The sequence below is a fragment of the Antechinus flavipes genome, chromosome 2, assembly GCF_016432865.1.
Source record: "Antechinus flavipes isolate AdamAnt ecotype Samford, QLD, Australia chromosome 2, AdamAnt_v2, whole genome shotgun sequence".
Taxonomy (NCBI): domain Eukaryota; kingdom Metazoa; phylum Chordata; class Mammalia; order Dasyuromorphia; family Dasyuridae; genus Antechinus; species Antechinus flavipes.
Window position 1 is genome coordinate 470,349,499 of NC_067399.1, and position 1,144,848 is coordinate 471,494,346.

Sequence of the window (1,144,848 nt, forward strand, 5' to 3'; positions counted from 1 at the left end):
CAGATAGTATGGCCCATGGTGTCATGAAGTGTCAGTCAAGACTGAACTATAAGATGTTTAGTAAAGGCATTTTTTTCACTTAATTTTTTTTCCAATTGTATGTGAAGATAGTTTACAATTCATTTTGTATGATTTTGAGTTCCAAATCTTTCTCCTTCCCTCCTTTCTCTCCTCCCTCTTCAAGACTGCAGGCGATCTCATACAGGTTATACAGGTACAATCATTTTAAACATTAATAAATGCATCTTGATTGATTGCATGTAGCTGGTATTCAAGGATGCCTTGTGAGACCTGAGAAATATAAAGGTAAGGGTGCTAGAAGATAAGGATGCTAAGTATTGGTAACCAGCAGTCTTATGGACTGCAAAATCAATTCTATGACCTCGCCTAAAAAACTAAAACCAACGAGGTTATTGTGAGGTCAAGGGAACCTGGGAGAGAAAGCTACCTAAAATTACCTTCCCCCAACATAAAATCAGGGTGGGTTCTTTCATAATACATATTTCTATTGTACTTTGAAGTTCATAAAGTGTCTTCCTAACAACAACTCTATGAGCCAGGTAGTATAAAAAGAATTATTTCATTTCACAAATAGGGAAACCAAGTATTTGAGAGATAAGGTAGCTTATTCACGTTTGCACAGTTATTTGTTGGACAAAGCGGCTACAAACCCAGGCTACCTGACTGTAAATTCAGTGCCCTTTCTATTGCCCTAGGGCACTAATAATAGGTTTAAGTGGCCCACAGGAAGCTGGCTAAGATGATGAAGGAACTGAAAACAATTCCATAGAAAAAGGGTTGGATGGAATTGTTATTGTACTTCAACTTGGAAATGACTTAATGGTAATGGGGGCAGGGCATTGGGGGCAGAAGGGAAGACAAGACATAATATTCACAGACAAATATTTGAAGGAATGTTATAGTAAACAGGGATTAGACGTGTTTTATCTGGCCTCATATGACAAAATTCAGAGCAATGGATAGAAGTTATAGAGGCAGATTTTAGCTCAATGTCAGGGAAAACAAAAACAATCATAATTATCTCACTTTTTATTATATTTTTCTAATAGTTTCAAAGATGGTTTAAAGAATAAAAAGTGAAGAAAGGAATTGGAGTGACATTTCTTTTTACTTGATGACTATTTTATGGCTTTAGAACATGTCATTTTTCTATTTTGTAGAAGAGCTTGTGTCTGTACTTAGGCCACTAGGGGGCTAAGAATGAGGATGGGTTTTGAAGTCAATCTATATATATGTGGAGATGAGGGGATGGCTGTGATGAGAGGGGTAAAAGTAATTGGGTGTGTGTGTGTTGTATTCATTTATACTCTGTAAGGAGGTGAGAATGGCACATGTGTAATAGGTTATTTGTGTGCAGAGGTCAAGGTGTGTGTCTGAGTAAAGCGTGTTTGTGTATGCATATAGGGAACTGGCGAGGTTGTGTATGGATAATGTCATGTGGGGAAGTCATGGGGTCAGTTGGTATGTGGGGAGAGCTGAAGTATGGGCTCAGAATGGGGATGCATTCTCTATTGGGATGATAAGAAGAGAGAAGGTTGTAGATGCTGTGTGAAAAGGGATTACTGAGTATATGGGGGACAGTATAGTGAGTACTATATATAGAGAGGTCATATATGAGGAAAGTTGTTATGTGGAGGAGTGAGTGGGAGTGGGTACAAATCAGTGTACATCTGGGGTGCGGATGAGGTGAGTCAGTGTAATTGTAGGTCAATCTTTGTGGGGAGACATTGGTATATGGTATGTGGGAGGAGTCAATATGTATGAGTGATATATGTGTATATATATACATATATATGTATTTGGGTCAAAGTATATGAGAAGTGAGTATGTCTAGGGGAAAATGGAGTATATCAAGGTGAGTCTATGTGAGACAAACATTGGTCTGTTGGTTGGTCAACTGTTTGGAGTGTATAGTATAGATCAGGAGAGAGGGCTGTGTGTGAAAACATAAATGGCAGGTGAGGGTAGAGCTGTTGGAGTATCTATATAAATTCAATGTGGGTATAAGTTGGTGTATATATGGAGAATATGAGTATGTATGTGGTGTTTGTGTGTGGAGAGGGTTAGGATTTCAAATTGAAAAGGGAGGACCTAGAAGAAGAAAAGTGTTATAGGAAAAAACTGCAATATAGCAATTGAGATATACCCAACTTATTAGGAGACAAAAATCCAAGAGAAGAGTCAGAGGTAAAACCAATGGCTTCAAATGTCTACGCAAACATACAATATTTAGGCAACAAGCAAAATGAACTAGAGAATTCAGAAGGATGGATAGGATCCCATGGAAGAAATTTGTATAGGACAAGACAGTCAGAAAGGGATGGGAATTCTCCAGAATGAAATTAAGACATAAAGGAAAACAATTACAATGAGGAGAGAAAACAGTAGTTGCCTGATAGTTGTCACATTAGTGTCAGTTACCTGACATTAATGTGAATATACAGATAAGTCACCAAGCAATTATTTACACACACACACGCACAAGATGGAAGCATGGACAGAAAACTATATATATATATATATGAAAAAAAATACACACACACACACACACACACACACACACACACACACACCAAATCATGGAATGGTGGTATGAGAATAGTGTCAGGAATGCAAAGGCTCAGAATGAACTGAGAGAGAGAGCTAAGAAAAACAAGACTTTTTTTTTTTTCCTTACAGCTATATTGAAGAAAAGAGATTCTTAGAAGAGGGCATAAGACTGTTGTTCAAGGTTGGTGAGACAATAATTACAAGAAAGAGGAGAGCTTCTCAATTCTGTTTTGCTGCCAAATAGAATGACTTATAGACTAGAATGGATGAAACAAAATGGCTAATGGGAAGTTAACACCCAATTAGTAAAGAGACAGAAAAAGAACACCCAGCTGCCCTCAGTGAATTCAGGTCACCTGACCTAGATAATTAACTCCAAGGAAACCAAAAAGTGGCAGATATTATTGCTGAGCAACTGTCATTAATATGTAAAAAATCATGAAGAATAGGAGAAAACCTCTGAACTGAAGATGGGCAAATGTTTTGATTCTTTAAAAAAAAAATAAAGTTTTCAAACTATAGTTCAGGAGTTTAATTCTTAAAAAGGTTCTATAATAAGCTATTAAACACATACTTGATCGATATTTAGTAATGTAGGCTGTGATCATAAAGAAATAGCATGATTTCATTCAGAACAAATCAGGACCAAGTAACCTATTTCTTTTTTTGACAGTTACTAGGCTTGTAGAAAAGGAAGATGGTATATTGTTTACCTGGAGATTAGTAAAGCATTTGCTAAAGCTTCTCATGCTTTATATGAACAAGATAATGGGATGATTTGGGTCCAGATAAAAATACAATTAAAAGGATTTGGAACTTGTTGAATGGTGGGGCTCATTAGATAGAAAAGCCATTAATGGTTCAAAGTTAACTTGGAAGATTTTGCATAAAGTTACATAAGTCTGGCCTTGTGTCATTTTTTTTTTTTTAAATAGAAAATGGCTGGGATAATGATATAGATAACTTGTTGTGGAATTTCTCTTCATACTTTTTTTGTTTTTTATGTGCAGATTACAAAAAAGATGACTAACACACTACAGGTCAGAATTAGACTCTAAAGGATCCTGACAGACACTGGGCTGGAAATTTAACAGGAACAAATACAAAAGTCTTACTCGTGGGTTCAAAAAAATTATCTTCAGAGGTGCAAGATGGGGAGGCATGGTTGGACAGCAGTTTGCCTGAAAAGGATCTGGGGTATGAGTGCAAATTCAACCTATTAACAGTTTATTTCAAATGTAGGGGTCCTCAAACTTTTTAAATAGGGGGCCAGTTCACTGTCTCCCAAACTGTTGGAGGGCCAGACTATAGTAAAACAAAAACTTTGTTTTGTGGGCCTTTAAATAAAGAAACTTCATAGCCATGGGTGAAGGTAATAATCGTCTTCAGCTGCCGCATCTGGCCCGTAGGCCGTAGTTTGAGGACCCCTGTACGGATCTCTATTACCTCCAGCATCTCTACAAAGACCTTCATAATCTGACCAATCCTTTTTTATCTTCCCAGTCTTGTTACACCTCATTCTCCCTCATTTATTCCACATGACACTTTCATCTTCCCATTCCAGTGTTTCCACTGGATGTCCTCCATACTCCCTCCTCACCTCTACTTCCTAAGTTCCGTGGCTTCCTTCAAGTCTTGGTTAAAATCATCTCTTCCTCAAAAACCCTTTCCAGTCCTTAATCCTAGTGTTTTCCCTCTTGATATTACTCCCAATTTGTTCTGTACATATTTTATTCCACATCATTGCTTCTGAACTGTTTTCCCGTTACACAAAATTTGAGAGCTTGGCCTGTGAGACTATTTTTACATATGTGTGTAATGTGTGTATATATATGTATATATATATAATTTACATTATATAAATTTATATATGAAATATATGTATGTGTATTTAATACATATAATAAATTTAGCTAGATGGAATGTGTGCGCATGGGTGTGTGATTTAGTGCACAGGGTTAGGATGGGAGGGAACCGTGGCCATACGGTATGAGCGTTGTGTGCGTGTGTAGGGGCATGTTTGGGTCACCCCGCCTTACTCTACCAACCACTCGTGCGCTGGCCCCGCCTCCTCGACTCTCAGTCTACGCTTTCACTTCTCCCCCTTCCTCCCCTCCTCCTCCTCCCCGGCCCATCAATCCAGCCTCCCATTCAGTAGGAGATGACCAGACTGCGGGTAAGATGCGACAGGTAGCCCAGTCCGGTCCAAAACTCAAGTTCAGATCTTCCTAGAACCAGCTCTAATGGGTAAATTCAGGCGCGTTCCCAAATAGCTCCCAGAACTTGCGCGCACATGCGTTCTCCAACCCTTACTCCTTGCCCTCACTGGTTTTTCTGCTCCTCCTCTCCTCTCTCCTATTTTCCCTGCCCTTCTCTGCGTACGTGTTTGGTGTCTGGGGTGTGTGTGTGTGTATGTGTGTAAAAGGTGGACGTGCTAACAAGCTCGTCCGGTCCGCCTTTTCTCGGACAAATCACTAGCAGCCCCGCCCCCAGCCCCGCCCCTGCTTCCCTCCCACCCTCTTACACCCACCCCGTTTCTCTCCACTTCCCGGCCTGCCTGGTTCTCTCCTGCCGGAAGTGCCTGCAAGAACTTCCGGGTGGGCACGGGTCTGAGGCAGCAGCTGCGGCGGCTGCTACTGGGGCGGTTGGTAGAGGGTCGCGGGACCAAACTGGCGCCGGTCGCGAACGGCTGAGGCAGAGGAGAGCGAGGAAAAGGCTGCCACGGGGCAAGGGAGCGATGTGAAAGGCCAACGCCCAGGTGAGGCCTGCTGGTCGGGTCGGGGGATGCGACCCCAAGATCCAGCCTTGCCGAGGCCTGGTCCGTCAGGAGTCGTTTGGAAGTTGGCTTGAAGCCCGATTTGAGGTGGAGGGTGGGTGTTCGGGCATAGGTTTGTTTCTAGCCGGCCTTTATGGCCGCCACTCTGCCGCGGACTCTGCAGCCCAGGTCCTGGCGGCGCCTTTTTGGGCTCGGTGGGGCTTATTTGGGAGAACGGAGCTGCTGCCTCCGATGGGATAGGGACTAAATGAGCCCGGGGCCCTCGGCGGCTCGAGAACCTTTTGACTCAACCGCCCTGACTCACGGGGAGCCTACGCCCCAGCGCGGCCTGGGTACACAGAGATAACCCTGGGTGGAGGCTAGAGTGTTGGGGCTGTCACTGATTCAGCTTGTGACCTTGTTAGAGTCATTTACAGTCTCAGCAATTTAATTGACTTCATTTAGAAGTTAAGATTGTCTGAAGTTCTTTCCATTTCTAATGTTCGGTGTTGTTGTCATTTTGTTTGAATGTGCTTATGCATGTGTACAATGTACTTGTCTTGAGAATGATATGTAACGTTTGAGCCTATGTGTGCAATGTATGTATGGGCATATTCCTTATATGGTGGAAGTTGCAGTGGATTTAGAATGAGAAAACCTAAATTCAGGTTCCACCTCCGTTTATTAGTCTGTATCTGATCTTGGGCAAGCCTTTTATTTCAAGGGTCTCGGATTCCTCATTTGTAAAATAAGAGATTGGCTAGGTGTTTTCCAAGGTCCAGCTACTGTACAGTGTAGAGGAGCCTCTTCCCATTAATGAAACTCATAAAGGGAAAGGATCAGTTCAGAACTTTTGACCAGGGAGAGCTTCATTTCATGACACACACTTGTTCTGTAAATACATAGGATGATAAATTTTGATCTAAAGCCAAGAGATGCATTGGAAGAAGAGCATTTTTTAAAAAGTTATTAAAAAAAGAAAGAAAATTTTGAAACAAGCTAAAACTTTTCCCTTCTGGAATGCGATTCAAAAGATTTTATGTTAAATGTTATTATTTGCAGCCTGTATGGAGTCGAAATCAATAAACTTATCTTGGAATCAAGAGACCTGATCTTGTATTAGAACTTTTTGACTTAATAATTTTGACCCAGGATCAAGTCACTTCATCTCCAAAACTATTTTCTCATTTTGGGCAAATGGTAAAAGGAATACTTCATAGGGAAGGTTGGGGGGGAGAGGAGGGAAAAGTACTTTGTAAATTTTAAGGCCTTAGAAATAAAATTGTTCTTTTATACTACATAGTCGTAGCATTTGGAAATAATCTTAAGAGATCATCTGTAAAAATCTGAGATTTGAATTTGGTGTTATGCTTTTTATGTTGACAGTCATGTGGATTTGACTAAATGGATAAATGATGGCATTACTAATTTTAGACATTAATTTTCATTCAGCATGCATATATGAATTACCTGTTTTGTGTTGAATGCTGTTTCTCTGCTGGGATCTATGCAGAAGTTAAGTTAGGTATGCTCTCTGCCCAGCTTGAGTTTACAGTTTCATTGGCTGATAATAATGCAGGTAACACAATGGTATATAGGAATATTAAAGGAGAAAGTCTAAAGGAAGAAAAAGTATATATTCACTTTATAGAATACTGTTCTTTCCCTAGTAACTACTTCTCAAAAATATATATACTTTTGAATTTATAGCTTGTGCATAATAATAATAACTTCAACTTCTTTAGGCTTACCAAGTGCTTTCCTCAGAATCGTGTGAGATTGGCCATGCCAAGTATTCCTGTCTTCATTGTGCAGATGAAGAAACTCACTGTATCCCATAGGTAATTTTGAAAAACCCTGTTTCTATACTGCTTTAAAGTATTACAAGTGTCTTCACAATAGTTCTATAAAGTCGGTAATGTGCAAGTATTATGATCTCTATTTTGACAGGTAAGGAAAATGAGGATCAGAGAAATTAAGCTGCTTCCTTCAACTATTAAATATTGGAGCCAATATTTGATTCTAGATCCCCTGACTCGAAATCCATCATTTTCCCCCAGACTCTTATCTTTTCTAATGATTGTAAACGTAAGTCCTTTTTGACAAATGTCACTGGATGCAATAAATTACAATTAACCTGAAGTGGCTTTTGACCATTGTTGATAGTTTTAACCTCCCTCTCCCCCAATCATAGTTTCCTCCTCAGTGACATGGGGATAATACTACTTGCATCATTAACTTCATCCTGGGAAAGTGCTTTGAAAATGATAATATGCTATATGTAGAACTTTCTACTTATATGAATTAAAAGCTGACCCAAAGTAGAAGGTTATCAGGAGGTAATGTGTTCCCTATCCCTGGAAGTCTTCAACTGGCTGTTAGATAACTTGAAGAATGTTATAGAAGGAATTCTTATTCAGGTATGGGTTAGACTTTATTATTTCTAAAGTTCTCTCCAGATCTGAGATGATATGAAAAAGAAATGATCTTATGATTGATAAAAGCATAATGATATCCTCATTTTCTTAAAAAATTTGGAAATTTGCTCATTTGTCATTCTTAATGATACAAATGTAGCACTGCCTTTGGTAACCAAGTCTTTAATTTTATTTTATTGTAAAGTTAATCATTTACTTGACTGAGTACTTACTACAAATATTTTTAAATGGAAATTTTAAAGTATTACAGAATCATAGAATTTTAGAATTGAAAGGAACCTTGAAGTAATACAATTTAATTTGTACTTGAACAGGAATTCTTTCTCCACTCAGAAGTAGTTCGTCATCCAGCTTTTGCTTGAAGACCTCCAGTTAGATGAAACCCATTTCCTCCTGAAATATTCTGTTTTTTTTGTGGACATTTCTAATCATTAGGAAGTCTTTTCCTTACATCAAACTTAAATCTTCCTGCAACTTAAAACTTGCTGCAATTCTGCAGTTTGAGATATAGCAAAATAAGTATAATTCCTCTTTTCAATTCTATAAAATATTTGAAGACCACTATTAAATTTGTTTATCAACTTGTCTAAATGAACTGATCTTCAGAGATTTCATCATGAGATTATCCTTCTCTGGAAATCCATAATTCTGTCTTGGTCAGTCTTCAAATATGGTGGTAGAACTGAACATATTCCTCCTTAGGTGGTATGGACAAGGATTAATACTATCCATCAGTAACATCCCTAGCTAAAAAAGATTTTTATCACCTCCGTGGGTAGTAAAATATGCTATAGTTGTACCTTATAAACTGGCTGTAGATTTGTTGATGATTTTTTTGAACATTAAATTCATTTCTTGATGAGTTTGAATAACCTCACTCTACCCTCTAGTAAGCTTCCCCTTGTGTAAACTATAGATTAATTACAGTTCATTAAAATGGAAGTCATAGGTATAGTTCAAAAGATACTGAATGCTCTCTCATACAGTTAACATTGTGTTTTGAGAAGTCTTGGCTTCAAATTTATATATGGAATATTTTTTTGGACGTATTATTTTGAACAAATTTAGTGTGTATAAAACCAAATGATAAAACAATCATTAGGTGATTATTTGTTTAACATTTTGCATTTAACATCTGAAATAAAATTTTATTTTATAACTTTTATGGTAAATAAGCAAGGTATAGCTGCATATTTGTTCTAGTCAGTATTATAAACATTTATTAAGTATCTTTTAAACATGCATTTTCAAAGCACTTAACTATCAAGACCTCGGTGTATTTAATGAAATTAAAATGAAGTCAGATTCTGTCTATAACTTCCCCTCCCACAGTCATTTGGGATTCAGTGTAAGATTTTCTTTAGGAAATTTCAGTAAGGCTTTGTTTTTCCTTGTGAAGGAAACTTTCAGATTGAAAAACGGACCTTTTATTACCATGCTGACATTCAGAAAGATTTATCAACTTCTTCAGTGTATACCAGAGTAGGGAATAAGAACTTTGTATTATGTTCTTTAATTTAAACTAGTAGTTGCTCTAAGGGAGCTATTTAAAAAGTCTTAACATCAGACCCAGCAGTTACAGTGTTATAACATTGACACAAACTTTTATTTTTGAATCTTGAATTATGTTTATAAATGGAGTTTCATAAGACATTGGCACAATCATAAAATTTCCATGTATAAACTTAATTCAAAACAGTGAAAATTTACATCCTAATTTTACTTTATATGCTTTGTATGGGGTTAGGGATTTATATTCTCCATTTTTGTTTTTAGAGCAAATATTTCTTAGTTATGTCATGTTTATGAGAGGTTAGCTAGGTGGCCTAGTAGATGAAAGCATTGGACCTTTCAGGAAGGAAAACCTGAATTAAAATCCAGCTTCAGAGGTTAGCTGTATGATCCTGGACAAGTCACTTGACTTGTCTACCTCACTTTCTTCATCTGTAAAATGAGAATAATAATAGCACCTACATATGAGGTAAGGATAAAATAAAAGTTTGTAGAGTACTTTACTATTATTTAAAGAGCTATATAAATATTATGTTATTATTTATTACTAAAAAGTTTTCTTATAATGAATTGGGATAAGGAATATTAGCAGGGATGTGGGCCTAAGAACAAAAGTATCACTTAAGATTTACAGATAGTAGTATTGATTAATCCTTTAACACTTGACATTTTATAGGCAAAATCTTTTGCTATTGATTTGAAATTCATGTTTTCAAGAATATGTATTTTTAACTTTATACATTCTGAAAATGTATATATAAAACCCTAAAATAAATCAAATTTTCTCTTATGTGTCACATGCATCACTTTCATAAAGTCCAGTCTGAGAGTCAGTACTTGGTATAGCTCCTCATATGTAATTATTTATTATTACATTATATGTAATTAATTATTAAATATTTAATAGATCTTTGTTGGTTTTTTTTACTTGATATTTGAAACATTTTTTCTAAATCTTGAAAATTTGGTTGTAGAAGCCTTATAAAGAGAAATACTTCTAAAATGATAATTTGCACTTATTGTTTACCATTAAAGTTCAGCTAACCAAAAAAGCATTAAGAAAAATAATAGAGCACTTCATTTTGTGCATTGGATAAAAATTTATAGCTAGGAATAAGTTTTATATGTTCTGGTAATATCCAGAGTCTGAAAACAATTTTTAAAAGGTTGTGGTTATGTTTGTACATAGATTCACAGGCAGAAATAAATAATAAAATGAACGTGGAAACATTAATAGCACTGGGGGTTCTTTTGAATTCTTTCCTTGACTACTTTTTACATCTGTAGTATTTTTATTTCTAACAGACATAATAACACAATTGTCATTCAATAAATTTTATTTGATAATAGTCATTTTTGTGAAATGTGAAGGCCTATGATCTTTGCTGTTATGTGTGTCCACACTAATGTAATCATATAGAATCTCAGAATTGAAAAGATCTCATCTAGTCCAACCAGTAAACCCATCCAAATATAACTTGTTCAATGAGTAATCATCTAGTCATTATAACTTGGAGTGATAGGAAATCTGACACCTACAGAACCAGTCCATTCCACTTCTGGACATCTCTCATTGCTAAGATGTTTTATCCCTGTATGGATTTGACACCTGAGAAGTCCACCTACTGCTCATTTTGCCCGGTGGGACTTCAAGAAGTACTTTTTCATGAATTATTGAAGTATTAGCTATGAGATCCACTATCTAAGGGATAGAATTTTACATGATTTGAGATAAAAAGATGTCAATGTGGCATCTACATTTTTTGTTATTTATGTTAGAATGGCTTCTATTTTGTCTTTCATTAAAAAAAGTATCAAAGTTTAAAATCTCAGTTTTTTTGGTTGTTCTAGTTAAAAGGTTTATAGTAAAAGCTTATAATAAAGTAAAATTTAATATAATAAAGTAAAATTGGTAGACATTTAGACGTTGAGTTTAACTATTGCTAGATCTTTTACTGCAGTTCTATCAGGATGTTTCATTGTGGTATTGAGGTGATTTCTGTGTGATTGTGACTTAGGATTCTCAATTCTTGTGCCAGTGAAATGCAAGGTCTGACAGAGTATACTTTAGTTGGAAAAACTTGTTATATGGGACCAATGACAGACTAATCTGTTGTCCAAGGACCAGCTTTGCCAAATTCAGTGAGACTCATCATTTAGGTTAGTTGTAGAGTAAGAGTTTTTTTCTTCTTAGCAGTTCCCACAGATGGACTAATAGATTTTGGAAAGATCTGCGCAAATACCCATAACAATGAAATTACAGATGATCAAAGTATAGAAGATAGTCATCTTGTCGTTGAACTGGTCATTTAGACTCCTTTCTCTACCCCCACATTGAATCAGATATCAAATTTTTTTTTTGACTGCCTCTGAAGTAGCTCTAATACTCAACCCCTTTCCTTTTTAATCCTGCTGCCAAAACCTTCATTACCCAAGTATAAGCTTTTCCATAAAATCTGGATGACACTTTAGGGATTATCTCATCCTGATTTTTCATTTTACAAAGGCAGAAACTGAGGTCCAGAGATATAATGACTAAGGAAATAAAAAGCAGAGTCAGCATTCCAATCCTGAACTAGGGTCTTTAAGTTCAGCAGTTTTTATCATACTGTATTCATTTGTCTTGCTTATTAGTCAATTCAATTCAGTATGCATTTATTAAGCACCTATTCTTAAAAGGCACTATTTTATCATGGTGATGCAAAGATGAAAAAATATGTAGTGCCTATCATTTCTTTAAGGCTCTTTTAATAAGGGTCATGGAAAACTGCTATGTCACAGTTCTTTGTGTAGTAATAGTTAATCCCCAGCTATGATAGAAAGAAGACAAATACAAATCCTCCTGCAAATCAGAATAAAATAAGTGCTTAGGAGAATTTCAACAGAGAGATGGGAAAGATGAGAATAAGATAGATGACTTCTAGCTAGAGTAATGAAGATAATTTTTTAAAAATAGCTTTTTTATTCAAAATGCATGCAAGGATAGTTTTCAACATTCACCCTTGTAAAACCTTTATGTTCCAAATTTTTCTCTCCCTCCCTCTTTCCCTTTTCCTCTCAGACAGCAAGTAATCCAATGTAGATTACACATTTGCAATTTTTCTAAACATATTTCCATGTATATCATGCTATGCAAAAAAAAAAAAATCAGATCAAAAGAGGAAAAAAAGTGAGAAAAAAATAAAACAAGCCAACAAATGGCAAAGGTGAAAACACTATGTTATGATCCATATTCAATCTCCATAGCCATCCTGGATGCAGATGGCTTTTTCCATCATAAGTCTATTGATCGTTTAATTTTTGAAAAGGGCCAAGGTTTGGGATAATTGTTGTAGCTCTGTGATGAGTAGGAACAAGAAGCAATTAGGAATAAAAGGATTTTTTTGTTTTTTTCAGTAAGAGCCCAGTTGAGATTAGATAACATAAGGTTGTGGTATACTTTGATCACCTAACTTTTCCAGCTCTATCAGTAGCACACAAGAAGGAACAAAGGACATAGGGTTTGATAGCTAGGGGTTTGACAAAGCATGAATGGACAATGATTCAAGACTATAGGATATTCTAGAGTTGAACAGATTAACGGTTCACTGTTGAGAATAGGAAAGTAAAGTCAAAGTAGTGATAATAGCCTAGGAAAGTACTTCTGGAATATTTAGAGTTTATGGTAAGGACATTGAGTAAATTTAGGAGGCATGGGAGAGATGGGATTATGGCAGGTTATGATGGTCTAAAGGAATTTCAGGAGTTAATGATCACAGAAGTTGAACACTTGTAGTACTGGTAAGATCAAGGTTGTTGTCATTTCTATAACTGAGAGGGGTTTTAATTATGGGAACTGAGTTGATTGAGAAACAGGATGAGTAAGATATTTGAGTCTTCAGATGATATGGTACTACAGAAATGTAAACACTAAGATTTAAAGTGTTGACATCCCTTAATATAAGGACTTCTGGAGAAAGGACAGAAAATGACTTTGGAGCCAGTAAATAACAAATACCTATATTTTGAATGGGTGATTGGTGTTAATAGAAAACTTCAAAAGAGAATTTACTGGGTGACTGCTACTGGGAGAATCTGGAAGTGTCCATGGGGAACAAGGAGTGGCTGATTCCTATTACACTGTAATTTTCACACACACACACACACACACACACACACACACACACACACACACACACCATTGTGTTGTCAAATATGAGAGTTAAAAGTGCAACCAGTACTGCATAGGGTTGCCTGGGATTCAGTAGTCATCCAGAAAATGTTAAGAGGGGCATTGAAGATGTTCAGTTATGAGTGGGATTGAGAGATTTGGAAGACAAGTTTATTGTGTCTGGGCATAGAGTGGGTGTTTACCTTTAGGCAGTTAGATACTCATTGTCATCAGGGTTAGGAAAAATAAAGGTAACTAGGAATTTGAAAGAATGAGTCTAAACAGGATAGTAAATGTGAGCATTTCTGCTGCTGATGGCAGGTGAGTAAAATGTTTACTCTCTCTCCCTTTCCCTCTCCCTCTTCTTCCCCTTCTCTTTTAATAGTTGGGCCCATGCAGTGTTGGATAAACTACTTCACCACTTGAGGTGTTTACATCTCTGTTGTAGTATTTCTTGATCTTAAAGGCTTATCTCAATCATGATTGCTCTACCTTGTAAATTTTCCTTTTAAAATAAAGCAACCAGAACTGAAAATAGTATTTGAAATGTTGTTTGATCAGGACAGAATTTGTGGTACTCTCATCTCCAGTTTCTTGGACTTGTAGTTCTCTTAAAGCAGCTTAAGATAACATTATTTTATTGCTTTATCACAGTTAACTCAGTCACTTTTAATCTATTAAAACTCTTTGCTTTTTCAAATAAACTACTATCTTGTGATTTGTTCTTGAAATTAGTAAATATCATTTAGTATATTTGATTCAGAATCCTTTTTGAAACTTGATACTGTCACACTATACCTTGGTACTATCACCAATTGTATCGAAGGTAACAAATATTAATATATTTGTAGTATTCCTTCTGCAGCTTAGTAAAAAGCTTAGTTTGTTTGACATGATCTATTCTTATTGAAGTTATATTTTTAAACTTCTAGTCTGATGACAATAACTGCCTAAGTGTAAACACACCTACCCTGTCTCCATACACAATTAACTCAGACAACTCCACTAGAAACTGGACACCCTAACATCTTCTGAATAACTATTGCATCCTGGACAACCCTGTGCAGTACTGTTTGCATTTTTAACTCTCATATTTTACAATACAATGATTTATGTGTGTGTATATAAAATTATAATGCTTTGTGTCATTTTCAGACTTGCCAAAGATATCATTTATTTCTTTGTCTAAGTTAGAATTAAAAAAAATAGAAGGCCACACCTATATATCTCCACTGGAGAGTTCCCAAATTGACATCAAATCATTAATGATAGATATCTTTTTGGGTCTAGGCTGGATTCCCCTGATTATGTTGTCATCTAATCCATGTCCAAATCATTTTTTTCTACAAGAATTATGTGGTAACCTTGGCCAATTACTTTACCAATCTAAATAAAATATATTTGTAGCATTCTTCTTTTACTAGCTTCGTAAAGGTGTAAGAAAAAGGAAACGAGGTTAATTTGACATAACCTGTTCTTGTTGAAGCCGTATTTGCTTCTTTTGACTGTTTTTTCATTAACCCCTGTTTTGAATGTAGTCAACTCATTGGCCTTTGGTTTGCAAATTCTACTTTATCCCTTTTTTTTTTTGAAAATTGAGACAATATTTGTCATTTCTTTACAGGTCTTTGTACAATCTTTAGAAGTTTTCCAATTATGGCTCAGCAATTATATATTTTAGTTTTCTGATTAGCTGTAGAAAGTAGGCACTCTGAGGGCAGAGACTATAGATAAGACATTTATTAAGAGTTTACTATGTCAGATGCTATGCTGAGTGTTAGGATGTTTTTTCCTTTTTTCTTCAGTGCCAAGTATCGGTCGTGGAATATAGAAATCACTTAATGGTTGTTGAGTTTCCCAAGAATGTAGTTCATCTCCTAAAGGGTAGGTGATTACTCTCATTTTCTCCCCATTCTTTGTTTTCTGTTCTAAAGATCATTCTTCTTTGACAGAGGAAACAGAAACAAAGAAGTTTTCAATATCTCTGCTCTCTTCTCTGTTCCTTTTTATTGTCTAGTCACCCTGAGGAAAAGGTTGTCTTCTCTTTCTTTATTGTCTTCTTTTACCATCCTTGTTGTCCTTTTTTCCTTGCCAACATAAACACACTGTGAGCTGTAGCCTTCCTTAAGTATTCCTAAAGGACCATGCCACTTAAGTATTTATTCTCCACTATCTGCCCTTGCCTCCAACGTCTATCTTTCTAAAAACCTTAAGTTAGTTGAATTACTGTACATCCATTTTAATCTTTCTAGACATTTGGGGATACTAGAAAAGGATGCCCTCAAGAATGTCACATTCTAATGGGAAAGGCAAAATTTAAATAGCAATAATAATATATAGCAATAATAATAATATTAATAGCATATTTTATATATAATAATAAATAGCAATAATAATATAATAAATAGCAAAATAAATGCAAGATAAATACAGTATAAAGTTAAGGTAATCTCCAGAGGGAAGATACTAGGAAGAGATGTGGTTGCTCTTCATTCTTATAGAAGAAGGTGATCATCAAGTAGGTGATGGCCATGACAAGTCATGACTTGCAAGTGATTTTGTTTAAATGAAGGAGGGCTCTGCAAAGAATCCATCTCACTTTTTCTTCTGGAGTCATATGAGTGTAGTAGCAAAATAAAGATCAGGAGGACTGGAGACTGGAAATGATCCCAGATACAGTGAGAGACCTTGGCCTTTTTAAGCTAAGGGTTTTCCCAGATCTCAGTTTGACTGAGGCAACATCCATTTTGTGATTAAGGTTAGGTAAGATGTGAGGCAAAGAATGGCCTCTTTTACCTAATCAAAAAAAAAAAAAAAAAAAAAGGAAAAAAAGAAAAAAAATTATGGAAGAGAAATATCCTCAGGATTTCTGGCCAAAAAAGAAAGGATTGCTAATTACATTCACTTTGAGCCATCTGGGCTCAAACAAAGGATAGAGAGAACTGGAGAAAGCTTTCTGATAGAAGGAGAGATTTGAGTTTTCTCTTATTCTTGAACCTGAAGGTAAGGAGCAAGAGCATTCTAGGAATTGAGGGATAGCCAGCAAAAGGCACACAGTTGGGAGAGAGAGGATCCTGTAGAAGTAGGTCAATGATTCTAGATCCTAGAATACCAGGAAGAGAAGAATAAAGTATAAGAAGGAAATTGGGGGGGGGGGGGCTGTTTGTGAAGGCCTTTAAATTCTAATTACAATTTTATAGGAAGCCACTGTGATTTATTAAGTGGGGAGAGCGGTATATGATATGGGGAGATACTTGAGGCAGGGAGATCAACCAGTAGCTTGTTGTAAAGTCTCAGATGATGAGAACCTGCCATCAGGGATTTTTAATTGTATGAAAGGGAAGGAGACATGAAGATAGGAAAGGTAAGATTTGCTATTAAATAATAATAGCTAACATTTATATATAGCATGCAAGACTTGTGGTAAGTGCTTTACAGTTATTTTATTTGATCCTCACAGCATTCCTGGGAAGTAAATGATGTTATTATCCTTATTTTATAGATGAGGATACTAAGATGAATAGAAGTTAACTGATTTGTTACACAACTAGTAAGTTAATTGAGGCCACATTTGAACTCAGGTTTTCCTGACTTCAGGCCTACTGCTCTATCCACTGTGCCACCTAGTTACCTCTTAACAACAGATTGCATATGTGGGGTAAATTGGATGTTGATGACACAATGGTTGTGAATCTGGATGACTGTGAGGATGATAGTCTCCTTGTCTTTAATAGAAAAGTTGGGAAGAGCAAAAGGTTGGGGAGAAGAGATAATGTGTCTTGTTTTGGACATAGAATTTGACATGGCTACAGGCTATATACCTAGGATTTGTTCTTGTTTGTCCTTCCTTCTTGAAGAGGATCGATCATGCCTTCAGGAAGGTAATACCAGGATATGCAAGTGAGTTGTATTTAAGTGAGGGAGGGCTGTGCAAAGGCACCAGCCTCATTTTCCTCTTCAGAACCATCTGGGAGTAGTGGCAATATGTAGATCAAGATGACTGGAGATGGTCCTGCATTCATTGGGAGACCTTGTGACATAGATTAAGTCTGGGAAGCAACGGTTAGGCAATTAGAAGGGAAAACCAGAAGAGAGAACTCAAGTATTTTGAAGACCTATGGAGAAGAGGGTAATCTGCTAGGAGAAGCAGGTGATTAATAGAATCACAGAATAGAGCTCGAGAACATGAGGATCAAAACATGTCTGAAAGAAAAGTTTTAGTAGAATAATGAATTCCATTTAGCAGAGTTCAGAAATGACAAAAGAGAAAAGAGAACAGAATATAGATATTTTAAGGGAGGTGGAGAGGAGAGAGAGAGGGGATAGTGGCTAATGAGGATGTTGGGGTCAAGTGAGAACTTTTTAAGGATGAGAGGTGGAAGGGTTCAATTGTTTGCAGCAGGGAATAGATCAGTAGCTGGAGAAATTGTATTTGAGGATGATAGGGAGGGGATGATCATCCAGAGAGCAGGGTCAAAGATGCATGAAGGACAGTTTGCTTTGTCAGGGGGGAAATTATCTTTTTGTGAGAGTCAGGTGAAGAAGATAGTGAGGGGAAGATGTCAAAATGATGTTAGATGAAGAGGAGAAAAGGTAGTTCTTGAAAAATAGCCTCAATTTTTTTTTCTGTGAATTGTGAGGTGAAGTCCTTAGCAGAGAGGGTAAGCGGAAGGATATTGTGGGCATGGGGGGAGGGGAGTGTGTGTGGAGGAGACACTTTGGTATAGCTGCTGTAGTGTTTGCTGGGAAATCAAATAGGGAAATATAAAAGCTTTACTGCAATGAAAACCCAGTTGAAATTATATAATAAAAATATGTAGTCTACCTAGTAACAAGCACTAGAGATACAACAGTTAAAAAGGAAACTGTCCCTAATCATATAAATGCTTATTTTTTTTTTAAGGGGGCAGCAATTATAGTCAATACAAAATAAGTATAAAGTAATTGCCAAGTGAGATGGCAACAATTGAGAAGATTAGCATAGTTCTCTTGTGACAGTTATGGAATTGTGAAACAAATGAGAGAGTTTGCAAGCCTCTAGGATAGACTACAGAATCAGAAAGATTGAAGGTGAAATGTGTTATCTAGGGAGCAAGTGAGGAGAGGTGTATTTGGCAGGAACATATGAGTGTTTTTGTAAAGGAGCATGAAAAAGTAGACTATTCCCACAATCCATACCTAGTTTGTTGGATATATGTAGACAGTCCATTTCCTTTATATTTTAAGGTGTTTTTGTATTTTCCTTCCTCATCTATAAAAGGGAGGGAAACTGGACAAAAAGACTCTTAGTGCACTTCCTTGTTCTTCTGAAGAAATGGAACTTTGTAACTTTCAATAGTGCCTTGTACATAGTAGGTTCTTAATTGTTAAATGGTTGAGTGAATAATAAATACAAAAGAAGCCATTAACTTATATAAAATAGGCATCTGTTTAATAAATGAATTCATATTTGTCATTCTGCATGGGTCAGGAGTGTGATGTGGGTGTTGGTTGGTTTGATTGATTGGGTTGTTAGAAGAAACCATAGGGTCATAGGTCAAGGACTGGATGTTGTTAAAAAAAAAATACATAAAAATGCCACATAGCTACTTAAGAAGAAAAGTAAAATTGCTTGATAAAATACTTTGACTTAATCTGCTAGCTGCCACATTGGCAGTGTTATTATGAATAACATGTAATATTTAGCATTCAAACTTGTTTATTATTCTGCCTCCTAGATGTTTTTTGATGTAAAATAATAAGAGTCCTGGAAAAGAATTTTTTCCCTTGTAACAGTTTGTTAAAGTTTAAAAATTCTACATCAGTAGATTTTGGTTTCATATACTAACTCCTTCTGTTAATGCTTAAACAATGCAAACATTGCTTAAAGAATTGCAAACCTAAAGAAATAAAGGCTTCTTGTAGTACTGCACTTGTCATGGAGTTGACTCTCAACTATTGCATAAATCCTGAAGAGCACAAACTTTGGCAAAGCTCTACTAAGCTGAGAAAAGGCTTTTTGAGTATGTGCTTGGCAATGAACTGAAATTCTTTATGGAACCATCTACTAAAGGTGTTGATGTCAGTAGGAATATCCCCCATATCAGTATATTGAAATCATGGATTTTTTGAAGTAGTAAAGAAGTATATGTGTTAAGATGGATAAAATTGTAGCTTGAAAATAGATTCTATAAATGCTGAATTTCCCTAATGTTGATGATAAAAAATAATTTAGTATTTTGGCGTCTTTCGACAATGTGAGATTTATTTCAGGTTTATTGCATATATTATTCATGATGAGGTTATTTTGAATTATTCGAGAATTTCTGATTTTCTAGTGAAAGCATGTGAAATAGGACAGCTAGGTGGCACAGTGGATAGGGCACCAGCCCTGAAGTTAGGAGGACCCAAGTTCAAATTTGGCCTCCCGACACAACACTTCCTAGCTGTGTGACCCTGGGCAAGTCACTTAATCCCAGTTGCCTGGGGCGGTGGGGCAGGGAAGCATGTGAAATAGAAATCAAGACTTTTGTATTTCTTAGAGATTCTGGCATTTTCATTTACTCTAGTTTTCAGTTATTGACAGTGATTTCCAGTAGTTTAAGTTGCTCATAAGTTATAGATAATAAAAATGCAGATGCCAGTAGTTACTTATATTCATTCATCCTTTGTATAGACTTAACTATTTAGTATCAATTCTTGGCAATTCATTTGTGACTCTTGACTTATTTATTTAGTGAAGGATAGCTGTGGTACTATAGAAAAAAAGACTAATGATGATATGAAAAAAAGACTAGACCTAGTAGTTGAGTATTTTGTAACTAGCTTTGTTGTCAATTTGCTCTGTGATCTTGGGCGAGTAACTTCAGCTGCCTTAATTTTTAGGCTCAAATGACCTTCACTGTAGATAGGAGAGGCCTGGTGGACCAGATCAGGAATTAACACAAATATAATAAGACTAAGAGCGATTCCTCTACAGAAAAATGTTCAAAGGATGTGAATGGTGTTCAAAAGAAGAAATTAAACTGTTAATTATATATAGTCATTCCAAAATCACTAAAAAAGTAATGTAAATTAAAACAACTCTGATATTTTACATTCAGCAAATCAATAAAACTGCCAAAAAATGGTATTGGTCTGTGCTGAAGAGGATAAAGGAAGAGAGGCACATTAATAATTCACAATTGGAGCTGTGAATTGGTCCAACTGTCCTGGGAAAAGATAGGAATTTATGAAAAGAATGGTTAATTTTCCTCTTTTGACTAAATAATCTCACCGATGGGCATATACCCAAGAAAGTCAAAGACAGAAAGGTACAATATATATATATCAATATATTCATAGCATCATTTATTGTGATATAGTAAAGAACTGAAAGCAAAATGGGTATTCATGATATTAGTGAATAGGTGAGTAAACTAGTTTATGAATATAATGAAATAATGTTTGCAGTAAAAAAAGAATGTGAGAATTTCAGAAAAATATGAGAAGATTTATTTGAACTGAGGCAAAGTAAAATAAAACCAGAACATTGTACAGAGCAATCAGAGTAGTGTAAATGAAAAGAGTACTTATAATAGCCCTTCTTAGCCCCAGAGAACTAATAATGAAACCTTCCTCTTCATAGAACATGAGGAATTCTACCACTGTGTAAATTAGCAAATGAGATCATACCATACCGATTATTTTTCATTAACTTTTTCTTTGTTACAGGGGAGTTTGATTCTGAAGGAGGAATGGGGGGGAGGGGTGATAATGTGTAGAAATGAGTGATATAAAAACAAAAGGCATCAATAATTTTTTCTAAAGTAAAGAAATGAATGAGGTTGTCAGAGAGGCCCAGTCATGCTCCTTTGTTTTTCTTTGGCCACCTATTCTTTTCCTTACAGGATTTAGAATAACAGAGTTAGAAGTTATTTAGTCATCTGTATCTGCTGATGATTACTCATTCCTTTGCAGAAAGACTTTTGTGGATATTAAACCAGATCTAGTAACCTTTGCTAAATAATAGCCTCTAGACAACCTCTCCAGACCAAGAGATTCCTAAGAAAAAGATTTTGCCCTTCTTGCTTTCCAAGCTTTATCTCATTCTTAGTGAAGGGCTAACTGATTCCTTTCTGAGTTATTTTCTATTAGAGGTTAATATATTAATTGTTATAGTACTCTACATCTTCCCTCGCTCTCAGTAGTTATAGGTAAATAGAAGATCCTGGGAAATAACACTAGATGTTTTCAGCTATTCCCAAAGGATGATGTTTATTTTTTGCTCATAATGATGGGCCTTGTTCAATCCTATCATAGATAATGTGTCAAAATCTATTGTATCATATTCATATGTCAAGAAAGGAAAAACAAAAATAAGCTAAGGGTGGTAGTTTTAGTGATAGGTTCTTTTATTGGAATTGAAGATGATGAGTGAAAAAGCAGATTTCTCATTAGCTTGGAATTTGTAATAATTTTTCTTTCTCTTGCAGTACTGAACTAGATTTGTAATGAAATGGAGTCTGGAACAAGTTCTTTTCGAGTGGAATTTCCTGATTTTTCTAGCACCATTTTGCAGAAACTAAACCAGCAGAGACAACAAGGACAATTATGTGATGTTTCCATTGTAGTCCAAGGACATCTTTTTAGGGCCCACAAGGCTGTTCTTGCTGCCAGCTCACCTTACTTTTGTGACCAGGTGCTACTGAAAAACAGCAGAAGAATAGTTTTGCCTGATGTTATGAATCCAAGGGTTTTTGAAAATATCCTTCTTTCAACTTACACAGGACGTCTAGTAATGCCTGCTTTAGAAATTGTCAGTTATCTGACAGCAGCCAGTTTCCTCCAGATGTGGCATGTGGTAGACAAATGCACTGAGGTTTTAGAAGGAAATCCTACAGTCCTCTGTCAAAAGTTAAATCATGGCAGTGATCATCAGTCACCAAGCAGCAGTAGCTACAATGGTCTAGTTGAAAACTTTGAGCTTAGTTCTGGTGGACACCCAGATTTCCCTAAAACCCAAGAACTGAGAGATGGAGAGAATGAAGAAGAGAGTTCCAAAGATGAATTGTCATCTCAGCTAACCGAACATGAATATCTTCCCAGCAATTCTTCAACAGAACATGATAGACTAAGTACTGAAATGACCAGTCAGGATGGTGAAGAAGGGGCTAGTGATAGTGCCGAATATCATTATACACGGCCCATATATAGCAAGCCCAGCATCATGTCTCACAAACGTTGGATCCATGTGAAGCCAGAAAGATTTGAACAGGATTGTGAAGGTGTTGATGTACATGCTGCTTATGATGAACACCAGGTCACTGAATCGATCAATACTATTCAGACAGACCATTCTATCCAGTCTTCAGGGGTAGATGAGGACTTTCACATTGGTGAAAAAAAAGTTGAAGCTGAGTTTGATGAACAAGCTGATGAAAGTAATTACGACGAGCAAGTTGATTTCTATGGCTCTTCTATGGAAGAGTTTTCTGGAGAAAGAGCAGATGGGAATCTTAGTAGCCACAGACAAGATACTATTATAGCAGCAGGCTATAGTGATAGCATTGAAATGGTGACAGGCATTAAAGAAGAAGCTTCCCACTTGGGATTCTCAGCTGCTGACAAACTGTACCCTTGTCAGTGTGGGAAAAGCTTCACTCACAAGAGTCAGAGAGATCGACATATGAGCATGCATCTTGGTCTTCGGCCTTATGGCTGTGGTGTCTGTGGTAAGAAATTCAAAATGAAACATCACCTTGTTGGCCACATGAAAATTCACACAGGCATAAAGCCATATGAGTGTAATATCTGTGGGAAGCGATTTATGTGGCGGGACAGTTTTCACCGGCATGTGACTTCTTGTACCAAGTCATATGAAGCTGCAAAGGCTGAGCAAAATACTACTGATGTTAATTAAAAATAGGATGTGGATTTTTTTTTTTTTAGTGGCGTGCACAAAAATAAACTATTATAATTATGCAAATTGTGTGCACAGATGATGTGTGGTACTTGCTATTTTATGAGACTAGCTTAAAAATTGGAGAATATTTCTGAAAGACTGTATGTAAGTAGGCCAATTTTTAAAGTCTAATTTCTTAAGTCAGTATGCTTCAGTCCTGCCCTGAGAGTTCAAGTCTCTGCTAACCCATCTCTCAGCTGACTTTTCAACTTTCAGGCCAGTTGTAATGTAGGTGTGCCATTTTTGTTTTATTTTGTTTTTAATGTAGCCACCTGCATTTAGAACTTGGCTGAAAATGTAAGTTTGGTTTTTTTTTTTTTTTAATTCTTTTTTTTTTTTTTAATTTTTCATTTAGTAACAACTTTTGGTCACTCATAACTTATTCCTATTGAAATGTTATTTTGCCTTTATTAATGAAACCTTGGGTTAGACAGTCTGAATTTGTTTAAGTTAAAAGTCTCACCAAACAAATCCTCTCCTGTGTAAAAAGCTTAAATGTAAGGCTCCTCAAAGGAGAAGTTTAGTAGAATTCTTTTGGTCTAAGTTTTATCTTTTTAAAGGATATTTTAATTAAAACCATGAAGGAGGATGCAAAGTAGGTAACATTCTAACTTGGTTCAATAGTAACATGGTACAAGCTTCATTTTTTTTTTGTGTGTGTGTGTGTGTGTGATACTACAGTAATGTGTATCGAGTTCTTAATATAACCCACACAAGGTTTTATATTTTAGTGTACTAAAGTTTAAAATTTTTTATCTAGGCATAATTACTAGGTATAGAATTAGTTACCAGAAATTAGTATTTCTAATTGGCTTGATGTTCCAGTTCCTGTTCATGTGAGTGACTGACTCAACTACCGCTGTAGCAGAGTCCTAGGTCTAAATATTGGACCTGTTGTGATCCTGATTACGAGTCCTACCTGCTGCTGTTCAAGAGTTGTGGGCCTATTACAAATATTTAAGCTTTCTAATCAAAATTTGTCATTCATAGTTAACAGGGAAGAAAAAAAAACTACAGCTAAAGCTTATAGTTAGGAGCCCTTGTGTTTTAGGAGTTGGGTTTAGTGTCCTGTAGCTATGAAGCTACAAAGACTTAGAAACAGAGTTGCAGTGTGAGTGAAACAGAAAAAAGCTGGTAAACTGTTTGGGTGGCACATTGTGTCTATTGATTCAATATCATGCAATTTGATCGTTGTTACCTGTGTAAAAAGGGGTGGTAGCTCTTGAAAACAGATCCACATGAGCCCATAATGTAAGTCTTTTTAGGGGCTGGAAAGTATTTTAGAATGGAAAAGAAGAAGAAAAAAAAATTGATTTTTCAACAGAGCAGTTTAGAAAGTCAAGCTCCCAAATTATACTGCTACATAAATGAATAAGTGCACACATCTGTACATATAGAAAACAAAAAAACGTAATTCTAAGATTTTTCTTTTCTTCCCATCAGTCTGATGGTATTGGACTGAAGACTACTTTTTAGAAAAGGAATCATATTCTGAATACTCGTAAGCTCTATGATGTATCTAGATATCTCATTGGGGTGGGACAGGGTGCTATAATTATACTAATTTCTTTTGACTTACTGGTTAATTACTTCCAAATTTTAAGCATATTTTCATTTTGTAGGAAAAATAACTGAAATTTGGTTTTTAAAAATTGGCTTTTAGCAAATATGGTTGCCATTGCTGGCAATGGACTTACTCAAATTGCTAACTCCTAGGAATTCAAGTTTGAACACTGTATGTGGACAAATGGAAAGTCACTCTTGTAATTGTAATTAACAGGGATCTACTCACTGACACTGTATCCTTTTCAATATAGAAAAGCACTTTGTATTTAAATCTCTTTATGCATATATTGTTTTTTAACCTAGAAACTATATATTACCTCCTGATTTATTGCCACATTAATACTGTTTCCTTAATATTCAAAAGTCTGCCAGTTGCCAGTCTTTCTTTGTTTACATGACTGGAATTGTGTAGAGGTGATTATACAATCCAACTTAATTTTATCCCACCCTTTGAAGTGGTCCTGGTCTTTCTGTGTGATAAGAAATTGCTTTATGACTCCTATTAATATTTTTAATGATGTTGTGAAACAATGACTCCTGCCAAATAATTTTACCCTATGCTAAGGTGTTAGGAAAGTATATTTCTTATCTATTTGAAAGCTGTCCTTTTAAAAAATTAGGTTGGGAAGTTTTGTAAGAGTTTGAGCTAGAAAATACAAATATAGGAATACCTATCTTTCAATTCTGTTCAGTTCAGTGAAACAATCTTGTCATGAGTAATTTGAAGTTTTTTTAGTCTATTCCATTATTTTCTTACTTACTAATAAAATATTATGTCATCTCTGACATCAATTTTACAAGGATTTAATTTTTTAACTGCAATTTAATTTACAATTTTTTAACTGCAAATTTAACTGCAATTAACCTTTCTTAAATAGGTTGGTACCTTTTGTAGGAATCTTGATGAGTATACCAACTGCTAATTTATAATTCTTTTATTTTAAAGATCCATGCTCAACTTTTCTGTTGTCCTATGCTGTTTATATAATATATTGGGTTTCATTTTTTAAAAAATGGTTATGGATAAACAAATCATCCCAGATATTCTTAGTGGGACCACTCTATTGCTGACTACATTCAGATAGCACAAAATCTTTTCCCAGCATGAGTTGGGCTGGAGGAAGGCAATGGAGTTGGGAGGCAGGGAAAGGTTTGGAGAAGAATGCTTACTTACTATGCTAAGAGAAATTTTGCATACTTTACCTTTTCAAGATAAAATAATTATATCCCCCTGCTAAATTATCACCTTTGTGTTGGGAATGATTACTCTTTTTTTTTTTTTTTTCTCTATCCCTTAACTAAGTGTTTAGAATTTAGAATTTAGAAATGTCTTTTGTGCAGGAGGGAGTTGAAGAGGTCACACTTACAAAGCCTTCTGTAGATATGGTGTGATGTCATCCCCCTCCAGTATTGAGTTTTCGTTAAAATCTTTAACTTGAGCTCTTCCTTCATCCTGATTTTTTTTTTTTTTTTTTAAGGCTACACTTAATGAGGACTGTGAATGTTACATGACATTATTAATGCTAGCACTTATATCATGCTTTTAATTTTAGAAGCACTTACAGGACATGAAAATAGTCTACTTCATAAGGTAGACATCATCATTTTACAAGAAAGGGAACTGAGGCAAAGGTTAAGTGCCTTCTCCCAAGGCCACCCTGGGATCATATGGGATTAACCTCAGGAGTTCTTGGGTCCCAGCCCTTTGATTCTGACTACTAGACCAGACCTTTCTCAGTTCCTTTTTTATGGTCACCAGTTCAGACTGAACAAAAAAGAATTTATAATTAATGCTCCATTCTTCTTCCTTCCCCAGTTTAGGGGTGATAACCAAGTTTTAAGGCTATTCTTGAAGAACTTAATGGGATACTCCTCAAAATTTTATGGTTTAATTCCTCTGTTCTGTGTATGGTTTGCATTGCCAGGTACTTTGGAAGTGAAATTGAACCGTGTACACAAGAACAAAATTGATACCTTTTCTTCTACCCCCAGGGCAAGAGATACAACACACTTGATTGAAGATTGAATAGAGTTCAGATACTGCCAAATTTAGGGTCTTAGTTTCATAAGGTCCACATTTTGATGAGTTGGGAGTAGTAAGGAATGAGACTAAATCCATGCAGAATCTTCTTCAATATAATCTTAAGTGAATTTTGACTTGTGCCACTAATATTTATTGAAAATGCTTTATAGGGTTACTAACTCAGAAGGTTCCATCTTTATTCAGTGAAACCAGAGTTTTTCTTTGAAATGGCAAAGTATTTGCTACTTTAAAACTATTTCAATGAATCTGTTTTTAATTTAGAATAACTATACTGAACAGTGCCCTGAGGGAAAATGCTGGAACACATTTCTTAAAATGTGACTTTTTTTTCCTTGCTTGAAGCTTGTGTCATATGTCAGTTGTTGCTGCTTTGTTTCCTTTTTTATGGGGTTTCCAATATTTCTTCCAGAAATTTACTTTTATTTATGCAAGTCAGGTGAATCTTCCTTGAGCTACATAGTTTTATTCTAAGGAAATTGTCATTTAAAGTTGCATATCTTATTGATATTTTGTGAAATGTTATGCCTGTATTGCAAAGGTTGAATAGTTTTGTCTTTATAAAATATTGCTGTCTTTACTGTACAGCATGGTTTTACTTAATTTAATGTTACTGTTTAATATTTTCTTCTTATAGAAGAGACCATGCCCTTTTGTATGACATGTTTTAATAAATGTTATCTGTCAACTTCGTAAAAGCCTTGTTTTCACTTTGGGTTGGTTATCTTTGATCTTGTGTGCTTTTATTATTTTTCTGTTTTTTTGCCATGCATGGAAAAGTAAGATTTCTTTCAAAAATTTCAAGTTGATAGCAGAGGCCTTTCCCATTCTTGAAGACTACATATGCCTCTATCTTCTTGCCTCTTCCAGTTACTCCTTCCAGTTCCCCCCTTTCTCTGTCCCCCCTCTCCCCGCCCTCCCACTATATCCCAGCCTCTACTATAGACCCTATTCAGTTCTGCCCAGCCCCTCATGACACCTTTCATAGTTCTGACCCACAAATCTCCTTTTTCCTAACAAAATGCTTCGAAGTCATGCTTACCTTCATACTGTTTACCTTTCTGAGAGGCAGCTGTTAGCATTTGATTAGAGTACTAGGCCTAAAGTCAGGAAGACCTGAGTTCAAATCAAACCCCAGACACTAGCTGTGTGACCCTGGGGAAATTAACCTCTGTAAAATGAAGATATATACTTATCCTCAAAGGGTTGTGAGGATCAAATGAGATAAATAGAAAATATTTAACACAGTGCCTGGCACATAGAGGGGCTATGTAAAGTTTATTCCCTTTTCCTTCCCTCTCTGGACACTGCTACTTCACTTATTTCAGCCCTTTCTCCCTCACCTCTTATCACAAAAAGCACTGTTCTTTAAATGTGGTTCAGACTGGTGAACCAGCAAATTATAGCACTGAGAGAGCCCTACTTCCCAGCAACAGCTCATTACAAGAGACACTGCTCATTTTAGACCTAAACTTATCATCATCCCACACAAACCTTCTGTTATCACTGTTGTTTGTTATAAACCTCCCCACCCCCTGAATTTTTAAATGGGCTCTAGATTGCCTGGGCTATCTGTGCTGTAGGTGGGTAAGGATAGAATCTGACTATTTCCTCTGTGCTATCTGGTCATTGAATAGCTTTTTTCTGACACGCAGCACAGCCTTCTCCTCTGTAGCTTGTGCCCTTTACCATTTATTTATCTTCATATGCATTTCTCTACAAAGTAACATAATATAATCCCCTTGTTACAAATGGGAGGAAGTTTCTGGCTCCTGGGCAATGTATATCTTTCCAGTCCTCAGACATAAAGTGCTTCCTGTGTGTTTTGCATTCTGCTAGATCCTGGATTTATAAAGAAAAGTTGTTTCTTAAAGAACTTAAATTCTTGTAGGCTACGTACAAAACTACAGTAAATCCTAAGTGTAAAATGAAGTAAATTATTTACTAAGGATTCTGGGAAACAGAAAGGGAGGTATTCGGGGTATGCAAGACTGACCCCTTTCTTGAATATATGGAGCTACAAGATGCAATGTTGGTTACAGAGAACAGCTAGCAGGCCAATTTTGCTGTAGAGTGATCATGAAGGGACCTAATGAGAAATGACCCTGCAAAGATAGGTGAGAAAACTGCCTTTTCTTTAGGATATGGAAATCCCACCAATAATCTCCATAATAGTATGGAACTGATCCTGTGGACTTTAACGTTTGTCTGGCAGAGTACAAATTCTGACAGTTCAATCAAATCTAGAGGGGCCCAAGTGCAACACCTGCTGATGTACTCTAGTTCTACCATCCAAGAACACATCTACAGGTTACCCTAAGTGCAGACTCAGCACTAGAAGGTTGGTTGCCAGAAGATGGATTTTTTGGGAGGAGGTGGGTAGGTGTGCTGTGGGAAGCTGATGTATAACAATTTTACTGAAGCTTTGTTCATTCTTCAAAGGTTGTAAAAGGACTTCGTTCTGTATCAGAGTGAGAATATATCACAGAACTTGAATATATTAACAGAAGCAAACTTATTTATTGGCACATTCAGCACTGTGCTCTCAAGACCAGGCTGAATTCAAGATTGACAAGAGCTTTGCCTTGTGAGTTTTCAGTCTAGTATGTTACACAGCACAGATAAGCTTTGAGTTTATTATACTACACAGCACAAATAACACATTTTCAGGATCAGTACATTAGAAAGGTATATAAGCCAAGAGCATTATCTGGTCTGAAAGCTAATTAGCTTAATTAAGGATATATATTCCCAGTAAATAATGGAAAACTAGGAATATTAGGTGTAGAGGGAAAAGAACATAGTTTATTTAGATGTCCTTAAGGTTCTTGCAGTAACTACTTGACTTTCTGCCACCTGAGGTATACCTTCTTAAAATCTCCTTTTCCAGAGGTTAGTCACTAAGTAAAAGGCAGCAGAAGCTCTTAAAAAAGAATCTTCTAACACTTCATTTTGCAAAGGGGAAATGTGAGGTACCGCCAGAGGTAAAGGCTTGAATCAAATAGATCTTAGAGCTAGTCCATCTTCATGTTACAGATGGGGAAACGGAGATCCCAAGAAATAAAGTGACAACTAAAATTGCATAGTTAGTAAGCAGAACTAGGATGTGAAACTAAATTTTTTGACTTCAGGACCAATATTTTTCTTGATTATACAATGATAGATCACTAATCGCTCTGTAAGTTGTACATAGTTGCCCAATAGCAAGATGACTAAAGAAAATAGTATAGGAGGCAGCACAATATAGTAAAAAGAATATCGGATTTGGGATCAGAAGAACTGGATTCTTTGTATTAAATAAATTACCCTTTCTAGGTAATTACTATAAAATAAGGGGATTGGATTAGATTTCTAAGATCTCTTACAAATCTAAAATGCTATAATTCTTAATATAGTTGCTCAGGCTATACCAATAAATAATTTAGTTTGTGTTGAGCTTGATTTTTATATATATTCTCGGGTTCCACCTGAAGGTATGGCATGGTTTTCCAAAACTTATTTTTTCTTTGATTAGTTTGAGAAAGTTGACTTTGGATTTTGGTAAATGAAGATGAAAATAATACAAACTGTTTTACCAAGTTATTGATTTGAGATACTTGAAAAACAACAGAAGCAGAAGAAATTGCAATACTATGCTTTAATCATAAACTGGTTTAACTGACCAGGGGTATTATCCATTAGCCACTTGGATTTGATTCCACTTAAAATCAAACATCACTTTTAATATAAAGATGATAAGCCAGCCATGTGCTGCAAATAATTCTAGAATGATGTAATAGTAAAAGAATTACAACTGCCCTTTGAGGAGAGTACTTAAGCAATATAAAAATAAGACAATTCAAGGGAAGAGTATTTTATGTGAGTAAAGTACAATGTGAAATTAGTGGTGTTTCATTTCTACTATAGTAGCTAAATACTGTTTTTCCCTTTATAATATTCCAAACTGAGAAGCAAGTATACTGAAGCTATTAAATGTATTTATAACTTAATAAGATATTAGTCACTCTCTAGGGCATGCTATGCTGAAGCTTGCCTAAATTTTATAGCTTAACTTGCCATTAATTGGGGCCATGGCCTCTGGGGAAGAACCCTTCCTCTTAGAAATGACCTTTTTGGCTAATTTGTAGGCAGCCATGATAAAACCTTTAACAAGTTAAATTTTATGTGAAAATACTTTAGTGCCCAATTTCTAGAATAGAAAGTATGAGAAATTGAGAAAATAGAATATTAATATGAAACTAGGTATGAATGAAAATGTTTTAAATTATGTACAGATTTGGTGATATTTATACATATTAATTTTTTTAAATAAAAGTTTTGTTTAGAGTGAATTATAATAGTTAAATCCAAATTGCATGTTTGTAATAGTAATAGTCCAAAAATACTCACTAAATGTGTTCAAGCAGAGGCATGATCACTTTTTGATCAGGGTTGCTTCTTTAAGCAAGGGCTTGGCTTAGATCAGGACATCTTAAACTTTTTCTATTTGTGACCCCATTTCGCCTGAGAAATTTTTTATGTTGCCCCAGATATATAGATGTATAAAATGAGTATACAAATTAAACATTTACTGATAATTTTGTGATCCTTATATTGTTACAAGAGTGGGGCTAGATGATCGATCTTCATGGTCTTTTTTCAATTCAGATCTCAAATCTTCTAGTTCGAGAAATTCTTAAAAGTACAGAGTAATAATGTGCTAACTACTTGGGGAGATACAAAGTTAAATCATGGTTCTGGACCTCTTGAAATTTAATTAGAAATGAAAATAAGATTTATATGGATGATTCTAATCCACAATGATTTGTGATAAGTGCATTAGATATAATTCAAAACATTATTTGTAAGGTACAAGGAGTAGAATGGTTACTGACAGGATTGGGGAAAGTATTACTGAGGAGATGGTGTTTGAGTTGGTCTTTGCACTTAAGTAAAGTAGGCACTTTAATGAATGCTTATTGATTGAAAGATAGGAATTCAACAGGTGAGGGAAAGAGATGTTACTAGGCATAGGGAATAAAGTAGGAAAGTAGGAATAGAGTAGAATATTCAGGAAACAACAGAACTTAAGAGTGGTAGGAAGAAAAAACTGGAAAGATAGGCTAGTCTCAGATTGTAGAGGATCTTGAATTGCCAGGTCAAAGAATTTGAACTTAAATGATTTGCTAATTTTTTTTGGCAAAAGGGTGATTTGACCAAATATATGCTTTTAATTTAAGCGGTACACCTTGGAATGGATTGGAGTGGTGAGACTGGAGGTGGGGAACAGTTGTTTGGATTTAGAGTGGTAGCAGTCAAACTAGAGATAGGGAGACAAAGTGGGAACAATGTTGAAGAGATAGAATCAAGAATTTGATGGTAGACTTGAGTAAATGACAGGGTCACTTGAAAGAAAAGTGAAAAAAAGATTTGAGAAAATGATAAGCCTCCCTTTTGAGCATGCTAAGTTTGAAGCTGATTGTTCTAGTAGAGATTGCCATGTATATTTTAGGATTTCCTCTGATTTTTGAAGCACACAACTTTTTTTTTTCTTTTCCCTGAGACAATTGAAGTGAAGTGATTTGCCCAGGGTCACACAGCCAGGGAAGTGTTAAGTGTCTGAGGTCAAATTTGAACTCAGATCCTCCTGACTTTAGGACTAGTGCTATCTAGCTACCTCTGAAGTATACACTTTTAAAGCCTTTCCTAGCTTATTTAGGACCTCTCAGAAGTCAGGGATAGCAAAACAGATTTGGAGCCTTCTGTCTTATAGTGGTAATTGAAGTCATTGGGAGGAATGAGTTGGCCAAGACAGAAAAAGGCGAAGGTTAGAACCTTGTGCCAAGTGCCATTCACCATCAGTGGATTAAAAAAATTAGGAAATCCTACCAGAATTATTTTAATTGAAGGCATTAGAAATTCCAAGCACTTCAATAGTAAAACTTAAAAAGTTGGGTATTGAGTGAATCTAAATTACTTAAACATAGTATCATAATGGAAAGCAATATAGTTTGTGGGGAGAATTCTGAATTTGGAGTCAAGACCTAAATTATAATTCAAGCTCAAGTGATTATTAGCTGTATCTTGGGCAAATCGACTTTTCTGAACCTCAGTTTCTTCATCATAATTGACCTTTCTGAATCTCAGTTTTCTCACCATAAAATAGAAGTAGTTTCACCACCTATGGAGAAAAATTGGTGGAAACCTTAAAGTAACATATAAATATAAATTGCTATGAACAAGTGAAATTTAAATTAAAATCTTTTTTTTGGTCTCTTTGTTATAAATATTCCTTCCACTATTGCAAATTCCTGCCTCCTTTGTAAATCTTGTTCATAGTTTTCCTTAAATTGTTCATGGAGCCACAGAAAGCATTGAGACTCTTCTTTTGTTTTTAGAAGCTCACCTTAAGACCATTTCCAGCTTAGGCATTCTTGCTAGACTTTATACCACTGGCATAGCTAAATAAAACCCATAGTCCTTTCCATGTCACAATGAGAAAATGGAAGGAGGTTAGTAATACCCAAGTCTTCTGCTTCTAATTCATACTACTTTTGAAAAACAAGTATCTATTGAAGGATATAGGCCATGGTCAATGAGTGTTACTGCTGTTTAGGTGTTTATCAGTTTTATAAAACTCTGCCTTCCAGAAAAATATCATCATTTGAGTTTTGCTGGAATGTACTGGCATATAAGAGTTAACAACACTAAGAATAAGTATGGGTTATTTTGCCTAATTTAATCTAAAGAATATTTTTTATATTTAGGGTATATTTAGTTTTAAAGTTGTGTAATGGTTTATAGTGAAGTCTTCCTCCCATGCCTCAGTATTGAGGATGTCTCTGAGTTCTCAAAAGTTAAGCCAACAAAAGACAGACTCAGGTCCTACCAATTTGGAGGAGTATGGGGCCCAAGCTGTTCTGTGTGTTTGTTTTCTGTGGACCAGTCAACCAGTCAATTAGTAAGAATTTATTAAGTGCATACTACATGCTAGGCAGGAGGCAGCAGGGTTGCTCAATGGCCTGAGTTCAAATTCAACCTCAGACATTTACTAGTTGTGTGACCCCAGTCAAGTTTACATATAGTTGCCACTCTGGTATCTTTATTTAAAAAAATAAAGACATCATGGGCCAGGAAGTCACAAAGAGTTGAATATAACTGAACAACAATAACAGAAACAGCATGTGCCAAGCATTATGCTAAACCCTGGGAATACAAAGACAGACAAGGTAGCCCCCTGCCCTTGAAGAGCTCTTAATTTAATGGGTGGGATAATATGCCATCAACTATGTACAAATAAGCCATATACAGGATAAATAAGAAAGATAGAAAACAGTCAGTAGAATAGAGAAATTGGGAAAAACTTACTGTAGAAAATGGGATTTTAGCTGGGATTTAAAGGAAACCAGAAGCAGAAATGAGGGAGATCATTCAAAATGCTCAAAGCCAAGAGATGGAGTGTCTGGTTCAAGGAATAGCAAAGGAGGCCAGTGAAACTAAGCTGAAAAGTAGGGTTGTGGTGAGGGGAGGTTATATAAAGTATTACAAGACTAGAAGGGTATGAGAGTTTGGGTGTTGGAGGGGGAGTTCCTATGAAAGGTTTTGAATGCCAGACGATTTTGTTGAAGGCAGTAAGGAGCCATTGGCATTATATTGGGTAAGGCAAGTGTGATATGGTTGGACTTGAGGTTTAAGAAAATCACTTTGTGGCTGAATGGAGGAGATACTGGACTGGACTAGGGAGATACTTGTGGTAGACAGACTGTTGCATGAGGAGAATGAGGGCCTATACCAGAATGATGGCAGTATCAGAAGAGAGGAAGTCATGATGTATTCTAGAGATGCTACAAAGGTAACAACAGGTATTATCAAGAAATGGGAAATGGGATTGAAAGATAATGAATGGAGGATGATGTCTAGGTTGTAAACTTGGGGAACAGGGAAGATGGTGGTACCCTCATTGGTAACTGAGAAATTTGGAAAGGGGCAAGAGGAAGGAAGGTAATGAGTTCAGTTTGGGACATGGTGAATTTTAAGATATCTACAGGACATCCAGTTTGAAATTGTAATAGGCATTTGGAAATGTGAGATAGAGGTCAGCAGAGAGGTTAGGACTAGATAAATAGATATGAGATTAAATCCACCAACTGGAGTTATTTAGAGGGAGAAGAGAAGAGGCCAGAAGAAGGGAACACCTATTTGATTATACCTATGGGAAGATAATCTAGTAAAGGAGACTGAAGAGCAGTCAGGTAAGAAAAGAAAACCAGGAAGAGGATGACAAGAGTGTCAAAGGCTGCAGAAAGGTCAAGAAGAATGAGGATTCAGAAAATGCCATTGGATTTGCCAATAAAGAGATCACTAATAACTTAGCCAAACTAAATGCAGACTCATCACCAGGACGTTGACCATCTATGGGGTGAACATTTCTTGGACACAGTACTCATTGAACCTTTACTAAGTAATAAAAAGTTGAAATTGGCTGCAAAAGTGAGAATATTCACCCTGATAAAATTATGGGTCTTTTGAAGTATTGAAATAAAATATTGAAAATAGATATAAGCAGAAGAGCGCAAATCAGTATTTACCATAGAAGTATTTCAGCCAAAATTTAAAAGACACTAGAATAATTTCAGTTGTAAATTAAATTTCTAGAGTAATTTTAAGGCTTAAAAAGTGTTTTCTTTAGAACAATCCTGTGAGGGGTATCGTGTGTGCAGATATCGTTATCCCTAGTTTGGTTATAGAGAAATTGTTTGAAAAAAATTATACTAGTACATGGCAGAATTGAATCTTAGGGCCATGAGTTTTAGAGTAGATAATTGATTTTAGAAATCATCTAACCAAAATCTAGCTTAAAACCAGTATTTAAAAATGTAAACATTATTCTTAATTCCTGGACTGAACTAAAAACAAGCAGCTGGCTGGATTTGGCCTTCAAGTTATAGTTTGCCAAACCCCTGATTTAATCTTCGTACCCTCATTTTACGGATGAGGAAATAAAAAGAAAAGAAGTGACTTGTCTTGTATTCATACTCTTTCTACTGGCTTGCTGGCTTCTTGGCCCAAATTTCTTTAATCTTAAAACCCTTTCACTTGATCTTGCTGCCCCATCAAGGTGTCATTTTATCCTTTTTCTTCCTTATCTCTTTTTTTCCCCTGTTAACTCCTAGAAAGTTTTGCCTTTATCATATCACTACCTAGGCTGATGTTATTTTCATAGTCTTTATCCTCTTTGGCCTTTCTTGAGTTTGTAATCTAACCACTATCTCCTGGATGTTTTCCCATTCCTTAGCATCTTTGTCACAGCTTTCTTTTGGTTCCCCAGTAGTCTTCCTATTTGTTCCCAATCTCCTTTGCTGAATTATCATCCATTTCTTTTTTCCTAAGTATGAATGTTCCTCAGATTTCTGTCCTGAAACCTTTCATCTCTATATTTTCTTTCTTTGTGATTTCATTGGTTCCAATGAGTGCAATTATCTCTACATAAATGACTCTAATGTCTTTATAACCAGCCCTAGTTTCTCTCTTGAACTCCATTCTCAAATAGAATCCAACTGCCTGTTGGACATTGTCAGCTAGTTGACACCTCAAACGCAAAATCTTCCCCCAAATTGAATTCATTATCTTTTCCCTAGCTCCACTCTTTTTCATGTTTCCCTGTTTCTATTGAGGATACTACAGGCCTATTAGTTCTACCTTCCCGCAGCATCTTTCATATCTTTTTATTCTTGTTGCCAATCATCCTAGTAAAGGTCTTCATCACTACTCATATAGATTTTTGGAATAATGCTATTTGTTCTCTCTGCCTTCAGGTTTTTTTTTCCCCTTTTCAATCTATTCTTCATGTAGCTGCCCAAAGAATTTTGTAACAGTCATGTCAAAATCTTCAATGGCCCCTTATTGCCTCTAGTATAAAATAAAAACTCCTTAGTTTATTTAAAACCCTACACAGTCAGGTTCCAATCTACCTTTATACCTTTATTATTCCCATTTGACATATTCTATTTCCACTAGAATTCCTTATTTCAACTCTTCCCTAATTTCAATATCAGTGTTATCTTTTGCCTATTTAAGTCTCATGCCTGGAATGGATTCCTTCCTCACAGCCAGTTTTAAGATTTTTGTTATTTCTTCAAGCCTCAGATCAGTTTCCCTGGATTTTATAAACCTCTCACTGTCCATTGTATTCTACCTCTGCCAGGTGTAGTACCTTCTATCTCTTTAGATATTCTTATGGTGCTATTCTTGATTTCTTCTTTGCTCCCATCACTTTCTACTCCATCCACTTTCTGTGTATGATATTGATTCTATTCTTCTAATATAATCTAAGCTTCTCATTTTTGTCTTTTCATCCCTATTGCTTAGTTCAGTGCTTTGCATATAATTTTCATTTAATAAATTGAATTGCTCAAGATCACACAAATGATATGTGTCTCTAAACCCCAGGGGTTTCCTGACTTAAATGCAGTACTTTTTTCCATTAGTTTTCAGTACATTTTTCTAAGTGACTTAACCTTCAATAATGTATAACTTGGACTATGAGATTTTTCACATACCCTAAAAGTGATTAGGGTATTTATAAATCAAATATATATATATGCTTCAATATTTAATAGCTATTTGGTTTCATAAATATAGGATATAGGATCTTCCTTTAGTGGTCTGGATCATACTCGTCTCTGCCTTTTCAGCAGCTCTGCCTTTTCAACTTCTCGGCCTCTTATCCACATTCTTCAATGTGCCTAGTTCATGCAATAAAAAAACAAATGTCTTTGTTTCACTTTACAAAGGAATCAATTTAATTGAAATAATAAAATATTAAAACCAAAATATCTCCTGAGGTTCATGGACCTCAGCTTAAGAACCTCTACTTGAAGACATTTCTGAAAGTATTGTGAAAGTTCTACCAGTGATTGACTGTACAAGAATAACAAGTTTTTGCCTTTGCAGTAATTGTTGCTGTTTTCACATAATTGGATAAAGCTTTGAATAAAGTACCATGGACAATGTTTAAGTACCAACTTTGTAAGAGATTTTGAAACCAAATATAATGTTATGTGAAGATAACATAATAATATAAGAGTTCTTAGCCATGAATTTCCTATTTGCTGCATAATCAATATCCATTCATATTAACTGGATTAACTGATTTTCCCCCATTTGTTACTTGCCTAGGTTTTGGGTGAACTTCTTGTTGCAACAATCAAAAACATGGAGAGAGTTCTTAGAAACCCAGACATTTGAGTCCTGATCATTTATTACTCTCTCATGATCTCTTATCACTTTTCCCTACCATATACTCCCTGTGGTTCTTCACAATTCAGATACATTCAGCTAAATTTTGCCTACCTTAAAACACTTTTAAAAATTTAGGATTTTGTTGGTGGAATATCCTTTACCTATGCAGACTGCATCTCTTCATTCTGGGGTCCAAACTCATCTAAGAAAGAGTTTCTCTTCACTTAGATGGGCTAGTTTTCAAAGGAGAGATTTGTCAAGTAAGCACATAATCAAAACTAGTCTAGCTGAGTATTAGTACCTGCTAGCATATCCTTTGAGAATACAAGGTTATCTTCAAGACACTGGAGGAGTGCTTTATATAATAATAATTGTTCACCTTTATGTAATAATTTAGAATTTACAAAACACTTTACTTGCAATAGCCTAATATAAGTATTATTCCCATTTTGCAGAGGAAGAAGCAGGCTCATAGGAGTTAAGTGACTTGTCTGGAAATATTAATTTGCTTCTATTCTGCAAATAGGATTTTTCAATCTTGGCTTACTTTTTGGTAAGAGGTATATTTTTGATACTTTTCTATATTATACAGAAATAAACTGTACTTTGGATTTCCCCAATATTTCACATGGGAGTTAAATGCCTATCAAAACAATGCCCTTCCCTCTAGGAAACAGCCTTGAAGTAAAATGAAATAAATTTCTTCAGTCTCAGGCTCGCTACTACCTATTGGTATGATCTTGAAAAAGTCATACTCTTTCTCTGGACTTCTGGTTACTGCTCTTTTTACTAGACCTCCAATGTCCCTTCTGGCATTTACATTTTATAGTTCTGTAAAGCCAATGTCATAAAATCATCCTGAATGTTGTGCCTCAGTAGTCATATAATCAAAGGAAAAACATTCTCCTTGTTAAATCTCATGTTGTGTGTTACATGGGCATTTGCCATGTAAGACTGCCTCATAATCATTCAATGCGTAGCACAATACTACTTACACAATGGATGCTCTGCAAATAATTCATTTATTATGAAAAAGGAGGAAAGGCTCAGGAATCTCCACTGCCACAGTCAGAATAAGTTATTCATAGAATGGCAGAGCAAGAAGGATCTTGAGATCAATTCAAAGGCACTGGAGAGATCATCTAATCCAGAGTTTATTAAACTGAGGCATATGAATTTAAACAAAATTATAATTATTTCAATATGATTAGTCAAAAATTGTACCTTTAAAACTATTTTTTCTAAAGGGGGATGTCCATGGTTTCACCAGATTGCACAAGGAGTCTATGACCCAAAAAATGGTTAAGGACCCTCATTCTATATGTGAGAAAACTGGGGCTCTGAAAAATTAAAATCACTTATGAGAAAGTAATGGTGATGTAATAGAAAGTTCTAGATTTAGAGTCAGGAAACTTCAGTTTGCATCCTACTTTTGCCATTGGTTTCTGAGTGAACTTGGGTCAGTTATTTGCCATTTTCTGGAACCTCAATATTAAATTATGTAAAAGCAAGAAAATAATCCTTGCATGACCTATCTCATTGGGCATTTGTCTTATAAACATATAAGCTATTTATTGTTGTTCTACTCAGATAAGGTCCTGTTTATTTTGGCTCCAGCATACTCTTCCTAAGTCATGAAAGAAATAAGGTTAGAAATCTAACCTTTGAGGGGAAAAGGGTGTGTGTGTGTGTGTGTGTGTGTGTGTGTGTGTGTATGTATGTATGTGTGTGTGAAATGCCAGTCCATGAAATATATAGGAACATTCTTCTTTGCATAAGAATTCCTACCTATTTATATGCAGAATTTATTTAGAACTCCAGAATATTTAACACTGAAATGTATGCAGTGAGCCACTTTCTCTTATCCTCTAGGCAATTAGCAAAGCTAGAGTATTGCATCTTGGTGTCCTGGAAAGAGTATTGTATATGTAGTTAGAATTTGACTTTAAATCTTGACAGCCACTTATTCTTATTCTTATTCTTAACCTTCTTGGGCTCAGTTTCTTTCTTTGTAAAATGGGCAGATGGTCTAGGTGTCCTCTTAACAGCACTAAATTTAGGACCTCAGAAATTACAGAATTTCAGCTCAGTTGAAATGGTCCTCAGAGGGAACCTGCTGCAATCCCACCCTGAGCAGCAGTAATCTTTAGTATCTTTGACAAGAAGCTATGCAGCTTCTACTCCAGCCACAGGGATTATCAGTCTCTTCTGAAGTAACCCATTTGCTTTTTGGAGAGCTCTCTTTGTTAAGCTTCCTTATATGAAATTGAAATCTTTTTCCTGGCAACTCTATCAGTGGTTTTAGTTATAACTTCTGGGACCAAGCAGAATAAACTTAATCTTTCTTACATGTTATAATTGTTTACATCTTCGAAGACACTTATCACGTCTTGTCTATTTCCTTCAGCTACTTTTTGTATGACATAGTCCCCAGTTTTCTTATGGTCCTGGTTGCCTTTTTTTCCCCTCCCATATGAACTCCATTTTCTCTGTACTACCAATATGTTCTCACCATAGTAGAAGATAGCAGAATTTTCATCTTATATTTTACATTTCAATTAATGAAATCAGACATACTTTTTTATTAAAGCTTTTTATTTACAAGATCTATGCATGGATAATTTTTTAGCATTGATAGTTGCGAAACCTTTTGTTCCAATTTTTCCCCTCCTTTCCCCCACCCCTTCCCCCAGATGGCAGGTAGACCAATACATGTTAAATATGTTAAAATATATGTTAAATACTATATATATACATGTCCATACAGTTATTTTGCTGCACAAGAAGAATCAGACTTTGAAATAATATAAAATTAACCTGTGAAGGAAATCAAACCTGTGAAGTGGACAAAAAGAGAGGAATTGGAAATGCTATGTAGTGGTTCACACTTATTTCTCAGAGTTGTTTTGCTGGGTGTAGCTGGTTCTATTCATTATTGAACAAATAGAACTGATTTGGTTCATCTCATTGTTGAAGAGGGCCATGTCCATCAGAATTGATCATCATATAGTATTGTTGAAGTGTATAATGATCTCCTGGTTCTGCTTATTTCACTCAACATCGGTTCATGTAAGTCTCTCCAGACCTTTCTGAAATCCTCCTGCTGATCATTTCTTACAGAACAGTAATATTCCATAACATTCATATACCACAATTTATTCAGTCATTCTCCATCTGATGGGCATCCATTCAATTTCCAGTTTCTAGCCACTACAGAGAGGGCTGCCACAAACATTTTTGCACATACAGGTCCCTTTCCCTTCTTTAAGATCTCTTTGGGATATAAGCCCAGTAGTAACACTGCTGGATTAAAGAGTATGCACAGTGTGATAACTTTTTGAGCATAGTGCCAAATCGCTCTCCAGAATGGTTGGATCCATTCACTATTCCACCAATAATATATCAGTGTCCCAGTTTTCCCACATCCCCTCCAACATTCCGTATTATCTTTCTCTGTCATTCTAGCCTATCTGACAGGTGTGTAGTGGTATCTCAGAATTGTCTTAATTTGTGTTTCTCTAATTAATGACTTGGAGCATCTTTTGATACGGCTAGAAATAGTCAAACATACTTTTTAGCTCTTAGATTATACCATTGATTCATAGTGCACTTTTCTGGAGATGAAAGTCATACCATGGTCTGACACTTCCCATTCACCATTTCTCATTTCCCTCTGCTATTGCAAACAATAGTTTATATTCTTGTGACTTGAACCATGATGTGGCAATGATGTAATGAGGAGGATAGAGCACCAGAGGCAGAGTCAAGAAAATCTGAATTCAAATCCAACCTCAGATACTTACTGGGTATGTGACCCAGGCAAGTCACTTAATCTCTGTTTGCCTCAATTTCCTCATCTGTAAAATAGGGGTACTATAGCACTTACCTACCAGAGTTGTTATGAGGGTCAAAGTGATAACAATTGTAAAGTACTCAGTATCTGGCAATATTAAATACTACATAAATGTTAGCTCTTGTTAGCTTTTATTCTTTGATTTACATTTAGTCAAGGAACTATCAGGCGATGCATACCAGGTTGCCTATCTTTTTGTACAATATATTGAATATTTTTTAGCATTTGTAAAGCTCTTTTGAAATCATGACAACATCCAAAGGGCCAATCCATTGGCCTTCATACAACTGTCATAATTGGCACCTGCAAGTTTAAGATAAGCAGCTGAATGTTTGCTTTCAAAACAAAGTATAGATCAGCGTTAATATATAATAGGTCATTCATCAGTAGTTCCACGGGAAAATCAATACTCACACCCACAGCATCTCTGATTTTCTACTTCACACTTATTTTCTGCCCCCTTGAAAAAATGAAGCATATGGTAATGAGCTATATATTTTCTGTAATTAGTAAAATATATTAAAACACTGATAAAAAAAAAAAAACTGCTGTCTGTTTCTCTTCTAAAAACTCTGCATTCTAGCTTCTAACCTCAATATTCAACAAAAATTGTTCTTTCCAAAGTTAGCAAAGATTTCTTATGCTCTAAATCCAATAGCTTCTTCTTAGGCCTCATTCTTAACTTCTATTCATAATCTGATACGTTGACAACCCTCTCCTTCTGGATAGGTTCTTTTTTTCTCTGAGTTTGTGACATTTTTCTTTGCTGGTTTTCTTCCTATCATGTCATCTGCTCCTCAGGTTCCTTCCCCCCCTATCACCCTCCCCATCCAGTCACCTATTCAATAAACTCTAGTGACTCTTTAGTACTTCCTAGATGAAATTAAAAAACCACCTCCTTGTCTTTTAAACCCCTTTGTAACCTAGCTCCTTATCCCATTTCCAGTTTTCTTATACCTTTGCAATCTATAGTTATATATAATTATATATTATACATATATTATATATTTACATATAATTATATATATTAAACATATGATATTATATATTATATACTTTGTAATCCATCCCATCTCTAGATGTCTGGAGATTTTGAGTAACTGTTTCTCTTGCCTGTCCGTCTCCATCTTTATCTCTTACATTCCCTGGCTTTCCATTAGTTCTTAGCTAAAGTACTATCTTCTCAAAGAAGTCCTTAATCTTAATGTTTTCCCTCTGATGCTACCTAATTTATCTTGTATATATCTTGTTTGCACATAGTTGTTTACAGTGTCTTCCCCATTAGATTGTGAACTTCTTGACAGCAAGGAATATTTTTTGCTTGCTTTTGTATCCTTAGGACTTAGCACAATACCTGACATATAGTAGTGGCACATAAAAATGCTGGGTAACTATTTGTCTAACCTATTCAGCCTTGATGGATTTTCATATGTCATACTCACTAACTGTGGTATACTTCAGAATTTTATCCTGAGTCCTATTTGCATTTCTTTCTCTTTGCATAAACTAATACATTTTTATGGGTTCATTTATCATCTCTAAACAGATGACTATACACATCTACATATTTACCCCAAATCTCTTTCCTGAGTTTCAGACCTAAGTCACAAACTTTTGAATTGGATTTTCCATAGGCACCCCAAACTAATCATTTCTAAAACAGAACTTTTTATTTTTCCTCCCCAATTCATCTCTTTTCCAAACTTCCCTATTATTGTCAAGGTTACCACCATCTTCTCAGTTACCTTGATTAGGAGCTTTCGTGTTAGCCTTGATTCTTCATTCTTACTCAGTAAACCTTTCTAATCACTGACCAAATCTTATCATTTCTTTCTCTCCAACTTCTCTTACAAATGTCCCTTTCTCTTCATTTACACAGACAATATTCTGATCTTGTCTGAACTCTTGTCTGAACTATTTTAATAGCTACCTGCTTGGTTTCCCTTCTGCAAGTCTTTTCCTTATTTTAGGGCATCTTTTTTTACATCCACTACTGATTTTCTTAAAAACACAGATCTGATTATGTCACCTCCGACACAGTAATCTCTGCATTCCTATTACCTCTAGGAACAAAAACAGATAGTTTTATGTTTATCATTTAAAACTCTCCACAATCTTGTTCCTTCCTACCTTTAATTTTCTTCCATATGACTTCCCTTCCTACACTCTTTGGTTCAGTAATTTTGATCTTCTTACCATATTTCACATATGATATGTTTTCTCCTATCTCCATGCCATTACACTGGCTTTCCCTTAAGCTTCCTCTTCACTACTGTCTCTTGAAAAACCTGGTTTCCTTTAAGATTCAATTCAAATGGTATTTTTTCCAGGAGAAGTTTTTTGATCCCTCCAAGAACTAGTGCCTTCTCCTAGATTACTTTGAGCCTACTCTCTATGCATTTTATATGTAGATAATATGTTTTCACCATTAGAAGTAAACACCTTGAGAGCAGAGATTGTCACTTTAAAATGTGTATTTCCAAGACTTAATTTCCCCTACCTTTGCAATAATGATACCAGTTTCATCCAACTGAACAACAACTCCCATATTTCTAAGGAAAAGTTAGACCTGTTCACAAGTGAGGCAAAGTGTTTTAGGAGATAATCATTTCCTTTCCCTAGAGGATAAGTCTAATAACCGTTTATTAGGTATATTGAAAAGGGTCTCTCTAGGTCAGGTTTTTAGATTTATAATAGAACTCAGAAATTTTGGCTCTGAAATTCTCTGATGGAGTCAGAGGAATCCCAAATTTGAAAGAACAAAGCCCTGCGGCACAAGACATCAGAGTGATTGGGAAGGATGTCTGTTCTCTTTTAGAACTTATTTTAAAGAAAATACCTGCCCTCCCCTTTTCTTTAACATGGAGTTGTGCCGCACACCAGATGAATTATCACATCCTTAAAATATTTTATTTATGGCAATAGGAACAAAATGATTACTAACTTCATTTTGCAGAACTTTTTTTGTGTGTGTTGGGAAAACAGGAGGTTCCCCCAAAAAACTTTTCACTTCATTCCAGATGTGGCATTTATTAGTGTAGTGAATTCCTAGTGAGGAAATTCTGATCTCTGCAGATCAGTAATTCTTTTGCAATTTATCCTTTTAGAGAGAGCCACCTGAGAAACCGAGTTTCAATGACATGTCCCACATCATATAACCACTGTCAGAAGCTGCACTCCAGTATGGGTTTCAAGACTTCAAGATCAGTTTTTCATTCATGCTATCTTTCAGAAACTCTGAGCACTAGATTCTACATCCCTTTGAGATTTATATTTTCTATTCTCCTCTGATGCCTCTTATATTTTATGATGACATGGAGTCACCTGGCATAGCTTTCCAGAGCCTCAGAGTGTCTATAAGAGATTGTAGTGGTTCTGTGGAAAAAACATTGATAATTTTTTTTTTAACCTTCTACATATGCTAACGTTGTATTCAATATAGTTCAGGAGCCATTATACAAAGTAGAAAACTTGTTTGGTTTGCTGAATCATTCCTTGAGTAAAGAAAGCATTATTTAATGTAAACTATTAGAAATGGAAGAAGGATCATAGACAATGGAATTGCAGAGCTGGAAAGAACCTTAAAACTTAGAAAATTAGAACAACAGCCTATCTGAGCAGGAAGAAAAGGATTTTTAGAATATAGAAAGTTTAAGATGGAAAAGATTTTAATATAGCAGTAAACCTTTGGCTTAATGGTTTACAAAATCTTAAAATATTCTTAAAACATAGTGTCTTTTGAAATCATGTTAGAATACAAAATGTCTTTTGAAATCATGTAGCCAGCCCCCTCATTTTTTTGATGTAGGACTTATTAAAGGAAACCTACCTTTGATTTCATTCAATTAACTAGATTTTTTTCAGTATCTACCTGTTCCAAAGTTCTTTGTACAAAAACTTAAACCAAAATGGCCCTTGATCTCATAGAGCTTGCATCTGACTGGTAAATTTGTGTGTAGACAGATAAATATGAAGTGATGAGAAATGGGAAAAAGTATTAACAGTGGGAATAAAGGCAGCTTTCACATATGTGAAGTGAGATGGAGAGAGTAGTTAAGGATGATTGAGCTTATGAACCTGAGTGACTGGAAGAATGATAGTACATATGGCAAAAAATAGGGAATTTGATGGAGAAGATTATGGGAAAAAGTGATAATTTCAATTTTGAGTCTGTTGAATTTAAGATGCCAGGGGAATATCCAGATAGAGAGATCCAACATGCATTTGGCTATATGAGACTGGAATTTAGGAGGGAAATTAAGGAAGGCTTCATAGATTTGGTAGTCATTTGTACATAGATGATCATTGAACCTACAGGAACTGTTGAGATCCCTAAGAAGTTGAAGTGTGAATATATGGGTCCAGGATAGCCTTAAGGAACACCCATGATAAGGGAGAAAAAAAATAGATAGTAGAAAAGTGTGATTCTGAAAAGGGTCAGTCAGGTAGGTTAGTGAACCAGGAAAAGTAATGTCTTTGAAATCAAGTAATGAGAGAAGTCACAGCAAATGGCTTTTATTTCTTCAGTAGGGAGAAAAATCTTTGGACTTAACAGAGAGAATTTTGAAACAAATGCTGAAGGCAGCAGTATAGAGAGTCAAGAAAGAAAAAAGATAGTTATACAGTAACTATACTATGAGGGTCCAATTGAGATTTGATAATATGAATTTGTAGTTTATAGCAATCTTTCTTTAGTGATACTTAGTGGAACAGAAGTAGAAATTAAATGACATGGATGGAAAGGATTATCCAGGGAAGAAATAGGAAGTTTATCAAAAGAGAGAATGTTCAAGACTGGAGGACAGTGTTTAGTTAAAGTGGTCAGGTATAGTCAAAACTATAGAATGGAAAGTGAGATCTGTGTAGAGGAAATAGATTAGGAGAGCAGAGGATGAGAAGGGACTGTGTGCTGCAGTCGTGATAACAAATAGGTTTAGGAGGAAAGCACTATAAGGAGAAATAAAAGTAGAAACAGTTATAATTTAAAAAGGGAATGTCAGGATTTAAAATCATGAATGGTCTGTCTGCATCCAGGTTTCTGCCTATCCATCTGTTTTTCACAAAGCTTACATTCTAGTAGGAGTGGGGTGTTTATATCTCTTTGTATATTTGAAATACATAGAGCACAGATTCAAGATAACCTTAAAGGGGAAGCAGCAGGGAAGAGTTTGCTAATCATAGGATGAAGAAAGAAAGATTGGAGTTTATGATCTTAGTTTAAAGGTGGAGGTATCAGCTTCTATAAGCTTCAGATAGCAAGGAACCAGAGTGTAGGTAGCAGGAAGTTCTGGCCCCATTCTGTGATCAATAGATACCTCTAGGTCAAATGGAATTCATGCTTCTTCAAGGCTATATAGCTTTATCCCAAGATAAATCAACAGTGTGATGTGGTCACCAAAAAAGTTAATACAGTCTTAGATTACAATTTGGTATAGTACAAAGAGTGCAGAACTTAAAAAACAGAACCCAGAGCTGAATCTGAATACTGCAACTTGTTCCTTATGTTCCTTATTTTGCCCATGGCAAATTTCTTAAAGTTTTTCGAGTTCATTTTTCCCATCTGTAAAATGAAAGAATTGGAATTATTAAATAACCCCTGTGGTTCCTTCCAACTCTGGATCTATATAGTCCTAAGAAGTATAATGTCTAGGGTATTATACAAAGTCATTGGTACTCCATTTTATGAAGGATATTATTTGAGAACGCCAGAAACCAGGACAAAGAGAATTTGTTGAAAGAATTTGGAATGTTTAAATTGGAGAAGTCTCAGGAGGAGCCATGATGACTATCTTCAGGTATTTGAAGAGCTATTTTGTGGATAGGGATTAGACTGGTTTTGCTTGACCTTAAAAGAACAACTAAGATCATTGGGGAAGTTGAAAGGAAGAGGCAGATTAAGGTTTAATATAAAGGAAGAAACTTTTTTTTTTTGATATTTTAATTTAATTTAATTTTACAAGATAAATGCATAGGTAATTTTTCAGCATTGACAGTTGCAATTCCTTTTGTTCCAACTTTTTCCCCTCCTTCCCCCCACCCTTTCTCCCCAGATGGCAGGTTGACCAATCCATGTTAAATATGTTAAAGTATAAGTTAAATACAATATATGTATACATGTCCAAACAGTTAATTTGCTGTATAAAAAGAGTTGGATTTTGAAATAGTGTACAGTTAGCCTGTGAAGGAAATCAAAAATGCAGGTGGACAAAAATAGAGGGATTGGGAATTCTATGTAGTGGTTCATAGTCATCTCCCAGAGTTCTTTCCTTGGGTGTAGCTGGTTCAGTTCATTACTGCTTTATTGGAACTGATTTGGTTCATCTTCATTGTTGAAGAGGGCCACATCCATCAGAATTGATCGTCATATAGTATTGTTGTTGAGGTATATAATGATGTTTTGGTCCTGCTCATTTCACTCAGCATCAGTTCATGTAAGTCTCTCCAGGCCTCTCTGAAATCATCCTGCTGGTTATTTCTTACAGAACAATAATATTCCATAATATTCATATACCACAATTTATTCAGCTATTCTCCAATTGACGGGCATCCACTAAGTTTCCAGTTTCTGGCCACTACAAAAAGGGCTGCCACAAACATTCTTGCACATACAGGCCCCTTTCCCTTCTTTAAAATCTCCTTGGGATCTAAGCCCAGTAGTAACACTGCTGGATCAAAGGGTATGCACAGTTTGATAGCTTTTTGAGCATAGTTCCAAATTGCCCTCCAGAATGGTTGGATCCATTCACTATTCCACCAATAATATATCAGTGTCCCAGTTTTCCCACATCCCCTCCAACATTCCGCATTATCTTTCTCTGTCATTCTAGCCAATCTAATAGGTGTGTAGTAGTATCTCAGAGTTGTCTTAATTTGCATTTCTCTGATTAATAATTACTTGGAGCATTTTTTCATATGGCTAGAAATAGTTTTAATTTCTTCATCTGAGAATTGTCTGTTCATATCCTTTGAACATTTATCAATTGGAGAATGGCTTGATTTCTTATAAATTAGAGTCAGTTTTCTATATATTTTGGAAATGAAGCCTTTATCAGAACCTTTGACTGTAAAAATATTTAAGGAAGAAACTTCTTATTTTTTATTTTTTAAAATAACTTTTTATTGACAGAATCCATGCCAGGGTAATTTTTTACAACATTATCCCTTGCACTCACTTCTGTTCCAATTTTTCCCCTTCCTCCCTCCACCCCCTCCCCCAGATGTAAAGCAGTCCTATACATGTTAAATAGGTTACAGTCTATCCTAGATACAATATATGTGTGCAGAACCGAACAGTTCTCTTGTTGCACAGGGAGAATTGCATTCAGAAGGTATAAATAACCCGGGAAGAAAAACAAAAATGCAAGCAGTTTATATTCATTTCCTAGTGTTCTTTCTTTGGGTTCTTGCTTCTGTCCATCTTTGATCAATTGAAACCGAGTTAGATCTCTTTATCGAAGAGATCCATAGGAAGAAATTTCTTAACAGTTGGTCCTAAGAGTAGGCTTCCCAAAAGATAGTGAGTTCTTTCCATCCCTAGATATTTTCAAACAATTTGGCTTACCTCTTACTGGGAATACTTCATAAAAGCTTTTCTTTAAGATATAGATTGTACTAGATACTCTATAGGGTCGAGACACCTTCCAGCTTTGATATTCTAGGATCTCTCCCTAGTAAGTGTAGTCTTCTTTCTATTGCATAAAGCTTCATAATGAATTTAAATTTCCTTTTTCCTGTCTGCTGTTCATGCAGTAAAATCTGGTTCTTCTTTTTTTTTTCTTTCAATATTATAGATTATGTAGGACATTGCCAGAACTGTGTTCCTTTTGATCTTTTGTATTAGGACATTGATCTCTAAAATTCCTTCTAGCATTTCTCTTCTGTTATAAATTTTTATTTTTTATGATTTCTTTTCAAATCTTATTCTATGTTCTAAGGTCCCTTCCTACTCTGACATTCAGTGACTGATTTTAATGGTTACTAATTTTTTAGCTACTATAATAGGAATATTTTCAGGAATATTAGGATAAGCGACAATTTTAATAACAGATATAAGTGGAAACCTTTTTTTAGAATAGCTTTTTATTTTTCAGAATGCATATCAGGATCATTTTCAACATTCCCCTTTGTAAAAACCTCGTGTTCCATATTTTTCTCCCTCCCTCTCCACCTCTTCTTTCTCCTAGACAGCAAGCAAACTAATATAGATTAAACATGTGCAATTCTTCTAAACATATTTTCACATTTCTCATGATGCACAGCAAAAATCAGATCAAAAAGGAAAAGCGAGAAAAAAAACCAAGCAACCAAACAACAAAAAAGGTGAAAATGCTATGTTGCGATCCACATTCAGCCCCCATAGTCCTTTCTTTGTATGTAGATGGCTCTCTCCATCACAAGTCTATTAGAATTGGCCTGAATCATCTCATTGTTGAAAAGAGCCACATCCATCACAGTTGATCATCACATATTCTTGTTGCTTCACATGTTCTTTTGATTCTACTCACTTCACTTAGCATTAGTTTATATTAGTGTCTCCAGACCTTTCTGAAATATTCCTGCTGATCATTTCTTACAGAACAATAATATTCCATAACATTCATATACCATAACTTATTTAACCATTCCCCAAATGATGTGCATCCACTCAGCTTCCAGTTCCTTGCTATCACAAAAAGGGCTTCTACAAACAATTTTTGCACATGTGAATCCTTTTTCCTCTTTTTATGATCTCTTTGGGATATAGAGTCCTAGTAGCATTACTGCTGAATCAAAGGATATATAACCTTTGATATAGTTTGATAACCCTTTGGGCATAGTTCCAAATTGTTCTCCAGAATGGATGAATCAGTTCACAACTCCATCAACAATGTATTAGTATCCCAGTTTTCCTACATCTCTTCTAGCATTTATCATTATTTTTTTCTGTCATCTTAGGTAACCTGAGAAATGTGAAGTGGTACCTCAGAGGTGTCTTAATTTGCATTTCTCTAACTGATAGCGATTTAGAGCATTTTTTCACATGACATAGATTGCTTTAATTTCTTTATATGAAAATTGTCTGTTCACATCCTTTGGAGAATGGCTTTTTTCTTATAAAGTTGAGTCAATTCTATATTTTAGAAATGAGGCTTTTATCAGAACCCTTGAATGTAAAATTTTCTGACCCCCAGTTTTGTTGTTTCTCTTTTAATCTTGGCTTCATTGGTTTTGTTTGTACAAAAACCTTTTAATTTAGTACAATCAGTTTTCCATTCTGTATTTTATAATGTGTTCTAATTTTTCTTTGGCCATAAATTCCTTCCTTCTTCACAGATAAGAGAAGTAAACTATCCCTTGTTCTTCTAATTTGCTTATAGTATCCCCCTTTATATTTACATTATGAACTTGTTTAGACCTTATTTCATATAGGGTGTTAGACATTCATCAATGCCTAGTTTTTGCTATACTATTTTTCAATTTTCCCAGAAATTTTTGTTAGTGAGTTCTTATCAAACACCACGTTGCCATAATTATTGACTATTGTATCTTATGAACTTAACCTATTCCACAGTTCCTCTACTCTATTTCTTAGCTAATACAAAATTATTTTGATAACTGCTGCTTTATAATATAGTTTTAGTCTGATGCAGCTAGGTCACCTTTGTTTGCATTTTTTTTTTTTTCATTAATTCCCTTGACATTCTTGACCTCTTGACACCTTTTCAATCTAGGCAAATTTGAAAGCAGTAGAAAATTCTTTTTTTTTTTTTAATAATTTTTTATTGATAGAACTCATGCCAGGGTAATTTTTTACATTATCCCTTGCATTCACTTCTGTTCCTATTTTTCCCCTCCCTCCCTCCACCCCCTCCCCCAGATGGCAAGCAATCCTTTACATGTTGAATAGGTTACAGTATATCCTAGATACAATATATGTGTGCAGAACCGAACAGTTTTCTTATTGCACAGGGAGAATTGAATTCAGAAGATATAAATAATCCGGGAAGAAAAACAAAAATGCAAGCAGTTTATATTCATTTCCCAGTGTTCTTTCTTTGGGTGTAGCTGCTTCTGCCCATCTTTGATCAGTTGAAACTGAATTAGCTCTCTTTATCGAAGAGATCCACTTCCATCAGAATACATCCTCAAACAGTAACATTGTTGAGGTAAAAAAATTTTTTTTTACATTTAGACTCCAACATCAATTATGGCAACGTGGTGTTTGATAAGAACTCACTAACAAAAATTTCTGGGAAAATTGAAAAATAGTATAGCAAAAACTAGGCATTGATGAATGTCTAACACCCTATACGAAATAAGGTCTAAACAAGTTCAATATAATGATCTCCTGGTTCTGCTCATTTCACTTAGCATCAGTTCATGTAAGTCTCACCAGTCCTCTCTGTATTCATCAGCACTAGAAAATTCTAAATCATCCTTAAGTCATCAATTCCTTTGTAAAGCCCTAATTAAGTTCTCTTATAATCTCAGAAATTGTTTTCTTTTTTTAAACTAGAGTTAACTGTTATGCTTGAAATGAACATAACTCTATGTTCTTCATCTTCATTTATAAATGGGAATAAATCTGCCATACCTGATTCTCTTGTTTTTATAGCTAAACTCTCTCCTCTTCACACCCCCCCCCTCCCTCCCTCCCCTCCCCCCTGTCCCCAAGGCAATTGGGGTCAAGTGACTTGCCCAAAGTCACATAGCTAAGATGTGTTAAATGTCTGAGGGCAAATTTGAACTCAGGTCCTCCTGACTTCAGGGGTGGTGCTGTATTCACTGCACCACCTGGCTGCCCCATATAGCTAAACTCTTTGAAATTCAAGGTAAGAGGAAATAATTGCTTGGAAAAGTTTTGACAAAGGATAATTTACTAAATTAATGATATAAATAATTACGAGTCTGGCTGACTTCAGAGGTACCCCACACTACAACTAACTGAACATTCCCTTCCAGTCATCTTGGATAAACTTATAGATGGTGTCAGATTTAGACCACCAGGTCCAAAACGGGATAGAATTTGACATGCTCATGAAGAAAATTCTGTATCAGGTCCTCCACTTATAAAAATTTTTACATTTAGACTCCAACATCAAGAGATTTCTAAAATGGGAAGCTTATTGCTAGAACCTTCTAGCTCTGGACTGCCACATATAAAAACTTTTAGATGAGTGCCTTGAAATTTACAAAACACTTTATCCAAGCCTGAGGAGATAAGGCAAGTATTAGGTAAGGGTTAAGGAAGTTGTGTCTTGCCTATGGTTACACAGCTAATAAATGTCACAGGAGGAAATTAAACCTTGGTTTTCTAATTCCAAGTCCACTAAAGTAGGCTTGTTGGCATGAGATAGAAAAGCTCCCTTTGGCTAAATGGAAAATGGACTTAGGAAAATGGAAAGGACCTAAAGATGTCATTTAATTGTGCCTTCTCTGATGATGTATGAAGATTTCAAGGATGGTAAATTCATAGGATTATTGATTTAGAACTAGAAGATATCTAATGACTTTATTTGGTCCTCTCATCTCTTTTATAGAAGAGAAAATTAAAGCCCAGAGAAAAGTGACTAGCTTAGTGTCAGGTAGATATTAAGCAGGAGAGCCAGAATTCAAGCTTATGTCCTCTTGACTCCAAATCCAGTTCTTCAGTGTCAGAGTCCCAACTACTTTTGCATAATCATCTTTCTTAATACTAGTTCTTCAAATGTCCATAATTGATAAATGAAAGAGGAAAATAACTATGTAAAACTTTATTTTTACAGATAAAGGGGATGCCCATCAGTTGGGAAACAGATATATTATGGGCTGAGCATGTAACAGAATATTATTGTGCTATAAGAAATAACCATTAGGGATCAATCCAGAGAAACTTGGAAAGAATTATGAATGAATGCAGTGAAGTGATCAGAACAGAGAACACAATTGTACAAGGACTAAAACAGTGTAAAGAATAATAATTTGAAAAACTTAAGCACTCTGATCGATATAGCTTTAAAGGACCAATGAGGAAGTTTGCTTTCCATCTCTTCACAGAGATGTGATGGACAGAAACATCCAATATAAAAGTTTGCTTTATGTCAGTATTGGCACTACTGCCACTGGCTCTGGAAGAACTTTGAAGTTGCAGAAAAATTGTCGAATTATACAGAATTAGATAGTTTTATTTATTTATTCCTCAATTATTGTACCCATTAATAAGCTAGCTCCCTCTACTCAATGGATGCCCGTCATTTATGTAGTAGTAAATAAAGCTAAGAGGAGACTTACACATAGTGTCCCCAAGTTAGAGAATGTAAGGCTATTTATTGATGTGAGAAGTTTTGCTAGCCAAGGCATTTGTCATTTAATTCAATTCAAATTTGTTATGTACTGCTCTATACAGAGCTCTGTGTTATTGCAAAATTTGGATAAGGCATACTCTTTATGGAACTTTATGGCTTAGTAAGGAAATAATAGACAAATTCAGTTGTGTATTAGAAATGCAGAGGACTATGTGAAAACAAAAGGAGGAGAAAGATTTAGCAGCTAAGCAGATCAGGAGGCTTTCTGGAGGAAGAGCCATATGTATTAGGCTTTAAATGATGTATTAGGGATTCAAGTGATGGGATCTGAGAGGGTATAGGTCATATCACATACAGAGAATGGCATGTGAAAAGAGTTTGACATGAGACAGGAATAGTATGGCTTAATGCTGGAAAGATAAGAAAGTGGCCCACCATATTGTGAAAGAATTTGGATAAAGAATTTGAACTTAATAGAAATTTCTGCCTTTTAAATTGTCTTTCTTCAGGATTCAGCTCAGGATGCCTCCTATTCCATGAAGGCTCCATGGAACTTTTCTCTTAAACTTTCCATCTTTGCCACAATCACACTTTACCTTCCCCCCCAAGTCTTGTTTTCAATAATAATAATGATAGCCCATATTTATGCAGCACACACTATATACAGGTATTATGTCAACCTATTTACAATTTTTATCTCATTTGATCTTCACAACTTTGGGAGATAGGTGCTATTAATATATCTTCATTTTACAGATGAGGAAACAGTGGTTAAATGACATGTTCTGACTTTGGCTTCTTGACCCACTCCACTCAATCCATTGAGCCACACTGCTCTCCCTAGTTACTTAAAATTCTCCTACTTTCCTTGCATCTCTCCTTTCGACTTATCTCACCCTATTTTGTGTTATATTCATCTGTATGTGTGTTCTACTTTCACTCCCATCCCCACATACTGTCAGCTACTTGAATAACTGCTGCAGTCATGAGCTTGGTGATACATTACTTTCTGTTGTGCTGGGATCAGTCTAGTCAAGCTCAAAAGACTATTGTCGCTAGTTTGGACACATTAAGATAATTTTTTTTTTTTTGTGCCACAACAACTTTAGGCGGCCCATTGTTTAAAAGGGGGAGGAGGGTGATTTGGAGAATTATCCACATCAAAGAAAAAAATGACATGAGTAAAAAGGCTTCCTAGTACTTAGCAAACGCTTTGCATGTATGCATGTTGAGTCTCGATATAAAATAAAACAGAGGATCTCAAAAATGATAAGTCTTCCCGAAATGTGGGGCCAGGAGGCACCTTTGCCTTGGAGTCCCCGGGACCCGTAACTTGCTCGAGGGCAGACACAGAGAGAGCGCCCCAGAAATCCGGGCACTTTACTAATGCAGCCGACCAGGGCCTGGCAGGAGTGTTGGGGGACTTCTTCCTACTCTCTTTAAGATCTTAAAGAGAGATCTACAAAGCAGGGCTGGGAGGAGGCTCTGGGGCCAAGAGTCTGTCCACAAGGAAAGTTGTAACTACTTGCCCGAAATCACGGGCTGTCAACCTGAGGAGCCAAGGCCTGATTCCCGGTCCTCGGACTCCAGAATGGCTTCGTCCAAATTTGGGTTCGAATTTGTTCTCTGCCTCTTTGTGGGACTTTGGATACAGTTTCCTCGTCTTATTGACGGCGAGACGGCGGGACGGCGGGACAGCGGTCCAGTCTTAGTCTTAAGAAGCCCAGAGCGGCGCGCGCCTCCGAACCATAGGGAACCCCTCTGCGCCCCGCCCCACCCAGCCCCGCCCCTCCCTTTGGCCGGAAGCGGTGGCGCCCGAGGGGGCGGGGCTCAAAGGAAGCGCTTCCGGGTGGACGAGGGTCTGAGGCGGCGGCGGTGGCGGTGGCGGTGGCGGCGGCGGCGGCGGCGGCCGGAGCGGCGGCGGCCGGAGCGGCGGGAGCAGCTGGGACGGGCCCGGGGCCTGGAGGAGGTGGACGCCGAGGAAGCGATGTGAGAGGCCAGCGCCCAGGTAAGCTCTGCAAGCTCGGACAGGCGGTGGCGGGCCCGGACCATGCCGCTGGCCCGGTTGGGGCTCTTCCGAGCTCGCGGGGACCCTCGGGGGTTCCGAACTGACCGGCGGGGGTTCCGGGTCCGCCCCTCGTCGAAGTGTGTCTCGGTTTTGGGTCCTTGGCTCAGTCAGTCCCCGGGGGGGAGGGGGAGGAGGGTAGGACACGAGCCGCTTCCCCAATTTGCTCCACTTCCTAGCCTGCCAAAGCTCTCTGAGGGTGGGGAGGTTAGATGGGGAAGAGCGGCTGCCCGTGTTCGGTCGGGGCCGGAGCTGGAGCCCAAGGTGGAGAGGGATGGCGGAGAGCGGAGCAGAGAAGACCAAGATAACTGAGCTGAGACGGTTAGGAAGGAGGAAGCAGATGGGCTGAGCCTTGGAGAACGAGGAAGATGCCTAGAGGTGCAGACGAGGAGATGGATTGTCCTGTTTGTACAAATGCTCGGAAGCTGGAGATGAGCCTTTTTCGGGGAGTAATTTGGCTGGAACCTAAATGGGAGAAGGGGAATAATGATATGGGGGAATAAGCCTGGAAAGTCAAGTTGCAGCCAGATTGTGGAGAGTCTTAAATGCTAAACTCAGGAGTTGGTATATTTTTCTCCGAGGCTATTCCACTTTAGGGTGATAGTATGACACCTGTGTGAAGGTTGGAATTGAGACTGTAGGTGGAAAGGATGATGGAATCAGGAGATATTATGGAGGTAGACTCGACAAACTCAGGTGCCTGGTTGGCAGTCCTCATTTGGCTTCTTGGATTAGCGATCTGAGCTAGCTTTGATGACTGGCTTGTACCAAGGTGCCTAAGGACAGTTATCCAAGCAGGCAGCTGTTTATTTGGAAGGGGAAATCTAGCATTCTTGGATCTCTTATCTAGTCTTCCCATGGAAATTAATCCAAAGAATCCTCGACCATTATAGGTGGAATGAACTTGATCTTGTACCATCCCATCATTTTGCATATGAGAAAACTGAGACCCAGAGAAAGGAAATGACTTAACTAATGTATCAGATTTGGGACTTAAACCCAAACTAAGTCCATTGTTTTTTCCAACGTACCATGCTTTTCCTTTTCGAAAGTAGTCTGGATTGGTTGTTCCTAGCTGTACCCTGGTCAGGAGCTGTCATTGTGCCGAAATTCCTTCTGAAAACCAGTGCTGTAATATATCAGCAACTACTTTTTCCCTTTTATCCCTTCCCTCTTTCTCCACTCCAAATTATGCACAGATCAGGATGATTTATTGGTTACTAGATTTCTTGCTTCTGTCACTTGCAGAGATGTAGCCCCAGGTCATATATATAACATATTTTCCAGAGATGAAGATTGTAGTGGCCCTCTAAACTCCTGTTTTCACAGAAGTATAATTCTTTGTTTTGAAAAGTCTATTTTAATTACATATTAATTCCTGCAAACTCAGTCTGTGCTAAAGGTCAGTATGTTACATTGTACAGCTGAACTGTCCAGGAGGTCATTACAACTTGATTTTTTTACTAAGTAAAAATGATGATATTCTTTCTCTGAGTAAAATCTATCCAGGATTGGGTGTGCCTTGTCACAACTTTATATAATCACTTTCCCCCAGATATTATTTTATTTGGGCATATACAGTGCTTAAAGGAATTGTAATGGGTGTTCTGGGTTCAGTTTAAAGAGAGGTTGACAATAATGCAAGCTAAGAAAAATTATGTAATTTGGTGAAGACAGTTGTACTGTGAACCCTTTGCAGTAATCACAAAACTACCCTGAGATCAGAGAATTCCAGATTGCTAGAATTTGATATTTTTACTCCCTTTTTGTTCTGGGACAGCTCTGAAGCAAACTGTAGGAGCAATTAGAAATTTTGTTCCAAAACCTTGCTCTTGACTTTTAATCTATTCTCCATTCTACCCCTTCTTCCCTCTCACAATCTTCTATATTAGTCTGTCTTACCCAGTCTTTTTTGGAAGCAGAAATGAATTCATTCTCTTCTCTTCTTGCCTTAGTCCAAATCTAGTCACTTCACAAATGAATTATAACAGCTTCTCAGGAGTTTTTATGTATATAACCTATCTTAATCTGACCTATTTTATATGTGTGTGTGTGTGCGCGCGCGCGCACGTGTGTACACACATGTGTATAGATATACATATACATCCTACTCCTTAATATGACTTTATACAATGCCAATTTTTCTATAATTAATCAGCAGATATTTGTCAAAGTCCTACTTTGGTCATCCACAAACCTTTGTTTTCTTCAAAGCTTGATACAGTTCTCTGCACACAGTAATAAAAATAATACTTAGCACTTATATAGCACTTTAAGATTTGCAAAGAATTTTACAAATATTATCTTGTTGAATTCTCACAGCCCTGGGAAGGAGGTGCTATTTATTATCTCCATTTTTACGGATGAGGAAATTGAATCAGTCAACGTCCACAGTCACAGAACTAGTATTCTATTCACTTAACTTTTCTTAAAAAATTTTTTTTAAATATGAAATAGACAAGCATCAATACATGTGCACATTTCCACCTGCAAAGAACAGAAAAATGTCATTAAGCTCTTAATTTGTGCTTATTGAATGAGTGAATAAATGAATAAAAGTATGTGCTATTTTCTTTATCTGAGATTTCTCATCTGTTAAGTCGGTATAATAATTGTATCTGTCTCACAAAGGGGTGAGGATTAAATTAAATTATAAGGCACTTGAAATATTTAACTATTGATAGCTGCATAGTGGCAAGCAAAGTAATATAATATAGTTCCTACCTTCAAGTTTATGGTCTAGTTCAAAGATGAGTTTGTGCAAAAAGATAAACCAAGGTCTACATTAAAACTTTATTTCCCAATCATTGCACTTCATTACACTGAGATAATCAAATGAGTGATATCATATAGTGGAAAGAATAGTAGACTTGGAATGAAATTACCTGAATTCAAATTCAAAAAATATATATATATATAAAATATATAAACTCCCTCTTGAGATTTTGCTTGTTTTGCTTCATTCCTTCTGGAATTCCCTTTTTTTCTTCAGAGTTCATTTAAACCTATGTATTCTTAACTACGTTAGTTCCATAAATTATCTCCCTTTTCTGATTAAAATCACTATCATACCATTCATTTTAAATCTGTTAAATATTTTGTGTGATAGTGATTCTTAATTGCTCCATGTGTTCTTGTCTCAACTAGATTGAAACTCTTGAGAGTATTTCTCTCATCACCTTACACAGTAATGTACTAATAATTGGAGCTTTAAAAAAAATGCCTGTTAATTTTATTTCCAAACATTTTTAAGAGTTTAACTCTTTTCTTTTCTTACCTTTAAAAGTGACTGTGACTAGCATTAGATATCTTTTTCAGATGTTGCCAGTGTTAATTCTTTCTCATCCAAGATCATAAGGTTATTTCTTTCAGTTTTCACACTTTATGGCACAGTGAATGTTAAAATTAAGTACTTGAGTTGAGACTAAATCATTGTTATTCATAGTGTAGACTGAGTTTTTGAGGGATGGTCTGTCACTTCAATAAATGCCCACCTTGTCAACACCCTTATGTGTAAGGGAGGATACCGAGACAAAACCAAAATAACTTCTGCCTTCAAGGAACTCTGTTGCAGAAGGATCCAATCTGCATACATGTGGATAAATACAAAGGATATATGAAAATAGCACCAAATAATTTTGAGAGGGAGAGTGCTGTAGATCCAGGAAGATCTATGCTCTGAGATGGAGAGGAAAAGACATTATTTTAGACATGGAGAACCATTTGGTCAAAAACACAGAAATAGCATGTGGAATGTCATGCACAATAATCACTAACAATCCATTTTGACTGAAGGAGAGCAGTAAGACTGGCTAAGGAGTATCTACTTTATTGTAGTAGCAATTGACTATAACTACAGAGGAGATATTTGTTTATTGATTTTTAGCCCTTTTATAAAGAAAATATTCCAAAAAATCAAGAGCTTTGTGAAAATGGAATGAGATTTCTGGGAATATTCTCATTTCTGGACATCTTAAGCAGAGATTTAGATGACTGAAAATTCAGGCTGTTCTGGGAGAGTGGAGAGAGGAGATCTGCACACATAACAGTTGTATTAAAGGTCTTCTTAGTTCCCTTTTCAACTTTTGAAATTCTCTGATTCAAAAAAGAGGATAGGTCTACTGAATACTAGAAATGATTTTTTTTTTTTTAAAACAAGTGACTTATTGGGAAAAATTTCCACATTTTTTTCCTTTTTCTTATAATTCTAGCTAATATTTGATGAGTTGTTTTTATAAATCATAAATAGTATGCCTACCAAAGTATAATTTAGATTGACTATTGAAATACGTAGGCCTCTGCTTCTCTAATAAGGTGTCATTTTCAGCAAGTGTTATCTGTTTATCAAGTAGCCTAACAGAAAAATTGTTTCAGAAACTTAGTAGGTTATTATTAGCATTTTCATCTTTGTCAAAGGTGATATCAGTCTTAGAATTTTGGATTGTTCAGAAACTTCTAATTGTGCTCCTTTAATACTTTGTAGTAGTAACAGTTCATAGATCTGAAAAGGACCTTAAGAGGTCCACCTAGTCTAACTGAAACTTAGACTGGTCAGGTGAGTTGTCCAAGGTCACACCAATACTACTTAGGATTTAAACCCAGACTATTGACTCTAAAGCTTCTTTACATTACTGTGATACTAGCAGCCATCTTAGAGATTATCTAGCCCAATGCCTTTAGAAACTGATTTTATCTTGATAAAAATCTTCTTTTAGCGTCCACATTGATTTTTAGGGTACTGTTACCTAGTTAGATTACAGTCTTAGCAGTGAAAACTAGTGAGTGAGCCTTTCTGGTCTTTTTGTCATCAGAAGAATGAGTTCCTTGCTGTATTTGTTAAATCTGATGCTTCCTAAAATGCCAGCTGTCATAGGCAAGGAAAAAATAAAACTTCTTAACACTTTTATTTTGAGCACTAAGTTGATGATCATTTAAGAAAGAATTTTTTTCTTTTACCTGAACAGGTATTACTGTTTAATAAAAATAGATTTGTAAATTGTAAGATCATGTTTCGTGCCTCATTTTGATAATTGTTTATCATTTCTTTATTATAAACACAGGGTACTGGAGAAGGGGGCAGGAAGAGGAAATGGTAACAAACCATTTGAATTTTAGTTTATTAAAATTCTTAAATTAAGATTTTGTCAAAACAGGTATTCTCTTTGTCCATGGGATGCAGTGAAATTCCCTTAATATGAAAGCCCATGAAACTTAGAAATACTGATTGTTTAAAAATCCTTCATATGAATATCTTAGAAGTATCTCACATTTCTTTAATATTCTTTACCTTCCCTAGTAAGTTACAGTTACTGGTCTTTCTTGTAGTTAGGAGTTTTAGAATGACTTTTAAGCTCCATATTAATTTGAAAAATGTTCCCTTTCTAAATTTCCACTATTTCTGAACAGACCTGAAAAATGTTAACACCTTAGTAGAAAATATAACAGTTTGGATAAAAATGTTCTTTCAGGCTCACATGAATTAATGCAGTAAGAACTCTAGATTTGTTTTCTTTTAAATTAGGATAAGCTCTTCATGAATATCCATTACAGCATGCCATTTTATTTATTTTTTGCTGCATTTTGGGTTGGGCCGAATCAGATTGTTGGTGGCAAACTGCTCCTTCTTTTTAACTCTATAAAGTGTTTGGTTGCAATTTGTGACCATTCCATTTTACTTTTGAGCTAGACTCAAGCAGAAAAGCCTAGAAAAGTTATTTTTATACATTTTGTTAGCTACACATATAATGCCTCACCTCTTAGACTTTTCTGTCTGGGAGCTTTTCTTTTTAAAATAAGCATTATGTATAGCTTTGGTGCTCTCAAGTTTTATGTATAGAAACTATAATAGCTGACATTTTGATAGTACTTCTGTGTTTATAAAGTGCCATAAAATCCATTATCTCCTTTGATGTTCACAATGACCCTTTGATGGAGTTAATAAGGATATTAAAAGCAATCTTTTGAGCAGAATATTCTGTACTGCTAGGTATGTATCACCACATAAATGGAAGTTAACAAGTTCATAATGTGGATCAGAAAATGAACATGAAGAACACAGAGATTACATATAATGAGTATACCTCCTCATACCTTAAAAATTAGCTGCTAAGTATATAATGCTACTTTTTATTCTTGTCAAGTTTAATTAAAAAATATTTTAATGAGGTACATTATTTTCATGGCATAAAATTTAAAGTGCAAGTAAAATGGATTAAGCCATCTTGTATGTTTATTATTGGTGAGAAGGCAGTTCTTTAACTACAATATCAGATCCATAAAAGTAGCAGCGGAAATTGGATGTATTTAGAAAAGCCAGACAGGTATCTTTGAACTACTTATTCTGAGGTGGTGGTGGTGGTGGTGGTGGTGGTAGTAATAGTTGATTTTAAATAGTATTTTGTTTGATCTCAGGTCTTGAGCTATAGACTTGATCTTACATACTTTTCACCTTTCTCAGAAGATGCCTAAGAATTTCTTCTTATAAGTACAGGTCTTAGAAAGGAAGGATAAGGAATAAGGAATTTTTAGGGCTTGGTGAGAATATAGGGAGGATCTGTGCAGTTAGTTACATGGGCTACATCTAATTCAAGAACAGCAGTGATGCCTGCATGATGTGACCTAAACACTGAATTTGAAGTCAGCAGAGGTACTTATCTTTGTAACTGCTTTTATCCCTGTACTTTAATTTTCATTATACCTTCCGTATTCTTAATAAATGTTTATTGAATTGAATTTCTAAAACGAGATGTTCTCTAAGATTCCTTACTGACTCTAAACTTAAGATAGTGTAATTTTTTAGATTTAAAGTGATACAAATAAAAGAAAAGTGTAGAAGGGAAGATTTTGACAATGACATAATTTTGACTAATCTCCACTAAAATTCTTCTGTGGCATTGTAGTAAGTCTTGGTAGATTTGTCCTAATTGGAGTCTTTGAATTTGAGCCAGGTGTTAAAATCCATCTTTCATTGGTGTACCACTCTAAGTAAATGCAAGAAGCTCATTACCATACAGTTAACTAATAGTAGATGATTTTTTTCCAGCATTAGCAACTCATGAAACTTGACTAAGTCATGCATTGTCCATGAACTGCATTAGTGAGTCAAAGACTCACATTAATGAAATTGTAAATTCTTTTAAGTTTGAAGATATTTTGAATTCTGGGATATTTTGTGGGATAAGAGATGGGTCAAGGAGTTGGGAATGAGCCAGATTTGTCTTTTGACATTCAAAAATGCCCTCTTTGGGGCATGCATGGAACTGTTTATAGAGGGAACCAGGGAGCATGAGGGAATTCATGTTCAAGTAGTGATACTTCTACAGTTCCTTCTGAAATTCTCTCCACAATAATCAGACCACTAACATTCATTAAGTTCTTACTTTGTGCCAACCACTGGACTAAAACTTTGGGGATACAGAAACTAAAAACAAACAAAAATGGTCTTTGTCCTCAAGTAGCTTATATTCTAATTGTTGAGAAAGTGTATATCGGTGGATTTCTGTATTTTACAAAATGAATTCAAGGGCACTAAGTGGGGAGTAGGTTTTGAAAAGCCTTCAAGTTAGGTGGTCAGTTGAGTCTTGAAGAAAATCTCTTGGAGGTGAGATGAGAAAGAAAGGTAGTTTAGGCATAAGAAGTAGCCCATTCACAGAGAGGAAATGAAAGATCATGCATACAGAAGGCAAATAGATCAGTATTACTGGATCCAGTGGTTTGGAATGGGGCAAGAATGTGTGTCAAACTGGAGAAGTAGGAAGAGGTCAGTTTGTAAAAAGTTTTAAATGCTCCCCAAAGAGTTTAGATTTGACTCTCTAGTTAGTGGGAGCCCATGGAGTTTGTTGACTAGGGGTTGGTTTGGACAAACCTCCACTTTAGGAAAGAACTCCAGTGGTTGTGGATGTTATAGTGTATTGGTAAGAGTTAGAGAGACCAAAAAAGATATTGTGGGTATCCAGCTCAGTGGTGTGATGGCCTGAAATGGAGTGTATATAGAGAAGGAGGGGTTATTTATGAGATGTTGGAGAAATAAAAAGATATAAGATTTAGCACCTGATGGGGTGATTAAGTGAGAGTGAAAAAGTCTAGCATTACAACCAAAAGTTTAAATTAGGTAGACTAGGAGGATGGTAGTACCCTTGACAAAGTGAAATGTCTTATTTGAGGAACAGCAAGAATAGTGTCACTGGGTTACTGACTACGGGGACGTGAGAAGAGTATATGAAGATTGGAAGGTAGGAGGGAACCAGTTGTGAATGAAAAAGAATTTGCATTTGATTCTGGAGGTGATAGGGAGCTACTGTGGTTTATTGAATAAGGGGATGATATGGGCAGATCTGTGCTTTAGAAAGAATAATTTCTTTCTAGGAGGGATTGTGGTGGAGAGAAAACTAACTTGGAGTCACCTAGTGAGGACCTGCACTGGGACAGTGGCAGAGTCAGAGGAGAGAAAGTGGGATACTGAAGAGAGAGAAAGGTAAAACTGTTGGATCTTGGCGACAGATTGGTTATAGGAAGAGAGGAAGTGAGGAGTTAAAGATGGCTGCCTGAGTCCTTGGGAGGATTATAGTATCCTCAACAGTAATAATGAAGTTAAGAGAGGAAAATTTGAGGGAGAAAATGAGTTAAGTTGTTGAATATAAGATGTCTACAGGATAACTAACTTGAAATAAGCAGTTGGAGAAGCAAGTTTAGAGGTTAGGCCTGGATAAATAGATCTGAGAATAAATCATCAATTTAGAGCAGGGGTCCTCAAACTATGGCTCGCGGGCCAGATGCGGCAGCTGAGGATATTTATCCCCCTTACCCAGGGCTATGAAGTTTCTTTATTTAAAGGCCCACAAAACAGAGTTTTTGTTTTTTACTATAGGCCAGGCCTCTCAACAGTCTGAGGGACAGTGAACTGGCCCCCTTTTAAAAAAGTTTGAGGACCTCTGATTTAGAGGGATCATGGAATCTGATGAGATAGTAAATGTCTATTTTTAGTAACATAGTGAAATAATATACTATGGAAGACAAAGAAAAGACTCAGGACAGTCATAGCTTGAAGCATCCACCTTTGGCTGGATAAACATTCGGCAAAAGGATAGGGGATAAGTAAGAGAAGAATTTGGATAGAGTAGTTTCAAGGAGATTTAGAGAGCAGAAAGTATGAAGGAGAAGAGAGTAATCACTAATGTCAGAGGCTTTAGAGAGGTCAAGAAGGATGAAGAAAAGCCTCTTAAATTTGGAAGTTGAGAGGTCATTGATAACTTCAGAGAGACTGTTTTGGTTAAATGATGATATTAGAAGCTAGATTGTGGAGATTTAAGAAGGGATAGGATTGAAAGGAAATGGAGGCACTTATTATAGATGGTGTTTTCAAGGTTAATCACAAAAAGGAAGATAGATAAGAGATTATAGCTAATGACAATAGATTTTTTTGAAAATAAGGAAAACATAAGCATTTTTGTAAGTAGTAGGGAAGTAGCCAGTAGACAAAGGAGAAAGTGAAGAATTAGAGAGTTAGGAAGATAAGAGGGGGAGAACAGGTGCAGTAGCAAAACTTAGTAGTAGGGGAATGGCTACCTATTCATGTATAACAAGGATGAAGGAGGATGGTGATAAATGTGTTTGGGATGTGAGATGAAGAGGGGAGAAGAGGGAATTCCCTATGGATGGCATCAGTTTTTTTTTCAGTGAAATATGAGTCGAGGTTCTCAGCTGAGAAGGGGTAGAGAGAGAAGAGCCATGGTGGTTTGAGGAGGGATGAAAATGTTTAGAAGCATCACTGTGGTGAATTGGGGGACAGTGAGTTAAGGAAATATAAAAAGATTATTTTGATATAATGAGATCCCAGCTGAAAACTATATAACACAAATTTGTAGTACACCCAGTCAGCACAGTTTCCTGATTTTCTCTTCCTACATTCAGCGACATGAGTTTGAAGCAAAGGTAGCAGATGGGAAAGGCTTTGAAGGGCATGATCTATGTTACAATAAAGGAGGCAGTAGAGAAGAATTCAGTATAGAGTTCTTGACCTAGTTCACCATGGGGTCATAATGGGGAAGGGAAGAGAATAATTGAAGGATCAAGAGATTGGAAGTAGGGAGAAAGATTGAAGATTAGAAATCTGCTGGGTAAGGCGGCAGGAAATGGGATCAAGGAGACAAATAAGAGGGTCTGATATACTTGGATCAAGTATGGAGTAATATATAAGAATACTAGAAAAGAAGGAAGGGGCATGGTTATGAAGAGCCTTAAATGTCAAACAGTAAAATTTAATGGTCAAAGGATATGAACAGACAATTTTCAGATGATGAAATTGAAACTATTACCACTCATATGAAAGAGTGTTCCAAATCATTATTGATCAGAGAAATGCAAATTAAGACAACTCTGAGATACCACTACACACCTGTCAGATTGGCTAAGATGACAGGAAAAAATAATGATGAATGTTGGAGGGGATGCAGGAAAACTGGGACACTGATGCATTGTTGGTGGAGTTGTGAACGAATCCAATCATTCTGGAGAGCAATCTGGAATTATGCCCAAAAGTTATCAAACTATGCATACCCTTTGATCCAGCAGTGCTACTACTGGGCTTATACCCCAAAGAGATACTAAAGAAGGGAAAGGGACCTGTATGTGTCAAAATGTTTGTGGGACCTGTATGTGTCAAAATGTTTGTGGCAGCCCTGTTTGTAGTGGCTAGAAACTGGAAATTGAATGGATGCCCATCAATTGGAGAATGGATGGGTAAATTGTGGTATATGAATGTTATGGAATATTATTGTTCTGTAAGAAATGACCAGCAGGATGAATACAGAGAGGCTTGGAGAGACTTACATGAACTGATGCTAAGTGAAATGAGCAGAACTAGAAGATCATTATACACTTCAACAACGATATTGTACGAGGATGTATTCTGATGGAAGTGGATTTCTTTGACAAAGAGACCTGAGTTTCAATTGATAAATGATGGATAGAAGCAGCTATACCCAAAGAAAGAACACTGGGAAACGAATGTGAACTATTTGCATTTTTGTTTTTCTTCCCAGGTTATTTTTACCTTCTGAATCCAATTCTCCCTGTGCAACAAGAGAACTGTTCGGTTCTGCAAACATATATTGTATCTAGGATATACTGCAACATATCTAACATATATAGGATTGCTTGCCATCTAGGGGAGGAGGTGGAGGGAGGGAGGGGAAAAATCGGAACAGAAACAAGTGCAAGGGATAATGTTGTAAAAAAAATTACCCTGGCATGGATTCTGTCAATATAAAGTTATTATTAAATAAAATAAAATAAAATATTAAAAAAAATCCTGAAGAAAAAAAATTTAATCTTTGAGGTAGTGGGAAGTTACTGGAATTTGTTGATCTAGATCAGACCTGTACTGTAGGAAAAATACTGGGATGATTGTGTGGAGAATGTTTGGAGCAGGGAAAAACCTGAGGCCAGGGGGCTAAATTGGGAGAAGAGAAACATTATAACAGTTTAGAAAGAAGTCTTTCTAGTTTTTGGGTCTAGCCTAGGATTGTGATTGTTTATGGAGAAAGGGAGACATTATATAAAAAATGTTCTAACAGTAAAAATCACAAGTTGTTTTGTGGTGGATTAGTGAGTGAGTTGATGAAGCTGACAATGAAATTTTGTATCCGAGTCAATGATGAACGTAACAGTAATAGGCAAGAGGCAAGGTTTAAAAGAAAGTTTGGGACATGTTGAGTTGAGGTGTCTCTGGGAAATTATGGTACTTATGGACTAAGTGGTGCAGTGGATAGAGTGCCAGACCTGGAGTCAAGAAGACTCTTTTTCCAGAGTTCAAATCTGGCCTCAGCCACTTGCTTGTGTGACTAGCCATTTCATCATGTTTGCCTTAATTTACTCATCTGTAAAATGAGCTGGAGAAAGAAAATCCCCAAATGGATTCACAAAGAGTAAAGGCATTGCTGAAAATGATTGAATAATAACAACAAAAGGTACACCTAGTTTGAGATTCCTTCTACTTATAAATCTTGTGATCCTGTGATCCTCCAACATCAAATTATTGAGTATAAAAAATTCGTGTTAAATTGTGCCTCTTGGATCTATCAGTTTGATAGGGTACCTAGGATTTAAAATATTAAGTATAAGTTCACTACATTGGGCTTTAGAAGCTTCTTACTAAAGAGTGTTACTTGTTAGCAGCTTTAAGGGGGAAAAAAATCTTGTATCTAATTTTCACTCTGGAAGGGAAGTGGTAATGTAAGCAATATAGAAGAGAATTGAAACATTTCTTTCTCATTTTTACCAAAAAATGGAATACCTCCAGTAGGTATAAATGGTAGTGGGTTTTTTTTTTGTTTTTGTTTTGTTTGTTTTTTTGCTAAGTTTGCCATTCTCCTGAAAAGACAGGGAAATATGAATTTTCATTTTATTACCTGCTTCTACTGTCTTTCCATACCATCTACATTGCATAGAACTCCATATTGATCTTCCTAACATCCAATTTCCAGCATGTTGTTCCTCTGTTTAGAAACTTCAATGAAGTTCATTGCTTATTTGAACTTATTTTCTTAACTGTAAAATAGAAGTAAGTATAATTATAGTATATATTTCACAGCATTGTTAAGAAAATACTTTGTAAGTACTTTGGAATCTTTAAAACGCTGTGTAAATGTAGGCTACAATTAATATTAATAATAGTATTATTAAAAATAATAATCCTTAAAATGATTTAGTGGAAAGGTCATAACATTTAGCTTCACAAGACCTAGATTTGAGTTCTTATTTCAACTTATAGAAACAGTGTAACATAACATTGAAGTGTGCCTCTCTTTGGGACTTCCTCACATCTAAAATAGGTATTATGTGCTCTTGTTTTATTTACAATATTATTGTTCCAACTTGTCTATAAGTTCCTAGAGAGCATTGTACCTATTATGTCTTGAAAAATTATGAGTAAATAAATTTTCTTTTTATTTCAGCTTTAATTTTTGGAGATAGGCTTACAGGAAAGGTAATATTATCTTGAAACTGTTCTTAATGGCCCTGAAAAAAACAAACCTCAAATTAGACCTGAAGAACAATTTGGGTGAAGCATGTTCAACCTGAATGGCTCCACTTAAACATGATATTTTCAAAGATGGATTTTTCCAGATTCTCAGAGGTGGAAAGGACCTTCGAGGTCATCTAGTTTGATCCATCTCTGAGAGATACATCTCTGAGAGAACCTGTGTAGTGTTGCTGACATATTATCATACAGCTGCTTCTCACAGACCTTCATTGATAAGGAAATCAACACTTCTCAAGGCAGCCCTTTCTAAAGTTTCTAAAAACTTTGGAATATTGCAAAGTTTTTCTTGCTATCAAGGTAAAGCCTACTGCTATAGTTTTCACATGTTTATAGTTTATTCAGTCAATAAATATTTGTTGACATCAGGCGAATTACTTAATCTCCTAAGTCATTTTTTTCATATCTGTAAAATGAGGGGATTGGATCACATGATCTCTTATGTTCTTTTCAATTCAAAATGTATGAGCCTATAATCTAGGACTTAAATTTTTCCCCCTCGGGGCCTCTTTTTGCCTTAGAAATTTTTATGTGTTCTATTTATATAGGTATGTAAAATAGATATACAAATTAAATATTTATAGACAAATCATAATTTCATAACCCCCATGGTCCTACATCATGTATTTTCTAAGCCTTTTCTTCTCCAGATTACTTCACTGATCTTCTTGTGGCATGGTCTCCAGTGTTGTCATAATCCTAGATGCCTTCCTTTGAATATACTCAAGCTAATGAATTTATTTACTAAAATGTATGATTCAGAACTGATTATGGTACTCTAGATGTGTTTTGATCAGAGTGTATAGTAGAACTATTACCACCTTTGTTTTGGAAACTGCCTCTAACTAGAATATAGCTTAAGATCATGTTAACTTTTTGACTGTCATATCCTTCTATTAAACTCATTGTGCTTAATGTACAAGATCATGTATAATTAGCAGCATTTTACATGTAGCCTGGTACATAAATGAAGAGCATGTGACATTTATGGCATTTTATTTTTAAAATCTAGTGTGGTTAATCTGGAATCACTGTAGTGGGAGAGTTGGAAATATCAGAATTTTATCAATGCATATAAGCTGGGAAGAGCTACCTAAGGAGAACTAAAAGTTTGAGAATTTGTGATCTTTTTTTTTCCTTGTTAAACAGGCCAAAGGCCAATGATGCTGCTAGTGCCGAAGTGGAGAGAATGGGGAAAAGGATGTGATTTGAGGAAGGCAGAAGAAGGAAAGTGGCAAGGGAAGAGAGAAGGTAAACAGCCATTTGAGGTAAATAAAGGAAAAGAGGGAAACTGAGGGGGAGGCAAGATAAATCAGTACTATGTAAAACAATATACAGTGTACTTGTTGCTATTTTTGGGAAGGAGAGGATTAGGCTTTCTCAGGCAATTAATTGTGGATCAACTGGACATATTAAGCAAAGCCCTTGTTATTCACTCTATGGCTATCCTAGCCAAACCTAGCCTAGCACACCATATTTGTTGCTATTGAAATCAAGATAGGTGCTGCCTTATCGATGGCACAGTCACAAATAAATATTTTTCCTTTTTGGATCCTGATCAGACATAGTATTCATACTTATTACCAAAGACTGTGGTGATGGCGATCATAAAATCTTAACCTGGCTTCATATCTGCTCCATGCTGAATCTTCCTTTTCTCTTTTCTAGCCACAGATTGCTATAGATGCTTAAGCCACATAAGTTATCATTATTATAGTTGCAAATGAAGAATAAAATAGAGGTATAATGTAAAGGAGATGGAAGAAAAAAGCAACAAAAGAAGAAAAATTGTATTTTTCTGTAAATTACATATACATATTTTTTCTCTACACACATATGGATACATGAATATATATATATGACACAGCTAGCAACAGTGACATAGAGATCATACAGTCTTATCTTTGTTGACAATATTAAGGCTCAGAAAGGATATTTGATCAAAGTCTTGCTAATTTGGATCAGAAGAAAGCATTGGAATTTCTACATGCTCACAGTATCTCCAAAACAGACCATCCAGTCATAGCATTTTAGGAGCAGTACACTTGACTGAACCATGTACTGCTATTTATCTCAGGGTTGTTTTGAAGAAAGCAATTTGTAAACCTTAAAACATTTATCAAAATGCAAGTTATTATTTGATGGTACCATTACTGTTACTATTGAATTTTCAGAAGGATGGCTTTCACATTTTGAAGTTCATCATTATAAAACAGAAAGACTGTTGAATTTGGAGGCAGAAGAACTGCCTTTGAGTTTAGGCTTTGCCATTTCCTAACTGTAGTCTTGTAAAATTAAATCTTTTTGAGCCTTAATTTTGGTTTCTGTAGTATATAGATGATAATACTTGTCCTAACTCACAGGAATTTGATAAGCTGTAAACAGCAATATAAAAATGAATGATAGTAATTTTTTTGTGCTATTATTGACAGCCAACCTTCTCTCTTCCCTCACAAACAGTGGAGTTAAAATGTAACAAAATAATTTTGTTAGGTTACAGTGGCTAGCATTGTCTATCCCCTGACCAATTTGGTCACAGTGTTAGCTATTGTAACCATATCCTGGTAGATTTTAGTGACTCAGTGTTGTTAGTTAAGTAGAATCCCAGGATGATAAGCTTATAGGGTCTAATGGTTTGGTTGTTCATAAAATTAAAACTCCTGTGAATTGGAGAATATAAATTGCCCAGTAACTTTCAAAATTTAGACTTGTTGCGTCAAAAGAGTGTAAGGATAGATTTAAATATTTTCTTTCCTCTAATTTGTGTCATTCTGTCGTTGTATCTGCAGGGAAAGAATGTTCTAGAAGCATAAGTTTACTGGAGTATAACAGATAATTCTTCAGCTCTTCTTCATGAAGCTGAGTTAGCATCAGGTAATGTATTAATGATTTTCTTTCTCTCTCTTTTTTTGGTGGGGGGAGGAAATCAGTATTAAGTGATTTGTCCAAGAACACACGGTAAGTGTCTCAAATGTCACATGTGAACTCAGATTCTCCTGATTCTAAAACTGGTGTTTTATTCACTTAGCTGACCCTAAGTTATTTTCTTACTGGCCATTATTTCTTTTTGATATCTATACTAATCAGTCACAGTCTTCATTTGAACCTTTGATCTTAAGCAATATTAATTTCTCAGATTGTGTTCTTAAGAAAAATTTTGAGTACTTCAGCTTTTCAGTTTAGACTCCGGATAAATGAGAGTTTTAAATTTGGGAACATTTTTATTAATAGAAAGGAAATAACAATTACAAAATCAAATATTTTTAATTTCTAATGTTGATCTCTGCCTTAGAAATCTGTTTTTTATTTTATTTTCAAATTCATATTCATAACTAAAATAGACACATTATAGAATCATAGATTTAAGACCATAGAGATACTTTATACTAATCATTTAGTTCAAATCTTTAATTTTATAGATGAGATGACTAAGGAACAATGTTACTCCTTGAATTCCTTAAGTAAGAAAATTAGCTATGATATGAACATCCAATAAGTATACCTTTATTATACTAACCATAATCCATTTTAGGGCAAACATGAACTATTTAGAAACGGTTTTTAAAAAATTATTACAGGTAGACAATAAACATTTAGATTCTAGTTTTTTTTTTTTTTTAACTAATTTCTATAGGTATAGAATTTTTTTCCTTCCCAAACTAATACATTTTTTCTTTCAAATTTTTTCAATTGACAGAAATCTTTCCCCCCAGCCTTTCTGCCCAGTGGAAAAAAATTAAATCTCTATAGAAAATATAGTTAGTCAAGCAAAACACATTTCCTATTGTCTATGTCCAAAAAGATATTTCATTTTGCATCTTGTTAATCTCTTTGTCAGGAGTTGTAACATGCTTGATTTTTTAATTCCTTGTTTATTGTGTTGAAAGTTCTTAAGTTTTTCCAACTTGTTTGATTTTAGTGTTGTTTTTACCGTATGACTTTTTTCCTGGTTCTGCTTTTGTTACTCTGTACCATTTCATACATGTAAGTCTTTCCAGCTTTCTCTGATACTTTTCATCATTTCTTATGATTCAGTAATACTTTATTACATCATATACCATAATGTGTTCATCCTTTTCTCATGAATGATTTTTAATTGAGAAGACATTTGACACTTGAAAATCATGAAAGCTTTCTTTTTTCTTGAGTTGATAAAGAGGAAGAAGTTGAAGGTGCAGGTCTATAATCCATAATTTTTCATTTTTACCTATATCTTTTTGTTTGTTCATATGTTTTTAAGGTCCCATTCATAGTTAAAATATGAATGAATGTTTTGTTAAAAATAAATGTTGTTGAAAAAAATTTAGAATATTAGCTTGCTATTTCCGGAATGACAACCATAAATGAGATCATATCATATAGTAGCTGGAGGCACAGTCTTGAAATCAGGAATAAACCTTGGGCATACACTTGTTTTGCCACCCTGGTTTAAGTCATTTAACCTCTTAGTGCCCCAGGAAGCTCTCTTAAGACTACAAGTTCCCATTTGAATTGTAGAACTGCCTTGGTACAGGAAGTTTTCTACACTGATTCAACTGCAGCTTTGCCCCTTAGTCCCCTGAAGATATAGTATAAATAGTTGCTATAGCTTAAAATAGCTGGGAGGGACCTTAGAAGTCATCTAGTTAACCTCCATTTTACAGAGAAGAAAACTGAGGATCATGGATCCATGAAATTGGTGTTTACATAGTATCTATCACATTTTTCTTATCTACTTTTACAAATAATCATAATAAAACTTCATGTTTTATTGTTCTCTATCTTTAGCAAAATATTTTACTCTTTATTTTCTCATTTTAACCAACTCTAATAACCCATATAACATAGCTAGGTATTCCCTTCGTAGGTGAAGAATCTGAGGTCCATCAAGGCTAATAAAACTTAACTGTCATGACATAGGTGTGTTATAATTTTGAAGGTCTTGTAACTGGATGGCAGCCTATAGCCTTGTTTTGTTCAGATAGTTCTATCTTTATTGGACAGTCAGTATATTCTTGTTATCCTTGGTGTGAGAATTAGCTTGACTCCTCACTGAAAAGTGGCCTAAATGCACTTAGTTCACATAAATCTCAGGTTAAGCTTTGACTTAGATACTGTAGCATGGGATTTCAGGAACTTTGAGCATTTATTCTTAAAATCATTCAGAAAAAGAGAACTTTGGCTTTAAGGAGACAGTTTTTGGACTCTATTTACAAAGCACTTTTTTCACGCTAATCCTATGAACTAGGAAATATTAACAACTACTCAGATTTCTGTGGTGCTTTCTTTTACAGAGTTCTTTCTCCATAAATAGCCTTATGAAATAAGGTATTGTTAAATACAATTATTCCTATTTCATGATATAGAAAACTGAGGCTGAGGAGCCCATAACTTGTAAATATTGGAGCTGAGCCTCTCAGAGTCCTTTCAGTACTGAGATTTTATGTGATTTATTTCATTCTGTCTTTGAATAAGAGTCTCTTTTCCTGTGATCAGAAGAGACATAAATTTGTTCATTAAAGTTAAAAGGAAACATCTGCTAAATTTGGTTATGGAAAGTTGATATGAAACTAGAGAAATTGACCATCTGAGATATTTTCATTTTAATCCAAAAGGGTTGTATAGGTAACATTTCAGTAGGGTTCAGGGCCAAAGTAGTAGAATAATTTAATAGCCATGAATTAATTTTAAGAGTACCAGGTTTCTATTTGTATTAGTAGGACCAAATTTCAAATATCAACTCTGCTGTTTACCACGTATGTGATCTTAGGCAACTCATTTGGCCTCCTAAAGAATTCATTGAACAAATAATAGGGTTAGACTATATTATTTATAAAGACCCTTTCAGGGGACTGCCAGCCAAGATAACTGCCCAAAAGAGGCAGACTGCTTGGCTCCCATATACTATTGCAGCAAAAACTGAAACTTCACATTGGACCAAATAAAGATTGAGAAATCTAATAAGAAACTATAAAAAATGATTTTTTTTCCATGTTAGAATTGTAGAGATATCAGGTAAAAGACTGGACAATAGGAAAAGGAGCCACAAGTCACTATTCTCCCAATAAAACCAAAAAGATATATAGGCTGCAAGGATTTGTGTCCAAAGAAGCACGAAGAGAAGGCTCCCCTGAGAAATCCTCTGGGTGATTAGGAAATCACCAGGGAGTGGCAGCAACTGGCATGTTGTGATAGTGCTCAATTCAGATAGTTCAGATAGGCACCCAAGGACTTAAAATTACTAGCATTTTGTCCTGAGATACCATAAAAGACCTAAAGAGCCAGCATTCTAAACCTCAAAAAGCCAGGGGGGCCTCACTCCATAAGGTAGAGGTCATCGCATAAACTTAGGTGGCTCAGGGGAGACCAAGCAAGGTTGACCTAAGCTGCTGATTCACAGCTCCAATTCAGAAACTAAAGTTGAAAAAATGACTAAACCAAAGAACATGTGACCCGTTATTCAAAAAGGTTAACGTAGATCTGAAGATCCCCAAAAATCCTACCTAGGAAGAAAAAGTACCTATGCAACAACTCTAAACAGACTCATAGGAGGAAAAAAAAGGATTTTTTCCCAAGAACTATATGAATACCTAGAAGAAAGAAAGCAAAGGATAACTAGGAAAAATTACATAGGTTAAAAAGAATTGGAAGAATAAGTAGAAAAGAAAGTGTTAAACTTTTCTCAAGAAATGGAATCTCTGAAAATTAGAAGAGACCAAAAAGAAATCAGTGACTTAAAAAAATAGCACAAAATCAAAATTGAAAAAATAGAAGAAAGTTGAGATAAATGATTTTATAAAAAAGATATCCTAGAAAACAGGTCAGATTAAGAATTTAAGAATTCTTATACTTGTAACCATAATTCTTTTTTTAGGTCTTCATACTATATTTTAAGATTTCATAAGTGAAAACTAAACAGCTCTTTTAGTATAACAGGGTGAAACAAAAATAGAAAGAATCCATCTTATCACTTCCTGAAAGAAAACCTAAACTGAAAGGTCCTAGGAATGGTTTAATCAAAATTTAGAGCATGTATATCAATGTAAAAGTTTTTTATCTCATCCATTCAGAAAAGGAGGAACACAAGAAGTAAGGTGTCACAATGAGAAAAGAGCTTGATATAATATTCTTAAAGGCAGAAGATACAGGCTTATTACCAAAAATAATATGCTTTGCAAAGCGAAGTATAATCCTACAGTGAAAAAAAAATTGATCTTTGATAGATTAGACAATTTTCAAGTATTTATGATGAAAAGATGAGAGCTTTGTAAGAACTTTGAAAGACAAATATAAGAGTCCAGAAAAATATAGAAAGGTAAATTTATTTGAGTTATTGGAAGAAACTGTGTAATGATGTAGGTTAATATTTCAAAAGTGGGAGAGGAAATAAGTCTCTCTTTAGAGTTCCTCATTGCATAGCGAGGGAGCTAGATAAGAAAAATAGAGGTCTTTGGATGGTAGGGTAGACTGGTTCTACTATGCTTCATATAAAAAAAGGTACCACACTTTCCTCTGTACACCTTTCATCTCTTACTGTGCTTCATGTCCCCTGAGAAAATGTGTTAAGGGGCTCATTTTTCATTTGTCACAAGGTGACTTCTCCTTCAACTGGGAGTCTTTTGCTTCTTACTGTGCTGCCTGAGGATTGAGCTAACTTCCATATGTGCAAGCATAAAGTAACTTCTACCCTCTGCTGGTCCAATATCCCAACTTTGATGCAGGGAACTTTCAGAGTAACAATCTTCCTTTGACATCAGGCCTTGTTTCTCCTGCTGCACCTGTTTCTTGAAGGAAGACAAAGAGGAAAATCGGTGGGGATTGGGACTTCCTTGCCCTGCATCACCTTTTTCTTGACTAGTCTCCAGCCTTTGGAGGGAAGAAGAGTAGTGAATCTGATGGTCTTCCATCTTTTATTATACTTATACTCAGCCCAGTCTCCAGGTTCCTTTGGGAGGAGGAGGGTTGTCTTTGATTTGATGATGAACATTGTCGCACCCAGTCATATCCCACTTCTCTCAGTAATTCTGAATTCCCATAGTGTCATCATTTAAATCCTATTCCCCATCCTTCACCTCTCAATTCTTATTTCCATATTCTTCTACCTCTGCATTCCATAGTTAAAAAAAATCATCCACTATTCCATAGGCAACAAACTTCATTCTAAATTTTTTCCCTCTCTCACTTCTTCTATCTACTAACTTTTATTGAAATCTAGTTCCTTACCAATAATACAGTTTTCCTGGTCACCCTTTTTCAGATTACATATCTTCCCTCATTTCCTTCAGTCAAGGCCAGGAGTCATAATAATGCTTTCAATTCCTCCCATTACAACTGTCTTGTTCTTTCCCTACCTTCATTACTAAGTAACCTGTCCTCTTTTGAAATTCATTCTATTAGTCTCTACTACCCTGTTAAAATCCTGGTAACTCTTTTCTTCAGCTTATTCTATTTCCTTCCTCAATGACTTCAGTATGTGGTTCACAGTTTTTCTGTCCTCCCTTTATACTAAGGAACTTCAACAAACATATTGACTCTCAAATACCTTACCCTTTTAGTTCCTCTACCAATTCATTTCCCATGACCTCCACCTTACCTTAACCATACAAAAAATGGTAATTCTCTTGCTTTTAACATTACCCACAAATGTACTACCTTCCTGTTCCAGAATTCTGAAATCCCCTTACATGACTTAACTTTATCTGACATAATTTATTGTCTTTTCACCTCTCCCTCTGCCTTTTCTTACAAAACTCTTATTCTTCTTCTATAATGTAACCTCTAATTCCTTGAGTCTTCAATTCTTTCTGTGAGACTATCTCTCCTGCACTAGCCATTCTCTACTCTTTTCAGCTTCACACTATTCTTTTTTGAATCCATCCTCCCACAGTATCATTTTGCCACGTATCCCTTTCCACACCTTAGCCTTGGATCATTACCAACTTTGGTATTCTCTCCTATACATATTGTACTGGATGAAGGAAGAGGAAATAATGTATTGGATCCAGTACAATTTGTCCATCCTCAATTGAACCCTTACTGCTATTATTCTCTTTGCAATTCACTTATCCCACTTCACAATAGCTCTTCCATACCCTTTCCATCCTGCCTGAAACTTCATGTCTTCCCTTCACAAATTCTTATTAGTTAAGAACTTTGCCTCATTTAACGCCCCCCCCCCAAAAAAGACCATTCATTATGAATTCCTTCTATCCCATCTCATATAAGTCTTCTCCCTTCCACCACTATGTCTTTCACTTTTGTCTTACATAATGATGTAACTTTATGCCTTACTAAGGTTAACCCTTTCTTCTTGATCAAGCAAATTTCATTCCATCCTAACTCTTCCAATAAACTTTGTTCTTCTATCATTCCTATTTTTATTCATTTTTTTGTCTACTGACTCCTCCCTTACTGTCTCTGTTTAAACATGTTCATGTCTCCACTTGAAAAAAATTTTATCTTTTCATTACCACTATCATCCTGTATCTATTCTATTGTAGCTAAACTTCTTTGAAAGTGCTGACTGATAGGTATCTCCACTTTTTCACTTCTTAATCTCTTCTTAACTCTTACTGTCTGTTTCCATCTTTATCATTCCACTAAAATTGTTCTCTCCAAAGTTACTGGTATCAAATCTGACCTTAAGTACTATTTTCCTCAACATTTCTGTAGCATTTGACAATATTGGTCTTCTTCTTCTCCTTTATATTCTCTTCTCTCTGGGTTTTTGGGATACTATGCTTTTCCTAGTTCTCTAATCTAGGAGATTTTCAATCTCTTTTGCTGGGTTTTCATCCAGGTCACAACTGCTAAAACTGGATGGCCTAATTAGCTTATCTTGGGCCCTCTTTTTCTTCTCTCTCTAGACTACTTCATTTAGTGATCTCATTAATTTACTTACTATTCCTATCCCTATTATTATCAAAGCACAAGTCTGCCCATTTGCTCCCCTATTAAATAAACTTCTGTGGCTTCTCCTGGATCAAATACAAAATTCTCTTTCTGATATCCAAAGGCCTTTATAACCAACACATTACTCCCTGACACATACTTTTTGATCCAGTGATATTGGATAAACATTGAAACACTCAGTGCATTTTGTTGTTAACTATATCAAATTCAACAGAGAGAGTTGGAGTTAAGGGAAGATAAATACCAAGGAGGGAATACTTGAAGCCAAAACATTTCCTGTTCTGGAAAAGAATTAAAAGGAAAAAAGAAAAGTAAAGGACTTGATTCTAAAAAAAAGGGAAGGTATACTCATCAGTTAAGGGATGGCTACTGAATGGTAGTCTGGGAATAATTGTGTCAGAAGAAATGACTAAAATAAAGAAGAGTTCCTAGAATCCTGTGTAATGTGAGTTCATAATTTCAATATGAAATATACAGAACCAGGAAAACAATTCATTTAATAAGAACAGCATATATAAGAAAACATCTTTAAACACTCAAGAATTATGATCTATATAGAGACCATCCTTCCAGAGGATTAGGATGAAGCTTATCATTCAACTTTTGACAGAGTGATGATGGATTTAAGGGGCCGAGACATACCTTTTTGGACATGACTTTATGTAGATTTGTTTTGCTTAGCTATGTTTATTTAATACATACTTTATTTTTTTTCCCTTCTCTTGATTAGGGGCAGGGCACAGGGAAGGTTGGCAATTTTGATGCCACAAAAAAGGACTATTAAAATATAAAATATACAGAAGAAAGTTCAAATCAACAGGACTGTTTTGAAAATAATGTGTGGAGTGTCTATGTATATGAGTGTGCATGTGTGTGTGTGTGTGTATACACACGCACACATATCAAGCATATGAACTCATCACAATTTGTTTTGTATATATGGAAGTGCTCATTTTTTGGTACTTTAAATTCAAAAGCAGTTTAAGTTTAAAACTAAAAAAAAAAAAAAAAAAACCCCAATAAAGTCCCTTCTGATTCTAAATTTGAGTCTTCCATGATTCTTTTCTAGCTCTTAAGTCTTATGATTCTATGAAAAGAAGAATGCTCCGATATGACTGAGAGTAGAAGCTTTAGAAGTTTCATGTCACACACTCACTAACTTATGCCCATGCCATTTTTACCACATGATATAGAATATAAATGGAATATAAACTTCTGTTTCCCTCCCTTCCTCTCTTCCTCCTTTTTTTCTCCTCTCCTCGTCTCTTTCCCTTCCCTCCCTTTCCTTCTCTCTTCTCTCTCTCTCTTCCTCTCCACCCTTTCTCTTTTTCTTTCTTCCTCTCTCTAGATTACGCTTCATGTCAGTAGAAATGGACAGCAGCAGTTTTATTCAGTTTGACGTGCCCGAGTACAGCAACACAGTTCTGAACCAGTTAAATGAACTCCGCCTTCAAGGAAAACTGTGTGACATCATTGTGCATATTCAGGGCCAGCCATTCCGAGCCCATAAAGCCGTCCTTGCTGCCAGCTCTCCCTATTTTCGTGACCATTCAGCATTAAGTACCATGAGTGGCTTATCCATCTCAGTGATTAAGAATCCTAATGTCTTTGAACAGTTGCTCTCATTCTGTTACACTGGAAGAATGTCCTTACAGCTGAAGGATGTTGTCAGTTTTCTCACTGCTGCTAGCTTTCTTCAGATGCAATGTGTCATTGACAAGTGCACACAGATCCTGGAGAGCATCCATTCAAAAATCAGCATTGGGGATGTCGACTCTGTAACCATTGGTGCTGATGAGAACTCAGAAAACCGCAATGGAGTTAAAGAGAGCAGCTTCTTTGCCAACCCAGTAGAGATCTCGCCTCCATATTGCTCTCAGGTGCGTCAGCCAACAGCTGGTAATGATTTACGGATGGAGGCAACTCCAAGCAAATCTCTGCGTGGCCGCTTGCAAGAAGAAGGCCACTCAGACCGAGGAAGCAGTGGAAGTGTCTCCGAGTATGAGATTCAGATAGAAGGTGACCATGAACAAGGGGACCTGATTGTGAGGGAGAGCCAGATCACAGAGGTGAAAGTGAAAATTGAGAAATCAGACCGACCCAGCTGTTCAGACAGCTCTTCTTTGGGTGATGATGGCTACCACACTGAGATGGTAGATGGTGAACAAGTGGTGGCAGTGAATGTAGGTTCCTATGGCTCTGTGTTACAACATGCATACTCCTTTTCCCAAGTAGCCTCTCAATCATCTAGTATGTCAGAAACTTTTGCAAACCTGAGCAACTCCAGTCCATCCAGGTCCATGCTAAGTTGCTTCCGAGGGGGCCGGGCCCGCCAAAAACGCCCTTCCTCTGTTCATCTACATAGTGATCTGCAGAGTTTGGTACAAGGGTCAGATGGTGAAGCTCTTGTGAATAATCCTGGGTATGAGAATAGTCCCCGGGAAAGGAGTGCACGAGGCCACTGGTATCCATATAATGAAAGGTTGATCTGCATTTACTGTGGGAAATCTTTTAACCAGAAGGGGAGCCTTGACCGGCATATGCGACTCCATATGGGAATCACCCCTTTCGTTTGCAAGTTCTGTGGTAAGAAGTACACACGAAAGGACCAGTTGGAGTACCACATCCGTGGCCATACTGATGATAAGCCTTTCCGCTGTGAGATATGTGGGAAGTGCTTTCCTTTCCAGGGAACACTCAACCAGCACTTGCGGAAAAATCATCCAGGTGTGGCTGAAGTTCGCAGTCGCATTGAGTCCCCAGAAAGAACAGATGCATATGCAGAACAAAAAATAGAGAATGATGCCTCCAACTCTGAGGTGGGGCTAGATTCCAGTATGGAAATTCACACAGTGTCTAATGCCCCTGATTAAGATATTAAATAAGTGCATCCCAAACAAAGCACACTCATCAATGCATTTAAAAATTTTTTGCTATAGGTAACTCAGCCCAGTCACTGACCTGATCACCTTGAAACCTAGTAGGTGCACAGTAAATTTTCCCAAGGTTTCTAGATAGCACACTTTGCCATTTTTGTTCTTTGCTTCTAAGGAAATTTGGGTATATGTGTGTTGAAAGAGCTTAGAATCCGAAGGGCCAAAAATACAGGGAAAACATGGGCTAAAGCTATTCCTCTGGATGAATTATTCTGGCAGTAGCACAGCTAAGCCAATTGGGTTCACCCTACCTTTACTACCCAGGGGCATATATTCTCTCTTAGTGTGCATGTAGGTTTCTATGTATGTGCATGGAGAGAGAATGTTATGTGATCTGATGATTACCTTTTAGAGTTGAAAATTACTTTTTTTGGTAGTTAGAAAATTTATACATATATATATATAATAAAGCATTTATTATATATATTACATATATACATTCTTAAATTTGCTTTTATTCTGGTTGAGGTGAATGCAAGAGGAATATGTAAGTTAATATAGTGTGTACAGGGCTTTTTGACTCTTAATCTCATCTCTACCTAATATATTTTAAGATCTTGCTCCTTATCCCTTGAAGAATGTTATTTGGTTTTCTGATATATTAATCATAGCGTCCAAAAGTCTCAGCAAAGCAAATGATACTGTTTTTTATAACTCCACTTCATAATGAACACATAAACCAAATGCCATAAATCTATTCAACTCTAGTTAGAATTGTTTGGAATTTTTGTTAGTTGTCCAGTAGGTAAGCTGGATGACATGTGGTGCTGCCCTTTTTTACACAAGTGTAATGTAATTATTATCCAACCCTAAAGTAACAGTGGTTTTAAATGTTTTTACTGGCCTAAGAATCTACCTTCATTTCGTACTGTAGAAACCTAAATACCAGGTAATTAAATCAAATCACTCTACATGATGAGTTGCTACTCTTACTAAAGGAAGAAGGGGTTGTAACTCTGATTATATCTCCACACAGTGTTGATATATTTTTTTGTTGTTTTCTCCAAACAGCCAGTTCAGGTGCATAGTAACTTTCTATATTGCGGTTCCTTGTGAAACTGCGAAACTTGGAAATTTGTACTTTTTGTAAAGATATATTCTATGGGAATCGCAAGCAATATGTCTATCTTGTGTGCTACATAAAGCCACATGGCTTCCCCATTCTTTCAGTGGCTAATCAGTGTTTCCTGCTTAAAGAAACCAACCATAAGAAACCCTCTTTAAGATACTTTGTGTGTGTCACCAAATTATTTGTGTGTCACCCATGTTTGTTTTATGTGGTGCTACTTTTATGTTTAATATCAGTTAGGTCAGTATAATATAGAAAATGTGAAACCTAATGATGATAGTGAATTATAAGCAACAGGTTGTTGTTGTTTTTTTTTCTTTTTCTCTTTTTAGTTTGTTTAGAAAAGAGACCTCAAAATCTTGTGCTGGCAAACACGTTACTATATGAGAACAGTGGTCCCTATTTGAAGATTTTTATTCATGAGGAAATGTTTTTAGTTTTCTACAGAGTACTCAATATGTACTTATAGTGTACCAAAATACGCTTTACAGAAAAAAACAAAAAAAAAAAACCTCGATTTGGTTTGGTACTGTACATTCTGGTTGATCAAGAGCGAGTCATAAGTCATGAGCAGCTGCTCTGGAGGTCGCCATGAGAATGGCCAGTCTTCTATAACTCCTTTCTGAAATAGTAACTTAGCTCTGCAGACTTCTTATGGAAAAACTTCTCAGCTAAAGAAGAGTAAAATGATTTTTAAAAATGAGCTGTGATGTAGTTTACAGAATTACCAAAAAATTTTTAAAAATTTATATATATATATATACACACATGTGTGTATGTATACAAAAAGTATACATACATATATGTTTGCTGGTTTGCAATGCTTTTGTGGCTCTTATAACTTATAACTAATAGTGGGGTGTTTTTTTTTTTGTTGTTGTTGTTTTGTTTTGTTTTCATTTTTAAGAAAAAAGAAATTCAAGCCCTTGTCCATAATGACCCCTTATGGGGTGTGGCTGTATGGTAGCTGCTTTCTTTAAAATGGTGTCTGCTAACCTTGTAACCAGCTGCACTATGGATCAGTGTTACTACATACAGATTACACTATAAATCCAGCTGCTCCAGAGGAGTAGCTTTTAGCTAAATCGGGTATATAATATGCCTTTTTTCCTCTTAAAACTGCCTAAATAAGGGGTTTGTTCTCTCCCTGAAGCACTTGTGTAACTCCTGTTAAAAGCCTTGTGCCTCACGGGGAGACTGGACTCTTAAGTGTTTACCCAATTAAATACATTCTGGGGTTTCAGGTAAATGTTTGTGGTGTTCTTTCTTACATGAATGAATTTTTGTTTTGTTTTGTTTTGTTTTTTAAAGAAATTAAATGCAAAAAAAAATTGTGTTTTGATACAACTAAGTATGTGACAAGAAATGGCCAAATCAAGGACACGGGAGGTTGGCTCAGGGAACCCCCCTTCTCCTTTCAACCCCTTGGGTTGGTTTCCCTAGTATTTTGTGTGAACTAAGGCAAGTTAGGAGAAGGGAAGTTTGGGCGGCACCTTATATGTCCTGGCTCTTGTCATTGTGTCACAGTCTTAACCTTATTTAAATGGAGTTCTTTGTATTTGTAAATCTATTAAACTGGTTTGAGTTTACCAAAGAGTGACTTATCCAAAATTGTCTCTGACAAAAAATATATATATATATACATATATATATACACATTACTTTGATTGTACAGTTCAGGTTCAAAACATTGTAATGGGACTGTTAAGGGGCAGGAAATTGATTCATTTTCTCGATAATAATCATGATTCAACATTTTTGCAAGTTCCACTTGCCTCCCATTCATGTTGCTAACACTTTACCCTTTCCACTGCTAGCAGTGTTAAGAATGAATTCTCAAGCCATAATGCAGTACTGTAACCACTCAGCAGTGCTGTGGAGAACACAGACATATAGACCAGCTTAGGGCTCATCTTTTGGAGCATTCTTAAGGTCACACTACCCAGTGTGAAGTCTAGTAGAAGGTGAACTTCCAATCTGGCAGCAGCAGTTAATTGTGCCTTGTCACATGAGAATATGCCAGGGGGGTTATCAAGACCACAATCTAGAAACATTGTCTCCCTGAAGTTCATTTCATGACTCCTCAAAGAAGAAATATGCTGAGTGGTAACTGCTTAAAGCAACTTTTTTTTAAAAGTACAGTACCTATTTCTGTACAGTTTGGGGAATAACACAGTACTGTTTTACATTTCATTTATAACAGATGCAGAAGTCAATAAAATACAAGTGATATGTGAAATCTTTTAACAGTGAAATATATCCTGAATTCATATAGGCTTGTTCATAATTGAGTCTCTTCTTGAGCTACCTTTTTCAATAAATAGACAATGTGAAGACAGTGACGGTGTCCTTTTCTATAGATATTTAACCTGTTATTACAAACTGTGAAAACAAAGAACTTTATACTTTTGCTAATGTTTGTGGTTTTAAATAGTTACTTTGGGTCTCCTAATCTGTTTTCTATCATATCATTTCTACGAAATCTGTAAAGTACATTTAGAAATTATATTTGTAAATACAACATATTATATGTTTCATTTATTTTACTGAGTAGAAAGATTCATGATTGGATTCTGCCTTTAATTTTTGTTGTATTAACAGAAAGGATACTGTCAGTTCACTGTTAAGCAAAAATATACTGTAGAACTAAATTGATTTCTAGGATTCTTCTCAGGCATGAGTAGGAAACTCATGTTTTCCAAAACATAACCAAGTCTTCACTTTGCTCTTAGCCCAAATGGTAAGGCCTGTGTTATAATTTAAAAAGAAAAAAAAAGCCCAAAGCATGGGAAGAACTTGCAGAAATAAAAAATAAGGGCTGGGTAGGGGAGGGTAAGAATTTATGTGAATGAGCTTTACTTTAAAGAAATCAGTGTATTTTATTTGAATAGCTTTTTATATTAGTTACTGTGATTCTTTTATTACGGTATTCTGAAAGGGTTTCCTGTGAAGCCTCCTGAAAGGGACTCAAATATGCAACACCGAATCTATTTTCCAAGGAAGTATTCTCCTTGGATGGTGCTTCTAGACTGGTCAGGGTTATTTATTAAATTTTATATATGAAAAGTATTTGGGAATTGTGTAAATCTTTATATAAATCTAGTTCATAAATCATAGATTTCATAATTGCTCAGTGCAACTGAACTAGAGGTTCAGGAAAGTCATTCGCTTTGTTCCAAGTTTATAATGGCTATTGTGCATTTTTTACATATCTTGTTCAAAAAGTGCCAGTGTGGTTTAGCTGCCTCTACCCAATATGGGACTCCCCAGGCCAGGCAATGACCTGCTTTCTCAGGATTCTTGAATCTGTGTGAAGACTGCTCGGCCTAGCTGAAAAGGGAGCCTGGGATGCCCCACACTGTCCCAGTATTTTGATCAAGTGGAGCAATGAGCCTTGCTTAGGATTCACTAAGCATCTGCCCTAGTGGCAGCTATAGTAAACAAACCTCAATATCCCTCCTCAACAAGTATGCTGTGAATTCAGTCTTTGGACTTGTGTCCAAGGTCTTGGTTGTTGCCCTGACTATATAGTAAGAGGTGAATTAAATTGGTTTGTTATGAGAATAACCATTTATTAATGTGAAAAGTATCTCTGGCCACTTTTTTTGGTAGGGCTAACATTCTCCATTATAAATGGTGGAACAATCAGAATGATTTAACTCTCAGTGTCATTATCTTGCAATATAAACTGGTAACCTCACAAGTCCCCACTTCATCGCCATGTGAAGTAATGAAGCTAGCTAAGCTGATGCTGTCAGGATAGTAACTTGCCATAAGGATTCTTTTATAAGCATGAATTTAAACTATTTATTCAAATGCTATTTTACTCTTGTACCCATTGGGTTTTAGATTTGTGACACAGATACTTCAGTGCTGCTTAATTTTGTTTGGATGAATTATTGGTCCTTGCTTGTAAATGGCTTTTTTTTTATGGTATCAATAAAGTCAATGGAAATTGCTGTTTGTAAATAAAAATGCTTATAGAGCAAAAGTAGCATGGGCTGACTTTTTTATATTCCTCCTGATTGTCTCAAGTATTGTTTATTCTGACATAAATTCATTCAATGGAACTATTTTAGATGCTGACTGAAAGTCAGGAGAAGATAAAAAGTTTTGGTAAAACATGGTACCTGTCCTTGACAAACTTATATTCTCATCAGAAACTAGGGAACAGATTGAGCCAAGAGTGGTTTTTATGTTTTAAAATACAATAAGACTTTTAAAATGTAAAATCCATTTAGGTACATTTGAGATTTTTTGGCTGTCCCTGGTATAGTGTAAAGGGAATAAAAAGACTCTACAATGTGCTAAGCATTGAGCTGATTGCTTTATAAATACCTTATATAATCCTCACAACAGCCCTGTGATGTAGGTGCTAGCACTATCTTCATGTTACTTTTGTGAAAACTGAAGCAAACACAAGTTAGGTGACAAGCCCAGCACCACAGCTAGTAAAAATCTTGAAGTCAGATTTGAACTTCAGTCTTCCTGACTCCAGGCGTAGTGCCTGGAGTGGTTCACTCTGCCACCAATGTTCAAATCTCGTTCTAATACTAGCTTTGATTTTGGATGTGTCATTTTCATTCCCAAAACCTAATGTTTCCTTGTCTGCAAAGTGGAAGTAATACTGCTGTTTGTATTTCTTACCTCATGGGCTTCTCATGAAAGCAATTTTTAAGCAATAAAGTGCTATAGAAACATGAGCTACTAGTAAGGCTTTATATAAGCGTTTAGAGAAGTAAAGAACAAAATATATTTACTGGTACTGACACTCTTGGAAAAGGTTTTGATTTTCTGAAGTCCAAACCATTGGCTAGGGCACAGAGAAACATGACCCTACTGTTTGTCCTGCCATAGTGTGGTAGAAATCAGCACTGGTTATGAAATCAGAACAGTTTGAATCTTTGCTCTTTCAATGACCAGTTGTTTAACCAACTATTTGCCCTGTCTGGGCCCCCATTTCCTTGTGTAAAATGAGATTATTAAACTATTCTGGTTTTAGGTCCATGACCTTAGTGTTTTGTAAAGCTTACTGATTGCCAAGGATCTTGACTTTGTCATGTAAACTAGATGGTGGGAACATGGACCTCAAGAGGATAACTAGTTTATCCCCTGTCATAATATAACATCTTTTCCAAACAAAACAGTGATCATTTTCCTCCCAGTAGAGACTCTCTCTACTTCATCTCAAGGTTCTGTGCCTCCTTATTGTCATTCATGTCTAACCTAAATGTTAGACCTCCTCCTGTAGGGACTTCATTTTTTATGTTGAGTGAATACATAGTCACTGATGATTATCTGATAAACATACATATATGCATATGTTTATATAATTTGAGGGAAATTTGTGAATTTGGAACTTGCAGTTACTACCAACAAAATTTAGAAACCCCATTTCACCTTAGTCTTTGTGCTTTGACGTGACCATGATAGTCATTGATGCTGAACTGCTGGTCAACTTAGTGAAGAATCCCAGCAGTTCAGCTAATCCTCAGAGGACTATCCACTTGCTAGTTCTGTATACAATACTTAACAGTTTGGACTGGCCAATCACAATGTGGCCTGGGGCCAAAGACAAGAAGAGTTTATATAGAAGGAAACCTGGCAGCCCCCCAAAAACAGTCCAGTGTATTTTGGTAGAGCACTCTTAAAATATCCTCCATCATTTCCACATCACTGGAAGTCAGTGATGAGGTCTTTAAAAGAGGAAATGGGATCCAACTCAGACAAATAATTTGTGTGGAGCTTTAGAATACTTCAAGATTTTTCTGCAGATGAAATTTAATAATTCCTAGACTAAATATTAAATGTAAAATTTATATTCCTTGAAATTTTTGAATGGGCTGGGGAAATCAAGCTAAGTTAAATGCTTCATACAACTTATACATGGATACATTGTTATTTATAAATGAATATAGCTTTATGATTGACTTAATGTATCAGATGTTTTAAGGGAGTTGAATGGGCATTTAACATACCAAGCTTTGAGAGTAGTTCTTTGATTCAGTGTAATTATTTGATTAAGAAAGCATTTCTGAGTAATAGGATAGAAGACCATCAGAAAGCCTGGAACTTAGTCCTGATTCTGTCACTAAATAGCTAACTGATCTTGTTAAGGCCATTCCCTTCAGAGTATCAGTCTCTCCATATGTAAAATATGTCAAAATAGAAGGCCTCTGAGACCCTTTTCGGCTCTAACGGCCCATGTTCTAAGATGCCTTCTTGGAAGTGTTAAGAGTGGGGACACCTGGATTCAGGTGCATCTATGTATAAGTGACTGGGCAAGTCACCTAATCTTCACGGGTTTCAGTTTTTTCCTCTGGAAAATGGGAAGATGGACTAGTTGGTAGTAACTCTATAATTCTTTAATATAATTGTGACAATTTATATTCTAAGGTAGCCATCATAAAATATTCCATGTTCTAGGGTCCAAAGAGTAATCAACATGTTATAGTCATCATACACTCTTCTCTTGGTTGTTGGGTCACCTGTAATGGTGATTTTTCAGAGATTGTAGTGTCTCATTTGTAAATGTATAGCATAGCTAGTATTTATATAATGCTTTAAGGTTTACAAAATGTTTTGTAATCTTATAACAGCCTTTTAAGTAAAGTATTATGTTTTTGTTTTTTCCCATTTTACACCTGAAGAAACTAAAGCTGAAAGAGGTTAAGTGACTCGTTCAGTGTTTGAGTCTGGATTTTAACTCAGGTCTTTTTTAATAATAGCTTTTTATTTTTCAAAAAAAAATAGATGCAAAGATAATTTTTAACATATACCTTTGCAAAACCTTGTGTTCCAAATTTTTCTCTCTCCCTCTCCTTCTCCTGGACAACAAGTAATCCAGTATAGATTAAACATGTACAATTCTTCTAAACATATTTCCATATTCGTCATTGCACAAGAAAAATGAATCAAATAGGAAAAAATGAGAAAAAAAGGTGAAAATACTATGTTGTGATCCACATTCAGTCTCTGAAGTCCTCTCTTTGAATGTAGATGGTTGCTTTCACGACAAATCTATTGGAATTGTCCTGAATCATCTCATTATTGAAAAGATCCATGTCCATCACAGTTGATCATCACAGAATTTTGTTGTTGTGTACAATGTTCTCTTGGCTCTATTCACTTCACTTAGCATCAATTCATTTAAGTCCAGACCTTTCTGAAATCATCCTGCTGATCATTCTTATACAACAATAATATTCCATTACATTCATACACCATAACTTATGTCAACCATTCTCCCAACTGATGGGCATCCACTCAGTTTCCAGTTCTTTACCAATACAAAAAGGGCTACTACTAACATTTTTTGCACATGTGGGTCCTTTTTCCTTTTTAATAATCTCTTTGGAGAACAGGCCCAGTATTGCTTAATCAAGGGGTATGCACAATTTGATAGCCCTTTGGTCATATGAACTCAGGCCTTCTTGACTTCTGGTCCAATGTTCTATCCACTGCACAACATAGCAGCCCCATCAAGAAAATACTCAGGTGCTTAATGGGTTCTTTTATGTGATCAGAATATCAGATTAGATCAAGATCAGAACCCACCCATGGTTGTTTATCTTCCATGATTCTTGTTCATGTCTTCCCATAATTGATACTATTTATCTGAGACATGCACTAATAAGCTGATTTGACATCCTGTAGTAATGGAAAGAACTCTGATAGGAGTTCAGATTTTGGCTTCTTTGCCTACATGACCTTGAACAATCTACATTGCTTTAAATTCTGATAAAGCACTCTATTATTTAATTTGATCTTCACAATAGCATTGTGAGTTTTTTTAAACAGATTTTTACAGATTTAGAAACTTAGACTAAGTCACAACCAACACAGAAACACTCAGACGTAGTGTTTCTGAGTTAGGATTTGAACTTGGGGATTCTTAATCCCAAATCTAATACTATCCACTGAACCATGTAACTGTCTCAAGCATAGTTCTTAACCTTCCATTCCCTTAATCTATAAAGTGAGAAGGGTAGGTTAAAATAAGGATTCTTTATCTGGGATCTACAGACTACAGATTTCAAGGGTATCCGTTAAACAAGAAAAATATTTCCATCTCCAACTGAAATTTAGGGTTTCCTTCAATTATGAATGCAGGTAACAAACATCAACCGGAGGGTTGCTTAGGCTTCAGTAGAGTACTGAAGAGGTCCAAGATCCAAAGTGGTGAAGATACCCTAATATTTAAGTTCTCTACAATCACTTCCTACTCTGAATCCCACCATCTAGAGTTTCATGTACCATCATCTAGGTAATAGTTGTCCTTCATGAACTTTGCATTTTTATTTTCTTCAATGATAGATCTCTTCAGTCAGTCAAAAAACATTAAGCTCCTACTGTGTGTTGGACACAGTGTTCAGCACTGGGATACAAAGAAAGACAAACGATGACTCCTGTCTTCTGGGAGCTCACCATCTAGTGAAAGAGGCAACAAGCAGGCAGTTATGTACAAACAAATTCCATTTGACAAAAATTAGAGATAATAAATTGACTACTGATTTCTTTGAGAAGACTAAATGGGTGTTTATGGATGGATGTAATCAGCCCTGTTTCATCCTTGGATATCAGTTATTGGAAAATCTTGTTGTCAGGGATGTCTTTGGGGTTTTGTAGATTACCTTCCATGGTGCAGGCAAATGTAATGAGCAAGCATCTGAGTTTTGGTTTATGTCTTGTTTTGTGGTTATATTCAATGGACCCTGAGAAAAATTACTTAGTTAAACCTAAGTTAGGTCCTGAAAATTGGCCTGGCAGCAGGCGCGCGCGCACACACACACACACACACACACACACACACACACAGATTGTCCTTCATTTTTGAAGAAGACCATGACATCAAGGAGGTGATGCCATGATATGCAAGGGAGTTGGATTTAAGGAAGGGAGGATTGTGCTAGGTCACCTGCTTCACTTTCCCCTCCAGAGCCATGTGGGTCCAGTGACAAGATATAGATCAAGACAATTGCAGTTGGCCCTAGATATATATATACACACACAAAATATATATATGAGTGTGTGTGTGTGTGTGTGTGTGTGTATGTGTGTGGAATGTGTCCTCATTCTTTTCACAGTAGATTGTAGCTCCCATCTCCTCAATGTATGATACTCACTTTACTGTAGACACTTTAAACAGTTTATTGCCTTTTTCTATGGCTCTTACTGACTGAACTGGGAATAGACTTTTGAGCAATGTTTGAAGGTTGCAGAGAAGCAGATTTTAGACTCTTAATTTCCTTGCTGTTTGAACAAAACAAAAAGAAAAGGGATCATAGGAGTCTCCTAGAAGAAACTTTCACTATTTTAAAGAAGGGTCTTGCTCAGATGTTGGTTGGATTAAATATCTTTTGAGGGTCTCTTTGACTCTGTGGTTCTGTGATAGTGATTTTGCAAAATTAGGTTGTTCTTAGACTTGCCTCTGCAACTAACTTGTTATGTGATTCCTGGAAAGTTTAATATACAGTGTATCCCTTTGGACTACAGTGTCTTTATCTTGTTGTTCTTGCTTAATCATTCTTCAGTCGTATCTGAGTCTTTATGATCCCTTTGGAACTTTTCTTGACAGAGATACTGGAGTGGTTCATCATTTCCTTCTCTAGCTCATTTTGCAGATGAGAAAACTGAGGCAAACTGGGTTAAGTGGCTTGCCCAGGGTTACACGACTAGTAAGTGTCTGGGACCAAATTTGAGTGTAGGAAGATGAGTCCTCTTCCTGATACTTTATCTATTGAGTCACCTAATTGTCTTTATCTATATGTGAAATACATGGGGATGCATGATGGAAAAAGGCAGTCTCAGGGAGGATGGGATAGCAATAATCAAGATCACATTGTAGATGTGGGGAGAGATTGGGCATGTTCTTTTTAGCTTCAAAGGGCAGACAAAGAGGCACATTTGGACAATTTGCAGAAAGGAAAAAATTCGAAGAATTAGTACTTTTTAAGTGAAATGAATAACTGACTCAAGATAGCAGATGAGACAGCATGATAATAAGAGCAGAAAGAGATGTCAAATGTGTGAGCCATGAGACTCATAAAATTCCTAACTGCTGCCTGAGCTAGATTAAAATATAATTAGTAAATATTTAACAAAATAAAATTAAAATACAGTAAAACATAGATAATAGTAATATATAGTTTTATGGCCCATAAAAATGCTTAAGTTTGAGTTTGATGCCACTGGTGTCAAACTGAAAACTAGAGTTGGAATCAGGAAGATCTGGATTCAAACAACTCAGGCAATTTCTAGCTGTGAGATTTTGGGGAAATAAATCACCCTTTCTGTACTTCAGTTTTCTCATCTGTAAAATGAGGGTGTTGTCCTTTCAGGTACCTTTAAGTTCTAAATCTGAGATGCTATGATCCTATCGGTTCTCCCCACTGGAGGTCTTCAAACCAAAGCTGGCTGACCACTTGCCAGGAAGGTAGCAATAGGAATTCTTTTTCAGATATGTTTGAATTCTCGGAACTCTAGCTATTGAACTCTTTGAAATTCTTGGATTCTGTAATAGGGAGTATAGGAGTGAAGAAGAGAGAAAAGTGCTCTAGAAAAAATTTAAGGGAATCTTTTCTGACTCCAAAATAATTTTGAGGAGCAACCTCGGGAAAACTTGGTGCATTTTAAACTACCCTTAAGGCTATGGGGATATGGTCTGGTAAGTGGGCAACCATCTTGAGGGTTTTTTTTTTTTGACTAAGGAGGTGTTGGGGAGCAAAGTTACAGAGCGTCTAGAGTTCTGAGTCTAGAGGCAAGAAGAACTGAGTTCAAATCCAGCCTTAAACCCTTAATAATTGTATGATGTTTAGCAAGGAAGGTACTGCAGGACTAGAGAAGGGTCATTATTGTCTAGGCTTCTAAAAAAGGAAAGGAAAGCAAGTCTTGAAAACTCTGATTTAATGGGATTAATTTTTATTTGGGGCAAAATTCTAAGGTGTCTTAATGTAAACGTGGTCATAGAATGTCGAGAAAAGTAAGCAATCATTACAGAGAACCATTATGACATCATCAAGAATGGGTACATTCTCTGCTGCCCCTGTAGCTGCTACTTATTTCTTCCCTTCCTCTTTCTTTTCCCAATTCTCTGCTTCTTAGAGTTGGTCAACAGAGAGTCTTTCAACAATGGCCAATGGCTTCTTTTCTATGATGTTTACCCCCAAGCATTTCTCATTTCTTCTTTCAAACTGATATCAGATCATTAATTTTCATTTCCTAGCAGTACCAAAAGAACCATTATGTAGATATCTATAACAAAGGATGATAATGAAGGGCTTCTTGGACATTTAATAATTGTTAGCAAGAAATGTGTGAGTGCTATAGGCCTGAAGAGGGGATATCAGATGGCAATTAACAAAAGTGCAGACAGTAGACAAATGGTCTTTCATATCCATCTCCATGTATTGGGAAGCTGTCAAATGAAATGGTTTCCTGGTTAAATTGGTAATTTGGAAAGAATTTCCCCTTATCTAGACAGTAAGCAGGTTTAAAACTTACAACATGCTAAATTTAATGTACTTAACTGTTTTCTGTAAAACAGGAAATTGGGAAATCACTTTATGACGTACACCATAAAGACACAGTTGAGTTTTTGAAAAATCATGTCAGACTAATCTTGTTTCCTTTTTGACAGTTTTTGAGCTAGTAGACTGGGAAAATGTTCTAGAGATAATTTAACTGACTTTTTTTCACACAATGATAAATCATCACTAGATACTGATACAATTAGATAGATTTGGGACCATTTATATGGTAGTTCTCAAAAAGTCATTATTGATTTGATGTCACTTTGGAAGGAGGCTTCCAATACAGGCCCCAGGATTCTGTTATGTGGCCCTGCACCATTTAATTTTTTAAAATGAATTTGTGACTTGAGTAAAAGTATAGATGATTTGCTGATCAAATTTGTAAATGACTCCAAACATATTATGACAGAGTTGGTAAGAGAAAACAAAGGAACCTGACAGAATAGACCACAGAAAGAAACTAATAAAATCTGATTTGATAGGAATCAATATGATTTCACATACTTGAGTTAAAAAATTCAAGTTCACAAAATGTGAGGTAAGAGTGCTGAGGAAATGTATTTTGACTCATTGACCAATGGCTCTCTCGAAGCATCTGCGGGACTGTCGTGGAAGAGGATTAGCTTCAGATGACTAACTCCAGCAGCAACAGTTGGAAGTTGCAAAGAGAAAACTTTAGTCTTATGGTCAGAAAGCCAGTCAGCAAACACTTATTGTGTGTTTATTATGATTAGGCACTGTGTCAAAGGATGAGAATACAAAAGAAAGGCAAAAAACATGGTCTTTGACTTTAAGAGCTCACATTTTAATGAAGACAACATGCAAACAATTTTATGTAAAGAACATCAGGAAAACTTTTCTAACAATTAGAACAGTCCAAATGTAAAATGGGCTGCCAGAGAAGGGTGGAAGAAAAAAACAAAACAAAACAAAAAAACCTGCTCTTACATTTTTAGTTAAATCTGTCAGAGACATATAATTTGATAAATGTGTAAACATCTGCTCAGGGAGAAGTTCTGACCAACAAAGTTCCTTCTGCTAAAACAGAAAAGACTCCCACACTCCTTCCTGCAACTGATTTTTCATAGGAATTGGGGGATGGAGAGATGAAATTTTACAATCATGGCAAAAGCAAAAAGGCGCCACTTCATTTGGGATTTTTAGAATTACTAAACAAAGAGATCAATATTAAGGCAGGCACCCTGGGAGTTGTCTTCTCAAAATTAATTTCTTCTTTAAATTTGACTAATGGAAACTACAAGGGATATTTGGTTAAATATCTCTCTTTAGTTAAAAAAAAAAAGATTACTTTCAGTTTGACCACCTTAAATTGGTAGTTAGTTATGGATTAATCCTTTTTGAGAACAAAGGACAAACAACAATAGTAGTTATGATTTACCTTTGGGAAGTAAATATGCAGCCTATTTTGATGAAATGTTTTAATTTAAGGGAGATTCATTTAGTCTCTATTCCAGGGAGACCAAGGACTTTAGGACTAGGATACTAATAGTATGTAATGAATATTATAGAGCTTTGTAGAAGTAATGTTGTGTAGTAAATAGAGTGCTGGATTTTAGGGTCAGGAAACTTGTTTGAAATCTGCTTCAGAAACTTACAAGATAAGCAATCTTGGACAAGTCACAGTTTCTCTAGGACTCAGCTTTAGAATATTGGAGGTGGGAGTTGGACTCAAATCCCTCAAAGTTCCTTTCCAGATTTGTATCACTGATATTGTCGTTTTTAAAAGCTGATCTAGATATTCTTTGAGGTGGTCTCTTACAACTGTGGTATTTTTTGATTTTATGAGTATTTTCAAAAAGATATCATTCTGAAAAAGGTGTCAAAACTTGTTTTGCTGGATGCCAGAAGGCAGAAGTTAAAGCACTTCATGAAAGTTGCAGACTCACTATGAAGATAAACTTTTTAACCCTTTTAAAATGCTTTGAATGAAAAACATGATTTCATTGGTAGAGGTAAGCTTCCTTTATCAGTTCAGGGAATTTGAAAGAGCTATGAGGTGAGTACCCAGGGTCAGGATGTGTCAGTGGTAGCAGAGGCCCTAACCTTCAAAACATTCCACTTCTAACAATTAAGACCGTCGAAAATAGAATGTGCTGCTCAGGAGAGAGCAGGCTCACCATCACTGAATGTGTGTAAGCATAGGTTGGATGATCACATGTTAGAGATGTTGTAGGGGAGATTCAGGCCCCATCTAATAAAAATGGCCTCTCAAATTGCCTTGCAGTTCAAATAAATCCTGTGATCCTTGAATGGAGAGGACTGCATTTCTGAATAAGACAAAAATGAGGGGAGTGATGACCTGGGCATAAATGAGCCTAATAAGAGGGAAATGGAGGACCTGAGATGTCATAGTGGGAGAAAAGGGGGGAAGAATTATGGTTGTTGGGCTGGTCCCTCTGGTCTCTCAAAGTTTCTAGAAGAGGGGAAGGAATTAGATGGATCATTAATCCCTGGCCCGAGGCAAGAATTCTTCAGTGTAATAGACACCCAGTACACAACTATTTGTAGCATGTCTAGTGGACTTGAGTGGTCCCTCAGACATGTTTAAAGTTCAGTCCGATGTTATTCTTAACCAAGGAGCATGCTTCTCCTTGCTGTGAGTGAGTCCTGATATATGTACCTGATTTTTTTTTAAATTAAAGCCTTTTATTTTTCAAAACAGTGGATAATTCTTCAGTGTTAGCCTTTGCAAAATATTTTGTTCCTATTTTCCCTCCCTTCCCTCATGCCCTCCCCTAGATGGCAAGTAGTCCAATATATATTAAACATGGTAGCAATATATATTAAATCCAATATATGTGTACATATTTATATAATTATCGTGCTGCACAAGAAAAATCAGCTCAAACCAGTAAAAAAGTAAAATAAAATGCAAGCAAGCGAAAACAAAGAGTGAAAATGCTATGTTGTGATCCACATTCAGTTTCCACAGTTCTCTCTCTGGGTGTAGATGGCTCTCTTCATCATTGAACAAGTGGAACTGTTTTGAATCATCTCATTGTTGAAGAGAGCCACATCCATCAGAATTGATCATCATATAATCTTTTTGCTGTATACATTGATCTGGTTCTGCTCATTCCATTTAGCATCAGTTCATGTAGATCTCTCCAGGCTTCTCTGAAATCATCCTGCTGTGTACCTGATCCTTTGAGACAAAACCAAGGCCATATTCTTAGAAGGGTTGCTGTGGGAAGGGGTCAGGAATGCTTCTGTTCATATCCCTGATTGATTACGTTGGATAAGATTGGAGGGTGTGTGTGTGTGTGTGTGTGTGTGTGTGTGTGTGTGTGTAGACGCGTGTACATTTGTAGTACTTCCTGTGATTGTTCCAGGATGGGTTCACTTTGTTCTGAGGAGACTTCTCAAGGAATGGACTCCATTTCCCACAGAGTCTTACTGCTTCCAGGTAAGAAGTTCCAGGGCACCTCAATATGTGATGAGAGATATAATTCCCCAGCTGGTCTGAGGCAGGAATCTGACAAGAGAGTCATGGAAAAAACTAGATACCTCTTGACTGAGTTAGCCCAGGAGCCAGCTTTATATACTGTGCTGCCAGGTCATATGGAAGAGAGGTAGGACTGTAGGAATGAGCGATGAGATTGAAGCATGTCCTTATAGGAAGAGTTGCTTGATTAGTTACACTCCAGGCTCATAGCATTTGGGATTTGCTCCTTCAGCTAATCCCTTAGTGAGAGCAGGATAGGAGGAAGAGAGGTACATAGTTATATCTGGAAGTATTTGATTTGAAGTCTGGCATTTCCAAAAAGAGCCTGAGAAAACTATGGATGCCACAGACAGTGATATTTGAAAAATCTTATGGCGAGGAATTGGATTGGAGAAGGGTCATTGTTGTCTAGCCTTTTAAAAAAGGAAGGAAAGCAACTCTGACTCAATGAAATTGATTTTGATTTGGGGTGAAGATTCTAAGATGCATTAATGTAAAGGTGGCTTTAGAATATCTAGAAAAGGTTTTAGAATATCTAGAAAAGTAATGATCACAGAGAACCATTATGACATCATCAAGAATAGGTACATTCTCTGCTGTCCCTGTTGCTGCTATTCATTTCCTCCCTTCCTTTTTCTCTTCCCAATTCTCTGCTTTCTGGAGTTACTCAACAGATACTTTTTCAAGGATGACAGATGAGATCAACAAACCTCATTGTACCCATCAAAGAGGTGACTCAATCTTTGGGAGAATAATTCGCAAGGAAGTTCCAGCCAACATAATTTTCGAAGATGACCTATGTGTTGCTTTCCATGATGTTTGCCCCCAAGCTCCAATTCATTTCCTAGTGGTGCCAAGGAAACCCATTATGCAGATATCTTTAACAGAGGATGATGATGAAAGACTTCTTGGACACTTAATAATTGTTGGCAAGAAATGTGCCAATGCTATGAGCCTGAAGAAGGGATACCGGATGGTGATCAACGAAGGTGCGGATGGTGGACAAAGTGTCTTTCATATCCATCTCCATGTACTGGGAGGCCGTCAAATGAAATGGCCTCCTGGATAAACTGGTGGTGTAGGGAAGAATTTTCCCCTTATCTAGACAGTAAGCAGGTTCACAATTTATAACATGCTAAATTCAATGTATTTAACTGTTTTCTGTGAAACAGGAAATTGGGAACTCACTTTATGATATTCACCATAAAGACACAGTTGACTTTTTGAAAAATCATGTCAGACTAATCTTGCTTCCTTTTTGACAGAGTTTTTGAGCTAGTAGAGTGGGAGAATACTCTAGAGATTGTTTAACTGGTTTTTTTTTTTTTTTACACTATTTGATAAACCATCTCATGTTGCCTAGACACTAATACAATTAAATGGACTTGAGACCATTTATATGGTAGTTCTCAAAAAGTAGTCATTAATGATTTGATGTCATTTTGGAAGGAGACCTCCACTACAGGCCCCAGAATTCTATTATATGGTCCTGTACTATATAACTTAAAAAAATTAATTTGTAATTTGAGTAAAAGTATAGAGATTTGCTGATGAAATTTACAAATGACTCCAAAGCTGGGAAGAATATCTAACATACTATGACAGAAATGGAAGCAGAAAAAGATCCTGACAGACCTGAATACTGGGAGGAAATTAATAAAATGTGTTTTGAAAGGGATTAATATGATGTTATATACTTGGGTTAAACTGAAGTTCACAAAATGTGAAATGAGACAGTGCTTAGGAAATGTTTTTGACTGACTGACTAATAGTTCTCTTGAAGTATGTATGAGACTGTCATGTGGAAAAGGATTGGCCCCAGATGACTAACTCCAGTAGCAACAGTTGGAAGTTGCAAAGAGAAAATTTTAATCTTATGGTCAGTTAGCCAAGGTCGGGGGATATAAAGAAAGGCAAAAACATGGTTCTTGATCTCAAGAATCTAATTTTAATTTTTTAAAATTTTAATTTTAAAATAAGAGTCAACATTCTAATGAGGAAGATAACATGCAAAAACCTTTATATGTTATGCTTCAGTTTCCCTGAATTGTTCAGCCTCAGTTTCCCTGAATTATAATACCTCAGTTTCCCTAGTGGCAATCCCGCTTCCTGGCCATTAGGACTGAGATAATTAGGGCTGCAGAGCTCTGGCCACTCTAGCATTCCAAAGAATCATAAAACAACAGATGTTTTATCTCAAATACCTAGGTGATACCCTCCATCTTTCTGGTTCAGACTTCCTGTTTCCTGTTTTTGACTGCCAACCTGTCAGAATTAAAAAAAAAAGTTCCTTGCTGGAATTTCCACTCAACCAGTGGTCTGCATGCCCCCCACTCCAAATCTTTGTTTCCCTGATGACTGGAGCCCTATAAGAGTCTCTGGAATTATTGCTCATTGCTGGATGCTTTGAGACAAGAGTCCCATCCAAGCCAGCTGGCTGGTATGGCTTTGCCAATACACTATTAAAACATTAAAAACTTTTAAGCTCTATCTTGACTCAGTTTCTCCAGCATTACAATATAAACAACATCAGGAAAACTTCCTAACAATTAGAACAGTCCAAATGAGAAATGGACTGCCACAGAAGCATAAAAAAACAAATCAAAATAAAAACAAAAATAAAAAAAACTCTTGCATGTTTAAATTTGTCAGGGACATATAATTTGATTAATCTGTAAACATCTATTTGGGGAGAAGTTCTGATCAACAGAGTTCCTTCTGTTAAAACAGAAAAGGTTCCCACACTCCTTCCTCCAGATGATTTTTCATAGGAATTGGGGAAGGAAGGGGTAACATTCTACAATCATGGTAAAAACAAGACATTGTTTCATTCGATGCCTAAGGCAGGCATCCTGGGTAAAGATGTCTTTTTAGAATTAATTCCTTTTTAAGTCTGATCAATAGTAACTGAAAGGAATATTTGGTCAAATATCTTTCCTTTGAGTTTAAAAAATAAAGTTTTTCTACTTTCAGCTTGATTGAGACCAAAGACTTGGAACGAGGTTACTAACTATATTAATAGTTTAACATTTTTTAATTTAGTATTTTATCTTTCCCCAGTTACATGTAAAAACTTTTTTTTATTATAGCTTTTTATTTACAAATTATGTGCATGGGTAATTTTATAGCACTGACAATTGCCAAACCTTTTGTTCTACTTTTTCCCCTCCTTCCTCCTACCCCCTCCCCTAGATGGCAGGTTGACCAATATGTGTTAAATATGTTAAAAGTATAAATTAAATAAAGAACAAGTATACATGTTCAAACAGTTATTTTGCTGTACAAAAAGAATTGGACTCTGAAACAGTGTACAATTAGCCTGTGAAGAAACTAAAAAATGCAGGTGGACAAAAATAGAGGGAATTTTATGTAATGGTTCTTAGTCATCTCCCAGAGTTCTTTTGTTGGGTGTAATTGAATGATACATAGCAAGACTTAATAACTGTAAGCTGACTGACAGTTAAGAATGCTACACTTGCCAGCATGGTGGCACACTTCTGTAACTCCTGCTACTGAGGAGGCTGGGAGATTGTTTGAACTCAGGATTTTGGTGTCCACATTAAGTCTGGCAACAATATGGCAATTCCTGGCCCAGTTCAGAAGTGGAGCAAGGCAAAACTTTGGGGTTGTTCAATAGTGGGATTGAGCTTCCAGACTGGGCAATATAGGAAGACTCACCTTTTTTTTTTTTTTTTTTTTTTTTAACGGAACAAACTATTTTTTGCCACTCTCATTTATTTTTGTAGTACCACAAAGATTCTTTTCGGCAATCACTCCTATTTCTTAGGCTTTGGCATTTTCTTTCTTTGTCAGATGAGAGGTCTGGATTACCTAACTTCTAAGGTATCCTTCTTCCAGCTCTAGTATTCTACAATTCTGAGGAATTTTTAGTTTGGGATAACTTTGTCTCCCATTTTGAGCCAGTTTGGTTTCAAGATCTTTCAAAGGACATATGATCTCTAGGGGCTATTCCTTCAGTAAGAACCAATTGTTGTCCCTAGGCAGCATTATAGAAGAGACAAAAGAACTAGTGTTTGTCAAAATTGAGTCAGGGCCTGGTTGTCTTCCTTGAGAAAAAAAACCTCTTTATGGAAAATATTTGAATGCTAATGTAACTCTAGTCCCAAAGACCATTGCAATTTAATTCTCTCAGCACTGGGAGAAGATAAATGCCTTGCCTTGTCTTGTGTGCATGTTTGGAGGAGGGGTTAATGACAAGGGAGAGTTGTCCAAAGGAGAAGAATCCTAGTTTCTCCAGGTCTCTCTAAGTCTTCTTTGATTAATTTGACAGAGTCTCTTTGAACTTTGGGTGCTTCTGGTTTCTTGCTTTGAGAGAGAGAAAATATTCTGGGAATAAGCTAACATGAGAAGAGCTGGCAGTCTTCATCATGTCCCCTGTCCTCAGCTTCCCCTTGAGGTTCCTGTCCCCAACTTCCCCTTGAGTGAGATCTAGGACTTTCTCAGTTGAGCTAAGTTACCTTATTCCCAATGGGAAAATTCCTTTACCATGTATTGTCTGGTATACATCCCTTAATTTGTACTTTCTCTGATTTCCATTTTGTTACCAATTTGGACAAATGGGTTTTATGGATGTATATGTATTTTCATTGTGCAACTGAGATTTGATGGAAAAGTGTCAAACCTAAGATATAAAGCTTGGAGTCCTCCTTTCCTCAATAGTGAAATAGGAACCAGAAGTTAGATTAAACCTGAAAACCACATCCCCTAGACTAATACTATTTAAGTGAGCAGAAAAATAGAATTTTAGTCCAAGAGGAGAACAGAGTGACCACACTTCTAGCCCCAACCTCCTGCTTTGCCTCCTGACAGAATATAAAGTCCCACTTAAAGAAAAAGGAGAGAAGGGGCTAGAAATATTTGTTCTCACTCCTTTTGAGTCATACAATGATACTCCCCTGCTACAAAGAGGAAATAGCCCTCACAACATTAATGTCTCTTTGCCCCCAAGTCCCTGCTTTTTTGAAAACTTCTACAAAACTTCTACAAAGTTCTAAAAAACACTTTCAATTTAGATATGGCTAAAATTAAATGACTTGTCTAGAGTCACAGTAATGACTGTGTAATTTTCTGAAAGTCACTTTACCACCATGGACCTCAGTTTCTACCTTGTAAAACAGAGGCAATATTTGCACTATCTACCTGATGGGATTGTTGTGAATAAAGTACTTTTTAAGGGACAGCTAGATGCCACTGGATAGAGTATAGGAGTGTAGTGCAGAAGAACTGATTTTAAATTTGACCTCAGATACTGAGAACTAGTCACAGAGACATTATTTCTGTGACTATGGGAAAATCACTTAATGCTGTTTGCTTCAGTTTCCTCATTTGTAAAATGAGCTGAGGAAGAAAATGGGAATCTACTATTGCATCTTGGCTGAGAAAATCCCAAATCAGGTAACAAAGAGTCAAATGTGACTGAAAATGTCTGAACAACAGTCATAGTCATTAGCACACCATGCTACTTGTATGCCACCACTTCCTTCCTTCCCCCAATTTCTAAATTTCCTTTATATATTGTGTTGTACCATTATAATAAAAACTTCTTGAGGAGAGAGACTAACAGGCTTGTTCATATTTGTATTCCTAACACTGACTGTGAATCAGATCCAATTCAGCCACATAAATCAGACATTTTACTTGCCAAGTAGGGGAGATCGAGTCAGGTTATTTCTGAGCCCTGTTCCAATTGTGCAAAGCATGGCCATGTACTTTTATAGGTTTTTGGACAAATGTTACCTTTTCAACAGGGAAACTGTCAACAATGACTAGAACACTTAGAACACTAGAACTGGATCAAAGAGAAGAAATAGTTCCTGGTACCTAATGCTTTATAAACAATTTTGATAGCTAGTTACTAGATCTTTTTTTAATATAGATCCTTGTTCAACATGGAATAAGTATTGCTTTCCTTTATCAACAACATGTTTGAGACATACCAAACACTTAATATTTGCTTGCTTTTTCTTTCACTTAATTAGAAAAATTATAGCTATGTGTGAGATATTTTGTTTTAAAAATATCTCATTTTTCTAATTACACATAAAGATAATTTTCAACATTCATTTTTGTAAGGTTTTGAGTTCTAAATTTTTTTCCTCCGTCCCTCCCTTATCTCCCATCTATGTATGATATCAAAAAATCTGATATAAGTTATAGATATATGATCTTTAAACATATTTCCATATAAATCATGTTGGGAAAGAAAAATTAAAACAAAAAGGAAAAAACACAAGAAAACAAAACAAAACAGGATGAAAATATTATGCTTCAATCCACATTCAGTTTCCATAATTCTTTCTTTAGTTATAGTCTATTGGAATTTTCTTGGATTACTGTATTGCTGAGAAGAGTTAAATCTATCATAGTTGATAATTACACAGTCTTGTTACTGTGTATAATATTTTCCTGGCTTTGCTCACTTAACTCAGCATCATTTTATATAGGGCTTTCTACACTTTTCTGAAATCAGCCATATTGCATTACATTTGTAATCTTATTCAAATCTTATTCAGCCATTCCCCAACTGATGGGCATCCACTCAAGTTCCAATTCTTTGCCACTATAAAAAGAACTTCTACAAACGTTTTTGCATATATGGGTCCTTTTCCCTTTTTTGTGATCTCCTTGGGATACAGGCCTAATGAAGATACTGCTGTATGCAGAGTTTTATGGCTCTTTGGGCATAGTTCCAAATTATTCTTCAGAATGCCTGGGTCAGTTCACAACTCCACCAACAATGCACTGTAGTGTTCTAATTTTCTCATACCCCCTCCAACATTTATTGCATTTTCCTGTCATTTTAGTCAATTTGGCCAATCTTAGTTGTAAGGTGGTACCTTAGAGTTGTTACAATTTGCATTTCTCTTATCAATAGTGACTTAGAGCATTTTTATATGACTATAGATGACTTTAATTTCTTTATTTGAAAATTGTTCAAAAAAAAATAGTGATCAGGACTTGAAAAATGGGAAACAGGTTAGAAACAAAAGTGATGCTGATTTCTCCTGAAGACAATAAAATAGCATTAAGGTCATCAATGGAATGTGCAGAAAATAGCAGCCCCCCTCCCCCAAAAGTATTGGCATTTAAATGAGAATCCAATTCAACACGTATTAATGCTTACTGTAAATTAAAAAAATGTTTTAATGATTGGGGATACAAGAACAAAAATTAAAAGACCCTGGTCTCACAGAGTCTTCATTATACTGCTTTAATAAACTTCAAAGAATATATAAAAATCTGAAAAAAAAAAAGAAAATTGTCTGTTCATATCCTTTGACCATTTATCAATTGGGGAATGACTTCTGTTCTTGTAAATTTGACTCAGTACGCTATATATTTTGGAAATGAGGTCTTTATAAGAAACTCTGGTGGTAAAAATAGTTTTCCAACTTTCTGCTTCTCTTCTAATCTTGGCTGCATTGGTTTTGTTTGTGTAAATCTTTTTTAATTTAATGTAATAAAAATTACCCATTTGCTTTTGACAATGTTCTCTATTGTTTGGGCCTAAATTCCTTCCTTCTCTAAGGATCTTCCAGATAAATTATCTCTTACTCTCTTAATTTCCTTATAGTATCATCCTTTATGTTTAAATTATGTATCCATTATACTGTAACCTATTTAACATGTAAAGGACTGCTTGCCATCTGGAGGAGGGGGTGGAGGGGGGAGGGGAAAAATCAGAACAGAAGTGAGTGTAAGGAATAATGCTGTAAAAAATTACCCTGGCATGGGTTCTGTCAATAAAAAGTTATTTAATGATAAAAAATAAATAAACAAAAAAATACATTATGTATCCATTTCAACCTTATCTTGGAACAGGATGTGGAATGTTGGTCTATGCCAAGTTCTGGCAATTATTTTCCATTTTTTCCAGCAATTTTTGTCAAATAGTGAATTTTTAATTCCAGAAGCTGGAGTCTTTGGATTTATCAAACAGTAGATTATTATAGTCATTGACAATTGTTTCTTGTGAACCTAACCTAGTCCATTGACCCACCACTCTATTTCTTAAGAAGTATTAAATGTTTTTGATGACTGCTACTTTATAATACAGTTTTAGGTCTGGTATAGCTAGGCTACTGCCCTTTGCATTTTTTTTTCATTAATTCTCTTGATATTCTTGACCTTTTTTTCCAGATAAATTTTGTTATTCTTTTTTCTAACTCTGTAAATTTGCAGTTTGATTAGTATGGAGCCAAATAAGTAGATTAATTTAGGAAGAATTGTCATTTTTATTATATTAGCTTGGCCAACCCATGAATAATTAATATTTATACAGGTTTAAATCTGACTTTATTTCTGTATAAATTGTTTCATAATTGTGTTCATATAGTTCCTGGGTTTGTCTTGGCAGGAAGACTCCCAAATATTTTATATTGTCAATAGTTATTTTAAATGGAATTTCTCCTGTCTCTTGTGGTTGGGTTTTGCTGGTAAAATGATAGAAATGTTGATGATTTATGCAGGTTAATTTTATATCCTGCAAATTTGCTAACGTTGTTAATTGTTTAAAGTAGTTTGTTAGTTGATTTTCTAGGATTCTCTAGGTATACCATCATATCATCTGCAAAATTTGATTTTCCCCCATTGCCCACTCTAATTTCTCCAATTTCTTCAATTTCTTTTTCTTCTCTATTTGCTAAAACTAACATTTCTAGTATAATATTGAATAACAATGTTGAAAATAGGCATCCTTGTTTCACCTCTGATCTTATTAGAAATGCTTCTAGCTTATCCCCATAGTTTTAAGGAAAACTCCATTTATTACTATGCTCTCTAGTGTTTTTTATTATATCTTTTTATTTATATGTTATATGCATGGGTAATTTCATAGCATTGACAATTGCCAAACCTTTTATTCCAATTTTTTCCCTCCTTCTTCCCACCCCCTCCCCCAGTTGGCAGGTTGACCAATACATGTTAAATATGTTAAAGTATAAATTAAATACAAAATAAGTATACATATCCAAACAGTTATCCAATTGACTCTGAAATAGCATACAATTAGCCTGTGAAGGAAATAAAAAAATGCAGGTGGACAAAAATAGAGGTATTGGGAATTCAATGTAATGGTTCTTAGTCATCTCCCAGAGTTCTTTCATTGTGTGTAGCTGGTTCAATTCATTCCTGCTCCATTGGAATTGATTTAGTTCATCTCATTGCTGAAGATGGCCAGGTCCATCAGAATTGATCATCATATAGTATTGTTGTTGAAGTATATAATGATCTCCTGGTCCTGCTCGTTTCACTCAGCATCAGTTCGTGTAAATCTCTCCAGGCCTTTCTGAAATCATCTTGTTGGTCACTTCTTACTGAACAATAATATTCCATAACATTCATATACCACAATTTATTCAGCCATTCTCCAATTGATGGGCATCCACTCAGTTTCTGGTTTCTGGCCACTACAAAGAGGGCTGCCACAAACATTCTTGCACATACAGGTCCTTTTCCTTTCTTTAAAATCTCTTTGGGATATAAGCCCAGTAGTAACACTGCTGGACCAAAGGGTATGCACAGTTTGATAATTTTTTGAACATAGTTCCAAATTGCTCTCCAGAATGGCTGGCTGTATTCACCATTCCACCAATAATGTATCAGTGTCCCTGTTTTCCCCCATCCCTCCAACATCCCGCGTTATCTTTCCCTGTCATTCTAGCCAATCTGATAGGTGTGTAGTGGTATCTCAAAGTTGTCTTAATTTGCATTTCTCTGACTAATAATGACTTGGAGTATCTTTTCATATGGCTAGAAATAGTTTCCATTTCTTCATCTGAGAATTGTCTGTTCATATCCTTTGACCATTTATGAATTGGAGAATGGCTTGATTTCTTATAAATTAGAGTCAATTCTCTATGTATTTTGGAAACGAGGCTTTTATCAGAACCTTTCACTGTAAAAATGTTTTCCCACTTCATTGTATCCCTTCTAATTTTGTCTGCATTAGTTTTATTTGTACAAAAGCTTTCTAATTTGATATAATCAAAATTTTCTATTTTGAGATCAGTAATGATCTCTAGTTTTTCTTTGGTCACAAATTCCTTCCTCCTCCACAGGTCTGAGAGGTAAACTATCCTATATTCTAATTTATTTATAATCTCATTCTTTATGCCTAGATCATGAACCCATTTTGACCTTATCTTGATGTATGATGTTAAGTGTGGGTCAATGCCTCGTTTCTGCCATACTAATTTCCAATTCTCTCAGCAGTTTTTGTCAAATAGTGAATTCTGGTTCCAAAAGCTGGGGTCTTTGGGTTTGTCAAACACTAGATTATTAAAGTTATTGACTATTCAGTCCTGTGTACCCAACCTATTCCACTGAACCACGAGTCTGTTTCTTAGCTAATATCAAATGGTTTTGGTGACTGCTGCTTTATAATATAATTTTAGATCCGGTACAGCTAGGTCACATTCAATTGACTTTTTTTTTTCATTAGTTCCCTTGAAAATCTTGACCTTTTGTTCTTCCAAATGAATTTTGTTGTTATTTTTTCTAGGTCATTAAAATAGTTTTTTTTAGGAGTCTGATTGGTATAGCACTAAATAAATAAGATTAGTTTAGGTAGTATTGTCATCTTTATTATATTTGCTCAACCTATCAAAGAGCACTTAATATTTTTCCAATTATTTAAATTTGACTTTATTTGTATGGAAAGTGTTTTGTAGTTTTGCTCATATAGTTCCTGATTTTCCCTTGACAGATAAATTCCCAAATATTTTATACTATTGGCCGTTACTTTAAATGGAATTTTTCTTTATATCTCTATTGGATTTTGTTGGTGATATATAAGAATGCTGATGATTTTTTAAAATAACTTTTTATTGACAGAACCCTTGCCAGGGTAATTTTTTATAACATTTTCCCTTGCACTCACTTCTGTTCGATTTTTCCCCTCCTTCCACCCCCTCCTCCAGATGGCAAGCAGTCCTATACATGTTAAATATGTCATAGTATATCCTAGGTACAGAAGGTAGAAATAACTCGGGAAGAAAAACAAAAGTACAAACAGTTTATATTCATTTCCCAGTGTTCTTTCTTTGGATGTAGCTGCTTCTGTCCATCATTGATCAATTGAAACGGAGTTAGATCTTCTCTTTGTCGAAAAAATCCATTTCCATGAAAATACATCCTCATATAGTATCGTTGTTGAAGTATATAATGATCTCCTAGTTCTGCTCATTTTACTCAGCATCAGTTCATATAAATCTCTCCAAGCCTCTCTGTATTCATCCTGCTGGTCATTTCTTACAGAACAATAATATTCCATAACATTCATATACCACAATTTACCCAGCCATTCTCTAATTGATGGCCATCCATTCATTTTCCAGTTTCTAACCACTATAACAGGGCTGCCACAAACATTTTGGCACATACAAGTCCCTTTCCTTTCTTTAGTATCTCTTTGGGGTATAAGCCCAGTAGTAGCACTGCTGGATCAAAGGGTATGCACAGTTTGATAACTTTTTGGCCATAATTCCAAATTGTTCTCCAGAATGGCTGGATTCGTTCACAACTCCACCAACAATGCATCAGTGTCCCAGTTTTCCTGCATCCCCTCCAACATTCATCATTATTTTTTTCTGTCATCTTAGCCAATCTGACAGGTGTATAGTGGTATCTCAGAGTTGTCTTAATTTGCATTTCTCTGATCAATAGTGATTTGGAACACTCTTTCATATGAGTGAAAATAGTTCATATCCTTTTACAAACCTTTGTCAATTGGAGAATGACTTGATTTCTTATAAATTCGAGTCAATTCTCTATATATTTTGGAAATGAGGTCTTTATCAGAACCTTTAACTGTGAAGATGTTTTCCCAGTTTGTTGCTTCCCTTCTAATCTTGTTCGCATTAGTTTTGTTTGTACAAAGGCCTTTTAATTTGATATAATCAAAATTTTCTATTTTGTGTTCAATAATGGTCTCTAGTTCATCTTTGGTCACAAATTTCTTTCTCCTCCACAAGTCTGAGAGATAAACTATCCTATGATCCTCTAATTTATTTATAATCTCGTTCTTTATGCCTAGATCATGGACCCATTTTGATCTTATCTTGGTATATGGTGTTAAGTGTAGGTCCATGCCTATTTTCTGCCATATTAATTTCCAGTTATCCCAGCAGTTTTTGTCAAATAATGAATTCTTATCCCCAAATTTAGGATTTTGGGGTTTGTCAAACACTAGATTGCTATAGTTGACTGTTCTGTCTTGTGAACCTAACTTATTCCACTGATCAACTAATCTATTTCTTAGCCAATACCAAATGGTTTTGGTGACTGCTGCTTTATAATATAGTTTTAGATCAGGTAGAGCTAGGCCACTGTCATTCGATTTTTTTTTTCATTAATTCCCTTGAGATTCTCAATCTTTTGTTCTTCCATATGAATTTTGTTGTTATTTTTTCTAGATCATTAAAATACTTTCTTGAAAATCTGATTGGTATAGCACTAAATAAATAGATTAGTTTAGGGAGTATTGTCATCTTTATTTGTTGTTGTTGTTTTTTGGAAGAACCAAATTTTCTTTGCTTTTATTTTATTTTTTATTTAATAGCTTTTTATTTACAAGTTATATGTATGGGTAATTTTACAGCATTGACAATTGCCAAACCTTTTCTTCCAATTTTTCCCCTCCTTCCCTCTACCCCCTTCCCTAGATGGCAGGATGACCAGTAGATGTTAAATATATTAAAGTATAAATTAGATACACAATAAGTATACATGACCAAACCGTTATTTTGCTGTACAAAAAGAATCAGACTCTGAAATAGTAGGAAGTTAGCCTGTGAAGGAAATAAAATAATGCAGGTGGACAAAAATAGAGGGATTGGGAATTCAATGTAATGGTTCTTAGTCATCTCCCAGAGTTCTTTCACTGGGCGTAGCTGGTTCAGTTCATTACTGCTCCATTGGAACTGATTTGGTTCATCTCATTGCTGAAGATGGCCAGGTCCATCGGAATTGATCATCATATAGTATTGTTGTTGAAGTATATAATGATCTCCTGGCCCTGCTCGTTTCACTCAGCATCAGTTTGTGTAAGTCTCTCCAGGACTTTCTGAAATCATCCTGTTGGTCATTTCTTACTGAACGATAATATTCCATAATATTCACATACCACAATTTATTCAGCCATTATCCAGTTGATGGGCATCTACTCAGTTTCCAGTTTCTGGCCACTACAAAGAGGGCTGCCACAAACATTTGTGCACATACAGATCTCTTTCCCTTCTTTATAATCTCTTTGGGATATAAACCACTAGTAACACTGCTGGATCAAAGGGTATGCCCAGTTTGATAACGTTTTGAGCATAGTTCCAAATTGCTCTCCAGAATGGTTGGATGTATTCATAATTCCACTAACAATGTATTGGTGTCCCTGTTCTCCCACATCCCCTCCAACATACCGCATTACCTTGCCCTGTCATTCTAGCCAATCTGAAAGGTGTATAGTGGTATCTCAGAGTTGTCTTAATTTGCATTTCTCTGATTAATAATGACTTGGAGTATCTTTTCATATGGCTAGAAATAGTTTCAATTTCTTCATCTGAGAATTCTGTTCATATCCTTTGATATTAATTTATCAACTGGAGAATGACTTGATTTCTTATAAATTAGAATCAATTCTCTATATATTTTGGAAATGAGTCTTTTATCATAACCTTTGACTGTAAAAATATTTTCCCAGCTTTATTGCTCCCCTTCTAATCTTATCTGCATTAGGTTTGCTTGTACAAAAACTTTCCATTTGATATAATCAAAATTTTCTATTTTGTGATCAGTAATGATCTCTAGTTCTTCTTTGGTCACAAATTCCTTCCTCTTCCACAGGTAAACTATCCTGTGTTCCTCTAATTTATTTATAATCTCATTCTTTATGTTTAGGTCCTGAACCCATTTTGATCTTATCTTGGTATATGGTGTTAAATGTGGGTCAGTGCCTAGTTTCTGCCATACTAGTTTCCAATTTTCCCAGCAATTTTTGTCAAACAGTAAGTTCTTATCCCAAAAGCTGGGGTCTTTAGGTTTATCAAACACTAGATTGCTATAGTTATTGACTATTTTGTCCTTTGAACCTAACCTATTCCACTGATCAACTAATCTGTTCCTTAGCCCATACCAAATAATTTTGGTAACTGCTGCTCTATAATATAATTTTAGAACTGGTACAGCTAAGCCACCTTCATTTGATTTTTTTTTTTCATTAATTCCCTTGAAATTCTTGACCTTTTGTTTTTCCATATGAACTTTGTTGTTATTTTTTCTAGGTCAAACTAATACTAATAAAATAGTTGTTTGGGAGTCTGATTGGTATAGCACTAAACAAATAGATTAGTTTAGGTAGTATTGTCATCTTTATTATATTTGCTCAGCCTATCCAAGAGCACTTAATATTTTTCCAATCTATCTAATATTAGATATATTCCAAATATTTTATGCTGTCAACAGTTATTTTGAATGGAATTTCTCTTTGTATCTCTTGCTGTTCGATTATATTGGTGATGTATAAAAATGCTGAGGATTTATGGGGATTTATTTTGTATCCTGCAATTTAGCTAAAGTTATAAATTATTTCTAATAATTTTTAGTAGAATCTCTGGGGTTCTCTAAGTATACCATCATATCATCTGCAAAGAGTGATAGTTTGGTTTCCTCATTGCCTACTCTAATTCCTTTAATCTCTTTCTCGACTCTTATTGCAGAGGCTAGCATTTCTAATACAATACTGAATAATAATGGTGATAGTGGGCAACCTTGCTTCACTCCAAATCTCACTGGGAAAGGTTCGAGTTTTTTCCCATTGCATATGATGCTTACTGACAGTTTTAAATATACCTGCATTTAATTTTGAGGTCTTTATATCCTAATATCTGGTCAGTTTTTGTATAGGTTCTATGAACTGCTAAGAAAGAAAGTGTATTCCTTTCTGTCTCCATTCAGTTTTCTCCAAAGATCTATCATACCTAAGTTTTCTAATATTCTATTTACCTCTTTAACTTCTTTCTTATTTGTTTTGTGGTTTGATTTATCTAATTCTGAGAGTGTAAGGTTGAGATATCCCACTATTATAATTTTGCTGTCTATTTCTTCTTGCCACTCTCTTACCTTCTCCTTTAGGAGTTTAGATGGCGTACCACTTGGTGCATATATGTTTAGTATTGATATTGCTTCATTGTCTATGCTACCCTTTTGCAAGATATAATTTCCTTCCTTATCTCTTTTAATTAGATCAATTTTTGCTTTTGCTTGATCTGAGATAAGGATGTTTACCTCTGCTTTTTTGACTTCACCTGAAGCATAATAGATTCTCCTTCAGCCTTTTATCTTTACTCTGTATGTATCACCCTGCTTTAAATGTGTTTCCTGTAAAGAACATATTGTAGGATTCTGGCTTTTGATCCAGTCTGCTATTCATCCCCTCTTTATGGGAGAGTTCATCCCATTCACATTTATGGTTAAACCTACTAATTCTGTATTTCCTGCCATCTTATTATCCCCAGATTATCCTTTTCTTTTTCTTTCCCCCTCTTACCCTCCTCCCCAGTATTAAACTTATAGGCACCATTTGCCTCACACAGCTCTACCTCTTTAGAATCCCTCCCATCCCCTTTGAGACCTTTTCCCTTTCTTATACCTTTCCCTTATTACTCTTTTCCTTTTCCATTTTTCTCTCCCACTTTTTAATGAGGTGAGAGAAGTTTCTCTGCAAACCAAATGTGTCTAATATTTTCTCTTTGAGTCAAATCTGATGAGAGTAAGATTCACTCAATATTCCTCCCCCTCTCTAAATTCCCTCAGAATATGAGAGTTTTCTTTTGCTCCTTCATGGGATGTAATTTCCCTCTTTTTATCTCTTTCCCCTTTTTCTGATACTATCCCCTTTCCACTTCTACTTCCCTTTTTTGTATTATAATAGTAAAATTAAATTATACATACACTCTTTATGTATGCCCATAACAGAAATAGAGTTCTCAAGAGTTCTTTTTATCTTTTATGCTTCTCTTGAGTTGTTTGTTTGAAAGTCAGATTTTTTTGTTTTGCTCTGGTTTTTTCATTAGGAATAAATGGAATTCACCATTCCAGGAATGAACCTGTTGAATGTCCATCTTCTTTTCTGGAAGAAAATGTTCAGCTTAGCTGGGTAGTTGATTCTTGGCTGCATTTCTAGTTCTTTTTTCTTTCAGAATATCAGATTCCAGGCCCTTTGATCCTTTGATAAGGAAAAGGAGGTTACCAGCTTCCTCTGCAGGAAACTACTAGATCCTTTTTTTTTCTGGCTGCTTGTAATATTTTTTCCTTAGTCTAATAGTTCTGAAATTTAGCCACAATATTCCTTGGAGTTTTTATTTTGGGATCTCTTTCAGAAGGTGTTCAATGAATTCTTTCAATGCCTACTTTACCTTCTAATCTATTACATCCGGGCAGTTCTCTTTGATGATTTCCTGTAAAATAGTGTCTAGGTTCTTTTTTTCATCGTAATTTTTAGGAAGTCCAATAATGCTCATATTATCTCTCCTAAATCTATTTTCCAGGTCTGTTGTTTTTTCCAAGTAGATATTTAATATTTTTTAATTTTTGGAGTTTTGTTTGACTGATTCTTGATGTCTCACAATGAATTCTTCAGTTCTATTTCTTCAGTTCTGATTTTTAATGAATTATTTTCTTCATTAGCTTTTTTACCTTTTTGTATGTGTCCAATCGAGTTTTTAAATTAGTTGTTTTGCTGTGTGAAAATTTTTTGCATTTCACTCATTTTTTTTTAATGAGTCATTTTCTTTTTTCTAATTCACAAATCCTACTTTCCTGGAAAGTATCTTTTCCAATTCACAAATTCTGTTTCCCTGGGGTTTTTTACCTTTTCCAATTCACATTTCAAGAAGTTGTTTTCTTTTTCCACTTTATCAAATTTTTCTTTTAATGAGTTATATGCCTTTTCCATACTCTTTTTTTTCATATCTATTAATTTTTATTTTGGTATGTGAGATACAATTTGTTCTGTGTTCTCTAGTCTGTTTATCTTATAAGTTTGAGACAAATTTAATATCTTGTTCATAGATAAACATTACACAGCATGAGCGGAAACAAAGTATTGCATGCTGTTTGTAGGTCACTGAAAAAAAAGTTCTTGTCCTCTATGCTTGCTTGAAGGAGGATTTTTAATTTATTTTCTTTTTTCCCTTTTATTTATTTTTATCATAGCTTTTTATTTACAAGATATATCTTGTATATGCATATATGCATGGGTAATTTTTCAGCATTGACAATTGCAAAACTTTTTGTTCCAACTTTTCCCCTCCTTCCCCGAACTCCTTCCCACAGATGGCAGGTTGACTAATACATGTTAAATATGTTAAAGTATAAGTTAAATACAATATATGTATACATGTCCAAACAGTTTTTTGCTGTACAAAAAGAATTGGATTTTGAAATAGTGTACAATCAGCCTGTGAACTTTTCCATACTCTTTTGCAGAGTTTATCTTTTCTTCCCCATTTTTCTTCTAGCTCTCTTTTAAGATCTTTTATAGTTTCTTCTAGGAGAGCCTTGTGTGGTGGGGGACCAAGTTATATCCCCTTTTGGGGTTTTATCTGGAGACTGTCTGCTATTAGTCTCTTTGGGGTTGGAAACCTGCTCTCTTTTTGTATAAAAGCTATCTATAGTTAGAATTCGCTTGGCTTTTTTACTCATTTTTTAAAAGCCCTTAGGGTCTGCCTTAAGGGCAAGGAGGTTACCAGCTTCCTCTGCAGAGCAGGGATGGATAGATGGACAGTAGCTGTCCTGCAAATGGGTTGCAAAGAGTGGCCAAGGTGCAAAAGTGCCACTGCCCTGGGAAGAGCCCCAAGCAGCAAAAGTGCCACTACCCCGAGCAAAGCCATATGCTGTGGATTAAGGCTGCTCAGCTACACTGTGGTCCGTGCTGAGTCATTTTCGGTGCTGGGTGGGTGTAGCCAGATCATGTTAGATTCTGGCGTTTTTTGGAGTACACTCTATCTTTGGTGTTTGTGTAACTTCTCTGCTGATCTACTGCTTTGCAACCAAAGCAGAGCAGCCAACCTGTGGTAGAATCCTCCCTGCAAATTCTCCACCCTTGGAGACTGAACCTTGCCCCTGCCGTGGTTTGCTCAGTGTGCTATCCTCTGTGTTCTGCCTCCCTGCCTGAACTGGTCTCCTCCCGCCCAATCAGGACAAACCTTTTCTGGCAGTCTTCCAGATTGTCTTTGGCTGGTAATTTATTGTACTCCCAATATTCGTGGATTCTACCAGTCAAGCACTATTTGAGAGGCTGAATTTAGTAATCAGTAATGAGGGTTAGAAGGGACTTAGAATTAAGTGTGTGTCTTCTCTGCCATCTTGGCTCTACTCCCCCTTAAATTTATTTCTTTATGGGCCCCTGGGAGTCCTTTATACTTAATCATTTTCTGGGATGGATAAAATAAAGACTGTCCTCTATTTGAAGTCCATATTATGCAGTAAGTACCTTTGTGGGAGTTAAGAACTTTATTAACTATTCTGGGGAAAATATTAACATAAGCCATACTTGACTCACACAATTTTTTAAGACTTTCCTAGTTTAGGACAAAGCCTATAGAAAGATTATGACAGTTCCAGTGTTGAACTGATTCTATATAAATCCAGAGTCTAGGGAAAAGGAAAAGCTAGAGAAGACACATAGATTTTGTGATACATTTTAAATAGAGTAATACATCATGGAATTATTCTATCATATTTCAACTTATAGATTTAGCTGTATTAGCAATTGTAGAGATTATTGGGTCTAACTCCCTCATTTTACAGATGAGTAACCCTCTTCTTGTTGTGCCACAGTCCCCTTTTATTGTCCTGACTCAGTTTCCCTAATTTTTCTGCCTCAGTTTCTTTAATTGGTCCTGCCTCAGTTTCCCTAAACTGTTCTTCCTCAGTTTCCCTAATTGTTCTGCCTCAATCCCCTTAGTTGCAACCCCCCTCCCCAGTTCATTAAGACTGGTATAATTCAGGGTTATTTACTCTAAAGTTATAAATTGTCAATGTGTAAACTCAAAAAGGGAGAGTCCAGACTTTCTGGCTTTAAGTTGGACAACTCCTTAACTCCTAATTTGTTAGAATTTATAGTCCTACCCCCCAACCTGTCAAAATCAGATTGATAGTTTCTGCCTGGAGATTCCCTGTCTCCAGAGTTTGGACTCCACCCCCCTGCCTATGTTTAACTATTGTGTATAAATATGTCATCGAGAACTCACATTAGCTGCTGAATGCTTTGGACATCAGCACTGAGGTCATCATACCCCCAGCACAATCTCTCCCTTTCAATAAAATATTAAGAACTCTAATCTCTGTCCTGTCTTAGTTTCTCTGGCGTTACACTCGGAACTAAATTAAAATGAAATTGCGAAATATAACACAATATATAAAACTACAATAAAGCATAGCTAGTGTTAATATGTGGTTTTTCTAATTTAATACAAAGCCTGCAGGAATCCATTTGTAGGGCTGAGTAGCACTTGGTTTTATTAGAATTTGATACTAGTGAAGTAGAGGAAACCTAGGTGAAATCTACCATGCACAATGGATTTTGGTAAAACAGTTATCAAAGATTTCAGAGGAAAGATCAATAGGATTCCATGGACTAAAGTGCTACTGGGGGAACTCAGCTCAGACACTTATGGGAGATACTCCAGAAAAAAATTCTGAAGATCTGAAAAGAAATCATTGTCAGTAAGGAGAAAAATGGAGCTTATTAGAATAGGCAAATAAGAATTCACAGAGTAAATGCCCACTAATATTTTTTAAAGGAACACAAAGAAGATATAATAAGCCAGACATGGATATAAGAGTAGTTTCTATAAAAATAGTGTTAGTGGGATCAATCATGATTCCAGAGGATTGTTGATGAACTTTGGTACCCACCACCTAATAGAGAGATGATAGATTCAAGATGTAGAATGAGAGATACATATTTGGACTGAGACAATGTGATGATTTCTTTCATTTCACAATGTATATTTATTACAGGATTTTTTTTTTCTTTTTAAAATTTTGAGAGCAAGAGGGAGAAAAACAAATCTTTGTTAATTAAAAAATAAAATGAAATGGAAAAATTGTTAGGAGTGCTAAAAATCACAGTGATTTGAAGTTAATTAGTAAGGAGGAAATGAAGCCAACAGAAAAATGTATATATGTGTGTGTGTGTGTGTGTGTGTGTGTGTGTGTATAAAATAGTAATACATTATGTATTCTCTTATATATAATATATAATGCTATTTATTATTTACTATACATATAGTAGCAGCTATTTTGATAACCAATGACAGAGAGATAACAGAACTGTTTAATTATTATTTAGCTTCTCTTTCCTCAGTTAAGGAGAATGATTTTTGCTCTGGAGATAACAGAACAAAAGTAACCCAACGGGAAATTGATACCCAAGAGATAATAAGTACCTACCTGCCCTTGATGAATCACTGGCATTGCTATTTGGATGACACAGAGACAAGGAGAGATAGAGCAAGCCTGAACAAGAGTGAATGGTGTCCTTATTTGAAGAAAACAAAGATAGGGTGAGGGAGAATAGAATAGAACCTACATACCATCAGCCAATTATATGCCAGACATTGTGCTAAAAAATGGAATACAAAAAGAAGAAAAAAGTGATCCTTATTTTCAAGAGTATTCTAATGGAGGAGACATCATCAATAGGTATTTACATTATACCTATACCTATATATATATATATATATATATATATATACATATATATATATATATATATATATATACATATATATATATATATATATATATGTATTTAAGTAATATGTAAACAAAGAGAGAGGAGGAAGAGAAGACACACACCCACACATGCACACACACACATGTGCGCACACATACACACAAAGAGAGAAAGGGAGATTGTCCAGGAGAGATGAAGGTACAGTAATGTCCCAGTAAGTCCATAAGTAGCTAAGAGAATCGCTAAAGGCCTGAGGATTGAAAAAATTAGCAGATTTCATTGCTGAGCCAATGTAGGTGATATTTGACAGTTCATGGAAAATTCAAAATGTGCCATAAAAAGAGAAAATGTTCCACTTCTCAAAAAAGTAAAGAAAATGGGCTTCAAACAACAGGTTAGTTGTTCTTGGGAATTCTTGGGAAAAGTCTATGTTGGATCATTAAAGTGATGGTTAGTAAACATCTTCTAAGATGTTCCCTAAGAGAGCAGTGATTATAGGAGCCAACATTATCAGAAAGATCCAAGTTCAAATTCAACTTTAGATCCTTATTAACTATATAACTCTGAGTAAAATACTTGATTCCCTCATTTCTCTCAACTGCAAAATGAGAAAAATTAAAAAAAAACCCACAAACTCCAAAACCTGTTTTATAGGGTTGTTGTGAAGATCAAATGATTTATTTGTGAGTACTCTGCATGGTCCCTGGAACATATTAAGTGCTTTTTCCCTTTCCCTTATATTATTCTTGTTTTGTCTTGTTTTTTTTTATTATAACTTTTTATTGACAGAACTCATGCCTGGATAATTTTTTTTACAACATTATCCCTTGCACTCACTTCTGTTCTGACTTTTCTCCTCTCTCTCTTCACCCCCTCCCTCAGATGGCAGGCAGTCCTATACATGTTGAATATGTCACCATATATCCTAGATACAGTATATGTGTGCAGAACCGAACAGTTCTCTTGTTGCACAAGAAGAATTGGATCCAGAAGGTAAAAAATAACCTGGGAAGAAAAACAAAAATGCAAGCAGTTTATATTCATTTCCCAGTGTTCTTTCTTTAGGTGTAGCTGCTTCTGTCCATCCTTGATCAATTGAAACTGAGTAAGAGCTTCTCTTTGTCGAAGAGATCCACGTCCATCAGAATACATCCTCATACAGTATCGTTGTTGAGGTATACAATGATCATTTCACTTAGCATCAGTTCATGTAAGTCTCTCCAAGCCTCTCTGTATTCATCCTGCTGGTCATTTCTTACAGAACAATGATATTCCATAACATTTATATATCACAATTTACCCAACCATTCTCCAGTTGATGGGCATCCATTTTCCAGCTTCTAGCCACTACAAACAAGGCTTTCACAAACATTTTGGCACATACAGGTCCCTTTCCCTTCTTTAGTATCTCTTTGGGGTATAAGCCCAGTAGAAACACTGCTGGATCAAAGGGTATGCACAGTTTGATAACTTTTTGAGCATAGTTCCAAATTGCTCTCTAGAATATCTGGATTCGTTCACAACTCCACCAACAATGCATCAGTGTCCCAGTTTTCTTGCATCCCTTCCAACATTCATTATTTTTTCCTGTCATCTTAGCCAATCTGACAGGTGTGTAGTGGTATCTCAGAGTTGTCTTAATTTGCATTTCTCTGATCAATAGTGATATGGAGCACTCTTTCATATGAGTAATAATAGTTTCAATTTCATCATCTGAAAATTATCTGTTCATATCCTTTTTACCATTTATCAATTGGAGAATGGCTTGATTTCTTATAAATTCAAGTCAATTCTCTATATATTTTGGAAATGAGGCCTTTATCAGAACCTTTGATTGTAAAACTGTTTTCCCAGTCCCTTATATTATTCTTGTGATAAAGATAGAGAAACATGGACTAGATGATATAAGATTGACTGAGAAGAGATATGATATCTGGAATCAAAAGTGTTTTTAAGTTGACTGTATTGATAACTTTTGATTTTATATTGTCAGGGCTCTTACTGTATCTATCTCCCCTTTCTACTTCCAAAAAAATCCCATATTTGCCAGCATATCAAAACCTACCCTTTTTGCCTCTTTAAGTTACATACTGTCCCTTTTGCTTCTTTAGGCTACATATTACAAAATAATAATAAAATGATAATCTTGAGGTAGAGCCAAGATGGCAAAGTAAAGCTTTCCCAAATTCCCCTCCATCAGCATTAAAATAATGCCTCAAAATGAATTCTGCTGTGGCACAATCCACAAAAGAAGGGAGTAAGACAAATTTCCAGCCCAAGACACTTAGAAAGTGGATAAGGAAAGTCTGTCTCACTGGGATAAAAAGTAGAATGTAGTTCAGCGCAGGTCATTCCAGCACAGGCCCCAGCAAACCAGCAGCAGGCCTTAAAGACAACTGCATCAGTGGTGGTGGTTTCTGGAATTCTTAGTCTACAAACAATAAGGAGGTTGAACACAATGGCTTTCCCCCAAAATTTGAATGCTCTTCTTTTCTACAGTCTCTTGGAATCTCTGGTTTTCATTAAGACTTGGCACAAGAGGTACTTTTTTTTTTTTGCAGGAGATCTTTCTTGATCTCCTCACAACTAATATCTTTCCCTCTAAAGTTACCTTGTATCTACTCTCAATGTATCTTGTATATATAGCTAGATATGTTTCCTTGATTAGAATGTTTGCTCTTAGAAAGAAGAGACTTTCACTTTCAAATGTGTTTTTCCAATGTTTGGCACAGTACCTGACATGCAGTAGTTTCTTAATAAATGTTTATTGAATGATTCTATATATTTTAAAGAATGATACCAGTTTTAACACAGTGAACAACCACTCCTATATTCCAAAGGAAAAGCTAGTTATTCAGAAATGGAGTAGAGTGCCTTAAGAGGTAATAATTTCCTCCCTCTAGAAGTCAAGTAAGTCAAATAATCACATGTCAAGCATAATGAAAAGTCTCTGGCTCAGGTTTTAGATTACATTCAAATTCAGAATTTTTGACTCTGGGAATCTTTGATGGATGAAGTTGGAAAAGTTCCCTCTATTTGAAAGAAGAAGCCATCTTTTTATTCTTATAGTGACCAGGCACATAACATCTGAGTGATTGGGAAAGGATGCCTGCTTTCATTTAGAATTTATTTCTAGGAAGTGGGTGGAGCCAAGATGACAAAGTAAAGCAGGGGCCTTACTCAAATTTCCCCACAATCAACATTGAAATAATGCCTTAAAGTAAATTGCATAGCAGCAGAACCAACAGAAAGATGGAGGGCAACAATTTTCCAGTCTAAGATAACTTGGTAGATTGGTAAGAAATATCTATCTCACTCACAATGCAGTGCAGTCCTGCTCAAGCTCCATCTAGGGATAAGTGAATCAGTGGTGATAATGGCAGCTTCTGGAGCTCCTAGCCCACAGACGGTAAAGAGGTTGGAAAACTGATTAGAAAGATATTACAATAGATCCTTTGTTCATACTTTACTTGGTGCACGATTCTTGTTGCATTGCCCATAAACAGTCCTGGGTCACAATCCAGGACTAAGAGGAAGACTAGCAGGATCAGGTATACTAGTCACTATTCTGGGTGGGAAGCAACTAGTAATTGCTTGTAGATCAGAGTAGGCCAGGAGAACAGTACCTACACCTCTTCTTAGGTCATATCTTCTTAGATCTGAAGCTTACAGGCATAGTTCTGAACATAGCAGCACAAAAATCCTAAAGCTTATGACAGAGCTCCCTCTACTATGAGGGCAGAGCCCAACTTTAATATAAAATTAAAAATCAAGAAAAAGGCTGAATAGGAGCAAATATGAAAAAGAATCTGACAAATAGGGAGTTACTATGGTGCAAGAAAAGACCAAAATACAAAGTCAGGAAAAAACAAGATCAAAACTACTACATTCAAACTATCAAAGAAAAATATAAATTGGTCTCAGGTCTTGGAAGAGCTCAAAAATGATTTTTAAAATCAAGAGAGGCAGAGGAAAATGAAAGGAAATGAAAGTGGTGCAAGAATGAGTCAATAGCTTGGTAAAGGAGACACAAAAATACTGAAGAAAATACCTGAAAAATCATAATAGGCTAAATGGTAAAAGAGGCACAAAAATCCATTGAAGAGAAGAATTCCTTAAGAAATAAAATTGGCTACATGAAAAAGAGATTTAAAAATTCACTGAAGAAAAGAACTGCTTGAAAGCAGAATTGGCCAAATGGAAAGGGAGGGTACAAAAGCTTACTGAAGAAAAGAGTTCCTTAAAAATTACAATTGGGCAAGTGAATGATAACTCCATGACACATTAAAAATAACAAAATGAAACAAAAAAGAAAATGTGAAATAATTCATTGGAAAAACAACTGACCTAGAAAATAGATCCAGGAGAGAGAATTTAAGAATTATTGGACAATGTGAAAAACATTATTTTAAAAAAAGCCTATACACCATAACAAGGAAAACTGCCATAATATTCTAGAACCAGAGGGTAAAATAGAAATGAGAAGAATCCACCTATCACCTCCTGAAAGAAATGAAAACGCAAGCAATATTATAACCATATTTCAGCACTTCCAGGTCAAAGAGAATATATTACAAGAGCCAAAAGAAACAATTCAAATATTGTGGAGCCACAGTCAGGATAACACAAGATATAGCAGTTTCTTCATTAAAGGATCAGAAGTTTTGGATTATGCTATTCTGGAGGGCAAAAATTGAGCATAATCCTTCAAGGGGAAAATGGATATTTAATAAAATAGAGGACTTTTGAGCATTCCTGATGAAAAGGCCAGAGATGAATAGAAAATTTTAATTTAAACACAAAACTCAAGAGAATCATGAAAAGCTAAACAGGAAAGAGAAATCATAAACTTAAGAAGGTTAAACTGTTTACATTCCTACAAGGGAAGGTGATACTTGTAACTTCTAAGAACCGTCTCATTAGTTGAGAAGGTTGATTATAAGGAATATACATAGATAAGTGGGCACAGGTGTGAGTTGAATATGATGAGATGGTTATCTTAAAAATAAAATTAAAGGGCAAAAAAGAGGAATAAACAGAGAAAGAGAGAATTACAGTGGGAATAATTTTTTCTCAGTAGTACATGCAATTTAGACAAAAATTGATTATGTATTGACTTCACAACCAAATGCAGAAAAGCAGAAATATTTAATGCATTCTTTTCATATAATAAAAGGACATTCTATAAAGGCCCATAGAAGCATAAATTAAAATTAATTGGAATCTTAAATAATGTAATCCTAAAAAAAGAGGGAATCAAAGCACAAACCACAATAATTTCATTAAAGAGAGTGAAAACAATGAGACAACATACCAACATTTATAAGATGCAGCTAATGCAGTATTTAGGGAGAAAAATATATCTCTAAACAGTTACATCAAAAATAACAGAGAAAAAGCAAATCATTGGATTGAGCATGCAACTAAAAGAGTAGAAAAAGAGCAAATTAAAAATTCTTAGTTAAACACCACATTAGAAATCCTAAAAATCAAAAGCAAGATTAATAAAATTGAAAGAAAAAATATTCAAGTAATAAAACTAGGAGCTTGCCTTTATGAAAAATCAATACAATAGATAAACCATTGTTTAATTTTCTTTTTAAAAAGAAGAAAACTAAATTACTCATCAGAAATGAGAAAGGTAAATGCATCATCAATGAAGATGAAAATTTTATTTTATTTTTTTTGAGGGGAAGGGCAAAGCAATTGAGGTTAAGTAATTTGGCTAGGACCACATAGCTAGTAAGTCTTAAGTGTTTGAGTCCAGATTTGAATTCAAGTCCTCAGGACTTCAGGGTCAATGTGCTATCTATAGTACCATCAAGCTACCCCCAATAAATATGAAATTTAAGCAATTATTAGGAGCTTTTTTGTCCAATTATATGCTAATAAATCTAATAATCTAAAATATAAATTGCCTAGATTAACAAAGAAGAAAATATAATACTTAAATAACCCTATTTTAGATTTAAAAAATGAATAAGCCACCAATGATCCCAATAAGGAAAAATCCTCAGGATCAGATAGAGTCACAAATGAATTCTACCAAACATATAAAAAACCAATAAATTCTAGCACTATGTAAATTATTTGAAAAAATAGGCAAGGAAGAATTTTTTACAAATTCTTTTTACTATATGATTATGGTGTTGATAACTAAACCAGGAAGAACAAAAACAGAAAAAGAAAACTGTAGGCCAATTTCACTAATGAATATTGATGCAAAAAATATTAATTAAAATACTAGTAAAGATGTTTGGCTTCCCTGCAACCCCTTGGGATTTGGCGCAAGGGTAGGGAGTTTTGGGGACTCCCTGCTAGTGGTGCAGAGGTTCTCTGTAAGGGAATTTACAGACCTGAAAACCTAGATTGATAAAAGAGGTTTATTATGGGGATTGGAAGTAAGGTTAGAAATTCTGACAGAGAGGCATAAAGTCTGGTTAAGGAAATAGGTGAGGGTAAAGAGAGGGTGGCACTGGAAAAGAATATTCCAGTGGACAGAGGCTCCTTGACATCCCAAGCATAGCATAGCTGGCATGTTTGGAACCTCTGCAAAGAGAGGTTTTTAGTTTGGCTCTTTTATATTGAGTGTCTGGGACAGCCCACTGAGACTCAGTGGGGGCTGGGAGAGCCCGATCTTCTATTGGAATTCAAAAGGATGCTTTTTGACCAGTATTTGTAATTGAATCAAAGGCTCTGGCATCCTGGAAAGACAATTTGTCTGGGGAGGATATGCCTCAGCCAGGAGAGCAGAGAATCTGAAAAGAATCACAAATCAATAGGAAATAGTTTCTTAAAGGGACCACAACCTCCTTCAAGTACAATTAACCATATTAGTAATAAGGCCAACAGAAATCCTATTATTGTCTATACAACTCCCATTCCTATTAAAAATGCTGGAAAGCATAGGGATAAATGGACCTTTCCTTAAAATGGTAAATAGTATCTATCTAAGACAATCAGCAAAAATCATCTATAATAGGGATAACCTTTAAATTTTCCAAATAAGATCAGGGATGAAACAAAGATAACTGTTACCACCACTTTTCAATATTGTCCTGAAATTGTTAGCTACAGAAATAAGAGAAGAAAAAATTGAAGGAATTAGAATAGGCAATGTGGTAACAAAAGTACTTTGCAGATAATATATCATAGAGAATCAATTAAAATTAATTGAGCTAATTAAAAGCTTTAGCAAAGTTGCAGAATATAAAATAAACCCATTTAAAGTAAAAGAATATGTGTATATTACAAAGTCCAGCAACAAAAGATAGAAAGAGAAATTTCACTTAAAATAACTGTAAATAATATAAAATACTTGGGAGTCTACCTGCCAAGATAAATCTAAGAACTATATAAACACAATTACAAAACACTTGTCACTGAAATACAATCAGATCTAAATGTTTGGGCAATATTAATTGCTTATGAGTAGGCTAAGCCAATATAATAAAAATGACAATTCTCTCAAAATTAATTTACTTATTCAGTGCCATGCCAGTCAAATTGCCAAAAATTAATTTGTAGAGCTAAAAAAATAACTAAAATTCACTGGAAGAACAAAAGACTATTAAGAGAAAAAATGAAAAAATTAGATAGGAATGTAGTCCAGCCATACCGGTTCTCAAACTATATTATAAAATGGTAACTATCAAAGCTATCTAGTTTTGGCTAAGGAAAGGAAATTGTGGAATAGATTAGATAAGACAAAAGTAATAAATATCCATAGTAAACTAGTGATTAACACACCCCCAAACCCCAGTTTTTCTTTTTTAAATTTTAACTTTTTAAAAATTAAAGCTTTTTATTTTCAAAATATGTGCATGAATAAATTTTCAACATTGATCCTTGCATAGCCTTGTGTTCCAGATTTTTCCCTCCTTCCCCTCACCTTCTCCCCTAGATGGCAAGTAATCCAATATATGTTATACATGTTACAATATATGTTAAATCCAATATATGTAAATATATTTGTACAATTACCTTGCTGCACAAGAAAGATAAGATCAAAAAGAAAATTAAAATGAATAAGAAAACAAAATGTAAATGAACAACAACAAAAAGAGTGAGAATGTTATGTTATGATCCACACTCAGGTCCTGCAGTCCTCTCTCTGGATGTAGTTGGCTCTCTTCATTATGAGATCGTTGAAACTGGCCTCATCTCATTGTTGGAAAGAGTCAGGTCCATGAGAATTGATCATTTTATAATATTATTGTTGCTGTATATAATGATCTCCTGGTTCTGCTCACTTCACTTAGCATCAGTTCATGTAAGTCTCTCCAGGCCTCTGTAAAATCATCCTGCTAATAGTTTCTTATAGAACAATAATATTCCATAACATTCATATACCATAACTTATTTAGCTGTTCTCCAACTGATGGGCATCCACTCAATTTCCAGTTTCTTGTCACTACGAAAAGGACTGCAACAAACATTTTTGTACACATGGGTCCCTTTCCCTCCTTTAAGATCTCTTTAGGATATAAGTGCAGTAGAAACACTGCTGGATCTAAGGGTATGCAGTTTGATAATTTTTGAGCATAGTTCCAAATTGCTCTCCAGAATGGCTGGATCCATTCAGAGTTCCATCAACAGTGTATCAGTGTCCAGTTTTCCCACATCCCCTCCAACATTCATCATTATCTTTTCCTGTCTGTAGAGAACCACAGATATTGGGGAACTCTGAGAAAAGTATACTTAAAGCAAAGATACTTAGAGCAGGATGTTGTAACACTAAGTGAAATTGTTGAGATAATGGTTCTCTAGTTTACATATACTTAGTACTTAGTATGGTGATGTAATGGTTCCTTAGTTCACACATTCTTAGTGTGCTATAATGATGTAATCATACTGAAGTATTTAAGGGCTGAGAGAACTGGAAATGGAGAGATTCCATTTTTGACCATCCTCCTGGTGGCTCTCTTACCTACTTCACTTTCCACTAACACCAAGGATAATCCAGAGATCCTCCAGAGAGCCAGCCCGGACATTACATTTTGGTGCCCAATGTGGGGCATTGAAAGAAGCACACTACATTTTGAGGCTCTAGACTTAAGGACTTACATTCAGCAGTTTGACTGACGTGATCATAAGTCTCAGGGGAGAAGTCCCTGTGACCCAGAAATAGGGTGAGTAAACTAGTCATTTTCGTTTTTCATTTAAAATGGGGCAAATACTAAGAAAAGAGCCTTCCCCACCCCAAGGGAAGTGTGTAGCAAGCATAATTAGGTTAATAAAAAATAGCAAGGTTTGTTGGTAACATGGCAGCAGGTCGTTGGACTCTTAGAAATATTAGAGTGAATGTCTTCTTGGTTCTCAGAGGAAGAAAAATTAGAGCCAGATAAGTGGAAACTAGTGGGAGAGCAACTATTTGAATATTATGAAGATAATGGTCCTGATTCAATTCCTGAGGAAACATTCTATATATAAAACATAATACAATTGGCTTTAAGGAATCCCACAAGTTTTAAAATAAGGAAAAAGGAGAAAGAGCAGTAGGGAGATGGTAGCAACAAAACAGCTGAAAAGCATGAAGAATTGGACAAGAAAGAAGTAAAGAACAGTGCTGATGAAATTAAGGAGTGTGGTGCTTCTCAGCAGGAGTCCTTAGGGCATTCCCCATCACATGATCCTCCCTCCTCAATTTCTTTTACGTGGGTGAAGGGAGGAGGAGGGATGGCAATGACACCATCAGCACCACCCATGCAGTAGCTTTGTCCACTCCCTATGTCTTGATTTAGGCATTAATTAAAGCTAAAGATGAAGGACAGGTTATATCTGATTTGAAAATAGAAGCATACCCTGTGATTGAAGAGTTTGACTCTTCAGCTCAAGAAAGAAGATACACTCCTTTTAATTTGGAAACTATCAAAGATCTGAAAAATGCTTGCACTCTTTATGGATCTACAGGCATCTTATGTTAAGATGGTATTAGAGAATTTGGCTTATGAAATTTTAACCCCTACCGATTGGAAATTTATAGCAAAGGCATGTTTAGAATCTGGACAAAAAACTTGTTGTGGCTTTTTGAGTATAGTGAACTCTGTAGAATACAAACCCAATGAAATAGTCATTCTGGAGTTAATATACCAATCACCTTTGATCAACTAGCAGGTTTAGGCTCTTATGCAGACACTTTAGCACAGATTATTTGCTCTGTAGCAGCATGTGAGCAAATTGCTTCTGCTGCTATCAAAGAATAGGGCACCTTCCTAGGAATACAAGATAGAAGGGAAGCCTTCATGAAAATGGCACAAGGTCCAAATGAACCCTTTGCTGATTTTGTGGAACATCTGCAGACAGCTGTCATATGAATTACTGGTGAAAATGCAGCAACAGAAATTATAAGACAACTTGCTAGAGAAAATGCTAATGAGGTTTGTAGAAGTATTATACTAGGACTACACAAGGATTCTCCTTTAAAGGAAATCATAAGACACTGTGCCACAATGGGCACAAAAACCTTTTATACCCAGGCTATGATGAACATGGGAAGACAGGGACTCTTTTGGCAAGAAACTTCCAGAGAGACTCATCAGTGCTTTCAATGTGGTAAAGTAGGGTATTTGAAAGCTCAATGTTGGCATAGAAGACAGGGTGAGAGAACAAAACCCTATGTCCCTATGTCCAAAATGTCCAAAATGCAACAGAGGTTTCCATTGGGCCTAAGAATGTAGAGTGACTCAGGGAAATGGGAAGTGGGACCCAGCACCAGTGCCACAGGCAAAAAACACTTGAAGCATGATGGCAGCCGATGTTACATCCAGAGAGTCTTTAGAAGTTCAGTACTCAGACATGATCAATCAGAAGAGAAGCAACCTGATGGAAGAAAGAATTGGGGAAAATAGAGTTGTATACATCTGGGACTACTGAGATATTCCCTGGAGGGGTGAAATCTGTCCCTGTCTGGCCTGTGGATCCTTTGCCTCCAGGCATAGTAGGCTTGACCATTTCACCTCCTGAGAGTTCTTACAAAACAGTGTCTATCCATACACTGATTTGGGAAATTGGGGAATGTGTAGATAATATACCAGTCACTGATACAAGTAGACAATCTGTGACTTATCACCCAGGAGAAGTAGTAGCATCAGGGTTACTGATACATACTCCTGATAGGCAATTTGATTATATTTACCCAGATTTTGACTCCCAACAACAGAATCCAAGAATATTCTAGACTGCAGCTGTTACAGTTGAGTGTCCTAAGCTCACTATCTATGTAAATAGCATACCATATAATATCAGTTTTTGCTACAAAAGAATTGCCACAGACCAAATAAAATTTGGAGTTTCTAATATATATCAGCTCTTTAAGGAACTTCAAGAACAAGTGAGAAAGCATCCAGTTAAGATTTATATCTTGCATGTCTACTCTAATAGTGGACTTCCAGGTCCTATTTTTGATGGTAATTCAAAGGCAGATAGCCTTCTCATCATGTTGGCCAATACTCCTTTATTTCAGGCAGCCCAAGAATCTCATTCTAAATATCATCAGGCTGCTTGAGCTTTACATTTGCAATTTGGGATAACAAAAGGGGAAGCTAGGAGCATAGTAAAAGCCTGTACAGCTTACCTTCCTTTCCATGCTCCTATGTTCCCTCCAGGGAAGCACCCTTGTGGTTTGAGACCCAATGAAATTTGGCAAATGGATGGGACCCATTATAAATCTTTTGGTTGTCTGAATTTTATCCATGTTGTAGTGGACACCTTTTCAGCATTTGCTTTTTCAGTACCAGCAGCAAGAGATAGCCCCGAGTGGTCACTGAATTCCTTATCAGAGCATTTGCAATTATGGGTGTGCCTCAAGCAATAAAAACAGATAATGGACCTGCATATACTTCTAAACATTTTGTACACTTTTGTGCACAGTATCAGATTTTACACACCACTGGCATACCTTTTAATCCTCAAAGACAGGCAATAGTAGAGAGGAGAAACAGACATTAAGATGCTCCTTCAAAAACAAAAGAAAGGGGGAGCTACAGGTAACCCTAGAGAACTTCTAAATCTATCTCTTTATACTATTAACTTCTTGATCTTTGACAGAGATGCACTGGCTCCGGCAGATAGGTTTTATAACTCACTGGAAGGGCAGTGTCCAGTGTGAGCACTTTAACTATCTTTAGATAATCGCCAGGTGATGTGGAGAGACCCAGAAAGTGGTGAATAGAAGGGACCAGATAGGCTAACTGCTCGGGGGAAAGGGTTTGCTTGTATCTCTACAGGTGGAGAAGGAATCAGATGGGTGCCAACGAGCCGTATTCTCCTTATCCATCAGAGGGAGACAGAGAAGACCCTTGAAATGAAGGAGAAGACCCAAGAAACATTGGGTGGTTCCATCACTGACTGTGCCCACCACTGTAAGAGTATATGGCAATTGACTCATGAACATCAAAAAGTGGCAGAACTTCTGCAGGACTGCTGCAGGACTTCAAAATCTTCAGGAATTAATGAATTCCCTAACATATGATTAGATTGTTCAAAACCTGCAGGAATCATTGGATTCCCTGATACGTGAACTAATGGACAATAGATTACTATCTCTTGGCTACTGAAGGAGATATATGTGTGCTTGTTATTTATATACCCTCCTTCTAGGACTTATGGATATATATATAATTCCTCATATTGATTCATATTGTTTGTTACATCACTACTAGCCTGTATTATATTACTTTGTGTGCTTGTGTAATACTTTCCATGCTGATGAATTTATGTATACCTATTTCAATTACCCTTCAGTCTGGGGGGGAACCTGCTAACAATATCTGGTTTGGCTCCTCATTTCCCTTTGGTGTTTTCACCTCCCTGAGAAGTCAGGGAGGGTGTGACCACCTGTGTTCTAAAATAAAAGAAAGTGGGAGATGCAGAGGAATAAAGATATTAGGGGACTCTGAGAAAACTATATTTGAAGCAAGATACTTACAGCAAGGTGTTAACTCAGTGGAATTGATGAGATATTGGTTCTCTAGTTTACATATACTTAGTACTTAGTATGGTGATGTAATGGTTCCCTAGTTCACACATACTTAGTGTGCTATAATGATGTAATTATACTGAGTATTTAAAGACTGAGAAGACTGGAAATAGAGAGATTCTATCTTTGACCATCTTCCTAATGGCTCTCCTGCCTACTTCCCTCCTCTACTAAGACCAAGGCTGATCCCGAGATTCTCCAGAGAGCTAGCCCAGTCATTACACTATCATTTTAGTTAATCTGAGAGGTGTGTAGTAGTATTTCAAAATTGTCTTAATTTCATTTCTCTGATCAATAGTGATTTAGAGCACTTTTTTATATGACTAGAATTGGTTTTAATTTCTTCATCTGAAAACTGTTCATATCTTTTGACTATTTATCAATTGGAGAATGGCTTGAATTCTTATAAATTTGAATTTTAGAAATGAGGCCTTTATCAGAATCGTTAAATGTAAAAATGTTTTCCCAATTTACTGCTTCCCTTTTGATCTTGTTTGCATTAATTTTGTTTGTACAAAAACTTTTTAGCTTAATATAATCATAATTATTTATTTGGTGTTCAATTATGAGTTCCAGTTCTTCTTTGGTCATAAATTCCTTCCTTCTTTACAGATTTGAGAGGTAAACCATCCTATGTTCTTCTAATTTGCTTATGATATCACTCTTTATGTCTAAATCATAAACCCATTTTGACCTTATCTTAGTATACAGTGTAACGTATGGATCAATGCCTAGTTTCTGCCATACTAGTTTCCAATTTTCCCAGCAATTTTTGTCAGATAGTGAGTTCTTATTCCCAAAGAGGTCATAATGTTTATAGCAGATCTCTTTGTGATGGCAAGAATTTGGAAACTGGAGGGGTATCTCTAGTGTTCTGGTTAGTTTTCTGGAGGTCTCCAGACCAGCCTTTGTTTCAGTTGAGTAGTCACCACAAGAATAGCCAGATGTTAAAATCCAAATTCTTTATTATCTCCTTCATAATCTTGTCTCCTTGCCTGGGGCTTGGGCTAGCTTTCTTGGAGGCCTTTCAGAGTGTTGGTTTCAGTGGAGAAGGGAAGGAGGAGAGTCATCACAATGGCGAGAGATGGAATGAATGAATCTGACTGAATTTGTCCCAGCTTATATGCTCTATTACAGTTAAATCCATTCATCATACTGAGTATAAGTCAATCATTATATCACTAGGAAATCATTATTTGTTGTAAGATTAAATCAATCATACTGAACCAGAGAACTATTAATCACCATGCTAAACTAGATAATCATTGTCTTATCAATTCCACTGAGTTAGCACATTGTAAGAACTTTGTTTCAAGTATAGCGTTCTGGTCCATAACAGAGAAGATACCCATCAGTTGAGGAATGACTTAGCAAATTGTGTTAGTATTGTAACACAATTGTAATGTAATACTATTGTGCTCTAAAAATAATGAGTAGAATGTTTTGAGAAAAACCTGGAAAGACATACATACATGAATTGATGCAAAGTGAAGTGAGCAGAACCAGGAGGATATTGTACACAGTAAAATCAATAATGAATGATTATCAACTATGAATAACTCAGCTATTCCTAGCAATATAATGATCCCAAACTATTCCAAAGGATTCATGATAAAAAATGCTATCACCTGCAGAGAAAGAACTGATGGAATCTGAATGCAGATCAAAGTATTTTCCATATTGTGTGTGTGTGTGTTGTCTTGTGTTTTCTTTTAAAATATGACTAATATGGAAATATGTTTTGCATGATTGCAAATATATAACCTACATGAAATTGGTTATTATCTCAGGAAGGCAGTATGGAAGGAAGAGACAAAACTATTTTGGAACTCAAAATTTTAAAAAAGAATGTTTAAATTATTTTCACATATAATTGATAAATAAAATATTCTTTTAAAAATAATATATTTGTTTAAAGTATTAGATACTAATTGAATGAGAAACCCGTATCTGTCTTCTTTTAATTATTAATTTTATGACAATGTCATGCCCTGAAATCTTTTTACATCATTCTTACCAATGAACTTGGTTCCATTAGATGATGAGTAAATATATGTTTGAAAAGGGATTCAAAATTTCTGGAATATAGATGATGGTGTTGACCAGTTTTAGAGTAGGAACAACTAAATCTCATTAATGTCATTGCCATCTTTGTCCTTGAATGGATTGTATAGTTTAGTAAAATGATTCTCAATGGTATGCTGACAATTAACTATTGTTCTGTTTCAGATCAATATCACTAATTGAACTTTCACATGAGCTCTTTGTTTTATTTTATTGTGGATTTTGGTCTTTGTTTGGGAATACTATAAATTGTGGGTGAAAATAGCTTGTGGCAGAGACAGGTTTTCGAAGACAAAATGAATTCTGTCTGTCGCTCTCTCTCTTCTCTCTTTCTCTTTCTGATTTCACTCTCTAAGGAATGAGGCTTAAAATCAGAATAAGTTAATGAATAAATTAATCTTCAGCAGATGTGTACTCATAATTCTCAGGATTTTTTTTTACATGCATGACAAACAGTTCAGCAAAATTAACTGACAAAAAGTGTCATTATACATACAAAAGACATTATTTGTAGTATTCCATAATTGTAACTTCTTTACTCTTCAAAGGTAGGCATTGGGGGGTACCTTTTCATATGTTAGAGGGATCAAGCTTGGTATTTTTATTTCAGCCTGTTTCAACTGTTTTGTTGATGTGTTTTCCATTTATATTTCAGTAGTTATTGGGTATATTGTTTTCCTGCTTCTCTGTATTTCTTTGTGCATCAGTTCAAAAATTTCTCCAGGCTTCTCTAGATTTACAGCACAACAATATTATATTACATCCATATACTATAACTTATTTAACCATTCTGTAATTCATGGACATAGGTTTTATTTCTCCTATTTTGAAAAGTGCTACAATTAATATTTTTCTGCATATAGAATATTCCTTTCGTGATTAACCTCTTTGAGATATATGACTAATAGCAGAATCTTTGAATCCTTAAAAAGAATGAACATTTTAACAATTTTCTTAACAAAATCCAATGCTCTTTTAGGAAGTTGCTGACTAGTAATGGGTAGCCTGTAAAAAAATTAGCTAGCTCTGAAGATATTCTATCTAAGCAATCAGCTCAGAGGAAAGTCATTTCTTATATCATAGACAGAGAGAATCTCTGACAGCAAGAAGAGAGACAACTATGAAGGAAGATCCTACTTTTTATTTTTAATTTTTTAAACATTAATTTTCTTACTAAAATTCTCAGTTTTAAATATTCTCCCTTCTTTTCCTTCTTCTCTAGTTCAGTAGTTTGCTGTAGGTTATATGTATGCAATCATGTGAAAAGAAACATATTTCCATATTGGTCATGTTGTGAAAGAAGAAACAAAACAAAAGGAAAAAAAAACTATGAAAAAATAAAGTGAAAATAGTATGCTTCAATCTGTATTCATACTTCATTAGTTCTTTCTTTGGATGTGGATAACATTTTCCATCATGAATCTTTTGGAATTGTCTTGGATTATTGTATTGCTGAGAACTAAGTCTATTGTTGTTGATCATTGCACAATGTTACTGTTATTGTGTACAATGTTCTGAAAGAATCCACTTTTTAAAAGAGAACTTCCTATCTTCTTTTCTCTTGCTCCTCTTTTAGATTCTAGTGGGAAGTGAGATTTCTGTCCCCTGTAGTTGGCATATAGCATTTTACAGTGGGCCAATATGACTGTAAGAGATTCTGCAATCAGAGGGAACATGACAAAGATATCAGAAGAAAAGATTTTGGGGTCTTGTAGCTCTGGAGATGTGAGTTTCCATGATCACATTCCCAAATGTACCTCTATACAGGTGTGGCCTATGTGCATATCTAATTTCCATACTGATGCTGTGTGTATTTTTGAGCGAGTGTGGCTTTTGGGGCTATGTTTTGTTACTACTGTTCATGTAATACATTTTAATAGATTTTTTTTTAGTAAATTATATAAAGTGGCTGACTATTAAAGGAGAATTCAATAATGGGGACTCACGTTAAAGTTTTAGCAGTACAGTCACACATAGTACCTTAGATCTAGACTAGTTATTTTCTAGGGTAACCAACACAAAGTACCTTAGATCTAGACTAGTTATTTTCTAGGGTAACCAACACAAAATATAGAACCAAAATGGTCCAGAGTGAGGTGCATAGCATAGTGAAAATTAACAATTAAAGGGTGTAGTAGAGAGAGCTGAAAGTGAAAAGAAAATCTGAGTTTGAATCTTGCCTCTGACTCTTGCTATGTGATGATGAGCAAGTCATTTGACTCTCTATGCCTCAGTTTCCTCATTTGTAAAATAAAAGCAGTGTCCTCAATGGTTTCTAAAATTCCTACATCTGTATTGTTTTCTTTAATGTTACATTTTGTATCTTATTTTAATGTCTGGATCCTGTGAATGTGCTGCCTACATGCTGATCAACTCTGCCTTATGCTTTGCCTCCACTGGAACTGCCTGATTGAGGAGCACTGAGATATTTGAGTGCTGAGACAGCTTCTTTTTCTTCAGTGCCTTTATCAGGTTGCCTGGACACTGAGCTGCGTAGCTCATGCTAACACATACTCTGTGTTACATGAACACAGGTCTAGCCATGTTTCCTGGTTATGATTCATGCTTTGGCTTCTGGCTACTCAGGGTTGTCTTCTCTTGAAGTCTTGTTGGCTTTCTTTTCCTGTGTAATTCTAATTCATATTCTTGCACAAATAATCTGGGGAAGACTTGTCTCTTAGCTGGGTCTCATCAATATGAAAAAGATTCTACTACATAAATTAATTTACATATTTGCATCACCCCAATCATACTAACAAAGTAATATTTTGTTACCTTCATAATGTAAAATAAAAACAATAAAATTCATCAAGATGAACAAAAAGCCAATGATCTCAAGTGAGATAATTAAAAAGCATGAACAAATGAAAGAGAGCCTAATATTACCAGATCTCAAACAGTAGTATAAACTATTATCAAAAGTATTTGTTATCAGTTAAAAATAGAAATATTCAAAGGAATAGCTCTGGTAAGACTTTAAAACAGTGAAGAATAATGTTCAATAAATCCATAAATTTACACAAATTATTGGGAAAAAAGACCTTATTTAAGAAGAACTGTTGGGAAAACAGGAGAGAAGTCTGGCAGAAATTAGTTTTTAACTCAGCATATTTTATCATAAATTATAATAATCTCAAAATGGATACATGACCTAAATATAAAAGGTCACATCTGCAGCAAGAGTGATCAGATATCAAATTATCATTTGATAATTCCTCCAAATCCATCGATGAGAGTATAGGTCATGGACATTAGAAGGAGGTATATGATATGGAGCTGGAGGTGTCCCAGATCTCATGCTTAAGAAACTGTTCACTGACTTCTTATTGAGAGCACACAGTGAATATCCGGTCCCAAGTGAAGAAAACTGTCTAGATAATGATTAGCCACTAAAATCTTGTCAGAGAAATCTCCCTGTTCTGAGGTCTATAACAGATATCTATATCTCCTTTTGGTGTCCTTTTCACATTTTTTCTCTCATTTTCTTGAAAAGATGGGAGGGAGGATATTTCTTATACCTTCACCCCTATTTCCCTAGTAGCAATGATAACTTAAAGTGAAAACATTTAGTACTCAGGGGAGCTTGAGATTCTGGTTTCTTGTATATTGAGTTCCTGGATGCCTTTTGCCTTTCTATTTACTTTCCTAAGCACCAATAAAAAACTAGCAATAGTTCAAGATGGACATTTACAATTTTGAGAGTTAGCTTTGGATAAACTGGAATAAAGAGTTCCAGAGTTGAATGTCAGGTGCCCAGAGAAAGAATTTCACAAGAATCTTACAAATATTATGGTTGAACTACACACTCTCAGATTGGCTAAGATGACAGGAAAAGATAAATGAATGTAGGAGGGGATATGGGAAAACTAGGACACTAATACATTGTTGGAATTGTGAACTGATCCAACCATTCTGGGGAGCAATTTGGAACTATGCCCAAAGAGCTGTCAAACTGTGCATTCCCATTGATCCAGCAGTGTTTCTACTGGGCTTATATCTCAAAGAGATTATAAAGAAGGAAAAGTGCAAAAATGGTTGTGGCATCCCTTTTTGTGGAAAACTGAGTAAGACTCATCAATTGGAGAATGGTTGAATAAGTTATGGCATATGAATGTTATGGAATATTGTTGTTCTGTAAGAAACAATAAGCAGGATGATTTTAGAGAGGCCTGGAGAGACTTATGTCAACTGATGCTAAGTGAAATGAGCAGAACCAGATCATTGTACATGGCAACATTAGTATCATACAATGATCAACTCTGATGGACGTGGCTACTTTCAGCAATGAGATGATTGAGGCCAGTTCCAATGGTCTTGTGATTAAGAAAGCTATTTACACCTAGACAAAGGACTGTGAGAACTGAATGCAGATTACAAGATAGCGTTTTCACTCTTTTTGTTGTTGCATGCTTGTATTTTATTTTTTCTTGTTTTTTCTTTTTGATCTGATTTTTCTTGTGCAGCATGATAATTGTGTGTGTGTGTGTGTGTGTGTGTGTGTGTGTGTGTGTATGATTTAACATTTTTTATCACATTTAACATATCAGATTACTTGGCAAGTAATCTCAGATATATTAAATATGTTAAAATATATGTTATATGGGGGAAGGAGTGGGGGAAAGAAGAGGGAATTTGGAACACAAGGTGTTAAAAGGATCATTGTTAAAAAATTAATCATGTATATGTCTTTAAAACAAAAAGCTTTAATAATAAAAAAAGGATTAAAAATTATGGTTGATAGAATTGCCCTGAATCTGGAGGACTGAAGCCATGAAAAAAAAACTGAGGAGATATGCAATTTACCTACATATCAATATAACTATTGCTATGAGTGTCTCAATGCAGATCTGAGATGAATATGAACTAGCTGTTTATCATCCCCACCAAGGGCTTTATGAGCCATTCAAATATATCCTGTACTTTTTCATGTGTGTCTTTGGGTCCTTAATGTCTTATGAAATTTCTATTGTAGAGGAAATAAAGCAGTGTCTCATACTAGTGTCTCAATTATACATTCAGAATCCATGTGGGAGGAACCTTTTATACCAGGTTTTAGAAGATTCCTAAACAAATAACAAATAGTAAAATATATTGACTCATGTCAGAAAACTTATATTCAGAAACCGCCTCTGATACTTATTATCTCTGTGAGCTTAGGCAAATCACTTCACTGTTTTGGGCCTGTTTCCTTATCTGTAAAATGACTACATGTTATCTGTTTGGACTAGATGGATTCCCAGGTCTCTTACAGCTTTAAGTTTAATGGTCCTATGACCTAAATTTTGGTTTAGAGATTTTCCTGAAAAAATCCACATGGAAATATTAATAAGCTAAGAGAAGTGACTCCTTTAGGATCAATCCTTTGTAGGGAGCCCTTAGAGATACATCTTGAGGCCTTGTCAAATTAAAAGATATATAAAAATAATAATAGCACAATGTAAAGAAAAAACTTTCACGATTATGATTAGAAATGAGGAGTTTGAGATCATTGTAAAAAATAAAAGACAATTTTGGGTTATACATTTTAAAAGATAAACACAGTCACTGTAGTCACAATGAAAAACCTGTTAAACAGGAGGAAAACATTTCACTCCAATATTTCTGATAAAGGTCCTATATCTAAGCTATATAAGGAACTGATATAAATTTTATAAGAACAAATGTCATTCACTAAGATAAGTAGCCAAAAGATAGAAACAATTTTTAAAAGCTTAAACATATGCAATGATGCGCCAAATCATTAACCAAAAAATGCTAATGAAAACATCTTTGAGGTTTCAGTTCACACTTATCAGATAGATAAAACAATAAAAGATGAGTATGATACATATTGGAGGGTCTATGGAAAGATAGGGCATATTAATGATGGATATGTGATTTGGTCCAACAATTCTGGAAGGTAACTTGAAATTATACTTACTAGTTTAGTGAAGAATCATTAAATTGTTTATGTCACAGTATCACTACTGGGAATATATTCCCACAGCATTTCAAGGTTGATGAAGATGTCCCATATGCACAAAGTTATAGTTGCACTTTTGTGGTAACAACAACAACAAAATAAACCCAGAAATAAAGGAGCATGTCTTATAGTTGTGGAATGACTGAAACATGTTATGTGATTGTAATAGGATTTTATTAGTGGAATATTTTTAATGTAAGGAATGTAAAATATGAAGGTTTCAGAGAAACTTGGGAAAACTAAATCAGATAGACACTAAACGAACAATTTGTACAGTGATCAAAATGATGTAAAGGAAAACACTGAAAGACATCAGAGTTCAAATCAATGCAGTGACCAGTTGTGGTGCCAAGACACTGTCAGTGAAACATGCCTTCTCTTTTCTTTCTTTCTTTCTTTTTTTAAATTAAAGCTTTTAATTTTCAAAACATATGCATGGATAAATTTTCAGCATTGACCCTTACAAAATCTTATGTTCCAAATTTCCTCTCCTCCCTTCCTTCCTTAAATGGCATGTAATCCAATATATGTTAAACATGTTAAAAAATATGTTATAACCAATATATGTATATATACTTATAAAATTATCATGCTGCACAAGAAAAATTAGATCAAAAAGGAAAAAAATGAGAAAGAAAACAAAATGCAAGCAAACAACAAAAAGAGCGAAAATTCTATCTTGTGATCCACACTCAGCTCCCACAATCCTCTCTTTGGGTGTAGATATCTCTCTTCATCATAAAATCATTGGAACTGGCTTCGATCATTTTATTATTGAAAGTAGCCACGTTCATCAGAATTAATATTTGTATAATCTTGTTATTGCCATGTATAAGATCTCCTGGTTCTGCTCACTTCACTTAGCATCAGTTCTTGTAAGTTTCTCCAGTTCTTTCTGAAATCATCCTACTGATAATTTCTTATAGAACAATAATATTCCAAAACATTCATATTCCATAACTTACTCAGCCATTTCCCAACTGATGGGCATTCACTCAGTTTCCAGTTTCTTCTCACTACAAAAAGGGCTGCTCTCCAGAATGGTTAGAGCAGTTCACAACCCTACCAACAATGTGTTAGTGTCCTAGTTTTCCTGTATCCCCTCTAACATTCATCATTATCTTTTCCTTTCATCATAGCCAATCTGAGAGATGTGTAATATACCTCCTCTTTTCTAACTGAGAGGGGATATGTAATATAGGCACTGAATGAGTAATATGTTGAAGCCCTGGTTTGGGAGAGGGCCATATAGTGCCCAACAAAGAATTGTTCACTTTAATTGAATGTGGCTAGTGCATTGTTTTACTAATTTCTATACTGTTGGTACATGAATGGAATTGTTGGGTGTTTGTTTGTTTTGGGGGAGGAGAATCATCAATCAAAAAGATCATGTTTTGTTGGAATCCTAATGTTAACTCAACTTGAAACAAGGTGATACCTCAAGGGAGATGTTAGAATCCTAGTGTTAACTCAATGGAATTGATACAATGCTTGTGTTCACACCTTTAGAGAGCTCATATAAGCAAGAAGTATTTAAGTACTCATTGGAGTTCACATATTTGGGAGATTTCAGGGTTTAGTATGAGATATCCAAATTCACACCTTCCTTGAAGCTATTAGGGCCAGAGAGCACTCTGGGAGGAAACCCATAATCCCACTCTCTTGTATCTCACAATCCCACACTTGGAGAAGGAGCATAAATAGAGCTTCAGGGAGCCAGTTAAATGAGTTACTTCGGAACATTCCCAGGGGTCAGAGAGGAGCACTCTGGGAGGAAGCCCACAAGACCTCTCTCAGAGGCAAGAGAGTTTCATTCCATTTTCTACCTGGCTGACTGGTGGCTAAAGGACAAACCTTTGGATTTGGAGACATTCGGAAGGAGCTCTTGGAACCAAGCAGAGAGATAGGCCTCTAAGCTAACCAGGCTATTTTGGAGGAAGCAATAAACGATCTGAACTTTTATCAGCTAGCGTATTTGGGTGATTATTACTTTTAACTGAAATTAAGGCTGCCTCCAGAAAATCTCCCCAAGAAACCCCCTCCCAGAGAGAACCATTATATTTTAAAGAAGAAAAACACCACAATGTTTAAATTAATATTTTTTTATTGGTAAAAAATAATGTAGAAGTTAAAGGTTTACTTTCAGGTGCCCTTCCTAAGGGTCTTGTTATTTTGTGAATATCTCTATAAAATTGGCCTAACAATCTGGTATTCCTCATTACTAATTCATATCCTTTTTTGGTTATTCATGTACAGATCATTACTAACAATGTGCTGTAGCCTGCTTATCATCTTTATTCATTTGGTTTTTCCTAAAAGGATAACTGGGGTATTTTCTGTTGAGAGCTTTTCTTGAAGAGATCCATCAATGAGAAGCAGCAGATGAATTTCACCATTTTGTACAGAATGTCATGACAATAACAAATACTTTTGGTGTCTATGTCTTTTTGTTTATCTCTCATGAAATAATAGTTTTTGGCAAAAATATTTTTTAGCAAATTAATAAGATATAAATCAAATAAACATAAATCATCACCATTTTTATATATCACAAACAAAACTCTGAAAGAAGAGATAGAGAGGGATACCTCATTTAAAATAACTCTAGACATTATAAAATACATTAAAGAATACCTGACAAAACAAACCCAGGAACTATGTAAACAAGATTATATTTTTAAAAAACCTTTTTATATAAACAAAATCAAATTTAAATAATTGAAGAAATTTTAATTTTTTTTTATGAATGGGCAGGACCAATATAATAAAATTTATCTAAACTAATTTATGTGTTCAATTCCATCTCAATTAAATTACCAAAAATTATCTTACTGAGTTAGAAAAAAAGCAATAACAAAATTCATTTGGGAGAGCAAAAAGTCAAGAATATCAAAGGAAATAATGAAAAAAAATGTAGAGGAAAGAAGTTTAACAGTATCAGACCTTAAACTGACTTTTTATTTTGTAAATTATTTAAACTTAAAACTTTTTGTGTTTTAATATTTTTATTTTTCACAGTTACATGTAAAACAATTTTTACTTTTGTTTTTAAAACTTTTGAGTTCCAAATTCTCTCCCTTCCTCCCCCCTGACTGAGAAGGCACGTGTGAAATTATGCAAAACTTTTCCATAAAAATCATGTTGCCAAAAAAAAAATAGATCTCCCTTCTAAAAAAAAACCTAAAAAGAAAAGTATGCTTCAGTCTGTATTCAGACAGAATCAGTTATTTTCCTTGGTACATTTTTCATCATATGTCCTTCAGAATAGTCTTGGATGATTGTATTTTTGAAAATAGCAAAGTCATTCACAACTGATCATCCGACAATCCCAAAGTATGCTATTACTTTGTACACTTCACTTTTCTTGAGTTCATGGAGAATTTTCCAGGTTTTTCTGAGAGCATCCTGCTCATCATTTCTTATAGAACAATAACAATATCAAAATCACATACCATAATTTATTCAGTCATACCCCAATTAATGGGTATCCTTTCAGTTTCCAATTTTTTGCCCTGAGAAAACAGCTGTTATAAATATTTTTGTACTGTAGATCTTTTCCCTTTTTAAAAAACCTCTTTGGGATTCATGTCTAGTAGTGATATTGTTAAAGAGTATGCATGATTTTATAGTCTTTTGGGTGTATCTTAAAGTATATTATAAGGTAGTAGTTATCAAAATTACCTGGTACTGGTTAAGAAATAGAAAAATACATCAATGAAGCAGATTAGAGGGGCAAAAAAGATAGTAACCTTGATTTTTTCAAATTTTGTTTTAAGAATTCATTATTTCATAATTATTAATGGAAAAACTAGAAAACAGTACAGCAGAAATTGAGCGTAGACTAATATCTTACATTTGCCAAGATAATGGGTACATGACCTAGATAGCGAGATATTGCAAGAAAATTTGAGAAATGTGGAACATATTACTTTTCAGACTTGGGAATAAATAAGAGAGAGCAGAGTGAAATATAAAATGGATAATTTTGGTTACATTAAATTAACAAGGTTTTGTACAAATAAAACAAATGTAACCAAGATCAAAAGGTAAACAGAAAATTTGGGGAGAATTTTTATAGAGTTTTTCAGGTAAAGATCTCATACCTCAAATTTATATATATTAAAAAAAACTTTGTCAAAGCTATAAGAATATGAGTCATTCTCCAATTGATAAAATGGTCAAAGAATATGAACAGTTTTCTGATGAAGAAGTCAAAACAATGTGTAGTTATATAAAATTCTCAAAATCATTATTGATTATAGAAATGCAAGTTAAAATAACCTTGAGATATCATTTTATATCTATCAGATTAGCTAAAATGATTGAAGGGGAGAGAGACAATTGATTGAGGGGATATGGAAAAATTGGGACATTAATTCATACATAGAACTATTAACTGATCTTACCATTTTGGAGAACAATTTGGAATTATGCCACAAGTATAACACCACTGTTGGGTCTGTTTCCAAAGATGATTAGGGAAAAAGAAAAAGAACCTATTCTAAAATATTTATAAGAGTATTTTTTGTGGTAGCAAAGTACTGGGAAATTGTGGAAATGGCCATCAATTGTAGCAAACTAAAAAGAATAAGTGAATAAATCATTCTAACTATTATAAATACCCAAATTAACTACAAAGTATCTACTGTCCGTAGAAACAAAGGAAAATACTATTTGTATCCAGAGAAATAACTGGTAAATAAAAGTATTGAATTAAATGATTTCACATACACAAACACACACACACACACACACACACACACACACACACACACATCTAATGCTAACCATTTCTGGTGGGGGTGGCAGAGGAAAAGGTAGGGAAAGAAAGTTACACAGTAACTTTATTATATATTTAAAAGGAATACTTAAGTTGCATATAATAGATTTGCAATTTTATGTGCAATCATCTTTTTAAAAAAAAAACCTACTGTGTTATGGAAATATGTTTTATTTCATGAATTAAAAATAAAATAATTAAATTTTTTGGGATCTTTTCACCTGGGAATAGGGAGATACTATCCCAAACTTCAGACTTTTTTTGTATCACTGTTTTCAGAACTACTTCTAGGGGTATGCAAGTTTTTGGTACTTTCAAAATGATGTGATACAGGGAGAGGTGTGGTCACTGCTTTCCTGATCTAGACTTTAGTTTTTACCTAGGAAGGAGCCTTGATTCCCTGCAGCCACAAGCACTAGCATTCTCTTTGCCTAGGAACTCTTGACTAGGGCCTTTGCTTCTTCATAACAAATCTGTAGTATTCCTTCCTACTCTGGAACTATGACCCAAATTGCATATAAGTAATAGAGTTGCCCAACAGTGCCCGTTGTACTCAATTCCAGCAAAGGGTCTCTTGTAACCTCTTTATGACTAGTTGTCTTTCTTCTTCACTGTCTTTAAACTGAGCACTTCTAAAGTTGCTGCTATTGTCGATACTATTGCTGCTTACATCCTTAGTTTTCACAGGTCAGAAAAATATTTCATTCAGACCATTTTTTGATGCTGCTGCTCCAAAATTTGATTTGAGGTGTTATTTTAAAGTTCTTTGAAAGAGGATTTTGAGAGAATTCAACTGAATTGTCTCTAGTCTACCATTTTGATTCCTTTCCCTCAAAGTTTTTGTTTCTGGGGAAAGATTTTGTGCCTTTTGTTTTAAATTTTATTCTCTTTCCAAGTTCTTCTCCTAAAGCTCTTATTTGCTTTCCAATTCATTTCCCTAGCATTTTAATTTCACTTATATAATTTTCTTTTCTAAGTAAGTTTTCCCCTAAATTCCATGTAAAAACAATTTTTAACATTTGTTTATTAAAATTTTGAGTTTCAGATTTTCTTCTTCTTTTCCTCCTTTCCCTGAGATGGTAAGCAATTTTATATAGGTTCTACATGTGTGATCATGCAAAATATATTTCCATATTAGTCATGTTTTGAAAGAAAACACAGATCACAAAAAAATGAAGAAAAAATAGTATGTTTCGATCTGCAGTCCAACTCTTTCACTTCTTTTTCTGGAGGTAGATGAAGTTTTAAAGACTTTTGTTTCATTTCTTCTAGGAATTCTAGTTGACTTTGTGGCCATGTCAGATTATTTTCTGTTTTTGGATTTCTACCTTGGGAATACTTGGCATCATGATATCTATTTATGAAATCTTTTTTGTTAAATCGTCCTTCTAGCTTTACTTCCTGAATTCAAACTTTCATTAGAGGTAGGCTTTGTGAACTTCTGCAAGGAAAAAAACAGGTCTTGTATGCTATTGGCCTGTATTAGCTGGGACCCTGATTCTATATGCTCTATGAATTGAGTGCTGTTCTCTTCAAGGATTACAAGAGCACTTCAAACTAGAGATTTGAAAGCTGTCAGTAGATCCTAATTTTTTTGATATAGAAGATGATCTGGTTGCTGTTCTCCTGGATTTTTCAGGATCTGGATCTTACTTTAGGTCTAGGCAACACAACTGCAGACCTCTCCCTGGGTGGAGCTCTAGTAGAAAGTTGTTGTTGCCAGCCACTGTCAGTTAGATGGAAGGCTTTGCAGATTCAGACTGACAGAATTGGAAGCCTACCAAAAATATGGAATGCTTCATAAATTTGCATGTCATTTTTGTGCCAGGGCCATACTAATCTTGTCTGTATCTTTCCAATTTTGGTATATGTGCTGTCAAAGAAAATATTTTCACACTTTTATTAAGGATACCAGCTTTTCATGTGCAGAGCATTTTCATAAAGATATTATAAATATAAGAAAGTAGGCATGGATTCAGGAGTTATTGGTGTCCTTTAGGTTGCTATTTTTTGGATTAATGATATCTGTGGTTTTTCCTTTTTGAAAGAAATTCCATTCTTTTGAAATCTTCTCTTTTAGATATCTTTATTGGTAGGGTTTCTTCCCTTTTTTTCTGTCATGCTATATTATTAAAAAATTATAAATGTAGCTACAGTTGTCTCTGAAAGTCCTCACCACATTATTGTTCCTGCCTCACTCACTCTTTGCCAAGCAGGAATTGTACTAGCACACCAGAATATAGAGAGGCACATAGGTATATTCAATGCTCTGGCTATCTTACCATGATGTAGCACAGAGAGAGGCATAGGGACACAATCACTTCAAGAAATTTAAACAATAAAATGTTATCCTTTTCCAGACTTTCTCCTAGTTTTTGCTCTTATTCGGCTACCACCTAAACCTAAATTACCTAAAGGAAAACACATTGGTCAGCCTAATTAAATCTACCAGCAATGGTAACTGCACCAGGATCTTGCCGTGGAAATATTTGAACTCTTATAATGATGAGTTCTTATCTCAGTTCTCTGGGCTTTACTATTCTTTTCCCTTGGACAAGTCACTTAATTTCTTATTAACATGAAAAATGCAGCAGAACTATATGACTTCCAAATTTTCAAACAGCTTTAAATCTACATCCTTTATTTTTAAACATCCCTAGGAATGCCACCCTGCAGGCATATGGACTGCTCATTATAGCCCTATTCTGTTGCTATCCACCACCCCAGTGCTGAACCAGACAACTACAGTACTCTGATATTCTATAAGTGCTATCCATGGTGCTTACTCCATTCTCTTCTAAGAACAATGTTAATATTTTTCATCTTTAACATTCTATAAATCTATAAAAGTTAAATATATCATGAAATACAGATTATATTCTTTAATTATACCATGTTTAAGGACACAGATTTATTTAACCTTTTACAAAAAATTATTTCCAGAATTCACTAGGTCACAAGTTGTTTTATGTCATTTTCTTGTCAATATTCACAATGTCCCTCCATAAAATTCTACTTTGATATCTCTTTATGACATAGACGTGATGCTGAGGTTTTGAGGACCATGCCTTAATTCAGTGACTGATCAGGCCAGCTTTCCGAGGATTTCCCTAACTGGGGAGAGAGAAGCTCACTAGTAGGCAGTTTGCTTATTATGTAACAAATTCTTTGGTCATATCAATCTATGAAAAAACAAAAAATTCCCATTTAAGATCTGAGATCAATATTTGCATTTTTTAATTTGCAAAAGAAGTCGTTGAAAATTGTTTTCTTTCTTTTGACTTATTATAACAGTAAAAAGAGGATTGCTCTCTGGAGATAGGCGAACTGGACATGAACACCTTTTTTTACATTTATTATCTGTGTGATATTAATGGATAAATTTACTTAATGTCTCTGACTTTGAATTTTTCTATTTGTCAAAAAGGGATCATTATAATTAAACTATAGACCTTATAAGTGAAAAGCATTTTATAAACCTTAAAAGTCTATAGAATTGTAAGTTATCATTATAATTTTTCCTAATTAAGAAATAATGAAGGAACCAGAAAGTCAAAAAATAAGTTTTTCTTTATGGGAGGGATGTAGAAGACCCTTACCCAAAATGATTACTCAGAGAACACTCAGTAGAAGGCAGAAAAGTTGTTTATTGAAAACCTCTGGAGGATGAGCGGTCCCATCCCAAGATAAGAAAGAGAAAGCTTGTGATAGGAAGGCTAAAGAAGTAGTAAATATACATAGCTTTTATACAAGAAATTACATCACAAGTAAGAGAGCATTGAGAAGTGGGGGGAAGCATCTAATTGGTTGTTGCTATTTGGAGAGATTGGAATAGAAGGTTTCTGTTTCCCTGAAATCTCCTGATTTCTAGGAAACAGAAAATCAGGCCTTTAGGCTTAATCAAGCAGACAGTGGTCCAGCTAATAGACTAAATATTGATAAATGTCAAATACCAATAAATGTCATCACCTCAGGTTAAGTAAATATGTTTCTAGCTGGCCAAGGCTCAAGTAGATATGAGCTTGCACATATTATACAGGTCATAGGGGAAACACAGAAATAATAAAATACAGAAAAAGAATTTGTACATTCCTGTAAGTTCTTCACCTTATCTATTCCTCACATTTATGAGTGCAAACTTCCCATTTTAGCCTTCATTGCAAATATCTTATGTTAACATGATTTAAAGTTCATTTAAGTATTTGTCTCAATTTCATATTCATAAATAAAATCTAAAATTTCATAAACTTATTTTGCTAAAATCATAAGCATATTATAGAAAAGAAATCAGATATTAAGTTTGTCTTGGTTAAACAACTGAAATGTCTGTCATTAAATGTAGGAGATTCTGACCTCCTAATTCATTTTAGCAAAAATATCCCTAAAATATCCATGAATAATATTTTGATTTGAAGATAATTCACTTCTAATGAATTTTATTGTTTCAAAAAATTAACAAACACTAATTGAGCAGGTGCACATGTACTTGCTATGTGCAAGATCTGGGTTATACACATCAATTTTCTGAGTCTGGATGATTTATTTTCAAACTCTTAACATATCAAAATAAGTGTCTGCCCTAAAATATAACTTTAAATATGTCAATTCTAAAAATTGAATGATAAGATTGGCTAGTATGCAGTAAAAGATCGGGAATCAGGAGGCTACTAATGGCTGTCAATAACAGCCTTGACTAAAATCAAATTACTTCATCTCTCTGAATCTTAATTTTCTCCTCTATACAATTAATGAGCTTGACTTGATTGTTTCATTCAACACTCATTGAACATTTAAAAGTGCCTACTGTATGGATGGCACTGTAGTAGGCTCTTAATATACAGAAGTGGAATAAATGACCACATATTATCTTAAGAAATATCAATTTATTGGCTAGGCATTGAAGATGTCATGTGTACAAGTGAATATGAAACAAAGAGCAATCCAGATGAAGTTTTTGGGGAAAATTTGAGGGGGAAGGAAATCTCTTTTAGCGGAGAACAGGGATTAGGGAATACTAATATTTTGTAAGAAATTGGTTTTGAATAAAGAGAAAAATTTCAATAAGTAGCCATGGAGGAAGTCCATTTCAGACAGAGGGGACACTTCATATGAATACATGGAGCTAAGAGAGGACAGGACCAAATCTAAGAATGGGGAAAATCAACTCTATCTGGAATATGGAGTGCATGAGTCTGGAAAGGCAGGTTTGAGCCAGATTATAGAGTGCTTTTTAGACCAATGAGTTTGTACTTTATATTACAGGCAATAGGGTATCACAGGAGCAGACTTGGTCCAGCTCATGTCTTAGGTGTAAAGAATGAATTGCCAAAGCTGAAAGAATTGGGTTTGTCTCTTGAAAATAGAAAAATCAAATTTGAAGAACACTGCACTCCCATGAATTCCTTTTACTATAAGTTTAGAGCAGGATAAGCATTAAATTTTGGGGACAAAATCTTTGTTTTGAATTTGCTTCTTACTTTTGATCACTCCTGCTATCAAAGATTGCTGCCAGAAAACTTGCACATAGTTGATCCCAAAACATAGGTGACATAACTCTTTACCAAATCACCATCTTATCTGATTCCTAGACCATTAGATTACGAGCTTAAATAAAAAAAAGATTTATTGTATTCTAAAGATTTTTTAAAATTAGTGTTTGTATAAAACCGCATTTTAAGGGAGTAGATATCAAATCAGAAATATTAATTGGTCTTTCCTTAAAAGTTTTCTTTTGGGGAAAATATTCATTGTAAAGATTTTTAGTTCTCTGTATTTAGATTTTTAACATAACTTATTCCATAAACATACTTTTATTGTCAGATTATTTCCTCATTTAATAGGATGGGTATAATTTTTTAAAAGGAAGACTTACATAGGGAGAACCTGAAGGCAAGAGAGTAGTTTCAGAAGCTATAATAGTCCAAATGAAAAGTGATAATAAGCTAAACAGGGATGCTGTTTATTTGAGGGGAAAGTAATATATGAACACAAGAGATTTGAGAGGTAGAATTAGCAGGATTTGGCAAGTGATGATGAAGAAGAAGGAAGAGTCAAAGGTGACTTTAGGGTTTTGGATCTAGGTGCTGATGATGTCTATAAAAATGAAGAAATTAGGAGAGGAGAAAGTGTTTTTGTTTTTGCAAAGGGAAATGAGTTCAGTTTTTAAAGGTACCTTCCAACTAACTACACTCTTTAGAATCAATTATTTAACTCTGAATTGGGAAGATAATATATGAGTGTGTCACACAAATGCATTTTTATCTTTTAAAGAGCAAGGCAGAGTAGTGCAATAATGATGATGATGACTTATCTTTACACAGTACTTAAAGATTACCCCCATTATCTCATCTGATTTTATGGACCATCTTATGAGGTTCTAGAGATATTTTTATTTCCTTATTACAGATGAAGAAATTGAGGCTCAGAGAAGTTATGACTTGCCCTTAGTCACATAATTAGGAAATATCAGAAGGAGGACCCAGTTGCCTCCAAAGTCCAGCACTCTTTAACCTGGATTACACTGCTTTTTGGTTGTAACAAACGATAACCTAGGAGTTGAGACTAGTTGGAGTTCTAATAATGCCATGAACTTTCTGTGTGACCTTGGATAAGTCTCTCCCAATGTCTCATACTGACTTGGTCTAAATAATTTCTAAAGTGCCATTCAGTTCTGACATTTTCTTCTCTAAGGTGCATTAAATCTCTGTTATGCTATAATTCCAGTTGATCATAAGTAAGGAAGAAAATCGCTTTAATTTAAATCAAAGCCAGGCCACGGGGTGTAAGGAGTGCAAGGCCTTTCCGAGGGATCTAGGAATCAGTGCAATGAGGTTTGGAGGAAGGGAGCTTGGAGGGCCAGGCCAGCCCCCAAGCTGTACCAAATGATGGCTGGCATGTAGATGCACTAGGAAGAGACCATTCAGCCCTACTCACTCACCCCTGGGCCCTTTGCTGCCTTGCAGCTCCCGCTGTTGCGCACTGGGGGCTCGTCAGCATTAATTTGCCTATCTCCGCCCCTGCTCTATGATGGTTGGTAAGAGTGTCTAGCTTCAGGCAAGGATTGGTTGATCGTCTTGTCGCTCCAGCCCTAGAGCGGACGTTTCCCGCTGCGGCTGGGCTCGGGCTTCGCCTCTGCTCCCGCAGCTCCTGCGGATCGGGCTAGCGCTCTGGCCGGGTTTCGGCCATCTCTGATTGCAGGGGCTGCTGCCGCCAGCCCGCTGCTCTCGGCGTGGCCATGAGGAGGCGGCGGCGGCCGCTGCGGCCTGTGTCAAGGTGACCGGTCGGGACTGCAGTGGCCCCGACCACGACAGCGGCTCCGACACCGATAGCGGCCCCCGGGCCCAGCGCAGGAGAGCGAGAAGGTGAGATTCCATCCTGGCTAAAACTGGGGCGGGGCAGGGTGGGGCCAGTAGAGGGGAACTGGAGAGAAAAGGGGGCGGGATTGGGCTCTGTGCGAGGCAGGACCGCAGGTGCAGGGGGCGGGGCGCCTAGGGGTGTAGGAGGCTTTTCTTGGTGGGGGGCGGAGGATGCAGGAAGACCACTGGGGTGGCTATAGGTGTAGGGGGTGGATTGCAAGGGCTATAGGAGCAAGAGTGGACCTACAGAAGGAGGGGGTGAGATATCAATAAGAATAGGAGGGCCCTAGAGGTGTAAAGGTCAGGGTAGGAATAGAAGCAGAAGGGCCCTACAGGTGTAAGAGCTACCTTAGGAATAGGAGCAGAAGGGCCCTACAAGTGTAAGGGGCAGGGTGGCAGTAGAAACGGGAGGGCCTTACAGGTCTAGAGAGCAGAAGAGAGAGCACGGCTAGAGGTACAAGATCTTACAGGTTCAGGGGCTGGGGATACTTTAGTAGAGAGGTTATGGGTGCAAGTTAGAGTGATGAAGAAGTGGCGTTCCTACAGGTGGGGAGGAGGTAAAAGTGCAGGAAAAGCGGGCAGAATGCCTATAGGTGCAGAGAACCTGCAAAGGCTAAGAAATGAGGAAAAGAAAACCCTGTAGATAGAGAAGGTGAGAAGGTAGTCATATGGATGAAAGGAAGGGGGCATCCAACTTAGAAAGAAGAGGATGGAGTCAGTAGAAGCACAGGAAAGGAGAGATCGTCCTGTAAGTCTAGAGGACTGGGAGAAAAGCATCCCAAGAAGAGACCTGTATTTCTAGGGGGCAGTCTTGGGGCTCAGGGTCAAGTGAACCAGGAGCTTGTATTATAACAGAAAGATTGCTAGATGTAATGTTGATATTTGGCTTCTGTTACTTATTAGCTGTGGAAGTCACTCAACTTTTTTTGAGCCTTTTCTCATGCATAAAATGAAGGGCTTGATTGGATCTCTGAGGTTTCTTCCATTTCCAAGCACTGTAGTCACAGAGACATAACAAAGGCAAGCTCAGCAGGTGATAGGAGTTCAGAGAACAGAGGACAGAGGATAAATTTATAGGTACAGGAGATAGGATTTGGAGAGAGAAGACAACCAAATGGTGGATAGACACACACAAGTTCTGGGGCTAGGCCATCAGACACATGACCTCTGAGCAATCTTGACCTGAGCCTTATGTCCTACTTTTTAGGTTGTCAGTTGTGAATTGGCAAAGAGGTATAAGCACCCTTTGCTTCCTGAGCCCTTCAGGCTTTGTGTTCTCAAGTGTCAATTCTCTTATGTTCCTGTCTTTTAGCATTCTTCATGTCCTAGGTTTCTAAATGAGGTAGTGTATCTTTTTGTTACAATTTTTACCAGTTATTATCTGCAGTATCCCTCAAAGGATTAAGAATGTGATGTTGATTCCTGAAATTCAGTGTTTAGATGGATGAATTCTATTTAAATGGAAAGTAGCTTGTTTTCTGCAATCCATTCCTCTCTGTTGGCAACTGCCTGCATAGTTAAGAGCCTAATCAAGGGTTGGAATGGGAGGACACCTGCTGATGGCCTAGGTCAAAAGTAAGGTCGAGGCTGAAACCAAGAGAAAGTGGAAAGAAGATTGGAGCCAGGATTTTAATCATGGCTTATGTGACTGAGGCATCTCACTTCTCATCTATTTAATTTCTCATCTATGAGAAGCTACTATTGAGCATGGTAAACTGGTTTGATGGTTTTATCCATTGGGTGTTTATCACAAACTAACTGCTGATATCCTTTCTTAATTTAAAAAGAGGTAGAAGTCTGATAGTGGAGAGTGCACTGACCTGAGCATGAAGAGAGTTGGAGTCTAGTTCTTCCCCTTTAACCATACTTGTGTGACTTGAGAAGAGTGATCACTTCCCTATCAAAAGAAGTGAGAGGTTTAACTTTTTCAGTTTTAAAATGATATATTTTGGTTATGTTTTCTGAGGTTGCCTGGATGGACTCCAACTTTGGGACTAGTGCAATAAGGAAATTCTGGAGATGTAAGACCTCATCTACCTAGCAGCAGATAATGTCCCTAGGGAGTACAAAGACAAAACAATACACAGGCAAACTGCTCAAGTAAAGCTACATTTTGGGCTCAGACTATAATGAAAAGGATTCACCTAGCTCTCCTGCTTTCCTTTTCAAGACTGTCAGCTATAGTTAAGACCTAGCTTACGAATAACATCCTTAATGTTTTGGTTCTGCCTTTTATTTATCTACATACTTCAAGTGACCACAGAGTTGGAGAGAGTCTGGTGTTCTCAATAACCTAACATGATTGGTAGCCGGTGTTGCCTTTCTATTCCCAAGGTCCCTTATGTCTTTTCCCAAAGAACATTTGCTCTGATAGGGGCAACGATATTTGACTATTCAGAATCTATCTGCTTAGGATCTGTCATAGAAATTCAATTTAACTTGCTATATTTGATCTCCAGACATTTAAATTATTCATATAATGGTAAAGCCCAGCAATTATATATATATATATATATATATATATATATATGTGTGTGTGTGTGTGTGTGTTGTGTGTGTGTGTATATACATATATATGTATATATACATATATATATATATATATATATATATATATATATATATATATATATATATATATATATATATCTTAAGATGCCTCCATTATGATGATGATGATTTCAGAAGCAAATTGGGTAACCAGGGGAAATTACCTAAGAACATAGCTCAGCTTCGATGAGAATTGGAGCTGAGTGAAACTGGAAAGACTATAAAAACTTTGGCATCAGAGAACTTCATCTGTGCTTCTTTTGATATCTGAAAAGGCTATTAGCATCTGACACTATGAAGTCGAATGCTGCTTACTGACCTGTTCTTTCAATAGACCAGAAGGAAAAGTTTCTCTCATTTTCTTTTTGAAGAAGTTGGGCCATGTTGAAAATTGTTCTAGGAAAGACCTTATTTTCAGAAATTATGAAAGACTTCTTTGTGCTGTGAGATATAAAAGTAAAAACAAAACAATCTATGTCCTTAAAGTCAAGTAAAGTTAACAAATATTCATCAAGCTTCTTTTTACCAACTTGAGTTTTGTGTCAACACGCTCTTTTATAATATAAGTGCATATTACAATGCAAATGCATGGAATTTGCAATCTGAGGATATGACTTTGAATTCTAGGTGTGCCATTTAACTGTTTGTATGACTTTAGCAAACTAGGGTTAATTGATTTGACCAATAAAATGAGGGAGTGGGGGATTAGATTCAAAATTGTCTGAAGTCTTTTCCAGTTCTAAGTCTATGAACTTCAGGTAAACTGTAAAATCTAGCAAGCAGTCATGCCTCATTGTGAATGGATTCAATAAGATGTTTATTGTTTTCTGTAATGAATCCCTGAAGGAATAGTGGAGTTAGTGAGTCATACTTTAGACCTAAAAAATCTAAAATGAGATTTTGCAGTTTTTAAGGGACTTCCTTAGACCAACCCTTTAAGGTAGGAAATGCAAGCTGTATTATCATTTTAGACCTGGGATTCCACATGTGTAGGGAACTCCCTTGAAAGTAAATTGCCTCTATGCATACCAATGCATACCAGGAACTGTTCTGTAACTTAGTCCTAGAGAATTGTCTGGGAGCACTGAAAGGTGCAGAACCAATTTTGTCACAAACCTGTGAGCATTATTCCAATCTTATAGAAGGAATAACTGAGTTCTACGAAGTAAAAATGAGTTAATTTAGGAAGGGTAATTTTATAGTCTGGGGAACTTCAGGGCAGCCTAAGAGAAGCCAGGTGTGACAGAATAAAAAAGGAGATTAGGTAGGGATGGGGGAAGTATCAATAAAGACACATTTATATTTAACCACCACAAAGGCATTGGACATAACTAAATGGGCCTCCTGGAATTCCTTTTAAATTTTTCTCTTCTGCTGCCTATTATTATGTCCCTGAATTTTTTAAGTTCTCCTGATTTGTTTTTGCCTATAGTACAATTTTTTTTCATTTCACTTAAAATATAATTGGTCTGAGAGTTTATTGAAATGTAATTCAAGCTTGTAAATGTTTATTAACTCCTACTTTGTATAAAGCAGTGTGGTATCAAACAAATAGAAAAGAGTATCACTAAAGTATACATGAGGATCCTTGAGGGTGCATATTGACTTAGAAAATGATATATTGACATTATCTATATTTTATTGTATCTTTATTTTGTTAAATATTTCCCAATTACATTTTAATATGATTAAATCAGCATTCCTGCCTCTGTCTTTGACATCTCTTGTCTTTGGTACTGGGGATAGACATTAAGTTTAGATAAGATATAACCCCTAGCCTCATAGTTTTCAAATATATAGCTAATACTTGATTATATATACTTGGATATTTTATGGATTTCAGTAAGAAGTAAGTGCAGTATTAAAGTTCTGATGCTGTAGCCAAAACCTTGAGTCCTTATATGGTGGAAGTTACAATCAGGAACCAGCAGTTAGACTCTGTCAAAAATTAGAGTAATGGTAGGGATTATAGTATGTTATTTTAATATATAATATTATGTATTTTATTATTACATAGCTGTAGAAGGCCAGAGCTTTGGAGAAGTATATTTGAAAGAAGAATACTTGACACAAGGTGTTAACTCAGTGTAATTGATGGTCTTTTCTAGACATGCTTCTAACATTTGCTCCTCAGGTACACATTCCAAGATATCATCTATGTAATGTAATAACATTACTTTTGGAAATGCTTTTTCTTACTGGAGTAAGAGCAGCAGCAACATACATTTGACACATAGTAGGGCTATTTTTCATTCCTTGTGTCAAAACTGTCCATTCGTATCTTTTATAAGGCTCAGCTAAGTCAATGGTGGGCATTGAAAAGGCAAATCTTTTTATATCCCCCTTATCTAGAGGGTAGAATAGAAATAGTCCTTAATGTCTATAATCCAAAGAGGCCATTCTCTAGGCAACTGAGTAGGAAATGGAAGTCCAGGCTGAAGAATTCCCATAGTTTCCATCTGTTCATTTACTTTTATTAAATCAGTTAACATCTTCCATTTTCCAGATTTCTTTCTTAAAACAAATACAGGGGAATTCTAAGGACTTAGAGAAGATTGTAAATATCCTTGGTCAAGTTGCTCCTGCACTAGATCTAATAGGGCCTGAATCTTATCACCCATTAAGGGCCACTTTCCCACCCACACTGGTATATCAGTTTTCCATTGAATGGGACAGGTGAGAGTGCAGGCAGGCCTTCAACAGCAGCTCTGCTTAAAAAGCCAAAGTACTCATTTGTAATCCTAACTGTTGTAAGATGTCTTTTGCCCACAGATTTATGGGAATCTTTTCAACTTCAAAAGGAGTAAAAACTCCTGTTACACCTTCAAATGTCCATCTCAAAGGGGTACACTAACTTCAGCTGCTATTGATCCTCCTATGCCAGACATATAGGTGTCTGCCTTGATCTTCAGCCAGTGACTGGGCCAACTGATACCTCTAATGACTGTATGATCTGCACCTGTGTCTACCATCCCTTCTAATAGTATGCCATTTATTTAGATAGTGAGCATAGGTCGGTCAGCTGTAACTGCTGCAGTCTGAATATTCTTGGATTCTGTTGTTAGTCAAAATCTGGGTAAATATCACCATATTGCCTATTAGGAGTATGTATGAGTAAACCTGTTGCTACTACTTCTCCTGGTTGATAAGTCACAGATTGTCTACCTGTATTAGTGACTGGGATATTAGCTACACATTCCCCAGTTTCCCAAATCAGTGTATGTATGAACACTGTTTTGTAACCACTCTCAGGAGATGAAATGGTCAAGCCTACTGTGCCTAGAGGCAAGGGATCTATAGGCTGGACAGGCACATATAGTATTATAATATATGATGTTATATATTATATAATACATAATATAGTATGAGTCATAACATAATTATATATCATATATATATCATAATGTAATTATTAAATATTGCAGTTATTTTGCAATTGATGAAAACCAGAGAGTGAAATAGTTTTTCTAAGTTCACATAGTTAATAAATGGCAGGATTAAGTTTCAAATTCAGGCTTCCTGTTCCCTGTTTTTTGTAAATCTACTTCTGATTTATTCTTTGATCACAGTATCATAGTCATACCTCTTTGATTATAATAATTATTCAGAGTTTCTTTATATAATAGTTAATGCCACATTCCAGTGCTTTCATGGAAGAGTTTGTGCTGCAGATGTCATTTGTATACTATAGCCTTCCCATTTAAACATCAAGAATTTTAATATAATTTTCTTTTGATATCTTGACTATAGAATGGAACATATATAGGGAATAGACCTATGACTTAATTGATATTTATTATTGTTGTTGAGTCATTTAGTTATGTAGAACTTTTTGTGATCCTGTAAGATTTTCTTGGTAAAGATACTGGAGTGTTTTCCCATTTCCTTTTTCTGTGGGTTAAGGCAAACAGGTCAAGTGATTTGTCCAAGATCATAAAACTACTAAGTCTCTGAGGCTTGATTTGAACTCGGTTCTTCCTGCATTCAGGCCTTGTTCTCTATCCATTGAGCTACATAGCTGCCTCTTCTAGCTTTGTGGAAGACTTGTTAAATAAAGGTTGTACTCTATTGACATAGTTTTTGAGTCACCAGGATCACCCCTATATTATCATGAAGGATCAGAGGAAGAATTTAGTAGAAGGGAGGATTCACGTGAGACATCTTGTCAAAATTACTCAAGAAAGAATAACCCATATTCCTAACATCCCTGAAATGTCATGATCCAGACTAGAAAATGTGTATTTTTCTCTTTGTCTGGATGATTTGATTTTGGATTGACTAAGGAAACATTTTACTTATATTAAGAGAAAATCTGCTTCTTTAACACTTCCATCTTCAAATTCAACCTTTTTATGTTGTACAAAGCAAGTATAATCCTCTTTTTCAGGTGATTTCTCTTCAGATACTTGAAGACAATTAAGGTCTTCTCATATCTGGGGAAAAAATCCTCAATGATGTCACTTGATCTTAATATGGTATGGTTGATAGTCCTATCATTAGCCTGTTTGCCCCCATTAGGATATGAAATTTTTTCAGTGTGTTTTGTAAAATGTGATTTCCAGTGTTTCATTCAGCCTTGCAAATGCATCTAATGAGGGTAGTGGACAAATATTCCCTTTCTCTTATTATTACTTTGCTATTATTAACTCCTACTAAAGCAGTGGTATCAAACAAATATTATGTTTTTGTTAACGTAGCCAAGATTACCATAAGGTTTTTGACTGCCATGTGCCATTAACTAGTTATATTGAACCTTCAGGGTTTTTCACAAATTATGTAGCCACATTTTACCTACCCAGTATATATGAAGATTGTAATGGGCTGAAGCTGAGCAGATGCAATGAGGTCCGAGCACTTGAAGCTAATTAGCAATTGGACAATACTCTATTAATATATGCTTGGAGAAAGAATGGCTCCGCCCACTCTCTATGCAAGTTTGATGTGTTGTATAGAAGATTGGGTAGAGGATTTGGTGGGTGGAGTGTGAGAGCCAGAGGCACTGCTGGCCAGATTTGTATGTCATGATTGCTCTCACTTCGTATTGCCATTCCTCTTCACCTCCACAAAGAATAAAGATCAAGGATTTTCCCTTATCCTGACTCTGGCTGATTTTAAAATACTCTGGGTGCTAAACACGGTCATCACAGAAGGTGATTAAAAAAAAAGCTCAAGTGTACACTAAATTTCGATTTAATAGCTTTGGCTCATTGTTTTTGTATATCCTGGATCCTAATTTTTTCCAAGTATTGGACAGATCTGCTAGCTTTGGTGTCATTTGCAAATGTCAGCAAGGCTATGGTGAGGACTAACTAAATAGTCAATTTATAATGGTGTGAATTAATGTAGTATATGGATACTTCTTCCAAGTAGAGAACACAAATATCTGAGTTATTTTATAGTTTATCTTTTTTTTTTTTCCTCCATCACTGGGTCTCCTTAATTTCCAGTCTACAAATAAGGGCTGGGTTCCACTCTGATCAGCACAGGAGTTCTGACTTGCCTCTTTTCACAAACTAGATTGGTTCACTACCCTTTATGCTACTTTGTATCCTATCATTTCCACTCCCATTACCAGTCTTATTCTGTGCCAAACAGTTTGGACAACTGATTAGCTTAGCCTACTGCAGCTCAGAAGTTATGAATTCAGGAAATCCATCAACCTCAGCCTTTTCAGTAGCAAGGATTATAGGCATGTGCCACTATGTTCGGCTCTGTAATCCTTGTCTATGCTTTTTCACAAACCCTCTGTGGAAGGATCCACTCAATATATGAGTTGTCTTTTTCTGACTCCTTTAATATCTTGTGGCTTTCACTGTAATACTTGATCTTTCTGTGTATTTATAATTCTATGACCAGCTCTAGGCAAAATTGATATACTTCAATATCCTAAAAACTTTATGATCTAATTGATTTGTTATTCTCTCTAATGAAATTCTATCGCAAATTCTATCGCAACTTTTTTTATCATATGGGATTTTGTCCATATCTCACTATGAATCCCCTACAATAATCCATTAAATAAGCTAAGTCTTCCTTCTGGAGTCTGAGATATTTTGTAAGTACCAGTACAGAATGTATGGTCCCTGTGTCGTCTTTTACTCTTAGTAACAATCAGTCTACTTCCTTTTCCCAACATATATCTTTAGTATCATATGCTATTCTTTCTGTGCAATTCATCACTTTTGCAGATTGTTTATAATCACTTTGTGTCTATTCATTGTCCTTTAGATAGCCCTCAATTTTAATTCCTCAAAGATTATTATATTTTATGATTCATTACAGCATAATTCAGAGAATGTTGGTATTTAAAAACATGGGTTTTTGTTTCAGAGCAAAATACTGTGTGCTATTTCCAAATGTGATCTAGCATCCTCTCTTCTTCCTAATTTCTGGGCATAGTTCAGTGTCTGCCTATAATATATGTCTAAGATATATGTATACTGATAATTAAACACTATGGACTAGCTGTTCAACTGTATATACAATATATACCATATACATGGTTTGGTCAATAAACATTCTTCATTCACTGTGTGGATTTTAAAGTTAAAACTCTTGAGTTGATTATGGACCTTATTTAAGAGGTTGTGAAATGTATTAGGATTTTGTTCAATCAGCACAATGTAAACCATCAAAAGGAGCTTCTAGAGGTCCTCACTGCCCAGGGGAAACCTGTCTTCCATTTGGACTTTGTGTTGAACATCTTCCATGATAGTGATGAATGCCTATAGGAAACATGTATCTATTAATATCAAATCATAAAAAAGAAGATTGTGGAATGAGGTTATCTATTTTGAGGAATCTTTTATGATGGTAATATAACACAAAAGACACTTTTTTGGAGAAGAACCAAATAAAATGCTTTTTCATAGTCAATGAATGACAAACATAATGGGATCTTGTATTTTCTGGCTCTTCTATGTAAATTTTATAGTTGTAAAGATGTGGTCTTCTGTAGAATTTTTTTTTTGCAAAAGCCCATTTCTTTTTTCATAAAGGATGCCTAGATAAATATATAAATTATTTTCATAAAGATTTATAGAAATGAGAAATTAGGTATATGGGTTGGTAACTGTTGCTATTTTTTCAATATGACTTTAATGGCAGTATTATCTGTGATTTTAAAAAAATTTGGTATCTTCTTTTATATATTGTACATACCCTGATAATATCTCTTCCCCTTTCCAAACAATTTTAAAATGAGAATACAGTGCCACAGAAATAATTGAAATCATCAGACAATAAAAAGTTATTTCTAAAGAACTTTGAAGATTATTTTCTATATTTGTCTTTCATAAGCTGCTTTTTTAAAACTGTGAAGGCATCATCATTTTAAGGAGCAATTTATATTTTTTAGGGGGCAGTAAAATGATTAACTGTTTTCATGTAATATGTATTTTTTTCTGTCTTCAAGTATCTGGTAATTTTATGAAACTTATTTTATAAAGATGTTAAACTAACTTTAGCAATTTAATGGTTTAAACTGGAGATCTCAATCTTTCTCTATCAGAGATGAGAAGTAGGAGGTAGATAGAAATTTTATTTTGTTAATGTGAATACAATTAGAAAGTGTCTGCTTCGAAAAATATACTTAGATTGTACTAATTCAAATTTTCCTCTACTATGGGACATTGGACTATAATGTTCATACTTTATTCATATATCACTAAAGTTGCTTCTAGTTCTTATTTTCTGTTTCTTAGATTTTTCTTTTCAGAATTTAGTTGGGGACTTCTTGGAGTCAAGGAAACCATTTTTCAAGCATCTTTGAATTTCATTATTGCTTGTTTCTTTTAATCTGAACATGTCACTTCAATTCACTAAGCCTCAATTTCCCAATTTTTAGCTTGGACAATAGTGATCCTTGACACATAATTCATAAGATGGTTGTGAAGAAAATATTTTGTAAACCAATTATTGAAATATGAGTGTTATTTATACGACTAAACAAACTGTGCCTCCCTCCCCACTTAGAGCATCTTCAGACAACTTCCTTGTAGCTTAGGGAGGGGGTGATCCTACATCTTCATAGTCTATGTCAGCAGAATTTAGTATTTGTCAGGTTCTGCCAAGGTGGCAAAGATTTGAGTATGAAACTGATAAGGGACTTTGTCTCTGTTGAACAACAAACTGACTTACTTTGGAGTGGCTTGGCTTGTTACTAGGTTGTCCACAGAATGAAAAATTTTTTCCATAACTTTCCAAGTCTGTATGCCAATTTCATTGGTGGAAAGATTGCCTCATACCTATGAAACCTTTAAATATTTAAGAAATAAACTTTTCCTTCTTTTGCAAATGTATAGAAAGCTTATATTCCATTTACCTAATTATTGGATTCAAATGAGAACACTCATCAAACTTCATATTACTCTTTTCTTTAGGCTTTTTTTATTACACGGTTAAGACAATTCTTATTCAAAGGGTATTCAAAACAAAATTAAAATTCCTGTACCTTAGTGTTCAAGAGATTCTTTGAAAATGTTCTTATTAAGGGATGAGGAGTGTATAATGAATTTGATTAAATTCTAATTTGGTAGGACCATTTTAATTCTCATTTAAACCTGATAACTAGGTCAAGGAAATCTGGGCTTTCTCTATACTTCTCAACCTATGGTATAAAATTTTTGTTGTTGCTGTAAACAAATGTGTAGTGTTCTCTTCTTTTCTCAAATGTGATTGTTCTCTGGGAGCAGGTTTCTTGGGGAGGTTCTCTGGAGGCAGCCTTAGTTTCGGTTCAAAGTAATAATCACCTCAAATGCAGCCAGCTGATAAAAGTTTAAATCCTTTATTGTCTCCTTGAAAATAGTCTGGTTAGTTTTCTTAGAGGCCTATCTCCCTCTTTGGTTCCAAGAGCTCTTGCAGCTTGTCTGCCAGCTTCAGCCTCCAGCTCTTTCTGAATCTTGGTTCTACTCTTCTCCACTGACTCCAGGAGCTCCTTATATATGATCTCTTAAAGGTGTGAACCCAAAGGTTGACTTCTCCTCTGAGAGAGTGGGATTGTGGGAGGTGTAAATTTGTGAATCTCATACTGAATCCTGAAATCTCCCAAACTTGTGAATTAATGTGTGAGCTAATGTGTGAACTTTCAAAGGTGTAAACATAGCATTGTTTCTATCAATTCCATTGAGTTAACACTTTGTAAGGATTCTAACACAAATGAGTTGTAAAAAAGAAAACAAATAAAAAATACTTGACAAAGTATATCAGAACTTGATTTAAATTCTCATAGTTCCAATTCCTTTTATGGAGTAGCAAATTTAACTGGAAAATTTAACAAGTTTCTAAGATGCTTTTGATATTTATCATTCCCCAATATTAGTTTTTTCAAAATAGGTCATTGGAGTATAGTGGCTCACATGTACCCATAAATGCCTGCTATTTAGTCATCACTTATTTGCATATTGGATGGATATAGAAATCAATTTTCATTGAGGCTTTTGAAAAATGAATTCATTTCTCTGGGTTTTTGCCTTTTGATATTCCAAATGTATTTTTGATTGTAAAGAATGTGTATCTAGGTTGAAAATGTAAGAAAGAGACATTTAGAGAATTATAAGATATTGGCCTACCACTTGTTAAGCCTCAAATATATATTAATCATTGCAGAACATGACAGTTTTCTGATCAGAGTGATGCTATCCGAAATTCAAATTCATTATTATAGAATTGGAAGAGACTCTAAGGCCATTTACTCTAGCCTGTACATAAGGCTATTTAATCCAACCCATATCTAAACAGAGATCTTCTCTATAATACTCTCTGACAAATGGCCATCTAATGACCACTACCCAAATAGGCCTGAGGTCTTCCTTTAGATCTTTTTATACTTCTTAGGTTGTCTATCTAATATACCTTATTCTCACAAGTGGCCAGTTATTTCCTTTTCCAGTTATGTATTTGTGCATATAGAAATATATATATATGCATGTTCATAAACATGTGTATATGCATATATACATATGTTTTATATAAATATTCTTCATGTCTTTATTCAATATCTTGTGTATGAGACATTATTGGAAATATGATCTACACTATTTATATTCACTATGTGTTTTTCTCTTGTGCTTTTGGTCACCCACAGTTTTAATCCTTATAGATTTTATAATTCATAGCCATGTAATAGAAAAATATAGGATATTTGCTAAGGAGTAGTTTGGGCTCACTGAAAGAAGTGCACAATTTTCCCACTATGATTCAGTCTGCTCTTCTCCACCCATGTAATTCTGGGCTTAGCTTGTTTTTTGTCCAAGAGACCCTCAATGGACTAACCACATGCTAAAATCTGTACTATAAACATTTTTCATCTGCTTTGTTTTAATGTGTAGATAACTAGGCTCTTTTTTTCCTTACATCTTATTAAAGAGATCATAATAGTATTTTAGAATTTGATACAAAATATAATCTGCAAACAGGAGCATCTAGAGCACTTTAATTTTCTCTAAGGAATTTTTCTGATGATATAATTGAATAAAATTCATCTCCCTAGTTGTATGTAACCTTTTAACAATCAAGGCATTTCATGATATTTTAGTGTATTCTTTTTTATATTGCAAAAAACCTTTTTTGTTCATATTACTTTGAAACTTTGAGAGATCTGCAATCTCATCAACACTGGTATTTATTTCACAGATGCAGGTTGCAGTTCCTCAAAGCTTTCTTATCCTGTACAACTTTTTGAGTCCTTATTTCCAGAAATCTATTATAGAAAACGAGTCCAAATTGCTATAAATTTTCCTCTTGTCTTTTTAATGCATAGGGGAACTAATCTATCACTTCGTTTAATTGTGAGTGAGTCACAATGAGATGAATAGGCTACTGAGGTCCTTACAAATATAGATAACAATTATACAGATCCATAAGCTTGAAGGAGTTGTAATTATATACAGAGTATTCCAAAAATCTTGTTTGTTTGTTTTAGCAATTTTAAGTTACTACAGCTTAGCTTATATGGTTGTTGAAGGAAAAATGCCTAAGCTAATGAGATTATGGCTGTATCAAAGAGTATGAAAATACTCTATTTCTTATTTGCAAGTCATTATTGGTGCCATAATGGAGCTGATTATCCTAAACAAGTTTTTCCTTTGCTCTGAGTTATTTGTCACTTCAGTATTTCTGAGGTTCATATGTTATTTTACATGTTGATTTATATAATGGCAGCCATGTCACATTCCAGCAACAGTGGCCTTAAAGACATGATCTTTTGAAACAGCTGCTTGAGATCACTAAAAGAATATTGTGGTTTCCAAGAATGCAATTTTCTAGCAGTGATCCAGCCTGATTTCCTCTTGTGACATTCTGGGCACATGGACCATAGAATTTACTATCACTCTGGGGAAATGTTTCTTCTGTGAATGAATTTATTGGTATTAGCTTCTTCTGGGACTGTAAGAAGGTAGAATAAGAGGCAATGTGTAGAGGCTGAAGAAGAACATTTTTTTTTAAATATAAAAATCCCTAACCTTTTAGAAAATTTAAAAGGTAGCAGCTTCTATATCAAAGTCTTTGAGGTGTAGTCCATGCTGAATTTGGGAGATAATCCTCATTCTTAGAGCCTTTTCAAGAGTCCAGATTAAAAATGTATAGGAAATGGTTGGAATCAATATTCCAAGGAAGGACAAAACCTTGGGAAATATCAATTTTGAGGACAGAAGAAGAGACATCAACAAAAGAAATGGAGAATGTCAAAGTGATTTTACAACCTTCCGTGATAGAGCTGGAAGTATGTTAGATCCTTGGAACAGAAAAAGACCTTAGCAGTGGCCTAACAGGTAGACCTATAGGCTATTTTAAGCTAATATCCTAATTCTATGGATGAGGTCACTGCAGACCCAGATATTTATTGATTCAGATATTTATTGAACAAACAAATCCAAAGCTTTTTCTTTTCTTTTGAATTTTTTTTTTTTAATTTAGTAACTGAAGGTAAATTGAGAATGGCTTTGAAAAAGCTATTAAGGAACAATAGTGTTTAAAATAAAAACTTTTTATGGCAAAATGGGATATGAGGAGTTATGTGCAAAGGATACTGGTTCTGGAGTTCCAGTCACTTAATTGATTTGAAGTGAGCAAGACACTCGCTCAATTAGGGCTCAGTTTCTTCATTTGTAAAATGAGGGGTTTGAATAGGATGCTTTCTTAGGACCATTCACACTCTGAGTTTATGATCTCAATACATTTGGACAAGGAAAGTTGGGTCATGATAGTTTTGCAATTTTCAAATAATTTCTCTTTGAGAAATGAGTTTGTTTTCTATTTAAGCCAGGATAGTTGATTAGGAGAAATTTAATTATTTGAGGACTTCGTGGAATATGACTGCATAACCTTTTTGAATTTCAATTTTCTCATCTTGAAAATGGGGATAATAATATCTGACTTGCTCTGATGACATGTAATAGATGTGCATGTATATGTGTATACACAATCATACACATACTATATAATATTTACATGCATGTATATATATGAATGTGTACATCTATGTAATCATCAAGGTCTTTATTGCTATACTTAAAAAAGAACTTAATATAGCTTCCCATGCTTTTTCACATAGTCTTTATGAATTGCTGTGACCAAGGAGGAAAACAAAGCTATCATCATCTGGTGGCCAACATTATGGCTACAAGTATTTTTTAATTTAACTAAGTAAATTTTATATAGCTAAATAAATTTAGCTAGTAAATACTCCACAATTAGTAGATCTTACTTTGCTAGACCTTTTTATCTTGATAGGTCCTTCCAGAACTGGTGTCTTTGCTGAATTTGCTTTTAAGAAATTAATTTCACCTCTGTTTTAGAATGTGGAATCAGACTAGGCCTTTAGTCAAGCTGTGCTTTTGTAACTTAGTAATATCCCTATCAGATGGTATCAGATATGTTGCTAGTTACTAAAACAAATCCTCTACACCAAAATGTAGCTACACCAAAAGTGACTCTGGGAAGTTCCTTACTCTCCCTGATGGTTATCTTCCATCTTCCTGAAAGGAGAATATTGCAGAAGTTCACAATCCAATGAGTGGAACCAAGAGAATGTTGTACACAGTAACAGCAATATTATTCTGAGAGCAATTTTGAATGACTACTTTTTTTGAGTATCACTTATAATCAAATCAACTACAAAGTACTTTTATGAATGAAGATGCTATCCACATCCAGAGAAAGAACTGATAAATAGAAGAATGTGTAGCATATGCACATATATTTATGTATATTGTACATATATTTATACATATTTATACATACATTTTATGTACATATATGTGTACACACACATATATACACATATATATGGGTGACCTTCCAGTGCTAACTCTTTAGGTAGCCATACTGTTTCATTAATATAATGGTATAATTAGTATGGATTTACCCAGGTAAAAATGGCCTTTGACCCCCCATCTCCTAGAACAATCCTTCCTTCTTAGTCTACTATATTTTACTGAATCTTAATTCTTAATTATGTGACCTTGTATGGAATTAGTTACCCATAAAGATAGGCCTGCTCTGCTACATAGAATATCTTTTTGTTACATAGATTCAATTAAAAGAATAAACAATATATAATACAATATTTACCTTGTTGTGGATTGGCTGCCCACAGTTTCTAGAGTCATGTTGACCTTAAGCAATATATAAGCAGCATTGTCTGAGCCTAGGAGTTCTTGCAAAGATGAGTTCAACTGCTTTCTTTCCAGAATTATTAAAAAAAAAAGAGTGAAGTATGTACAATTACAGTCTTTAAACTCTATTCAGGGTATGCTCTCTCTAAATTGGGGACCATGTCCAAATTGAGGGCATAGGAATATTAGTAGCTAGGAATAGCTTTTAATGACAACATTTTTTTTTTTTGCTTATAGTTTTGGTCATGGGCAGTAATTTCCCATTCTCTCTGACTTATTCCTACTTCATTTATTGACTACACTAATTCCAGCCATCCTCTTGGCTTCTCCAATCCCTACTGGAATGCTGGGCTGTAGGTAGGAGGACACGAGGCATAGAGAGAGATGATGTCTTCCTTTGTTGATTTCTTGCCTTGTCTGTCCCTCTGAGTCCTTGAGCTCTCCTTTGTTCTGGCTAAAAAGTACACTAATTCTGTCCGGGTCTTTTCTAATCAACACCTTAATGTTCCAACTTCCCACTCAAGAGGAAGAGTTGTAATTCAAGAAGAACAGATAAGATTTATATATTAGATGGATAAAGCATTTATTAAACCTTCTCTCTTAAGACAAGGACTATATAAGTACATTATATATGAGAACTATGCATGAAAGCTAGTTTGACTTGTGTGTTGCATAATAAAATTTCAAAGTGCATCTCAAGGTCTAGTGGAAAGAATAACTTCGAAGATACTGTTAAAGTTTAACTAAGAGAAGAGAAGACATGTTGGTAATATTTAAATACTTAAAAGATTGACCTGTGGAAGACAGATTCCATTTGTTTTACTTAATCCTGAAGAGCATCAGGAGGAGGAGGAAGGAGAGGAGAAGGAGGGAGGGTGAAATTCTATCTATACCTGTCAAATAGTGGAAGGGCATTCTCTGGAGGTAGAGCTCTCTTTCATTGCAGGTCTTCATATGGAGGCCAGCTTCTTCTTTTTGAGGAAGTTGTGGAACTGATTCATACATTAAGCAGGAATTTGGGCTCAATATATACAGTTGAGTATACAATGTACACAGACTAATCTGCAGGTCTGTGTTTCTCGTATTTATTTAAAATGCTCTTCTTATTTTTTAAAAGAACAACTATCACCTTCCAATTAATTCCTGTAGTTTCTAGTCCCCAAATCAAGCCCTCTTGTAAAAAAAAAGTTAAGAAAAACAAACCATCACGGCAATGGTATATGACAACATAAATAAAATAACACACCTATAGTCCACTACCCCTAAGAAGAGGAAGGAAAAATTTTTTTTAACCATCATTCTTCTGAAACCAAGAATGCATTGAATATATTATTTTAAAGCAAAAATTTAAAAATTAATGATTTTATCTCATTAGTGTGATTATCGTGTTTGTTATTCTTTTGGTTCTGCTACTTGCCTTTACATCAGTTCTTGTTTCTCTTCCCATGTTTCTCTGCATTTGTCATTTCTTATTTCTTAAGATGTAATAATTATGATTCTAGTGTTTTTCATATTTTGAGGGAGATATTGGGACTGATAGGCCTAAATCAGGGCTTTTTATTCCTTGGGCTCACTCAGGTGAGCAGTATCTTCTCCTTGATCTGGGAGACTAGCTGTCCATCTGAGTAGCAGAACAAAGTTGTCTAGCAGCTGTGGAATGCTTACCAGATTTTGAATCAGTCATTTACAAATGCTTGTCTTGCCTAGGTCTCTAGTAGCAGTGGAGAATTTTGTGAACAAGGAACTGATTCTAGAGGGTAGGCAAGAGACAATTTTCTAAAGACAACCAGTCTAATAGAAAAATTACTAGTAAAGTGGATTAATAATCAAACCAAACAAATGAGATGATGATGAAGGAACTGGAGACCATGCCATACAAAAATCAGTTTAAAGAACTGGAAAATTTAGCTTGGATAAGTATCTGAAAGACTGTTATGTTCAAAAAAAGAGATTAGACTGAAAGTTCTGGGAAGAGGACAGAATTAGGAGCAATGGATAGAAAATGGAGAGAGGTTAATTTCATTTGGATAATAAAGACAGACAACTCTTATTTTTAACAATGGGACTGGTAGGGATACTAAATGGGATACTCCCCATGACTAGAGAGCTTCAAACAGAAGCTGAAATCTTGATTCATTGGTGGTAAGCAAAATCTGATTAATAGAAGAGTCCTCTCAAAATCAAAATGAAGCCAGGTCTAGCAATGAAACAGTTAAGCCAACAAGAATTTATTAAATACCTCACATTACCAGACATTGTGCTAAATATTGGCTATCATCATTGATAACAGCTGAAACAGGTGGATTGCCCTTTTGGTTTTTTGGAACATAAGGCACACTTGTATCAGTCCAGGGTATCATTCCCTTCTCCAGGCCTTCAAGATTTGGGGGTTCTGGTTGACTGAAGTGGGATTCATGCCATCCCCATGCTCTTCTCTTCTTCTTCCCTTTTTTCAGTCCCCTCCAGGGACATCACAAAGTATTTATTGTTTGAATTTGGATAAAGGCAATAGAAAATCTTCATGATCTAGCAGAAGCAGTATTAAATGAGGAATGGGGAAACCTTATTTGAATATCACTTTTTATCATTAATGAATTGCGTCATTTAATCTCTCCCACCTTCAGTTTTCATTATTGACCAATACTGGCCATGTAATCATGGGCAAATCCTCCACACAACTCTTTGAAATGCTCAGTTGCAGAGAAGGTGATACTTGTATTGTAGAAGGAGTTTCCTCATCTGGATGCACCCTCTGCCAGTAAAATATCAAAAGTTTGATTTTTTTTAAACAGAAATTTGAATCCTTCCCTCAGGAAAATTGGTGGTGGTGGCTACATCAAGAAATGAGACAGATAATATGTTTTTTATAACCACATTTTAAGGTAAATCTATATTTCCTCTTTTCTTTTTTACTTACCTACATTTCTGGAACATCTATACTCTCTTACCATTTAGAAACAACCTAATTATAGCTAATCTCTTGGTAGCATGAATTGGAAGTTGAACAATTGAAATATTATCCCAATCTAGCTCCTTACTCAATTTGGGACCTTGGGAAAAAATCCAGTATTCCTCCTTCACATTTAGTTTCCTCTGTAAAATAATAGAGTTGGATTAAATGACCTCTGAAAGCTTTTCTGGGTCTAATAATCTTTAGTCTAGGCGAGTTGTCTAAATTGGCTACTCTCTCCTAGAAGTGGACTTTTTTTCATTCTGGTTTAGAAGTAAGTTGGCTTGCCAGCTCCCTTCATTTTTAATATGTCAGAGAACATATCTTGTAGGGTAGGAATTATTTATGAGCTTTTAGAAAGTCAAATGGTAATCACTGTGCCTTCATGAACTTCATTAAGAATAGGTCATGCATATTATTGTTCTGTAAGAAATGACCAGCAGGATGATTTCAGAGAGGCCTGGAGAGACTTACATGAACTGATGCTAAGTGCATTCACAGTTCCAGCTCTGTAGCCAACTAAAAATCTTTCTATCATCCCTCAGCAAGTTGACAGGAAACAAAACAGTTGCACATGCTCTGAATGATGGAGGGAAAGAGCTCCTCTATCCATATTTATGTGGCACCAGGCTTACCAAATTTCATTGGTTTGACAGCAGGCAGAACATATTGTACAAACTCTAAAGACTGTGGCCCAGTCTTTCCTTTATACTTGTAAATACATATATATGATCACAGGATTTAATATTAGAAAGAGTCCAGTTCTCTATAGAAACCATTATGACTGAGGCTCAGAGTGTTAATGTAATGTATCCAAAGGCTAACACATTAAAAAATATCTTTTTTCTTATTGGTTGGAATAGTTATTTTCTTTTCAAGAAGATTGGCTCCACAATTTGGAATTATGCTCAAAAAGTTATCAAACTGTGCATAACCTTTGATCCAGCAGTGTTACTACTGGGCTTATATCTCAAAGAGATCTTAAGATGGGAAAGGGACCCATATGTGCAAAAATGTTTGTGGCAGCCCTTTTTGTAGTAGCTAGAAACTGGAAATTAAGGGGATGTCCATCAATTGGATAATGGCTGAATAAATTGTAGTATATGAATGTTGTGGAATATTATTGTTCTCTAAGAAATGATCAGGAGGATGATTTCAGAGAGACCTGAAGAGACTTACATGAACTGTTGCTGAGTGAAATGAACAGAACCAGGAGATAGTGTACATGGCAACAAGAAGACTATACACTGATCAATTCTGATGGACGTGGCTCTTTTCAACTATGAGATGATTCAAACCAGTTCTAATTGTCCAGTAATGAAGAGAATCAGCTACACCCAGAGAGAGGACTGTGGGAACTGAGTGTGGTTCACAACAGTTCACTCAAAAGAGTGAAAATGCTATAGTGTGGTTCACAACATAGCATTTTCACTCTTTTTGTTGTTGTTTGCTTGCTTCTCTCTCTCTCTCTCTCTCTCTCTCTCTCTCTCTCTCTCTCTCTCTCTCTCTTTTACACTGGTTTGATTTGATCTTTCTTGTGCAGCACGATAATTGTTTATGTATGTATATATTGGATTTAACATGTATTTCTACTATGTTTAACATCTTGAAATACATGTCATCTAGAGGAGGGCATGGGAGAACAGGGAAAATTGGAACACAGTGTTTGCAAGGGCTAATGTTGAAGAATTGTCCACGCATATATTTTGAAAAATAAAAAAAAAAACTTTAATTGAAAAAAGATTAGTTCTGAAACGTGGGGACATGGGGACAGGGAGTTAGGGTAAGGGAGGGTTAGTGCTTGTTTCTTTCTTACTTTCTTATATTCTTAGAACTATTGTTTGAAATGTTATAGTAGGCTTTCTGTCTTTCTCATCTCTGATGGTCCTTCACAAGGTGCCAAAATAATCTGAGAAACTAATTTAAGCATAGTTATGTATATATGTTATGCATTTGCTCAGAAACATTCAGCGATCTGTAAGCTTCTCAGGGCAGGAACTGTCTTTTGTCTTTTTTTGTATCTCCTGTTCTTAGCTCAGTGCCTGACACATAGTAGGTACCTAATAAATGCTTATTGGTTGACTAATTGCATTTTGTCTGAAGGATAAAATATAAATTCCTTGGCTTGCTTTTTAAACTTTCTTTAATCTGATTGTAACCTATATTATTTCATATAATTTCCCTCATTTGTATTCATTCTGCTTACCAGGAAAATTTGACATGACAAGATGCCATCTCCTGCCTCTGTTCTGGAACATCTTTTCTCCTCAGTTCCCATACTGATTTCTTACCTTCAGAGTCTTCGTTCTTTGCAGCTAAAGATCATCTCTCATGAACTTTGCATAGAATACTTTGTCTCAATTTTCCCTTTACCTCTATCACATTCTGACTTAGATGGACAAAAGGAAGGCAAGGAAAATAATAATCATTTATTAAACACCTTCTATGTGCCAGATGTGGTGTTAAGCATTTAAAAAATATTATAGCATTTAATACTAACAATCCTTAGAGATAGGTGTTATCATTACCACTATTTTATAATTGAGGAAAGTGAGTCAGACAGAGGTTACAAGACTTGCTCAGGAGCGTAGTTAGTGTCTGATGCTGGATTTGAATTTACATCTTTCTAACTTCAGGTGTAGCAGTTTAACCACTGCATCCCCTGTGCTCTAGATGATGCTGATCATTGTATTTGTATCTACTCTAGTTAAATATAAACTCCATGAGGGCAGGGCTTGGTTTTTCTTTCTGCTGTGCCCAGCAGAGAGCCCTCTCCATAATAAATGCTGGATAAATGGCTGCCGAAGAGACATTACTACCAGAGAGAACATCCTATGTCTGTTAATTGGAAAATAGCCGAACAAATTAAGATATATGAATATAATTAAATACTATTGTTCTATAAGAAATAATGAGCATGGAGATTTCAGAAAAACCTAGAAAGACTTACATGAACTGATGCTGAGGAAAGTGAACAGAACCAGGAGAACATTGTACACTTTAACAGTAAGATAGAGAGATAGATTTAGTTCTTTTCAGCAATATAATGATCTAAGACAATTCCAAAAGATTCAGGATGGAAAATTCTACCACTTCCAGAAACTATGAGATCTAAATGCAGATTGAAGCATACTATTTGAACTTTTTTGCTGTTTTTTCTTTCTCTTGCTTTTTTCCTCCTTCCCTCCCCCCCCACCCCGATTCTTCTTTCACTACGTGACTAATATGGACTGATGTGGAAGTATGTTTAATATAATTGGACATGCATAACCTACATCAGATTGCTTGCCTTCTTTGGAGAGTGAGGAGAGGAGTGAGAGAGGGACAACAAATGGAAATCAAATTTCATAAGAGTAAATGTTAGAAACTAAAATAGGATGTAAAAATTGAAATGTTATAACTACAATTAAAAATATTTTGGTTCCTCAAAAATAAAGAGAGAATAGACTACACAAAGAGGGTGGTGACGGGGGATACAGTCATAGATATATACACGCACAGAGACAGAGAGAAACAGGGACAGAGAAGAAGAGAGACACAGAAAGACAGAATGAGTGCAATTCCTGTATTTGTTAAATTACTTAACCTCTCTTGAAACTATCATTACTAGACAATAAAGTTTTACTTTCCATTTTTAGCTTAGTTTATTAAACAAAGTATTTTACTAGTTTGACATATTCCTTTAGTAGTTAGGATGATAGTGTAGCTTTATTGTCAATTATGAAGTTCTCATTATAGAAAAGTATGTCCTTAATATAATATTGATGTTAAGTAGCAAATTTCTAAGATAACTAACCACTCAGAAGGTTAGGAGGAAATTACTTGTTCATATAAATAAATGATTTATTTCTATAGCATTTTGAAGTTTTTCCACAATAATGCCAAGAAACAACTAGGACAAATATGCCCACTTTATAAAGAAACCAAAATTGAACATAATAAAATGAATTTATAGTTGTACAGTTAATGCCAGAGTTAGTGTTTGACCTCAGTCCTCTTGATTACAAAATCAGTTGTTTTTTAAGCTCTATATAATTATTTTAAAATCTATGGATTCAATAGGAATAGTATTTGCAGGTACAAAGAAAAGGAAAACCTACTTCCCTTCAATAAACAAAATTTAAAGCAATGAGCATTTAATTTTCATTGACACTTTTTGTTTTTATATTATTCATATAGAAGAATCATGTTGCAAACAGATAATGAAGAAGGCTAAGGATTTGTGAGGAGGGTGTGACTTCAGAGTTTTTGGGTCAATTTGTGTAGCTACTCGGTCTGAGCTGTTGGTTGGAAGGTAGTGTGAAAAAAATGGAATAATATAAAATAAGTCTGGAAAGATAGATTAAATATAGCCAATAAAGGGATTTAAATATCAAGATAAGGAGGATGTATTTTCCTGGATGCAATAGGGAACCCACTGAAGACTTATGAGTAGGAGAATTATATGATAAAACTTGTATTTTTGAAAGATTATTTTGGCAAGTGTGTGAAACATAAATTGTAAGAGAAAGGAAGAGAATGGAAGCAGAGAGAACAAAGAGTTAATTTTAAAAGTTAGATAAGAGGATTTTCATTTTAGAACTGAAAGGAGTCTTAAGAATATGTATAGTCTTAACTCATCATCTTGTAGATGAAGAAATTAAGACCAATGGAGGTTGTGACTTTTCCAAGGTCACCCAGGTAGTAAGTGATAGAGAGAGAATTTGAACCCTGGTCTTTTGACTCCAGAATCAAGAATCTTGCCATCATTAACTGATTTAGCAAGTCAACTCAGAGACAAGTGTACATGTGTTTATTTTATTCACTGTTAATACTGCTGAAATGAAAAGGTTCTCTTATATTAATGAATTTCTTATTCTGTGTGATGAATTATATGGAGCAAGACTGATTTGATAGAAGAAAGAACTTTCTAAAAGCCTAAGCTGTCCAAAATTGGAGTGGGTTACCTCATGAGACAGTGGTGATCTCTCTATCCTTGGAAGTGTTCAGAGACTAGGTATAGGTCCAGGGTATTGTAGAAGGAATTCCTGCTAGGAATGCTATATGATTCCAGATACAAATTAATGCCTTGATGTGTACAGTCTAGTAGAAGGAGCAATAGCTGGTGGCAGAGAGGCTGTGGATATAATAGGAAAGGCGCTGTACTTGTCCCACAAGTTTGATTAATGGCTCTGCCACCTATATATGACCTTGGACAAGCTAGTTAACTTCCTGTATCCTTTTTGAACAATAATATTTTGGAGGTAGATACGCAGCACAGTGGATACAGTCTTAAACCTGGAGTTAGGAAGATCTGAGCTCAAATGTGACTTTAGACACAGATTAGTTGTTTGACCCAGGACAAGTCATTTCATGCTGTTTGCCTCAGTTTTCTCATCCATCAAATGAACTGGAGAAGGAAATGGCATACCATTTCAGTGTCTTTGCCAAGAAAACTCCAATTTAGATCACAAAGAGTCACGCCACTGAAAAACAGTCTTTTGAAAATCCTGGGTTTGAGTTCTAGTCTAGTGTTCTAGGTCATATACATATGCATGCTTATTTGGCTTAATCTCCTGAATATAGTCACTGTAATACTCTCTGATATATCTGGTAATCCCCTTATTTCTCCCCCCCCTCCAAAAGAAATGAAATTAGTTTGATAAGATGCTCTTTACCTCATATGCCTGTGATATAATGGCTACATTTATTACTTGCATTTTACACCTGAGGAAAAGTAGGGCATCTAGATAGTGCAGTGTAGACATTGCTGGGCTTGTAATCAGGAAGACTAGAATTCAAATACACCCTCAGACACTGACTAGCTGCGTGACCCTGGGCAAATCATTTAACCCTGTTTGGCTTTGTTTCCTCATTGCTAAAATGAGCTAGAGAAGAAAATGGCAAATTAATCTAGTGTCTTTGACAAGAAAACCCCCAATGGGCTTATGAAGAGTTAGTCATGACTGAAAATGACTAAATAACAATAACACAATTGAGGAAACTGGGGTTCAGGGAGGTTAAATGTTATGTCCATATTCACATATCTAGTAAATGTAGATGACAGAGTTTGAAATAAGTTTTTCTTTGTCTTGGAGCCACTTTATTGTATCCTATTGCTGTTCCTTATCTTGAATCAGAAAATCTTTGACTAAACTCCAAAGTCATTGCATGTATAGAAGATTCGTTTTTCCGAGTTTATATCTCAGTTATTGGCAACCCAACTCAATTTCACAATATCTGTGCAACTAATACTGAATCACTGAAAAGAAGTAATTAGTATGTTTGTTTGATTTTGTTTTCTCTTGAGCTTTTGTTTTCCACAGAAAGTGAGATGACCAACAGAACTGCAGGCAAAAGTCCCAGGGAGAATATTATTCCTTAATTAATTCCAACTATTATTTAGTCTGTACAGAAAATTGTGGGGTGGGATGAGAATGCAGAATGTTGGTGGCAGGAGAGATGTTATATAAGGTCAAGGGAAGAAAGTTCATTACTGATAGGGAGAGGTAGAATTGATTGAGCTTTAAAGGAAGGTTAGAAATTCAATGGATAAAAGAAGTCACTTCAGGCATGGAATAGTCTGAACAGAAGCAAGGAAGTAGGAGAGCACCTGGTATGTTCAAGGGGGAGACTGTTGTGTAGCTACAGTAAACTACAGTAAACAGTACATGGAGCAGAATAATAATAGAGAAATCTAGGCAGATAGTGTAGTGCCAGATTGTGGAGGGCCTTCTGTGTCAAGCAGAAATAACTGAACTTTTATCCTAGAGAGGGATTTGAGCAGAGGAGCTATATAGTCACATCTGTGTTTAAGGAAGATTAGTGTGACATCTATTTCCAATAGCTGGTACCATCTCCACCAAAACAATCAATGATGATGTTTAGCTGACCTGTTCACCAAATTCTCTGCAAAGAATAATCTCATTTGGTTTACATTTTTTCAGGTCCATGCTGACAGGCATGCACCATAGGAATATTGCTGAAAACACACAGAAAAAGGGATTTTTGAGATAGTCTAGTCCACTTTCTCATTTTGCAGGAAAAGGAACTGAGGACTCAATAAAAATAGTGACTGGTCCCACATCTCACAACAAATTAGTGACAGAGCCAAGACTGGAATTTGTCCTGAAGTCCAATATTCTTTCCACGAGGTCAGGGAATTTGATGCAATATTTTCCAGAGTGCTTTCTGTCTTGTCTAATTCATAGTCATAGGCTAAGAAGAGAGCTGAAGGAGCAGAGCTCTTCTCCTTTTCTTCTTTCCTGTCAACAAGCAGCCATCATTATTTAAACCATTCTTATCCTTCTCCATTGATAGCGCAGAAAAACAGAGCTGCCAAATGTCTCACTAAACCAAAATGGTGCCCTAGAAAAAGGTGGCAGATGAGAGGGAAAGGCGTGGGTGATTCTTTTCTATTTAGTCTGCATTGTACATCTTTTATATTCTGTACTGGTTGGGGAGAAGAATAGATTTGGACTCTTATGGCCTGAGTTCAAGTCTTGCTTCAACCATTGGCCACATGATCTTGTACTCTTTAACTCTCTAGGACTTGGTTTCCCTCTCTTTCTAATAAGAGGGTTGAACCAGATAATTCCAAAGGCCTTTTCTAATTCCAAATACTTTATTACTCAAATTTATAGTGAGCTTTATGGTTTACTGAGTATTTTATTATTTCATTTGATCCAAAACTTGTGTAGCAAATGTCAGTAATATTCTTTTCCCCTTTTAATAAAGCAGAAAAAGTTTTCAGGGGGAGTACCTGGTGAAAAGATTCCTAAGACTTAGTTAGGAGGGACCTAGACGTTACTAGAATAATATATCCAGAACTCTAAGGGCTTTTAGTGATCATCTGGTTCAGTCCTCTCATTTTACAATTAAGGAAATTCAAGCAGACAACAGTTAAGTGACTAGCCTAGGTAATAAGTGTCTGAGGCCAGATTTGAATTAAATTCATCTTTACTCCAGGCCCAGCTTTCTATCCACATCACTCTTCGGGTGAGGAACTATGGGTTTGGAGTAAGAGAGCCTAGATTAGAATCCCTTTTTTAATGTTTATTGTATCTGATTTTTGCAAGTCACTTAAGCTTTTTAAAAACATTACTATTCCTATTTTGTTGAGGAGGAAACTGAAGCTTGGAGAGGAGAAATGATTTGTAGACAACAAAGGAACAATAGCAAGCAAATTTCAGTATGGTGATTGGGCTCTGGAGTCAGGAAGGCCAGGGTTCAAATCTGACCTCAGACAATTTCTAATCGACTCTGGGCAAGTCACTTAATTTTGCTTGCCTCTGTTTTCTGATCTACAAATTGGGGATAATGATAACACTTACTTTCTAAGATTGTTAATGAGTATAAGGTGCAATAATAAGTATAAGGCACGTACATAGTTTCTGGCACAAAATAAGTAAAAGTTAGCTATTATTATTATTATTATAATCATTTTGATTTTGTGTTCAAATGTCTAGCACAACAGCTTCCACAAGCAAAACCTCACATTGTTTTAATTCATGCTATTTGACAAAGATATGCCTTGTACTTTTTCCTCTAGGATTTTCTTCCAGAGATATTTTCTTCCGGAAATACTGAATTAAAAGCCAAAAAGGGACCTGAGTCTTTTCAGAGCATACCTGGGGGACTTCCTTGAACAGAAATCTTCCCCTGGTCTCTTGTTTTCTCAAGGGATGACCTTTCTGATATCAAAACAGAATGGAGCTCAGTCATCTTTTTAAGCTTTGTTTTCTGGACTTAATGGCCCATAGGTTACTAGTGAATTTGGGGACAGAAGTTTGGGGAATTCTTTTGGAGTGAGCTGTCCAATAATTCTTGACCCTAATCTGAAAAGGAGAAAGAAGAGGCTCTTAGATACATATGTCAAGAATAGATCTGCCTTTTGGAGCATTTGCTGCTTTCCAGGTGTAGGGAAATCCTGTTGATCTCTATCTCTTATATCTATCATTGTATTTTATGTTCACTTCTCTCCAGCTCCTATCTCTATATATCTTATTTCTCTACATATGGGTTCTTTTGCTATCTCTTTTCTTTTTCTCTTACTGTTATATCTTACTTCTTTCTCTTTTATCATATATATCTTTTATTTCATAAATTTCTTTCTTCTCTCTTCTTCACTCCTCGCCTCTCTCTGTCTCCCTCTTCTCCCTCTCTCCCTCCACTCCCCAGAAGTATACAATGTTGAACTTAAAATCAGGAAGATCTAAGTTCAAATCTGGTCTTACTAGCTTACTAACTTACTAGTGTGGATCTTGTGCAAGTCATTTCTTCTCCTGTTTACTTCAGTTTTCTCCACTGTAAAATGGAATGATAATAATAGCACCTGCTTCCCAAGGTTGTTGTGAAATTGAAATGAGATGATTGTAAAACACTTACTACAGTTCCTGATACATAGTAGGCACTTAATAAATGTTTCCCTTTTCTTTACTGTATGGTGTATTTAGCCTTAGGGTAATGATGAATAACTCTACTTATTTGATTCCTGAGGGGATCATTGGATGTATTGGAACTAGGGGTTCAAGGGAGGCATTTGATAAAATGAAAAGGAATATTCTTTGGAGTATTACACCAGAGAACATTGGATGGCTAAGTTCACCCTGACCTAAAGTTGATTAGAGAATGAGTTTCTGATGTGCATGCAAACTTAGAGCAGATTATAGGGAGGCCAAGTGTGTTCATCAAGAAAAGGGAGATATTGTGTGACGGACTGTCCAGGCACATTACTCTTGATGAGGTTAGATTCAGGGCAGTCTCCTCTTGATTCCCGATCAGGGAACCAAAATGATGAGATTAGGGTTCCTGGTGGTCAGGAAGTTAAATGATGAGGTTAGTGGCAGGTTTGAGGTTCAGGGAACCAAATGAAGAGGTTTGGCTACCTTAAATCTCCTTGGGATTTGGCACATGGGTAGGGAGTTGTAGTAACCTCCATTTGGGAGTGCAGAGGTCCTTTGTAAAGGAATTTACAAACCCCAAAAGCTAGACTGATAAAAAGAAGCGTATTATAGGCATTTGGAAGTCAGCCTTTGCTATGGCAAAGACCTGACAGAAAGTAAAGTTTCTAGTAGAGAAATCCCAAAAGAGAGATATAAAATCTGATTAGGGAAATAGGTGAGGATAAAGAGAGGGTAATGCTGAAAGAGAATATCATTCCAGTGGGCAGAGTTTGCTAATGTGCCAGGGATGGCATATTAGGTCCTCTGCGAGGATTGAGCCCCAAGTTGCTGTTTTTATAAGGAAATCTGAGACAGAAGTTTCAATTGAATGAGATTCCTTCATTGCTGTCACTGCCCATAGGCTTAGGTGAGGCTATTTACTGGGAGTGGTTTTGAGCCAACAATAGGGGTAGAAAATCTTGGAATTGAATACTTCAACTAGTCCCACCAAGATAAACTACTTTATCTTGGTTCCTTGAGGTGGGTCTCACAGAGGAGGATTCAAGGAGAATTTTTCCTTGAAGGAGGTTTAGATTTTCGGGGTCCCTTTGTTACTGTAGGCTGCCAGGGCCTAGCCAATCAGGAGGTGCAAACAGTCTTGTCTTTATTCAATCATCCTCTCCATGGGGGTAGCAGGAAGTAAGAGAGTTCCACTCAGAGTTGTCTATTTATGCTTCCTCTCTTCCGGGATTACTTTGTGCCCACTCACTCAGCCCTGCCATAGGTAGAGCTACAAAAGAGAGATGTGTAGAGTTAGCACTGCATCCCGGGAGAAGATCCAGTAAGAGGACACTCCCCTTGCCACCTTAAGAAACCTATTAGTTCCTTAACTCCTCAGAGGTCAGTCCCCTTTTTACCTCTTGGGCCTACCCTGCCAAGCTGACATGGCATGCAAGCTATGTGGCATGTCTTGGAGAGGGGAATTCCCCTAACAGTGTTGGAGCATTTTCACCTTCCAGTCCCTACCATGAGATAGGCCTCTATGTGACAATTACATCTGGAGATAGGACTGCCAGTGATGACTCTTGCTATCTCAGATTTAAGGGATATTAAAGGAAACACATCTCTGAGGAGTAATGACTAATTCCCTCTACTGAAAACTAAAGAGAACCACAGGTAGAGTGGAGAGCGATAGTTTATTGTAGAGATCAAAAGAACAGAACTTCCAAGCCTGGGCTGTGGAAAGCCACCATAAGATATAGGTACTGAAGATCCATAGTAAAGGCAGCATCTAATGGTAGACTTCACCAGGGAATTGCCCACAAATCATTGAGACTGCTGGCCTGTTGTGGCAGGATTTAATAGATAGCTGTTTTTTATGAGCTCCGTTGTGAAACCCATTGTTTTTCCTGTAAGTCAATGCCTCTCCCCTTCATTGAACTTTATGAACTGGGACCTTGTAGGGTGAGATGATGAGAAGTCACCAGATGATATTAGTTTGGAGTAATGAGGCAGAAAAGTGAGGAGTTTCTCAAAGTGAACTCGGGTACTCTTGTATCATATGAGAGATTGCTGTAAAGGATACATGATGGAATAATGATCCAAATTAAAAACCGTTTCTTGTTGTGTTCTAGAAAGTATTTTATTTTGCCAAATACCTAATGTTCTAATACTTTATTATAAAAAAAGAATTAGAAAATGTTTAGCTTCTGATGTGGGGAGTAACTTCTAAATCTTTTCTTTTAAAATGATGCTGATGCTTTATTTTTGTGTTAATAAGTAATTTGATAGATTTAAAAGAAAAGATAAAGATAAGATCTTTCAATAGACTCGATAAGAGACCTTTCTTAAATGACTTCTATCAAATTAGCCATAAAATTGGGAAATGTATGCCTCCATTGTTATAGAAGCTGCTCAGTGCTCAATTCAAATAGAAGAGAGATTCATTATAGTTAATGAGATGCTGCACGTGAATCTTTGCAGATGGCATTGTACTGTATTGTCTTGCATTAAGCCCCAGAACATTATCATACCTCTTAAAATGATGTTTGGTGACTAAAGAGAATTTGGTCCTATAAATACATTCAGGAAAAATGAAGTGGATAAAGAATGACCAGTGTCTAGACCATGTTACATAGTTAGGTGAATAGTCTTTTGAATTGGCCCAACATTTCCGTTGGACCATATACTTCAATTGTAGAGAACAGTGCCTTGAACTGAGTAGAAGCTTGAGACATAATTTGAGAAATTATATAGCTCTTTTGGTGATACCAAACTTCTCTGTGAAATGAAACTACAGTATTTTAAACAATATGTTAATAATGTTGTTATATAACATTATAACAATATTAATAATAATATAATATAACATTAACAATAATGCAATATGACTTGGATTAATACAGTATCAATAACAATGTACATTCATAGCACATTTCATTAGATTTGGCACTCAGGGAAGTTAAAAAAAATTTTTTTATACTGAACGTTTCTTGAATCCTATACTGTCATAAAGAATAATTTTATTCAAACAAAAGGAATGAAAACAATGTAACTAAAACTAAATTTTTAGTTATAAAATACTAAAAAAAATTTGAAGAGAGTGTATGCTTGGGCACCATTAAGTGTATCTATGGTGATAATATATTTATAGAACTTTAGTGAATTCTTTTGAAGTTAGTATGGCAGAATGGACAGAGGGATGGCCCTAGAGCCAGAGACATCTTGGGAAAATTTCTTCCTCTAATTTATACTGGTTGTATGACTATTGGCAAATCACTTCATCTTTCAGTGCCCCAGGTAACTCTGATATCTATCTGCATCACTGGAGGAAAGTTACTCCATCTGAAATTCTTTACACTGATGTCATCACAGGTTCCTATCAAGACACACATGAATGGAGAGTACTATATATATATATATATATATATATATATATATACATACACACACACACACACATATATATGTAAATATACATATATAAACACACACACACACACACACACACACACACACACACACACATATATATATATATATATATATATATATATATATATGTATGTGTGTATATCTATCTTACTTGACCCTCACAACATTTCTATGAGATAGGTAGACAGTTATCCTCATTTTACAGATGGGGGAACTGAGGCTCAGAAAAATCAAATAACTGCCCAAAAACACAGACTGCCCCAAAATTGTCAGAGGCAGAATTTGAATTCAGATCTTCCTGGCTTAAAATTTACGAAGCTGTCCATAACGATAAGCTATTTTTCTCATAACTTCAGAAGAATGAAAATTATGAGCCATCTAAAGGACAAAGGAGAAATGTGTGACAACCATAATAGAGGCTGCAACATTATTTTAGGTTAGCATTGAGAGGCCACTTTGTTGAGCTCACAAGGTTTGGGGCACTTTTCATTCTATGTCTTATACCTGGCCATATAGTTTGGATAGGATTAAATGCCAGAAAGCTAGCCTCTGTTTGTTGCATGCTTACTAGATCATGAAATCCCCTAGCCTGATACCTCTTGGGAACAATTTTACTTATGGTCTTCCCAAAGGGGGAAAGGATTGACAAAAGTATTCAATGTTCAATATGAATCAGGTTTGTGTCAGATCCCTTTGTTGTTTACACAAGAAAGTATAAATATTTAAAAAGAGACACTACATAAGGATATTTTAAAAGAACAGTATTTAGTAACTTAACTTATGTGCTAAAAATTGATACCTAAATTTCATAAGACTATATAGCAATTTGAAAGATTGATAATTAAGAATCTCTGGGGCATCTAGTTGGTATAGTGGATAGAGCACCATCCCTGAAGTCAAGAAGACCTGAGTTCAAATCTGGCTTCAGACACTTAACACTTCTTAGCTCCATGTTGGGCAAATCACTTAACCCCAACTGCCTCAGCCAAAAAAAAAATAATTTCCAAAAGTGTTGGTCTAGTAGTTGGAGCCTCAATCCCTACTGCCATTTAACCCTGAATAGAGGGAATAGCCTCCAGGCCTTTCAAACTTTCAAGATCCTCCAGATACTCATTTATTTAAGTTCAAGTAAGAACAAATATATCCAGGGGCCTTTGCTTGAGTATCATTCTTCAGTGATGGATCATACATGGCCAGTAGGTGACCTTGTAGTTTCCAAGAGGTATATTAGAATGAGGAAGTACAGTGCTGAGCATGTTATAACTCACTCATGAGCATACAGATTAAAGATAGCATCAAAGAAATATAAAGGAAAAAAGGTGAGCTGATCATGTAGTAAGAGAGAGGGATATGAGACAGCTAGCTTGCTACATGAATATCCTTATAATGTTAATAGACCAGTGTAATTGTTGAACTGTCCATCCCTTTTTTCCCTCCCTCTTCATTTATGGAAGGACATGGAAAAGAATTACAGGGAATCAGAAGATGTACATTGGTTGTTATGCTTTCTTGGAGGAAATTCTACATTAACAAGATCATAAATCCACTGAAATAAGAACAGATAAACCACATTAAAACAGATGAATCAGGTAACTGGAAATAGTGGAAAGTACACTGGATTTGGAGTCCATTCTTGCATAAGTAATTTCTCCTATCTGTGAAATAAAGTGTCTTTCTCTGTGAAATGAACTAGTTGAACTAAATAGTCTTAGGTCTCATCCTGTACTTCTAGGTCTGCTATCTTTGAAATTATCAATCTCCCTTTTTTCCTTGATAATCTTTTCCCTACTAGTTCTCTCCTTACTTTTTTGACTATTCTCTTTATTTTTTAAATTTATTATTATTTTTTTTTTGCTAGATCTTTATATATGTAGGTGTCTCCCATAGCTCTGTCCTGGGACCTTTTCATTCTGTGTGTATGTGTGTGTGTGTGTGTGTGTGTGTGTATGTATACATATATATACATATATATGTATACATATATATGTATATATATATAATTCATTTATTGATTCATCAGCTCCCACATATTCTATTGCTATTTTTTTCATTCTGTGTATGTGTATATATATATAATTCATTTATTGATTCATCAGCTCCCACATATTCTATTGCTATTTTTTTACTAAGTAGTCTCAGATCTACTAAAAAGTCTTAACCTCTTTGTTAACCTTTAGTCCGGCATTCTCAACTGCCTTTTAGACATCTCTAATTGCATTGCATGTTCCACAGGTATTTTAGTCTCAATATGAGCTTGTTATCTTTTCCCCAAAACTGTCTCCTCTTGCTAACTTTTCTAGTACCTTGAAAGATGTCACCATCTTCCCAGTAACTTAGGCTTGATTTCTTCTTCTCTTTTACTCCTCCAACATCCAGTCTGTTGCCAAGGCCTATTAATTTTCCCTTCATAATATTTCTTGCCTAAACCCCTGCCTCTCCTCAATGCTGGGCAAAGTCCTCATTGCCTCTTGCCCTGCCTGTTGCAGTAGTCTGCCCCCAGAAGGTCTTTCTGCCTTAAGTCTATACTCTCTCCAGTCCATCCTCCACCCAGCTGTAAGAGTGATATTCCTAAAGTGTAGGTCTTTCCATGTCATCCACTGTCACTCCATTCAATAGATTTAAGTGGCTTCCGATCACTTCTGGTATTAAATATGAAATTCTGTTTGAGTATAATGGTTTGCCATTTTATTTTTCAGTTCATTTTACAGATAATGAAACTTATCCAAACAGTTAAGTGACTTGCCCAGGGTCACATAAGAAAGTATCTGAAGCCAGATTTGGATTAGGGTCTTCATGACTCCAGGCACAATGCTAGCTCTACTATGCCCCCTCACTGTCCGTTAGAGTACTAGATATCTAGTGCCATAGTCAGAATGATTCAACTCTCTAAGGATGATGAGCCAGGAAAAGACTTTTCTAACCTGGCCCTTTCCTACCTGTCCAATCATCTTACATTTCACTCCCCATTGTGTACTCTGTAATATAGTGACTTTTTTGTGATTTCTCATGCAAGGCATATCTCATTCTGGGCATTTTTATTGACTATAACAGCTCATGCCTTGGAATATTCTTCCTTCTTACCTCTGCCTTTGGTTTCTTTCATGTCCCTGATAAAATCTAACCTTCCATAAGAAGTCTTTTCTGATCCCATTTAATTCTAAAATCTTCTCCCTGATGATTATTCTAATTTATTTTGTAAATAGTTCATTGATACCTAGTTATTTGTATGTTGTCTTAAACTGTGAACTCCATGAAAGCAGAGGATGTATTTTGCCAACACTTAGCACAGTACCTGGCACACAGTAGGTCCTTAATTAATGTTTATTGACTGGCTGACTGAGTGAACCTTTAAAAAATTATCTCATTGTTGAGGAAGATACTCCTTTGAGAGCTACCATTTACAGGGAAGAGGAATCATAACATTGTTATAAGGTGCTACAGCAATGTGGTCAATTGTTCTTAATTTTTAAATTTAGTTTAAGTAATTAACAGGCACCCTAGAATTATAGCATCTCATTGTGATCTCTCTCTTTCTCTACTCCAAACTGCTAGGAACAGTTTTTATTAATTTGAAAAATTTTGAAATACTACTTATGAAAAAATGAGATCACAGTGAGATAGTGGCAGAATTGCTGGATTAGACTTTTAATCCCTTGGCTAATATTGAGTTATCATATTACTCCAGTGTTACTAGAGAAATTGCATTTTGTCAATCTGATGAGAACTAACTGGATCCTCAGAGTTGTTATCATTTGCATTTCTCTAATTATTAATTATTTGAAGAATTTTTCATGGGGTTACTTATAATTTTTTCTTGAAAACTGAATTTGACCATTTATCAAATGGCAAAGAGCATACTTCCTTATGTATTTTGGAAATGAGACTTATCAAAGAACCTTATTGCAAAGGTTTTTGGCTGAATATCTTAGCACAGACACACAATCATACCTTTTGTACTTTTTGTGTATCCTTCTAAAAAACAATCTCGTATTTCATAGGTTTATTCAGTGCCAGAACTAAAAGAGATTTTAATTTATCTTGACAGCTGAGAAAATGGAGTCCCAGAGAGAATAAATAATTTGTATGAGGTTAGTAGCAGAGCTGAAAGAAAGAGATGTTAGGATTTAGGATAGAGCCTCAACCCATATCAATATGTAGTAATTCAGGTTATTTACACTAGAAATCATTCAATTAACTCTATTCAAGAATTCAAAGCAGGTTCTTGACACTATAAAACTAGTCCTGTGTCCTCAAAAAATGAGGTTCTTGCCTTGTCTCACATGTTTATCTCATACCCTTTTGAAATCTCAAAGTTGGAGAGGAGCTCATAAGTTGCCTCATCCAATCAGTACTCAAGCAGGAGTATCCACCACAACAGAGTGTCAGATACTCTGCATAAGACTTATAACGCTCCTGAGTGTGGTCTGAAGCAGATTAAAATGGAATTGAGAAATAATTAGCAAAATAAGTAAAAAATGCAGTAAAACATAGATTATATCACATTTTAAAACTAGGTATGTGGCCTACACAGATCCTTCATGCAGGATAATGGTCCCATTTTCTCTTGGAGTTTGACTCCACTATTCTACAACATTTGTAACAAATAGCTGTTCTGCCTTTAATCATTAGACATCTTACTTTCAGATAGCTAGTTATTGGAAAGTTTTTTTTTCCTTCTCTTGAGCTAAAAATCTATTTTCTTGGACCTAATCTACTTTTGTTCCTAGTTCTGCTCTCTGGGGCCAAGCAACCTAAGTCTGACTAGTCTTCTCCTTAACATTCTTTCTAATGTTTAAAGACAATTTTCATGTCCCCCTCCCCAAACTTTTTTCTTTTCCAGGCTCTTCATTCTCAGAGATTTGAATCATTCTTCCTATGGCACTAGCTATATTGTACTCTTGTACTCTTAAGGGCAGCTCAGTGGCAAGTAGATCTTGAGTTCAAAACTGGCCTCAGACACTTATTTGTGTAACTCTGGGCAAGTCACTTAACTGGTTGCTTCAGTTTCCTCCTCTGTAAAATGATCTGAAAAAGGAGATGGCAAACTACTATAGTATTTTTAACAAGAGAACCCCAAATGTTATTGATGAGGTTTAGGTTTTGGGGTTCCCTTTTTGTCAGGGAACCAAAATGTGATGAGATCTAGAGGTTTAGTGGCAGGTTAGGGGTTCAAGGAACCAAATCCCTTATATCTCCTTGGGATCTGGCGCATTAATAAGGAGTTTTGGGGAACCCCCTTCTGGCAGCACAGAGATTCTCTGTAAAGGAATTTACAAACCCAAAAACCTAGATTGATAAAAGAGGCTTATTATAGACATTGGGAAATAAAGTTTAGAGAAATCCCAATGGAGAAGCATAAAGTCTCGTTAAGGAAATAGGTGAGGATAAAGAAAGGGTATTGCTGGAAGAGAATATTATCCCAGCGGGCAGAAGTTTCCTTGGCATAGTATAGCATAGAATAGCATGGAATGTTAGGACCTCTGCAAGGAGTTGTTCCAATTTGGCTCTTTTTATCTACAAGCTGGGTTCCAGCTTTGAATAGAATTGAATGAGTCTCTTTCAATAGGGTTGGAATTCTTTAGCTCAAGACTTAACCCGCCCCATCCAGACCACAGAATGAAGCCTCTTGTTCTCGGGCAGGGTCCCTATAGTGGCAGGATTCAAGGAGAATTTGTAGTTTCGAAATCCCTTCAGGATCATGAAGAGTCAGATTGATTGAAACAACTAAACAAAAAAAAAAAAATCTGTTCTTGGAAGGCTTTCTCTTCTCACCTCTATCTCTTAGAATCTTTGGCTTTCTTCAAAGCAAAGCTCAAATACTACTTTCTGAAAGAAGCTTTTCTTGGTCTCCCTGGTCTCCCTGCCTCCTCTAAGGCTACCTTGTATCTGTTTTCTATACTTATATCTAATAAATGCCTTTTATGCACACGATTTCTCATTATGTAAACTCCTTGAGGGTAGAGACTGGGTTGCTCACTTGTATTTGTATCACCAGTTTGGCACAATGTTTGGCATATAACCTTAACAAATGCTTGTTGATTAGTAGGAGGATTAAAAACTTTAAAGCACTCCATGAGTGTTGCTCCTGTTGAAGTCAAAAAAAGGTTTTCCTTTAGCTTCCAAAGATTTTATGACCTTGTTGCTGTGTATTCCTTCACTGACTCAGTTCCCAACCTCTCTGTCTCATTATATGATTTCAGCAGTTGCTAGGGCCAAAAAAGCATTTATCCCCTAGTGGCAAACCTTCTGGTGATAAGTTTCTCTGTACTTAGCCAGACTGACCTGAAGAGGAGAGACTCACAGTCCATTGCCAGCCACATACTTGAAGCATTTCCAGTTGGAGGGTGTGCCAGAGGCCATATTCTATTGGCAGAGTTTCCAGGAGTCCAGGGTTACCTCCAAACGTTGATTAGGCATCATAGAAGAATATTTGCTCAGTAAACAAATTAGAGAGAGGGAAAAATCCTGTCTCTCAAAAAGAAGGCTCATCCTTATTCATGACACAGGGTTGAACTCTTACAGCATCATTACCTAAACTAGAGATCGTTGGAAAGAGAGAAAGAGGGGAAGCTATCGGGAGAAGGATTCATAATGATTGTTTTATTCTCCTTCATAAACAAAACTTGGAAATCCTACCTTATCCTCCAAAAAGCAGCTTAATTACCAATGTGGTGTAATGGCTGGATTCAGATACCTGTTCTACCATTTGCTGCTTTTGTGACTTAGGGCATTTATCCTCACTGAGTCTCAATTTCCTCATTGGTAAAATTATCCAAACCATGATATCCAAAGTCTCTTATGCCTCAAATATCAGATTTCTTAGATACATGCTTCCCCTATTCACAACACTTTACTTTGATTCTTCTAGTAGGAAATATTTTCTTCCTTTTTGCTAACACAGAAGATTATATCACTTTTCTGCTCCTGTCCTAGTTTGGTTCTGCTTTATGATTCCTTTATAGTTGCTGTGTTCTTGAAGGAGCTGTACCGATCTTTTTTTATAAAATGGATATAATAATTCTTTTATTATCTAATTTACAGGATTATGATGAAATTTGTTTTGTAAATGTGAAATAAAATACACACATATATGTGATTATATCAGAACCATTCACCTCTATCAGCTCCAGGACAGAGAGTCCAGGGCCTTTTTTTTTTTTTTTTTTTTTTTTTTTCTCTCATCATAGATTGATACAGGAAATGGCTAGTGCCCCACAGGAAGCAAACCAACAATATCTGCTACTATTAAGGGAATTACCTAACTTTTCTTTCCTCAGCTCTCAGTGTCCATTTCCCACCAGGATACTTAACCCTTCTTCTTCCCCCCATTTGCCTTTAGTATTCTAAAACTCCATTCTATTCTAATACTTGATTTGTAAATCCTTTTTGCAGGGTATCATCTTCTCTACCATTACTCCAAATGGTCTTCAAGAGGGCCTGCCCTGTCACTTTTGTTGCCTAAATACTACTTGGGATATCCACCTATCATGAACTGACTATGAATATGAATGCTGCTTTATGTGTTGTTCTTCCCCCATTAAAATGCAAATGTCTTGAAGTTGGGGCTGATGTCTATTTATGTCCCCAGCCCTTAGCATAGTGTGTCACACATAAGAAGTATTTAAGACTTTATTTGTCCATTATCCTTTTAGAGAATTTATCATACCATTGACATGGGTTCTATTTCTTCTGGTGCAGGTCACACTACCCACACTTCATCCCATAGGAGTCTTGTCCATTTCCTTCCACACAAGTCCTCAAAGTCCTTGAAAATATCATGGATACCAGTAGAACACATAGGTTCTCTCTCTACTCTCTTTTCCTCTCACTGTGTGATTGCCCTACCTTTTCTGTTCAGATATGCCATATTTTAAATTCCAGACTCACTGGAGCATCTAAGATATTTATAATTTGAAAATCCATGTATGTCTGTAAACATGTTTTATGTAGCATTGAGGTTAATGGAATTATTTTTCTTTCTTTTATAGAACTTTCTGTTTTGAAAGAAACATGCCCTAATCCTGCACCTGGTAAATTGGCAATATGCACAGCAATGTAGATGATAGGTAAGTTCATTCACTCACTCTGAACTTGAAATCTGATCAGTTTTCCTTTAGTTCTGTTTTTATCAATAACAGGTAACCATATGAATAATAAACTGAAGGCTGAATATCTGTGACCAGATGTGTGATACAATCCAACTTCAAAGAACTTATACATTTATTTGATGATTTTAATGATGTCATCCTCTTCTGATACTTCATTCTAGCTTAAAGGGGATCCCTCAATCCTCAAAAGCAATGTCAGCAAATCGTAAGCCTTGCTTGGACCTAGCAAGAAGAAAAGTCATTTTGAGCATGGTGCAACTGTCTCCAAAGGACCAACCTAGCTTAGTCTGGAGAGGCTTATGACTAGAAGATTGGTCACCATGGAATGATAATTTTTTTTTTTTTGCCATGTCAACTCCTGAAACCATTTACAAAGGCTTGGAATAATTGGAATTGACATCACTCAGAGGATAGGAATTGTCTGCATAGATGAAACTTTAGATCCTTGAAATATTAAAGTAAAGGATGTATGTGATCATTATTGGGCTGTCTGGAAATTCAACACAAAAACTGAAAAGTGGTTCAAATAAATGACTGATTAGTATTACTTTTATACAGCTCAAATTGTTTACTTTTTTCTTATTAATTATTGAGAACCTACAGGATGAATAAAAATTGAATAATTTTTTGATGATGTAAAATTTCAATCTTAATTTCTCTTCCCACCCCTCCCCCACACTTATTTGAATTCAATAAACATTTGTAAGTACTTCCCATATGCAAGGTACTATGCTGGAGATACAACTAAAATAAAAACAATAAACCTCACTAATCAAAAGATACATATCCTGGATCTGACTTCATAATAGTAGGAATTTCCTATCCTTCCTTCTTTCCATCTCTCCATCATGCCAGTGACATTCTTCTTGCCACTGGTTGCTTCATATATCTTTATCCTCCTTTAAAACATCACCTCAGAGACTCTTTGAGCAGAAAATCTAATTGGTTCCTATTTCATTTTTTGTGTAGCTTATTAGGAGAGACCAGTCCAAATGGTCCTACCAAATGATCCTAGGGGCAGAAGGGACTATAGATAAAAGAAGATGTGTGTGTGTGTGTGTGTGTTTTCGTGGTTGTGCACAAATGCAAGCATAGGCCAGAAATCTAGATCAAGCAGTAGAAGTGGGACAAACCAGGTGCATGGAGAGGAGAGAAGACTCATCTTAGAGAAGGCCTCCTTCTCCTTTGTATTTTCTTAATGAAATTCAGCTCAACTAAAGATAAAGTTTATATGTAACATGAATATCTGGAACATCACTATATCATGATATGATAACTGCATTCCATAGTTCTAGCAAAATACATATACAATTTGTGCATTCTCTGGCCTTTTTCCATAGCTTTTTGCATCCTCAATCCTGCAACTGCAGAACATTCCTGGAAGCAAGAGGAAGGTGGGGATGGGGACGTTGTCCAAGTTTGTTTTAAGCTAGACAAAACCAGGAGTAGATCACAGTTTTGTGTTAGAACTAGTTTTAAGTGCTCAATTCCACCATATGCTAATTGCGAACTTGAATTAATTGTGTCACCTAAATTGTGTCTACCTCAGTTTCTTCATCTGTAAATAGGAGATTATCATATCTGTGCTGTTTATCTCAGAAGGATGTATCCAATAAAGTTTTTCCTATAGAAGTAGGAGTTTATTATTCTTATTTCAGATCAGGGAGGAAAGCTACAATTCCTATTAAGATAGGAATTGTACTGAGTAATTTCTTTGGCAACTTTTCCAGCTCAGGTATCCTCTCCTCCAAAGTTCTGATGAAGAGGAAGAAAAGAAAAAATTCAGCAAAACCAATTCATCAAAAAAAAATTCTGACATTATATTAATTGTTCCATATCATGAACTACTATAAATGAATTGTCAATAGTAGAAATTGTTATCTCATATCTCTTCTTTGGGAGCAACTTGTTCTTTTTAATTTTCCAGCATTCATTTTCCATTGATATAAATTGTTGTTCTTTCTGTTTATATTAAGTTATTGTGCGTAATGTCTCCCTGGTTCTGTTTATTTCATTTTGCAATCATTCATATAAGTCTTTTGCGTGTTTCCTTGCATTCATCATATTCATTTCTTACCATACAGTAAAATCCAAATTATATTCATGTACTTTAATTATTTAGTCTTCTCCCCAAAGGACATCTACTTTTCCCCCCTAGTTCTTTGGGCACCTCAAAGAAGGATACTATAAATATTTTGATATTTATGGAGCTTTTCTTTTTGACAATGACCTCCTAGAGGGATATGTGACTTGAAGTGGAATCTAGGTCAGAGTATGGATATTATAGTTATATGATTTGCAAAATTCTAAATTACTTTTCAGAATGATTTGTACTAGTTCACAGTTCTACTAGTAATATGTTAATGTGCCAATTTTAATAATTATGATCCATATATAGTGCCTCAGGTTTAATAGTAATAATGAAGTAGCAAAATTCCTGATTTTTTTCCTCTCTTAACAGTTGAGAAAATCTAAGCTTAAGGAGGTAAAATGATTTTGTTCAAAATTATATAGTTAAGATGCCACAGAAAATAGCAAATTAAATTGCACATTAAAAAAAAAACTTACTGATATCCTCTGATACTTCACTGTTGTATAGGAAAGACCCTGAACTCTTCAAGGTTTTATCATTGGAGCACAAGCTCTGATAGACCCTACCAAGGTGAAAAGCTTTGCTTTATCCTAGAAAGGGTATGAGAACAAAAGGAGGAAAAGAAAGGTGAAAAATTTAGGTTTTGCAAAGGTCAGTGTTGAAAACTATCTTTACATGTATTTGGAAAAATAAAAATTTATTTTTTATTTTATTATTAAAAAAGAGCAAGTCATGCAAACTTGATATAGATTCTAGCAGAGTCTTGGCCAGAGTATTCATAGAGAAGAAAGAGAGGTGTGCATTATTAGCATATGATAATACAATTAGGTAGATGAAGAACTGACTGGATGGCTAGGCTCAAAGAATAGTCAACAATAATTCAGGATCAGTTTGGTGGGAAGTTTCCAGTTGGCTACTCCAAGGATCTGTTCTTGATGCATTCTATTTAACTTTGATAACTTAGATAAAAGCAAAGATAGCATATTCATCAAATTAGCATATAACACAAAAATGAAAGGGATAAAATGGTGAATGGGAATCAATTTCCAAAGCTCTCCTGACAGATTAAAGCAATGGACTTAATCTAATAGATGAAATTCAAAAGGGATAATTTAAAGTTTATTTTTCAGTATAAAAAAAACACAAACTTCACCAGTGCAAAATGGAAGGAGACTTGGTTAGATAAAGAGATGGTGCTTTTAGTGGACTACAAAGCAGTGTGATGTGGCAGTCAAAAAAGTTAATGCAATCTTAGACTGCATTAAAAGCGGGATAGCTTTCAGGAATATAGAGATGAAATTTCATTCCATTGTATTCTCCTCTTATTAAGTCTTTTCTGGATTATTGTGTTCAGTTCTGAGCCCATGATTTGAGGGGAAAAAATTGATAAATGTTCAGAGGATTGTGAAACTCCTTGATTTAATCTTCTATAAGATACATTAAAAGACTAGGAATATTTAATCTGGACAGTTGTAGGTACAGTAAAATATAGTATTTGTAGGAGCTATCATGAAAGAGAGATTAAGTACAATTGTTTGATTTGACTTTAGCAAGCAGAATCAGGAATGGGGGTAGAAATTTCAGAGAGACACATTTCAGCTTGGTCAGGAAAAATATCTTATTTAGAATTCTAAAAGTTAAATAGGATTCTTTGAAGCATGGTGGGATTTCCCTCCTTGGAGGTCTTCATGCAAAGCGTGGAGATTCCTTTCATGGGTGGATTGTATTGTATTGCCACTGAATTTTGTAACTCTTAAAATTCTGTGATTCTGTCTTCAACCAGAGGCTGGGAAACAATTTGGTGTCTCAGGGTAGGGATGCCTTCTATAAATGTATTGGATGAGATGGTTCTTTTGAACTCTCAAATTCTTTAATTTTTTCATTTAATTTTATTTGATTTTTAGTTCCATATTCTCTTCCTTCCATCCAGTGAGAAGGCAAAAATGCAATTATAAAATAATTTAAAAATAAAATTTCACATTATCTATGTGGAAATTTTAGAAAAAGAAACAGGAAAAAAATTGCTTCAATAAGTTCTCAGAGTCCACTACTTCTCTTTGAAGGTAGATAACATGTTTCATCACAAGTATTTTGAATCAGTGGTGCATCATTGTTTGATCAGAGTTATTATTTTTTTCCTTTTTTAATATGTTAAAGTATATGTTAAATACAATATACGTATACATTTCTATACAGTTATATTGCTGCACAAGAATAATTGGATTTTGAAATAATGTAAAATTAACCTGTGAAGGAAATAAAAAATGAAGGAGGACAAAAATAAAGGGATTGGGAATGCTATGTAGTAGTTCATACTCATTTCCCAGAGTTCTTTTCCTGGGTGTTGTTGGTTCTATTCATTGCTGAACATTTGGATCATCTCATTGTTGAAGAGAGCCACGTTCAACAGAATTATTGATCAGAGTTATTAAGTCTTATAGTTGAATTTATTTACAATATTGCAGTTACTATATACATTGTTCTTTTGATTCTATTTCCCTCTTTCTATCTCTACAAATATTCCCAGGTTTTTTGGAAATTGTCCCTTCATGATTTCTTATAGCACAATAGTGTTCTATCTTTGTGATGTTTTTATGGAATTGGTGCTATATATGCTGATTCACACTTGTGAATGAAACCATAGATGCTTGAAATGTCAAAGCAAAGATTAAGCAAATAGTCTTTCAGAAAATGCCAAATATAAAAGAACTCTTAAACCATAATCTGAAGTTCGGTAAATTGGGACTTACAAGACTGATTTTTTTTTTACACAAATGATTATCAGTGAGAAGTGGGTTGCTTCATCTAAATCCCCATATATATACTTTAGGAAATGTCAGCATGCGTGTACTAGTTTTACTTAGTAGGACTCAGCATTCACAGTGGGACTGAGGATAATTATTTAGGTCAGTTGGCCAGCTACAAATACTTGGCCAGATTTATGCTGTGTGAATAGAAAAGGAAATTAACCTGAAGAGGTCAAGAGGGATGAGGACAACAAAGTACTCTAAAAAGAATTCCTGACTGAGAGCAAGAAACATTGGGATGTATATTTTCTATACTTATTGTCAATTCACTCCAAGCTTCAGGCTACTATCCATCTATTAAATGTGGAAAATAATATATCATCTACCTCACAAGTAACTCTGCTATTTACTACCTGTAGGACCTTGGGCAAATAATTTTACCCATCTGGGTCTCAGTTTCTTACCTGTAAAATGAAAGGGTTTCACTTGATAACTTCAGAGGTCCTTTCTAACTCTAAATCTATGATGCTAGAATACCATGAGATAGTATATGTAAGATACTAAGATTTGAGGATTCAGAAAAGTGAACTGACTTTCCACTTTCCTTATATGTAAAATAAGGATAATATTAACATTATTTATTTGACATGCATTTGATTAAATATAATGTGTATAAAGAGTACATTAAGCATCTTAAAAAAACTATAAAAATATAAACTCTTATTACCAAGTTGTTGTTCTTTTGGGGCAGCTAGATGGTGCACTGGACAGAATGCTGGTCCTGGAGTCAGGAAGACTAGTCAGCACTTTAATCAACAACGTTTGATGAAGACATAAATGCCATTGATAGCAAAGTTGCAAATTGTATAAAACTAGAAGGGATAGCTGACACATTAGATAATAAGAATCTGTACCTGGGCTGGAAAGGTGATCCAAATCTAGTAAGGTGAAATTGGAAAAGAGTTTACATCTGACACTTGGACTCACAATATTAACTGGGCAGGATGGCAGATAAGCTACACAATAGCTTATGTATAAAGGTCTGGGGATTTAGTGAATTGTAGGCTCCATATGAGTTAAGAGTAAGATTATGGCAACTCAAATGAATAACCTAGGCTGCCTTGAGAGGTCCATTGATTGTCCTGCTCTTCTCTGTCAAGGCTAGATCATGCCCAGGTATTATATTCAGTTCTATGTGATAGATTGGAAGGCATTTTCAAAGAAGGGTTGTTCAAGCAACTGGGATTCATGCTAAATGAGGATTAGTTGAAGAAAGCAGTGATGCTTTAGAATTAGATTATACCTTTTAAAGTTTAAAAGAACCTAATTTAGACAATTCAATAAAAGCAAGTCTTTCTTTACATGGTAGATAAACTTTACCCCATGAGATAGTGAATTGAGATGATGGTGGGAGCAGCCTATTGGCAGGATGAGAGGCCTTAGTACTGAGGAAAGTCAAAGCCACAGTGAATCTTTGTAGCCTTGAATAGTTCCTGGTGCTCAAAAAAAAAGATAAAGACCTCTTCCAGAAGCAGCTCAAAGAGAGCCAGTGAGATAATGCCAAGCTATTGTGTAGCCACACATTGGGAAAGTTTGAAAACAATTTATATAATATGCATATGTATCATTAGGGAAGTTTTTGAGATTTTACTAACTTGTTAAGAATTGATATAATTTTGGATCATTCTCTCCTATAAGCTATTGATATTCTACATTGGGAAGATAAACTTTTAAGACACAACCCCTGCTCATATAGCCCTTATGAGTTATGAGAGAAATCTCATAGGGTTGTAGGATCATAAATGAAAATTTAGTAGGACTTCAGAGACCCTTTAATATAATGCTTTCATTTTACAGATGAGAAAACTGACCCAGGAATGTTAAGTGATTTTCCTAAGGTCATATAGATAGTTAGTTAAAGCAGAGGTAGAATTTGGAGCCATGTTCTCTGACTCCAGAATCAGTTTTCTTTCCACTATATTATGTCTCCCCGCCCCAAACCTGCTAATATACATAAATATAAACTGATAATTGCAGCACAGAAGTTTTCCAATTTACCACTTCCTCCCCAAGTCCTCTCAGGCTTACTTTGTGTTTACTCTTCTGAGCATCCATTTGAAGAACAGCCTGTTCTAGCCCTTGGTATCTTGAGGCACTCCCTCCTTTCAGTGCTCACTGACAGAATCTTTCATTGCTGGTTTCCTGAGTTCTGTGTGTGCTACCCTGAAGAGAGCCAGATGCCACACAGTCACCAAACGACAAAAGTCTTTTGAGTTGGAAGAGAACCTTAGTAGTCATCTATTCTAGTCCATAAATGAGCAAGAATTCCTTCTACAATATTCCTAGTAAGTGGAAATTCTTTTTGCATAAGACAGTCTGAAATATCTTCTTCCTATTCCTCACTCTTGGACTTCTGCCTAAGTCATATCTTCCCTGGGATAAACATGCTCAGTTTCTTGAATAGACTCTCATAAGTATGATTACCACCTTCCTTACCATCTCTTATCACTCTCCTCTGAATATACAGCCATTTGTCTGTTTACTTCTTAAAATTTTACTGAACATAATATTTTTTTTTAATTTTTTATTTAATAATTACATTATATTGACACTCATTTCTGTTCCGATTTTTTTTCCCCTCCCTCCCTCCACCCCCTCCCCTAGATGGCAAGCAGTCCTTTATATGTTGGATATGTTGCAGTATATCCTAGATACAATATATGTTTGCAGAACCGAACAGTTCTCTTGTTGCGTAGGGAGAATTGGATTCAGAAGGTATAAATAATCCGGGAAGAAAAACAAAAATGCAGATAGTTCACATTCGTTTCCCAGTGTTCTTTCTTTGGGTGTAGCTGCTTTTGTCCGTCATTTATCAATTGAAACTCAGGTCTCTTTGTCAAAGAAATCCACTTCCATCAAAATATGTCCTCATACAATATCGTTGTCGAAGTGTATAATGATCTCCTGGTTCTGCTCATTTCACTTAGCATCAGTTCATGTAGGTCTCTCCAGTCCTCTCTGTATTCATCCTGCTGGTCATTTCTTACAGAACAATAATATTCCATAACATTCATATACCACAATTTACCCAGCCATTCTCCAATTGATGGGCATCCATTCATTTTCCAGTTTCTAGCCACTACAAACAGGGCTGCTACAAACATTTTGGCACATACAGGTCCCTTTCCCTTCTTTAGTATTTCTTTGGGATATAAGCCCAATAGAAACACTGCTGGATCAAAGGATATGCACATTTTGATAATTTTTTGGGCATAATTCCAGATTGCTCTCCAGAATGGTTGGATTCGTTCACAACTCCACCAACAATGCATTAGTGTCCCAGTTTTCCCGCATCCCCTCCAACATTCATCATTATTTTTTCCTGTCATCTTAGCCAATCTGACAGGTGTGTAGTGGTATCTCAGAGTTGTCTTAATTTGCATTTCTCTGATCAATAATGATTTGGAACACTCTTTCATATGAGTGGTAATAGTTTCAATCTCATCCTCTGAAAATTGTCTGTTCATATCCTTTGACCATTTATCAATTGGAGAATGGCTTGATTTCTTATAAATTTGAGTCAGTTCTCTATATATTTTGGAAATGAGGCCTTTATCAGAACCTTTAACTGTGAAAATGTTTTCCCAGTTTGTTGCTTCCCTTCTAATCTTGTTTGCATTAGTTTTATTTGTACAAAGGCTTTTTAATTTGATGTAATCGAAATTTTCTATTCTGTGATCAGTAATGGTCTCTAGTTCATCTTTGGTCACAAATTTCTTTCTCCTCCACAAGTCTGAGAGATAAACTATTCTATGTTCCTCTAATTTATTTATAATCTCGTTCTTTATGCCTAGGTCATAGACCCATTTTGATCTTATCTTGGTATATGGTGTTAAGTGTGGGTCCATGCCTAATTTCTGCCATACTAATTTCCAATTATCCCAGCAGTTTTTATCAAATAATGAATTCTTTTCCAGAAGTTAGGGGCTTTGGGTTTGTCAAACACTAGATTGCTATAATTGACTATTCTGTCTTGTGAGCCTAGCCTTTTCCACTGATCCACTAATCTATTTCTTAGCCAATACCAAATGGTTTTGGTGACTGCTGCTTTATAATATAATTTTAGATCAGGTACAGCTAGGCCACCTTCATTTGATTTTTTTTTCATTAGTTCCCTTGAGATTCTCGACTTTTTATTGTTCCATATGAATTTTGTTGTTATTTTTTCTAGATCAATAAAATATTTTCTTGGAAGTCTGATTGGTATAGCACTAAATAAATAGATTAGTTTAGGGAGTATTGTCATCTTTATTATGTTCGCTCGGCCAATCCAAGAGCACTTAATATTTTTCCAATTATTTAAGTCTGACTTTATTTGTGTGGAGACTTTTTTATAATTTTGCTCATATAATTCCTGACTTTCCTTTGGTAGATAGATTCCCAAATATTTTATGGTATCAACAGTTATTCTGAATGGAATTTCTCTTTGTATCTCTTGCTGTTGGGTTTTGTTGGTGATGTATAAAAATGCTGAGGATTTATGGGGATTTATTTTGTAGCCAGCTACTTTGCTAAAATTATGAATTATTTCCAATAGCTTTTTGGTAGAATCTCTGGGGTTCTCTAGGTATACCATCATATCATCTGCAAAGAGTGATAGTTTGGTTTCCTCATTGCCTACTCTAATTCCTTTTATATCTTTCTCGACTCTTATTGCTGAGGCTAGTGTTTCTAATACGATATTAAATAATAATGGTGATAGTGGGCAACCTTGCTTCACTCCAGATCTTACTGGGAAAGGTTCCAGTTTTTCCCCATTGCATATGATGCTTACTGATGGTTTTAAATATATGCTCCTGACTATTTTAAGGAAAAGTCCATTTATTCCTATGCTCTCAAGTGTTTTTATTAGGAATGGATGTTGGATTTTATCAAATGCTTTTTCTGCATCTATTGAGATGATCATGTGGTTTTTGTTTGTTTGGTTATTGATATAGTCAATTATGCTAATAGTTTTCCTAATATTGAACCAGCCCTGCATTCCTGGTATAAATCCTACTTGGTCATAGTGTATTATCCTGGTGACAATTTTCTGTAATCTTTTTGCTAATATTTTATTTAAGATTTTAGCATCAATATTCATTAGGGAGATTGGTCTATAATTTTCTTTCTCTGTTTTCAGCCTACCTGGTTTAGGTATCAGTACCATATCTGTGTCATAAAAGGAGTTTGGTAGGACTCCTTCAATCCCTATTTTTTCAAATAGTTTATATAACATTGGAGTTAATTGTTCTTTAAATGTTTGGTAGAATTCACATGTAAATCCATCTGGTCCTGGGGATTTTTTCTTAGGGAGTTGATTGATAGTTTGTTCTATTTCTTTTTCTGAGATGGGACTGTTTAGGATATTTACTTCTTCCTCTGTTAGTTTGGGCAAGCTGTATTTTTGGAGGTATTTTTCTATTTCATTTAAGTTGTCGAATTTATTGGCATAAAGTTGGGCAAAGTAACTCCTAATTATTGCTCTAATTTCCTCTTCGTTAGTGGTGAGTTCTCCCTTTTCATTTTTAAGACTAACAATTTGATTTTCCTCTTTCCTTTTTTAATCAGATTTACTAAGGGTTTGTCTATTTTGTTGGTTTTTTCATAGAACCAACTCTTAGTTTTATTAATCAATTCAATAGTTTTTTTACTTTCAATTTTATTGATCTCACCTTTTACTTTTAGAATTTCAAGTTTAGTGTTTGACTGGGGGTTTTTAATTTGTTCCTTTTCTAGCATTTTTAATTGCAAACCCAATTCATTGACCTTCTCTTTCTCTATTTTATACAAATAGGCCTCTAGAGATATGAAATTCCCCTTATTACCGCTTTGGCTGCATCCCATACATTTTGGTATGATGTCTCATTATTAATGTTTTCTTGGGTGAAGTTATTAATTATGTCTATGATTTGCTGTTTCACCCAATCATTCTTTAGTATGAGATTATTTAGTTTCCAATTATTTTTTGGTCTACTTCCCCCTGCTTTTTTGTTGAATGTAATTTTCATTGCATCGTGGTCTGAAAAGGATGCATTTACTATTTCTGCCTTACTACATTTGAGTTTGAGGTTTTTATGTCCTAATATATGGTCAATTTTTGTATAGGTTCCATGAACTGCTGAAAAGAAAGTGTATTCCTTTCTGTCTCCATTACATTTTCTCCAGAGATCTATCATATCTAGCTTTTCTAGTATTCTGTTTACCTCTTTGACTTCTTTCTTATTTATTTTGGTTTGATTTATCTAATTCTGAGAGTGCAAGGTTAAGATCTCCCACTATTATAGTTTTACTGTCTATTTCTTCTTGCAGCTCTCTTAGTTTCTCTTTTAAGAATTTAGATGCTACCCCACTTGGTGCATATATGTTTAATATAGATAGTGCTTCATTATCCATGCTACCCTTTAGCAAGATATAGTGTCCTTCCTTATCTCTTTTAATTAGGTCAATTTTTGCTTTAGCTTGATCTGAGATCAGGATGGCTACCCCTGCTTTTTTGACTTCACCTGAAGCATAGTAGATTTTGCTCCAACCTTTTACCTTTAACCTGCATGTATCTCCCCGCTTCAGGTGTGTTTCCTGTAAACAACATATTGTAGGATTCTGGCTTTTAATCCATTCTGCTAACCGCTTCCTCTTTATGGGGGAGTTTACCCCGTTCACATTTATGGTTAGAATGACCAATTCTGTATTACTTGCCATCTTGTTAACCCGGTTTATGCTTTCCTCCCTTCTTTCCCCTTTCCCCCCTTCCAAGTATTAAGCTTGTGAGCACCCCTTGCTTCTCACAGCCCTCCCTTTTTAGTGTCCCTCCCCCCGCCTTAGAGTTCCTCCCCCTATCTTACCCCTTTCCCTCCCAGTTCCCGTATTCCCTTCCGCTTAGCTTATTCCTTCCCTTTCCACTTTTCCCTTCTCACTTTTCAATGAGATGGGAGAAGTTTCACCATAGATTGAATATGTCTTAAGATTTTTCACTTAAAGCCAATTCTGAAGGCAGTAAGATACCCACTATATTCATCCCCCTCCATTCTTTCTCTCAGATATAATAGGTTTCCTATGCCTCTTCATGAGATGTACTACCCCCACTTTACCCTTTTTCTGGTACAATGTCCTTTCCACATCAATTTCTAGAACAAGGTATACATGTATTCTTTATACATCTATATAGTCAAAATATAGTTCCCAAGATTAATCTTTACCTTTTTAGATTTCTCTTGAGTTCTATATTTGTAGATCAAACTTTTTGTTAAGTTCTGGTTTTTTCATCAGAAATAGATGAAATTCGCTTACTTCATTGAATATCCATCTTCTTCCCTGGAAAAAGATGCTCATTCTCGCTGGGTAAGTTATTTTTGGTTGCATACCAAGTTCCTTAGCCTTTCGGAATATCATATTCCAGGCCCTTCGATCTTTTAATGTGGATGCTGCCAGATCCTGGGTGATCCTTATTGTGGCTCCTTGATACTTGAATTGGGTTTTTCTAGCCGCTTGCAATATTTTTTCTTTCATCTGAGGGTTCTGGCATTTGGCCACTATATTCCTTGGTGTTTTGATTTTAGGATCCCTTTCAGTGGGTGATCGATGAATCCTTTCAATGTTTATTTTTTCCTCTGTTCCTATGACTTCTGGGCAGTTCTCTTTGATAATTTCCTGGAAGACAGTGTCCAGGCTCTTTTTTTCATCATGTTTTTCTGGGAGTCCAATGATTCTCAGATTGTCTCTCCTGGATCTGTTTTCCAGGTCTGTTGTCTTCCCCAGAAGGTATTTCACATTTTTCTCCATTGTTTGATTTTTTTGGATTTGCTTGACTGATTCTTCTTGTCTCCTCGAGTCATTCAATTCCACTTGTTCAATTCTGATTTTCAGTGAAGTATTCTCTTCACTCACTTTTTTAAAATCTTTCTCTAATTGTCCAATTGAGTTCTTTTGTTCTGTGGAATTTTTTTCCATTTCGCCAATTTTGTTTTTTAGAGAGCTGTTTTCTGTTTCCAGTTCACTAATCCTATTTTTCAAGGATTTTACTTCTTTATCCACTCTCTCTTTAACTGACTTCTCCAGGCTCTTTTGCCAAGCCTCCCTCTCCTTTTCCCAAGCTTCCTTCTCCTTTTGCCAAGCCTCACTCTGCTTTCCCCATTTTTCTTCTAGCTCCCTTGTGAGAGCCTTTTTAATCACTTCTATGAGGTTCATCTGTGCTGAGGAACAGACGATCTCCTCCTTTGGGGAATCACCTGGGGACTGCCTGTTTTTAGTCTCCTCAGGATTTAGAGTCTGCTCTCTATCTGTGTAGAAGCTGTCAAGGGTTAAAGTCCTCTTCAGTTTCTTGCTCATTCTGTCTATTAATCAGAGACAAACTACCAAAGAAAAATAGAAAAAACTGGAGTCTTTCTTTGGGTGGGGGCTGTGTGTGTTATCGAGCTTCCTCTACAGACTGCAGGGGGCAGCAGTGAGGCACTAGCAGGACTGTGCTGCGCCTGCGCTCTGAGATCCCAAAGCGTGCTGAGTCACTGAGGGGGGGGGGGGAAGGGGGGGCGGCCAGGTCCTGAGAGACTCCAGCTGTTTGCGGTTGTGTTCTTCAACCCGGTGTTTTTAGCTTCTCTGCTGGGCTGTTGACTTGCTGCAGGTTCCAAACCTGTAGCGAAGCTTTCCCCGCAGAGACGGCTACGATCACTCCCCACCCCCTCTCCAGTCTGCTCCCGTGCTCTCACTGCCGCTGCCCTCAGCCTGCGCCCGATCTAAAACCGCCCCAGCCCTCCAGTAAAGACAGACCTTTCTTGGCGGATCTCAAGGATGGCTTCTCTTGGTAACTATTTGTGAGTTTTTTTCAGTCAAGCATTGATTCAGAGGCTTGTAATGAAGTGGATAGTGAGAGAAAGCGCGGAGCTTATGCAACTGTGAGCCTCCTCTCCGCCATCTTAACCGGAAGTCCTGAACATAATATTTTAGAAGTGAGCTCACCAGAACAGAATAGAGGGGGCTTTCATCTTCCTTATTTTATGGACTTTTTATCTTTTAGTGAAACATTAAGATCATGTCAGGGCAGTAGGGTCCCATCTTTTGTGTTTTGCTCGTAGTACTGAGGTAAGTCAAAGCCACAGTTGAGAAGTATAACATCCAGAAAAAGGAGATGATAGTTCAGTTGGTGACTTTGTCGTAATATGACTACAAATAGAAAATTCAATTTCAAGTCTTGGTTTAACTGGTTAGGACCAGTGCTCATGTTTGAAGCCTCAAGATAACTAGGTCAGTTCTAAAAGTGGTTTATTCCTTTTGGGATCATTCCCCAAAGACAGTGTCTCTATATTAGCCAAAGCATCTCTGCTTCTTCCTGCCCTTGTCCTCTCCTAACATTCTTGTACTACCTACTGCCCCAGAATGACAAGAATTAATAAACACTGAGATCAAAGTCTATCAAGAAATCATACATCACAGAGCACTCAGCAGGGAAGACAGCAAAAGTCATTTTGGGACTACCATTTGGACAGATGATTACATGCTGGTCTAGAACACCCTGAAAGATGAAATTTATAATGTTAACTGTTGGCCACAGAGCTGAGAAGGAGTTGGATCAGGAATAAGCATGGAGGAAAGGGAAAGAGGGATCAAGAGCAGTCAGGTTGGATGCCTTCATGCCTGTCTGTTTGTTTTGTATTTGTCTCTCCATTACAAAATAATATATGTATCTCTGGAAACAGATGGCACTTTCCATCACAAGTCTATTGGAATAGCCCTAAATCACTTAATTTTTGAAAAAGTGCCAAAGTTCATCATGGTTGATCATCACAATCTTGTTCTTACTATCTACAATGTTCTCTTGTTTCTGTTCACTTCATTTTGTATCAGTTCATGTAAGTCTTTCCAGGATTTTCTTGAATCAGCCTGCTTATCAATTCTTATAGAACAATAATTCATATTATTCCATTCATATTCATAACTTTTTCAGCCATTCCCCAAGTGATAGGTATCCATTCAGTTTCCAATTCCTTGCCACTACAAAAAGGGCTGCTACAAATATTTTTGGACATATGGAACTGACTACCGTTTTTAAATCAATGTACATATTGGTTTTGGGGTTCTGTTTACTTCATTCTACTTCAGTTCATGTATCAGATCTTCCCAGGTTTGTTTGACATCAGGGCCTTCATAATTTCTTATAGCACAATAAAATTCTATCATATTTATATAACATAACTTATTCAGCTCTTCCCTAGTTGATGGATACCCCTAAAATTCCCATTCTTCCCAATTTCCAAAAGAGGCATAGATTTTTAATATCCTTATGTAGTGTTGCTTTGCTTGTAACTAATTCTACTTTCTCCCTCTTATTCTAGCTGCCCCCTAAGGCAGCTGACTAGCTACTGGGCAAGTCAATGTCTACATGCCTCAGTTTCCTCAAAATAGGGATAATAACAGTACCTACCTTACAGAATTATTGTGAGGTTCAAATGAAATTATATTTGTAAAGTACTGACTACAGTATCAGGCACTTAATAGCCATTTATATAATAAATGGTTGCTACTTTTACCTCTTCTCTCCTTTCCCCTTTCCCTCCTATTTCTTTGTTTAATGAAATATATCTCTGTACCCAACTCTGCAGTGTCTATATTCTTCCCTTTTTCTCTCTTTTCATGCTTTTAAAAAGATCATTAATGGGGGGCAGCTAGTTGATGTAGTGGATAGAGCAAAATAGAAGTAAGAAGTTCAGAGTTAGCTACAATGGCCTTAAGAATCTGGAGATCTGAGTTCAAGTCCTGGCTCAATCACTTGCTAACTTTGTGACATCTACCAAATCACTTTCCATTCTCTGGGTCTCAGTTTATTTCTAAAATCTCTTCTAGCTCTAGTAAAATGAGTCTATAAGAAAAAGTATTACCTTGGATCAGCTAGTTGGTGTAGTGGATAGAGCACCAGCTCTGAAGTCAGGAGGGCCTGAGTTCAAATATGGTCTCAGACACTTAACACTTCCTGGCTGTGTCACTTACCCCCAATTTCCTCAGCAAAACAAAACCATTAAGGTATAACAAAGCCACTCCTAGGCCTCCTAATTGGACTACTTTTATGACTCCTGAAAATGACTGAGTTTGTAGGACATACACATATTATCTTTCCATATTAGATTGTAAACAATTTATCTTTTAGTTCCTTTTCCTTGCCTGCTCATGTTTACCTATTTGTTTCTTTTCTCAATTTATAGACAATTCTGATCTATTCATCAGGAATGTTTGAAAGCTATCTGTTTTATCAAAAAAATTTTTTCTACTGTATGATTAATGTATGACTAATTATACTTTCACTTTTTTCTAGGTAAGTTATTCATGTTTGTAAATCTATGTCCTTTGTCTTATGGGATATAATATTCCAAGCTCTCTATGGTTTTATAGTGGTGGCTGCTAAGTTGTCTATAATTTTGACTGTTTCCTTAGCATTGAAATTCTTTCTGGCTGTTTGCACTATTCTACATTGACCTGGAAACTTTTCCCTCCTTTCTTTGTAGTAGTGAGAAACTATGAATATGAAACATGGAATATTGTAATATCATACTTGTTGAGGTATTGGTTAATTTTACTGAACTTTTTCCCTCTTTATTTTAAGCATGGGATATACATATACACATATATATACACATACAAATGCAAAATATATACATACACACATATAGATGGATAGGCAGATAAAGTAAAAACAAAATATATCAATTAAAAAATAAAAGAGGAGCAAAGACAAAAGAGTTAAATGAAGTTCTCTGAGGGGCCTCATGTTTCTAATTTACATCTTTATCATGCTAGAAACAACTGCTGTTGTTGAATGAGATTTATCATTCTGACCAGCAGGAAAAAAATATTTGTTGCTACAGGGTTCTGAAATTAATTAATCTTTCAACCTGTTTCCTCATGTTTTATGTTCAACGTGTTTCCTCAACTGTAGAACAGGGAAAATAATATTGCTAATATATAGTCCTCATGTGATGATCTAAGATAAATAATTTTTAATCCTTACAATGTATAGAATTGTGAGCTAAATATTGTGTAACATCTAAGATTCAATTGAAACCATATTATTTAAGATTACCAATGACTTTCTTGCCACATCTAATGGCCTTTTCTCCATCTTCATTGATTTTCTGTTTTTGATGTTGATTTTCTTTCATTCTAGAATCTTTTCCTTTCTTGGTTTCTGTGATACTGCATTATCCTTTTCTCTCTCTTCCATTCTATTTGCTCTTTTTCCTTTTCTCTTGCTTTTTTTTTTTTTTTTAATAATTTTTATTGACAAAACCCATGCCAGGGTAATTTTTTACAATATTATCCCTTGCACTCTCTTCTGTTCCTATTTTTCCCTTCTTTCCTTCCACCCCCTCTCCCAGATGGCAAGCAGTCCTATACATGTTAAATAGGTTACAGTATATCCTAGAAACAATATATGTGTGCATAACTGAACAGTTCTCTTGTTGTACAGGGAGAATTGGATTCAGAAAGTATAAATAACACGGGAAGAAAAACAAAACTGCAAGCAGTTTACATTCATTTCCTAATGTCCTTTCTTTGGGTATAGCTGCTTCTGTCCATCCTTGATCAATTGAAACTGAGTTAGATCTCTTCATCGAAGAAATGCACTTCCATCAGAATACATCCTCATACGGTATCATTGTTGAGGTATATAATGATCTCCTGGTTCTGCTCATTTCACTTAGCATCAGTTCATGTAAGTCTCGCCAGTCCTTTCTGTATTCATCCTACTGGTCATTTCTTACAGAACAATAATATTCCATAACATTCATATACCACAATTTATTCAACCATTCTCCAATTGATGGCCATCCATTCATTTTCCAGTTTCTAGCCACTACAACAGGGCTGCCACAAACATTTTGGTACATACAGGTCCCTTTCCCTTCTTTAGTATCTCTTTGGGGTATAAGCCCAGTAGAAATACTGCTGGATCAAAGGGTATGCACAGTTTGATAACTTTTTGAGCATAGTTCCAAACTGCTCTCCAGAATGGCTGGATGTGTTCACAATTCCACCAACAATGTATCAGTGTCCCCGTTTTTCCACATCCCCATCAATACACCGCATTATCTTTCCTTGTCATTCTAGCCAATCTGACAGCTGTGTAGTGGTATCTCAGAGTTGTCTTAATTTGCATTTCTCTGATTAATAATGATTTGGAGCATATTTTCATATGGCTATAAATAGTTTGAATTTCTTTGAGAATTGTCTGTTCATATCCTTTTACCATTTATCAATTGGAGAATGGCTTGATTTCTTATTATTATTATGTTATAATAATAATATTATTATATTATATTATATTATAAATTATTATTATTTTATTATATTATTATTATATTATAAATTAGAGTCAATTCTCTATATATTTTGAAAATGAGGCCTTTATCAGAACCTTTGACTGTAAAAATGTTTTCCCAGTTTATTGTTTCCCTTCTAATCTTGTCTGCATTAATTTTGTTTGTACAAAATCTTTTCAATTTGATATAATCAAAATTTTCTATTTTGTGGTCAATAGTGATGTCTAGTTCTTCTTTGGTATTAATTCCTTCCTCTTCCACAGGTCTGAGAGGTAAACTATCCTATGCTCTTCCAATTTATTTATAATCTCATTCTTTATGCCTAGGTCTTGAACCCATTTCGACCTTATCTTGGTGTACGGTGTTAAGTGTGGGTCAATGTCTAGTTTCTGCCATACTAATTTCCAATTTTCCCAGCAATTTTTGTCGAATAATGCATTCTTATCTCCAAAACTGGGGTCTTTGGGTTTGTCAAACACTAGATTATTAAAGTTTTTGGCTGTTTTGTCCTTTGAACCTAACCTGTTCCATTGATCAACTAGTCTATTTCTTAGCCAATACCAGATTGTTTTAGTAACTGCTGCTTTATAATATTTTAGATCTGGTACAGCTAGGCCACCTTTATTTTATTTTTTTTCCCATTAATTCCCTTTAAATTCTGGACCTTTTGGTTTTTCCATATGAACGTTGTTGTTATTTTTTCTAGGTCATCAAAATAGTTTTTTGGGAGTCTGATTGGTATAGCGCTAAATAAATAGATTAGTTTAGGTAGTATTGTCATTTTTATTATATTTGCTTGCCCAATCCAAGAGCATTTAATATTTTTCCAGTTGGTTAGATCAGATTTAATTTGTGTGGAAAGTGTTTTGTAGTTTTGTTCATAAAGTTTCTGATTTTCCCTTGGCAGATAGATTCCTAAATATTTTATACAATCAGTAGTTACTTTAAATGGAATTTCTCTTTGTAACTCTAACTGTTGGGTTTTGTTAGTGATATATAAGAATGCTGATGACTTATGTGGGTTTATTTGTATCCTGCAACTTTGCTAAAGGTGTGAATTGTTTCTAATAACTTTTTAGTAGAATCTCTGGGGTTCTCTAAGTATACCATCATATCATCAGCAAAGAGTGATAATTTGGTTTCCTCATTGCCTGTTCTTATTCCTTTAATCTCTTTCTCAACTCTTATTGCCAAAGCTAGCATTTCTAATACAATATTAAATAGTAATGGTGATCCTGATCGTATTGGGAATGGTTGCAGTTTGTCCCCATTACATATGATGCTTACTGCTGGTTTTAAATAGATGCTACTGATTATTTTAAGGAAAAGTCCATTTATTCCTATACTCTCAAGAGTTTTTAATAGGAATGAATGTTGGATTTTATCAAATACTTTTTTTGCATCTATTGAGATGATCATATGGTTTTTGTTAATTTGGTTATTAATATGGCCAACTATACTGATAGTTTTCCTAATATTGAACCAGCCCTGCATTTATGGTATAAATCCTACTTGATCATGGTGTATTATCCTGGGAATGATTTTCTGTAGTCTTTTTTGCTAATATCTTATTTAAGATTTTAGCATCAATATTCATTAGGGAGATTGGTCTATAATTTTCTTTCTCTGTTTTCAACCTACCTGGTTTAGGTATCAGTACCATGTTTGTGTCATAAAAGGAATTTGGTATGACTCCTTCATTCCCTATTTTTTCAAATGGTTTATAAAGCACTGGGGCTAATTGTTCTTTGAATGTTTGGTAGAATTCACATGTAAATCCATCTGGTCCTAGGGATTTTTTTTAGGGAGTTGATTAATAGCTTGTTCTATTTCTTTTTCTGAAATGGGACTATTTAAGCAATTTACTTCCTCCTCTGATAATCTGGGAAGCCTATTTTTTGGAGGTAGTCATCCATTTCACTTAGGTTATCAAATTTATTGGCATAAAGTTGGACAAAGTAACCCCTTGTTATTTCTTTAATTTCTTCTTCATTGGTGGAAACTTCTCCCCTTTCATTTTTAAGACTACTAATTTGATTTTCCTCTCTCCTTTTTCTAATTAGATTTACCAAAGGTTTATAAATTTTATTGGTTTTTTCATAAAACCAACTCTTAGTCTTATTTATTAGTTCAATAGTTTTTTTACTTTCTATATTATTAATTTCTCCTTTTAATTTTAGAATTTCAAGTTTAGTAATTGATTGGGGGTTTTAAATTTGGTCTTTTTCTAGCTTGTTAAGTTGCAGGCCCAATTCATTGATCTTCTCTTTTTCTATTTTATTCAAGTAAGCCTCTAAGGATATAAAATTTCCCCTTATTACTACTTTGGCTGCATCCCATAAATTTTGGTATGATGTCTCACCATTGTCATTATCTTGAGTGAAATTATTAATTGTGTCTATAATTTGCTGTTTCACCCAATCATTCTTTAAGATGAAATTATTTAGTTTCCAATTACTTTTGGTCTATTTACACGTAACTTTTTGTTGAATGTAGTTTTTATTGCATTGTGATCTGAAAAGAAAGCATTTACTATTTCTGCCTTCCTGCATTTAATTTTGAGGTCTTTATGTCCTAATATATGGTCAATTTTTGTGTAGGTTCCATGAACTGCTGAGAAGAAAGTATACTTTCTGTCACCATTCAGTTTTCTCCAGAGATCTATCATACCTAATTTTTCTAATATTCTATTTACCTCTTTAATTTCTTTCCTATTTGTTTTGTGATTTGATTTATCTAAGTCTGAGAGTGCAAGATTGAGATCTCCCACTATTATAGTTTTGCTGTCTATTTCTTCTTGCAACTCTCTTAACTTCTCCTTTAGGAAGTTAGATGCTATACCACTTGGTGCATATATGTTTAATACTGATATTGCTTCATTGTCTATAATACCCTTTAGCAAGATATAGTTTCCTTCCTTATCTCTTTTAATTAGATCAATTTTTGCTTTTGCTTGATCTGAGATAAGAATGGCTACCCCTGCTTTTTTGACTTCTTCTGAAGCATAATAGATTCTGCTCCAGTCTTTTACCTTTATTTTGTATGTATCTCCCTGTTTTAAATGTGTTTCCTGTAAACAACATATTGTAGGGTTCTGACTTTTGATCCAGTCTTCTATCTGCCTCCTCTTTATGGAAGAGTTCATCCCATTCACATTTATGGTTAAAATGACTAATTCTGTATTTCCTGCCATCCTAATATCCCCAGATTATGCTTTTCTTTTTCTTGCCCTCCTTCCCTAGTATTAAACATATTGGTCCCACTTGTGTCATGCAGTTCTCCCTCTTTAGTATCCTTCCCTCCTCCCTTTGAATCCCTTCCCCTTTCTTGTACCTTTCCCTTATTACTCTTTTTCCTCTCCCACTTTTTAATGAAGTGAGAGAAGATTCTCTGTAAAACAAATATGTCAATTATTTCCTCTTTAAGCCAACTCTGATGAGAGTAGGATTCACACAATGTTCCTCCCGCTCTCTAAGTTCCCTTAGATTTGATAGGTTTCCTCTGCCTCATCGTCGCATGTAGTTTCCCTCTTTTTATCTCCCCCTTTCCGTTATTCTGACACTATCCCCTTCCATTTCTACTTCCTTTTTTATGTTATATTAGTAAAATCAGATTATACATGTGGTTTTTATGTATAGCCACAACAGATATATAGTTCTCAAGAGTTCCTTTTACCTTTTTCTACTTCTCTTGAGTCCTGTTGTTGGAGATCAAATTTTTTGTTTAAGTCTGTTTTTTTCCTTAGAAATAAATGGAATTCCTCTGTTTCATTAAATGTCCATCTTCTTCCATAGAAAAAAATACTCAGCTTAGCTGGGTAGTTTATTCTTGGTTGCATTCCAAGGTCTTTTGCCTTTCGGAATATCTGATTCCAGGCTCTTCGATCCTTTAATGTTGAGGTAGCCAAATCTTGCATGACCCTTATTGTGGCACCTCGGTATTTGAACTGTTTTTTCTTGGTTGCTTGTAAAATTTTTTCTTTAGTCTGAAAATTCTGAAGTTTGGCCACAATATTCCTCGGAGTCTTTATTTTAGGGTCTTTTTCAGAAGGCGTTCGATGAATTCTTTCAATGCCTATTTTCCCTTCCGGTTCTATTACTTCTGGGCAGTTCTCTTTGATGATTTCCTATAAAATAGTATCTAGACTCTTTTTTTCATCATAATTTTCGGGTAGTCCAATGATCCTCAGGTTATCTCTCCTAGATCTATTTTCCAGGTCTGTTGTTTTTCCAAGTAAATACTTGACATTTTTTCCCAATCTTTCATTTTTTTGATTTTGCTTGACTGATTCTTGATGTCTCAATGAATCAGTCATTTCTGTTTGTTCAGTTCTGATTTTTAGTGAGTTATTTTCTTCATTAGCTTTTTTTACTTCTTTTTGTATATGTCCAATTGAGTTGTTTTGCTCTATGGAATTTTTTTCCATTTCACTAATTTTTTTTTAGTGAGTTATTTTCTTTTTCCAGTTCACAAACTCTGTTTCCCTGCACTTCTTGGGAGTTTTTTTATCTTTTCCAATTCACATTTCAGGAAGTTGTTTTCTTTTTCCACTTTATCATTTTTTTCTTTTAGTGAGTTATATGCCTTTTCTGTACTCTCTTGCATAGCATCTCTTTCCTTTCCCCATTTTTCTTCTAATTCTCTTTTAAGGTTTTTAATAGTCTCTTCTAGGAGAGCCTTTTGTATTGGGGGCCAACAATTGTCTGGAGATTGCCTGCTTTTAGTTTCTTCAGGGTTGAAAAGCTGTTCTCTTTCTGTATAGAAACTATCAATTGTTCTTTTGACATTTTTACTCATTTTCCTCATTTGAAGCCTGTAGCGTCTGCCTTCAGAGCCAGGAGGTTACCAGCTTCCTCTGCAGAGCAGTGAAAGGTGTATGGACGGGTAGCTGTCCTGCCAGCTGGCTATAAAAAGCAGCGAAGTACTGGAGTGCTCTGGGAAAGAGTTCCCCACCCGGAAGTAACTCAGGCCTGCAGGGCGGAGCTGGGAAAGTGCCCTGCAAAGAAACGCCCTCTCCCCCTTCTCCCCTCCCTCCCCCCCAATGAGATAACGACTGTCCTTGGGCTAGACGCTGAGCAGTGAGAGTTTCACTACCCTAAGCCAAATCCCGCCCTGGGGCTGTGGGTATTAGCAGTTGAGCAGTGAATGGATTTGCAGGGACTGGAAGTGTCTGCCCGGGAAGCACAATCTCCTGGGGAAGTTCTATTGCCCCAGGCTGAGCCTCCCACTATGCGGTTAGAGGCTGCCCAGGCTGTGCCCCCTTGCTGTGCAGATTTGTAACTGCCCCCACAAAAGCTCAGAACTGCAGGATGTGGCTGCAGGGCCGTGTTACAGTCTGCCTGAGTCACTTCTGGGTTTGAGAGGTTACAGCCAGATCTCATTAGGTTCTGGCATTTTTTAGAGTACCCTCTGTTTCAGGCTTTAATTTCTCTGCCAGTTTACTGCTTTGTAATCAAGGCAGAGCAGTTAGAGATCCCCCTGCCCTGGTCTGCTCAGATCGCTAGCCTCTTGCTGCCTGTGCTAGTCTGTTCCTGGCCCCTCAGGACAAACCTTTCCTGGCGATCTTCCAGATTGACTTCGGCTGGTAAGTTGTAGTGCTTCTAATCTTCATGGATTTAAGCAGTGAAGAGCTATTTTTGAGGCTGAATTAAATAGTTGGTTATGAGGGGAATGAGAGGAGCTTAGAAAGTCACCTGTGCCTTCTTTGCCATCTTGGCTCCACCCCCGGAAGTCTCCTTTTCTCTTGCTTTTCTTCCTTTTACTGCCTAGCTATGGACATTTGCTGAAGCTTTATTGCCAACTCTATCTTGTCTCTTCCATACTAATGGTGCTTATGATTCTGGGACTTGAGCACATCTGTGATCATTATTAACCACAAGAACAGCATAACCCTTGGAGTCCCAAGGAATCAGGAATAATGGAAGAGGTTAGTGCTGACATTAGAGGTCCACACAAGCTATGGACTTCATGTTAAAGCCTTGTATATGGTGTTAGACACTTCATTATAGTGTCAGAAAGGCAACATGGCACAGGCAGGAAGAGGAACTGAAGAAACTACGGACTCAAGGTTGGGCCTGTATTTTGAGATCTGCTCTGCTCACTGGTAGTAGTCATGGACAACCTCTTTGAACCTCAGTTTCACCACATGTAAATTGAGATAATCATTATAATATCTACCTCACAGGCTTGTGGGAAGAACTACGATAGTAATAATTTATATCGTACTTTAAGGTCTGCCAAGTGTTCTGCCTCTGAATATACATATACATGGTTTTATTTGATCCTCACAATAACTGTGAGAGGAAGGTACCATTATTTTCCCACAATTATAGGGAAACTGAGAGTAAAAGAGATTAACTGACTTTCTCTGGGTCACATAGCTTCAAATATGAAGTAGGATTTGAACTCAGTTCTTCCTGCTTCCAAACGCAACACTTGTCCACTGTGCCACATTAGCTGCCTTATTCTTTACTTAAGCCACCAAGAACTGATTGAAAGATTGGAGCTTCAGATCACCAATTCCCTGATTTTATAGAGAAGGAAACTCAGAGAAGACAAATGAAGTGCCTTTACTACATACCAATAGCAAGCATTGTAGTGGGGATTTGAATGCAAGTATTCTGACTTAAATGCTTTTATCACCTTAGTGGAGTTTTCTGTTCTGTATTAAAGAATTAGTGTGAAGTCTTAATAGTATACTTACTCAAAGGGATGGACACTAGGTGGTGCTGCTGTACAAGACACCAGTGAGAAGACACGGCATCATACTTGCTTGGTGCAAAGAGAGATTTCCTGCATAGGTTTCTAGGCCCTACAAAGATCTTTCACTGGGCAACTGTGCTTCCATCAATGAGTCAACTGTGATGTATTCTTGTATGACTTATGTTAAAATTTTTTTTGACATTGAGAATATCCTAAATACAAGGGCAGATAGACTACACTGTATCTTGTTTCTATGTCCCTATCCCACCCTTCCTCCTAATCATTTTGATGGGATGAGCTTATTTCTTACCTATATCTCCCCTGCCTTCCCTTGACTCCTCTCTTCTTCTTCTCTGTCCATTATCAGTATGAATTCACTGCTCTCTCTTAGACAGACCAAAATCAAATGCACAGGATGGGGGAGACATTGCACTATTTTTATGAAAGCGATATAGGAACTTTAGAGAAATGCAAGATCATTATAATCTACCAGTAAGATAAAAAAATTTTTAAAAGGCTAACAAAATTTTAAACTGTGTTAATAGAAGTAATGTTCACAATCCTTCTCTGTTTGATTGGGCCATATCTGGAATATTGTGTGTGGTTCACTTTGTGGGAACAAAACTTGATACAAACTTCAAGAAGAGGGCAATTAGAAGGGAATCTGGAAGGCAGAGCCAAATTGTCATTTTAAAGAACTGAAGGTACTTATATTTTAAAGACTGTCATATAGAATAAGAGTTAAGGTTATTCTGTGTAGTTCCATAGATCAGAGTTCTGACAAATGGGCAGAAATTGTAGGGAGGGAGGTTTTGAAGAATTGTGTAACAGCTACACACCGTTATAAGGAGGCATGTTGTGGAAAAGTGCAAAGGGAACTTTTGGAGTTAGGGAGATCTGCTTCAACTCCTGCCCCAGACACATATTCTCTCTCTGGTCTTTGGCAAGTCCCTTAACTTGTTGGTGAATTGGGCAACTCTCTAATACTCATAGTTGTAGAAAATGTGCCAAACCTCAACTGAAGAGTTTACTTATCAAGAGTTCCCTAAATCACAAATTTATCCCTAGAGCTGTTAAAAGAAAAGATATCTCAGAATGTAATGAGTTTGTTGTCATCGAGTAGTATTTATACAGAGGTTGAATGACCACCTGCGAAAAATTGCTTTGAAAAGTATTTTTAAGTTGTGTGGGAAATTGGCAGCAAAACAAAACAAGAGAACTTGGTGAAAAGAATGGGAAATCAGTCTTCTAAAATTCAAAATGTTCCCATTGTCAATGACTACAAGACTCCTAGCACAATGCCTTGCTTGAAATCACGTAATGGGGTAGACTTGAGTAAGATGGAAGTTTGTGAGTTGAGCCAGCAATAGGATGGTCCAAACCAACTCTGAGATTGTATAATTCTGTGATATAAGTTCCTGACAGCTTATATCTAGTTCTGGCTTTCTATTTTGCATACTTTCCATAGGACCTCATTCTCTTGCTAATGGCAAATTCTCTTGCCTTATCAAGCTGGAGAGATGCTTTTTGTTTTTGGTGAGGCAGTTGAGATTAAGTGACTTGTCCAGGGTCACACAGCTAAGTGTCTGAGGCCAGATTTGAACTCAGGTTCTCCTGACTTCAGAGCTGGTGCTCTATCTACTGTACCATCTATCTGTCCCTAAGAGATGATTTTTCTACTATCTTGATCTTCTCAAAATGTAAGATATCAGAGATGGTAGAGACCTTTAAGATCTTCTACTCCTACACATATACATCCCAATTTTATAAATAAGGAAATATAAATCCAGAGAGGGAAAGTGATTTCTTGGAGTTCATATAAATGTTGGAGTTGAGACTTAGACACAATCTTTTAATTCCAAATTTAGTCAGGGGTTTCTCTTTCTAGAGTAGATATAAACTTGCCCTCCTAGATAAATCAAGCTCCATTTCTATTCTATCCCAAGTAATATGAATCTATAGGGCAGAGATGCAAAGGGAATCCTAGGTAGTACCATGCTCAGTGCAAGAGAAAGTTCTTTCTCTTTCTCTTACTCTTATCATCACAAACAATGGTAGAGTAGCCTTTCTGCCAGGACTTTTAAAACTCATATAATTACAAAGTATCAGAGTGAGAAGGGACCTTAGAATGCATCTAGTTCACTTGAACAACAATCACTATTTCAACATTGCTGAGAAGTGACTGACTTACCTCTTCTTCAAGACTTCCTGGAATAAGAAACTCTTTACCTTCTGGGACAACCTGTGATGCTTTTGTGCTTAGCTTTGATTATTATTCTTGTCCTATCTTTGCCCTCCCTCCTCGTCCCAATTTCATACATATACACATAGAGTTAATACTCAATTGGGAAAAAAGAATGTAGTGGAAAAGCAATTCTCATGATGTAAGTTTTTAAAAATGTGGCAGCAGTACCCGAACCACAAAATGATCCCACATCTCTTCTCTGCATTTCCCTGATAGAATTTACTCTTGCGTGTGTGGGCTTGAGCAGGTCAGAGGGAAATCCCATATGTAATTCTGGTTCCCATTCAGACCTGCAGAATTTTTACTTCAAACTAATAATGTTCAAGAATATAAAAAATTAAAATAATGGGAGACATGTGGCTGCAGACATCAGTGGGATAGGTGGTAGAATCACTTTTTCCTACCCTTGCACACATTGTTTCAAGGAAAATCCTCCAATCTACTGATATCCAGTGCCAAGACAGAGAATTCAGACAAGGTTTCAGACAAAGAGGGAAGTGGATTATATACACATGAGCAATCTTACTATTCTCAACAGGCTTATTTTCAATTGGCCCCTTTCACATTTCTGTTCAATTCTGGGAGGCACTATTGTGTGGTGGAAAGAACACTTGGCTTGGAGTCAGAAACTCTGGTTTGTAGTCCTTCCTCTGCTAGTATGACCAGCTGTATGACCTTGACTATGGCACATTTCTTTGGATCTCTGTTTCCCTTCTGAAAAATAGGGATTTTTGATGAGATCATCACAAAGTACCTTTCATCCCATAGTAATCATCGAAGAGCAATAAATATGGCTGAGGGAACTATAAAGAGGATTCATTCCACAAAGTACCTCTTGTCTACCATCACTGATAACAATTATTTTTAAGCTGACATTTATTTAGTACTTCAGGGTTCACAAGATGTGCATACAAATCCTAGAGCCCTGTAGTTGGAAAACAGCATTAAGGTTGAGGGGTCCAATCCTTATTAGAAAAGGGATGCCTTTCTCAACATCCCCAATAAGTGATCAGCCAGTCATTGAACATTTTCATTAATGGGAAGCTCTCTGTCTTCTCAAGGTAGTCCATTCTCTTGTTTGATAGCTCTCTGAGGCAATTATTCCTTATAGATGATCATAATTAAGAAACTAGGGTAATTGGTCATATGAGCAGAAAAAGAAGCAACTGCTCCAAGAGTCCTAAGGTAGAATAAGAAGCAAGGCAAATTTTTTTTCTTGTTTTGAGGCAGCTTAAAAAAAAACCATAAATAATCCAGGCTTCTGTAGTAGGGCTTCCTTCATGTGCTCATATGCTGTGGCTACAAAGTTGAGGGTGTTTACAAGAAAGAGTTCTTTGTGGCATAACTGTGCTGTTCTGAGGAATTTTATTTTCCAGAGAGGTTTTTCCTGTGTATCTGGGTATCTGTTTACTTGTGAAGAGTCTTAAGCATTTGGCTGTGCTGCTTCTACTTGAGAATTAAGACACAGGGACTACAAAGAGCTGGGCAGTGATGATTACATCCTTGAAAACACTTATGAACTCTTCCTTATTCTCTTGAGGCATATTAGGCAGGAGGTCATAGGGAGCTGAAATATGCCTATGAGCAAATTGTACTTGTAGATCTTAGTGCTGTCCTCTGGGGCCAAGCAGAATTAGTTCACCCAAACTAGTTGATTAATACTGGGTAGGTTTTTGTTTACTATTGAACCTTGTGTCTTGAAGTGAAAACACAAGATTGTTCAAGGGATAAATATTCATTCCAGTGATTGGCAATCTATTGGTGACTTTGGAAATGATTTTCTTCTGACATATAAATGATCTATTATCTCTATAGATTCTCTCTGCTCTCAAAAAATCTCCAGCATCCATTCTTGTTTTCCTGGCATGTATTACAGTCTGACTGCTTTCACAGGGAGAGCCTGGACACGTAAGCACATTTCAGGGATAAAATGCCATCACTCACTGCTGTATTTACCCTTTCCCAAGCTCCTTTTAAACCTTCTTTCCAGATGTTCAACATCAAAGTCCTTTCCCTCAGAGCTGGGGGAAAACAATAATAACTTACATTTCTATAGCCCTTTAAACATTTAGAAAAGTGCTGTTCTCACAATTCTGAGAAGTCAGGTCATGCAGTTCTTATCAGCTCTTCAAGGTGAGGAAACTGAGGCTCAGAAAAATAAAGTAAATGACTTGCCAATGCTCATGCAGCTAGTAAATATCAGAGCTGGGATTTGGACCTAGAGCTTCTGATTCCAAGTCTAGTGCTCTCCCTCCTACGCCATGTAGCCTGAGCAGTGGAATGTGGGACGTGGAACCTGGAAGCTGGGCCTGGAGCGCCATGATTTGCAAAATGCCTCAGATAAATATGGCCTTTTAGAGGAGTTACATTATATGTATCAGGGATCTCTCCAGTTAATGGTTCTGATGTGATGTTCACAAAGGAGGCTTTACGTGGCTTCGATAAGCCACAGGGAACTAATGTGGTACTGGGCTGTGTTGATCATATTATATTGCAGGGGCTCTAGAATCAGGAAAAATGGGAGCTTCACTGTTCTTTTCAGGGTGACCAGCATAATGAGGCCACCTAAAGATCCCTATAAAGATCAAAGGAAACAATAAATGAACATTTATTAAATGCCTACTGTATTCCAGGCATTGTGCTAAGCTCTGGAGATACAAATATAAGAAAAAAGAAGAAGAGAGAGATAGACAAGAGAGACATATTGAGATAGGGAGAAACACACACACACACACACACACACACACAGAAACTCTCTACTCTAAAGGGTTTTCACTTTAATGAGGAAAGAACACACATAATAAGAAGCTAAAACTTAAAGTAAAGAGCAGAAAAGTAAGAGAACTTCTTAAATCATGTATTTAGGTGAGAAATGAGATATTCTAAGCTGAGCTCTTATTTATTTATTATTTTGGAGGAAATGGGGAGTGATTTGCTCAGGGTCACATAACTAGTAACTATGTTAGTTTGAATTTTAATTCAGGTCTTCCTGACTTAAGGTTCAGCACTCTTATCTTCTGATAGAAGTACAGTGCTTCACTGCATATCATTTGGTATCATTCATATTATGGTTTCATGGTGTGAAATCGGAATGGAGAAGCATCAGGAATAACCAGGTTCACATCCTGCCATAGAAACCCACTTAGGTCCACACAGCTAGTAAGTCACATAATTTTTTTGAGCCTCAAGTTTCTTCACCTGTAAAAGAACATCTGTTGCATAGGACTGTTGTGAGCATCCATTGAAATAGGATACTTCAGTAAGAAAAGGGGAAAAAAAAACAAGCTGTGGAGTTTGCTAGTAAAGTGCTTAGCACAATCCCTCACATATAAGAAGTGGTATATAAATTTTATAGCTAGTTGTTGTTTTCTTCATGATTGTCATCCCTTATCCTTTTCCTTTAGCTCTTATGCATCCCCCTTCTCTTCCATATCTTTCACTACTCTATTTACTAATTCATTTTAAGAGTTAATAAATTGTGTGCAAAGTGATGTGCTTGTTACTGAAATACATACAAAGTTTCAAAAGAATCCAGTTGGGTTCTCATGTTGTAAGATAGAGCGATGAAACACATTAACAAGTAACTTTGATACAAACTAGTGCATGTATATCAGAGAAGTACAAAACAAAGTGGTGAGACATCCTAGAGGGAAGGTTGAAGGAAAAAACCCTAACATATCAACAAGATCAAGGAAAGCTTAGTAAATACTTAAATGCTTTTTGTGTGTTTATATTTTCTCTCTCTCTCCTCTCTCTTCTCTCTTTCCCCCTCTCCCTCTCTGTCCCCTTCTCCCTCTTCCTTCTCCTTTCCCTTTTCCTCTCTCTCCCCTTCTCCCTCTTCCTCCCCTTCTCCCTCCTCCTCTCCCTCTCCTTCTCTCTCTCTCTTTCTCTCTCTCTCTCTCTCTCTTCTCTCTCTCTCTCTCTCTCTCTCTCTCTCTCTCTCTCCCTCCCTCCCTCCCTCCCTCCCTTCTTCCCTTCTTCCTTCCCTCTCTCCCTCCCTCTTTCCCTCCCTTTCTCTCTTCCTCCCTCCCTCTCTGTCTGTCTGTCTCTGTCTTTCTGCAATATGCAGTATCAGATGTAAATACTAGAGGCAGGTAGATTGCATAGTGGATAGAGAACCGGCTCTGGAGCCAGAAGGTCCTGAGTTGAGTTCAAATCCAGCCTCAGACAATTAACATTCACTAGCTCTATGACCCTGGACAAGTTACTTAATCCCAAATGCCTCTTAAGCCCCTTCCTCCAAAAAAACAAAGAAGTAAATGCTATTTTCTTTTAAATGCTATGTGACACTCAACTTGATATTGCTGTATTGCAACTAGCACAAAGCCTTGAACACAGAAAGTACTTAATACATTGTTGGAACTGAAAAATGCCAACAGCATAAAGTGATTAGATACACACACATGCATGTATATGTGCATGTGTGACATACACATATAATTTGTGTTTATACAAATATACACATATGTATGTGTGTATATGTACACATGTGTATATTTGAGTGTGAAGGGGGTACTATTCCTGCCTTTTAGCTGTTTATACTCTTCCACAGCTGGACCCTCTCTGGGGAACTCAGGTCAATTCTTCTCTGTGGATGGGAGGTGGTACTTGTTTTCAGTTTATATTTTTAGTCAGGAAGATAAACTCTTTCTACAATTATTTCTTTCATATCTATTTAACACCAGTGAAACTGGATTTTTCTCTGTTCTCTACTCTTACTACACCTTCTCCTGCCTCCATCCTTGAAATGGATTTTTCTTCTCCAGCTGAAATTGGAGATTGGCTGAAATCTCTCTCTTCTTTTAGCACACAACTCAGATGCATGTCTTCCATAAAGCCTTCCACGATATTTCCCTTCTCCTCCACAAAGTGATCTTTCCCTCCTTATATTTGACATAGTACATTACCTAGAATTCTCCTTCACAGTTATCTCTCTCTTGTATCATCATTATTTGTGTTCTTAAAACATGCTGTTTCTGGAGTCAGAGGACTTAGATTTGAATCATATAAGTTCTATTATTGGGTGCCTGTGTGACCTTGGACCCACAAGTAACTTTCTGGACCTTTCCACTTTTGTAAAAATAAAAGATGAAGTAGATGATCTCTAAGGTCCTTTCAGACTCTTATTATTTTGTGTTTTATAGTCCTATTATCCTTAACTTTCACCTCCTCTCATACATTTGATTGTAAGCTTCTATGTTCTGTATATCTTTGTATATCTAGTCTTGCACATGAACTGTTGCAAGTAGAGGGTTTTTAATAAATGTATTTTGAATTGAAGTTTTGAATTTAATTGTAACTCTTAGTTTCTATTTTCACAGAAAGCATCTAGACAGAAAGTATAGCAAAATTTAAGATCCCAAGTTCTTATCCATAAGATGCAAGTCAACCCAGTACTGGGAGTAGAATTATTTCCAGGGACCTGAGATATGTGTGTGTGTGTGTGTGTGTAAAGGGGGTGTATATGTCTGTGAGGGGTGAATGTAGAAGGGTGTTCCATGAGTTAGTATGCTATGCTTTTTCCACTTCTATGGTTTCCAGGGATCAAGGCCTCTTCCTCCATAGTCCTTTTCAGGCTCCTATTTCTGAGTGACCAAAATAAATATGAAATATGTTTCATTATTCAAGGCCCAAAGAGCTGTGACTAGAGTTTCTCTTCAGACATTGAGGGTGACTATCAATCCTATATGTAACTTTTGGCATATCAAAAGATGTGAGCCAAGGACCCATATAGGGCAAATATCTTTATACTTATTTAAGGTCACCTCCTGTATTCTGGGATCTTTTTTCTTCTCCTGATACAGATTTCTTATTGATCACCCAAATCCAGTGCTCCTTGAGTTGATCATTGGTGCTCCCGAATGAACAGACTAGAATTGAATAGGGTTGGTTAGAATAAAAGCCACATACAATCTTAGAACATAGATTGTCACGGTGTACAATACAGTGTAGAATATCAGAACTAGAGGATCCTTAGGGATCATCTAGACTGGGAGTTCTTAACCTCATTTTGTGTCATGGACCCCTCAGCTGTTTTCTGAAATCTATGGACACCTCAGAATAATATTCTTAAATAACCAAGGGAAATGTTACATTTCAATGAGTGGTTAGTGAAAATAAATGTAATTCTCTCTCCTTTCTAAACTCATAGATTTCTTGAAATCCATGTAATCCAGATTAAGAACCTTAGATTTAGGCCAGCTTCTAAATTTTACAGCTAAGGACACACATCCAATAAATAGTGACTTGTTTAAGGTGACATTGTTGCCTGGAGGCATATAGTTACTCAGATATATTGATTAACCCAGGTGAGTTGCCTCTTAGAAAGTGAGAAAAATACCAAGGCACATGGAAAACATGTTTCATCCTTTTTTGGCCTGTTAATGTTTTACATGTGAAATACCATTTGTCTGAGCATTTCTATCCATAAATTAGACTTTTTTTTTGTTTTTGGCTAGACATGCAGGAGTCGGATGAGAAACAAATGCTCTTTCCTCTCAGATTGGGCCATCTGTAGTACAGTTAACCAGTAACACACTGGGGTTGTTTGTCATTAGCTGCATCCTGAAGTTTACTTCTGGAGGTGGGAGAGGGGCCAGGTCAGGCCAGGCCAAAACAGAAGAGGATGAGAAGTTATTTGTCCTTTTTTTCCCTGAGGAAAGGAAAGAAGGAGGTGTGATCTGGATTTATCTTTTCTAAATGCGATTTTCAGGTATTTAGAGAGGCCCCAATCTGCTGACTTTGAAGCAAAAGGCTCTCCTGGGAGACTTGGAACTGAGAAACCCTTAGAGATCACCTAGTTCAACTGGTGAAGTTAAAAGTATGCAGGATACAGAGCCAGGACAACTAAGTTAAAATCCTGTTTCTGATGTGTTAACTTTGTGATCTTGGGCAATACATTTGACCAGTCTAGAGCGTTAGTTTCTTCATCTAGAAAATGATAATCATAGTTGTACTATCTTTCTCCCAAAGTTGTTGTGAGTAGTATGCTATGTTTGTGTTCTTTGTTAATTCCTGTAGTTCTACTGTACATCAGGATAGAACTTCCAGTGAGGAATTCCCTCCCTGAATGCACATTGGCAACAGTTCTGCAGCTTACAGCCTGAGTTCCCTATTCTGTTATTGCTGCCATTACAGCAGACAAGACTAAGACATAGAGAAACTCAATGAGTTACTTAAAATCACAGAGCTAGTATCAGAGTCAAGGGCACTACACCAAGACTGTCTCTTCTGATACCATCTCTAGCAGTGGGCAACAGAGTTAGAAAGAATAATCTGAAGAGTTAAACATTTCTTAGCACTTCTAAAACTTGGCACTTCTCAAGACATTTTTATAGTCATTTTGTAATTTGAAGCTGACAGTACCCCTGTTAGTAAGGAAAATTAAGGATCACATTATCATTCCTGTTTTATGGATGTTGAATCTGAGATCCAGAGATGAATTCATATTTCTAGGGCCAATATCAAGTATGTATATGTGTGTGTGGGAATATACATGCTTGCACACACATGCATGTTTTTAAGCTCCTTGAGGACAGAAGCTGTTTTTATTTCTTTGTAATTTTCAGGACTTAGAATAGGAATAGGCATGTGGAAAGTGCTTAATAAATGCTTATTGGCAGTTTGTGGAAGAGGATGGGGACAAAAAGTCAGATTTTTCAAGTCTTGCTATTGTTTTCCACTCCTTTCCCCCTGTCTTCATTTGCCCTTCACCCCCAATAAAAGCAGATTTGATTTCTCCTCCTTTTTTAGAGAATAGGATGAGAAAAATCTGTGTGGTTTGGCTCCCTCCCCTTTCATGGCCTCAACAACAGTGTGAGAAAGCTTGTGTTAATGCCAGTCTCTGTGATCAGACACAACCAGAAAATAGACTCCTGGTAACCTTTTACCCACACACATGTGCTTGATTTCATGAATCATTAGTTAAGGAAGTTACTAATGCTGAGGGAATTCTCTCTGTTAAAGGGTAGATTTCTTCCCCTATGCGCTCTGGGACTTTTCCTTAGAGAATCACCCTGTGGGAAAGAGATCCTTTGCTCAAGTGTGAATATGCATATGTGTATGGTCATATATGTATTCGTGTACCATAATATGTAAGTATAGCAGTATGTGTGAATGAATGCATGTCAGTATATATGTGTGAATGCAGGTGTATAATTGGTAAGTGTAAGGATATGTGCTTATGTAAATCAATGTCTATTTCACATGTGCTTTTAAGAGCAGAGAGAATCCCTTTCTAATCTTGATCCTGTTGTTAACTAGTTCATCGTTACAGTGTCTTCTACTCTTAAACCATTTGCTCTATTGTCGTATTTCTACTCATGTCTTGCCAACATCCCCCTGGTATGCAAGCATGTTACCCAGATCCATTGTAAATATCCACTCATAGTGCAGATAGGTGTATGCAAATGAAAAAGTGTGTGTGTGTGTGTCTGTGTGTGTGTGTGTGTGTGTGTGTGTGTGTGTCTGTGTGTGTATTGTGTGGGTAACTTAGACTTGGTGCAGTTCCAGGTGTCCAGAAGCAGAAGAAGGTGTCCGGGTGTCCAATATAAGAAGGGTCATTTCCATCATGCCCCATCATCTAGTACTGTTCCCTCCTTAGTATTAGCTTCTCAACTTCCTTTTCACCCATCCTAAGGCCTGCCTCAACTTTTCTATCACTTACATTTCAGAATTCTTGCATAACCTGATGGATCTATTGATGGTAAACTTTGCTGTTCTTGCCAGGACATTCTAGTGACTCTTTAAATCCAAATTCCCCCTTTTCTCCCCCTGGACATTGTTTCTGGCCTATATATTGCTCTTAGTCACTGGCAAACATCTGCATTATCCCTGAAGGGGCTATTAACTACAAGGTAAAGATTGAGCCAAAAGGCAGAACATTGTGTTGAAAATACCTTTGAGCTTATACTTAGGAGAATGGGTGTGAATGTTGGCTGTGATACTAACTCTGTGATATTGGGTAAGTCCTTTTCCTCTGTTGACTCTTTAGATTGTTTCTATAGGCATCTGGTGACCTGAAGGTGTAATAGGGCAATAAAAAATTGAATGAAATCTTAGGCTGCATTAAGAGAGGGAGAGGAGGGTCCAGGACCAGGGAAGTTACAATCGTATTGTCTTCTCCTCTAATTGGAAAACATCTGGAATACTGTATTTCATTTTGGGTGCCACATTCAAGGATGGACATTGACCAAACAGATGTCCACTGAAGATCTCCCATGACTCATGTGATGTGGAAAAGGACCTTGGGTTCTTTTTAATTTTTTGAGTATTTTGTTGATGCTTTAAAAAATGTTGTTATTCATGTATTGGTCATCCTGCCATCTAGGGGAGGGGGTGGGGGGAAGGAGGGGAAAAATTGGAACAAAAGGTTTGGCAATTGTCAGTGCTGTAAAATTACCCATGCATATAACTTGTAAATAAAAAGCTATTAAAAAATTTTAAAAATGCTGGTATTTCTTAATCATCATATTTGGATCCTAACATTAGTCTCAGAGATGGAAATATCACTAAAGGGATCAAAGATGGCAAAAGAAGTCAAATTGGACACAGTGTTTGCATGCAGATCCATGCCAGAGATGATGTTTTTGATGCTATCCAAAAATATAAGGGTTTCTAAAAGAAAGGAAGTTGCAAAAGAGAACAAACCCTCACTCAGGCTTTATAAACACTTAAAAAGTTCACTAAGAGAACACTACACTACTATAACCAATAACTACTAATTTTTCCATTTATATAGCATTTTCAAGAGTCTTCTAGATAAGAATTGAAGATATCCTTGATGAGTGTATTAATAGATGTGAGAGGAGAAATATCTATCACCATCCCTTCCCATGTGGGGTCTTAACTTAAATAGTTATAACTTAAGTAAATTATAACTTATAATAATTATTTTCTCTAAAAGGTATTGAAACTGCCCTTGAGATTTGATCAGCTCAGGGAACCAAGGCTCATGTCATTTATAAGGCTTCTTGATCACCTGTACAACCCTGAGGCTTCACCAGAGGATAACCTATGGCAACACATGATCAAGAAACTTCACTCAGTTGAACTAGTGCTGTATTCTTAGATGAATGGCTTTCTCCTGCTCTGATCGTCTTTACCATGATGTGATTAAATAAACCTTTTTAGTTCACTGTTAGTAGTAAGCATTACATTTCATTCTAGTCTTTGACCTTAGATATTAGTTTGTCCTTGTCTAACTTACTGCAGTAGGGAACTAGTAGTCTTTCTCAAATGATATTCAACAATAAACTGCATCTTTAGTATATTAAGTTAACTGATTAAGTTGAATAATATGGAGAATATCATTACGTTTATTGTTTGTTAATTATGAAAAGCACTTACTTTAGTAAAACAAACACCATGTTGTAAGCTTTTTTATACCAAAGTATCTCCCATACATGCCTCAAGATCATTTATGATTTCTAAGAATATAGGACCACAAAAATAGTCTTGTGCAGTGACTAAATGTTACTAAACATCAGGTGAAGAATAAAACATGCCAAAGCCATTCTTTATTGTGATAGAAGAAAAAACGTTTTCCCAGTTTATTATGGCCTGCCTTTTCATATAGAAAAGACCAAATGATGAATAATGTCTATTACCCAGATTTCAGCATGAAGTTGGATGGGCACTTTATAGAGTTTTTCAGTATTATGGATGTCTAGGACATTATTACAGGTGAACAATGAAAAGTGTCCAGAATTGAAAGGGAGAAAGATAATAGAATGAATTCTTTTTGGGAAACTGCATAGCTATTTTATTGACCCTTCGCTTCCCAACAAAAACAAAGGCCCACTTAAAAAATACAGACATTTGGGATTACTCTATGGAAATAAGAAGTAAAACATCACTGCTCTAAAGCACTAAAGATTAATGTGTCATAGAAGGCTCTGGAGAGACTCATAGTAGGTATAAGCAGGTTTCAGAACAGAACCAATGAGGAAGCCAAAGAATAGGAGTAAAGGATGCCATCAAGAAATTGCATTGCATAAACTGGGAAAATATTTTTACAGTCAAAGGTTCTGATAAAGGCCTCATTTCCAAAATATATAGAGAATTGTCTCTAATTTATAAGAAATCAAGCCATTCTCTAATTGATAAATGGTCAAAGGATATGAACAGACAATTCTCAGACAAAGAAATTGAAACGATTTCTAGCCATATGAAAAGGTGCTCCAACTCATTATTACTCAGAGAAATGCAAATTAAGACAACTCTGAGATACCACTACACATCTGTCAGATTGGCTAGAATGACAGGGAAAGATAATGTGGAATGTTGGAGGAAATGTGGGAAAACTGGGACACTGATACATTGTTGGTGGAATTATGAACACATCCAGCCATTCTGGAGAGCAATTTGGAACTATGCTCAAAAAGTTATCAAACTGTGCATACCCTTTGACCCAGCAGTGTTACTACTGGGCTTATATCCCAAAGAGATCTTAAAGAAGGGAAAGGGACCTGTATGTGCCAAAATGTTTGTGGCAGCCCTCTTTGTATGGCCAGAAACTGGAAACTGAGTGGATGCCCATCAATTGGAGAATGGCTGAATAAATTGTGGTATATGAATGTTATGGAATATTATTGTTCAGTAAGAAATGACCAGCAGGATGATTTCAGAAAGGCCTGGAGATACTTACATGAACTGATGCTGAGTGAAACGAGCAGGACCAGAAAATCATTATATACTTCAACAACAATACTATATGATGATCAATTCAGATGGACATGGCCATCTTCAACAATGAAATGAACCAAATCAGTTCCAATAGAGCATAATGAATTGAACCAGCTACACCCAGCGAAAGAACTCTGGGAAATTAGTATGAACCACTAGATAGAATTCCCAATCCCTCTATGCAGGCCAATCTGCCTGCATTTTTTATTTCCTTCACAGGCTAATTGTACAATATTTCAAAGTCCAATTCTTTTTGTACAACAAAATAACTGTTTGGATATGTATACTTATTTTGTATTTAATTTATACTTTAACATATTTAACATGTATTGGTCAGCCTGCCATCTGGGGGAGGGGGTGGGTGGAAGGAGGAGAAAAACTATAACAAAAGGTTTTGCAATTGTCAACGCTGAAAAATTACCCATGCATATATCTTGTAAATAAAAAACTAAAATAAAAAACAGGCCAAATTTCAAAAAAAAGAAGAAGAAGAAGAAGAAGAAGAAGAAGAAGAAGAAGAAGAAGAAGAAGAAGAAGAAGAAGAAGAAGAAGAAGAAGAAGAAGAAGAAGAAGAAGAAGAAGAAGAAGAAGAAGAGAAGAAGAAGAAGAAGAAGAAGAAGAAGAAGAAGAAGAAGAAGAAGAAGAAGAAGAAGAAGAAGAAGAAGAAGAAGAAGAAGAAGAAGAAGAAGAAGAAGAAGAAGAAAGAAGAAGAAGAAGAAGAAGAAGAAGAAGAAGAAGAAGAAGAAGAAAGAAGAAGAAGAAGAAGAAGAAGAAGAAGAAGAAGAAGAAGAAGAAGAAGAAGAAGAAGAAGAAGAGAAGAAAGAAGAAGAAGAAGAAGAAGAAGAAGAAGAAGAAGGAGAAGGAGAAGGAGAAGGAGAAGGAGAAGGAGAAGGAGAAGGAGAAGGAGAAGAAGAAGAAATTGCATTGCAGGATGAAAAGATGAACTGGCCCTGTGACAAGAGTGAGAGGTAACAGGTGGACAATTTGAGAACTCCCTTGGAATGTTAAAGGAAGCATTTTATATGGAGCCCTTGTGAAAATAAATCACATTATTTGGGCAGATATGAATAGGTTGTGATCTGCCTCATTGGAGGTAACTTCCCAATTAGTAAAACTATAGATCCATTTGAGTATTATTTCCCAATATCTTCCTCTGCTTCCAATTGAATCCTTTTTTGAAACAACCCTCTTTCTCCCCCCCCCCCAATTTTTACCTTAAAAGGAGATTGAATCCCAGAAATGGAAAAAAGGAGCCAAAGTAAGATAGCTAATAAGTGACAGAGTTGGGATTTGACCACAGGCCTTCTGATGTCAAATCCAATGTTTCCCCTATTATATCATGCATTTCTCAAGCTTTACCTTTCTTGATTTCTCTGCAGCATTTGACATAAGTGATCATCCTTTCCTGGATATTCTATTCTCTATGAGGCTTTCTGTTATTCTCTCCTAGTTTTACAATTACCTATCTTACTACTTCTTGAGAGTCTCCTTTGCTGGATCATCATCCATTTTCTGCCTGTTAACTGTGGGATTTCTTGAGGATTCTGTCAGTTCTATCTCTTCAACATACTTTGCATTTGCCCCCTTCTTTCCATTCATATAGCTATCCTAGCCTTCTCCACTTCTCTCCCAGATTATTGCAAGAGCTTCTTAGGTGTATTCTTAGTTTACAGTTCCATCTCTCTCTAATCCATACTCCAAGCAACTGTCAAAACCATCTTCCTAAAGCATGGCTGACCACGATACTCCCTTGATCAATATTCCTTAATAGTTTCATATGGTCTCAAAGATATAAACTTTTCTGCTTGGCATTCAAAGCTCTGCAGAGTTGGGCCCAACCTGTTTTTCTAGATTTGTTTCACCTGATTCTAGTTCCCATACAAAATGACCCATTTTCCTGAAGTCAGCATTCAGTTTCCTGTGTATGCCTTGGCACAACATTTTTTAGAGCCCCTTATCTTCATTCAAAACTTAAGTCCTTTATGGGAGGCATTTCCAAATTCCTTTAGTTGTAAGTCTATTTGTGGGAAGAGATTGATGATGTAAAACAGATTTAGGAGTTGTGGAGAGTGAGGGCTATTTTTGGAAGTACTTGATTCTCATCTGGATGAGAACATGGAATTAAGAAGATACATTAGCCTTAATAAGAAAGGTAACCTCTTCTGAGACTAGTTAGGCCTTAAAAAATAGATGGTTTGGTTGAAAGTACTAAAAAAGCTACTGATTCAAATTGATTGCAATGACTTATCTTGGTCTCTGAGAAAAGAAGCAGAAATGTTCCTACTTCATTCTGGTAGAGATGATAGGGAACTATGCACATAGAACATTTTATCGCATATTACAGAAGATACAGCCATTTTATCTGTTGGGTTTTGTTCAAATTTGCTTTTGTTACAAGAAAAATTTATTGGCAGTATATGTAGAATGATTGAATGAAAAAAAAGGTCAGAAGTAGAAGTTTATTAATTGGGGTGAGAAACCAGAGGGTTTGGAAGCATCTGTCTATCATTATTGCCATTATTAATTGATTAATACAATATGATTAATTGATTAAGATGATATAAATTGATTAATTTAAAAAAGAAACATTAAAAGTAGATTCTTTTTTTAGCATAGATTTACTTTTTTTAAACCTATAGAGAAGAGATATTGTGATAAATTATATCTCTCTGTTCTCTTAAATGTTTTTTTTTTAATTTTATTTTATTTAATAATTACTTTATATTGACAGAATCCATGCCAGGGTAATTTTTTTGCAACATTATCCCTTGCACTTGTTTCTGTTCCGATTTTTCCCCTCCCTCCCTCCACCCCCTCCCCTAGATGGCAAGCAGTCCTATATATTTAGATATGTTGCAGTATATCCTAGATACAATATATGTTTGCAGAACCAAACAGTTCTCTTGTTGCACAGGGAGAATTGGATTCAGAAGGTAAAAAATAACCCAGGAAGAAAAACTAAGACGCAGATAGTTCACATTCATTTCCCAGTGTTCTTTCTTTGGATGTAGCTGCTTCTGTCCATCATTTATCAATTGAAACTGTTAGGTCTCTTTGTCAAAGAAGTCCACTTCCATCAGAATACATCCTCATACAATATCGTTGTCGAAGTGTATAATGATCTCCTGGTTCTGCTCATTTCACTTAGCATCAGTTCATGTAAGACTCTCCAAGCCTCTCTGTATTCATCCTGCTGGTCATTTCTTACAGAACAATAATATTCCATAACATTCATATACCACAATTTACCCAGCCATTCTCCAATTGATGGACATCCATTTAATTTCCAGTTTCTAGCCACTACAAAGAGGGCTGCCACAAACATTTTGGCACATACAGGTCCCTTTCCCTTCTTTAGTATTTCTTTGGGATATAAGCCCAATAGAAACACTGCTGGATCAAAGGGTATGCACAATTTCATAACTTTTTAGGCATAATTCCAGATTGCTCTCCAGAATGGTTGGATTCGTTCATAACTCCACCAACAATGCATCAGTGTTCCAGTTTTCCTGCATCCCCTCCAACATTCACTAGATTCATTTTTTAAGTAGGTAGATTAAATCATTGAAAACAGTAGGTAATTTCAGGCATGTAATACACATCAGTAGTTTCAGTTATCTGGAAGACTGAGGCTGATGGACTTCTTGAGCTCATTAGTTCTTTAGATACAGTGGGCTATGCTGATTGGGTGTCTGCACTAAGTTCAATATCAGTATTTTAAGTTTTTGGGAGTGGGGTAGGAGTGGAGGTGAGTGGGATTAGTAATCTAAAGAAGACCAAATTAACTTAGATTAGAAATGAAACAGATGAAAGTTTCTGTGCTGATCAGTACTAGGATCAAACTTATGAGTAGCTAGATGGGGAGACCTAGTCTTAAAAAAAAGAAAGCAAAAAAATAAAAAAGAAGACTTAGAATAAAAATTTATTAAATAAACATTTATTAAGTACCTATTATGTACTGGGTACTATGCTAAATTCTTGGGATTGATTTAAGGACTCCACAGAAGAAAAATTAGGTTTATTTTGCAAAGAGAGCTCAGGTCAAATTGAGAGAGCTTGTATCTTGTAGTACAGAACAACTCTCTACTGAGAAAGGGCAGAAGAGACCCTTCAACTTAGAAGTACTTTGGTTTTGTACTTTAAAATATCCCTGGTTTCACTGCAGTGGATGCTTCCTTCATTGACTTGAGCCTCTCTTCATTCCTTAAAAAGTTTCATTAATAGCTCTAGCAAATATCTACATACATCCCCTAGAGGTAAACATTCTGGTGGATGAGGCTCTCCACACTTAGTTCTCAGAAGATAAACCTATTCATTATGGTCTGTCTTCAAATCTTTTCTATCTTGTCCCTCCATTTAAAATCAAGTGTCAATTCTGTGCCACCAGGGGGGAGCAAAGGAATTATAATAAGAGCAACTCATATATCCTTAGTATTTTAAATTGTATAAAGTACTCTCCTTACAACCATGCAAGCATTAATATACTCATTTTACAAATAGGGGAACAGGATCAGAGAGATGTCAAAGTGATGCCTTTAGTAAATCATAGAATTCTGGATTTTGTAAAGCTTCTCAGAGGTCGTCATAGCCCAGTTTCCTCATGTTGCCAAAAAAACAAAAAGAAAGAAACTGAAGCCCAAGGAACAGAAGTTGCTTGCCCAAATAAGTTTGGTCCAGTGGCCAAACTATGATTTGAAGCTTAGAATTTTGACTCCAAGTTGCAATAGTTTATTATCTATCTATCTATCTATCTATCTATCATCTGTCCATATACACAAAAGACAAAGTTGTGTCTAGAGGTCACATTCCTTATTTTAATGGTTTATCTATTATGCCATGTTTTCTCTAGGCAAGGGGTATAGAAAGGAAGGGGTGAATGTGTAGGTCATGGAGGACCTTACTCATCATTATATCATACATCAATATTAACCTGGGCTCTTCATAGAAGCAATTACAACTAGAAGTCTGATGCTTTAGTGATAATTAAGTTCAGCCAAAGTTATCTCCCTGGAAGTCTTTGCCTTTTTGGCTCCCTGATTTGTTCAAAATTCTCATTTCTTAATTTCCACATATCATATGCTTTTCACATCTGTCTTTGACCTCAGATCTTTGGCTCTACAGACACACTGTACTCATCTGGACTAACTTTTGTTCTGCTCACTTCCCTTGGCTTCTATCTCCCACAATCTAGGCAGGGATTTAATTTCCTCCTGTCTGGTGCTATTCTAATTACCAGTGTGTGTTTCTCTTGCGATTGGCAAGACCTTAGAATGAGCACCAAAAACATACTTAGAAACTATGTGCCTGTTTCCAATAGATTTTTTGGAGATCAGTGGAAGAAGATAACCAAACAAATGGACTTTGGGGACATCCTGCATAGTGGAAAGAGCTCTGTTCTTGGAGTCAGAGAATCTGGGTTTGAGACCTCATTGATACTAGCTGTTTGATCCTGGTTAAATTATTCCTTTTCTCTAGACCTCAGTTTCCTTATTTATCAAATGCTGGCAACACTTGTACTGTTGCCCTCACAGGATTATTGTAGGAAAAGCATCTTATAAAATGTAAACTATTGTAGCAGTTAATAGTCATAGCCATTCACTAAAGTCTTCAGTGCCTCACTATGGGTGTTTTGAGGTCACTTTACCCTCAGGCCCCAAGCTCTAGAAAGTTTCTAGGATGGTCCTGGATCATGTTTGTCTGTTTGTCCAAAAACGAACCAAATTAAATGAGAGAGGATTGGTCACCAGGGGATATGTTTTTCTGGTCATGTAGACAAGCTCATGTAGACCCATCCACTAAGGTGCAAAGAGAGGGACATGATTAACTTCAGTGGAAAGTGTATATATATTGGGGATATACAGACTCTTGAAATATTTAAGCAGTGAATAAATAGTATTTTTGTGGACCTGCAAAAATTTGTGATGGCCAAATGGCCCAAGGGCTAATAGACAGAAAACATAATTTCATAATCTTAGAGTTGGAAGTGACCTCAGGAGCCAACTAATGGAACAAAAATCATTTTTATAATAGTCCCATGTGGTTACCTGCCTTCTAATTGTTTTTTTAAATTAAATTTTATTTTTAGGTCTAAATTTTCTCTTTGATTTTGTCTTTCAGAAATCATGAAAAACAAACTCCTCTACAAAGATGTAGAGTAAAAAAAATATCCACCCCTTTCCTCTCCACCCTCAAAACCCATCCATATTGGCTATATCCAAAAACAAAAATAATATAAGAGCCTTAATCTGCATTTTAAATCCATCAACTGTCTATTTGGAGGTGGATATCAAGTTTCAACATGAATATTCTAGAATTCTGATTGATCATTTTGTGTATCAGTATTCCTAAGTCTTTCAAAGTCGTTTGTCTTTTGTAATATTGTTATTGTATACATTGTTCTCCAGGTTCTGCTTATTTCATTTGCACCACTTTATATGTCTTCCTAGCTTTTTCTGAAATCATTTCCTTCATCATTTCTTACATTAAAGTATACTTTACTTCTATACTACTTTTCATTCATTTACCACAATTTATTCAACTATCCCCTAAGTGATAGACAATTTCTCAATTTCCAGTTCTTTGCCACAACTAGAGCTACTATAAATATTTTTGTATATATGGATCCTTTTCTTCCTTTAATTTTTTTGGGGTAAAAATCATTTAATAGCAGTATTACTGAGTCACAGGGCACACATTCAGTTTAATGTCTTTTGGGGCATAGTTCTAAATTGCTTTCCAACATGTATATATTCATTCATTACTCCACCAACAGTGTATACCTATTTTTCCACAGCCCCATAGCATTTGTCATTTTTCTTTTTTTTGTCATCTTTACCCATCTAATGAGTATGAGATGTTCCCTCAGAGTTGTTTCATCTTTCATCTAATTATTAGCAAGTCTTCATTTTGGATTTGCCTCCCTTCCCATTTTTAAGGGAACCAAGTATAAGTTTTTGTTCTTTGAGGGCCTGGAACCAATCATGAATAGCTATTGAAGGGGGAATACCTTGAATACCTTGAATATGTCTTATAACTCTTGGGAAGAAATAATCCTGGAAATAGTATGAGGCAGAGACATGATTTAGAAAGAGCTTAAGAACTAGTTCTTGCTTTCCTCTGTCACCATGAATATCTGAATAGAGCAAGTGGGATGGAAAGGGGTTTTAATTTCTAGAATCCCTTCTTTTTTATACTACCATAAGCCTGAAAGCCTATATATAACTTTAAGGTTAAAAGTGGGAATTACCAGAGTGTTTGGGGTTATCTTGATAGCTCCAAATTTGGTTTCCTTTTTTTTGAAGGGACTCTAAACTACAACATAACAATATCTATGAGCTGTGATACTACATAGCATTCTGGGAGGAATTAGGGATTCACCAAAGGAGAACAATTATCCTGATCCTGTGTGTACTTTATGTATTTTCTACATTTCTACAATTTATAAGACTTATTATTTTGAGTCAGGCATAGGAATTGGTGATTCTTTCTCCCACATCTTTAGAGATGTAGAGACTTATACATGAACACTTTTCAATTCATATTGTTTTTCGAGAGGAAAGACTATGAGTTAAAGATATAGGATTTGTTTGTTTTTTTCATAATTATAACTTTTTATTGACAGAACCCATGCCTGGGTATTTTTTTTTTACAACATTATCCCTTGCATTCACTTCTGTTCCAACTTTTCCCCTCCCTCCCTCCACCCTCTCCCCAAGATGGCAAGCAGTCCTATACATGTTAAATATGTCACAGTATATCCTAAATACAATATATGTGTGCAGAACCAAACAATTCTCTTGTTGCATAGGAAGATTTGGATTCAGAAGGTAAAATAGCCCGGGAAGAAAAACAAAAATGCAAACAGTTTACATTCATTTCCCAGTTTTCTTTCTTTGGGTGTAGCTGCTTCTGTCCATCATTGATCAATTGAAATGGAGTTAGATCAAAGATATGTGATTTGAAGAACTATCCCAAGATCAGATATGGTCTGTGCAAATCCAGAGCTTGGTGGTCTTGGGCTATGGATGGAACCATGGTGAGCTAAAAACTGCCTCTGTAACTTTACTGCTTTGATCTGAAGCCTGATTTTTCCAGCTGAACAGGAGTAATGATTTAAAACTTTTTCTATTTAATAAGTCCTGAAAATACCAAACTATACTGTTTAACTCCACAGATTTTCTCTTTTCCAAACTAAGTATCCTCAGTTCCTTCAACTGGTATTCTTATGCTCCACTTTCTCATGTCTTAAGACACCTTCTTTCTGCCCCTCTTGACCAGATACATTCCAGTCTGTTAATACTCTTTCTAAAATGTGGTTCTGTGAAGACAGAACATACAGGAAAATGCAATTCCTATCTTCTTTGTTTTGGAACCTTTCAGTTGACCCACAAAGTATAAGGCCTCTGAGAATCTGTTTTTACTAGTCAAACTAACAAGGAAGCCTGACACTAGCTGTGTAACAGAGGGCAGGTCACAGTCTCTTTGAGCTTCATTTCATCACCAATAAAATACAGACTATAAGATTTACATTATCTTCCTTTCATTATTTTTGTGAGGAAAATGCTTCACAGTCCTTTATGGTCTCCCAAAAGGTAATTTAAAATGAATGGTAATAATAGTTAGCATTTATATGATATTTTAAGATTTGTAAAATACTTTATGTTATTCACTTGATTTTCACAACAAACGTAGGAGGTAGGTCCTATTATTATTCCCATTTTAGATGAAGAAAATGTGGCAGGAGAGGTTAAGTTACTTGTCTCATTTCACATAGATTTCTGAGTTAAAATTGAATTCAAGAGTTCTGAGTCCAAGGTCAGTGCTCTATCTACTGGGCCACCTAACTTGCTTTAGAGGCTGATCAATAAAATAGAATGCTAGTTTGTCAAAAATGCATCTTGGTGGCACAGTGGACATAGTGCTAGGCCTGAAGTCAGGAAGATATATCTTTCTGAGTTCAAATGTGATCTCAATATTTACTAATTGTGTGACGCAGGTCAAATCACTTAACCCTGTTTGCCTCAGTTTCCTTATCTGCAAAATGAGCAGGCGGAAGAAATGGTGAATCATTCTTATATCTTTGCCAAGAGAATCCCAAATGGATTCATGAAGAGTTGGACATGACTGAAGCAATTCAACAACAATAATGACAATGGGAAAGATATATTTGGCAAAAACAAAAATAATAATAATTCAAAAATTTTTGGTATACCATGGTATAGTATAGATAGCACCAAATTTAATAGGAAAGACTGAACTTGAATCTTAGCTCTGTCATTTGGTGTATGATTTCCTTTCTTTAAGCCTCAGTTGCCTCTTTAAATGAGGAAGTTGGGATAGGTAATTTCTTAGGTCAATAACAGATGATGGTATGTGACCCCAATCACTTACAAGACTAGTGTCATTCAGTTCTTTGCTTTTTTCCAAAGGTGTATTCACTCAGAAGACCAAATCACTAAGTCAAAAGGTTTCTTTATGAATATAGAGTTGGAACAAAGAGAACTGTATATCCTTAAGGGATATTTCCATAAAGTTATGGGCTTGATAAATTTCCCTTTTCCATCCTAGAGATATTTCTGTCTAAAGAGCCATAATCAGTTGTCTAGACTACTAGCCCCTTTTTCTTGGGCTAGGCCAAGGAAACAGTGACACATTGTTACTCTGATATTTTTCCGAGATTCCATTCCTTTCTTTCCATTTACATTATCATTTACATGGCACACATTCTAAGATTTCTACATAAGTTTCAGTTTAGTTATTTTTAGATTGAGCTCTCTCTGTTGGGCTTTGGGAAATATCTTAATCCTATGTTGTCATTTGAATGATTATTAGATCTTTATAAAATGTACCATTTAAAAAATTCAATAACATTTTGTTTTTCCAGTTACATGCAAAAATAGTTTTCAACATTCATTTTTGTAAGATTTTGAATTCCATATTTTTTCCTTTCCTCCCTTCCTCCCTCTTCTCCAGACAGTAAACAATCTGATATAGGTTACATATGCACAGTCATTTTAAACATATTTTCATATTAGTTATGCTGGGAAAAAATCAGAACAAAAGAGGAAAACCATGAGAAAAAAAAAGCAGACAATAAAAATGATGAAAATAGTATGCTTCAATCTTGCATTCAGTCTCCATAGTTTTCTCTTTGGAAGCAGATGGCATTTTCCATTTCAAGTCTATTGTAATTATTTTGGATGAATGTATTGCTGAAAAGAGCTAAGTTTATCATCACATAATTTTGTACCATGTACAATGTTCCCCTGGTTCTGCTTACTTCACTCAGCATCAGTTCATGTAAATCTTTCTATGTTTTTCTGAAGTGATTATTGTTTTTGTTATTATTGCTCGTCAAAAAAACCTCTCAGATCAAAATGAGCTAATGGGATGATAATGATAATAACATTTCTTGAGTGTATTTAAGTTTGTGAAATTTTTCCTTTATAATTACTCTATGAGAGTAGGTATTGTACACAGTATTATCCTGATCTTACATATGAGGACACTGAATTTCAGAGAGAAAAGGTGATTTACCCAAAGTTATACAGTTGGGAAATTGCAAAACTAAGATGGTGTGGTAGTAGTAACAGTAGTTAGGTAGTGGTAGTAGTACTACTACTACTGCTACTACTGCTACTACTACTGATAATGTTCATAGTTAGCATTTATATATTTCTTTAGAAATATTATCTCTTTTTATCCTTAATAAACTTGGGAGCTAGGTGCTATTATTATCCTTATTTTATAGATAAGGAAATTGAGGCATACAGGGTTAAATGACTTATCCAGGGTCACACAGCTAATAAGTGTTTGAGGCCAGATTTGATCTCAGGAAGATGAGCCTTCCTAACTCAAGTCCCAGCATACTATCCATTGTACCACGTAGCTGCTCTAAATTCTCATTTTACAGATGTGGAAACTGAGGCTATATGTCTTTTCTTGGGTTGTACAATTAGTAAGGGTCCATTTCAGCTCACATCTTTCTGAGTTTCCATCTGCTTTTCTTACTGTGTCAATTTCACATAGATTCACATAGTCTTCCTAAGACATGAGGTCGTGCCCTCTTTGGAGGGATTCAGGCTTACCCAGAAAGCTTATTTTATGGAGTACAAATAAGCCCCTTTCCCCTCCATGTTCAACCTTGTCTGACATACTTGAGGAGTTTTTTTCTCTTCCCCATCCACACCTCCACCCCCATTTCTTCCCTTCCCTCGTTCACCTAGCTCCATGATGAAATGAGAAGCAGATATAAGTTCAGAATGAGCAAACATAAGTTGTGTGGAATCAGTTTTGATTGTGGGTAATGGAATATTCAAGCATCTTAGGGAGGAATCTCTCCTGGTTATTCATATGCAGCTTAGGGATAGTTTACATAATTGTTTCTCAGTGTTTAAGAGACTAAACAGAGCACTTCAGGTAAATGTGGCACAACTTAAAATTTAATAGGATTTTGAGCTGTGATGAGACCTTGGAAATCTAGTCCAACCCCCTCATTTTATTAATAAGGATACTGGAACCTCGAGAAGTCAAGTAATTTGTCCTAGTTATCATGGCTAATATAAGAACTGGTATTCAAATTCAAGTCCTTTAACTCTGTTTCTAATGTTCTCTCCATATCATGTAGCCCTGGTAGTTCCCAAACTAGAGAGCTCCATGCTAGAGGATGGGAGCTGTGAGCTATTAATAATTAAAATTATCTGAAAATCCAGAGATGGTGTATGGGAGAGACTCCCATAGTAGACCATACCAAGCTGAATGTGAGCTCTGGGAAGGTAAATAATTTGGTAGACAAAAGTGGTAGTATTGGTATTCTACTTACATATGGAGCTGTCGTCTATGTAATTTGGCGGAGGCAAAAATTGAAGTTCTCCTGAAAGGAATCCCTCTCCTTTCCTTTCTACTCATTTTCTTTTTATCCTCTCTGTCTCTATCTCTGTCCTCTCTGTCTCTGTTTCTTCCTTTCTCCCTTCTCCTCTGTTTCTTCTTTCTCTTTCTTTTTTCCCTCCTTCCCTTCCTTCCTTATTTAAGAATTCAACTCTCTCTCTCTTTCTCTCTCTCTCTTTATATATATATAGTTTTTGTTTTGCTATATATATATGTATATATATATATATATGTATATGTATTTTGTTTTGTTTTTGTTTTGCTTTATTTCAAGCTACATGGTCTCTCTCAAATTTTCTTATCCCAGATCAGGACTCTCCTATATCAGCCTCACTTTCCTATTTTCAAGTAATCCTTTCTAAATGAAGCCTTTCCTGAACCCCTAACTGCTAAAACCCTGCTTTGAGTCCATGGCTTTTTCTGTTAATGTTTGGTTTTGGGTCCAGTCCATTTTTAATATTCTGCAAAATAAGCCCCCTTGTTTAAAAATCTTCAATCATTCCCTAAAATGCAAATTCATTTTTTCTCTCACCATTTGAGCTCTATGCTATATTTACAGTATTCTGATGCTGCTCTTGAATGGCACGTTCTGTGTTCTAACTCAGAACCTCAACTAGCAGTTTTCTGTTATTCCTTGTATTCTTGTGGATCTGCTCAGAGTCCTCCACAAATAGGACACATGCTGTTTCTGAACCACATATCACAATTATTTTTATTCTTGAAAGCCCAGTTCGAGGGTCACCTGTTCCAAGAAGTTTTCTCTGATGGGGTTACATATTATATGCCAACAGAGGGACATAATCTTCTTGAGGACAGGAACTATTTCATTTGTATTTGAATCTCCAGTGGCCGTTGCCTTGCCTGTACATTTTTCTTGTTAAATCTTTTCAGTTGTATTCAACTCTTTGTAATCCTTTCTGGGGTTTTCTTGTTAAAGAATCTGGAGTGGTTTATCATTTTCTTTTCTAGCTTCTTTTACAAATGAGGAAACTGAGGCAAATAGGGTTAAGTGAATTGCCAAGGGTAACATAACTATTAAGTGTCAGAGGCTAGATTTGAACTCAGTCCTTCATGACTTCAAGACTGATGTTCTATCCACTGTATCATCTAGCTTGCTTGCTTGCATATAGTAGGTATTTAATAAATGTTCGTTGATTTATACTATCAGTTTTAAACATTATTTCTCATTCTTCTTAGTTTCCTATGTCATTTTTTCTAAATATAATTTTTTCCCTCCTCTTATTCTATTTTATAAGTTTCCTGGGGGGTCAGGGACTCTCATTTTTCATATTTGTAGCTTCAATCTATAAGAATGGTTCTGAGAAGCATTCAATCCTTAATAGGCAGGGGTTTAATTAATGTTTAGTGGATTGAATTGAATTGGGTTATGGATTTCTCCGTCCAGTGTTCCTGTGGTTTAGAAACTAAAACTTATAAGATCTTTCTCTACATCTTAAGTAATCTTTCCCCCTCTTGATCTTGGAATGATAACTTTTCTCCTAACTCCCTTTATTATGGAGAAACATGGAGTTCAATGAAATTTTAATCTGAGGTATGAATCCTGGCTCTTCTAGGGTCATAAACCTCGAGCTATATGGACCTCAGAAGTTATCTAGTTCAATACTCTAATTTTAAGGTTGAAGAAACTGAGGGTCATTGACTTGTCCAAGGTCTCATAGCTAGTGAAGGAAGCAGAATTTGAACCCAAATCCACTGACTTCAAAACCAGTTCTTTTTTCTGTCAGGTCCTACCTGGGTATCATTGTGCAAGTCACTTCTTTTTGAGCATCTCTTCTATAAAATGAGGTAGCAGAACTAGATGATTTCTGAGACTCTTTCCAGCTCCCAATCTGTGACCTCTCTATAAATTGTTTATAGTAGTTATTTATCTTTGTGTCTTATTCCCTTCCTGGATTATAAACTTTATGAGGAGGACTGTGTCATAGCTAAATTTTATTTGATGTTCTGCACACAGTAGGCATTTAATAAAATGCTGAATTGAATTGAATGTACATCCTCATAAATCATGCTGCTTTTCAAAACATGTTATCATATATTGTAGTCATCTCTCCATGTGTCAGTCATGTGGCATAACTAGACCATGAGCTCCTGAAAAAGAGGTCATGCTTTACTGAAATTTTGTATTCCCTTTAGCACCAAGCAGTGTTTTGTCTATCCACAGTAATGTGCATAACGTTTCATAGGTTTTTAAAAAAATTTATAATGTCTTATAAATGTTTTTTGAATTAGAAGGTCCCTACTACTAATTATTATTGTTATTATTATCATTCTTCCTGGAACAACATGTGGGATTTCACTAAACAGTGGGTTTTTGTTTGGCTTTTTAGCTTATATACGTTAGAAGCATCTGTGTGCCAGGGTTTGCTGTGGCAGTTGAATTAAAGTCAGTTATTTAGCCATCATGTTAATTGCAGGCTTATTCTTCCTTTCCATTGACTTGAGCCCAGGAATCCTAGACTGTTTGCAGACATTGGCAGATGTGTATGTCAACTTTTGTAATAGGTCATTGCACAGATGGGTGTAGAGAAGTTTCCCTACTCAGTTTTATATTGTCTTTTTTTTTAAACATTTAGAGAATAGTCTAATGACATGTGTTGTCACTACTACAAATTATAATGAGGGATCATAATTGAGTCATCCATGTTTGACATTGTCACAACTTCAAGACCTATGACAGTATTTTGGTATAGTTTGTAGACATGATAAGAGAGGTTTCAGTGAGGCTGAGAGCCAAGAAAAACCAAAGAGTGAACTTTATGAAGATCAGAGGGGCTAAAACCTGGGCCTATATCACCTCCCCATCACTGCTGCTACCCTCACTTACTTCCTAAGCTTAAGTAGCTTCCTGTTATCTCTTAGACCACATATAAATTCCTTTTTGGCTCTTAAAGATCTTTACAATATGGCTCCTTTGTGTGTTTCCATTCTTTTTATAATTACTTCTCCTCTATATACACTATGGTCCAATCATTTGGGCCTTCTTGCTCTTTCTCAGGACACCAAACATTGCATCTCACATCTCAATGCTTTTGCAAAGATCATCTACCACCTATGTTCAAATGTACCACTTCTTCATCTTAGATAACTTAGATGACTCAGAACAAGCAGCACCTTCTTTAGGTCTTTTTTGGTCCTCCCAGGTGCTGGTCTGTTTTTCCCCTCTGAGATTACCTTTTCTCTGATCTGTAGATATCATGTATGTCCCTAACTCCCTTTTTTTCTCCTAACTCCCTTTATCATGGAGATAATTGCCTTTTTGATTAGAAGGTTCAAAAACTGAATCTGTTTCTGACTCTTTTCCTTATCTTTTGCACTGTATGTGGAACATAGTAAATAAATGCTTGTTGATTAATTGGTTGTAAAAATGTGCCTGACTAACCTGGATCTCTGGGAAGAGTGTGAAACCAAATGTTAGCTCCTTTACTTTATAGGGAAGGGCTGGCTGAAGAGATGTGTTAAGAAATGAGAACATATAGAAAAGTGGGGAAGAGCAAATTCTGGTTGAAACTCTAGGATGAGTTGGGGGAAAGGGAAATATTGATAATTGCCTAAAGCTGCTTTTAAAGACCTTGGGCACAATCGGGAGGGGAATCTTAAAAACAGGTACATATACATTTACACAAATAGATGCTTATATATACACATGTATACACATTTATACACAGAATGAGCACAGTCATGCACATAAGTGTAAAGACTTATTCAGGCTATATTTCTCAGTAAACATTTTGTAACACCTATTATATACCACTCATTGTGATAAGCTCTGAGATTATAAAGAAAAGTAAAAGATAGTCCTTGCTTTCCCAGGAGTTTACAGTCTAATTGAGAAGACAGCAAATAAACAGCTATGTACAATGTGACATATGAATTGGAGATAATCAACATATGGAAGATATTTAAATTAAGAATGGGGGAAGGGAAGTTTCTCTCTTCTTTTTCTCAAGCAAACTCACAGAAAAAAATTGTTTATGTTTTTTTCTTTGCTATCACTTTTCCTTTCACTCAGTTCTCTGCTCTTTATTGTTATGGGCCAAAACTCTGAAACAAGGATTCTTACAAGGTGTCAAGTCAGTGGAATTGATGAAATAAGTTATCTAGTTTAGCATGTTGATTAATAGTTCTCTAAGTTCAGTATGATTGATTCAATCTTACAAGAAATAATGGTTTCCTAGTGATATAATGATTGGTTTATACTCAATGTAGAGCAGATAAGCTGGGACTCAGAGCCAGAGACAGACTCAGAAGGACCAGACACAGACTCAGAAGGGATCCAGAGACACATTTCATTCCATCGTCCACCTTTGTGGTGGCTGGAGGCTGAAGCATAAGCCCTCAGATTCAAGAGAGATTCATTCCATCTTCAGTCAGACTCCTGATGGCTGGTCTCCTGCACTCCCCCTACTGAAACCAAGGCTGATCTGAAAGGCTCTCTAGAAAGCTGTCCAACCTCAGGCAAGGAGACAATAAAGAATTGAGGCTTTGGACTTTAACCACCTGGGCTTTTCTCGTGGTAATTACTCTACTGAAAGGAAGGCTGCTGCAAGACCTCCAGAAAACCAACAAAAATATTACATTTTATAATCTGGCTTCTCATTATTCAACTGAAATTTCTCTCTCCAAAGTTACCAATGTTGTCTTTTAAAAAAATTCTTCAAATTTATCATTTATTTTTAACATTAAAAAATCAGGAGTTTCAAATTCTCTCTCTTCTTCTGGCCCTTTCCCTACCTACTAACAAGGCAGGCAATATATCTATTATACATGTAAAATTATGAAAAACATTTCCATGTTAACCACACCATAAAAAACAAGAAAATAAAGTGAGAAATTATACTTCATTTTGCATTCAGAGTTCATGAGCTCTCTCTCTGGAAGTGGATAGTATTTTTTTCATCATGAGTCCTTTGGAATTGTTTTGGATTGTTATATTCATCAGAGCAGTTAATTGATCAACATTACAATATTGGACCACTTTATAGCTCTACTAACATTTCATTAGTATACCTATTTTCTCTCATCCCCTTCAGCATTTTTTGTTTCTGATAGATGGGAGATGATTTGTTGTTCAGTCATTCCAGTTGTGTCTAAGTCTTTGTGACCCCATTTGAGGTTTTCTTGGCAAAGATATTGGAATGATTGCCATTTCTCTCTCCAGATCATTTTACAGATGAAGAAACTGAGACAAACTGGATTAAGTGATTTGCCTAGGGATCACTGATCTAGGAAGTGTCTGAGGCCATATTTGAACTCGAATCTCCCTGATTCTAGTCCCTGACTATAGAAATGTTATCAGTTGTGCTACCTAACTGCCCTGTAAAGTGGTACCATAGAGTTATATTAATTTGCTTTCTCTAGATGCTCTTAGAGCATTTTTATCTTATGACTCTTATAAGGTGCTAAGTCAGTGGAATTGATAGCGACAATGGTTGTTCAGCAGGGTGCTTAACAGTTCTCTAAATGTACTTAGTACTTATTAGAGTTCACACCATTCACACCTTTAAGAAAACATATATAAGCCAGGAGCCTCAACCAAGATGTACTTCGGGAGATTCACAAGTCAGGATTCAGGCAAGGAGATTCACAAGTCTAAACACAGAAGCCCAGAAGCCCACTCTTGGAGGCAGAGTCAGATTCATTCCATTTTCCACCTTTGTGCTGGCTGGAGGCTGAAGCTGGAAGAGCCAAAGGACTAGCGGAAGAGCTCTTGGAACTAAGGAAAAAGATAGGCCACTAATAAAGCTAACCGGGCTATTTTGAAGGAGACAATAAAGGATCTGGATTTTAACTCCTGGCTGCACTTGAGGTGATTATTACATTGAAACAAAAGAAAGGCTGCTTCCAGAAGCCCCCCAAGAAACCTGCTCTTAGAGAACATTACATTTTAGAGAACATTACATTTTTAGTTAGCTTTGATTTCTGCTTCTGAAAACTGCCTGTTCAGATCCTTTTATCTTTTATCAGTTAAAGAATATTTATTTTATAAATTTGATTCATTTTTCTATATATGAGAGAGATTAGACCTTTACCAGAGAAACTAAAAATTTTTGATATTACGTCTTTGTCTATAGTACCTTTTAGTAAAATGTAATTCCCCTGATTATTTTTTTTTAATTAGGTCTATTTTTGATACTGCTTGGGTACTCTTTTCTTTCTGGGTTTTCATGGAAATACTCTCTCCTGGATCTTCTCTTAGTTGTCTAACTATTTTTGTTCCCTTTCCTCTGATTGTTTGACCTCCATGCTTCTTTTTCTTTTCTTTCTCCACTGTTTTTTGGAAATTTCACCAACTCCTCTCAGCTTGAATTCATGTGGGATAATCCCAAATCTATATATCCAGCTTCAGTGTCTCCCTTGAGTTCAAGCCTGTATCATCAATTGCATTGCAGACATTTCAAACTGAATGTTCTAGAGACATCTCAAACCCAATATGTCCAAAGCTAAACTTATCTTTCTCTCAAACCCTCCCCTATTCAAAATTTACTTATTTCTATCAAAGACACCACATCCTTCCAGTTTCCCAGGTTCATAACCTCATTGTTATCTTCAACTTTTTATTCTCTCACCTCATGTATCTGAGCAATTGCCAAATCTTGCCATTTCTGCCTCTATATACTCCCTCCCACCTTACTCCTTTCTATTTCCCTAACTGCTATTTTATTTCAGAGGTAATAAACCATCTCACCCACATTACAGCAACAGCTTCCTAATTGGTCTTCCTGCCTCAAGACCCCTTCCATTCCAGCCTATCTCACATCCTGCTGCCAAAGTAATTTTTCTTTAATATAGATCTGATGATGTAATTCTTCTACTTTAACTCCAATGACTCTGTTGTCTCCAGGTTAAAATAAAAGTCCTCTGTTTAGCTCTTAAAGTCCTTCATAACCTCCCCCCAACCTTTCTGGCTTCATTGAATATTGCACTACCTTCTCACTCATCTTCTCTCTCCAGCTAAACAGACAGACTCTGTTTTTCATAGGCAGCTCCTCATCGCTCTCCTTCACACTTTTGCATTGCCTATTCTCCTTATGTGCAATGCTCATCTTCATCATCTCTGTTTCAGAGCTCTTCTCTTCCTTCAACATGCTGATTAGGTGCAACTTTCTACAGGAAACCTTTCTTGATGCCCTCTTTCAGTTGCTTGTACCCTCCCTTCCAAACTATAGTATATTTAACTACCTTTATTCCCTTTATTCAATACAAATGTATATATGGACTTCTTGTTTTCCCCATTAGAAGTTAAGTTGCATGTAATCAGAGATTATTTCATGATTTGTATTTCTAACCCACACATCAAGCTGGGGGGGGGGAGGGGTATTATCTAATACACAGAAGGAACTTAATAAGTGCTTATTGATTAACTCAGCTAAGTCACTAGTTAATGGCTTCACTGTTATTACTTTGATCTGCAGTTTTCTTCTTCAGTGACAGACTTCAACACTGGCTTTGGGGAGGGGTGTGTGTGGGTGTGTGTGTGGGTGTGTATGTGTGTGTGTGTGTGTGTATAGAAGGAAGAGGAAGTTCTTGAAAGCAAGTTTTCATGATCTTGTTTGCCTTCCAGGAATCCTCCCTGCATTTTGTGTCACCAGCTGAGGTGGCCCTGACACCCCCCCTACCCCTGAGGTCTGGAGAGAGCATGTATAAACGGAATGGCCTGATGGCCAATGTTCTGGTCACTTCCGCGACTCCCCAGGTAGGATGCTGGGTGGGGGAGGTGACAGGTTGGGGGAGGCATGGGGCAGCCATATTTGCTGAGCAGTGCCAGCTTACTTTGGCCTTGCAGGGACTCCCTGTTGCCAGGGGACATGCTCGGCTGCTACCTCCTGAACAGAGTTGTGTTTGACTGAAAGCCCCAATGAATGCTGTCATTCTAAGTGCTCAGACTTCCTCCCACTCCAACCCTCATGAGAACCTGCTGCTGCCGGGCTTTGGACAGTTGTTATATTTGGGGGACAGTCTTAAATAAATCAAGACTTGACTCTCAGTATATTTTTTGAAGTCGCTCATTTCAAATTAAAATAAATATTCACAACTTGTCCAATGTCATGAATGCCATGTTCCATTGAGATGGTAAGAAATGATTGGCATTTACCCAAAGAAACTCTCTGAAGGCCCTGACCATTTCAAAAGAACACACTACTGATTGTAAATAAGTAGCAAATTCCAAAATAGATTGTGATTTCAACTGGCCTTATCTGGTGATTTCCCTTTCCTGATTCTTAAAGGTTTAGAACATGAGTGCCCTTTCACAGTGACCCAGTGGCCAGTGCCTTAGCCCTAGGTATCCACATTGTCCATCTGTTACAGCCTAACTTGCCCAGAAATGTTCAGGAGGTGTGGTGATCACCGAGAATCTCTAAAGTTAGTTCCATAGACTAAATATGTTGTGTAGTAAGTATTTTAGACTTGTAAAGCATTTCTAGTTAGAATTATAGAACCCTGATCTTTCCTTTTCCCCATCATTTCTGTAATTCTTCCTCTGCAGCACCATATTCATCTTGGAAGATCACTTCAGTCTTGGAACTTACATTTTGGTAGTATCCTCTGCTCTTAGGGTCCCTCTCTTTGGTGGGATGTGGGGGCTCTCCCCAGAACTTCCATTTAAGAAGGGCTCTCAGGCCAGTTTTATTTCCCACCAGGATGTACTCTTCTTGGATTCTTCTATCATGTCTCCTCACCAGGTGTCTTCTCTTCAAACCCCAATCTCCTTTTCAGCTTCCTTTAATTTTTCCTTCCGCATTTGAATATAAGCTTCTTGGAGCAGGGACTGTCTTCCTTTTTGCTTGTATTTGTATTCCCAATATTAACTCAGTGTTTGTACATAGTACTTTAAAAATGCTTGTTGACTGAGACTGACTTTAGCAGAATGATTTTAATGCCTTCTTAAGACAGTACTTCAGATATTTAAAGACAGCTCTAATATCCTTTGAAATCAAGTGTTCTAAACATTTTTTTGGCATGTGTGTTGAAACCCCTTCAGCAATCTGGTGACATCCATAGACTTCTCAGAATACTTTTTAAAAATTCATAAAATATATAGAATTAGTAGAGAAACTAATTATATTGAAATAGAGTTATGTACTTATTTTTTTTAAAAAATACACTCACACCCCAGGTTAAGAACTCTTATTATTCGAATTGTAATTATTATATTCTAAGGTAAATAGCCAGTTCTCATCACTGGTTGCTTTGCTATTCTGGTCATCCTCCATTGTAAATATGACAATTTGTCATTGTCTTTCCTAAAATGTTTCTAGGACTGAATATGGCATTCCAGTTGTGGTCTGACTAGGGTAGAGGACAATGGCACTGTCAGCTATTTTGCTTTAGATCTTGGTTATTTCTTGCTTGCTTATACATGATCACTTGAAATAATCAACCAGAAATCTAGGTGAACCAGTTTCTCAAGAAACTAGCAATTTAAAAAACCTACTTCATGATGTTTTCTATCTGAAGTTTTTCATATTCTCTGTCTCTGTCCCTCTCTCTGTCTCCCCTCCTTTTGATCCCTGTCTGTCTCCATCTCTTTTTTTCCCTCTCCTCTTCTTCCCTTCACCACCCCCAACATGGTCCTTAGTTTTTATATAGAAAGCCTGGTAAGTAGGGCATTCTAGTTCTAATAGAATTGTTGTTAATCTCATCATTTTCATCATTATCAGGTCTCACAGGCCCTCCTAATCTCAGGGTCCTGTGTTTTTCAGTGATCTGGGAACAACTAAGAAGATGCAAGTTATCTAACGAGTACTGGAAAAAGTCCTAGGATAGAGACCAGGGAACTCAAGACCAGGAACTTGAGTTCAAACACTTGATTCCACTGAGAACTTTCTGTGTGATTATGGTCAAAATCACTTGCCCTCTATGTTTCTATGATTGGTACATTATTTGGAATTGGGACAATAGTGGTAATTTTAACACCGATTATCAACCTCAGCATGTCTAACCTTTCTCACATAGCTTGCTGTTTGTTTGCCTTATAACTTGCGTCTATGGTGTGGTACACTGATATGTTTCATATTAGAACTTAATTTCTTCCAAGGAACTGACTCCCTTTAGCTTGTAACTTGTAACTTAAGATTTTCTTTCATAACAATTATCTAAGTATATCTGCAGTCAAGTCAGTTTGGTTATTTTTCAGAATAACTTTAACTTTTGGAGTTTAGAATTTTGTATTCCGTATAAAACATATGATATTTCCAAATTTGAAGCCAGGTTTCAAAAAAATCTATTATTAGAGGGTTGCTAAGGTAAATCAGCAAAACCCAATTTAAGCAAGTACTGCTTGGGGATTAGATTCATGGTCTAAAAAAGGACTCTGAGCAAAATAGACACTTATGAGATCAGAGTTGAGAACTGGAAGAAACGTTAAAGGGCATGTACTTTTAATTTAATTTATTTTATTCTGAATTAAGAAATAAAACATTGTAGGATAGGAGAAAAGATGATTGTGCATGAAACTGCAAACAGAGAAAGAATTGATAAATAGAAGTATGTGTTGAATGGTTTAATATATACATATATACATACATACATTCATACATATATTGTGTATGTGCACACACACATGTATTTGGTAGCCTTCTCTAGGGCAAAGAAGAGGGAAGAGAAAAAAGGGGGAAAAGATAGTTACATAATAACTGTATTTTATGTTTAAAAGGAATAGCAATTTGTGCATAATAGATTTGCATAAGCTAATGAATAAAAATAGAAAGGTAAAATAAGGTCTTTAGAAAAGCAGAGATAAGAGGGAGTGAAAATAGAAAGAAAATGGTATACAACACTTTTAGGATTGGAGAAAATGGAATCATCAGGGTTTTATACTTCTCAAGTAGAATAGCATTGTGAGACTTCGGCTTAGAATTTTCTTCTTTGATTTATTTGGAGTGTAGACATACTGCTAATTCTTAATATTGTTTTGGGGAATCCATGGAAATGGAAATCATTTTGATTGTAAATCCCTTATTCATTCAAATTTTTTTATTTGAAAAATGAGTGTAGGAGGAAATGATCTTTAAAGAAGTATCCTTTTAATTGTAATATTCTGTTTGGTGTTCTAAGATCTCTTTCATCTCTAATCTTTGGTGTTCTAAGATTTCTTTTGGTTTCAGCATTCTACTTTTGTCTCTATCTAACATTCTGTGTTCTAGAGTTGATCACAGCTCTCATATTCTACAACTTTATGGGATGATTGAAATGGAAAAAGTATTTCAAAAGCATTGGTTAAGTAAGAAAACCCATGGCAAGCAGAAGTCATGAAGAAGAAAGTAATGAAACAGAACAGTCTGGAGACATTTTGAAGCCAAGTCAGCCTGAAAACTGGAAAGGATTTGATATAGCCCTAAAAGTAGTATGGCTTGTTTTAGGAGGTAATTTATTTTCTTTCAAAAGAGGTCCTGAAGCAATAGGTAGAGAGATAACCACTTGTTGAAGATATTGTAGAGGGGAAGCTTATTTAGGTGTGGGTTGGAGTAGATGGCTCAAGTTCCTTCCAGTTTTGAGGCTCCAGTTTTGAGTTTAGTGATCCATACTAAAGTATACTTTATAGATCTTTAGTGTTAAAAGAGCCATTAAGACTTGGTGATTGATGTTAAGGGTTAAAACTTTAGACACCAAAGGAATGTTTAAAATTTATTGCTGTAAAAATTCCTGTTTCATAAATTTAAAAAAAAAACATTGCAACACTTTTTAATGTTGAATGTATATTTTAAGAAGTTAGTTTTTATTTTTATATCATTTCAGTGATTTTAATAAAGTTTATATCAACAGGTAGATGGTGCAGTAGATAAAGCATTAGGCCTAGAATCAGGAAGATTCATCTTCCTGATTTCAAACACTTATCTTACTAGCTGTTGTGATTTCTGGGCAAGTCACTTAACCCTGTTTGTCTCAGTTTCTTCACCTGTTAAATGAGCTAGTGAAGAAAATGGCAAACCACTTCATTATCTTTGCCAAGAAAACCCCAAATGAGGTTGTGAAGAGGTGAACACTGGTGGAAATGACTGGACCACAAGAACTAAAAACAAACAAACAAGTAAAAGAAACACCCTGGTGTAGGAAAAAGAGAACGCTCCACATGGTTCAAAGATGTAGGTTCAAGCTCGTATTGCTGTTTACTACCAATATATTCTTCACCAAGTTAACCTGTCGGGCCCTGTACATCGTTCTCTGGTACGCTAATGAGTTTGAATCAATAGATTACCTCTAAGTGCTCTTCCGACGTTAGAATCTTATTATTTTAGGATATGGGCAATATTGCCATGGCACACTACTGCCACCTGGTGGCACTGAACCTGTAGGAACAGTATTTTGATAAATAAACTGCTTAAAGTTTAATTCTGCAAACCATTTTGAAGTGTAAATATTTTCCACACTATCCCTGCTGTAACCTGGTAGGCAGATTATGTAAGGGCAGGCTAGGAACTGTCTCTCTCCTATATTTAATCAGTCCTAATAAACAGAACCATTAATACTTTCTCTACCAGCTATTAGATTGAAGTTAGATACATAGTTCACAATTCAATGACATCTCAAAGTTTACCAAGTGCTTTACCACAATAAATTTGTGAAGGAAGGGGTATATGTATTGTTGTATCTTTTTTTGCAGAATAGGGAAATGAAATTAAGAGATTAAGGGACTTTTCTAAAATAGCTCAGTTGGTAAGTATAAAAGCCAGGGTTAAAACCATATCTTGGGTATGTTTTACCTTTTCTGTACCATTTGGGGTAAGATGAGAGGCAAACAAACTTTAAATATATATAGTATAGTGAGTTTCTTGTAAATGGATTGAGGGAATAGTGTAGACAGTATTCTCTTTTCAGATATAGAGCTAACCATTGATTTCTAAAAATAATGAATAACAACAATATGAACAATGACTGGTATTTATGTATACTTTAAGGTTTATAAAATACTTTACAAATATTATTTCATTTGAACCTCACACAAACATATAATTTGATACTTTTATCAATCCCATTTCACTGATGAGGAAACTGAGGCTGAGATAGGTTAAATTATTTGTCCAGGATCACATAGCTAGAAAGTAGCTCTCCAGTACTCTATCCCCTGAGCTCCTAGCTGACTTCTGAGAGCTCTTCATTTTGAAAGTGTGGTTCCAAGAATAAAATTTTGGAGTTTTCTGAGATTTTACAAATAACTGAATACAACCAAGTGAGCCCCAGTGAGATTATTTGATTTTCCTAGGTGACACAAGCTAGTTATCGAAAGAACTTGGGGCTAAAATCAAGATCTAGCAACCTTTGTAACTGACTCATACTGTGTTTCATACATCACATTGAAAAGCCATTTCCATAATTTGGGTCTATTGTTCAGATAATTTAGACACTAAGTGAAAATATTTACCAAGATATAGAATTTAGGGGTTTGCCAATCTGTTCCACGGTAGCAGTTAGAGTGAGAAAGGATATGTGAGGTTTGAAGGAAATACAAATGACTAGGGAAAGCATGAGAGGACTTCTAGGAACATTAAAAGATTAATCTGCTTGAAAAATTCACTAATCACAAAAACTGTCTATAAGGCTAATGCTTGAAACTTTGTCAAGAATTACAGATTGGAGGGGAAATTCATAGTTCACAGGGCTAGTGCTAGAATGGATCTTATAACATAGAACATTGGCTCTTGAAATAGACAGAAGTGAGAAGGATCTTAGAGTATAAAATGTTAGAACACAGAAATAAAATGAATAGTACAATTATCATAGATTTTCTGAGTAGCATGAGACATTAGCACATAAAATATTAGAATAGGGAACAAAGAATGTTAGAAATGAAAGAGGAACAGTGTTAGAAAGAGGAGTCTTGGACTATAGAATATTAGAATATAGAATATAGAAGGAACCTCAGCACAAATCACTCTCTTCCTCATTGATGGGGGGAAAATTAGTTGTCCTAGTGCCCTAGTCACTGAAGACTTTGCTGTCTTAGTAGTAGGCATTCTTTTTTTATATATATATATTATAAGGCTATTGAATTTCACTGACTTCAGCTGCTGTCCACATCTCTAACCTCACATTTCTCAGTTGTTGACTATTGGGTTTCTTTGCTAGCTTGAATACACTGTAGTCTCTAGTAAGCCTGTGCGCTTTTCCCTAAAACCTGCCATTTTGGAAAAAGTGAAACAAGAAGGAATAAATACAAGAAAATTCCCTAAGTCCCAATCCAGACTGGTGAGGTTAACGGAAACCTCACCAAAGCCACCCTCTGAGTTAGAAGGAATAAAACCATTTATTAATTGGAGCCTTCCCTTTGGGGGAGGAGAGATAGAAAAAGACTCCTCCCAAGGATGGTATGAGTAATGCCCCAAGATCCCCACAACTGTGGGTTCTGGGCAGACAACATTTGAGATTTCAACCCAATATTTTAGATGAAACTCTGTTTATTGGAATCTTTTTTAAAATGTGGTATTCACAGTACTCCTATTAATCTAAGCTATCTAATAAAGATAGCTTTCACTCGAGGCTCTCTAACCAATGTGCTGCACCTCCTTTTGCCAATAAATAGGCTTTTAATTTCAAGAGAGAGCTTTTGCTCTCCACATAAATGGTATTTCTAACAGTAACTTGCCTTGTGTTTTGTGTAACATTTTCCAGACTGAATTCAAGTTTAAATACAACATACACAAAAAAAGATTTGTCAGGCCATATTTTGACAGATATAAAGTTACTAATCCTTTCCCAAGGTCTCCAACCAGTTTCCCCCCTTTTAAAGAATAGCAGCAAGTCAATTGTATCAGCTGGGTCACAGAATCATAAAATGTCAGAACTGAAAAGGACTTTAAGCCATAGAAGTATGCCACATGAAAATGTACGGGATGTGGACTCGGTGAACCTGAATTGAAAATCTTGGCACTACTTTTTGCAACCTCTTTGACCTTAGGCAAGCCTTCATTAAGCCTTCATTTTTTTTCATTTGTGAAATGAGAATGTTGGACTGGATGATAAGTTCTCAAATCCTCTAATTCTTGTGAATGTCAGAATATCATGTCAGAGCTGGAAGGGATTTTGGAACATAAAATATTAGAGCAGAACTACAGAATATTAGAATGGGAAGGGATCTGAGAATATGAGATATCAGAACTGGAAGGGACTTTCTTCATCTTTTTTATTAAAGGTTTTTATTTTCAAAACATATGTATGGACAATTTTTCAACATTAACCTTTGCAAACCCTTGTGTTCCAATTTTCCCCCTCTTCCCTCCACCCCTTCCTCTACATGACATAATCCAGTATATGTTAAACATGGTAAAAATGTTAAAGCCAATATAGGCATACATATTTATATAATTATCTTGCTGCATAAGAAAAATCAAATCAAAAAGGGAAAAAAAATGAGAAAGAAAATAAAATTTAGCAACAACAACAACAAAAGAATGAAATTACTATTTTGTGATTTACACTCAGTCCCCATATCCTCTCTCTGGGTGTAGATGGCTCTCTTCATCACAAGATCATTGGAATTGGCATCAATCATCTCATTGTTGGAAAGAGCCACGTCCATGAGAATTGATCATCATATAATCTTGTTGCCGTATATAATGATTTCCTGGTTCTTCTCATTTCACTTAGCATCAGTCGATGTAAGTCTCTCCAGAGACTTCATCCTGCTGGTCGTTTCTTATAGAACAATAATATTCTATAACATTAATATGCCACAATTTACCCAATCATTCTCCATCTGATGGGTTTCCAGTTTCCAGTTTCTTGCCACTACAAAAAGAGCCGCCACAAACATTTTTGTACATGTAAGGCCTTTGGAAGAGACTTTAGAGTATCCAGTCCAACCACATCATTTTAAATCAAGACCCAGAAAGATAAAATGACTCCCTCAAAATTACGTAATCAGGAAGGGACAAAGCTAGAATTCAAATCCAGGTCTTTGGCATTTGAATCAGATGTTCTTTCTACTCTTAACAACAACTACAATGTCTCTCTTGGTGACTCCAGCCCATGAGAGTTAAGAAGTTGCTGATTTGAGGGTACCTTCCGCACCAAGAAACTTAAGTCATGTTTCTTTCCCTTCTTGCAGGGCAGCAGTAGCTCAGACTCTTTGGAAGGACGGAGCTGTGACTACGCCAGTAAGAGCTATGATGCTGTTGTCTTTGATGTATTGAAAGTAACTCCTGAGGAGTTTGCTGTAAGTAGAATGGAACTCATCCTAGGGGATGTGTGATATTTGGGGAATAGATATGGGAAAGATCATTAGGTGATGTTATATTATTTTAGGAACAACTTACATTTCTGTAGTGCTTTAAGGATTACAAAATACTTTTCTCACAACTGTCATGTGAGGTAGATAGCACTGATGTTACTGTTCCCATCTTACATAGGAGAAAACCTTAAGAGCTTATGTATGCATTTAAATATCTTAGAACTGGTATTTAATTCTGGGTGGCCTAGTTTTTAAGCCCAGTACTCTCTGAGCTCCCACATTTATGCTTTTTTATGTTAGAGAGTTACTATACCCAGTTCCTCAACAGCATTAATTAGCTGTTACATTTTAAAAAGTTATAATTTTAAAAAACCTGTGGTGTTACCTCTTTTCTGAAAGGAAGGTACCAATAAGTATCATAAAAAATCATGGGATTTCAGAACTGGAATGGAACCAAGAGGGCATCTAATCCAACTTTATGTGAACAGGAATCCCCTCAATAACATCCCAGGCATCTAAAGGAAGTCTACTCATTACACTTCCAAACTGATCTAATTAAAAAGAAGTTTTTATTTTACATTGAGCTCACATGTACCTCTCTGGGACTTCACCCACTGTGCCTAGTTTAGCCCTCTGGGGCCAAACAGAACAAGTCTAATCATATGTGGAAATCCTTAAAATACCTGAAGATAATATTCATCTCCTTTTTTCTCTTAAGCTTTCACTTCTCCAGGATGAACATCCTCAATTCCTTTAACTGACCCTCCTGTGACACATGGCATGAGGCCTTTCAGTGTCTTGGCAGTTTTTCTCTTGTTAGCAGCTTAGTGTCAGTCTCTTTCCAAAATGTCCTTCTCCCAATGTCCTGCACCAGTCCTGAACTCAGAACTTCAAACATAATATGTGGCCTGACAAGGGGAGAGGATATCAGTATCATCACATTGCTAGTCCTGCATATTACACCTCTCCTAATGTAATTCAAGATGGTATTTGCATTTTTAGTTATCTCCTACTCTTAACCCATATTGAGCTTATAGGCCACTAAAACATCAAGTTATTTTGCAAATGACATTTTGTTTGTGTGTTTTTTTTTTTTTTTTTTTTTTTGCTCATCTCATACATGTTATTTTTTGGACCTTAAGAATAAAACTTTATAAAGTTTTAAAATTTTGTTTATGTTATTAAAGTCAGTGCAATAATCTTACTTGTCATCCAAATATTAGCTGCTCCACTTAGTCTCATGTATTATGTCACTTGAAAAGTACAAATATAAAGCACTTTGAAAACCTTAAAATGTTATATCAGTACTAGCTATTATTACTCTTACCATGATGATGATGATGATGGCAGTCTTTATCCAAATCACCGATGAGATTGTTAACTAGCACAGGGCCAAAGACAGTTCATTAGTTTATTCCACAAGAGATTACTAAATTGATGTTGTCTCTTCTAATAATAACTTTTTGTATCTTGTTCTTCATCAAATTTCAAATAAGTATAAGACATTTCTATGGTGTTTTAAAATTTTCAGTATACTTTATTTTCCCATTCGGGTCTGCCTACCATTACTATAATTTTGTCCACAAATTGTAATGTTTTATCAAAGGCGTGGCTAAAACATAGGTATATGATGTTTCCACCATCCCCCCATCTACTTCTCTAACAACTGCATCAAAAAGGAGATGATATCAATTTGGCAGTGTAGTGCAGGAAGAGAGTATGCATTAAGAGTAAGGAGATCTGCATTTGAATGCCATCCCGGCCATTTAATACTTATGTGATCATGGCAAAGTTACAAAAAATTACAAAATTGCTTGGTTCTCATTAATCTCATATATAAGAAGAGATTGGATTGGATAAGCTCTTAAGTTAATTCTGAACTCTAAGTTTATGAGTTATAATTCTCTTGGTAGAGTCACATTGGTATTAGTGATCCCTGTTACTTTTCTTACTGCAAATGATCGTAAATCATCTCTTTACTACTAAAGAGATAAAAATTAAAAATTTATTATTCTGTGATTACTTTGACAAGAATTAAAATTAAGATCACTAATCTATACACAGGAGACTCAATCTTCTTTCTCTTTGAAAACTGGGATGCTGTTTCCCTGGTGCTGGTCTTATGTCCAGTTTATGTCATCTCTCCTATTCTCCATAGTTTTTCAGAGATAATTTCTGATGCCTCAGCGATCACATGGTCCAGCTTTTTCATCTGGGTCTGATGTGTTGAAATCCATTGATGACAACTAAGTGCTATCTTACCATCTTATCTTCAGTTTCAACAATCCTTAGTCCAAATACCATTCTCTTTGGTAGTAAAAATAGAAGCAAAATAAGAATTGAGTAGTTTTTCCTTGTTTCCACAATCTATTAGCATCATTTTGTCCACCACTTCAAGTAATATTTCTCTCTCTCTTTTAATCATCCTCTTATCTTGAACATAACTTTTTTTTTTTAGAAATAGTCCTTTTTATGATTCTTAGTATTTAGAAGCCTCATTTTCTTCCTTCCAATTTCTCTCTCTTCTTTTCCCCTGTCCTCCCCTTCCCTTCCCTTTTCTCTGTCTCTCCCTTTCTCTCCCTCCCTCTCTTCTTCCTTCCCTCTCTCCCTTTCCCTTTCCCCCTTCTTCTCCCCCATCCCTCTGTCTCTCTTTCTCTTTCTGTCTCTCTCTGTCTCTTTGTCTCTTCTCTCCCTCCCTCTGTCTCTGTCTTCCTCCCTCCCTCTGTCTCTGTTTCCCTCCCCCTCTCTTTCCCTCCCTCTTTTCCTCTTTTTCTCTCTCCTTCTCTCCCCTCCCCCCCTTCACCCATCTCCCTCTCTCACATGTTTTAAAAAAAAATCTAAATTAGTTGTTGCGTTTCCTGTGCATCCTTTTAAAGATAGTTCTACCTTTACTTTTTCATTTGTGTTTATTGCATTATAATTTCCTTCTTGGGAGCTTTTCAGTATTCTTGTGGTATCTCCCTTATAGAATTTTATCCCAGAGAATTTCCTTTCCTCTGCTTTTTTAGAGGAAATGTTTGCAATCCACTCTCCAGAGATTTAAGGTATATATTTTTCTATGACTAATTTCCTGCTCTTTTAATCTCTAAGATTAAATGTCCATGTCCTCATTAGGTTTCATTATTTCTACTTCAGTGACCATTTTCTTTTTACTGGTCAGAATCATATTCAAAATAGCAATCCCTTCATCATTTCCTGAACCGTTTGAAGAATGAAATTATCATTTGATGAGTCAGGGATTTGGCGACAAACACTAGCAGATGTCTTCCATTGATGCATATCATCCCTTTGTGCCACATTTGTGATCTGTTTCTTATTTTCCCTCTTCGTCCAGGTGTCCTATAATATATTCTCATAACTAGATTCCTTCTAGTTTTATCTTCATTGGATCCCCTCCCCCAAATGTTCTCTACTGTGCTACCCTTCTGGTTCCTGGATTTTTTTCAGTGGATACTTCTATGGCATAAAATGTAGAGGGTTGAAAATTCCATTAAAGATATTCTAAACTCATAGAAAAAAAAGTATGTAGATGTTAACAGCATGAGATATACTAGCCTTAACAGGCCTATTAACCCAGAACTAGTTCATCTCTTCACTATATCCTCAGGCTTTACTTGGGAGGAGAGTGCTGTTGTTGACCAGAACTTAAAAATGGTTGCTCTCAGTCAGCAGTGTGCTGGTAAATATTTACCAGATATCCAGGATAGGGGAGAGTATGCACAACATGGTTTTAAGTTTAATCTGCATTTTAGTAGTTTTCTATTACTTTCTTAAGTTTAGACACCAAACAAAAATAAGTTAAGCCCTAATTTGTAGTTGTCAATTTCCAAGGTGTAAATTCACACTGAAACTTCAGCAGTCATCTCATATTTCTAGCCCCATTCCTAATTTCATTGATTTGTGAGATCAGTTCAGGCTATTTGGTGCACATATGCTTGTTGACAATTGTATCTATGTGCAAGTACATTCCTTTGCATGCATACATAATTCTATTTTGTGCTTAGGGCCTTTCTGTGAATATTTTCATTTAGAACATATGTGTACACCCCAGAGTTAGCCTATGACTGTCATAGAATCTGAGATCTAGATCTAGAATGGATCTCAGATATTCAACCTTCTTCTCTCCCAGATGAGCAAAATTACTCTTTACATTGTACTGGTACCCATCCTGAAGACAGGCTGCATTAATGGTAGATTCTAACTCCAAAGGCTTGGCCTTGGATTTAGATACTGAATATTCTCTTTAGTTACTCAAGGACTCCAGGGGCATTCATGCTTGTGTCAGAGTTTCTTTTCTTCTTCTCATACAATTGCTAACAATTCTGTCCAACCCTTCATTTAATTGTATTTCTTCATCTGTTCATTCATTCTTTGGTTAGTTTATTTATCCATTAATTAATCTTTGTTAAAATTTTGAGGCTGGATTTCCCTAGCTCAATTAAGATGGAGTTGCAGGGGCCATTCATGGACCCAACCCTCTTCTGATCAGCACAGAAATTTTATCCTCCTCTGTTTGTCCTCCTTACCATTCTGGTGTTCAATGTAACGTAGACACTTGAGCCCTTCTTTAGCTTAGAACTACAAGCTCAAGAGATCCACTAGCTTCAGCCTCTTCCCAATATATATATATATTGTGTGCAATATACCTGTGTGCTGGCTTTATAATGGAATCTTGACTCGCTGGGTGATTATGGACAGGCCACCTAACTTCTCTGAGTCTTAGGTTATCTATCTGTAAAATGAGAGGCTGATATCAGATATTGTAGCTCTGACAATCTTTGAATAGAGCCTTCTGACTCAATCTAGATATATCTAGAAGATGAATGAGAAAGTATAATACTGACATTCTATACTTGGCAATTGATATTTTTTCTGAATTCAGCTATAGGTCTTTAATATTATTTATGATATAATTCATCTAATTAGATCTAATCCATTTTCTAGACTTCTGAGATTGTTGGGATCCTAACTTTAACATATTAGCTATCCCTCCCTATTTTGTGCTATCTGCAAATTGCTAAGCATGTCTTCTATGCTTTTATCAAAGTCATTGATTTTTAAAAATTAAGTCCATACCTTTCTGTCCAGTAACCTATCACTTTATATCTTTTGACTTCACTGTGAAATGTTGAGGCCAAAAAGAAATCCATAATGATTTTTGCATAACTATGATGTTTGTTATCTAATCTTTTTTTTTTTAAGGAGAGATTGTGGTGGTGAGAGGAGAAATATATAAGGAAAAGACTCCTTTGTGATATCCAATATCAATTTACTATTTTATTTCCTGTCTGAATTCTAAGGATAGGAATGAATAGTAGTTTCTTCCAGCACTCAATCTGTGGACTTGGGTCAGATAATTTATCATATTGAGGCCTCTGAGAGGAGACTGAGGAAAAGTATTTGGAGGGAGGGGGGAAAGAGAGAGGGAAAGAGGGAGGATGGAAGGAAAAGGGAGGGAAGGAGAGAGAGGAGGAGGAAGGGAGTGAGAGAGTGAGGAAGAGGAAGTGAGTGAAGGAAGGAGTAAGAGATTGAGAGAGAGAAAGAGAGAGAGATAAAAAAGAAAAAGGAGAAGAAAAATGAGAAGACAGAAAAGAAGAAGAAGAGAAGGAGGAGGAGGAGGAGGAGGAGGAGGAGGAGGAAGAGGGGGAAGAGGAGAAGAAGAAGGAAGAGGAGGAGGAGGAGGAAGAGGAGGAGAATTGAAGAGCAAGAACTGGCATAGTGCTTTAGAAAGAGCATTGGGGAAAAAATAAAGAGCATTGAACTTGACCTTAGGAAGAGCTGAATTCAAATCTCTGAGACTTAGTTTTTTCACCTGTAAAATGGGGGAAGCAATTCTTGTACTACTTATTTCTCAGGGTTCTTATGAGGAAAGTGCTGAGTAAATATTGAAATGTCATATAAATGTATCATTACACATCTGAACAGTAGAGATAATAATACTTATATACATATATGATAATCTATATCAGATGTGATGATCAGGTTGTGATGTGGTAAACAGTGCATTGAAGTTAGGAGATTCAGATTTGTTTCTCCACATCAGCTGTATGACCTCGAAGCAAGTCCCTCCATCTCTCTGAGCCTGTTTCTTCCTCTGTAAAATAAAGGGGTGGAGCTATATGATCATAAAAGTCCCTTTCAGTTCTGGCAAAATATGATTCTATGAACTGAGTGCTTCTTTTTTTTTTTAAATCTGTAATTTTTTTTTAGTCAAAGAGGTTAAATTTGTAATGCATATCTATGACATTATAAAAATAATAAAGACCAGTGATAATAATAGAGACTGTGAATCCTAGTCCAGATCTCAGTGAATCACAAGCTGGCTTTCTTTCTTTCTTTTTACAATTATTTTATTTTGTTTTTCAGTTTTCAACATTTATTCTTATAAGATTTTAACTTCCATTTTTTTCTTTCTTTATTCCATCTCCAAGATGGCAAGCAATCTGAAATAGGGTATAGATCTACAATCACATTAAATATATTCCCACATCAATCATGTTGTTAAAAAAGAATCAGAATAAAAGAGAAAAACCACAAAAGTGAAAAAAAGTGAAAATCATATGTTTCAATTTGCAATTAGATTCCATAGTTCTTTCTCTGGATGTGGATGGCATTTTTCATTACAATCTTTTGGAATCATCTTTTTTAAAAAAATTTTTAATAGCTTTTTATTTACAAGTTATATGTATGGGTAATTTTACAGCATTGACAACTGCCGAACCTTTTGTTCCAATTTTTCTACTTCTTCCCCTCACCCCCTGCCCTAGATGGCAGGATGACCAGTAGATATTAAATATATTGAAGTATAAATTAGATACACAATAAGTATATATGACCAAACCGTTATTTTGCTGTACAAAAAGAATCAGACTCTGAAATATTGTACAATTAGCCTGTAAAGGAAATCCAAAATACAGGCAGGCAAAAATATAGGAATTAGGAATTCAGTGTAATGGTTCTTAGTCATTTCCCAGAGTTCTTTCACTGGGTGTAGTTGGTTCAGTTCAGTACTACTCCATTGGAACTGATTTGGTTCATCTCATTGCTGAGGATGGCCAGGTCCATCAGAATTGATCATCATCTAGTATTGTTGTTGAAGTATATAATGATCTCCTGGCCCTGCTCATTTCACTCAGCATCAGTTCGTGTAAGTCTCTCTAGGCCTTTCTGAAATCGTCCTGTTGGTCATTTCTTACCAAAAATAATATTCCATAATATTCATATACCACAATTTATTCAGCCATTCTCCAATTGATGGATATCTACTCAGTTTCCAGTTTCTGGCCGCTACAAAGAGGGCTGCCACAAACATTCGTGCACATACATCAGATCCCTTTCCCTTTTTTATGATCTCTTTGGGATATAAACCCAATAGTAACATTGTTGGATCAATATGTATGCACACAGTTTGATAACTTTTTGAGCATAGTTCCAAATTGCTCTCCAGAATGGTTGGATGTATTCACAATTCTACCAACAATATATTAGTGTCCCTGTTTTCCCATATCCCCTCCAACATTCTGCATTATCTTTCCCTGTCATTCTAGCTAGTCTGACAGGTGTGTAGTGGTATCTCAGAGTTGAATTAATTTGCATTTCTCTGATTAATAATGACTTGGATCATCTTTTCGTATTGGAATCATCTTGGATCACTGTATTGCTGAGAAGAGCAGTCTATTACAGTTGATCTTTGTGCACTGTTCTCTTGGTTCTGCTCACTTCACTCAGCATCAGTTCATGTAAATTTTTCCAGGAACTTGCTTCTGGCAAGCATTATATAAATGCAGGAAGTTAGATGTAGCATGATGGACTTGGAGTCAGAGAAGCTATGAGTTTAAATTCTATCTCCAACTCATTTTAGCTATATGATGTTAGGCAAGTCACTGCTATTTGTGTCACTTTAGATGAGGATAATAATTGCTCTTACTATGAAATAAGTACACTTCATAGTATTGTGGGAGAATTGAATCAGATAATATTTGTAATTAAAGCACTATGTAAAATATTAAGTGACCATTCTCCAGAATTTCAGATAATTATTAATATGGGGCTATAGGATGTGGCAGATTAATAAGAGCAGTGCAGGTGGTTTTTTGTCTTGTTTTGTTTTTATTTTATTTTATTTTTCCCAGAGGGAGATTTGTGTGTCTTGAAAAGAAAGCTGATCTTGGAGTCAAAATATCTTGCTCTGAATCCCAACTGTGCTATTTACTAGTTTAGGTGAAGTTGGGTGAGTCATGTCTTACCTCTGAATCTCAATTCACTCACCTGTAAAATGGGATGCTGTATTATATACTAACTTCATCTGGTCATTGTGAGGAAAGCACATTAGCCTTACCAAGCTCAAATTCGAAGACATGATTTCTGCTAGATTGGAGGTCTGGATTTATTCTCCTCAAGATATAGTTCTTGGGTTGGCTGCCTTTTTCCTACCTGGATTGCTGGACTAGAGCAGAAATGTACAAGTAAAAAGATCAAAGGCTTAGGATTGTTTTTCAGGCCCACATGGTTTAAGGAATGGGGGGAAAGAGATCACCCTTAAGCCATCTCTCCTGACTATATGGTATGACTGAAACATCCCTTTACTCTATTTTTTTAATTAAATTTTTTATTTACACAATATGCATGGGTAATTTTTCAATATTGACCCTTGCAAAACCTTGTATTCCACATTTTCCCCTCTTTTCCTCTCCCCCCAGATAGCAGATAATCTAATATATGTTAAATATGTCAAAAATGTATGTTAAATCCATTATATGTATAAATATTTATACAGTGCTGTACAAGAAAAAATGGTTCAAGAAGGAAAAAAGAACCTGAGAAATAAAACAAAACACAAGCAAACAATAACAGAAAGAATGAAAATGCTATGTTATGGTCCACACTCAGTTCCCACAGTATTCTCTCTCTGGGTGTAGATGGTTCTTATCACAAGATTATTGGAACTGATGTGAATCATCTTATTGTTGGAAAGAGCCATGTCCATCAGAATCAATCATCATATAATCTTCTTATTGCTGTGTACAATGATCTCCTGGTTCTGCTCACTTCACTCAGCATCAATTCATGTAAGTCTCTCCAGGCCTCTCTAAAATCATCCTGCTGATTTTTTTTTATAGAACAATAATATTCCATAACATTTATATACCATAATTTACCCAACCATTCTCCAATTGATGGGCATCCATTCAGTTTCCAGTTTCTTGCCACTACAAAAAGGGTTGCTACAAACATTCTTGCACTTACAGGTCCCTTTCCCTCCTTTAAGATCTCTTTGTGATATAAACCCAGTAGAAATACTGCTCGATCAAAGGGTATAACTAGATGACTAGATAAAAATAGGAACCATTTCTAGTCATATCTTTTGATCCAGCATTGTTTCTAATGACAAGAATGTTAAAGCTAGAGTCCACATAAGGTTTTCTAGTCAGTGCAGCTTCAGTTTCCAGAGGGGCAAGAAATGAACTTTAGGAGGGAATCTTTGGGATTCAGGCCAGTGGAAGCTTATCCTTAAGACCCTTGAGGAGCACATACAGCAAGTCTGGTTCAGAGAGAGGAGAAACTAGGGTATATTAACTACAATTTTTGTTTCCTTCAAGTTAAACCAAAGAATTTATTCTCCTCTCCTGATAATAGATATGGAAAATAGAAGAAAATACCCCCAAAGAATAAGATGACCTCATTTTTGGCTTCTTATAAGCTATTTATTATTATTATGATGATAGCTTTTTATTTACAAAACATATGCATGGATAATTTTTCAACATTGACCCTTGCAAAATCTTCTGTTCCAAATTTTCCCCTCCTCCCTCCTACCCCCTCCCCTAGATGGCAGGTAGTCCAATACATGTTAAATATGTTAAAGTATATGTTAAATACAATAAATACATATTTATACAGTTGTCTTGCTGCACACATAAAAAAATCGTATCTAGAAAGAAAAAAAAAACCTGAGAAGGAAAACAAAAATATAAGCAAACAATAACAGAAAGGGTAAAAATGCTATGTTGTGAGCCACACTCATTTCCCATAGTTCTCTCTCTTCATTACTGAACAATTGGAAATGGTTTGAATCATCTCATTGTTGAAGAGAGCCATGTCTATCAGAATTGGTCTTCATATAGTCTTGTTGTTGCGGTGTATAATGATCTCCTGGTCCTGCTTATTTCACTTAGCATCAGTTCATGTAAATCTCTCCAGGCCTCTCTGAAATCATCCTGTTGGTTATTTCTTACAGAACAATAATATTCCATAACATTCACATATTGCAATTTATTCAGTTATTCTCCAATTAATGGGCATCCACTCAGTTTCCAGTTTCTAGCCACTACAAAAAGCAGCCCTTTACTCTCAGATATAAATGTAGCAAAAGCCACTACAAGTACTTAGTCAGTGCGTTTGACAGATGCCAATAGTTCTGGCTACATATCCAATGGAAAAGACTGCCTCCAACCATTAGACCAGCACAGAATGTCCACGTGTGCATCAATCCTTCAGTCTCATGAAAATTGGTCCCATGGTCCCAGTGTCTTCTACATAGGTGATAGCATGTTGAGTAGTCTGTAGGCATCACTACATTCAAAGTTCTATAAAAAGTACAAAGAACTTTGGTATTTAAAAGTTTACAAAAATCTTTTCTCTCATTAATTTGATCAATAGATGGTGCAAGTATATGCTTTTGTTATAGATAAGGAAACAGAATGAGAAAAAGTACTTGCCTGAGATCAGAAAACTAGTAAGCATTGGAGCCATGACCAAACTCCATGTCTTCTAACTTACAATCCAGCATTTATCTGTGCTATATAAATGGGAACTATTACCTCCCTTATTTGGATCTCAGATTTAAAGATTATGGCTCTGGGTCTTAGTATGTCTTCATGCCTGCATGTCAGGTCAGACTTTTACAAAGCCACCACAATAGCCAGTTTCAAATGCTTTTGACCTTATTGAATGCTTTTCTTTAGATTAATCTCATGAGTTTCCTCAGATTTCTTTCTATTCTATAGCCTGTCATTGTCCTGAGCTATCTATGTCAGGACTTCTCATGCCACTTTGGCCCTTTCCAGAGGTGACTCAATATAGAAATCTTGTTTCTTCCTCCTTCCATCCCTTCCCTCTCTCATTTGGCCCTGAAACTTTCACAAATATAGATTATTTCCCCTGTCCTTAGCAGCATGTTGTATGGCACCAATTAGAACTTTGATTCCTCCAAGAACTTTGTGTTTAGATAGCTACATGCTCCTAGAGAAACTGATACCTCACTGCATTGGCCTGCATTCATATTTCTCTGAAGAATGTAATTTTCTATGCTCTTTGGTATCTGATAGCAGGGATATATATTGGCAGCCATAGGTTGGAAAATGAAGGAAGGTCGGAGAGCTGTGTCCTACTGTGTGTCACTAACATGTTATTGTTGAATAAAGCTTTTCTTTGGCATTTGATCATAATAACAATACTAATAATACCTGACATTTAAATTATTCTTTATAATAATCAAAACAGTTAACATCTACAAAGCACTTTAAGGTTTGCCAAAGTATTTTACATATATTAACTCATTTTAACTTAATAGCAACTCTATGAGTACCATTGGTATTGCTTCTATTTTTACAGATAAGGAAACTGACTCTCATGGAGGTTAAGGAACCTGTCCATAGTCATATTCAAGAAAGTGTCAGAGGCAGGCTTTGGACACAGATTTTCTTGACTCCCAAGTTCAGCTCTCTGTCCCCTAGACTATGCTGTCTTTGTAATGTGATAATGCCTTGGCACACAGAAGGTTTGCTAACCTGCCTCAATTTTTTTCTTTCTTTCTTTCTTTCTTTTTTTTGTTACAGAGCCAGATTACGCTAATGGATATCCCAGTATTCAAAGCTATACAGCCAGAGGTATGTCTTCATTCTAATAGTGATATCTATCTGTTTGGAGGTTTTTTATAGGGAAACTTTGTTTTTGATTAGCTCTTAATATTATTGACTAAAAGCCTCATGCTTCCAAAAGCTATAATTTCATCAGTGTGCATCCCTTTTACATGTTAATAGATGACCATTATGAGTTGCTCTCTATATATTTTGTAGATGTCTGTATATATACATACATGTTGTCTCTCTCAACAAAATTGTAAGTGCCTGGAGAACAGGAATTATTTCATTTTGTCTTTGTCCCAGCATAGTGACTGATACATAGTACCAGAGATTGTTCATAAATGTTTGTTGATCAGTTTTGTGTGAAAAGGAGTCCATCTTCTAGTTATTGAACCTTTTTATACTTGGTTGGGCTAGGCTTCACAGTGGTAACATTCATTTGTCTCTGAGCCTAGGCTTAAATCCTTTTCGTCTTGCTCAGATCCCATACTTGAGCCTTTGTGAAAGCCTCAGTATCCCTCTTTGCTGCAAGAAGGTATCAAAAGAGGAAGCCATGCTTATACACCAAAGAGATACTAAAGAAAGGAAAGGGACTGTATGTGCCAAAATGTTTGTGGCAGCCCTGTTTGTAGTGGCTAGAAGCTGGAAAATGAAAGGATGTCCATCAATTGGAGAATGGTTGAGTAAATTGTGGTATATGAATGTTATAGAATATTATTGTTCTGTAAGGAATGACCAGCAGGATGAATACAGAGAGGACTGGCGAGACTTACATGAACTGATGCTAAGTGAAATGAGCAGAACCAGGAGATCATTATATACTTCAATAACAATACTGTTTGAGGATGTATTGTGATGGAAGTGGATCTCTTCAATAAAGAGAGCTTTAATTGATCAAAGATGGACAGAAGCAGCTACACCCAAAGAAAGAACACTGGGAAATGAATATAAACTGCTTGCATTTTTGTTTTTCTTCCTGGGTTATTTATACCTTCTGAATTCAATTCTCCCTGTGCAACAAGAAAACTGTTCAGTTCTGCACACATATATTGTATCTAGGATATACTGTAACCTATTCAACATGTAAAGGACTGCTTGCCATCTGGGGAAAGGGGTGGAGGGAGTGAGGGGAAAAATCAGAACAGAAGTGAATGCAAGGGATAATGCTATAAAAAATTATCCTGGCATGGGTTCTATCAATAAAAAGTTATTTAAAAAACTGGAAAAAAATAAAGCCATTCCAAAGTCAGAAAAAAAAAGAGGAAGCGGTGGAAGATGCATTATTATCTCAAAGTCTTCCTTGACATCTTCATGAATGCCAGATCATTAGCTAAAGGCTGAGGGAGGCCACATCCTTATTGGATACTAAATGATGTGCTGAACTCCACAGGGAAGAGAAGGCTTATCTGGAATTTGCTTTCTGGGAATCTATTACAGATCATTCAAGAAGAGTCCATAATTAAGTATATTTGGCCAGAAAGTCTTTCCTATAATTTTACTTATTAAAATAGTTCTTCATTCTTAATTGGTAGAAGTAATCATTGTAATGATGGGATTTCCCTAAAAAAACAAAACAAAACTATTCTCTCATAATTTATTCAGAATATCAGGATTTGCTTTGGTTCCACTTTTGGAACTTTTGATTCCACCCATTATCAAAATTTCCCAAATACACATCAATTAGATGTGTTCATTCAATGCTTCATAAAATGCTTTCTCCAAAAGACAACACTCGTTTTCTTCTGAGTCTCTTAAAAACATTCCTAGAAAAACATGTACAGTTCTAGATCAATTGCACAAGTATAGAAGGAAAAGGCATTAAGGCTAGATATGTGTGTGTGTGTGTGTGTGTGTGTGTGTGCATGTGTGTATGCATATGTGTGCATGTGTATTTTGAAAGATATGAGGATGTGAGTAGACTCAAATTTAGTGAGTTAATGTATGACATAGAAAAACTACTTTGAACTCATACCATATTAAGAGAAGCATTAAAGTCCAAAAATGTTAGTCCTGCTATTCTATGCTCTGATTAGAACACATTTATAATATTGTGTTCAGCTTTGCCTCCCATATTTTTGAAAGGATATTAACAAATTGAAATGTATCTAGAACGGGACAGCAAGGATGAGAAGACTACAGCAGATCATATAGGATGTAGATAGAATATTCATCCTGAAAAAGCAGAAGTCTTAAGAAAGGGACATGACCATTTCTTCTGACTATCTGAAAGGAGATTTTGGGAAAGTTGATAGAAATAGAGCTAGAATGAACTATAGCTTCTTGTTCAGGCCCTTCATTTTACAAATATGGCAACTGAGACTTAAAAATATGATTGGATTAACCAGGGTTACAAAGATGTTTAGGCAGCAGAGATAGGTACTGAATAGAGATCCCCCTTCCTGATCCAATGCTTTTACCCAATATGTTGTGCTCTCCCCCAAGTAAATTAAATTCAATAAGCACTTTTTTTGGAATGGATAGTTCCAATGGGATTAGGCTTCTTTTTCTTGGCTCAAGAAAATGGCCAGAAGTTCCAGAGGAGTAGATTTGGGGCTTATTATAGGGAAACATTTCCTAATATTATTAAGTTTCCAACAAGAGAATGGACTCCTTGGTGAGTTAATGAGCTCACTGTCCCTGGAAGTCTTTAAGCAAAATCTGAGTAAGCAATTGGTTCTCAAACAAATGTTAGAGTAAATGTAATGGGGATTCTGGCTGACAAAAAGATAGGACTAGATAGATTCTGAGATCCTTTCTAGCTTTGAGATTCCATGATTGTAATTTCATGTAATATACAAGAATTGAAAACAAATGATTGTTGAGTTTAGGGTCTACATTTTTGGTTAATTTTTTTAATAGACTGGTGACTCAACCTCTTTAGAAAAACAGGTTTATATTTTAACATGATACCAGACCAAGTGTTTTGGTCATCCATAAGTTGATAATTCATTTATTTTCCCATGTGAATGAGCTTGAAACAGTGGAGAGAACAATGGGTCTGAATTGAGAGGACCTGGGTTCAAATTCCATTTTCACTACATACAACCTGTATGACCCAGGGAAAATACCTTAACATATCTGGACTTTAATTTCTTTGTCTATAAAATAAGGCGTCTAGATTCAATGACTTCTAAGATCACACTCATTCCAAATCTGTCATTTTACATAGCAGTTTCCTGCAGCCCATTTCAGACTGAAAGAGAAATTTCTTATTATTCTTATAATTATTATAAGTACACATTTATATGGCATCTCATGAGGTAAAGGATTATTATCCTATTTTACAGATTAGAAAACTGAGATTTGAAAGTTTAAGGAGCAATTGGACTAGAACTTATCTAGTTCAATCTGCCATGAATTAATTCTCAGAGTTAAGATATCCAACATCCAGTTATTCTTAGGCTCATGTCTATGGGGAAGATTTATTTCTTTTTATGGTTCATGTCCACAGTAATTCTGCAATTCAAAGTGTAGTTATGAAATAACTTGTTCTTATGCCCATAGTTAGACAGCAAAATTCTCTGATAGGCTGGAAGTTGGGTTCCCAGCCTTGGTCCCTCAAGTCTGGTTCCCATTGTACCCTCATGCCTCAGACAAAGGGACACCAAACAATATGAGGACAGGATTAATTACAGATGTTTTTGAGAAATTATATTAAATACAGCAATTATCTTCTTTAATAGAATAAAAACATGCAATCAAATGGAAATAAAGCAGGGATAGAGTAGGAACCAAGTTTGTTTCATCCCTCCTGCTGCTGGAGTAAGCAACCATGATTACAGAGTCACACACCTCCCAATTTGCCTATTTGGAAGTCATCTCTCATGGCTTTGAAGAGAGGAATTGCAATTGAGGCAAACACTGATTGTTGCCATAGAATGGAAATTTCCCCTCTCTCCTTTTCTCTCCTTATTCTCTTCCAGAGTCCCCAAAAAGTTACATATAAAAAAAATGATCTTTGAGTCCAAATCTAGTTTCTTTCCCCCTTCTTTACTTCTTCATACCCCCCAAAACAACTACTATCTTTAGCATTAACTATAAAGTCCCTTCAAGCCCTAATGACCAATAAATCATAACCAGTGAGGTCCCTTCCAGCTTTAATATTTTCTACTTTTATGTTTAATAATAATTATAATTTTATTTTTTGTTTATGTTTAATAAAGCATAAACATATGTTTTATGTTTCTTCATCTTCTCTCTCAAAAGAACAACACCTGATTCCCCTTCACAATTTCCCCAATTCCACTCTGACACCATCATTCAACTAGTCCTAAATTGACACTTCTTAAGCCCCAATTCCTGCTAGGACTATTACTTGGTTCCCTTTCTGCACATGTCTTCTCTACCTCCTTTCTCTACCACCAAGGTAGGCTTTATCAGTTATTTCCTATAAGCACATTAGGGAGGATGTGTTCCACTTAGCTTAGGAGGGCCATGACCCTAGGCAGGAAGCATGACTGAGGACCATTAATAGACTATATTTAAAGCAAGGTTCCTAGGATGTGATTTTGATGGAGTGAGAATTACTGAAGTGGTCTGTTTTTCTGCTCAGCCACGTTCCTGCCAGCAGCTAGGGTTCAGCTGGTCAGCACCATCCTTTAAAGATGAAAATTTATGATGCTCATCACTACCTGAGAATGGAAATGTGGTCTGACATGACGGCAGCTCGTTTTGACATGCCGGGGGCCTGCCCCATTTCAAGAACTATAAGAGCAAAAACACAAGACTTGGAGGAAGCCTTGCAGACGATGAGTTCAGGGTTGGCGAAGAGTAAGGAAAATGCAAGTATGCAAACACCACACTGTAGCTGCCCTATTCTCTGGTGATTAAAACAAGTGACTAATTTTAATGGGACTTGGCGGGTTAACACAGATACAGAGGCAGTATAATTGCTCACAGCTGTGTTTAATTTCCACGTTGTTGTGCAGAATTCCTGATGGTATGGGCTCCGAGGAGCCTTGGTCACTAGTAGCATAGGAGGGTCTCACTTCATATAAAGGATGAACTAGAGGGGAGCAAGGAGCAAAGGTTGAGAAAGTCTGTTAGAAGGTGATCGCATGATACTGTTTGAGGATGTATTCTGATGGTAGTGGATCTCTTCGATAAAGAGAGCTAATTCAGTTTCAATTGATCAAAGATGGGCAGAAGCAGCTACACCCAAAGAAAGAACACTGGGAGATGAATATAAACTGCTTGCATTTTTGTTTTTCTTCCTGGATTATTTATACCTTCTGAATTCAATTCTCCCTGTGCAACAAGAGAACTCTTTGGTTCTGCACACATATATTGTATCTAGGATATGCTGTAACCTATTCAACATGTAAAGGACTGCTTGCCATCTGGGGGAGAGGGTGGAGGGAGGGAGGGGAAAAATCGGAACGGAAGTGAATGCAAGGGATAATGTTGTAAAAAATTACCCTGACATGAGTTCTATCAATAAAAAGTTATTTAAAAAAAAAAAAGAAGGTGATTGCAGTAGGTGAGGCAGGTGAAAATGAAAAGCTATAATGTGATGGAGATATTTGGAAATATAGAGCATAGAGCAGAGGATAGACAGATGATAAGAGAAGTCATGGAGAATGATAACATTAATTCCTGTCTCTGTCATGATTTAAAATCTCCAAAGTGATTTCCTCACAGCAGATCTGTGAAATCATTGTCATTAGCATTATTATCCCCATTTTATGAAAGAGGAAATTGAGGCTGAGAGAATTGAAGAGTATTAACTCAGCTCTAGAAACTAGTGGTTTTTAGGATCTGAACCCAATGCTTTTGATTCCAGACCATGTGTTTTTCCAATGCCTCTCTGCTGCTTGAATATTTCATGGCTGTTTGAGAGCTGTGTGATGACTTCAGTCTAATGAAGTTCAGAGGAAACTTAATAGCGAAGTCTTTGGGTGGGAGGGTAATGCTAGGAAGGGAGCAAGATTCGTCCAATTTGGTATCATGCCTTTCTCTTTCCCAGGAACATTAACCATCAAATAAATTCACAATTACGTAGGATTCCCAGGGTTTGGAACTAAATCTTTCACGTTTCAGAGTTGAGTTTAAAATGTCAGAACTGTTTGTATCATTAATGTTGAGTTTGTTGAGTCACTTCAAGAGAAAACTGTTCTTACAACAGGGCTTAAAGTCAGACATCAGTGTCTGCTCTCTTCCTGGCAAGGGATCCATGAGTACACAGTACTCAGCAACATACTGACCTCCGCTGCCTCTTTAGCCAAACTCCTCAAGCCTCTACAAAGAGAACATAACTTCAGATACCTCTGGTTCCTGGCATTCTTAGGGAGAAAAGAGATATAGAAGCCAGTGGTCAAAGAGTAGATGAACTAACAAGTTACTTTTATATTCTTTATATATAGTAGGTGCTTAAAGAATGTTTGGTGAATTGAAAACTGAGTGGTGTATGCACAGTAGATAAGCATTAAATATTGTTGATTCAGATTCACCAAGCATTCATTAAGCATTTGCTGAATATAATAACCCTTGCTAGGAATGAGGGAAATATAAAGAGTAGTTAAGATAAAGTCTAATCCTTTATGGAGCTTATTTATTTTAAAAACTGATTCCTCATAAAACTCTAGAGAGCATACATGTCATTATATAGCTCTTGTGCCTATGTGAAAAGGTTATTACAGACCAGGATCATCAAGGAAAGCTTCATGTAAGAGATGTTTTTTGAGCTGTACATTAAAAGATAGATGTAGAAGGAGAAGAAGATCATTCTAAACATAGAGAAAAGAATGTGTATAGAGAATGGTAAGTAGTTCATTTATCTGAGAAGTAGAGTCTCCATAGAGGAAGACAAAAAGGAAAAAGAAAAAGATGAAAGGGTAGGTAGGGTGAAGATTTTGAATAGCAGGCAACAGGGTTTGACTTTTATTCAGAGATTTTTGAATAGAGAAGATATAAGTAGATCTGTATATACCGTGTTTCCCCGATAATAAGACACTGTCTTATTATTTTTTTTTGTACCAAAACAAAACAAAACAAAAAACACCAGAGGGCTTATTTTCAGGGGAGGGCTTATTTTAATGAACATTGACAGCAATTTTAATAAACAGGTAAATGTGAACCAAAAAAAGTACCTTTATTCAATAATGATCATGTCATCTTCTTCAACAACATCATCATAAGTGTCCATACCCTGAATTCCATCCTGGATGTCTTGCGCCTCTATTTCCTTCAGAAGAAGTGGACCCAATCTGTCATGTCCAGCAATATTGCTCTCTTTAAATGAACATGTCTTGTCCAGGTAACCTGCTCGTAGTGCCTTGGTGACACAGCTGTCAGTAATTTTATCCCATGACTTCTTCACCCAAGTCACGACTTCTTGCAGACAGGGCTTCACAAAGTTTCCACGCTGATTTCTTTCCATTCTATTTTCAATGTAGTCATTGACTTCCATGTGCAAATGGTCCTTGAATGGCTTGTTTATTGCAATATCAAGGGTCTGGAGATAGGCAGTCATTCCTGCAGGAATCATTACTTGATCTATTCTTCTCTCTGCAAGGAAGTTTCTTTAGCGTGGTGAGTGCTGGCTGAGTTCTTCTTTTATCCTCCATCATGCCCCTTTTATCCTCCATCATGCCCCGTCACTCCCGCTTACATACCGGGTTTTTATGTTGTCCTGCCTCAGCTCTCCTCCATGGCACTGCTCTCAATGGCGCCAGCAAGCAAATCACTGGGGAAGAACAGGATGACGTGCTCACTGCTGCAGCTCTGTTTGGATGCGTGCGTTTCACCGGGGTGGGGAGGGGGAGGGGGAAGGGATGGTGCAGACAGAGGGTACCATAATGTAGCGTGTAGCGCAGGGGATCACCTTTACTACAGTAGCAATCTCAATAGGGCTTATTTTCGGGGGAGGGCTTATTTTAGAGGAATCTTACACAGTAAGGGAAGGGCTTATTTTCGGGATAGGTCTTATTATCAGGGAAACACGGTAGGAAAGAGTAATAAGGCATCACGTGAAGGAGCCATTACAAGGGGAAGAAAAATCTTCCACCATTGGATTGCCCTATTGATAAGACTGTATTTGTTCCTGGTGTTGAACTATGTGGTAGTGCTATTCCTTAGGTGGCAAGAATTTTCTTTACTGGCTCCCCAGATCCACAAATCATTTTGCATGAATCACAGTGATCTATTAGATGAAGAGATTAAAGGATATAAAGTAGGACTGCTTTGGCCATTGGGAGAAGAACCAAGAGAGAATGGGTATTGTTAAGGCCAAGAGAGTATTCAGGGGGAGGGAATGGTTGACTTTTTTTTTTAATTGCTGTTTGTAATTGCTTCTCGGCCTTTTGGCTAAGATCAAGTGTAACTGCTGTTTTTATGAGACATTCGGTCTTTTATTGCGCTCTGCTGCATGCAGAATGAAAGTCCGCACTGCTCTTTCAGATTTCCCTCACTGATGGCAAAGTAAGAATGCTCTCATTAATAAGTCCAGAGTGCAGGCCACCATTCTGAAAGCCACGTTTCAGGAAGGCCTATGGCAAACTAGAGTATGTCCTGTGGAGGGTGGACCAGAATATAGAAAAAGACTAAAAAACTATAAATGAGGCTCTTTTGAAGGATCTGGTATGCTCATCCTGGAAGAGAGAAGATGAGAGCCATGAGTGTTGGCTTAAAGTACCTGAAGAACTTTCACATGGAAGGACTAGGTTCATTTTAATTGGCCTTGAAGGTCAGAGTAGGGAGCAATGGAGGAATATTTTAGAGAGGAGGTATAGAGGGAAAAATCCCTTACATTAACAGCTGCCCAAGTAGGATGGGTTTCTTTGGGTAGTGGTGTGGTCCCCATTACTGAAGGCCTTCAAATAGAGGCTACCCTACTATTTACCAAGGATATTGCAAAAGGGATTCTTGCTTGGTAGGAACTGAATGGTATGACCCAAGGGGCCTGAGCTCTAAGAATCTGTTTCAATATGTTTACTTCAGATGCCATTTCCCAGCCTGCTCGTTTCACAATTACATTGTATTCAGATCATTACCCAACTTTCCCTTAAGACTGAAAACAAAACACAAACACTCCACAAGAACATCATTTGGGCCATGTGACTGAAACCAGCTCAGCTCTCCCTGGCATTCATCTCTCACTCCAGCTGACTCCACCCCATTCAGCTTACATCAGCCCTGGTACTATCCCCTGGCCCAGAAAGAAATGTCTTAATTGATCAGTGTTTCTGTGGCATTTGCTGCCCCCAGTAACATGAGGTTGCCTAATGCCATGCCTGCATAGAACCAATTAATGATATCGGGATGGGGTGGGGCAATGGGGGGGGGAATCCCTGTAAGGACAGGAAGTATTCCTTTTGAATGGCTGCCCCATCTGTCCTTGATCCCTTCCAGGCTCTGCAGGATATGCAGGCAAGGGGAAGATCTATGTTTAGAGAAAGAGATTTAATTTAAAAAATGTTTGGCAAAAACCCAAGAGTTTCCCAAAAGCTTCGGAGGAATTTCTATTTTAATCCTTCATTATAGCTCTGACCCAAGCACAGTTGGCCTTTGTTTAAACGTTTTGGGTGTTTAACTTAGACTGCCGAGTTAAAAGAATGGAAATTTTGACTTTGTCATTTTTTATGTAGGTAATGCTTACGGTGCAGATGACCTGTTCTCAGTACAATAGGCCTCAGGCTCCCACATCAGGAGAGCTGATCTGTCCCTGGAAACTTTGTTCTGGACTACACCTTAGACTCCCACCACACAGACAACCTATCTTTCAGACAGGGCTGGCCCCAGAAGTTTAGAGAGAAAATGCTGAAACTGATGCTGGTGTTGGAGAGGCAACAATCTTCTCCATCCTGACTAAGCTAAGAACTGTAAGATGACACTGTGGAAAATCATGCTACCTAGAATCAACTGTCTGAGGTTTGAAACTTGTCTCTGCCATTAATTCAAGCAGGTCATTTATGGTAGCTAGGTGGTGCAGTATTTTAGTTCCTGTTAGGTTCAAGAGATTATCTTGTTCAGCCTCTTTATTTTTATAGATAAGAGCAAAGAAGAGACTGACCCAAACAAAGGTTATATGGCTAGAAAGTAGCACAACTGAAGTCTTCCATCTCCAAATCTAGCATTCTTTTGCTTTGTTATCACTGTCTTGGATTCATCTTTTTAAATCTTCTTTCAGAAATTTGGTTTAAAAGTAAAAGGCTCCAATCCTGTCTCAATCATAGAATGTGTTGGATTCAGTACTGTTCTCACTTATGAGTTTCTGAAAAATCCATTTTTATTGATTTGGAATAAATAAATAATTGAAATGAATAATTGAATGAATGAATTAATTGAATGAATCAGTCCATTTTCAGGTAATCTTAAGAGAATATGTGTGCAGTATTTGGTATTCATAATAGTTTTTAGGGTTGAGTTTTTCTTTAATGAAATATTTTTATTATTTTCTTTTAATATTTTAATATTTTAATTTTTCTCAGTTACATGTAAATCAAAAATTTTTTTAACATTTATTTTTAAATTTTTGAGTTCCAGACTCTCCCTTTCCTCCCTACATCTCCTCCCCTCATTGAAAAGGCCCATGTGAAAGTTGTGCAGAACATTTCCATAAAAGTCATCATTTTTGAATTTCTGTAGCCAATCTCTGTTGTTTTAAGACCCTGAACCCAGAGAATCACCTTGTTCTATGGAAATCCCACACTTTGGAATTAAGGGAATCACACAAAGTAATTTTGTTCCCTGGGCCTCAGTTTCTCCTTTTATAAAGTCATGAGATTGATCTATACCAGAGTTTCTTAAACTGTGTATTGCGACTCCACATGAGTTTGCATAATTAAATGTGAAGGGCTCACAGAATTATGATTTATTATCAGTAAATGTTTGCTATTGATAGGTAAAATGATCTATTTTACATATCTATATACCTGGAATTACATAAAAATTTCTTGAGTGAAAAAATATTGTGCATGGAAAAACTTTAAGAAACCCTGCACTAAATGATCTCTTAATAGTTCTGGCTTTAGCACTATATTTTAAAGTCCCTTCTGGTTCTGATATTGTCAAGTCCTCTGCCCCTTTGACCTTTTATATAGAGGCTGTGTAACTCTGCTGACAGAGCAAGCATTCCAGAGAGCAGAGATCAGTTCTGGAGATGCTTCACAGACCATGTTTATCTCTGATTCTCCCAGGAGTCTATGTGTTTGGCCCTGGGAGAAGCAGAGAAAAATTTGCCTGCAGGAATTAATTTGCAAAGAAAATGTTACTTTCTGTGACATTAAAAAAAAATCTTCCTAGCTATATACCTGCTTTGTTTAAAATTTTTTAACAATAGCAAAAGTAATAAAAAATCCACATTTCTATACTTCATTAAGAGATACAAAAGACTTTCCTCACAACATCTAACTAATATAATTGTTATTATCCCTGTTTTATAGAGAAGGAAAATGAAACCTGAGAGAGGGGAAAGATCATAGGCCAGGATCACATTGGTGTTCATTGGTGTCAGAGCTGAGACTCAAGCCTAAAAGTCTCTGGTCTTTTCCACCCTTTTTGTCCCTAGCCTCAGTTTTCTGGGCTTACTAGCTATGGAAAATTAAAATTCTTAAGGGGTAACTGATTGTAATGTAGCTTGAGTGACATTTGGTATACCAGGTATGGGGAGGGGGTTAGGGGAGAGTGATGGAGAGATATGACAGAGGAATGGTAATTGGTTGATATTCAAACTCCCTGCTCTCAGGAAAAGAAACTCTTAGCCTGCAGGCCTTTCTTTGGCAGGATAACGCCGGGAATTTTTGGCTTCTTGCAACTTCTTCATTTAGCTGAGTAGGTAGACTGCTGAGCACATGACACTGCTATGGTAGATTTGTACCACTGTTCAACTAGAGAATATGCCCTGGAGGGAGAATATATTAGGAACCCGAGATGACTTGTGCAGACTCAGTATATGGGACTATTTAAGAGGCCCCAGAATATAGTTTCTGATGTTGGGATTAATCTGTGTTGGTGTATATATAGTGTATGCTATTATAAACATATGTAAAATATAGTAGGTAGGTGACTCCTTTAACAGAGCTCTTATTAGTCCAAGTTTGGACCAGCCCTGAAGGTTTAACTAGGCATTAGTTTGCCTCAGGAAGGCACACTCTTTCTTCATCATCTAAGAATGTAGGCTCTCAATTTATTCTGGGCATCTCTGCAACTTGCAGTATATTTAGTTATCTGATACATATCTCCATGGTTCCAGGTGTGGTATTTAGTGGACCAAAAACATGAATCTGGACATAGTGTGGTGAATGGGAAAGAACCTGATTTGAAGTAAGGAAATCTGAGTTCCAATTTTGGCTTTGTTATTAAATTGCTGTGTGATCTGAGAAGAAATTTCTTCTCCTCGCTAGGCCTCAATTTCCCCATGTGTAAAATGAGGGAGTTATAATAAATAATTACCCCAAATCCCTTCTAATGTTCTATGATTTTTATTTCAGCCAATTGAAAGCCCCACTGTTTATAATTTTTCCCCTTAAGAATAACTTAGTGTTTAAAAAACAAACTACAAACCAGTCCTTCCTCCTTATTGTTGTCATCCGAACATGTGAAATACAAAAGGACTAAAAATCATTAATGAGAGATGGCAAAGTTATTATATTTTAATGATTTCTTACAAAATTAAGAAAAATTCAGCCAGTTATTTATTTTAGTCATAGGTAAAAGCTAAAGTCCCTCCCTTTGCCGCTTAGCTAGTTCAGCCCCTCATCTCTTGGCTGCTAAAATATTTAAAGATTTTTTTTAAATTGGCTTTTTCCTTCCTCCTTCCCCCACTCTATATATCCCTTCTTTAATCTTCCCTGAATGCTTCACCAGTTTCCCCAACATGCTGTTCTGATGATATCATTCCCTTATTTAAAAACATCCAGTGATTCCCAGTAGTTACAAAATATAAACTCTTGACCCTGGTATTCCAAGTTCTTCTTGGCTCCCAAATACCTGTCCAGCCTTATATCATACTATTCCCCTGGATGAACTCTATCTTCCTGCCAAACTGAATTATTCTCCATTGCTTGTTCACTTCCTAATTTCTCTTTTCTCTTTTCCTTTGCTTTTTGTTACCTGCAATTTCTGGCATGGACTCTCTCATACCTCCTGCTTCTTCTGTATTCATCTGTTGATGTTTTACCATTCTTTTAAGGTCTATTGTCTCTTCATTTCTCTTATCTCATTGGATATTCATATATCTTCATAGGAAAGATATTATCAACTTCATTTACCATTTGATGCAACTTTGATCCAAAGGCATATATAGTGATCCATTTAAGGACATGTTAAATGGCAGAACTGGGACAGTTCTTATTAAGAGAGGTTGTCTTATTCTCATCTCTAGCCTCTCCAGTAGACTTCCATTACCTCTCTAGCATTTGATCCACTTATCCAGTAACACGCATTTCTCCAGTTTTAATGCTTGTAGGGCATTATCTTTTCTTTTTTAACGTTTAGAATTATATCTGAATTATCTGTCAAATGATAATTAGTTAATACACTCACTAAACTTATACATTAAGGAAATTATATATTTCTCTATACACACAGTAAGATTGAAATTTTGTCCATTTCTGCTCAGGAAGATCCCTGTATCTCCTTTGTTCTCACGCTTCACAAATGTTTTCCCAATTTCTGCTCCAGTCAAGATCAATTTATAACAGTACTGCTTTCCTTTCTTCTGCTCTTTCTTCTGTTCCCCAGAAGTAGAAATTCCAGATCCTTTTCTTTCAGATGCCATCTTTTTGTATGCCATTTCAAAGAGCTTTAATAATATATATATATATATATATATATATATATATATATTTTAATATTTTATTTTATTTAATAATAACTTTATATTGACAGAATCCATGCCAGGGAAATTTTTTTACAACATTATCCCTTGCACTTGTTTCTGTTCCGATTTTTCCCCTCCCTCCCTCCACCCCCTCCCCTAGATGGCAAGCAGTCCTATATATGTTGGATATGTTGTAGTATATCCTAGATACAATATATGTTTGCAGAACCGAACAGTTCTCTTGTTGCATAGGGAGAATTGGATTTAGAAGGTAAAAATAACCCGGGAAGAAAAACAAAGATGCAGATAGTTCACATTCGTTTTCGAGTGTTCTTTCTTTGGGTGTAGCTGCTTCTGTCCATCATTTATCAATTGAAACTCAGTTAGGTCTCTTTGTCAAAGAAGTCCACTTCCATCAGAAGACATCCTCGTACAATATCGTTGTCGAAGTGTATAATGATCTCCTGGTTCTGCTCATTTCACTTAGCATCAGTTCATGTAAGTCTCGCCAACCCTCTCTGTATTCATCCTGCTGGTCATTTCTTACAGAACAATAATATTCCATAACATTCATATACCACAATTTATCCAGCCATTCTCCAATTGATGGGCATCCATTCAATTTCCAGTTTCTAGCCACTACAAACAGGGCTGCCACAAACATTTTGGCACATACGGGTCCCTTTCCCTTCTTTAGTATTTCTTTGGGATATAAGCCCAATAGAAACACTGCTGGATCAAAGGGTATGCACAGTTTGATAACTTTTTGGGCATAATTCCAGATTGCTCTCCAGAATGGTTGGATTCGTTCACAACTCCACCAACAATGCATCAGTGTCCCAGTTTTCCCGCATCCCCTCCAACATTCAGCATTATTTTTTCCTGTCATCTTAGCCAGTCTGACAGGTGTGTAGTGGTATCTCAGAGTTGTCTTAATTTGCATTTCTCTGATCAATAATGATTTGGAACACTCTTTCATATGAGTGGTAATAGTTTCAATTTCATCCTCTGAAAATTGTCTGTTCATATCCTTTGACCATTTATCAATTGGAGAATGGCTTAATTTCTTATAAATTAGGGTCAGTTCTCTATATATTTTGGAAATGAGGCCTTTATCAGAACCTTTAACTGTGAAGATGTTTTCCCAGTTTGTTGCTTCCCTTCTACTCTTATTTTCCTTAGTTTTATTTGTACAAAGGCCTTTTAATTTGATATAATCAACATTTTCTATTTTGTGATCAGTAATGGTCTCTAGTTCATCTTTGGTCACAAATTTCTTTCTCCTCCACAAGTCTGAGAGATAAACTATTCTATGTTCCTCTAATTTATTTATAATCTCGTTCTTTATGCCTAGGTCATGGACCCATTTTGATCTTATCTTGGTATATGGTGTTAAGTGTGGGTCCATGCATAATTTCTGCCATACTAATTTCCAGTTATCCCAGCAGTTTTTATCAAATAATGAATTCTTTTCCCAGAAGTTAGGGGCTTTGGGTTTGTCAAACACTAGATTGCTATAGTTGACTATTCTGTCTTGTGAACCTAACCTTTTCCACTGATCAACTAATCTATTTCTTAGCCAATACCAAATGGTTTTGGTGACTGCTGCTTTATAATATAATTTTAGATCAGGTACAGCTAGGCCGCCTTCATTTGATTTTTTTTTTAATTAATTCCCTTGAGATTTTCAACTTTTTATTGTTCCATATGAATTTTGTTGTTATTTTTTCTAGATCATTAAAATATTTTCTTGGAAGTCTGATTGGTATAGCACTAAATAAATAGATTAGTTTAGGGAGTATTGTCATCTTTATTATATTCGCTCGGCCTATCCAAGAGCACTTAATATTTTTTCCAATTATTTAAATCTGACTTTATTTGTGTGGAAACTTTTTTGTAATTTTGTTCATATAATTCCTGACTTTCCTTTGGTAGATAGATTCCCAAATATTTTATGCTATCAACAGTTATTCTGAATGGAATTTCTCTTTGTATCTCTTGCTGTTGGATTTTGTTGATGATGTATAAAAATGCTGAGGATTTATGGGGATTTATTTTGTATTCAGCTACTTTGCTAAAATTATGAATTATTTCTAATAGCTCTTTAGTAGAATCTCTGGGGTTCTCTAGGTATACCATCATATCATCTGCAAAGAGTGATAGTTTGGTTTCCTCATTGCCTACTCTAATTCCTTTAATATTTTTCTCAATTTTTATTGCAGAGGCTAGTGTTTCTAATATGATATTGAATAATAATGGTGATAGTGGGCAACCTTGCTTCACTCCAGATCTTACTGGGGAAGGTTCCAGTTTTTCCCCATTGCATATGATGCTTACTGATGGTTTTAAATATATGCTCCTGACTATTTTAAGGAAAAGTCCATTTATTCCTATGCTCTCAAGTGTTTTTTTTATTAGGAATGGATGTTGGATTTTATCAAATGCTTTTTCTGCATCTATTGAGATGATCATATGGTTTTTGTTTGTTTGGTTATTGATATAGTCAATTATGCTAATAGTTTTCCTAATATTGAACCAGCCCTGCATTCCTGGTATAAATCCTACTTCGTCATAATGTATTATCCTGGGGATGATTTTCTGTAATCTTTTTGCTAATATTTTATTTAAGATTTTAGCATCAATATTCATTAGGAAGATTGGTCTATAATTTTCTTTCTCTGTTTTCAGCCTACCTGGTTTAGGTATCAGTACCATGTCTGTGTCATAAAAGGAGTTTGGTAGGACTCCTTCAATCCCTATTTTTTCAAATAGTTTATTTAGCATTGGAGTTAATTATTCTTTAAATGTTTGATAGAATTCACATGTAAATCCATCTGGTCCTGGGGATTTTTTTCTTAGGGAGTTGATTGATAGTTTGCTCTATTTCTTTTTCTGAGATGGGACTGTTTAGGATATTTACTTCTTCTTCTGTTAGTTTGGGCAAGCTATATTTTTGGAGGTATTCTTCTATTTCATTTAAGTTGTCGAATTTATTGGCATAAAATTGGGCAAAGTAACTCCTAATTATTGCTCTAATTTCCTCTTTGTTAGTGGCAAGTTCTCCCTTTTCATTTTTAAGACTAACAATTTGATTTTCCTCTTTCCTTTTTTTCATCAGATTTACTAAGGGGTTGTCTATTTTGTCGATTTTTTCATAGAAACAACTCTTAGTTTTATTAATTAATTCAATAGTTTTTTTTTTACTTTCAATTTTCTTGATCTCTCCTTTTATTTTTAGAATTTCAAGTTTAGTGTTTGACTGGGGGTTTTTAATTTGTTCCTTTTCTAGCATTTTTAGTTGCAAGCCCAATTCATTGACCTTCTCTTTCTCTATTCTATACAAATAGGCCTCTAGAGATATGAAATTTCCCCTTATTACTGCTTTGGCTGCATCCCATACATTTTGGTATAATGTCTCATTATTATCATTTTCTTGGGTGAAGTTATTAATTATGTCTATGATTTGCTGTTTCACCCAATCATTCTTTAGTATGAGATTATTTAATTTCCAATTATTTTTTGGTCTACTTCCCCCTGGCTTTTTGTTGAATGTAATTTTCATTGCATCGTGGTCTGAAAAGGATTCATTTACTATTTCTGCCTTACTGCATTTGAGATTGAGGTTTTTATGTCCTAATATATGGTCAGTTTTTGTATAGGTTCCATGAACTGCTGAAAAGAAAGTGTACTCCTTTCTGTCTCCGTTATATTTTCTCCAGAGATCTACCATATCTAATTTTTCTAGTATTCTATTTACCTCTTTGACTTCTTTCTTATTTATTTTATGGTTTGATTTATCTAATTCTGAAAGTGCAAGGTTGAGATCTCCCACTATTATAGTTTTGCTGTCTGTTTCTTCTTGCAGCTCTCTTAATTTCTCTTTTAAGAATTTACATGCTACACCACTTGGTGCATATATGTTTAATATTGATATTGCTTCATTATCCATGCTACCCTTTAGCAAGATATAGTGCCCTTCCTTATCTCTTTTAATTAGATCAATTTTTACTTTAGCTTGATTTGAGATCAGGATGGCTACCCCTGCTTTTTTTATTTCACCTGAAGCATAGTAGATTTTGCTCCAACCTTTTACCTTTAACCTGCATGTATCTCCCCGCTTCAGGTGTGTTTCCTGTAAACAACATATTGTAGGATTCTGGCTTTTAATCCATTCTGCTAACCGCTTCCTCTTTATGGGGGAGTTTACCCTGTTCACATTTATGGTTAGAATGACCAATTCTGTATTACTTGCCATCTTGTTAACCCCGGTTTATGCTTTTCTCCCTTCTTTCCCCCTTATCCCCCTTCCCAGTATTAAGCTTGTGAGCACCACTTGCTTCTCATAGCCCTCCCTTTTTAGTATCCTTCCCCCTACCTTAGAGTTCCTCCCCCCATCTTACCCCTTTCCCTCCCAGTTTCCGTATTCCCTTCCACTTAGCTTATTCCTTCCCTTCTCACTTTTCCCTTCTCACTTTTCAATGAGGTGGGAGAAGTTTCACCATAGATTGAATATGTCTAAAATTTTTCTCTTAAAGCCAATTCTGAAGGCAGTAAGATACCCACTATATTTATCCCCCTCCATTCTTTCTCTCAGATATAATAGGTTTCCTTTGCCTCTTCATGAGATGTAGTGCCCCTACATTACCCTTTTTCTGGTACAATGTCCTTTCCACATCTAGTTTCTAGTACAAGGTATACATGTATTCTTTATACATCTTTATAGTATAAATATAGTTCCCAAGATTAATCTTTACCTTTTTAGATTTCTCTTGAGTTCTATATATGTAGATCAAACTTTTTGTTAAGTTCTGGCTTTTTCATCAAAAATAGGTGAAATTCGCTTACTTCGTTGAATGTCCATCTTCTTCCCTGGAAAAAGATGCTCATTCTCACTGGGTAAGTTATTTTTGGTTGCATACCAAGTTCCTTAGCCTTTTGGAATATCACATTCCAGGCCCTTTGATCCTTTAATGTGGATGCTGCTAGATCCTGGGTGATCCTTATTGTGGCTCCTCGATACTTGAATTGGGTTTTTCCGGCCGCTTGCAGTATTTTTTCCTTCGTCTGAGGGTTCTGGCATTTGGCCACTATATTTCTTGGTGTTTTGATTTTAGGATCCCTTTCAATAGGTGATTGATGAATTCTTTCAATGTCTATTTTACCCTCTGTTTCTATCACTTCTGGGCAGTTCTCTTTGATAATTTCCTGGAAAATAGTGTCCAGGCTCTTTTTTTCATCATACTTTTCTGGGAGTCCAATGATTCTCAGATTGTCTCTCCTGGATCTGTTTTTCAGGTCTGTTGTTTTCCCCAGAAGGTATTTCACATTCTTTTCCATTGTTTGATTTTTTGGATTTGCTTGACTGATTCTTCTTGTCTCCTTAAGTCATTCAGTTCCATTTGTTCAAACCTGATTTTCAACGAAGTATTTTCTTCACTCGCTTTTTAAAAATCTTTTTCTAATTGTCCAATTGAGTTCTTTTGTTCTATGGAATTTTTTTCCAATTCGCCAATTTTGTTTTTTAGAGAGCTATTTTCTGTTTCCAGTTCACTAATCCTATTTTTCAAGGATTTGATTTCTTTATCTACTCTGTCTTTAAATGAATGCGATGACTTCTCCAGCCTCTCTTGCCAAGCCTCCCTCTCCTTTTCCCATTTTTCTTCTAGCTCTCTTGTGAGAGCCTTTTTAACTTCTTCTATGAGGTTCATCTATGCTGAGAAGCAGATGATCTCCTCCTTTGGGGATTCACCTGGGGACTGTCTGTTTTTAGTCTCCTCAGGGTTTAGAGTCTGCTCTCTATTTGTATAGAAGCTGTCAAGGGTTAAAGTCCTCTTCAATTTTTTGCTCATTTTGTCAAAAAATCAAAGACAAACTAGCAAAGAAAAAAAAAGAAAAAAACCCTAAATGGAGTCTGTTTTTTTGGGGGAGGGGCTGGGTGGTGTTACCGAGCTTCCTCTACAGACTGTGGGAGCAGCAGTGAGGCACTAGCAGGACTGTGCTGCGCTTGCACTCTGAGACTCCTAGAGTGTGCTGAGATACTGTGGGGGAGGGGTGGCCAGGTCCTGAGAGACTCCAGCTGTTTGGGGTTGTATTCTTCAACCCCCGGTGTTTTTAGCTTCTCTGCTGGGCTGCTGGCTTGCTGCCAGGGCAAAGTATCCAATCCTGCAGCAAAACTCCCCCCGCAGAGATGGTTGAGATTACACCCCACCCCCTCTCCGCTCTGCTCCCGTGCTCTCGCTGCCACTGCCCTCAGCCTACGCCCGATCTAAAACCATCCCCACCCTCGAGCAAAAACAGACCTTTCTTGGCGAGTTTCAAGGATGTCTTCTCTTGGTAACTATTTGTGGAGTTTTTTTCAATCAAGCATTAATTCAGAGGCTTGTAATGAAATGGATAGTGAGAGAAAACGCGGAGCTTACACAGCTGTGTGCCTCCTTTCCGCCATCTTGGCTGGAAGTCCGAGCTTTAATAATATTTGCTGGAGAGTAGATGCTACTGCCTGATATTTTCTCCTGTTTCATATCTTTGTGAGCCAAGAGATTTCTCATTTTAGAAAATTCTTCTTTTAGTTTATTGCACTTATCTACTGGAAGTTGATGTTTGAATTTTTCCATTTTTGTTTCAGTATTGTGAATGCTTCCTTCTGCCTCATTGACAGCTTCTACATGGTCTTTCTCCTGTCTTCCTCAGCATACTTCCCTGCATTCTTAACCATATTCTCAATGTCATCTTTGCTTAACCCACCAGAAGACTGGATCACAATTTGTTGTTCATATCCTATACTTTCGTCTTTTGCAGAAACATGTACAGTCCCATTAGCATCAATGTCAAATGTGACTTCAATCTGTAGCTCCTTATGGGGCTAGTGGAATTCCTAGCAAAGTAAACTATTCAAGAAGCTTGTTGTCTGCATCCATTTCTCTCTCTACCTGGCATACTTTAATTTCCATTTGTATCTGACCATCAGCAGCTGCAGAAAACACCTGGCTCTTCTAAGTTGGAATAGTTGTGTTCCTATTGATTAATTTGGTGAAGATGCTTCCTAATGTCTCAATGCCCAGAGAAAGGGGAGTGACATCCAGAAGTAGCACATTTGTGATATCACCAGCTGACAGGCTTTCTTGAATGGCAGCTCTGATAGCCACAGCCTCATCAGGACTGACAGCTTTGCTAGGGGCCAAGCTAAAGAGTTCTTATAACTGTCTGCTGAACCTAGGCATTCTAATCATGCCATCAACTAGAATGACTTCTCCAGCATCACTTTTGCTGACTTCAGCATCTTGCATAGTTTTCTGGTAAGGGGGCAATAATCTTCCTTTAGAGATCAGTGACAGTGCTCTCAAACTGAGCTCGAGTTAGCTTCATATTCAAGTGCTTGATCCCAGAAGCATTCCTAGTCAAATATGATAAGTTGATGTCAGTCTGCACAGAAGAAGCAGCTCATTCTTAGCCTTCTCAAAGGCCTCCCATACTTACCGAAGAGCCATATTGTCTTTGATCAGATCAAGTCCTGTCTCTCTCTTGAATTTCTTCACAGTGTGCTGGAGCAAGGTCTGGTCAAAGTCTTTACTGCGTAGGAAAGTATCCCCATTGGTAGATTTCCCTTAAACATACCTTTTGAATTTCCAGGATAGAAATATCAAGAGTTCCACCATCTAAGTTGTATATTACATTGGTTTTTGTCTTCAGCTTTATCTAAACCATAAGCCAAGGCAGCAGCTCTAGGCTCATTTATCACTCGAGCTACATTTAGGCCAGATAGTTGTCCAGCATCTTTGATGGCCTGTCATTGAGAATCATTGAAATAAGCAGGCACAGTGATAATGTAATTTTTTGTTGAAGGTCCTAGGTAGTTTTCTGCACTCTCCATCTTAATCAACACAAATGCACCTATCTGACTTGGGGAATATAGCTTCCCATGGACTTCTACACAGGTATCACCATCAGAGGAATGGATAATTTTGAAAGGAACATTTTTAATGTCTTTCTGAATTTCAGGATCCTCAAATCGATGGCCAGTGAGGCACATGATATTGTTTGGATTGATGATTGCTTGTTGTTTGTCAGACACACCAACAAGGCACTTATTGTCTGCTATGAAGGCTACAACTTAGGGACAAGTTCTGGTGCCTTCAGCATTCTTCAACACTTTTGCTTGTTTCCCTTCCGTTACTGCCACACAGGAGTTAGTTGTACCCAAGTCAGTACCAGTAACAGTCCCCTTGATTGCCTCTGATGCATAGATTTGTTTGGAAATGGTTCAAAAAGCCTCATGACTAAGACCATTCCAGCCATTCTGGCAAAGGCTGGCAGCTGGACCCCAGGAGGTGGCTCCAGCAAGGCGAGTAATAGTGGTGCAGCTGGTGCTGAGCATGGTGGGTGGGTGGGTGAGCTGGGATCAGCAGTGAAATGGACTGAAGGAGCTGGAAGGTGTGCAGCACAGCAGTTGTGGCTCTTCTGGAAACCACTTATAAGGTGTTTTCATCTTTGTCTTTGTCGTCTTCATTGTCTCCTCCTCCTCTTCTTCCTCCTCTTCCTCCTCGTCTTCCTCCTTTTCCTCCTTTTCCTCCTCCTCCTCCTCTTCTTCTTCCTTCTCATTCTCCTTCTTCTTCTTTTCTCATCTATAAAACAGATAGCATTTTCATTTCCTAATTCAAGTAATGATGTTGTGAAGGGTAACCAAGAAGCACCTAGGAGACTCAGATTTTAGGTGAGCCAACTCCATCTAAGCCCAGCTTTTACTTAGAATCAGAAACCTGCTCCATATAAAAATGTATATGCTCTCTAACTTTCCTGGGTTTTGTTGTTGTTGCTTTTCCCAAAAATTCCAACCTTGTTTCAGCTGAAACCAAAAAAAATGTCCTATTTTTGGGTCAATATGAAAGGGGACATGGTACAGAAATATTAGTATGCCTCTGAATAGAAGCACATGATCCAGAGATACTATAAGTATCTTCCGAGTGTTATTTTGGGTTTCTCTCTTTTTGGCAGAATATTTCTCCTTTTATGGGTGGGGGAAAATGGGAATACATGGTACCATGGAGGTCAAAGCAGTTAACTGTCTTTTAAAAGTAGAAGAGATGGAAACATGGTACAGTGGACAGAATGATGAACTTGAATTAGGAAGACTTGGGTTTTGTGGCAAGTGAAGGGTGAATGATTGAGGAAACAAAGGTTTATCTGAGCATATAGATTTATTAAGCAATGTATGATAATCATCCAACAAACTGGGACCTGATTTCCTTAACAGGCCTGGAATTCAAATGTAGTGGAAGAAGACTTTTATACATTAAAACAATAAGTCAAATAAGAGCAGTCAATTAAAAGGAAAACAATACAATATTAGGTAATCTAATTTCTAGTTGGAGGAAAGATTAAGAACTTTTCTAAGTTGGGAGGAGTAAACTGAATAGATACAGTTCTCTGAATTCAGAAAAAAAGAGGTCTTCAACTCTCTCCCAGTATCTGTAAACAATCAAAGGAACATGGAAACAATAACTAACTGATCACTATGGGATCAGTTTCCAGATGACATATGGGTTGCATGAGGTATACAATTGTGAGAATACTTGTTGCATTAATCTTTAGATTGAACCAGGATTGGTCAGGATAGTTAAGAGTCACTAAATGGCAGTTTCCCAGGCCTTCAGGGATGGGTTCAAACAGTGTAATGAGGTTTTCTCACAAGATAGAAATTGGATGAGACCAATAATTGAATAGAAACTAAACTAGTTCCAGAATTAAATTACAAGATGGAATCAGTGCAGTTCACTTAATTCCCATAACTAACAGTTCGAAGCCTACCTCAGACTTTTACTGACTGGCTAATACTGAACCAATCACTTAAAATCTGTGGCTCTTGGTGCCCTATTTGTAAAATGAGGGGATTGAATAATCATTACTAAGGCTTCTTCCAGGTTGAAGTCTCTGATTTTGATCTGCATGATTCTTGAACCTGTTGGCACCAAGTAAAAAGCAACTGATTGATTCATCACTTTGGAATTCAGGCTCACTACCTCAATCACACATAATGAGTTTTTATTTTGCATGTGCAACCAGACAGGGAAACTGGAAGTAGTGATAGTAGGATCAGAAAGGTTAGGAAGGGGACATTAGCCCTTAATACATATTCAAGAAAGTAAAGACCAGGAAAAAAAAAAAAAGGTGTTGAAGGAGAATAGTCTATTTCTTTGTTTTCTAGGAATGTTTCTTTTAATTATTCTTGGAGGGTAAAAACAGGAAGAGTACCTTCTATTACTGCTCTTGCTGTTGTTATTGGCTAGATCAGTTGATATGGAGCAGCATAGATAGGCACAAATATTATCATTGGTTTAATTTCTTATCAGTGGAAAAGTTCTCTAAATGCTTTTTCTTGCAGATGACTATGCTGATTGCATGTACCTTTAAGAAATTACAAAGTCCCATAAAAGATCAAGAGAGATCAGCTTATCAATCTAGGCTGAACTCTGTTCTTCTTGTAGGCTCAATGCTCTACTGTATCACCTAGCTGCCTAAGTGTAAGAGACCTGCATTTAGGGACAGTAGCTTCAGGAAAGGGATTTCAAAGTGTTTATAGGCTTGAGGCTGTGTACCCTGCAAGGAATAGGAATAGAAGCAAGTAATAGCTATGTGACTTTTAACCTAGAGTAGCATCTTAGATGCAACCTGCAATCCCTCTCTGAGGCTGGTCAATTTGAGGGGGGACAGTGAAGAAGCTATTAGAATTAGTAATGACTAATTCCCCAAATTACCTGAGAACACAGGCAATCAAAAAAGATTGGAATTTGAAAAATGTCATTTCTAAAAAAATGTTGTCAGTGTACAGGCAGCCTCTAGATTGAATTTCTCCATTGTTTTAAAATCATTAGTCATGTTAATGTTTTCTTTTCATAAAATAACCTTGGAAGAATCTTCAGTTCCATCATTGACCCTGCAGTATTCCTCAGGTAACTGACGGGACTAGGGATAACAGGAATCTGCTGGACCTGCAATCAGAGGCAAGTCTGTACTTAGACTACCCAGACCCAGATCACAAGTTGTCAAAACTCAGACTAGAAGGGAAGTAATCATATTTTTTTCCTTTGTATTTTTTTTTATTTTGAAAAAACATTCTTTACAACATTATCCCTTGCACTCACGTCTGTTCCGACTTTTTCCCTCCCTCCCTCCACCCCCTCCCCCAGATGGTAAGCAGTCCTATACATGTTAATATGTCACAGTATATCCTAGATACAATATATGTGTGCAAAATCAACAGTTCTCTTGTTGCACAGGAAGAATTGGATTCAGAAGGTAAAAATAACCTGGGAAGAAAAACAAAAATGCAAATAGTTTTACATTCATTTGCTAGTGTTCTTTCTTTGGGTGTAGCTGCTTCTGTCCATCATTGATCAATTGAAACGGAGTTAGATCTTCTCTTTGTCGAAAAAATCCATTTCCATGAAAATACATCCTCATATAGTATCGTTGTTGAAGTATATAATGATCTCCTAGTTCTGCTCATTTTACTCAGCATCAGTTCATGAAAGTCTCTCCAAGTCTCTCTGTATTCATCCTACTGGTCATTTCTTACAGAACAATAATATTCCATAACACTCATATACCACAATTTACCCAACCATTCTCCAATTGATGGGCATCCATTCATTTTCCACTTTCTAGCCACTACAAACAGGGCTGCCACAAATATTTGGGCACATACAAGTCTCTTTCCCTTCTTTAGTATCTCTTTGGGATATAAGCCCAGTAGTACGACTGCTGGATCAAAGGGTATGTGTCGTTTGATAACTTTTGGGGCATAATTCCAGAATGATCTCCAGAATGGTTGGATTCGTTCACAACTCCACCAACAATGCATCAATGTCCCAGTTTTCCCACATCCCCTCCAACATTCATCATTATTTTTTCCTGTCATCTTAGCCAGTCTGACAGGTATGTAGTGGTATCTCAGAGTTGTCTTAATTTGCATTTCTCTGATCAATAGTGATTTGGAAGACTCTTTCATATGAGTGGAAATAGTTTCAATTTCATCATCTGAAAATTATCTGCTCATATCCTTTGACCACTTATCAATTGGAAAATGGCTTGATTTCTTATAAATTAGAGTCAATTCTCTCTATATTTTAGAAATGAGGCCTTTATCAGAACCTTTAACTCTGAAAATGTTTTCCCTGTTTGTTGCTTATCTTTCAATCTTGTTTGCATTAGTTTTGTTTGTACAAAGGCTTCTTAATTTGATATCAAAATTTTCTATTTGATGATCAATAATAATCTCTAATTCATCTTTGTTCACAAATTTCTTCCTCCTCCACAAGTCTGAGAGGTAAACTATCTTATGTTCCTCTTATTTATGATCTCGTTTGTTATGCCTAAATCATGGACCCATTTTGAACTTATCTTGATATATGGTGTTAAGTGTGGGTCCATGCCTAATTTCTGCCATACTAATTTCCAGTTTTCCCAGCAGTTTTTTTCAAATAATAAATTCTTATCCCAAAAGTTAGGATATTTGGGTTTGTCAAACACTAGATTGATATAGTTGACTATTTTGTCTTGTGAACCTAACCTATTCCATTGATCAACTAGTCTATTTCTTAGCCAATACCAGATGGTTTTAGTAACTGCTGCTTTATAATATAATTTTAGATCTGGTACAGCTAGGCCACCTTCATTTGATTTTTTTTTCATTAATTCCCTTGAGATTCTTGACCTTTTGTTCTTCCATATGAATTTTGTTGTTATTTTTTCTAGATCATTAAAATATTTTCTTGGAAGTCTGATTGGTATAGCACTAAATAAATAGATTAGTTTAGGGAGTATTGTCATCTTTATTATATTCGCTCAGCCTATCCAAGAGCATTTAATATTTTTCCAATTATTTAAATCTGACTTTATTTGTGTGGAAACTTTTTTGTAATTTTGCTCATATAATTCCTGACTTTCCTTTGGTAGATAGATTCCCAAATATTTTATGCTATCGACAGTTATTTTGAATGGAATTTCTCTTTGTATCTCTTGCTGTTGGATTTTGTTGGAGATATATAAAAATGCTGAGGATTTAGTGGATTTATTTTGTATCTTGCAATTTTGCTAAAGATATGAATTATTTCTACTAGCTTTTTAGTAGAATCTCTGGGGTTCTCTAAGTATACCAACATATCATCTGCAAAGAGTGATAGTTTGGTTTCCTTATTACCTACTCTAATTCCTTTAATCTCTTTCTCGACTCTTATTGCCGAGGCTAGCGTTTCTAATACAATTTTGAATAATAATGGTGATAGTGGGCAACCTTGCTTCACTCCTGAACTTACTGGGAAAGATTCCAGTTTTTCCCCATTGCATATGATGCTTACTGATGGTTTTAAATATATGCTCCTGACTATTTTAAGGAAAAGTCCATTTATTCCTATGCTCTCAAGTGTTTTTATTAGGAATGGATGTTGAATTTTATCAAATGCTTTTTCTGCATCTATTGAGATGATCATATGGTTTTTTAATTTGGTTATTGATATAGTCAATTATGCTAATAGTTTTCCTAATATTGAACCAGCCCTGCATTCCTGGTATAAATCATATTTGGTCATAGTTTATTATCCTGGGGATGATTTTCTGTAGTCTTTTTGCTAATATCTTATTTAAGATTTTAACATCAATATTCATTAGGGAGATTGGTCTATTCTTTCTCTGTTTTCAATCTACCTGGTTTAGGTATCAGTACCATGTCTGTGTCATAAAAGGAATTTGGTAGGACTCCTTCATTCCCTATTTTTTCAAATAGTTTATTTAGCATTGGAGTTAATTGTTCTTTTAATGTTTGGTAGAATTCACATGTAAATCTGGCCCTGGGGATTTTATCTTAGGGAGTTGATTAATAGCTTGTTCGATTATTTAAGCAATTTACTTCCTCCTCTGTTAATCTGGGAAACCTATATTTTTGGACATAGTTATCCATTTCACTTAGGTTATCAAATTTATTGGCATAAAGTTGGGCAAAGTAACTCTTTATTATTGCTCTAATTTCTTCTTCATTGGTGGAAAGTTCCCCATTTTCATTTTTAAGACTAACAATTTGATTTTCCTCTTTCCTTTTTCTAATCAGATTTACCAAAGGTTTATTTATTTTATTGTTTTTTTTTTCATAAAAACCAATCTTAGTTTTATTTATTAATTCAGTAGTTTTTTTTTTACTTTCAATATTATTAAATTCGCCTTTTAATTTGAGAATTTCAAGCATAGTATTTGATTGGGGATTTTTAATTTGGTCTTTTTCTAGCTTTTTAAGTTGCAAGCACAGTTCATTGATCTTCTGTTTCTCTATTTTATTCTTTTTTTTATTAATTACTTTATATTGACAGAATCCATGCCAGGGTAATTTTTTTTACAACATTATCCCTTGCACTCGTTTCTGTTCCGATTTTTCCCCTCCCTTCCTCCACCCCCTCCCCTAGATAACAAGCAGTCTTATATGTGTTAGATATGTTGCAGTATATCCTAGATACAATATATGTTTGCAGAACCGAACAGTTCTCTTGTTGCACAGGGAGAATTGGATTCAGAAAGTAAAAATAACCTGGGAAGAAAAACAAAAATGCAGAGAGTTCACATTCCTTTCCCAGTGTTCTTTCTTTGGGTGTAGCTGCTTCTGTCCATCATTTATCAATTGAAACTCAGTTAGGTCTCTTTGTCAAAGAAATCCACTTCCATCAGAATATATCCTCATACACTATCGTTGTCGAAGTGTATAATAATCTCCTGGTTCTGCTCATTTCACTTAGCATCAGTTCATGTAAGTCTAGCCAAGCCTCTCTGTATTTATCCTGCTGGTCATTTCTTACAGAACAATAATATTCCATAATGTTCATATACCACAATTTACCCAGCCATTCTCCAATTGATGGGCATCTATTCCATTTCCAGTTTCTAGCCACTACAAACAGGGCTGCCACAAACATTTTGGCACATACAGGTCCCTTTCCCTTCTTTAATATTTCTTTGGGATATAATCCCAATAGAAACAATGGTGGATCAAAGGGTATGCACAGTTTGATAACTTTTTGGCATAATTCCAGATTGCTCTCCAGAATGGTTGGATTCATTCACAACTCCACCAACAATGCATCAGTGTCCCAGTTTTCCCGCATCCCCTCCAACATTCATCATTATTTTTTTCTGTCCTCTTAGCCAGTCTGACAGGTGTGTAGTGGTATCTCAGAGTTCTTAATTTGCATTTCTCTGATCAATAATGATTTGGAATACTCTTTCATATGAGTGGTAATCGTTTCAATTTCATCATCTGAAAATTGTCTGTTCATATCCTTTGACCATTTATCAATTGGAGAATGCCTTGATTTCTTATAAATTAGGGTCAATTCTCTATATATTTTGGAAATGAGGCCTTTATCAGAACCTTTAACTGTGAAGATGTTTTCCCAGTTTGTTGCTTCCCTTCTAATCTTGTTTCCATTAGTTTTGTTTGTACAGAGGCTTTTTAATTTGATGTATTCAAAATTTTCTATTTTGTGATCAGTAATGGTCTCTAGTTCATCTTTGGTCACAAATTTCTTTCTCCTCCACAAGTCTGAGAGATAAACTATCCTATGTTCCTCTAATTTATTTATAATCTCATTCTTTATGCCTAGGTCATGGACCCATTTTGATCTTATCTTGGTATATGGTGTTAAGTGTGGGTCCATGCATAATTTCTGCCATACTAATTTCCAGTTATCCCAGCAATTGTTATCAAATAATGAATTCTTATCCCAAAAGTTAAGATCTTTAGGTTTGTCAAACACTAGATTGCTACAGTTGACCAATCTGTCTTGTGAACCTAACCTATTCCACTGATCAATTAATCTATTTCTTAGCCAATACCAAATGGTTTTAGTGACTGCTGCTTTATAATATAATTTTAGATCAGGTACAGCTAGGCTGCCTTCACTTGACTTCTTTTCCATTAATTCCCTTGGGATTCTCGACTTTTTATTGTTCCATATGAGTTTTCTTGTTATTTTTTCTAGATCATTAAAATGATCCTTTCTGTCTCCATTACATTTTCTCCAGAGATCCATCATATCTAATTTTTCTAGTATTCTATTTACCTCTTTGACTTCTTTCTTATTTATTTTGTGGTTTGATTTATCTAATTCTGAGAGTGCAAGATTGAGATCTCCCACTATTATAGTTTTGCTGTCTATTTCTTCTTGCAGCTCTCTTAATTTCTCTTTTAAGAATTTAGATGCTACACCACTTGGTGCATATATGTTTAATATAGATAGTGCTTCATTATCCATGCTACCCTAATTTAGCAAGATATAGTGCCCTTCCTTATTTCTTTTAATTAGATCAATTTTTGCTTTAGCTTGATTTGAGATCAGGATGGCTACCCCTGCTTTTTTGACTTCACCTGAAGCATAGTAGATTTTGCTCCAACCTTTTACCTTTAACTTGCATGTATCTCCCCGCTTCAGGTGTGTTTCCTGTAAACAACATATTGTAGGATTCTGGCTTTTAATCCATTCTGCTAACCGCTTCCTCTTTATGGGGGAGTTTACCCTGTTCACATTTATAGTTAGAATGACCTATTCTGTATTACTTGCCATCTTGTTAACCCCGGTTTATGCTTTTCTCCCTTCTTTCCCCCTTATCCCCCTTCCCAGTATTAAGCTTGTGAGCACCACTTGCTTCTCACAGCCCTCCCTTTTTAGTATCCTTCCCCCACCTTAGAGTTCCTCCCCCCATCTTACCCCTTTCCCTCCCAGTTTCTGTATTCCCTTCCACTTAGCTTATTCCTTCCCTTCTCACTTTTCCCTTCTCACTTTTCAATGAGGTGGGAGAAGTTTCACCATAGATTGAATATGTCTAAAATTTTTCTCTTAAAGCCAATTCTGAAGGCAGTTAGATACCCACTATATTCATCCCCCTCCATTCTTTCTCCCAGATATAACAGGTTTCCTATGCCTCTTCATGAGATGTAGTACCCCCACTTTACCCTTTTTCTGGTACAATGTCTTTCCACATCTAGTTTCTAGAACAAGGTATACATGTATTCTTTATACATCTTTATAGCCGAAATATAGTTCCCAAGATTAATCTTTACCTTTTTAGATTTCTCTTGAGTTCTGTATTTGTAGATCAAAATTTTTTGTTAAGTTCTGGCTTTTTCATCAAAAATAGGTGAAATTCGCTTACTTCGTTGAATGTCCATCTTCTTCCCTGGAAAAAGATGCTCATTCTCGCTGGGTAAGTTATGTTTGGTTGCATATCAAATTCCTTAGCCTTTTGGAATATCATATTCCAGGCCCTTTGATCTTTTAGTGTGGATGCTGCCATATCCTGGGTGATCCTTATTGTGGCTCCTCGATACTTGAATTGGGTTTTTCTAGCCGCTTGCAATATTTTTTCCTTCGTCTGAGGGTTCTGGCATTTGGCCACTATATTCCTTGGTGTTTTGGTTTTAGGATCCCTTTCAGTGGGTGATCGATGAATTCTTTCAATGTCTATTTTACCCTCTGTTTCTATCACTTCTGGTCAGTTCTCTTTGATAATTTCCTGGAAAATAGTGTCCAGGCTCTTTTTTTCATCATGCTTTTCTGGGAGTCCAATGATTCTCAGATTGTCTCTCCTGGATCTGTTTTCCAGGTCTGTTGTCTTCCCCAGAAAGTATTTCACATTCTTTTCCATTGTTTGATTTTTTTGGATTTGCTTGACTGATTCTTCTTGTCTCCTCGAGTCATTCAATTCCAATTGTTCAATTCTGATTTTCAGTGAAGTATTTTCTTCACTCACTATTTAAAAATCTTTTTCTAATTGTCCAATTGAGTTCTTTTGTTCTATGGAATTTTTTTCCATTTCACCAATTTTGTTTTTTAGAGAGCTATTTTCTGTTTCCAGTTCACCAATCCTATTTTTCAAGGATTTTATTTCTTTATCCAGTCTCTCTTTAACTGAGTGGGATGACTTCTCCAGGCTCTTTTGCCAAGCCTCCCTCTCCTTTTCCCATTTTTCTTCTAGCTCTCCTGTGAGAGCCTTTTTAATTTTCTCCATGAGATTCATCTGTGCTGAGGAACAGATGATCTCCTCCTTTGGGGATTCACCTGGAGACTGTTATTAGTCTCCTCAGGATTTAGAGTCTGCTCTCTATCTGTATAGAAGCTATCAAGGGTTAAAGTCCTCTTCAGTTTTTTGCTCATTATGTCAAAGAATCAAAGGCAAACTAGCAAAGAAAAAAAGAAAAAACTGGAGTCTTTCTTTGGGGGAGGGGCTGGGTGGTGTTACCGAGCTTCCTATACAGACTGTGGGAGCAGCAGTGAGGCACTAGCAGGACTGTGTTGCGCTTGCACTCTGAGACTCCTAGAGCGTGCTGAGACACTGTGGGGGAGGGGTGGCCTGGTCCCGAGAGACTCCAGCTGTGTGGGGTTATATTCTTCAACCCCTGGTGTTTTTAGCTTCTCTGCTGGGCTGCTGACTTGCTGCCAGGGCAAAGTATCCAGTCCTGTGGCAAAGCTCTCCCCGCAGAGATGGCTGCGATCACTCCCCACCCCCTCTCCAGTCAGCTCCCGTGCTCTCACTGCTGCTGCCCACCGCCTGTGCCCAATTTAAAACCGTCCCCACCCTCCAGTAAAAACAGACCTTTCCTGGCGAATCTCAAGGATGGCTTCTCTTGGTAACTATTTGTGGGTTTTTTTTTCAGTCAAGCATTAATTCAGAGGCTTGTAATGAAATGGATAGTGAGAGAAAACGCGGAGCTACACAGTTGTGTGCCTCCTCTCCGCCATCTTGGCAGGAAGTCCCTCTCTATTTTATTCAAGTAAGTCTCTAAAGATATAAAATTTCCCCTTATTTCATCTTTGGCTGCATCCCACCAATTTTGATATGATGTCTCATCATTGTCATTATCTTGAATGAAATTATTAATTGTGTCTATAATTTGCAATTTCATCCAATCCTTCTTTAAGATGAGATTATTTAATTTCCAATTACTTTTTGGTCTATTTATCCCTAATGTTTTGTTGAATGTAGTTTTTATTGCATCGTGGAAAAGAAAGCATTTTCTATTTCTGCCTTCCTGCATTTAATTTTGAGGTCTTTATGTCCTAATAAATGGTCAGTTTTTGTATAGGTTCCATGAATTGCTGAGAAGAAATTATACTCCTTTCTGTCACCATTCAGTTTTCTCCAAAGATCTATCATACCTAATTTTTCTAATATTCTATTTACCTCTTTAATTTCTTTCTTATTTGGTTTGTGATTTGATTTATCTAATTCTGAGAGTGCAAGATTGATATCTCCCACTATAATAGTTTTGCTATCTATTTCTTCTTGCAGCTCTCTTAACTTCTCATTTAGGAAATTAGATACTATACCACTTGGTGCATATATGTTTAATGTTGATATTGCTTCACTGTCTATGCAACTTAGCACGATATAGTTTCCTTCCTTATCTCTTTTAATTAGATCAATTTTTGTTTTTGCTTGATCTGAGATAAGAATGGCTACCCCTGCTTTTTTGACTTCACCTGAAACATAATAGATTCTGCTCCAGCTTTTTACCTTTACTCTGTATGTATCTCCCTGCTTTAAATGTGTTTCCTGTAAATAACATATTGTAGGGTTCTGGCTTTTGATCCAGTCTGTTATCCACCTCCATTTTATGGGAGAGTTCATCCCATTCACATTTACGGTTAAAATGACTACTTCTGTATTTCCTGCCATTCTAATATCCCCAGATTATGCTTTTCTTTTTCTTGCCTCCCTTCCCCACTTCCCTAGTATTAAACTTATGAGTCCCACTTGTGTCACGCAACTCTTCCTCTTTAGGATCCCTCTCTCCTCCCTTTGAATCCCTTCCTCTTTCTTGTACCCTTCTCTTATTACTCTTTTTCCTTTTCTCTTTTCCTCTCCCACTTTTTAATGAGGTGAGAGAAGATTCTCTGTAAAACCAATGTGTCAATTATTTCCTCTTTGAGCCAACTCTGATGAGAGTAAGATACACAGTGTTCCTCCCCCTCTCTAAGTTCCTTCAGAAGAAGTTCCTTCTTTGCCTCTTCATGGGATGTGATTTTCCTCTTTTATTCTTCTCTTTTCCCTTTTTCTGACACTATCTCCTTTCCATTTCTACTTCCCTTTTTTATGTTATATCAGTAAAATCAAATTATACATGTGGTTTTTATGTATATCCATAACAGAAATACAGTTTTCAAGAGTTCCTTTTACCTTTTTCTACTTCTCTTGAGTCCTATGGTTAGAGATCATTTTTAAAAATTTAAATCTGGTTTTTTCCTTAGAAACAAATGGAATTCCTCTATTTTATTAAATGTCCATCTTCTTCCGTGGGAAAAAAATTGCTCAGCTTAGCTGGGTAGTTTATTCTTGGCTGCAATCCAAGTTCTTTTGCCTTTTGGAATATCAGATTCTAGGCCTTTCGATCCTTTAATGTGGAGGCAACCAGATCTTGAGTGACCCTTATTGTGGCACCTTGGTATTTGAATTGTTTTTTCCTGGCTGCTTGTAATATTTTTTCTTTAGTCTGAAAATTCTGAAGTTTGGCCACAATATTCCTTGGAGTTTTTATTTTAGGGTCTTTTTCAGAAGGTGTTCAATGAATTCTTTCAACGCCTATTTTACCTTCTGGTGCTATTACTTCTGGGCAATTTTCTTTGATGATTTCCTGTAAAATAGTATCTAAGCCATTTTTTTCATCAAAATTTTCTGGTAGTCCAATGATCCTCAGGTTATTTCTCCTAGATCTATTATCCAGGTCTGTTGCTTTTCCAAATAAATACTTGACATTTTTTCCAATCTTTCATTTTTTTGGTTTTGCTTGACTGATTCTTAATGTCTCAATGAATCAGTTATTTCTATTTGTTCAGTTCTGATTTTTAGTAAATTATTTTCTTCAGTAGGTTTTTTTACTTCTTTTTGCATATGTCCAATTGATAAATTAATTGTTTTGCTGCATGGAATTTTTTTCAATTTCACTAATTTTTTTTTAGTGAGTTATTTTCTTTTTCCAATTCACAAATTCTGTTTCCCTGCATTTCGTGGGAGTTTTTTTTACCTTTTCCAATTCACATTTCAAGAAGTTGTTGCTCTCTTGCATAGCTTCTCTTTCCTTTCCCCATTTTTCTTCTAGTTCTCTTTTACGGGTTTTAATAGTCTCTTCTAGGAGAGCCTTTTGTGTGGGGGACCAGCAATTATCTGGAGACTGTCTGCCATTAGTCTCCTCGGGGTTGAAAATCTGCTCTCTTTCTGTATAGAAGCTGATCGGCCTTTTGATTTTTTTACTCATTTTTTAAAGCCTTTAGTGTCTGCCTTCAGAGCCAGGAGGTTACCAGCTTCCTCTGTAGAGCAAGGAGAGATGTGTGGACAGGTAGCTGTCCTGCCAACTGGCTATAAAAAGCAGCAAGGTCCTGGAGTGCTCTGGGAAAGAGTTCCCCACCTGGAAATAACTCAGGCTTGCAGGGCCAAGTTGGGAAAGTGCCCTGCAAAGAACCCCGTTGTGCTGGTTAATGACTGCTCTGGGGCTAGACGCTGAAAAGTGAAAGTTTCACTATCCCAAGCCAAAGCCTGCCCTGGGGCTGTGGGTATTAGTGGCTGAGCAGTGAATGGCCCTGCAGGGACTGGAAGTGTCTCTGCCCCTTGAAGCACAATCTGCTGGGGAAGTTCTATTGCCCCAGTGCAGATTAGAGGCTACCCCGGGCTGTGCCTCCCCTGCCATGTAGATTTGTAACTGCCCCCTGCAAAAGCCCCAAACTGCAGGATGTGGCTGCAGGGCTGTGTTACGGGTCTGCCTAAGTCACTTCCAGTTTTGAGTGGTTACAGACAGATCTTGTTAGGTTCTGGTGTTTTTTAGAGTACCCTCTGTTTTTGGTTTTAATTTTGCTGCCAATTTACTGCTTTGTAATCAAGGCAGAGTAATCAGGCTATAGCAGAATCATCTCTATAACGTCTCTAGTCACAGAGATCACTCGTAGGGCTCAGGATGCTAGTCTCTCCCCTGCCTGCACTGGTCTGTTCCTGGCCCCTCAGGACAAACCTTTCCTGGCGATTTTCCAGATTATCTTTGGCTGGTGAGTTGTTGTGCTTCTAATCTTCATAGGTTTTACTAGTCAAGGCCTATTTTTGAGGCCGAATTTAATAGTTGGTTGTGAAGGAATGAAAGGAGCTTAGAAAGTCACTTCTGCCCTCTCCGCCATCTTGGCTCTGTCCCCTTCGAAGTAATCATATTTTGCTTTAGATCTCCTCTCTTTCTAAAATGATAAGCAATTTGATAAAGGTTATGTCTATGTACAATCATGTAAAACATTTCCATATTAGTCATACTGCAAAAGAAGAAACAGATAAAAAGGAAAAAAAATACATGAAAAAATGAGTGTACTGAAAGTTTATAGGCCATGCTCTGGGCCATTCCTTCAATCCTTAAAGAATGTTATATGCAACACCCAGAGAAATCAACAACAGAACTCTAGAAAATGGCAATCTATACCTCCAAAGGTCTAGACATTCCTTCAAGGACTACAAAGGCAGGCCATAACATAAAGTCCCTATTTGGGACATAAGGCTTGATATCAGGAGGTATGAAGAATGAGTAAATAAAAACCAAAACTACAACAATAACAGGACTCCCATCATAAAGAGCTATTAAGGAAAGAAAGATGCCCAAGACACAAACTTAGAAGGAAATATCTCCAAAATATCTATAAACAAAGCAAAAAAAAAAAAAGTCTAGATGCAAGGTTGATTAGTATTCATGGGGGGAAATGAAGCAGGAGGGCTTTATAATGTTAAAAGATGATTTTGGAAAATAATTGAGCATCAGAGGAAAGAAGAGCTATGAAGGAAAAACTTGAAAAGTGAATTAACTGGGGAATGCAACACATATAAAATGGACCAAATGGAAGTTAATGACTTCATGACATTATAAGAAATATTAAGATTGAAAGACTGAAAAAAGATGAAAAAAACCTACTGACCTGATAAACAGATGAAGAAGAGATAAATTTAGATCTTTAGGTTAGGCATGGGAAAGAGAGAATCAGGAAGAAGTGTAACTCTAGCATAACTCCTTCACAAAAATGTAGAAAACACACCAGATCAAGTCCATAAGTTCATTATGGAAAGACAGACAACAAGATCTGAAGATGAGTGTCTTTGTTGGGGCACATTGTGTACACAGAGACTAAAAAATGCCCAAGGGTAATTTGTGGGATCACAACCTTGTGTAGGATATAAGAACAGGAACCAAATGAAAATTGTCTTTTGTTAATCCGTTCCTTTTAGCAAAATATTGATTCAAAACAATTACAAAAGAATTGTGATAGAAAATGCTATCTGTATCCAGAAAAAGAACTGATTGACTATGAATGCAGATTGAAGAATACCATTTTCACTTCATTTTTTCATGTTATTTTTCCTTTTTATCTGTTTCTTCTTTTAAGTATGACTAATATGGAAATGTTTTACATGACTGTACATAGACATAACCTTTATCAAATTGCTTATCATTTTAGAAAGAGAGGAGAGGTGGAAAGGAGAAAAATTTAGAACTCAAAATTTTGTAAAAATGAATATTAAAAATTTCTTTACACATAATTGAAAAAAAATACTATTTAAAAAAATCAGTTCCACATTACAGATTCAGGGATCAAGTGGACTTGATACTAGAAGTGATATTCAAAGGTGAGCAATGGCAACAGACCTTCCTTGGACATTAAGAAACAAGTTTAGAAGTAGCCAGCAGCCATGTGGCTCTCATCCTAGGAGCTGAGAACCATCTCAGTTTCACCTTCCAGCCCTGTCTGAAGCCTGCAATAGAATAGCTATGGTAGAGATCTCAGACCAAAGGGGAACCTACAAATTCCATCACTCTAAATTTGCAGAACTTTCCACCTGACTGATAGTGACTGAACCCAGTTGTATTCTGTTAGAGCTTCTAACCATGGCAAATGTACAGGCGTGTTGCACAATGCATATCCAGGACAGGAATTTTTCAGAATATAGACAAGGAGGGCAGGGATCAGATTTTTCCCTGAATCATATCACTTTTGAGCTTGCAGGTTCCTGAAACTGAGAACCTGGAATAATGCAAAACTCCTCTCCTTCATCCCAAGTAAATCCCCAGAACATCTCAGGAGGACAGAAGCTCATCATTCCCCTAAGAAATTACAAGAGTACAACCCTAGCAAAATGTTTGATATCAGGAAGTAGGCTGGAAGAATGAGCAAACAAAAACAATTTCATCAAAATAAGCATTAAAGTGCCAGGGTCACTAAATACATAAACTAAAAAGAAAAGAATGATTCTGAAATGGTTACAAACAGAGCTCCTCTCAGGACAGGCTGTTCAGTCAATTTGGGCAGCAACAGGGGCCTCTGAATGCAACTGGGGTCCAGGAAAGGCTCTATCTCCACTATCTGAACGAGGATGTTTTGACATGAAAGTATCAGCTGTGATGTATGTTTAAAAAGGATTTTTTGTGGTTGAAGATACAAGTGCTTAATTTGCTATGATTATGATCTTTGTGAATTTTGTTAGGAAAGTGGTGAAGTAACAAGGCATGCAACTGACAGTATACTGTGTTTTCTAACAAGGATATATTTTCATTTGTATTATGGTGGTAAAGTTTTCTCAATAAAGGAGCCAAAGTCTTTTATTTGTTTTATCATAAAAAAGTGGGTTTTATGGAAGTATCTCTTCAACAACATGTTATTTCCATACAAACATGAACAACAACAAACATACAGAAACATCAACAGAAGTGATTTGTCCACTCCAGCAGCAATATCTGGTGATGATTCTAATGATTTTTGATGACAAAGTTGCTCATTATACACTTGAACACATAGCTAATAGTAGAGATTGAAATGAATTAAGTTCAGTTGGCTTCTACGTAAAATGTTTTACCTTGGCTTGGGTAGGAAGGCCTTGTGCATATAGACCAATCATGCATTTTACTAGCAGTTCTAGTGATGGAATTGCTTTTTTTTTTTTTAATTTTAATATCTTTTTATTGATAGAACGCATGCCAGGGTAATTTTTTACAGCATTATCCCTTGCATTCATTTCTGTTCCTATTTTTCCCCTCCCTCCCTCCACCCCTTCCCCCAGATGGCAAGCAGTCCTTTACATGTTGAATAGGTTACAGTATATCCTGGATACAATATATTTGTGCAGAACCAGACAGTTTTCTTGTTGTACAGGGAGAATTGAATTCAGAAGGTATAAATAACCTGAGAAGAAAAACAAAAATGCAAGCAATTTATATTCATTTCCCAGTGTTCTTTCTCTGGGTGTAGCTGCTTCTGTCCATCTTTGATCAATTAAGGCTCTCTTTATTGAAGAGATCCACTTCCATCAGAATACATCCTCAAACAGTATCGTTGTTGAGGTATATAATGATCTCCTGGTTCTGCTCATTTCACTCAGCATCAGTTCATATAAGTCTCGCCAGTCCTCTCTGTATTCATCCTGCTGGTCATTCCTTACAGAACAATAATATTCCATAACATTCATATACCACAATTTACTCAACCATTCTCCAATTGATGGGCATCCTTTCATTTTCCAGCTTCTAGCCACTACAAACAGGGCTGCCACAAACATTTTGGCACATACAGGTCCCTTTCCTTTCTTTAGTATCTCTTTGGGGTATAAGCCCAGTAGAAACACTGCTGGATCAAAGGGTATGCACAGTTTGATAACTTTTTGAGCATAGTTCCAATTGCTCTCCAGAATGGCTGGATGTGTTCACAACTCCACCAACAATGTATCAGTGTCCCTGTTTTCCCACATCCCCTCCAACATTCCCCATTATCTTTCCCTGTCATTCTAGCCAATCTGACAGGTGTGTAGTGGTATCTCAGAGTTGTCTTAATTTGCATTTCTCTGATTAATAATGATTTGGAGCATATTTTCATATGTCTATAAATAGTTTCAATTTCTTCGTCTGAGAATTGTCTGTTCATATCCTTTGACCATTTATCAATTGGAGAATGGTTTGATTTCTTATAGATTAGAGTCAATTCTCTGTATATTTTGGAAATGAGGCCTTTATCAGAACCTTTGATTGTAAAAATGTTTTCCCAGTTTATTGTTTCCCTTCTAATCTTGTTTGCATTTGTTTTGTTTGTACAAAAACTTTTCAATTTGATATAATCAAAATTTTCTATGTTGTGGTCAATAGCGATCTCTAGTTCTTCTTTGGTCATAAATTCCTCCCTCTTCCACAGGTCTGCGAGGTAAACTATCCTATGCTCTTCCAATTTATTTATAATCTCATTCTTTATGCCTAGGTCATGAACCCATTTTGACCTTATCTTGGTGTACAGTGTTAAGTGTGGGTCAATGCCTAGTTTCTGCCATACTGATTTCCAATTTTCCCAGCAATTTTTGTCAAATAATGCATTCTTATCCCAGAAACTGGTGTCTTTGGGTTTGTCAAACACTATATTATTAAAGTTATTGGCTGTTTTGTCCTTTGAACCTAACCTATTCCATTGATCAACTAGTCTATTTCTTAGCCAATACCAGATGGTTTTAGTAACTGCTGCTTTATAATATAATTTTAGATCTGGTACAGCTAGGCCACCTTCATTTGATTTTTTTTTCATTAATTCCTTTGAAATTCTTGACCTTTTGTTTTTCCATATGAACTTTGTTGTTATTTTTTCTAATTTATCAAAGTAGTTTTTTGGGAGTCTGATTGGTATAGCACTAAATAAGTAGATTAATTTAGGTAGTATTGTCATCTTTATTATATTTGCTCGCCTAATCCAAGAGCATTTAATATTTTTCCAGTTGGTTAGATCAGACTTAATTTGTGTGGAAAGTGTTTTGTAGTTTTGCTCATAAAGTTTCTGATTTTCCCTTGGCAGATAGATTCCTAAATATTTTATACAATCAGTAGTTATTTTAAATGAAATTTCTTTTTGTAACTCTAACTATTGGGTTTTGTTAGTGATATATAAGAATGCTGATGACTTATGTGGGTTTATTTTATATCCTGCAACTTTGCTGAAGGTGTAGATTGTTTCTAATAACTTTTTGGTAGAATCTCTGGGGTTCTCTAAGTATACCATCATATCATCAGCAAAGAGCAATAATTTGGTTTCTTCATTGCCTATTCTTATTCCTTTAATTTCTTTCTCAACTCTTATTGCCAAAGCTAGCATTTCTAATACAATATTAAATAGTAACGGTGATAGTGGGCAACCTTGTTTTACTCCTGATCTTATTGGAAATGGTTGCAGTTTGTCCCCGTTACATATGATGTTTACTGCTGGTTTTAAATAGATGCTACTGATTATTTTAAGGAAAAGTCCATTTATTCCTATACTCTCAAGAGTTTTTAATAGGAATGGATGTTGGATTTTATCAAGTGCTTTTTCTGCATCTATTGAGATGATCATATGGTTTTTGTTAATTTGATTATTAATATGGCCAATTATATTGATAGTTTTCCTAATATTGAACCAGCCCTGCATTCCTGGTATAAATCCTACTTGATCATGATGTATTATCCTGGGGATGATTTTCTGTAGTCTTTTTGCTAATATCTTATTTAAGATTTTAGCATCAATATTCATTAGGGAAATTGGTCTATAATTTTCTTTCTCTGTTTTCAACCTACCTGGTTTAGGTATAAGTACCATGTCTGTGTTCATAAAAGGAGTTTGGTAGAACTCCTTCATTCCCTATTTTTTCAAATAGTTTATAAAGCATTGGGGCTAATTGTTCTTTGAATGTTTGGTAGAATTCACATGTAAATCCATCTGGTCCTGGGGATTTTTTTTTAGGGAGTTGATTAATAGCTTGTTCTATTTCTTTTTGTGAAATGGGACTATTTAAGCAATTTACTTCCTCCTTTGATAATCTGGGAAGTCTATATTTTTGGAGGTAGTCATCCATTTCGCTTAGGTTATCAAATTTATTGGCATAAAGTTGGGCAAAGTAACCCCTTATTATTTCTTTAATTTCCTCTTCATCAGTGGTAAGTTCTCCTTTTTCATTTTTAAGACTGTCAATTTGATTTCCCTCTCTTCTTTTTCTAATCAGATTTACCAAAGGTTTATCAATTTTATTGGTTTTTTCATAAAACCAACTCTTAGATTTATTTATTAGTTCAATTTATCAATTTTATTGGTTTTTTCATAAAACCAACTCTTAGTTTTATTTATTAGTTCAATAGTTTTTTTACTTTCTATATTATTAATTTCTCCTTTTAATTTTAGAATTTCAAGTTTAGTAATTGATTGGGGGTTTTTAATTTGGTCTTTTTCTAACTTTTTAAGTTCCAGGCCCAATTCATTGATCTTCTCTTTTTCTATTTTATTCAAGTAAGCCTCTAAGGATATAAAATTTCCCCTTACTACTGCTTTGGCTGCATCCCATAAATTTTGATATGATGTCTCATTGTTATCATTATCTTGAGTGAAATTATTAATTGTATCTATAATTTGCTGTTTCACCCAATCATTCTTTAAGATGAGATTATTTAGTTTCCAATTACTTTTTGGTCTATTTACACCTAACTTTTTGTTGAATGTAGTTTTTATTGCATTGTGGTCTGAAAAGAAAGCATTTACTATTTCTGCCTTCCTGCATTTAATTTTGAGGTCTTTATGTCCTAATATATGGTCAATTTTTGTGTAGGTTCCATGAACTGCTGAGAAGAAAGTATACTCCTTTCTGTCACCATTCAGTTTTCTCCAGACATCTATCATACCTAATTTTTCTAATATTCTATTTACCTCTTTAATTTCTTTCTTATTTGTTTTGTGATTTGATTTATCTAAATCTGAGAGTGCAAGATTCAGATCTCCCACTATTATAGTTTTGCTGTCTATTTCTTCTCGCAACTCTCTTAGCTTCTCTTTAAGGAAGTTAGATGCTATACTACTTGGTGCATATATGTTTAATACTTATATTGCTTCATTGTCTATAGTACCCTTAAGCAAGATATAGTTTCCTTCCTTATCTCTTTTAATTAGATCAATCTTTGCTTTTGCTTGATCTGAGATAAGGATGGCTACCCCTGCTTTTTTGACTTCACCTGAAGCATAATAGATTCTGCTCCAGCCTTTTACCTTTAGTCTGTATGTATCTCCCTGTTTTAAATGTGTTTCCTGTAAACAACAGATTGTAGGGTTCTGACTTTTGATCCAGTCTGCTATCCGCCTCCTCTTTATGGGAGAGTTCATCCCATTCACATTTGCAGTTAAAATAACCAATTCTTCATTTCCTGCCATCCTAATATCCCCAGATTACACTTTTCTTTTTCTTGCCCTCCTTCCCTTCTTCCCTATTGATCCCAGTAACGTCGCACAGCTCTCCCTCTTTAGTATCCCTCCCTCCTCCTTTTGAATCCCTTCCCCTTTCTTGTACCCTTCCCTTATTACTCTTTTTCCTTCTCCCTTTTCCTCTCCCACTTTTTAATGAAGTGAGAGAAGAATCTGAGTAAAACAAATATGTCAATTGTTTCCTCTTTGAGCCAACTCTGATGAGAGTAGGATTCACACAATGTTCCTCCCCCTCTCTAAGTTCCCTCATATATGATAGGTTTCCTTTGCCTCATTGTCGCATGTAGTTTCCCTCTTTTTATCTCCCTTCTCCCCTTTTTCTGACGCTATCCTCTTTCCATTTCTACTTCCCTTTTTTATGTTATATCGGTAAGATCAAATTATACATATGGTTTTTATGTATATTCACAACAGAAATACAGTTCTCAAGAGTTCCTTTTACCTTTTTCTACTTCTCTTGATTCCTGTTGTTGAAGATCAAATTTTTTGTTTAAGTCTGGTTTTTTCCTTAGAAACAGATGGAATTCCTCTATTTCATTAAATATCCATTTTCTTCCATGGAAAAAAATACTCAGCTTAGCTGGATAGTTTATTCTTGGCTGCATTCCAAGTTCTTTAGCCTTTCGGAATATCTGGTTCCAGGCCCTTTGATCCTTTAATGTTGAGGCAGCCAGATCTTGCGTGACCCTTATTGTTGCATCTCGGTATTTGAACTGTTTTTTCCTGGCTGCTTGTAAAATTTTTTCTTTAGTCTGCAAATTCTGAAGTTTGGCCACAATATTCCTTGGAGTCTTTATTTTAGAGTCTTTTTCAGAAGGTGTTTGATGAATTCTTTCAACGCCTATTTTCCCTTCCGGTTCTATTACTTCTGGGCAGTTCTCTTTGATGATTTCCTGTAAAATAGTGTCTAGGCTCTTTTTTTCATCATAATCTTCTGGTAGTCCGATGATCCTCAGGTTATCTCTCCTAGATCTATTTTCCAGGTCTGTTGTTTTTCCAAGTAAATATTTGACATTTTTTTCCAATCTTTCATTTTTTTGGTTTTGCTTGACTGATTCTTGATGTCTCAATGAATCAGTCATTTCTATTTGTTCAGTTCTAATTTTTAGTGAGTTATTTTCTTCATTAGCTTTTTTTACTTCTTTTTGTATATGTCCAATTGAGTTGTTTTGCTCTATGGAATTTTTTTCCATTTCACTAATTTTTTTTTTTAGTGAGTCATTTTCCTTTTCCAATTCGCAAACTCTGTTTCCCAATTCACAAACTCTGTTTCCCTGCACTTTTTGGGAGTTTTTTACCTTTTCCAATTCACATTTCAAGAAGTTGTTTTCTTTTTCCACTTTATCACATTTTTCTTTTAGTAAGTTATGTGTCTTTCCTCATTTCTCTTCTAGCTCTCTTTTAAGGTTTTTAATAGTCTCTTCTAGGAGAGCCTTTTGTATTGGAGACCAACAATCATCTGGAGACTGTTTGCTATTAGTCTCTTCAGGGTTGAAAAGCTGTTCTCTTTCTGTATAGAAACTATCAATCGTTCTTTTGATTTTTTTACTCATTTTGTTAAAGCCTGTAAGGTTTGCCTTCAGAGCCAGGAGGTTACTAGCTTCCTCTGCAGAGCAGTGAAAGATATATGGATGGGTAGCTGTCCTGCCAACCGGTTACAAAAAGCAGCGAGGTACTGGAGTGCTCTGGGAAAGAGTTCCCCACCCGAAAGTAACTCAGGCCTGCAGGGCCGGGCTGGGAAAGTGCCTTTCAAAGAACCTCAGTTGTGTGAGATAATGACTGCCCTGGGGCTAGACACTTAGCAGTGAGAGTTTCACTGCCCCAAGCCAAACCCTGCCCTGGGGCTGTGGGTATTAGAAGCTGAGCAGTGAATGGATTTGCAGGGTCTGGAAGTGTCTGCTCCGGAAGCGCAGGCAGCTGGGGAGGTTCTATTGCCCCAGGCTGAGCCCCCCACACTGCCTATTAGAGGCTGCCCAGGCTGTGCCCCGCTGTCGTACAGATTAGTAACTGCCCCCGCAAAAGCCCCGAACTGCAGGATGTGGCCACAGGGCTGCGATTAAGTCTGCCTGAGTCACTTCCGGGTTTGAGGGGTTACAGCCAGATCTCGTTAGGTTCTGGCGTTTTTTAGAGGACCCTCTGTTTTAGGCTTTAACTTCTCTGCCAGTTTACTGCTTTGTAATCAAGGCAGAGCAGTTAGCCTATAGCAGAGTGGTCTCTATAGCTTCTCTAGCCACAGAGATCACCCCCGCCCCTGGTCTGCTCAGGACGCCAGCCTCTCGCTGCCTGTGCTAGTCTGTTCCTGGCCCCTCAGGACAAACCTTTCCTGGCGAGCTTCCGGATGGGCTGGTAAGTTGTAGTGCTTCTTATCTTCATGAATTTAAGCAGTGAAGAGTTATTTTTGAGGCTGGATTAAATAGTTGGTTATGAGGGTAATGAGAGGAGGTTAGAGAGTCGTGTGCCTGCTCCGCCATCTTGGCTCCACCCCCGGAATTGCTTTTGATAAAGTTAATTTTCGCCAACCAATAAGGAAGGCATGGATCATATAGCTGAGCTTTTTTCTCAGTGGCAGTGAGATGTTTTGCAGAAAAACAATTTAATTCCTCTAGCCCCTCAGCTTCTCAATTCTAACAGCTAGAGTTGCAGTTAGAATGACAACATATATAGACAGTGCAATGACAAATGAATACAGCCTGTAATGGAAGCAGGAGCACTAATACAACCAATGTCACTACTACAATTACATCAGCCACAGGAATGGCCAACATATCAAATAGAAAAAAACAGTCAGCAAACTATTCACAATCCTCAGCCAATGGAAGCCTTTTGTCCAAGATGAATGAAGTTCCTCCTTCAGATGAGGGTAAATAGGGTGGAGTGGTGAGGAAATTGCAGATTTTGATGTTTGGGGCTAGGTAGGTATCATGCCTTTAGATGTTGCTTTAGAAATCTAAATTCTAAAGGAAATGAACCTTTAGCACCTCTTCTTGGATGACATCCCAATTCACAGACAATATCCTCTGTATTATATTTGCCAATGAAAGTGAACAACTCTCTTGGGTTTATTTTGCTGATTGTAATTTTATGACTGTCCCTTTTATTGTGTACATTCAGAGTAAGTGATAAAGATATTTATTTGTCAGTCATCTCCACTTAACTTATTTTTACTTTTAGCAGATAAATATAGGTGGTGCTGCAGGTGGCAATTTTTGCTTCTTGTATCTTGACATGCAAAGGATTCTTAATACTCTACATTTAAATAGAAAATGAACATTGAACTCTCTAATGAATATTAAAGAATAAAAACTTCTTATATGGTTTATTTTGTAAAAAAAAAAGAAGTATATAAATAAATATATGTACATCCATATACATGCACATGTAGTTCATATATGCACATATAAACATATGTTTACATGTATATTATGTACACACATGTATATATGTACACACAAACATATACATCTAGGTGCATATGTTTATATGTGCATGCATTTACATATACATAATGCATACACACACACACACATACATATATATGTACTACTAACATGCATATCATCCTCTACCATAACCTTTGTTTGCCTCAATTCCTCAATTGTAAAATGCACTTATCTCACAGTATAACTGTGAGGATAAAATTAGATAATCTTTGTAAAGGGCTTAGTACAGTGCTTGGCACATAATATGCATTATAGATTGTTGGTAAATGAAAGCAGTAGAGTAAAGAGATGGAAAAGATTATAAGAGCCATGGAAGAAAAATTTGGAAAGAGAATTATCAACTTGGAAAAAGAGGCACAAAATCTTAAGCAATAAATTCTTTGAAAATTAGAATGGAATGAATAGAACCTATTCCTTCCATAAGACAAAAGAAAATATTAAAACAAAAGACTGAAAAAAATAGAAGAATGTGAAAGTTATCTTCTTGCAAAAACAACTGGTCTGGAAAACATATAGAGGAGATATAATTTAGGAAGTTTGTATTATTTGAAATCCATGACTAAAAATCATAAAAGAAAGCTGCCAAAATTTCTCAGAACCAGAGGGCAAATTAAAAATAGAAAGAATCTACTGTCATTTCCTAAAAGAAATCAATAAAGTAAAAACTCCAAGGAATGTCATACTCAAAATCCTGAGCTTCTACATCAAAGAAAAAAATACTATTAAATCTAGGAAGAAAAAGTAAAAAGAACTCTTTCAAAGGAACCACAAGGAAGAATTTAGAAGCCACCACTATAAAGAAATGGAAAGCTTGGAATACAATAAAGTAAAAGACAAAATATATAGAGTTATAATCAAGAGTAACTAATTCTTTATATCCATCAAAGCTGAGAATAATGCTTTGAGGAGGAAAGGGATCTTTTATGAAATAGAGGACTTCTAAACATTCCTGATGAAAATATCAGAGTTGAGTAGAAACTTTGAAGTGCAGACAGAAGATACAAGAGAAACATATAAAGGTAAACCTGAGTGAGCAAGCCCACAAATCTAAACAGCATTAACTTATTTATGTTCTAATATAGGAAGATGATACATTCTCCTTATTATTGTTATTATCCAGGATCATAGTAGGTGTCTAATTAAACAGAGGATTTAGGATTGATTTTATCATTATTTGATAATATTAAAAGAAGAATAGAAAGAAAAGGAAAGAGAAATTCATAGGGGAAGAGTTAAACTGGGGAAAATTTCACATAATTGGAATATATAAGTAGAGGTCCATACAAACATGAAGAAGGAGATATGGATGAAGTGACAACAAGGAGGCTTGCTGAATATAATATAGATAGTAATGCACACATTCAGTTGGGTTCAGAGATATATTTCACTCAACAGAAAAATAGGAAGGAAAGAGGAAGATAAGAAAAAAGGTAGATTTAAGGAAGGGATTATTAGTCTTAACCAAAACAAACTCTAACTAAAGAAGATAGATTTCAAGAAGGTTTAAAAATAGAGAAATAATAGATATGAACCTGTTACTGGGCTCTGGATGATGGTTTGTCCATTAAATTAGTCCAGCTGAGTGTTGTGTCAGGGAGGAGTGATGTGTACATATATTGTATAGGTACTTATAGACAGTAAGCTAGATCTAAAAGGACTATTAACTCACATTTCTATAGTTTCTTAAAGTTTGCAAACTGCTTTCTTACCTCAGTCAAGCTTAACGAAATAGGTTGTATTATAACAATTTTACCGATGAGAAAACTGAGCCTCAGCAATTGCTCTTGGTCATATAGTGAATAATTGTCAGAGTCCAGATACAAACTTCTTTTTTATTAGTCTGTGTCTAGTACTCTTTCTAAGATACCCTCTTTCTCAGTATTGAAGAGGAGATTGGGCTAGATTATACCTGGGAAATTATAATTTCAATGATATGAAAGCCTGTCTTTTTTTTTTTTTTAAACATACCAATACATAACAGTGAATTGTATTTTCAGAGATGGATTGTAAAAAGTTCTTAACTTGTCATTAATCTCTGGGGACCAGCTATAAGACCCAGGCTTGTAGGAGGAGCCCTGGAGTCTTATTCTATTCTCCAGTCTATTCTTCTCTTAATACAGAAATCACCATACTCTGCTTTTTGTAATGAGATCCTGAACTCTATAGATACTCTATACATAAAGATGAATTTGCTTTTCCCTCTATTTGACTACAGTCTATTGTGTAAGCCAAATGAAACAAAACTTACTGATGGAATTTCCTTTTAATGAATTATGGGAAATTTTTATCAGCAGTTATTTTAATCTGTAGATATTCTGGATTTGATTCTGATTTCATTTGCAATGAGAACAATTTTGGCTGTAGATTTTTCATACAATTAAAATGTCTGTTTTTTACAAACAATGAGGGCTAGAGTCATGAGACTAGAGAAATGGCTAGTGATGACAATGAACCATTAACATCTCAACTATCTAAGTGAAGAAGGAAGAGTGGGTTTGGTGCCAAGAATCATGTGTGACATTGCATAAATTTCTTAACTTCTTTGAACTTGTTTTCTCTCTGTTAAATAGAATGGCAATACTTGCATTATCTACTTGTCTATACAAGATTATAAGGAAAGTACTTTATAGCACCTTAAAGGACTGTTAAGATATGATTTTTGTTAATATTATGCAGATCAGAATTCTGGCAACAACAGTTCCCATTCAGATTTTTTTTCATATTTATTGTGAACTTAATCTTCAACAAACATAAACATTTCAATATGCAAAAAAATAGAGGGGTTTACATAAAACATTGTAAGTTTTTGCTATATGTAGTTTATTTTAAAGAATTGTATACACAAAAATATATATGCATATAATATTTACATATGTTTATATACTTAATATAACATGGAATATATGTTGTTATTAAATCATTTTTTAACTGTCTGACTATGAACACATTTGGGATGTTCTTGACAAAGAAATTGGAGTGGTTTGCCATTTCTTTCTCCAGATCACTTTACAGATGAGGAAACTGCAGCAAACAGGGTTAAATTACTTACCCAGAGTCACATAGTTAATAAGTGTCTGAAGCCAGATTTGAAATTGAGAAGATAAATATTCCTAACTCCAGGCCAGCCATTCTGTCCACCATGCACTTAATTGCCTACATTTAATACACACAAACCTCCCCACTCTCCCCACATATGTTTAATTAGGTAGTTAGAAAAGTACTATATTTATGTCTCCTTCACTTTTTGTTTTCCATTCCTATAAAATGTTAACATTTATAACATACTCATTTCTTAACAACTATGTGAGGCAAGAAATACAAATATTATTCCCATTTACAGATCAGGAAACTAAGCCTTAGAAACAGTTCCCAAGGTCACATAATTTGCAAGCATTGGAGCCTGGATTTAAAAGCAGGTGTCTTGATTCTAAGACCATTGCTCTTTCACTAAACTGTTGTCTACAAACTTAAAGTTAATGCAGAATGACCCTGAGTTCAGAACAAAATAATTTTTTTTTTTAAGAGTTGTGATAGAGCCAGCCAAACAAGCTCAGGAGAGCTGATTATTAAATTTTCAATGTGAGCATCTACACCTAAGCAATTGGCAAACATTACAAATCAGTTCTTGATTTATTGATTTTTTTTTACTTGTCTAGACTTAAGAAACTAAAGAGAATAGATTAATGCAGATTAAACTTTAAAATGTGTCCTGCATACTTTTCTTTGCCCCAAGAGCCAGCTGTTAAACATTTACCAGCACGCTACTATCTATAACTAAGAAGCAGCTATTTATCATAATGACACAATAAAAAAAATTGCCCAGAAGAGCCAAAAATAGAAAGATTATATATTGTTATATTATGGATAGTCTGCCAAAGATTATGCCTGGCATATTGTGGTCAATTGGACAAAGATTTTTGCTAAATTTACTCTGATAGATTGGTTTATTAATTTGAAAGAATGTATACAATTTATTAGTTAGCATTGATGTTAAAGCTGAACTGTTCACCAAGAAAGCCAAAATTGTGTGGAAAATGACAGAGAAAGGAGACAGAAGAGAGAAGAAATAAAATTGAGAAGAATAAAGTGTCATATGGTAGGAATGGTATTAGAGATGATCAGATTTACTGCTGTAAAGTTGTGATAAGGTGATAGAGAGAGTAACAGTGGACATTCTAAGGTAAAAGAATATTGGTACCTTGGTATTAGGAAAGGGAAAGGCATGCAAGGGGTCTTGACTTGAATGTTGTATATAACATAGAGTGTTTATAGTTTCATTTTTATCATGAACTTAATCTTTTTTTAAAAAAATTTTTGTTTAATAATTACTTTATATTGACACTCGTTTCTGTTCCGATTTTTTTTCCCTCCCTCCACCCCCTCCCCTAGATGGCAAGCAGTCCTTTATATGTTGGATATGTTGCAGTATATCCTAGATACAATATATGTTTGCAGAACCGAACAGTTCTCTTGTTGCATAGGGAGAATTGGATTCAGAAGGTATAAATAACCCGGGAAGAAAAACAAAAATGCAGATAGTTCACATTCGTTTCCCAGTGTTCTTTCTTTGGATGTAGCTGCTTTTGTCTGTCATTTATCAATTGAAACTCAGGTCTCTTTGTCAAAGAAATCCACTTCCATCAAAATATGTCCTCATGCAATATCGTTGTCGAAGTGTATAATGATCTCCTAGTTCTGCTCATTTCACTTAGCATCAGTTCATGTAAGTCTCGCTAGTCCTCTCTGTATTCATCCTGCTGGTCATTTCTTACAGAACAATAATATTCCATAACATTCATATACCACAATTTACCCAGCCATTCTCCAATTGATGGGCATCCATTCATTTTCCAGTTTCTAGCCACTACAAACAGGGCTGCTACAAACATTTTGGCACATACATCCCTTTCCCTTCTTTAGTATTTCTTTGGGATATAAGCCCAATAGAAACACTGCTGGATCAAAGGGTATGCACAATTTGATAATTTTTTGGGCATAATTCCAGATTGCTCTCCAGAATGGTTGGATTCGTTCACAACTCCACCAACAATGCATCAATGTCCCAGTTTTCCCGCATCCCCTCCAACATTCATCATTATTTTTTCCTGTCATCTTAGCCAATCTGACAGGTGTATAGTGGTATCTCAGAGTTGTCTTAATTTGCATTTCTCTGATCAATAATGATTTGGAACACTCTTTCATATGAGTGGTAATAGTTTCAATTTCATCTTCTGAAAATTGTCTGTTCATATCCTTTGACCATTTATCAATTGGAGAATGGCTTGATTTCTTATAAATTTGAGTCAGTTCTCTATATATTTTGGAAATGAGGCCTTTATTAGAACCTTTGATTGTAAAAATGTTTTCCCAGTTTGTTGCTTCCCTTCTAATCTTGTTTTCATTAGTTTTATTTGTACAAAGGCTTTTTAATTTGATGTAATCAAACTTTTCTATTTTGTGATCAGTAATGGTCTCTAGTTCATCTTTGGTCACAAATTTCTTTCTCCTCCACAAGTCTGAGAGATAAACTATTCTATGATGAACTTAATCTTCAACATATACTACAAACATTTCATTATACAAAAAAGAACAAGAGAAGGGTTTCCCTAAGAAATTGTTTCTGTGATATAGAGTTTGTTTTTAAAGACACACATACACAAAACATTAAGAAAGTTTATCTCTCTCTTAGTACTTAACACAGTGGACAATAGACAGTATTTCATCGATGTTTGCCATCTGTTCACCTGTAAAGTTACAAGAGAGAGATGAAAGTAAATCTGGAAACTAGGACCAAACTTCCAAACTAGGGTAGCCCACCAACCTCCCTCTACTGGGGCCAGAGACCTCCAGGTACCTTCAATGTGTAGAAGGTGCAGGGAAGAAATGTTGCCAGGAATCTCACCAAGGAGCTTTGAACTCGATGGTCTTTAGGTCAAGGCAGGAAGAGGGATGTAGAGTAATCTGTTGCTTTAGTAGACAACCTGATAGAAAAGAGACAAGATTAGAAAAAACAGAGGTTTTTCTAAAAGATAAGAAGAGACAACACATACACAGCATTTTACAAAAAAGTGATCATCAATCATCAATAAAAAATTCAATTATAGAATGTCAGAGATGCTTTTTCCCCCTGAGGCAACTGGGGTTTAGTGACTTGCCCAGGGTCACACAGCTAGGAAGTGCTATGTCTCTGAGGTCACATTTGAACTCAGTTCCTCCTGACTTTAGGGCTGGTGCTCTATCCACTGCACCACCTAGCTGTCCCAAGAGATGCTTTTTAAAGAGCCATTTTATATAGCCCATACCTGAATAGTAATACCCTCTACAAGGTTTTCAGCAAGTAAACATCTACCATCTGTTGAAGATCTTCAGTTGCAGGAGGCATATTACCTTTTAAAGCCAATTTCATTTTTGAACAGTTCCGATAATTAGTTTTCATAATATTGAATTGAAATCTCCCTATAAATTTCATCCATTATTCTTAGTTTTAACCCATGAGAACACATTGAATAAGTCTGTTTCCTATTCTTTTTGACCTGTTCTATATATCTTTCAGGTATACAAAGACAGTGATGTAGAATTTCAAATATTTCTTCTTCTCCAGACTATTTTCTTCCACAGAATTTTATACAACATGGCTTCCAATCCACTCACAATCTTCATCACCTTCCTCTAGACATTAAATAATTTATTAATGTCATTCTGAAAAACATTTCCAATGCAAAGCATGGGGGGCATGCTTGTTTAAAATGGTTGTTGAACTGAATTGTCAACACCTTCTGAATTATAGTGACCTTGACAGAGGAGGACCAGGACACTCTGTCTGGGACAGAGAAAAATGAAATGTGTCCAAAGTCTCTTTGATTTGTATTTTTCCTCCAAACTGTCACAAAGCAAACTAAACAATTGATATAAAAGTCAAAGATTTTACTGCACTTTTTTTCCCAACTAAAGGTAGAACCAATTTCACATATGAGAATTCAAATGTTTATCACCAACATAAAAGGAATTCACAAATAATCTCCAGAAATAAATGGCGAGTTTATTTTGAACCATTTACAGAATTTTTTGGGATTCCTAAAAATATATCACTGGATCTAAACGAAGTCCTACTAAAGTGGTCTAGCCAGAACAGAGAATGGTGAGACTCTTGTTTCTTGGAAAAAAATGTTTAAGAATTCAGCAAAGTACATAATCATGGAAAGAAATATATACTGAAAAATCAAGCTAAAACATTTTGGCTCTAACTGCTAAACTTTAGTTATTAATCAGGTATTAATTTCACTTATTTAGAATATCTCCTTCCCCAATAATGTAGGATAACCAGCCAGCATAGCACTACTTCATGCCTTAAAAGACACAAAACTAACCATAAATGATTGGACAGTTAGATGGTGTAGTGGTTAGAATGTTGGACCTAGAGTCAGGAAGGACCTAGAGTCCAGCCTTACCCACTTACTAGCTTTGGTCAAGGGACTTACCTTCTTCCATCTCACTTTCCTCATCTGTAAAATGAGTATAATAATAATAATAATGATAAATGAAAATAATAATAATAAACACCTGTGTGTCAGAACTGTTGTAAGGATAAAATAATATTTGCAAAGCACTTTAAAAATCTTATAATGCTTTATTAATGCTAGTTATCACAATCTTTTTTTATCATTCTCAGCAGTTGGAGTTTGTTTTGAATTTTGGGTCTCTCTTGTTAGGTGCCTAAAGCTGGTAAAAGTCTTTTTCAGAAGTAAGCAGGATGCCTAAACTTTTTCATAGGCTAATCACTTCACCATTATCTGTGCTCAAGACATGACATAGGTATTTCCTATACTTTTTTTGTTTTATAAAGGGCATATTTGGAGGATTTGCACCCAGAAAACCAATTAGTCAATTGATAAGCTTTAATTAAGCACCTTTTATGTGCTAGGGCATAAAGATGCAAAGAGTGACACAGTCTCTGCTCTCAAGGATCTCACAATCTATTGGATATGAGATAGCATGCACCCATATAAGTTAATATGAAATGAATACAAAATAAACATGAGGAAATTTAGGAAGGAAGGCACTAACAGATGGAAGGAATCAGGAAAAAACTTCATGAAGAAGGTGGTACCTGAGATGAGTCTTGAAAAAATTAAGGATGTCTGTGTGGGTAGAGATGAGGAGGAGAGTTATAAGAGACAACCAGTTGAGACCTTTCTAAAAGATTACCAGAGGCAATATGTTGTAGAAGACCTAGTTGGCTTGGAGTTGGAGAGCATGGTGCCAGCCTCAGCACTACTATTTCCTGTGACTTTGGGTAAATCCTTGACTCCTGTTGGGAATTTAGTTTTTTTATCACTAAAAAGAGGGATCTAGAAGTGATAATCTTTAAAAATCTCTGCTAGCTTAAACACTCTGAGACTATGTTCTTTCTTTGCCAATATCAACTTATAAAAAATTCTTATCTTGCCTGTCTTCCATAGAGAAGCTTTATGCTATAGTAGGTAGAGAGTAAGACTTGGAATGAGAAAGTTCTGGGTTCAGATTCCACCTCTAATACTTATTCGATCTATTACTATGAACCAATTATTTAATTTACCTGTATCTCAGCTTCTCCATCAATAAAAAGGGATAATTAAAACCTGCAGTACTTGCTTTACAGGGTCATCATAAGGAGTAAATGAGATAATACTTGGGAAGTACTCTGCCAACTTTAAAATGATACACACACACACACACATATATTATTATTGTTTTAAGATTCATAAGATCTTTTTGAGTTTTATTAACTCCTATGATATAATGCAAAGAATATAGTACTCCAGTCTCTACTATTAAGTTATTGTGTAACGTTGACCAAATAACTTCCCTTTTCTAAACCTGGTTTGCCAAATATAAAATAAGGGAATTTTACCAGAGAAACTCTGACATCTCTTTTGGTTTTGATGTTCTATGAGATGTGACAACTTTATTTTTAACTACTCTATATGTAATACCCTGTGTTCTGATGGGGGTAAAAACATTTACCCCAACACTCCAGAATGTTAAAGATTTCCTGTTACTGTATTCACTTTTCACCCAATGGCAGTTTGCTGTGGCTAGAGCTGGATACCTTTCCCCACAAAAAAACTTCTCTTAGATTTAGGATTCTTTTAAAAAGTTCATTAGAAGGAAATAGCTAGATAGAGTATCAGCTCTGAAGTCAGGAGGATCTGAATTCAAATCCAGCCTCAGAAGCTTAATACTAGCTTTGTGATCCTGAGCAAGTCACTTAACCTCAATTACCTAGTGTCTCTCCTCTCCCCCCTTCCCGCCCAAAGCACTATAAAGCTCATTAGAAGAGTTAAATATTGAATAAATTCTGTCTGCTTCCTACCATGGATGCTTCACCAAGAGGTGTGACCCTGGGTTCTCAAAAGTTCCATTAGTGGAATCAGTGGTTCCCTATTACCTCCAAGATTAAATATAAAGTTCTCTAGTTGGCTTTTTGAGATCTTCATTGTTTAGTCCTCTCTTCTCTCACCGAGTTTCTTATATCTTAACCTCCATATATCCTCCAATCCAGTGACATTGGCATCCTTCTGTTCCTCTTACAAGATACTCCATCTCCCAACTCTGGGTATATTCACTGACAATCCCTTTGTCTGGAATTATCTCTCTCATTTCCTCTATTTCCTGCCTTTATTTGATTTTTTTTCATATTTCAGCTAAAATATCATCTGCAAAATGCAAAATTTTTCTATTCTTTATACATTTTGTTTGAATATAGTTTGTACTTTGTCTTTTTCATTAGTCTATGAGCTCCTTTGGAGTATGTGGGTGTTTTTATATACACAGCATTCAGCACAGTACCTGGAATAAAGTAAGTACTTAATAAATGCTTTTTGGCTTGACTTGACTAACAGGCAAGTTTTAACAAGTAGGATAGTTTCCAAGAATCAATTCAGAGATGGTCTATGTGTCTAAGATCTTCAGACGCTTTTGGCTCTGCTAAACTTCATCACCAGAAAGTTAAACAGTAAAATGACATTTTTTCAACCACAACAATTCATTTAATGTACCTACAAAGTTGTAGAGGGTACAACTCTTTGCCTCAATGGAGGAAGAATGTAAATCTTTGAGGTACTTAAGTAAATACATAGATCTCATTGATATTTACAGTCAGGCTGGTAGCTCCTGACTTAAATTTTCATGCCTCTTTGTAACTTGACAGTTGAAGAGTTTTCCCCCACCCCAAATGTTTGAAAAATAAATAGTTTTATTTTTTATGAGATTTTATATGCCAAGATTTAGACTGAATGTCTGGTTATAAAAATTTGTTTTATGTAATGGAAAGGTTCACAGTCCTCTGTGTACTTCAGAGGAGCATTGGCAAACACCTTCTTCGTGTAAATACTTTGGTTTGCTTGATCAAAGTATTAGATCCAAATGTAAGAAAAAACCAGATCTTTTTATGATTCATGCAATATAAGCATCAATGTATTCAGAAATTTGCTCATATTCTCTTCTAATTGCGAATGTTTTCATTTGTTTGCTTTCTGACTAAACTAAAACACAGCAAGGTGTAAGAAACTCAATGATAGATTTGAGTCATAGACTTTAGAAATCCAAAAGAATTATATAAATAATAGTTCAAATTAAACTTGCTATTTATTACTGGGGATCAATTATTCATGTATTCTTCATGTATTGATGATGAGCTTTTGAATTTTTAAATGTGAAACAGGAAATGTGGAAAATCTTTTGAATTTTGTATTAGTTGTTTAGCATAGCTTTGCAATAGTTTTGGGGAGAAATACTAATCAAACATTTTGGACCCATTTTGTTTTTTTCTGCCCCTCAGTGTGCCTTGGTCTCCTCTATCAGGGGTACTAGAGCTCAGGAGGTATTATCAATTCAGTTCAACAACCGTTTTAATTGGGCATTCCCCCATGCTTTGTGTTAGAGATAGAAAGATATTTACAATTCAATCTCTGTTCTCAAAGACTTTTCTGTCACAAATTAGAATGCAATAAAGGCAAAGGAGACAACAAGGCCAGCTATTGATGCAACAAAATTTGAGAAGGGGGGGACGTTTTTAAACTGGGGAGAATCAGGTACATTTTGTGGTTAAAATGGTACTTGGGCTAGTCCTTAGAGGAAAAGACAAGAAAAGATGAGGTAGGAGTTCATTCCTGGCATGGAGGACACCTTGAATAAATACACTGAGATATGGTAGAGTACCAAGATTAGGCTAGAGCCCCCTTGTAAGAGGGATTGTTATGCTTTCAGAGTGAACATTTACATTTATGAAATCAGCAAATGCTACAAATCAGGCCAGGATTTCATTGTTTTATTAATTGTCTAGACTTAAGAAAGTAATGAGGAAAATGTTAATAATTAGACTTAAAAGTATATAATGTTGGGGGCTGCTAGGTGGAGCAGTGAATAGAGCATCAGCCCTGAAGTTAGGAGTACCTGAGTTCAAATTTGATCTCAAACATTTAACACTTCTTGGCTATGTGATCCTGGGCAAATCACTTAATCCCAATTGCCTCAGCAAAAAAAAAAAAAAAAAAAAAAAGGATATAATATGTTTTGTGTTTTTTTCCCCTCAGAGGGCCAGTTGTTAAAATTGTTACAAATGTACCCCTGTAAGAGATAAATATGCAAATAGAAAACTTTGATAAAAAAAGTTTATGAAAGCAAGTTATTCAATAAGACAGATTAGTTATGGACCAGATTATGGCCCTAGATTCTCAAGGTTACAACAAATGATAACTTTGTTCCATAGAGTCATCATTGGCCAACTTTGGTATGTTAATCTTCAGGCAAAATGGTAAGACAAAAAAGATTTTGGGGAGATACATTCAATACAGAAGAATATAAATGTGATCAACATATAGAAGAAGCCCCCAGAAGTACTGGGCCTTTATAGTTGAACTGCTTTGCCATAAAGTCTCCCATGACTTTCTTGCTCTTCACCTCATCAAAACAATTAATTCTGTATCTGTCATAAGGCAGGTTTTAGAAGACTGGACTAGAAAGTCTACGTATCCTTGCTGTTATATGCAGCTTATAGGCAATTATTGGAAGAAGATTGATGCTACTCTCAGGTCTATTGACAGCAAGTACTGCCTTACTACTCTCAAAACATAACTTTCCTGTCCCCTGTCTAAGATAATACTCTCACCTTTAGAAGAAAGGCCTACCTTCTCATCTCACCTGATCTATCATAGATATGCATTATCCAGTTAATCAAACAGGATAACTTTTTGGTTTATGTAGCAATGCTTTGTCTGGAGACCCAGACATGTCCTGATTGCTATTGAAGTTAAGAGATGTGAAAAGAGCATTTTGTACAGTTGAGATAGTTCTCCCTGGACATTGAATAGTATATCACATAGTAGTATAATAGAGTTGGTAAATGTCTTGTCCAAGATTACACAGATTATTATTGGCATATTCAGGAATCAAACTCAGATCTTCTGAGTACTTTTGATTCCAAGGCTAGATATTATTCTAAAATACAAAGTGATTTAGCCAATAGGAGTAGCAGTAGTGTGTAGTAAAGATAATATGGTCACATGAGTAATATTATGTTTGAATCACCCTAAAGTAATTTTTAAATTTATTTTATTGGTCAGAAAAGGTCTTCAAAATGAGGTCTTTGCCTCATAGTTTGTAAATAATCATTTTTTTTTGCCCTAGAGAATCAACTAAAAAACTATTAGAAATAATCCACAATTTTAGCAAAGTTGCAGGAAAAAAAATAAATTCATATAAATCATCAGCATTTTTATATATCACTGACAAAATCCAATAGCAAGAGATACAAAGAGAAATTCCATTTAAAATAACTGTCAATAGTATAAAATATTTGGGAATCTATCTGCCAAGAGAAATTCAGGAACTATATGAGCAAAACTGCAAAACACTTTCCATACAAATAAAGTCAGAGCTAAGCAACTAGAAAAATATCAAGTGCTCTGGATAGGTCTAGCAAATATAATAAAGATGACAGTATTCCCTAAACTAATATATTTATTTAGTGCTATACTAATCAAACTCCCAAGAAATTATTTTACTGACCTAGAAAAAAATAACAAATTCATCTGGAAAAACAAAAGGTCAAGAATTTCAAAGGAATTAATGAAGAGAAAAGCAAATGAAGGTAGCCTAGCTGTACCAGATCTAAAACTATCTTATATAAAGCAGCGGTCATCAAAACCATTTGGTACTGGCTAAGAAATAGAGAAGTTGATCAGTAGAATAGGTTAGATTCACAGAACAAAATAGTCAATGACTATAGCAATCTAGTATTTGACAAACCTAAAGGCCTCAGCTTTTGGGATAAGAATTCACTATTTGACAAAAACTGCTGGGAAAATTGGAAACTAATATGGCAAAAAGTAGGCATAGATCCATACCTAACACCATATACCAAAATAAGGTCAAAGTGAGTTCATGATCTAAACATAAGGAATGATATCATAAAAAATTAGAACATATGATAATTTACCTCTCAGATTTGTGGAGGAGGAAGAAATTTTGATCAAAGAACCACTAGAGATCATTATTGAACACAAAATAGATAATTTTGATTATATAAAAAGTTTTTGTACAAACAAAACTAATGCAGTCAAAATTAGAAGGGAAGCAATAAACTGGGAAAACATTTTTACATCCAAAGGATCTGATAAAGGCTTCATTTCTAAAATATATAGAGAATTGATTCAAATTTAGAATAGTCCAAGCCATTCTCCAATTGGTAAATGATCAAAGGAGATGAATAAACAATTTTCAGATAAAGAAATGAAAGTATTTGTAGTTACATGAAAGGTTCTCCAAATCACTATTGATCAGAGAAATGCAAATTAAGACAACTCTGAGATACCACTACACACCTGTCAGATTGGCTAAGATGATAGGAAAAAATAATGATGAATGTTGAAGGGGATGTGGGAAAACTGGGACACTGATACATTGTTGGTGGAACTGTGAACAGATCCAACCATTCTGGAGAGCAGTTTGGAACTATGCTCAAAAAGTTATCAAACTGTGCATACACTTTGATCCAGCAGTGTTTCTACTGGGATTATATCCTGAAGAGATTTTAAAGGAGGGAAAGGGACCTACATATGCAAAAATGTTTGCGGCAGCCCTTTTTCGTAGTGGCAAGAAACAGAAACTGAGTGGATGCCCATCAATTGGAGAATGGCTGAATAAATTATGGTACATGAATGTTATGGAATATTATTGTTTTGTAAGAAATGATCAACAGGATGATTTCAGAGAGGCCTGGAGAGACTGACACGAACTGATGCTGAGTGAAATGAGCAGAACTAGGATATCATTATACACTTCAACAAGACTATGTGATGATCAATTCTGATAGACATGGCTCTCTTCAACATTGAGATGATTCAAATCAGTTACACTTGTTCAGTGATGAAGAGAACCAGATATACCCAGAGAGAGAACCATGGGAACAGAATGTGGACCACAACATAGCATTCTTACTCTCTCTGTTGTTATTTGCTTGCATTTTGTTTTCTTTCTCAGTTTTTCTTTTCCTTCCTTCTTGATCTGATTTTTCTTGTTCAGTAAGATAACTATATAAATATGTATACATATATTAAATTCAACATGTATTTCAACATATTTAACATGTATTGGACTACCAGCCAGCTAGGGGAGGGAGTGGGGGGAAAGAGGGAAAAATTAGGAACAAAAGATTTTGCAAGGATCAATGTTGGAAAAATTACACATGCATATGCTTTGCAAATACATAAGTGAATTAAAAAATAAAAATAAAATCTTTTTTTGTGATTTATGTTGGCAAAAAAAAAAAAGGCATCCTAATATAGTGGAATTAGTTGAAGAGCCCTGGGCTGGAATCTAGTATTTACAACTTACTAGTCATGCAATCTTAGACAAATCACTTAATTCATTTATTCTATGTTTTCTTCTCTGAAATGGGATTAATGCCCACCCAACAGAATTATTGTGAGGAAAGCTTTTTTCCCCCTGAGGCAATTGGGGTTAAATGATTTGCCTAAAAGTCACACAGCCAGAAAGTGTTAAGTATCTGAGGTCAAATTTGAACACAGGTCCTCCTGACTTCAGGGCTGGTGATTTATCTACTGTGCAACCTAGGTGCCCCTGAAGAAAGTTTTTTTTTTTTTTTTTAAGACAGTAATATAGTAACAGAATGGATAGAATTTTGGGCCTAAAGTCAGGAAGACTCATTTTCCTTAGTTCAAATATGACCTCAGACACTTACTAGCCATGTGTGAACTGGAGAAGAAAATAGCAAACCACTCCAATATTTCTGCCAAGAAAACGTCGAATAGAGTCACAGAGAGTCAGACATGGCTGAAAATGTCTGAACAACAATAAGCTCATACCAAAAGCTATTATTATGAAATAGTTCTGAAGTACCTGCAACCTGCTTGGGGAGCTGTCTAGTAGGTAGGCCCTTAAAACTGTCTCAGGACAACCTGGCCCACCATAGCTGCAATTCTTGTATCTCTCACCATTTCTCCCCATCTTATTATAGTAATCATAATTATTGCACCCAGAGTAGACTTTTATTTTTGCCTCTTTTATACAGTTAATTATGAAATGCCATTTATTCTAGTTATTTATGTTTGAATCTTGTAACTGTACTAAACTATGAAGTCCCATGAGGGTCTAGATTTATTGAAATTTTTTATCTTTCTTAGACCTTGGAAATAGGCCCTTCACACAGCTGGCATTTAAAATATTTGTGATCTTCAAATGGTAACTTTGACACCACTGAAGCAAAACAAAACAGAATAACAACAACAAACAATTATTAACCGGATTCTTTACACTGTCTTAAAGTAATTTCTTTCACTTAGAATAGCCCTACACATACTGATCAAACCAGGCTTGCCAAAGTTTTTTTTTTTTTTTTTTTTTTGATAGAACAAGGAAAAATATATCTGAAAAATGCATTTGTGTTAGCTTACTTTCCCATAGGACATCTGCAACCATTATCAGATGGTCAGAATATAAAAACAACTCATGTCATCTGTTCCACTGTGCAACAATCCCTGGAATGTATCAAAAATTGGCTTACTTTTGAAAGAATTTAGTATATCTAGGGACTAGCAGCTTGTTATCAGAAAGCAAATTACTAAGGGCAATAGGGGAATAGAGGAGTTTTCTTTTTCAATGTAAAATGTTGAATAATATTATTCTGATGAATGATTTAATTTAGCAAGTATTGTTAGAATATTATGAGAGGATACAAAACAAATTCAAGGCACCATTTCTTCTCTCTTGGAGCTTGTAGTCTAGTTTTTGTTTGTTTAAGGGTTCAGAGATCCTACCTTATTATAGATTCCATAGGCTTCTTTGATATAGAAATGAGAAATGTATTTCTCTGGTTTTCAGCACTCCCTTGACAAGTTGGTCCCAAGTTTGATATTGTGTAAGGTAGTGGGGCAAATAGAAACAGAATTGGTGAGTAGGAGCTATTGCTACCTTTGGTTTTGCAAAATAAATCCACAAGTATATGAATGACTACTTGGTACTTGTCAAGATGCTTTCAGTGCTACAGAGATTAAGGAATGGCACTCTACTACCTTGGTTATCAGGAAGAATGTAGTATTCTTTTAAAAATAAAATGTGTGTGTGTGTGTGTGTGTGTGTGTGTGTGTGTGTGTGTGTGTCTAAAGAAACAGAAGGGAATACTGGACTGTAATGGGAGGTTGGTGACAGAAGGATGTGATACAAAGGAAAAGGAGAAAAAAGAAGAATACACATTTGGAGCAATGGAAATATAAGGGTCTTCCTGAAGAGATAGAGACTGGATCCTTTGAGGGGGGAAGTAACTGCTTGTTTCATAAGGAATAATATGATACAGTTAAGAGGGATCATCCAGTAAGGGTTCAGAGGAAGATTCAGAGAAGGTTAGGGGTAGTTACGGACTCCTAACTGAAGGGTTCTGAAGAGACTATTTGTTTAACTGGTAACAATGGAAAAGTTTGCTCAAGGTATATATGGGATGTAAGAGAAATTTTATCAAGATCTGTCACATCAAATGACTTCTAAACATTTTTCATGGTTCAGATAGTCACAGATGGTAATGCCAGAAAGAATTTTAGAGGAATCCTAAAGATGATGAAGCCTTGGGCAATAAAACTGAAGGACAAGTGGTGTTTTTTGGTTGTAGCTAACTGGAGACAAAGGCTTCAGAAAAGAAATGAAAGTTGAGGAAATGAATAAATTAAGATTAATAATTTAAGAAGATTAGTGATTCCTGGGGAAAGAATTTGGATTTTTCGACCATGTTTTAAAATATAAGAATGATGTGCTTCTGGCTATTAGAAAGTAAACTTCTTAAGGTCAGGGACTATTTTTGCCTTTCTTTGTGTCTTGAGTTTTTAAGATAGTTTCTGGCAGAGAGTAATAATTTAATCAGTTCTTCTTGTTGGATTGACTGGCCAGAAAAGTGTGTCTAGCAAGGTATGACAAGAGTATAATTGTATGTAGATTTGTAAATCTGGATAAAATTGCCTTAAAGTAAAAATGGAATGCTAGTTGAGGCCTTCCCTCCTTCCTTTCTTCTCTCTATCCTTCTCTCCTTCCTTTCTTCCCTCCCTTCCTGTCTTTCTTCCTCCATATTCTTCTTTCTTCCTTTCTTCTTTCCTTCTTACCCTCTTTCCTTCCTCCCCACTTTCTTCCTTTCTTTCCTCCTTTCCTCCCTTCCTTCCTCCTTCCTTCCTTCCACCAAGTAAAAAGTAGAAAAGTATAAACAGCAGTTATCCAAAGCAGAAGTGGAGTGAAGAATAGTTGTCTGAAACTAACGGTTTTAGTTGACTGTGAAGTATGAGCTGCTACCGTGATAGAGTAGCCCCAAACCAGCATGGCTGGAGGCAATATATTGAATTGGATGGAAAATTGGCCTCAATTCCAGGAACCAGGTTCAAGTTTTATCTCTGTACACACTGAACATGTCACTCTGGGTAGCTATCAGTGTACCAGGTAGCTCTCTAAGCCTATAAGTTTCAAAGAAAATGCCAATTTATTTTTGCAGAGGGCTTTTCTCCAATTAGCAGTTCTCAGTACTAATGAAATCATAAGCATATTTTTACCCATCCCTAAGCTAAATAGATATCAATATCAATATGACAATTAGAAATTCTAATGTGGTCTTTTAATATATTAAGAGAAGACAACCAAGCCCTTCCCCCATTAAGTCAGTACCTTCTCTCTAATATTAATATCTACTTCCACTATGTTTGTCCAATTTTCTTTCCCCTGTTAGAGTATGAATTCCTTGAGGATAGGGACTATGTATTTGCCTTTCTTTGACTGTCTAGCATACTGCCTGGTACATAGTAAGTGCTTTATAAATACTTGTTTACTGACTATACCCTTCATTGATGCTTACCAAAGGTATCTTGTTCAGTCTGTGCATCAGAAGTAGACTTGAACCTGTCTTTCTACTCAAAATCAGTTGTCTATGCACATTACCTGCTACCTTTCATTGCCCCTTCCCTCCTACACACATACATATATCCATCACCCACCCCCACATCATCTCCCCCACACAAATGGGTAAGAATACTATCAGCTCCTTCATTTCTAGACATGAAGACAATTATAGGAAATTTCAGGGTAATTCAGTAAATTTACAGTACTTGACACAGTACCTGGAACACCATATGTACATTCTAAATATTTTTTGACTGACCGATTATTCATTGATATTATCGCATTCAGGAAGCAACTGGTACAGTAAAAAGAGTTTTAGACAAAGTGTTAAAAGAAGAGACAGGCATGTGGTGTCTGCGTAGGGAGAGACCTCAGGGGCTGCCTAGTCCTACCTGTATATGAAGAAGACTTATCTGCAAGATGCCAAGATCTTCCAATCTTTACCTGAAGACCTTAAATGAGGGATAATACTGGTAGTTCTATTTAAGTAGCCCATTCTACTTTCAAAGAACTCTAATTTTAAAAAAGTTTTTTATTTATATTGAGCCTATGTTTACCACTTCATCATTCATTCTGCTTTCTATAAATACAAAGACAAAATCGAATCCCTCTCCTACAATACTTATTGATTTAGGGACCTCCAAACCTGAAAACAACATTCCAGCCAGATCAGCTGATACGTACCTGTAAACCTATCTCTTGGAGAAACTAAGGCTGACTGATCTCTTAAATTTGGGAGTTTTGAGGTGCAGTGGGCTATGCCAATATTCATTCTAAGTTCAACATTAATGTGTCGAGCCTCTGGAATGGGTAAGATAGGGTAGGAGAAAACACCAACATGCAGAATGAGGGGAGAACTAGCCCAGATGGGAAATGAAATAGATCAAAATTATTGTGCCAATATGTAGTGGAAATGAACTTATGCATAATCCCTATATTTCTAGCCTGGGAGAGGTAGGGAGATTGACTTTTAAAAAATCCCTCTCCTTCCTCTGTAAAGCGATATTCTAGATGTGGTAGACTATAACAGGATTGCAGTTCAAAATTGTATTAGTTTTGTTGGTTTATTTTTAGTTGTCATATAATACTATTGACTCATATTGGACTTGTGATCCACTATGATTCACATGACTTGTATTGTTCTTCTGATCCATAAGTCCCTTTCAAACAAGGTGCTTTCTAGCCATCCCTCCCCTATTTTGTTTTTATGAAGTAAAATTTTAGAATCAAGGTATAAGATTTTATATTCATCAATACTGAATTTCACTAGTCTAGTATCTGCTTTGGCATTTACTAATTATTGGGAAATTCTCTTAAACTTTCTGAACCTCAGATTAATTATCTATAAATTAAGGGAGTACCACTAGATAATTTCTGTGGTTCTTTCCTCCATAATCATTGTTCTTTCCAGGTCTAATGTTCTGTTTTTTGAGCTACTTTTAAACTCTTTATAAATCTTTATGGAATGCAGTCATAGAATAATCCTCTTCCTTTCCCCCCTGCCCCAGTATTTTTCATGGACTAAGATAATTTTAGATATACTGAGAGGCATAATGGTATAGTGGGAAAGAGCACTGACCAGAGAAGCAAAAGACATGAGTTTTAGACCTAATTTAGTCATTCCATTTTCTCACCATCACTCTATTCTCCACCCACATATTCTCCCATTCTCTCTCATTGAAGATAAATTTCTTAAGAGGGATTGTTTTGCTATTGACTTTGTATCTCAGTATCCAATTCAATGCCATAAACTTATGGACACTTAATAGAAGTTTGTGGGATTGAGTTATAAAATACTTAACCTGAAGTAGAGAAGACTTAGGAGACCTTCAAATATTTTAAGGGCTCACACTTGGAAGAGGAGGCTAAACTTGTTCTCTTTAACCCAACATGGTGGACTTAGTGGAAATGGCATAGAAAACAGTTTTAGGTAAGGAAACTTTCTTCACAGAAATGTATGAAAGTGAAATATATTTTCTTAAGAGGTAATGAGTTCTTTATTCATAGAGATATTCAAGTGATGACTGGGTAGTCAAATGTTGAAGATACTGCAGCAGGAACTTATGCCTTAGGGATGACATGAATTAGATAGACTTTGGGATTCTGTGGATTCATGAACATTCTGTCATGAATATCTGGAAGACTTCAAATAAGTTTTCTTATATCGTTCAGTCTTCCTCAGCCTAGTTTCACCTCTTTCTATATATCCCGCCAAAACACCTTAAGAAGGAAAACTGTTAAAGTGGCTGAAAAGCTGAAGGGGAAAGTCTTACTTAATAGAACTTTTATAGAGAGTCAAATGTTTGTGTTTTATTTCCATAGCCTTTGGTATGAAAGCCTACAAAGCATCTCCTGTACAAGTCAGAGCCACAGAATGTATTTGCCTCTGTATTTCTTTGGAGTTTCACTTTATATGTAACAGAGCTTCTTAACCATTTTTGTATAATTTTTTTGGAAATCTGATGAAATCTATGAGCTTCTCAGAATAATGTTTTTAAGTCAATAAATGAAAACATGGGATTATAAAGAAAATTTATTATATTGAAATATGGTTATAAAAACATGAAATAAAACAAAAGAAGCTGGGTGTGATGACATATACTTATTATCTCTGCCTCTGCAGGAAAATGATACTTGTAGCTCACTTTACCTTGGGAGTTCTGAATTATAGTAGCACTAAAGCCAGTTAGATTTTCTGTACTAAGTCTGACACCAATATGGTGACCCTGAGTGGTGGAGGCTACTTAAGGAAAAGCAGGTTGGAAATGGAACAGAGCAAAGATTCCATGTTCACCAGCAGCAGAGTTGGATCCTGGAATAACTACTGTCTATCTAACCAATTCAAGTCTGGAATGACCCAGTGTCAAAATACACACACACACACACACACACACACACACACACACACACACACACAAACTGGGTGGGGAGGGAGGAAGAGAGAGAGAAAGAAAGAGATAAATAGAAGAGAGAGAGAGAGGGAGAGGGAGAAGGAAAGGGAAAGAAAGAGGGAGAGGAGGAGGGAAGAAGGAGAAAGGAAGGGAGGGAGAGAAGGCAAGAGGGGGAGAGAGAGGGAGAGAAAAAAGGGAGAAGAGAGGGGAAAAAGGAAAGGAAGAAGGAGAGAGAAAGAGTGAGTGTATTCATATATTCAAAGTTAAGAATCACTGATCTATGTTAACTAGTCTGGTTCCTTACCCTGTATCCTTCCAATCCTTGCTGCCTGACTTTCTAAATTATGACCTGTGGGCTCAGCTATGCTATAAACCTGGAAGAATTCTCTTAGTCTCAGTTGGGGGCGGGGAGTTGGACATTTTAGTCAGGGAAGGGTGATATGGATAGAATAATCCCTCTATCAGTAGTGTTTAGATTCACAGAATGTTAGTGTTGCAAGAGATTTTAGAGATCATTTATTCTAATCCCCAGATTATACTTTGGTAAAGTATATAAGATGGAGGTCTAGATATAAGATGGAACTTGTCTTATATCAATAGTGTTAAGTATCAGAACTAGGATTTAACAGATCTTTTTGACTTCATCTTACCTTTCATTTGTTGATCCTTCTTTGATCATTGGCTGAGTTTCTAGTCTTGTCTGTTTACCTAGTGGCTGCATCTCTGATTATTCTTATGTGGACAAATACCAAATGCTTTCTCACTTCTGTTCCCTGCTGATCTTCTCCTCTATCATGATTGAATTGGTACCTGGGATCTTGGATGCGATTTTCAAATTGGTTAATTGCTCATATGCTCTTCTCCTCCTCCCCCTCTTCATCCTCCTCCATTTTCTTCCTCTTTCTCTCTGTTCTTCTCCTTCTCTCCTCCTTCTCCTTTTCAACCAAATAATTTGCCCAGGACCACACAGTTATTAAGTGTCAAGTGGGTGTTAAGTTAATCAGGATTTGAACTCGGGTCCTACTGACTCTAGTAGTACTCTATCCACTGTGCCACCTAACTGCCCCCTGCTTATATATTCATCATTTGGATTCCTTGATTTAGCCTTTCAAGATCTCTGTATTTCATTTATGTCTTAACATCCCTATTCTTTGCCTAATTGACTTCTGGCCTACTTAATATTCTGTCATGAATATCTGGAAGATTTCAAATAAGTTTTCTTATATCGTTCAGTCTTCCTCAGCCCAGTTTCACCTCTTTCTAAACTCAAGAGTCCTATCTCCTGCATCTGTTCAGAGTCCCCTTATGCCTAGAATTCACTGTCTTCTCATTCTTGCCTCTTAGAGTCCCTTGCTCCCATTAAGTCTTAGGTATGTATTATTCTTCTGGGAAGGCTTTTTGGTTTCCCTTGTGGTTAGAATGCTTGTTTTTTCAAATTATCTTTTATTTACTTATTTGAGTACAAATTGCATCACCCCAGTATAAGATTCTTGAAAGTAGAGATTGTTTTTCATTTTTCCATTTTACCACCAATGTCTTGATTATATTACAAATTTAGGAAGTACTTTTTGAGTTGAAGGAGGGAGTGAATAATGTATAATTTAGATAGCTATATGTTAAAAGTCTTTTTAAAATGTTCCATTAGTCATAAACATAATTTGTACCCTGCAATTCAAGTTAAGTTTCCAATAAATTAATTACATAATAAAAAAGACTACAAAGAAGGGTAAAGTCCAGAAAGAACTAAGACATTAAAGAATGAAAAGACTTTCATACTCTGGAATAAGAAGAACAATAAAGGAGTAGAATCATTGCTCAGGAAAGAGAATGTCAGGTGAACATGTGATAGGATGAAGGCAGAATTAATTTCTCAATTTTTATTTTGTTTCTGATTTCCATAATACAAACTAGTACTGAAATTTGGAAGACCAAAACAACTAACATAAAGAGGAAAAGGAAGCCCAGTGTAGATGAGAAAATGATTAAATGTGTTCATTGGGATGTGGCTCCCCCAAAAGTGAACATAATGTTAGACTGATTAATAGAAGCCAGTTTTTACAGAAGGAGAGATGTCTCCATGTCTTCTGCCATATTTAGAATACTGCACAAAGCTCTGGACACCAAGTTTTGAGAATTGTGCTAAAAGTTTGAAGATATCTTTTATATACCTTTCTCTCTTTGGCTTCTCTTCTTCTGGCATATTTAGGTGATGGAAGAAAGAAAAGGGATCAGCGTAGAAAATAGAGACAGATCTTGAATATGTGGTGATAGTAGGCTAGAATAGGACATAGTCATATTGAGATCTAGGTGCTCCTGGATTATAACATTTGTTTGGGAATTTCATGCTTTCAAAGTACTCAAAGTGGGTCTACAATGCATTTTCCTATTTATTTCCTTATCTGGTATGGACCAAACTTTTTACTTAAGTTAGACTAATATCCACAGGGTGTTGTTTTCTTTGAGTAATGAGTAAAGCATCATTATAAAACTGAAAATCCTAATTTTCTTTTATTATTTTAAATTATTTATTATGAAATTAAATGCTAACAGAGTGGAATCAATGAATGTTGGAGGTAGAAGAACATAGACTGTTAGGACAAAGAACACAGTTTGTCAGAACTAAAAGGGACCTGAGAATGTAGAATGCTAGGATGTTAGAGTAGTAAGGCACCTTAAATTAGAATGTGAGAAAATAAAACAGAAAGCTAGACCAGGAAGTCTTAATTTTTCAGAAGGAGAGATTGACATCCTAAGCATTTAAGTGACTTTGCTGAGATCATATAGCTTATAAATTATAGAATCACTATTCTAGTTCAGGTTTTCTGATTCCAAGTTGGATGTTCTTTCTATTATACCAGAACCTTAACTGGAAATTTTGTCACCAGAACAAAAAGAATAAATGTTTCTTTAAAATCAGCTTTGTAATTCATGAAAAAGAAAAAAAGAAAATAATACAAGAAGTGATGAAGAAAGCTTTGGTTGAGGGAGAATTAATTGCTATGGTGTCTTACAGATGGCTGTTAACAATGTGTACCATCTGGGAATTTCCCGTTTTAACTAATTGTTCTTGCTAACTAGGTGCTAAGCAAAGTTGTTTCCACGCTGTCAAAAGGAAGGCACTGACTGCCAACTCATAAATGTAATAACTTTTAAAGTTTCAGTCTTAAAAAATCCTTATCTTTATTTCCCCCCCTCTAAGTTTTGATGTCCTAGAGCAAAGCTCTCCTCCTTCTCTAACCTAATCTCCCCTCCTCTCATGATTCTTAGTAAATTTAGTAATAGTGGAACCTTTAATAATTGAAACTTAACATACAAATATCTATGCCATTATTTGGTTACATTTTAATGTAGCAATAATAATAATTGCAGCCAACATTTATATAGTACTTCCTGTCTGTCAAGCATTGTGCATTAAGCACTTTATAAATACATCATTTAATCCTCACAATAACACTGGGAGGTAGGTATTATTATAATCCCTATTTTACAGATGGGGAAATGAGGCAAATAAACTAATAAGTGTATGAGGCTAGTTTTGCGCTCACATTTTCCTGATTCTAAGCACAGGGCTCTATTTATTGTACCAACTGACTGCCTATGTGGCCCATTCCATTATTTTTTATTCCCCTTTTATGTTTGCATGTTTCTTTTTTTTCAACTCTATGAAATACTATTCAGTGTGTTTGTTTTTCTGATTGTTTTCTTTGCTTCACATTATTTCATTAAAATATTTCCAGTTTTCTTATATTCCACATATTTGTTGTCCTTAATTATATTACAGGATTCCATTACATTGATGCACCATAAATTTGTTCAGGCATTTCCTGATTTTTAGGCATTGAGGTTTTTATAGCTTTTTTCTTACAATGAAAAAAAATGTTGGTATGAACATCTTAGGATAGGTAAATTTTTGCTTTTGTTTTTTGTTTGATAATGTTCTTCGACTATAATGGAATTTTTGGAACATGCTTTTTATTTTTATTTTTTTACGGTTCTTGCATTTACTACCATATTTCTCTTAAAAAGATTCTACCAATTTTCAGTTTTACTAACAACGTATGAGATAAGCTACTTTTCCACATCCCTTCCAACACTTAGTTTTCTCATTTTACTTATTTTTTCCTTTTTATGTATGAAATGATTCTTCAGAGCTGTCTTATTTGCATTTCCTTGATTCCCCTTCAACACCAACTATTTCTATCATTTTATCATGTTTGCAAATTTGATGGATATGAAGTGAAAACTCACATTTGTTTTAATTTGCATTTTCCTATTATTAGTGATTCAGTGCATTCTTTCATATGGCCATGGATAGTTATAGTTCTTTGGAAAACTGTTCCTATACTTTGACTACTTCTCTTTTGGAGAATGGATGTATTGTATATTTTAGATGCCAAGTTTTTGTTGGCCATATATTCTATAAATATTTTTGCAGTCTGTTAATTTTTTCATCCAAATATATATATATATATACACATATGTATATATATACACATATATATGCAAATATATGTATTTGTTCTACACATTTATTTTTACTTTTACGTAATCTGTTCCACCTTGCCTTTTATAATTTCTTCAATCAATACAAATGTATCTCCTCCCCAAAGTTAAAAGAAATAAAATTCCTTTTTTTCCCTTCCTCTTTTATGTTTCTTTTTCATGTTTGTGGGATCGGACTGGATAATTTCTAAGGATTTCTATAATTCTAAATTCTGTGATTCTCCCAGTAAAGAAGATAAGATTTAGAGATTAATTGACTGTCCCTTAGTCACATGGTTAGAACATCACAGTATTATGGAGAGAATGGTGGACCTGAAGCTAGGAGATGTGGGTTCATATCTTAGCTCAAAGAAATTCTTACAATGTGACTGTGTATGCTTTTTTTGAATCTCATTTTCCCAACCTGTCAAATGGGAACAAAAATCCTTATATTCCTTACTTCTCAAATTTGTTCTGAGAAAAGCATTTTTTTTAGCTTAAAGCACTATAGAAATGGGATTTATTAATATAACAATAAAATAAGCAGGTAAGCCAGTAATTGACCTTTAGAGAAGAGGTACTAGGGGCACATCTTTGGAGAATAGAAGTCAGAGTTCAGATTTCAGTCCCTAAAAGAGATTTAGGGAAAACAAAGCAGAATCTGATGTTAGACTAATAGAGACATAAGGATGAGGAGGGTGGGAAATGTATGTAAGATATGAACTAGTCAATCATTTAAGATGGATAGGGGATTTAGTGACCATAAAACAGAACACAAAGTAATACTATAATTAGCAATCAATAGAATTGACTTAATACTGAGCTTTCTTACCTAGGGGAGTATTGGGGAGGGGGTGGCAAATCTACTCCCATTGCCCAGCTTTGTGATTTAGATCAGGTTGTAGAGCCTTCATCTTTCCTATTTAAAGGCCAGATTGGATTCAGAGCCTGCAGTACACTCTGTGGGAAGAATGGTGGCAGGGAGACAGACAACTAGGCCGGTCATTACAATATGAGGAATGGATTCATGTGTTTTATCATTCATATACTTATGATTTCTGCGCCTTTATGCCTTTTTGAAACTAACATACACACACTTCTGTGTATGTGTATGTGTGTATATTTGTGTTTATACATATTATTTATTATGTATAATATTATACATATTTATCATATGTGTACACATCTATCTGTTAGCTATCTGTCTCTTAAATATGTTTAAAGCTCAAGCTTAAAACTTCACTAACTTTTGGAACTTCTTATATTGTCTCCCCAATTAGAGTTCTTTAAGTACAGGGGCCATCTTTTCTTCCCCTTCTGTTTGTGCCATCAATGCTTGGCACATTCTAAGCACTATTTTATTCATTCATTCATCATCAATAGGGGAAACAAAATGGATTTTCTCTGATGGTCCTGTCCATACCCATGTTATACTGGCTAAAGAACAAACAGACTGACTAATTTTAAATCTTATCTTCCTCCACCAGCAGAGGGGACACAATCTGTCCCCTAGAATCTTAAAAATGTTAAAGCTGGAAGGCATATTAAAATATAGAAGTCATTTAATAAATTCTTACTGATTGACTAATACAGGGTATAGAGTATTAGAGCTAGAAGAGTAATTAGAACATAGAACACGAGAAAATAAAGTCTGTATTATTAGAATTGTAGGGAAACAGAGTATCAGAGTAAAAAAGAGATTCTAGAACAAAGGATTAGAGCAAAAGTACAGAATATATGACTTGTAAAGCATAAAGCAAAAACCTATGGCTTAGAAATAACATTTAAGACTATTTAGTACACCCTTTGGTCATGTGTCTGGGTCCCTTGAGAGTGTGAGCTTCACCACTGGAAGGTCTTGTGGATGAAGCACATAGCCTGACAGCTGTGCAGATGATCTAGAAGCTACAAGATGATTGCACAAGGTTCATACTCCCAGAACTGTGGATGAAGATGTTTTGAGTAAAAAGTCTTGAATCAGGAAAAATCAGTTAACTAGAATGGGGGAGGCGGAAGTTAGGGCAAAGATACTTATTCCAAAGAAGAAATACTATATAATCCAGATTTTGTCTTTTAAAAACATTTCTGCAAGTTTTCAAGTGAGTGATTCATTTCAGGAGGACTTTAGCATTGGCATAAGAAAAGAAAAAGAACCGTCAGCTTTCTGTCTGAGAGTGATTTTACTTTTATTGACACAACTCTTTTCCAGAAAGGAAAAGCTCATGCAGTTTCATGTACTTGGCAAGAACAAGGTTGGGGTAAGCCCTGCCTATGGGCAAATGGGGTTTTGTTCGCAGCCTCCCACCTTTCAGGACTCAAACAAATCCTGAGAAATAGAGGAGTTGAGCAGAACTGACTTTCTGTCCCCTCCTTCTTATTCATCCACAATAAACTTTTTGTTGGGGTAATAACATGGGGGGGGTATGGATGAAAAAGGAAAGGTAGTAATAAAAAATATACCTTAGAGGAGCTTTCCAAGTAGCCATGTGGCCTAAGGTTCTAAGGTAGACCTTTAAGCACTTTCTGCCAGACATTGAAGAAAGTCTATTACCTCCTTGCTTCTGGGGAAACCTCACCTGAGTATAGTATCTAGCACTGGAGAGCAGAATGATGAGGTGAATTTATTAAGATGACATTTCATAGAGATAAACGTAAAGATCTATGCCTGGGTTGAAAAAATCAAGTGCCCAGATATAGAATAGCAGAGATGTAACTACACAACATTACACACACACACACACACACACACACACACACACACACACACACACACAGCATGGGGCTTTTAGTGCAGTTAATATAAGACAGCAGTGTGGATATGGTAGCCCAAAAAACTAGTGTGATGTTAAGCTGTATTGAAAGAAATAGTTTCCTTTATAATCATAACTAGAATTTATATAGGACTTTAAGCTTTATAAAATCTTTTATATGTGTTACCTTATTTAAATCTAACAACCCTTTGAGGTAGTTGCTATTATTATCCTTGAGTAAATTGAGGCTGACAGAGATTAAAAGTAACATCCAAAATTGAACAGATACCTGTGTCTACTGTATACTAGTATATAAAGAGTCTAAAGATAGTCCCTGTCCTCAAGGGTAGCTCACAATCTAATGGGGGAAACAATAAGTGAACAAATGGGTTCAGATAAGCTACATACAGGATAGAGAAGCAATAATTAAAAGAGAGAAGGCACTAGGCTTAATAGGAGTACGGAACGGCTTCCTGTAGAAGGTGGGATTTTAGTTGGCACTTAAAGGAAGCCAGGGAAGACAGTAGGCAAAGATGAGAAGGAAGAGTATTCCAGTAATGGAGGACAATTAGAGAAAATGTCTAGAGCCAAAAAATGAAGTATCTTATTCATGGAACAGCCAGGAAGCCAGTGTCATTAGAAAAGAGAGTACATGGTATAGAGTAAAGTATTAAAAAGACTGGAAAGGTAGGAGTGGACTGTGCAATGAGGGATTTTGAATGCCAAACAGAGGATTGTATATTTAATTCTGATAGCTATAAGAAGCCACCAGAGTTTAAGTAGGGGGACTATGTGAGTTGGTCCTACCTGCTCAACATAAAGAAAAACATCATAACATTTAGAGCTATGTAAACAAGGAATAAGTTGTCTGGACAGCCAATGATAGAAAATCACTTATTAAGGTTATTGTAAAAAGGTTAGGTTGGTTTGATTACCTTCCATTTCATAGATTCTTTGATTCTATAGGGGTTTCCTTACTTCCTTCTGAGAAGAACACCCTCTACAAAGATTTATGGAAGATATGCAACCACTTTCTTAGACTCAGAGTTAATTGTAGGATAAAATAGAAGGTGCATAGAAAAGAAAGCCTTGAAAGCAAGGAGGAGATGAGAGGAATGGTGCTGGCAGATAAAGCCATGCCACCAAAATGGGCTATATTATTAATGAGTTCTTAATTATAATTTATTTCAACAAATAAAAAAATATTCAACACCTGCTGTGAGCAAAGCTGGGGAAAATTAAAAAATAAGTTTAAGTTGTAGCCTCTGCTCTTATGAAGCTCATGATTTAGCACAGTTTATTGTCTTAATATAAAGCATCATCTTCAGTTGGTATGGACTTTATCCTAAGTCTTAGATGCAAATGGCCATATCGGTAATAAAGCTCTACAGTGTTCTTAGGGAAAAAAATAAAAAATAAAACATTCAGATCAAGACTTCACTAATTTGTTTTTAAATGTTTGGGGTTTCTGAAATGATTGGTGAATCCAAAAGGAATTTAAGATTTTATATAAATCTTTCTCAAGGAATTCAATGCCACAATTTGGCAAGAAAAACCCAAACTACCAAAGAAAAAAATGTAATTGCAAGGAAAATGTCCCTTCCCCCAAATACTGCTGTTTCAATTAAAAAGGGAGAGGGAAGTGTTGGAGGCCAGGTCCACCCCCATGCTTTACACGTTCTTTTTTCTTTTCTGAACTTAGGCCCCATGGACAATGTATCTAAATCAGCATTTATTTAATTAATTTAACCAGAGAACACATTGTGTCTTGAAAATATGTTAAAGGAACTCATCAGTATTGCTTTTGACGAGGTGGGGATGGGAAGGAAAAAGCTTTGGAATTATTGGAACTATTTTGGAGCAAAACAGAGAAAAAGTAAACCCATTTTTCCATGCAAAAGATGGACTACATATAATAAATGTCACCCTTATTCCAAAAATGCTCATTGTAGTAAGAACCCTGGTACACTTGAGGGAAATTTCCCCTCTTTTGGTTTGTAGTTCCTAAACAGGAAATCTGGGGGAATATAGTTGTGATGCCCTGATGTCTTCTCACCCCCCGCCTCCCTCCACCCCAGTATGCTGAGTTAGTCATGAGTTCATAATATCATAAAATAAAGTTTTATTAAAACAAAAGAACAAAGGTTAGTGTGGAAAAGGTGGAGGAGAGACTAAAAATTGTTGAATGAACAGCAATTAGCTTCAAAAATCTCTCTAAATCCTTAAAAGTTACTTTTAGGGGGTAGCTAGTTGGTACAATTGAGCATCAGCCCTGAAGTCAGGAGGACCTGAGTTCAAATTTGGCCTCAAATACTTAACACTTCCTTAGCTGTGTGACCCTGGGCAAGTCACTTAACCCCAGTTGCCTCAAAAAAAAAAAAAGTTACTTTCAGTTTTGATGACTCTTCTAGGAAAGACCTTTTCTTCCCTTCACCCCCAAATCTTATTTTGGTTGACAATTGCCTGTTACTCCTGCTAAGGGAGAAATTGCGGTTGCCTGTCTTTCCTTCCTAATTTTCACATTCTTTATGACTCTTTCCAAGATTTTCCAGGTTTCAGTGATATTTGTCCTGTCTCTAATCCTTAGGGCCCCTCCTTCCTTCCCCTCTGTTCATTTGTCTAAAATTGACTGTTTGCTGCCCCTTCTCCCCCTATCAATCTTCACCTATTGAAGTCTCTCTCTTCAAGGCCCAGTGAAGGTGCCATCTCTTCCATGAAGCCATTCTTAATTTCCCCATTTGAAAATGCTTTCACTCCTCCTCAAATTAATTTTTGCCCTTTGTTGCATTGGTTTGAATTGAGGTTGCAAACTCTGAAATGTGATGTTTTGCTTATGTATACATATATTTGCACATATATATGAATGTAAAGGATGTAATCAGGTAAAGCCTGGTTTAAATTCATGAGTTTAAATGAGAAGGTGTTTGATCTACCTCTGAAGGTATACATATCACCTCATTAAATGATTGGCCACTTCTCTTTGATGCCCTTGAGTGCCCTTGACTTAGGTGCTTTTTGACATATTCTCATTTCATTGATCATTATTTGCTTGAGCCAGGGCTGTGATGGATCTGAGCCATTGGTCTAGGATCCACAAAAGGGGGAAGATACATCTTCCAAATATTCAAGATTCAAAGCACTAAGTGCTGACAGACTGAAATGAAGTTGAATCCATCAGAAAGTGGAAGCTTGCTTATCCAAACATTTTTCCTTCAGGAACTGCTTCATATTAGTGCTTGGAGGTAGTGGGAGAACAGTGAGTTCCCAAGTTCACTCCTAGAGAGCAGAGGAGGAATTTGCTCCAGACATCATGAGTTCTTGGTCCCAATCTTCTGAAGAAAAGAAGATAAGATTTATGGACCAAGTTTATGGGCGTTAAGGTGATCAAGCAGCAAAGGACTGATTAATAGCATGGAGAAGCAAAATTGGGCCTTTATTTCACTACTGACATAAACAGATTTTACAGATCTTATTAAAAAAAAAAACAATCCTAAGTAAAAAATGCCCATTTCAGGGAATCTGAAAACATAGGGTAAAAAAAGTCTGGAGTACTATATTGGTTCCTAGAAGAGGTGGGGTTCACTGAAGGTTGAAGAGTCATGTATTAGTCTCAGTATCTCTACCACAGAAAGGTTTTATATATCTAGAGTACTCTTTATTCCTTGAGGGACATAGTCTTTTGTGAATCTTTTGTGGGTGTGTTACATTTTCTGTAGGGTGAAATAAATAATTTCTGATATATGTTATTAACTCAAGTTCTTACACAGTACTTTTCTACTCACATCTCTAGAGACCTAGATATTGAATTCCAATTGAGATCTGGGATAGGGGTAAAACAAGGTAAATGTTGAGGTTTCTATAATCCTTAATAGGTGCAGGGACAAAAAAAAAGATTTGTGAGAAGCTTTTAGGATTGAACCTTATCCATATAAATACAGAATTTATATTCTGGGCCACAATTTACTTACTTAAATCCTAATGCATTGTGTATACACACACACACACACCCACACACAATTATAAATTGTCCACAGTTTTTTTTATTTAATAGTAGTTATTTGTTTTATCTTCTATTTGATTGGAAACTTCCAGACAAGAGTGCCTCTATCTATCTTATCTGTCTATGTATCTAAAACAAAGCTTTCCCACTCTAGGCATTTGCATTGTTTGTTGAACAGATCCCATTTAGTATTTTGATTTGAAAGTGCTGACTAGGGTGCCCATGATATCACTAAAGGATTCAGTTCAATAGACTTTTTTTTTTTTTTTTAAGTCTTTATACTGTCTTTTATTATTATAGTACAGAATGCAAAAGGAAGCCAACTATCTTGGAATATATTTATCAAAATGTTAAAAAAACATCATGGACCCCCCTTTAATCTAGCTATAGACTCTTTGAGGGTCTGTAGACATTAGGTTAAAAACAGCTGGTCTAGATTATCTCAAAGGTTACTTTCAGTTTTTAATCCCATAATGTTAAGTTTATTTGTCCAAAGTCAGTAATAGCTAGGCCAGTACTCAAATACAGGGTGCCTGACTCTAATGCTAGCGTATTTGCCACTAGACCACTAGGTATTTTTGCCGATTAGACCATGTGCTCTAGAAGCATTTTAAAATTTCCTTCTATCCCAAAGTAGGAAATAGACTCGAATAATTAAAAAGTTCTAAATTCAAATCCCTGCTCTGCAGTTATTTATTGCCCCTATGACCTTGGATATGCTACTTCCCCTCTCTGGACCTTAGTTTCCTCCTATGTAAAATAAGAGAGTTAGACTACAGGATCTCTAAAGTGTCTGTTCCAATTCCAGATGCTGAGTGAGGGTGTTCATGGTGTAAAGTTGTGTTTCCTGTGTGGAAGTTCTTGACTTTGGGAAAGAGGGCTGGCCATTCCTTTCTTTGAGGTATCATGCTTCTCTGTAACAGAGAAGGATTACTTCACACTGGGGCACCGCTGGCCACTGGTAGATTTTTTTTTTTTCAATTGGCTTTTGTTGCATGGTGACAGCTGTTTCTAATATGTGCATAGTTGAAAAAGCATTTGGGATTGGGGGAGTAATACTCATAGAGAATTGCATCATCCACAAGAACTCTAAATCTATAACTTCTGAGAGCAGCTGATAATTAGAGGATTTGTTGAAACAGTAGCAGCTTTAAATGTTTTGTTTTTCTATAGAAACTAATTTGACTAATAGCAATGGAAGATGAATTGCATCGATGCACTCAGCTTTATCTTTCATGAGGCCCACATTAGGGCTGACTTCACATGAAGTGAGTATTTCCAGACATTTGACTCAAAACAGTTGTCCTGAAATATTTCTGTCTGGACAAGTGATTCATAGCATTTGTGAAGTTGTAACTCGCCATTGTGACATACACATTGCTTCATTCTTGCCCTCTTTCCAAAAAGCTATACTATATGTATTTAAAGTTCAAGTGAATTATAATTAATTTTGTTTAAAAAATTTTACACATCCAAAACAAAAATTGAAGTCTTGACTGAGGTATCAACCAGCTAGGTTTATAAATCATAGGAGACTTCCTAGGACCATCAGATTTAGAGCTTCAAGGAACTTTAGAAATGATATAATGAATCTAGTTTAATTCTTTCATTTTTAACAGATATTTATTGAATTTTGTCAGATAGTCACTTGTTCTATATGTTAGAGTAGAGATTCTTTTTATGTATGATTTGGACTAGATGGCCACTAAGGTCTCTTCTGACTCAGAATTATATTGATTGAATAGAAGCTAAAGCTCAGAGATGATTTGTCCAAGATCACTTGACCAGGTGGCAGATGATATGCAGTTAGGAGAGATAACTGATATGTTAAATAATGGACCAGCAGTCCAAAAAGATCTCAAGCCAAATCTAATAGGTATAATATTAAGGTTTATACTTATATTTTTAAAAAATCAATTATACAAGAACAGTAAGTTTTCTCATGGATTTTCTGCTAGCGTTAGGTAGCTGGAACCAAACTTATCATTAATTTAACTCTCAAATAAAATCCTAGTCCCTTTACCCAACTTCCCAATGGCACCCCTTCCCTAATCATTAGTATTTCTAATATCCATCTCCTCTATTCTTCAATTACATGGCCTCCTACTTGATGTTTTCATCATCTTTTGTCTGTCCATGCTACTCACATGTTTAAGTAGTTCTCTTTAATAATAGAATAAAATTAAAATTTCTAGGAAGTTTCTAGATTTCAGAATTTCTAGTAGAACTGAAAAATCTAGAATATATATAAACTCCTCTGTTGAGCATTAAAGCCCCTCATCATATGACTCCCTCTCAACTTTTTAGACTTATATGCATTATTCTCTTTCATGTATTCTGCAATCTAACCAAAATGACCTACTTGTCTCTTACACATGATGAGCCAAAAATGTCCTTCACTTATGACAGAAGTTATGTGCCTTGTCCAAGGTCACACGTTTGGTTCTGAAGAGGGATTTGAACCCATGATCCCAGGCCTATCAATTTATTCACTTTGCCATTTAGCTGTTTCAGATTTGGTAATTAGAAGGCTAATGTAATCTTAGAGAGAACATGGCAGAAGAGCAGTGGGAATGAAAGTGGATTGTTAGGGATGGAAGAGTGAGAGGACGGCACAAACTGCTCTTTAAAGAAATTAGCCAATGAAAAGGGGAGAGGGATAGGATGGTAGAAAGAGGAAGTAGCAGGGAAGTATTATCATGTATATATATGATGGGAAGTTGTTCATGGAGAAGAGGAGATTGAAAATGTAAGAGATGATTGTTGACCATTTCTTTCAGAAGACCATTGGTTACGATAGTCCCAATCAATGAAATTCACTTCTTTTGGGAGAATGGGTGAAATCATAGAAGTTTTGAGGTTTAAATATAAGGAACTATAGCTATTCTCTTGGGTCTTAATCTTAGCAGGAAGTGAAGTTATTTTATAACAGTGTAAGGAATAGAGTACTAAGGGTTTTGGAAAGGGATAAAGGAGAAAGTTTTTAAAAGGCTCTAATAAGAATTCTTTAAACTTTTCTGAGGGGATTTCTGCCTTGTATCCCATACTGATGCAGATTTCAACCTCTCTATAATTTAGTAAGTAGTTTTCAAAAGCTACTGTTGTCAGAAAATTCATTATCTTGTGCTTAACTTGTTGAACACAAGTCTATACAACTGATCTAAAATTAATGTCTTTCTAGTTTTGTAGACCCACTAATGCTTGGCATTTCTTAGAGCCACCCTTATGCCATAAGGAGGTACCAGAGGAGTAGTGCTGCAATGTCATTTTGTAGTATTTAAAGATTTACATAGTACCTGTCTTATAGCAATCCTAAAGGAAAAGTTATATAAGTTTTACCCTCATTTTATAGTTAAAGAAACTAAGGCTAGAAGGAATTAAGTAAATTGCCCAGGGTTACACAGCTAATAAGCATCTGAACCAGGATTTGAATCCTGGTTTCTAATCACTCTAACTCTGATAATGAGATATTCAGGTGATGAGGAATGAAGGCAACTGAGGTTAAGCAATGGAGACTGATAATGACCAAAAATGGTTTTGTAGCTTTCTGCAGTGTTCTTACTGGATAAGTAAAATCTTTGTGAGTTTCCTCATCTCTAAAATGGTAGGGTTGAACTTGATCTCTAAGATCTTTGAAGTTCCTTCCAACTCTGCAGCTAGGTCCTGATTAGGGTGAATAATAACATGAAATAGTCATATGTATTCAAACTGTTATGTGGAATAGAGAGATAAAGTGAAGAACTCACAGAAATGTATGAATTCTTTTTCTGTATTTTATTTTCATTATTTCTGTGTTTCCCCTATGACCTGTATAATATGTCCAGGCCCATGTTTACTTGAGTCTTGGCCAGCTATAAATATATTTTCTTAACTTGAGCTGATGACATTTATCAGTATTTGACATTTATCGATATTTAGTCTATTAGCTTAGCCACTGTTTGATTAAGCCTGAAGGCCTGATTGTTTCCTAGAAATCAGGTGATTTCGGGAAACAGAAACCTTCCATTCCAATCTCTCCGAATAGCAACAACCAATTAGTTGCCTCCCCCTTCCCTTCTCAATGCTCTCTTACTTGTGATGTAATCTCTTGTATAAAAGCTGTGTTTCTTTACTACTTCTTTAGCCCTCCTACCAGGAGCTTTCTCTTTCTTATCTCATGATGGGATGGCTTGTCCTTTGGAGGTTTTAATAACAACCTTTCTGCTTTCTATTTTGAGTGATCTTGAGTAGTCATTTTGGGTAAGGGTCTTCTACATCCCTCACACTGTCACTCTTAAAGTTATAATTATGTAAAAATTGATAATTTGTTCCATTCCAATGAAAATTCCAATGAAATACAAATATGAACAGTATGACCACATCATTGGTTTCATTATTTATTCTAATCAGGATCTACTTCCATCCCTAATCCTTTGATAATCCCAGGTACTAAAGATTGGATTACCAAGATGGGTGCAATTGAAGAAAGTCAAGAGAGTGAGGAATTCCAGGGTTATAATGAACATGTTTAAATGGTTATCCTTGGAGTCAAGATGGTGTTGGGATGTAAGAGAAGTTGGAGAAGAGTGGTTGGATTGGAAGAGAAGAGTCACGAGACTAGAAATCATGAGGCAGTAGATAGGTGCAAGAACCTCTAGGCTGTGGATAGAAAGAAGAATTTCAGATTTAATATGGATTCACAGAATCTCAAGTTGGAACTTATTCCAAAAGTTATCTTGTCTAATGCGCCATTGAGTGGGAATCCTTTCTACAAATCTTTGACAGGTGGTCACCATACTTCAGTGTGAAGGTCTTGTCTGATGGTAAATTCACAGTCTGTGAAGGCAAACTACTTTTGGACTGAGGTTATAATTAAGAAGTTGTTGTTTTTTTAATGCCAAAATGTTTCTGTACTGATGAAATTAGGGTTCATGGTGGTCAGGGAGTTAAATGATGAGGTTAGTGGCAGATTCGGGGTTCAGGGAACCAAATGAAGAGGTTTGGCTCCCCTTATTCCCCTTAGGATTTGGCTCAGGGTAGAGAGTTGTGAGAACCCTCTTCTTGTGGCACAGAGGTTCTTTGTAAAGGAATTTACGAACCCAAAAAGCTGGACTGGTAAAAAGAAGTTTATTATTGGCATTGGGAAGTCAGCTTTTGTTATGCATGAGTAGAAAGGCTGAATTTCTTGGTGGCAAGGCCTGACAAAGAAGTAAAGTTTCTAGTAGAGAAATCCCGACAGAGATATAAAGTCTCATTAGGGAAATAGGTGAGGATAAAGAGAAGGTAATGCTGAAAAAGAATATCATTTCAGTGGGCAGAGGCTTGCTGCTATGCCAGGGAGAGAAAGCTTCCTTGGCATGGCATATTAGGTTCTTTGCAAGGACTGAGCCCCAAGTTGGCTCACTTTATCTACAGGCTGGGGTTTGCTCTTGATGGGGGCTGGTCAGCGCAGCTTGAGCTGGAATTTGAATAGAATTGAATGAGTGTCTCTAGGTTTGATCTTTAATTCAATGAGAAGTTTCATCAGTAGTGAGTGTTATCAATGGGGTGGTGCCAGTCTCTAAGGATAACACAGAATGAAACTGTTTATCCTCTTTCCCTCAGTGGGGTCCTTTACAGAGGCAGGATTCAAGGAGACTTTCTCCTTGAAGGAGTTTTAGAGAATTTAGGGGTCCCCCTCTTCAGTACCTTTTGCCTGCAGGGATCAAGGGAAAATAAGAGTAATATCTTTTCCACATTGCAGATCCTAAAATATTGAGATAATTATATCTTTTAAGTCTTTTACATGCTAAGTATTTCCAGTTTCTTCAAATAATTTTTTATGTTACGACAAGGGCTTGTCAAATTGAAAACAAGCCTCTAGATTTTATGCTATCAAGGAAGAATATAACAGGATTTTTTAATCCTCTCTTGTGAATAGTTTGCTGCTATTAAGGAAGCCAAACCACATTTCTTGTTTTGGCTCCTATGTTAAATCATTAAATTGTTTTCACACCATTAACCACCCCCTTCCCTAATCTTTTTTTTGTTTCAAATTCGGTAGGGATAAAACAATATCCTCTTGAGGGAGAGTGAGGTGAGGCTCTTCAGTGATTGAATTTCAAGGAAAATGGAAATCATTGAAATTGAGGAAGCAGACCAACTGTGGGAGTGAAGAATTAGAAAGACCTTGAGTGGGTATTAATATTATTAAGGATGCTGATAGTGGATAGGGTCGAGGAAATCATGAGTCAAGTGTTGAATTCATAGAGGAGAGAGGGAGAGTGGCCTGGAGCTCAGCAGATGACTGGGACAAAAACAAGAAGTTGCTTTGATCTCTTGGAATCAACTTCAAAAGAGGAAAAGTTGATCAATGTTGGATGCAGAACAATGGTCTAAAAGAGGCAAAGGAAACAGAATATGCCAATCCTTGTCTTTCCCTGGCAATAGAAAATGGGGTGAAGGAGCAGCTTCCTCAGAAATCTTTCTGAGTTTGTTAAGGAAACAAGGTTTCTAGGCCCTGTTCCTGCCAGATGGAGCGGATTGCAAAGGCTACCAATGAGCTAGGGGAAATCCATTTACTTAAAACATCTACTCTTCCCAAAGTGCTAAATAGATAAAGGCTTATTATATTTATGACATATATGGTTTTTATAACATTGATTCTAATTGTGCCTTTTTAAAAATAGATTTTTTTTAATCATATGGTTATACTATATCTTTTCTCTCTCCTTTCCCAGAGAAGGCTTTTATAATAAATAATTTTTAAAAGAGAAAAATTAATAAAATTGATCAACACATTGAAAAATGATATTGTACCACTCTTTATACTAATATTGCTTATTATTATGTATGAAGCAAATTCACCTTGGTTATGGTTCTTGACTGCCCCCTTACTGCCACCCCTAATCAAGACCTTGTTCAAGTATTAGTGGTTCCTTCCTAAAAAGTGTTAAAATCTCATTGCCTGATGATTTAGTTCAGGCATTGATGATATTTCCTTGATAAGGTACAAATTCTTTGTCTTGTCTTGGGCTACCACAGCGATACCACATCAAAAATGATTGAATGACTCATAGGTAGTTCATTTGCTTTGAAGTAAGTCTTTAATAGGGAGAATTGAGTCAAAGAGAATAGAGAGAGACAAAGCAACAGCTAGGTGGTCAGATACTCACAGTAGCACATACACAGTTAGTCTGTACACATACAAGTCTCTTTAGGGAAGCCTCCATAGCTCTGAGGTCCCATCAGGCACCATGTTCTTTCTAACCCCAAGGAAAGGAGGAATGTGTGGAGCCCTAGAAATAGAAGCAGATAGAAGTAGCTGGGTAGGATCTAAGAGTTTCTGGACAAGCTAAGAGCTATAGAAATGAGATTCAACAGGAAGGTAGAGTAGTTGGAGTCAAAATATCTGCATTCTTCAACTTATTAATTATGTTATCTGGGCAAGTTCTTAACTTCTTTGTTTTTCCATCTGTGAAAAAGGGATTATAGTATTTGGGCTACTTTCCTCACAGAATTCTGAGAGTACTTTATAAATCTTAGCCGGCTACAGAAAAGTGAACTAGTAATGTCATCATTATTACATTACCATAACTCAATTCTTGCTATTTATCAGGTGGCTGATCTCTAAATTCCATGTCTAGGAACTTGGGGAAATGAATGATTTCATCTATCCTACCTAGCCTTGAAAATCCAAACTTCATAAGGTGTCAGCAAACCTCACAAAAGAGTGTCACCTCCTCCTGTAAGCTTCCTGACTTTATTTGGTTGGTAATAAATTTTATTCATGGTTCCCATTTAGCTATTTGTTTTGCCACTCTAATTCATTTCTCATGTAATACATGTTAATTACTGAGTTCATATCTTATTTCCTCATTAGATTGTGAAATACAAAAAATCCTTTAGGGAAAGGGGTATCAGTGACAGTAAGCTATTGGAACAGTTATTCCATAAGATTTGTTATAAACATAAAATTTATTTTCACATGTTTTTTACATTTTTTTCTGAATTTAGATAAGCAATAGAACTGACCAAAGCAAAAGTAACACATTAATAATGAAAATATATCGTCTCAAATACAGTATGGGTACAAAGAATTTGCAATTTTCTAAACTCATATAATATATTATGATTTTAAAAACAGATAAATATAAGTTTGCAGTACAGTAGTTCATTATGTTGTTTGTTTTAGTTCATATACCTTCAGTGGTTTTTTAAACAAGACTATTATATTTCAGCTAGGGGATTTAACAATGTGTTGTATTACTTTATACTGGAGTAAAGAGAGAAAGACACTTTGTTAATAAATCCCATCCCGAATTCCCAAAAAAGAAAACGTCTCCATCAATGAAGAGACATCTGACATCTCTTAGTAGAGTTTAATATTATTAAGGTAAGACAATAGCACTGAACATATTTTCTATCCTACTTAAAATGAACATTAGAAATAAGAAAGCTTATTTGAAGTCAGAAAAGGAAAAGAGGAAAACTCCAGTGATGCTGATTCTTTTTTCTATTTTTCAAGCCAGCTTTCTGTAACAAGATGTGAAGGAAATAGATTAAACTCAGGACAGAACATATACCAGAGCTGGTATGATGAAGTAAACTGTGAAGAAATAAACTTACAAAAGAAAAACATAATTATTATTACTACTTGGCAGTTTATAAATGGGGATTTACAATGAAAATAAAGGTGGTTATGGAGAAGGTTTTAAAGGTAAGAGTGCAATGTCATTCTCTTTCTTACTCAGAAATCTTCTGTGGCTCCCTATTTCCTCTAGGCACATTCCTTGGGCTGGTATTTAAATATCTTTTTCTTTATATATATATATATATATGTATTATTTTATTTTATAATAACTTTATATTGACAGAACCCATGCCAGGGTAATTTTTTACATTATCCCTTGCACTCGCTTCTGTTCCGATTTTTCCCCTCCCTCCCTCTATCCCCTCCCCTAGATGGCAAGCAGTCCTTTATATGTTGGATATGTTGCAGTATATCCTAGATACGATATATGTTTGCAGAACCGAACAGTTCTCTTGTTGCACAGGGAGAATTGGATTCAAAAGGTAAAAATAACCTGGGAAGAAAACCAAAAATGCAAATAGTTCACATTCGTTTCCCAGTGTTCTTTCTTTGGATGTAGCTGCTTCTGTCCATCATTTATCAATTGAAACTCAGTTAAGTCTCTTTGTCAAAGAAATCCACTTCCATCAGAATACATCCTCATACAATATTGTTGCTGAAGTGTATAATGATCTCCTAGTTCTGCTCGTTTCACTCTGCATCATTTCATGTAAGTCTCTTCAAGCCTCTCTGTATTCATCCTTCTGGTTATTTCTTAGAGAACAATAATATTCCATAACATTCATGGTATTTAAATATCTTCACAATCTGTCTCCTCCCTTTTCAGTGTTCTTGGCAAAGATACTGGAATGGTTAGCCATTTCCTTCTTCAGTTCATTTTACAGATGAGAAAATGGAGGTAAATAGGGGTTAAGTGATTTTCCTGAGGTCAGGCAGCTATTAATTGTCTGAGGCTAAATTTGAGCTCAAATCTTAATCTATGAGGACTATGTAGCTTCCTTCAGAGCACAACTCATAAAAGTCTTAATTGTGGCCTCTCCTGATTCCCTCAATTAGTACCATCTTCCTCTTAAAATTATTTCACATTTATGTACAAGTCGGAGTCCACTTTTGATAGGGGGTAAGCTCCTTGAGGACGGGGCTATGTCATTTCTGCTTTTGTGTTCTTAGCACATAGTACAGTGCCTGACATGTGGTAAGTGTCTAATATGGCTGAATTAAATCCTGATGGCAGAAATCATTGCTATGTCTCCATATGCTCTGTAGGCTGGACCAGACAAGTAGAGAAGCTTCATGTGGCAAGATGATCTGGAATTTGATTTACATCAGTTTGTCTTCATTGATCTCATCTGCCTGGTCTCAGAAGAGCTCTGTTGTGCGCATGTTTACCTTAGTCCTCTCTACAGCTTGTTCTTGAAGATTGTTTTCTTTTGTTTCCATTTCTGGAATGTTCTTATGCCCAGAAGGCTCAAGCACCCCCTTCCAAAGTGCTGTTTGTTTTCTTTTCTCTTCTTGTTGCTGCAGCAACTTCCTCACCTCGACTTCCAGTCCCAGGCTCTTCTCAACAGCTTTGACTTTTTACTTTTGATGCCTCTGGCTTCTTGGCCTCTAGTTTCATAGCTCATTTTGCTGAATTACTGTGATGAAGTACTTCTTGGGATAGTCTTTGATCTCTCTCTTCTATGGAGGATCTGGCTTCATAGCATGATTTTTGGTTCCAATCTTAAGCCATTTCTGAGCTTGATCAGTGGTTCCTTCAGTTTCTTTTTCTTTTCTTTTTTAGTACTTTTATTTTATGTCTTTTTTGTTGTTGTTGTTGTTGTTGTTGAGGCAATTGGGGTTAAGTCAGGATCACACAGCTAGAACATGTTACGTGTTTGAGACTAGATTTGAACTCAAGTCCTCCTGATTTTAGGGCTGGTGCTCTATCCACTGCACCACCTAGCTGCCCCATATGTCTTTTTTTATAGCACCTACATGTTCCAGTGAAACCTTTTCACCCCTTCCCTTGTAACAAAAAAGAAGGAAAAAAACCCATCTCAACAAAAGTAACCAACATATCACAAGATCATACAGCATTATTTGTTGTGTTCCCTACCTAGAGTCCTCCAGTTCTATAACAAAGAAAGGGGAAGTGCCTTTTTATGTATCTCCTTCAGAGCCAAGATTTTGTAGTATACAGTTTGAAGTGTTTTTGCTTCCCATTTACACTGTTGGAATCATTGTACAAAATAATGTTTTCCCATTTCACTTCCTTCACTTTCTAATGTCAGCTTTGATACCATGTTATGTAAAGCCTATCACTCCCAAGTAAACTGTAGTATTGTGGTTTCTTCCTGAATTAATTAAAAAAAAATGTATTGATGCTTTTCATTTGGATGTTGCCTTAGTTATCCTGTTCAGCATGAGAAGTTCTGGGTTCAGATCCCAGAACAGCTGCTAGGATGTTATAGAGTATCTTCTTACAAAGAACTTTAGCTATTAGAGCCCCATGGATCAAGTATGTTCTGAGGGCAGTCAAGCTGGAGGGGGGGGGGTGCGAGGCAAAAGGAAGATTTGGTTCTGCGTCTTTCTGGCTCATTATCTTCTCCCTGGAAGAGTGCTAAAGAAATCTTTGAAACAAAGTTTAGGAATGCTTGTATCTAGGCTTTTATCCCAAGTTGGATAAAAAAAAAATTAGTCTATATAAAAAATGGACATCAGGTATATACCACAACTTGTTGAGCTGTTCAATAATTTGATGGGCATCCTCTTGTTGTCTAATTCTTTGCCACCACAATAAGAGCTGCTATAAATTCTTTTTGTCCTTTTCCTTTTTTGATCTCTGGGATATAGACCTTGTAGTAGTATTTCTGGGCCAAAGACTATGGCACAGTTTCATAGTCCTATGGGAATAGTTCTAAATCTTTCTTCAGCATGGTTGAACCCGTTCACAACTTCACTTTTATTTATGCCCCCAACTTGAAATATTGAAAACACAAAAGAATCATAAGCACACATAACTCATCACAAATGTTCTACTCTCTGAGAAGGTAAAGATAATATTATGGGACTGCTGAAATAGTACAGATCTGAGAAGAAAGGGAACTATCTCTTGGAGCAATTCCCAAAGTCCAGGTTTTGTGGTCAGCAAGGGCAGGACTCAGGCTTCCTTAGTCCTTTCAACTTTAGCTTCAGCATCTTCCTGGTGGAATACTTTTTCTTCTCCAAGAAGAAATTACTCTTATGAGAAATATCTCCCTCTGAGCAGTCAGTGTCCAACTCAGAAACTTTCAGCCTCCTCAATTCATAAGATTACTACTGCCAGGGCAGGAAATGTATATTTCTGTGTTATTGCTCTATACGCAGGAAAAAAACAAAAGCAAAAGATGACCAAAGATATAGTCTCATGTTCTCCCTGCTATTGCCTCTGGGAGAGAATAAGAAGTAAATCTATTCTTTACCCTTTCTTGAAAGTCCTATGGAGAGGAAACCCTAGAAAAGTCTCCCCAAAAAGAGATTCTCCTCAGTTCTTTTTCTTGCCCATTCAGAAGGATATTCCTTCTGATTTTATAGCCCATCATCATTGATACAACTGGTATCCACTCAGGAGTTACTGCATCATCTGGACAAGATCTGTGTTTCACAAACCAGAACACATGTTACCATTAAAGACTATGGCCCTTTACTTTTTAATATCACCATTATTTCTGGGTATATTTCTTTCTCTTCATACTTCCTGTAAGAAAAATAAAAAGTAGCTCAACAAAACCACACATAATCAGAGTATATACAATACTCCAGATTAAAAGCGTTCTCTCTATCCCAAATAAAAAATAAATGCATTTTCTGGACCATTATAATCAGAATTCAGTTTTGTTTTATTCTTCTTCTCATTTCCAGAGTTGGAATTCTATGTATTTTTCTGGTTCAACTTCACTTTGTGTCAGTACATACCTGCCAGTGGCTGCTGGAGGTCTAACTCAGACCTGTAGAATGGAATTTTTGTGCTTCTTATCCCCCACATTCAGGCACCTGATGTAATGTCTGGGCTAGCATCTCTGGATGGGCCTTGGTCTTTAGATGGAGAAGTGATGAAGGCAGGAGAGTCACCATGAGGCTGGTCAAAGATGGAGTCGGGAATGTGGAATTTGGAGTCTGGTGTCTTCTCTGTGTCTGTGTCTGAGACTCCCAGTTCTCAGTCCTCTCAGCCCTTAAATACCTCAGTATGATTACATCACTACAGCAACTGAGCATGTGCCAACTGTCGCCATATCACACTAAGCATATGCCAACTAGAGTGATTATATCACATTAAGTATATGTTTAACTAGAGAACCATTATCCTATCAATCACACTGAGTAGGTACTTAACTCTAAACACCCTGCTGTCCTTGATTCAAGTATACCTTTCCAGAGTTCCGGCCCTCTACGTTCATAAAAGTTTTTTTATGTTTCTCTGACTTTCTTGCTTTCATTGTTTCTTATGGAGCAATAACATTATATAACTCCAATATATCACTTGTTTTGCCATACATTTGCATGGTATTTATTTCCAGTTCTTTGCTCCCACAAAAACTTTCTGCCTTATTACTTCTAGGCCATTATACAGTAGCTTTAGCTAGAAATGTATTTTTGTTATTTATTTTTCTCTTCTATTAGCTCTGGATTTTTTAATAGAAAAGCCTAGAGAAATTTTCCCTGCTGCTATATTCACTTTTTCATTAATGTATAATTTGGCTTAAAAATGAGATTCTTATCTTTTGTGTTGCCATTATAAAAGTTCTCAAGTCCTATTTTGATTTTTAAAATTTGATTCTCAAATCCTTTTTTTGATTTCTGTGGCTTTGTTGCTTTTTCATTAACATCTAAGGAAGAGAAAAAAGAACTAGGAGATGGGTGATGCTGCTGGAAAGTAAATCTCTGTTTTGAAATAGAAGGAAGAGTTCTCTGATATTATTGTAGACCAAGTTTTTTTGCCATAGCTGATTAATGGACTTTGGAGGTAGTATGGTTCAAGAAAAAGGATGTTGATTTTGGATTCTAGGGACTTGAGTTCAAATCCTGTTTCTAGGAATAGATACCATTTTCATCATGAATCCTTTTTTTTTTTAATTTAATTTTTATTTAATAATTACTTTATATTGACACTCGTTTCTGTTCCGATTTTTTTTTCCCTCCCTCCCTCCCTCCGCCCCCTCCCCTAGATGGCAAGCAGTCCTTTATATGTTGGATATGTTGCAGTATATCCTAGATACAATATATGTTTGCAGAACTGAACAGTTCTCTTGTTGCATAGGGAGAATTGGATTCAGAAGGTATAAATAACCGGGAAGAAAAACAAAAATGCAGATAGTTCACATTCGTTTCCCAGTGTTCTTTCTTTGGGTGTAGCTGCTTTTGTCCGTCATTTATCAATTGAAACTCAGGTCTCTTTGTCAAAGAAATCCACTTCCATCAAAATATGTCCTCATACAATATCGTTGTCGAAGTGTATAATGATCTCCTGGTTCTGCTCATTTCACTTAGCATCAGTTCATGTAAGTCTCGCCAGTCCTCTCTGTATTCATCCTGCTGGTCATTTCTTACAGAACAATAATATTCCATAGCATTCATATACCACAATTTACCCAGCCATTCTCCAATTGATGGGCATCCATTCATTTTCCAGTTTCTGGCCACTACAAACAGGGCTGCTACAAACATTTTGGCACATACAGGTCCCTTTCCCTTCTTTAGTATTTCTTTGGGATATAAGCCCAATAGAAACACTGCTGGATCAAAGGGTATGCACAATTTGATAATTTTTTGGGCATAATTCCAGATTGCTCTCCAGAATGGTTGGATTCGTTCACAACTCCACCAACAATGCATTAGTGTCCCAGTTTTCCCGCATCCCCTCCAACATTCATCATTATTTTTTCCTGTCATCTTAGCCAATCTAACAGGTGTGTAGTGGTATCTCAGAGTTGTCTTAATTTGCATTTCTCTGATCAATAATGATTTGGAACACTCTTTCATATGAATGGTAATAGTTTCAATTTCATCCTCTGAAAATTGTCTGTTCATATCCTTTGACCAATTATCAATTGGAGAATGGCTTGATTTCTTATAAATTTGAGTCATTTCTCTATATATTTTGGAAATGAGGCCTTTATCAGAACCTTTAACTGTGAAAATGTTTTCCCAGTTTGTTGCTTCCCTTCTAATCTTGTTTGCATTAGTTTTATTTGTACAAAGGCTTTTTAATTTGATGTAATCAAAATTTTCTATTTTGTGATCAGTAATGGTCTCTAGTTCATCTTTGGTCACAAATTTCTTTCTCCTCCACAAGTCTGAGAGATAAACTATTCTATGTTCCTCTAATTTATTTATAATCTCGTTCTTTATGCCTAGGTCATAGACCCATTTTGATCTTATCTTGGTATATGGTGTTAAGTGTGGGTCCATGCCTAATTTCTGCCATACTAATTTCCAATTATCCCAGCAGTTTTTATCAAATAATGAATTCTTTTCCCAGAAGTTAGGGGCTTTGGGTTTGTCAAACACTAGATTGCTATAGTTGACTATTCTGTCTTGTGAACCTAGCCTTTTCCACTGATCCACTAATCTATTTCTTAGCCAATACCAAATGGTTTTGGTGACTGCTGCTTTATAATATAATTTTAGATCAGGTACAGCTAGGCCACCTTCATTTGATTTTTTTTTTCATTAATTCCCTTGAGATTCTCGACTTTTTATTGTTCCATATGAATTTTGTTGTTATTTTTTCTAGATCAATAAAATATTTTCTTGGAAGTCTGATTGGTATAGCACTAAATAAATAGATTAGTTTAGGGAGTATTGTCATCTTTATTATGTTCGCTTGGCCGATCCAAGAGCACTTAATATTTTTCCAATTATTTAAGTCTGACTTTATTTGTGTGGAGACTTTTTTATAATTTTGCTCATATAATTCCTGACTTTCCTTTGGTAGATAGATTCCCAAATATTTTATGGTATCAACAGTTATTCTGAATGGAATTTCTCTTTGTATCTCTTGCTGTTGGGTTTTGTTGGTGATGTATAAAAATGCTGAGGATTTATGGGGATTTATTTTGTAGCCAGCTACTTTGCTAAAATTATGAATTATTTCCAATAGCTTTTTAGTAGAATCTCTGGGGTTCTCTAGGTATACCATCATATCATCTGCAAAGAGTGACAGTTTGGTTTCCTCATTGCCTACTCTAATTCCCATCATGAATCCTTTTGAATTGTCTTGAATCATTGTATTGATCAGAGTCGTCTTTCAAAGTTGAATGTCACTACAATATTGTTGTTATTATACACAGTGATATCCTGGTTCTGCTCACTTTACTTTGTATCAGTTTGTATAGGTCTTTCCAGTTTTTTTTAAAACCATCTCCTTTGTTATTTCTTATAACACAATAGTATTCCATCATTATCATATACCACAAATTTCTTAGCCATCAATTGATGGATATCCCCTCATTGTCTAATTCTTTGCCTGCACATAAAGAGCTGTTATAAATATTATCTCTAGAATACAGACCTAATAGTAGTTTTGCTGGGTCAAAGGATATGTGTACTATTCTCTCAAAAATGTAATATTCTCTGTTGAGGTTTTCTTGGGGTCTCTGGGAGCAGCTTTCATTTCAGTTCAGTAATCACCACAAGTGCAGCCAGCTGTTAAAGTCTAAATTCTTTATTGTCTCCTGCAAAGTCTTGTCTCCTTCACTTGGTGCTCAGCTAGTTTTTCTGGAGGTCTATTTCTCTCCTTGGTTCCGAGAGCTTGAGTTTCTTCCTGCCTTCTCTGGCTTCTGAATCACCCCTACTTCAAAGGTTTGTGCTTCAGCCCCCAGCTACTACAAAGGTGGACAATAGAATGAATCTGTGTTAACCTCTGAGAGCTTCTAGTGTGCTTGTCCTTTCTGTCCCTGAGAGCTTCTCCTTTATATGCTCCACACCCAGTATACATCAATCATCATATCACTAGGAAACCATTATTTGTTGTAGGATTAAATCAATGCTAAACTAGATTTAACCATTGTCTCCTAAATTCTACTTAGTACCTTATTTCAAGTTCTGGCCCATAACATCTCCTTAAATCAATCATACTGAACCATGCTAAAATAGATAACTATTTTCTCTATCAATTCCACTGACTTAGTATCTTGTAAGAATCCTTTATTTCAAGTTCAGAGTTCTGACCCATAACAAGTATATGCATTTTTATATACCTATCACTGTCCCTTAGTTCTAAATTCTTCTCCAAAATGGTTAGACGAGTTTAAAACTCTACTAGCAATTCATTAGTGCACCTATTTTCTAGATCTCCTCTAGCATTTGGCACTTCTAATAAGTGTAAGATGATACTTCATAGTTTTAATTTGCATTTCTCTAATCGATAGTAATTTAGAGCATTTTTTCACATGATTATAGATAACTTTTATATCTTCTTTTGAAAACTGCTTGATTATATGCTTTGAAATAGTTGGAGAATAGCTCTTAATTTTGTAAGTTTGACCCAGTTTCTTTATATATATATTTGAGAAATGAGGCTTTCATAAAAGAAATTTGATATAAAATATTTTTAATATTACTTCATTGTCTATGGTAACTTTTAGCACATTGTCATTTCTCTGATTATCTCTTTTAATTAAGTCTGTGCATTTGTTTTGTCTGAGATCATGACTGATGTTTCTGCTTTTTTTTTTTTTTTTACTTCTGCTGAAATAATAGGTTCCTTTGTTGTTGTTATAACTTTCTATGTGTCTTTCTGTTTCAGAAACTTGTAAACAATATATTGCTGGATTCCGGTTTGTAATTTATTTCGCTATCTGCTTCCAGTTTATAGGTGAATTCAGCCCTTTCACATTCATAGCTATGATTATTCCTTTCTCTTATATCCATTCTCTGCTATATGCAATTGAATATGCGTGTCTCTATGTGTATATATGTACATATACTTGTATCTACTTTACATATATTTACAGATATGTTAAGGAAAATATTACAGGATTTATTAGCAATTGCAGAAAAATCAGTATGGGGCAGCAAACAGATTTCTGGATGTGGAATCAGGAGGCATTAGTTCACATTCTTTAACAAGAAGATATGTGGCCCTGTGACTCAACCTCACCAAGTCTCAGTTTGTTTATCTGCAAAATGTTTAAATGCAAAATAATTGGGCCAGCTATCCTGTAGAGATGTTTTGAGGAAAGTACTTTTTTTTTCTTTTAGAATTCTTTAGAAATAAGAATCATTATTGTTTAAAAATTTTTTAAACATAGTACTTTGCATGCTTTCTTTCCACTTAGACTGTGACATTGACAACAGGGACTTTTCTTTTTGCCTTTCTTTGTATACTTTATACTTAGCACAGGCCCTGGCACATAGTAGGGTGTTTAATAAATGCTCATTGACTCATTATACGACTACATTATATGAAAATGTCATTACATTATATGAAAAACATGGGTTAGATAGATGGTTTAGTTTGTTAACAACTTAGTTCTATTTCTTTACAATCACACATTATGATTCTCTATCTCCATTGTCTGGCACTAGCTCTTAAAGATCCCTCTTTCAGTATATCTTTTCTTTGCCTTAGTCTTTTCCTTCTTATTTTCATTGCCACAACTTTTTTCAAATTTCTATCATATTATTGTTGGATTACTGTAACAACCTCCCGCTTTCAGTTTCTCCTTCCTCAGTCTTTCATTCATTTGCTACCAGATTAACAGTCAGTGACTTTCTATTTCCTACCATCTATAGCATAAAGATATCCTTAAAAGAATTCCAAAATCATAGCCAAGAACGAGCTGGGTTTGAATTCCACCTCTGACTATGCATTGACTGGCAATATGAGCCAGTCCCTCACCTTCTATGATTTTCCATTTCTTTTATCTATGGAAATAGGGAAAATAATTGCTTAACAGGTATTGCCAAGAACTGTGCCAAATATGTGAAAGACATACCAGGACAAAAAATGATAATTCCTATAGGCTAGGTGCTTACATTCTAACTTGGGGGGGGGGGGACAAGAAGAACACATAAGCATAAGTACCAAAAAAAATGCTAAATGGCATAATACAAGAGCATTTGGGAGGGAAAATACTAGAATTTTGGAGAATAAAAAAAGACTCGGGATGTCTGTAGTAATTTTGTTGAAGTTTTTTGTTTGTTTTTATTTTTGGGGGGCAGTCAGGGTTAAGTGACTTGCTCAGAGTCACACAGCTAGTTTGAACTCAGGTCTTCTTAACTCTAGGGCTGGTGCTCTATCCACTGTGCAGTGTAGCTGCTCTATATACCTGTAGTAATTATCTCAGAGGGTTTTATATTCTAAAGATAGGAGAGATATAAAATGATTTGTAATCTTAAGGTACTATATTCATTATCATCATTGTTTGCTGCTCAAAACCTTTCCTCACACTGTTTCCCCAACCTGGAATGCTTATTTGCTAAACTGACATTGTTTCCGCACATATTTGGTTTCTGTTTTAACAGGACTCAACCTGACTCTTACCCTCTCCTCCTTTACTCTCTCAAAGGACAGAGTTACTAACATGACAATTTCTTGAGACTTCCATGATTTCTCCAGGCCTCCTCAGACATTTATAGCACCATGCTATAGGAGTGGTCATTTTCTTTCAGGATGACTACTGCTGGTACCAGCATCATGAAATCTCAGAGATAAAAGAGCTTCTTTATTAACCCATATCTGAACAGAAATCATTTTTGCCACAAAATAGATGTCACCCAGTATTCAACAAAATTTTAAGAGTTATATCTGGAGTGCATCTTAATAGGCATCTAGTTCACAGGCTCTCAAAAAGTGGTCCAGAGAATGCCCTGGTGATCTGGATAAGGCCTTTTCAGGGGTTCCATAAGATCTAAACAATTTTTTTCCTATATGAATGTCCTTTTTTATTATAGATTTTTATTTACAAGATATATGCATGGGTAATTTTTCAGCATTGACAATTGCAAAACCTTTTGTTCCAATTTTCCCCCTCTTTCCCTCCACTGCCTTCCCCAGATGGCAGGTAGACCAATACATGTTAAATATGTTAAAGTATATGTTAAATACAATATATGTATACATGTTCATACAGTTATTTTGCTGCACAAGAAGAATTGGGCTTTGAAATAGTGTACAATTAACTTTTGGAGGAAAAAAAAGGTAAACGGACAAAAATAGAGGGATTGGGAATTCTATGTAGTGGTTCACACTCATTTCCCAGAATTCTTTCATTGGGTGTAGCAGGTTCAATTCATTATTGCTCTTTTGGAACTGATTTGGTTCATCACATTATTGAAGAGAGCCACGTCCATCAGAATTGATCCTCATATAGTATTATTATTGAAGTATATAATGATCTTATGGTCCTGCTCATTTCACTTAGCATCATTTCATGTAAGTCTCTTCAAGCCTCTCTGTATTCATCCTGCTGGTCATTTCTTATAGAACAATAATATTCCATAACATTCACATACCACAATTTATTCAGCCATTCTCCAATCGAGGGTCATCCACTCAGTTTCCAGTTTCTGACCACTACAAAGAGGGCTGCCACAAACATTCTTGCACAGACAGGTCTTTTTCCCTTCTTTTTATTTATTTATTTATTTATTTTTCCTTTTCCCTTCTTTAAAATCTCTTTGGGATATAAGCCCAGTAGTAACACTGCTGGCTGGGTCAAAGGGTATGCACAGTTTGATAGCTTTTTGAGCATAGTTCCAAATTGCTTTCCAGAATGGCTGCATGTATTTACAATTCCAACAATAATGTATTAGTGTCCCTGTTTTCCCACATCCCCTCCAACATTCCGCATTATCTTTCCTGTCATTCTAGCCAACCTGCCAGGTATATAATGGTATCTCAGAGTTTTCTTAATTTGCATTTCTCTGATTAATAATAACTTGGAGCATCTTTTCATATGGCTAGAAATAGTTTCAATTTCTTTGTCTGAGAATTGTCTGTTCATATCCTTTGACCATTTATCAATTGATCCAAACAATTTTCATGATGATGCTGATACATTTTAATTTCCAAAATGGGAAGTATCTGTTTAAAAAAATATTTATGTAACTATTTCCATGTAACTACTTATCTTTGCAATCATATACATTTATTTGATACACTTAAAAAAAGTTATCTGAAGACATTATAGATATCACCTATAAAAACAAAATATCTTTAATAATGTTTATTAATGTAAAGGGATCCTGAGACCAAAAAATCTGAGAACCACTGATCTAATCAATCCCCACAATTTATAGTTGAGGAAACTGGTTCCCAGAGAAAGAAGTGACTTGAATAAGATTATCTGAGTAGTGAAAAAAAGGACTAATCATTATCATAATTGATGTCGCCATGATCATTGTCATCACTCATGCTCATAAAGTATTATAAAGTTTGCAAAGTGCTTTTCATGCACTCAATGGGAGGTAAGTGTTATTGTTATCCTCAGAGATATGAAATGCCTTAATCAAGGTTACAAAGCTGGCAGGTGCTTGAGATAGGATTCACCCCTAGATATTCTTAATGGGAAGTCCAGAACTTTATTTGCCCCTAGGTTTCAATTGTTGCTCTAATTCTTATTTGATTGTGTAACAGGCAAGTCACGTCCTCCCTCTCTGTGCTTTCATTACATGATTACTTGATATCTCTTGCAGGATTGTTGTGGGGAAAATACTTTGTGGGTGGTGTAGTGGCTAGCATATTGGCCTTGGTGACAGGAAGACCTGAATGTAAATGTGACCTCAGACATTTGCAAGCTGTGTGGTGCTGGGAAAATCACTTAATCTTTGTTTGCCACAGTTTCCTCTTATATAAAATGAGCTTAATAATGGCACCTATCTCCCAGAGTTGTTGTGAAGATCAAATGAGATAATATTTGTAAAGTGCTTTGCAAAACTTAAGTGCTATGTAAATGCTAGCTATTATTATAACCATACTTCGGAAATGAGAGTTTATTTAACAGTTACACAGTCCTAGGAGAGACTCAATAAACATTTGCTAAATGGATTGAGGAATGAAATATTGGTTCTCTGTTTGACATTCCATCCCTATTGTTTATTTTCCGGACTGGATGGACATTTCTAGCTTCTTTTTGTCTTCCCTTTCTCTATTTCTTGCTTTTGTCTATTCTAGAAGTTTTTAATCCAATGTCTGTGAATTTATTTTTTAAATGTTTTATATATTTCCATGTAACTAATTTTCTTTGTAATCCTATGTATTCCATTTTACCCACTTAAAAGTGGATATTTTTCTATTATTATTATTATTATTATTCTAAATTATTCTAAAATTTTAATCAGCCTGTCAAATAAGAATTCCTTTCTGAGTATTTTGTCAAAGTCATCTTCCTCATCTTCTGGAGTGATTCCTTCTTTCTTTCTTACTCGAAGTTTCAAAATTGATTAACATTCATCTTTCTACAAATAGCCTTTCAACAACACAAGAAAAGGTTTGGAATCAGAGACCCTAACTTTTACTCTAGACTTGCTTAGCACCTGTGTTACTCTTGGTTTTACCCCATTGAGTTTTAATCTCATCAACTGTAAAATGAAAGAGTTTGACTAAGTAATCTCTTAAACTCATTGGTGTAATCTTAAGATCCTATATCAGTTCTCCTATTTGGATTTCACTTTCTTCATATATGTAAAGAAGTTGGATAAAATGATCTCTTAATTACCTTCAAATCTAAAATCATGTGATTCCTTCATCTGTAACTTCACCAGCTTGGGCACCTTTTACTTTCTTCTCTTTCTCTCTCTTTCTCTCTCTCCCCTCATCTGTTTTTTCGCTCTTTATCTCTTTTCCTATTTATGTCTCTGTCTTATGTCTCTAGCAATTGGGGTCAAGTGACTTGACCAGGGTCACACAGCTAGAAAATATTAAGTGTCTGAGACCAAATTTGAACTCAAGTACTCAAAGATTTCAGGGCTGGTTCTCTATCCATTTCGCCACCTAGCTGTCCCTCAACTACTCTTTTATTGCCATTTGTAGCCTGCTTTTGTATGTAGTCACGATTGCCTTTCCTTATGCAAGTTCTTTCCTCTGGCATCTAAGAGATTCTGGAACCCCAGAACCCTCTCCTTTTCATTAGAGTAATACCTATCTATCCTTCAAGATGCATATAAAGCCTATTCACACATTTTGCCTTAGTTAGAAGAATAATGGAGAGATTCATACCTAACACCACAGTGTTCACTTCCTGGGGCATTTATATAACTTCTCCATATCAGTCTTCAGTCCACCTATTCCTTCCACGTATTGTTCATTAGGGAAAACGTTCAGCAAAGAACACATTGAAAAATATTTCCTTTCCAGATGGGAAGTCTCCCGGGTGCTCTTTTCTTCCCACTCACTGGGAAAAATTTGAGCAATATTCTTGAGGACATCCTGCTGGAATTGAACTAGCTACCCCAGAATGGCCCTTTTCAGGCACTGGGGTGGCCATGAAAAGAGGGAACCAAAGCAGTTCTTTGTAATAGAATGAAGGCAGGGATCTGTTCCTACAAGAGATTTATGTTGGAAGCCAGCACTAGGTTCCCTTTGCTCCTTAAGTCACCTTATTCTGCAATCATTTCCTGTCTGTTTCTGTTACAGTTGGGAAACTTTTCAGTCAGTGGCATAATCTGGAGAATCAATCCAATTCAATTTAACTAACATTAATCAAGCACCTAGTGTATGGAAGGCACTTTGTTAGATGGATGTCACATAAATCCTAATTACAAGGAACTCACAATCTGCCTATTTCTTTAATAAGCAATAAAATTGTTAGTTGAATTAAATGATGGCAAAGGTCCCTTTTCATCACAATATTCTAATAATAACCAGCAAAGTCTTAGATTTGCAAAGTGCTTTATATAAACCATCTCAAAACAACCCATGGGAATTAGATACTATTATAACCATTTTGCAAAAAAGGAAACTAAGGCTAAAAGAGGTTAAGTGACTTCCTCAGAATCATATAGCTAGTAATTATCTGAGATTAGATATTTCAGATTTTCCTGACAAATCTGGCACTCTATTCACCATACCACTTAGCTGTATATAGAGTATCAGAGTTGAAAAAGACCTCAGATATCATCTGATTCAATCTTTTTTTGAATGGGACTCTTCTTTACAATGTACCTGGCTGATAGATGTTGTTTTAATACTTTCACTGATAGGGAAATGACTTTCTTTCAGGATATTCCATTCTACATTTGATCAGCTTTATTGGACTTTTTCCCCCCTTTATTCTGAGCCATAATCTGCCTTTCTGGACCTTCTACCAAATGCTTTTCATCCTGTCCCCATGGGTCCAAAAAAAATGTCCATGTCAGTTTTTACAATAATTTGAAGTTAGCAGTCATTTCCATTCTTCTCTTCTCCAATTGTTCAGTCATTTCAATTGTGTCTGACTCTTCATGATCTCATTTTGGAGTTTTTTGTGGGGCAAAGATATTGGATTGGTTTGCCATTTCCTTCTTCAACTCATTTTATAGATGAGGAAACTGAGGCAACTAGAGTTACGTGATTTGTCCAAGTCACATACCTAGTCAGTGTTTGAGGCTGGATTTGAATTCAAGATGATGTCTTCCTAATTCTAATTCCAATGCTCTATATACTGTGCCACCTTGTTGCCCTTCCCCAAATTAGACACTGAGATGCCATTAAATTGTAAACTGCCTGTGGGAATGGATCATCTTTTGTCTCTTTATTTCTCTAGTGCTTTACATAGTAATTAGCACATAGTAGGCGATTAATTTTACTAAATGTTTACTGATTGTTTATAATCAATGTTTATTGATTTAGCAACTGACTAAACATTTCAAGTCCTTCAGCCAGTCCTTGTATGATGGTTTCTTGCACACTTTTTGGCTTGTAAGTAACTTTTTTACATAATGCTGCCCACAACCAAACTCAGTAGGCCACATGTGGTCACTGAACTGACCAAGGCAGAGGACAACAGAACTTTTACATTTTTGTTCTGGATTCTATGCTTGTATTATTGAAGCCTAAAATGGAATTAGCTTTTTTAAATTGCCATATCACACTATTGTCTACAATTGAGCTTGTAGTCTACTAAAACTCCTTGTTTTTTCCCACAGGACTGACATTCTGTCTTCAATTCTAAAAGGTCCCTTCCAACTCTGATATTGTATTCTGTGTTCTAACATTTTTCATTTTAAGGGCTCAATAAGCTCTTTTCTTTCTTGTTTTCTTTCACTGCTGTCATTTCACAGAGGCTGTGAGAATATAACTGGCCACTTTTAGCTCTTCTTTATGTCTTTGAGGCAATCATTGCAATAGTAGTAAAGGCATCAGGTTTATAATCAGAATATTTGGTTTCAAGTCCTAGCTCTGATTCTTACAAACTGTGTGGTCATTGGGAAATCACTCTTCCTACTTGAGGTTCAGTTTCCTGAAGTAATAATTTTTTGAGACTTGGGAATAAGTGACTTGCCTAAGGTCACAAAGCTCCTAAGTGTTAAATTTCAGAATTTAAATTTGAACTCAGTTCCTCCTAACTTCAGGATCAATGCTCTATTCACTGAGCCAGCCATCTAACTGCCCCCCAAATGGTAATGCGGTTCCTGTTTCATAGGAATTGTTGTGAGGAGAGTAAAATGTGAGTTATTATTCAAAAGCTAAAAAAGAGAAAAGTAGGAAAAGAAGTGGAACAAAGAAATTAGTATTCTGTGGTCATACTGTGAAATGCCCTAGCCTGATGAATGATTTTGAGTTGTCATATTGTTCTTTGACAGATTAAAAGAAAACCAAGTTATATGTAATCATAATAACTAATATTGGTCCAGGTGAAGAGTCAGTCACTCTATTAGCATTTATCAAACATCTATCAGGCACTCTTCTAAGGATTTGGAATACAAATAAAGGCAAAACTTTTAAGACTCTCACAGTTTAATGGGGAGAACACAATGTGAAATCAACTTTATACAAATAAAATGGGTATTGTGCGTGCATGTGTGTGTGTGTGTGTGGGGGGGGATAACCATGAGTAGTCTTACAGAGAAAGCTCTAAGATGAAGGGACTTTGGGAAATATTTCTTAGAAAAGGTAAGATTTAAATCTAAAGGAAGCCAGAAAAGCTAGAAGGCAGGGAAGAGGGGAAAGAGCCTTCCTGACATGGAGGACAGCCATCAAAAATGTTTGGAGCTGGGATATGGATCATCATGTACAAAGAAAAATAAGAAGGCCAGTGTCATTGAATCAAAATACATGGAGCAGGGTGAATTATAATATTAAAAGATGAGGGATGCTGCAAAAGTAAAAATGACAAGACTTGACAACTGATTGATTATGGTAGGCTAAAGAGAGTGAGAAGCTGAGAATGACATCTAGATTTTAAGCCTGGATAACTGGGAGGATGGTGATTCCCTCAACAGTTATAGGCAAATCAGGAAGAGAAAAGACTTTTGGGGAAAAGATAATTAGTTCACTTTGAGGCATGTTGAGTTTATAATAGATAACTGGGGAAACAAGACTGAATTTTAGTAGAGAAATTAGGACTGGACAAATAAATATCTTCTCTCTTACTGTAGACATGGGGAACTTCTAGGTGAAAAATTTTGCCTACACTTTCAGATGTGGGCATGATTATTGGTTGACTGTTTAATCATGTTTCTTTAATTATGAAGTTGAGCTCATGACTGAGGTATTTGTGAAATATCTAGAAATGGTGGTTATAAAAACAAAAAAGTCAATAAGCTTATTTAAAATATATAAATAAATCATATTATCCAAAGTTCTAAGCTCCAGACCTCTGGATTACATTTTCCAAGTTCATCTTTGTAAGAAACTGTTAACTGAGCACCATTTTATTTTGTTAGCCTATCAAGTTCTGTTTAAAGAACTTCTGGCTGCCAGCTCTCTTATTTTATTTTATTTTTTTTATATAGCTTTTTATTTACAAGTTATATGCATGGGTAATTTTACAGCATTGACAATTGCCAAACCTTTTGTTCCAATTTTTCCCCCTCCTTCCCCCCACCCCTCCCCCAGGTGGCAGGTTGACCAATACATGTTAAACATGTTAAAGTATAAATTAAATACAATATAAGTATACATGTCCAAATAGTTATTTTGTTGTACAAAAAGAATCGGACTTTGAAATAGTGTACAATTAGCCTGTGAAGGAAATAAAAAATGCAGGCGGACAAAAATACAGGGATTGGGAATTCTATGGAATGGTTCATAGTTATCTCCCAAAGTTCTTTCGCTGGGTGTAGCTGGTTCAATTCATTACTACTCTTTTGGGATTGATTTGGTTCATCTCATTGCTGAAGATGGCCATGTCCATCAGAATTGATCATTGTGTAGTATTGTTTTTGAAGTATATAATGATCTCCTGGTCCTGCTCATTTTACTCAGCATCAGTTCATGTAAGTCTCTCTAGGCCTTTCTGAAATCATCCTGTTGGTCATTTCTTACAGAACAATAATATTCATATACCACAATTTATTCAGTCATTTTCCAGTTGATGGGCATCCACTCAATTTCCGGTTTCTGGCCACTACAAAGGGGGCTGTCACAAACATTTTTGCACATACAGGTCTTTTTGCCTTCTTTAAAATTTCTTTGGGATATAAGCCTAGTAGTAACATTGCTGGATCAAAGGGTATGCACAGTTTGATAACTTTTTGCAACTCTCTTATTTTAATTTGAATAAAGGAAGACATTGGCTTAAAGCTGCTTCTGTGGTAAACTAAATACCTGACAAATAATCATAATTATTGAAAGGGACTTTATATGCCATTTACTCCAAGCTATAACATACCAAGAAAATATCGCCAACGAGGGGCCATCCAATCTCTAAGAAAATAAAAACTTGTAGAGAAGGGGCACCCATTTCTTCCTAGGCTGTCCATTTTGTATTTAGACAGCTCTTTGGAAATTTTTTCTTATGTCAAGCCTAAATCTTTTTCTCTCTGGTTTCTATTCATTACTGCTCGTTCTGTCCTCTAGGGCCAAGCAGAATAAGACTCATCCTTCTTCTATATAATATGTCTTCAAATAAATTGAAGATAGCTATGTTATCAACCTTAAGTTTTCTCTCCTATAAACTAAGACTAGATATCTTCTTTAATTGGTTCTCATATGGCATTAACTTGGCCCTTCTCAATCCTGGTTGCCCTCTTCTAGATAGATTTTAGCTTTTCAAGATCATTCCTAAAATGTGAGACCCAGAAATGAACACAAAATTCCACATGTGATTTGACCAGGGCAGCAAATACAGTTGGACTGTTACCTTCCTAGTCTTTGACACTATCCATATATTAAGGTAACCTAAGAGAACATTAGATAGTTAGGTAGTACAGTGAATAGAATCTGGATTTGGAAGTCAGGAAGATCTGCATTCAGGAAAGCCTCTGACATTTGTTAACTGAGTCAATTGATTCTTTTTTTCCTCAGTATCCTCATCTGTAAAAGGAAATAGCAAACCACTTTGGTATGCTTGCCAAGAAAGCCCCAAATAGGATCATGAAGAGTTGGACATGACTGAAAAATATCCAAATAAGATAACATTAGCTTTTCCTAGATTCTTTTCAGATGATCTGTTATCAAACCACACCTTGCTCATCTTGTACTTGTGAAATTGGCTTATTGAATTCAAGTTTAAGACTTTATTTTTATCCTTATCAAATTTTAGCTTGTAGTTCATATTTAGCCAAATATTTTAACCTGTGGAGATATTTTTTAGATCATAATTCTGTCATCCACTGGGTTAGCTCTTCTTCTGCCATTTGCAAATTTATTAAGCCTCCCATTTATATCTTTATTCATATTTATTGACAAAAGCATTAAAAAGCACAGAGCCAACTATAGGTCCCTGGGGCACTCTGCTAGAGACTATCTTCCAAGTTGACATTGAGCCATCAATGACTATCTTTGGATCCAGTTGTTAAACCCATTCAGAGTCCGTTTTGTTGCCTAGTCCACATATTTCTTATCCAAAAGAAGTATACAAGAGGCTAAAATCCAGTTAAACTACATATATGATTTCCTGGCCTACCAGCCTAATCAGCTTATCAAAAAAGAAACTGGGGCTTATCTAGCATCATGAATTCAGATTTTCTCTACAGCATCTCACTTGTTCCCCATGATCTTTCAAAGATCACTGACAATTTTCAGCAATTATATATATCAATTATTTCAATACTCTGGAATATAGTTTGCCTGTGCCTGGTTACATGAACGCAACAAAAGTAGCTAAATACTATCTTAATATCTCCATGCTTCTTTTGAATTTTGGCTCCTTTTTATACAGTTTTGTTTTGGCTTTCTGATTCAAGCATGGTTCTCCTTGTCGTGGGGCGGGAGGCGGGGACAAATAAGCCAAATTGGGCAGTTATACCTTCTCTCCATGAAGTGAATTATTATTGTTATATACATCCTGAGCTATGGTCCTGTTGCTTTTTTGATCTGCCTTTGTTCCCTAATGTAACTTAAAATTATTTTTTTTTGTTAGTATTCTTAGCATTCCTTCCTACTTTTATCTCATTTTGAACCATAGTTTCTTGGAATTATTCTTGTACAATTTTATTCTAGAATATATGTAATTATTTTTTCAAGACTGTGCTACTGTATTCTTTTATAATCATTTTGTTAAGTTAGCCTTGCTTCCACTTTCTACACATCTTCTTTCTCTCACTTCCTTATTTTTTTCTCTTCCTCTCTTTTTTGCTTTCCTTCCTATGTTTTTTTTAAAATAACTTTTTGATTTATTAGTGAATTTGTTTTTTAGCACATCAACCAATTGCTAGGAAACATGCAAATAAAGTTCCTATATAATACATTCTTTGAAAACACTTAAGTCAAGTTATCTAATAGTGTGGTTGTGATTGATAATATATATGTTAAAAATCCAATCAATGAATCCCTTTTGCATCTACATTAATCTTTTTAAACATCTTTTCCTCCTACCCCCTTTCTCCTTCATTGGAATTTTCTTTTGTTTATTAGCATTTCATTTTCAAGAGCTTGTCATCTTCTCTAGAATTTTAGCCCAAGAAATCCTACCTATTTTGTCTTGAACTTTCTGAAATCTTTAAAAAAAAATTTACGATAGTTGCCAAATTATTACCATCTTTTTACTTTTTTTCACTAACACCAATCTAAAATGAATTGCTCATTTTCTATTAAGGTTCTCATCATTTCTATTTCAGAAGCTAATTCCTCCATATTGATGAGAATCAGATCTTGAAAAACAGCTACATTTATTGGTTCATGCAACTATAAACTAATGACTCTATCATTATACTATAAAACAATAAATTCTTAGTTGCTATCTCTTAGATCGTTAGTGAGTTCCAATCATCATCTGGATAATTTGAAGCTCCCCATTACTAGTATGTCATACTTGCATGTGAGGTTTAGGGTGTATTTCCTGAAGTCCTCATTTATTACTGTTTCTATCTATATGACCTGTTGCATTCTGTTGACCATATTATTACTGTTTCTTTCTATTGCCCATTATCTAAGCATTTTCTACTATGTTTTTCCCATTGGGTTCATGGATTTCTTCACATAAATGTATTATCTTAATATACAATTTCCCTCCTACCTTCCCCCTCTCCCCCATCCTGGTAACTATCCTTTTTTTCTCTTTGAATGAAGCATTTTTCCAAAGACATATCTAAAGAGCAAACACTAATATATTTTCCTGAAGTCTTATCAATCTAAGCAAAAGGGATTTAACCTGAAAAGAAGAAAAATGAAGTTGCCAACATCACTCTTCCAAGTTTGGGTACCATGTAGCAATGGTTTCCAAAGAGGGGGTATGGCCTAATTTGACAGGGTGTGTGTGATTGAATGAATAGTGAAAAGATGAGTCATACCCTCCTTATCACCAGTGTATTTTCATACATTCTTACCTTTTTCACTGCAATCATAATCCCCCTCCCTCCCTGTCATTCCTCTGTGCAAGTTTTCAATCTTCTCAATCTTCTCTATGAGCTGGTTGTTGACCACTAAGGACAATAATTACCTAATTGCTGATTGAGCATTCACTGTAATAGCTGTGTTGGTGCCACTGGGAAAATACCTCCCAGCAACCCCTGATCCTCTGATCATCTCAACTGGGACAGAATCCCTTCAGAGGCTGGAAACTCTGGGATAATGAGCAATGAGCAATAGCCTTGCCTCTTCCCTTTTTGTTTTAGAAGGATAGGATATCCTCCATAGGATAAAGAGGCATTGGGTTGAGATCTTATTTACATTGCAGATCTCATTACATTATTCCCCAGTGCTAGGGATAAGACTCAGCATATATTAGGCATAAAGTAAATGCTAGTTGAATTGAAACTGGTTTCTGAAAGGAGTAACCTGTGATGATTTAACCTACCTTGCCCTCCAAATAAAAGACATCACTCCTTCTTTCTCATTTGATTTTAAAGACTTGGAAATTATCAAGACTTAGCAGCCCTCTTCAAAAAGGTTTACATCCAATGTATGACATCATTGATTGAAACATTCAGCAGCCAAGTCTGGATTAAAGGTTAAATTCTCCTTGGAAATTTTGAATTATATGAATCAATTCACTCTGTCAATGTCAACTTATCTTTTTTCTTCTTCTTCTAGGAATTAGCCAGCTGTGGATGGAGCAAGAAAGAAAAACACAGCCTCGCCCCTAATATTGTGGCCTTTACGAGGAGATTTAACCAGGTAAAGAATGGAATGTGATTTCCTGCCTACCTAGACTTTATTTGCTCAGATTTGTTCTCATCAGTGGCTTCCTTTTGTATCTTATGGCTCATTCCAGTACTGCTAAAAAAAAAAATAGATTCTGACCTTGGCATGATGGGAAATAAATTGCTGATTTATGAAGACTATAGGAGTTAGTGCTGGAAAGGACCTTTCAAAAGGCAATCTAATGTCCTTATCTTCAAGATGAAGAAATTGAAGTCCAGGAGTTTGCTGAGTCCTTGAGGCCATATAGATCTTTCTTCAATTTTATCTGGGAAGAACCTCCATTAATGTCTTGCTCTAATGTCTCTTGATGGTGCAGCAGTGATCCTGTAGTCATTGCCTATGAGAATGAGAATTCTGGCAATATAGACCCATCTGGAAAGGTCTCAGGTGTGAGATAAAGATAGTGACTGGCTTCTAAGGACCAGCCTAACTATTTGAAGAGACTCGTCATAGGATTGGTCCACTAAAGGTACATTATTGATCATGACAACTTATGAAACTTACTACTGAAGCTACATTTGATGTCAGAAAATGGATGGATAAAAAACAATGGATCCTTCAACTGAATCAGCTTGTAGGAGGTGACTCTCTAGAAAAAAATGGCCCATACCTGATACCCTGATGTTGTTTATCAGGTCTTTTGCTGGCAAGATGTGGTAGATAGAGAGTGCTAAACATAAAGCCTGGAAAATGTGGGTTCAGATCTTACTTTACTCTCTTACTTAATCTGGACAGGATCTTGAGCCCAGGTTATGTCATCTGTATAGAATTAGGATAACAATGAGAGTTATCTCTCAGGTGATGAAACTCAAATGAGTTTATATGTATGTATGTATGTATATACATATACATATATACGTATATACGTATATATGTATATGTATATACATACATATATATATATATATATACATATATCTATACACACACACACACGCACACACACACACAAACTACTTTGAATATGAGTTTTAGACATTGCTATTACTATTGCATTTCTTAACTTTTATTTTCAAAATTTATAATCAGGGTGATGACCTTACCATTAGACATTCCATATGACCAACCAGCTGTGTTCTTAAGTTTTGGCTTTCCCTTGGACCCTCAGTCTCTTGAGCTGCTAGTAGTAAGAAATGCCTAATCCTAGAGATCATATTTGCTCAGTCTATCCTTTGTTGCTCTCCAACCTCAAGGATATCATATGAGATGATTGCAGAGATTAAAGCTGCTATGTCTCTCTCTTCAATGTGATGGAGAGGAAAGGGCTAGGTTAGTTTCAGACAACTGCAATTTAGATCTATTATCAAAAGAAACCCATCTAGAGTGACTCAGATATCTTTCATTTCTCTTTTGAAATGCCTTTTCTTCCCTTTCAGCTATTTGGTTTTAAAAAGCAACAAACAAACAGATGTGCAAAATTGCTACAAATTCTAAAGGGATTTGCATTATTGTTAAGAATGATATTTGACTTAATGCCAAGTCATTCACCACCTCTGACCAGCTGCAAAGTTCCCTATAGGAAGAACTGCCACAGATTATGCTAGAGTCAGAATTTCTCTAAAATGCTAGATTAGTTTGGTAAAGTTAGTGAGTCTCTTTTTTGAACAAATGCACAGTTTTGCTATCAATATTCATCCTATATAAGTAATCACTGATGCCTAAGGGAGAAATAGGGCCAGTTAAAAGCTAATGATTAGACTCCAGTAAACAGAACCTTGGAAGAGAGTAGCTGTAGTCCAAGTGTGATATGACATGTCATGCTGAATCACACCAGAATTCACAGAATAACACAATCTACAAGCCTGACAAGAAACAGAAACAGGAGTTCTTAGCAATGGAAGTTGAGGAAAACCATCATAGAGGCTGGGAAGACACAGTATAAAGGAGAACAGTGGCATTTGTAGGACAATAGTTTTGTCTCCATTTAAGATACATGAAGATAGTATGCTAGTCATGATCTCTCCTTATTTTATAGCATCAACAATAGCTTTGTTCTAGAAAGTGCTTATAAAACATATCAAAATCCAGTCCAATTCTGACATATATTTATTTCTTTGAAAGAATGAAATATTATTTGGTTTTTTCGTTGTAAATATGAATCAAATCTAGGAGGAATAGTTGATATGTCAGATGACAACTAATATTTCACAAGATTTTAACAGACTAGAACAATGAGATGACTCTTATACTAAGGTGAAATTGAAGAGGCACAACCCACAGAAGGATTTAAGAAAATCATCTGTATGAGTATAGGATGAGGAAGATGTGACTAGACAGTAAATTATGTGAAAAAACTTTGAGAAAAGAGTTAGTGTACTACAAACTCAGTATAGGTCAAAGTGGCCTTGAGTATCACTAATTGACCCTTGGACCGCATTGAAAGAGACTGTGCTCACAGAATAAGGAAGGCCCTACCTTGGCTAGATTCTATCAGACAGTCTCTGAAATAGTGGGTGCTTCAAATATTGACAAACTGAATCAATTAGTAAGCATTTAGTAATTCCCTATTACATAGCTGACACTGGCTGGGTGCTGAGGATGCTGGTATAAAGAATGAAACAAGCCCTACTCCCAAGGATGCTGTATCCTAACAGGGAAGATGAATACAGATATAGATATATTATGAATAAATAGTAAGCAAAGTGAAACTAGGGAGAAGGGAGAAGGGCCACCTAGTGATAGGATTGCAGGCTGTGCCAGCCAAAGACAGATTGAAGTACCTGGGAATATTTACCCTGTAGAAGAAAAGGCCTGATCAGACTCTGTCTCATGCAGTAGAAGAGTAAGCTCATTTGACTTTGCTCCAGAAGACAGAATTAGAAGCAATGAATAGCAGTTTGTAGAGAGGCCAAGCTTAACTCAAGCAAGATAAGGAACAATTTAACAGAGGTATCCACAATTTATATGGCTATCCTTGAGAGATGGTGATTTTCTCTCTCTCTCTCTCTCTCTCTCTCTTACACACACACACACATATACACACACGTATGCATGATGTATATATAGGTATACATATGTGTTTACTTATGTATGTTTATAAAAAAACTCACTATCTCCCAAGGATAACTACATGTGTGTGTATGTGTATATATGAATTTATACACACACACACACACACACACACACATATACATACATTTATACACAAATATATATTTTTTAAAATAAGCATTTATTAGGCACCTATGTGCCAGTCACTTTACAAATATTTAACCCTCACAACAATCCTGGGAGGAAGATGCTTTTATTGTTCCTATTTTTAGAGATGAAGAAACTGAAGCAAACAGAGGTTAAGTGATTTGCCCATTTTGTCACAGCTAATTAAGTGTCTGTGGTCAAATTTGAATTCAACTCTTCCAGATTCAAGATGATACTACCACTATTCTTCCATTATGTCACTTAGCTGCCTTATTACTGGAGGTATTCTATCAGAGACTAGATGATCACTCATCAGGGTTGCTGTAGAGTGGATCCTGATTCAAATATACGTAGGTGACTTTCAGCTCAGAAATTCTACTTTGGGATTCTTGTTGAAAAGTGACGAGCCATAAAATTGCGTTATAGGGTAGTTTGAATGGGCCTAGAATCCTAGAATTTCAGTGTATCAAGGGTGCTTAGAATTACTTTAGTCCAGGATTTGTAATCTTTTTTGTGTCCTGGTTCCCTTTGGCAGTCCAGTGGAGCCTAGGGAATCCTTCTCAGAATCATGTTTTATATCCTTACATTCATCATTGAAGAAAATGCTAAATTTCAGTTAGAGGTTAGTGAAAATAAAGATGTATTTTTTTTTCCCCATCCAAGTTTATAGATATCATGAAATCTATCTAAATCCTTAAATGTCTATAGACTAGCCTCAGGTTAAGAATTTCTGGTCTGGGAGAATGTGTGAAGAAAGAAGAGAAAGAACAAAAGGTTGTTTTTATGTGCTTATCTGTAGGTGCCCTAAACACAAAAGGAATTTAACAATATTATTTGAATTGATCACCTCCATACTTTTTTATTTCATACATGAAAAGTCTGAGAATATAAATGACTTAGTTAGGATCATATAGCAGGGTAATGTAAATCTAAGAGGAACAGCTTAAGCATCAGCTTTGTGTGAGAGTGTATGGAACCTTCATAATACACTCACCTCTAGAACAAATAAAGGAGGTTTTCTCTAGGATCAAGGCTGCTTAAAATAATTACTCAGCATACAGTTTCATCTAATTGATTGTTTTTTTTTCATTATGATCCCTTTCTTTTACACACAAGGGAAACTGAGTTGCAAAGAGTTTCAGTGCTTGCCTAATCACAAATGTCATAAACCACAGAGGAAAATCTCAAACAGATCTTTTGAGAAAGGTGCAATCTAGGCTTTTGTCATAAGAATTTTCAGAACTTTGGGCAAAGTTCACTTGGATATTTAAAATGCTGGCTATTAGCCAATCCCCAACAAATTCAAAGAAGTATAGCAAATTATTACTATCAGATGAAAGAAAGCTCCAAATTCTAATCATAAGAGAAATACAATCAAAATTACTCTTGAATTTTCACCTTATACTCAGGAAATTAGCAAAGATGATCAAAGATTGGAAGTAGTCAAGGGGAAAAAAGCTTGTAGAGAGACAAGAACACCAATGCATTGATTGTGGCACTATGAGGTGATTCAGCTCTTCTGGAAAATTGACGTTATGCAAAAAAAAAGTGACTTAAATGTCTGTATCTTTTTTTTTTGACCCATAGATCCTAGTGCTCAGCATATACACTAAGGAAATAAGAGTAGCTTTGTATATTTATATGTAATAGGTTTTTAAACAGTAAAGAGTTAGAAGCAAAATAGATATCCATTGGGTGTGGAATAACTAAACAAATTATGATACACTATTATACAATAATGCAATATTACAATGGAACATTGGTGCTTTATATGAAACAATGAATATAATGAATATGGATAAGTATGAGAAGACTTATGTGAACTGATGAAAAGTAAAGTACTGCGAATCAAGAAAACCAGTATTCAGTTTTTACAACAATTTGCAAATTGTTGTAAAATTTGCAATAATACAAACTAAATGTTTGGAATTGAATAATGTGAAATTATCTTGAACAAGTATAGTCCCAAAGAAGAAATGTGAGATAATATTTACCTCCTTTTTTCTTTTCAGAGAGATTAACTTTGGGTGTAAGACACCAAAGCTATTCAGACTTTGATATGTTTAATTTTTCTGAACTGTTTTTCCATTTACTTTTTATTCATTGTAATCAGAATGCAGATGGCTTTCTGAGAGAAACAGAAATACAATAGGGAATGTAGGTGATACAAAATAAAAATAAAATATTTTATAGAAAATTATTTAAAAATTTCTTGGATATTAGTTCATAGAACAATGTTCTTTTCGTTGTTTTTGTTCATTGTTCCATTCAGTTTCAGTTCAGTGTCCTTTTTTCCATGATTTGTAATTTTCTAGATAGAGACACTAGAGTGGTTTGCCATTTCCTTTTGTAACTCATTTTATAGATGAGGAAACTGAGGTAAACAAAGTTAAATTATTCGCCCAGAGTTACAGAGCTAAATGTCCAAGGCCAGATTTGAACTCAGAAAGTTCCTGATTTTAGTCCTAAAGCTTTTTCTACTGTGTCGCATAGCTGCCCCCAAGCTGTAAAGTCCAGGGTAACTCCCTGGAGGCCTCAGGATCAGCCAAGTCAGGATAAGCAAAAGTCCTTGGTCTTCAGTGGGAGAAGTGAAGGAGACAGACAAATTGCCACCAGCTCGACACCAATCTCCCTTCTCCTGGTCCTGCTGCAAAGTGAAGTTCTCTCCCCTCTCTCACTCCACCCCCTAATCCTTATCTACAATTCTCTTAACCCCAAGCATTGAGCTAGCATTAACTATGAAAAAAGAAATTCCAAACATATGCTAATAGAGTTATTGTCCAATAGGTAATTAGCCTTAAGTGCTTGCTTTTCTGATTCAAGCACACCTTTTAAGAGTTTCAGCCCTTTTCACCAAACCATGACAATTATATAACTATTGACTGATCTATGTTTTCTGCCTGGATTTAGCTTTTGTAATTGTATATGTATCTATATATGTGTATGTATATACGTATATATATATATATTGTGTGTGTAGTTGTGTGTGTATGTATAGGTGTATATACACATTTATGTGAATGCACATCTTTGTTTATATACACATACACATATGTGTATTTTTTTCTTCCAAGAAATCTAGTGAGAAACTAGTAAGTGACTTAATCCACCCCAAAGCTACACAAAAAAACTTTTTTTTTTCCCAGAAACCCAGGGTGGCCTGCAAAGTCAATGCCAACATAAGCAAACAAATTGCTGTTTCCCAACAGGGCTAGAAACAGACACATTGTAGCCTGTGAGGCACTGTATCTGGCGGTCACAGGAGCACAGGTTTCCTCTAAGAATCTTAACATGAGCAGAAACCTACTGTAAAGGCCTTGGAAGTTCTAAGAATGGGAGAGAGTATAATACACAAATAGCAGCACTCAGACCAGAGCAACCTTGGCTAAGTCTTTGATATCTTATCCTTTGATATTACAGAGGATCCTGAAGATTAATGCTCTGAAACTCAGAGATCTGGGAATAAACATTGGTGATTCAGGGGAAGACTAAGCAGATTTAACTCTTCCACCCTAAAATACAGAAAGGGCAAAAGTTAGTCCTAGTCCAAGATCCAAGGTCTATCATTTCCATTGATAAAATTATCAGTGCTCTTGTTCCACTTCTAATATTTTCCTTTGATTCACTACTTGCAGTTGTTTTGGAATTTTAGTCTTTATATATTCTCTTTTAAAAATATATTTCCTTGAGTATGGACCACAACATAGCATTTCCACTCCTTTTGTTATTGTCAATTTGCATTTTTGTTTTCTTTCTCAGGTTATTTTTACCATATTTCTAAATCTGATTTTTTTTCTATGCAGGTCAATCTATCTCATCTTCTTCTGTCCCCTTCTCCTTTTGCCTTCAATCTTTCCCAACGTCAGTATCTTTTCCAGTTAGTCTCATCTTTTTATTATGTAGCCAAAGTATATTTGACCTTCCATTGAATAGCCTGAATTAATCTCTTTGGGTATCAACTGATTTTATCTCTTTGCTGTTCAAGAAATGCTCAAAAGTCTTTTCTAGTAAGCATCAGTTCTATGGCACTTAACTTTCCTTATAATCCAGTTGTCACAGCTTTACCTTAATACTACGAAAACCATAGCTTTGACTATACAAATCTTTGTTGACATGGTGATGTCTCTTTTTAGTTTGCTTCCCAGGTCTGCCATAGCTTTCATTCCAAAGGAGCATCCTTTAATTTCATGGCTAAAGTCACCTTCAATGATCTTTGATCTTTGAGCACAAGAATTTAAAATCTGATATGGCTTCAAATATTTCTTTTCCTATTTTCCAGGAAGTGATGGGCCCAGTTGCCAAGATCTTGGGTTTTTTGTTATTAAGCTTCAAGCCAGCTTTTATGCTTTGCTCTTTCACTCTCATCAAGAGGCTTCTTAATTCTGCTTCACTTTCTGCCAGCAGAGTAGTTTCATCTGCATATTCAAGATTGTTGATATCTCTCTCAGCAGACTTAATTCTAGCTTTTGATTCATCTAGGCTGGCATTTCACATGATGTACTCTACATATGGATGCAGACTTAAAATACAGTAGTGAGGTACACATGTGGAAAACATGTATGACACAAGAGTGCCTCCTTATTCCTGGTTCTGGGAGATAACTTTCTCTCCTTATAGAGATTTCATGAAGCTTCTCTTAAGTGTAACTCCACGATGGGGAATTCTTTTTACCACCAGCTTTATTCCCTGAAGCTATTTTCTTCTTTGAGATGTTATCTTTCTGTATCCATCTGTGACTGTCTGTTTTGAGTATGTCTTTCTCCTCTTAAAGCTAGATGTGTTTTCTATTACTGATCCAGTCTCTCCCATAATATCATTGATGGGGGCAGAAGGAATATGACACTTAACTTTAGTCTCATTCTTTCCCTTCCCTCTTCTGACCTTTGAAACAGTTGTCAGAAGTCCTCCACCATTTGACTAATTTACTGCTGGAAAGAATTAACTGCTGAAATTCTCCTATTTAAAGTTCCCAGGGGACATGTTTAGCTTGTTTGGTTAGCCAATCATACAGTTCCCTTCTTGATTCAATTAAAGAGGAGTTCACACCTCATAAAGACATCCAGGGTGCAAACCATTTTGTTCACACATTTAAAACTTCTTCAAAACCTTACACTGATTACATTAACTAAGCTGATGAGAAATCACTTTTCTCTTCCTTTACCTCACTTACACTTCAGTGACAGCTGAGCCAGAACCTCATCTTCTGTAACATTAACAACAGCTACATTTATATACTTGTTTTGTGGTTATAATGCATTTCACACAATATTATTTTACTTGGACTTCACATTAATACTATAAAGTAAGCAGGACAAAAATACCATCTCCATTTTGCAAAGGGGTAAACTAAAGCTAAGGGAAATTAAACTTTTGTTTAAGGTCACACAATTAATAATTGGAGAAACTAGATCTCAAACCTAGTTTTTTTCTAAACTTAAGACTAATAGGCTTTTATTTGTTTCTTTTTTACTGTTCCTTGCTGCTAGCTGGTTTTCATTGTACTTTCAGAATTGTGGTATAAATTAACAAAATGTTCAAACTACATTTATAGCTTGGGCTGAATTGAGTGGCTGAAATGAAAGATCATAAGCATTCACAATTGGAAGAGATCTTCCAGGAACCATATGCTCAGTTATCAGGACTGGAAATCTTGTGTTAGGACAGATAATGGTACTTGAAACTTCTTCACAGGGTTTTTCTGTTGAATCCTAAAGCCATTATAGAAATGTGAACTCATATTTTTTAGACAAGCCATTCTTTTCCTCTGGGCTTTGATTTTTCCTATGTTAAATGAGAAGGAAAATATTGTTAAATAATTATTGCAATAATTGCAAGTGACTTCAGAGGGTTCTCAGATGATCTCAAAGGTCATCTAATCCAGCTCATACCAGCTTAGGAATTTACTCTTCAATATAATGGACAATCTAGTATAAGTTAAATTGATATTTAAAGAAAACTTCAGTGACATGGAATTCATTTCTTACTGAGACACAATCCATTCCATTTTTAGAGAGCTATCCTTGCTAGAAAAGCCTTACAAAGTTTCTTTCAATTCCAATATTCTGCATTCTATGCTCTAATATTCTAAATTTTAAGGTTCAGTCCAGCTCTAACCTTATATATTCTAGCAATTTGTGAATGAAAGTAGGAATGGATGAACAAGTACTTATTATGTAGTTACTGTATAAGAGGATCGGTGCTAGTTGCTGTAGATATTCGTAACAATGAAACAATTTCTATCTTCAAGGAACTTACACTTTACAATCTAGTAGGAGATACCACAAGTAAAGGAAAATGAGGACCAGGGAAGAAAGTTTTGATTTAGGCAATCAGAGACAATGAGCATTTAGTTTTAGGCCAGAAAACTGTCATTTTTTTTTTTTTTACAGTAGTAAGGATGGCATTAAGATTTGTGATAGAAGGACAACAAAATGTCTACAATGAGTAGGTCCTGTTTCCTTCTGGGAGGACTGGATGAAATGTAAACTGTAGGCTGATATCAAAGAGATATAATGGGCCAAGTGAGTTTTCAACCATTCAATCATACTAATCCAGATAATCCAAAGCTGAGTGAGGTCCAAAGTAAGGGTGGTGGGGTTTGGTTTTTGAGATCTGGATCCAGATTACTCTTCTTGGTAAAAAGAAGAGGGAATAGTGGGTGCCATATTAGTTTATATTCTTTTCTCTTCCTCCCGGTAGCTTGAGTCATTCACTAATAGCTTAATTCCAGGATAGTTTACCTGATCAGAATGAATAGCCTTTCCTCTTCACCCTAACCCCCTCAGGTTCTAAAATCTCCTATTACTCTAAAATTCTGTTCTATTTTCAATATTTTAACATAATATTATTTTTATGGACTGGGGTTCAATAGTTAGTTCCTGTTTGTGTCCCTTCTCTAGCCTGAATTTGTAATGAATGAGATAATGGGAAATAAGGCTGGAAAAGAAGGTTCCAGCTAGATTGTAGAGGGTTTAGAATGCTTGGTTAAGAAAATTTGATTTTATTTTTTAGGTAGTGGGGAGCCTCTGAGGATTTCTGAGCAGGAGAGTAGTGAATAAGGAAAATTATTATTTTAGCTTCAGATTATTACCGAAGGTGAGGGATAAATTGGAGATAGGAGAGATTAGAGGCATAGTTTTGATTTTAAAATATTTTGCAATGTAGAAGACAGATTAGAGCTGTTCCCTTAAACCTTAGAGGGCAGAACTAGAACCGGGCATATGAGTTAGTTATAGTGACATGTTTTGAGCTCAATGTAGGGGGGAAAAACTTTTAGAAAAGCAGGATTTATATTTAATAAGTTTTTTGTTTTGAATATTATCTCTATTTCTTATTAGCTTTGTGATCATGAATGTGTATCAGTTTCCTTATCAGTTTCCTCATCTGAAGAATGAGAAAGCTGGTCTACACAATCATCAAATGCATTTTTCTTTCTTTCTTTTTTATTATCTATATAGTATTCCAATTTCTTTCCCTGCTCTAACATTCCATTTTCTAAGAATCTCTCAACTCTAAAATTGTGTGCTTTCTTCTCCAAGATTCCTTCTAAATTAAACAATCTGGATTCTAAGGTCCCCCTTCAATTCTCATATTCTCCATTCTGGTATTTGTTCGAGCTCTTACATTCTACATTCTTTGTTCTCTCTTAACCCTAATATACTATGGAAACATATGATCTCAGAGTTGAAAAGGACCAGTGGGGTTAATATTTCGACTTCTACCTCAAGCAGGAATTTCCTCTGCAATGAAAAGAACTGAAATGGAGGGCAGGATATTCACGGCCTGCCCATTCATAACATCTCTCTGGATTTTCATCTGGAGAGTTGTTTGTGATGACCTCTGTGCTATGAAGCCTAATGGAATACTTTACTGTTTGTCTTTCTTTCTCCAGGTCAGTTTTTGGGTCGTGCGGGAGATTCTGACAGCACAGACTTTAAAAATCAGAGCAGAAATCCTGAGCCATTTTGTGAAGATAGCAAAGGTAAGTTAGTACTTTCTGTGACATTATTGTCATGTCTTCACTTAAATTCAATTTCAGATTCGATTTATTCTGGTTTTTACTCTGATGAATGGCTTTCATTTTGATGAATGCTGTGGCTTGTGGCTTTGAATTTCTTTGGTTTCTGGCTTCTAGAAGTGTCTTTTCTACTCTGCAATCCTTGATGACTGAGCCTCAGATTATATTGCTGAGAGTCTGTTGTTACCACAAGGATCCATGAAAAAAAAAAAAAAAAAAAAACAGACACTATTTCAGCAGTTCATGTACGAAGAAATTTTGTCATGTTCATGGTCACTGTTAATGGTCAGAATGATCTCCTAATTGGTTCACAAATAATCTTTTAATACTCCTTTAACACTCTTCACCCCTTCCCGCACCCCCCCTTCCCCCCCCCCCCCCCCCCCCCCCCCCCCGCTCTTTCCTTTGCCTTTATCCTCCTGTGCTTCTCTTCTACTTAAGTAAACTTAGGAAAAATTCATTAGTGATTACAAGATGTTGTAGAAAGAGTAGGGTTTTAAAACTAGAAAAACTGAACTGAATTCTGGCCCTTTCACTTATAAGCTGTATGAATCCAGACAAGGTACTTTCTCTCTCTGAGGTCTTAGTTTTCTTCTATGTAAAATGTGTGTACTAATATTTGCATTACCTCATAGGGTTGTTTTGAGAGAAGTCCTCTGTAATGGCAGTAATGATGATGATGATAACAATTAATGATATTAAACAAAGTCTAACCCATACCCAATTGGGGAGAGGAGTTTGACAGGGAGCAGCACAGTAGAGGAATACCAACCAAAATTCTTAATCAGAAGGGGCTTAATATACTTGGAGAGTATAGCAATAGTTATGGAAGTGGTGTTTATTTATGTTTTGGTGCCATAAGATGTCAAGTTGTACTAATACAAATCAGAAATATAACAATAATCTACTGACTGCAAATAGTACAGGGCAGATATTGTTTTCTACTACAGTGGACGAATCACTATATGGATTGGATTGATTATATGAATACTTTTGTTATATACCAGTCCTATTTTCCTACCAAAATTGAAAACAGATCCCATCAGTTATAGTCAACACATTCATGTTGATTTTTGCTCACATATTCCTCAATGTCATGCTCTATATATTGAACAATGCAGGTCAATGCTAAGAAAAACTCTATTCCTAATCCTATATTAGATGAAATAAGAAATGATATTGAGGAGCTACTACAATTTGGAGAGGGAAAAGTTAAAGAACCTAAAATGACTGAAAATACTTAATGCAAATTGTAAAAGTTACACTTAATACTAGAATAAATGATAAAAAAGAACAATATCAGTGTCTTGAATGATTTTTGAAAATGAGATGGACAGACTTCGGAATTTTAAAAAGCCATTTTTAGGTTTGATAACATGGTTGATAGTAGCAGACCAGTTATGCCAAAATAGCATTTTACAAAATTGGCATTTGCTAAAACTATCATGAATTAATTCATTCTCTTACAATATTTGAAGAGTATAAAAACATTTCAGGACCTGTGCACAAGAACACAGGCAAAAGTTCTTTCTATGATCAAAGTCAAAAGAGATAGGTGTTATTGTCTGTGAATATTTCAATTTTTATTTTTTAATTTATTTTTAATATACATTGCTTTATGAATCATGTTGTGAGAGAAAAACCAGCACAAAAGGGAAAACCCATGTGAAAGAAAAAAAAAAACAGAAAAAAGAAGTGAATATAGCATGTGTTGATTTATATTCAATTTCCACAAATTTTTTTCTGGATACAGATGGTATTTTCTTCCAAAGTCTATTGGGATTACCTTGAATCCCAGAACCAGTGAGAAAAACCAAGTCTTTCAGAGTTGATCATTGCAAATTCTTGCTGATACTGTCCACAATGTATTTATTCCTGGTTCTGCTTGTTTCGCTCAGCATTACATAAACATTAGTTTATGTAAATCTTTCCAGGCCTTTCTAAAATCAGCTTGTTCAACAACAATAATATTCCATTAACTTCATATGCCATAATTTAGCCACTGTCCAATTGATGGGCATCTACTCATTTTTCAATTCTTTGCCATCATAGAAAGAGCTGCTACAAACATTTTTGCACATGTGATTCTTTTTACCTCTTTTATTATTTTTTTGGGATATAGATCCAGTAGTGGCACTGCTGGATCAAAGTGTATACATAGTTCTATAGCCTTTTGAGCACAGTTCCAAATTGCTCTCCAGAATGGTTGGATCATTTCACAACTCTACCAAAAAATGCATTAGGGTCCCAGTTTTCCCACATCCCTTCAACTTTTATTATTATCTTTTCCTGTCATTTTAGCCAGTCTGAGAGGTGTAGTGGTATCTCAGAGTTGTTTTAATTTGCATTTCTCTAATCAAGAGTGATTTAGAGCATTTTTTTCATATAACTTTAGATGGCTTTAATTTAATCATCTGGAAATTATCTGTTCATATCTTTTGACCATTTATCTTTTGAGGAATGACTTATATTCTTATAAATTTGAAGAATTCTTTATATATTTTAGAAATGAGATCTTTATCAGAAATATTGGCTGTAAAGATTTTTCCCCCAGCTTTGTATTTCCCTTTTAAACTTGTTTCTGTTAGTTTTGTTTGTTAGTTTAATTTAATATAATCGAAATTGTCCATTTTTCCTTTCACAATGTTCTCTAGTTCTTTTTTGGTCATAAATTCCTTCTTTCTCCAAAGATCTGATAGATAAATTATTCCTTGCTCTTCTAATTTCCTTATGATATCAAATCATAAGCCCGGATCATATACTCATTTTGAACTTATTTTGACAAGGGATGTGAGATAATAGGTCTTTCTCAAGTTTGTGACATATTTTCCAGTTTTCCCAGCAATTTTTAATCAAATAGTGAGTTCTTACCCCAGAAGCTGGAGGGTTTTTTTTTTTTTTTTGGGAGTTATCAAATTCTATTTTGCTATAGGCATTGATTAACTGTGTCATATGTATCTAACCTATTCCATTGATTCACCACTCTATTTCTTAATCAGCACCAAATGATTTTGAGGACTGCTGCATTATAATAGTTTTAAGTTTAGTATTGATAAGCTATTATCTTTTGTATTTTTTTTCATTAATTCCCTTGATATTTTTGACCTTTTGTTCTTCTAGATGAATTTTGTTACTTTTTCTGTTTCTATAAAATAATTTTTAGATGTTTGTTTGGTATGTAACTGAACAAGTAGACCAATTTAAGCAGACTTATCATTTCTATTATATAACTTTGGCCTATCCATGAACAATTGATATTTTTCCAGTTGTTTAGATCTGACTCTATCTGTGTAAGAAGGATTTTGTAATTGTGTTCATATAATTCTGGGGTTTGTCTTGGCAGGTAGAACTCCTTCTTTACCAATTTTTCCAAATATTTTGCCTAATATTGGAATTAATTATTCTCAAATGTTTGATAGAATTAACTTGAAAATCCATCTAATCCTGGAGATTTTTTTCTTAGGGAGTTCATTAATAACTTTTTCAATTTTTTTTCCTAAAATGGGATTATTTAAGTAATTTATTTCCTCTTCTGTTAATCTGGGCAATTTATGTTTTTGTAAATATTCATCCATTTTGGTTAGATTGTCAGATATACTGACATACAATTGGACAAAATAGGTCCTAATTATTGCTTTACTATCTTTTCCATTGGTGATAAGTTCATTCTTTTCGTTTTTAATGCTGGTAATTTTTTTCTTTTCTTTTTCTAATCAAATTAACCAAAGGTTTATCTATTTTGTTGGTTTTTTCATAAAACCAACTCTTAGTTTTATTAATTAGTTGAATAGTTTTTTTTTAATCTCTCCTTTGTGTTTCAGAATAATTGTTCTTTTTCTAGCTTTTTTAGTTGCATGCCCAATTCACTGATTTCTTCTCTCTATTTTATTCATGTAGCTATGTAGAGATATAAAAATTTCCCTAAGAACTGCGTTGGCTACATCTCATAGTTTTGTTCTTTTTGTCTCATTATTGTCATTCTCTTGGATGAAATTATGGGTTGCTTCTGTGATTTGTTGTTTGACATTCTTTTTTTTTTTTTAAATAACTTTTTATTGATAGAACCCATGCCAGGGTAATTTTTTTTACAGCATTATCCCTTGCATTCACTTCTGTTCCGATTTTTCCCCTCACTCCCTCTACCCCTCCCCCAGATGGCAAGCAGTCCTTTACATGTTGAATAGGTTACAGTATATCCTAGATACAATATATGTGTGCAGAACCGAACAGTTTTCTTGTTGCACAGGGAGAATTGAATTCAGAAGGTATAAATAACCTGGGAAGAAAAACAAAAATACAAGCAGTTTATATTCATTTTCCACTGTTCTTTCTTTGGGTGTAGCTGCTTCTGTCCATCTTTGATCAATTGAAACTGAATTAGCTCTCTTTATCGATGAGATCCACTTCCATCAGAATACATCCTCAAACAGTATCATTGTTGAGGTATATAATGATCTCCTGGTTCTGCTCATTTCACTTAGCATCAGTTCATATAAGTCTCGCCAGTGCTCTCTGTATTCATCCCGCTGGTCATTCCTTACAGAACAATAGTATTCCATAACGTTCATATACCACAATTTACTCAACCATTCTCCAGTTGATGGGCATCCATTCATTTTCCAGCTTCTAGCCACTACAAACGGGGCTGCCACAAACATTTTGGCACATACAGGTCCCTTTCCCTTCTTTAGTATCTCTTTGGGGTATAAGCCCAGTAGAAACACTGCTGGATCAAAGGGTATGCACAGTTTGATAACTTTTTGGACATAATTCCAGATTGCTCTCCAGAATGGCTGGATTCGTTCACAATTCCACCAACAATGCATCAGTGTCCCCGTTTTCCCGCATCCCCTCCAACATTCATCATTATTTTTTCCTGTCATCTTAGCCAATCTGACAGGTGTGCAGTGATATCTCAGAGTTGTCTTAATTTGCATTTCTCTGATCAATAGTGATTTGGAACACTCTTTCATGTGAATGGTAATAGTTTCAATATCTTCATCTGAAAATTGTCTGTTCATATCCTTTGACCATTTATCAATTGGAGAATGGCTTGATTTTTTATAAATTTGAGTCAGTTCTCTATATATTTTGGAAATGAGGCCTTTATCAGAACCTTTAATTGTAAAGATGTTTTCCCAGTTTGTTGCTTCCCTACTAATCTTGTTTGCATTCGTTCTGTTTGTACAAAGGCTTTTTAATTTGATATAATCAAAATTTTCTATTTTGTGATTGGTAATGGTCTCTAGTTCATCTTTGGTCACAAATTTCTTTCTCCTCCACAAGTCTGAGAGATAAACTATCCTATGTTCCTCTAATTTATTTATAATCTCGTTCTTTATGCCTAGGTCTTGGACCCATTTTGATCTTATCTTGGTATGTGGTGTTAAGTGTGGGTCCTTGCCTAATTTCTGCCATACTAATTTCCAGTTATTCCAGCAGTTTTTATCAAATAATGAAATCTTATCCCAAAATTTAGAATCTTTGGGTTTGTCAAACACTAGATTGCTATAGTTGACTATTCTGTCTTGTGAACCTAACCTTTTCCACTGATCAACTAATCTATTTCTAAGCCAATACCAAATGGTTTTGGTGACTGCTGCTTTATAATATAATTTTAGATCAGGTACAGCTAGACCACCTTCATTTGATTTTTTTTTTCATTAATTCCCTTGATATTCTCGACTTTTTATTGTTCCATATGAATTTTGTTGTTATTTTTTCTAAATCATTAAAATATTTTCTTGGAAGTCTGATTGGTATAGCACTAAATAAATAGATTAGTTTAGGGAGTATTGTCATTTTATTATATTCGCTCGGCCTATCCAAGAGCACTTAATATTTTTCCAGTTATTTAAGTCTGACTTTATTTGTGTGAAAAATTTTTGTAATTTTGCTCATATAATTCCTGACTTTCCTTTGGTAGGTAGATTCCCAAATATTTTATGCTATCAACAGTTATTTTGAATGGAATTTCTCTTTGTATCTCTTGCTCTTGGATTTTGTTGGTGGTGTATAAGAATGCTGAGGATTTATGGGGATTTATTTTGTATCCTGCTACTTTGCTAAAATTATGAATTATTTCTAGTAGCTTTTTAGTAGAATCTCTGGGGTTTTCTAGGTATACCATCATATCATCTGCAAAGAGTGATAATTTGGTTTCCTCATTGCCTACTCTAATTCCTTTAATATCTTTCTCAACTCTTATTGCCGAGGCTAGTGTTTCTAATACAATATTGAATAATAATGGTGATAATGGGCAACCTTGCTTCACTCCAGATCTTACTGGGAAAGGTTCCAGTTTTTCCCCATTAATTGCCTTCTTTTTCCATATCTCTTGTATATCTCTTATTTCTTTTCTCATTTTTTCTTCTACTTCTCTTATTTGCCTTTTAAAGTCTTTTATGAGCACTTCCAAGAAGTCTCTTTGGGCTTGAGTCCAATTAATATCATTCTTTGAAATTTTTCTATGGACGTTTTGTCCTTGTCTGATTTGGTGTTTTCATCTTCTCTATTACCACTATTACCACAATAGTTTTCTATGGTCAAGGTTCTTTTCTGTTTCTTGCTCATTTTCTTTCCTTTTCTTTTAGTATTTCCTCTTTTTTTTTTTTTTTTTAACTTTTATGGCCAAGTTCTGCTCTTGAGGTAAAGGGGATATTGTTCCAAGCTTCCTGTGCAGTTTTGAGCCTTGGTTTTGAACACAGGGGATAGCTTTAGAAAGAAGCCTGGTTTCCCAGAATTTGTCTTCTGAGCTGGGACTAAAGACTATTCCACTGGTCTGCTCTTCTATTGAGCCAAGATGGATAGTGTCAGTTGCTGTTCTGCTGTGATTAAGATCATCTCAGGGCTTTCCCAGACTCTCTGAGCTGGGTTTGAACACCCTTTTCATTCCAGGGCGACTGACCTTTCTTGAAGTTTTTACAATCTATAGTGAACTGGAGAGTGGCTTCATTTTGTCAGACTGTTCAGAGACTTGGTTTCATGTGGTTTTCGAGGAAAACTGGGAGAGCTCAAGCAGTTTCTTGGCTTTACTCAACCGTCTTGGCTCTACCTCCAAAAGTCTCTGTGATTATCTGTGAATATTCCATAGGAATGACAGGCATTCTTCATTGTGACACAAGCAGTTTTAGAAAACTTACAAAGTTTTACCGAACTGGTACAGTTGAAAACTTGAAGACATATCATTCAATTAAGGGTAATGCAAATGTAACTTGTGGAACAGAATCTGGAAAACAAAAGGATATTATAAATTTTAGATTCCTTTAATTAGTCATATTTCAGAAATTCTTGATCTCTTTAATAAACAATTAAAATTATAAAGCTAAAAAGTTATAATGATTGAAGGGGTCAAAAACACAAAGAAAAAATAAACAATTCACAATCCATTAAACATCTATATGTTAGAGGCTAACATTACAAAGAAGTTGGGGATAACTCCAGAAGAAGGATAAGGAAAATTTCTGGTTGGCTATATGGCTATGATATTTCTAACCCAACAAAAACACAATTTGTTTCAAATGCCAAATAGGCAGTTCATGTTCCATTATTATAATCAATTTTCTAACAATTACATAAGTTACATCAAAGGCTATCATTAGATTCTAGTCTAGCTTTTGGTCTAGCTTCTCTGAAAAACATATAAGCAATGGATTTTGGATAATATCCATAATTGTTGGCTTAAATGCTTCAAAGTGGTACATGAATTACTATCAAGAAAGCTTGCTAGTTTCTATTTTGATGTGATCCTAATCCCCTCTTTCTTACTAGAAGATAATATATATGCATTTTCAAAAAGAAAATAGCAAAAATCCCTTGAAATATATACTAGTTACAGCTTATATCACTCAAAATGTCTATTGGCTAAGGAGAGAAAAAAGAGTATGCTAAAAATTCCCAGGACTGTAAAAAAAACACCACTTTTTCAAATCACTTATTATTGAAAAAGTCATATAAAAACTCTGTAACATTTACGATATTCTTATTGATGATTGCCAAGCCTTTAGTTCTGTCTCATACTCATAGCTTGGTCATGTACTACTAATGTGTAGAATGGATAAAAGCATATTGAGAATTCTAGAGTAATAAATATTCACATGAAAACTGTAATATGTAAATATGTAAACAATATTACTGATAAATAATAACAAGAATTGGTTTAAATGAAGCATCTCCCACAAAGACACTTTAAACCCACTATGTTTCTGCCTTGCTTTCAGCTTATTTTCATCAATTCTGAATAGAACAGAATATGACTCTCACGTCAAAGAGGGAGCCACTCCAAAACCATCAAATCACTTGACTCTACTGAAAAACACTGAAGAACTACTTCTTCTCTTGGAAACATTTTTTCAGTGATATCAACATATCACTTAGACTCAATAAGTATGTAATGCTTAATGTGTGCTGAGGAAGAATAGAGACAAAAGGATCTGGGCTTGAATCTGGAGGACAAATTAAAATAATAGATGAAAGCAGTTTTTGTAAATACTTTGTTCTTCTGCAGTAAAGTTTCATAGAGCATACAGCTATAAAATAGAACGTTGAAATGATGTATTTTAAGAATCTTGGCATATTGAAGTCCTAGAATAGGAGTTATTAATCTTTTGATATGCTGGTAAAGCTTATGGACCCCTTCTCAGAATAATGTTTTGAAATGCACAAAATAGACTGAATAGGATTATGAGGGAAGCCAATTATGTTGAAATGCAATCATCAAAACATATTTTTTAAGAGATTCTAGGACTTCAGGTTAAGAATTTCTGCTATAGAAAGTGTCTAACCAAGATACCATGCAATGTTAATGAAACATAGGGCTTGTTGCTCTATGGCATCTACAGAAAAATTGTCAGTTCTTCAATACAAAGGAAGAAGAGTAATGATCAATGTTTTCAAAGCACATGACAAACAGATAAAATTTTACAGAAATACTTTTGGTACAATCAGACCTCTTTTCATAAGTTATAAAGTGTGACAATTGTTATTTACAACTGGATCTGTTAGAATTATCCAATATTAGTGTATCTCTGTATAGAGCCTATGAAAGAGCTAAGATCTAAGAATGGACTCAGTAGGCACTACCATGGTGAAATCTGTATGAATTCAACTAAATATGTTAATTAGTTTAATTTTTGTGAGTGAATTCAATTTCATTGTTAGATAAAGTATCTAACAAAAGGCTGGATCTGCAAATTGATTTATAGAAATGAGAAGGGGATATATGATGGCAATTCAGAATCAGGTCATTGCCATTAGAAATACATAAAGATTATCCTTAAGGGTCCTGAATTTATTAATCAATGAGAATTATGAAGTAAAATGAAGGAAAAAAAGTAAAAGTAAAAAAGAAAAAAAAAGTTAAAAAATGAAGTAAAAAGATTTCATATTTACAGATTTCTAGAAAGAAAAAACTTAGGTATTTAGAATTATGCATTCATAGCTCACAGTACTTATTAAATTAATCCTTATAATTTAATATAACATATCCCTATAATAAAAACACAAATCCACAAAATATCTTGAGAATTCAACAAATAGACTGAACTAAAGCTCCATTATATGCAGAACCATTGCCTTCAGCTGCTTGAATATAATACTGATTCATACAAATTTAAGGACAGTGATTTTTAAAAAATAAATCCTCATTATCTTCAAATTGTATATTATGAAAAGTTTTCAAAACAGAGGATCTAGTAGAAAAAATTGAAACCATATGGGAAGAAGATGAAATATGTATCATTCTTAGCATTCATTTTACTACTAAAGTTGTCACAAAGATGTTTTCAGTGAGTCTACACAAGATGATTTGACATCCTTATACTTCTATTTGCAAAAACAAGAGTATTTACAAATACAGTTAGTCATTTACAGATTTTATCCACCTGCAATAATCCAGAAAACATTATGTATAAGTGAATAACTATCTGAGCTCTGTCAAAAAAGAGAACAAGATAACAATAACAATTATAGTGTTATAACAATGATAATTATGCTTTTAAAAAAAAGGATGGTAACAGAAAAGTGATTTGCCTTAGACTAATTTCTGAAATGCATTGGGAAAAAATGAGACAGATGAGATGATATTAGCTCCCATTTCTGTAGGCTTAAATTTTACAAACCTCTGGGAAATTATTAGAAGGAGCAATTGATGCCTCTCAAATAATTGTTAAATTATATAAATTGAGTATCAGAATTCTCAGGTAAAATTATCAGGTAAAAACTAGAGCAAAAGGCAAAACTATCCATATATTTACTATAGGAATTCCATTCACCACCAAAAATTCTTTCATTTAACAAACATTTGTTAAGGCTTGTTTTGAAGAAACCTTTAGAGAAGAATAAAATAGCAGGATACAAGGAAATGCTATATTATGTGATATAGTTAAGTACTTTGTGGCAGCTAGGTGGTGCAGTGGCACCTAGGGGCAGCGAGGCAGAGCACTAGAATTGGAATCAGGAAGATTCATCTTACTGAGTTCAAATTCAGCTTCAGACACTTACTTGCTGTATGAGCTTAAGCTAGTCATTTGCTCATTATCTCTGTCAAGAAAACTCCAAATAGGTCACATGGAGTCAGACATGACTGGAAAAAAAAAAAACAACTTAAATAATTAAATATTTCAGGCATTCAGAAATGTGAGAATTCAATGTGATTTGAGCAGTCAGGATTGAATTGGGCTTCTAACTATGGGTAAGGATTTGGATGAATGAAAAGGAGTAGGTAAAGCATGCATAAGTTATATCCCAAAGTGCTAATGGGATTCTGGTGGATTATGCTGGGCTTAGACTGGCATATATACTCACTTGTTGTAGGGAACCATATCTAATTCTAATTTATTAACATTCCAAGGAATTGCTGGGTATATTATCCTGAAATATGAAACTTGGTAATGGTAAACAAAAAACTTTCTGTCTTCTTTAACTCATCTTCTATCTAGCTGCCAAAATCACCTTCCTAAAGCACTAATCTAACTATGATAATTCCTTGACCAAGGAACTTTAATGCCTCCCTATTTCTCTTTGGACAAGGCGCATAGTCACCAACTTTCCAACCACCATTGCCCATTACAATCTAATTCCAGGTCAAGTTTCCAGGCTTATTGAACATGATTAGTCTTTGTCATAGACTCTATATTTCTGTTTGAATTATTTGCTGTCTCTAACTTCTCTGGTTTTATACAAGCTACCCTGTATATCTAAAATGTACTCTTCTCCCCATCTTTGTTTTATATTATCCCAGCCCAGCTAAATGCTTAGAGACTGATTATTAGAAAGATAGCCACCAAGGGAGGATTTTTATTTTTTGACAGTAGCAGCTCTCTAAGATTGAATTTCAATCCATGGCTGAAAGGAATATCCATAGCCATAAAATCATATATCCTTGAAATAGTGAAATTAATTTAGCTTAAAGATTTTGATAACTAGAAAGATTCTGCCCTGTCTCTGAATTTTCAATATGGATATTATACTAAGTTTGACTATTCCTTCCCTACCTTCTGCCCCTTTCCCATCAACTTACTATGTATAACAAGGTAAGAAATTTATATAACATGGAATCCAAAGTATTCTTTGTAGCCTGGGACAGTGTAAAGAAATAGGACAAATGATTAGTGTAATGGGATATTGTGTTGTCAGCTGAAATGTATTACTACATTTTAATAAACTGTTTCCTTAGGCATTCCTATCATTTACTGAGTGTTTTGGTAACCAGAGACAACTCACGTTAGTATTTTTAGCATAATGAGAATGTTTGTTTTCAAAATTCTAGTATCACACTGTTCAAACTTGTTTGAAAGGAAAACATAAGAATCTCACTGTATTCTTCATAGAAAAAACAGACCCCTATCCAGGACTTTGAATTATTAGTTTATGATATTCTAAAACTGTGGGAATGCAAACTTATTTTGCAATTATTGGGGGGGCAGTGCTATTTTCTATGGATTTCCTAGAATGTAGTCTTTCTGTGAATTTTTGCTCATTTTAGCTGGATTTTGGGAAAAGAACATTTAGCAATATTTTATTTTAGGGATATAGTTTTTTAAGTATGTTGTTTTAGCAAAAAAAAGGAATAACCTATTTTTTTTTTTTCAGAAACTTCTGGAACTCAACAATCTTCATTCTCTCATGTCTGTGGTATCAGCATTACAGAGTGCACCCATTTTTAGACTGACAAAAACATGGGCTGTGAGTTATTCCTTTTATTTCCATTTCTTTATTTGGAGGAAATAAATGACTACTTTTTGTTTAATAATCACGAAGTGAGAAATAACTTTTTTGTGATGTTGAATAAGTCATTTAACCTTTCTGGACCTTCTGAGTTTGATATTTTATGTTCTAAGGTTCTTCCCAGTTCTAACAGTATGTGTGCTAAGATTCTAGTTGGTTTTCCCCTGGTTTTAGCATTTAGTGTTTTAAGAACTTTTCAGATTTTAAATGACTTTTTGCATTTAACATTCTGTGTTCTGTGATTTTACTGGAAGTCAAAAATTGATTATAGATTACTACTCTATACGCAAGGATACTATTTTCCCCATGATTTATATAAATCAAAGAATCCAAAGGACTGAATTACTTTTCTAAAATCTGGGATGCTGGTGTTCAGCAATTTTATGAGGGCCCTGTGTTTGCTTTCAAGAGTCTTACTTTTTTTCTTTTCTTTTTTATGTTTTGTGAGGCAATTGGGGTTAAGTGACTTGCTCAGGATCATGCAGCTGATAAGTGTTACGTATCTGAGTCAAATTTGAATTCAGGTCCTCCTGACTCCAAGGCCAGCACTCTTTTCCACTGCACCATCTAGCTGCCCCTTGCTTTAAAGAATCTTTCAAAGAAATCAATACTAATGAAGAAAAAGAGAGACGGGGTAGAGCCAAGATGGTAGAGAAGGCACATGCGACTTTTTAAACTCCTCTCATACCCTCATTACCAATTTTAAAAATCAGCCTCAAAAATAGCGTTTGACTGATAAAATTCATGGAGATTGGAAGTACAACAACTTACCAGCTGAAGATAATTTGGAAGATCACCAGAAAAGGTTTGTCCTGAGCAGCAGGAATAGACCGGTAGTGGGGGCGGCCTCTGTGGTTGGAAAGTTTACAAAGAGCTCTCTGCCATAGCCTGACTGCTTTGCTTTGGTTGCAGAGTAGTGGACCAGCAGAGAAATTAGAGCCTAGGGTAGAAGGTAGTCTCAAGGATGCCAGAGCCTAATAGGATCTGGCTGTGCCCACCCTGAACCAGAAGTGACTCAGCACAGATCATAACACAGTTCTGCACTGGCATTCTGCAGCAGGGGCTTTCAAATCTACACAGCAGGGGGCACAGCCTGGGGTAGCTTCTAATCACAATGGGGGGCTTGGCCTGGGGCAGTGGAATTTCCCCAGCTCAACTAGCTCCCCAGGCAGAGACACTTCCTATGCCTTGAAGGATAGGTCAACTGCTGATACTCAAAGTGGGCTTTTCTGGGGGGCAATGATACTTTAGCTGCTTAGCCTCTAGCCCCAAGGCAGTCACTAATCTGCACAGCTGGGGTCCTCGCAGGACTTTCAACTCAGCTCTGCACTACCCAGGCCTGAGTTGGAGTCATTTCCAGGGTGGAACTTTTCCCAGAGCTCCCCAGCAGATCAGCTGCTTTTTGCAGCCCATAGTCAGGACAACTATTGTCCATATACCTATCCCTGCTCTGCAGAGGAAACTGGTAACTTCCTTGCCCGGAAGGCAAAATGCTTTAAAAAATGAGTTAAAAAATCGAAATGATAAATGATAGCTTCTATACAGAAAATGAGCAGGCTTTCAACCCTGAGGAGACTAATAGTAGACAGTTTCCGGACAATACCCCAAAGAGGGATGTAACCTGGTCCCCAGTACAAAAGAAGAAACTATAAAAAAATCTTAAAAGAGAACTAGAAGAAAAATGGAGAAAGGAAAGCAGAGCTATGCAAGAGAGCAACAATTTCCTGAAATATGAATTAGAAAAAGTAAAGAACTCCCAGAGAAACAGAATTTATGAACTGGAAAAGGTCAAGAACTCCCAGAAAAGCAGGACTTGTGAATTGGAAAAGATAAAGAACTCCCAAGAAAATAGGATTTGTGAAATGGAAAAAGAAAATAACTCAGTAAAAAAAAAAAAAAAAAAGTTAGTGAAATGGAAAAAAATTCCATAGAGCAAAACAACTCATTTAAAAACTCAATTGGACATATACAAAAAGAAGAAAATAACTCAGTAAAAATCAGAACTGAACAAATAGAAATGAATGATTAATGGAGACATCAAGAATCGGTCAAGAAAAACCAAAAAAATGAAAAACTAAAAAAAAGTGTTAAATATTTATTTAGAAAAACAACAGACCTAGAAAATAGATCTAGGAGAGATAATCTGACTTCCTGATTCATTGGACTTTCTGAAAATTATGATAAAAAAAGAGCCCAGATACTATTTTACAAGAAATCATCAAACACAACTTCCCAGATGTAATAGAATCAGAAGGTAAAATAGTAATTGAAAGAATTCATCGAACACCTTCTGAAAAATAAAATAAAATAACTAAAATAAAAATTCCAAGGAATATTGTGGCAAAATGTCAAAACTATCAAATTAAGGAAAAAATATTACAAGCAGCCAGAAAAAATAATTCAAATACCGAGGTGCCACAATAAGGATCACTCAAGATCTGGCTGCTTCCACATTAAAGGATTGAAGGGTTTGGAATTTGATACTCAGAAAGGCAAAAGAACTTGGAATGCAGCCAAAAATAAAATGCCCAACTAAGCTGAGCATTTTCTTCCATGGAAGAAGATGGACATTTAATGAAACAGATGAATTCCATTTGTTGGTGAGGAAAAAACCAGATCTAAACAAAAAAAATTGATCTCCACCCATAGGAATCAACAGAAGCAGAAGAAGGTAAAAAGAACTCTTGAGAACTGTATTTCTGTTGTAGATATACATAAAGAGTACATGTATAATTTGATTATAGTGATATAACATAAAAAGGAAAGTAGAAATGGAAAGGGGATAGTTTCAGAAAAAAGGAAAAGGGAAGATAAAAAGAGGGAAATCACATCCCATGATGAGGCAAAGGAAACCTATCATATCTGTGGAAATTTAGAGAGGGGAGGGAATATTGTGAATCTTACTGTCTCTTTTTTTTTTCACATTGTGATATACTTCATTTTTCAAAAAAGGTCTCTGAGAGTTACAACAGGAACATCATGTGCAAAACGGTAAACTGTCCAGGGGAACCAAAGTGAGCCACTTCTTCACAAAGTCGGCTCCTTTCCCCATCCTTCTGCCATACCTTGGTTGACAGACTTCCACCCAGGCACCTTCTGGGTAGAGGGTGGGAGCAAGGAACATGGACAGTTTGGACAACTGCAAAGCTCTCCCATATTCCTGGCCCCCAATCCTGGCACAAATTCATTTCTTCACAGTAGAAGGGTCCTAACTCATCCATGCTATCTAATGACACCCTCCTGATTCCCACCAACAGTGAAGGAAACAAGGGATTCATTATGATGGCTGGTCCCCTAGAACCTTTTCTGAGGATTAGGACGACAGCTACGGGAAAGGGAGAGACAGAAGGAGGGGAAGGCCCCTTGTAGGCGTGAGCTGTTTCTCCTCCCCTCCTTCAGGCTTTTTCCTCATGAAGAGTCCTAGTCCATGCTGCAGCCAAGGGCCTCAATGTCATTGCTGATATCAGAGATCATGCGGCCCTGTTCATCCCCTTTGGACGGTTCAGAGTGGTCATCTGAGCTGCCTGCGGCTCCATTCCCATTGGTGGTCGAATTGGATGTGGTGCTTATTGCCCGCCGGTACCTTCCAAAGCTGTTGGTGATGATGCCCCGGCCATTCTTGACTCCGATTGTTTCCAGAAAGTTCTCAAAATGTTGGTTGTCTTTTTCTGGGATGAAAGGCCTCAGACCTAGCAACAGGAACTTCCTGCTATCTCCATAAAGTTGCTGTAGGTTGATGCAAAACTCATGAATAGAGGCCCCATTTCTGTACTCATGCAGCAGCATGGCAAACTGCTGAATCTCCTGTGAGGACAGCTTGGTTCTCAGCGTCCTCATGTAATCCTGCAGCAGTTCGGAGGCTATGGTGCTCAGCTTGCTCTCGCTGACCATCTTGATGTGAGGAGATGGCTGTGTGAAGGAAGAGGATGAGGTGTCCCCTGTATTCAAAACCAAGAAAGGACTTGCTTCACTTTCGTAGGCCTCTTTCATGTCCACTTTCGTAGAAGAGTTATCGCTTTGCAGGGACAGTTGGCGAGTGGGTGTAGAGGCCCATCAAATATCGCCTGATCTAAGAAGTCTATGGTGGACTCTGTGTAAACAATCTGAAAGAATTGGCTGAGCAGGGAGCAGAGTTCTTCTGCAGCCACTTTGTTCTCGGTGGCCAGGATTACCAAGCATCACGTTTCAACGGGTACCACTCCGCTTTCAGAGAGAGAGCCAGAGGTGAGCGTTTTAGAGCCTTCTGCACATAGGCTTTGGCTGGGGGAGATTCCAGGGTCCTGAGCTGTTTTCAGCACCACTAGGTGTGATGAGTCATCCCGGATATAGGAAACTGCTGCAATGTCATGGATGGGAACCCTGAGTATAATGTCTTCTCCATCTTGCCACACGAGCTTTACGTTGTAGGCAGAGAGACTGATCACAACATCATGTTCCTGGGTCAACTGCCCAGGAAGCTGATGAGCCCTCTTTGCATTATTTATGAAATGTAGAATTTCAGTCCTACTGGAGGGATTCAGGTAGCCTGGGATTGATGTTAATTGGCCTAAATACTTCACTTCCTTTTCAATATAGTCATTCAACAGTATATCTGGTTCAACTATCAGGCAGAGATAACACCACAGTATGAAGAGGGCGTCTTTCCAAAACTTTTTCATGGGCTTTCTTATCCCGACCTTTTTCTCCTTTTGGAAAAACTCACTTAAATGGCGACACAATTCCAGGCTTCTTCCCTTTCTTGCCCTCCTCCTCCATGTTTCATGTGTGTAGTTCTGGCAACGGCGCGGCCCTCCCAGGGGCGCCCTGGCTGCGGCTCGGCGCCCCCGCCCCCGCCACGGCGGGTACATGCCCCCTCCCACTCCCACAGACCAGCCACAGCCTCCCATGAATTTTACTCTCATCAGAATTGACTCAAAGAGAAAATAATTGACATATTTGTTTTACAGAGAAACTTCTCTCACCCCATTAAAAAGTGGGAGAGGAAAAGGGAAAAGGAAAAGAGTAATAAGGGAAGGGCATATGAAAGGGGAAAGGATTCAAAGGGGGGAGGGAAGGATCCTAAAGAGGAAGAGCTGCAGGATGCAAATGGTGCCCATAAGTTTAATACTGGGAAAGGAAGTAAGGGGTGGCAAGAAAAAGAAAAACATAATCTGGGGATAATAAGATGGCAGGAAATACAAAATTAGTAATTTTAAACATAAATGTAAATGGGATGAACTCTCCCATAAAGCAGAGGTGGATAGCAGACTGGATCAAAAGTCAGAACCCTACAATATGTTGTTTACAGGAAACACATTTAAAGCAGGGAGATACATACAGAGTAAAGGTAAAGCTGCTTCAGGTGAAGTCAAAAAAGCAGGGGTAGCCATCCTGCTCTCAGATCAAGCAAAAATAAAAATTGATCCAATTAAAAGAGAGAAGGAAGGAAACTATATCTTGCTAAAGGGTAGCATAGACAATGAAGCAATATCAATACTAAACGTATATACACCAAGTGGTACAGCATCTAACTTCCTAAAGGAGAAATTAAGAGAGTTGCAAGAAGAAATAGACAGCAAAACTGTAATAATGGGAGATCTCAATCTTGCATTCTCAGAATTAGATAAATTAAACCACAAAACAAATAAGAAAGAAATTAAGGAGATTAATAGAATATTAGAAAAATTAGGTATGAAAAATCTTTGGAGAAACCTGAATGGTGACAGAAAGGAGTATACTTTCTTCTCAGCAGTTCATGGAACCTATACAAGAATTGACCATGTATTAGGATATAAAAACCTCAAAATTAAATGCAGGAAGGCAGAAATAGTAAATGCTTTCTTTTCAGATCACAATGCAATAAAAACTACATTCAACAAAAAGTTAGGGGTAAATAAACCAAAAAGTAATTGGAAATTAAATAATCTCATCTTAAAGAATGATTGGTGAAACAGCAAATTATAGACACAATTAATAATTTCACTCAAGATAATAACAATGATGAGGTATCATACCAAAATTTGTGGGATGAATTCAAAGTGGTAATAAGTGGAAATTTTATATCTTTAGAGATATAAGCCTTTAGAGGCTTACTTGAATAAAACAGAGAAAGAAAAGATCAATGAATTGGGCTTGCAACTTAAAAAGCTAGAAAAAGACCAAATTTAAAAACCCCAAATCAAATGCTAAATTTTAAATTCTAAAATTAAAAGGAGAAGTTAATAATATTGAAAGTAAAAAAAAAAAACTATTGAATTAATAAAACTAAGAATTGGTTTTATGAAAAAAACAATAAAATAGATAAATCTTTGGTAAATCTGATTAGAAAAAGGAAAGAGGAAAATCAAATTGTTAGTCTTAAAAATTAAAAGGGAGAACTTTCCACCAATGAAGAGGAAATTAGAGCAATAATAAGGAGTTACTTTGGCCAACTTTATGCCAATAAATTTGATAATCTAAGTGAAATGGATGACTATTTCCAAAAATATAGGCTTCCCAGATTAACAGAGGAGGAAGTAAATTGCTTAAATAGTCCCATTTCAGAAAAAGAAATGGAACAAGTTATTAATCAACTCTCTAAGAAAAAATCCCCAGGACCAGATAGATTTACATGTGAATTCTACCAAACATTTAAAGAACAATTAGCCCCAATGCTATATAAACGACTTGAAAAAAACAGTGAATGAAGGAGTCCTACCAAATTCCTTTTTATGACACAGACATGGTACTGATACCTAATCAGGTAGGTTGAAAACAGAGAAAGAAAATTATAGACCAATCACCCTAATGAATATTGATGCTAAAATCTTAAATAAGATATTAGCCAAAAGAGTACAGAAAATCATCCTCAGGATAATACACCATGATCAAGTGGGATTTATACCAGGGATGCAGGGCTGGTTCAATATTAGGAAAACTGTTAGTATAATTGGCCATATTAAAAACCATATGTTCATCTCAATAGATGTAGAAAAAGCATTTGATAAAATTCAACATTCATTCCTACTATAAAAGCACTTGAGAGGATAGGAATAAATGGACTTTTCCTTAAAATAATCAGTAGCATCTATGCAAAACCATCAGTAAGCATCATATGTAATGGGGATAAACTGGAACCATTCTCATAAGATCAGGAGCTGACCAAGGTTGCCCACTATCACCATTATCACTCAATATTGTATTAGAAATGCTAGCTTTGGCAGTAAGAATTGAGAAAGAGCTTAAAGAAATTAGAGTAGGTAATGAAGAAACCAAATTATCACTCTTTGCTGATGATATGATGGTATACTTAGAGGACCCCAGAGATTCTACTAAAAAGCTGTTAGAAGTAATCCACATCTTTAGCAAAGTTGCAGGATACAAAATAAACCCACAGAAGTCATCAGCATTCTTCTACATCACTAACAAAATCTAACAGAGTTACAACTTATTTAAAGTAACTACCAATAGTATAAAATATTTAGGAATCTATCTGCCAAGGGAAAATCAGAAACTATATGAGCAAAACTACAAAACACTTTGCACACAAATAAAGTCAGATCTAACCAACTGGAAAAATATTAAATGCTCTTGGATAGGGTAAGCAAATATAACACAGATGACAATGCTACCTAAACTAATCTATTTATTTAGCGCTACACCAATCAGACTCCCAAAAAACTATTTTAATGACCTAGAAAAAATAACAACAAAGTTCATATGGAAAAACAAGAGGTCAAGAATTTCAAGAGAATTAAAGAAAAAAATATCAAATGAAGGTGACCTAGCTGTATCAGATCTAAAATTATATCATAAAGCAGCAGTTAGCAAAATTATTTGGTATTGGCTAAGAAATAGACTGGTTGATCAGTGGAATAGGTTAGGTTCAAAGGACAAAACAGTCAATAACTTTAATAATCTAGTGTTTGACAAACCCAAAGTCTCCAGCTTTTGGGATAAGAACTCACTGTTTGACAAAAATTGCTGGGAAAATTGGAAACTAGTATGGCAGAAACTAGGCATTGACCCACATTTAACACCATACACCAAGATAAGGTCAAAATGGGTTCATGACCTAGGCATAAAGAATGAGATTATAAATAAATTAGAAGAACATAGGATAGTTTACTCTCAGACCTGTGGAAGAGGAAGGAATTTATGACCAAAGAAAAACTAGAGAGCATTATTGAACACATAATAGAAAATTTTGATTATATCAAATTGAAAAGTTTCTGTACAAACAAAACTAATGCAGACAAGATTAGAAGGGAAGCAATAAACTGGGAAAAAGATTTTTACAGTCAAAGGTTCTGATAAAGGCCTCATTTCCAAAATATATAGAGAATAGAGAACTGACTCAAATTTATAAGAAATCAAGCCATTCTCCAATTGATAAATGGTCAAAGGATATGAACAGACAATTTTCAGAGGATGAAATTGAAACTATTACCACTCATATGAAAGAGTGTTCCAAATCACTATTAATCAGAGAAATGCAAATTAAGACAACTCTGAGATACCACTACACACCTGGCAGATTAGCTAGGATGACAGGAAAAGATAATGCAGAATGTTGGAGAGGATGTGGGAAAACTGGGACACTGATATATTGTTGGTCGAATTGTGAATCTAGCCATTCTGGAGAGCGATTTGGAACTATGCTCAACAAGTTATCAAACTGTGCATACTCTTTGATCCAGCAGTGTTACTTCTGGGATTATATCCCAAAGAGATTTTAGAGAAGGGAAAGGAGCCTGTAAGTGCAAGAATGTCTGTGGCAGCCCTCTTTGTAGTGGCCAGAAACTGGACTGAGTGGATGCCCCTCAATTGTAGATTGGCTGAATAAATTGTGGTATATGAATATTATAGAATATTATTGTTCTGTAAGAAATGACCAGCAGGATGATTTCAGAAAGACCTGGAGAGACTTACATGAACTGATGCTGAGTGAAATAAGCAGGACCAGGAGATCATTATATACTTCAACAAAAATACTATATGATCAATTCTGATGGACATGGCCATCTTCCACAATGAGATGAACTAAATCAGTTCCAATAGAGCAGTAATGAATAGAACAAGCTACACCCAGAGAAAGAACCCTGGGAGATGACTATGAACTATTACATAAAATTCCCAATCCCTCTATTTTTGTCCACCTGCATTTTTGATTTCCTTCACAGGCTAATTGTACACTATTTCAAAGTCTGGTTCTTTTTGTACAGCAAAATACCTGTTTGGGAATGTATACATATATTGTATTTAACTTATACTTTAACATATTTACCCTGTATTGGTCAACCTGCCATCTGGGAGAGAGGGTGGGGGGAAGGAGGGGAAAAGTCAGAAGAAAAGGTTTTGCAAATGTCAGTGGTGAAAAATTGCCCATGCATATATCTTGTAAATAAAAAGCTATAATAAAAAAAAAGAAAGAAAAAGAGGGATTTTTTAGCAGGAAGTCCAGTGACTAAATATTGTATGTGGCACAAAAGATAGTCGGCTTCAAATGGATAAATTAATTTCATTAACATTTATTAAATGCTTACTATATACAAGGTCTTATAGTAAGGACTAGGAAAGGAACACAAAGATGAAAAGGAATATATTCCATGTCTTCAGATAACTTATAGTCTAAAAGGTCTAAAGTCTCAAAATACAACTGATTATGATATGAAGCAGAATGCTATAAGATATAGAGGCATAGTGTCCGAGAGATAGAAGAAAAGGTAAATGGGAATTTCAGAAATATGGCTGGGAAACCTCTAAATAGTAAGTGGGAGTGGAGACATCTAGGAAGACTTTAATAAGAATATGGCACCTAACCATGGCCTTAAATAAAAGATAGATATCATCAAAAAAGAAATGAAGATTGTGTTCCAGTCATAACCCTTCAGAAACCCACTAATCTGATTTGACTTCCTATTTCCTTTGGTGTTTTCATCTCCCTTCCTGAGATATCAGGGAAGACATGATCACCTTTTTAGCGGGGTTCTCACCTCCTTGAGAAGTCAGGGAGGTCATGACCACCCTATGTTCTGAAACAAAAAAAGGGGGAGATGTTGGAATCTTTACAAACTGCTAACTCATTAGAGTTGATGTTTTAGGCCAGAACCTGAAACAAGGTACTAAGTAGAACTAATTGATACAATGCTTGTGTTCGCACCTTTACTCATTGGAGTTCACATGTTTGGGGAATTTCAGGGTTTAGTATGAGATATCTGAATTCACACCTCCCTTGAAGCTCTTAGGGACAGAGAACACTATGGGAGAAACCCATAATTCCTCTCTCTCGTATCCCACAATTCCTCTCTCTCATATATAAGATACAGACAGAGACTCTCAGACAGAATTCAGCCAAATTACATGGAGAAAAGAGTTTTCAGAGGAAGAAGCTACAAGTCGAGATTTCAGCAGAATTACATGAAGAGTGGAGCTGGATTGGAGGCTGAAGAAAGCAGAAGCAGAAGCAAAGGACAATCTGCAAGAGCTCTTGGAACCAAGCAGAGAGATAGGCCTCAACTAACCAGGCTACTTTGGAAGGAGAAAACAAACATTTATATTTTTACCAGCTGGCTGCATTTGGGGTGATTATTGTTTTTTTAATAACTTTTTATTGATAGAACCCATGCCAGGGTAATTTTTTATAGCATTATCCCTTGCATTCACTTCTGTTCTGATTTTTCCCCTCCCTCCCTCCACCCCTTCCCCCAGATGGCAAGCAGTCCTTTACATGTTGAATAGATTTGGGGTGATTATTGATCTGAACTGATACTAAGGCTGCCTCCAGAAAAACCTTCCCCTAGAAATCTGCTCTCGCTCCCAGAGAGAACCATCATATTTATTATATATTTTAAAGAAGGAACAAGAACACCACATTGTGGCACCCAACGTGGGGCTCCGATCCTGATTCAAGTGGAAAAGTCTCTGATTCTGATCCAGTGGAAAAGTCTTCTTGACCCAGAAATTAGGGTGAGTGCAACAAAGAAATTTTGTTAAAAGAGTTAAAGTAGAATTTCATCTAAGATGGGACAGATATTTAGAAAACAGCCTTCTGTTTCTGTTCAAGGAAAATGTTTAGAGAGCATTGTCAAAGTTAGGGAAAGCCAAGGTTTAATTATAATTTTACAGCAGATCACTGAACTTTTACAAACTGTAAAGCACATATGTCCTTGTTTCTCTCTGGAAAAGGAATTAGATCTAAACGAGTGGAAATTGGTAGGAGAGGATCTTTGTCAATTCTATAATAAAAATGGGCCTAACTCAATTTCCAAAGACATATTTAATATATATAATTTAATACAACTGGCTTTAGGAAATTTTATAAGTATTAAAATAAGCAAAAAGAAGAAACAGCAGCAGGGAGAGGTGCCAACTATACTAGGTGAAAAGGAGCAAGAATCAGATAAGAATGGAGTTAAGTACAATTCTGAGTATGATACTTCACAGCAGGAGGAATTAGGTCATTCCACATCTCATGACTCTCTCCCCTCAATTAACCCTTCACGGGTGGAGGAAGAAGGGGGAGGGAGAGAGGCAGAAACACAATCAGCTTCTCCTGTGAAGCAGAATATGACAAGATTAGAAGAGGCATTAATTAAGGCAAAAAATGAAGGAGAAGATATATTTGATTTTATAAATGCATAGCCTATGATTGAAAAGCTCGCCTCTTCAGGTCAAAAAGAGAGAAAATACACTCTTTTTAATTTGGAAAAAATTAAAGATTTGAAAAAGGATTGCACTCTTTATGGGGCTACATCCTCTTATGTGAAGATGTTACTAGATAATTTGTCTTATGAAATCTTAACCCCGAATGACTGGAAATACATAGCTAAGACGTGTCTAGAACATGGACAAAATTTGTTGTGGCTTTCAGAGTTTCATGAATTATGTAGGATTCAAGCCCAACACAATAGGCAAACAGGAGCTATTGTACAAGTTGCTTTTGACCAACTAGCTGGTGAAGGTCAGTATGCAGAGAGTTTAGAACAAATTTATTATCTCATAACAGTGTATGAGCAAATTTCTAAGGCTGCAATAAAAGCTTGGAATTCTCTCCCTGGACAGCAAGATGGAAGTAAAGCTTTTACAAAAATAGAGCAAGGTCCTAATGAACCTTTTGCAGATTTTGTGGTACGTTTGCAAACATCTGTAATAAGAACCATTGGAGATAATGCTGACACGGAAATAATGACTAGCCATTTGGCTAAGGAAAATGCCAATGAGGTTTGCAAAAAAATTATATGGGGGCTAGACAAAGATGCTCTTTTAGAGGAGATCATAAGACACAGTGCCACAGTGGGCACAAATGCTTATTATGCCCAGACTATGATGAATATGGGAAGACAGGGTCCCTCTTGGTAAGGGACTTCTAGAGAAATTCATTGATGTTTTCAGTATGGAAAAGTTGGACATCTAAGAGCCCAATATAGAAATGGAGATAGAGTGAGAAGACAGGGTGAGAGAAAACCCAAAACCCCACATCCAAAATATAACTGAGGTTTTCACTGGGCTCTAAATGTAGATTGGCCCAGAGAAATGAGAGGGAGGGCCCAGCTCCAAAGTATCAATCAAAAGATAGGTGGGGCATGATAGCAGCTGAGGTTACACCCAGAGAGACTTTAGAAATTCAGGACTCTGATGTCATCAACCAACAGAAAAACAATCAGGATTACAGTTGGAGAGAACACAGGCCTTTTAAGACAACAAGGCAATTTCCAGCGCAAACAGCTCCAATGTAATTACCAGATGATGAGGAGAAATCGCCAAAGGGGTAAATAGAAGGGAATTAGATAGGTTAACTGCTTGGGGAAGAAGGTCTGCTTACATTTCCACAGGTGGAGAAAGAATCAGATGGCTGACAATAAGTCTGTTAAAAGAACTTTTAAAATCTCCAGGAATCATTGTATTTCCTAACACAAGATGAGACTGTTTTAGTTCTTGAAAAACCAGCAAAAATCATTGGATTCCTTAAGATGAAAAATTGTTGATGAGACTTTTGCAGTACTTCAGAGCTTACAGGAACAATTGGATTCCTGGCACATGAACTAATGGACAATGGATTCCTTATGGACTATTTCTAGGACTTATGGACATGTGTAAACTCTCAGGTTGATTCATGTTATTTGTTACATTATTACTAGCCTGTGTTGTATTGCTATGTGCTTATGTATTTTATGTAATTGTAAGAATCATTGGATTTCTTGGGATGAAAAACTGTTGATGAGACTATTGCAGTACTTAAATTTTCATGTTGATTTATGTTATTTGTTACATTACTACTAATCTGTGTTATATGCTGTGTGCTTATGTAAATTATGTGTAATGCCTCCCATATTGATGGATTTATGTATACCATGTATAACTGTTGCAAAGTTCTGGCCCACATTGATGGATTTATGTGTACCTGTTTCAAGTGAGCCCCTTCAGAAACCCGCTAATCTGATTTGATTTCCTATTTCCTTTGGTGTTTTCATCTCCCTTCCTGAGGTGTCAGGGAAGGCATGGTCACCTTTTTTGGGGGGTTCTCACTTCCTTGAGAAGTCAGGGAGGTCATGACCACCCTATGTTCTAAAACAAAAGAAAGGGGGAGATGTTGGAATCTTTACAAACTACTAACTCATTAGAGTTGATAGATTATTGATTTGATCTTACAAGAAGATGTTTTGGGCCAGAACCTGAAACAAGGTACTAAGTAGAACTAATTGATACAATGCTTGTGTTCACACCTTTACTCATTGGAGTTCACAAGTATGGGGGATTCACAAAGTAAACTTTGTAACTTTGTGAATTCATATCTCCCTTGAAGCTCTTAGGGCCAGAGAGCACTATGGGAGAAAACCCATAATCCCTCTCTCTCGTATTCCACAATTCCTCTCTCTCATATATAAGATATAGACAGAGGCTCTCAGATAGAATTCAGCCAAATTACATGAAGAGAAGAGCGTCAAATCAGAAGAAGCCATGAGTCGGAGCTGAACTGAAGATTGAGAAGGCTCTCTCAGAGGCACAACCAGATTCATCTTCATCTCACACCACTGTGGTGGCTAGACTCCTGCACTTCCCCCGCGGAGACCAAGCTGGTCTGAAAGAGTCACCAGAAAGCTAGCCGAGCCCCAAGTGAAGGAGACAAGAGATTCATTCCATCTTTGTGCTGGTTGGAGGCTGAAGAAAGCAGAGGCAGAGGCTAATGGACAGAACCTTTGGATTTGGAGACATTCGGAGGGAGCTCTTGGAACCGAGCAGAATGATAGGCCTCTAAGACTCTAGCTATCTGGGCCCAAGGAAAGAGACAAGATTTCGAAGGAGAAATAAACATTTGTATTTTTACCAGCTGGCTGCATGTGGGGTAATTATTGATCTGAACTGATACTAAGGCTGACTCCAAGAAAACCTCCCTGAGAAACCTGCCCTCTCCCCTAGAGATAATCATTATTATATTATTTTAAAGTAGAACAAGAACTCTTACAATATGGCCCATGTGAATTCTTGAAGGTGAGAGGACACTATGAAGTCAGGGGAAATGAATGGTCTGGTTTGGCAAAAATAGAGAGTGCTAGTAAAAAAAAAAAAAAAGTAGATTAGAGCTGGAATGTGGCATGACTAGAAATTTTTGTATTAGAATATAGATAACAAAGAACTACTGATTACCTTGGGGAAGGGGATTACCACAATTAAATATATGTATTAGGTTTTTATTTTATTGTTGTTATTGAGACAGCTATATGAAGAATGGATTGTAGTAGGACAGGAATGAAAAAGAGAGAGTAGACAAAGGTTGTTAAAATAATTCAGGGGAAAAGTGAAGAGCCTGATCTACTGTGTCTCAGTAGGGAAAATGTGAACAAGTGGCATTCTGCCAATGTAGAGTTGACAAAATTTTGCAGATTATTGGAAAGGAGTGAATGAGACAAATGGAAAGAGAATCAAAGATAATTCCAAGGCTAGATCTTAATAAGGGCAAAACGCAAGTCTGGTAGGGATAATATCATGAAGAGGTAGAAGGACAAGAATTTGGAGTTGGAATCTCATGGTTACATAATTTGAAATTGAATTTTGTGTTCTGTTGTGAATGGATTTCAACGTACCTAAAATTTTCTTTCTTCCACATAATTTAACCTAACACTATCAATAGGGAAAAATAATTTTTGTGACTTTAATAGTCTCAGCATCCAAGCTGTAACTTTGCCACATAGTTCTGCAGCTTTATTTTGTTTTAATTTTAAACTTAGGTAATACAAATTAAAATTAGTATTTTCATATACAAAGTAGAACAGAAAAGGTGAATTATACCTGAATCTATAAATGCCTGTTTTGCACAGCTTACTTTTCTTTTTAAGGGTATGATAAATTCAACATATGACTATCAAAACTGTCCTTTTTTGTTTCCTTCTAGTCTTCCGTCTGTTCTTTTCTGTATAGTATAAGGGATTTAATGATCATCTTTTCTCTCTTTCTTTTTTTTTTTGGGAGGAGAATGAACAGCCCTATCACTATCCCCTACCCAAATAAAAGAAAGGAAAAATCATCATAACAAATATGCTTTGATCAAACAGAATAAATTCATGTACAGATCATATTGAAAGTGTACGTCTCATTCCACACTTGGAGTCCACCACCTCTCTATTGTCAGGAGGTGCGGAGAATTGTTTTTGAAATTGTTGTTGGATATATATTCATAGGATCTTAGGATATTAGATTTGAAAGGAATAGTAAAGGTCATCTAGTCTAAACTTTTTACTTTACAGTTTCCTTAAAACTGACAACTGGAGAGTAAATGTGATTTGCTTGTAGTCACATAGCTAATTAAGTGCCAGAACCAACAACAGAGAGGAATGGCCAATATATGAATTTATTCTGCTTTACTTTCAATGTTGTTTTTCTCATACAATGTTGTTGGTATTATATACATTGTTCTGATTCTGTTCATTTCACCTACAATAGTTTATACAGCTTTCCCCAGGATTCTTTGAAACTGTAATTTTCATAATTTCTTATGGTATAGTATCCTATTCTATTCATATACCATAATTTTTTCAACCATTCTTTAATTGGTAGGCACTACATTAGATTTCACTTCATTCCCATCACAAAAGGAGTAGCTATGTCTTTTTGTATGTATGTGTCCTTTCTTTCTTTGATCTCATTAGGATGTTGGCCTAATTATTTAAATTATTAAATTAAATTATTAAACAGAATCAAAGGGTATATAAAGTATAATGACTTATTGAATATGGCTCCAGAGTCTTTGCAGCCAGTTCAAGAGCTTATATTTCTGATCATATGAAAATTTTTTTAGGATCATAGAATATTAGATTTGGAAGGAATATTATAGAGTACAGGTCCAATGCTCTGTCCATGGTGCCATTTAGCTGCCTCTAATTAACACCCAGCATTGTGTAAGGAACTCTGTATAAGGTCTAAGAATAAAAAAAAGATTTTAAAAATGATACATTCTCTGCCCTTGAGGAACTTTCAGAGGGAGAAGAGGTCATGTGCACTGATAGATACACAGATAAGTAAATGTAAAATCTATGCAAAATAACTTCATTACAAGATGGAGAAAGCATTAATAAGTGGAGGATCATTAGAAAGGACTTTGCTTAGAAGATAATTAAAGTATTAATTTATTAATATATTAATAATATTAATAAAATTAATATTAATTAAATTAAATATGAATATTTAAAATCAGATATCCTATAAACATCTCAAACTCAATATGTACAATGGTCCAGAAGTGAAAAATGATTTTTGATGCTTTATGGACATTTGGTGTTTCAGGAATATATAATGAAAAAGAAAGAGAAAAGAGATAAGGGCCCAGAATAGAGATTTGGGAGACACTCAGAATAAGAAAATATGAGATGTTTGGAGATCCAGCAATGAAGACTAAGAAGAGATCAGATAGATAGGAGAACCAGAAGTAAGCAGTTCCACAAAAATCCAGAGAAGAAAGTGATAAATGCTGCAGAAAAGAAAGAAGAATGAAGATTAAGAAAGAATATTGGATTTGCAATTAAGAAATAATTGATAATTTTGGAGAGAATGATTTCACTTGAGTTATGAGGTGTGAATCTGGTTGCAGTGGGAGTCAGCAGGATATTGGAAATATGTTCCATATGCTCTATCAGCATCCATACAATATGAGAAGAATTCTAAGAAGGTCCTCAACATGACAGGCAGATTTCCTCTGGTACATCTTTGGGAATATACAGATAAGGGTCACAGAGAGCTAAAAGTCAGGAGAGATAGTGATCCATGGGAAATGAAGATGTACCTAAGAATATGGTAGATTTGGATTTTTAAATGATATCTTAACCTTCAGCAGGGTCTACAAACTATAGCATATTGATCAAATCTAGTTTTCTGTCTGTTTTTATATGGCCCATGAGTTAAAAAGTGATTTTCATATTTTAAAATGTCAAAACCAGAAGATTACAGAGAGAAGTTAGGAAATTGCTTGAATTCTCCCCAGTTAACCTTAAACATTAAACATTAAATCAACTAAAAGAACTCTTGAGCAACAGAATCCACAAAATGGTGGAGTGAAACAATTTTTCAGCCCAAGATAACTTAGAACTTCACAAAAAATATGTCTCATTTGGGTTAAAGGGAAATACAGCCCAATGTAAGTGGTGTCCAGACAAATCAGTAGTGACTCTTAGTCATAGTACAGATCAGCGACCAAGGACCTGTATGTTTGGCTCATTAGGTCAATGACATAGCCAGTTATGAGGCATCCAGCTCTACTATAGCTGACAAAGCCTCAGTCTTGAAACACAGGAAACAATAGGAGCAACTAGACCAGGCCACTTCACAGTGGGTAAGCAGCCAGCACCTCTGACCACAACATAGAAAGCCAGTAATTGCAAAAATCTTGGGACAGTGTCCTCTGGATCCCAAGAGCAGAATTCAACTTCTTAAAATGAGCAAAAAAAATGAGACAAGGAAGATTAAAACGCATACTCAGATAAGGACAACAGTGTCGAAACAGCTACATGTGAAACCTCAAAGGGGGATATGAAATGATCTCAAGCCCCAAAAAATCTTCTTGGAAGAGTTCAAAAAAGATTTAAAAAATCAAGTAAGGGAGATAGAAGAAAAACTGGGGAAAGAAATGAGAATTATGCAAGAGAATTATGAAAAAAGAGTAAACAGCTTGGAAAAGGAAGCACAAAAAACTGACTCAAGAAAATATAAAAGATAGAATTGGCTAAATGGTGGGAAAATCCATTGAAATAACAATTCCTTTAAAACTAGAATTGACCAAATGGGAAAGGAAGTACAAAAGCTAACAAGAAAATAATTCACTAAAAATAGAATTTACCAAGTGGAAGCTAATGACTTAATAAGAAATCAAGAATCAGTCAAACAAAATCAAGAATGAAAAAAATAGAAGAAAAAGTACAATATCTTATTGAAAACACAGTTGACTTGGAAAATAATTTCAAGAGAGATAATTTAAGAATTATTAGATTACTTGAAAACTATGATCTTAAACAGAGCCTAACCAGCCCCTTTCAAGAAATTATCATGGAAAACTGCGCTGATATCCTAGAAACAGAAATGTAAAAAATTATTGAAAGAATCCACTAACCACCTCCTGAAAGGTATCCCAAAACAAAAGCTCCAAGGAATGTTGTAACCAAATTCCAGAACTATCAGGTCAAGGAGAAAATACTGCAAAGTGTCAGGAAAAAAAAACAGTTGAAATATCAAGGAGCTACAGTTAGGATTACCAAGGATTTAGCAGTTTCTACATTAAAAGATTAGAAGACTTGGAATTTAATATTCTGGAATGCAAAAGAGCTTGGATTACAATCAAAAACTGACTGCACAGCAAAACAGAGGATAATATTTCTGGGGGGAAAAATGGACATTCAATGAATAGGGAACTTTTAAACTTTCCTGTTAAAAAGACCAGAACTGAATAGAAAGTTTGATCTTTAAGTGCAATACTCAAGAGAGACATAAAAAGGTAGATGGGAAAGAACCCCCCCCCACAATATTCAATAAGGTTAAACTGTTAAATCCCTTCATGGGAAGATGATGCTTTGTATTTGTATTAAGGCAGTTAGAAGGAAAATATTTAGAGGGCATGGTTATAAGTTAATATATTTGACTTTGATATGCTGATAAAGGAATTAAAGAGTGAGAAAAAGGATTGTACTGGGAGAAGAGGACAGGGGAAAGCAGGACAGAATAAATTATATCATAGAGAGACTTAGTACAGTAATTGGAAAGGAGGGAGAGAGTGAGCATTGTTTGAACCTTACTCTAATCAAATTTGACTCAGAGAGAAAATGGGGTAGAGAAATCTTTCTTACCTATAGGGAAGTAGGATAGGAAAGGGGAAAGAAAAGGAATATGAGGCTTTTAGAAAAGCAGATAGAAATGAGGGCACAAGTAGGAGGAGAAAGGAAAAAAGGGAAAGAAAAAGGAGGGAGCTTTTATAAGAGGAGCAGTTGGGGGAGGCAGTGATCAAAAGCAAAACATTGGTGAGGAGGGACAGGGTGAAAGGAAAGAGAAAAGTATAACAAAAGAGGAAAATAGGATGGAAGGAAATACACAGTTAATAAATCACAATTGTGAATGTGAATGTATGAATTTTCACAAAATAAAAGTGAATATAAGAGTAGAATAAAAACAAGAATCCTTAGCTAAGATGACAGGAAAAGATAATGATAAATGTTGCAGGGGATGTGGAAAAATTGAGACACTAATACATTGTTTTTTTTTTTAATTTTATTTTATTTAATAATAACTTTGTATTGACAGAATCCATGCCAGGATAATTTTTACACGACATTATCCCTTGCAATCACTTATGTTTCGTTTTTTCCCCTCCTTCCCTCCTCCCCCCCCCCAGGATGGCAAGCAGTCCTAGATATGTTAAATATGTTGCAGTATATCTAGATACAATACATATTTGCAGAACCGAACAGTTCTCTTGTTGCACAGGGAGAATTGGATTCAGAAGGTAAAAATAACTCGGGAAGAAAATCAAAAATGCAAATAGTTCACATTCATTTCCCAGTATTCCTTCTTTGGGTGTAGCTGTTTCTGTCCATCATTTCTCCAATGAAACTCAGTTAAGTCTCTTTGTCAGAGAAATCCACTTCCATCAGAATACATCCTCACACAATATCGTTGTCGAAGTGTATAATGATCTCCTGGCTCTGCTCATCTCACTCAGCATCAGTCCATGTAGGTCTCTCCAAGCCTCTCTGTATTCATCCTGCTGGTCATTCCTTACAGAGCAATAATATTCCATAACATTCATATACCACAATTTACCCAGCCATTCTCCAATTGATGGGCATCCATTCATTTTCCAGTTTCTAGCCACTACAAACAGGGCTGCTACAAACATTTTGGCGCATACAGGTCCCCTTCCCTTTTTTAGTATCTCTTTGGGGTATAAGCCCAATAGAAACACTGCTGGATCAAAGGGTATACACAGTTTGATAACTTTTTGGGCATAATTCCAGATCGCTCTCCAGAATGGCTGGATTCGTTCACAACTCCACCAACAATGCATCGACACTAATACATTGTTGGTGGAGTTGTGAAATGATCCCACCATTCTGGAGAGCAATTTGGAACTATGCCCAAAAAGTTATCAAACTGCATACTTGTTGATCCAGCAATGTCTCCACTGGACTTATATCCCAAAGAGATCTTAAAGGAGGAAAAGGAACCCACATGTGCAAAAATGTTTGTGGCAGCCCATTTTGTAGTGGCAAGAAACAATCAGTTGGAGAATGGTATGAATGTTGTGGGATATTATTGTTCTATAAGAAATGATCAGCAGGATGATTTCAGAGAGGCCTGGAAAGACTTACATGAACTGATGCTAATTAAAATGAACAGGAGATGTTCATTGTTACATGGCAACAAGATTATATGATGATCAATTCTAATGGCTCTTTTCAGCAACGAGATGATTCAGGCCAGTTCCAGTTGTTCAGGAATGAGGAGAGCTATCTGTACCCAGAAAGAGACTGGAAACTGAGTGTGGACCACAATATAGCATTTTCACTTTTTTGTTGTACGCTTGCATTTTATTTTCTTTTTCATTTTCTTTTTGATCTGATTTTTCTTGTGCAGCAAGGTAATTGCATGAATAAGTATGCATAGATTGGATTTAACATATATTTTACCATATTTAACATATATTGGATTATTTGCCATCTAAGGGAGGTGGGGGGAAAGGGGCAAAATTGGAACACAAAGTTTTACAAAGGTAAATATTGAAATTATCCATGCATATGTTTTTTTTTAATTTTTATTTAATAATTACTTTATATTGACACTCGTTTCTGTTCCGATTTTTTTTCCCTCCCTCCCTCCACCCCCTCCCCTAGATGGCAAGCAGTCCTTTATATGTTGGATATGTCATGCATATGTTTTGAAAATAAAAAAGGCTTAATAAAAAATAGAATCCTATAAAAGTTGTTTACAAGAAACATTTGAAGCAGAGATATACACACACAGAGTAAAGGCAAAAGGCTGGAGCAGAATATATTATGCTTTAGCTGAAGTAAAATAAAAAAGCAGGAGTACTGATCTCAGACAAAGCAAAAGCAAACATAGATCTAGTTAAAGGAAACGAGGAAGGAAATTGCCTCATATTAAAATGTCCCATAGGCAATGAAGTAATATCATAAATGCACCAAGTAGCATAGCATCCAGATTCTCAGAGGAGAAGGTAAGTAAATAACAGGAGGAAATAGACAGCAAAACTGTACTAGTGGTGGACCTCAACCTCCCCATCTCAAACTAGATAAATCAAACCACAAAATAAACAAGAAAGAAATTAATGAAGTTAATCAAATTTTTAAAAAGTTACATATTGATAGACCTCTGGAGAAGATTTAGTGAAGATTTTAAAACATATATACCTTATTTCTTAGTGGATCCTATTCACAAATTGACCTTGTATTAGGGCATAAAAACCTCACAATCAAATGCAGAAAGGCAGAAATAATTAAATGCATCCCTTTTAGATAATGATGCAATAAAAATTATCTTTAATAAAAAGCCATGCAAAGATAGACTAAAAACCAATTGAATGCTAAATAATCCAATCCTAAAAAATGAGTTGGACCAAGCAACAAATCCTAGAAACAATCAAAGATTTTACCAAAGAAAAATGGCCAAAAGAAAATGAAACAACATACCAAAATTTATGAGATATAACCAAAGCAGTACTTAGGGGAAATTTTATATCCCTAAATTCTTACATGAACAAAATAGAGAAAGAACAAAAAAGAGATCAGTTATTTGGACAGAAAAAGAAGAAATTTACAATCCCAAATTAAATATGAAATCAGAAAGTCTGAAAATCAAAATCGAGATTAACAAAATTGAAAATAAAACCATTTATTAATTAATAACAAATATAAAACCAATGGAAAAGCCAATAAAATAGACAAACCTTTAATTATATAGATTTTCAAAAAGAGAGAAGAAAACCAAATTACTAGTATTAAAAATGGAAGGGGCGAATTCAACTCTATGACAATAAATCTGGCAAACTAAGTGAAATGTATTAATATTTATAAAAATATAAATTGCTCAGATTAACAGAAGAGGGAATAAAATATTTGAATAAGCCCATTTTAGAAAAAGAACTTGAACAACGCATCAATGAACTCCTTAAGAAAAAATCTCCAGGGCCAGATGAATTTACAAGTGAATTCTACCAAGTGTTTTTTTATTTTATTTTATTTTATTTAATAATAACTTTATATTGACAGAATCCATGCCAGGGTAATTTTTTACAACATTATCCCTTGCACTCACTAATGTTTCGATTTTTCCCCTTCCTCCCTCCACTCCCTCCCCTAGATGGCAAGCAGTTCTATATATGTTAGATATGTTGCAGTATATCCTAGATACAATATATGTTTGCAGAACCGAACAGTTCTCTTGTTGCACAGGGAGAATTGGATTCAGAAGGTAAAAATAACTCGGGAAGAAAATCAAAAATGCAAATAGTTCATATTCGTTTCCCAGTGTTCTTTCTTTGGGTGTAGCTGCTTCTGTCCATCATTTATCCATTGAAACTCAGTTAGGTCTCTTTGTCAAAGAAATCCACTTCCATCAGAATACATCCTCATACAATATCATTGTCGAAGTTTCTACCAAGTGTTTAAAGAACAGTTAATTCCAATGCCATTTAAACTGTTTGGAAAAATAGGCTAAGAAGTTCTATCAAATTTTTTAATGACACCAATACAGTACTGATATCTCTATCAGAAAGACCCAATATAGAGAAAAAATATAGACCAATTTCCTAATGAATATTGTTGCAAACATTTAAAATAAAACATTTACAAAGAGATTACAGCAGTTTATCATGAGGATAATACAGTATGACCAGGTGGGCTATGTACTAGGAATGAAAGACTAGATCAATATTAGGAAAAGTATTAACATAATTGATTATATCAATAATAAAACTAATAGAAATCATGGGATTAGCTCAATAAAAACAGAAGGAGCCTTTCACAAAACATTCCACCATTTCCCATTTAAAACACTAGAGAGTATAGGGGGAAATGGAGAATTCCTAAAAATAATGAGTGGAACTATCTAAAACAATAAAAAAACATAGACCAACATCTCATATTATATACCAGGATAAGGTCAAAAGAGGTAAATTATTTAAATATAAAAGATGATATTATAAACAAATTAGGAGCAAGGAATTGTTCATTTGTCAGATCTCTCTAGGAGGAATCTATGACCAAATAAGATTTAGAATTATTATGAAGTATAAAATTGATAATTTTGATTATATTAAATTAAAAAAGGTTTTGCAAAGCAAAACCCATGCAACCAAGATCAAAAAGAAAGCATAAAAGTAAGAAACAATTTTTATAGCAAATGTTTATGTTGAGGTCTCATTGCTCAAATATATAGAGCTAAGTCAAATTTAGAAGAATACAAATCATTCCCCAGTTGATAAATGGTCAAAAGATATGAACAGGTGGTTTTCAGATAAAGAAATTAACACTATCTCTAGTCATATGAACAGGTGGTTTTCAGATAAAGAAATTAACACTATCTCTAGTCATATGAACAAAATTTTCTAGATTACCATTGATGAGAAATTCAAATTAAAACAACTCTGAGGTAACATGTCATACCTATCAGATTGGATAATATGGCAGAAAAGGAAAATAATATTTGTTGTAGAAGATGTAGGGAAAATTGGCACACTAATACATTGTTGGAGTTATGAATTGATCCAACCATTCCAAAGAGCAATTTGGATCTGTGCCCAAAGAGCAATTAAACTGTGTATATTCTTTGATCCAGCAATCCACTGTATCCCAAAGAGATCATTAAAAAGGGGAACGGATCAACATCTACAAAAATATTTGTAACAACTTCTTTTGTGGTGGCAAAGAAATGGAAATTGAAGGGAGACCTATCAAACTGGGAATTGTTGAACAAGTTATAGTATATGAATCTAATGAAATACTATTTTGTTCAAAGAAATGATGAGCAGGTTAATTAAAAAAAAAAAACCAGAAAGACTTACATGAATTAATGCTGAATGAAAAGAACAGAACAAGGAGAACATTGCACATAACAACAGCAAAGTTGTGTGATGATCAACTATGATTGACTTAGCTCTTCTCAACAATACAATGATCCAAAATAATTCCAAAAGACTCGTGATAGAAAATGCTATTTACATCAGGGAAAGAACTGTACAATATGAATGCAGATTGCAGCTTACTATTTTCACTTTGAAACTCAAAATCTTATTAAAAATGAAAGTTGACAACTGTCTTAACATGTAATTGGAAAAAATAAAATACTATCTTTTTTCAAAAAATGCAAAAACCTTTCTTAGTTCATAAGATGTACAAAACAGGTGGCAGGTTGGATTTGGCCTTTTGGCCATGTTTGTCAACTTCTGATCTATAGGCAGGATAAGTTCCTGAACAGAGATTGAATGGGTCTAAGAAAAGATGGTAAGGATGTTTACCTGATCACTGACAAACTAATTAAAAGAACTTTAAATCAGAAAAGATGATGGAGGGAGTAGCTACAGTAAAGGAAACATAATAGCTGTTTAGTCCCTTTCAATGTCTGGCACATAGTAGGTTCTTAATGTTTAATGATTGATTGATTTGCAGGAGATTACATCAAGAAAGAAGCCTGTGCAACATATAACTTCAAATGTCTACACCCAAATACACACAATATAATCAACAAGCAAGATGAACAAGAGTTTCTAATAATACAAGAGGGGCAAATTGTCATTGATCTGAGTGGGAGGAAATCTGTGATTAGAATATGCCTTTGAAAGAGAGTCTAAGTTATTAGAAGAAACATAATAAAAAGTAAAAGGGAGAGAAGGCAGGGCAGTGTTGTATATGAAGAAAATATATTCATGTGCAGAAATGCAGAAACCAGAAAAGAAAAGCATGGAAAAGAGAATCTGGATGAAGATCAATGGAGGGAGAACTGATTTTGTCATAAGATTCTACAGACCACCTGGAAAGAAAGAGGGAATAATTGAGTAGTTATGAGTCATATTACAAATATGTATATGATATATTATTGATGATACATGATATTATAGTCATAGAGGATTTCAGTTATCTAGACGTCTATTGGGGTTATACTGCCAAAAGCAGAACTACTAATGATTTCTTGACTTTCCTTAATGATAATTTGTTTCATCCTTCAAAAGGTGGAGCAATCAATAAGAAATGACACCATCAATAGAAGAATGGAACAGAACTCGTGAAGACCTAAATTCAAACGATAACTTAGACACTTATTTAGCAAAGAGATTATTATTCTTCCTGGCACAAATTAGGCACTTAAATATTAGCTAACTGACTATATGACTAGGAAAGTTACTTTATTGTAATCTCTTCCTGTTTCCTCATCTGTAAGAGGGGGATTATAATAGCACCTATTTTGCAGGGTTGTTGGGAGGATAAAGGGAGATAATTTATATAAAGTGATTTGTAAAGTGCACACTGCTATATAAATGCTAGTTATTATTATCACTGTCAACAGCAACAACAACAACAATAATAATATTCTCACTAACAGGTAGGAGCTATTGGTGGGGAAGAAATGATGGGAACTTAGGAAGTAAGTAAATATTCCTTCTTCTGTTTTGTGAGAGAAGTGAGGAAAGACGATGTAGTTTGACATAAATCTTAAATTACAGAAGAATAGATTCCAAAGGTTTCAGAGGAAGAATAGATAGAATTCTGTGCATCTAAAAGCTACAGAAGTCATCTCAGCCCCAAATGGAAGGGGAAATTTTAAGAATAAAATATTAAAAATATCAAAGAAAAAATTTCCGGTGGAAAAAAAAAGGAAATTCTCTGAAGAGACTGATGTAGATGTACAGATAATTCATTAGCTGGCTAATTATCTTTAAGATCTATATACTAAAGGAGGAAGCAATGACAAGTACAAAAGATGGATAGACACAAAGCTATGGCATGATCCTGTAAGAATTACATCAGAAGTGCTAAAGCCTAGCATGAGCTCAGGCTGGCAAAGCAAGCAAAGAAGAACAAAAAGTTGTTTGTTTTTTTAAGGTACATTAGTGAAAGAAAAAGATCAAAGAAGCAACAGTACTGCTATTTAGAGTGAATGATAATTGATGAGAGAGAAAGCACAGCTGCTCAGTTATTATTTTATTTTTGTTTTCTATTCCAAGGAAAAAGGCCTTTAGACTAGAAAGGACAAAGTGAAAGTGACTAAATAGGGAGCTGATACCCAGTAGAAATAAGGAGATAACAAGAAGCAGTTAGCTGTCCAAGATGAATTCCAGGTTACCTGACTCAGATAAAATATATCTCTGAGGAAATAAAAAAATTGGCATATAAGAATGCTGAGCCATGTAATCATAACCAGCCTAATCTGAAAGATCACAGGAAATAGGAGATGGATTTGCAGGACTGGAAAGGGCAAATGTCCCAGTTCTCAAAGAAAGAAAGAGAATTGTATCTGCAAGTTATAGGCCAGTATGTTCAATCAATTCCAGGGATGGTTCTAGAATAAATTATTAAAGAGATACATTTGTAAACATATGGAATGGGAAGGAATGAGCAGAAAGAACTTGCTTGGGTTCATCCAGAGTTGACATGTATTCTAGATAAAATGGTGCTTTCCAGACAGAGGCATTATTCCACTGTTATTATATTTGATGTTGGACAGGTAGGGAGTATCCTTAACGCTGATGTTTACTGTGTAGCTGATAATAAAGATCATCTTCTAGACTGGATTTAACTTTGAAATGCTTAGCACTCAAGTAGACATTGAGCAGATTATCTTTCTGAAGCTCATAGACTATGGCTATGAAGTCTGAGAACATCAGACTTTTCCTCACTGAGCAATGGTCTGTGGGGCCCATCTTTTCTTCAGAGATCTTCAAAGATGCTATCGAATGCTATCGAAGCCAGGATTAAAAAAGGTGCAAAGTCCAAAATAAATCATTTTATTTATATACAATTTAAAAGTTTTTGTAAAAGAAAAACCAATGCAACTAGTCAGAAGCAAAACAGTTAACTAGCAAAAAAAAAAAAAAATCTTTGTATCAAATTTCTTTGGTAAAAGTCCAATTTTCTAAGATAAATAAAGAATTTATTCAAATTTACATGGATAAGAGCCATTCCCCAATTGATAGTCAAAGGATATAGACAGACAATTTTCCAAGTAGTCCATATTATCAACATGGAAAAAATACTCCAAATCAGTAATAAAAGAAGTGCAAATTAAAACAGTTCTGAGGTTTCACCTCATACCTAGCAAATAGGAAAAGTTGATAAAAAGGAAAATAACAAATGCTGGAGGGACTCCATTCAAAACAAGCACATTAATTAATGCATTGTTGGTGAAGCTGTGAATTGGTCCAGTTGTTCTGGAAAATGAATTTGGAATTCTGCATGTCATTACACTGTGCATACTCTTTGACCTAGTTATGGCAGTACTAGGCCTATTTCCCAAAGAGATTTTAAAAATTCTTGTAGTCTTAAAAAAAGATTAAAAATACATACAAAAATATTTTTAACAGTTCTTTTAACAGTATAACTAGTTATAGCAAAGAACCAGAAACTAAGACAATGTTCATCATTTGTGGGGAAAGACTGAATAAATTATGGTATATAAATGTAATGCTATTTCATTGGGTATGACCAGTGTGGGAATTTGTTTTGTTTGGCTATCCATTTTTCTTTTCAAGGGTTTTCTTTTTCTTTTTTTTCCAGTGGTGAAAAGTAGAAAGAAGAGAAAAGAAATGTTAATTAGTTGACAAAAAGGTAAAACAAAATGAAAGTTACATTTTTTAAAAAGAAAATCTCTTCAATTTCCTGGGCTTCACGTTCTTTATCTCTAAAATGAGATTAAACTAGGTAGCCTCTGAGGTCCTTTCCATCTTAAAATCTATGAAATATTTCATTCTGTTCTTTTAGAAAATTAAGATATGTTTTGGAGGGTAGTAGAGTTAAATTAATTCAGAACTGGAAGGACTTGAAGAGAATTCATTAAAAACTTGACATCAATTTAGAAATAAGTCTTCTTCCTAGTCCCCCATAGATCTATGTTTGGCTTTGTGTTGCTTAACATTTTTAAAAAATCAATAAAGATAGAGATGGCTACTTGTCAAGTTTATAGATGACATAAAGCTGTGAGAAACAGATAACACACTGGACAACATACAAGGAATGCAAAAATCTCTTCACAAGCTGCGGCATTAAGGTACAAATAATAAGATGTTATTCTGTAAAGATAAATATAAATTTGCACACATGGATTAAAATCACCTTTATAAATATAATATAGGAGAGGTACATTTAGGTAGCTATTCTAAAAATGATTTAGGAATTTTAATAAATTGAAAGCTAAATATGAGTCAATAGTATATGTTGGGCAAAAGTGCCGATGTGATCTTAGGCTACCTTAAGAGAGGCATATATTATAAAGAGAAGCTAGATAAATCCATAGATCTATGGGGGACTAGGAAGGAGACTTCTTTCTAAATTGATGTCAAGTTTTTAATGAATTCTCCTTAAGTCCATCCAGTTCTGAATGAATTTAACTCTAACTTCCAAACTATATCTTAATATTTTCCAAAAGAACAGAATGAAATATTTCATAACTTTCATAGATCTTAATTACAATGCATGAAGTGTTAGGTCCAAAGTAAGGAAAACCTGAGTTCAAATGTGGCCTCACACATTAGCTGTATGATCCTGATCAAGTCACTTAACCCTGTTTATCTCAGTTTCCTCATTTGTAAAATGAATGGAAGAAGGAAATGACAACTTACTCCATTATCTTTGCTAAGAAAACCACAGCTGAAAATTAAACAACACCAAAAATATTCCAGGAATAAGGAAATAATAGCCCTTTTGTTTTCTAGGTTGGTCAGACTACATCTGTAATATTGTATCCAGTTGTGGAGGCAACATTTTAGCTTTATGATTGTAACTGTTGTTGGAACCAAGGCTTGGGAGGCTGTGCCCTCTCCCTTTCTACCACAGGATTTTTCTCCAAAAGGCCATGGTCTATGGGTTTCAGTCTGGAGTCAATCCTAGATATGCCTAACTTCTGATAAAAGGAGTTGCATTCCTTCTCAAGTTCTTCAGTCTATTACACTCTCCTTTTGTTTACCAGGGGAAAATACTTTAAGCTTAGCCTTAATTCATATTAAATGGCTCAATCTCTGTTGTAAATCAAGTGTAAAACAAGTTTTTATTTCCTATACACAAAAAATGCTAAACACAAAACTTTCTCACAAATTTCTAGAACAGAAAGTGTTAAAACAGGATTCAATAACTTAAAATTATTGTTATATTTTCCTTGAGACTGAAAATTAATCAGAAAATGTGGCAGTTCATTGAGCCTGCTGAATAGAAACTGTTGCATTTCACCTAACTTCTTCATTCTTCCCTTGAAGTCTTTTTCCACTGGCCAGCCAGGCCAAGGTTTGAGCCCTCTCTCTTGTCTATGGTCATCTTGCTGCTGCAGAAACTTGTCCTGCTTCCAGTCAGTTTCATCCAATTGACCCAGGTCCTGTGAATCTCTCTAACTCCCAAGGTCACCTCCAAACTGATATGTCCATTTTTACACTGTTTGGTTATCTATTCTCAGCAAAAAAGCACAAAATAAAAGAAGCAGCCATATGTTCAGGTTTGTGTATGCTCTGCAAAATTCTTTTATAACTTTCATATGCCTAAAATGGAGTAATGGTGACTAATCTTCTCCCCCATTCTTCTAGTGAGAGTTCAAATGGTAATCCCACACTCTGCATGCAGAAGAATACACTGAGAAGAATTCATTCCCATTTAAAGTTCCATTGAGCCACCTGAATTTTCCCCAGCAGCCAGTAAGGCTTTATTTTCCTCAAAGCATCAGAATGCTAAGGCAAGGTGAATGCACCATGCAAGCCCTTACATTGATAAACTGGGGAGTTGCCAGAAGAGGGCAACTTAGAGGGTGAAGGACCCTGTGTCTGCCATAATTGGATCATTTAAAGATACTGAAGGTGTTTAGCTTGGAGAAGAAGAAACTCCACATAGCTGTTTTCAAGTATTAAAAATAGTTTAGATTATCTAAAGAGAAGTGAATCATAACAATGAATAAAGTTACAAAAAAGGGACTATTTAAGCTTGATGTAAAGGAAAAACTTCTAATAATTTGGAATTGGAGTTAGATTAGTTTTAATTAACTAATTATGTTAATTAAAAATAGATCTGAAAGTAAAATGGGCTACTTTGGGAAGAGAAGGGTTCCCTCTCACTAAAGATCTTTCATCAGAATCTGCATCTACATTTATTGGAAATGTAAAAATAAGCTTTTTACTTGAGTATTGATTGAACTTTTAAAAAGCCATTTAAAACCTTTCCAACTTCAAATTCTGATACTTTGATTTGGCATCCCTGGAGAGAGCAGCCACATTGTTGCACTGGAGTATAATATTGGGTGGTTCCTAGATGTGAGGCAATCTCATTGAAAATCATGAAGAATTGAATTCTTTAATGAAATATTTGCCTTGCTCATGCTAGAACTGTAATGATTGATGAACACATTTACTGACAAATTCTTTTTTTTTAATTTTTATTTAATAATTACTTTATATTGACAGAATCCATGCCAGGGTAATTTTTTTTTTTTGCAACATTATCCTTTGCACTCGTTTCTGTTCCAATTTTTCCCCCTCCCTCCCTCCACCCCCTCCCCTAGATAGCAAGCAGTCCTTTATATGTTGGATATGTTGCAGTATATCCTAGATACAATATATGTTTGCAGAACCGAACAGTTCTCTTGTTGCATAGGGAGAATTGAATTCAGAAGGTATAAATAACCCGGGAAGAAAAACAAAAATGCAGATAGTTCACATTCGTTTCCCAGTGTTCTTTCTTTGGGTGTAGTTGCTTTTGTCCGTCATTTATCAATTGAAACTCAGTTAGGTCTCTTTCTGACAAATTCTTTAAAGGAAAAACTAGCAAATTATCTTGGATAGGACAAATTCATTGTTTCTTCTTATGGTAATCACTTTGGTGTTCTTGGTGACCACAGAATTTTAGAATTTAGAATATTATAAAAACTGTGGAAAGATTACAGAATATTAGAAGTCAGAGGAATCTTTAAAGCATAGAATGGTAGACTAGAAATGACTTTAGAATCAATCATTAAAACATTTATTAAGTGATAATTCTATGTCAGTCACTTTGCTAAGTTCTGGGGATACAAATAGAGGCAAAAGACACTCTCACGGAACTTACAATCTAATTATTGTTTGTCCTTTGTTTTTGAAAAGAACAAATGACATCACCAGAGTGACTTATAAGTTGCACAGTTATCAGCCTCACTCAGTATACCTCAAGTGAATCCAAAAAAAAGCAGATGTTACAATTATATATCAGACAAAGCAGAACCAGGCATTCACAACATAAAAAGAGATAAGCAAAGAAAACCACATTATGCTGAAAAATTATGGATAATAGACAACATCAATGTTAAACTTGAATCCTCCAAATTCCTTAACATCCAGATTCGTAAAGAAAAAGTTAAATGAACTACAAGAAGACATCTACATTTGTAATGCAATAGTTGCAGGAGAGTTCCATATGCTGTTCTTACTTTTTTTTGAAAAAAAAATTCTGTCTATATTTTTAATTATGCTTCTTGTATGCAACAAATGTTTCAATGTTGGAAAGAACCTTAGAATACAAGCATTAAAAGTAGCCCTTCTCTCTATGTTTTATTCTCAACTGTTTCCTGTATATTTACATGATATGTTAGTTTGAATTGTATTAGTTTATGTGTTAATAAATCCACAACCATTTATAAGTGCCCGCCATGTATCAGATACTTTGCTAAGTATTAGAAATATAAGTAGAAAGAATGAAACAGTTTTTATTGGTAAGGAGCTTACATTCTAATAGGGAAGAAATGAAAAATATGTAGCATAAATAAAAATAAAAAGAAACACAAGTATATAGGCATGTGAATGTAGATACGAAATATGCTTATATGTTTACATATATGCATATATGAAGCATATACATACACATACATATGCACAAATACACATATACAGTAGTTTGAGTTTGAGAAGACAATTTGAGAGGGAAAACACTAGCAGCTGGGGAACAGGAAAGACTTTATTTGTAAAGTGGCTGTATTTTTAAGGAAGAGAAGGATTTTCTGCAAGGAAATAAGGAGGGAGCAGAAAGACTGAAAGCTCTGGGAAGGTGCCTAATAAGTGGTTATTTGGATTGAATTAAGTTATGGTGTTAATTAAATAAATAAATGTCGAAAGAAAAATCTAGGAAGGACACTGATAAGACAGATCATGTCCAGAAGACTGATCAGGATAATAAGAGGGTTGTAGCCAATATTATAGTCAACTTAAGTATGAGAAGAAAAGATTATTCTCTTTCCTTTAGGTATTTGAAGAGTTATCCTGGTGAAGAAGGGTTAGATTTTTTTCTCTTAGCATACAAAACTAGAAACAATATGTGAACCATAAGGAGAAAGATTTAAACTCAAAGTAAGGAAAAGCTGCATAAGAACCAGAAATGTCTATAATTCCAATGGTTTTGGAAAGTAGAGGCTGGACTGCCATTTGTCAGCCATGACAAAATGTGAAGGTTATAGCTCAGGTAAGAATTGTGGAAAAGGTTACTACTTAGGTATGTACTGATTTCAAAACTCCCAACTCTTGAGATTCAATGAAGTGGTCACAGCTACAGTGTAGGCATATAGCAGATGTAAAGAAGTGAGGATGTTCAGCACAAATGATGAAATGCAATCCAGAAGTTATATCTGAAAATTCTCATTTCTTCATGATTAAATGTTGCTTTGTAGTTTGGGGAAATAAGTTTTCCTGTTAGTATATCATGGTTATTTGATTAGCTTAGGTAAAAAATGTGACCTTCCTGACTTTGACATATTGAGTCACATTAGAACCAAGTCTCTCTGATGTTCCCTTATAACACATTCATACTAATCTTGAATTGTAGTTGTTGCTGTGATAAGTTCCTGGTCAATATGAATCATTTGCAAAGAACTGAAATGTAGTCTTTGGAAGGAGTACAAAGTCCTATTTTCTAGCAAGGACAAAAGTATGGATAAGAGTCCCACAGCTGCACAAACCCATCAGATGCATTCTGCTTCTGGAATGTGCATGCTGGGTAGGGTTCAGCTTTTTCAGTATTAGAAGGTGGAGTGTTTATTACCCTCTGGAGTTCAAAGAATTATTACTTACATAGAAATGAATGCAGCCATTGATTGCCTTCTGCATCATTCATTAATTAACATAAGCAGGCAGACTTAGATCACATACAATTTTGTACATTTGAAGCCAATATGTTTCCATTTCATTTATTCAGTGGATACCTCTGTTTTTCCCTTTTTGTCATTTCTCTCTTCTTATCTACTCCATTGGCTAATATGAGCTCTCTTCTGAAAATGTGAGGATTGCTATGCATTGAGAAAGGGAGTAAGTCACCATAACTGTACTCTAAAAACAATGGGCTTTCTTTTTAATGCTGTTCTTTCTACATATGATTTTTCAGATAATTTATCTAGCCCTAACCTCCCTTTAGACTTTGTTTCCTATTCCACCTTTGGAGACATCTTAGACAACTGGACATCTTGAATGAGCTGTCTTATAGACATCTTAAATTTATCATGTCCCGAACAGAACTATCTTTTCCCCAAACTTTTCCCTTTTCCTAACTTTTCCATTATTGTTGAGGATACCACTATTCTTCAAAGATACTACTATTCTTCGTGTAAACCCCAGGTTCACAATCTAGGTATCATTCCCAACCTACTCATTCTCTTACATACCCTTATATTCAATTAGCTGTCAAATTCTATAACCCCTACCTGAAGGAAGCCAGGGAACTAAGGAGGCAGAAATGAGTTGGAAGGAAATCCCAGAATTTCAGGATAAAGTGTCTTATTTAAGGAACAGTAAGAATGTCAATATTACTCAGTCCCAAAATATTTGGAGAAGAGTATTGTGTTAAAAAAAAAAAACCTGTAATGGGAGAAAGAGACCAGATTATGAAGGGTTTTATATCTTCCAGTATTTGAAGGGCTATCATGGGAAAGAGGGATTAGGCTCATTTTGTCTGGCCGCAGAGTATAGAATTAAGAGGGAGATTGCAAAAAGGAAGATTTCTGCTTAAAATAAGAAAAGGATTCCTAGCTATGACACCAAAACAAAATTAAGTGAGAGTTCTCTGTCCCTAGAGGATTTCAGGTAGGTGCTGACAATCTCTTGTCAGAGGTTTCTGAGATGGGAATCCCTAATTAGGTAAGCACTGCACTTGAGGATGTCTCAGGGTTGTTCTGCTTCTGAGTTACTGGGATTTGAGGAACAGACACCAGTTGGAGATGTGTTGCCATAAGGAAATTGAAGGCCTGTTTTTACAGCTTTGAAATAAACTTCTTTTCAAAAAATAAGTGTGATTTAGTAGGTGGCAAAAGAACTTGTTAAAAATTAAAATATTTTCTTAAATTAATATGGATAGAAAATTTTAAACTACAAATTAAAATGAAATACCAGAAGCAAGAGTGGATTCCTGGATAATTGTGGACTAAAAACAAAAGAAAAACCAGTTATTTTTTCTCTTTTAGGTTAATTTTAAATCAATTTGACTTGGAAAAGTTGATGATTTAAAAGATAATTTTAGCAAATTTTTGGAGTTGGAAAGAAACTTACAGTTTATAACAGAAATTACAGCAAGTTAGAGGCTTCTACCTTCCCTGGTAAAATCTAATACCTTGCGCTCTGGTTCAACTTCAGTTTATGATTCTTGCCCCTGCTTTCCAGATTTTTTTTTTTTTTTTTTGCTGAGGTAATTGAGGTTAAGTGACTTGTCCAGGGTCACACAGCTAGGGAGTATTAAGTGTCTTGAGACCATATTTGGTTTTTTTTGTTTGTTTGTTTGTTTGTTTGTTTGTTTAATATTTTATTTAATAATAACTTTATATTGACAGAATCCATGCCAGGGTAATTTTTTTTTACATTATCCCTTGCACTCGCTTCTGTTGCGATTTTTTCCCTCCCTCCCTCCACCCCCTCCCCTAGATGGCAAGCAGTCCTATATATGTTAGATACGTTGCAGTATATCCTAGATACAATATATGTTTGCAGAACCGAACAGTTCTCTTGTTGTACAGGGAGAATTGGATTCAGAAGGTAAAAATAACCCGGGAAGAAAAACAAAAATGCAAATAGTTCACATTCGTTTCCCAGTGTTCTTTCTTTGGGTGTAGCTGCTTCTGTCCATCATTTATCAGTTGAAACTCAGTTAGGTCTCTTTGTCAAAGAAATCCACTTCCATCAGAATACATCCTCATACAATATCGTTGTCGAAGTGTATAATGATCTCCTGGTTCTGCTTAGCATCAGTTCATGTAAGACTCTCCAAGCCTCTCTGTATTCCTCCTGCTGGTCATTTCTTACAGAACAATAATATTCCATAACATTCATATACCACAATTTACTCAGCCATTCTCCAATTGATGGGCATCCATTCATTTTCCAGCTTCTAGCCACTACAAACAGGGCTGCCACAAACATTTTGGCACATACAGGTCCCTTTCCCTTCTTTAGTATCTCTTTGGGGTATAAGCCCAGTAGTAGCACTGCTGGATCAAAGGGTATTAACAGTTTGATAACTTTTGGGGCATAATTCCAGATTGCTCTCCAGAATGGTTGGATTCGTTCACAACTCCATCAACAATACATCAGTGTCCCAGTTTTTCCACATCCCCTCCAACATTCATCATTATTTTTTCCTGTCATTTTAGCCAATTTGACAGGTGTGTAGTGGTATCTCAGAGTTGTCTTAATTTGCATTTCTCTGATCAATAGTGATTTGGAACACTCTTTCATATGAGTGGAAATAGTTTCAATTTCATCATCTGAAAATTGTCTGTTCATATCCTTTGACCATTTATCAATTGGAGTGAGACCACATTTGAACTCAGGTTTCTCCTGACTTCAGGGTTGATGCTCTCTATCCACTATGTCACCTAGCTGCCTCTTTCCTAATATTTTCAATATGAATAAGGATTGGGATAGGAATCATTCACATTGATGTAGCACTTTAGGTCTTAAAAATCATTTTTACTTGGATGATTTCATTTGATCTTGATAACCATTTTTACTGATGAAGAAAATGATACTTAGAGGTTATCCAGAAAGAATTTAGGAAATTTTAAAACTAATGAAATTAAGACTGAGAGAAAATTACTTGCCCAAAGTCACATAGTGAGTAAGTGGAAAAGTTGGGTTAGAAACCCTAAATCTCCTGACTTCAAGGCTAGTGGTCTTTCCATTTTTACAATATCAAATCACCAAATGACCTCTGAGATTTTTTTCAATTCTGAAGTTTCATAGAATTTGAGTGATAACTGAAATGATAGAAAGAAATCCATCATTTTCTAGCCAAAAGTTAGCTCCAGGACAGTGTAAAAGTTAATAGGTAATTGTGATAATTGACTTCAAATTGGCTTCAAAGGAAACACCAAGGAAAGGAAGAGTGATAGGGGGACCTAAGGAGCAGGGAGAGATTGTAACAAGTAGACAGAAAAAGTTCTGGAAAGGTCTGGGAATAAATAATGAGTTAAGATCTAGTTTGGGCTCTATAAGTTTAGAAACAAGACTGTGCTTCATTTCAATTTATTTTTTATTTATTTAAAACAAATTTGTTGTTATAGTTTATCTTCATATTATCAAAAATTTTCCTAGTCATCTCATCCTTTCCCATCTAATAAAGAATATTTTTTAAAAAAAAGAATCAATGAGATAAACCAAGCATTGAAAAAGTTTGAAAATATATGCAATATTTTATACTCATGGACTTCCCACCTCTGCAAAGAAGGGGAGTGGAGGCAAGGATGTGCTGGTAAATATTTAACAACTAGCTCTCTAAAAAATGTACCCACAACACAGATTTAAGTTTAATTTAACAATTCACATTTTCTGCATCATTTTTTAAAGTCTAGATAATCAACTAAATAACAAATCAAGTCCTAACTTTTAACATTTGCAGATTTCTAAAGTTTAAATGCTCACAGTAAAAATTTAACAACAGGCTCACAAGTTTGTTAGAGATAGTTCTAGTAATCAATACATTCTCCTCTCCTTAAAGATTCAAATTTCATTTCATTTCAGCATTTTTTTATTTTAAAAGAGATAGCTTGACAAAGTAGTTAGAGCATTCAGCTTAGAATCGGGGAGACCTGAGTTTGAATCCTGTTTCAGAAACCTACTAGCTATGTGACACTGAGAAATTAATATAAGCTCTCTGAAGTTTATAAGGTTCTTCAGATATAGAGTAGGAATAATAATAGCATCAGCCTTCCATGGTTGTTTTGAGGATTAAATGAGGCAATATTTATAAATCACTTGGCAAACCTTAAAAGTACCTATATATTATTGTTGTTGCTGTTACGGATCAGCTGAACAAAGAGTCAGGAAGAACTGAAGGGATCTCCTCTAATTGCTAAATTGGGGAAGACATCATGAAGTAGGTGCTACCTTAACTGAGACTGGATAGAATTTGGGGTAATGAGATATTTCATAAGAGAAAGGCAACAACATTGAATTTAGGAAATAACTCATTGTCTAGATTGACTGGAATATAGAGTATGTGAAGGGGAATGTGATGCAAAAACCACAAATGGCAGAGCCTTGAATTCTAGGGTAGGAGGAATTGGTTTTTTATCCCTTATACTATGGGGAACCATTAAAGGTTTCTGAGCAAAAAAGTGACATGTGATAGGAAAACTGTTCTGGCAGCATTTGCAGAGTAGATTGCAAGAAGGAAATGCCAGAGGGAACTTAGGTGACTGGTCCAGGCATGAGAGAAGGCAAGAGGTTCTTACTAAGAATGATAGCAGTGAAAGTTGAAGAGAGAGATGTGAATGATATTATGGACTTTCTCTTTGTAACTCTGTTGGATTTTGTTAGTGATATATAAGAATGCTGATGACTTGTGTGGGTTTATTTTGTATCCTGCAACTTTGCTAAAGTTGTGGATTGTTTCTAATAACTTTTTAGTAGAATCTCTGGGGTTCTCTAAGTATACCATCATATCATCAGCAAAGAGCAATAATTTGGTTTCCTCATTGCCTACTGTAATTCCTTTCATCTCTTTCTCAACTCTTATTACTAAAGCTAGCATTTTTAATACAATATTGAATAGTAGCGGTGATAGTGGGCAAACTTGTTTGACTCCTGATCTTATTGGGAATGGCTGCAGATTGTCCCCATTACATATGATGCTTACTGATGGTTTTAAATAGATGCTACTGATTATTTTAAGGAAAAGTCCATTTATTCCTATATTCTCAAGTGTTTTTTAATAGGAATGGATGTTGGATTTTATCAAATGCTTTTTCTGCATCTATTGAGATGATCATATGGTTTTTGTTAATTTAGTTATTAACATGGCCAATTTTGCTGATAGTTTTCCTAATATTGAACCAGCTCTGCATTCCTGATATAAATCCTACTGGATCATGGTGTATTATCCTGGAGATGATTTTCTGTAGTCTTTTGGCTAATATCTTATTTAAGATTTTAGCATCAATATTCATTAGGGAGATTGGTCTATAATTTTCTACAAAATTCTATAATTTTCTTTCTCTGTTTTCAACCTACCTGGTTTAGGTATCAGTACCATGTCTGTGTCATAAAAGGAATTTGGTAGGACTCCTTGTAAATAATATTATGGAGGTACATGGCCAGGAATTGTCAGCTGGTTGGATAGGGAGGAAGCAGTGAGGAAGTGGAAGTGTCGAAGGTGGATGCTCTGCTCAGAGGGACTTCACGTTGGCGCTAGTGCTTAGCACAGAGCTTGGCACATAGTAAGCACTTAAATGTTTGTTGACTGACTGACTTCCTCCTTTCTTTGACCATTGTAACACCCCAGGGCCAAATCAATATATAGCAGAATTTCTTTACTGAGTCCTAGAACCTATTCTTTTTCTGTGCATATCAATTTAATAGCTTTAGGGACTCCCAAATTCTATGAGTGCCTCTGGAATCTAACTACGTATGTAGCCTCATCTACTTAACAGGGAAGTCCATTATTTCTTCCATCTGGCCTCACAATTGGCAAATGCACATATTGCAGACTGATTGATTATTAGAAATAGTGTAGGGGTTAATGTAAAGCAAGAACACTCCAATTCTTTAGTTGTCAGCTTCAAACTACAAACCAAGTTCTGGATATGGTTTCTGTCACTGTTTAATGAAGCCATATTGCTTTAGAAATTGGACTTGAAACAAGAAAATCTGGCTGGAACACCTAGCTCTGCTAATCGCACCTGACCTCAGGACCTCATTTTCATTATTTGTAAAATGGATATAATCATGCTTGCAGTGTAGAGGGAGGAACTCTGAAAAGGTGTACTTGAATCTGGGTCAGCAAGGTACTTATAGTTAAACATATACTTAGTGCAGGCGATGTAATGGTTGCAGGCTCAGTGTGGTTTAGTGATCTAATCGGACTGAAGTATTTAAGGGCTGTCTCAGCCACAGACACAAGAGAAGATGGCAGATTCCAGACTCCATCTTTGACCAGTCTCATGGGTCTCCTGCCTCCTTCACTTCTCCACTAAGACCAAGGACTCGAGCTGATCCCGAGGTCCTCCAGAGAGCTAGTCCAGACTTTACATTGCAGTATCTATCTCCTGGCATTATCATGAGGAGCACATGAACAGTACAGATTTAAAATGAGTTATGATCAGCAAAACACAAAAATAAAGGTTACTACTGTATTTATTATGAAGGGGAAATGTGGATTTATTATTGTTAATGTCATTAGTTATGTGTTGCTGGACTTGTCATAACTTTTCTGAACCTCATTTTCCTCATCTGTAAAATTGGGGTTTGCATTTCATCACTTAAGTCTCTGCCAACTCTAGATCATATGATTGACTTAGAATTTAGATATTATTGTTACTGCTGTACAATTCTGGAATCCTAGCTTTGCAGAGTATCTCACAGGCCATTTAATTCTACTCTTATGTAAAACAGGGGTCCCCTCTCCATTATAAGAGCAACTAAGTGGCACAGTAGATAGAATGCCCAGCTTGGAGTCAGAAATTCCTGAGTCAGGATTTGAATTCAAATTTTCCTGAATCCAGGGTCAGCACTATATCCACTGTACCATTTAGCTGCTATAATCCTTTTCAATGGCAAAGTGTTTTCACATCTATTCTGTATTATTAATCATATTTTACAGATTTTGAAGTCTGAAGCTTAGAAAAATGAATTGACTTCAAGTTTTCATAATTCTGTGAAGTGTTAAGTGTTCAGTTTGAACCAGATCTCTTGACATGTCCCATCTTTCCCATTCTAGTCTTCATTCCACACCATTCTGAAAATACAGAAATATCGTCAAGCCAAGTAGACCTAATGTAGAAAATAACTGAAATGGGATGTAGAGATATTATTATAGAAGTGTATTTTTATTTACATAGTTGATTTTTATCCAGCTATTACAGTAGTTGGAGAGAATATTGAAACATTCCTCTACCCATTAAATATGATATGTTTATATACCAGTGGAAATAGTTTTCTTTGCTTAGAAGTATTAATGTAAAATGTTTTAGAAGGTTAAATTATACAAATTTTTGTGAAAGAATATATGATTTCAGAAACTAAATTTCTTCTCTGATGACTGTCCCATACTTACATATGACTTCCAAGTGATGGAGCACTGCTGGAGGAAGTCATAAAATTACTTGTACTGGGACCACTGCAAATTTATTCTACATCTTCAACTTAGTCCTCAAAACTGCATAAGTCTTTTAAATTATTTCTGACTCTCTTTCACACTCCTCACAGCAATTGTTCTTAACTATTTCCTATTTTTTCAAGACCCAAATGCCATTTTTAAATTCTTTGCTATATGCAAATATAGCCTATATCTCTTTATTTCATAGCTGCTCCTCTTTTCTTTCCTTCTAATCTCTGAAGATTGCTAAGGCTATCCATCATCCACCTTTTGTTTTTCTATCATTTATTCCCACTTTTTCTGGTATCTTGCTTCATCAATCCTTTCTGATTCTTCTAGCTCCTTTCTGTTATTCCCAGTTCTAAAAATTGTTCCCTTGACCATGTTGTCTCCTCAAGAAATCATCTCATCTTTTCCCCTATATTCCTAGATGATGGTCAGTGTCTGTGCTTCCTCAATATCTATTTATTTATTCCTCATCCTTGGTCCCCTCACCAGCACAATATAGTAATTACTTTGGCTACTACTAAAATTGCCTTCCCCAAGATCACTAATGAATCATCTAAATAAATACCCATATCCACTGAGCTTTTCTTAATCTTAATCTTCCTTGACCCTCAGTGTAGCATTTGATAGTTGACCAATCCTTATTCCTGAATATTCTGAAGCTCTTCCTGATCCCTCCTCACTCAATTATGAATACAATTAATTCTCAACATTCACATGTTTAACATTCATGACTTCAAGCACTTAAATGATTTTATTAGTAACCTCATTTTCATTTTCATTTGGCAGCTATGCATATTTGCAGTTATTTCCAACAAGGAACTGAAAGGTTCCTTGCCCAAGTTTGTGGAGCTGCTAGTACTCTACTGGGGGGCTTGGCAAAATTGACGAGATGACTAAAGATTTCAAGACTATTGATTCTGTTTTTGGTAGCAGCTTCATGCTTAAATGTCAATTCACTTCTGTTGTGCTCCCACACTGAGAGACCCTTAAGGTTTCGAATAACATACAAAGCACATGGATTATTTCAAGCTAGTATATCCTTCATGATTTCTAACACCACCCACCAGTCATGAAAGACAGAATGTTGGACATGATGTTGAGATCTTACCACTATCAGTGTCTCCCAATAACAATGACAAAAATCCCAACAATCTTCCTTAGTTTTCAGATCGCAACCAAAGTAGAAAGGTTTACAGCAATATAGTACAATTCCTTTATGCCACTGTCTGATATAGTAGAAGGTAAGATTCATGTTAAAAATGTTTTAATTTTAAGAATCTTATTTTGCTATATACAGTATTTATGGTATTGTAGATTGTTTATATCATAAAAAGTGAATATTGTCTTTAATCTTTTTTTATTGAGACATTAGCAAAAAAGGTCACAGAATTCTAGGGAATTACTAATAACAAAAATGTTTTGCAGGCTATGAGTTTTATTTTGTGTACTGCATTTTATGAGTTATTTTATAGTTACCATACTAGGAAAGATGTATATTATCAGAATTAATGTTTTATTTTAAATAATTTTATATATAAGTATTTTCAGGAATCTCTAGTGAAAGATTATGGTTTTTGATGGATGTGGGAACCTAACTATATCTTATAGGTTCAATATATCACCATTTGTGTTTTTGATTTTCATGTTGTTTTCTAGGAATGTTACCTCCACAAAACCTGAGAAATGACTGTATTCTCCCCCATCTAAAATTACTGTATGTTTCCTTCCCTCTTTCTCTCCCTCCTTTTCCCTCCCTCACTTCCTCTTTCCCTCCATCTCTCTCTCCTTCCCTCCCTCTTTCTCTGTCTCTGTCTCTCTGTGTCTGTATCTCTGTCTCTGACTCTGTCTCTTTGTCTCTCTGTCTCTGTCTCTCTTTCTGTCTCTGTCTCTCTCTCTCTTTCTCTCTCTGACACACACACGCACACACACACGTCAAAGACTTTGTTTTCTTTTCTTTTTTAATCTTTGTATCTCAGGTTCTATCACAGTACCTTGACATTGTAGATGCTTAATAAAGTATTATTTAATTAGTTAAATCTGTGATACTTTTCTGCTCTTTTCTGGTTTCCTCTCCACATCTAAATCTTCTTTTTTACTATCCTTCATTGAGTCATTTTCTTCCTCCTGTCCCAAGAATAATTGTCCTTCAAGGCTTTGTTCTTTATCTTCTTTCCCCTTTTTACATTATTTTTCTTGATGATGCCATCCATTACTTGAATGGATTCCGTTATTCTCCTTATTTGCAGATGATTCCCAAATCAGTATTTCTAGTTCTGATTTCTCCTCCAGTTCTAGTGTATGATAGAAATTTCTACCTGGCTTTCCTGTTTGAAATCAAACACTACAACAAGAAATGTTTATTAAGTACCTATGAGATACCAGATTGCTCAAATACTGAAGCTGAAGATTAAATAGTTTGACCACATAACAAGAAGATGGGACTCATTGGGAAAAAATATGATGTTGGGAAAGATTGAAGGCAAAAGTAGAAGGGAATAACAGAAGATGAGCTGGATAAATAGTGTCATGGAAACAATGAACATGAACTTAGACAGACTTTTGGAGGTAGCAGAGTATAAAAGGGCCTAGAATATGTTCCTGTGATATCACAAAGAATTGGACATGACTTAATAATAAACAGCAAGTTGCCAAACATCTTTTAGGAAAGAGGGCTAGATTGTAGAGTGATGAGCTTTAGGTTCCTGACTCCAACTGTGTGACTTTGGGCAAGTAATGTAACCTTCCTGAGCCTCAGTTTCCTGAAATGAGAACCATAATTAATATGGTCTTCTGGCTCTTTCTAGAGCTAAACTATAGGCAGCTAAGTTGCATAATGGATATAATACTTTGTTTCAAGTAATGAAGACTTAGTTTAAATCCTGTCTCAGAAACTTCCAGATCATATAATTTTTCTCAGCCTTAGTTTTCTTATCTGTAAAATGATAATAATAAAGATGTTGTAAAAATTTAATGAGATGACATTTGCAAAGTGTTTATTAAATCTAAAGGTGCTATATTTACTTTATCTATTATACTTGTTATTGTTGTTTGGCTGAATTTTAAAAATCTTATAATCAGGGCAAGAAGAGAGAATTCATTTAAATAGCCCACTGCCTTCAGGCACATGAGTATAGCTTTGTTTGTAATATTCATCAATTAATTTATGATTTTAAAATTCAGAACTAGACATATTCTTACACATCTAGTCTAGCCCCCTTTCTGGCCAATTGGGAAAAGAGCTACAAAAGCTCACTGAGCAAAATAATTCCTTAAAAATCAGAATTGACAAATGGAAGCTAATGACTTTATGAGCCATAAAGCAAAACCAAAAAAATTTTCAAAATTAGAAAAAATTTGAAATATTTCCTTGGAAAAACAACTGACCTGGAAAATAGATCCAGGAAAGATAATTTAAAAATTGTTCATCTACCTGAAAGTCATGATCAGAAAAAAGAGGCTGGATTCGTCTTTCTTTTTTTTTTTATTTTATTTTTTATTTTATAGCTTTTTATTTACAAGTTATGTGCATGGGTAATTTTACAGCATTGACAATTGCCAAAAATTTTGTTCCAATTTTTCCCCTCCTTCTCCCCACCCCTTTCTCCAAATGGCAGATTGACCAATACATGTCAAATATGTTAAAGTATAAATTAAATACAATATAAGTATACATGTCCAAACAATTATTTTGCTATACAAAAAAAATCAGACTTTGAAAAAGTATACTATTACCCTGTGAAGGAAATCAAAAATACAGGCAGACAAAAATAGAGGGATTGGGAATTCTATGTAATGGTTCATAGTCATCTCCTAGAGTTCTTTAGCTGGGTGTAGCTAGTTCAGTTCATTACTGCTGTATTGGAACTGATTTGGTTCTTCTCATCATTGAAGAGGACCATGTCCATCAGAATTGATCATCATATAGTATTGTTGTTGAAGTATATAATGATCTCCTGGTCCTGTTCATTTCACTCAGCATCAGTTCATGTAAGTCTCTCCAGGCCTTTCTGAAATCATCTTGTTGGTCACTTCTTACTTGTGGTGTTTTTCTTCTTTAAAATAATCATTCTTCAGACAATTTTCAGAGGATGAAATTGAAACTATTACCACTCATATGAAAGAATGTTCCAAATCATTATTGATCAGAGAAATGCAAATTAAGACAACTCTGAGATACCACTACACACCTGTCAGATTGGCTAAGATGACAGGAAAAAATAATGATGAATGTTGGAGGGGATGTGGGAAAACTGGGACACTAATGCATTGTTGGTGGAGTTGTGAACGAATCCAACCATTCTGGAGAGCAATCTGGAATTATGCCCAAAAAGTTATCAAATTGTGCATACCCTTTGATCCAGCAGTGTTTCTATTGGGCTTGTATCCCAAAGAAATACTAAAGAAGGGAAAGGGACCTGTATGTGCCAAAATGTTTGTAGCAGCCCTATTTGTAGTGGCTAGAAACTAGAAAATGAATGGATGCCCATCAATTGGAGAATGGCTGGGTAAATTGTGGTATATGAATGTTATGGAATATTATTGTTCTGTAAGAAATGACCAGCAGGATGAATACAGAGAGGACTGGCGAGACTTACATAAACTGATGCTAAGTGAAATGAGCAGAACCAGGAGATCATTATACACTTCGACAACGATATTGTATGAGGACATATTTTGATGGAAGTGGATTTTTTTGACAAAGAGACCTAACTGAGTTTCAATTGATAAATGACGGACAGAAGCAGCTACACCCAAAGAAAGAACACTGGGAAATGAATGTGAACTGTCTGCATTTTTGTTTTTCTTCCCGGGTTATTTATACCTTCTGAATCCAATTCTCCCTGTGCAACAAAAGAACTGTTCGGTTCTGCAAACATATATTGTATCTAGGATATACTGCAACATATCCAACATATATAGGACTGCTTGCCATCTAGGGGAGGGGGTGGAGGGAGGGAGGGGAAAAATCGGAACAGAAACGAGTGCAAGGGATAATGTTGTAAAAAAATTACCCTGGCATGGATTCTGTCAATATAAAGTAATTATTAAATAAAAACTAAAAAAAAAAAAAAAAAAAAAAAAAGAAAAAAAAGAAAAAAAAGAAAGTATATATGATAATATAATAAATTTAAAAAAAAGAAAAAAAATAATCGTTCTCTCTGAGAGAGAGCAGGTTTCTCGGGGAGGTTTTCTGGAGGCAGCCTTAGTTTCAGTTAAAAGTAATAATCACCCAAATGCAGCCAAGTGCTAAAAGTTCAGATCTTTTATTGTCTCCAATATAGCCCGGTTAGTTTTCTTAGAGGTCTCTCTCTCTTCTTGGGTCTAAGAGCTCTTGTAGCTTTGTCCTTTGCTTCTGCTGCTGCTGCTGTCCTCTGCTTTCTTCAGCCTCCAGCCAGCACCAAGGTGAAAGTTGAAATGAAACTCTCTTGCCTCCGAGAGAAGTCTTATGGGCTTCCTCCCAGAGTTCTCCTCTCTGATCCCTGGCACTGTTCCAAAGTAACTCACTTGACTGGCTCCCTGAACCTCTATTTATGATCCTTCTCCGAGAGTGGAATTGTGGGATACGAGAGTGGGATTATGGGTTTCCTCCCTGAGTGCTCTCTGACCCTAAGACCTTCAAGGGAGTTGTGAATTCACAAAGTTACAAAGTTAATTTTGTGAATCTTCCATACTTGTAAACTCTAATGAGTACTTAAATACGTCTTGCTTATACCATGTTTCCCCGATAATAAGACCTATCCTGAAAATAAGCCCTCCCTTTACTGTGTAAGATTCCTCTAAAATAAGCCCTCCCCCGAAAATAAGCCCTATTGAGATTGCTACTGTGATGAAGGTGATCCCCTGTGCTACACGCTACATTACAGTACCCTCAAGGACCATTTGTGCATGGAAGTCAATGACTACATTGAAAATAGAATGGAAAGAAATCAGCGTGGAAACTTTGTGAAGCTCTGTCTGCAAGAAGTCATGACTTGGGTGAAGAAGTCATGGGATAAAATTACTGACAACTGTGTCGCCAAGGCACTACGAGCAGGTTACCTGGACAAGACATGTTCATTTAAAGAGAGCTATATTGCTGGACATGACAGATTGGGTCCACTTCTTCTGAAGGAAATAGAGGCGCAAGACATTCAGGATGGAATTCAGGGTATGGACACTTATGACGATGTTGCTGAAGAAGATGACATGATCATTATTGAATAAAGGTACTTTTTTTGTTCACATTTACCTGTTTATTAAAATTGCTGTCAATGTTCATTAAAATAAGCCCTCCCCTGAAAATAAACCCTCTGGTGTTTTTTCTGTCCAAAAAAATAATAAGACAGTGTCTTATTATCGGGGAAACAAGATATGAGCTCTCTAAAGGTGTGAACACAAGCATTGTTTCTATCAGTTGTACTTAGTACCTTGTTTCTTCTAGCCCATAACATCTCCTTGTAAGATCAGATCAATCATACTGAACCATGCTAAATTAGATAATTATTATCTCAACTCTAATGACTTAACAGTTTGTAAAGATTCCAACACTTACTGAACAATAATATTCCATAATATTCATATATTTATTCAGCCATTTTCCAATTGATGGGCATCCACTCAGTTTCCAGTTTCTGGCCACTACAAAAAGGGCTGCCACAAACATTTGGGCACATACAGATCCCTTTCCCTTCTTTAAGATTTCTTTGGGATATAAGCCCAATGGTAACACTGCTGGATCAAAGGATATGCACAGTTTGATAACTTTTTGAGCATAGTTCCAAATTGCTCTCCAGAATGGCTGGATGTATTCACAATTCCACCAACAATGTATCAGTGTCCTTGTTTTCTCACATCCCCTCCAACATTCTGCATTATTTTTTCCTGTCATTCTAGCCATGGATTCATCTTTCAAGAAATTATCATGGAAAACTGTAATGGGCCAGAATTCTGGAGAAAGGTGTTAACTCAGTGGAATTGATAAGATAATGGTTATCTAATTTAGCATGGTGATTAATAATTCTCTAGTTCAATACATATACAAGATTCACATCTATAATGTAATTATAATGGAGCATATAAGCTGGGACAAACTCAGCCAGAGACATTCTTTCCATCTCCCACCTTTGTGGTGGCTGAAGGCTGGAGCACAAGCCCTTGGACTCAGAGAGCTATTCCATCTTTGATCAGGCTCCTGGTGGTTCTCCTTCATTTCTCCATTGAAACCAAGTCCCGTCTGAAGGCCCTCCAGAAAGCTAGCTAGACCCCAAGTGAAGAAGACAGACTTTGAAGGAGATAATAAAGAATTTGAACTTTATCCCTGGCTATTCTCATGGTGATTACTCTGCTGAAATGAAAGCTGCTCGGAGACCTCCAGAAAACTAACCAGAACATTACAGAAAACTGTCCTGATTTTCTATAATTAGAAAATAAAGTAGAAATTGAAAGAATCCAATGGTTACCTCATGAAAGAGATTCCTAAAATGGAGTCTCCTGGGAATATTATAGCCAAATTCTGGAACTCCCAGGTCAAAGAGAAAATATTGTCAGCATCCAGAAAGAAACAATTCAAATACAATGGAGCCACAATCAAAATAATGCAAGATTTAGTATCTTTTACATTAAATGACCTCTAGAGAGCAATAGAGCTAAGATGTCAACCAAGAATCACCTACTCAGCAAAACTGAGTATAATCCTTTAGAGGAAAAGGTTGTAATTCAATGAAATAGAGAATTTTCAAACATTTGTGATGAAAAGACCAGAGCAGAATAGAAATTTTGATTTTCAAATACAGGATCTGAAGAAGCATAAGGAAGTAATCAGGAAAGTGATATCATAAGGGACTGAATAAGTTTTATCTGTTTATATATAGGAGAATGATATTTGTAACTCATTAGAACATTCTCATTTTTGTGGCAATTAGAATGAGTATGAAGGGGGACAGAGGGCACAGGTATGAGTTGAATATGAAAAGATATATATATATATTTTAAATGAAATTAAGGGGTGAGAAAGAAATGTACTGGTAGAAGGGGAAAGGAAGAAGTAAAATCATTTTAATTATATATGATACAAAAGAAAGAAGAAAAAGCTTTTATAGTAGAGGGGAAGAAAGAGAGGACAGGGTGAGAGAGTGAACCTTACTCTTATTAGAATTGGCTCAAAAAGGAAATGCCATATATACTCATAGGGATATAGAAATCTGTCTTACCCTGCAGTAAAAAAGAAGGAGATTGGGATATAGGAAGGGTGGGGACAGTGATAAAAGAGAGGACATACTTGGGAAGGGAGTGGTCAGTATCAAAACATTTTTGAGGAGGGACAGAGTGAAAGGAGGGAGAATAAATAGGGGAAATATAATTAGCGACCGTAATTGAAAAAATAATTTTGAAGCCATTTTCTTTGATGTGATATCATTTCTCAAACATAGAGGGAACTGAGTCATTTATTAAAAAAAATAAGAGACTTGCCCTAATTGATAAATGATCGAAAAATATGATTTATATGCCCAAAGGATTATAAATGCATGCATATCCTTTGACCTATCAGTACCACTACTGGGAATGAAGACCAAAAGAAATTTTTTTTTTTTTAAAAAAAGAGAAGAACCTATATGTACAAAAATATTTATAGTAGCTCTCTTTTCAGGGCAAAAAAGTGGAAATTGAGGGGATGCTCATCAATTAGAGAATGGCTGAATAAATTGTAATATTTGATTGTTATGCAATGCTATTGTTCTGTGGGAAATGATGAGAAAGATGCTCTCAGAAAAAACCTGGAAAGTCCTCCATGAACTCAAGCAAAATGAAATGTATTGTATACAAAGTAATAGTAATGATCTGGTATGACCAGGTGTAAATGACTTTGCTATTCTCAGCAGTGCAGTATGATTGCTCTGAAGAATTTATGATTAAAAATCCTATTGATATACAGAGAAGGAACTGATTGTGTTTGAATACAGATTGAAGCATTCTCTTTTTCTTTCTTTCTCTCTCTGTTTTTAAAAATTTTACTTTTCTTGAAGTTTTTCTTTAATTAGGGTGGGATATCTACGTTTTCTTTTACAACATGACTTAATGGAAATGTTTTACATAATTTCTCATGTCATTCCTTAATGGGGGACAGGGGTAGGGATAAGGATGAGAGCCTAGAACTCAAAAGTTTTAAAAACAAATGTAAAATAAAACTTGTTTTAAATGTAACTTAGGGAAATATAAAATAAATACTTTTTTTCCCCTGAGGCAATTGAAGTTAAGTGACCTGCCCAGGGTCACACAGATAAGAAATGTTAAATGTGTGAGGCCAGATTTGAGCAGCTCAGGTTCTCCTGACTTCAGGGCTGGTGCTTCATCTAGACTGATAACTAGCTGCTCCAGAGTTTAACTTTAAAAAAATGAGCAAAAATAAAAAGGTACCACTGGCTATAGGTACTTAAGAGGAGGACAAAATCTTTGATTTTGGTTCCAGGCCAGAGGGGAGAGGTGAAGAAAGACTTAAGGACAAAGTCTTCCCATACCAGATCTAGAGATGATTATGGTAATAAGCTATTATTTAAAAATTAGGCAAAGAAACAAAAACCCAACTATCAGAAAGTTACCATGGGAGTAGAGAAGACTTGAGGAGTCCATTTTTTTAGAGAAGGATATAAAAGCAAAAAATTCTCGCCTAACCCAAAGAGCAATGTCAAATTGTTGCCTGCCCAAAAAGAATTAATAGAAGAACTCAAAAAAGGCTAAAAATCAAAGGAAGGAGATTGAGGGGAAAAAAAATTTAAGAGACCAATCCAAGAAAGATAAGATTATGAAAAGAAAGCCAACCACCTGGAAAAGGAGATCCAAAATCTTAAATAATAAAATAACTCCTCAAAAATTAGGATTGGATAAGGGGAATCCAGTGAAGTTAGAAGAGACTAATAAGTAATAAAAGAAAATATAAAAAGTGAAAAAAATGGAAGAGACTGTGAAACATAAGAAAAACAACTGATCTGGAGAACAAACCACAAAGAGAAAACATAAGAATAAACAGGCTACCTAAAAGCTGTGATAAGCAAAAGAGTCTTGATAAAGTAATACAAGAAATAATTTTTTTAAAAAAAATTCCTACAAGAGAGGAAAGTAGAAATCAAAAAAAGTTCTATTCAAATGTGGTAAAGCTACAAATAAAATCATAGAAGACTTCACAGTGACTACACTGAAAGATCTTAGGTCTTAGAACACTATATATTAAAGATCCAAAGAACTAGTATTGTTGCTGAAAATATCATACTCAGCAAAGTTAATACTAAATGAAAAAAAAAAAAAAGGATATTCAATGAATTGTCAGACTTTCAGGATTTTGTTGCAAAAAGTCCTAAATTTAATAGGATTTGGCTGACAGGATCCTGTCCTGAAGGGAAATAAAAGGCAAATACCAAAGACTAATTATAAAGGACTTAACAAGGACAAACTGTTTACTTTATATAGATGTAAATGTAAACTGTATGTCTAAGATTGTCATTAGTAATTGGATAGTTTGAAAGAAGATCGGAGTAGAACTGTATGTTAGGATTTTAAAAAGCAAAACCATGAAAGATAATGCGGAATGTTGGAGGGGATGTGAGGAAACTGGGACACTGACACATTGTTGGTGGAATTGTGAATACATCCAGCCATTTTGGAGAGCGATTTGGAACTATGCACAAAAAGTTATCAAACTGTGCATACCTTTTGATCCAGCAGTATTACTACTGGGTTTATATCCCAAAGAGATCTTAAAGAAGGGAAAGGGACTTGTATGTGCAAGAATGTTTGTGGTAGCCCTCTTTGTAGTGGCTAGAAACTGGAAACTGAGTGGATGCCCCTCAATTGGAGAATGGCTGAATAAATTGTGGTATATGAATGTTATGGAATATTATTGTTCTGTAAGAAATGACCAGCAGGATGATTGCAGAAAGGTCTGGAGAGACTTACATGAACTGATGCCGAGTGAAATAAGCAGGACCAGGAGATCATTATATATATCTTTTTTTTTATTATAACTTTTTATTGACAGTACATATGCATGGGTAATTTTTTACAACATTATCCCTTGCACTCACTTCTCTTCTGACTTTTCCCTTTCCTCCCTCCATTCTCTCCCCTAGATGGCAGGCAATCTTATACATGTTAAATATGTTATAGTATATATTAGATACAATATATGTGTGCAGAACTGAACAGTTCCCTTGTTGCACAGGAAAAATTGGATTCAAAAGGTAAAAATAACCTGGGAAGAAAAACAAAAATGCAAACAGTTCACACACATTTCCCAGTGTTTCTTTTCTGGGTGTAACTGATTCTGTCCATCATTGATCAATTGGAACGGAATTAGATCTTTTCTTTGTCGAAGATATCCACTTCTATCAGAATACATCCTCATATAGTATTGTTGTTGAAATATATAATGATGTCCTTGTTCTGCTCATTTTACTCAACATCAGTTCATATAAGTCTTTCCAAGCCTCTCTGTATTCATTCTGCTTGTCATTTCTTACAGAACAATAATATTCCATGACATTCATATACCACAATTTACCCAACCATTCTCCAATTGATGGGCATCCATTCATTTTCCAGTTTCTAGCCACTACAAACAGGGCTGCTGCAAACATTTTGGCACATAAAGGTCCCTTTCCCTTCTTTACTATTTCTTTGGGATATAAGCCCAGTAGTAACACTGCTGGATCAAAGGGTATGCACAGTTTGATGACTTTTTTGGGCATAATTCCAGATTGCTCTCCAGAAAGGTTGGATTCGTTTACTACTCAACCAACAATGCATCAGTGTCCCAGTTTTCCCACATCCCCTCCAACATTCATCATTATTTTTTCTTGTCATCTTAGCCAATATGACAGGTGTGTGGTGGTATCTCAGAGTTGTCTTAATTTGCATTTCTCTGATCAATAGTGATTTGGAACACTCTTTCATATGAGTGGAAATAGGTTCAATTTCATCATCTGAAAATTGTCTGTTCATATCCTTTGACCATTTATCAATTGGAGAATGGCTTGATTTCTCATAAATTAGAATCAGTTCTCTATATATTTTGGAAAATGAGGCTTTTATCGGAACCTTTAACTGTAAAGATGTTTTCCCAGTTTGTTGCTTCCCTTCTAATTTTGTTTGCATTAGTTTTGTTTGTACAAAGGCTTTTTAATTTGATATAATCAAAATTTTGTATTTTGTGTTCAATAATGGTCTCTAGTTCATCTTTGGTCACAAATTTCTTTCTCCTCCACAAATCTGAGAGATAAACTATCCTATGATCCTCTAATTTATTTATAATCTTTTTCTTTATGCCTAAATCATGGACCCATTTTGATCTTATCTTGGTAGTCCATGCCTAATTTTTGCCATACTAATTTCCAGTTTTCCCAGCAGTTTTTGTCAAATAATGAATTCTTATCCCAAAAGTTGGGATATTTGGGTTTGTCAAACACTGGATTGCTATAGTTATTGACAATTTTGTCCTGAGAACATAACCTATTCCATTGATCAACTAATCTATTTCTTAGCCAATAACAAATGGTTTTGGTGACCACTGCTTTATAATATAGTTTTAGATCAGGTACAACTAGGCCACCTTCATTTGATTGTTTTTCATTAATTCCCTTGAAAATCTTGACCTTTTGTTCTTCCATATGAATTTTGTTGTTATTTTTTCTAGGTCATTAAAATAGTTTCTTGGAAGTCTGATTGGTATAGCACTAAATAAATAGATTAGTTTAAAGAGTATTGTCATCTTTATTACCGTGTTTTCCCGATAATAAGACACTGTCTTATTATTTTTTTGGACAGAAAAACACCAGAGGCCTTATTTTCAGGGGAGGGCTTATTTTAATGAACATTGACAGCAATTTTAATAAACAGGTAAATGTGAACAAAAAAAAGTACCTTTATTCAATAATGATCATGTCATCTTCTTCAACAACATCGTCATAAGTGTCCATACCCTGAATTCCGTCCTGGATGTCTTGTGCCTCTATTTCCTTCAGAAGAAGTAGACCCAATCTGTCATGTCCAGCAATATAGCTCTCATTAAATGAACATGTCTTGTCCAGGTAACCTGCTCGTAGTGCCTTGGCGACACAGTTGTCAGTAATTTTATCCCATGACTTCTTCACCCAAGTCATGACTTCTTGCAGACAGGGCTTCACAAAGTTTCCACGCTGATTTCTTTCCATTCTATTTTCAATGTAGTCATTGACTTCCATGCGCAAATGGTCCTTGAATGGCTTGTTTATTGCAATATCAAGGGTCTGGAGATAGGCAGTCATTCCTGCAGGAATCATTACTTCATCTCTTCTGTCTGCAAGGAAGTTCTTCATTTCTTTAGCACGGTGAGTGCTGGCTGAGTTCTTCTTTTATCCTCCATCATGCCCCCTGAGTTCTTCTTTTATCCTCCATCATGCCCTTTTTATCCTTCATCATGCCCCCTCACTCTCGCTTACATACCGGGTTTTTATGTTGTCCTTCCTCAGCTCTCCTCCACGGCACTGCTCTCAATGGCACCAGCAAGCAAATCACTGGGGAAGAACAGGATGCTTTGATCCAGCAGTGTTTCTACTGGGCTTATACCCCAAAGAGATACTTAAGAAGGGAAAGGGACCTGTATGTGCCAAAATGTTTGTGGCAGCCCTGTTTGTAGTGGCTAGAAGCTGGAAAATGAATGGATGCCCATCAATTGGAGAATGGTTGACTAAATTGTGGTATATGAACGTTATGGAATATTATTGTTCTGTAAGGAATGACCAGCGGGATGAATACAGAGAGGACTGGCGAGACTTACATGAATTGATGCTAAGTGAAATGAGCAGAACCAGGAGATCATTATATACTTCAACAAAGATACTGTTTGAGGATGTATTCTGATGGAAGTGGATCTCTTAGATAAAGAGAGCTAATTCAGTTTCAATAGATCAAAGATGCACAGAAGCAGCTACACCCAAAGAAAGAACATTGGGAAATGAATATAAACTACTTGCATTTTGTTTTTCTTCCTGGGTTATTTATACCTTCTGAATTCAATTCTCCCTGTGCAACAAGAAAACTGTTCGGTTCTGCACACATATATTGTATCTAGGATATACTGTAACCTATTCAACATGTAAAGGATTGCTTGCCATCTGGGGGAGGGGGTGGAGGGAGAGAGGGGAAAAATCAGAACAGAAGTGAGTGCAAGGGATAATGCTGTAAAAAATTACCCTGGTATGGGTTCTATCAATAAAAAGTTATTGAAAAAAAAAAAAAAAAGGAACAACAGGATGACGTGCTCACTGCTGCAGCTCTGATTGGACGCAGTGGCATGCGTTTCACCGGGGGGAAGAGGGAGGGGACGGTGCATACAGAGGGTACCGTAATGTAGCGTGTAGCACAGGGGATCACCTTCACTACAGTAGCAATCTCAATAGGGCTTATTTTCGGGGGAGGGCTTATTTTAGAGGAATCTTACACAGTAAGGGGAGGACTTATTTTCGGGATAGGTCTTATTATTGGGGAAGCACGATATATTCGCTCAGCCTATCCAAGAGTAGTTAATATTTTTCCAATTATTTAAATCTGACTTTATTTGTGTGGAAAGTGTTTTGTAATTTTGCTCATATAATTCCTGACTTTCCTTTGGTAGATAGAGCCCCAAATATTTTATGCTATTGATAGTTATTTTGAATGGAATTTCTCTTTGTAACTCTTAACTATAGAATTTTGTAAGTAATATATAAAAATGTTGATGATTTATGTGGGTTTATTTTGTATCCTGCTACTTTGCTAACGTTGTGAAATTACTTCTAATAGCTTTTTAGTAGAATATCTGGGGTTCTCTATCATCTCATATCATCTGCAAAGAGTGATAATTTGGTTTTCTCATTATCTAATCTAATTCCTTTAATCTCTTTCTCAACTCTTATTGCCAAGGCTAGTGTTTCTAATACAATATTGAATAATAATGGTGATAGTGAGCAACCTTGGTTTCACTCCTGATCTTACTGGGAAAGGTTCCAGTTTATCCCCATTATATATGATGCTTACTGACGGTTTTAAATAGATGCTCCTGACTATTTTAAGGAAAAGTCCATTTATTCCTATACTCTTTAGTGTTTTTATTACGAATGGATGTTGAATTTTATCAAATGCTTTTTCTGCATCTATTGAGATGATCATATGGTTTTTGTTTGGTTATTGATATAGTCAATTATGCTAATAGTCTTCCTAATATTGAACCAGCCCTGCATTCCTGGTATAAATCCTACTTAGTCATAGTGTATTATCCTGGGGATGATTTTCTGTAATCTTTTTGCTAATATTTTATTTAAGATGTTAGCATCAATATTCATTAGGGATATGGGTCTATAATTTTCTTTCTCTGTTTTCAACCTACCTGGTTTAGCTATCAGTACCATGTCTGTGTCATAAAAGGAGTTTGGTAGGACTCCTTCAATCCCTGTTTTTTCAAATAGTTTATATAGCATTGGAGTTAATTGTTCTTTAAATGTTTGGTAGAATTCACATGTAAATCCATCTGGTCCTGGGGATTTTTTCTTAGGGAGTTGATTAATAGCTTGTTCTAGTTCTTTTACTAAGATGTTACTGTTTAAGCAATTTACTTCTTCCTCTATTAATCTCGGCAAGCTATATTTTTGAAGGTATTCTTCTATTTCATTTAAGTTATCAACTTTATTGGCATAAAGTTGCACAAAGTAACTTCTAATTATTGCTCTAATTTCCTCTTCATTTGTGATGAGTTCTCCCTTTTTATTTTTAAGACTCAACAATTTGATTTTCCTCTTTCCTTTTTTAATCAGATTCACCATGTTTGTCTATTTTGTTCGTTTTTTCATAGAACCAACTCTTAGTTTTATTAATTAATTAAATGGTTTTTTACTTTCAATTTTATTAATCTCTCCTCTTATTTTTAGAATTTCAAGTTTAGTGTTTGACTGAGGGTTTTTAATTTGTTCCTTTTCTAGCATTTTTAGTTGCAAGCCCAATTCATTGACCTTCTCTTTCTCTATTTTATGCAAATAGGCCTCTAGAAAAGGCCTATTTCATTGCATCGTGGTCTGAAAAAGATGCATTTACTATTTCTGCCTTATCACATTTGAGTTTGAGGTTTTTATGTCCTAATATATGGTCAATTTTTGTATAGGTTCCATGAACTGCTGAAAAGAAAGTGTACTCCTTTCTGTCTCCATTACATTTTCTCCAGAGATCCATCATATCTAATTTTTCTAGTATTCTACTTACCTCTTTGACTTCTTTCTTATTTATTTTGTGGTTTGATTTATCTAATTCTGAGAGTGCAAGGTTGAGATCTCCCACTATTATAGTTTTGCTGTTTATTTCTTCTTGCAGCTCTCTTAATTTCTCTTTTAAGAATTTAGATACTACACCACTTGGTGCATATATGTTTAATATTGATATTGCTTCATTATCCATGCTACCCTTTAGCAAGATATAGTGCCCTTCCTTATCTCTTTTAATTAGATCAATTTTTGCTTTAGCTTGATGTGAGATCAGGATGGCTACCCCTGCTTTTTTGACTTCACCTGAAGTATAGTAGATTTTGCTCCAACCTTTTACCTTTACTCTATATGTATCTCCCTGCTTCAGGTATGTTTCCTGTAAACAACATATTGTAGGATTCTGGCTTTTAATCCATTCTGCTAACCGCTTCCTCTTTATGGGGGAGTTTACCCTGTTCACATTTATGGTTAAAATTACCAATTGTATATTACTTGCCATCTTGTTAACCCCTGATTATGCTTTTCTCCTTTTTTCCCCCCTTACCTCTCTCCTTAGTATTAAACTTGTGAGCACCACTTGCTTCTCACAGCCCTCCCTTTTTAGTATCCTTCTCCCCATTATAGAGTTCCTCCCCCATCTTACCCTTTTCCTTACAATTTCTGTATTCCCTTCCACTTAGTTTACTCCTTCCCTTTTCATTTTTCCCCTCCCACTTTTCAATGAGGTGGGAGAAGTTTCATGATAAATCGAATATGTCTAATATTTTTTTCTTTAAGCCAATTCTGACGAGAGTAGGATACACACTATATTCATCCCCCTTCTTTCTTTTTCTCAGATATAATAGGTTTTCTTTGCTTTCATGAGATGTACCCGCACTTTACCCTTTTTCTGGTACAATTTCCTTTCTGTCTCTAGTTTCTAGAACAAAGTATATGTGTGTTCTTTATATATCTTTACAGTAGAAATATACTTCCCAAGATTTCTTTTTACCTTATTAGGTTTCTCTTGAGTTCTATATTTGTAAATCAAACTTTTTGTTTAGTTCTGTTTTTTTCATCAGAAATAGATGAAATTCACTTATTTTGTTGAATGTTCATCTTCTTCCCTGGAAAAAATGCTCATTTTAGCTGGATAAGTTATTTTTGGCTGTATACCAAGTTCCTTAGCCTTTCGGAATATCAGATGCCAGGCCTTTCGATCCTTTATTGTGGAAGCTGCTAGATCCTGCCTAGTCCTTATTGTGGCTCCTCTGTATTTGAATTGATTTTTTCTAGCAGTTTGTTATATTTTTTCTTTGATCTCATAGTTTTGAAATTTAGCCACTATATTCCTTGGTGTTTTGATTTTAGGGTCCCTTTCAGTAGGTGATCGATGAATTCTTTCAATGTCTATTTTACCCTCTGTTTCTATAACATCTGGGCAGTTCTCTTTGATAATTTCCTGGGAAATAGTGTCCAGGCTCTTTTTTTCATCATATTTTTCAGGAAGTCCAATAATTCTCAGATTATCTCCTCTAGATCTGTTTTTGAGATCTGTTGTTTTCCCAAGAAGGTATTTGACATTTTTTCCCTTTGTTTCATATTTTTTGTTTTGCTTGACTGATTATTGGTATCTTCTCAAGTCATTCCATTCCATTTGTTCAATTCTTATTTTTAATCAATTATTTTCTTTACTCACTTTTTTTTCTTTTTCTAATTGTCCAGTTGAGTTTTTAAGTGAGTTGTTTTGTTCTATGGAATTTTTTTCCCATTTTGCCAATTTTATTTTTTAAAGAGCTATTTTCTTTTTCCAATTCACTAATTCTGTTTTTTAAGGATTTGATTTCTTTATCCACTCTATCTTTAAATAAGTGGGATGACTTATCCAGACCCTCTTGCCAAGCTTCCCTTTCCTTTTCCCATTTTTCTTCTAGCTTTCTTGTGAGAGCCTTTTTAATTTCTTCTATGAGAGTCTTATGTGTTGAGGACCAGATCATATCCCCTTTTGGGGATTCATCTAGAGAATGTCTGTTTTTAGTCTCCTCAGGGTTTAAAGTCTACTCTCTATCAGTATAGAAGTCATCAGTAATTAGAGTGTGCTTTAATTTTTTGCTCATTTTGTCAAAGAAGAATCAAAGAAGACAAACTAACAAAAAAACAAAAAACAAATATAGTCTATTTTTGGGGGGGGGGGAGGGGGACCAGGAAGGCTGAATGGTATTACCAAGCTTCCTCTACAGACTGCAGGGGGCAGCAGTTAGGCACTAGTAGGACAGCAATGGCTGAGCTGGATCTGTACTCTGAGAGCATGCTGAGACACTGCGGGTGGGTATGGCCAGGTTCCGAGAGACCTAGCTTTTCAGGGTTATAGTCTTCACCCTCTGTGTTTTTAGCTTCTCTGCTGGTCTACTGGCTTGCTGCCAGGGCAAAGTATCCAATACTGTAGTAAAACTCTCCCTGCAGAGATGGCTGAGATTACACACCACCCCTCCTCAGTTCTGCTCAGTATGAGCTTCCTGCCTTACTCTTTCTGCTGTGCTGCTGCTGCCTGCCTTCAGTTTGTGCCCAATCTGACCATCCCTGCCCGTGATCAAAAACAGACCTTTTCTGGTGAATTTTGAGGATATCTTCTCTTGGTAATTATTTATGGGTTATTTTTAGTCAAGCCTTAATTCTGAGGCCTTGTCATGAGAGCAAAGACAGAGTTTAAATAGATGTGTGTATCCTCTCAGCCATCTTGGCTGGAAGATCATTATATACTTCAATGACAACACTATATGATGATCAATTCTGATGGATGTGGCCATCTTCAACAATGAGATGAACCAAATCATTTCCAATGAAGCAGAAATGAACTGAACCAGCTACACCCAGCAAAAGAACTCTGGGAGATGACTATGAGCCACTACATAGAATTCCCAATCCCTTTATTTTTGTCCGCTTGCATTTTTTATTTCCTTCACAAGCTAATTGTACACTATTTCAAAGTCTGATTCTTTTTGTACAGCAAAATAACTGTATGGACATGTATACATATATTGTATTTAACATTTCCTTTAACATATTTAACATGTATTGGTCAACCTGCCATCTGGGAGAGGGGATGGGGGAAAGAGGGGAAAAATTGGAACAAAAGTTTTTGCAATTGTCAGTGCTGAAAAATTACCCTTGTGCATTATTTGTAAATAAAAAGCTATAAAAAAAGCAAAACCATGTTGAAAAAAGTAAAAAGAGGTGTGTGAGAGAAAGAACTGACACAATATTATTAGATGGGGAGGAAAGTAGTTCTGGAACCCTACTCTAATTGGGAATAGGTTAAAGAGGGAACAAAACATATATCTCTAGAAAGGTATAAAAATCTTTTAAATTCAGAAAGAAGACACGAAGGGGATAAGGAGTAAGGGAAAGAATAAGGGAGGGAATTGTAGAGGGAATCCTACTTATATCAGATCTGGTTTAAAGAGAGCAACATATACATCTGAAGGGGAAAAGTCTTCTAAATTAATGAGGTGAGGATATAAAATAAAGAGGTAGAATATAGAAGGGTGTGTAGATTAACAGGAATGTGATAGAAGGAACAGCATATATATTTGAAAGGCTATAAAAGTAGTCTAATTTTTTATTATTCATTCATTTATTTATTTGCTTGTTTGTTTATTTATTTAATTTTGCTGAGGCAATTGGGGTTAAGGGACTTGCCGAGGATCACACAGCTATAAAGTGTTAATTGTCTGAGACCAGATTTGTGTTCAGGTCCTCCTGACTTCAGAACAGTAACAGCTCTATCCACTGTACCACCTAGTTGCCTCAAAGTCTTCTAAATTTAATTAGAAACAAGAGGGCAAGGGGAAAGGGTGGAGGGAGGGGATAATGGAGCAAGTCATTGGAGTGGGCATAAGTTAGGTAATAAATGGGCAAGATAGCAGCTAGAACTAAAACAAAAGAGTCAGAAGGGATAGGAAATAAGTTATACAAGATAAAGATCAAGAGTCGAATTTGTTATATTAAAAAAAAAAGCAGGGGAGTAACAGCATCTCAGACAAAGCTAAGCTAAAATAGATTTAATCAAAAGAGAAAGCTAGGGAAAACACATTATGTGTCAGCCATATTAATATAGTTTTAGATTATTTAAAATAACTAGACATATGTATACATATATATAAAGTATAAAGTTGTAATATTTCTGTGGTATAGGAAATGATGTGCTGGTGAATTTGGGAAATTATGGAAAGACTTGGACTTAACAAAGGAGAAACAGTGGACACATAAGCAGAGTACAATCTTACATAGATGGATATGAATGTATATGTGTATAATTATAGATATCTCTCTATATATATGTATATTTATGCCTATGTGTGCATGTATATGTGTATGTATGTATTTATGTATATATATATATATATATTTGCATGTGTGTATTCTTGTCCATGCTTAATTGCCATCTTTGGAGATAAGGGGAAAAATAAAGCAAAAAGTACACAGGAAGCAAAGAAAAGATGGACACCTCTGAATATATGAGTTAATATTATTATTGTTGTTGTTTCTTGTCCTTTGTTCTTGAAGAGGACCATAGCATCAGGGAGATGATGCCATGGCATGCTAGTGAATTTGATTTGAGTGAGTGAGGGCTGTGTAAGACCACCTGCCTCACTTGCCCATCCAGAACCAGGGAGATTTTATCTCCCTGGATAAAATGGGAGACCTTAGCCTTTTTAAGCTAAAGTCTGCAAAGGTCTCTGCCAGACTGATACTACACCTATTTAGTGACCAAAGCTAGGTAGCAATTTGAGCCAAAGAATCTCCTATTTCACCTATTCAAAAAAATCTAAATAAGTAAATTAAAGAATGAATAAAACTGGAAGATGAAGACCCTCAGGCTTTTTTTTGCCAAAGCAGAAATGATTGCTATTTAAATTCAGTGTGAGTCAAACAGGACTCAAACAATGACCAAATGGGATATGACCTAGGATGGGTGGCCAATGACAATCAGATTGATTTTGGTTTAAGCTCTGGTCCTTAAGAAAGAATTCTGGCCAGTAAACCCCAAGATATCTGGGGAGATGCAAAACAGAAAAATAAATGCTTTTAAAGAGCCTCTGTAGGTAAAGGTATAATATCCTATGTGGACAGAGAGAATAAAGAAGGGAAGGAAGGAAGGGAAGAAGGAAGGGAGGGAGGAAGGAGGAAAGAAGGAAGAGAGGAAGGGAGGAAGGGAGGGAGGGAAGGAGTCTTGGGAGGGAGGGAGGGAGGGAGGAAACAAGTCTTCCAGCTGGCCAATTATGATTTGTAAGCCAGCTTTACTCACAGAAGTTCTTGTCCTTTGTTCTTAAAGACAACCATGACATGATGGAGGTGATGCCATGACATGCAAGTATTATTATATAGGCTTTCTTGAAATGGAAATTTGTTGCTTTATAGTTTGAATTTTCTCTTATGTTCTGCTATGCACATGGAAATTGTTTTCCTGTTTTGTATTGTTTAAAATAAATAAATAGGGTTAAAAAAAGTCATGAAAGAATCCACGGATCATTTCCTGAAGGAGACTCCAAAATCAAAATTCCAAGGAATATTGTAGCCAAATTCTAGAACTTTGAGGTCAAGGGGGGAAAAAAAACTGCAAGCAACCAGAAAGAAATAATTCAAATATCAAAGAGCCACAGTCAGTAGCACTTAGAAGCTTCTACATTAAAAGATTGGAAGGCTTGAAATATGATATTCTGGAAGGCAAAAGAGATTGGATCACAGTCAAGAATTAATTATCCAGCTGTTTTGAGCATAATCTTTCAGGGAGAAAGATGGATATTCAATGAATAGGGGACTTTTAAAGTTTTCTGATGGAAAGACTAGCATTGAAAAGAAATTTGATCTTCAAATAGAAGACTGCAGAAAAACATAAAATGGAAAACAGGAAAGGGAAAAAAAGAACCATGGCATTCAATATGTTAAATTGTTTTCAATCCTACCTGCGAACGTGATACTTGTAATTCTTAAGAATTGTAACTCATTTTTTATTGAATTTTTTTCCCAAACATGCAATGATAATTTTTCAACACTGAACCTTGAATAACCTTGTGTTTCAATTTCTTCCTCTCCCCTATCCCTTCCCTTAGATGGCATGTAATCCAATATATGTTAAACATGGTAAAAATATATGTTGAATCCAATATAGGCATACGTATTTATATAATTATCTTACTGCACAAGAAAAATCTAATCAAAAAGTTAAAAAAAATTAGAAAGAAAATAAGATTCAAGCAAACCATAACAAAAAGAGTGAAAAATCTATTTTGTGATTCACCCTCAGTTTCCACAATCCTCTCTCTGGGTATAGATGGCTTTCATCATCAGAAGATCATTGGAACTAATTTGAATCATCTCACTGTTGGAAAGAGCCACGTCCATCAGAATTGATCATCTCTTATTTTCTTCTATTGTAATAGGTCTTTCATGTCTTTCCATGTAGTATAAGTTGACCCTTACCCAGATTTGATTCAAAGAGGGAGTAACATATATATTCAGTTGGGTAGTGAAAGCTATCTTACTTTAAGGGAAGTAGGAAGGGGAAGGGAAAAGAAAAGAGATAGAAGGAAAGAAAGGAGGGGACAAGTAGGAGGGGAAAGAAAAATGAAAAGGGAGGGTGGGCTGCTATAAGGGAAAGCAGATTGAAGCAGGCAGTGGTCAGAATCAGAAGACTGGTTAAGAGGGTATGAAAGGAGAGAGAAAAATATAAGGGGGGTGGAGAATAGGATAGAAGTAAATATCCAGTTAGTAATCATAATTATGGATATGAATAGGATGAACTCTCCCCATAAATTGAAAGTGAATAGCAGAATTTTTGTTTTTCTTCTCAGGTTATTTTTATTATTATTATTATTTTTACCAATTCTCCCTGTACAACAAGATAACTATTCGTTTCTGCACACATATATTGTATCTAGGATATATTGTAATATATTTAACATGTATAAGACTGCTTGCCATCTAGGGGAGGAGGTGGAGGGAGGGAAGGGAAAAATCGGAACAGAAGTGAGTGCAAGGGATAAAACTATATAAAAAAAGACAGGATGAGAAAATATACTCCCTTTCTTTTATGAAGAAGTAGAGAAATCTGGATATGGAACATTGCATATACTTTCAGATTCAGTAAATGTGTTAGTTTTGCTGACCTGAATTTTTTTTTTTTTTACTTTTTATATTTTGTTACAAGTGACAGCCTCCTGGGGAGAGAAATGGAGAAGATAAAGTCAGAAATAAATATGATTTTTTTAAAAATAAAAAAAGAATAGCAGAGACATTAAAAACTAGAGTCCTACAATTATCTTGTTTACAAGAAAAAAACTGAAGCAGAGACATACATAGAGTAAAGGTAAAAGACTGGAACAGAATATATTATGCTGCAGGTGAAATTTAAAAAACAAAACAGGTAGCACTCCTGATTACAGACAAAGCAAAAGCAAAAATAGATCTCATTAAAAGAGACAAGGAATAAAGCTACATAATGCTAAAAAGTATCACAAACAATGAAGTAATATCAGTACTAAACATATATATATATACTAAGTGGCATAGTATCCAAGTTCTTAAAGATGAATTTAAATGAATTATGGGAAGAAATAACAAAACTATACTATGGGTGGTCTTCAACCTCCCATTTCAGAACTAGATAATTCTAACCACAAAATAAACAAGAAAGAAGTTAAAGAGATTAATATAATTTTAGAAAAGTTAGATATGACAGACCTCTGGAGGAAATTGAATGGGGATAGAAAGGAATGTACCTTTTTTCTCAGTAGTACATGACACCTACACACAAATTCCATGTATTTGGGCATAATCACAATCAAATGCAGGAAATATTAAATTCATCTTTTTCAGATCATGATGCAATAAAAAAATGTGATAAAGGGCCGTAGAAGAATACACTAAAAATTAATTGGAAATTAAAATCTAATCCTAAGAAATATAAAGAACCAATCGTAGAAACAATAATTTCATCCAAGAGAACAATAATGAAATAATATACCAAAACTTATGGGATGCAGCCAGAGTACTTCTTAGGGCTAATTTTATGTCTTTAACTGCTGACATGACTAAAATAGAAAAAAAGCAGATTAGTGGATAGGACATAAAAATTTAAAAAGCTGAAAAAGAACAAATTTTAAAATTCCCAATTAAATAAAGAATTAGAAATTCTGAAAAAAACAAAGGAGAGATTGAGAAAGTTGAAATTGAAAACTCTTAAACTAATAAAACTAAGAGCTTGTTTGGGTGGGAGCAACAATAAAATAGATAAGTTTTTGGTTAATTTGATTAACCAAATTACCAGCATCAAAAATAAAAAGCATGAATTCACTGCCAGTGAAGAAGAAATTAAATCAATAATTAGCAGCTTTTTTGCCCAACTCTATGACAATAAATCTGACAATCTAAGTGAAGTGGATCAATATTTACAATAAAATAAATTACCTAGATTAACAGAAGAGAGAATAAAATGTTTAAATAAAACCCATTTTAGAAGAAAGCTTGAACAGTCCATCAATGAATTCCCTAAGAAAAAAAAAATCTCTAGGGCCAGATAGATTTACAAGTGAATTCTACCTAACATTTAAAGAACAAACAATTCCAATATTATCTAAACTATTTGAGAAAATAGATGAAGAAGTTCTGCCAAGCTCCTTTTATGACACCAGTATAGTGCTGGCTGATACCTAAACCAGAAAGAACCAAAACAGAAAAGGAATATTATGAACCAATTTCCCTACTGAATGTTGATGCAAAAATTTTAATAAAATATTAGCAAAGAGATTACAGCAATTTATCATGAGGATAATACAGTATGACCAGGTGGGATTTATACTACCAATGCAGGGCTAATTCAGTATTAGGAAAATTATTGGCATAATTCACCACACAAAACTTACAGAAATTAAAAGATTATCTCAATAGATGCAGAAAAAGTTTTTCACAAAACACAGCATTCATTTCTATTAAAATAACTAGATAATTTAGAATTAGAGCTTTCCTTAAAATGATTAGCATCTATCAAAAACCATTACTAAGTAATCAGGATAAACTAGATGCCTTCTCAACAAGATAAGGAATGAAAGGAATAAGATAAGAATGTTCAATAAAACTGTAACTCATTATTATACTAGAAATGTTAGCTTTAGTAATATGAAAAGAAAAAGGAATGGAAGGAATTAGACTAGGCAATGATGAAACTAAACTATTGAAATAGCCCAGGTAATAAAATTCAAGATGGCCATAGTAATTCATAATTTAGAAATAATTTATTTGTAACTGGCCTAGATGGTGTACATGGTCAGGATGGACCTCCAGTAGGATTCTGGCATGGTTCCATGCCCAGCTGAAGTAGGGACAGCCTTATAAGCATTCTTGTTCACCCTTGCTGGCACATTTTGACATTAAACAGTGGCTCCACTTTACAGGAAAAAAGATACAATTGCAGATATTTTAACATAGATAGGGATCAGGGTTAGGTGACCACCCTCATGGAACAGATATCCTTGGGAGCATAGTTGATCTGGCACTTTGAAGTGCAAAAGAAGTCCCCTAATCTAGCTGAGCAGACCCTTCTCTGCCAGCCCCAGACCCTAACACTGAGGGAGGGGAGGGGATGCTCATAGTTGTGACTCATCTGAGGCCAACCAGGAATAAGCCACCTTAAGAGCGAAAAGTTCCAGGTTCTGTATGCGATCCTAAATGTAAGAGATGAGGCACTTTCTTATGCAGGGAGCTATGAGGAAGAGGAAAAGGAACAAGAGGACTGGGCCGGTACCTCCTGAGGAGGGTGGTCAGCCAGTCATAGAGTGACTGATTGAAGCCTCAGTACTGGCTTCCTGGTCATCTAACTGCTTACACAGAGAAGCAAGAGATTCCCTAATCACACCCAACAGATTTTGCATAGAAGCAACAAGATTCTCCCAGTGCCATGCACAGACCCCTTGCTTCACGAACAGCAGATCTAACCCACGGCAGGTCTGTAACACAACTTCTGCCAGGGAGTCCACTGACCTTCCTAGATGTGTAAGGAGACCCTCTAGGGTCCTAATGTCTGCATCTACCTGAGAACTAACAAGGCAAATGTAAGGCCGGAGAAACTGAGGCAAGACAGAGAGCAGAGAACTCCCAACGTTCTATCAAAGGGAGAGTCTGATTGACTGGACAGGACTCTATTCTCAAAGTGGTTAATGTGAGTTCTCAATGACATATATACACACACATGGTACAACCACAGGGGTAAACCAAGGCAGGGGTAGGGTCAGAACATAGAGAGTGAGAACAGACTATGGATCTGATTCTGACAGCATGGTGAGAGACACTGGACATTCTGATAGGAGCCAGGAAATCTGGACTCCCCCTTATCTTGTGTCTCACATTAACATTTTATAACCTTAGAGCAAGTGGCCCTCGGTCCTTAATGAACCAGAAGCAGGGTTTGCAGCTAAGGGGATCAGGCAGAACAGTTAAGGAAACTTGAGAAAGAACAATTTAGGGAAACTGAGGCAGAACCAATTAGGGAAACTGAGTCAGGACAATTAAAGAGAACTGTGGCCCAACATTAAATAAAACTAGAAAAATGCAAGGATCAGTCTCTTCCTAATAACCCCAGAGTTAATAGCAGTACAAAGGTTCCCTGTTGCAAGCATGTCAGGTCCTCTATAGTTGAGGCACCATCTCAGCCGGAGAATCCAGTTTGATATGGACAGTTTGCTGTGAGTTAGATCTGTGGTCATTTGTGCACTTAACTCAGTCTCTGCTTACAGAGCAGCAGGGCCCAAGAGCTCAAGCCCATTCAGAGGGGCAGATCTCTCCAGGGGAGAAGGGTGAGGCTTGAAGTAGCTTCACCTGTCCCCACCCAGAGAAACAGACAAGGCTACAGAAAGGATCAGATTGCAGAGCAGATTATGCACAGTTAGACCATCACGGCAGGCAAACCCCAAACTTTTAGATGCCTCATGTCAAATTTCAAGGTCCTTTGAAATGCTGAAATACTTAATGAACTGGGGTTACAGGACTGAAGAAAAGCAGATCAGAGAGACTGTCAGTCCCAAGTCAGGTGTCTGATTTCTAAAACTTTCTAACCAAAATAATCCCCAAAATTGAGTCTGCCAGGGCAATTTTAACAAAATAAGGGATTCTAAAGCTAAAACATCCAAATTCAATCTGAACTAGTGAGAGAGGGTGGGGGCAGAAATGCCTAAGGCAAAGTGAATAGGAGCTAGGGGTTCCCATTCTTTCAGGTATTTTGAAAAAAATACACCAGTTTCCCCAATGTTCTATCTCTTCCTCCCCTTTTTTTCTCACAGAAAGGAATTATCAAATGACTATTCCCCATATAAATCCCAAGAGTGAATTAAAATCCCTATACATAACAGACTAGTACAGTAGCATTTCCTAAAAATCCTTCAAACATAACAGCAACAGTTACATAGTTTTAACAACTCCCATCCCAAATCTTAAACACACAGTAATAGATGATCCAGGCAAGCTTTAACAGTCAGTCATCAATCATTCCCAAAGTCCCTCATATCAGTCCAAAGTACACTAGATATAGGGTCCAGTCCATCGTCTCATTTAAAAAAAACTGCTGCTTCAGGCTGTGAAGTGATAGGAGGCTCTCATTCCATGCAGAGTGGATGTTTCATGCTGACAAAGCTGATCCAGATTTCAGAAGCAAGCCCCAATATCTATAATTTGACCAAAATCTAGAACAAAAACACAAATCTATCTAAGAAAGATTAGATCAGCCTCAAATAGAAAGACTCAGTTCACCAGACTGTTGCAAAATATGAGGAGGCCAAAATAAATTGTTTCCTATGTAAAGAGATGAGTTTGCTTTACAGGCCAGGCAAACGGCTGCAGGCTTACAGACCATTATTAATTGTCCTCTTATCAGGTAGAAGCCTTAAAGAAACAAAACACAAATATCCAGTAACAGGCAGATGACCAGGCGAAATACTTAGTTGCCCAAGCATTTAGGATACAATGATTACATATAATCAGACTGAAAATAGCAAGGCATGACATAAATGAATTGCATTAACAGTTTCTATTGACCATTGCTCTGATCATAGAGATCAGTTACAGAAGGAAAAATGCAAGAACGTAATTATAACAAAACATAAGCAGTTAAAACTCAGCCTTCAGCACATACAGAATAAAATAGCTTTAACCCAGTTTTATTCCAATCAATTATCTCAGTAACTGTCAGAGGGTGGAGCTTTAAAACTACCAAATAGCATTAACTAATTAACTCTAAGCCGAAGAAATTTTACCTCCAATAACAGATGCCATTAATCAAATTTCTGATAAGTCTTAAACAAAGATTTACCATAACCTTATAGTAATAACAGAAAGAAATTTTTCTCAGTAAGTTCACAACTTAGAACAATTATCATATCTAGGTAGATGTTACGAGTGAACATTATACATACAAATCATTTTGCTTTTAAAATACCTAATACATAGAAAAATATCCCAAATTGCATATTGTCCATAACAGAAACATTTTCAAAAGGACAAAGAAAAAACTATTATTTTCAGAGGCCCTTTGAATAATCTCAGGATGACCCAATACAATCAATTTAAACTTATACAGAATACCCAATTCCACATAAAAGAATTCAAGAAGTTTTTTTTTAATTTATTTTTTTATTTTTTTAAATAATTTTTTATTGATAGAACGCATGCCGGGGTAATTTTTTACAGCATTATCCCTTGCATTCATTTCTGTTCCGATTTTTCCCCTCCCTCCCTCCACCCCTTCCCCCAAATGGCAAGAGTCCTTTACATGTTGAATGGGTTGCAGTATATCCTAGATACAATATATGTGTGCAGAACCAAACAGTTTTCTTGTTGCACAGGGAGAATTGAATTCAGAAGGTATAAATAACCGGGAGGAAAAACATAAATGCAAGCAGTTTATATTCATTTCCAATGTTCTTTCTCTGGGTGTAGCTGCTTCTGTCCATCTTTGATCAATTAAGGCTCTCTTTATCAAAGAGGTCCACTTCCATCAGAATACATCCTCAAACAGTATCGTTGTTGAGGTATATAATGATCTCCTGGTTCTGCTCATTTCACTCAGCATCAGTTCATGTAAGTCTCGCCAGTCCTCTCTGTATTCATCCTGCTGGTCGTTCCTTACAGAACAATAATATTCCATAATGTTCATATACCACAATTTACTCAACCATTCTCCAATTGATGGACATCCTTTCATTTTCCAGCTTCTAGCCACTACAAACAGGGCTGCCACAAACATTTTGGCACATACAGTTCCCTTTCCCTTCTTTAGTATCTCTTTGGGGTATAAGCCCAGTAGAAACACTGCTGGATAAAAGGGTATGCACAGTTTGATAACTTTTTGAGCATAGTTCCAAATTGCTTTCCAGAATTGCCTAGTAATTTTAAAAGCAATCTATATTATAGACATACTATATAAGCAATCATATTATGTAATAGATTTTTTTAAAAGTTTTTTTTTTTTATTTATTAAGAGTATCTTGTTTTCCTTAGAAACTTTATTTTGCCTTGCTAACACATTCAGCAGAAACACTTTCAGGATGTTTCAGTTTGTCAGGTTTCCTACTCTTAAACACAACAGCATTTTCTCTTCATCAATAACAGCAATTGTGAATCCCAATGACAATTTAGGACTCTAAGTTTAGGCTTTTATTATGTGTTTTTGATATCGTGATTAAAGTAATTGATGACAGAAAGTCCAAGATCACTCACTGCATGCTGGTTCATTATCGATCTTCTTGTCTTTGTGCCATTGCATTTTGATGACTAGGGGAGAGGGTGAAGCTGAAAGCTTTGTGAAACTCTGCCTTATATATCCAGTTCACATACAAGTCAATTCAGCCCTCAATGCCATCAGTCCTCTTTAGAAACAAAGAAACAAACAACAATGTAAATAGCCTTTGTTACATTTATTTGTTCTAATTGGAACTGTATGGATATATTTTTCTCTTTAGAACAATTATATACATATTTATCTCAGAGGTCTATTATTTTACTTTTTAAAATTATAAATGTTAAATAATTTAGGACAAGAAGACTTAAATTTACTAAATTTAAGTTTACTAAAAATGTCAAATGATTACTTATAACTGTTCTTCAATTACTTAACATGTAATTGCTTTTAGAAATCAGATTATTATAGTTTACCTATCAAAATGTAAAATAACTCATATATCATGATATTTTAACTTGCACATATTTAACTTTAGGTTTACTCACTTTATATTCAAATTCAGTAATCAGTGCAACAACACCCTTCATCTGTGTCATGATCCTGCATCCAGATGGTGCCTTTATTGAAATCCAGCAAACACTAACTCAAATTAATCTTGTAGGCAAAAATTGTATCAAATAATTGCTGTGCAGTATTCACTGTGAGTTTGAGTAGATTTGCAGCGTTAATCTCACTTTTGTTGACTTTGATTTGAACTTTGTTTTCATTAGGGGAAAAAATAGATTTATTTATTTAGGAGTTACACTAAAAAATATTCAGTCATTTTGCCCATTGCTCCTTCTTCTCCCTTCTCTGGCGTGCTGTGTCCCACAGTTTGGAGGATTCTGACCTAGGAGTTTTTTTGTGCAGGGTCTTAGGTCCCAGCTGCCTGAAATCTTGGGAATAGGGAATATACCAAAGGGACTTGGCTGTGATGAATTACTATCATAAGGTCAGAGAAGGCTTGTCCTTTTGAGTCATTTCCTTTCTCTTGCCTATCCTGGTTTACAGAAGGAGTCTTGGCCTATTCCCTATTTCTGGCAGTTTGTAGGTTCTCCAAAAGAAGTTTTAATTTGCCTTCTTAATCCTCTTAAGTAGCTGCTGGAATGTTTTAACCACCCATTTCCTTTTTTATGAGGGGGAATTTGGCTTTCTTTTCCCAATGACTTTTTTCTAATCTCTGCCGAGGCCTTAAAATCAATCATCTTTTTCTGATCAAAAGCCTATACATATTTTTCTATCCAAATAAGAAGCAGAAAAGAAGGGGGAAAAATTAAATAGTAATTTCCCCTAAGTCTATGAAGCAATATAATGGTTAGAAAGAATGTTAGATTTGAAATCGTAGGATCATAGAACTACAAACAAATCCAGGAGCCCTTTATTCCCCCTCATTTTATAGATAAAGAAATTGAGGCCAATTGAGTGAAGTGAGTTTTCCAAAATCACACATATAAGTATTTGAGGACCTTTTAACCCATGTCTTTGACTCCAGACCCATATTCTTTCCATTATTTCATAATGTGTATTTGAATCCTTAAGTCTGCTTTTAGCAATTATATGACATTGCATAATCACTTACCCTTCCTCTAGACTTCTCAGTTATAAAATAACGATGATATTTTCTGTTCAACTGAATTCACAGAATTGTTTTGAGGGGCTGTTTAAATTATAGAATCATAATAGGTGTAAAGGTTCTTTAAAAAATTGTTAAGTGTACTGTGTAAATATGACCTATATAATGTTGTCTATTGAATTAAGTCCAAGTTTAGTTTGGTATTTGTGGCCTCCATAATATGGTCTCAACTTAGCTTTCTAGTCTATTTCATTCTAAATCTCTTCACAATTTTCTCTCACAAAATGACTACCCTATACTACCTTATTATACTTCTATAATAATAACCATCATTAATATATTATTATTATTACTTTAATGTTTCATTGGACCTATGATGCTATCAATATGTACTCTCTCTTCAGTGGTATAAATCACAACCCAGTCTTATCTTTCCATCTTGTTTAAACTCTTATTCAAGATATGTAAATTCTCTATGAGTATTCAACCAATAGCCTAAGGGCTTTTCTTTTGATCTTTCCACAGCATTTTGGCAGTCAATAAAGCATGTGGGCTTTTTCTTATCTTTTGTTCTCTCTCCATGACTAGTCCATCGGTTTTTGCTGGACCTACATTTCTTTGATGATTTTTTTTGCCCTACTTCATCAATATAATTCATTTTGATCTACAGAATCTTCAGTCTATTTATTCCTAACATTTACTCCTTTGCTCTCATGAGGGGGCATTATAATTTGATTTCTTGGAAATTAGAGTATTCCATGATTTTTAACCATATAATATAACAATAAGAAAACTCATTTTTTAAAAGATGGACTTTTATTTCAAGAAGAGGATTGAAAACATTGAAAGTGCTGTACAGTTTCCCTAATGAAATTGAATCATTTTCCTCATGCTGTGTCCTTGAAGAAGATGCATAACTTTCTCTGCATTTCAATTTCCTCATCCCTAAATGAAAGGGTTGATCTTAAAGGGCCTCTGAGGACCTTTCTAACTTTAAATCAGTAATCTGATCTTCTTACTGGTGATATGATCTTCTTGTTTACTTTTGGGTCAGGTTATATATTGGACTTAGGTATACGTATGATGGATCAATTCTATCTGCATACCATCATTATATATAATGATCTGGAAAATAAATATTTTTCATCCACTTCCCCTCCCTCCTTGTGTGAAATGTTAGCCTGAACTCTCAAGTTATTTTAGATCTCACTTAGGAAAATTTGAAATGTTATAAAGTTTTGTGCAATTACCATAATTTCACTCATAGAGAGCAATTTGTAGGACCTGTTTATCTATAGAACATTTTCCCTATTAAACCTCTTCCAGTGACAATAACAAATATCTCTATCCAGCATAATTACCTTTCTGTTTTTTATGTTGTATTTGATATTAAGAATCAAGTAAGGCCTTAACTATCAGAAAAGTATCAGAGTTATTTCTGGTATTATATCTATCAAGGGACCTTACATGACAATATGTGCTTTGGAGAATCCTTATTAGAAGAAAGTCTTTAAATCTCCTTTTTAAACAAATGTTTTTTTATAGTGAATAAAAACTTAGTAGTGTGATTTTGTATTCTCCATACTTTTCAGCTATGTGAATATAAAGATGTGGTATTCTGCAGGCAATTATTGACCAAAAAAACAACAATCTGTCTGTTCCCTTTTAATGTCTATATCAAGGATGATCTTAATGCAAGAGTAAATTATTCTCATATCCTTAGAAATGAGAAAATAGGCATATCAGTGATGACTGTTATCCATACCTCTTTAGTAGCAAGAATACCTAATTTTTCCTAATGATTCAGTGTCTTTCTGTCTTTCAAGCATTATGAGAATTAATTATTTGATACCTTCCAAACTGTATCACCATTGTACAGGCCACTTCTTTGAATACGTTGTTTGATTAAATAATTCTTCTCAACTTTTCTAAGTGTTATTTCTACTTCTTTATACAGTAAAATAGAGACTGGTATCTTAAGAATCCCAATGTTGGTCCCACCATCATCATAGCAAAAAAATTTTTGTTGTAAAAATATTGACAAATAATTTCCATTTTTCATTTATTTTGTTCTTTCCATTTCATCAGAGGAATGTGGCTTAATTAGATTTCTTTCTCAAATACTTTGAGAATGAGCTAGCTTAATCGGGATCTATGCCAAGATTTTTATAAATTCACTTTTCTTCTATTACAACTCTTATTAGCCAATATTGTTTGTAATCTATTACATTTTATGAGTTCACATTCTAAACTGGTGTTATCCTTGATTGTCCATATCTCTCAGCTTGATAAGGAAATCACTTGTTTGTTTAAGCAATTTCCAGTCCCTTTTGGTCTCCTGATTGTGAAAATTGCTTTGCATGGGTTATACTTTTATAGGAAATGGTGCTAACTAATACTGATCTCTGTTATTGTATTTTTTAATCCATTTCCTTGTGCTCTGTATTGATATATCATTTAAACTTTAGGGTAAAGCTGTTTCAATTCCATGCTGTATCTTCTTCCCATTTTTGTTCTTTCCCAATTTATTGCTATTTTTGCTCTTTAACAATTTAATATTCCATTGATCCAGCAGTAACAGATAGCTAATTCAAAAGTAACTCCCCACTTTTGTAACTAGACGCTTCCTATCTGTTGAAATATAGTCACTTTCATTTTTAAAATGATGTTTTTACTTGCCATGTCCAGTACCTCCTAATTTTTCTTTATGAAGGAAAGTTTTTTATAAATTCTAAAAGTCAACATATTTCATATTTGCCTAACACGTAATGGATGCTTAATAAATTTTTATTGTGCAGGTAGGTAGTACCATGGTTATAATGTCAAGCTGGGAGTCAAGAGGAACTGAGTTCAAATCTTATCTCAGACACTTAGCTTTGTGACCTTCAACAAGTTATTCAGCCTTGTTTGCCTCAGTTTCCTCATCTATAAAATAAGCTGGAGAAGAAGGCAAACCATTTCAGTATTTTTGTTAATAAAAACTCCAAGAGGAGTCATTAAAAGTCAAACACAATCGAATAACGACTAAATGATAATTGCAATTGTTTATTGATTGACTGACTAAAAGCTTTGACCTCTTTTGATCATGAGAAGAAATATTGTATGATAAATAAAACACAGAATTTGGAGTCAAGAGGTCAGGACCTGAATTAAATCTTGTTTTAGTCACTTATTATTTGTGTGAGCTTGACTAATCCTAAGTAAGTTAGCTGACCTCTTCATTCCTCAATTTCCTTATCTGCAAATTTGAGGAATGGACTTACTCAGAGACTTCTAAGTTCTCTTCCAATTTCAAAACTATGATCCTCTGATTTTTTAAATTTTAATAGTATTTTATTTTTCCAAGTACATGCAAAGATAATTTTCAACATTAACTTTTGCAAAACCTTATATTCTAAATTTTTCTCCCTCTACCCGCCTTCCGTAAGACATCAAGCAATCTGGTTAAGTTAAACACATACAATTCTTCTAAAAAATATTTCCATATTTGTGATGCTGCATAAGAAAAGTCAGGTCAAAAGGAGGAAAATGAAGAAAAGGGGAAAAAACAAACAAGTAACAACAACTCAAAAAGGTGAAAATACTATGCTTTGATTCATATTCAGTCTCCATGGTCCTTTGGTTGCTGATGGCATTTTCCATCTCAAGTATGTTGGAATTGCCTTGAATCCCCACTTTGTTGAGAAAAGCCAAGTCCATCACAGTTGATCATCACATAATTTTGTTGCTGTGCACAGTGTTCTCTTGGTTCTACTCAATTCACTTAGCATGAGTTCTTATGAGTCTTTCCAGGCTTTTTTGAAGTCAACCTGATTGTCATTTCTTATAACACATTAATATTCCATTGCATTCATATGCTATAACTTATTCAGCCATTTCCTCAACTGAGGGTCATCCTCAGTTTTCAGTTCCTTGCCACAACAAAAGGGGCAGCTACAAAAATTTTTGCACATGTGGGTCCTTTTACTTCTTTTATGATCTCTTTGGGAAACACACCCAGTGGAGATACTGCTGTGATCTTATGATTCTTGATCCTGAGCCATATCTTTCATTATGTTTTTCACTGTCTTTCCCCATACTTACTTTTGCATTGAAATCAATGTCAATAAAAATTTAATAAGTACTAATTGTGTGCCAGCGCTGGAGATACAAATACAAAAAAGACAACCCTTGTCCTCAAAAAATTTACAATTGAATGTAAAAAGATAATACACAGGAAAAAAACTGAAAAGTAGTGGGGAAAGCTTAGGAGAAGGTAACCATTAAGGAGACAAAGAAGTCCAAAATGAATATAATACGGGAAATAAGAAATACCTAAGGTGTTGTCTGTCCTATTCCTTCTCCTGAAATAAAGGTTATGTCTGGCCCTCTAGTCAAAGGAGCAGAAGTTACTGATCAGTTGTGAATTACAAGATTGAGTGGATCATGCATGATGATGAGATTTCCTAATGAGGAATTTGCTTGGGGGCATGACAGAGAAATCAAAAAAATCTAAAATGATTTTGGGTAACTGGGTAGAAAATGAGATGACTGAAGTCACCAAATATTAAAACATAAGTTTCTTTAACCAATTGGTTAGTTGATTAATAAAGATTTTATCAGTGACTATGTTCCAGGCATTATGTTAAATGTTGGAGATACAAAGAAAAAAATGAAATAGTCTCTGCCCTCAGGGAGGTTATATATGGATATACATAATGTATACTTGGAAGTTAGAGCAGTTAGGTGACACAATGGATAGAGCACCAGATCTGAAGTCGGGAAATTTCATCTTCCTGAGTTCAAATCTGGCCTCAGACACTTTTCTAGCTGTGTGACCTGTGGCAAGTCACTTAACCCTGTTTGCCTCAATTTTTTCATCTGTAAAATGAATTGGAGAAGAAAACAGCAAAATACTCAGTATCTCTCTTGAGAAAACCCTAAATGGGTTCACGAAGAGTAAGACATGACTGAAACAACTGAACAATAACATACAAGGGAGTGAAGACAAGAAGATACAAGGGGCTATGGAAAAGGGGGTAAAAAATTTTATTATGAAGGTGGGTCCGAAGGAAATCAGTGACTTGGGGAAGTAGATGTAAGGAAAGAATGTATTCTAAGCATGGGGGATAGTCCATGCAAAGACATGAAAATGGAAGATGGAAGGTGCAGAATAACAAGTAGTTTAGCATGGCCAATTTATAGAGTGCATATAGAAGAATAATGCATAAGAATTTAACTTGCAGGGTCTCATCAGTCATCAAGTTCTTCCTTTAATTTATCTATCTCCTCATTGTTTGCAGTAGATCTTAAGTTATTTTCAGGGTGGTCTTTTTTTTTTTTTCTTGTGCTCATCTTAAGCGTTGCAGCTTAAGCAATGGTCATGGTATGATTGCACATCCCATAAAGGGATTGTTGTACATTTGGATGCACAATAAAAGCAACTCCACTGATTTCTTGATTTGCCTTTCTGAGGAGAATCCATGAGTCATTCTTCTCTTTAACTATGACTTCCTTATTTATATCTTCTGGTTTAATTTACAACAAGGTGTCAGTAATGATATGATTTGCTTCTTCCAGTACTGTGTTGACTCACTGGTCATTGGACAAGGATCTCACATTTAGAGGACTAGCAATTAAGTTCATGCCTAGATTTTTAAACCTATGGTTCATGGCTCTATTGGGTCCCTTTTCCACTAATCTGTCCACATTGCTGCAGAAGCGGAAAGCAGTCTATATAAGATACAGGGCTTGGATCTTAAAAATCTTCAAGTCCAGGGATATCAAACTCAGATAGCAATGGGGCTATTAAACCTTGCATAAGGATCCCTTTAAGCTGCGTATTGATTAAAAAAAATACATATTTATTTTTCTTTTAAATCGATACTTCAACCCTTCAGAACCAGAAAGGAACTGTATTTCAATCAGGTTCCAGTCATATATGGTGTGTTTGACACTTTTGTTCAAGACTAAATGTCGTATTTTACACATACGGAAACGAAGGTCCAGAGAATGGAAAAGACTTGAAATAATTATACAACTAGTAAATAGAAGAATGAAGATTGAAACTTAGACCTTTTGACTCCATATCCATTTGGCTTTGCATCACATATATCCCTTACACTTCATACCATAAAAAAGACTCTGGTCCTCAAAGCGTAGTCCAAAGAATTGTTGGGGTCTCTGAAACCCTTTCAGAGGGTCTACAAATGCAAAGTTATTTTTTATTTCTAATATAGTAAATAGCTATAAATATAACTCATGTGAACAAAAACTCTTTGAACAGATCCTCGATAGTTTTTTGTAACAACATGAAGATACTGAGAACAAAAGTTTGAGAACCACTGCTGTAGATGGTTTTATAGCCAGTCACATGTCCCTGGCAGAAGTTACATCTTTCTTAGAGGTTTGAGCCTCCATATTGTCCATAACAAAACACACCTGAACAGAATGTAACATTTTTCATAGTTGTACAGTGTGGCTTTGTTTTATTTTTATTTTGGTAAGGTTTTTTGTTTTTGTTTTTGTTTTTTTCCACAGCAATGAAAACCATTTTTACAAATGAGCAAAGCAAGACACTGAAATTCAGTGAATTGAACAGTTATCGACAATCAATCCACATGTTCAGATTTGTAGCATTTTTGATGTGCCTGCTGAGCTAGTGACTAGTGGTCTGTGACTGGCCAGTCACCACTAAAATCCCTTTTCTGTCACATTTCAAGGTGATTTATCATCTGCTAGCTGAGCTATGCAAATATTTTTATTTGTGGAATACTGATAAAGATCTTATTAAAATAGACTTGGATCAAATTCTATTTTCTCTTTTCAGAGAACATATAGCAAACTCATTGACATTGTGCCCTCTCTATGGAAAAACTTTTGTCAAGAAAGCAGCTGAGTTTGGCAGCTGAAATCAGCCCATCTGGGAGGGTCTCTAATTGAAATGAGAGGAGCACATTCTGACCATCTCTGGATTTCTTGTGGAAAAGTCTTTATTGTACATACTCCACGGTCTTTGGTTAAGATTGACACCTCCCCACATTCTGCTTCAGTGCCCTTCATGTATTTATTGACACATGTTCTTATTAACCCTTCTAAGACTCAATGACAGCCATTTGATCCAAGATTCCTGCTTCATTTAGGAAACTCTAAGTCAAAGTCAGACAGGACTTGTCAGCTCATCAATGGCTCTGTTTTGTGGTTGTAGCTTCTAAACTCAACTCATTCATTGGCATCTAGTTTGAAGGTAACTGGATCTCTCAGTGCTGAGCAAAGACTTCTTTCAAGACATGAAATGAGAGCCACAAGGCACATTCAGTTTACTGTTGAATTTTAACTGTTAAAACTTTGTTATCATCAAAATATATTTATGTATGAAAACCCAATTGGATAATGGTCCTGTGAAAGGAAGAGCCTGCTGACTAGAAAGTAGATGATGCAAGTTAGCTAAAAAGGCTTGTTTCAACTAATCAGTCTGTGCCTAGTTCATATAGTAATATGAGCCTATAGGCTCATAGCTTTCTTCAACTTTAAGTCAGCTGGACTCTTTAACATTTCCATATGCTGAGGCAGGCTATCTTACAATAGCATATTGGGGAGACTGCCAAGAAAGAAGAAAAAAGGAAAGGGTCAGATCTCTTGGTTATTGGCAGTGGAAAGTTACATAATATGATATAATATAATATAATATAATATAACATAACAATATAATATAACATAATATAATAGAAGAAAACCAAGCTGGGTTCTCTGTTGTTCAAAAGTACTCTGCTAATTCAATGATACTGCCTTAAGTCAACAAGCATTAAGTTTTTCTGTGTGTCTGTCATTGTGCTAAGAAATGGGATACTGAGGGACCATACACCACAAAAAAAGGAAAGCCAAGCAACATGAGTTTCTGGGAAGAGCACAAAAAGAAAAGCAAGATTTGCTCTCTAGGCCTTATTAGCCGAAATTAAATGAGCCATTACCATTCAAGTGAACTGATGTTAAGTGAAATGAGCAGAACCAGGAGATCATTATATACCTCAACAACGATACAGTATGAGGATGTATTCTGATGGAAGTGGATCTCTTTGATAAAGAGAGCTAATTCAGTTCCAATTGATCAAGGATGGACAGAAGCAGCTACATCCAAAGAAAGAACACTGGGAAATGAATATAAACTGCATTTTTGTTTTTCTTCCCGGGTTATTTATACCTTCTGAATCCAATTCTCCCTGTGCAACAAGAGAACTGTTTGGTTCTGCACACATATATTGTATCTAAGATATACTGTAACCTATTTAACATGTAAAGGACTGCTTGCCATCTGGGGAGGGGGTGGAAGGAGGGAGGGGAAAAATCAGAACAGAAGTGAGTGCAAGGGATAATGTTGTAAAAAATTACCCTGGCATGGGTTCTGTCAATAAAAAGTTATTTTAAAAAATAGTGATTTGAAACACTCTTTCATATAAGTGGAAATAGTTTCAATTTCTTTGTCTGAGAATTGTCTGTTCATATCCTTTGACCATTTATCAATTGAAGAATGACTTGATTTCTTATAAATTAGAGTCAATTCTCTAAATATTTTGGAAATGAGGCCTTTATCAGAACTTTTAATGGTAAAAATGTTTTCCCAATTTGTTACTTCTCTTCTAATCTTGTCTGCATTACTTTTGTTTGTACAAAAACTTTTCAATTTGATATAATCAAAATTTTCTATTTTGTGATAAATAATGATTTCTAGTTCTTCTTTGGTCACAAATTCCTTCCTCTTCCACAGGTCTGAGAGGTAAACTAGCCTATGTTCTTCTAATTTATTTATAATCTCATTCTTTATGCCTAGATCATGAACCCATTTTGACCTTATCTTGGTGTACAGTTTTAAGTATGGATCAATGTTTCTGCCATACTAATTTCCAATTTTCCCAGCAGTTTTTATCAAACAGTGAGTTCTTATCGCAAAAGCTAGAGTCTTTGAGTTTGTCAAACACTAGATTATTAAAGTTATTGACTATTTTGTCCTTTGAACCTAATCTATTCCACTGATCAACTAGACTTTCTTAGCCAATACCCAATGATTTTGGTAACTGCTGCTTTATAATATAATTTTAGATCTGGTACAGCTAGGCCACCTTCATTTGATTTTTTTTTCCCAAAGGCTGTTTCATAAAAAAGTAGTCTGAGGGTAAGGGAGAGCTTAGGTAGACATGTGTGTCCTCTGCACCATCTTGGCCAGTCTATTTCACTTTAAAAAAGTATTGCCCTTCTTGTGCTCCTACTCCCACCATCCACATTCCTCCAGCTCTATAACCTTTGCGTCAATCCTTGCCTATGGCTCTATTCACAATCCTTGTGGTCATCAATACCAGCCCAGATTATCTCTTGCCTTAACCAATTTCCAACAATTCTGATTTTTAAAATAACCTTTCTTACATTGAGCTTAAATCTGCCTCTTAGATACTTCCTTAACTTTAACTAACATAGAGCAACTGGTGTTTCAGTTTAGGCTGCCTACATGAGGCATTGGGAAGGGTAGAGGCTTCCTAAAGATAGATCTCTTCATGGTTCCTTCCCATGGTGATGAATCTCCTTGTGCTTTTACTTGAAGTCTCTGCCTGTCTATCATCCTCATGAAACAATGGGGCATCTTCCTTCCCAAACCACATAAAATTTGGAAGTTTTCCTAATACAGAGGTGATAAACATGCCTCAGCAATACTCCTGGGTTTTCAGGAGTCAGATTAAAATGTAATCAAGTAAAAAATACATAATCTTAATATGTGGTTTTCTACCAACTGGAAAAATATTAAATGCTCTTGAATTGGGCGAGCAAATATAATAAAGATGACAATACTACCTAAATTAATCTATTTATTTAGCGCTATACCAATCAGACTCCCAAAAAACTACTTTGATGAATTAGAAAAAATAACAACAAAGTTCATATGGAAAAACAAAAGGTCAAGAATTTCAAGGGAATTAATGAAAAAAAAAAATCAAATGAAGGTGGCCTAGCTGTACCAGATCTAAAATTATATTATAAAGCAGCAGTTACTAAAACCATCTGGTATTGGCTAAGAAATAGACTAGTTGATCAATGGAATAGGTTAGGTTCAAAGGACAAAACAGCCAATAACTTTAATAATATAGTGTTTGACAAACCCAAAGACACCAGTTTCTGGGAGAAGAATGCATTATTTGACAAAAATTGCTGGGAAAATTGGAAATCAGTATGGCAGAAACTAGGCATTGACCCACCCTTAACACTGTACACCAAGATAAGGTCAAAATGGGTTCATGACCTAGGCATAAAGAATGAGATTATAAATAAATTGGAAGAGCATAGGATAGTTTACCTTGCAGACCTGTGGAAGAGGGAGGAATTTATGACCAAAGAAGAACTAGAGATCACTATTAGCCACAACATAGAAAATTTTGATTATATCAAATTGAAAAGTTTTTGTACAAACAAAACAAATGCAGACAAGATTAGAAGGGAAACAATAAACTGGGAAAACATTTTTACAATAAAGTTTCTGATAAAGGCCTCATTTCCAAAATATATAGAGAATTGACTCTAATCTATAAGAAATCAAACCATTCTCCAATTGATAAATGGTCAAAGATATGAATAGACATTTCTCAGACGAAGAAATTGAAACTATTTATAGACATATGAAAATATGCTCCAAATCATTATTAATCAGAGAAATGCAAATTAAGACAACTCTGAGCTACCACTACACACCTGTCAGATTAGCTAGAATGACAGGGAAAGATAATGGGGAATGTTGGAGGGGATGTAGGAAAACAGGGACACTGATACATTGTTGGTGGAATTGTGAACACATCCAGCCATTCTGGAGAGCAATTTGGAACTATGCTCAAAAAGTTATCAAACTGTGCATACCCTTTGATCCAGCAGTGTTTCTACTGGGCTTATACCCCAAAGAGATACTAAAGAAAGGAAAGGGACTTGTATGTGCCAAAATGTTTGTGGCAGCCCTGTTTGTAGTGGCTAGAAGCTGGAAAATGAAACGATGTCCATCAATTGGAGAATGGTTAAGTAAATTGTGGTATATAAATGTTATGGAATATTATTTTTCTGTAAGGAATGACCAGCAGGATGAATACAGAGAGCACTGGCGAGACTTACATGAACTGATGCTAAGTGAAATGAGCAGAACCAGGAGATCATTATATACCTCAACAACAATACTGTTTGAGGATGTATTCTGATGGAAGTGGATCTCTTTGATAAAGAGAGCTTTAATTGATCAAAGATGGACAGAAGCAGCTACACCCAGAGAAAGAACACTGGGAAATGAATATAAACTGCTTGCATTTTTGTTTTTCTTCCCAGGTTATTTATACCTTCTGAATTCAATTCTCCCTGTGCAACAAGAAAACTGTTCGGTTCTGCACACATATATTGTATCTAAGATATACTATAACCCATTCAACATGTAAAGGACTGCTTGCCATCTGGGGGAGGAGGTGGAGGGAGGGAGGGGAAAAATCGGAACAGAAGTGAGTGCAAGGGATAATGCTGTAAAAAATTGCCCTGGCATGGGTTCTATCAATAAAAAGTTTATTAAAAAAAAATAAAAAAAAAATAAAAGTGATAAGGAAGGGCACTCACTATATCTTGCTAAAGAGTAGCATAGATAATGAAACAATATCAATATTAAATATATATGCACCAAAAAAAAATGTGGTTTTCTAAATCAATACAGGGCCCCCTTATATACAAATTAGTAGCTTCCTGTTTTTGTTTTAGGTTTACATCCCTATTCTAGTCCAACCCTCTCATTTCATAGATAAGAAATTTGAGGCCCAAAGAAATAAAATAAAAGTCTTACATCATCTAAATTGTAAATGGCAAACTTGGAATATGAAACCAGGTCCTGAACGCCAAATTCAGAACTCTTTTTATTATACTAAATTGTCTGTGCCCATTCCCCTTTCATAGTAAGCTCATTAGTGGTTAAAGTGTTCTCCTCCTACCCTACCCTCAACTCAGTTTGCCCCAGAAACAGGATTTCCTGGTTGTAACTCTGCCAACTTCCAGTCATTGGTCTTAGTTCTTCCATATGACACTATGTAGTTCGTGTCAGATTTTTCCATGAGACACCTTTTTAAATTCTCGAAGACAATTGTCATGATCTTGAAAAACCCAGCCCTTCATAACCTGACCTCTTCCTACCTTCTGGTGACAGTGCTTTTCTTGCAGTTCTCACACCTGACATCCCCCATGCTGATTCTCTATTTTCACTGGCTGTTTGTCATATTTAGAATGTTCTCTTTCCTCAACTCTACCTTCTGGCTTCCCTCAAGACTCAGTAGTAATAATTCCATCTTCTGTAAGAAGTCTTTTCCAGGTCCTACCCACTCATTGCTAGTGTAGACTTCTAAGGTTACCTCCCAAGTCCATTGTATATTTTGCATACATATAATTGCTTTTATATTGTTTCTCCTTTTAGAATGTGAGTTTCTTGAGTCCAGAAAGCAAGCTTTTGCCTTTCTTTGTATGTTCAGGGTTTAGCAGAGTCTCCAGTACATAGTTCAGTGTTTAATTAAAGTTTGTTGACTAACTAGGAAGGTTTGCCTCTGTCTCAGTTGAAGAACTGTAGAATAAGCATGGATTGATTGGAACATCTTACTTCTTGCTCAAAGAAAGTCTTGTGCACTAGGGGAAAAAAACAAACAAACAACAAAAACCCAGTTCATTTTCATGCAGAAGAAAAGAAAAGAGAAAAAGAGAACAAATTAGCATTTCCTGGGCAATGCTGGCAACTGAAGGAAAGTTCCAGTGGCTGGTACATTGGAGATTAAGCAAGTCAGAGAACTTTGTTAACCTCTGCAGAGATAATCAGTGCATCCAAGATAAATGCTGAGAGTCCTGGTCAGGATAAGAAATTTTCTGAGTTGGATTCAACTTTAAAAATAAAATCAAAATTGAATTAAGTAATGTCATAATAGTTGAAATTCAGTGAGGGAGTACTAAAATGTACCTTATTTCAACGAATCCATAATCTTATTGATATGAATACTTTTTCCTGTAGTAAAAACCAAAACCTATCCATGATTTCTTATCCTCTGTGAGTCACATTCATGTCTCCTCATATATATCTTCAATAGAGTTTTTGTAACCAAGATGATAGGAGCTGCCTTCTGATTCTTTTCTATTTTTTACCTTTATTATATATTATTACTATTTTGACATAGTTCTATAAAACATTTTTCTCATCTAATCCCTTTCCACATTTCATTCCTAAATAAAATATTTTGCATACAGTTAAATATTATTTAGTGGCCCAATGATTTGTACTCCAGTATCTATTGACCAATTAGCATCACTTTAGTTTTACAATGTGATATTAGAGATTATAACAAGAATGAGAATTATACTGTATTCTTCCTTTCTACCACCTTAGCCCTTAGGAAGTGTGGGCTCAGACTTAAAGGTTGCAGTAAAACCTTCATTCTGCCAAATTTACTTCTGAATGTTACAGACACACTAAAAGTGTTTTGTTTGGCTTTATCTATTCTTGCTTGAGCTAGATCATTAAAGTCACTTATCAGCTTGCCTGCTGGCAAACTCTGGTATGAATTTATCCACCAATACTTCTTTACCTATGAACAAGAAAGAACAAAGTTGCTGTGTATTCATGACCATGGTTAGGTCTGGATGGGAAAAGTAGGGTACTGGTGCTGCTATTTCTTTTCTCCTCACTAAGTCCAACAGCAGACCTTGTCTTGATCACCAACAGGAAAGAAAAGAGACTCCTCTGTGAGAGTCATTTTTAAAAAATGCATATTCGGGTCTAGCTCTGCTGCCAATAAAAAAGCCTTTCTTCATTACATAGTAGTCTACTATCCACATATTCTATCCCTCTTCCTGCCCCATATTTCTTATCAGATCCCTTTTTAGCTTATGAAGGAACATCACCATTTACACGTTAATTAGCTTTCAGTCCTCTCTCCCTCCAAAGCAGACCACAGAAGTTTGCTGTTCATCTCCAACTTTAGTGATTCTTTGCCTCAGCACAATATTTAATGTCATAATGACTTCTAAGAATGAGAGCCTTTCCATTTCAAGGTACTCTGTCCCGCACTACCCCACTCATCACCAGTTTGCTCCAATCCTGGGCCTTCTCCAGAAAAAAAATAAGGCTTGCCAGCCCCATGATCAGGTTCTCTTATCATTTCTTCCTCTTGCATGCTCTGAAACAAGTCTCCTGGGTCTTTATAGGACAAAGTATTGCCACCTGCCATCAAGTAGAACCCCAAGGCAAGATATTCACAGTCTAATCAACTGAATTTCTCTCCAATCACTGATACTCTGTACTCCCTCCTCAGTGGTTATTACACTCTCTTCACATTCTTAATTCTTGATTCTTAATCTCTGGATACCAATTACAAACCCAATCCCAATTTATCTCCTTCACATCTATCCACCTCAGCCAGTCTTTTTCTCTGCCAAGTTCCTGCTCCAAATTGCTCTTTCCATTGTGCCTTTTGGCAAGTTCTGTAATAAAAACATTTCCTTTCATTTTATGAAATCTCCTCCTTCCATATTATAGCCTCTCTGTGACCTGACTCCATTTGATCTCCATTTCGCTTACCGTCCTTTCTGATACTGGCTACTCTTTAATCCCCATTGGTGATAGTAGGAAAGTTGGAATACCATTTAACTCCCCATTGAAACTTCTCTACCCTCCTAAACAACCTCTCCTCTTTTTTTTTCTTTTTGCTGAGGCAATTGGGGTTAAGTGACTTGCCCAAGGTCACATAGCTAGGACTATTAAGTGTCTGAGACCAGATTTGAATTCAGGTCCTCCTGACTTAAGGGTTGGTGCTCTATTTGTGCCACCTCGCTGCCCCCAACCTTTCCTCCTTTAAAATTTATGCTATCCTAATTTATCACGCAAATCAGGTCCTGGTGGTTCTTCCTGAGGGAGAAGGCAGGGACCTGCCTCTCCCCTTGAGTAACATTCTTCTTCCTTAATAAACAAGTTCCACAGTCTTTTTTTTTTTTAACCATCTCCTGTCTTCATACTAAGGAACTGTAGTTTCAGTTATGATTTTTTAAAGTAGAGTACTGGAAAACCAGGCTTTGATAAAGCCCATTGGGATTCAAATGGAACTATATGACCATACCTAAACTCAAATCACTCTCTCACTGATTGACCAATAAATAATAGATCCCAGCCCAAGACTAACTTGGGTTTTGCTTGTGTTTTGCTGGCTCAGAGTGAGCGTAAATGGCAGTGTTTTTCTGTTCTGATCAGAAATCCTGAGGCTCTTCCCCTCTCATATTTTATTTTATTTTTTTTTGAGTAGGCAAAATTAGTTCTTCTTTTGCTTCATTACTTATGTAGCCTTAAATCACTCAATGTATGTTGCCTCAAAAAAAGTGAGAACTGGGAAAGACTAAAGATTAAAAAGATCAAGATCTATTACTGCATCTATGGACTTCTCCAGTTGTCATGATTGTATCTTGTCACTTGACCCAAATAATCCTGGAAGAGAAAGTGAAGCTGATGACTTTTCCCAATCCAGCCTCATTTAAATCCAGTTCACTTGCAAGTCAAGACATTTCTCTCCTGATGTTACTGGTTCTCTTTTAGAATGAAGGGCAAATAACTAGGGGACTTTAACATATATATATATATATATATATATATATATATATATATATATATATATATATATATTGTTGCTCCCTGAAATTCCTTCGTCCTCAATCTCTTCAATTTCCACGATGTTGTCTTCTATTATACTACAGTTATATAGAGAGACATGTTCTTGATCTTGCCATCACCCTCAAATGTTTCATTTCTTGATTCAAAAACTGAAATTTCTTTACCTGCTGATGTCAATCTTTTATCATTCCATCTTTCCTTATGTCTCATGCTCTATAACTTTGATCTTTGTCCATGCTATGATATTTGTTGCTCTACGTCTAATTTCTTTCCCAAGTCATTAACCTTGCATTGACTATATTTTCTTCTCTTCCATATTTTGGCCTCTTAGTGAACTAACTCATTTCTATATTGTACTTTATTCTGAAGTCTTTTGCCTCCTTTTCTTATACTGATCACACTTGTCAAATCCTACTCCTAGATTTCTCTTTCTGTAATTAAGTAAAAGTATTGGAGCCTAAGTAAATTTTTGATAGGCTCATTGAAAGTATCCTTGTGGCAGTTTGTAGTTGCCAGAAACTGGAAACTGAGTGGATGCCCCTCAATTGGAGAATGGCTGAATAAACTGTGGTATATGAATGTTATGGAATATTATTGTTCTGTAAGAAATGACCAGCAGGATGATTTCAGAAAGGCCTGGAGAGACTTACATGAAATGATGCTGAGTGAAATTAGCAGAACCAGGAGATCATTATATACTTCAACAACAATACTATATGATGATCAATTCTGATGGTCTGCTTCAACAATGAGATGAACCAAATCAGTTCCAATAGAGCAGTAATGAATTGCTACACCCAGTGAAAGAATTCTGGGAAATGAGTGTGAATCATTACATAGAATTCTCAATCCCTCTATTTTTGTCCACCTGCATTTTTGATTTCATTCACAGGTTAATTGTACATTATTTCAAAGTCTGATTCTTTGTGTACAGCAAAATAACTGTATGGACATGTATACATATATTGTATTTAACATATACTTTAACATATTTAACATGTATTGGTCTACTGCCATCTGGGGGAAGGATGGAGGGAAAGAGGGGAAAAATTGGAACAAAAGGTTTTGCAACTGTCAATGCTAAAAAATTACCCATGCATATATCTTGTAAATAAAAAAAAAACTATAATAAAAAATAAAAAGAAATAAAAATTAAAAAAAGGTAAAAAAAAAAAAAAAGAAAGTATCCTTGGAACAACTTTAGGAGCAGACAGATTGACAGTGATGATTTATTCCTTATTCTAGTTCTATGTGATTTTCACATTCCTTATAACCTATAAATTATATTTATTTAGACTAATTCAACATTATTAACCACCAGTACATATAATAACTCTCTTATTTGTATAAAATCTTGATCTACATGTATATCAAAGACATACTTATTGAAAACATAAGAAGGGAACTGAGAATCAGAGAAAAGTGATTTGTCTAAAGTAACATAGCTGTTAAGTAGCAGAGCCAGGACATGAACTATAGCTTTTCATTCCAAGACTGAACATTACAGCACTTAAGTAATGGCAACTGAAGTTGCTGATTATGTGGGCAAAAAAGTTTAGAGGACACATAGAAAGAAACAATATATTGTTGTTATTATTTTGCTTATGTTTATTTGTAGTTTTTAGCAAATTTAGCAAAAAACAAATTGAAGTTCATGATTTCACTGTGAATTTGTTCATTTTTTTTCACTTATTTGATATTAAGATCTATTAATTTTACAATAAAGATTATTTTAAAATAAGTGAAGCTATTTGAGAATTGATAATCGGTTAAGGTCTTAGCCTCTGAGAACTAAAATGGGCCTTAGAGATAATTTAGTCCAATCTCCTCATTTTATTGAGAGCAAATATTTATTTATTTATTGTGTGAGAGACTCAGAAGGGTTCTAAAGGACACATAGTCCAGGCAGAAGTCAAATCCAGGTCTTCCAAATCTAAGCTCATTTCTGTGTCATCTAGCTAGGTCTCAATTAGTGTGTATAATAAATCATCTAAAGTGATCACATATATTGGAATTCACACTACTATTCAAAGTTATAATTCTGTAAAATATGGTCGTTTGTTCCAGTTTGATGGAAATATGCCATGCAAATCCAAATAATGCAGTGACTTCATGGGATTCCTATTTATACTAATTGAAATATAACTATATCCAAGAAAAAGGAAATGCAAATAAGGTTACTAAGTGTCCCATTTCTATGTGAAATATTACTTTTTAAAGTAAAAACTTCTTAATAGTATTCAGAAGGTTTTTTTTTTGGGGGGGGGGGAATGGGGAAGAGACAAATTACCATAGAAAACATTTTTTTCTGTGCTCTGTGATAATTTTTATTTCCTTTTGCCATATGGTTGTGGTTTTGCTCTCCTCACACTGCTAAATTTTTCTTCCTCTCTTTGCTCTAGCTTTTGAATCGAAAAGACAAGACCACTTTTGAGAAGCTGGATTACTTAATGTCTAAGGAAGATAATTATAAGAGAACTCGGGAGTACATCCGGAGCCTAAAGATGGTCCCCAGCATTCCCTATTTAGGTAGGTGACTAGGGATAGACTCTTCCTCCTTGGAGAAATATGTTCTATGACATTTCTTTGAAATGTCTTGTAGTTTCTGATTTTCAAATTGTTTAAGTACTCTACCATGAATATACAATGTGAAATAGACCATGGCCTAGTTGAACTTCTTCCTTGGGGAAAGTGAGGCTGCTGATATGGTTCAAATGATAACCTTTCTAGGAGTAGGCTTTGAGGAGGTCTCTTCTTATTGGGTCTGATAATAAAATGTTCTGTGTAATGTATTGCAATAGGAAAAGGATGACCTGGGCTTGAATTATGGTTTTGTCATGTACCATCTGTTCAACTCTGGAAAATCACATTGTTTCTATGGATTTTTTCAATTACAAAATGATGAGGTTGGGCTCACAATCTGTCAAATCCTTTCACGTGTTTACATTCTATGATTCTATAATATGGACACCCATTCCTTCTATGCCTGCCCCCAGAGCTCCTGTGAAGTTAGACATCTCATCATCACTTGGAAGAAAAAAACTTTGTTATTCAAATTAAATCAGTAAACAATTATCAAGCATCTACTATAAGAGAAATACTAAGCTAAAACATACGTGCATGTGTGTGTGTGTGTGTGTGTGTGTGTGTGTGTGTGTGTGTGTGTGGAGAGATATGTTTAAATACTTAAGACATAAATGAAGCAATCCTTGCCCAAGGTTACTTATAGTCTACTAAGGATATATAATATATATCCAAATAGGTAAATAAAAAGTATTTCAAAGGAAAGATGCTAATGATTTTGATAATCAGGAAAAGTTTATTGTAGGAGCTGATCTTTCCACTGTGTTTTGAAGGAAACAAAGAGACAGAGAAAGTAGTGTTTTCTGATTATGGGGAGGGAGAAACACAGCACTTGTGCAAAGGCAAGAGATGGAAATAGAATGTCATGGTTAAGGAAAGGGCTATTAGGACATTTTGACTGAAAACAAAATGTGTTCAGGAGAGCAATATGAATGTAGACTGGCAAGCATGGTAAGAGCTTGGTGGGAATAAATGGCTTCAAATATCGGCCAAGGATTTTGTATTTTATCCTAGAAGAAAGAGAGCTAGAGAAGATTTCTGAATAGTAGGGTGACAGTCATAATCAGTGTTTTAGGATGATCGACTTGACAATTTTTTGGAAAATGAATTAGAGGTAAAAGGGGCTGGAGGCAAAGAAACCGATTAAGGAACTATTGCAATGATCCTAGTGAGAAAGTCATGAGGCTTGAATTTGCATAGGGGCTTGGTAAGTGGAGAGAAAAGAACAGATGCCATAGATATCATGAAGGTAGGATCAATAAGAGATTGTAGCTGATTGATTAGGGAAATGGAACAGAGAAATCAAAGGATAGGGAAGTGTAAAGGTTCCCCCTAAGTTTTGATTTTGGGTGATAGGGAGGATGATGATGCTTTCAATAGAAAAGAGGAAATTTTGAGAAAATTTTGGGAAGTAGAATGAACTTTGTCTTGAATCTTTTGATTTTGAGATCAGGACACCCAGAAATAGATGATCTAGCAAGCTTGGGCTGAAGTTCAGCAGAGAGACATCCTTAGATGGATGTAAAAGCCCTCTGCATAGGGACGATCACTGAACCCATGAGATCATCAGTTGAGATAAAGAGAAAGAGAAGAGAAGGGAGCTAAAACAGCTCCTTGAGGGTGCCCAGACTTTCCTTTTGTACCTTTGTTTAGAGCTCAAGGACTCAGCTAGGCCTTTCTCGTTTGTACTTTCTGAGAGCTCTTTCTGAGTTCTGCCAGGACTTCAGAGGAGGAAGTTGCCTGAACACAGATTCAGGGGGAAAGACCCAAGCACATAGTTTCTAACTGCTCACTCCTCCCCCCCCCAAAAAAAAAAAAAAAAAAACTAAGCAGTAAGGTGATGCAAGGGAAAGAGCATTGAAGTTAGGGCCCCAGGGTCTAGGTCCCAGTTCAGATTCTGCTGCTTAACATCTATGTGACTTTAAGCAAGTTACTTTTCTGTAAATTGAGGGGCTTAGACTAGACACCTAGGTGATGCAGTGGATAGAATTCTGGCTTTAGGCTTGAGCTCAATTCTGCCAAAGACTCTTGCTAGTTATATATCCCTAGGCAAGTTAATTAATCTTTCTAAGTCTCAATGTTCTAATCTGTAAAATGGGGGTGATACCATGACCACTCAAAGTTTTCAAGGATTAAGTGAGTTAATAATAATATATGTGGTGCACTTTACAAAGTTTCAAGTGATATAAGTGCTGTCATCATTCTCATTATTACTGGACTAAATAATTTCTAAGGTCCTGTCTATCTCTAACTCTATTATTATCACTGTTATTAATAACATTAGCTCATATTTCTATAACAATATGGATTTCATTCCTATAAAAATATTTTTATAATAATAGAGCAACTTAAAAACAAAGTTCTTCCTTACAACACTGAAAGGTGGCACTTCTAAAGAAACTTACAGTTCTCAAGTCCCATGATTTGTCTTTCCTTAAAGTTACTTCTTTTTCAATCATTTCATTTTGTAGATTTAGAGCAAATTAAATATCCCTGAATCTTAATAACATGAAATAACAAACAGTAACATCTCCTTTGGCCTATAAGACACTCCTTGGCATTCACACTGTCCCATCTGCTAATGTGCTTACAGCTGAAAGGCCTTTTTAGTTTCTGTCTTCTCCTGTTTTCAGAATTTTTAGTTATATTGGTGGAAGCAACAGGATCTGGTGACCAAAGGTAAAGTAATTCACTCTGTGGTTTCATCAGGAGATGAAGCCAAACTTTCCACAAGCTCGGATAAGGTACAGTTGTTCAGCTTCACCCTGACTGGTAAAGTTGAGGTGAATAGATAAGAAAGAGTTAGAGCAGCACAAACAGGAACTGAGAAATGAGAGTATTTTTGTTTTCTCCTTCTAGAACATGAAAGCCCACTACAATAAAATGCTTCCTTAAAAAGTTTAGATTAAAGCCCTTCTTTGTGTTGCTGTCCTGTGCTATTCTTGATTGTGTCTTTCCACAGGTCTTTCATTGAAAGAGAATCCACTCAATGTGGTAGATAATTATCCTCTTGCTATTTTAATATCATAGGTGTGTGGAAGATCCTTGTGGCACAGCAAATAGAAAGATCCCTAGCTCAGTACTTAGATGTCTTAGACTCAAGCCTCTAGTACTACTTGTGTGACTTTGGGCAATTTATAACCTATCCAGGTCTCAGTTTCCTCACCTGTGAAACAGAATGGAAAGAGTGTAGGGAGACTCTGAAGCCCCTTCCTATTCTAGAGGTATAAGCTGATGATCCTACTAGATCAAGACTCTCTCTTTTTTTTAAATTATAATAACTTTTTATTGACAGAACCCATGCCAGGGTAATTTTTTACAACATTATCCCTTGCACTCACTTCTATTCCAGTTTTTCCCCTATCTCCCTCCCCCACCTTCTCTAGATGGCAAGCAGTCCTATACATGTTAAATATGTCACAGTATATCGTAGATACAATATATGTTTGCAGAACCGAACAGTTCTCTTGTTGCACAGGGAGAACTGGATTCAGAAGGTATAAATAACCCGGGAAGAAAAACAAAAATGTTTACATTTATTTCCCAGTGTTCTTCCTTTGGGTGTAGCTACTTCTGTCCATCCTTGATCAATTGAAACTGAGTTAGATCTTCTCTTTGTTGAAGAAATCCACTTCCATCAGAATACATCCTCATACAGTATCGTTGTTGAGGTATATAATGATCTCCTGGTTCTGCTCATTTCACTTAGCATCAGTTCATGTAAGTCTCGCCAGTCCTCTCTGTATTCATCCTGCTGGTCATTTTCTTACAGAACAATAATATTCCATAACTTTCATATATCACAATTTACCCAGCCATTCTGCAATTGATGGCCATCCATTCATTTTCCAGTTTCTCCGCCACAAACATTTTGGCACATACAGGTCCCTTTCCCTTCTTTAGTATCTCTTTGGGGTATAAGCCCAGTAGAAACACTGCTAGATCAAAGGGTATGCACAGTTTGATAACTTTTTGGGCATAATTCCAGATTGCTCTCCAGAATGGCTGGAAGTGTTCACAATTCCACCAACAATGCATCAGTGTCCCGGTTTTCCCACATCCCCTCCAACATTCATCATTATTTTTTCCAGTCATCTTAGCCAATCTGACAAGTGTTTAGTGGTATCTCAAAGTTGTCTTAATTTGCATTTCTGTGATCAATAGTAATTTGTCAAGACTCTCTTAAAGCACAGAATTTTAGAGTTGGACCTGAGTTTAGAGTTCATTTTGTTAGCCTTATGGCTAAATAGGAATCCTGTCCCTCTATAGTCTTCCTGATATGAATGATCAACTATTCTTTGCTTGAGACGTCACCACCTCTCAGGGCAGTCTACTTTACTTTTGGACAGCTCTCATTGTTAAGAAGTTCTTCCTTGACATTGAGTCAAAATCTACAATGGGTAGAAGATTTCAACTTCTACCCATTGCTCCTAATGCTGCCCTATGAGTCCAAGCACAGTAACTAAAATCCTTCTTGGTCAGTGCTTAAAAGTTAGGTAAAGTGATATAGACGGGCACATTCTTGGTGCATGGTGCACTACTCCTTGAAGAAGTGGGGCTTCCTCTACATGGGTAACCTGTCCAACTTGGGAGAATGGTTTCAATAAACTTTTTCTCTTGAAAGAATGTTTCTCCCTTCCACCCCACCTCCTTTGAAAGGATGTGTTTATCTAAAGAAGAGAAGTTACATAATTCCTGGAAAAGTACATTATAGGAAAAAATGCCTGAAACTTGACCATTCCTTTTCCCTTGGCAGAGTTCCCTCTGCCGCTCTTCATTTTCTCTTAAATTATACTTGGGGAGCAGCAACTGCCCTCACTTAGATTTTTCGTGCTGGGTTGGTCAGCTTCACCAACAGTGTTCAAAAGCTGCTTGAACCACGTATTTCTAGGGCTTGTGTTTTGGTCACAATTAAAAAAAAAACTTCTATGGAAAGTGACTGAATAGCAAACTTTCCAAAGGGAATGTGTCTTTTCTTGCCTGTAAGGAAGCTTTCCCATGTTGTGCAGCTGGGAGGGTGTTCCTAGTCCAGGAAGCAAGAGTCTCAGTTCATTTTTCCACATGCTCCAGAGCCCGTTGGCTCCATGCTCCTGTGTGCAGTCCACGTGCTCACAGTCCTCTTGCAACATAGCTTGAGAAACATGGTAGCGTGGGCACGTTTTTAAAAAGAAACAGATTCCCTTTATTATTGAGATATCTTCCAAGTTGCTTCAAAACACTGGAGTCCCTTGCAAAAGATTATTTTGGCATTCATTCAGCAAAGGTGCATTTAGTAATTTCTGTATATAAGGCATTATGGGGGATGAAAAAAATAAGAAAAAATAATTTCAGTCTACAAGAAGTTTTTAGTCTTAGAACTTAGAGGTTTTTTAGGGCACCTAGCAAAAACAAATAGGGTATAAATTAGAGTTTTGTAAGTGTAGAAAAGGCGTAAAAAGTGCTATCAGAGCACTTGATAGACAGTTCACTTAGTTCACTTCCTTCTCCCTGGGATGATCAAAGAAGGCTTTGTGGAAGAAGAATCTGAACTGAGTCTTGAAAGACAGGTAGGTACCTGTCCTCTCAAAAGGAAAATTATTAGAAGCTCATAGGATTTAGAGTAGTAGAGGACTTTTTAATCATATAGTCTGATCTTTTCACTTTATAGATAAGAAAACTGAGATCAAAATATGTTAACTTGATTTGCTCAGAGTCACAAAGGTAATAAACAGAAGAGCTGGAATTTAGATCCAGCTTCTGCGATTTAAAATCCAATGGACAGGAGTATTTAATAGAAACATTTGGCTAGAACCTAGAATTTGGGAAGGCTAATTATCAAGATGAGAATGAATGGAAAGATAGAATAAAAGCACAATACAGAAAACCTTAAGTATAGACTCAGAGTTTGGGCTTTATTCAAGAAATGATGGGGAGCTTTGAATATTTTTGAGTAGAAAAATGACATGATCTGAACTGTAAATTGGATGAATAATCTGGTAGTATTTTAGGATAGGTTCAAATGGGAAAGACTGGAGACAAGGAGAAGAATTGGAAAGTTTTTACACTAGCTCTAGGCAAGAGCTAATGAGCTTGTGAAAGAAGATGAGGATGTACTTGAAAGACTTTACATGAATTGATGCTAAGTGAAGTGAATAGAACCAAAAGAATATTATATACAGAAACAAGATTATGTGATAATCAACTGTGATGGACTTGGCTCTTTTCAACAATGAGGTCATTCAAGGCAGTTCCAATAGACTTGTGATGGAAAGTGCCATCCACATCCTGAGAGAAAACTGTGAAGGCTGAATATGGATCAGAGCATGGTGTTTTTATCTTTTTGTTGTGGTGGTGGTTGCTTATTTTTTTCTCTTTTGACCTGATTTTTTTCTTTTGCATAACATGATGATATGTGAATATGTTTATAAGAATTGCACATATTTAATATATATTGGATAACTTATTGTTCTGGGGAGGCAGAGGGAAGAGGAGAGGGAGAAAAATTAGGAACACAAAGTTTTGTGAAGGCCAAAGTTGAAAACTATCTTTGCATTGTATTTGCAAAAATAAAATACTATTAAAAACAAAAAAGAAGATGGGGGCATAGAAGAATTGAGAAAAAGATATGGGAGAAATTATAATAGACTGATTGTGAGACGAGAGTGAAGGAAAAGAAGGATGACTTTAAGGTTGGATTCTTAGTCATTAAGAGGAAGAGAATATGATGATGCCATTGATAAAATAGAAAAATGTGATAAAATGACCCCTGCTCAGTTACAGGAAGAGGAGGTAGGACATAATCTGGATATGCTGTAGCTGTGAAGATTTTTAATTTTAATTATAGCAAAAATATGAAGTCTTCAGGGTCTATCCTCTCACCCTCAAGGTGATGACCCATGGTGTGATAGGGAAGTAATTAAAATCAGGGGTGGCCTGTTGCCAGTAAAGAGACTGGTCAGGATCCAGGTCTTAAATATCCAACAAGACTTCTGGTCAATTCGATTAAAAAAAACCTTTATTAAACAACTATTATATGTTCAGTGCTGGAAACTAAAAGATGAAAATATATATCATTTTCCTTCAGGGAAAGTATAGTTTAAAGGGAATATAATAATGTACACCTCTAAGTATAATTGACATAGAATGTGATAGGAACAAGGGAAAGATCCACACAAAGGGCTTCAGAAGAAAGAACTCACTTTCCTCTGGAATAGCAGTGTAATGTCCTGGTTAGCTCTCTGGAGGTTTTGGGGTCAGCTTGGTCTCAGCAGAATAATCATCACAAGAATAGTCAGAAATAAAGTCCAAAATCTTTATTATCTCCTTCACAGTCTGTCTCCTTTGCCTGGGGCTAGGCTAGCTTTCTAGATGGGCCTTTTTTTTTTTTTTAATAATAACTTTATATTGACAGAATCCATGCCAGGGTAATTATTTTACAACATTATCCCTTGCACTCGCTTCTGTTCTGATTTTTCCCCTCCTTCCCTCCACCCTCTCCCCTAGATGGCAAGCAGTCCTATATATGTTAGATATGTTGCAGTATATCCTAGATACATTATATGTTTGCAGAACTGAACAGTTCTCTTGTTGCACAGGGAGAAGTGGATTCAGAAGATAAAAATAACCCGGGAAGAAAATAAAAAATGCAAATAGTTCACATTCCTTTCCTAGTGTTCTTTCTTTGGATGTAGCTGCTTCTGTCCATCATTTATCAATTGAAACTGAGTTAGGTCTCTTTGTCAAAGAAATCCACTTCCATCAGAATACATCCTCATATAATATCATTGTCGAAGTGTATAGTGATCTCCTGGTTCTGCTCATTTCACTTAGCATCAGTTCATGTAAGTCTCTCCAAGCCCCTCTGTATTCATCCTGCTGATCATTTCTTACAGAACAATAATATTCCATAACATTCATATACCACAATTTACCCAGCCATTCTCCAATTGATGGGCATCCATTCAATTTCCAGTTTCTAGCTAGTACAAACAGGGCTGCGACAAACATTTTGGCACATACAGGTCCCTTTCCCTTCTTTAGTATTTCTTTGGGATATAAGCCCAGTAGTAGCACTGCTGGATCAAAGGGTATGCACAGTTTGATAACTTTTTGGGCATAATTCCAGATTGCTCTCCAGAATGGTTGGATTCGTTCACAACTCCACCAACAATGCATTAGTGTCCCAGTTTTCCCGCATCCCCTCCAACATTCATCATTATTTTTTCCTGTCATCTTAGCCAATCTGACAGGTGTGTAGTGGTATCTCAGAGTTGTCTTAATTTGCATTTCTCTGATCAATAGTGATTTGGAACACTCTTTCATATGAGTGGAAATAGTTTCAATTTCATCATCTGAAAATTGTCTGTTCATATCCTTTGACCATTTGCCAGTTGGAGAATGGCTTGATTTCTTATAAATTTGAGTCAGTTCTCTATATATTTTGGAAATGAGGCTTTTATCAGAACCTTTAACTGTGAAGATGTTTTCCCAGTTTGTTGCTTCCCTTCTAATCTTGTTTGCATTAGTTTTGTTTGTACAAAGGCTTTTTAATTTGATATAATCAAAATTTTGTATTTTGTGATCAGTAATGGTCTCTAGTTCATCTTTGGTCACAAATTTCTTTCTCCTCCACAAGTCTGAGAGATAAACTATCCTATGTTCCTCTAATTTATTTATAATCTCGTTCTTTATGCCTAGCTCATGGACCCATTTTGATCTTATCTTGGTATATGGTGTTAAATGTGGGTCCATGCATAATTTCTGCCATACTAATTTCCAGTTATCCCAGCAGTTTTTATCAAATAATGAATTCTTATCCCAAAAGTTAGGATCTTTGGGTTTGTCAAACATTAGATTGCTATAGTTGACTATTCTGTCGTGTGAAACTAACCTTTTCCACTGATCAACTAATCTATTTCTTAGCCAATACCAAATGGTTTTGGTGACTGCTGCTTTATAATATAATTTTAGATCAGGTACAGCTAGACCACCTTCTTTTGATTTTTTTTTCATTAATTCCCTTGAGATTCTTGAATTTTTTTGTTCCATATGAATTTTGTTGTTATTTTTTCTAGATCATTAAAATACTTTCTTGAAAATCTGATTGGTATAGCACTAAATAAATAGATTAGTTTAGGGAGTATTGTCATCTTTATTATATTCGCTCGGACTATCCAAGAGCACTTAATATTTTTCCAATTATTTAAGTCTGACTTTATTTGTGTGGAAACTTTTTTGTAATTTTGCTCATATAATTCCTGACTTTCCTTTGGTAGATAGATTCCCAAATATTTTATGCTATCAACAGTTATTTTGAATGGAATTTCTCTTTGTATCTCTTGCTCTTGGATTTTGTTGGTGGTGTATAAAAATGCTGAGGATTTATGGGGATTTAGTTTGTATCCTTCTACTTTGCTAAAATTATGAATTATTTCTAATAGCTTTTTAATAGAATCTCTGGGGTTCTCTAGGTATACCAACATATCTTCTGCAAAGAGTGATAGTTTGGTTTCCCCATTGCCTACTCTAATTCCTTTAATCTCTTTCTCGACCCTTATTGCAGAGGCTAGTGTTTCTCATACAATATTGAATAATAATGGTGATAGTGGGCAACCTTGCTTCACTCCAGATCTTACTGGGAAAGGTTCCAGTTTTTCCCCAATGCATATGATGCTTACTGAAGGTTTTAAATATATGCTCCTGACTATTTTAAGGAAAAGTCCATTTATTCCTATGCTCTCAAGTGTTTTTATTAGGAATGGATGTTGGATTTTATCAAATGCTTTTTCTGCATCTATTGAGATGATCATATCGTTTTTGTTTGTTTGGTTATTGATATAGTCAATTATGCTAATAGTTTTCCTAATATTGAACCAGCCCTGCAATCCTGGTATAAATCCTACTTGGTCATAGTGTATTATCCTGGGGATGATTTTCTGTAATCTTTTTGCTAATATTTTATTTAAGATTTTAGCATCAATATTCATTAGGGAGATTGGTCTATAATTTTCTTTCTCTGTTTTCAGCCTACCTGGTTTAGGTATCAGTACCATGTCTGTGTCATAAAAGGAGTTTGGTAGGATTCCTTCAATCCCTATTTTTTTCAAATAGATTATTTAGCATTGGAGTTAATTGTTCTTTAAATGTTTGGTAGAATTCACATGTAAATCCATCTGGTCCTGGGGATTTTTTCTTAGGGAGTTGACTGATAGTTTGTTCTATTTCTTTTTCTGAGATGGGAATGTTTGGGATATTTATTTCTTCCTCTGTTAGTTTGGGCAAGCTATATTTTTGGAGGTATTCTTCTATTTCATTTAAGTTGTTGAATTTATTGGCATAAAGTTGGGCAAAGTAACTCCTAATTATTGCTCTAATTTCCTCTTTGTTAGTGGCGAGTTCTCCCTTTTCATTTTTAAGACTAACAATTTGATTTTCCTCTTTCCTTTTTTTAATCAGATTTACTAAGGGTTTGTCTATTTTGCTGGTTTTTTCATAGAACCAACTCTTAGTTTTATTAATTAATTCAATAGTTTTTTTTTTTTTACTTTTAATTTTATTGATCTCTCCTTTTATTTTTAGAATTTCAAGTTTAGTGTTTGACTGGGGGTTTTTAATTTGTTCCTTTTCTAGCATTTTTAGTTGCAAGCCCAATTCATTGACCTTCTCTTTCTCTATTTTATACAAATAGGCCTCTAGAGATATGAAATTTCCCCTTATTACCGCTTTGGCTGCATCCCATACATTTTGGTATAATGTCTCATTATTATCATTTTCTTGGGTGAAGTTATTAATTATGTCTATGATTTGCTGTTTCACCCAATCATTCTTTAGTATGAGATTATTTAGTTTCCAATTATTTTTTGGTCTACTTTCCCCTGGCTTTTTGTTGAATGTAATTTTCATTGCATCATGGTCTGAAAAGAATGCATTTATTATTTCTGCCTTACTGCATTTGAGTTTGAGGTTTTTATGTCCTAATATATGGTCAATTTTTGTATAAGTTCCATGAACTGCTGAAAAGAAAGTGTACTCCTTTCTGTCTCCATTACATTTTCTCCAGAGATCTATCATATCTAATTTTTCTAGTATTCTATTTACCTCTTTGACTTCTTTCTTATTTATTTTGTGGTTTGATTTATCTATTTCTGAGTGCAAGGTTGAGATCTCCCACTATTATAGTTTTGCTGTTTATTTCTTCTTGCAGCTCTCTTAATTTCTCTTTTAAGAATTTACATGCTGTTTCTATTGGGCTTATATCCCAAAGAAATATTAAAGAAGGGAAAGGGACCTGTTTGTGCCAAAATGTTTGTAGCAGCCCTGTTTGTAGTGGCTAGAAACTGGAAAATGAATGGATGTCCATCAATTGGAGAATGGCTGGGTAAATTGTGGTATATTAATGTTATGGAATATTATTGTTCTGTAAGAAATGACCAGCAGGATGAATACAGAGAGGACTGGCGAGACTTACATGAACTGATGCTAAGTGAAATGAGCAGAACCAGGAGATCATTATACACTTCGACAACGATATTGTATGAGGACATATTTTGATGGAAGTGGATTTCTTTGACAAAGAGACCTGAGTTTCAATTGATAAATGACGGACAAAAGCAGCTACACCCAAAGAAAGAACACTGGGAAACGAATGTGAACTATCTGCATTTTTGTTTTTCTTCCCAGGTTATTTATACCTTCTGAATCCAATTCTCCCTATGCAACAAGAGAACTGTTCAGTTCTGCAAACATATACTGTATCTAGGATATACTGCAACATATCCAACATATAAAGGACTGCTTGCCATCTAGGGGAGGGGGTGGAGGGAGGGAGGGAAAAAAAAATCAGAACAGAAACGAGTGTCAATATAAAGTAATTATTAAATAAAAATTTAAAAAAAAAATCCAAAAAGGGCCTAACTACCTTAAAAAAAAAAAAAAGAATTTACATGCTACGCCACTTGGTGCATATATGTTTAATATAGATATTGCTTCATTATCCATACTACCCTTTAGCAAGATATAGTGCCCTTCCTTATCTCTTTTAATTAGATCAATTTTTGCTTTAACTTGATCTGAGATCAGGATGGCTACCCCTGCTTTTTTGACTTCACCTGAAGCATAGTAGATTTTGCTCCAACCTTTTACCTTTAACCTGCATGTATCTCCCCGCTTCAGGTGTGTTTCCTGTAAACAACATATTGTAGGATTCTGGCTTTTAATCCATTCTGCTAACTGCTTCCTCTTTATGGGGGAGTTTATCCTGTTCACATTTATGGTTAAAATGACCAATTCTGTATTATTTGCCATCTTATTAACCCCGGTTTATGCTTTTCTCCCTCTTTCCCCCTTACTCCCCTTCCCAGTATTAAGCTTGTGAGCACCACTTGCTTCTCACAGCCCTCTCTTTTTAATATCCCTCCCCCCCGCCTTAGAGTTCCTCCCCCTATCTTACCCCTTTCCCTCCCAGTTTCCGTATTCCCTTCCACTTAGCTTATTCCTTCCCTTCTCACTTTTCCCTTCTCACTTTTCAATGAGGTGGGAGAAGTTTCACCATAGATTGAATATGTCTAAAATTTTTCTCTTAAAGCCAATTCTGAAGGCAGTAAGATACCCACTGTATTCATCCCCCTCCATTCTTTCTCTCAGATATAATAGGTTTCCTTTGCCTCTTCATGAGATGTAGTACCCCCACTTTGCCCTTTTTCTGATACAATGTCCTTTCCACATCTAGTTTCTAGAACAAGGTATACATGTATTCTTTATACATCTTTATAGCATAAATATAGTTCCCAAGATTTCTTTTTACTTTTTTAGGTTTCTCTTGAGTTCTATATTTGTAGATCAAACTTTTTGTTAAGTTCTGGCTTTTTCATCAAAAATAGGTGAAATTCGCTTATTTCATTGAATGTCCATTTTCTTCCCTGGAAAGAGATGCTCATTCTAGCTGGGTAAGTTATTTTTGGTTGCATGCCAAGTTCCTTAGCCTTTCGGAATATCACATTCCAGGCCCTTCGATCCTTTAATGTGTATGCTTCTAGATCCTGGGTGATCCTTATTGTGGCTCCTCGATACTTGAATTGGGTTTTTCTAGCCGCTTGCAGTATTTTTTCCTTCGTCTGAGGGTTCTGGCATTTGGCCACTATATTTCTTGGTGTTTTGATTTTAGGATCCCTTTCAATAGGTGATTGATGAATTCTTTCAATATCTATTTTACCCTCTGTTCCTATGACTTCTGGGCAGTTCTCTTTGATAATTTCCTGGAAAATAGAAAATTTTTCTCTTAAAGCCAATTCTGAAGGCAGTAAGATACCCACTATATTCATCCCCCTCCATTCTTTCTCTCAGATATAATAGGTTTTCTTTGCCTCTTCATGAGATGTAGTACCCCCACTTTACCCTTTTTCTGGTACAATGTCCTTTCCACATCTAGTTTCTAGAACAAGGTATACATGTATTCTTTATACGTCTTTATAGCATAAATCTTTTTTTTTTTCCATACTCTTTTTTTCTTCATACTTTTCCAGGAGTCCGATGATTCTCAGGTTGTCTCTCCTGGATCTGTTTTCCAGGTCTGTTGTCTTCCCCAGAAGGTATTTCCCATTCTTTTCCATTGTTTGATTTTTTTGGATTTGCTTGACTGATTCTTCTTGTCTCCTAGAGTCATTCAATTCCATTTGTTTGACCCTGATTTTCAGTTAAGTAGTTTCTTCACTCACTTTTTAAATATCTTTTTCTAATTATCTAATTGAGTTCTTTTGTTCAATGGAATTTTTTTCCATTTTGCCAATTTTGTTTTTTAGAGAGCTATTTTCTATTTCCAGTTTGCTAATCCTGTTTTTCAAGGATTTTATTTCTTTATCCACTCTGTCTTTAAATGAGTGGGATGACTTCTCCAGACTCTTTTGCCAAGGCTCCCTTTCCTTTTCCCATTTTTCTTCTAGCTTTCTTGTGAGAGCCTTTTTAATTTCCTCCATGAGATTCATCTGTGCTGAGGAACGAATGATCTCCTCCTTTGGGGATTCACCTGGAGACAGTCTGTTTTTAGTCTCCTCAGGATTTAGAATCTGCTCTCTATCTGTATAGAAGCTGTCAAGGGTTAAAGTCCTCTTCAATTTTTTGCTCATTTTGTCTAAGAATCAAAGACAAACTAGCAAAGAAAAAAAAAGAAAAAGAAAAAACCCCTGAATGGAGTCTGCTTTCTTGGCAGGGGGGTGGGGGAAGGGTGGTGTTACCGAGCTTCCTCTACAGACTGCAGGGGTAGCAGCAAGGCACTAGCCAGACTGTGCTGCGCCTGCGCTCTGAGACTCCGAGAATGTGCTGAGACACAGTGTGGGAGGGGTGGCCAGGTCCCGAGAGACTCCAGCTGTTTGGGGTTGTATTCTTCACCCCCGGTGTTTTTAGCTTCTCTGCTTGTCTGCTGGCTCGCTGCCAGGGCAAAGTATCCAATCCTGCAGCAAAGCTCTCCCCGCAGAGACGGCTGCAATCACACCCCACCCCCTCTCCGCTCTGCTGGGCTGTGAGCTGCCTTCCCTGTTCTCGCTGCCACTGCCTGCCTGTCCGCAGCCTGCTACCAATCTAAAACTCTCCCCGCCCTCGAGCAAAAACAGACCTTTCCTGCCGAATCTCAAGGATGGCTTCTCTTGTAAGTCTTTGTGGGTTTTTTTTTTTCAGTCAAGCATTAATTCAGAGGCTTGTAATGAAATGGATTCTGAGAGAAAACACGGAGCTTACACAGTTGTGTGCCTCCTCTCCGCCATCTTGGCCAGAAGTCTGATGGGCCTTGGTCTTAATGGAGAAGTGATAAAGACAGGACAACCACCAGGATGTCTTGCAGTCTATCCTCCAATCTTCAGTCCTCTATCTTCTGTCTTCTTTATCTCCAAGTCCTTCATGGTCCTTATATACCTTATTACAATTACATCATTACAGCACACTGCATGTGTGAACTTAGAGAACCATTATATCACTATGATAAGTACTAAGTATATGTAAACTAGATAACCATTGTCTCATCAGTTCCTCTGAGTTAACACCTTCTTTCAAGTATACTTCTTCAAAGTTCTGGCTTCTACATAGCAGTTCTGAAATTTTTTTTGTCTCAAGACTCCTTTATACTCTTAAAAGATTATAGAAGATGCCCCTTTTCCCCTCTAAAGAATTTTCATTTAGTTGTGTTTATCATTATTTACTGTGATTAAAAATAAAAATATTTTTGTACCATTATGAAAATTGCTTTTACCTCACATACCTCCTAAAAGGATCTTGAGGACCCCTAAGAGAAGAGCTTATTGCTCTTAGAGGATCAAAGAAGATAGACACTTCAACTGGGACATGAAGGAAGATTCCATTCAAGATGTAATCTACAGGTTCTGGACCTTGTCTGTTCTATGCTGGCTGAGAAAGGGCATTTCTGCCCTAGGACAAGTCCCTTATTACTCTGCCTAGGAGTGGTAGAACTCCACAGGCCTGAACACATTACATTGTAGCCATGATCCTATAGGCTTGGTTTTCCTTATAAGTTCCTGGATTTCATTGTTTCCTGGAAGACTTGTATTGTAAGGACTGATAATAAGGACTAAAATCTGTGCCTTGAGTTCATGTTTATCAGTACCCCGAACTGAAATGTTTCTTTTCACTTTGTAGGGAGACTTACGTGCCTTCTAGGAGATTTGTATTCATTCACCTTAGGCCCCAGCCTCACCAAGGCAGCCAACCTTACCTGAGATATTCAGTGAAAATCCATAAGAACTGTAAACTATCCATTCTTCCTCACCTACCTCCACAAATCATGTCAGATGAGTCTCTTCTTTGTCTCTACGTTGCTCTTCTCTGAACATCCTCAGGGTCTAGAATCAGAAAACTTCTCTTTAAAGAGGGAGGGAGGAGCTCAGCACAGTCTTCTTCCCATTTCCTACTAGCTATTTTTTGGACTTTTTTGAACATCTCCATCACCTTCCCTCACCCCAGATTCCCTTACTTCCTCCCCACTCCAACATTTTTATAAGACAGGAGCCATTCTGGAGTTTAGCGCACGCATATGGCACATAGATAATTTAGTTGAATAAACATTTATTTTGGGACTATTATTTCAAGATCTAGGATCTTAAAAGTAGAGGATCTAGAGGAAATAAAACATTTAGATTGCACTTATAGTAGCCTATGCTGATTTGGTATTTTAAGGTTTTTCCCATAGAAGTTTTTTGAGATAGTGTAAGCTCCCCCATTTTACAAATTAGAAAACTGAAATTGAGAGAGCCTAAATGACACATGGTTACCATAAGTATTGGAGCGTGTTCTGAAACCAAAGTCCTACCTTCAGGTTACTCTTTCCAATGTACCTGTGGCATGTGTTTCACAAAGAAGTTGGCATATGAGCTGACCCAGATGAGTTAGTAGGTGAAGAGCTCTTGCACTGCTGAGTTTTGACATATGGCTCATGAATACACTTATGTTCATAGACTGTCATTTTCTTATGTTATATTTGTGAGGTGTTTATCTTGGCTATAGTAGACTTGGAGACTTTTAGTAATTTTGTTGATGCTGATATTTCTGGGGCTAAGACATCTTTGTATAAGACAAAGGAAGTCATTATTGTTTAAGGGGTCAGAAAGAACCCTTTTGTGCACTAGAATAGTCTGTAACATGAGGATATCCTGGCCTTGAATTTGGAAGATCTTTAGACTTCTATTCTTCAACTTTCATGACCTTTCCATTCAGTGGAATCAGGACTGCATCTTCTTTCAGTTGTTTTTTACAGGGGACTTCCTTTTTCTACTATTTGTAGGTCTGTTTTTAAATGGGGAATTTTAGTACCCTACTTAGAGTAATAATGCTCACCCAATATACCCCCATTCCTGTAACTCCAGATTAAAAGGCAATTTTATTGGAAAATTGCATAGATTCCCAAGTTTCCTTTAAAATAAATGAGAAAAGCCCATTATGCATATCACCTGTACAGCTATCCAGAAGATCTCATTTTTAGGTCAAGAGTATCAGTGGATGTGTCTGCATGTCTTGAGTCAAAGCTAGAGGGCCTTTAGGAATAACTATTCTATAAAAGAGTTCTTCCTACATTCACTTTTGTGGTCAGGATATCTATTTGTATTTTTATGTGATCTGGGCATGGGGTATAGAGAGAGGGGCTAGTGTGAGTAGACTACAAGTTTGAAATGGGCCAAAAGTGAGAGATCAGCTATAAAAATGAATTTGGTCTTGGACTCCATTTATACTAGCATACTGTTCATTAAAAGGAAATAATAATTCCACTATACTCTGCCCTTGTAAAGACATTATCTAGAGCACTATGGTTAGAAGTGGGCATCATATTTTAAGAAAGGTATTGACAATCTCTAAAGTGTTAAGAGGAAAGTGATTATGATGTATGGAGATTAGAAACATTGCCATATAAGGATAAATTGAAGCAACTGGGAATGTTTAGTTTGAAGACAGAATTTGGAGTCAGGGGATCAGAATGATAGCTTTCAAATATTTAAAGGGCCACTTAATTTTGCTGAAATAGTGCAGTAGGTAGGTAAAGAGAATTATATCTAACTGCAATTATATCTAGAGTACAATGTAAGGAAATATTTCCAAGCAGTTAAAAATTCTCCAAAATAGAAAGGGCTACCTTGGGAAGAAATGGGTTCCCCCTTCTCAGAGGTTTTCACATGAAGTTACATTTGTTGGGTATGTTTTAGTAGAGATTCTTATTCAGGGAGGGATTGTACTGGGGAGCTTTCTACTCTGAGGTGCTGAGGTTCTGTAAAGAAACATGAAGACTCTTGGGGCATTTGAACGCGAGCAAAGGTACCATGATAATACATATCTAAGGAAACTTCAGATCATTTTATTTAAAAATTCACACACATTTTGCTTCTTTTCAATGGCCACATTTCATCTCACTTTATGCCAGTAGACCTCCTTTCCATTTTTTCTCATTTCCTGTTTTTATTTAAAGAGAATCCCATATAAGCATTTAGAAGGAATTTTAAAATAATAAGGCACCATATAAATACATCAAAATAGCATTTGTGGATTTTTATTGCAGATTTGTGTCATTACAAGGATAATTTGGTAATATATTAAAAAACCCTACTTTTTATATATACAACACATGCTACATCAGACATCACTTTAATACACATCATACATTTTTTGAGAAATACTGAGGTAATAAGGGGAACAGGCACACACTCATGTATGTACAGCATATAATAAGGCATGGGAATCTCACAGATTTATTGTGTCATATGGTGAAGTGCCAAGAGCTTCACTAATTGTTAGCCCATCATATTATTTTACTTTCCAACTTGTCCTATGATAACATTAAGCTAGAAAATTACATCAGCTGGCAAGATTGATAGGGTCAAGGTTCTGTAAGGCAGTTGTGTTCTTCACCAACAAATTGGCAAATTCCTTATTGGGTAGGGGAGGAAAAATAACTGAATGAAATTGTTTTCTCAAAGAAGTAAAGTGATTTTGCATCTAGAGAAAAGGCATCAGAATTTTGTTGGTATTGTTCGTTAGTGTTCAAGACATAGTGGGTTGGTTTTAGTCTGGAACCATTTTCTGGATTAAATATCTAGATAATGACTAAACTTAGATACAGCACATAGTAAAATATGCAGTTGTTATTTGTGTGAAAGTTGAAATGGTGTTTTGGTTAAACTACGAACGAAATTTATTCTTAAGTTATAAAGTAGATGGTTAAGATTATAACACTGACTGACTTCTTTCCTGACCAGAAGCTTAGGCCCCAGCTCACTTTATGCTCAGGAGCTTAGGAATCTAAGACCTCATTCTGAAAGAATGCCCTGACTAGAAAGTGCTTCTAAGAGGAGAAGGATGGAGCCTGAATGGTTATAAGGAATGGAGAAATGTAGTTAAGGCCAGTAGCAGTTATTGAGGAGGGAAAAAGATCTGTGCCTTATCATGCTGAAAGATTAAAGAGATGTTGCAACAAAGAAAATGGAAAAATAGAAGAGTAGAAACAGAAAGAAAGTCCCTGAAACTTGGTTGAATACCAACAGGATGCCTTGGCAGAGAAAGAGGGGAACCTGCTGTATCTGAGACTTTAATACTAGGGATGATTCCATAGCATCTCAGAGTTGGAAGGGACTTCAGAGGTCATCTAGTGCAATGAGTGTCTTTGAATGGTGGACACACATTCACTTGCTGGACTATTCAAGTGCATCCTTTCTCAATTTGAGATAATAAAGCATAAATTGAGTTTAATCTCACTGGTAGCTGATTGTTGGTTTGTCAAGTGCTGTACGTTGTTTCAAAGGTGATAGTTTCCTATGACAAAGATAATTAACCAGTTTGTAGCAGCTCAAACACTTGAGAACTGAAATCATACGTTCATATGTATGTATACATATACACTTGTTTAACAGCATATGTTAAAGTATACTCTTAAGTAAAATAAAAATGTTCTGCTGTTACGTGTTCCCAGTGTTGAGAGGTAATTTGTTAGAAAAACTATCTATCTGCGGTCCTACCCTTTTCCTCTTCTGTTTATTAGAACGGGCTACATTAGTTGCTTCCTGGCATGAAGAAAGGTCTCAGAGCAGAAAATACTGCATCATTTGAATTCATTTATCTGTGGCAATGGTTTATGAAAATCAGACGCAGCAACAAGTCCTTGCTTCCTTGTAACAAACTTCAAAGACCTGGCATTCCAGGCTGCAGAAGAGATGATTTCTGGAGAGTTTTCTCAGCTTTTGCTCAGGCAAGGTGGTGGCAGATGGGAGTCCAAGATTGGAAGAGAAAAGCTTCTTTTAGTGGAACGTGTTGGGATTTGGTCTAATCATCATCACCACTTTCTTAAGAGAATAAGACCCTCCTCGGAATTCAGCCCAATAGACTCCATCCTGATAGCGACTGCGATAATGACCTCCTCGATACCAAACGCCATTGAGATTGGAATGGGCACAGGCATTGTACCACCAGCCTCCTTTCTGGTAGTGAGCACAATTTCCTAGAGAAAAAGCAGAAAAACAGGTGAAATTTATCCACAAAGAAGGGTATATTTAGCCCAGTTGCTCTTCTATGTGTACTGAGGCTCACTCTTGAATTAAATTAGCAGAGAGTATTCCTGGCAGAAAGAAAAAAAAAATCAAATTCTCCTACCCTCACATAAACATGGGGCAGTCTTCCCAGCTTCACAAAGACATGAGAAGGCACCCTGGAAACTATTCAGGAAAGGTGGCTTTATTTTTTTCTTGAGGATGAGTACTAGGAATACAAAGATGAATAATAATACAAGGAGTTTATAGTCTAATAGCAGGATATGACATGTGACAAGGAAATGATTTATGAAGAAGAATGTGATGGGGCAAGAGAGAGATCCAAACAAAGTGATCCAAGGAAGTCAGAGGAGGTGCCAGTTGGAGAGTGTCAGGGAAGTATTTACAGAAAATAAGGCAAGGATTTAAACAGGGAAAAATGACGAGGGGGTATGTTCATATAATATAAAATCATGGACTTAGAACCCAGTAAGGTTTTGGAAATTTTCTGGTCCAGCTCCTTCATTTCACAGAAAAGGAACTAAAGCTCAGGCATTTTAGTGCCTTATCCAGCATTATATGGGTATTAAGTGGCAGAGCTGGGATTAGAACCCAGTTCCTCTGATTCAAAAATTTAGTTGTAATTTTACTCTACCATGCTGCTGTTCCTGCCTTGGGGAAGAGCTTGGGTGAATGCAAGTATGAAAAGGCAGGTCAACAACAGGGAAAATTAATAGTCTACTTTGGCTAGAATCAAAAGGATTCATAAGTAGAAGCTTTTATATTCTGTATCACTGGTAAATTGCATAATGCCTGGCATGCGGTAGGCACTTAATAAATTATTATTGATTGATTGATGTCTAAAGGGGAGTAATCAAATTATTACTCTCATTTAGAAAACTTTTTTGAGTGCATGCTTTAGACACAATTAGGTATTGGGAAAATTACAAAATTTAGATCAAATGTGGACCCTGAGCTCATGGAATTTAACCAAGGGATGAGACACACCAATACAGATAAATAGTTATAAATGCATAAATGCATTTGAAATTTACAAAGCAAAGTACTATTATTTAGAACTCAAGGAAGTTCTAGTGGGGGACGAGGGAAGAGGATGTTCTTTAGGTCAGTAAATAAGATCAGGAGAGACTTTGTAGAGGAAGTAGCATTTGAATTAAGTTTTAATGAATGGGCAGGAATTCAATCAAGGAAAAAAGAGAGGAGAAAGGTATTCTAGACATAAAGGTAGGAAATTTCAGAGATTATAAAAGGGAGAAAGCAGAGTCTAGTTTGGCTGAAATGTAGAGCAGAGCAGAGGTGTCACTCAGAAGCTAAAGGTAATTTGTGGTTTTCTAAGTCAATATGCATCCCACAGGGATCTATTTCTATGTGAGTTTGAAACCATTGGTTTAGAGCATAAGAGACAAATATGAGGTAAAGTAGGGAAAACTAAGGGGACAATAGGTAAGGGAGTCAAGGAAGGGAGTTTGAACTTTACTCAGTAGGCAATGAGTTACTGAAGATTTTGAAAAAGGACTGGTATCACTCATACTAGACACAAGAGTATGAAATGGATTGGAGTGGGGGAAGAGTGTATATAGAATGACCTAGTAGAAGGCTGTACCAGTAGGCTAAGCAAATACTAATAAGGATCCTGTAACAGGGAAATGTCAATGGGACTGGAAAGGAAGGGCTAATTGGACAGACCTTACATAACTGGAGTCAATCGGACTTAGTCAATCAATAGGAAAAAGGCTCAAGATAGCCCTAAAATTACAAACTTAGAAGACCAAGAAAATGGTGCTGATAATAGAAATAGTCAAATCAAAAGAAAAGTTTGGTTTTACTTATCTTGTCAAACATTTCCCAAATACATTTTAATATGATTCAGATTACATTGGGGGATCCTGCAGATTGCTGCAAATAAGTTTGATTCTTCTGTTCTATAGTCTCTATAGATCTATAGATCTCAGAAAAGATCTTTCATTTACTGAACACTTCCATTATGGGGCTCATTACTTCATCAGGTAGCTCCTCCTATGGTGCAAAAGCTCTGATTATTAGAAAGTATTTCCTTATATTGAACTAATATCCATCTTTATGTAACTTCTATCCATTAATTCTAATTTTTTCTGGGGCTGCATAGCTCCAAAAGAGCTATGCAGTCCTTCTATAGGTGAATCTTTCTACTCTTTGAAGTTAGGGATCATATTTGCATTTCCCCTCCCTTCCCTACCATTGTCCTTCTAAATCTTTTGTTCTCAACTCCCTAGGCCACATTGTCTTTTGAACTTTTTGAAGTAATTTATTTCAAGTTTTCCTTTTCCCATTACTACTGTAGCCTTAATCATCCTTGCCTGTGAAAAAATATTGCTATCATTTTCCTACTTCAAAGAGAAGAACCCACCAGCTGTACTTTCCTCTCCCCCAATCCCCATATAACTGTCCTCTAACCCTTCTCAGCACCCAGAAATGATCCCTGTCAGGAGGCTCATGGAATTACAAAATGTAAAGCAGGAAAGAAACTCAGGGATCACCTGGTCCAACCACTGCATTTTGTGGAGGAGAAAACTGAATTGGCAGACTAATGGTTTTACAATTGATAATCTGAAGTAGATGTTTCCATCTAAGACAGTTGTGAAGAACTGTCTGTGGATTCCCATACCTGTGTAGACATCATGGTCTCTATCCAGGGTGGTAAACTGCTTCCCGTTGTGCCAGGTGAAGGAGTCACCAGCATTGCCATTATACCGTCCCAGTCTCAATTTGTAATATTCACTTTCTGGCTCCAGGCGGAAGCTTGCATATTCTGCAAATACTTTTCGGCCAGACCAGTCTTCCATTGTTACAAGCAATTTGTAGTTGGCTTGGTTTGTGAGCCAATAAATATTTTCTAGACCCAGCCAATACTCTCCATCAATGTTACCAAATCCTTGCTGTAAAGAAAGAGACAGTATTACCATATGCAAGCAAGGGGACCTGTCACATCTGGTAAAATGGCTGACCCACCCTTTGGCAATGTTTTTTGTAAAAAAAAGAGTTTATGCTTTGGTCTTATTTCCCCTTCAGTAAATTAGCAGATTTCCTGCTTTGAAGGTAATTCCCTGAAGCTGTCACCATGGGTTAAGTTCATACAGGCAGCCTGAAGAAAATTTAGCCAAGAAGACAAATGGAATATGGAGTATTCCTTCCCCCACTTTTTATTGTCATTTTAACTCTCAAAAAGTGGATGGGGTCCAATGGAATTAAGCAAATCCAGATTTGGCACCTCAGGTCTGATGATCCCTCTTTGTTGTTGTTCACTTGTTTCAGTTCTCTCCAACTCTTCATGACCCCATTTGGGGTTTTCTTGCAAAAATACCCATTTGCCATTCTCTTCTCCAGTACGTTTCACACATATTTTACAGGCAAACAGGATTAACTGACTTGCCTAGGGTCACGCAGCTAGTAAATAAATGTCTGAGGCCAGATTTCAATGCAGGCCTTGCTGATTCCAGACCCTCTAGTTAATGCCATTGTAACCAAAATCTGTCCCTTAGTGGCAATTCTTGGAGACTCAAATAACTGTAGTTCTATAATCAGGAAAAGAGAATTGTTCATTTACTTCCTAGATCTAGAGGAGATCAATAAAGACAACAATAAAATAACACTGACTCTGGAGTAGGGATTTGCTTTGAATGTAACCAGCTCTTCTGGGGAAGAGAACATATAACACACTTGTAAATTTAATCTGCATTATTATCATCATTCCATCACTTCCTTGAGTTCAGTCAATTAACAAAACAATAAATCAAGTCATAATTTGTAGCTATTGCTTATTTTCAAAGTGTAAATGCTCACAACAAAACCTTAACAATCAATTTTCTTATTAGAGTTGGCTCTAGTATACTGCTGATCTGGAATCAGAGGACTTGAGTCTGAGGCCTACTCCTGTGTGAACCAATCTAGGCTTGTGAGTCATTGTTTAAATTTGAAATTCTGTGTGGGACCAATCTCTGGAGTGGGAAAGGACCTCCGAGAATATCTAAGTGTAATCTCTTCATTTTGCAGATAAGTAAACTGAGGCTTAGACAGATTAAGTGACTTGTACAAAGTCACTTAGATAGTGTGAGGAGTGGGAATTGAATTTAATGGGAGTTGTGTCATGGGAAGAGAAACCAGCAGCAAGATGATTATGGTAGCAATCTAGAGCCTAATGTGGTTAACAGGAAGGACCTAGAAGAAGGGACAGATACAAGATTCAGTGGAAAGTTTGACAAGACTAAGAATGAAGGAAGAGATAAATATGTCTCAAAGGAGATATGGTATGGTTTAGAGAGCACTGGATTTGTCATGAATTGAGATCAAGAGCTGATACTGCAATTTTCTAGTCATGTGATACTGGGAAAGTCCTTTTAATACTGTGGGCCTCCATAAACAAGAGGATTTTTTGCCTCTATAAAACAAGGGGATTAAACTAGATGGTCTCCAGTATTCTCACTAAGTCTAAAATTCTGTAATTTTGGTTTTACTCCTGGGAAACTAGGAAGAAGGTACTTCCTAATCTTTTTTTTTTTTTAATTTTATTCATTTATTTATTTTATATTATTTTCAGAATTTTGATGATGGATTATTTTATGGAGGACTCACTCAGCAAGCATTCAAAAGTGATCAGAAAAAGTGATACACGGACACTCTCAAGGTCTTTCCTTTAAAATTTAAAATTAAAATTAAATTAAAAATTAAAATTGATTATATGACATGGAAGACAATGGTACAGGACAGTCCATCTTGTCCTGCTTTCAAGAAAGAAGGTGCTGTGCTCTATGAACAAAGCAGAATTGAAGCTCAGAAGAAATGAGAAATGTGCCAAGTTAAAGAAGTCACCCTAAATATTTATAGGGACTACTCGTGTCCAACCTGTGGCAGAGCATTCCAAGATCATATGGGTCTGATCAACCACAGTTGGACACGTCATAACTGGATTCTAACATAGTGATGCCATTTTGGTCTTCTGAGAACCAAGGACAATAACCAACCAACCAACTTACTAATAGAGATAACAAGCATCATAGTATAGGAGCACTGGAGTCTGGAAGATAAGGATTCAAATCCCATTTTTACAATACTTGGTTCCAGAGTTAACTCATCTGTAGATTGAAAGGCTTAGCCTGTAAGGTCTTTTAGATCTCTTCTGGTTCTAACTATAATCCTATGATTCTGTGAGATATGAATTTGAGAGAAGAGCTGGTTGGGGGAAAGAATGAGAGCTTGGTTTTAGACATGCCAAGTCTGAGATGATTGCAAGAAATATGTAGGAGGCAGAAATAAGAACAGGGAGCCAATGCTAAACCTTGAGGGCTGCCTACAGTTAGGTGAAAAGAAGAGGAGCCAGCAAAGAAAAAAAAAAAGAAGTTGTAAAAGAGGTTGAAAGAGAACCAGTCTCATGTAATAAAAGGGAAGCCAAAGGAAGAGAATTTCAAAGAGGACGGTATGGTCAACTGCCAGATCCTGGAAAGAGATTGAGAAGAAGGTAACAAGACCATTGGATTTGGCAATGAGCATTGCCAACCTTTAAGAAAGCAATTTCTGAAAGCCAGATTGAAGGAATTAAGAAGGGAGAGAGCAGGATGTTTTAGAGGCAATAGGGATATGGACTAGCTTGAGAATTTTGATATAGGATAGTGACTAGGAGGTGGGGGAGGGGAACTTGCATGGGTAAATTTTTTTTTCAAGATGGGGATATCTCTAAGTTGATATACTCTGTAAAAACAAATGCTATGTTATAGCAATTATGACAATTTAATATGATCAACTATAACAAAGTTTCTTAAACTATGGGTCATGACCTATATGAAGCTATATAACTGAATGTAGGGAATTACAAAAGCATGATTTATTATTAGTAAATATTTGATTTGTATACTATTTTATATACCTGTATACCTAGGCTCACATAAAAATTTCTCGGTTGAAAAGGGATCATGAGTAGGAACAGTTAAAGAAGCCCTGATGTATAATTAATTCTTAAGTTATTTTCCAGTAGATGGGAAGAAGATGGGAAAAGGAGTGTTTAAGGTAAACCTGAGAAGGTAGAGATGGTAGAGAAGAGAGAATCCTCCCCTTGTAACCAATCTCAGCAGCTTCTGACTAACCAGGTATATGAAGAAGCACCTTGGCAATCTCAGTAATTAAAGTAGGTGCCTTTAGTCTAGTAAAAGTATGAGCTTCTTTTTTAGTGGAAACAACTCTGAATCTTCATCTAGACCTTAGAATGGAGGACTTTCACATACTTAGGGAAGGAATAAGGAGTTTTCCAATATCTATGGTTGGGATGTGAAACTATTTTCTAGGGCTAGAAGTTATAGTGTTCTCAGAAGTGAAAATATAAGTATTTTCCATACACACGGTTGGGATCAAATATTTTTACTCTGGCCAGAACTGAGAGAAGGAGTATTTTCCATGCCTTGGGTTCGCACTAAAGATATTTTTCTACACTTAGGGATAGAAAGAAGGATATGTATCACACACAGGGATGGAAATGAAGATTTTTTTTCCTTACCCAGGGTTGAGATGAAAAGTTTCCCCCCCACACACACAACCAAGGTAGGAGCAAGAGTATTTTCCACATCTAAGGCTAAGAGTGAAAGTTTTATCATATTCAGTATTGTGGGTAAAAGTATTTTCTATAACCCAGATATAAACTCCAATTTCATGAGACTTGTAAAGAAAAAAGTTGAATGACTGGGCTTCTACTAGTGATTGAAGAGGCTCAAAAAGAATAAGATAGTTCATAGTGGAAGGCATTTTTCTACATTGTATTATAATGAACCTCCTCATTAGAGTTATGTGTTAGCTGTTTTGTAATTCTTGACCTTCATTCTGAAAATATCTTTGCAGGTAACATTTAACAAAGTGTGTTTTGGGATTTTTTTTTGTTTTTTGGTTTGCTAGTTTGTTTTTTCTGAACAGATGACATACTTCTCTCATTGAAAAGTCCTCCCTTCAAAATCAATGGAGTTAATGGCTTTTTTGTCAAGTCAACAAGACAGAAGTATTTATTAATCCTTTATTATGTGTCAGACCTTATGCTAAGTGCTGAAGGTACAAGGGAGGGCAGAATACCCTATTCCCAAAGAATTCACTTTATAATGGAAGAAGACATGTAAATGACTACATGTATACAAGCTATATCTAGGATAAATGGAAGGTAAGCTTACAGGGAAGAAGCTAATTATTATATGTGTTTGGGGAAGAGATCAGAGCAGGGCTCTCATAGCAGGTGGGATTTAAGCTGAGTTTTGAAGGAAGTCAGGGAAGCTAAGAGCAGAAAGAATCAGAGAGAGAGTGAGTATTCCACATATAGAAGACAGTGAATGAAAGACAGTCAGGAAATGAAGTGCCATGGGGAGGAAAAGTATAATAAAACTGGAAAAGTACAAAAGGTCCAGGTCGTGAAGGACTTCTTATATTTCATATTTGATCCTGAAGGTGGCAGGAAGTCCCTGGAGTTTACTGAGTGAGACAAAAAAAGATGAATGTCATTGGCTCTTACCTTATAAGTCTCCCAATTCCGGAAAAAGTTGACAGATCCATCAAGTCGTCTCTGTATAACAGTCCAGCCTCCAGGGTCATGTCTCTGGTCACACCAAACCTGCATGAGTCGATTAGTATTTTCAGGTTTCACAAGGTAGATGGAGCTGGTGTCATGGCCATCCTCTAGTGCTTGAAGACAATCTCTCCATGGGCCTTTATGAACAAAAAACATGGTGGTCTATCATAGAGTGACCAAGAATAGGCATAAATGCCACTAATCTGTGATTATCTCTCTAATCTCCATCCCCAGTAGAAACTCTTCCTGGAGATACCCTGGTTTGTGCTGGACAACAAAAGAAGCCAGGATGTGTAGCTTCAGAGAAACAAGGTATTTTTTTCATCACACCCAGAACAGTACCTCTAGACTCGACCATTTGGAAAAAAAAAAAAAAAAAAACATTTTAAGTCTCTTGAGGAATTAATTCTATCTTGGAATACTTACCTTGATCAAGCTCTCTTGATGGTTCCCTGAATGAGCACAAACACAACTACTTTACTATATCTTTCTGACCCAGACCACCAGAGACCATGCTTTATATTCCATCTCAACATCTACCTTGCCACCATGAACCATGAATGTATCTTCTTCCTTGATGTCCTTCTCCTGCTCCAGTCTCGAAAATCAAATCAATACTACCATATTAAGATTGTTCCTGAAAAGGGGATGTCAATTAACTACCTTGTGGCTCAATCTACCATTCTTGTGATTCCCCAGACACTCCCTTCTTTAGCTTTCATTCTTATATATATGTTATTTCTTCCCCTCCCTACCCCCAACATCCAGAATGCAAGGTTCTTGGGGGCAGGAACTATCTCAATTTTATATTTGTATTCCTGGTGCTTAGCACAGTGCCAGGCACATAGTAAATCCTTAATAAAAGGTGTTTTTTTCCCATTCATTTTCCACTCATTCGTTAGGTTTTTTTTGCCTTTCATAGTACATAGCCATTGTCCTAAAGAAACACTTTATAAATCTGAAAGAACTCTATAAATGTGCATGGTTCTTACTATTATTCTTAGTAAAATTCTCTTCAGAAGGGAACTTCCTTTAGCTTTAGCCTCATTTCATACCCCCAAGCTCCTCATCTGTTTACTTATTTGGCACTTAATATGGCATGTACTTTAATGTGCTCTGCTCATTCATTGGCTGACTCTGGCTGCCTTCCCAGGCTCCTGATGGAATAGGAGACATGGCAGTGAGGCTGCCATTTCCCCACAAAATGTCAGCAAACAGTATTGACTTTTCTGTCCCATGATTGCAATTCTTGTTTGCTGTCCTCCTTACAATAAATTCTAAGAAATGAGTGGTAGAAGACATTTTAAACGTGTTACTGGCAGAGAAGAACTTTCCTGTTCCATATCCATGGGGGAGGGAAACCAATGAGATCTGCCATAGGGAAAAGAAATCAGGTGATATGTGAGGATGTAGCCATAAGTTTACAGTATGGATATGGTGATCTCTATCATTTTATGGCACTAAAGACAGGTGAAATTGAGTATTGCAGGTATATCTGACAGAAGATGTTTGTAATATGATAATGCCAAAAAACTATGGAGAAAACTATTTTAAAAGCTCTTCTCCTCCCACAAAAACACTCAAACTATCCTCATTTAATTAGCCTTATTGGAAAGACATTTTTAATGAAAAGATTTGTAACTTTCTTCCCAGAAAATTATTATAAATATGATTTCAATTTGTCTAAAACTATGTTTATTATTTTTGTTTGCCCAGTTCACTTCAATAAGTAACTACTATGTTCCAGGTGTTATATGAAGACAAAAATAAAGCCTACTCTGCTCTCAAAGAGCTCTTCCTTACGATGTATTTTTTTCTATTCACTCAGTCTCTAATGTTCTCCACCTGGTAGTTATTTTTAACTCTTCCTTTTTCCATCCTTCTATCCAATCTGTCTCCAAGTCATGTTATTTCTACCTCCATGATATCTTTTATATCCATTCCTTTTTCTCAACTCCCACTGCTAAAAACCAGAACTAATCACTAGGATCAGACATTTAGGTCTTTCCCATGTGTTAATAGAGGGGGAATTGAATACTTCCTGCCAATGGCAGTCCAGAGACCACCCTCTCTGTGCTTTGTGCTCTACTGAATCTACACCCCTAAAGGTAAGAAAATAGGGCAAAGTGAGGTTATAAAATGGAGTGGCAACAGGTTGCCTCCCCTCCTCCCATCACAACTGTATAGATTGTTCACACAGTACCACTTCCCACTCATTTCCGCTACCCTAGTTGTTTTCTTCATGTATCACTCCTCCCAACCCATTGCAATAGTTTTCTGCCCTGTTGTATCTCTACCCCTAACACACAAATGTTGCTGCTATTTAGGTACAGGTATTTTTACTAAATACCTGAGCTATTTTAACAAGTTCTTAAAATATCTACTTCTATTCTCTACTCCTTTTCCAATCCATTCTGTTACCCTAATCTTCCTTATATAGAGATCTGGAAATGCTTTTCCTCATCTCAAAAAACCTCAATAACTATTTACTACTACTGAGTAAAGTTTAGATTCCCTTGCCCAGTATTCAAGCCTCTGGACTATTGGGTTGACCCTCCCCACCCGAAACACACAATTCTCCAGCCTTATCTCATGTTACTCCCTTCTAAACTCACTGGATTACCCTCTGATCCCCAAACACTCCCTCTGTTTCTACCTTCCTGCCTTTCCTCACATCATTCTCTAGCGGAATGTCCACCCTCCCTCTCTATCTCTGATGAATTCCTGTCCATCTTTTAATGTCCAATTCAAATGATACCTCCTAGAATTTAGAGAGCCCTTCCTGAACATTACCCTCATGAAAAATAATAGCTCCCATATACAGAGTATACTAAAGCTGAAATTGGCTGCAACCTTTCCATTGGACCTCACTTAATTTTTACATAGCACTTTGTTTTGTAATTCTCTTTTGTGTTTGGATATTGGGGAAAGGAAAAAAATAAACATTTATATAAAATGTACTATGAATTGTCAACATTGATGTCTTATTCTCCACTACTAAACTTGTTCCTTGTAGGTAAGGACCATGTCTTACCTAAATTTCATCTTCCTTGGTGCCTAGATCAATACTCTATTGAACTGAACTATTTGATTTCAACTGATAATCTTGATTCCATGACAGCCAACAAAAGATATCATGATCTGTTAAGCTATATTAATAGAAATAGCATCTGCTACAAAGAACTTGATAGTCCCACTATGTTTTGCTGGTATAAAACCTTGTCTGGAATGATATATTTGGTTGTGAGTACCATATTTTATGAAGGATATTGACAAACTAAAGTATGTTTGGTTTTGAATACCATATTTTACTAAGGACATTGACAAACTAAAGCATATTTTGAACAAAGTAAGCAAGAGGTGGAGAAGACCAAAAACTTGCTCTAGTAGAGTTGGAGGAACTTAAACCTAAATGACCCAATGGTGAAAGTACTTGAGCTGGAATCCAGAAGACTTGAATTCAGACACTAATTAATCCTGGGCAAGTCACTTAATTTCTGTTTGCTTCAAGTTTCCCATCTGTAAAGTGGGCATATTAATAGCACCTACTTCCCTGGGTTGTTCTGAAGATAAAATGACATATTTATTCATAAAGCACTTTGTAAACCTTAATGCTTTATGAATACTAGTTGTTATGTTTAGCCTAAAAGAAAGAAAATTTAGGAAGGGAATGGTAATTTTTTTTTTAAAGTGTCTAGAAGGATGTCATGTAGAAGTCAAACTAGACATAATCTTAGGTTCCCAAGGTCAGAACTTGTATTGATGAAGCAAGATTTGATATAAGACAAAGATTCCTACCAGCAACACCTGTCCAAAAGTAGAGTGTATTGCCCCAGAAGATTATAAACACTTATGTCTAGAGGTCTTCAGGCAAAGGTTGGATGACTAGTTGTCAGATTTGCTATAATTAGGGACCCATGAGACTAGATGACTGTGAGTTTCTGTGATTTTGTGAAGAAGCACTTTTTTTTTTTAATAAAGAGAAAGAATTTAACATATTTGAAGTTGCTGGAATATTTGCTATTGAACTTCTGCCAGACAGAATGCTAGATTAGTAAGAGTGTTTGCTTTTAAAGTAAATTACTTGAACTAAGACTCAGTGGAATTTTTAAGACCATGAAAAAATATTGAAATATTTTTAAAAAACTACAATCAATTTTTGTTAATGAAGCAGAATTTAAAATGTGCAGTAGGCAAACCTTTTCCTTTGGAAAACTCTAAACAGCTCCGCCAGCGCTGACTTTGGCTTGCCTTCTAGAAGGTAATTTAGAATTGAACCCTTTGCCAACAATAACACTGGCATCCAGAATGATAATGGAAGGAGAAGCCTAAGCCGACAATCCAGACATTTGCTTTTTCACACAGATGTTTGAAGGCTGGCTACATTAAGACTATATTTAGACTCTGTGGACAACTTATGGTATAACCTAGCCCAAAGTGAAAGGTGAAAGACCTTTTTCTACCCATACAACTTATTGTATACTATGTTACAAATCTATAGTTTATACTGTGCTATGCAAAATTATATAAATGAATTAAACTTATCTAGACAAGTTACTCTTATGTCTATACATCCCCATATACATCTGTATATTTATCCAGACCATTTGACATGAAAAGCAGTATGAAGTAGGAGATAAAAGAAATGGCTTCGGAGATATGAAAATATGGTTCTAAGTCCCAATTCTGACTTGGTACTGGTTGTGAGACTTTAAGCAGGTTATCTAATACTTTCAATTCTTCCTCCCAATCTTGGCAATTCTCTATGATTCTTATTTGAATAATTTAAATTTCTACATTGGTAGAAATTTCACTACAATTTTCATACCTAAATGAAATCACTGATCTGTTTAGTTTTGTTTTGCTTTGGATTATTTTGTTTTTTTAAGAATAAATCAAGGAAAAAATAAAAGTCATGTATGAGCTACAAAGAGGAAAGAAAGATCATTTTTATCTAGTAGGGAGGAATCAGGGAAGGCTTCCTAGAGGACATGAAATGGGTTTTAAAGAATGGACAAAAATTCGGTCTCATCAATAAAAAACTGGATCTAACATCTTAGGTAAGGTTTAGGAACTGTTTGTCATTTGCTTACTGTTTGTCAAATGACTCCACCTCTCTAAGCCTTTGTTTCTTAATCTATGAATTGAATGAGTTGCATTATATGACAGAAATGGCTCACATTTTTAAAAGTCACATAAATACTTTCCTCAGAATAACTTAATTTCATTATCTGGAAAATGAGGGTGTGGAACTAGATAGTTTCATCCTCCTAGGAGCTTAGGGTGGTATTAAGTACTGCAAGTATTGTGCCCTTTCATTGATGAGGAAATTAAGGCCCAGAGGTGTATGTGATTTATTCATGGCCAACTAGCCAGTTAAGAATCAGAGACTGATGTCAAACTCAGGTCTCCTAATTCCATATCTAGAATTATTTTCCTCAGACAGCACAGTTCTTGAGATCCTATCTATTACTAATATAGTGTAAACCTGGTTTTTTTAACTCAAATCTTTAATTCTTGTGATCATAGATTTGGTTGGCAGAGAATCTGATTCTTTTATTGATACCTTCTAGACTTCTAGACTGAGGAATCCAGTATGGGATCTGAAGGGGAAAATAAACAAAACAAAACAATAAACAACTCTTTAGACAAGAATCTAAATTGGTGGGGGCATATCCTTGATGTTCAAGGAAGTTCCACATATAGAAATCATGTTTGAGACTTCTATAGCAAGAATTTTTAACTTCTTTTGGGTCCTGAACCCCTTTCTCAATATGATTAAACATATGGACTTCTCAGAATAATGTTTTTAAATAATTTTAGGAAATACTAAATTTCAATAAAAAGTTCATAAAAAGAAAGATATTTTCCCCATCTAAGTTAAGAGATGCTCTGAAATCTATCTTTGACCCCAGATTAAGAATCCTTAGTCAAGAAAGAGAACAGCATTTGGGGATGAAGCCTGCCTCCTTCACAAAAATGCCTAGTGCCTCAGGTACTAAATATTTAATATTATCTTCCTGGTCCAAATATATCCACATTCTACATCCTTCCCCCAAACCATCTCCCCACTGCTTATCCATTCCTTCAGTGAAAGGGGGAAGAAGAGGGGAAGAACTTGCTTGTTTTTATCCCTAGGATCTGTTAGACTGTGAGTGAATCTGGACTCCTAGAGATCAATTTCCCCTTCTCTGGCCAGCCCCAGGGTCTTGTCATGCCCATATGCTGATGATAGAGCCCTCTTTCTTTCCCATTTATTTTACTGTATTAAGCGAGAAGACAGCTGGCCTCTTCTTCCTTTCTAATCTCAACACACTCAATTCAATCATATTTACTTTGCTTCAGCAAAAATACTGCCAGACATAGGGGAAAGAAAAGCATGTCCCTTCTGAGTCCTCAGCTCCCTCTTACTATTACTGCTCAGACCACAAGATATGCTTTGAGCTCTTCGGTTAAACTTGGTTTTTATTTGGGCTTCTGAAGGGTAGGAAAGTGAAAAAATTTGCTAAACAAGACTCCTTTGGTCTTTCTGATTCCTGCTCTAGCTCTGTGGGATTTTTACAACCGTGTAAAATGTAAATGTGGATGACCAACATAAAAATGTTAATGGTCTAGACATCCACAGCCTTTTGATAGAGCCTTCTACAGCTTTAGCACATTGGCTTTGACAGGATTTCTTTTGCTTATGAATTTTATTTTTATTATGGCAATTACTGCTCCCTTTAATGTTGGCCTCCCTTCATGCTTCAGCATTTCTAAATTGCGTGGTGGGTGCCTTGGGCTCTCAGGGCCAGACTAAATGAATATAAGCTTTTGCAGGTTCCATCAAGGTGAAGAGCCCAGCAACAGACTGCATCCAAAAGACCAAGCTATGTGTGGAGAGTTACACTATTAGCACATTTGCCAGGAGTTGGTTGGTTAGAATTTCTGGCTATAGAAGCTCATGCCTTCTAAGTTGGTATTGGTGAAGGAAGGCAATGTTCATGGTGGGTAGATAGAGTAATGGACTTGTGCCTCTGACACCCTTTCCGAACCTCAATTTACTCATTTTTAAAAAGAGGCAGTTGAAGCAGAAGGCCTTTGGAACTCCTTTCAGCTCTAAATCTATGATCTCAGCGCCTATGTTAGTTTCTGGATGAGAAGACATATTTTGGCCACAGAAACTAATAAAGAACCTAAACCTGCAGGGGAGGCAGGAAAGAAATGTATATGAGAGAAAGGCACTGGGCTTGAAATGAGAAAACTTGGATTTAAGTGTCTCCTCTTTTTCACCTTCTAGCTGGCGATCTTGTACAATCATGTTCCCTCTTTGGGTCTCAGTTTCTTTATTTATGAAATGAGGTTGCATTGGAGCAGGAGTTCTCTTTTTCTGTGTCATAGACTGCTTTGGCAGTTTGGTGAAGTCCATGAATCTCTTCTCAGGATGATGCTTTTATATGCAAAAAATAAATCTATTGAATTAAAGATGATTTTCCCCCATTTAAGTTCACAACATCCCTCCTGAAATCTATCCACAGACTTCCTGAGATAGATAATTCTTAAGGTCCTTTCTAACTCTTAGATTAGATGTTAAATACAACTGGTATCAGTGGATGGAGCTTTCATATTAAAGAAGTCATAGAGCCTTCATATATAGTGCAATTACTCTTCAACCGTATGTGTCTGTGTAGAAATGTATATTCATGTATGTAGCTGGGGGGGCCAACATGAAATAATGGTTAGAGAGCTGGACTCCAAGCCAGACTATGTGGTTCTGAACAAGTCATTTTAATTTCCTAGTAACCCAGGTAACTTTCCATGATTATTAGATGCTGAATTATATTGGTATATTATATTTCTTCATTAGGACTACTTTATGCCAATGAAGTCACAAGTCCTTTATAAAATATGAATGTATATGTATATTCATCTCCGTGTGTATATACAGACATATATAATTTCACATACATAGGTAATTCTTTAGTTGCTGGCATCCACATTATACTTTTAGAAAAAGTTGTTGTTATTAGCTTTTTAGAGCTTTAACTTAACAGATTCATTAGTGCTCCATGTGTTCTTGAGAACCTGAGGGCACTTAGTAGAGCCCAGGACAGATGTCCAACCAACTAAAATAGAAACAAACTCTCTGAATCTTAGGATTGTGGGATTTAGAGTTAGACATTCAATATCATTTAATCCAACTTCCTTATTCATAATGAAAGTAATTGAGTTGTAGAAAGGGAAGGTGATGAGCCCAAGAATGTAAGTGGCAGACTTGGGCTTATAGGTCTTTACTTGAACTTCAATTCCTTCTTTTCACTAAACCAAGATGTTTTAATTTCAGCTGAAGTTAAAGACATTTTCAAATTGCAAAAAAAAGCCAAAGAAAATCTATTTCAGGTTAAAAAACTAAAAAACAAATATGGAATCATAAAAATAAATTGCATATTCAATGTTAGAGTTATATCAAATTCTTTGTCCTTTTTGTGTTTAAACTTCAAATATAATTATGTCACAATATAAAATTGGGGGAGGAATGCAGTCAGATTCTACCTCATCCACAAATTGGTGATGACGTTATGAGTAGGAATTAGATTGAAATCTATCATCATTTGAGCAGAAGAAAAGGTTAACTGATTACATGATGAGGATGAAGAATCAACAGACAGTAAACCCAGCTGGTAACTGGTACCTTTGAGAAGTAACAAAAACGAACCAAAAAGAAAAAAAAAGGGCAAAGGGCCTCTAAGGAGTGGGATACATTTTCTCTGGATGATTTATAAAGAAAGTTGATAAGAATGACATAGAATGAAAAGGTGTGGCTAGTTTATGATGTATACATTCATGGGTCTATATAAAAAGTATCCACACTGGTGAAATTACATATTGCTCCCAGTGTCAAAGCAAACAGAGCAAAAGTATTTGAATGAAAGTTCCCTCAGAAAGATCCCTGACAACTGGACATTTAGTCCTTATGTGAAGATCTCCAGTGATGAAGTTTTTTATTTATTTCTTAGCCAATTATAATTGTTGGGTATTATTTTCTTTCCTTTATATTTACATCTTTTCATCTTTCATCCATTGCTCCTAGATCTGGTCTTTAGAAATAAGAAGAATAAATCTTCTAATCCCTTTCCCATATGACAGTAATTAAAATACTCAAAAGTAATGGTCATTGTATCTCTCCCTCTTTCCTCTCCCCCCAACTTTCTTTCTAGTTTTTTCTTCAGGTGAAATAGTCTCAATTTGTTCAACCATTTCTTAGATGGCCCAGTTTCCAATCTCCTCACCATCTTGGCTGCCCTTATGCAAATGTACTCAAAGTTATTATTATCCTTTCTAAAATGTGACACTTAGAAATGACCCCTCCTATCTTATATTGCAAGAGTTTTCCCTTTTCTTTTCAAATGACCTTTCCCTACCCTCTCCACTCCCAACTCCTTACCCTTTCCCTTGAAAATCATGGCCAGTGTGAAAGGAAACACTTAAAGTTATGAATCATAGAGACACCAGATGTATTGCAGTAGGAAATTCCAGATTCAGTTTTGACAGCTAGTCAGTCCTCTGTTATTAGGAAAGTTTTACAATGTGAGCACAAAAAGAATTCTTCTTTGGAGATTCCCTTTAGAAAGAAGGCCTTTCCACTCTCAGGTTAGAAGATAGAATGAGTTTTTTCTTTCAAAAATGATTGTTCATCAACATGAAAATAAAGAATAAAAGGAGTCTGAAGGGGACTCCTGACTTTGGTCAGGAAGTTAGAAGAATGTGATACAAATGAGAAATGGGTAAACAACCACTGAACACCTGGAAATAATAGACACAAGACTTTTTCAGAAGAAGGGAGATGGACTACTAAGGAATGATGATTTGGATACATGGTGCTGTGAATTAAGAAAAAAACCCACCCCCAAAAAAGCCAAAGGAAGAAAAATCAGTAATAACTGTTGGTGTATTTCCACTCAAAGGTACCAAGGCAGTTATTTGTCAACCTGATAACAAAACAGACAGTCTGCTGACTTCAAAGAACACATATCCAATATTTTACACAGAATCATCTAGGACTTAAGTCAAATGATGATGACTAGTACCATTTTGGATGTTTCCTAAGAGTATGAACAATAGTGTCTCAAAAGAATCTAGAAGAAATAAGCAAGAAACTACTGGTAGAGATGGTGTTCTCTAAAACAGAACAAATTTTTGTCTGCCACCCCATCACAAATCCACCCCTCTTTGTAAATTTTCTCTCTCTCTGTTAAGGTACTACCATCCTTTCATTTCTTAGATTTATTCTTGACTCATCGTTCTTCCTCATCTACCAAATTTACTTAGTTGCCAAGTCTAGATTATCCTACTTCCATACTATTTCTTGCATCCATTTTCTTTCTACTCAGGGGGCTACTATCATAATTCATGTCTTTGTCACCTCTTGTAAGAGTTAATGCAACAGTCTCCTAATTGACCTTCCTGTTTCATCTCTCCCCTTTCCAATTCAGTTTCCACATTGCTATTAAGTGATATTACTAAAGTACAATATAACTGTCATTCCACTGCTCAAAAAGTCCATTGGTTCCCAGTAGTTATAGAGATGCCTCTAGAATTAAATGAAAACTCCTCTCTTTAGTATTTAAATCTAGGAATGGAATATACTTAACAAGTGTTAGCAAGAATTTTTTGGCTGGAATCTTTAAAAAGAAGATCAGATGGACTTTAAACTGAAAAATGAAGGAGAAAACCATCTATGTTTTACTTACCCTGTCTCTTTTGAATATGATGTGTTCTATATCTAAGTTATGATTTTCATTCTACTGAAATTTGGTAGAATGAAAACCATAACTTGGATTCAGAATACACTGTAGTCAAAAGAGGCAGAATTAGTATAACGTGTGTGTGTGTGTTGTGTGTGTGTGTGTGTGTGCATTATTGAAGAGTAATATTAAATATTAAAAAGATAGATTGGGAAATCTAAGAACCAGAGAAGGGAAGGATAGTTATGAGTATTTGGGTGAAGATCAATGGAGGCAAAAACAAGAACTATTTTCATTAGAATATATTGCAAATCTCTTGGACAGAAAGAGGAAACAGATGAGTTTGGGAAAGAGATTACAAATACTACAAAGATTCATAATATAATAGTTATGGGAGACTTTGATTATGTAGTCAACTGATGAAGCTCTCTCACTCTGCCAAAAGCAGAGAAGCTAGTTTCTTGCCTTGTCTTAATGACAGTTTCATCTTTCAAAAGGTAGAGGAAGCAATCTTCTTTTCTAGATCTGATTCTCATCAACAAGGAAGAACATGTTAGTGGAAATGATATGAACCATGTGGGAAAAGTGATCACTACATCTTATAATTTGTGATACAGTATGAGAAGAAAGCCAATCATACTCTGATGTGCAGAACAGACTTCTGGAGTATATTTTTTTCCCAAAGAATTCCAGCAAAGTTTAGGTAGAATCCCAGAGAGTAAAATTCTGCAAAGGAAGTCCACCCACATGAAACAGAAGTTTCCCAAGAATGAAATTCTGAAAACAAAAAGAGAAAAACAATGTTTTTTTTTTAAAAAGACTAATGTGTATGCACAAGAAACTTATTGAGCAATTTAAATTTTAAGAAGAAATATACAAAAGAGAAAGCAGTGGGGGAATTAATGGAGAACAAATACAAAAATCATGTTAGGATCCTGTAAAAATTGTGCCATTGTGTCTAAATCTAGAATAAGGTAAGACAATAAAGAATATTTTTTTAAAAAAGGTATTTTAGGAGATTTTAAAATGAGAGAAGGTGTCACTGCTTGCACCAGAGAAGAAGACATGGATGAGTTGAGACCTATGCTACTGGAGGGATTATCTGTATCATTAAGATATTAAAATATCTTCAGAATTTCATTCTTGAGAGATTCCTATCTTTCTTAGATTGACTTTCCTTACAGAAATTAAATTAGTTCTCTGGATCTTATGACATCTTCTTTCCAAAAATCTAGGACACATGTCAGGCTATTCTTTCTTTTTTCTCTTCTATCACAAATGCTTACGATGGAGAGAGCCATTTCTTCTAAGGCTTCCAACATTTCCAACTCATCTACTAGTTTTGCTTTGTTTTTTTTTTTTATTGTCAAATAAAGTCATGGTGGTGGGCAGTGAGATGTTAGAGGAAAGATTGGTGTGCTTTCTGTATCAAAAGACTTGACCAAAAGCATAGAGCCAGGAATGTGTAGACAACAATTTGAAGACAAAGAATAATCTTACATGTCTGGAGTGTACAGCACATATAAAATTGAGAGAAGGGTAGAAAAGCAAGGCAATTCCAGATTGTGAAGAGCTTTGGAAGATATTCAAAACTGAGAAAGCAATAGAGAGCAACTATAAAGATTTTTGAGCAGAGAACAGATTTGACCTTTATGACTATAAAAAAGATTAGTCTGGCAGCATGCAAAGGATGTAGTGAAAGGAGAACAGAGTGAAGGTGGAAGATGTGTTTAAACTGTTATTCTCTTAATGTGAGGTTGATTTTCTAGAATGTTTATGGTTTCTATGTTCATAGTTTATTAATCCATAAAAACCCAAATACACTTTGTATTATTTCTGTTTAGCATTATGAGTATAAAACTGTGAAATTCACATCTAAAAGAATCTTCTTTAATTGGTCTTTGTTAACCTGGACTGTTGTTTTTAGTAGAGAACTGCGACCCTATGCTGTTTAACATTTATCAGTGACTTCAAGGCAATAGAGTTCAGTGGAAAGATACTACATCTGAAATCAGAGGACTTTGATTAAAACCTCAGCTCTTTTTTTGACTCCCACACCAATTTGTTACCATGTGACCTTAGACAAGTTACTCAACATGATTCAGAAACAAATATTTTTAAGTGCCTACTATGTCTCAGATACTGTGTTAGGTGCTGGATATATTTTTTAAAATAGTGCCTTCACTGTCTTGGGCTTCTCTGGACCTGAGGTATAGAGGATGAGAATGGATCACCTCTAAAGCTTTAGGGCTCTAAATCTATGATCTTGTATTTTTTTGAAGGCAGAGATGACATGTTGGATTTCCAGATAACACAGCCTACAGAAATTCATCTCTCTTGGTTTGGGATTTCCCTGTTTTTATTTTGTGACTTTGAGGCCTTAGGAAAGGTAATAAAGGCTTTTCTGAATTTTCTCTATGCTATCTTGGGTGTCTATGTCAGGGTCTGTGATAAGGTCACTTTCTGCCCTGGAATATATCTGAGGGATCTGAGTTAATAATACTGTGTCCTGAAGATGGTTCTAAAGAGTGACTTTAATTGCTCATTACTGGGGAAAATTACCTAGTGCGGAACATCTTGAAAGAGAGCATCATTCAATTGAGTGAAACAGCAAATCATAGACACAGTTAATAATTTCACCTGAGAGAATAACAATAATCAGATGTCATACCAAAATGTGTGGGACACAGACAAAGCAGTAATAAGGGGAAATTTTATATTTCTAGAGGCCTACTTGCATAAAATAGAGAAAGAGAAAATCAGTGAATTAGGCTTACAACTATAAAAGCTAGAAAAAGAGCAAATTAAAAAACCCCAGTCAATCACTAAACTTGAAATTCTGAAAATAAAAGGTAAGATCAATAAAATTGAAAGTAAAAAAAAAAACTATTGAATTAATAAATAAAACTAAGAGTTGGTTTTATGAAAAAATCAATAAAATAGATAAACCCTTGTTAAATTTGATTAGAAAAAAGGAAAGGGGAAAATCAAATGGTTAGTCTTAAAAATGAAAAGGGAGCACTTTCCACCAAGGAAGAGGAAATTAGAGCAATAATTAGGAGTTACTTTGCCCAACTTTTTGCCAATAAATTTGATAACTTAAATGAAATGAATGAATACCTTCAACAATATGGGTTGCCCAGATTAACAGAGGAAGAAGTAAATTGGTTAAATAGTCCCATTTTAGAAAAAAGAAATAGAACAAGCTATTAATCAACTCCCTTAAAAAAAATCCCCAGGACCAGATAGATTTACATGCGAATTCTACCAAGTATTTAAAGAACAATTAATTCCAATGTTATAGAAACTATGTGAAAAAAAGGTAATGAAGAAGTCCTATCAAATTCCTTTTATGACAAAGATATTGTACTGATACCTAAGCTAGGTAGGATGAAAACAGAGAAAGAAAATTATACACCAATCTCCCTAATGAATATTGATGCAAAAATCTTAAATAAAATCTTAACAAAAAGATTACAGAAAATCATCTCCCAAATAATACACCATGACCAAGTAGGATTTATACCAGGAATGCAGGGCTGGTTCACTATTAGGAAAACTATTAGCATAATTGACTATATCAATAACCAAATTAATAAAAACCATATGATCATCTCAATAGATGCAGAAAAAGCATTTGATAAAAATCCAACATCCATTTCTATTTTAAAAAACTAGAGAGTACAGGAATAAATGTACTTTTCCTTAAAATAGTCAGTAGTATCTATTTAAAACCATCAGTAAGCATCTTATGTAATGGGGATAAAGTGGAACCATTCCCAATAAGATCAGGAGTGCAACAAGGTTGCCCACTATCACTATTACTATTCAATATTGTATTAGAAATGCTAGCTTCAGCTATAAGAGTTGAGAAAGAGATTAAAGGAATTAGAGTAGGTAATGAGGAAATCAAATTATTACTCTTTGCAGATGATATGATGGTATACTTAGAAAACCCCAGAGTTTTCTAACTAAACTAAAAAGTTATTAGAAATAATCCATACCTTTAGCAAAGTTGCAGGATACAAAATAAACCCACGTAAGTCATCAGCATTCCTAAATATCACTAACAAAGTCCAACAGTTAGAGTTACAAAGAGAAATTCCATTTAAAGTAACTACTGATAGCATAAAATACTTAGAAATCAATCTGCCAAGAGAAATTCAAAAACTTTATGAGCAAAACTACAAAACACTTTCCATACAAATTAAGTCTGATCTAATCAATTGGAAAAATATTTATTAAATGCTCTTGGATAGGGAGAGCAAATATAATAAAGATGATAATACTACTTAAACTAATCTATTTATTTAGTGCTATACCAATCAGACTCCCCAAAAACTACTTTAATGACTTAGAAAAAATAACAACAAAGTTCATATGGAAAAACAAAAGGTCAAGAATTTCAAGAGAATTAATGAAAAAAAAGTCAAATGAAGGTGGCCTACCTGTAGCAGATCTAAAATTATATTATAAAGCAGCAGTTACCAAAACCATTTGGTATTGGCTAAGAAATAGATTAGTTGAAGTAGAATAGGTTAGGTTCAAAGGACAAAATAGTCAATAACTTTAATAAATCTAGTATTTGACAAACCCGAACTCACTGTTTGACAAAAACTTCTGGGAAAATTGGAAATTAGTATGGCAGAAACTAGGCATTGACCCACACTTAACACTGTACACCAAGATAAGATCAAAATGGGTTCATGATTTAGGTATAAAGGCATAAAATAATGAGATTATAAATAAAGTAGAAGAACATAGTATAGTTTACCTCTCAGACTTGTGGAAGAGGAAAGAATTTGTGACCAAAGAAGAATGAGAAATCACTATTGATCACAAAATAGAAAATTTTGATTATATTAAGTTAAAAAGCGTTTGTACAAATAAAACAAATACAGACAGGATTAGAAGAGAAGCAATAAACTGGGAAAACATTTTTATAGCTAAAGGTTCTGATAAAGGCCTCATCTCCAAAATATATATATAGCTGTCCCTAGAATATTTACTTGAAAGAATTGAGTGTTCTAGCATAGAGAAAAAGGAAGGTACCAGGTTGCTTATGGTTAGGAGGCAAGATGATCTACAACTGGAACTATTTTCACATATCAGTAGGATCTATCCTGATAGAACCTCCATAACCCACATTACAGTTTCTTCCTCCTATAGGAATGTCCTCTCTTTTTTGCTGGGTATCATGATGCTTATTTCATGGCTGAATAAACACAGTAATAGGATCCCATCAATTCTGTTGATCTATCTAACAAACATTTCCTCCAGAAAGTAGTTTTTGTAGCTTCCTCTGACATGTTCTTCTGCCTTGCCATGGAGATGACTATAGGTTCTCAAAGCCTGGCAGGGCTGGCTGGGCCTATCAAGCTAAAAAGACTTCAAGATGGGGACAGAGATGGACTTTGTGTCTTGCATTTGAGAACTAGCCTAGTTCAATAAAGTGGTTCATTGCTAGAAGGTTGGCTGCTAGGTTACAAATTCTTTTAGTTACACAGCTCACAAAGACCATCTGCTAGAGCGACTGGAATATTAACTCCATTTAGGCAGGAGCTAGGGGACCAGAGCTTTGATTTCCTGGTAAAGGTGAGCAAACTCCCGGTACCATACTATAGCTTGTCACTTTTTCTGCTACTTAGAAAATTATAGAGAATATTGAGAGGTTCGGTAACCTTAGAATCTGTAAGTGTCAAACAGGATTGAAGCCAAGTTCATTTTGACTTCTTTCTGTCCAATTCACCTTGCTCACCTGTGCTCTATATTTATTGAATTTAGAGTGAGTGACAGGATTGTTAGACATCAGAGCTGTAAAGGCCCTGGAAAATTGGCACTATATAAGAAAACTATTATTTTTACTGATGAGGAAACTGAGTTAGAGAAAGGTTAACTGATTTGCCCAAGGTCACATTCTCTCCATATCTCTTTCTCTCTCTCTCTCTCTCTCTCTCTCTCTCTCTCTCTCTCTCTCTCTCTCTCTCCCTCGCTTTCCTTCCCCCGCTCCCCAATTAACGACCAGCTCCTTCAAGGTTTGGAGACAGCATATGACTTTCAGTTTCTTGGGGGTAAAGTAATCAGAAACTTTTTTGTGTGACAAGACTGCTCATTCTAGATCCTTTCTTATCCTACTTGCAGTCACCAGAGAAAGAATTTACATATTTTAAAATCTTCAACAAGGATGTATGTAATTCATACAATGATCTTGTGGTTTCTTCATGACAACTTTCGATGGCTAGGATATGACAGAACCATGTAACCTTAGGTTAGCACCTTGAACTCCAAAGCTTTTGGCAGGGAGACCAATGTAAGAATGATGAAGGAATTGAATTTGCTTTTTATGTAACTGAGTAGCAAAATAAATATATGAGATAACATTTGGCTTCCTGCCTTTGCCTGAAGCAGCTGGACTAACTTAAAAAAAAAAAGACAAGAAAACTATCTTTATTCCACTGGGTGGTTTCTTGTTTTGTTTTGTTTTGTTTGGGTCCTTTTTTAAACAGTTATATACACAGCTGTATGATTCCTGCTGTCATTATTGGGGATTTTTGCACAGAATCATGGTCAAAAGTAAGTGAATTCTTCTGAGTGTTATGTATTTGAGAGGCAGCCACCTGGCGACCCAAGTTCTAGTCCCACCTTTACCCCTGTCCATGTTTAGCACAGGCACCTTTCCTCTGTAGCTGTGCTCTAAATTCATCCTCTACAGGAATTGTATATACACACACGTTATTTACATATTATTTTCTATAAAAGGATGAGGTTCTCTAGAGAAGGGACTATTTTCTTTTTTTCTTTCTTTGTATGCCCAGAATTGTGTCTGCCACATAGTAGGTGCTTAATAAATGCTTATTTCCTGATTGCCTGAACAATCAAGCATCTGTCTAACATCTGAGTATATTATTGCTCCTTTTTCTATCTCACTCAGCTTCTTTATAAAGGGTTGCAATCAGGTGCTTTCTCAGTTTCCTTTCCTCCCCTATCTCTTATGGTTCTTTGGATAATGTAAACTGGGAATCATAGCCTTATGGGGAAAGAAACATGACAGATGTGACTTCAAAAGAGTGAGTGACTCATCGGCCACACCCATGTAGAAACCAATTTTATTGTTCTACTGTTTTTATTTCTTGATTTTAGCCCAGACTTGTGTTTTGAAGTCAGGAAAAACTAAATTAAAAATCCTATTCTCTACCATTTACTATATAACCTTATGCAAGTTATTTCACTTTTTCTGAGAAAACATTTTTACAGCTAAAGGTTCTGATAAAGGCCTCATCTCCAAAATATATAGAGAATTGACTCTAATTTATAAGAAATCAAGCCAGTAGCGGAGAAACTGAGAAGTTGAGGAATGTCCAGAGTCACATAATATTATCAAAGACTTGAACTCAAGTCTTCCTGGATTTTGGTTACCCCTTTAATGGTCTTTACCATGTATCTCATAAAAGAAAAAATATGTAATTTCATTGTCACAAGAAATCACTATGTATAGTAGTATGGTTTTGTTTTCCTGGCTATGGGGAAACCTTTTGGGAAAATCTTGGCCTACGATATGGGCCTTCAGCCTACATGAGAGAGCTTGAAATGGGTCTTTGCTCCAGGCCTGGCAGCTTTCACAGGCCTGTAGGCTGGATAAAGACATGCTTTTTACATTGGGGTTTGGAGACATTGTTTTCCAATGGAAATATATTACATGAATCATCTGAAATATTTCCATGGACTTTCTACCACAAGTGGAGGTTTGTTTTTTGTTTTTTGTTTTTTTTGTTTTTTTTGTTTTTCCTTTAACTTTGAGCCTTCTATTTTCTATCTTTCCTGTGGACCATTAATTGATTTTTCCCCTGTACCAGGCTATCCAGTTTTTCACATTCCTATGTAGGGTGGTTAGACTAGTGGGATTGTAGAAAGACTGGTGAGTCCTTATGCATGTGCATGCATATGTTCATGCACATGTGTGTGTAAGTGTGTGTGTTTATGGAGTGAATCTATAATTTTATTAATGTAAGGAACTACCAGGGAGAAACTTAATTCTATCAATATAGACTATCATCTTCTCTTCAATTTATTATCTTAGAGATATTTCTGAAACACAGAAAGATTAAATGACATCACACAGTCATCCATCCATCTTTTTATCCTTTATAGGATTCCAGTTAGAATATGGTATAGTAGATAAAAGTGCTAAACTTGGGATGAGAAGCCCTGTATTCGAGGTCCTGCCTTGATGTTGGCAAGCTGTGTGACATTGAAAAAGTCATTTTTCTTCTCCCCAGTTTCTTTATCTGTAAAATGAGTACTCAGATTCCTCTAAGATTTTATATTTTAGGTTCCATGGTCCTACTCTGGTTTCCTGTAACATTCTATGTTTTGTTACTTCCCTTCCATCTCCAATAGTCTGTTTTCTAAGATCCCTTCCAGTTCTGATATTTCTTCATTTATGTTCAAATGTTCAAATGTTCCTTTCAGCCTTAATATAGTTATAAAATGTCCATTTCAGTCTTGGTGTTCTATATTCCAAAGTCCCTTCCAATGCTAGCCTTCCTTAAGATCATAGTCACCTTTTGCAAGATCAAACATTTCTTTTATGGCAATTATTTTCTTATAATTGAAGTCCAGACCATACCCAACTTATGCAGTTATACAGTTTGGATCCTGATGCAAGTCTGGATTGCTAATCCTTGTTGGGAACTTGGAATGTATTTTCTATAGCCATATAGTTCTAAAGATGGCTGACTTACTTCCCAAGCTAGCCCTTCAAAGACAACATAACTCATCAAGTCACTGAGACTCTTGATAACCTTTTTTCAATCACTTCTTCATGAAATATAAACCATTTTCTTATAGGAAAAGAAATTTTAGATTTCAATATAGGATGTCAGAAATATACCATCTTATACTTCAGTTTATATCCTAGATATCTCAGTTAAAGAAGAGATTTAAACATGTTAATTCTCTATAGTTATGTAAGAGAAGACAACGCTACATTTATCTTAAAGAATGATGATAATTTGCATTTTAGGATGTGTTAATATTCTTTACATATATATGGGGGATGTCAGCTCTCTACATTTATCTTAGAAAATGATCATAATTAACATTTTATGTTGTTTTAAAATTTACATAGAGTTTTGTTTTGTTTTGTTTTGTTTAGTCACCAATCCTGTGAGTAGGAGGTACTTTTATTGCTATTCCCATTTTTCAGAGAAGCCAACTCAGGCCTAGAGAGGCTAATGAAGGCCCAGTTAATAAGTGTTAGAATGAGCATTTGGATCCAAATATCTTGATTCCAAGTATAATGTTATTTTCATTATACCACAATATCATCTAAATTTAGATGATCTAAATCTACTTGTTGGGGAATAAAGGGCAATATTCCTCCTCCCCTGCTCAATGGTACTGAATTAAATAGAAAACTAAATTTAGAGTCTGAAGAGCTAAGTTTGAATTTCTTCTATTATATATATATATATATATACTATTTGATGATTATCTTTCTCTATGTAGTACACAATTAGGTGGTGCAGCAGAGACAGCATGGATCTGGAAGCAAAAAGATCTGAATTCCAACCTAGTTTCAGAAATTTCCTAGTTGTATAACTCCTGCATCAGTTTCCTCAATAATAAAATGGGGATGATAATAATAATACCTATCTCCAGAGTTAATTATGAAAATCAAACGAGATATTTGTAAAACACTTAGCAAGTGCCTGGCATAAAGCAGGTGCAATATAAATTTTTTATTTCTTTCTCCAGACTTCAGTTTCTTTATCTGTAAAATGGATTCTATGATCTCTAAAGTTCCTTCTCTCTAATGAGTCTTTGTGTTTTCTCCTCTGGGGGAGAGGGTAACAGATGTTCATAAGTCAGGGACTGCCTGAATTAGTAAGCAACTTGTTTATATGTCAGTTAGTTGACTTACAAAGAAATTGGGTAATACGTCCTGAGGTAGGGATTGGTAAGGGTGAGGCAAGTGATGGAATAGCAGTTAACATGTGTATTGAGAAAGGAAGGACATAGTTTAAAGAAATAGGAAAAGTCCCCCTGAATATTTTCCCATATTTCCCCATCAGTAGCAGGAGGGTCTCTTTTGGGCTTGTGGTCTATCAGCTACTGGCCCATAATATTCTTCATCTCTGTTATGGGAAAGAACAAACACAGAAACCAATTCCTGTATCTGGCATTAAACATAAAGTTCCATCAGGACTTATGGACTTGAATGATGATTAATTCTTCCTATTAGAATGAAATTAGAAACACAATATAACCTTGCAGCAACACTAAACCTTTTATTCTAATTTTCCCCAGGTCATACTGGCTAGATTCTTTTCCTGTAGGGAACCAGCAGCCCCTACCCACAGATTTGGCCTCTGCTCAAAGTTAACCAATTCATTTTAATTTTAATTAATCTGGCTAGCTTTTTTTTTTTAGCTGCATCCAAGTTTGGTTGACTGCTTTATGTCTGTGATATCAAGATGATTTAAGATCAAAGCATGCTAGATTTGGAAAGGATTTTGCGATCTTTCTACCCCCTTCTATAGATGGGGTGGTCCAGTGAGAAGAAATTACTTTCCCTACTTTTCTTAGCAAATAGAAAAGCATCATTTAGTCTTTTCTACCTTCTGGTTATGTTTGAAATAATTGTCTGACAATGGCATTTTTGTGTGTTTGCTTCTTTTGCTTTGATCCAGCACCAGCCTTTGCTTGTATGTGATTCCACATTCACCCTTCCTCCCTCCCCTTTGACTAGACTCAGAGGGATGTGATCTTTAGAGAGTCAGTGTTACAAGTCCAGTGTTGGCACTGCGAAATGGTATTTTAGGATTTTAAAGCTGAAAGAAACCTTAGAAATCATTCTACTTCCACCTCATTTTACAGTTATGGAGACTGAAGCCAAAGACTTATTGATGTTTGCTAATGAATGCTATATTAGGGAGCCGAATTCCGACTCCAAGTTCAGGTACGTGGACTTTATATGACACCTCATAGCCCTCTGTTGTAAGATTTTTTTTATCAATTCAAATAGAGATCATATTAAGACTTTATCCTAAATGTTGTATGTTTTTAAAAGTGGATGTACTTGAATGGGAGCTAGAAAATGTTGCCCAAAATAGAATGGAGTGTCCCATAAGGCAGTGGGTTCCCTGTTCCTTGAACTTATTAGGAATTCTATAAAGGAAATTTCTTCTCTGAATAGGGGGTTGGGCAGGGCATCTTTCAATGTCTCTTCCAACTTTGAATATTTCTTAGAAGTAGAAGGATAGGATGGTTCCTTTTCTTCCTTTGAAGAGACTTTTTCATCAGTTGAATGAAGTGCTACTGTGATAAATGAACAATAGATACATCAGACTATAAGTCCCACGAGGACTTTGGGCTGGGAATCATCTTAGATCCAGAGTATTGCAAAAGTCTTAGAGAAGTTTTGCCCTTGGATAACTGAAAACTGTTCTAAGACTTTTGGGACACCCTGTCTTATCTACATCAAAAACAATTCCTTGATTTTACAGATGAGAAAACTGAAGCCCCGAGAGAAAAAATAATTTGCTTAAAACCACATAGGCAGTAAGTAGCAGAACTGGGTTCCAAATTAACTCTTTCCTTTGAATCACCTCTCCAATATCCTTAGAACTTAACATAATGTACATAACAGGTGCTTAAGAAATATTTTTCTAATTGAATTATATTGAAGAGTATTCTAAGAAAGAAATATGACAAATCCATGAACTAAGAACATAGAATCACAGAAATCTGAGTTAGAAGGGACTTTATGAGTTTTCTCATTTAAAAATGAAGTTAAGTAATTCGACTGAGCTAACAGTGTCAAATAAATGGCAAGAATGGGGATTCGAAACCAGCGCCCACTGGTTCCCAATCCAGGATCTGAGTAAAGTTTATAAATAAAAGCAAATGTTTGAGAGACTCTTTCTTAGGGTATAGTTTTACTCTGGTGAAAGTGAATGAATTCTACAAACACAGGAGATTCTGACTGACTGCACATGTTATGAGGAAAAGAAGGCTGGTAGAGAGAATGGAAAGCATGATCATGATTCTGGTTAGGAGCAGACCCAGACAAAAAGAGATAAGCTCCAACAGAGAGTTATCAGGAACAAGTTCGATAAGAGTTTTGTGTTTTCTTGGCTGGGGAGAGAAACAGTGAATCTTGTGCCTCCGGGGGCAGTTGCTGCCTGTAACTGAAAAATGATCCCCTCATTCCTGTTAGCTAATCCTGATATCACTGAAGGAAAGTCAGTCTTTGTCTGCTGCTGCGTTCCTTAGGCATGAGGACTTTCTTGCCTTTTGCCTGTTGTGTTTCTATGGCTCTGAGCTGTTTATAAGGCAATGGAAGAGAAACAGAGCAATCAGACAATGCTGTGGGAGGAAGACCCTGCTAGCAGTTTTGAGACTGACAAGGCTAATTGGCTTCCAAAAAACCTGGGAAGTGAGAGTTGAGGAGGTAGAATGTGGCCCAAAAACTGGAACCTAAAACTCCCTAGTTGTGTAATTGAAAAGGAGTTAGGCTTGAAGAATGGAGGCTCAAGCCCCGAGCGGTGAGACTTTGGAAAACTCACTTTCCATTCTTTCTCTCTAAAATGAGGGGTTCAGATTAGACTATAAATATGTGAGAAACTTTGACTACATAGATATGTAATGAGGCAGAGGAGAAGTTCAGACCAAGTACTCTAGGAGAATTTGGAATGGAGAGATGACTTTCAATTGCAGAGATTACCAAAATGCATGGAAGATGTGGTAGATGAAATGGAAATTGAAGGGGAAGTCACCCTGGCACAAAGGATGATCTGTGCAGATATAGAAAGTTAGGAGAGAGCAGACCAATTTATATGCAGACTACCTAGCGATAAGTGTCCAGGTCGATTAGAAGGCAAATTGTGTAGAGGGAAGCAGAATGAGATCAAACTGGAAAAAAATTGATTGGAACTAGATTATAGAAGGCCTAATAGTGGATTTAGAATCAGAAGTTCTGCACACTCCCTTGTTGTGTGACATTGAGCAAGTCATTTACTTAACCTCTCTAGCCCTGAGTTTTCTGATATGTAAAATGAACTCAATTTTATTTAAGGTATTTATGAACTCAATAGTCTACTCTATCTAGAAGGAGTAAAATATTTTTGTTTATGCCAGTTTACATTTATGCCATTAGGCAAAGAGGAACCCTTGAGGTTCTCAAGGGGAGTAGTATGATCAGAGGTCTGCATTAAGAAGATTATCTTGGTAGCTGTCATGAGTGAAGAGAGACTAGAAGTAGAAACATCAATTTTGTCCTCAAAGCCCCTGGTCATTTCAATTTAAAACTCGAAAATCACTAGTAAAAGTTGAAAATAAGCTGGTCTTTGAGTCAGGAGACCTGGGTTGGATGATCCTGGACAAGTCACTTAAACTCTCAGATCTTTAGTTTATTGACCTATAAAATGGTGATTAAAATAGCTGTGCTATCCATCTGTCAGGGTATCAGGAAAGCACCCTGTAAACTTTAAAAGTGTAGACATGTGAATTACTGTTGCTGTTGTATACTTGTAAATATTTACATTATGGTCACTTTGAAACAAAAATAAAGTTGACATTTTAAGAAAAATGAAGTGATACAGAGATATGGTGGGAAATCTGGTCAGCAAGATCAAACTGAGCCCTGAATTCCCTCAATTCCCACTTCACCTCCAGCGTGCAGACTTCCCATACTACTAGCCAAAATAAAAACAGCCTACTGACAGTATGAATTGCAGTAACATGGTGATTGTGCATTTGAACATAACTCTGGCTGCCTTTAATAGTCACTTTTATCCTTTTCTCCATCCGTTCTATTACTGCTCTTAAGCCCCCTAAATGAGCTTTCTTCTTTAAAAAAAATCTACATAGTCAAAGTTTCTCATGTATTTATTGCTTGCTTTAGGTAATAAATCTGTGCATGAAAAGTAATATATACATAAAAATATATTTAATATCCAGATGAGTTCCATTACTATTTTATGGTATTTTCTGATATGAGAACCCACTTTTATTATCTGATTTACAAAGTCAGTGTCATATCATAAGTTTTGTTAAAGCAAGGTATTTGACATTTGCACAGAAAGGCAAAATAGTGTAGGAAACCAAGTACTGGATCAAGGTGCAGAAGATTCCTAATTTTTCCACTAACTCCCTGGGTAAGATAAAATCAGTTTCCTTCTCTGACTCATTAAAGGGATGTGTGTGGGGAGAGATGGAATGGTGGCAGGGAGGATAGAATTGTATTAGATGATCTCTAATATCCCTTCTGACTTTAATAGCTCATGGTCTATTTTCTAACATCCTATGGTCTAATTCTTTTTCAGCCCTACTAGATATAGTTGGGTTGTTTCTGAGATTTTATGTGTTAACATTCTATATTTCATGGTCCATTCTGTGTTCTAAGTTCCCTTTCAATTGTGACATTTTTTGATCTGAGGTATATTCTAACTCTAAAATACTATGAAAAAAGTTTTTTGTTTTTGTTTTTGTTTTTGTTTTTTTGTTTTTTTTGCTACCGAGATATCCAGAAAGCAATACAGTCTCTCTGATATTCTTAAAAGTCTAACTTTTTTATAATAGAACCATTAGGAGGGAAGAAAAAGGGAACAGACTTCACTTTTTCTTCCTCTTTCTTCTCTCCTTTCCTCTTTTCCCTCTTCCCTTTTCTTTCCTTTTTGTTCATATATATTCCCCTTCCTTTTCCTTAACTCCTCTATCCTTCCTTACCTTCTCCATTCTTTGTCACCACCTTTCTCCTTCCCTGCTTTCCCATTCCTTCCTCTCCCCTTTCCTCCACAGTTGCTCCAGTGAAACTCACTGGATCATTGTTTCACCCAGTGTTTTTTATGGAACTAGCATGAGATAAGATGGAATATTTCCGTTTCTAGAAAAATTATACATTTCAAAACTGAATATTGAAGAACAGGCATTACCAAAAATGTATTCGCATTTTAAGATGCCCAGAAGAAATGAACTGATATAGTCTTAAAGTGACAACTCTCTCTTCGTTTGGCATACTTTTGGCATACTTTTTTGAAAATAGACATTCTAAGCCTGTGAATCAAAATAAAGTTTGTCTTTAATATGAAAAGTTCTTTTCACTGGTTTTATATTTTCAATACCTTTCCAAAAATAAATTTCCTTTCTCATGAATTTTATATGAAAGACTGGTACAGTAGAAAGATTAAGATATATGGAATTAAAATAACTGGGTTTGTAGCTCTATTCCTCTATTTTCTAGCCATGTAACATTGAGTAAATAAATGACTTAAGCTCTCTGAGACTCTATGGAAAATTAGGACAATGATGTTTGTGCTGTTGGGAAAAGCACCTTGTAAACTTTTGAGTACCATGATATGAATTGTTTTTATCTTTTTTTGTACCAAATAACAGAATTTAGAACTAAAGTAAATCTTAGGGATCATCTAGTCCACCAGTTTTAAAAGTACAACTGAGTTCTCAATTTGAACAAGATCCTTTCAGGAGAACTACATGGTCAAAACTATTTTAATAATAATATGAAGTTGTTCTTTGCCTGTGTAAATACCCATACTTTTATCTGAGGACAAAATTGTTTATATAGTTCAACCAAGCTACATATTACAATAAAGTAATGCAGAAGCAGATATGAAAAACCAGACATCTTCCATTAAACAGATAGAGAAATTTGTAAAAATATGTGCAATAATGCCAGTCTTCTCACTAAATTTATTTTGCTTTGGAAAATATAGGTTTTTCAAAATCATGTTATTGACTTTAATTTATAATAGGTGTATTATTATTATTATTATTTTAAATGACTAAATGATTGTTTTAAATATTTAGTTTTGATTTTTAATATGGTATCAGTAGATATAAGCTACAAGAATAAAAGTTCTTTAGGGTCCTGAAAAATTTTTAAGAGTGTAAAGTGGTCTTGAGACCAAAAAGTTTGAGAACCACTCATCCGATCTCATTCCTTCATTTTATAAATGAGGAAATTGAAACTCAGAACAAGTTGCACTGCTTTCCCAATGTCAACCAAGTGAAAAAAATTAGGAGGGAGGAGAGTCAAAAAATTACACCCACATCTTTTTACAATAAATTCAGTGTTGCCTATATATACGTTAATTAATTTACATGATTACCAATGACAGAATAAAAATCTACTGATTCTTCTGAGATGTTTTTAAGTAGATGTTCTTAACAAAATCTCTGTGGTGTGACTGTGAATACTGTGATATACTCTGTGAGGATACTCTGTGAATGCAGAGTGACTTACCGGATGGTTTATCAGTTGACGTTGGGATGCCAGTAACTGTGGGCATTGTGGGAAGAGTTGGGGGGAGCACCTTCAAGTTCTGGTCACTTTGAATCTCATTGGTGGAAATCTGGTTGATGATCCGATTATAAGTGGGAGGCTGATAGACCCGGTTTGGTGGTGGTGGAGGTGGCGGCTGTGGGATGGGTCTGGCAGCTGGCATCCTCTGGCAGTGTTCTTCCAGCTGAGCGATGATGGTGGACTGGTTATTGGCCAGAGTGGCCAGATGCTGGTATTTGTGCTCCAAGTCCTTGTATTTGTTGGCTAGCTGGAGCATGTCAGCTGTCTGGTTGAGAATCTTATTCTCAAGCTGGGAGAGCTCTAATGCATTATCCCGTTTGCGAATGATTTCATGTAAGAGCTGCATGTAGAGCTGTGTGACCCGAGAGTTCATGTTGCGGCTCTCCTTCCGTAAGAGTTTGACTTCATTTACTATCCCGCCATCCACTTCCACCAGTTGCTGCAAACTCTCGATCTGTCTCTTCTGCTTTAGGAGCTCATTGTTCAGTAGCTCTAGTTCTTGTTTGTGTACACGGTTTTCAAGCTGAATCTCGGGTTCCTTGGAATTGACACAGATGGCCCCAGTGACTCTCTGCTGTGGCACAATAAATGTGTAGGTGCACTTGTCCTGAGAGTCACTGGCTCTCTTATACCTGTTCAGATAAACAAATTCTTGTTCTTTTCCCTCCTCACTGCTTCCTAAGTCATCTGTTTTACCAGCAGCAACTCCTACTAAAGCAGCCAGGACCAGACAGGACAGTCTCATTGTGTTCATGGTTTTTTAGTAGCGTTTATCTACTGTCAATGAAATCTGAGAAAACCTGGAAATGAGGAGAGATGAAAGATTACACACAGATTGTCATTTTCTGTAGAGTCAAAGCACTCTTTAATGGTGATAGCAGAAAGCATGTTGTATCTAGAACTAGAAAACCTGGATTCAAATCCACTCACCTTTAAAAATAAATCTTAAATTTGTAATTATCACTTTATCATACAACACATAACAGCTCTTTTTGTAAATTTCAGGTTCCTCATCTATAAAGTGGGACAATGTAATAGTTGCATTATCCACCACATAAAGAGTAGGTTTCATAAGATTCATAAATCTTAAAGCATACCAAGGTGAAGGGAGCTTTTAGTAATAATGACTAAATTTAAAATGCAAACATTTTATACTTGTAATGCATTTATACTTAATCTTTTGAGATAGTTCTCTTTGCCTCAATTTTTCCATCTGTAAAATGGGGACACTAGACTGAGGTCCATGGAGATTAAATGATTTGTTCAAAGTAACATAAACAGTAAGGATAAAAGTAAGGGTCTGAACTCAGGTTTTATGACTCCTAATCCAGGACTGTTTCCATCATACTACCACTCTAAGCAACACTGTGCTATAGGAAGAAATACACATTTTTAGACAAGCTCTAGTCTCTATCTGAATGGGGTTCTTTATCTCATAAATTACAAACACAGTTAGTTATAGTATATAATATTACAATATATTACATAATATACAATATTAAATGACAAGTGCCTCAAAGAGATGAAAGACTATGAAGCAAGAGAGAAAAGGCTATTATGTCTTTTCTAACTTTTATATTATTTCATATAGTCTGGATATATGGTATTTTAATCTATAAAACACTTTCCTTGGGACCACCCCTTGAGGTCAGGATACAAGGGTTTTTATTCCCCCCCCTTTTTTTTTTAACAGATGAGACAACTGAATCTTAGGGAAAGTCAGTGGCTTGCCCTAGATCAGGTAGCTTGTAGGTAGAGTGGAGATTGGTACCCCATGTCTCCTGATTCTCAAGTGCAGCACTGTTGCCACAATACCATGTTGCCAAGATAAGAATAATTACAATAACATAAATTCACATGTATATCACCTTAAGATGTACAAAATGCTTTCCTCATAAGAATATGGTGTGATGTACTGGATGGCGAATTGACCTTAAAGATGGGTAAGTGACACAGTGAATAGAGTTCTAGACCCAAAGTCAGGAAAACCTGAGTTCAAATCTTGCTTCAGATATTTATTACCTATGTGATCCTGGGCAAGTTACCTTAACTTCTGTCAACTCAGTTTCCCCAACTGTAAAATGGGTGTCCTCCCAGAATTGTTGCAAGGACAAATCAAATAAAATTTATAAAGCACTTAACAAAGTTCTCAGCATATAGTAGGTGCTATATAAATATTATTATTATTATCATATAGTTTTTCAGTGCCCGAGTGACTCTCTAAGTTGCAGAGTACTTGTCTACATTGTTAAAGAGAATTTCTTCAATGAAAATTCCCTACAACAAAACAAGTCTTAAAATATTCAGTGTTATTGATGTCAGTAAAGAAATAGTCAAGTGCAAAATATTATTTGAATAACTTCTTTCCTTCCTGTTCCTTCATTAATAGTAATAGCTGAAATTTATATAATGCTCAAGGGTTTACAAAACACTTTATATTCATTATGTCATTTGAGCCTTGCAGTCATCCTAAGAAATAGGTCCTGCATGTTTTATTTATTATTTCCCATTTCACAGATGAGAAAACTGAGGCACAGTTATGGTCATATAACTAGCAAATGTCAGAAGTAGGATTTGAGCTCAGGTACATTGTGGCCTCAAATCCAGTGTTCTTTCCACCACCTTTTGCTGTCTCATCAAAACAGTCAGAACCCTGAGTCAAATCTTAGGCGGTGGCCCAGAGATCTCATAACTAGTGTTTCATTTTACCCCAGGCAGAGTGACACACAACTCATTAAAGAGGGAAACTGAGCTTTGTTGCTAGGCTAGGAAAGCCCTACACTCCTTCTGTTCTTCTGCCTCACCCACTAGTAGTCACCATTTACTTAAAGAAAGGGTTGATTTCCAAATTTTTTGTTTTACCCAATGAAAAAAATACACTAGGGCTTGAAGGGAAAAGTAATTTTCCCAGAATCATACACCTTCAAAATGGCAGAGCTAGAGCTTACCCTTAAATCCTCAGCTCTGGCTCATAAGATGCACAAGACACTTTGATTTTGAATCCAGAAGAGATTTAAAAAAAACATTTTTTTTTCAGCTCAACTTAAGCACTTTTCCTAAAGATTCAAGGTTTGTTTTTGTTTTTGCTTTTTTAACCACGAGTCAATTTCCAAGTATAAGATACCTTTTGTTTTTCTTTCCCCCTGTTTACTCTAGGGTTAGGATTGGTGTATCCTAAACTATTAAAGCTTGAAACTGCACTAAGGCTCTTGGGATATCTTGCAGAGGAGCTTCTATTTGATCCATTCCTAATAGTACTGGCCTTTTTTATTTGCAATGATGCTAGTGATTGCACTACTACTGAACTTCATTCTCATTGTAATGTTGTTGCTGTTGGCTGGAAATTGGGGGTAAATTCAACCAGGATAATTCAGAGTGTTATTCAAAGCTCTGGGTAGATGTAATCAATTGTTTTCCTCATCTCTTCTTTTTCTAATTCTGCTACATATGCCACAATTCTTGAATAGCAAAGATTCTTTTGATGATCTGAATGCACCAAAAGGTGTACCAGGTAGGCAAAGACCCAGAAGCAATATCTGAGTTGAACCATTTCTCCCAATCTCAATTAATTCAATTTAATTTTTTTTAACATTTTAACTTATTAAGTTAAAACATTTTTCTTTTAAATTTTGAGTACCAAATTTTCTTCTTCCCTCCACCTTTCTCATATCTCCTGAGAAGGTAAGCAATATGATATCAATTATATTTAAGAAACTATGCAAAATATTTTTCATATTAGCCATATTTTTGAAAGCAAAAAAATAAAGTATGTGAGAAAATATACTTCAATTTGCACTCAGGGCTCATCAATTCTCTTTCTGGATATAATGTGTCTTTTGGATTTGTAGTGGATCTTTTTATTGATCAGATGAGCCACTCCTTTTACAGTTGGTCATCTTTAGAACATTGCTATTACTATGTGCTATAATATCCTAGTTCTTCTCATTTCTCTTTGCATCAGTCCATGTAGGTTTTGCCATGTTTTTCTGAAACTACCTCCTTGTCATTTCTTATAGCACATAACAGTATTCCATCACAATAACACACCACAACTTCTTCAGCCATTCTTCAATTGATGAACATCCCCTAAATTTCCAATTCTTTGCCACCAAAAAAAGCTGCTACAAATATTTTTGTACATATAGCTTCTTTTTCCTTTCTTTTAGCCTCTTTGAGATACAGATGTAGTAGTGGTATTGCTTGGTCAAAGAATATGCATAGTTTTATAGCCCTATGGGCCTAGTTCCAAATTTTTCTCCAGAATGGTTGGACCATTGAAAAAGAACCATGAGTATGTAAAGTCATTAAAGGGATGCAATCTGCATCTGTGCAGGGAGTACTTTCACTTAAGGTCACAACTTGATTTAAGTCCAGAGCTCCTTACACTTTTTCCATTTGAGACTCTTTTTTTGCCCAAGAAATTTATATATTAAAGTAGTGTACAAACAAGTGTACAAATCAAATATTTATTGTTTCTTCTCTCTGAAATCCCCTGGTTGTATTCTTACATGTCATCATCTACTCTCTTTTAAGGTCTCCACAAATGGAGAACTCACTAATATCTGAGGTGATTCATTGCAATTTAGATCAAACTGATAGGAAGTTTTCCTTACTCCTAAACCCTATTCTGCTTTTATACAATCTCGCTGCTTCTAATTTTGCCTTTTGAGGTCAAGCAGAATAAACTTAAATCTTCTTTCACAAGATTGTTCTTCAAATAAGTAAAATCTGAGTTCATGTCCTCTGTAATATCTTCTCTCTTTCTCTCCCCCCAGCTCCTTTGAGGATCTTTATTGAGACAGGATAGAATGATAACTATGTTTCCTGCTAATTTTCTATAAAATCAGAAGCTTTAGCAAAGGAGGAAAAGCAATCCTCGATGCCACATTTAAGAAAGGATATTGATAAGTTTTACAACAGACTATGTCATACATAAATTGGTTGAAGAACCTGAGAATATTTTATCTGTAGTAGAGAAGATTTTGTGGGGCAGAGAGCATGATCATTGTTCTCAAGTGTTTGAAGGAATATCATGTAGAAAAAAGAATTAGAGTAGCTTTGCTTAGCCTCAGAGGGGTAATAGTCACATGTGGAAATTTCAAAGAGGCAAACTTCAATGTAAGGAAAAACTTCCTCAGAATCACATGTATCCCATAAGGGAATAGGTTGTCTCAGGAGAAACTCAGTCCTGCTTTTCCATAGAGGTTCCTTCATAGAAGCTTGAATAACCACCTGTTGAGGATGTCTTAGGGATAGCCTACGCAAGTATTGAGTTGGACTAAATACTGCCAACACTCCTTCCAGCTTTGAGATATTCCTCCATTGAAATTCATCTGATACTTTTCAAAGAGAGACTGCTTTCACAGGGATTAGTTCTTCCTCACATCCCTACCCACAGCCGATACAAACCCGGCTTGGCACAGCTCCAGAGCAATTGTTTCTATGTTTTCTAACAAGTCTATATTGATAGACTTAACCATCCTCTGGTAGTTTGCAAATTGAGCTGCTAATGATTCACTACTGATTTTTTTTTTAAGACTGGGTCTCCCTTCATCCCACACTGGAAATTCAGCAGCCATTTATCAGTCCTGCCCCACTGTTGTGCTGAGGAAGATTTTGTCTGCTTCTTTTAACAGCTTTTCTTTCGCTAGCTTTTTTTTCTAGCCTGGGCCATGATGACCTTCCTTAGACAGTCTGGTAGCATTCTGCCTCCAAGGTTTTATCATTTTGGTTTCAGATCCAGTGAGGATAATCAGTTGGCTTTTAGTCCTACCAGACCCAAAACTCCTGAGCCTAAGAGATCCATCAGACTCAGCCTTACCTAGTGCCACCATGCCCTCACAGATTCTTTTCTGAAACATAATCTTCAATTATATCCTTCTTCCTCTGCTTTTCTAACTCACTGTCCATCTTTAGGGGGTCATTAATCTTCTTCACACCTTTTTAGGTAGCTTCTGGTGCCATGTGATTTGGCAATATTTCCCTCCCTGAATAGATCTACCTTGTCTAACGGCTAACTTTTTACTTCATTATCTGGGTTTACATCTCATAAAACTACAGGATCTGGGAGATTGTATAACCCAGTGGAAAGAGTCCAGATTCTGGAGTAAGAGGACTTAAATTCAAACCCTGACCCTAACTAACTTGGGCTTGCTTGGTCCTCATTTTCCCTTTCTGTAAAGTGGAGGGCTTAGACTAAATGACATTGGAGGTCCCTTCTAGCTCTAAATATGTCTAATCCAACATCTGCCTAAAAAGACACTCCCAACAATTTCTCTGAAATGTTGCCATTTAGCTTCTGCACAAAGCTCTCCAGTGATGAAAACTCAAGGCCTTTTGAGGTAACCCATTCCACTTTGAGAAGTCAAGATAAAGTGGACAGAGTTCTAGATTTGGAGTCAGGAAGGCCTAGGTTCAAATTCTGTTTTAGGCTGCATGACTTTGTTTAGACAAGTCATTCATCCTCTCTCAATCTCAGTTCCTCATTTCTAATGTGGGAGCTGAGCTAGATGGCCTTTATGGTCCTTTCCAACTCTACCCTTATAATCCAGTGATTTCTGAGCCAAAACCAGCCTCTACAAACCAGGCCCACTGGTCTTATATCACCACCACAGGGCCAAGTGAATCAAATATTTCCATGCTTTCAGTATCGTATTTCATGATGAACTTTTGCCCATTGTGCATTTTAGCATGATAGCCGAGGTAAAACATTCCAGCCCCTTTTGAGCCTCATGGGGGAATTTCTTGTTCATCCCCTGGGGTCAGCACTTCACTGCTCTCCCAAAGTGGTTCTGCTTTAAAAAGCAGTTCTTTTGATTGTTCACCCAGGCATAAAGCCAATCTTCACCTGATGTGATTTCTTACCATCCCAGAGGGCCAAAACTGGGCAGTGTTTCAGACTTTGGCAGGAGGACCGGCTGCTGCTCGGCCTTTGGCTTACTTGTCTGCCTGCTCCCATTGTGGCCCCAGGCTTCCTTCAGGTCCTTCTCTTAGTGGCTGAACAAGCCAAATGCTTTGTTCCATGGCACCCAGTGGGAAATCTGGGGAATGCTTGCCCTACATCTGCTGAAATCTTTGTTAAGAAGTACCTTTTGTATGGCTAAAGGACTGCACTTGACAGAGAATCCCCTTGACATCAGTTTATCTTTTATTGCTGTGCAGAAGATCTCTTGGAACAGGGACACGTAGTGGATATTTGTGCTTCAATTACTTCAAGACTTCAAGATTTTTAATTTCTGCTGGTGCTTCTTCTACCAGGGAAGATAGCAACCCCATCCATGCCTCCTCAGTGGATGATTTAATGAGTTGCTCTGGACAAAAAGAATATCAGTTGATTCTGGTCACACTCTCTGTGCTCAGGCCATGCTGGTGGTCCTCAGGCCAGATCTGTAGCCAGACCCAGACTTAAAGGCTCTTTTCATTGCTAGAAATTGCTTTCCATGGGGAAAGGGTTCTGAGTCCCAGAGTCCTTCCCCAAAGATATCAGGCATGTGTCTTTCAAAGAATATGTGTTAATATTGGTCGAGATTTCAGGTATTTATGTTGAAGAGTCCTGGTTCAATAATTAAAAGAAATGAATCCCAAGAATACTCTGCCAAGTTAATCATCATGGCTGATTTTTGTCTTACAACGTTGGCTGTTTTCAATGGACAGTAATGAGCATGTTTACTTTTATCCTTTTAACATTTATTTGGTGAATTGGGCCTCAAGGAAAATAATTTAATAACATCCCTATCGTCTTATGAGTAGAGAGAAAGTCAACTTTCATAGAAAAGATTGTCTTTTTCTGATTTCTACCCCCCCAAAATGTTAAATAAATAAAAACAATTCAAAATGTTTTCCTTGGCTCTTAATATTGAAGCAATATAGTCTTAAATTGCTGTTCCACGTCGTGCTGTTAGAAATTTCCATTCTGCACAAACTTTCTTTGTTTGCTTCCTCAAAATCAAATACATTTTGACAAATTCTCATGACTGTGTTTAAATACTTAAATGAGATTTCCATAGGTCTAAGGCATCATACAGTCCCAAATGGAATGTCTCTGAGCTCATGGATTGGGCCTATGGCATGACCTCACTGTGGGGAGACGCTGCCGTATTTTGTGGGTCTCCACATTCCCTTGAAAGATCATGTTGCAAGCTTCACTGTGTGAAAGGACTTTAATAATTTGGGAGGAAAAAGACATGTTTGGACTGAGGTGGGAAAAAGAAACTCATATACCAGGCTAAGAGTCTAAATGAGGGACTTGGAATTTTAAAACCTGTGATCTGTGAAGGTTGTACCCTGTCTTATTTCAGTCCTCATTCTTATAGTTTCCTCAACTATAAAATATAGATAATAACAACACTTACTTCATGGGGTTGTTGTGAGGATAAAGTGAGAAAACAATTGTAAAGCTCTTAGCACAAGTGCCTAACACACAATAAGTGCTTTATAAATATTATTCTTATTATTGTAGCTATATACATACATATATGTATACATATTTGTATGTATGATTATAATATACATATGATATGATATATACACATGGTATTGATATATACATATATAACATATATGTAAATGTATATTCTGTACTATATTTTGTACTATTTGCTTTACCACAGATATATACACACTGCTTTTTTGGAGAGCTGGGAATAATGCACACTATACAACTGAAAATTATTCATTCATTCATTTAATCAAAGATATTTGTTAAATTCCTGCTATGTTCAGAGTCCTGGGGGTGATGCAGCTTATAGGTGAGAAGTAATCTTTGCACTCATGGAGCTTATAATTTAGTAGAGTTATAGGACACAAAGTCCTATAATTATGTACAATAATATACTATAAGTATTATGGAGAGATGTAAACAAAGTTTCATGAAAAGTCCGAGGAGCACTTAACTGAAAGAAAAGATAGCAGAAGATTTCATGAAGAAGGCACTTAAAAATAAATTTGAATTGAACTGAATAATTGAACAAGGAATTGCAAAAGCAAAGAAGAGAAAGAAGTATATTCCAGGCAGAGGAAAAGACAGCATGCCCTCTACAATGAAGCCCTCTTTGGGGCTTTGTGTTACAAGCAGGAGTAGAGGTGCTAGCATGAGACATGGTGGGATGCATTTTACCATTTAGCCCTAAGATTCCCTACTTGGCAGCAGCTGTGTAGACAGCTAGTAAATTGTTGTTTGAGACTGCTGATTTAATTGTTTTTTTTGGTGATGTCATCTAAGAGTATTTAGTCTCTCTGAATTTATGCTAATGGTTTGGTTAAGTAGGAAGGAAAGAGCTTCCACCAATGTGAGCCTCTATCCTTTCTCCATATGCCTATTGTGAAGCCAGGATGGTCTTACTTAGTTGATTCAGCTTATTAAATGATAAAGCTTAATGGATAAATGGATAAATAAACCCCTGGCCCTTTATAAAATGGAATGCTATAAAGCTATAAAAATGGTCGAGTATGAGCTAAACAAAAAAATCTAGAAAGAAGTTGATGAAATAATGCCAAGTCAAAAAAGCAAAATAAGAAGAATGAAGTACACTCTAACTATAATTGCAGGAAGAAATGTAGATTAGGATAAATGAGAGGTGTGTGTGTGTGTGTGTGTGTGTGTGTGTGTGTGTGTGTGTGTGTTGGAGAAATTAAGGGACTGAAAATTTTTTTTAACTATGCATAATTATTTCTATTGATGTTAAATTCCTGTAATAATTTTAACTTTAAAATATTTTCCCCCTCCTAGGGTACCTACATATCAATAGGGAGCTACCAATATCTATTCTCTTCTCACACTTCCTTGCAGATGGTGATGGGAGGATTGGCTCCTAGAATTGTCAAGTTCTGCTCAAATGATCAGGTTTTGAATATGAACCCAGTGATAGTCTATATTCCTAACAAGTAAGAAATAGGATGAATAATGAGGGGGGGCTCATCTCCAGAGGGTTGACCACCAGGGAGTGAAATTTTGGCCATAGCCAGTACTTTGCTGGAATAGTTTGCTGAAGACATGAAGGGGCTTTGATCATTACTAGTAGAGAGAGTGCCCACCCGAAGGAAATAGCAGACCTTTTGAAGTATGGAAGAATGAAGTCTTCAAAATACAAAAGAATAAATCACTTTGGCAGGAATTCAAGTCTGATTTCACTAGGGAAGAATATTTGTTTGTGGTCCAGAGGTGATCACCCAGAAATAATGAGTGTTCCTGATAAAATGCAGCCCTCTGCAGCAGAATTGAAGCAGATAATGGAGAAACTGGAATCATTTGGGCAGCACTCATAAGAGCAATTCCTTTACCACTCTGAACCTTACTTTCCACATCATTATAATAAGCGTTTTAGACAAAATAATCTCTAAAGTTTCCACCAACTCCAAATTTTGTGAAGAAAGTGAAGGCATAGTTTTCAGGGGAATAAAATTTATGATGTAGTATCTGATCTCTGGTTTTCAGTTACATTTGTTCTGATTTTGTTACTAATTATGCCTCTGAGGAGTTTACTACAGAATTGTTCAAGCAGGACATGATATGAATTATGAAGCTTTGTTTACAAATCTTACAGAGAAAATGTAGTCTTTAGTGCATGAGGAATAAATGAATGAATAAATATTTTTTTTTGCTCTACAGAATTCTTTCTCTGGGAAAAAAAAAAACCTTATTCTTCCCTGCTAAATATATTCAAAAGCTCTCTTTCTTTCATGATACTAGGTCTCTATAATGTCCTTTCAGAAATCCAGGTGTCCATTGCTTAAAGAGAGATGTAAAGTGATTCTACTAAATATCCATCCATTCATTCATAGAATCACAAAATTGGAAAGGAATTCAAAAGTTATCATTTAGTCTAACCTTGACCTGACCAAGTATTTCTTCTGAAATATTCCTGACAAATGGTTCTGCTTGGTGGGGAGCTTACTACCTCATGAAGCAATTTATTATATTTTCAGACAACTCTGATTGATTGATCCATTTCTTCTAGAAGCATTTATTTATGTATTATGTATGTTAAGAGCTCTGTGCAAAGATCTGAGGCATGTAAAAAGATTAGGGTAGTTCTTGTCATGGACTTCATAGACTTCTGGGGAAATTTAGTAGTAGTAGGTGGATCTTGCAGGCAGAAATTTCTTTTAGACAAAGACCCTTCTCTGTGTTTGTAGAACTCTAAAATGTTCATTTAAAGAACACTTTTAAAATTAAATGTTTTATATCTCAATTAAAATAATTAAGCAAAAATTCCTATAATTATTCTCTCTTGAAGGCAGATTGGTATAATGCACAGGAGGCCAGCTTTAGACAAGAAAACTCAGTTTTAGGTCTGGCATACACTAGCTGGGTAACTATAGGTAAATTATTTAATCTTTCAGCACTCACAGACAACTCTGTAAGTCTAAAAATTGAAGATGAATTGATGATCTGTATGAGTCAGTGGAGTTTCCACACCAGGAGTTCTTTTTTGTACACATAGACATACCAATACAATCTATCAGACCATGTTACAAGTGTAATTACAGGCTTCCCTATAGCTGAATGGTTCATATGTGACACCTTTGTGATCGTAACAAGTTTTTCCCTTCTCTAAGTCTCAGTTTCCTCATCTGTAAAAGGAAGGACTTGAACTACATAATTTCTAAGATTCCTTCCAGCTTCTAATATTCTCTGACTTTTACTTACTCAGTATTAGCAAATTAAGATCATAAGGTTTATAGTGGGGTGGGGGTGGGGGACATACTAGAAATCACCTAATCTAAATACTCCTTTTATAGAGGGAGAAACTCTGACCTAGACAGATAAAATGAGTCTCTCAGCTAACAAGTAGCACCCTCCAGTAAAAATTTAATGCTCATCCTACCATACGAAGTTGTTTTTCCCTGCCAGACTCTTACTTCTATACGCTTCCCTTTTTCTTTTGTTAAAACTAATATTAACAACTCACATTTCTAGTCTTTATAAAGCACTTTCCTATCATACACAGCTTTCGAGATAGATTGTACATGAGTTATTATTCCCATTCTACCAATAACAAAACTGAACGTTAGGATTAGAAAGGTGTTTGCCCTAGATCGTGAAACTATTATAATTGAGCTGAGAATCAAGCCCAGGTTCACTGACTGAAAAGCCAACGCTCTTTCCACAGCAACACATTAATGTGGTAATGAGACTTTAAGAAACTGCCCTTCCCAGAATAACCCCAGATGACACAGTCTCTGGCTCTTCTCCTGTCTCTCTTGCAGTTTCTAATTTTTCTTAATTAGCTACTACTAAAGCAGTTTCTTTCCTGAAAACTATTAATTGTGAGAAGAAAGACAGACATGAAAGATGCCCATGACCAAAGAAGTCTGTTGATGTAGTATGTTAGGGATTTTTCCTTGTATGAACTTGGTGGATTCTTCAGAATAGGTTTAACCACGGATTTCACCCCCGCCCTTTTTTTGAAACTTAATCTAAAACAAGTTAGGCAACATGGGTCCAAATACAAGCTCAGTGATTTATATCTATGTGATCCTAAGCAAATCATTTGCCTTCTTTGTCACTCAGTTTCCTCTCCTGCAAAATGAGGGGACTGAATTGGATTTCTAGGATCCATTGCATTTCCAGCATTCTAAGATCATGTCATATTCTGATATATCTCTTCTAACTTTCTGTCTTCCAAGATCTTTTTCAGCTCTAACATCTGGTGTTCTCAAGTCCCTCCCAACTCAACATCCTGTGATGCAAAGTATATAAAGTAGCTGAACATCAAGTGCCTTTGGTAGATTAAATGTTTAACACTTGTTGAAGAAAAGCACAAGCTTGAAGTTCTCCTCTAGGGAGGACCTTCAAGAGAAGATTTTGTCCTGGAGAGTGGATGCCATAGTTGTTATCTGCTGTGTTGGCTAGTCATTGGGTAGAAGCGCTATACTCTGAAAAGATGTGTTTGGGTTGGAAAATAGTTTAGAATTGTACCTAGTACTTCCTGCTATGAATCAGTATTACCACAATTCTGTGGAAGTGACCACTGGGCTGCTTTCCAAAACAAAGTGACTGAAGGTATTGGGAGTCCTTATGAAAATGGGTCTTCTCCCTCCCAATAGCTGAATTAGGGAGTATGGGAAATATTCAAATATTCAAATCTTATCTCCTTGCAGAGGGGATAGGTTAATGAAGAGGCAAAGAGAAGATATCGAATAGCAGAATCACAAAACATTAGAGCTGGAAAAGGACCTTATAAAATAAACTTACACCATATCAGAACTGAAGTGGATATTAGAGACATCCTTTAGTCTAACTCTCGTATTCTATAGGGCCAGAAATAAGCAATGACTTGTCCAAGATGGCAAAGACAGTTAGTGACAACTGGCTTGAATTGGGACCTTTGTGGCACTGACCACCGAGCTTCCATTCCACCACCACTTTTCATCCAATCACAAACATAAGGTGAAGAGCAGTCATTGATCCTAAGATTGAGAACCTGAAGGATCTCTAGAGAACATCTAACCCTCTCATCTTATAGCAGGAGACAGTGAAGAGCTCTTTAGAGATGTTCTGTTTTGAAATAGTATCTGGCACAAGGAGATTTCAAAAGCTTTTCTGGCTCCAGTGCGCTCTGTTGTCTCATTTTCAGGCATGTAGAGCAGAGAATAGGACCTCCCCTGTTTACAGCTCACATACAGTAGCTTCTGGATGGGGACACAAGGACATTTCCCAGATAGCATCTTTGGGCTATGCTTTCTTGGGATATTTAGTCAGCAAAGTTTGACCAGTGAGTCAGTGGGCAAAAACACCATGTTTTCTCAGAGTACTCCATTCTAGGGAAGCCCTTACCAGTGGCCCCTACTTTGAAGCCAATCACCTTGGAAGGGAATGTGGAAAGAGTTTGCTCAGCTTTCCCAAGTGGGTTTTGTTTGCAAGAATTCAGAGCTTGTCTGGGGATTCGCTTTCAAAATAGTAAGTTTGATACTGAGGATAAGCAGAACTTTTCTTCCAGCCTTTGTCTTGTCTTGTGCCTAAACCCCACCTTATCCTTGCCTCTCCCTCCCCACCCCCCACCTATTCCAGCTTCTGTAGCTAGCTCTGTACCTGGAGTCGAGGTTTGCACCAGAAAATTCTTTAGCAGACAAAACAGAGTTGAGGCTTTATTGGGGAACACTAGAAATCACCCACAGATGTCAATTCACACTTTGTCTAAGAGCAATTATTAAGCACCTACTTTGTGCAAGGCCCCATGCTGGATTCTGGCCATGGTGTTTTTCTTCATGTATTCTGGTTTCAGAAAGACTTCAGAAATAGCCCCATCACTCCCTGAGCATTTCCTTTGCACACCTATACCCTAACTCTGTGGGGGAGGGGGAGAGTCGCCAGCTTCTCCACTTTGTTTCAGGACTGCTGTTTGCCCTTTTAGGGGGTTACTCCACTTTTTCAATTTGCTAAAGTACCTTCACCAAACCCTAGAATGTTAGAGCTGCAAGGACCTTAGACTTCCTCTTCTCATGAGGAAACTGAGGTTCAGAAAGAAGTGCCTTGAATACGGTAAGTCAGTATCGGTGCTGGGGGGTTAGGGGAGTTTGAAATCGAACCTAGTTATTCTCAGTCTAAGTCCTTTCCTCCTGAGTTTGCCCCACTCTACCTCTCCTTGTATCTGGTAAGAGTTTCATGTTTCCCTCCCCCTCCTCCCCTTCCCAGAAAGTTGACTGAAGTCAGAATTGCCTAGCTGTGGTCCTACAGAGTGGAGCAAAGTCATCCCCAGGGACCCCCTGCCTCACTCGGTTAGCATCCTGGGAACCCCCAGCCTTCTGGCCACCGCTGCTGCTACTTACCTACTTTACTCCTGCTTGGCTCCCTTATGCCACTTGAAACTTTTCACATGCTTTTTCTCCAAGGATTTCCTTAAGGGAGGGCTTTCCCCATGGTCCCTGGAAGCTCCCTGGAAGGCTGGATCAGACTGGTGCCCCAGGAGGGAGTCTTTGCAACCACCCGGGGATCCCGGAGCTAGAAGCAGGGCGGGGAGGGTCCGAGAAAGGTTTTTAAAAATCAAAACCTGGAGTCTCTTTGCTCAGGTGGCCGTCCTTTATCCTAGAAGTGTCCTGTGTAGCACTGCACGGGAAGCCTTCCGCCCCATGCCCTGGGCCTGGGGGGTGGTGGGGTTGTCCTAGGGCCAGACTCAGCACTTCTGGGCTAAGGCTTTGAATCCATCCTTGGGGCTAGGCTAAAGCAGCCTCATTTGAACTTCAGCTCCTTTGTGGAGGATTTACATGCCCGAGGAGAGGGGGGAAAAACGTTTGGTAAAGCATGCGGCAAGCAGGCTGCTCCTGGTTGGTTCAAGTCACATTTCTCCACCCACCCATGAAAGAAAGAGCAGCCCCAGAGTGGGGCTGAGGGCGTCCCCTCAGCCACAGACCTGGAGACTGCCGGCTTGGGCAGAAGTTTAGCTGGGTGATGTCACAGCTCCCTGCAAGCTTTCCCAACGCCTCTGGTCTGCTGGAGACCGCCTCTGGGCCGGCCTGGGACCGAAAGCCCCATCCCAGCCACCACTTCCCCCACCCCTCATCTCCTGCTAGCCCCGAGCTCGCTCCCCTCCCTCTCCCTCCTTTCCCCCTCTTCCCCTCCCTTCCCCTAAAGCTCCCAGCTGCTCCCCCTTCTCCCTTTCCTGCCTTCCCCCAGCTTCTTGGCAGACTGCATTACACCGCACCCGGCCTCCTGCCCCCCCTCCCTCTCCGGCCCAGCCCCCAACATTGGCAGCAGCTTTAGCAGCACTCTCTCCTGGATAGCAAAAGGGACAAATGGCTCACAAAGCTCCCACCAACTAGCTCATAAGAAGTTTGGTTCAGTAGAGGGCAGGAGTTGGGGGAAGGGGGCTGGGGTTACCCTTTGGCTTATGTAATGTGTTTGGATTTTGTTACATTTTTCTCCAGATGTTTTTCCAACGGTTCTGTCTTAGCGGTGCTTTGGGCCAGGGTGCTCTCCTTTTTAAGAAAAAGCTAGAAATCTGAGACCATGTCTTAGCTGATTCTGAGGAATAATACCAGTACAAGCATTAGTTCTTTGTCATCCAGCTCAGAGTACTACTACTCTGAAAAGTAGTACTGAAAAGTAGTAGGAAGAGGAAGACCTGGGATAGGAGAGAGTAAGTAGATCAAGTTCCCATTCCATTTATCAACTCTGGGTACATCACTTCATCTCTCCAAGTCTCAGTTTCCTCTCCTGAAAAATAGCAATACGTCTCTAACAGCGTTAAGGAGAATTAGAGAAATTGTTACTATCGTGCAATTGTATATGCAAAATCACATGTACAAAACCATGTAACAACACTAATATATAAGGATGAAGGGAAGGGAGGATGGAAGGGAGGAAGGAAAGAAGGATGGAAAGAAGGAAGGATGGAAAGAAGGAAGGGAGGGAGGAAGGAGGGAGGGAAGAAAGAAGGGAGGAAGCAAGAGAGGGAAGAAGGAAGGATGGAAAGAAGGAAGGGAGAGAAGGAGAGAGGGAGGGAGGGAAAGAAGGAGAGAGAGAGGGAACGAGGGAAAGAAGGAGGGAGGGAGGGAAAAAAGGAGGGAGAGAGAGACAAAGAGAGGAAGGAAGGAAGGAAGGAAGGAAGGAAGGGAAGGAAGAAAGGATGGAAGGAAGGGAGTAAGGGAGGGAGGGAGAGAAGGAGGGGAAAAGGAAGGAAAGAAGAGAGGAAGGAAGGGAGGGAAGAAAGAAGGGAGGAAGCAAGAGAGGGAAGAAGGAAGGAAGAAAGGAAGGAAGGAAGGGAAGGAGAGAAATATGGAAGGAAGAGAGAGAAGAAAGAAGAGAAGGAGGGAAGAAGGAAGGAAGGAAGAGAGGAAGGAAAGGAGGGAAGGAGGAAAGGAGGAAGGAAGGAAGAGAAGAAAGAAGAAAGAGAGGGAGACAGGGAGGAAGAAAGGTGGGAAAGAAGAAGGAAGGGAAGGAGGGAAGGAAGGAAGACAGGGAAGGAGGTAAGGAAGGAAGGAAGAGAGGAAGGAAAGGAGGGAAGGAGGGAGGAAAGAAGGGAGAAAGAAAGAAAGAGAAGAAAGAAGGAAGGGAGGGAGGCAGGGAGGAAGAAAGGTGGGAAAGAAGAAGGAAGGAAGAGAGGAAGGAAGAAAGGGAAGGAAGGAAGGAAGAAAGGGAAGGAGGTAAGGAAGGAAGGAAGAGAGGAAGGAAAGGAGGGAAGGAGGGAGGAAAGAAGGGAGAAAGAAAGAAAGAGAAGAAAGAAGGAAGGGAGGGAAGGAGGGAAGGAGGAAGGAAGGAGGGAGGGAAGAAGGAAGGAAGAGAGGGAGGAAGAAAGTACTACCATGGGTAAGGTACTTCCTTCAATAGTGATGCCATTACGAAGAAAAAAACAGGCTGCTGGAAAGTGATCTGTCGACAAACTTGTTAAAGACAAGTTTGAAAATCAAAGCTAATCCAGACAAAAGTTTGAGATGAAGTTAACAAAATAGACCAGAACCCTTTGCCTCATTTCACAATCGGTTTTCATCTGTAAATCATATCTGCAAAACAAAACCAAAAACATTGAGAAAATGATTTAATAAAACATGTATAGGTCTGAGCTTAGAGTAAGTTATTATTCTGAGCTATGATTATTTTTTATTATTATCAATGATTTTATTCTAAGCAAGTTTATATCTTGGGGTCCAGGTCAGCTCTCTCCCAAATCAGCTAGTCTTGCCAGTTAATTCTCCCTTTCTAGATTTTGTTTTTCCTTCATATATTTTCTCTAGAAGCCACATTTAACTTTGCTTCACGTCAGACAAGTGATGGAGCTCTCATGTCGAACATAGAAATGCTTTTCAGGCCAACATTGGTCATGCTGGAAAAGTCACACTTACCTCAGTTTGGCAAAATCTCAAAGGTTGTGAACAATGGGTCTGCCACTATGCGTGTAATTTGTTGAGACCTCTCTGCTCCCCCACTGGAAGGTGATGAGGTGATTAAGATGGCACCTAGCCCATTCTTACTAAGACACCCAGAAAAGTAGTTCAAGATTTTTTACATTCTGATATTGATGGATAGTGATTTAGTGAACTTGCCACCAGAACACGGAAGTTTGCTTCCTAGCACAGAATTCTCCCAGCTGCCAAGTCACTACATGTTGGCACTGAACTCGGAGAATCACAGAATATTAGAGTTGCAAGGAACCTTAGCAAAGTAGAAGGTTAGCATTGCAGTGAACCCTAAAGCTCATTATCCAACCTCTTCATCATTTGGGGGAGGAAACTAATGACCTAGAGAAGGGAAATGACTTGTTTAGGATAGTCAGTGTAAGGTTGGGATCAGAGCCATAACTAGAGTTGGACAATTAAAGCTTTTCCCCAGGGTGCTGAATTTTAAAGGGTCCTTAAAGCACTTGCAGTCTTCAGTGATGTAGAAACAATGAAGCTTAACACTTCCTTCTTTTGTCAGTCAGCAGCACACCTACTTGCCTGATTAAATATCCTCTCTAAAGTCTTACAAGTAGTCTAGATTCTGGATCAAGATTTCCAGTGAGGAAGAACCCACTCATTCTATACCAATGAACAGTGTTAATCATTAGGAATGTTCTCCTTGTAATGAATAAAAATCTTCCTCTCTGTTAATTTCTACCCTCTGAAACAGTATCTTTCTTAATACTCATTCATTGTTCTTTCTGGGTTCAAGGAGAAAGTGTTATCCTCCTGCCACACTATATATAAATAAAGACAATCATAGTCATCATCATTGTAACTTACATCTTTGAAGATGTTGGTCAACTCTACACTTTAAGTTCCTTGAATGCCCCAATTGTATGTCTCCCCCCGGCATGAATTTGTGGGAGGGAATGGACAAGAGTGGCAATTTTGCATCATTGTGAGCAATACCTCAATAATGAAATATAGATTTGGTGAATCTTTTGGAGTTTCCCTCCATATTTGGAAATATAGTAAGGTTCCAATTAGTGCAAATCACAAAATCCATGAGGTTTTTGTATTATTTGAACCCACACTATATTAAACCAGAGCCAATTACCAGGTTTCACATAATTTTACTCTGAATAATGTGAATTTGAATACATGCAACTACTTTAGGGGTTTCATTATTCTCATTAAATGGGACCTATAAAATGCTTAAAACACAAAATGGGAGAAATAACATTGCTTGGTATGAATGAATTTTGGTAAAAATATAAATGATCCTACTCTAACAGAGGAGAGAGGCTTAGAAAACAATAAAATACTGGTATCTGAAGGAGGTTTGGAGTGAGGATTCTATTGAGAGAAAGAAAATCTTACTAAAGGAACTGAATATGACAGGATCTTAAGTTATGGTGATAGAAGTGACTTCAGAGATCCATCTGTCAAAGACTAAGTGCTTAATATAAACAGCACTGGACTAAGCCTTGGTGATAAAATGAAGGCAAAAACCATCCCTGACCCCAGGAAGTATACATTCTTATGTCGAAGGAAATAGTTTCTTCACCTGACCCTTTAACACAGATGTCTTTTAAGGATGTGTTCTAAGTCCTCTTCCCTTTCTTCCCTCTTCCCCTTCCATTTCCTCCCTTTCCTTCCCTCCCCCATCCCTTCCCCTTAATTTTACTTCTTCACCTGACATTTTAACACAGATGTCTTTTTTTATTATATTATAGCTTTTTATTTACAAGATATAATGCATGAGTATTTTTTCAGCATTGACAATTGCAAAACCTTTTGTTCCAACTTTTGTCCTTCTTTCTCCCACCCCTTCTCCCAGATGGCAGGTTGACCAATACATGTTGAAGTATAAGTTAAATATAATATATATATATACATACATGTTCAAACAGTTATTTTGCTGTACAAAAAGAATCAGCCTTTGATTCTCTGTACAGTGTACAATTAGCCTGTGAAGGAAATCAAAAATGCAGATGGACAAAAATAGAGGGATTGGGAATTCTATGTAGTTGTTCACACTCATTTCCCAGAGTTCTTTCACTGGGTGTAGCTGGTTCAATTCATTACTGCTCTGTTGGAACTGATTTGGTTCATCTCATTGCTGAAGAGGGCCATGTCCATCAGAATTGATCATCATATAGTATTGTTGTTGAAGTATATAATGATCTCCTGGTCCTGCTCATTTCACTCAGCATCAGTTCATATAAGTCTTTCTAGGCCTTTCTGAAATCCTCCTGTTGGTCATTTTTTACAGAACAATAATATTCCATATTCCATAATATTCATAAACCACAATTTATATAGCTATTCTCCAATTGATGAAACTCCATTCAATTTCCAGTTTCTGGCCACTACAAAGTGGGCTGCCACAAACATTCTTGCACATACAGGTCCCTTTCCCTTCTTTAACATTTCTTTGGGATATAATCCAAATAGAAACACTGCTGGATCAAAGGGTATGCACAGTTTAATAACTTTTTGAGCCTAGTTCCAAATTGCTCTCCAGAATGGCTAGATGTATTCACAATTCCACCAACAATGTATCAGTGTACCAGTTTTCCCACATCCCCTCCAACATTCTGCATTATCTTTCCCTGTCATTCTAGCCAATCTGACAGATAACACAGATGTCTTTCAAGGATATGTTCTTGGTTCTCTTCCCTTCCTTCCCTCTTCTTTCTCCCCCTCCCCATCCTTTCTCCTCAATTTTCCTCCTTCCTCATTCTCCTTTCTTTTCTTAAAATCTCCATGTCCAAAGCAAGACCCATTATCTTTTCCTCTAAACCTAATCCATCTTCTGATGTTACTGTTGTTAGATAAGAAAAAATCTGTGGTACCAACATTGTTTATCTCAAATGATTATAACTTTGGGCGATTATATGGACTTACATAGACTATTATAATTGTGTCCTACTTGGTCTTTACCACTTTTATTCTGTCCCACTCCAATCTATTCTTCATACCATTGCCAAAATGGTATGCTAGATACCATTTCATATATAGATATGCTAGAGTCATTCTTATGCTCAACAATCTTCCATTGCTCCCTTATACCTGTCAAATAAAATTTAATTTCTTTTGTTTGGCATTTAGAACTCCCCATAATCTGACATTGGCCCACCTTGCTAATCATATCTCAAATTATTCTCCTTTGTGCTCTATCTATGCTTTAGTCAAACTGGATTATTTTCTTCTCTGTCCACTGAATGCAGCCTATGTTCTCAAGCCTCTATGCCATGTCTAGAAATCCCTCACTTTCCTTCAAGAACTGTTGAATTTTTGTCCATCCTTTAAAACTCCAACTCATATGCCACTTCCCTCAGAATATTATTCCTCATCATTAGCAATGGTTTTTGCCTTACCCCTACCTCTCACATCTTATTTTATTTGAACCTCTCTAATATGTGCATCTTATAATATTATATATTTGGATAGAGGTATGGAATTGAAATCTACCTCCCAAGTCATACTTATTAGCTCTGTGACTGTAAATATATGTATGTTTCCTTATCTGTAAAATATGGATAAGGTGATTGTAAAAAGCAAATGCAATAATATATGTAAAGCATTCCACCGACCTTACAACACTTATGAATTGATTTTATTAATGTTGTTATTGTCATTATCATCCATGAATCTGTCTTATCCCTCAACTAGACCATAAGCTTCAAGTTTTGTGTTACTTCAAATTTGCATCTTACCTTGTGCCCAATATGATGCTTTTCACACAGTTGGTGATTAATAAATGTAGATTAAGTGAATTAATGAGCTGTCTAAGGTCATGAGGAAATATCATGACAGAGCTGGCATGAGAATACTGGTCTTTTTTCAAATATTCAAAAGTCTACCATCTTTAGAACAGGGATTAGACTGAAACATGCTATAGGCAAATGCACGGCATTTCAAAGATCCAAAAATTAACGGGACAATGACATTGTTTATCAAGAAATTATATTTATATGAGGAAATGAAGGAATAATATGGGAGAAGAAGAGCAATGGTTTTAGAGTATTTTAGCGATCTCTTTCAAAGCTTTTGAAGGTCCTTTGGAGCCAAACAGAAGCGTTTATATTTTATTCCAGGGGCAATAGGGAGCTACTGAGTAGTACAGTGCTTTTGCACAAAATAGATATTTAGTAAATGTTTATTGAATTGGATTTAATTAAATCGACAACTTTCCAACAAAAACCATGTCACTGAAGAAAAATCAAATAAAAAGAAAGAGAAGAGACATGGTTACCAATTTAAGTGACTTAGGAGGGGGAAAAGGAACCCAGTTCTGGCCTCAGCCATAATTCTCTGGCAAGAGTGAATCTGCTGCCACAATACCATTACAAAGAATCTCTTTGTTCTCACTTTTCAATGCCACTCCCGAAAGTTTGTAGTTCTGAGATTCCGTAGTTGCTTATATTGTTACAGCTCTTTCTTCATAATGGCCCAGGAAATAGTTTTATGTATTAGTATTCCTATTTCACAAATGGTGAAACTAAGTTTCAGAGTTGAAATAATTGACCCATGATTATACAGATACCTTTTTTCATTCCAAATCTAGTGCTTTTTCCACTACTATGTACTGTAGGGCTACAGACAGCCTGTGTAGTTTATACCCTCAAATAGCTCATAATCTTTTGCTTTGCTTGTTTAGAGCAGTCCTATTATTTCATGGTGAGGAAATTTCTTCTGCTTAGAGGAATTGTGTGACTGCTCAAGGAATTTAACCATTAGTCTAAAGTTTGAGCAAAGATTGGTGAAGAAAGTTGATGCCTCCCAAAGAGAGGATTTTAATTGTATTGGGGGGGATGGGGTGGAAATAGTATAAAAGAAAAGTAAGCCTCACTGCTCAGGTTGTATGAGATAAAATAATGAACAATAAAAGAGAAGGCAGAATCACATTTTACAAGTTTTTCTGCCAAGAAGACCTCTCTTTTAGCTAGAGATAGCTATAAGAATTTATTATGTGTCTATTATGTGCAGACACTCTGCTAGGTTTTTGTGCTACAGACAAAAATGAAGCAATCTTTTTCCTCAAGAAACTTGCATTTCTATCTGTGGAAATAATATGTACATGCAGAAGTGTATATAAAATCAGTAGGAGCTAAAATTTTGCTGGGTGGGCACTAAAAACTCATGGGATCAGGAAAGGCTTCATGTAAAAGATGTTGACTGATGAGCTTTTAAAGGAAATGAGAGATTCTGAGAGTCAGAGGTGAGGAGGGAGTATATTTCAGGCATGTGGAATACCAGTGCCATGACATGGATGTTTAATGGGCAATTGAAACCAAGATAATTAAGAGAATGGTAAGAAAGCTCCTGACTATTCACTAGACTTCTTCCATCATTCTCCAGGAAACTCTTCATCCCGGGCTAACCCCAGAGAATATTCTTCCTCTTCATCTCTGTCCTTTGGAATCAATTTCTCCCTTTAAAACTCAGTTGGTTCTACCTCTTGCATAACTCTTTCTCAATTTCCTCATTTTTAGTGATCTCCCTTTTACCCCCCAAAATATAACAATTTCCTATGTATGTATGTATATATGTATATACACATATGTATATATGTATAATTATGTATTTTTATATTTATTTACTGAATGGGATATATGTTATCTCCTCTGAATGACATGTAAGCTCTCTAAGGGCAGGGGATGTCTTCACTTTTGTTTTTTAAATCCTCAATACTCAACACAGTGCTTGAAACATAGTAAGTATTCAACAAATGATTTTTCATTCATTTATTCATTATCTAGCTCTTTTCTTCATTTTATTGAGTGTAAACCAGAGTCCAAGAAGCAAAAAGGATTAAGATAATTAACTAACATCTGGGACCCCTCTGCTGGACATATTTTTCAGCACTTTATTCTTTTAATATTTGTATGCCTTCCTTTTAATTTTTTCAGGCAAGTGACTTTTGTGTGTGACATAGTCCCCTGGAATGAATTTCCCTTGAGCTTTATTCTGAAATTGTGGGCAAAATAAGAGGAATAGCTTCTGCCTAAGATGGAAATGCATTCCAGTCACTACTGCCTGATCCTATGTTTGGTGTATGACAGACTTGATTGGCTTCAGCAGCTAAAGAATCTGGACTAAAGACCAGTGTTAGTGACTGCAGTTGGTCACCAAGGAACCAAACAAAGCCAGAGGGTTGGGAGAGCTTAGCTTTCTGTGGAGACCATGACAAGGAGAAGACAGTTGTTTTAGAAGCCAGAATGACTTGGAAGGTCCTTGCTGATTGTGTCATAAAACATTCCATAGCCTTGCTTAAGAATTAATGAACAGCTGCCAGATGCTATCTCTCTTTCCTTTCAGGCATAATATACTGATTGGATCCAATGCCTTCTTTTCCGGCTCATGTGTTCATTCATTCAACAACCATTTATTAAAAAAGAGTCAGGGTGGCATGATATAGTATAAAGAGTACTGAACCCGGGATAAGAAAACCTGGCATTCAACTCTCAAAGCCAGTCCAATCCACCGAGACTTTGCTCAAGGGCACCGACATCCAGGGAGGTACACTTCTTCCCCAAGTGCTGTTTACTCTTCACAACAGTTTCCCAATCTAGACATCATAGCCTTCCAGGACCCTCTGGCCTTCTCTTAGTCTGAAATGTGTCTGCTTCCACATCTAGAGTCTTATTGTCGTGGTATCCCTCTCCCAACAATCTTCCCCCATAAATCTCTCATTATTTCTTACAGGGGCACTGAGGGATGGGGCACCCATCGCCAGATGATCTCTATGCTGCCATTGCCATTCCCCCAACACAGGACTGCCTCTGTGCCATTATTTCTTGCTATATCAGTTGCAGGTCAGTCAGTAATTTTAAGTCCAAGGTGTTGTGTCATATTAGTCATATCAATTGTGACTTGATAGATCATCCCATCATCAGCTTTTAAAAACACAATTTAAAATAAACAAATTATAACAAATTTAGGTGGGAAGGAAGAGATCTCTCACCTTGGAACACAATCCCCCATTGTGCAAAAGACCCTGGAACATTGCTCAGTGACTGGGAGAAAGGGATACCTGATTTTTGTTTTAAGGCAACTGTTGGGATGACTATTGCTGGAACTGGAAACCAAATCATACCTAGTCGCAAGATCTCATCTCAGTTGATTGGTGTCAGTCTTCATCTCCACTGAGTCATGACTGGCTTTTTTGTGAAGTCAACCCAAATTAGATCCCTTGGTCTGTATTCCAAGATGTCAAGCAAGTAACCAGCCAAGAGAATATCTGCCCTGGGCACCTTGCTCATCAGGAAAGCCATTATGAATCTGGTCCATGACATGGCTAAGGTATGATGAGCATTGTCTGTCTTGGGTTCAGTTTTATTAGGAGAGGGGTGACTATTCCCCAAAGAGACTAGCCTCATCATTACTCAGTGAATAGGAAGCTGAAGAGTCAGGTGGGCAGACAATGGAGATGGTGAGCCAAAGTTTGGTGACATAATTTCCCTTGACCCCAGAAAGTAGCAAGTATGTGCAAACATGTTTGTGGCAGCCCTTTTTGTAGAGTGGTAAGGAACTGGAAACTGAGTGGATGCCATCAGGTGGAGAATGGCTGAATAAATTGTGGTATATGAATGTTATGGAATATTATTCAGTAAGAAATGACCAACAGGATGATTTCAGAGAGGTCTGGAGAGACCTACATAAACTGATGCTGAGTGAAATGAGCAGAATCAGGAGATCATTGTACACAGCAACAAGATGATTATATGATGATCAATTCTGATGGATGTGGCTCTCTTCAACAATGAGATGATTCAGACCAGTTCCAGTTGTTCAGGAATGAAAAGAATCAGCTACACCCAGAGAGAGAACCATGGGAACTGAGTGTGGATCACAACATAGCATTTTCACTCTTTTTGTTGTTGTTTGCTTGTGTTTTGTTTTCTTTCTCATTGTTTTCCTTTTTGCTCTGATTGTTCTTGTACAGCATGATAAATGTGGAAATATGTATAGATTGCAAATGTTTAACCTATATTAGATTGCTTGCTGTCTAGAGGAAGGGTGGAAGGAAGGGAGGGAAAAAGTGAACATGGGATTTTGTAAGGGTGAATATTGAAAATTATCTATATATATATTTTGAAAATAAAGGCAGCTAGGTGGCACAGTAGATAGAGCACCAGCCCTGAAATCAGGAGGACCTGAGTTCCAGATTTGATACTTAACACTTCCCAGCTATGTGATCCTGGGGGAGTCACTTAACACCAATTGCATCAGGAAAAAAAAAACTTTAATACTTAAAAAACCAAAACAAAATTAGTGTCCTGGTAAAAGTCCCATTTACTCTGCTCTACTTACAGCTCTTCTCTGATTTCCCTTTTAATGCTGGAGATTCTGAATTCTGGAACGATGACTTGATTTGAAACAGAAGATCTAGCTTTTTATTATGTCTGTTATTACTTTCTATGTGACTTTAAACAAGTCCCCTTCTTTCACTTAATACAGCCTTTTCATTTGTAAAATGAAAAGATTGAACTATGTGTCTCTAAATATCCTTTTGACTTTAACTCTCTGATAACTTTCATCTTAGTTGATTTGGCCTAGCATATTGAGGTTTTTTTGGAATTCTCTGTTTTCCATAGTATGTTAATTTTTTTAAAATTTCCGGGATGACTCTGTCTGTTATCAGAGCTGGACAAACCTGAATGTTCATTTCGCCTTTCCCCAGAAAGCCTATCCCCTCTGTGACTGGTGCTCCTGCCATTTTTATTTTGTGAAGTGAGCATTCCATTGTTGAGGGCTTTGCATCTGTGATGCTACTACATTCAGAATACTCAGAATTGGCTGAATCTTGAGAGCTGAATTATATTAGGGTATTCTTAAACTTTCTGGTTCTTCCATAATAAAGAAGAGGATTTGACCAAAGAACAGTACCAGTTTCTTTTTTCTAGGTTTTTATCTGACAAGCTTAGATATGAAGAGGTAAACAAACTGTTCTTTAGGCAAACACCTCCTAAAATGGGAACTAGGACTTAAAGGTCTTTTGGCCATGTGTGAAAAGGTGAAGAACTTACAGATTAAGTACATATTGATCAGACGGTGTTAACTAAAGTAGATCAGGCCTATAGGCCCCAGTCACGTGATTTTAGATGGGACCTGGACTGTATTCCATTGTCCAAAGAAGGAATTAAGTGGCCAGAGCTATATATCACCTTTTTCACTGCATTCCACTGACCAAATAGGGAGATAAAGATTTATATAACCAATCACAGCCTGTAAAGGGTGGGATTTGGGGTGTTCTTTGTCTGAAATGCATAAAAGATGTAAGCATCTTCAAGTGAATGACTCTCCTCCTGTGGGTATCTTTGCTGTCCTTTCGGGCCCACAGGCCAGGACGGTCTGCTTCTCAAGATTCTAACAAATTCTTTCTGTACATCATTTGGAGTGACTCCAGTGTAGTCAGTTTGGGTAGGTGCAATTGCCCCAAACAGCTATTTCTCTACTTGTGTATTCAGTCAGTTTCAACAAACGTATAAAGATCTCTGGATCACTTTAGAAATTTGAACTCTACCTATATTTTGAATATTAGAATGAAGTATGATAGTGGAATAATACTGGGCTTGCATTCAGAAGCCCGGAGCTTCTAAATTCAGCGCTGATATTCCAGCTATGTCCCTAGGACGTAGGTAATCAACTAATCCAAGGATGGGATCATAGGTCTAACCCTACCCTACCTGCAATAGGCAATTTTGGGGCTTATCTTCCTTATAGACACATCTACTGTTCTTCACCCACTATTCTCCAACACTCTCCCACTTTTCTAACTACCCTCTTTCTGTCTTTGCATGGATCACTTTGAGTGGTTTATAACCCAATTTTCATTGGGAAAATCTTTACTCCATTCTTAGTACACAGTGGAGAGAGGGCTTTGTTGAGGGAACAGCACAGCAAACAGTGACTGACAAGCTTTGACTTCTCCACTACCATCCCCATTTTGTTTTGTGAAGACAGTCACAGTAGTTATGTGTATGTTATTAATACGTTATTTGTAAATAAATAAATATTTATGTTTTAAAACAGTATGTTCAAAAATCTTTTATTGATGGTAGTATAATCAAAAAAGTTTGGAGATCACTGCTCTATGCCAATTTTCCTGTCTGAGGAATAATTCCAGAGAGTATTGTGGGACCGAGGAAGGAAAGAGACAGCTTGTAGCCTCAAAAAGGGCTGTCTGCCCAGCATTTCCCATTGATATTTCTTCAAAACACCAAATATATTTGTCTATGACAATGAGTAATCTAGTAGAAAAGAGGTAAACCAAAGGTGTGTATTACCTATGAAGGTTAACTTACTTGTAACATGGCTAGAGCATTCAGACACTGAGATACTTTCAAGTCAACATCTCCATTCTTCATCAGGGTCATGAGAAACACTGAGCTCTCATATAAAACCAAACCAAGGTTATAATATGTTTTGAATTAAAATCGGAATACTGAATAGCACTTCAGTTGTGCTGTGTATCTGAACACTGTGTAAATTTGCTTCCCAGGATTAATGGAACGTGGGAACCAGTATGAATACTATAAAATACACTGGATTTGGAATCAGAGCACCTGGTTCAAATTCTAGCTTTCTTACTCACTGCTGCTCTGAGCCTTAATCCCTCATCCATTAAATGGGAGATTGGGCTTAATGATTTCTAAAGTCCTTTCTAAATCTCTATTTCATGATCTTATGACCCATATGCATCACTGGAAAATGAGGATGGATTTCAATTTGTCTCTAAAGATTGGTTCAATGTTCTCTTCCCAAGGAATACTTTCTGTTTTGAAGCACAAAACAGCAGGAGTATACTGTGACTCAGATTCAGGGGCCAACTCACCAAAAAACTCATACTTAAAAGTCTTTTGGCAGTTTCTCTACTTGTGTATCCAATAAGTTTCAACAAATGTGTAAAGATCTCTGAATCACATAAGAAATTTGAACTCTCCTGTATCCTGAATATAAGAGTGAATTGTGATAGTGGAATAATACGTGGCTTGAAGTCAGAAGTCCCAGACTCTAAATTCAGCTGATATTCTGCTACGTCTCTTTGGATATGTCATTGGTAATTATTGTATAACAAATATTTTATCTTTCTATATAATAATTTTTACAAACATATTTATATTGTTAATCAGTGTTGTCATTGGCTTCAATATCTTTTCACTTGGCAAATGTTGTTACTTTTTGTCTCCTTGTTATGATAATTAATTATAGTCTTTCTTCTATAAATATCCCATTTTTCAGTAGATTAGGCTGTGATTATTTTCATTATATACCTTATCTTTTTCTCATTTTTATTGTCTTTATTTTAGATTTGTATAATTTAAGTTTTTTTTTTTTTTAACAAGTCATAGATCTGATTTTCTAAAAGATAGCTGATTCAGAAATGATCCCAATTCTGGGGGTCCATTTATTTCCTGAATGTTAAAATATAATCAATTTCACTGTTTCTGATATTATTCAGTGGTTGCCATGGACATTGGTTCATGAGATCTCATCTTATCTTGCCTGGATCTCCATTTTACTTCATATAGTACACCCTTCCCAGAAGCTCCCTCCTTTCAGCCTCTCATTTAGCCACTGTCTTACTCCATTAGAATGTAAATTACTTGAGGGACAGTAATGGTTTTCCTTGCTTATTTGTATCCTCAGCACTTCTACTTTTGGCACATAGCAAGCATTTAATAAATCCTCTCCCTCTTCCTCTCTGATACTCTCTCTCTCTCTCTCTCCCCACTTCTCTCCCTTTCTCCATCCCTCCCTTCTCCCTTCCCTCCTCTCTGTCTCTGTCTCTCTCTGAATGTGTCTCTCTCTGTCTCTGTCTCTCTCCCTTTCCCTTTCTCTTTCCCTCCCTTCTTCCTTTCCTCCCTCCCCCCTCTTTGTCTGTCTCTTTCTCTGTATCTCTCCATCTTTCTCTGCTTCCCTCCTTTTCTTCCTCCCCTCTTTCATTCTCATCAACTTTATCTCTCTTGCTCTTTCACTCTTGTTCTTTCATTCTTCCTTTTACCTTTTTAATTATTTTTTCAATAAAAGGTTTCAACATAATCGATCCAAGGCTTCTACATAGACTACAAGTTATTGGCTTCTTTATTCCTAATTCCTAATGAGTAGTTTCCAGTATAGTTCTCATCAACTTTACTTTTGACTTGAAGTCACTGTATGAAAAAAATGTATGTTGATTTAGTTTCGAGGTTCTCTTTGACTTCTTTAGAGAATATTTTTTACATCTTCATTCTTTGTAATAAATTGTAGGTGCATAAACTTCATTTATTTTGAAAATGCATTTTTTATGAATACTTAGCACAATCAGTCATTCAATAAATAACCATTTATTAAGTGCCTACTTTGTGCCAAGCATGATTTGTCCAACTAAATATTGGGGATACAAAAAAAAGGCATAAGAAAGTCTGTGCCCTCAGTCTAAAAGGGATAGACAACATGCAAAGAAATCTATATGTGTGTGTGTATATATATATATATATATGTGTGTGTGTGTGTGTGTGTGTGTGTGTATGTATATGTGTGTGTATATATATATATATGTACATATACATATATATATATATATATATATATATCAAGTATAGGATAAATAGAATATAATTAACAGAGGGAAGGCAATATGAGATGACCATATGTCTCATAAAATCATTTTTCTTTGGTAGCGTGATATAACCAATTTTACCAGCTACTTCATTTGTTTTTCCAAGAAGGACTTTAGGAATCATCCTTCCATATAGCTACAACTTCCTTCTGTTTTCTGGTTTTATTTATAGCACAAAAGGGAAAAATTAATACAATTCTTATCCTTTAGTACATTGGTCATTGGGCAATGCTCTTACTTTTTGAGTATTAAAAGCTCAGTTAAAGTTTATAGATAGTCTATAAACTGTAGGATTCTTCTCCCTTTCCTTTCCTATCACTCTGTTACCAAAACTGTATTATGATTGGGGCAGGAGCAGAGATAAACAGAAGACTGAGAGTCATTTTGTGTTTTTCTTTGTTCTATAAAAAGCTGCCTCATTCTGTTTTGGGGACCCCACTAGAAACTTTTCTTGCAAGGCATGAATTGTCCTAGCTAACTTTTTGAAAACCCAGTGTCCCTTCTATGTCATTATAAGGCACTGGAGGGTGACTTTGGGGAGCCCAAAAACCATACAAGTGGTAATGATGAATTACACTGCTAGAATGTTCTGTAATTTGCAAAACTTTTCTTCCTGCCCATTTGAGGGAGGCTGTACAAATGTTATTCTCATTTTATGGATAAGGAAATTAAAACTCAGAGAAATAAAGTAACTTTTTTGCAGTCATGTAGCTGGGAAATGTCAAAGCCAGTCCTGGAATCCAGTTTCCCTTCTTCCTAGCCCAACTTTTGTTTCACAATATCACACTGCCTCTTATACCCTCCTTATTCTGGACCCATGGGTGAAAAATACTGGTTTTGTTTTTAAGCAATATTTGAGTGATGGTAAAACTTCATTAACTTAAATTGCAAAGTATGAGAAAAATGGATTTGGAATTAAACCCACAGATCCAAAGAGCAACAGGACATCCAGTGGGCTGATCTCATGCTGTGGGATCCAAATTGTTGGCTTCCTAAGGCCTGGCAGTGATATTTAATGAACATTCCACATCAGTTTCATGCCAGGTACTTCTCAGAGTCCTGTCTCTATACAATTTACAATCGAAAGTCAAAGAAACATGTGTGAATGTGACTCAGAAATAAATAAAACTATCCCCCAAGAGCAAACATTAGCTGGAGTCACGGGACTAAAGGCTGTAGGAGAAGTTGGACTAGGCCATTGCAAATGAAGTCAAGATTTCAGAAGATTTCAGCAGAAGAAGACTTCAAGATTTACAGAACACTTTAATCACAGAATGCAAGAATTATACTGCCCATTGGACAGATGAGAACACTGATGAGGCCCAGAATAGTAAAAGCACCCAGAACCCAACCCTCTCTTGGCCATACATGTCTTTAGTGACCATTATGGACATCATGCTTCTGCCCCGAAATAAGATGTTCATATTATAAACATGAAATAAAAAGTGCTCAGTGAGGCAGAAATAAGAATATTTGGAAATAAGTGGAAAACACTTAGTGTTGAGAAAAAAGGACAGCTGGTCTAATGGAGGAGGAGGATGGCAATGAAGCAAATGTCCAGCTGTGGAGGATGTGGGTAAAGCAGAGGACCAGCCACTCCTCTGAGAATCACCAATGCAAAATTAGAATCCTAGAATATTGAGAGCTGAAGAGGACTTAAAAGGTCATCTCCTTTTATGGAAACAAGCCCAGACAGATAAAGGGACTTTAGAACATACAGTGAGCAACACGACTAGGACCCAAACCTAGATATTTTCACTTGAAATTCAGAGATCTTTAATATTTTAGGAAGATGAGAACAGCTCTCAACTAGAGTTCTTGAAGTTGAATCAGCAGTTTCATAGAAGTGGCACCTGAATTGGCTCTTAAGGGAAGAGAAGGCTTGCAGTAGTCAAGGATGGGGAGAGAATATTCTGAAGACATGGGAAAGAACTTGTGTGAATAAATTGGAGTGGGACAGGTAGGATAAGATGCTGAAATTTCTTTGACGATAGAGTCAATTTAATTTCAATTCAATAAATATTTATTAAACACCTACTATTCTCTAGACTCTGAGCTAAACTCATCTAATCAGTAAACAAGACAATCCACAAAAGAAACTGGAAAGCAGGGTGGGAGTTGGGGGGAACACTAAAGAGCACCTGGTGGAAGGGCATATGATTCTATCCTCTATAAAGGAAAATTTTGGGTGGGATTCAGTGCTCTACTCTGGCCCACTAATCAGAAGGGAGATGAGGCTGAGGGAGTTGGGAAGATATTGAGAATTCTAAGGCTATTGTGAGGAACAAAATGCAAGTATATTTAAAATGTTACTGAATTCAAAATACCTTTTTCTCAATATACATTTTCTCAGTCAATAGATTTTAATCATGCAATAAAAAGCATGCAAGTGGTTTGTTGTTAAATTTAAAAGGTTGGGAAACACTTTTGTGGAGAAGTAGAATCCACTTAAGGTTTATAAGCAAGAGAATGGCTTGGGGGAGACTATTAGGTGATTATGACTGGAAGTTGAAGAATTAAATAGAAGAAAAACTATCACATAAGACTATGGTATTTATAAAGGTCAGGCAGACATCTAGAAGTGGACTGAGATAGCTGAAGAAACCCATTCAAAAAGGTCATAAATAGAAAGTAAAGCCTGGTTATCATAAGCTAAACAAATATGATCTCTGTTCCCCTGGTGGACAGACTAAGGAGTCTCTTAAGAGAATACTTAATGCAAGGCATCCTTACCTAGTGACTGTCAAAATTCTAGCCTCTTTTATACTTGTGTTCTTGAAAATCTAGAGACAAATACTAAAATATTTTCAAGGATGTAGCTGTTATATCATCCACCCCTTTTAAATATTGGAGATTTCAGACATACTAATGGATAAGGCTTTCCTAGCAATACATACCATAAAGGAAACCCCATTACAGGCACACTCCCCAAAACTAAACAGTCCCTTTAGAGCAACACTGTTTTGACCCAAAGAACCTTTATTTGACTTTCTTTTTTTCACTTTAATATAATCAACCTTATAGCTATAATTGAAGAATAGTCCGTTTAGGAACTGCAGTTTGGAGGTCTGAGCTTTCCCTGCTTTTGGATTCTGTCTACAGACAGCCTTCAAGTAGAAGAGAAGTTCACAGTCTACATACCCTCTTTTTGTTTCATGAATCCCTTGGATGGTCTGCTGAAGCCTGGGAACCATTCTCAGAATCATGTTTTTAAATAATTGAAAGAAATGTTCAATTTAAATTAACATTTAGTGAAAATAAAGATTTAACTTTTCCCATGCAAGCTCATGGGCTCCTCTGAAATTTATCCATAAATCCCTTGTAGGTTTTCAGACTACACATTAAGAACCCCATGGTTAGCGACTTTATCAAATCTTTTGACAGTAACAGCTGCCTTACTATTCCCACAACTCAATTAGCTGGCTTCCATGATAGCAGCAACCAAGAGAATGGTAGGAGAAGAAAAAAGATGAACTCTTAATTAATCTAGAATTAAAGATGATTCCATGGTGATTTCAACATCCCATAAATGATGTCCATGGACTCTAGCCTTAGGGATAGTGTATATTTCTGTAAATAAAAACGCATATATTTTGTGTCACTAAAGAAGTCAAGGACACAGTATAGGAAGGAGCTTTGTGAATATCTATCCATAAACTTGTAATGAATCCCCTCTTCTATATCCAGTCTCTGTCTAGCTCTGCTGTGAGCAAAGGAGAGTTGTGGCTTGTCAGCAACCTGTCCTCAGAGAGATCACAGACTAGTTATTTATGTCTCCTGGATCATTCTCTTGGGCTTTCCTTGAGTACTGAGCCTAGTTACAGATGTGAATTCATGAATGTGAATCTGCAATGATTGGATCATTAGCTGAGGAACAAAGTGATAGAAAAAGAGAATAAATGAAAGACAAATTGTAACTCAGTATGGAAAGGAAAGAGATGAGTCGAAAAACAGGTAGAAAACCCAAAGTTTGGGCCAGGGACAAGGAGAAGCTAGTATGGAAATTGAGTTGTTTATTTTTTTTTAAATGATGGAAGCCTGATAAAAACAAGATCAGGAATATTTCTAGGAGAGGAACAGTACCTTTTGGGATAAATAGAGGCTAGTATCATAAGAAGCTATAAGTATAATCCAGACAGAACTTGAGGATAAGGTAAAGCATGGAAGAAAACCAATGAAAAATTCAAATCTTCCTCAGTGATGGTGGGACCTGGGGGGAAAGGACTCTAGAGAAAGAGGTTTGGTAATTTAAAGAGCACTAAACTAATAAGACAAACGAGGCTAAACTATGGTTGAATTCGAGGAACACAGTGAATCAAATACCAAGGAAATGACTAGAGAGGTTTATCTTGGAAAATAAACGAGGAGAAACCATGTAACTTTACTGTGCATCTGTTTGTATGTAGTTTGAACGCTGAAATAGTAGAAATGATATAATATCATGCAAAGTACACTGGCTTTAAAGTCAGGAAATTTGAGTTTAAATCTTAACTCTATACTATGTGATCCCTGTGACACTGGGCAAATCACTTTTACATTCTGAGCTTCATTTTTCTCACCTATGAAACAGATGTTCTAATCTTTGTATTAACTACCTCATTGCTTCAGGAAAAGAAAATGCTCTTGAGAAGTTTAAAGTGCTTTAGAAATGGAATACATTAAATCAGTATTGTCAAACTCTCACAGAAATGGGGACCAGATATAAATCTAATTCATGGTACCCCATGGACAGCATTTGACTTAGAAAACCACATAGTAACATTTTCTATGTTCTATTGTATTTTTATTTATTTTGTTAAATATTTTTCAAGTACATTTTAATCATATTTAGCCCCATTTAAAAAGTGTTGTGATCCAGTGTATTTGACATATTAGTATTAAATTTTATGTCAGATAATCAGTTGTGATGGACTTGGCTCTTTTCAACAGTGTAGTGTGAATCAAAGCAATTCCAATAGACTTGAGCTAGAAAATGCCATCTTTATCACAGAACTAAAGAGACTGAATGTGGATTGAAGCATAGTGTTTTCATCTTTTGTTGTTGTTGCTCTTATTTGTTTGCCTCATTTCTTTTCTTTCTCACAGTTTTTTCCCTTTTGATCTGATTTTTCTTACACAATTTGACAAATATGGAAATATGTTTAAAAGAATTACACGTTTAACCTGTATCAAATTGATTGGGGAATAATCTTGGGGAGAAGGGAAATAACAGAGGGAGGAAGAAAATTTGGGAACACAAAGTCTTGCAGAAATGAATGTTGAAAACTAAAAAAAAAGATTTTATATCAGATATCAAAGTTGATTGTCCTTTGTTCTTCAAGAGGACCAAAATGACCTCACTACATTGGGGTCAAGATATACTGTGTCTGATTGTGACTGATTGGACTAATTGGAATACTCTCCTGCAGATTGGGCATAAAGAGTCCATATGAACACTTATGTTGGAATTAACTATCTCTATAAATTTGCTCTTGAACTTCACTGAAATTCTGCTTTACTCATAGCACAATGTCTTCTTTGAAACAAGCATCCCATGCTGCGTGATCTTGTGCCATGGTCTCCCATGTCTCACGATTGATTACAGAATTTTTCAGAGAGACCTGTAGAGTGTCCTTGTAACACTATTTCTGACCTCCATGTGGGCTCTTGCATGAGTTCTCTATAAAATAATCTTTTAGGCAAAGACACATTTGATATTCAAACAATGTGGCCAACTCATTAAAGTTGCTCTCTGCAATAGCATTTGAATACTTGGCAATTCAACTTAAGAAGTGACTTCAGTGTTCAATGCCTCATCTTATTTTTTAGGTGATTTTCAGAATCTTCCTAAGGCAATTCAAATTCTTTTCTGGCATGGTACTGTTATGCTGTCTAGGTTTCACAGGTATGCAACCATGAGGTCATCCAGCAGTCATTAGATATCATGGTATAAAAGAAATAAAAGTAGAAAGTACTAAAAGAAGTTAGAGATCATTTAATCCAAACTCCTCATTTTAAAGATAAGGAAACAGAAGTATAGAGTATTGGAAATTCTTGTTCAAAAAGTAAAGTAGCTGAGCAAAGTTTCAAACCCAAATACTCTAACTCCTAACCCCACTTTTGTGACTCTAACACAAAACAGTGAAAAAATGCCCAGCCTGGCTTGAATAGAGAAAGAATGTTTCTAGATGAAGTTTTTGGGAAGATAGCACAGATTTAAAACAGTTACAAGAATAATGTTCTTGTATCAAAGCTATTGATTATTCCATTAATTCTATTATTCTAGAGTAAACTGGCCAAGTTGGGTGATGGGTTCAAGTGATGCTAGAATAGTAGCCAGACTGCTTTTCTTAAGAGAAAGAAGAAAGAGATGTCTCTCTGTCTCTCTCTGCTTCTCTTTCTGTGGGTCTCTTTTAAGTCAATTTAGTGTATTTTCTTTCTTTGGTTATCCCCTATCTTTACAATCATTTTCAGTCATTTCAACTTAATAAATATATATTAGGCACCTATTGTGTGTACAACATTGTTCTAACTCAAATGGGGACGTGAAGATAAAAATGAAATAATTTCTGCCAAAAAGAAACTTACATTTTGCCATGAGGGGAATATAATTTGCATACAGTAGTAAGTAAATTCAAGATTCAGATTAAATATTACCAAAGAATTAATCGAGGGAAAGAGTGCTAATTCTCAGGAAGATCAGAAAAAGTCTTATGTAGGAGGTGATCCCTGAGATGTGCTTTTTGAAGGAAACTAGGGATTCTAAAATATTGTGGGGGAGAAAGGAGATTTCAGACATTGGGAGTAGAAGAAATTTTTTTTCCTTTTTTTTTCTAATTTTTATTTAATAATTACTTTATATTGACACTCGTTTCTGTTCCGATTTTTTTCCCTCCCTCCCTCCACCCCCACCCCTAGATGGCAAAGCAGTCCTTTATATGTTGGATATGTTGCAGTATATCCTAGATACAATATATGTTTGCAGAACCGAACAGTTCTCTTGTTGCATAGGGAGAATTGGATTCAGAAGGTATAAATAACCCGGGAAGAAAAACAAAAATGCAGATAGTTCACATTCGTTTCCAGTGTTCTTTCTTTGGGTGTAGCTACTTTTATCCGTCATTTATCAATTGAAACTCAGGTCTCTTTGTCAAAGAAATCCACTTCCATCAAAATATGTCCTCATACAATATCGTTGTCGAAGTGTATAATGATGTCTTGGTTCTGCTCATTTCACTTAGCATCAGTTCATTTAAGTCTCGTCAGTCCTCTCTGTATTTATCCTGCTGGTCATTTTTTACAGAACAATAATATTCCATAACATTCATATACCACAATTTACCCAGCCATTCTCCAATTGATGGGCATCCATTCATTTTCCAGTTTCTGGCCACTACAAACAGGGCTGCTACAAACATTTTGGCACATACAGGTCCCTTTCCCTTCTTTAGTATTTCTTTGGGATATAAGCCCAATAGAAACACTGCTGGATCAAAGGGTATGCACAATTTGATAATTTTTTGGGCATAATTCCAGATTGCTCTCCAGAATGGTTGGATTCATTCACAACTCCACCAACAATGCATTAGTGTCCCAGTTTTCCCTCATCCCCTCCAACATTCATCATTATTTTTTCCTGTCATCTTAGCCAATCTGACAGGTGTGTAGTGGTATCTCAGAGTTGTCTTAATTTGCATTTCTCTGATCAATAATGATTTGGAACACTCTTTCATATGAGTGGTAATAGTTTCAATTTCATCCTCTGAAAATTGTCTGTTCATATCCTTTGACCATTTATCAATTGGAGAATGTCTTGATTTCTTATAAATTTGAGTCAGTTCTCTATATATTTTGGAAATGAGGCCTTTATCAGAACCTTTAACTGTGAAGATGTTTTCCCAGTTTGTTGCTTCCCTTCTAATCTTGTTTGCATTAGTTTTATTTGTACAAAGGCTTTTTAATTTGATGTAATCGAAATTTTCTATTTTGTGATCAGTAATGGTCTCTAGTTCATCTTTGGTCACAAATTTCTTTCTCCTCCACAAGTCTGAGAGATAAACTATTCTATGTTCCTCTAATTTATTTATAATCTCGTTCTTTATGCCTAGGTCATAAACCCATTTTGATCTTATCTTGGTATATGGTGTTAAGTGTGGGTCCATGCCTAATTTCTGCCATACTAATTTCCAATTATCCCAGCAGTTTTTATCAAATAATGAATTCTTTTCCCAGAAGTTAGGGGCTTTGGGTTTGTCAAACACTAGATTGTTATAGTTGACTATTCTGTCTTGTAAACCTAGCCTTTTCCACTGATCCACTAATCTATTTCTTAGCCAATACCAAATGGTTTTGGTGACTGCTGCTTTATAATATAATTTTAGATCAGGTACAGCTAGGCCACCTTCATTTGATTTTTTTTTCATTAATTCCCTTGAGATTCTCGACTTTTTATTGTTCCATATGAATTTTGTTGTTATTTTTTCTAGATCAATGAAATATTTTCTTGGAAGTCTGATTGATATAGCACTAAATACATAGATTAGTTTAGGGAGTATTGTCATCTTTATTATGTTCGCTCGGCCAATCCAAGAGCACTTAATATTTTTCCAATTATTTAAGTCTGACTTTATTTGTGTGGAGACTTTTTTATAATTTTGCTCATATAATTCCTGACTTTCCTTTGGTAGATAGATTCCCAAATATTTTATGGTATCAACAGTTATTCTAAATGGAATTTCTCTTTGTATCTCTTGCTGTTGGGTTTTGTTGGCGATGTATAAAAATGCTGAGGATTTATGGGGATTTATTTTGTAGCCAGCTACTTTGCTAAAATTATGAATTATTTCCAATAGCTTTTTAGTAGAATCTCTGGGGTTCTCTAGGTATACCATCATATCATCTGCAAAGAGTGATAGTTTGGTTTCCTCATTGCCTACTCTAATTCCATTAATATCTTTCTCGACTCTTATTGCCGAGGCTACTGTTTCTAATACGATATTAAATAATAATGGTGATAGTGGGCAACCTTGCTTCACTCCAGATCTTACTGGGAAAGGTTCCAGTTTTTCCCCATTGCATATGATGCTTACTGATGGTTTTAAATATATGCTCCTGACTATTTTAAGGAAAAGTCCATTTATTCCTATGCTCTCAAGTGTTTTTATTAGGAATGGATGTTGGATTTTATCAAATGCTTTTTCTGCATCTATTGAGATGATCATATGGTTTTTGTTTGTTTGGTTATTGATATAGTCAATTATGCTAATAGTTTTCCTAATATTGAACCAGCCCTGCATTCCTGGTATAAATCCTACTTGGTCATAGTGTATTATCCTGGGGATGATTTTCTGTAATCTTTTTGCTAATATTTTATTTAAGATTTTAGCATCAATATTCATTAGGGAGATTGGTCTATAATTTTCTTTCTCTGTTTTCAGCCTACCTGGTTTAGGTATCAGTACCATGTCTGTGTCATAAAAGGAGTTTGGTAGGACTCCTTCAATCCCTATTTTTTCAAATAGATTATTTAGCATTGGAGTTAATTGTTCTTTAAATGTTTGGTAGAATTCACATGTAAATCCATCTGGTCCTGGGGATTTTTTCTTAGGGAGTTGATTGATAGTTTGTTCTATTTCTTTTTCTGAGATGGGACTGTTTAGGATATTTACTTCTTCCTCTGTTAGTTTGGGCAAGCTATATTTTTGGAGGTATTTTTCTATTTCATTTAAGTTGTCGAATTTATTGGCATAAAGTTGGGCAAAGTAACTCCTAATTATTGCTCTAATTTCCTCTTCATTAGTGGTGAGTTCTCCCTTTTCATTTTTAAGACTAACAATTTGATTTTCCTCTTTCCTTTTTTTAATCAGATTTACTAAGGGTTTGTCTATTTTGTTGGTTTTTTCATAGAACCAACTCTTAGTTTTATTAACCAATTCAATAGTTTTTTTACTTTCAATTTTATTGATCTCACCTTTTATTTTTAGAATTTCAAGTTTAGTGTTTGGGGGTTTTTAATTTGTTCCTTTTCTAGCATTTTTAGTTGCAAACCCAATTCATTGACCTTCTCTTTCTCCATTTTATACAAATAGGCCTCTAGAGATATGAAATTTCCCCTTATTACCGCTTTGGCTGCATCCCATACATTTTGGTATGATGTCTCATTATTATCGTTTTCTTGGGTGAAGTTATTAATTATGTCTATGATTTGCTGTTTCACCCAATCATTCTTTAGTATGAGATTATTTAGTTTCCAATTATTTTTTGGTCTACTTCCCCCTGCTTTTTTGTTGAATGTAATTTTCATTGCATCGTGGTCTGAAAAGGATGCATTTACTATTTCTACCTTACTGCATTTGAATTTGAGGTTTTTATGTCCTAATATATGGTCAATTTTTGTATAGGTTCCATGAACTGCTGAAAAGAAAGTGTATTCCTTTCTGTCTCCATTACATTTTCTCCAGAGATCTATCATATCTAACTTTTCTAATATTCTATTTACCTCTTTGACTTCTTTCTTATTTATTTTGTGGTTTGATTTATCTAATTCTGAGAGTGCAAGGTTAAGATCTCCCACTATTATAGTTTTACTGTCTATTTCTTCTTGCAGCTCTCTTAGTTTCTCTTTTAAGAATTTAGATGCTACCCCACTTGGTGCATATATGTTTAATATAGATAGTGCTTCATTATCCATGCTACCCTTTAGCAAGATATAGTGCCCTTCCTTATCTCTTTTAATTAGATCAATTTTTGCTTTAGCTTGATCTGAGATCAGGATGGCTACCCCTGCTTTTTTGACTTCACCTGAAGCATAGTAGATTTTGCTCCAACCTTTTACCATTAACCTGCATGTATCTCCCCACTTCAGGTGTGTTTCCTGTAAACAACATATTGTAGGATTCTGGCTTTTAATCCATTCTGCTAACCGCTTCCTCTTTATGGGGGAGTTTACCCCGTTCACATTTATGGTTAGAATGACCAATTCTGTATTACTTGCCATCTTGTTAACCCGGTTTATGCTTTTCTCCCTTCTTTCCCCTTTCCCCCCCTTCCCAGTATTAAGCTTGTGAGCACCACTTGCTTCTCACAGCCCTCCCTTTTTAGTATCCCTCCCCCCGCCTTAGAGTTCCTCCCCCTATCTTACCCCTTTCCCTCCCAGTTCCCGTATTCCCTTTCGCTTAGCTTATTCCTTCCCTTTTCACTTTTCCCTTCTCACTTTTCAATGAGGTGGGAGAAGTTTCACCATAGATTGAATATATCTTAAGATTTTTCACTTAAAGCCAATTCTGAAGGCAGTAAGATACCCACTATATTCATCCCCCTCCATTCTTTCTCTCAGATATAATAGGTTTCCTATGCCTCTTCATGAGATGTACTACCCCCACTTTACCCTTTTTCTGGTACAATGTCCTTTCCACATCAATTTCTAGAACAAGGTATACATGTATTCTTTATACATCTATATAGTCAAAATATAGTTCCCAAGATTAATCTTTACCTTTTTAGATTTCTCTTGAGTTCTATATTTGTAGATCAAACTTTTTGTTAAGTTCTGGTTTTTTCATCAGAAATAGATGAAATTCGCTTACTTCGTTGAATGTCCATCTTCTTCCCTGGAAAAAGATGCTCATTCTCGCTGGGTAAGTTATTTTTGGTTGCATACCAAGTTCCTTAGCCTTTCGGAATATCATATTCCAGGCCCTTCGATCTTTTAATGTGGATGCTGCCAGATCCTGGGTGATCCTTATTGTGGCTCCTTGATACTTGAATTGGGTTTTTCTAGCCGCTTGCAATATTTTTTCCTTCATCTGAGGGTTCTGGCATTTGGCCACTATATTCCTTGGTGTTTTGATTTTAGGATCCCTTTCAGTGGGTGATCAATGAATCCTTTCAATGTTTATTTTTTCCTCTGTTCCTATGACTTCTGGGCAGTTCTCTTTGATAATTTCCTGGAAAATAGTGTCCAGGCTCTTTTTTTCATCATGTTTTTCTGGAAGTCCAATGATTCTCAGACTGTCTCTCCTGGATCTGTTTTCCAGGTCTGTTGTCTTCCCCAGAAGGTATTTCACATTTTTCTCCATTGTTTGATTTTTTTGGATTTGCTTGACTGATTCTTCTTGTCTCCTCGAGTCATTCAATTCCACTTGTTCAATTCTGATTTTCAGTGAAGTATTTTCTTCACTCACTTTTTAAAAATCTTTTTCTAATTGTCCCATTGAGTTCTTTTGTTCTGTGGAATTTTTTTCCATTTCACCAATTTTGTTTTCCAGTTCACCAATCCTATTTTTCAAAGATTTTACTTCTTTATCCACTCTCTCTTTAACTTTCTCCAGGCTCTTTTGCCAAGCCTCCCTCTCCTTTTCCCAAGCGTCCCTCTCCTTTTGCCAAGCCTCACTCTGCTTTCTCCATTTTTCTTCTAGCTCCCTTGTGAGAGCCTTTTTAATTACTTCTATGAGGTTCATCTGTGCTGAGGAACAGATGATCTCCTCCTTTGGGGATTCACCTGGGGACTGTCTGTTTTTAGTCTCCTCAGGATTTAGAGTCTGCTCTCTATCTGTATAGAAGCTGTCAAGGGTTAAAGTCCTCTTCAGTTTCTTGCTCATTCCGTCTAATAATCAAAGACAAACTACCAAAGAAAAACAGAAAAAACTGGAGTCTTTCTTTGGGGGAGGGGCTGGGTATGTTATCGAGCTTCCTCTACAGACTGCGGGGGGCAGCAGTGAGGCACTAGCAGGACTGTGTGCGCCTGCACTCTGAGATCCCAAAGCGTGCTGAGTCACTGTGGGGGGAGGGGCGGCCAGGTCCCGAGAGACTCCAGCTGTTTGGGGTTGTATTCTTCAACCCCAGTGTTTTTAGCTTCTCTGCTGGGCTGCTGACTTGCTGCCGGAGCAAAGTATCCAAACCTGTAGCGAAGCTCTCCCCGCAGAGACGGCTGCGATCACTCCCCACCCCCTCTCCAGTCTGCTCCTGTGCTCTCACTGCCGCTGCCCGCCGCCTGCGCCCGATCTAAAACCGTCCCAGCCCTCCAGTAAAGACAGACCTTTCTTGGCGAATCTCAAGGATGGCTTCTCTTGGTAACTATTTGTGGGTTTTTTTTCAGTCAAGCATTAATTCAGAGGCTTGTAATGAAATGGATAGTGAGAGAAAGCGTGGAGCTTATGCAGCTGTGTGCCTCCTCTCCACCATCTTAACCAGAAGTCCCTAGAAGAATTATTTATGCAAAGTCTCAGAGGCTAGAGTTGAAATACCATTTACATGGAAAACAAATGGTAGATCAATTTGACTGGATAAAAGTATGAAAGGGGAGAATAATTGAAATAAGAGTCAAAAAATAGATAGAAGTAAGATTGTGGAGAACTTTAAATGCCAAAATAAGAACTTAGATTTTATCATAAAGGCAACAAGAAGTCATTGAAAACTTTTGAGTTGTGGATGGCATGGTCAGATCTATTTTTAAAATATCAGATATAGAGGAGCAGAACCAAGATAGCAGAGAATAGACAAGACATTGCCTGAGCTCTTCCAAATTTCTCTCAAAATCAGTACTGTATCAAGTCTTTGAACAGATTTAGGAGTGACAGAAACCACAAACCATTCAGAGTGTAATAATTTTCCACTTTGAGATATTTTGAAAGGAGTTCAGGAAAGTCTCAGTTGGACAGAGGAGAATGCTGCCCAGCAGAGACCCCATGCTGAAAAATCTAGGGCAGGGAAGCCCAGTGCTGGGCTGCTGAAATGAGAAAAAATATACTTAAGAAAACAACTCTTTTAAAAAAATTAGAATTGGCAAAATGAAAAAAAAAAATTCACTGAACAAAACAACTCCTTTAAAAGTGAAATTGGCCAAATACAAAAAGGAGGTTAAAAAAAAAGCTAATTGAAGAAAATAATTACCTAAAAATTAGAATTGGACAAATGGAAGTGAATGACTCAATGAGACATCAAGAATTGTTAGAATTCTTACAAGGTCCTAAGTCACTGGAATTGATAGAGACAATAATTATCTAATTTAGCATGGATTTAACAGTTCTCTAGTTCACTAATGAACTTAGTACTTATTAGAGTTCACACCTTTCACACCTTTAATATTCACACCTTTAAGAGAGTATATATAAGCTAGGAGCCTCAACCAGGATTGAGTCCAGGAGATTCACAAGACAGAAGTCCACAAGCCCACTCTCAGAGGCGCAGTTAGATTCATTCCATTTTCCACTTTTGGGCTGACTGGGGACATTCGGAGGAGGAGAGGCTGAAGCTGGCAGAGGCAAAGGACTAGCAGCAAGAGCTCTGAGAACCAAGGAGAGAGATAGGTCTCTAAGAAAGCTAACCAGGCCCAAGGAAGGAAACAATACTTGGAAAGAGAAAATAAAGGATTTGGACTTTAACTCCTGGCTGCATTTGAGATGATTATTACTTTGAACTGAAAGAAGGCTGCCTCCAGAAGCCCCCCTAAGAAACTTGCTCCCAGAGAACATTGTATTTTAGAGAAGAACATTACAAAGAATGAGTAAAATAAAATTTTAAAAAATTAAGAAATAGAAGAAAATGTAAAATACCTCATTGGAAAAACTTACCTGTAAAATAGATCCAGGAGAGACAATCTGAAAAGCCATGCTGAAACAAAAAGGGTCTAGACAACATCTTTCTTTTTTTTTATTATAGCTTTTTATTTGCAAGATATATTCATGGGTAATTTTTTTGCACTGACAATTATAAAACCTTCTGTTTTAACTTTTCCCCTCCTTCCCTCCCCCCCTCCCCCATATGGCAGGTTGACCAATACATGTTGAATATGTTAAAGTATATGTTAAATACAGTATGTATACATATCCATACAGTTATTTTGCTGCACAAGAAGAATTGGACTTTGAAATAAGGTAAAATTAACCTGAGAAGGAAATCAAAAATGCAAGCGGACAAAAACAGAGGGATTGGAAATGCTATGTAGTGGTTCACTCATTTCCCAGAGTTCTTTTGCTGGGTGTAGCTGGTTCTATTCATTATTGAACAAATGGAACTGATTTGGTTCATTTCATTGTTGAAGAGAGCCATGTTCATCAGAATTGATCATCATATAGTATTGTTGTTGAAGTATATAATGATCTTCTGTCCTGCTCATTTCACTTGGCATCAGTTCCTGTAAGTCTCTCCAGGCCTTTCTGAAATCTTCCTGCTGGCTAGCCAATATCTTTCAAGAAATCATTAAGGAAAACTGTCTTGATATCCTAGACCAGAGAGTAAAATAGTTGTTGAAAGAATCTACTAATCACTTTCTGAAATAGATCCCAAAATAAAAAACTTCAAGGAACATTGTAGTTAAATTCCAGGATTATCAGATCAAGGAGAAAATATTGCAAGCAGCCAAAAAGAAATAATTCAAATATTCTGGAGCCACAATCAGGACTACCCAAAATCTAGCAGCTTTCACATTAAAGGATCAGAGAGCCTGAAATATAATACCTGGAAGGTAAAGGAGATTGGACTACAAGAATCAACTACCCAGCAAAATTAAGTATTATCATTCAGAGGAAAAGATGAACATTCAATGAAATAGGGGATTTTCAATCTTTTTTTTTTCTGAGGCAATTGGGGTTAAGAGAGTCACACAGCTAGGAAGTGTTTAAGTTTCTGAGACCAGATTTGAACTTGGGTCCTCCTGACTTCAGGGCTGGTGCTCTAACCACTGCACCACAGGCTGCCCCTTTCAATTATTTTGGATGAAAAGACCAGAACTGAACAGAAAATTTGATCCCCAAATACAAGACTCAAGAAAAGCATAAAAAGGTAAATGGAAAACAATTAATTTTTAAAAAGGTTAAATTGTTGGCATCTCTATATGGGGCAAAAATATGCATAACTCTTGAGAACTGCATCTTTGTCAGAGCATTTGGAAGTGATATACTTAGAGGGTGTTTTTATAAGTTGACTTTAAGGTGATGGTATAAAAAAGGGAATTAGGAATGAAAAAGAGATTGTACTAAAAGAAGAGGAAAGGGAAGGTAAAATGGGGGTAAATAACACCACATGAAAAGATACAAAAGACCTTTTGTAGTTGAGGGAAAATACAGAATTAGTATTCTTAACTGTGAATGTGATTGGGATGAAGTTTCCCTTGAAACAGAAGTAGAGAGCAGACATGATTAAAAACCAGAATCCAACAACATGTTGTTTGCAAGAAACATATTTGAAGTAGAATGATGCATACAGAGTAAAGGTAAAAGGCTGGAACAGAACCCAATGTGTGACAACTGAAATTAAAAAAAAAAAAAGTAAAGGTAGTGTCTTAAATCTCAGATCAATCAAAAGCAAAAATAGATCTAATTAAAAGAGATAAGGAAGGAAATGACATCTTTTTTATTGTTGCTGATAATTTTTCAGTAGAATTGCATTCAGTAGAACAAAATACAGGTTTTTTTCCCTAGTAAATTTATTTATTTTTAATACACATTGTTTTATGAATCATGTTGGGAGAGAAAAATTAGAGCAAAAGGGAGAACCCATTGGAGAGAGATAAAAACAGAAAAAAGAAGTGAACATAGCATGTGTTGATTTACAATCAGTCTTGTTAGTTCTTTTTCTGAATGCAGATGGCATTTTCTGTCCAAAGTCTATTGGGATTGCTTTGGATCATTGCACCATTGAGAAGGACCAAGTCTTTCATAGTTAACTATCACACATTCTTGATGTTATTGTGTACAATGTATTCCTGGTTCTCTTTATTTTGCTCAGCATCAGTTTGTGTAAATCTTTCCAGACCTTTCTAAAATCAGCTTGTTCATCATTTTTTGAACAATAACATAACATTATCTTTATATATCATCTATTCCTCGATTGATGGACAGCTCCTCATTTTCCAATACTTTGCTACTACAAAAAGAGCTGCTACAAGCATTTTTGCACAAGTGGGTCCTTTTCCTTCCTTTATAATTTCCTTGGGATATAGGCACTGCTGGATTAAAAGGTACACACAGTTTTATGGCTTTTGGGCACAGTTCCATATTGCTGTCCAGAATGGCTAGATCCATTCACAATTCCACCAACAATGTATCCCACATCCCCTCCAACATTTATCATCATCTTTTCCTGTCATCTTAGCCCATCTAAGAGGTGTGAGGTGGTACCTTAGAGTTGTTTTAATTTGCATTTCTCTAATCTATAGTGATTTAGAGCATTTTTTCATATAACTATAGATGGCTTTAATTTTGTCATCTGAAAATTATCTGTTCATATCCTTTGATCATTTATCAACTGGAGAATGATTTGTATTCTCTATAAATTTTACATAGTTCTTTATATATTTTAATATGAGACCTTTATCAGAAATACTGACTATAAAGACTTTCCCCCAGCTTTGTACTTCCCTTTTATCTTGTTTCTGTTGGTTTTGTTTTTGCAAAAACTTTTTAAATTTAATGTAGTCAAAGTTGTCCATTTTGTCTTCCATAATATTTTCTAGTTCTTCTTTGGTCACAAATTTCTCCCTTCTCCAAAAATCTGATAGGTAAATTATCCCTTGTTCTCCTCATTTGTTTGTAGTATCATCCTTTTTGCCCAAATCATATATCCATTTTTGACCTTATTTTGCTTTGAGATATGAGATGTAGGTCTGTGCCAAATTTCTGAAATATAATTTTCCAATTTTCCCAGCAATTTTTGTCAAATAGAGTTCATATTTCAGAACCTGGAGTTTGGGAATTTATCAAATACTCAATTGTTATAGGCCTTGATTCATTGTGTTGGGTGTATCTAATCTTTTCCACTGATCCACTGTTTTAATTCTTAGCCAGTTCCAAATGGTTTTGATGACTGCTGCTTTGTAATATAGTTTTAGGTTTGGTACTGCTAAACTACCATCCTTTATAACTTTTTTCATTAATTACCTTGATATTCTTGACCTTTTGTTCTTCCAGATGAATTTTGTTATTATTTTTTCTAGTTCTACAAAACAATTTTTGACAGTTTGATTGGTATGGCACTGGACAAGTAGACCAATTTAGGCAGAATTGTCATTTTTATTATATTAGCTTGGACTATCTGTGAAGAATTGATATTTTCCCAGTTGTTCAGATCTGACTTAGTGAGAAGTTTTGTAATTTTGTTCATATAGTTCTTGGGTTTGTCTTGGCAGGTAGACCTTCAAGTATTTTATTTTATCTACAGTAATTTTAAATGGAATTTCTCTTTCTATCTCTTGGTGATGGGCTTTGTTAGTAATATATAGAAATGTTGGTGAATTGTGTGAGTTTATTTTACATCCTTCAACTTTGCTAAAACTATGAATTATTTCAAGTAGGTTTTTGGATGATTTTCTTGGATTCTCTATCTTCTTATCATCTGCAAAGAGTGATCATTTTATTTCCTCATTGCCTATGATAATTCCTTTAATTTCTTTTTCTTTTCTTATTGCTAAATTCAACATTTATAATACAATGTTGAATAATAGTGGTAATAATGGGCATCCTTGTTATACTCTTGATCTTATTGGGAATGCATCCATCTTCTCACCATTACAAATAATGCTTACTGTTGATTTTAGATAGATACTGATTATTATTTTAAGGAAAGCTCCATTTATCCATGTGCTCACTAATATTTTTAATAAGAATGGGTCCTATATTTTGTCAAAAACTTTTTTTGTATTTATTGAGATTATCATATGATTGCTGTTGGTTTTGTTATTGAAAGGGTTGATTATTATATATTAATATTCATAATATTAATTATATATTATGTATATTATATAATATATAATGTATTGTATATTATATATAATATATGGTATATTAATTATATATTATTATATATAGTATATTATCCTACTGATAAGTTGCTTTATCTTTTTGCTAATATTTTATTTAAAAATTTTTGCATCAATATTCATTAATTGGATTAGTCTGTAATTTTATTTCTCTGTTTTGGCTCTTCTTGGTTTAAGTATCAGCACCATGTTTGTGTCATAGAAGGAATTTGGTAGTACTCAGAAGAAAACTATATCTTGGTAAAGAGTACCATAGAAAACAAAGAAAAGTTAATACCAAACATATATACACCAAGTGAAATAGCATCTAAATTCTTGAGGAAAATTTAAGTGAGTTGCAAGAAGAAACAGACAACAAAATCATAGTAGTGAGGGATCTTAACATCCCTTTATCAGCACTAGATAAATCAAATCACAAAATAAATAAGAAAACAGTTAAGTAGATAAATAAAAATTTAGAAAAATTAGATATGGAGAAAATTGAATAGAGACAGAAAGGAACATACTTTTTTCTCAGTGGTACATGGAACCTACACAAAACTTGACCATGTATTAGGGCATAAACATTTCACAATCAAATGCAAAAAGGCAGAAATAGTAAATGCACTCTTTTCAGACCATGATGCAATAAAATTACATATAATAAAGGACTGGGGGTGGGGAATAGACCAAAAATTAATTGGAAATTAAGCCATCTAATCCTAAAGGATAAGTGGGTGAAACAACAAACCATAAAAGTAATCGATAATTTCATCCAAGACAATGACAATGAGACAACATACCAAAATTTATAGGATATATAGTCAAAGCAGTTCTTAGGAGAAAATGCTTACATGAGTAGATTAGAAAAAGAGAAGATCAATAAAATGGGCATATAACCAAAAAAGCTAAAAAAAAAAAAAGAACAAATTAAAATTCTCTCATTAAATATTAAATCAGAAATTCTGAAAATCAAAGGAGAGATTAATAAAATTGAAAGCAAGAAAACTATTGAACGAATAAACAAGACTAAGAGTTGGTTTTATTAAAGGTTTATTAACCTTTGGTTAATTTGATTAGAAAAAGAAAAGAAGAAAAACAAATTACCAGTATAAAAAATGAGAAAGGTAAACTTCACTAGTTGAAACGTAAATTAGAGCAATTATTTTGTCCAGCTGTATGCCAATAAATCTAATAATCTAAGTGAAATGGATGAATACTTACAAAAATATAGATTGCCTAAATTAACAGAGTAAGAAATAAATTACTTAAATAGTCCCATTTTAGAAAAAAAAATGGAACAAGCCATTAATGAACTCCCTAAGAAAAAATCTCCAGGACCAGATGGATTTACAAATGAATTCTACCAGACATTTAAAGAACAATTAATTCAAATACTATATAAACTATTTGGAAAAATAAGGGAAAAAGGAGTCCCACCAAATTCCTTTTATGACACAAATAGTGCTGATACCTAAACCAGGAAGAGCCAAAACAGAGAAAGAAAATTATAAACCAATTTCCTTAATGAAAATTGATGCAAAAATCTTAAAAAAAATTAGTAAAGAGATTACAGCAATTTATTTTCAGGATAATTCACTATGACCAAGTAATGTTTATACCAGGACTGGTTCAATATCAGGAAAACTATCAGCATAATTAAACATCTTGATAATCAAACTAACAAATCATATGATTATCTCAATCGATGCGGGAAAATCATGTAAAAAATACAATACCCATTCCTATTTAAAACACTACAGAGCATAGGAATAAACAGGGTTTTCTTTAAAATGATTGGTACTATCTATCTAAAACCATTATCAAACATCATATGTAATGGAATTAAACTAGAAGTATTCCCAACAAAATTAAGGTTGAAACAAGTTTGCCCATTATCACCCTTCTATTCAATATTATGTAGAAATGTTAGCTTTAGTAATAAGAAAAAGAAATTGAAGAAACTAGGAAACAAAATTATCACTCTTTGCAGATAATATGATGGTGTACTTAGAGAATCTTAGAGAAGCAACTAAAAAATTACTAGAAACAATTAACAGCTTTAGCAAAATAAACCCACATAAATCATCACCATTTCTATATGTTACCAACAAAGTCCCAGCAGATAGAAAAAGGAAATCCATTTAAAATAACTGTAAGTAATATGAAACATTTGGGAGTCTCTCTGTCAAGATAAAGCCAAGAACTACACGAACGCAATTGCAAAACACTTTTCACACAAATAAAGTTGTATTTAAACAATATAATAAAATATAATGAAAATGACAATTCTATCAAAATTAATCTAGTCATTCTGTGCCATACCAATCTAACTGCCAAGACATTACTTATAGAATTAGAAAAAAATAATAACAAAATTCATCTGGAAGAACAAAAGATCAAGAATTTCAAGGGAATTAATGAAAAAAAAAATACAAAGGAAGGTGGCCTAACTATACCAGATCCAAAACTATATTATAAAGTAGTGGTCATCAAAACTGGTACTGGCTAAGTAATAAAGTGGTGGATCAATAGAATAAGTTAAGTTCACAAAACACATTAATCAATGACTATAGTGATCTAGTGTTTGATAAACCCAAAGACCCCAGCTTCTGGGATAAGAACTCACTACCTGACAAAAATTGCTGGGAAAACTGGAAAATACTATAGCAGAATCTAGGCATTTACCCACTAACACTGTATACCAGAGTAAGGTCAAAATGGATTCATGATTTAAACATAAAAGATGATATTATAAGCAAATTAGGAGAAAAAAGGATAGACCACCTCTCAAATCTATGAAGAAGGAAGGAATTTATGACCAAAGAAGAACTGGAGAACATTATGAAATGCAAAGTACATAATTTTGATTATATTAAATTAAAAAGTTTTTTGTACAAACAAAACCAATACTGCCAAGATTAGAAGGGAAGGAGAACGAAAAGAAGAAGGGGAAAATTTACATCCAATGTTTCAGGCTCATATTTATAAGAATACAGTAAATAAATGGTACAGAAAATGTTCAGACAAGAAATTAAAATCATTTCTAATCATGAAAAAATGCTCCAAATCACTATTGATTAGAGAAGTGCAAATTAATTAAGATGACTCTAAGGTACATTTCACACCTCTCAGATGGGTTAAGATGACAGGAAAAGATAATGATAAATGTTGCTGGGGATGTGGGAAAATTAGGACACTAATACATTGTTGGTGGAGCTATGAACTGATCTAACCATCTAGAGAGCAATTTGGAACTATATTCAAAAGGCTATTAAACTGTTCAAAACCTTTGATCCAGCAGTATCTTTAGTGGGCCTGTATCTCAAAGAGATCATAAAAAAGAGAAAAAGACCCAGATGTGCAAAAATGTTTGTGGCAGCCCTTTTTATATTGGCAAGGAACTGGAAATTGAATGGATGCCCATCAGTTGGAGAATGGCTGAATAAATTATGGTATATGAATGTTATGGAATATTATTGTTCTATAAGAAACAAGCAGAAGGATGATTTTAGAGAGATTTGGAGAGATTTGTATGAACTGCTGGTGAGTAAAGTGAGTAGAACCAGAAGAACATTATCAATAGCAGCAATAAGATTATGGGATGATCAACTGTGATGGGCTTGGCTCTTTTCAACAGTGAGGTGATTCAAAGCAATTCCAATAGACTTGTGATGGAAAGAGTCATCCACATCTAGAGAGAAAACTGTGGACACTCAATGTGGATCAAAGCATGGTATTTTCACTTTGTTGTTGTTGATTGTTTGCTTATTTTTTTTCTTATTGTGTTTTTTTCCCTTTCATCTTTTGATCTGATTTTTATTATATATTTGGAAGTATTGCACATGTTTAAGCTTTAGGGAATTGCTTCCTGTCTATGGGAAAGAGTAAAGGTGAAGGAGGGAGAAAAATTTGGAGCACAAGGTTTTTACAAAGGTGAGTGTTAAAAACTATCTTTGCATATATTTGGAAAAATAAAAAGCTACTTAAAAAAGAACTATCAGATATGTAGAGAATAGATAGAAGGGAGAAGTTGAAAGTGGGGAAACCAATTAAAAAACTATTACAATAATTCAGTTGAGAGGTGATGAGGGCTAATTTGGGGGAGAAGAAATATGAGAAAAGACAGAAAAGAGAGATGATGCAAAGGATTTTATAGAGATAGAACTGACAAAACTCAGAACCTGAATGTCTAAAATCTAAGAGAAAAGATGACTCCAAATTTGTAAATCTGTGTGAACCAGAATCATGATTGTTTCATTAATTTGATGGAAGGAAGTTTGTAGGATAAAAGAGTTTTGGGAAAAACATTATGAGATTCATTTTTGACATATTGAGGCCATCAGAGACTTAAAGTATAGACTTAAAATACTGTTGGGATATCTGGTATGCTGTTGATTGTACTAGAAAGAGTTTTATTAAGTAGCAGTTATGTCCTAGGCATTTTGGAAGATATAAAGAAGCAATCCTTGCACTCTACAGTTTATAGTTTTATAAGTCTCTTTCTCTTCAAATATATCTTTCACATACTGCCTGAGTAATTTTCCTTAAGCACAAGTGATTTTCTCCAGGTTGGATGGCCGATAAGTCTCAGAATCGGCTCTGGCAATATAAAGTTCAGTCCCTTTCCACATCACTTTACATTGCCTCTCAAAGTAAAAGAATTCCCCAATATTTTTTGTAAAGGTCATAAGTTTTCTTTTTCCTAATGAATCAAGTTAATAAGGGTAAGGAGCATGTATCTCATTTTCCTATCCACCCTATTCCTCAGCCAAAGACATAAAAAGTGTTTAACTATACTATTATCTAACCCATATCTTATCTACAGGCAGCATAAAAAGTTGTCACATGCCTTGTTGACTTCAGATTTACTTTATCCACAATTATTTTAAGCTGCCAGTCTGGTAATTCTATCAGAAATGAAAAGGAAACTAGACTGACATGACCTGTTCTTGAAGAAGCCAAGCTGGCTCTTAGCAATCATTACTTCCATTTTTAAATGCTTATGAACTAAACTAGAATTCTGCCAGGAATCAGCCAAACTTATCTACCAGTCTATAGTATATAATTTCTACTTTCTCCTATTTTTAAAAAATTAGAATATTTGCCCATCTCCAATTTTTAACACTTCTCTTGTTCTCCTCAGGTCACTGATAACACCTCACCAGTTACATCAGCTTGGGATGTGGTGACATCCTGGGATGTTGTTTGTCTGTAATTGGTGACTTGAACTTATTAAGTACATGACTAAAGCTTTCTGGCATGCTGTTCCCAGTCTCTGATTCATTCTTCTCCTCCAGCCACCTGCCAAGCATCTCCTTTCATTCAAAGTCTTTCTTTTGTTCATTGTGATCTTTTTGTCAGTCCTCTTTAGTCTCCTGTCTCATGCCTTGTCAACAAATTTTATCATATTCCCTAACCTTTCTGTTTCCTCACTGAGTTAACTTAAGATGCCTGTCAAGGATAAAACTTCTATTTGGTTTCCATAGGGTAAACATCCAAGGCCTGTACCATTTTTAACTAATATAAATATATGATAATATCAGGGTATAGTTATAATCAAATCGGTTTAATAACTGATTAGATGTGTAAGAATAAAAAAGAGAAAAAAGCCAACTCTTTCACCAAGACATGGAAACATCACTCATGGAAGAGCAGATTTTGGAGGAAAAACAAGTTTATTTTTTGGTGCATTAAAAATGAAGTGTTAAAGGAACAAAAAGATAAAGATACTCATTAGACAGTTGAAAATACAGGATTGAAACCAATAATAATACTGGAGGCTAAAGACACTGATTGTTTGCCTATAAGTGCTAGTAAAAGCTATGGAAGTGAAAGAGGCATCAAGAAGAGAGAATAGAAAATGAATAGAAGAAGGTAAAGAAAAGAACTTTAAAGAACTGTCATTCAGGGATTGGGAAAAAGGAGACAGACAAAAAACAGAGAGGTAAAATGCTGGTCATAGAACCCAAAGGAAGGGGGAAATATATAGTAAGAGAGTTTTTCCACAGTATCAGATGCTTCAGAGATGTCAAAGAGGATGAAGATCTAAAAAAAATATATCATTGATCATTGGGAAGTTATCAGTGATCCTGGAGAAGACAGCTTCAGAAAACCAATGGAAGCTTCAAATATAGACTTTTCTTTGCAAAGAGTTTGGAAGAGGAAGGAAGCAGAGAACAACTTATATTCTCTGATCCTCCCAACAATATTTTAAGGAAGTCCAAGCATTATTGTCTCTAGTTTATGTATGAAAAAACTGGGACTTAGAGAAAGAAAAAGATTTGACCATTGTCAAAAAAGCTAGTTAAAGTGGTAGAATTGGGAATCAATTGGGCATCAGCTCATCTGGCTGAGTTTCTCTCACTTCCCCACCTTTGCATTGTCTATTTTCTGTTTATCCAAGAACCTTCCAGAAGCCCGATTTCAGTTTGAGTATTTAGGCCTAGAACTGACTGGAGAAAGGAAACTATTTCCAAGTGTTTGCAAAGCAGCCCTTTCTTCTTGGTGACATTCTTCTTGTTTTATTATCTGCTCGATCATGGATAATAGATCATAATCTATTAGTAATGATAGTGTGATTCAACATCAAAATGTTCCTCTTTGGGTATTTAGGCAAAGTCCAGGCATTGCTAATGTGTAATTTATTTGATCATATGAAAACCAAGTAATGCTTGTTGGTCCCTGTGGTTGTAATCAAATATCCAATCTGTGAAGGCATAAGAGAATCATACAGTGGTCTGAGGGCAAGACAAAAATGTTGATAATGATAATAATAACAATAACAATCAACCTCTCACATTTTTATAATGCTTTAAGGTTTACAAAGCACTTTACTCCTCATAACAACTCTGTGAGATAGGCAGTAGAAGTTTGGTCAAACCTATTTATAGATAAGAAAAGTGGTGCTTGAAAGGGGAAAATGGCTTACATGCATGTTTACACAAAGGTAGGAAATACCAGGCCTGAGACCTGAACTCAGCTCTTCTGACACTAAGTGTAGGGCTTTAGCCCATGTTCTCTTCTTATCTCTGTTTATATAACGTTTTATATTATTATGAAAAGAAATCATATTATGAAAAAAAATCATTATACATAATTACAATTACACATAAATCCCAAGTGGCCCTTGGATGGGAGACTATGAATTTATGACTAAAAAAGTAGTGTAATGGAGATAGTCTTAAGCTCTCTTTTCCTTTTCTTATCCTACCTTCTCAGGTCTCCATGCCTTTGCTTCCACTGATAGCCAGATCTTCACTGGACTTCCCCAGAAGTCTTTCCCTTTCCTTATAGGTGCAACTCAACTATCATTCTCATAAGGAAGTCTTTTTTTCTTTCCTCAAGGACAAAAAAGTAGTTTTTTCCTCTACATAATAGAAAATTCTCAGAGAACTTTGCCTGTACTTTTGCTTATTTCTGTCATGCTCTCCTATATAAGTTATTTGTGGACATGGATTTAGGATCAGAAGATCTGGATCTGAATCCTTGCTCTACTACTTTCTTTGTAACGTTGAGCAGGTCACTTAATCTAAATAAACTGGTTTTTCATTTGAAAAACTTGAGAGTTGGACTAAATTATCTTTAAGGTTCTTTTCTAGCTTTAAATATTCTGAGCATTGTACCTTGCACTTATCAATTACTAAAAAAAAATTTTTGAGATGCATTTAAATTGAATTAATCGTGTAGTCAGAGTATTTACTGCATCACTGTCTAGTGACTTTGGTTGTCACATTTTTCCTCTGGTGCTATCTTTTCTCCCCTATATTTAAGTTTTTTCTTTAATGTTTGTTTTTTGTTTTCTTTTTTAGGTTTTTATGTACTAGCACAAGGTCAATTTTTATAAAGATGCTATGCCCAGCTAAGATGTGTACATACTCATTCTTTCCTGTTCCCATTTAATAATCATGCTAGATCTATCATTACCTAACTCTTCTAAAATTCTATCCAGATTCTTAATGTTTTTCTTGTTTATGTTTTTAGATTTATCTAGGTCTGAAAGTCATTGAATCCAATTATTACAGTTTTGTATATATATATGATAGTCTATTCTCTTTGATTTAGCTCCACTAATTTTTCTTAAAATATCTATTTTCTATGTTATTATCTCTATAGACATAAAGTATTGATATTATGCTATTGCCTGTGGTATCTATAAGTAATTTTCCTATTTATCTGCTTCACATATATCTATTCTTAGTATTATCTAAGATTATGCTTGCTACTCCTCATTTTAATTGTGTCAGCTATCACACTTAAATACGTTCCTTATCAAGAACATATTATTGGATTCTATTTTCTGGTTTTCTTCCTTTACTTTACAAATGAGTTCATTCCATTCATGTTTCTGGTATGTGATTGTTAACTGCATATTTTGCTCCATTGGATCAGCAGACTTTTTTTTTTTTTTTTTTTTTTGCTCTCCATCTCCTTCTTTACAAAGAAAAAAGTGATAAAAGAGAAAGAATGCAATAAATACTAGTAATATATAACTGAAGTTCTCATCCATTCCACAGTCCATCATCTCTTCCCCTCATCCAAATTCCAATCATTAGTTCTTAGTTTTTCTTTTAAATTTTCCCTTCATCATCTATTATTATTATTTCCATCTTTCTTCCTCTTCTTTCAATTATTACTCCTATATCTGTTTCCATATTGATTTTAATATACTCTACACCAAACTCTGTGTGTGTGTGTCTGTGTGTGCAATATCTGTTAGGTTCATATAAAATGTTCATGAGCTCATAAATCTTTGCTTTATCCCTTTTGTCCCACATTAGTTCACCTTCACTCTTGTCTTGTTCACTCAATTACAAGAAATAATAAGTTTCACTCTCTTAGCCCCACTGTATTCTTTTTCTTTCCCTTTTCTTACTTTCTTAATATCATCACAGCAAAACAAAAAAAATCCCCTCCTAGGCCTTTTGTCTTGTTTAATTCTTTCTTGCCCACTGAAAATATTAGAATTCTGAAGAAACATATGTTTCCCATTAGAATATTAGTACTTCTTCTTCTTCATCACCATCATCATGATCATGTACTTTCTAAGTACTTAAATGTATTTGCCTTCCTATATACCGTTTGACTTCTGTGCTTTCATTTCAAAGTTTCTACTCAACTCTAGTCTTTTTGTTTTTAAATTTAACACTGGTCTTTTTGTCAGAAATGCTCAAAACTCCTTTATTCCATTAAAAATCCCTCTCCCCCAATTGTACTCAATTTTGAAAGTTGTTATTATTAATTGTAAATCTTTATCTTTTGTCCTTTGAAATAACATATTCCAAAATTTCTTCTCTTTTATGGTAGTAGCTACCAAGACTTATGTGATCTTAATTGGTTCCTTGCTATTTGAAATCAACCAAAAATTACTTACAATATTTTTTCTTTAAAACTTTGAATTTTGACTATAACATTCATAAGAATTTTCACTTTGAGGTTTCTTTGACAGGATGCTTGATGGATTTGTTCTATTTTCACACTTTCCTTTGATTATAATAAATAAGAGCAATCTATATTTCTGATTTTTTGAAATATGGTATCCAAGTTTTTTATAGTATTTTTCAGAGAATATGATGACTTAAACTATATTTTTTAACAGCTTTTCTAAATCAATCACTTTTTATAGTAGATAGCTTGCATTTTCTTCTACTTTGTCAGTTCTTTGATTTTGTGCTAACATTTCTTGTCTCATGGGGTCGTTGATTTCTTTTTTGTCCATTCTAAGTTTCCCTAAGTCCATAAGTCTGGTAGAATTTTCCATTCTCTTCTCTAAGCTTTGTCCTATTACTCCTGATTCTTTCCTTTAGATCCTTTATTTCACTTATACTTTTTTAACTCTTCATTTATTCTAGATAATCTTTTATTTCAAGATATTGTTATTCTCTGAACTTCTACTTATAACTGTTATGAAGTTATTTTATTTTTCTGGGTTTGTCACTTGGCCTCCTTTTCAGACTGTTTAGTGTCTTATTTTGTTCATTCATATCCATCAGTTTCTGATTTGAGACTGTGTGCCAGCACAAATTTGGTGCTGTGATTTGGACCCACTTTGTCCTGATCTCTATTTCCTTGATCCCTGCTGATGGCTTCCATTTATCTTAGTGTGTTTGTGTTTAGAACACTAACATGTTTTAGGTACCCAGAGATCATCCAAGTTTATACTGTTGCAGTATTCAAAGCCCTGTAGGCATCTCAAGGCAGAGAACTTAGGTTTCTAATAACAGAATTTTTTATCTAAACATTGAACCTTCTTGTCTGAGGTACTGCAGGCTTCAAGTGTCCCAGAGTGTCTCTAATCTGTCTTCATAGGCTTCCAGCTTGTTTACCCGCATTTACATTTCCTGTTTATTTGGGACATCTTTCTGATTGGCAAAAGGCTTCTTGTCCTTTTGTGCGTACTAGGTCAATTGAGTGTAATAATTATAGTTGTTCTTTGAGTTTCTTAAGTATTATTTAGTAATGATCTCTCTTCAGAGGTTTTCTGGAATAGTTGTGTAAAATATGAGCTATATTAGCTGAAAATCCACTTCTTTCAAATTACCCTGGCATGGATTCTGTCAATACAAAGTTATTATTAAATAAAATAAAATTTAAATTAAAAAAAAAGAAAATAAATAAATGCTGTGATCTTGTAAAAAAAAAAAAAGAAAAGAAAAGAAAAAGAAAATCCACTTCTTTCTTCATCTGCATTCTCTCATTCATCTGCATTTATCTTCATCTGCTTTCTCTAAATCCTAGAATTCTAATTAATCCTTTGGTCAATTCAGAAGAATAGGGATCATGGAACTTGGACCTTAGAAGTTGTTACATCTACATTTATTATGACACAAATTCCTACAACAAGGTAGAAATAGTTGAAATTTGCATGTACTTAGCACAAATAGTTAAGAGTAAGTAGTTTTCAGATTCCATGGTTCCTTTTCTGCTTTTTTTTTCTTTTAACCACATTCTAAATGAGTTACTTCCTACCTGGCCCCACCCCACCAGATGGCAGCCTTCCCAACCCATTAAGAGTCCTTATACTGAGGTCTATTCTACCTTGGGACTAGTTTCCAGTCCCTCCCAATGGACTACATTTCTCTTATTTCGTCTATCTTTTCATTAGATATATTTTACAGTTTACAGTTGATTTGAAAAGCATTTGCAAACTGCTTCCCTGATCTAGTTTGTGTTGCTTACCCTGAGCTTGACAATGACTAAATATGGCTTCAGAACCAAGATTCAAATCCCAGTCTTTTGACTCAAAATTCAGAGTTCTTACCACGATATCACAATGAATATTTATGATGAAACTATACAGATAGAAGGCACTTTCCAGAACAGTTTGATTATTTATTTTGGCATTTTGGAAAGAACATTAACTCCAAAATACAGGTATTCCAATTCTACCTCTTGCACTATTTTTGTGACCTTAAGTAAAACATTTACTTTCCTGGAACCTCTGTTCCTTGACTGCAAAATAAATGGGTTGAATAAGATGTACTCTCACATCCCTTCCAGCTCTAAATCTCTTATCCTATGATCCTAACATGTCTGTATTCATCAGACTCACTGAAGTGATCAAAATATTGTCTCTCTCTCTCTCTCTTTCTCTCTCTCTCTCTCTCTCTCTCTCTCTCTCACACACACACACACACACACACACACACACACACACATATGCATGCACGCACTTTCACTTAACACTGCTCTGTGAGGAAAGTAAGAGAAAACTACCTATTTCCCCTTGAGAAAAAAGCTCTTTTGTTCTAAAGCAAAAACAGAAGCTTAAAATCAAATAGTAATCCAGCTATCAGTCTTCTTTGTGAATTTTTAAATCATGGGTCAGCTTATGTCACCATGAAGACAGCCTTGTTTCCACCTCGCTTTGCCAGGTCTTGATATAACAGGTTAGATTTAGCCAAAAACAATTTTCATCATACTTGGAAAAAAATTTCATGATGGAGTACTGTTGTTGGGGAGTGTCAGCCTACATGTGATAACCATCCTCCTCCCACCCCCGGATCTAATACACAGTCCTCAATCCCTGAGGGATAAAAAACAAACTGGGATCTGCCTTTTCCTTTCCTCATCTGCCAGTCCTCTTCCTTCCTAGAGAGCCATGAGTTTGGGGCACCTTCTTTTTCATTTCCAGAGAGCATTTAACAACATTAAGATACAATCCTACCTTTCCCCATTCCAAACCCCAAACCCCACAACTTCCTGTTCACATTTAAACCTAAATTCAGTCCATCTCCATTTCCCTGTCTGCAGAAGCATTTTATAAACAGAATGCTTCAGCAGAGACATGCTGGAAGGGGAGAATCCCAGCTGACAAACCAGACATTTCTATTTTAGTCCTGTTGTTGTTTTGTTTTTTTCCTTCCCTGTAGGTTTGTAGAGAGAGTATTTGAGGTCCCATGTCCAGCCCAGAACACAATCAGCAAATTTACTTTATGTTGCTTTCGTAGTTTAAAAAAAGAAAAAAGCTTTACCCTGGGATCCAACCTGGGTTCTAGACCTGGTCCTTTCCCTGACTAGTTCTGTGACCTTGAGCAACCTTCTCTTCAGGGAACGTGACTTTTCTCATGCAGTGAAAGTATTAAGCTACATATATAAATATATAAAATCCCATTTAGAACTTCCACTCTCCATGTTCCGTGTTCTACCATTCTGTGTAATTTTTTTTACAAACATTCTATATTCTATTCATCATTAAACTGATTTTAGAAAGGCCTAGAAAGATTTACATGAACTGACGCTGAGCAAAACAAGCAGAACCAGGAACTCATTGTACACAATAACAATAAGAATGTGCAATGATCAACTATAAAAGACTTGGTTCTTTTCAGTGGTTCAGTGATCCAAAGCAATCCCAATAGACTCTGGATAGAAAGTCCCATATGCATTCAGAAAAAGAATTGTGGAGATTCAAAGACCACCAAAGCTACTACCCTGCAATTCCATCCACTAATTCTTTCATTACCTAGAGATCCAGACTGTCCAAGTCTGCTTGATTTGATCTCATTAGGGAATTTAGTAGCTGCTTGCTGAAATAAATGTTAAAAAATAACATGTGAAGGGTTTCTTGCTATCTTCTAAAAAAAGAGTAAAATGAAAAGTTATGTTCCTTTGATTAGAGAGTTTTCTATGGAGATGAATGCCCTGTCAGTAGCAGCACAGTGCTAGGTGAGTGCACATTTATATGCATATATGTAAATACTGTAGAGTATGTACATGTATGTGTACCACATATACATAAATACAGGTATACAGTTATACATATTATATAGACATATATGTGTGAGTACATGTGATCATATAACTTCATATGTAACTTGTTTTTATTTGTTGTTTCCTGTTTGCTATGCTAAGCTGTTTTAATAGATTTCACAAAAGATGTAGTTAGCACTCTTTCTGCTGTACCACACTAGAATAGTCTGATTCCTCATTTTGGATCTTTAGGAAAAAGAACTGACTCCAGAGTCAAAAGACTTGAGTTCAGATTCTGCCTTTGATCCTCCCTGTGTGACCTTGAGCACATCATCTAACTTTCCATGATCTCATTTTCCTTGACTATAAAATGAGAGGGCTGAATGAAACATATGCACACATACATCCCAGAATTTGACAGCTTCAGGACTTTGTGATTTCCTATGCATAGATATGTTTATGCATATACAGATATACATATACATGCATACAATCACAGAATAAAATCATGTTCATGAAAAAGTTTGTAGTCCCTGCCCACACCCTTTCCATTTTTCATAGAGACAGAAAGTATGTCTTGGTAGCTACTTTGTCAATACTGTTGTCATGTACTCTAGGACATTCATTTTTCCTATGTGAATGATGTGATTCAGTAAATAAGGTCAGGCACAGACTACAAGAAAGGATGTATTCAGTGTAGTCAGTTAGTTTATGGGCACCATGAAAACGTAACCTTGGATCCTGCCCACCTTTAGGTTAGAGAAATCCAGGGATGCCAGGGGGTCCATCCGGAGACAGTCTGCACCCAAACCACTCTGCACAGACAGGCTCTCTCCTGTTTCTAAAACTCCAAAGAGAAGATGCCTCAGCTTCTTTTGGTTATGGCAGTGAGACCAGTTTGAAACCTATGTTCACAAAGCTCTGATCAAATGTGGTTTAGAAATGTTCTGTGGGAAGAGATACAGACTCTCTGAGTAAATTACTTCTGGGAAAACCCATGTCAAAGACTTGTGGACCCAAGGCCATCTTTGCAGAGGTGGGGACTATGCATACAAGGTATTGCCTATCAGGGGTCCTCAAACTCCGGCCTGTGGGCCAGATGTGGCAGCTGAAGACGTTTATCCCCCTCACCCAGGGCTATGAAGTTTCTTTATTTAAAGGACCACAAAGCAAAGTTTTTGTTTTCACTATATTCCAACCCTTCAACAGTCTGAGGGACAGTGAACTGGCTCCCTATTTAAAAAGTTTGAGGACTCCTGGAGATTGTCAAACTGTTGATTTATTGGTGAGTTTTACTGAGCTGATTTTTTGCTTTATCTTTTAAAGACCTGGATGATTAGAATTAAGATGTAGGTGGACATAAAGGTGATGTAAACCCCAAAGATATCAACAATTTTTAAAAATTGAGACAATTTTTTCAGAGGTCCCCGTCCAATAGTATTTCAAAGACCACCAAAGCTGCTACCCTGCAATTCCATCCACTAATTCTTTCATTATCTAGAGATCTAGACTGTCCAGGTCTTCTTGATTTGATCTCATTAGGGAACTTAGTAGCTGCTTGCTGAAATAAATATTAAAAAGTAACATGCGAAGTATCTCTTGCTGTCTTCTAAAAAAGAATATGTTCCTATGATTAGAGAGTTTTCTATGGAGATGAATGCCCTGGCATTAGCAGCATAGTACTTGGTGAGTGTTTCTTAGTCTTTCTTTATCCTGCCTTGCAGCCTCCTAAGGGAGCTGAGACCTCTGAGGGTGACTTCAGCAGCAAACGGTGAAAGAAAGTAGTCACAGGAATATTTCTTAAGTTACCACAATTGGCAGCTTTGAGACACTGGGAAAACTTTCTTTAGTTAACTTAGCCTGAATCCTGGAGCCACATTCCAATCTCAGTGGGGATCTGACTCTAATATAGGATTCCAGGTGAGTTAGAAAATTATACTCTAATCAAAGATTAGAATTGGGATTGGAGATAGGATAAATTGATAGATAATAGTTAAAGGTGAAAGGCATCAAACTATACCTAAGTATTTAAGACTTAATCTTTAAGTATTTGTTTTTTCATGTTTTCTGTGATTAGTTCTTTCAATAGATTTCTTTTTAAAACTCATAAAAGATGAGAAAACACAAATATCCATCTGTTAAGCTTCTGAATTAAAGCTGGTAATTGAGTCCATGTAAATCAAAGCACATGGTGGCAGCATATACTGCATTTCAAATCTCTGATGTCCTCAATGTGAGTACTAAGTCATCCACATCCACAGATGGAATTCAATTCATCCAACATTTACTGAATGCCTACTGTGTGCAAAACACAGTGTTGGAATTTGAAAATGCAGTGACAAAAACAGATCCTGCGTTAAAAGGCTTACGAGAGTTTGAGCTATTACATGTATATAGATGAGTAAATACAAGGTCTTTTGAAGAGATGAAGAGAAGAGAGAAAGAGAGACATACTGACATACAGACAGACACACATACAGAGAGAGAGAGAGAGAGAGAGAGAGAGAGAGAGAGAGAGAGAGAGAGAGAGAGAGAGAGAGAATCAATTATTGGGTATATCTTCACATATCCAATATGAGGAAAAAACTTCAAATGGGAGATGGCATGTGTGGATAGTCTATCCCAAGGCACAGGGATTAAATAAGATGAGATGTTTACTGAGTTTTAGGAACAACTCTAGAACAGTTTGTTTAGGACAGAAAGTATATGAAGTATAATAATATGAAATAAACCTAGGAGGTAGGTTGTAGAAAACTTGACATGCCAGAGTGTGGAGTTTCTATTTTATCTTGGATCCACTGAAAATTTTTGAGCAAACTAGTGACATAGATAAAGCTATAGGCAAGAAATAGTCAAGGATGATGCCAAAGCTTCCAATGAAACAATGACTAGTGCTCTCAACTAGAAATCTGGAAGTTTGATGGAAGGTAACAGGAGTTAAGGGGAGGCTAGTGAGATTCAGGTGGAAAGTTCAATAGGAAGTTGATGATACTTGACTGGAATTCAGGGGAAAAAAAGATTATACTCACATTTATGGATTTGGAAATCATGTGTATAAAGATAATGGTTTGGAATTATAACCCCTCTCTTACTTAATGGATCATCTTCATGAACTGGTGTATCAAAACTTACATAAAAATGTTTGTGCCTCTCCTCATGTAACCAAGACAATCCTCAAACACATATCAACAATCTATTGCCTCAGTCTTTGCTCAAAGTTCTCTAGTTTGGTTGGAGCTGCTAGACATTATACTCTGCTAGCAGAGACGTTAAGAATCCATGATCAGCTCTGTATCATAAAGACACCAGAGTAGAACACGAATGGAGTATATAATTTAATTACAAGAAAATTACCTAAAGGAGTGGTGGAGAGATGTTTAAGTGCTGTACAATGGGAGTGATAAAAGTGATGGCCATTGTCTCAGTCACAGTTAGTGGTATCCCAGTATCTCACAATCTCACGTGGGATCCTTGGATCTGGAGCAGATTTTAAAGGTCACCATGGTCAGCCCCCTCAAGAGTATCTTCTATCTCTAAATCTATATCTGTCTCTTGTGACTTTTCATGCAAAATTCTTCTGTTTTTTCCCCTTTAATTTGTTAATTATATTTGATTCTAACATTCAGGAGAAGGCTGTAAGATATTACATAGGGTGGGAAAGGTAACTTCCATCCCAAGGCAAGTTCCAACCCTACTTCCAGAATTCCTTTGCCTAGGCTTGTACATCCCTAGAGAAAGGTTTAGCCCAAAGGTGGGTCACCCTGTCTTTGTGCTGACATGAAATATACCTGGGTAGAAAAAGTAGGAGTAATTTGTAATACAACCATTGCTACCTGGCAGAAACTTGGGGTAGAAAGAATTGTCAGCTGTCCTTCTTATTTGGGATTGGGTCTGATTTAGCAGCTATTCATGCATGTCTTTGAAAAGTCAGTCATCAGGGAACAAACTCTCTTTTTTCTAACCCTTCAGTTAGTATCCTTGGTTTCTGTCAACATCACTTATTTATGATGAGGAATTTTATGCCGCACCTATTCTTGGAAACCTATTAATCCTTTCATTGGCCCTTCTTAGATACCTCAAGCTACACTCAATCTCAACTCCTTTTTGGAGCAATCATTTTGGATTCTTTCTTAATCCTCCTATTGCATTCCCCACTCTCAACAGGACGAACAGATTGTGTTTATCCATGTATTGGCAACTCCAACTCTTTCAGACTAATGAGAAGCTCAAATGCTATTAGGGATGTAGTAGGCAAGGGGAGTTAGAGTGAAGTATGTACCCCAAATCAACAACAAATTGAGAAAGAGCTCATTATCTTTCTTTCCCAGAATATCCCTGAAACTCTATGTCATCCTCTTCTTGGATATGTTTGAGATAGATTCACCTATCATCCAGTCTCTGGGAACATCTAAGATAAACTCATGTACCACCATGTCTTTAGATACATCTGAGATGTTTTGGAATTCTTTCAATGGATACTTTTTTTTTTTTGCATCAACACAGTTTAATCACCTTCAAACAGATAAAAAGCCCTGGTTAACCCTCTCCCCATTAAAGTCATCTCCACAGGACCCCATTTAGAAGGGGAGGGGAGAACATAGACTCTCTCAGAAACACAGCTGCATTTGATACACAAATCCTTATCCCTGAAGCGCAGCTGAGGGCTGGAGAAAACCAGTCCCCCAAATGCTGGACGGGGGACTCAGCCCACTACTGGGGGGGTAGGAGGGGTAGGGCTTGGGGATCATCCTGGGCCTCTACATTTACAGAGACTGGCAGAAGTGCTATGAGAGTTAGCCCTAAGGGAAGAGGGAGAAGGAAGGAAATACTGGCCACGGCCGGTGAGTTAACTCGTCCCCCTTCTTATCAGCTCTGCAGCCATTCCTTTGTGCCTCAATTTATTCATTTGTGCACTCGAGACCATCGGAGGCCTCAAGTTGGACTGAACTTGAAGTTGGGGAGGGGGATAAAAGGGGTAGCATTTCTGAACACTTGAAAACCCCTTGCAGAAAAGGAGGCACCAAAGTGCAGACTTTTTAACTGTTATTGCTCCCAAATGGAGCAAAAGTCTGAAAAGGAGATTAGAAAAGAGAGAAGAAAGAGCCAGAGAGAAAGAGATCAAGAGCGAGACAGAGATCGAGAGAGAGACAGAGAGAACGGTGGGGTTGGAGCTATTGGCATCATCACACAATTTCTTACTGAGGGTGGCACAGACATTACAAAGTCGGGAGTTGGGCTATGAAAACTACAAATTGTTAACTCACTAACTATTCCTACTGACTTCTAGCTAATTGCAAAAGAAGGGGGGTAGAGAGGTAGAGAATGGGGAGAGAGACTGAAGAAGGAAACTATGTTAATAAATACAAGTGTCCAAATAGAAGGATCCCACCCCACAGGCAGGAACTGGCACGGCACCGATGGCACCAAAAGCCTGCCAGTCACAGCTCGGCCCCCGTCCCCATCCATCCCTCTCTTCCTCTTCGGGGCGGAAATCGGGCTCAAATCGCTTCCGGTTGGGCCTTCGAGGATTCAATGGACAGAAACGGGTGAGGATGCTCTGGTCCAGGGACAAATAACGGGACATCAACAACTCTCCCTCCCGTCCCCTCAGCGGAGCCAGAGAAGTAACCCAAAGGGAACGCCAAGGCCCTGGGCCTCAAAACCCAGGTTTCAAGCTACTATATGTAATGGACGTCACTCTGCTGCTTCCTGAAGTCCAGGAAAAAAATAGCTCGTATAGAGAATATTCCCCAGAATTGGGTGAACAGAGACCAAATTGAAATGGCAAAAGGGATGGCTCACTTGCCCTCTGTCTCAAGGTTGTCTTCTCCCTCTCAATTACTCTCCGCTCTCATTAAAGAAAAACACAGGTCTCTCTTTCTCTGCTGCACCGAGAAGCTACTTGTCGGTTCCAGAGGCCTCCTGGGGAGTCTCCGGGGACTTGAGACCCTGCTGGGTCAGAACACTGGACTGCATCTCCTCGGGAACACGGGCTTTCAGGGACAGCTCATTTGAGCTCAATGGCTCTGTGGGGACCACTGGGCTCTGTGGAAATGGGCTGCTCCTGGACTCTTGAGTGCTTGAGGGTCGAGTTCCACTTTCTTCCAGTGGCAATATGCCTTGTCAATCCAGCACATTGGGAGGCAAGGGGCCACACAGCACCTCACAGCAGTTCTTTAGGGTATTGCCATGACTGTACAGGTTCTGTATTCGGTTCTTCCCTGTCCAGAAACCTTTAATATCTTCATTTGTTGTCTGGTTGAGGGCCACTAGGAAAGTATGGAATCCTGTCAGGCCCACCACAGACCAGAGAATGAAGAAGCAGATGAGCACTTCCAGGACAGGGCCAGGAGTTTCTTTCAACGTCTCCAGGAAGCCGATTTTCAAGGATTTGAGGGCCACATAGACTGTGTTGAAGGTGAAGACATAGATGGTGAGTAGGGAGAGAGAAAGGATGAAGAGGTAGAAGTAGCAGTAGTTCCTCTTGCCGACACAATTTCCGACCCAGGGACAATGATGGTCAAAGCGTTCCACACAATTGTCACAGATGCTGCAGTGGGAGGCCCGGGAGGGTGGAGGGGTGGGCTGAAGATCTTATATGTATAACAATACTTTAGTTTCACGATCTGGTTGTTGATGTGGAAATTCTTGATTCGAGGGGGTGGACGCTGACCCTGTGGCACCATGCTGTTAATCGCCTCTATCTCCATTTCAATGAAAGCTGCTTCATCTGGCAGGACCCAGGGAATCACACCGGGGTCACTGAAGCTCATCCATAGCAGCGTAGCCATGGAAAAGAGGAAAAGGACGGCTGCAAAGATGGGGATGGCAGGAGACAGCTGAACAGCGAAGTAGCTGCACTCAAAAGCAAAGAACAACATGCAGGTCCCCAGAATGAGGAAGAGGGTCAAGTAGAAGATTCCCTTCTGCCGGGCCATCATAATGCATCCATTGCAGCAGAAGGTGTTCCTGCCTGGGAGCTTCTCCCATTTTCAAGTCACCTTCTTCCTCACCACCATCACAGACATGGCTGCAATACACCTCCTAAGCTTGCCTTCAGTCACAGGAGAAATGTGATTTGGGTCAAGTCCAGGTTCAGAACCACAGCTCTGGTGGTACCAGTGGCTGTGCTTCTGTCAAGCCAGACATCATCAAAAATCTGACTTTTAACCCTGGCGACCGGAACTTCGGTGGGAAAGGTGGCGTCCTCCTCTGGAAGGGAGCAAACCCAATGGATATTCTTAAGACGAGTTTATCTTCCTCTCTGAGATATTCCTCTTTGAACATAGAAGAAAAGCACTTATCACTCTTTTCCTGAGGATAAGAAGACATTCCTGAAAGACGGTCATAGATTGTCCTAAAATGGGTTTATAGCTTTTTTTCTGTATATCTGAGACAGGATTATCACCCTTTCCTTAAAGAATTAATAAATGGGTCTGAGCAGATATTTGGAATATTCAGCATTTGATCCATTCCTCCTATTGATTTGAGCTACATTGTTTCCCCATGGTATCGTGGCATAGAGTTTCCTAGATGGCAGAGTGGATATTTTTTAAGACTTGGTCTAGTCTGTGTACCTTGAAATGAAAAACTCAGATCATACATAGTTCCATAGTTATGGTCATCCAAAATTCTCTACCAGCACTGAATACAAATAGTGAAAGGTTCCACTGTTGAGTAGAATCTCCTATTACATAAACAAATTTGTAAGGAAGTTCAGAGTGAGAATGGGTAACTTCCTGTTGAATCAGAGAAGGCTACAAAGAGTAGATGACATAAAGATATATAAGATTTGACCAGAACTGATGGACAGAATTCCAGGTAAGAAGAGTTCTTTGAACAATTCTCCAAGGATAGAAAAAGTACAGAATGTTCCCAGGAATTAGTTAGTTGTCCTTTCATGCTATGGCAATTCATGTGAAATGGTCAGATTGTAAGAGATAAAGTGCCATAAGTGTACCATATAATGGTACACTTAGAGTTACAAAGAGAAATTCCATTTAAAGTAACTACTGATAGTGTAAAATACTTAGGAATCTATCTGCCAAGGGAAAATCAGAAACTTTATGAGCAAAACTACAAAACACTTTCCACACAAATTAAATCTGTTCTAATTAATTGGAAAAATATTAAATGCTCTTGGATAGAGCGAGCAAATATAATAAAGATGACAATATTACCTAAACTAATATATTTATTTAGCGCTATACCAATCAGACTCCCAAAAAACTACTTTAATGACCTAGAAAAAAATAACAGCAAAGTTCATATGGAAAAGGTCATAGAGTCAAGAATTTCAAGGGAATTAATGAAAAAAAATCAAATGAAGGTGGCCTAGCTGTACCAGATCTAAAATTATATTGTAAAGTGGCAGTTACCACTTGGTATTGTCTAAGAAATAGACTAGTTTGATCAGTGAATAGGTTAGGTTCAAAGGACAAAACAGTCAATAACTTTAATACTCCACTGTTTGACAAACCCAAAGACCCTAGCTTTTGGGATAAGAACTCACTGTTTGACAAAAACTGCTGGGAAAATTGGAAACTAATATGGCAGAAACTAGTCATTGACTCACACTCAACATTGTACACTAAGATAAGGTCAAAATGGGTTCATGACCTAGGCATAAAGAATGAGATTATAAATAAATTAGAAGAACATCAGATAGTTTACCTCTCAGACCTATGGAAGAGGAAGGAATTTATGACAAAGAAGAACTAGAGATCATTACTGATCACCAAAGAGAAAATTTTGATTATATCAAATTAAAAAGTTTTTGTACAAACAAAACTAATGCAAACAAGATTAGAAGGGAAGCAATAAACTGGGAAAACATTTTTACAGTCAAAGGTTCTGATAAAGGCCTCATTTCCAAAACATATAGAGAATTGACTCTAATTTATAAGAAACCAAGCCATTATCCATTTGATAAATGGTCAAACCTGTGGAAGAGGGAGGAATTTATGACCAAAGAAGAACTAGAGATCACTATTGACCACAAAATAGAAAATTTTGATTATATCAAATTGAAAAGTTTTTGTACAAACAAAACAAATGCAAACAAGATTAGAAGGGAAACAATAAACTGGGAAAACATTTTTACAATCAAAGGTTCTGATAAAGGCCTCATTTCCAAAATATATAGAGAATTGACTCTAATTTATAAGAAGCCAAGCCATTCTCCATTTGATAAATGATCAAACCTGTGGAAAAGGGAGGAATTTATGACCAAAGAAGAACTAGAAATCACTATTGACCACAAAATAGAAAATTTTGATTATATCAAATTGAAAAGTTTTTGTACAAACAAAACAAATGCAGACAAGATTAGAAGGGAAACAATAAACTGGGAAAACATTTTTACAATCAAAGGTTCTGATAAAGGCCTCATTTCCAAAATATATAGAGAATTGACTCTAATTTATAAGAAATCAAACCATTCTCCAATTGATAAATGGTCAAAGGATATGAACAGACAATTCTCAGATGAAGAAATTGAAACTATTTATAGACATATGAAAATATGCTCCAAATCATTATTAATCAGAGAAATGCAAATTAAGACAACTCTGAGATATCGCTACACACCTGTCAGATTGGCTAGAATGACAGGGAAAGATAATGCAGAATGTTGGAGGGGATGTGGGAAAACAGGGACACTGATACATTGGTGGTGGAGTTGTGAACACATCCAGCCATTCTGGAGAGCAATTTGGAATTATGCTCAAAAGGTTATCAAACTGTGCATATCCTTTGATCCAGCAGTGTTTCTACTGGGCTTATACCCCAAAGAGATACTAAAGAAAGGAAAGGGATCTGTATGTGCCAAAATGTTTGTGACAGCCCTGTCTGTAGTGGCTAGAAGCTGGAAAATGAATGGATGCCCATCAATTGGAGAATGGTTGAGTAAATTGTGGTATATGAACATTATGGAATACTGTTGTTCTGTAAGGAATGGCCAGTGGGATGAATACAGAGAGGACTGGCGAGACTTACATGAACTGATGCTAAGTGAAATGAGCAAAACCAGGAGATCATTATATACCTCAAAAACGATACTGTTTGAGGATGTATTCTGATGGAAGTGGATCTCTTCGATAAAGAGAGCTAATTCAGTTTCAAGTGATCAAGGATGGACAGAAGCAGCTACACCCAAAGAAAGAACACTGGGAAATGAATATAAACTGCATTTTTGTTTTTCTTCCCAGATTATTTATACCTTCTGAATCCAATTCTCCCTGTGCAACAAGAGAACTATTCGGTTCTGCACGCATATATTGTATCTAGGATATACTGTAACCTATTCAACATGTAAAGGACTGCTTGCCATCTGGGGGAGGGGGTGGAGGGAGGGAGGGGAAAAATCGGAACAGAAGTGAGTGCAAGGGATAATGCTGTAAAAAACTTACCCTGGCATGGGTTCTGTCAATAAAAAGTTATTTAAAAAAAAAAAAGATAAATGGTCAAAGGATATGAACAGACAATTTTCAGACGAAGAAATTGAAACTATTTCTAGCCATATGAAAAGATGCTCCAAGTCATTATTAATCAAAGAAATGCAAATTAAGATAATTCTGAGATACCACTACACCTGTCAGATTGGCTAGAATGACAGGGAAAGATAATGCAGAATGTTGGAGGGGATGTGGGAAAACAGGGACGCTAATACATTGCTGTGGAATTGTGAATACATCTAGCCATTCTGGAGATGATTTGGAACTATGCTCAAAAAGTTATCAAACTGTGCATACCCTTTGATCCAGCAATGTTACTCCTGGCTTATATCCCAAAGAGATTTTAAAGAAGGGAAAAGGACCTGTATGTGCAAGAATGTTTGTGGCAGTCCCCTTCATAGTGGCCAGAAACTGGAAAGTGAGTGGATGCCCATCAATTGAAAAATGGCTGAATAAATTGTGGTATATGAATATTATGGAATATCATTGTTAAGTAAGAAATGACCAGCAGGATGATTTCAGAAAGGCCTGGAGAGACTTACATAAATTGATGCTGAGTGAAATGAGCAGGACCAGGAGATCATTATATACTTCAACAACAATACTATATGATGATCAATTCTTATGGACTTGACCATCTTTAGCAATGAGATGAACTAAACCAGTTCCAATGGAGCAGGAATGAATTGAACCAGCTATACCCAGAGAAAGAACTCTGGGAGATGACTAAGAACCATTACATAGAATTCCCAATCCCTCTATTTTTGTCCACCTGCATTTTTTATTTCCTTCACAGGCTAATAGTACACTGTTTCAGAGTCCGATTCTTTTTGAACAACAAAATAACTGTTTGGACATGTATACTTATTTTGTATTTAATTTATACTTTAACATATTTAACACGTATATTCAACCTGCCATCTGGGGGAGGAGATGGGGGGAGGGGAAAGAGGGGAAAAATTGAAACAAAAGGTTTGGCAATTGTCAATGTTACAAAATTACCCATGCATATATCTTCTAAATAAAAATCTATAATAAAAAATATATATACCATATTGCTTAACTGGGGGGAAAAGTGAAGTAACAAAGTAACAAAATCTCAAAGTCTGGCTGAAGCGAGGTATATTGAGTGAAGAGAAAAAAAAAGATATATATATATATATGTACATATATATATATATATATATACACACACACACACATATATATTCACACATACACACACACACATATATACACACACATACATTTATATGAGCAACATCTTAGAATCTCATAGTAACATCGAAATTTGTTGATTATCCTTCTATTAACAGCCTATCAGAGTAGGTTCATGAGGCTGATTCACCACAACATCAGATAAAAGAGAAGAGGTTGTTAGAATACTAATGAAGGATTTCCTTTTGTGAAGTTCTAAAAAGAGCCATTATTTGTTGTGCTGTGGTGCCAAGAGTACTGGGCTTAAAGTCAGAAGATTAGATATTATCTAAGTGGTCAGGGAGGAAGACACTTTCCCTCCCTGGAGTTCAATTTCCCGATTGGTAGATAATGCACATTAGTTGAGATTCTCTAAGTTACTTTCTATGACCCTATGATTCTCAATCAACAAAATGTACATTTTGCTAATGATAAGGTTGACATGTTGTTGGCCAAACAGCATGCAGATGGCCTTCTTGATTCCATTCTTGGATTTTAGGTATTTCATTAACTCCCAACTAGAGATAAACCAATCCAAAGTGGATTACATTTAACAGATCTAATGGTATTTATCAGCTTTGATTACTGCTCTATAAAGTAATTTATATTCTATAAAATAATGTTATAAAACAATAAATTCCTATAAATTCCTGTTTATCATATAAATTCTATGAATATCTATCAAGATTCCTCTTTTTTAAAACAAAGAAATTTAATTTTTCTATGGTTGTCCTAGGCCAATGAACTCTATTTCCTCAATATTGTGCCTTTTTAACGAGGATACTTTCCAAATCTGTTATGATCCATTTTAACATTCCGAAAATATTCATTAAAACTTGTATTTCACAGATGCTAATTGTTGCAAATACATTCTTGCCATTTTGCTTTGATATCAGGATGTCATTAAATCTTTTAATGTATTTGGCCAAGTGTCTTCTCTTAGATTTTTTAAATGCCTTATGAGTTTGGCTTGGATAAGACTAAGGTATTTGCAGGTATTTCCTTAATCCATGGATTTAATGAGACCTCTGAATTCAGTCTTTAAGCATTCAGGCTCTATTTTAGCCCTGATGGAGCATTTTCAGCATGCCCTAAAGCACTACCCTGAGCCCCTTTTTTTCCTTTCCCTTTCACTTAGTAATGTCCTTAGCTCCCAAGAGTTTAATTATTCCCTTTATGCAGATTGCTCCTAGATTGATGTGTCTGGCTCTTGGATCTTCCATTTAGTCTTAGGTCACCAGAAGCCATCATGCTTACTGAATTCCAAAGAAAAGTAAAAGACAGTCCCAGTCCTTGAGGAGTTTATGATATAATGGGTAGAAAGCAAGTATACAAAAAAGATACACACAAACATACATACATACAAAGATAAATTTGAGGTAATCAACAAAGGGAAGGCATTAGTATTAAGGAGAAACAGGAAATTCCTAAACTCCCTAAATTTTCTCCTTCCATAATGAGCCTCAGATAACTTAAAAACCTATGGCTTTGTTTTCTCTCTCATAACATTTTTGCCTCTTCCTTGCACATTTAAAGGATGGAAATTGTATACACAAATAATATTTTTAAATTTTTGTTTGTTTTTTACTTAGGTAAGTGTTATCTGGAACTTGAGGGGAGATAGAGAACAGATGAGGAGGAAGATAGAAAGAATATTTGAGAAAGAATGAATTTGAGTAGCAAAAATGTTGGGTAGCTTGATCTTATATTAGTTGATTATTCCCTTATTTTGCCATTGTCTTCTTCCTTCCCTCACATATCCAATCACATGGATAATACTTTTAAATTTACAAAGTACATGCCTATCTATGCTCTCATTTGAGCTTTGCAATTACTCAGAGTGAATGAGAGACATGGGGAGATAGAGATGCATTATCACACCCATATTGCAGGAAGGAAAATGAAGCCAAAAAGGTAGTGCCTAGCACATCATAGACACTTAATAATCATTTGTCAAAAATCATTTGATGCAAGTAGATGGTGCAGTGAATAGAATGCTGGGTTTGAAGTCAGGAAGATTTATCTTCCTAAATTCAAATGTGGCCTTAGACATTTACTAGTTGTGTGATGTTGGGCAAGTCACTTAATCCTGTTGGCTTCAGTTTCTCCTTTATCTTTGCCAAGAAAACCCCCAATGGGGTCATGAAGAATAGGACATGCTAAAATGACTGGACAACAACAACAACAACAAAAAAAAAAAAGGAAAAATTGCCTGTGTAGTATAATGAATAGGCTGGAAAGTTTAGAGTGTAAGGACCTGTGTTGAAACTTAACTATACAATTAAATGTGTTTTGGACAAGCCCTTTAACAAACTCTTTGAGCCACAATTTTCTCATGTGTAAAAATGAGGGTGTTGGGTAAAATGATATCTTAAGGTCCATTCCCACTTTAAGTTCTTTGATATTTTAACTAAGTTGCCCACAGCTAGTCACTAGCTAAGCTAAGATTGGAACCCTGATTTCTTCCTGCTGTCCCAAATTATAGCACTAATAGGTCATAATAAATCTGGCTAAAGACCAGTGGTATGATATATGACATTTTGATTATGTTCAGCTTGATGCTTATAATAACTTCTTTCTTAAGTTAGGGAAGCAAATAAAAACTTGAGAAAAAGGGCAAAGACCTGTTTGTAGTGGCTAGAAACTGGAAAATGAATGGATGCCCATCAATTGGAGAATGGCTGGGTAAATTGTGGTATATGAATGTTATGGAATATTATTGCTCTGTAAGGAATGACCAGCAGGATGAATACAGAGAGGCTTGGAGAGACCTACATGGACTGATGCTAAGTGAGATGAGCAGAACCAGGAGATCATTATATACTTCGACAACGATATTGTATGAGGATGTATTCTGATGGAAGTGGATTTCTCTGACAAAGAGACTTAACTGAGTTTCATTGGATAAATGATGGACAGAAACAGCTACACCCAAAGAAGGAATACTGGGAAATGAATGTGAACTATTTGATTTTTGATTTTCTTCCCGAGTTATTTTTACCTTCTGAATCCAATTCTCCCTGTGCAGCGGGAGAACTGTTCGGTTCTGCAAATATGTATTGTATCTAGGATATACTGCAACATATTTAACATATATAGGACTGCTTGCCATCTTGGGGGGGGGAGGAGGGAGGGAGGGGAAAAAACGAAACATAAGTGATTGCAAGGGATAATGCTGTGTAAAAATTATCCTGGCATAGATTCTGTCAATACAAAGTTATTATTAAATAAAATTAAATTTAAAAAAAAAATCTACTTCTTGATCTTTGTAGGCTTCTTCTCTATTCCAGGAGTCCTAAAATGAAAAAAACCAAGTCCTGTAAACAGGAACAATGTTATTTCTTTTTTTCCTTTTAATTAATTTTACTTTTGATTTATGGAATGAAATAAGAATCCCCATAACATAGTACAATAAAAAATATGATTATACCTGAAAAAAAAAGAGAAAAAGGGCAAAGAGCTTTCAGTAATAAATAGTAAAAATAAATAGTAAAAGTTTCCAGTAATACTTGTTACTCATTTATGTACTAGTTTGTTTTGGGGAGGGGGAAGGTTAGGGAGAGATACCCAGTGGTAGATGCTGCTATGCTGTTGAGGGTTTGCTGATTTTCTTTCCCTGCCACTTGGAATGGTAAGTATCAGATGCAAAGCCTGAAACTAGATCTCAGTAATTAGAAAGAAAGTTTTATTTTACTTAAAAGGTTTCAAGAGAGGGAAAAAAAACATAGAGACTCAGAACTTCTATAAATAGGCTTGGCGATTAGCCTAATTTTGTCCAGAAAGGTTGCAGCAAAGACTGCAGATTTTTATACAAATTATATTTGCGTCTGATTTCACTTCTTTAAACTATCTGAAGTTGAAACTGCACTGTGTATTTTATCCTTTGTGAAAAGCCATGACTTTGTGCCTAGAATTTCCCTCAGTTGCATGATCTGTTGGGAGGGAGACAGAGACCAGAAGACAAAATGAAATGGGTGCTGCTGGAGGTGGGGTGCCTCCCCCCATTCTCACTTCCCACACTCCTCCAGAGAGAAATGGTCATTTGGTAGCTTTCTACTTAAACTAGTCTTACTACTTCGATCTCAAGAATAATTAGTTGTTTCTTCTCATTGAGCATCAGGAAACCTGATGACTTGAAGAATAAAAGTAGAGCAGAACTTGAAAGCAAGCAAATAGATGCTTTGAGGGAAGGACCTGAATGAGGATTTGAAGCCATCACCACAACCAACCCCAACTTTCATAGTTTCATTTTATTTTATTTTTTTAATTACTTAAAATATAATTTTATTTATTATTTAACAAGTATTATAATTTTTTTGGATGTTAACATTTTTTAAATATTTTATTTTATTTTATAATAACTTTATATTGACAGAACCCATGCCAGGGTAATTTTTTTACAACATTATCCCTTGCACTCGCTTCTGTTCCGATTTTTCCCCTCCCTCCCTCCACCCCTTCCCCTAGATGGCAAGCAGTCCTTTATATTAGATATGTTGCAGTATATCCTAGATACAATATATGTGTGCAGGACCGAACAGTTCTCTTGTTACACAGGGAGAATTGGATTCAGAAGGTAAAAATAACCCGGAAAGAAAAACAAAAATGCAAATAGTTCACATTCCTTTCCCAGTGTTCTTTCTTTGGATGTAGCTGCTTCTGTCCATCATTTATCAATTGAAACTGAGTTAGGTCTCTTTGTCAACGAAATCCACTTCCATCAGAATACATCCTCATACAATATCGTTGTCGAGGTGTATAATGATCTCCTGGTTCTGCTCATTTCACTTAGCATCAGTTCATGTAAGTCTCTCCAAGCCTCTCTGTATTCATCTTGCTGATCATTTCTTATATTACAATAATATTCCATAACATTCATATACCACAATTTACCCAGCCATTCTCCAATTGATGGGCATCCACTCAGTTTCCAGTTTCTGGCCACTACAAACAGGGCTGCCACGAACATTTTGGCACATACAGGTCCCTTTCCCTTCTTTAATATTTCTTTGGGATATAAGCCCAATAGAAACACTGCTGGATCAAAGGGTATGCACAATTTGATAACTTTTTGGGCGTAATTCCAGATTGCTCTCCAGAATGGTTGGATTCGTTCACAACTCCACCAACAATGCATCAGTGTCCCAGTTTTCCTGCATCCCCTCCAACATTCATCATTATTTTTTCCTGTCATCTTAGCCAATATGACAGGTGTGTAGTGGTATCTCAGAGTTGTCTTAATTCGCACTTCTCTGATCAATAATGATTTGGAACACTCTTTCATATGAGTGATAATAGTTTCAATTTCATCATCTGAAAATTGTCTGCTCATATCCTTTGACCATTTATCAATTGGAGAATGGCTTGATTTCTTATAAATTTGAGTCAGTTCTCTATATATTTTGGAAATGAAGCCTTTATCAGGACCTTTAGCTGTGAAGATGTTTTCCCAGTTAGTTGCTTCCCTTCTAATCTTGTTTGCATTAGTTTTGTTTGTACAAAGGCTTTTTAATTTGATATAATCAAAATTTTCTATTTTGTGATCAGTAATGGTCTCTAGTTCATCTTTGGTCACAAATTTCTTTCTCCTCCACAAGTCTGAGAGATAAACTATCCTATGTTCCTCTAATTTATTTATAATCTCATTCTTTATGCCTAGGTCATGGACCCATTTTGATCTTATCTTGGTATATGGTGTTAAGTGTGGGTCCATGCCTAATTTCTGCCATACTAATTTCCAGTTATCCCAGCAGTTTTTATCAAATAATGAATTCTTATCCCAAAAGTTAGGATCTTTGGGTTTGTCAAACACTAGATTGCTATAGTTGACTATTCTGTCTTGTGAACCTAACCTTTTCCACTGATCAACTAATCTATTTCTTAGCCAATACCAAATGGTTTTGGTGACTGCTGCTTTATAATATAATTTTAGATCAGGTACAGCTAGGCCACCTTCATTTGATTTTTTTTTCATTAATTCCCTTGAGATTCTCGACTTTTTATTGTTCCATATGAATTTTGTTGTTATTTTTTCTAGATCATTAAAATATTTTCTTGGAAGTCTGATTGGTATCATAGTTTCATTTTAGAGCTGAGAAAGGCATCATCTAGTTCAAGCTTTTCATTTTACAGAGGTGGAAACTGAGGACCCAGAAATGCAGTGAATTGCATAAATTTAAAGAGTCATTCAATTCTAACTGAAATAAAATCTGGGCTGAGGTAGAGTCTAATAGAAACCAAATCTCACATACTTAAGGACTTTTGGTTGTGGAAGAAATCTTAGAGAATGCTTTGTCCAACCCTCTTATTTTACAGAGGAGAAAACAGAGACTTGGAGTTCAAATCAGAAAAGGTACTAGAACTAGTTCTCCTTACTCCAAATCCAGAATTCTTTCAGTCAGGATGTTGAAATTTGTGGTTTTTAGGGTAAGAGGGTGAGGAGAGGAGGGAGAAGGATGGACTAAGGACTCCCTAAGGTTTCATCTGTGTAAGAGAGGATCTCTTTTATTTTTCAAAGTAGAGTCAGATCCCAAGCTCACCATCATTCTACCACCTCTGGAAAAGCAGGTGGGCAAAGCTTCCAGAGAAAGAAGAGGACCAGGGATAGGAAGAGGCAGAAGAATTAATAGTAAGGCATGTCTCTCCTACAGAGAGCTTTCTGCCTTACATGGCTTCAGATCTACTCCTCACCACTATCCCACACCCTCGGTTGTAGAGAACATCAGACCTGAGCATCTAACCCATAATGTACCCAGACCACAGTTTCTAAATTGTGGAAAAGTTTGGAAAATTGGGGAGAGTAAAAGAAAATTTCTGGGATTAATGTATAAGATAGTTTTCTCAGGAAAGCATAGTGCACTAACTATGAAAGGTCTGAAAGGCACTGTTTCCCTTACTCCACTTTCTTATCAGAAAGGATTCCATTTTGGTAGGTGTTGTAGAAGGAGGTAAAGAAGAACTCTCCAGGGGAGAAAGTTTCTGGTTCTATTGCTTCGCCCTCTCCCCAGGTAATGTGATTTATGACAAGATAATGAAGGAGCTAATGCTGTTGTATTGGGCCAAGATTTAGCCTTTCTTTCTATCCATTGGATAACCTTAGGAAGCAATGAAACTATTCCCTCCGTGGGAAGCCTGTCTCTGCTTCCACCCTCACATATCTAGCCACCTATTTGTGGCGGTAGCCATACCTCAGCTTTCTTACCACACGTCCTCAAAGTAGTTTCCTTGCCAGTTCCTTCTTCCTTTAAACACATGTTTGATGCCTTTTATTTCCGTGTTGCCATTATTTTCAACTATATCCATCCCCACTCCATCTGGCAACCAAATATTGTAACAAAGGCTAAAAAAGAAAGCAGGGGAGGAGAGTTCAGGATAACTAAAACATAACCTGAATTGAATATGCTGTTCTGTAGTTGTAGTTTCCCCTCTATTCCCTATTTCTCTGCAAAGAACAAAGGGAAGCACATTTTCTTATCTCTTTTCTAGGGTTGAACTTGTTATCTAAATGCTAATTATCTAGCATTTAGGTTTGTAGTGTCACAGAGCTAGAACCTCAGAGACAATCTAGTCCAACCTCATTTTTTGGTTGAGACTTGGTTGAGACAAGTTAAGTAGCTTGTCCAATGTCACAGACATAGCACATGTCAAAGATGAGATTTGAATCTAGGACTTCTAACACCTCAGGCAATGGGGGCTCTTTCCACTGTATCCTCTGGTATTTGTTGTTACACTTCTGCATATGTGCTTGTTGTCATTGTATAGATTGTTTTCCTGACTCTATTTACTATACTCAGAATCTATTTCTGTAAGTCATCCCATGCTTCTATGAATTTTTCATATCCATTGTTTCTTGTAATATATCAATATTACATTCATATGCCACACTATGTTCAGCTATTCCCCCAAATCGTAATTATCTACTTTGTTTCCATTTCTTTGCTACCATAAAAGTTCTGTTATTAATATTTTGGATTATAGGGGACCTTTCTTTCTGTTTCATCTACATGGGATATATTCCTAATATTGGGATTATATTCCTACTTCTTCAGAAGAATACAATTATTTGACTGCAGCTCTTTAAATTTCCTGTCCTGGAGCAAATGTTCCCACCCCCCACTCCCACCCCTTTGCCCCCAAAGTTGTTGCCCCTTGTCCTTTTTTTGATTACAATTCTGCCTTAATGCCAGTTTGAAAGTAAAACCTGTGTCAAAGGCAAGAGACCATTATGATGAAGTAAAAAGGCTATTTATCAAGAAAAAGACCAGGCAAGGGCAGAGGCAGGAGAAATAATAGAGGTCCAGGAATATAGGTTGGCTATGTGGAAGTTTGGAGGTTCAAATGGGTAAAAAGTAGAAGCAGGGTCTGTCAGTCAAGAGTTAAGGAAAATGTATATCTAAATGTGTTTAAGCTCATAAAATAATATTTTCTGCTATGATTGTTCATAGTGAGTCTTATCAGCAATCTTTTGAGCTCGACCTAACCTTGCCCCTCTTTATCTTATGCATGAGCTTCAGCTATGGACAGCTCCTACCCACTCCTGACTTTCCCTGCAATGGGAGAGAAGCTAACATAGTTGCAGACAGTGATATATTTACAGAATGTAAAGAAAGGTTAGAAAGAAACTTAAATCCCAAGAACTCGAAACCATACCTGATCAAGGATCCCCCCTATAGCAGGATAGCAAGTGGTCATTCAGACTTTGACTATAGTTCTCCATTGAGGATTCTTCACTCTATCTACTAGGGTAAGCCATTTCAGTTTTGGATAACTTTAATTATTAGAAAATGTTTTTCTTCAGTGAAAATTAATGATTGCAAGCTGCAAGGATTCAGATTTATTTTCTTCAGTGAAAATAAATCTGAATCCTTGCAGCTTGCAATCATTAATCAATCACTATGCAAAACACTATCCTAAGTATTAGGAATGCAAAGAAGGTAAAAAGAATACCTTATAAAATAAGAAACAGTCAAAATTTATTAGAACGTGATAAAAGGGGATCACTTGTGCCTATAAAAGTGTTTGCTTTAGTAAGAAGTTTTCATTGAGACAGGAGTGAAGGAAGACATAATAAGGGAAGGCATATGAGTAAAAAAGGGGGGACAAGAAGGAGCTCTTGGCAAATTGTATCAATTTTTTTTCAGTGAAATGTGAAGCAAAATTCTCAGTTGAGAAGATGGTAGTATAGGGTGCCATGGGAAGTTTGAGGAGGAATGAAAAGATTTGGAAAAGCTGTTGCATTGAGTGGGATGCTGAATATAAAAGGTGAGTATAAAAGGATGTGTTTATAACTTGTAAATAACTAGGTATGTACAAGATACATACAGAATAGATGGAGGGTAATCTTAGATAAGAAAACTCTGGCAGTTCAAGGGATCAGAAAAAGTCTCCTGAAGAAAATGACATTGGAGCTGATTCTTCAAAGAAGCTAGGGAAACTCAGAAATACAGAAGATAGGGAAGATCTTTCTGGGACAAGTAACAGCCAGGGCAAAAGTACAGAATTAGAATGTCACATGTGAAGCATAGTAGATAGACCAGTATAATTGGATATGTAGAGTGTGCAAAGAAAAATAAAGTATGAGAAAATTGGAAATGTGGGAAGGGCTTTGTGCCTTTGTGATTGTGAAGAACTTTAGGTGCAAAAGGCCAAATAAAAGACTTTGTGTTTGATTTTTGAGATAATAGGAAGCTTGTAGAATTTATTGAGTAATAAGGTGACATGGTCAGACATGCTTTAGGAAAATCACATTGGTAAATTGGTAGAGCATAAATTACAGTTGGGGGTGGGGATGACTTGAGATATAACTAAATATAAGAGAATAATTGCAGTAATATGAGTTGAGATGGAAATCTGAGAGATGATGAGGGTTGTATGGTTGGGGAGAAGATGAAATATGTTAGAAATGTTGTAAATGTAGAAATGACAAAATTTGACAACTAATTGGATATGCAAAATGAATGAGATGTTGAGGCTGATGCCATAGCTGAAAGTTTTGATGCTTGGGAGGATTATGGTACCCTAAACAGTCATAGATGAATTGGGAAGAAGGCTTTCAAAAATATTGAGTTTAGGATATCCAGTTAGAAATGGCCAAAAGAAAGTTAGTGATGCTCAGAAGAAAGATTAAGGCTGGATAAGTAAAATTGTGAATTATCTAAAAAACCAAAGATTGCACCCATGGGAACCAATGAGATAATCAAGATGGTGATCCTCTAAAGAGGAGAAACGGGGGCCAGAACAGAAAGTGTCCATGGGGGACACTCATGGATCCTACTTCTGTCATCTGCACCAAGACGAACATGTCTGTACCTTTCCAATGAATATATGTCACTTTAGCACTTGAAGACAGCTGTCATTTTCCCTTTAGGATTTTTCTTTTTCTTTTAAATGATTCACCATTTCCTTTATTTGTACAAAATAGTGATTAATTATAGCCTAGCTAAGAAAAAAAATGGTAGTTTAGGGTCTAAACAAGTCCTTCTGTCCTGAAGCATCTATTTTGATGTCTTGGTATTAGTAAACTTTAGCCTCAGAATCTTTGGGTTTGGCACCCTTAAGTTTGGTAGACTTGACAAACTTGGATTCAATAGGCTTAGCAGCCTTGGAATCATGGGGCTTTTGTGACTTTTGAATCAGACTTGGCAGTCCTAGGATCAGGCTTGGTGACTTTAATGTCAGACTTAGTGGCTTTGGAGAACTTGGAGTCAGATTTGGTGGCTGTGGGCCAGATTTGGTGACCTTCAGGCCAGACTTACTGACCTTGCTGTCAGATTTGGTAACCTTTGGGTAAGTGGTCTTTAGTAGTCTTGGGATCTGTGGGCTTGGCAGGCTTGGGTTCAGTGGTTCTGATAATCATAAAGTTGGACCTGGGGCCTGGGCATTTACACCAATCCTATGACCTGGACCTAGTGTGCCAGCATTGACCTCGAAGATCTTGGGCCTGAGAATCTTGACCTTGAAAACCTTGGTGCTCAGGGGCTTGATAGCCACTACTCAGGCCTTTATAGCTTTGGTGTTGCATCTTCTTCAGCCTCTTGTTTCTCAGAAACTTGAGTTTACCAACCCTTTCAGATACTTATATCACTGTTACCTACATTTCTTGATGCCATTTATGGGCCATTTTTGTGATTAGTTGTGGGTAATATGGTTCTTAGAAGAGACCAAGAATAAGAGAGAGAATCAATCCACCCCCAGTATTTTTCAAGGTCAAACATTCCATCTGTAACAAAAACATCTCTATCACTATTGCTTATTTTTTCATGGAACATCCCTTTATCAAAGCCAGCACCACATTACTGTGAAAATATTTTACAGTGAGACTAGATGCAATCAAAGTCAAGTAACAAACATGTATAAAGGAATTTTTTAAAGCATAATAAAGTTGTTTCCATGCCAAAACATACCATCTCACTCTATGGGATTTCCCTGAAACTGAGAGCCGCAGGAAACTACAATAGGTAGAGGGTTGGAGGGTAGAAACCCCGTAGCCTAAGTCTGACCGATATTGCAGTTTTCTGAGTTCTTGAGAAAGTTCCCTCACATACTTGAGATCTTGGACATTGGAGGTTTAACTGCATTTGTTAATAATAGCCAACAGGGATAGGATTCTGAGCACTATCCAGTGGGAAAGACATGGTCTAAAGATCTACAGAGAGAAGCCTTTCTCTGTAATATAGCAGGAGGTATAAGGTGTCAGAAATGTCCACTGAGCCTCACCCAGTTCACCCTATTCTGATGCAAGTAATATGAGTACGTCCTTTAGCAACATGAGGGGTGATATGGATTGTTACAGACCCTGTGAACATCCACTCACCTACCACAAGGATAACACAAGTGAAGGAAATACGGCAGCCAACCTAATGATCACATCAAATAAGTTGGATCTCCATACTTCCCCAGCCTTTCCTGGTCTCTTCCTCTGAATTCACTCCAGTGTCACTTAGCAACATACTTTCTCAACCACTAAGAACGAATCCCCAGTGAGTACCATCAAGCTTCCCCTACACTAGCAGCTTTCTTACGCTTGGGGATTAAAATCTTAGGAAGGCCCTTAAGTACTCTGGTAGAAAGTCTGGTGCTATTATATGCTCCAAATAATAGCAGAAGAAGCTCTGACTACCCTCTCCCCACCCCACTGTCACCCTCACCCCCCCCACACACAATTCTGTATACAGTGTCCTAATTTGACACAGTGGGTGGAGGGCAAAGTGAGCATTCCATTCATTCTAGCTGACCTGCTCCATTATACTATTATCCAATGGAGGGGGTTTAGGGTGGATAGGGAAGGAGCTGAACAATGTTTGTATCTTTAGGGATTGGTTGCTGCCCCTGCTCAGATCCCTGCCACACCCGTGGTCTGTGTAACTTATCTGCCCAGGTTCCCTTATTTTAAGTCAACTCCACCTTAATTGACACCCTGATGAGGTTCAGTATGTGGGAGGGAATAAAAGAAAAGATTTATTATGCTTTATAACATTTAGTGAAAACACTGATGGTTAGCTCCTCTGATGTCAGAGCATTCAGGACTGGGGGGAGAGGAGAAATTTCATGTTCCTCACTCAATCAGTCACCAAAAGACACTCGTTCTTTCTTCCTAAAGTCTTTTTCATTTTCCTATTTTTTTCCCATTCCTATTAACACCACAAGCTTGTATTTATTATTTCTCACCTAATTAATAGACTAGAATAGAATTTCTCTGGATTGGTAGAGTGAGCATTATATTAGGAGCTATAGGCCCTAGGTTCTACTCCTGGCTCTGTTTATTTGCTACCTATGTGAACTTAAACAAGTCACTTCATTTGTCCCTCAGTTTCTTCATCTGTAAAATTGAGAAGGTTAGATCAAATAATCTTTTTTTCTAAAGTCTCTCGCAGCTCTAAACATATGATCCCATACAATGTATTCTGAAAAGGCTACCATATTAATTTTCAAGAAACACAGCTCTGGTCCCTCCCTACTCAACAACTTGCAATGGTTCCTTAGTGCCTAAAGGATAAAGTGGCATTGAAGGCTCTCTGAAATATGATTCTAAAGAACCTTTCTATCTTATACTATTTCTCATCTTGTAGTCTATATGCCAGCAAAATTATCTTTATTACCCCCCAAAAAAAAGCTATTTCTTCCCTCACTTCTTTTTATGCTATTCTTCTACCTGAGATGCCATCTTTTTTTCCTCCCTAACTAATTTGATTCCTCTTTTAAAAATTTTTTTAGAAAAGCTTTTTATTTACAAAGCATATGCATGAGTAATTTTTCCAACATTGACCCTTGCATAACCTTTTGTTGCAAATTTTCCCCTCCTTCCCCCCACCCCCTCCCCTAGCTGGCAGGTAGTCCAAAATATGTTAAATATGTTGAAATACATGTTAGATCCAATATATGTATACATATTTATACAGTTATCTTGTTGCACAAGAAAAATCCAATAAAGAAGGAAGAAAAGGAAAAAGTGAGAAAGAAAACAAAATGCAAACAAATAACAAGAGAAAGAGTGAGAATGTTATGTTGTGTTCCACACTCTATTCCCACGCTTCTCTCTTTGGGTATAGCTGGCTCTCTTCATCACTGAGCAAGTGGAACTGGTTTGAATCATCTCAATGTTAAAAAGAGACACGTCCATCAGAATTTATCATCATATAGTCCTGTTGTTGCCATGTATAATGATCTCCTGATTCTGCTCATTTCACTGAGCATCAGCTCATGTAGGTCTCTCCAGGCTTCTCTAAAATCCTCCTGCTAGTCGTTTCTTACAGAACAATAATATTCTATATTATTCATATACCACAATTTATTCAGCCATTCTCCAACTGATACATCTACTCACTTTCCAGTTACTAGCCACTACAAAAAGACCTGCCACAAACATTTTTGCACATGTGGGTCCCTTTCCCTTCTTTAGTATCTCTTTAGGGTATAAGCCCAGTAGAAACACTGCTGGGTCAAAGGGTATGCACAGTTTGATAACTTTTTGAGCATAGTTCCAAACTGCTCTCCAGAATGGTTGGATCACAACTCCACCAACAATGTATTAGTGTTCCAGTTTTCCCACATCCCCTCCAACATTGGTCATTATCTTTCCCTGTCATTCTAGCCAATCTGAGAAGTGTGTAGTGGTTTCTCAGAGTTGTCTTAATTTGCATTTCTCTGATCAATAGTGATTTGGAGCACCTTTTCATGTGGCTACAACCTATTACTCTTTAAGCTATAAATTTAGTCTTCCATGAAGCCTTCCCTTGCTAACCCAACATATAGTGGATTTTCATTTCTCTGAATTTCATTTCTCTGCAGTCATGATTTGTCCCGTCATTGATGATCCATCTTGTCTTGTGTATTGTTTGCTTTCTGTGGATACATGCCAACTCTCCCAAGGAAATAATAAGTTCCTCAAGGAAATGTCTTCTTTCTCCCCTATGGTATAACCTAGTACACACAGGTCAATAAATGTTTCTTTGTTGATTTGATTAGTCATCAAATTTGACTGTCATTTGCTATATTTATTGCTAAGATATTGTAGAGAGTATTTCTACTCAATTATTCAGTGATTCAATTCAACCAACAATATTTATTAAGTAGCCACAACTATTTTCTTTTTTGTTATTTTTTTGGTTGGGGGGCAAAGTGACTTGCCCAGGCTCACACAATTAGGCAATGTTAAGTGTTTGAGGTCAGCTTTGAACTCAGATCCTCCTGAATTTAGGGCTAGTGCTCTATCCACTGCTAGCTACCCCTATCCATAACTATTTTCAGAGATAGTTTGGATATGTATGTATGTGTATGTATATATATGTATATACATACATGTATTTTATATATAAAAGATATATATGAGATAACCTCTGTTTTTATGTGTATACACATATATGTATATTGTGTATGTGAATATGTATACATACATGTGAGTATATGTGTAGGTGTTGATGTGTGTTTGTGACCGAAAAATTTCACAGAATGAAAATGTTGGTTGTGATCTACTTTGGTAAAGGTCAGACTCTTATTAATCCATCAGAGTTCTATTATTAATGCTGCTGCTACTGCTGTTGTTACTATTACTACTGCCACAATAAATAGATCATAGGGTCTGTTCTTGAGAGAGACAGAATCTTCCAATAAGATATAATACCTTCTCTCATGCAGGAAAATGGTATAATGGGGTAGCCATGTGGTACAGCAGAAAGAGTGATGATTTGGAGTCAAAGAAGCTAGATTAGAATCGTTCCTCTGCCACTTGCTATTTCTAGTATTTTGGGCCAGTCACAGCATCTGGGAGCCTTGGTTTCTTCATTTACAAAATGACAAACTCAAAGTATTCTAAGGTCCCTTCCAGTTCTAAAGCTATGATCTCCTGACTTAACAAGATTTCTGAGCTCCCAATATATGATTCTATGATACATAGGTGACCAATATGTAGGAAATCTATTAAATAATTCTAATTCAGGTCTGAGAGAGAAGATTTTTACCTGTGATGTGCAATTGGAAGCATTAAGGGAAATAGCAGCATTTGACTTTGCCTTTAAATGATTAGTAGATATCAAATATATAAAAAGGGCCAGAGAAAAGGTTTTAGTAAGAGAAGACAGCATAAACCATGACAGGGTATTGGGAAAGTACAGGACTGATTCAGGAAGAGATATATAAGGGTCCAGTTTGACTGAAGTATAGAGCAGACGCCCAAATAAAGGTTGGACCATGTGATCCTTTTCAATCCTGAGCTTCTATGATGCTTTCATAGTTTTAATCCAACTAGCTGGCCTGGGAAGCAATGTTGGCCGCTAATGTTAGATTAGGACTTTCTTGGGGTTAACTTTTGATGCTCTTTGGCTTGTGAATTTTGTATTCTCTGCATTTGTTTTACTGGTACATTCAACAGACGTATTTAGCATCTCTTATATGTCAAGCAATATGGTAGGCATTAGGGGAGGATACAAAATTAATATAAGACATAGTCACTGTTCTCATAATTGCAGTCTAATGGGGAGGAATATACAATAATGTATAAGTGTGATTGATGTGAACTCTAAATTACATGGATTGAGAGAGTTAGTAATCCTGGGAAACCCTTGATATGTTGATGGCATTAAAAAAAAAAAAACTAGGAATTCATAAGGAAGGAAGGAAGGAGGGAAGGAGGAAGGGAGGAAAGAAGGAAGAGAGAGAGGGAGGAAGAAAGAGAGGGAGAAAAAAGGAAGGAAGAAAGGAAAGAAGGAAGGGAGGTAAGGAAGGAGGGAGGGAGGGAAGGAGAGAAGGAAAAGAGGGAAGGAGAAAGAAAGAGATGGAGAGAGAGAGAGAGACAGAGACAGAGAGAGAGAGACAGAGACAGAGAGAGAGAGAGAGAGAAAAGCATTCTAGGCATGGGGGCCTGTGTTAACAAAGATGCAGAAGTAGGAAAGCAGAGAATGCATATGGGAGATACAGGATAGTTTTTCTAGATTGGGAAGTAATATATTGAGGGCAGTAAGTTGAGATAAAATAGAAAAGATAGATTGGATTGAAATTGTAAAGGATCTGAAGTGCTAAAATAAGGAGTTTAAATTATATTAATTAGTGAGAAACTATTGAAAGTGTTTGAGCAGAGAACTTATAGGAGCAGCCCCTGTCTGTTAGGAATATTATTATGGCAGCTGTATGAAAGACAGGCTGGAGAGAGAAGAAAGTGTAGTTAGGGGCCGTTAGGGGACTATGACAGTGCTTGAAGCAAGAAATATTGGGTCATCAGGCTGGGAGCAGTGTAGATGGTAAGGAGGGCATAGATTCTAAGCTCTATGAGGTACAAAGAATTAAAAATACTCTGATTGAATATGGGGATGAAGGAAATGGATGCAAGGTTTTGGGTTTGGTTGCCTGAAAAGCTGATTTTTCTATCAAAAGTAATAAAGGTGCTTGTTTATAGAAGAAGAGGATGAATTGGAAGTGCTGAAGAGACATCCAGTTAGAGATTCCAGCACATATACTTGTAGATACAAGATTGAAATTTCAGTGGGGATGAAAATATAGATTTGATTGCTATCTGAATTGAGGTGATCATTAAAATGGAGAAGGAAGGAGAGTGGAGAGACAGAGAGACAGAGACAGACAGACACAGAGAGATGAGAGACAGAGTCAGAGACAGAGACAGAGAGAGAAGGAAGTAGGGAGGGAAGGAGAGGGAAACAGAGAAAGTTGCAAATGGAGAAAGGGAGAAGAGACAGAGAGATGAGACAGATAGAAACAGAGAGATAGAGACAGAAAAAGAGACAAAAGGTGGGAGAGAATCAGAGAGAGAAGAGAGATAGAGAGAAAGGAGAACCCAACACAGAGCCTTGTAAGATTCTCATATTAAGATGACAGGAACAGGAAGATGAGCAGAGAAAGAAGACTCAGGAAGGGTCACATGGCTTAGAAAGAGAAACATAATAAACCAAAGATTGGAAAGGTATTTACCAAGCTAAAAAAAATGAGAGTATCTAACAGTGTTTATTGCTATTCAAAGATAAAGGATGAGAGCTGAAAAAAGAATTGTGATGTATTTTGCAATTGAGAAGTCATTAGTGACCTTGGAAACAGCAATATTAGTAGGGCCAGAAGTCAACATTCTAAGGAATGAGGAATGAGCAGATAATGAGGTGGTCAAAGTAGAGAATGCAGATTACTCTCTTTAGAAGTTAAACAGTGAAAGGAAAGGGGGAAAGAGGATGATAGTTTAAGGTCACTGTCAAAGGAATTTTTGTTTATCTGTTTTAGGATATTAGCCAGCAATGGGAATTAGCCATCTTCTCTAGCAGGGGAGGAGAATTTGAAGGGGTGAGACTACAGAGAGAGAATGATAGAACAAAGAACAAACATCAGCAACATTTTCTGTTTATTCCAACTCCAACTCATCGGTATCGAAATAATCTATATTTATCCTCCAGAAGAAATCCTCAAACTCCCAGAAATTCCATTCTCTTGAGAGAAAAAAATGAACGAAAATCTATTTGCCTCTTTCATCTGCCCTATTATTATAGGCATCTCTACCCTACTGGGTAAGCATTATTAAGAAGTCTATGTCATCCTTTGAGATGCAGAGAGAGGAAAGGATAAAGACAAAAGTCTTGAGATATGGACGTTAGAAAATATGGGACCTCTTAACATACAGAAGAATTTGGGGTCTTCTGCCTAGAAAAGCAATAGGGACAAAATGGAGCTGAAGCAGTTAAAAATGACAGCAAAATCTAAGGGGTGATCATGTAAATAGCTGTAAATAGCTTGTAAATAGCTGAGGGAAAATGGAGAGAGAGCCAGTGGGAACTGAGGAAGTAACTGAAAAGCCAGAATGAATAAAGATTGAAGTCACCTAGAATCAACCAATCAAGAAGCACTTATTAAGTGCGTATTATGTTCACTACTATGATGGCAGAGCTTGAATGACAGAAAAGACTGTGAGAAAGGTGCCAAATTCCTTAAATGAGATTGAAGAGTAACCTGAAGGAAGGAAAATAGTTGGGTAGATCAGAAGAGAGTAATGGAGCTTGAAGGTTTGGAGTTCACCAGAGGTGTGGTTATATGATTATAGAAGAACAAGAACTTAGAAGTGGCTCCGGGGAGCAAGGAGGATGCTGTGAATCAAGGTTCTTGAGTGGAAGAGCCAGCTAGTGTTGGAGAGGGTGGGTGAGGGATGAGATGTTGTCAGGGTGGAGTCAGATTCCAGTGAGAATGCAAAGATAGGAGCAGAAGAGGAAGTAATTGGTGATAAAATTGCAGATACTGCAAGAGACCTTTGCAGCTTGGGGGAGCTTTCATATGCTGGTGGTTGCAAGGTCCTGGGGCCAGCCTAATTCAAAGCTGTATTTGAAAAGTTACTGGAAAATACATCCTTCCTCACCCCCCCATCCCTTGGCAACATGAGTTTGCAACCATAGCAACAGCAACAGATAATGAGAGCAACAAATCTGTCCCAACCTGGAAAGAAATATGTTTATCATCATTTAAAATGAGAAAAATCACATTTTCTCTGGCTCTGGGGCCCAGGTAGAGGGGTCATCATCTTCCCACTGCTTCAGGATAATGGGAGACTTATGTGGTACTAGTTCTGGGTCAGTAAGGGCCAGAGGGAACAGACCTAACCCATCTTCTCAGAGTACGATAGCTATAGGAGCAGCCTCTTCTACACAACCTCTATTTATCAGTCTGGGCTAGGATATTTCTTGAGCCTGTAGTCAGTACATTGTCTCCCATTGAGACAATGGGATGGTGATTATATTGGGAAGAGAATGCCATAATTCCAAGGGTATAACTGTCATTTTTGAGGTCAGAAGAAAAAAAAAAGTTAGTCAATAAACATTTATTAAATACCTACTATGTGCTAGGAAGTAATGAGTGCTGTTACAGTTTTCAAAAGTTTACAACTTATATTGGTAATTATGTTTACAAAGTATTTTCCTGTGAGTTAGGTGGCATAAGGATTAAAACCATTTTATAGAAACTGAGGCTCATAAAGAAGGCACTCCAAAGTTTCAAAGTACTTACCACCTTCCACTCTCATTCCATCTCTGAGCATTTGTAAGATAGATATAATCATTTTTGCACTATTTATCTCACAAAGTAATTTCCTAGCTAGTCTTTATGCTTCCAGTTTCTCTCTATCCCCATCCCCATTCCATCTTATATAGACTGCCAATTCAATTTTCCTTAAATACTGCTTTCAACATGGCATTCCCCTGATCAGTAACATTTAATGACTCCCTGTTCTGTCTCCCGAATCTGGTTTCCAAAGCCCTTTGTAATCTAGCCAAGGGTCCTAACCCCTGGGATCTGTGAACCTTTCTTTGAAATGTTTAGATGTCTTTGTTTTAGTGCAGTTGTTTTGCATTGCAACCCCACCTATTTTATTTCATACATTTGAAAACATCATTCTAAGAAGGGGGCTACAGACCTCACCCAACTGCCAAAGGGTCTATGATACAGAAAAAGTTAAAAAGCCTTGGCCTGGCTTCACCTTGCCTGTCCAGTCTTACTGCCCTCTCTACCAAGCACACAGCCTCTGTTCCAATCTGGCCAACATCTCTCCTATCTCATGAATATGCAATGTGTAGCCCTTCCTCTTTACCTTTACTCAGGTTAAGTTCTCTTGCTTAAAGTGTCCTTCTCTCCTTCCTTATCCCAATCTACTTATCCTTTAATACCTGGATCAAATTCCACTTTTTCCATAAAGCTTTCCCTTATCATTCTAGCCACACAGACATCTCTCTCCATCCTCTAGGCGTCTACAATCCCCAGTGTCTATACTTTTCATTGGGTCTGGAACAGATCTGAGATATATCCATAAGGTAATAAGATAGATTTTGTTTTGTTTCTTATAAAATCAGTCTCATTACTTAATAACAACAACTCCTTATACTACCTTGTTATGAACTAATCCACATGCTTATAGTGCTCTCAAGTTAATAAAATGCTTTCCTCACATAATAACCCTATTAAGGTAGGTAACATAAATAAATATTATGTCTATATTATAGATAAGAAAATTGAGGCCCAGAGAAGTAGTCACATAGGTAACAGTTCCTTGAGAACAACAACTGGTTTGGGGGGTAGGTGTTTTTGTCTTTTTGTTCCTTTTATACCCCTAGAACTTAGCCCAATGTCTGGCTGTAATAGGTGAATAGATGCTTAATAAATGCTTACTTACTTAACTAGCATATGTTAGAACCAAGACTGAAAATACATTTCTCCTGGTTCCAAGTCCAACACTCTAATACACAGAATGCCTTTTATTATCAGATAATTTTTCAAAAGTATTGATCCAATTTCCAATTTGCCATAAAATTCACAGAGGGCAAAGATTATCTCTGTGAACCCCCTGGAGGGCAGAGGGTTTTGACACTGTGGCATATAAAGTGTATGTGAAGGAATTAAAGATGACTTGGGAGAATATGTTGGCTCTCTTTAAGTAACTTAAGGGTTATTATTTGGAATAGAAATTAGACTTAAATGATTTAATCACACATAAAGAAAAATTTAGCTGTCCCAAAGTGGAATGAACAGTCTTGGGGAGTTTCTATTTTCTGGGAGGTCTTCAAAGACTAGATAACAGTTTGTCTGGATTCTGATAGAGAAGACTATAAAATGGGAATTACACCCATTTCTGAATTACACCTTTGGATCTTTGCAATCCCTTACCACTATAGCTTCAAAAAACTTAGGATTTATCACTCAACCTTCTAAGAATCAACCAAGAGGCAAGTCTGGCTCTGAATTGTAAATATTTCTTCTTCTAAATCAGAATACAGTAAATAGCCCCCAAAGACCTAGAGACAAAGATCCAGGAACCTCTTCTTCAGAAGAATAAAAATAAAAAACCAAGCAAGCAAGAGATTCAAAATAGCTCCAGGATTTTGAGTGTCCTTGGCAAGCTGTGTTTTATTTTCCACTGAAGTCTTTGAGATGTGAATAAATAATAACTTTCATTTTGCTAGCTATCCAAGATTTTACAAGTCCTTCTTACAAACAACCCTACCAAGTAAATGTGCAAACCCATTTTTTAGACAAGGAAACTTTGTTTCACAGTATTTGAATGACTTACTCAGGGTTATACATTAATAAGTGTAACTTTATTAATAATAATAAACTGAGATTTAAACCCAAGTCTGTACTTATATCAACTCAAATGCATTTCCCACTACACTCTGCCATCTCTTCATGTACTGTAGTCCAAATAATTCAGATATCTCAATATCCTAGAATCTATTCCTACAATCTTATATGTATAATCATATTAATCTATTATTGTGTTCTAGTGTTAAAATGTATAATGTTTGAAAGTTGTATTAAAACATATCTCTCATAAGGCCTCTTTATATGTCATATCTGCCTTACCTATTCCTACGTCAATGAAAGATAATGAGCCATTGTAGACGGTAAACACAGCAATGGACTCATTTAGGATTTACTGATGTGAACTACAAAAAGTATTAGTAAATACTGATGCTAATATACTTTTGTAGAATCACAGAATCTTAGGGTCAAAAACAATTCTAGGGATAACCTTATCTAAGAAACACCAGAACACATAAAAAAGTATTAGGACTGTGGCTTCCCATGTGATATCTTTAAGTCATTGGGTAAGACAGCATTTTATCATAAAAAGAATATTGAACTTGGAATGAGAAGACCAGGTCTGAGTTCTGATTCAGATTCTTAACAGCTTTGTCACCCTGGGCACAGCTTACTTACTGACCTATAAAATGGAAATAATGTGCTTTATAAATTTTTACAAATATTGATGGGACTAGGGGAGGGGGTGGAGGGAGGGAGGGGAAAAAAATCGGAACAGAAACGAGTGTCAATATAAAGTAATTATTAAATAAAAAATTAAAAAAACAAATATTGATGGGAATATAAGCTTTAATTATATTAAGTATGATTCCCATGTCCTGGTTCTCTCTCCAAAAGGGGGAAAAGACTAATGCCTCCTTGTCATTTCAAAATTAGTCTCTACCAGTAGCCTATCTTTATGTGATTTCTTTGAACTTTTTCATAGCCTTGGCCTTTGCCTTTTCCATTCTTCACTGTTTTCTTTGCTATTCACTTACTTTATTGAGAATCATCTTTTTTTTTTTTTTTGTATCGTCTTATAATTGACCCACCACATTTAACTTTTGTTTCTGTCTGTGACCATGGATCTGCCATTTTGGTTTCTTCCCTCCCTCAATGCCTGGGTACCCTGCCTATCAGAATCCCATGGTCATCTCCAGCTCAAAGGAACTTCTTTAAAGTACTTTTTTTATAACTCCATCATGGCTGTGGCAGCTGGCTCCTCACCCAGCCCCTGCCTTTATACTAAAGATCTTCCTTCTCCTCTATGTCTCCAACCCACTCATGCCTTAGCAAACTATTTTCATTCTGGTGATTCGACCAACTTTCACAACGATTTAAATAATTTTAAGCATCTGCTATTTATTCTTTATACTAAATTCTGGGTGATGAGCTTCTTTACTAAATCCTGAATGACAAATGTGCAATCGACATCAGGTTTGTACTTGAAACCTTCCTGGTCTAGTCCAGTAGCGTCTAACCAGGAACCTCTAGTAGAGGTCACAGGGTATAAATGACTGATAGTAAGTCTCATCAAGACATAAGAGGTTTGGTAATTTTGCTGATTGGGCACTTTACATTTCACCTTTAACTGAGCTCTGCAGTGTAATTAGATACCATTCTTTTCTTGAAGGGTTCTGTATGTGTGTGTCTCTGTGTGTGTCTCTGTTTCTCTCTGTCTTTATCCTTTGTCTCTGCTTCTGTCTCTGTCTCCCTCTCTCCCTCCCTTCTCTTTCTCTCTTCTCTTCTTCTCTCCTCTGTCCTTCCCTCCCTCCCTCTCTCTTTCCTTCCCTCTCTCCTTCTCTCTCTCTCTCTCTCTCTCTCTCTCTCTCTCTCTCTCTCTCTCTCTCTCTCTCTTTCATTGGCACTAACCTGCTGTAGCACTTGATAAAATGGTAGCCAAATATTCTAGTAGCTATTATAGTCACTGCCTCACTGACGTTTTCCAGGATCTTATAACCTTCTGAAGCCCCATGATCACTTGGACTTATTTATCTTGTGGTGGCTGCTTAGTTACCTAGTAGGGAAAGGAAATAGGGAAAGGAAACACGCACAAAAAAGAGGTGGCCCCATGCCAAGCACAGACTTGCCTAGGTAGGATATACAGTTGTCCCTTCTACATCTTGGGGGTTGGGGCACAAAACCCCTGTGATCTGAAAAATCCACATAAAATTTTTTGACCCTTTATACTAGAGAAGAAATCTAAATTATTACAGTATTAAAAAATAAAGTATCTTGATATTATGTAACATCATACACATTATTTTATGCGTTTCTGAGTTTCTAAACTTATTCTGTGTTGTGTACTGGCTTTTGTGTGTCATCTGCAGCTTTTGCAAGATTCCCAAAAAATTCCCATTTAATTTATTATGCTGACCCATGATATCAAAACTGTGATAGGGAAAGTCATGATGTGGAAGGGATCATTTTTTGTACACAGCTATATGGGGCCAGAGAATGGATAAGGCTTCTACTATTCTACTACTTGACTCTACCAGGTTAATCTTGGAATAGGCCAGATTGTTAGAAGTCAGAAAGGAAGAAAATGCCTGTACATATTCCACAAGGGGAAAGGCATCCAAAGGAAACTACTACACTAGCTTGACAGTATCTTCCAGAGACTTTGCTCTCTTGGCTTCTCGTGTTAATACCCAGCATCATTTCCATTCCATCATCAGGCACTGGAGCAAAACTTTAATTTAAAAAGCTGTGACAGAGCTGTCTACAATTTCGGTGTGGTTGTTCTTATCAATGCTTTTACATTTTCATTAACTCTGTCATATAAGGATGGAAGTAGACACAGTTCTGTGACTTTGGGGATCTTGTGGAACAACACAGTTGCATTTTAGCTTTCTCTTTGAACTATGTGCTTATGAAGATGCCATTCGTTACTTCCAAGCCACATCTTGAATTTGATTCGATGGTATATTATTAAAGTCTAAGCAACTTCTCCATCAGTCTCTACAGAAAAACTTTTATCCCTGGAATTCACAAAAAGCATCATCTTGTTTTCCCCAGACCCCAAAAACCACCTAAGTGAATATTTTCTGACTTTGAGCTAATCTCCAGAAAACGATGTTTTGGGTTTCTTAGACTGCTGACTACGGGAATTTGTCGGGTTTATTGGTTAATAGCAAATTGCTAAGTTGACTTCTCTTGCCTTCCTCAGTTTAAACTAGAGTGGTGCAACCTCACAGATTTTATGTGGAAAAAATGCTAATGAACCAAAGTTTCTGGAAATTTAAACCATATTTTTGTCTTTCCTGGTTTTCTTACTCACATATTGATGTGGGTACTTCTACACTTCTGGAGTACAAGGGTATGTGATTTTACCCACATGGCAACTCTGTCCACAGAGACATACAGAATACAGAACACAATTCCCTCCATGTCTTAGCAGATGGCTTAATAAGTTCCTTTTGTTTAGCCCACCCTCTCAGTACCACTCGGCTTCTCCTCCCTCAAAAAGAAAAATCATCTTCTTGTGGCGAAGGCTCCAGGGAAGAAACTTCCTGCATTTAGCTAAGTTTCTCTTTGACTTGAAGCTCTCCAGTGATGGGAAATTCATTACCTAATGAATTAACCCATTCTATTTTCAGACATCTCTCAGTATTAAGGTTTTCTTTTCTCTGTATGTGGACTCTAAATCCATCTTTTTGAAACTTTTACTCATGATTTTGAGGCCAACAGATCAAGTCTAATCCCTATTGTGCAGAGCCCTTCAAATAATTGAAATTATCATATCCATAGGGAGACAACATGATATGATAGAAAGGAACCTTTGGCTCCTAGGTTAGAGGACCTGAATTCACATTCCATTGCTGAAGCTTACTATCTGTGAAACTTTGGGAAGTCACTTAAATTCTTTGTACCACAGTTTCATTAACAAGAAAGTTTTGGTTTAGATGGCCTCCAAGGTCCCTTTCAACTCTAGATCTCTGATCCTGTGTGATCTCTGTTCCATTCTCCATGCTAAATAACTCCAGTTCTTTAATATAGCATAGTCACCAGCCTTTCCATTATCCTTTGGATATGCTTCATCTTCTTGGTATCCTTTGTAAATTAAGGTGCCCACAACTGGACATGATGCTCTAGATGTGGCCTCATAAGGTTTTAATAGGAGTTAGAATAGCCTGTGGTTATTTTTTCCATTCAGTAGTATTTTTTTTTCCAATTACATGGAAGCATTCATTTTTATAAGATTTTGATTTTCAGATTTTTTTCTCTTTCCCTCCCCAAGATGGCATATTATAGATTATATATGTACAATCATATTAGACATTTCCACATTAGTCATGTTGTAAGAGAAGAATCAAAAACAAAAGGGAAAACTGTGGAAAAGAGAAAACAACAACAAAAATGAAAATAGTATGCTTGGATATGCATTGAGAGTCTATAGTTCTTTTGATGTGGATAGTGTCTTCCTTCATGAAACTTTTGGAATTATCCTGGATCTTTGTACTACTGAAAAAAACTAATTAATTTATAGTTGATCGCTATCCAGTGTTGCTCTTATTATGTACAATGTTTTCCTACTTCTGCTTACTTCACTTAGCTTCATGAAATCTTTTCAGGTTTTTCTGAAATCTTCTTGTTCATCATTTCTTATAGAACAATAGTATTCCATTACATTCATATACCACAATTTGTTCATCCATTTCTCAATCACCTTGTGGTTCTAAGCCTATATTCATTCTGTAGGGGATTAGAAATACGCTTACTTTCAAGAAAGTATCTTGAAAAACTTATCTCCATTTTGAGAATAGTTTATATTTAGCTTGAGCTTTTTTTCCCAGTTAACCTTGGGTATTTATGTTTAAAAACTTTGCCACATGATCTATGAAGACTTAATATCCCCAACTTCATATCCCTAACATCCCCTTCTACAAGCTAATTCATCAAGTTCTTCAAATTCCATAACCTCTATTTTCACTCCATTTCAGCTACCATCACCAACTAAAACAACTTTATGATGTAGAATTTTTTCTTTTTTTTATTATGGCTTTTTATTTACAAGATATATGCACAGGTAATTTTTCAGCATTGATAATTGCAAAATCTTTTGTTCCAATTTTTTCCCTCCTTCCCCCTCTCTCTCCCCTGACGGCAGGTTGACCAATACATGTAAAATATGTTAAAGTATAAGTTAAATACAATATATGTATACATGTCCATACAGTTATTTTGCTGTACAAAAAGAATTGGACTTTGAAATAATGTACAATTAGCCTGTGAAGGAAATCAAAAATGCAGGCAGACAAAAATAGAGGGATTGGGAATTCTATGTAGTGGTTCATAGTCATCTCCCAGAGTTTTTTCGCTGGGTGAAGTTGGTTCAGTTCATTACTGCTCTGTTGGAACTGATTTGGTTCATCACAATGCTGGAAATGGCCACATTCATCAGAATTGATCATCATACAGTATTGTTATTGAAGTATATAATAATCTCCTGGTCCTGCTCATTTCACTCAGCATCAGTTCATGTAAGTCTCTCCAGGCCTCTCTGAAATCATCCTGCTGGTCATTTCTTGCAGAATATTCCATAATATTCATATACCACAATTTATTCAGCTATTCTCCAATTGATGGGCATCCACTCAGTTTCTGGTTTCTGGCCACTATGAAGAGAACTGCCACAAACATTCTTGCACATACAGGTCCCTTTCCCTTCTTTAAAATCTCTTTGGGATATAAGCCCAGTAGTAACACTGCTGGATAAAAGGGTATGCACAGTTTGATAACTTTTTGAGCATAGTTCCAAATCACTCTCCAGAATGGCTTGGATGTAGTCACAATTCCACCAACAAGGCATCAGTTTCCCAGTTTTCCCACCTCCCCAGCATTCCTCATTATCTTTCCCTGTCATTCTAGCCAATCTGACAGGTATGTAGTGGTATCTCAGAGTTGTCTTAATTTGCATTTCTCTGATTAATAATGATTTGGAGCATATTTTCATATGGCTAGAAATAGTTTCAATTTCTTTGAGAATTGTCTGTTCATATCCTTTGACCATTTATCAATTGGAGAATGGCTTGATTTCTTATAAATTAGAGTCAATTCTCTATATATTTTGGAAATGAAGCCTTTGTCAGAACCTTTGACTGTAAAAATATTTTCCCAGTTTATTGCTTCCCTTTTAATCTTGTCTGCATTAGTTTTGTTTGTACAAAAATTTTTCAATTTGATATAATCAAATTTTTCTATTTTGTGATCAATAATGATCTTTAGTTCTTCTTTGGTCATAAATTCCTTCCTCTTCCACAGATCTGAGAGGTAAACTATCCTATGTTTTTCTAATTTATTTATAATCTCATTCTTTATGCCTAGGTCGTGAATCCATTTTGACTTTATCTTGGTGTATGGTGTTAACTATGGATCAATGCCTAGTTTCTGCCATACTAATTTCCAATTTTCCCAGCAGTTTTTGTCAAACAGTAATTTCTTATCCCAAAAGCTGGGGTCTTTGGGTTTGTCAAACATTAAAGTTATTGACTGTTTTGTCCTATTCCACTGATTGACTAGTCTATTTCTTAGCCAATACCAAATAGTTTTGGTAACCGCTGCTTTGTAATATAATTTTAGATCAGGTACAGCTAGGCCACCTTCATTTGATTTTTTTTTTCATTCATTCCCTTGAAATTCTTGACCTTTTGTTTTTTCACATGAACTTTGTTGTGATTTTTTCTAGGTCATTAAAATAGTTTTTGGAAGTCTAATTGGTATAGCACTAAATAAATAGATTAGGTAGTATTGTCATCTTTATTTTATTTGCTCACCCATATGATGTAGAATTTTGATCATAGTTTCCTATCATTCTGTCCCTCTCTTGACTTGGATCTCCTAAACTTATTTTTTATTCTCAGTGTCATTTCCAGTCCTTTCCCACTTTCCATTATCTTGCTCTGGCCTCTTTTTCCTTCTTTTATATTCTTGATTCTATAATTAATTCAACTGAACATTGGCTTTTCCTTTTGACTCGTTCATCTCTTTTGTCCTACTGTCCATGCCCTGTGAACTCCAGCCTGGTTCCTTCATCAATTTTCTCAACTTATAACCAATAAGGTATAACCTTAGACACTGTGACACATATGACACTGTGCTAAATTTATGTCCTATAATCTTAACTGGAACCTCACTGATAACAAAATTTACTACTTATCCCATTCCCTTCAATAATCATTCCAAGATTTTTCTACTCAGTTCCTAAGTACTATGTCCTTTTTTTCTATATATATATCTTTGCATGTCATTGCTTTGTACATTAAAATTAAAGTTGCCCATTTTGAGTTATCTCATCTTATACTCTGCTGCCTCAAAACCCCTCAACATGTTTATTTGTCATCTCCTTTATTCCTCACTCTTTGGAATAGTTGGGCCTTTGTCTTGATGAGGCTAAACTATTGTGCTCTTGATTATATCTACAGAAGATTGCTTCATTTATTCTCTCTTTGTCTTGATCATCAGTCTCTGTCTTTTTGCTCTTTCCCCAAGATGCCTTCAAACATCAGACCTGTTCAAGTCCACCCTGTTCTTTAAAAAAAAAAACAAAATCCTCACATGTCCCTATTATCTTCTCAAGATATCATTTACCTTTATTGTTCTTCCCTTTTATTGCCAAACTCTTGGAAAGTCTCATTTACCTTTGCTGCCTCTGCTTCCAGCCACAGAAGCATAGAATTTTAGATTTATAAGGACCGTCAGGGGCCATCTAGACTAAACTATTCTGAACAAGTATTTTCTGTACATCGCACCTGACAAGTGACTTTCCAGGCTTTCCTTGAACATCTCAAGTAAAGGACAATCTGCTGCCTTTTTATCTTATTCTACCTTTGGACAACTCAAGTTCAGGATTTCACAGGGTCCATGAACTTGAATAAGGAATAAGTTCATTTTCACTAACCTTTAATTGAAATTTAGCATCACCTTCAATTGTTTAAAACCATTTTTTCCAAGAAGAGACCTATAGACTTCCCCATACTGTCAAAGAGGTCCATGACACAACAAAAACATTAAGAATCGCTATTGTGGAGGAAAGAACGCTAGACACAGCATCAAGAGACCTGGCTTAAAATCCTGTCTTTGATACTTAGTAGCTGTGTGACTACTTGCTACCCATCTCTGAATGCTGATTTCCTCTTTTTCAAACAAAAATGATAATCTTTTCATTCCTATCTCATGCAGCAGTGGGGGAGAATATATTTTTTTAAAAGTGTGAGTTGTTATTACTACATACAGTATTTCAAGCTTATTCACTCAGTGGGCATCTCTGAGAAGCATTCTGGGAAGCAGAGAGCATCTGGGTGTCATGGAGCAGGATGCTGCTGCCCAGACCTAACTATGGCAGGCCTTCCCTGCAAGGGGTCGAAGCCCCTTGGCTTTATTTTCCTTTCACTAAAACAGAAAAGACTTTGCTTTGCTCGATGTGGGTAGTCTTCTGAAAAGCTGAGGCAAGTTTTCCATACTTACAGCTGACCCCTAATTGCTAAGGCTTATTATCTCATAGTGTGTTACATTGTCTCCTGTGGGTAATGAATACAAAGAACACTGTCTTATTGCCGTCCATTTGCTTTGCTGAAAGACTGGGCTCAGTGTGGTTGGAAGATAATCTGGGAGTGTTAGTGGAAAGGCTATTGAAGCTCGATCCATGAGCTCACCCCTTGGCCAGCCTCCTGGTAGCCTCAGATGTTAGGGGAATCTTTTTTTTTTTTTGCACAGTAGCTCATGTATGAGCCAAAATTGGAAAGCCCAACTCTGAGACGGGCTCTGAGAGTGTTTGCTTTGGCACTCAGGCAGACTTGCTTCTTCTACCTCAGGCTACGTAAGTTCCTAAGACTGTCCTTTGGGGAAACATTTTGCATTTCCTCTTGGTGATGTTAACAGATCCTTTGGAAGGTGGTTTTGCCACTCGCTCAGATATATGGATTTAGCTCTGAAACATAAGACCATCAAGTATGTCTTCAATTCAGGAGCTGTTGAGTGGAAAATGGGAGTGTTTCTTGGATTCCGCAGCTTTTAAAAACTGGGCAGGAGAATTCCATCATGGTTAGAATTAGGTGTCAGAAGCAGACAGAGACCTGAGGATGTAGAGTGTAGAGATGAAAGGGCCCTCAGATCTTAGGATAACATAAAATACTCAAGCTGGAAGGAGCCTTAGAAGTCATTTTGTCCACCTCCTTCTTCGTATAGAAACCCTAGGCCTATGTGGAGAACTTGGAGTGTTTAGTCTGGAGAAGAAAAAACTTAGAGCTAACATTACTTATGGCTTCAAATCTTTGAAGGACTGTCATGTGAAGACAGATTGAATGTGTTCTACTTAGCCTCAGAAAGAAGAAGTAGGGACAAGGATGGGAGAAGAAGGAGTTGCAGAGAGAGGCAGGCTTTGGTTCAGTTCAAGGACAAGTTCCTAATAATAATTTTGTCCACAAAATAATTAGGTGGTATATAGCATAAAGTGATAACTTGAAGTCAGGAAGTCTTGAGTTTGAATCCTGCAGCAGATACTTACTAGCCATGGGAACTGACTTAACCTCTCAGCCTCAGTTACCATGTCTGTAAAGTGAGGATGAAAACAATAGCAGCTATCTCCATTGTTGTATAAATCAAGTGAGATAGTATATATGTAAAAATAAACAAATTGTAAATTAGTATATATGTAGAAATAAATAAATAAATGTGTGTATATGTTTACAAACCTAGAAGTTCTTTATAAAAGCTATTAATGATCATGTGATCTGCCTCAGAAGCCACTAGGTTTCTTGTTTTGGATTTTTTTAAGAAAAATGCTAGATATAAAATTCAACATGTATTAAGCATCTTCTCTTTGCAGAGTACCTTTGGAAGCTACAATCAGTTGAAACCAAAGCCATCCATTGCAATAGGAAAAGGCAAGTCAATGGTAGTCCTAAAATGAGATTTGAACTTAGATCTTCTAAATCCAAATCCTGAGCTTTTTCTATTATAGCACAATGGTTTCTAAACTATAAATGCCTCTTTGAACCACCCAGCCAGCCTATGTTCTTATTTTATACATCTGAGGATGTTCAGAAAGGGAATGCTGTTCAAGTAAGGGTTAAACTAGATGTCCTTTGAGGTATCTTCTTGAGGCCTTTAAAATTCTGTACAGTTTCAGGACCAGGAATTGTCCCCTGCTCTCCTGACCTCCTATAATGCAATATTCTTTCCCTCTACAGGATGATGCCTGTAAAGGGCTGAAACTCTTGAGTCGTTGCACTGAGGTCGGTTCAAGCACTTAGGGCTAAGTACTGATTAGACAATACTCTATGGGCATATGCTTGGAAAATGGTCCTTCCCACTATCCTGTGCTGGCTCAATGATTGCTGTATACAGAGGATTGTAGGAGGGACTAGGGGTAGAGTAAGATGAGCCAGAGTCACACTTTGGTGGTTGGGGAGATTCTGCTTCCATTGTGTTCAATCCTTGGTCTAAAGACCAAGAATAAAGACTAAGGACTTTTGCTTATCCTGACTCTGGCTGATTCTGGGGTGTCCTGGGTGCTAGCGTGGTCATCACAGATGCATCTTGCCAGATCCAAAGAATGATTCTTCGCTGTCAGATTAGGGAAATGACTCTGATTAGTTCCTTAAAAATCTTCCTTCATTAACATTTTAATAGTAAACTGCTAGACCTTTACAAACTAATATAAGAACATTTCTTCCCATTGGGTCTATCTCTATTCCTGATTTCTGAGAACACATATAGGCTTTCTGACCTGAGGCCTCAGAATTGAGTATATGCTTAGAGTTAATGTTCCACATCACCCATGATACTAAAACTAGGAAGGTTGTAAAATGAAAATACTGGATTTGGGATATAAGGCCCCTTTTAGCAAGAAGAAAAGCCCCTGGAAATAAAGATACCATTGAAGAAGCTAAGGACCAAAGAAGAGAACTGACTTGCCCAAAGTCACACATCCTGGGTCAGAACTCAAAGTTGAATCCCAGTCTCCTGGATCCATGTCTAGCATTCATGAAAATACAATAAAGTCTGGAAAATCTGTTTCTAAATATGTTCTTTCTTCATTTTTGGTTGTATTTTGAGCACACAGAAGATATGTTAGTGAATATCATGGACACTTCTATTTATATAATTTTAAAGTATATAAAGCACCTTTCACATAGTAACTCATTGCAACCTTATCAGATAAATAATACAAATGATAATAACCCCATTTTACAGAGAAGGAGATTGAGACTTAAGAAGTCAAGTGAATTGTCTGAAGGTCATATAATTATTAAATTGCAGAAACAAGATTGGAACCCAAGTCTTCTGACTCAAGTTTAAATCAGGTTCAATCAAGTATCATAGTACTACATAACCTAAAATTTTTGCAAAAGAATTTAATAGAAATAACTTTTGAATTTAGCTAACGATCTGAAATCAAAATTCTAGAATATCAAAAGTGGTTTGCGTAAAAAATGGATTGGGAATTATAAACATATATGATTATATAATTACAATAAAATTTAATAATAAGAGCAGATCTTTATAGCACTACTATTATCTTCATCTTACAGATAAGGAAACCGAGTTAAAGGAGTTACATGAGGTCAGAAAGTTACCAGGTGTCTGAGGTAGGATTTGAACTCAGTTCCCCCTAATTCCAAGTTCAGCATTCTTTCCCTTACATCATACTGCTTTTGCATCAACTAGAAGGAAAGCAGGAATAACTTTGCTTGTGACAATCCTTCTCCTTGACTTGTGCTATAAAATAAGAACATAGGCTGGCTGGGTGGTTCAAAGAGGCATTTGTAGTTTAGAAACCATTGTGCTATAATAGAAAGAACTCAGGACTTGGATTTAGAAGATCTAAGTTCAAATGTCATTTTAGGACTACTATTGACTTGCCTTTTCCTGTTGCAATGGATGGCTTTGGTTTCAACTTACTGTAGCTTGGTAAGGATTTCAAAGTAGAAACATTCCTTACATATGGAGTTTTTCTGTTGCCTGAAATCTAGATCACCAGTGTGATAGTCCCATAGTTCTTTTCCCTGGTTAAATTATATCTGGGGTAGCAGGGTCAATTCTATCTTCCATGTTTTAGGAAGTAAATATTGAGCTAGAGCCTGTCTGGAGGAAAGTGACCAGAACAGAAAGGGAACTAGAGACCATATCATTTGAGAATGGGTTGAAGGAACTGTTGCTTTCTAGCTTAGAACAGTAAAGACCTGGCAGCTTGGTGACACCTTAGTGCACAGTGTTACAGAGTCGAGAAGACATCTTCCTGAGTTTAAATCTGGTCTCAGACACTTACTATCTGTCTGACCCTGGAAAAGTCACATAACCCTATTTACCTCAGTTTCCTCATCTGTAAAATGGGCTGGAGAAGGAAATGGCCAACCACTTTCCATATCTCTGCCAAGAAGACCCCATATGGGTGCAGGAAGAGTTGGATATGACTCTACAGCAAAAACAAAGGAAAGGCCCAGGACAGACTTAGGATGTTGCTTTAGAGCTGAAATATCATCTGCTTTAACCTTTTCATTGATAAGAAATGAGTCCCAGATTATTTGTGATTTGACCAAGATGATACAGGTAACAAGTCACTAACCATTTAACCTTAGTTGTTCTGACTCCAAAGTCACTATCTTTCCACCACCCCACACTGCTCCATGATGACTGTTTCCAGGATTCCATAGTCATAGACTGTATAAGACCTACAAGGGAATTAAGCAACCATCAATACTAACTCCTCATTTTAAAGATGAAGAAATTAAAATCTGTGTCTCTTGACCAAGGTCATCCTACTAGTGAGTGGCAAAAGTGGAATTCAATCACAAGTTTCCTAACTCCAGGCTCAAGGGTCTTTCCACTCCAGCACATTGCCAGACCATCATACAGAAGAAAAATGAGACTTTTTCTGCTTCTCAGCCCTACAGGAAACAACTAGAATTAAAAGGCATAGATTGAAAAGAGGCAGTTTTGGCTGGCTATAAGGAAACATTTCCTAATAACTAGAGCTATCCCAAAATGGAATGGGTTAGCTTGGGAGGTAGTGGGTTCCCCTACTAAGGAAGCTTTCAAGTAGAAGCTAGATGATCACTTATATGGTATGTTATAGGAGGACTTAGTCAAATACAGATGGGATTTGATGCCTTTGAGGTAGGTCCCTTCTAGTTCTGAAGTTCTGCACTTGGGTGTGTGTTAATAAGTGGTTTTAACTACAGGATTTCTTGGTCCTCCTATGATAATTTTGTACAAAGAAATGGGGGCTGTTGTTTCCTCTCTTTTAAAAACAACCACTTCTGTTAGTATTTCTCACTTTTTATTTAGAATTGATTAGGTTAGTTTGTGTAAGAAACTCACCCAACCATAGCTCTGTAAGCCAGCAGCCTTCAATTCACAAATCAGAATTGGATTGTTATTGCAGGGTAAGGGAACGTTGAAAATGTCTTTTATCCTCTACTTCTGGAAAGGAAAAGAAAATGAGAGACAGAGACAGAGAAAAATAGAGACAGAAAGAGAAACAGATTAAAAAGAGACAGAGAAAAGAGAGAATGGAAAGTTTAATATGGAAATGTGGCAAAAATTTATGCTGTGCAAGTTTTTTTTCCTCTCTACACAGCAGAATTTTCCTTATTAAATAGATAACTGTGTGAGAAAAACCAAAACCAGACTATGGAGCTAAATGAGACAGGAGAGGATGTGGCAGGAACAGTCATGCGTGACTCTCAGGGCTTGTGGCAAATGCACGATGCCAGACATGGGACTTAGGGTTTGCTCTGCAAAGCCCAGGAGCTTTAGGCTGAAAAGAAATACTGTGCTCTTCTCCCAGCACACCACAGAGCAGGGCTCCCAAAGGAGGTGTTGTGCCCTGTCTGAATGAAGGCCACCTCTTCTGCCAGCCCAGAGCCACACGTTCCTCTGTCTAGGGAGCTTGTTGGAGCGGTTGCTGTGGGGACCCTCCCTGCACTTATTTCGCTGTTGATTTGGGTTTGGCAAAAGCATCCCTCTCTCTCTGTTGCCAGTCGGTCTGGGAAGGTTTTTCTTAACTGAGCTGAAGCAGGAGCTGCACATTCATTCCCTCATGCTGTTTGTTCCCATTCCTGGGTCTCCATCTCCATCTCACTTCCTGCACATGGGACTGCCACATGCAAGCTAACTGAACCAACCATGGTAGAGGATCAGAGGATCATAGGTTGTTGAATTTGAAAGGAACTTTAGAGACCATTTAGTCCCTTCTAGAGACCATTTAGTACAATTTCTTTATTTTATAGGAGATGAAAGGGAGGGAGTGTCTTGCTCAATGTCATAAGCTAATAGAAGAGCCATAACTGAAACCCAGATTCTCTGACACTAAAGCAGTGCTCTTTCCAGCAAAGAAGAAAAAAAAAATGCTGAGAGTGACTGGGAGCTGAGAGATAAGGGTGGATGATAAGATTGGTGGAGGAAAAATACAAGTAAGGAGTATTACTATTGATCAAACTCCAGATGGGTTTAAGAAGGACTATATAGGTAAGTTTACCTAATTAGTTTGGAAACAACCTAGTTAGGACAAAATAGGTTTCCTATGACATATTTTCATCAACTTTATCCCTTGTTATTAGGTCTATTTAGCAATTGAAAACCTTGATGGAGAAAGAGGGGTGGAACTTTGTGTCTATTGTCAAATTTTTTCAATTGGTTTTGCTGATTTTTTCCCCCTCTTTTTCTTTTTTTTCAAAAATATCTGTTATAAGGAATGAATCTCTGAGGGAGGGATTCAAAGAAATCTTTAAGCTGTATAAATACAAAGATAACAGTAAGATTATTTTTTCAAACACCACTGCTCAAGGGGTTGTGGCTATGTGTTCATTCTTTCTTTACTAAGGATCCCCTTGGCTCTGACATGGGTTCAGTCCAGGGAGAGCCTGACCTCTAATGGAAAGGGTCGGGCTTCTTTTTACACACACTTTGACTCATTATAACCTATCCCAATAGTCTTAGGGGGAAATATTAGAGTTTAGATTAATTCTTTTTTTCAGGTCTCCTTCCAAAGAGGGAGAAGAAAGAAATTCAATACAATATAAATCGGGAAATTTTTATTTCCTACACACAAAAGAAATGCTAAACATAAACCACTCACAAATGCATGCACCAAGAGCCTTAAAACAGGGTTCAGTCACTTGACTTACTGTTAAGGATGAGGTTGGATCTTAAATCTCATCAGTATGTGAAGTATTTTGCAGGACTACTGACTAGACATTGTTCCATTTCACCTCATTACTGTATTGTCTCCTCAAAATCTTTGTCTTCAGGTTATCCAGGCTAGGTCTTGTTCTCTTCCTCTTGCTAGGGATTATCTTTAATATTGAAATTCTCCCTATCATCAATCAGCTCTAAGAGATTCTTTTGAATTCACAAATGTAGATATGTGCATCTCAAGATCAATGTTTAGTCACCTATATTCAGGAAAGAGACACAAAGTAGAAGATGCATCCAAAGCTGTGACATCCAGTCTCAGGCTTGCTTAGTAGGACAAAGGTTTCAGCTGACATATGTACTCACAACTGAAGTAGGGAAAGAGCAAACCGCCCTTACCTCCAATCTATAATGGAAAGCCCCAGAAATACAAGATGCCTCCTAGGTCAAAAAGAAGGTCAAAAGAAAAGGGCCAGAGGACAAATTCACTTTCTTTTTAAAGGCTTACTGAGTCATCAGTTCTTCCTGTTCAGGGACCAATAATTTTATACATACACACATATACACAAATACACATCATATACACATCGATGTATGTATTTATATATGTCTATATGTACATTATATCTACCCACATATATACATACATGTATATCTTAGAGTATTTTGAATTTCTCTCTTAACTCTAATTCTGCTTTGAGTACCCCCCCAATTCACCCTTATTCAGAAGTGTAAGCTTTGGAGGACATAGATTGTATTATTTTCCTTTTTATGCATCTAGTATAGAACCTGGGACATAACTGGAGGAGAGGGTTAACAAATATTTATGGAATTAAATTTATGTAGATAGATCCTTTTATGTTCAAATCTGATGAAAAATGAAATTAATCAAGGGACTGATCTGTGGGATTCTTCAGCTTATTTGGAAAACATTATGTAAACAGAATCCACCTAAATGGACTCCAGAAACTGTGAGGGAAGAGGAATGGATCTCTGAGGTTCAGTTTGGTGGGGGTGGGGGAGAGGCTAAGGAAGGAAGAAGAAACTAGAAAGGATGCATGGAGGGAAAAATAGTGGGGCTACATTGTTCCTGGAGCACAGTTGGTCGGGAGTATGGAAAGGGATTGCCTCTGTTCTCATCTGTTTCGGCAAAGTCAGCAGAAGGATACCATCTGGCTTAGGGACATCTCTGTAAATAGAGAAATAAACCCCAAAATATCTCCTGGCTTTTACCAATCTATGGGGTGACTGCCAACCCTGTTACCATGCCTGATGCAACAGGCCCACCCAAGAGTGATGGCAATCAAAAAGCCTGCATCTGGTGCCACTTTCTGCCCCATGGTGTCAAAATAGACTTCTGAGCCCAGTTAGAGCCACTCGGGCTCCCTAGAAAAATCACTTGGGTGGGATGAATTTAGGACGCTAAATGTATCCCTTGCCTGCTTTTCACAGTGCCTAAAATTTCACCATTATAGCATAATAAAAAGGCAACTAAGTGGTACAGCACATAGAATGCCATGCCAAAGTCAAAAAGATACATCTTCCTGGGTTCAAATCTGGCCTCAGATATTTACTGGCTATGTGACCCAGGGCAAGTCAGTTAACCCTGTTTACCTCAGTTTCTTCATCTGTAAAATGGTCTGGAGAAGGAAATAATAAACATTCCAGTGTCTTTGGAAAGAAAATCCCAAATGGAATCACAGTCAGACTGGACTGAAAAATGACTGAATGATTGCTCAAAAAAACACCTAAGGGCCCAATATTAGGCCAAAAAAAATGTATTTGTTCTTGTCACTCAGTAATGTCCAACTCTTTATGACCCCATGGGGTTTTTTTTATTGACAAAGATAGTTTGCCATTTGCTTCTCTGGTGGATTATATTAAGGTAAACAGAGGTTAAGTGATTTGCCCAATGTCACATAATTAGTAAGTTTCTAAGACAACATTTGAACTTGATTCTTACTGATACTAGGCGCAGCACTATGTCCATTGAGCCAACTAGCTGTTTCTTGTAAGTCAAAACTGATACATATAGGGCTTTAAGATTCATAAAGTGTATATAATATATATACATATATATATATGCATATATATACACACATTATATATTTCTTTATATGTTTTATACATTCATATTTAATATGTATACATATTTACTTATATATTTCTATTATGTACATTATTTCAATTATTCCCATAATAACTCTGTGAGGAATTAATCCCATTTTATAGATTAAAAAACTGATTTTCAGCAAGTTTAAGTGACTTGCCAAAGAGTCACACAGTAATAAGTGTAAAAAGGTGGATTAAATCTCAGGTTTTCCCAAATATATATATCTGTAGCACTCTACATTCCTTGCTAACTCTTATAAAGTTTTTACTGTATGTATAAAAACACTGTTCTCGGAGCCACGGATGAAATACAATTTAAATCAGACTCATTTTTTTATTCAAGGATGAAATTGAAACAGCAGCAAATTTGAAGGCAACTATACTAATGACTTAGGTAAATTGTACTATTTAGAAATTCAGCTTCCATTCTTTCTGCACACTCTAATGTGCTAAATGAAGCATCATAACAATCAAGCTCCAAATTCTGACAGAAACATACATACCTATATACCAGTTAGCAAGGGTTTGTAACCTGACTTACATGGAACCCTTAGAAATTCATGTATAGATTTCAAAGAGTCTGTAAACTTGAAGAGGAAAAAAAATGTATTTTTATTTTCACTAACTCCAAACTGAAATATACATTTCCTCCAATTGTGTAAAAGCATTATTCTGAGGTGTCCATATGCTTCACCAGTTTATCAAAGGAGTGCATGATACAAAAAAAATTTAAGAATTCATAGCATAAGAGACTAGGGCCCAGTAAGCTGCCTGCTTCCACCTGCACTCATTCTGGTCAGATATATACACTCAAATATACACTCAGGGCAGCTGTTCCCTCAGCTTCCTTTCTTTTCCTTTCCTACTGTAGCCAGAGCATCTTCTAACTCTTCCCCTTTCTCCATTTTCTCACAACCTGAACATTTCCTGATAGCCCTAAATCTCACCCCAGCTGGAATTTTTTTTCACATGTCCATCTTTTAGGCAGCATCCAAAAAAAGAAGGGAAAGGAACAAGGGAACAAGAATTTATTAAGTACTTTCTATGTGCCAGATACTATGCTAAGTACCTGTGAATTAGGTAGTATTATGATCTCTGTTTTACAGCTGAGGAAACCGAGATAAATAGGTTGTGACTTACTCAGAGTCACAGCTGGTACTTGTCAGAAGCCAGATTTTAATTAAGGTCTCCCAGGTTCTAGGCCTAGCACTGGAGAAAATAAGGAATAGGATTTTCCTGGATAAGTGGCAACAAGTACATCTCTCTCCTGCTTCCTGTCCTGTATTATCCCAGTCTCCTGACACCAGGAACCTAACAAAAAAGTGGACTGTTCTGACAATTATACACTGGCACTGAATGTAGCTCAAGTCTAATTCAAAAGAATCTTTTTCCTTAAACCAAATGAAGGTGGAGAATCCAATCTCAGTCATGGTCCACAGTCCCACATGTGTTCTGCCATGTCAACTATGTAGCTCTGTCCTCACCTTTACATGTGAACAAAATGGTACAGTTCTTGATGTTAGCCTGCCCTTACTACTTACTAACTGCTACTGCCGAAGAGAAGTGGACTTTTGCCTAAACACCAAACAAGCTTCTCAGTGACTCATGGGCTGAATTTCAGCTTAAAGTCTGTACTAACAGATGGTGAATCTACATTTCATTTGTACAGAAAGTTTCCTCTATGTTCTCTCTTTTTTTTTTTTCTAGTTTTGAGGTTCCATTAAGACTATAGAAAATGCTTTGATAATTTGTGCATTTTTCCATTTAGTCGACTAGGTTTTCTTTCTATTGATACTATTAATTTTATTGACAGCTATGGTGGTGCATATTGGATTGAATATAGGCTATGCTATTCACTCCCTATTGTCCTCTCCAAACAAACAAATAAATAAAAAAAGAACAAAAAACCCCTGGCTCATATAAAATTCAAACGAGAGTAGTGAATATCAGGTTTCATCATGTCCCTATGTCTGTTTCCTTTTAAAGTGATATCATTTTAGACTTAGAATTTAAAAAAAAATCTCTCAGGGATTACCAACAAGGATAGGATACTTAGAAGCAGAGAGACAACGATGTGAGAAGTATCTGAAATCTGATTGGCAAAAAGATGAATACAAGTAGGTTGTGGTGAGAATTGGCCAGACATCAAAGTTCTCCTAAAGACTGTTCCACAGACAATAACAGAATGGTTGAACAATCTAGTTATCCTGAGACAGAGCCCATCATCACCAGAAGGGTAGACAGTGTGGCAAACAAGCAGCTTGCCATACCAGTTTACTGTGGTGGTTTGTCACAAGAATGCCACGGACTGAGGATGTCACTTCCAGCTTGTGTGGAGGCCAAAATGGAGTTTTCCAGTTGATCCAAAGCAAATATGAAAGGTTTGTGTTTTGCCAATGTCAAGGAATAAATAGCTCCAGACACTCAAAATGATGAATTTTTTTGACTACAATAACCTAGGAGACCATCTACCAAAATTTTGGTCTGGAAAGGATTGTGTTTTACATAAGTAGAATCTCCGTACTGATAAAGCATAAGTCTTTGTGAAACACTGAGATATTTGATACAAGAGTTCTTTTCTAGAGCATGATACTTTATACTTCCAAGAGTCTGGTTAACACCACATGGCATAACCTCTGACCTTGGCTCAGAGCATAGGAGAGCCAAATGGAAGTGAAGCTGGTGGTTGAAAGACTGACGTGGATTCTCAATGGCTGATGTCCTTGCTTCTAATTCGTATGCACTTAGCTATATTTTGCATATTTTACCTTTCCATTTCTGAGCTTTTGCATAGATCTGTGACATATTTTGTCCAAATATCTGTCTATTCAAATTATTATTTTCATCTAAGGACTCAGTCAGGTGCCACAAACTCCAGGAAAAAGTGCTCCTTCTTCACCCAGAACCCTTTGTCTGAATTTCTCTTTTTGCCCCCATCTTAGTATTGATTTTTCAATCATTTTCACTCTTTGTGTTCACTTCAACTCTTTGTGACCCCATTTGGGTTTTCTTGGCAAAGATACTGGAGCAGTTTGTCATTTTCTTTTCTAACTCATTTTACAGATGAGAAAATTGAGGCAAAAAGGGTTGTGACTTGTGCAAAGTCACACAGCTAGGAAGTATCTGAGGCTAGATCCGAACTCAGGAAGATGAGTTTTCCTGGTTCCAGACTCAGTGCTCTATCCACTGTGACACTTAGCCATCTCTATCCTGGTCTCTCATCATATTTATTTATATACTTGATGTATGCTAAGTATTAAACTGTAAATTCCTTTGAGCAGAATGACTGTTTTCATTTTTTTCCTCTAGCAACCATCATAGGATCTGGCATGTAGTAGATATTCCACAGATGTTTCTTAAATTTTCTGTTTAAAAATTGTGCCTCCCTTCCCCTGCTCCACTTAACTGCCTCAGTTTGCTGTATTTCTCCCTGGCAAGAGAGCATTATGAGGCAACGAGGTCTAAAACCTTTAGATCTAGGACCAAGAAGTTCACTCTCCCATGACAGTGATCGCTTCTACCATCAGAATTTCTCTGGAAAGACAACTGGATAAAATCATTCATTCTACAGATGAGGAATTAAGGCCTCCAGGGAAATGACCTAACCAAGGTCACAGAAGCAGCCAGTGGCAGAGCTGGAATTCCGATCCAGAACCTCTGTGCTCTTTCCACTACATGATGCCCACCTTAAATTGCCCAGATCACACAACTGGGGGAAGGATCCAGAGCTTGAACCCAAGTCTTCTGCATCCAAGTGCATTGCACTTCCCTCCCCAGCACTCTGCCTCCTTTCTTTGGCAGCTGTGGGATGTGCACGATGGCCTTTCCAGATGGCACCGGTAGGTAGTTGAGTTGTTGGCTGCAAGATGAAAGGAAAAGACAGTGAAGAGAAGGTGTAAATCTTTCAACTTAAACGTCTCAAAAATGGGGCTTCGACTCTAGAGAAAACATTTCTAATCCTGAAAAATGGAGAAGTTTGGCAGCACCAGAAGGAAAGGAAGTCGAGCCTGCTTGGATGACAAGTGCTAACATATGCTTCTCTAATTTAACGGTTTCCTATTACTGTGGTCAGTTCATTTTAAGCAGATGAATGACTCATAGATTGCAGGATCATGATCTTCCCACCACTTAGAGGTAGATGCTGAGGACAGTTAGCAGGGAAGTGGGAGCCTTGTTAGAGGTAGTTACAAAATCTTAATGTTTGATACCAGCCTATGCAGGAATAAGAGAAGCAAATAGAGGAGGAAAGGGAAAAGCAAGAGTAGGAAGAGAAATGAGTGATCCTGGAGGGAGAAGGAAGAAGGAGAAGAGCAGGAAGAGAAGTTGGTAATGGTAGTAAGGGAGGAGGAAGAGGAAGAAGAGTCAGGCTAGATGATATCTGAACAAAAGATGGGCAGAGGAAGGAATAAAGGAAAAGATGGGATAGGAGAAAGACAAAAAGAAAGAAGGTGAGAAAGGGGAAGAAGGAGAGAAAGACAGACAGATAGAAATAGAGAAAAGAATTAGCTTGTCCAGACAGGGATCTACCCAAGGCCCTCTGGAGGATATTAGTCAGATACAGCTCAATGACTTCTGTCACTCTTCACAATGTCTTTATACCTCCTCTTCTCCTCAAGCCTCTTCACCATTTCCTTCTTCTGCATCTCCCTTTCAGTAAATTACTATAACTCCTCCTTTCCTGAAAAAAAAGTTTAATTATTATCTTTATGCAGTGACTCACAGATCTATATATCCAGTATCCATCTAGCCTCTGAACTTCAGTCCCACATTACCAATCACCTACTAGATAGTTCAAAATGAATGTCCTGAAGACATCTCAAACTCTGCATGTCCAAAACAGAATTCATTATCTTTCTTTCCAAACCCACTCTTCTACCAGACTTTCATATTGCTGGTAAAGGTAGCACAGTTTTTCCAGATTCCCAGATTAATAACCTTAATCATATCCTCAATTTTGTAGCTAAGTTGCACAGCAGAAAGAGCACTGGGCTTGGAATCAGACATTCATCTCCACAAGTTCAAATCCAGCCTTAGACATTTACTAGCTGGGTGACTCTAGCAAGTCACTTCAAACTTTTTGTCTTAGTTTCCTCATCTATAAAATGAGCTGGAGAAGGAAATGGCAAACTACTCTAATATCTTTGCCAAGAAGACCCCAAAATGGAGTCACAAAGAGTTGGACACAAATGAAGTGACTTATTTATTTTCACCCCAAATATCCAATCCATTGTCAAAATTTTGCCATTTCTGTCACAACATCTGATCTTTTTTGCTTTGTTCAGTTATCATCATACAGTCTGATTCAGGCTTTCAGTGGCTGACTAATAGGCCTCTTTGCCCCAAGTTTCTCCCTGCTTCAGTTTATCTTCCACAGCCACCAAATTGATATTCTTTAAAAACAAATCTAACCATTCCTCTCCACCTACTTGTCTGACTGCTTCTTCTCAATTCTCCTCTGCTTGATCACCATCCTTCTCTTACCCACTAAGAGTGAATGCTTCTCCAGGCTGTGTACGCTATATTTTTTCTCTTTTTGTTCCCTTGTTGATCTCATTAGCTTTCATCTAATTATCATCTTTATGCATATTGCTTCTAAATATATATCTTTCACTCTCTCCTGAACTCTAATCCTTCATTAGCCCTTCTGCTGGACCTCTCCACCTGCATTTCCCATAAGCATCTCTGATTCCACATCTCTAAAATGAAATTCCCAATTCTATCTCTGCTTCATATACCCCTGCCTCTTTAATTAATAACATTACTTTTCTGGTCACACAAGTCCACTATTTAAAGTCAACTTTGATTCTTCCCTATCTGCAGTGCCCATTTCCCTTTGGTTGTTAAGCTTTTCCTGTTATTTCCCTTTAGTCAGTTGTTACTCATTTTAGTTGTACCTGAGTCTTCATTTAGGACATATGACCCCATTTCATGAGCCTACTTGTTTTTCTTGGCAAAGATACTGGAGTGGTTTGCCATTCCCTTCTCCAGTTCATTGGAGTAAACTGAGACAAACAAGGTTAAATAACTTGCATAGGGTCACACAGCTAATAAATGTCTGAGGTGACATTTGAACTCAGAAAGTTGAGTCTTCCTGACTCCAATCCTAGTGCCTTCAGTCTTTTGCATCTATTTAATTCTTTTAACTACATAGATTCTACCTTAGTCCTAACCTTCATCACCTCTTGATTGGACTGTTGGGATAACAGGTTAATTGTTTCCTCAGCTTTCATTCTCTCCTCACCAATCAATTCTCTACACAGGTACCAGATTTGGATTCCTAATCTTCCAATGGATCTCTGTTATCTCTAGAATAAAATACAAAATCCTTGGCCTTGCATTCAAAACCCTCCACTACCTGGTTCCCCCTCGTACTTTCACAATTAAACTGGATGGACAATTGTTACTCATACATGACATTTTTCCCACTTCCGTGCTTTTGCAGATGGCCTTTTGTATCTGAAATATACTCACCCCTTATTTCAACCTCATAGAAGCTATAGCTTCCTTCAAAGCCCAACTTAGAATTTATTCACTTGTGTATGTGCTGCATTTCCTAGTAGAATCTCAGCTCTTTGAAGGCAGTTAATGTTTCGTTTTCCTCTGGTAAACCCAAAACTAACCCAACACATTGTATGTAATAAGATATTTAATAAATATCTGTTGAAATGAATTTAGCACCCAATCTTTGGCTTGCAAAACCTCCAATGAGTAGCAAACCCTTGCCTCCCAAAGCTGTCTATTGAGGTTGACCCAAATGCTCTCCATTATTTTCTTTGTTCCCTTTAATTCCTCCATGTCCTCACATCAGTATATCTCTTCCTAAAGTTAGTATCTCAAGTTCATCTTGTTTGTGTTCCATACTTAGAACATTTGTGTAAAGAAATGTGAGGCAATAGGATTTAACTGCCTCCCTTTTAAAACTGAAACTCTTGTCAACTTCTGGATGTCTCCACTGCATTTTAACCACTATGTTATCTGTCATAGTAGATGCATAGCAGGATATATGATTTCCCCAGCTTGTTTTTCAATAGTTTTTTTTAGATTTGTAAGACTTCAGAAATTTATAATAATAACACATCACATTTTATAGTATTCACTAAGTGCTTCCTCACAAGTCTATGAGAAGAATAGTGTTAGTATTGTGGTTCCCATTTTATGAATAAGGAACCTAAGGATCAAAGAGTACAAATGTTTCCTATGGTCACTTAGCCATTAAGTGTAAGAGGTGGGAGTTGAACCCAGGCCAAGTTCTTTCTCCCATACCATACTATCTTTCAGTCTAGTAGGGGAGATCTGTCATAAACACAAAGAAAATTGGTACCTGGGAGAATGTGATAGGGACAAAAGAAAAATCCAGACAAAGTGCTCTATGAACACTTGAGGAAGCAAATGGTATCTGATACTTGGCCAGTGAAAGGCAAGTTCTGAAAAAATGATAGAGGAACTATGTTACACAAGACAGCCCAAGGTAGTTGAAATGGCACTAAATTTTAAGTCAGAGGGCCTATGTTCAAATGTTCTGGTGTATGACTTTTTTATGACCTTAGCTCAATCACTTCTTCTTTATGATCCTTAGTTTCTAACTTATAAAATTAGGGAATTGAAAGAGATCCCTAAGCAATTCTAAATCTTATAATCTTATAACAAAAAACTTTGAATCTCTTCTGGGTTAAGGCAAACCTAATAAGCTTGACATGAGGACAAAATGAAGGCATTTTAAGGGTGAGGTAGACTTGAATTTTTTTGATATTCCTTATAAGCAATAGAGAAATAAAAATTGAAGTACACAGCAGTGGGATAGGATTGAGACACAAATATACAGGATGGCTTTGTCAGGAAGAAGGGCTGCCTTTTCCTCAGAGATTGGGAGGAGAGAGAATGGGGGAAGACATAGAGAGGTTTTGGGGTACAGAGTATAGGAAATATGGGAGCTTGAAATCGATGGCCTCAGTTTTCTCAGGAAAAATAGGTTAGGTTATCTGCCTATGAACACAGAGAGAAATTTAAAGGTAGCTTTGGGAGATCAATGAGTAAAGAAAAATTTTGCCACAGCTACTGAGGAGAGTTTTAAAGAGTCAATCATAAAAGAATAAAAGAATTTCCAAGTAGTTGCTGGAACTCAATAATATAATTTTGTAGAGAACCAGCTGGCATATTGGTGTGATTTCCTTCAACAGCTTAGGGGAAAAAGAGAGAAGGTGAATTCTGGGGGTGAGCCAGCCTTAAGGATTGTCACATCATGACCAGGGTTCAACTGTTGAATAAGGACCTTGAGTTCCTTCTCCAAATAGGGGGAAGAGAAGAGAACAAGCATTTATATAGTGCCTACTATGTGCCAGACTAAGTACTAAGCAGTTTTTTACAAATATCATATCACTTGGTATTCTTAAATAAATGGAATTTTGACCAGTGGAGATTAAAAGAAGAGTATCCAAGGCAGAGGGAACAGTATGATTAAAGACCAAAATAAGGTTACCAGAGGTAGTGAATCAGACAGATAAGGATATAATACATGAAGGGGAATAGTGAGAAAAGATAAAAGAGATTAGGATATATTGTAGAATGCCTGGAATGACAGGTGAAATTTGGACTTTGTCTAATGGAATCATCTGACAGTGAGGAGCTACTAAATATCTTTGCTTAAGAGAGTTATGTGATCGCATCTCTGATTCAGAAATATTACTCTGACATGAGGTCACAGGAGAGGCTAATGAAGCATCAATCAGAGGGCTTCTGGTGAAATGGTGGATGGACACTCAGATTAAAACTCCAATGGTGGGAATAGAAAATGAGGAATGAATGAATATAATCATCTATCAGTCTTTTAAATCAATTTTATTTCCCTAATTCATACCTGGGCAAATGTTTTTAAACCTTCTAGACCCTAGAACCTACCTATTTCCCATGGTTGCCTTGCTCCCAAGGGCAGGGACCTGTCACCATATACCACAGGTGAGGAGTGTCAAAATGGCAACACAAGACCAGTGCAATAAAATACATGAAATCAAATTGTCTTGATAAAAAAAAAAAAAACTCCAGACAATTTGTTTCTCTAGTTCCATGGATTTATTCTCCTGTCCCATCCTGGTTGTTACCACCTATTGTTCTCTTTTATTTATCCCAGTTTTCTTTCTTCCCAATAAACCTAAAGTTCATAAAGGGATGCAGTTTCCACCTCTCTCTTTTCCTCCTATTCCTGAGACTGACTCTTACACTATACATTACCTAAGTGATATAATTGTCTCTGCACTCCTCACAGGCAACTGAAGACTAGACTTTGTTCAGAAAATGGCTCGTGAATAAAATCAATGAATACTAAGATCAGGTTTTAAAGTAATAAATGTCAGGTCTTACATCGGATATCAAAAAACCAGCAGGAGTCAAGGGTATAATATTGCAGCCAAAAAACATGAATATCCTCCTAGACTGCATTAAAAAAAGTGCTAATGGCCAGGAAATGGTGGTAATCATCTTATTGTCTTATAATCTGGTCCAGCCCCTTCTGGAGTATTTCATTCACTTCTGGGGAGCCACATTTTTGGCACATCCTTGACAAGCTGGCACATATCTAGGAAGACCAGAATGATGAGAGGGGTTGGTATATCATGTTATTTGAGAACTGGTTGAAGACACTCATTCTCAGTGCTAGTACTTTATACATGTATTAGTTCTTCAGTACTAGCTAATACTTCAGTACTTTAACCTGAGGAACAAAATCTCTAAAGAAAACCTAAGGCCTATTATGAGGAAGAAAGATTTTTAAATTGATTCTGCTTGGCCCCAAAGGACAAAACTAGAAGCAAGGACCAGAGCCCTTGCAGAGAAATTGCAGAGAAGAAGATTTCAGCCCGGAATGAGGAAAAACATCCCAACAATTACATTTGTCCAAAAATGGAATGTACGGCCTTAGTAGATCATGAATTCACCACCTCTGGGAGTCATTAAGAGAAGTCATTTGTCTGAGATATTAATAAGATGTCATGTTTCTGTAATATTTTAATGTTTTTTGGCAGTCCCTCTCAAAACCATTTTATGTAGGGAGTATAGGTATTGTGATCTTCATTATTTAATAACAGTGATTTAGCATTTCTCTCCATATCTGTATACATGACATATATGCATAAATGATTTTGCATACTTTAAGACATGATATGCATAAATTCTCTATATTTTAAGTTTCATTTATATATATACAGACATGCATGCACACATACACATATACACATATATCACTGAATATTCCCAACAACACTATAAAGTAAGTGCTATAGGTATTATTAAACCCATTTTATAGATATAGAGACCAGAGCTCCAAGCAGTAAAGGGACATGCCCATCAACCAAGAGAGTAATATAATAGATGAGGGAACTGAGACACAGACTAACAAACAAAATTTAGCTCTGGTCATATAGTTTTTAAATATTAGAGCCAGAATAAAAAGCTTTGCCTCCAAAATCCCAAGTCAAATGCTATCTCTTCTCTCTAAAGCTTACTTTTCTCAGATTTAGATATTTTGAAACAGATCATGTGATTCTTTAAACGGCTTTCCCAATCCACCACCAATCTTGCTGTCCCTGAAAAAAATTAAGTATCTTCTCCATAGAATTTTGCTATTGCCCCTTATTAAAATATAGGTTTTCCTAAAGAGATAACTCATTAAGCCATTGTCAGTCACTTACTCTTTTGTATGAGTTTAGGAGTTTCTTCCTAGCATCACAGATAGTAAAATGGACTTTGATTGTAAGGAGTGAGGGTCAAGAGCAAAAATGAGTGAGAGGCTGTGTTCCTTGAAGGGGCAGCGTGAAGCTGAATTGGTTCTCATATGATAAACACAACCTGTCATCTTAAAGCCTTTTTACCTTGATAGGGGTCCCCCAGAGCTTCTACTTTCCAGGAAAAACCTTCCAAAAAACAGGCTTATCTTCATGCCACAATGAGATCACAGAGGAGTAGCCTGTGTGGGTACCTTTCTGTTCTATTATGGGTACAAAGTTTATTAGATAAAGAGAACTGACTATGTTGATACTCTCCCAAACTCTTTCACAGTGAATTTTTTCCACTCAGTGTTTCCAAATTGGATTATACCTTAATTTCTGCCAAAACTGGTTACCAGTTTACAATCTGTTCTTTCTGGTTCACATTAGGTGAATCTGGTTTCTTTGAAGCCAATAAACTCTGTTTGTATTTCTGTCCTGATTTATGTCATTAATCAATCACCTGCACTGTTTTTTGTTTGTTTGTGTTTTTTAGTTTTTGTTTTTTTTGTTTTTTTTTTTTTTAATGCAGAAGGAGGACAGATATGGGCTCTGGACTTGATGTCCTCACCTAAGATCAGCCAAGAAGCTGTGTGGGCAAAGAGGTTTTCTAGGCTCAGAAGTCCCTACAGAAAGAATGAAAGCCGCTAAGTGGATTTTCCAGGAGTTCTATCTGATTTATAAACTAGGCGGGGAAAAAAGACACTAGCAGAAAAACTTATTTGTGGTTTTGTACCATTGTGTTATGTCATTTTCGATATGTAACTCCAGAAGCAAGCCACTTCATCCTATCAATTCAAGAAAAATAATTCTGGGTCCCTTTAATATTATTATAGCACAGAATAAGGAGCAACATTATCCCTTTCTTACAGATGAGGAAATTGAGGCTTGGAGGCTTAGAGACATGAAATGGCTTGTCCAGATCACCCAGCGATTAAACATAAGAAGCAGACTTGGGATCCAGGTCTCTTGATTCTATGTCCAAAGCACTTTCTACCATATTGCCTCTCCAACAATGCTTCATCAATTAAAAAGAACTAGTCATCTAACTTTGATTTAAAAACTTCCAATGACAGTTTTCACTACTTTTCAAGGCAGACCATTACATTTCCTAATTGTTGAGAAGTTTCTCCCAAATCCAGCCCAAATCTGACTCACTTTAAATTGCAGCTGTATGCCCTGTTTTTTTTTTTAATTCTGAGACCCAAAAGAATAAGTCTAGTCCCCTTTATGTACAACCTTTAAAATTTGGAAGCAGTTATGATTCTCCTCCAAAGTCTCCCATTTTCTAGGTTATACACCTCTACTTTCTTTAATCAATCCAACTCCAATAGCCTGTTTTTTTTTCATTTCCTAACTTGTCACTTTTCCTGGATAAGCTAAAGCTTTTCAGTATCCTTCCTAAATCAAACAGAATAGTTTAAATGGGGTGTGATAATCTTAGAATAAGCTAGAATTATTACCTCTTTCATTCCCCAAACTATTACTTGTGCTAATTCAATTAGCTATAAAATTTGTATCTTTTTGGCTACCATATCACAATGATGAAAGACATTATGACATAGTGGATAGAAAGGACACTTTTGGAGTCAGGAAATCTTTATTTTAAGTTCTGACTCTGATACAGACTAGCTGGATGATCACAGACAGATGGTCAAACTTCTATATGCTACAAGCAACTCTCTAAGATTCTGACTTACTGATGAGTTTTTTATCTGCATTGGTGGAAGGTATTTGCACTCTTGGAGTTGATATGCCTGGAGATACAGATAGATAAATACAGAGCGGGTGGGGGGATATACCTTGTACAGTACCACGCACATTATTTTCATCATGTACTCTGGAGACAGAAATACCAAAAGCGAAAACCAATGTTCCTATGTCCCCCAAAATCTTACATTATACTTACACATTATACAACACATGCAAAGATAATCAAATACAAAACATATGCAAAGTTATTCAAAGTAATTTAAAAAACGATAGGAACATTAACTAGGAGGATGAAGAAAAGCAACTTGTAAGAGGTAGCACCTGGGCTGTGTTATAAGGGGAGCCAGAGATGCTAAGAAGTGGATATAAAGAGGGACCATGTATGATAAATGTACTTTCTATGGCTTAATCCAGGAGTGATAAAAATGCTTAACATATCAGGCCTTAGAGAAAATCACTTAGGATAGAACTTTTAACATTATTATTAACCAAAACTTTTTGAGTTCAGTTATTCATTTGTTATCATGCAGTCTACCTCATGGATACCATGAGAATCCCTGGCAAAAATTTTGCTGAAATAGAAATATGCTATATCTTTAGCATTTCCCTGTTCTATCCATCTATTAATTCTATCACATAAGGAAATGAGGTTAGTCTGGCATGATTTGTTCTTAATGAACCCATGCTGGCTCATAACAATCACAGCTTTTCTTTATATGTGCTCATAAACCATCTGTTTAATAATCTATTCCAGAATCTTGCCAAGAATTGACATTAAGCTCACCAGCTAATGGTTCACAGTATTTGCCACCCTCCCCTCTTTGCAAACTATGACAATGTTTGTTGGTGCCCACTTTCATTAGGTCTGCCCTAAAAGTCACAGTTTCTCATAGAACACTTAACAAAGATTCAACAATTATATCCATAAAATTTTTGAGTACTTTAATATATAATTAGTCCAGGCTTACTGATATCAATTAACTGAAGGGAGCTAGGTGCTTTCTTACTGTAGCCTTACTTATCTCAATTTTCAATTCCCTGTTAAACATTTTCTTCATTGTGCTTCCAATCTTGAGATAATGTCCCTCTTTTATTCAATTAGATTTTGCTAAATATTTATTATGTGCCAACTATTGTGCTAGATGTTTGCCATCTAAAGAAAAATAAAATAATTCCTTCCCTCAAAGATCATATAATCTACTTTGGGGGAAACAACATGTACTCATATTAGAAAATACAAAACATAGTCAAAGTAAATATGGAGTAATTTCCATGGAAACCAGGCTAGCAACATAATAAATGCTAGCTGATTGAATGCCAGTACTGACCAAATTTACGTATACTACTAAATGCCACCCATAATCTATAAATATATAGGTATGTGTTCCTTCTTTTCCAGCAAAGGACATCCCTTACTTGTCTGTCTTTCCCATTGCTATATGACCTGTTATTTTTTGTACATGTACAACTGTCCTGTTTTTCCTTACCTTTGAGTGTAGAAAAACTGCTCACTGATTGGTTCTAAAGCCTTAATCCTAAGCATTATATCCTTTGTCCCCACTGGATATCTATTCATATCACACTGTATTAACATTAAGGTTCAGCTTCTTTGCAGCAATAGGATTTTCAGTCTTACAGAGAAAATTCCCTAACTATGAATCTTAAGATTAGATTTCTATAAACAATTAGTTCTCAGATAATCACCATATACTACTTTTCTATCTTATATCTTTGTTCAACTTTTTTCAAATTCCTTCCATCCAAACTTGAGACCCTATGTCTCCTGAAAAATCCTGGGATGACCAAACTGAGCATCCCTCTCAGCATAAATCTTTCTTTCTTCTTTTTCCCAAGGGGCCCCTTGAAGAGTACAGCTGCTTTCCTTTTGCAGCCACCACCTGTTGCTTTCTGCTCAGGGTTTCTATCCTCCCATGACCTGCTGTAGATAAAAATGCCATCTCCCAACTTCTCCTTTAATCTTATGTCCCTGAAATAAATGTAAAACCATAATGTGTTCTCCTATTCATAATAAATGAGAAATAAGTGGAGCAAAAATTGCCCTTCTTATCCACTCATATGCATACATACACATACGTATATATCCCCTTCTCTTTTTTCACTTTGACTCTGGAGAAATATGATAGTTTATATAGAATATATATTCTTCTTCAGTTGCACAAAAAGTCATTTAATCTGAATTTAAGATTAAACAAAGTAGCATATACTTATATTTGAAAAGAAAACAAGATCTGGGTTATCCTGGGATACATTCATAGCAATTGGGCAGGGGTCATTGTATAAGACACAGGAGGGAACTTTTGAGTTAGGAGTAAGAAAATCAGAAGTCCCTGGCACTAGATGGAACATGAAAAATTTATAAGCTCCTTTACTCTGAGCCCTCAGCTAAAGGGTGATGAAGTTGAGGTCATATGGGTTTTCTACCCTTTTTTCCACTTCTTGTCACTCTCCATCCTCAGTTCTACCATCATAGAACCAATTCTGAACAATTCCTCAGGTGACAAGAGAACCAGGTATTGATAAGGCTGGGACAATTGTTCAATCCATCAGTAAAAAAGCAAATGTTTACTATATTTCATGTAATTGCTAAACATTGTAATTTAAAAGAGAGAGAAAAAGCCTTAAGGAAGCTCATATTCTAATGGAAGGGAAAATATGAAAAATTCTAGTTATATACATAAGACACACACAAAAATAGGAGGGAATCTCAGAGAAGAAGGAATTAGTATTAGTGGAAGACAAGGAAATGCTTCCTGCAGAAAGTAGGATATAAGCAGAGTTCTATAGACAGCTAAAGAGAAATAGGTAAGGGAGGGAAAAGCATTTCAGGCATAAGGGACAGCCAATGCAAAAGGTGAGAGATGGGAAATGGAGCATCACATGTGAAGACCAGTAAGTAGTAGGACAATGCAGCTGAACAGCCAAATATGGGAGGAAGGGATAAAATTTAAGAATCCTAGAAAAGTAGAAAGAGACCATATTATAAGAGCTTTAAATGACCAAAAGAAAACTTTCATTTATTCTAGAGGCAATAGGGAATAACTAATATTAGTTAGAAGTGAAGGGAAAGAAGGTGACTGGGTCTTACCTGTGTTTTGGAAAAGGCACTTTGACAGCTGAGTCAAAGATGAATTGCAGCAAGAAGAGACTTGCAAAAGAAAGGAAAAATAGAGAGCTATTACAATAGTCCAGTTGAGAGGTGGTGAAGATCTAAACTAGGTTGGTGGCTGTGTCAACTGATAGATGGGAACATATATGAGAGATGTTGTGAGCCAAAAACAATAAGATTTAGCAATAAATCAGTTACATTTGGTAAGTGAAAATAAAGAGTTGAAAATTGTATGAATTGTGAGACCGAATTACTGAGAGAATGATGGCATCCTCATTTCTAGGAAGGAAGTTGAGAAGAAGGCAGGGCTTAGGAAAGGATGGATGATGAGTTTCATTTTTGAAATGTTGAGTTTGAGTTAACTGTGAAACATCCAGTTTGAGGTATTGCTGAGCTGTGGCCTCCAATCAGTAGGGAAAGGGAAGATACAGAACAGAAAAGAAGGAAATCCAAAGTAGTAAGGCTGGTGAGGTAAGAAATGGCCCTGTGGTTACCAGCTGGTCCTAAATGGCTGCTAATATAAAAGGTACACGTGTGTGTGTGTGTGTGTGTGTGTGTGTGTGTGTGTGTGTGTAAAAATCACAGTTCATCAATAGAGACATTGCTTTTAATTTTCTCTCAATAGTTATTCATTTATGTTGATAAATTCCAGCTCTCTGGAACAAACACACCTTTAGAGTTCTTGGCTCACATATGGGGATAGCTGGTAAAGGTTAGGAATTTAGATTGTAGCATTGGAGCAAAGCAGTAAATGATGGTGAATTGCTCTAAACATTTAACAATTTAGCTGATTTTCTTAAGTGTTTTAGGGAGTTTTATTTACTTAACAAAGAAATAGACCCAGAGTTAGGGTTAGTCTGTTTGTATTCATTTCAATACTTAAAAGATCTGCAATTTGATCTATGTGGGTAGATAGTCCCTCTTCAGAGAAAGCTCACAGCCTCCTAGTAGTCTGTCTTCATGAGTTACTGCAGCCAAAAGAATTCATCACCCAATGGCCAACCCTCTGATGTTTATTCTCTCCCCATTTAGCTCGTCTGGTTGTTGGATGACAGATACAGTCTGTTGCCAAGCCTATACTCAAATCCTTTCCAGTTCGGTAGGAACAAACAGAGCCTATGTTGTCTCTTCTGGTCTAGTCTGAAGAAACCCAAGGTTACCACCAAAGAATGATTAGTAGCATCTCTGAGAAACCCACATCATTCACAGAAATTTAAAGTTTTCTTAGGGAATTACAGTTATGTATGAATGTCTGTGTGTTTCTATGAAGGGGAGAAGTAAGACAGAAGTTTGAGGGCCAACGGTTGAAATCATCAATACATGGTCAGAAACAAAATAATGCAAAGAGAGAAAAAAAAAATTGGAGTGATTCCCTCCCTCTTCCTTTATCCTCAGCCACTGGGAACCTCTTAGTTTATGGATGCTTTTCTGAGGGATAGAAAGCACCCCCAGATTGTACTGTGCCCTTGTAGTCTTTTTCCATTTCATAATGGCACCCAAAGGCACCACAACCCAACTGACTTGTGAAGAGAGATTTTTCAGAAATATTGCAGAATGCATTCATATTTCAAATAGGGGAAATACTAAAAATAAACTATAAAGGTATCTAGCCCCTACTCCTGCATCACTAACTGGTTTTTGGACATCTAGAGCTAGATTTCTCTATACACCTCACACTCAAAATGTCTAAAATATCCCTTTAATTTCCCTTCAATTTCCCTATTACTCTACCATTCTCAGTCACTTAGATTCATAACTTGGGTGTTATCCTCAAATTTATATTTCTGCTTACACAGATCTTGTCATCTTAACCTTCACAACATCCCTCATACAGAGTCAGTCTCTTCTCTCAATTCACATAGTTATTACATTCAATCAAGCCCCCATGCCTTCTCATTTGGACTATTCAGTAGCCTTCATCTCGTTCTTCTTATCTCATCTCTTAATGCTCTGAATCATTCCCTACTCAGCTGCCAAAATGATTTTCCTAAAGCATAGATCTGGTCATGTCACCCTTTCCTATTCAATAACCTCTAGTGATTACTTGTTACCTCAGTGATCAAATATGAAGTCCTTCTATTTGCCATATAAAGCTCTAAACACAACCACTCATCCAGTTTTTTACACTTAATTTTCTTCTACAAAGTTTATCATCTTATCTAGCTTAAACTGTCCTGCTACTTACTGTCTGTCTCTCTCACACAACATTCCATTTCCCATCTCTGCACCTTTGTACTGGCTGTGCTCTAAGCCTACAATGTTCTTCCTTTTTATCTCAGCTTCTTAGATTCTGTGGTTGCTTTCAAGTCTTAGATAAAATTTCTCTTTTTGCAATCACCTTCATGGTAGTAACTACCCTCTGAGATTTCCTTTTATCTATATCTCATGTATGTTCATAGTTATTTACATGTTCTCTCTCTCTGTGATTAGAATATGAGTGCATGTGAAAGCAAACATTAGATTTGCCTTTATTTGTATTCCCAACACAATGCCTTAACTAGACTAAAAGCTTGTTGATTGACCAACTGACTGAAGACATTTAAGGATCCATCCAACTTTTGTACTTTATACTTTCATATTGATCTGATTATAGATTCATATTCTAATCACGTTCCCCTTTAGCAAAGAGAATAGCTTCCTTTTCTTTAGAAACAGCAATAAATAAGGAGAGAATAGGTAAAGTCTTAGAAGAATTATAAACTATGGAGTATAGCAAGGAGGTGATGACAGATTGCCTAGATTTTCCAATTAAAATAAGAATCAAGGACTTCTATAAGGAGGGTGGAGAGGAAGAATTAAAGAAGAGAAAGAATAGTCATTAAGAAGGGGTGGAGTAGAGTCAATCAAAGAAGAATAAAAGTTTTTCTGTACAACAGTGAGTACTCAGTTGAGACTATCATGTAGTTGACCCAGTCAACATGGTGTTGAGATGCGTCCAACTTTCCAAGGGTTATTGATGAAAATAGAAATTGTAAGATGATTTCTTAATAGATCAAGAAATATACATCAAGACAATATTTAAGATACCATCTTGCATGCATTAAATTGGCAAAAAAAAGGCCAAAAAAAGAGAGAAAAATCAATATCAGTAGTCCCCTATGTTGTTGATGTAACTATAAACAAATATAAAGTTTTGGGAGAACAAGTTGGCAATTACAAATAGGAGTCATAAAACTGATGATCTTATTCCTTGGACTATGGTCTAAATATATTACTAGAAGAACAGAAAATGACCTCAAAATGATCAAAGAAGAAGAGGATAACTATATACAAAAATATTTATGGCAACTTTTTTGTGGTGGCCAAGAATTAGAAATAAGGGGGTACCTATCATTTGAGGAATAGCTAAACAAATGAAATACTATTGTGTTGTAAGAAATGATGAAGGGAATAGTTTCAGAGAAACTTGGGAAGACTTGGTATTCTTATCTACGTGCCATTTAGTTACCCTAAGAAAGATTGATCATGACTTTTATTGTTCAGTTTATCCAACTCCTTGTGATCCCATTTAGGGTTTTCTTGACAAAAATACTGGAATGATTTGCTATTTCTTCTTCAATTCATTTTACAGAGGAAGAATCTGAAGCAAACTGGATTTAGTGACTTGCCCAGAGTCATAAGCTACTAAATGTCTGACATTGAATTTGAACTTGGATCTTTCTGATTGCAGGAAGTCCAACATAGACACTCTACCCACTGTGACACCTAGGTGTCTCCAAAATTCATATAGTTGCTTTATTTATAATAATAAAAATGGAGGAAATTTTTGGGAAATAATTAAACACATTATGATATATCAATATAATAGATAATTATGGCACTTTAAAGAGAAGGACATGTATAAAGAATCCAAGAAGCTATAAAAAGAATCATGTGGAAACAATGTCTTAGGAGAGGCAGCATAGTACAGGGGAAAATGCACTTATTGACTCCAGAATCAGAGGACTTGAGTTCAAATTCCATCTCTGATAAAAAGTCTGGACCAGATGAGGTTACTTCTCAGAGATTACTTCTAGCTTTATACATCTATGATCTATATAATATTGCAAAGTAAGGAAATATATAATATATTGGGTTTTTTTTAAAAAGGAAATAGAGTTCAGTTAGGATACAAATAGTACAGAAATGATAGTAATAATATCTGACTTTTATTTGGTGCTTTAAGATTTATAAAGCATTTTATATGTACTTCTTATAACATAGACCAAATGTATTTTCATTTTGTAAAGCATAGGCTATTTTTAATGAAAATGTCAATATTTTATAATTTATCACTTGTCCCATATTTAGTTTGATTGCCAAGATTTGTTGTGGATATTAAATAAATTATAACTCAATAAGAAAGATATCATCAAGGACATCATGGATGCCTAGCAAAGTACATAGACTGGCCATGGAACAAGCATTAGGAATAAGAAATAGATATCATAAGTGCCCGATTAGTATTTGTGAAATAGTAAAGGATATCAAAGAGGGTGTATTGGTAGCTCTGCTATGGAGTATTTTATGGAAAGTCATAGACAAGAATCATATTAGATAAGAAGGTATGAAGGGGAACTCACACATTACTGAAATCACAAATCTTTTGACCTATCAAAGCAGTCTATATGGTATCAGTATTTCAGATTATTTGAGGGAATAGACCATGTCATATCCAGATTTCAAAATATACCTCACTGTACCCAGTGTAGAGCTTTGCATATTTTTAGTATTCAAAAAATACCTATTGGAATGAGCAAATGAGGGGATGAATGAATGACTGAATTTTAACATTCTTTATTTATATTATTACATATAATATAAATCTATTATTTATAATATAAAAACACTATACTTTTATATAAATTTAATAAAGTATAGGCAATAAATCATGGGCTAATGAAATTTCCTGACATTTCTCAGTTGGTACAGTCCCAAAATAGTTTTCACTGCAAACTTAAATGAGTTTAAAATTTGGTCAACATTTTTTTAGCAGCAGCATTTTTTAATTTTTAGTGCTGCCCAGATACTTCCCTTGCAGTTGACCAGCTTATGAATAAAATGAGAACTGACCATTAGAACTTAACTGCCAGTCCTTCCAAAACATTTGAACCATGTTCTGCTTGTCTTGTGGGAGAGTAGAAGGAGGGGGAGGTGATGAGAGAGGGGAGACAAGCAAGGGAAGTTTATTTGCCTCTATTTATTTCTATGATGTCATTTCCCTTTACACTAAAAGTAGCTCATTTCATGTTCTTATATTGACTTTCATTTCAGGAATTTATCTTCTGGATTTAATCTACATTGATTCTGCATACCCAGCTTCAGGAAGCATCATGGAAAATGAACAAAGATCTAATCAGATGAACAATATTCTGCGAATAATAGCTGATTTACAAGTCTCCTGTAGCTATGGTTAGTAATTTTTTATGTTAAAACAGTAGCCCCTTTTCTCTAGCACAGACCAGTAAAAAGTTTGTACTAAAGTGCTTTCCCCACCAGAAATTTTTAGGTCCCATCATCATCTTCACCACCACCACCACCACCACCACCACCACCACTATTCATATTTCTGTAGAGCTCAAAACTTTCTCTACAAAAATCCACTGAAGGAGGGAATTTTTACATTTTACAGATGAGGGAATTGAGGCACTAAGGTCATATACACAATAAATAGCAGAGTGGGATATGAACTCAGGCAGTTCTCCTGAATCCAAGTCAAATATACATCTCTCCACATTTCCCCACCCAATATAAATCTTCATTTTAATAATGGAAACAGATGCTGTAGGAATTCATAGAAAAGCCAAGAAGAAGTAACTGCTGCCAGTTTCACTCCTCTGCTTCCTTCCATGGATATAACGATGACATCATGGAACATAAAGACATTGCAGTTTAGTGGAAAGAGAATTAGATTTGGAGAAAGAAAACCCAGAGTAGAATCTTGGCTCACCATTTGCTAAAGACATGACCTTTTGTTGTCCAGCATATATTTCCCTACCTGAAAGTGAGGGGGTTGGCTATGTGATTGCTAAAGTCTAACCCAGAAGTTAGAAGTGATAGTCTTCCAAAAACAGAACATGCTTTGATTCCCCCTTCTCAGCTCACCATAGCAACCACCAGTGAAGTGTTTGGACCCAGTATAGTGAGTGTTTGAACCAATGTATTTCCCCAACATCCCAGATGTTGTTCTATTAACATTTGATATCTTGTTCTGGAGGATTTTTGTTGGGCACAAAATTATCTAAGAATATGTGTATGTAGAAGTAAAGAATGAAAGAGAAGACTTATTTTTAACTCATAATGAGTGCCATCCTGGGATCTCCAAACCTTATTTGGGATTTAGGAACCAAAGGAAATTTAGGGAACATTACTTAGGAAAATTGTAAAGGAAGACATGCCTCCTGCTGCCCTTCACCCTGGACATTCATCTGGAATATTGTAGTCATCTCTGGGTGATAAAAGTTTAGAATGGGCTTTGACAAATTGGAATTAAATCAGAGAATGGTCATAGGTCCAGAAACTTTGCTATAGATAAACTGTTTAAAATGATGAAGGTTAGTTTGGTTAGGTAAGTCCGGAGGAAAGAAAGCTTGGTAGAGACGTGATGTCTTCAGATTCTGAAGGGCTGTAATGGAGAAGATTAGAACTTGTTCTATTCAATTCAGAAGAAAACAGTTCTTTGAGTGGAAATTGTGGAAAGGCAGATTTCCATTCATTATAATTGCTAGAAAAGTCTTCCTTAATAATTAAAGTGCTCCAAAAGTAGGTTGAAATGCCCTGGGGTAAGGGGGAGTTCCCCATTATGGGAGGATTTGAAATAAAAGTGAGATGAATACTTTTCAGGGATTTAATAAGGGGATTTCCACTTAAGTAGTGATTGGACTCTTTTCCCTCCCAGATGCCTTATGCCTTTAAGAGTCTATGATTCCATGATTATTTTGGTGCAACAGAAACCTAGCCTTTGTTTTCCTTCAAATAACTTACTCATAGCTTTTTTTCTGTGTAACTTTCCTATTTTAAAACTTATTAATAGAATACTACCTTTATAAATGGAATATGTACAGACTCTTGGGATAATAGAATGTTAGAGCTGGAAGGATCTCTGGAACATTAGAGGATTAGAACATGGAACATACAAGGCTAGAGTTAGGGCCTTACCTTATAGAATTTTAAAATACAAAACATAGCATGTCAGAACTGGAAGTGACAGTATTGAAGAATCCCAGAATTTCAGAATTAAAATGGTTCTTGAAGGTCTTCTAGTCCAGCCTCTCTTGCACAGGAATCCTTTTAATAAAATTGGTTTGCTGCACAACATGATATGTATTCCTAGCCAAAAAAAAAAAATGATAATAATAGTAACTAATTTGGATTTATATAGCAACTTTACTCACCACCTACTCCTATGTCTAATGACTAATTATTTGGTTATTTGTTTTTAGCTCGGAAAATTGTTTAATTTTAAAAATCAATGAAGGCTGTGAGCTTTTAAAATTGATTGGGAGAAGAGGCTTGGAGGTTGAGGTCTTAGAGCGAGGAGGAATGATGGGTATGCAGTTCTCTGAAAAAAAAAGTACACACCACAAACTTGAACTTGAATCTTTATTATTGACCTTTTCTTCATCCCTTTCTTATGTCTTGTCAATTAACAAAGCAATAAATTAAACTCTGATTTGTAGAGCTTGTCCATTTCTAAAATATAAATGCTCACACTGAAAATTTAACAATTAAGTCTCCGGAGTTCTTTCCAGCTGCCTCCAACACACTGAGAATTGGGAGGCCTCGCCAATGCTTTTATCAATAGAAGGAAGTCCTGATAGTGAAAATTCCCCTTGCCAAAGCTCATTGACTCCTGCTCTGTAATTTAGCCTTAGGGAGTTGCCTAACTCTTTGGAAAATTCTAGATCCCAGTAGAAAATAAGAAATGTGATACTGTGGATAGTATTTAAATCTAATGTGAAGGCTCTAAGGAAAAGCCTGCAACAGGAAAGAATATTGAATAATTCAAGAATTCAACCTTGAATATTGAATAAGCATAGATCCCCAGGAGTAGTGCCTTCCCTATAAAGGCCATCAAAGTGGACAATTAAACTTAGGTTATACAGCTCATGTTTATTCTTAAATTCAGAGGATTGTCATGATTTCTTGAGAAATAGATTCAGCACAGCCTATGCCAGCAAGAAAAAATAAAACCCTCAATCCTTTGAGGCAAATATCCTAAACAGCAGCATTTTTAATGCCAAGATTTGGGGACAAGTTTTAATTTATTTTATCTTATTAAATAAACAAACAGTCCAGTGGTGGAATTATTGTTGAGCTCTCTAAAAATAACAGTTTATATTTAATTGAAAAGCATTTTATTATCTGTTATCTTATTTGATTATATTTTCATAATCATTTGAAATAACTATTTCAAATCCCATAGAGTAAGGGAAGATGAAAACGAACAGCCTACTATGTGCTAGTGTGCTGAGTGCTTTACAAATATCAAAACAATTCTAGGAGGAACTATTTTTATTCCCATTGTACAGATGATAAAACTGAGGCAAAGAGAAGTTAAATGATCCGGAGAGGATCACATAACCAGGGTGTGAGGCTATATTTGAACTTCTGCCTTCTGGAGTCCAATCTCAACATTTTAGCCACTGTGTCAAACTGAAGCTCAGAACTAAGGTGATTTTTCACCTGGGACTGAACACAGGTGTCCTGAATCAGTCATTCAGTCAATAAACATTTATAATATACCTACTATTTTTACTGGGTGCCAGGCATTATATAAGTGGTAGGGATACAAAGAAAAACCAAAGATAGTCCCCATCCTCCTGGAATCCAAGCCTCATATTCTTTCTAGTGCCATAGATTTCTCTTTGGCCAAGGCTATAGTACTTAGCTTTGGAGCTCATCCAGAAAAGGTGACCAAGTATAGGTGAGAACTAGAATCTAAAATACCTGAAGAATCTAGAGGAACTCAATGTTGAACTTCAATTTTCTTCATCTGTAAAATTAGAGGAAGGACTAAATGACTTTTCAAGTTCCTTCCAGATAAATCCAGTGATCCTATGAACTAGGAATTTTTAACTTGGGTTAGAGGAAATGAAAATTAGTATGGTATAGTACATGTGGTATACAGTATGGTATGTATAGTTGAGTATCAAATTCAAATAGAAATGGACCCCTGCCTGCCACACAGTGACTTAGAAAATTACAAATTTACATTGTCTGTGTTCTATTGTGTTTTTGTTTATTTTGTTAAACATTTTCCAACAATAATCTAATCTAATTCAATCTTAGGGGAATGGCCTTGAATTTAACCTTTCAGCTATAGTGAATAGAGAATTGGCCTTGAAAACTGGAAGATAAAAAAAAAAGACCAAAAAAAATTACTTAATAGCTGTGGGATCCTGAGCAAGTTACTTAACCACACTTTCCTCACCAAAAACAAAACAAAACAAAACTAGAAGGCCTGAGACATATTTTGTTTTGGATATGGCCAAAAAAGTGGTTCATTTTCTTTGACTATACATATTTGTAACAGTTTTTTTATTATTGTTTTCTCAATAGAGAGGAATATGTGAAGAGCAAAGAATGAAATTCTGAAAATTTAATTTAAAATAAAAGAAAATATTTTCATTAAAAAACAAAAAAAAAGAAAACTAGAAGGCCTAGATTCAAATTCTAGCTTTGACACATACTGGCAGTGTGATCTGAGGAGTATTGTGGGTGACTTGATAAGATTACAACTTAAAAAAAAAAAATTACTAGCCATTTAAAATTTAATTTAATTTTTTGAATTCATAAACATTTGTTTTCTTTCACATCCATGCAACTCTACTTTTATTGGAAAAAAGAAAAAGTTGTAGAAAAGGTGCTGACCTGCATTGGAAGAAGGAATTTCCTTGCCCAGGAGTTCCTTTTAATACTGAAATTGCCCATTCAGAAAATATTCACTAAGGGAAAGCTTAGAGGTGACATGATTATTGTCCTTTGAGTATTTTAGTTTTGTCATATGGAAGAAGGATGAGTTATTCTTCTATAGAGCAGAATTGTGGGCTATAATAAGAGATATAGATTTCAATTTCATTAAGGAAAATTTTCTCAGCAATAAAAGTTGTCTCAAAATGACATGCACTATATCAGGAGGTAACAGGTTATCTATCACTGGGAATCTCTAAGCAGACTAGGTGACTACTTGTTGAGGATATTAGAGCAGGGATACCTGTTTAATTGTAAATTGTATTGCATAACTTTTCAGGTTCCTTGCAGTTCTGAGATTCTTGTATTCTGTGAATCACTGCAGGTTTTAGGCAGGAAAACCTCCTGATTTTTCTGTGGTTGACCCATTGGTGGGTGAGTCCTGACCTTTTGTTCCTGTTGAAAAATATGGAACTTGATTCACCCAGAACTAACTCTAGAGCCCATCTGCAACCTATTGCAGTGGGTAAGGAAGACTAAATAAATGCCTTAAGATAGGGTGACTGTGATTGGTGAAAACAGCCCTGTATCAGAGAAGTCTTGGGCTAATAAGAGTTACTTTTTCCCTAAAATGGAAATTTTTCATAGTTCTCCTTTTGATATGAGAGAAAGAGAGAGAGAGAGAGAGATAGAGAGAGAGAGAGAGAGAAATATCATCCTCCCAGAAAATCCATCAAGATCTCAGAATTATCTTTGACTCTTTCCTCTGTCTCTCCACCCCCAACCAATCAACTGCCAAATTCTGTGTTTCCATCTCTGAAATATCTTCTGCATCCATTATCTATTCCCCACTCCTATTGGTACCACAATAGTTCAGGTCTTCATTTTTTCTTCTAGAACTATTATAAGAATTTCCTAATCGGTCTTTATTTCTCTGGCCTATCCTCTCTATAGTCTGCACTCCACACTTCTTCCAAAGTAATTTTCTTTTTGTATTGTACATGTCCTTCCTCTTCTCAGAAACCTTGTGTTTTCCCATTCTCTACCAAATAAAGTTTAAATTCCTGATCCTGACATTTAATGCCCTTCACTTTCTAGCTCAAACCAACTCCATCTCATGTTACTTCCCTGATTGTGCTGTTTAGACAAGGAAGACAGACTACAGAGGGAATAGACTAGAGGCATGAAGTCCAATTAGGCACAACCAAATAGATTACTCTACATTTTTCATTATTATTCTGCTCTTTTTCCTTTCTGTGACATAATGGCTTTTACCACTATTACTATCCTCACTCTTCACTGACACTATGAATCTTTCTTTTTTTAAATCTTTCTTTTTTCAAGTCTTTCCTTTCTTTTAAGCCCTTACTCAGATATTACCTTCACATGAAGCCAACTCTCTCCCCTTTCACTCTCCACTTTTTCATGTGAAAATAGTCTCTCCTTCAGTTTCTGATAGGATTTTGCCTGTACCTCTCCTTTGCACTTACCTCACCTTTCTTCAGTTGAGTAGTCATCTCCTTGAGGTCAGGGATTGCCATTCTTTTTCTTTGTTCCTCTATAGCAATTATAGACCTTTGTTCACTTGAGGAATTGAGCCAAATTTTGTCTTTGAAATGAATTTTCTTGGATTTTTACAGATCACCTCATAACGTTACCACATGTACAAAAGTATTTGAAGTCTGTTCGCTATATCGAAGAGCTTCAGAAGTTTGTCGAAGATGACAATTACAAGTAAGTCACACTGTGATAGGAGATAACCAACCTGAACCTTTGTGTCAGGGTGATTGGAGAGATTCACTGCAGTGTCTCTTGTATAAGAATGCCTTCTTATACGGGATAGCTTCAAGCCAAGGGGAACAGAGATTCAACCTATGTGCTAGGAGCATTGTTTTAGATTTTTTTGAGATTCCATGGATACCACTAGCACAAATAGATTGTTGTAATATGATGGAAAGAATTCTGGCTCAAAAGTCAGAGAACTTTTGAATGAACAACCATATTTGTTGTCTAGCAAATGTGAAAAGATGGAAAGCAGACACTACTAAACCACTTCATTTGGTTGATTTTATTATCAAATAATTTTTTCATGATTTGAAGTTTGAGGTGGGGGAAGGTTTTACTATATTAATGTATTAGAGTGTTGTTCTTCGGGATTTAGACACACTTCAAAATATCTGGTTGGGTAACACAATTTAGGATGTCTCACTGGATGACACAAATATTTTGGTTTGTTCCATTTGATGATATAACTCAAGATGTCCATCTTAATTAAGTCTTGGGGATGCATACCTCAGGATATCCCTTTCAGTGGTACCTTGTAGTTTCTCACTGAGTGACATGGCTTGAGATATTTCATTAGCTAATATGTCTTGGATCATCCAATGTTATAAAACTCTGTTTATTCTATTCTCTACCTTGGACTGTTTCATTTTATGATGTGTCTCAAGTCCTTTAATTGGTTGACAGTATAAAGTATCTCATTGGCTCATCAACTTTAGTTTGTCTCATTTTGTGATATATTTTGGGTCTTTTCATTGTGCACAATTTTCAGATTGTCTCATTGGATGACATGTTGTAATGCTGGAGAAACTGAGGCAAGATAGAGATTAGAGAGTAGTTAATATTTTATTTGAAAGGGAGAGATTTACTGAGACCAAATGGATCCATGGTTTGGTCCCAGGGCTGAATGAGACTATCGTCTCCAAGAATTCAGCCAACAATATGACATATATACACATAGCTCAGACTCAAGGGGTACACCGAGGCAGGGGCGGAGTCAAGGTACTGAGAGCGGGAAGATGGGACTAACAATCCGATTCTAACAGGGTGAGGGGAGGCATAGGGGACATCTGATAATTGGGATTACAGAATGGGGAGAAGCACCCAACATTTTGATGATGCCTAAGATAGAAGGTCTTTCTCTTTATCTGGATCATCATGATTAGGAGGGAGAAGTAGAAACTGAGGCAGAACAATTCAGGAAAATCAAGGTAGGACAATTTAGGGAAACCGAGTCAGGACATTTAAGGAAACTGAGTCAGGATGACAAAAGAGAACTGTGGCACAACAACGTCAAGAGGTCTGATCTAGGATTTACAATGATAAGATTGCTAACCTAATGAATTATATGAGCTTTGATGAAGCATTAGAAGTATGGGTGAGCTAGGCTTTGAAAAGTAAGTGTTTAAATTAATAAAGAGATAAGAATGAGTTAGAGAAAGAAAAGAAAAGAAAAGCAGGTTAAGAATGAGATCAGAAAAGGAATAAAAGAAAGGGAAAGGGAGCTATAAACAGCAAGAAGCAAAGGGTGACTCTTCTCAACTCAGTCTTGTTTAGTTACATGAAAGAAAAAGAAACTAAGAATTCTTATTAATGTCATGTGTGTTTGAGAAGTCCTGTAACCAGAGTTTCAGAGCTGAGAACATTCTTAGAGCAAAGAAAATCTTCTGCCCACTACACAAAGTCCTCCCCCACCCCTACAAAAATCTTGATAGCTTCTATTTGGACTCTTGATATGATGGGGAACTCATTTATCTTGGGAGTGTGTGCATTCCACTCCTATGCAGCTCCACTTCTAATTTGTCTGTATTATAAGGAGAAGCTTCATGGTGTGGTAGAAAGAGTCCTGCATTTATAATCAAGAATTTGAGCATCCAAGTTCAGCTCTGACATTTGCTAGTTGTATAAGACCAGACAAATCATTCAGTTGAAGACTTCAATTGTCTTAAATATTAAATGGGAACAATAATATTTGTAATACCCATCTCAGAGGATAGTAAAGTCAGAGTTTTGTGAATGTCAAAATATTGTATATGAGTTATTAATATGGAATCTGTCTCATCATGTGATTCTTTCCTTGTATGAATTAAAATGAATCCTCCCTACCATTCTCTTATCCCAGTCCCCACACAAGTGTGCAAGGGAAAGATGACTTGCTTTCCACATTTAAAGGCCAACCTGACTCTTTTGCCAAGGTCTTTTAAGTCTCAAAAAAACTAAATTAATAAATGATGATACACACTTGGGTGGACAGTCCATTGTTTTTCTTCCCGGGTTATTTATACCTTCTGAATCCAATTCTCCCTGTGCAATAAGAAAACTGTTCGGTTCTGCACACATATATTGTATCTAGGATATACTGTAATCTATTCAACATGTAAAGGACTGCTTGCCATCTGGGGGAGGGGGTAGAGGAAGGGAGGGGAAAAATCGGAACAGAAGTGAATGCAAGGGATAATGCTGTAAAAAATTATCCTGGCATGGGTTCTAACAATAAAAAGTTATTAAAAAAGAAATTATGTATCCTTTTGAAAAAATATCTCAGTATTTCTCTACCTATTATTTAATATAATTGTGAATCATGAAATAACTGTCTCCAGAGTTAAAGTTGCAGATCACTACTCCAAAGACCATGGAGAGATACATAGTGGAGGGAGCACATTGCCAGTCGAAACTGGGTACCAGAAGACACATTATCAAAAAGATGCCCAACTAGAACTTTGGGAGGGCTGGTCGTGGAACAAAAGAAGGAAGTAATATGTGATGAGTCCCAGTTCCAGAGCTAAAAGGATCTCTGGAGTCCATCTATTCCAACTGCATCATTTAAAGATTAAGTGAAGCCCAGGGAAGCTAACAGATTTACCAAAGATCATACAAGCAATAAATGTGAAAAATGAGATTTGTACCTGGGTCCTCTGACTTTTGAGTCAGAACTCTTTCAACAATATTACAACAATCTGTTTGTGCTGGTGGTATCTATGGAATCTCAAAAAATCTAAAACAATACCCCTAGCACATAGGTTGAATCCCTGTGAAGGATTATGGGAGAATAAGGAAAAGAAATGTCCAATAATTTGCTAGACCAGTTCCCCTTCAAATCATCCTGGGAATTCCACTCATCAAAACTATAATGGAATTGGCTGAGGCTACAATTGGATGGCTCTTTTCAGTGTCCACAATGCCCTTGTTTGCCCTTGAAATCAACTTGGGGAGCAAAACTGAAAGGAATGGGTAGAGTTAGAATAGCTGGTGAGTTTTGCTCTAATTTCCCTAATAACCCAAATTGCCTTCCCCCATGAGTATTCTGAAGCTGAGAGTCCATAAAGGAGTTTGCTCAAGGTCATAGAGCTAATCTTTATTAAAGTCAGAATTTGAAACATCGTCTGACTCCATAACAACTATACTTTCTACTATAACCTCTAACATATTAAAAATTCCCTAATCTACCTATCCTAACAAGGTTGCTTCTAGGAAAGAAACAGTTTTAGTCAACTACAACTATTTTTCTCATTCCATCAATATAAATAACATTCAAATAGTTCTGAGATTTTACAGGCTCTGCAATATCTTCACAAGATATTGTGATCATAATATAATTATAAAATAATGAGAATTCCTAATTACACAAAAAAAATCAACCTTATCATAGTTATATTTAATAATAAGATCAATAATTTAGCTTTTATCATTAATCTACCAGTCTAATTCTAAGATTTAGATAAATAATTTAGAATCTTCAGTGACAAACTAGTGCCAGCTGACTCCTGACTCTGGCATTCAAGGCCTTCCATAATGTAGCTCTGTCCATCTGTCCAGCCTCATCTCATAATGTTTTTGTTCATATATTTCAATATTCATATAATATTTCCCTTCATATTCATGTAATAAATCATATTTTGTCAATCTGGATTTTGCTTTGTCTTTCACTCTTATTCTACCCCCTCATATCTCCATTCCTTTACCCCCATGCCTGAGTTAAACTCCTACCCATGTCCATCCATTAAATTACTTTGCTTCCTGGAAGCATAGCTGCCTCCCCCTCCTGGAAGTTCCCTCTAAAATTCCAACTACATTGCTTCAGGTAAGAGGAATCTCTAATTTATACCAGTACTTTGCCTAGATCTCTCCTTGCTGCTTATCGTACTTTTTAGTAAATGATAGTCATGTTGCAGAGACTTGATCTTCTTTCCTTTTAGATTTTTTTTCTTATTAAATTATAAACTTATTGAAACAGGGACTGTCTTTGGGTTCTTAGTAGTTAGTCCAATGCTTTATACATTTTAAGCTCTTAATAAATATTGGTTGGCTTAAACTGAATTCAGTTATAATTGCTCCTCAATCATTGTCTGGCACATTGATAAAGACAGAGTCATAGAGACATTATTTCATTCCAGATCCTAGTTAATTTATTTTCCTGGCTTCTGAATGCAAGCTGTGAAGCTTGTTGGAACATTTTTTGTGGACAACATTCATATGGTAACAAAAAAACAAGATTTGTGTAGTGTTAGTATGAAGATGTATATGACTGAATATGTGTATATATATATAGAGAGAGAGTGTGTTAAGATATAGGTGTGTGACAATGTGAAGAGAATGTGTGTGTATGAGGATATATGTATGAAAATACAAGAATATGTTTGTGCTATGAAAATGTGAGAATACATGTGAGAGTATGAAAATCTGAGGAGCTGTGTGTGTATATGTGTCTGTTGTAACTATGAGTGTGAGAGAGGGCACATGAGGGTATATGTGCATATAAGAGTGTGAAGGGACATGTGTGTCCAAGTGTGAGGACCTATATATGTGTGAGAATGTGAGGGCATGTGTATGTGCACACGAGTGACCATGTGCAGTGTATGAGATAGTTGTGGTAGCAAACTGAGTTGCAAATTGGCCTGCAAAACTGTTTTGTGGTAGCTCCCAATTACTAGTTCCTCTTAACTCTTGTAAGAACTTTCCTTTTCACATAAAATTTTCCAAGTGTGATCTCTGCCCCAAAATGTATTGGTTGGAATCCAAGTAGCCTTTGGTCAGTTGGAATATATTCAAGGATTGCTTCTTGCTTTTTAATTGCTTGTGATAGAAACATGAAAAGGACAATCAAGAGGTAGTAGAGCTGCAGCTGGCCTGAAAACAAAGAATATTAAAGCTAAAAGAGTACTTGAACATCATTAAGTCCAGTATCCCTAGGTTACAGAAAAGAAAACCATGGCCTAAGATATGGAACTGATGTTCCTGAAGTTGCACAAGGAGTAATGCGGTGAATCCATGGAACCAGCCTGTAGTGGGGTCTTACATTGGCTATCTGAGAAGGGTAGATCCATAAGAGAAATAAACTCAGGCTATCACAGAGGGCTCCAGATTAATTCTTCCTAATAGATAATTCCTACTTTCTCACTTCTAAAGCAAAAATACTTTTGGATAAGAGATTTGCTTGAAATAACCCTGAAGAATAAGACTCAAAGGCTGCATGCACCTGAGCTAAGAGAGCAAAGGGCAAGAAAAAGCATATAAAACACACACGAGTGAAGTCAAGGAACCTGAGTTCAAATCCCAGCTCTACTATTTATTCGTGGTATGTTCTTGAACAAGTTAGTTAACCTCTCTAGGCCTCAGTCATCTTATTTGTAAAATTAGGAGCGTAGCCTAGGTGATCTCTCCCTTAAAACTAAAAATCTAATTGATTTTTCAGCTTTGTATTTCATATTTAGGTCTTTGGGGCAAGTGAGTTGTTTATGAGCCCAATTTAGTCCTCAGTGAAATAAAACTGAGTCATACATAATTTGTTGGAGCTAGCAAGAACCTTGAACATCATCAGATCCAACTTCTTAATTTTACAGATGAGGAAAATGAAGTCTTAAATGGGAAAGTGACTTCCTTAAGTTCAGACAGCTAATAAATGGTAAAGACCTTGGATTCACTATTGGGGTCTGTTTCCTCATCTATAAAATGAGGTATTAAACTAGATCTCTAAGGTACTAAACCTCAGAGTTAGTTGGAAGAATTTTGGGAGCTCATATAACCCAACATGATCCCAAATATAAATCCTCTTTACAATATTCCTGACAACTTCTGGCTTCTGCCTGAAAAACACTAGTGAAATCTTTTGAGTAGCCATTGTACTTCTCTTATCATGTGGATTTTTTTCCCCCTTATTCAGAGCCAAAACCTATAACCCTATAATTTCCTCTCATTGCTACTATTTCTGTTTTCTGGGGCCAAGCAGAACAAATCTAATCCTTTATAATTGCCTTTCAAATATTCAAATACAAAAAACAATCATGAGCTGCTTTCTCCTCCCGTCCCCTAGCCCCTTTTGTTCTCTTCAAAAAGCCTTATAGGCTTAAAGTCTTATAGGACTTAGGACTAAAGGAGAACCTAGAGATCACTAGTACCCGTCCTTCAGTTAGCAGATGAGCAAGCTGTGCCCTAAGAAGGTTAAATCTTGTGCTCACATAGGAGGCTGCATGGCACAATGCTGCACTCAAAGTCAGGGAGACCTGAGTTCAAATCACAATTCTGACAATTACCTAATTGAGTTACCAATGGCAAAGTCATTTAACCTAGCCCTTTACATAGATTATTTAGTTTGGTCCTCATAACCACTCTATAAAACAGATATAATAGGTATTGCAGATAAGGACAATAAGATTCAGAGTTGTTAGAACTTTGATGCATTAGATAAGCATCAGCTATTGTTATTGTTATTATATTTTGCAACTTTACATGAGCTCATCATCTATCAGTCCATCACTAGACTGACTCAATGGACCATTCCTCTAGCTATACAGTATTATACTTGTTTGTCTTATGTTCTCAAAGAGGACCAATGATATCATGAGGGGGATGACTTGTGCATGAATTGGATTTTAGGAGGCAGAGCTGTGCAGAATTATCAGTCTCACTCGTTCTTCAGTAGTTAGGAGAGTCCAGTGGCAAGACAGATGTCAAGATGACTGGCCATGGCTCAGCATAAAGGGGATGATCTTGGCCTTTTTAATCTAAGATCTTTCCAAGGTCTCAGTTTCAAAAAATGGCTTGATTTGCCATCACAAGAGAATCATTCTGGAAGGGGAAGACCCTCAGAGTTTCTAACCAGAACAGAAAAGAATTGTCATATGGACAGTATGTGAATTGCTAAGTTGATCTCTTATGAATGATTATAGATTACATTAAGGTGATTCTGTAATGTTCTGAGACTCTATGCAGTTGGTACAAAGATACTAATGGCCAGGTGTGTATCTGGTGATTATTTCCCCTTAGAGAAAATTTCATATACCCAAGACAGCCCTAGTTCATTACAGCAGTCATAATTGCCACTGAATAAGCTTCTTCAACAAAAAAGACATTTATTATTCCTGGAAAGGGCACCCCTCTGTGCGAATGTTCCCTACTTACATTCTTGGATGAGATATTCCATTCATGTGACAATGTTAAAGTTCCATGGACAGTAGTTTTTCATTAGGTCTAATATCCTTTCAAAGAAAAGAAGGAAAATGGTCTATAAATACTTTTTACCATGAGCTAATTCTTGGACATACTGCAAACCATGAGTCACTACTATTTAAATTTTGAAGGATCTTTAAAAATCCCAAGCGCTGATTTTGAACAGTAATGTTTGCCTGTATTTTCATGAGGGATTTTTGTTTTGTTTAATGTGGGAAACCCACCCACTGAGGACACATTCATTTTCTTCCCCGCAGCTTACTGAGTCTGTGTTTTGGGGAGTTTGATTGCAAGGAAAGGGGAAAAAAATCAAAGCTCTGTGTGGAAAGAACAGGGTGGAGCTTTCTGGTCAACAAAACAGAGGCAGCTTCTTGTGGCTCACCCCAAAGAAAGCCCCCGACCTCCCTCCTATCTTGCCCCAAGTTCTAGCGCTTCCTGCAAAGGGGCATTTATCTAGATGAGAGAGCAGGCTCAATCCATGGTTCTTTCCCAGCTCAGGGACAGTTTTTGTGGGGGTGGTGGAGGAAAAAATCATCACAATAGGACATTAGAAAAATCTCTAGGCAGTAAAAGGTAAAGTAAAAGAACAGTTGATTTTAAATCAGAACATGCAGATTCCAAACTTACCTCTGATGCTTTATAAAGGGGTGACCATAATAAACAAGTCACAACCTTTCTGGGCAGCAGTTTTCTTCTCTGTCAAATAGGAATAATGTCATGTCTACCTCCCTCACCTAAGGTGAGAAAGCACTGAGTATGCCCTGAAGAGCTATAGAAATGGGAGTTGCCCTGGCTGGAAGCATCCATCATGTGGGACCTGTTAAGTTAAAGTAGGCTGAATAACAATAGAACCTCAGAGTTGGAAGGGACAGAACCATGGAATTTCAGAGCTGGAAAAAAGGGACCTCAGTTGCCATATAGTCCCACCCATATCTCAAAAATAATATTTCTTGCAATAAATTTAACAGGTAGAGGTAAAAGTTTTTTGTTGTTATTGTTGTTGTTGTTATTGTTTGAAGATCATCAGTGACAGAGAACTCATTATCTTTCAAGAAAACTCCTTCCATTTTTTGGATAGCTCTGATTTTTAAGTTCCTATTTGCATCTGTATTATGGAAGTTTGTCTTCCTGGTGCCAGAGAGATTAAAACCAATGCTTCCAGGTGACAACCCTTGAAATGCTCAGAAAATCTTCCCTTTCTCTGGCCCCTGTTTCTTTTCTCCCCCTCCCTTCCATTACCATATCCTGGGTTATTTATTCTGCTTCCATTCCATCCTTACTTCTATCCCATGCTTTATAGTTTCCTGGCCATAAAGCCAGGAAAACCCAGGTTCAAGTCCTGTCTCTGACACATTACTAGTTGTATGATCCTGAGCAAGTCACTTGGCTTCAGTTCTATAGTTAAAGGTGTGCCTTCCTTTGGTGGAGGGAGTTTCTAATCATGTTCCAGGTGGTCCTTTATCCCTCTAGTAGGAATTAAGTTCTTTGAAGGCAGAGACTCTTTCCCCTCCACCTACCCCCATTAAGTCCCCAGCACCAAGTAGAGAGTCTCACCCAGAGCAGGCACTTAATATTTTTTATTGACAAATTAAATTAATTGAATGGACAGGCTTATGGAGGAGTCTAGAGGGGAGAAGACTCAGGACAGAGAAGGGTTGACTTCTTAATCAGAGACTGGAATTTTGAGGGAAATAGAGGAGAGGTGAAAAGAAGGAATGATTGGGGAGAGAGGACCACATGAAAAATGATTTCTTCCTTCTTGGTGTTCTCTGTTGGGAGAGGAAGGGAAAAAGGAGTATAGAAAGCTTTAGGAGGGACACAAAGATTTGGAATGGCTGCCTTGTATATTGATTGCAATAGTCAGTCTTGGGAGCTAGAAGCCCAGGGAGCACTGGGCCTAGAGCCAGGAAAATCTGAGTTCAAATCTAACCTAAAAGACTTATTATGTGACACTGGGCAAGTCACTTACAGACTTAAGAGTTTCTTCATCTGCAAATAGTAGTAATAGTAGCACCTACATCCCAGGGTTGTGAGGATCAAATAAGATAATAAAAATATTTTGTGAATAATAAAGATCTATATAAATATTAACTATTATTTTTTATTTTTATTTTATTTTTACTGAGGCAATTGGGGTTAAGTGACTTGTCCAGGATCACATAGCTAGGAAGTATTAAGTGACTGAGGCCAGTTTTGAACTCAGGTCCTCCTGACTTCAGGGCTGGTACTTTATCCACTGTACCACCTAGCTGGCCTATTATTATTATTATTATTATTATTATTACTGGTAATAGTCAGCTGAGGGTTATGACCACTCTGGTCAATGGCCTAAAGATAGAGATCATGGAAGCATTGTGAATGATAATGGAGCTAGTAGATGATTGGGATTAGATTTTGGATCAGTTGTCAAAGCTGGATGGAATAAAGTTCAAGAGAGATTTGGGTGGGGAGAGCTTCCTAAGTAATGGTAAGCAGAAGAACAGTGTAGACTTGGAAATGAGGGACTGGGAGTATATCTAAAGGGGAATGAGAGAAGGAGAAAGTGTAAGAAAAGAGTGGTCATGGACACAGTGTCTTCAGACCACGTAAATGGTACTATTACCATCCTCTCCTTTAATGTCCACTCATTACTTAGAACCAGAGATAGGGTTACTGACTGTGGAGTTTATAACCTGAGCAGGGAGACAAGAAATCTAAACAGAGCAGTTAAATAGCAGTGCAGATAGAATAGAGCTAAGGGTCAATATGGGGGATAAAGGCCATCCCAATGCTTTAAAAGCTGGCATGGTATAGAAAGTTGCCTGGAACCTGGGTCAGCTGCTTGGAAGGCAGCAGTATTCACCACTGTATCACTCATGCAGTAATGTCCTTTGAGAATAAGAGACAATAACTAGTATCGTAATAAGGGATCCTGATGTGGTGGTGTAGAAGGAATAAAAATTCAGTCCCAGCCCTAGTTTTACTATTTAGTGGGAAAGTGAAGGGAAGGGAATAAGTATCTATTAAGCACCTGCTATGAGTCAGATACCGTGCTAATCACATTACAAATGTTAATTCATTGGATCCTTGAAATAGCTCTGGGAAGTAGGTACTATTATTGTTTCTATTTTAGAATTCAGTAAATTGAAGTAGTCAGACTTGTCTAGGGTCATACAGTTAGAAATTATTTAACTGAAGTTGAACTCAGGTCTTCCTGTTTCCAGCACTCTTTCCACCGAATCATCTCAATGCCTCTAAGTGGCAACTTAGTCATATAGTCATGTAGTTTTCAGCAAGTCACTTAATCTCTCAGAATTTCATTGGCAAACTGGGTATAATGTACAATAACACATGACCTAGCTCAGAGTTGTTTTGAGAAAAGTACTTTGTAAACTGTAGTATATTATTCCAGTTTTACCTTTGCCTTGCAATTGCAAATCCAGCTCGTTATCAACACCATGACCTCTTGGACATCTCAAAAACCATCATCCCTTCCCATCTTATCCCATTGGACAACTGCTTCAACTCTATACTTTTTTCGAGATAAAGTTCTCTTCCTTCTCTGGAGTCACTCGTGGCCATACCATATGGCCAGTTTTGCTCTTCTAAGACTCATCCTTGGATCACTCCCACCATTTGTTCCTTTTATTCTGACACGTGGAGCTGTCAGAGCAGGAGAAAAGCAATCAACTCTACTGGTAGAGTCCAATACAGTGTCCTCACTGCCGTCATGTTGGTGCAAGCCTTCATCTCCTCATACCTGGACGGCAACAGTTGCTGACTGGTTTCTCCACCACAAATCTCTCTTTGTTGTAGCTCGCCCATCAAATTGTTGTCAAAATTATTTTCCTCTATAACTTCATGATCAAATATAAAATGCCCTTTTTGGCATCCAAAATCCTTTATAACTTGCTCTCCCCATCTTAACAGTTGTCTTATGCCTTTATTCCTTTTCATATATTCTGCAACCCAGTGACACTGATCTTGTTATTTCTCAAACAAGATATTTCATCTTCCACCTCCATTTTCACTTGCTATGATCCCTGCTTAGACTTCCTTCAAGAACCAGATAAAATCTCACCTTCTACAAGGAGCCTTTCTAAAGCCCTCATTTTTTTTAATATTTTATTCTGAACTTCAGAGATAAAATAAGCATTTCCATAGCAGAATAGAATGGGGGGTGGGGGGAGATGTTTGTTCTTGAAGTGCAAATCTATTAAGTACAATTTGATATTCCTTTTAAATATATAATAAAGTTAAATATAAAGTAAAGCACAGTATCTGACATGTAGTAGGTACTTAATAAATACTTATTTCCTTCCCTTCATCTAATGCAGGGGTCCTCAAACTTTTTAAATAGGGGGCCAGTTCACTGTCCATCAGACTGTTGGAGGGCCAGACTATAGTAAAAACAAAAACTTTGTTTTGTGGGCTTTTAAATAAAGAAGCTTCATAGACTTGGGTGAGGGGGATAAACATCCTCAGCAGCTGCATCTGGCCCATGGGCCATAGTTTGAGGACCCCTGAAATGGGTAGATGGTAAATCTACCAAAATCTACCAAAAAATTAAATGGTAAAATAAGGACATGAATTCAATTCTTGTTTCTCCTACACTACCAAATCAGGACCTCTTACTACTATACTAATTATTTTCTTTTATTCTCAAGTTGACATAAATATATTATAAAGTTATTATTTTTCTTTTTTCTTTCTTCCTCCTTTTTCCCCGTCCTAGAGATGTTTATCATTAAATACAATTATGTGTACATAGGTGTGTGTGTGTGTGTGTGTGTGTGTGTGAAATTATTCTATACATACTTCTATTTATTAATCCTTTCTATGGATATAGATAGCATCTTCATAAGTTCTTTGTAGTAAATTTGGATATTTAGAATAGTCAAAATTAGAAGAGAGAAAAAAAAGAATAGTCAAGTTCTTAAAACAGTATTGCTTTTATTGGTTCTGCTCATTTTGAGTTTCATTGTTTCATGCAAACCTATCCATGTTTTTTCTAAAGTCAATGAACTCATCATTTCTTAAAGTACATCATGGTCATATACCACAACTTGTTCAGCCATTCCCTAATTAGTCCTTCTTTATTCTTATGCTTTCCCTTCCATTGATCTTTGTTACTTTCCTCCCCATTAGATTAGAAGCTCCTTAAGGACAAGAAACTGTCTTTTGTCTTTCTTTGTATTCTCAGTGCTTACTTAGTATAGGGCCTGGCACATAGGTACTTAATAGCATTGGGAATATTATCTAGAGAAGGGAAAGATGTGGACTGGAGAAGTGGTTTGAGAAATCACTCAGTCTCATTCATTCATTCATTTATTTGAGGAACATCTAGTAAGTGTCAATTATGTTCAAGGCACTTCTCCTGAGGACATTCAAGGTAGATGAATATGGTAACTTTCATTTTGCTATAACACATGTGCTTAGCTTTCTAAAAAATGAGTTGTAGTAGAAGGAGGACCCAAGAGAGCACGGACAATCTGGAAGCAAGGCAAGTGTAATGTTCTGGCTAGCTTTCTGGAGGTCCTCTGTAAGGGCCTTGGTCTCAGCAGGATAGACACCACAAGAGTCCAAAGTCTTTGTTGTCTTTTACGCAGTCTGTCTCTGTCATAGTCTGACCCAGTCTCCTCCAGCACTCTGCCAGTCTGCCAGTCTCAACCAGTCTCCCCCTGAATCTGACTTTGTCCTCAGTTTAAATATCCTATTACAATTACATCATTACAGTACACTGAGTATGTGTGAATTAGAGAATCATTACATCACCATGCTAAGTACTAAGTATATATGTGAACCAGAGAATCATTATTTCATCAATTCCACTGAGTTAACGCCTTGTTTCAAGTATACTTCTCCGGAGTTCTGGCTCTCTACAGGAAAGACCACTTCAAGGACCAGTGGGAGATGAGTCTATCGTGGGGGCTAGATTATATAGGATGCTGAAAGCCAAGTATAGGTGTCTGGATTTGAATTTGTAGGTCAAGGATGCCCCTAGAATAGCATGAGACCATGGATAACGATCATGGGTATTAAGCTAAGTGACCTTGCTTTAAAACCCAGCTCCCTGTTCTTACTAGCAGATGACCCTGGCCAGGGTACTACCCCACCACTAGATACCTCAGTTTCCTTCTTTATAAAATGGGGCAGGGATTCTCCAACTGATAAATGGTCAAAGGATATGAACAGACAATTTTCAGGAAAGAAATTGAAACTATTTCCACTCATATCAAAGAGTGTTCCAAATCATATTGATCAGAGAAATGCAAATTAAGACAACTCTGAAATACCACTACACACCTCTCAGATTGGCTGAGATGACAAGAAAAGATAATGACAAATGTTGGAGGGGATGTGGGAAAACTGGGACACTGATGCATTGTTGGTGGAGTTGTGAACGAATCCAACCATTCTGGAGAGCAATTTGGAATTATGCCCCCAAAGTTATCAAACTGGGCATACCCTTTGATCCAGCAGTGCTACTACTGGGCTTATATCCCAAAGAGATACTAAAGAAGGGAAAGGGACCTGCATGTGCCAAAATGTTTGTGGCAGCCCTGTTTGTAGTGGCTAGAAACTGGAAATTGAATGGATGCCCATCAATTGGAGAATGGCTGGGTAAATTGTGGTATATGAATGTTATAGAATATTATTGTTCTGTAAGAAATGACCAACAGGAGGATTTCAGAAAGGCCTGGAGAGACTTACATGAACTGATGCTGAGTGAAATGAGCAGGACCAGCAGATCATTATATACTTCAACAACAATACTATATGATGATCAATTCTGATGGACGTGGCCCTCTTCAACAATGAGATGAACCAAATCAGTTCCAATTGTTCTGTAAAGAAGAGAATTATCTATACCCAGAAAGAGAACAATGGGAAATGAGTGTGGACCACAGCATAGCATTTCCACTCTCTGTTATCGTTTGTTTGCATTTTTGTTTTCTGTTATGTCCTGTTTTCTAGAGCCCCCAAGTTGGGGTGACAAAACATACTGTTGCTTTTTAGAGCCTCCATATCGGGGTGATTAAATACACCTTCCTAGTAGAGACGTAATAAGGTGGGACTCCAGAGGATGGTGAAAAAATGGAGTCTGTTTATTTCAAGGACTTTCCCCTTTATATAATGTAACAAAAACAACACTGAGTACATGGGACCACATAAACAACTTGCTATGTAGTTTGCCACCTGGTATCACTCTGCCTCAATCTCCACACAGGTTGTCATGGCCCCCTGACTTCTCAGGAAGTCCAAGAACCCTTAGGGGAGATAGGGAGCCAAACCAGAAACTGTCATCAGGTTCCCTCTGGGTTGAAGGATCTTACACCTTACCCAAAGTTTCCCCGCTGACTGTGACCCCTACAGTTTTCCTCCTCAGGTTTTTTCTTTCTTTTTAGATCTAATTTTCCTTATGCAGCAAGATAACTTTATAAATATATATGTACATATATTGGATTTAACATGTACTTTAACATATTTAACATGTATTGGATTACCTGCCATCTGGGGGAGAAAAAGGGGGGGAGGAGGGGACAAGTTGGAATTGGTTTTGCAATTGTCAGTGCTGAAAAATTACCCATGCTTATGTCTTATAAATAAAAAGCTATAATAATAATAATAATAAAGAAAATAAATAAATAAATAAATGGGGGTAGGGAAATAATGCTCCACAAGGTTGTGATGAAGATGGTGTTTCACAAGCCTCCATAGGCCATAGAAATGCGACTTGTACATTCCTTTCACCCTGTGCTTTGTTTTACTAATGTAGTCAAAGATCATGTATCACTTCTGGCATCATCCCAGCAACTGAGTAGGAAAGAATGGGAAGTGTAAGAAGCCTGCAGGGATACTGGCAAACTTCAATGCCTGGAAAAGGTCCCAACAGTTGGAGAAGCTGTATCCCCTCTGCACAGGACAATATTGTGCCCTTGTGGTCTGAATGTCTCCTAGTCCTGTCATTGAAAAAGTCACAGGGGAAGAGCTCCCTGGATAAGGGAATGGGTGAGGATGGAAATTATGAGATAGCCCTCCTTTGTAATCCCATCTCTTCTAAAAAGAGGAACAATAAGGGCTGAGTGCTACTAGCTTATTTTCTAGCTTTCATATGTAGTTATCTACTTTATGTTCCTTAGAGAAACATAAAATGAGGAAAATCTCTTTTTAGAAGAGATGATCCCTAAGGTCACTTTCAGCTTTAAATTTTAGAATCTAAAGATAAGATTTCCCTCACATCTTCATACTCATTATTTCCACTTTTAATTCAATATACATTTATAAAGCCCTTAATGTATACCCTGGGTTTGGTGTTAAGTGGTGTAAATGTAGAAAATGATATACCCCCTGACCTTTAGGAACTTCACTTTAATAGTCAGATATGACATTTATACAGATAAGTTATAATTCAAGACAGGGAGTAAAAGGAGTTTAAAAAAAACAAAAACAAAAAAAGAATACTCAAGTGAAATGTGCCAAGGGAGGAAACTTCTTTGGTGGAGGAAGTAGAGGCTCAACTGTAGATGAAGAAGGGGGGAGAGCCTTCCAGGAAAGAAAATAACTGGTCAAAAGCACAAAGTTGGGTAATGGCAGGAAGAATTTAGGGAATAGGTAGAACCATTTGACAGGAACATAGAGTGAGAGAAAAGAAGTGAAATAAAAATCAGGCTGGGAAAGAAAGTTAAAGCCAGATGGAGGAAGGCAAGCTTTTTCCTGAAATGCGTCTGACCTACAAGGTGGGAGCTTTCCTGACTCCTGTTTTTTCTTTCCCCCCTAATTTAGGTAGAAAGTTGCTCGAACCAAACCTAGCCACGCTGTCATTTGGGCCTGGGAGCTCCAGCCCAGAGGTGAGGTGCTTGCAGGATTTTGGCATCCCTCGGGGACGTTAAGACTCAGCTGGAGGGAAGGGTGTGGTTTGGTGTGCCAAGCCAAAGGAAAGTTTCTTCTTCCACCCTAAGGAGCCCTGGATGGCTGCCTCTGCTCCTCTGGCTCAGTGTGTTAAGGGGAAGTGATTGCGGTGTCTGCTTAAGAACTCCTACAAGGTTCTTGTTGACAACCTCATGCCCACACCGTTGACAGAATTATCTATCTAATAAAGAGCTATTGACTCTTTGCAACTTAAGCTGAGACTGAGTGATTGGGCCATCCTGCTTCCCTCCCCACATCAGTCCCCATCCCGGTGGACTTCTTGTACTAATAGCTGCACAGATGGCTCCAATGGGCTGATACTGTACTTCCAGAGTAACCTTGGAGTTCTCTGATGCATTGGCTGCCATTGGCCCATAGGAGCATCCCCAGGCAGAGTAGCCTCTGGATTCTTGTGTAAAATTTTTAGAACCAAAATTCTTCACTTCTCAGAGGCTGGCTCTCTTCTGAATGGCTTTGCCATTTTTATAACCAACATAAACATCCTCTTGTTCCCAGGCACAAAACCTTGAAGTAACAAACTATTTCGAAATCAGGAAGCTGGAGCTCATAAAAATGACCTAGTATGTATGGTGAGGAGTTGGTTTGGAGCACACCCCATGAAACACGCAGAGGAATGAGCCTGTGGAGTCCATCCTATAGAACAAATGTAGAATATGAGTCTTTCTTGCTGAAAGGTATGGACCAACAAGAGGTCCCTGATTTGCTACGTTGGTTGGAGGGCAGTGGTCACTGAGGCAGGAAGAACCTTCTATTCAATAGTCTTTGGAATAACTGCCGTCCCAACCTTTTTCCTTTTCATCCCTTCTCTCAAATATGTGGCTTTAGGACTCTTGACAATTCTTGGAACTATGAGGTAAAAGAGGATGTAAAGAAATTTCCCTTTCAGGTGGCAGCAGTGATGGCTACATGGATATGGCAACATATGCTAGCCTAGAAAAGGATCAAGAGTAGATTCCCAGTTGTTGGCTGTCTTTCTCTTTTGTGTAATTTTTCCCTTTGCATAAGTGATTGAACAGTTTTCCTGAAATGGATTTTTTCAGCCTTGATTGTAACTTCGCGAGTTCAAAAGTTCCTGGGTCATCCTCTTGATTTACTTGAGTTTATCAGTGTCCTTTTTAAACCATGCCACCAGGAGCCGAACATAGAGTAGAGCATAGTGGAACCATCATCCTTGACATTATGTTTCTATTAATATAGAACATTGCATTAGTTTTCTGTCTCACTATTGATTCATATCAAGTTTGAGGTCTGCTCAAACATCCAGAGGTCTGCTCAGACATTTCACACAAGCTATTGTCTGGCTAAACCATCTTCATTCTTTAGAAAACCATAGATTTAGGGCAGAAAGGGACCTTAAAAGTCCTTGGCATTCTCTACTACAATCATTGTGGGTTTTCTTGCTATTTCCTTCTCCAGCTCATTTTACAGATGAAGAAATGGAAGCAAACAGAGTTAAATGACTTGCCCAGGCTCCTACAGCTAGTAAGTGTTTGAGTCCAGATTTGAACTCAGTAATAGAGTCTTTAGACTACAGGACTGGTGCTCTATTCACTGCACCCCCTAGCTGCTGCAATTGCCTGAATACTTTTCCTTTATGGAGGCAGTCTTTTTTTGATAGCTTATCACACTATTGATTCATTGAATTTGTAATCTGCTAAAACTTAAAGATCATTTTCAAATAAATTCATTTCACATATTACATATCTTATATGTAATATCTTATATATCTTATATAGTTGATTTTTTTAAACCTAAGTGTAAAATTTTATATAGGTCCCTTCTAAATTTCATCATATCCAATTCACCAATGTCGTTGGCAAACTTGAAAAACATGCTCTCTGGACCAGGCCTTCACTTTTACCCTCACTTTTCTTCCCTTCCCATATGTGATTCTGTAGTTATATTCAACTTATGCACTGTCCTCTATTTATTCCTGAGTTGTTAGAACTTTTGTCTTGTCATGGTGTATATCTTGCCATAACCCTAGTATCTCCACCCATTTTCTCCACTCTTCTCATATGCTGCTAAAAGTGGTACTATATAGACTGGAACCATTTCAAATTCATGTTATCTAATTTCAGTTGATCTCTTAATATTACAATTTTCCCCTAATGACTCTACACTTCTAAAACTTTTTTTCTCAAGCCTCCTACATTACCTCTTGCCTTAAAGGATAAAGCCTCTTATTTTTCTCATATAAAAAGAGACTATGCAGCATTAGATCCTACTTCCCCTTTATTCTACATCTCATAAATCCCTTGCCATAATTCCTGATTTTTTCTTCCCTTCTTCTACTCTCTAATGAAATGTTCCTTTTCTTATCCAAAACCAATCCTCCTTTTTTATTTCCTTCTTTTCTTCTTCCCTCCTTCTCTCCTTCACTTCTGATCTTCCTACCTCCTTCTCTTCTAAATCTTACTATTTACTGACTCCTTCATTTCTGCCCACAAACATTCCTTATTTTCTTCATTCTTAAAAGAAAACAAAACTTTCTTTTGATATTGTTCCTCAATAGATGCAGCCAAAAGATATGGACAAGCAACTTTCATAAGAAGAAATACAAACTATCAATAACTACATGAAAGAATGCTAAAAAATCATTAATAAGATATATTATTAGAAATAGTAAGAGGAGGAATAAGATAAATTACTCCAAAGTTTTACTTTATATTCAATAAAACACTAAAAATATGTGTTGAGAGGTGAGGCAAACAGAGTTTAAGTGACTAATCCAAGGTCATACAGCTAATTAGCATCTGGGGTACAATGTAAACTCAATTCTTCTCTGACTTCAAGGTCCAGTTCTCTATTCATTGGGCCATGTAGTTGCAAGGTTCTTTGGATTCATAAATATTTATAGCAGCACTTTTTGTTATAGCAAATAACTGTAAAGGAAATAAGTATACCCTTGTACTTGGGGAATAGTTGAGCATATAGTAGTATATTAATTTAATGAAATAGCATGCCATTAAAAATAAGCGTTATAATTAAGTTTTTTGTTATAATTAATTTTTTTAAAAATTGGAAGACATATTTGAATTTAGAGTATGAAATTAGTAGACCCAGAAGAACAATTTATGTGATAACCAGGTTGCATACAAGGAAACAATATTGAATGACTTCAAAACTCTTTAGCAATGCAGTGACCAATCTTGACTTTATAGGAGTAATTATGAAACAATCCTCCTCCTTCTCAGGACAGAAGTGGCACAATATATATGTGGGGGAAAGCACCTATTTTCAGGCACAGCTAGTGTGTTGATTTGTTTGATTTATGATACGTTTCATAAAGTAGGGGTGAAGGTGGTGAAGTAACAGTGATGTTTTAAAAAAAAGCATTAATGAAACACTTTAAAAAAAGACTTTCCCTTGCCCTTACTATCCCCTTAAGCTATCATCCTATCTCTCTCCCCACACTTTCTGTTCAGAAGCTTCTTAAAAAAAAAAAAAAAAAAAAAACCTTTTCATGTACTCTCTCCCATTACTTCCTTTCCTCTCTTCATTCAGTCTAGCTTCTAGACTTATTCTAACTTATCATTCAGTTGAAACTACTGTCTCTTTGGTGACAAACAGTAGACTTTATATTTAATCCCAGTTTATTTCCACAAGTATTTATCACTTCTGAAAAATCTGTTAGGATCACTAAAGAAAATCCCAGATGAAAAAAAAATTCATTAAAACCTTGGCCACTTTTTGTTCCTTTCTGAAGGCCAACACTAGTGCTTTTGAATACCTTGTGGCATAAATTACCATTGCATGAATTGTTGCTGTTGTTTTGATGGTAAATGGGCTTAAGGAAAATAACCAACTTAGACCTATATATTTTATGGAAAATTTTCCCCAAGAATGGACAAATAAAGCTTTGCTTTGGTGTTTATTCTTGAACATTCTCAAAAGAAAAAAAAAAAAGAAACTACTTTCTCCCTGGGTTTTCATGATGATGTCCATTTTTGGTTATCCTCTCTGTTCAATTCTTCTTAGTCTCTGCCAGATCCTCCTCCATATTTTTTTGCCCCTTATGTATAAGTGTATCCTAGGACTCTCTCCTGGCATCTCTTCTCTCTCTAAACTTAAACAATAATCAATTCTATATAAATGACTCCCAGATCTATATAGATGGTGACTAAGAACATGATACAGGAGCCACTTGCCAGTGGTTGCTGGAGGTCTAACTCAGATCTGTAGAAGGGATCGCTTTATGTGAGAGGATGATGATGATACAAGGAGCCTGAGAGGCAGTTGCATTCTCTGACCTCTCTCCTCTTCTTTCTTGCCTCCAAATTGTTTCATTCCCAATCCACAAGGAACATCAGTAAAGGCTACTTTGCAACTCCTTCAAGTGTTATGATTCACAGCTGTGGAGGCTCTTGGAGAATTGACTTGCCCCTTCACTTAGGCATGGTCCTTAACATATTACCAAATGCCTAATAGCTATGTTCAACTGATCATACCATAGGCATCTCAACCTCAAAATGTCTAAAACAGAATTCATTAGACTCCTCAAAATCCTTCTCCTATCCTTAAATTTCCTGTTTTGAAAAGCACTTGTTCTCATCACTTAGGTTCATAATCAATGTGCCATCATTGGCTCTTGTGTTTCCTTCACTACCCATATCCAATAAGTTGCCAGCTTTTGCATTCATTCTTTTCTCTCCAATCACATGAACACTACATTCATTCAGAATCTAATTACAATTAGTTAGCAATAGCTTCTTCATGAAGCTCTCTGCCTCAAGTCTTTTCCTTCTCCACTCCATTCTCCACACAACTACCAAATTGATAATGCTATAGCACAGATTTTTTTCTGCTCAAGAACATCCAGTGGCCCTTCTTGTTTCCAAAATAAAATATAAATTCCTTTGTGAAGGCCAACACTAGTGCTCATGTGATATCTTTCACAGATTTTTAGAGTATTAACACTAGTTATTCTCTTAATAATTCATTCTAGAATTTTTCCAGAAATAAGCATCAAGTTCATTAGTCTTTAGTTCAAAGATGCCATTCTCTACCCTTTTAGAGAAAAACTGGACATTGTCGTTATCATTTCCTATAGCACCTCCCCCTTTCTAAGAACATTGGTAGTGGTTCAGCAATCGTAGCAATCTCTCCATTCTTTTTGAAAGAAAACCATAAGCCCTTTTGCTATATTTCAGAGATGTCAAATCGGGATTTTAGGTCTTCTTTCTTACTTTTTGTTTGAGTTTTGTATGCTTTACTTTGGATTCATCCAGTGGGGTTTGACCTACTAGCAACTGATCCTCTCTGTGTATCTTTTGAGAGAACAGAGATCTCCCAAGAGTTGCCACTCAACTATGGGTTGCAAGACTTTGAAACATAACCAAGGTATTTCCAAGACTGATTTAGGTCATTAAAAGAGTTGTGTATAATGACATATGTCTCCCAGGCTTTGATGACTAAAACATCTCTGATAGTGTTTTCTGAACCCCTTCCCTTTCTCACATCTAAGGAGTGGCCATGGGGAGAGGAAATAGTAGCTGAAGTTATTTTCCCAAGGAATTCATACCAGTAGTAAACAGGACAAAGACAAAGCCTTCTGGTTCACTCCACAAAAGCCTCCCCACAGATGAAATAAATTGATTAAACAATACTTTTTAGATCAACTTGTTCAAACAGGTATAATCCATCTAACTATATGCTATAATCCCTCCAAATTGTAACCAATACATAAGGACACAATGAAAGACATTGATTAAATAATTTGCTGAAATCAAGAAACATTATGTCTGTGACATATACTTCATTGGTTCTTGGTCACGAAACCTAATTGCACAAATAATTATGCATTAAGTATAAAGAAGACTAGATACAATACTAAAAGAAATTTTTGCAGGAAGAGATCAGTATCACCTGGGGGAATAGTATTAGAGAAGGCTTCATGGAGGAGAGAGCATCTGTGTTGATCCTTAAGGAAGAGAGGGATGGATAGTAACAGACAAGGAATCCATGCTGGCTGAGTAAACATTTTTGAATGGTTATAAGCCATCCTATGAGATTGTATCTAGTTGCTCATTAACCATTCCAGTTCACTTTGTATCTGTTTAATCATAGAATTTAAGAGTTGGAAGGGATCTCACAGGCCATTAAGGCCCACCTGCATAAGAATCCTTATAACAAGCAGTCCTGGAAATTGTCAGAGATCAATGTTTGAAAATATCTGGAGATTTTAGTGGACTGCAAACTTGGAATAAGCTAACAGAGTAACATGACAGACAAAAAGACTGGTGGGCTCTTAAGCTGTGATAATAGGCTCCTCATGTCCAGAATGAGGGGGAAAAATGATCCAGAGATATTCCACCCATGTTGGATTATGTCTGTGTGATTGGGTTCAGTTCTGGTACATTTTAGGAAAAATATTAATATACTGGAATGTATGTAGAACAGGGGTTCTTAAGCTGAAACCTGTAAATACTTTTGAAAACTTTATATAACTATTTCATTATCATTGATTTCCTTTGAAATTCTATGCATTTGTTTTAGCATTTAAAATATTATTCCTAAGAAGGCTTCTCCATAGAATTCACCAGACTGCCAAAGGGGTCCATGACACACATTCAAAAAGATTAAGAACTCTTGATCTAGAGGATGAATAGGAGAAGACTGGAAACCATGCCAAGTGAACATTGTTTGAAGGAACTGAGGACATTTAGCCTGGAGAAGAAGGGAAATGGTAGCTGTCTTCAAACATTTAAAATACTGTCAGATGGAAAAGGTGTGAGATTTGTTTTGCTTCATCGACAAGAGAAAAATAGATTAAAGTTGAAGGAACAGATTTATGCTTAATGTAAAACATTTCTAGTAATTACAATTAGACAAAAATGAAATGTACAGCCTCGAGAGATAATGGGTTTCCCCTTCCCTTGAGGCCTTCAAGAAAAAGCATTACTGTCAAAATGGGGGTCACAAACTAAATGACCTCTGAGGCCTTTTCCAATGAGAGCTTGTGAATACATAATGTCAAACTGGTTTAAACCTCCAAACAGCCACTCAGTAAATGCTGTCATTTCTTTTCTTGACTCTCCTGCATTTCCTTTCCTGCAGTTCCATCTACTATAACTTTAGACCTAAGGCTATATTACCTCATGTTCTTTTGTGATCTATTCCTGGAAAAGAGATGTTTTACATGGCTCCTCACATCAGGATTTAAATCCCAGCTCTGATAGTTGGAAGGTATCATGGAGTGGTGGGAAGTGCTAGATGTAAAGTCAAAATTCTTGGTTCAAATCTTGCCTCTGCTTTTTACCATTTATATGACTTTAGGTAAATTACTTCATATCCTGGCCTGCAGTTTTCCATACATTAAATGAGGGACTTAGAAAATATTTCCTTGAAGGTTCCTTCCTTTTCTAAATATATGATATATTGAATCATCTTAGCTCTTTGTGCAAGTCATTTTTTTCTCCCTAGACCTCATAGGATCCTAGATTTAAAGCTGAAAAGGGCCTTAGACATCATTTAAACCAGGCTTTTCTTCTCTCCCTCCTTCCCCACTAACTTGTTTTATAGGTGAGGAATCTGATACCCAAAACAATGAAGTTTCCCCATCTGTAAAATGAAGTATGAGAGAGTAGCAGAAGCTCTCAGCTCAGAGATGGTAAGGGGATCAAACAGATACTACAGGGGACCCTCTGCTGGCAGTGGGGACAACTGGCACTGCCTGGAAACTCTATTGCCCATACGCAGTTCTACGCAGCCATTCTAAAGCAAAGAAGAGCAGCATCCCTTGTAACTGGAGGAAAATAAGCGACCTCTCATAGAACCAAGAGGAGCACAAACACTTGTGGCTTCAAGGCAGCAAAGGCTCCTCCTGGTAAAGACCAGAACAGAGACCATGGGAGCAGTGATTACACCTCTTCCCATTCACACCACTTGGAAGTACCAAAAGTTTGCAGAATTCCATCTGCAATAATAATAGCAAACAATAACAAAAAAAGCCTAAAGCTTGAAACATTGCTTTTCCATCCCCAGTTGAGAAAGGTCCAAGTTTAACATAAAGTTCAAAGTAAAGAAATATTCTGGGAAAATGAATAAACAACAACAACAAAAGAACTTGACTATAAAAAGTTACTATGGTGTTAGGGAAGACTAAGACTTAATTTTTTAAAATTTTTATTTAATAATTACTTTATGTTGACAGAATCCATGCCAGGGTAATTTTTTTTTACAATATTATCCTTTGCACTCGTTTCTGTTCCAATTTTTTTCCCCTCCCTCCCTCCACCCCTTCCCCTAGATGGCAAGCAGTCCTTTATATGTTGGATATGTTGCAGTATATCCTAGATACAATATATGTTTGCAGAACGAACAGTTCTCTTGTTGCATAGGGAGAATTGGATTCAGAAGGTATAAATAACCCGGGAAGAAAAACAAAAATGCAGATAGTTCACATTCGTTTCCCAGTTTTCTTTCTTTGGGTGTAGCTGCTTTTGTCCGTCATTTATCAATTGAAACTCAGTTAGGTCTCTTTGTCAAAGAAATCCACTTCCATCAAAATATGTTCTCATACAATATCGTTGTTGAAGTGTATAATGATCTCCTGGTTCTGCTCATTTCACTTAGCATCAGTTCATATAAGTCTCGCCAATCCTCTCTGTATTCATCCTGCTGGTCATTTCTTACAGAACAATAATATTCCATAACATTCATATACCACAATTTACCCAGCCATTCTCCAATTGATGGGCATCCATTCATTTTCCAGTTTCTAGCCACTACAAATAGGGCTGCTACAAACATTTTGGCACATACAGGTCCCTTTCCCTTCTTTAGTATTTCTTTGGGATATAAGCCCAATAGAAACACTGCTGGATCAAAAGGTATGCACAATTTGATAATTTTTTGGGCATAATTCCAGATTGCTCTCCAGAATGGTTGGATTCGTTCACAACTCCACCAACAATGCATTAGTGTCCCAGTTTTCCCGCATCCCCTCCAACATTCATCATTATTTTTTCCTGTCATCTTAGCCAATCTGACAGGTGTGTAGTGGTATCTCAGAGTTGTCTTAATTTGCATTTCTCTGATCAATAATGATTTGGAACACTCTTTCATATGAGTGGTAATAGTTTCAATTTCATCCTCTGAAAATTGTCTGTTCATATCCTTTGACCATTTATCAATTGGAGAATGGCTTGATTTCTTATAAATTTGAGTCAGTTCTCTATATATTTTGGAAATGAGGCCTTTATCAGAACCTTTAACTGTGAAGATGTTTTCCCAGTTTGTTGCTTCCCTTCTAATCTTGATTGCATTAGTTTTGTTTGTACAAAGGCTTTTTAATTTGATGTAATCAAAATTTTCTATTTTGTGATCAGTAATGGTCTCTAGTTCATCTTTGGTCACAAATGTCTTTCTCCTCCACAAGTCTGAGAGATAAACTATTCTATGTTCCTCTAATTTATTTATAATCTCGTTCTTTATGCCTAGGTCATGGACCCATTTTGATCTTATCTTGGTATATGGTGTTAAGTGTGGGTCCATGCCTAATTTCTGCCATACTAATTTCCAATTATCCCAGCAGTTTTTATCAAATAATGAATTCTTTTCCCAGAGGTTAGGGGCTTTGGGTTTGTCAAACACTAGATTGCTATAGTTGACTATTTTGTCTTGTGAACCTAACCTTTTCCACTGATCCACTAATCTATTTCTTAGCCAATACCAAATGGTTTTGGTGACTGCTGCTTTATAATATAATTTTAGATCAGGTACAGCTAGGCCACCTTCATTTGATTTTTTTTTCATTAATTCCCTTGAGATTCTCGACTTTTTATTGTTCCATATGAATTTTGTTGTTATTTTTCCTAGATCATTAAAATATTTTCTTGGAAGTCTGATTGGTATAGCACTAAATACATAGATTAGTTTAGGGAGTATTGTCATCTTTATTATGTTCGCTCGGCCGATCCAAGAGCACTTAATATTTTTCCAATTATTTAAGTCTGACTTTATTTGTGTGGAGACTTTTTTATAATTTTGCTCATATAATTCCTGACTTTCCTTTGGTAGATAGATTCCCAAATATTTTATGCTATCAACAGTTATTCTGAATGGAATTTCTCTTTGTATCTCTTGCTGTTGGGTTTTGTTGGTGATGTATAAAAATGCTGAGGATTTATGGGGATTTATTTTGTAGCCAGCTACTTTGCTAAAATTATGAATTATTTCTAATAGCTTTTTAGTAGAATCTCTGGGGTTCTCTAGGTATACCATCATATCATCTGCAAAGAGTGATAGTTTGGTTTCCTCATTGCCTACTCTAATTCCTTTAATCTCTTTCTCGACTCTTATTGCCAAGGCTAGTGTTTCTAATACGATATTAAATAATAATGGTGATACTGGGCAACCTTGTTTCACTCCAGATCTTACTGGGAAAGGTTCCAGTTTTTCCCCATTGCATATGATGCTTACTGATGGTTTTAAATATATGCTCCTGACTATTTTAAGGATAAGTCCATTTATTCCTATGCTCTCAAGTGTTTTTATTAGGAATGGATGTTGGATTTTATCAAATGCTTTTTCTGCATCTATTGAGATGATCATATCATTTTTGTTTGTTTGTTTATTGATATAATCAATTATGCTAATAGTTTTCCTAATATTGAACCAGCCCTGCATTCCTGGTATAAATCCTACTTGGTCATAGTGTATTATCCTGGTGACGATTTTCTGTAATCTTTTTGCTAATGTTTTATTTAAGATTTTAGCATCAATATTCATTAGGGAGATTGGTCTATAATTTTCTTTCTCTGTTTTCAGCCTACCTGGTTTAGGTATCAGTACCATGTCTGTGTCATAAAAGGAGTTTGGTAGGACTCCTTCAATCCCTATTTTTTCAAATAGTTTATTTAGCATTGGAGTTAATTGTTCTTTAAATGTTTGGTAGAATTCACATGTAAATCCATCTGGTCCTGGGGATTTTTTCTTAGGGAGTTGATTGATAGTTTGTTCTATTTCTTTTTCTGAGATGGGACTGTTTAGGATATTTACTTCTTCCTCTGTTAGTTTGGGCAAGCTATATTTTTGGAGGTATTTTTCTATTTCATTTAAGTTGTCGAATTTATTGGCATAAAGTTGGGCAAAGTAACTCCTGCTCTAATTTCCTCTTCGTTAGTGGCGAGTTCTCCCTTTTCATTTTTAAGACTAACAATTTGATTTTCCTCTTTCCTTTTTTAAATCAGATTTACTAAGGGTTTGTCTATTTTGTTGGTTTTTTCATAGAACCAACTCTTAGTTTTATTAATTAATTCAATAGTTTTTTTTACTTTCAATTTTATTGATCTCTCCTTTTATTTTTAGAATTTCAACTTTAGTGTTTGGGGGTTTTTAATTTGTTCCTTTTCTAGCATTTTTAGTTGCAAACCCAATTCATTGACCTTCTCTTTCTCTATTTTATACAAATAGGCCTCTAGAGATATGAAATTTCCCCGTATTACTGCTTTGGCTGCATCCCATACATTTTGGTATGATGTCTCATTATTATCGTTTTCTTGGGTGAAGTTATTAATTATGTCTATGATTTGCTGTTTCACCCAATCATTCTTTAGTATGAGATTATTTAGTTTCCCATTATTTTTTGGTCTACTTCCCCCTGGTTTTTTGTTGAATGTAATTTTCATTGCATCGTGGTCTGAAAAGGATGCATTTACTATTTCTGCCTTACTGCATTTGAGTTTGAGGTTTTTATGTCCTAATATATGGTCAATTTTTGTATAGGTTCCATGAACTGCTGAAAAGAAAGTGTATTCCTTTCTGTCTCCATTACATTTTCTCCAGAGATCTATCATATCTAACTTTTCTAGTATTCTATTTACCTCTTTGACTTCTTTCTTATTTATTTTGTGGTTTGATTTATCTAATTCTGAGAGTGCAAGGTTAAGATCTCCCACTATTATAGTTTTACTGTCTATTTCTTCTTGCAGGTCTCTTAATTTCTCTTTTAAGAATTTAGATGCTACACCACTTGGTGCATATATGTTTAATATAGATAGTGCTTCATTATCCATGCTACCCTTTAGCAAGATATAGTGCCCTTCCTTATCTCTTTTAATTAGATCAATTTTTGCTTTAGCTTGATCTGAGATCAGGATGGCTACCCCTGCTTTTTTGACTTCACCTGAAGCATAGTAGATTTTGCTCCAACCTTTTACCTTTAACCTGCATGTATCTCCCCGCTTCAGGTGTGTTTCCTGTAAACAACATATTGTAGGATTCTGGCTTTTAATCCATTCTGCTAATAGCTTTCTCTTTATGGGGGAGTTTACCCCGTTCACATTTATGGTTAGAATGACCAATTCTGTATTACTTGCCATCTTGTTAACCCTGGTTTATGCTTTTCTCCCTTCTTTCCCCTTTCCCCCCTTCCCAGTATTAAGCTTGTGAGCACCACTTGCTTCTCACAGCTCTCCCTTTTTAGTATCCCTCCCTCCGCCTTAGAGTTCCTCCCCCTATCTTACCCCTTTCCCTCCCAGTTTCTGTATTCCCTTCCACTTAGCTTATTACTTCCCTTTTCACTTTTCCCTTCTCATTTTTCAATGAGGTGGGAGAAGTTTCACCATAGATTGAATATGTCTTAAGATTTTTCACTTAAAGCCAATTCTGAAGGCAGTAAGATACCCACTATATTCATCCCCCTCCATTCTTTCTCTCAGATATAATAGGTTTCCTATGCCTCTTCATGAGATGTACTACCCCCACTTTACCCTTTTTCTGGTACAATGTCCTTTCCACATCAATTTCTAGAACAAGGTATACATGTATTCTTTATACATCTATATAGTCAAAATATAGTTCCCAAGATTAATCTTTACCTTTTTAGATTTCTCTTGAGTTCTATATTTGTAGATCAAACTTTTTGTTAAGTTCTGGCTTTTTCATCAGAAATAGATGAAATTCGCTTATTTTGTTGAATGTCCATCTTCTTCCCTGGAAAAAGATGCTCATTCTCGCTGGGTAAGTTATTTTTGGTTGCATACCAAGTTCCTTAGCCTTTCTGAATATCATATTCCAGGCCCTTCGATCTTTTAATGTGGATGCTGCCAGATCCTGGGTTATCCTTATTGTGGCTCCTTGATACTTGAATTGGGTTTTTCTAGCCACTTGCAGTATTTTTTCCTTCGTCTGAGGGTTCTGGCATTTGGCCACTATATTCCTTGGTGTTTTGATTTTAGGATCCCTTTCAGTGGGTGATCGATGAATCCTTTCAATGTTTATTTTTTCCTCTGTTCCTATGACTTCTGGGCAGTTCTCTTTGATAATTTCCTGGAAAATAGTGTCCAGGCTCTTTTTTTCATCATGTTTTTCTGGAAGTCCAATGATTCTCAGATTGTCTCTCCTGGATCTGTTTTCCAGGTCTGTTGTCTTCCCCAGAAGGTATTTCACATTCTTTTCCATTGTTTGATTTTTTTGGATTTGCTTGACTGATTCTTCTTATCATCTCGAGTCATTCAATTCCAATTGTTCAATTCTGATTTTCAGTGAAGTATTTTCTTCACTCACTTTTTAAAAATCTTTTTCTAATTGTCCCATTGAGTTCTTTTGTTCTGTGGAATTTTTTTCCATTTCACCAATTTTGTTTTCCAGTTCACCAATCCTATTTTTCAAGGATTTTACTTCTTTATCCAATCTCTCTTTAACTGACTTCTCCAGGCTCTTTTGCCAAGCCTCACTCTGCTTTTCCCAATTTTCTTCTAGCTCCCTTGTGAGAGTCTTTTTAATTACTTCCATGAGGTTCATCTGTGCTGAGGAACAGATGATCTCCTCCTTTGGGGATTCACCTGGGGACTGTCTGTTTTTAGTCTCCTCAGGATTTAGAGTCTGCTCTCTATCTGTATAGAAGCTGTCAAGAGTTAAAGTCCTCTTCAGTTTCTTGCTCATTCTGTCTAATAATCAAAGACAAACTAGCAAAGAAAAACAGAAAAAACTGGAGTCTTTCTTTGGGGGAGGGGCTGGGTGTGTTATCGAGCTTCCTCTACAGACTGTGGGGGGCAGCAGTGAGGCACTAGCCCGACTGTGCTGCGTCTGCGCTCTGAGATCCCAGAGCGTGCTGAGTCACTGTGGGGGGGAAAGGGGGGGTGGCCAGGTCCCGAGAGACTCCAGCTGTTTGGGGTTGTGTTCTTCACCCCCGGTGTTTTTAGCTTCTTTGCTGGGCTGCTGACTTGCTGCCGGAGCAAAGTATCTAATCCTGTAGCGAAGCTCTCCCTGCAGAGAAGGCTGCGATCATTCCCCACCCCCTCTCCAGTCTGCTCCTGTGCTCTCACTGCCGCTGCCCGCCGCCTGCACCTGATCTAAAACCATCCCAGCCCTCCAGTAAAGACAGACCTTTCTTGGCGGATCTCAAGGATGGCTTCTCTTGGTAACTATTTGTGGGTTTTTTTTCAGTCAAGCATTAATTCAGAGGCTTGTAATGAAATGGATAGTGAGAAAAAGCATGGAGCTACACAGCTGTGTGCCTCCTCTCCGCCATCTTAACCGGAAGTCTCCTAAGACTTAAATTTTGAAGAAGAAAACAATGTGAAAACAGAATCAAAGCCCAAAGAAAGATTCTAATTAGATCTAACTCCAACAAGAATTTCAGGAAGAGTTAAAGAAAGAGTAAGAGTGTTAGAGGAAAAATATGAAAAGAAATCAGAGCAATGCAAGAAAATTATGGGGAAAAAGTATTAATAAGTTGTTAAAAGAACCATGAGAAAATACTGAAAAAAAACCCTAACAGAATTAGCCTAATGATAAAAGAGGCACAAAAATTCACTGAAGCAAAAAATCATCCTGCTGGTCATTTCTTACAGAACAATAATATTCCATAACACTCATATATCATAACTTATTCAGCTATTCCCCAACTGCTAGGCATCCACTCAGTTTCTAGTTCCCTGTCAGTACAAACATTTTTGCACTTGTGGGCTCTTTTCCCCCTTTTATGATCTCTTTGGGATACAGATGCAGTAATGGCACTGCTGGTTCAAAAAGAATGCACAGCTTGATAAACCTTTGGACATAGCTTCAAATTGCTTTCCAGAATGGTTTGATCAGTTCATAACACCATCAATAATATGTTAGTGTTCCAGTTTTCCCACATACCCTTCAACATTTATCATTATTTTTTCCTGTCATCTTAGCCAATCTAAGAAATGTGAAGTGGTACCTCAGAGATGTCTTAATTTGCATTTCCCTAATCAATAGTGATTTAGAGTATTTTTATATGACTAGAAAGGGTATTAATTTCTTTGTCTGAAAATTTTCCATTTATATCCTTTGATAGTCAAGAGATTTAAAACGCAGTCTTCAGAAGAAGAAATCAAAGCAATCAGTAGTCATGTGGGGGAAAATGCTATAAATCACTATTGAGTAAAGAGATGTAAATTATAACTCTTGGTGTATCATCTCATGTGGTGATTTTCTTCTTTTAAAATAATAGTTCTCTCTGAGTGAAAGCAGGTTTTCTCAGGGAAGTTTTCTGGAGGCAGCCTTAGTATCAATTCAGATCAATAATTACCCCCAAATGCAGCCAGGTGATAAAAGTTCAGATCTTTTATTGCCTCCAATATACCCCGGTTAGCTTAGAGGCCTATCTCTCTGCTCAGTTCCAAGAGCTCCCTCCCAATGTCTCCAAATCCAAAGGTTTGTCCTTCAACCTCCAGCCAGCCAAGTGGAAAATGGAACGGATCTCTCTTGCCTCTGAGAGAGGGCTTCTGGCTCTCAATCTCCCAGAGTGCTCTGCGTCTGTCCCAGGGTGCTCCTCTCCAGTGTAATTCAGCTGAACTCTCGACTCGTAGCCTCTTCACTCTGAAAACCTTTTTTGACTGGCCCATTGAAGCTCTATTTGTGCTCCTTTGAGAGAAAGGAAATGAGGGATGCGAGAGAGAGGAATTGTGGGTTTCTCCCATAGTGCTCTCTGGCCCTAAGAGCTTCAAGGGAGGTGTGAATTCGGATAACTCATACTAAACCCTGAAATCTCCCAAATGTGTGAACTCCAATGAGTACAGGTATGAATACAAGCATTGTTTCTCAGATCCTCTTAGTACTTTGTTTCGTCTGGCCCATAACATCTCCTTGTAGGATCAGATCAATCATACTGAACCGATAATTATTGTCTCTATCAACTCTAATGACTTAACAATTTGTAAAGATTCCAACAATCTCATACTTATCAGAAATGGCAAATGATGGAGTTGAAGGAAAATAGGTATACTAAAAAACTGTTGGTTTTTGAACTTGTCCAATCATTCTGGGGAACAACTTGGAACTATGCCTAAAGACTATAAAACTACATTCTCTTTGAGTTAGTACTACCACTACTAGGTATGTAAAAAATATCAAAGGAAAAGAAAACTGATATATTTGTAGAGAAATATTTATAGCCTTTTTGTGATGGTAAAGAATTAGAAGTTGAGAGAATGCTCACCAAGAGGGAAATGGCTGAACAAATTATGCTATATGATTGTGATGGAATACTATTGTACTATAAAACATAAGAGGAGGGTAGAAAAAGGAAAGATCTATGTGAACTAAAGCAAAGTGAAGTGAGAATCAGTTGACCATTGTATATGATAACAGCCATGTTGTAATGATATCAACTATGAAAGAAATGGTTATTCTAATCAATACAATGATCCAAGATAATTCCAAAGGACTCATAATGAAAAAATGCTATTCATATCCACAGGGAGAAGTAATAAATTCTGAGAGCAAATTGAAGTATAACATTCTCACTTTATTTTTATAGGTGCTTTTTTATGAGAGGACTAATGTGAGAAAATGTTTTCATGATTTCACAAGAATAATTAGTATCATTTTGTTTGCTCTCTTGGTGAGTAGAAAGGAGTGGGAGGGAGGGAAATTGGAATTCAAAATTTAAAAAGAAAACAATATTAAAACAAAATTTGTTTAAAAGAATAAAGGTAAACAAAAAATGAAAGGTTAGATTAGATCAGAAATTCTTATTTTCAGGGGCCTGTGAACCTGAATAGGAAAAACTGGTGAATTTATTTCTATTAACCTTTTGGTTTTCTTTGCAGTCCTATATATTTTATCTTATGCATTTAAAAACATTATTCTGAAAAGACATTTGAAAGCTTTATAAGATTACCAAAAGGATTAATAACTCAAAAAGGCTAAGAACATCTAAGCTAAATATCTAAGTCTATGCTCTTATGTAAAGCTCACATTGATCAGTCCCTACATTTACCAGACCTATACTTGGCTACTAGAGATGTAAAAGTTGTCAGGTAAAAACCCTTCAGAGCTACATAGAGCTATCTGAGTGGGCCTGTGATTGCCTAGTCTCATTCCTGAACCCTAAACCTTATCACCCACCATCTAGTTTTCTTGTTCTCTCAATGTCTACATCTTCATTGATGTCTTCCATATAACTATATGTTGCTGCTTCTCACCTTCTGTCTTGAACCCTGGGGCTCTCATCTGCTCAGCATTACTCAGTCTCTGATTACCTCTGCAAAACTACCTTTTCTTTGTGACCAACCTTCTTAATTTCTAGAGCATCTTTGGGCTTTCCCTCCCTATTCCAGCAGACATATACTACAATCCTGATCTTACCACCTCTTGTTACTCACATCCTGAGACGCAAGAATCAACATTGGCTTTCTGTTATTTATAGGTTCATGTCTAAACTCTTAAAGTGATATTTTTTTTTGTTTATCCCCACCTTCCTTAGCCTTTTCTATTAGCCTTGAGTATGAACTCTTTATATCTAGCAGATTGTCCTGCTCATGACCCCTATACCCTGCCATAATAATGCTATAGTGACCAATGTCTCTCTAGTTTCTACCCTCTATTTTATCCTAGGATGCCAAAAGTGGAAAATGAAGGGATTAGAACAACAAGGGATAGTAGGAATTGATAACCACACTGACTCCATCTTATGACTCAATTCTGGAGCTAGTTCAGTTTCTTCTTTATCCAATCATGGGTCTAGTCCAATTTCTGCCTTGTGAGAAACTATTCAATTGTGGGAATTATGAGAGAACCCTATTGCATCATTTGAAGCTAAGCCTTCCTCATCCTCACTCCCCACTATAGCCGGGAGGCTTGATCAACTCTACCTGCTACTTAGAGATCTTTAACTAGGAACCTAGGTTATGCTGACCAAAAACCTAGTCAGATCTGAAGACTGATACAAGGAGTTTTATCACAGTTATACATCTCAAGCAACCCACATGTCTTATTTGAAAACTGGCTTAATACTAGCCAGTTATTATCCCTATGTTTTTGTTTTGGGGTTTGGGGGTTTTTTTGGTGGAACATAGATACTTAAGGGAGTAGGACACCTTTTTTTTTTTTTTCTGATTTCATGGAATTACATCTGTTCATTCTCTGTATCCCAATTTGGAAGGTCCTCAATCTTTCCTCTAATTAGAAATCAGTTGCCTAATTTTGTATACTATTTTCTTTTAATTAATTGGTCTTTTTGATTACTTGTTTTAAATGTATAAAAATCTATTTCCCCTGTATTCAGGGTCCAGTGACAAAGCTTAGGGGCCTGATCCCAATTTGTTGATCAATTGTCATATGTTGCTTAATAAATCAATGTGCTTGGAGAACCTTCATTTCTTCAGACTTTCACCCACTAAAAAAGGATATCAGAAATTATCTACTCCAATTATCCAGGGTCATTGTGATAAATGGTAAAGACAGAACTCAAGTACAGGTTTTCTAACTCTAACCCCAATGTCAAATTCTACTTTTTCTGTTTAACCTTTCCTCACCAGTCCATCATCTGATACAACACTACATGATAGAACTCTTCCTGAATGTTTATAAAATATTTATAGTTGATGCCCCATATTATAGTACTCAATTATGCATTGTAGGGTTTTCCAAGAGATTTTGCACAAATACTTTGTTTTCTCAACATGATCTTTGCTCTGTACTTATTATTGTATCCACTGTAGAATCAGAACAGTGGGAGTTTATAGCTAGACACTCAGGAGTGTTCAGGAGTCCTTTATTCATATTTGTTCACCATATTTTGTCACATGGGGAAATGAACTATATTCCTTCAGCAAATGAAAAGATATTATCACCTTCCCTGGGCAATCTTTAATCTTGCATAGTAGAGAGAGAGGGGTTTCAAAACTTCATTCCCAAATAAGAAATTAATCAGTTCTATTGTGTTTCTCACCACCCATCCACACTCACTCTCCCTTCCCCTGTCCGTCCCCCCCCCACTCTCAACCAGTCTGAGCCAATTCTCATCAATGACTGCTGTTTCCAACATCCCAACTCTCCAATTTCTTTCTGTAATCCATAGATAGCTACAGAGTGGAGCCCTTCTCATGGTTAGTATTCTTCCACACCCAGCTTCAGGACATATCTTCTTTGTGTCAATGACCGATCTTAACACAAAAGGATATATATAACTCAAACAAAAGTCAAATTGTGGAAAGAATTCCAGACAGTGTAAGGAAAGAGGTCCTCGGGTACTAGATCCCATATGATCATCTCAACTTAATAATCACATAATATTCATATTTTATTTTGTACTCAGCTCACTGAGAATGCAAGCTTCTTGAGAGCAGGACAATTTCATTTTTAAAGAAATGTGTATACCTAGTTCCTAGCACAATGCCTTACATATGGTAGGTGTTTAATATTTTTAATTGAATTAAAAGAGATCTAATCAGGTCACAGGTGATGCACAAGTATCCAGAGTTGGCCAATAGAGTCACAAATTAGCTACTTTTGACTGGAGTAAGAATGACAGCTAGTGATTTTAAAAAGGAAAAGGGGGGGGGCGGGAAACAGTTCCAGGTGAACTGTTTTTGAGATAGCTTTCATATTGTTCTGCTCTTTAGGTTAGCTGGTCTCTTTACTGTTCTTGACACATATTAGTACTATTATTTCCTACTCATGCTATGCTGTCCCCTCAGTTTTAAGCTAGGTAGACTCAACTCCACCTCTATTCAGTGTAAACAATTGGTGGGTGTGGTCCTAGTTCTGTCATTTGTAGGGCTCATTAGATACTCTAGTGGGTCTATTTTTCTGGTTTCTCAGTAGTCTGTATCTGAATTTATAGCCTGACTAGTAAGACTGAATCAGAATGTAGAAGAGTATACATGGCCTGGCATGCCAGTGCTAGTAGGAGCTCAGGAGAGTTGGGTTAAGTTGAATAGTCAACTTCTCCAAAATGCTACACATACTCACTTCTGCTGCAAGACTGACTTTTATTCTTGCAGTGAAACAATATGTTCTGGATCCCCTCTCAGATCAGTTGGTCAGCTAAGAGGCATTTATTAAGCATTGTGGTAAGTTCACCCATATGGAGTACAGATACTGTGTATTAAGTACAGGTAATACAAAGAAAGGTCTAAACACAATCACTGTCCTCAAGGAGCTCACATTTTGATAAGGGAGATAAAGTGCAAACTAGATACATGGAGAAAGCTTGTGTAAATGCAAAATAATCTCAGAAGAAAGTCTCAAGCACCTAGTAGTGGAAGGGGCAGAGCAGGAATTGCCTCTTGTAGAAGGTGAGGTTTGAATTCAGTCTTGAAGAAAGCTGGGAGAGTAAGGATTAGACTGACTTGAGGAGGGAGAGCAGTTCTTGCATAGACGAACAGAGTAAAGAACTAGGAGTTGACATGCCCTATGTGAGCAACAACAGGTAGGTCAGTGCAGCTAGATCACTGGGTTTGTCAGTCAGTCATTCAGTAAATATTTAGTAAGTGCCACCTGTGTTCCAGGCACATTCTCAGGGATTCCCCCTCATTTCTTGTCTTCCCCTTCTCACTGTGAAAAATTCATGGCCAGAGACATGCATTGACTGGTTAATAAGGCTTTTAAGTCTGACTCTATCTCAAAAGTTCTTAAACTTCTTTGGGTCATGAACTCTCTCAGGCAGTCTGGAAAATCTATTGGATCCATTGTCAAAATGATATTTTTAAATATATAAAATAAAATGTGTAGGATTATATACAATTTTTAAAAGTTTAGAGATTCTAAGTAAGAGAAGTCCAGGAATCTGCCAAAACCTTTCTTTCCAATCCATCAAGTCTTCCTCTAGCCTTTTGCCCTCCCTGCCTTGGATCCTGACCTCCATATTGCTTATTTCAGTCTGGTAAATTGCTCTTCACACTTAGGCTACTAGTTGTATTTGGATCTTAGGCCTTGATTTTCATGTTCTCCCTTTGAACTGAAGTAGACCTACATAAATCCTGTGAGAGGATCTCTCCTTGTTTTTTAAAGAAACCTTTGAAGTTAAAGTAAAGTAGAACTATGGGGACTGAGTGTGGATCACAATATTGTTTCTATTGTTATTTGCTTGCTTTTTTCTTATTTTTTCATTTGATTTTTCTTGTACAGCATGATAATTGGGGATAAAAATATAGAAGAACTGCATATTTACCATGTATTGGATTACTCACTGTCTCGGGGAAAAGGATGAAGAGAGGAAGTAAAGGTTGAATCACAAGGTTTTGCAAGGTTGAATGCTGAAAATGATCTATCTGCATGCATTTTGAAAATAAAAAGCTATTATTAAAAATAAATACACAAATATATAATCAAGTTACTATTCCTTTTAAATATATAATCAAGTAAATTGCTTTTTTTTTTACTTGCTTATCTTCCTTCTTCTCCTCCTCTCCCTCACCCCCAGGGATGGCTACCATTAGACCAAATATATATGTATATATGTATATGTATATATATAAAACACACATACACACACACACACACACACACACACACACACACATATATATATATATATACACACACACACATATATATATATATATACATAAAATCATTCATTACATACTTTTATTTATCAGGTTTGTCTCTAAATGCAGATAGCATTTTCCTTCATATGTCTTTTGTAGTCAGGTTGGATATTTATAGCAGGCAAAATGATTTAGTCAACTCAAAGTTGTTCTTAAAACAGTCTCGCTATTACTATTGCAATATGCTCTTGCTTCTTCTCATTTCACTTTTCATTTTAAATGCAAATCTATCCATGTTTTCCTATGATCATCAAGCTCATCGTTTCTTATAGCACAATAAGAGTTTAATAATTTAAGACTTCATAGTTTCCTTGGCTTGAAGGCTTCCCCCACCTATACAGATCCTGACTGGTCCCACAAATTAGTAAACAATCTTTGGAATTAACTTGGTCAAAAATGTAAACAGATGGTGACCAGGCCTGTCAGATCTATCACTGGATCTTAAAGTCCTTTAATCATTTGACACATATTGAGTGTCAACTATGTGTCAAGCACTGTATTGGTTACTGGAGATGCAAAACCAAAAGGAAAGCAGTCCCTACCCTCAAGAAACTTTTATTTTATTGGAAGTGATAAAACACACACAAAATACTTAAAAATAAATATCAGGTAATTTGGACCATGAGGAAGACACTAAGCAACTATAGAAATCAAGAGGTGTTTCAAGTAGCAGATGTTGCTAAAGTTGAATTTTAAAGAAAATTAGGGATTTATCATGTGGAAGTAAGGAGAAAGGGCATTCCAGGCATGAAAGATATGAAAGGTAGACAAATGAATGAAGATGGAAGATGGCAACTTGTGAATGAGAAAGAGCTAGATCAGTTTAGACAGACTTTAGAGACCATGAAGCGGAGTAATATATATAATACTAGAAAAGAAGGTTGGTGTTAAGTGGTCAGTTGGTCAGCAATTAAGCACTTACTCTGTGCCAGCCACTATCCCAAGCAGTGAAAGGATACAAAAGAAGGAAAAAGCAATTCCTGCCTTCAGGGAGTTTCCACTTTAATGGAGAAGACTGCATGGATACAACTAGATTCATACAAGATATATACATAGTGCTTGGAAGTGATTTCAGAGGGGGAAGGACTAGCAGCTGAGAGACTGGGAATGACCGAGCACAACTGCATGGGGATAGAAAGTACAGGGTTAAGTAAAGGTTTTAGAAAGTAAACCTGTATAGAGGGATAACAAGGAAGCCAGTTTGGCTGAACCATAGAATTTGGGAAGGGGAATAATGTGTAAAGTTGGAAAAATTGGTTGGGCAAAACAGAAGAGCTTAAGTTTGATCCTAGAAGCAATAGAGAATCATTTAAGTTTATTTGTAGGGAAGTAACATGTTCAGACTTGCACTTTAGGAACCCAAGTATATTAGCACCTGGAATCAAAAAGACTTGTGTTCAAATATAGCCTCATTCACTTATTAGTAGCATTAAACTAGGCAACTGACTTAACCACTGTCTGACTCAGTTTTCTCAATGGTAAAATGGGAATAATTAAAACACTTATCTCAAAGAATTGTTGTGAGAATCAAATGAGATAATATTGGTAAAGAGCTTTGTAGACCTGAAGGTGCCATATTAATGCTACCTAGTAGTAATAGTTTAACATTTATTAAATTCCCATTATGAATAAGGTATTGTGCTAGCTAGTCACTGAAAGTACAAAGACAAAATATATCGAGTAAAAATACTTTTGTTTTATATGATTGGATAATATGAAAGATGCATTTCAAGAACAATGTTAACTATTGTGCTGACCACATGTCTATGAAACCTGGACAGTAATACCAGTGCCTTGCTAGGAAACTGAACTGTTTCCATTTGAATTGTCTTAGGAACATTCTGAAGATCACCTGGCAGGTTAAGATTCCAGACACTAAGATTCTTTCTTGAACTAAACTGCCAAGCAATCTAACTCTAGGGCAGAGATCACAACTCTGTTGGACTGGCCACATTCAACAAATGCCAAAAGTATGCTTGCCAAAAAGATTATTTTGTGGAGAACTCACACAGGCCAGGTACTAATAAAGTGGTCAAAAAAAGTGATATGAGGACGCTCTCTCTCAAGAAAGTTAGAATCAATTATATGACATGGGAAGCACTGGCACAGAACTACCCAGCATGGCATGCCCTCATTGGAGAAGGTGCAAAGCAGAATTTAATTAGCTCAACAAAAATATAAGATGTGCAAAGTTAGAGAGTCCGCCTGAAATGTTCAAAGGGGCTGTTTGTGTCTGGCCTGAGGCAGAACATTTCAAGCTCATATTGATCTGATCAGCCACATCCAGACACACTGTAACTCAAGTCTAATACAGTGATGTCATTTTGGTCTTCTTTGGAAATGTTAGAACAACCACTAACCGATATTATATAATAAGCAGATATCCATAATATACAAAGAAATACATATTATGTGTTTATATGTGCATGTGTATATATGTATTTCATTTCTCTATTCCTCTGAAAGATTCCCAGTCAGTTTGAAAGGTCTCTGGGGATACCTAGTTTTAGCATCCCAATACTTCAAGGATCTGCAATTGCATCTGCAATCCTTCTTCCATTGATGCAGATCTTGACCCCTCCATTACTTAACAGATAAAATTCATGAGTGGTTGTGGCCAAAAATTCCTTATGGTGTGGCCAACCAACTCATAAGCAGGCTTCAGTAAGGGACTTTTATGATGTTTGTACAGAAGAAATCAATCAAACTTTGAGAGGAAAAATTAGTATGATGCTTGTTCAAAGGTAAGTAGACTTGCTAGGAACATTCATTTGCCCACCCTTACTTGTGAACAGACCACAAATCTTCTCTCTGGACAGAGGAGTGAACCAAAGAGATCTAGAGAAGTCTCAAATTAGAATGAGCTGCCACATAAGTAATGTGTTCTCCATGACTGAGGGCATTCAAGGGGAAGCTGAAGAACTCATTATCAAGGATATTATAGAAGCTATTCCCATTGGATTATGTACCTCCAAAATCTTAATAAGCCCTAAGTTCTTTGATCCAAGATTTCTTTCAACCATGAATTTTGCTTCCAGGTCTTTTTTGGACTTAGTAAAGCCCATATTGATCTAGCAAAAAATTCTGTTTTTCAGGTTATCTCTGAGAATTGAACCAGGAAGCTGTTCTCCCCGATTGGTGTCTTCGAAGGAGGACCTCGCAGGTATCTTAAAATTATTCTCAGTTTTATAAGTTGTGGACAAATCTAAGGAGGCCTGGCTCCATGAATATTATGTAAAATTATGCTTAATGAATATTTGAATAAATAACCAATGAAGTAGTCTAAACACAAGAGCAGAATGGCCTTGGCAACTAACTGAGAGAAAGCCAATAGCCCAGCTTCCCCAAATCCTAATCCAGTTCCTCCACATACAATCATGGCCTGATTCTAAGAGGCAGCTTTTTAATCAAATGGGTCACATTCTGAATGGAGGTAAGCAGAATGGCTTTCTTGGTGAGAGACCTGGAGGAACAGTTACAAAGATATAAGATCATCTGAAGTGTCCCTGCCCACTACCCTGGAGAAGAGAGGCACAGAACAGGACTGATTTTACAAGGGAAGCAAAGGAAAGATTGCAGAAACCCAGGTTTGTCTTTTTGAGATCAACTGTAGACATATAGAAGGGACATGGAATGTCAGGAAGTTTCTCAGGGGGCCTCACAAAGTCTTCTAATCCAGAGACACCAGTTGACTGAATCTTCATATTTGTCACTAGGGCCCCTTGACCCATGGGCTCCTTCACATTGCCTGAATATTTTCATTGAGCCACTAGCCTGAATTTGTACCAATTAAAAATTTATTTAGGCAAACAAGGATCCTTTTTTAAAATTCAAATACATATAAGAAATTTCAAAGAAGGAACAAACTGCTACCTTTACTGGAAATGAGTTATATGTTGATTTCAATCTGTTTCAAGATATTACGTTAAAAATGTAATAATTCAATTGGTAGAGATATCCCTGCTGATTAAGCTATCAGTTGGCCATGAGCCTAGGTAACCTCGAGATAAGTTGATAAATAAGAGCAGGAATTGGGGAAGTAAATCAAGAGGAGTCCATGATTTCAAACAGAGAAAATTTGTGTCAGTTTTTGACTAAGAAATGTAAGAGAAAGACATTATATTGCAAAGCTAAAAAATAAAGCCAAAAGCAATATACATAAATATACAACTTTGAGGAATATTATTAAAAATTTTTAAGCGTGGAAACTTTCTATGCTCATGAAGATTAGTTGTTGGGTCACTGAGTGGTTAAATGATATGTATAACATAATAATATTATATTAATAGAATTATATAATAAAATGATTTTATTAGTACATCAGAGGCAAGACTTAAATCCCACTTATTCTGACTACAAGATCAGACTTCCATTCACATTGCTACTCTTTTTAATAATGCTGCTATTAGCAAACTTTTACTTACATAGTGATTTAGAGTTTAAAAAGTTATTATTTTCTTCACAACATGCAAGTATTAGGTCTCTTTTTTACAGAAGAAAACTGAGACTCCATGAGTTTGAGTGATTTGCCAACTACTATGCATATTCATAGCAAGTTGGTAATAGATGAAAGGAACCAATGTTCTTTCCAGTATCAAAGAAGATTCACTGAGATTGCATTGAAGAAAAAAAAAATAAGCCTGGGTTCCAGATGGGCTAAGTAACAATAAAATCTTGGCACATATAATCAGAGATACCTGTCATAACCTAAAGGAGCTAGGGACTGTTGGGGTTACCAAAAACTATTAGGCCAGATAAGCAGCAAATCAAGAAAGCAAGTCTTAAATACTAGAAGTACTATGTCAGCCTGTTGATACAAAAACGTGCTTGGTTTTTCAGAGTATTCTTAAATTTCTGGTTCTTCTAGTGAGTACCTATTAGGAGTTATAAAAACAAAAGAAAATAAAGAGTTCTTGCTCTCAAGGAGCATGCATTCTCTTGGTAAAGACAAAATATACACATATTAAGTATACACAAAACGAATATAAGGTGAATTCAAGCAGAGGCAGTAGGAGCTGGCATTTAAGCCGAGCTTTGAAGAAGAGTAGAGATTCTAAGAGGTGAAGAAGGCAATAGAGAGTACCAAAAAGCTGCCTGTGAGTAAAAGAAAGTCTCTTCTGAGAGAAAATGCTGGAACTGGGGCCAGCATACCCAAATAAACATGTCTGAAAAACATGGCATCCAGCAAGAGGGAAGGAACTGTAGAATTCTGAGTCAATACACTGAAACCTACAGTAGGAAATCTGGCTCAGGAGAAACACTGGACTCACAGGCTAAGGCTTAAGTTAGAAGAAGGAGATTGATTAAGTATAGGAGTCTCCCTGCCAGAAGCAATACCCACTAATATTTCAATATTTTAATGAATCTATGATTTCCCTGATGCCAATATTTTTTCCCTTCAGTGATGCAGATTGCCATCTATTTATGGTACCCATCCTGTGCAGGTCCTATAGCTTTCCAAAAAGCACTGGGGCTTCATCCAACAAAGTGGATATCTTCTTTGAGTTCTAGAACCATAGCAAAGATAGCAGTGGAGCACATGTGCTACCCATCAGTTAAATCTCCTATTACATGACAGCCCATCATTTAGTTCAGATATTTTTCTCTGATGATATCCTTTGCCCCATTTCTACATAATACCTTGTATTGTGTGTGTATAGCTCTCTTCTGCCAACTATGTGCCTCTCTATTTCCCTCTGGATGAATCTCAATTTTAGTTCTCCAGACACTAGGCTTCCACAGCTGGCAGGCACACAATAGTACCAGAACATATTTTAATTTTAAAAATATGGGGCTTTGCTTCAAGAAAAAGAGGGGGGATCATCAGAAAAACATTTCAGTGTCCCAAACACAGTCCAACCTGTGTCTTCCATTTGTTCACTTCTATTCATTGGAATGTCCAGGATAAATATTTGGGAAAGGAGCATCCTTAAAATGATCACAGCATCTTCAAAAATTTGTTTTAGGGGATAAAGAGATAAGAGATTTTGCAGAGAAGTTAAAGCATTCTAAATGAAAACAATATATATTTTAATACCTGATTACTTCAGTGTAAAATTGAAAGTAGGGGAGCATAGCAAAAAAATATGTTGGAAAATATGGTTTGAAAATAAGGAATGAGAGAAATCAGACAATTGTGGTTGCCGATAAAGCTTCAGTCCTTTATATTATGAATGCTGTCTTCAAAAAAAAAAGAATCAAGAGGCACTGGGTATGGCAAATACCAAATAACACAAACAATGAAGTAGGTTATATTTAAACAGAAAGGAAATGATTTGTTATTCATGTACTATGACAGACTATAAGCTCTTTGAATGGGACTGTTTTCATTTTTCTCTTTATTTCTTCATTGCATAGAACAGAGCCTGGAACATACAATTTATTGTTGTTCAGCCATTTCCATTGTATCCAATTCTTTGTGATTTCATTTGGGATTTTCTTGGCAGAGATAATGAAGTGGTTTGCCATTTCTTGCTCTAGGGAACACAAAAAGCACTTAATAAATGCCTCTTGGGGCATTTGAACATGGGATTCATTCCTGAATCAGCTATGTGATCACCAACTTGATATGGCAAAGATTAAAATTAATACAAAATTAAAATGAAAAAAGAAATGATATGTAAGTTAAGTATTAAACAAGTTATTCATACAAAAATAGGATGTAGATTGAAGAAAGGATACCTAAGCTGATTTTAACATTCTGTATAGAGGAGTTTAAGTCAATTGCCAGAACAAGAAGACCAAAAGGGCCTAAAAACTACTTTATGTAGCAAACATTGGATCTTTTTGCCAAAGAGAGAAATATGTCATCCAAGGGCAATACTGACTTATAATATAAACTCACTTGTAAAATCTTAAAGTGAAGGATAGCAAAAGATTATGAGGAGTTTCACCTTATAAAACATTAAGAATCAATGGTAGGGAAAAAAACAGTTTAAAGAAAACTTGGCAAAAGAAATAACTAAGTAAAGTCATAATGAGGGCATTTAAGGATGAAACTGGAAGGAAAACAAATGGACAAAAGATGGAAATGATCAGTAAGGATTTTTATAACAGATTCTTTACACTTATTGAGGATAATGGAGCCACCAAATTTGGATTCTAACACCCCAGTCCTAGATGTGCTTTTTGAGTAAATGGGAATGACATTGAAGGACAAAAACTTAAAGTTTCTGAAATAGGTCAAGTATATGTCAAAAGAATTCATTGCTAGAAATGAAAGGATCTAGAAGTTACTTTTTTGAAGAATTAATGGTTCAAATCTTAAACTTTCTGAAGCAAGAGAAGAAACTAAAGATGTATAAAAGTCTTAAATTTTACTATTATGGAGGGAAAGGATGACTGAAAACATTAGTAACTACCAATCCATATATTATAAATTAAATCTTTATGGAAATAATTTATACATGCATGGAGGACTTCTTTGATTTGAAGGAAACAGGTATACTTTTGCAAACAATATTGCACAATAAACCATCTTTACCATCAAACAATTGATTCAAAGATGTTAGAGAATAAAGATCTCATTCTTTGGGATCTTCCATGGCCCCAGGGGATCCATGATGGATGATTCCCAAATCACCATTTCCTTTCTAGATGGCATCTAACATTATCATCATGTAAACCAGCCAGCAGAGAACTAAGAATGCATCATGCATCATGAATGGGATCCTGGCTCATAGACTTTTAGTGAGGAAAGAGGAAGCTCCTGAGTAAGGTTAACATTTTGCAGGGATAAGTATACTGAATACCTCTATGATCTTAGTTAAGTTTCCTAACTTTCCTGGACCTCATTTTCCTCATTTAAAAAATGAGCAAGTTAACCTAGATGACTTCTCAGGTTCTTTATAGTATAGTATAGTATAGTATAGTATAGTATAGTATAGTATAGTATAGTATAGTATAGTATAGTATAGTATAGTATAGAGGTGTTAAAAGATCACCTAGTTGTCCTTAATAAATTCAAGTCTCCTGGCCTAGATAAACATTATAGTTATAGGTTGATGGCCTCCAGATACTTCTAGCTCTAAATCTCTGGCCAGAGGTTTTCACATGGACTCTACAGCTAGAAGACTATTAAGGGACTATAGCTGCTGGACTCTTCCCTCCCTATCATGAGTTATTTGGACAGTGCAGGTCTCATGAGAAACTTTTCTGGTAATCCCAAATTTGGTTTTCTTTCTATGGAGAGTCTATCTCCAGAGTGAAAGTGGGACTCGCTAGTGTATGTCAGGGACTGCTTCTCAGCCCCAAAATTTATTTTCCTTCCAAGGAAAAGTCCAAAATTAAGTAACACTATGAGATTACTTAGTAATTAAAAAGGGGTCTGGGGAAATCTAAGAATCATCAGGAAGAGAACAGAATTGTTTATGGGCTACTATGGGTCCTTTAAGTGAGTTCTATATTTTCTGTGAAGTAAAATTGTTTATGGGTCACTGAGAACTTTACATTTTTTCTATATTTCCTTTGGGGTGAAATAAGAATAATTATGTACTGATTGTGTATATTTGTATGTGTATACACACACACACATATGTGTGTATGTATGTTTGTGGAAGATCAATAGAAAGGTAATAGATGAGGGTATATAAGTATAGATTTTGCCTTGAATGTTTGTCTAGAAGTTAGGTTTCTTTTTTCTGGATCAGTGGGGATTTACATAAAAGTTACATTTGAATAATAATAATAACTATAATTATAGCTATCATTTATTTAGTACTTGATATGTCAGGCACTATGGTAAGTACTTTATAATTATTATCTTGTTTGATTCTCACAACAACCCTGCAAAGAGGGTCCTATTATTATCTCCATTTTACAAATGAGGAAACTGAGCTAAATAGATTAAGTGACTTGCTTAGGGTCACACAATAGACATCAAAGACTGAATTTGAACTCAGGTACTCCTGACTCCACTTTATCCATTGTACTACCTAACTGCTCCAAAATGCATTCAACTGTGCTGAGACTCACAGTCTAAACTCAAAATGAGCTGAAGTTAGTAAGGAAAATTAAGGACAATAATAACAAAAAAGTTTTTTTTTAATAATTAACTAATTCAAGCATTATATCACATAGCTATAATCCTACCTGCCAAATACCAGCTAGTGAGACAGGTAACTTAAGCTCAGGAATTCTAAGCTACAATGAACTATGCAGATTGAGTGTCAATCTGAAATTCATCATCATTTGGTGAACCCTGAGAGTTCAGGTTCTACCAGCTATCTAACTAGACCAGAAAGAAAATGGAATAGGATTAAGCTCTTATGTTGATCATTGTGGGATGGATCATTGGTCCCTTTTAAGTCTACACTTCATCTGGTTGGCGTAGTCTTTTATACACACACACACACACACACACACACACACACACAAACACATATATGTATATATATACATACACATATATAAATATGTGTATGTATATATATATATAATATCAAAGATATCTCTATATATTGGTACATATACAGATATATATAGAGAGAGAGAGAGAAAATACAGACTGAGAGAAAGACAGAGAGAGAGATATTAAAGAAGGGATAGTATCAAATAGGGTAGATTGGACAATGGAAATGACAACAGAGAATGCAGTGGTTTATTAATGATTTTGCTTCTCTTTTCTCTAATAAAGAAAAATGGCATTTGAGCTAGAAATAAGAGAACATAGAATGGGAGTTGTCTAACAGAGTTGATAACAAGAAGTATTAAAAGATCACCTAGTTGTCCTTAATAAATTCAAGTCCCCTGGCCTGGATAAACTAGTAAGAGAACTTGTAGGTATGATTTCTGGCCTACAGCCTGTCTCATATGAAAGATCATTGAGAATGAAGCATGTTGTTTTGGGACTGGAATAGAGCAAATGTCCTACTTTTCAAAACAAGAAAGCGAAAACTATAGGGTTATAGGTCAGTGATCTTAACTCCTATTCCTGGGAACATTCCAGAGCAGATCATCAAAGAAATGTTTAGTGATCATCCAGAAAAGTGGTGATGCAGGGAGACATCATGATGTCAACTGGAGTAAACCCTATCAGGTTAAACTTGTTACCTTTTTTCTCTCAGAATTACTGAGCCAGTGGATCTGGTGAACTGTTTTTTAAAAATCTCATTATTCTTGTGGGAAAATAGAGAAATGTAGACTCCGACAAAAATACAATTAGATGGATTCATAATTGGATGAATGGCTATATTCAAACAGTAGTTGTTAATGGTTCAATTTTCACTTGTCAGGAAGTTTCCAGTGGAGTGCCTCAGGGATATAAGCCTTGAGCTTATCAAATTTGCAGATGGTACAAAACTCCAGCTCAGGAAGAGGTATAGTTAACACAATGTATGACAGACGGATAAAAAAAGATCTTGACAGGGTATTACATTATATTGAATCTAATAAAATGAAATTTAATAAGGACAGGTTGGATTCAAAAAGTTTGCTATGTAAGTAAAAGATGGGGGAAGCATAGTTGGACAACAGTTTATATGAATAAGATTTTAGGATTTTAGGGATTGTAATCCCCATGTGAGTTAGTAGTGTGGCATAGAACCCCCCAAAAAGCTAATTGATATTGGTCTTCATTAAGAGAGAAAGAAAAAGTTGAAAGATTCTTGTGATGTATTCTGATCTGATTAAGAAATTCTGAAGTATTGTATTCAACTCTGGATGCCACAGTTTAGCAAGGATATTGATTCTAGAAGATTCTAAAAGAAGTAGAATAGTAAAAGGTTATGAGTTCTTATCATATGAAGATTCTCAGAAAGAGCTAGGGACATTTAACCCAAAGAAAAGAAGACTTAAAAGGGACATGATAGCTATGCTCAAGGATTATCATATGAAAAACGTGATTACAACTGTTCTTTTTGACCTTATAGGGCAGAGCTAAGGACACTAGTAGAAATTTGCTAACAAAAAGGTTTCCTAACAATTATATCTATCCCCAAATGGAATTGGCTGACTTGGGAACTAATTATTGGTCCCTTGTTAAAGATCTTTAAGTAGAGGGTAAATGTTTACTTGTAAGGTTTGTTATCACGGGGATTCCTTTTGAATATGAGTTGGTCCTTTTGGACTAATCCCAATGGTCATTGGTCCCTTTCATTTCTAAAAATCTATGATTTCCCAGAAAAACTCCAGATAAGGATAAAATGGTCAGAGATAGAGAGGTCACTACTAAGATTGGACTCATCTTATGTATAAACAAAGCTTGGGGCCTAGCAGGGGTCATGGACTTCATCTTATAGGTTGAATAAGAATAAATTTATATCTGTAATGAACTTTGAGGATCATCTTCATCTAATTTTTTCTTTTGAAGATGAGAAAACTGAGGACCAATAAAAAGAAGGTCTAAAGTCACATCTTCACAATAGGTTGGGCTTCACTTCCCATATCTTCTGACTTAAAATATAATGCCCCATCTTACTTGTTATGCATCAAGAAAATAAATTATATGAGTCTTCTCTTCTTTTATATAAGAAAAAATGTCTTAGAGTTCATTATGTTGCAATCTTCCAATTTTGGGTAATTCTTATTAAATATTGATCTGAACGAGGGAAGGATATGCATTCGGAAACCATTCAAAGATGTTTCAGAGTCTGAGCACCCCTTGGTCACTGTCATCTAAGTAAAATACTTTCAGTTCTGTTCTCTTTTTTTTAACCATTCTATTATATGAATTAAGAGCAATATTATTCCTAATGATTCAAATCATTACTTCTTGACCAAATTTGATCCCAGAGCAAGGGAATAGGCTAGAAGGAGTATGCCTGAGAAGTTGGAAGTTCAGAATTAAACAATGTTTAATTCAAGTCTGTTCTATGGTCTCAGGCAAGTCATTTAATTAATACCTCTTCCTTTCTAGTAACCTGGATTCCTCCAACTGTGGTTTCCTCAGCTCTGATAGATTATTTTTTTGTTTTATTTTGCTTAGGCCAAGCCTCCATACCACTTCTTGGCCCCCTTGTGCCATATCCCAGAGTCTTCCCTTCTCTTCTAGATTCCCTTTAAGATTATATTTTCTCCATTAGACTATAAGCTCCTTGAAGTCAGGGACTGCCTTATCTACTTGTATTTCTATCCCCAGCCCTCAGCTCAGTCGCATATACATAGTAAATGCTTAATAAATGCTTTATCTATTTATCTAACAAATTTTTCTTAGCCTCAGTTCCTTCATCTGAATGAGAAAGTTAAATATGGTTCTTTCTAGTTATAAAGTTCTTAATTCTCTCATTCTAAATCCTAGTCATTATTAGCATTCCAACTCCTAGTAAGAAGCAAACAATTCTAGACCAGTTATGTTTAAAAATGACAAGAGCAGTGATTCAAATCACCTCAAGAAGTCTAAAGTTTCAATCAGTAGGAGGTAGATGACATTTTTTTTCTCTCAAGGAAAGGGCTCATTTAGAATGAGTGCTTCATATGTTGGAAAGTAAAATTCCTATCATCACCCTGACTTGGGTGAAGATATGGCTATAAGTTGATTCTGTTGCACGGTGTCCATCGCATTTGTTGTCTTCTATCTATTTGACCATTATCCCAATTCAAGCTTTCATCACCTGTCACCTAGATAACTGTAATAGCTTCCTAAATGATTTCTCCTCACCTCCATGTCTTCCCTTCTTTGATCCATCAGATTGTGACCAAATTGATGTATCTGAGCTAAAGGTATTATCATGTCATTCTCCTACTCAAGAAGTTTCAGTGGTCCCCTACTGGAGATAAATACAAGATAAAATACAAATTTATCACTTTTGCATTTGAAGCCATTCACAGTCTAACTTTGACCTATCTTTCCAGAGTGATTTTAGATTATTCTTCCACTCCTGCTCTTCATTTCAGATAAATTGGCCTATTGCTGTTTTCCATATAGAACACTCCATCTCTCATCTTCATGAATTTAAAAAGCTATTGTTCTTTATGCTTGAAATGAATATCCTCTTCATTGCTGCCTCTGAAATCTCTAGTTCTTATCAAATATAATTTCAAGTTCCACCTTCTACACAAGTCTTTTACAGATCCCCCTCAGTTGTTCTCCTTAACACATAAAATTACTATATATTTCCTTTCTATATCTATATTTCTATGTTGCTTCTTCCTAGTAAAATATAAGCTACTCAATGACAGGGATTATTTCACTTTTGTCCTTACATCTTCATTGTCCACCTAGCACAGTGCCTGGCACAGAATACATTTGTAATAAATACTTGTTGAATTAAGTAAATTTTCTAACATGGGGACCAACATCTTTCCCTCCTCATATTTTTTTCTATTTCTCTGTTTTTTTCTCTTTCCTTTCCTCCCTCCTTCCCACCTTCCTTCCTCCTTCCTTCCCTCCCTCCTTCTCCCTTTTCTTCCTTCCTTCCTTCCTTCCTTATTTATCTCCCTATCATACCCAGGCAAGAAATCCTGTGGCCTTACAAGTATGATAACATTACTGATTGCCATGGAAGCTCTGATTCACTCAGTATATGATTTGGTTTGAATCACGCTTCCTTGATGGCCCTCTAATCCCAGGAGTTCACCATATAGGTGCCAGACTTAGTGTAGACACCTGATTAACATTAGTTCTACTATAACTGTAGTGGTCTAATGGTCACGGCTTATGTAGCAGCAGAGACTACATAAGTGTGTCACTCACCCAGGTGTTGTTTTTCAGTTTTGTTCAACTCTTTTGGACTCATTTGGGATTTTCTTGGCAAAAATACTGGAGTGGCTTGTCATTTTTTTTCTCCAGTGTATTTTATAGATAGGGAAACTGAGACAAATAGGGTAAATGATTTGCTTAGGGTCACACAGATAATAAGTGTCTGAGATGAGATTTGTATTCAGAAAGATGAGTCTTCCTGATCATAGTCTCAGCACCCTATTCACTATGCCATCTAGTTGCCCCCATACTTAGACCTTGTTAAATTTCTTAAAGGACATTATCTTGATCCTCCTTTGTTCTTTGTTCTATCCTGCATCACTTTCATAACTGCTTGATTCATATTCTGCCTAAGTCTTGTTGAGGGCAAGGACTATTGACTAGTTGCTTAATTAAACCAAAATTCATTGGTATAGCTGTGTGAGCTTCAAAATTCTAACTCTAAACTAGCTTCAAAACCCCCAGAGTTAGTTTTATTATTCCCCAGGTCTATATATATAGGATGAGGTCATTACAAATCCTAGTAAGCACCACTTATAAAAACTTGTTTTCAAGATGCTTTGGCTTTTGTCTTTTTTTTTTAAAGCACTATTAATTTCTTGCCCCATTCTATGGCTACCTAAATTGGAAAATGTGAATTATGTTGAAGATTAAAAATGACATTCCCTCTCTTCCTGTTATGTTCTCCAAACATACAATAATTATGCAAGTTGGAAATCCTGGAAATTTCTTGGAGAAAGTGGCTTCTTGTCTGCATCATGTCCTGTTGCCATGGAACAGGAAACACAGGGGCTATGGCCAGCAACACTGATCGGGCAAGAGCAAAGTCAAAGTCAGTATACACGATAGTAGCAAGGAGCCCAAAGACAGAACTGGAAGGAAGTCAGATTTCAAAGACAAGAGGAAAAATGAGGAGCAAATGCCAAAATAGGATCCAGGTTGGAAAGATAAGCAGAGTTGCCAATGTAGACAAAATGCCATTGGAGGACCCAGAGTGGAGGTAAGCAGCAGAAAGACCCAGACTTGTGAGAGTTGGGAATATTCAAGGATAAAGGTAGAAGGGCAGATGCACATAGGACAATATGCAGCTTTTAAAAGTCTTTTAAAGGTGATTCTGTGCTTACCTTATTGCCATACATTTGTCCCGAGATACCTGCAGAGAATTCATGGTCTGTCTTTGGTGGAATATTAGGAATGGAATGAATTTACAAATATAGATGATTGTGGGTCTTGGGAGATCTATGTGGTGTTTTTTGAACTACTAGAGAGGACTTCATTGTTTCTGAGAGTTGAGTATTGCTTTTACCATCAATCAACCAACAAATATTTATTAAGCTCCTATGTGTTAATTATTGTGCTGGGCACTGGGGGTACAAAGACAAAAATGAGATAGACCCTGTCCTCAAGGACACATTCTATGAGAGGAAAGAACATGTATATAAATAATTATATACAAGGTAAATTTGAGGATGAGAAAAGTAACTAGTAGGTGCAAGGGAGACAGAAGAGGCTTCATGTAGAAGCAATACTTGATCAGCATTTTGAAGGAAGCAAGGAATTAAGAAGGGACGAGTGAGGAGGAAGGGCATTCCAGACATTGGGGACTGCAAGGGCAAAGGCTCGGAGATAGGAGATGGAGTATTGCACATGAGGAATAGTGAGAAGGTCAGTTCCTTGCATTGTAGCAGAGAAAAATGTATAACCCATTTGCAAAGATAAGTTGAGGCCTGTCTGTGAAGGATTTTAAAAATTAAACTTATTTGATCCTATAACTATGAACTCTTCCTTTCTATCTTTTAAAAATAGAATTAGAGGGCTGGTAGGTAGTCTAGAGTGCAGAAGACAATGGAAAATGACATAGATGTGTCGTGAAATTCAAGATAGTAGGTCATGGAACTCACAACCTGGGTTTTTAAGAAGTCAAAGCCTCTTGGGATGGAGCTGTACACCTGGACTGTTTTAGCTGGTTAGATCCAAACCCAAAAAGAAAGGGTAGCACAGAGCTAGCTCATTAGCAAGACCCAGTTCAGCTGGAGTTTGGTTAGAACAGCATATGAGAAGTGAAAAAAAGCACTGAATTTGTGAAATGGAATTATGAGACCTGAGTTTGAATTAAAGCTCTCTCATTTTATGCCCATCTACCCATGGGCACTTAATCTCCCTGGGCCTCAATTTCTTCATCTGTAAAATGAAAGAATTAGACTAGATAACCTCTAAGGTTCCTTCCAATTCTGAATCTATGGTATTATAATACTTAATCTGCACACCTGTTAATAGAGAAAATGATGATGATGATGATAATATCTAACGTTTATATTTCATTTACTTTATGCCAGGCACTGTGCTAAGCATTTCACAATTATTTCCTCATTTGGTCCTCACAAATTGGTGCCTGGGAGGTAGGTAGGTGCTATTATTATCACCCAGGCACCCAGTTGTGTGATTTATGCAGGATCACAGTTATTAAGTGTTAGAAGTTAGATTTGAATTCAGGTGTTCCTGACTGTAGGTCTATCTCTCTATCCATTATATCTCCCAACAGATGCAATTGAATAAGCAAAATCCCAAAAAATAGCTATGGATGTTGGGGGAGAGGAGAGAAATAGAACGATATATATATAGTGACATTTTTAGTTGACATATTGGTTAGTTTTGATGAATTGCTTTTTTCCCCTCTTTTTTATTCTTTGTTGCAAGAAATGACTGGCTCTCTAGGAGGAGTTGGAAGAAGGAATTATTTGAAAATAAAGATGACATAGACATAAAAACTGTCCCTAATGGTTTTTGAAAATAAAATTTAAAAACAAGCTGTAATTCACTGGAGAAAATACTTGAGCGTACAGGTGAGCAAGTAAATAAAGTCAAGAAATGGCAAGGCAGTTTAAACAATTGAAGTGCCATTGGGATGCCTTCTTATAAAGGTGAAGCTCTCCTTCCCCTTACCTTTGCCAAATGGCAATTGAGGCAATACCATCTCCCTTCCTAGGATATTTTGTAGGCTTTCGGGATTTTGGTATGACAGAATACCACTGCTGAAGTATGAGCCCAGATGTAGGGCATATTAATGAACAGAGGGTTCCCAAGTCAATTCTTTGGGCTCATTCTCTTCCATTCTACAAGATAATAAAGACAATCCAGGAATCTCTTGGAGTACAGAATGATCATTCCTCATTCGGCAGTAGTTATTAAGCATCTAATGTAGGCATAATATTGTGTTTAGCATTTGAGAAAGATAATATTTACATAAGAAGTATGCAACTCACATATAACTTACAGGCTAGTAAAGGGGGAATAAGAAAAGGACAAAGATTATTCTACAATACAGAATGCTGCATAATAAATGCATTAAAGAGTTGTAGAATAAAATACTATGAAGACTTAGGGAGAACTTCTTGATCAGGCCCTGAAATATAGGACTATTAGTTTGGCGTTATATAAAGGATGGATTGGAGGGGAAATAAACTAGATATTGGGAGGCAAATTGGGAGATAGTTTCATTAGTCCATCAAGAGAGATATAAAGACTCCCAGTAACTTGGATGGAAGAAAGAACAGAATAGATTTGAGAAATGTTAAAGAGGTAGGATGGATAAGTGTTGACAATTGATTAAATATACACAGTGGGTAGAGAATAGGGAGTGGGGAATAAGAGTGAAGAGTTATGGGTGACTTCTAGGAGGAGGGATGGATTTAAGAGGGAAAATAATGTATTATGTTTTGGTCATATTGCACATAGCATGCCTTGGGAATACCCAGGTAGAAATGGACAGCAGGCTATTAGAAATGCAGGTAGTGACTGGATAGTCACCTTCTTAGAGTCATCTTCTTAGAGACAACAGTTAGAGCTATTAGAGCTGATATCAAGAAGGCTCAGGAAAGAACCCTAAGTTACACTCATGCTTCGCTTGTGGGGGTTGAGAGTTTGAGAGGATGTGACTAATGGTACTATGACAATGAAAAGGATGAGTTCTATCATTTGAAGAGAATTACAGCAGAATACACACACACACACACACACACACACACACACACACACATACATCAAGAAGAGAGTATCCAAAAGGAAGAGGTGAAAAGATCAAAAGCCAGTGGATTTTGTTTGAAAAAAAAAAAAAAAAAGGTGACCTTGACACAAGTAGCCTCTGCTGAATGATAAGGACAGAAGACAAGCTCTAAGAGGTTGAGAAATGATTGTGTTATGTCAGAGTAGAGGCAATATCAAGCTGTTTCACAAATAGTACATCAAACAAATTCACATGGTAATGGAACTATTGCTATCCTTTAAGTAAGCATATAGTGAAAAAGCCATTACAAATTCAGTAATTTTAAATGAATTTGCTTTATTCACCACAACATCTTCATACATTTGAAAAAATAGCAATGCAAATGTGCAAAACCTTTGCATTATTCATTTTACAAAGTATGTAGGACTGGTCCTGTTTTATAGTTTTTGTAGAGTCACAGAATCTCAGAATTGGAAGAGATCGCAGAAGTCTTTCCAGCCTGGAATACTCTCTACAATACAGATCAATGATTAACCAGTCTTTGCTTGAAAATATCTAACAAAGGGAACCACACTCCTTCTCAGGGCAGCCTATTTCCACTTTTGAACAGCTCTAATTGTTAAGAATAAAATAAATATATCAATAAAATATCTAAAGAATATTTTGAAGGGGTATGGTACAAAATAAAAAAGAATATTTTCCTGACATCAAGCCTAAATTTGCATCTTTGTATTACTACTTGGACCCCTTAACTTATAGGGTTGTTGTGAAGAAAATACTTTGTAAATGTGACCCTAATACAATTCAACAAATATTTAAGTAAACCCTACATCACGCTATAGCTTTAGTGACATAAAAATGAAAAATGGTCCTAACCTCAGGTTACAATGTGCTAAAATTAATTGTTATAAAATTTTTTGGCATATGTTGAAATAACCATGTGATTTCATATTATTTATCCACCTATTGTTCCAAGTTATTCCCTCTGGGGCTAAACGGAAGAAGCCTAATTACCCTTTCATTTGATAGCCCTTCAAATACTCAAATTGTTTTTCTTCATTCTTGAAGACTAACATGACATCAGGGGGATATGCCATGACATGAAAGTGAATTGAATTTGAGTGAGGGAGGGTTGTGCAAGGTCACCAGCCTTGCTTTCTGCTCTGGAACCATCCAGTGACCAGATATAGATCAAGGCTGGAGACAGCCTTGGATGCAGTGGGAGACTTTACCCTTGTTAAGGGGAAGGTCTTGTCCTCAAACTTTCAGTCTTTTCTTCTCTCAGCTAAATATATACATGTTTCATCAGCTATGTTCATGTAAATTAATCATTCAAAGAGCATTTATTAAGCCCTTATTATGTACTAAGTATTGTGCTATGCACTACTTCAAGAATTGCAAAAACATTCCCTCTAGGAGCTTATATGCTGATAGGGAAATTGTATAAATGAAGTTCTTTATCATCTTGATTACCTTTTACCAGATACTTTTCCAAATTATAGGTGTTCTTCTTCTTAAGCACACAGAACTGAACATAGCATCCCAGGTGTAGTTTACCAAAGTCAAGATATAGATCTCTGAAGGAAAGAGTTAGAGAGGGAGGCTAGAGATTTTGCACTGCCCTCTCATTTAAATCCAATTCATTTGCAAATAATGGCATTATCTTCCTGATATCATGGTCCTTTTCAAGGATAATGGACAAGCCAAACTGGACTGGCCAACAAGACTCCTGGTGAGATCACTAGGAAGTGAAGTGGTCTAATCACTTAATTTCTGATATTTGCTCCTCATTTATTTCTAGTAAACAAGAATATCATTTTAAAGATGGAAGAGAGCTTATTGATCATCTAGTCCAGTGAATGCCAAATTTATTCATGAAGAATGCCATAGAATTATTCTAAAGAGTACACAAATCCACATTCACACTGAGTGTTGTCATTTTGTTCTTTAACAAAATACACAATGTAACTAAGTCTAAGAAAACATAACTTTGGGCTGAATAAATGATGTCACACATATATATGTTAAGTTCCAATTAATAAACATTAAGTGCCTGCTATATGCCAGACATTTGGCTAGGCATTGGGAATACAAAGATGAAACCATTCCCAACCTCAGAGAACTTATATTCTCCCCAGAAGGGGAAAGAGAAACCACAGATTCACTTTAACTGCATGTGAATACAGTTGTGATTGGTTCCTTTCAAATTCATTTCAACATATTGCTGAATTCATGGTAACTATGTTGTCATTATATATTTTCTCAATAGATACTATTAATATAATTATTTTACCATGATAACATTATAACTGCCTGCTCCTATGCCTTGCTTTATAAAACACACCAAAAAAAAAACTAACAAAAAAACTGTCCAATTTCATATATATTTTGTACATATTTACATATTGCCTCCTCCAATAAAATGTAAGGTCTCTAAGGCCTGGGACATCATTTGTGTCACAGTACTTGACACATATTAGACTCTTAATAAATGTTCATTGATTAATTGATTAAGCTACTATCATAAGAATCCCTGAAGTTTTTTTTATATTAAAAGGGATCCTTATGCCTAAAAAATTGACTGTCACTAATATAATAAAACCTCTTCATTTTATAGAAGAATAGGCCCAGAAATATGGAATAACTTGCCTAAGGTCACAGAGCCAAGATTAGACTCAAATATTCAGACCACTCCCCAAAAAACAACTCTTTTCCCTGTGCCATACCTCTCCTTGCGAATGGCCTCAAAGGTTCTCCAGGACTCTGGTATTCCCAGCAGTTTGAATAGAGCTCATAAGCCCCATCTTCTCAGACTGTAATCTAGGAGGTTCTATGCCAACTATTGTTTGATTCAAGGATGGATTAATAAACTCAAGTCATATGTTCAGTGTCTAACTTGTCATTCTTAAACAAGCCAGGACCACAACTGGTGGGCCTCACTTGGCTAGCCCAAAACAAAAGCAAACACTAAACTTAGACCTCACTAACTCTTTCTTCCCGAGGTTTGCAACCCATAATTTAAGAAGCTTTGGACTAGAGGACAAAGCTGTTTCGCCTGTAAAGTGATTTAGCTCTTCCTCAGATAATCCTATTGAAACAAAAGGGATTCCAGGGCTACCTAAGGGTCTGGGGTTTCTCCAATCCTGCCCATGCCAACCCATTCATTCCAATTCTCCAGACATTTTTAACTATTTGATAACCATAAACATTAGACATCCTTAATGGGAATACCTCTATAGTGTCTGGCCATTGAGAATAACATTGTATCTTAGTTTTAAATTAATACTTTCTCTTATGTTAAAAAAAAAGAGTGCCAGGCTGGAAGTCACAATCAATCAAAAAGTCTCTATAACAATAAGAATGAAGCAATCCTTAGTTTCAACAAAGTTATATTTTAATGAGGGAAATATACTTGTGTTCAAATATATTAACTCTATACCCGAGTAAGCCAGTTATGTCTTTCCTCAAGTTTCTTTATCTGTAAAATGAGGATAATAATACTTGTACGCCTTAACTCACAAGTTAACGCCTTAACTGTGAAGAAAATATTTTGCAAATGTGACTAATTCAGTATAACAAATAATCAAGTCCTTACACTGTGCAAGGCACCATGCTATAGCTTTGATGATATAAAAATGAAAATGATCCTGACCTCAGGTTACAATATACTAAAATTAGTTGTTGTAAATTTGTTGGCATCTATTGATATGACTGAATTACATTAATTATTTTCCTTTTATTTAAGTCCTGTTTTCTCTGGATAAACCAATATTTCAAATAATCCTTTTGATCCATGGCTATCACATATTTGCTATAATTTTAAGATGTTTGGACCTATATTCAAAAGTGAAGTTAGTCTCTAATTGTTTTATTATTGTCCTTGTTGGGTTTTTTAAAATTATTGCTATATTTGCTTCAGAAAAAGAATTTAGAATACCATATTGTTTTTGTTTAGAAATTACCCATTTATCAATTTATTAAAGCAATTAGTAGCACTAAAAACATTCATTAATCAAGCATTAATAATTCATAATTCAAGAATACTATTACGAATTTTCTTCCAATTAGAGTAAAGTGGCAAAACACTATTTCTTCTTTTAATGAAAAAAAAAAAACAGTTCAAATGCTCTAATAATTCAAAATCTATGATTTTATCAATGTGGATTCTCTCTGGTGATACTGATTGCAACTCTGCCAAATTTCATGAGTTACCATGACTTAAAAATTCATCACCTAGTGATCAACTTATTCATAGTTATAAACAAACACTATGATGTTCCTCAATCCTCTTCCCATCCCTCTCCTCTTCCTCCCTTCCCTCTATCCCATTCCTAAACCTGCCTCTATCTGCAGATCAGAACATAACTCAAAGAGAATCATTCTAAGGCCCCTGTTGACTTAGAAAACCTTAGAGACCATCTAGTCTGACTTCTTCATTTTCCAGTTGTTGAAGCTGAACACTAGTAGTAGAGGCAGGATTAGAACTCAAGTCTTCTGACCTCTTTTGCTTTCTCCTCATGCCTGTCCTCAGACAATAGATTCATAGTTTGTAGGTATACATGTACTGAAAAGATGCTCTCCCAGAGTTTCTATTGTGATGGTGTAATCTGCAAGCATGGATACGGGGATAATCCCACTCTACAGTGGTAGAGTCTTTGTAGTAAATGCTTAGGGGAGGAACCGCTACATATCTCTTAATTTCAATCATCTAGTTTACTAGCCAGCTAATCATTTATCCATCCATCTACCTGTCATCCAATAGTCATTTATTAAGAATTGAGTTGACTAATCCTTATTGCTCTTCATTGTCTAGTTCCTCTCTTTACAAAGCACTGTATTTAATTAACATCTGCGTACTTGATCCCATTATGCTTGTACTTCAGAAGTGTTCCAGATGATTTTCATGATTACGATTCAATTTTTACATATGTCTACACTGGTCTTTGCTGCTACCAGCTTTGTTTTTAGAATTTTAGGAGGGCTTAACTCTCAGACTGAGGTAATATGCTGCAATGGAAAGAATACTGAATCTGGGGTTAGAGGAAATGGAGGACTTCTCCCCAAACCTGGGCACCCAGGACAGCCATCTTTTTATTCCCTACCCAGTTCTTCTCATCCCTGGGTCATCATGCCCAGAAACTTTGTCATCTTGCAAGATCACTTTAACTCTAGAACTCACAACTCATCAGTATTGCTCACCTCTATAGTCCCTCCCTCTGATTGAAGACTTCCTCCTAGAATCTCCTTTTATTTATTTATTTATTTTAAATTATAACTTTTTATTGACAGAACCCATGCCAGGGTAGTTTTTTACAACATTATCCCTTGCACTCACTTCTGTTCTGACTTTTCTCCTTCCTCCCTTCACCCCCTACCCCAGATGACAAGCAGTCCTATACATGTTAAATATGTCACAGTATATCCTAGATACAATATATGTGTACAGAACCAAACAGTTTTCTTGTTGCACAGGAAGAATTCAATTAAGAAGGTAAAAATAACCTGAGAAGAAAAACAAAAATGCACACAGTTTGCATTCATTTCCCAGTGGTTTTTCTTTGGGTGTAGCTGCTTCTGTCCATCCTTGATCAATTGGAACTGAGTTAGATCTTCTCTTTGTCGAAGAAATCCACTTCTATCATACAGTATCGTTGTTGAAGTATATAATGATCTCCTGCTTCTTCACATTTCACTCAGCATCAGTTCATGTAAGTCTTTCCAAGACTCTCTGTATTCATCCTGCTGGTCATTTCTTACAGAACAATAATATTCCATAACATCCATATACCACAATTTACCCAACCATTCTCCAGTTGATGGGCATCCATTCATTTTCCAGTTTCTGGCCACTACAAACAGGGCTGCCACAAACATTTTGGCACATACAGGTCCCTTTCCCTTCTTTAGTATCTCTTTGGGGTATAAGCCCAGAAGTAACACTGCTGGATCAAAGAGTATGCACAGTCTGATAGCTTTTTGGGCATAATTCCAGATTGCTCTCCAGAATGGTTGGATTCGTTCACAACTCCACCAACAATGCATCAGTGTCCCAGTTTTCCCGCATCCCCTCCAACATTCATCATTATTTTTTCCTCTCATTTTAGCCAATCTGACAGGTGTATAGTGGTCTCTCAGAGTTGTCTTAATTTGCATTTCTCTGATCAATAGTGATTTGGAACACTCTTTCATATTAGAGGAAATAGTTTCAATTTCATCATCTGAAAATTGTCTGTAGAACCTCCTTTTAAGGAGGGGATCCAAGTTAATTATCTCTTCATCACCCACCCAGCTGAATATTTGTGGACTTTGCTACCATGCCACATGCTGGCACCTCCCCCCCCAACCTTTTTTCAGTTTCCTTTTGTGTATTATCTTTCTCTTTTAGATTATAAACTCCTAGAAATGAGGAACCATCTTTGCGTTTCATATGTTTGTATTCTTAGTGCTTATCACAAGGACATGATAAGCACTAAATAAATATTTACTGACTGACTTGGATTCAAATTCTGACTTTGCCCTCTATTATCTCCATGAACCTGGATAAGTTAGGCTCTCTGGGCCTAAGTTTCTTCATCTTTAAAAGAAAGAAAGGAGACTAGATAATTTATGAGGATTCTCCCACATTTTTCTCACTTAAATCATCTAGCAGCATCTTATATTTCCATGCTTCCTTACAAATCCTTAGTGTCTTTCTCTCTCTCCCTCCCTCTTCTTCTCTCTCTCTCTCTCTCTCTCTCTCTCTCTCTCTCTCTCTCCTCTGAGGCAATTGGGGTTAAGTGACTTGCCCAGGGTCACACAGCCAGGAAGTGTTAAGTATCTGAGATCAGATTTGAACTCAGGTCTTCTTGACTTCAGGGCTGGTGCTCTCTCTACTGCACCATCCAGCGGCCCCCATCTTCTGTTTCATCAAGTATTTGCAATCTTTATTTAGAGATGTTTAAACTATATATTCTTGTGGTTATCTTTCCTTCCATTTTAATACCTTCCTTGTTGATTTTCCTGCTTTCACTCATAGTTTTTAATAAAGTTTTCTTCTTCCTGAAATATTTGGTCATTTCAACATTTTTTCCTTAGATTTTCCTACCATTCACTTTCTGACTCCTTTCCCTTTCATGGCAGATTCTCTCAGGTCTGGACCTCAAAGCTATCTCAGCCTCCTCCACCACTGGGAAACTCACTTTTCATCAGGCTCAATCTCTGCCACCAAGGGATTTCTAGGGAATTGAAATAGCCTTAGATAATGCTAGTTCTATTTTCTTCAGAAATAGTGCTCACCCTCCCCCTCCCCCCTACCACACACACAGACTTGTTGTTACCCTTCTTGTTTCTGTTGTTGAGCTTCTAAGCTAAGCAATACTACAGTATACTCCCACCCCAGGAAGAGCACTGTTCTGTTTTCCTATGTCCCACTTCCTTCTCTGGAAGGGAAGGGAGAAAGTTAGAACCGAGGTCTGCTTGCTGTCATGGATTCAATCAAGAAACACTAAACACTAAGTGTCAGGCACTGTGGTAGATTCTGGGGCTACAAAAAATGGCAAGGAGCTTCACAATCTGCCTTCAAGGAGCTCACAATCTAATGGGAGAGATAATATGAAAATAAATATATATATAAGGCAAATTATATGCAGAACAAAATAGGGAGTAATGAACAAAGGGAAGGCCCTGGGATTAGGGAGGGTTGGGGAAGAAGAGATTTTAGTTGAAACGTAAAGAAAGAGGGAGGTCAGTGGAGGGGAGAACATTACAGCAATAAGGGGACAGCCAAAGAAAATGCCCAGACTCATATGGGATCACAAACCACAGTTTAAGAAGCACTTTATTTTCATCTCTAAGGCCCATATCTTGTGTGCATTGTCCTGTTTTGTACAATATTCAAATTCCTCATGGAATTTCCCTATCTTTTTCATCTCCCTAGCAGATGTTGGCATATAAGCAACCATTATCTCCATAGTGATTTTTTCTTCTCTTATGCATATCACAAACACTACAAGAGGAGAGAGCCAAGTGTCACAATAGGACTTGAACACTGGAAGAGATCTTGGCAGCTGTTTAGTCCATCCCAGGTGCAAAAAGAATTTCTATTATAAAATATCCAAAAAGTAGTTACCCAGAACTCTGAGGAAAGGAAGCTCTTCTCTTAAAAATGAGGCAACTCATTCCACTTTTATACAACTCTTAATGGTAAGAAGTTTTTCCTGACTTGAAGTTTAGAATTGCCTCATTGCAGCCTCTACCCACTATGTTTGATTATGTGCTTTGGGGGCAAATAGTGATAAGTATAATCTTTAAATATTTGAAGACAATTATCCTGCTCTCCTTAAGTCTTTTCTTATCCAGGATAAACACGTCCAGTTCTTTCAAATGATCCTCAGATGTTATGGATTCAACACCTTTTGCCATCCTGGCTCCCTTCTTTGGGCCCATCCTAGATTATCAATTTCTTTCTTAAGTAGTGGTATGAAGGTCTCATCACAATATCCTATATAAGGCCTGATAAGGGCAGGATTGTTGCTTCCCTATCCTAGAATATTAATGCAGCTTAAATTAGCCTTAGCTTTTTGGACTACAGTTAATTTATATTGAGTTTGAATTCCATTAAAACCCCAGATTTTTTTTTTGTCCAGAATAACTGATGTCTCCCCTTCTTATACTACTGAAGCTGACTTCTTGGTCTCCAAGTGTAAGACTTTATATTTATTGTTATTGAATTTTATATTTGAAGATTCAGCCCATTGCTCTGGCTTAGAGTAACCTTTTTTTGGTCATGGATCCTTTTGGCAAGCTCCTGAAGCTTAAGAATCTCTTCTTAGAGTGATGTTTTTAAATGCATAAAATTTTAATCACAGTATTACAGAGCAAAGCAATTATACTGAAATATCAAAATAGCTTTTCAAAAACCAATAATAATCAATAATCTTTGCTATTCTGTCAGTGTTGTTTTGTGGAGCAACTAGGTGGTGCAATAGATAAAGTTCAAGTCTGAGTTCAAATTTGGCCTCAAACAATTCTGTGTGACTCTGGGCAAGTTATTTAATCCTGTTTGCCTCAGTTTCCTCATCTATAAAATGAGCTGAAGAAGAAATGACAAACCATTCCAGTTTCTTTATCAAGAAAACCCCAAAGAGTTGGACATGACTGAACAATAACATCTTTTTGGATCCTTACTCCAGTGTGTTCCCTATCACTCCTAACTTTGTGTCATCTGCAGATTTGATGATTATATCATCTATTGCCTTATTCAAGTCACGTATAGAAAGTACAGTACAATACTAATTCCCTAGAATACTATATGGTAACTTATTGCCATGTTGACTTTGAACCAAATTTTTTTTTATTATTCTGGCCATCTAGTTGTTATTTAATCCAGTTCATTATAACATTGTCTGGTCCACATCTCTCCATCTTTTCTATAGGAGTAGTATTAACTACTTTATTAAAAGTATTCCCTGAAATTAGTTCCTTTATTGCCTCTGAGCACATGATAAAGTCAACTCCTAAATCTTTCCAAGAAGAATCTCTTGTGTTCTGCTACAATAATATTTTGATATATTTCAGTTTCTCCAGTAATATATTAACCGTTTGGTCATAAGACAGAGATTATATATCTATATCTATATCTATATATATGATACCAATGGTTAAAATGCATAGATCAGCTAAAAATCATAATTCTTAGTGCCCTCTGTCCCTTTTTTTTTTTGCCCCTTATAAGCAAAAGGCAGGAGGAGGAAAGAGGACACATCCAACTATGTTCCATTTTGTATTTTCCTTTGTTCCATGATTTGCTATGGCCAAAGAATTCACACTCTACTAGCTTCCTCTGTTCACCATACTGACCTTCCCAGTTATCACTAGATCCCTGTGTCAGTACTTTGATTTTCAGTTTCTTTAGCAACTGCATCCCCTAATTGGGTTATATAGAGATTGAGGTCAATTAAAATCTCTAGATCTTTGTTCACATGAATTGCCTTTCACTGAACTATCACCTTAGCCTAAATTTGGGCATTTTTCTTAATGTAAATGTAGCATTTGTGATTTTAAAAGCCCTGGCAGATATAAAACCTGAGCTCTAAGCCTAGTTGTCATACTTACTGTTTGATCCTGCATAATTCACATCAGCTCTCTGAGTCTCAGATTTCTCATTTTTAAGCTGAGGATATACTAGGACCTTCTATTTTGCCTCGTAAACCTTAAAGCTTTAAAATAATGTGAATTTGTATTGTTATTGTTTCATTTAAAGTTCTTTTTGTTACTTTTGTATCCTGACTCTGCTGGTCCACTGTATTAGCTGCTTCTCCTCAGTTGGTATCATTTGCAAATTTGATGACACATTATCTATGTCTTACTGTAAGTCATTGATAAAAAATGTTAAATGGCAAATATACTGTTATATATCACCCATTTATTCATCTTGTTCATAAACATTTGTTCACTGAATTTTTATTGAGTGTCTATGATGTGAACTAATCCAGGTATTGTAGGAGATGCAAAAAAGTAAAGCATAGTACTTATCTACATAATACTTTCTAATGGGAAAAGCATGCCATGTACATAGATACAAAATAGAATTTGAAAATATAGTAAGAGAAATTATTTTTAGCTGAAAAGACCAAAGATGACTGGCCATCTAGTTATTTTTTTATTCTTTGTAGAAATAGTGACATTTTAACTGGGCTCTGAAATATGGGTAAATCCTGAAGGATGGTGGAAGGGAAAGGTTGGCAGATTAGAAAATGGCCAATATAAAAGAACCCAGTTGGTTCTGAGACCAACTAAAAGTAAAATCTTAATAATTAAGACAGTTCATTGCTAAGGTGAGAATTCCAAAGGTTGTTCAGATCATGGTTCCTATGGATCAGGTGAGAAAATGCAGAAGCAATAATAGCATCTGGAATGGGAACAAGTTAGAAAAAGACTAAGGTGAAATAGCATAGTGAGGTTTGGAGCAGGCTTGATAGAATCTTGACACTAGAATAGGTAGATAGTAGGTAAGCTTCCTCCAAAATGGTGAGGAGTTGAATAGTATTTATGCTTTCACTTTTGCACGGGCACAAAAATCTAGGCAATCAATAAGAATAGGAAAACTCAGATAAAGACTGAAAGGTTGTAAGACATCACAGTTGTCAAATTGTTATCCCTAAAATTCAATTTTTATCATGTCTGTCCCTGACCTGATTAAAAAGCTGCTATAGCCCCTGTTTCTTCCAAGGATGAATACAAACTCCTCTGTTTGGCATTTCAATCCCTTTACAATCTACCTTCTTTCCAGAAAAATTTCACATTGCTCCCCTCATTGCTCTATGTTCCAGTAAAACTGGTCATTCACTATTCCATCTCCTGCTTTGGTATCTTTGAAAAGACTAGCTCTCCCCCATGAGTAGTGTGCTCTCCCTTCTGATTTTCTCTCCTTGGGATCCCTATCTTTCTTCAATGTTTAAATCAACATCCACCTCCTACAGGAGATGTCACTTGACATTTTAGTTCTTAGTTCTTTCCCTACAGCAACAATATTTTGTAGTCATTTTGTATTTGTGTATAAGCATGTTTTCTACCTGTAAAACATAAACTCTTTGAAATTGAAAGGATTCTTTTGGTTTTGTGTTTGTATCTCCAACACCAAGCATAGTACCTGACATATAATAAACATACTGCTTAATGAAGTGTTTGTCAAACTGAATTGATAAAGGGAACTTAGAAATCATCTAGTTCAACTGTCTCATTTTACAGATGAGGAAACTATGACTTATAGAGACAAAGTAGCTTATCCAGCATCACATAGTGAATAAACAGAACCCAGAATTGTAATCCAGGTCTTTCACTCCTAAAGCCATTGATCTTCCTACAACATAACAGCATATCTTCAAGTAAACCAATTCTGTCTACTCTGCAATAGAAGCTTCACTGATTTTCACCTTAACTCTGTAAAATGATCCCCTATATATGAAATTCTAGGTTGATTTCTTGTCCTGCAATCAGCAAGTACATTTCAGAACCTTCTGTCAATGATCTTAAAAGACTGTAGATTGGTTGCTCTCTTTACAGTAACTGCCTTAGCATGATGAGTCATTAGGAGAATTTTGTTAGCACAGCAAGAAAGGCAGTGTAATTGAAGTATAGGAGTAGGAAAGCAGTAGTTGTAATAAATAATATTGAGGCGATCCCTTCTATTCTGGAGACCTTCTGATGAGAAACAGTGGAGCCCTATGGAGATGAGTAGGACTTTTGTTGCAGCAAAACAGTAAGAATGAAGGAGTCGAGAGTTCCTATCTTTTTTGTTAGTAGGTATGTTTCTGTTGTACTGTGGGCATTTCTGTGGGGTTTTGGGTGATGGACTGTGTTGTCAAGCTGACTGAAACTTTGTTTTCTTTTCAGTAGTATCTAACTCTTCATGACTCTTCATGAGGTTTTGCTTGACAAAGATATTGGAGCGGTTTGCCATTTCCTTCTCTATTTCATTTTGTAGATGAGTAACTGAGGCAAACGGGCTTAAGTGGCTTGCCATACTCATACAACTAGTCAGCTTCTGAGACCAGATTTAATCAGGTCCTTGTGATTCCAGAGCGGGTGCTCTATACACTGTACCACTTAGCTGCCCCATCTGAAGCTTTAGGGATGAATAATACCAAGGAAACTTGTATTGATGAATCAGTGTCAAAAATCCAATGATATCTGTGTCCTCAGTATTATACATTCTCTCGAGAACTCTCAACTCCTTCATTCTTACTGTTTTGCTGCAACAAAAGTCATTCCTTCCTTTTTAAGACATGTTTATAACACAGGTGACAGAACCCTGACACTCTTTGGCAGGGATTTAGGCTATGTCTCTGTGGACTTTGGCTATTTACCCAGGAACTGTTACAAGTGAAGAAATAGAGGGATTTGATATGCTGGAAGGGAGTAGATGAGTACAGTTAAAGGAGTTAGTCTTGAATATTATGTTCCAGTGTATGAGTTAGATAGGATAGCCACTGAGGTCCTTTCTCCTCTCAACTTCTATTATTCCATGATCCTTGAAAGGAAGAAGGAAGGAATTCTAGAAAAGTGGTAAACACATAAATGAAATGTCTAACCATTGGGTCCTGGCTAACTAGGGAGACAAGAGAAAGCAGAGTAGGGGTAATGGAGCAAGAAAATAGGACAGGATTCAAAGACTAGACAAGATTTTGATGATTGAGAACAGGTTCTATAATATTGAGGGAATAAGGAAGAATAGGAATGTGGTCACAATAGCTACTAGTAAGAATGACACTTGATTATCTTGTTTCCAGAGACTCTGGCAAGTATAGAGAATTTCAGTGTGGCCTAAAGAAATTATATGACATTTATCTTCCAACAGTAAAGTAGTCATAATCCATGTTCAAAGTTCAGGCTGGTTTTTTTCCTTGAAGAAAAGATAAAGAAACTTTTTTGTTGTTGTTCAGTCATTTGAGGGGGTGGGGTTTCTTTACAAAGATACTAGAGCAGTTTGCCTTTTCCTTCTCCTGTTCATTATGCATATGAAGAAACTGAGGCAAACAGCATTATGTGACTTGCCCAGGGTCATACAGCAAGTAAACAAGCCCAGTTCCTGACTTCAGGCCCAGTACTCTATCCACTGTGCCATCTAGTTGCACCAAGCAAGCCCTACTAAAAAAACTTTAATATCTATAAAGTAGAATATATCAGCCTCCTTGCATTTGCACATTCTTGGAATATAGTCCCCTTCTATATCTCTTCACTCTTTCTCACACAACTCCTGCCCATCTGTCAAGACTGGAGGGAATAATAGCTGGGGCTCTCTTCCTTCTTTCCTTCATCTCTTCCCCTCACCACAGGCTACCCAAATCCCATGAGGCAACTAGGGAGAAATACTAGGGGAATGAATTTCCATCCCACTATACCTGAATTCTCTTCTTTCTCTATGTTATGTCCCCTAGTCATAGAATAGGGACCATATTATTGTTTCTATTTATATCCCCAGCATTTAGCACAGTACTTGGCACCCAGTAGGTATTTAAGAAATGCTTTTTCATTAATTCATTCATCTCCACCTAAAGTCCCCCAAGTGCTACCTCTTCTATGAAGTCTTGCCTTAACAACACAGCTGGAAATTATTTTCCCTGCTTCAAATTTTCTTAAAGTCCTTTGTCTGGATTTCTTCTTTCCTCCATCACATTCTACCCTGTATCATATGTATTTTTCCACATTTTGAATCCCCTTCCTCCCAATTACATTCAAGTTCCTTGAGGGCAGTAACTGTATAGATTTTTCACCTTCGGGTTCATCATGTCACACAATAACATGTACATAGAAGATACTTAAAAAACACTTGTGGAATTGAATTGAATTGGATGGTAATCAGAAAGTTAATGGAAACAAAAACTGTGAACCCAGTACTGAAACCATTTGAAGAAAGAGGGAGATTGCCCTAGAAGTCAATTGATTATGCTGACAAAAATGATGAGAGGTTGGCCTAAACTGATAATGAAAACCTCAAAGGAGAAGCTTTTCAGTAAGGAAGCTGGGATTATGACTTGTCAGCAGCCTCCCTATTGAAGACATTATGTTTTTCTAGTGGCCGCATGCAAAACCATTCCCTCCCCTCTTCTTACTTTGGGACATCACTATCGTTGTAGGGTAAAAAAATGAATGTTTAAGGAAAAAGCCAGGAACCCAAGATTTTGTTTGTAAGAGAGTTCTTTTTTAAAATAATAATAGCCTCGAGATGAATTAAAAACGGACTTTCGGCCAAGATGGCGGAGAGGAGGCATACTGCTGTGTAACCTCCCCGTTTTTCTCTCACTATCCATTTCATTTCATGCCTCTGAATTAATGCTCGACTGAAAAAACCATACAATTAGTTACCAAGAGAAACCATCCTTGAGACTTGTCAAGAAAGGTCTGTTTTTGCGCGAGGGCAGGAACGGTTATTAGATCGGAAGCAGTGGCAGCGAGAGCACGGAAGGAGGCTCAGAGCCGAGCAGAGCGGAGAGGGGGTGGAGCGTGATCGCAGCCGTCTCTGCGGGGAGAGCTTTGCTACAGGATTAGATACTTTGCCCTGGCAGCGAGCCAGCAGACAAGCAGAGAAGCTAAAAACACCGAGGGTGAAGAATACAACCCCAAACAGCTGGAGTCTCTCAGGACCTGGCCACCCCTCCCCGACAGTATCTCAGCACACTCTCAGATCTCAGAGGGCAGGCGAAGCACAGTAGGACTCGTGCCTCATGGCTACCCTGCCCCTCCCCCAAAGAAAGCAGCTTCCATTCAAGGGTTTTTTTCTTCTGTTTCTTTGATAATTTGTCTTTGATTATTAGACAGAATGAGCAAGAAACTGAAAAATACTTTAACCCTTGACAGTTTCTATACAGATAAAGAGCAGACTCCAAATCCTGAGGAGACTAAAAACAAACAGTCCCCAGGTGAATCCCCAAAGGAGGAGATCATTCGTTCCTCAGCACAGATGAATCTCATGGAGGAAATTAAAAAGGCTCTCACAAGGGAGCTAGAAGAAAAATGGGAAAAGCAGAGTGAGGCTTGGCAAAAGGAGAAGGAAGCTTGGGAAAAGGAGAGGGAGGCTTGGCAAAAGAGCCTGGAGAAGTCAGTTAAAGAGAGAGTGGATAAAGAAACCAAATCCTTGAAAAATAGGATTGGTGAACTGGAAAACAAAATTGGTGAAATGGAAAAAAATTCCACAGAACAAAAGAACTCAATTGGACAATTAGAAAAAGATCTTTAAAAAGTGAGTGAAGAAAATACTTCACTGAAAATCAGGGTCGAACAATTGGAATTGAATGACTCGAGGAGACAAGAAGAATCAGTCAAGCAAATCCAAAAAAATCAAACGATGGAAAAGAATGTGAAATACCTTCTGGGGAAGACAACAGACCTGGAAAAAAGATCCAGGAGAGACAACCTGAGAATCATCGGACTTCCAGAAAAGTATGATGAAAAAAAGAGCCTGGACACTATTTTCCAAGAAATTATCAAAGAGAACTGCCCAGAAGTCTTAGAAACAGAGGGTAAAATAGACATTGAAAGAATTCATCGATCCCCTACTGAAAGGGATCCTAAAATCAAAACACCAAGAAATATAGTGGCCAAATGCCAGAACCCTCAGACGAAGGAAAAAATACTGCAAGCAGCTAGAAAAACCCAATGCAAGTATCGAGGAGCCACAATAAGGATCACCCAGGATCTGGCAGCATCCACATTAAAGGATCGAAGAGCCTGGAATATGATATTCTGAAAGGCTAAGGAACTTGGGATGCAACCAAAAATAACTTACTCAGCGAGATTGAGCATCTTTTTCCAGGGAAGAAGATGGACATTCAACGAAGTAAGTGAATTTCACCTATTTTTGATGAAAAAGCCAGAACTTAACAAAAAATTTGATCTACAAGTATAGAACTCAAGAGAAATCTAAAAAGGTAAAGATTAATCTTGAGAAATATATTTCGGCTATAAAAATGTATAAAGAATACAGATATACCTTGTTCTAGAAACTAGATGTGGAAAGGACATTATACCAGAAAAAGGGGAAAGTGGGGGTACTACATTTCATGAAGAGGCAAAGAAAACCTATTATATGTGAGAGAAAGAATGGAGAGGGATGAATATAGTGAGTATTTTACTGCTTTCAGAATTGGCTTTAAGAGAAAAATTTTAGACATATTCAGTATATGGTGAAACTTCTCCCACCTCATTGAAAAGTGAGAAGGGAAAAGTGAAAAGGGAAGGAAAAAGCTAAGTGGAAGGGAATACAGTAACCGGGAGGGAAAGGGGTAAGATAAGGGGAGGAACTCTAAGGGGGAGGGGGGAGGGATACTAAAAAAGGGAGGGCTGTGAGAAGCAAGAGGTGCTCACAAGCTTAATACTGGGAAGGGGGGTAAGGGGGTAAGAAGGGAGAAAAGCATAAACCGGGGTTAACAAGATGGCAAGTAATACAGAAATGGTCATTTTAACCATAAATGTGAACGGGGTAAACTCCTCCATAAAGAGGAAGCGGTTAGCAGAATGGATTAAAAGCCAGAATCCTACAATATGTTGTTTACAGGAAACACACCTGAAGCGGGGAGATACATGCAGGTTAAAGGTAAAAGGTTGGAGCAAAATCTACTATGCTTCAGGTGAAGTCAAAAAAGCAGGGGTAGCCATCCTGATCTCAGATCAAGCTAAACCAAAAATTGATCTAATCAAAAGAGATAAGGAAGGGCACTATATCTTGCTAAAGGGTAGCATGGATAATGAAGCACTATCTATATTAAACATATATGCACCAAGTGGTGTAGCATCTAAATTCTTAAAAGAGAAATTAAGAGAGCTGCAAGAAGAAATAGACAATAAAACTATAATAGTGGGAGATCTCAACCTTGCACTCTCAGAATTAGATAAATCAAACCACAAAATAAATAAGAAAGAAGTCAAAGAGATAAATAGAATACTAGAAAAATTAGATATGATAGATCTCTGGAGAAAATGTAATGGGGACAGAAAGGAGTACACCTTCTTTTCAGCAGTTCATGGAACTTATACAAAAATTGACCATATATTAGGACATAAAAACCTCAAACTCAAATGCAGTAAGGCAGAAATAGTGAATGCATCCTTTTCAGACCACGATGCATTGAAAATTACATTCAACCAAAAGCCACGGGAAAGTAGACCAAAAAATAATTGGAAACTAAATAATCTCATACTAAAGAATGATTGGGTGAAACAGCAAATTATAGACATAATTAATAACTTCACCCAAGAAAACGATAATAATGAGACATCATACCAAAATGTATGGGATGCAGCCAAAGCGGTAATAAGGGGAAATTTGGTTCTGCAAATATGTATTGTATCTAGGATATACTGCAATATATTTAACATATATAGGACTGCTTGCCATCTTGGAAGGGGGGTGGAGGGAGGGAGGGGAAAAAACGAAACATAAGCGAGTGCAAGGGATAATGTTGTAAAAAATTACCCTGGCATGGATTCTGTCAATACAAAGTTATTATTAAATAAAATAAAATTTTTTAAAAAAGATGAATTGAAAACTTTATACTTTTGTTAATTCATAAAAAAATAATAATAATAGCCTCTTTTTTCAAAATATATGCAGATACTTTTTTACATTCACTCCTGCAAAACCTTGTGTTCCAGATTTTTCTCCTTCCCTTCTCACCTACCCCTTCCTTAGACAGCAAGTAATCCAATATATGTTTTTTTTAATTTAATTTTATTTAATAATAACTTTGTATTGACAGAATCCATGCCAGGATAATTTTTACACAGCATTATCCCTTGCAATCACTTATGTTTCGTTTTTTCCCCTCCCTCCCTCCTCCCCCGATGGCAAGCAGTCCTATATATGTTAAATATGTTGCAGTATATCCTAGATACAATACATATTTGCAGAACCGAACAGTTCTCCCGCTGCACAGGGAGAATTGTAATCCAATATATGTTAAACATGCACAATTTTTCTAAACATATTTCCACACTTATACTATACGAGAAAAACCAAATCAAAAAGGGAAAATTGAAAAAGAAAAACACAAGCAAGCAAACAACAAGAACAACAAATATGAAAATACTTTGTTGTGATCCACATTCTAACTCCAAAGCCCTTTCTCTCTGGATGCAGATGGCTCTCTCCATCACAAGTCTATTGGAATTGGCCTGAATCATCTTAATGTTAAAAAGAGTTAAGTCCATCAGAATTGGTCATCACATAATCTTGCTATTGCTATGTATAATGTAATCCTTGGTTCTACTCACTTCATTCAGCATCAGCTCATGTTAGTCTCTCCAGGCCACTCTGAAATCATCCTACTGATGGTTCCTTATAGAACAATAATATTCCCATAACACTCATACACCATAACTTATTCAGCATTCTCCAGCTGATGGGCATCCACTCATTTTCCAGTTCTTTGCCATTACAAAAAAGGCTGCCACAAACATTTTTGCACATTTTCCCTCTTTTATGATTTCTTTGGGACACAGGCCCAATAGAGATACTGCTACGTCAAAGGATATGCACAGTTTAATAACCCTTTGGGCATAATTCCAAATTAGAGAGAAGGGTCCTGAAGGAATATTTAAATGGGGTAGGAATTGGTCAAAGGGTAGTTTGAGCTTAGAAAGGCAGGGCTTGATGGGATAAGGAAGAAAAGACAGAAAAAAGTGGAGGAAGTAGGGGAGAGGTGACATAGATTGTCAGCTATTGATTCAAGATGATAAGAATTCAGGAAACCTGAATTGGAAGTGGGTTAATATAAAAATGTAGGCTCATATTAGAAAGTGTACATTAGCCAATGGGGATGGAGAATGTGATCAGGAAGAATTGAGTTAATGGATGAGTTTTTTGAAAGGGTCCCAAAAGAATGTTGATGACAGGGATGATGATATGATTGTCTGAGTCTCCATATCCTTCCCTCTCAGAAGAGCATTTCCATAAGAGCTGCCAACAAACTTTCAGGCCAGCATCATAGCCTGGATTATGGCTTTGGAATATATCAGTTTTCATTGGAACTTGGGAGAATTCTCAGGATGCTGCAGCCTGATTTTGTGTCCTCAGATCATCTCTTCTTCCCTATGAAGCTGTCATTCCCCTTTCTGCTTCTCTCCCCAACTAGGCCTCAGGACAGAGGAAGCTCCTAGATCTTTATAGCACTTATACAAAGCCTAAAAGTCCTATGGGAGAAATAATGCAGTTATCATTCTTATTTTATAGATAAGATAAGGGAAAGATCGAGGCTCAGGAACGCTATGACTTGCTTATAGTCATTTGGTGAATGTGTCCAAACCAGAATTTGGACCCAGGCCTTCTAATTTCAACAGTACAACATATGCTGGTCATATAATGGGAAGTATCTCTGAACCATCTGAATCAGAGCAGTGAGTCACATGGTCAGCTGCCTTTGCCACATTCCTCAAGATGAGCTGGGCCTGGTCAGACCTTAAAGCTAATCCAGACGGCTTCTTCCAATGACAGCCCCCATCCTGCATCACAAACCCAATGTACTCAGCTTGAGCCTTGCCAAGAACTCAGGTAACACTTTTTGGCCTTCCAGGCTAGACCAATTTTATCCCTCACACCTGTAGATTAAAGACATGTAGGGAAATCCCAGAGCCATTCCCCCTATCTTCTGGTATATGCTCTCAATAAATCCTATGGATCTGTGTTTAACGAGTGAAAGTATATCAAAGGCTTTTCCGTCTTTCCCACTGGAAGGAGTACCGGATTTGAAGTCAGAGACCTTGGGTTTGAATCCTGCCACTGCAATTTAATTTAACCTTTTGGAGTCAAGTCAAATCACTTAGCCTCTCTGGGCCTCAGTGTCCACTGAACACTGAATCTGTAAAATGAGAGGGGCAGGTTAGGCAAGATATCTCTTAACATTCTTCCCGTAGCTCTAAATTTTATGATCCTGTAAATCTAAAGGTCTCTGGCATTAGAGAAGAACAAGATGCAAGATGAGCCGAAGTGCAAGCTAAGGGGGAAAAGAGAGAGAGATGAAGGAAATTTGGAAAGAATTCTGGACAGAAGTGACTTGGACTCCAAAGAGTATTTGAGCAGCCAAAGGAGTAAGCTCATCTCAGCCCAGGAGGCTGAAGGACTTTCCAGACTTCCCAGAGAGCCAGACAAAAGAATTCAGTGCTCTCAGTTGACTAGAACACAAACAGATTTACTTAGATTCCTAAAACCTCAGAGCTGGCAGGGGTCACTTCACCTTTTACATAAAACAAAGGGACTTGTACCAGGTGTGAGTTCTGAGATCCCATCTAGTTCTGAATCTATTTAGTCATGTGCCTAGTCTTATTGGTACATGAGCAAGAATGTTCTCTACAGTATCATTTGCTTGAAGTTTTCCAGAGAAACTCACTCTACTTTTGCATAGCAGTAATCAGGAAGAAGTTTTTTTCTACAATGAGAAATCTACCTCTATATACTTTTTAACCCATGAGTACTAATTTCCTTTACTGCGTTCAAGCTGAACAAGACTTTCTTGTGTCTCTTAGTTATTTAAAGATAGCTATCCTGTTCCCCTAAATTTGGAATCAGAAAATCTAAGTTCATTTCTTAGATCTGACTGTGACCTTGGCTTAGACAAGTTCAACAAATAATTATTAACAAGCCAAATGTTTTGATAGCAGGAATTGTTTTGTTTCTATCCATGTCCCCACTAAATAGTGCAATGCCTAGAATTCAGTAGGTGCTTAAATGCTATTGAATATAAATTTCTTCCCTACACCTCTCTTCACCAGGTTCTAGTTCCTTCAACCAATTTATCCAACTAAAGGAAATCACTAAAGAAGTGTCTCTAAAGTAGCACTAATGTTTCTTGGAATTAATCTTACATGCTTCTGATTGCCCAGTCCTAATAATGCCTCCCATTGGTGCTTAAATCATTTTTCCTTCATACTGTCTTTGTGTGAGTCTTATTTTAATGAGCTGAGGAGCCTGATAGGACCCTGCACCTAACTTTTGGGAATTACCTATGGAATGAAGCCATCTGTGTAGGTCTTAAAAGATTGAGTATATTTTGCTGTCATAATAACAATGGTTTGAGCCACTGCTTTTAAGGATGGTCCCTAAACAATAGATGATACATTCATTTCTAGCCCTTTTCTTACAGACTTGCCAGCTTAATAGGAAGTACTTTTTGCTTTGCCAGCATAGTCTTTGAGAATCCAAAATCATTTCCATACTATGAGGAGATGCTTCAGTATAGAAGTGGGAAGGAAAGGGAAAGGAAGGGAGTATCTCATTTGATTGGTATTGTTATTATCCCCATTTTCTAGTTAAGGAAACTGAGGATCCCGCAGCCAGTCAATGCCTGAGGTCACCTTTAAATCAAGGTCTTATGATTCCAGACCCACTGAGTCACCAGGTACTTCTGAAATAAGAGGAACTGTGTCCTAAGTTTTTGATCGCCCTTTTCCCCATGCCTGGAATGCCCCCTTCTCCCCTGTCTCCAACTGTCCATTTGCTTCTAAGCTTCAAAGCCCTTCTCAAATGGATTAAGCCTTCCCTGATGCTATGACTTCTTGAGCCCTCGTTGTCTTGTGGGAACACTGGGTATATGGTCCTAGGAGCCTTCTAATACCAGGCAAGGTTCAATACCAGCAGCAGTAGCCACCAGCATAGAAAAGTCACATGTGACTTCAGCCTTCCTAACTCCTGCTTATAGGCTCCTGTCTTTGTTAAATTTCTCTCCATGTTCATTAACAGCAGAGTCGATATGCATATATTCATTTGCCCAAAATGCAGAAAACTTTCCAATTACCTCACCCCCATTCTGAACTTGGGATTGGGGAGGGAAGATAAGCTTTCCCTCCTTGCACTTGCAATAATAATGGGCATGTACTTTATTTATTTATTTTTTTAAATAACTTTTTATCGACAGAACCCATGCTAGGGTAATTTTTTACAGCATTATCCCTTGCACTCTCTTCTGTTCCAATTTTTCCCTTCCCTCCCTCCACCCCCTCCCCAAGATGGCAAGCAGTCCTATACATGTTAAATAGGTCACAGTATATCCTAGATACAATATATGTGTGCAGAACCAAACAATTCTCTTGTTGCACAGGGAGAATTGGATTCAGAAGGTATAAATAATCCGGGAAGAAAAACAAAAATGCAAGCAGTTTATATTCATTTCCCAGTGTTCTTTCTTTGGGTGTAGTTGCTTCTGTCCATCTTTGATCAATTGAAACTGAGTTAGATCTTCTCTTTGTTGAAGAAATCCACTTCCATCAAAATACATCCTCATACAGTATCATTGTTGAGGTATATAATGATCTCCTGGTTCTGCTCATTTCACTTAGCATCAGTTCATGTAAATCTCTGGGCGTGTACTTTAATGGCATTATCAAATAGCATTAAAATATAGAAAAGCATTAAACAATAGATTTTCTGTTGGAGGCATTGTTCGGTCATATCTGACTCTTTGTGACCCCATGGACCATAGCACTTCAGGCCCTTCAATCCTCCCCGTCTCTTAAAGTCTGTCCAAGCTCATGCTCTTTGCTTTCATGGCACTGAATCTCATCCTCTGTCATTCCCGTTTCCTTTTCCTTCAGTCTACAATGTGACTTCAAGTTAGGGGGTTAGGGCAATGCTTTCTTTCCCACCCTATCTCAATGCTTCCTTCCCACCAGTAAAAAGTAGAAATAAGAAAAGTGAGGAAACATTAGTTGCCTTATGCAGGATTCCAGTGAAGCACAAAGGCCCAGAAGAGAGAAATGAGCTATGGGCTGGAGGTGGGCTTCCCTCTTACCAGTGGCCATGGCTGCTGATCCCCAGTCAGCCTTCTACTCTTCCCACTAGTGCTAATCATAACCTTTTTAACTTCTGGTCTTTCTTCTGCCATTCTCAACTTTCTGCAGCAAGAGGACCAGGTCCAGTATCCTGTCTCAATTTTCCTGCTAGGCTTGAATGCACACAGATGTGGCCACACTTCATCCTTCACTGAATAGCTAAAGGATTTCTCTCTAGAACAGAGGTTCTTAATCTTGGGTCCATGGATTTTTTTTTTTACTATTTTGATAACTGTTTCTTTATATTTGCTTTCCTTTGTAAAAATTGCATTTTATGCATTTTAAAATTATTTTAATAAGGGAAGGGGAGAGGGAACAAGCATTTATTAAACGCCTACTATGTGCTAAATGCTTTACAAATATTTCATTTCATCCTTATTACAACACTGGAGGTAAGTGTTAATTATTATCCCCAATTTACAGTTGAACAAACCAAAACAGAACAAACCGAGAAGTTATGATTTATGCAGGATTCTATAGACAGTGAGTGTCTGAGATTGGATTAGCAACATCTAGTTAATTCTGGAAGAAGTGGATGAGTTTGAGCAGACTTCCAAAAGGATCTTTGACTCAAAAAAAAAAAAGGATAATATCTCTTGACCTAGAAGAAGCTTTTCCAGATTAAAAACTCTAACAAATAAAAAAACCCTAAAAAATTAGTAAACTCTGAGTAATATCTGTGTACCAATGTGCCCACAGTTCCAACCACCAAATCTATACTGCAGTGATTTCATTGTCTCTGTGGGAGAGACAATCTCCCATCAGGATTACAAAGTTGTGTATGTGTCTTGTAAAGATTTACCCATGTAAAGAGAGCTTGTAAAGATATAGTTCACACAATTCTTTCCTTACGGTCCTCTTTGTGGAGGAGGTAGGACAAGTAATACTATCTCCATTTTAGATGAGAACCTGATGAGGAAACTGAAGCCTGGAAGTGACTTCCTCCAAGTGACAGGACTCTTAATTATTACTGGAGTTTCTAGCACTCAAACTCCAGGCTTCTGATTCAAGCCCTATACTTTTTCCCTTTGGCATATTGCCACTCTATGAAGGCATTTAATTTATAGAAAGGGCCAAGTAAATATCATGTGAAAGAATGGATGAGCTAATGTATGAATTTCATTTGAATAAACATTTATTAAACTTTTGTGCAAGACCCTGTATATGAAATACTCTAAGGCTTTGGGAGTAGCAAAGTCTGTACATCCTATGAATCCATGTTATTTGATCTTAGGGATGTAGGGAGCCCTCCTCCCCACCATATGTTCCATAAAAGCATCAAATGTTTTTCCTGGAATAGGCCCTGGGGCTTCTCAAAATCAGACCTTGTTGGGGCCTCTGGCTAATTCTACACCCATCTCCTTCCACAATTAATGTGGAAGCCTTCCTACTCGATGTTGACAGTTGGGTAGATTCAGTGCTGCTGGCCTGGCTGAAACCAGAGGACAGACCCACAGTAGTTGATTCATTGACTCACAGACTATAAGAACTGGAAAAGACTTGAATTTATGTACTTCAGGGATCTTTGAGTTTATAAGTAGGAATATTCTCTCCACTTATGAATCTTGGGGTCCTTCCATCCCTTAGTAGATGGGTCTCAGTGGTTTGCCAAAGCCAAAAATACTTGTCCCCTGATAGCCATCTCTGGGCCTCTCCATGCTTTTTGGAGCCTTCAAAATGACGGTAGCCTTCAAATGACAGGTAGACAAACTCATGGCCAAACATGTAGTCTTTCTGTCTCTGAATGATCAGTCAGAGCTTGGGGAAGTCATCTCCAAACTAAAGTCTATCTCTATGACTGGGCAGTGTGTAGATTAAAAATAAAACAGGCCTTCCTCACTGAAACATGTGTGTATGTATATATAATTTTCAGATCATAGCATGCAGTCATAAAATTGTCCAAGAAAAACTGGATTCAGAAAATAGAACAATCATTTTCATTATAAGATGAAGACAGCTATAAGGAACTTGAGAAAATCTGACAATCAGGAGATGAAATAAGAATCTTGAAAATAATCCAATTTTTCCCCAAATAACATGAAAATAATTTTCTCAAGTATCAACTGTGACAGTAAAAGGTTCCATTGAAGGGTGTGGATGGTGGAAATGGGCAAAGAGAGAAAAGACTATTGGTGCTGGGCCCAAGGAAGTGGCTTATTAACAGTCCTGGAAATTCCAGAGGCTATTGTCATTTATTCTTGGAGTGAACCTGTCACCCACAGATATCATTCTAATTCAGGACTAAAGAAGGGTGGTAAACAGGAAAAGCACAGCTATTCAGTTCAAACGATTTGAAACTTAAATGTAGCCAGGTTTCTGCTGGTTAACTCTGGAGCCTCCTCTCAGCTGGAGTTGGTATGTAGTATAAGGCACTTAGGCATATGCTCACTCCTAGACATTGTGCTCCTAAGTATCTGCTGCCTCAAGAACATCTAAATATGTGCTGATCCTGGGTCTCCCCTGATACTAATTTTGGGGGCTTCCAGGAACATAGAGGTTCCATTACTTAGATCCATATTGATCTTCCTTCATACACAAACTTTTGTCAGTCAGTCCATTGATTAGCATTTATTAAGTGCCTACAATAAACTAGGTGCTGGGAGATACACATACAGAAAGAAAATAATTCCTGTCCTTAAGGCGTTTACATTCTACCAGAATGCACTTGTTAACTTTGGGCACCTAGATATGACCTAACTTTGGGGATCCCTAAGTACTAAATGCTAACTTTGGGAGCTCTAAAATGGTATGTATTTACTGAAGTAATTGTCCCCTACGTACATACTTAGCTTGTCTGTTTGGAAATCAGTCTGGATTTGCTGGCCCAGTAACTCACTTGTGTGTTTCCCCACAGTGTTCCAAATCCCTGACTTTCTGTCTTAGAAGCAGGATGTGATTTTTTTTTCATTGATCACTAGAGAGAGACTATGAGTATATGTCTGGACAGCTTCAGACACATTAACCCATCGTCCCAGCTTCCAGCAAGGAACTTCAAATGACAAACCTCCTCAGTGTTCCTGCCATGTCAGCTCCAAGGTATCCAGCAGCTGGAGCTGGGGAGGGGGAATAAGAATGAGGTATCTGGGGAAGACTCAAAACCTTGCCACGTGGAGCAAGCTACGTGGCAGGAGCAGGAGTCCTGCTCTCCCAGCAAAATGGCAAATACATCCTTAAAAAAGGAGAAAATCTAGTGATCCCTTCCAGGGAGAATTTGAGAAAGCTACTTGCATTTTCTCTCACCTTCACTGTGCAGTGCATAGGACCCTCAGGGATGGGACACATAGGAGAAGATTTTGGGATGGGAATTTTGCTTTATTGTATATCCCAGGTAATTGCCAAATAGAGGCTCTTAAGTCTTTGCCAGCACTCTAGTAGAGGGAGAACAGGCCCAAAAGAAACAGTTTGAAGACTGCCTCTGGCATGTACTTTCTGTGTGACCTTAGGTCTTGGTTTCCTCCATTTTAAAATGAGGAAGTTGCTTTATTTTATCTTCCAGGGCTTTCCAGCTCTGACATGTTTTGATTTCTCAAGAAAATAAGAGATGCCCTTCCAAAGAGTGTGCTCCCGCAATTCTTACCCTGTTCTTGATTTCTCTGCCCTAGCATACCCTACCCACAATGTACTGTAGTAGGACATCCTCCTGACCCAGTGTTGAAGGGCAGCCATGTAAAGGCTAGGACATCACTCACAGAGAGCAGCAATTAAGCTGGGAGGGTCAGCCATAGCGGGTTGAAGATCACACTGGATGCAAATCCACATATTCGGACACCAAAGCCAGCTCTCTCTGCCAGGACTTCTTAAACCTTTTCTGTAATGTTTTCACTACATTATAAAGATACACAGTTGGAAGAAGCCACAAGCCCTGAGGCTGACTTTTCCCAAGCTTAGAATGTTAAACTGGTAATTTTTAATTACCCTTCACCATCTTCACTTTCTTCACAGGCAGCCGGCCCCTTTTTTAGGCCCAGCCTTGGGATTCACTGACCTTTCCTTGTCTCAATAGGGCCCAGGGGAGGCAAAGTTTCTTAAACTGTGATTCGAGCCTGTAATGACCGCGTATTTAAAATCAGCCAGAGTCAGGAATTCAGATTAAGGGAAAAATCGTCAATATTTATTGAAGTGAAGAGGTGAATAAAGATTGCGATAGCAAATATAGGCAAGAAAGGTTGCGATAGCAATATGGACAGTTGTGACAGGAAGCCAGCTAACAGAAAGAGATGTGAGCTGAGCCAACCGTGGCACGAGCCTCTATAGGGGATGGAGTAACTAACTGAATGGGGAGATTTGTCAACAGTAAAAAGTTTCAGAACACAACAAGCAAAAATTAATTCAAAATCAAACACGTAATGAATGTGAGATGTTTCTGGTGGTACTTTCCCATTTCATGTCTTATTGGTTCTGAACATTCAACGTGCTCTCTTTGTTCTGTGTATGCACAAACACTACCAGAAACACCTCACCTCATATTTGAGAGCTGCAAAAAATTTCTCAAGAGGAAAGGATTTGTGAACAGAAAAAGTTTAAGAAGTCCTGGCAGAGAGAGCTGGCTTTGGTGTCCGAATATGTGGATTTGCATCCAGTGTGATCTTCAACCCGCTATGGCTGATCCTCCCAGCTTAATTGCTGCTCTCTGTGAGTGATGTCCTAGCCTTTACATGGCTGCCCTTCAAGCCTGGAATGTTCTTCTTCCTCACCCTTGCCTCTTGAAATCCCTAGTTTCCTTCAAGCTTTGCCGCACATACATGCTCCTAACCAGCTGCCAAATCAACCTTGTATTCTTTTTTTGCATATATTTTCTATATTCTTATACAAGCATATATTGTCTATCCCACAGAAATACAAGCTTCTTGATGGCAGGAGTCATTTTGCTTTTGTCTTTCTATCTACAATGTTTGGCACTTAGGTAGTAGGTACTTAATGATTGTTTGTTGACTGATTGGCCACTAGATGTGTGACCTTGGACCAGTTACTCTTGGGTATTTGCTTCCACATCACTAACAGGAGGATGATCCTTTTGCTAACTACACACTTGTTTCATAAAGAAGGGAAGAGGATTGGAAATGGACCTATGAGTTCATTCATACAGGGAACTACTTGATGAAGAAACTTCTTCTACCTCTGCAGGACAGCACCTTCTCTTTAAGCTATAAGCTGAGACCTGCCAGAGCCCTAAGAAATGAAGTGCTTTGTCACCTGTTCCAATACCTCGTTTGGGGCAGAGGCTGGACTTAAATTCAGTTCTTTCTGACTTCAAGATCAGCTCCCTATGTTTCTATATATCTCACAATACCACACTGTTATACTTCTTGTGATGGGTGGGGTGAGGAGATAAAATATACATAAAAGCAAATAAATACAATTATAATAATGATAGCTTTTATATAACACTTTAAAGTTGGCAAAGAGCTTTACAAAATTATTTCACTTTATCCTTACAATAACCCTGGGAGGTAAGGCCTATTATTATCTCATTTTAAAGATGAAAGAAATTGGGGTAGAGTGACTTATCCAGGATCATATAGCTAAGTAAAAGTCTGAGGATTTGAAATCAGTTTTCTCTGTCTTTAGATCTAGCACTTTATCTACTGCATCACCTAGCTGCTAACTTAATATAAATATTAATAATGTGAAATAATATCAAAAGGAGGAGAGTACTACTCTGTGGTAAGGAAAGAAGCTTATAAACCAAGTAAAGCTTACTGTCACTCTTCCAGAGCAAGTCTGTTTACATTCCCCCTTGGGGTTCTAAGGGTATCCATGATGTGTTAAAGGAATCTTTCTATAGTGATATTAGCTTGAGCCTCCAGTTTTCCCCAACACCGACTGTTAGTTACCAATGATGGGGTTCTAGCTTCAATTAGCCAATGAATAAGTTAGCTTTTATAAAAGGGAATTTATTTTGAAGATATAGCAAATAAATGAATTAATCAATTAATTAATTTTTCAAAAAGAACACATAGTAAGAACAGAAGTATAAATATTTCCCTAAGTTATCTGGGAGACATACTCTCCCATATACCACCTCAATCCCTTGGTAGAGTCAGCTCAGATTTTATACAGTTTCTATATAGTGTTGCTCCCACCAACTCACGTTCAAATGCAACATTACCAGTGAGTCTCAGTTTTCACTGGGCTAAGTCCTAAAGGTCACTCTTAATACCTTAGGAGCCTGGCTAGCTACAGAACTCAACATGGACTCCAAAAGAGCAGTCCCTTATGCTCCTTTACCTAAAATTAGGAAGATAAATGCAAAGAGGCAAAGAAAAGGAGACTATATCTCCAGAACACATATTGGCCAACAACGGGAGCCCTAATGCCTCTCCCCTTATAGCAATTTTCTGTCTTCTCTCACTGGAATGCAAGCAAGCAGATAGTCAGATGGAGTGGAAGGAATGGACCCTGGTGTCTAATAATTGCTAAATGTACCCCAGTTTTGGCTACAACCCCAATTAAATAGGCTCCTCTTCACCACATAGCTAGCAGACCAGATCTAGTTACCTTGTAGGAGATTGCCAAACTTTCTTAAATCTGCTCACCAACCCTATTGCAAATAGAAACAAGAACTATTTTTAGTAGAGCTACTGTTCTGACCTCTCCAATCCTGAGCTATTCTCCCGGAGTTTTGCCCACATGAATAATAGGCAATATATGGGTCCATGGACCCTTCTTCACTTCTTTGGAATTGACTCTTACTGATCTCTTGGCTTAGCCTGCTTTTCTAAATACCTGCAATGTGCAGACACTTATCTTGGGTTCCTGGAAGAAATAGATACAGACTTTTGATAAAGTTTCATTCTTGTCAACATCACACTTACAGTGAACAAACACAAAGATAACTATAATACACAATGATACATGATATAAAGCATTAACAAAGTACTGTTATGTGGGGTGAGATGGGGAAAATCATCACTGGCCTGAAGGTTCAGGGAGGGCTCCCTGGAAAAGGTGACATTGGAATTGGGTTTTTTAAAGTGTGGAGGAATGTTGATGAGAGATCATCAGAGAAATAAATATAGGGCTGGAAGAAGAGGAGAAGTAATTAGTTGTCTAGCAAGAGTTAGAAATAAACACTGGACAACCAGGATACTCCATAGCATACTATGTACTATCAAAAAATCTAAAGGAGAATTCTGCATCATATAGAGGATTTAGGACAAGTTTCCTAAAAGATAGGAAGTTGTAAGACATGGAAAAATTCTAATCTAGGGAGAACCTTCATTGATGAACTCACCAATTCAATACAAATATTGACATCTTATAGCAGGAATTCTGAAGGCAGGGGTTGGTACAGGAAACATTTTGGATACAAAACAATTTGAGAAAACAGAGACAAGAAAACAGTGGGCATGGACGGGAAGAATGGTGACAAGTTGTTTAAATTGAAAGGAGAGAGAAACAGGAGAGAGAGAGAGAGAGAAAGAGAGAGAGAGAGAGAGAGAGAGAGAGAGAGAGAATTTAAGGGATAAGTATGAAATATGGCTAGAAAGATAGAGTGGAGATAGATTGGAGAGGGGTTTTGACTGCCAGGGAAAGGAGTCTGAAATTTCCTTGGTAGGTTTAACCAGGACTATTTTCTAGAACTGTCCAAATTGGCATTTTTGTTCCCAGATTCTATTCCCTCATTTCCCTGGTCAGGAGTCCCCAGAAGTTGCCACAACTCTTCTCTCTGAGCAGTTCAAAATGGGAAACAAGTGAAGAAAACTCCAATTAATCTACTCTCACTTTTACAGTTCAACTTTCCAGTCCAGCCACCATAGACACCTTTATGGGGTAGAATGAAGGGAAAAGGAGGGAGACTTCCCTGAACTTGGAGTAAAACAGCCTGGGTTATAATCTTAATTTTGCAATTTACAAGCCATGTCAACTAAACATGTTACTTTCCTTCTAAGGCTTCATTTCCTCTAAAATTTAACATTATGTGAGCTATTGTGGCTTTATGGGTTGAGACAATTCTACCACAATGGGATCAGAAGATTAAGACCTTAGAAATAGTTCAGTCCAATCCTCCCTCGGTTCATAGATTGGGACAGTAATCTGATCAAGGTCACAGAAACAATAAGCTGCAGAGCCAACATTTAATTCCAAGTTAAGGGTTCCAAATAGAGCAGTAAGGAGCTTCAGAAGCCCATCTAATCCAATTCATACCTGACGAATTGTCCAACTAAAAAATCATCTGTTCCTTGCTTGAAACCTTCCAATGAAGAAAAATCAGTACCTTCTGATGGCCTGATCTATATTGGGAATGGCCCTGATCATTGGGAAATCTTTCCTCGTGTTAAACCTCAGTTGTTCGCTCCATGATATCTGTTCTCTGCTCCTAGTTTTTCTTCTCTTTCAGACCACGCAGAACAAATCTAATTCCTATTCCATATTAAAACAATTCAAATTCCTAAAAACAGCTATTATGTCTCCTCCTAAGTCTTCTCCAGGTTAAATAGCCTCAATCACCTTCAATAGATCCCTTCCTGATATGTTCTCCAATCTTCTTACCAACCTATATCTAGCCCCTCAGCTGTCTTTTGTGTCACTCTAAAAGGGCTGACTAATTCTCACTAATTCCAGGGCTCTTTCACCCCATGGGGCTCCTTCAGTGCCCAGGGGATAGCAAAGATGGAAGAGAGACAATGAGAAAAAATAATTCCCTCCATTCCCCAGGCCTGTTTTCCATATTTATGATCATTTTACTAGACAGCCACTATCCTTGGCTCCAGACAGAGCAGGTAAAAGCTGACCCCCATCAATTATTGTTGCCCAGCCCTACCCAGTGTGCAGCTGTCCTGCAGTCAGGGAGTGGGGAAGGAAAGGTATCGAGTGAGCAGAGGAAGGGTGTGGGTCTGCCCTGCCCCATTTTGTACCAGCAGGATGTCAGTGAGAATGAATAGGTAAGTTTAAATTCCTTAGGGAAATCATCTCTCTGCCATGGAGTGATGTCATCTTTATGGCTCTTTGACTATTTCAGATGAAAATTTTCCATGTAAACACTAGGCTTGCCCTGTGGACAGAGGGATGTGCAGTTTGTTTTAAAGGTTGTCCAGGCAACAAGCAAAGAGCTCGTGATACAGATGTTTGCAGCCTGGGGCAGTAGCGGTGGCGGACCCAGGAATGAGGAATAATAGCAACAACTTCAGTTGTTTGTTTTAGCCAGCTTTCTTGATAAGGCTTCTGCCAGGCTTGTGAGAACAATAGTAAGTCTGTGTGTCAGGGTTCTGAAGCTTCCCCAAGTAAACCATGGTTTGCAGTTGTCTCTTAGCTATCCTCACCTTTTTCTGTTATTCATTAGAAATGTAACTGGAACTCAAAATCATCTCGTGAGATTCTGGATGCTTACCAGTCAAGTAATCCCCAGTTGCCTCATCTATAAGATGAAAGTAATACATATACTGCAATTCATATAGTACCAATCTCATAGGGTAGTCATGAGTGAAACACTCTGTAAATCTTAAAGTGACATAGAAATAGAAGCTCTGATTACTTAGTCCTTTTTCTGGGACTTGCCAGATATGAGGAATATGTAAATTGGAAAGGGAAAGAATATTGTATTTGGAGACTGGGATCCTTTACCACTTAAAAACTATAGGACCTTAAGAAAACTATTTCTCTTCCTTGTGCCTCTGTTTATTTAACCTGTGAAATGAGGGCACTGAATTGGATAACCTTCAATCAACCTACAATCAATTGTTAAAGGCTAGTTATATGTTAGGCACTTTGCTAGGAGCTAGAGATATAAAAATGAAGAAGAAAATCATCCCTACGTATGGGAAGCTTACATTCTAATGCAGGAGGCAACACAAATGCATGTATGCACGTATGCACCTGACAAATAAATATGAATAGAAGAACTTTGTATATGTTAGATGACTGAGGTAGAGGTAAGGAGGAAGGGGCATTCCAGGGATGTAGGATGGCCAGGGCAAATGCACAAAGACAGGAATTAGAACATTGTGAGTGAGACAGAAAGAAGTCTAGTTTGGCTAGGTCTTGAGAGTAAAGGCAGGAAACTAATGTCCAATGAGGTTGGAAAGAGAGGTTGGGAAAGGAAATAGGGACTCTGTCTGTGATTTCACTTAGATTAGGGAATTTCTAAATGAGGAAATGCCCTTTACTACTGCAAGCTGGCACCTAGGTTCAGTGACGAGCCCTGAGTCACATAACCAATATGAATCAGAGGTAAAGTTTGTACTCAGAATTTAGTGGAGTATGCTGCCTTTCTAAAGCTAAAAAGACTTATTTATTTTATTCTACAGGCAGTAGGGAATCTATTGGGATTAAGTATTGGTATGGCATAGTCAGATCTGAATTTAAGGAAAATCACTTTGGCAGCAAAGAATAAGAAGTATTATAGTGAGAGGCTGCTAGGTGGTACAATGGATAGAGTACCATCTCTTGAATCAAGAGGACCCGAGTTCAAATCCAGTTTCAGTCATCCACTAACTGTGTGACTATGGGCAAGTAACTTAACTCTGACTAGAAGAAGAAGAGGAGGAGGAAAAGGAAGAAGTAATAGTAGTAGTATTGGAGTAGAGAGACTGGAGGCAAGGAAACCAAATGAAACGCTGTTGCATAACTTATGCAAAAATGATGAAGTTAAATGCAAAGGATGCAGAAGTAGAAAAGAAAAGAAAAGATTTGGTAACTAATTATATATGTGATAGTGTGAAGTGCAAGATAATGACAAGTTGATGAAGCTGAGAACTTAAGAATTTGATTTCTTAGAAATAGTGAAGTTTGAAATGAAATATCAGTTCTGTTTTAGGCTCATTGAATTTGAGCTGTCTCCAGGGCATCCAGTTTGAAGTGCCCAATAAGCAGTTGGTGATGCTAGACTGAAGCTCAGGGGAGAGGTATGTATACAACTCTGAGTCATCTGCAGCAAGATGAAAATTAAATCCATGTGAGCTGATGAGGTTACCAAAAGGAAATGTGTAGAGAACAAGAGAATAAAGTTTAGAATGGGGCCTAGGGAAAAACCTTGGGGAATACCCAAAGTTAGAGGTAAAATATAAATGATGAGCCAATAAAGAATGTTGTTGTTATTGGTCCTTAGTTCTGGAACAGGGAGGTGGTGCTGGGACATGTAAATGAATTGGATTTAAGTGAGGGAGGGCTGTGCAAGGTCACCTGCCTCACCTTCCCCTCCAAAGTAACCTAGATCCAGGGGCCAGATATAGATCAACATGACTAGAGATGGCCTGGGATGAAATGGGAGCTCTTTAATAGGTCTCAGTTTGACTGAGACAATGCCCAACCAGTAATTAAGTGCCAGTAAAGAAGAAAGAGAAGAATAAGCCAGACAGATAGGAAGAGAATTCAAATATTTTAAAGTATACAAAAATTGAGATTAAAATCCAGGAGGAAACCATAATGAACAATGTCAGATCCAACAGTTAGTTCTAGAAAGTAGAAGATTGAGAAAAGGCCATCAGATTTGGCAATTAAAAGATTATTAGTAGTAATTTTGTAGAGAATAGTTTCAGCTGAGTGAGGAGATCAAAAGCCCAATTATAAAGGATTGAAGAGTACATGAGTGAACAGGGGAAATAGAGATAGTATAAACCTTTTCAGGGTAGTTGAAAAAGGGAAGATAAAATATAGCAATAAGTAGAGCACTGAACTAAGAATCAAAAAAACTAATTTTCCTGAGTTCAAATTTGGCCCCAGATATTTACTAATTTTTGTGACTCTTGACAAGTCACTTAACCCTGTTTGCCTCCATTCCTTATTTATAAAATGAGCTAGAGAAGGAAATGGTAGACCATTCTAGTATCTTTGCAAAAAGAAGGGAGTCATAGAGAATCTCATATAATTGAAACAAACAAAAAGAAAAAAACAGCAAAAAGAAACTTGGATAATCCAAGACTCAGTGGTACTCAAACTTTAAAAAAAAAACTTTTTTATTGTTTTTTCTTGGTTATACTTGTACAATAATTTTTTAATATGCATTTATTTAAGAATCATGTTGGGAGAGAAAAATGAGAATAAAAGGGAAAAGCCACAAGAGGAAAAAAACAGAAGAAAAAGGAAAAAATTAGTGAACATGGCATGTGTTGATTTATGTTTATTCTCCATAGTGCTCTCTCTGGATGCAGATGGTATTTTCTATCCAAACTTTATTGAGATTGTCTTGAATCACTGAACTGCTAAAAAGAATCAAGTTTTTCATAGTTGATTATTGCATAATCTTCTTTCAAAGGAATATACACTGTATTCCTGATTCTACTTGTTTCACTCAGCATCAGTTCGTGCAAATCTTTCTAGGCCTTTCTAAAATCAGCTTGTTCCTCATTTTTTATAGAACAATAATATTCCATTACCTTCATATACCATACTCATTCAGCCATTCCCCAATTGACAGGCATCTACTTATTTTCTAATTCTTTGCTACCATAAAAAGACCTATACAAAAATTTTTGCACATATGGGTCCTTTTCTCTCCTTTATGATTTCTTTGGGATACAGATGCAGTAGAGACACTGCTGGATAAAGGATATGCACAGTTTGATAACCTGGGACATAATTCCAGGTTGCTCTCCAGAATGGTTGGATTCATTCACAACTCCACCAACAATGTATTAGTGCCCCAGTTTTTCCACATCCCCTCCAACAATCATCCTTATTTTTTCCTGTCATCTTAGCCAATCTGAAAGGTGTGAAGTGGTACCTCAAAATTGTTTTAATTTGTATTTCTCTAATCAATAGTGATTTTGAGCATTTTTTTCATATGATTATAGATAACTTTAATTTCATCATTTGAAAATTGCCTGTTCATATACTTTGACCATTTATCAGTTGGGGTGTGACTTGTAGTATTATACATTTGATACAATTCTTTATATATTTTAGAAATCAGGCTTTTATCAGAAACATTGGCTGTAAAAACTTTTCCCCAACTTTATACTTCCCTTTTAATCTTATTAGTGTTGATTTTGTTTGTGTAAAACCTTTTTAATTTAATGTAATCAAAGTTGTCCATTTTGCATTTTATAGTGTTCTCTAATTTTTCTTTGATCATAAATTCCTCTCTTCTACAAAGATCTGATAGGTTGACTATCTCTTGCTCTCCCAATTTGCTTATGTTATCATCCTTGTTGCCCAAATAATGTACCTATTTTGACCTTATTTTGATATGGAGTGTAAGATGTAGGTCTATGCTGAGTTTCTAATAGATTACATTTTAGGCTTCCCAGAAGCTGGAGTTTGGGAATTTATCGAAGAAGAAATTATTATAGTCATTGATTCTTGTGTCATGTGTATCTAATCTATTCCATTGATTCCACTATTCTGTTTCTTAGCTGGTACCAAATGGTTTTGATGACTGCTACCTTATAATATAATTTTAAGTCTGGTACTGCTAGGCTATTATCCTTTATATTTTTTTCATTAATTCCTTTGATATTCTTGACCTTTTGTTCTTCCAGATGAATTTTGTTATTATTTTTTCTAACTTAGTAAAATAATTTTTGGCAGTTTGATTGGTATGGCACTAAACAAGTAGACTAATTTAGTCATTTTCATTATATTAGTTCAGCCTACCCATGAGCAATTGATATTTTTCCAACTGTTTAGATCAGACTTTATTTGTGTGAGAAGTATTTTATAATTATGTTCATATAGTTTTTAGGTTTGTTTGTTTGTTTTTTTTGTTTGTTTGTTTGTTTTTGCAGGTTAAACATCCAAATATTTTATTTTGTCTATAGTTATTTTAAATGAAATTTCTCTTTCTATCTCTTGCCTGAACTTTATGAGTAATATATAAAATTTCTGTTGATTTGTGTGGGTTTATTTTATATCCTGCAACTTTGTTAAAGTTGTTAATTGTTTCAAATAGATTTTTGGATAACTCTCTAGAATTCTCTAAGTATATCATCATTATCTGCAAGGAATGATAGTTTTATCTCCTCATTGTCTATTCTAATTCATTTAATTTCTTTTTCTTTTCTTATTGCTAAAGTCAACATTTCTAGTACAATATTGAAGAAGAGTGATGATAATGGGCATTCTTGTTTCATCCTGATCTTACTGAGAATGTGTCCAGCTTCTCTTCATTACAAATAATGCTTGCTGATGGTTTTTATTTTTTTTTTATTTTTTTAAATAACTTTTTATTGATAGAATCCATGCCAGGGTAATTTTTTACAGCATTATCCCTTGCATTCACTTCTGTTCCGATTTTTCCCCTCCCTCCCTCCACCCCCTCCCCCAGATGGCAAGCAGTCCTTTATATGTTGAATAGGTTACAGTATATCCTAGATACAATATATATGTGCAGAACCGAACAGTTTTCTTATTGCATAGGGAGAATTGAATTCAGAAGGTATAAATAACCCGGGAAGAAAAACAAAAATGCAAGCAGTTTATATTCATTTCCCAGTGTTCTTTCTTTGGGTGTAGCTATTTCTGTCCATCTTTGATCAATTAAAGCTCTCTTTATCGAAGAGATCCATTTCCATCAGAATACATCCTCAAACAGTATCGTTGTTGAGGTATATAATGATCTCCTGGTTCTGCTCATTTCACTCAGCATCAGTTCATGTAAGTCTCGCCAGTCCTCTCTGTATTCATCCTGCTGGTCATTCCTTACAGAACAATAATATTCCATAACATTCATATACCACAATTTACTCAACCATTCTCCAGTTGATGGGCATCCTTTCATTTTCCAGTTTCTAGCCACTACAAACAGGGCTGCCACAAACATTTTGGCGCATACAGGTCCCTTTCCTTTCTTTAGTATCTCTTTGGGGTATAAGCCCAGTAGAAACACTGCTGGATCAAAGGGTATGCACAGTTTGATAGCTTTTTGAGCATAATTGCTGATGGTTTTTAGATAGATGCTTATCATCTTAAGGAAAATTCCTTTTATTCCTATACTCTCTAGTGTTTTTAAAAAGAATTGGTGCTTTATTTTGTCAAAAGCTTTTTATGCATCTATTGAGATCATCATATGATTTGTTAGTTTTGTTATTGATATGGCCAATTATGATAATTGTTTTCCTGATGTTGTACTGCATTCCTAGTATAAATCCTACTTCATCATAGTGTATTATCCTGCTGATAAGTTGTTGTAATCTCTTTGCTAATATTTTATTCAAAAATTTTGCATCAATATTCATTAGGGAGATTGGTCTGTAATTTTCTTTCTCTGTTTTGGCTCTTCCTGGTTTAGATATCAGTACCATATTTGTGTCATAGAAGGAATTTGGCAGGCCTCCTCAGATTTTCTAAATACTGCTTGCTACAATCTCCCAGAAATAACGTGGCCTATTAAAATGTTAACTTAATATGGAGCATCCATTCCTTAAAGATACTTTTATTAGCCCTAGAACCAGCATCACACAATCCTCTCCTGATCCCATGGAAACTGAGTGCTCATTCATCAGTTATACAACCCCAGAATTACCCTCAGTCATTTGGTTGAGGTTTAGGCTGTACCACTCATATTATTGTATATGGCCTTTAGCCAGAGATAGAGATATGGGAATTATCAAAGAGCTAGTTGCCACGAACCCAAACTCTGACCTTTTTGGGGAGGGGGTGCTCATCTTGTTAGTCTAGGGGTTTGCTTGCTCTATATGTATTTACTCTATGTGTATTTATCTAAAAGATACTCAGCTTAGCTCCTTCCCACAAGAGAAAAACAACCCCACCCTTTCCCCTATCCTGAGTTTTGAGAAAATCATATTAATGTGGCAAAAGGGATTCAGTAATATAAGCATGACTCAACTGATGCAATTCTTTACTTATAACATTCACAGAAGGAAAATGAATTTAATTGTAAGAGTATGACTTTTTTAGATTTTACTATATTTGGGAGATATAAACAGTAGGGTTCTGGTAAATGTTTAACTATCAGCTCTCTCAAAAAAAAAAAAACCTAACACAAACTATATGCACAGTATGCTTTTAAGTTTAATATTCATTTTTAACTTTTTCTCCATCATTTCTTCAAGTCTAGACAATCTACAAAATAATAAATCAAGCTTTGATTTCTAGCATTCACCAATTTCTGAGAAAATGCTCATAATGAAATTTAATAATCAGCTCTTCTAAGCTGTTTGAGCTGCCTCTTGTACACCACTGTATAAAATAACCATGTAACCACTTTCCAAAATTGATTTAAAGGAATGTTCTCAACTCAGAAGTTACAAGAGCCTAGTTAGGTGATAGATTCAGACTCCCAGATAGCTATTTCATGGGAGCTAGCAAATAACCCTTACTGCTTTTACACTCAATAGAGACTGGGAAAGGCTTCTTATAGAGGGTGGGATTTTTTGGAACTTAAAGGAAGCCAAGGAAGCCAGGAGGCAAAGATGAAGAGGAAGAGTGTTCTAGACGTGGAGGACAGCCAGTGAAAGTGCCCTGCATTGGGAGATGGAGTTTCTCATTTGAGGAATAACAAGAAAGGGATTGTCACTGGATCAAACAATATATGAAGAGATTATAAGGTATAAAAAGACTGGAAAGGGTGGCCAAGTTAATAAGGATTTTTAAGAGCAAATAGAGGAGTTCATATTTGATAATAAAAGTGATAAGGAACCTCAGAAATTTGAGTAGGGAAGGGTAACATTATGGGATGAGAACTTTAGGAAGATCACTTTGACAGCTGAGGAGAAGATAGACTGGAATGGGGAGGCTGGAATTAAGTGGGCAGGGAAACCCTCTAGCCAACTATTATCAAATGATATAATGTTTGTAAAGCACTTAATACAAGCCCTGGCATATAGAAGGTGGCTAATACATGCTTATTCCCTATTGCCTCCCCCTGTTACAACAGTGCACAGGAGAGTTGATAAAGGTCCAGCATAGTCAGATCAGGGGATCACTTCACTCATCACTTCATATTCATCACTGAGCTATGGTGTGGGCTTAATGGCAAGTTCACATAGGACTCCTTGACCTCTTCTTACTTTCTTGGGATTTTTTTGTATTGTTTTGGAGGCACTAAAGTGACAATTCATTCTCTCTCCCCTGTCCCCAGGGGAGGGAGCAGTATAAAGAGGGAATTATGTCTGATATCTAATTTTACTTGCCTCTGAACTAAAGGGGAAAACAAGAAAATTCAAAAAAGTTAGCAGCAAGGGTTCCCATCTCTGTCTTGTCAAAAGTCAGAAAACTTAAAATTCACAGTTAAAGTTCAGCACTTTTCTTTTTGCGAGTGATGAACTTTGGTGCATCTTCCAAAACATCCAGTCTTCCTTCTGAGCCAAATAGTCCTAATGGATTATAGATTTTAGAGCTTGAAGGGGCACTAGGGATCATCTATTCAAGTACCCTCTTCCTCATCTTACTGATAAGAAAAAAACTGTGATAAAATGACATTCAAGTTAATACAGGTCATAAGGTGGCAGAGCTAAGGCTTGATTAGGTCTTTGGACTCCATTCCAGTGCCGATTCAACTGTACCAACTTCCTTAGGTTAAATAACTTGTCCCAAAGTCACAAAATTACTTCTACTTCCATTGTTTCATTTGCCCCATCTCACAAGGGTTATTATTTCCAAGGAAATAACTCTCTAAGTTCTAAAAATAAAGGGAAGAATAGCTTTGCATTTTTGACAGGTCTCCAGAAACTGTGGCAGCTGCCAAGGAATAGAGGTTTAAGTGCAAGCTCATATTTCTTAAAATCCACATAATGAGTGACCTTTGTATTTATTGCTCCTCTTAGTTCCTACTCTTTTAAACCAAATATGTATAGTAATAGCTTATAAGAGACTTAGAGGGACAGTAAATCTCAGAATCTTTGAAAGTCTATAATCAGGGAGAAAGGATTTGACTTTTTTTCTTTTGGGTTCCAAAGGGAAAAAATGAATAGCAACAAAAAGATAAAAGTTTTAAAGGGGCAAATTTTGCTTCTCTTCCATGTAAAAAAGTTGTCCCTAACAACCAGAGATGTCACGAAATGAAATAGGTTGATTGCCTTGAAGTGGGAGTGAACTCCCCATCACTGGACAGGGTTACCTCATGACAGTAATTCTCAATCTTTGGTATTGTTTAAAACATGCATCAGGAACTTTGCGAATGAAACATCTGTTGTAGATGGGGATTGAACTAAGTGACTTCTGAAGTACCTTTCATTTTTTGAGATTCCGGTGTTTTTTAAAATATCAAAAGGATTATTTTAAAGTAAAGGAATTACGCTGTTCTACTTGACCCTGGAGGATAAAGCTAATAACGATAATGGTTAGAAATTGCTGAACAGATGATTTCTGTTTGATGTAAGAGAAAATATCTTAGTTATTAAAATTGGATTTCAAAGTACAGTGGGTTACTAAGTTCCCCATCACTTGAAGTCTTTAAGCTAGATAACTACTTGTCAGGTATATTGTAAGAAGGACTGTCTGTTTTAAAATGGGATTGGGTAGACGGACTCCAAATTCTTTCCCAACTCTGAAATTGGATGATTTTGTAGTATCTGAGCAGAGACCAGAGAGCCACTTGTCATAAATGTTGAAGAGGTAACTCCTCTTCTGAAATGGAAGCTCCCTTGATCTTTAAGGTGCTTTCTAAAATAGCTTTCATGACTCAAAGAATTATGGATGGAACCCTTATGGATAGCTACGAATAAGGGGAAAAGGATGTATTTGCAGATAAATTCTTCTACGGAAGAACAAAAAAACCAAAGAACAGCTTATATGAAATGAAATCTACAAACCTCAGTTACCATGTGTGAAGAAAAAAAAACAGCTTAAGGAATGTCATGGGTTTAATTTTTTCCCTGTATGTAATGTTTAGTTTATATAAATGAAGTCATCTTTTCCTTGAGAGCAAAAAGCATAAAGAACATTGACCCCAGTGAGGGTAGTGTTTTCTCTCAATTAGTAATGATGCAAGTACCTTGGAATGAAGTAGGACACAGCCAGATATTGTTAAATCTACCTCCATGTTATTTAGCTAACCAGTGCTATTTCTGGAACTATCCTTCCCCCAACACACAAGAAACAAGACAAGGATAAGTGGAAAAGTTGTACCCTTTATCTAAGCTTCTTATCCTAGAACAGTGTTCTCCCAACTTTTTAAATCGTGTATCCCTATAAGCGTTTATTTTCTGGGTTAAGGGATTTTCCACTTGGGACCTGTGCCACTGTTGCTGTGAGTGCCCTAATTGGAATTAGGTTATAATTGCCCTAAAGGACAGGTGCATAGTTCAGAAGGAAAAAAATTGGGAGCTTAGAGGATGGAAGGAAGGTGAATTGGAGGTAACAGCTAGTAAATGTGTGCATGTTGAAGACAAACCCTATTATTGGCCTTTTTGCAAGTACAATGCACCCAAACAATATTCCTTCTGTCCAGTTGGTTGATGATATACTTCTTGGGAAACTATGACAGCTCCTCCAGAGTCTGGCCCCTGTTTTCAAGATTAATACTCTAATGAACCACAACTGCTCCCAGCTTTAGTCTTCAGGTTTCTAAGCCGAAGAGGGACTGGATATTTCCAGCACAGGACTTATGTCCATCCTCTTCATTGTCCAGATGAGGAAATGAGAGAGGAGAGTGACTTGCCCAGCATCATGTGGCTGATAAGTAACAAAACCAGAGCCTGAGCTCAGGGCTCTTAATTCCCAGTACAGTGATTTTTTTTCACTGTCATGCTGTTCCTTAATGGTGGATAAATAGAAAGAAGGCATCTAGTTAAGATAAATGAAAGTAGCTTTGAAGAGGGGCCATTTCATAGCATGTCTTCTTAGTTTACAAGTGGGAAGGATAAAAAGAAGGAGATTTAATTGACCAGACATTGATAATATGTGGGTAGATCTATGATTTGAGTAATCCCTTCATCAATTCAGATCCCAGCCCCTCCACATTCCTCATCCTATATCATTCTTGCCCAAGGTTCTCTGTAAAGCTTCCATAGAAAAACACCCATCATATCAGGAATTTTCTTCTCCTTCATTTAGAATTTGTTATTGAAGAATTATCTCAACTGTACAATTTTCTGCTTAGCCAAGGCATTTCCTATTATTAGTATAAATAAGGGAAAACCTGCATAGGCCTTAGGCATGCAGTTTTCCATTGATAGTTAATGCAATGGCTATTTATTCTAGTACGAATATGAATGTAAGCCCCAGGGAAACTAAGCATTTATGAAGTACCTGTGATATGCCAGACACTGTACTAAGAGCTTTTAAATATTATCTAGTAACACAACAACCTATGAGATAGATGCTATTATTATCCTCATTTTACAGATGAGGAAACCAAGGCAAATAGAGGTTAAATGATTTGCCCAGGATCATCCAGCTAGTAAGTATCTGAAACTGACCTGACTGTAGACCTCACACATTATCCTTCGAACTTCTTAGCTGCCTCTATGGTCTATGCTCTATGTCTTTCTGAATTCAGCAATACTCTGTGTTAGGCTGGGCTATGTCTTAAGGAAAGGGAAAAGGGAAGGAAGGGATTGACACAAGAAAGCTTATAAAGGACAACAGCCTAGGGCCCTGATCTTAGGTAGAGAGACACTAATGTCCAGAGATGAGGAAGCAATCCTGGCCCCAGAAACTGGGAACTGCATTTGAAAGAGCCAAGAAAGTGATGTGTTGTATGGAAAATGGAGACTGATCTTGCACTTCTGCCTAGAGATTAAGTTGGCTCACTGGAAAGGAGTTCAGGTTGGGGCAAGGTAGGGCCCCAACAGGTGAGCCCAGTGAATAACAAAGTGAACAGAGAGCCAAAAAAGCTATATCAAGATAGATGAATGATGAGATCAATATCCAGTTTTCAGAGCCTTAACCTTGGGATAGAAAATCAAAGCATTATTATTTACTTTGGCCATTTACATACGAATGAGAATTTTATCAAACATTTGTCCAAATGAATGTTTATTTAAATGTAATGTTATATTATTGTGTAGTAAAAATGATGAATATGAGGAATTCAAAGAAACTTGTGGAGTGATATAACTTAGCATCGAGGGAACAATATGCCTAAAGACTATAACAGTGAATGAAAAGATCACTAAAAAGATAACCAGGTCTTAATAATCAATAAAGGTTTTTGAGAACAGACAATGAAATATACCTCCCTCCAGGGGAGATTGAATAAAGTGGTCATTGCATAAGATGGTCTTGTTTAATTGTTTTTCTCTTGTGACAAGAGAAGTTCTAATTTGAAGAGGTGGATATTTTCTTTTCCAGAAATGCCTGTGAAATAAAGACAAAAGGCATCAACAAATGCATTTTAAATCTGTTAAATCTATTTAAATGTGCCCATGGAATCTGATTTTGACAAAGAGCCTTTGAATCAGAAGCTCTCTTCATCTTTAAGCATTCACATACAGAGGGTATTGGAAGTCCCTGCAATCATTTTCTTACTTTTCTAGGCCGCCAGTACTCTTTCTTCTGCATCATGTATGCTGGTTACTAGAGAGAAATGTAATGAACCCCAGCTCATTTCTTCAGCATATCTTTTTTCCCTCCAGAGATCTGAGGGGCTCATGTGATCCAATAAAAACAGCTAAAGTAGCATTCATTTAGCCATTATTCATGGAAAAATGAGTACACTCCTTGGGGATGGTCCGAATTCATGGTCAGTTTTTCCAAAGGTCTGTGCCCCTAGGCAGTGTGGGCTGTGTCATCAGTATCTCATTGGAACCTCATTATTATCAAATACACATTGAAAAATAACAAAAGCCAGGCCAGCCAAATGACTGAAGTTGAAATGGGTATAAACCTCCTGAGTGTGTCTCCTAGAAAAGAGAAAGGCTCCCAGAACCCAGGGACTTGTGACAAAGAAAAACAATTAACTAAAATCATCTTATACAGTGGGAAGACAGGGGAGGGCAAAAAAGACTTTCTGGAGCAGAGCCTGCTGGCAGGAAGGCAGATGGCACTTTGGCTCTCAGCTAAATGAAGGCTCTTAAGGTGGAGGGGAGGAGGAAGGTCAGAGCCCAGCTGTTGTTCAGGATACTTGAATGGTTTAGTGAAAAGAACATTGAATTTGGAACCAGGCGACTGTCTGTAATTTGAATCCTGCTTCTTCTGCTTCCTATCTGTGTAACTTTGGTTAAGACTTTTTTCTCTTTCTGAGCCTCAGTTTTCTCATCTGTAAAAATGAATGAATTGATCTATTTAGAAGACTAGAAAATATGAAACTTCTTTACAATTATAAATCTCATGAGTCCTATGAAGAACTTGGACCAAAAAATTAACTTTGAAATCAGGCCAAGGGTGATAGTTTTCTTCTTAATTGGTCAACTCCTACTGAGACTGTGAGGAGTTGATTATGAAAATACCTATTAAAAAAGAGAAAAAGGATTGTAAGAAACTTGTGGGACCAGAGACTATTTCACCTGACAGTTTCCTACCTTCAAGATCCCACTCAAATTCCACCTCCTTCCATCAGGCTTCCCTGGATACAGGCTTCTCTGTCAAGAGTCACTAGGCACATTTGGAGAGTTGGGAGGTAAGGAGAAGTCTGTCATAATTCACAATGCTATAGAATTTTTAGAATTATAATACTGTGGCTTTATTTGAAGATGTGTCCATTTTTAAAATAGGGAGAGTACTAGATCTCTGATTTCATTGTTTTAAGTAACTTCAAATTCAGAAATTTACTCTATCAATGCATTTTAGCACCTTCTCTACAATTTAGTCATTGAGGATTAACTAGAACACTGAGGTTCTCAGTATAGCTAAAACTAACTTCTTCTATGACATAGGGCAAGTTGTTTTGCTTTTCTGTGAGTCTCAGTTTCCTTATTTGTAAAAGAATGTTAGACTGGATGTTATTCCAATTCTAAATCCATTGATCCCTTCTAGCTCTAACATTTAGTAATTCAAGGATTACTTATTTCAAGTTATGAAATTTGGAGTTTGATATTTCATCAGTTTAGTCCAATCCCCATCCTTTATACATGAAAAACCAGTTGCTCAGAAAGGTCAGGTGATTTACCTACAGTCAGACAGGTTATGTGGTAGAGCCAGAATTTAAGTGACCCCTCAAGGTTCATTTAACAGTATATGTCAGAGGCAGGGCTCTAAGGCAGATGTTCCCAGGCCAGCTTTAGAGCCAGCATGCCATGTTTCCTCTCTCTGCCTAGCACATACTAAGCATTTAGTTGATGCTTATTCACTGTTTTTAAATATGGTGCAGGCTCTAGGGCTGTTTCCCCACACCCTACTTAGATTGACAGATTGGGTCCCTAGAGGGCAGTTCCTATATCTCTTCTGAGGGGTCTAGGATTAGCCCTGAAGGATTTGAAGGTATACAAGAGTTCACAAGATCCCACTGCTGTGTTTTTCCCACTATCAATGATAAAATCAATAAGCCACACTTAATTGGTTTGTGGTATTTATTATGATGGGATAGTTGGGATAAAACAAACTTCATAAAGACTGGAAAAAACCAGGAGAAAATAGGCTGAAGCTTAGAAAACACATGGAAAAGAAGGAGCTTCTGGTTGCTGGAAGCCCTTTTTTTTCTTCATGGGATTTTAATGAAGTCCTCCTTAGATGTGGTGAAACTTTTCTGCAAGACTTTTTGTAGAACCATGAATCTGTCTTTCCTCTACTCTGTGTATTTGGTATACTGTTACCTGTCAGGATTTTCCCAGGGTTGCTTCCAAATGTACAAATAAAAAAGTCTAAATCCTCTGGGACTCCAAAGTACACAAGTTCCTTTTCTGGCCAAGAGGAAAGTATGAAACCAAATTAGAAAACAAGACACTCTTTTTCTCATCTCCAAGCAATGCTTTCACCAGGGCTTGATGGAAGATTGTGTTATCTGACCAAACATTCATTTTATATTTCCTCTGCAGCATGAGTCCAATTCATCCAATGATTTTCAAGGATTTTTTATACTTAATCTAAAATAACTTAAGACTTCAGGGTGTAATATCTTATCACATACTTTAAATGAGATCATTGGTCAGCACCCTCTATGAATACATTATTATTTATTACAAATAGAATTTTTTAAAATGGAAAACAAGCTTACTCTATATTTTATTTTTTATTTTTTTGCTGAGGCAATTGGGGTTAAGTGACTTGCCCACAGTCACACAGCTAGAAAGTATTAAGTGTCTAAAGTCAGTTTTGAACTCAGGTTCTTCTGATTTCAGGGCTGGTGCTCTATCCACTGCATCTTTCTAGCTGCCCCTATTCTATTCTTTATAGCCTTTTAATACTTATATTTAGGCTGGCATACAAAAATAAATATGAAAAGTATAAAGCTGTTAAAACTGAATTCAGAAAATAAATAAAATTGTCTTAATTATTGGTGGAATTACTTATAAATATAGAAGTCAATGAACAGAAGTTTGAGAAAAGTTTGATAACCATTAAATAAAAGGGAAAAAAAGCTTCAATGATGAAGAACTGATATTGATAATAGAATTTTTAAAAATTATTGAAAGAAACAGATTCCTAATTAATAAAAGAACCACTCTGAGATAATATTGTGGATTTGTTTGAAGAAACCAGTATAGCCCAATTTCCGAATTCATTTTTTCTCTTTTTATGTTGCATTTCTCCACCATTTTCCTTCTAGACTAGTCCTTTGCACTTTAAAAAAAATATATTACTTATTTCTTTAAATAGTTCCCAATTACATGCAAAAAAAAATTTGACAATCATTTAAATTTTTTTTGACTTCATATTCTCTCCCTTCCTCCCACCCTTGCTTCCTGGGGAGGCAAGCAATTTGATATTAATTATAAATGTGAAATCATGTTTCCACATCAGTCTTGTTAGAGAAGAAAACAGACAAAATAAAACAAAAGGTTGGTTTTTTTAATATGCTGTAATCTGCAGAGTTCATTAGTTCCCTTTCTAGAACTGGATAGCATTTTTTATCATAGGTCCTTTGGATCACTGAGTCTTGGATCATTGTCTTGATCAAAGTAGCTATCTTTTAGAGTTGATCATCCTCATAATGCTATTATAGTGTATCATGGTCCTTTGCAAGTATTTTGAAGGGTCCATAGACTCTTGTTCTAAATCACATCCTAGTTATCTTTCTAGTTTCTAATTGAAACTAATTGGTAAAGAAAGTACCATGGACTGTTCTAAATCACACCCTAGTTATCTTTCCCTTAACTAATTGTTAAAGGATTTTGGGAACCAGTTTCCTGGGTAGGATAGAGACTAATACTGACTCTCATTCCCATAATTCCCCCCTTACCTTGTCCCCTATGTGGGTTGTAAAACCTCTCCTGAAATCTCCAACCCAATTCCCAATGCCACCATTGGTTACATTTATGCTTTCTCATGACTCTCAGCTCATCTTGCTTTTAACTTCATTTAAAATTCATTCAAGAAAATTTATTAAATGTCTATTATAAACAATGCACTGTATTAAGCACCAGATATAACTATTAATTAAGATTTAAAGTTCAAGGAAGAAAGGACTTTAGAGATTATATGTATGAACCCTCTCATGTTTCAAAAGAAGAACCCAATGGAAATTAAATATCTATCTTGGGGTCCCACAGAGAATTTATGAACAGACCCTAACATTATCAGATTATCTGATTCCCCATCTAATGTTATTCCCACTGGAATGTGATACTTCTCAAGTATATTCCAGATTTTTAGAGGACTTGTGTAGCTACACCTCTTCCCCCAAGAAAAGATCTCTTACATTGTCCTGCTCCTGCCTTGTAGAAGTAAATAATGAATGGCATGCCCAGGGTTGTAGTTTTTAGGCAATGTGGAACAGTAGAAAGATCCCTGGACCAGGGCAGTAGAAGAAATCTGCATCTGAGCACTGACTTTACCACTAACTTCCTAAATGATCTAGGGCAAGTTGTTTTGCCCCTCTGTGGACTTCAGTTTCCTATTTTATAAAAATGGAGGTTAGACTGGACAATATTCCACTTCTAAATCCAGTGATCCTTACTAGCTCTAACATTCAGTGATTCGGGATTATTTATTTTAAGTCAGTCTAATCCAAGTCCCTTCATTTTATACATGAGGAAAGAGAAGCTTAAAGAAGGTCAGATAGTTTGCTTAAGATCACACAGGTGGTAGATCCAGGATTCAAACTCAAGTTTCCCAGCTCTAAATGCTAAGTCCTTTCCAGTACCTCAGAAAGAGGAGCATGCATTTACTACTCTATGGGTTTGACCACAGGTCACACAATAACAGGAAGGAGTCAGTGACCAAGAAGGGACCAAAATTGTAGAAGGGACTTCCCACTTCTGTTTACATTTAACAAGACAAAATCCTCCCTTGTTTCTGACACCTCTAAAGGAGCATCTGTTTTCAGTGTGGGCCGTTTCAGTTCAGGATCATCTGGGAGCAGAAATGCATGTTGACCTTTAAGAAAAAGCTTTCACTGAGCCCAGCATGCCAGAGTGACTCACTCTGCAGGAGTCCTGAGCATCAGCTCACGCGTTGGGGTGGACGTGATAAACAAATCAAGTAACACAGCCCATATGGTTGGTTCACTTATTAAAAACTTGTGGAAAACAAAAACAAAGTCCAAACCTCTTAAATTCTGCTCTTTTTTGGAGATGGCAGGAATGTGACTTCCCTGACCTACAATAACTTTTTTCAGTGGGCTAATAAGTAGTCCAGCGCCAGCTTCTTCCTGTAAGACCTCACTTTGGGAGGTACATTAGCAGCCTCAATTCATTATTCTCCCTCCTTCTTCCAGAGGGTTCAACAACTAAGTCTCCCCTAGATTTAGGGTGAGGAGATGAGGAAAGGCATATGGCCGATTTCCATCCCAGAGCAGCAGTTACTTCTTTCTCCTTCATGCTCCGGCTAGAAAAGTTGCAATCTCAAAATATGTGTTAGTAATAGGGTTTGAAACTAGAGGAATACCTTTAAGCTATTAAGGAGAGTTGCATTCAGGGGCTTCTCTACGTAGGCTGTCCTATACACATCTTTTAGTGGTAGTGTACCCTTATTAGGCCTGCCCATTTTTTGGTAAGGTCCATAGTACAGCATGTGAGAGAGTAATATTAACAACAATCACTGCAGATTGCAGTTTTTTGAGACCTCCTGAAAACCTAGAAAGACACAACATGGTAGCTAGAATCAGATGCTCACTATCTTTCATAAACAAATGATGACAAATCCTGGGATAAGAAATAAAGACCTCAGAACACCTTTGAGGATTCAACAAATAAACTGTACTGGAACTGGAGCATGATTGCAGCCAAAAATTGTTATCCCCAATTGCCTGCACATAACATGAATCCTTAAGAATTTAAGAACATTTCTACTAGATGTCATTGTGCAAAATATTCATCATCTTTAATCTATGTGGAATGAAAGGCTTCCAAAATATATAGACCTAGGGGCCTCTGGATAGTGTAGTGAATAGAGCACTGGCAGTCCTGAGTTCAAATCCAACCTTAGACACTTGACACCAGCTGTGTGTCCTTGAGCAAGACACTTAACCTGATTGCCTCTACCAAAAAAAAATGTCAAAATATAGAGATTAGTAGAAGAAATCAAAACTATGTGGGAGCAGAATGAGATAGATATTCTCCCTGTTGTCCTGTCTACTTTTATAGTTATCCCCATGAAGTTTTCATTGAGCCTACAAAAATGAACTTACATCCCAACACTTTCATTCAATTTCAAAAATCAGTTATTTTATACCCTTGTGTAATAAGAGTATTACATTATTTATTTATTTATTTATTTTTAAATTAAATCAAAGAAAATATTTATTTACTTATTATTATATTAAAAACATTAAATCTAAAAGAATAATAGCAAGAAAGGTAAGCTTGAAAATATCAGGTAAGGACATAGAGTTAGGACATAGGACATAGACATTAGACAGAGGACATTAGATTTGCCTCATGGAGCTTCTGGCCTAATAGGAAGACAAAACATATATAACTGTAATCATGTTGCAAAACAAAATAGTGCATGAGGGCTAAACATTAAGGTCATTACTAGCCAGGAGTGGAAAGGAACTCACATAAGGGTTGGCATTTATAAGTAAGGCTGCTCAAGAGTGGCAAGATATTGCTAGCAGGGAAGCTAGTGGGAAATAGAATCAGCATTGAGGCCAGAGATTCAATGACAAAATGATTTTTGGATCATTAGAGCAGATGAAGCAATTTTCATTTTTCTTGGTTCAGTATTAATATTTAGTAAAGTGTTTATATTGCAATGGGCTTGCCCAAACAGTTGTGAACTATGTTTGTTTGGATACTACCCTAGTCAACAGACCTAGGATTATGGCTCCTAGTGTTATGTTCAGGCCAATCCATCCATTGTCCAAGAGCCAATCCTTTTGGTGAAGATTCTTTCTAAGAACATATGGAGGAAGTCTGGGGCTTTGCTTTCTTCATCTATGATACCTTGTCATCTACTCTGTGAAATAGCTGATTTCAATAAATAAATAAAAATTATTTCTAGGCCTAAATCAGGGCTGAGAGTCTACCTCTGTCCTCATGTAAATAACAGAACCCACCTTATGATCTGTCAGAAACTTTCTTTTTGTTTTCCCATTTAGACCTGTAATTTCATTCATGTTGAGAATACTCAATGTTGAAGAAATGTCCTTTACTAATAGAGACCATTATCTGGTCAGGCAGGTATAGTCTTTGAAAACTTCCTGGGGCACTAAAAGGTTAAGTTACTTGCTCAAGCAATACAGTCAGTATGTGCAGATAAAGGACATCAATCTAGGTCTCTCTGCCTCTTTCTCATCAGGTATGGAGAGGAAGCTAAAACTTCCTTAGCTAGTCCCCCTACCCACTAAGAGTTTCAGCATCTGGTGTGCCCTGGGCTCAAGTGACACTCTGGTCCTAAGAATATCCTAAAGAGCAGAAACTGTTTACAGCTACAACAATACTTCCCCTTTATCAGCTACCTATGAGGTGCTAGATGGACCTATAAGATATTATAACTAACCATCTTTGCTCTGTCTTCAGGTCCCTCAGCTGTGTCAGGTGCCATGAGATTCAGCCGGAGACCAACCTGTCCTGATACTTCGATTGCTGCCAGCCTCCCCACACCCCCTGTCCCACGTCACAGGAAGAGCCACAGCCTGGGAAACAAGTGGGTGACTGCTCCAAGCTGGTCCTTGAAGTTAATTGCAGTGTCCCTTGGATTAATCAGCTTGTACCTATCGAACATTATCCTTTTCTGTTCTTTTCCCAATTACTTTTAGTGATTTCTTATAAGAGTTCTTAATCTGGGGTCTATGAAAACTTGTTTTTATAAAAATTTATTATTTTTTAATATTTTGGTTATTTTTTCCAATATGCATTTTATTTTGCCCATTAAAAAGTATCATTCTGAAAAAGGATCCATAGGTTTTGCAAGATTGCCAAAGAGGTTCATGACACACAAACAGGTTAAGAAGCCAAACTGTAGGATTATTAATTAACAGTTCCTAAGAACTCAGAGACTCACAGTTGTTCTCCTCGAAGTCCTGGAAAATTAACCAGAATTTAGAGCTAGAAGGGACCTCAGCAGTTCTCTTGTTCCCTTATTTTAAAGATGAGGAAACTGAGGCCCAGAAAGAGGAAGGAAGAGGGATTAATTAACCATATGAGTTAGAATTTATACCAAGATTAACTGACTCAAAATCTTGGACTCTTTCTATAACAGAAGGCCTGGATACATGCAGAATGTAGATCTTTTCTACTTAGATTATGTTTGTGATGGGTACTGTGATGCTAATTTTCATTAACCATTCTGAGAAATGTGGAGTCTACCACTGGGAGATTCTCCCACGTGGAATTCTGCTGACACTCTTACCCCTACCTCTGCTAGGAGCTCACCGCAAGGAGGAGTTGAAAAATGTTTAGCTAGGTTCTCAGAAGAAAGTTAACTCCTAGCCTCAGCTATAGCTTCTGACCTTAACAAGCTCCCTCCTTGGCTAGTAAAAACAATCTCTTTCAGAGATTTTCAACAGGTCATTTGGATTCCATAGACCAATATTAGAGTTGGAATCTGTAAGTTCACCTACCAGATACCAAACCATCATATTGGCTCCATCTATTTTCTACTTTATCTGAATTCTTCAACAATTCATTTATTCACTAATTCAATAAACATGGGTTAAGTGTCTACCAAGGTCTATATTTGGTATAGATAAGGGGAAGATTCTATACTCTGTATTGGACATACAAAGAAGAAAACCAGCAATCCTTGATCTTATGGAACTGAATATCTACTAGGAAGACTACAACATGCTAGGAATGTTTCATCTAGCACCAGACCTCAAAGCCAGCTTGCCTTTCCTTGTACTAAGTATTTCACCATGCACTGTGGAATCAGGGAATAGTACTGAAGAAGTACTAATAGCCTTTATCTGCAAGGCTCACAAGTGCCATTCAGGCAGAAAATGCTCTCAGTAGGCCTTTCTCAGCAGAAGGGGTGATAAGGATGGGAAACAACTTTGTCAGCTAGCTAAAAGCATCCTAGGAGTTAGAGCAGATGAGTTTAAGCCTGTTAGGACCAAAAAGATAACAGTATTTAGAACTGGAAGGAATCACTTGGTTTATATGATTATAGGACATACAGGACCTTAAAGATCATCTGATTCAAATCTCTCATCTTACAGAATAAGGAAATTAAAACCAAAAAAAGAGGAACAATCTGCCCAAATAATGCAAGGGACATTTTTTAAGTGCTGAAACTTGAACCCTGGCCCTCTAAATTCAAATATGATGTTCTTAATGCTGTATGACATTTTAAGTTGACAGAGATCTATATTCCAACTTCATCATCTGCAGGAAACAGACCTAATCAGGTGAAGTGACTTAATAGCTAGTACCGAAAGTTTGCAAAAATGCTTTGCTGACATTATCTCGGTTGTTCCTCACGGTCCTATTATGTAAGTGCTATTCCTAATACAGATTATTAGAGAGAGATTAGATGTTTTGCCCAGAGTTAGGTAGCTAGTCTGAGTTTCTGACTTCAGATCTTCCAAAAATCAAAACCAAAAAAGTACTGGCCACTGACTTTATCATTTTATCACCAAGCGACCCCTGACTTGTGCAGGGTCACTCATTTATGAAGTAGGAAAGTGAGCTAACTCCAATGATTGCAGTTACAGCTAGAAGGGCCCATTTAATGCAAATATTGAATCTTCTGAAGTACATTATTAGAATTGCATTTCATATTATCTTCAGGCTAGAAACAATCATCATATGTCGCATAATCATAAGTTCAAATAATGCATATTTGAGTACATCTCATTGATTGGCCAACAATTGCTCAGCAGGCCAATCCCCAAAAGATCATTGTTTGGGTCTGAGTAAATGCAAATAGCAATCATTTCTGTTTTGGTCTGAAACTTTGAGGGTCTTCCCCTCCCAGATTTACTTATTTATTTATTTAGATTATAGAGTTTGGGGGGGGTTGGTTGTTGGGTTTTGGGGTGTTTTTTTGATTAGGTGAAAGATACCTTTCTTTGCCTCAGTTTCTACCTAATATCACTCATTGAATGGGCCTCAGTTAAACTGAGTCCTGTTGAAGACCTCAGCTTAAAAAGGCCCAGTTTTCCCACAGCATCCAGGGCCATCTCCAGTCGTCCTGATCTAAGTCTGGCCACTGGATCCAGATGCTCTGGAGAGGAAGGTGAGGCTGATGACCCTGCATAGCCTCCCCTCACTTACATCCAATTCACTTGCATGTCCTGGCTTTACCTCCCTGATGGCATAGTCCTTTTCAAGAATGGAGGAGGAACAACAATTTGAGTATATAGGGCCATATACATCCTAATTGGGACCTAGTTATTTCTTAAAAGTTGTTTAGTCTAAACCCTAGGATTCAAACCCATGTTCTCAAATCCAAAATAAGAGATCTATGGAACTAGAAAATATTTAAAAGGTGACCTAGGTTAACGCCACACTGAAGCCCACGAGGAGAACTCTTGCCGAAGTCACACATGAGCCAAGCAACAAAGCTAGGATTTGGTCCCATCCTTCTCACTCCAAAATCATGGGAAGAAAAACTAGAAGTTACTTTAGAGATAATCTAGCCTACTCATATTCTACAGAAGAGAAAATAGAGACCCAGGAAAACAATATGTCTTGCCCAAGGTGCAATAGGTCCTAAGGAGCAGATTGGGATTGAAATCCAAGCCTTCTGACCAAACTCTTTCCACTCAGGAAGGGTCCCTGTGGCCTCTAGGCCCTGGGTGCCTGAAAAAGCTGCATTAGAAACCAGAGAGAGGACTGGGTGGTGATATCGTAGATGCCTAAGGGCTTCTGCCTTTTCTCTCCCTTTCCAGTATGATGTGTCAGTTCAGTGTAGTTGAGAGTAAAAGTGCAACGTTCCCATCGGAGAGACCTCGTCACCTGCTGGATGACAGTGTTCTAGAGCCCCACAGTCCAGGCAGGGGCCAGGGCCGGGGCCTGCCCCTCACCTCCTCTGCTGCCACCAATGGACTCTCCTTAGGTAAGACCCCCCGGCCTGGGGGCAGGCGGGACGCAAGCTGTTTGCTCCGTGTCTGTCTCTGTGTGTCACTGTGGAAAGCACAATGATGCCGGTCTCTCCAGCCAAGCTTTGACTCCTGGCCCCACAGGGGTGCCTCGTGGGGAACATTCTGGAGCACTTTCCTCCTCACCTGGGCCTGGGCAGCACATGAGGCAGTTCTGTGACCTCCTCCCTGAGCCTTTCCCCTCCTGCCAGATGTGTGCACCTGGGCCCAGGCTAGGTACATTTGTGATCCAATCGGGGCAGAAATTATATCGCCAAAAATCAAAACCAAACAAGTACTGGCCACAAACCAGAAACTCATTAAAAAGCCACTGACTTTTATGGTATTGGCCACATGGTTCAGATGCCAACTTGTTGGCAACCCTAAGCAGGAATCATTGATGGCCTTAGAGGAAGCAACAATGGCAGAAGATGGCCAAACTCCCAGGGGAGCTCTGGACTGAGTCCACAGACTCAGCCATCAGTAAAGTCCAGAGACCAACCACAGCGCATTCTTTAGGAGCCTTATTCTAGCTCCTATCCCTCACCAGGAATGCAGGCCACAAAATGTTATTATCTCAGCGTCCTCAGCAAGGGCTTGAAACTTACCATCTTTAAAGTTCTACCCTCAGAAGCGCCCTAAGACCCCAGAATACAGAGTTTGAGCCCTGTGCTAAGACAAGGAGGGAGGTATGCCTGGGACACTTAGAGGTCCTTATAGACATCTGTTTGAGTTTTTCCTAAATAAGAAAAAATTTAGCTTCACACCAACAAGCATTTGTTGAGCTTTTAATATATGCCAAGCATTGTGCTATACCTTGGGGAAACAAAAAAAAACAAAAATAATTCCTGCCCACAAAGAGCTCACAATCTGATGATCTAAGTTAGAGAAACACTTTTTAAGTCAAATGGACTTTTTTTTCTGAATCTGCTCTTAGAAGACAGCCACTGGGCCAATGGAAAGAAAGCTACATATTGAGAGGGTAGAAATCAGGCTTGAGAGCAAAGTGAAAAGAATGTCTGGATAGGAACTGAGTGGGGTCTGTAGCCTAAGAATGGGGTGAGGACTGTGTGGGGCCCATTTTCAGGCCAGGGCCGGATGCCCAGGCAGAGATGGTTTGATTCTGGTGATGGAATCTTTCATTCAGAGCCTGCCAAGGAAATGTGAATTAGATGGATCATAACTGAAGCATCATTTGCTTTAAACAAGTGGCCATCTTTTAGCTGTTTTTTCTTTCTTGTCTCTGCTGCTTCTATAATCTGTGTACGTGCCCGCCCGTCTGTCTGTCTGTCTGCTTCTATTCTCTTTCAGTGACCCACCCAGCCCTCTGGTGAAAAACTTCTCTCCCATGGCAGGAAGTTTGAATCTGGGTGGTAGCAGGTCCAGTAGCTCAGGGGTGATAGCTAAGGGAGGACTACCAAGGGTACAACAGAAATCTACATTCTGTTCATATATATAAGCACCCCAAGTTGCCACAATTTTCTTTAATTTTGTTTGTTCTAAAAACTTCTTTATAGAAAGGAATCAGAATCCATTGCCAGGTTGCACAAGCCCTTATTTTCATTCATTCAAAGGATAGAGTCTGTTCACAGAGACAATCTGGTACATAGGGGCTAAAATATCACCCCCACAAATATAATATATGCTCTATGAGTTGTACATTATCACAGTGAGGCTCCCTCTAATATAATATAAGCCAAGAAGGTGCCCTCTTAGATATTCTCTATAATAGTACTGAATTGAGAAAAAATGAGTCACTATTTTTTAAGTCTGATTAATTGATTTAAAGTATGCTATCTTTTTTGCTTCAATACTTCTACAATTTACATTTGCTTGCTATGATGTAGCTATCTTCTCATCTCCTACAGACCCCAATCCACCATGATATAGAGGGCCATCTTCATTAGCTATCATGACCAAACTCTCTGTTAAGTCCTTCTAGGTTCAGCTAAGTCTAGTTCTCAAAAGGCAGACACAGTCTTTTACTGGCTAATATTCAAGTGTTTTTCTGGCTTTATAGGTCCTAGCAGAGCTTGTTCTCTGATGATCTAATCCTTTGAAAATCTAACCTAAAAGATGACAGCATCATTTGAAGCTACTGCCAACAGGTATCAAAGGAGGACACGATGTTTTTAAGACCAGAAAAACCTTTGTGAAAACAGCCTCTTGTCACCAAGCTATTCAAGGGAATGTGAAGAGGAAAGGATTTGAGAAACCATGGTTTCCTCTTGTCTGCCCCTACCTTTGGCTCCTGTTATCAAACAAGATTTAGGGTTCTGAATAGGATTACAAATAGGTCCTATTGATCCGCCATGGCCAATTTGGAATCATTGAAATAGAAACTATTCAAAGCCTACACCCACCTGGGTTCCAAAAATTCAAACAGAAGTAGAGAATGGGGAAGGGGGAGTTGATGATCTGTCCCAGAGGACCCTGCAGAAAGCAGTAGAATCTAAATTGGAAATAAACAAGATTTTCTTTCAAAAAGAAACTTTTCAAGTGGAATCAAAGACCTAGACTTGCCATAAAATGTACAGAAAGAGCCATAATGGGGAAAAAACTATATGAAGTGAAATACATTAGCTAATGTTGTATTTCATTAGCTAAATTGTTTTCTCTATCCCTTCTTCTGAAGGAGTCCTTTAAGTAGTTTTCAAGTAAAGATGAAATATTCTATTATCTTTGTGGCCATTTCTAGACTACCATACCATCACTCCCCTCAGGGAAAAATCAAAAGGCTTTTTAATCTGGCTCTGATTCCTTGGGCTTTAACAAGTCCTACATGTCCAAGAGCCAAAGTGGGGACCTCTCTTCCCATCTCTATTCTCCTTTCTCCTTCTGATTTTTCCTCTTTTTCTCTCTTTTTCTGCTTCCCCCTTCTCTCTGTTCCTCCTTCTTTCTCTCCCTCTCTCCTTCCTTCCCTTCTCCCCTCCTTTTCCTCTTCTGATATCTTATCCCTCCCTTTCTTCTTTATCCCTAACCTACTCTTTAGACTTGCCCAGGGTCCCCAACAGTCCTACAGAATGAGAGAAGAGACAAGAACTTGGAGCTAAACAAGAGTATCTTGTAGTTATTTCTGGTCACCTTCTTTGCCAGTCTGCCCTAAAAATTATGTCCAAAGACCCTCCCTACACTCCTATACTTTGTCAATATTCCTAGAAGAGGTACAGCTAAATATGAGGAGGGGCCTCAGCATTAAGCATGATAGCTGGCTGAAAAGGAAATGATCAGTTTTCAGATTGAAAAGCTTTGAGCTCCTAATACTGGAAATAAAGCCCCAGGTTAGGCACCCTCTCCCCAGAAGATTTACCACTGCAAAGGTAAAGAATATGGCTTGTGCAACCTGGCAATGGATTCTGATTCCTTTCTATAAAGAAGTTTTTAGAACAAACAAGACATGCTATCCTTTTTTGCTCATTTCAACACCTCAACAATCTTGATTTGATTGGTTTGGTGTAGCTATCTCTTCATCTCCTACAGACCTCAATTCCACTTCCCTGTTTCCTCCATCCCTGTTGCTTTAGCTTGATGATCTCACTCAGTGGCTGCTAGAACATAAGATCTTAAAAGCAGCCACATGAGATCAGATCAAGCGAATATCACATTATCAAGAGACATAAATGTATTTAAATTCTGACTCTATTCTTGCCAACCCACGTGAGGCTCTTCTTCACCTGAGCTACTAAGTGCCTCTAACCTCTGACTAAAGCTTGTTTAAGAGAACAGGGAAGGGCTCAATACTGTTGTCAAGGACACAGTTGTTGCTGACTTTGCTGACACAAAGTCATTTTCCAACCCTATGCTTAAGACCTCAGGCATTCCAATGCATTGTCTAATGTTCACGACTTTCCCAGGGATATACACAGGAAAGTTCTTTTAGGTAAATAATTCCCAGAGCCATATATAATATGACATGCCCAAGGTCTCTTGCTGCCTTGTCCCTCTTTCTAATAAAATCACTTCTATAACCACAATAGGAGGACTAGTTTATTAAATATGTTTGTAGAGATCTGAGATATTCTCTATTTTTATATGTTTCCTATAGGCAACCTCAAGATAAGAGAAAAATGAGTATTCTCAGCAAAATTATTGCCATCAGCTAGTGCTTTGTGTTCCCATAACTAAAATGTCTTATGTGCTTATGGTGGCTATCCAAAGATCCCTTCACACTCAGCTCTTGGGGAGCTTTTAAGCTGCTCTGGGGCCAGCAGGTAATTAAAAAGGCATATATATTCTCAACCCATGCTGATGACAGAAAGAGCTCAATGTATATTAGTATTCAACCCTGGCAGATCTCTGGACAAGTCTAGTACCCCCAATATTTGAAATATTAAGGGAGGGAGGAATGAGAATATGTGACTCAGGCATGGCTTTCCCTGCCTTTTGGGCACACAGGAAGGATTTGAGGGAAGGGCAACAGCAGAAAACAGAAAAAGCAATCAAACCCACCGTTCCTCATTCCCTCACTGTCACCCCCCCCCAAAAGTCTGTGTTTTCTAAATCACTCCTCTAGAATTTAACAGGATGGATGGAGAACTCGGAAACTTCTCCTGCCCTGCCTGGAATCCCCAAGGCAGAGTCTTATCACCAACTGTGAAGTGAAATGTTCATTTACCTATGTTCCTTTTCTAGGCAGTAGTGAAAGCTCAGAGTTTAGTGAAGAGCTGTCTTCAGGGCTGGAAAGGTGAGTGTGGATTGAATACCCTGAGCTTCCCTCAGTCCCCAGCAGCAGGAACCTTTCTATCTCCTTGACCAGCCTTTAGGAACAGCATGGAACAGCAGGGGTCTGTGTAGTACACCTATGGACTAGCTCTCAGAGACTGAAGAATGGTGCAAAAATCTGGAAAGTCATTAGCTGAACTTCAAAACCTCAGCCAAATACCTGTCTGTCTGACAGTGCTCTCCCGGGTCCAGCACTTGGAGCCGGTGATGAGGGTTCCCAGGAAGTGAAGGAAGCTTGGTACAATGGAGAGGGAAGTCAAAGGGCTTCCTGCCCCTGGCATCTGCTACCTGTATTCCCTTGAAGAAGTCAGGCTTCTGGAGAAGAATCAGGGGAGAAAGTGGAGGGAAGGATGTCCAGGACTGTTCAAGGACAGGAGAGATGAAAACAAGAAACTCCATCTCTTTTGAATCAATGCTTAGTTGGCATCCCCAGGTGTGCTGGCAAAAACATATCCCAGAGTGTCTTGGATTACTCTAGACAGAATTAATCACCATTCCAAGGAAGGCAGGCCCAAAGACCACCTGCTTTTCTCTGGGGAGCCCAGTCCCACTTTGCCAGCCTGGCCTTTATTGTTTCTTCTGACTGGGGCAAAATGCACAAAGCTCCCAGAGCAGAAGCCTCCCAAAACAAGCCCTGAAATCTTTGCAGCTTAGGTCCAACTCACGGTGGGTAACGAGCAGGAGGAAGCTTCAGGGGAGAACTTGGCACAAGCCTTGGTTCCACTAGCAACAGAAGGCTCTACAATGGAAATATTTCCTAACAACAGTATATTGCTCTCTGGTGATCACTGTTTGGTCTAGTTCAATACAGAGGCAGAGTTATTAAACTGTTGTTTGTCCTTTGTTCTTGAAGAGGATCATGACATCAGGAAGGTGATGCTATCACATGCAAGTGAATTGGATTTATGGCCTCATTTTCCCCTCCACAATCCTCAGGGTCCAGTGGCCAGCTATAGATCAAGACTGCTGGAGATGGCCTTGTCTCTTTTCTGCTTTGACCAGAAACAGAGGCAGAGTTTCATACTCACAAGGTCCAAGAGTCTCTTTCGCCTCCGCTCTGGTCAGAAAATACACAGAGCAACATTGTGTTCAGTTCTGGGTGCTACATTTTAGAAATGACATTGGCAATATGGTCCAGTGATAAGAATGCTGGCTCTGGAGTCAGGGGACGTCACTAGGTCTGTTTCTTCATCTATAAAATAATGGGGCTGGATTCAGTGAATTCTAAGGTCCCTTTCTGCTCTAAATCTAAATCTCAAAAGAGGAAAGAAATCAGGATAGTGTAAAGGCCTGGAATCTAGTACATACTAGGATCAGATGAAAGAACTAGGGGAGAGAAGGATTAAGGAAGAAAGTTGGGGAACACCCAATTGTCTTTAAGGATTATGAAAAACTGTCATATAGGAAGGAGAGTCTTTTTTTCTGCCTAAGAGGACAAAATGACAACAATGGATAGAAATTGTAAAGATAGGTTTCGGTCATCCAAAGAATTGTCAAGAAAAATAAGCACAACTAACCCCATCAGTAGCATTAGCAGTATTTTCCAGATGCAGATGCATGGCTTCAAATCATGAAGTGCCAATAAATCAAAATGAAAACTCAAAAGAATAATGGGAAGAGTCATGGTGGGTGGAAGCAGGCTGAAGCATGTTACCAATGAAAACTTGGCCATGGCAAGACATATGGATTTGTCCTGGGCACTGCCAACATGGCAGAGTAAGACAAGGGATGGGGCTGATTTACTATAGCCATAAAGGAATGTTGGATAGGCTGGGGAGGTGCTCTCGGGAGAATAAACACCATTTTTCATCCTAATATGCCTTTGGCTTTAGAAGGGAGATCTTGAACTGTTTCCCATCTCCTGCCTCACCCCCTTTGCACTTCATATTCTAGACCTCATTAGCTGGACCCAATAAAGCCCAGCTTACTTTCTAAGATACTGACTCAGACCATTACCTCTTTCATCTGGGGGCCTTTTCCCCTAAGACTCATTGCTTTCCTATTGATTCCCACTTGTAGGCCCAGAATATAGCATCAAAAGGACATTATCAAGGATATGTCTTCCTGGAAAAGAAGCTGGGCCAATTATTTAATGAAAATGAGAAATAAGGGATAGCCTAGATAGAACAATGGTTCTTATTTTCAGTGGGAGGAGGGGGAAGTGTTTTTGTTGCAAGGCAAATGGGATTGGTTGACTTGCTCAAGGTTATCCAGCTAATAAGTGTCCAAGGCCAGATGTGAACTCAGGCCATCCTGATTCTAGGCCCCGTGCTCTAAATACTGTACCACCTAGCAGCCCCAGAGCACTGGTTCTTCTGAATATGAAATGAACCCAAGGAAGGACTCCAGAATGTAGGATGGAAATTCTATGGAAGATTATAGAAAGACATAGGCAAGAATTATGCAGAATAAAAAATGTAATTTGGACTTGTATCTATAAGATAGATTTATGCCAGTTTCAGTGATTCTGCACTTAGAAAGGTAGTTATGAAATGACTTATTCTATGCCCCCAGTTAGAGAGCAAAACTCTATAACAATGGGCTGAGGGCTGAGCAACCAAGCTCTGCATTAGGAAAAATAACTCTTTCCTATGCAGCTTCCAATATACCCTCATACCACAAACAAAAGGTCAGAAAAGAAAGACAATATTGACCACAGTTATTTATGAGAAATAATATATAATTCAGCAAATATTTTCTTTAACAGAATAAATTTAAGAAATAGACAAATGAAAATAGTTCTAGGATGAGGCAATCCACCAATGTTCCTCTCTCTACCCTCTGAACATAGTATTAGGCACATGCTGCTTTCCCTCTCACACTCATATATCAAATGACACAGAGGCCATGTGCTATGTGGATCCCTCTACTTCTCTCCACCATTCCTCAAACCATCATTTCCTCTAGACCCAGAAGTAGGATCTTGCCCTACTATTGATAAAATTAATCCTTCTACCTGTAACTTCCAACTCATATCCTCTAAGATCTTGTTCCATCACTCATCCTTCCTTCTTTCTTTCTTTTTTTTCTTTTCTTTTCTTTTCTTTTCTTTTTTTTTTTTTTTTTTGCTAAGGCAATTGGGGTTAAGTGACTTGCCCAGGGTGTCACAGCTAGGAAGTGTTGTCTTGAGGCCAGATTTGAACTCAGGTCCTCTATCTACTGCACCACCTACTTGCCCCCAGTCTTTCTTTTACACAAATCTTAAACGTTTCCTTTGTCATTAATTCTTTCCCACCTAACTATAATTGTGTTGATATTACTGCAATTCTAATAAATCTTACTATGATTCTTAAAAAATTATCCCTTTTTTTAAAAAAATAAGGAAATAAGTTGTACTTACTTCTGCCACTTGTAGGCTTAGTGAACTTGCCTTTGATTCCTGGAAAACTTTTAGAATGTGTCATTAAAGAAATGGCCAGTAAACATAAAAAAAGAGAATTAATGAGTACAGAAATCTGGGATGATTTTTATCAACAACGGGTTAGCCTTATTTTATATCCTTTTTTGACAAGGTCAGAAATATAATAGATATGTAGTTTACCTAGATTTTTGCAAAGCATTTGAAAAAGTATCTCATACAATTCTCACATACACATTTATATAGTAGATGAAAAATGATGGACGAGTATCAAGAGCTAGTAGGATCATGTGTGTAGAAAGTGGTATTTAACTTTCTCAGTCTTGAAAACTGGGAATTTTGAGATATAAAGGTGAGAAGGGAAAAATGGGAAATGTTTTATATAGTTGGAATACTCATCAAATTTTCAGATCACACACATCTCAATGGGACAGCTAATAAACTGTCTAGAACATTCAACTAAAAAAAGAAAAGTGAAATAGATATCAAGCTCACCCTTGCTTCAAAAAACCAGCTTGCTAGCAAGTTTCTCTGATAAAAGTCTCATAATAAGATACATAAGGAACTTATTTTTCTAAGATTAAGAGCCACAATGTTTTAGTAGAGAAATGATCAAAAGATGCAAAGATGAAGTTTTCAAAGGAAGAAATCCAAGCTATCAATAACCATATGAGAAAAATGCTCCAAATTACCAAAATTTTGAGAAGTGCAAATTTAAGTATCTTTGAGATTCTACTTTACCTTCTTTAGAATGACAAAGATATCAACAAAGAAAAAGTGATAAATGATTGAAAGGTTGTAAGAAAATAGGCACACTAATGTACTATTGGTCCAGAGGACTAAAGGTGAAACTCACCCACCTTCTGTCCAAGGGTGATGGATTTAAATGAAGAATGTGACATTCATTTTTAGAGATGGCCAATATGGAAATTTGTTTTGCTGAATTATGTATCCATATTTATTATGAGGATTTTAGTTTTCAGGAGGTTTTATTAATTTTTTATTTACGTGGAAAGCAATGGAAGATGGAGAGTAAATGCGTATAAAAATTTTTTTAATAAACTCTACAAGTAAAGATATGAGGAGGCAAAGTTCTACAGCAGTTTGTCTGAAAAAGGACTGGTAATTTTAAGGGACTACAGCTCATTATGAGTCATCAGGGTGATGTAGCAGCCAAAAAAGCTAACATGATCTTGGTTTGCATTAAAAAGTATAGCTTCTAGTAAAAAAGATGTGGTAATCCTTCTTTAGTCTGTCTTGGACAGACTCTCTAGAGTATTATGTTCCATTCTCAGCACCACAGGTTAAGGAGAACATTAACAAGCTAGTACTATATCCAGGGGAAGAATGCCAAAAGGTGAAAAGCTTTAGCTCCATGTCATACCAAGATTAGTTAATAAATTCAGAATGTTTAAACTAAAGAAGAGAACATTGAAGGGAAGTGGGGTAGGAAGAAGTAGAAGGGGAACATGATAAGTGTGTTTAAGTTTTTGAAAGACCTTCATGTGGAAGAGGAATTGTTCTGTTTGGCTCCAGAGGACAGAATCAATAGTATTGGGTAGGAATTACAAAGAGACAAATCTATCTATGCTTGATACCAGGAAAAACTACCCTAAGAGTCTCTAAAAATGGAATGGTCTGCTGTGGGAGATGGTGGGTTTTCCTTCCCTGGAAGTCCTCGTGCCTGAATGACCACTTACTGGGTAGTTTTTAATGGTGAACTAGATAGTCCAATAATGGTCCCTTACCACGCTAAATTCTGAGATCATGTGATTCTCTCCCATTTATCCAACTATCCCTTCCTCCCTTTCAGTGCAAAACTTCAGGGGGTATAGGGGAGGCTATCTCTAACAAAGTCTCTACCTCCTCATTGCCTACTTTCTCCTCAGTCCATTGCACTTCAGCCTCCTCCATGATTCAAACTCCTCTCAAACAATTTCTAAATGACCCCTTTTTAGTTCTTATTCTCCCAATTGGCATAGTGAATAGAGCACTGGACTTGGAGTCGGGAAAAACTTACATTCAATTCTAGCTTCAGAACCTTATTAGCTATATCACCTTGGGCAAGTCATTTAATTTCTCTCAGCCTCATCTGTAAAATGGGGATAATAATAGCACCAACCTCCCAGGTTTTGAGAATCCAGTGACATATTTGTAATGTACTTTGCAAAACTTAAGATGTTATATAAAGAAAAGCAATTATTGACTTCTCTGTAAGCTTTTACACTATTGACCACTCTATTCCATTATAAACTCTCATCTTCCTCAGCCTTAAAAACTTTGTACTCTCTTGGTTCTCCTCCCTAACTAGTCCTTCTTTTCCTGCTTTTTTGTCTTCTTGTGCTCTTCCCCACCTCTTAATGTGGGTGCTCCTTTTTTTCCCAATATTTTATTTTTATTATTTTTTTAATTTTAATTTTATTTAATTTAATAATAACTTTATATTGACAGAATCCATGCCAGGGTAATTTTTTACAACATTATCCCTTGCACTCACTTACATTTCGATTTTTTTCCCCTCCCTCCCTCCACCCCCTCCCCAAGATGGCAAGCAGTCCTATATATGTTAGATATGTTGCAGTATATCCTAGATACAATACATATTTGTAGAACCGAACAGTTCTCCTGTTGCACAGGGAGAATTGGATTCAGAAGGTAAAAATAACTCGGGAAGAAAATCAAAAATGCAAATAGTTCACATTCGTTTCCCAGTGTTCCTTCTTTGGGTGTAGCTGTTTCTGTCCATCATTTATCCATTGAAACTCAGTTAGGTCTCTTTGTCATAGAAATCAACTTCCATCAGAATACATCCTCATACAATATTGTTGTTGAAGTGTATAATGATCTCCTGGTTCTGCTCATCTCACTTAGCATCAGTTCATGTAAGTCTCTCCAAGCCTCTCTGTATTCATCCTGCTGGTCATTTCTTACAGAGCAATAATATTCCATAACATTCATATACCACAATTTACCCAGCCATTCTCCAATTGATGGGCATCCATAATGTGGGTGCTCCTTAATTGTTTGCCCTTGATCATCTCTGTACTTTAGTACTTGACAATCTCATTCTATCCCATGGTCTCAACTATCATCTCTTTGCAGATGACTTTCAAATCTGTATTTCTAAGTTCTGCCTACAGGACAGGTCCCCCTAGATGTCCCAACAGCAACATTATATCAACATATCTAAAAATCTAAGCTTCTTATCTTTTCCCCTAAATCTGTTCTCTCTTCCATATTCATTATTTCTATCTGTGGCACATCCATTCAGCCCATGTTTATGACCAGTCCCCACATTTGTAACTTTGAATTGTTCTTTCCCTCACTTCTCATATTCATTTAGCTACTCAGTTCTATTGAAACATCTCTCCAATCCAGCCCCTCCTCTTTATTCTCACTGCAACAAACCCTCATTCTGTCCTTCATGGATTATTTCAATATCCTTCTTTTAGGTATTTCTGCTTTGACTCCCGTTCTTTTAATTTGGCTTTTACCCTGTTAGAGAAATAATCTTTTCCCTACATAGATATGGGAATGTTCCTGCCCTACTTAAAAATATCTTTATTGTATATCAAGTATTTCCAGGTGTTTAAGATTCTTCATAAACTAATGTCATCCCTACTTTTTCAGCTTTGTCCCAAAGTGGTCCTTTTCACAATTTGTCTGGGGCTCCAGACAAATTGGATTTCTCTTTGTCTTCTCCTCTTCCCAGTCCCCTCTCCTGCTTACATGGAGTAAACTCCCTCCCTCAGGCATTTTAAGCTGCCCCTTATATCTGGAGAGCCCTCCATTGAACTATAAATTTCCATTCATCTCAAACCAAATGGCAAATTTTCCAGTTGTACCCTGATTTCCAGTCTTCTCCCTTCCCAACAGCCTTTTCCCCTTACATTTAACATAGCAGTTTGTTCTTTGTTTTGTAACTCTGTGATGCACTTGATTCTGTTTGATGTATAACAGTGATCTGTGTTGGTGTCTTATCCCCCTACTTGACTAAAAGGTCATTCAGGTCAGAAAGTGTGCCATTTAAAATTTTTCTCCCTCACCACAGAATAATAGGTTCTGCATGTAGGAGAGATTTGTTTTATTTTTTGTGAATGGTGGGGAAGGGAAAGAAAGAAGAGACATGAAGAGAGAAGGAAAAGAGAGGAAGATGAAAAGTGAGAAAAAAGGGAAGAGAAAAAAAGTAAAAAGAAGAAGAGAGGGGAAAGGGGAAAAGAGAGGAAAGAAGAGAGAAGGGGAATTCTCTTACATGAAGATAATTTATCCAGGATCAGAACAGAATGGGGAAAGAAGATCTGGAGTCAAGGCTCCTGGAGTCCAAAGCTCCAATAGCAGGAAATCCTGAGATTTTTTTAATCTGGTTAAAAAAAAAATAAATACTGACTGACTCAGTCTCTGTTTCCTTATCTGTAAAATGTACATAATGATACTTGTACTCCCTATCTTTCAGGATAATTTTGAAGCTCAGTAGACCTTGAAACAATATATAAGCTTTCAAGTTTTGGCTCTATAACTTCCTAGGTGTGTGACTGTGAGTAAACCAGTTTCCCTCTCTGAGCTTCAGTTTCCTCATATGAAAAATGAGAGTGATGCTATTTATACTCCATACTTGAAAGGGTTGTTGTAAAGAAAGACTTTTTAAAACTTCATGCTATAGAAATCATTAACAAGAGTCCCTAACATAAGTACTCTAGATATTCTACTTTTTTACTAGGACTTATACAGGTAAACTTGGGCAAATGACTTCTCAATTTATTATGAGATGAGAGAATTGATATTTAAGAGAGGTTCAGAGGTTTCGATGTTAAACATTAATAAGATACACCTATATAAGGGGAATTATATGTAAAAATGATTGAAGGAACTCTATATTAGCACTGTGGATTCAGTGTTTTCCTCTGTAAAATGGTAGGGGCAATGGCATTTGATGAGTTCTATGCTCTCTTTTAGCTCTAATGCTCTATAAGGCTGAAAGCAACAGAATTAACCATATTCCAGAATAAGAACCAGAAGTATCCCCAAATAATTTAGCAATATGGAGGACTCTACTATAAAAGACCACTGGTCCAAATTCTCAGCCATAATTAATAGGGTGCTGGTTTTGGAGTTCTGGGAGATCTATACTTGAATGGGCTTCTAATACTGCTTAGTGACAGGTGTGCTGGAGGCATCTTGTAATAGCTCCCAAGAATCAACAGTTAAATTTTTTTATGAATCTTTACACCTCAGAAATCAGCAAATGCTACAAATCAGGGGTTGATTTAAGATAATAATGGAGACAATGCTCACAATGAAAATTAAACTTCAATAAACATTAAGAAACTATATGCTGGGAACTGCAAAAAATGGGAAAAGAGGCAAAAGATAGTCCCTAGCCTCATAGAATTTACAATGTAATGGGTGTTCAACTGGTAGTTAAACATTTACTAAAACATTCTTGTGTGACCATACATAATCAACTTAGCTTCTGTGAGCCTCAGTTTCTTCATCTGTAAAAGGAGAACAGTACCTGTACCTCACAGGGCTATTAGGATCAAATGATATCATAAGTATTGTGTGCTCTGTAAACTTTATAGCCCTAGATGAATATCAGTTATCATCATCATTATAATTATTATTATTATTATGTCCAACTGAAATAATCTCTATAGACAAATTTTTAATTATATATTTCTAAAATAAATTTCCTTCAGAGAAAAGAAAGGAAAAGGCACCTTTCTTTCTTATTTGTAGTAGGGCAGTATAGGTGTAGAATACTGAATACAATCAGTTTCAGATTTAATTAGTGTATTGGTTAGTTTGGCTAAACTGGTCTTTTCCCCCTCCTTTTTTTAATGCAGTATGGTTCTTTGAGTGGGAGTAAGGTGGAGAAAAATAGATTGGGGAAGGTGATGTGAAAATGAAAAGTATAAATAAAAAGTTAGAATACATATATAAAACTAATTTCAACTTGCTGCTTCTAGAACCCTAAGTGGGAAACCAACTTTCCCAGGTGTGTTGTTTACTTAACAGAGCCACAGAGTGGTGAAAAGAGAGTGCCAGTGACTTTCTGATGTACTCAGTACAGGTCTTTCCCCCTAATTTATGTCCCTAAACTTGTAATAATAGGATATTTAGAGCATATCCATTTCCATTTGTCAACAGGGGTCGACTATATGCTACCTTGGGACCCAATTGGCGGGTTCCAGTTCGGAACTCTCCCAGGACCCGGAGCTGTGTCTACAGGTAAAAGTTATATGGTATGGGTGATTCTCCATCTTCCATTTATTTACTCAATACCTTATGTGTCAGTCACTCACTTGAGGGCTCCCCTGCTTTGCACGTTGGTAGTTGCCATGAGCACTAGTTCTATTCTGTATGTCTGGAAGTTCTCTACAACATACTGAGAGACAGTGAGATCCCCTTAGCCCCTCAGGTCCAATGCCTATTTACTTACAGCCCGGTGCCCTGAGTCCTATTTGGTCAGCTCCTGGAGCTAGCAGAATCCCAGAAAACCATCTGCCCATCGCCTTAGTGAGAGATACAGAGAAAAGTGTTTTCATGGTATAGTGAAAGGAGCCCAAGATTTGGAATTACAAGAAACAACGAACTTCTTCAAACTTCAGTTTTTGACTTCATCTCTAAGCTTCCCTCTATCCCTAATCCTACGATACAATGGACCAATATGATTGGTGGGAGTTGATGTAAGACTGCAAAAGGGGAGGAAACAGCTGAGGGAGTTCATGGGGGAAACATTGCTAACTCGTCCTAGAAATCCATAGTATGACCTTTCCTCTCTTTGGTCTCATTTTCCCGTTTTTTACTTGTGTTTTGCCTGCCTCCTCCAGACTTTCCATGTGAACTGAGGTCTCTGTTCTTTCCAAGCTTGTTCACTAAGCAGGATTCAATAGCAGGAAGCCCAGGAAGCTCCCAGAGCCACATTGGAAGGCACTGTGACCGTTGGGTGGGAGGATATGAAAATATGCAGATGGCAGAAGGCCTGAGTGTTAGCCACAAGGCCAGTCTCATCATGTCACTGTCCCAGGACACTGTGGGCTTCAGATAGCCTGCTCCTGAGATTCTGAAAAGTTATCTCCAAACTCTTCATTGCTTCAATCTGGAAATCTCCCTTGCAGGAGTTTCAGCTCCATTTTTTTAGGTTCACAGAGAACCTGCTAAAGTTCCTTGCATGGGTTGTAACCCATGTATTCCCATGAACAAATAATGGTGAGAGTGGTTGTGACGATCCAGTGAGATAATATCTGTATAATGCTTTGCAATCTTTAAAGTACTACATAAATGTTAGCTATTATTTTTGTTCTTGCTAACAAAGGCTCACTGTTGGACATGATTACTGCATAGATATAATTAGAATTTCTTAAATTCTTAAGGCATTCATACTGAAGAAGTGACTGTAAGGAGTGATGCTCCCTATCTACCACACAAGGGGACTACTGGGAGATAGCTAGAGTTTCCTACAAGGCTGGACTGTCTCTCATACCCTCTATGGAGAAATTTTGATGATGATTTCCTCTCATCAGTCCCACAGGACCATGCAGCTGTGCACTGGGGAACTCAGCCGGGGTCATTACCATGGAAGGTCCTTTGAAAAGAAAAACATTACTCAAGGAAGGACGAAAGCCTGCGGTAAGTGCAGACCTAATATGGGAACAAATGTCAGCCATTAAAATACTGAGTGTTTCTGACTCCCAGTCTGCCTTCATCCTGGGAAGCAGGATGGATGTGACAAAGTACCCTAAATTTTCCTCAGGCTGGGGATCCATAAGCCCCTTTAAGTTATCTTTGATGAGTCTTCTTGCCCTCAGAGGAATTTTTCTCCCTGTCCTAATACCACCACCCAAATCCTGGAAACCAGTCAGCAATCAAGGTTTCTTTAATCCAATAAGGACTGAATGTGTAGGAAAATGGAGACAACTTCATATTAACAGAAGGCCAAGAAATTCAAGAAAGTATAAAATGTATCATTTGCAAGTGCTCTCAGCCAATGTTTGGTGAATATGTCCTTTCAAACCTGTGTGTGCAGCATCATTGGAGATAATTCATAAAAAATAGTTCCCTGACTCAATTCAGATAATGGGCAGATTAATGTATTCAGTTGGGAAAGTTGGTTGTAATTAAGCCTAAACAAAATGAGAAAGCCCACAGCCCAGGGTCCAAGAATTGATGTAGAAAAGACTCTTTAATTGTCTTCTCTTTACTGTGATGACGACCCTAGTGAAAAATACTTGTAGCTACTTCCTTGGGCACCAGACAAAGGAATAAGGCTGAGACTTGAGGAGAGTCATCAGCAAAACTTTACCCTCTCAGTTGGCAATTCAAATCCTACCTCACTCTTACCTCTACAAACATATGACTCTTATTAAGTATAATATTTATTATGTTCAACATACAGATGTGTACATATATATGTATGTATGTATGTATGTATGTGTATATACACAGACCCTCACATAGAGTGTATCCCAAAAGTCTTAGTGCAGTTTGGCTAGAATAAATTCCCTCCTCCTCTCAAATCCAGGCTCTATCTCTTCCATGAAACTTTCCTTGACATTGGTTGATTATTCCATCTTTAATTACTTGGAAGAGTACTTATCTGTAACTATAAGTACTCCACAAATACAAGGCAATTAAATGAATTAGTAGGGCAGCTAGGTAGATAGAGAGGATTCAGGAAAACTAATCTTCTTAAGTTCAAATCTGGCCTCAAATACTTACTAGTTGTATGACCCTAGACTAATAATTAACTCTATTTGCCTCAGTTTCTTCTTCTGTAAAAATGAGTTGAGAAGGAAATGGCGAACCACTTTAGTATTTTGGCCCCCAAATCCCTCAAACTAACAAAGCAAAACAAAACAAAATTAAAAAAAAAAACATGAAGAATTAGAGACAACAGAAAAAAAAATGGAAAAAGTGCTAGACCAAGAGTGAGAAAACCTGAATCCAAATATTATCTTCTTTGAGAACAGATACTGTTCCATTTGTAACTGCAACAAGCATAGTACCCTAGACATGGTAGGTGAGTAATAAATGTTCATTTAACTGATTTGACAATAAATACCTTTTCTGAAGAGGATCATTGCCAATATGATCTGTCATCTTCTTTGTTTTTGGAGAGAGGGGCATCAGGTCATGTTGAATAGTAAGGAAACGCCTTCCAAACTGTGTCCTGATTTCTAGACTAGGTTTAGAATGTGGGGGTCTGGCAAGACCACCAGTGTCAGGATCCTGCAACCAAGAAACGTGAGAGATGGGTCAAGAAGGGGTCAGAAAAGATCTCACATCTTGCCATACTTTGTACCTAAGATTTCAGGCAATTTGCTCGATGCAAAAGACTTCACAGAAACATATGGCAGAGAGGAGCACAAGCACAGACATACTAGGAAAGACACCCAATTAATCATCCCTCCCGGGATAGCGGGCTCTGCCACAATCAAGACTCACCTGGCTCTCTTGCTCCTCCTTCTGGAATGCTGCTACTATAGCACAAAGGCCAATTTCTTATCACCAACCCCCCAAACCTTGACTCTCCCTGCTCCTTTCTGCTATGGAAAAGAAGTCTTAGGATTGGAGGCAGATCTATACCCAGGGAGAGGACTGTGGGGACTGAGTGTGGATCACAATATAGCATTTTCACCCTTTTTGTTGTTGTTCACTTGCATTTTGTTTTCTTTCTCATTTTTGTTTCCTTTTTAATCTGATTTTTCTCATGCAGCAAGATAATTGCATAAATATGTATACATATATTGGATTTAACATATATTTTATCAAGTTTAACATATATTGGATTACTTGCCATCTAGAGGAGGAGGGTAGAGGGAAGGAGGAGAAAATTTGGAACATAAGGTTTTGCAGGGGTCACTGTTGAAAAATTATCCATGCATTTGCTTTGAAAATAAGAAGCTTAAATAAATATAAAAAAAGAATTGGAGGCTGACACTATAGGGTCTGTATCCCAAAGAAATTATTAAAAAGGGAAAAGGCTCCACATGTGCAAAAATATTTGTAGCAGCTCTTTTTTGTGATAGCAGGGAATCGGAAACTAAGTAGATGTCCATTAATTGGGGAATGGCTAAATAAGTCATGTTATATGAAAGTAATAGAATATTATTATTCTATAAAAATGATGAACAGGGTGATTTTAGAAAGACCTATAAAGATTTACATGAACTGATGCTGAATGAAGCAAACAGAACCAGAAAAACATTGTACACAGCAATAGCAGTATTGTGTGATGATCAGTTATAACATATTTGTTTCTTCTGAGCAATTCAGTGATCTAAGGCAATCACAATAAATTCTGGATGGAAAATGCCATCTGCAGACAGACAAAAACCTATGGAAAAATGAATGTAGACCAATATATGTTATTCTCACCTTTTTTTCCCTTATGTTTTTTTTCCTTTTGTCCTGGCTTTTTCTCCTAACATAATACATATGGAAATATGTAAAAAATAAATGTATATATATAACAAAAATGTTTTTACATGTAACTGGGGAAGTAAAAATGATAATAAAAAAGATTATGAGGGGAAAAAAGAACTGGAGGCAAATTGTTGTCCTCATTAAAGCTATTATGTTCCAAGGTACCACCTTCCATTTCCCTAGATTGGGAAATCTTTGATAATATCGAAAATGATATAAATCACACCAGTTGTTTTTAATCCTTGGATGTTGTAGGCAAGGTCTGAATGTACAAAACAGCATAGGTTCAGCTATCCTTTTAAACCTACATGTATTTTTCTCTAGAATAAACTTCAGCCTGAAGTTCTGCTAAATTTCTAAAAGCTAAATTTCTAAACTGGGACTGTCAATTTTCTGCATGTCAATTGCCATAGACTTTTTTCATTTAATTCAATTTTACTTTTTTCCCACCTAATTACTAGTATTGCAATAGTCATATTTGTGACTATTATTCATTTCAGATGTTCTTCATTTTAGCTATATCCTGGAGCAAATAAGCTTTTGTGGGCTATACTGGAAACCTAACCACTATTTTTCTTTCTTGCAATTTTGTTTTTAAACTTAACAAAACAAACAAACCAATATGAAACAATATCTACAACTATTTTCAACTTTTTAATGATAATAATAACAACTTCTCCATTATTCCCTTCTACTCTCTTCTACTCTACCCTCTTCTACTCTCTTAGGTATATTTCACCCCTATATTCACAAATAGAGGTAGACATACACACATATATCCTGCTTGGTCATAATAAAGATAGGATTTTAAGAAAAGGGGGTGAGCAGAATCAGGCAATGGCAGTTTCTCTGCGGGTGCTGAGGCTCTAAATAGGAGAAAAAAACAGCATTTCAACTGCTGTATTTGGCACATATAACCTTTATTGGTATACTGAGATGCCCCAATAAATATTTAATTGCAATACCTCAAGGACATGTGATTTTATCCCGGTGTGTGGTCCCTCCTTTGATGCAGGTCCCAAACCTGCCACATCTTATTAGATGGTATTTGTCAGTTGCTAAGCCAATGACTTTGTAACCATCATTACAGTAATGAGTACCTCTAAACTCATCTGTGCTGGTTCCCAGATGACAAACAATTTATCACCCTGTCCTCAAAACCTTTCCAATTTATTTGGACCTACCAGAGCTAACTCTCTTTATTTATTTGTCTATTTTTTTCAATAATATTTTATTTTTCCAGATACACGTAAAGATAATTTTCAACATTCGTTTTTGTAAGACTTGGTGCTCCAAATTTTTCTTCCTCCCTTCCTTAACTCCTTTCTCCCCAATATAGCAAGCAACTTAATATAGGTTAAAGATGTGAAATCCTATTAAATATAGTTCCATATTTATCCTGTTGTGCAAGAAAAAAATCAGACCAAAAAGAAAAAACCATAAGAAAGAAAAAACAACCAAAAATTGAAAATACTATGGTTTGATCCACATTCAGTCTCCATAGTTCTCTCTCTGAATGTGGATGGCATTTTTCATTCTAAGTCTATTGGAATTTCCTTGAATCACCTCATTGTTAAAAAGAGCCAAGTCTATCACAGTTGATCATCACATAATCTTATTGTTTTTGTGTACAATGTTCTCTTGGTTCTGCAGAGCTCACACTCAACAGGCATTTGAGAAGCTAGAGTCACCTCTATACCACAGTGAAGTACTGGAGGACTTTAGAAGAGAAAATATATCTAAACAAATATGAGTAAATAAAATCAGATAAATTAAAGTAAACTTTTAAAATAATTAAACTATAAAAGATCAAAAGTAAAGCCCAATATAACCCTAAGGAGGTCAGTGACAAAAAGAAAGGCATCAAAATATTCATAAAAAGCATTTTTTACTTAACCAAAGAATTAGGGAGGAAAGCAGATGTCCATAATTTAAGGAATAAGTAATAAATTGTGATCTATAATTTAAGGAATAGGTAACAAATAAAATAAAATGGCATATTACAATGTTATAAGAATTATAAAATTATTATAAGATAAATTATGAAGAATTTGGAGAACCATGGGAAGACATGTGAACTGAGACAGAGTAAAATAAATAGAAACAGAAAAGTATCATGCCCTATGACTAAAATAATATAAATGGAAAGAACCAAAAAAATCCGAACTATGTAATTAACTATAACAATCAAGCTCAGCCCCAGAGAAGAGGTGAGAATGTATATAACTTCCTTCTTCAAAGAATGTATAATTGTACTTTGTCAGACTAATATATGGCTGAAATGCTTTGTTTTTCTTTCATTTTTAATTCTTTGTTAATAGAAATCCCTTATTTGTAGTGGAGAAATAGTTAGAAATTTAAATGACATAAAAATAAAATATATAAATGACTTTTAAAGTAAAGCCCACCCTCTAGGTTAAAACAGAATAAGGAATACAAGAAATCCTAGAATCCTAGAGTTAGAAGTGATTGCATTGGTCTCATGATCAAACCATCCACTTAGTGAAGTAATTCTCTCTTCCATATCTATCCAGTTGGTGATCATAAAGTCTCATCTTGATGATTTTCAGCATTCACTACTATTTAAAGGAGACTTTCAATTTGCATCCTTATAACTTCCATTATTTCTCTTTATTCGTTTCTCCAGCAGTAAGTAGCTAAAATTTCATAATAGTTCACTCAGAATCCTGAAAGAATTTGTCAGTATGGCCATTACTTCACAGATTTTTTTTTAATTATTAAAAATAAGAAAGGTTTCACAGGAATAGAAAGTCCCGATTTTCAAAATGAAAAAGAAATTAGATTCTGTATTACTTATTAAGGGAATGGTTTGTCAGTATGCAGAAAGGGAAGTAGGGATCACTGTGAGTCATTTTATGTCCACTAGGAAAAGGTCATGTCAGATTTGCTTCATTTCCTTTTCTGATAGGATTATAAGACTAGACTGGGGAAAGGCCACAAACACAAACACAGCATAACTAGATTTCATTGAAGCATAGTACAGAGTCTTTCATAATACTCTTATGGATGAGATAGAGAAATGTGAATTAGACAACAATACAATTAGATGGATTAGTGTTTGTTTGAATAACCAGACCCAAGTTAGGTAGATTGATGTAAACTTTGGAAAAGGTCTCTAGTGACATACTGTAGCATCGTGTCCTTGACCCTGATCTTGCTAGTATTCAGTGACTTTGAAGATAAGACAATAAATAGCTTTCTTCTCTAATCTGTCAATATGAAATTGGAAGTGGTAACTAATATGCCATTTTACATAATCTCCAGAAATATCTTGATAGATCTAAAATATGGGCTAATTCTAAGGTTAAATTTCACAGGGAAAAAAATAAATCCCAACTTCCTTTAAGTGATCCCTGTGTGACTTCAAACATTGCAGTAAAAGGAGTGCTAAAATTTGGAGTCAGAGCAATTGAGTTCTAATATTGGTTCCAGGCATGTAAGTAACTCAAGTTTTTACCACATATAAAATGAAGATCTCTGACTAGAACAGCTCAAAACAGATTTTGGCTCAATATAAGGAAATATTTCTTAATGATTAGTCGCCCAAAAATGGAATCAACTACCTTGGAAGGAAGTAATTTATTAATTACTATAAGAGATCCTCAAATGGAGTTTGGATGACCACTTGTAACGGATGGGATGTAAAGGGAATTCTTGCTTAGGTCTTTGTGGAATCAGATAACCACTAACGTCCCTACCTATTCTGAGGTTCAGTGATTCCATAAGGTAGCATCTTAATAAGGGGGAAAGACAAGTTTTTATGTAACTACAATACAAAGAAGATTGTTGAAATTCAGTCATATTTGACTGATTACAATTCCAGTTGAGGTTTTCTTGGCAAAATAGTGGTTTCCTTCTGTTGCTTATGGTACAGATAAGGAAACTGAGGCAAACAGGATTAAGTGACTTGCTCAAGGTCACACAGCTAGGCAGTGTCTGAGGTCAGATTTGAACTCAGGAGGATGAGTCTTCCTTTCTCTAAGCCCAGTGTTCTATCTCCTGAACTACCTTGCTCCCTTGCACAAAGGTAGAGGTCAGAGCAAAGGAGACCAAAGCTTCTTGGCAAAAGCTAGGAAAAACTTAAGGAAGGGGAGATGATCTCCCAACTGTGGGGCAGCCCTAAGGACAATAAGGTTAGACTCCCAAAAATTACTTATACATTCCATAAGATCTTGGGGTCATGCAACATAAATTTCAAATTTTAAGAACAATACCGTCCACTGAATAGTTTCCAGCCTGGTCCTATAAGGAACAAACATGCCTCATGGTTATTAAAATTAATCAGAAGGAAGATTCATCAACACTTTCTAAAACCTTTGCCCATAATTCAATGTTGCCCCAGTATCTATTCCCTGTGGTCTAGAGCTAAATCCTTAAAGTTCTACATTGTCCCTCAGTCCATATAACACAAAGTGATCAGGGAATTTGAAAGTTAATTAGCAATTACATCTTTCCTAATGGGTCAGCTGCAGTAAATAAGAACTTAGGAATAGATAGCTCCACCATTGATCTCCCTGCTATGAAACCTGGTTGCTGAATATGATATCACACATATATCTTGGGAAGGAATTCTGTGAAATGATAGCCTGGATGGTTCCTTCAGCCTCAGTGCTTACTTTTCAAAAATATTAAGAAGTAGGATTGTCATATCCCTGTTGGAACTGAGGAATTGGCCTAAATCTTTCTAAATCTCCCCACTCTCCAGCCTCCTTTATGTCTTGATCTCAGAAATATCCATTTCTACTCTTGAACCTTTAGGGACAAGAAAGGGTAAAGAGGAGAGGCAATTCTTTCTACTAATGCCATCAGCAAGAATTAGCTTTATCACCTCAAAATTTCAGTCTCTAAAAATCACAATTGAACTTAGACATCTCATCCAATCAAGAGTCCCTTCTATGATATATCCAACAAATTGTCATCCAGGCTTTATTGAAAGACTATTAGTGAAAGGAAACTTAACCACCATTCCTGAAGTGATTAATTCTATTTGGATTGCTGTAATTATTAAAGAGTTTTCCCTTATGTTATCCCTCTCTACATCTTCTACCCAATGCTTCTAATTCTATCTTTTGGAATCATAAAACAAGTCTTCTATATATTAGTCTGTCAGATACTTGAAGATAGTTATTTATGTTCTTTATAAGTTCTCTCTTTTTCAGGCTCAATATCTCTTAATTCCTTAAACCAATCTTTACAATGCATGCTCTTCAGGCCCTTTACTATCCTAGAGGTTATCTTTCTCAAGACACTTTCCAGAATATGTCTTTTCTCTAAAATATGTACCTAGAACTACTATTAACACTACACGTGTGTTCTGACCAGGCCAGAGCAGAATGGGAGGAATATTTTCTTTTTATTGAACTCTGTACCTCTCTCAATGAAATTCAAAATTGCATTAATTCTTTGGCTGCAATATCAATTTGCTGGCTGTTGTCGAATCTGTAGATCCTTAAAAACCACAGCTCTTTCTTAGATGAACTGTTATATAGCTATACCTTTCTCATCTTGCACTCAAGAAATCAGTTTTTTGAATTCTCTTATGATCTCTAGTCTCTTTTTATCCATGTGGAATTTGTTCAGAGCCAGTCATAATGACTTTTTCATTGGGTTTGCCTTGGAGTAGCAACAAAGGCCCCCACTTAGGGCTTGCCATGGCACAGAAGCAACCACTGAAGAAGAACAGTAGCAACTCAGCCAAGTTAAGCCACTTCATTTGGCAGGGAACAATGGAAAAAAATCTTGTCCTAACCCCTTCTCTACCATTGTACCAGAAGGAAGAGGAACATTTCTGAAATTTCCAAACTAAGATATTTTGTGGCAGAAGGCCAAGTGAACAAAGGAATCAGGTCCACCATTCCAAAGACACAGAAATGCTAAGAGAGAAGGATTAAAACATACAAAATAAAATACCAGACACAATAGCAAGAAAATTAAAACTTTCACAACAATGAATAAATTTTTTTAAAAAGTCTGACTTGAAATTTCCAGAATTCCATAGTAAAGGAAAAGCAAAAAACAAAACTATTGTTGAAATGCAGAGCATAACAATACCAGAAAGGATTCAAGGAGGACTGAAGGATTTAAAAGGCTAGAGAGAACTCATAAAATTGAATAAAAGGAAGATTTGAATACAGCAACATCAGTCCCTCTCCCCTGCAAAAAAAAAGGAAAAAAAGTGGGGAAAATGTCAAGATGTTTTATAAAATAATAAACTAATGTAAAATTTAAGATGTCAGTGGAAGCTAAAGAAAGTAGAAGGGAAACAGTCAAACAAAGATAAGTATGGTATATTAGAACGAGTGTATAATTTGAAACTCTTAGATATGCGGTACTCAAAATTTGGCCCTGCCATTGAATGCCTATGTGACCTTGGCAAATCACACAATCTCTATGGGTCTCAAGTTTCTTCAATTATAAAATGACCTCAGCGGTCCACTCCATCTCTAAATCTATGATCCTATGAATCATATTCATAATAACATTTGTTTTTGTTGTTTTCTTCACGTTTTGTTGAATGAAATTCAGGATCATGGATCTTCAGAGTTGTAAGAGTAGTCTTCTCCAAGCCATATCTGAATTAAAAGTTCCCAGTACAAATATAATTGGAAAATTATCTTCCAGCCCTTGCCAGATATAAGATCTTGAGTGAAGAGAGACAAATTATATCCCATCACAATACATTCTGTATTTTGATATATCTAATTTTGTGTGCATGCAGTGATTGAGGGGAATGATAAATTTTGTTTTAAATTTTGTTTTAATTATCAATAGATATATGTATTCAGTCATATGGATAAAAAGCCAAAATAAGATAATACAAGCAAATTCGTGAACAAAATGAATGTCAACAAAATAACAAAATTCCAAACTAGACCACTCAATAAAACAAAACAGCCAAGGGCCTATAAACAATTAAGCAAAATTATATGGGAGAGTGAAGGAGATGATTAAACATGCAACTACCTCTCTCCTATTTACTGATTAATTTTTTTAAAAAAGACCACAACTATTAAATATAACCAAGTAGCAATAATATACTTTGTACATTGTACTTCTCTTGGGTTTTTAATTGTCCTTTGATATATTTCTTTCCATAGTGAAAGTATTAAAGAAGTAAATAGGATATTGAATTCAGAGTCAAAAAGATCTGCATTTAGATAAAATAAAACTTTTAGTACTTCCCCCAAGATAATTATGAGGCTTAAATGATAAATGATAAAGTGTTTTACAAACTATATTGCACTATATATATTGACATTTGTCAGGGGAAAAATCTTGAATATGGAAGAATGGAGTGAGGGGTGTTGATTTAGTCAATCAATCATCCCACCCTCTTCCATTCTACTAACACTAATACTTTTATCAAGTGAGCACAAATCTCAGAAGAAGCAATTAGAGTGTAAACTAACACCTACTTTAGATCAATTAATCAATCAAAAGTAGTTCAGCTAGATAATACAGGAAATAAAGTCAGATTTGGTCCAGGGACTTCATCACAGCTTGTGGGACATATATAAAAACAATGAGTTAGTGTGGAACTGAAAATTTCAGTATCCAGCAAAAAAAGAACAGGACTACTTCAACCAAGACCCTGAAAAAAATAATGGGGTGAGGAAAAGGGAAGGAAAAGAAAATCCCCAGACTCATTTTCCTTTCCCTCCCACCCTTGACTTAGAGACCTTGTAAACTACAGAAGGCCAAAATATTGGACTTTGGTATTATCATCTTAGCAATATCTCCAGAGTACAGTGATTTGTAGTAATGGCTTCATTGGGAGACAAGGGCAAACTAGATGTACTTGAAGACTCTACAAGGAATTCTGCAGAAAAGCTGTAACAGCAATTTTAAAACTGTAGTTCAGGGACTTTGGGGGGTTCCTAACACTCTTTCAGGAAATCCATGAGGTCAAAACTATTTTCATAATAATACTGATATTTTAATTTCTAATACAGTAAATAATGATTAATAATGCCCACATAAATAGAGGCACTAGGAGAAGGGATTTCTTCAATAATTTTTGAGAGTGTAAAGAGGTCCTGAAATCAGGACCTACATCATGCCAACGGCAAATTTCTTGAGTATCCCAGGAAGGTGATAGGGAACACAGTGGATGGAAATCTGGACTTGAAGCCAGAAAGACTGAGCCAGAAGGACCTAAAGTCTAATCTCATTTCAGACATTTACTAACTCTGTGATTTTGGACAAATCATTTCATCTTTTTTTGTCTCAGTTCCCTCAAATGAAAAATAGGAATAATAATATCTAGCTCTCAGGATTGTTGCAAGGATCAAATGAGACAATAATTATAAAAAACAGCACAATACCTGACACATAGTAAGTCTGACACATAAAAATGTTAGCTATTATGAGGAGGACAAGGAGGAAGAAGAGGAAGAAGAGAAAGAAGAAGAGGAGGAGGAAAAAAGGACTTCTAGCAACTAGAAGCTGTGAGTTACTCTCCCTCATTACATTTTTTCTCTTATCTTGAGCCTTCTTTCCTCTGAATTTTGTATGTAACCCAGGCTTATATGGGCATATCTAGTTCAACTAATGGAGATATCCTTGACAAGCCTTGTAGTATATAGTCAAGATTAGTTCCCTACCATATGGATAGGGATAGCTTCTGTGATTGGCTACCTGTATCTTTAAAACTAGTGGTTCTTTTTAGCCACCTTCTTTTCCTTACCATATAAACAAATACTTTTTCTAACTAATTTATATCAACCAATAATCATGAGGGAAAGCACACCGGTAGGAGCATTTGAGGAATAACAGCATTAGAGAAACAACTCTCAACCCTTCAGGGCTACCCTTAGAACTCTAAGGGGAGATATAACAGCTACCTGCCTTCTGGGGACCCAGGGTGCCTGGACAAAGAGAGTTTGGGAGAATATCCCCAGAGTCTGTGCCTAAGAGAAACTATTCTGTTGCTTCTTTTTCCATTCTGCCATATTTCCTATGTCTTCCCATATTGATATTCTTCATATTCATCATTTCTTATCTGTGTTCTCACTCCAGAATGACAATGTGGTCCCTTGAGCTGTGGTGCAATTACTATTTATCAAAGAGTAGACAATCAGAATTAAGGAGGTGAGGAGGAGTGTAGGTGCTCAGAAAAATCAATGGAAAGAAATGCAAGATAAAGGGAAAATTTGAAAGTTCAACATTAGAATATCTGAAATTCTAAAAATAAAAATTAAAAAAATAGCAGCACTGAAAGAGGCTATTCAAAAGAGCAATTTAAGAATCCAGCAATACAGATCCTATCCTTAATCAGTGGAACAACTGTGGCCAGAAACAGACACTCTCCCCATCCATCCCAGCTACTTCCCCCAACCGCAGTGGCCAATCTTCTGGTAATGAGTCTCTGTGCATCCAGGTTCATCTTCCCTATGGATGCACAGTCTATTAACCCCACTTGGATGATCCTAGCTCAGTGGGGCTAGTTAGAACTTGTTTTGTGCTGTTTTAACTATAAATCCCCATGGTCACCTCCATGTCATAATAAAGCATCAGTCTTTTTTCCATAATATTTTATTTTCCATATTTTATTTTCCAAATACATGTAAAGATAGTTTTCAACATTCATTTTTCTCCCTCTCTCAGCTCCCCTTTCCACAAGATAGCAAGTAATCTGATATAGGTTAAATGATATTATGTATAATTTGCTTTGCCAACTTTATAGCACTATATAAATATTAGGGGGGAAATCTTGAATATGTAAGATTGGGATGAGGGGTGTCAATTTAGTCAATCAATCATCCCACCCCATTCCATCTTTCTAACATTGATACTTCTATCAGGTGAGCACACATCTCAAAAGAAGCAATCAGAAGTGTAAGCTAGATTTAGGCACCTTCTTTGGATCAATTGATCAACCAAAAGTAGTTCAGCTAGTAATTATTTGGGGTAGGATTTTAATCCAGATCTCTTGCTATTAAGAGCAATTCTCTTTAACAAGTCTCTCTATTATGATTACAATTGTCCCACTGACCTCAGCAGAGCCTTGACACACTATGGAAGGATTTAAACACTTAATAGGCATGAAAGGCAGGGCTTGATGTCAAGTTGGGTCCTTTGAACTTCTTGGGAAAGACAGAAATGGAAGAAGGCAAGTAACATTGACTGGCAATAACTGCCTTCAGGATCTGACAATCTTTGCTATGCAGCTCTTCCTCTGCTTTTGAGAAATAAACCACCACAACAAAGACATGTTCTTCCCAAGAGCTGTGCCAGTCCATGTAGGTTCTTTGGTTACTATGACAGCTAATAGAGGATGGGAGCAGCAGCTGAAGGAGATGGAGGGGGTAGAATAACTACACACAACTGGGCTTGAACAACTCACATATGACTGGGTTCATGGTAAATTGGTAATTCAGCTAGATAATGCAGGAAATCGCTTCAGATTTGGTGCTCCATTTCTATGCATTTGTACACACTCTCTGCCAAGCCTTAAAATGTTCTCCTTCCTCACCTCTACCCCTTAGAATCCCTAAAGTTCAGCTGAATTGTTACCACCTCCATGAGGTCTTTGCTACTCCACTCACCCCAGCTACCAGTGCCTCCCTAGAATATTATTTTGTCTTTACCGAGTATGTATTTTGTATGTATTCACACATATGTATAACATGTACATAAAAGTTAAGAAATGATCCTTTTTTGTCTTTTTATCCTACTCCCATCGTCAGCAATTATCACATTTGAATCAATACTTGCTGCTTTCTTGATTTCAATTTCCTTCATCTGGCTATGACCTTGCCCCCAATCTTCAGGCAAACTACCTGGAAGCTCATCTAAAGTCTCAAATTCTTCTTATTTCCTGCTCTGATCATAACAAAGAACCTGCCCCAAGTCCTGTTCTCCTCCCAACAGGACAGAACAAAATCCTCCTTAATCACAAGACAGCAGACACTGTCTAAATTCAACCAGGCAGTTTTTCATCTTTGGGTCCATTTTCTATTCTCCATCACGTTATTTTTCTGGCATTGATGACTAGCAGAACATATCCTCCCCTATCTCTCTTAATCTTCATCAAGTTCATATTACACGCCTTGAATGAATTTTTCATTTCACATCGTTTGTTTTATCAAGATTTGTCTTTGAGCTAATCACCTTGGCTACCCTCTGCAACTTGAGAACACAGTATTTGCATCTATGAAAAGCAAATATCTGACCAGTTGCCCATTAAGCATAATTTCATCTTTTTCCTAGTCGTAGATACAAAATAAAACCGCTAAATTAGCTTTGAAAAGGAGGGAAAAAAGTCAAACTTTTTTTGTAGATAAAAGTTCATCACTATTCTGTTCAACCTGAACCTGATTTTAGGATTACAGATCTTTAACACACTTGCTTCCAGCTCCCCTTTTTCAAGGTTTCAGCTTTCCAACTCCATTAGGATGGGAGGGAGAGGGCCCTTTCAGTGTCACAGCTTGCAGAGGCTGAAATACTAGGGGATTTCCATCCATCAGGAGAATAGCAGTTGTTAATATTCTACCACAAGCTATTAAAAGAAATTAGTTATGAGAGCTTATATAGAAGGAGAAAGGAATTTGGTTTCCCTCTCCAGCTAGTTAAGACTATCACAAAAAGTAAAGAGCAAATAACAGAGATAAAATCTACTAGCAAAGTACAAAGATTGTTTCTAAGCCATCCCTTTCCTAGGTGTGAATAAATGTCCTGATTGAATTGGAAGAGTAGTTTATCAATTAAGTGGGTGAAGACTGATTACTTCCCTAGAGACTTATTAATCCTGAGATTCTCTGGATGTAATCAAATAGTTTAAGGCTTAGAGATTTCAAGGTATTAAAGGTGTGTGTCAGTATTACAGTGGCATCTCTATGTCTCTATACAAGGCCAATAAGGGGGAACAGATTTTTCTCTCCTTCTTGACATCAACCATGGTATCTAGCAACTAGCTTAATTAGTGGATGATTCACACATTAAACAGGGAGCAGTTTAGAGAGCCATAAAATTCAAAAGACATATACTCTCCAGACAGACACAGGCAGCCTTCTCACAAGGAGTAGCTTCAAGGAACAAGACTTCTGGCAACAAAGAAGAGAGTTAACTATGACTGTGAGAAAGAATTAGCTCTGGCATTTAATTGAGGCAGCTAGGTCGGGAGCAGTGAGTAATGTGCCAGGCCTGGAGGCAGGGAGACTCATTTGCCTAAATTCAAATCTGGCCTCAGAGACTTGGGCAGGTCACTTAATTCTGCTTCAGTTTCCCTATCCATACTATGAACTGGAGAAGGAAATGGCAAATGATTTCAGTATTTTTGCTAAAAAAATTTCAAATAGGGTCATGAAGAATTGGACTCAATTGAAAAATGACTGGACAATTTAAGAGTTAATCTGTGGAAAAGAGCATATCTAGGGAGCCCAACTGAGCAACCTAATCAGCAGAAATGTTGTATCTAGAATGAAAGAATCATGAGGACTTTATAAGGAAAGAAGGAATGTGAAGACTCTGTAATAATGATGATGAGTTGCTTTGGCCACATGTATTTCCTTTGCCTCAGTATCAGATTACTCTAGATTTGTATTTACTTCCCCCCCCCCAATTCTATGTGTTTATGGAAGGGTGAGCCCCAAGTTTGGAGAGCTATGTTGTCTTGCTATTATTCATAATGCAAAATATTATTATTCATAATAGTAAGGTATTGGTCATACCTCACTATCTTAGTAAATGCCTTTACTTAGAAGAAATTTTTTCTTACTATACTAGATACTATATTTAGAAATACTCTTGTGGGATTAGGATATCTCTTCTACTGCTAACTTTTGAGCCCCCATTCCAGTATGCTGGTTCCTCTCCTCATTCCCACTATTATTCATCAGTGACCAGCATCCCAGTTCCATTTAATTAATTAATATCAATTAGTTTTTACAAAGAGATATTTATTTCAACTATATAACAAGTATAAATGTTATTCCCTTCCCAATAGTTGAAGGGAGGTACATTCTCCCTTTTACCACCATGGTCCCTACAGAGAATTATCTTAAACTCATTGTAGCATCTAGATAGTATTGGGCCCAACAAGTGCACATCTAAACATAAGATTTCTTTTGAATGAGTACTCTTCTCAGCTACCATTGAATTGGGTCACAAAAGCCACTCATTGCTCCTTGGGATCTCAAAGCTGGACAGTCACAAAATCTAGCATAGACTCAACTTCTTGACCCTGGATTCCTATACCTCTGATGTTTCAAAACAGTGAGGCAAAGAATCAAAGGGCATTTTCACAGGGCCAAATATCAGCATTGCACAGGAAGATCCTGAGTGTTCTCCCTTGACAGCACTGCATCTCACCAGATACTACCAGCCAGAGAGAAGTCACATGAAGAAAAGAGGTCAAATCAAGAGAAACAATCAAGTGTGTATTCAGTCAGTGTTTTTTGAACATACTCGAAAGACACTCAAAAAGGCTCCTTCTAGAATGCACTTCTGAATGTCAGTACATGCTCCAAAATTTTATTGAGATACTTCTATTATATCCCATCATGCAGTTATTTCCCTAGGCTCTCAGGCTTCCATATATAGAAGTACATCAGTATCACTCTGGTCATGCTCATAAAGACTGGGCTCAGTGACTATCAACCTCCTCTTATATATAAAATCCTAAAATTAGCAAAACAAGGAAAAAAGTTCTTTTATAAGCCAGCCTTGAATACAAAAATCAAATAACCCATGAAGTCACTATCAAAGGATTAAACTTCTGGATATAAAAGTAGATTCTTAACAAGGAATTAATATTTATACTTATCATTATTCTGAAAGAGAAAGCATTCAGCCAAACTCCTTTTATAAGATAAATATGATACTGATACACAAACCAATGAAGGCTAAAACAAAAAGCAAATTATAGACCAATCTTATTAAGAAATATTGATGCAAAACATTTACATAAAATCTTAGCAAAAACAACTATAGTGATAAGTCCAAAAGATCATTCTCTATTTTCAAATTAAATTTGTACTTGGAACATAAGTAATATCAGCAAAACAATTAGTATATTTATTCAACTTGGGAGTTAGTAATTTTAGCATGGGGGATTCTCTCCACCAATAAATATCAGTAACTCTTCTGCAATTTATGTTTAGTTGCTTGGGGCCCCGAGTTCGAAATAATTTGCCTAGAGTCATATGATGACAGGATTTGTCAAGGGTGAAATGTATCAATAAACAAATTCTTCATCAGTATAAACCATTCATTTATGTTTTTTTAATCCTAAAAGAAAAAAAATATAAGCATAGAAGGGCCCTTTCTAAAACTATTAGCAAAAAAGGGAAAAAAGAAAAAAAAAAAAATGTATATATATATATATATATATATATATATACGCGCACGCACACACACACACACACACACACGCACACACACACACACACACACACACACACACAACGAATATATCCAAAAGGTTTTTGCCTATATTCCAATTAGATTTATACATATACAAGTAGGCTGTATCCAAAAGCCAACTAGCTGATTGTTACTTCTCTTAGTCTACTATAAACTACTCAATCAACAAATATTTAAACTCATTTATTAAGACACTAAGTGCTAGGGATTTAAAGAAAGGTAAAACCCTGCCCTCAAGCCGCTTACATTCTAATGGGAGAGACACCATGACAATTGTGTAATAAAAAGTATTTGAAATGCAATCTCTGAGGAAAAATACCAGCAGTGAAGGTGACTGAGAAAAGTTTCCTGGAGAAAGTGGGATTTGACCCAAGTATATACTTAAACCGCTATTTATACATGAGTTATTATTAGTGTTATTACTTTTGCTGTTATTATTTATATTAAAGTAATTACTGATTATAGATTATTTTTCATCTTTACTCATTTTTTCTTTCCAGCTTTCCTCGTGGTCGAGATACTGGGTAACACTATCAGGATCAACTCTGCTATACTTTGGAGCAAAATCTTTACGGGGTACTGACAGAAAACATGTAAGTAGCAAATGACTTTCATGTTAAGAGATACCCTCAGGCTAAAGATTCAAAGATTGAAAATGTCGGGAGATCCAGGGACTGAAGTTTCCAAAGGTGCTAATGAATCATTACCAAGTCAGAACTTGACAGAATGAAGGTGCATGAAACCAGATTATTGGTAGATTAGGAATCAAGGGACAAAGTCATAATGGATGCCAATGAAATTTTTTAGAGATTTGAAATTTAAAATAGTTTCAGTTCTGTCTGAATGAGGACATGGGAGAGTAGAAGGGATAGAAGGATATGGTGAGTTAAATTTCAGAAGCAAGCATCTTATAAGTGATTTAATCTCATGTGTCTTTGTATTGTTATTTCTCTTTTCCTGTCTCTAGGTTGCCTCCCTAAGTCTGTAAACTCTTTGAGAGTACAGAATACATATTAAGTTCCTCTATATCATTCATAGTATCTTGAATATAGCAAAGACCTAGTAATAATACATAACTATGGAAGTACATGGCTAAAAAATCTTTGGAAATGAGGTATCATAAGAATAATGTGTTAGAAGACTTATCAACATGAATCTGAAATCTCGAGAATAATCTTAAGAATATCAGTTTTAAACTGGATGAAATCTTAAAACTGGTATTGTTGCTTCTCTTTTTCTATGTGTATGCTTTTTCCCTAATTTGATCCATGAGATCACAGGATATATTTTAGGTATCTCTCTATCTCACACAGCATCTTGAACCTAGCAGAAATTCAGGAGTTATTTATAGATTGTCAGTATGTCCATCTTAAAGAATCGGGTATAAAGGTCTTTGAAAACGTTGGAAGAGTGATCTATAGGTTGATAAATATGGCAACAAAGATGGGATAAGTTATTAATAAATTTTATGTATTTTGACAGTTAATGAAATGTGCATTTGCTCTCCAATTCCAATATTGTATTTGTTCTCTTCCAGTATAAATCCACACCTGGAAAAAAAGTCTCCATTGTTGGATGGATGGTACAGTTACCTGATGATCCTGAGCATCCTGATATTTTCCAGTTGAATAATCCTGACAAAGGTATGAAAACTGGAAAATGTTCTCCTTTTTTTCTTTGCATGATCCTCACATAGTCATCTAACAGTGATTGTCAGTACATGTTTTATCATTCAAAAGTATTCAGTCAACAGATATTTACTGATCTTCTACTATGTGCACTGGGCAAGATGCAGTGGCATAAAAAACCAATAAGATCTACTGGTTAAATTTGAAAACAAAGGCTACTAAAAAAGTTGATGTAACTACAAGGTTTTTAAAAAGATCTATAAACATCATAGATTTACTCATACAGCAAGAGCCCAAGAATACGTGTATTTATTTACTTCACTGCCAACTACTCCCTCATCTTTTCCAGCCTAGGAGAATGAACCTGTATTTGTGAACTGTTCCTAGAAGCCTAGATCTGTTTTAAAAATAGTAGGCTCACTACTAGGTAGCCCATACATTCTAAAAGCTATGTGGTTTAAACTGAGTTAAACAAAGAGAATGGAAACCCCTTCAAATGCATTTGTCTTGAATAGATTAGATAAGGTTAAATACAGCAACCAGAATTCCTTTGGAGTCATTCAGGAACTACATTTATAACTTACAGGATCCTAAAACTAAAAGGAGCCTCAGAGACCACCTAGTCTAATTATACATATGAGGAAACTGAGACCTGGAGAGGCTTGAATTGAATCCAATTCTTCCCATTATAGAGCCAGTATTCTTTCCACAATAACTGTCTTAATTTGCCTTCTCTTCAGGGCAAAGGAGTTGATGGCTTCATAACTAACAGAAGGATAGATTTCAAAAACATTTCTGCTTAAGAGAAAGATGAGGCACCAGGAATCTCTTATTTGAGCCTGTTTGAACATTAGAGTTCATCTAATCCAATTTACTTATTTGACAGAAAAGTAAACGAAAACCCAGAAACATTATGATTTTCCCATTCTAAAACAAGTGAATCATTGTACCTCTCATATATTTATAGTTGTTTTCTATAAAAAGCCTTTGCAAAGAAAAGTAGGCTATATAACTCTAAATTTTTATAATTGTTGCACAGACCTGGGAAATCAAACCTGAGAACCACTGTTCTCCAAAATATTCAGTTCAGATAAATATGGAATCAGACTAATAAGTCTTCCTTAGTCAAAAACAGTAATAATGGTGCAAATATATGAAAACTTTGAATTTAAAACTGATATTTACTTTTGAGATCTCTCTTCTGGACATGTGATGGTGTCTATTATATGCTGCTGGGTTGTTCATAACTGAACATAAGATGGCAGCTCAGTGAAAACTTAGGACCTTGTTGACTTCTACAGCGTTGGTCTTTTGGAGAGAATAGAAGGGACTGCCGTTACATAATACAGCTCGAACCAGGCTAACCTGGCCTTGAGGTTGAGTGGGGCTGTCTCCAGAAATGTTGATTCCTGAGAAGAGGTTCGGAGCCAGAGGAAAAATTTTTTACAAAAGGGGTGATCAACTATAAGAAATGATTGCTATGGAAACTAACAAATTAAAATATTGTGTTAAGGGGTTGTTGTTGAGTCATTTTCAGTCATGTCCGATTCTTTGTGAGCCCATCCAGGGTTTTCTTGGCAAAGTGGTTCGCCCTTTCCTTCCCTGGCTCATTTTACAGATGAGAAAACTAGTGCAAACAGAGTTATGTGACTTGCCTGGGGTCACACAGCTAGGAAGCGTCAGGAACCAAATTTGTACTCTGGGACTCAAGGCCTAGCCCCCCATCCACTATGGCACATCATTACTCATATTAAGGGATTGACCATGTAGCATAAACCATTAGGTGCACCTGGGAGAAAGAGAGTCCTTCACCACACAAGGGCACACCAGAGAAGGGGCTGCCAGTGCCCTGGGACACACAAATGTGCATGCTTGGATGGAGGGAAAGGGAAGCAAGCGCTGAAAGTTAGCCACTGAAAAGCAGCATTATCAAATGAATCATCCCCCTCCATTGTCAAGGCAGTATCCTGAGTACCAAGAGCAGACAAAGCTTATTGCCAGAGATCCAGTCACTCCCCTCTCCGCATGCTTTCTTGAAGCCATAGAAACCATGGCTTCAGCATTTGGAATCTTCTCCTATTGTTCACTTATGTATCGTCTCCCACAGAACAAACCCAATCAGGGAAAGGTCTAGAGAGCTTCATGCAGTCTCTGTTTCCATGGAGAGCAGAAATCCCTGATAGGGTATCTCTTTATGTTAATGGATAACAGGCAGAAACTGCAAGCTAGTCTCATTTGGTGAGAATAGGAAGGAGAATCACAGGTAATGAAAACTGGACCCTAATGGGGTGCATTTGTCTCATGTCTGAGAAAATGGCTCCAAGGACTCCATCAGTACTGCACCTAGCAATGAAGGAATAATCCTTAAATTCAGATCTAGACTAGAATGGGATAAGGAAGTGTTGGGCCCTGCCTCTATTTTCTGTTAGTTTTTTACATAGTCACAAGATTCTCTGGTTTTCCTCAAGTCCCAGCTAAAACCCCACCTTCTATAGGAAACCTGATCCCTCTTAATTCTAGTGCTTTCTCTTGTTGATCCATTAGACCATAAATTTCTTGAGAGAGGGACTATATTTTGCCTTTTTTTGTAATCTCAGTATTTAGCATGGTACCTGGCACATAGTTGGTGCTTAATAAATGTTAGTTGACTACCTGCCTACCTTCATTTTTCTATCTAGTTACTTAAGTTATCTAGCTTTATCTCTTAACTTCATGTTAATTTTAGCTTTGAGACTTTTATGTTTGCTCCTTTCCTAACCTGACAACTTCTTTAACATGGTAGGCAATGTTTACAAGTTTCAGACTGGCTCCAGATTGCACGCAATACTGTGGCACAAGCACTTGGATGATGCATGTAAAAGCAACAGGCCTCAGGTAAGATCAACAAGGTTTTCTTTGGTCCCTCATTGGTTTCTCTAGGGTCTTAGAACAGGACAGCCTTTGGGAGTCAGTCATTATCAAGACCAATCTGTATCCCCACAGCATTCCAGCTGTGACACTGAGCCTCTCTACAGAATTTCGTGAAACTGGAAGATGCCTTAGAACAAAGAATTTTAAAGCTGGAGAGATAGAAAATAATATGTTTCAAACATTAGAAGCCAAAATAATTATAGAAAGGAACCACTGAACAGAAAATTCTAGAGTTAGAGGTGATTTTAGAATATTAGAACATAGAATGTAGAGAAGAAATTTTCAAGATCATTTACTTCTACCCATTACTTTACTTTTTTTTTGATTTATTTTTTTAAATAACTTTTTATTGACAGAACCCATGCCAGGGTAATTTTTTACAACATTATCCCTTGCACTCACTTCTGTTCCGATTTTTCCCCTTCCTCCTCCTACCCCCTCCCCCAGATGGCAAGCAGTCCTATATATGTTAAATATGTGCAGTATATTCTAGATATAATATATGTGTGCAGAACCGAACAGTTCTCTTGTTGCACAGGGAGAATTGGATTCAGAAGGTAAAAATAACCCAGGAAGAAAAACAAAAATGCAAGCAGTTTATATTCATTTCCCAGTGTTCTTTCTTGGTTGTAGCTGCTTTTGTCCTTTCTTGATCAATTGAAACTGAATTAGCTCTCTTTATCAAAGAGATCCACTTCCATCAGAATACATCCTCAAACAGTATCGTTGTTGAGGTATATAATGATCTCCTGGTTCTGCTCATTTCACTTAGCATCCATTCATGTAAGTCTCTCCAGTCGTCTCTGTATTCATCCTGCTTACCCATTACTTTACAAAAGAAATTGAAATCCAGACATTTAAAATGATTTACTTTTGATCATAAAAGTACTAAGGAGGAAGAAGTGGAGATTTATATTTAGCTTCAGGGTTCTTTCCAGGTCATAGTTCTTGGTTTGTTTGTTTTTTTTTTTTTTTTTCATATAACACTTTCCAGAACTAAGCTAAAGTCCAGATTAGTCACTCCTGGATTTGGAGTCTTCACACTGGATTTGAAAGCTAACTGCTATTTGCTACTTGAACAAGGGCAAAATATTTTATTTCCTAGGCCTTGGTCCTCTTTATCTACTTAAAAAAAAAAAAAGTGTTTGGTTTAATTGATATCTAAAGTCCCTAACAGCTGTAAATCCTTTAATACAATGGTTATTTCCTCTTCCTAGAAGGGAAGACCTAAGATAGGAAGTGGCTGGTTACAGGTCAGAATCTAAGATACTAAGTAGTGTCTGTACTTCTGTGATTAGACAGGTAGACAATTAGCAGATAGGAAACTGTGTTAGAAGCACAGGGATAAAGCTACAGCCTCCTTCTTCCCAAACATTTATATATTTAAACAAATTTTGATGAAGTTTGTATCTAAATCTTTCAAAGACTCTATATTAAAGATTCTTAACCTTTTTTGTATCATGGAGCCCCTTTGGCAGTCCTAGTGAAGTCAGTGGGTCCCTTCTCAGAATAATTTCTTCTAAAAAATTTATAACTGAAGGAAATGCTAAATTTTGTTTTGAGAAAAATGAGTAAAAATAAAAATGTAATTCCCCCTCTCAGTAGAAGTTCAAAGAACTTAAGAAATCTGATAATGAGTTTGGGTGAGGGTGGGGAAGGAGGTGTGAACCTCAGATTGAGAACCCGTGAGATTCGCATTAATATTCACTTCTGCTATGAATATCTTAGTACTCAGGTCACCTATGGGCTCAGGTTAAACCTATGCCTAAACAAGATAGAAAAGAAGAATTGATTATCATATTGGGGAAGGGGGAGGAAGTAATAGGGGAAGGGAGGTAAAGAGTTTTTCTAATTATCTGCAGAGATGTTCACCTACATACTCAATATAGCTATCTACCACTTTTGAAATGTTCCTTATCCAGCTTCTCAGATAATATAGAAAATAGCAGTTAAAAAATTATTCAGAAATCAGGTATCCCAGTCTTCAGTCTTGTAGCAAAAGACTTTTGATTATATTGAATTTTTTTATTATAGCTTTTTATTGACAAAACACATGCATGGGTAATTTTTCAACACTGACCCTTGCAAAAACTTCTGTTCCAACTTTACCCCCTTTCCTCCACTCCTCCCCTAGATGTCAGGTAGTCCCATACATATTAAATATGTTAAAGTATATGTTAAATACAATGTATGTATACATATTTATATAGTTGTCTTGCTACACAAGAAAAATCGGATTTAGAAAGAAGGTAAAAATAACCTGGGAAGAAAAACAAAAATGTAAGCAAACAATAACAGGAAAAGTGTAAATGCTATGTAAAGCATAAAATGTAAAATGTAATACTATGTAAAAGTGTGTAAATACTCATTTCCCAGTGTTCTTTCAATGGGTGAAGCTGGTTCTCTTCATTACTGATCAATTGGAACTGATTTGGATCCTCTCATTGTTGAAAAGAGCCACGTCCATCAGAATTGATCCTCATACAGTATTGCTGTTGAAATGTATAATGATCTCCTGGTTCTGCTCATTTCACTAAACATCAGTTCATACTAAGTCTGGGAGATTTTTTTAAATCCTGTTTTAAATGATCTCCAGAAATAGAATCTCCATCCTAGCTTTTCACATTTGAGAAATTCATCTAATAATCAGTATTCTCTACTCCTGCATCCAATCTCTCTGTCTTGTTGACTTCTGAGGTCCCTTCCAAATCTGAGAGTCTGTGATCAAAATCTGTACATACCAGGAATTTTCTCTGACTCTGTTACTAACTAGAATCATTCACTTGTTGATCTTTAAGATTCCCAATATTGAGAGAATAAAATGGAATGTTGGCTAGAATACTGGACTTGGAGTCAGGAAGACTTGAGTTTGAATTCTCTCTCAATCCCTTATTAACTGTATGACTGGCAAGTCATTTAACTTCTGATTCCTCACTTGTACAATAGGGATGAACAGTATCTACTTCACCAGTCAATTATGATTTGGAACATTTTTTCATGTTGCCTTATAATATTGATTACTTCCATTATGAACTACTTGTTCATATCCTTTAACTACTTATTGATTAAGGAATGGATCTTAGTCTTACAAATTTGAATCAGTTCCTTATATATCTTGGAAATGAGATTTCTATGATAGAAACTTGTTGCAAAGAGTTTTTTCCCACCATTTAACTGCTTTCTTTCTAATCTTAGCTGTATTGGATTTGTTTGTACAAAAAGGTTTTAATTTTATAAAACTTAAATTGTCCATTTTATCTTCTGTGATCTTCTCCATTCCTTGCAGTCACTTCCTTCCAAATTTTCTATTATTTATACTCTAACAATCATCCCCCTATTGGTTAAATCATGCCCAGAATAATTCTGTTATACAATTCAACTTCTGAAGAATGAAATTACCATTAAGACAATGTGAGGATATAAAATGCTGGGCTTTTGGCAGAAGATTATGAATAATATTCTTTTATACCTTTCCCCATTCTGAATTCCCTTATTACTACCAAAGGTACCACCATCCTCTCAATCATCCACGCTTGAAATCTTATTATCTTCTATTTCTCTTTTACATTTATCCCACATATCCAGTTATTTTCGTCTTGTTATTTATACTTTCACAACATATAGATATATACAAATTCATATATATGCACATACATATATACATATACATGTGTGTGTGTGTGTGTGTGTGTGACTGTCTCTCAAGTCTGGATTGCTGTTTCTATTGACCTCTATGGCTTCCAACTTAAATCCCATCTTCTACTGGAAGCCTTCCTCATTCTCTCCTAATTCTTTTGTCCCTCTGTTAATTATTTCCTATTTATTCTCTATATTGCTTGGTATATATTTGTTTACACAGTAGATCCCATTAGATTATAAGCTCTTTAACAGCTTTTGCCTTTTGTGTCTCTCTGGCACTTAGCACAGTGTCTGGCACATAACAGGGACTTAATAAATGCAGTTATGTATATTCTTATGCATATATACATTATATAAGTCTATTTTATTTCTATCTCTATCTATCTATATATCCCTTTCTCTTCATTCACTCAGCTGCCACCCCTCACAGTTGGACCATTAAAATAACATCTGATTGATTTCTTTGCCTCCACTCTCTCCTCATTCCAGTCTATATCTACATAGTTGTCAAAGTGAATTTCTACAATCCAGCAAAACTGGCCTTCTTGCCATACCTTGAACATAACACCATCTCCTGACTCTGAGTCTTTTACTTGCTTCTTTCCTCATGCTTAACATGTTCTTCTTCCTCATCTCTTCCTTTTGGCTTTCTAGACTTCCTTCAAGGTTCAGCTAAAATCCACCTTCTGCAAGGTCTTCCCCCTTCTCTATATGCCTTCTCTGTGAGATTAGCTCCATTTACATTCTATACATCTTCTATACACAGTTATTTGCATAATGTCTCCATCACTGGAATATGAGTTTTTTGAAGGCAAGAATCATGTTTTTGCTTTTTACTGTCACTTAACACATTCAACTGAATAGTAAAAGTTTCCCATCACTACTATTTCATAATTCCATGCCAGGTTCATGATGTTAGCAGAATAATTTTTCTATATCCTTTCTCTGTTCAATTGGTATGTAGTATACTCTTTTTGATAACATCACTTCTATTTTTCCCTTAATAGATCTTCATCCAAAGATTATCCAACCTACTTCCATGCTTAAGTTTCTAAATTTCCTCACATGGATATATATTCTTAATATAGAATAACATTCTGCTACCATTCTTCAAATAGAATACTATTTGAAACACTGTCATTGGAAGAATGATTTTTTGTTTGACCCGGGAAGGCAGAAAAATGAACAGTGATTCAAAGTTTTCAAGTTTCAGAAAAACAAATTTTGGCCTAATATGAAAAAAGGAAAATGCAACTGTCTTTATAAGAGTCTTTAATTTTATTTCATTTTTTTTAAATCAAGGATCTCTTTGGCAACCTGTTAAGGCCTTTTAGGATAATGTTTTAAATGCATAAAATAAAATATATCAAATTACAAATAGATATAGATATAGATACATACTTATCAGGTTTTTTAAAGTTTATGATCCTCTAGTTAAGCATCCCTGTAAGATATTGGTTCTCTCTCATTTGGAGGTTTTAAGTTGAAAATGAATGACCACTTCACTTCTGGGATATAATTAAAGGCGATTCTAGCTCAGTTATGGGTCAGACAAAATGACTTCTGAGACTCATTCTAGCTCTGAGATCTTAAGAAACCTTAAAATCTTTTTTTCAATAAACCAAGACTTATATAAAAATGTGTTTTTTTCAGGTACCTACTAACCTTATGTCATTCGAATAAGCAGCTGCACAATGCTTGATGTGACACAAAAGTGCCAAACTGCAGGATGGAGGAAAACTACCAATACACACAGTTAGAGAAGATCATTCTTTGGGAGCCAGCTGCCAAATAATACCATACCCACACTCAGCTGTGCAACTGCAAAGTGATTCTGATGAGCGCATGAGTGTCCCATGCAGTGACTTCCTCCTTCCTACTGGCTATAAGAAACCATTGAACTCTGCTGCAGGACCCCAGAAGCTGGGTTAACTTGTGGCCACCAATAATCCCGGACAATTGCTAACCCTAGACCAGGCATCCCATCCTTTGCCTGTCCTTTTATAAACAATTCTTTTTATGGTGAAGCTGCTTTCTGTGACTGAAGAACATTTGGCCCATGTTGGGTTTTCAATTCTTTCTAATGCACAAAGACAACAAGCAGTGTTCACTTGCTGCAAAGTGTCCATTAGAGTAGACGTCATGGAACACCATTTTTATAACCTAAGTGCACTGAGTTGCTTAGCAATGTGGCTGCCTCTGATTTTGTATAACACACACACATACACACACTCACACACACCCTCATACACACACTACCCAGACATTTCCACCGTGTGTGAGCTATTTGGGAAACATGTATTTTGGCACCAGATTTGCAACCTAACTCACTTCATTTGATTGGAAGGAACTGCTTTTTAAACTTACATTACAATGCTGTCCAGGTAAGGTAAAAGGTCACCACTGAAGGTCTTTAAGCTCTTGCACTGTATGAGGAGACTGAGTTGGACAAGATGCCCCCAGAGGTCCCTTCTGACTCTGACGTCCTGTGATTCTTTTGAGATTTTCAATTCATTTTGATTTAATGTTCCCCTTGGGTTCTGTAACTATACACAATTAATGCCTTAAATCGCATATTGTTTTCTTTGACTATGGGTGCTATTCCTCTGTAAAGCCTGCTCCCTGGGGCATCTCAAACTCCCTCTGACTTGGTGTCCATGGAGCCTTATTATTGTCAGGTCTTCCAAGTCAGGGCCCCAGAAGATGAGCTGTCTTTTGACCCATTCCCTTTCCTGTGGAGGGTCTGGGGGCACTTTGGGACTTACTTTTGCTTTGCCTTTTGTGCTAAAAAAAAAACCCGGGAGGTTAAAAAGCTATTCTCCAACTGTCCCATTGTTGCTGAGGCTTTGGGGAAATGAAAGGCAGCTGTGGAGTGGCTGGGAAAGGGGAGTTAAAGGGGTAGCCTTCAGGGTGACAACAGTGGTGGGCTTTTTTCCCAGCAGGACTACCTTGGCCCCTGCTGGGCCAAACATCTTGCTCACCCATCTCCACTGCCATTGTTGATAAGTTTAGGGTTTTGATTAATCAGAGCTGCTGAATGACACTGAGATATGACTGGGTTCTCCTGGAATCCTGCCTACAAAGTATTCCAAAGCAGCATTGGCAAATCTACAGACCCCCCCCATTCTGAGAATCCATGAGGCAATGAACCCAGAAGATTGGCAACAGGGGCCCTGAAGCCTCTACTAAGTCACGGGATGATAAACCGAGCCTTCTGTTAGGGGAACTATTCCCATCATAGGACAGATTTTTTTTATATATCTCCTTTGCTCTAATTTTAATATTTTTTCATTTATTAAATACATACTGACCTTACTACGTAAGAGGCTCTTTGTCAACTTCTAGGAAAATACAAAGATGAATGAGCTATCATGTTTCCTATCCACCAGGAACATGTAGCCTAGTAGGTGTATTGAAATATATTTTAATTTGATAAATGGATTTTTAAATTTATAACCTAAATCGTTTACTGTCTCCATGGTAAATTTTTGAAAGGTTAGTTTTCTAAACGTTTCTGTCAATTTTGTTAATGAAACTCTTAAATGGTTTTTGAAATGTAATAAATTATCTGCAACTTTTATAAGGGGTAGAGTTGAAGAGGTTTGAAGTACAGGGCTGTTAACAGATTGTGATTGTCTGTGTTCCTCATGAAGTGCATACAGAGGAAAGTGACCAGGATAAAGAGGGATATGGAAAACATGCCATGTGAGAATGGTTAAAGGACTTTGGGGTCTTTCTGAAGGACCATCTAAAGGAAAAAAATCATAGTGGATCTTCAAGTGGGCTATCATATAATGAGAAAAATGATTGATTTTGGGGGGCCTGGAGAACAAAGCTAAAGAGCAATGGGAGCAATGGGTGTAAGTTTCAAAGCGACAGAAAAACTTCCCAACAATGAGAGCTTTTGAGAAATAAAACAGGCTGCCTTAGGAGGACATGAATTCCAGAGCATTGAAGGTCTTTAGGCACAGAGGTAAGCTGTCCCCTTCAAAAGATGCTATCAATAGGATTCTTGCTTCAGGTTTGGGTTGGACTGCATAACTTGTGAATGACCTTCTAGCTGTTCCATGATTCTATACCCAGCCTAAGGGCAGAAAGGTTTGTGGATGGAAGGTGAGACACCAGCCAATTAATATATGGAGCTGCACATCTGTAAAAATTATCTTTATGTGAATGTAAAGCACTTTGCAAACCATAAAGAACTATATAAATGCTAGCTATTATAAAATGAAGACCTGACATCCATCAGTGAAGGAAATACACATTAATGAAATATTATCCATGGAAATATTTCATGCTGGCACCATTTTAGGTGCCAGACACATAGTGCTAAGTGTTTTACAAAAGCTCTCTCATTTGACCCTTATTTGGTAAATGTTTATTCAATCCAGCTGTGTTTTCTCATATAAACTCCCTGAGGTCAGGGACCACTTTTGTTTTTAAAATACCCAACAACTAAAATAGCATACATGGGGTATAGGGAGAGGGTCTGGCATAGGGAACTCCTTATGAGAAAATACCTTCTAGCAGTACACATTAGCACCTGTGTATTGATTAAGCCTGAATGATTCTTATCCAAGTCCACCTTTAAGACGTCTTTAAAGAATCTATCCAAAACACTAAATGCCATCATCTAGATCTCACTCCTTAATTACCCCCAGCTTCTTTTCTGCCCCCTTTTTCCTGAATAATATCTACAGAAATGGTAGTGCACAAAAATTATCATTGGTAATATATTATAGCCTATTTAAATTCACCATGCATCTTTTCATTATCTTTTAGGGTACCTGGGATTAATTCTTTAGAGACCATAGTAGTCTTTGATTCACTACCATATGACTTTACCAAAAGAATATCAATGTCAAAAAAAGAGAAAAGTTTTCACATCAAAGACCATTTTAGAATCATTAAAAAAGCACTGTGAAATTCTCATATCCAGCCCAACCTGCTCTCATCTTCCCTTGCATTTCTGGATCCAGCTCAGGGTCCATATGTAGTATCTGACATATATTCACAGACTTCCACTGTGACCACTTGAAATCACCAAGTACCAGTATATATATTAGCATGATTGGAAGAATTTTACTACCATTATCCTTTGCATCAGGTGATCGTGATAATCTGCAGTTCTCTTCATAGTGGTCTCTGCTCATCATAAGCACTGCAAAATGAGATGACCAAGTGTCCTGGGAAATGATGACACTGGTTAATGCTTTAGGGTACATGATGAAACCAGTTTCAACTCCTTTATTTATCTACCCAAGAGAAGTCTATGAGTCAATCCCCCGTTAAGTAGCCAATTTCATATATCTTCTGGTTTTATTTATAGTAAAAGTATAAATATTGATATCTTTCAAGAGCTAGCATTTATATAGCATTGTACAGTTTGCAAATGGCTTCATATTTGTTATTTCCCATAATGTGTCTGAATTAAGGATATCACTCACCACGAGTTAAATTAATGCTTCAAAATGATCTAAAACATGTCATCATTCTGCCACCATCATTACAGAAATGGAAGAAGGCCACATAGAACCAAAGACCCATTGGTTGTATTTTTCTTGTTTTGTGGATTGCTATAACTAAAGAATTCATCACCTGGTGGCCAACCAGCTCTCAGCAAGCCTCTTAGACAAATTTTCTCTTGAATTCAGGTAGAATCTACTCTTTCACTTCAGTGCTTCATCTCAGTGGGCAGGTTCTTAGAGAACATACCAGAAATTCATAAGTTCTGCTTGGAGTGGAAAAAACTAGAAGAAATCACAAAGTAGATGGGCAGAGGAGAAGGGACTTCTGAACTCCCAGATATTATACCCCACACATTTTCAATTTATTCACTCTGCTTTTAGTTCTAGACAACTTTTTTTTTTACTTAAAACAATGTGTGTGAGGGAACTGATGATATGATTATAAAAATTTCAAAGGAATCATCAAACAATAAGATATGTTACATGCCGCAATTCACATCATAATATGCTAAATACTAAGCAAAAATGAATCAGCTCTGGCGCTAAAGTAATTTATATTCTATTGGGAAGATAATTTGTATATGTGTAAAATACACATAAAATAAAGAATTCATACATGTGTACACACCAAATAAATACATCATACTTAGATCCAATAGAAATGGTTTTATAAAAGAACTTAATTTTGCTTATTGAAAATCTCATCCTGGGGTCTTAACATGGCCTGGCATATAGGAGATAATCATTACTTGCTAATTGATCATTTCTAAATTCCATTTCTAAATGTGTTCTTAAAAAAGTAATAGAATCTTGGAATTAGAAGGGAATTTAGAGGTATCTGACTCCAACTGACACCTAGCCAAAAATTCCCCTGACAGCAACTCCTGCAAGTGGTCATTTGGCTTCTGTTTAAACACACTAATGATGGGGGAGAAGGGAGCATGACTATCACCAATAACAGTCCGCTTTTGAATGGTACCATTTGTTAAAAAGTTCTCCTGTGAATTGTTTGTTATTTATATGGAGCTGAAATCTGCCTCTCTGTATCTTCTACCCATTCTTCTAACTTCTGCTCTCTGAAGCCAAGAAAAATCAGCCTAATACTACTTTTCAATCACAGAGAAAATGTGATATAGTACAAAGAGCATCAGATCTGGAGTCAAGAGACCCTGGGGCCAAATATAGGGCCTTCAACTTACTGTATGTATAGGACCCTGGGCCTCAGTTTCCTCAGCTATAAAAGGCCCCTTCCAACTCTAAATGCTTGATCCCATGACAGCAGTTTTAAATATTTGATGACAGTGACTATGTTCCCCTAAGCCTTCTCTTCTCCAGGCTAACTTAAGTTCCTTTAACCATTCTTTGCCCCTGTCATTCTCTCACTTATCCAGGTATTGTGGAGGACATTAAAAAACACCCATTAAGAGTTAGCAATCTCCCTGGGGAGGTCAGATAAACATATGTGAAATGTCAATTGTTAATGAATTTGTGGTTTAGTTGTTTTTCAGCTGTGTCTGGATTTTTGGAACCCCATTTGGAATTTTCTTAGCAAAGATACTGAAATGGTTTGCTATTTCCCTCTACAGCTATTTTACAGATAAGGAAACTGAGGCAAATAAAATTAAGTGACTTAGCATCACACAGCTAATAAAAATCTGAGTCTGGAACTGAACTCAGGCATTTCTGATTCCAGGCCGCATACTCTGTCCACTGTACCACCTAACTGCCTCAATTGACAAATACCTGATGAGAGGCTGCATGGTATAGAGGGACTTAGAATCAGGAAAGTCTAAGTTACACCCCTTCTCAGATACTAATTAGCTGTGTGATCTTGGGCAAGTCACTTAGATTCTCTCTCTAATGTACAAAACAGAGGGGGTTGGACCCATGGCCTCAAAGGTTCCTCCAGTTCTTAAAAAAAGAAAGAATAAATGTAAGTCCTCTTTAGCAATTTTGATGCCTTTGTGAGAGGAAATCTTGTTACTTTCTCATGAAATCTTCCTTTCTCCTGATCTTAAAAGATAGTATAGCCAAAGCTCAGAAATTCAAATTCTACTCATTCCAAATTAATCAAAGTTCCCATAAAAACTGGGAATTGTGCCAAAAATCATCCTTACTAAGCAAAGCTTTTCTTAATTTGTGAGGAAGATTTCAGGAATTAAAGCTTGAGCTATTTGAAGGAATAAACCTTCTCCAGCATCCCCAAGCATTTAGAAATGTTCATTTGCACACTAGTAATTGACATACTAATTACAAATCTATTTTATCCTCTCTGATTCTTTCTCTGCTTATTGAGTTTTTTTTAACCTCCTCTGCATTGCTATATGAATTGGAAAATCTATCACACTCCACCTTTTCTCTAAAGGAAATTTAATACACTCTCAATCTCCATTGCTCTATATCCACATAGAAAAGCAGTTAAATGCAGTGTCAAGAATATTAGATTGGGAGTCAGGAAACCTGGATTGTGTTTCCAATTCAGTAGTAACTAATCAGAGTTACCTTGGACAAGTGACATGACCCTTCTGGGTTGCAGTTTCTTCATCTATAAAATGAGTAGGTTGTATCAAATGATCTTTAAAATACTTTCCTATCTTAACAATCTGTGTGCCAACATTTTTTGTTCTAAGGTCATTTGCAGTCTCAAAATTCTATGTTCTGCTCTACCATTTTGTGTTCTAAGATTCCTTTCATCTCAGAAATTCCAAGAAAGCCAAAAGCTTAATACAAAATGACCTTTTAGAAAAGCGAGTTTTTGAATAAAATTCACTCTTAGACTAGGAGTCGGGAAGTCCAAGTTCTGGTCTTGATCAGATACTTACTGGATGTATGCTTAAGCAAGTTAGTTTCCCCTCTCTGCTCACTTTTCTCATCTGCAAAGTGGGAATAAAAATATCTGCCTTGTCTACCTCACATAGCAGCTGTGAGGGACAAATTAAATAATGGATATAGAAATGCTTTGTAACTGGGAAACCGTTCCATAAATTTTGTAATATTGTCATGGAAAGCTCTAAAGAAATTGGACTCTTCCTACCTCACAGTATTATTGTGAGGAAAGAAAGAGCACTTGGTAAAATTTTGAAAGTGAACTAGAGTTTGCTAGTATTGTTATTATGATGTCCCATTCTAATCTCAACAGTAACAGAGGAGACTGTCAACATGGTTTCGGTTTCTGTTATGAGTCCTAATGATTTTCTTGAGAGAGAGTGCAGGATAGTGGGTAGACAGCCAGCCTTGGTATAAAGAAGGTTCAAGTACTGCCCCGACATGTACAATCTCTGTGACCATGGGCAAAGTCTAAGGGACTTCCTAGGGTCCTGGAAAACTGTCTAAGAATATAAATTACAAACAAGTTGCTGATCTGCATTTGTGCAAGTATTTTCCACATCAGGATTTCTCCCATACTGATGAAATCACAAGTCTGTGTCAAAAATGATTTTCTTAGATAAATATAATTAGATGGACTAAATGACCTCTAAGGTCCCTTTCAATTGTAACATTCTATGTTTAAGAATCCTTCCAGCTTGAACACTCTTATGTTTTAACGGTCTATGTTCTAAAGTCCTTTCCAACTTGAAGATTCTGCTAAGTCCTTAACTTCAATATTATCCATTTACTTTTCCCCTAATATTAGGGGAAGCAAATCAGAGTGTGCTGGATAGATTAAAGAAAACAAATCTGGAAATGTAATGTTGGTCATGGACAAGCCACCAATGAGATAATCAAAGCTTGACTATATGTACCTGGAGGAAGAAAAAAACTGAAACTAATATGCTGTGGAATGTTCCTATATTTTAATGCATCTCTGGTTTGTCAGTGCTTATAAAATCTTGAAGCTAACATTCCTGCCATGTACAGACAAATGTATATTCTCCCAAATACATTCTGTAGATGCCACAAGCATAAACACTAGAATGAGAAATTGTTGCATGATTTTATGTCTGAAAAGCAGATCTGAGCCCTCTGTGGGAAAGAGATTTTTGAGATTGGTCATATGTAGTCTGACTGGGCTATGTGCCCAGTTGCCATTTGAAGAATTTAAGGCCCTAAATTGTCAGTATCATCACCTAAGCTATCCTGTAGCAACAGGAATTGATCTCGATGGCAAGACTTCCACTAAGTGGGTTAACAGACTGAAGGACCAGAGGATCCACATTCCATGATGGCATTTTGTCTGGGAAATGGTCTTTTTATGCTACCAGAAATCTATTATTTCCCAAATTATATGTGCATAGCTACTTTCATAGTAGGACCACAAATCATTCTCTTGTCTCCTTTCCAATCCCTAGGCTCCTTTCCATTTCCACCATGTTTCACAGCCTCAAGGGGATATTATGGTACCATTTTACAGATTTTTTAAAAAAAGTCATTGAAAAGATGAAGTGATTAACAGAAGCCCACTAGATATGAATTCCAAATTCCTGAAGCCCAGTTACTCTCAGATGACATTGAAAAAAAAACATTCTTTTGGATTTGTAAAATCTTATAGCAACGACTAAGCCTCTGTATGTAATGATTCCCTTTGAAATAATGATTGTTCCAAAGGCACTGTAATGTTTTTTTTATATAGAACATTAGATAAGGAGTCAATAAGATTTGAATTTCAGTTCTGGCTCTACCATTAAATTCTTTATGGAATTATGGTCAAGTCATTTCAGCCCTCTGGGCCTGTTTCCTCATCTGTAAAATGTGAAAATTTGACTAGATAATCACTAATATCCCTTTCAGCTCATATTGTCCTGCTACTATGTTCCAAGACCCTTTCCAACTCCAACATTCTACAAATCATAACTGTGTCTATTCTTCATGACAAAAAGTACATGTATCTCTCCTACCAACGATGTTAGAAATTCTGTGCATGTCCTCACAAGAGAAACGAGCATCCTTATAGATGCATAAAATATTTGAACTTGAAGATAACTTGGAGATCTCCTAGTCCATCCAGTGCACATACTTATAGATTAAGAAACTGTGACTCAGAAAGGTAACATAGCCTACCCAAAGTGACAAATCTAGGAAGTAAGAGGGTTGTGATAAGAACCCAAGTTTAGTACCAATCTATATCCCTCAAATAATGATGTTATCAATACCATGGTGATTTGCATCAGCCTGGGTCTTAAATTATTGTTTCTTGGTCGTAGCTAAGATTAGATTGAGAAATAGTGTATTGGAGTTCTCCCAGCAGTGAAATCGATTACTCTCTGCACCAGCCAAGACTAGCAGCATCGACGCTACAAATGGAATCCAGGACCAAGCAGGATGGGAACATTTTTAGTACTTATAAGACTTTGAAGAACAAGTCAAGTGCGACGAAGTACGGTAGCAGTGGCTGATTTCTTCACTGTCAAGCATCTAGCACTTCTACTGTGAATTCACAGCCTCTATGCAAATGATACTGCATATCAGGCTGATGAATTAAATAAAAGTGTTCCCCAACTAAGCAAGGAGTATGACTAAAATGTATTCTAGGTCAGTTTTTATAAAGGCCCACCTTGTTATCTGTTCTCAAAATGACTTTTTCAAATGATTTATGACTGTGCCAGAGAAGAAATGGTTATATATGTATTCATGTTGCATAATCTCCTATGAAGTTAGTGCCAAAATGCATGGTTTTCCACTTAGCATACAAGCATCATGTAGACAGTATTTTTCATGTTCCTACCTACTCCTCATAGTAAGTTGTAAATTAGTTTCTATATTTTAATTGATTTCTTGTGAAAATGGTTGCACTGTTCGGGATTGTCTTTTCCAGCAGACCACTGCATGCCATTGGTGGAATGCATTTCTACAACCCTTGTGAACTGTCTTACCCATAATAACCTCTGAACTTTAACCCTATGTGGGAAGCATCTTTTGGTTTTGGTGAAGTATTTTGTTACCTCAGTCTTGTATTCAAGTTGCTGTATTTTTTCAGCTTGTTACATTGATAATGATTGTTCCACTAATTAAATACTTTAATGTAAAAAAAAAAAAAGCCTTTCTCTTTGAATTCAGTGTTTTCTCCTAAAAGTTGCTTAATTTATTAACATTGCCTTCCACTTTCATATGAAATCTCAGTGTGGTATGACTCTACCCTCATTCATAATAGTGCTGCTATGTGTGTAGACTGGGATGATGCAAAGGGGAGGGAAGATAAGCACTTATATAGCACTTACTATGTGCTATGCACTATGTTAATTATTTTATTGAGTCTCACAACAATCCTGTGAGATAAGTGTTGTTATTATACTCATTTTATAGTTGAGGAAACACAGTTAACAGTTACCAAGTTCTGAATTCAGCTCTTCCTGGCTCTAGACCCAATGCTCTAATCATGGAGCCACTTGCTGCTTCTACCTGAGGATGAATAAGATTCAGTTCCTGCTCTTGGGAAACTTCTAGGTTTAGAAACTGTAGAGAAGGACACAAATAACTACAATAGCACAAAATGTGAATGCCATCGGAGATTAAGCATCACGGGGAAGGATTTGGATGTGTTTAACTGAGGAAAGATGAAAGGAAGATCTGGTCACTGACTTCAAATATTCCCAGGATTGTCATGGAGAAAAGGAATTTGGTCTGCTCTGCCTAGCCCCAGAGCACAGAAGAAGGGGCCTTATGTAGTAGGCTCAAGCCAGTTTCAACCCACAACTGTTGAATTTTCAGTGTGAGCATTTACATGTCAGAAATCAGCAAGCTACAAATTAAAGCTTGATTTATTGTTTTGTTGATTGTTTAATCTTAAGTAGTAGAGAAAATGTAAAGAATGAAAATTAAAAGTATGTCCTGTATACAATATTTTTCCTAGAAAATGCAGATATTGAGATTTTGACTAATTATTAGGACTAAAAATGTCCCAAAGTAGAAGGAACTTCTTGTGAGGTAGTGAGTTCCACATTACAAGAGACTGTCATGTAATAATTGAATGAGCATCCATTGAGATATTGTAGAAAGGATGCCTACTGAGTTATAGAGAGGATTAAATACCCCCTAAAGACTTTTCAGTATTAATGTTTTGTGATTAATGCCTAAGGAATCAGTGATAACTTTTAAGGAAGCGGTTGTATATAAGGAACCTTGGAGAATATATCAAGTTTTTTTTTTTTCCTTTCTTTTTTCCCCCATTTCTTTTCTATTCTCAGTTGTTTGTTTCTTCCTTTCTTTTTGCATAGGGTTTTGATAGGTATAGATTGGAGAAAGAGCATTTTATGCTAAGACAACAGTATGGACAAAGTTTAAGGAATATTTAAGGAATAGTAAACAATCATTATGATTAGAGGACTTTTTTTACATTTGTTTTTATTTTTTATAATAATTTTTTTTCAAAATACATGCAAAAATAGCTTTCAATATTCACCTCTGTAAAACCTTGGGTTCCAAATTTTTCTCCCTTCATTTCTTCTTCTCCCCTCTCCTAGACAGCAAGTAAAATCCAATATAGGTTAAGCGTGTGCAATTCCTCTAAATATATTTCCACATTTATCATGATGTGTAAGAAAAATCAGATCAAAGGGGACAAAAAAAGAGAAAGAAAAAAATAAGCAAGCAAACAACAAAAAAGGTGAAAATACCATGTTGTGATCCACATTCAGTCTCCATAGTTCTGTCTATTGGAATTGCGAGGAATCACCTCATTGAAAAGAGTCAAGTCTATCATAGTTGATATCACATAATCTTGTTGCCATGTAAAATGTTCTCTTATTGCTATTCACTTCACTTAGCATCAATTCATGTAAGTTTCTCCAAGCTTTTCTGGAATCATCTGCTGATTGTTTCTTACAGAACAATCATAATCCACAACTTATTCAGTCATTCCCAACTGATGGGCATCCACTCAGTTTTCAGTTCCTTGCCACCACAAAAAAAAAAAAAAGAGTTGCTACAAATATTTTTGCACATTTGGGTCCTTTTCCTTTTTTTATGATCTCTTTAGAATACAAATCCAGTAGAGACACTGATAGATACACAGTTTGATAGCCCTTTGAGCATAGTTCCTAATTGCTTCTGGAGGTTATCAGGATGAAAAATAAAAGTGTGATTCAGATTGTTTTTAAGTGTTAACAGCATGAGATAATGTTGGAATGATAAATCAAGTCAGCTATGAGGAACAATGAATAGGGTCAGAAAGACCTAAATTCAAATCAGTCCTCACTTACTAGCTGTATGACCTTGACCAAGTCACTTAAATTCTGTTTGCCTCAATTTCCTTATCTAATAGCACCTAACTCAAAAAGTTGTTGTGAAGACCAAATGAGATAATATTTGTAAAGCACTTAGCATGGTGCCTGTCACATAGTAGGCACTGTATAAAAGCTAGCCACTGTTATTATAAGTTAAGTATTTATTAAATGACTACAATGTGCCAAGTACTAAGTTATAGGGATACAAAGTTCCTGCCCTCAAAGAGCTCACTCACATTCTAATGGAGAAATCAATATGCAAACAATGATGTACAGCCTCAGGCACTTGACTTACTTGCAAGTCACTTAGCCCTGATCACTTCACCAAATAATAATGATTATGGCAATGATGTACAAACAAAATATAACCAGTACATGTGATGGCTTATCTGTGAAGGAATGAACTGGCATTAAAGGGAATCAGGAAGAGGGAAGTCAAAAGGAAAAGGAGGTTATGGGTGAAGAAAGAATTAGTTTGGCTTTAGATGTGTCAAGTCCAAAGTACTAGTAGAATAGCCAAGTGAAAATGTCCAGCAGCCAGTTGAAAACGTGGAATTGAAGTTTGGGTGGTCAGAACTGGAGATGTGGATACAACTCAACTCAACAAGTCCTTAAGGAGTGACTTGTATATGTAAGGCATATTGTTTGAAAGCAACAGATTCTGCCTTCAAGCTCCTGCATTCTCTTGGAGACCTATAATATATGCACAACTTTGCACATAAAATATACAAAGTAAACAAAACAACTTCCAAAAAAAGAGCATTAATAACAGTGGGGAGATAAGGGCTTATGTGGGAGGTGACATCTAAATTCTGCCTTGAAGGGAGCTAGAACTTCCTTGAGATAGCAGTGAGAAAAAACAGAAGAAACCTGGGGATTACTTATGGAATGATACCAAGACATGTGATGGAATGTCCTATGTAAACAGCAGTTTGACAGGAATGTCGAATGTGTGAAAGAGAGTAAAGGGCAAGAAGCCTGGAGGGTATATGGGAGCCAAATTACCGAGAATGCTCAGTGCCACATCAATGATGTTGTATTTTCTCCTAGAAGTAATCAGGAGCCATAGGGAAAAAAAACTGGGGATGCATGTGCATAATGAAATTTTTACTTTAAGACTATCAGTTTGATAGATATGTTGAAAGCAAAGCTATTGCAAGTTGAGAGACAAATTCGATAACTGAATTAGTCCATGCAAGAGGTGTTTGATTAGACCTGAACCAGAACAGGGTATGAGTGAAAAAAGGGAAATGGGTACCAGAGATGTTGAGTCGGGATAGAAAATACTTGGCAACTTGTCTGATATGAGAGTTGAAACAGAGGGAAACATCCAGGATGAATCCAAGATGGTGAATGTGTGTGGCTAAAAGAACAATGTTGAATTGTTGAATTGAGTTGTATCCACATCTCTAGTTCTGACCACCCAAACTTCAATTCCACGTTTTCAACTGGCTGCTGGACATTTTCATTTGGCTATTCTACTAGTACTTTGGGCTTGACACATCCAAAGCAGGAGTGAGAATGGTTGGAGGAATGATGAGTTTAAGCAGAAATGTAATAAGTTCTGTTTTATACATATTGGTTTTAAGATTTCTATAGGAGATCTATATGGAGGTATTTGAAGAGGAGAGACCAAAGTTCAGGAGAGAATTGAGGGCTAGATGTATAGATTTAGAAACAATCTGCATATATGTGATACTTTCAGCTATGGATGTGGATGCTATCACCAAGGAATAGAGTAGAAAAAGAGGAGGTCAATCAGGAAGCATTTATTAAAGATTTACCATGTGCTAGGTACTGTGCTAAAGTCTGAGCAGGTAAAGAAAAGCAAAACCAGTTCCTGCCTTCATGGAACTTACATTCTAATAAGGGAGTCAAAATATATATAGATATAGATATGTATATAGATATAGACATAGTCATAGACATACAAATATGGATATACATAATGTATACAGAATAAAAGAAGGATAACTTTAGAAGGAAAAGCATATGAGCACCAAAATAGGTCTCTCATAAAAGATGGTATTTGAGATGAGCCTAGAAGGAATCCAAGGATTCTGAGAAGAGATGAGGAAAAAGAACATTTCAGGCATAGGACAATCAGTCACCGGCATAAAGAAAGGAGATGAAGCAGCATGTGTAAGGAACCACAAGTAGACCAATATTTCTGGACTTTAAAGTTCATCAAGACAGAGTAATATATAAAAAGATAAATGAAAGAGGTGGATTGTGAAGAACTTTAAGTGACAAAAAAGATAAGAGAAAAATAGAGAGAGTGGGGGGAAAGGAAAGAGAATAGAAAAAAAAGAAAGAAAATCTAAAAAGAAAATAAGAAAAGGGGAAAAATTTGGCAGCCAAGGCTAGAACCTTAAGGAATAACCACATTTTGAGAATACAGTACAACCTCTCGCTAATCACCACAACTACTAAAACAAAAATCTAGGAAGAACAATAGACTAATGATCAAGAAATTCTAATACAAAAATACAATTTTCCAGTCCAAGGATCAGGAACAAGACTGGGACGTAGAAGGAGACCTGAAGTTACTCTACAATTGTCCACTAGGACAAGGAAGGAAGGCAGAATCTAACCACACAGAGAGTTAAAACAAGAGGAACTCTGAAGGGGTATTGCTCTAACCTAAGAACTGGGTTGCTAAGCCTGCTTGGACTAAGGAGATCTGCAGCGAGAGTAGAACTGGCCCATATAGGTTTTTCAGGACAAATGGAGGTCCAGATTCTAATAGTTGCAGCTGAAACACAGCCTGAAGCTATATGCAGTACAAGGACCCTAGTCCTCATAACCCATGTGAGTAGCAGTTATGTGGCACTGAACCCTAAGTAAGTAATCTCATAGATTCAGTCCCCAAGAGAGTATGAGGTAGACTAATGCATAACTGGGCAGATAATTCAGAACAAGGGGGAGCCAACATTTCTGTTGCTCTGAATCCACAGAGCCTTCCAGACAGCTGAATGTATGTCCTAAATGAAGGTGGTGTAGGAAGTGTTGGGGAGGTAGGAAGGAATGAAGCAAGTCCCAATCTACTGGAACTCCAATCAGAGACAAGCCTTCACTCTTATTGCACAAACTGGTACCGGGAGCTTACAAACCTCCGACCAGGAGGGTGATGACCATTCTTCACCCTAGAGCAGATATCTTAGAACATACTGAAGATTTGCAGGTGCACTGTTTGAGCTTCTTTCTCTGAAATCCTTGAAGAACACAGCCCTCACTAGTTAGATAAAGCATAAATATGTTTATGCTTCACTAGTTAAAGATAAATATAAAAAGGACTCAAGGACCCAGAATTCCTCCAGAAGATTATAGAGCTTGAAAGATAGTCTCTATTCCATTAAGAATTTAAGATTTTTGAGGATAGAGACTATTTTTGATTGCCTTTACTGCAGTTAGCATAGTGCTTAGCACATAACAAGAATATATAATAAATGTGAATTATATATGTATATGAATATAAACTGTATATTATGTTATATCATAGGTATATATATATATATATATAAATGTATGTATAAAATGTTAAAGAACAAATGTGCATTGCCTACCTGCACAACAAAAAAGCATTGTCACACTGTGGTTTGGTGATTTGTGGGAAAGGGAGGTTCTTTTTTTTTTAATTCTCCAAAGTGATATTTCATTTTTTCCCTTTATTATAGCTTTTTATTTACAAGTTATATGCATGGGTAATTTTTCAGCATTGACCCTTGCAAAATCTTTTGTTCCAATTTTTCCCCTCCTTCCCCCCATCCACTCCCCCAGATGGCAGGTTGACCAATACATGTTAAATATGTTAAAGTATATGTTAAATACAATATATGTATACATGTCCAAACAGTTATTTTGCTATACAAAAAGAATTGGACTTTGAAATAGTGTACAATTAACCTGTGAAGGAAATCAAAAATGCAGGTGGACAAAAATAGAGGGATTGGGAGTTCTATTCATCTCCCAGAGGTCTTTTGCTGCGTGTAGCTGGTTCAGTTCATTACTGCTCTATTGGAGCTGATTTGGTTCATCTCATTGCTGAAGATGGCCACGTCCATCACAATTGATCATCATATAGTATTGTTGTTGAAATATGTAATGATCTCCATCCTGCTCATTTCACTCAGCATCAGTTCATGTAAGTCTCTCCAGGCCTTTCTGAAATCATCCTGTTGGTCGTTTCTTACCGAACAATAATATTCCATATTAGTCATATACCACAATTTATTCAACCATTCTCCAACTGCTGTGCATCCACTTAATTTCCAGTTTCTGGCCATTACAAAGAGAGCTGCCACAGAAGGGAGGTTCTTAAAACCCCAAATGGAATCCTGTGGTATTGATAGCTGTCATGATTCCCCCCTCCCATCCCCAAAACTTACAGTTTATCTACCTCCACTGGAGTATTCTCAAAATCTGTGCTTAGAAAGTACCATTTCCATAGTCATTCACAATTCCCCAAGGACAGAACTCACAAACATACTTATCCCTTTCAGAGACAGCAATGGCATGAGTGATGCAAATAAGGAAGAGCTAGAAGTATTGTCATGTCCTATTCTTGATGAAATCATGTTGGCCCTATGTGATTGATGTTTTCTTATCTAGCTATTCATTGACCATCCTTTTAGTAATACTTTCATAAATAGTTAAAGAATATGAACAGGAGATTTTCAAGGGAAGAAATCCAGCAATTATATTTAAAAATGTTTTAAATCATTAATAGTTATGAAAATGCAAATTTCAGACAATCTGAAGTTCTACCTCACATCTAACAAAGTGGTAAAGATGACAAAAGAAGAAAATGACAAATGTTGGAGGAGCTACAGGAAAACAAACTAATGCATGTAGAGCTGCAAATTCATCTAACAATCCTAGAAAATAATTTGGAATTATGCCCCAAAAGTCATTAATTTGTGCCTTCCCTTTGATGATGATGATGATGATGATGATGATGATAATAATAATAATAATAATAATAAATAGATGCAAAATAATGATACTTTTAAAAACTTCTAAAAACTCCCAAGAAATCAAAATAGTTTATATAATCCAGTGTCATCCCTTTTTTGAATATGGAGTTATTACTCTTCTACAATCCTGCTACTAATGACTATGGTCTTGAAAAGATTTTTGACAATGTTTCAACCACTGAATCTCTCAGTTCTTTGAGCACTATAGGATGGGATTGATTTGAACTTATCTAAGTCAATGAGATGGTTTCTTACTATCTCTTTATTTACCTTCTGCATTAATTTCATACTAGCTATTTGTTTTCTACTGTTTTTAAGACTAGCAACAGAAGGAGATGAAGAGTTAGATAGCTCTGCCATCTCTTCATCATCACCTCATCTGCTTCTGACGGTTTTTCCTGACATCAAACTTACATTTCTCCTTTGTCACTTCCACCTTTTACTCCTGCTTCTTCCTTCTAGCTCTAAGTGAAATAAGTTTAATTTCTCGTCAGCCCCCTCAGGTACTTGAAGATAGTTATCATGTCTCCTCGTTAGGCTTCTCTCTTAAATTTACCCAATTTCTTCATGAACCCAGAGTTCTTCACCAGCTTTCCCTCTTCTGTGCAGTTTGGTAATGTCCTTCCTTAATTATGGTTGCCAGAACTGAATGCCTTTTTGACATAAATCTGATGAGGGCAGAGTACTTTATGACTCACCTGGTATTTAACAGATCTGCCTCACTTTGTGCATCCCAAGGTGGCCTTAATAATTATGGCTGCCTCAGAGCAGCCTGCTAATATCCCAGATCTTTTTCAGAACAACTTCTGTCTGACTGTCCCTGCACTTTGTACCCAAGGTAAAGACCTTGTATTTAATCCTGCAAAATTCCATTTTATTAGATTCAGTCCAATGCTCTAGTTTATCATGATGCAGTTGGTGCAATGTTATAATGGATAGATCTCTGGTCCTGGAATTAAAAAGAGTTGGGTTCATTACCTATATGATAATCTCTGTGCCAGTTTGTAATGAGGATTAACTAAGGTAGTATTTGTGAGAACACTTAGCAGAGTGCTTGTCACATAGAAGGCACTTTACAAATGCTTTTTCACTCCTTCATGAGCCTTTAGAATCCTGATGACACATCCCAATGTGGTAATTATCCTTCCCAGCTTGGTGTCATCTTCAGACTTAATGAGCATGATATCTATGCTCTTCTCTAAGTCATCAGTAAGGGAAATGGAGTTAGTGTGTCATGGCCTCTTTTTAATGAAGATTTTGCGGGCTCTTTTTAATTATTGTTTCCCTTTCTAGATATTTGCTAACCCGGTCTTTAATGAGCTGTCCTAGAATTTTCCCAAGAGTCAAAGACAAGCTCATTGGCCTATATTTTGCAGATTCTGTGTTTTAATTTTTAGCCTTTGAAAAAGCAGCCTTTCTCTCCATCAAGAATAACCCCTTATTGGTGCTTCCAACCTCATCCCCCATCTCCTCATTCTTCTTTTAGGCTCCAGGCTCATGGCTACCACCTTGCTCATACAGTCAAAACTACTTTTCTGAATTGTCTTAATAGTCTCTTTTAAGAGGATTTTAATTATTTAAAATCATCCCGGCTGGTGTCTCTGCTTCTAGTTTTCCCTCTTTCCGATTTATTTTCCAAACACATGGCAAAATGATCTTAAGACCTAGATCTCACACCATGTTACATTCCTCTCCATTTTAGGATATCGGCTTCTGGAGAACAAGAACTACCTCATTTTCAAGCTCTGCTGTTCCAGTGCCAAGCACAATACATGCTTATTGAATTTAAATTGTTATAATTACCCTGCTTTGAAATTTTTAATGTTTCCCTAACCTTCTAAGACAAAAAGCAAGCTTCTTAGTCTATCATTCAAAACCTTTCACATTTGGACTACAAAATACTCTTAGAGGCTTATTGAATATTCTTCTCCTTTCTGCATTGTACCTTTATGCCAACCTAGACTACTAGCTGTTCACCAAACTTGTAATAGTTTGTTGGTGTTATTCAGTCATTGCAGTAAAATTTTGGCATTTTCTTGGTAGAGATTCTGCAGTGATTTGTCATATCTTTCTCCAGCTCATTCTATAGATGAAAAACTGAGGCAAACAGCATTAAAAGACTTGCCCAGGGTCACACATCTAGTATATATAGAAGTATATTTAGGCCAGATTTGAGTACACAAAACAAGGCTATCTCTAGGCCCAGTGCTCTATTCAGTCCCCAGAAAGCTGGGCCTGCAGTCAGAAAGACCTGGTTCAAATCTAGCCTCTGACACTTACGATGTGACTCTGGACAAGTCACTTACCTTTGTAAAATAAACTGGAGAATTAAATGGCAAAGCACTGCAGTGGTATCTTTGCCAAGAAAACCCCAAAAGGAGTCACAAAGAGTAAGAAACAATTGAAAAAAATTACTTCAATAGTTGCTTTTCTTCCTCCATACAAACCAAATATTTGTATAACAGGGGTTGAATGAGACATGCAAAAAGCTGACTTTCTTGCTTCTTGTAAATCACGTAGAAATGATTCAGTGATGAGGGGGCTTGGAGCTTTGGAGTTCCTAAGCTGTCTCTGCTTATAGCCTTGTATTACATAGCACTGAGAGGATGTGGCACTTTGGTATGACACAGTTCCTAGATGGCAGTTAGGGGGCAGCTAGAACTCAGTGGATAGAGTACCTGGAGTCAGAAAGATTCATCCCCCAGCCTCAATAGGTGAGTGAAGTGTTATATCAATAAAAAAAAAAAGAGATTGCTTCTGGCTGACTATATTCTTTTAACACTCCAAAATGTCAAGTAACTCTTTTTCATAGACTTTTTGTGAGAAGGTAAGGGGATGAGTAGTATGCTTCCTCCTACTATTCTCATGCATAGTTACTCTCAAATGGGACGGGTAGTCTGTAAGATCACCTTGCTTGCACTTGGACTCCCAAAGAATTTTCCCAGTTTGTATTTCCTTTCCTTTCAACATTGTTGAGAAGGACATCTTAAAACTTGGATGTTACCTTTTGAGTTGCAAAAGTCTTAGGTCCATTAGGTGACATACTGGTGACAAAGAAAGTTTCTTCACTGGAGAAAATAACCTTATGTAAAAGATATGGTGCAAGAGTTGTTTGGACTGTGCAGACCTAAGATGAAGCATCAAAATATGAATTTAGCAATCCTAATAACTATTCTTCTATTCATGACCTAAACTAGAAGTTCCAACAATAATAAATTATAAATTATGTGATCCTGTTTTTAAACTATTTTTCCAATGAACACCTGTGTTTTGGGATGCCATTTCTTTTATGTATAGGAAATAAATACTTATCTTATATTTCAATCAATCAATCAATATTTATTGTTTAAACAATGATTTCAGGAGTGGAGCCAAGATGAATTAGAAGAAGCAGAAGCTTACCCATATTCCCCTCCAAACAACATTAAAATAACATCCCAAATCAAATTTTGGCACCAGAGCTAACAAAAGATGAGGGGTATAACAAATTTCCAGTCCAAAACATTTTAAAGGGCCATCAGGAAATGTCTGTCACATTAGGGGTGATGGTTGGGCCCAAAGTATAGGCAGGCTTCATTTTAGCAATGTAGCAGACTTTGGAAGTGGGTCATATAAAGTTAAAAGTCAAGAAATAGGCTCAAAAATTAGCAAATAACAATACCTCCTCCCCCCCAAAAAAAAACCTAACCATAGAAAATCATTTTGATGATAGATCAGGTCAAAATACAAACTCAAGACATGTCAAAACAACTACATGCAAAACCTTTGAGAAAAATGTGAATTGGTTTCACCCTTCCCTCCCCCCCAAAAAAAAGAATTTCTACAATTCAAAAAGAATTGTAAGAATCAAAACAGAGGTAGAGGAAAAATTGAGAAAAGAAGTGAAAGAGTAATACAAGAAAATCATGAAAAAAAAAGATGATTTATGTATATGGGTGTGTGTGGGTGTGTGAATGTGACACCCACATAAATTATTGAAGAAAATAACATCTTATAAAACAGAATGGGCCAAATGGTAAAAGAGGCAGAAAAATCCATTGAAGGACAAAATTCTTTAAAAAGTATAATTAGCCAAGTGATAAAGGAAGAACAAAAAGTCACTGAAGAAAATAATCCCTTTAATATTTTTAATTGGGCAAGTGGAAGCTAATGACTTCATGGGACACCAAGAAACAATATGACAAAATCAAAAGGATGATAAAGTAGATGAAAACATGAAATATCCCATTGAAAATATCCCAACGGACCTAGAAAATAGATTGAGAATAATTATTGGACTACCTGAAATTGTGTGTGTATGTGTGTGATAGAGATGGAGACAGACAGACACACACACACACACATACAGAGTGAGAGAGAGAGAGAGAGACAGAGAGAGAGACAGAGACAGAGACAGACAGAAAGAAAGAGCATACACATCATATTTCAAGAAATTGTCAAGGAATATCCTTAATATCCTAGACCCAGAGAGTAAAATAATAATGGAAAGTATCCACTGATCACTTTCTGAAAGAGATTCCAAAATGAAAGTGCCCAGAAATATTATAGCTAAATTCCAGAATTCCCAGGTCAAAGAAAAAATATTATAAACAGCAAGAAAGAAACAATTCAAATGTTGAGGAGTCACAGTCAGAATAACACAAGATATAGCAGCTTCTACATTAAAGAATGAGAAGACTTGGATTATGATATTCTGGAGTACAAAGAAGGTAGGATTACAATCAAGAATCAACCAAACAAAACTGAGCATAATCATTCAGAGGAAAAATTGGATATTTAATGAAATAGAGGACTTTCAAGCATTCCTGATGAAAAGACTAGAGCTAAATAGAAAATTTGACTTTCAAATGCAAAACACAAGGGAAACATAAAAAGATAAACATGAAAGAGAAATTATAAGGGATTCAGTAAGATTAAAGTATTTACATTCCCACATGGGAAGATGATTTTTGTAACTGCTAAGAATTTCATCATTATTAGGACAGTTAGAAGGAATATACACATAGAGAGAGGATGAGGTAACCTGACTATGATGACTATGATCAAAAAAATATAAAAAGTGAGAAAGAAGCATATACTGAGAGAAGTGGGAAGGAAAGGTACAATAGGGTAAATTATCTAATATAAAAAAGATGTGAAAGAACTTTTAGAGTAGAGGTAAGAGAAGAGGTAGCAGATGACACTTGAACCTTACTCTCATCACAATTGGCTCAAAGAGGGAATTAACATACACACTCAGTTGGGTAGAGAAATATAGCTTACCCTACAGGGAAGTGTGAGGGGAAAAAGAAGGGAGAAGGGGAGGGGAGAGTAATAGAAGGAAAGGTGGAGTAGGGGAGGTACTGATTAGAAACAGACCACTTTTGAGGAGGGACAGGGTAAAAGGAGAAAGGAGGATAAGCAAGGGAGAGAGGAGTAGGATAGAGGGAATTATATAATTAATAATCATAACTTAATGTGAATGAGATGAATTCATCCATAAAATTGAAGTGGACAATCCTACAATATGCTGTTTATACAAAACACATTTGTATTAGAGAGCAACAGTCACAGAGTACAGGTAAGGAACTATAACAGAATTCATTGTGCTTCAGCTGAAGTGAAAAACAAAACAAAAACTTTACATAAATGTGTATATTATCTATGTTTAACAGTAGTCTTCTTTAGGGTAAGATGGAGAGGAAGGGAGAAAAAATAAGTATACAACAGAGAGGAAAAGAAAACTTAAAGTACAGAAAAGCAAAGCAGCTTTGAAAATGATGTGTAGTATTTTTAAGGTTTTTTTTACATTATACATGTATATTAATTTTTTACATATTTCCATATGAGTCAAATTGGGAGAGAAAAATCAGAATAAAAGGGAAGAACCATGAGGGAAAAAAAAGCAGAAGGAAAAAAAAGGTGAAAACAGTATGCTTCAATCTGTATTCAGTCTCCATAGTTCTCTCTCTTGATGAAGATGTCATTTTCCATCCAAAGTTCATTGAACTCAACTTCGGTCACTGAATTTCTGAGAATAACTAAGTCTGTCATAGTTGATCATCACCCAATCTTGCTGTTGTTGTGTACTCTGGTTCTACTCACTTCATTCAGCATCAGTTCATGTAAATCTTTCCAGGCTTTTTTGAAGTCAGCTTGTTCATCATTTCTTATAGAACAATGATGTTCCATTACTTTCATATCCCACAACTTGATCAGCCATTCCCCAGTTGATGGACATCCAAAGTATAGTATTTATTACATAATTTTTTCCAAAAAAAGTGAAATGGAATTGATGGTTTTATATTAAATCCTCTTCTTATGTTGTGCTGTGTACCTGGAAATGTTTGATTTTTGTCTTTTTTATTTAAGTTCAGAATGAATTACAAAAAAATTTAAAACCTTAAAACCAAATGCAGAAAAACTGAAATCTTAAATGCATTCTTTTCACACCATAATGCAATAAAAAATGCATCAGTAAAGACCTGTGGAAACATAGATTAAAGATTAATTGGAAACTAAATAATCTCATCCTAAAGAATGAGCAGGTCAAAGAACAAATCATAAAAACAATCAATAATTTCACTAAAGAGAATAACTACGAGACAAGATACCAAAATTTGTGGGATGCAAATAAAACAGTACTTCACAGAAATTTTATATCTCAAAACACTTACCTCAAAAAAACAGAGGAAGAACATATCAATGAATTATATATGCAACTAAAAAAAAACCTAGAAAAAGAACAATTAAAAATCTCCAATTAAACATCAAATTGAAGATACTAAAAAAATCAAAAGAGAGATTATTAAAATTGAAAGAAAACCATTGCACTAATAAAACTAAAAATTGGTTTTGATGAAAAAACAATAAGATAAAAAAATCATTCATCAATTTAATTTAATAGAAGAAAAAAGAAAACCAAATTTTACCATCAATGGGGATGAAATTACAGCAATTATTAGGAGCTATTTTGCCCAATTATATGCCAATAAATTTAACAATCTAAGTGAAAGTCATGAATAGTTATAAAATATGAATTGCCTAGATTAACAAAAGAGGAAATATAGTATTTAAATAACCACATCCTAGAAAAAATAATTGAACAAATTTTCTTAGCTACCTAAGAAAAAAATTCTAGGGCTAGATGGATTCACAAGTAAATTCTACCAAACATTTAAAGAATAATTACTTTTAGTATTATATAAACTCTTTGGAAAAATGGACAAAGGAGTCCTAGCAGATTGCTTTTATGACACAAATATGGTACTGATAACTAAACCAGAAAGAGTAAAAACAGAGAAGGAAAAGCATAGACTAAAAAACTTTTAAATAAAATACTAGCAAGGAGATTACTGCAATATATCATAGAGAGAGCATATACTGTGACCACTTGAAGGACATAATGATCCGAGAGTGTGAGTGAAAAATAGTCTGGCTCTTTTTTCATTTGAGACCAGAATTTCTTAGTAACTAAACAAAATCCTAAGGGATCCATGTATCCATAGGTCCAGAGCAGATGGATCCTTTAGTGCAGAAGGGCACAGGATCCTACCTGAAGGCAGAAGCAATTGCGTGAGACTTTGCAAACACCTCCTTCATATTTCCATCTCTTAGAATCTCTGGTTTATTCAGGGCTAAGTTCAGGTACTCTCTCTTCAGAGAAGGCTTTCTTGAACTCCCCCTACTCACAGAATCTCACTATTGGAATGAATCTCAGAGGATAGCTGCTTAAGTTAGATTTCCACCTATAACATGCCAAATGCATGGTCATCTTGCATCTATGCAAAAGCTTCTAATGATCCAGTGATGGGGACCAGAAGTAGCTCATTTCACCTTTGAATAACTCTAATTTTAGCTTATATCAAGCAGAAATCTGCCTCTTTGTAACTTTCAGACATTGCTCCTTCTTCTGTCCTCTTAGGCTGGCAGAACAAAATTAAATTTTCTTCCACATAACAGCCATTCAAAAACTTGACAGTAACAATCACATTCCCTCTAAGTCTTGTATTTGTTCAAAGCTAACCATCCATGATTCCTTAAACGGATTCTCATGTGGCATGTTCTCTGTTCCTGTCAATGTCTTGATTGCACTCGGCTGGACACAGTCAAACATACCAATGCCTTCCTTAAACTGTGGCACCTAGAACTATACCCCCCTATACTTCAGATGTGTCTTAAAGAGGGAGGAGTAAGGAAGAATTCTTACCTCTGAATATTATACCTATTTTGATGGAACATTAATTGTTTTGACTTCCATGATCTATACTGAACTTGTAGTCCACTAAAATCCCCAGATTGTTCTGTTTCTAACCAGAATCATAGTCTTGCCATCGATTTTCATCTTTATTTGTGAAAATGAATTTTTTACCTGAAGTATAGAACTCTCTATTTGTCCCTGTCAAATATCTTATTTGATTTGGTCAATCAAAGGAGATTTTATGTTTTAAAACTAGAAGGGACCTTAGTGACATTCTAATTATTTAATGTTCTCTCCTTCTGCAAATTACCTGGCATTAACCTTGATGCAAGGTCTGTTTTGTGGGAAGAAAATGCCTAATTCATAGCCCCTGGGTGAGAGGTATGCACTATGTTTCACTCTAGCAAACTGCATGGGTCCTATCTTTCAGTCTTTGCCTCATTGCAAAATGTTGTTTCCCCTTTAGCAAAGAAATAATACAACACACGCTTATGCTCCCTGGTTACACTCTTATTTAGAAATACACATTCCACAGCCAGATGTCCTGATGAGGAAATATGACTTTTGGACTTCTAATGCCTGCTTGTTTTGACTCTTCAGGGGGAACATCTCAGTTCCACATTTCCATTCTTGACCTGTGCTTTGATGTTTCTTTATATCTTAATTTGTTGAGACAAGGCAACTTTGCCCAAGGATTGTTCCTTGGAGATTTTTTTAAGTTTATATAGCACATTTATATTGGCTTGTTGGACCTCTTTTCTTATACAAACATACAACTCAAATGTGATGGATGAATCCATTTTATTACTGACACACATCTAGCTCCATGGGATGAAACTTCATTCAGAAAAGAAACAACACACAAAGTTCAAAAATAGGAAAGGCAAGCAAAAGTCATGCAGCACAGTGATGCACATATTTCTTTTTCTGGAAGTCTCCCAGATAGGGATTTATCTGTGAACTTCATTTTGACTTTATTTGGCTTCCATCAGGTCATCTGCCAAGTAGAATTTAAGTTCCTCAAGGGCAGTTTCTACTGCTTCATTTTTCTTTTATCTCTAATACCTATCAGTATCTTGCATGCAGTAACATTTATTAAAAGTTAAAGGAATTAAATTAAAGTTGACCAGAACTATATTTCTTCAGTACTAAAGTGATAATAAATTGGAAAGGCTTTAGCCTAAAGTCAGGTATACTTTCTGGTCACCATTCATTCATTTAAATCATTTAGCAAAAATTAATTAACTATTTTTTCTATGAATTCTTTGAAGTTTAATCTCTTTTTTAAAATAACTTTTTATTGACAGAACCCATGCCAGGGTAATTTTTTACAGCATTATCCCTTGCACTCACTTCTGTTCCGATTTTTCCCCTCCCTCCCTCCACCCTCTCCCCCAGATGGCAAACAGTCCTTTACATATTAAATAGGTTACAGTATATCGTAGATACAATATATGTGTGCAGAACCGAACAGTTCTCTTGTTGCACAGGGAGAATTGGATTCAGAAGGTAGAAATAACCTGGGAAGAAAAACAAAAATGCAAGCAGTTTATATTCATCTCCCAGTGTTCTTTCTTTGGGTGTAGCTGCTTCTGTCCATCCTTGATCAATTGAAACTGAATTAGCTCTCTTTATAGAAGAGATCCACTTCCATCAGAATACATCCTCATACAGTATCGTTGTTGAGGTATATAAAATTAATTAACTATTGACTGTTGTGCAGCACACAGTGCTAGGCAAGTAGAGAGGAGGAAACATTAAAAGTAGATAAGTACATTCCCTACTCTCTTGAAACTTACAGTCGAGTTGGATGAAAGGCACTTATATACTTATTATATAAGTTAATTAGTTGTATTCAAACACAAGAATATGTGAAGTATGAGACGGAAAATCATTGCTGCTCAGAAAGCTCAGCAAGGTTTTCTGAAGGAGGTGCCAGGTGGGCTGAGTTCTAACAAATAGGAATCCAAAAGAAGAAGAGGCAGAGGGAGAATATTCCAGGTAGAGAGAACAGTATTAAAAAAATGTGTGTGTGGGGGGGGGGGACCTTTTAGTATTAACTCTTCCCAAATAGGTTTTCTCTCTAGTAGACTTTTCCTTTGATTTGGAAACTGATATTCCAGGATTTCCCAGAATTCATGTATATCAGTTGTGGATATTGTATTTATTTGGTAGATTTCTCGGGAGACGTAGAATTCGTACAGTCGCATTAGCTCCCACACTGGTTCATATTCTGCTTTCTTTTAATCAAACAGAAAACAGGCAGTTACTTTGTTCATTAATTAACCAGCAAGGGGATGCAATATGGACTTTATCCACTAGGTGGTGCTGCACTCAAGTCACCAACCTAGTGTTTTCCTCAATGTACGTATAGGCAACGTCCATTTCCTTCCAGAGTATATTCAGTCTAGAATTTCCTCTTCGCCCATCTCTCCATCTCACCGCACTGAGATCACAGGGTTTCTGGTGGGAAAACAAAGGTTGATCTCAAATTTAGTAATGATCCTGGAAAATGAAATGAAATGCCATCTCCATTTTTTTTTTTTTTAAGTGAATCATCCATAAATCAAGAGCCCCATTCCCGATTTAGGAAATCTGTCAAACAACTCATTCCCAAGACTCAGACAATTGACTTTCCAGTGACAATGTGGTTTATTAAAATACAGTAAAGTAACATCAACCAATTAATAATTGTTCATTAAGCGCCTATTAAGTACGTGCTAGGCATTGGGATAAACACAGAGGATACAAAGAAAGGCAAAAAATAGTATCCGCCCTTGAAATGCTCACAATCTAATCTCTCCTTAGACATTTCCTATTACTTTGAATAAGTCACAATTTCTCTGAGTTTCTTCACCTTTAAAAAATAATGTCTATAGTACTTATTTCTGGAGATTATTATAAGCATTAAATTAAATCGCTACTTAATTTTTTTTTCTTTTTTTGCTTCAGGGATCCTTCCCCCTTTTGGCAATTTAGGAAAGCCTTTGGACTTCTCAGGATACTATTTTAAATGCATAAAAGAAAATACATAGGATTAAAAAGGAAACTAATTACCCTGAAGTACAATTTTTAAATATTATTTTTAAAACAAGCTTACAGACCCTAGTGTAAGAGCCCCTTATCGGATAATATGTATACAGGACTTGGCAAACCTTAAAGCTCTTTCAAAGTGTACTATTATTACTCAGATTATACTTCAGTAGACTGATTTTTCCCCTCCATTTTGATCCTCTCTTTATAATTTTTATATTTTTTGTCATTGATGCTTGCCAAGGAACATTTCTCTGATCCTTTTACACAGATATTTTAATGGAACATACTTGGGACCCTGTCTTTTGATTCTTCTTTCTTTTCCCCTATCAGGCAATTTGTCTTTTTGTGCATGGCAGGCCACTGAGTATTTAATCACAAACAAATCTTCTACTGTCAGTTCTCTTCTGGAAAAACAGCAGTCTTCCTAGGCAAGATTATTAAATAACTGTCTGGTATTGGGCTGGCATAATGGAGTTTAGAGCCAACAGTACAAAATTAATTTTTATAAAATGTCTGCTCTCCCAGAAAAGATGGAAAACAACTTTTAATATTTAGCAAAATTTTAAATTAATGCAAACCAGCTTCCTTTCATGGGGGAAGACAGTAATCACATTAGTTTTGCTTTCAGAACGTTAGAATGAGAAACAATATGCCCATTGTCTGTTTTCTTGAGCTATTGGTCTAAAGACAGACGGACAATGACAAGCAGAAGGATATAGAAAGATTAGAACCATTTTGATCAATGCAATGAGATTCACACAAAATTTTTTTAAAGGAAAAAAATCAGTTGCAAAATATATAATTGTATATAATTGTACACATATTTTATGTACAATGTTTGTACAATGCTTATGACTGCATGAATGTGGTGGATGGATAGCTATGTTCTGTGACTTAGGAGACCCTAGAATAGGGTCTTAGAAAGACCTTGATTTAAGTTCCATGTGTAACAAATACTGGCTTTATAATATTGGGCAAGACATCAAACCTCTCAATGCCCTTACACAACTCTAAGACCATGAATTTCAGAATGCTAGAAATAATTATATTGGTAGAATGAATTTATTCAAAGTTCTTTATAGCAATAAAATAAGAATTGTAGATTTTTAAAAAATCAAATGTGTCCCAGATACTATGCGAAGCATATAGGATATAAAGACAAAAAGTAGCTCCTGTTTTCAAGTAGTTCACAGTTTAATGGGAAAACAACTAAGTACAAGCAAAATATAAACAGGATAAATTGAAAAGAACCAGAGAGGTAAGGCACTAAGGTTAAGGAAGACTGTTGTTTGTTGTTCAGTTGTTGTTTATTTCCAGTGGAGTCCAATTCTGTGTCACTATTGGGCTTTTCTTAGTAAAATACTGGATTATTCAGTAGTACAATGATGCACAACTACTCTGAAGAACTTATGACTATCCATACTCAGACAAGGAACTGATAGTGTCCAAATACAGATTGAAGCATTCTCTCTCTCTCTCTCTCTCTCTCTCTCTCTCTCTCTCTCTCTCTCTCTCTCTCTCTCTCTCTCTCTCTCTTTCTTTCTCTCTCTCTCTCTCTCTCTCTCTCTCTCTCTTTCTTTCTCTCTCTCTCTGTCTCTTTCTCTCTCTCTCTTTCTCTCTCTCTCTCTTTTTAACTTAACTTTTCTTGACAGTTTTTATTTTCATTCGGATGGGAGATCCGTGTTTTCATTCACAACTTGACTTTTATGGAAATGTTTTGCATAACTCCATATATGGTTTCTTAATTATGTGGAGGGATAAGGGAGAGAACTTAGAACTCACAAATTTTAAAAAACAATTTTTTGTTTTAAATGTAACTGGGGGAAAATATAAAAATTCTGGAATTATTTGCCACTCCAGTATATTTTACAGATGAGTAAACTGAAACAAATACGATTAGCCAGGATGACAGCTAATAAGTGACTGAGATCACTTTTGAATTCAGGAAGAGGAGTCTTCCTGATGCTAGACCCAGTACCACAACCACTTTGCCACCTGACTGCCCCTAAGAACTAGGAAAGACTTTCTGCAAAAGATGAGTCTTTAGCTGAGGCTTGAAGGAAACTAGGAAAGCTAGGAGGCAGAGGCAGGGATGAGAGAGAGAGAGAGAGTTCCAGAACTGATGGAGAGCCATCTGTGATTCACTAATGCAGGTCACAGCCTCAGCATGTTTTAGTATTATCAAACACTCTAAGGAGACTCAGGGTCAGAATCAGCAATTAAAACTAGGTCTGACCCCATATCCATAACTCTTTCCTTTTTTAAAAATTGTGTGTGTGTGTGTGTGTGTGTGTGTGTGTGTGTGTGTGTGTGTGATAGTTGGGATTAAGTGACTTGCCTAGAGTCACATAGCTAGGAAGTATAAAATGCCTGAGGTCATATTTGGATTCAAGTCTTCCTGACTTCAGAGTTAATGCTCTATTGACTGCTCCATCTAGCTTTCCCTTAAGGATCTTTCCTTAGGAGTTACTTCTTTACGAATTATTGAGCCCCAAAAACTTCATCCTTTCAACAAATTACTTTATAAACTTAGCTAGATCAGGTTCCTTGAATGACAAAAAATCAAGTCCATTGCCATTTGATAACTAAAGCTTTCTAGCTGGGAAGTACCTGCTGGAGCTTGCATTGAACCCAACGTTCCAGGATTTGGGGTCCTCTCCAAGCTTCATCTCCACAGTGAAGCACCAAGAGATGACTTTACTGGATAACATAATAGCATCGGACATAAATGAAAGAAGTTGAGGTATTACGTACCTATTGCACACTTTAAGAAAGAAAGAGCCCCTAGTAAAAGATCTAGCCACATTATATTTTTCATTTTTTGTTTTATGTGACAAGCCTGGATTCATACTTTTTTTCTATTACATATGTTTGGTTAGCATAGTACATTTTTCATGGTCAACTCCCAGCAACTATCATCAGGGATAAAAACCAGTATGATTAAGGAAAAAATAATAGCATAATGTAGTGGATTGGGCCAAAGCTTCTTAAGTATGAGTCACAACCCAATATGGGGGTCTCATAACTGAATGTGGGGGGTCACAAAATTATGATTTATTATCACTTAATATTTGATTTTTATATCAATTTCATATACCTGTATACCCAAGATCACATAAAGATTTCTTAGGCAAAAAGGATCACAAGAGGAAAAAGTTTAAGAAGCTCTGAGCACGGAGACTGAAATCAAGAAGATTTGAGTTCAAATCTCATCTAAAGTACTTACTAACTGTGATTCTGTGAAGGTTGCTTAATCTCTTTGTGCTCTTGAGCCATCATCTCTAAATGTGAGAGTTAGACTTGAAGGCCCTTAATATCCCTTCCATTTCTAAGTCTGTGATCCAAAACTGATCATTTTTTTCTCAGTCTGTATCCTTTTGGACCTCTTTACTGCATTTGATGCTATTAACTACTCTCCTCTGGATTTTCAGAAAACTACCTGCTTCTGGGTCCTACCTGTTTGGTTCTTCATGTTCCTTTGCTGACCTATTCATATCTTACCTCCTAACTATAGGTGTTTCCCCAAAACTCTATCTTGGGCTCTCTCCTTTCTTTCCTGTTTCTCTCTTGTTTATGGCAATCAATTCCTATGGGTTTAATATCCCTAGGTAGATGACTCACAGACTTATATAACATGCTTTTATTTCCCTTCCATGATTTAGCCCCATATGCCCACCTGTCTATTGGATATCTCCAAACTATATGTCCCATAGGTAACTCAAACTCAACATGTACAAAATAGAACTTCTTATCTAACCCTCCCCAAAAAAGTCGTCCTTCTTCAAATTTTTCTATTTCTGTAGAAGGCATCATCATTCTTTCAGTATCCCAGGTCCATTGGCTTGATATTATCTTCAGTGCCTCATTTTTCCTCATCCCATATATTGAACCAATTGACAAATCTTGTCATTTCTAGGTCAACATTAGCTGCATTTGACCCTTTTTCCCTCCTTGACCAATTACTACCTTAGTTCAGTCCCTTATCACTTTTCAGACTATGGCAATGGCCTTCTACTTGCTCTCTCTACTTCATATACTTGAATCCACATAGCTATCAAATTGCAGCTCTGGATATTTCCCCAGCTCAATAACTACCAATGTCTCTCTGTTGTCTGTAGGATAAAACTGACTTTTAAAACTTGTTATAATCTAGAACCAACCTATCTCCCCCTCCAACATTCTAAAATACAATTAAATTGGCCTTGCCTTTGTTCCTCACACACAGTCTTGCCTTAGTACTGGCCATCTCTTTGCCTTTGTGTTGGTCATTCCCCATGCCTGGATGCATTCTTTCCTCATCTTTGCCTCAAAGACTCTCTCTCTTCTTTCAAGAAACAACTCAAATATCATCTACATGAAGCTTTTTCTGATTCTCCCAAGTGATATTATCCTCCCTAATGATCTGTATTTAACAGCCTTATGTTATTTTATGTTTACTCTAAATATACTTTTATATTCATATTTTATATATACATCGATACATAGATATAAATATAATACATAAATACATATACATATAGATGGATAGATAGATATGTGATATATAAATTCTTAATAAAAACCAATATCACTTAAGTTCCTTGAGAGTAGGGAATACTAACATGGGCTGTGGGATTTGGGGTTCTGAAGGGAGGATGTTTTTAATTTGTTTAGTGCTGGGAGGTGGACAGTGAAAAAGATGGATTTATTTTAAAAATACTTGTTACTTGAAAAGTTTTTTGAAAAGTTTAAGGTATTCAAAAAAAGACTGTAAAAATTATTTCATTTTTTGTATTTCTTTGCTTAATACCTAGCAACAGTATCTGTTACACAGTAACAGTAGAACTTAAATGCTTATTGATTGTTCAATCTTTTCAATGTGCTAAAAAGTAGCTCTCTAAAATCAGAGGCAGCATTATTTTAATGGAGAAAATTACTATTGGAAGCTTTTCAGGTAAGACTAAACCATAGATTTCTTGAGAGCAGAGACTGTTCTCACTTTCTATTTGTATTCCCAGAACTTAGCATGGTACCTAGCACAAAAACAAGTAATAATAGATGCCTATCAGTTTAGGTAAATTAATTGATCTTTGAATTTGTATCTATAGATTTTGATGCTAATTGTATGTTCCTTGAATCAAATTAAACTGAATAATATTTAGGTAAAACAGAATCAATACTCTTTTTTCCTCTTTTTAATCTTAATTCTTTGTGGAAAAGAAAATTTCTTTCCCTTTATTTTATATTACTTTATTATATTTGTTTCCCTATTCATGCTCCTTGTCCTTCCTTTATATACATTTTCCCCATCCTATACACAAATGCACACATATTTGGCTTTTTCCCTGAGAAAATTTTAGACCAAGACAAAGCAGGAGAAATGCTCTCATCCATTCTCATCTAACAATAATTTCTGAAAACCAAGATTTAGATCAATATAGATTTGTTAAATGTTCATACTACAACATGCCACTAGATGAACAATCTATTAAATTAGTCTACCAACACACACATACATACATACACATGCACATATATGTATGTATATGTACATACATATAAATATTTAGTGTATTTAGTGCTAGAGTTGAATAGTGATGAATAGGGCCCAAAACCAAATAATAAGAAATGTTAGGAAGAAATCGCATTTGAGATATCATTTGTTGTTTTCAATTATCCTATTCTGATCACTTCTACCAACAAAAAAATCTCTTTAATACAATATAGCCTTCAATTATGGAAACCATTATCTTGGAAGAATAAAAATTACAATCAACCTAAAGACTAAGATACATATTATGTATAAGAAAATCATAGCATGTTACCTGACTTTAGACAGAAGGTAATGGCAAAGGCAATACAAAGGATATGTCTGACTAGAAAAGAAGGTGACCTGGTAAGGTAATGAGAAAAAGTAACACATTATAACCCATGTTCCTTGAAATTCTAATTTCATATGTACTCGGGTTACAGTGTAGGAGGTTTGAGGGTGGTTATAACTATCTAATCTAGCTTAAGCCCCCAACTCAATTTCAAACTGGAAATTTCTAAAGTCAATCTATAACCTGGTTAGATATACAATGTCAGAGTAAGATTTAATAAACATTTATTAAGCATCTAATATGTATTAGGCACTATGCTAATGCTGGACTTAAAAAACAAATGCATGACAGTCCCTGCCTTCAAGGAGCTCATAATTTAATTAGAGAAAACATCACATTAAAAGAAGTGGAAAAGTTGGGGGAGCAAGAGATTGGGGGAACATGGTGAAATCCTGCAAATTTGTTGGGAAATAAATCTGAGGAGATAAGAATTTCAGAGTAGATTTCTTAATGATGCGTTTCTGGTGTCCATGAAGTTCAGAAAAGCAACTCGATGAGGTGAATTGCCAAGCTGGATATCTGAGCAGAACTTCTAGATATCTACTTCCCATCTTTTCCAACCAGAGAAAGGGAGAGGTTTCAGGGACTGGGAGTGAAAAGGAAGTGTTTCAATGCGGACCTCCTTTTCTTCTAGTCCTTGTCAATTATATTTCAACACACCCACAGACTGAGTTTAATCTTGGTGAAACCTGATCCTCTAAAAAGAGAGGTCAGGCACTTTTTCATACTCTCTGACTCCTGCCTCCATTCAGGAGCCCCAGAGAAAACTACTTAAAGCTTAAATTTGGCTCACATCTAGGATCTTCCCAAAAAAAGAGAAACAAAAAAAAGTATTCATTGTACCAAATATATCAGGTATAGGAAAGTTCCTTTTATCCTTACACAAAAAACTCATAAGCACACATTGACAATAAAAAACCTAAATAAGTAACGGTAATAACATATTTATTGTAATAAATGTACCCTCCCTCCTGCCATGTAGATTAAGGCTTAGAGATCAGGACATTAAATAGATTGTGGAACTACTAAATAGGCCTTTTATAATTTATATTGACTCTGTACTATCCAACCAAATCCAGATCCATTTTTTCTAGCAAACTAGGCCATAGTTGGGGCCCATTCTCCTGGAGGTAGTTTTCTTCTCTTGAGTTTCCAGTCATTTCTATCTGAAAAACCCAGGTGCTCTTGAATTGTCAAATATATGAGGCTGCCTCCCAGGCTGGACATATCCATCTTGATTTCATTATCCAGTTACCTGTGAGACTACAAGAAAGAGACATTAAGCAAAAAAAATAAATAAATAAGGCAGATGGAGGCCCAAGAGCCAGACTCTCCTTATCTATAATTCTACATCCCCAGTTCTTCATGCCATATATGAATAGTTTGGCATTTGTCCCAGGATGCTAGAAAATTAATAGCTCTTTCCCATACCTCATGAGAAGCCCAAGGATGCCAAGCTATTTGCCACACGTTCCACAGAAAAGAAGGAAGAGATAAAATTCAGAAGCTATGTCTCATTTTTAACTCCTGGCAGCTGAGGGAAGGGAGAAAGAAGAAGGAAGATGATCAAACCTAGGGTTTGAGGTGCCATCCAAAGTGCCAAGCCCTCTCACTACTGAGCCACATGTTTCAGCAGAAATGTCTAGGGTGCGGGCTCATTATTACATAGGGTACAAGTCAACCACTAAGCTCTTTCTGTATTGGATCACACATTTCCCCCAAAGTGGCCTGTATACTCAATACAGAATGTCCTCTATGTACATGCACCCTCATATTACTCTCTGGGGTGTAACAATTGTTACATTAATAGAGGGCTAGCTTAAGGAGGGTCATGGGACAAGCCAGGTTAGATGAGAGATATAGGTAGGAAGAAGAGTTTGAGAAATTTAAATCTGGGACTAGATGATTTTAATTTATATTTTTTAATGATCCTCATCTAATATATTATTTATGGATTTGTTTTTATTTTCAAATGTTTTCTTGCTATTGAACAAATTAGATATTTTGAATCCAAGTTGCTAAACAGATTCAGAGTCTAAGTAAGGTTTTAAGGCTCTGGGCCTCAAGTTCATGTTCAGTGATGAGGAAGTTAAGAAGGAAATAGGAGATGAAAGCCTTCTGTGCCAAAGGCAAAGCTCCTCTGTATCAGTTCCAAGGAAGAATTGGAGTCTCTAGGAAATTGGCTGAAAGCAGAGAGACCAAAATCCCTAGTGAGTCAGCCAGTACGAATGCTTGTGGTCCCACTATATCTAGCCTGTTCCAGATTCCAGACTATGTTTCATATCTTATCCACAATCACTTCAGCCTGCTCCTGTCATTCATCCTGCTCTAGTTCCCTCTGGACCACTAGAACTTCTGAAACTGCCCCCCTTGTTCATCTAATCCACCTAGCTTTTGCAGAAGAATGTGCTGTCTTGATCAGTGAGTTAGCTAACATCACTGAACGTGACTATATATTTAGCCAGACTCGGACATCAAACCATGCTTCATTTCATTCAACTATTCACCTCCAAGCACTTCTTTGATATTCCTACATCACCACATCTTCCTTTACACGTCTTTCTCTAGAAATAACAATCAACCAAATCAACCACCACTGCTTCTGGAAAAGTCTCCATGACTCCACTCATCATCCTTGCCCAACAAGCAATCACACTATCACTCCCTTTCTACCCTCAACCCTCACCCATTCATTGTATATGTATCCTTGCAGCTTTCAGGATTGATGTCAGTAAGTAATGGCATAAAGTCCAGATAGGCCACTGTCCTTGCATTAGTAAGAAAGCACTGGACTTAGTCTCTTAGGTACCATTCTTATAGGTTAAGGTGATCTTAGACTTCATTAAAAGTGTGATATCCATAGCAAAGGAAATGATAGTTCTGTTTGCCCTCTATCCTGATTAAAATATATCTGAAGCATCTTGTATGGTTCCTTTTTTAGGGTTTTATAAATTTATTTTGATGCTTTCTTTTTGTTGTTATATCACCATTATTTCTTCATATATTCTTCCCCTAAGCAATGAACCAAACCTTGTAACAAAGATTTTAAGAGACAGAGTTAAAGACAGGTAGATATATAGAGAGAGACGAGAGAGAAAGACAAAGAAAAAGAGAAGGGGGTGAAGGGAGGGTGGGAGAGAGGGAGAAGGGAGAGAGAAAACTTAGGCAAAACCAACTAACACATCAACCATATCTAATAGGAGATATCCTTCTCAACTCAAACTTGGTCGTTCTAATTCTATATTGTTTGGTTTCATTGTGTTACCCTCTCTGTTTACATTGTTATATTTAAAGAATATAGTTTTTCTGGTTTTCTTCACATAGTCCTTCATATTCTTACAGAGCAATAATAATCTATTACATTCACGTATCACATCCTGTTTAGCCATTCTTCAATTGATGAGTTCCTTATTTGGTTTCTTTTGTGTGTGGTGTGATTTTTTTTTCAAATACCAGTTATTTGTTTTTCTGTCTCCCACTTCTCTACACCCCTGAGGAAAAAATAGAGAACCTTTGGAACAAATAAGCATAATCAATCTAAAAACATTCCAATAGTGGCCATGTCCAAAAATGGGCATTTCATTCTTCATGGTGTATCTATCACTTATGTCATGAGGTAGATAATATTCTTCATTCTGAGTCCTCCGAACATTATTGACAATTGTGCTAATCAGATTTTTTTCTAATTATTCTTTTTTCAGTATTAATATTATTATAATTTAAATTGTTTTCTAATACCAATTCATACAAGTCTTCACAGTTTTCCCAGAAATTGGCTCTTTATTTCTTCATGGAATTCAATAGTATTACAGTAGCTACATACTATGTGTCTAATATAGAATTATATACCATGATTTGTTCAGTCATTTTACACCTTTAGTTTCAAGTCCTTTGCTATTACAAGAAGAGATGCTGTAACTATTTTTGTATATATAGGATCTTTCCACTTTCTTTGATTTCTTTGGAATGTAGGCCTAGTAGTGATACCACTGGGTTAAAAGGACATGTACAATTTAGTAACTTGAGGGATATATCTCAAAATTGCTTTCTAGAATGCTTGGACCAGCTTTACCAGTATATACCTTGCCAGTCTTTCCAACAGTTCGTTCCTTTTTTAACAGCTTTGCCAATTCGATGGATGGTGAGCTAGAGCCCAAAAGATGTTTCAATGTGCATTTTTCTAATTATTAATGCTTGATTAAGAGCATAGTTATGGGTAGCCTAGATGTCTTTCTTTTGGAATCACCTATTCACCCAGATTAGTTCTAAGCACTGCTTCCTCGCAGAGACATTGACAAACCGAAGCAATGGTCTGAGGAAGGCAATCAGGTTGGTGAAGAGCCTTGACGAGCTTGCCTATACGAGGGCCGGTTGAAAGAACAGGGAGTGTTCAGCCTTTTGAAGAAAAGATCTCAGAGAAGACAAGATCTGTATCAGCAGTGACACTGTGTTTTCTATGCTCTTCTTCTCTAACAGACCATTATTCCATGTATGATCTTAGATCCCATTCAACCCTGAAATTCTCTAAAGTTCCTTCTAGCTGTGACTGCCTGGGCTCCAGAGTACCTTTTACTTCCAACATTTATGTTCTAGGGTCCTTTTCAGGGCTATCATTCTGCTTCCTAAAGTCTGTTCTGGAGCCAACATTCCATGTCCGAACCAACTTTAAAATTCTATATTCCGCGGTCCTTTCTCGTGATTCCAGTGATCCCAATATTAGGCGATCGCCGGATTCTGCAATGGTTAGACCAACGCCCCTTCTCCTCCAACTGACTACAAGTCCCAGCGTGCACTATGCGGACAGAGCCCTGGAGGAGAGGGCTGGACTATGTTGACAGAGAACCAATCACTCATCAACGAGAGACGCGGGGCGGCCTCTCCAGTTTCCAATTGGCTGACAGGCTCCGGGGCGGGGCCATAACGCGGCGTTTGGTGGCGGGGGCCCGGTCTGAGGTAGCGGACCGAGCGAGTGGAGGCACTGCGCCGCTACTGCAGGCTCTGCCCCAGCGCCCGATGGCTGCGACCCCGTAGGAGCGGGGAGTTTGAGTGCTTTTTCTCCCACGACACCGCCCTCATGGAGGAACCGAGCGGTCTCTACCTGACATCCACCCGCCTGCTGAGCCTCACCCAGCGGTAACGCGAGCCGGGAGGGGCGGGGCTGGGGGCGGGGCTGATAGGGAGGGGACATGGGGGCGGGACAAAGTGAAGGGGCGGGGTCCGCCTTCTTGTCCCAATCTGCAGGGCTGCTTCTTGACTCCAGTTGTCCCCCCTTTCTATTCTGTCGTTCAGACCTTGCTTGTTTCCTACTCTTCCTTATTCCGCGCTGCCCTTCCTATGCTTCTCTGCAGCCTGAGGGAGTTCTATAGCTAGGGTTGTTAACCTGGGTCTGAACTTGGGGGCGTGTTTTTTCAGTATACTTGATTTACCTTGTAATCACGGATGGATTTTTGATGCATCAAAAGGAGTCCGTAGATGGCACCACAAAGGTTAAGAACCCTGCTTTATAGCCTTCAGAATAAAGTTCAGGCTCCTTTCCCTGATCAAGCCAATTTTTTCCAACCTTGTCTCATACTCCCCTACACATGCTTTCCACACTTGTATCATGGTCCTTAACCCCGCGCCGGCGAACTTTTTTTAAAAAGTAAATAACTTTGTGTCATTGTCATTGGTTTCCTTTGTAGTCCTGTACGTTTTCTTTTATGCATTTGACAACATTATTCTGAAGAGTTCGTAGGCTTCACCAGATTCCCCAAAGGGCTTGTCTCACACGCGCGCATACACACACACACACACACACACACACACACACACACACACACACACGGTTAAGAACACCTGCCTTAGAAGATCTTTGAAGTCACTGGCAACTATAAAATCTTTATTTAAATATTTAATATTTAAAATTAGAAGAATCATTGAGATGAGGCCCACAGAGATGAAACCAATTTCCCCAAATTGTACAGAAAGTAGAAAGCATCCTTTCTAGCATAATGTGCTACCTCCTGAAACAACCAAGGTGTTCCGCTGCTTGCCTTTTTGTTTATGCTGCACCTTCTGGAATATATTCTATGTCCCTCTTAATCATTTAAACTCTAACTTGTATGCTAACAGCTCCTGGAAGTCTTCCCTGATCCAATAGATAATGAATGACTTTCCCCTTCGTTTTTACAAAGCTCTTATCATGTTGTGTTTGTACCTTATTCCCCTGCAGAAGCAGCAAGGTGTAATTAGAGATCTGGCCTTTTAACCAGAAAGACCTGATTTTTAAGACCAATGCTTTTACATACTGTATGACCTTAAGCATTCACCTAACTTTTCAATGATTTAGGCAATATGCTAAGACTATAAAGTTCAAAGAAGCTGTCAACCTACTTTGATAGAGAAAGTTTTCTTATCATGGAGTTCCCTTATAACAATTTAATCACAAGTCATTGTCAGTATCTCCCTGCTAAGACTGTGAACTTCATGAGGACAAGGACTCTTTCTAATCTAAATTTTATATTTTATATTTTTCCTCAGCAACTAGTTACCACTTTATACACATGTTTTATACATATACACTTTATACATATGCTTAATAATTATTTGTTGGATTTCCTTAGACTTTTTTTTTTTTGAATAGGCAACCAACCAGTGTGCTAGCATGATGCTGTTCAATTAATGATGATCAGATGCCTAGATTGGAAGTAGCAAAAAGACTTAGGAACTCTAGAGCTCTTGGCAAGTCCGTTCCAAATTGGGCTACTTCCATGAAATCACTTTTATATCTTGCGACAATTTCTCTGCAAAATGTGCATAGCAAATATAATACATAATCAGGTAGCATTTATTAAAGAAAAAAATCCACAGGAAACTTAACACAATATACAGCACAAATAAGAGTTTGTCATAAGCCTGTGAGGTTGAATAAGATAATGTAGCAACATCTGTATTTGAGGTTCCCCTAATTAAAAATTGACAGAGATTGATTGAAACAAGAGTTTGTATAGTTAAACCCTTCGTTAATAGTACACATTGTTGGGTTTTGATTTAAATAAATAATAAGGTTATAGGAGAATTGACTAAAATCTTTCGAGGAAGACATTTAAAAGTACCATCAACTGTCCCATTTAAACAGAAGCAGCTGCTGTGCCAGTTGCAAATATCCTTATCTTTTAGAGCCTTAAAGATTGACTCTCCACTAATGCTTTTCATTAATCTAGTTCAAGTTAAAATATGTTCTTTAATAGTTTGAAAAATTAGGGACTTTCCAATGCAGGTTATAAACCCTTAAAAGCTCCCTAAACTAAAAAATTTACCTCTTGGCCAATTTTTCCATGGACCTATATTCCCTTTCTGGGCAACTAGATAACAAGTAATGTCTAGAGATACAAACCCATTGTTGGCCTGTACTCAAAGCTTTACTAGATCAGTGTAAGATGGCCTATTAGCAGTGTCTAATTTTTGGGAACCCACAGTTATCTCTACACTATGATGAACCATTGGAAGAGGATTTTTTGGGATTTTTTAAAATTACATTTTGTTTCTTTAGGCATTCCATAATTCAGACATTTCTTTCTACCTCACCATTTGTCTAAATTAGAGGGGTTTTTTTTAATTATACATGTGAAAACTTTGAACTCTTGAGAAAAAATACATTAAATCTAAAATGATAATTTTTATTTTATATCTTATTAATAGAGTTGTCTGGAGTACTGAGAGGTTAGACTTACCCAGGGTAACAGAGCCATTGTATACCAAAGGTAGTAATTGAATTTAGCTCTTCCTGTTTGCAAGATCAGCTTCTCTATCAACAATACTAATGTTGCTTTCTAAGGCTTGATGATTTAGAGCAGATGCTTATCAGCATTGGTAGAGGGTCAGCTGAGAAGCAAACTGAAAAGAGCACTGAATCTGGGATCAGAAAGACCTGAGTCTGAATCCAACTTCAGACACTCATGAGCTGTGTGGCCCTGAGCAAGGTACCTACCCTCTGTCAGCTTCAATATCCTAAGCTGGAAGATGGGGATCATAATAACACCAACCTCCCCGGGTTGTTGTGAGGATCAAATGAGGTCATTTTTGTGAAGTGTTTACAAACTGTAAAGTGTTGTATGAATATGGGCAATGAGTTTCCTCCTCAGGTGTCCCTAGCCCAATGCAAGAGGAAAGGAAAAGTGTGGTCAAAATCCCCTGAAAATCTTGATTCTGTAACAGTTAGCAAGCAGACAAAATCAAGACTAAATGGAGAAATGATAGCAATTCACATTTCTAGAACCTCTGCCACCTAGCTCCTCTAAAGTAAAGTAGCATATCCTAAATGCCTGAAAAAAATAATATAAATCAAGAAGTTGTAAATTTTCTTATTACTTATTTTGGACATTCTAGAATTGGAATGGGAATTGAATCATTTGAGTTTTTAAGAGAGAGAAGTATTTGTAAAACAAAATAGCAATAGGAAATTTTAAATTACCAAAATTTAAATTCTTTCAATTCAGTTTTATATAATCTCCAGGATAATGAGGTTGATAGGAACTTTGGAATTTCTGTGTACTTATAATCTATCTGGGAAATGTTGTTGATATAAACTGCAAAAGTTGTCTTTTTGCTGGAGATATTTCCTATCAGTACCCAATAACAAAAATTTTTATTTTTAACTTTGGTGCAAGAGATTTTTGGTGGGGTTTTTTTATTATTATTAAAACTGTAGGTTAAAGTGATTTTTAAAAAAATTTATCTTTCAGACTTTATTTCATTTCTTAATTAAGAATTAGCAAGATTTAGTCAATCTAGTAGTCCCGAATCTTCTTGTGCAGGAAAATGGTTTCTTTTTGGGGATGGGGAAGCAGGATACTATAAGTAGAGTGATGGACTTAAAGTAAGGAGACTTGGGTTTGAGTTTGACCTTTGATGTTTGCTAGCTGTGTATGATGGACAAAGTAACTAAACCTCAAAGCCTTAATTTCCTCATCTGTAAGAAGTGATAATAAAAGAGCACTGGGTCCTTCACAGGTTTTGGGGAGGGAAGTATTTTGCAGACTTAAAGTATTAAAAAAAAAATGAGTTCTTTCCAGTCTTATCTATAATCCTAATCTTTAATTGAGAAGATAGATGTGCCTGAGACAGGGAAGAAGGTAACTCACTCATAGTTGCCTTATAGTTTTCACAGTTCATTAACAGTAATTGTTGATTCACCTACTCCATTCTGGCTCAGGAAGAGAAGAAAAGTTGAGTAGAACACTGACTTTCCTGTCTTTCTAGAAATAAATGTTTTATATGATTTATTCACATTTGAACAGGGATTTCTAGCTTACATGGCAGGTAATGTCCAAGGAAATCACTTTGGATACCCTTGAGAGTATTCCTCATTTGAGAAATGTGGCTTCTGATCTTTCACTGTAATTAATTACTAAGGCCATATCTTTGGTACTTACATCCAGGTACCATATTCAGTAGTAGAGGCTGAACTGAAAAGAAAAGGGTCCCTTTTCTTTGACACTTAAAAGCCATATGATCCAAAGGTGGAAGACTTTGGATATGAGAAAACATATAATCTTGGACTTGATTGATATGTTGCTTAGTTTTCTAAACTCAACAACTCCTTTCTTTCTTGGCTCTCTTGTTAGAAAAAAGAGAAATGATATAATGGAAAATAAAGGTGATATATAGATTTTTTTTAAAAAGCCATGTAATTCATTTCTCCTCTCTTGATCTTGGTTTCCCCCTTTGTAAAAATAAGTGAGTTGGATCAGATGGTCTCTGCAGTTCCTCTTTTTGTGTCAACATTATGTGATTCTATGAACATTCTGTAAATATTGATTTTGATGAAATTTCTGCTTTTAAATTATAATTTAAAATAATTTGAATAATATTTATGATTTGTTTTAAAGTTAATTTGTTTTTATAAATCCTGATTAGGTATAGAAAATTGTCATGATGGTTTTTGTTGTGGCTTTTTTTTGTCATTTCCAACTAAAGTTAATACTTGCTTTCTGGTTAGGAAATATTTGTCCCTCTTGTTCTTCTTAAGTTAATTTTCTTAGAAAGCCATATTTTAGTTTAGGGAAGCAATGATATGATAAATTTTTAGAAAATCTTTGAAGAACATAGTGTTATTTAAAAGCATATGGCATATACCAATGTTTGAATCTGCCATCATTCTTTAGGATCTGTGTCCAAATCCACTAAACTCTAGAAGCATTGATTCTCTGTTGATTCTCTTTTCACTTTTGCTAAATAGTCAGAACATTGGTTCATCTACTTTGGTTTTTTCTTTCATTGTCTATTTATGGATTTATAAAATTGTCTGTTAACTAAGCTACTGGACATAATGTCCATAATTTTTGTTACTTTCTGGAATCTTTTTACATGAGTTTACCTGTATTGTGTCAGTTATTCCTGGACTCTCCAAGAAGTTCTTTTGTTACATAGTTTTCTCTCTTTGCTTTCATTCTAAAAGGTTTCCAAAGTCAAATTGTTTAAATTGCCTCAGAAGAGCAACAATTTCATGGGACATTTAATCATGACAGGTGAAACTATTAATGTTTGATTTTAATACTTTGAAGAATTTTTTACTTAATCAGTTTAAGTCCTCCCTCTACTGAGGCAGATCTCAGCTGAGCAGACAGTCTTAAGGAACTGTGGCCAAATAACTGATTATTTGATGTTGTTGAGCCTCTCCAAATGAATCTAGGGTGATTTTCATATAACAGTATCTGTCTCTGGACTCTTATTTGAAGCTTTTTCAGGTTGGTAGGACATGCCTAAGTTTATGCTCTATGGAAAATGGTTCTTTATTAGAAAATTAATATTTTACTTAGCATAAACATACTTTATTCAGTTATTTTACCATGATCCTATGGAGAACTATTTAAGTTAGACTGGATATTGAAGCATCATGGTGAAATAGAAAGATCATTATACTTGAAGTTAGGAGATCCTGGCTCCCCAGTTTACTAGCTTTGTGATTTTTGGACAAAAATGTTGCATGTTTGATTATCATATTTCAAATTGACTATAAAATTATACACACACACACACACACACACACACACATATATATATAATTATAAAAAGTAATATGAAGGATTTGGAACAGGGGAATGGCATAGATTTTTAAAGTTTAGAGATCATTTAAAATGTAATCTGGATCATTTTGCCAGTTACCCAAAGACAGGATGTTTGGGACTTGTCATCCTTTTATCATTTGCCTTGTTTTAAAAAGTTAAGTGTTTTAATCCAGATCAGGCTTCACCTGTAATATTTGTACTTTCAAACACATGCTTAGGATGATGGAGTATGGGGCAATTTTAGAACAAATACATTTTAAAATATATAGCCAGAATTGTCTCTGAAAAATTTTCTCATCACAGACTTACTTCTTACTGGAATACTGATCTTTTGCCATGTTGAGATGTCGCCAGGGACATAGAGACACTTTATCTTCCAGTTATATCTGTACCTATTAGTCGACATAGTATGGTGGAGACCCAGAGATACCATTTCAGGAATATTTCGCTTCTGGAAATTCAGACAATGCCTTGATACTCTGCCCACGCCCTTAAATTATCTAGGTCTTACCAGTTCTGAGAACAACACTCTTTTTATGTCCCAGAGAAGCCTGCTTTCCCTTGTCTTGGTGCTAACCACAGTATTTGCTACCCCTAGCCATGGTGCTGATTGCTTAAACTATTAAACCAGTGCTCACCATTATTATTATTCTCAGTGAGTTCTACAAAGTGGTAAATTTCTTCTCTCTGTGTATCTCTCATTCCTTGTGAATTCTCTTGATGAGATAAAAGAACAGCTTTGCTACTGGGAATCTTTTGTCCTTCTCCTTCACTTAGACATTCTCTTTTTTAGGGTTCAGGTGGACAATGAATAGCAAGCAGTGATGATTAAGATTTGCAGTGATTATAAGATCAGTTGGCAAGGGTCTCTCTTGATGCATTGAGCAAATCAAAATCTCTATAACTCTTAGTTTCCTCCTATAATAGGTATAAATAATATGGCAATATGATTGAATAATCATACTGATGACTGCTATCAGAACTTAAAGAAAACCATCATATTAATGATAGCAATTATTTAGAGCCTAGATTCTTCTTTTTTTATTATAGCTTTTTAGTTACAAGTTATATGCATGGGTAATTTTTCAGCATTGACAATTGCCAAACCTTTTGTTCCAGTTTTTCCCCTCCTTCCCCCAGATGGCAGGTTGACCAATACATGTTAAATATGTTAAAGTATAAATTAAATACAATATAAGTATACACTTCCAAATAATTATTTTGCTGTACAAAAAGTATCGGACTTTGAAATAGTGTACTATTAGCCTGTGAAAGAAATCAAAAATGCAAGCGGACAAAAATATAGGGATTGGGAATTTTATGTAATGGTTCATAGTCATCTCCCAGAGTTCTTTCACTGGGTCTAGCTGGTTCAATTCATTATTGCTTTATTGGAACTGATTTGGTTCATCTCAGAGCCTAGATTCTTAAATTGTGTCATGATCCCATGTAGGATCTCTTAACTGAATGTGGAGGTTGCAAAATTATTTATATTAGTAAATTTCGATTTGCATACCTATTGTTTATACCTATATACTCAATCACATAAGAATTTCTTGGGCAAAAAAGGAGTCATAAGCAAAAAAAAAAGTTTAAGAAGCCCTGATTTAGAGTGAGTTTACAGAAATAAAATTATTTCTATATCACTTGCCTGGTTTTTTTCACTTTTATTTAAATTTAGGATTCTTTCCTTGTTTTATGTGGATATTTATTTAGTATTATAGTATCAATTAGCACAGTTCCTATATTTCAGAAATTTATATTTTTATCTCTTTAGTAAAAACTACTTTATCACTAGATGAATCATTCACCAAGTGATGAATATTTTTGGTCACAGCAATTAGTGATATTGTCTTCTAAGATATAGGAGTACCCCCCTCAGATGAATCCTTGAAGTTTTGAAGAAATATTTAAAAATATAGATCCTTAGAGAATTTTTGAAAAATCATGTTATCAGTGAATAGGCAACTTATGTTGACTTTTAGGTATTGCTTTCAAAATGTGCTCACTTTAGTGAGTCCCTTAGGACTTCTTTGTCATATATTGTTAGCTTCATAGAAAGCTTTGGAAAAAAAAGGTATTGGGAACTATCCCAAAGACAGGAATTATTAGTTTGGTACAATGGAAATAGGAGTCTTAAGATAAAAAGTAAATTCTAGTACTGAATCAGGCATTAACTAGTTGATGGGCAAATCATAACTTTTCTCAGCCTCAGTTTTTCATCTTTCAACTAGACATAATAATAATTGCACCAACCATCTCATTATTTATGGTCAAAAGCAGGCTTAAAATTTCATATGAATAGGTTTGTATTTGGTAAGGAAGCTTTGTGTGGTAGAAAAAACTGGGAACTAGGATTCAGGAGACCTATAGTAACTATAATATATGAATACAGTCTGTTCAAATTTTTCCCTCCTCAATTTGCCTAGATTATCCTTTACCCCACTTTCTCAGCAAAAGACTTTATTAACACTTTTCTAATCAAATTGAAGCTGTCCAACATAAGCTCCTTCTCCCCATTTCTATTTTGATTCAATTCAGTTAATATTTATTAGGTATCTACTATGTGCCAGGCACTATATTAAGAGGTAGGGATATAAGGAAGAAAATGAAAAGCAGTTCCTGCCCTCAGGGAGCTTATGATCTAATTGGGAAAGCCAGAAGAAAACAGAAAAATAGGGGCTAGGAAGTACCATTAGGGATTACCCAGGGCAGGGTCATGTTCCACAGAGTAGAATCCAAACTAAGCAGAGTTACATTTCTATATTTCTCATACTACTTTAACACAATGACCATTATTTCCTCTTTTGCACCACATTTGAGGGGAAAAAGTGGTTAAGAAGTGATTCTTCTGAGGTAGTTAGATGGCATAGGAGAGTATCAGCCCTGAAGTCAGGAGGACTTGAGTTCAAATCTCTCCTCAGACACTTGACACTTCCTAGCTGTGTGACCTTGGAAAAGTCACTTAACCCCAGTTGCCTCAGGAAAAAAAAAGAAGTGACTCTTTAGCCAAAACCAACCACTCTATTTATGTCCTTGATCCCTTCTCCTCCTGTGTCTATCATGAATTTACACCTTAGATTATGCCCCTTTTCTTCTTGATTTTCAACCTTTCTTATCAGTTGTTTCCTCTATTGCTTATAAATGGGCCCAGATCTTCTTACTTTAAAAAAAAAAAGTCCTTCTCTTGTACCTAGCATCCCCTCAAATTACTTTCCTATGTTTCTTCTTCCTTTTGTAGTCATAGTCATAGTCAAACTCTTAGAAAAAATAGCATATATACCATGCCTTCACTTTTTTCTCACCTCTTCATTTCTTATTTCTTGAAGTACAGCTCCCTTACCATGACTCAGCTGAACTGCTTGCTCCAAGGTTACTAGTCATCTCTCTTTTGGTAAGTCTAATGGCTTTTCCCCAATCTTCTTAATCACCCCTTCCTTATAGATATACTCATTCCTAGGTTTTTGTAACATTACTCTGCCTTGGTTTTATTCCTACCTATTTTTTTTTAACCTTCTCAGCTCCCTTTATTAAATCATCATCTATCTACCATCCTCTACATCTGGGCTTTATCTTTTTATCATACAATCTTTCTTGGTGACTCCAGTAATTTCTCTGAGTTCAACTCTGTTTGTACTAAATACCCCCCCATCTTTGTCCAAGTGCCATCTTCTAGTTCTAGTTGCCTCCCATATATCAAACATCCATCTCCTGCCTCCTTGTCTTTCCACTGACTATCCCCCATGTTTGGAGCAATCTCTTCCTCGCCTTTACCTCTTGAAATATCTTTTGTTGTTATTGCTGTTCAATTGTTTCAGCTGTATCCAATTGTTCATGACCCCATTTGGGTTTTTTTTTTTTGGGGGGGGGTATAGATACAGGACAGATTTGTCATTTCCTTCTCCAGCTTATTTTACAGATGAGGGAACTAAGGCAAGCAAGGTTAAATGACCTGTCCAGGGTCACACAGCTGGTAAGTGTCTGAGGCCAGGTTTGAACTCAGTCTTCCTGACTCTAGACTAAGCACTCTATATAGAACTGTGCCATCTTTCTGCCCTTTGAATCCCTTTCAGAATTCATGTCAAGAGCTCCTCCATCCAAGAGGCATTTCCTAAATTATCTAATTGTTAGGGTTCTTCCTCACTAGAAATGGATTTTTAATATTTTGTATTTACTAATTTTTTACATGGTTCATACCAGTGAATGAAGGCACTTTAAAAGCAAGAACTGCTTCAGCTTTGCCTTTAGATCCTTTGTCCTTAGCAGAATGCCTGGCATATTGTAAACAGTTAAATGTTTCTTTAATGGAATGGAATTGGAGAAATTGTTTTTATTAGACTTGACAGCAGATTATATTAATTATAGGAATGCTCTTATATGAAACAGGAAATATGGAAAGAGTACTGCTTTTCGAGTCAGAGGACCTGGAGTTAAGTTTCAGCTCAGCTTGTGTAAAATCCACTGTCCCTTCTGGTTTAGGGTGAGGAGGGTGCTTTGTGGGCAGGTGCCACAGAATGAGTGATTATCTTCAATACATGTTCAATCATGTAGGGCATATGCCAGGCTAGGGATACACAGATAACAAACCAAAAAAAAACCCATTCCTACCCCCAAGAAGATTGCATTCTAATAGAGCTTTTTAATCGAAATTACAATCTGAAGGGACAGTGCAAAATTGTTACTGTCTGAAAAGGCAGAATTAGCCTATAAATGTATCTCATTAGGGCTTAAATCACATTAGTACTTTTGATGAAGTTTGTTTTTAGCAATGCCTCAGAGCCCTTGTTGGATCAACCACCCCACACAATTCATTTCAATTCAATAAGCATTTTTAAAATGCCAGGATCCTAGGATGGAAAGACAAAAATAAAAACATTGCCTTCTCTCAAAGAGCTTACATTCTACTTAGGAGGGGAAAAATCACACAAATACATAAATATAAAATATATACAATGTAATTTCAAGTGTAAAGCAGTGTAAAGAATGAGGAGAAGAGAGAATCAGGGCTCTTAGAAAAAGTAACACTTGAGCTGAGCCTTGGGAAAATGACAAGAGGTGGCAGTGAGGAGGGAGAGAATTCCAGGCATGATGATAACCTGTGTAAAGTCACAGAGCCTGAAGCAAGACTATCAGCTACCAGCAACAGCAAATAGGCCAGTTAGACTAGAATCAAAAGCGCCTACAGGGAAATAATATGCTGTAAGTGTGGAACAATTGGTTGCAGCCAGATTGTGAAGGGGCTTAAGTGGGTCCCTGCTGAATCACAGTGCCCAATCAGCCACCTGCCCTGAGCTGCCCTCAAGCCTCACCAGCTGCTTAGATTTATGGCACTATATTCCTTGATACTTCCCAGATAGCTCTATATCTTATCCTTTCAGGGCCAGACCTTCTCTGCCTTAGCCTAATCTGATAAACTGATCTGTGCTTATGTTCTAATGGGATAAAACTAGAGGAAAAGCTTCAGGCTATCCCTGGTAATGCTTCTGTTTTCCATAATCATCTCCCCTAAGTGATCTTTATGGTGGGAAATTGAGGCCATCAGGTAACACTCCTTAGAGCCAATGGAGAATAGTTAAAGACAGGTGGATCCTAGTAGCAGCAGGTTTCAGTCACAGCAGGTGGAAGAGATATCCTCTCCACCTGTGAGTCAAGTTGGCCCAGTGCCTGGCTTTGCTACAGCCCATTATATAACAAGCTCAACTTACAGTGCAGGTCATGTAATCAACAAATTCTAGAGATAAATCAGGTGCTAAACAAATGTTCTACAGATAAGTTAGGAAGTGGAACATGACCATCTTTGGGAACTTCTAGGTTACAATGGTACTTTAACAGATCATCGAGGAAGGATGCTCCTTTATTTCGAAGTCTGTTATAAATAAAAGCTTCCTAAATCGGGCAAAGTAGAGCTATGTATCTTCTGGCACCGAATCATTGTGGTAGCAAAAAAATCATCCAGTGGCCAGTTCTAGTGGTGAGACACGATTCTGTCTGCCTGCCAGCTAATACTAGAAATCTTTCCTGCTTTTTAGAACTTGCCAGGGCTGGTGTTCCACTAACATGAACTGCTGGGGCTCAGAATCCTGCCTATATTAGGAGATGGACAGTTTAAGAGTTAAATTGGCATTTTTGAGACATTAAAAGAAAAAAAGGAAGAATTCTAGCATTTAGTGGATTCTCCTAGGCAACTAAGTGGCAAAGTGACTGCAGGGTTGGTCCTGGAGTCAGGAAGATCTGAGTTCAGATTTTACCCCAGACATTAACTATCTGTGATACTCTGGGCAATTCACTTAGCTTATGCTTGCCTCTGTTTCCTTAACATAAAAAACATCACCTATCTTGCAGGATAGTTGAGAGGATCTGGAGATAATGTTTGTAAACTATTTAGCAAAGTGTCTGGCCCACAATGAATACTTAATAAATGCTAATTTCTTCCTTTGCCTTCTTTTTTGGAGAATTTATGGAAGGACAAAGATGAGACATATAGAATGGAAAACTGGAAGACTTACTTTCTATACCAATGGAAGAAATATGAACATTCATATTGACGCAATCACAAGTCTTCAAAATTTGAAGACATATTTCCTCTCTAGTATCTATTTTTCTTTCCCTCTCCTGTTTTTTCCAACCTGTGCAAGCTAACTATATTTGTTGATTGGCTAGTGATTATACGTCCCTGTGAATTAATTTCTGTATTTCACTTTAATCTGCCTTTACATTTTAATTATGATAAATATGGAATTCTTTATTCTCCCTCCCTCAGAAATGCAAAGCTTGATGTATAGTAAAAAGAGCAAAGCTGAAAATCAATTAGAGTTCCCACTGGATCTTTTCCCCCTTTATAAATGTCTTGATTGGGGAAGAGCTAGCAGGTGCTACTTCAACCATAGGTGATCATGGATTTGTTTTGTTGTGTTTTTTTGGAGTTGCTAGAAGTAGAGAAACTTAATTCTCTTATGCCCAACTTCTTCCAGGAAGGACTTGTCATTTCCTAACAAGTTCACTAACAAGCTCCTTCAGCATATCCACACTTGTTCCAAGTCATACTTCCTCCCGAACTTCTCTTAACCATAGCCCAATACTTTCCCTTTTCTAACTTTTCTTTACTCTTTGCCTCAAAATTCAAAAAACAATTTATGCTTTTTGGCCCATTTTAAAGTTATTTTAGTTAGTATTTAATTATATTTTTATATCATAATTCCTCCATCTCTTTATTTTATGTCATCTGTACTTCTGGTAATGACATTTATGACAAGTTAATAAGTCATAGGATTTAGGCCCTCAAAAGTTATGGGTCCTCAAACTTTTTAAATAGGGGGCCAGTTCACTGTCCCTCAGACTGTTGGAGGGCCAGACTATAGTAAAAACGAAAACTTTGTTTTGTGGACTTTTAAATAAAGAAACTTCATAGCCCTGGGTGAGGGGGATAAACGACCTCAGCTGCCGCATCTGGCCTGCTGTAGTTTGAGGACCCCTGATTTAGGGTATAAAAAGACTTTAGAGATAAAATCAGCTAGGTCATTTTTTCCATAATTTTTTTATTACAAACCCCCATCAGTAAAAATTTTTGAGCACAACTCCAATATGTATATATTTCTTATTTATGAATTATATACAACTTTTATTTTACTAAGTTATGTACATTATAAAACTTACACAAAATAGAAATTTTAATTATATGAGATAAAGATAAAATAATGATTTATCCTAAAGCCACTGCATTTATTTTAAGTAGGGGAGTGATATGATCATGCCTACATTTTAGGAAAATCATTAGCAGTTGAGTGGACTATGTTTTGGAGTGAGGAGATTAATAAATTGTTGCAGTATTCCAAGCCAGTGGTGATAAATGCCAGAATTAGAGTTATAGCTGTGTGAATGAATAGAGAAAGGATTGAGGAGAAAAATATTGTAGAAGCAGAAATAAAAAGATTAGGCAATTGGTTGGATTATGTAAGTTGAAGAAAAGAGAAAAGTCAAAGATAACACCAACGTTTCACCAGTGGTGACAACCTGAGTGACTGGAAGGATGTTGCTACCTTCACTAGAAATAAGGACGTCCAGAAAATGAGGGAGTCTTAGAAAAAAGATAATGTAATAAGATCTGCAATGTATACTGCCATCCATGCCTGATCATTCTGTTTAATTAACTGTACCATTTAAAATTAAAAGAAGGAAATGAGTTTGGATCTTCCTCACTAAGCTCCAGAGACCACCCTCTTAAGTGTTCCTGTTAGCTACAGAGTGATCTGTGAGACATAGGGTGGGTATGGGATGAGGGAGGGGAGATTTTCCCAAAAGCCACCTGCTGTTGTGAGTAGCCTGCCCAGGTAGCAGTTAGGTTATAATGTCAGGGGTCAGCACAAGTTGACCAGGAAGAGAGTTCTATATATTCCTTACAGAATGAATAGAGGGGAATATTAGGGGCATTGTTGGGGGCAGTTTTAGAAGATAAGGGTGTGTTTGCATTGGAAACAATCCCCATAACTGGTTATCATGAGAAGGGTGAGATGTAACCCATATTCCCACTTTGTGATTGATCACACACTCCTTTGGGTCATTTTGTGGTCCTCTTTATGTGAAACCATGGCTCCCAAGGATGGACTACTGATCTAGTATAGTTTCTTTATTTTGCAAATGAGAAAATTTGAGTCTCAGAGTAAGTGACATGCATGCAGCATGATGTAATGGATTTGGATTTGAAGAACCTAGATCAGAGCTTAGCTGTAGTAACTATTACCTGTTTGACTTCAAACAAGTGACTAGGATTCAGTTTCCTCATTTGTAAAATCAGGGCATTTGGCTTTGTAATCACTAAGCTCCTTTTAGCTTCAAATCTTGTGAAATACTGGTAGTAAGAAACAGAACAAGACTCAAAAATAATAAGTAGTTGAGTCTGCAAAGTCTTCTCACCCCAAGACTAGAATCCTTTCCACTAGATCCCCATACTATAGAGACCATATTGTTCTAAAGTGACAATTCTGAAGGAAACAGGTGGAAATGTGATCCATAATATGACAAAGGAATTAGATTTCATGACAGTGCCAAGCAATCTACTTCAGCCTCAATGAAGAACTAGAAGAAAGATAAAAGGAGAAAACTTAAGAGGAAAAAGAAGACTGTTTTCTAGGATTTGAAAAATGCAAGTTGGATAGGACAGGAAAAGATGATTGTAAAATTCAGGATAGCCCAAGATGCCTGGTTCAGGCTAGTAGATTAATAGAAATGCCCACCTAGTGTTTTCAGATGGAATAGAATATGAAGTGATTGAAAAAATATTGTAGATCTGGGCAGAATTTCCTGAGAGAGATTTCCTCATCTCCTTTGTTCTCTCTGGAAGTAGGAAGATTGTTTGGGTGACCTCTGCTAGACAGTTCCCATACCTTTAGTACAGGAACTGAGGGAGTGAAAAGGTTAAATTTCTCATCCAAGATGAGTTCAGCCAGCCCTGTGAAATGGTGGCAGCAGAATGCCATCAGACTCTCTAATCTTATTTCTATCACGCTTACTTTCTTGGAGCCCATCAAGCAGTGTGCTGGCCAAGAGATCCAGTTCAGTGTATGATGAACATCCCAGTCGCTTTGTTCCTGAAAATGGCAAAAGGGCAGTAATTTAGAAAACATATCCTGCTCTTTAAGAAAGGATGAAAGGGTATTAAATGCACTTTTCTTTCTATATCAGATTTAGGATTTTTTGGATTACATGTTAAAATGCCAGTGTTGTAAGATTTTATTTTTATATTTCACTCTAGTTATTTAAATCTATGACTTTATACTAGTAGAAAAATCCTTAAAGTAAAACTGCATGGTTTCTGTTAGTGTATCTCAGCTCATTTCATAGTTACTGATTAGGATTGTAAATATAATAAGAAATAGAATTAAATATCTTTTGCATCCAAGGTACAAAGATATTTACTATTTTGCCTTTTGTTTGAATTTATTCTTAAATGGAATGTATGTAATTTGTTATATCTGAACTAAGGTTTTTATTTCTATTTGGAGAATGCTAATTTCTGCTGTGCAAGAAACTCTCCCTAATAGAACTTCAAATCGAATACTAGATTTTCTATTAGTCTTTCCAGTCCTTTGTGCTGTGACATTGATCTCTTAAATTAAAAGAGATGGGCCTATCTATAGTGGTTTCCGAAGGTGTTTTGTTTTCAGTTTAAGTTTTAGCAGTAAAAATAATATGTTCCTTTATTTGTTGAATATTTAAAACAATTAGGAGAGACTCTCCTGAATGGAAGTTAATTGCAGCAGACAAAATGGTTGCAGATTTGCTTCAGCTGTTTCATGACATGCATCAGGGTTACTGCAGGGTTTCTCTTCCCTTTGCTTATAAACAGAAAGCTCTCAAATGCAATTATAAACCACCAGTAGCCGTCTTGGAAATCTCAATTGATCGCAAATGGCTAAATATTTAATTTCCTCATTGTCTGCCCTTCCAGGGATGGCTTGAGCATTTTATTTTCTTTGAGGCTAACATGAAAGCTAGTCTCTGCAATGGCTGCTGGAGATTGTGTGTGTTGCAAGGAGGCTCCCCTGCAGTGATGAGCTCAAACCTTATTCAGTAGGAGCTTTTTTTTGCAAATGGTGGTAGATTTTTGCAGAAGATTTGTGGCCAGAGAGCTATGTATAATACTGATGAAGCATTTTTGTTCCAGCTCCGTCTCAGAAGACCTAGGTTGCCGACGAGGGGAATTCAGTAGAAAACATTATGGATCTGTGGAGCTGGTAAGTTTATAGCCTATTCAGTGCTAACAGATTGTTTTACATTTTGTTAAAATCACCAAGCTCATCAGATCTTGCTTGTATATTTACTAATTTTGTGATACTATGATCATAGTATAAGGATTGGATTGGGAAAAATCAGAGTGCTGAAGCAGCTTTGACAATTACATCATCTTAATCTTTTTCTTTTGTTACACACTTTTAACCTCACATCTCTGTTGATTTGTTTAAAAAAAAAAAGATTGCACTTTAATATTTTTCATGACAGATTTTGAAAGATAGGTACAAACTACAAATAACTCCTGAATAAAATAATTTTTTATTGGAAGAGAAAGATTTAGTTTTCATTATATGCTGTTAATAAAGTGCTTCAGTTTGTTGTTAGGGTAACAATATGTGTTGCTTTTCTGAAAAAAAACAAAAATGTTGGTTAAAACAAGGTAAATTTGTTGATTACAAATCTCTGCAATGAGAAAATATATTTTTCTACTAAGTTATTAGTATTTTACTTGGGGATTTTTAAATCAGCATTTTACATATTAGAAGAAGAATATGTAGTATATTTATCCAATAGCTACTAGTATATAAGAGATAAACACAACTGGGACTTTACATTGCAAAAAAGCATAAATAAATGTTTTAAAGAGTGTGTTTCTCAATTGTGCTGATAAGCAATTGTTTTGAGAATATTAAATACTTTTATATTTTTAAAATTTAAGACATGAGTTATTTCGATCTAGTTTATTTTATTATTGCTACCCATTAATTTAAAAGCTTTTGTCAAACAAACTTTCTTTTTGACATATTGAAGTATGTAAGGAATCTGTCAGAGATGTATATTTACTAAGATTTTCTGTGTCTGATTCATAAGATTATTTTGAAATGCTTCGTATATATCAGGCACTATGCTGGATGCTGGAGGGATACAGAAGAATTAGAAGATATGACCTTTGTCCTCAGGGAACTTATAATCTAGTTGGGAAAATAAGGTGTATTATTGCCTCAATGGTATATTTCATGTAATATAATCAGGTGCAAGGATGGATGTGGTACAGATTATAGGTGCCTGATAAATTGGAGAAAAGAGTTCTTTATGGGGCAAGATTAGCCAGGAAAGGTTTAATTGAAGAATTGGAAGTTGAACCAACCTTGAAGAATGTGTAGATTCTGGATTGATGATGAGGAGGGACATGTTATATGGGAAAACAAGTCTGAATCAAGGCAGGCAGATATCGATGATCATATATTCAGGAGACAATGAGGAGAAAACATTACTAAAGCAGCAGTTGTATAGTGGAGAGAAATGAGAACAAAGCATGACAGTCTGAGTTAAAGGGAATCTCAGAAGCCAATTTGTGCCCAGACAAGAATGCCCAGCCATCAGGTTCATACTTGCCTTTGATTAAACTTTTGTCTAGCCCACATCTCACCATTCTGTACACTCTAAAAGGAGGAGGAGTTTTTTAAAATGCTTTGCTAAAATCTTGATAGCTCTTTATAGTATTCCTCTGATCCAGTAACCCTGTTAAAAAAGGAAATGAAGTTAGTCTGTTATGACCTAATCATGATAAAGTTATGCTGGCTCTTTGTAGAGAGACAGAGTGAATATTATGATGGAGGGGTGCTGCACCTGGAGGCAAGAACACCCAAATTATAATACTGGCTCTGTCGAATCCCAACACTTGATAACTATGTGATCATGGGCAGCTCAGTCAACAAACATTTATTAAGCACCCACTATGTGTCCAGCATTATGCTGCACAAGAAACAAAGAAAAAAATGAAACTTTCTCAGTTCCCCAAGAATCTTACATTTTGTCAGTTGAAATCTATGTCATATGGACATGGATGAATAACATACATATGCATGTATATACATATAAATAAATAAATATAAATATGTACATAGAAAGCAAATGCAAGGTAGTTTGTTGGTGTGGGGGAGATGCACTGCCTCCTGGAGAAAGGTTCAAAAAAGGCATCATTTGGGAGGTAGCATTTGGATGGAGAACTTTTGTGAGACAGAGAGGAGAAGGGGAGTGCACTTCAGACAGGAGAGACAGCCTGTGCAAAGTTCTGGATGCAAGAGAGGTAGAATGTCATCAGTGAGGAAATTGGTCAGTTTGCAGGAACAAAGAGTACACAAAGAGGATTGATATGTGAAGAGCCTAGAAATGTTGGCTAGAACTAGATTGTGAAGAGCTTTAAATGTCAGAGGAGTTTGTATTTTATCCTAGAAGCAATGGTAAATCCCTGAAGCATTTTTGGTGTTGAATAATATAGTCAGATCAGTGCCCTGTGATGGGGAAATTGTAGTTGTAAATTGGAGAAAAGAGTTCTTTATGGGATGAGTTATGTCCCAAGATGTCATTACATGTCCAGGCACTGGCAGCACTATTTAAAAGACAATTGCAAACTGAAAATTTATAAGAACCAAATTGAGATATGTGTGACTATCTGCATTGGGAGTGAGATGTCCTTAACTTCCAGAATTACAAAATTCTGAGTCAGAGAGGGTTTTAATCTAGCCTGGCAAATGGAAAAGGAATCCCGTCTCCAACATATCAGAAGAATGGATTTCTGCCTTTTATATACAGACCCATCAATGAGATGGAGCCCTCTATGTCCCAAGATTACACATTCTAATTTGGAATAGTTCCTATTGTTAGGGAAAAAAATTTTTTCGGGCATCAAGCCGAAATGTGTCTTTTTGCAGCTTCTATCCCTTTGCTCCTGTTCCTTGAACCCAAGCTGAATAAGTCAGCTAGTTGGTGCAACAGATAGAATGCTGCAGTCAGGAAGACCTGAGTTCAAATACAACCCCAGACATTTTATAATTGTGTGACCCCTAACTTCTGTTTATCTCACTTACCTCAGCTGTAAAATGGGATAATAAAGAAATCTACCTCCCAGGGTTATTATAAGAGTCAAATGAGAGAATATTTGTAAAGTGCTTGGCACAGTGATGGCATATAATAGGTTTCATGTAATGTTTATTTCCTCCTCTTCTTCCCTTTCATGTGACAGCCTTTCAAATAATAGAGTTATGATGTTTCTATTAAGTCTTCTCCTCAGACTAAATAATCCCTGTTTATTTTTGTCCTAACAGTGATAAAACAGGCCTCCATAATTGTCCTAAGCAGTCCCTATTTATTATTTTTTGTTATTATCCCTGATTATCATTGTTCTCATTTTACAGTTGAAGAAACTGAGATAGACAGAAATGAAGCTTGTTCAGAATCACACAGCTAATAAATGGCTAAAGTCAGATTTGACTCAAGTTCTTTCTGACTTTAGGCCTAGAGGTTTATCCACCTTGTTACCTGGCTGCCTTTTTTTAATGAAACAATATAGTAATTTTTATTTCGGACAAGGATAGATAATTAAGTAATCAAACTCAATCACAGCCAGTGTTCTTTGTGAACACTACCTCATTCCCCTTTCCCCTCAGAGCAGGAACTGTCCCAGTTCCTTTAATTGATTCTCATATGGCATGAACCAAAGGCTTTCAGAATCTTGATTGTCTTCTTTTAGATACTCTCCAGCTTTTCCTTCCTTAAAAGGTAACATCCAAAACTCCAGAAGTGGTCTGACTAGGGCCAAGTATAGGAACACTATTGTCTTCTTTTTCTTAGATGAAATGCCTTTTTTTTTTTAAATAGCCTTTTATTTACAAGTTATATGTATGGGTAATTTTACAGCATTGACAATTGTCAAACCTTTTGTTCCAATTTTTCCCCTTCTTTCCCCTCACCCCTCCCCTAGATGGCAGGATGACCAGTAGATGTTAAATATATTAAAGTATAAATTAGATACACAATAAATATACATGATCAAACTGTTATTTTGCTGTACAAAAAGAATCGGACTCTGAAATATTGTACAATTAGCCTGTGAAGGAAATCAAAAATGCTGGCGGGCAAAAATATAGGGATTGGGAATTCAATGTAATGGTTCTTAGTCATTTCCCAGAGTTCTTTCGCTGGGCATAGCTGGTTCAGTTCATTATTGCTCCATTGGAATTGGTTTGGTTCATCTCTTTGCTGAGAATTGCTAGGTCCATCAGAATTGGTCATCATATAGTATTGTTGTTGAAGTATATAATGATCTCCTGCCCCTGCTCGTTTCACTCAGCATCAGTTCGTGTAAGTCTCTCCAGACCTTTCTGAAATCATCCTATTGATCATTTCTTACCGAACAATAATATGAAATGCCTTTTTTAAGATAGCCTTAGATCATGTTCACTTTTTTTAGCTCTCATATCACAATATTGACATGTTAAACTTGCAATCCATGCTCCAAATCTTTTTCAAATAAATTGCCATTTAATCACGCTTTTTTCATCTTATACTTTTGAAATTAGTATTTTTTTAAACCTAGTCATAAGGCTTAACTTATTCATCCTAAACTCACCATTTCTCCTGACTTCCATATTTCTGTAGAGAGAATCATCATTCTTCCAGTCAACCAGGTTTATAATTTAGAGTTTATTCTTGACTTTTTACCTTCACTCACAATTACCCTCCTGTCTCTAATCATTTGCAAATTTTTATCAATTCTGTCTCTACAACGTCTCTTGAATATTTGTCTTTCCCTTCATTCACATTTATCTAACCCAGATGCTCATCACCTCTTGCCTGGACTATTTCAATAGACCACTAATTGATCTCCCTGCATCCAGCTTTTTTTCCACTCCAGTACATCCATCACACAGCAACCAAATTGATATTCCTCAAGCATGGGTCTGACTATTATCAGACTTGCCCTTCTCAAGAAGTTTCAGTGGTTTCCTATTGTCTTGCAGATAAAATACAAATTTACTTGTTTGGCATTCGAAGTCTCTCACAATCTGTTGTCAAGCTGTCTTTCCAGACTCATGTTGAATTTTCAGTCCATCAAAATGATTATGTATTCCTCTCCCTAGAACAGTGTATTAGCCAAACTGGCTTACTTGGAATTCACATCTCTCTCAACATTCCATCTCTTACTTCATTTTATCTCTGGTGTCTGAATTTCTCTCCCTCTTTACCTTTGTTGCTGGAAATTTCTATCTCCTTTCAAGGATAGACTCTAATTCCATCTCTTATGAAAGGCCTTTTCTAATCCTCCCAATTGTTAGCATTTTTTCTACTCAAAATTAATTTATTTTTTTTATATTTACTTATCTGTGTATCTAGTTTTTATGCCCTAGTAGAGGGGATAGGAACAGAAACTGTTTTATTTTTGTCTTTGTGACTCCAGTACCTAGCAAAGTGCCTGACACATAGTAGGCGCTTAATAAATATGTTTTTAAGTTGAATTATTGAATCATACCTATTATATTTTATCTTATTCAATTTGGTCTAATGCTTTACCCTTCCAAGATTGTTTTGAATACTGTTTCTGTCAATTTGCATGTTGGTTATCCATTCCAAATGTGAGTTATACATAAGCTTGATATATGTCCCATCAATGACTTTATCCAAATAATATTAAATGATCCAGAATTGTTAAATCCAAAGCCAAGCACAGAGTCTGGGGCCACTCTACTGCAGATCTTCTCTCAAGTTGACATCAAACCATTAATGACTACTAGGTCTCCAACCCAGTTCCACATCCATCTAATTATACTAATAGATATTTTATATTTGCTGAAATGTTGATAAGCTGTGTCTACAGTTGTCCCTTGATTTACTAGTTTTGTAACCCTTTTTAAAACCTTGTTCAAAAAAGAAAAGAACTTTAGTTTGGCCTGACATTTTTACTATTTCCCCTTCCTAGAACTTCACTAATGATCCCTTTGATAATACTTCCTAGAATTTTACAAGATATTGAAATCAAGCTCCCTGGCCCATAGTTTGCAAGTTCTGTTCACTTTCACTTTCTGAAAATTGGGACATTTATTTTGTTCCAGTCCTGTGGTATCTCTCCAGTTCTTTTCATTCTTTCAGAGTTCGCTGATATGCATTCATATAAACCAGTTTCTTCAGTACCCAAGGATTTAGTAGTTGGTGATTAGAACTCATAAGGGAAGGGTAAGTACTTTCTTAATATCACCTACTTTGTCTTGGGTATCAGTGTTCTGTTGAGCTATTTTTGTTCAACCCATTCCAATCCAAACATCCTTTTCTTTGGTAGAGAAAACAAACAAAATAAAAATTGATAAGTAACAAATAAAATAAATAAAGATGTTTCATTGCCCCAAACATCCCAAGTATAAATGGGTTTATCCATTCTTTGATCTTATTTTCTCTAGATGGGCTTAAGCCAATTAAGTCTACCTTTTTGATTATTCTTAGTTTTTCTATCTAACCTCAATTCCTTTTTAACTTCAACACTTCTGACACTATTCTTACAGGACCATGCTGTGATTTTATATTCATCTTTTGCTATCTTACTTCCATCTTCTATACATGTCTTCAAAATCTTAAAATCTAAATTTATTGGTGAATTCTCTGTGCATTAATTTTTAAATTTAATTTAACTTTTTAAATCTTTTTTAAAAATTATTATGAGCGTAATAAAATGAGATTTTCCATAACAAAGTGGGATAGAAAAGAGGCTTGCATCTGAAATTGCAGATACATTATGTACAACATGGTATTCCTTTCAAATATACAAAAAAGTTGTCATCTAACTTTTTTTCCCTCCCCCCGACCCCAAACTTTGAGATGTCACGAATTAGTCACAAATTAGTGTGGATTTATATGTGTGTGTATGTTCTTTTTCTGAATTCAAACAGAATCTTTGCAAGTATTTATGATTTATGGATATAGAATGATTTGTTTGCTTAAAGCTGTTCTTTAAAACAGTACTGTTATTACTTTATGCAATGTTCTCTTTGTTCTATTCATTTCACTCTCGTTATTTCCTAGAATGTCTTTCCATATTTTCCTAAAATCATTGAGTACATGATTTCTTATAGCAAAGTTATCTTCTGTCATGAACATATACCATGATTTGTTTATCCATTCCTCAGCTGATGGGTTTCCCCACAATTTCTAGTTCTTTGCCATCAGAAAGAGAGCTGTTATAAATATTTTTAGAACATATAGGTTTGTTTCCGTTTTCCCTAATAATCTTATGAAACAGACCTACTAGGAATATTGCTAGGTCAAGGGTATAGCCAATTTAATAACTCTTTGGACGTAATTCCAAATCTGTTTTCGAAATGGTTGGATTAGCTCACAGCTCCACCAACAATGAATTAAGGTCCCGATTTTTCTGCATCACCTCCAACTTTTGTCAGTTTTCCCTTCTATCATTTTAGACAATCTGTTAGGTATAAAATGATATCTCAGTGTTGTTTTAATTTTCATTTCTCTAATCAGTAATGAATGATTATAAGTTGTTTTGATTTGTTCATCAAAAAATTAACTATTAATATTCTTTGATCATTTATCAATTGGGGAATGACTTGCATTCGTTATAGATTAGATAGAGTTCATATATTTGAGATATGAAACCTTTATCTGAGGAACTGTCTATAATTTTTTCCCAGTTTTCTGTTTTCCTTATGAACTTGCTCACATTTGTTATTTTTTGTGTGAAACTTTTTAAAGTAATCAAAATCATCCATTTTACATCTCACAATACTATCAATCTCGTGTTTGTTCATAAATTGTATGCCCATCCATAAACCTATAGGTAATTTGTTCTATGTTCTTCACATTTTCATGTAATATCTCCCCTGTATCTAGATAATATATCCATTTTGAGCTTATCTTGGTAAATGGCGTAAGATATTAGTCTATGCCCAATTTCTGCTAGGCTTCTTTCTAGCTTTCCCAACGATTTTTATCATATAATAAATTTTTATCCAAAAAACTTAATTGTTTATACTTGTCAAATACTGAGTCATTATATTTGTTTGTTGCTGTAGATTTGTGTGTCTACTTTGTTCCATTGACCGACCTTTCTATTTGAAAGCCTGTACCACATAATTTTGATAATTACTATCTTATAATATAATTTAAGATATAGTAATGCTAAACTTCCTTCCTTTGTGTTTTTTCCATTAGTTCCTTTTGACTTTTTGTTCTTCCAAATGAACTTATTATTTTTTCTAGCTCTGTAAAATAATCTTTTGGTATTTTAATTGGGATGGCACTGAATATATAGATTCTTTTGGGTGAAATTGTCAATTTTATTATATTGTCCTTGCCAATAATTAATATTTCCCCATTTATTTAAGTCTTATTTTATTTGTGCACAAAGTTTTTTTATGGTTTTATTCATATAGATACTAGGTTTGTTTTTTCATAGGTTCATTTCCAGGTATTTTGTACTATAAAGAGTTATTTTAAATGGAGTATGTCTAGAGATATCTTCTTGAGGGATCCTGCTAATGATATATAGGAATGCTGATGATTTTTGTGGGTTACTGTATTTCCTACTACTTTTCTAAAATTATTAATCATTTTAGTTAACTTTTTAGGTGAGTCAGATTTTCCAAGTATACCATCATATTACCTACAAAGAGATAATTATCTCGTTCCATGTTTTGATTTCTTCTATTTCTTTTTCTTCTCTTACTGCTAGTGCTAAGATTTTTCAATACAATATTGAATAATATTGGTGACAAGTAGGCATTCTTGTTTCACATCCATTCTTATTGTGAAGGCTTCTAACTTATCCCTATTATGTATAATGCTTGCTAATGGTTTTAGGTAAATGCTTCTTGTTCATTTAAGGAAAAATTCATGTATGTCTATACTCTCAAGTGTTTTTAATAGAAATGAGTGTTGTACTTTGTCAAACGCTTTCTTGGCAGCTATTACTTTTATCATATAATTTTTGTTGCTTTTGTTATGGATATAATCAATTGTCTTTGTAGTTTTCCCTATGTGAAATCATCCCTGCATTCCTGATATGAATTTCACTTGGTCATAGTATGTAATATTTGTAATAAATTGTTGTAATCTTTTAGTTAATATTTTATTTAAGATTTTAGCACCCATATTCATTAATGAAATTGGTCTTTTTTTCCTCTATTTTTACTTTCACAGTTTAGGTATCACTATCTGTTTCATAAAAGGAATTTGGTAGGACCTCTTCTTTGTCTGTTATTCCAAATGCCTTATTTAATATTGGAATTAGTTGAACTTTAATTGTTTGATAGAATTCACTAGGAAGCTCATTTATGGGCTATTTGCTAATGTAGGCAGTTTGTAGTCTTAGAAATAATCTTCAATTTCACTTACCTTGTTAAATGTATTGGCACATAATTGGGCAAAATAACTTCTTATTGGTTTGATTTCATTTTCTTTAGTAGTATGTTCTCTCTTTTCATTTTTAAAACTAGTAATTTGGTTTTCTTCTGTCTTTTAAATCATATTAACCAAAGATATATCCTTTTTGTTGATTTTTAGAATACCAACTCATAGTTTTATTTATTAATTTGATGGTTTTCTTATACTCAATTTTATTAATTTTATCTTTAATTTTTAGGATTTCCAATTTAATGTTTAATTGGGGTAATTTCTTTTTTTCCCTAGTTTTTAAAATTTCATACCGAGGTCATTAGTCTGCCCTTTCTCTCTTTTTTTTTTTATTATAAACACTTAGAGGTAAAATTTTTCCTCTGACTGCTGCTTTTGCTGTATTCATTAGGTTTTGATATGTTGTTTCATTGTCCTTTTATTTAATGAAATTACTGATTGTTTCTGTTATTTGTTAACTCATACATTCTTTAAGATTATGTTGTTTAGTCTCAAATTAGTTTTTTCTATATTTCCATGATCCCTTATTAAATAAAATTTGTATTGCATTGTAGTCAATAAAGGACTCATTTAATATTTCTACTTTTCTCTTTTAGCTATAAAATTTTGTGCCCTAATTAACATATGGCCAATCTTTGTAAAGGGATTAAACAAAAGGTATATTCCTTTCTATTTCCATTCAGTCCTTTACAGTTACCTACCATATAACTTATCTAAAATTCTATTTCATTCTTTAACTTTTTATTTATTTTTGGTTAGCTTTGTCTGGTTCTGAGAGAAAAAGATAAAAATCCTCTAGTGTTATACTACTACTATCTATTTCTATCTGCTATTCATTGAACTTTTCTTTTAAAAAATTTAGATACTATGCTATTTGGTGTCTACAAGTTTAGCATTTATGTTGCTTCATTATCTAGGGTGTCTTTTATCATATTGGTGTTTCCCTGTTTATCTCTTTTCATTAAATTTATTTTATCTTTGACTTTGATATAATGATTGCTACCTTTGCTTTTTTTTTTTTTTGCATTGGTTGAAGCATAATACATTTTACTACAGAATGTACTAATTTAGCCCTTTATCTCTCATTTTTAATAATGTGCTTTTTTGGAAACAGCATATTATCAGAATCTGATTTTTAATCCATTCTGCTATTTATTTCTGTTTTATGAGTGAATTTATCCCATTCACATTCAAAATTACAATTACTATTTGTGTATTTCTGTGTAGCCTGTTTTTCCTCACTATTATCCTTTTCAGTCTGTCTTTTTACTCTATCCTTTCTCTAGTTTATTTCTAACCACTGCCTCCCTATTCTACACCCTTTAAAAGAATCTCTCCTTTGTTGGGGCAACTAGATGGTACAGTGGATGGAGCACTGGTCCAAGAGTCAGGAGAACAAGTTCAAATCTAGCCTCAGATACTTAACACTTATTAATGTTTATACTCTCCCCTAAACCTCCTTGTTCTGTCCACTCTTCTAAGGATCCCTTCTCTCTTTTCCCCCTACATTTCCAAATTTTTATCTACACACCCTTCTAAAGCCTTCCTCCCAATCCTGTTCCTTCATCTTCTTATTTCCTTATAAACCTTGTAAATGTGTGTGTTCCCTTTTTAACCCAGATCTGAAGCATTCCATTCACTATCTGATTCTTTTGTTATCAATTCTTCCTCTCACAACTCATTTGTATTAGATTATTCCTCTTTTTATCTTTTCCTGCACAGTTTTGCTTTTTTAGAATCACCACATCATACTCAGCTAATCCCCAATCTTTCTTTTTGAACTATGCACTTATTAATGACAATCTTAAGAGTACAATTTACATTTCCACATATTTTCCATACAAAAAGTAAATTGTTTGACTTTATTGAATCTCTTGTAATTGGTCTTTGGTGTTTACCTTATATTTCTCCTGGATCTTTTATGTCAAATTTTCCTTTAAATTCTGATCTTTTTGTGACAAAAATCTGAAAGTCTATCAATTTATTGAATGTCCTTTTTTCCATTCAAGATTACACATAATTTTGCTGAGTAAATTACTTTTGGCCACAACCCCAATTCTTTTGCTCTTTGATATATTGTATTCTAAGATCTGCAATCTTTTAATATAGCAGCTGCTAAGACTTATGTAATTGTAATTGTAGTTCCCAGTAAATGAATTGTGTTTTTCTTTTCTTGCTGCTTCTTTTATTTTCTCTTTTACCTGGAAGTTTTGAAATTTAGCTATGATACTCCTGTTAAGTTTTTATCCTGGGATCTCTTTCAAGTGGTGATTGGTAGATTTTTTTTTGTATTTCCACTTTTCCCTCTTGTTCTTAAACTTCAGGTAATTTCTTTAATAATATTTTGTGATAGTTATCAAAATTCTATTTTTAAATTGTAGCTTTAAGGTAATACAATAGTTCTTATGGTTTCTCTTGATCTTTTCTCCAGATCAGTTTTTACAAAATGTTTCATATTATCTTCTATTTTCTCATTCTTTTTATTTTTTATTATTTTTGGTAACATCATTCACTTCCCCTTACTCAATTCTAGTTTTCAAGGAATTGTTTTCTTTCTTTTTTTTTTGACTCCTTTTTTAAAATAATAACTTTATATTGACAGAATCCATGCCAGGGTAATTTTTTTTACAACATTATCCCTTGCACTCGCTTCTATTCAGATTTTTCCCCTCCCTCCCTCCACCCCCTCCCCTAGATGGCAAGCAGTCCTATATATGAGTTGTTTTCTTTCTTAAGATTCTGGATCTCTTTTTTCAGTTGGTCAACTTTCTTTTCATAATTTTCTTGGTTTTCTTGGATTGTTTTTATTTTTTCCAATTTTTCCTCAGTCTCTCTAATTTGATTTTTAAAGAATGTTTTAAGTTTTCCCAAGAGATCTTTGATGTTACTCTTTTGGGTAAGAAAGGCATTTTTTTCTTCATTATCCTTCTCCAAAAATGAAACTCTGTCCTCAGTGTAGCTGTGTATGGTTGGGTTCTTTCTCCTTTGCTTATTTTCATTTTGTCTTTATCAGTTGTCTGGATGGTTCAAACCCCCCATCACTTCTATACTACTATATCAGGCTTCCATATCAAATTTTCATCTGTCACCTAAATGTTTTACCTATTTCCTCTTTCTCTTCAGGTAATTTGTAAAATACTTATATGATAGCATTGCTTCTTTCTCTTTATTGACTTTTCCTCAGATGCTTTTTAATATATTTCCACCTTCTACTTCCTCTCTCCCTACCTATCTCATTTCTTTTATTAAAGTATAGCCTTTCCAAGCCACATTCTGTTTGTAGGTCTCATGTCATCATGTTTTAGTGATATTCATGAGGTCAGATTTTCCTCTTGTCTTAGTATCTCTCATTCATTTTGATTATTAGTCTTTAATTAGACATAATGAAATTCTGTGCATTATTTAAGTTTCTGATGTGAAAAGTAACAGCATGTCATAATAGACATTCTTCATTCACTTGGCTTTTCTTGTAGCTACTTTTGAGTAGTTATACTCAAGAAATTCTTTTCCAAGAAATTCTCAGTGTTCCAAAGCTTAGTACAACCAGCACAATATTTTCTACATACAGGATCATTTGGAAGCCTTTAATTTCTATAGCTATACATACTATAGTTCCCTAGTATGCAATTAAAAAATCATCTAGAATATACTTATCTCCTTGTTTTATGCCTCAGTGATTTCTTATAATTAAAAAAGCATTAAACTCAGCTTTCTATTATTGTTTTCAAAGAAATTTTGAATGATTTTGATTTATGAATATGAGATTCTGTGTTAGAAAATAATCTTTAAGATGACATTGCTCTAATCAAATGCTTTTTCATAGTTAAAAAACAATTTTTATAAAGCTGTAGAGTGGAGCATTACATATAACATTAAACTTCTTTGATATATTGATTAGTTTTGCTGAACTCTTTTTGTCCTCTCTTAAAAAATTCTTTATTGTTTACTTTGTAGGAGAGGATGGAAAGAGAGATACATTGGGAAACATAGTAATAAAAAAAACAAAAGATTGACCATAGGCCAGTCACTTAAACTTCCTTTTTTTTTTTCCTTTCTCTTTTTTTTTTCCTGAGGCAATTGGGGTTAAGCCAGGAAGTGTTAAGTATCTGAGGTCAAATTTGAACTCAGGTCCTCCTGACTATAGGGCCGGTGCTCTGTCCACAGCACTACCTAGTTGCCCCATCACTTAAAGTTCCAATGTACCAATGAGCTTTCTAATAATATAAATTTTAGATGAGCTGCAGATCTGAATTTCCTCTATTCCTAGCTTATACTGATGGAATTTAAAAACTGCTCACCTCAAATACAGATAAATACAGTACACATAGATGTCATTGGAAAGTTATCCATACATCAAGGATGGGCTATATTATACGTTATTGACAAGTCACAGACTTTTCACATGGCTCATTCACATTGTACTGAAAAGATATGTAGCTTCTTGTAACACATAGCATAGAGTGTGATATATAATAGGTGCTTAATAAATGTTTGTTAACTTGACTTAATTCCTTTGGTGATCCTCAACTGGTCAGCCTATAAAAACAAAATTGGGATTAATGAATGGAAGCTGCAGAGAAACAAGTTTAGGTTGATATAAGAAGAAAAAAAAAACTTCTCAGAGCTATTCAGAAATTAAATGGAATAGCCCATGAGGTAGCAAACTCCTCCCCAGCAGAGATCTTCATGATTGGAGGGCTGTTTGTTGACTGAATCACAGAGGGATCCCTTCAGATTTGGATTGGACTAGAATACCCTTCTAATTCTGAAATTCCTTGCAGCTGTCCTGGACTCTAGTCTTTCTGTCCCTACAGATCTAGCCAGCACTGGCTTAGGTTTCATGGTCAGATTCCTCACAATTCAGGTGCCAAACAGTCCAGTGACCTTTTGGCCAAATAACTTCACTGGACCACTGTGGAGCTAAGTTCTTATAGTCTTCCTGGAGTTCATACTAATAGCTATTTGGTCCTCTAAAATACTGCACTGGTACATCACTCATTTGTCAATGCCAAATTTGTGGAATAACCTTTTTAGAACAATGCTACACAACTATATGAACTTCCATTGATATAACCCAGCCAATCAAACTTAGGGTTTGGGACAGGAGAAGGGGGAAAAGCCTGGATAGGTGTTTCTTGGTTTACAAGAACATTGGAATATTATAAGCATAGTTTTTGTCTCTCTTAGTTGTATACTTAAAAGAATTTATTCTTTAGATCTGTGTTGAAGCTGCCATTTGTTCCATGTCTTATCCCCTACACTGAATTTTAAAGTTCTTGGAGGGCAAGGATGATGTCTTTCCCATCTTCCTATCCCATTCTGTTTTGTGACCTTTTCTATTTGTTGCATATAGTAGGTATTCAATACATAACATTTAATGAATATTAATGAAAGAAGATTAGAAATTTGTTGAATATGACCTTTTACTTTGGTAATTTGTATTTTTTAGGTTTGGCAACTCAGTACTTATAGAAGCTATTTATTTCCTTTCTGGTACTTTCTCTAAAATTAGAGAAATTGGAGTATAAATTAAATTAGAGTATACACTTATCAGATAAGCGGTGGTTTTAGTCTGAATGATAAAGTACATGCTTTTGTCAGAAATCTAAATAAGATCATTTTCCTTTGTGTCCCTTAAAAAAAATCCAATTTTATCATTAAAATTACTTCCACATTTATATCATGTGTTTCTTTGAAAATCAGACTCTTTATTCAAAAACAGGTAGACATACCAACATTTTAAAAACACTAGGCAAGTCACTCTATTTGCCTTAGTTTGCTCATAACAGCAACTATCTTCCAGATTTGTTGTGAGGATCAACTGAGATAATATTTGTAAAGTACATAGTTCTTAGCATATGGGAGTACTTGATAAATGCTTGTTCCTTTCTCCTTTTTAGAAGGATGATCCATGATGATATGATATGATAAATCAACATAATATAGTGGTGGGAGCTAGGGGAGTGGGCAAAGAAGGGAGATGAAGTTAAAACTTGAATTTGAGTCCTATCTGTAGACAAATCCTTTGACTTCCCTGATAGTCATTTTCTTCATCTGGATTAGATTAATTTCTAGGTTTCTTTCCAGCACTAAATTCCTATAATTAGAGAAAATGTTCAACAAATACTTAGATAGAGTTTGGCAGTTTTCTCACGGATATTTAACTATTACTTACCACAGTTTAATCCAACACTGGTTTTATCCTAGCCTTTTATTATAGTAAAAATGCTTCTTTCTCACAGACCCCAAAATCTCTCAGCTTTGAGTTGAAGTCAGCAACCAATTAGCTTTGCCCAGTAATTTATAGTTCTGGGGCTTCTTTTGTTTTATGTCATTATGAAATAATGTTTCTTAACTTTTATTCAAGGCATTGTGCGAGTTTGGAAGGTTAGAAAAAGGCTTATGAAATAATGATAATGACCCCTAAGAATCTTTGGTTACTCAAGGAGATGATATAATACATAAAACAATACAAGATGACATATTGTCCATATCCCTTCATTTGACAATAAATATTGTAATAATTGAAAGGAGCAGAGTTTTTTAAAGGCTAGGAAGGTGAGGGAAAGTTTCATAGAGGTAGTAAAATTTGAGCTGGACCTTAAAGGATAGCTAGGATACAAGTAAGGGGAAATGAAGGGAGACAACATTCTAAATAAGAGAGCTGTCACAAAAATGCAGAGTCAACAATGTGCATGACATGTTTGGATGACAATAAATAAACTAATTAGTTAGATTTTAGTTGAGCAGTTAGTTTAGAGAAGTAGTTATTTGCAAGTGTAGATAAGGCCAAATTGTGAGGGGTCTTAAATGTTACAGTCTGGGGTATGGACCAAATTTGTTATGCAGTAAGTAGCCTTTGAAGGTTTGTGAGGTAGAATATGACAAGTATGAAGTAGTATTTTAGGAAATTTTTTTGAAGGATAAATCAACATATAAGTAGATGCCTTACTTTAAAAACTGAATTCGGCAATTAAACTTTAAAAATACTTTTTTTCAATTTTTTTGAAAAGCAGTTTTCAAAATACTGAGTTGCCAAACCTATTTATAACTTTTAATAGTGTAATTCTTATTTATTTATTTATTTACAAGGCATATGCATGGATAATTTTTCCAATGTTGACCTTTGCAAAACCTTTTGTTCCAAATTTTCCTCCCCTTCCTCCACCTCCTCCCTTAACTGGCAGGTAGTCCAATACATGTTACATTTGTTAAAATACAAGTTAAATCCAATACACGGTTACATATTTATACAATTATCTTGCTGAACAACAAAAATCAGATCAAGAAGGAAAGAAAAGAAAAACTGAGAAGGAAAAGAAAAACTAAGAAAGAAAACAAAATGCAAGCAAATAACAACAGAGAGAGTGAGAATGCTATGTTGTATTCCACATTCTGTTCCCACGGTTCTCTCTCTGGTTGTAGATGGCTCTTTTCATTACTGCACAAGTGGAACTGGTTTGAATCCTCTCATGAAGAGAGCCATATCCATCAGAATTGATCGTGTAAATAACTTTTTTCAGTTTTTTGAAAATAGTTTTAATTTTTTAAAATTATTTGATATCATTTAAGTTTAATAATAATTTTAGTAATAATAGCAATGACAACAAACAACAGCAACATTTTACAAACTGGAAAGTCCTTAAGTTCTTGTTTAGCTTTCCTCTACTCCATGTCTCCCTTTCATCCATTGCATTTTGTGTAACAGTAGTTAAATATTGAATTTGGAATGAGGAATCTAGAATTTTAATCCAGAATAAAAACTTAATATCTTTGTAATCTTGGATAATTCACTGAAACTCATATCCCTCAATTTCCACAGTTGTAAAATAGGAATAACAATGCATCTTCTTCACAGAATTGTTATTTATTTAGTAAATTCCCTGGCACATAATATGTGCTTAACGAATGCTTCATTTTTTCCTTTCCTCCTTTTTTATTTCCAAACTTCGGAAAACAGTTTTCAAGATTTTTCTCTTCTAAATTTTCCAATCTTATTTAGGAGTTTCTCATATCTTTTTCCAACCATGTGAAAATTGTTATAATTGGTATGAAAATTTGTATACGTCTAATGTGCAAGCCTTGAATTAAAATGAATTAAAAGTTATTTTTGACATAAGCTGGCTAATTAGGCAGGTCTATGGAAATGAATCATAGTTTGTATGACAAAACATATTGTAGATTCTAAATTGGAAGGAAAAAGAGGAAAGAGGGGCATGTGGATTTCTAGGCTTGTTACTGAAAAATTGAGGAAGAGGAAAAAAAGGCAAATATTGAGTCAGCAGTTTAAAACTAATGATCAATATTGATTTGCCAAACCACATTTTCCCTCATCACTCACCATCATCCAGGATTAAATCATAATTTGCCTTAAAGATTGTCTGTAATTACAGACTGTACATAGAGCTAAAATACAATCTGCCTGATTTGGAAAAGAATTTTCCTGAACCATCTTAAACTGAATAAACCAATATGGCTTTCTAATAATACTACTATAGTCTTGATTTCATGCCAGCCTGTGACTGGACATTTGGCTTTACTTTTCACAGTTTGAATTTGTAGCAGGCAATTTTTTTTTTTTTTTACCATTCATGCCTTTCCATTTACTTAGATGTAAAGTACACTAACAATATTGATATAAGAAAACTAGTTCTGTGAAAATGCATTTGGTTTAAATTTAGATCTTTTATCATTGTGTTTTTCACATTTTTGTTTTGGACATTCTTTGCTCTTTGATGTGGCTCATTTTAGTATTTACAGTGCAAATGGTAAATCCTTCCTCCAGTAGCAAAAGTTAATATGTTTTTTGTTTTTTCTTTTTGTATATTACTACAATCATGGCTTTTAATTTAGTACGCTGAAGGATCTTCAGGATAAATGTAAACAGAAGCTTGCCTGGTTGGCTGATAGAACTTCCCTTAAATAACTGCCAGTCTCTGTCCTTTATCTCCTAGTCTTGAATTTTGATATTTTAGACATGTTGAGATAAAAGAGAGTGTTGGAAATCAGGAACTGCCTATTTAATTTTAACTCTTTTGTTTTTCCTAGCTTATTTCCAGTGATGCTGATGGAGCTATACAAAGAGCTGGAAGATTCCGGGTAGAAAATGGCTCTTCAGATGAGGTGAGGGAATTCAATGTCCTTTTTTTTCCCCACCATACACATGAAGCACCTCACACAATAATTAGCCATTTGTGGAGCTCTTTCTTCATCAAGACACAAACAGTAAGTGCTTTACTATGTTCTAGGCCCTGGCAATACAAAAACAAAAATGAATAGTCCTAGCCCATAAGGCTTATATTCTAACAGAAGAGACATATCTCTATGCATAAGTATCTACAAAATAGATATAAGGTCATCTTGGGGAGAGGAGAGGCATATGGGTTGGGGAAGAGGTAGAGGGAAAATCAGGAAAGGCCTCATATAGGAAATATTAAGTCTTAAAGGAAACCATTGATTCTTAAAAAAAAAAAGAGAGAGAGAGAGAGATAAAGAGGTATAAGGCATTTCAGGAATCGGGGGACAGCCATTGCAAAAGCTTAGAGAAGAGAGAGAATGTATCTTTTGTGAGGAACCATGAGAAGGCTAATATGGTCTGATCAAAGAGCCCATAGCCCTATATGAATCCCCAGAAGCATATGATATGTAAGAAGGTTAGTAGGGTAGGTAGGGCCAGGAGATGACAAACAAGGGAGTTTATATTTGATCCTAGGAGTAAGAGGAAGCCACTGGTGTTAATTGTATAGGAACTTTAGGAGCTATGTATATGGAGGATGGATTGGAAAGACAAAAGTCTTGAGGCAGGAAAATAGTTAGGAGATTGTTATAGTAATTTAGGTGATAGGTAATTAAAGCCAGAACTAAAGTGGTAGCTATGTGAATAGAGAGAAGGGGATATATTGCAAGATGTTATGGAGGTAGAAACAAGATTTGCAACTTTTGGAACATATGAAGTGAGGGGGAGTAAATGGTAACATTGAGGTTGCAAAACTGGCTAACTAGAAGGATGATGGTACCCTTAACAGTAATAGGATATTTGGAATAAGAGAAGAGAGTGTAGTGGGGAAGGAGGTATGGAAAATGGTAACCTGCTTTGGACATGTTGAGTTGGAAATGCCTATGGGACATCCAATTTAAAATGATCTCAGAAGAGAGACAAAGGCTTAAGATGTAGATAGGGGAATCGTCTAAGGAGAGATATGAAGTAAACCAATGGGAATTGATGATGTTACCAAGTGAGAATACAGAGAGAAAAGACAAAAAAACACAAGACAGAACTTGGGAGATGCCCACAGTTGAGAGGCATGATATGAATAATGAGCCCACAGAAGCAACTAAGAAGGAGCCAATCTGTCAGATAGGAGAAATGTACAGAGGTGTGTGTGTGTGTGTGTGTGTGTGTGTGTGTGTGTATGTATAAAATATTCCTTCGTCCTTGACAGTGCCAAATTCTGCCTTTTACTGTAACAGATTGGCTGCTCTTGATATGTGCTACAAAAGTACTTCAACAAGCTCGGGAAGGATGGGAGTGGGGGGGAGGGGAAGCACTGAAATCCATATACCCACAAGTGTAGTGTATTATAGCCTTTACTGAAGCAATCCTGTTGATAACAATAAAAATAATTGACCTTTGCATAGTTTTTTATGGTTTACAAAGCACTTTACCTAAGATAGATCTTCAGATCGCTAAAGCCCTTAGCGCAGAGCACAGTGCCTGGCATATAGTATGCACTTAATAATACTTTTGGCATGACCCTATGAAATAAGCAAAACTAGTATATTATTTCCATTTTGCAGATAAAGAAACTGAGGCTCGGGGAGGTTTAAGTACATGCCCAAGGTCACAGAGCTAGTAAGTGGCATAGATGGAATTTGAATCCCAATCTCCTGAATATAAATCAATTGTTACTGTCATTATCCTCATTGCTCCAATAGCTTTTAACTTAATTTCAGTATTTTCTATGGAAAGTGTTCAATATAAATAAGATTTCCAGGTAATTGAAACTTATTCTTTGGCTGTCTGATAAAACATATGGGCCTCTTTTCAGAATAGTGGTTTTTGTTATTGTTGTTTTAATTTATAATGAAAGGAAATGCTAATTTTCAGTTAGAGATTGATGAAAATAAAGATGCTTCTTTTAAAAAAAAATCCAAGTTATTAAATCCCCCACAATCTATCCAAGAACCTCTGGCCCATGTTAAAAACCCTCACTTTAAAGAAACGCTTTTATTTTCACTATTTTGGATAAAAAGTTTTCTAAAATTCTATAGACTCATCCTTTTCTCTTTGAACATAGAATATCTCTTGGAAATGACTCAGGTTATCATTATAAATTTCATTTTTCTTCCTTGCCTGACCCGAAGTGCTATTAAGCTCTCCGGGACTTTTTGACCATAAACTAAATGACCTCAAAATGCTGTGGTTTAGGGTTATGTTTGCTTTTTAGAATTTATTTTGTTTCCCTACTCAAAGTGAGGCTGGCAACTGACCCTTATTCTGTGTGTGAGCCATGAATGCTTATTGTTAGTGGCTGCATCCCTGCTGTAAATGATTACTTCTAATCTGTGGTGCTCTGGAAAGTCAGTTAGCAAACTTATTCGAACTGTACCTAAAATGGAAATGAATGGACTTTGAGAGAGCCTGGGAAGTTTTTCAATGAGTAAAATGTATGGGAATTAGTATGTGAAACATTCTATAGTGGAAGGAACAGTGGGCTTAAAGAAGATTGAGTATGAGTTGGTTCTGCAATTTATTAGCTATGTGACCTTGGTTAAATTTCACATGTTTCCTTATCTGTAAAATGGGGGCAGTAGCTGTACTACCTACTTTACGGGTTATTGTGAAGAAAACATTTTGTAGGTCATGAAGTGCTTATAGAAATGTGAGCTGTTATTATCTGTCTCAGAAGATTTAGAACTGGAAAGGCTCTTGGCAATAATCTAGTCCAGCTTCCTTATTAAGAGAGAAAGAAACTAACACTCAAGAGATGTTAGGTGACCTTTTTCAGGGTCACATATCTACTTGCTGGTAGAGCTAGGATTTAAACTCAGAAGTTTTAATTCCTAAATGAACAAAGGTTTAAGTGCATCATACTTTTCACCCTACCCCATCCTGCACAGAAGCCTTTACTGTTTTTCTTCTTGGTTCTTAAGACAATCAAAGAAGTGGAAGTAATCTCAAAGGTCATTTAGTCTCTTGAACAGGAATCCCCTCAATAGTACTCCTAACGAGGTCATCAAATCACTTCTTGAAGACCTATGAGAAAGGAGAGCTTAATACCTCTCAAGAGAATTCAATCAGTCCATCAACAAGTATTTATTAAGCCTTTCTGCTTTTGAACTGCTCTAACTGACCTTTATATTTAACTGAAATCTGCCTCTGTGGAGTTTTCAGCAATTGGTCCTACTTTCGTTTTCTGGACCTAAGAAGAATATGCTTAATTCTTCTGCATGAGAGCCTAGATAGAGTGAGGAAGAGGGTGATATTACTGGAATATTATTTTCTATGTTACTATGTTTTATATACATAATATATTACTATATATAATAACATTGTTGTATAATGATACATTATATAATTTTTCTAGTTTTGAAACACCTCCATTTCTTTACACCTGTCATGCCAACCAGAAATCAGATCTTAGCACAATCAGGTCCTGCCATCCCCTCAGTCTGTTCTATTTTGACATCTCCTAGATTCCCCCAAAGCCTGATGTGTTAGACCTGGAGCTAAAATTCCAGCTCTGCTATTTATTAGCTATCTTATGTAATATTAATTTTGACATTCCTACCTCCACAAGGTCTCTCATAACCATTTCCTTCTCACTACAGTACACAGCCGCCATCTTAATTCAGGTTCTCTCACAGGAATTATTGCAGTAGCCTTCTAATTGGTCTCCCTATCTCAAGTATCTTCCTACTGCAAAATGATTTTCCCAAAGCACAGATCTGATGATTCTACTGCCCTGTTAAGTACACTTTGTTGTCTTTCAAATTATTTCAGTCATGTCTGACTCCTCGTGACCCTGTTTGAGGTTTTCTTGACAAAGATAATAGGGTGGTTTGTCATTTCCTTCTACTTCTCCAGTACAAATGAGAAAACTAAGGCAAATGAGATTAAGTGACTTGCCCAGGGTCACACAGCTATTAAGTGTCTGAGACTAGATCTGAACTCAGGCCTTCTTGACTCCAGACACTCTCTCCACTGTACCACTTAAGCTACACTAAAAAGAAGAAAAGACTTCAACTTTCTTCTAAGCTAACCCTTAGCTGAACTACACTGTCATCCAGCCTTTGCTTGTAGACCTCCAATGAGGGAGAATCTGTACCTTCCTAGCAGCCATTCCATTATTGGAAACCTAATTATTTAGATTTTTTTTTCTGATCTCAAGTCTAAGTTTGTCTCTGCAAGATCTGCTTTTTGCCCTTTGAAGTCAAATAGAAAAAGTCTTAATTTTTCTTCTCTGGGACAGCCATTAAGATACTTGAAGATAACTATCATGTCATCCTTGAGTCATCTCTTCTACAAGATAAATATCTTCAGTTCCTTTATCTGATCCACATATTGCATGGACATGAGGTCTTACTGGATTATTGTATTTTCTTTTTGGATAGCAGCCAGGTAGCTCAGTGGATAAGAGTTGTAGGCTTGGAGTCACAAATACTTGAATTTAAGTCCTGCCTCAGACATTTACTGTGAGATCATGGACAAGTGTCTTAATTGTTGCCTAAGTCAGTTTTTTCATCTGTAAAATGGGGATAATACTATCACCTACCTCCTGAGATTATTGTGAAAATAAAATGAAATATTATGAAGTATGTGTAAATATTAGAATGCTATCATCATGGTCATCATCCTCATCATTATTCTCTAATTTGTCGACAAATTTCCTGAACCATATTCCTCAAACTGAACAGACCAAACATGGTCTGACCAGGGCAGCTTTGCCACTGATAACCTTTGTGAGCTGTGGCAATTATGCTTACCTCCTTGGACTGCAGTTTCTTCAAAGATAAAATAAGGGATCCTGATGATCTCTAAGATATCTTGCAGCTACAGATCTATGATTCTGGGCCCTTGTAATTACATAATAATATTTAAAGAAGCTCCCAGCTCTAAATCATGTGGTCTATGAATGTGGCTGTTAGTATACAGTAAGTACTTTGTAAATGCTTGTTGAGAATTTCCAAAAATAACATGAAGAAATGGGGAATTTTCATGGACCAGCTAATTTTAGGGAAGATCACAGTCAATACATAGAGTTGAAGCACTGGGCCAGAGAGACCAATGATGTCATAGGTAGAATTGGTAACTATTGAGTTCATACTCTAAATTTAATGAATCCAGACCCTGGATTTCTCTAGGGTCTTTCTCTGCAATTGGTCCTAATACCGTTTTCTGGACCCAAGAAGGATATGTTTAATTCTTCTGTATGAGAGCCTAGATAGAGTGAGGAAGAAGGTAATATTACTGGAATATTACTCTCTATATTACTGTATTTTATATACATAATATATTACTATATGTAATAGCATTGTATAATGATACATTATATAATTTTTCTAGTTTTGAAACACCTCGATTTCCTTACACCTGTCATGCCAACCAGAAAACAGATCTTAGCACAATCAAGTCCTGCCATCCCCTCAATATGCTCTATTTTGGCATCTCCTAGATTCCCCCAAAGCCTGATGTGTTAGACTAGATATTTAGGACTAGAGGCCAGATATTTAGGACACATATTGATACTTGTTTACAAAATTCTTTTTTTTTTTTTAAGAACAACTCACTGACATATATAGTTCAAGCATTTATTCACATTTGACAGGTTAGGCAACTGAGGTTCAAATAGGCTGAGACTTACCCATGATCACATGATGTTTAAGAGCAAGAATTTGACCCTAGTGACTCCAAGCCCATCATTTTCTATCATACTATGATATCTCTTAGGTCATCGTAAGTTTTCAGTGGAATATATACCAACAATTTTTGATCTTACTTTTGAAAAATATTTGCCTATCATTTTTCTGTTTGTTGTTTTCACTTATACACCCTGCTTGTTTATTCCAGATTGTGTTTACTCTTTCTGAATAAGCCTTTAATGGCATCATTTTGTTCCATTTCAGAATACTCCTGACTTGCCAGGTATCTGGCGTAGAACAGATGTGCACCTGGAAAACCCAGAGTATCATACCAGATGGTATTTCAAGTATTTCTTAGGACAAGGTAAGAATATTACTTTAGAAAAATGGACATTTGAGGTGACCTAAAAAAATCTTTGATGTTATAATTTCTGAAAACCTACAGTAGATGCAGAGATTAAACTCATTTGATCAGTTTGGTATACCTGAAACTTAGTTTTAAACACTGACTTCAAAGTTAAAGATGAACTTTATAAAATTAAAGGTTCATTTTAGAATTGTAGGAGGGAAAGACTGTTTATGTGAATTTTAACCAGTTATTTTTGCACTTGAAATGAAAGATTAAAAGGTAGATTGCATGGTGGAAAGTTAGGATGGAAATTCACTGTGTCCATAGAATTGAGGGCACAGAATCAAGCACCACATGTAGTTTGCATATTTTATGTGAACTTTGTGCTTTCTGTCTCCTGGGGATAAGTAGTAAAAAATTCTCAGAGATTGTGGATGGTAATGAATAAAGGAGGGTCATGTGAAGCTAGAATTGGTACTAGTGAGGGACAAATATGAGTGTAGAGGAAGAGCCTATGAGGGACTGAAATTAGTGATAGAGGAGTAGGAAATGAAGAAATCATCACAAGACTAGAAAGATTAGAAAAACAGAGAAAGGGAAAGGATGTAGCTGGCTGCTTAGGGATGTTCCTTTAATTCTTGCAGTCCCCCAGGGTGCTGTTTTGGGCATTAAAGTAGCAGCTGTTTACATGTTCTTTTAATTCTCTGAAGAAATCAATAGTTTAAGAAATGGCTTAGCTTTCTATCAGAGAACAGATTGTAAACACAGAACCAGACATTGTGAGTCACTAACTCTCCATTGGCTATCAAATAAAGGAGAAAAATCTGTCCTCTGACATTCCATAGTGCAGCTCCAGCCTTCACACACAATTTCCCTTCTGTGTTCCTACTAAAATGTACTACACTTCCCTCCCTACCTCCCCACATTTTTGTCCTGTTCTCTTACTTTGTTGTCTTCATTCACATCATCAGAGGGACAGCCCTCTGCTCCCTTCCTTGCTACTCACCCATCCCATTCTCAACTATTGGAAGCTTCTCCCTGCCTTTAAGTGCCAACTCAGATACTTTCTCCTCCATGAAACTTTTCCTCCCCTCATCTCTACTAAAGTTATCTCCTTCCCTCTACCCCACTTCACTTTCTCATACCTCTTTTTCTTCCTTTATCTCACTCTTTGTATCATGCTGATTATTGATGTATGCGCCTTTTCCAATTGGGAAGAATAATGAATAGATTAAAAATGAAGGAGGTAGGGAGGGCAGAACAGTGAGGCAAACAATAAATGGACAACCCAAGCAAAGGCTGGCCTCTGAGCCCAGTTGTACTGCTAATCAGATTTGTAACTATAATTTCTCTTAGTAAATAAGTTCCTTAGCTTCATTTTCTTTATTTATAAGTGATCTGTAATGGTCCATTTTAGATCTGAAAATTTTATAATTTTAATTAATTTTATTTTCATATAAAGGATAATTCAGTTAGGGAAAGAAGTAAAAAAAAAAACTTGTAGTAAAAGAAGTTAGCATGAAACTTGTCTTCTTCTGATATTTGGTAGCATTCAGGTATGAAGAGAGCACGTAGGTTTGTGGGCAAGCCATCACAGAATGCTGGAATAAAAAAAGAGAAAGGAATGAGCAAATTTTAACTTTGCAATTCTAAATAAATTTGTTTTCCAGTTCATCAGAACTATGTTGGCACTGATATAGAGAAGAGCCCTTTCTTCCTATCTGTAGCACTTTCTGACCAGAACAATCAACGTGTTCCTCAATACCGGGCAATTCTCTGGCGAAAAACAGTAAGTACTAAGAATGATTGAAGTTTTAGGTTGTACTCTCAGTTTTAAGATATTTTTTCAAAGTTTAACTTCTTATATTCATTCAATAAATATTTATTAAATTCCTCTATTGTAAAACAAACAAAATAAAACAAAACAAAAACTGTACTATGCATTAGGAAAAAGAAAAGGCAAATAATCATTTTCTCAGAAGGAGCTTAGAATCACATTAAATCAAAGTGACTTAGGTAGGAATTTAAGCATCTTTAAGTAATGGCCTGTGACCGTCAGTACTAGACAGTGCTGCCCAGAACTGGAATTCTGTTGTGAATTATTATTTTTAATTCTTGGAAGGCTAAGGAAGCTGGTGAATAAGCATAACTACCTCACATAGACTAGAAATGCAGAAATATAGTCTTAGAACTAGAAAGAATCTCAGAGGCCATTTCATTGATTTTGCAGATGAAGTTACTGACTACCAGTCTTCATGGGCTCTATGGGGGTGATGGTTGCCTGAGAGAGAGAGAAAGGAGAAGGAGAAGAGAATATGAGAACATTTATTAATTGCTACTATCTGCAAGACACTGGGCGGTGAATATAAATACAAAGTAAGCCAATCCATTCCTGCCCTAATGAAGCTTAGGTTTTCATGAAGGAAGATGATTTAAAAAAAAAAAAGAAAAAGAAAAGGGATGTGGAGGTGGGAGGCATTGGTGGTTTGCAAGCGTTAGCATGGAGGGCCTGGGCCCCAGAAAAATAAGGCAAAAACTCACTTATCAGAGTTGGGGAGGCCAATAACATAGAGGTCCTGGGTTCTAGCAAGATAAGGTAAAAGTTCACTTTTCAAACAAGGTTCTGTAATAGGAAGATGATGCAGTGACAGCAAGAGAGCAAATGGCATTATTTCTAGTGTACAGTGGAACTGGCAGCTTATTAGAGTAAAACTGTCTCCGGTGAAGCTATCCATTAGAAGATGATGTCACTTCATCAATGGAAAGGCCTTATTAAATAATCACAGTGGATCAGCAGGTGAATCAGCTTAAATGTGATTAGATTCTAAAGGGACAGGAAGTTGAAAAAATGAAATTATTATAACTGTGAGATGTAGCTGGACCTCTCCCTCACCCAAGCTACATATAAAAGTTATTCTCCATTATTTATAAAACATAAAGGTCTGTCACCTACTTGAATTTTAAGAACTGTATTTCTGTAGTCAGAACAATTGTATACATGTAATTGTAAAAATTCAAGTTGATGACAGATAACTGCATACAGTTTTTTATTGATCTCTTTGGAAACAAGATATATTCAAAGATAAAGAATATTATACCTGAAAGAAACTTTACAGATCATCTGATCAAATTGTTTAACTATTTCAAGGAATCTCTGATAATATTTATATGGGCAATCACTTCACCTGGGTAGATTGTTAGTCATCCATACCTTTTCATTCTCATTCAGTGAAACTCCTGTCTGTGCCCTTCTATAAAATCTCTCTAAAAAATTATCTCTCCATCATTCTAGAGGCCTTCCTTCAGATCTTTTAGTATTTTGCAGACAACAGTGTGACTCTCCAGGTTATTATCCCTCACTTTCATTACATAACCTACTCTTCATTTCTTCTAGTCATAAATGTCCTTAATGCTATCTTTTATGTCACTTCTCAAACCAAAGTGATCATTGATATATTTTGTAAGTTGCTCACTCACCCACCAAACACCTACCGTGTTTCCCTGATAATAAGACCTATCCCGAAAATAAGCATCCCCTTACTGTGTAAGATTCCTCTAAAATAAGCCCTCCCCCGAAAATAAGCCCTATTGAGATTGCTACTGTAGTGAAGGTAATCCCCTGCGCTACACGCTACATTATGATACCCTCTGTATGCACCGTCCTCCCTCCTCTCCCCCTGGTGAAACGCACGCCGCGCTCCAGCTGCATCCAATCAGAGCTGCAGCAGTGAGCGCGTCATCCTGTTCTTCCCCAGTGATTTGATTAAAATGATTAAAATAAGCCCTCCCCTGAAAATAAGCCCTCTGGTGTTTTTCTGTCCAAAAAAATTAATAAGACAATGTCTTATTATCGGGGAAACACGGTATAAATTGCCCTTTTGGCATCTGCAGTTTTGATTCTTGTGAGTTTGTTGTATTCTGTGGTTTACTACTATGTAGCACCAGTATTAAAAAAAGATGGGCTTTTGTGACAGAGCAGCTTTCACAAAAAAAATGCTTGCAATTTCTCTAATGTAGTTCAGTCATTCTGTTCTTCCCGAAGTAGGACATAAATGGAGGTCATGGAGTTGAGGAGGTTGCTAGGTCTTAATTGTGAATACTTCAGTCCCTGAGGATGAAGATAAGAGAGATTGTGTGATTCAGGTAGAGAAGGCTTTGCAAGTCCTGGAAGAATAAATTGAAAATCAACAACTAGCATAGGGATAAAGTGGTATAAGCTCATTACATGAACCTCAAAAGAGAAATTATAGAAATAGGCTAGAACCTTGAATTAGGGAACAAAGATTCTTCTCACTCCTTCTTGCTTTGTGAGTGAAAAGACAGGGAGAAGGATTTAAAAATGAGGAAAATTGGATTAATGTAATGAGAAAGTAACTTCCAAAGGAGAGAGTTACAGATGATATGGCAAGCTCAGAGGAAAAAGAAATTTTCATTAAATCAAGGAATTGAAAGTTATGTTGGTTGAAAAGTTTGCAAGTATAGGAGAGTTATTGAGAATAGAACATGTATTCCCAAGAACAGAATTCAGTGAGTTATCTAGTGATGAATTGGGATGGAAATGGCCTGAGGAAGAATATCGTTGATAAGAATAAAGGCAGAGGATGGGAGAAGGTAGTGTTTCACATGCTACTTGAACCTAAGCCAATGAGACTGATTAATCAGCTTTGGACAGCTAATTTGGCTGTAGGAGGCAATTTGGCACGGCAGTGGTCTCTAGATGGTTGTTGTTTTGTTCATCCTTTGTTCTCTGTAATGGGCCAGAATTCTGGAGAAATGTACTTGAAACAAGGATTTTTACAATAAGGTGTTAACTTAGTGGAAGTGATAAAACAATGGTTATCTAGTTTAGCATGTGAGTTCTCTAGTTCAGTATGATTGATTTAATCTTACAGCAAATAATGGTTCCCTAGTGATATAATGGTTGGTTTATACTCATACTGTAATGATGTAATTGTAATAGAATATATAAACTGAGAACAAAGTCAGCCACAGAGATTCCATCTTGGACCAGCCTCTAGTGGCTCTCCTGCCTCCTGCATTTGCCCCACTGAAACCAAAACCCATTCCGGAGGGCCTCCAAAAAGCTAGCTAAGCTCCAGGTGAAGGAGACAGACTGTGAAGGAGATAATAAAGACTTTGTACTTTATCCCTGACTATTCTTGTGGAGATTATTCTGCTGAAACCAAGGCTGGTCTCAAGACCTCCAGAAAGCTAACCTGAACATTACAGTTCTCCAAGAAAACCATGACAGAGAGCTAATGCTATGACATGCAAGTGAATTGGATTTGAGCAAAGGAGGGTTGTGCAATGTCAATGGCCTCACTTTTTCTTCTGGAACCATCTGCCTCCAGTGGCCAAATGTAGATCAAAAAACTGGAGATTGCCCTAGATGCAGTGGAAGAGGGGAGGGGAAAGGACGAGAAGAGAGGAGAGAATTTCAAAATTTTGCCTGGCTATTATAGTGATTCTTCAAAAAAGTACCATTAAGTAAACCCACAACATGCTATGTAAGTGGGGACTACTATTTTTATTTTTCTCTCTTTTTACAGCTAATTTTGGCACTAGCTCACCTTTTTATTTTATGGATGTAGCTTTTGTTTTTCTAATAAGATTCCAAGCTCCTTGAGAGAACAATATGATTCTTAAAATATTTAGTAAATGCTCAGTAAATAACTTTGTGAACTGAATCTTAGAAAACAGAAGAGAAGAGGTAAAAAATTTATATTGTTGAGTATTAATTCCTTACAAGGCATAAGAAGGTAATGGCAGGTTTAAAAGACAAATATGTCTGTGGAAACTTTGGGGACATTATAGATAATAGAAAGCTTCTTTTCCAAATTGTTATCAGAAAAGGGGTAGGAAGGAGAGGAAGTAAGTTTCCAAGAAAATTTTAATCAATTAGTGAGAAAATGAAGAAGTTAGAAGTAGAAGTGCTAACAGTGTGAACAAGCTGTTGGAGAAGTGCTCTTGGTCCTTAGCTTACTCTCACAGCTGACTCCTTCAAAGTATCTAAGGATTGCTTGAGCAAATCTGTAGTGACAATTTTCTGTGAAATGGGGAAGGGGAGCTGAAATGAAGATGATAATGGAACTCATACTGACTTTTTCTTTACTTGTCCTGGTTTGTTTATTAGGCCTTGTCTACAAACTAAGGCTCCTTGGGCACCTTTGCCAAGTGTTGGAGCACCTATGGACTTTATTTCTCTGCAGAGTTATATTAATTTAATCTTCAGTCTGAAAAGGAAAAAATAACCTTTTTTTACTACTTGACAGGGGAGAGGCCTTGTTTACCTCTTTGAGAGTTCTGCTTTCCCTGTTTCCATTCTTTTTTTGTGGTTCAGCTAAAATTTTAGAAAAAAAGAAAAATCATCCAGTAGTATGAGAGTGTGATTTTGCATAAAAACTCCATAATAATAGTATCAGAAATTGTCAAAACTCATAGGAACCATGTGATACACTAGTTGGGAGCACTGAGCAATGCCAGGATTGGGAGGGAGGAGTGTGAGTATAATGCTGGGAGAGTAAAACAATATTTCTGCCTACTCTGTGCAGCTGGCATATGTACAGAAGAAGAGGTAATATATCCATTGCTGGTATATGAAACACTGGCTTCTTACAATTTTTCTACCTCATATAACTGCTTATTGTCAATCTCAGACTTCCTCCTTCTACTCTTAAGTCATTGATGTCCTCCAAGGTAATGTCCTTAATCTATTTTTTTCTCTCAGAAATCTGACTTCCCTCCCATAATTTAATTTCAGTTACCACATCTTCATATGATGGTCATATCCATATATTTATCTATGATCTCTCACTGTGATCTGGTCCTGCAATTCTACTTGTCCATTGAACATTTCCAGTGGGATGTTCCTTTAGCATCTCAAAATCAAAATATCAAAACCTGAACTTCTAATCTTTTTCCCTCCACACAATTTCCCTATTTCTATTGATATTTCCACCATCTTCCCATAATCCTATTTTCTCTTTGGATCCTTCTACTCCTTCACCCTCCACATTCAATCTGTTGCCAAATTCTGTTGATTCCATCTCTACAATACTGCTCTTTCCTCTCTGCTTTCACTGTTATCATCATGCCTGGTTTCAAATTTTTTTGACTCTACCTGAACTGTTTTAGTACCCCTCAAATTTTCTCCCTCTAATTTCTTCCCTTTCTAATCCATATTTCACATAAAATAAACATTCTTCAATCCAGTAGGCCTTTATTGAACAACTTTTTCATACAGGATACTGTGCAAGGCCCTGACAACATAAAGAAAAAAATTTAAGTTACTGTTTACAAGGTGCTTAAATCCTGTCAATGCAAGATGATTCAAATTGAATTCAAAATGTTTCAAAATAAATTGATTCAAAATAACTCCAGGAGAGAGAACAGTAATAACTAAAGAAATCAAGAAAAGTTGCTTGTTGGCAATCATACCTGAAGCATGTATTGAAGGAATTTAGAGTCTTAGAGGCAAGGATCAGGAACAAGTACAGAGATGCAGTATCTTATGAGGGGAACAGTTGGTTTGATGGAGCAGAAAGTGCAGGAAGTGGAGTAATGATAAAGAAAACTGGAAAGAAATTTGGGAGTCATATTGTAGAGTCCTACAGATGCTAGGTTCTGACTTTTGTATTTTGTCTTAGAGATAACAGGGAGTCATTTAAGTTTTTTTTTTTTTTGGTAGGAGAATGACATGCTCAAATCTGTATTTTAGGAGCCCTGGTTTGATAGTTGTACAGAGGAGAGGAGAGTGGCTATTGCTGGGAGAAACCATTTAACAGATTATTATAATAGATCAGGTTAAGAGTAATGCAGACCACACAAGTGAAGAGAAAGTTTTATTTGCAAGAGATAATGTGAAAGTAAAAGCAATAAGATTTGACAACTAACTACATGGGTGGAAGAAGAGCTGAGGGACAAGTGTCAAGAATGTCTCCAAGGTTATGAATCTGGTTGACTAGAAGAATGGTGGTACTTTCATGGGAAGAGGAATAGATTTAAGGGGAAATGTAATGAATTCCATTTTGAGCTTGAGATACCAGTAGGACATGTCCTACTGTCCAGGAAGAAGTTAATTATATGGGACTAGAGATTAAAAGCTAGATTGGGGCTGAATATACATAGTTGAGAGTCATTGCTTTTACTTCATAGAGATGATAGTTGAACCTCTGGCTCTCTAGGTCACTCCATCTGTTTAACCCAGTTCTTCATTTTACACTTGAGGAAACTGAGGCCCACAGTAGAGAAGGAACTTCCAAAGTCACATCTAGCAAGAACTAAATACTACAAAGCTAGCATTTGAATTCAATTCATCATGTCACTCCTATGTGCAATTATTTTCTTTGGTTTTCTGTTACCATCGCATAAAACACCAACTTTTAGCTCAGGTTCCTCTTCCTATCAGTTTTTCCTGATTCCTATAGTTGTTAACTCAGTCTCCCTCCTCCAGTTATCTTGCAGCTATTTATCCTTTACTTAAAGCATCTCGCACATGTCCTGACGAAGGCTTTAATAATTGTTTTGGTTTTTTGTTTCCCCAGAACCTAACATAGTCCCTTCATGTTGCCATAAGAAATATTTCTTTCTACAATTAGCATTTAGTTTTGCTAAACAATTTTGCTCTGACCTGTTCATATTTAATTTACACTATTCTTATTTATATCCACTTGACTTTTTAGCCAAAATGACCTACTCCCCTACCCTACCCTCTCTACTTTCATACATTCAAGGGCTCCTCTCCCCCATTCCAAACTTGAATCACACATCCTCCTTTTCGCTGGCAAAAATTTCTTCCCACAGTTTTGTCCTCCTCTGTGATCCCTCTCCAACTGACAGTAGTCTCTTCTTCCTCAATTTTTCTAAGGATATTTCCACTCTATCTTTTCTTTGCTTGCATTTGACTTTGTATTTTGCTTATTTGCATACAAGTATATCTTTTCTTATTAGATTGAAGGCTGAAATGGGCTATTTGAACATAGGTAGACCTTATCTATAGTAGGAACTTAATCTCTGTATATCTAATTTAATTTAATTTTAAGGAGTCACAGTATAATTGCAGTGGTTTTTGGCCCTCAGTGGTAGTTTTCTTTGGGTGTTTGTTTTTCTGCCCCACTGGAATTACTCTCCTGAGTCTCATTGTTGTCATCTTAATATGCTTTTGCTGATGCATTGATAAACTGCCCCATGGTTCACAATCAGGAAGCACTCAAGTAGAGACTATGATGGGTTTTGGTATTTTCGCCTTTAATAAAAGCTGGTTTCTTGATCAGCACCTTCTAAAACCATATCTATCCTTTAAAATTATTTGTTGGGAGGGGCTAATAATGTGACAACCTACAATATAGAATGTAAAAAAATGGAATATGAAATGTGATCTTTATAAGAAACTTTGGAAATCATTTAGTCATAGATCACAGAATTTTCAAACTAGGAAGAGTTTTGGAGTTGTTTACAATAACATTTGTAGTGTTGAAGTACACTACAAATGAGAAAACAGGATCACAAAGATAAAATGACATTTGAGAAGTAAAACAGAGAGCTAAGTACCCAAGATGAGGAATTCTTCTTACTACATGACATTGCCTTTTCTCGCCCCTTGATTTTATAGATTATTAAATTGAGAATGAGTGACTCTGACTTAGTCAAATCTATCACTGATATCTCTGTTACTACATCCATACATTCTTTCACAGAATCTCAGAGTTGGAAGGGATCTCTGAGGCCATTACAAGTTAATTCATATCTGACCAAGAATAACTTCAAAAATATCTTCAATAAGTGGTCATCTACCCATAGATCAGACAGAATCTAGAGAGGAAAAACCCATTGACCTCCAAAGTGACCCATTCCCTTTTTCCACTGCTATTTCTACCTTCTGATGACAAGATGTTAGGAAGCTTCTCTGCTGAAAGAGGAGATCCCCAATTTCCATTAAATATTGTACCCCCAAATTTGTTGATGACCATGACTCTAGAGATCTTTTTAAACCTTGATTATAGTTTGCCTACTATAATAATCTGGGGGTTACGCCTGGCAGTCCCATTGTATTTGCAAAGCTAACCTTTCCAAGATACTGTAATTTTCCTGTAAAGAGTTATATGATGGTGACCATCAGTGTATAGACTACGGGAAAATGCTTAATAATAAATAAACATTCTAATATATTCTGTGTAAGGAAAATAGAATTATTTAGCCATATTTCTAACTACATAAGGCATTCAGTTTTTCTTCTCAAAAGGAATACATATCCTGGGCTTATATCCCAAAGAAATACTAAAGAAAGGAAAGGGACCTGTATGTGCCAAAATGTTTGTGGCAGCCCTGTTTGTAGTGGCTAGAAACTGGAAATTGAATGGATATTGCCCATCAATTGGAGAATGGCTGGGTAAATTGTGGTATATGAATGTTATGGAATATTATTGTTCTGTAAGAAATGACCAGCAGGATGAATACAGAGAGGCTTGGAGAGACTTACATGAACTGATGCTAAGTGAAATGAGCAGAACCAGGAGATCATTATGCACTTCAACAACGATATTGTATGAGGATGTATTCTGATGGAAGTAGATTTCTTTGACAGAGACCTAATTCAGTTTCAATTGATAAATGATGGACAGAAGCAGCTATATCCAAAGAAAGAACACTGGGAAATGAATGTGAACTATTTGCATTTTTGTTTTTCTTCCTGGGTTATTTTTAGCTTCTAAATCCAATTCTCCCTGTGCAACAAGAGAACTGCTCGGTTCTGCAAACATATATTGTATCTAGGATATACTGTGACATATTTAACATGTATAAGACTGCTTGCCATCTAGGGGTGGGGGTGGAGGGAGGGAGGGGAAAAATCAGAACAGAAGCGAGTGCAAGGGATAATGTTGTAAAAAAAAATTATCCTGGCATGGGTTCTGTCAATAAAAAGTTATTATAAAATAAAATTTTTTAAAAAAGGAATACATATCTCTCTTAGATTCAATTGAAAATACCTATACACAAACTGTACAATTACTAGAAGAGAAAGAGCAGGGAAAAGGAGGTAGAATACAAATTAAATTGGGCTCATCTTCCACTTTTCTATTTAATTTGGGGTAAAGGAAGACTGGAAACAAAGCCAAAAAGCTGCTTCCTTATGGACTAGAAGGCAGCTCCTAGAATTGACTTTTTGTCACACATCAGAAGAAAAGAGAGATTGGAAGAGAAGTCAAGAACCAAATTGTAAAAACCTTACCTAATACTCCCAATCAAATCAGATCTCATGCTGTTAGTCATGTGCCCCACAGTTATGACCCAAAGTTATGCCTCTGCTCCACTTTAAAACTGATAGTGCCTTTTCTTGCCAGCTCAGCTGCTAGAGGGATATAGTTTGGATGAAGTGAAGTCTGACAGCATTATATGAATAGAATATCACTTCTTTCAGTCCAAGTCCATTTGACTCAGTGGAAGTCATATTGTTTAATCAAGAAGGTCATATTCCTTTTGAACATGGTAATTCATTCCCTAATTCCCATGATTCCTTAGGGGACCATTACTTTATTGACTAGAGTTTGGTAAAGGAAGGTCAGGTACTTCTACCAATCCTTCTCCATAGTTGCAGAATAGCAGAAAGGTAAAGTAATGTGTCCCACCACTAGTATAAAGGGGTATCAAGTGTTGCTCTTAAGTCCAGTCCTCTTTTGTTTGTGCCATACAATGAATTCATGCCATACTGACATATTCACTAATTAACCTAAACTATAGTACACATTATTTTCAGCAGGTAGACCAAAATATGAAATTTAAGTACTAAAATATTCCATGTAAATAAATATTTGTATTTATGGTATTGTTAAGATGGTACAATACCCTTTTCTTCCTTCTGCCTATTTTCCCTGTGTCTAGACTATCCCAGACTGAGAGGTCCTGATATTCTCCCATCTACTGGTTCTACTGGTAGCTTTCTCATGGTTACCACCAAGCTAGAGTTGAGAATATAGTGTATTTTTCAAGTCTTTGCTTGATTTTGCCCTCATAACTCTTAGTTTAGCCACTAGATGGCAGCACTAGGCCTTTTTTCAAAACAATCTCTCTCCCTTTAAAGTCAGCCAGAGCCTCAACCATTTGGATTCTTCCTTTTCCACTATTCTCTTTTAAGCGGTAATCCTGAGGACCTGACAACAAAACTGAATTATCACTATGATTGCTAAGTTTTTCTTTAGATCTAAAATTATCTACCCTATTTCCATGAAATATATTTCTAGGTAAAGTATTTGGAAGAATGTAAACTTCCTAAATCTCATGATTTATTCATTATTTGTCACTTTTATTGCTATCTGTATATATGTTATTCCCTCAAAAAACAAAAATTTTTTAAAAGGCACAACATTGGTGATATTTTGTCTTCTTTGTTCTACCTTTTCTCCATTGAGCACACTTTTTTGGGGGAACTGGTCACTTCTCTCTGGATGAGCTTTTCTTCAGAAGGGCAGCATGGCATTGTTGGTAGAGAATTGACCTGGCAATCAAGAAGATCCGGATTCAAGTTCTGCCTCTGATACATACTAACTGTGTGACCCTGCACAAGTCACTTAATCTCTCTGAGACTGTAAGTGTCAGAGATAGTACCAGCCTGCACTGGTAGATGAAATTACCTTTATCTGAGAATTCCCTGTATCAATGAAGTCATAAGTCTAGTCCGCATTTTTTCCTCCATTAGTGGTAGTATGGTATAATGGAAATAGCATTAAAATAGTCAATAAATATTTATTAAGCACATGCTGTATGGTAGGCACTATGCCAGGTGCCAGGGAAACAAAGAATGAAATAATCCCTATTCATAAGAAGTTTACATCTTTTTTTTATATTTTATTTTATTTTGTAATAACTTTATATTGACAGAATCCATGCCAGGGTAATTTTTTTCACAACATTATCCCTTGCACTCGCTTCTGTTCCGATTTTTCTCCTCCCTCCCTCCACCCCCTCCCCTAGATGGCAAGCAGTCCTATATATGTTAGATATGTTGCAGTATATCCTAGATAAAATATATGTTTGCAGAACCGAGCAGTTCTTTTGTTGCACAGGGAGAATTGGATTCAGAAGGTAAAAATAACCCGGGAAGAAAAACAAAAATGCAAATAGTTCACATTCGTTTCCCAGTGTTCTTTCTTTGGGTGTAGCTGCTTCTGTCCATCATTTATCAATTGAAATTGAGTCTTTGTCAAAGAAATCCACTTCCATCAGAATACATCCTCATACAATATAGTTGTCGAAGTGTAAAGTGATCTCCTGGTTCTGCTCATTTCACTTAGTATCAGTTCATGTAAGTCTCTCCAAGCCTCTCTGTATTCATCCTGCTGGTCATTTCTTACAGAACAATAACATTCATATACCACAATTTACCCAGCCATTCTCCAATTGATGGGCATCCATTCAATTTCCAGTTTCTAGCCACTACAAACAGGGCTGCCACAAACAGTGTATTTTAGTACATACAGGTCCCTTTTCCTTCTTTAGTATTTCTTTGGGATATAAGCCCAATAGAAACACTGCTGGATCAAAGGGTATGCACAATTTGGTAACTTTTTTGGGCATAATTCCAGATTGCTCTCCAGAATGGTTGGATTCGTTCACAGTTCCACCAACAATGCATCAGTGTCCCAGTTTTCCCGCATCCCCTCCAACATTCATCATTATTTTTTCCTGTCATCTTAGCCAATCTGACAAGTGTGTAGTGGTATCTCAGAGTTGTCTTAATTTGCATTTCTCTGATCAATAATGATTTGGAACACTCTTTCATATGAGTGATAATAGTTTCAATTTCATCATCTGAAAATTGTTTGTTCATATCCTTTGACCATTTATCAATTGGAGAATGACTTGATTTCTTATAAATTTGAGTCAGCTCTCTATATATTTTGGAAATGAGGCCTTTATCAGAACCTTTAACTGTGAAGATGTTTTCCCAGTTTGTTGCTTCCCTTCTAATCTTGTTTGCATTAGTTTTGTTTGTACAAAGCCTTTTAATTTGATATAATCAAAATTTTCTATTTTGTGATCGGTAATAGTCTCTAGTTCATCTTTGGTCACAAATTACTTTCTCCTCCACAAGTCTGAGAGATAAACTATCCTATGTTCCTCCAATTTATTTATAATCTCATTCTTTATGCCTAAGTCATTGACCCATTTCGATCTTATCTTGGTATATGGCGTTAAGTGTGGGTCCATGCCTAATTTCTGCCATACTAATTTCCAGTTATCCCAGCAGTTTTTATCGAATAATGAATTCTTATCCCAAAAGTTAGGATCTTTGGGTTTGTCAAACACTAGATAGCTATAGTTGACTATTCTGTCTTGTGAACCTAACCTTTTCCACTGATCAACTAATCTATTTCTTAGCCAATACCAAATGGTTTTGGTGACTGCTGCTTTATAATATAATTTTAGATCAGGTACAGCTAGGCCACCTTCATTTGATTTTTTTTTTCATTAATTCCCTTGAGAGTCTCGACTTTTTATTGTTCCATATGAATTTTGTTGTTATTTTTTCTAGATCATTAAAATATTTTCTTGGAAGTCTTATTGGTATAGCACTAAATAAATAGGTTAGTTTAGGGAGTATTGTCATCTTTATTATATTCGCTCGGCCTATCCAAGAGCACTTAATTCTTTTCCAATTATTTAAGTCTGACTTTATTTGTGTGGAAACTTTTTTGTAATTTTGTTCATATAATTCCTGACTTTCCTTTGGTAGATAGATTCCCAAATATTTTATGCTATCAACAGTTATTCTGAATGGAATTTCTCTTTGTATCTCTTGCTGTTGGATTTTGTTGGTGATGTATAAAAATGCTGAGGATTTATGGGGATTTATTTTGTATCCAGCTACTTTGCTAAAATTGTGAATTATTTCTAATAGCTTTTTAGTAGAATCTCTGGGGTTCTCTAGGTATACCATCATATCATCTGCAAAGAGTGATAGTTTGGTTTCCTCATTGCCCATTCTAATTCCTTTAATATCTTTCTCGACTCTTATTGCAGAGGCTAGTGTTTCTAATACGATATTGAATAATAATGGTGATAGTGGGCAACCTTGCTTCACTCCAGATCTTACTGGGAAGGATTCCAGTTTTTCCCCATTGCATATGATGCTTACGGATGGTTTTAAATATATGCTCCTGACTATTTTAAAGAAAAGTCCATTTATTCCTATGCTCTCAAGTGTTTTTATTAGGAATGGATGTTGAATTTTATCAAATGCTTTTTCTGCATCTATTGAGATGATCATATGGTTTTTGTTTGGTTGGTTATTGATATAGTCAATTATGCTAATAGTTTTCCTAATCTTGAACCAGCCCTGCATTCCTGGTATAAATCCTACTTGGTCATAGTGTATTATCCTGGGGATGATTTTCTGTAATCTTTTTGCTAATATTTTATTTAAGATTTTAGCATCAATATTCATTAGGGAGATTGGTCTATAATTTTCTTTCTCTGTTTTCAACCTACCTGGTTTAGGTATCAGTACCATGTCTGTGTCATAAAAGGAGTTTGGTAGGACTCCTTCAATCCCTATTTTTTCAAATAGTTTATTTAGCATTGGAGTTAATTGTTCTTTAAATGTTTGATAGAATTCACATGTAAATCCATCTGGTCCTGGGGATTTTTTCTTAGGGAGTTGGTTGATAGTTTGTTCTATTTCTTTTTCTGAGATGGAACTGTTTAGGATATTTACTTCTTCCTCTGTTAGTTTGGGCAAACTATATTTTTGGAGGTATTCTTCTATTTCATTTAAGTTGTCAAATTTATTGGCATAAAGTTGGGCAAAGTAACTCCTAATTATTGCTCTAATTTCCTCTTCATTAGTGGCGAGTTCTCCCTTTTCATTTTTAAGACTAACAATTTGATTTTCCTCTTTCCTTTTTTTAATCAGATTTACTAAGGGTTTGTCTATTTTATTGGTTTTTTCATAGAACCAACTCTTAGTTTTATTAATTAATTCAATAGTTTTTTTACTTTCAATTTTATTGATCTCTCCTTTTATTTTTAGAATTTCAAGTTTAGTATTTGACTGGGGGTTTTTAATTTGTTCCTTTTCTAGCATTTTTAGTTGGAAGCCCAATTCATTGAGCTTCTCTTTCTCTATTTTATCCAAATAGGCCTCTAGAGATATGAAATTTCCCCTTATTACCGCTTTGGCTGTATCCCATACATTTTGGTATGATGTCTCATTATTATCGTTTTCTTGAGTGAAATTATTAATTATGTCTATGATTTGCTGTTTCACCCAATCATTCTTTAGTATAAGATTATTTAGTTTCCAATTATTTTTTGGTCTACTTTCCCCTGGCTTTTTGTTGAATGTAATTTTCATTGCATCGTGGTCTGAAAAGGATGCATTTACTATTTCTGCCTTACTGCATTTGAATTTGAGGTTTTTATGTCCTAATATATGGTCAATTTTTGTATAGGTTCCATGAACTGCTGAAAAGAAAGTGTACTCCTTTCTGTCTCCATTACATTTTCTCCAGAAAAAGTTTACATCCTAATGGAAAAAAGTACTTGTATAAATATATGCAGCATGAATAGAAAATAAATACAAACATGTAAAAAAACAGTTAAATACAAGATAATTTGGAAGAGAGAACATTAGCAGAGGGAAGATCCACTTTATTCAGATGTTATTTGAGCTATCCTGAAGAAATAGAAGGACTCTGAGATGGAATTAAAAAGAAAGTACTTTGCAGGCATCTGGGATGATTAATGAAAAGGCACATAATTAAGAAGTAGAATATAGTGTGTTGGGAAAAGTGGGAAGGTCCATTTGGTTTCAACAAAAGGAGGGGGGATAAAATACTAAAGCTGGAAAAATAAGTTAGTACCAGGTTCTGAAGATCATTAACTTTAGTTAATTAACACGGATATACATATATGTGTATACATAGCATACATGTATGTGTCTTTGTATGTTTATATATGTGTGTATAGATATATATCTTAGATATATATGTATGTTTACATATATATCCATGGATAGTGAAGTGGTAATGAGGAATGGTAAGATGGAGAACCAGGAACAAACAATGTTTTATAAGGAAGAAACCAATAAATAAGGAGAAGATGACAGAGAGAGAGAGAGAGAGAGAGAGAGAGAGAGAGAGAGAGAGAGAGATGAAGGATACTGTCTATTGGAGAATATAGAAGGGTTGGGTAGTGCATCAAGCACTCATGTGTATGATTTTAGTAAGGAGAAAGGCTACCTCTTTGTCAGAGACTAGTGGAAAGGAAGAGATGGTGGCAGATAATGTCGAGATTTTAAGATAAAGAGAATGGGATAAGTGAGAGCTCAAGTCAAATGACCTCTACTTTCTTTTTTCTTTTTTTGGGGGGGGATGGGGAGGGAATACAATTATATATAGTTATTTTTTCCAACATTCATTTTTGTAATTTTTTTGTTTATGATTTTTCCCTCCTTCCCTTACCTCCCCCTTCCCCAAGACAGCAAGCAGTCTGATATAGGTTAAACATGTGCAATTCTTTTAAACATATTTCTATATTTGTCATGTTTTACAAGAAAAATCAGACCAAAATGGGGAAAACACAAGAAAGAAAAAGCAAACAAACAAACAATGTTGGAATGCACAGGAGAGCCAAAACGAAAAAGGTAAAAATACTGTGCTTCGATTCACACTCAGTCTCCATAGCTGTCTCTCAATGAAGATGGCATTTTTCATCCCAAATCTATTGGAATTGATATGACCTCCATTTTCTCAAAAAAGTAAACAATGAGATGGTCCTAAGCTGTGAGAGGGGGAAGAGAAGGTATGGGAGGCTCAAGCAAGAATAAGAGGATTCGATATGGTTCCTTGTGAAGAATAAGAGGGAATCAATTAGGAAATCTGTTGTTGTGCTAAGGGTCCAGTTGAGGTTGAATAATATGAATTTGTGAGAATCAGCAAAAATCTTAGATTTCTTCCAAATGAATTTAGTATCTTGTAAGTGGAATGGAAGAAGCAGATGGGAGAAGTGATATAGAGCTGAAGTTTGACAAGAGATAGGTAGCAATAGGACAAGAGGGAAAAGGAATCAAAATAGAGAATGGTACAGAATTGAAGTATTTAATTTTAGGGTTAAGATTTTAGAGGAAAGAATATGAAAACAGAGTTGGGTAACGACTTGATAAAGTACCCAAAGGTAGTAGGACTATAGATCAAAGAATAAGCTTCAGAAAGATTAAGAATAGAGAGAGATAGAATGATAAGCAGGATGTTAATCTTTAATTAGGGAAGAGGAATACTAATGGAGTATGGTGAGATCTAGTATGCCCAACCCCTTCTATGTGTGATTGAGTGAAAGAGTAGGTCATGTAATTTAAAGAAACTGAGGAAATAGGAGGTGAATGAGTTTGGGGAAACATCTGTGTGAATATTAAAGTCCCTTAATATAAAGGAGTTGGGAAGAGAGAGGATGGATGGTAAGCCAAGTGCTGACTTTCTCCCAAAAAAAAAAAAAAAGGAAAATTGTGATGTTCTCTACTTTTTTATAATATATGATGGTTCTCTGGGAGCAGGTTTCTTGGGGAGGTTCGGAGGCAGCCTTAGTTTCAGTTCAAAGTAATAATCACTTCAAATACAGTCAGCTTATAAAATCCAAACGTTTATTTTCTCCTTCCTTCCTTCATCAAGTTCTGCCCGACTGAAGTCTCTAGCTTGTCAATCTCCCGAACTGAATTCACTTGAGCTTTCTTTGGTTCCGAGAGCGCTTGTTGCTAGTCTTTTGCCTCTGCCAGCTTCTGCCTCTAACTCAACTCCAACTCCTGGCAATCTTCCGGACTGACTGAAGCTCTTTTTATGCTCTTTTAGAGGTGTAAACTCAAAGATTGACTCCTCCTCTGAGAGTAGGAATATCAGAGGTGTGAATTTGGAAATCTCATACTAAATCCTGAAATCTCCCAAAGGTGTGAATTAATGTGTGAGCTAATGTGTGAACTCTCAAAGGTGTTAACTTAAGCATTGTTTCTATCAATACTAGTGATTTAACACCTTGTAAGGATTTGCTCTAATGTGTGAACCAATAAGCATTGTATCAGTTCCATTGAGTTAACACTAGGATTCTAACAGAAAATGGTCTGGCATTTGGATTAGAGATTCAAATTTACTTGCAACTTCCTATATGCCCTTGAACAAGTTATTTAATTTTTTTCTCAAACTCAATTTCCTTATCTATAAAAAGAAGAGCTTAAACTAAAAATATTCTTCTAAAGACCCGTAATCTGTTATATGAGACTTTGAGTACTGAAGGGTGAATCCAGTTTAATCTTTATTTAAAGATTTTTATTCTTTTTGGTCTTTGTGAACTGTCCCAGGTCTGGGTATGTTAAAACCCTGATTAACTCATAAAACAAGGTCTTTCAGGGTATGAAGTTTCAATTAGAGGCTGACAGGGCTTCAACAGAATATTAGTGAACCATGGGCTGTATAGAATGGGGCTCCAAAATTACAGAATCACAGGATTTGAGAATTGGAAGGAACTTCAGAGGCCATTGACTCCAGCCTTACACAAAGCACTCCCTCCTTCGGTCTGCCAAACAAGTGGTTGTCCAGCATTTGCATAAAGATTTCCAAGGATAGTAGAACACATCACCTTTTAAAGTGACCAAATCTGATTCTGATCTCCTCTAATTGGTAGGAGGGTTTTAATAACATCAAGTCTAAATATACCTTTTTGTAACTTCCATCCATTGCTTCTGATTTTCCTGATTCTTCCTTCTTGGGACAAATAGAATAACTTTAATTTTTCTTCCTCTTGGTCCTTCACATATTTTCTTTTATTTCTTAGCTTTTAAGATTTCTATCCTGTCCACCCTGAATCTTTTCTTCTTCAAGCTAAACATGTCCATTTCCTCCAAATATTTCATATAACATGAACTCAGTGCCTTTCACTATCTTGTTTTGACTCAGATTACTTAAACTGTGGTACTCAGAACTATACATGATATTCCAGGTGAAGTCTGATGTCTCTCTTAATGGAGTTTATTGTGAACTGAGATTGACAAAGACCAACTCTCTGGTAGTTTAGGTCTGAAATTTAACCTCATCATCTATCAGGAGAAGGTTGATTTGTCCATGAAAGGCAAGGAATATTCAGGACAGGAAAGGAATGTTCACTCAAAATATAGCTCTGAGTACTACTCTTTTTAAAATGATGTTGATCATCCTGTTAGTCTAAGGACAAAAACATAAGGAGAAGCCCAAGTGACCGGGAAATCATAGCTATGGTCTGAGTTGTAATGTCCTGAGCCAACTAAATTTGGAGGGTGTTTGCAATATCTTTTAAGGAAAAACAAACTTGACTTGCATGTGTGCATATTGAGGGAATGGGGAAGGGCAATGGTCTGGGAAGCCTTAGGATATTACTTTAACCACATAACTGAAGATCACATTATTGTTTTTGGTTGCACATCACATTACTAACTCATGTTGAACTTTTAATCCACCAAAACCTCCAGATCTTTTTTTCAGAGAAAGTCTATTTTTTAAAAAATATTCTTAATTTACTTTTATTTTTAAATCTAAATTTTCTCCTTCCCACCCATTGAGAAAGCAAAAGCAAAAAGCAGAAATAAAACAAATTTAATTACAAGAGTAACTACTTTCTGATCATATTTCCACTTTATTATATTATGAAGCAGATTTTTTTGGTACCCAAATGTTAGACTTTATCCTATTGCATTCCATATTATTTGATTTGACTCAAAGTTCTAACCTGTAAGGTTCTTTTTAATTCTGACTATCCAGGGCACTTTCATGTCCCCTGTCTCCCAAAGCTTGGTATTATCTGCAAATTTGATGATCCTGCTATTTCTACTTTTATCTGAAATCATTGATAAAATTGTTTTAAAAATACAGGGCCAAGCATAGATCCTGTAGCACTATACTGTAAAGATACTTTATCTCATATTATTGAATTATTAACAGCTATTCTTTGAATCTAGTTATTCAACTAGGCCAAATGTACGTTCTTTATAAAAATAATATATCTTAGTAAAAGTTTTTCTTAAAAATCTAGCTAAACTATATCTCCATCATTTTTCTTCATGTTCTAGTTTTCTAATCCTTTCAAAAAAAGGAAATCAAGTTAGTTTGGTATGACCTGATAGTAGTAGGAAAAAGGAAGGAAAAGAATAGAAACGATCAAAGAAAGCAGCAAGAAATGAAATTGTGCAGAATGGACATGATCAGCTGCTGAGAAGAGCATCTGGAGACCAGGATGGTGTGTGGGAATACCTAAAATAAAACCCTTACTATGTAAGCTGGGAAGTTTCAAAGTAGATTCATGGGAAACACATCCCTAGAAAAGTTCTTAATGAGAGAGTTTACTGAGATTGTGATAGAAACAAAGCAATATAGTATAACAACAACAAAATAATTATTATTATAAAAATAATAGATAACATTTTTATAACATCCACTGTGTGCCCAACTTTACTGTGTGCTGAGTACTTTACAAATATTAACTCAATTGATCCTCACAACAACCTTGTACTGTTGTGTACATGTAATAGCATGTGCTATTATTATCCCCATTTTACAGATGAGCAAACTTTGGCAGGTAAAGTTGAAATAATGTGCCCACGATCGCATAGCTAATAAATGTCTGAGGTCAGATTTGAACTCAGGTTTTCCTGATTCCAGGCTTGGTATTAATATCCACTTTGCCACCAAGCTTCTTAGGAGTGAAGAGAATAATGAATTCATATAGTGATTGAAGGGCTACTATTGGTATGTAAAAAGACTGAGGTTAGAATCTTGGATCTTACATTTGCTAGTAGTTTCATGCCATTTATGTGAACATCAGTTTTTTTCCATCTCTAAAATAGGTCTAATATTTGTCTCACACACCAAGCCTGTTGTGAGGAAAGAGCTATAGAATGTGAATTTTTATAATTATTATTGTTATGATAATTGTCACTTACACAGTTGTGTAGTTAAAGACACTTGTGTCTGTCTTTTGCAGGTGATTTCGTGTTCCTTTTTCTTTGCTGTTTGTGTACAAGATTCTGTTTCTGCTCAAGGTTCTGTTCAGGGTCTAATATAGATGTTCTTCAGGGATTCTGAGTAGATGTTTCTAATTTTAAAAAATCTTATCTCCCTTGCCCTCAGTGAGCTGCTCCCAAGGAATTGGGAGCTCTCTACCTTTTTAACAGTACTAATTCTTTTCAATTTTTATTCATTCAAATGTTGTAATCGTGAGATATTCTATAACAAATTTACCTGTTCACTGTGTAAAGTATTAGAGGCAATATATACATATGTGTGCATGTTTTTAAGTCAAATCTTCATTTCAATCACATTTTAAGTGGTACTTAAAACAAGTTTAATATTCTTTTAAAAAATTAATTTGTCTTCCATTGCCCCCTCCAACTGATTGAATATTAAAATAACGACCAAAATAAAGCCCTTACTACATAGCTGCATAATTCTGCAAAACAAATTCCTACACTGACCTGTTTAAAATACATGTGACTTTCTGAATTTTAAATTTATCATCTTTCAGATGAGTGGTATGTTTCATCTTCAATATTTTGGTCTCGTGCTTTATCATTGTTGATCAGAGTTCTAAAGTTTTTGAAACTTGTTTTTCTCTATATTATCATTATATAAATATCTCCTAATTCTTCTTACTTGGCTCTTCCCTAGTTCATAAAAGTCTTCTCAGTTTCCTCTAAAACTGTTGTAGAGTATTCTAACATAAAGATATAGAATTATACAGCTGGTTTCATGATATTGATTGAATACTCACTTTTTTGAAAAGCAATTGGAGGTGGGAGGGGAAAGTGATTTATCTAAAATAATCCTACTCAGAACTGAGATCATTTTATATAATAACAACATTGTAAAGAAATCAACTTTTATAAACTTAAGAATTCTTATCAACAAAATGACCAACTACAATTCCAAAGGAAGTTGTAAAGAAACATGTTTCTCACCTTCTGAAAGAGATGTAATGGACTGAGGATAAAGATGGAGACTTTTTTTTAAACATGGCCTGTGCCAATGCTTGACTATGCATATTTGTTACAAGTTTGTTCCTTTTTTTAATGAGGGGTGGAATTGGAGATGAGAAAAGAATTTTTTGGCTAATTTAAAAAGATTAATTTTTTTAAGTAAAGAAAAAATGTCCTATTCAGCTGATAGCAGAATTGTTGACATATGAGCCAAGATCAAGAAACAGACCAATGAGTAGAAGATCTGAAAGTCTGGACAGAGGTGGGATGGCTAAAGAAGAGAGAGAGGGAAAAATCAGGAATCACAGTGGGATATTAAAAGGAGCTAGAGAGTAACAAGATATGGAGTTTATGTAAGGCTGATATAATGCACAGCACCAGCTCAAACTAGAACAAGAATTATTTCTATTTGACATACTCATTCAGGGTATAGTCTCATATGTTATCAGTTCATGTAAGTCTTTCTAAGTTTTTCTGAGATCAGTCTGCTCATAATTTCTTATAGCACAATAGTATTCCATCATTATTACATAATTACATACCACAATTTGTTCAGCCATTTCCTAACTAATGGTTATCACCTCCATTTCTAATTTTTTGCCACCAGAAAAGAGCTATTATAAATATTCCTGTACATATAAGTCCATTGCCTTTTTAGTTTTTATCTCTTTTTGGATACAGACTTAATAGTGGTATTACTGGGTCAAAAGATATGCAGGGTTTTTATAGCCCTTTGGGCATAAGTCCAAATTGGTCTACAGAGTGGTTGAATCAGTTCACAATTCCACTAACAGTGTTTCATTTCTCCCACATCCCCTCAAACATTTTTCATTTTTTCTTTTTTGTCCTATTAGCCAATATAATAGATGTAAGGTAGTATCTCAGAATTGTTTTATATTTGTACAATCAGTAGTGATTTAGAGCATTTTTATATGACTTTCATATGATTACTTTATCTGAAAACTTCACATCTTTTGATTATTTACCAATTGGAAAATAGCCTTTTCAATTTCCTTTTTATTTTTTAAAAATATTTTTGCCTAATATTGAAAATAAAATTCATTGTTAAGAGATAAAGAATTGGGACCAATGTAGTCAATTAGAAGAATATGCCACAGGCACTTAAGGAAGTTTCAAAAGGAACATTCCAAAAAATATTTTGAGCAGTGACAGTATCATTATAATAAATGTATTATCTAATTATTTTATGCATGGTGTGCTAGACTTAACGTGGTATGATTGAGCTTATGTCATATCCTCTTTCTGAACCTCATTTTACTCATTTACAAAATGAAGGAATTAGTCTGATTGCTGAGATCCCTTCTAGCTCTAAATCCTTTGATCCTAACAAAATATATAATTGTATATATTCCTGTATGTTGTTTTTAAAATTGTAAAATAAAATCTTAAGTTTATTATTATCCTCATATAAATTAATTTCTTCTTGGAATCATAAAGACTTTTGCCAATGTTTAGTCTCATTGATTGGGGCATTTTTTCATGGCTTAATGGAATGATAGGGCTAACAAAGTTAAATTACATCTCACTTCATCGTTTCAGTTGGTTTACCTCTTTAATCTTCAGTTTTTTGTTGTTTAGTCCTTTTAGCCATGTTCAACGGGCCTTGACCTGACCCTTTATGATTCTTTTTGGGGTTTCCTTGACAAAAATGCTAAAGTGTTTTGCCATTTCCTTTTAAATTTACTTATCTGTTAAATAAAGACAATAATACTTGCACTGCATATCTCACATGGGTGAGTGATATGAGGATCAAATAAGGAATATATTTTGAAACCAGAAAATTATATGTAAGTATAAGCTAGTTTAATTATTGGAGGAATTTAATGAAAAAGGGCATTTTAAAATGCAAAGGAACTACATAAGAAAAAGATGTTTTGAAAAGCATAGACTGATGATACATCTGCATGCCTTCTGGGCAATATATATTCTTTTTTCACTTAAAAGCAGATGTAGTCATATGTAATTCATCTTATTAAGAACTCTTCACTGAATTCCTGCCTTTCTATCCTCAGTCTCTGTTTAGGAGATCTTCTTTAACTTCAAACTCACCAAGATCCTTAGAATTGGAAGTTACTAGATGATTTCTGAGGTCTCAATCCAGCTCTAAAACTATAATCCTATGATTCTCTGACCTTTGGCAAGTATCTAATTTATGCCTTAATACTGATAGGGTGTTTTTGAATTTATTCATTTGTTGCATCTGTGATAAGATCTTTATAATCTTAATGTATGTAGGGGAGACTGATCCTTTGTTGAAGGAAATTGTTTAAGGCTACATTTTTCTCCACTATGTTGAACTTAAAAATTTCCACTAAAACAGCCTCCTAGCAAATAGATCTTAACTGGTAGAATCATTAAAGCATTCTTTCAATAACCATTCTTTCTTCTGAATGCATAATTATATAGCCAATCACACTAGTGAGTAACCATCCCCTTATTACTAGAATTATCTTTTCAAAATTTTTAATCATCAGAAAAGACTTATGTGAACTGATACTGAGTGAAGTGAGCAGAACCAAGAAAATATTATACATAGTTACGGCAATTAGTAGCCCTTTTTGTAGTGGCAAGGAATTGTAAATTGAGTGCATGCCAGTCAGTTGGGACGTGGTTGAACAAGTTAAGATATAGGAATGTAATGGAATATTGTTGATCTGTAAGGAATGATGAGCAGGCTGATTTCAGAAAAGCCTGGAAAGATTTACATGATTTGATGCTGAGTGAATTGAGCAGAACCAAGAGAACATTCTACACAGCAGCAACAAGATTATATGATGATCAACTGTGATGGGCTTGGCCCTTTTCAACAATGTGATGATTCAAGACAATGCCAATAGATTTGTTATGGAAAATCCACATCCAGAGAGAGAACTGCGGAGACTGAATGTGGATTGAAGCATAGTGTTTTCACTGTTTTATGGTGGTTGTTTGCTTTGTTTTTCTTTCTTGTGTTTTTTTTTTCCCTTTTGATCTGATTTTTCTTGAACAACATGATAAATATGGAAATATGCTTAAAAGAATTGCACATATTTAATCTATATGAGATTGCTTACTTTCTTGGGGAGAGAAGAGGGAAGACAAGAAGGAAGAAAAATTTGTAAATACCCTTATAAGTAACTGGAAAATACTATTAAGCAGGAAAAATTTTATTCATATCTTTTATTTTATATGCCAAAATCTCTCTCCTTTTTTTTCCTCTTTTTTTTGAAGAGATCTATCCTATATAACAAATAATATTTTTATTTATTTAAATTTTTTATTTCTCTAAAGAGTACTTTATAATTGAATCTATATAAGGAATTTTTGTGTTTTGGGATACTGATTCCATCATTATAATTTTATTTCATATATTTATTGTTTATATTATTTGTTCTTTGATTATTCATTTCTTAGGATTTTATTGTTAGTCTCCATCTAGGTCTCTGTCTTTGGTTTGTGCTTCCTGAATTGATTAATCTACTTATGTTTTATGGTCAATAAAAGATGTATTTACTATTTCTGTTTTTTTATAAATTGTTTGCAACATTTCTTTGCCTTAATAGAATCCATTTTTTAAAAAAGTATCATGAGGTACTGAGAAATAAGAAGTTCCCGTTTCCCAAATATTTGTTGAATCCATTTTTTTCTCCTTTGTTTTACTTAATGTTAGAATTGTCTAATACTGAAAGTGAGGTGTTCAAATCTACCATTATTATAATTATTGCTTTCTGGGTGTTCTTGAAATTCAGTTAACTTTTACCTTTATGAATTTAGATTGTAAGACATTTGGAGAATATAAACTTAGTACTAATAATGGATTTATTATCTGGTTCCTTTCAACATTATATAATCTCTTTATTTTTCTCTTTTGATATTGTGAATTTTTGCTTTATCCAATAATATGGATTCTTTTGATATCATCTGCATTTTAAGTCATGCAAATTCCTCTGACAGCATATAATTTAAAACAAACTGAAAGAGGGTGAGGGAATGAGGGGAAGCTCGAGTATTTCTTCAAGTGGAATTTCTGGAAAGGAACATCCCAATTCTCCAGACTTCTCTATCTCCACCCACCAGTTTTCTAACTCTGGGATAATAATGATGATGATAGATAGATAGTATTTATAGAGTGATTTAAGGTTTACAAAGCACTTTGCATATATCATCTCATTTAATCCTCACAATAACTCTGTGAGATAAATATTATTATTATCCCCATTTTGTAGATGAAGAAACTAAGGCACAGAGTGGTTAAGTGACTTGTCCAGGGTAACACAGCAGGAAAGCATTAGAGGCAATATTTGAATTCATATCTTCTGACTCCAAATCCAGTACTCTATCCATGGCTCCATCTAACTACCTTAGTTACCTCTCTACTCTGATTAGTGACTGCCTCTCCAAAACCTCCATTTAAGAAAGTGTCCAAGCCAGCTCCACTCCCAACTCCTAATTATTTAAATAATTCTAGGAACTGGCACTGGTAGTAGAGAATATAAAATCCTATTTGACAGTCAAAGCCCTTCATAACCTGGCTCCTTTCTGTCTTTCTAGTCTTTTTATAACTTTCTTCTTCCAGAATACTCTCCCACCTCATACTCTGTGTTTTGATGACACTAACCTTCTCTTTATCTCCCCAGTTCTATTCATTCTTGCTGGCTTTCCATGATACCTGAAATTCTTTCCCTCCTGATCTCCACCTCCTGGCTTTCTTCAAGTCACCATTAAAATCACAGCTTCTGCAAAATTACCTTTAATGCTACTGTCTTCCCTCAAAAGTATTTATATGGCATGGTGGAAAAAGTACTAAGGCTAGAGTTAGGAAGACCTGAATTCAGATCAGACATTAAGTACTTACTAGCTTATAATTCTGGGCCCAAGTCATTTAACCTCTATTTGCCTTATTCTTCCAACTGTAAAATGGGGCTAAACATGGCAACCATCTCCCAAGGTTATTTTAAAGCTCAAGTGAGATAATATTTGTAAGTCACTTAGCACAATACCTGAAACATCATAAGCACTTAGTAATTGCTTGTTTCCTTCCTTCCTTATTTGTTTTATCTAGTTTATCATATATATATACATATATATACATTGTTTGCATGTTGTATCCCCCCATTTAGACTGTGAATTCCTTGAAAGCAAGAATGTTTGCCTTTCTTTGTATCTCTGGTATTTAGCATAGCAGGTGCTTTATAAATACTTGTTGACTTGACTTAAGAGTTTGGCTGTAAAAAATAGAGAACTATGGGATAGTAGAGTAGAGTGAAGAATTTTTTTGGATGGGGAAGAGTTGGTGATGCTTGTAGAGAGCTGGGAAGGAACCAGTAGAGATGGGGAGTATAAAATGAGAGCCATAAATGTTGAGAGATTGTGGGTTTGAAGTGTTGTATAAGCTATTAGATGGTTGATGGGGTAATTCATTTGCTGAATGACTTTTTAATTCTTTTTTTTCTTTGTTCTAAGAGATGAATCTTTGAAGGTAGAGAGAACTATATTGGGGAATGTAGGTATGTAAAAACTAAAGGTACCAATAACATTTGATTTTTATTTAAATTAGAGAGCAGAGGGGATGATTGTGAAATAAGCTGCTAGAAGAGCCTTGAGGATTCAATAATATAAGCAGAAAATTTGATTTTGGTGAAAAGATGCATTATTGTCAGAGACTGAAGACAGTAAGGATGGATAATGATGTCAAGGTATTTTGAGATATAAAATAGAGGAAAAGAGTGAGCTTCTAGTGAATGGCATTACTTTTCTCAATAAAGTAAGAGGCACAAGGTCATCTGCTGAGAAAGGAGGTGGGAGTATTGTGGGAGGCTTAAAAAGAATTGAAAAATGGGAACAATATCTGTAAGGAGTTCATGGAGAATCAATTAAAAAAGAATAAAATGGCAAAAACACTGTTGAGATTAGATAACAAAAAGATTTAGTGGATTCAAGACGCTTGTATAGTCCAGCACTGTTCTGCATGCAAGATGTAAAAGTGGAAAAAGCAAATAATAAGATAACTCTGGGATGCTGTTTATTTAGCAAAGTCAAAGTGATGAAAGAGTTCACCAGTTATGAACATGTAAGACAATATACAGTTGAACTTGTTAAATAGGAGTTCAAAATTGGGACAGCCAAAATGGGAGTTATGGCCAGAGAAAGCACTGAGGGATGGAGAGATTAGAAGTTACAGTTTGGAGAAAGAAGTTTTAGAAGAGTGAGTCGCAGAGAAAATTGGAGGGAAAGGAGTTTAGAGTCAGACAAGATAATTCTTATCTTCCTAATTCCAGATCCAGCCCTCTAGCCACTTTGCTACCTAGCTGCCTAGGAGGATCCACTAAATGCTAGAGTCCTTCCTTCAGTTCTTTTAATCTCTCAAAAAATGCCAACTTAACTCTCAGGTTATCCATCTCCTCTCTGTCATCCTAGTTTAGACATGACTGAGCTTCAGAAGTCTATGCTAGTGAAGCACCAATGACTTGAGGGCTGGTAGATAATTCCCATCAAGATCTGGATGTGATGATGCATCTGAGCAGAACAATTTCAAAGGATAATAGATTGCCCATTGTTAATAGTACTGAGAAAGTCTACAAGTGGCAATGGGGAGCAAGAAGTATACCTGCTCCTCCTCCTGGCCCTGTGTTTCAAAGACCTTGACAAAAGATACCTTATCAGCATCTAAAAAAGAATGGTCAGAGATGCAATATATTCTTGGGAGAAATTGGGAGCCAAGTCTCTATGAATCCAAAATATGTAGAGTGAGGAGGAAAAGATCATCTCTAGAAGTGGAAACTCTTTAACAATAGAAAAGGCATGCTAGAGGAGAGAGAGAAAAGAAGATGGAGACTTGGGAAGGAAAAGGCTGAGTTGAGAGAGGAACAGAAACAAGGAGTAATGGCAGGAAAAGGACATTTTTCACACAAGTGTCCAGCGGTTATGTTATCAGTGGGATTAAAAAAGTCCAAAGGGTGAGTTTTTTAGGCTTTCTCAGGAAAAATATGATGATTCATAGGAAAAACTACTTGCATATTTGATCCCTGCTTGTGTGTGTGTGAGAAAGCTAGTTCTCTATCCCTCCCTTTCTCTACCTTTCTTCCTCCTTTTTTACTCCTTCCTTTCTTTCTTCCCTCCCTTCCTCCCTCTCTTTCTCTCCTTCTCCTTCCTTTCTTCCCTCCTCCCTCCTTCTTTTTCTCCTTCCCTCTCCCTCCTTCTCTCCCTCTCTCCCTTTCTTCTCTCTCTTTCTCTCCCTCTCCTCCTTCCCCACCCCCCCTCTTCCCTCTTCTATCCCTATGTTCCTCCCTCCCTTTCTCTCTCTGGTGCAAATATTTGCTTTTGGAATCATAAAAAGCCTTCTAATTCTTCTCTTCTATATAAGCATGAACCCCTTCTAAAAGAAACAAGAAGTCTTGGGCCATGATATCCTCAGTATCCTAAGGATTGCCCTCTCCTTCTACCCTCCCTATCACTTTCTTGTCTGTCTGTCTAACTCTCTCCTTCTCTCTTTCTCCCTAGCTCTCTCCTTGTATTTAAGAAATTGCTGGCAAAGAAATGAAAGTATGTTGAAATTTGGTGTTTCAGAACACACTTTTTTATTGTTGTTAAAATAAAAAAAAATAAGTGTGCAATATCCTAGGTAGTTAAAGTGTATGTTTTACATACATGTACACACACACATACAAACACCAGAATACATTTTATAATCAAGACCTGGGGAGTTTATTTTTAGAAATCTTTGGCAATAGGTCATTAGGTACCGCAAAAGGTTTAGACATTTTCTTGCTTTGTGTGATGGACACAAGAAATGAGGGATAGATTAGCTTCTTGTTAATTTACCTAAACTACCTAATGGTCTGATTAAAATGTCTGCCTTTGAAATCATAAAAGCATATGCCTTCTGGTTCTTTTCTTCCATATATGTATGCACCCTTTTGAAAAGAAATAACTCTTGAGCCATGGGATTCTGAATATATATTTCTATATTTCATTTCTCTCAGGCTCAGGCATTTAGAACTCCAGATAGCAAGGAAAGATTTTAAATGAGGAGCAACTAGTTTGGTTTCATCCTGTATTGGTGTTTTATCTTTACAGGGTACCCAGAAAATATGCCTCCCCTACAGTCCCACAAAGACACTCTCAGTGAAGTCTATTTTAAGGTGAGTGCTCACAATGAAAAAAAAAGTTACCAGAAGTTTTCAGTTTTTGTTTCTATTGTGTTTCTTATCCAGTGGTTTCTTATTCATATATTTTTCTCAGGCATCACTACCAGTATTTAGTAGTTCAGTTTGGAGTCAGTAGAAGCATCATTTTCAATGCTGTTTCCTATACTTATCTAATTGTGTGATATCCTCTTTAAATTATAGTTTTCAGATGAGAAAAATGGAAATGATTTCAATATTGATAATAATAGTAACAGCTAACATTTATATAGTGTTTTATGATTTACATGCTTTACATGTACATACATGTATTTATGTTAACTCATTTGACCCCTACAACAATCCAGTGAGGTAGGTACATTTTTATGCCTATTTTATAAATGATAAAATTGAAGCATAGAAAATGACTTGGAAGGTCACACAGCTATTAAGTGTCTGAGGCAAAATTTGAACTCAGATCTTACTGATTCCAACTTCCACATTCTATTCCCTTTAGTATCTACCAATTTAAAAATATTTAATTTAATACTTCCTTCATAGAATGGCTATGAGATCAAATGAGAGAATGTTTGTTTTTAAAACATTTTACAAACTTTACATATCTATATAAAAGTCAAACAGATAAAATAGTAGAATTCCAGGATTAAAAGGAATCTTAGAGAATCTTGTTGTACAATGATTTCAGTTACGTCTAACTCTTCATGACTCCTTTTGAGAGCTTTTTTGCCAAAGATAGTGGTTTGCCATTTTCCTTCCCCAATTCTTTTTACATATGAGGAAACTGAGGCAAACAAGGTTAAGTGACTTGCTCAAGGTCACACAACTAGGAAGCATCTGAGCCCAGATTTGAACAGAGGGAGTTGAGTCTTCTTGACTCTAAGCTCAGCACTCTATCCACTGTACCACCTAGCTGTATCCCTAGCAAGGGTCATCAGGTTCAGCCTTACCCAAAACATAAACCCCTTCTATAATATAAATTACAGGTCGTTATCAAGCCTCTTCAAGTTCAATCAAGATGATTTCTCTACTTGTTAAGGAATTGCATTCATTTTTCTTCTAATTCTAATTGATGGAAAGTTTTATCATTGTATTGAGCGAAAGATTACCTCCTATTATTCTTAGTTCTCCCTTTTTAGAACCAAACAGAATTAGTCTAATTTTTTTCTACATGAAATAATGTCAAATGTTTGAATGTATTTTTCATCTCATATTCCTCCTTTCAAGTCTTTCCTTTTCCAGTCTTAATATCCTCACTTCCTTCAGTTTATCCTTGTATGCCTTGTATGTAATTTCAAGTCTGCATATGAAATTGGTAATCTTTTTCTACAAAATTTATTAGTGTCCTGTCTAAAATGTGGCATCCAGAACTAAACATAATATTCACTATAGTCCCACATGCACAGAAAACAGCAGGATTATCACTTTTCTTTGTTTTAGAAATTAGACTTCTGTTACTAGAAACTGAAATAGTTCATTAACCTTTTTTGGCCACTGTATTATATTAATGATTCATTAAACTTGTAGTTAGATAAAGGTCTCAAGTCATGCTTCCAATTTCTTTATTCTCCAATTCATCCTTTCATAGAGCTGTCAAGGTGATATTCTTAAAACGAAGAGCTGATTGTGACACTTTCCTATTGAAAAATCTTGAATGATAGCATATTGCCCATAGGATAAAATACAATACTAAGTTTAGCATTTGCAGTTCTCCAAAAACTGACTCCAGCCTAACTTTCCAGACTTTCTCATATTTACATATTCTTCATTCAGTTGAAACTGGCTTGGTAGGTGATAGTTACTATCTGTGATATTTCATTACAACCTAACTTCCTCCTTTCCCTTGGCTTTATAACTTTGCACAGAAGGCTATTTCTTCCCTTTCTCTGACTTATAAAATTCTTATTTCCTTGAAAGTTAAACACAAGTGTCATCTCCTATAGGAAGTCTTTTCCATATCTTTCCAGTTCTTCCCATCTTGAAGTTATTTTTTATAACTTTTCATATATTTAGAATTTGTTTATCTGTGTACATATTCATTTGTCTTTAGGGACAAGTACAATTTTATTTTAACTTTTGTATCCCCAATGGTTAGTGTAGTACTGTGCATAGAGTAGATACTTTATTCAGGTATATTGAATTGAATTGAAATATTGTCAGATACATGTACTAATTTATTTTTCTTATTTATCTATGTAGTCTTGATTATTTAGATTACACATGATCTGAATGCTGGTTCTATCTTTATCATTTTTAACTATATAACCCCAGACAAATGATTCCCTGTCTCCGAGTCTCTGTTTTTGCCTTCTAGCAGCAAAGATAACCCAAGATATATGTCCTGTTGAACTCATGTCTCTGTAGCCAAAATCCTTGCTGCTGCTTGCCGGAATCTGGGGCACTTAACCAAGCAGAAGAGGTAAACTGTTGCCTTTGACCTTTTTAAGTCCAACTAGGATTATTGACATCAAGGCTAGTTCTCCTTGTAGGCTCTATTCATTGTTCAGACAGACCAGCACTGTTTGTTTCATACAAAAATAGCACAGATGGTAAATATCATCTATCAGGCCATTTCAGCTAAATGAAGAATATGTGAAGATGAGAAAATCTGGAAAGATAGGTTATGTAATGTTCTCATTTGTTTTTCTGAAAGTCTTGGGAGCAGCTTTCGTTTCAGTTGAGTAATCACCGCGAGAATAGCCAGGGATAAAGTCCAAATCCTTTATTATCTCCTTTATAATCTAGTTTCCTTTCCTTGGGCCCTGCTAGCTTTCTTAGAGGCCTTCTGGAGTCTTGGTTTCAGTAGGGGGAGCAGGAGGACAGACCAACGACCACAAGGCTGATGAAGATGGAATGAATCTCTCTGAATCCAAGGGTTTGTGCTTCAGCCTCCAGCCACCACAAAGGTGGAGGATGATGGAATGAATGTGTCTCTGGGTTCCTTCAGAGTGTGTGTCTGGTCCTTCTGAGTCTCTCTCCGAGCCCTTCTGAGTTTGTCTCTGGCTCTGATAGGCCTTGGTCTCAGTGGAGGAAGTGCAGGAGGCCAGGCTACCTTTCTTAGAGTTCCCACCTCCAGTCTGCTTGTCTTTGCTGGCTTTGACTGGCTGAGTTTGTCCAGTTTATATGCTCTCTTATAATTATATTATCATGGGTGTGAATCTTGTAGAACTATATTAAATATTAAGTACATGTACTAAACTAGAGAACTATTTAGCACCATACTAAACTAGATAACCATTGTCTTTACTAATTCCACAGACTTAACACCTTGTAAGAATCCTTGTTTCACATCCAGCCATTCTGGAGAGCAATTCGGAACTATGCTCAAAAAGTTATCAAACTGTGCATACCCTTTGATCCAGCAGTGTTTCTACTGGGCTTATATCCCAAAGAGAAACTAAAGAAAGGAAAGGGACCTGTATGTGCCAAAATGTTTGTGGCAGCCCTGTTTGTAGTGGCTAGAAGCTGGAAAATGATTGGATGCCCATTAATTGGAGAATGGTTGAGTAAATTGTGGTATATAAACATTATGGAATGTTATTGTTCTGTAAAGAATGACCAGCAGGATGAATACAGAGAGGACTGGCGAGACTTACACGAACTGATGCTAAGTGAAATGAGCAGAACCAGGAGATCCTTATATACTTCAACAACAATACTGTGTGAGGATGTATTCTGATGGAAGTGGATCTCTTCGATAAAGAGAGCTAATTCAGTTTCAATTGATCAAGGAGGGACAGAAGCAGCTACACTCAAAGAAGAAACACTGGGAAATGAATATAAACTGCTTGCATTTTTGTTTTTCTTCCCATGTTATTTATACCTTCTGAATCCAATTCTCCCTGTGCAACAAGAGAACTGTTCGGTTCTGCACACATATATTGTATCTAGGATATACTGTAACCTATTCAACATGTAAAGGACTGCTTGCCATCTGGGGGAGAGGGTAGAGGGAGAGAGGGGAAAAATTGGAACAGAAGTGAGTGCAAGGGATAATGCTGTAAAAAATTACCCAGGCATGGGTTCTATCAATAAAAAGTTATTTAAAAAAAAAAAAAGAAGAAGAAGAATCCTTGTTTCAAGTTTAGCGTTCTGGCCCATAACAAGGTTGGAGTCAGTTTTTGGAGAACTTTAAATGTTAAATTTAGTATTTCTTAATTTTATCCTGTAGGGGAGCCTTCCCTCTCCTGTAAAGTAGATTCCCAATTGGGAAAGAGGTTTTTGAACCAACCTAAATCTTGCCATCTTAGGTGCCAGAAGCAGAAGCAGGATTATTATTAGTGGAGAATATGAAGAATATGCTTTCTTTTTTTTTCTTGTCTTTTTTTTTTTTTTTTTGGCTGAGGCAATTGGAGTTAAGAGACTTGCTCAGAGTCAGAAAGCTAGAAAGTATTAAGTGTCTGGGGCCATATTTGAACTCAGGTCCTCCTGACTTTAGGGCCGGTGTTCTATCCACTGCGCCACCTAGCTACCCCTTTGAGATTTTTTTAATGAATTTTATTTACTCAATATATTTTCAATGGATGACTATAGAAATTCAAATCACAGAAGACAGATATACTGAATACTTAGTGCTTGGGGCAGCTTTGAAATAGAATAAAATAGAAAGAGGCTGAAGGACAAAGAAGGATGATTCTCCCAGTAGAATCCAAATGAACTCTATGGATCATATTGGCAGAGAATACACATGTACCCACACAATTACTAGACAATCCAGTATGTTGTAGTCAATTCAATTCAGAAGATGCTTATTAAATGGGCACACAGACAGTAATGAAACATCATTATAGCATCATTGATTTAACAAATGTACTGTATCCTTTGTTTTCCAAATAGTATTCCTCAGGCATAAGAAGTTTGAAGTAATAGGGCAGATGTAGCCAAATGTAATCATCTTATTAAGAGCTCTTCACTGAGCCCTGCATTTCTATCCCCAGTCTGTGTTTGGATTAATACCTTTAACTTCCAACTTATCAAGAATCTTAGAATAGTAAGGGACTAGAAAAGTATTGTAGCCCAATTACTATTGAAAGCAGGAATCTGCTCTACAACACTCTTGACAACTGATTACCTAGCCTCCGCTTCACTAGGGAACCTTTACAGAAAGACTTTCACTTCTGGACAACCCTAACTCTTAGGAAATTCTTGTGTTGGACTGATTTGTGCCTTTCTGAAATTTCCACCTGCTGGCTTTGTCCTCTGAGCATAAAGAGACCAAGTCCAATCTCTGTTTGCTTTGAAAATGTTTCCAACATTGGACAAGGTACAGTGGAGCTACTACGTCTTTCTTTACACTATTCTTTTTAATAACTGTCTAAGATCATGTAATATTTTATGGTTTCTTTCTTTTATATATATGTGTATATATATATATATATATATATATATATATATTTTTATTTTATGGTTTCGATGCCACACTGTTGACTCATACAAAACTTGAAGCCCACTAAAGCTCCCAGTCTTTCTGGAAATTGCTATATACTATGCTATCTCATACAAATTGCTATCTCACTATGTCCCTCCCATCTTATATTCGTACATTTTAATTTTTAAAACTAAGCATGGGATATTAGATTTATCTCTATTAAATTCCATCTTAATAGTTTTGGTCCATCATTCTGAACTATTAAAATCTTTTCGAATCTTGATTCAGCTTATCAATTATTCTGTCTAATTTTATGTCATCAGCAAATTTGAAAAGGCTGTAAAAATACACTGTTAATGGCAGAGCCTAGACTAGAATTTGTGGTGTTCTTTTTCTTTAAAATAATATAATGGTTCTCTCTGGGAGCGAATTTCTTGGGGAGGTTTTTCTGGAGGCAGCCTTAGTTTCAGTTAAGAGTAATAATCACCCAAAATGCAGCCAACTGGTAAAAATGTAAATGTTTATTTTCTCCTTCCAAAATAGCCCAGTTAGTTGAGGCCTATCTCACTGGTTGGTTCTAAGAGCTCTTGCAGCTTTGTCCTTTGCTTCTGCCTCTGCTTTCTTCAGCCTCCAGCTAGCACCAAGTTGAATCTGTCTTGCCTCTGAGAGAGGGCTTCTGGCTCTCAATCTCCCATAGTGCTCTGTGTCTGTCCCAGAGTGCTCCTCTCCAATCTAATTCAGCTGAACTCTCTCCAAGAGCCTCTATCTGTTTCTTATATATGAGAGAGTGGGATTGTGGGATATCTCCCAGCATGCTGTCTGGCCCTAAGAGCTTCAAGGGAGGTGTGAATTCAGATATCTCATACTAAACTCTGAAATCTCTCAAATGTGTGAACTCCAATGAGTACAGGTGTGAACACAAGCATTGTTTCTCAGATCCACTTAGTACCTTATTTCTTCTGGCCTGTAATATCTCCTTGTAGGATGAGATCAATCATACTGAACCGTGCTAAATTAGATAATTATTGTCTCTATCAACTCTAATGACTTAACAGTTTGCAAAGTTTCCAACATCTCCCACTTTCTTTTGTTTTAGAGCATAATGTGATCATGACCTCCCTGACTTCTCAAGGAGGTGAGAACCCCAAAAAGGTGATCACACCTTCCCTGACTGCTCAAAAAAGAAGTGAAAACACCATAAAAAGAAGGTGGTCACGCCCTCCCTGACATCTCAGGAAGGGAGATGAAAACACCAAAGGAAATAGGAAATCAAATCAGATTAGTGGGTTTCTGAAGGGGCTCACTTGAAACCGGTATCAAACAAAGTGTACATAAATCCATCAATATGGGAGGCACTACACATAAGGGCATAAGCACATAGCAATATAACATAGGCTAGTAGTAATGTAACAAATAACATGAATCAACATGAGAATTTACACATGTCCATAAGTCCTAGAAATAGTCCAAAAGGAATCCATTGTCCATTAGTTCATGTGCCAGGAATCCAATAGTTCCTGTAAACTCTGAAGTACTGCAATAGTCTCATCAACAATTTTTCATCTCAAGGAATCCAATGATTCTTGCGGGTTTTTCAATAACTAAAACAATCTCATCTTGTGTTAGGAAATCCAATGATTCCTGAAGATTTTAAAAGTTCTTTTTAACAGTCTCATTGTCAGCCATGCTCTTTCAGTGTCAGATGTTTCTTAAATCTTCTTTGTTTTGAGGTTTTTCTCTTTTTCTGTTTCTCTCTGATGGACAAGGTAGATGCAGCTCGTTGGCACCCATCTGATTCCTTCTCCTCCTGTAGAGATACAAGCGAACCCTCTTCCCCAAGCAGTTAACCTAATTCCCTTCTATTTACCACTTTTGGGATTTTCTCCTCATCATCTGGCAATTACATCGGAACTGTTTGCACTGGGCACTGCCCTGTTAGTTTAAAAGGCCTGTATTCTCCCCAACTGTAATCCTGATTGCTTTTCTGTTGGTTGATAACACTTCAGCTGCTATCATGCCCCATCTGTCATTGATACCTTGGAGCTGGGCCCTGCCTCTCATTCCTCTGGGTCAATCTACATTCAGAGGCTCAGTGAAAGCCTCAGTTACATTTTGGACATGGAGTTTGGGGTTTTATTCTCTCACCCTGTCTTCTCATTCTATCTCCATATCTACAATGAGCTCTCAAATGTCCAACTTTTCCACACTGAAAACATCTACGAGTTTCTCTAGAAGTCCCTTGCCAAGAGGGACCCTGTCTTCCCAGGTTCATCATAGTTTGGGTATAATAAGCATTTGTGCCCACTGTGGCATAGCATCTTATGATCTCCTCTAAAGGAGCATCTTTATCTAGTCCCCATATAATTCTTTTGCAAACCTCATTGGCATTTTCCTTAGCCAGATGTCTGGTCATTTTTCTGTGGCAGCATTATCCCCAATGGTTCTTATTACAGCTGTTTGCAAATGTCCCACAAAATCGGCAAAAGGTTCATTGGGACCTTGCTCTATTTTTGTAAAAGCTTTATTTCCATCTTTCTGTCCAGGGAGAGAATTCCAAGCTTTTATTGCAGCCTTAGAAATTTGCTCATACACTGTTATGGGATAATAAATCTGTTCTGAACTCTGCATACTGACCTTCACCAGCTAGTTGGTCAAAAGTGATTTGTCCAATAGCTCCTGTTTGCCTATTGCATTGGGCTTGAATCCTATATAATTCATGAAACTCTGAAAACCACAACAAATTTTGTCCCAGTTCTAGACATGTTCTAGGTATGGATTTCCAATCATTTGGGGTTAAGATTTCATAAGACAAATTATCTAGTAACATTTTTACATAAGATGATGTAGCCACATAAAGAGAGCAACCCTTTTTCAAATCTTTAATTTTTTCCAAATTAAAAGGAGTATATTTTCTCTCTTTTTGACCTGAAGAGTCAAACTTTTCAATCACAGGATATGCATTTATAAAATCAGATATATCTTCTCCTTAATTTTTTGCTTTAATTAATGCCTTTTCTAATCTTGTCATATTCTGCTTTACAGGAGAAGCTGACTGTGTTTCTGCCTCTCTTCTTCCCCCTTCTTCCTCCACCCATGAAGGGTTAATTGAGGGGGGAGAGTCATGCGATGTGGAATGATCTAATTCCTCCTGCTGTAAAGTATCACACTCAGAATTGTACTTAATTCCATTGTTATCTGATTCTTGCTCCTTTTCACTTAGTATAGTTGGCACTTCTCCCTGCTGCACTTTCTTTTTCTTCATTCTAACACTTAAATAACTTCTTATAGCCAGTTGTATTAAATTGTATGTATTAATTATGTCTTTGGAAATTGATTCAAGTCCATTTTTATTATTAAAAAGATCCTCTCTTTCTAATTTCCACTGCATTGAGTTTGAATTAGATCTGTAGTATTCATCTAGTTTTTCTCCTATTAATTTCCACTCGTCTAAATCCAATTCTTTTTCCATAGAGAACCAAGGACATATGTACTTAACAGTTTATAAAAGTTCAGTGATCTGCTCCAAAATTATAATCAAACCTTGGCTTTCCATAACTTTGACAATGCTCTCAAAACATTTTCCTTGAACAGAAACAGGCTGTTTTCTAAATATCTGACCCATCTTAGATGAAATTCTATTTTAACTCTTTTAACAAAATTTCTTTGTTGTACTCACCCTAATTTCTAGGTTGAGGAAACTTTTCCAATGGATCAGGATTGGAGGCTTTTCCACTGAAATCAGGGTCTATCAGTTCCTGTTCAGGCGCTAAAATGTGGTGTTCTTTTTCTTTAAAATAATATAATGGTTCTCTCTGGGAGCGAGTTTCTTGGGAAGGTTTTTCTGCAGGCAGCCTTAGTTTCAGTTAAGAGTAATAATCACCCAAAATGCAGCCAACTGGTAAAAATGCAAACATTTATTTTCTCCTTCCAAAATAGCCCAGTTAGTTGAGGCCTATCTCTCTGCTTGATTCTAAGAGCTCTTGCAGTTTTGTCCTTTGCTTCTGCCTCTGCTTTCTTCAGCCTCCAGCCAGCACCAAGTTGAATCTGTCTTGCCTCTGAGAGAGGGCTTCTGGCTCTCAATCTCCCATAGTGCTCTGTGTCTGTCCCAGAGTGCTCCTCTCCAATCTAATTCAGCTGAACTCTCTCCAAGAGCCTCTGTTTCTTATATATGAGAGAGTGGGATTGTGGGATATCTCCCAGCGTGCTCTCTGGCCCTAAGAGCTTCAAGGGAGGTGTGAATTCGGATGTCTCATACTAAACCCTGAAATCTCTCAAACGTGTGAACTCCATTGAGTACAGGTGTGAACTCAAGCATTGTTTCTCAGATCCTCTTAGTATTTTGTTTCATCTGGCCCATAACATCTCCTTGTAGGATCAGATCAATCATACTGAACCGTGCTAAATTAGATAATTATTGTCTCTATCAACTCTAATGACTTAACAATTTGTAAAGATTCCAACAGGAATTCATGTCTTTTGAATTGTAGTGTATTTATTCTCACAGATAAATATATTCTCACTATAAAATATAAATCACATCTGATTGGGCCTCTGCCCAGCCTAAATGCGCTTCTAATTTCCATATCCCCCCCATGTCTTGTCAAAAATACATGAGAATAGACATAATTGTCAACATATTCACAAGGCCTAATGCTAATTTCCTTATTTTCACTTTTCCTAGCTGCACAAGTGAGCCTTTAAATTATCTTCGGATCAAAGATTTAGAGCTGATAAGTCTTCTGGTTCAACCCCCACATTTTATAGATTACCACAGAAATGAGTCTTACAATATTATACAGGCAGTAAATGGCAGCAGTAGGATTCAAATATAGTACCTGTAACATCAGATCCAATGCTTCTTTCATTATTTCATACATCCTTTAATTTTTCCCTAAAGCTTAGTTTCCTGTAAATCATTTCAATCTCTTTAGATACTTCTTCCTTTTTTTCTTATCAGAATTATTTGCATTTGTGTCAAAGGATTTCAGTCTTAAGAATCTTTCTCAAATCATTTGAGATCCATTATCATCGTAGCTTAAATGTGTTTAACCTGAATTCTTTCAAATCTTACAGAATGACTAGTATGTGACAATCGAAACCATTTAGTCCAATCAAATAGCAAGTATTTATTAAGTACTATACATACACATACATACACACGCACACGCACACACTTTGTCCTTTGCTTTGCTCCTGGTTCTGCTCACTTCACTTTGCATCTGTTCTTATTAATCTTACCAAGCTTTTCTTAAATCATCCTGCTCATCATTTCTTATGACTTAATACTTCATCACAATTGTATACTACAACTGTTCAGTTGTTTCTCAATTGATGGGCATTCCTTCAATTTCCAATTCTTTGCCACCATAAAAAAGCTGCTATAAGTATTTTTGTACATATAGATACTTTTTCCTTTTTTAAAAAATTTCTTTAAATATATACTTAATTCTGGTATTAATATGCACAGATTTATAGCTTTTTGGGTATAGTTCCAAATTGTTCTCCAGAATGTTGGACCAGTTTGCAACTCCACCAACAGTACATTAGCCTCCCAGTTTTCCTATATTCCCTCTAACATGCATTATTTTTTTTTCTGTCATATCAGTCAATCTAATAGGTGTGAAATGGGGAAAAAGTAATTATTCAGAATCAACTTAAACCACCTATACTTTAGGGTAGGGGTCCTCAAACTACAGCCCACGGACCAGATGCAGCAGCTGAGGACGATTATCCCCTTCACCCAGGACTTTGAAGTTTCTTTATTTAAAGGCCCACAAAACAAAGGTTTTTTTTTTTTGTTTGTTTTTTACTATAGTCTGGCCCTCCAACAGTCTGAGGAACAGTTTAACAGGCCCCCTATTTAAAAAGTTTGAGGACCTCTGTGTTTAGGGTAAACTATCTTCCAAGAAAGCTCGTGGCACTTTAGGGCATCTCTAATTCTTAGAAAATGTTTTTCTTACATTAGGTATAAATTCTAATTTTTCTAACTTTTACCTATAGCTATATCCTCAGATGTCAAATTCTCTTCCATATGATAATTATCAGGTCTTCACTAAGTTTTCTTTTCTCTAAACCAACCATTCCCAATTCATTTTGTCAGTATGCCTATATTTTAATGTCTGGTCTCCTATTTAAGGAACTGTTTAGTTCCTTAAATATAAAAGATGCTTACTGTTTGTTGAGTTGAATGCTTGTTGCCATCTTATGAATTGAGCTAGTCCTTACTACCAGAGCTTAACATAGTACTCCAGAAAGACTGACTAGAGAAAAGACCACAGAAAGAATTGTTATTTTTCTTGGACTAAATTTAATCCCTGTTTTAATGTAGCCTAAGGTCATATAAGCTTTTGTGGCTGTGCACACTGTACAATACTGAATCCTAAAACTCCCAAATCTTTTTATTAAATTGTTTGAATTTAGGTACAATAAATCCTTTCCACCCAAATGTACTTGACTTATATTTATCATTACTCTATTGCATCTTATCAAATTTATTCCATTGACATGGCCTATTGAGGTGTTGATTTTGAACTGTTTCTAGACCATGTTGCCTTATTCTGAGCTGTCATTGCCACTAGAAATTAGGACTCTATCCTTGGGACCACCCAGAGCCTCAATAAGCTAAATCTTACCTATATCTAGGTCTTTCCTTCACTTTCCCTCACTTCACATCTCCAAAACTTGCTGCCTCATGGGTATACCACTATCATCACCCATTAAGCAGAGACTGTTTTACTTGCTTGTATTTATATCAATCAGCACTATACCTGACATATAATAAGTGTTTAATAAATGTTTTTTTTCTATCTAGCATTTTATCTTTTGCAAAATTTATAAAAATAATATCTTTGTCATAGGGTCTGTCAAGTATATTGGATGTGTGTCATCTGAGGGCCAGTTTTGCTAAATTTGGTGAGGCTCATCATCAAAGGATATGCACCTGGATGCACTCATCTAAAACATCTACTATGGGATAGCATATAGAGATCCAAGGTCTCTAGTCAGGAAATCCTAGGTTCAAGGCCTGCTTAAACTCCCATTTCTCCAGGAAATTCTCTAAAATTATAAGTTGCAGATCAGTTGCCAGTCTTCATTGATAGAAGAGGTTTCCTAATGAAGGAGCTTTGGAAACTAATTAAAATAGTTCTGGACTACCACTGTCCCCAGCATCCCTAAAAAAAAAATTTTAAAGATATGAAAATGTAACTATACACCCTTCTTGTGCTGAAATATTCTGATAAAAAAGAGATTCTATTTTTTGCTAGACTATTCTAGACAAGGGCTTCTTTATTTATTTTTTTTTATTTTGAAAAAAAAATTCTTTACAACATTATCCCTTGCACTCACTTCTGTTCTGACTTTTCCCCTCTCTCCACCCCCTCCCCCAGATTGCAAGCAGTCCTATACATGTTAAATATATCACAGTATATCCTAGATACAATTTATGTGAGCAGAACTGAACAGTTCTCTTGTTGCACAGGAAGAATTGGATTCAGAAGGTAAAAATAACTCAGAAAGAAAAACAAAAATGCAAACAGTTTACATTCATTTCCCAGTGTTCTTTCTTTGGGTGTAGCTGCTTCTGTCCATCTTTGATCAATTGAAACTGAGTTAGATCTTCTCTTTGTCGAAGAAATCCACTTCCATCCACTTCTAATATATTCTCATACAGTATCATTGTTGTATATAATGATCTCCTGGTTCTGCTCATTTCACTCAGCATCACTTCATGTAAGTCTCTCCAAGCCTCTCTGTATTCATCCTACTGGTCATTTCTTACAGAACAATAATATTCCATAACATTCATATACCACAATTTACCCAGCCATTCTCCAATTGATGGGCATCCATTCATTTTCCAGTTTCTAGCCACTACAAACAGGGCTGCCACAAACATTTTGGCACATACAGGTCCCTTTCCCTTCTTTAGTATCTCTTTGGGGTATAAGCCCAGTAGAAACACTGCTGGATCAAAGGGTATGCACAGTTTGATAACTTTTTGAGCATAGTTCCAAATTGCTCTCCAGATTGGTTGGATGTGTTCACAATTCCACCAACAATGTATCAGTGTCCCTGTTTTCCCACATCCCCTCCAACATTCCACATTATCTTTCCCTGTCACTCTAGCCAATCTGACAGGTGTGTAGTGGTATCTCAGAGTTGTCTTAATTTGCATTTCTCTGATTAATAATGATTTGGAGCATATTTTCATATGTCTATAAATAGTTTCAATTTCTTCATCTGAGAATTGTCTGTTCATATCCTTTGACCATTTATCAATTGGAAAAATGGTTTGATTTCTTATAAATTAGAGTCAGTTCTCTACATATTTTGGAAATGAAGCCTTCATCCGAACCTTTGACTATAAAAATGTTTTCCCAGTCTAATCTTGTCTGCATTTATTTTGTTTGTACAAAAACTTTTCAATTTGATATAATCCAAATTTTCTATTTTGTGGTCAATAGTGAAGGACATGATCAATTTTGCAAATACTAGAGTATATTGTCAAATTACTCTAAAAAAAAAAGTTCCACCAACAGTGCAATATACTCAGTTCTCCACAGTGCTTATAGCATTTACTTGTGTTTTTGTCTATTTTTGTCATTTTATAGTTATGCTATCAGATTGGTATCTTAAATTTCTTTTTATCATATATTTTTGCATTCTTTATTTTAAAATAATAACATTAGGAAAACATTGTGGAAGAGATGACATAATTTAAAATTTTGCAATTTTTTGCCAGATATTCCATTTCTAGGTACAAATTACTTATTTTCTTATGGCTAATCCATCTGAAAAATAAGCTGCTATTCCTTAAAGTTCTATCACATTGAACTGAAATTCATTCTTTCCCTTTTATTTCAGTGCCATGAATCTGGAAAAGTTTGAAAAAGGCCCCAGGGAAATTTTTCATCCTGAGATACAGAAGGTAAAAGAAAACATTATTTATTTATTTTTAGAATTGGTATATGAAATATATGGAGCCTGTATGCTTAAAAGTAGCATTGCTGGCTTGAGAATTATCCTTTTTTAACTGAAAAATGATATTGAATTACATGAGATAAATGAGATTAATTGATTAAATGTTTGTTGCTTCTATCAAAGTCCTACTTTGATGAATTTTTGAAGTATAGAAGTGAACCTCTTAGTCTCAGGGAAAGGACAGGAATAGATCAAGATTTAACTTGATCCTAGAAGTTGGACTTCTAGAATAGAGAAGACAATTCACTTGTTCATAGGCTAAAATAATAAGAGAAAGACTTGTCTGTAAATGGGGATTTAAGGTACACATATTCTGATAGCCAGAGACAAATCAAGAGCTAAAACTAGAGGCAAGGAATTCTAGAAGAGCTGAGACAGCTATACCCTTATTAATCTTCATTCACTAATGAGAATTAATCTTAGCTCTAGTCAAGGCAAGGCTGGATTTGTTCAGTCACAAAATAATATCATTTAAAAGTCTGATACAAATGAATTATTTTAAAGTGGGAGATTATAAAGGTAAAAAAGAATGATGTAAAAAGGTTTGTGAACATTGGGCCTGGCAAATAAACCTTTTTTAAATCTCTCCTTTGATTTATTATGCTAATAATTTTCAATATGTTTTCTTATAATGCTATAATAATGCAAAACACCAAAAACAAACAACAGTTCAGAACATCTGCAAGAGGGGTTATACACTCTTTTTAGGGAACAGACAAAGAAGAAGGTAAAGGACTTCTGTGTGCTCCTGTGGGCCATGTGGGTATTTAAGATACAGATAGAGAGGAGAGGTAGTGGCAGCCATAAACTGAAGAGAGTATCAGTGAGTTCTGTATGATCTTGAACTTTCAGATAAAAGAATTTTGCCACAATGATAATGGGCTTCATGACATCACTGAGCATATCAGAAAACTAGCACAGTATATTTGTTTTTTCATCTTCAGCCTTAAGGAGTTTATTCATTTCTTTAAAAGTACTTCTATGGTCTGCCCGCCATCTAGAGGAGGGGATGAGGGGAAGGAGGAGAAAAATCGAAAAAGAGGTTTTGCAAGGGTCAATGTTGAAAAACTATCCATGCATATATCTTGTAAATAAAAAGCTATAATAAAAAAATAAAAGTACTCCTATAACTTACATACATAACCTAGTAAATATTCCTTTTCAGAGATGAAAGATGGGGAATCTTACTTGAAATTCCTCATAAATTTCCATCCTTTTTGTATTTTAAAAAAGTCTTGTCAAAATATTTAAAATTTAAGTCACTTTAAACAACACTACATTTAAAGTTTATCCTTTATGTCACTTTAAAAATTACAATCACAAATAAAAAAAAAAAGTCTTTTCTCTCTAATCAATCTTTTCCTATTCCCTCTTTTTAATGTTATACTTTGCTTCCAAGAAAGACACTCAGGTGTTTTCACCCATTTCCAGTTTAGTTTTAATTCTTATCAGTCCTTTCCTTTACTATCTTCCTTGTTTTATTATCAAAGCCATCAGCTATAGGTATGGATACTACAGGTCAAGATATTGATGAACTACTCTTTTCTACAGTGTATTTCTCAGGATAGTTCTTCCAGTTAATTTGTGATCTATACAGTTATCTTTATGTTGTATTCTGTTTTCCAAGAAGAGAGAGAGATGCAAGCAATACTTTTATACAAGTTGGAGGGAGTTTCAATGTGTTATAATCCAAGGCTTGTTAAGCTTTTTTGTGTCATGGGCTCCTTTGGCTATAGTGAAGCCCATAGACCTTTTCTCAGAAGAATGTTTTTTTTTTTAAATAATTGAAAGAAATACTAAATTTTAGTTAGAGGTTAATGAAAATAAAGGTGTAATTTTTTTAAAAATCAAGTTCACTGACCTCTCACCAAAATCTATCATGAGTGGGCCACAGACTCCAGATGTAGAACAATAGTTCTAGTGAAAGGAAATTTCTACCTGTAATGGCTTTACCTAACTTGTATGTTCTTGATTATTGTTGTTGTTTTTAACTTAAAAATATTTAAACTTTAATGTCATTATTATAAATAACCAATGAAATATCTATCGTCATTATCTGTATAAAGTATTTAAATTAATCATAAATGCTTCTTTCCTTTTTAGCAGCTGGCTTCAAATACAGGCGAAAATATATTAGAAAGTCACCAGGTCAAAAATTGAATAGAAAATAAATTTAACTCACTTAAAGATCTGTCCTTATCTTTTATGTCTAGTTTTGGGCACCTTTTTATGAAGGAACTTGATAAGTCAGAGTGTATCCAGAGGAGTACTAGGGAGGAGGCTGGATGCCATGAAGATCATGAAAAATAATTTGAAGAATCTCTAAATATATTAGCTTTAAAAACTTAAGGAGAAAGACGATTATTAGCTTTAAGCATTTGAAGGGCTGCTATAGAACAGAAAATTTAGACTTGTCCTATTGCTCCCAAAGTAAAAAACTAGGAATAATTGGGAGAGGGGAGTAGGGGGGTAATTACTACTACAACACAATAACAACAACAAATTTGTACTTAATCTGAGGGAAAACTGAGGTGGTAACAAGACAAGAGGGAAACAGAAGAAAACAGAAGAGATGAGAAATGGCAGAAATTAAGATTTCTAGGTAAGATTTCAGATTTTAGCTAAGAATAGCTTCTCTTTACAGTAAAATTTTGGTCAGAAAAAGTGATACAAAAATACTCTCGAGATTTCTCTTAAGAACTTTGGAAGGATTATGCAATATGGGTGATACTGGCACAGTACCACTCAGCATGGCATGCCCTCATCAGAGAAGGTGCTGTGCTCTCTAAGCCAAGCAGAATTGGATTAGCTCAAAAGAAATACAAAATGTGAACATTTAGAGAATCCATCCCAAGCATTCACATGGATTATCTGTGCACGCTGAACTCAAATTGATTTGATCAGCCACAATCAAACGTACTACTTCACTCTAACAGAGTGATGTCATTTTGGTCTACTTTAAGAACAAAAGACAACCAACTAAGGGGGTTTTGGAGGAATCTGCTAATTACAGATCAACGTCAGCTGAATAAATTAGTGTCTGATTGGAAAGAAAAGACTAATAAAGTTTTAGCAAGGAGAAGGCCAATCTATTTTCATACACACATACACACACACACACATACACACACACACAGAGAGAGTTGTTCAGGAATTATCTGTAAGTGTGCCCCGGCAAAACAGCCAGGCTCAGCCCACCAGCAGCTTGTCATAGGAATGAGCCACAGAGGCTATCGATATAAATGACAGAACAAGGAGAAACTGGCTTCACTTTGCAGAGATTGTGCTGTATGTATGGTTCTACCAGTGACAAGGCATAGTAATTTGGGGACGGTGAAAAGAAGATTGCACATGTAGTTAGAGGACCTGAGTTAGAATTCTTACTCTGTGACTTACAATCTGTGTGACCTTGAACAAATCCCTTAATCTCTTTAGTCCTCAGTTTCCTCATCTCTTTCCGTTTTAAAATCCTATGATCTTATGAAGCAATAGAATTCCTTATTTTCCAGATTTTCAGGTAGAATGCAGTAATTCTTTGAAAAGATGAAAGAATTATTTCAAAAGGAAAAAAAAAGAATAAGATCTTAATTGGATAGCCTAGGTTTTGTGAAGAGTATAAGTAATAACTTCTTAATAATTCAAACTGACACTAACTAGAAAAGGCTTTTTTGGAGGGAATTGAGATCTCAGTTACTAAAGATATTTAAGTGTAGAGTGGATGAATATTTTTAAAGATGCTGTATGCAGCAGGGTTTCCTGTTAAGGTAAAGGTGAAATTTGGTGAAACTCAGATTCTTTCTGTCAGGGTTATAATCATTATCTGGGAGGATTTTATGACCTCTAACAGAAATATATCCAAGAAACAAGAAACAGCCATAGGGATATTATCAGGATATAGCTATCTCTGACCTTGGATACAGATTCATCATTACCCAAGCCCTTTGGTATTCACTGTGTTCAAGACTTAAGACTTGATACACAGTATACATAATTTCAGCTATAGTTAACTTTCAGATAAACCAGCATCCTTCCCCTTAAGCCCTTATTTTAGAAAACTTCCCTGAAGAATGGAGTATTTTTTCTTAGCAGTACATCCCAAGATAAATGGCTATTTGATATAAAGAACTTGGTTTTAGAGTTAAAAGAACTATGTTTGAGTTCTGAAACTTATCAGTTCTATGATCTTGAGCATGTCTGACCCTCAATCTCATTCATAACATGAGGATAATAAAATTTTGTATTGTCCATCTCGCAGAATTATTGTTTTCAAAAAAGTGTTTTATAACTCTTTTGTTGTTTGTTAATTTTTGTTGTGTCCAACTTTTTTTGATCGCATTTGGGATTTTCTTGGCAAAGATACTGGAATGGTTTTTCATTTCCTTCTCCAGATTATTTGAAAGATGAGGAATTGAGGCAAACAGGGTTAAATGATTTGCACCTGGGCACAGAGCAAATAAGTGTCTGAGGTTGGAATTGAACTCATGAAGATGAAACTTCCTGACTTTGGGCCCAGAGCTCTATACACTGTGTCACTTATCTGCCCTTTGTAAATCTTATAGTGCCAGTAATAATAGCAATGAATTATAAATAGGTCTTAATTTATAAAATTTGAATTTTCAAGATGACACAATGGCGTCAAAAATTAACAACTATAGCCACTCTCCAACAACCATAAGATGCTACTTGATAAGTATAACTTTCTCATCCACATGCTTTCATTCTAATTATTTCTGGTTAACCTCTTCACATCTATAATGCCTCATCCTATTTTCTGGAAGAAACTTCCTTCTCTTTTCTTTACCTTTTGAACTGGAGGCATGTAATTCCATATGTTTGCTCCTAGTTGTTTCTGTTTTATCTGTTTTATCTACTGTCTCTAGTGAAGAATTCAGCAAAAGATTTTTTTTTGTATGATAGTTTTTGATTTTTCCAAATACATGCAAGCTTTCAATATTCCCCTTTGGAAAATCTTGTGTTCCAAATTTTTTTACCTTCCTCCTCTTCCTTTACGTAGCAAGCAATCCAATATAGGTTAAACATGTACAGTTCTTTTAAACATATTTCTATATTTGTCATGTTGCACGAGAAAAATCAAACCAAACGGGGAAAAAAGACATACAAGGAAGAAAAAAACAAGCAAGCAAGCAAACAACAACAACAACAAAAAGGTGAATATGCTTTGATTTACATTCAATCTCCATAGTTCTCTCTTTCCATCACAAGGCTGTTAGAATTCAACAAAAGGTTTTTTTAAGAAACAAGCTCATTTATAACTTAAATCTTGTATGTTAAATAGTAAACCTATCACATATATGAGACAAACAATAGTTTTCTTGTGGAATAATCATATTATTCACTTATGGCTTCATTTGTACCTCTACTGGTACAAATGGCAACTTGCTCTTGCTTTCTTATAGCATGAAGTAAGGTTCCATTCAATCTGCTGCTATCCCTTCTCTGATTTTTTTAGGCTTTGTCCTCATGGGAGAGTGATTTAAGTTAAAAGCTTTATATCTGCTTTAATTTTTGTCTCTTTTCAGGAGTATTGTGACTATGGGTTTTCTTTGGTCACTTCTGAATTTTAAGGTTGTTCCATATGATTATTGATTCAGAACTCTAAATTTTGTGGGTTGCTCTTTATTAATAAGTTACTTAATATCTTGATCATTCTCTATTTATTTTTAGTGAATGCTGGAAAATAGTGTCTTTCAGCTCCAGACAGAAAATATCACATCATATTCAAAGTTAGTGAGCCTTGGTAGTTCTACCACATCCCTGCCACTGACTGGCTCTGTTGATTATGGACAAGTGGCTAAATTTCTCTGAAACTAATCTGTAAAATGAGAGGATTGGACTAGATAACCATTCAAATCTTTTCTTTTTTGCAAGGAAATTGGAGTTAAATGATTTACCCAGGTTCACATAGCTAGTAATTGTTATTTCTGAAGTATGATTTAAACACGGGTCCTCCTGACTCAAGATCTGGTACTCTATCCATTTGCCATCTAAGCTGCTCCTTAAAGTCTTTTCTACTTTGAATCTATAAGCCACCCTTAGAAATAGACCTCCCCTTTCTGAGCTCAAGTTTCCTTATCTACCAAACAAAGAGCTTGTATTATATATCCTCCCAGATCTTTTTCAGCTACAGCAGTCTCTGTTCAGAGGTGGCAAAAAGACAAGAGTTCCTTAGGCTGACATATGAAAGAAGATTCAATTTGTTCTGCCTGACCTTAGACTAGAGAATAAAACTAAAATAATGAATGAAAATTTCTGAAAAGCAGGTTTAGCCCTAATTTAAGATAAAAAACTTTCTACTCATTAGGGTAAAAGTAGCATTTATATAACCTCAGGAGATAGTGGATCCCAAATCACTAGAAGTTCTCAAGCAGAGGCTGGATGATTATTTTTCAGTTTTATTCAACAAGGGGTGAACTAGGTGACTTCTCTGGTCTTTTCTTACTCCCTGAGCCTTTGGAATTCTGTCCTACCAGCTTGAATGTTTTGTCTTCTATAGTCCATTCCAACATAGGTATGGTGATGTGTGGTAGTATTTCAAGACAAAATGTAACCACCCCTTCTATTCGTTAAATGGTCTAAAATTTCCAGTGTAATTTAGGTCTTGAGGTCTCAAGGTATCAGTGATCGGTGGTCCTAGTGTTCACATTCAATGATAATACTTCTTTTTTTTTGTTCCTGATGTTTTCTTTGTATTATCTCTATTCTCAGTTTGTAATCTGCCTCTTGTGCCCTCATAGTATAGAACTTATGTAGTAAAAATCAGTTAAAATGCTATTCAGATTGCTTTTTAAGAAAAAAAAATTTTCTTAGAATCTCAGATGCTATAAAGAGAAACTAGCAAAGTGATCCTGTTTTCTTAGAGTTTTAATAATAAAGAAAGGGAAAACAAGGATATAGTCAGATAGGTACCATAGATTGTAACAAAGTAAATGCCAAAATATTGAAAAACAAAAGTTGGATTCCACAACCAGAAACTTTAAGTAGGTATATACCTCAAGACAAAGGACTCAACGTATAGTTGAAGGAATTTCTCAGCCTCTATGAAAACTTCCTGGATAGTTTCCAATCCACACTGATTCTTCTCCCCATTCTGATCTTCCATAATATGTCACTTACTTTGACAATTATATTCTTTATTTCAATCCAGTAAAGCATTTAGTACGTTCCTGTTACATCTAAGGGACTGTTCTCTGTGGTGGAGATACAAAGGCAAAACAAAAAAACAATTTGACTTCAAGGAGCTAATAATCTACTAGAGGGATTACTGAACACCAAAGTATGAATGTGATCATTTGAAGAGGAGGAAGACTGCTAATAGCTAAGGGAATCCTAGATCCAGAATCAAATGGTACATCAAAGATCAGATAATCCAATTCCCTCAATGAGGAAACTAAGACCGAGGGAGGTTAGGTGTCTTACTCAGAGTTATGGAGGATGTTAGCATCAAAGACAGAATTTGATCACAAGTCCTCTAACTTCAGAGTTCTGAGTACTGCTGCCATTCACCAAACAAGACTCCATGTAGGAAATGGCATGTGAGAAGGTAGAGGTTAGAGGGGAGGAATCCAGGTATAAGGGATAATCTGTCCAAAAGCATGTGGATATGAGATAGAATGCCAAGACCTTAGCTGGTTCTGATTCACATTTCATTTGTATTTCACAAGACTAATATTGTCACAATTCATGCCGATGAAGAGAGTCATGTAAAGAAACTTATGAAGGTACATAGGAGACTTCCTGAAGAGCTCAGATTTACAAAGGGCATATACAGAAAATAAGAGGGCATATGAGTACATATGATCACAAAAAATTATCATGGACCTGTCAGTAAGACCAGTAAAAAGGAAGGCTTTTAAAGCCTGGAATAAATTGGTGCATATGCAAAAAATGTTAAAAGACAACAAAAAAGTTTGTTGTTTTTTAAGAGCCAAATGAACAAGGAAGAGATGAACACACTTGTTTTTTTTGTTGTTGTTGTTGTTGTTGTTGTTTGTTTTTTGCTTTTTTAAAATGCCTTTATAATAACAAACAATATATTTAGTACTGGCTAAGAAATAGAGTAGTTGACAAATTGATAAGAATATAAATCATTCCAGTTGATAAATGACTAAGGAATATGAACAGATAATTCTCAGATGACAGTATTAAAGCCATCTATAGTTATATGAAAAAATGATGAACACACTTGTTGAGGAAGATGATATAATATTAATCAATGATAGAAAGCTGATCTACATAATTTTATATTATTTCTTCATCTTCATCAAGTACAGTGATTATCAAACTGAGAAAGGCAGAAATATTATTAAAAGGCAATTAAACCCAAAATAAAGAAATTCATTTTCCCACATGTAGATAAATTATACTCCCAGAGCACCAAACTTGGAACTGCTACCAAACTAACAAATTGGGAAAATACCAGACTGGGAAAATTATACATGCTTATACTTATCATTCTACTAGTGTTGGTCTTTGGTGGTCTTGTAACATATAGATATATATTTAGTGCCCTGACAGCATGAGAAATTTTGGCAATGTTCATTTAAAGTTTACTTTTGCTTACCTTTTTCTTCACCTATCTTCATTAACTTTTCCACCATCCTCCTCACATACATAGCCAATTCTCAGACATTTGATTATTTATGTGGGCTAACTTCAAATCTCCATTGTAATTTTAAACCTTTCCAATTTTACATATTGGATAGTTTTAGTTTTACATATTCCTTAATATTCCATCTTAAATATGAGAAATCACCAATGTAATGCTTTTTAGTCCATGATAATCCACAAAGTTATTAATTTTAAAAATGTTGAACAAAATAGGTCTAAAGAAGAAAGCCCTACTAATGTATTTTAGGCTATAGTAATACAGGTGTCTTGATTTAAGTAAGCTCTCTATCTCGGTCAAACTACTATAGAATATTGTTTTTGTTATTGTTATTTAACCTCAGCACATTTTAAGAGGGAATTGAGAAAGTGTAGTGAATTCAGAAGAAGTAACCAGGATATTGAAAGATCTGGAAGAGAATTTGGGAGATTCTGTAGAGGTTCCTTCAAAATACTGAGAAATTTGAAGAAAATACTCTTTTTGTTAAAGAGGATCTATTTTTAGATTTATAGACTAGAAAAGGATGCTAATTCTCTAATTTTAGGCTAGTACTTACTCCATTCTTACTATCAACCACTTCTTGAAATTTAAGGGCCAGCCACATTTCAGAAACAATTAATGCCTAAAATGCTAGAACGACAAGTCATGAAGTGATAACTTTGTGATATCCTATCTGATTCAGGAGCTGAACATGCAAATTTGACCACTTAATCTTACAAATAAAAATTCCATTCCAGATTAACTCACACTATGACCATGTAAGATAGCTATCAATTCAGATTCTGAATTATGGTATTTTCATAATTAGAACTAGATTGAAAGCTCTTTGGGCAGTAAGTGTTCCCTTACCAGCCCAAAAACAATATTTTGTTTAAATTATCTGTGCTCAGATTATTCTAGGCCTAACGCTTACCCAATGGCTGTTAGTCAGAAATAAGTCCTAGCTGTGAAGTGCTTTTTGTCATGTAATTTTCACTTTTTCAGTTAGGTCTATATTTGTTTATTTTTCACAAAGAGCCATTCTAGATAAATAGGAATTCATTTTACTTGATATATAGACTTCAATATGAACTAAGTTGTAACAGGAAAAGGAGCAGATAATTCCCAGAACAAAGAACCTCAGTGGGGTCTCCTTTCTTTGACTATGACATTGTTTGAAAAATATTTAGAGAACCAATTTTTATGTGATGTTAATGATTTGAAAAGAAATATAAAAAATGATTGAAGAGAATAAATTTGCTTAGCCTCAAAAAAGTAAAAACATCTTTGAAAATGAACATTAATTTTTTGATGTCTTTAACAGGACTTACTGGTTCTTGAGGAACAAGAGGTAAGTGTAACCTCATCTGTGGAACCTTCCAATTGTTGATAGATACATTTGTTCAAAAAATGGGTCACCCTTCCATGGTATTGACAAGTATAGCTCTTGCTTTTTGGAGTGACTATTCATTTGAGCAGAAATTGCTGATTATCTACTCAGAAGTGTATGTCTTTTAAGACTTCAAGACTGCTTAGGCAGTTTTAACATTTGCTTGTAAGTGAGGCACTTGAAAATTTTGGGGGGAAATCTAGTAGTTTTTCCTTTTTATATCTTACATATCTGTTATGATTGGCTGGCATGAATGAATTTGTCATTGTGAATATTTATTATTATACCATTTATATTTATTCAATTTTTTTTATCTTCTAGCCTTCTAACTTTGAGAAGGAAATATGATTCCCTACCCCATTTGTTTTTTGTTTTGTGTATGTGTGTGTGTGTGTATGTTTTTGGTTTTTTATGAGGGACTGATTTGATTGAAACACCACCTACAATGAAATGGAAAGCTTGGTCAGAGCGAGTAAAGACCAAAGTTTGAATGTAGACTTTGCTACTTACCTGTTTGTCACTGGATAAGTTAATTCCTTTTTTGGGATTCCATTTTGTGATGAAAGTGATTATTTCTAATCTTCCTTCTAGATCTGTGAAATCTTGTCCATTGAAAATAAAAATGGAAACAGACAGGTATTGCAGTGAATGGAGCACTAGGCCAGAAGTCAGGGAGACCTGAGTTCAGATCCTGTTTCATATATTCAAATACTGTGTGACCTTGGGCAAATCACTTAACCTTAAAAAATAAAAAAAAAAGTAAAAATGCTTAAGAGGTGTTATTATTAAGAACCTTCAGAGGCTCCCTGGAGTATTGTTGTGTCTTTAGTGCTTGGTTTTTCTTTAATCACATAATCCTACATTGTTTAAATAGTAAAATTTTTTTCAGGGAATGTATTGAGTAAAGTGTGAAGATTATGATAATGAAAGCATTTTTATAGACTCATACTTATTATTTACTTCCTTTATATAATTAGAAATGTTTTCCTAATTTTTAAAAATTGCTTTCAAGATAAAAACAGAGAAAATGAGTCACAGAAATAGTTTAAACAATTATAAGGGTGCTTTTTTAAAATAACTTTTTATATACAAAACATATGCATGGGTAATTTTTCAAAATTACCCTTGCAAAAATTTCTGTTTCAATTTTTCCCCTTCTTCCCTCCACTCCCTCCCCTAGGTGGCAGTTAGTCCCATACATGTTAAATATGTTAAAGTATATGTTAAACACAACATATGCATATATATTTATACAGTTATCGTATTGTACAAGAAAGATCAGATTTAAAAAGAAAATAAAAATAACCTGAGAAGAAAAAACAAAAATGCAAGCAAACAATAACAGAAAGAGTGGAAATGTTATGTTGTGGTATATACTCATTTCCCATGTTCTTTCTCTGGAGAGAGTATTACAGATCTATTGGAACTGATTTGGATCCTCTCATTGTTGAAGAGAGCCACATCCATCAGAATTGATCATCATGTAGTATTATTGTTGCTGTGTATAATGATCTCCTGGTTCTGCTCATTTCACTTAGCATCAATTCATGTAGGTTTCTCCAAACCTCTCTGTATTCATCCTGCTGGTCATTTCTTACAGAACAATAATATTACATAACATTCATATACCAGAATTTATTCCGCCATTCTCCAATTGGTGGGCATCCATTCAATTTCAGTCTCTAGCCACTACGAAAAGGGCTGCCACAAACATTTTTGCACATGTGGGTCTCTTTCCCTCCTTTAAGATCTCTTTGGAATATAATAAACCCAGTAGTAATACTTCTAGATCAAAGGGTATGCACAGTTTGATAACTTTTTGAGTATAATTCCAAATTGCTCTCCAGAATGGTTGGATGCAATCACAACTCCACCAAAAATGTATCAGTGTCCCAGTTTTCCCACATCCCCTCCAATATTCATTGTTATCTTTTCCTGTCATCTTAGCCAATCTGACAGGTGTGTCACCAGTGGTGAACTCAGAACTGTCTTAATTTGCATTCCTCTGATCAATAATGATTTGGAACACCTTTTTCATATGACTAGAAATACTTTCAATTTCTTCATCCGAAAATTGTCTGTTTATATCCTTTGACCAATTGGAGAATGGCTTGATTTCTTATAAATTAGAGTCAATTTTCTGTATATTTTGGAGATAAGGCCTTTATGAGAATAAGGGTGCTGTTTTTTTAAATAGGAGAGGATCAAAGAAAAAGTTGTGACTTTAAGCCAAACAACCTGCTCCACCAATAAAAGAATGTAGTCCTACTCTCAAAATGCATCTCTTTTCACTCTTCTCTTGTTCCTCCCTGAAAGTGAAGCCAATTTCAACTCAGTTTAGTAAGACATACATTTAATGAGGACTTATTCCAAAAATATAGGCTCTGCTTTCAAGGAACTTAACATTCCAACTGGGAAATGGGTAATTTTCAAGTAAATGATAAAATGAATAAGGTAAATACAAAGAAGGGTTCCAAGTACAGTGTTAGGAGGAATTTGAAGAATGAGAAGACAGTTTGATCCAGGAGGGGAGCTAACCCAGTGCCATGCTAATTATGAGAGTGAGTAATATGGTGAAAAAAGTATTATAATTAGAATTAATAGAAACTTGAGTTTGAATTCCAGATCTGACATTTATTTGTTTAACTCTAGACAAGTTATTTAAACTTAATTTCTTAATCTATAAAATAGAGGTACTAATACTTACTTGATATATCCTGTAGATCTGTTAGAAAATTTTTTATAAATTATAAAATTTTCTTCAAAAATTAAAAATTATAACTTAAAAATTCCATAAAGGAAGTTTCCTTACAAATATATTATATGTATATGTATATATTTCATATTTTATTATTTTTAGATCAATGAACATATATAAATGAAGTCATTAAAGAAATTAGATCCTGAAGAAACTAATGCAGGATTCTAAAGGATCCACCCATTTTGTCAGTGCTTCAACTAGATTAGATTGGAGTTGGAGGCTATCCTCTGTGCTAATCTTTGTATGGTATGTTTGACTATCAAACTGACTCTCCCAGAGCAATGTGGAATATATGAAAAAGCACTGGACTAAGATCAGATGACCAGGGTACTGGAATTTAGAACTAAGAAGCAACTTAGGCCAAGTCCTTCACAGAGAACTTAGCTGACTGTCCAAAGTGAACCCTATTTTTCTGTTTATAGCTATAGCACTCCATTTCAGTCATACCACAAAGTCTTTGGTATTTCTTGTTCTCTTGAACATAACTTGACTTATTTCTAAGATGGTGTTGAAATAGTTGATCTTTCACTCACTTTACTTCCAAAGAACAATCTATGATTCTGTCACTACTAAATCACTTTATATTTAGTCTCGTATTTAATCTCATGCTTTTCTGGCTGAGGATCTGGGTATCCCTAAAAGCATACTCCCTACATTCTCCACATCCTTTTGTTGTACTAAAATTGTGTTCATAAATACATTGACAGGTCCTGTTGACTAGGAGTTAAATTTCTGTCTGAAATAGTAGTGACAGGAGCCTTTCTTTGAAAAATGTTGATTAAATTCTGTGGAAGACTGTGCTAAATCTATGAAAGATAAAAAGAAAAAGACGACTAGCAGCTTTGTTCTGGGAACTTAGGATCCCCATTAAGAGAATTGAGTTAGAGTCAAGTGGCTTATATTCAAGTCAAAGCTTTGACCCTTAGATAATTTTGTTTCTGCTGTCTGGCAGGTATATATTTTGGGCAAGTCACTTAACTACTTTGGAACTCAGTGTTCTTATCTGTAAACTGAGAGGCTTAGATTGATGATCTTTCAGGTCCTATCCAGGTACCATAATAATAATAATAGCCAATATACCACTGTGGCACTATTACAAAAGAAAATATTTCTCAGAAGGCATAATCATAAATATACAAACTCACTTGCCCCCCATGTGGGAAGTATCATTTTCCCCTTTTGCACTACCTCAGCCACTGGGGACAGAAAAGGAACTAGATTCATAGTTTAACTGTGTTATCATAAAGCACAATTCCAGATCCAAGTCCAAAACCTCTTTTAGCTTGAGTAGGCACCCTGGCTTCTCTGGGCTTCCATGCTGAAATAACTAGCTTGCTGTACCCCTTACATACATTCACCAGCTCAAACTCCTTGTCCTATGGAAATCAGCTCCATCATCTGAAATTGAGGAGAAGCAACATAGAACAGAAACAGTCTGCCTCCAGCCCATTTCTTAGAGCCATGGTAAAAGAGAAAGATCAGGGCAATTGCAGTGCCCTTCTTCCTTCTCCTCAGGTCAGCAGTCAGTTCATAGCATCCTCACTAAGCTCAGCAGTTAGGAGCACAGGCAAAAAGTTGGCAAAGAGAACAGACTGCTCAACTATACTAACTTTAAAAACACAAATAACAATCCTTAGTGAAACTCGGTATGCTCGAAGCTGAGTTACATTAACATGTATATAGCTTTTTATGAGCCAGAAACTATACCAAGCAATTTACAGTTATCTCATTTGATCTGCCACAAAACCCTAGGAGGTAAACATATAAAGGACTGCTTGCCATCTAGGGGAGGGGGTGGAGGGAGGGAGGGAAAAAAAATCGGAACAGAAACGAGTATCAATATAAAGTAATTATTAAATAAAAATTAAAAAAAAACCCTAGGAGGTAGATGCTGTTATTATTCCCATTTACAGATGAGGAAACTAAAACAAACAGAGATTGAATGATTTGCCCAGAATCACAGAGCTATAAGTATCTGAGTCTGAATTTGAACTCAGATCTTCCTGATTCTAGGCCCAGTACTCTATCCTATGCCACCTAGTTTTATGGAAGATAGAATGTGTAAAAGAGAGTAGCATAAGATTATAATATGGTTGTTGAGAGATTGGAATCATATTGTGGAAAGCATTAAATATCAGGACAAAAGGTGATTTTTTAAAATTAAAATTAATTTAAGTTTAATTCACAGTGAGAAGGCATTTTTAAAAATTTTGTTGTTTTTTAATATATTTTGGATAGAGAGAATCAAAGAAATGCAGAATGAGGAAGGTATCATGGTGCAGTGGAACAAGCAGAAGATTTGGAATCAGGAAGACCTAAGTTTAGATCCTTAATACTTAATATAGCCTAAGGAAAGTTTTTGGGCCCTAGCTCCCTCATCTGTAAAATGAATAAGATGCCCTAATGAGTTCAAAGATCCCTTATAACTATAAATCTGTGGTTCTTTGAACATTAGGAATATGCATGTGCCATCAGTGTATAGGATGTATTGGAAGAGAGAGTCTGGAGTCTGGGAAGTCAGTTAAATGCTTCTTTAATAGTCTAAGTGAGATGTATTAGGATCAGATCTAGTGTGGTGGCAGTGGTAGTAGAAAGAAAGGGCCAAGTGAAAGAGATATATAAGAGCTAGTGCTTCATTATCAGGCTTGAGACATAGAAGAAAGGACAGTAATTACTGGCAGTACCTCTAAGAACATATACCTTTTGATGTAAAGAAAAGAATTTCTAATAATCTGCAAGATCCCAAAATGGAATAGACTGCCTTAGAAAGCAGTGGATTTTGCCTTCACTAGCTGTCATGAACAATGATTTAAAGATATTATCCTTATGATCTACTTGAAGAAATGGGATGTATACATATGTAACACACAATTAAAAATTCCTCAACTTCTAAACATAAAATATATTAGGCACTAGAGAGATAGCTTAGGAGTTATTGGACTCACCAAGAAAGTTAAAGAAAGACTCTGAATACCATAATTCAAAAATGGTACAAGAAAATTCCCCAAGAATACAGAAACCAGGGAAGGGATTCCAAATTGACAAGATCCACAGGTTCCTAACAAGTATAAACTTAAGATTCAGCTCTTCCAAAAATATTGCCCCTAAATTCTTAGGGGCAAAAAAAATTGGTCTTGCTCTTCTATTCTGCCTCTTTATGCCATCACCTTCCTCATTCTAAGGCTACATGAAACCAAATAGATGTTGGGTGATCATGGCAGGATCCAAAAGGAAGGCATAGTAACCAAAAAAATCCATCTGTGATCTAAAGCTTTTTGGGACCTTGCTGTTCCAGAACCAGAGAGATAAGGCCTTCATCATGGAGAACACCTCTATTGCTAATGACAACCTGCTGGACTTACTAGTGCACCAGCTCCTAGCCTCTTGTTCTTAGATGCCTGCCACTTACTCTCAGCCTAAAAGACCTAAGCTTTGCCCCTAACCTCAAATCTTTCCTGACCTCTCCCCAGCATACTTCTTTCCCCATCAGTGATAAATAGCAGGGGCTGGCTTGGCTACTCTCAGGGGAAAAAAGTTTTCTAAAATACATTAGTAATCAAGGAGAAAAATAGAATCAGAATATCTAGATCTAAATGAATATTGCTTTTATAATTTATATAAAATATAAATTTTTATCATAAAAATTATAAAGTTATTATTTATAAATTATAACATTTATAAAAATTATAAAAAACAATAACAATTATGCTAAAGATAAAAATCACTTCTTAGGGGATGCAACTGAAGAATTCTTTATGACAAATTTGTATCCATGAATAATAGAGAAAAAGATCATAAATCATTTTTTCTGAGCTGGAAGGAACTCAAAATTCAGAATGTCCAAAGTAGAAGTTATCTTTTCCCCAAGAAACATATAGCTTCCAAACTTCCTGTTTTTGTCAAACTTTCCACTATTCTTCCAGCCTCATAGTGATATCCTCAGTGTCATATTTGGCCCCTCACTTTTCTTAACTCCAGTAAGCTGGTTATTTTGTTTCTATACATATATTTTGCTTCTATATCTTGCTATATCCATATCTATATCTTGCTTTCAACCCCTTCTCTTTACTCATAGTCACTCATTTCTCATCTGTAATATTGCAATAGCTTCCAAGTTGCTCTCTCTCTTCCCCTTTGCCAAACTCTCCCTCTCCCGTCATGTACCATTGCCTTTTGTATCCTCCAAGCTTGAAAGGCACTTGTCTCCTCACCTATCCCTCAGAAAATTCTCTTCCTTCAAGATCTCATAAAACCTACACTTTCTATATGAAGCCTTTCCTGGTTTCTCAGCTTCTCCCTCCAATTGCCTCATATTTTAACTACCTTATGCTTATTTGCATTTGTTCTCTTTATGCTTATTCTCTCTTTATATTTACATACATATGTATATGTGCTATATATATATATATACATATATAAATATATGTGTGTGTGCTATATATATATGTAAATATATGTGTGCTATATATATATAGCTTCTCTCATTTGAACATAAACTCCTTCAAAATAAGAATTATTTCATTCTTTATATTTCTCTCCCAGGGTCTAACAAAATACCTGGCACATAGTAGATAATCAGTGTTTGCTGATCGATTGACCACAAAGGTCATCTAATTTTAATGATTGAATTGAATTTGTATTAAAAATTTAAAAATGAGTGATATCTGGAATATAATAGGCACATAATAAATGTATGCTGATTGATTTATGGGCTTTCAAGACCAAATTAATTTATAAGTCATTTCTCTTAAACATTCAAAGAGTAAATAATCCCTTCACCATATATAGATCATTTTCAGATATAAAGATAGTATTCTACTCTGTATTTTATAAGAGGCAAATATGGTCCTGATTTCCAAACCACCTTTGATTAAAGCAGAAGAGGAAGTTTATTAGCTAACTTAGATGCATAGATGTTAAAACTAATACAAAAATATTAAATAAAATACTGGGGAAAATACAATGATATATCAAAAAATACTATCCATTTTGATCAAATATGATTTATATCAAAAATGCAAATATGATTCACTGTTAGGGAAATAATAATCATATTACTCAATTAAAAATACATATAAATCTATACAAAACTAGGAAGAATAGCTAATACATTGAATGGCAGAATTCAAAAATATTTCAAAAGACTGGGGCTAGCCCTAATAGGAAGAAATTTATTACTGACAAATTCACAGTTCTATATTTAGGTTCAAATGAACTTCATCAATTCTAGAATGAAAGAATAATATAGGACCTGAATAAACTAATATCCGAAAAAAAATAAATTGAGAGGTAATATTCTATAATGAAAAGAACTCTGGTTGTAATGTTGGGAAGAGCCTGAGTTTAAATCTTATCTCTTACAATTCATTGTGTGACCATGAGCAAATCACTTAATTTCTTTGTGCATCTATAAAATGAGGATAATGAAATTTTAAATAAAAATTTATCTCACTTAGTTGTGTTAGAATTAAATGAGTCAATGGATATAAGTACCTTTGTATATTTTAAGGCCTTCAATATGTCTGCTTTATTTATTCCTGTTAATAGTACCATACAAATACTTTTTCCCATCCCTGGGGTGGAAAGGGGGAAACTAATGGAACTTTGTCTCATTAAAAGTATAGGGTCTATAATAAAGGAAATAAGAATCTCTGTGCCATCCTGCTCAAACCATAAGGAGAGTATTCTACAAAGTTCTACTTGGTGTGTTTTAAGATAACCATTTATGATCTTATATACATCCACAGGAAACTGAGCAGTTAGATGAAACAGCTTAAAATCATCATCATAAAACCTCACATTTAAGCATTGCTTTAAGATGATCAAAGTTCACCCTCACAATATTGGCACGTGAATAATAGCATATATAGAAAGGTTCACTGAACTGAAGTAGTTAAAACCTCAACACAAAGTGGCTTTTTTGTGATTAACAACAATAGCAACTGACATTTATATAACACGTTAAGGTTCATAAATGCTTTCCTCCTAATCCCCTTCATTAGATGTGTATTAAAAGTATTATTGTCTCCATTTTACAAATGAAGTAAGTTAGGCTCAGAGATGATGAATGACTTGCCTGTGGTCATGTACCTAGTTTCAGAATCTGAACTCAAACCTAGATTTCTTTTTTTCAAGTCCTGTGCTTTTTCTGACAACACTGCATGTTGCTTCAGTGTTAGTATACTGTTCCAGTGAATAACCCATGGCCTTATTCTTTTACCCACTGACTTCATACCATTTGGGAGAAAGAATAATTGGCCATTTCAATATTGGCATTAGGTCTTTGAAAATTTATAACATGATCAAAATATATAAGAAGCACTGCTATGAAGCAGTGAACTTCCCCCAAACTCAACCAAAAACATACTAACTAGTCCTTATCCTTACTCTGCTTCAATTTGTTTTTTACCTATATTCTCCATGCATTGAACCCATCATTAAATATAATTTCCCACTGTGGGGAAGAAGTGGCATTAATCCATTTGTGATTTTACCTTCACTTAGTGGAAAGGTTACTAAATCTCACATGCTTCTAAGCCATTTGGTACCCAACGCAGTCTCCCACTTTAATTGTTTGTTAATACTACCCTATACCTTGGTTAATGTGCTCAGTCTCTTCCACATAATTCTAAACTATTCTTTTAGGGCTTCATAAAACCATTAATAAAGTCATCCTGCTGTTGGTGGTCTATAACATATGAAGAAGCTTGATGGAGACCTGCAAACTCTGTACACAAACCAAGAAGTATTAATCTTAAGGGAGGAGGGGGAGAGAAAGGCGTAAAGAGCTCCTAGAATCTTTAGAGTTAGGACCATGAAAATCCATAGCCCTAGATTTTACTGTGGACTTTAGCATGATTCTCCAAACCCAACTGTAGAGTGCTTGCCAAATAAGAGAGCATGCTTCATTTCCTATATCAGCAGCATATGTATGGCATATATCACATATTCTGTGATTCAATCCATCTTTTGATGGTATGAACTTTTTTAATTAGAGAGAATATAGTATGGTCTGTTTCTTCAGTAGCTGCTATAAATATTAATATAGAGATTTGTCTATCAATGGAATATTAAATATATGAATACCAGCTAGGTCTTAGAAAATTTCTTGAATATATACTACTAGGAAGTTCTTTACAGAAGAGGAAATTGGTGTGGCTTACCACAAAAGCCTCTAAATTGTATCTTAAATCTGTCCCTTTAATACTCCCTCCATCTTTTGGCTCTGAGACCTGGCTGCCTTCAGCTACCCTTTTTTAGTAATGATTGTACTTTCACTCATAACCCCCATCTCGCTGGTTGTAGTGGATAGTGTCAGAATATTCCTTGTTTCCCATTGCCATTTCTAGGCTTTTCCTCTGCTGAAATATTCTTTTTAAAATGTAATATTCTCCCACTACTAGAAGTCCCAATCCCTCTATTTTTGTCTGCCTACATTTTTGATTTGTTTCACAGGCTAGTTGTACACTGTTTCAAAGTCCGACTCTTCTTGTGAAGCAAAATAACTGTATGGACATGTATACATATATTGTATTCAGCATATACTTTAACATATATAACATGTATTGGTCAACCTGCCATCTTGGGGAGGGACTGGGGAGAAGGAGGGGAAAAGTTGGAACAAAAGGTTTTGCAGCTGTCAATGCTGAAAAATTATCCATGCATATATCTTGTAAATAAAAAGCTATAATAAAAAATTGTTTTAAAATAATAAATAAATAGATAAATAAGGTAATATGTTCTCTGTTGAGGTTTTCTTAGGGTCTCTGGGAGTAGCTTTCATTTCAATTCGGTAATCACCACACTAGTAGCCAGGGGTTAAAGTCCAAATCCTTTATTGTCTCTTTCAAAGTCTTGAATCCTTTCCTGGGCCCCAGGTAGCTTTCTTTGAGGCCTTTTTCTCTCCTTGGTTCCATGGGCTTGAGCTCCTGCCTCCTTCTCTGCCCTCTGAATCTCTCTGAATCTCTGAATCCAAAGATTTGTGTTTCAGCCTCCAGGCACCACAAAGGTGGACGATGGAATGAATCTGTCTCAGCCTCTGAGAGTTTCTAGTGCGCTTGTCCTTTTTTGGTCCTGAGAGCTTCTTGCTTATATGCTGTATACTGAGTACAAACCAATCATTATATCACCTAGGAAACCATTATTTGTTGTAGGATTAAATAAATGCTAAACTAGATTTAACCATTATCTCCTCAATTCCACTTAGTACCTTGTTTCAAGTTCTGGCCCTTAACATCTCCTTGTAGGATTAAATCAATCATACTAAACTAAATTATATAACTATTGTCTCTATCAATTCCACTGACTTAGTACCTTGTAAGAATTCTTTGTTTCAAGTTCAGAGTTCTGGCTCATAACACTGCTATCATCACTCAATGACTTTTCCTCCTTTGAAAGTCATTTATCACCCAGTGATAAAAGAGTTTGATAGCTGCTGTCTACCTACTCCCAAGACATTTTCCATCCTTTATTTTCCCCTCTTTATATTATTTTACTTTTTTACAATTATAAATGAAGATAGTTTTCAACTTCATTTTTGAAGATTTTAAATTCCAAATTTTTCTCCTTCCTTCTCTTCCCTCTTCCCAGAGAGTAAATAATTTCACATAGGTTGTACAAGTACAATCATGTTAAACATATTAACCATGGTATGAAAGAAAAATCAGAACAAAAGAAAAAACAGGGGAAAAAAGTGAAAATAATATGCTTCAATCTGCATTCAGTCTTCAAAGTTCTTTCTCTGAATGTGGATGGTATTTTCCATCACAAGTCTATTGGAACTGTCTTGGTTTACTGTATTTGCTAAGAACTAAGTCTGTCAAAGGTGATCATCATACAATGTTGCTGTTATTGTATACAATATTTTCCTGGTTCTACTTAACTTCATTTGATACTAATTCATGTAAGTCTTTACAGGTTTTTTCTGAAATCTGTCTGCTCATCATTGCTTTTAGCACAGTAGTATTCCAGTCTATTCATATACCACTTGTTCAGCTACTCCCCAAATTGATGGACATTTCCTCAATTTCCAATTCCTTAATACCACAAAAAAGAGCTGTCACAAATATCTTTGTACATGTGGATCCTTTCCCTTTTTTATGATTTCTTTGGGATACAGACCCAGTAGAGGTATTGCTGAATCAAAGGGTATACACAGTTTGGTTGCCCTTTGGCCATAGTTCTCAATTGCTCTCCAGAATGATTGGATCAGTTCACAATTCTACTAGTACTGCATTAGTGTCCCGGTTTTCCCACACCCCCTCCAACATTTATCATTCTATTTTTCTGCCATCTTAACCAATCTGAGAGGTGTAAAGTGGTACCTCCAAGTTGTTTTAATTTGCATTTCTCTAATAACACTTATTTAGAGCATTTTTATATAACTATAAATAGCTTTAATTTCTCATTCTGAAAACCACCTGTCCATATCTTGTTCTCCTTTATCAATTGGGTAACCACTTGTATTCTTAAATTTAACTCAGTTCTCTATATTATTTTAGAAATGAGAACTTTATCAGAAATACTGGCTAAAAATTGTTTCCCATCTTTCTGCTTCCCTTCTAATCTTGGGTTGTATTGGTTTTATTTGTACAAAAACTTTTTAATTTAATATAAATAAAATTATCCATTTTGTATTTATATTGCTCTTTATTTCTTGTTTGGTCATAAATTCCTTCCTTCTCCAAAGATCTGGCAGGTAAACTATTCCTTGTTTTCCTAATTTGCTTTTCTTATCACCCTTTCTCTCTAAATCATGAACCCATTTAGAACTTATCTTGGTCTGGAGCTCTCCATTCATATCTTTGAGTTCAATGTCAGGCTCATAGGCTTTTCCTCTACCTCAACAGTTGCTTTATATTAGAGAATTTCAGCTAGGATATTGGTGTTCCCTCAATACCTTAATTTCCCAGCTCTTCACTCTAGTCTATTAGAAGGGGCACAGACCTTTTGACTTGGCTTTCATCTGTGATCCACTATGGCTCACATACTTAAGTCACTCTTGCCCCAGATCTACTTGTCACCCACCAATGGTTTCCATTCTTTGAGTCTGCTTTTCCTATTATGAACAGGATGACAAATACTTAAGATCATAAGATCTAGATCTAGAAGAGACTTTGAAGGTCCTGTAGTCTAACCTGTGCATATAATCTTCTCTACAGTTTCTCTTAAGTGGTCATTTGGAAAAGTAGCTCATTCTATTTTGAAATATCTTTATTTGTTAGGAGGTTTTTATGTAAATCCAATAAAAATCTACCTTTCTGAAATTCCCCTTGAACATATTGTCCTGGATGCATGCCACCATGTCACAAAGGGACTGAAAAATACTATTCAGGCAACATGGTACAGTTAAAAAAAAAAAAAAAAAAAAAAACAACGCACTGACTTATATAATACTACTGAGCTGCTATAAGAAATGACATGCTATTGATTTTAGAAAAAATGTAGAAATATTTGCATAAAATGATGGAAAGTGAAATGAGAAGAACCAAAAGAATATTGTATATGTAAAAGAATAATTGTGAGCAATTAAGTTATTCACAGTATTATAAATACTTTGTACAAAGGACTTATAAAGATGCTCCCCAACTCCACAGAAAGAACTAACAAATACAAGTATATATAGTTTTACATATATTTATAAATCTCTGTCAAATAGTAACCTTCTTTAGTGCAGGTTGAGTGAGACAGTTCAGAACTTAACATAACAAAAATAAGTTTTTTTAAAAACATTAAAGAACATTGACAGTAGAATCAAAGGATCTGGGTTCAAATCCCTCCTCTAATGCTTAACTACATGTGTATCTTGGACAAGTTACTTGGCCTCTGAAGTCCTTTCCAGCTCTATATTGATAATCTTATGATTCTATTGAAAGGGTCTGTCCTGTAATTTCTGCAATTTCTATAACACATTAATGTTTATAAAGTACTTTTTTGGAACAATCTGGTGATATAAGCAATGCAGGAATATTTCATTATTTTCCAGATTAGGACTGTGAATCTAAGAGTTTAAGCAAATTGCTTAGTGTCACACAGCTAGTATTGGAACAATAACCCTAGGTCTTCAAATTTAATGCTCTTACCACTACATTATACAGGCTTATACTGTTGTGCTGTTGACAGTATTTTTTAAGTATATAGAATAGAACATTTTATAATCATTCATGCTTTTCTGGCAAAAGTAATAAAACACTTCAGTTCCTATCTTTGTTCTAAAATGTTGTCTTTATATTTTTAAGGGCTGTGTAAATTTCAAGTTTGGGATTCTTTATGCCAAAGATGGGCAACTCACTGATGATGAAATGTTCAGTAATGGTGAGTCCAGTGATAACTCTTACTTTTCAGGAGTTAAAATCAATTATCTGCTCTGTTACACAGTTTTAGCAACCCCTGTTCCTTCAGTTTTGAGGATTTTTGCAGAGGAGGAACTATCAATAATAATACTTGTAAAATTCATGATCCCAAGTCTCTCACACAAAGCTGTCTAACATTTTATGAAGTAGAATAACATGCTACTTTTTAACATGTATAACAGTATTGTAGATTTGCTTTGTGACTTCAGAAGGTGAAGGAAATGGGGAAATAAACTCACAATAATAGACTTGCCCTTATATTCAACAATTTGCATGACAAAAACATTTATCAAAAGGAAATTAGTGAAACTGCTGTTTCTACAAAAATCACTATGTGTAATAATAGAGGATTATTAAAAATCCTGAAATCTTTGTATCTCTTTAAAGTAGACACCCCCTCAATAGTGCAATTAGATTATCATTCTAGCAATCGTAGGTAATTCTTGTCATAACTTTCCCTAAGTCTCCCCAGAGGATCTGCCCAACATGTTAGAAATCTTTCTCTAGTCCCTTTAATATTTTATGGTACTTGCACTTTCAACTTGTAATTACTCTTGAAAATGAACAACTTGACTTCCTTCCTGTCAGCACCTATAAAGCGTGCTCTGGAATCCCTATTCCTTAACTGACTCACTCACTTTCTTTCACTTTAGCCATTTTCCCTTTATGCTCCTCACATTAAGCACTGAAGGAAAACTTGGTTTCCTCTAAAGACACTGCTTCCTTGTCTGTCTTTCCCAAGTCAAACTCTACCTTTTTTCATACCTCACTTCATACCACTTCTAGAAAGGGAGTCTAGTTACTCTTACACCCATTGCCATGTCCACCCCCTTTTAATTTATTTTCCTATGCTCCATGGTCTAAATCCAAAGCTTTTTAAACTGTGGGTTGCTCCTCTATATGGGATCATATAACAATGTAGTGTTGCAAAAAATATGGCAACAACCAAAGGTTTCTGAATGCTCTACATCCTTTAGTATTCCACCAGGATTTAATTCTTCATATAAAAATGAACACACTCATTCATCTCATTATTGTGCAAATTTGCTCTCATCTTTAATAAATGGTAAAATTATATATACACCAAAGAATTTCTTTGAAATAAATTTCTTTATGATTTTTATCAATAAATATTTTATATATGCCTACTTTATATACCTATATACCCAGCATTATGTAAAAATTTCTCAGATGAAAAGGGATCATGAGTGGAAAAAGTTTAAGAATTCCTGGTCTAGGCCAAGGATTAGGAAACTACAGTCTAGGGGCCAAATTCAGTCTCAGGCTGTTTTTGTGTGGCCCTTGAACAGAGAATGATTTTTACATTTTAAAATAAGATTTTATTGCATTTTAAAATGCAAAAAAAAAATCCTTAGATGGAGAGATAATACAAAAACAGGCAGCATTCCATCTTGCCCTTAGTTTATAGTTTGCCAGTACCTCATCTAAACCAGCTGGTGACCTTGCAGCACTTAATACACAGTATGCCCTATTCCATCTCCATGCCTCTACACTAGTCATGCTTATGACTAGATTGCTCTTACTCCCTTCATCCCCCTCATAGTATCTCTTACAACCTTCAAGACTCAGCTTAAGCACCACCTTATACCTGAAACCTTCCCCAGTTCCCCCAAATGTTAATGTCCTCTTTCCCTAGAGTATTTTGTATCTGTTTTGCATTTATTCTCTGTCTCTGATATTGTCTCTCCCAAAAGAATGTAAGCTCTTTAAGGGAAGGAATGATTCCATTTTTGTTGTGATATTCTCAGCACCTAAATCATTGTCTATAAGCACATAAGTATGACTGTTTATTGATTAATTGAACAGAAATTATATAACAATAACTGTTAGCCATGTAATATTTTGTTTAATTGATTGGTATATGTATTCCCTATCATGATGAAAATTACAATATGGTTTCCAATTCAATTCAGCAAATTCAGTTGCTTATTTTGAATTCAATGAGTGCTTGCTTTGGGCAAATACTATGCTAGGCATTGAAGGGCATAAAAAGTTAAAATCATATCCAGTCCATGAGATTTCATATGTAACACATACATAGATAACTATGATATTTAATACCTGATAACTGTAATTAGGCCCAGATCAAAGCACTAATTGAAATTCTAGAGACTGTGGTCTTTCCTAGAAGGGAAGATACCCAAGGAGAGGGAATGTGAATTTCACATTTTACTTACCAGTGGTACATATTACCATGTGCCAATTTTCAGGTTACTCTTAGAGAATGAAAAGTGTGAATCAATGTCACCTGGCTTCTAATTTGCATTATTTTCCTAATCCTTGATTTCTTCTTTCTTCAGAAAACGGCAGTGAAGCTTTTCAAAAATTAGTGAATCTTTTGGGTGACACAATTACACTGAAAGGCTGGACAGGGTATCGAGGAGGTCTGGATACCAAAAGTAAGATTTCCAGTAGTTGTGATTACATTTTTATAGTGACATTCCTCAAAAATAAACTGGTCAGTTTTTGGTGATAAACTCTAGTGGGGGAAACGAGGCAGTATAAATGTAATTAGAAAAAAATCATGAAGTCAGCATCATGAGCACAGAAATACTAATTATATATACATTATGATATTGTTATGCTTTGTGAACACCAGTCTTTCCAATACCTTAAAATTATTGTAATGGTAGTAATAATGATGATAACACTAATATTCTATATTTTATATAGTGCTTGCAGTTTTTTAAGTATTTTCACTTCTTTTATCTAAGTTGATTCTGAAAGTAATCTGTTATGATTAAATAGACATGGGTATTGATACACTCCTTTAATGGATGAAGATTGACATACAAAGAGAGGTGAAATGACTTTCTTGAGGCATATAGGGAATCTGCTCATTATGTCAGGGAAGAACTAACTTCTAGAAGATTGTACAAATGGAATACAAATTCAGATGGGCTCTTCCAGATTAGAAGGGCCATGGACATTATTAGTACCATCTTAGAGCTAAGTCATCACCAGAGGTTTGACTACCAAGTAATGAATTTTTCTTAAAGGGGGCAGAGGTCTGTACACACTGGGAAAGCAATTCATGAGTACTGTTTATCAAGACATAGAGGAGTTTGGTTTAATCTGCTTTAGTGGAGGAAGCACCCAAACTGATAAAATCACTAATCCATCATGTATTGAAATGCACAGTAAATGATTTGGGGGAGCTGGGATAAAGCCTGTAGCCCTGATTGTCAGGTACATATTTCTAATCTCTAGACTAACCTTGTTGTTTACAAGCATATGCTTTCTAGTGTAGTTTTCTGCTTCTCTGCAATATCACCTGCTCTGTTTTATTAATAAATAAAAAAATCTTTACGCACCCTCTGGACAGATTACCAGAAATGGAGCAAAGTAACATTCTCTCTTTTTAACCAAAACGCTGATCTCCACTCCCAGAGAAGATGAAAATTAAAGAGGAGAGAGACAGAGAAAGAAAAAGTGATAATTATATTATATTATATATATATTATAATAATATTAATAATTATTATCATTAATATTAATTATATTAATTAATAATAATTATATATTATTATATAATTACAATTATACTATATAATAATATATATTATTATTAAGGTAATAATTACTATATATTATTTATTATATTATTATATTATTAGGTCAGTGTTTTTCTGTAATCTAATAGTTGAAATCATCCAGGTTGTCAGCATGATGTAGAAATGTGCAAAATGGAGAAAGGAACAGAGCCACAGCAAGAATCAAGTAGTTCAGAAATGAGAAGTATAAAAGACCTAACATATACTTGAGAGCTCCTTATAATAAAACAAGGAATCAAGGCCCAAAAGGTCACAATTACTTGGCCAAGGTCACACAGCTAGTAAATAGTGGAGCCATTCCTCAACCCAACTCTCTGACTCCCAAGTCCAGTGCTCTTCCCACTACATCACATTGCCTGAATCATATATTTTATTTCTGAATTTCCAGGCTACCAGACACACCCATAATTAAATATAAGTACAAAATTAAATTACCAAAACAAGTATAACTTCATTATAAATTATTCTTGGAGTATCCATGCTGCTCCCACACCCTATTTACTAAAGTAAATAATCAAGTGTTGTCTGTAATGAATGTAGATATGTGGTGTGTGCTAACACATCTGCAAAGACACCGAGCTTTCCAATATTACTACCCTGGACCACAAAATAAAAAATTTCTTCCTATAGACTTTATATGTTGTATTCACGAAATCTATCTTCCCATTTTTACAGATGACACTACAGGACTACAGTCTGTGTATACTGTGTACCAAGGACATGAGATTATGTTTCATGTTTCTACCATGTTACCATACTCTAAAGAGAACAAACAGCAAGTAAGTATGATGTCATCATTATAATAAAAACTCATATTTACAGTTTTCAAAACTATTATTAATTATTATATATACAGTTTTACAAAATATTTTTCTCACATAAAAACCATGTGAGTTAGTATACTTGTTAGGCCCATTTTATAGGTGAGAAAATAAATTTTCAAAAAGAAGTCAAATGTCTTATATAACTTAACATTATGAGAAGCAGAGCCAGGACTCAAGCATCTTTGGACCGTCCCAATAATGCTTTTTCCACTAGACTTGTACTACAAAAGTCGTGTAACCTAAAAATAATAATAATAGCTCATATGTATATATCACCATTCTGTACCAGGAACTGTGCTAAGTACTTTCCTATGATTATCTCATTTCATCCTCACAACATCCCTGGGAAATAGGTACTCTTATTATCTTCATTTTACACTTGAGGAAACTGAGGCAAACTGAGGTTAAATGACTTGCTCAAACTTACATAGCTCTAAGTGTTTAAGGACAAATTTGAACTTGGATTTTCCAAGACGGATCTTGATTCCCTATCTCCTGTACCATCTAATGGTGTGTTATTGTGAAATTTAAAGCCTTAATACAGTAGAAATAGAAACTGCCTTCTCCATTGATAACATTGCAAAGCCTTCTATCAAATAATCTAGCAATCAGCAAGCATTTATGAAATGCTTATTTTGCCAGGAAACTGGGCTAAGTATCGATTCTTGTGTTAACAATCCACAAATATTCGTTTTTACAGATTCGTGGTCAATTATATCCATTGCTACCTACTAATACCAATTTTTTCCTACTTTAACAATAGTAATTTATGAAATAAAGTTTATAAAGAAACTCTCTTAATGAATTTTTGTACTTAAGGTGATGGAGTTTCTATATCCTCATGCCAAATATAAGAAAATGTTTCCTTTTGCCTCAAAATGGATTTTAGTTATCTTTTTCTCATTGTTTCAATGACTCAAATTATTTCATGGTAATATCCAGGAAATAAAACCAATGGCCACAAATAGTAACCTTCTAGGAAGAGAATTGGGATTTTCTATATTGAATGTCACAGTATGCTAAATATAGTATATGGCATATACATAAAATGATCCCTTTCTTCTTGTTCTTGGGTTTGTAGCAGTCACAGGTAGGATTTCATATTACATACACATACACACACACACACACACACATACACACACACACACACACACACATATTTATATACAGGGTATGCCAATGGCTTTTGAAGAAAAAACATTAATTTTCTCTAAGATTTCTGGGGTTTTGTTGAATTTTTCATTTGATTTCTTTAAAAAAAATGATTTGAAGGACTTAACAATAAGTAACATGGGGAAAAGATAGGCCAGAGAATTGGAGAAAATTGGAATACTCATTATATTGGCCTTTGATTGTTGTAAGACATTTATACTTTTGTATACAGATTTTGGGGAATTTATTTTGTTTGGTCGTACACATTTGTTATATGAAATTTGCTTTTTTATTTTTAATGTGGTGGAAATAAGAGAGAAAAATTAATTTCTGTTAATTTTTTTAAAAATAGGTTGGGGATGCTATACATGAATGAACATTCAAATGAATTTGCTGTCTTATTAATTCTTCTGAAATAGCAGAAATTAATACATGAAAATGTGAATAAAAAATACATAGTAAAACTAAAAATGTAAAAATGACAAAAAAAGAAGAAATTTCATGCAAAAGGTGGGATTAGAGGATTTTTTCTCCTTGTTTGGAAAAGGTTTACATACTTTATTTGAGTAGCAGTATTTCTCTTCTAACCTATAATGTGTTATTGTCCTTATTTACAGGTTGAAAGAAAGCGCCATATTGGAAATGATATTGTCACCATCGTGTTCCAAGAAGGAGAAGAATCTTCTCCAGCATTCAAGCCTTCTATGATCCGCTCTCATTTTACACGTATCCTCTGCCATTTCTAAAGTTTAATTATTGAATGTCATCTGCCTGAGTAGGATTATTTTAATTCAGTATGCACATAGAATTTATTTAATTTTATATTTTTGGATTCATGAATTGGCTATTTTAATTACTTCTTTTCCCTTTTGTCTTCTCTCAATTATGGATTTTTATGTGCTTCAAAGAATACAAAACAACTTTTTTTCTTAGATAATACTTGAGTTACAAAAATTTTTCCTTCCCTTGGGATTTTCTAAAATTACTGTGATATTAATGCCTTATTTTTCCAACTATCCATTAGGCAGCATGAAGAAGTCAAATAGCAGACAGTAGATCCTTTAAGATGTTTGTCAGAGGGAGAGTGTTACCAATCTATTAAGATAAAAGGCCAAATTCTTCTTCCATGTTCACAGTTGTTGTTTCTATAGCCATTATAAAACTATAGCTTGTAATCTTGACAAATGATAAAAGCTAATTTTACTTTTATTTCCCTTCTCTTTCACTCCAGTTTCAGAACATTGATAGCTTCAGTTACTCAGAAAGATGCAGAACTTTAAGACAATCAGCTTCATAGAACCCCATAACTTGATTGTGTTGCTCTTTAAAGCAGAATAAATATGTATTTGTGTATGTATGCCTTAGCTTGAGATCATACCATATGTATGGTACTAAGAGAAAGTGTTTGTCTTTAAATATAATGCACCAAATGGGAGAGTTTCTTATGCTTCTTATATTTGTTATGTATTTGTCACTATGCTTAGTTAATTCTGAAAACTGATTGCATTATATATTTACATTTATTCATTTGATCTATTTAATGGAATAACATTCATTTTTTTAAAGTTAAAAAGATTATTTATTCACATTGTTTCACTTTCCCCCTGATATCTTTGTTCTCGAATGAGATAGGATAGAACATGTGATAATTATGCAGTCATCTAAGTCCTATACTCTTAGACTTCAGACATCTCCATTTACTAAACCATGTTATTCAGTGAGTTATATAGTAGTCAATGGCAAAATTAGTTGAAATGTGACTCAGAATTTATTCCTTCCTTTACCAGTTTTACTTTATAGTAACTCTATGTAAGAGGGAGCAAGAAGATTGCAAATGATTGAAATCAAACGGTTATTAAATTAGTTCTATTGGTCTCAAAAAGGAGGGCCGAGCATATGTTACAAACTCATTCACTTCTGGTATCTCAAATCACCAGTGTAGGAGATACCTAAGCATATTGAGAGCCCCAGGTAACTCTCGCTCAAGAGAAATAAGAAGAGATGAGATAAAAGACTGCAGAAAAGGAATGACTGCTCATTAGCTCTTCCTTCCAAATGCTCCAGTAGCAAGAACAAATCTGTTTAATATAGAGAAGCCTCCTTTTCTATTAGAATTCATTGTTTAAATCTATGTAGATACTTTTGTTTATCTCTAACTTCATCAGGATGGGTATTGCCTTCTCCTATTCCAGATGCCAACCATTCCATACCTGTGCCTTTCTTGCCCATCTCGTTCTATAAATATTATGTAAGAACCAGAAGCATTCTTTTAGCTTTTTTCTACTTCATTTCCCCATGGCATGTCAATTTGTACATTCAGTTCTCGTGATATATGGTGCATTTAAAACGCCAGCAATGTATTATTTGTAAACTGTGCAAGAAACATGTGACTCTTTGGATCTTTTAAATCTTTTTGCTATTCTTCCATCATCACTGCTGAAGTGGGCTTTAAGCCAAAAAGTACTTTTGGATTTTTAGCAATTTTTATGAGTTTTATGAGCAGCAAAACTTGGGACCTGTGATCAATCACCTGACAATGATAATGTAATTATCACCTGATAACCTGGAATTCCTAGGTTAGTCCTCAAAGAACAGAAAGAATTAATCATCGAGTGAAAATTGTTGTGTGACACTGTCATTGACTGACATAGTGGAGGATTCCATCAAAGTGTGATATTTCTGGAAATGCTATGACACTGCCAAACAGAGGGAAGGGGAGTTGTGGTAGGAGGAATTATAAAGGGAAAAATATTTTCCAAAATATTCTACTTGAAATGTGAGTAAATATTTTGGAACGTTTAGAATTTTGTTGTTCCTTGAGGAATCCCATTTCTTTCAGAGCTTTATTTCCATTCATCCTATCTGGTTTTTTTCTCTTTTTTCAGAGCTCAGCTCAAGTATTGCTTTTTACATGCTCCCCAAGCTTCTTATTCCTCCATCTTAAAATCAAATTGATTTATTTTGTATCAATTTTTATATATTTATATACATATAGTTGATTCTCCTGATGGAATGTAAGCTACTTGAAAATAGGAATAATTGAATTTTTGTCTTTGTATCTACAGTGTCTGGCACATAATATTTTATTAACAAATACTTGTTGGTTGATCTATTTTAATTGACCACAAGGTTCCTATTAAAAACCTTCACTAATATTGCTTTCCTGATACTATAACTCCTTATCCAGAGGATGAACCCAATCAAAGCTGATGTAGCAATCTCACAGTCTTGTTTTCTTGGAATACTGATTTCCTCCATCTGTTTGAAAAAAAATTTGCTATCATAGCTCAAGTGTGTAAAGATTGTGTGTGTAAAGAATTATCTGAAGTGCTATACAGAAGAGTGCTACTATTGCCATACCTATTCTGTTTTTCATTAGCAGAATAAATTTTCTAAGAACAGACTGATCATTGATACTATTTTAAATTGCTGATTAATTTCTTTAACCAAGATGGCAGATATTTTTGCCTTAGTGAGGTATAATCAACAAAATGACAACTTCAGGTAGGTTATAACTTTAACCAAATTATCTGCCTTATTTCCCATACTTACTTTTGAAGCTGACAATGCCTTTTATTAAATTCATGCTATTAAAAAAATTTAAGCATTGATTTAATTCCTACCACATTGATTACCTTTACATTAAATAGCCACTGTAATATTTTTGACTTGAGTTGTCATCTCTTTGGGAAGGTGAAGTTTATTAAAGGCAGTTTTTTGCAACCTCATTCTATGCTCCAAATCTAAATCACAAAGCATTTGTATTCCAAGAGATTATTGTACATTAATAATGAGTAGAAGTTTGACTTAGCTAGAGTTGGCTTTCCCTTACCCATGGTGTGTCTTTGTTACCTTTGCCTTTCATTATCACATTTCAGAGTCTTTAAGGAGCTTTGATTTCACCTGGATGGTATGGTGATGCTTCCCTGATGCAGATCACACCTACCTCCTCTCATGCCTTTAGTAGACAGTCTAATTAGTTGTTGTAGCCAAAGTAAATTATCATCTGATGTCCAACTTCCTGGAGATGTTTCATTAATATGCCTCAGATGACAGACATTTGGATCCATACTTGAAGGCTTTCTATCTTGATAGGAAAAGTCCAAAGTTGAGTTTCATGCCACAACCTTTAAGAACACAGAGTCATCTCTACCTTCCCTCCCCCCAGATGACATATCAAAGGAAAACATTACTGAAGGCTTATTACATTAAACTAATAATACTTATTGAACATTTCTAGGCTGCATGGCAATGTCTTAACACCACTAGCATAATCTTGTTCATCATGGTAGATATTCAGTTAATGTTTACTTGAATTAAATTGAATTGTCATTTATCCAATGAATGGAACTACTAAATGTAGAAGACACTCTCTATGCTCCAAATAAGACTGTCAAGTGGGAAAGGAAGTATTCTCAAGACCCCACACAAAATGTAATTTACACACCTTATAGAAAGAAGGATGTTGGACTAATTAATACTATGAGCCAGTATCATGGAGAAGAAAACATACTAGGCTTGGAGGCCGAAGACCTGAGTTCCAATACAATTCCAAATATTTACTCTCTACATGACCTCAAATAAGTCACATTTCTGGAAGACTCTGTGGGATTCCTCCTTTACAACAGAGGAACAATAATTCTTTCATTAGCTCACTCAAAGAGTTATATGGAAATTGATTTGTGAACTGGAAAGCCCTACATGATATGAGTTGGGTTTTTTTTTTTACATAACAAAATCTGGTGTGTACAATCCATGCGTTAGAGAAAAGAGGCCCAATTAATTATAAAATGTTCTTTCCTTAGGCTGAAAATATTTTCAGAAGAAAGTGTGCCCCTTTTTGGCCCGCCCTTGCCATCCCCACCTGTGTTTACAGATCACCAGGAATTCAGGGACTTTTTGCTAGTGAAATGTAAGTTTCTTTTTTGAGGTCTTTTTGGAAGCCTTATTTGATCTAGGTCACAATGTATTTTGCCATTTTATCTCATGAGACTTCACAAGGAAACTTCATCTCTCTTATGCATCTCCATGCATTGTAAAAACTTTTTGTAAAGTAGTTTTAATTTTCTGCTACGGTTCTGTGGGTGTTTTGCTGACTACTTACCCATTGTCTTATCATACAGAGCATCTTACCTCCTTTCTACTTCTCCATTTACCTCTTCTCTATCTTCTAACCATCAAGCCATGTACCTCTTTTTACACTTAGCCCTCTAGTTTGTCCATCTCTGTGTTTTTGTTTTAGTTTATCACTGTCTTTGTGGATATATTTGTGGGCTTGGCAGGGGGACAGCACAGAGAATTGTGGGAGAAGATTGTCATCAAGTTTGAAGTTGTGTGCAGTTTCTGATTGGGGCCTGGATTAAGATAAACCAGTGTAGACAGTTATTTATCAGTGGTAGACAGGGATTGATTTTAATCACAGATAGATCTTCTGAATTACATACTATATTTACTGGTATATATTCTCTTTTATGTATTTTGTCCAAACCCCCCTTTTTAAAGAGCAAACTTGTGACTTACTCCCCATGTACAATTTCCTTTTTGAAGGACTGCCTAATGTGGCATCTTGGGGTTCAAAGAAATGTTCAGATCATAATCCTTTCAGGGACTTTTAAACTTTTCAGGGGCCTTAGAAATCATTTAGTCCAATTCCTTTATTTTGCAGAGGAGGACATTGGGGCTTAAAGAAGATAAGAAATTCACCCAACATCCTCAAAGTAGAAGAATAGCATTTTAGGATAATAACCCAGGCCTTACTCCAAAGCTGATGTTCTTTCTACTATTCCACCTTGCCAGTCCCTGTGAGAACATTACCCTTTTAGTGTCAAAACTAAGAATGATTTTCCATTATACTTTTACTCATCATTCCCTTTTTCCACACCTCTTTCTCTAGTCAATCCTTCATCTCTCAATCTTGGACTTTTGCAGTAGTTTCCTATTGTCACTTAGCATCCAGTCTCTCCTCACTGCTATCGTCTTCTATACATGTACCAATTGGCATTCCTACAGCAAAGATCTGATTGTCACACCCCTGCTAAAGAAGCTTCAGTGACTTCCTGTTGCTTCTTAAAAATACAAACTCTTCTGTTTGACATGTAAAGTCCTTCACAATGTGATTCCAGTCTCTCTTTATAAGACAATAAAATATTACTCCCTATTATATACTCTCTTTGCTGTTCCCTTTATATGATTTTCCATATCTGAAGAGAAGATATCTTGCATCGTCTATCCCCCATTCCTAGAATGTTCTTATTTCTCATCTCTATTTTCTGGAACCACCCTTTCCAATCTAGTCTCTATATTTCAGTATATTTTTCAATAAAAAAATGAAGCAAGAAAACATTAGAATATGCATGTGATCTATACATTAAAATGTTAATACTATAGGAATGAATAATTTTTGGTTCTTTGGAAATCTATACTGTTTAAAAAATTGACAACCAGTGTCTGTCTATAGGACAGCTAAAATTGGGACAGATTAATTGTTCTTTCAGAGTACTTGTCTCAGACCTGTTACTTAAAAGACAGGCCATCCAATAGAAAGTACTTTTTCAAAAAAAAAAAACTTGACTTTAATAAAAATGGTATTTGCAGCAAACTTCCACCTATCTAGAATCCTAAATGTCCTTTGGGGTAACTGAATATTCTGAATAGCTATATCTTCCTACAGTGCACTACCTTGTCCATTCTCTGTATCCATCTTTTCCTTCACTATCGTTTTTGTTGATTTAAAGATCCATATTGATAATCCTAACTTTATAGTTTCTCAATCTCACTTACCTCTAATATCTTTCTACTACAGATAACTATTTACATGATCATACCACTATCCTCACCAAAATTTGAAATTGTTCTACCTCTAATATCTTCTGAAATTTCCCTCAGTTGAAAGCAATGTTTAGTCCTTCTACTTCTACCTCTCTTTTAGTCTTAGATAAAATTGAGTTTAATTTTCCTTATGACCTCTGTTTCTTTGATATATTTGCATTTTTCCAGTCTAACTCTCTTGTTTTGTTTCTTCTACCTTTTTATCTGACTGGACCCCATATTTAGCTGTTTTAGTATTCTTCAGAACCTTCCATTCTTTTACCCCCTTGACTTACTCCTAGCTCTATTATGCTAATTCCCAATCTTGGGTTATACTCACTTACTTTGTTGACATTCCTAAAATGATGCTGGTAGAAGTCATGACGTGTTAGTGATTTCAACTGATACATGTTCAAGTTACTTAACCCCTTCTCGCTCTGTCTGCTTTTCCACAGTACTTTTATCCATTTTTCAATCACTCTTTAGTGCATTTCTCCTAGTTCCTGTTTTATTTATTTTCTCCAGTCATCTCTTCCCACCCCACTGCTGGCCTATACCCATATTCTTAGCAGATCACCTCACCTCTCACATTACTGAAGAGACATTATTTAATATGGGTATCTTCAGATTTTCTCTTCCCCAACTCAAAACTTCTCTGTGTTCATACATGATGTTTTTCTCTCCTCTTATCAAGTTCCCTGGTTTATAGTATAAAGGCTTTACTTTCATTCTGTTTTAAACATTTGGATATTCATCTGTCTCCTGCCTGTGACATTCTTCCAATTTTCTAAGTACTATCTCATAGATAACTCTTAGAACAATTCAGCAGTTATATGTCCCCGTTCCTTCCACATCTAATATTTTGAATTCTCAGAAGGAAACAGGTACCATCCCCGTCTCTTCATTTATATTTAATTTCCGTTCCCTAGTAACCACTTTCCCCCTTGTCTTTCCAGTTTTAAAGCATTCTCCTTGATTTAAAAAAAAAAACAGAAGAAAAGTAGGCACTGAGTAGTTTTGCTTTCTCTAAATTATCTTCTGTCATCTCAGCCATTCTAAATATCAGTATTATTCTTTATTTTATCTTTCACCTACCCCCAATTTAATTTTTAAAGCCCTCTATATTGTTATTGGCTGTTAACTAGATTTCATTATACCAACTCTGCAGAGCTCACAGGGCTTTTCTGAGACTCAGATGAAATTATGCTTCTGAAAACTCCAAAGTGGCATGCACAAACATCAATGTTAATTGGCTTATGTCTTTCAGTTATTAGGTTAGTTTTATGTAAAAAGCTCTAAAGCCACATCTCCCTCCCTATGTTTGTGCAACTGATTTTTTTAACCAAAATGTAGAATTTTTATGACATTAATTTCTGTACCTTAAAGACCTATGGTTTTATTGGTATAAGTACATTTTCTACTATTGCAGATTGAGATCCCTCTATACTAGACTGTGCAAATGTTTTGGCTGAAAAAAAATTTTTCACCAACTAATAACCAATCTTCTACTGATGAGTATCTATGCTTATAGCTAGACTGATATTCAGATAATATGGGATTTTTGGACTGATATTTGAAGCCTTTCCAGTCCATTTGGCACTAACAAAGCTTTTGCTTCACTGGTATAATTGCCTCGCTATGGTGAGACATCAAAAAAGGATTTTTATATTTACTTCCATTGTTTCATTGTGTTAGCTCAGTCCCTTTCAGTAATGATTGAGTACTACAAGGAAGAAAACTATATTAGTTATTACATATAATTTCTGTGTACCATGAATTTACAGCATAATAAGAAAAGTGGCATATTAAATGCATGTATCCTAGAAGGAAGAGTAATGTCATTGAATTAGAATTAGTTAAGGTAAGCTTCCTAAGGAGTCAGTCTTTATTTGTATTTGTATTGTATCCCTTTATAGAATGCAAGCTCTTTGAGGGAAGAGAACTTTTGAATTTTTATTGTATTTTTTATCCTCACCACTTAAATCTTTGGCATTTAATTGGGCACTTAAATGTTCCTAGGAATTTTTTCAACCTTTAATTTCTGATGTGCTTTTTCTGCATTCCCTTTTAAACTTATTTTATTTTAGTAATTAATGGTGAAAAGGCTACCTTGGAAACTCCAACATTTGCCCAGAAACGACAGCGAACTCTGGATATGTTGATCCGATCTTTATATCAGGATCTGATGCCAGATCTGCATAAGGTAACATATGAGTTTTCATCTTCTGTTAAGAATTATTAGTTGAACAGAACTTAAGAAAGGAATTCTAGCAAAAGAGTTCTGAGTTAACAAAGTTGACTAGTTGTCTCCATTCTTAAAATTATAACTGAACAATAGCTGTAAGAGGTATAGAATTATCTACATGCTGTCAGTAAGGTAATGGTGTTATTTTATGATAAGTAGTTCTCAAATGAATTTCCTTTCACATCAATGTGGATATTCTGCCAGTAATACAGATGCCTTGTTTTATCCCTTATTTGATGCCAACAAATCATAATTGTGTTCAGTTCATATAATGTCTATTTTAAGGATGAGAGCCTAAGAAAAATAGGATAGAATCTAAAGGAGGAAGAGATTTGGAGATCAATAGTGTATTGGAAAGAATACTGAACTTGAAGTCAGGAGACCAGTCTTCAAAATCAAGAGCTCTTTATGAGCTCTTTTGGGGTTTTGTTGGCAAAGATACCAGAGTGGTTTGCCTTTTCCTTCTCCAGATCATTTTACAGATGAAGAACTTAAGCAAAGAGGATTAAGTGACTTGCTCAGGTCACACAATTAGTAAATGTATGATGCTGGATTTGAACTCAAGTCCTCCTTACTTCAGAGCTGGCACTGTATCCACTGCCACCTTGCTTCCCTCTCAGAACCTGACCCTGACACTAACTGTGTGTAAGTGGGTGATTTACTTCCCTTCTCTTAGCCTTAGTTTGCTCATCTATAGAATGAAAATAATATTTTACAGGCTTATTTTTCAGAGAGGATTTTGTAAACCTTAAAGCTCCATAGACACATGAAACATTATTCTTGGTGACTACATTGTTTAGGAACAGACCTTAGGATCTGATCCCAGCTCTGTTAATAATATTGACAATTGAGAAGAAATATGGCAAGATCTCAGCATAATATCCTCAGTTATTCAAATAGCATCATGGGTTTAGAGCTATAATGAACATTAGGGAATCATATAGTCCTTATCCCCTCCTTATATATGTAAGGAAAACTATGGTTCAGACAAGGTAAGTTATTAGCTCAAAGTCACACAGATACTAGAGATAGCATTCTGAATTCATACTTCTGACTTTTGATCCTAAAGCCCTTTTCTCTCTCCCCCTCCCCACAACCATCACACTGCTTCATTGACTTCTTTCCTTTTATTTAGAACATGCTTAATAGACGATCTTTTAGTGATGTCTTACCAGAGTCACCCAAGTCAGCTCGGAAGAAAGAAGAAGCCCGTCAGGCAGAGTTTGTTAGAATTGGACAGGTAAGTTTCATTTAGAAACAACTTCTACATCAGGACAATCAAATGTTTGAAATTTTAGTGGTTGTTTTGAGTGTTTTTTAAGGCTTCCATAAAATAGTATGGCCAAGTAAGTGAGTCTTCTTTGGGATTACAGTAGGTATTATGGTAAGATAAACTTCTAAAATCATACCAGATGCCTGGAATGTTGTATCTAATAGTTTGGGTACTATATGAATAAAATGGACTTTTAGAGAAGACATATAATAGATATAGTACTTAAGAAAAAAATAATAATAATTCCTAGTTCCCCAAGGCTTTAACATTTACAAAGCATTTTCTTTTATATCATCTCAAGTTATTATGTCATCCTATATCTCTACCCTTTTCCACTTCTAAATTTCTATAAAGTGATAATACACACTTACTGCTTATATTTCCTTAGCACATATTCATAACTCAATCCCCTCAGTCTCATTTCCCTTCCCAAAATTTCACTGAAACTGCTCTCTCCAAGATAGCCATTGGCCTTTGAGTTGCCAAATCCATTAGCTTTTTCTCACTTTTTGTTCTCATTGGTCTTGCTGTAGCTCGAGATTGTTGGCTACTCCTTTCTTCCTGACATTCTTTCTTCCCTTGATTTTTTTTTTATTCTACTCTTCCTACTTCACCCCCTACTTACCTACCTGACTATTCCTTCCTTTCCTTCACTGGCTTATGGGTATACCGCTAAGGCTCTGTTCTGAGCCTCTTCTTTTTTCTCTCTACACTCAGTGATCTCACAAGTTTCCAAGTATTCAGTTATCTCTATGCAGATGACTCCTAGACTACATAACTAGCCTTTCTCTCTCTCTCCTTCATTCCAAACCCATATTATATTTCAAACAGGATGTCCTACAGACTTGTCAAACTCAGTTCAACAAAAATAGAATTTGTTATCTTTCAATCCCCAATCCACCCCTCTTTCTAATTTTACTTTTTTTCTCCCAAGTCCCACAATCCTTCTGGTGACTTATGTTCACAATTTCAGAGTCATCCTTCACTTCTTCCTCTAAGTTATCCCTATATCCAGACAAATGCAAAGTCTTCTGTCTCCACTATATTTTTGCTTCCATTTCTTTATTTCACCTTACATGATTGCTGTTCTTATTCACATCCTCATTACCTTCAGCCTAGACCAGGACTTCTTAAATTTCTTCTATTTGCAACCCCTTTTTGCCCAAGGTATATAGTTATGTAAACTATGAATACAAATCAAATATTTACATTTAATAAATCATAATTTCACAATCCCCACATTCAGTCACAAGACCCTATATGAGGTTGTGACCCAAAGTTTAAGAAGCTAGAGCCTAGATTATTCTTAATTAGTTTCCCCACCTCAAGTCTCCCTCATCTCCAATTTATCCTTCACCCAGCTGCCAAAGTAACAGTCCTAAAGTATAAATCTTTCTTCTAGGATAAAATATAAACTCTTCTATTTAGTATTCACAGTCTGGCTTTGGTTCACCTTTGCAGACTTTTTACATAGCACTCTGTGGTTCAGTCAAATTCAAATTCTTTCCCATTTTTTACAGAGGATGGTCCATATCTGTTCTCCCATATTTCTCAAAACAGAGTTCAGCCATCACCGGCTATTAGAGAACTTTTCTGATCCCTTCTAATTATAAAGACAATTCCTTCCAAATTATATTTTATGTATTTTGTATATATTTTCCATGTATTTCTGTGTGTATATATATATATGTATATGTATACACACACACACACACACACACACACACACACACATACATTATTTACTCCAATAAAATGTAAGGTCTTTAGTACCTAGCACATAGTATGCATTTCATAAATGTTGATTGATTGATCACTTTAGCCTTAATCTTCAGCATCTTTTTCTTCTCTGTTTTCTCATATTTAGATCTCCTGGGCTCCTATAGATTCAATTATCACTTCTCTACCAGTGATTCTTAAATCTACCTATCTAATACAATGTGCAGCTCTACAATGCAGTAGAATGTAAGCTCCTTGAGGCTAGACACTAACTTTTTTTTTTATTTCTGTATCCCTAGCTTACACTTATGTCTTATACATAGTTGGCTTCATTGAGGTGACTTAAATCTATCTTTCAACCTCTCCATAGAGCTCCAGTCCCACATCTCTAGTTGCCTAATAAATAATTTTCACCTGAGTGGTCCGCCAGCCCCTCAAATTTAACATGGTCTATACCAGGTTACTCTTTCTTCTCCCAGAAACCTGGCCCTCTCCCAACTTCTTGGTTTCTCTGAACCACCTCAGGCAGTCAGACTCAGACCTCAGTGTCATTTTTGATTCTCCTCTCTCCCTTACCTTCCACATTCAGCTAGGAGTTAAGTTCTTACTATCCTCCCTCCTCTCCATTTCTTGTATCCATCCATTCACACTTCTTCTGCCTTAGTTTGGGCCCTCATCATCTTTTATCTATTCTGGTATAATAGTCTCCTGTTGACAGTTGAGTTTCCTGCCTCTTGAACCTACCCTAGCCAGTTGATTGATTGATATAGTTCACAAAACTGCTCAACAAATTATCTTGATAGACTCTTGTAAACTTGATGCTCTCTCATACACTATTTTAAAACCTTCAGCATTTGCTTGTTACCCATAGAATATTCTTGTGTTTAACATTCAAGGTCATTGATCGCCTGGTTCTAATCCATCTTCCCAGGCTGTTTTCATATTTCTAATATACTCTTAAGTTTCGACCAAAATAGATTGCTAATTATTTCCATTGTTCATCGTGCCACCTCATACTTTTATGTATTTATATAGATGTGGAAGAGATTACCCTTTTCACATCCCTGAGTGCTGAATTATTATTTTCCTTCAAGATCCACTCACATTCATGAGGTCATCTTTGTTACTTTCAGTTATGAGTAATATTTCCCTTTAGATTTCCCCTTTCGTTCTATCACACTCTAATTTTTAATACTTATTTGATAATCATCATGTAGATTTTCTATCAATAGTATGCTTCTTCAGGACAGTGACTATCTTTTTTGTTTTTGTATCTTCAGCACAGCATAGTACATAGTTACTTAATAAACATTGTAGTAGTTACTTAATAAATATTTGTTGGGTTGAGAGGCACCAATATATTTACGAATGCAAATTAGTTGAAACATTTGAGTTAACATTATAATATATTATAAAGAAATTGTGACTATTTAAATCGCTAGAAAATGGCTGTAAGCCAATAGCACAAAATATTTGAATACTTGAGCCTAAAATTACCCATTTTCTTATGAATTTGGTATAGTGGAAAGAACTTTGGACTTTGGAGACAAATTCAGGCTCCATCAGTTAGCAGATTTATAATCTTGGACAAATTAGTTAAGGCTCAGTTTCCTCTTTTGTAAAATGGGAATAATAATGTTTGTACTACCTCCCTCAAAGAATTATTATGAAAATAAAAATGAGGTGATGGCTATGAAAGTGTTTTGTTGAACTTAAAAGCATCATCTAAATGTCAGCTGTTGTCATTGTTCAGTTAATAGCTATTTATCCTTCTCTCGCTGAACTGAATATGAACACACCTTAAATGATCTATCTGTCCTATTAAGGCACTGAAACTGAAAACCATTGTGAGAGGGGATGCTCCAACTAGCTTGGCAACTTCAAGTCTCTGTAAAAAAGAGGTGAGTTAATAATATTTCCATGTTAGTATGCACATGTACATTATACATTAAATTATTCAGGGAATTAAAATTTTTTGCTGTGGTGGAAGATAAGAATGTTCTTGACACATGATTAGAAACAGTTCAGAAATAATAATGGCTAGAAGTCAAATGCATTATCCGAGGCAATTCAAACTGTTTCAACATTTAGCTTGCCAGTCTTTATGTTCCATTTGGTCTTCCAGTGCCCTGCCTAGATAGAGTTTATCTTCTGTAAACATGCCATTGCCTCATTATTAGACTATAAATGCCTGGAAGGCCTGGATTAAATTTTATATCTCTTTCTATACCTAATACCTAACACCAGAACTTCATCTAACACCAGATCTTTCTCAAAGTGAAAGCTCCAGTAAATATTTATTAGCATGAATCAAACACCCATCTTAAGTTACTCTCCTCCTTAAGAACCTCCACTTTCTTTTGCTTGTCACATCAAAATTTCAGACTCTAAAAAATACAGAAAAATCTGTCAATTTGAGTTGCCTTTTATCCGCATGTGCCTTTGTATGCTAAAGTATAACTAAGCCTCCAAAACAACTGGACTTGGATTAGTGCTAAAAAAAAAAAATCATATTGTCAAGTTTCTAATCAGCTCTCATTTTGTGAGCCACAGTCACAAAAATGTCAATACTTGAACTTGACCAAGTGAAGTTAAGTTTTAGCTTGTGTATTAAGGATACAACTTGGTCTAAGAAGAATTTTTACCTCATGGTCTCATTGAAATCCTCCTCTAGTTGATAATAATTTAGCCATGAAAAAATTAATTAAACTTTTATTAGAAACAGACATTGCCTTTACTAGAGGGCAGTTCTTTAATTTCTTTCTTCTATCATCCATTCCCTATACTCATCAGACAACTTAATTCAAAAAGGGCATCTCATCAATTGATGGGTTCTTTTTTATCATGTTTGGTTATTGCTTCTCACTTAACATAGGGAAAATATAATCGCTTTATTTTTCTGAAAAATTTCTCCATCCTGAGGCCTAATGATATGTAATAACCCCTCAGTGGCCACTTCATTTTTATTGTAAAAAAAATATGCATACATACACACACAAGCATCCCATATTTTTGTACATATCGGGATTCTCAAAATCTCTCAATGAAATCAGGAATAAAGATACAACATTAAAATTTAACTGGGATAATCAAGGTCACCCCAAGCTTACTCTGACCTTTGGGGTTTGAATATTTCAGAACTAAGCAATATGATTTGAAAGTTAATTATCATACACACACCCCAAAAGAATTATTAACAGGGTGAAGACCTCTGAATGACTGTGATATAACTTGATTTTTCTCTCCTATCATTTGCAAGGTAGGTATAGAAGCATACAAGAAATGATGCTTTTTGTCTTAAATGAAACTGAATGTCCAACTTAAGAAAAACAGTCTACATACATCAGTTATTCTATTTGAGAGAATATAGGTATTTTCATAGGCTCTTTTCCTATATCTATTGCTAATTTTCTCTTTTAGATTTTATAATGTTAAATCACTCAAGAAGCACTTTTATACAGAATCAACTTTATGTGTGATGTATGGATTGATATTTTTGCTGAATCAGCAACACAGGAGACAAATCTTTTTTTTTTTTTAACAAATAATAATAGCTAACATTTATATAGTGCTTTATGGTTTTCAAAGCACTGTACATTCATTATCTCATTTAATACAAAGTTGTGGGATATCATTTCATGATGAAGTGAAAGCCAAACATCTTTTCATCTTCCCCTGAAAATGTACATCAATTGATTCAAGGGTATCAGGGGGAAAGAAAAACTATATCTTCATGTAGTAAATCTATGCAATGTTTTGATTCCCCAAAAAATGCAAAATGGATTATATCAACAATATAGGAAAACATAATTCACCATCCCAGAAACATGTTAATAGATTTTTTTCTAATAAATTAATTGGAAGAGGATTTTTCTCCTCAAGAAAATTAATACATTTCTATTCCTTTTTAAATCTTGAAGTGTTCAATAAGGGCATCTGTGTTACTGTTTCAGCCATGGTACTGAACATTTCCATTAACAATCCATGGTTTGATTTTTCGGGTGCACTTACTTTTCAATGCTTGTATTGTTTCGTAGCCGTGGGAGTCCCAGTGTTTCTGCAGTAATTTTCCTCACGAAGCTGTATGCGCAGATTCCTGGGGCCAGGCCTTGCTGGTCTCTACAGATGCTGGCGTCTTGCTAGTAGATGGTTAGTGAGTAGTTGCTCCTATAAATGTCTATATTTGTGTTACAGAATTTCTGACAATGATGAATGTGATTCATTTTAGACTATTAAATTACTTTATACTATAGTGAGGTTAGCAATAGCAAAATTAAATAAAGAACCAGGAAAGAACACTGACCCCAAAGTCCAAGGACAAAGATCAAACCAATGGCCTAACAGAAAGAGAATACTTGAATTGCAGTAAGAAAACCTAAATTTGAATTTTGTCTCTACTTTTTGATACTTGTATGACTTTAGGCAAACCATTCAACCTCTCTGGACCTCAATTTTATCACCTGTACAATTAGACTAAATGATTCTGAATTTTCTTTTTAGGTCTCACTTGTTATGAAATTCTATAAATTCTCATTTTTTTATTAAAATTGCCTTGTTTTTAGAGTAATATGAAGAAATCAGATCTGAATTTTTTAAAAAATCTGCTAATGCATATATAACTTTTGTGTTAAGCCCTCACAATATGAAAGATCCAGGTAAACTTCAGAAAGACTTCTGACTTTTCTCATTATCTCCTACTCATTACTGTCTACCATCCTCTGTGCCTGAAATCTGGAAAAGCCCTAGACTCCTTCAGAAGTAGAGTTCACAATGTCTTCCCCCCCAAAAAGGGAAAGTTTTAGCAACTACCAGAATGATTTTTCTAAAGCTCCAGTCCCAGTCATATCACACACACACACACACACACACACACACACACACACACACCATATTCAATAAACTCCAGTAGTTACCTTATCACCTCCAGGATTATGTAAAAAAATCCTATGTTTGGCATTCAACACTCTTTGTGACCTAGCTCAGCTCCATCTCAATATATCCAGTCTTCTTGTTGGGATTCAAGGGGTACTCCAAAAAGATTGGGGTTCCAGACCAGTATTATGAGGTATCAAAAGAATTTGCTGGCTGGGACCTATCTCCAAGTCGTGAGGCAAAGTTTATTTTAATTGTAATGTTAACTGACAAACTGGCTGTTATCTGACAACCAGCATTATTTGTAGCTGTAGCATCCTGATCATATAGAGTAAACTGGGATAGGATAACCTATGGGAAGAAATATATCTTTTCCAACCACATCACTCCCAAAGCTAGAGGATTTTAGGGTTATTGCTACACGTCTCCCATAGAAGCTACACCACATCATTCTCATACTTGTCCACATACTATTAGATCAAATGACATTGGCCTCCTTGCTATTCCTGGCACAAGATCCTCTATTTCCATTTCTCCAGCCGTCGCCAGGCCTGGAATGCCTTCTCTCCTCATCTCTCCCTCATAGCTTCCCTAGTTCCACTCCCCAGCTAAAACCTCCCTTTTTCTAGAAAGCCTTTCCTGGTCCCTCTAATTTAAGAGGGATTGTGGATTATTAACTCTTTATCCTTTATGTAGTTGGTTTGTATATCTGATTGTTGTCTCCCTTTTTAGATTATGAATCTCTTGAGGGCAGGCAGGAGCTGGCTTTTTTCCCCCTTTCATTGTCTCTCCAATGCTCAGCAAGATGCCTAGCACTTAAAATATTTATTTATTGATTCTGAAAACTTTGCAAAACACATTTAAATTTCCTAATGATCAAGCCCTTCTCAAAGATTTGTGTAAATTCCCCATCACCGTCCTGAGTGGACTTGTTCCTTTCCCTTAGCTAGCTCAGTAGGCGTTGAGTTTAACTCTCTGGTGATTCCTCAGTTCGTCCAGCAGGTGTCATCAGGCACTGTGATTGCAATGGCTCCTTTGGTCATTATGAGCTACATTTGTGAACCTTTTCTCTCTCCTGCTAGCCTTCCCTTTCCTTCTACCTTTTGTCTTTTAAGCAGGCTGCCTTTGCCAGTACAGAATGAAAAATCTTTACTTGTTTTTGTTTTGTTCGTCAGAAGACGAGATAAAAATGTAATTGGGAAATATTTAACAGAATTAAAACACACACACACAGAAAAAATAAAGAAAGAAAAGAAAAGAAAAAAAACAGTAGAATTTGGATATTGTTAATAGGTAGTTTTTTTTAACTCTTTCTATGGCCTCAAAGATCCTTGTATTCTGTAGAGTAGGACCTGTTTAGTATCACTGCTCAAAGATAATCCCCATCATACTGGTCCTCTTATTTAAAAAACAAAACAAAACAAAAAAAAAAAAAAACCTTATCACTGTTCCTGTCTTCATCTGGCTATACTACATCTTGCCCAGAGAGCAAATTTCCCATTATCCTCCAGCTTCCAGAGATGATCCCAATCCTAGGTTTCAGCAGAAGTCTTCCACTCCAGAAAACAGCCCTCACTTGTTTATGAGCAATTTGATCTTCCAAAATAGCTGAATGGAATTGTTTAAATCTGAGATGTCAACAGCCTATGTTAGTGCCAGCTGAGTGTAGTTTGGGGTCTGTGCAGCTCTCCATGACCTCTACCCTTCCCACCCCTGCAGATACCAAATATTTTGAAAGAAGGAACTGAGGGAAAGAACAAAGAACCAACTATACATCAAACATCTGATTATTCAGAAAATAAAATATTTTAATGAGGTATCAGCAAATGATAATGAATAGAAAGGGCAAGGCACATTTATTAAGCATTTAGCATGTGCTGTGTTAAAAACTAGAAACATTAAAAAATGCAAAAATGTCCTCAAGGCGCTTTATCCTATTAGGGAAAAAAAGTATATAAAAGGCAGCCGAAAGGGGGGAAGGGGCGGGGGTGGTACCTGGGGTGGAAAGGACCTGATGGTCATGTCTGGGAATTCAAAAGTACAGGTGAGAAAGGAATGAATGTTAGCCTATCTGGGCCCCTCCCCACAATGGAAACCTCTGGAAGAACTCAACAAAGGCAAAAGAGGGCCTGGACATTCTGGATTTTAGAGGCATTATGAATAGTTAGGAAGTCTAAGATTGCCTACTTGAGTTCAAGGCTTACCTGAAATACATACTATATTACTAACCTTAGGCAAGTTATTTAAATTCTTGGTAATTCCCAGACAACTCTCTAAGACTATAAATTGAGGTAGGAACTATTAAGCTGCTGTCATAGAGGAAGTTTCCTCATTCGAAGTTCCTTATACCAATTAAATCACAAGTCTACACACATAAAAAAATGTGGATAGAGCTCTGGGCTAGCTTCAGAGCCTTTATCTGAAACTAATAGATATATTAAATCATTATCTCAGGGAATGTCCTGCCTCCTTTCCACATCCTGTATAATACTATTTCTGAAAGAAGGATGCAGAAAAGAAGTATTTTGAGTATTATGGAAACAAGCAGATTTGCAACAGGGTAAAAGTACATAAAATATACTCCCATGTGTAATAGAGAGGTATAACATTGCTTTATATGTACAATGCAGGCACTTTATTAGCCTCTATTCTTTTTGAGTCCATTGCCATTCCCAACAATTAAAAATGCAGAGAGAATAACATCAAGAGCATGACTTCACCTCTTCCCATATATGGTATAGGAAGAACTGTCTACTTAGGCATAGCTGGTGGCAAAAAAGCATAATCTGCCATCTTGAGGATCAGGCCTATCAGCTGTGAAATATATCAGCTAGGATATATCTCCCCTGACCAATAGTTAATAATCAAAGGCAAAATTTTTTAAAGAGAGGGAGAATATAACAATAAGCCTATGCTAGAAAACAAAATTTGATTGCATATTTTGTTCTGAGAAAAATATTAAACAGGAATTTTTTTCCAGAGTCTACAATTTTATTTATATTATTCCCAAACTTAAAATCTGAAGAAAGGTATACTTCTAAAAAAAAAAAATCTAGTTTTGGAGTATGTTAGCTTTTCTTTTTAATACATGACCAACATTTAGTAGGAATAGTTGGATATTAGGGATGATCTGCTATATCTTGTCAAGATTTGCAAAGTATTATCAACAATCCGGTAATGTTAGGCAGTACTAAGCTGATATCCAGAGAAGTAAAGTGTATTCAAGGGAACACAGCTATTAAATGCTGGAACTAGTATATGAATTCAAGTTTAATCACTTACACTACTATTTGCTATTAAGGCCATGGACTCAAGAATTACAATTATTGGTAACTTAAAAATGTTGCAGGCTAAGCCATATACATTCAAATAATGCTTATATTTTAACTTGAGGAGAAACTTTTAAATTTGTAGTCAGGAAATAGTGATAACACCAAATAATAGGTTTTCTATGTTATAATAGGATATTGTATACATTATTAAGCATGTAAGGGCTGTGTTTTATGAAGTTACCTTACAGGACAACTAATATAGTTCTATCCTTATGTAACAAAATAGATATTAAAATTTAACCTATTTTAAATATCTGTTTCCAAATGCTGAATTCCTGAGAATTTGTGAATTTTCATTTCCTGATTAATTTAGAAGAAAATAAAAACCCCTATATTTCTTTTTTTGTTCAGATTAATAGAATCATAGAATTTTGGAACTAGACTTTGTAGAGATCATATAGAGATTAAACTCATGTAGAGAGTCTAATGTCTTAAATTTGCTGGTGAGAAACTGAGGCCCAAGGAGATTGCCCAGGGTCTGGGCAACAATCTGCCCAGGGTCATAACTAGTTAGTGGCAGAGATAGAAATAGAGCTCCAGTCTCCTGAGTTTCAATGAGATTAAACAGTTTACCTAGGATCATAACTAGTGAGTAGCAGACTTATGACTAGATCTCTGTTCTTCTAATTTCCAACCACAGCACTATGTCTGCTACAACCTTTATATAAAATATTAAATCATCCGAAGCTCATTATCTTCAGTGGTTGTAATAGTGCCTTAAAGGTTACCTTTAAAAATAACCATCATTCCAGGATAAGTAGTTTATGTTAAACTAGTGACAAAAATGCTCATTTCATATATGATATTACAGTATTTTCCTAAAGAAAAGTATTGGTAAATTGTACCTAGTTTCTTTCACATTAAACATTTATGTATATATTTTAATTGCTTCTAAATTTTAGCCTAGATGAAGTTCAGTCAAAAGAAAACCTCTAATCTCTTCTGATCAGATATATAGATTAAATTTATCTTTCATTCCCACTCCCTCGTAAATATCATCCGATATATTTTATATCCTCATTATGAAACTAGTATTAGAGATTTGTGTCTTATATGTACACTCATTATCATGACTTGCCAAGAAAAAAAATTATTTTCTTCTGAATTAGAGGACTTTGCTAAATAGAGTTGTTTAAATGCGTAGACCAAAGCATAAATATAGGCATTTTTCCTTTCTTCATATGCTTGCTACAAAATCATGCTTTCCTGTTTTCTTACATCCAGCATCAACAAAGCAGGATGAACCTCAAGGCTTTCTCTGTATTTTATGATATGCTTTTAGCTTGTAGTCTTTTATAATTCCTTCCACATTTTTTGCTGTATCATATGATTTATTTCAGCCCATGAACCTAACATTTTGAGCAAGTTCCATATTTTACTGTCCCATTTTTACCACTTTCACTAACAGATTTACACACTTGATATTCTATTTGCCATAAAGCCATTTTTGCCCAAGTTTACTTTGTAGTTTATAAGTAGCAAAAACTACTTTCAGGAAAGTCTGAAATATGATTAGATGACATAAATATTCCTAAATTTTCTTATTTAATACTAAATTTTATGTATTCATGAAATAGATTGCTGAAGGATATTATCCTACATGACCAGAATAGTCTGATTCATTTTTTTCCATAAAATTAACTTTTCAACCATTTTTTAACAGTTTTAGCCACATGAAAAAAAAATTTTTCAATATAGAACACATACTTGCTATATGTGCATGTTTTTGTAACGTTAATGTTACTTCATGACAAATCATGAATTATGAATTATATAAAAATATAAATTGGCCCTTAAGGGCCAAGCAAAATAAAGCTGTTATCTGGATGACACAATAGTCTTTCAAGTACTTAAAGATTAGCTATCATGTGCCCCCAAATTTATTCATTCTGATTACTCTCTTCAGGACCCACTCTACTCTGTCTATATCCTATCTAGGATAGAGCATTTAGAACTAAGCAGAGCATTCCAATTATAATTCACTAGGGCTCTTCTCCTTAACATATTTTTATTAATTTAGCCTATATACATTAGAGGGAGAACTGCCCTTAAAGTCCAGGAGATCCTGCCTTTTGACACATACCAGCTATATGCCAATTTTAAAATTGGTAAAACTCCTTAAAATGTGACTCTGGGGACATCTCTTAACCTCTTAATTTTCTAAGGCTACCACTGGTAGAAGGAGTTTATTCATTTAGCATTCCCATTGACAATTACTAGTCCCAAACAAAAAGAAAATACTTTTAGTTCAGTTTTGGGGGTACCTTGGGGGTACTCTTGATTTACATTGAACCTACAGATCATGAAAATCACTAGCTAATTTTTTTCAGAAACTTCTTTCTATACATATTTACCCATCTTGAATTACTGCTTTTTAAAACTACAATTAAAAAGGTCTTTTTTAATTATCCCTACTAAACTTTATTCATTAGATTCATCTCTTAAAGCTGCCATAATCTATATTCTTCCTAAACATTTTTGCTAACTTGCCTTTTCTGTTACTTGCTCATTTTAATTGACTTTTCTTCCATTCTTTCTTTCTTTTTTTTTTTTTTTGTAAAAAAGAATGTTCCTGGATAGAATGAAATATTTGAAATTTCCATACAGAGACTAGTTAAGATACAAAAGTAGTATATATTAAAATGATGCATCTGTGGGAATGCAAAAGAAAAAATGTTTATTATCTTTAGAAAGGGAGTATAGTATCATGGAAAGAGTTCTAGATTCAGAGCAAACAAGTATTAAACCTTCCTCTGCCCCTTATTGGTATAATACAACCTGATACATTGCCTTCTTTTTAATTAACCTGTGACAGTCTCTTCTCCCTGGCCCTGTTTTCTCATATGTTAAATGGAGGTTGGACTAGATGACCTCTATCCATCCCAACTCTAACTCTAAGATATCAAGTCAAACTTCTAAGAAAGGAACCTTTTATTTTCAAGTATACCCCCACAAAATGTTGTTCCAACCAACATTGATTCCTCTTCAAGTGGATTCTAGTCCCTTCATTCATTATTAGTAAGCAGTTTTATAAGTTGCTGTAGCCAAAAGATGCCTTCTAATAATGACCAATCTTCTAGTAATAAGTCTCTCCACATTTGGCTAGGACTGCTGTATATTGATAGTATGTCACTTGATTCATGCTTAAAATCTTTCCAGTTTGATTGTGCCTGATAGAGTTTGCAGTCCATTGTGAACTTATACCTCTATTCTGTGATAAGATATTGAAGGGGAGAGCTTTACAATAAAAATGTTATTAAAACATTATAACTAATGCCACTACAATGTTATTCAGTCTGATACATATGCCTCAGACTAGATAGTTGGTAATCTGAACTATCACTTGAACATGGCATTAATTTCCACACAAAACAAATTGCCACTCCTTAAAATTATTTCTCTTGTTTCCATATAAGAAATTAAGTTATACAAAATCTTATTATATTGTATTTTTTAAAAAAGGAAACTTCTAAAAGGGCCAGATTGCCTTTCTTTTTTAAAAAATCATTTTCAGACCTTTGGTATAAAGGAGGAACAGAATTGAATTCTTGATTTGGTAGGAATTACTTTCTTTCTGATTAACTTAGAGAAAATATTAATTGACCACATCTAGCTGCCAATGTAACTCATTGTGCATTGATGAACACTGTGAGGAAGAAAGCACCTACCTTCCATCCAAAATAAGAAGAGCAGAATAATGGTCTCATTATACAGATTTATGAAAGCTCTGGCAAGAGAAACTCTTCTTTCTTGACTAGAAAAACAAGTAACCCTAAAATAAATTGTAGAATACTTAATGAGCCTAAGCCATGTTTATAGGATTGAATGAACTGTTTTCTTTTTCAGATGGCCAACCAACAGTACCAGTATTTGACAAAACTCTGCAAGTGAAGCAGATACATGTACTGGAATCCTTGGACCTACTAATTACTAGAGCAGACAAAGGTAGTATTCCTTATTAATTTGTAGAGACAAAAGGAAGCTGCAATTTCTCCATGATTTAAATTAAAGCTAATACCTTCTATCTGGGAATAGTATTTAGTACAGAGAGTAATGACCTAAGTATAATCAAAATATCAATTACTCATGTAATTTATGTTTTCTTCTTCCCATCATTCTTCCTTTCTTCTTTCCTTCTTTCTTTCTTTCTCTCATTTCATCCTTCCTATTTTCTTTCTTTCCTTTTTTCTTTTCCTTTCCTCCTTTCCTTCCTTATTTCTTTCCCTCTTACTTTCCCTTCCTTCTTTCCTTCCCTCTCTCCCTTCTTTTTTTTCTTTCCCTCCCTTACTCCTCCCTTTTTCTTTCTTTCCATTCCTTCCCTCTTCCCCTTACTGCCTGCTTTCCTTGCTTCTTTTCTTTCTTTTCTTTAATCTTCCTTCCACAAGCTCCAGTGTTTTAACTAAAGAAGCAGAACATGTTGAAATGGCATATCTAAATGAAATTCAAGGGAAGAAATTAAAGTTTGCTGCCTTTAAACCAACATCTCATACTGTATACCAAAATAAACTCAAAATGAATACATGATTTAGACATAAAAGATGATAGAATCAAATTGGGGACCATGGAAAAAATATTTGTCAGATCTGTGCATAAAGGAAGAAGTCATAATAAAATACATGATAGAAAAGATCATGGGAAGGAAAATGGATAAATTTGAGTATATCTAAATTAATGTTTTTTATACAAACAAAATCAAGTGATCCAAACTTAGAAGGAAAGCAGGAAACTGGGGGAGGGGAATTTTAGCAAATAACTGTCTAAAATCTCATTTCTCAGATATATAGAGACCTGGATCAGATTTATAAAAAATAAGAGCCATTCATCAGTTGGTCAGATGGTCAAAGGATATGAATAGTTTTCCAATGGATACATCAAAACTTTCCATAGTCAGATTTTAAAAAGCCATAAGTCACTATGGATTAAAGAAATGCAAATTAAAACAATTCTCAGGTACATCTCACATCCATCAAATTGGCTAAAATGAGAGAAAAGGAAAATGACAAATACTGGAGGGAATATGAAAAAGTAGGGTCATTAAGTTGCTAAAGTTGTAAACTAGTACAGTCTTTCTGGAGAACAAACAACTATTCAAAAAGAGGTATAAAATTGCATGTATCCTTTGACTCCGCAAAGAGATCAAAAGAAAAAGGAAAGGACTCATATATACAAAAATATTTATAGCAACTGTTTTTGTAATGGCAAAGAATGTGGAACTGAAAGGATACCTGTTAGCTAGGGCATGGCTGAACAAATTGTGGCAAATTAATGTGATGAAATACTACTGTGTAAGAAATGATGAAAGGGGATGTTATCAGAATGGAACTGTGTAAGAAATGATGAAAGGGGATGTTATCAGAAGGGGGCAGCTTGCTGGTACAGTGGATAGAGCAGCAGCCCTGATGTCAGGAGGACCTGAGTTCAGATCTGGCCTCATTCACTTAACAGTTCCTAGCTGTGTGACTTTGGGCAATTACTCCAATTGCCTCAGCAAAAAAAAAAAAAAAAAAAAAAAAAAGAAAAAAGAAAAAAGAAAGAAAAACCTAAGAATGAACTGATACAAAATGAAGTGAGCAAAACTAGAAAACATTGTACACAGTAACAGCAATATTGCAAATATGATCAAATGTAAAAGATTTAGCTATTCTGATCTCTACAGTGATCCAAAAAAATGCCAAAAGATTTGTGGTGAAAAATGCTGTCCACCTCCAAAGAGAGAGCTTTTAAGTGCATTTGAAAGCAATTTTCTTTCATTTATTTTTCTTGCTTTTTTTCTTGCCTTCTCAATGGCTACTCTCAAAGGACAGGAGGAAGAGAGGAAATTCAGAACTGAAAATAAAGAATTCCAAATAATTTTTTTTAATTTGTTAACTTGAGAGGGAAGCAATATGGTTCCATGGAATGAATACTAGATTCACAGTGAGGACATGGGTGTGAATCCAATCTCTGACATGTAGTACAACCTCATTTGTGGGTGTAACACACACTCACAGGAAGGAAGAAATCCTTCTTTCTTTTTTTTCTTTCTTTCCTTTTTTCCTTCTGCAGTACCAGATATTAAGTCTAAGGGAAGTAACAGAGATAGGAAAAGAGAAAGACGTAGTCCCTGTCCTCAAGGAGTTTATAATCAAATAAAAATAACATCTATATAAGTAATTGTTATATTACCATTAATCAAAAAACATTTATTATATACCTACTGTATCTGAGATATTATGCTATCCCAAATAGCTTGTGGTACACACCATAAGAATGGTATAACTGAAAAGAGTAAAGAAAGATTGTTTCTGACTCAATAACCAAAAGGTGGTTGTTGAACAGAAGATTTTATCAATTTCTATACATTTTTTATGAAGATTCTTAATTGAGAAAGCCTTCCCAAACAGTAATGAAATTAATTATTTTATTCAAAGGAGATTTATTATAACTTTGATTCATGTGAGCCTAAGCATTTCAAACTAGGAAATTGTCATAATAGTGTTTTTAATGGTTTATAATACAGCCAAGGCCTTAGTACTATATAAGATGTTATTCCTACAAACAAAGATAAAAGAGTCAATGTGATAACTAGGAGAGAGAAGGATCCCTGGATATAATGGATAACAGGTAGCATCAACAATCAGACAACTGGGTCCAAAGGAGAAAGGAGAATTAGGGAGGAAGGGGAAACAAAATATAAGCCTTCCAGCACATGGAGTAAAGCAGAGATGAAAACCAGTCAAGACAACCTCAGAGCAAGAATTCTGGTGGGTAGACTCAGACAATAAAGAGATTGGTGAGATGGATCTTAGATGACTCCCTAAAGTCTCTTCCAGCTCTAGTTTCATTAATACCCCAGATGTTAGTGCCTTCCCACCCTAAAAAAATTACATTGTATTTTTTCAGTATATATTTATCTGGTTGGTTGGTTATTGTCCTTTGTACTAGAAGAGGACCAAAATGACATCACTGTGATGTCTTTTGATTCTGCAAAAAGTGGATTTCAGTGAGGCAGAGTCGTCTGAAGTCATCGGCTTCACTCTCTGTTCTAAAGACCCCACTATCCAGTGGCAGGAGAGAGTCAAGGTGACTGCCGATAGCTCAAGATGCAGCACGTCACCTTAATGTCTTCCATGTTTTACCAAGCTCCCAGTGCTGCACAATCCCTGCTTTGCCTGCATCCGTGGCCAGTGGAACAAATTGTTCTCATCTGCTCATTCCCCAGGAGAAGTCTTTACATGCTTAGAGTAAACAACCCCCCCAACTCACCATAAAGTTTGAGACCCTTTGGTTACCTTCAACCTGGTTTAGCTCTTCTGCCAAAAAGTTTGTCAGGGTTTGGCCACTGTACTTGCTACAGCTTCTTGAAGCCACAGGTGAGCATCAGGTGGATCAGGGAACACCAAAGGTGGAAAGCAGCCCTGTAAAAGCTATATCTATATACAGAATATGAACTCTTTAAAGACAAGACTGTTTATTTTTTTCTTTCAATCTCAGACATCTGACACATTGCTTGGCAAATAGTAGGTGTTTGATTGATTCTGTGATCTTTAAGAGCCCCCAATATAAAACCTATGTTTTATATAAAAGAAAGCCTGTAAAAAAGAAAGGCATTAGATCAGGAGATTATGCTAAAAACAAAAGCATAGAGATGGGAAAGGGTGAATCATGTAAAAAGAATGCTGAGTTCATTTTTCCTGGAGTAATATATTAGTAAAGGAATAATGGGAAATATGGCTGGAAAGGTAAGTTAGAACCAGATTATAGAGGGCCATGAATGTCATTTTTTAAAAAATCTAATCTAAATTCATTTAGTAGTAGAAAGCTACTTATGTTGTTTTTTAAAAATAATTATATTTTATTCTCCCTTTAATCTCTCTCTCTCTCTCTCTCTCTCTCTCTCTCTCTCTCTCTAACACACACACACACATACACACACACACACACACACACACACACACATACACTTTAAAAAGACAAATAAAACCCCATAAAATTATGTATAATCAAGCAAGCAAAACAAATTTCCATATTGGCCATGTCTCCCTCCCCCCGCAAAAAATGTGCCATTTTATAGCATGAATATGGATTCATTCACTTTTCTGTTAAGGGGTGACTAACATTTTTCATCATCTGTTCCTTAAAATTATGGCTTATTTACTTCATTATCCCACAAATCAATCTCTTTAACTTTTTAACCAACACTAAAAAATTTTGATGATTGATATTTTTTAGTAAATAATTTGAAATCTGGTACTGCTACTCTCCTTACTTCTCTTTTATTTTTCAGCATTTCTCTTGAGATTCTTTAAGTTTTATTTTTCCAGATGAGATTACTTTTTACTTTTCTAGCTGTATAAGATAAATTTTTTGTAGTTTTGTATGACACTGAATAAGTTAATTTAGGTAGTCTTTTCATTTTTTATTATATTAGTTCAACTACATATGAACAATTAACATTTTTCTTTATTTCTATAACCTGTTTTATAGTTGGGTTCATAGAGTACTTGTATCTTGATACATAAACTCCATGTATGAATTTTATACAGTCTATCCTTATTTTAAACAAAATATTCCTATCTCTTCTTGTTTTTGTTTTTTGGGGGGGTTTGCAATATGTAGAAATGCTAATGATTTTTTTTTGCCAGTTTTAATTTTTAGCTGACTCTCTAGGGTTCAACAAAAAGTGATTATTTTCTTTCTTTTTTACTTATGGTTATTTCTTTAATTTCTTATTGTTATTGCTAGCACTAGCATTTCTAGCACTATATCAGATAGTAATGCTGACAGTGGTAAATAGTACATATCCAGGGGTCCTCAAACTTTTTAAATAGGGGGCCAATTCACTGTCCCTCAGACTGTTGGAGGGCCGGACTATAGTAAAAACAAAACTTTGTTTTGTGGGCCTTTAAATAAAGAAACTTCATAGCCCTGGGTGAGGGGGATAAACGTTCTCAGCTGCCCGCATCTGGCCCACGGGCCGTAGTTTGAGGATCCCTGTAAACCAATAGCCAGTATTATAAGTATAATGGAGATAAATTAAAATCCTTTCCAATAAGATAAAAAGTCTATTTAAGGTTAGTTAACAATGAAATTAGATGATATAAATTCCTCTGTCAACATTGCAAGCGATATTTAAGAATAGCTATTGGATCTGAGAATAGATATGGCAATTGTTGCTAATCTAATGAATTTTGAAAAAGAATCGAAAGAAAAAAATCAGAAAATTCATCCTTTTACAAAGTGATTAACACAAGGCTCATGAAGCATCCATTCCTTCAAAGAATTAGTAGGACAGAAATTCTTTCCCTGTTAGTATTTTCTCCAGTCCTAAGGAAATGATGTGGAAAAAAGAAGAATCAATAGAACTTGGCAACTGATAAGACAGTGACAATGGGTCATTCTCCAGATTCACTGGTGACTGAGCATTTATGCCTGGATGACTAGAATAATGCCAATAAAAGAAATAAGCTAGATTTTTTTTCATTAATACAATTTTATTTTATTTTAATTTTCAATAGTATTTTATTTTTCAAAAAATTTTTCAAAAAAAAAATAGTTCTCTACATTCATTTTTGTAAAACTTTATGTTCTAAATTTTTCTCCCTCCCTCTCTTACAAACTACCCCCTCCTCAAGACAGCAAGTAATCTGATATAGGTTAATTATATTAGAATAGTTTTTTAAAATATCTAAATGTATATCTTTAGAAGCCAATTGGAAATTTAGTCATTAGAACCTAGGAGAGAGTCTAGAGCTAAGACTGGGGAGTCACCTACAGAGAAAGGATAATTACAATTATTACCCAAGATTAATTCACCAAGAGCAAACATGTAGGAATAAAGGAACTAGAACTAAGGGCAGCAGCTCAGAAAAATGCAGATACTTAGGAGGTAGGAGGAGAAAGAGAAGCTAGAAAAACAGTAGTCAGAAAAGTAGAAAGTGAATAAAGAAAGCAAAGAAAAAGGGCAAGAAGAAGAATAGATGAGCTTTCATTACTGCAAAATTTTTTGAAATAGTTATCTACATCCAATTCCTACACTTCCTTACCACCTACTCTTTCCTCAACAACTTCCATAGTTATCAATCATTTACCAAAACTGCTCTCTCCAAGTTTTTATAGATTTTCTAAAGGCCAAATCCAGTGGTCTTTTTTCCTCCAGTGGTGATTTTCCTATGTCTTTTTAACATTTGACATTGTTGACTATTCCCTTTCTTTGAGTATTTTATCCATTCTTGGTTTCAGAAACACCACGCCCTCCTGATTATATCATGACTTCTCTAATCACTGTTTTCTTCACTAGCCCTTCCTTCATCCCTTTCCCTACTCCTTGAGGTGGGTTTTTCGCCTGTATCTATCTGTCCTTAACCTCTTTCTCTCCCTAGGCTGTCTCCCTTAGCAATCTCATTCATTTCCACCGTTTCAGCTGTGATTGTTATGTATATGGCTTCCATATCTCTAGATCTGACCTCTCTTTTAAGTTCCAGTGGCCTACAAAACATCTCTATCTCACATTCATCCCTTTTTTTGTGTCTGCTCCAAAGTCACTACTTTAGAATCTCATCACTTCTCAACTGGGCTCTGTGATAGCCTTCTAACATATTGGATTGTTGGCTGTCTAGGGGAAGGGGTGAAGGGAAGGGAGGGAGAAAAACTGGGAACACAAAGTTTTGTAGGGGTGAATGTTGAAAACTATCTTTGAATGTATTTTTAAAATTAAAAGAAAAGAGGCAGCTAGGTGGCGCAATGGACAGAGCACTAGCCCTGAAGTCAGGAGGACCTGAGTTCAAATTTGACCTCAGACACATAACACTTCCTAGATGTGTAACCTTGGGCAAGTCACTTAATCCCAATAGATTTAGCAAAAAATAAATAAATAAAAATAAAAAATTAAATTAAAAAGTTATTATTTTTAAAAATAAGTATATCTGGGGAAAATAAAAGCATTTGAGATCAATAATAAATAGAAAAAATAACAAAAATAACATTCTAATGGGCTTCCATATTACAAAGGTAATATCTTTGGTCCTCTTTGAGAATGAAGATCCAACAACAGCAATAAGCAGCAATCTTGAAATACTTAGGCCTCTTCTAATTTCTCTGATTTTTAGCACTGCAGCCCTCCCAAAAAACCAAAATATTCTTTACTTATTTTTTACTTCTTTGGACATATTATATCCCCCAGCAAAGAAGAATTTAAACTCCTTGAAAAAAGAGACATTTGGGGGCAGCTAGGTGGCACAGTGGATAGAACTCCAGCTCTGAAGTCAGGAGAACCTGAGTTCAAATCTGGTCTCAAATCTTAACACTTCCTAGCTCCATGACCCTAAGCAAGGCACTTAACCCCAAAAGCCTCAGCTGTTGTGAGAGACACAGAGAGAGAGACATTTGTATTGCCAGCCCTAGCTCAGAGTCAAGTTGGTATAAGTGCTTACTTAATAAATGGCTATTTATGATTGATCCACTTGAATGTCCACCAAAACCTAATCTTTGTTATGGAGTTACCTATAATTTTTTAATTTAGTCCTCTATAGGGTTAGGGATCATTTTATTTCTAAACTTTATGGTTTACCCAATGGCTAGCGCAGTCCTCTGCATACAATAGGAATTTTATAAACGCTTATTGAATTGATTATTGGAATCATCAAAAGAATTGTGTGAGTAGAATAATGAGAAGGAAGGCCAGGGAGCAAAAGGTTCAAGTTTCTTCATGATGTATTAACAAGTTTATTGTGAAACCACCTTGATTGAGGAAAATTATGGGAGGCTTCCTGTAGTAAATATAGGAGGGGGAAGGAGGCAAGCAGATAGGAAAAGTCCAAATAAATAAATTAAGTCAAAATTACAAGTCCACAAAATAAATGTCATTGAATTTGTAATAAACTGCAAAATTCAGATTTCAGGCTTTTCACTTACTAGGTATTAGTCTTGCTTCCTTCTTTCTTGTCCCTTAATTTTGAATTTAAAATTTTTTTATTGATGCTTTTTTCCCCCACATCAATATCACTTCTTAACAACAACCTTCTCAAAATCTTTCTTTGTTATAAATAGATTTATGCAAAACAAACTTATAGACTTTGATCATATCTGCCATTGAATACCTTATTCTATATCTGAGATTCACTACTTTTCTACTAAAAAGAGAGAGATTTATTTCATTATCAAACCTGTAGAATTAATGTGAATACTGATATCTTTAGTATAATTTTCCTTTTTATCACCACGATCATTAGTTATATTGTTCTTTTGATCTTGTTTGGATTACTCTGCATCTGTTAATATGCATCTTAAGTTTCTCTAAATTTTTATATCCTTTATTTCTAAAAAATACAGTAATATTCCATTTTATTCATATACTATAGTTCTTAGCTTTTTTTCCAGTCAACGGAAGCCACTTTGTTTTCAAGGGATTCTTTTATTTTGGTTTTGGTTTTGTTTTGGTGAGGATTGCTGTGGCAAAAACACTGCCTTAAATATATTATTAAACATGGGATCTATCCTTCTATCCTTTACTTCTTTGGAGCATATTGATATTGGTATTTAGAGTTAGTAGTATTACTGCATCAAAGGATATAAACAGTTTAGTCAAATTTTTAGTGTAGCTCCAAATTATTTTGTAAGTATTTAAACAAATTAATAGATTCACTAAAAATCAGTCGATTAAGAACCATTTACTAATTATCAAGTACTAAGGATAAAAGACAAATGAAGCAGCTGAACCACAAGGAAGTTTATATCACATTCTATGGAAGGAGAAAACATACTTATAGTTATATACACAAAATATGTACAATATAATGAGGGGAGAAGGAAGAGCTTGGGTATGCATCCATAGAGATACCTGATCTATAGAATTCAGGAAAGGACCTCACTTAGTAGTAGTTGAGAACCAGAGACCTGTAAGTGGATGTGAAAAGATCATGCATTCTAGATATGAGAGATTCAGCCTGGACAAAGGTATGGAGTCAGGAGATAGAATGTCATGTGTGAGGAATAACAAGAGAGCAACTGTGACAGGACTAAAGTGGAATAATGCAGAAGGCTAGAGATTGTAGTCAGTTTGTGAAGGATTTTAAAAGCCAGAGAAGGCTCCATTTGATCTGATGAAGTCTCCTAGATTTATTAAATAGGCAACTGACCTGGTCAGATCTTTTTTGTTATACATTTTGACAGTATGGAATACAGATGAGACAGCGAAGAGACTTGAAGAAGAAAGACTAATTAGAATTGCTCAAAATAGTGCAAGCAAGAGTTGATGAAGACCTGACCTAAGGAATAGTGATGATCGTGTGATTGTGGAGAAAAGTAGATTATCTTTTGTGAGAATCTTTGTGGAGGTCCACATACTTCTCCATCCCACAGCCTCTCTGACATTCACTATTTCCATCTTGTACCATGGATAAAAGTTTGCTGCTTTATTTGCCTTTTTCATATTAGCAATTTTAACACTTTTTCATATAGTTTTGATCATTTGTATTCTTTTGAAAACTGTTTTTGCTCATTCTCCAGCAGGACTATTTCCTGCCTATTCCCCAGCAAAAAAATAATGCCCTTAAAAAGCACACTGATAATTCTTTTGTTGTGAGAATCAAAGAATGTATGTAAAAATGCTTTGCAAATCTCAAAGAGCTTATTAAATTTCTTATTTTTAATTAACATTATTGCCTGTGAACTCAAATTTGGTTCTTAGCAAGATAATACTTACGGTATCTGATTCATGAGATTCTTGTAAAATTTCAGTGAAAAACCACATGTAAGTCACTTAGCAAACCTTAAAATTCTAAATGAACATCTATTATTATTTTTATTACTATTACCCAAGAATGTAGCTCATGTGGACTAGATAACTTGAACATGGTCATTTACATAAGGGTCTTTGTTTTTATCTTAGTTATCAATTCCCTATTAGACATATTTGTTCTGACCTTTTCAGTCCAAAGATTGTTTTCCTTGGGGAAGAAAAGGAAGATAAGAATTGAGCATATGTGTTTTCTATTTCTATTAGTTATCATTATCCCAAAATAGTAGTTCTTTCCCTCTCTGTTATCCTTATCTTTTCATTCCACCCTCAAGTTATCTGGGTGTTATACTCAGGATACCATCCTTACAGTCTGGCTTAGACCTTTATATTACTTGTTCTTGCTACCTTCTTTCCATGCTTCAGAAATCAAAGCTGGTCATTTAATTCCCTAAGAAAACACACCCATCTCTTTCCATGGTTCTCCTTTATCTTCTTCTTCAGAACTGGTTTTCTTTGTTATCTTCAAGTTTTCTATCTTTCTAAGCATTTTTCTCATTCTCCTTGGGCTATTTACTGCAAATTTTAGTTTATGGGAGCCTACTTAACCTTCTACTGTAACCTTTGTATATCAGGGATAGATCTAGATTATTTCTGATTTCTCTCTCATTTATCACAAACTCTCAGATAAAGTGGTCACTTTCCTTTAAGCTTGCCATCATTTTATGCCCTAGCAACTAGTTTCTCTCTATTGATGATAATCCCACATAGAAATAGAATTTACCCTATTCTTTTGCTTTCTCCCTAATTTATTACCTTGCTGCCTATATGTTATTCTCCTCTTCTTTTTTCCTTTTCTGCTCAACTCTTCTGTTGTTTCTCCTTTTACTCTTCATTTTCTTCTGCTCTTTCTTTTCCTCCTCGGGTTCTTCTCCTTAAATTTATTTTTTCTTCTCTTTTAAAGTTAGTCTTTATCTTCTTCCTCATGCCTGCCATAGAAAAGCCTTGGTTTAGCTCCAGCCCTTCTCATTCAGCTCAAGATTTTTATCCTTCAGCTTATTAAACCTTCTATTTTCATTCTCCCATTCCATCCTTGTCCTTACTTGCACTTATAAAGCCCTTGAAATCACCTTCACGATTGCTTTTCCTTCTTATTCATCTCAAAACATTTTTTGTTCCTTTTCCCACACAATCTTTTCCTTTAGAAGCTATAAATATAAGTGTAAAGAGATTGTGTATATTTCAGAACAATCTATGAAAGAAAACTAAGGAAACAAATAGCGTAAGAAAATAAGAAAAACATGAGAACTACTTGGTAGCAGAATGATTCATATAGTATAGGAGGATATCAGAAGAACATCAGATCATATGAAGACTAGACAAGATGTAATGTTAAATTTTGACTCATTCTATAGAATCTCAGAAATGGAATCTCAGAGATCATTTATTTAAAGTTATATGGAAAGGAATCCATTCTACATTATCACCAACAGAGGGTCATTATATCCTCTGTTTAAAGAGCTTTGTGCTGGGCCCTCACTAAATCCTGAGGCAGCCTATTCTAGTTTTAGATAATCTCATTCTTAAAAGGGGCAGCAGTGGCTAGAATTCTGGACCTGGAGCCAGGAAGTTCCTCTACATGAGTTCAAATCAGACTTAGACGCTAGATCCTGAAAGTCATTTAACCTTGTTTGCTTCAGTTTCTTCATCCATAAAATGAGCTAGGGAAGGAAATGGCAAACTGCCCCAATATCTTTGCTAGGAAGTCAGATAAGACTGAAACTTCTAAATAAAAAAAATTTTTTTAAGTTTTTCCTTTTATCTAACTAAAATTTGATCATTATCAAGAAATGGCCAAATGGTTTTCTCCCGGTTCTTTCCCCTGCTGCCAATTCTAATTTTTCTTCCATGACAACTCTTTAAATAGTTGGAGACAGCTTTCATGTTTTCCCTTTCCCAGTTCCCCCAATCAATTCTCATAGTCATGTTCACCAGTCCCCTCCCTACCCTGGCAGCCCATCTCTGGATTCAGTCCAGTTTCTCAATTATCTTTTTGAAAATTGAAGGCAGTACTCAAAAAACGACCCAACTTTCATAAAGTTATCTGAAAATTGCCTCTGTTTTTTTCCTGGACATTAGACATATTATTGCAATCCAAAATTGAGTCAAGAGACAGATGACACTAGATAAAGAGTTATATAGAGGGTGATATGAGTTAGAATACAGCTAAGTTCAAGTCTTGCCCCTGACACATGATGAATGTGTGACCCCAGACAAGTCACATAACCTCTCAAAGCCCAAAACAATTCTCTAAGACTACCCTGCATTAATTGAAGGAATTTTTTCATTGGTAGCTCCATACTCTATAAAATCCCAAGCCAGGACCAAAAAACTATAAATATAAATATGTGTGTGTGTGTGTGTATGTTACATATATAATACATACATATATTGTGTATATATATGTATGTTTATGTTTGGCATATATACAATCTGCGTCTTTTGTTAAGGAATCTAAAACTCTAAGATGTTATCTGCTTTTAAATGGGCATTTAGAAACTACCTCTTTAAAAAAAAATCTTGTAGAATACATTTGTGTTTGTATATGTTATATATACATTTATATATGTTTATATATTTTATATATATCTTACGTACATTTTATCCCTTTTGGCTATCAGGTCACTAAATGAATGAAAACTAATTTCCTCATGTTATTTATAGTTTCCTCATGTAAATCTTCACATAACTTGAATCCTCTTTGCCTTTAATGAAACTCATATTAAAATGGAAATTAATCATTTATAAATTAAGAAAATAACAGATTTCTTAGTGAGATTCAGAGATCACAAGTCAACCTTTTATGTCTCAGCTTCTATGCTGCTTTAAATTTTAAAATGGACAATTGAATTTAGAATTCCAAATATTAAAGGACATATTTTATCGGTAGTACAGTTGAAGTTTTTTGTTTTATATGACTGATTCAGAAGTTTTACATGTCCGTACATGTATAACTTATCAAAATGCTTGCCTTCTCAATGTGGTAATAAGGGAGGGAGGGTGGGAGAGAATTTAGAACTGTAAAGTAAAAAACAGGTTAAAATTGTTTTAACATGTAATTGGGGAAAAAATAAAATATTTTTAAATGTTTTAAGAAGTTTTTTGTTTTGTTTTATTTGTTGCCAAAATAGGTATTCTGCCTATAGATGTAGCTGAATCTTAATGGATTAGGACCTTCTGGGAAGTAACTGCTGTGATCCTAAGATGTCTACTTTTTTCTTTACTATAGTCGCCACAAAAGACCATTATCTCTTATTATCTATTTTCCCCTATTGCCCAGTGTTGGAATTCTAGTGTTAACTCAACTTGAAACAAGGTGATAACTCAAGGGAGATGTTAGAATCCTAGTGTTAACTCAGTATAGTTGATACAATGCTTGTGTTTATACCTTTACTCATTGGAGTTCACAAGTATGGGAGATTCACAAAGTTAACTGTGTAACTTTGTGAATTCACACCTCCCTTGAGGCCAACAGCACTCTGGGAAGAAACCCATAATCCCTCTCTCTCGTATCCCACAATTCTTCTCTCTCATATATAAGAAACAGACAGAGGCTCTTGGACAGAATTCAGCTGAATTACACAGGGAATTCAGCTGAATTTAGATTGGAGAGGAGCACGCTGGGTCAGACACAGAGCACTCTGGGAAATTGAGAGCCAGAAGCCCTCTCTCGGAGGCAAGAAAGATTCATTACAACTTTTACCTTGGTGCTGGCTGGAGGCAGAGGCAAAAGCAAAGGACAAAGCTGCAAGAGCTCTTCAGAGGCAACACATATTCAACTTGGTGTTGGCTCTGGAAGGCTGAAGAAAGCAGAGGCAGAAGCATCAAAGGACAAAGCTGCAAGAGCTCTTAGAACCAAGCAGAGAGATAGGCCTCTAAGCTAACCAGGCTATATTGAAGGCAGTAAAAGATCTGAACTTTCAGGACCTGGCTGCATTTTGGGTGATTATTACTTTCAACTGAAACTAAGGCTGCCTCCAGAAAACCTCCCCGAGAAACCTGCTTGCTCCCAGAGAGAGCCATCATATTATTATTTTAAAGAAGAACAAGAACTCCAACAGCCCAGAAAAGAACTTTCATACAGAAGATTGACGTTAAAAAATGGATCTTTGTCTTGTCTGGGAGTAAACAGTCTTGGTTTTGAGTCAAAAAAGATGAAATCTCTGAAACATCCTAATGATGTTCTTAAAAGATTTCCAAATATTTTGAATTCTGGTAGTTATAAAGAGCCTGTTTGGTGGCTGACAAAATGACAAGAAAAGTACTTGATGAGCAGGTGTGAAAAACAGGAAGAAACAAAACCAAGTGCCATGGCATAAGAGAAAGCGCACTAATCCTTTCTAAGAAATAGTATCAAGAAACTTGAGTTCCAGTCTTAACTCTACCTTTTATTACCTATTTGTTACCACTGTCTATTAGGGATTCAGGGCATTAGAATTGTGTAAGGAAGAACACAGGCAACTGTTATTAGCGCCATAACAAGGATATCAAGCTTCTCTTCTACTCTGAGACAGTAGGGAGAGGCACAGATTTGGGGCTAATATTCCTAAAATGACTCTTAGACAGCATCTACACTTAAGAAGGAGGGAGAATATGAGGGACAGGAAAGAGCTCCTTGTGAAAGAACAGTACAGGGAGGTCTGGTAACTATTGTGACTTTTCCTTTGTGTTTGGATTTGCATTTTCCAAAAAAAGTCTCATGATTTGGGCTATACCTAGCTGTGAGTTGGAAGTCTAAAATGTAGATAACATTGGGAAGAGATGACTTTAATAAAATTAAGAACAGCTGTGTTCTTGGCCATACCATTGGTCTTAAAACCCTAAATTCCAGGGCTCATAAGACCTTAACATTCTGTTATTTTCAGAAAGTCAAAGAATCATAGAAAGTTGGAGTTGGAAAAGACTATGAAAGTTGCCTAATCTAAATATGAATTTACATAATAGCTTATATTGTGGTTTAGTTTAAGAATTTACAATTTTGTTGCCTTTCGAGTTTCAAAGGTGTGTGTACTAACCTAGGTGCCCATTCTTGCAAGAAAGTAAAATAAATCTTTCCTTCATTCAAAAACATTTTTTTATAATTTTCTCTACTAATCTTCCAATCAATACTGCTCAATCAGAACTGTAATTCTATCTCTTCATTTGTTAGTTTTTAATTTCATATTTGCATAAAACATCTATATTACAAAAAAAAAGATTAAGGAAAGATAAAATACCTAGAATGACTACTCTGCAACATGTAATTCTTATATTTTGAAAATGCAAAAGTTTCCTTCAAGATGTCATTCAGCTGTATTATTAATTTAGCTAAGAAAATTTTAACGAGGTGCCTTCTAAATACCAGTTTAAAATTGGACAACCAGGAACTCAATTACTTCTTGGAATATTAGCTTCCTCATCCAAGGAGGTAACTAAATGGCATAGTGGATAGAGTGAGGGACCTGGAATCTAAAATGCTTGAATTCAAATCTGGCTTCAGACACTAGCTGCATGACTCTGAGCAAGTAACTTACCTCTTTCTGCCTTAATTTTCTCAACTGTAAAATGAAGATAATAGTAGATTATAGTAATGATAAATATAATAGTATAGTAATATGATATAAGATATCATATAGTAACATAATGTAACCTTATAACAGTAATGATAATAGTGTCTTCCAGTAGTTGAAAGGATCAAATGAGATAATATTTATAAAAGGAACTTAGCATGGTGCCTGGCACATAGTAGGCCTTAAATGATTGTTCTCTTCTTCCTCTCACTTACAACATGGGAAAAATGATAACTGCTTTTTATAACTTTCATGGTTGCAATGAGAAACTAATGGGCCAACTGTAATGTGTAATGTGTAAACTGTAATATAATAATGGGCCAATATGTGCAAGTACTCTGAAAACTGTAACATGCTATACAGATGTAAGGCATTACAATAAAAATAATATTATAAATAACAAAAATTATTACTTAAAGGATCCATATCATTGATGTAGATATTCCCCCCACCATTCTAGGTTGCATTACTCTAACATCTTAGTAAAAAGTTTTGTGAGTTGGTTGTGGCTCTTCTGGGGATGAGCCTCTCCAAATTTAAACTCTCCAAAGGCGGTTGATCATCTCTGGATATTTACAGTTTGGTAAGACCTTCCACAGCTTTTAGTCAATTGGTATAATCTGCAGGAATCCTGGTAGCCTGCATGCCATGATGATGTGATAGAGCAGGATTTTGTTGGAAGAATGATAATAATTAGATCATATAATAATAAATAAAATAATAAAAGATATTGAAATCATGCTTACTCTTTCAGAGAAGAAAAAACTGAAATGATACATGTAGTGCAAAAATTTTCATAAAGAAATTATGCGTGTAACTATTTATTCAAAGTAAATCATTTCTATTGAAATACAAGCTCACTGGTTGGTAACCAGTCAATTAGAAGTTAAAGATGAAATAATATCTGCTGTTATCATATATTTACAGCCAATCTGAGTTCTTCCTTGGTTATGTTAAAATTGAGGCTTAGAAATATAAAATGAAATGCAAATCTCACTCAGAGTTCATTCTCACTCCTTGGAAGATAACACATAAGAAAAAAGCTGAAGAACAAAATATACATAACATGTTTCAGGAATCCTGGTAAGCATCAGATTGCAGGGGCTAATTAGGCAAGGTAGTTTTCTACTAATACCAGAGACCCTCTGCCCACATAGGTTCCAATAAGAAAAGGATATATAATATTAGACTTGAAAAGAGAAAACTGCAGATTAATCCCAGTATTTCTACTTATGACTTGTATGACCTTGAAAAAATTCTCCTCTGTAAAATCAAAGGATTTAAGTAAAACTCATCCTACAGGAAAAAAAAATCAAGAATTTCAAGGGAAATAATGGAAAAAAAGCAGAAGGAAAGCCTAGCAGTGCCAGATCTCAAACCACAAAGCAGTAAACATCAAAATTATTTGGTACTATTTAAGAAATAGAGAGATAAAGCAATGGAAAAGATTAGGAACATAATATATCAAAGCATACAAACATGTTTTCTTAAAGTTTTATAAACACAAAAACCCTCAACGGCTGATTCAAGAACTCACTATTCAAAAAATGCTGTTGAGAAAAACCACAGGGCACTGTAGAAATTAGATATATACCATTATCTCATACCATACACCAAGATAAGTTCCAAATGGATTCATGATTTAGACACAGAAAATCAAATTAAAGAAGGGAGAAATTATTTTTCACATCTACAAAATAGGGCAACAATTCATCATCATGCAAGGGATAGGGACAGCTCACAGGGGATAAAATGGACAGTTTGGATTATGTAAAAATAATTTTACACACACATACACAGCAATGCAGCCAAAATTAGAAAGAAAGCAGATACTGAGGGTGGAGGGGTTACAGAAAATGTCTCTAAGGGCCTCATTTCCAAGATATTTTAGGGACTGATTCAAATTTATAAAAATAAGAGCTATTCTTCAGGTGTTAAGTGGTCATAGGATTTTATAAATAGCCAGTTTTCTAAGAAAGAAATCTAAGCTATCTCTAGCCATATAAAAATTGTTCCAAAATACTAGGAAAATTATTAGAGAAATGCAAATTAAAGCCATTCTGAGGTTTTATCAGTCCATCAGTTTGGCAAAACTGACAAAAAAGGAAAATGATGAAAATTTCAGAAGGTCTATGGGATAATAGGCATATTTATATATTGCTGGTGGAGTTTTAAAAATGGTGCAACCATTTTGGAAAGCAATTTGGAATTGGAACCAAAAAGTCACTGAAAAGCAATAGAGTTTATGTACAAAAATATTTATAGCAGCTTTTTTTTTCCAGTGTCAAAGAACTAGAAATTAAGTGGCTATCCTTCAATTGGGGAATAGTAAAATAAATTATAGAATATGATTGATATATGAATATAGAACACTTGTGCTGTTAGCAACAATGAAAGGAACAGTTTCAGTGAAAAAATATGAGAAGACTTGTATGAATTAGTACAGAGTGAAGTCAGTAGAACCAAGAGAACAATTTATATAATAACAACATCATAAAAACAAACAACTTTGAAAGACTAGAGAATTCTGATCAACACGAAGATCATCCTTGATTTCAGAGAACCATGATGAAGCATGCTACTCACCTCCTAAAAGAGAGATTTTGAACTTAAGGTGCAAAATGAGAGATATTTTTTGGATATGGGAATTTTTTTTTGCTTGACTGTCCTTATTTATTACAACAGTTTTGTTTTCCTCTTTTTTTAATGATTGGGAAAGGTAGAAGGGGGAAAAATGATTTTTGTTAATTGAAAAAAATAAGTTAAAATTTTAAAATAAAGAGATTGGTACAATATCTCTGAGATCCCTTCTAGCTCTAAAATTTATGATACCAAGAAAAGTAGAAAAGCTTTCTGTGTAGAATTTCTGTGTAGAATTAATTTGTTCTAGAAAATGTCTATAAAATTTTGATTTATTCAGAAAAATGAGTTTAGTGCTCTAATATATTATTTTACTGATCATTGTCTCTTCTTATTTTAGTTTCCTTATCTATAAACTAGGGATAACATTCATGTGCATACATATTTATATGTATGTGTACATATGTATACGTGTATGTGTGTATGTGTATATATATATTATTATTATTATTAATGTTTATTATTATTTTTTTTTGCTGAGGCATTTGGGTTTAAGTGACTTGCTCAGGGTCACCAGCTAGAAGTGTTAAGTGTCTGAGCTCTGATTCGAATTCAGGTCCTCCTGACTTCAGGACTGATGCTCTATCCAATGTGCCACCTAGCTGCCCCTACATATATATATATATATATCTTTAGATAAAGGTAGAACTTTATTGATTTGTGAAATATTAGAAAAATTAACATTAGAGTTCATTAAGATTGAGTTAAAATTGTATTTCTTAGGATGAAGCCATAGGTGTTTTCTAAGCGCAAAGTATTTTATAAAAATAAATAAGTACATTTAATAATGATGATGATGATAGCTGACATATATTTAGTATATTAAAGTTTGCAAAACACTTTACAAAAATTATCTCATTTGAAAATCAAACAGTTTCAAAGAAACAAGCTTCAGTGACTCTGATCACATAGTTAAATGTTTCAGAGGCAAGATTTGAACAGTTCAATTTCAATCCTAGCACTTTCATCATCTATGCTTCAGTGTGATGTTAAAAATATAAAGGGATAGTTGAAAGTATATTCTCAGTACCTACAACTGAGTACCATCAGTGGGCACTTGGGTTCAAAAATATTAGCTGCATAAAAGTCTGAGATTGGGAAAACAGCAAAATGGCAGTTCACATGAACAAGATCTGATTATAAACTCATTATTACTTGACAGTCAAAATGAACAATGTAATCTTAGCTTGTGTTTACAGAAGTATAATGTTCAAAACAAAGGAGGTGCCATCTTACTGTCCCCTGCCCAGTACATAACATATCTATTAAATGCCTACCATGTACAAGTCACAATTATAGGATCTAGAAACGCCAAAATAGATGTAACAATAGCCTTGTTTTCAAGAAACATATATTCTAATAAAAGGGGGTTTAACCAGCTAGACCTCTTTCTTAAGGACCATGCTTTAAATACAAGTCCCTTTGGCTCTATTGAATCACCAATTGTAGGTCCCAAACCAAACCCTACTTGGTTATTGTTTTGGGCCTGATTGGCTCGGATTGAATGTAAATAGCAATTATTTCTCCTTTGGTCAAAAACCCTAAGGGTCTTTCCCTTCCAGACTGGATTGGATTTTTTTTTTGGCCAGGTAAAAGATACTATTCTTTGCCTCAATTCTTACCTAGTCTTAAATACTTAATAGACATTGCCTCAAACAAATTGAGAACAGTTAAAAACTTTAGCTTAAAAAAACCCAGATTTCCCACTGCACCCATGGCCATCTCCACTTGTATTGATCTATATTTTGCCACTGGTCCAGATGGCTCCAAGGGGAAAGTGAGGCCCATAATGCCACAGCTAACTTTCATTTAAATTCAACTCACTTGCATGTCATAGCATCAACTCCCCAATATGGTCCTCTTAAAAATGAAGGACAAACAACAACAATCTAATGGAGTAAAAAAAGATGTTGAATTATAGGATATCAGGCAGATCCAGGCAAGGAACTATGAAAAGTTCAAGAAGAGAAATCACTTCCATGAAGAGAGAAATGAGGGATAGACTGATTTGGAGAAGACAAGACTGAATCCAGTTGGGGGGTTGAGGAGGTCTTTGAAGATGGCATGAATAAAGGCACAGAGAGAAGTATGTGACAGTGGGTATAAATTATCAAGGGGACAAATTATATTATAGGGATTTAATAGTAAGAGTACAGCAATTCCCTGGATTGATATTGTAATTCATTCCCCATAGCTGCATCTCAAAAACTTCTAAGATGGTTGGATAATATCTCATGGGCACAGTAACATAGTGCCAGCCTTAAATATCCATTTGAAATGAGTGGTGGGTTAGTCCTAGCAGGGAAAGGTAGAAACTGTTATTTATTATAAAGAAAGAATTAAATTTCAGAAAACAGTGAAACAATTAAGTGTTTGCCAAGAGCTTTTACAATTCCCCCTCTTTATTATTGCAAATGATTTCACAATAGTTTTTATTATTGTGTGGGAGATACTTTTGGAGATCTCACTTTTAGTTATTTCTCCATTATTTAATTTGTGATTTCCTGCATTTAACGTGAGATTTTGTCATTTGAAGTGATGAAATCTGAAAATAGTGATTTAGTGAAGAACAAAATTACATCTCCATTCATCCAGAATTCAATTCAGTAAATATCTATTAAATTCTTGTTTGTTCAAGATTCTGGGAACAAAAAGACAAAAAACAAACCCAAAACAGTGGGTGCCTTTAAAAAGTATTTATATTATCATCAACCAAAGACTATCCTCTTCTTTTTTAAAAAAAAAGTTAAAAAACAAAAGTTTGCTTTACAAACATGGAATCAAAGAAAAGGCAGCAGAATTCAGTGAGCATAATTTAGCACTAGGGTAAAAGCTATGAGATCTGGGTTCAAGAATTGGCTCTTCTACCTAGGCAGTCCTATGTAAAAAAATGTAAAATGAAAGGGCTGGACTGATCTCCACAATTTCTCAGCAGGATTCTTCTCAAGTTACATACTTTTCCTTTAGGCTTAGTTATAAATGTGAAAGTTTCTTCATTCTGATATTTATTCAGAAGGTTCATTGATTTGGGAAAAACATTGCAGTTAATATCTTACTATTTGAATTTTAAGTGCTTTCACCTTTATTGTCTTAACAGGGAAAGATGCTCGCCTCTTTGTCTTCAGGCTAAGCACTGTGAGGAAAGATGTGGAGGGAAAGCAGATAGTGAAGAGCAAGTATGACTGTAGAGAAAACAAACTTGAAAAAACAAAAGGTGACTGGGGTTCCTACTGTTATTTTTAAGTAGTAGTTTTTTTCTTTTTTTTTCTTTTTTTCTTTTTTTTTTATTAAAGGTTTTTAATTTTCAAAAGCTATGCATGGATAATTTTTCAACATTAACCCTTTCAAAACCTTGTGTTCCAATTTTTCCCTCCCTTCTCCCCACCCCCTCTCCTACATAGCAAATAATCCAATAGGTGTTAAACATAGTAAAAATATATGTTAAATCCAATATATGTATACATATTTATACAATTATCTTGTTGCACTAGAAAAATCAAATCAAAAAGGAAAGAAAATTAGAAAGAAAATAAAATGCATAGCTTATTTCTTTTAGTTGTTTTTCCCCCAGTATAAGTTCTATATAAAATTAAAGTGACTAAAAGTTAAGACTTTTATTTTTATCTCAATACAACAAAAGTTCAGTTCAATTTGATAAATATTTACTAAGCACCTGCTATATGCCAGGCACTGTGCTAAGCAATGGAGATACAAAAAGAGGCAAAAAAAAAAAAAAAAAGCCCTTGCACTATTTACAATCTAATGGGAAAACAGCATCAAAAAATTCTATATAAAGCAAACTGTATACAAGAGAAATAGGAACTAATTAGAAAAAGTAAAAGGACTGGAACTAAGAGTGGTTGGGGAAGGCATGCTATAAAAAGTGGGATTTTAACTGGGACCTAAAGGAAGCCAGGGAGGTCAGTACTCAGATTGGAGAAGGGATAATGTTCCAGACTTGGAAGACAACCAGAAAGAATGCCTAGGGCTGAGAGATGGAGTGTCTTTTTTGTAGAACAGCTAGGAGACTAGTGTCACTAGATCAAACGGTATGGGTTAGGGAATAAGGATTAAGAAGACTGAAAAGGTAGGAGGTTTACTGGATTATAAAGGGCTCTGAATGCCAAACACAGCATTTTGTATTTGCTTCTGGAGGCAGTAGAGAGCCAATGGATTTTATTGCATTTGGCTGACAGTGGGAGGACATGACTGGACTTACACTGTAGGAAGATCATTTTAGTGGCTGAATGGAGAATGGATTGGAGTGGAAAGAGACTTAAGGCAAGCAGCAAAATATTGTAATAGGTCAGATGTGAGGTAATGCGGGCCTTCACTAGAGTAGTAGCAATATATATTTGTTAATAATTAAGAAAACATTAAGTGCATTCTTTGTGTAGCACATCGTTAAAGGTAGTGCAAATACAATTTTTAGATAACATAAGGTCCTTTCCTCCATGAATTTATGTCTAATGGGAGATAAGGGACCATAATTCACAATATCACATGCTAAATGCACTATAGTGTTTTGAAACAACATCCTACCTGAGATCCAAGAGGGAAAGTTGTTCCCAGTGTGAGTTAATAGAGAAAACTTCATGTAGGAAGCAGCATTTTAAAGAATGGGTAGGAATTCATATGAAGAGAAAGTTAAGGCCTAGGGAGCAATAGGAGGGAATCATGGAGGTAAGAAAACATCGGGGTGGGGCATGGTTTAGGGGTCATAAAGCAATCTTTTTTGGCTAAAATATATATAGTGCATGGGTACACAGAAAAGAATGATAGAGATAAGGTTGAGAAAAGGGTTGATACCAGGTTGTGGATAGTCTTGAATAACTTTAACTTCCTACAAGGAATTTGAGCAGTAGGTGTTAGGAAAGCATGAAATATTTTTGAGCAACAAAATGATATGACCCATTTTTACATTTAAAAACTAGAACATATTGAGGGCAGTAGAAAATATCTTGGTGAGAAGAGTATCTTTTTCCAACAAGAATTTGGAAGAAAAACACACCTGGAAATATAAAGTGAAGAAATTTTTTTCAAACTTGTAAAGTTTGCTTGTAAAGTAGTGACCACATTAATTTAATGAACAAACTAAATTGGCTTATAATTTAGAGGAAAGTTACCAAAAAAAATTTATTACAAGAATCTAAAGATCATATTTTATTTGGGTTTCATTGTAATCTATTTATCTCTACAGGTTGCCATTTGTATGCCATTAATACGCATCACAGCTGTGAATTGAGGATTATTGTTGCAATTCGCAACAAGCTGCTTCTTATCACAAGGAAACACAATAAGCAAAGTGGTTTAACCAGCCTTTCATTGCTATCTTCATTGTCAGAATCACCTGTTGAAGAATTCCAGTATATCAGGGTTTGTTTGCTTTTCAAACAAATTTTACCTTGATTTAAGCTATTTGTGCCATATTCATGCTAGTGCAGGCCATTTCCTTTTACCCAACAAAGCCTAGTTCAGGGATCGTTCTCAGTTGTAGAAAACAGACTGGGAAAACTAACTCCCTTAATGCTCTAGATACCCCAAGGGATCTATGGTAAACAATATTTGCCTTATTACATCTTACTTCTTAAAAGGCTGGATGTTTATTTCAGTTTCAAAACTTTCAGAAATATTTCATATCAAAAGAAGTCTAGAACATGAAAGCTAGAAGGAATCTTAAATCCTATTTTGTTCAGCTTTCCCATTTAGCAGATGAGGAAAGAGGTCCAGGATCACATTTCAAGTTGGTGACAGAAATAGGCCTCAAGACCTAGTCTCCTGATTCCTAGACCAGTGCTTTTTTCTTAGTTACCCAATGTCTTTACATTTGAGAGGATACTGTAGAGCAGAAATGTTAAACATAGGGACTACTGATCATGGTGTGAACCAAATTAAAATGTCATTGGGAAATATTTAACAAAAGAAATGAAAGTACAAAAGAGAACAGATAATGTTGATATGTGGTTTTTCTAAGTCAATATGCTGCCCTCAGCAATCCTTGTGTATGATTTAGTGGTTCCAGTTTCTACTAGAGTTTGATACTAATATTGTAGCAGGAAACCTACATAAGTAGGAGATTGACTTAGATGACTTCTGAGATCACAAGTTAAGTTTTTTGACTTGCTAAATGTAACAGAGCTTGGAATACACCCAAGCCTCCTGTCTTCTCTCCCAGGGCTTTTTTCACTATTTCACATTACCTTAAATCTGCCCATTCTTTTTCATTCTTGAAATCCTCTTTCCCTCTACTTTAAAAATTAGGTTGTATCAAATTGCCTAGAAGTTGAAACCTTGATTTCACTGGATTTGAAGACAACATTGATTGCTACAAAAATCAATTTAGGGGCATCTAGGTAGTACAGTGGATAGAGCACCAGCCCTGAAGTCAGGAGGACCTGAATTCAAATCTGGTCTCAGACACTTAACATTTAACATAGCTGTGTGACCCTGGACAAGTCATTTAACCTCAATTGCCTTAGCAAAAAAATAAAAAAAATAAAAAATAAAAAATTTATCTTATTTATGCCTAGCTAAAGTTATAGCCTTTTGCATTTAGTATACAGAGTTATGCTAATAAACAAATTAGGACAGTTTCGAGGCATGGCAGTTTTATATTGAATCAATTTTGTAAAATCCATAATTTCCACACCCTTTGGGTGCCTAGCATTCTGAAAACTGAGAACAAGTCATGGAAACATGAAGATGTAATAAAGTCACTTATTACTAAGAGATAGTATCATTTTCATTGCAAGACTAATGTTATTTTTAAAAAACCTTAGGAGGATGGCATACCTATGGGAGAGGTAACAGGACAGCTTCTCTCTTTTCTGATCCTTTTCTAACATATCGTCATTGATGGCCCAGGAGATCTGTTTGTCTGACCCCCCTGTGGTGATGACCCTGGTGGATGGGCCAACTGAAGAGAATGACAATCTGATTTGTGTGGCATATCGGCATCAGTTTGATTTGGTGAATGAGAGCACGGGGGAATCTTTCAGATTGCACCATGTGGATGCTAACAGGGTAAGTTCATAGTAACATAACCAACAAGAATGAAAGAGGACCATCATTTATTGTATGTTCTTGCTGGTATTAGGATGATAACTTATATTTTTTTAAAATAAAATTTACCTATGTCTATATCTACATCATTTTTGATGATTTTCTGAAACTTTTTTGGCCATTTAGTCCATTTAAATATAAATGAAAATGGAGGTTCACAAAAAAATAACTAATTCAGTAATTGAATCCTTGTGGAAATTCCACAGAGATGAGCAATTAAGTTCTTCTAGCCTCAGAACTATACAACTGACTGCAGGCAGTCTTAGGTGCACCAAAGGTAATGAAAGTATAGTCAGGAATCTGCCCTAAAATCCAGATAGTGGGGAAAAGCTCAGCAATTGAGGGCAGGTAATAAAGAGTATTTGAGTATCACTACATACATATCCCACAACCTAAGCTGTGCCAAGAACTCCACTGTTAATGCCAAGTTACCAAGAAGTCTATTGACAAATTAGAATGTTTATTATTTATCTATGCTATCTTAGAATATTATCCAGGGACCACTGAAATCCCTGAAATCCTTTCGAGATCTCTGGAGGTCAAAGCTATTTCTGTAATAATACTAAGATATTTTCTTTCTTAATGTAGTAATATTAATAGATAACCCACATAAACAAAAAAAAAAAGCTCTTTGGAAGGCCCTTAATCATTGTTAAAAGTAGAAAAGGGTCCCAAGACCAAAAAGTTTTGGGAACTGTTAATCTGTATAATTCTTTGGATGTTGTAATTGGACAGAAGGCAAGATTCAAATGTAATTAATGTAGAGCACTTACAGTTGTGCCAATAATTAGAGAATAGTTTGTCATCAGTGGGGATCTCAAATTGGACATTGTTTAGCTCTGATTTTAGAAACTCATAATATCTCTCAATACTTGTGTTTTTCATCTGATAATAGCATTTTAATTCTGTGAAGGGCAGGAAAGCTGTAGCATTTGTCATCATTTAATAATGTTTGCAAGATAAACAGGGAACCCATATTTACCATTTGGTAAGTGACCACCAGACAAGCAGTGGTAGCCAAGATGGTGACCTGACATATGAGGTTTCCTTTAAGCATGGTTAATTGTTAGCAACTTTATCATGGTTTTCTTTATTTATCCTTATCTTAAAAAATGTCCACGCATCATACTTAACCAGAATTACTAATTATAATAAATAGCAAAATGTAATAATAAACAATAATATAGTAATAGATGATAAATAGAAAACTGCTATATTTTGGTAGATAATACAACTTATGGCAAGATTTTTTTAAATCCAAAAACAGGTAACATTTAGGTACCTTTCTTTCTAATCTTTGATTATTATCAATTACTCTATAGTCTAATTCTGATACTTTCCAGACACTTAACAGAAGTAACTTGTTTTGAATCTTCTCTCTTAGAAATAGAACATCTAACAGCTTATTTCATTGTCTCAGGACAGCTTTTCTTGCAGGCGGCTTCCATATAGCTCTTAATCATTCTCACTGAAAAGAACTTTTCTCTCTTATTTGTAACATATTAAAGAAAAGTTCTAGTTGGCCCTTTCATGTTCTCTCCTGTCTCCCTCCTTTGTGGCACAGCAAAAATAGAAAGAAGAGTAACATGGCAACATGAAATTGATGGTCTGTATAAAAAGCACATCATGATCTTTTTTTTTCCTCAATGAGCTTCTTAGCCATAACTGCTTTTTCTGCCTGAGAAGTCCTTCAGAGCTTCTCCCAATTCCTTTCTGATCAGAATGGTTAACTACACATGACTAATTGCTTCAATTAAGACATATAAGACTAACTCTGCTCTCGTTTGTACTTATTTCCCCAGAACACATTTTTAAACATATTTAAACAAAGTGTAAAACCTGTAGAAAGATAATGAAGTAATTTCTCCACAAAAGAGAGATATAGATTTTATAAGTATGAATATATTTATTAAATGCTTATAAGCACAGAGCAATACGCTCAACATTAGAGGAAATTGGGGGAAAAAAGTTTAGGTCAGGTACAATTTCTACCTTTACAATTTATAATATAAAAGGGGGATAAGACACAAACATAAAATATATAGTAACATATGAGTAATAAGCATTAGAGAAATACATAAAAAATACTCCATGGGAGATCTTTTATCAATTTCTTTTTATTTATTTATTAATTTTATTAATTTTTTATTATCGATAGAAAAGATGAGGGACAGCTTCTGAGGACATGACATATGACTTGAGCTTTAAATATTGGGTAGGATTGACAGGTGAAAAGAATTGAGGAAGATTCATTGAAGGAGAGCACAGATGTGGGGAAGCAATCTAATTTGATAGAAAGGAAGAAAAATAGAAGATAATTCTGAAAAGTAGCATGACACGAAGTTATGGAGTCTAAACTAGACTTTAATGTCAGAAAAAAGAATTTGGACTTAACTCAGGAAGGTGTAGGACAGTGGTCCTCAAAGTGTAGTCCAAAGAATTGTTGGGGGGTCTCTGAAATCCTTTCAGAGGGTTTACAAATTCAAAAATATTTTTTATTTCTAATATAGTAAATAGCTATAAATATAACCCATGTGAACAAAAACTCTTTGAACAGATCCTCAATAGTTTTTAACAACATGAACATGAAGATACTGAGAACAAAGGTTTGAGAACCACTGATGTAGGAAGTCAATGAAGATTTTTGATCTGAAAGATATGACCAGATCTATGAGAAATATTACGATGGCAGCAAATTGAAAGACAGTTGGAGCATAGTAGAAGGGAGGTGGAAAGATGGGTAGAGCCCTTGTGGTAATCCAAATGAAGGGTGCAATTGGAATAGAAAAAAGGAATACATATAAGACATATTGTAGACATGGGATTGACAGGATTTAAGACTAGAGAGACATAGTTGAAATAAGTGTTCTAAAATAACTCCAAGATTTAGAAAATGCAACATCTGAACAAGAGTGGTGCCACTGAATGAAAAAGAAAATGGTGTCAGAAGGTATTTCCACCTGTTTTATGACTATCCTCTAGACTAGAAAGAAAAATGAGAAGCCTTAATATCTATTTCAGCCAACCAACCAATAATTACTGTTGAGCATTATTGGCATGCCTAATACTGAGTTAGGTGCTAGGAGTATGAGAGAAGCATAGGATATGGTCCAAATTTATAAGGAAGTTAAAGTTTAGTTGGGAAATGTATATTTACATGAAAAAAAGCAGTTAAAAATAAAGCATATAGTCAAATGTCATATTGTGCAGTGGGAAATTTTTTCTGTCAAAATCTAAAACTAATTATCAACGAATCTGACCTTGGTTTTCTCTTAGGTTTTGGTAATACTAACGCATAAATCAGAAATGGGAAAATAGGACAAAATATACAAGTTGTTGCTTGTATGGCATAGGCAGTGATTGCCAAAGAAATTAAAGAATAAAGAATTTAATGTGGACTGATGATATTAAGGAAAGATTGATAGAGGAGGTGAACTTAGAAGGAATGATTAATGGATAATTTCCTCCATCTGCTATATATACCCTTTCCCCAGATTCTCCCTAGTGAAATCCTTCCAAATTTCCATAAAGTGGTGGTACATTGGAGTACTTGGGGAAAAAGTTAAGACACTTAACTTTCCAAAGCCTTCATTTCCTTCTCTGCAGAGTGAAGATAATAAAATCTGTACTATATCTATCACTGAGTTATTATGGCTATCAAATGAGGCAGTGAAAAAATTCACTTTTTATTGTATAGAAACTTTGTAAAATTATATATTATTATATAAATGTCACTTATTATCATTGTCATTATTATAAATGTCACTTCTATCAATGAAGCCTTATAAGCTCCCTGAAAACAAGGATCATTCCTAAACTATATTTATGTCTCCTCCAGTATTTAAAACAGGTTATTATACAATTAGTAAAGGGTTATTGAATGAATGAATTTTCTATTATGTAATGATTTCTATTTCAATTCAAATTCCTATAGCACTTTGTCTCTTTCTTACGGATTTGTCTCATTCTGCCTTGGGCTAAAATTATTTTTCTAAATTACAATTAAGAACTTTATTATAGGTGTATAGGTGTTCAAGTATGTGTGAATATGTTCTTATGTTTTCATATGCAAGAAGAATCAATATGACATAGCAGCTACAGGGCCAGACATAAAGTTAGGAAGACTTTGTCTTTAAACTAGCCTCTAATACCTGCTAAATCTGAAACTCTAAAATTAAAGTTTGGAGAAAATAGAAAAAAGAACAGAAGTATAAGGATTAACCCTTGAATGACACAGATAAACATGAAAGAAAGAAGTCACTCAAGAAGACAAAAGAATGGTCAGAGACATGAGGAGAGTTTCCAGGAAGGGATGATCAAAAAAGTCAGGTGCTAATGAGTAGTGAAGAAAGATCAGTTATTTGCCTAAAAGAAAGTCATTGGTGGCCTTAGAGGTATTATGGTAAAGTAGGTAATAATGGAAATCAGATTATGGAGAGTTAGGAGGCAACAAGTAATTAGGAAAAGGAGGTAGCAGTTTTAACTAAGTTAGGCAAACTGTTCATTGGTGGTGGTGTTGTGGGGGAGGAGGGGAATCTATCAAGTTTCACAAAAAAGAGAAGAATATAATAGGATTATACCTATAAATGACAAAAAAGCTTAGGAGAAAAAGATGGAATGAGTGGAAAAAATAATGAGTGACATTAGCAAAACCCATTGAAAATCTGGAAAAGATGGGATTGAAAGTACAGATGGAGAAAAAAAAGAAAAATACTTCTGAACCAGGCAGGATGGAAGGAAAAAAGAAATTATTATAAAAGCAGATCTGTGGAAGTGAAGACCTAGCTTTACCTCAGGTCTTTTTCCTCAGTGTTTTCTAATCACCACCCATTCACATAGGCTAAATAGATGTTTTGTGATAGTAGTTAATTCATTTCTCCTTGAGTTTCTATAATGCAGAGGGCCAGCTGTAGATATTAATATCCACACTAAGCATCTCAATGATTCAAAAAATCTTTTCAGTAGTGTCAGTATTCAGTCTGCCCACTACCCTTGCCCATTATCATTACAGGTTAATTTTGTTGCAGCTATTGATGTATATGAAGATGGGGAAGCTGGCCTGCTGCTGTGTTACAACTGTAAGTGCTGTTTCATTCCTAAAATATTTAAATATGTGAAGCTTGTTCTTTTTAAGTTTTATAAAGGCTTAAGTGAGTTAGCCATAGGATTTGATAAATGCATATTTTACATTTATATAGATTGTACTTCAAATTTCTCTACCACATAAGGTTAATATATAGCCTAGCTGGGTCAGTCTGCAAGCATCTTTTACTTTCTCTGACAATGGTCAGAGAATTGCCAAAGAATATTCTGAGAGTTTGTGTTGTATTGCTTTCCCTGGCATTAACTTTAAAATATAAGGATGTATTTACCCCAAATATCTTTTATTTCACATTAGTAACTTGTTCCATAAATTTATGTAAACCTTTCTTGAAATAAATTGTGTGGTGTGAGTGTAGGAATGAGTATATGGATGGCTATGGGTGTTGTGGACCATTTAAAAAGAAAAAAGAACTTCATTTGTTAAGAAAAAAAAAAAAGTCCTGCCTAAGTTACTATTATAACGTAATATCACATACTTAGGAGTATTTGAAGGTTTAAAAAACACTTTCCTCACAACATTCTATAAAGCACATTAGGTTATTCTTCTCATTTTAAAGATAAGGAAATTGAGGTTCAGAAAAATGAAAGAACTTGCCCACAGTCATGTAACTCGATTTAGAAATTAGACTTAGAATTAGAGGATCCTTGGAGTCCTATTGGGACCTTTGGAAATCAAATCCATTACTTTCTTCCATTGCCCCCTCTCATAAACCTGCTTCTACCTGGAAACACTTATATACAAAAGGGGAGCAAAGATTTCCTCAAAAGTAATGGTTCCCCTGTTTCCCAGTCATTGGCTTTTTTTTTTTTTACAGTTTTATCTGAAATAGTTGTTTGATTTATTTTTATATTTCTTGTAAGAAAACTTTTAAACTTTTAAATAAAAATTATATTTTGACTTTGGTATTTTGTCTTTATTTTGAAATTACCAGGGAAAATAGTTATCAGATTGCTTGCTTTGGTAAACAGATTTTGATTTTTTTTTTCTTTTAGGTACCTGAAGAGGATGGGAAGGGAAGGAAGAATTGATAGGGAAGGGGGGGGGGGGGGGGAATGAAAAATAGAAAGTTAAGGCAGGTCAGGAAATTAAGCTTTCTCCTGAAATAAAATCAAGTTATTAATTTAAATCAGATTATTTTATTTAAAATATTTTTGTAAGTGCAAAAAATTATATGCTAATAGTTTTCATGTCTCCGTCATGTTTCTGTCACGTCAGATGTTATATGAAAATATTATTTTGGAATACTATTCACATTTGATAGTATTTGGAATAATATGGTAACAAAGATTTTTAGAATTTTTTTTCTAAATAGTGTATTGTTTTTGAGGCTATATGATATAATGGAAACAATGCCAGATTTGGGATCAAAATACCTGGTCTACAAAATGCAGTATTACTGCTTATTATCTGCATAGTTTTGGGTAAGTTAAATAAACTCTTTGGGCCTCCAATTTCCTCATGTGGAAGATGAGAAGATTAGATTACCTCTAAGATTCTTTCCAACTTGAATTTCTGATCCTATGTTTCCCTTTTTCTTATAAATATTCTTAATATTCATTATTAAGCTGACCACAACATGGGGATCCTCTAGCTAGTTATCAAGAATTAAACTATAATAAATTACAGAGTAAAGAATGAAATACAATTGCTGACAAGATTTTATTAAAAATTATACCAGTGAATTGATGAAAGACTTAAATACCTAGATTCATTAGAAATTTTTGAAATGCTAGTCTATTTAATACAGTATTATATATATATAATACAGTATTTAATACAGTAAATTCTTCCTTAGCTAAAGAAAGAACCTTATGTATCATCATTTAAAGTAAGAAATTGTCTAAAAACTGAAAAAGGTAGAAAAATTCATCCTTTTGTTCCAAGTTTCAAATATATAAGAAAAAGGTGAAGACTGAACTGCATACATACATATACACACAAAAGTTATTCTGAGTATTTCATATTAACTTTGCTGAAATGATATTTTTGAAGATTCAGGTGGGGAATGACGTTTTGGTTGATTTTTAAAGCACACCTCAAAATTAAAAGTAAATGATGCAATTAATATAGCTCAAAATTTTAAATATATTATTTTTTTGTTAATATATATTTGTTGGTGGTCAAATGTATAATATATATAAAGTTTAGTTAAAACAATTTAAATAGTTGTATTGACTTCTTAATTCTAGGTAAGAAAAACTATCCCCAAATATTCCTGAATGTAACAGATAATAATTTACATCCTAAAAACTTCATGTCTCATAGACACAGATCAGGAAGTGACCTTAGAGGTCAGTGAGCCCAACTCCTTTTACAGATAAAGAAAGTGAGGTCCAGAAAGGTTAAATGATTTGCCCAACATTATTTTATTAGTGAGAAGCAGAACTAACAATTAAGCCTAAGTGTTCTGACCCCAAGTCTTTTGTTCTTTCCATTCTATAAACATTTGCTTCAATTAATTTTGGTAAACAAACAAAAAATTAAAGTTTTATTTACTTACTTTCTATATAGATATATATGAAAACATATACCTTCCATATAGTGGACCTTTTAAACTATCCGTGTGTTCTCAAAACTATAGAATAACATCATCTCATTTATCTGGAGGTTTCTAGTAACTTCTAATATTAAGAAAAGGTCTTCACTGGAAGTCAAAGTAAAAGAGAATAAGTTTTAGAACAGATTGTAATGGTGAAAATTCTGTATCCTGAATATTCCAGTCCCTGGATGAAATTCATGTCATGGGCCAACATGGAGGTGTGGCTGTGGTCTGAGTGGAACCCTTTCCCAATCCTAGAAATAAGGATAAAAGGGCCAACAGAGACGTTCCATTAAGGCATGTCTATTGATTTTAGGATAAGTATAAACCAGATTAAACAAATTGGTTATCTGGAAAGAGCTAGAAGAGAAAGATATTGCCAGAGACAAAAGACTCAAAACCAAAGCTTCCCAACAATATCTTAAGGGTCAGCATTGAAAGTTGCAAGCATCAGATGCCCCAGAGAGAGAAGAGGGTAGATGATGAAAAAAAAATGAATCTCAATCAATTTCTTTCTCTTTCTCTCTCTCTCTCTCTCTCTCTATCTCTCTCTCTCTCTCTCTCTCTCTCTCTCTCTCTTTCTCTCTCTCTCTCTCTTTCTCTCTTTCTCTTTCTCTCTCTCATACACACACATACACACATGTAAATTTTAAGCTCATCTAGGTCTTGGCCGGCTCCATTCTCCCAACTCATTCAAATCCCTTGTCATCTGAAAAATTGCTTTTGTCATTACTTTCTTCTTTGTCCTTCGTAGAAATTGGAGCTGTCTTGTGTATGTACCTGTCCACTATAGCATTTGATACTCTTATCTTTATAACCATGTAATTTATAATGAGTGGTTTTCCACCCAGATCTATAGAGACATTTTTTTAAAATGACTGAAGCAGAAAAAAATGTTTGGGCAATTCATTTACTCCTAGGCCAATTCTAGCCAATCAATACCAGAGGCAATAATTATATAGGAATTTTTTTTAAAAGAAAGGGATAACTCACCCATTTCTTCACTGAAGCTTCAATACTATTTGTTTGAAAAGGAAGGGGAGAGCTCCAGTTATTGAGACAAGAATTCATTATTTGGCAAAAATTATTGGGAAATTTGGGAAACAATCTCACAGACGAGGTATAGAATATCTCATGCTATATACCAAGTTCCATTTAGGTATGTGATTTAAACATGGGGATCTAAACAAATTAGAGAATCATGGAATAAATTACTAGATCTGTAGATATGGGAAGAGTTCATAACCAAACAAAAGATAGAAAGGTCCACAGGATGTAAAATGGACTGTTTTAATTACATAAAATTAAATAATTTGTCCATAAACAAAATTATTTAATCAAAATTAGAAAAGAAGCAAGAAATGGGTAGAGAGGAGATCTTTGAAGCAAATTTCTCTGTTATAAGTCTCATTTCTAAGATATATAGGGAACTAATTCAAATTTATAAAAATAAAAGTTATTCACCGATTGATAAATGGATATCCAAAAGATATGAACAAGCAGTTTTCTGAAGAAGAAATCTAAGCTATCAATATCCTTATGAAAAACATGTTCTAAATCATTAATAATTAGGGAAATGAAAATTAAAGCAACTTTGAAGTACTACTTCATACTCATCAGATTGACAAAATTAACAAAAAAGGAAAATAACATCCTAGCAGGGCTAAAGAGAAAAGTTGTTTTAATATACTATTAATTAATGTACTATTGATGGAATGTAAACTGACACAGCCTTTCTGCAAAGTTGATATATTCCCCCCAAAGCTATTAAATTGTGCATACCCCTTAACTCTAGGGGTTAGGGCACTACTAGATCCATACTCTAAAGAAGTCAGTCAAAGAAGGAAAGGATCTATATGTACAAAAATATTTATAGCACCTCTTTTGATTATAGCAAAAAGAATTGGAAAGTAGGATAGTTGCCCATCAACTGGGGAATGGCTGAACAAGTTATATTACATTAATATAATTGAATTCTATCATGCTATAAGAAATAATGAAAAGAAAGATTTCAAAGACACAGGAAGACTTGTATGAACTGAAGCAGTGAAGTGATCAGAACCAGGACAACAATTTATACAATAGCAATAAGATTATAAATACAAATAACTACAAAAGATATAGGAACTCTGAATAATATGAGGACCAACAACGGTTGCAGAATATTAATGAGGAAAAATGCTACGCGATAGACTCAAAGTGCAAATTAAGGATTTTTTTTTGACAGTATAAGAATATGTTTTTTTAACTGTATTTACAATAGGCGTTATTTTTCTTGATTTCTCAATGAGTATGAGAGAGAAGAGGTAAGAGTAAAATAATGCAAACTTTAAAATAAAATTTGAATGAAAAAAGAAGACAATTATGACAGAATTTATTATATAAGAGAGTATTGTAGTCAAACCTGTTAATTATAAAATTCACTTGATTGAATAAAAAAAATGAAAACAGGAGGACTAAAGAGAATATGATATCTACCATTCTTCTGAGCCACATAAATCAATTAGGAAGTTATTACCATTGTTAAGAGAAAGTTGATGAAGACCTGAAGGGTAGTGACCATGTGAATAGAGAAGGAAGTAGATTCAAGAGAAATTGGTGAAGAAAGACTTGAAAACTGATTGGATACATATGGAGTTAACAAGAGAAGAGTTGAAAATGACTACAGAGTTGCAAAACTGGGAGACTGTGAGGATGATGATTTTTCAAAACAGAGAAAAGTTAGTTAGGAAGAAATTGAGTTTGGGGAAAGTTAAGTTTGAGATGCCAAAAAGATATTAAGTTTGAAATATACAATAAGGATTTGAGGCAAAACCAGAGCTCAGGAAAGAGAATAAAGCTGGTTTTATATATATATGCATGTGTGTGTGTGTGTGTGTGTGTGTGTGTGTGTATGTATATGTAAGTCAGTTATACCAAGATGATAATTAAACCCATGGAAGCTGAGAAGATCTCATAAAGAGAAAAGAGAACTAAGAGTCCTCAGGGTACAGCTATCATTGCCTGCAAAAGACACCAAAAGTAGTGGTCAAAAGAATAGAAAAAGAACCAAGAGAATAGTATCATAGAAACCAAGAAAATAGAGGGTAGTCAACAGTGTAAAAGAGGTTGGGAAAGATGAGGATAAATAAAAGGCAATGATATTTGACAGTTCAAAAAGCACTGCTAACTTTGGAGAGAACAGTTTCAGTTCACTGATGAAAAGGCCACGAAAAAACTACATGACATGGAGGAAAACTACTCGTCAAAGCTTCATTCAAGATGCTTAAAGCCACTGAAATCTGAGCAGAGCTACTTCTTCCATTCCACTAGTGGAAGGCATGAAAAACATTCTAAATCTTTATAACTATAAATCTTTTCTTCATAGTGATCTTAAACAGTGAGGCTGGGTGTGCGATATTTCATTTCTGCCATGAAGTTCCATGGCAGGCCATGTGGATCCATGTAAGATTCTCATGATTTTGGGTAGCTACAAATGCAATATATCTATTTAAAACAAATTGTGCTGGACCTAGCCAAGAACTCTGACAGGAAGCAAGTAGGCTTCTTGGATTACATGCCAGCTCCCTTAAGCAGCAATAATGCTGGATTTTGCCAAGGACCTGCCCCCATCCCAGGAATATGATGATTTTCTTAAATTTTCTGACTTTGTAGTCATCCCTTTTCATATATCCTCCAACAGAGTTCCACAATTTATTTCTCAATTCTAGACTGTACAATTCAAGTAAAAGTTTACATTTTCACTATACAAATAAAAAGGTATATTTTCACAGTATATTATCCTTATTTCAATAGTTACACAAAGCACATGAATTACATCCTTGAGCTAAGGTATAATGCTTTCTGTTACCCAGATGATTGGTCATTTCAACTGCTCATTATTGAATTTTCTTAGAACAATGGCTTCATATGCTATCCATCCCTATCTTATATGCACTTATTCTCCATGTTCTACTTCAGCAGTGTCAAATTCAAATAGAAATGGGGACCACTAAATGTGTTCTATTGTATTTTTATTTATTTATTTTGTTAAATATTTATCTATTATATTTTAATATGAATTCCCTGCTATAATCAGGTATGTTGCATACCACAAGTATGTGTAGACTATTCCATAGTCTACACAGTCTGGCTGAGCAAGTTAGTGCCACTTTGGCCAACTTGACAAGCAAGCAAAACAGATACGTGGAGCTCTCTTTATCTCTAGGAAGCCTTTAGGCATAGGATTGGCTGTCTTCCTGGAATATGATTTATCAATAGACCTTAATACTTCCAGAAACTGGTGGAGAAGATTATAGGTCCCTTCCAGAAGTAAACTCAATTGCCTGCCACTTAGAATTATTCTTACAATATATCTACTCAGTTTTACTAGTCTTTACTGTGACAGGCTCACTTTGACCCCAAAGTACATCCAGTCACTTTCTCTACCCTCAGCAGCTGTAGACAGGAAAGGGAAGTAAATAGTTCAAAAGATCCTATGGACCATGACAGAACTTGGTAGATTGGTAAGGATAGGATCCCAGAAATAAAAAAAAAAAAAAAAAAAAAAAAAAAACCACATACAATGTACATGTCTTCCTACCCTATCCAGTCTATAGTCTTTAGTTTCAAAGAGATACTAATAAGATCATAGGATTTGGAACTTGAAGTGAGATTAGTTTGGTTTGTAATTATTAAATAAAAATTTAAAAAAAAATAAAAAAAAGAGATTAGTTTGGTTTTCTCTTTTTACAAATGAGGAATCTGAGACCCAGAGATAAATGATTAGTCCAAATTTATACAGTTAATAAACTCTACTTTGATCCATAGCATTGCTAACATAGTGGGTTAAAGAGTGATTATAATGACCATGCCAGCCCATGTACCAGAATGATGCAGAGGCATAATTAGCATTCTATTTTCATAAATATTATTATAATGGGCAATAAAGTTGTATGGGACAAAACTATTTTATCAACACCTAGACTCTTTCTTTTTGTAATGTGTTCTTTATGACTTCATGCTAGCTTCCTCAACTTTAGACAAATATGCCAAATTCCATTCTAATTTCTGTGCCCTTTTGGATTTGGTATCCTTGTGAATTCATGCATGTAAATGCATGATATCTGGGCTCCTTTTTTTGTCACATTGTAGATCATAGCAGTTTTCTTCTCCAAGATTACCCTTCCTTTAGTCCATATTAATTTCCTTTAATCATTAGTATCCATTATTCTCCTGCCCTGTATGGGCCAGAAATTTGATAATGGAATAGCTAACTTATTCCCTTCCTGACATTATGCTTCAGCTGTACTGCTTTGTTCCCATAGAATTAACTGTATTCTTTCTTCATGCTATTGTACTATAAAAATGATGAAGAGGATAGTTTCAAAGAAACCTAAGAAAATTTGCATGAATTAATGCAGAATGAAAAGAACAGAAGCAGAAAAACATTTTATACAATAATAGCATTATTGTAAAGAGCCACAATGTTGAGAGATTTTAGAACTCTAATCAACACAATGGCCATCCACAATTCCAAAGGATTCATAATGAAACAAATTATTCCACTTCCTGATAGAGAGGTAATACTCAGAGTGAATACTGAGATATAATATTTTTGACAATGACCAATAGGGGATTGTGTTTGCTTGATGATATAATGTTTTAATAGGGGTTTTATCTTTTTCTTCTCAATTAGGAATAGGCAATGAAGAGGTGGAAAGAAGAGAAAATAGAATTTTTATTGACTAAAAAACATTCTTTTCCTATTGTTTTCCTTCCATCCTGTGCACTCCCCACCACCCCCATATAGACCTTCAACACAGGCCTCTTTGCATGTATCCCTAGGAATATTAAATAAATAATGCTTAAACAATGCTATTTTCTATTGGTAAGCCCCAAACTATATGTTTTCCCTGTCTAGGCAAGAAGGACCATTGCATATTTGTAAATTTCTTGATCTTCAGCTGAATTTTGTAAATTATAACCTTTGTACCCTTTCTAGTAACTTTTTTATTATTTATTTTTTAACAAGATTTTTAATTAAATTAAATATTCTTAAAACATTTGACTTGCATGACATGTAGCCACAAAGTTGACTTAGACAAGATGTCTCAGAATTATACAAGAATCTAAGACATATTCTATTAGAAAGAGCTTTTTTCCAGCACTCTGTTAAGCATTAACATCAAGTAAGATGTCCAAAAGAAATCAGTATATTCACCAAAAGATTTTTTACTAGTATCATGAAGAAGTTTTTATAACATTCAAATAAAGCAATAATTTCATATTGGTGTCAGTGGTTTCCACCTATTACTATTTATAGATGAAATGATAATTATATCAAACTCAAAAATGCTATAAACTAAACTAGACAAATGGCAACTAGATGGTATTGTATGTAGAACTTCTGAGTGGGAATCAGGAAATCCTGAATTTGAATCCTGCCTTAGACTCTTCCTAACTGTATGATCCTGGAGAAGTCAGTCAGCTTTAGTTGACTTTATCCTTAGTTTCTTCATCTGTAAAATGGGTGGGGTGGAGAGAAAATCTCCCTCAGAGTTTTTCTGAGGATTGAATAAGATAATATATGTAAACTACTCTCTGACCCTTAAAACACTATATAAATATTAGATGCTATTATTATTGAAGAAAGCAGCCAGCACATTTGGTAGTTTCTCAAAGAAAAATTTATGGGGAAACAGGCAAGAATTCCAGGGTAGGAATCCAAGAAGGTTGCAAAAGACTTGGGCAAAAGGAGAAACATTGAAGCAGCAGGAGAAAGAGAGATACTTGAGCTAGAGGAAGAGCTCAATGAAGCTGATAAAGACAAGGGAAAGGAAGCTGGGATAACTAACTAACTGCAGTAAGGTAAGAAGTGTTACCTGAAGAGAAGAGTTCTGTTTGTGGAAACAGAAACTGGGAAATGGCACAAAGTTGAATTGGTCATATTAGAGTAGTAATGAGGACTTCAGTTATGGAGACAATTTGCAAGAACTTGCCCTTTATCCAAGAATCAAGTCACTTTTGGACTTGCCTTAATAATAATTTCATCTTTCAAAAGATGATGAAATGAATGAAGGAAATTAACATTCTGGAAGTTGAGTCTCACTAACAAAATGTGTTGAGAGATAGGGTCATCCAACCAACAATGAAGGGAAAGCCACTACCTCTTGAGGCAAAAATTCCTGCAGAAAAAAATCTGGAAATGTCAGTGGATTGTAATCTCAATATAGGTCAACAATGTTAAATGGTGGCTAAAATTGGTAATTTATATCTAAAGCAGTATTAAGAGAAGCACAGTTTCCAGAACAGGGAAATTAACAGTTTTACTATACTCTGTCCTAGGAAATACCATGTGTGGAGTAACATATTCAGTTCTGGACATTTTAAGAAAAACATAGATTAGGTGGAATGTGTCCAGAAGACAGCAACTAAAATGGTGAAAGCCCTGGAGAACATATACCATATGAAGATCAAATGAAGAAGCTAGAGCTGTTTAGTTTGAAAGAGAGAATATCATTTGACATGATAGTTGTCTTTAGTTATTTAAAAGGCTGGCATATGACTAGAGTTTTTTGAAATTACTGTGAGAATTAAATTTCATGTAAGGAATAATATTTTAATAATTAAAACTATCCAAAAGAGAAATGAGCTTCCTTGGGAAATAATAAATTCTCTCTCATTAGGAAGTCTTCAAACAAAAGCTAGGTGGTTACATGTTGAAGATGTTAGAGAATAGCTTCTTGTTCAGGTATAAATCCAGTTCTTAGATTTCTTGATTCTATATCATAGAATTATATAAGGGTAGACTCATAGATCAGTAATGACTATATTGTTTTCATTGTATAAATATACTCATTTAAATACTTGCTACAAAAGGGTTTGCTTGAGTGTGATGACCTTACCTGCCTCCTTTCCACCCTTTTAACTCAGGTACATTGGTTTTCTAAAGAACTGACAGCCCTTATTTTCAAAGCAATTTTGATGATTGATTTGATTGATTGGTGATAAAATAAGGTGATTTCTACAAACTAGAGGATGATGAGTTTGACATTGGTTTCTGGTCAGAATCTAAAATAGATCATTAATTTGGATGGTTTGTAACATAGAAGTCAAATTAACAAATATTTATTCAGCACTTACTATGTGGCTTAGGGCCACAGAAATCACTGTAAGCCAAGGTTCATTAAGAAGGCAAGCAAAAATAATCTAATTTCTTTTTTAACAGGATTGCTTGACTGATAGGTCAGGAAAATGCTGTAGATATAATATACCTGGATTTCAGCAAACTATTTAGCAATCTCCAAGATATATTTGTAGGCAAGATAGAAGAATGTGGGGGAATGATGATACATTTCAGTGAATTGGTAGCTTGTTGAACAAGTGTAATTAAAATGTTAATTAACAGATTAATGTCATTCTAGAAAGAAGGTTCTAGTAGAATGCTACAAAGCTCTTTCATTGGCCTTATTCTCTCCAACATTTTATCAATGAGTTGGATTTTCCTTACAAGGCACAGCATTTTAAGGAGAACTGTTAAAAGGAGAATTAGTATGAAAAAGTGATTTTTAAAGCATGCAATGTGTTAATCATTTGAAGGAACTAGAAGTGTTTGTCATGGGAGAAGAGAAAATTTGAAGGAGAAGGAAAAAAGGAGATGCGATCAGTCTCTTCAAGGATTGAAGGCCAATCATATAAGAAGAATTACTTTATTCTGCTTAGATCCAGTGGCAGAACTTGTAGGGAGATTAGATTTCAGCTTAGAGCCTCACTAAGGTTCTCTTAATATTTCAGTGTTCTTCTTTTCTCCTTTACTCAGTAAATAACTAGCTTAGCTCCTTTTTTAGTGATATAAATCTGTAGTGAATGGGCTAAAAATTCACTAATTTACTTTTCAGTCTGGATTACCTATAATATCAAATTAAACAAAGAAGAAAAAAGTATACTGTCCTACTTTGCTCCCCACCTTCTTAGGCTCTACTGAGCCTAAAAACTGAACTGTGTACACACACACACACACACACACACATACATACAATGCATACACTTATGAACTCAGCCCTGTTACTGATTCTGGGTTCCATTTTTGTGTTAAGGAGGCAAACAGGGGAGTTGTTCAGTAATAATCTTACTGTCAAATCTATTCTGACCTTTGTATCTATGTTCTAACTGGGTTCCTTGCCATATACCTAAGTTCCCCAGAAATTGGATTCTCACTTTTCCCCAAAATCCTCTCAGTGCTTGGATTTCCTGCCTTGTTCTCTCTCTCTAGTGGCTATTTTTTGACAATGAATCCCAGTTTCTTCATGACTTCCAATAGCAGTCCATCCACCACCATCCATCTTTCACCATCAGCTTGGATGAATGCCCTGGTTTTAGATTCAGTTTGAATCTTTGTTTTTTAATATTTGGTTGCCATTTTCTCCCCCACTAACTCCTGCCCCAGGACTGATCTGTTAGTTTTGTGTCTACTTTTAGACACATGTCCACTCCTAGAATTTTCAGATGCTACAAAAACCCTGGCCTTGCTCCCCTATTTAGAACTGCAGACTTCAGGCATCCTAGGCCAAGCTTTCATATCACCAGTTGTGACCATAAGGTATTCTGTCACTTCTTCCTTCTGCTTCCCATATGACTGTTTCAGTTCTCTTTTTCAACATAAGAAGTCAAAATAACATCATACCATGGAAAGCAGACTAGATCTTCAGTCAGAGAACTTGGAATTAAACCTTGGTTCTGTCAGTGTGTCTTTGGAAAAGTTGCTTAAACTGTCTTAGCCTCAGTTTCCTCAACTGTTAAAATGGGACAGGAGGGGGTTAGACTGCAAGAACTAAAGGATTCCTTCCACCTCTAAATCTATGATCCTATCAAGGACCAAGGTTTGAATACCACATGAACATGACTAAGTCTCTATATGTCTGACTAGATTTTCCTGAATTTCTCTGATATGATTCTTCCTTCTTAGAGTCCCAGGCACCAGTCCTAACCTTGTCTTCTGGAGCAACTTCACTGTATTCACAGGTTCTTAGCCTTTTATAATGGAGCCCTGTGTTGGTATTGTGCCTACTTCTTCCTATTGCTATTCACGCCATTAACAATCTCTCTGGTCAATTACAATGACCAGAAAGACTTAGCAAACTGATAATTTAAAGGAGACAGTCTCCTTTATTTCCTCCAGTGAAATTAACCTGTACTGAAGTGCATATATCACAATAAGTAAGCATAGGTTTGTTTCTCCCTCTTCTAGGGGCATTTAATATATGAAAAATACCAATAACTCAAATAGCTCTAAGGATATCATTGTTTTGAGGTAGTAAATACCAAGCTAAGAGTACATCAGCTACTATAGTATGGCAATTTTATGTGTAATGGAGAAAGAATCCTCTATCATATAAGCCTCTAAAATACTATAAGGTGATCTAATTTTTAACTAGAAAATCAGAACTTATGCATTCAAATAGGTGGCATCTTTAAAATAGGCACTGTGGAAGATTATATACTTCCTTCAATGATACTTTCATTGCCCAAAACCTTTTTTTTTTAACTCCTTTGTTGACGGCAAAATTAAGATAGCAGAGTAAAGGCAGGAATTCACCAGTCTCTCCCCCAAACTGTTCCAAATTCCTTTAAATAATGACTCTAAACAAATTTTAGAGCATCAGAATACTCCAAAAGATGAAGTAGAACATTTTCCAGGCAAAGGCAACTTAGAAGTGCAGTAGAAAGGTCTATAACATCAAGATGGGAGTCAAACATGCAATCCTTGTGCAGGTTACGCCAGCACCAATCCAGACCCAGACCCAATCTTGGACCTATCCCTAGTTCGACTTCTGATTCAGCCACAATACTGATGACTTCCAGACTTCTCAGCCTAGAGACACCAAAAAAGACCTGATAGGTCAGCAGAAAAGGCTTGTGGAACCAGAGTGGGAGCCTGGCATCCAAACCCAGTGCAGCCCATGCCAATGTGGCCTGTCCCCCAGGGCCCAGACTTCCAGCATCAGCAAGGTGAGACCTCTGAGTCAGCAACAATGCTTGAAAGCTTCTGAACCTCTTGGCCTGGGGGATACCACAGAGGATTTAGAAGGTCAGTGGGAGAGGGTCTGTGACAACAGGATATGAGTGTGGTGTGCAGTCCCAACACAGCCCAGATTAGCAGAGCCCCAACCCATTCAGCACATTAAATCTCACAGCTACAGCAAGGTGGGACACTGCTGACAGCTCCAGGATAGAAAAAAAGTGTGTGTGTGGTTGAATTCCTAGAAGAATCTCTGAAAGTGACTATACAAAATCCCTGAAGCTTGAGACAGTGTACTCTCTACTCTGAAAACAGAGCCTCACTTTAACAAAGACTTAAAAGCTGAGTTATAGGCTAGGAAAATGAATAGATAACAAAAAAAAATTTCTGACCATTGAAAGTTATTAAAATGACAATGAAGATCAAAATATACACTCAGAAGATAAGAACCAAGTCAAAGTTCTTACATCCAAAGCCTCCAAGAAAAATAAAAATTGGGCTCAGACTATGGAAGAGCTGAAAAGGACTTTGAAAACCAAGAGCGATAGAGGAAAAATTAGGGAAAGAATTGAGAATGGTGCAGAAGGACATGCAAAAAGCTAATGAGGAGGAAGAATATTTTAAAAAGTAAAATTGGCCAACTGAAAAAGAATTACAAACCAAAGCAAAATCAAAATGATAGGGAAAATAGGGGAAAAATGTGAAATATTTTACTGGAAAAACAACTGACCTGGAAAATAGATCCAGGAAAGATAATTTAAAAATTATTGCTCTACATGAAAGTCATGATAAAAATAAAAAGCCTGGACTACCTCTTTTAAGAAACTATCAAGGAAAACTGTCCTGATACTCTAGATATCAATATAAAAAGGATAAAATAGAAATTGAAAGAATTTATTGATCACCACTTGAAAGAGATTACAAAATGAAAACTCCAAGGAATGGAACTCCCAGGTCAAAAAGAAAATATTGCAAACATCCAGGAAGAAGTAATTCAAGTACTGTGGAGCCACAATCAGTATTTACTAACACAATATTTAGCAGTTTCTATATTAAAGGACCAAAAGGCTTGAAATATGATATTCTAGAGAGCAATGACGCTAGGATTGCAACCAAGAATCACCTACATAGCAAAACTGAGTATAATCCTTCAGAGGAAAAGATGGTCATTCAATGAAATAGAGAATTTTCAAGCATTCATAATGAAAAAGACAAAGCTAAATGGAAAATGTGACTTTAAAATATAAGACTCAGGAAAAGCAAAAGGAGATAATCAAGAAAGTGATCTTATATGGGACTTAATAAGATTTATCTGTTTACATCTTTTTTTAAAAAAATTTTTATTTAATAATTACTTTATATTGATAGAATCCATGCCAGGGTAATTTTTTTTACAACATTATTCTTTGCACTCGTTTCTGTTCCAATTTTTTCCCCTCCCTCCCTCCACTCCCTCCCCTAGATGGCAAGCAGTCCTTTATATGTTGGATATGTTGCAGTATATCCTAGATACAATATATGTTTGCAGAACTGAACAGTTCTCTTGTTGCATAGGGAGAATTGGATGCAGAAGGTATAAATAACCCGGGAAGAAAAACAAAAATGCAGATAGTTCACATTCGTTTCCCAGTGTTCTTTCTTTGGGTGTAGCTGCTTTTGTCCGTCATTTATCAATTGAAACTCAGGTCTCTTTGTCGAAGAAATCCACTTCCATCAAAATATGTCTTCATACAATATCGTTGTCGAAGTGTATAATGATCTCCTGGTTCTGCTCATTTCACTTAGCATCAGTTCATGTAAGTCTCGCCAGTGTTTACATCTTATATGAATGATACTTGTAATTCATTAGAACTTTCTCATTATGGCAGCTAGACAGGATATATAGACAGAGAGCACAGGTATGAGTTGAATATGAAAGAATAATATCTTTTTTAAAATTATGATTTTGAGGGGTGAAAGAGGAATGTACTGGGAGAAAGGGAAAAGAAGAAGTGGAATGATGCAAATTTTTTTTTAAAAAACATAAAAAAGGCAAGAAAAATAAAAAGCTTTTACAGTGGAGGGGAAGAGGGAGAAGAAAGAGTAAGTGAGTGAACATTACTTTCATTAGAATTGACTCAAATAGGATATAACATACACACTCAAAACAGGTAAAGAAATCTATCTTATCCTGCAGGAAAATAGGAGAGGAATGCGATATGGGAAAGGGCAGAGGGTAACAAAAGACAGGGTATGGGGAACCTAGGTGGCACAGTGAATAGAGCACCAGCCTTGAAGTCAGGAAAAATTGAGTTCAAATGTGGTCTCAGACACTTAACACTTCCTAGCTATGTGATCCTGGGCAAATCACTTAACCCCAATTGCCTCAGCAAAAAAATAAATAAAAAATAGAGGGAATTGAGTCAAATTTGTAAAAAAATAAAGAGTTATGCCTCAATTGGTAAATGATCAAGATATAGGATCTATGCCCAGAGGGCTATAAATTCATGCATATCCTTTGACCTAACAATACTACTACTAGGCATGAATACCAAAAGAGATTCAGAAAAAAACAAAAACATAAAAAAGGAAAGTGACATGTATGTAAGTACAAAAAATATTCATAGCTCTTTTCTCAGGGCAAAAAAAAAAAAAAATCACGGAGATGCTCATTATTGAGGAATGGCTCAATAAACTGTAGTATGTGTTTGTGATGGAATATTAACATTCTCTGGGAAATGAGGTGAAAAATGCTCTCAGGAAAAAAAAAAAACCTGGAAAGTTCTCCATGAATAAAATGAAATGTACTATATACAAAGTAATAGCAATATTTTGGGGATTACCAAATATAAATGACTTTGCTATCCTCAATACTACAGTCATTCACAACTACTCTGAAGGACTTATGATGAAAAATCCTATTCATACCCAGAGATGGAACTGATTGTGTCTGAATACAGACTGAAGCATTCTCTATTACTCTCTCTATTTCTCTATTTTTAACTTAATTTTTCTTGAGGGTTTTTATTTTCATTAGAGTGGCAGATCTATGTTTTCTTTTACAGTGTGACTTTTATGGAAATGTTTTGCATAATTTCACATGTGGTTTCTTAATTGTGGGTAGAAATAAGGAACTCAAGAACTCAAAAATCTTAAAAGCAAAAATTGTTTTGAATATTACTGGGGACAAATATTAAATAAATTTTAAAAAAATTATAAAACTTCTTTGTTTTTAAGGAGAGATATCCTAGGGTAGGCTGTCAAATAGAGCAGGAATTCTTAAACTTTTTCCACTTGTGACTCCTTTTTGCCCAAGAAATTTTTACATGACTCTAGGTATATAAGTATGTAAAATGTATATACCAATCAAATACTGATAATAAATCATAATTTCACAACCCCCACATTCAATTATGAAATCTCATATGGGGTCACAACCTGAAGTTTAAAGAAGCTAGGAAATAAAGTGCTTGAACTAGAGTCAGGAAGATAAAGTTCAAATGAGACATTCGCTGTCTGGGCAACCCAAGCAAATCACTTAAAGTCTCAGCCTCCATTTCTTATCTGTAAAATGAAGTTTTTTGTCATTTTTGTCTTTGTTCACTTAATGCCAACACAGTGCGTGGCATATCATAGCCACTTAATAGATACTTGATAAAGAAATAAATGAACACAATCTAATCAATGTTTGCCTGTGCGTAAGTCATCTCTTTTAGTGATGTTTGCTAAATTGTACTTTTAGAAAATACTAGTGAATTAAATACTCCCAAGTTTGAGAAAAATAAGAAATTTTATATTTTTCTTTTATGTTCCAAGATCATGGGTTCTCTTAGAATTAAACCTTAATTGACTGGAAAATGTAATCATCCTATAACTTGCTTTTTTCCTTCTCTTTCACAAACTTCTTTTACCTTGCAACACCCCTCACCTGTCCAATGTTCTGTGCTCTAATGACACTGGCCTTCTATCTGTTTTTTGCACAAGACATCTTTTTCCTGACTTTGGATACTTTCTCTGGTTGTCTTCCATCCCTGGAAGGGTGTCCCTCATCATCTTCACTTCCTTGACTTTAAGTCTCAGCTAAAGTCTCACCTTTGACAAAACAAACAAAAACACACAAACAAACCTTTTCCTAGGCCTTCTTAATTTTAATGCCTTCTCTCTGATATTTTCTCCAATTTATCCTGTTTATATTTTCTTTGTACATAATTGTTTGCATGTTATCTCCCCCATTAAACTGTAAGCTCTTGAGGACAGGAAATATTTTTTGCTTTTCTTTATATCCCTAGCATTTAACACAGTGCCTGACACATATATATTAAGCACTTCATAAATACTTGTTATTGTTGTTTGTTGTCATACAACTTATCACACTTAACAGAATACAAAGTTAATACAGATACAAAGAATTTTTTCTGACTATTTCTAGAGCAATTCAGAACCATTAACTTACCTGAGAATCACAGAACTATTCTATAAATAGGCAGTTGTTGAGTTGGTCCTGAGAAAGTAGGGTTAGTTGGTCATATCTAAAGATTGGAGTGATATATGGAATATTGGATATTAGTACTGAATAGTTAATGAGAAAGCCAAACCAAAATGCAAGTATTATATTGTACTTATAATATAAATGCATTTTCAATGTTGTTTGTGCCTGGATTTTTTTTCAGTCAGCTATCAACAAAGGAGAAAATTATAGCCTAATTTTGTATTTATAGAAATGTTATTTTATGATGATAACAAAGATGAATTTGTAAACCTTGGAGTCATCTCTTTCCCAAAATATTATAGAAAAGATTTTCAAAGTGTTGAAATAAAAATAGTATCTACTTTTACACAATGTATTTCTCAAAACTGCAATCTAAGTGAATCATCACAGTAAAGAACTAAAAGCATGATTTGCTAATAGTCAGAAAGTGACTATATATTTGGCCACAGAAACAGAATGATAATTAGGACTTACATTCCTGATTTTAAAAAAATTCAATATCACATAAATCATAGATATGATTTATAATGATTCAGGAATAAGAGAAACAAGAGAATCCAAAGACTTGTGGAAGGAAGGAAGGAAAGGGTGGGGGAGGTATATAGGGAAGGAGACATTTTATTAAAAGCTTACTATGTTCCAGGCATTGTACTAAGTGCTAGAGATACAAAAATAAGCAAACAAGACAATTACTGCCCTTTAAAAATTTACAATCTAATATAGGAAGTTGTTATTTAGTCAGTCATAACTGACTCTTTGTGGGATTTTTGTGGCAAAGAGACTGGAGTGGTTTGCCATTTTTTTTGCCAGGTTTTTACAGATGAGGAAACTAAGGCAAGCAGAGTTAAGCAATTTGCTCAGTATGACACAGATAGTCACTATTTGAAGCCATATTTTAACCCTGATCCTTGTGATTCCTGGGCTGATTATCTATTGAGCCACCTAGCTGCTCTAATATATGAAGATTACACATAAAAAAGGAAGCCAAAATTGGAAGATAGGGAGGGGATAGATAGGTACATTTGTTAATGATCAGAAATGGCATGGCATCCTCGTTCCAAGTGAGATAAGGTTAAAAACTCATTTATCAGAACTAAGAGTCCCAGGGGCAAAGTCCCAAGTTCTGGTAAGAGGAAGGACAGAAGGCATTATTTGAAAATGGTTTTATGCCTATAAATTATGAGTGGATGAATTTCCTAAATTTAAGTAATTTTTATCAATATCTTTTGGTTTTATATCACAGTAATTTTGGCATATGCCCATTCCATCTGTATCCTATACCAGAATTGAACATTCCTTTGTAACAAAGAAAAAGATCTAAACAAAAACAATCGATATAGTGACAGCATCTCACAATGATGGTCTCCCACCTTGCAACCAAGAGAGATATATTTAACATTCTGGGGCCATTATTGGTTTTTCAATTATTCAAAACTCAGCTTTCTTTTAGTGTTCTTTCAATTTACATTGTTGTAATCACTGTGTATATTGTTCTCTGTGTTCTACTTATTTGTCATTAGCAATTTATACAAGTCTTCCAGTTTTTCCCTGACTTTCTCACATTTCTCAGTGTTTGTTGTAGAATAATTCATACGTTCTTCAAGAAGAGAGGCAGGAGCTAAATAAGTATGATGAGCACCCAGTAGCATCATATACTCACAAAAAGAAAGAAATCGATTATTTTCTAATGAACAGGAAATGACCATTACTGATATAAAGAACCACTTCTGAAGCAATAATATATTGTAAGAAAATTAATTTTTAGAGAAAATATCAAGACTAATATCATTAGAAGAATGAAAATAAAAAGATAAATCATGTAATTTAACAGCTCTAATTTGAATTTGAATGTTAATGCAAAGAAATGGAAGTGGATAAGAAAACAGATGTTAATAAAGATCATCACAATTGCTAAGCAAGCTTAACCACTAGAAATCAATTGCCATAATGAGGATACCTATAAAGCCTAGAAAGTCTCAGCCAGAAGATACTTGATGACCTAGTCAAGGTGTAGCAGCCAAAAGCAGTACTTAGAATATAAACTTGCTTCTAATATTTTGCAAGGGAAAATGATGGACTATTATAAGATGTATTTTCTCACAAAACTGGGAAATCAGAAGAGGAAAAAACAAGTTTACAGAAAGCTTCGCTAAAAGCAAATTTAAGCCAATCATTCTTTGAGGATTTATGATTGGAATTGGAAGAACAGATGAAAATTGGAAAAAAGTTGTCAGAATTTCTATAACTCTTTTCTCTAATAGTGTCAGTGGAGGTACCTCATTTAGCCTTCAATTTCAAAATTCACAATGTAGCACAAGAGGAGGTTTGAAATTGCAATTAACAAAATAGGAAGAGCTGCTAAACTAGACCATATGATAACCCAAAACGGGTCCATGCTGGATATAACACAATTTTGAGGACATTGGAATCAGGTCTCAAGATGTCTGAAAGAAGAAAAAAAAATAACAACTTCTTAAGGAAAATCACAGCTTTTATTGTAACTAAAAAAGTCAATCAAGAGAAAATTAATAACTACCTACTTACATGCCTACTCTTCCATCTCTAAAATTTTAAAACAGATATTGAGGACACACTTAATATAAGTATGAGAGGAATAAGAAGGCTTCTGCAAATTATATTTTTTAGTCTATCACATCTTTATAGTTATACAATTGACTGAAAAGTGAAGAGAATCTCATTAATAAAATTTCATTGATTTCATAGTCCACTGGTTATTTAAAAAAAAAAAAGATTTTGTTTGTTTGAATCAGTAAAGCAAAGTGCTTCCTTAATAGTTCTTCTCCAACAAGGAAGCCAGGTGGTATAATGGATAGAATATTGGGCCCAGAGTCAAGAAGATCTGAGTTCAAATTGACCTCAGACATTTAGTAATTGTGTGATTCTGGATAAATCACTTAACATTGCCTCAATTTCTGCATAAACAATAAAAATAGCACCTACCTCCTAGTGTTGTTGTGAGGATCCAGCCTGACAAAAATTTTTAAAATGCTTATTTTTTTCCCTACTATGCAAATATCAAAATCATACAAAGTTCTTTGAAAGAAATAACAACAGAAATAACTGACCCACTGATTATTAGTAAAACAAAAAATATATATAAACCATGGAGACATGCAATCTGAAGGCATTTGCCACTATTATGGAGGGTGTCTAATCCAGAATTTAAATGGAAGAGAGCTTTCCTATAAATAGTGATGTTCCTATTAGCCAATGAGTTCAAATCTGGTCTCAGACATTTAACACTTCCTAGCTGTGTGACCCTGGGTAAGTCACTTAACCCCAATTGCCTCATCAGAGAGAAAGAGAGAGAGAGAGAGAATAAAATTATTTTCCAAGGCATAGAAGTTTAGAGATAGAGGGGATCATTAGAGATCATCTAGTCTTATCCCCTTATTTTTTTACAGTTAGAAAGAAGTCCAGAGAAAGCAAAGTCATTTGTCCCCAGTAAATGCTATTTAATGCCAAAACTACAACTGACCCCAGTGCTCTTTTCATGTCATACCAGGGCCTTCTCTAGAAAAATCTTCCAAGTTCAAGCACATCTGTACTTTGTACAGTGATTACAAAAGGGGCCCCAGTTCAGCACACACACACACAAAAATACAATTCTTCTGTATTAAAAAAAAAATGGGTCTATATAAAACTTAATAGTAACTGGACTTATTTTATATTTGAAGGACTTTGGGGAAATTTTTTTTAATGAACTATAACTTTTTTCTCTTTTTTTCAGGTTTAATGGCATTTTATTTTTTCAAATACCCATTGACTTTCACAAAATCTTGAGTTCCAAGAATTTTTTTCTCTCTTCTCCTCCCTTTCCTTTTCAACTCCGCCCAAAATTAAACAATCTGATATAGGTTAAACTGTGCAATTCTTTTAAAGATATTGCGATATTCATTATGCTGAGCAAAAAAAAAAAGATCAAAAAGGGAAAAAAGCACAAGAAAAAAAAACTAACAAACTAACAACCAAAAAAAAAAAAAAAGGTAAAATATTAGACTTTGATCCATAATCAGTCTTCATAGTTCTCTCTCTAGATGTAGATGGCACTTTCCATCCCAAGCCTATTGGAATTCTAAGTCCATCACAATTGATCATCACATAATCTTCTTGTTATTGGGTACAATTGAAGTATAACTCTTTCAAGAAGATGTATGGGTAACTTTTAACTAATAACTTCTTTTTCTCTTAAAAAATGTATTATATGCTGATATATCATCATCATCATTCCATTTTCTTCAAAAAAAAAGAGCCATGAGAGTATCACTAAGAATACACTAGTTTTAAGGTGTTAGCAAGAACATCTTTGTCTTTACTTTCACATTCCATCAAGAAAACAACAGCAACAATAACAATCCACCAATAAGATTAAAGTCTGAGTACAAGATAAAGGAGAGGTTATTTGTCTGTAATGTACAAGTAATGGAAATACTTCAAATATTGAAGCAGATAAGTGACTGAGTAGATAGAGCACTGGCCCTAGAGTCAGGAAGACCTGAGTTCAAATGTGGCTTCCACATCTTAATACTTGCTAGCTTGAGCACGTCCCCCACTAAAAACAAAAAACGTCAAATATGGCTGTTAAGCCAAAATACTCTAATTATCATGAAAAGGAGTCAGATAACCACTTGCAGGAAAGTGAGAGAACCCCTTGGCAGAAAACTTTTGATGCAGTCATTAATGTTTACTACTAATTCCACCTTTTGGGGAAAAAGATGAAAAAGGAACATTTTGAAGAAAGAAAAATTGTGTGTATGAATACACAGAAAAACAGCCACACACACACACACACACACACACACACACACACACACACACACCGAGAATAAAAACTTTTTTTGATGATCATTATCATGCATATCAGCTATAATATATATACACACATTTCTCCATCAACAGGATGAATTTTTTTCTGGCCATGGCAACTCATGAATGCTATCTCCTAAAGTATAGAGGAGTTTTAATCTATGTTAATGGAAGAGAGAATACCCACAATGAAGTAATAAATACATTTTAGAATGTTTCCTACTTAAATCACTACAATTATTTTTAGTTTAGATGTTTAAGGAGTTAATATTTGGCAAATTAAGTCACATGAAACAATTCATTACTAAATGATACTAGATAAATATGGCATTGCTACATTGTACCTTTTTTATAGATACATATCTGCCTCAAGTTGTGAAGAATATATTTTAAAGTTCTAGTAGACAATTTTAAAAGTTTTTTATAGAAAATAAAGTTTTCCTATTTAGTGATTTATAAACACAATTGAATATAATTGGTTGTTTTTTTTTTGTTTGTTTGTTTTTTTTGCTTTTGACCCATGGCCATTGCATACGGTAGCTAGCTTCCTGTGACAGTTTATAGAAGCAATGTTTTCTGCTTTGGAAGTCAAAATGTTAGCAGTTAGCAGTTCAGATTTTTATTTCAAAAATATTTTTTCATTTCATTGGTCAACCTCAGAAAATAAAGATTTTTTTAAGAGTTATAGGACCCACATATACAAAATATTTTAGCAGCTATTTTTGTGGTAGCAAAAAACTGGAAATTGAGAGGGTGCCCATCAATTGGGGAATGACTGAACAGGTAGTAGAATAATATTGTGTTATAAGAAATGATGAGCAAGCCAATTTCAAAAAACCTGGAAAGACTTACATAAACTAATGCTGAATAGAAGAACATAATACAAGCAATAGCAACATTGTGTGACAGTGAACTAAAATAGGTTTAGTTCTTTTCATCATTATAGTGATCTAAGACAATTCCAAAAACTTGTATTGGAAAGTGCCATCCACATCCAAAGAAAGGAATATAGAGTTTGAATATAAATCAAAACACAATATTTTTGCTTTTTTAAAATTTGTTTTTCATTTTTCTTTCTCATGTTTTTTCCTTCCTGTATTGTTGCTTCTTTCACAACATGATTAATGTGGAATTATGTTTAACATGATTATACATGTATAGTCTATATTGGATTGCTTGATGTCTTGGGAAAGGGAAAAGGAAAGAAGGGAGGGAGAAAAATTTAGAACTCAAAATATTACAAAAATAAATATTAAAAACTATCTTTACATGTAATTGGGAAAAATAATATACTTTTGACAGTGGGGGGAAACCCCCACTTAAAAATCTACTGTATTACTCATTTCAAATTGAAGAATAAATAAACTTCTTTGGATTATTGAGATGGAATGTGAGTCATTTGGCATATGGCCAAATCAGAATCAAAAAGATATATGCTTATTAAGTAGAGCCAAAATTGAGACAGTTAGTAAACTACTTTACTTCACTAATTTGAAAACTTTATTTTTTTGTTGGCATGAGCATTCCCAATAATGATATTGATTGTAAACACTCCACACCTGGTTGGTCTTTCTGAGATGCCATGACCAAAAAATTACATTTCTTAGTAGCAAACTCTCTAATAATCACACACTCTAAAAGAAATGAAAACATACTCAATTTTCGTTTAAAAACATGATAAAGATCTATTTTTAATGTGCAGTAATTTGCTGGTTTCCATCTTACCATGATCAAATTTTAACATGAATTCATTCATATTTAAACAGGATTTTTCTGCCTTTTTCAAAGTGGGGTCCTCTTCTCCATAAAAGAATTGTAGTGATATTTTCTATTTAGAGCACTTTTCTTCTGAACTGTCTTTCTAAATCTGTGAGAACTTCTGCTTTCAATATTGCTTGTGTCAGCTTTATCTAGGGAATTATTGGCCATGAGGGGCCCATTATAAAAGATCGTAAAGTTTTAATGTCATGTGTTATAATGTTGCCTTTGTAAAAATAAGCACTTTTTTCCTTCTGTTGCAGATAGTTGCAATTATAAAAAGGTGTGTCCTTTTAATGGTGGCTCTCCTTTGATCCAACCCTCAGCCTCAGATTTTCACTTTAGTTGGAACCAGGTTCCTTATGCTGTTGGTAAGAAAAAATCTACATCACAGTAAGCTCTTTGGAATATTTTTAAATGTTTAATATTATATACAAACTCACTGATTTAGTGATTATATTACAACCAAAAAAGGATGAGAAAGCAAATCATAAATTCTTTAAATGCCCAGTTCTAAAAGCCTTTTTTCATCTTTTAGTCTTCTCATTTGGCCTTACTTCCTCCTAACTGCCATAACATTTGAGCATCTGGAGGTATATTAATCACCTATTAATCATTCATTAAGCTATTTAACCTCTGCTAATCTTTAAGGCCTGACCCTGGACTAGAGGTCCTTTCCCACTCTGAAATTCTATGATTTAATTCAATCTAATTCAGCAACCAATTATTAAGTGCCCATTGTGTACAGAACAATGTTAGACACTGGAGGAAATACTGTTAGAAACTATAATATATACCTTCATGGTATTTTACAGTCAAAAAGGTGATGTGACAAATATTTTCCAAGGCAAATTAAGGAAGATAATAGCAGGGTGATGAGAACTCAGGAATGATTTCACTTGAAGGGGCATTTTAATTGGGCTTTAAAAAGGAGGTAGTAATTCAACAGGTAAAGGGAGAAGGCCATTAGTAGAGACACAGAAATAGGAAAGTATAAGAGGAGTCTGAGAGACAGTGAATAGCCCAGTATGGCTCCAGAGTACAAAGGGTAGATATTATGGAAAACTTTAAACTTTAAGTTCTAGAAAAAGGAACTGGATCTTTATCCTAAGAAAAGATGAATGTTTCCTCTTATCACTTTAGATCTAGGTTTTCCAGAATTTCTGAAATTAGAATAGTCAGCGCCATGTGGTCCAAGGCAAGGTTTATATTTCAGTTCAAGATCCACATATAAAAGAATTATATATAAAACTATATATAAAAGATTTTTTTATTTAATTTTGTTCCACAAAAAAATAGAGATCTGTATTAAAACATCAGAATAAACTATTATAGACAAGGTTGAAACTGAAGAGAAAGGGATAATTCAACAGATGTTATAAAGCGGTGCTATCAAAGTCAGATAGAAACAAGGGCCTTTAAACTACACATAAGGATCCTTGTAACTCACGTATTGACCTATAATAACCCCATAGTACCATTATCTATGTTCTATTATATTTTTATTTCTTTTGTTAAATATTTCTCAATTACATTTTGAGCTGATTCCAGCAGCACTCTGGAAGGTGAAGGCCTGCGTGTTGATACCTCTGCTAAAAAGGAAATTTGACATGATTGATGACACAAGAGATGAAAGAGAGAAATAAGTTTAAAATAGCTATAAAACTTCAAGTGAGAATATTATTATGTTGGGATAGAAGTGGGAATTCATTTAAGAGGAAAGATAAGTTCTAGTACAGATGTGGTGAGTTTGAAGTAAAGGCAGAACAAAACCCAAACAAGAAGATGGCACCAAAGCTGAGCATCAGAGAAGTGATAGCTCAAGTCATAAAAAGAAATATGATCTCAAGGGAGGGAGGGAAAGAGATTACAAATAAATAAAGAGATTAAGGACAATTAGAGGATAAAGCAGTGGGAACAGGGTAGTGTTCAGAGGCATAGTGGGAAAATCAGGAAGGAAAAATCAGTCAACAAGGTTAAATGCTGTAAAGTCACCTAGGAAAATGAAAACAGAGAAAAGGTTTGGAGTATTAGAAAAGAGTAAAGTCAGAGGTGATCTTCAAGAAAGCCAGATTGTAGATAGTGATGAATGGATGGTGGAAAAAAGGAATTCATAAATGGAAATCCATTCAAGCAACTAAAGGAAAGAAAAAAAAAAAGGAGGTAGGCCAGAGAAGCCAGAATGGATAAGAGAAGGTGTGTTGAATCTTTGAAGAGAAGGAAGACCTGTTCATGTCTGACACAGAAGGTGTCACTGGCTTAGGAAATTAACAGTCAAGGAAAAAGTGAAGAAGCCTGAAGTGAAGAAGGATGGTGGTCTAAGGACAGTGCTCAACTTTAGGGATCAAAGGGAGCAACTGGTAAGTACTCCAGAGGCCAAAGCCAGAAATCTAGGAAGTAACAGAGATAGTGAACTTCAGTGGTAAATGTTATCTGGTGAGGCTGAGAGCAAGAATTCCAAGCTAGATGAAGAAAAAGAAAGGAAATGGAAGACATGTTCATATAAATAATCATTTGCTTCAGACAAAGAATTATTTTGGTCAAGTATTAGCCACACACCCAACACAACACATTTGTAGTATTTTAGGGGGAGTCAGGGAATAAAATTAAAGATGCTAGAGAGGCTACTTATGAGAACAAAGTCCCTTAAAAATAAGGAAGGAATATGATGTAGAGCACAGGTTAGAAGACAAAAGAAAGAGAATTCCTGTTCATTTTTTTCCCTTGAAGATATTCAGTATCTATCCTATGGGCATTCATATAGGATTCATATATATCCGTTTTTAAAATACACTCCCACTACATCCCCATCTATTAAAATTCTTATCTTCCTTTAAAGCCTATCTCAAGTGTGTCCTCCTTCATAAAGTCTGCTCTCCCCAGATGAAATTCATTTTTACCCCCTTATATTTTCCTAGACCTCTTTTGTCTGTATCTCACTTTTACCCCTATCACGTTTCTTCTTTGTGTCATACTTATCAATATATGTTAGATTATAATCTCCTTGAAGGCTGTGCTCTTCTTCATCTTTGTAGCCCCATAAGAAGGATAGGGCCTAACCCATAGTTGAAACTTTGTAAATGTTTGTTGAATTGAATATTAATTGTTTTATATCTGATAAACAATTTCTTGTGTCACCTCTTAGCTGTAATCCTGATGGATAAAAATTCTTTATCTATAAAAGAAATCACAGTACAAATGATATCAGCATTTACCATGTTAAACCAATGCATTTATAACTCATGTCTATTGTTACCTTGCAGTGTGTGCTTTTCCATATATTTTGGCCTTTACTACTGATTCCATTGAGATCCGCTTAGTGGTGAATGGAAACTTAGTGCATACAGCTGTTGTGCCTCAACTTCAGCTCGTGGCTTCAAGGGTAAGTAGAACTGGGAGCTTCTGTATAAAAGATTTTAATGAAATGTACTTGTAATATTCCATACACTAATTACCAGGCAGAAGGAGAAGAACCAAGAAATTTAGAATAAAATGTTTATCATTATGCCCCTATAGTCAAGTTGGAATGTATATTAAAAGCAGAATTTAAAAATCAACACATGAAAGGAAAAAGTTCAAATAATAAAGTCTCTTAGGTATTTAAAGAACAGGGATCCCTTGCTGAACTCTGTGCCCAGAATAGATAGAGAACTATTTTAGATGTTACAAGGAAAACAAAAAAATTAGAAGATTTATTCCTTATAATCCAGTTATATGTTGGCACTGAAATGGTTTGATCAAAAGAAACTAACAAACAAACCTAGAAAATACAGGTAATTATGTGATGGTGTCATGTAAGATTCCAGGTTCTAACCAGATGCAGTTTTGGGCTATGGAAACAGGCAAGAAAATAGCATAAAGAAGATGCAATTTGAGGTTCTAAGACTAAAACCTAGATGACAAAAACCTAGACAACCAAAAAAACAGCAATAATGATTATTAGCACTTCTATAACATTTTAAAGTTTTGCAAAGCTCTGAACATGTTATTTCATTTCATCCTCAACACAAAATGATTACCTGCATTTTACAGATGAGAAAGCTGAAAGTAGGAAATGTTAAGTGATTTGCCCAAGATCACACAATTAGTAAGTATGAGGCAAGACTTGAATGTGGTTCTTCTTGACTTCAAATCCTACACTTTCCCACTCTGTCATATAGCAATCCCACCTAGATTGGCAGGGAGAGCATGGGTAATATTCTGGGTTGAAAAAAACATGAACTCAGGCAGGTAAACGGGAACAATAAAGCCTATTAAAATCCTTCTCTATAAGGCTTCCTTCCTCTACAAAGCCTTCTTTGAACTTTTCCACTGTTCTTTTTCATTGTGACTGGTCTCCTGAGCATCTGTCACATTCTACCAAGTATCCAGTGGTGCACAAAGCTCTTTGAAGGCAGGAACTATATTATTTATCCTATTTTTATCCCATTGCATCCAGAGCCATCTTCAGGTGTCCTAATCTATGTCTGGCCACTGGACCAGATGGCTTTGGTGGAGAAAGGGAGGTGGGTGACTTTGCACAGCCTCCCTCACTTGCATGTCACGACATCACCTGCCTGATGTCCTGGTCCTCTTGGAGTACAAACGACAAACAACAGTACTTGGTGCCCATAGTAGGTACTTTAGAAATGTGTGTTGAACTGAACTGATCATGATAAGGAAACAAGCCTGGCTGGAACAGAGAGGGTAATGGCAGGGCCAAGAAAGATGAGATTATGAGATGTGTGGGAGGAGTACAGAAGGACCCCCTGGAGTGCAAGGCAGCCCCATAAACCTGGGCTCTTTCTTTCCAGTCAGACATATACTTCAAAGCCGCCGCAGCTGTAAACGGTGCGTCCAGCAGCAGCTCTAAGGATGCCAGTGCCCACAGCTCTCCGCAGACACCCACAGGCCGTGAGACTCCAGTGTTTCCTTCTTCCCAGGGGGAAGGTGAAGTCCTTTTTTTCCTATTATCCAAACTTGTAGCTATTTTATAAGAGTGGATAGTCTTTTAAAAATGTGATCCTTTCCTCTCTGCTACAAACTCCTGAGGATTCCAAGTCACTACAGAATAGAAATGGGGAAAGCCACAGCTCCCAGACATTCTGAACATGGAAGGCAGAGGTCTGGGTTTGGAGTCAGATCAGGTGTCAGGGCAGGGTGCCCTGCCCTGCCACACCACTTGTTTGGCCTTGGACAAATTCTTTCACTGAATGAGACCATAATTTCTTTTTCTACAAGATGGTGGAGTTGGACAGAGTGTTCTGTGAGCACTTTTAGCTCCAATATCGTATGTCCCAATTTTTAGGAAGGAGATTCTATTTGTATAGAATGAAGAAATATAGATCAGCAACTGTTCTGCCTTCTCTAGAGCATTAAGTCTAAGTGCCTTGGTCAGGATTACACAGTCACCTTCCAGAGGGCAGGGACTATCTTTTACCTTTTTTGTCCCCAGAACTTAGCAGGTACTTAATAAATGTTTACAGACTGACCCTGCTTGTGTAAGACTCAAACCCAGACCTTCCTGACTCCAATGCAGGCTGTTTATTCATCATGCCCATTCTACCTTTCCCTATTGTCCTGTGATCCTAAATTGTAATAAGTATCTGGGAAAGATGTTTCCACTCCCCCCTCCAATTTACTAGGGATGTATTATTGCCTGTGAGGAAAACATTCCCTATCATTCATTGAATTCTGCCATGATTAGGAAATACTGAGGGATATAGAACAATAAGTAAGTAGCAGAGCTTTCAGTCAGGGGTCATGGGACCCATGGCAGTTCACCTTATCATTCCTTTCAACTACTACTAACCACAAAATTTTTATTCATAGGAAATCATGTCATAGCAAACCCCCAGCAGAAGAATTTGAAGGGAAAAGATGAATAGTGTCACAGATAAGTTCAAATGAGAATGAAGGGCAGAGGAGTATGTCTGGAATAGGGAGAGGTTGCAACCCTTCAACTGTGCATGGTGGTATTTGTTTGTATGTGTAGGTAGTAGGTCAGAGGAAATTATAAGTGGTAATATAGGCAGATTATATTAACTTTGAATGTTTTAAAACAATAGCAAAAAAGCCATGAACTGGCAGAGTTTTAATCTCTGCTAGCAACTATATTCCTGAGCAATTTACAAAATATAGGATATGTTGTTCCAGTTTGTCACAAGCTATGGATGACCTTCATAAACAGTGATAGAATAGAAATTTTCAGGTATATGGGTATTGAGCTAAATTTTAAAGAATTTACAAATTGAAAAGCATCCTAAGTTGCAAATTGTGGTAATTTTCCTTCTATAGACAAATAATCATTGAGTTTTTGCTAACCACATTGATTACACAGCCATAAAAATTAAACCAAACTATTTCTCTAGATGGGATAAATGAGGCATCTCAGGTGTAGTCTGTCACATTTTATTTATTTGGGAATTAATTTATTCCCAACAATTCTCCTATCTAGCTAGTTTTCTAAGGCTTTAAATTATGCTGCCAGTCATTGCATACCAGCATATTAAGGGAGGAAAGGCATATACCCCAGATGTGATGGCACCAGAAGTGCCATTCCTTCTATTTGCATCTCATGTTTTTAATCATTTATATATTATAATGAAGAAATATCATTTCATCTAAAGGCAGAAGTTTAAATACCAATCTTGCTTCCACTTACCTGTATGACTGAGAGCAAGTCTCTTAACTCTATTGGACTTCATCATGTATGTCTTATCCTTATCTCTTACTGTAAAATCATTGAGAATGGGGATCATATCATATCTAAACAAATGCTTTTTTAATCTGTTATTGAATCTAGTCAGATACAGCATCTAGATTGGGTAAAGGTATGGAATACTTTCTTCCACTGGTCTCCTGGGGGAAAATAGTTTTATTAACTTCTAATTCCTTTCTCTGGTAGTTAGGAATCACAGAATAAGGTCAAATTGGTTTAAAGCTCAGATTCAGTTATATAAAATGGAAGTTTTTGGTGAGGTGAGTATTGATTACTTGGCAAAGGAAACAGTATTATTGATCTGCGAGGACCATTGAAAAGGGAGTCTTGGGAAATGTGCTGTACATATCTGGGGAAGATATGAGGAGGCAGAAAGATGTAATGGAGACCATCTTGATCCATCCAACTGGCTGAGACAAAGCGGGCTACTTTCTCCATTGCTGGGGCATGGAAGAAGAGTATACAGAGAATGGAAAAACAGAGAAGCCCAAAGCAACTGCTCTAAGACAATTAATTCTCCCTATCAAGGTGAATCTTTCAATTCTGAATTATGTACACACACACACACACACACACACACACACACACACACAGAATTTCTCCCATAATATTTATTGTTCTCAACTGCCTCCAGATTAGTTATATAGGAAATGAGTTAAAGATATGTTCTACAGATATCTGTAAGTGTGCTGGCTATATGTCAAAAACACCTTCAATTGTGTAAAAAAAAAATCCAGGATCTGCTATTAAACTCACATTGGCCCATCCCTGTAAAGACTGCAGATATGATATGATCCCCATTCTCAATGATTTTACAGTAAGAGATAAGGATAAGACATACATGATGAAGTCCAATAGAGTTAAGAGACTTGCTCTCAGTCATACAGGTAAGTGGAAGCAAGATTGGTATTTAAACTTCTGCCTTTAGATGAAATGATATTTCTTCATTATAATATATAAATGATTAAAAACATGTAAAGAACTGTTTTGCTCACAGTACCCCTTCTAAGGCAATGCAGATATTATTTCCATCTTACTTATAAGAAAATTTTATAGTAAGGAGACATAGATAAAAAAAATTAGAAAATACTAGAAATTCAGTATGATATATCTAGCTATTTTTAGACCACCTTAATAGAACTCCAAAGTCACAGAATCATGTAATATCCTCTTTGAGTTAGAAAGAGCCTTAGCAGTAGTATATCTAGTTCCATCCCTACCTGAAGTATAGATATCTTCTGTTATCCTGAATAAATGGATATCTAGAATTCTTTGTTCTAGGCACAGGTTCATCAATACAAAGAACTACCTCTGACCAGTTTCAGGTTAGAGAATAGGAAAAAATTCCTGGGAGTTTGGAATTTTTTCAATAAGAGCATCTCCTATCTATTCTTTACATTAGAGCAGTGGCAACAAACTTGGTTGCTGGCACCTGGTAATAGAAATAATCTCTAAAAAGGCTACTGTAAATCTAAGAAATAGGAAATAATCTGCCACTAATAAGACCTATAGTCTTGGCTCCCGGAGAAGGCAAAAAGTATATCAATGAGTTGAAGTTATAAGGAGGAAAACTTTGGCTTATCCTAAGTAGCAATTCCCATTAGTCATTTTTTTGTTCTGTCCTTACCAAGCCAAAGATCCTTCTTCTTAGCAAGAAAAAAACAGAAGGAAAACAGGAAATTAACACTTTCATCAGTTGTACATTCTTCAATACCGACCAGTGACCCCATTTCTTTTTAATCCTCTTTTCCCCAATATAGATTTTAAAAAAAACTTTTTTTCCTTGTCCTTTCCTTTTCAATCTTAACCAATTCAAAGCTTGTGCTTTCCTGATACTATTCTTCTGGGACCATACTATACTTATATATTCATCCTGAATCTTGAATCCATATTTCTGTATTTGACTTTTTAAATTTTAAGTTAAATTCTGCTCCTTTCACTTAGTATCAGTTCATGTAAGTCTCTCCAGGTATCTCTAAAACCATCCTAATGATCATTACTTATAGAATAATATTCCATAACATTCATATATAATTTATTCAGCCATTCTCCAACTGATGGGCATCCACTCAGTTTCCAGTTTCTTGCCATTGCGAAAAGGGCTGCCACACTTTTGCACATCTTGTGTCCCTTTCCCTCCTTTAAGATCTCTTTGGGATCTTAAAGAAGGGAAGGAGATCTGTATGTGCAAAAATATTTGTGGCTCTCTTCAACAATGAGATGATTCAAATCAAGTCCAGTTGTTCAGTAATGAAGAGAATCAGCTACACTCAGAGAGAGAACTATGGAAAATGAGTGTGGACCACAACATAGCATTTCCATTCTTTCTGTTATTGTTTGCTTGAATTTTTGTTTTCCCTTTCAGTTTTTTTTAACCTTCTTTCTAGATCCAATTTCTCTTGTGCAGCAAGATAATTGTATAAATATGTATAAATATATTGTATTTAACATGTATTGGACTACTGCCATCTAGGGGAGGAGGTGGGGGAAAGGAGAGGAAAAGTGGAAACAGAATATTTTGCAAGGGTCAATGTTGAAAAATTATCCATGCATATGTTCTGTAAATAAAAAGCTATAATAATAATAAAAAGATCTCTTTGGGATATAAATATCCCAATAGACTGCTGGGTCAAAGGGTATGCACAGTTTAATAATTTTTTTGAGCACAGTTCCAAACTGCTTTCCAGAATAGTTGGATCCATTCACAGTTCCACCAACAATGCATCAGTGTCCCAGTTTTCCCACATCCACTCCAACATTTGTCGTTTCTTTCCCTGTCATCTTAGCCGATCTGAGAGGTATGTAGAAATACCTCAGAGTTGTCCTAATTTACATTTCTCTGATCAATAGTGATTTATAGTACCTTTTCATGAGTGAAAATCATCTGTTTATATCTTTTGACTATTTATCAATTAGAAAATGGCTTGAATTCTTATAAATTTGAGTCAATTCTCTATATATTTTAGAAATGAGACCTTTATTATAATCTTTAAATGTAAAAATGTTTTCCCAATTTTTTGCTTCCTTTCTAATTTTGTCTGTATTATTTGTTTGTACAAAAACTTTTTAGCTTAATATTATCAAAATTATCCATCTGGTGTTCAATTATGAGTTCCAGTTCTTCTTTGGTCACAAATTCCTTCCTTCCTTCTCCACAGATCTGAGAGGTAAACTATCCTGTTCTTCTAATTTGCGTATATCATTCTTTATGTCTAAATCATTAACCCATTTGAACTTTATCTTAGTATATGGTGTTAGGTGTGGGTTAATGCCTAATTTCTGCCATACGAGTTTCCAATTTTCCCAGCAGTTTTTGTCAAATAATGGGTTTGTCAAACACTAGATTGCTATAGTCATTGACTATTTTGTCCTATGAATCTAACCTATTCCACTGATCAACTACTCTCTTTCTTAGCCAGTACCAAATGATTTTGATGACTGCTGCTTTATAATATAGTTTAGTCTGGCACAGCTAGGCCACCTTCTTTGGTAATTTTTCCATTAATTCCTTTGAAATTCTTGACCTTTTGTAACTTTGTTATTATTTTTTCTAGATCTGTAAAATAATTTCTTTGGAGTTTGATTGGTATGGCACTAAATAAATAGATTAATTTAGGTAGTATTGTCATTTTTATGATATTTTATCAGCCTGCCCATGAATGGAAGCCAAATATTCTAAGAATAAAACATGGAAAGATCATTCTAAGCATGGAAATAGCTGTCATGCACAAGGAACAGTGAATAGACCAGGGTGACAGAATCAAAAGAATCAATTTTGGAGGGGATCAGAATGTTAGAAGATTATAATATAGGAAGAAAACAGTTTGTAAAGGAGTTTTAAAAGTTAAAAGACTTTATGTTTAATCCTGAAAGTAATAGGTAACCAATGGAGTTTACTGAGGAGGTTGATGTGGTTATATGTAAATTTTTTTGAAAATAATATTGGCAAAATTTTGCAGGGGTGAATATTCAAAACTATTTTTGCATATATTTTGGGGGAAAGTTATTATTCTTTTAAAAATAAATTAATAAAAGAAAATTAAGAAATTAAGCAAATTGTTAGAACTTAAAAATAAAAAGAAAATAACATTGGCAGATGTATAGGGGATGAATTGAGTGGAGAGAGATGACTTGAAACAGAAAGACCAATGAGAGCTAAACTGAGGTGATTCATTATGAAAGTAATAATGATGAGATTTGGCAATGAATTGAGTTGAGTGAGAGTAAGGGCTAGAAAGACAGCAGTACTCTTCTCAGAATCAGGGAAATTCAAGAGGGGGACAGTTTAGAATTTAAAATATTTCTATTTTGGACTTATTGAGTTTGACACACCTATAATTCATCCAGTTAAAAATTTCTCATATTACTAATGATGAAGCATATTATCTGCCTCCAGAGAAAGTATTTTTACTTAATTATTTTTTCTTTTATTTGAATATCTTTGTACAAAATAACTAATATGAAAATTTTACATGATTGCACATTTATAACATATCTAATTATGTCTAATATAACATATCTAATTACTCATCAAATTTCTCCCAGAAAGAGGGAGGGAGGAAGAAGAAATAGAGGGATAGAATTTAAAACTCAAAACTTTAAATAAAAATGTTTTTAAAATTGAAAAAAAAAATTCTATACATACTTGATATAGCCGAACTGAAGCTCAGGAAAGAAAATAGAGCTGGATGAACAAATCAGGAATCATCTGCAGAGGGATAATAATGGAAACCCTGGGAGCTGATTAGATCATCAAGCAAGATACAGAGAAAAAATAGAAGAGGACCCAGGACAGACCCTTGGGGAAAACCTATAGTTAATAAGCATGAATGAGGATCCAGTAAAAGAGAGAATTAAAAGGGAATGAAGTCATGAAAACCCAGAGAGAAGCAGAATAGGAGCAACAGTATTAGATGATACAAAAAAAAAAATTTAAGGAAAATGCAAATTGAGAAAAATCCATTAAATTTAGAAATTAAGAATAATTGGTAACTTTGAAAAGAATACAGAATCCAAACTGCAAAAGGTTGAAAAGAAGTAGGGAGACCAATTGTGGACACCTTTTTCAAGAAATTTAGCTGAGGAGAGGAAAGAAGAAAAATGATAGCTGGGAGGCATGGTAGGAAGGAAGGATTTTTTTCTTTTTTTTTTCTTTATTAAAGCTTTTTATTTTTCAAAACATATGTGTGGACAATTCTTCAACATTAGCTGTCGCAAAACCTTGTGTTCCAATTTTTCCGTTCCTTCCCCCACGCCCTCCCCTAGAAGGCAAGTAGTCCAATATATATTAAACATGGTAGAAATAGATGTTAAATCCAATATATGCATACATATTTATACAATTATTTTGCTGCCTAAAAAAAATCAAATCAAACCAGAAAAAAAGAGAAGAGAAATTAAATGCAAGCAAACAACAACAAAAAGAGTGAAAATGTTATGTTGTGAATCACACTCAGTTCCCACAGTCCTCTCTGGGTGTAGATGGTTCTCTTCATCACTGAACAATTGGAGCTGATTTGAATCATCTCATTGTTGAAGAGAGCCACGTCCATCAGAACTGATCATCATATAATATTGATGTTGCTGTATACAATGATCTCCTGGTTCTGCTCATTTCACTTAGTATCAGTTCATGTAAGTCTCTCCAGGCCTCTCTGAAATCTTTCTGCCAATCTTTTCTCACAGAACAATAATATTCCATAACATCCATACACCATAACTTATTCAGCCATTCCCCAACTGATGAGCAATCCACTTATTTTCCAGTTTCTTGCCTCTACAAAAAGGGCTGCCACAAACATGTTTGCACATGTGGGTCCCTTTCCCCCGGAAGGATTTTTTTAAGGATAGGGAAGAAAGTAAAGAGCCAATAAATAGGGAAGAATTAATAGAGAGATAGCGTAGATGATAATGAGGGCAATTTACTAAAGAAGACAAGAGAAAATGAGAGTAATATGTACGTAAAGGTATTGGCTTTAGCAAACAAAAGGATCATTTTATCACTCCAAACCACCTTTTTGTGCAATTTACCAAAAGCAATGAGTTTGATGGTATATTATCAAAATTACATAAGCCTACTATGGATACAGCCTGCTATGCATAAGGTGAAACCTACCAACAAATCAGTGGCAATATGAGAGCCCTTCAGATAAGTGATAATGTCTGGATTGTCCATGAAAGGCCACTGGTCCATTCCTGATTACAAAAAGAATGGACTTTTGGTTGGAACTCATGACACTCCATGTTTTACTAGTCATTACTTCAAAAATCCAACAGAAGCTACAGTCCCTCTGATAGTCACTAGCAACAGGTGATTAAAACCATAACACATTTAAGTGTACTCTTTAGTCAACTGGGAGGTCTGTAAACCAAAAGACTGAGCTTGGGAACATGCTCAGAATCCCAGTGTTTTAACAGTAGTACCCACACAGTTTCTTGTGTGACCCCAAAAGGGTAAGAAACAGGTATGCACAGAAACTTATGTGTCAGTGCTAGAAGGGGGAGTAGGCTTGGTTAAAAGCAGTTGTTGAGCTGTTGCCTTGAGCAAGCTAGAAGAGCTTTCATGGTCTGAGTGTGAATTCTATTGGCCTTAGTTGATCCTTTTTCATCTGTAAGGTTTACCTTCTTCATTGACTTCAATTCCTAATTATCTTCTTGATACTTCCCATTAAGTAGTCTGAGGCAATCAGATTTGTGGATCCTAATTTTCTCTGAACAGTTTCAGGCAATGGCAAAATCATGCTGTTGACCCAGGCTATGATCCTCTCAGCATAAAACAGTAGGGCAAAATCAAAAGAGCACTGACTTTTGGAGTCAGAGATTCCATGTTCAAATTACCACTATGCATATTCCCCCTCCTCACCAACACTTAATACCGGTGTGACCTTTGGACAAGACACTGAAGCCTTCTGGACCTTAGTTTCCTTACATATAAAATATGAGGGTGGGATTAGAAGGTTTCTAAGCCTCCTTCCAGCTCTAGATGATAGTGCTTTGCTCTGCTATCACAGAATTTGATTTATCAATCATAGTTCTTCAGTTGTATTTATCATTCTTTTAGATATTCTAAAGGAAGAAGCCAGAGTAGCCCACTAAGAAGGAAATTATTCTTTGAAGACTTGTGATAAGGAGCTAGATTCCTATTACTTTCTAGGGTAATCTTGTTGAGCCATGTGAATTTCCCTATACGTCTACTGAATATGTTACTAGAAGAAGCTGAGATATCATCATGAACAATTCTCCCTATTATCATGCCCCTCAACACTCAGAAGATAATTATATTACTGATGATATTCTTTCTTTTAAATATTTAGCCCATGCAGTGTGTGTTTACCTGAAATATTGCTTATTCAAAAATATATATTTGCTTAAATCTCTGTTTTTCCTAATTATGTTTTAGGTGACATTCCCTGTAAAAACCTATACAAGATTCCTCTAAGAAACCTTGTTGGCAGAAGCATTGAACGACCTCTCAAGTCACCCTTAGTACCCAAGGTCATCACCACCCCAACATCAGTGGGGATTGGCATAGCAGCCATTCCTGTCACTCACTCCTTATCCCTGTCTCGGATGGAAATTAAAGAAATAGCAAGTAGGACACGAAGAGAACTACTGGGTAATTTCCTATGGATTGGTAGCACCTTTATTTTAAAATCTACCAGTGATTTTTTTTTTAACATTAGTCAATCTTCCCAGAATAAAGAATGAAAAGGTAAATTTCTCTAATCAGAATTCTTGTTTAAATAATCTAAGTAAACATTTATTAAATGCCTGCTCTGTGCAAGTTACTATGCACTGGTGAAACAAAGACAAAAATAAGGTAGTCCTGCCTTCAGAGATCTTACTTTTTCCCAGTGGGGATTGAGGGGGGGAGAGGAAGAAGGGGAGACTAGAGAAGTTAATACAAAATAGTTTGAAGGTTATGAGAAGAGAACACTAACAACGGGATGCAAAAGAAAGAACTCTAGATGTGGAGTCAAATGACCTGAATTTGAATCAGGCTTGATCAAGCAGGGTCACCTCATGATTTTAGATAAGTCATTTAATCTTCTTCAAGATGCCATTTTCTTGGCAGTAAAATGACATTTTTAGTCTAGATAGCCTCTCTGGGTTTCACTTCTTCTTCCTTGGTACAATTAAAGAACTGGACTATGTGGTCATTAGGGTTCCTTTGAGCTCTAAAGCAGTGGTGATCCTTTGATCAAGGAAGACCTCCCAGAGGTAGCACCCAAGTTGAAACTTGAAGGAACACAAGGATCTTGAGAGGAAGACATTGAAGACTGGTGCACTTCAGCACTGGGGAAGTGTTCAGAGGTGAGGAATTGGCTATCCCGTTTAGGGAGAAGCAGCCACGAATCCAGTTTGTAAGAAATATTGAGAGGGCAAATGGGAGAAATATGATATGAGACTAGAGAAGAGGGATAAAGCCAAATTATGGAAGCACCTCAGTAACTGGCATTGCCTACATATATAAGGATCCAGGGAAGGTTTTTAAATAGGAGAGTGCGTATGATCAGGCCTGATTTTGGTAGCTAAAAAGAGAGTGATTTGGAGAGACAGTCTGAAAACTGGAACACTAGTTCAGACCTTGTTTCATTGATCCAAGTAAATTCAGAGCTGGGAGCAACCCTAGAAGCCATCAAGACCAACTCTGAGTTTACAGAGGAGGAAGGAACCTAGAGAGGTTATGTGACTTGCTTGAGATCACAGAGCAGATCTGATATTTAAACCCATGTTCTGGAACTCCTAATCAAGTATTATCCATTCTTTACCAAGTATCATGTGATAAGTATATGAAATAAGGCCATGTCTGTGTATGGAGGAAAGGAGGTAAATGCAAGAGAAGTTGTGAATTTGGAATCAATATTATGTGTCAAGTGGCTGGATATGGAAAGGGATAAGGGAAAGGAAAGAATCAAGGATGACTTCAGGATAACATACTTGGTGGTAATATCCTCAAAAGCAATAGGGAAATTTGAAGAAAGGATTGAATTCAAGAGAGATAATGAGTCCTGCTTCAAAATCTTTAGGACTCATATAATATAAGTGACTCATCCAGGTAGAAGAATCCAACAAGTAGTCGATACTTTATGCTTCTTAAATTGAATGCAGGCAGGCCAACATTCAGAGTAAAGATAAGAGCTGGATACTCAGGATAGAGCCATGAGGTACGAAATTCATAATAATCCCACAAACAAGACTGAGAAGAAGTGACCAGGCAAGTAGAAGAAAAATTAGGAGAAAGCAATATCATGGAATAGAGAAAGAAGATGCAATCATTAGTGTCAAAAACTGAAGACATGATAAGGAGCATGTGAGCTGAGAAAAGGCAATCAAGCTTAGTAGTAAAGAACTCACTGTTAACCTTTGAGAGAACAGTTTCAGTCAAGTATTGGGAATAAAAACCAGTGATGAGGAAGGGCAAATAATGAGTGTGGGTGACTTTCTAACAATTTGGCAGTCAAAGGGAGAAGAGATATTAGATGACAATCTGAAGGTAGAGGAAAGTCAAGTGAAAGGTATTAAAAAAAAAAATGAGGAAGATTTCACCATGCTTATGGACCTTGGGGAATCAGGTAGTAGATAAGATAGTATGGAAATAAGAGAGACGTAGGCCAAGAGAAAAATACATGAATGATAGGGTAAGCTCCCAGAGAAAAGATGGGATTGGATTGAGGGCACAAAGGTTTAGGCTTTGGTAAATAGAAAAGCAATTTTTTCTCTCAAAGATAGGAATTAAAAAGTAGAGAATTGGTAAAGATGTAATCCTAGTTTGAAGGATGAAAAAGAGGATTGAAGGAGCCCATGGTCTCTGTTTTCTCAGTACAATAGGAGGCAAGGTCATTGGGATAAGTGGGAGTAGAAAGGAATTAAAAAGGTGAATAAACGGGTGGGTAAAAATCAGGGTGTATATTGAGGTCCCCAAATATGAGGGAAAGGGTTAGAGTAGAGAAGACTGTGAAACCCATGTATTAAACCCCATGAGAAAGAAATAGCCTAGAAACCAATAGATTTATAGCCATAAATCTCTGGAAGAACATGCTAAGATGTATTAACCTTAAAAGATGGGTACAGAGTTTAAAAAAATAGTCTGGAGATGGCCATGAGAAACAAAGCATATGGCCATTCGTCCTTCTGGGCTTTCCTCTAGTGATTGGACAGTAAAGAGCAACTACACTAAAGAAGGTAGTCAGGAATGAAATTTCTTCTGGAGAAAAAAGAAAATAAGAGGAAAAGTTCTAAGATGAAAGAAAATTGTTAATAATATGGTAGATGTTCTAGGGACCACAACAGAAGGGGAAAGTATGGGAGAAGTAGAGCTGAGACTGGATGGAGATGACAATGTTAGAGAAGCATTTTTGCCAACAAACAGTAATTCTCAAGAACAAGGGTTAGGGAAGCTAGAGAAAAAAGGAGCCAGAAAACAAAGGGAAGTACCAACTGTTTGGGAACCCTACTTGTGAAAATTTTGTGTTGAAGAACTATTTAACTGGTTGAGGCAAGAAGGGACATTAATGTCCTCAGCATATTCTTTCTCCAAATACAGGAGAGTTGGGGGTGTGGGCAATCAGGAGGACAGGAAAAATGCCTGGATCACTTTGTCTAGTCCAAGTTCTGGGATAGGTGGTTGTGATATGGACTTGAAGTCTATCCCAGATCCAGATTTGGTAACCCATTGCTGGATACCTCTAGACTCTTATAATTATGAAAGGAGAAAAGAGAAAGAAGCTATGGAATGTCTGCCAGTGATAATGACAGCCAAAATATGAAGGCATTCTTTAATTCCAGACTGCTCCAGCTGTGCTTTTCTCTATTATATCTTTCCTCTAGTGAGAATAGCCTTATATTTGTGGTAATGTAAAGAGGGAGAAAAGTGCAGCAATGAAATGTCTGTGCATGTCTCTGAGGGTAAAGGACTGTTTTGGCAATATTATAAAGATAATTAAGAATCCCTGCCTCTTACCGAGGCAAACCACTTAGGAACCAATGACTTGTTTTTTACACAGTACCAGTCAGAGAAAACCAAATGTCATTTGTCAACTCCTTAGTAGTCTACCTAGGTTCTGATCAAGGATCATATAGTAACTTTGATATTAAGAATATTTCTGTGTTCCTCTAAACTAATCTTTTCCCCGTGGGTCTAGGCCTATCTGATGAAGTAGGACCCAGGTCTGAAGGAGCACCAAAGCAGAAGACAGCATCCCGAAAGCAGCTAGAAGGGGAGCCCAAGCAGGGGGCAGTGAGATCAACAAGCAGTGACAGGTAACCTGACATTCTGGACCAGTTCTATGTCTTAGTATTGGGATTATAATGCAATAAGGTACTCATGGCACTCACTTAAAATGTGACAACATTACGTAAATGATACAGTTCCTCAAGTTATCAGGCATTTATCAAGCAGTTACTGCATGTGCCAGGTGATATACTAGGTGCCGGGGACAAAAATAAATACATAAATGAAACATTCCCTGTACAGCAGGGATCTTAAAGTATATTAATTCAAGTCAGACTCTATTCCCCTCTGCCTCCACATTCCCTGTGGCATCTTGCCAGACTAGGTCAAAAAGGCATTCCATCAAAGCTGCGGCCGTTCCAGTAAAACTTCCAATACCAACTTTCCATATACTGAGCCTTTTATGCCATAAGTGACAAGGAAGTCACATAGACTCCTCAGAATGGCTTCCCTGCTTCCTTAAAAGGAAACTACATAAAACATCTGTCATTCCCACCACACCTGAGCAGTCCACTGTAACATTTCACCGAGTGGGTGATTAAAATTAGGTAGCTTAAAATTGATTTTTACAAGTAGGTAGATAAAGCTCAGGTGCTTGTCTGTTCAGACTTACCGCATCATTTTGCTCTGAAGTTTGGCTTGCCAAAAGGAATTAAATATCAGAAGAAATGTCCTTATTCACTCCTTCTGACAAATAAAGATGACAGAGAAGCCCATCAGTATGGTGCAGCAAGACAAAATGCTAACCCTGAAGAAAGACTAAATCCAAATCTTGGCTCTGCTGTTTTCTGTCTGTTGTACTTTGTCCAAGTCATCTGATCTCTATCCTTCACTTCCTCATCTTCAGAACTAGAGAACCAGATGAAGTGATATTTGAGGTCTCTTCCAACTCTAGGATCCTGCTCCTTTGAGAGCACTCATATCATGGTATTTGGCAGCAAGAATCAAAGACAAAGAGCAGTCGTAGCTATAGGAGAAATGAGAGTTGCATTGAAGACATGGTATATGCAGTGGATCTTGAAGTAAGAGTATAAAAATGGCCAGGTCAGGAAGAAGTACAATTTAGGTATGGAGGGAACAGCCTAAACAAATGTACCACACAGGACAGTATCAGAGTTAAGAGTCATCTAGTTTTCTACATGTAGAAAATAACTGTAGTAGGAATTTTTTCCTCCAAGATACAGTCATTTTCATCTCTTCCAATCAGTTTTGGTTTATGATCCTAAATGAATATGTTTGTTGAACTGAAAATAGCAAACAACCGAGCTAAAATTTGAATAGGTAATCTAACTTCCTATCTAGGATAAAATATAAACCACTCTGTATTTAAATATTTTCTATAAGATTGCAACTTAATTTGGGGGGTTGATTATATTACTCTACCTTCTTTGTTCCACATTTCAGCTAGTGAAGTCCACTTGCTATTCCTTGTATGAGATATTCCACCTCATACGTTCATCCCTTTCCTCAGTCTGTGCCCATGAAAGAAATGTTCTCCCTCCTAATCTTCATCCCTTGGAATCATTCATTTCTTTTATAGCTCAGCCCTAGTGCTATCTCCAAAAGGGTCTTTTCTGACTCTTCCAGCTATCAATACTTCCTCTCATCAATATTTCCTCCCATGTACCAGAAAAACTGTTGAGCATTTATGTTGTATACATTTTGTGTTGTTTACCTGTGTATATATTGTTTCCTTTCAGTAGTCTGTAAACCCTTTCAAAGGAAGGGACTGTTTTGTTTGGTTTGAATTCCTAGTAACAGGCTCAATGCCTCACACATAGTAAGCATTTAATAAATGTTTGCTGAATGGAATTGAAATTTGAATGATCCACAAACTTATCATGAGTCAACAATGTGATGCCAGTGGTAAACAAGACAGCTGGGGCTGCTATACAAGGGAGATTCTAAAGGTTCCCTGCCTTAATCAGGCCACATTTGGAGTCCTGAGTTCAGTTATGGGCAGCATGTTTAGATAAGCTAGAACTCATCTAGAAAAGAGAAAGGGGGATAATGAGAAGATTAGAGACCATCACATAAGAGGATCAGTAAAAGAAATTTGGTATCTCTTAGAGGAGACTTACAGGGGACTAGATAGCAGTCTTCTGGTACTTGAAGAGCTACTATGTGAAATGTACTTTGACTGGGTTCCTATAGGCAGCATCAGAGACAATGATATGGTACAAAGAAATAATATTATTGTTGATCAGGTACAAGTTGGGCTGGAGAATTTTAGAGCTACCTGCTATTCCACCCACTAGATTTGCATTGTTGTTGTTCATTTTCAGTCACATTTGATTCTTTGTGATGCCCTTTGGCAAAGATATTGAGGTGGTTTGCCAATTCCTTTTCCAGTTCACTTCACCGATAAAAAAAAAAAAATTGAAGTAAAGAGGGTTAAGTGAGATGTTTAGGGTCACACATGTCTGAGGCCAGATTAGAATTCAGGTCTCCCTGACTCCAGACTGGAGCTCTATCTAGCAGCCTCAGCTTACTCACAGAGGTTGTTGTTGTTTGTGCTTCATTCTCAAGAGGGCCAGGACATCAGGGAGGTGGTGCCGGGACATGTAAATGAGCTGGATTCCAGTGAAGTTTCTGCAAGGTCACTGGCCTCACTCCCCCACATGCACCCTGAGCCATCTGGGTCCCGTGACCAGATATAGATCAGCATGACTGGAGATGGCCCTGGATGCCATGGGAGACCTTGGCCTTTTTAAGCTAAGGTCTTCAATGGGTCTCAGTGTGACTGAGGCAGCACCCGTTCCGTGTTAAGGCTGAGTAGCAACTGAGGTAAAGAATCTCCTCTTTCACCTAGTCCAAAAAAGAAAAAAATCTAAATAAATAAATCTTGGAGGGGAAGACCCCCAGGATTTCTGGCCAAAGCAGAAATGGCTGCTATATACATTCAGTCTGAGTTAGTGGTTCCCAAACAATGACCAAATAAGACTATTTGGTGGCCAATGAGAATCAGAGTGGTTTTGGTTTAAGACATGGTTCTTAAGAAAGAAATCTAACCAGCAGACCCCAAAATATCTTGGGAGGGTTCAGAGGTGCAAAAGAAAAGAAAAAAATGCTCCAAACATTAATTAAATGCCTACCATATGCTTGGTGCCATGGATGTCAATGCAAAAATGAAAACCAAGGAATGCATATTATGCCGGGGGATACAATGTACAAAAATATATAAATAAGATAATTTGAGGTGAGAATGAACAGTAATAATGGGATGGGGGGAGCCGCAGGAGAGACATACCAGAGAGGGAACAAGAAAAGACTAAACATAGGAAGACTTGAAATTGGGAAGATGTCTTCCAGACTCCAGGCCCAGCACACTATCCACTGAGTCACTTAAGCTAAACTGTGAAGGGAATGGTATTCTAAGAGACAGAGGCAAAGAAGAAGCAAATTCTTGATCTTAGATGGATTGTTGAGTTTGGAGAAAAGTATGTGAACTAAAGTAACTGAAACAAAGATGCGGGGAACAGTAGAATAAGGATAGCTAGCATATATAGTGTACTTTAAGGTTTGCTAAGTGCTTACATATTTTTTCATTGATCCTCACAATTCTGAAAATGGGTGTTATTATTATCCCCATTTTACAGATGAGGAAACTGAAGCTCAAATAGAGTTAAGTAAGTGCCTATGGTCATTGTATCACCTAGCTGCCTAGTCATGAAACAAAAATGGAAAGATAGATTGGAAACAGCTTATGAAGGGCTGCAAATATCACTCTGACAAGTTTCTATTTTATCCTAGAAGCTATAAAGAAGCTGTCAAACATTTTTGAATAGGAAATGGACATGGCTTTGGTTCTGTGCCTTAAAAAGAATTATTTAGGCAGTTGTATGGAAAAGTAATAAAGATATGAGAGACTAGAAGTCAGGAAAACAATTAGGAAACTTTTGAAATAATATAAGTGCTAGGTCTTAATTAGTGCTGTAAGTAGAGATAAGAGAATGGATGTAAGAGAGGTTGTGGAACCACAAACCACAAGACTTGATAAATTACTACATGTGGTAAGTAAAGCAGAGGAAAGAGTCATGGGTGAATCTGAGATAGTGAACCTGAGTTATTCATAGGATGATACTGCCTTCCACAAAAATAACAGAGTATGGAGGAAGGGTTTGTTTAGGGGAAAGAAAATGTGTTTCATTTAAGACATGTGGCATTTGAGATATCAACAGTACATTCAAGTGAGATACCTAGCAGGCAGTTGGCAATACAGAACAGGACAGGCAGGACAGATATATGATTTTAGAGTCATTTGCATTGAGATAATAATTCAATCCATCAGAGCTGAAGAGATCACTGAGAGAGGCTATCAGTCAATAAGTAGACTTGGGGAAGGGTGACCAATTAGCAAACTATTAAAATAGTTCAGATTTGAGATGTTGAGGACCAGCATGGTGGAAATGTCAGCCAGAAGGGAGCATATGCAAGATATGTGATGAACGTAAAATCTACAGGACTTGGCAACAAATTGGATGGAAGGTGAGAGAGAAGTAGAGAGAAAAAAAGAGTGAGAAGTCAAGGATTTAGAGAAAGATTCTGTGATTTTAGATTATATGAGTCATCAAAAATGACTGATGTTTTGAACCTGAATGAATGAAAAGATAGTATTGCCATAAGCAGAATTAGGAAGGTTGGAAAGAGTGGTAAGTTTTAGGGAGAGAAATAAATTCTGTTTTAGACATGCAGTTGGCAGGAGGATATCTAGGCAGCAAAGTGTCCAGATATCTTTTGAAAATGTAGAATATAAATTCATAAGACAGATCAGGACTAGAAATATAGATTTATAAGTCTATTGGACTGAGTCAGTATTTTACAAGAGATTAAGTACATATACACATACTCATTTTAAGCAAAAGTAATTTTACTTAAAGTTACCAAGTACAGTAAAAAAAAGACAAGGTTTGCTATTAATATATTACCAACTATCCCTGAGTAAGGTAAACAGAAATCCCCTTCTTTCCAGCCCCACTTCTCATCAAACAAGTACTGGTGCTCTTTCATCTAGAATATATACCTTTATTCTCAGGGTGGATACCTTATTTACATTTCATGCAAAAACTACAATTTCAGCCTTTTAAAAGGTCGGGGAGAATGGTGTAGAGAGGTGTAATCTTCATTATACTGCTCTACTATACCAGAGGATGTCATCTAATTATTGTGTAATGGTTAAGTATCTTAGAACAATCATAGTTACTAATCATATATATATAAGTGTTTCATACTTTAGGATGTAACTCATCATATGTAAGGCCTCCTTGGATTAACTATATCTTCCTGTTCTAATGTCCTATCCCAGGATATTCTCCACTGACTTTATGTTACCTCATGAAGTCAGAATTCAGTCAACAAATAAGTATTAAATGCTTACTAAGTGCCATACACTGTGTTAAGAATTAGTAATACAAAGAAAAGCAAAAACAAAAAGCAAACAAAAAACCACCACCAGCAGCAGCAAAAACAAAAACAAAAACAAAAAACTCAATTTGTCCATTCACTGAGTCTAATGGGAAGAAGAAGAAGGACAAGAAGAACGTATATATGGCTTTTAGATAAAGAAAAAAGAAGATAAGGAGGCATTCCATTGAGAAAAAGGAAGTAGAGCTGAGGAGGAAAAGGAGAGTAGAAAGTTTGGAATAGCTACTGGAGGATCAATCCAGGATAAATAATAGCAGTAGCAAGGGTCAAGTTAACGTTAGATACAATCAATTTGTTATGGACTTGGTATGGTCATCTGATTTCACCCTGAATGACTCCTGAGATGAGCAGAAAAAGCAAACTGCAGGATGACCTAGAGTTAAGAATTTGCAAGACAGAAACAGAACAGATAAGTCCTTAATTAGAGAAGAAGAGATTGCAGTTCATGGTTAGCAAAGATATGAGGTCAGTAGGGATTCAAAGTTAGATAGGACCATGAGTGTGTGACTACAGAATCAGGACTGCAAAGAGAATAGAGTGAATCCTAAAAGGGGATAGTGGATGGGGAGAACTAGAGGAGATTGAGGAGCAAGCGGTCAAGATGAAAGTAATGAATAGATTTGTCAGAAATGAAGTAGGAGAAGTAAAACAGGAAATTGTAATCAGAGAAAATTATTTTTAGAGATCATAATCTTGGATCTGGTGCCTTTCTTAATGGTGCTGAGGTGAACACGCCTGTGAATGAGCAAGTTATAGTGAAGATGGCATTCATGAGGGTCTAAGAAGTCCGAAATCTATCATTAAATAAACTTGAAAAATACTTTTTAAGTGCTATATGTATGGCATATGCTATATGTAAAACTCATTACTGAAAATTTAAAAAAAAAATCAGTACCTGGACTTTGTTCTCAGAAGAGCTAAAAATATAATAAAGAAGAAAAGGTAAGTATATAATCAACTCTAATATATGAGTATAAGGGATAAATGCAAAGGAGAAATCCAGATAAAATATTATAAAAACTTGAGGAATGAAAGATCATTCCTTCCTAGTCAAAGATAAAAATATTGATAGCTATCCACAAGGATAGAAATATTGTTGGAAAGCTCATCAAAAGTTCTCTGAAGCACATTCAAAACTATCCTTTGAGTGACTGAAGAATATTCATATTAGTTTTCAGGAGAACAAAAGGAAAATATCAACAATTACATGAAATATTGCTTAAATAATTAATAACAAGAGAAATTCAAATTAAAACAATTCTGTGATTTTACCTCATACCCATCAATTTGTCAAAAATGATTTTTTTTTAATGGAAACAATCAATATTGAAGAGACTACAGAAAAATAAGCAGTTTCTATATGTCAGGCATTTTGCTAAGTGCTTTACAAATATCTTATTTGATAATCATAACAACTCTGTGAGATAGATTCTATTATTACTATTATTTTACAGGTAAGGAAACTGAGCAGAGTGAATGATTTGCCCCAACTCACAGCTAATAAGTATCTGAGACTGGCCAATGCGTCACCTTGCTGTCTGTGATATTGGTCTAGCAATTCTGGAAATCAATTTACAACAATACAAGTAAAGTCATTAAATTGTTCATACTCCATTACCCTGCATCCTGCATATACCAGGAGAACAATGACAGAAAGGTCCTATATATAACAAAATATCCATGGAAACGTTCTTTGTGATAGCAAAAAGAAAGGAAAAAAGCCAAGCTGATGGCCCTGGGGTGGAAGCAGTCAAACTGTCAGTTCTGATGGCATTGAATCCATGTGGGTCAATTTTGCTTCTACTCCCACTCTCTCTTGAAATCTGATTAAAGCATCTATCTCAGACTTCTGGCTTTGTTCTGGCTGTGCCTTGCAGCTGTTCTTATTTCCTTTCTCTGTGACCCAGAAATGGATCTCTATCCAATGAGTTACCATTATAGCTACTACTCCTCCTACAGCTACACACCTTCTCCTCTCAGACCTGATCTGCCAGCAGCAAAATCAAAAACCCTCTGAGCTGATCATCCCTGATCCATGAATGGGGGCTGATTTCTAGGGAACTCCTTCCTGTGTATCCTGTGTGCACACCCAGGAGGAGCAGCTTGGGAAGGGTACAATTCATGTCATAGCACTTCAAGCACTGGCCTTGGAGTTCTGTTAAACTATGAATATGGTGATCTAAGATATAATATGATGGTCTCAGGGCAAGAATGGTCATCTCTGTGTGAGAAGTGCTTGTGTCTGAGACCTCACTTGGGCTGGCTGCAGCCCACGGACATGCTCCAGCAGCCACAGATGGAGAAACCAACCACCCAGGGATAGGACCGGGGAGGTGTGAGCAGGCCACAGTTATTTGAAAAATGATCTGGGGGAGTTCAGCATATCACATGACAGCAAATTTTTAATTGAATTAAGAGGCACATCCTGCTATATATATTCTGTCCAGGTTAGACCCTTTCAGGGTTTGTGAGCAGCTCAGAACATCTTATTTTAGAAGGATCAATGATAAGTCAGAACAAGTATATTTCCCAAGGCAACATACTCCACTTTTGGATAGTTTTAATAGTTAGGAAGTTTTTTCCTTACATCAAGCCTAAATCTAACTTAGATTTGACAGGTTCTATCATTGTACCCCTCTCCCCACCACTTTTGTGGTTGAGTGAAAGGAGTAGAAGAACATGGAATAGAGTCCTAAGTTTACAGATTTCTGATTAGATCTTCTTCAAAGCTGTTCCATATGACCTCCTATATAATCGTGATAGTCATTAGACTATTGTGAGGTCAGTGTTAGTTAAGGACTGAACCCCAATTGGCACATTCCAAAGCCAATTGGGCTAAAGAAGCATGGAGGCATAGAATGAACTTCTGGACTTGGAATCAGAAAAAGGTGGATTCATATGCTACATCTGACCTTCCTGTGAGCATGGGCAAGTTGACTGACCTTTCTAGACCTCAGTTTCTTTTTGTAAAGTGGAACCCTATAATAGCTACCTCATAGGGATTGTTCTGAGATTCAAGTGAAATAATATATGTAAAGTACTTTGAATGTCTTAAATTCTGTGTCAGTGACAGCCGTTATTATAAAAGGGGTTAAGGAAAAAAATGATTGTTTACAGTGGCAATTTTAGGACAGCAGTCCCGAATCCATTGTACCCTAGTAAGGAAGCTGAAAGCCATCTTAACCTAACCAATTATTTTACATAGTAATTTTTCTCTCTTTTCTTATAGGATCCTATCAGGCTCATTTGAAAGACCTGTTTTTGAAGACAACTCTGATGGGCGTCTCCTTTCTACAAGTTCAGATCCTGATACCTTGGCTACCAGAGAGGAGAGTCCACCCTCTGGAAGCCCATTTCAGCTCACAGCTTCCTTTGATGAAGATATTATTGACTTGAAGTAAAGACAATCTTAATCATATTTGCCATCTTTATTTTTCTTACAGCAGTTTATACTCTCTAGGAAAGTTTTGACACCACTTCCTGAGGAAAATCGGTCACTGATCTATTGGACCAACTGTTCTGCATATTAGGCCAGTTTGGGTAAATCTTCAACATTTGGTGCCATCTTGATCCTTGCTTTCCCTGTTCAAGTACCATCAGCCCCTCTTGGAATAAAAGTGGTAGATTTCATTGAGGTTTTAGATTGAAACTTTTAATAAAATAAAAGTATTCATTCTTCTTTACCTCAAACCTCTTATATTTGAAATAATTAGATAAACAATTATTTTTCATTACAATTCTAATTTATTTCACATTATAAGTATTTTGTAGAAATGTTTTGTAAAAAAGTCATTTGATTTTATTACAAATAAGGATTTTCTTTAGCTTTGCTTTCTATAACCAAGAAATCCTACTCCTATTGATAACTCAGTTTCACTTAAATATAAAGAAGTGATGAGGTTACACAAAGTTATGACCAGTTGTTTTCTTATTCTGCCAGTTCTGTATCCACTCTTTAGAGGGAAGCTGATTGGTTAAATTTCAGAGGTAACTTTCCTGATATGCAGAAGAATGAGAATTATTGAAAGCAAGAGACACTATGATTTCCTTTCTTTAGTGTCCTTGTCTTTTATGTTGATTTATTTTTATTTTTGAATCAGAATGTCAAGAAAAAATGTCTCTTGAAATATTGTGCATATTTCTTGTCTTTTCACTAACTACCATCCAATGGGTAGACCTCCCACATATGCATGCAAAGATGTATACTGTTGTCATTCCTCCCTAGCTTAACATAAGAGGTTAAAAAACAATTTGGGGCTGGGTTAGTAGAACAAATTTCATGGCAAAATTTCAGCCTTTTATCTTAGAAGACTACATTATAATGTAGAGGTGGATACCTGATCTTTTTGGTTATAAAAGTTTGATGATCCCTTTCTCACCCTCCCACCACCCAGTGCTCTCTCCCTTTAGTTCTTTAATTCTGTTGGCAGATTTCTTTCATTTTCCACCAAGCACAGTCTTATAATCCTTTAATTTCAGTACATCTAGTTACTTTCCTTTTTTGTATGTATAGACCTTTGCTATCCACCTAAGTGAAAGTGATACAATATATATACCACATTAAATCTAGCTCTAAAAGGTGATTTCCTACTTTATATATTGATTCAATGAAATATAGCAGGTCAGTGATTTTAGAGTTTTTATAGTTCAGGCTATGATAGGGCTATTTTTTTTAGCCCACTAACCTATGAGATACAGCCTTAATATAAAAATAGAAAGGAAACATGCAACATCAGTACTATCTCCCTTGCTTGCATATTATGGATTACTTGGAAAAATCCTTACCTCTGCATGATGAGCTCAGTATTAAACCCCAGAAGAAAGGCCAGACTTTTTTTTGGCATAAGATGCATGATGGTTGAAAAGAATAATTTCAAAGGCAAGACCAAGCAGAAGAGTCCTTTTACTTAGGCATCAATTCAGCCTAAAAGCCAAAATTAGGAACTGATCCATTAGCTTTTGGATCATTTATGCTCCAGAGGTATTGCATTATTTTCTCCCAATTGCTATTTTATGTCCTAGGTTTTTTTAAAAATATTTTCTCAGCATAAGCTTATTTTTATCTTCTTCATCTTGTTATTTTTCCTACTTTGGCTTCTCCTCATCCTGATATATAAGAATAAGAAATTGCTAACGGTTGTTTCCATGGAGGGATCAAAAGCATCAGTTGAGCCAGAATATTTGAGGAGTCACAAATTCAAAGGAGCATTTAAAAATCTGAGAGATGTACACAAGAGGGAGGGAAGTTGAATGTAATGCAGAGGAAAAAAACCAGAAGGAGGCCACCATACACGTGACAAGCTGTTTTCATCCCTAGCCTTTTTCACACAATGAAGATAACAGACACAAGAACCTTAAGGAGCTACCAAAAAAAAAAAAAAAAAAACTTGGAATAGATACTTTAAGCTATGATAGTAGCTAACATAATAGACTAGGATTGTTTTATTTCTCATATTTGAGAGAAGAATTTAATATTTCTTTATTTTAAGAATCCATTATTTCATTCTTGTGGTCCTCCCACCATCAGTACAGATTGTGACTCTTCATATTGCAAAACCAACCCAAAGAGTTCTTTTACTTAGGCTTCAGTTCATCCTGAAAACCAATAGAGCAACTGATCCACTAGCTCTTGTAGTTGCTGTGGCCAAAAACATCCCTGAACTAATGGCCAACCCTGGTGCTGAGCCTCTCTACCTTTAGCTAGGCTGGTCCTGTGTCTATTGTTGGGCCTATAAGAAAAGTCTTTCCAACTTGGAAGGACGTGCCAAATTTCTAGATGGCAGAATCTTCTAAAACCCAGCATCACCTGCACACCATGATGGGGGAGGTTTTAGTGTCAGAAAAGAGGAACTAGACAGTATTAAATAAAATTTCTGATTAATATGCCGAGGACAACAGGTGATCAACCACAAAAATCTCTATAGCATTTGGTCACCTAAATTCAATCCTGTGTAAATACTCATAAAATTAATTAAGTGCTGCATGTGGTCTGTAGTTTTAAGCAAAAAGTTCTAGATGGTTCTTTCCTTTGTTTTAAAGCACTGAAAAATATGAAGGTCAGTAACTCAGGTGAATTTCCATTTTTCATAAAATTATTTACCTGTAGTGTACTTGTTATTACTACATACATGATGTGTCAAATTACTATCTTTAAATATGAAGTACTCCGAGTTTTGCAATATAACATAGATAATATTTCTGGTCCTATTTCTAAAATAAAGAATTTTGAAGATTTGTTGAAATTCACCTCAGTTACTTACTTCATGTAAGTTACTAAAGAAAACAGGCACTTTTATAAATGAAAGCATGTATCTAATTAGACCTTTCAGGAGAAAAATGTTCTTTTGGTAATTTCTGAGCATACAATTTAGCTTGAAAAGAAATTAAAGAAACTGTAAGGGGAGTGGGGGTAGTTGAATGATGATTAAAAATATTCACATTATCTAATATAATACAACTGAAAACTAGACCTATTACAGATTATCATCTTTGCCTATCTTGAATATTTACCTACCATGTCCATTGATAGTGTAAAAATTATGAGAGAGAAATTTATTTGATAAATAGTACTATATCCATTAACTGAATTATTATTGGAGGAGGAAGCCTGGTACAATGTAAAGAGTAGTAGATTTGGGAGAAAGAGAACATAGGTTCACATTCTGACCCTACTTACTTACTATCTTTGTGACCTTGAGCAAGCCATTTAATCTTTCTGAGCCTTTGATTCCTCTTATATAAAACAGTGGGGTTAGCTCACATGACCTCTAAGGGCTCTTCCAGCTTTAAACCTATGAATTTATGAAGGGGGAACATGAATAATCCACAATATAATGTGTATATATGTATATGTATACATATATGTGCTTGTGTGAATACATACACACAAACACATATAACAAACCTGGACATGAGACATTTGATAAGCTTAGGAAATATGAGGCGAGTGATAGTACAATTACATTGATATGAAGCTGGTTCAACCATACCCAAAAAATTCAACAACCATATTCAAAATGTAATTAAAGTCCATTGAAAAAAGAAAGTTCTAGTGTTGTGTCTCAGGGTTCTAGCCTTAGCTTTGGCCTAGTCAATATTTGTTTCAGAAATTTGAATGAAGACACGGAATACTTGTTGATTATTCATGTGGCACAAAATTCAGAGGGATGGCCATTATGATGGATGACAGAATCAAGTCCAAAAGCATCTCAAAAGCCTGAATTAAAACCAAGAAGATTAAACATAATAGGAAACAGAATTCAATTCTCAAGATATGTGGAGGAAAAAAAAGGAAGATACTAAACACTTGGAAAAAACTCAGACCTTATTTTTTAAACAACTAAGAAAACATTCAATAACTTCCAACCCAAATGCCTATTTTCCTTCTACAAAAATTTCATGAGAACAATCCACATGCTAACTGACAGCATTGTCGATGAAGATTTGAGAAAGAAAGGATCAGGCTTTCACAAATGACATTATACTACAAAACACCTCTTTACAACCATGTAAGTGACTGAAAGTTCTAAAGAATACAAAATCCCACCATAATTATTATTTGTTGACTATAATACAAAAGTTTTTGTTCGCTGGAGCAGAATTTAAAGGCTTTCCTCTGACAAGGTATCTTCCATAATCATATAAGATTGCTGGAAAGTTTAACTATCTGACTGACTATGAATATTACGCAAACAAACAAACAAACAAAAAAAAGGACATAATTACCAAAAAGTGTTTGCCACTATCACAGAGAATGTCCACTACAGATTCAATAGAAGAGAAATTCCCTAAAGACACTGAAGTCCTCTGGATGCTTCTTTTTGCAGATTACAATATGCTGACTTCATCAAACTCCAGAATTCTTTAGAGAGGTCCATAATCATTCAAAAGAGTTCATCTTAACTAAGCAAAGAAAATAAACCAAGTAGAAAAAAAAATTCCCTTTGTTGAAGCTATGATGTGCAATTGGATGGAAAGCCTTATAGAAGTGATACAAATATATGGACAGAGACAATGGACAATGATTTTAGCCTGAAATTGAATGAGAGGAAGAGAGAAAGCAGAATCACTTTTGGGGAAACACACAAGTACTTTTAGTGGCATATATAAACATATACGTTTCTCCCTGAAACAAAGGTCCATATTTTTAACTGTATTCTTCTGGTGATACTGTTTGAATCATGGAATATTACAATCTCCAAAGAATTAACACTGCAAATATTCAACATGCAATGAAAAGGCACATAGTCAGCATGAATAGACTGTGTCACATTATTGGTGAAGATTGCACACATGTAGAAGTGAGATGTCATCAGATATATGAACATAAAAAGAGAAGTGCTCATCATGTAGCAAGAGCAATTAGTAACTAATGGACTGCCTGCAAGCCTACATGAAACCAAGAGATCTACTCCAGCCCTTTGGAGGTACCCTTCTGTGGAAGATTTATAGAAGAGCATGGACAAAAGTTGCACTGGATAAGAAAGTATGAATGGGTTTCAATCTCCTTTTCGAAAAAATACCAACATTAATGAGATCATGTATCTGTCAAAGTAAAACTAAATGGATAAAGACTGATTATTCAGTTAGTGAAATGCAATTTGAAGACCTGGGGGCTTAATTTCAGATTCAGCTTGAGCCAAAAGCATGATTTTACTATTTTAAGAAGCTATAAGAATCTTATACTTTGGTACTTTAAAAAATCCATCATTTCATTAGTTTTGGCACCTTTCCTGAGTTCAAAAACTTTTTTACATTTTAAAAGACTGTCTTCATGAAATGCTGCAGATAGAACAAATTCATCATCTAGTGACCAATCTGATGTCAAACCTCTCCCAATTTAAGTAGGTTCATTCTCAGCTGAAAGACACAGCATCATTCCCAAGCCCATAACAAAAACATTTCCAGTCTAATAGGATGTGCAAGAGTTTATATTCTCTTAGCAAAGCCCTTGAGATTCTAAGATAACCTTCATGCCATACTAAGATATTAAAAAAGGACCACAATATCAGACAGTATTTATTGAAGTTTATAAGATATCCCCAAAGTCTTAGTATAGTCCTAGACTTTTAACATCTTAAAGCTACAAGTCTTTGGGGGAATACCATGTATTATCTAGGTTAAGGGATATAATAGTCTTCTATTATCTTGTGCTGCATCTAGAGGACTGTGTTCAATTTAGGGCATCATATTTCAAGAGAAATATTGACAAGATGTATGGCAGTCAGAATAAATTATTTAAAACCTTGTCCTCTGAAGAATGTTCAAGGGAATTGAAAGGCAGAGGAAGGAACAAGAAAACTTCATTCAAATATTTAAAGGATTTTCATATGGAAGAAGACACAGGCTTGTCCTAAGTTGGTCCAAAGGGCAGAAAAAATAACAAATGGAATGCAGTACTCAGCTCAAAATAAGGAAAAATTTTCTAACAATAAGAACCTTAAATGAAAGCATTGAACTCTCCATCATTGGAAACATTCAGGGAGAGTCTTGTTCTGCCACCTGACAAGGATGCTGCAAAATGGAGGCAGTAAATAGGAAGCAGCATGATGTTGTAGAAAAACCACAGACAGTTCTTGCTTTATACAAATTTACATTATGCATTTGAAGTCAGAAAACCTGGGCTGAATCCCAACTTTGCTTACTTGCTGCATGAATTTAAGTAAGTTACTTCCATTCCGAGATCTGGCCTTAACCTACCTACTGTTAAATTCCCCTAGTCCATAAAATAAACACTCTCAGCCACTCTTTAATCACCATCCCCAAAATGTGCACTGTTTCCCCATTGTTGAACTTTAATTCTTAAAGTGCCCCCCCATATTCTAAACTCTATTAAAATCCAACCCAATTTTCCTTTAGTTCCAATGTCATCTCCTCAATAATGCATGACTTAATCCAGCCTGCTGATTCCTGCATCCTCTATACCTTTAAAACCCTTATTTGTACTACTCATAAGGCACTTACTACATACTGCCTGACATTATAAGTATCTCTGTTTGTGTCTTATTTCTCCTACTATATTTGAAACTTTTGAGGGCTGGTACCATTTTTGTATAACTTTTTATCCGTCAGTGCACTGTGCACAGCCACCCATTAAATATTTTTTGAATGAGTGAATGAACATGATCTGATTCTGTAACTTTTTATGCTTCTAAGCTAAAGCAAAGAATTTCATGATAGCCTGCTATAGTCTTAGAAGCCATAGGAGACTTATTTCCAGCCTTGAAATTTCACTGTGACATTTTATCAGCACATTCATGAAGAATAGTTTCTTTGGTAGAGAGTTCTAGATATAATAGTGTTTACATTTCCTTAAATGATGCATCAGAAAGCATCTTTCCAAGACTTCAAAAGATATTATAGTTAGAGATAGGAAGATTTGTCAAGTCAAATCTTTAAATAAATTCAGCCTCTCCATGTCAGTAGTGGGAGCTTCTTTATTGTCTTCCTGTCTCCACAGAATACTCATACATGGCTTTCCTAGAGGCTTTCTTATGAGAAAACCCAGCAAAATTGTTAGCAGTCTTTATGAAGACTGATGTCTCAAGATAGCTTGGACTCATAGAAAGAATAAAAATGACACCAGATTTAACAGGAATTTTCTGTCCTTTTCTTAGCTTTAGTTTTTTCATCTGTAAGATGTGGAAGATGATACTTTGGGCTACGGGCTTCACAGGACTTTTGTGAGCAAAGTGCTTTGTAAACCTTGAAGTGCCACAGAAATAACTTAAAATTGGTTAATCTACCAGTATTACAAATTCTTGGCTTAATAAGGATTATTACTTCCATTGCTCTAGATCAAGGTTCCTTTACCTTTCTTGTGCAAGGGACCACTTGGGCAGTCCATGGTTTTAAATGCATAAAATAAAATATATAAAATTACAAAGTAAACCAAAGGTTAGTGAAAATAAATATACAGTTTTTCATATACATGTTCACAGACCCCTGAAATCTAACATGAGGTCTAGAGATCCCCAGGTGAGGAACTTTTGATATAACATGGCAGGGTTTACAAATCCCTTTCATCATATATATCCTATGAAATAATATAAAATATTTTCCTCATTTTCAGATAATGAAACTCTCAGATGACTTACTCAACTTTAATTATGAATCTGAGATTTGAATTACATCTTTTTAATCCCAACTTCATTACTATTTCCAATCTGGCACGCCCATCTACCTCACAATTATGTTATAAAGAGCTAAACTCAATATCTGACTACTTCCCAGCTAAGTCCACAGGCTATATCCACAATATTCAATTAATAATTGTTGAAATGAATTCACTTTAGGTATATCTCCAAGTGGTTTGGAAAAATCAAAAGCTCTAAAAAAATTTCTCACAATATTATTACCTTCAAAGAAGGAAGAAAGAAAGGAAGGGGGCAGCTAGGTGGCACAGTGGATAGAGCACTAGCCCTGGAGTCAGGAGGACCTGAGTTCAAATCTGACCTCAGACATTTAACATGTCCTAGCTGTGTGACCCTGGGCAAGTCACTTAACCCCAACTGCCTCAGCAAAATTAAAAAAAAAAAAAAGAAAGAAAGAAAGGAAGGAAGGGAATAGTTGATTTAAATGGAGGCAAACTCAATCAGGTATTTTTCCTGTCCAGCTGGGTATTCTTTCCTTGTATAGGAAGCTAAAAACTACCTGTTGTTTCTCTAAATCTATTGAGATTGAAATAATATTAATGTCTGGGTTTAGGTTTTTTTTTTTTTTGGTATTTATATAGTTTATCCTTTCCTACTCTTTTTGGTCACTCTCAGAATGCAGTTATTTTGACACTTGAATAAAGTATAGATGCAGCGGAAATTTATTTAGCATTTAAATGAATGTAGTTTGGTGGAAAAGGGATTAAATTGGAGTCCAAGGTACTAGGTTCCTCTCCAAATTAACTTCTCCACTTACTGGTTGAAAGCAAATCAGTTTCCTCATATGTGGAATACAGGTATATTCTATACAGGTATATAGAGGAGATTTGACGAGATGAAATTTAAGGTTTCTTCCAGTGTTAAAGGTCCTACAAATTAACTGATAGATGCCAGTAAATTGGTCACGCTCTAAGACAAATCGATCCAAATTGAAGTTTCCTCCCATATTTCAACATTCCCTACCCTAATGAATCCCTAGTAATATTTCACAGGAATGGTTAGTATTTGGTATGCACTTGTTCACCTCCTGCATGCCTATTTCTTTAAATGAGGAAGAAAAAACATACAGTTCTTGCTTTATACAAATTTGAATTTATGTAAAGAATTTTGAAAGAAATCCACATTAAAAAAAATAATAATACAATCCTCTGTTAACTTTACTGTATAGTACTGTGCTTGCTGTCTCTCCTCTCTTACCCCTCAGCTCTGCACTCTTGGATTCCCATTCCCCACTCCCCCACCCCGCAAAAACCTCCAAGTGAAAGCGGAAAAATAAATTTGCAGAAAGAACACTGCCACTGCTGCCAGCTTGGGAGCTTAGTTTGAGACCTTCTGTGCTAATCAAGAATCTCTATGCCCCAATCTCAAACTCAAACTCTTTTCTGCCCCCTCTTCTTGTCTGTTTTCCTTCTGTCTGTACTCTAATTCCAAATGTTTGTCCCCTTTCCCTTGGTTCTGATCAGGCCTTCATAGGATTTCCCTGGCCCTGCTTATTTCTCCTCTTGCTCTGGATTCTCTGTCTCTGGCCTTCACCCTTCCTACCTCCTTTTTTCCTTCCTTTCTCCACTTCCACAGGCAACTTTGTATTATATAAAAAACATTTTACACAGAGATCTGTGAAACTATCCACTTACATAAAGCAAGAACTGTTTGTATTTAGTCTTGACTTAGTAAATTTCAATAAGGCATTTAAATTCTAACTTTAAGTAATTTTGGGAAACAGGGCTCTGGATAGGGTCTCAAATGTGGAATCTTAGGTTTTAGAATCCAGGGTCTTGGGACACCATATTTTTAGGAAATATTTTGACAAACTAGAATGTGTCCAAAAGAAAGGCAACCAAGTTGGGGAAAAGACTTTAAATTGTGTTTCATAAGGTTAGGTGAGAGAAACTGAGATTATTTCATCTAGAAAAGAGCAGACTTAGCAAGGATATCATCACTGTCTTAGAGTGCTTGAAAGATTACCATGTGATTGGACTTGTTCTGTATAGGGCAAAACTAGAAGCTATAGCTATAAGGGAGACCGATCATTCTGTTGCTTAGAGTAGTCCAAAAGGACACTGGGTTCCCCATCACTATAGTCTTCAAGTGAAATCCGAATGACTACCTCAATTCTGAGGTTCTGTGAAATAATCCAGTCATTTATTGTTTAGAGTTCTTAGAGAGTGAGGATATGAGGGAGAGGAAAATTAAGGGGGTGCCTAAGTTCCATAGTTATATATGCTTTTTTGAGGCTATGATTAGTATTTCTGCATTGTTTTACTTGGAAGATCTGTAGTAAAGTGTAATAGACTGTGGTAAGAGAAATGACCAGATACCAGAGAACAAACTGAACATCCTTCTGGGCCTAGGTTTTAACCTCTAGGATTTGGATTTTCAGGATCATAATTTGCCTTTACTGCTAGGCCATCTACCACATTGCCACAAATGAGGCTGATATTGCAGTTGTAAAGGATTACTTGATTTCCCCAGAAATCATTTGAACTAGGCAGTTTGGTATTGATTTACTGACAATTTGGTCCAGATTCCTTTCAGTCCATGTCACGGACCTCTTAAGTTTCTAAAAGACTAAACATCCATCTCATAGCTATAAACTACAAATGCAAAAGTAGACAGTTCTGGCTACTGCAGCAGATTGGGAGTATTGCAATTGTAGAATTCCAGACAGGCTTCCAGTGGTACCAGGGTCTGGGAGGTTCTAGGGTAAGGGTATAAAATTCAAATAGAAAAGGGGGTGACCAATCCATACATAAGGATCTCTGTGGGCTACATATTGACTTAATTTTAAAATGTGATGGTATCAGTTTTATTGTATTTGTATTTTTTTTTCCCTACCAGGAAAAAAGCAACTAGCTCAGTCTTCCCACCTTTTAAAGGAGGCAGACAATCAGAAAATGCAGGGAGGCTCATTGCTGAGTAAATTGGACCTGCTCAAAAACCTGATTATATATGTTAAATATTTTCCAATTACATTTTAATCTGCTTCTCCCTATAACTGGAGAGCATTGTGGGCCCCATAGGGCATGTGGGTGTGACACCATCAGGAACATGTAGGATCCTAGGCCAGGGAGATTGAAGTGTCTTGCATAAAGTCACACCAGTAGTAAATGGTAGAGGTGAGAGCTGTAGCCAGCCTCTTGACCCCAGAGGCAATGTTCTTTCCTCAGTAGCATGCTGCCACTCCCCTGGGCTCTGGTCCTTGTTCTTAACTGAACTTGCTGTATGATCTTGAAAAATCATTTCCCTTTTCTGAGCCTCATGTTCTCATCTGTAAAATGAAAAGGTTAAGCTAGCTAATAACCACTTCTCTATAATATTTTACATACATTATCTTTTTCAATCCTCACAACTCTGTGGGATATGTACTACAAATATCAAGGCATTTCCTGTATCACACAGTTAGGGAATGAGGCAAAATTTGAACTCAGGCCTTCCTGGTTTCTGCACCATGCTGCCTTAGATGATCTTTAGCCCATTCCTACTTTAAATTCAATGAGTATATAAATTCTACAACCCTTCCTAAAGTCTCTTTAAACTCCCAAGATTAAGGTTTGACCTTAGCTCTAGCTGAGTGGGTGTAAAGACATCTGTTAGATTAGTTTGTATGTTACCTCCTAGAGCAAAATAAACTTTTTCTTTAAACAGACATTCCTCTGTCACCAGAATGGATGTAGGTGGTTCCTTCCCTAGTATAGAATTACTTAGAAAAGCAGGCCACAGATAGCCAATTTCACTGTCCACTAAGAAAAGAAGGGGGCTAGAAGTGAAAGTAAATACAAATTCCTCGTAGATATTTACAATAGAATTTTGTGTGTTTATTCGTCTTTCCTGATCCTGCAGAAATTACTGTGAAAGTTTAAGCTGCTCCTGTTTGACATTCTATGACCTGTCACTGTCCTTGAGCATCCTTTAAAGATATTCTTCTTTGATAAATGAACTCCCTTAAATGAAGCACCCATTGCACTTTTCTTATGACACCCAGGTTGGGAAGGCAGTGGAAACTTACAACTAGCCCATTCCTATTACTTAATCTCGCTGAGAATCCTTGCCTCCTCCAGGGACTTCTTTCCCACGCTGTTTGACTTAGACCACCGCAGCCCAGAAGTCCCTGTGGGGCCCCAGCCTGACTGCAGGAAATACCCGCGGGCACCACCACCCCACGACCCTCTCCCCTTTTTTGCTGTTAGAGAACCTAGTCAAATCCCAGCTCTCCTACTCCTGGTAAGCTGTGTCACGTTGGGGAAGTCTCTTTTCCATAAACCTGTTGTTTCACTAGTAAGATGAAGGGGTTCTAGATTTTAGGTCCTTTCCAGCACTGGCCTCCTCGAATAGGTCGCGTGTTCAGCAGGTCAGTGGAAGGCAGGCGACAGCGCCGACGCAACCAATTGCGTCTCTCCCTGGAAGAAGGGGACCCCTTTGAAAGAGGGCAATTGTGGTGGTGGGAGACGTGTTAAAAATGAAATATTGTCACGTAGGGCTCTTTTTCTCTGTTCGTTTTATTTCCCAGGCTCCCCTTCCCTGAGCCTTGTGCTGCCTAACCCTTACTTACTAAGCCTGTGCTGTGAGGCTGTGGCTCAGTTTCCCTCTGTGCTGTCTATCAAGGGACGAACCACCAAGTGTCTTAAATCCACTTTGTATCGCATTGTTTTTCGTGCCGAGTCCGTATGTGCTGTGACTCCGTGTATGACCGCTCAGCTCCGTTGGCCACGGCCTGGACGGCTCTTGTGTCTCTCCTCACCCCGCTCCCGCCCCAGACCCGAAATAAAGTATGGGATTTGATTGGCCTTCAGTGTTTGAGTCTGACTCTGTCTGCGCCTCCCATTCTGTCATCTTCGGGCGGTCAGCCTGCGCTGGAGAAACGAGCCCAAAGGCCCCACCTCAGCCCGCTCAGAACAGATCAGGTGGGCTCTAGTACCGCCCACCGTGATGACTTTTCCCCTTTTCCCGCCTTTTCCCCGCCCTTCCCCAGCCCTAAACTGAAGAGGCGGGATGCGACTCCGCCTCTTGTGCCATGACCCCGCCCCACGCCTGCTTGGGCCTGCCGGGGACACGCGCTCCTCCCCTTGCCACCCAGCTGGAGAGGTTCCGCCCCCACGCCGGGGAGCTGGGCTCCCTGGCCGGGGTCGGCCAGAAAAGGGGCTGCAGCAGCCACTGCGGCCTTAGCCTCCTGGTATTGTGGCTGCGGGAGGTAGCAGCTGCACCGACGCCATGGATGCCGAGGCGACTCAGCAGCTGCGGGGTCCAGCCACCAAAGCAGAGGAGCCGGGCCCGAGGTGAGCCAGGGCGGGGACACTCCCGAAGCCGGGCGGGGTGGAGGGGGGCGGGGTGCTAAGCCGGGCAGTCGCGGCCGCAGCGAGCCCCTACCATGCCCCTACCATCCCACCTGCTGCTGTCTCCGCAGCGTCAGCCGGCCTCGGGGTCTCTTCCTGGCAGCCTTCGCTGCCACCTTGGGCGCTCTCAGCTTTGGCTTCGTTCTGGGCTACAGCTCGCCGGCCATCCCGAGCCTGCGGCGGGTCGGACCTGTGAACCTCCAACTGGACAAGGACCAGGCCTCCTGGTTCGGGGTAAGACCACTATCCTCAGACCTACTCTTGACCAGCTCCCACCACCCCATACTACACATCTCTCCTGTCCATTGGTTTTTTTGCCTCTGGCCCCCTTCCCAGCTTCTCCCCAGGACCCCACCCCTATTTTTTACCTTGCCTTCCCAGGATCTCTCCCTTCTCCAGGTTCCTCCCCCAAAATCTCCCCCTAATGTCCTACCTTACCCTGGCCCTGAACCACCCTCTCTCATCCTAAGCATCATCCTAATGTGGCCACCCCCAAGGACTTCCCTCTCCTATCAACCCTCAAACTCTGAGCAGAGAGAGGCCCCATTGCCCAAATACATATCCTGGCGTGTCAAAAAGCTTAGACCATTAGTTCATACCGTATATGAACTGTGTATCTTAGCACCTAAAACAGAAGCCCTGCCCAGAGTTGGTTGTTGATAGAATCAGATTTTCCATTTTTTTTTTTAAACATGTGAATCAGCTCTGGTAACAGAGGCTGAAATTAACTGAATTCAAATGGAATAAGAAAGATAAACCTGCATTCAAGTCTTAATGTGCATTCTAAAGTGGAATATAGTTATTTTTGACTTACTATTATTAGGCATTATCCCAATCATTTAAGGGCTTTGTAAGAAGACCCTTGCATTTCTTTCTTTCATTTCCCTACCCAGACATTATTCTTCTTATTCCTTACTCTTTGGATGTGGAATAATGATTTAAGTGGTTTAAACTAATATGCTGCTTTTGTCCTCTTTTGAATAGTCCCTGGTAACTGTTGGGGGTACTGCAGGAGGTATAGTAGGTGGCTTGTTGTTAGACAAGGCTGGAAGGAAACTGTCCCTGATGCTCAGCACAGTGCCCTTTGTTGGTGGCTTCGCCCTGATAATTGGGTCCCAGAACATATGGATGCTGTATGGAGGTCGAATTCTGAATGGCCTGGCAGGCGGGATTGTTTCTCTTGTTGTCCCAGTAAGTCACATGTTAATTTGAACATCTAAAATGGTTCCCTGAGAAAAAAAAAGAAAAGAAAACCTTTTCCCCTTGGAGGTGAAGTTGTGGAGAATTTCTGCTTCCTGGGACAATTTGACCGTTTCAAAGGCCAAACTAGTTAAATAGATAGTAACAAGAAATTGCTTTCTGGAAAACACTTAGATTTGTCACAGGAATAAAGATTTTAAAACACTCATGCCCTTGAAAAGTCTGGCAAATGAAATTGATAATATATAGAAAAGGATTGTGGCCCAGTTTAGTCTGGTTCTCACCATCAGGTGACCTAGACTGGGAAAGAATCACACTGTCATTTCAGATACTTTAAAACTATCTGTTCATATATCACATGAAAGATCATAATGATTGCAAGATTATCTGATTCTCAAGCAGAATCACCTGTCTTTAGTCTCATTCTGGTCAAGTTTAAAGAGTCTTATGCTGAACTAAACTTGTAAAAGTTTCCAAGAATAAATTTTATCTTCACAACAACTCTGTGTAGTAGGTATTATTATCTTCATTTTACAGATGAGAATATTGAGGCAGACTTCAAACTCCAATTTCTCCCCCTAATTTCAACTCTAGAGGTTATGTGTTAAATCTGGTTTGCTAACGGTCATTTAACATTTCTGGTACCTCCAGGCAACTACTTAGAATAGTTAGTTGCTAATCTGATCTGTACTGATAGAGGGACGTCTTTATCCCTAAGGATTAAGAAATCACAGTTTTAGGCCAAAACAAACCAAGGAATCTCACCCTTGGAAGAATAAATTAGGTCATAATTTTAGAGTTGAAAAGGGAAATTTTGAGATCATGTAGCCAAAGAGTGAGCAAAGTATGATGTCCAGACCCTGGTTGTTTGTTTTTATTCCTACCTGGTTTTGTGAAGGCACAAGCTAAGAATGATTGTTTAAATGACTTTTTTTTTAGTGTTACTGTTTTTAAAAATATAAAAAGTATTCTTTGCCCCCTGGCTGAACACCAGCTGCATCCTGGCTACTTCTGATCCTAGTTTGTGAACCCCTTCTCTAGTTCAGTTCCCTTTATTTTACAAGTGAGGAAAATTAGGGCTGGGAGGCATATCCACCTGCCTGGACTTGTACAACTAGTGACTGACTAAGCTACCATTTGAACCCAGATCATGTGACTCGAAATCTTGGTACCACAACCAGATACTTCTTCCCACAAACTTGATTTTAATGAAAACGAATACTGAACATATTCGTTCTCAGACTTTCTTGTCCACTGATATCTCTTTAAGGATGATAGGGTGAGATTCCTTGGTTTGTTTTGGCCTGAAACTGTGATTTCTTAATCCTTAGGGATAAAGACGTCCCTCTATCAGTACAGATCAGATTAGCAACTAACTATTCTAAGTAGTTGCCTGGAGGTACCAGAAATGTTAAATGATTGTTAGCAAACCAGATTTAACACATACCTCTAGACTTGAAATTAGGGGGAGAAATTGGAGTTTGAAGTCTGCCTCAATATTCTCATCTGTAAAATGAAGATAATAATACCTACTACACAGAGTTGTTGTGAAGATAAAATGAGACAATGTTTGTAAAGTACTTTGCAAATGTTAAATCATGATATAATATTAAATATTACTTACTATTACTTTTTTTCCTTGTCTTCTGGGAAAATCATCTTGAAAAATGCAGAATTTACACAAATTAAATCACAATCTGATTTTTCTTCCCAGGGTAACAAGTGCCTTCTAGTTTAATTGGCAGTCTTCAAAAATTTGAAGGGTTGTCAAATGAAAGAAAAATTATTCAGTTTGTTCTATATCTCAGAGAACAAAACTAGGAAGAACAGATAAGTTTTAGAAAGGAGATTTTCATCTTATTGTTAGAAAAAAGTTCCTGATTAATTACCTAAAAGTGAAATAAATTTCACCTATAAATGAAGTTGAAAGATAGGCAGCTAGATGGTATAATGAAGAGTCTGTGCCTTATAGTCACATAAATCTGGGTTTGAAGTCACCCTGGGACATTTACTAGCTGTATGATTGTGGGCAAGTCAATTGACTTCTGCCTGCCTTTGTTTCTTCATTTGTAAAATGAGGGTGTAGCACTTAGCTTATAGAGTTGCTGTAAGAATCAAATGAGTTAACATAAATATAAAGCATTTTATAAACCTTAAAGCTTTATATACACACTAAGTTGTTATTTTTATTATTGTTCTCATTATTTGTGGATTCTGCCCAATGGAGATCTTCAAAAAAAAAGCTGTATGACCATTTACTAGTGATGTCATAAGGGGGAATTCTTGGATTCTTGGTCATTTTAGGTTGAATAGATCAATCAATCAACACTTATTTATGAGCACCTATCTATATGCCAGGCACTATGCCAAGTGATGAGAATATAAAGAAAGGCTGAACAAAATTTCTGCTTCAGGGAGCTTATTCTAATGGGAAAGGCAATATGCAAATGATTTTGTGGTTCCTTGAATTCATTCCTTCTAACTAGTTCTTTTATGATTCTGGCATAATTTTAATGTATTTTCTCTGGTTGAGATGGGGGCTTCATATATACCGGTTACAGAGTATGCTTTTGAAGCAGTGGGATGTTATCTTTTTTATTTTATTTTATTTTTTGATGAGGCAATTGGGGTTAAATAACTTGCCCAGGGTCACATAGCTAGGGAGTGTTAAGTGTCTGAGAACAGATTTGAACTCAGGTCTTCCTGACTTCAGGGCTGGTACTCTATCCACTGCGCCACCTAGCTGCCCTGATGTTATCTTTTTTAGATGAATTTTATAATTACCACAAAAACCCCCAAACTTGTTAACTTGGTTATTTTATGTACAAATGTGAACTGAATTAGTAAACTGGTGTATATAAGCAATACAACTACTATTTAAAAGTTTGTTGTTGTTGTTGTTGTTGTTTTTAAAGAATTTGGGCCAAAATTTGTTTAAAGCAAAAAGCTGAGTAAGTAAATACTTAAAACAGCAGGCTCTCCAGAAGGGGGGAAAAATCAAAATACTAAACTTTTAAATTTAATCTGAATTATTACATTTCTCCATCATTTAAGTCTAAATAATCAACAAAACAGTAAGTCTAGCTCTGCTTTGTAGTGTTTGCCGATTTCTTGAGATTGAAAATTTAATAATCAGCTTTCATCAATTTGAGCTGACTCCAGAACACTCCTGCTTATCCCCACAGGACTTCAAAAAAGAAAGTATCCTAATATTGTTTTTCAGGAACTACTCCAGAAAAGTCATAGATTTGGGGGCCTGGAGGGGAAGAGTTTTGGTTTCCTCATTTTCTCATAGACCCTACCCTTGGTTGATGCTTAATAAGTTGAGATAGTCTATTTCTTAAGAGGAAGGATAGTAAGAAAATAAGTTTATATGTAAATTTGTTTTAAAAACAAGCTAGCAACAATAATCTTTTTGTTAGAAGTTGTTATTCCAATATTATTCCTTTTTTAAAGATTTAACTTTTAGAAACCTATGTGATGGAGTGTTATCTTCTGGCCCATAACAATTCAGTTCAGAGGACTCATGATGAAACATGCTACTGATGTCCCAGAAAGAGACCTGAGAATTCAGTGCCAAATGACACCTATTTGTTTTGGACATAGCCAATATAAAAATTTGTTTTTCTTGATTGTACAAGTTTTGTAATAGGATTTTGTTTTGTTTATTTTCTCATTGAGATGAAGAGAAAGAATAAAGTAAAATTAAATTTCAAAAATAAAATGTTTTAAAAATACAACTGATGTGATTACTGGGCATGACAATATCAGAAGCCCTGCTGCTAGAGAGGCTGAAGCTGTTGGATATCTTAACTTGGGGAGTTTTAGCATTTGGTTAAAAGGTAATGTTAGAGATGCACCCCCCAAAATTTTTTTTAATTTAATGAATCATTTTTCAAATAGGAAAAAAAAATAGGCTAGGAATTTTAGAAAGAAATACGGACAGGTGATTGTATTAATATGTTAAATTTAATATTTAGTTTTTCAAAGAAATAATCTGTATATAATACATAGTAGAGATACATGGTTTTCTATCTAGTCTTTCTATTTATATATAAAGATATGTTAGTTAGGGGCAGCTAGATAACTCAGTGGATAGAGCACCAGCCCTGAAGTCAGGAGGACCTGAGTTCAAATCTAGTCTCAAACGCTTAACACTTCCTAGCTGGGTGACCCTGGGCAAGTCACTTAATCCCAATTGCCTCAGCAAAAAAATAAATAAATAAATAAGTTGATCCTTGTCAAATTGAATAAGAATGAACAAAAATTTAAAGGAACCTATGAATGCAAATTAAATTCAAATTTCCACCTACTTTATATTAGTATTATTCACTTATAATGTTTTCTGGGATACATAGGTGTATGTAGCTGAAATATCTTACCCAGAAATCCGAGGACGGCTTGGCTCTTGTGGGCAGGTGATGCTTGCCATGGGGATCTTTGGAGCATATGCTGCAGGTATAGTTTTCTGGACTTTAACCATGACAAAGCCTTAAATTTGAGTGGTGGTATTCTTTTCAAAATGCTGTATCCTTTAGCAACAATTCCCATATCTATAGAACATTAAACTTTATACCAGGGGTCCTCAAACTTTTTAAATAGGGGCCCAGTTCACTGTCCCTCAGACTGTTGGAGGGCCAGACTAGAGTAAAAACAAAAACTTTGTTTTGTGGGCCTTTAAATAAAGAAACTTCATAGCCCTGGGTGAGGGGGATAAACATCCTCAGCTGCCCCATCCGGCCCACGGGCCATAGTTTGAGGACCCCTGCTTTATACTGTGCTTCATTCCACTAAGAATTAAGTAACATTTTAAGACCACAAGATGTCAAGCTGGGAATACCTTGGTCATCATTTATTCCATTTCTCTCATAGAGACTCATTGTGCTAAAAGGACTTGCTCAGGATCCTAAAAACAATAAATGTCAGAGCCCAAACTAAAGTTGGGAATTCTGATGACGAGTTTCTGGATTTTTTCTATTATATATACTATGGCTCTCACCTACTAAGAAAGTTGGTTATTGCATAGCTTGCCCATGAATGCAGAGCTGGATATATGTTGAGAGTTCCTGTCTTCCATTCCAGCACTCTTTCAGCACTACTACATTGACCCTCAGAACAATCTAGTGAAGTTGGAAGGGCAGGTATTCCCCATTTTACAAATGAAGAAACTTAAGTTTCAGACCCTGGACTAAAAATTCATGACTTATTGTTCCCAAGTCCTGTCTTTTTCTTACCACCTTGTCTGTCCTGTGCTGAGGAATGGTCAGGTTTTGTGGACTGAAGGTAGTAGGTGATTGCTGTGGGCTTACTAAGGAAGGAAACTAAATACCGCATTTCTCTTTTGTGTGAGGGTTAAAGGAATTAACTAGAAAAGTCAGGTCAGAATTGTATGAAAGCCTTTTTAGGGGCTGAAGAGGGAAGTGCAGTTTGGAAGCAATCAGGATTAAGTGACTCGCCCAGGGTCACACAGGTAAGTATTTGAAACTGGATTGGAACTCAGGTCCTCCTGGGGCCAGTAGTGTGTCCACCTAGCTGCTCCATGGATTGTATTAGATTCATGGAATTGTCCTTGGAAGCCTTCTTTATGCCTTCTCTTATCCTATTCTCCCTTCTCCACTCTCTCCACAGGACTGGGCCTAGAGTGGTGCTGGCTCGCTGTGCTGGGCTGTGTCCCACCTTTTTTCTTGCTGCTGCTCATGTGCTTCATGCCTGAAACTCCAAGGTTTCTGATGATTAAGCATAAGCAGAAAGAAGCAAAGGCTGCAATGAAATTTCTGTGGGGGATAGACCATGAACAGGAAGTAGAAGAGAAGAAATACAATCATGAGGATCAGGTAAGGAGGTGGACCTTTATACTTTGTTTCTGGGTAGCAGTAAAAAGTTTCATCCTAACAGCTTCTCTTTCCATAGCACATTAAGGCTGACAAAACACTTTTCTATACAACTTTATCCTATAAGGTAAGTAATGCAAGTATCAATTATCATTGTCTCTATTTGATAAAGAAAGTGAGTATTTTATAGCTGGAATGCAAACTGAGAATTTCTCTCTAAAAGTCCAGTATTCTTCACTTGCTGTCACATCATGCAGACTTTTACAAACTGGGTCGGAAGTGGAAGAGACTTTAGATATTATCCAGTCCATCCCTATTTTACACATGAAGAAATTGACATCCATAGAGGTCCAGAGACTTGGGCAGTGTCATAGAGGGGTGTGACTGGGTTCAAATCCTGGAGTTACTCCTTGTCAACAACAATAAGGAGTAACTCTGGGATTTGAACCTAGTCACACCCACCCCCCAGTGACACAGTGTATTTGCCACCAGCATGTATGGGTACGTGTAAATAATGCCACTGAAATGACCGTCTTTTCCTTTGTTCATGATAAATCCTCTCCCTGCCCATTACCTGCTGTAGAAGTTTCAGATACTCTAACAGTTGGTCTGCAGGGATGATTAATGAGGCCTCCTCACCCTATACTTTCTGACCAAAACTAGCATGGTAGCAGAGCTTTGGGGATCAAAGAATGGTTGATTAAGCTATCTCTGTAATTATAATGCTGAGTGAATGCTTCATTAATATTTATCCATTTGGTTTAAACATCACTAACCAAAAAGCCTGGGACATGAACTCAGAAGGAGTCAGATCATGGAGGCTGCTAAAAACAGGAAATCTTCATCTGTCAGAGTCCAGGTTTGCCAGACACATGGCAGAAATAGTTTTCATAAGATTTTGTACAGACTTACCCTTTACTAATCATGCCTTTTACGGGTATAAAAATTGCTGGTTTTCTCCAAAGCACTTTCACAAACACCTTTTCCATTAGTTCCTTTGAGAGAAGAAGGGAAGATGGAGATCACCATTACATTGCATTTGAGTTGGGAGGGGCCTCAAAGACTGTTCGAGCCCATCCATACCTGAACAAAGACTCTTCAGCAGATGGTCTGTCACTCAGCCTTGTCTTGAAGCCCTTCAATGAATGGGGAATTCATACTAATTACCTCATAAGACAGCCAGTTCAGTTTTGGGACAGCTCTAATTGTAAAAAAGCTTTCTATCTAGCTGAAATTTTCATTCTCATAACTTTCTCATGCTGCTCTCTAGGGTGAATTGGTCTCATCCCTCTTCCATTTGGCAGCCCTTCTAATACCTGTAGAAAGTCTTTTCTCCAGGCTAAACATCCCCAGTTCCTTCAACGGCTAGATACTCATGGCATGGTCACCAGTCCATCAGTGTCTTTCTTGCAACAGAATACAATATTCCAGATGGGATCTGAGCAGAGCGGGTGGGAAAACAGCAACAAAAATATCATGGTGCTTTTTCTACCATATGTGCTTTATCGACTTGGTTTTAGCCACATTCCAATATATAATGCTTTCTCCTTTTGTGACTCCTCTACCCCCTGGGGGGAAAAATGAAACAGGCCATATAATTTAGTGGAAAAACTACTTTGCCTCCTTCCATGGGAGTCTTTAGAGTCAGCATGGATTGTGGCTCCACCAGCTTCCAAATAGGACTGACAACGCTTTTCATTCTTTTTATCCTCAGTTTCTTTATCCTTTTTTCTTTCAGAGTACTTAAATAGATGGTCTTCCAACAGTTGTGTCAAACTTAGAAATGGGGCCATTAATTCCTAGAAAAGGATCACTGCAAGCTGCAAATTGACTTAGTTTCAAAATGTAATTCTAACTATATCTTATTTTATTTGTATGTATTTTATTAACTTTTTCCCAGTTACATGAGGTACACTCAGGAGTGTTGTAAGCTGCATCTATGACACCTCTGGTCTTCAAGAGCCCTTCCAAATCTAAGATTCCTTTTTTGAACATAAAATTAATTGAAAATGCCTATTTCTGAAACAGGGATTTCATCTGGCAAAGTTGAAGAATCCAGCGATTTACAAGCCATTTCTCATTGGTGTGATGCTGATGTTTTTCCAGCAATTCTCAGGGATCAATGCAATGATGTTTTATGCAGAGACAATTTTTGAACAAGCCAACTTTAAGGTACAAGTTGACACTTTCAAAGTGACCTTACATTTCTATGAGCTTGGTTGATTTATTATAATGTTTTTCTAAAATATCCTTGTTAGTCAATGGAAGTGGTACTTGTGCCAGGTTCCTGAATACTCTAAAATATTACATCTTTGTTATGGAACTCTCTCTCCAAATTTGTTCTTCATTGGAGATATTAATGCTCTGGATCCTCTGTCTTCTGCCCAGGACAGTAGCCTTGCCTCAGTCATTGTGGGGGTCTTGCAGGTGGTCTTTACTGCCATAGTTGCCCTTCTCGTGGACAAAGCCGGCCGGAAACTACTCCTGGTGATATCAGGTGAGATGAACACACTCCCAGGCCTTACCAGCATTTGCAAGGAAATGAAATAGTTTGCACTACAGTTCTTAGAATACTTGATATCAAGTATCTTGGTCTCTGGACCAGTGTCTGCATGTTTGACTCATAGTCAAAGGGAACTAACTGCCCAGTCTTGTAGACTCAGGACTTCCAGCACCTTTCTCATTTATGCCTACAGTCCCTGTCCCCAGAGAGAAAAGACCTTGCTATGGACACCTTAGGGATAAAGAAAGTGGGACAACCTAAGTTTCAGTGGCTCTAAACCAAGAATTCTTTGGACTTGTTTGGCTCCTCAGAATAGTACAATAATAGTCAATAATCAATAAACATTTATTAAGAAATTTTAAAAGCAAGTTCACAGATTCCAGATTAAGAACACCTACTTTAAGATTTTCCAAACTGATTAAGGTATAAGAGATCCCAAAAGATCTGAACTGATCCTGATTAATGGGTTGGTTACAAGGCAACTAGAAAATTCAGTAGAGCAAGCCCTGGGCCTTGGAAGTTAGTTAGGAAGATTTGAATTTGACCTCAGACACTTAATAGCTGTCCTGAGCCTGGGCAAGTCACTTTACCTTTGTCTATCTTGATTTCCTCAACTTTAAAATGGGGATATCTTCCAGGATGGTTATGTGGATCAAATGAGATGATATTTGTAAAGCACAAAACACAATGTCTGGAACAAAGGAGATGCAATATAAATACTTGTTTCCTTCCTAATTAATAGGTCCAAGAATCTCTTGGCATCAAAGGAAATAATACCAGTTTGCATTTTTATAGTGATTTAAGATTTCAGAGCATTTTCCTTACAGTAATCTATGAAGTAAGTACTACAAGTATTAACCTCCTTTTTTAAAATGAGCAGACTAAAACTTGGATATCAAAACCATCCCTGTTTCTTCCTCTCTGGGGGAGAAAAGCATTTAACAGCTGTTCTGCACTGCATCCCAGCCCAACAAATTTGAAGATGCTTGTTTGATTAGCTTAAAATGTTTTGTCACACAGGGATTTTTCCTTGAACTATCTGCCCCAGAATAGAGACTACCTCTTTAATACAAGGGTTGGTAATGCAAGGTGCACCTCACCTGTACCTTGTGAACCAGGACATTGAAAAATTCTCATAATTCCCTTTCCTATACCAACCCTGATCAGGGAGTGATAGGGAGAGCTCAGTCAGATGATCATCTAGTCAACAGCTGCTTTTCAGAATTTTATCTGAATTTTAGACTTTACTCTTTTTGAGGCAACAATTATAGCTTAATATATATACTTAATATACATACATAACAAAAAACAAACAAAAAAACAAAACAAAACAAAAAAAAACCAAAAGCATTTTTTAAAAGTCTCTGCTGGAGTCTTGCTCTGTCAGGGCTTTATTTTTTTGTTTTTTTCAAAGCGCCTCTGACTTAGGCCCAGGCTTCTGTTATTGATTGTTCTCTTCCTCCTGCAGGTACTACCATGTCCCTGAGCTGCATAATACTTGGTGTCTACTTTAAAATTTCTCTTCCAAGTCTTAACAACTCTTCAAATTCTGACCTCACATACTTGAATCCAGAGTCTGTACAAACCAGCTCTGGACTGCCATGGCTAGCGGTATTTAGCGTGGGATTCTTCCTCGCAGGTGAGTTTTCAGATGGTTCTCTCTAAGAGTCTGACAGGGTAGTCTTTCAGGCTCCAAATTCCATCCTGACTCTCACCCATCTTTTCCCCACACAGACTCCAGTGCCATCTAAACATTCTTCATGACCTGCTATGAAAAAAAAAATTCATCTGCCCCAGCCAACTATATGCTACAGTTTTTATAATTTTCTATTTGTTTGCCATTTCAGGTTTTTCTCTAGGTTGGGGTCCCATCCCCTGGCTGCTGATGTCAGAAATATTTCCCCTCCAAGTCAAGGGGCTGGGCAGTGGCGTTTGTGTGTTTTCTGGCTGGATGATGGCCTTTCTGGTGACAAAAGAATTCAGCAATCTCATGGTAGGAGCTTCCTGTGACTCTAGAGTGGACTTTTACCTCTTCTTGTGTTTGGGGGAAAAAAAAATTTTTAAAGTATCCATGTTCTATAGTAGATTATTGTGGTTTCAAAGGGCAGCAAACATAATGTCATGTGTATGTATCACAGAACCCAGCCATAATCACAAGACAGTAGAAAGATAGTCTCGAGGAACAAGAATGTCAAAAGTGGGAGGAGGGGTGAGCAAGGGGAAAATGCTTGTTCTGCACCTTAGCTTTGTAATCTTTTGCAACTCTCCTCACTTGTATCAGTAGCAGTGCACTGTGGCCCCTTATCTAAGTTTGGTATTTGGAATTTAGGAGGCATTTTTAATGTAACATTATAAATAATAATAGACTCCCTAGGCCATTTACAAAAACCTGATTACTTTTAATGTAACTGAAGTATTTTTAAGTGCATTCTTCTACATTCTGGGTAGGTAGCATCAATAGCTGTTTATAGTGAAGAGAAGCAGTTTATAAGCCTTGAAGTGCTAGATAAATATGAGCTATTATATATTTTTTTAATCATGATTGAGTTCACTGTCATAATTGTCATAGATAACTGGGCCCTAACTGGGTCCTTACCAGTGAATTGTAACTATCTGATTATTCCCTTGATTCCCCATCACATTCCTTATAACCTTATTTTCCAGCATGTGTTTTGTTTTGTTTTGTTTTGTTTTGGGCGGAGTTCTAGTGTTCTGCTTTTGTTTTGTTTTTCTTCTGTTTTAGTGTTCCTTTACACTAGCCCACTCTCAAAAGAATTTCTTTATTTAAAAAAACATGCTATCCAAAAGGATCTCTCCTTAAACATTATTCTTCCACACCTTTAAATCTCTGTCTCATTTCCTTCTTTCACAGGTTTAAGTGACTTTCTTCTACCTATGATTTCAATGCCATCCTTTCCTATGTTCTTCCCATGTACTTTTAGTTTCTTCCTCTCCTGGATTTGGTCTCTACCCACTAGTGCTTGTTCTAAAAAATAAAAAAAACCTCAAATCTTTGCTGCCTTCTACTCAAATTCTCTTCTTTCCTCCCTTTGACTGCCAAAATCCTAGAAGATAAAAAGTCATCAACTGTGAAGCTACTTTCCAGGGTTTGTGTGTCTTTTGATCATTTCCCTTATATAAAACCACTTTCCTAACCAGTAAAGAGCAACTGCATCTCTCTAACTCCCTTTTTTCTTCTATTACTTACTTAGAATTCTTCAGACTCACTTTGAATCAGCAGGTATTACTTGCCTGGTATGTGCAGACATGTCTCTCAGAAAGGACAGTCACAGCCTGCAGGGAAGAAATTTCTTACTAAGGATGGTACCAGCTTAATAGATTTCTAATTTTAGCCAGGGAAAGGTATTGAACTTCCCTACCTCCTCCTGTTTAAGAGTTTAATTTGTTGGACTTAGTATTTGTGTTTTCTTTTTAAACTACAAGTCTTTCTTTTGTTTGCAGGATATTCTGACTCCATATGGAACTTTCTGGCTTTTCTCTGCCTTCTGTATCCTCAATATCGTTTTCACATTACTCTGTGTACCTGAAACAAAAGGAAAGACTTTGGAGCAAATTGAAGCTCATTTTCAAGGAAGATGATGGCAATCTTCTGATTCTGTGTCCTTGCCAAGCAAGGGAAAACTGATCCTAATGAAAGAATGGTGATTTGAAAATGGAATTCTTCTGTATCTTCCAGGAAGCATAATCTCTCTCCAGAACTCTCAAGCCTTAGATGGAACTGAAAGAACCAATACAGAATACATGTAAAAACAAGTTTTTAATTGCTGTTAAATCTAGTCAGGTATTTTTTTTTAACAAATCATCTCCACAGTGCCCCAAATGCTCTCATTTTTGAGCAAGTTTTAGCCCAGTTATATGGGATGGGTCTATTCCCATTTAATTCCAGGTTAAATTGGCAGGAAGGGGATTAAAAAAAACCCTACAGGAATCTTAAAACCTCAGCACTGGTCTCTTTCATACATGTATTTTACCTTTGAAAAAAGAAAGCAATGAAACTCAATTATTACATCCATCATCCTTTTTCAGACTATCAAAGATATTTAGAAATTGATTTCTGTCCAAATAATTTTTATCTTTGACAATAATCTAATGAAGAACTGTGTTTTCCTCAAATAAAAATTTTATTCTAAAAATCAAGTGCCAACACTGTATTTCATATTGACTTCATGGGATATGGTAAAAAATGAGGGAGTTATGGGTAAGATATATTCCCAAAATACCAGGTAGCTCTACTGTGTCCTGAGGCAGCCCTTTGAATAATACTTACTATTGTTAATGATATCTCTAAAATTGGTCCACTGATTCTAATTCTGCTTTCTGGAGCCAAGTAAAATCAGTCGGGAAGAGACATTAGAAGAGCAAGAAATAGAGGAAGAGGAGAGGACACATGCAAAGGCATGGCCTGACAATGGAAATAGAGACTGATCCTAAAACAATAAGGGGAAATATCCTCAGAATCCAAGGTGGTTCAAAGTTATGGTGGAGCAAAGGTGATGATGACAAATAAGTAAAGATTCAGGGATAAGAAATTACAGAGAAAAACAATGTTTGAACGACATATGGAAAAAGCTGATTTTAAAATTCTGATTTTGTTCTGCATTTATCCCTTTTTCCCATCATGAACAATATTAGTTTATTATAGAACCTGATTTCCTGGTTTCAGTCATACAGTTTGTATTTGGTCCTATGTATAATTTTTTCTTTAAAAAAAATCTAAAAATACAAGTAAGGGAATGCTTCAATCTTTCTACAAGATGATGATTGAATAAGAGGCTTTGAAAATTGGGTGACTTCAATATCTGTGATGTTCTCTTCTTTTGTATAATATATGATGGTTCTCTGGGAGCAGGTTTCTCAGGGAGATTTTCTGGAGGCAGCCTTAGTTTGGGTTCAGATCAATAATCACTTCAAATACAGCTAGCTGATAAAATCCAAATGTTTATTTTCTCCTTCCAAGTCTTATCTCTTTCCTTGGGCCTGGTTAGCTTTCTTAGAGGCCTCTCTCCCTCCTTGGTTCCAAGAACTCTGGCAGCTTCAGCTTCTAGCTCAACTCCAACCCTGGCAATCTTCCAAACTGAACTGACTTCACTGACTCAGCTCCTCTCAAGGTTTTTATGCTCTCTCAAAGATTGACTCCTCCTCCAAGAGTGGAATTATGGGAGGTGTGAATTCACAAAGTTACAAAGATAACTTTGTGTATCTTCCATACTTGTGAATACTTGTGAATCTTCCAAACTTGTGAACTAATGTGTGTGAGCTAATGTGTGAATTCTCAAAGGTGCAACCCAAGCACACAACCATTGCTTCTATCAATTCCATTGAGTTATCACTTGTTTCAAGTTCTGGCTCATAACATCTCCCTGTAGGATCAGATCAATCATACTGAACCATGCTAAATTAGATAATTATTGTCTCTATCAATTCTAATGACTTAACACTTTGTAAGGATTCCAACAAATATCTACTTACCAAATTTTTTCCTTTTTTTGGAAATAAAGGGGTTGTTTAAAGGGTCACATAAAAATTCAGGAAAGTGATATAAGGTGTCCACAACAGTAAATTGGAAACGGCAGAATAAGATATGTAGATGCCACTTAGAGGTTCTTGGGCCCAGCCTTGAGCTAGGAAAGCTATTTTTGAAAAATCAGTTTTCAATTTATCTCCAAACAGAAACTGACTACTTAATGCAATCAGACTGAACTTCTGGACTTCTCAGAAATAAAAGCAATTGAACACATAGATCATAGAGACGTGCAGTTTCTGTTATTTTAGTCCTCAAAGCTCAATTAGTAGAGTCAACAGTGATGACAGCCAGTGAAAGAACCAGTTACCAGGCTTCCCAAGGTTTACATTTTTTCATTCTTAGACAAGCTATTTCCTTGGGAAAGTTAGGCTACCCTGATTCAACTCCTTTTAAAAGGGGAAAAAATGTATTTTATCTGGAAAGTCTTATATTATACGTTTCACCAGATTATTTATTACTGAATGTTTTGGTCATCTAAAAGGGACACTCTCTGACAAAATTTTATTATGATGCTTTCCTAAATCCATCTGAAATTAAAGTCATATTTCTCTCACCCTATATCCAGTAGGTATTATATTAAGCTTTAATAATGCTTGTCCTTGTAAAAGATTCATAAATTCCTCTCAGGTGGCAGAAATTCTGACTATTACAGCAACAGCCGATGCTGAGAAGATAAACTCAAGGCATGAGTTTTTTTAAAAAGTGATGATACTTTGAAAAACTTAAAACTATTTACATCAATTCAGCTCTAGGGTTGTTGTTTAGTCATTTCAGTCATGTTCAGCTTTCTGTGACCCCATTTTAAGTTTTATTGGCAGAAATACTGGAACGGTTTGCCATTTCCTCCTCCAGCTCATTTTACAGTTGAGGAATCTGAAATAAGCAGGGTTAAGTGACCTTTCCAGGGTCATACAATGTCAGAGGCCAGGTTTGAACTCAGGAAAAGGAGTCTTCCTGCACTCTAAACACTATGCCATCTTGCCCAGGGTCACACTAACAAGTATCTGAGGTAGGGTTTGAACTCCAACTCTAGTACTCTATTACTCCATTCCATCTATCTGCTTAGTTCATTTGTATCTGCTAACAATTCTTCAAGAGTAAGAGGTTCTTTCTTATTATTTCCCTTCTTATTTTGCTAACAATTTACAGATGATACAATGCTGGAAGGAATAATCAACTCATTTGACAATAAAAAGATTTTCACAGATTATACTAGACTGTTTATGAAAAAAATTTAATAAGGATAGATTAAGTTTTATACTTTGATTCAATAATCAGCTATATAATACAGGGTGAGCTAAACTAAAAGTTTCATCTTTACTACATATGTGACTGGGCAAATGAATTAATTGTATTATCCATTACATTTATTTCATTAGATTTTCATTACAGTTCTGTGAAGTAAGTAATGTCAATAAAATTATCCCCAATTTGCAAAGGAAGAAATTGAGAAGAGATTTTCTAAATTTACATAATTAGCAAGTGACAAAAGTTGAAATGCTCACCTGCATTTCCTGACAAAACCAGGATTCATTCCCCAAAACCAGGGTTGTTCTGAAGTTCACTTGTGAAGCTGTATGTATATAAATACACATCATGTTTGTTTTTTTGTAGTCATCCTTATGCCACCCATAGTTTAATTCTGAGAACTGTGAATTCCTCCATAAGTTTTTATCCTGATACTTCATGAGGGAGAGAAGTGACCTAAATTCTCAAAGATTAGGACACCAAGGTCTGGGAGGTTCTGTCATACTAGTAAGGCTGGATCAAGTATAATCCAGGTAAATCCACTGATACTGCTTTCTGAGGACTAGGTAGATAAGAAGAGCCTTATACCAATAGGCTGACCAATATTTAGTCAAACAATTATTATTATTTAAGTAGGCACTATACTAGACAGAAGTAAAAATGAAATTCCCTGCCCTCAAAGAATTTACAGTCTATTAGAGAAAATGCTACAAACTTTGAAAGACATCATTTGAAGACTTGATCATTGTGAATTTGGAGTAACAAATTTTAAGTTTTAATTTTAACAAGCCAAGGAACCTTGTCCTTATGCTGTGCATGTGTGTGCACTACAGTCAATGAATAACCCTATCTCAAACCAGTTCATCATGGTAGGCTGGTCATCTCAATCATCTGAGCTACCTTTATTAGATGTTTTTCTCCAGGGTAGTCTCAAAATTGTCGTGCACTGGATGTTGTTATGGCTAGGATTGTAAATGCATTAAAAGAGGCAGCTAATAAAAGTTTTCACAAAGTTCAAAAATAGACTAAAGGGATGTATATCCCAAGATAGTGGTTATGTTGAATTTTAACAAGAACCATATGGTAATTTTTAAAACTTAAATAATTAATCTTTAAAATGTGGGGTTTTCAGGAGATCTTTATACATGGCAACAAGAAGATTATACAATGATCAACTCTGATAGACATGACACTTTCTAACAATGAGATGATTGAGACTAGTTCCAATGATCTTGTGATGATGAAAGCCATCTATATCCACATCTACAGGACTGTGGGGACTGAGTGAGGAATCACAACATAGGATTTTCACTCTTTTTGTTATTGTTAGCTTGCATTTTGTTTTCTTTCTCATCTTTTTCCCTTTTTGATCTGATTTTTTTTGTACAAGATAATTGCATAAATATGTATTCATATATTGTATTTAACATATATTTTAACATGTTTAACATATACTGGACTTCTTGCCATCTAGGGGAGGGGATGGGAAGAAGGAGGAGAAAATTTAGAACACAAGGTTTTGCAGGGGTCAATGTTAAAAAATTATCCATGCATATGTTTTAAAAATAAAAAGTTTAATAAAAAAAGAAAAAGAAAATGTGGTTTTTCTTAAAATATGTGGAATTATTTATGCTTTTGAAATTATTTAATCTTAAAACTGCCCCAAAACTTTGGGACATTCTATAGCCTAAGGGTATGTGGTAGACCTGGAGTCAAGACCTGATTTCACTTACTAACTGAGAGACTCTGGCAAGTCATTTAACCCCGTTTGCCTTAAACGAAGTGGAGAAAGAAATGGCAAACTACTTTAGTATCTTTGCCAAGAAAACCCCAAAAGGAGTCTGGAAGAGTTGGACATGCCTGAACAACAATAACATATGTAAGCATTTACAGAACCAATGTTAAAAAAAATTTTTTTTAGTTTAGGGAAGGAAGTCACTAGTAGTTGAGATCGAGAAAAAATATACAAGCATTTGCAGAAATGTTATTTTAAAAAAAGTAGTTTAGAGAAGGAAGTCACTAGCAGTTGGGGAGAAGATTCAGGAAAGGTTTTAGGAAGAAGATGATATATAATGTTAGTTTTAAAGGGATTCTAAAAGAATAAGGTAAGGTGGTAGAGAACTCTTGAGGCTCCAGAAACATCAAATGGAAAAAGGCACAAAAGAATCAGAGTTGGGAGAAGAGTAAGAAGGTCAGTATTGCTAGACCACAAACTCCTTGGAGAGCAATGAAATATGAGGCTGGAAAAGAAGGGTGGGACCACATTGTGAAGAACTTTATAAGTCAAACAGAAAAGTTTATATTTTGTCCCAGGGGCCATAAGGATCTGCTGGGATTGACTGAATACAGAACTTGATGGGGTTCAGACCCATGGTTTAATTACTTCAGCAGCTGTGAAGAGGATGGACTCTGGGGGCAGAGAAACCAATTGCTGAAGGCTGAACTGTATTAGTTGAGTGAGACAAAGGGAAATAGGGACCTAAACTAAGGTGGTGGTGGTTCAATAATGTCTGCCAGGTAGCTAATGCTAAGCATGGTTGGATTTGTACATGACCACCATTGCATTGCTAAAGAGAAGTCAAAAAGAAGATAGCTTTTGACCACTAATGGGATGTTATTAATTTGCATTTATTCCCCAAAATATCTTAGCATCTGTTATTTCAGTGTTTGTAGAAGTAGTTGGAGGCATGAATGACCTGGAAATTGTTCTATCTAAATGACCTCATTGTCTTTCTAAAAGTAGTAAAAGATAAGAGAGAAGGATCATTCTATATATTTTTGCTAAATAGGTCTCACTTTTTTTTTCAAAAGGGGAAAAGGGAAAGAAAAGTTGTTGACTGAAAAAAAAAATAAAATAAACCCAAAAGAGAATTATTGAAGATTTTTTTAAAATTTTTTTTACATGATCAAACCATTATTTTGCTGTACAAAAAGAATTGGACTTTGAAATAGTGTACAATTAGCCTGTGAAGAAAATCCAAAATACGGGCAGGCGAAAATATAGGGATTGGGAATTCAATGTAATGGTTCTTAGTCATCTCCCAGAGTTCTTTCGCTGGGCGTAGCTGGTTCAGTTCATTACTGCTCCATTGGAACTGATTTGGTTCATCTCATTGCTGAGACTGGCCAGGTCCATCAAAATTGATCATCATAAAATGTTGTTGTTAAAGTATATAATGATCTCCTGGCCCTGCTCGCTTCACTCACCATCAGTTCATGTAAGTCTCTCCAGGCCTTTCTGAAATCATCCTGTTGATCATTTCTTACCAAACAATAATAATTTTTTTTAATGTTTAATGTATAGGGGGAAAAAACAGAAGGAAGGCCAGAGAGAATCCAAACAAGTAGGACAACTTTAAAAGCTGCTTGTTATGAGATATATATGTGTGTATGTGTATATGTATATAGAGTAACTATCTGTAACAGATTAGTAGTTTCACATATAATCCTCTTTTTCTGTAGTACTATGTATATACAAAAAAATTAATTTTATTTGGTATTAAGTTCAGTTTTTTTTTAAATAGAGGAAGACTTAAGGAAAGCCTGATGAAAGTTGATTTGGCTGAAAAAGGTTGATTTGAAATCATCAGTTGGTATGTACCAATTTTTCAGAGACTCTGTCAACCATATGGGTAACACAGTATCTTATCTTACGCTGAGTGAACTAAGTGGAATAGGAAGAACATTGTACAATTATAATAGCAACATTGTACCATGTCAACTATGATTAACTTAGCTCTTCTCAGCAATATGATCCAAGATAATTCCAAAAGACTCCTAATGGAAAATGTTATCCACATCTAGAGAAAGAAAAATGGAGTCTGAATACAGATCAAAGCATACTATTTTTACTTTGTTTATTTTTTTCATAGCTTTTTGCCTTTTGTTCTGTTTCTTCTTTCACAACATAACAATAGCCAAATATGTTTTACATGATTGTATATATGTAATCTATCAAATTGTCTAACATTTTAGGGAGGCAGGAAGGGAAGGAATAAGAAAATTTGGAACTTGCACCAACCCTGAAGTCAGGAAGACTTGAGTTCAAATCTGAACTCAGACACTTAACATTTCCTAGCTGTGTGACCCTGGGCAAGTCATTTCACCCCAATTACCTCAGCAAAAAAAAAAAAAAAGAAAAAGAAAAGAAAGAAAGAAAAGAAAAGAAAAGAAAAAAGAAAGAAAAAGAAAGAAAAAAGAAAGAAAGGTAAAAAAGTAAAGAAAAAAGAACATTTGGAACTCAAAATTTTATTTTTAAAAAATGTTTAAAATTGCCTTAAATTAATTAAAATTACATTAAAGCGTAATTAGAAAAATGAAATACTTTAAAAAAAAAAACAGTATCTCATCAAGGAATGAAACTTAATCTTGAGAAAATAGAAATATTTAATTGTCCATGTCTAAAGGCTTTTGAGATCTAATATTAGCTTATTTTTTCTGGCTATTATACATTTATTAAGAATTATGTTGATTCAAGGACTTCCGACCAAGATGGCGGAGAAGAGGCACACAGCTGGATAAGCTCCACGTTTTCTCTCAGAATCCATTTCATTACAAGCCTCTGAATTAATGCTTGACTGAAAAAAAAAACCCACAAATACTTACCAAGAGAAGACATCCTTGAAATTTGCCAGGAAAGGTCTGTTTTTGTTCAAGGGTGGGGACGGTTTTAGATCGGGCACAGGTTGAAGGCAGGCAGCGGCAGCGAGAGGGCAGCAGGTAGCTCACAGGCGAGCAGACTGGAGCAGGGTGGGGTGTGATCTCTGCCATTTCTGCGGAGGGAGCTTTGCTACAAGATTGGATACTTTGCTCTGGCAGCAAGCCAGCAGCCCAGCAGAGAAGCTAAAAACACCGGGGGTGAAGAATACAACCCCAAACAGCTGGAGTCTCTCGGGGCCTGGCCACCCCTCCCCCACAATGTCTCAGCATGCTCCCAGAGTCTCAGAGCACAGGCGCAGCACAGCCATCGCTGTCCTGCTAGTGTCTCACTGCTACCCCCACAGTCTGTAGAGGAAGCTCGGTAACACCACTCAGCCCCTCCCCCCAAAAAAAACAGATTCCATGTGGGGTTTTTTTCTTTTTTTCTTTGCTAGTTTGTCTTTGATTCTTCTCTGACAAAATGAGCAAAAAATTGAAAAGGACCTTAACTTTTGACAGCTTCTATACAGATAGAGAGCAGACTCTAAACCCTGAGGAGACTAAAAACAGACTGTCTCCAGGTGAATCCCCAAAGGAGGAAATCATCTGTTCCTCAGCACAGATGAATCTCATAGAAGAAATTAAAAAGACTCTCACAAGAAAGCTAGAAGAAAAATGGGAAAAGGAGAAGGAGGCTTGGCAAGAGAGACTGGAGAAGTCATGCCACTCATTTAAAGACAGAGGGGATAAAGAAATCAAATCCGTGAAAAATAGGATTGGTGAACTGGAAACAGAAAATAGCTCTCTAAAAAATAAAATTGGCGAAATAGAAAAAAAATTTCATAGAACAAAAGAATTCAATTGGACAATTAGAAAAAGATATAAAAAAAAGTGAGTGAAGAAAATACTTCATTGAAAATCAGAATCGAACAAATGGAATTGAATGACTCGAGGAGATAACAAGAATCAGTCAAGCAAAACCAAAAAAATCAAACAATGGGAAAAAAAATTGAAATACCTTCTTGGGAAAAAACAGACCTGGAAAAATTAGATATGATATCTCTGGAGAAAATGTAATGGAGACAGAAAGGAATACACTTTCTTTTCAGCAGTTCATGGAACCTATACAAAAATTGACCATATATTAGGACATAAAAACCTCAAACTCAAATTCATTAAGGCAGAAATAGTAAATGCATCCTTTTCAGACCATGATTCAATGAAAATTACATTCAACAAAAAGCCAGGGGAAAGTAGACCAAAAACTAATTGGAAACTAAATAATCTCATACTAAAGAATGATTGGGTGAAACAGGAAATCATAGACATAATTAATAACTTCACCCAAGAAAACGACAATAATGAGACATCATATCAAAATGTATGGGATGCAGCCAAAGAGGTTATAAGGGGAAATTTCATATCTTTAGAGGTCTACTTGAATAAAATAGAGAAAGAGAAGGTCAATGAATTGGGCTTCCAACTAAAAATGCTAGAAAAGGAACAAATTAAAAATCCCCAGTCAAACACTAAACTTGAAATTCTAAAAATAAAAGGAGAGATCAATAAAATTGAAAGTAAAAAAATCTATTGAATTATTTAATAAAACTAAGTGTTGGTTCTATGAAAAAACCAACAAAATAGACAAACCCTTAGTAAATCTGATTTAAAAAAGGAAAGAGGAAAATCAAATTGTTAGTCTTAAAAATGAAAAGGGAGAACTCACCACTAACGAAGAGGAAATTAGAGCAATAATTAGGAGTTACTTTGCCCAACTTTATGCCAATAAATTCGACAACTTAAATGAAATGGAAGAATACCTTCAAAAATATAGCTTGCCCAAACTGACAGAGAAAAAAGTAAATATCCTAAACAGCCCCATCTCAGAAAAAGAAATAAAACAAGCTATTAACCAACTCCCTAAGAAAAAATCCCCAGGACCTGATGGATTTACATGTGAATTCTACCAAACATTTAAAGAACAATTAACTCCAATGCTACATAAACTTGTTGAAAAAATAGGGATCGAAGGAGTCCTACCAAACTCCTTTTACGACAGACATGGTACTGATACCTAAACCAAGTAGGCTGAAAACAGAAAAAGAAAATTATAGACCAATCTCCCTAATGAATATTGATGCTAAAATCTTAAATAAAATATTAGCAAAAAGAGTACAGAAAATCATCCCCAGGATAATACACTATGACCAAGTAGGATTTATACCAGGAATGCAGGGCTGGTTCAATATTAGGAAAACAATTAGCATAATCGACTATATCAATAACCAAACAAACAAAAACCATACGATCATCTCAATAGATGCAGAAAAAGCATTTGATAAAATCCAACATCCATTCCTAATAAAAACACTTGAGAGCATAGGAATAAATGGACTTTTCCTTAAAATAGTCAGGAGCATATATTTAAAACCATCAGTAAGCATCATATGCAATGAGGAAAAACTGGAACCTTTCCCAGTAAGATCTGGAGTGAAGCAAGGTTGCCCACTATCACCATTATTATTCAATATTGTATTAGAAATACTAGCCTCTACAATAAGAGTCGAGAAAGAGATTAAAGGAATTAGAGTAGGCAATGAGGACACCAAACTATCATTCTTTGCAGATGATATGATGGTATACCTAGAGAGCCCAGAGATTCTATTAAAAAGCTATTAGAAATAATTCGTAACTTTAGCAAAATAGCAGGATACAAAATAAATACCCATAAATCCTCAGCATTTTTATACATCACCAACAAAATCCAACAGCAAGAGATACAAAGAGAAATTCCATTCAAAATAACTGTCGACAGCATAAAATATTTGGGAATCTATCTACCAAAGGAAAGTCAGGAATTATGTGAGCAAAATTATAAAAAACTTTCCACACAAATAAAATCAGACTTAAATAATTGGAAAAATATTAAGTGCTCTTGGATAGGCCGAGTGAATATAATAAAGATGACAATACTCCCTAAACTAATCTATTTATTTGGTGCTATACCAATCAGACTTCCAAGAAAATATTTTAATGATCTAGAAAAAATAACAACAAAATTCATATGGAACAATAAAAGGTCGAGAATCTCAAGGGAATTAATGAAAAAAAAATCAAATGAAGGTCGCCTAGCTGTACCTGATCTAAAACTATATTATAAGCAGCAGTCATCAAAACCATTTGGTATTGGCTAAGAAATAGATTAGTTGATCAGTGGAATAGGTTAGGTTCACAAGACAGAATGGTCAACTATTGCAATCAAGTGTTTGACAAACCCAAAGATCCTAACTTTTGGGATAAGAATTCATTATTTGACAAAAACTGCTGGGATAACTAGAAATTAGTATGGCAGAAATTAGGCATCGACCCACACTTAACACCATACACTAAGATAAGATCAAAATGGGTCCATGATTTAGGCATAAAGAATGAGATTATTAATAAATTAGAGGAACATGGGATAGTTTATCTCTCAGACTTGTGGAGGAGAAAGAAATTTGGGACCTAAGATGAACTAGAGACCATTACTGATCACAAAATAGAAAATTTTGATTATATCAAATTAAAAGGCCTTTGTACAAATAAAACTAATGCAAACAAGATTAGAAGGGAAGCAACAAACTGGGAAAACATCTTCACAGTTAAAAGTTCTGATAAAGGCCTCCTTTCCAAAATATATAGAGAATTGACTCTAATTTATAAGAAATCAAGCCAATCTCCAATGGTCAAAGGATATGAATAGACAATTTTCAGATGATGAAATTGAAACTATTACCACTCATATGAAAGAGTGTTCCAAATCACTATTGATCAGAGAAATGCAAATTAAGACAACTCTGAGATACCACTATACACCTGTCAGATTGGCTAAGAACAGGAAAAAATAATGATGAATGTTGGAGGGGATGCGGGAAAACTGGGACACTGATGCATTGTTGGTAGAGTTGCAAATGAATCCAACATTCTGGAGAGCAATCTGGGATTATGCCCAAAAAGTTATCAAACTGTGCATACCCTTTGATCCAGCAGTGTTACTTCTGGGCTTATATCCCAAAGAAATACTAAAGAAGGGAAAAGGACCTGTATGTGCCAAAATGTTTGTGGCAGCCCTGTTTGTAGTGGCTAGAAACTGGAAATTGAATGGATGCCCATCAATTGGAGAATGGTTGGGTAAATTGTGGTATATGAATGTTATGGAATATTATTGTTCTGTAAGAAATGACCAGCAGGATGAATACAGAGAGGCTTGGAGAGACTTACTTGAACTGATGCTAGGTGAAATGAGCAGAACCAGAAGATCATTATATACTTCAACAACGATACTGTATGAAGATGTATTCTGATGGAAGTGGATTTGACAAAGAGAAGATCTAACTCAATTTCAATTGATCAATGATGGACAGAAGCAGCTACACCCAAAGAAAGAACACTGGGAAATGGATGTAAACTATTTTTTACTTTTGTTTTCCTTCCTGAGTTATTTTTACCTTCTGAATCCAATTCTCCCTGTGCAACAAGAGAACTGTTCAGTTCTGCATACATATATTGTATCTAGGATATACTGCAACATATTTAACATATACAGGAGCGCTTACCACCTAGGGGAGGGAGTGTCAGGGAGGGAGGGGAAAAATCAGAACAAAAGTGAGTGCAAGGGACAATGCTGTAAAAAAATTACCCTGGCATGGGATCTGTCAATAAAAAGTTATTATAAAATTAAAAAAAAAAAAAAAAGACTGTGGGAAGAAACTAAAAAAAAAAAAAAAAAGAATTATGTTGCTAGGGCAGCTAGTTGATGTAATGGATAGCACACCAGCTCTAAAGTCAGGAGGACCTGAGTTCAAATGTGACTCAGACATTAACACTTCCTAGCTGTGGTAAACAATGTCAAATTTATTTTGAAATAAAAAACAAACCCCAGAACTATCCCCTTTACTTATTGCATTATATGGAAATAATCTGAGCGCCTTCAGTCACTTCCTTGGAGGGTGGCACCTCTGCAGAGGCCCCAAACCCAACATACCCTGTATCAGAAATTCACAAGTCTTCTGCTGTGACCCTGGGCAAGTCACTTAACCCCAATTGCCTCAGGGAGAAAAAAAACTTATGTTGCTGGCAGGGAAGGTGGTGTCTTCCTTAATCAGTATGAACAACATAGAGAGACTGAGACTAATTCAGGAAGAAAAGCAAGGAGGAGGCAGAAAATAAGACCCTAAAGGACTAGTGATTTAGCCAGTTTATCTTAGTGTCAGCAGTTTGAGAGTTAGATCATCTGTTAGATCATCAACCAATTAT

At 36.0% G+C, this 1,144,848-nt stretch overlaps 7 protein-coding genes, 1 non-coding gene and 4 pseudogenes across 17 annotated transcripts; 7 read left to right on the forward strand and 5 right to left on the reverse strand.

Annotated features, from left to right (window-relative positions):
- The first annotated feature begins 5,132 nt into the window (after window positions 1–5,132).
- Window positions 5,133–71,014, forward strand: ZBTB43 (zinc finger and BTB domain containing 43). 5 transcript variants are annotated; one of them, XM_051979667.1, is made up of 4 exons: window positions 5,133–5,329; window positions 7,072–7,167; window positions 21,880–23,118; window positions 70,545–71,014. In XM_051979667.1, exons 3-4 carry the CDS (start codon window positions 21,903–21,905, stop codon window positions 70,688–70,690), a joined length of 1,362 nt encoding a protein of 453 aa, XP_051835627.1. In that variant the 5' UTR covers window positions 5,133–5,329; window positions 7,072–7,167; window positions 21,880–21,902; the 3' UTR covers window positions 70,691–71,014. The 5 variants fall into 5 exon arrangements, 3 of the variants coding, with proteins under 3 accessions (XP_051835627.1, XP_051835625.1, XP_051835626.1); XR_007950890.1 differs by lacking the exons at window positions 21,880–23,118; window positions 70,545–71,014 and adding an exon at window positions 7,277–7,555; XM_051979665.1 differs by lacking the exon at window positions 70,545–71,014 and having other exon boundaries at window positions 21,880–27,653.
- A 1,171-nt stretch (window positions 71,015–72,185) lies between these two features.
- On the forward strand, window positions 72,186–87,282 carry ZBTB34 (zinc finger and BTB domain containing 34). The gene is made up of 2 exons (XM_051979663.1): window positions 72,186–72,269; window positions 80,635–87,282. Exon 2 carries the CDS (start codon window positions 80,645–80,647, stop codon window positions 82,157–82,159), a length of 1,515 nt encoding a protein of 504 aa, XP_051835623.1. The 5' UTR covers window positions 72,186–72,269; window positions 80,635–80,644; the 3' UTR covers window positions 82,160–87,282.
- Window positions 87,283–98,976: 11,694 nt separating this feature from the next.
- LOC127546804 (adenosine 5'-monophosphoramidase HINT1-like) lies at window positions 98,977–99,357 on the forward strand. The gene has a single exon (XM_051973744.1). It carries the CDS (start codon window positions 98,977–98,979, stop codon window positions 99,355–99,357), a length of 381 nt encoding a protein of 126 aa, XP_051829704.1.
- A 47,253-nt stretch (window positions 99,358–146,610) lies between these two features.
- LOC127552561 (U6 spliceosomal RNA) lies at window positions 146,611–146,715 on the reverse strand. Its single transcript, XR_007951436.1, has one exon. It is a non-coding gene; the product is annotated as a U6 spliceosomal RNA (small nuclear RNA).
- A 5,201-nt stretch (window positions 146,716–151,916) lies between these two features.
- Window positions 151,917–854,225, forward strand: RALGPS1 (Ral GEF with PH domain and SH3 binding motif 1). Its single transcript, XM_051979668.1, has 22 exons — window positions 151,917–152,189; window positions 192,085–192,162; window positions 250,490–250,621; window positions 258,971–259,078; window positions 270,931–270,981; window positions 381,130–381,213; window positions 392,270–392,359; window positions 404,486–404,578; window positions 495,482–495,608; window positions 683,908–684,045; window positions 690,186–690,279; window positions 731,537–731,604; window positions 798,214–798,340; window positions 801,528–801,694; window positions 806,349–806,400; window positions 806,640–806,642; window positions 815,944–816,024; window positions 817,320–817,425; window positions 835,107–835,199; window positions 836,144–836,249; window positions 839,017–839,108; window positions 844,437–854,225. The coding sequence occupies exons 3-22, from the start codon at window positions 250,565–250,567 to the stop codon at window positions 844,464–844,466; spliced, it is 1,767 nt and encodes a 588-aa protein (XP_051835628.1). The 5' UTR covers window positions 151,917–152,189; window positions 192,085–192,162; window positions 250,490–250,564; the 3' UTR covers window positions 844,467–854,225.
- On the reverse strand, window positions 275,585–293,093 carry LOC127552288 (stress-70 protein, mitochondrial-like; annotated as a pseudogene).
- LOC127552717 (uncharacterized) lies at window positions 279,242–279,387 on the forward strand (annotated as a pseudogene).
- Window positions 404,585–415,362, reverse strand: LOC127550592 (cerebral cavernous malformations 2 protein-like; annotated as a pseudogene).
- ANGPTL2 (angiopoietin like 2) lies at window positions 513,660–566,649 on the reverse strand. Its single transcript, XM_051979664.1, has 5 exons — window positions 565,053–566,649; window positions 550,224–551,083; window positions 523,179–523,372; window positions 518,310–518,580; window positions 513,660–515,616 (listed from the first exon to the last, which is right to left on the reverse strand). The coding sequence occupies exons 2-5, from the start codon at window positions 551,035–551,037 to the stop codon at window positions 515,417–515,419; spliced, it is 1,479 nt and encodes a 492-aa protein (XP_051835624.1). The 5' UTR covers window positions 551,038–551,083; window positions 565,053–566,649; the 3' UTR covers window positions 513,660–515,416.
- LOC127550593 (palmitoyltransferase ZDHHC9-like) lies at window positions 618,515–619,644 on the reverse strand (annotated as a pseudogene).
- A 29,165-nt stretch (window positions 854,226–883,390) lies between the features above and the next one.
- On the forward strand, window positions 883,391–1,117,229 carry GARNL3 (GTPase activating Rap/RanGAP domain like 3). Of its 2 annotated transcripts, XM_051979671.1 has the most exons (29): window positions 883,391–883,595; window positions 900,171–900,240; window positions 918,485–918,559; window positions 924,563–924,662; window positions 926,318–926,436; window positions 955,705–955,769; window positions 970,003–970,066; window positions 980,049–980,075; window positions 994,113–994,188; window positions 996,548–996,646; window positions 998,477–998,580; window positions 1,000,398–1,000,506; window positions 1,003,239–1,003,284; window positions 1,004,586–1,004,692; window positions 1,008,675–1,008,790; window positions 1,009,968–1,010,072; window positions 1,013,651–1,013,725; window positions 1,015,862–1,015,973; window positions 1,023,875–1,023,973; window positions 1,045,089–1,045,205; window positions 1,047,192–1,047,367; window positions 1,048,856–1,049,014; window positions 1,054,065–1,054,131; window positions 1,079,012–1,079,119; window positions 1,082,012–1,082,130; window positions 1,083,542–1,083,677; window positions 1,092,848–1,093,063; window positions 1,096,593–1,096,710; window positions 1,105,335–1,117,229. In XM_051979671.1, exons 1-29 carry the CDS (start codon window positions 883,537–883,539, stop codon window positions 1,105,504–1,105,506), a joined length of 3,015 nt encoding a protein of 1,004 aa, XP_051835631.1. In that variant the 5' UTR covers window positions 883,391–883,536; the 3' UTR covers window positions 1,105,507–1,117,229. The 2 variants fall into 2 exon arrangements, with proteins under 2 accessions (XP_051835631.1, XP_051835630.1); XM_051979670.1 differs by lacking the exon at window positions 883,391–883,595 and having other exon boundaries at window positions 900,068–900,240.
- Window positions 1,117,230–1,118,134: 905 nt separating this feature from the next.
- SLC2A8 (solute carrier family 2 member 8) lies at window positions 1,118,135–1,132,280 on the forward strand. Of its 5 annotated transcripts, XR_007950893.1 has the most exons (12): window positions 1,118,135–1,118,531; window positions 1,118,660–1,118,822; window positions 1,119,573–1,119,779; window positions 1,124,147–1,124,246; window positions 1,125,417–1,125,622; window positions 1,127,648–1,127,791; window positions 1,128,008–1,128,116; window positions 1,129,591–1,129,761; window positions 1,129,970–1,130,115; window positions 1,131,192–1,131,229; window positions 1,131,335–1,131,485; window positions 1,131,585–1,131,683. XR_007950893.1 is itself a non-coding variant. In XM_051979673.1 (10 exons), the coding sequence occupies exons 1-10, from the start codon at window positions 1,118,467–1,118,469 to the stop codon at window positions 1,131,720–1,131,722; spliced, it is 1,449 nt and encodes a 482-aa protein (XP_051835633.1). In that variant the 5' UTR covers window positions 1,118,135–1,118,466; the 3' UTR covers window positions 1,131,723–1,132,280. The 5 variants fall into 5 exon arrangements, 3 of the variants coding, with proteins under 3 accessions (XP_051835633.1, XP_051835632.1, XP_051835635.1); XR_007950892.1 differs by having other exon boundaries at window positions 1,131,192–1,131,485; XM_051979673.1 differs by lacking the exons at window positions 1,131,192–1,131,229; window positions 1,131,335–1,131,485 and having other exon boundaries at window positions 1,131,585–1,132,280.
- Window positions 1,132,281–1,144,848: the final 12,568 nt, after the last annotated feature.

What these genes read in the sequence shown, in the direction of transcription:
- ZBTB43 (XM_051979665.1), top strand. Translation starts at nt 21,903, where the DNA reads ATGGAGTCTGGAACAAGTTCTTTTCGAGTGGAATTTCCTGATTTTTCT.
- ZBTB34 (XM_051979663.1), top strand. Translation starts at nt 80,645, where the DNA reads ATGTCAGTAGAAATGGACAGCAGCAGTTTTATTCAGTTTGACGTGCCC.
- LOC127546804 (XM_051973744.1), top strand. Translation starts at nt 98,977, where the DNA reads ATGACAGATGAGATCAACAAACCTCATTGTACCCATCAAAGAGGTGAC.
- RALGPS1 (XM_051979668.1), top strand. Translation starts at nt 250,565, where the DNA reads ATGTATAAACGGAATGGCCTGATGGCCAATGTTCTGGTCACTTCCGCG. An exon ending in ATTTTGTGAAGATAGCAAAG is followed by an intron (nt 392,360 to 404,485) that starts GTAAGTTAGTAC and finishes TTTTTTTTTCAG; the next exon opens with AAACTTCTGGAACTCAACAA. An exon ending in GGGGTACTGACAGAAAACAT is followed by an intron (nt 835,200 to 836,143) that starts GTAAGTAGCAAA and finishes GTTCTCTTCCAG; the next exon opens with TATAAATCCACACCTGGAAA.
- ANGPTL2 (XM_051979664.1), bottom strand. Translation starts at nt 551,037, where the DNA reads ATGAACACAATGAGACTGTCCTGTCTGGTCCTGGCTGCTTTAGTAGGA. An exon ending in GGAATTGGGAGACTTATAAG is followed by an intron (nt 518,581 to 523,178) that starts GTAAGAGCCAAT and finishes CTTTCTTTACAG; the next exon opens with CAAGGATTTGGTAACATTGA. An exon ending in AGACCATGATGTCTACACAG is followed by an intron (nt 515,617 to 518,309) that starts GTATGGGAATCC and finishes CTTTTTCTCTAG; the next exon opens with GAAATTGTGCTCACTACCAG.
- GARNL3 (XM_051979670.1), top strand. Translation starts at nt 900,097, where the DNA reads ATGGTGGTAGATTTTTGCAGAAGATTTGTGGCCAGAGAGCTATGTATA. An exon ending in TCAGTGAAGTCTATTTTAAG is followed by an intron (nt 955,770 to 970,002) that starts GTGAGTGCTCAC and finishes CTTTTATTTCAG; the next exon opens with TGCCATGAATCTGGAAAAGT. An exon ending in GGACTTTTTGCTAGTGAAAT is followed by an intron (nt 1,004,693 to 1,008,674) that starts GTAAGTTTCTTT and finishes ATTTTATTTTAG; the next exon opens with TAATTAATGGTGAAAAGGCT.
- SLC2A8 (XM_051979672.1), top strand. Translation starts at nt 1,118,467, where the DNA reads ATGGATGCCGAGGCGACTCAGCAGCTGCGGGGTCCAGCCACCAAAGCA. An exon ending in TTGTTTCTCTTGTTGTCCCA is followed by an intron (nt 1,119,780 to 1,124,146) that starts GTAAGTCACATG and finishes TGGGATACATAG; the next exon opens with GTGTATGTAGCTGAAATATC. An exon ending in ACTACTCCTGGTGATATCAG is followed by an intron (nt 1,128,117 to 1,129,590) that starts GTGAGATGAACA and finishes TTCCTCCTGCAG; the next exon opens with GTACTACCATGTCCCTGAGC.